Source organism: Penicillium cosmopolitanum (genome assembly GCF_028827165.1).
Source record: "Penicillium cosmopolitanum strain IBT 29677 chromosome Unknown utg000008l:1.0-4398992.0:1.0-4402845.0, whole genome shotgun sequence".
NCBI classification, from domain to species: Eukaryota; Fungi; Ascomycota; class Eurotiomycetes; order Eurotiales; family Aspergillaceae; genus Penicillium; species Penicillium cosmopolitanum.
This window is the reverse complement of record NW_026622678.1, coordinates 1,909-962,722: the sequence shown is the minus strand read 5'-3', so window position 1 is coordinate 962,722 and position 960,814 is coordinate 1,909. Positions and strand designations below refer to the sequence as shown.

The window sequence follows — 960,814 nt, the reverse complement described above, 5'->3', positions numbered from 1 at the left end:
TTCAGCAGATAGAATTTTGACAAAAATAGATTAGATTCAATGCTTAGACAAGGCCTCAGAGAAACTGCTCTTCGCGAAGATTAAATCGCCACATCCCCACAAGGCGCAGTTAAAGATTTATGTGTCTTCACAGCACAATTCGGCTTAATTAGTGGAACCTTCATTCACCGCTATTCCTGCTGAGAGGTAGAAGTATAAGGATGCATTTTGTAGTGGAGTAGGAGCATCCATGCCATGCTGATCTTCCCAGCTCCATTATAGGTCGATGTCTTCCCCACAAATCCGAGGATGAGCCGATTCAGAGCTTATCAGGATCCGCCCACCTCAACCTTGATGACTGACATCGGGCAATTCAATGATGAATATAACCCGCTCCTCATTAGTTTCATGAGTGGCGTGGATTGAAAATAGAATATAGATTACACTTGAGCCCTGAAGCTATGAACTACTCGTAGTAGTATAGCCCGAGAACCTTACTTTCAAATTAATTCTGTCGCCGATTTCTGTTATAAAAAACAACTTGAACTTGAAGTGTGCGAGTATGAGTATACTACTACTAGTTAGTAGTACTATACTCTGCACAACTTTCGCGCTCACATTTGGGGTGTCATTATCAATACAGTTGGAGAATTATATTACATAATCTCGCAATGGTTCAACTTGGTCACGTGACCCACCGAAACCGGCGATGAGATAGATCGATGTAAAAGGATTGTCAATACGGAGTACCGATGGGATGAATTATTCCTGAAATTGTTCATATTCGAAATGATAACGCCAGGTGTGGGTCTAAAATTTCTCTCGAAGGGGTGACCTGATACAAAGTCCAGGCTTTCCGGGGACTCCATCGGATGGAAATTTAAGGTTATCCTCGGTGAGTGGGAGAGTCGGTTGGGAAGGCTTCTCCGTTCTGAACAATCGCAGCGCCGAGAGTCGGAAGCTTTTCTTTTTTTTTCCCACCGCGACGCGACTCAACGGCTCAACAGCTAGTCTTGCTGGTTTTCTCGTTTCTTGTTTTCCATATTTTTCATATTTTTTGGTCTTCCTTCTCTTGTTTGTGTGTCACCAGACGGGAGGATCAGAGGAGGATAAGACCACTCATACACAGTTTTCCATTCCCGGTCAGCTGTCCAGCACCCCTCCTTTATCAGATCTGCAAACGGGTTTCCGCCTTTGCCTTCTACAAGTATTTTTTTTTTCTCCGATCAGCTTTCGCGTTGAAGCGGAGTTGTCCGGGCGCATACCACCGGGGCTGTCATCTCAAGGTAAGTATATGCGATCCATTATTCACTTTTTTTTTCTGTTAGCGTCGCCGGGAATACCTTTAGACCTCGGCAAAGTTCCCGACTTATACATGCCATCGGAAAGCCCACCCGCTAATTAGTCTTGTAGCGGCGCATCATTCTTATTCCCTGTTTCAGTCCTAGACTGGCTTTTTCTTTATGGGAAGCCCACTTGAACTTGGTCTCTGCATCTAAAATGGCGACTACGCCCGCCCCCGAGTACGCCGACAGTGGCATTAGCAGCGCCGACAAGGAACCTGTCTCTGAGAATATTCATGAGCAATCGCAGGTGTCCAGAACAATCGAAGACGATCTCGAGCCAGGCCACTTTGATGTAGCCAATATTGAGCGAATCTACAGGTGAATCACAGCTTCAAAAGTCTGGAAATATTCCTGAACTACTTTTCTAACAATGGGTTACAGAAAATTGGATCGCCGAATCATTTCTGCATTCTGGGTTCTCTATTTTTTCTGTTCAGCTATCCGCTCCAATGTTGGCCTAGCACAGACCATGAATGAGGATTCGGGTCACGATCTCGGAACTGTCTTGAAAATCAACCCCCACGAGATTTCAACCGCACTTGCGCTATTCTATGTTGGCTATGTGATATTTGATGTACCATCCAACCTGGCCATGACCCGCTTGAGCCCGCACGTCTGGATGAGCCGTATTGTGCTCAGTGTTGGTCTAATTGGTACCTGTATGACTGCTATGAAAGCCGAGTGGAGTTTCTAGTAGGTGAAAATTTTCGTTGAATTTGTGATCCCATGCTAATCGACTATACGTAGCCTACTGCGTCTCCTTCTCGGTATCGTTGAAGCTGGCCTCTGGCCTGGCATGACCTACTATCTCACTCTCTTTTATCCGCCCTCGCGTATTGGAAAACGCATCGGCTACTATTTTACTGCTTCGCAAGTATCCGCTGCCGTTGTCGGTTTAGTCTCTGCGGGTTTCCAGAAAATGGACGGCCTCAGGGGCTATGTTGGCTTCCAGTGGATGTTTCTCATTTGGGGTATTGTGACTATTGCCCTCGGATTCGGCCAGCTTTGGTGGTTGCCAGACCGTCCCACTCCGCCCGGAGAACCTCTTCCTAAGCGTCACAAGCTACTAAGCTGGCTGCCGGATACTGCCCCCGCATTGACTGGCGAGGATGCTGTCGTCCACTACCACGATATGAAACGTGTGTACCACAGCGCCAAATGGACATGGACGGATCTCCTGCACGTTTTTATGGATTGGAGACTCTGGCCACTACTGGTCATGTACTTCGGCGTTGTCGGCGTTGGGATTGGTGTCCAGCTGTACGCAAATCTGATCATCCAAGCGATCAACCCGAACCTTAGCGGTGTCGTCATCAGTCTGTTGACAGCCCCGATTTGGATTGTACGTATCCATTACCCCGATATCATCCTGACTGTGATTTAGCTAACTGGTCTGTAGATGGATTTGATCGCCATTGTTATCGTCACGCCTTTCTCAGACCGCTTCCATCGCCACCGTGCCGTTTTCTTTGCTATCCCAGTTTTGATTCAAATCTTGGGCCTGCTTCTCACTAGTTATGCTGGCAGCGAAGAGAACCCCTGGCCTCGTTATGGTGGCCTCCTCATCATCGGCTTCGGCCTCGGCCCCACTGTGCCTATCACCATGACATGGACTGCCGAGATCTTCCAGCCGAGACACGGCGAAGTCGGTGTGGCTGCTGCATCTGCCGTGGTCTCTGGATGGGGTAACTGTGGTAGCATTCTAACCACCTATGCACTCTACTCAGGTTGGACGAGCGACTACGAGGCCCCTGGGCGTCAAAAGTACCGAAAGAGTAACCTAGTGATGGTTGGGATCTTGATCGCCAGTATCCTTGCTGCCGTTCTGATGCAGATCTTGGTTCGGGTCGTTGATGGCCGCCAACGCCAGGCGGAAGACGCGGACGGTGTAGCCGACGGAGCAGCAGCCCGCGAGTTGGAACAGCGTGGTCTCAAGGGCTTAGGATCTGGAGTCAACCGGTGGGTGGAACGCGCGAAGAACGTTCGCAAATAATAGGAATATTTATTAGTAGAAGACTGGATTGGTGGTTGCTCAAATAATCATAATGAAGTTCTATGCCAAAGTAAATCAAAGCACGCGGATATCATCGTCCTACTTCTTTTCCCAGACACACCGGGAATCATAGCGTATAACGGAAAAAGGGGCTTCTGTCTCCCAAAGACTTAGTTTCTTCATCCAAGATTGCCAGTCTTTCCTCCGGCACACATTCAATCAGACTATTTCGCTTCTTGTTTGTCGCAATGAGAAGCCATAATTTGAACGTGGCGACCAAAATGCCCGCCCCAAAAACGGCCACCATTATGTAGTAGGCCGTGTGAAATTTTGGAGACTCTCGGACCAAAAAGATGTTAGACCCGACAACACCTCCGATTAGGTTGCCGCCAGTAAATGTAAGAGCCATTCCGACTGCTCTCTTCCATTGTCCCGATAGATTATTCGCCATCCAGCAAACGACGCTGGGAGTCGTGGGGAAAAGTGCAGTTGCAATGAAGAACATCGCAAGATAGATAACTCCTGGCTTTTCTACCGGGTCAACGGTTATGCAAATAATGAACCCTATGATTCCGATCAGGTAGGGAACCACAACAGCATGATATCGGCGCCCCAGGCGGTCAGAGACCCATGCATTGAGCACACACATTATGCTCGCAAATGCGTATACTGGAATGGTCATAAGTTGCGCCTGAGCTGCAGTGTAGCCAAGGATCTTGATTGTCGTGGGAAGACTGAAGGACAATGCGTATGTTCCATAGATACGATCGTGAATAATATCTAAAATATTTCGGGTTAGCTACTAAGTCGCGAATTCGTTTTTCTAGGCATGGAAAGCTCTTACGCAGCTGAGGTAAACTTTCGTGTCCAAAAAAGCCTGTTTCAAATGATATTTCTGGAATGCAGACTCTTTGTATCCGCTTTCGTGGCCGTCAAATTGTAGCCTTAAAGTGATGAATCGCTTTTCTTCTATAGTCAGCCAGGAAGACGATACTGGATCATCGCATATGAAGGGATGTGAGACTAAGGCGACCACTATTGTGAGAACGCCCTCCAGAATGAAGATCCAACGCCAGCCGCTATAGCCTCTGGTCCCTAATAGATGAAGGGCATATCAGCAACGATCATTTATACTAATTAGTCAAAGAAAATCTTACCGTCCATGAACCCTATGCCAAATGCAAGAAGTCCCGAGAAAGAACCTGCGAGGCTGGCTGCGCAATAGAACAGAGCAATACGAAACTGCAGCTCATAACGGCAATACCACGTAGAGCAAAGATAAGTTACCCCCGGAAATAGACCAGCCTCGGTCACTCCTAAGAAAAAGCGAGTCGCCAATAATCCAGAGTAGTCTTGCACCCAACCCATACACATCATCCTGAGTAAAATGTGGTGGTAAGCCAGAATAATATCGAAGAATACTAAATTTTAACTTACACCAAGCCCCATGAGAGCATGATAATAGGAATCCATATTGAGGGCTTTGTAAACTTTAATGCAAGATTGCTAGGAACCTCGAAGGCGCCGTAAGGGAAGAAAAATATAGTCAATGCCCTATTTTCAAACAAATAATTAATATAAAATAGGTTAATTCAGAGAATAGTTGTATACCAGTTATACTCGCCGGGAGTCAAGTTCAAATCTTCCTCGAGGCCCTGTAGCTTCGCGTTACCAATATTGGCTCGGTCCATGAACGATATGAGATAGAATAGAGACAGTATCGGCAATAAGCGCCAATCAATTTTCCGCAGGAGCTTGTCTCGCCGTTTTGTGTCAAATTTGCTCGAAAGATAGTCATACTCCTCACGGTCATCAAGGAAGACAACAGATCGTGCCTCCTCCGTGTGCTCTGGGGGTTCCTTTTCAAGATCCATGGTTGTCGGTAGTACGGAATCAAAACGCAAGAAGCAGTAGCGATTGCTTACTTTCCCGCAATTGGGGATCGACACTATATACTTCTCCACATCGTAACAAAGAGAGACTACGCGCGGGGTATGGGGTAAGATGCCGAATGGCGGCGTTTTTCTCTTATCTTAGAGCTTGCTACGAGGCAGCCGGACCAAGAAGCTCCGACAATAAGCCGACTCATTCATGGAATGACAAAATCCATTGATGCAATCCACTGTTATTCCAGCATCTCTATATCTGCTATCCGAATTCTCCCACATCTTGGCAGTCACATGTTTGAGAGCGTGGTTGATGTATGGTTTCCAAAAATATAGTTGAATTCAAGTTCCCCCCAAACTAATTTTCATACAGCCAACCTCCCTCCGTCAACAGGGAAGTTAATTCCAGTCACAAAGTTTGCCTCATCACTCGCCAAGTAAACGGCAGCATGAGCAATAGCGTCAACATCTCCCATTCTCTGCAAGGGGACACTCTTGGAGAATCGGGCACGTTCCTCTGGTGTATCCGGTACACCAGAAAACTTTTCTAATAAAGCCGTGGGAGATCGTAGTGGACAGATCGAGTTCACTCGAATATTATACGGGCCCCATTCTGCAGCTAGTCCCTGTGTGATCTATTTTGAACCATATAAGTAAAAATAACTTAGGATAGAACGCCGAGTATTTAGCTCACGGTGTTCACAAAGCCCTTGGTCCCACCATAAAACACTTGTCCAGGTCGAACCTTGAATCCAGCCACCGATGATGTATTGATAAAAACACCCCGGCGTTGCTCTGCCATGTAAGGCATGATCTCGACAACACTATGATAAATGCTCTTAGTATTGACAGCAATGATCTTGTCGAACTCCGCTTCGGTAACTTCGACACTGGACTTTTTGTTGTATGTTGTACCAGCATTATTCACCACGATATCCAGATTGCCAAATTCATCGCGAGCGAACTTTAGACCATCTTTCCATGCTCGACTTGTCGTACAATCAAACTTCAAAAATAAAGCCCGTCCATGCCCTTCGAAATGAGATTGTTGGATATCCTTCTCGACACGCTCTCCTCCATCTTTTGCGATATCTGCGATGACAACATTTGCACCCTCTTTTGTGAAGAATTTAGCTATGCCTTCGCCGATTCCAGACCCAGCCCCTGTTATAAGTGCTGTTTTGCCAGAAAGACGACCAAGTGAAAGTGGGATAGTAGGCCGCATGGTGAGGTGCTGGTGAGCGTGACGAACTTATTTGGCCTGAATTTCTAGCGACGATTACTCCTGCAGCCACGGGGCACAGAGTCAAAACAATCATACCTATTTATTTCGATGCCCAGACATAGCTTCGACCTCTCCTCATGCTTGCCGAGGTGCCAGTGCGGGGATGTTGCTCTTCCGGTGAGATGTGCGAACGATGTCGGAGACACACACTCCGGCGGAAGACCTGAGGTGAATTAGGTATTCCCCTATGTCCCCATCATTATTTTGGGGGGGATTTACAGCCCTAAAATATTTTCCGGCAATGTAAATGTACTTTAGAGCATTCCAAATTCTCTTAGTATCTACCAGAACTTTACCTATTCTCTTCAAAGGCCAACAGTAATACTCTTGATGTTAGTGTAGTCCTCAACCCCAAATTTGGAACCCTCACGCCCAATTCCACTTTCTTTGATTCCTCCAAAGGGCTGCTCGCACGCGCTCACGAGTCCTGTCCGCACACCTACCATACCCGTCTCTAGAGCCTCGGAAACTCTCCATACTCGAGAAATATCTTCAGTATAGAAATATGAGGCCAGCCCGCTTTCTTTCGTGTTGGCCAGCTTGATAACCTCTTCCTCCGTCTCAAATGGGGTTAAATGCATGACAGGACCGAAGGTCTCTTGGGTCCATGAGCGCATTTCTTGCGATGGGCCGCCAGTAAGAATGGTCGGAACATAGAAGTTCGGTCCCAGGTCTTCCTTAATAAAACCCCCCTGATATTATCTTAGCTCCCTTCGACACTGCATCTTCTTGGTGCGACATTGCTTTTTCTACGCCCCGGGGAGAGTATAGGGGGCCAAAATTAACATCCGGGTCCCATACTGACCCGTATTTGAAAAGGCCATCAACTGTTGTCTGGAGTCTTTCTGCGAATTCGTCGATGATGGAATGATGGACAAAAGCGCGGTTAGCGCATACGCATGTTTGTCCAGAAGATCGGAATTTACAAGCGATGAGACCTACCAAGGTGTGTTGCTAATTAGCTAGAGTTGCTTGTGGCTCTGGGGAAATACTAACCATCAACCGCCTTCTGGATGTTGGCATCTTCAAACACAATAAATGGTGCATTCCCACCCAGCTCCATGCTAGTCTTCTTCAAATGCTTCGCACATTCTGTATTAAGGAGTTTTCCCACGGAAGTTGATCCTGTGAAGCTCAAATGTCGCACTGCCGGATTGTGACACATCTCGTCTCCGATATCTACAGATGCTGCAGCGTCACCAGTGACAATATTAAGGGTCCCTTCGGGATAGTCCACTTGCTCAAACAGTTTTGCGATCGCAATGGCACACATCGGGGTTTCCGGTGCAGGCTTGAGAACAACTGCATTTCCAGCTGAAATAGCAGCGCCGACTTTTCGAAGAATCATGGCCACGGGTGAGTTCCACGGTGTCACTGCCGCAACTACGCCTTGGGGCTCACGAGAAGTCATGATGCGATTGCTTCCACGGGCCGCCGGTATAGTCTCCCCATATAGTCTCTCGATCTCACCGTCAAACCACTCAAGGAAACTGATTCCATAGTCGACAGTTGTATAAGACTCGGTAATGGGTTTTCCGAGCTCCAGCGTGCAAATAGCTGCCAAATCATCACGATTTCCCTTTATCAAATTGGTCCATTTGCGGAGTAAATTCTTGCGATTGCGATGGGTGAGTTGCTTATATTGTTTCGAGGCTGTCTGTGCGGCACCGATTGCCGTCTTTACTTCCGCCCGAGAGATATTCGCAATCTTGTATGCTACTTGGTTATCTTCTGGATCTATTCCAGTTGATTAGCAGATCAATTAAAGATCGAATTATTATTGACCCTCACCATAGACAGGAAATGTTGCTCCAGATGCTGCAGGTGTCCAGCGCCCCCCGATAAAGGCCCTACTGTCAAGAAGGGACGGAGTTTTGAACTGAAAGGAAATTTAGTCTAGGAGCACCCTTTGAATGGCAAATCAAGAGCGTACCTTGTATGGTATTCTCTTCAATAGGACGTTGAGTCCGGACATGGAGCTCATCCTGATTGCTGGCACAGTCGCGAAGATCTGGTCTTGATGCTAGATTGTAGAGCCCAAGTGGACAGTATATTGGCTCAAAAGCGGAGAGCTCGTGTGGCCCCAAGCACAACCAATTTATTAGATTGGTCTGAAACTTATTCCCGAAGGGAGTAGCATGGATGTCGTAATGGTTTTTGGAGAGAGACTCTCCGTGAGGGGTTGGTCGGGGGGACCGCCGATGCGCATGGACCGGTTGACCAGGGTACGTAGCTTCTGTCCGTCTCTAGAATTTGCGGGTCTCAGACTGTCTTGAACAGCATAACAAAGTCAAGAATATCAACTCAGCATAAATCGCTTCATTATCACTCGCCTCTCGATCAACACAATCACCTCAAACACCATGACAGATATTATTCCCAAGCAGCCGACCCTCAATTCGAAAATAAGAATCCAAATACTATCCGGGGGATTTTTACACCTCCCCATGAAGTATTTTGTAGCTGGCTCGGATCCAAATGATGTCCGCCGTGTACCATCAATGTCGTGGCTTCTCGAGCATGAATCCACAGGTCAAAAAGTGATCTTTGACTTGGGAATCCGAAAAGACATCGAGAGATATACGCCTGCAGTCTTCGAGAGGTTACATAATGTTATTAAATCTGAAGTCCCAGAAGATGTCTTTGCTAGTTTAACCCAAAAGCACATCGACCCGTCGTCGGATATCCGAGCTATTATCTTCTCACATCTCCACTATGACCACGTCGGAGACCCGAGCAAGTTTGGGCCTAAAACAGAGTTCATCATAGGACCTGGTGCAAAGCAGCTTCTTCATGGTCCGGACAGTTATCCATGCAACGCATTTTCACATTTTGACTCGAGGCTACTTCCCCAAGATCGAACAGTCGAACTACCTCCCGCGACTGATAGGTCATTTTGGGCTCCACTGGGCCCGTTTCCCGATGTCCATGACTTTTTCGGAGATCAGTCAATGTACATCATAGATGCACCTGGTCATTGTCCTGGGCATGTTAATTTGCTTGTGCGTAGTGATGCGAATCAGTGGATGTTGCTGGCTGGAGATACAACGCATGATACTCGAATCTTGGATGGGGTTGGTGTGACTGCTGTCTATCTAGATGAGAAGACGGGCCGGTCGAAATGCGCTCATCACGATAAAGAGCTCGCTGAGATACACTTGCAGAGAGTGCAGGAAATGAGAAAGTTGGAAAATGTGCAGGTGATACTAGCGCATGACAATGCTATCTATAATAGTCTGTACGATCGTTTTGGGTCGGGACTACAGACTCAATATAGCATAGCACATGATATGAGTTTCCTATAGCAGCAAACCAAAAGTTCTCCTATGAAATAATTCCTTCGAGGGATTCTTGTTCTAAGAACCCATACAGAAGGTCACCTGAAAATGACTCGTCCCATTCGTTAGTGAAGAAATATGGGTCCATCAATGAGCCTGTGTCACGGGCTAGGGGAGCTGAGTCGGTACCACGGCCATGATCCTCTTCAGTATTGGCCAACTCTTCTTGCACTGCAATCCTAACGGTACCAGGGGAAAGGTCCAAGCTGACCCCTCTCGCACTCATCAATTTCTTTATGATTGAAACAGTCTTTGCAACAGCCGGATTTGGAACTGCCAGCTCTTCAAGCCAACGGACACTTCGTTCTAGCGTAGAAGAATTCTTGTCGATCATTTCACTGGTATTCACGCCCATATTGCGAACATGTATAGTACACGCCACATAAAGACCGTAACTGATGAGATATGGAGCTCCCCTTAAGGTGTAGAGCTGTCGATATAAAGCGACTATCTGCGTGATCTTTTCTGCTGCTTCGGAACAGCGCTTCCACGATACGGCTAGCGGCGATGCCGAGCGCAGGTGCCCATCGGCGACCAACGGGCGATGCAGGAGTATTCTCAATGCGTGATAGATGACATGTAAACAAAGGACGTTTGGAGCATGGCTTACTGCTGGTCCGCAGTGACTCGTAGCATCTATGCGTAACCCCTCAGGCAGATTTTGTTCCCATTGTTGTAGAAGATTGTCGATGCTGCGCAGACTTGATTGAGCACTCTCCACTGTTGCACCAACAACATAAAACTCATCGATTATTCTCGTCATGATTTTCGAGAGGAGACAAAATCTCTGGAAGCATGAGACGGAGTAGATTGGGAATTTGGACCGGGATACGTTCTTGTCGTTCATCGTCTGATTTGCCAAATCTTGATATGGAGTCCATAGTTCATTTTCTTCCATGATATCCTTCAACTCAAGCGAGACATGGGCATCGCGTAATTTGATAGCGAACGGTCTGCCCAAGTATAAACTCTGAAGCTTGTCACAGATAAAGGCACCCCAGAAGATTCTTCTCCGGACTTCTTCTTCGATCGCGTTATCCTCATCGGATGACTTGCGGTCTATATGGAGACCGAGATCGTATATCATGCGCAACGCGTACCCCGTGAGAAGCCAGCCTTTGGTGGTCACACCACGTGCCACATAAGTTGATCCGAGAAGTAGAAGTCCCACGATACTCGCAAGACTTGGGCGAAGGAGGAGATTTTCTTTGCTCATTAGTTCATCGCAACGGCGAAAGAACTTAGATCCCGCTTCTTGTGCATTGCCAAAGGTGTCTCGCAGCTCGGGCCTTGTGGAGAATTTGCTGGCACAGGCGAAAATGCTATTCAGTAAAAATGAGGACCCAAACTCGCCACCCTCCAATAAGCCGTGTATGATGGCAGGTCGATATGTTAGTAAAAATGTGTGGTGTTGTCGATTCCAGTGAAGCTCGAGAAGATGAGTTGCTAGATCGATGGGTACGCCAGCTAGTTCGCCGAAAGTTGCTAATCGATATTCTGACTGACGAGATAGGGCGGCATTAGCAACCAATGCATTTTTTGTGTTTTCAGTCGCTATTTTCTGAACAATCGCTGGAGCATCTGTTATCATCTGCCATGCTGATGAAGGTCCAAAACTATTGAAATTGCCGGACTCGTCCACGGAGATGTAAGATGATGTGTCAAAGGTCTTTTGGGGAGAAACAAGCTCAACAAACTCCGATTCTTCTGTCTGTTCGTTTATTTCTTCTCTATTTAGAGTAACACTCTCTGCATTGCTTGATGCAAGCGGTATGGTGGCTCCCTGCTGCTGCGTACTTGAGGTTTCATCTTTGCCCGAATGAAGAGCTACCCATAGCTCTTCTGGCGTACTGGCATTCTTCAATCGTTGTATTAAGCATACAAGTCGTTTGTTTTCTGAGCGAAGAGCATTGACTACCGCCTTTGTTGGTCTGTAACAAAATATCAGCAAAGTCTTCATGCAAATTTTGTATCTGCATAATACGCATCAACTCCCTGTTAGTCGCGGGCTAATCAGGCTTACCTTGGTTTTGGTAGGGATATTCGATAAAGACACTCTTTCTGGTGATCAAAACACGTCCTACAAGATGGTCGCTGGCTATCACATCGGACCTTTCTGGAACGACAGAACTCGCAGCTTCGGATAAGCGTTTTCCGCGTCCCCGCTTGAGCCGACATCAGGTGTTATGGGGGCTTAAATTCAGGAGATTCTGCAGGGAAAGATTTGACGATATGGAGTATTATCAGTGATCTTTGCTGCACACCACTCAATCAGTCGTACTTCGATGTCCGAGGAGGCATGGGTGCTACCCGTCTGGCATGGGATGGAGAGGTGGAGCCTGGGGTGTGTTGTACATATGTGGGGTACAGGCTCGGCATCATCTATGATTAACCGAGAAAGAATCGCGGGCCATGACCATCAGAGGCGCGTGGAGCAGATCCGGTTGGGGCGTCGGATATGCTGAAAGGGTGATAGCGTCAAGTTGGATGCAATAGTAAAAAGCACCCCCAATGAATGAACGTAATCGGCTACTGCCAGTTCACGCAGCGCCATGCGGCCACGTTCACCTCCGCCTTCTCCCCTTTTGTCGCGGTGACCATATCGTTTGTATTGACATCTCTTCCAGTATTTCAATGCCTGCCTTGACGTCCTTGTAATCCATCCCGATAATATTGGCAAACGATTCCTTTCTTCTACTTAAATTCGGTCACGTAGCGAATGGGCTGCTTTTCTGATGGAGTTGCGTTTTAATTCGTTTTATATCGGGTTAAAGTTGAAACTTGCGAAGATGGTACGCAATGTATATTAGCTTTACAGAATATAAAAGACGAGAAGTGCGCAGATTGTGTGAGTTCAAACGATGGTTGTGTTTTCCATCCATGTAATGGTTCTATGCTATTGTACGTGTCACATAACCCACGTTGTGGGAAGTCAAAAGAGAAAAAACGAGGAGAATCGGCGAAAGCAACGAGGGAGTTGAAATGAACGCAGAGGCGGACCCTTGGCGCCAGGAGAAGGATGGTATAGGGTTCAGAAGACGGACGGCAAAATATAAGAGACAAAAGGCACCGGAGATAATAATCTAAGGGCTCCCTCGCGCAGTCAGGCCGCTCTCATGATCCGAACTCCCAGTTGATGCCGGAGGGTATCGGAACGCTAAGACATGATGATTTTCTTAAAGGCCACCACACATCGTCTCGACGATGATACCGGTGATCTGGTAGGGATCGGCATTGGATGCGGGACGACGGTCCTCGAAGTATCCCTTTCCATCCTTGGCAACTTGGCGAGGGATACGGATGGAACCACCACGGTCAGCGACACCATATGAGAACTTGTCGATGTTACCGGTCTCGTGACGGCCAGTGAGACGCTCTTCGTTGCCCTCACCGTAGACGGCGATGTGCTCAACGTGGCGGGCCTCGAACTTCTTCATGGCAGCCTCGATGGCCTTCATACCACCCTCAGCACGGGTAGCAGCGGTGGAGACATTGCTGTGCAGACCGGCACCGTTCCATTCTCCCTTGATAGGCTTGGGCTCGAAGGAAATGCGGACACCGAACTCCTCAGCAACGCGGTGAAGGATGTAGCGGGACATCCAGAGGTGGTCACCCACTGATAGCTCGGTTAGTTTATTGCGGGGGTCGAGCAGATAGAGATTTTGAAACTTACTGTCAATGCCGGGGCAGGGGCCGACTTGGTACTCCCACTGAGAGGGCATGACCTCGGCGTTGATACCGGAGATGTTGATGTTGGCATACAGGCAAGCACGGTAGTGGGCCTCGACGATGTCACGGCAGTAGACACGGCCGGTACCGACACCACAGTAGTAAGGACCCTGGGCACCGGGGAAACCACCACGGGGCCAGCCATAGGGCCAGCCGTCAGTGCCGAGCAGAGTGTACTCCTGCTCGAGACCGAACCAGAACTCCTCCTTGGCGTTGGTCTCCATCAGACGAGCGGCGTCGTGACGGAAGTTGAACTTGTTGGGGCTTCCGTCGGCATCCCAGGTCTCGCACAGAACCAGAATGTTGTCACCCTGGCGGAAGGGGTCGGGGAAGATAGCGACGGGGCGGAGGTAGACATCGGAATTGTCACCGGGGGCCTGGGCGGTGGAGGAACCGTCGAAGTTCCATTCGGGGAGTTGGTCAACGGAAGTGACAGGCTTAGAGAGAGTCTGTGGTGGGAACAATCGAGTTAGCTGATGATCACCACAACGATAATGATAAAAATGCCCCTCGTTATTCACGTGATACGGGCGGCTGCGTCGCGCGTGGGGGAAAACCTGGGCTTATCGAGACAAATTCGATAAGGCCGGAACGCCACCACGCTGCAAGCCCAGCAACCATGTATTCACACGCAGACACATGAGAAACACAGTGACAACCACATACCTTGGTCTTGGAGCGAGTTCCGCCTTGTGAGTCAATCCAGATGTACTCAGCCATCGATCGACCACGCTGGTCGAGAGACATGTACTTCATGAGCTAATCACCCCCAGGGCAAGTCAGTATATTGTGTTTCCTCTCTGGCTCAAAGGCCATTGTGGAAATCCAAAGTATCGAGAATCAAACGCACATTCTCCGTGTTGGAGATGACAGTTGAATCGGCCTGTTAATAAGAGGGAAAATCGTTAGCATTCAAATTCATCATGAATGAGTCACAGCATCGCCAGGGAGATGGGAGATGGGAGACAACGTACCATAATGAATGGTGATGTGATGTGAAGCGTTTCAAAAACACAGAGGTAGACTTGCGAAGCAAGCTGGTTTGAAGTTGAAGAGATGGATAAAGAGAATCCCGAAGGATAGGAAAGCACAGAGAATAGATGGATGGAGAATCCAAAAAGAGGGAGGAGGGTGAGTTTTTAGATGGTGGGGAGGGGGAAAGATAAAGATTTAAATTTAGTCACTGCCTTTTCACCTTTTGGGGGGGAAAACGGAGAATGAGGAAGGCGTGGGTCAGCCACTCCCGAAACTGACTAGCCGTATCCTGTTACGGGTAATCTTACATGTCGGTATTACACCTTACACCTTACGCCTTACATCCTGCCGGCGTCAAAAAAAAGTGCCTCATACTAAAACACATTCTTCCTGCCCGAAACCGGGGTCGTTGGGGAAACAGAAAAATCGCTCGTTGCATGTTTTGAGGTATTTTGCTTCTTTCAATTTATAGATATAAAAAAAAAAAAGGAGTAAGTCTCAGGGGGTCAGGAGGTGTACAACAAAACCCTCGTCTTTACGTTCAAGCGAGACAAGCGCAAGCTTCCCAGAATTTCAGCGCCACCCTCCGTGTCATCATCGTAGCATCATACAAGCGCTGCAGTGCCCGGTCGTCGCCGAGAAGTTCACCACGATCACAAGCGATCTTCCGCTACCCGCATACTCATACTGGCTGCTCGGCCGTCGATTTCTAAATGGGTTCCTCCGACCTCCGCATTTCATTTTCAAGGTTTACAATGGTCCCTTTTTCCCGGGTTTCCTTCTGTAGACCGCCACTTGAAGGTGACAAACTTCCCACTACGGAGTAGTAGTAGTATCTTTTCCCTCGTCCAAGTGATATCTTTAGGATATATTTGCCTCTTCCTCGTGATAACCATCACCCAGCAAGATCCAATCACCGACCAGGCCTTGTAATGGGGCCCGGTAATATGATCAATCCCACTTCTCCCGTTGGACCGATAACAACTCGCAAAGGACCCTAGAGGCTTGCCCTGACCTTCAAATCTATTCAAATCTAGCTCTCTCGATTGGACGAACCTACGCATCTGCCTCCTAAAGCTGGTCAGGGGCGGTCGTGTGTGATCTCCCGTAAGGGGAACCCCACGTCTTATCCAGGTCCTCTGATCCCGAGCGGGAAAAATCCGGGGATCGTTCATCGTTCCCCCTCTACCCAGCACCCATACACGCCCGTCCATCTGGCAAGAAAGAGCTGCACTCGGGAATTATACAAATCTAAATCTGTCTGGTCGGATAATTTACGGGTCCATGCTGTGCTTTGCATCGCATTGCTGCGATACTACCTGCCCAAGCAAAACAAGCTGTCAATCCACAACCGTGCTAGGATGCAGTCTTGGCATATCAAGAGCGAGGCCGGGATTAGATATTAGATATTATGTACAGACATACATAGCCCGGTGGTCAACTAAATCCGCTATCATAGACATATCAGAAAAAGCAAAGAATAATCACGCTACTAGTACAAAGTACGGGCGATGAACTTCAGACTTTGACTTTATTGAATCCATCGGATACATGCATTCTTTGTATAAATGGAAATGTATGGAGTACGGATACATATGAGCATACTTTGTAAAGGGTCCACGCACTGGCACATCATGCGCATGCAAAGACCCAGACCACTGTCTGTAAAAATACTCGTACTAGCAGACACATCGAGCTTCAAGAGATGTGCTCAAGCTTCCTTCGCAGATTCACCGTCCAACAAAAACGGTACCTGAAGCCCGGCCAATGGCTATTATTGTGCTACTGGTGTATCTGCACTTCGCACGGTGCCGCGTGGCATATCCGACCCTAGAGAAGTTCTAGCTTCACAACACCGCCATCTAGACCTTATCGCCCATAGTGTACCTGCAGCGATGTCCAATATTGCGCGATATGCAAATCTTACCGTAGGCCCTCATGCGTCGATACCTTACCCACCGATGCAGGGTGGACCTCCACCAACAGATACCAGTCAGTACCGATACGATCCTCAAACTCCATCGACCCCCATCGACCCCCATCACCCAGCCACTTCGAGTCGCCGGCCAAGTGGAGCGTGGCAAAACGTTCTCGAAACCCCCGGCGAAGCACCAATCATGCGGGACCATGAGCCAATGGAACCGCCCCGATGCCGGCCACGGCACTGGGATTCGGCGGGACGTATCACGAGTCGCGTTCGAGATTTTTTGTTTTAATTTTTCAGGTTTTTTTTTATTTAATAATTATATTACAATGTATGTACTCGGCTATGTAAGAAAAACAAATCGAGTCGGATGTGGGAAATTCCGCATTAGGTAGGGTTTTAAGGGTAAAAGGGTTGAGGACGGGTGAAAAGTTAGCCCTTTGTATATGGAAGGGAGAAGGAGAAGAGAACCCCAGAGTAGGGATTCTCCAGATGGTCACGGCGGACAATGAACTCTTTGAAAAAGTGGCTACTTGATCCTCCCCCCGTATTTTCGTGGGCAAATGGGTGTTCAGCAAAAGGTCGGGGGATTTAGGGGGGAGAATCGGGAAGGCGACCTAGTGGCTAAGGGTTCCGATCCTCACCCTTCAGCCCTGTCTAAGAATACCTGAGACCTCAAGTACATATAATACACTGCACTCGCCAGAACTACCTCGTCTCGGCCAAACCCGAATACTTTTCTCTGGAGGAGTAGTCCGAAGAAGGAATCGTGTTGCACAGCCGCGCTGAGTTCTATTTCGATTCTTCCGCGCGGACAAGAATAGCATGGCGTGAAACATGACTCAAGGTGTGTTAGTCATCAATCTGGAATCGAGGCGCAGAGTACGGAGTACCCTACAGTATGGCCGGGCCGGGTTTCCTGCACAATGCCCTATCCAGGATACCCTAGGCCCTGAAGAGAAGCGGAAAGTCACACATACCCTCGGCCACAGCAAGTGGAATTGTATTTCGATCAGTCACGAAACGCAAAGGATAATCCAGGTGTGGTCCCAGATGGTCAATTCTGGGTATTCTAGTCCGGGATCGACATTAACCCTGGCTTTCTTATCGGTCATCGCTCATTGGTCTGACACATGGCGCTGACTACCCCCGTCCGGTTAGAACGCTTGGCCATTCTCTGCGTTTGGAACTGGAGGTCCCAGCCCCGGCATGCTTTACGGTAATCACTGGCGTGTATGTATTTCTGATCTGACCATTCAAGTGTTTTTGAATTTTTTTGAAACTACTACCTCCGTTTCTTTGCTTGACATGGATCAGCATATTCTTACGCTTCAAATACCTTCCACGTAAGAGGGATTTCTCCAAGCAATGCTCTAAATCCCTCACCGGAATGTGGACTCGCAAAATAATGAGGGGCACTTTTACGACTGGTTTCCCAGGCACTGATAACGATGTCATAGCGTCTCCATCATCAGCCATGGCAAAAGCCTCAGCTGGTGGGGTGGCGTACCACGACTGGTCCTGATAAACCCTCATGTATATGTACTGTGTATTTCAGTATTGAATATTTAATGACTCTTAGCGTCTTATTACTACCTCTTTCAAGTTCAAGTTTTCAAGAAGTAAGATATCCCGCCGAACGGCCTAGTGCCTCATCCATAGCACTTCGTGCCCGCTTCCGGCGCGTCATGGATAAAAAACATCGTAGACTTTAGATTCGGCTATTCACGCACTTTCTCCTCCTTTTGATGGACTCCGATGCGAGGACGACGTAAAGCTGCAGAATTAGTGGTAACCCCGCACCGCTGGGGGATGTCCGGGTGTTGATCAACTAAACGATGTAATGATGATGATTTGGTGGAAAGTCGCCAAGTTTCAAGAATTTCAGCGAGCCTAGCCATGCGTCTGTCATGTAGAAACTTGAACATGAAAATGAATCATGTGATGCTGCTGAGCCCTTTACTGCTGGTGTCTTCCTACTGTGTTTGTATGTTTAACTTTATGATATTGTGTTTTGAACTTCATATTAGAGGCAAATACTAGTATGAATGGCTGGTGACTCAAAAGATATCAAAATCCTTTTGCTGTCGGGTGAGGCCCAAGCTCTAGCCATAGAAAGCTATATGCTAAATACATCTCCCATGCAGCATCATTTCGCGAGGCTTTGTTTGAATGCTTCTGGTTTGCGGGATTCTGCGATCTAGGACACCGGCGTTGTTTGTTGTAGAGCTATTATCACATTCGATAAACTGTCAATGCACAGGCGCGGGAATCACCCATGTTTACGCATGGTCAGATAAACCCCAGGGTCAATCTGCCGCGAGCCGCACGGCAAACGGAGCGGTTTGACAGGTTGCACAGTGCACACGGCAATAAACCGAGAAACACTTGCCCATGCACCAAACCAGGGGTGGGCAACCCTACTGGAGAATCGGATAAGACCGCAAATTATGCAAGCTGTCCCGACTTGGCGCAGAGATAATCGGATGACGGATGATCCGGGAAGAAGCTCGGGCAGGGAGACCGAAAGCCCCTAGAAGTCCGGACTCCTGTCTCTGCCTCAGCCGCTGACAGCCCGCTGCCGCTGCCAACGCAGGACCCACTCCACCAGAATGCCAATGTCCTGTGAGATCTCTAGGACCCTGGAGATCCTCTTGTGGATATTCTGCAGCTCCCACTCAGATCCGGAGTCATCTGCCCCGTGCATCTCTGAGTCGCCATTGTAATGCTGTGTTTTTCCTTGCACAAGTCCTGAGCTGTCCACCGTTGATATACGGCCATTAAGACCAACCTCGAAACAAATTGATATTAACGGGTCGTCATGCTGAGTCTGATCCGTGGTCTTGGTAGAATCAGTGATGAAAAGCATGACAGCCGGCGCTTGTCCGAGTTGTGTGCGTAATGTAATGTCCACTTTGATACCATCATCTGTAGGATCACTAGATTGACCATTGGTGGCGCAGTCGGTGCCACTTTCCAACCCATCGCCCAAGAGAAAATTCAGCCTATCTTCGTTGGGGTCCTCGTTACTCAGGATGGTGAGCCCATCGTTTTGAGAAAGTAGTTCTGAAATGGGGTCTGCGGGAATGGAAGATTTGAACGACACGGTCTTTGGTGGCTCGGGTTTCTTTTCTTGGCAAAGGGGGGGAATTAAAAGCTCGCCGGATAATGCTTGCGAGCAAAGCGTATTGGCGGAGAACCTAGTTCAGGTTAATATCAACAACTAATATTTAGGGGACAAAAAAGCTTACCGGCAAGATTTCGGCGAGCTGTCGAGGATGAGAAAAGGGGAGTTCAGAAATTGTACGGCCTGTGACAGATTCGAATGCTTGGAAGGTGTATGTATGACTTTTTGTGCAAGGGTTGCCCGTTGAATCGGGTGCTTCGATGGAAGATTTGTGCTTTCTTCGACCAAACTGAGCTGATGAGTCCGTCGCTGGCCCTGGGACTAACAAACCATCATAGGTCACCATTTTGAAATCTTGGGGTAATTGCATACCAAGGTGTTGATGAATATTGGAGGCAGCGAGAATTGGAATGTCAAGGGGGGGTTCTAATTTGGCGACAAAGCGACGATTGGGGGGTGAATGGCCCAACATATTTGAATCGAGAGCCATGGAATCGGGATGGTCGCCGTGTGGCAAGCGCATGGTCCGAGGCGGCTCAAGCCAGTTTACTGACTCCGCGGACCCAATTGAGGGCAACGATTCACTGCGCTCTCTGGGTCCGAAAATCTCGTTTCCGACCCATTCTTTCGAGATGCGTAAGGATGGGTATCCTTCTTCACATTCGATCATTACAGTCCATGCTTTTTGTTGGTCTTCGACTTCTGGATCTGTCTCTTGCGGGTGGTCTATCGCCATTGAATCGGCAGATGTAGCAATATTCTTCGAATCCAGTAGCTTCGCTTGCTCAATCCAGTATTCCAGGCCTAATCCAACCCGAGTGCCCTTATGCATCGTCGGGCGACCAATGACCCCATTGCAAAGATGTTCATGATCACCTCCGTGCTGTCCATCCTTGTTTTCTTCTGCCCAGATGCGCTTAAGATTATCCTCAAGACCCTCGAGTGCCTCGAAGCAGTTCACCTCCTGGCTGAGCTTGTCCAGCTTCGCCAGCCATTGCAGATTTTTGTAAAACGGACCGAGCGATCTCCATTTCCCCGAATCGGCGTCCTGGAGGGATTGTATGAGATTTCGTTTCAGGACCAAAGTAGCAGCTTCGCGCCGCCCACCGTCGGTATGTTCCGCAGTTGCATATTGTAAATTCACCTCTTTAACAACGTCATTGCCGGCGTGGAATTCGATCTCCAAGTCAACGAAGTTGCCTGCAATATTGATGTTGTCATCTTGCCAGAGACGTTCAAGGCCTTCCAGGCGACTCAGCCGCTCTATGCCATCCCGAGAAACTCCTCTTCCTGCAACGCGGGTGCGAAGACTCCGGACAACTTCCTCAATGCGATGCCTTTGTTCCTCGTCGCTATCCCTTGCGACCCCGAGCTTCAGACCTTGCATACCCAGGTTCTGGATATCGTTCTCGTTCATGCTGGTGCCAACCAGGCTATCATGCACAGCAGGTGAGGGACTGATCCCAGCGTAGCCTCCAAGCGCGAGAAGCGCTGAGGGGGAGCTGAAATTAACGGGATCGTCCACAGCGCTTGTCGTCGCGAGAGGCGTGGTATACTGATGCGACGAAGTGCTTGGTGGCTGGTTTAATCCTGGGCCTGAGGCTGTCGGGGTTCTCATTGAAGGCGACTTGTGAGCCATGGAGCGGGAGAGGGGCGCGGAGGATGGGTGAGGCGATGAGGTGAGGTGAGTGGGAGTTGCACCCGGCTTTGCTGATGGAGTCGCCATGTCGTAGTGTATCACAGTGGTTTTACTGTGATATCATGGGCGGAAGCCTGGTATTGAGCCGTTTAGCTGCGCGATGCCGTCAGGGAGCAGCAGTCTGCAGGTCAATGGAGATTTCGTAGTGGTGCTAGCAATCGGGGAGCTATAAAAGAGCCGATGTCTTAAGCAAGTGTCGCGCCAGGGAATCTCACACGGCGCGCAAAGCAAGAAGCTCAATCCACTGCAGCCTCAAGATCAACGACGCCGGCATTCGCGGTTGACAGGCGATGAGCTGCAGCCGGCAAAACAAAAGGCCCACTCACCGCCTTGGGATCTGCACGATGACCGAATGCTTGGAAGCTCACCTTCTCCGGACTTCACCACTGCTCTCTTGAGTAAAGTTAGTGGTCTTCCGGATTGGAATTTTGGGATGTTTGCCACACGATCACTTGGCCGTCAGGTCTTTGGTGCGCTCAGATGGGCTCACATTCGCAGTGTCTCTACATTGGAAGGGAACCCTCATATAGTATGCGATTCGAGGTTAACTGCTACCTGCGATTGTGGTGCTAACTCAGTTCTCCTCCAGTATATATTTCCTAGTGAAAGCCCATCGTCACATATTCTATCCCTCCTACCCTCCGAACCAGTCAACCCCAAACTTGCCATTGGAGTTACAACCAAGCTCCCCCCAACCGCGGATTCGCTCAGAGAGAACTCAAAGTTTCTCGATGTCCTCCAAGAAGTTTTTACCAAGCATGCTCATGAAGATCCCGATGCACAGTCCCAGGCCCAAGTCATGGTGTCCACTTCAGGTGCCAATCTAATGTCAGGCGGCGTGCTACTTGCTGGCAAGCGGGGCGGAAGACGGCGCAAAGAGATGGGAGACTCTAGTGGTGGAGCCAGTGGTCAAGGTGGTGCTGGGTCTGCTGGCAGAGGTGGCTGGATACACATTTCCGATAGCAGACGACCTCCAGAGTATGGAAGAATCGCTTGGTACGCTATAGCTAACGAACGAGGCTGCTAGATGCTTCTAACTAATATTGTACAGGCCCGAGGATATGTTCGGTAGTCTCGAGGTTGATGGACAGGGTCAATTTGTAAATGGGAATGGAAACTATCAGCCTAGTGGTATGGTATACTCAACCCTGGTATCTACACCTTGCCCCGCTGACAATATAGCAGGCACCTATCGGACCGTGACCCGAGACGGAATGTAAGAGCTTGTTTGCTTATACTATTACGGAGTCGATGATTTGCTAACTCCATGGCATAGCCTGGGATTGAGTCCATTCCTCAGAGAAAAGCTTGTGCAGAGACTACGAGAGCTGGAGAAGTAATAAACCAAGATCTAAAGAGCGTTCAAGTTATATATCTTCTTCTCCCTTTCCCTCTCCATCCCCCTCCACCCATACCTAGTACCTAGGTACCTATACAAGTTCTCTAAATTACAGAGATCATACGACCCCATGCCGCCACCTGGGCATGGATTCAAGTTCAATTCCGGATCCCCAGGTGCTACTACCCCCGCCAGCGATCAAGCCTTATCATCAAAAACACCAGATACTAAGTTGATGATTGGCTATTTACCCAGACCACTGTCAATAGAATATAATTATCGATCTTTTTTATCACTATTTTAGCGGTTAATAGCTAGAGACAGGCTCAACAAGTCTTTGGTAACCTCACTGACCACGATATCCAAAAGTTCAAAGCCCATATCCAGTGCAAATTGTGGACAAGCTGCCACTTGAGCCCTGGAGATTGTGATTTTGATTATTCAATATCTCGAAATCATACTAGACCTCGGGACTCACTACTATCATGATGTCTATAAAGAGTTTCAAAGACCTGGAAAAGGCTTCTGTCTTCCCACGCCGTACAACACGCTCTAATCCAGACGCTGGGACCGTTGTCCAAGACACAGCTGCCTTCAATATCAAGAACCTTGGAAAAGAATTCGGATTACTATAATCGATTACACCTACTGAGAGCCCCGAAGAGATGGTCTGCATTATACTAGTAGTATGAAACCTGAACTTGAACTTGAACTATCTCGAGACTTTTCTTTGCTAGTACTACTAGTACTGGTAATTTACTAGAAGGGGCCGCAGCCTCCATTACTGCTAGTAGTAACCCTGGAGTGGTCCACGGTACCTGCGAGTGCAAGAGCACAATGACCTCAGCCTTGCACAGGTGGACACTTCAAATTCCATGAATATTTTCTTACATCTGTGTGAATGTTTTTATTATTTAAAAAAATTAGTGATCCTCTGTGATCCACCAGTCGATTTTGTCGGACCAGACTTTTTCTTAGGTGTATTGCGAGTGGCGCTGCGCATCTTCGACTTCGACGGCGATGGCGAGATTGTGCTTTCAATGATTTTCTGCTTCTTATTGCGTTCATCAGTGCTCGGCGTACTATGCTCCCTTTTGATCCCTTTCTTATCAAGTGTCTCTAAGCCATTGTCTTCTTCGGGTTTTGGCTGCGGAGAAACGGATTCCTTCTTCGGAGAGACATCTGAGCCGGCGATGGGGCCGTCTTCTTTTTTTTTGGCGTTGCTGAAGAAATTGGCGATATTGCTCTTGTTCTCCTTGCTGTTGACTGGGACAATGAAGTCAGGAGAGTTGTTCCCGACCTTGCCAACCTCTTTTGCGACGGGGTAGCATTCTAGCTCGCCTTCGTATGGCCTAAGAATGGACTGCAATTCTTTCGACCATGTCGTTCGCTTGGGATCAAGCCATGTCCTCATTGCTTCCGAGCCAGGTTCTAGAAGAACAGGCATGCGTTCATGTAGGAATGCAAGGTAAGGGTTCGACGAGGTTGTGATGACGGTGTAAGTGTAGAGTTTCTCGTCTGAACCTGCTCGAGGAATCGCCTATTAGCGATATCTTTCCCTTTAGAAGGAACCAGTAGACCTAGAATCTCACCCTCGTATTGCACGCAATCCCATAGTCCCGCAAAACACATCAAATCTCCATCCTTTCGTTTGACAAAATGAGGAACCTTTTCCTTGCCACCCGGTCCTTTCTTCAGCCATTCGTAGAAGCCTTGACATATGACAATACATCGCTTCCTTCGCTTCATGGTCGTCCACATGCCCCGGTCTTCGATCAATGAGTCGTCTCGGCAGTTGATAGTACGCATCATGGAGCCATAGTCTGGCGCACGCTTAGTCCAAAAAGGAATGAGACCCCATTTCATACTTTGAATCTTGTATTTTATATTCTCGGATTCATCTTGATGCTTTTCCGGTTGTTCTTCCTTTGATGCCTCTTGTTCATTATTCCTGCCCTCGTTTGGAGCTTCCTGGTGGCCATGGCCCCTGTCAGGGATGTCTGCTCGATAGACAGCGCCGAAATTACCGGGAGCAAAGTTAAATGTTTCCCGAATGTCTTCGTCTTCTGGCGCGTCGTCAACTTGCATGCCCCTGTCCTCTAGTTGCTGTCGCATGTACGCCAAGCGCTGTGGCGGAAATGAGCATGAGGTTTAGTCTACCATGACAAGGAGAACGTACCACACCCAACGCATATCGCCCACACATTTTCAGTGAGACCGTCGAGACGATCTACTTAAATAAACAATGTGCTTAGTTCGTACAACCGGCGCAAAAGATGAGTGTTGGATACGAGTAGGCAGTACGGGCGACGTCATATGCAGTGGGCGGAGAGAAGCTTGGGCCAAGAGAAAATCGACCTGCGGCCGTAATCTCCGCCTTCTCATCCTCAACCCTCAACCCAGAACACGGCAATTCCCTAGACATAAACCGGCGCGGCAAATCAATTAAAAGAACACCTTTCCATTCAATAATACGCCAATGTTCCGTGCAGCGTCGGGGCGCCTCAGCGCCAGCATCCCGCGTCTCCTCCAAACCCAGCGCCAAACGACCACCCGATCAATATGCAGCAACGCCGCACGACCTACACCACATGCACGAGTATATAACACGAACCTAACCCTGAACTCGCGCGTTGCCGGTCAGCGTTACTCCTCGTTCGGTCATCGTGTCCGCATGGGCTATCGCGAAGCGTCAAAGGACATTTTCCGCAAAAACCCCGTCGTGCTGCCAATCGCTCTCCTTGCTGCCGTCGGCGGAATCACCTTTTTCATTTACACTACTTATGTCGAAGTCACCAAAAATATACCACAGTATACGAAATTCCCGCCGAAGGTGGCGGATGCTCTGCGCCAAGCCATTTACTACACGGATATCGACCTGAACGCACCGAAGGCATTGCAGGCGTACAAAAATGCGCTGCACCTGGCCATTGACGAGGGGATGCATCCTTTCTCAGACGAAGTGTTGGGCCTCAAGATCCAGGTTGCTGCGATGCTGGAAAAGGCTGGATTGGTGAAGCAGGCTACTGAGGTTCTAGAGCGGACGAAGAGAGAAGCATTGTCCTGGATTGAAGAAGGCCAACGGTCAGAGTCTTCTATTGTCACCCAAACTTCACTTCCAGAGGCGCAGCTATCTTCCAATTCCAAGGTCGCTCCTGATAATGTGCAAATCAACGCACAGGCACTGCAGGACGCGGAGAAGGAATTGAAGGAGATGCAGGAATACGAGGCGCGACAACGGGATCGCGCATTGAAGAAGGTCATTGGTATCGAGATGAAGTTGGCCGAGCTATATTCCAGCGACTATATCCAAGATGACAAGAAGTCCGAGGCGGCTCAGATTGCTGCCGTAGAATTGTGCCTTAAGGAGATGCACCGACGCCAGAAACTAGGGTTGCCCGTTGGGGCAAGTTCCGGCGAGGGATCGGATTCTTCGTGGATGAACTTGACCGAAATCGCCACTGCGCTGACAGATCTCGCAATAAGTTACACTGCCAAGGAACGACATGAGCTCGCCATGCCATTATACCTTCGTGCATTAGACATCGTCCGTGCCGAGGAGGGAAGCACCCCCTCGTGCAAGCAGGTCGTGCTGCTGAATAGCGTTGCCAGCTCCATGGCTGGCCAGGCACAGCCAACATCGCCTCGTGTACAACAGATGAAGCAGCAGGGTATTTCCCAAGACCCCACGGTTGAGGCTGCTCGGCAATGGGCACAGAAGGCCATTGATGTCGCGGCCCACATCAAACCCCCAGTTCGCGATGAGGAGTGTGATCTTAGCTGTGTTGCGGCTACTTATAACCTTGGTGAACTGGCTGAGTTACAGCAAAAGCCCGAAACAGCAATTGCACGCTATACCGAGGCTAGATCACTTGCAAAGGGACTTGGATACCAAGAAGGGGTCTCATTGGCGGATGATGCGTTGGCGAGACTCCGAAAGAGACTCCTATAGATGTATCACTGTAGCAGGATAGCAATATTTGTACATTACTTGATGACCCAATAGAATTCATCTCCTACCCTCATTTACCTGTGCTTCAAATACCCGCTGCCCATATATCAGAACAGGGATAAACAAATATAGGAGAGACCCTTTCTTGTGAGATACCACATTATGTGGCCAGGTCATTGAAGGACGCAAGCATTTGCGGGCCTATTACGACAAATGCCTGATACTACGAGACTGGAACCAAGTGAAGAAAAAATAGGAAACATTTTGATGCCTTAAGTGGTATTAGAACATCACATGCCTTCACAAGATTCCAGACATTTGATTTTAATGGCGAAATCGAGTAAGCTAGGCATGTTAGAAAACCTCTTAGACCGGGGCGGCCCCGTCCCAAAAGTGCTTCATTGCTCGTGGCTCATACATTCCAAACCAATTGCCCTTCTTGTTCTGGATTTTGAACTTTTTTTTGATTCCCTTGACGATATATCAAAAAGAGGCCTCCATTCCCTTCACCGCAAACTCATCAAACAGGATCTAAGCCCGCGACATAACACCCCAGGCACGGATCTTGTTGTCGGTGTAACCGGCGAAACAGGGTCTGGCCGTCGGCGGACCAGGCCAGGGAGATACACTCGGGGTCACGGCTCTTCTTGCCCTTCTCAACGTACTCGGGCTTGAGCTCATCAACCTTGCTCTTCTTCTCGAGGTCGAAGATGGTGATGGAGCTGCTGGTGGCGGCGCACAGCCAGTAGCGGTTGGGGGAGAAGACCAGGGCGTGGATCTCGTCACCGGCGTGGAGGGAGTAGAGGTGCTTGGACTCGTTAAGATCCCACAGCATGGTGGTACCGTCCTTGCCACCGGAGGCGCACAGGGATCCATCGGGGAGATGGTGACGGTGTTGATGTAGCCGGTGTGACCGATGTGGTCAGTCTGCAGACGGCAGGAAGCGAGCTCCCAGACCTATATCATGGATAAATTGTCAGCTTTTCTGATTTCATCCATATTTTGACGGTTCGAATCCAGCAGCAAAAATTTCTTCTTTCTCCTCATTCAAAACAAAAGAATGTTTTGAATGGTTTCTATCAGGCATTGGGTGAATGGTTGTCTCATGGCCCTGAGGGCTCTGAAGTAGCAAATACGTTTATATGCAAACATCATGTAGGGGGTGGGAGTGCAAAAAAAAGCAGTCGAAAAAGTATATCCTGTGGACTCGGGGGGTCGGGATGGATAGCGTACCTTGACGAGCTTGTCCCAACCAGCGGAGACAATGACGGGGTTCTGGGGGTTGGGGCTGAAGCGGACGCAGGAAACCCACTCGGTGTGGCCCTTGTCGGTGATGGTGAACTTGCAGTCACCGAGGGTGTTCCACAGCTTGATGGAGCGGTCACGGGATCCGGAGACGATCTGACGGTTGTCGGCGGAGAAAGAGACGGAGAGAACGTCGTTGGTGTGGCCGACAAAAGTGCGGGTGGTGTTACCGGTGGACAGCTCCCAGAGGCGGAGGGACTTGTCCCACGAGGAGGACAGAGCGTAGGCACCGTCGGAGGAGATCACCTATAGACGTAGAAAAAAGACCAGCGGTCAGCCAGAAAGCTCCAATTATTTCCCGGTTCCATTATCCGATGCCAATTCAATTCATTCGATTTCCGATTGATCCTTGTTTCCGGGGCGGGTGCGGGAGGGGCAAATGCATACACAGTCAGAGACGATGTGGGAGTGGCCCTCCAGGCTGCGCTTGGGGTAACCGTAGGCCTGCTCATCGCGGGTGAGGTTCCAGATGATCAGGGTCTTGTCGCGAGAGCCCGACAGCAGCATGTTGGGGCTAGAAGCGGAGTCGTTAGAATGAGATATTCAATGCGAAAAACTTGGACCAGATCTCTTACTTCTCCAGAGAGGTAGCCAGGGAAGTAACCCAGCCATTGTGGCCCTCGAGGGTGCCGCGAAGAACCAGCTGCTCAGCCATTATGGGAGTAGACGATGAAGGTGAGAGGATGGGGAGGTCGTTGACGCTGGGGAGATAAAATCGCAGAGGGAAGGATGGGACTGCTGCGTGCCCGCCCAAGCCCTAACCCGGTTGGCTGGCTCCTTGTGTGGTTCCGCTGTGCCCTAACTATAAGCGAAGATCACGTGGAAGTGGAAGTGGAAGTGGAAGTGGAAGCTAACACTTGCTTAGTCATGGTTCATGTATTCCATTGTATTGGATCCACTATCTATATGGAGTACCAGACAATGGGATGCAATTGAATATATGGAGCTGATCGAAGATTATTCTGTCGAAAACCCACAGTCAGTTCACGTTGGAATAATATTCCCATTACATATAACCTTGGAATACTAGTAGGACTCAAATCACATCTAGAACTTGAATATACAAATGGCTCGTTTTATTAACGAAAACAACTACCTAATAATAACAACTATAATATACAGAATGGCCATATCTCCACCACTGGCACTGATCATCTAGTTAAATACCTGCACATTCGGCATACGGCCCAATCCACCGCCAGTCTTCTTACTCTTCGCCGACTCAAAGCCAGTCGCACTCTTATCACGGACATGCTCCCGCAGCAACTCCAGTACCTTCGATCCCTTCCAGCGCATGGGAACAGGGCGATATGCGGCCCTGAACGCTCCAATAGTCTGCGCCCACTCGCCGCTCTTGGCACCGGTCTCCTTCCAGGTCTCGGTCAATGTGTCTTCGGATGGCCGGGGGTCAGCTCCGGGCTCATCGGCAGGCGGGTCCTGAGTTGCCCAGTAGTAGATATCCCAGTCGTTCTCATCCAGGAAGCTATCGTACTCCTGCAGCTGTTCCGCGTCCATGGTACGCAGGTAGGCGTCGGCGAATGTAGACAGGAGCAAGTCAGACTCGAGGATACCGCGCTTCCGGCTCTGGTCTAGATTTTCACAATGGCGTTAGCTGAAAGCTTCACTTGGAGATGTTGCTATTCAGCAAAGATATCAACGACAACTCACATAGCAGGCGTGCTCTCTTGGTGGTAACGTCCTCCCCAACTCTCTTCAGCGGCTCAACCTTGAAGGTGATACCCTCCATCTCTCCGACTCCCAGCTCGGGCTTCTGCGCACCCTGGTCCTGACGGCCGCCGGTGAAGTGCTCGATCTTGCCGGGATATGGATCAGCTGGGCGATAGTTCGGGTCGACCGAGTTCAGCATCTCGGGCGGCGCGGGCCGGGATCCAACGCTAGGGGAAGTCATTGGTCATTGTGGAAGTCGTATTGGGAACGACCGGATTGGGGGTCTTCTTGGTTTGGGCATCACGGTGTCCCTGGGCAGTCGAGGGAGCCCGGTCGTTGACATCGGGATCCTTGAAACGCAGAGCCGATGTGCCGAATGAACGATTGATGGCCTTCAAGGTGTAGGATGGCGCGGGGCGCATGACGCGCTGAATAAATCTCGGGGCAGACATTATGCTCGTCCGTCTTCAGCTTCTGCAGTTGTTGGAGACTTGCTGAAAGGGATAGCAAGTTGAGGAGCTGCAATGCTAACTTGACATCATCCGAAGTAATGTCCCGAAAATGTACCTGCAACACCCGGGTCTCCGATGTTTGCACGGTTTGCATTGTCCCTCTCCACTCAGCCGCGGCGCATTATATAGCCGGGATCCAGTGGACAGCAAGACTACTCGTTACCAAGCCATTGCTTTCAAGTAAGTTGAGTTGATGGGATGCTCTCTATGATGCTACTGCATAAGGGAGCATAGGGCCCATGGTTGACTACATTTAGGGACGCCCCATGTTACATAACTTGAATCAATGATACTTCCCAGATTTGTATACATGTGATGTACTCCGTAGTGATAATGAGCAAATAAATGATTAATACCTGCGCAAGCAGGGCGTGTATTTTATATCATTGAGGTCATGACTGTTGCAACAGAATGCCATACGACATGAGAGAGTAAACAGGGAGATGATGGAGCAGGACTCCCCCAGAAAGAGCTGCAGCGCAGATCCAAGATAGCAGCAAAACAAAGAAGAAAAAAACATAACACTCCAGAATGCAACCCATCCACCCCATACACAGCAGCGGCTTTAGATAAGGTGCTTGGAGCGGAAATAAGCCCGCAGGTAGACAACCTGCCACGCACCCAGACCAACCAGCATACCCATGGTGCCGAAGGCGAACCACTTCACGCGCTCGTTGGTGCTCTCGTTGGTGTCACGCAGGCGCTGCTCACGGGAGCGGAGGTAGTCCATCTCGCTGACAATCTCGGTGACCATCTCCTCGATACGGCGGAGGTCGGTCTCGATGGGCTTGAGCTTCTCCTGGGCCTGGATGCTGGACCAGTCGCGGGCGTCGGCGCCGATTTCAACGTCGAGTTCGATTTCGCGGGATGGATTGCTAACAGCGTCTATTTAAGGGAAATTGGGTTAGGTCTGTTCGTTCAAGTGCGCGGCTATTGGATGATTGCCGACACGTTCGCATCCACGTCCTTGGTGAAACTTACTGCGGCCGAAAAGCTGGTTCTCAAGGCACACGTCGAAGGCAGTGTCCGCGGTCGAGGTGAAAGCCTGACGGACTTCGCCAACGATATCCTTAGGCCGACCGTGGTCATTGCCCATAGAATCCTTAATCTGTATGTTGAAGAGTGGGCCGTTAGCAATCAATCGTCTTGTCTCATGTGCAAGGGCTGCCACCCTTGGTCGCTTCAAAGATGGAATTGAGATGACCGTGAAACCGGAGAAACATTGAACGTACGTGCATGTTGACGACCTGGCCGTCACCCTTGGAACCGCTGACGATAGCGGTCACCACGACCAACTGGTCCTTCGAGACGAAGTTGCGGATGCATCGCTCGTTCTTGCCGCCGTGGCCGGACTGAGCGGGCAGGTCAAATTTCAGGGCGGTTGCGATTTGTACCACAAGTAGGAAAAAGGCGAGGACGGACCTCATTGTGAATAGAGGGGAGCCCATGGTTTCTGGGGAACTGGTCGTGTCGGTAAACAGGAGAGCTGTTGATGCCACCTGGTAAGGGGGGCGGGATCAACGATATTCCGGGGAGATCCAGCGGAACTATAGACCACATCACACTTTACTTGTAACGACAGCTTAGAACCAAGTATCCTCGTGAATTGGGTTTGTTTCATAGTCGATATCAATAAAATCCAATACGCTATCAGCAATTTACTAGAATATTCGAAATATGGAGTAAAGAAAAGAAATTGGTTTCGGAGTATCGAGGCTTAGTTAGATACTGGCACAAGTACATCAAACATGGTATCTCGCGAAGTTCACAGAAAAGTAACCAGGGATTTCCCAGTTACACATGGAAAATAATTGAAGAAGAAGAAGAGAAAACATAGAAAGAGAAGGAAACCGTATTAGTCGTTCAGTGTCACCTTCCAAAGAAGGTATTTTGAAGAGAAAGTGTCTTCTCGTGAAGAAGCGAAAGAAAGCCACCGGGTCATAACCGCAACATAGACAAAAATGAAAATGGTACCGCAAGGCACATAAAAACTCTATACAGATTATAGAGTTTCAAAACAACGAATATAGGTGGAAAGATGGATATGAAGAAAGGACATAGTCAAAACGATGGACATGAGATGTGGATCGTTAGGTGGAAAATTTCAAACGCTCAAAGCATGACATCGAAGGATTGGGGTGGGAATTGGAAACGCTTATACCTCGACCTTCTTGCGGCGCACGAAGAAGCGCGAGAAGGAATTGTCCTTCTTAGGTCGAGCTGGTGGCTCGGGTGGTCCAGTGTTCCGGAGGAAGTCCGCCAGGGCGCTGGTCTCGCTCTGCTTGTGCGAAGTGGATGGCATCGTACCGTGGTTGCGTTCCGAGCCAATCTTTTGGGTGTAGTTGGCTTGGGTGCTGCCGAGAGTGCTCTGCGAACGCATGGAACTCATGGACTTTTTGTTGGTGGGGCCCTTGTCGGTATTGGCACGCAGGAAACGAGACTTCAAGCCCGCCGAGCCATTGGAGCTTGACGAGGGTTGGGGGCCGCTCAGGTTGAAGGGCTGAGGCGCCTCTTCTCCCTGTGGAGGAGGTGGCGCGTTGCGGAGGAAATCCATTAAGCTTTCTTCTTGGCGTGGGGGCGGCTTAGCATTGATAAGCTCTTCGAGCATATCATCGTCGTCGTCATCGTCAATTGCATAGGGGTCTGGAACACGGCGCTGCTTCCGAACTGGCATCGGGTCATCTTGTTCCATAGGCTTGGCAGGCGGTGCTGCCTTTATCTGGGCATTACCACGGTTGGCAGATTCCAGCAGACCTGTCCGCGAGCCCAGAGAAGTCATTGACTTATTAGGCGTGGAGGTGGTCACAGAGCTGTGAGTAGCCGTATCCTTCTCGTTTTGAACAGGTTCGTACTGCAGGTCCTCGGAATCAATCGTGTTCCTGAACGGCGCAACTGTTCGGGGAATGCGGTGTGCACCAGGTTGAGGGGGACCCTCGCGAATGAAATCAATCAGCTCTGATGTTTGTGAACGCTTGGTCTCAGCGGGTGCGCGTGCCTGGGGGCGGGCGTTGCGAGTTGATTGGCGAGACTTGTTGGACTTGTTGGTATTGTATGTACTATGGGTATTGTTGGTACTGGCGGAGATAGTAGACTGGCGCCGAGAAGACCTCGTCCCATTGGTAGGGGTCGGGCTGCCTGGGTGCGAAGACGTGGGAGTGGCAGGTCCAGTTGACTTGATAAACTCGGCAATTTCACGAGTGGAATCGCGAGTAGGGCGAGCATCCCTAGCGCTGCCTGTCGACACGGGAGACTTTGGTGGAGCTGGCATGCGAGAGGAAATGGGAATGAACTTGGGGGAATCAGCGGACTTGGTGCGTCCGAGAGAGGTCAGGTCCCCGTTTGCGCGGGTGGAAAGAGAAGTCGGTGGTCGCGCATCTTCTCCTGGAGGAGCCGTGTTCTTCAAGAAATTAGCCAGGTCATGCGTATCGGCCGTGTCCGACCTAGGGATTGGTCGAGGCGGCTCGGGGAACTGGACAACTGGGTTAGTCGGTTTGCTAACAAAATTAGACCGAAATGAAAGGGAAGGGCTTACAGTCATCTCCCTCACACTCTTTGGTGTTAGCGTGAAGTGGATAGTCTCGTCGCTATTGATCAACTTGTCCAGGTCCGTGGTGTCGTTACCGTCAGAGTCCGCGCTACCAGAGGCCCGACTCGTGTCAGATGAGCTGCGAAGGCGGAGCGAAGGAGACTCGCCCGGCCGACCCATGAGTCGAGTGATCTTTCCTGATTTCTGGGATGTTGTAGAGCCCGCTGTAACTGGACGCTTCTCGCGCGAACTGCTGAAGCTCTCTGAGCGGCGGGACTTGGCTGGCTGAACGGTCGAAGAAATAGAATTGGAAGGTCGTGGAGGCATGCGTTGCACGGCTGCTCGCTCTGCGCCACTAGGAGAATTGCGATTGCTAGCCGTGACCACGAGCGGGCTAGGTCTGTGGCGTGTACGGGATTTCTGGGAGTGTTGGCTGTCGCCCGAAGCGGAGGTAGGACGAGAATTATTGGGTTCTAGCGCGGCGACACTTTGTAGAGGCTTTTCGGAGACGGCATCGTTTTCATTCAAAGGAACACTCTGCGACGGGGATGCCATAGCCGATTTATCGTGATCGTGCTCGACGGGATTTTCATCATCGGGAGTATTGATAGCCTCGATCGTGGCGCCAGGTGGTGCGGATGTGGCTTCTGCCCCTTGCGTGGTGGGCTTTTTCTCCGCGATAGGTTGAACGTCTGAGTCGCTAGTTTCTGCAGTGATCGCCTTTGCATTAATCTGAGAAGTGGCATCCCTGCTGGGTTTCCTCCTTGGGCGTTGGATCGTCGCCGCTGGCTTAGGCTTCTCGCACATTCCCCGTCCTTCGATAATCTCCGGATTCTTGGTTGGTTCCTCATCAAGGGATGAGACGGAGACTCGAGCGCTATTCGACTGATCGGTCTCGTCGTTGGCGCTAGAGCGCAAGGAAGCAATGGTTTCATTCACGGGCGGACCCCGTTCAGCTTGATCTTCATCTTCTTCCCGCACAATGGGCATTCGCGCATCTTCTAAGCTCTCCGCTTCTGTAGGCTCATTGATAGGTGTTGTGATCGCAATTCCAGGGGCAGTCTCTGCAGCATCGACGAACTCGGCGGATTCGTCATCTTCGTACATGGTTTCGAGCTGCTTGCTCTTTTCCGAGGCGCTCGGGGATGGAGCATTTTCATCTGCAGGTTCCGACTTGGCCTCGCGTGGTGGTGGGCTGGCCGCCGCATTTGGCAATGACCTTGAGCGGGCATGACGAACCACCTTTGGGTCGTCAATTGCGGAGGCACTCACGGGAGAATCCCTTGCGCCAGGCGACTTTGGCGCGAACGATGGCGATGTGAAAACCATCAAGCTACGTGGTCGCACCTTGTGCGCGACAACGGCCTGCATCGTCTGCACCTCGCCTTCCAACTCATGCGAGAATCCGGGAACCTCGATCTCCTTGACATCGTGATCGCCTATTGGCAAGGGATGTCGGCGGGGTCGGCTGGCTCGACGGGCTCGACGGGCGCTGACTCCGCCTCAGGAAGCGGCTCCTTGGGAGTGACAGGCTCCTCGATGGTCGCAATACTGCTCTTGCGGCTTCCCGCTAGAGTCGAGTAACCTCGACGGCGGAAGGACTCACGAGAAAGAGTTCGCGAAAGGGTGGTGTTGCGTCTGCGCTTTCGCCAAGTCCGCCACAACCGCCCCAGAGTCGCGTTCAACGCCAATTTTTCCATGTCAAGATCCTCCACCACTAACCGATCGATTCGCTTACGTTCCTCCTCCAGGTCGATCGATTCACTGCCGCCGTCATTCAGCTTTGCCGACAGCCGGGAGCGCGCCGTCTCACCAGCAATCACCAAGGCGCGCTCGCCAATGTGCTCGATGATCGAAGTGAGAAAAATGGCCGCGGCGGGTGTGATGTTATCGACATGACTGGAGAAACGACGGGGCGCGCCGTCGCACTCCCCAAGGCCATCTTGCGCAATATATTCATCCTCATCCTCCTCTTCCATGTCACCCAAACGAGTGTATACCATGCATCGAAGACGGGTCAATTTCCACGAGCGCACCAGATCGAAGTCGCCGCCGGGTTCCTGACCACCACGGAATTCCGTCTTCTCGTCATCGACACCCCCCATATATTCGCTCAATTCCTCATCGGCGGTGTCCACGACCTCGGAAGCAAGACGAGGCTTCAGGACGTCGGAGACCGCTGGGCGGATACATGAGAGCTGGGTAGATTTGGAAGCGGCCAGGACATTGAAGAGCAGGTTGTCGAGGAAGCCGTTCAGTAGTGAAAGGGCAGCTGGTGTAACCAGGGCCGCGGGCCGGAGCCCGTCTCGTCGTCCTCGGGGACAAAATCGGCGGCATTAAATTCTTGATCGGAGTCGATAATTTCCGAAGCAGCGGAGGAGGAGATAAAAGCAGGTGGAGGGTGTACGGAGGGGGGAGACATGAGGTTCACTCGAACGTGCGAGTCGCTGGAGAGGGAGGTGCTTCGAGAACGGGACAAAGTCCCGGCTTCCAGGAGATCGGATCCTTTGTAGGGTTGCATGGTTGATCACTAGTGGACCGTGGACCAGGATGTGTCTCCAGAGTGTCTGTTCTCGAGCGCAGTGCTGGGAATGGACTGGCTCGGACTAAAATTCAAATCTCTTGAATCATCCTGTACTCCCCGTCAGCTTGTATATTCCAGGTATCTTGCCTGTATTCTTTGATTTCTGCATCATCTGCATTGACTGCATTCACTGCCTATCTTTGGTGAAATTGCGCGCCCGGGGGAAGTGGAGGGACGCCACGGCCCCCAGCTTCAATGCAGAAGAAGAAAAGAAAAAGAAAAAGAAATTCCCCAAAAACGTACCCGTTAAAGAATGGAAGGCGAAAAGGTCATGCTGTTGAGGAACAATCAAAGAGGGACAGGACAGCAAAGGGAAGAAAAAGAAGAGAGAGAGAGACAGGAGTCGAAATTAGTATTGTTCGACTCTCCGAAAAAGGAGTGGGGACCAGCTTGAATCATTCGGGGGAGACTACCGAATGGTTAATACTAGGAGAAGTTAATGGAGTCGTCTTTATTTGACTTTACGGGTGTTTACTGTACAGTATTGATCGATCAGTTGAAGTATAGGCTTATACAGGTATCTACGGAGTATACTACCACGGAGTACGGATACATGGATATGATATACTACATGAAGTATACAGATACAAGTAACAAGATCTACTGGACACTTCCAACCTTGGTATGAGTACCATCCCCTCCCCTCTCCCATCCACCTCGTATGTGTTCCTCTCCTCCTATCTGTACCTGGCGTAACCACGGGTCATCAGCTCCTCCGCCTATCGCATTGAAGAAACCAGGGGCAGGGGGCTACGAACAACAAGACTGTTCCATCGATCGACGGGCTCCAACGAGGACGCTAGTGACTGAGTGAATCCATCGCATCCACTCCAGAAACCCAATCATCTCCTCGTGGGGACCACTTTAGCCTTTCTCACTTGGGCCCCAACCCACACGCATTATTGGAATTGTTCCCGACGCTGATGCTTCCTGCAGGACCCCTGTTCCTCGGAGTGCATTTTAATCTCTCGCTTGTTCCAAACCTTCCACGGCCCTTCGTGGCCCTCTCCACTGGATTCCGTCGTTGTTCACTTGCCTTGGGGGACGCCGGTCCCAGGACGCTCCTCAATGGTCGCTGCCCACGGCACATCTCGATAGTCTCTGGAAGGTCTCCACCAAAGATGGGACCATCTTCAACCAGTCATCGTTGTCCTCGGCCCTCCCCTCAGCCGCGACCATTCATCTGCTGGCCTTGTTCCATGGGGCTACCGACAGGTCGTGGGGGACGCCCACGAGGTGCCCCAATTATGCAAGGAATCCCAAATCCCCTCGACGCCCGATGAGGGCGCCTGCAGTAGCCGTTTTACAGCAGTTGCAGAATATCGCCCCCAAGGAATCAGGCCTCGGGGCCGGTCTTTCAGCCCCGATGGTCTGGGAGAGCGTTGCCCTAATACAATTTCACAATTCAAGACCACAATTATCGTTTCCTTTTCCTTCCGACCTGACCACCTTTTTTTAGGGTGTTTTTTGGTCTTTGTTCTCCCCCTCTCTCTTCCCACCGATTAAAGCCGGAACAATGGGATTCCTAGCTTTCCCCATGTGACAAATCACTCGACTGGAATTTCGGATTCGGTCAACTTCTCTCCGGTGTCGATCGATAGAATACACATATCCATTGTCTCCATCAGGAAGTCCAATCACTTGCGAGGCCGCCTGTCCGCTGGGGAATTTCCACTGTTCGGTTTTCGGGGAGAACACCCCCCCCACAGCGAATGAAAATCTCCGAACCGTACAACGACCGGTCGGTGGCGTGCTCTGATAGCTATGACCATTTTCAGGAACAATACTAGAATGTGTACTCCGTACTCCGCGCACTATTCATACAAAGTATCTATTTTTGTCCGTAAACTCCGTACTAGAGATATGATATAAGTTTCCCATGTTCTCCGTTCAAGGAGCGGTCAACGCCCCTGGCCAGAAATGTGTAGATCCCCATTTATGCTCCTCTACGGAGTAGAGTACATACGAGTATGTACGAGTATGCACATGCGAGTCGCGCATCATCTTCGTTTTCTTGCAGGTGGCTTTGCAGTTCCACGATCGACAGACCAGCGGGTCTCCTGGCGGTCCCTCGTGGCCCGTTTACTCCGCAACCTAGAGGTTGACGTGGAGTAGACTAGCTTCTAGTCGGTCGGTGATGCGCGCCGTAAGCGGGAATAGGGTTTTCTAATTCCTGGAAAATCCGTACACATGGTGGCCATACCGTGCTTATCCACAGAGTACGTACAATTTGACATATACTTGTACTCCGAGGTACTTGTATACGTACGAGGTATGCGGCATACGAACTTGAAGCCATCGTGTTGAGAATGCGCGAGCGGCATACATGGTATTTTTGAGGTGCATAGCTGCAGGCGTGCGATATATCAGATCTCATCACAATGCATTCATGTACTGATCCCCCGAGTGCCAATTCGTCGCCCCGCTCTTCCCAAAGCTTTGCCTGATTCACGTTGCAGCTCGAGCAATTGGCAATGTGACATATAACGTAGCAAAGGCATAATCGCAACGAGGTCATGACCATATATGTAGCTATCCGTGAAGTCTTAATCCGAGGCGGTTTAACCCCTACTCCGTCGCACGATCGCGAATACCCCCGCCCCGGAGGGCTGCTAAATGGACCACTCTTTTTGCTAAATGGACCATGGGAGCTTCTGAATCCAGAATAGTATGTAATCTCTATACAAATTTAGATATACTTAATCAATGTCTAGAGTAGTACTGCAAAAGTTTCTAACTGCCTATTGTCTACCATTAGTTACTGTCTTCTAATACCAGACTAGTACCTACCCGGGATACAGTATATTGGCTACTCTATTCCATCTCAGGTAGGTACTAGTCTGCTATAACTAGGAAGAAGACTAGAGAGGTCAACAAGGGACTAGAAAATTTCATAGCGCTATAGAGGTGGATTAAGTATATCCAAAGTTGTATGGAGATTACATACTAATCTGGATTCAGAAGGGCATATGGTCCATTTAGCAGCCCTCCCGCCCCACCGACAATGAAGGAAAGGAGAGGAAAGAAAGGAGATGAGGGGGAAAGTGATCGTCCATAAAATCCTGGTTCTGTTGAAGTTTCCACCGGCAATTCCCGCCCTGATAAGGAAACTCAAGTGGTCCACTCTTTGCTCGCTGTCATAAACTTGCCAATTCCTCAGGGCCCCACTAGCCAAGATTGCATAGACCTCGACGCGAAGTTCTTCAGCGCCGAGACTCTCCACTGAGAAAGGAGATAGCAAGAGGGGGGGATCACGATGCACACTTGTACTCGTACACTGAGGCCAAAGAAAGTTCAGTGAGTGCATGGTGCGTGCGTCAAAGCCCATATGCTGCATAAACCTTGAACAGCAAGACAGTTCATATCTGTACACCGCATTGTAGACACAGACACTCAGTTCATAGCACAGAACGAGGACCTCGAGAAAAAGGACCACCCGTGTACCTGTCTGTGCATTTCTGCGGCGTTACGATCGACACCGGCTAAACGGTGACTGGGGCCAACTTCTTCGTCCTACTTGACCTGTCAACCGCCCTGCAGCGCATCCAACTTGTCTCTGGGGTCGCACGAATGCCCTGCATGCGTACTATTGCAGGAGGAAGTCGTGATCCCAATCTTCATCGTCTGGTCGGACACCGATCATTTGGCTTTCCTGCTGTGTCCGATGAATTATTCGCTTCTAAGCTATTGTGTGGGCCTTGCTGGATACCTCAGGAGCAATTGTAGTCGATGATGTGGGCGGCGGCGTATGGGGTCGGAGATGTATGCAGTCGAGATCTTCTGCCATGTCGTGCCTCTTGCTCCACACTTCATTTTACTCGCCCTGACGACCAGCTGGTTTCTAGCCAGGTCGACAGGGCCAAGTCCTTTCTTTAGGTGTTTCTACAGAGTACTACGAATACATACACACAAAAACAAGTGATAAGGGTACCCTGTAAGCCATGCTCAGTTTACATATCATCTCTCCCCTCGATGACGATAGCTCCAAAAATGAAATGAGGAATACATACTTCGAATGCCGCCGCCCCTCAATCGTCAAAGCTCCCCTGAGTCCATCCCTACCGGCTATGGAAAGACCATGAGAAAATCTCCGAAGCCCCTCCCAGCGACCCGCAAGCCCCATTCCTACGTATGTGCTTTTTCCTATTCGACGGATATAGATTCCCAAATGTCCGGGGTCATTTCTGCGAGGGGCCCGTTAAACACGAGTCAGAGGCCCCTGCCATTGGGACTATCTTCACCTCATTCCACCCAGTCGGGTGGCTTTAAAGGCTTACGGTGGGGAGCGGGAGGAATCCTGAAACGGCCGATCCTGGCTGTCTCTTCCATTTTGGGTTTGATGCTCAAGACCGTTGGCCGTTTGGCTTTTGCTCTATCAACGTTGGCGTTATGCGAGGTTCTAGACCTTTGCTGGGGGGTCGCTTCTTTTGCATGTGCGTCCTGCCAAAGGAATGGTGATTTTGCTTTTGCTATATTTGTAATTTCCCTGTCTAGTTTAGTTGGCTTTTGGTTCTGGCGGACGGTTGGTTTCATAGTTGTCACAGGGTCTTAATTTCAGGCTCGGACTGCGTAAGCCTTACAGGGGTTAGGGCCAATTAGATCGGCATTGGATATCTAGCGGAAATTGTTTGAGTCTGAAGAAACATTGCCTTCAACAATCAAGGTAATAATTGTTAGTATTGGATGGACCTAGTAGATTGTCCTGAATACTTGAAGGTACTACAGTGTGTGAAGCTTGCCCGCAGTGGTGAGTTCCAACTTGAGGGTTCAATGAGGCGATTGGACCCTTGAGATATACTTACTACCTACTCCGTAGGTACCTTAACTTCAACCTTGGTACCAGTACCACAGTACCACAGGGCATAATACCTAGGTACTACTAACTAGTCGTAGAAACCGTATACTACCTAGTATTCGTACGAACTATAGTAGACCCCAGGTGTCCAAGTCATTCATCAAAAGTAGATCGACATACTGCGGGCAGCAAGTGATCTAATGCCCACAGACACCTCAGCAGACAGCCTGGGTGTCAAAATGCGAATGGTGTATACAGTAGATCGTATTGAGAGCCAGCCAAGAACCTTGTTGGAACTTCTACAGTTTATATTCCTGATCCCTGATGAAAAGAAGATGAAGTTAAAGAACCATGTGCATTTAATGCTAAATAGGACAAATTGCTTGTCCGTCGAGCTGACCGAATAATTCTCCTAGGGTTGAACCGTCCATGGGATACCAGTTTGTCTGTTATATCAGACGAAACTAAATCGCTATTTTGTTATTGTCGTGACATCGTGAATTGATTTTGATTTGGTTATGATGTTTCAGCTACTGTGAGTAACATCTGTTGTTTTGTTCTTTGGTGGTTGTTCGATCGAGTTTGCCGTTGACGCAGGCAAGTCCTGGGTTCCCAGAGCATGGGCAACGCCACCAGCAAGGAAACTCAACTCATCTGGGCTGATATCGACACGACCACTTGCCAACCTGCTCAGGAGCAGATGCTCGATCTTGTCAAGAAGGATGTGATGAGTACTCGCATATTTGTCCGAGGGAGCGATATCTGCCAACTGGTCGCATAGATCTTCGTTGCGCAGAGAGACTAGGCGATCAAGCTCATCCACTGCGAGGAGGTTGCGGAAAATGCCGATGACATGGGTGACGATTGAGTCGAGGTACATGCACGGGGGGTCGTCGGGGTGCATGGGCTCGGTTTCATGGCCCAGACGAATGCTGTCGACATGAAGACGAAGGTAGCTCTTGTATTTGTGATCGGCAATCCCATGGATACCATTAATCAATGCGACGAAGAGGTTGCGATCCAAATCAACACCGTCAAGAGTGTATTCCTCAGGATGATGGGTGCAATTCTGAATGAATTCTTTTTCATCGCAGGGGTCATCTGATATCTCGTCCGCATCGGACTGAACCAAAGAGCCCTGGGAGCCACCCGATTGCAAGGAAAGGAGCATCATTTCATGGACAGTCATTTGGGAATCCGAGCTTTCCTTTTCATCCTCGGTGTATTCTGGAGTATCAATGTACTGCACAGATGGGCTGAAATGAACAGCTGCTTCGAATCCGATGAAAGAAACGTCAAATGAATCAGTGTGGTCTTGACGAGTTTCAGGAACGTCTTGAGAAGTCTCTTCCCAGATAGAGAAATCAGACATGTCGTCATCCTCGTCTTCATCACTCTCGTCTTCGGAGAGAGCATCGTATTCGGAATCGATTTCATCTGAACCATAGCCAGATTCCGACTCCGAATCTGAATCGGTTTCACATTGCTCATCAGAGCGCGAGTTCTTGAGAATTGATTTCAAGAAGGGCCGAAGGTTAGGGCGCTCCGGCTTGATGGTGTAGGTAGTAGCGCTTGGCTGCAACGGCGCAGCGTTATTGGACGAGACCGATACTTCATCGGACCCATAGCAACTGTCTTGCGAGAATGAAACCTCGAGATTTGCAAACGTGGATGAAAGCGAGTCCCATGACTCCCGGTTGATGGTAGAAGTGGCCATGTTGGCGAACTTATGAAGATAATTGTTGAGTTTTGACACACCGCGATGCTCCTGTAGGGCCTGCAAAACAGAATCCTGATCTATGCTCGTGGGGAGCACACGGGAGTTGGTGTGAATGATTTATTCAAAGGTGTGGTTATTGGAATGGCGTCGGAAGCCTTCAGAACATGGAGAGAGATCCATGGTATGAAAACACAAGAGAAATCTTGCGATCCTTTAAGGACACTTGACGGGGACGAGCCCAGCCAGAATGATAAAGGGATACATTTCGTTTGTCTTGTAAAAATTTGAAGGTGTGGGGTTCGGGCGCTTTGATGCTTAAGACGAATCGGTAGAGATGTCAAGGGATCGGGTGGTTGATCAATATTTCTGTGCTGAGATGGAGGATAGTGGTCGATCACTCAGTACCCAGTCTGAGGCTTTTCGTGACGGCTGGGTGTTTGGTAAGATGAGTGGCGATGCCGAAGGTCAAGGGGTATCGGAAGCGCGATGGTGGGTTTCGTGACGCGATGAAAACGGCGGAATGTTAGGGGGGCCCGTGAGTATAGGCGTGGGCGTGTCACCGGAGAGCGCGATCGCAGTCGAACTGGCGATGGGCGAGACGAAGGAGATGAGGAGAAGAGGGGGAAAAATTGGAGTTGAGCCGAAGTGCCCACGTTCCGCGGGGTGATGGAGAGGGGTTTCCGAGTTGAGTCACACTTCGGATAACCGGGGGGGGGGGGGAGGGGGAGGGGAAATGGCCAGCGATGTAGGCAGCAGGCTGGCAAGATGATGAGTTGAAAGGATGCGGAACAAAGCAGGGAAAAGGAGAAGGGGAAAAAAGCAAGTGCGAATAATCCAGCACTGGGCACCTGACGGTTCAAAGAGGCCTTTCACTTTTCAAGTTCTTTGCCTCCGTCGCCTGACTTGGGCCTGCCCTCCGTCATTCTGACTCAGCCACTTTTCCCTTCGCTTCTCGCATTTGCCGACACAGACACATCTTACTGTACTCCTGTTGTATTACCAAGATTGACATATGGAGGTACTTCCATAGGCACAGAAGACACTAGATTATGCACCCGATCACTAGTGTCTTCTGCATTTATCATTTACCTCGGAATATTTACATATCACATTCGGGCATCGATCATTGCTCATTTCCAATCTACTGACCACATCACGTGAACGAGATATCACCGAGCAGAACTGCATGGAACGCCCAATGTGTTTGCAGGCCTCACAATACGTGGACTAATGCCATCTTATGGATGAATTTGAAACTTGGAAGTTGGGATGACAAGATTTCAAGAATCCACAAGTCATCCCGGCTCCTTGGGATATTTTTACCATGCACCCCAGCCCCCCATGCCCCAGGGCTCTAGATGCATTTCCAAATAATGCACCCCAAGATGGGCCTGACTCGGGCTGTTTTGGGTCATGAAGTACACCCAAGCCCTATGAGTGGCGCCCTCGTGATCTCGTCTTTTTTCCTTTGCCCCAAAGATGTGGTACCCCGGAGTACACCCATTGATGACCCTTCCTACTACGCTTGATAATTTTGGCCGTTCCTGGCTCAGCCAAACAAGGATCTCGACCGACTGAAAGAACACTCTCGTGGCTACATCCAACTGCCACTCCTCGACACAACAATAACTGGGTATGCGCCACTCGGACTCACCCTCATCGGTCGGACGCATTTGGCCAATGGTACCTTTCTGAATAAGAAAGGAACAACGAATGAGAACCATGCCACCTCTTTGAAACATCTCCATGACTGGCCAATTATTGCACGGCTCAACGGGTGATGTCTTTAATGCATGACTTAGAAGCGTGGCTTCGTGTATGCTTCGATGCATTTGATTAGGGCTAACACCTCCGCAATGTGGATAATAATAGAACGGAAAGAGTTCGAGAAGCTCCAACGGTGCTGCTGCCCGGCGATCTTCTACGGCCCGTTCATGCTATCCTCCATTGAGGAGTTCAATCGGCCGATCTGATTTCTCGAATGCCAAAGACCCTTCTGTACATTGTCGGAAGGGGCGGGAGTAGCATTCCGCTCGACCTCTGACATTCTCGACCCACATTCCAGTCCTCCGACACTTGAACATTGGATACGCACTTGCACGAACTCCACTATGAGAGGTAGTGACCCATGAGGGGAAAGAAAAGAAGAAAGAAAAGAGGACGGCTAAGCTGTTGTGGATCCTACCTTCCATCAGGTTAACCTAAGGATGATCGTGATGATTTGATATCGAGGGTCATGACGCCTACACTAGAGATGAGCCTGGCAGGTGATCCCTGTTCAACCAGTGAGATGGGGCGTATCCTATGCTCGGAGATCTTTTTTTTCACGGCTCTGTGGCCGTTCCGACCCAAACCCAGAGCTCCCCGAGGCCCATTGGGGTTATGCCGATCTCACTGTAAAGTGTTGATTTGGCATGTTGGCTAGCTATCCAACACTCCCCGCCACATTGACCTATTCAGTGACGCGATGCTTCGGGAATAGCGCGGCAAGGTTGCATTATCTACAGTGGCTGTCAATTGTGAAGCTTGCTGCGGGGGCTGGATACGTTTCCAGCGGATTTATTACCCTTCAGGCTTTTAGTTTGTCTGATTGGCTCCATGCGGATCAAACAGTCTTGTATCATTCCTTTAGAGGACGGTGGAGTCGTTAAGCAGCCAACCGGGTTGTTCTTCAAACATTCCTCGAGGATCTGGGGATCTGCTTGGAATGTATGCAGAAAATCTGAGGCTGGAGCTGTCGACGGCCATTCAAATAGTCGCCTCGATCTGTTTGTTTGCTTTGCTTTCTTTGCATACTCTGCATTGTTTTCTTTGATTGACAAACTGTCAAACATCTCTCTCCCCCTCTCTCCAATATTTGCATCCTTTTGGCATATTTGCATATTTGCATTGCTAATTTGCATCCACTGCAAACTGCACCCCCCACAAGTCCTCAAAGACTTTCTTTATCCTTTGGTCACCAATCACAGTGGACCATCGGCTCTCCGGGTGTTCGACCTTTGACTCAACCACAACCACCTCGCCGCAAACGGAAAACAAAGCAAGATGTTCGCCCAACCATTCGATCATTCTTGCAATGATTTATTCAACCAATACGTCAATATGGATCCCTCTGGTCCCGATAGCAACAAAGACCTATCGTTGTCCAGCGACCTTGACCAGCTCTTTCCCCTAGACTCATTCTCGGACTGTGGCGATCACTCCCCCACCGACTCCACTTCTAAACGCCATCGTCAATCACCGCAACCTTGGACTCAGGATTGGTCCCTGCAAGACGACGGAACCTCTCTTGACCAGTTCGCTTTTCAAGACACTGTTCACCCTTCTGTTATCTCCGACTTTACTTTGAATAATTTCGAGGTTTCCTCCCCGTCGCGCTGCAGGAACCACAGGAATTTCATCTACCTCGCCTTCCACCCCGCCAGCTACTCCTCGGCGGAAGACGAACAAGAGTGCTCTGGTTACTCCCAAGTCTATTCGCCATCGTGACCCGAATGAGCGCCGGTCACTCCTGCGAAAGCAATCCTTCTCTCCTAGCATGATGCGCTCTTCGATTCAAAAAGGGAGAATCGCATACCCTGACGCCTGGGCTCAAAAGATCCAGAACCTCGATTTCACTGGTGCAGACGAGCGTCTCCCATTGTCGCCTCCGCCATCGGATGTCATAGTCAAGCACGAGAATATGACCGCCGACACCATGTCCCAACACCATGGCTTGCCAGAAATGCCTGGCCAATATGACTCCCGCCTCTTTCACCCTTCTCCTGCTGTCTCAATGCCCTCTCCCTCTGCCACTGCATTCGCACGACACCAGCAAAAATACATGAACCACCCCGGCTCCTCGGCCTTGACCAATTCCAGTCCTCCCTCCGCAGATGACATCTTCTCTTCATCGCATTCATCCGATCCTCAATCGATTTCCTCGTGGCAGTCTGATGCCCTTGGCACTTCTTCACTCTCTTTCACCCCCAATCTCCAAGCCCAAGATGCCTCTTGGTGGTCCCCTATGCCCTCCAGAGTCGCGCAGCAGCAGCAGCAGCAGACTCCTTACCAGCCTATGGTCACATCCCCTGCACCCCAGCGCTCCATGCAAAGCGTCGGCAGTCAAAATGACATGATGCAAGGTGGTTTGATGATCCAACTCGACCCGTCGTTTGACATGTCCGGCGATTCTTCCTTCTCCTCCAATGTGGCCTCAAACTCTCAGAAATTCGTTACTCCCTTCGCCCCTCAGCAAGTCCACACCTCCCGTTCCCCGTCTCTCTCCCCGCGGGCCGGTACATCACCAAAGAACAAGGGACACCGTCGCACACACAGCCGGAAGCTTTCAGGCCAGAGCATGAACGGTCCCAAGATGGCAAAGCCCTCCACCAGCCCCCGTGGGGCAAACAAATCCGTGAACGTCTCCTTTGTGAACTTCACAGCTAATGATAGCCACCGAATTCTCGGCGGTGTCGCACCTTCTGGCAGCTCCAAGACAAAAGCACGACGGGAGCAAGAAGCCAAGGACCGACGACGCAAACTGAGTGAGGCGGCTCTTCGCGCCGTGCGTAATGCCGGTGGCGATGTTGATGCTTTGGAAGCTGTATTTTGCTGAAGCACATTCTATTCTGCTTCTTGATTTGATTTTTGCGTGTTAATTATCTGACGTTATAGCCGGTGTTTTTGTTTGTTATTACTATATCATGGGGAATATCTGGATTGGTCGTTCTGGCGCTTTGATTTCTGTTTTTCCATCTTTGGTTTCAGTTTCCCCCCAAAATTCTGTATACTTCTAATGTCTAGACATATATCTACCAATGTCTAATATCATCACATCTTCTGTGAATTTCATATCCTCTCGTTCATTGTAGCCTCAAGTTTGTGATTTCTAAACAATTATGCCTCTCCGGGTATAGTCCGCTGCTATCCGCAGATCTGCGGATAGCAGATCTCCCGGGCCGTTTGTGCCGCAGCACGTGATTCCTTTACAGTTTCTAATTACAACGTCAAGTTTCTCAAGAGAATCTTCTCTCTTTAATCTCTTTCCTCTCTACACTCTACATCCCGACTTTTCGATCATGCCCCAACCTTGGAAGCTCCAAGGTTGCTCACGTGTGTACCCTCCTTGAACTAAATATCATGTCCTTCCTTCAATCTGATATACTCTAGGGCTGGGCATCAACATGCGAATTTTCATTTACAACGGCTGAATAGTCGAGTTGGACAAGGTAGTTCTTACCATCAACATGTCCTAGCGGATGCTCCTCTGAAACTATCCACCTGGTTCAAGACATTCCAATACCCGGCGTACCTATGACGACCGCATTTCAATTTTCGTTTATTCTCAGGCTTTCTGGGAGTTCCCACTCTATTTCTGTGTTTGCAATGTCATTTGGCCAGACTATATCTGTCGGGGTTTTCTCTGGCACATATGTTATGGCTTAAGTGGTATTTCAACAGACTATAGCTAGTGGCCGTTTTTACGACCTCACGGATCTACGACTTCACGACCATAATGATTTCGAATCATTTCCATTCATGAGTACCTCAACTCCAGTCAGAATCTCAGAACCTCGGACTGAACACCTCGGACTAAATTCCGGATCATTTCCATTGATGCTAGTGGGTTCTCTGAGTCCAACTCCAGCCAGAACCTCAGCCGAAATTCGACCCTGAACACCTTGAACTCGCACGTGGCCCTGGATCCTGCGAGCTGCGAGCTGCGCGCCGGCCTAAATTTCGACTATTTAAGCCAGTCTTCCGGGAAATCAATCTCTCCTTTAGATTCTCCCCCATCACCATACCTTTTTCTTATGCTGATCACGACTTATCTGTACCACGACTACGCTATGTAAGTGCACTAACACCTTCTGCTATTGCTGATTCCCATCTCTTTGCATTCCCACGATTACCAATATCCCACTTTGTTACTCCTCACTATCATTTTGATTTCTCTCACTCTTGCCATCAATCTCGCCTCTAATCTTATCATGCACTCTCGATCAGCTTCAGCCTGATATCCCATACGTTGGTCCATGCGAACATCGTGACAACTGGTCGGTCTCCCCTCACCTTTTGTCCTTTGATTTGCTGCCACTGTTTGCCCCGTTGTATCGTTTGCTTGCTATTATATTCCCCTCGAGGCTTCAATTTCACCTTCACCTTCACCCCTCCACCACCTTCATCTCTGGAAACTACCTTTCACTTTGTGCGTCTTTGTAACGGGAATCCAACTCTGCTGGAGCCTTCGTTTACTGAGTGTCCGTGCAAGTTGCCCACATAACCTTTTCCCACTCTTATTCATCTGCGCATACTCAGCAGCCTCGGTATCACAATCCCGAAGTTTGTACCTTTCATGTCTGTTGCCACTGCTAACAAATTCTCAGCAACACGCTCCACAGATTTTCCTCCTTGCGAAAGCCAAGTTTCGTGCAAGGTGGATTTCTTCAACCTCATTCTCAATCACAGACAGGTCTCTCGCTCATAGAGAGCCGTTTCTACCCCCTCCTCTCCCTCCTTCGAACCCCACCTCTTCTCCTTCTCCCCTCCTCCCATTCAGACTCATATCTCCGAGTCTCTATCTCTCTCTTCCACCCGACACAACCAAAAAGAAAAACAGTACGAACGAAAAGATGTCTTCCCGTGATTCAAATCGTGGCCGTGGAGATTCCCGCGGCGGCCGACGCGACTCAGTGACTGGCTCACGACCCTCGACTCCAACCAGAGAAGGTTCCCGACCCACTACGCCTACTGGCGCTGGCGATGCTCCTCCTCGATCTCGCAGCCCGCAGAGATCTCCAAGCCCCGAACGAAGCGGGCGAGGCGGAAGTTCCGCGAGGGGACAATCGTCAGGCCCTCCTCGGGGTGGCCCTCAACAGCGTGGTGGCTCCCAGTCTCGTGGTGGTGCCCAGCAGCATGGTGGCTCTGGAGGCCCTCGTCTGGAGTATCAAAGTACCCCGACTGTCAAGGCAGACAGACAGTAAGTTGAAGAGTCCCTTTTGCATGAAAAATCACTGACTGTTTCCATTTAGGGTGATGTTCAATGCTTCGCCTCCCGACAAGCAGATAGCGGACTTCGAGAAGAAGTCCTTGGAATCCAAGAAGAACATCAAGCAGGAGCCCCAGCGAGATCTCCGAGACAAAAAGACCAAGGCAGAGAGGGGCCAATTGCCCATTCATGTCGATTTGGTTCGCCGTCCCGGTTATGGCACCAAGGGGAAATCGACCAACGTCCGCGCCAACTTTTTCGCAATGATCTTCAAGCCAGATGCAAAGTTTTACGCATACAGCGTGAATATCGTTCCGGAGCCCACTCACAAGCGTCATATCCGACAGATCTTCAAGCAACTCGTGCTTAGATGTCCTGAAATCAAGGACTGCCTGCCTGCGACAGACGAGGCTCAGTGGATCGTGACCTGCAAGCCGATCCCCTTCGAGGAGACGACCGTCAGATGTGATCCTACCAAATGTGATCCTGGGGAAAAGGAATGGGCTTACACTTACACCGTTTCCTTCACTCTACAGGACAAGAAACCCATTCCCTTGAAGGGTCTACTTGATGGGCTTGCAAACCCCGACATCCATGAGAAAGTCACAGACGAGGACTATGTTGTTCAGCTTCTGAACATTTTCATGACAAGCTTCGCTTACGGTGACCCGGGCGTCACAAATGTTGGCAAGGGTCGACTCAAGTTTTTCTACACCGATAATCGCCAAGAAAGCATGAACCTGACTGGTGGACTTGAAGTTCTCCGCGGCGTCATCTCAAGTGTGCGCCCAGCTGCGAAACAAATTTTGCTAAACCTCGGTGTCAGCAATGGTGCTTTCTACCAGCATATGAATTTGGGCCTCTACATCGAGGAGGTTCTTCGAGCAAACTTCAATGATCTCGAAACTGTCAACCGGTATCTTCGCACTGTAAAGATCGAACTCAGACATTCGCCTAAGATCTACGATGATGATTGCAAACAAATTTACCGCGTCGGCAGTGTTTGGGGATTGGCAAGCAAGGAAGATGAAACAAAATACGTTCCCAACAAAGACAGCAAAGACAAAAAGGATCACAAGCCTCCCCAAGTCAAATCGTTTGGCGCCGGTCCAGATGACGTGCGATTCTGGTTAATCGAGGAAGGAAAACCTGGACGCTACGTGACCGTCACGGAGTTTTTCAAACAAAGTAAGTAAAATCAGGCACTGTGGCAGAAAACGCTAGGCTAACCCGTTCTACGCAGAATACGGTGTCATCTTAAAGGACAAGAAGAAACCAGTGGTCAATATCGGGAACCATCAACGGGCTGTCTACATTCCATCCGAGAGCGCCTGGATCAAGAAAGGGCATGTTTTCAACGGCGAGCTGTCTACTGCGCAACGACAGAATATCATCAAGTTCAGCTGTCGCCAACCACCGGACAACTTTGAGACCATCCGAACCCTTGGCCGAGGCATTATGGGAATGTCCGGTAACTACTTCCGCGACAGACAAATCAAATTCTCCGACGAGATGCTTGTAGTTCCTGCAAGGGTTCTTGATGCCCCGGTACTGAAGTATGGAACTCGTACGGAAAAGCCCCAGAGGGGTGCCTGGAATCTTGTGGGAAAACAGTTTTCTACAGGTGTCAGTATCGAAACCTGGGTTGTCTTGTGGATCAAGGCCGGTGTCACCAGAACTACACCTGATCAAGTCCAGACTGCGGTTGAAGGCTTCCGCAAAAAGATGGCTGAAATGGGCATGCGAGTCGCACAACGCCCCAGTCTCGAGTCCATTGATATCAAGGGTCCCATCAAAGACCAGTGCGAGGCACTCCAGGCGAGACTCATCAGTTTGTCAGCGAAAAACCCACACCTCCTGTTGGTTGTGCTTCCCACAGGACAGGACCGGATTTTCCGCTTCGTCAAATGGGCCGCTGATTGTAAACTGGGCATTCCAAATCACTGCGTCCTCGTCGACAAGTTTGCTAAGGGAAATCCTCAGTACATGGCCAACAATGCGCTGAAGGTTAACCTGAAACTCGGTGGTGTCAATCACATCCTTGACCCTCCTGCCTCTGGATTACTGGCCCAGGGAAAACTATGGTTGTCGGAATTGACGCAACTCATCCATCTGCTACTGACTGTGACGGCTTCCCAACAGTCGCTGCCATTGTTGCTAGCATAGACGGTCGACTTGGCCAATGGGCAGGAGCAAGCCGCATCCAGACTTCCAAGAAGGAGATTCTTGAGAATCTGCAGGATATGATGGTCGATCGTCTTCACCGCTGGCAAAAGGTCAACAAGACATTGCCGACAAGTATCCTTGTCTACCGTGATGGTGTGAGTGAAGGTCAATACAACGACGTGATGACAGCGGAGATGTCATCGATTCGTGACGCCATCAAGAGAGTCTACCAAGGCTCTTCACCGAAAATCACCTTCATCATAGTCACAAAGCGCCATCACGTTCGCTTCTACCCAACCAGTTCAGAAGGCTGCGATGACAAGAACAACTGCAAAAATGGCACCATCATTGATCGAGTTGTGACACGCCCGTGGTACTACGATTTCTATCTCCAGGCACAGGCTCCCCTCCAAGGTTCGGCCCGCCCAGCTCATTACGTGGTACTTCATGACGAGATCTTCGCTCCGACTTCGCGTACCGCGGCCGATGATCTACAGCAGCTCACACACAATATCTGCTACATGATGGCTCGCTGCACTCGCTCTATCAGCTACGCCACCCCGGCATTCCTTGCTGATCGCTACTGTGACCGTGCGCGAAAGCACGTTGTTGCTTACTACGAATGGAAGGAGGCACAGAATCCCTTTTCAAAGCGAGCCTCACACAAACCTTCCCAGTCCGATGTCATGATCAATTCTCGTCTTGCAGAGACCATGGTTTACATTTGAAGCCATTGATTGATTTGTTGATTCCGTTCGGGCAATTATGACGTGAAAAAGGTTGTCTTATGGCTTTATTTGATTTTATGTTCTGACAACGAGGCGGGAGGGGTGCAAAGGAAAAGGAGAAAAGGGGAAAAAAGAAAAAGGAGAAAAAAATTGTTATGTTGTTGTGTCTTCTCTTTGATTTCACCATGTTCGTTTCGATTTCACGTTCATACAGGGGAGATGGGAAGGGGCAAAAAGAACAGAGAAAAAGAGAAAAAAAAGAGAGAGAGAAAAGTTGCGGTGACTCCCCTTTGATTTTATGTTCTGGCTTTTGTCTTTTCAAATAAAACACCAAAAAAAAGGGCTTTCGGGCTATTCAAAACCAATTTCTACTAGTAGTATGCTTTTCTCGTATAGAATCCGCGGGACAAGCAGTAACAAACTTGAAGTAGTATGCCGTTGACTTCCAAGTTCGTACTAGTACTAGTACTAGGTTCGATGTTTGTTTAAAGCATCGGGATATGTAGGTGTGATTGAGGTCGAGGGTAATGGGTAATTCATGAAAGGTGTATAGTATTTTACAAGAGCTAGTTTACGAGAAGCTGACTCGGCCTGAATAAATAGAGGAGATAGCGATTTCGTGGGTAATCAAATCAGCCAAATTCGGTGACCAGGGCACGCTGGTCTCCAGGGAGCGGGGGGTTATCATCATGAATCGATGCCGAATTGAAACAACGTAACAAGGTATGCGTGCTGTCAACAACGGGCTCTCGTCATCGGTATCCTTCGTATCGTGCAGTCTAATCGAGAAATGGTGAGAGAGATTGACTGTTGCACTTCGACCGCAACTAGGCATTCTTCCTGTGTCCCGGGGTATATATCTTAACCGATAAAATTATGTTCCAGACCGTCCGGATTAATATTTCATCGCTTGGAATTCGGCGACCAGTCGGATGGCTGCCAGCTGTCGCCGGGGTTGCTACGGTCCGCCTTGGCCCATGGGTTCGCTTCCTTTGGGGGTGTTGATTCCGAAGTCGACTCGGGCAGTGAAGGTGTCGCATTTTGTGTGGAATGGGGGAGATTTTGGGACTTCAGGCTCCCAGAGCCGTCGCCGACTGAAGGGATCGAGTTTTGGGGCTGGGGCTTGTCGAGATAGGACGGTTTGCTGGCCCAGCGTTCGTCGGCGAGTCGGGCGAGTTGCTTAATTTGGAGTTGTCGAACAACGTCTTGTTGCTGTTCTTCAACGGTTGGGGGATTTTCGCGTACATATCGGAGCCATTGATGCCATTGTGCTATTCGCGTATGAGCGTGTTAGTGACATTGTCGTCAAGGATCTGCCCAAATCAAAGCTCCGGTCAGGCGAATCGCCGAGGATAGGGTTCCCTCCACCTGCATAGCACTTACGGGTAACTTGCACATCACTTAGATGAATCTTGGGGTCCGGCTTCAGCATTCTTCGCCAACGACTGGCATTTGGATCGTCTCTGTACTCCCAGAAAGTATTTCCGGCGAGATCCACGCCTGAGCGGCAAAAGTCAGTAAAACCGGGTGATATCCGACGAGGCTCGCAGAGACAGAGACAACTTTACCAGCAAGGCGGGATTTTCTCCAGGGGAGCTTGAGACTCTTCCACTGGAACCAGAGACTATTGACCATAATGGGATGGGGATGGGGTGGAAGAATTGAGGCGCAGGGAGAGAAGCGTGGAGAAAAAAAAGTGGTTCGCGGCGGATGAGCCAGAACGTCAGGAACGTCATCGGCCCCGAACATAAACAGCGCTCCATTCCATTCCACTCACTCACTTCCATCTTCCACCTTCCACCTTCCACCTTTCGTCTAATTTGCCCCCTTTACTCGCATATTCGCGAGTTTTTCGGAAAGCCCCTATTGTCTTTCACTGGAGGAAATCGTCTTGGTGCTTTTGCGCGCCCCCTCTGGATACCCAACTCCCCCACGGACCGGTGGCCGATCAGGCAGACTCGGGCAAAGGGATACTGCCACGCAATCAGGAACCACGGTGTTTTCTCCTCGCACTATTGCAAATCAACCTTGATCGTACTGCGATCACCAACCATCGATCATGGCTTCGGTTACCTCGCTGGACAAAGACTTGCGCAACATGCGCCTATCCCGCTATACCCCGCAGGCAGCCGCGGAGGTACGTGACTGGATCGAAGAGGTCCTGCGTGAGAAACTCCCTTCAAGTGATCTGTTAGAAGGCCTTAAGGATGGAGTGGCACTTTGCAAGTGAGTCTCCCGATTGTTATCCACCGTCTTCCGTCTTGTTCTGTGCTCGGTGCTAGCCGGCTAACCCCTTGACTACGAACCAGGTTAGTCAATTTGGCTGTATCACCGGGCGTGAAATATAAGCAGTCCTCAATGCCATTTGTTCAGATGGAGAATATCTCGCACTTCCTACGCGCGTGTCAAATGGCACCACTCGGCCTCCCCCCCGCACGATGTCTTTCTCACTGTCGATCTCTATGAAGCAAAGGATCCGGCGCAGGTCCTCCAGTGTCTGGCATCGTTTAGCCGCCGGGCTAATACCCTTCACCCAGGCATATTCCCGCGTTCGGTTGGCCCGCAAAGCAAACGTGGAGTGGTCAGTCCAAATGCGACGGGCTCCTCCAGCCAGGGGTCGTATACCCCACGAACCGGCCGTGCTTCCAGCAATGCCAGCGACGCCAATCCAAATAATCCCGGTCGAATGAGTCCTTCTAAGCCGTCTGGATCTTACAGCTCCTGGAGTAAGAAGAATGACCAGGGCTCCACGGCCCCCGCTTGGAACATTCACCAATATGGCTATATGGGTGGAGCCAGCCAAGGCAATCAAGGCATTGCATTTGGGTCTCGACGGCAAATTACTACCCCAAGCCCGGCTGTGCCGAGCTTAGCAGAAAAGGAAAAGTACAGACGTGAGGAAGATGAGAGAATTCGTCAAGAAACTGCGAGACAGGAAGAGGAACAACGAGCTCGCCAACGAGAGATCGAGGAGCAGGAAGCCCAGGCCAAGATTGAAGAAGAGCGCCGATGGAAGGAGCAGACAGAACGTTTGAGAGAAAAGGAACGCCTAGAAATGGAAGATGAGAAGAGACGGTGGGATGCAGAGAAGCGTCAGTGGGAGGAAGAAGAACAGCGACGGGTCGCGGAAGAGAAAGCAACCGAGGAGCGCCTCGAGCAAGACCGCCAACGCCGAAAGAGTGCTACCGATGCTCGTCTCAATGGACAATTCCTCAGTCAATACCAAGCGGGCCAGCCTGGTGCGGAGCTGGCAGTCGAAGAAACACCCGAGAGTCGGCGCATCAAGGAACTCGAACGCGAACTGGAGCTGGCCAAAGAAAGAGAGCGTCAGTATGAGACTGATCGATCGGGACTCCAAGTCCAAAAGAGTGGCAACGAATCTCGATCTCGTAGCGGTAGCCGTCAACGTCCCGTTCCAGTACCCCCCAAACCAAGCTACGACCTCTCCTCTCTTGAACAGGAACGCCGCATGCTACGCACGGAGTGGCAGAATACACAAGAAATGCCAGCAGCGCAGGAGCAACCAGAGGAGGTTGAAGAGCAAGCCCCGCCTCCACCTCGTCGACCACTCCCACAGCCAGGGCCTTCATCTCAGGCAGTGCCATCACTCCCACCTAGAGATCTACCGGCTGCCCCTCGTCCTCTTCCGGACCCGGTTGCATATTCCGCGAATCTTGGCCGAGAGAGTCGTGTCGATCGCTTCCTCTCCTCTAACCCAGCACCTCAGGCTGCTGCTCCATCCTCTCATAGACCTCAAGACTACAGCACAACATCAGAAGTCGACGCAGAGAACAGCCGCCGTATTGCGTCCCAGCAAAAGACCAAGGCCGGCGGCTGGGCATCGAAATCCCTGCTTGAGCGTGAAATGGAGCGCGAGCGCGAGCGCCAGCGTGAATGGGAAGAAAACCAAGAACATACCCAGGCTGCTGCGCGCGATAACACTATGGGCTCGGGGCCCGGTCAAACCTGGGACGTTCATCAATACGGGTACCTCGGCGGCGACAACCAGAACCGCGGTGGTGTTGGATTGGGCGTTGGGGGTGCCCGTCGTCAAATCATCGGACCTCGGCCTCCGCCATAAATGTTCATCTGGTAGATGAAATACGTCCCTATTCAACCTAGGATGGTAACTATTTTTTCCTCTTTCGATTCTCTTACCGTTGAGCCTGGCTCAACGTCGATTTTCATTCTTTGCGTCGGCGACCCGGTGGTTTATTTCTTGTGTTGCTATGATTCCCTTCCGGAAGTTTTTGTCTTGCAGATGTTTCTTTACTACTTTCTTCATACTTCAAGTGCGATTGTAGATAACATCTATTATATATCAATAATTGCAGCCATTTATCGAATGCAGTTCTTAAATTCTTAGTACTAGCAAGAGTCAGCCCTCCAGAGGGCTAGCGACCTCGGGAGTCACCCACCCACAGAGTAACACAAATTTTGCTGCTGCTGCCCTACTGGTACTATCATTGTACAGCTATTTGGAAGGAGAATGGTAGGACACGGAGTGCCATGATCTGCCCCTGCATATTATGTTTAAAAGATGTATCATAAATCGTTATTATCATAAGTATCGTCCTCGGCTACCCATCAGGTGATCGACTGCGCTTGCGACTGCAAAACTTCCATGAGGAAAAGCAATCTATCGCCACTCTCAATCAACCAGGACGTCTCAAGAGGCTCCTGGTCTTTCTTTGCCTGGCTCCGTCGTGCCTCCATCGCTGCTCTTTCGGCCCGCCTACCCAACCCAATCTGGACGGCATTCTCTAAGGAGGGCCGGAAGTGCAATAGCCCGTTTCCAGCTAGGAGCAGCATGAGCGCTTCGAGAATAATGGACACCTTGACGTTGTCGACAACACTGGCATTCGCGGCCGCGAAGGGAAGAAAGCATTCTTCCAACTTATCTTGATCTAGATAAGGTTGGTCGGATTTGGGCGCGGCACTCTCGAGCATACTAAACAAGAGAAGTTCGCACAAAACAGTTTGCTCTGCATCCGACCTATCTCCGCGAATCTTTTTTCCATCTTCGCCTTGATGTTGTTCTTCATCGGACGATGAATCTCTCTGCGATTTATCAAGGAGACCAGGTAGAATATAGGGACTGATGAAGGCCTGGAAAATCGGCAAAGGCAAATGGCGAATATTCTCAATGATGTAGTGATCGAGAACGTCAATTGCCAGAAAGTCCTTCGGAAGCAGCTCACACACCCTCGACAAAAGGCCAAGAAGTCGTTTGCGCAGATCAAGAGAATCCAGACCACCTAGGGGGGGAAAGACCAACATCATGTTGCGTTAAGGTTTGATCGGGGCCCGTAATCTCATCGATGAACTCGTTATCAAGTGGATCCTTCGTATTTCTCGTACCTCGCCTTGTACGCTTTGACCGTCTGGATCCTGCGCCCGAAGGAGACGTTGACTGCGAATTTGACTTGCTCGTTTCGAGGCCAGTAGTGGCCTCATCATCCGACTCATCCTGGGCTAGATAATCGCCGTACTCATCTTTGTCGATGTTAACGTCGCGCTCCCTCTTTTTAGCCTTCTCGGCTTGTCGATCTGACTTGGCCAGCTTGAGCTCCTTGGGAAAAACTTGGCGGAATTCATTGAGCGAATTCGTACCACCATCTGCAAAGATAGCCCTAATGACTCTGCGGTACTTGCCAGTCCCACTGCCAGCTGAGATGTATCGAAAGATCAAACTCTCTTTAAGAATCGTCAAGGAATGATCTTGGTATTGATCTAGGGTCCTTCTTTTGATTGGAACGCGCTGCTGTGTGGTTCCATCACCTTTGTCGGCTTTCCTTTCCTTGAATATGCGCTCTCGTTCATTCCAGTCGTCTTGAAGTACATCACACATAAACTCCAGCCAAATTTGCCATCGCTCCCATCTTTCATGATGGAGTACGGAGCAGTTAAATGTCCAGCCAACGGCATGCCAGAAATCCTCCGCCCGAGACCATAGAGAACCTTCTTTGCCGAGCTTGATGTTCAGCGGCTTGTTATCATCATGCCTGTGGCTTTCGTTGTCGTCTCCTGCCGCACGATATTTTCCCCCGGAACGCAAGGCTTGATCATGTGTAAAAGCAAATGCAATATCGAGTTTCGCTGCTCGGGGACTGACGAGAGTACCGAGAAGTCGCAAGAGCCGGAGAGCGATATGCGCGACCTCTTTTTCTTCGTCCGAAGAGGCCCGGGTTGTCGTAGACGGGTGTACGAGGAAAGTGACCGCTATCGCGAGATGGGGAGGCAGCGGGATAATGCACTCGGGGGATGTATAGCTGCCAGAAGCAAGGGTGTTGAAGAGAAGATTCAGTGCTTGGGTATCTATGATCGTGGCGCGTGATGTTAGTTCCTCGATCGCGGGGTTGGAGAGGTGTTTCACGGGGTGACTGACATAATTTCTCTTCAAAGAAAATCTCGATGTTTTGGACCAACTCAAACCTGAGAGGCTTCGGTGCACGATATTCCAAAGTGCCCCACGGAGCCATCTCGTCAAGATGCTGCGACGACATAATGGGCAGCTAGTCGCGTCCGATCTTTTGGGCGCGCACGCTTATCGATAAAGCTTAGTAATGTACCCTGATTGGATATGATTGGGAGATTGACAGATGATTGACAGAATTCCAAGGGACTTGTGGTAGATTGGAGATACGAAGATTGGAGGTTATTTGAGACCTTTGTGACGATGCAGGTGCAAAAAGAAACACTGGAGGTATTGAGAGCATTGAGGGTTGGTGAGCAAACGGGCTAGGCGGACCTACCAAAAATAGACAGAACCTACTGATAGTTACTACTAGTACTAGTGATTGTGAGTAAGCACTAAGATTTATTGATATATTTTTATTAGATATCACTAGTATACGATTATAAATGAATTCTATGCTCCAGCTAGAGTTTGCATGTTTATTTTGCATGGGCTGCTTTTGTCTGCATATACCATTGCTTACTCCGTATGCTATGATGCAATATCCCCCCCGCATGGACCGAGCCAAGAAGGATGACCTGCATCGTTCGGTCCTGCAGGCCCCGATTTAGCGGCACCACCGGACGAACTCAACTACACGTCTAAGGAACTAGTGGAAAGTGAATTATAGAGAGTAACATATGCACGGCTCTAAAGCTGAAAAATCTAGACAGGAACTGGAGTTAAAAGGAGAGACTCGCAGCCCAGGTGACTGTATTTGCCAAGCGAAAGGGAAAGGAAGAGGGGGAAAAAGGTTGCGAGAACCAACGACGGATCAAAACTCCGTGAAATCAACGCAATGCAAAAGCCTGTTTATGAGGCGACACAAAAAGGAAAGGAGGAGCTAGCTCGAAGGCCCGGAAGACGCCAATGTAGCAACAAGGGAAGGAAAAAAGACGTATGAAAGGACTATGACTCGTCAAAATCGGAGAAAAGACCTATTCGCATCCGATGCGACTGGTGGGTTGTTAGCGGGAGGTCCATCCAGATGGGATCAAAGGGAATACATACAAAAGGCAGCTTGGGGATAACCACGGATAGCGTCGCCAGGCAATTGATAGTGAAATAGGTCAGGTCGTAGTGGGTGTAGTGGGTGCTGATAAGGAAGAGCACAATCGGAACGCAGAGCAGGAACTTCTTGGTCGGAGTGTATTGATCACCGTTGTCAATTTGCTCCCACATGTTGAGATTATCGTAGGCGCCGGCGTTGAACTCGAACGGGATGCCCCGCACCCAATGAAACATGAGGAAGGAGCCAAACATATAGCTGATGTTGGTCAGAGTCCATGATGTTTCCTGCGAAACGCCCGGAATGATATCGTAGAAGATCTTCAGTGCGGCAATGCAGACGAAATGGATGGTCCAAGCCCCTGCTTATGGAAATAGCTTCTGCATCAGCTCTTGTTGCTTTCATGTGCTTTGTCCACGGTGTCCGGAGCGGATGGGGAGAGTCTGGGGAGAGAGGAGGAGAGGGTGAAGGATGCAAGCTTACCCTTCGCATTGACCCAGTTCGCATTGAGGTTCGGCAGTGCCGCCTGGTCACTGGTATGTTCGATCGACTCGGGAGGTTCCTGGTAGATGAGACTGCTCGAGCGTCGCCGACGGCCCTGCTTTTGGGTGTTGGGCGACAGTCGCTGTGCGCCGTCCATTTCGGGAGCGAATGAGATGGTACGCGAGACCAGTAGGGAGGACTTGGGAGTATCGGACGCCAGCTTGACTGGAGTTGGTGGTCGAGGTGGGTGGTCGGGGGAAAAGGAGCGTGGGGATGATGAAGTGACCGCGTGGAGTCGGGCGGATCGGGCTTGTCGGGGGTCACGGGGGCAATCTCGTTTTTTTCTTCTTTCTTTTTTTTTGGCCACAGCACTCTTACAATCAAGATTGGGGCGACTTTTGAGAAGAATGAGTGAGGATCAAAAAGGGGCGAATTATGAAATACAATCAAGATAGATGGACGAGGCGAAAGTACGGTGGGCTTGGAGACGGTATTTGTTGTAAAGCACGTGCGCGCCACTGGGCGACCTTGCCATTCCCAGCATTCGCCGTGTTTTTTTGGTTCCAGTTTGGAGTGAGTTCCAGATCGCTTAGTGTGAGACTATGCCATTGTGTGCCTAGGTGGCTTGATACTTGCCAGTGGCCAGCATCGTACCATATACTAGTAATTATATCCCCAAATACCAGTACCTAGGTAGTGTTGTGGGAAATACATATCCGAAATGGTTATAGAGATTCTGCATGTGAGGCTCGGATATATATCTAGGATCTGCTTAGTGCCCAGGTGTAAGTAGCACTGGCAGTACTAGTACTAATTCAGCATTTTGAATACCAGTGTTAATATACTAGTAGTTCGTTAACGCAATAGGCTAGATTAAAGCAAGGATAACTGGCTACTAGTACTAGTAATTCACCAATTCAACTTATTCTACTATTTTTGTGTGGTGCCCAGGTAACTCCGAGGGTCGCGCCTTCCTGCGTGAGTTCCTGCGGGGATGGTCTTCTCCGCCCGCCGTAAAATTTTGCGCTTGAATCTCAACCCATCAGTGTAGATCCATTCGCTTCATCTTCAACTCTTCACAACCTTCACCATGTCTGACTCTGGGGACGAGGCCGATTCACGGACGGCCTCTGTTGGCGCCCAGCGAGGCCGAAAAAACGCCACCTCCCGATCCTCACACGATACCAAATCCCGGCCCACGAAGAGACAACGGCGGAATGAACCCGCCGCATTTCGCGCCCTCGAAGATTTTGTCCCCCGTGGAGCCTCGTTCAGCGAAAAGCCTCTCGAAGTTGATCCCGATGAGACTTCAAGCTCTGGCTCCGGCTCCGGCTCGGACTCTGAAAGCGAAGCCGATTCTGATCACTCGGAGGCCTCTAGCAGACCCGCACCCGCACCCGCGACCGCAAACCCCCACGCAGGCAGTACGGCCCCCGCTGTCAGCTGGAACCAAGGCAGGAAAAATGCCGTGCGTACAACATTGGGAAAGCGCAAGGCCCAGCCGGAGCCAGACGCGACATCTGCGCAATTCAAGGCAGTCAATGGGACATATTGGCGCAGTCGCAGTGGTTCTGCTTCATCCGCAGGAAGCATTGCAGCAAAGAAGGACGAAGGCCAGTCAAACGAGGACAGTACGTCTGAAGAAGGCGAGATAAACTCGGCCAGCGACTCTGATGATTCGCAATCCTTGGATTCCGAGGCCGACGACTCTATCCTGCTGAACATCGGCACAAAGCATGAGCAGGCGGCGGATGAATATGACCCGGAGTCTTTGGACTTGAGTCAAGGCCTAACAAACGGTCATATAAATGGTGCATCTGGAGGAAAGGGCGCAGACTCCCTTTTGGACAATATACCCACAGCAGCGGAATCGAAAGAAGAAGCCTTCCAGCAATTCAGTCGCAAGTACCCAACTGCCCCGGTCACATTGGTAGACTTGGACAAAAGGGACCTCGAAAAGCAGGCCATGTTCTTGTACTGGGATCGCGATATCCACACTCTTGATCTCCAGCTGCCGGTTGGTTGTATCGAGTGCTTTCGCCAAGGTCACATGGCTGAAGTGTGCCCGACAAAAGAGGTAGCGATTCTTAACCCCTCGCCTTATTATTATTCGATATCTTTATACTAACCAAATCTAGTGCGAGCACTGTGGAGCGTGGAATAAACATTCAAGTAACCTCTGTCCCTCATGGCGACGATGCATACGATGCCGAGAGAGAGGCCACCAAGAAGAGCAATGCTCATCTGCCCTAAAGGGCTCCGCGTCCGAAGTTCCTTGCGACTTCTGCAGCCTACCTCACCTTGAGACCCAGTGTGATCAACGATGCGCATTCCCCATGCGGGATGTCACGGACCCGTCCATCAAGGTCGCTATGTCGTGCGCCCGCTGTGCCAGTAGCCAGCATCTCATCGGTGACTGCCCTTCAGTTCCATACCCTTCTTACTCATCATGCGCATTCTCTCTAAAGGGAATCGACCCAACAGCAATAACCAACCTTAGCGCTGGTGCCATCCCTCAAAAGAACGCTGGCCCGCCCCCTAGTCGCCCGCCCAGAGGACCGCGAAATAGAGGTCCCCGAGGTGGTGGTAATGGAGGAGGTGGTAACAAATCTTTCACTTCAGATAGCAGCGACGATTTGCCCCGTGGTGGGAAAAGGCCACCGCCTCCATCTCGTGGAAGGGCTCGCGGGGCGATTCGTTTCGGCGGTGGATTAGGTTCCGATCAGCCACGAGGAAAACCCCCTTCAAAGCGAACGCTCTCTCCGCTACCACGTCGCGGACCCCCCCCCCTCCGCGAGGCAGGGGAGGATATCGAGGCCGTGGGGCTTCCAATGGCGGACGCGGCGGCGGTGGCGGCGGGAAGCGAGGCCGAGGACGGTAGATCGACCACGCTGGTCGTGCATTATGAGTAACCTTACGAATACCATATATCTGTACATTGCCCATTGGAGTTTATATTTTGGTCTGTTTTGATCCTCTCTCAAACGAGGAGAAGTATGCATGCATCGGTAATGAGCTGGATTCTTATTGACCTAGTATGTTGAACTCGCTCACTAGAGCGCTGTCGCCAAAGAGCAGGAACAGCTTGGGAGAAAAATAAAATTTGTGCTACTTCTATATGTACATGTCTACTCTTTATGTTCATCATTCTCGCGAGTACCCACGAAACCTTGCTCAAGAATATCCACCAGTTCGTCCAAACGACTGATAAAAAGGTCGGTATGAGCATGTTCACGCAGATGGCCATTGCGCTCATTGACTAGCAAGACGGTTGCTGCGCCGGCCGTATGACCCGCCGTCATATCGTCGATGCTATCACCGACCTAGAAACTATTAGCAATGGAACTCCTTCGACAAAGCACGAGCATGGTTAACATGATAATTTTGCGACGTACCATGATTAGGCTCTCTGCGCGGTTGGGCAGTCCCCATTCCCCAGCGATATGCAAGATACCCGCGGGATCAGGCTTGGGGATTACATCAGGGGTGTCCCGAGTGATGATGGGGAGGAAGACATGGCTTGGTAGGTGATTCTGGATGAGATATCTCACCGGGGCTCTATGGGTTGATCTATATCAGTACTGTGGGGATTGCAATGCATACCACTAGTAGTACACTGTGGAAGGAATACGGACTCAAAATTCCGGGTGCAAAGAGCTCGTCGGAGTCCGCGTGACTGGAGATAATCCATCAAGCGTGCGAGGCCAGGCTGTGGTTCCTGGTTGAGCATTGCGCGCCGCTCAACGTCCTGGACTTTTGCTACGGCTTCGGCGCGCTCAGCGGGTGTTTCGATATCGCGGATGTGATGGAGGATGTCAGTGGAGGCATCGATTCCCAGAGCTTCTCTATATTTTCATGTATTAGAGATCGAATATTTGTCATTTGGTCTACCTATGTCCTTTCCTGGGGAAAACGGGTTTGTCCGGGTTGATGCCGAGGATGATTACGATGTCATCGAAATATCGAATATCCAACTCACCTCATTTCACTGAACATGTGATGTTGTGGGAGGCTGTTCAAATCATTAGCACCAATTGTTAGCACTACTCTGACGCTGTCGAGCCTGCCATAGGTGAACTGGAGTTTCCCGGTAGATCTCCGTCTGTACCGGGAGCTCGGTTGCTTGTCGACGAGGGCCTTCGATATGATGACGTTTGGGGAGTAGGGCAATCCAGAGCCCAGCCATGCAAGGTTGGGATCGTGATAGGGGAATAGACAGAACCTACCATAAAGTTCCATCCACATCAAACACAATGCCCTTCAGCGGCGGCGCATCCGATTTGCGGGATGTGTCGAGAGGCGCGAATCGCCGGGGCCGGAGATGCTGGCATTCTACTTTGGTTGCCGACATGATGGATGATTGAGCGCTTCGCAAGGCGGCACGAACGGTCATAGAGGCGCGATTGAGATGAAGTTGCGGAGGTGGAGGTGGAGGAGGGCGGGTTCCTATTGAAGTTCCAATGTTCCTTTCCCATAAGTGGGGCAGTGGATTCCGGCTGTACGGTGTGGGAGTATACGGAGTATACAGAGTATAGTAGTATGTAAGCTGGAATAGAATACTGCATACTAGTAGTATGTATGGTACGTATGCCTGTATCAGTGAGTTCATCTCAGTTGCTCCTTCCTCCCATTCCAATTTTCCACTCTCGCTCCTTCCACTTCTCTTCTCTTCCCAAACATGCCGAGTCACCTTCACCTTCACCTTCTATCAATCATGGATATGGATTCCTACATCGTCTTCATCTCATCTCATCTCATCTGATCACTTCATTCCGACTCCCTCCAATCTGCAGCCAAAATGCCGCTCATCGGTCGACATGTCTCCCACACGCATGCCAACCTGCCCATCTCGTTATGGAGTACCATCTCTCTCACCTTCGCCCTCTCATACCTGCAAATCATCTACGCCATCTCTTTCATCGCCCGTCCCTTCTGGAGTTCAAACCTGGATTTCCCACCCTTCAGACAGACCATCGAAAGCGCCGAGACATTTGCCATCAATATCATCCTAGAGATCGTTCCTACCTCGAAATATCGCTCGCCCGCACCGACAAATTTCATCAATGATTTCACAAGTCGCCGCTACCCATTGAGCCTCAATCGATCGAATCCAATGATTGAAACCTCTCAACCTGTGACTACAAGTGCCTCGGTGCATATAGTCCCCCCTCAAATGCCGCAGTGCTACCCTGAGCCCCGGATTTCGATTTCGCACCTGTCACCTCAACAAAAGGAAGTTCAAACCGAGACTATGCGTTCCACACACTCAGAACGGTTCAACAAGATAGGCGACTCAGGTGCTTCGATCTATGGGACCGCGAAGAAGGTCACTACATCCACTCGGCCCAAGCTATCCACCACCCTTGAAGCGCACCGGCAACATCAAGCCACCAGCCAGGCAATGCAGTCCGAGCCCGTGACTGGCGCCCACAAAACCACAACCGTCACAAAGCAAGAAGAACACGAAGAAGAGCAGCTTACAGTACATATCGTGGAGATTTTGCATCCCGCCAATCAAGCTTCGAGTTTGGATATATCCCAACCCGCTGCCCCCGGGCCTGTCATGGACATGCCCAATCCACTCATGCCAATGGATACGTCTCCTACCGACTCATTTGACGGCCCCGGTGAACTCGAACCCGAACTCGAACCCGAACTCGAACCCGAAGTTGATCCCCAGTCCGCTTCCTCCTCTCGCTATACTGATAATACGAGCTCGCTATCGTTGGATGCCGGCCATGCCGCCAAGTCCCATTCCACCGAGAGCTATCCTGGAAAATTCCCCGTCAGCGATGGTATGGAATATAGCAATTTGGCCACGGCCGAATACGCGTTTCGGGAGAGAGGGACAACTTCTGTACGGCCTTTCTCGGATTATTAGATATCAGGATTCCCTTTCTTTTGGACTCATGCGCCAGCACATGTGGATTTAGTATATCTGCGGTTTTGGGGATAGAATTCCGGTGTTGGAGGCTTTCGTTTCTTGCATTCTTTCAAGTTTCTTCTATCTTTTCTCTTTCTTTCTTTGCTGCGTTTTACTGTTCTGTGAATGAACGTCCGAGGTTTGGATATCCCACTGCTAGGGGGGTTTTAGAGTTGGACTGTATACTTAACTTATTCATAACTCTTACCATTGACTTGATAATGGATGCTCTATAAATTCAAGTTGTTCAATGGTATACATGTTTCAAGATAAGTGAAGTAGTGACTTATTTTCTTCAAGTCTTTTGTACTAATATTATGCGAGCTAACTATGGCGGATTGGTAGAATTGTAAGTCATCCATATCATACTGTCGATTGCCAGTGTACCCGGCACGTTCTACACGATCGAAGAATTGGAGAACATTTTGAAACTGAGTCCCATAAGAAGTCATGGTAGACGCACTTAGATTACACCATTAGGTATAGACCACTACCAACTATGCTAGTATCTACAATAAGTTCAGCTATCCCAAACCCAGGGCCATCGTTCAACACGCGAAACGGTTGAGAAATAGGCAACGAAAGGAGGGAAAGAAGAAAAGTAGTAAGTGAAAAGAAAATACTAGAACTGGAGAGAAAAAACCCCATGTAAATAGAACCACATACATCTCACTCTCAATCCCCTATTAACACTCACGCTGAGAAGAACAGGATTTTTTTTTTCTCGCAATGCACGTTGCTCATGAACGAAGATGGAACAAGATAATGAACTTGAAGGAAAAAGATGAAAAAAAGATGAACATGCTAACTCAAACAATCGTCTCTGTCGTTATAGGCGCAATGCGCCAGCTCATCACGTACAAATAATAGAAATTGAAGAAGGAAGAAGGGCGAGGGAATGCGTGAGGGGGGAAAAAGAGAACAAAACTCGCTAGACAGAAATACATTCCCGGGGTATCACAATGCTGGTCTTAATAGTTGTCATCATAATCGATCTGCATCGGACTGCCTCGGTATTGAGTACGCTTGATATTGCTGGGGCTATAGTTGCCGCCAGAGGTGAGGGGACGGGGACCAGTTGGTTTGCGGGTGGGAGGGGAGCGCATGGCAGAGCCCTGGTAAAGTTAGAACAATTGTTATTGCAGGGTTTGGAGTTGAGACGAAAGCTTAGACATACCCGTGAGACAACACGATCGCTGTACTGCTGTTGCTCTTCTGCTTCTTCCGAGACCTTGGGAGGTCGCTCGGGGATCAAGGGGCCGTCGTCGTTGACCTTTGGGGGTCGAGGGGGGCCAGGATTGCGGGAGCTGGCTTCTGAGTATCCTGCGTCCGAGATAGGGGACAGACGACTACCGCCACTGAAGCGTTGTTGGTTAGGGTTGACGGCTGGCAGACTGGGATTCGAGCCCCAGTGGTCTGAGGATGGGGATTCGGGTGTAGCATACGTCTGTGCCTGAGTTTCGAGCTGGTTTTGGTAGCGGCCAGTTGGGCCCTGTCGGGGCTGAGGGTGCTGCAGATCGAGACTGCCGCGATGAGCGCGGTACTTGGGTGCCTCAGAGACCTGCGAGGGCACCAAGGGAGATGGAGGACGGTTCTCTTGCTGATCGTCTTCGCCTAGAGTATAGGTAGACCTGATACGGTCATCACCCTCGGGGTCATAGTAATTACCGGATTTATAGGCGTCTGTGGCGAGATCAGAGCCAGAACGGGAGACCTCTGAGTATGGACGTTCCTTGCGACCAGGCTGGATGCTGTTGCGAATATTGTCTCCCATTGATGTGGCAGTGGACTTGGACCAGCGTGAGATTTTGGGGAAGATTGATGAGCTGCTCGACTTGTGCTTGCGAGCCTTCTCCGAAGCCTTGGGGGTTGTCTCTGTGCTTCGGGCTCCATTTGCTGCCACTGGCTTTCGAGGCGGGGTGTTGAGAGGCAGAGAGCCAGCTCTCTCATGACGAACAGGCTGCTTGATAGGCAAATGAGCAGTCATGTAGGCGTCGTTCTCATCGATCTCAAGATCCTCGTCCTCTTCATCCTCTTCGGGGACAGTGCTAACACGGGGATCCCCATTGCCTTGTCGAGGGCTGCCCATGTAGGGAGAACGACCGCCCATGGCAACATTGTTCGGGCCATTTTCAAAGCCATTCGGGTCGATGCTTGCTCTCCCGGGGGTCACAACATCATGACCAGTGCGCAAGGCCTCGACCTCCTCAAGAAGCTGCTCGAGCATTCCTTCGATCTTGGTTAAGTCGTTTCCTGATTTCCCGCTCAGACCCTTCAACGCACGCTTGAAAATGTTGGCCCGCTTGGCTTGGAGGTCATCGTTTTCCGCGTTGTTCAATTGACGAGAACGAGAAGAGCTGGGAGGCAGTGGACGAGGGCCACCGAGGGCTCTGTGCGTTCGCTCGTGCTGCTGGTCGCTAGTGTCCATGATCATATCATCTTGGTCGGCGATGAATTTCTTCATCTGCTCGAACGAGGTGCGCATTTCAGCGGCGCTTCGAACAAGAGTCACGAGAATCTCGGTATCCCTGGCATTTCGCTGGGCATCACGAACGGTGAGATGATCCATAAGAGCAACAATGTCCTTGGACTGGATTCTTTCAATGCCTCGACCAGTGGCGCTGTCGTAGAGCGGAGAGCCCACGCCGTGAGAGTAACCACTGAAGTGTCGCTGGTGGCCAGACCCGAATGGGTCTTCCTCAGTCGGACTCTCAAAGGCGCCCTCGAGGCCTCGATCCCCTTTCTTAGGAGTACCGATACTTGGAGACATGGGGTTGGCAGCTGACACGTAGCCTTCATCCTTGGCCCCCGGAGGGGTACCAAACAGCTGACCAGCTTGCTGGTCAACGACAAAGTCATCGCCACCAAAGATGTTTCTGGCAGTCTCATAGTACTCGGCATCAAGATTACGGGGCTGGTTCTGATCGAGATCTTTCGCGCCGTGATCATAGTAGGTGGGCTGTTCAGCTGGGGACCTTGATGCGTAGCCCCAGTGATCTTGAGCACTTTGAGCAGGACCTTGAATGATGGAAGGGTTGGTGTTGATCTCAGACTCGGACTCTTGACTGCGGTCCTCATCCGCACCCGGGCTATCCATGCCTCTAGAAGCTGCAGCCGCAGCCATTCCTGCAGCCATTCCCGCCGCAGCGCCTGCCTCATCAAAGTCGTCGATAGACTGGGTGACGCTTTGCGGTGGCGAGGTAGCACCAATCCGCCGAGGGAAGGATGTCTCATCGGGGCTGGAGGCGTCCTGGCGTTGCTTAAGAGGGCTTCCACGCTTTTCAGGGCTTCGGCTGGCCGCGCGCTCAGCGAATTCGGTCTGTGAGCGGTTTCCAGAGGTCTGAGACTCGAGGATGGACCCGTCAATCAGAGTAGCAACGTTTGACTCAACGCCGGCTGGGTGGATAAATTGCGGGTTGGCAGCAATGCCGGTGGCCACATTATGACCTTCCTTCACTCGATCCATGAAATCAACTTCGCTGTCGTCATTCTCGAATGAAAGTCTTGACTCCTCATCGGGACCATAGTAATTGTCCTCTCCGGATGCACGGCGTGATTGCTCGTATCCGAGATCAGTGCCCTCCTCGCCATCGAAAGCCCGGATTTGACTGCTGGGGCTGTTTCCATCCTGCCGAGTAGATCGGGCGAGATTTGTGCTCGGGGCGGAAGACAAAGAATCAATCGAAAGGCGAGGTTCCATATCCCGCTGGAGGTCGACAGTGTGCTTGTTTGGATAATGCGCATCACGGGTCTCGGTAAGGTCACTGGCAACGCTCTGAATAGGACTCAGTGCTCGGCCTGTCTCATAATGTCTGTCTGGCGATGGTTGTTGTCCTGGATGGGCAGCGTCGAGCAAGTTGGCAGCAGCAGCAGCAGCAATGGCCCAGTCACCACCATCGGTGCCGGGAGACTGGCTCTTTTGATGCAAGTCACGATCCGAAGCACTATGCATGGACAGGTTATGATGTGACTGATTTCCATGGCGCATACCGAGTTCATTCCGTGACTCTTGTGGGATTCGAGTCGGCGTTCGCGATGTAGGTGAGACAACTTGTCTCGGTGAGCCACGAGAAATTTCGGCCTGTGACATTCCTTTGCGGGGGTGGGACTCTCAGTGCGTTCTGAGAGCAATGAAGTCCTTGTTAATTCCGAATCAATTTCGCTGCGCATTGGCATAGGAGCCACATTGTGCTTCTGGAAAACAAGCTCTGTTTCATTGTACTTGTCCAGACTCTTGCGTGAGCCACTACCTCTGCGTTCCCCTGATTCTGACTGGCCAAGACTAGACTGAGAGTCATGCTTTTTGAGAGAGGCAGCAGTCAGAGCGGAACCGACCCGACCGGCGGCATGCGCATCACGAAGGCCTTTGCTCTTTTGCCTGCGGATTTTATCATGCTCAGTAAGATCCGGTCGACCCCATTTGACCCATGCTGCATCGGAAGTTTCACTGCCCTTGCTCGACTTGCGTTCCCTGCTTTGTTGTAGAGGGTCGCCAGCCAGAACAATGCCTTCATCCTTGCTATCTTTGTTCAAGACAACGCGGGGTTGAGGTTTCATCACATCAGGAGCGCTGGAATGTTTGGACAAGCGTCGACCTAACTCATCTCTAGAGCTAGCAGAGGAATAGGATGTGGTCATATCGCGGTCGAATTTTGATTTGTTGGTCATGACTTTCTGATCCTTCTTGAGCTCCTTGAGCTCGGGTAGGATTAAGCGCCGAATTGCATCTTCGACGGTCTCGAGTAATTTGGGATTATTGATGGAAGATCTTGAAACATTAGAGTGTTGGTCGCCGGACCTGCGGTTGGAAGAAACAGCGGAGCTGAGAAGACTGGACTCGGGGCTGGTAATATTAAGATCCTCATCCCCGGATCCATGTCGTTTGCGCCGGGATGACTTGGGCTCAGCCTCCAAGTAGTCCTTCCCTGCACTTCGGTGCTTACTCCTGCTCTTGTGCCTACCACTGGAAACCTCCTGCGGGGAGCCGCTGAGTTTCTCGGCAACTCGATGGGCGATGCGTTCTTTGCTGAGGCTGCGACTCCGTTGCCGGGATGGCGTTTTCAGCAGATCCTTATCCCGACTTGCACCACGCTCGATGCTTTGACTGCGCTTCCTGCGCGGACCAGCGGATGAAGTGTCGAGCATGCTGTCGGCGGGCATGGACGAGATATCAGAAGAAGGCATCATGAAACCACGCGAGGCGGTGGAAAGCTCGCTGCCTCGGTCGCGATTCATAAACTCGATTTCGACGGGCGGATGTTGAGAGGAATGTTCAGCCTCCTCCTCGACGGAATTGATCGAGCTGACACTTTGATCATCCAAGGGCGAATTGGCGTGATGTTTGCTTTTGGAGGATGGCGAGGTCAAGGAGATGCGACGGGTGTAAGAGGGCTGGCGACTGGAGCCCGATTCGGTGATCTGGATTCGGTCCTTTTGCTTACGCTTTCTCGCGCCGGAGGGTGTCACTCGTACGCGTACACTGGGTCTTGAAACGACACCGCCGGGGCCTTTCCCACCCTCGAAATATTCGATCAGGAGGGAGGTCTGAGAGTCCCGATTTGAGCGAGACAGTTTGTCGTCCCGGTCCCGATGGCGCCGGGTGGAGACAGTAATGGGGCTACCGTCGTCCGGGATCGAGTACGACGTTTTGTCTGTGCGGCGAGAAATGTCAGTTGCCAGATCTGTACCCGTCGTGCTGTCGGCTGGGTTGGTATCGACGAGGGATTCTGTGGGAGCGGGAAGAATTGGTCTGCGGGTTTCGACCCCCATGGTGGAGACGGGCTTCCTTTTTCCTTTAGTCCGACAATCGCATGCTCCAAGTGGGAGAATGGATGATTACGACGGGACTGCAGAAAAAAAGAGAGAGGGGGGTGGTTGGTCACTCTGGTGATGGATACTCCGTGCTTGTTGACACGACAGTGAATAGTGGGGGAGGAGGAGGAGGAGGAGGAGGAGGAGGAGGAGTCACAGAGGACGGAGAGGGCGAGGAGGAGGGAGGGGAGTAAGGGAGATCGGAGAGGAGCGGGTTGGGCAGAGGCAAGGGAGGAGAGGAGGAGGATCTCGAAGGAGAATCGATAGGAACAAGCGTACCAGCGCAGACACCTTAGAACGGTGGGGAGAGAGAAGAAGCAAGAGTGGACAAGAGAGGAAAGGAGGAAAAGCAACAGAATGGGGTTGCTCTCTTCTCGGGGGGAGGTTTGAACGAGCTCAGCTGCGCCGATCCCCTCTCTCACATGAAATGGGATGAAATAGGGCGATTAGAGAGGGAGGGAGGGCAGAGAAGAGGAGTAGGAAGCTGAAAGAAATTAGTGCGTTGGTATGGAGTAAATGAATAAAATGAAAAGAAATGCAAATGCAAATGCCCAGGTGTAATTGTAAAAAGTCAAGGTCCTGGAGAAAAGAGAGTGCCCAGCCTCATGGGGAAAAAAAGAAGATGGCTGGAAGTAACCAACTTGTCACGGATCAGCGGGGGTTGCATACAAAGGGTACCTAGAGTTTACAGAGTACAGAGTACGGAGTACCTATGGAGGTAATCTAGTAATCTACAGTAGTAATCTATGGGATAGGTTACTCCATCAACAAACGGAGCCATGGATTGGGCTGCGGATCTCGGATGCGTTCCTTGGGTTCGAACTATTCTGCCAGATTTACTTAGTTACTCATCCACTCATCTAACTAGTCACTCCATACTTGAGTCTGTACGGAGTAGTTACTCTAGTTACTGTAGTGACTGTATACTTTTATCTCCTCTCCCCGGACACCGCCTTACCCCGTTACAGCTTACACTCCCCCTCCCCATCACCTCCGTGCATCCTTTCCTCTTCTCATCTGCATCTCAATTTGCCCATTGGTCCTCTGGTTGCACAACACACGGGCCACTGCTTCCGTGGGACCCCAAATCGACCGAGGCGTCAAACCGGTTCGACGGTGGTCGCCCAGACGACACAACACTAACCAGACCCTGGGTGGATGGAGTCCCCGTGATTGGCCCCACGCACTGCCAACGCATCCAACTCATCACATCCGACCTGCCCATGGGATGGTATCCTGGGGCGAGCCAGCCTCCCCATTTGCCTACGAGTATACTTTGGATCGGACAGGTAAGCAATTAGGGTATCCGTAGGGTAGCCTCGACGAGAAGATATCTTAAGGTCGCCATACGATCTGTTCTCATGTGTGTTTAGCTACTCCATATACACCCATGGATACGAGTAGTCTCTTTCGCAAGGGGCAGCTGCAAGTCACTATGATTTCTATCGGGGCTGCCTACACATACAGAAATCCAGGAAAGGTACCTTCAGTAGGTATGACTCTGCACTCTACACTAGCCGCTCCATCTCTGAATGAATGGCCCCAATCACTCAAACCTCATCTGTAAAATCCCGGCTGAAAGGCATTCAATTTCAGATTGCATCGAGCGTTGAAACAAAGGACGACGTCAACTTGAAATACCGGCGGCGTTTTCTTCGCAGCATGACAAGCTTTCCACGTGGGTTGGCCGCATGGCTGACCCCGGTTTCAAAGAACTATGGCATTCCACACTTGCGACGGAAGGGAAATTAGACGCCACCAATAGATAACCGCTCTATGTACCTTGGGTAGTAAATCACGGCTTACATACAGCCATCAAAAAATAGAACGAGCAGTAGTAGCATGGTAAACAGCACAGGCAAATAATAGTGTTCGGAAAATAATTTCAAATAGATATCTACACTAATGAACTCCAAGGACCCAGAATGAAGATGCAGGCGACCAGTTTACTTTTGTTTCCACATTCCACATTCATCATACACTCCTTATTCCTCATCGTGCTTCCGCTGGAACTTCAGCCCCTTGTTGTTCCGCGGCTGGCTGCCGTAAGTCCGGCGCCCTTGCTGCTCCTGCTTCTTGTCACGGCTCAGGCTGGATCCCAGCGAGATGTCGATACGGGGCGGCGCGTTGAATCCAAAGCCCTTGGCCACCTTGACCAGGTCCAACTTGTGCACGTCAAAGATAGTACGCAGGGAATGAGACGCATAGGCTTGGAGGTATGAGCGATATCCCTCCTTGGCACTCTGTAGATTCAAATCGAGTTAGGACAAAACGGTCAAGACAATGGGGAGAGGAAGGAGTGGAGGGGAGACGATGTCATACCTTGTTCAAGTAGTAGTTTTGTCCAATAAGCTTCTCCAATTGAGATTGGACGTTGACAATCTTGGAGCTGGGGAACTCAAACTCTGTGACGGGAACCCGAGCTTCCTTGAGTTCTTTGAGGAAGCCGACTTCTGACGGTTGCAGGAACATCAGACTGCGACCCTTGCCGTTGGCACCACGGGCGGTACGTCCGACACGGTGAATGTAATCACGAGGATCATCAGGGGGGTCGAATTGAATAATCCAGTCCACAGCAGGAATCTGAGAGACGGGTTAGTAAAAGAGCTCACTCAAATGAACAGATTTGGAATGGAATACGAACATCTAGACCACGGGCAGCAACATCAGTACAGATCAAAGTTCCCTGGCTGGCATTGCAGAACTCGAAGAAAGTGTTGGTTCGCTTCTGCTGTTTTTGCTTGCCGTGCAGCTCCAGAACGGGAAGATCGATGTAGTTGAGAAGTTCGGCGTGGTATTTGACGCAGTTGCAGCTGGAGAAGAAAACAATGATCTTCTTCTTCAGGTTACGCTTGAGGAAAGAGAAGAGAAGCAGGAATCTCTTGTCCGCCTCGCAAACCACGTAGCCTTGTTCAAGACCAGAGACTGTACTGTGCTCCTTGCGGTGGTCGACGTTAATGTACAGGGGGCCGGCGCGCAAGGATATACGGGCCAGGTCCTCAACCTTGGTGGTCTGGGTGGCGGAGAAAAGCATAGTCTGACGCTCCTCGGTGGGAAGGATCTTGATGATCTGACGCATCTCATCTTCGAAGCCGACTTCGAGAATACGGTCAGCCTCGTCAATGATCAGGGTCTTCAGGTTCTTGAAGATGAAGCCCTGTGTGTTCTGGAGGTGATCAAGCAGACGACCGGGGGTGGCAATGAGCAGGTTCACACCCTTCATCAGCTTCTCCGCCTCGGCACGACGGTTAGCTCCTCCAATGACGATACCATAGGTTTGCGAGTGGTGTGTCATGAGTTCTCTAGCGACACCGAAGATCTGCAGGGCCAATTCACGGGTGGGGGAGACAACGAGAACACCGGTACCTACTCATTGATTAGCAAGATGATCTATGAATGGTCGGGGTATCACGGAGTAAAACTCACCGTTGCGTGGCTTGAAGCGCAAAGCGTGGAGCATCTCGATCGCGGGGATCAAGAATGATAGAGTTTTACCACTGCCTGTCTTGGCCGCTCCGAGAACATCACGACCAGCCAGAAGAGGGGGGATGGTGCGCTGCTGGATCTCGGTCATCTTCTCGAAGCCCATATCCTGAATACCCTTCATGGTCTTGTCCGAGAGGTTCAGCTCAGTGAACTTTTGCAATTCGCCCTCGGTCTGAGGCAGGCGAACGTCATCCACGGTAGGAAGATCAGCGGCATCGGAGTCCTTCTCTTCATCCTCGCTTCCCTCATTATCATCCTCCTGCTCCTCAGCCTCGTCGGCACTCTCCTCGTCGTCACTAGGCGGCGGGGTGACTTTGCGCTTCTTGCTTGACTTGTCCGCGGCCGACTTGGAGGAGGTCTTGACCTTCTTGGAGGTCACCTTGGGGCTCGATTTGGCCTCGACGGGCTTGGGGATGTCCGCATCTTCGGTTGCGGGCTTTGCGCCGTGCTTTCTCTTTCGCTTGTTCGTGATGGACTTGGCAGTGTCCACGGGGCCAGGCATCTTGCCGTTTGTATGCACTATTGCAAGTACTAGACAGACGAAAAAGATGAGAGGAATCGGTAAGATCAGGACGATTCAGTGATGTTTTGATCTCCAAGGGTCCTATCGCTGCCGGGAATCGCTGCTACTTTTTTTTTTCTTCGGTGAAAATAGGCAGAATCTCCACATCACGTGCTGATAGAGCGGTGTCCGCGATATTGATGCCTTGTCTCCTTGTATATAAGGCGCCAATGCATCATACTTAAATTGACACGAAGAAATTCGTATTCATTGGACAACATGGGCTACCTAATGTAGATGGATGTCAAGGCGACTATTGACACCGTACGCCGTTCAACATGTCAATGTCCAATTGTGGAGTAATGAATTACTACTTTCAATTACCATGCAATACCTGTCTTCAGTAACAATCGTATGTTCCACTGCCAGTAATCATACCATCAGTTACGGAGCATAGAACCGACTAAATAACTAGTAGCTCCTCTAGCTCCTGAGCGGGGGCGGTTGTACGTAGCTCAGTTCCTAAAATTCTGCCTAGAAACTATGGCCTTGGCCTCAATCTTGGGCGGGTATTAGCTCTACGAATCCACCATAGCGCAAAAGCCATGGTAAAATAGTTGCGACATGTCTCTCGTGCCAAGAATGGCTTTTGGTTGAATAGGGGCAAAACTGAATACGCCGGTCGGCAAGAAGAGACCAGTGGTCGGCCTGAATAGTGAGCACGTCCAGTCACTGCGACAATCAGATTATGACGGTCTAAACAAGGCATGCCATCCTTTTGTTCAATACGGCCCGACCGAGAGATGCGATCCGCCCGCGCACCCAATTGCAGATGCAGAGAGATTCGCAGTGCGATTCGCAGAGCGATACTCCATAGCAGGGCCGCTCACCGATCCTGGCGGCTTCTTCGACACGAAAATTGCAAGATACTATGCCCAGGTTTGGCATCGCAGAGATTTCACAGAGTTGAGGGCGAATCAAAGAGAGAAGAGGTACCCAGGTTTGCTGGGCGCCACGCAATGGCGCCGAAAGGCGAAAACGAACACTTCAATCCAAAAATAGATCCCCACCCGTGGTTCGCAACGCCTAGGAATGATGAATGGAGTCAGCTCCAAGTTTAACTCCATCAATGCTCGAAGGCCGTGGTCCTGAATACCTATTTTTTTCAGATTCACGGTCGCACATGAGGTGCGCCATCTGATATGATATATTGACTCAGGTGATCCGAGCAGCGGGTGACCAACGTCATGGAACACACCAGAGCGACGATCGCAAGATCATTGCGGGGGGGGTTGGTGATCAGCCATCTGGAAGGATGCAAAAATCCAGATTTCCAACGTTATCCAATATGAAAGCCGGGTTAGGGACAGAAAGTGGACCAGATGGCAAGTGGACCGAGGTGATCGTCCTAGCGCTGCAGCATTTAACTGAAACCCTGACAGGACTCTGACAATCTTCAGATGTAGTAGAGGTACACTTGGCGGGGGCAGTGCCAGCGTCTACATATCCATTGGAAAACAGTGAGAAAAGTGGAAATGAGAAGAGTTTGATTACAACCGAGAGAGATCAGCAGTGGGTAGGATTTTGGATTTTTTAAAATTAAGTGGTGGGGGCGATACAACACCAATAACATTGTACCGATGTGTACATCGCTTTACTCCGGGTTCTCGTAGATATACTCGTACTTCATACAGGTGAGATGGGGGAAATTGGAAAGGCGCCTGATCAAAATCCCAGAGCGTTAACGGGTCGGTTTGTGAGACCAGATGGACTCGCAGGATATAAATAGGCCAGTCACTGGTACGCTGGGAGTACCTCATGTGCCGCCGTCGACCGGCGCTTAAGCACGTCCTGTCAAGTCAGTGATACATGTACCTACTGAACTCCCTTGCTCGACTCAGGGGTATCAGTGTATTAGAGTATGCATACAACTCTATACTCTGTGCTTCACATCCTATAGTTATACTGTAGTTGGTAGTTAGTAGTTACTGTATTGTACTGAGGCCCTCTACTAACAAGGATGACCACTCTCCAGGGCTTCCCCGGAACAGTGACAGGCAATGACTCCACTGATCCAGACAAAGTGTGGTACTACATGTACATATGGCTTGGCCAGCTCCAATCCCAGTTTGAATTCTGCAGACAACCCCACCATCCCAATTTAACGTACGGAGTACGGAGTGAATAGATCCATATCATCATGGCGACATAGCAAGAGCGAGTCCTCCATACCCAAAGTAGAATGTACTGGCCTAATCAAGGGATCCTCAGAAAGCCATCTGAGTATCAAGGAGGAATAGTCCCTGTGCCTAAAGTAGGACTGGTTGGCCAGGGAGACGGTTATGACACCGTAATACACGCCATTTATTGGCGAACTCGGCGGTCTTGGGTGGCGCTGACAATACAATACCCATAATTACAGCATTCCCATTCCAGACCCGTCCCTGAACTGAGACACAGACTGACAGTACCGACAATACAGACAGTACAGTACCCTCTGCCCTCTGCCCTCTGCCCTCTGCCCTCTGCCCTGCTCTCTCCAAAGAGGCAAATCGCTTCCCTTCACTCCCTTTTGTCTTTCCTTTCCCTTCATTCTCCTCCTCCCAACCCTGTGCTGCCGCGTCGCTCGCTCGATCTCTTTCTCTTTCTCTCTATCTCTCTCTCTCTCTTCATCGCTTTCTCTTCTGTTCGCCCTCCATCTCGTCTATATTCTATTTCCTGACCCGACCGCGTGTCGACCCGCCTCCCGATCGACACTACTTGCTGCAACTCGACTCCCAACCTCTTCGCTACAGTCTAATCACCTCACCACTCCTCTTTCAGGCCTTTATATTCCCCGACTCTCGTTCATCCACTCTCCCCCCCATCCATTTTACGATCCAACCCGCTTCCGCCAACATCGCCATCCGACACACGGCCTGATGAAGCTGTAGCCAAAAAGACCTCCAGGCGACCCCACTTGACTGCACGCCTTTCTTGCGTTTTTTTTTAGCTCCTTTATTCTCGGATTTCTTGGTCTTCGACAATAACATTCTGACTCCGATCGATCGATTTGGGTCCGAGAGATTCCCACCAATCCCACCGTGTCCGCCGAGCACTCGGCCGCTTCAAGACTTCCGCATCCGGCGGCTGGCAACGTGGTACTCCGGAGTATCGGTCTCACCTCACCCGTCATATTCTTCCTCTTCATCATTCTCTGCCTTGTGGCTTATACCTTCTGAATCGATTTTCGACTGGTATCGGAGTGCGCCGCCATGCGATATCTATCATTTCTGACCATCTTCGTCGCCTTCGTGGCGCCGTTGGTGTCTGCCGTAAAGTTCCTCGAGTCCAATGCGCTTAATGTGTGCATGGAAAGCAGCAACTTCACCGCCAACTTTTTCAATGTCGCCTACTACCCAGGAAACAATTCACTCATGATCAGCTTTGATGGTGTCTCCTACATCTCCGGCAAGGTTGTCGCAGAAATCACCCTCACAGCTTACGGTATCAATTTCTACCAAAACACGATCAACCCATGCTCAATTGAGGGTATGGGCATGTGCCCAATGGCCCCAGGCCCCATCGATCTAACCGATGTTACCCTTCCGATTGCCGGGGATACTGCCTCGAGCATTCCAGGTAAGCCAAGCAGCGCGCTCGTAGCCAGTCGGGAACTAACTTGCTAACTACTACCTCGCAGGCATGGCTTATACCATCCCAGATCTTGACGCAAATTTGAAAATCGTGATCAAAACCTTGGAGTCGCTTGAGAAGATTGCCTGTGTGGAGGCACAGCTCTCCAACGGCAAGACCGTCTATCAAGTCGGAGTCGCCTGGACGACTGCAGTAATATCCGGTCTAGGTCTCGCGGCGTCTGCTATTACCTCCGGACTCGGCCATTCCAACACAGCAGCTCATGTTGCTGCCAACGCCCTGTCACTTTTCGGATTTTTCCAAAGTCAAGCAATGATCGGCATGACGTCGGTCCACAGCCCACCGATCTTTGAATCTTGGACCCAGAATTTCCAGTGGAGTATGGGAATTATCCGTGTCGGTTTTCTTCAGAATATCTGCACTTGGTATCAGCGGTCCACCGGTGGCAGCCCCTCTACGGTTCTCTCCTCCCTCAGTGAAACCTCAGTGGAGGTGTTGAAGCGCCGCAAGCGTGATCTGATGGACCCAGCCGTTATGCTCATGAAACGCGGCATGAACACGCTCTCTAAGCGTGCTGACTCCGGCCAAAAGGTCCAGGTTGTACGGGGTATCAATCGTGTCGGTTTCCGTGCCAATATGGAAGAGACAAATATCTTCTTGACTGGTCTGATTTTCTTCACCGTCTTCGTTTGTTTTGTCATTCTCATCGTCGCAGCCTTTAAGGGAATTTGCGAATTGCTTGTCAAAGCAGGCAAAATGAAGAGTGACAGGTTCCAGGACTTCCGCAATGGGTGGAGAGTTGTTCTCAGAGGAATCCTCTTCCGAATGGCTCTGATCGGTTTCCCTCAGATGTGTGTTTTGTGTCTCTGGGAGTTTACCCAGCGTGACTCGGCCGCGGAAGTCGTTCTTGCTGTGGTCATGTTCCTCTCGTTGCTTATTGCACTGGGCTGGGCTGCGCAGAAGGTCATTCGATTGGCCAAGCGCTCCGTGACAATGCACAAGAACCCGGCTTATATTCTCTATTCGGATCCTTCTGCTCTGAACAAGTGGGGCTTCCTATATGTGCAATACCGGGCGACGGCCTACTACTTCGTTGTACCATTCCTCATTTATGTCCTGATTAAGGGAATGTTCATTGGTCTGAGCCAGCCCGCCCCCGTGGTCCAGACTGTAGCATTGGTGGTTCTCGAGACCGCCATGCTAGTCGGCGTCTGTGTCATTCGGCCATGGATGGATAAGAAGACCAATATCTTCAACATCTCTATTGCTGTTATCAACTTTCTCAACGCCATTTTCCTTCTTGTGTTTTCCAACGTCTTCAACCCACCTGGCATGATGATTGCCTTCATGGGTGTGATTATTGTCGTGATTAACGCCGTCTTTGCTCTGGTCCTCCTTATTCTGGTCCTCATCGCCTCAGGTTTCGCCATCTTCTCGAGGAACCCTGATACCCGATACCAGCCGATGCGTGACGATCGGGGCTCTTTCATCAAGTCTCAGACTCAGTTGAACACCGAACTGGATGCGCTTAGTGCGGCCGCCCGCGGTGACATGAAGTCTCACGTTTACGAGCCAACCAACCCTTTCGGGGACTCTTCGGCTTCCATTTCCAGCGGTACTGGTCATAACAACCATGCGCAAATGGACCAAATCACCACAATTCACAATGGCAACCGCCAACCCTCACCCGTTGACCCATCAGTACCGCTCTTCCCCACAGGCGGTGCTCCCGCTACGCATCATGCCCCCCCCACCAGGCTATGAAAATGCACCCGTTGGTGCATCAGCTCTCGACACCGGCTACCGGCAACAAAATAGCTCTAGCCCATGGCAGCGAGGGGCTGGCTACGAGCACTAGGCGTTTTCCTTTCGGGTCACCCCAGTAACCTTTCAATTTTGAAATGAAGACATGTGATTTTTAGCGTGGGGCAGCGATGGTTTCTCTTCTTTTTTTCTATCCATCCATTTTGGGTCTGGTATCTTTTTGGGTTTTCTTAAATCTGTTCACTGCGATCGGTCGATCATCGAATTTTCCTTGACACATCTTCCCCTTCCACCGCTGAGTCGGTGTTGATCTCTTCCTACCTTACTTCTATACTCCCTCTCCTTTTCCCCTTTCCTTCTCTCCCAGAATTTACCACCTCCCCTTTGTTATGATGGTGGCGGCTTCTTTGTGGTCGACGTGTACTTTTCTTTGCTACTTGGTAAGGCGTTGTTGTGTTGCATCTAGGGTATGGTTATGGGTTGTGGTCCCACTTCATGGGCTCCGGAATAAACTTTTGCTCTTTTCCTTTTCAAGAAAGAATGATTTGTATACTGTGTATTCGCGGTGATTGTTGAATAAATCATTAAATGCTCGGCTTTCACAGGGTTCATCTACTAAGTATCAGGACTGGTAAATACCTAGGTACCTAGGTACAGATCCATATATCTTGGACTTGTGTAGTCGCATCCTTCGAAACATTACTCCTACTATCAGACTTGAAGATGAATGAAAACAATAAATCTCCGCCTGGGCAGATTGATCGCAGATGTCTTGGTGGTACTAGTAGATACTAGTATCAAGACCCTACTGGAACGGTTTCACAACACGACTGGGTAGTAGTAAGTGCACACGACATTGATTGAAATCCTATGCATTTTGAATCCGTCATTGCCTATCAGTCCATAAAATAAGTAGTAGCAACCCATAAAAACCGCTATCATACAACACCGAGGGAAAAACACCCTAGAGAGACTATTTGCTATCCACCACAAATGGCGGCCTGCATGTAATCGTAACCAGATACAATGTATTCAACCGATTTGAATCGTTAGAAGAAACGCAAAAAGAAGAAAGATACCAAAGCCTCAAAGAATAAAAGAAAGAAAGGCTCAATTAGTCGCCTCCTCACCACTTGTCCATTCCTGGGGGAGGACCGCCTCCTGGAGGAGGGTATCCTTCTGAACCACGGGGTCCAGATGGAATGGGCGAGTGTGTTGCACCACCTGGCATGGGTGGGGGAAACGCACCGGCCGAACCAGGAGGAGGAATGGGGAAACCGGGGAAGCCGCCTGGAGGAAGGGGAGGTAGGCTTGAGCCGGGAGGCATGTTCGGAAGCGGGGGCGGGAAACCTCCCTGAGGAGGAGTGCCGGAGGCATTGGGAGGGAAGCGAGGTGGGAAGGGAAGACCGCCGGGGGCGCCGGGGGCTGTCCAGGCGAAATCAGACTTGTTAGTTGTTTGTCCATTTAGGTAGGGTGTTGGCGGATGTGGAAGTGGGTGAAGAAGTTGAGAAGAGGCTCCGTGGGGATACATACGAGGCGGCATTCCTGGGGCGCCGGGGGGCCCCTGGTGGGGGCATGCCGAATGGAAGAGGAGGTCCTTGGCCTAGATTGCCTCGCGAGGCCGTTGTTAGGCTTGTTTGTTGAGGTTGTTGGTAAATATGAAAGATGGGTGTACCTGGGAAGCCAAATGGAGGCGGGAATGCACCTGGCACCATGGCGGGATTAGGGAGGGGCTGGCCCTCTGCGGCGTAGGATGCCGTGATGGAGTCAATGACAGATTGGGCGTTTTCTTGTCCGATTTCTAATTGTGGTGTGATTAGGTATATTCGCGATTGTCTTTTTTGAAGATTCGGGGGCGTACGCTGATAGTACTCCACAACGTTCCTCAAGTGGTTTCGACCGGAGTTGTGCGCCTTGCGCACACTCATTGAGTCGTGCGTAAGGTAGACATCGCAGTAATCACCTGTATATTAGGGTTAATTAGCCGACCGTCTTTAACGATGCGCTCTATCTCGTTCTGGGGCACTTGATATCTGCAACGCTCGTCGTGTTGCTACATCGCGAAGCAAGATTGGGCATCATGGGGAATCAGATTGTCAAGGCAGACAGGGGACCTACAAAAGAGTTCACAGAAAGTCAGTTTATATGCAAAGGACAAATGAGGGCATGGAGGACTTATATTTCGGCATCTTGTCAGCTTCTGCGGGCGTTCGGTTGCTACCGCGCGACAGACAAAAATTCCAGCCGGGGGTGGAGGAGAGCTAGCGCAGATGTGACGCAAGGCAGTTCACAGAATTCGCACTTAAAGATGCCACAGATCTCAAGGACAGAGCTTGCGACAGGTGTTTGACGGTGAATGTGGAGAACAGCGCGATTTCAAGGTTGGCAGGTCGTCCGCGGGCTTGAGTCGGCGAGGGTCGCAGAGGCGGTGTGAGATGACAGAACCCAAGCTTATCGGGTTAGGTAATCATTGCAATGGTCCCACTTGGAAATGGGCATAATCTATTTGCTTTTTGAGTGTATACTCTGTACTGCAGTACGGAGTATGCATCGAAATATATGCAGCGCTCCCATAGGGCTTAGTGGTCAATCTTCCAGGCGATTTCCTTAAGGCTCGAATGTATGCGCTGCCCGGTTACATACTGCCTAGGGTACCTCCCAAGGCTAGCAGCCATGCCGGCGATACCCAGCTATACAACCCACTTTAGCCAAGGTGCAACGGTCTACTTCATTCCGGGGAACCAAATAATGAGATACTCCTGATTAATTTCAGGCAATCAAATTACATATTCTCTTAGATTTCTAAAATTTCAAATATTATAATGGCCGCCTAATTATGCAAGCTAATGTTTCTCCTTAGTGTTGACCGGACGGTGTATAGCCGGAGTTTGCGATGGCCCGCAAATCCCGAAGAATCGGAGCCAAAATATCATGCCATTGAAAAGTCAGCTTGGTTTTGACTTACATTTGGAAGAACTACCATTTTATTCAACTTTCAATCTAGATAACATTCTTGTTACGATACTGTAAACTCAAGATGGTTACTGGGGTTTACATCGCCCAGGCAATCGGCACGATTGGATGCGCGGCAGCTGCAGGTAAGATCTACCATCTCATAGCCAAAAGCCAATCCCAGTGAACCATCGCCTTACCTTTATAGGTGGGATTGCCACGCTATCAATAGCATGCATCCCCAACCTCACTCTGCCAGCGCGCCGCCCGGTCAAATCTAGTCACTCCTTCTACGAAACGCCTGGCAACCTCGCCGCCCATCTGTCGCACCAATGGCTGGACTTTTATGATCGTGGTCATAAGATATTCCCATCAATTGCAGGCCTTGCCTCTCTTGCAAACATTTACGTCTTCTGGGCGTTGCGGGATGCACCAACGGTCGCGGTATCCAGCGTGGCCAATCACTATCTGCTTGCTGCCGCCGTGGCTATGAGCATTGCACCTTGGACTCTATTGGCTATGCTCAAGACCAACAAGAGGCTGGATTCATACGCAGCAAGTGATGATGAGGTAGGCCACGAAGATTCTCAGGATGCAATTACTAGCACAGAAGAACAGGCGAAGCGATCCCAAGCGGACAATGAGGTGCCTAGACTCTTGAAGAAGTGGGCGAAGCTTAACTTGGTGCGATCCATATTTCCGCTTTTGGGTGCTGCTATCAGTCTCCATGCGACGTCTCGGGTAATATCGAGCCGCGCTTGATCTTAGGCTGTCCAGGGCTTGTATAATATTCTCCATGTTGGTATTCAATGCTTCACTGTTAAAGTACCACCTAAATAGTACTACTAGGATATATCCGAGCCCTCCATCTCTGCAGATCAATAGATGATAACCTGGCCCCGAGGTTCAATTTGCGAAGGACTTTTCCGATTCTCTACTTAAAAGGGACACATATAGTAGCATTCAATCCTTCTGTAACTGTATAATTCTTATTCAAGTTGTTTCAAAGTGACTAGCAGCCTGTTGAAATATCGATTTCGACTCCATTTCAATTTTCTTTGTTAATGTTCGGAGTTGTGGCTGAAGTATTGCCGTCCTGCCTTCCTTATAATACCACCCTGATTTCGCGTTTTCGATATTACCTCGCTCGTGCAATGTGGACTGCGCGATCCTGCAAACGACAGCGTTCGACAACATCAAAAAGGGCTCGAGATGAGCAGCATCATTGGCATAGATCAAGCGTAAGCTCCACCTCATTTTATTTTACATCAAGTTTTTGGACCTAACACCAAGACCTAGCACCAAAAAAGATTTTATACAGACACTCTCGGTGCTCTATAGTGGTGTTACAGCAAAAGTTTGAAACCCCTTATCGACCGCCCTGATCTCTGCCTTCACAAGGGGAATAAGTAGCTACCTAAGATACAATACATAGATTGGCCAATCTATTCACTCTCAGTCAGCTACTAGTCTTCCATTAGAAGGTCGATAATGGTGGGCAATATGAGGTTGCAAACTTTTACAACGCCACTGTACAACTCAAGTCTTTCCGAGCTCATTGAGAGAGACAACCCTTTTCGAGCGCACTATTCGGTTCCTTCTAAGCCATGAAGAGACTTCACCAGTTCCGCGTGCGTATGCTCGCAACTGAGCTCAGCTCTATCTACTACATGGCTTTTTCATGGCTTTCATGTCTTTGATTAGTCGTTTGCTCGCGGTTTAAACGCCGTTTGTCCTTTGTTGAGAGAGTACTAGATATAACATGTTCGGAACGTCCTGAAATGAGGCCTCTGCGGAGCGTACTCAAGGAACGAAAAGCCGGGGAAGTTTTCTCTGGCCACACATCAATCAGGAGGATCTCCTGAACACAAAGACGCTGCCGCTGCTTCTCAATGCTCGTGGCCGTTACCCTCCATCGCATTTTGTCGCGGCTGACAACCGAGCCATCCATTTGGGACTTGTCACCAAATCCATCGTGCCGATTTTCTTGAACGAACATGTCATGATTTTGCACGGAGTGAGTGACAATGCCCGGGAATATGGGCGACTCGTGAGTTGGCATGAAGAACCAAAGGCGTTTGACTGGATGGTGCAACGCAAGTAAATCCTTCCGGGGGAGGGTCTCATAATTTTGGAGGTTCAAGAGCGACTGCTCGGGTTTCTGATTGACTGCTCCATGCAGCTTCTTCAGGATATTACCCCATCCGCCGTCACTAGTGATGAATTCCCTATCTTAGCCGAGCCACCGCTCAAGACCGACCAAGAGATTAACGGCTTCGAGTCCTTGGGGGTTATGGTAGCCGAAGCCCCATATCGGGTTCCCGGAAAGCTACACCTATCTCAGATCGAGTCCCTGCTATCGGCTAGAGCATCGGCAGCGGAGGATCACTTGTGGGCTCTCCGTGAGGATCCCGAATACTTCTGCCATGTTGTTCTCGAGGCAAAGGATCATCGACAGGAAAACCTCGAGGATACTGCTGGAAAGGCCCACCCGGTATTCCGAATTGGACAGCAGGACACTTTTTGGACACGTATCCTCGGTAGTGTCATTTCAGAAGCGTATCTAGAGCAAGAGGTGTTCTCCGAACTGAGCACTCAAGCCAAGGAGCTAGTCGCATTACAAACAAAGTACGCCAGTCAGATCGTGCCTTCGAAAGACCTCCCCAAGGAATATGAGGATGCATTGCTTCGATTTCGATTCTATGTGAATCAGATGGCGAAAGGACCACTGGGTGTCCTCAAAATGAAAGCGCCGGCATCTCCTCCACTACAGAAATTCTTTGCTCGTGAACCTCCTGTCAACCCATACTCGTCCAAGATTCGGACTATGTACAAACCAGGCGTCAAGAAAAACAAGCTCGACACAGTTACTGTGGCTGCTTAGCACTCTATGGGAAGATGGCAAAAATTTGTTCTTCGCAAGTATGCCTGTCGTCGTAGATGAGCTGGAACGTCTACTTCAATCAGACCCACATGCCCAGGAGCTCATCTCTCCCTAAATCAGCTCGGTGATTAGTGACCTTTCCATCATTTCCCAATCATTGAACCAGTTGGACCTCTATCAGCCATGGGCTCAGACCTGGGAGATGAAAATGGCCGAGATTCAAGAGGATTACTCCAAAGAGGATGCTCAACGAACCCAGTCATGGGCCAATATGCTGGCCGCACTCTCTGATAAGAGCTTCACACCTCGCTCAGTCAAGCTTGGTGAGCCCTCTGGTGGCAAATTCACCTATCCCATTCACAAGCGCCGTACCCAGGAAAACACCGAGGCGCTACGCAAATCTGAACACAACCTGGACGCCTTCTGGGCCAGCATTGACCAGCTCATGGTCGCCAAAGCCGGTGACCTGCGCAATACCGCAGTTCGGAGTCTTCTATCCCAGCCACGGATTCTCCAGCGGACTCCAGAATGGACCGAGCCTGAAAAGGCTTCGGCCGCAGCACTGGCGCCGAACCCAGGCGAATCCGATCGGTATGCCATAAATTTGCCGGTCTCAGCGATATATTCTGGCATCTCCCCTCGACAACTGGATGTCGCACCGCCGAAGCAGAAGTCCAAAACGCGCAGAAAGCCCAATCCTGCTTCTGTGGGGGATACAGAAGTCGAAAGCCGAGGTGCAGAAACAAAACCAATTCAATCCTCAGCCCACATTCCCTGTCGATGCGCGTGCTCTAAAAGTATTCCGAACCATTTTCTTCAACCCTGCCACGACTTGTACTCCTGGCGAAGTTCCATGGAATGGTTTCCTCCATGCGATGACTTTGGTCGGGTTTGCTGCCACCAAGTTGTATGGTTCGGTTTGGCAATTTCAACCCACTAAATTGGATGTTGAGAGGAGTATTCAATTCCATGAACCACAGCCGCGAGAGAAGTGCCTTTTACCACCGCTCAGCGATTTGGCCGTAGGTTGAATAGGGCATATGGTTGGTTTGGAGGAATGTTTGTCTTGAACGACAAATAATGCTCAATGGGAACCGTTGGAGGTCGAATCAAGAAAGTGATTCAAACTGATAGAAAGTGGATTTCATTTCAACAATATGCTGAGCTAAGACCAACATGTATCAAATTCAACTAGTTGAAATGACCGAGCAACATGAACCCCCAGCTCCCGAATGGCTCTGTTTCGTGGATTCGATGTTTCCCTGTTGTATCACGAACGTGAACTAAGCAATTTTGAAACCACCATGGTCAGGTCCAAGGATCTTGGCTTGGTTCACCCGGGCGTGATTGAAACATGATGTACTAGTTATCACTCAAGGTATGTGTTCCAGAAGGTCGTCGACCCAGTCGATCGAATCGATATTCAATTGTGGTTGTCATACGGGGGACCATGGCGTGAGCGCGGCAACACCTTCCATGATGATTACTAGAAGTATAGTTTTCGGTTTCAACAGTTTCGTCCTCGGAGACTTATGACGAAACTCAACAAGACACTGGTCTCAAACCAAACAGCTGGTTACCACGCACAGAAAGCCGACAAGTTGGAAATCCAAAGAGCTTAGCCCCAACCTCAAGACAGGCCAACAAATCGAAGGTTGTACAGTTGACAGGCCTCACTCTAAAAAAGTACAACCTTAGGTAACTTACCCGGAACTAAAATCGCGCAATAATGCGGACTATTCTGAGAGTAGTTGGAGATCTGGATCGGCTGTCATGCACACCGCAATCGCAATGCATGGCACATCTGACAGAATACTTTTTACATACACGCCGCGCATACTTACTTGATCATTTCAAGGCGAAACTAGAATATCTTGCGTCATTGCGAGACTCGACTTCCCGTCCCGGTCGGCGCGAGGTGTTGGCTGCCGGTTGCCGGTGGTCTCGACCAGGCGGCGACGATAATCATGTGTCATCCTGTCTCGCTATTAGATAATAATTTGGGAAATGCGGTGGCTTCGATTCGTATGTCCCCACCATTTTGCAGGGGGTTACAGAGTAGTTTTGGAGTTGGATGGGAATGAGGGGGTAGCGATGGGAGAATGTAAACTGTATATGCTAGTTGGGCTGATGTGATACGGAGTACCGGAGAGGACCTCCATGGATATCCTGCAGGGCCGCATTGACGGGTCGAAATGTTGACTATTATATAATTGAATTGCCTAGAATTGTGGCATTCTACTGTACGAGTATTGGGCGGGGGATTAGAATGAGGGGACAAAGTTTCCTTTCCCCCTCATTGACTGCCCCAACCGTTCAAGCAGGCACGTACATGCGGCCATGGCACATCAAGTTGAGGCGGAAATGATTCCTTGTCTGGGTACCGCGGTAATTCCGGGGGTTGATCACGGGGGCAGCGATCCTAAGGGCTGGTATGAGGGAGTCACAGTGCAGTAGGTCGATGTGGCAGCAGTAGACCAACGGGTAGACCAGCGGTAGACCAGAAAAGGGCTGAATGAGTCTGGGGAAGAACAATCTGGGGTAAAAAGACGAGTCCGAGCTCACGCTGTAAGTGGACGGTGGCGCCGTCCTCGGATCCCCCGGCCAGTCAGGTGGCCCAGAGAGGCAAAAATGCGAAAAATTTTTCATTTTCCACTTTCCTTGATTCCATCGGCCACCCTGGCGTCATTTGCCCACTGCATCCGCTGGTTCTTCTGGGGAAAAAGCCATTCCTATTTCGGACGCACAGCCGAAGGGGCCGAGAAAGACAACCTGCATTACAACAGCAAAAGGAGGAATAGAGAAGCTGAAAGAAGAGACAGTGCGGTGGCGTGGATTTTCCAATTTTCAAGGAGGCGATGCGCTTTGCATTCTAGGCAGTCTCGGCATCCTGGGCACGATCAATAGGTTCTTCTCGGCAGGGTCGACCGCATCGGACACATGGGATCAAGGATTGCGCGAATTTGACGACGATCTCAGGTACCGGCGTGAACTAGACTGCCCCTCGGCGGATCACCCGGGGGGTCTGAGACTCTTTAGGGGGAAGAATTATCCCGCAATTCTTGGGCTATGGGGTCATCGTGCTTTGGATCAGCGGGCCCCTCTCTCTAGACTGAGACGGCGTATACACTGTGAATACAGAGTTACAACGAAGTGGATGGGTGTGAGTTTTTTTTGTCTTTTTTTTTAGGATCAGAGGAGTGTGCTCACGGGTCCTCGTTGTTTTGCGAACCCTGTGGGTGAAATGGGAATTGACAAGGTGGGGGTAAATTTTTGATGTACCTTGTTGCTTGCTACCGTGGACATGTAACTATCGTGAGTACAATTTAGGAAAGAATGTCGACATTGGTGGATGATGCAATCCCAAATGTGTCACACGGTCCAATGTTTGGTGCTGGAAGCTGGGGGAATGGTGAAATGCGCCTGACGAGCAAGCGATCCGAGTCGAGCCACGGGGTGCGGTGAGGTGTTCAGGGCGTACGGCGTACGATTTTTACCCCTAGTTTTATTGTCTGGAAGAGTCTGGGCAACAGCGTGAGGTTTTTTTGGGAGTTTTCTGGGGGTAATGAGAATCATCGTGTCCACTCGACAACCCTGTTGGGGTTCTGGACAGGATATTATTGGCAGGTGAGTCAGTTTCTGTTACGTGTTGGCCCCTGGCTCTCCTCATTATTGGAGGCGCCTAGCGCTGGGACTGGGGGTACTGGGGGGCACTGGGGGGGCCCTCGCGGGTCAGATGATGTGTCTGGTACATAAAAGCGGCGAGGAGAAGTGGGTAGAAAATAAGGGAGTCAGGTGGAGTCTGATGGACCGAATGTCAAAGGGATAAACCAGTGAGAAGGTCGTCTGGGGGGAAGCTGACTAGTTTCTATCTCGTGACTGGTCAGCCTTGGCACGTTGCTGAGGCACCCAGTGGATTATGTCAGCGCTGCCACTTTACCGGAATTAGTAATCTACCTCCTGCCGCTTTAACTCTTATGTGGACCGATGACGCCAGGTGGACTAAGTGGAATTCCAGACTGTGTAAGAAAAAATTGAAAAATCGAATAAAATTAAATCCCAGAAAAAAAAATCGAAAGAAAATCCCCACAGCCGCCGACCCACCGGCGTGTGACCCGTGGATGTCGTGCCTGAGAGGTGAAAATGACTCTCGCTGGTAGCGATGGCCTGGGACTATATTAAGTCCTGGTCCCCGCTGTAAATGATGTCTCCATAATTCACAGATTTTACAGATTTTGAGCATCTCAGTCTTTGTTTGTGCTTCATGGACCTGACCTCTTTATAGCTTGCGCTGCAGCTATCTATTACATCTACTCCACAACTTCTCTCTATTACATCCACCACATACACATATTCACCATGCCCGCCTCAAATTACCGCGTTATTGAGCCGCATCCTTCGGTGCCTCATACCAGTCGACCTGCCGTTTACACTGGCCGTGGAGGATCCGGAAATATCATCAGCTTGAAGAATACCAAGACCACCGACTCTCGCACCGCCACAGGCCCTGCCTCATTGACACGCCTGGACTCGCGCGCTCCCACGACTTTTACTTCTGGCCGTGGTGGCGCCGGCAACGTCCACAGCTCCAGTGAACGCGCTATGTTCAGCTTCGATGAAGAACTCGAGCGCGATCTTCGCCGTGCTGCCCCAGTTTACCACGTCGGCCGTGGTGGTGCCGGCAACATGATGTATCGGGACGACGCCAGCAATTGCAGCTTGAGCCGCAAGTACTCCTCCACCAGCACCAACACTGCCAGCAGTTCCGGCTCCGTTGCCGACCGTGCTCGCGACATGGCCCGCCGTGGCCTCGAAAAGGGCTGGGGCAAGCTGAAGGGTGCTGCTTAATTGCGACTTCTATCTTTTGCGACATCCCGCGGGTTCGCCATCGCCCTTGAATTGTATGGCACTTTACGACATCTTACGACCACCCCCAAAAAAGTTCTCTGCTCTTTCAACACACTGTCGACCTTTCGACCTTTCGAATCTTATCTCGTTTTTTTAATCGCACCAACTTCCCGACGTGGACTACCCTAAGAAACTTGGGGGAGCAGATGGAGGCTCTTGAGACAATGACGCCTTTTCACCTCTCCTCGGCCACTCTCCTCGCATTATGTTTTCTTCTCAACAGTGAAACAACCCTGAACCGCGTGTTACAACACAACTCCTCACTCAACCCATGGAATATCGGCGTTCTCTGCGTTCTACCTTGGGTCACCACGGTACCCAAATGCATCACGCCCGGTTCTAGAATCGGTCTTATGTTTCTTTTCCCTACGGGCAAAGCATTTTATGCTGAACTGCATCATTCGAGACTCTCAGTCTCCTTTTGCATCGTCCTTCGGAGCCACATGCTATTATTTTCCCTCGTCTTCTTTTGTTTCCCATCTTGCCTATCATGGCGATTTCTTTACTATTTATCAGATTCCCCCAAATCGTGCCTTCAACTACTACTTTCTAGTTGTTGGCTTTTCAATGAAGATACCAGCCGCAAGGCCGTATTCCAACGATCTCTCATTAATTTCCTGTGTAAATTTTATCTTGATTCACCGTAGTCTTGTAAAAGTGTGTCGGTGTGGATCGGCTGATGGCGACATCTCGGGCCGGTTTGGACGTGGGTCGCACTGGAGTCACCGTCGCAGCCGGATGTAGGCGCTCACAACCGCGCAGGATTTTCATGACTCAGATCTAGACAGGGAATCTGACAAAGAACTGACGTTGTGGCAATTGCCTTGACTGGTTGAACTTTTTTTTTTTACCTTGAAAATTAGGGTTGTTTTCTTCTCTTTCAATTGATTTTGACTTTCATTTTCAAAGGAAATCTTTTGAGAAAGGATCAACGTTGGGAAGAGAAAAAAAAGGCGGTCAATGCCCACCAACGATGTGGACCATAACAGCCCAACAGCCTTGCAAGCTCACGATCCAGGGTGTACACATCAGCGAAGCATATGGAAGTAAAGTAAATGTATAGCTTGATCACGAAATTAGATCGAGCACACAATGAAAACCGCCGATTCGTCACAAAGGCAAAATATGACATTATGCAAGGTATAGATTCATAACGCACGCAATTGGCATCATTACCCAGAACAACGTAGTACTTCAGCCCCGAAAGGCAAAAGCTCCCGTGGTACGTGCTCGCTGTCCCGTGACGTGAGTATACATGCACCGCCGAAGGTCTGCTTCCACTGATGTCGGACCTTATTTACCTACTGGAAGGGCACAGCGGTGCTAACTTGCCCTCGGCTTTGAAGCTGAACCTAATGTTGACTCTCGAACCTAATTAGCCTGAAATTTGTTGGGATAATACTATTAATTGCGCAGAACTAAGCTTTGACACCCCATGGGAATTGCAACACTGGCTATCATTATAATCGCAATTGCGATAGGTTTAGCAGTTGCTGACCCAGGAGCATACTAGTAGTACGACTATGCACTCGAGTCTCACTTTTAGAGGCTAGATAAAAAGCAACCTGCTTAATTTTTGAACGTGCTATTCGTATTCAAACAAACGATGCATCGAAATAATTAAGTTGGTATTCGTTGAAAATCCATTCGAGATCATCGTCTTCCTGTTCCACCATCCTGTCAAGAACCGCCAAGTCATTTAATTCGTCATTGATTCCCTGTATTATAGATAGTCTTGGACTCAAGGAGCCGGGGAATGGGAAAAGGGAGTTTAAAAGAACGGCATGGGGTAGCTGGGCCAGCCACGGCTCCTCTGTAGGCGAACCTTCCTGCGGGACAGAGGAAACACTGGGTGTCAATCCATTGGAGTTAACTTCGCTCAGGCGTTCTATGATATCCAATAGAACGCCTGCTGGGGGTGACTTCAATCGCATGTATCGCAGAGCATTTGTCAAAATCGGCAACTCTTCATTGCAGAGTTTATCTCGACCTTGGCAAGTCGCATTATGATGGATCTGCGGGGCACAACCGACCATGACAAACCAGTTATGTAGCGGGGTCAAGTAGTTCATTTCATCACGATATAAAAATTGTTCGTAGAGACGGGCGATGCAAGAGGAAGCAACTAGAGACGCCGCTGAGACTGTGAGAGCCGGGAAGGCATGACCGAAAAGCCGGAAGAAGACAATCAGGCAAACGAAGTAGTTGGCATGAAACTCATAAATATCTGGCCGGAAGGGACGTCGATTGGACCCCTCGTACAGTTGAAGTTGGCTTGGTATATTGTTGATGAATTGCTGGAGAGATTCGAGGATGGAAATCGCCTGTCCCGCAACACGTAAGAAAATGCAAGAGTATTGGGTCGCTTTTCTTACCTCGTTCTGTGTCATTTCACTCTTTTGAGCATGGCGGTCCACAATACCACCTAGAATAATGCTGAGGTTGGCATGTTGAATAAACAATTCCGCTTTGGTATCCTGCTGCTCAAAGTCATCTATTGTTGGCAGCCGTATGTCGAACTCTGAAGCTCTGATGATAGACGGCCGTCCGAAGCACGCTGTCTGATGCCGATCCGAGACCTGTTTATGTACTTAATGGGTGACGCTTGGGAATCTTGGATTGACCTTACGAATAGAGACCACATAATCCGACGGGCATTTCCTGGATTTGGGAGCTGCGCATACGTTGATTCACGATGAAGACCCATTTGATAGGCGAGTCGAGTTGCCATACCCAGCCATTGCCATGAGCAGTCAAGGCTTACAACCTTTGGTGGTGTGAGATTTCTGAAGCTCAAGAGACAAAGAGCCTTGAGTACATTGCGTTGGTCTGGCTCGTAGTTGGTATAGAGGAGTGTTTTCACTTTGCCGTAGTAGTGCTCGGCATCTCCAAGAGGTGAGTCCGGTCCAGAGTGTCGAAGAAGGGATCCTACCATGCAAATAGCCTGTGACACAAGAACTGACGGGTCCTCCGTTGATAAGTCTGCGCGATCTATCAACGGTGCGCGGTGGTAGAAACGATCGAAATATGAATCCGCGAATGCTTCTACTTGAGCTTTAGGCGGTAGTGTTGTAGCGGACACGGCCTGAATGAGCTTTTTGGAGAATTGGTCCTGAGCTGCAATGACTGACTCTGGAATAATATAGTCTTGCTGAGTCGCCAAAGGGGCCATGAATGACAGCTCACTGACAAAGGCAGGCGGCTCCCTTGACGCTATTCTGGTCCGCGGAGTATCCTTTGAGTCGTGACTAGATGAGACGGGAGAGCACATCAAGCCAGTTTCGTCGATTTTTGTATTTGTATCAGGCTGCCTCGGTACAATGAGTTGTCTCGAGCCATTTGCCCTGGCCGGATATGGCCTGCGACCTCGGCGTCTGTAGACATGGTTAGTGGTCACGGAACTTGAAGTTTTGCCTGAACCGACTGATAAGTTTAACTTACTGACATGATTGGCGGCGTTTCCTGCAGTTACTACAGACCCCACCTGGCTGGTCTTCTAGATCACATCGAACCTGAACCCGTTTAGTCAATACGTTGTTGGAATGGAGTCAAATCCGGTGTCAACCTTTCGCGCATGGCAGTGTAGACAAACAGCTCTTGCCCGGTCGGGTCGGTGGTAGAAATCTGACATGGATATATTCTGTGGTTATTGCAAGCAACGATGGTGCAGTAGTTTTTGAGAGAAGCGGCATGTCTTGGCAGGCTTCTCCGCACGCCAGATGATTGAGGATTGCGTGCTTGGACCTCTCCGTGATAACACTATTGGATAGCTATACTAGAACCAATCGTGAACTTGAAGTCTTGACCTTTGGAAGATGGCTGGTCTTAATTAAGTGACGGGGGAAGTGATAGTCATGTAATGAATATTACAAGTAAATACTGGGATCGGTATGCATAGTACACAAATCTGGAACCACGCAAATCCCACAAGACAAGTACCACGGGTAACTGTAGAGGGAAATTGTATTTGCACAAATGTAGATAATAATAATAATGCATGATATCACAAGATATGCACTGAGGAGATTGGGGTACATGGTGGGAGGGGGGTATCAAAAGTCGCAGGATTGCAGGGTCCCCCACGTCTGTGCTGTGTACTGCTTGCCCTGGAAAGACAATGACTTGCACAGCAGATCGTTCTTTGGGAAATGGTGCCTTCGCCCTTTCTCAGAGGGTGTCGGAGAGATTTGAGGATTTCGAGCTGGGGATTTGTATGAGAAGCTGAGTCGTCTTTTCTGGGGAGAACGACGAATTTATGTAGCGCTCCATCAATTGATTGAACCTGTTCTAAGCGAATCGCTTGAAGATGATTTCCGGATCCTCGTGCCACTCGTCCGCGCTTACCCACATCTAGAAGAACGAATAAGCATGAGTTTATCAATGAAGTTTTCAGTTCACATACCTTTCGGAAGGTACTCAGACCAGCAAGAATACTTCCTCCGATCCACGTGGTATACTTGCGCTCCGCAGGTGCAGAGATACGAATCTTCATATCCTCAACTGCGAGTCGCTTGATTTCCCGCATCAAACGATCCGGGAAGTTCTTGCACAGAGTGGAGCCACCAGAGAGCACAATGTTGTGGTATAAAGCCTTGCGCAAATCGAGATCTGTGCGGGTGATCGACTCTTGGACAATCTGATGCACTCCAGGGTACTCAAGGCCGATTAATTCTGGGTCGAAGAGAATCTCGGGTGCGCGGTAGCGTTCTTGACCAATCTGGGAGGGGAGAGAATGGTTATGTTAGCATGGAACAGGGCTTGCGTACGGGAGTAATCAAATTGAGATCATGAACTCACCTTGATCTTGCGACCGTCGGGAAGGGCGTAATCAACAGCCTTGGCATCTGACTTGTGGTAGCTGTTCATCCACTCCTTCTCCTCGCGCTTAGGATCCAGCGACACATAGCAGACCTTCTCCTTAATCATGCGCACCACCTCCTTCTCGGCGCTTGTGTGCAGTACGTGCCCAGCCTTGCGCAAAAGTAGCTGCATTTGTTCCGTCACGTCACGACCAGCAACATCGATTCGGCGAATGCTGTTGGGGATGGCGAAACCCTCGTAGACGGGCACGGCGTGGGAAACGCCATCGCCAGAATCCAGCACCACACCAGTAGTACGACCCGATGCATAGAGTGACAACACGGCCTGAATGGACATATAGAGAGCAGGGACATTGAAGGTCTCGAACATGAGCTGGGCAGCGAAATCACGATTGGCACGGGGGTTCAGCGGAGGTTCGGTGAGCAGGACGGGGTGCTCTTCGGGCAGAGTCTTGAGCTCGTTTTCATAGACGTAATGCCAAATCGATTCCATATCTTCCCAATTTGTGACAATGCCATGCTCTAGCGGATACCGAATCTTCAAAAGCCCGCGAAGGTCCTGTGCGCGTGTGCCGATGAAAGAGTCGCCTTCCAAACCACCAGCCATGACCCGCGGGTGCTTGGGACGGCCGACGAACGAGGGGAAATAACATGATGGAATTTCCTCTCCTGCGAAGCCTGCTCGGATAGTTCCGCTTCCATTGTCAATGACAATTGGTACGTTGTGAAGGGTAGCCTCAGCCATTGCGGGGAGTGGGAGTGCGTATGAAGGGGGGAGGTCGGGGGGTGATCGGGGTCGCAAGTGTTCAAGATGGCCCCACGGCCGAGGGCTGGCGGCTCGAAAGTTCAAAGGGGATTTTGGAGGAAAGGGAGCATGCGTTGACTTGAATAATGGCGATCACAATCACCTCGCTGAGGTTGTCAGGAGGCTCCAGGAGGGTTTTGCGGAATCGCGTCGGGAGTTGTCAACAAGAAGCTCGGGCCAATGACGGTCTGCGCTGGTTCCACTCGGTTTGAGCAGATGGACTTCACAGATAGACTTTTGAAACAGATGGAAACTGATCATTAAAATTCTGTGATAATTGTCAGGCTAAAAGGTGGAAGTATTTTGGAAATCTATCTGGCAGAATGATCTAGTAGAAGGGGCCTGGGAGGTATTGGAACCACCACAACTAAGAGGAACTAGTCTACTTCTTCGACAATAAAACAATTAACATCTTTGATGTTTCACTATTTCTTTCATAGCATATTTGTGTTCATGAGTTTCGATTAGCGTGACATCCGAAGAGGGGGAGAACACCGTAGACCGCGATATCACAACCTATATCATCAAGTCGTCTCGTCGTAAAGGACAGGATGTGCGGCAGCATTCAATCCACATCCTGGAGCTGATCGGAAACCAGACCAGCCAGAGCATCCTCCGGGCCATGAGGTCGACTCAGCTGTTCCGGAGCCTGAGCTTCTGCCGTGTCGAGTGCCGCAATCAAGTCCCTAGACACGGGTCAATACCCTTGGAGCCCATTGGGGGAGACATGCTTAGGAGGGAAACTCACTCAATATCAGCACGAACGGCGTATTTCATCTGCTCCATTTCCACAGCCAGATCCTCTTGATGGTTGTCCGCAAGATCGGGGTTGGGCACAATGATCAAAGGTAAGGCTAAGCGAAGCGCATCCAGAATGGTTCCAGTGCCTGAGACATGGGTTAATTTGATAGATTAAAAAAAAGATATTCCAGGTCATACCGGCATGAGAAATGATGATGCCGAGATCTTGATTCTGCTCTTTCACGGCCATACGCATATACCGCCATAGGTCGGGTTTAAAATCAAAGCCCCCAACAGTAACGCCTTGAAGCTGCTCGCATCCAGGCGGGAATTTCTCATTAAATTCATTCCAGATTTTCTCCCCATTTTTCCCGTATTGAACAAGAAGATGGGTGTAATGATATTTGGCCAATTGAGCGAGGAAAGCCTCATTGAGGACTTGGCGGATCAGTCTTTCAAACGAAGCGGTAGCCCCAACTGTGACGAGGCAAAGTTTTGTTGATATCATTTCCATTGTAGCAAAGGATTGGGGATCATCCTTGTATTTGTAAATTGTTAGTGATCCAAGCCCTTGATTGAACCAGGTTTGGAAGTCGTCGTCGCTGGACTTGCCAATGATGGCTTTTGGGATCACGTGCCTTGGATCCTCCCCCATCAGGACTAGCGTTGACCGCGGAGAAAACAGTACTGCCGGTGCTCTTCGTTCTTCGTTGCGGCTTCGAAAAGTTACGATACGCCTTGTCCCTCCAATTGCTCCATTACAATGGCCTGCACCGCTCGGGCATTGACTCGCTCTGTGAGGTCCTTGGCCTACAGAGGCCCTGGGATTATTTCTACACGCTCATTTTCGACCTCGCCATTCCGCTTCGTCCAAGAAGATCCGGTGATGCCTCCTCCCCCCAAGGAATTACGTGCGGAGGATTATCCGCCCGTCCCTGAATACTCGCCCGACCTTCTGAGCAAGGAGGAGCGCTCAATGTACGATATGATGTCTCCGGAAGAGCGTGCCGAATTCGACGCCGAGAACCGCCGCGCCGTGGCCGACTTCAACGATCTTGACAAGCGCGCTGCCGCATTCGCAGAGCTCGAGAAAAGCGTCAACCAAATTGAGAAGGAACACGACCTCCGTTTCGAGGATGTTCGCGACAAGTCCCGCGGATTCTGGGCCGAAGATGAGAGCGATGAATTGGCCTTGGTTGAAGACGGTGACGAAGAAATCAACGATGACGAGATCACCTCGACGGCACATGCCCAAATGGAATTGCAACGCGAGCTGCGCGAGTATGCCCGTATCACGGCTTGGGATATGCCAATGCTGAGCAGTAGGTTGAACCCTTGATTTTCATCTCCCCGTGTAATTGGCTGACCGTTTCCTCTCCCCGCAGAGCTCGCCAAACCCTTTAACCTGCCCGCCGAAAACCAAATCCTCCGTTTCCGTTATACCTCCTACATGGGTGAACAGCACCCTGCTGAGCCCAAGGTTGTCGTTGAGCTCGCCTCCCAGGATTTGACTCCGAAACACCTCACCGAAGCCCAGCGCCAGACTTTCCTCAAGTTGGCTGGCACCCGCTACAACCCGCAAACCGACATTGTCCGGATTTCTTGCGAACAATTTGGCTCCAGTGCCCAGAACAAACGCTACTTGGCCGATCTCGTGAACACTCTTATTAAGGAAGCCAAGCAAGGTGACGCTTTCGCTGACGTCCCTCTGGACCTCCGTCACCACAAGCCCAAGATTCGTCCTCGCTTCCCGGATTCTTGGAACATGACCGAGGCACGCCGGCAGCAGCTGGCTGCTCGTCGTGCGGAACGAATTAGTTCCGCGAAGGAGCGGGAGGCTGTCGACGGCAACTCGATTGTCGCGCAGGCTATCCAGTCTCTCCCCTCGCTGAACCCGGCCCTCAAGGCCCAGGCAACCGAGGAGCGGGAGCGTGTTGCTGTTAAGGTCGGGGCTCGGGGTTCGAAGAAGCAGCCTCGGCGATGAGGAGCGTGTCTGAGCAGTGTATAAGCTTTGCATGATCTCTTTCTCTTTCATGTTGGACAAAACTTGTGGTCAGACATTTGCGAGGCGCGGGCGCATATTTCAGGAGGTCTAACTGACTTCATTTATTCTCGATGTACTATAGTCATATTTTCAATTTATTGGCGTCTCGCTATATTCATGGATTCTCCCAATTGCCTATGCTTGAACCTTACCGTTTAGATATGCGTACCATTGAGCTTCTGTTACTTTTCATGTTTGTCATCCGACATCTACTAACTTTTTGATGCAGCTAGGAACGAGCTGGGTTAAATGTCAATTTATTCATTGAGAGACAAGGATGGGTCTCGTCCAGAATGCCCGGAAGATGCAGGCTCGGAACGGACAAATGCTACGAACAGAGGAATCCCCAGCCGACACAAACAGAAATCCCATTGGCCCGAATGGGAGTTGGCAGTGGAGGGGGTCTCGAATTTTTTTTGGAGGTTTTGTTGGTTAAAGAAATGAAATAGAAAAATGCACCCGGGGAATGAAAAAAATAATAAACGGAACAAAAGGGAAGGGATTCCAGATGCAAGCATCAAGAATGAAAGCAAAGGAACTGCCAGAAGGCGTGATTTCCACGGTATTTTCAGCCTCATAAATGACTCAATCTGGTCGAGTCAAGACTTCCACGGGTGAAAGCCGACAGTAGCGAATCGTCGTTGTTACCCAATATATTCCCAGGAAGATGTATGAGAGTATGCACAAGCAACCTGATGAACTTGTTGTCGTGGCTCACAGGACTGATCAAATGGAAACAAGTAGATCATCAAACCTTGAAGCAAACGAAAAGAACATTTGGACATATTGGAATGCATACAATGTATGGGCTGAAATGAAAGCAAGTTATGGCGACATGGCTGAATTAGCTGGTATGTTGATATCGATGGATTGCCGCGCCATTGAACTTGCGGGAGCGCGATGCTCCAGTCTAATGATGCGCAGATTCGCGCATCAGTCTCTTCTGGAGACGAAGCCACGAATCGCGTCGGGCACACTCACGGGGGGGCTGGGAAAGGAACGCGGAAGCCGCAAGCGAGATCCTTAGTGCGGCTACCCGTAACGTACGCGTAGTCCTCGATTCCACGCTTTCTCCGCCAGGTCGTGTAGACATCTGGTCCATTTGGAGAGTATGAGCCAAACTCGGCATTCACCTTGCGCCTCCAGGCAAAGGCGGCTTTGGCGTGGGCCTTGTAGGCCAAGTCGAACCACGAAGCAGCTGCGGCATTGTCACCACTGAGGGAGGAGGCACTCGACATGCGGTAGCTCAGCCGAGCCATGTCGATGGCTGAGCTCTCGCTCAGGCCAGGTGCTCCTCGGTCTCGCCGAGGGTCTCCTTCAGCTTGGAGATCTCTGCCATGTTGGCAGCGGGAGGGGCGGAAGTCTTGCTGGACTCGGGTTGCTTAGCCTTGACCCCGATGGGTCCCCAGTTGGCCAGAGCCTGCTTGTTCTCGAGCGGCTCGCTCTCAGCAACGAGAGTACTGAGGAGGCTTGATTCTGGTCTGGCAGCATCAGGGGAAACCAGCTGCTTAATGGCCTCAATTTCCGCGAAAGCGGGATCCTCAAAGACGTCGACGAAATCGTCGACGATGTCACACCAGGAATCAGCACCATCGTTACCATAGCCCGGGGCAAAGAGGCGGCGGTGGCCTCTGCGGAAGTCTTCCTCGGTCTTGGTTACCGGAGGAAGCCCGAAGCAGTCGAGCTGACCCATACCATGAGCAAGGGATCCAACAGGTTCCTCGGGGTTCATGATGCTCTCATGAATGACCTTGTGGATTTGAGACCGATTGCCAACGCCATGATCCGATTGAGAAATATTTGCAGTGGAACCGCTGGAGTTGTTGGTACACTTGCTGGAGCCCGCGCTGGGAGAAGTCTCCGGGGTGGCCAGGCCACCGGCACGGGCAGCAACCTGGGCGAAGGTGGACTCGGGTCGAGATCTCGGGGCCGTGGGAGCATTGCCGACGCGGAAACTGCCAATTGCTGGCTGGGTGGGAGAATGGGGAGTGGCCTGAGGGTTCCAAGTACTTTGGCCGTTCTTGTAATAGAGACCATTTGGGTGACCGCCACGACCTCTTCCCTGCATGCCACTGCCACTATAGCCACCACGGAGGGGCTTTGAGCCCCTGCCCAGCTGGCCCCCGCGGGGGTACTGATAGCTGGGGCTCTGGGTGTGGTGTGGATGGCCATGGTGGTTCAAGGCAGCGTGGGTCGACTGCGTGCCCTCCGAGTTATCGGCGTACTGGATCGCCTTCTGGGTAGCAGGCAGGGCATCCATGGTGATAAATGGATGCTGGAGTCGGGGCCCTCCTTGCTGAAGAACACTCGACAAGCCGTACTTTTCACGGTACCAACGTGGGATGTCACGAAGGCCCAGCTTCTCCAGCGCTTCAGGCTCGGTCGGCATGGCATGTCGAAACAGGCAGCCTTCCAGGGGGAAAAGTCAGAACAAATTTCTTGAAAGTTAGACCAGGGGAACTTACCCTGCTGCTGGTAGTCACATTCTCCGTGACGGATCCAGTAGGAGCAAAACTCCTTCTTCTTCGAGCCCTAAAAGAGGATCAGTCAGACTATGACGGTGTCAGGATGAACGGAGGGTACTCACCTGTGGCTTTTGGTGGTTGACAACTCCAGTGCTAAGGTATGCTTGGATGAGAGGAGCCGGGACTACAGCCATCGACTTCGCAGCGGGAGTAGTGACATCCAGGGTCTCAATGCCCTTGGTGATCAGGGCTGAGACATCCTGGCGAAGAGTTGCAGGAATGTTTTCGAGTTTGAGGACATCGACGAGCATCTTGCGAATCTTCTGGTTGATCTCTGGGTCCTTGACCGGCTGGTCCTGGCCGAGACTTTCGATGGCCCAGCATTCTGCACGCTTGGGAGCAACACCACAGCTGGTCATGCCCTGAGTCTCGCTTGGGCTGATGACGCGTGAGACACCACGGAATACCATACCGAGTGGCATCTCGTCAAGTGGCATCAAGGGAGTCAGGGTCCCATCTGGGCGGGAGCAAAAGAACAAAGGAGGTGGTGCACTCATATTGGCTGTCAGAGATAGAGGAAGATTGACCTGAGATGTCAAAATGATGAGGCTGAAAGGCTGAAAGCAACGGTAGCAGAGATAAAGATGGAGTGTATGGATGGATGCAATATGCTTCAAGATGAGATAAAGATGTTGAAGATGAGAGGAATGGGGTGGGAGAGTGGGTGGTAGAGAAAGGAAGTGAGAGAAGTGAGAGAAGTTGAGGGGGGAAAGGAGGGGAAGTAGTAGTGGCAGTGGCCGGTAGGACCTGAAGCGAACCTGCTCTCTGAGAACAGTGAATGAAGGCGACTCTATCTAATTATGGTCGTTTTGCTTCCACGCATTAATTGCCACCTCCTGCTCTATATTCACTTATCTCATACAATCTACTAGTCCCATAATATAAGATCCCCAGAGCTGACGTAGGGACCCTACATCCGGGGTACTACTAGATCGGCCCCGCTTGAAACAGTGAATGTGCAAATGCGCAAATGGTGCGTGAAATTGCTCATTTGGGTGGTGCCCGGATGCCTAATGCAATGCTTAATGCTTAATGCTCCTTCCCCAAGGCCACGCCGTAGTTGTCTAGCCAGTCTCAAGACAAAGGGGGACAAAAGACAACAGACAACAGACACAACCCCAGTCAAAGACCACCTGCATACATATCCACCGTCATGGAAATAGAAGATGCCTGGTATTGGAGTTCTCAGAGGTATCCTTTATGTTGTCTATCTTTGAATTATTCCTTGTCTAATTTTGTGCCTGGCCAGATTCATGACCACCGGGTACTTGCTGGAAACATCCAGTTGGGATTGAAATCCCCCCTCCACGTGTTATGTGCAGCCACAGACAAACAGTCCCATTCAACCACACCAAAAATGATCATTTCTGGCCCAAAACACTGCATATTATAACTATTCCGAATCGCCTATGCAATGCTTGCATACACCCTGCCGACATGATCCATAGGGGGGAAACTGGCTGTGAAATCTACGGAATTCTTACCACAAGTCTTTTTGACCGGTGAAGACCTGAATCATGGAACGAGCTATGCTAACAATTCTTCAATCGCTTACAGTACCGCTTTGTTTATCAACTGCAATCGCATTTACGGAGATCCTGATTAGAACGCTATATCACAGTATCAAACCCGACCAGAACAAAAGGACGTCATCAAACATCACTCCAACTGCCGTCAACTACGCTGAAGCACAACATTGCTTCCATGGGGGCTTGCTAAAGGCAATCCCACGGGAAACAAGTCGTGGATTTAAAGTTCATACTTCGTCTTGGCATAAACAGGGAGGTGGGCGGTCAAGTGACATTGTCTAAACCCTAACTCGTGCGCCAAGAACAAGACCCGGGCAGAACAACACCCAGCGACCGGTAAAAGCCATGGCAATTTTGTTGAGAAAACACCACCATACGGGGAAAGCGATGGATTGGAGGATCGAGGGTGCCATGCCCAATGCCATGCTCCAGACCAGGAAAACTGTCTCTATGGCATGTCCATGATGATCGGAGTCCGAACTGCACAAGACAAGCCTGATCTGAATAAATAGGAACCCCGGCTTTCACCATTGGCGTTTATTTTTGCGAAAGATCGTTGATACTCAAAATTTCCGGAATTCTAACAATTCCAGCTTGCGGGGGGATCTGAACGGGCAACCCGGCTGAAACTTGAAGGGGTCGGTCGACATATAATTCTGTGGGGCTGGAAATGATTGCTTAGGAGGCACACCGGGATAAGTTGACTCGGAACCACTGGAATCCTTCCAAATTTCGATGTTGAGGTCTATTTTTGGTGCGCCTTCAGACGCAGGACTTTTGTGCCCATGTACCTATGCAGCGACGGCTCTACACAAACATAGTAATACTAGCTTAGTACTTGAGAATGTTTACAAAAATCTGAAAGTATGGAATCTTCTCGGTGGCATTTCATGCGACGATTCAAGTTGTACTCTAATCTAACGCATCTGGGGTATATCATCGTTCGTAAATCATCAACAAGATGGAAAGGAAAGGCAATCAAAATGGCATAGCATGTGCCGCAAAAGCTGGCGAAAAAAACTCGAGAAAGCAGTTTCATTCATTGTGAAGATCCCATGACTCCGCTGGCCGCGCAAATATTGAGCCATATCCAAAACATCAATCAGTGGAATGTAGCAAATACCCAGGCTCGAAAAAAGTAACCGTTAGTATTGCTGAGAGTGACTGGGCTGCTGAGAATGCGTCTGCTGGTATTGAAGAGCGAACTCGTTTGACGAAACCGAACCGTGTTGACCGAGGGGCTCGGGATTGGGAGCCGAAGTCATCGCAGAAGAATATTGCTGCATAGAATGCGGGGTGGTTTGCGGAGCTGGAGCTGGAGCCGAAGGTGCTGGAGCCTGAAGCATGCTTCGGCTAAGTTCTCGCTCTGCCTCCTTCGCAGCCTTCTTGCGTGCGCGCTGACCGAGGTCCCCCAAAATACCCTGGAGATATTTTTTGGCTATGGCGACATACCCGGGAGGTTCTTTGCTCGCCTTCAAAGCCTCCACCATGCGTTTAACTTGAATTTCGCTGCGTAGATGGGGGCAACTTCGGTTTCTGCCAAAGTGCGCCAGCCCACAGAGGGGACAATGCTCAATGCCAGCCAGCTTCAACGGGCAGCGACCAAGGGCATGGTGTTGACTGCATACAATGCAAGCATGGCGAGTAATATCTTGGGTCCCATCGCCGCTCACGGACAGCGAGGTTGGTGGCGGTGGCAGCTGCACTCGCTTGAACGGACGAGTCTTCACATTGACAGGCGGCATACCAATGTCCATATTGTCTATTTCCATGTCATTTGCTTCATCTGGAGAATCGGATGCCTCGCCATTGTCTTCCTGCTGAAAATCGGTGTCGCTTTCAAGAGCTTGCTTTTGGGAAGCTTTAAAGGGAGATGATTGAATCCCATCAAAGTCATGGACCTCTTCCTCTCTGGTTTCGTAGTTCACAGTATTTCGCTTGCGTTTGCCCCGACCGAAGCCCTCCGCCTTTCGATAGGATTCTTCGATGGCATCCTGCTCACGCTCCTGCAAGATCTGTTCCCAAACAGTGTCGTCTACAGGCGTGTCGTCTGTTTCGGTCACCTCTTCAAGTGTGCCTCGGTCGTTTTGCCATATGCGCGCGAAACTGAATTGGGGCTGGCCAGACGATCCATTGAGAGTGCTGCCAGAAATATCCTCCGCCTTTTCAGCCTGACTGCGATCCAGGATCTTATCGATTGATTCAGAGTCGTACTGGACATGGGCGGCATCATCATCCTCGAAAAGTGCTTGAGCACCATGTCTGAGAATTGACTCCAGATCCTCTTCGTCTTCGTCCGCCTCCATGCGCTCAATGAGCACATGGTCCAGCGCGAGCTTCTTTTTGCCCTTTTGCATGATTTTCTCTTCCACAGAAGCTTTTGTTGTCAGATGAAACACAAGAACGGTGTTCTTTTGACCGATTCGATGAGCACGAGACAAAGCTTGCATGTCTTGCTTAGGGTTGAAGTCTGGGTCCATGATGATCACAGTGTCTGCAGTGGCAAGATTGATTCCCACGCCGCCGGATCTAGTAGACAGGAGAAAGGCGAAATAAGAAGAATCTTCAGCGTTGAAACTATCGATCTGTTGCTGCTTCTGCCGAGATGACAAGTTTCCATCCAGGCGGCAGTATTTCAGGTCAAGACCAGTGAGAAAGTCTTCAACGATGTCCAAGTTCTGCAGAAACTGACTGAAGATGAGAACTCTGTTTCCGCGCTCACGCAGCTTTGGCAGCATCAGATTTAGCAATTGAAGCTTTCCAGAGGCCTCTACCAAATGCCGATGAGTCATGAGTGGATCATGGGTTTGCTCTTCGATGTCTCTGTTATAGAGGAACGGATGGCAGAGACACTTTCTGAGCTGAACGAGAATATTATTCAGATTGTGCCGGTCTGCCTTTTTTAACTGGCCTGTTTGCTTCTTGCAGATCATTTTGATCAGCTCGGGATTTTTCCCGAGGATTGATTTGTAGAGCTTTTTCTGCACGACAGACATCGAAACAGGTAGGATGATCTGCACCATCGGTGGCAGAAAGGGCAAAACCTCGGCCTTGGTCCGACGCAAAAAGCACGGCCGAATCATCTCATGAAGAGCACTAATGTTCTCCTTGTTCAATTCACTATAGCGCTCCTCAAGTTCTTCGGCATCAAGGTCGGGATTGATGAATTGAAGCAGATTGAACAGCTCTCGAATGTTATTTTGAAGAGGCGTGCCAGTAAGAATGGCCTTAAAGTCGAACTTCATGCGACGAAGACATTCGTAAAGTTGAGATTTGTCATTTTTGAGACGCTGTCCTTCGTCGACAACCAGACCTGCCCAGTGCACCTTTTTCAGAACTCTTTCCTTGGCATCGTCGTCGACCATACTCTCATATGACGCAATGACGACATGCGACCGGAGATCACGCCCCCCTTGGGGAAACATTTCGTAGTCTTTAGCCGTTTGACGTGAAAATGCCGAGCCGAAGTATGTGGTTACCCGAACATGCGGCGTCCACATTTTGATCTCGCGTCGCCAGTTCGCAACAGTCGAGTTGGGTACCACCACCAGAAACGGCCAACATTGATGTCTTTGAATGAGGGTTGCGAAAAGGCCAATAACTTGGACAGTTTTACCAAGACCCATATCATCAGCTAAGACAGCATTCTCTTTTCTGAGAAACTTGTAGTAAAGCCAGTTGATACCATCCATTTGGTATTCCATGAGTTCGCCGCCAGTCAGGAGTTCGGGCTGGACCCGTAAGGCCAGGTCTTGCTTAAAATTTTGTTGCCGACTTTTCGATAAATGGGCCTTCAAAACGCTTCGGTTGGGAGGTTGGATTATGTCACGCAAGAGCCAGTCGCCGAAAGCAACTTTGAAATCATCCCATCGGTCATTATCAAGCGGATCGGGAGGCGATTCTACCACAGAAGATTCATAGTTCAATCCCTTGTATTTCACAAAGGCTGATTCGACCATCTCCGGGTCCATTTCATCTTCTGTCTTGGTACCTTCTCGGTACGTCACATCAAACACGATGTCGACTCGCAAGTTTTCCTCGGGAATCGCTTTCTCGGTCGTCCAGATCGGTTTGTCAGACTTGGGTGAATTGTAGAACGCTCGGCGCATGGCAGGACTGCCAAAACCCCAAACCCAATCTCCTCGCATCCACCTAGTGCGGAAGTAGGACTTTTGTTTCCACTTGATGAGATATTCCTTCTCGATCTCTGGAACCGCCTCGCCGATGAGGCCTGCTGAATTCTTGAGCTGTGCATCAACGGGACGCCATGCAACAAGCTCATCAATTTCGCCAAGGGCCTCGGAGCAATCACTGCATTGCCAGTGCTTGATATGGTCTGCAAACACTTCCGCGTCATCATCCCCTTTCACCGAGGAGAGGTGTTTTGAGTGGAAAGCCCGCTGGCAGCTAGCACATCTGAAAAGAACATTGTCGATGTTGTTCACCTGAGCCATATCGACTCGCGTGATGGGGTCTGTGCCTCCATTGGCGACACGAAGCTGCTGTTCTTCTTTTGATGTCAAACGCTGTCTGAGTGGCTCTGACATGGGTCCTTTTTCCTTGCAAATTGCGCAGAACCCTAGGTGTGGAGCAACATCATGCTTTTCGTTGGCAATTCCCAGACAGCTGCGACACTGCAGGATAAAGTTGCCCTCGTCAATCTTGGTGACGAGATGATCCCGGGTGGTTCGGGGCCCCAGACAAACTTGATGGTATGATGAGCTGCAACCTTGACAAAAAACAAGATCTCCCTTCTCTGGGTCGTCTTCATAGATACTGCACGTAGCGCAGCACGCAAAGTGTCGGATTCTGAAATCATCATCGCGCGGAATCTCTTGGAATGCTTCTCTAGCACCAGAATATTTCTGCTGTCTTGGGCGAATGCTCTCCGTCTCAGAAACGTCATCTTCAAATCGCTCTCGCAGATTCCCACGCAAACTCCTCCTAGTCCGAGATGATTTACGCCTGTTGGGATTGGAGGTCGAGTAGCCTTCCGAAGGAGTCGTGGACATCTGGTCTGACTTTCGGCTGCCCCGCCGAAGCCTGCGCCTTGCATATGTATGTGATCGACTTGATCGACCTGGCTCGTCATCCTCATTGCTGCTTTGGTCGCTGTCCTCAAATCGGTAAAACGAAGCATACTGGCCTACAGCCGCAGTGGTACGACGTCGTTTGTTCCGAGTCCTTCTGCGTCCAGAGCCGCCCACGCTTGAGCTATCCGATGCTCCATCCCCGCCAAAATGATGTTGGGGCGAGATAGAGCGGTTTCCAACCACCACCAACTCATCATCGGAATCGGAATCGGGGTTGAAGTTGTCGAGGGCTGAGACGCTGTTCTCCAATTGCATGAGTCTGTCGTGAGGCATCTAGAGCAGCGACGAAATGTCGATATTAGAGGTACTACCCTATCGGAAAGGTTCGCTGGAAGAAGAATATCTTACTGTTGCACGTTCGCCGCTCTGCAGGCGAACAGTGTAGGATGGCTTCTTTGGATCCTCCGCGTCCAGCCGGAGGATTCGACGGATCACAAAATGACCAGGTAGGTACTCGTATTCGTGTGCGTTTTCAATTGTAGGAAGAGCAACTCCAACTGCGGTGGACAGCGTGGGTACTTCGAGCTGGGGGGTCTCGATAGGTTGCTCGGTCTGGGGGGGCGGGCGCGGGCTGAAAGACTGAGCTCTCGAATTGATTCATGATCTGGGCAACCACGGCATCAGGGTCCTCCGAGCCGGGAGAGGCGTGGTCGCCGATTTGAGACATAGGTGATTGTGTAGGTGAATTGGATTGGAAGTATTCGTTGCTTCTTGATCAGCGAATGACTATTATGGTGAGCTCACTATCAGACATGAGGTACAGCGGGATTGAGTACTGTGTCCAGTGTATCATAGGGAATAAAAAAGTGTGTAATAAAGTGAAATTGAGAAGTTAGGTTTGAGAAGTGATAGTTTCGGATGGATCAAATGCCACAAGGAGGGTGGAGGCTGCGCAAAGTTCGGGAGGAATCAAATCAGGGAGCGAGGGAGGGCACATCATGACAATACAAACGAGCAAACATCCTAGGATCAAACGAAGTTCATATCGGCTCGATAGGAAATGTCCAGTCGAAAACGCGATGCGATGGGAAGACGCGCCCAGTTCGCGGCTTCCCATGCGGCCCCCGGATAAATATTGTTCCTATCTTATCGAGATCTGGTAAATTTACCAGCGTGAGAAAGGTAGTCTCTCACCACTTCTCATTCTTATCCTCTTGGTAATGGCGTCAAGATTTTGCCGTACAGGCTTGTTGCCCCGGCCATCTGTATGCCTCACTCCGCAGAATGGAATGTCCGTCCGATTTGCGTCTTTGAATTCTGCCATTGGACGTGGCATCCGCCGATCGCAGCCTCCGAGGAATTCATGGGCTAGAGACAGAGAATTGGACAGCAACGACACTTATCGCCGACCACGAAATGATGGTTTACGAAATGATGGGCCGCGAGGAAGCCGTACCGGCCGTGATTTATCCCCCCGGTTCCAGAATGAGAGAAAACCACGCGATACAATGAAAAATGGGAAGATCGATAGCATCTCCAGCTCCCGATACAACAGAAAATCGCACGGCAACGACTTTGACCAAGACAAATTCATCCGTACCGGCAGCTTTGAACGCTCAACCCAAGATCACCGACCTCGCGGACAGAGAGATACAAGAGAATCGCGCCCCGGAACTGAACGAGGAATGCCCCAACAGTCAGAGAGGCCCAAGGCTGCAACCAAGTCTCGTGCCCACCGAGCTACAGAGGGTATGCCGCAGCGAGTAAAGGAAAATGTCAAAGTTCCCGACTCGATCCCTTACACTACACCGGCATCCGAATTCATCTACGGCACGGGCGCTGTCGAGGCGGCGCTTCGCTGTAGTCGACGTCAGCTATACAAGCTCTACATTTACCAGGCTGCCGGTGAAGACCTGAGTCCGACCAAGATGGCTCTCCGCAAACTTGCTCTTTCCAAAAATGTTGAAGCCAAGCTTGCATTTGCAGGCTGGGATCGGCTCCTTGACAAAATGAGTGCCGGTCGGCCTCATAACGGCTGTGTGCTGGAGGCATCCCCGTTGCCAAAACTTCCGGTACGCGGTTTCCAGCCAGTCCCCTCGGCGACTGAGGATCACTTCCGAGTTGAGCTGGCTCCCCAATCGCGGGAGGAAGCTGCTGTCAATGGCACGGGTGATCGTATTCCCATCATCCAAGCGCCCCCGGTGCAAGGTCGGCCGAGTGAGCGATACCCTGTCGCTTTGCTTCTAGATGGTGTAGTTGATCCGGGAAATATGGGTGCCATCATCCGATCGGCTTACTTTCTGGGAATTGATGCGATAGTCTTCGCTGGCCGAAACTGCGCTCCTTTGTCTCCAGTGACCATCAAGGCATCTGCTGGCGCTGCCGAGAACATGACCCTTCTTCATGTCAAAAATGAGGTCGATTTCATCCAACGGTCCAAAGACAACGGGTGGCGCTTTTATGCGGCTGATGCACCCGGTCCCGGTGCTGAGTATCTCAGTCGTCATTCAGGCGCAGGTCAAACAGAAGCTGGTGCTCTTCCTACCTCTCAAGCACCCAGTGTTCTTATGATGGGGAGTGAGGGATCAGGGTTGAGTTCGCATATCAAATCCCATGCGGATGCGATCGTTAGTATTCCCGGTGCTCGTCACAGTATCGAGCTGGGTGCACAATCCGACCCCGCCCGAATTGACAGTCTGAATGTCAGTGTGGCTGCAGCTCTACTCATGGAGATGTTCTTGCGAACCCCACTAGCAGTATCCGAATTGGCCAAGAAGAGAAAAGACAAGTCTTAATGCGACAATGAGCTTGACTAGACTGTAACTATATTTTTGCATCTGCATAAGATACCTCGCTGTACAATATTTAATATGAAGTTTTTCTCGATAATTTTGCATCGCGTCATTTGAATATGTGAAGTTTAATCGTAAACACGGCTTTGAAGACGGCATTTAATAGTTATATCTACCTTCTTATAACCCGACTGGGAGCTTAAAATTGAGGCAAAGTCTATCCCCCCCTAGCTCATAACGAAAGATTGCAGGCTGGCGCGGAATTTCGCGGCAGCGGCCCGACCATCCTTTCTCCCGGGGCATCTACGTGCCGATTTTCATCGCCGAAGTCGCGGGGATGTGGGGAATAGCCTCGATTTATCTGGTTCTGCGGGGAAGGACCCGCAAATAGTTCTCCGAGGTTTCAATACGATCGACAGTCGTCCGATCTCAATCTAAGTCTATAAAAGATGAGATCTCTTCCTAGCCTCTCTCTGCTTGATTTTTTACTTATTACTAGAGACCGGCTGTTTAAATTGAAGCCGTCAAATCATATTCTTACCACCCCCACACGATATCGGATTACCTGGGCAGAACCCCCACCATGATTCCCGAGACACAGATTCCCACAAAGGCCTTTGTGGTTGACGCACCAGGCTCGCCATTTGTTCTTCGCGATGTGGTTTTGGATGAAGTGCGGAGCAATGAGGTCCTGGTCGAGATGAAGTACACGGGCCTCTGCCATACTGTAAGATCTCCCAAACATGCAGAATGACATCATGGGTTTCAAGACTAAGATATGTGCCTGGGTTATAGGATATTGTTGTTCAACAGGGCGCTATTCCTGTCGGTGACTACCCTGCTGTGCTTGGCCATGAAGGCGCCGGTATTGTACGCCGCATCGGCAGTGCCGTAAAAGACAAGACCTTGAGTGAAGGTGATCTGGTTCTCCTGAGCTTTACCTCGTGCAACAGTTGCTCTGCCTGCGATGAAGATCGCAATGGGTTCTGTCGCAATATGACTGCAATCAACTTCGGTGGTGTACGAGGCATATCCGCTGTTGACTCGCCCATCAAATCTGCCAGCGGCCAACCCCTCCGAGGTCAATTCTTTGGTCAGTCTTCAATGAGCAAATTGGCAATCGTACCGGATACATCTGTGGTAAAGGCCTCTTCCAGTGTCACTGAAGCCGACTTGGCTTTGCTTGCTCCTCTGGGCTGTGGCTATCTCACTGGTGCTGGTACCGTTATCAATATCCTTAAACCAAAGCCAACATCCCGGTTTGCGATTCTGGGAATGGGAGCGGTCGGCCTTGCTGCATTGTTAGCTGCAAGGGCTCAAGGCGTCGAGAATGTTATTGCGGTCGATATTGTTAATGCAAAACTTGAACTTGCCAAGTCTCTGGGTGCTTCACATACTCTGAACACCAAAAGCGTGTCATCTCTCAACGAAGGGCTTCGTGATCTATTCCCAGATGGTGTTGATCAGATTCTTGATACAACCGGTGTTGTTCCTCTGCTTGAATCGGCTGTAAAGTCGCTGGACCATGAGGGTATTCTTGCCATCGTGGGTGTTGCCCTGGTGGGTCATCGCTTAGCATCGATCCACTAGAGTTTATGATTAACTGCAAACGCATCGTGGGCGCCATTGAGGGCTCTTCAAATCCAGCCAAGGTATTTATCAAAATAATACCCGCAGTTATACCCTATACCATTTCTAACGCGTGCATAGCTTATCCCCCAATTAATCGACTGGTATAAGCAGGGCAAGTTCCCGGTCGACAAACTGGCCAAGATTTATGATTCAGACTCTTTGGAACAAGCATTGGAAGATCTACACAAGGGCAAAGTGATCAAGCCGATCATCAAGTGGGGGGACCTTTAATATTATCAATTCATGAATCTAATTTGAATACAACATTTTGCACCAACACAACATGTATGTCGTTTTCGCGTTCATAACTAGCATCCGAGTCTATTTGGAGCGACTCGACCGAATAGAGGGCCAAACAGAAACATAAAGACAGACATTGAGATCTTGAGAATTTTCCATTTTACTGCCTTTATCGTTCCTTTTTCTATTGTTCGTTTTATTCCCCAGTCAAATGATAGTGTGGCATTCTTTATTTGCATGCGATGTTCCCCTGTGTCCATGAAATCGCCCCCCTCCTCCTCCGAACCCGTCGTCCATGTGCCCTCGCCTCAAAAAGCGCCAGTGCATCAACATTGATACTAGTCTCTTTCAAAATAATCTGAATACATTTAGAATAAATCGGTTATTGTCGTGACTCTTGCTTTGCAGTAGATCAATGGTGTTATATTATAAGTATAGACATGAGCGCATTGTAATAAGGTCCATCAAACCACCTTTTGTATATCAGTGTGAGAATCTCCAATCCTACCCTCACCCAAATTCTGGCTGGTGGCTGATGACCCAGCATGGTGAGCATTGCGCTCCTCAAATTGCGTCCCAAACTCTGTAGTGATCATAATGTTTGTATCGCCGATTATATGCCCTTTACTATCATTGGAATCCCGAGCATTCGTGTGTTCCACCCAAGCCAAGTCTTCCTCCTCTCGCCCCCGCGGCTTGTGGTCTTTATATGAGATTGATTTATGGTTTGAGTAGGCTGCGACGTGCGATCTATTGGTTCCATATGTAGCGTAGGCTTGATGGTTCTGGTCGTAGTAAGGAGTTGACGTCTTCTTGCTGGTGAGACCGATGTGTTGGAGAATGCGTTCCATCAAGGGGCGAATGGGCGGAACGCAGCCCACGATGATGATAATCCAGGCCTCAGTGGAAGCCCAGATAAGGAGGGAGGATTGTGCGTCTGTGAAATTGATAGATAAGTCAGTTTGTGTGTGCACACAAAATTTATTGGGTTCTGATGATGCCGACCAGAAACGCCGCAACATGATTGCGGCATTGGAAGACCTAGTGCAACGGTCAAAGGTGGAAGAAGGAATTGAAGGGCAAAGGGAGCATTTTGACGATGTAAGTAAAGTTACCCATATCTCGTCCGATTTTAAGGTACGTCATTCTAATGGGCCGAACTTCTGGGCTATTAGCTGGAGCTGCATATTGGCTACGTTTATGGAGCTAGCAAGCCGCCTCCATATGCCTCGCACTATTCGCCCAAGTTTATAACCGGAGCTCGTCTCCCTCACGCTTGGATTTCTTTCCCAGGTCATCGTTCTCGAGTGAGACAAGCTGCATGCCCGTCGCCGCCATATACGCCCGTTGATGTATCCTATGTGACTGAGTTGAACAAATAACAGATCCGGGAATGCCAATGGAGTACCCTAGATCTCTGCGCACCGGATGCATTCACTCTCATTCTGGGCAACGAGGATATCCGGGTAGTCTCTCACATTACCCATATTCAAGAGTACTGTCGAGGAAAAGGCGTTGCTTTCAATTTCTGGCGCCTTGGTACAGACTTCAACATAGTGAGACAGGGCTGGTTTTCTACAGAGCTGAACAAGTCAGGGGTGTTCGTTCGGCCCGATCAACATATCATGATGAGAGTCACTGAAGAGACGGCCGGGAACAACCTGATCGCCATGTTGGACAACCATATTGGAAAATAAAGACGCTTGGTAGATTACTGGTAATTCTCATAATGCAGTCTTTTTTGGAGGGAGTCCTAGTAATACTAGTAACCATCTAGAGACAAGTAGTAGTATGATCGGCTAGTACTCGAAGTCCATGATTCTAAGAGAACGATTTAAATATCCTCAATTATGCTTGGAAACAACTTGATTCTATGTATAAATTAATAACCATTTGTTTATTGCCCATGTATTTGATAACAGTAGTGGCAATACTAGTAATAGAAGTACTGTATCGACAAAGGTGTCATTTCGCCAGCGGGTATATATATCAGAGGACTGGTAATCCGCAAAACCTGGAAATTTGGCCCAGAAGTGTAGCGTAACCATATTATAATAACTTATCTGCTCTGATACCACGAGAAACGTCTCTATTTATTTAGAGAACAAAAAGTGGCCCTGGGTAAGTCTTAAATGGAAAAGGAACACCGCCTCAGATTTCAATAAATACGGTCACGTGGCTTGGTGTCATTTGTAGGCCGTGCGCCATTAATCTTCACTTTTACCAACTTCATCGAGATCATCGGAGTTCACCATTCTGTGATGTCAGCTAACTCTGCACCTGACTCCTCACGGATCGACTCGACATTGCCCCCTGGCCCTGCACGACAACGCTCGAGGCAAGCTTGCCTGCCATGTCGACGCCGCAAGAGAAAATGTGACGGTAAACTACCTTGCAATGTTTGCCAAGGATACGACTACGAGTGTGAATATGATGAAACCTTTCAGATTGCAACTCAGAAACGTGCAAGTTCGCCAAATCAATTATCGCACCAGCGGGCCCCGAAATTTTCCCGTGTGGATCACTCAACAGATACCTCTAAGCAAGACGGTGGTCCCTCTATCCTCCCTGGTGTGCTCGGACCCTCCAAAGCTCGCTACGTGGGAAGATATTCATCGATTGCGTTTCCTCTTTACGTCGGATTAGAGCTCCAAGCAACAAAACTTCCACGTCTGCATTCATTTGCGTATCACACTGGCATCCGGAAAGAGCCGCCTTGTGCGGCGCATTCGGAGCTCACAGAGCGCATTATATGGAATACTGCAAGAAGCTTGATTGAGGTATACTCCGCTATAGTCAATCCTATTTTTGGGTTTCTCGACATGGATTCCTTTTACACCCGATGCGAGATGCACTGGCATGGGCAGCCGCAAGACCTGATTTTCGAGGCCATGATCTGTGGAGTCTTTGCCTTAGCATCTCTGTTCAAAGAGCGAATAGACCAAGGGACGGAGATGTGGCTCACTTTGCACGCTAAAAATATTATAGAGGACTCTGATCTCAGCCGGTTTCCTTCTCTCGAGCATATTGCGGCCTGGATTCTGCGGACTTTGTACCTTCGTTGTACAGGGCGACCACACGTGACTTGGCTTTCCAGCTGTACGATCATGCATCTCGTTGAAGCAACTGGCCTTCATCATGCACCAGAATCTGTCATCCAAGCTGGGCGGAATGATTCAAATGATTCACCGACTCCGCCAGCCCTTGATACCATAAATCGCATTGCCCAAGTAGCAAATTGTCTTCATGTTCTCATCGCTTTCGAGTATGGACGATCTATCTTAGCAATAAATCGACGGGTGCTTGAATATGCTGATTACAAAAGTCGTGCGACAGACTTGACACCACAGCTATGTCGTCTTGTTGCTGCATTACCTACACACCAGCACAAAGAAGATACCGCAGTGCTGGCCCAAGAGCTGTTCTCGGCCCTGGAAAAGATTGCCGAAAATACTGTCGATCACGATTTTCTTGTACTCTTACGGACAGACCTTGTTCTGGGTATTTACCGTCGACTTCGTGTTTTGGACGCCAAATATCACCATGGCCACAATGAAAAAATCATTTCTGCCGGTGTGGTAGCCTTACCTGCAGCAAGAAAATTGGTCAGCCAAAATCAACCTTGGTGGAATGTCGTTGGATCAGTCTTCCAGTTTGTATGCGCTCTGATAGTTATGGATACGCCTTCGAGCTATGAAAAACTTGTGGATGCCATGGACACTCTGGAATTTATTGTGGGCCATCTGGACACCCACTTGGCAAAGGAAGCTCTTTCAACGGCTCGCCAACTCGTCCATGCCTCACTGAATAAGAAACGAAAGGGTGTTGAAGTACTTCAACGCATTGTAGGAACAGAGACACCAGAAGCTGCTACCAGTACTCAAAAGGCGGATCAATTAACTCAAGATATGGTATCGCTGAGTCCTCTACTTGCAGGCCAGCTGCCGTTTGACTTGGACTATCTATGGGCCACCCACTTTAACCTCCCCTCGTGATAAAGCACATACCAGTGACATATTTCAATTATGTCTCAGGATGAAGCTTTCCTGGAGTCTCGCCATGTCACTAGCATGAAACACGTGGCGATGATTGTACCGAGACCAGCCAGGCCAACACCCATGTATGAGGCGGCTCGGTAACCCACAAGAACATTTTCTCCATCATTGCCAACATAATATTCAACTACGCCTGCAAACCCCAGGCCCATTGAAATGGAGTAATTAACGACGGTATTCACAAGCGACCCCGCAACACCCTGGTCTTGTTGCGGCATCGCATTGCTCAGGATGACAATTCCAGATGGAAAAGACATGTCCCTGCGTCATTGTCAGCGGTGTAAGGTTGGAGAAAGATCGTCAAGGCTACTTACATTCCCCATGGCGTGATCAGCATAATCACAAAGGCATTTGCCCAGTATACCTGGCCGATCGGCATTGACGCTAGCAATGCTTGGCCTGCTGAAAAGGCTAGCATCGCAACGAACATGATTATGCTTGCTGAAATACGTCCAAGCAGGAGACCCGTGATCACAGCAGCACACGCCCCCGATAGAGAGGCGCCGGCCCATTTAGCAGTCACAAGCAAACCACTATTGCCCTCCAACTCCTCAAGAATGTTATAGTAATAGAATACCACAACGCCAAAGCTTGACCATCCGGCAGCAATGCATCCCAGGACCCAGCCAGCCTCGCCCACAAGTACCGATCGAGGTAGAAGTGGATACGCAGCCTTACTTTCAACGAAGAGAAACAGAGCCATGATCAGAATGCCAACAATCAACATCACATAGGTGTATGGGACCCCCCAGCCAACTAGCGAGGCTTGGTTCCAAGCAAAATTGATCAGGATGAGGCCCGACACACCTGTAATAGCACCATATGTGTCAAGCCGCTGAAATACCGAAAGATCTTCACGAGGCTTCTGCTGCGGTACATAAGGTATCGAAAAATACCCAAGGAGTGCAAATATGAAACAGGCGATCCCGAATATCCAGTAACCCCATGGCCACCAAACTCGCTCCGCGAGCAGAGAAGAAAATGTCGCGCCGAGGGTAAATCCGCCCGGGGCGACGGCACCGAAAAGACAAAACACCATTCCCTTGCGGCGCCCAGGGGGGGTATGACCTTCCAAAGATTGCAACGGCGTTCGGTAGCAGTAGGGCCGGTCCAATGCCTTGAAATGCACGGCAACAGTCGAAAAATCTCGGATTGGTCCATACAGAGAATCCTCCTACGATAGACCAGAGTCCAAACCATAAGAAGCCGACAATGAATAAGAGCCGGTGACCATAAACATCACCAAGTCTGCCAGAAACGAAAATGAAGGTTCCAACAGTCAAGCTATACCCAGCAGATGCCCACGAGAGGTCTTTCGGCGTGGTGTTGAAGCTGTCACTGATAATTTGGAGAGGTGCAATCGAGAGTGACAAGCCAGCCTGCGTCATAAGCTGGGCGCAGCAAACAACAAAGACGAAGGCTGCCTCGTGAAATCGATTCTGAGGTAGACCGGCAAAAGCATGGTGGTCGATTTTTGCTTCAGGGTCATCTGTCTGTGAGCCCGGGGTCATGGAGTCTTTGACAGCCACCGTGTCGCTGGACGTGCTTTCCACTGCAAATTTTCAAGGCGACTTAGAACAATTCAAGCGTGATGAGCATTCAATGGGTTTCTTACCTAGATCGTGGCTCATATTCGTTCGCTCTTCAATGCTGGAGGCGCTTGTGGCCATTATGAACTGACTGGCTTCAGTGCATGAAAACAAACACTTATTATCACGCGGGAGACATGAAACAATCTGAAATAATAATTCAATCAGGCCAAGCTCCACTACTTGCATCACCCTGAAGATCTTGTTCCGGCCGGCGCTACTCTATTCTCCGAACTGATTGATAACCCTAAGCCGGCCGCGTGGGCCGCGCGGTCCGCACGGCCCGGTCGCAATTTCCGGAGCGGCCAAGTGCCGAGTGCATGGTTTCGCATGACTTGGCCCAGCATGGCACACTTTCTTGCAATGTGCGTATGACATGAATCCAAAGGCTTGCTTCTATTGTGGGTTCAGACGAAAAAGATCAGTTGGAATCGAAAGAATCATCATATAAAACCGGCGCCCGACCATATCAGCCCCCAGTTAATTGATCACCTAACATCTCTACACCAGGCGACCTGAACTTAATCACAATCGCGCCCATCGAAACCTCATCCAGATGGCACCTGCAAACTTGAAGATGAGAGCACTGCACCTTGCAAGGGATTCCGCGAGCTCACCACCAGAACTCACAACAGCCTTCAAATCGATGCCGCAGTTGAAGCCCGGCTATGCCCTTGTCCGCGTCGTCTACACCTCCATTCAACCATCGGATAGACTGAATGCACAAGGTTTCTTTCCATACACCACTTACCCTCGCATTCCCGGTCGTGATTATTCTGGCGTTGTTTTGGATGTTGCCGACAAGTCAGGTGCATCGAGCTCGTGGATCGGAAAGAGTGTGTACGGAACTAGTGGCTCGACTCTCGGCTTTGACATGGATGGAACACATGCGCAATACTGCTTGATTCCGCAAGATGCGCTTGTAGAGAGACCGTCAACTATATCATCCCTACAGGCTGCAACAGTGGGTGTTCCATTCACAACCGCATACATCTGTATTAGCAAAGCCCAGGTTACCAAAAACGATGTGGTTCTCGTTCTTGGGGCAAATGGAGCTGTGGGATCAGCGGCCTCACAGATGGCCCGGGCAATCGGATGCAAGCAAGTTTTGACAGCCGCGAGGCGAGCAGATTCAAAACATGACATAGTCATCGGCTCGGAAACTCCAGAAACAATGCTCACGGAGGGAGTATCTGCAATCACAGCTGGAAAGGGCGTGGATGTTGTCATCGACACAGTTGGTGATTTGAAATTAATGGAAGCTGCTCTGGAGCAGTTAGCTATGAATGGACGCTATGCATGGATTGCAGCCCCTAGGGGTCATTCCAACAAGAAGATTACATTCGATATCTTTCAAGCATATCGCAAAAGAGATTACGATGCTTGGATGCAACTCGGCTGCTCGTACGATCGAGGAAACGGCCGATTACCTGCGGTCTGTAAACAGTTGGATTGTTCAAGGAAGCTTACAAGCACAAGCCGAGGGGGACTTTGAGACGCTGAAGTTGGATGATGCGATAGAAAATGGATATCGCAAGACAGCACAGAAGGTGGTCATTGATATGTCATAATTTAGAAGCTCCAATTATTATCTACAATAGAAAACAGTGCTATACCACTCAATCACACTATACCCCGTCCCGTACACTAAATCCCGAGTGATGGTTGCCGCAAGATAACAAACCATCAACAAATTCACTCATGTATGAGAACTCATGGACTCCTTATCCGGTTCACTCAGGCGGAGGAGAAAGATTTTGGTGGAGCTCTTTTCTCTGCACTGCGCCGAATCGAAGATTGCCCGCATCAAACACCTATAGCGAGTTTGAATCAATAAATCGTAACTTGGAAGTCGTGAAAAGAAATCGCGAGTGACCTACTGCATAAATTGCCTTTAGAAAAGTATCACCGAGTATGTCCATCGTCATCGAGCCACGGCTTTGAATGCCACCGTAAACATAGCCAGACTTTGCCTGGGCAAACCCCAAATCCTCTTTCTGCACAACAAACTGCTTGTCACCAACAGCGAACGATATCGCAGGCAGTTTATCAGCTGGGGTATCAGCCGGGTAGATATACCCCTGGCTATCCTGATCGTAGATGGCCCCTTCGATAGCATCATAGATAGCCTTGCAAGTTTCATCATCCACCAAGGCCAGAGTCGTACCAGTATCTGCGATAGCCTTGTTGCCAGATCGAGAAATAGACTTACCATTGACTGTGGCTGAAGCCGAGTCGAACATCCAGAAGCCTTGGCTCTTATCAACAGGCGTGTAGTGGATATCTTCGCCAGCCTCTTTCACGGTATCCTGATCAATAAAACCAAATGTGTAGAATGACTCCCCTTTATCTGGTTCATCTGCATCACGCCACGAGCCCAGTTTTGCTGTGAAGAGTGCACTAGACTTCGGAATATCTGACTGGGTGATCATGTTGTCCACGGGCGTAGCCACTGCCTTCGGTTGCACTGTATTGATGTTGCTGAATGCAAGACCTAGAAGACCATCACCTGCACCGCTCGCAAACTGTGCCGACAGTGTGTCTGCTAGCTCAATGGCCTGGCCATTCACTATCACGCCGCCGATGTTCAAATCGTCGTTGCCCACTGTTCCAGCCGCTGAGGACCCGTCGCCGTAAGAGATTCTCCATGTTGAACCATCCTTATTCTTGAAGGAGCTAGACTTGCTCGGATCAAAAACTGTGTGATTGTTATACTGGGCCAATGTGACTGATGGCAGTTTTGTCGACCATACCTTGCACATTTGTCAGTTTCAAAACAGGCCCGGCACCTCTTCAATCGCATATATATTTCAGAATCAAGCTCACCCAAAGATCTGCAGATCCCGTATCAAAATCCAGATTCAATTTCTGTGCTGGTGTACCTATTTCAACCTCTGCCAAGTACATAGCATCATTCTGTACGTCATCAGCACCAACCTGGCCGACTTGGTCATCGGCACTCTTTTTCTGTAGGACCTGGCGGACGTGAGCCCGACCGCCGACCGGCTTGTTGGTGAACTGCCGACCAGTTTGTTGCATCGTTGTGCCGATAAAATAGGGGCCCTTTTTTGTTGGGTTGAAGCCATACTTGCGCATCGCATAAACATAGGACTTCGTCCCCGACTTTTGATAGCGGGAGTTTGGAACGACTCTGATTCTACTTGTTGACATGGCGGTGGATTGGCGAGACTGACGAGTTAATTTGGATTTGAGGAACTTAATAACAGACATTCTGAATATAGCTTCCAAGGTTGCTACCTAGATATCCGGTTTTGCAGTCACGGTTCTGAGTATCAGATAGATGATTCTATGGGGCCACTGGGGTCGTGGCTTTGATCAAGGAGATAGCCTTGAGCATTTATATGCCAATGATAGGACCCCTACCAGTTGGACCCTCTGCTGTGAAGTGTTTCTTTCGTCATCGCACCTGACAGGAGGATTAGCGTGTGTTAAGTAGCCCACTAACGATCGATGTAGCATCGGGGACGCCGATCGGCGCTCCGAGTGTATCAGCCGGGCGGGGACGGCGCTCACGATGCAGGAGCACAGGACGAACATTGCAGGTTCAAAACACCATGAGATAAAATAATTCTATTTGATTTGCCATTACAAGGCGTAAAAAATCATCTGCTAACGCCGATCTCCGTACCCAAACCCACAGCACCTCCCTGGGATAGCAAACTATTGTTGACAAATGACACGCGTAAAATCACTTCATTTCTTTCTACCCTTTGTCTTGGGCGCGGTTGACACGCTGGCTGCTCTTGAGGTTGAAGCCGAGGCAGTTTTACTGGCAGCCTTGGTCTGTTTGACTTGTTTAGCCTATAGAGAGATTAGTATGCCGAAACCTATTGGTGTTTCTCGAATCGAACTCACTGTAGCGCCATTCTTAGCCCGCTTCTTAGCAGGCTGGACCGCGTCATCGTTCTCCTCATCTTCATCCCGGTCCCGCCCACGGCCTTTACCCTCCCCATTGGCCTTACTCTCGGGCTCGAACTCCTTTGCGATGGTATTTAGAAGGGTGGTGCAGCGCCGACCGATCTCCACCGGGGTACGACTGAGGAAGAACCAGTCAAAGCGGAAGAGAGGCGAATCGCGAACCTCATCCCGGATTTTTTTCGTAGAGTCCATCTCCCTCGACGCCATACTTATCAAGCATAACGAGGAGGAAACGATCCTCTTCCTCGGTATAAACCTTTTTATTGGTTGTGGACACGGTGTAGTTGATTTTGAGCTGTTGCAGAGGCACGCGGTACATCTCCATCTTCTTGCGGAGCATCTTGCGCTGGTGATTCATTTTGCGCAGCTTTTCCTCGCCTTGGTCGATGACGCGAAGGTACTTCGGGTAATCCTGTATCTCGGTATACCGACGCCAGAAGACTTCCGCGTATTCTTCAATCTCATCTGGCTCTTTGCTATCGATCTCAGTCGCGATGCCAACGTAGTCAGTGCGTCCAAATTTGGCTGATCCGTTGACAAACTGTTGGAAGTCACGACGATTCCAGTGAGAGAATCCTTCTTCGGACATCTGAGCCTTCTCAGCCTGCTCCTCCTCGGTGAGAGGCTGGGCGTTATCGATCTCTTGTTGCTCCAGATCCCGTTCGGCTTCACGTTCACTTAGCTCTTCCTCTGGACCTTCAGGGAGCTGAGCCTTATACCCGATTTCCTTGTGGAAATACGCGGTCTCCTTCTCCTGCAACTCCTGCAGGCCTGGAGGGAAGAATTGCCAATCGTGTACGCTGATCTGCTTAGGTGCTCGGGGTACTTTGGGCTTCGTATCAGCAGTCCGGCCACCGGTCGCCAAGGCCTGACGGTAATATTTGTCGATTGAGTAGAACTGTTCCTTGCGTTCACGCTTGGCTGGGTTAATCCAGGTCATGCCGATATCTTTCTTTGGTGCAGTGAAATTCTGTCCGTTCCATTCGTATGCGCTCTCGGAGCTGAACTTTTGAAGATCATCAATGCCAAGCTTTTCGTACTTCTTGTTCAACTCGGCCGTTCTCGTCTCACCCTTCGCCAAGATAGCCTCAATATCATCAGAGAGTTCATCTGGCTTGCCAGAATCATCGTCCTTGTTATTGAATACATTGGCAGCACCATGCTGGATCATTCCAAGAAGATCGTCTTTTGAAGCAGCCTTGTTCGACTGCTGAGCGCGACCTTGTTGAATGACGAGCTGATCAAGACGCAGTTTTTGCGCGGCGCGTTCAAGAACCTTTTCTTCAATGGCATTCTCAGTAACGAAACGGAAGACCTTGACCTGCTTGGTTTGACCAATTCGGTGTGCACGGTCCATGGCCTGAAGATCAGCTTGGGGGTTCCAATCACTGTCAAAAAGAACGACAATGTCGGCACTGGTAAGATTAATACCCAAGCCACCTGCTCGAGTAGTGAGTAGGAAAATGAACTTGTCGGAGCCAGGCTTGTTGTAGTCATCAATAGCAGCGATGCGATCCTCGTGGGCCGTTGTCCCATCGATGCGGCAATAGTTGAAATCTCGGAACACACAGTAATCTTCCAAAATATCCAGAACACGACTCATCTGAGAGAAAATGAGAACTCGACTGCCATCAACCTGCATGCGTTTCAGCAGCTTGTCCAAGATGGCCATCTTGCCAGAGTTAAACACAAGATGTTCATCGGTTGTGTACGGCGGGCCAGGCTCGGCTCCCTCAAAGAGATACGGATGGTTGCAGCACTTCCGCAGTTGCATGACAATGTTCAGCAGACGAGTCTTGGATTCGCGCTTGCCTGCCGCACCGTTCACGGCGTCAATGTCCTTCTCTAGGATCTTCTGGTACCATTTAACTTGCATGTCGGACATTGGCACGTAAAGATTCATTTCCTTTTTCGGCAAAAGACTCTTCTCCACATCACTCTTGACACGTCGCAGTAAGAAAGGACGGAGGACACGATGAAGCTGTTGGACGACAGTATCCTGGTCAGAACCCTGGGTTGAGAACCATTGATCAAATGCCTCCGAGTCACCGAAGACATCAGGGAGTAAGAAGTTGAGCAGGGCCCACAATTCATGCAAGTTGTTTTGCAAAGGGGTACCGGTGATCAAAAGACGATTGCGAGAGTTGAACAGACGGATGATTTGGGATAGCGATGACTCCTCGTTCTTGATACGGTGAGCCTCATCAATAATGATGTACTCCCATGGCAACTTCTTTAGAGCTGATTTCTCCCGGAGAATCATTTCGTAGCTGGTAATGCAAACGTCAAAACTTTCGTCGGCCAAACGCTCGGTAATGATGCGTTGCCGCTCCTCCTTGTCACCGTGGAGAACCAAAACGTCGATGTCGGGTGTCCACCTAGCGAACTCTCGCTTCCAATTGTCTAGGGTCGATTTGGGCACAGTGATAAGGTGAGGGCCAGTGATGTTACAAACGTATCTTAGGTACCCCAAAAACGAGATGGTTTGCAGGGTCTTTCCAAGACCCATTTCATCAGCCAGTATACCGGAAATACCGTTCTCGTGCAGCGAGACAAGCCAATTCAAGCCTGCGATCTGATAATCACGAAGTTGGCCGTGAATAAAGGCGGGAGACTCCCGGAAAACCGTCGTTGTCTCACCCCCTCCACGCTCGTCCTGAAGAAGTTCGGCGTCCTCTTCTTGCTCGGTTCTACGACGCCTATCGCCACCTGCGCCACCTGAACGTGCAGACCCCTTGCGAGCCTTGGCTTCCTTTTCCGCATTTTGTCGGTCAATCTCAGCCATGATCTCCTTGATTTGCGGGTTCGGGTTGGTCTCAATGAAGTGGCGGAAGAGGTCGGTTAGGCCCAAAAGGTATCGGAATCGGCGAATTGAATCATCCTCCTATTAAGATAATGGGCGATCAATACTCATTCACGAGGACCAGGGGATCCCAAAGGCCCTGCGGGACATACCTTCGACTCATCCAGGCGACCATGCTTCTTGCCCAGAATGCTCTTTCGAAGTTGAGTAGCCTCAGAGCGGCGTCTTCGTCCATCCTCTAGAGCGTCGCCCGCAACGCTACTCGCTGTTGTATTGGGGTTGGTATCGGAATCCTATTGGGCCATGTCGTTAGTTCGTGCGTGCGCGATAGTCAGGGAAGTCTTGAGAGGGTTTACCGTATAGTCTGGGGTGTCTTGGTGACTCTGGACGAGAAAATGAGGTTAGAAGAGGCACGAAGGAAGAGATTATCTGTCAAACAGGAACTCAAAAAGGGAATGCGACAATTGCAGTAAGGGTGGGATGGACAAGACAGAGGCACGTACTGTTAGAGCGTCCACGGGAACCGATGGGATAACGTCGTCATTTGCGTCAGTCATAGGGGTATCCGCCTGGGAAGGGGACCCTGTGGCGGCGGGTGCCATATTAGTATATGCCGTGCGCGCTTTGCGCAAAGTGTCGATGGAGATACGTCTGAATTCACTTTTGAGCGTGTAGCTCGTGTAAAAAGCCTCGAAGCTGGACGACCTTAACCGGACAAGGTAGTAGAAGAATTGAGGTTGACAAGAATAATACACGCGTGTTGAAATCAAAAACTGCGGATGGTAAAGGACCGCAATGAGAAGGCGGGTCGATTGAAGGTTGGTGGAAGCAGAAGCAGAAGCAGAAGCGCAAGCGCACGAGAAGTCGCGCCGAAGAATAAGGAAGGCGCGGCCAAGCACCCGTCACGCGCTGATTGGCTCGAACATTAGCTCAGCATCGGCACTTCGGAAGCTGAGTTTCCCCGGAATCGGTGAATATTGGCAGAATCCGGCAGAATCGAAAGAAGTGGGGTCACGTTACCGGGCCAGTGAGAAAATCGGTCTGTGCATAGGAGCGGCGAAGGATCACCTGCAGCCATCGGGTACTCGCTTCTAGTTCCCCAAGAGTCACTACCTCACACTCTTGCGATCACTCGCTCTGGGCCAACTTGCTGTTGCTATCCGGAGGATTTTCTTACGTTCTTTTCACCAAGATCGGCACGTATAATTCTTTGGTTTCTACGTGGTCTGGCTTTGTTTGAGTCCCATACTCGTGCAAAAAATTATTTAGCCTTTGACTGGCCGCCCAAACACTCTTGGTCAGATCAGGACAACGAAAGCTACGACAGCTCCTTTCCTCGATATACGAACTTCTCTCGGCGTCTCTCGTCCGATTTCCTCACCATGGATTCTATGAGATCGTTGAACACCTCCCTGCCGAGCTCCACACCCCGCCCTCAGCCTCCAGAGCAACTCCTCCAGTCTTTCAAGGCTGCTGCTTTGTCTGTCACAAATCTTTATAAGAATGCAGTGTGTGAACAAGCACAAGCGAAACAAGCGGGGTATCAAGAGGCCATAGAGGATCTACTACACTTCCTCGACCGCGAGAACCTCGGCCTCGACGATGGTGAGGGGTGGAAGGTCCGACAATGGGCAACCGAGAAGTGTGATGGAACATCGTCCCAAACAGGTGATGAGGACGAGCGAGGCGACAGCAACGACAAGCGTGATCGAAGCTCAACGCCCACAGCTGCCCGCAAAGAACCTCCGACACCTGAACCTCCCACCCGACAGCCGCCCACCTCCGCACCTCCTTCAACCCCTCGCCCGGAAACCACAGCCGCTACGCCTCAACCCCAACCCCAGCCTCAGGAGCCCATCAACACCTCTCCTGCCGTTTTTACCTTCACAGCTGGCCCGACATTCCCACAATACCAAGACCTCGATATGGACACCCTCTCGTCAGACAACTCTACCCCGCCCTCACAGGATGGCGCGCCTGTCAGTTTATCTTTGATGCCACGCAACTCCCGCCAATCCCATCGCCACAACAATTTACCCCGAGCGAATGCACGATCAACTACAAGAGAGTCGCCTGCTACTCTGGGCTCAAAGCGAAAATTTACATTCCCGGATTTTTTCGACTTGTCTGGAATGGCAAATGGGAAAGATACGTTCGGTGGGGGGAAACGTGGACGGTTTAATTAAAGCTGCCCACTGGTCTATACGACGTTGATGAAGTGACGAATATTCCGTTCCGATTGTCACGAAACGGTTGGGTAGATTCCGGGTGCTTTTATCAGGTGCACACTAGGGAGGAGAATTCTTGCATATGATTTCGTTGCATTGTCCGGGTTTCCTTGGTTTTTTTTTCCTTTCTCTTTTTCCATTTCATTCTTTCCTTCCTTGTCTTCTTTTTTTTCTCCCCCGTTTCGATGCATTCTTCTTGCCATACCTATTGGATCTCGTTATGCAGCATATAGAGGATTGGTGGAGATACCCGTATGGCAGCTATCATTAGCTTGTGATAGTATAACAAATACATATAGTACAATTCCAAAGAGAAGTTCTTCCTGTTCTTTCATAATTAGACAGTCGTCTCCACTTTTGAGTCTCAAGCAGCTCATCATGGTGTCATCTTTGTGGTTGTCGTCCGCGATTGATTCCGATGCATGGGATGCCCCGAGTCGAGATATGGCATTATCAGTTGAAGGCTCGCCAGACTCCTGCGCCAATCAAACTAGCAGATATCGTGGCGATTCCCAGTCGACGTGATCCCATTTTGTATTTAGTTGCGCTCTGCATGATCATTTTTTCCTGCTGCCGGAGATTGTTCATGCCGGTATAGTAGCTGTAGACACCGAGGCCGATGAATGCGCCAGAGCCTAATATAACAGTATCAGTTACTTTGTCCAATGACGTATGATTTTGTTCTTGGTATATTCTAGAACAACAGAGAGAGACGTACCCATCACTTTGCAAGACATGCAATCTTCATATTTGTCCTCCGCAAGCGCTTGTTTGGCATCACTAGGCTGGACATCCCAGGGGCGATTATCAGGTGGAGCCATTTCTAGTGGTCACAAAAGTTCCAGAAAAAGCTAGGATAAAAGGAGCAATAATTTCTTCCCAAACCAAGAACCTGAAAGCCGATAGAAATTCACAGGAACTCCGCGCGCCGCGCTACGCCAAGAGTAAATAAGGCGGGGATACGCGGCAGAATCGACAGCTTGACATCAGCTATACACTTCAGTGCCGTTTGGTCTAGACAACAGTCACCATGAGCGGCGAGATCGATGCCGTCTACGTATATGACGAGCACAAGTATGTCACACAATAAACCCAGCCGGGAAGAACTATACTAACCGACGCAGTGCCCCTCTGGTCGAACATGTCTACAGATCGCGCCCGCCCTCCGCCGCGGCTATCCTGCCCCTCTACCTAGCCCACGCCGCCCCCGCCATCCTTGCTGTATCTCCCCGGTACTACTCCCCCCCGTGACATTGTTTTCAATAGTTCAATCGAATCTATTGTTTCTGGCTGTGACCGAGGTGGATACGGAACCTCTTCTGGTGTTGGAGTTTCTGCACCGCGTCGTGGATGTTCTTGAGGACTTCGTCGGCGCCCCGCTGCTTTCAACGAAGATCCAGGCCAATTACGATGTGGTCGCTCAACTTCTCCATGAGATGTGCGATGCAGGCATAGTGTCTAACACCGAGCTCAATGCCCTGCAAGAAGTTGTTGAGGTACCCGGGTGGATGGGGAAGCTACTCGGGGGAATCAGTGTGCCCGGGTAAGTGGTTCACCTCGGGCTTGAATTCAAGGTGTCATTACTGATTCTTTTCGGGATTGTTTCTTAGAACAAGCACGCCCAATCTGGCAGCGAACAATCCTCTGAAGCAGTCGTTGGCAGCGGCGAACGTATCTCAAGGCCCTGCGATTCCCTGGCGACGACCTGGCGTACGCCACACATCAAACGAGCTCTATGTCGACATCATTGAATCCCTCTCCGTGACCATGGCACCGTCTGGACGGTTACTTTCCGCATTGGTCTCCGGGACCATTGCATTCACCGCGAAGATATCGGGAGTGCCAGACCTGCACCTTTCATTATCAGCCCCAGGCGGCCAACAGGCACTTGCTCGCAAGATCGAACTGCCAGTATTCCATCCCTGTGTTCGACTGGCTCGTTGGCGGGAACGGCCAGGGGAACTTAGCTTCGTGCCACCAGATGGCCGGTTCATCTTGGCCGGATACGAGGTTGACCTTCTCCCAATCGACCCAGATCTTGATCAAGCACCAAGCCACATGGAGAAACTTTTCCTGCCCGCGATAGTTGATATTAGAAAATCACTAGGGTCAACTGGGTCTGACTTTGAAGTTCGACTGACTCTGAATACAAACTTCCCCGGCCAAACCTCGTCGGCACGCCCGGCTGCTTCACGCAGTGGTTCTGGGGCATCGACACCCTCTTTCCTTGGCGGAGGTGGAAATTCAACGGGGCCTGTCTTGGAAGAACTTGTTGTGAGCGTACCTATTTCCAAATCCGTGCGGCACATCACAGATATGCAAGCTAGTCGTGGGGACGCGCAATACTCCCCGAGCACCGGCTTACTGGAATGGAGAGTTCCGACCGGCAAAGACGCCGGCTCTATATCAGGCACTGCAACTCTGCGTTGCACTGTTGCAGGATATCCCTCGGTTGATGAGGAGTTAGAAGATGGTCTCGAAGATGCCGACGAGGAAGCCAATGCGAATCTTCTTCAGGGTTATTATGAAGCCCCTACTTCTTACAATGACCCATCAGCAAGCAAGCCCAGGAAGATTCGGGATCCTTCGAAACCAAAGAAGAAAAAGAAGAAGTCAGCTAAGAAATCTTCCAAGGCTGCCGCCGCATTGGCTGAAGAAGCCGGTGATGTACCAGCGGAGGACTTGATGGAACCATCGACGAAAACCAAAACACCTTCTCCGAACCACTCCAAACCTCACACCCCAGTTCCGCAATCCCAATCCCTCCCACCATCCTCCTCCTCACTCCCTACATTCTTTACACCTTCCAGCACACCCCGACTGACATCTCGCCGGACAAAGGCTCAAATTAATGCCAGCCTCATGCCGAACTCCGCCTCGATCTCGTTCTCGGTGCAAGGATGGCTTCCCTCTGGGATCAAAGTGGACAGTCTGAACATCGACCAACGAAGGAGTCGTGGTCTTGGAGAGAGCGTGAAACCATACAAGGGTGTCAAGTACCTATGTGTGAGCAAGCGTGGCGTTGAGCGGCGATGTTAATTGGATATAACTTTCCGGTGGTTAAAGGACTGCATGAGTGACGACATAGCGTTCAAAAATCTATTTCAAAAATATGACAATTATTCATACCCTGCATTGACAGAAAGCCGGCTCCAAGTGATAAAGATTAAGCCCTAGGAACTTGAAGGCAGTGGCAATAAAAGTTCAAAATCATCTAATAGTTAGCAACACTACTACTAGTATCAACCTTCGACTCGATCAAAGCTCCACGACCGAAGTCGAACCTTAGTGTGGTTGTCATCATTCATGTACTATCTAATCGCTCTAGGGCTCCAGGACTGCAATGCCTGAGAAACCCCAAGACTATGCTTCCTCGGTCGCATCTAATATCTTTTCGTGGCGCTTCCCTGATACCCTTTCCGGGACGATTTCTCGAAGCGCTACGGAAGTCATTGGTCCACACTGGTTCTTGATGCGCCAAGTATGCCAGGAAATATCTACTATGTAATTTGCAGTTTCATGGCCCCGAGAAGCAGCGCTTTCAACGATCTTGATGCACCAAGAAAACTTTTCCAGGTTTTCGAAGTTGGTGTAAATCTGAGAAGCCGCGCACAAGGGGAACATGGTCATGTGATATCCTGCAACCTTCATATTATCTCGCGTGCAGTAACGCATGGTACGACATATCTCATCTGCACACTGACTAGCTTCCAAATACTCCTCATTTTGTAGCGGATCAAGAGCCTTTTTGAGGATATCGGCAGGAATGTTACTTTTAGGATGCGCGTAGACGAGTTTCTTGGCATGGAAGATCGATGGGTAGAGGAGACACGGTCCTGCCCAGTAATGAAGATGCAGCAAGATGTAGTCGAAATTCCGGAAGCTTAACGGAGTCCCGAATAAACGTTCAGCGTCGGGCGTGTCTGAACTGAGAAATTCGCCAGGAGGATCTGTGGTAATTCCATCTGCCAATCGATGGTTTACATACCACACGAAAAATCGTTTCTTCGTTCGCAGACAGTGCTGTAATAGATCCTGGCACGCATCATAGTCGGATGGATCGATGGACTGCAGCTTTGTCACAATAGGGGATAGTTCTGCAAATATTCCCAGTAATTCGCAAAAGGGGGTCCCGTCGGTAGTTTCTGTCAGGAATTTGTATTCATCCGGGAGCAGGCCTCTCGCAGATGATGATTGTATCTATAGACCGGTCACTTAGTATGCATCATCATTATCGAAGGGTAATTTGGTGGGCGAAGTAACGTACCATTCGCAATTTCTGATACCTTTGATATATAGGTCCGATAAGGGGATTGTTAACCGTTCTTTGATGATAATGCTTCATAATCGTGTTCAAGCCATTAATGTGTGCTAGCCACGACCCAAGGCCATTGGGGCAATAAGAACTCTTGGTGATAGGACCGATGTTAGCTTGGTTTTGCAAGGGCTCGAGGTTTGATTAAGCAATTGGAAGATGAAATCGATACCTCTATTTCTTGAAAAAGGACCGCGGTATACACAATATCCTCACTGAAAACATCTCGTGAGATCATGCTCGACATGTGTCGTATCGCGCCATTGTAAAGCTGGAGGCCATGTTTAGACATGCGGTCATCTTGGCGAGCTTTACCAATATAAAGACATGTGATCGCCGAAAGAGTCTTGTCAAGCATTTCGGTTTTATTCGGGAGCCCAGCAAAACCTTGCAGTAGATAATGCCACATATCGACATCCGACACGGCCATTTTTGTAGGAAAATAACCCTGAAGATATTCCGAAATGAACTGCTGACGAAACATTGGTCCGCTAGCCACGGGATTCATAGATGAAAAGTATTGTGCGCGAGGAATAGGCCCAACCGAGCCACTTGACTCTGGGTTCCCATCTGCTCCAGCAGCAGCAGCATAATGGACAAAAATGCCGTGTTTTTCGTACCCAAGGCACTGGATCCCACGTTTCATACAGCGATTACATTCTGGCTTCCCCTGGTCACACTGATTACAGAAGTACTATTAGCGTGGATAATGATTGAACCCCTTTGTTTGCCCCAACCTTGATTCTGCGTTTTTTGCAAGTCCAGCAACCTTTGGACTGCCAAGGAATGCCACCTCTCTTCACCATTCTCGCTAACTAGTTCACGTCAAGTAGATATGATTAGGCGAGTCGGCACGACACGGATATTATAAGGCTGAGGTGATGTCCGATTGCAGAAATGAGGGGGGCCTCCTCTGTGCTAAAGTTGGGGGCTGAATTTTAGTGTGGTCATGTCTTAACTCAGGCTCGGCGCCCAATGACGTTGCCTCATCACATCGCACCGGTCGCACAGTCAAGAAAAATCATTGTTTAAACTTGAACATCTGTCAAAGCCCAGTCATACTGTGCACATTTACGCCGGCTTCGAACAAGTATTTTTTCTAAATACCAAAGAGATTTGCGGATACGGGATTATCGAGCTTTTTTAAGCTCGAGCCACTGGTATCCACTGACCAAATAAACTACACCCACTTGGGCAGCACTCGCTAGGAAACCATCATGATATCTTGGTCTATAGCATCAATGTGGAAAGTAATGATGAAGAAAATCAGTCCACGTTTATTTATCGGTGTTGATAGAGCCAAAGTTCTGCAAGAAGAACAGCACCAACTAGAAAGTCCGAATGAAAGAATCCGAGCGCTGTCCAACTGCTAGAAACAGTGGAATGGGGCTTCCAGGATCAGGACTATCACGATACCAGCTGCATTCTAGTTGATTCTGACTCACTCTGGCTTATACAAGAAATTCTCTTCTTTTCTTTTTGATTAGGATATCCATCCGCAGAAATCCACTCCATGCGGACCTCGAGAGGTCTTGGCATATTTGACTCGAAGGGGATATTCCTCAGCGTCATAGAATCATAGACCAGGAAAATAAATTCCGCTAAGCTAAGATCCTTCAAAGATAATCTTCTTTTAAACTTAGCATGTGAATCTAGATTCAGACGGGCATACAATCTTATCGCCGGTTTAAGCCCCCGCCAAGAAAATATGAGATTCATCATCGCGCCCAAGGAAGGTCCTACCTAACGTGATATGTACTAGTACGTAGTAGGCAATATCTGTAAATTGTAATCAAATTTTTACTCGTCCATCAGACTGAGCGGGTCTAATTTGGCAATCATCTATGGAGAGTTCGCTCGTATTGGTGGGGGACTTTCGCGCTCTCGGCCTCTGGAGCATAACGTTAGTCGTTTGTCATCCTATAGGGCTGCTCGGAGTCGGGCAAATTCTCGTCAACATAATATCGGGAGCCAATGACAGCTCTGGAAAAAAAACGCCATTGATGGGAAGAGTCGTGGAAACCCTGGGAAGAGCCCCCGATGATTCATAATCTGAAGGATATCGACGGATTCTCATTGGTCACATTGGAATATGTAAGAAATTTCCTAAGAAGTTGCTCTCTCAGCCACGGATTTATAATACTAGTAGCTCTTCGGTTTCGGACTTAGTCGTTATTTGAGGCTTAACGCAGAAACATAACGAAATGATGTAGAAAAAAATCATCATTTCCAGACATATATAGACTATGAAGATACCTCAGTGGCTTTTCTATTTCCAGATAACTTTCCCTTCCCATCAGATCGAAAGGATTCATAGTAGTCCATCCACGAGTGGATTTGTCAGTCAAAACCATCCCGCAGACCCACCTCGACGCAATCGATCCAATGACACTGGGAGCCTACATTCGAGATGCCCCCTTTGGGCAACTGGTTCGTCTCTTGACACATAACAAATACTTCCAATATCCAGAAGAGAAGCCCGATTTCAAGCTTCCCGAGCCATGGATTCAATTGATGAACGGCTCAGACGTGCAGGCAGATGAGAAGCCTGAAGAACAACCATCCCGCCCAAGTGCTAGCAGCGATGAAGAGACTGCCGTGCTCAGTCGCACTTCGACCCTCAGCACCACACCGTTTACAGAGGCTCGCCTGGAGGCGGAAGCGAGAGATGAAATCGAACGAGTCAAATCGATGCCTATAGTCCCTACACGAACGAAGGATGGAGCCGTTCTCGTTGATTGGTACTATACAGATGATGCGGAAAATCCGCATAACTGGTCTAATTCCAAGCGTGCCTGGATGACAACCCTAATCTGTCTATATACATTCGTTGTATATACGACCTCTGCCATCTATACCTCATCACTGCAAGGCGTTATGGAAGAATTCAATGTAAATTCTCTCGTGGGAACACTGGGCCTGTCTCTCTACGTTTTGGGATACGGCATTGGCCCACTGGTTTTCTCACCATTGAGTGAAATCCCCATCATTGGACGCAATCCAGTCTATGTAGTCACCATGTTCCTCTTCGTCATCATCTCCATCCCGACAGCATTTGTGGGCAATTTCCCTGGTCTCTTGGTTCTCCGTTTCCTCCAGGGTTTCTTCGGCTCTCCATGTCTTGCATCAGGGGGCGCTTCCATCGGCGACATGTACAGCCTCATCTCTCTGCCTTATGCCATGATGGCTTGGGTTTCAGCCGCCTACTGTGGACGTAAGTAAAAAAAAGCCCCTTCAACCTTGGATCCTGACTGATACTAACGATACGATAATAGCTGCCCTCGGACCCCTGCTTAGTGGTTTTGCTGTGCCAGTAAAGGGCTGGCGATGGTCTCTCTTCGAGTCAATCTGGGCCTCCGCCCCAATCTTCATCCTGATGCTCCTGTTCCTCCCCGAGACCAGCAGCGCAACGATCCTCCTCCGTCGCGCCCAGCGCCTCCGCAAAGTCTTCAACGACAACCGCCTGATGTCGCAATCAGAGATCGACCAGCGCAACATGCGTATTTCGGCCATTGCCATCGATGCCCTGGTCAAGCCCATGGAAATCACCATCAAGGATCCGGCCGTTCTCTTCGTTCAGATCTACACTGCCATTATCTACGGTATCTACTACTCCTTCTTCGAAGTCTTCCCCCTTGTCTACCCCGTCGATTACGGTATGAACCTGGGCGAGGTCGGTCTCGTCTTCCTGTGCATTCTCGTCTCCTGCATTCTTGCAGTCACCATCTATGGTCTCTACATATATCTCTGGATGAATCCCCGCATTGCGCGCCTCGGTTTCCCGCCCCAAGAATACCGTCTTCTACCCGCGCTCCCGGCCTCGTTTGGTCCGACAATTGGCCTATTCATTTTCGCTTGGACGGCACGAGCCTCGATTCATTGGATCGTTCCCACGATTGGAATCACTATCTATGGAGCAACTGTATTCATCGTCATGCAGTGTGTCTTCCTTTACATCCCGCTCACCTACCCATGTACGCAGCGAGTCTGTTTGCGGCGAATGATTTCTTCCGCAGTGCGCTCGCCTGTGGTAGTGTTCTCTTTGCTCATCCACTATTTGGCAACTTGGGTGTTGCGAAGGGTGTCAGTCTTCTGGGTGGATTGAGTGTTATCGGTATCATTGGAATCTGGCTGCTTTACTTCTACGGTGCTCGACTTCGGGCTCTGAGTAAGTTTGCTATCTCGGAATAAATTCGGCATATATGTGCACTGTGCACGTTCTTTCATGTGCTAGTATTGCTAAATATTGGCAATCTATGGTTCGGAGTACGGAGTATGTACTCTTTTGATTATTATTTAATTTTAATTCGGCTGGTTCAATTTGGAGGGGCGGCGATCATGTTGAAAGAGGCATGTGGATTCAACGCCAGACGCTTAGATGGCCTTATGGGTTTATGATCAGCAATTAATTTGAGGCTAAATTCCTAGTTACACAATCAAATGATTTCAAAAAGATCCACTTTCCCCTCCCAATTTTGGCTCAATTTCCAGTCTCACAGCTTCGAGGTGCGGCGTTCCAGAACTTGGAGAATGAAGTAGGCAACTACTATTGCGTTAGAAAGTGATCAAACTCAAAAAACCGTGTATGTAGATGAATATGAAAACCAGACAGAGGAGGTAAATTCATTAAAAGATTATGCACTTGGCTGTGTATGTGGTGGTTTCTCTTTCTGGAATCCAGATATGGCAGCGCAAAACAAGGGGTATAGGTATAAGAAAAGGAAAATGACATGTAGTCCGAGGTCAAACCCAGAGGGCACAAAACAAAACCAATACTATCAAACAGGGGTATACAAAGTTGTGGGTATTAAAATATTTTCAGTGACTGGTCAAGGCCTCGGGGGTCGGTGTAGGTAATGGAATCCAGGCTCATTTGTCCTCGTCTCACGAGAGAGAAACAATGGGGAGAATGAATCCGGGGTGAGAATGGAAAAAGGAGAGATCGCAAGGGAAGGTCTTTCACAAGTGAAGATCGTAGGCGTATAGATCATGAAGCAGATCAACAAAAAAGAAAAAGAGATTACTCACTGGCAGCAACGACTGCAGCACGACCGGCACCAGACTTCGCGCTTCCTCCACCAAGAGTGAGGAAATAGCGCAACCAGCCCAGGGTAACCTTCTTGCCGTCCCGGTCAAAGTCGGGGGCCAAGGCGCTGGCCGCCTTGAATTTGCTCAGCTTGCCAGCATAAGGCGGGTAACGAATGGACAGAATAGCCTCGAGCCAGCCAGGGCTGGATGTGATGGGGCGACGGTGCACCCAAACATCGAAACTGGAGCGGCCTCGGTAGGCACCGTAGCCACTCTCACCAACACCACCGAAGGGCAGGGTTGGCACGTGGAGGGCGGCGTCGTTGCAAGAGACGCCACCAGAGCGAGTGGAGCTCAAAACTAGAAATTTGTTAAATATAGGCTCGTTCAAAAAGTGGGTTGAAATAACTTACTCTTCGCAACATCGGCCTTGTTACCGAAGGGGTAGAGACCAAGCGGGGTGCTCTGGACGCCGTTGGCGAGGTTGATGGCCTCATCCAAGTTCTCAACGGGAAGGATAGGAATGAAAGGACCGAAACTTTCCTGGGTGCACAGGGAGTCGTCGACCGACTCAACCAGGACAACGGTAGGCTCAATGAAGAGCTCCTTCTCGTCCATGGTACCTCCCATAAGGATCTTGCCCTTGGTGCTATCCAGCATGCCCTTGAGACGCTGGAAAGCGGCAATATTAACGATGCGCGAGTAATCGGGGGATTCCTTGGCACCCTTGGGGTAGAACTCCTTATAGGCCTTCTTAAACTCCTCGACAACCCGGGACACGAGCGACTTGTCAACCAGCAGGTAGTTCTGGGAAGTACACACCTGACCGGCGTTCATAAGCTTACCCCACAGCATGCGACGTGCCACCAAGCGCGGGTCGGCATTTTTGGTGACAATGGCCGGGTTGATACCACCAAGCTCGAGAACAACGGGGGTCAGATGCGGGGCAGCAGCCTTCGCGATGATACGACCAACAGTCGCACCGCCGGTGAAGAAAATCTTATCCCATCGCTCGGCCAGCAGAGCCTGGGTCTCGGGAACTCCACCCTGGATAACGGGGTAGCAGGAGGGGTCGAGAGCGGCCTCACAGATCTTCTGCATGACAGCAGCACTGCGGGGCGCATTCTCACTGGGCTTGATGATAACGGTGTTTCCGGCGGCGATGGCGCCAATGACGGGGCCGAGAGTCAGTTGGAAGGGGAAGTTGAAGGCACTGGATTGGAATGACACTCGTCAGTTTGATGCGAACTCTCGCCGAGGGTGGTTTCAAGGTGTATATCTTCAACGTACCCAATAACTAGCACAGTACCGAGGGGGTCCTTTCTGATCTTGGGGTTCATGAACTTGAAGGAAAGTTCGATATCAGGAGCCTTCTCATCCTTGACCCATTTGTGAAGGTTGCGACTGGTGAAAACGATGTCGTTGAGGAGCCATCCGCTCTCCGCAATCTCGGCCTCAAAGCGTGGCTTGTGTAGATCTTGGGCGCATGCTTCGACGATCTCCTCCTCATGGTCCTTGATGCTAAAGCAATTGTCAGTAACCATCGAACTTTATTTCAGATTCCTTGCAGGCCGTTCCGCGAGTGATCGTGGGGTCAAGAGGGGGACTCACGCCCAGTAGAGTTTCCGCAACTGGACGAGGCGAAACTCGACATCGCGGGTCTTGTGCTCCAAGAATGCCTTACGGGCATTGGAGGCGCGCCCGGGGATATCCTCCAGGGGAGTAAACTGCAGTTCGGGAAGTTGTACGCCCATGGTGTGTGATGTGCAGGGGGGGAGAATTAAAAAGCAAACTCCTTACGTCAGGGGGGAGGGCGACCGAGGGAGTATTTAAGTGCAAGCTTCTCCGCATCCACATGCACTTCCTTCTCCGGGTACAGTTTGCTCTGCTCTCCACCGCGTCGTTCGGCTTATTGGCTTAGTCGATCCTTCTTTTTTGTTCCCACTCAGCTTACCTGGTTTTTTTTACATATCCATTTTTGGTATATCTTTACCTTTTATTTTTGTTGTCTCTTGCACAAAACAGTTACTATTCACCAGGGTTCTTGTCATACGATAGAGCTCCTCCTTAACAGGGGTTTGACAGTGAAGGGCTTCTCCACCCGCGGTACCGCGGCTTCACACGGACCCGCCAACGGATGACTGGCGCCGGGCACTTCTGCTTGTTCGGGCTAGTCTGCAGACCTTCCGTTGAATAATCAAAGGGTCTCGGCGGCATTAGGCCTCCGTAGAGTAATGGTAATCTTATGTTGGAATTCTAGAACTCTATTCATTCTACGAGTATTCATTCTATTGTGCCCAGGTTCATCAAAGCATCAAATTTACTCATGCATTATTTTCAACTAAATGCTACAGTAACTGGCAAGACATTGCCAGTGGGAATCAAATCAAGGCTGTTGGCAAACAAAATCCAAAAAAAAGAGGCATCAGGGGGTAAACAAAAAAAATGAACGAAAACGCCTCAAAATGATCCCGAGTGGGAATCCCCAAGCAGAGCAGATATACAAAACAGGGTGTCTCTCTATGGAGTATCCTGACTCAATCAGTTTTTGAACTGGTCCTCAGTCACACCCTTGCCCATGGCAGCAGTGCTACTCACACCACCAGAGACCATCTTGAGCAGGTTGTCGACATAGTTGGCACCACTCCATTTCTGGTGAGTGACAACATCAACGCCCTGCTCCATCTCGGGCTCCTGGACCAGCTCGCCGTAGGCACGCATGCCGTTCTTGGCATAAGCCTTGGCGAACTGGTGTGAGATGAGCGCGGTCGTGTGCAAACCGGCGAGGGTGATGAACTGCCAGCAGTATCCCAGCTCGCCGAGACGCTTGATGTAGGTCTCCTGCTCTTCACGGGGCATCGCCTTCTTCCAGTTGAACGAGGGCGACAGGTTGTAAGCGAGCCTGAAAGAAAAGAGATTGTTAGCATTCCTCAACGCTGATCCAGATTAAGCATGATAAAAAAAACTTACTTCTGCTCGGGCCACACAGCGTGCACGCCGTCAGCGAACTCCTTAGCCTGCTTGTAGTCAGGCAGCTTGCTCTCCATCCAGATGAGATCGGCGAAGGGAGCGTAGGCAATTGCGCGGTTGACAGCGCACTGGGTGCCGCCCTTGTAGCGGTAGAAGCCCTCGCGTGTACGGGGGAGAGTCCCAGTTCCAGAAGATATCAACACCGGTGATGCCCTTGGCAATGGCGCGGGCCTCGGTGTTGTTCTTGCCCTTGGCAGCCTTGAGGTACTGCTCGATCAGGCCTTGCTTGTTGCCAGAGACACCGGCATTGATGGTGTCAATGACAGCTTCCTCGAAAAGCTTGAGGCCAGCCTGGGCGGTCCATTGGTCCTCGATGGCTTGAAGTTGAGCACCGTTCTTGCCGGACTGCTCGGCGGCGACCATCAGGTCGTTCAGGGGTTGAAGGTTGGGATTGGTGGCACCGACGATGAATGCGTGATCGCGGTGGTCAATGGTAGAGGTGATCAAAGTGGCAGCCTCGGAGTCGGTACGAGCGATGGCCAAAAGATCGGAGCCTGATACTGATTAGCTTCTAAGCTCGCCCTGACGATATTACGCTCAAGTACTCACCCATGATATCGGCCTGGGCACGGATAGCAACCAGACGGTTGATGTGCTCGCTGATAGGAACCAGCACCTTACCGGCCATGTGGCCGCACTTCTTGGTACCAGGAGCCTGGTCCTCAATGTGAATACCAGCTGCGCCGCGCTCGACGAACAGCTTGGTGAGCTTCATGACGGCGGTCAGACCACCGTGACCGGTGTCAGCATCGGCAATGATGGGGCGCAGGTAGTCGACATTGGCAACCTTAGAGCGCTGGTCCTTGGGGGTGGTAATGCGCTCCTCGCGCTGTTTCCTGTCATGGAAGAGTTGTGCCATGAACAGTTGGTTGACCTTGCGAGGCACGGTGTCCTATAGATCTGGTTAGCATCCAGTTTTAACTGCCAGTATAACGCTCAAATGAGCACCCACCATCGGGTAGTCAGCCAGATCGGGAGAGGGCTCGTCTGTGGACGAAGCAGTTGAGGAGCTCTGCCAGCCAGAAACGTAGATGGTGTCGAGGAACTGGCACATCTGGGTGATCATTGTGGGCTCGAGGCAGCCATAGGTGTAGCTAGCTTGCTTGGTCTAGTTGACGAATAATTGAGTTAGTTCCCACTCTTCAACCAATGTGCGGGATGCTATAACATACCTGCCAGTTGTTCTCCAAGGTGCTCCAGAGCTTCTTGGCCTGGACAGCGGAAGGGTAGTCGACAGTCAGAGTGCCACGCTTCGCGACAATTTGTTCGGCGGTAAAAGGCCGCTTAGTGAAGCGCCATCGTGAGTCGCTCCACCAGTTCTTGACGGCCTGAACATCCTCCGCATACTTGCGGTCCTCATCTTCGTGGAGACCCATGGTGGATAATGTGGTATAGAATAGTATAAGAAGGAATCAAAGGGTATAAGGACACTTAAGTCAATCCAGTTATGTATATTCAAGTCCACCAGACAAGAAAAAAACGAAGAATAGAGGGGAGAGCTGACGCAAAGATAGAAAAGAAACTCAATCACAGGCCAGAAGGGAAACCCGGGGTACTTATTTAGTTTGCGAATGCGTCACAGAGTCGGTAAACGCTCGGCTCACCGGGTCAACGCTGAGCCCAGTGACATTGACAGCCTAGGCATTTCCGTAATATTTCCAGACAGCCAAACCCAATTCTCACGGGCGATGCTCCGAAAGGCGGAAGGCGGGTGGTGGTTCGGAAGAGAGGATCCAGACTCTGAGATCCTCGGCCTAATGGACCACCATAGCCGCCCTTGCCACCCCTTCGATTCTTCTACAACCTATGTTTCAGAAGTAAAAAACAATCGGTATCTCATGAGTCTATTGTCAGGATCTCTACTCTATAATTTAAATTCCTATTTTCCTTCGCTCAAGAACGCATTGACAGCCACGAACTTATCGGGACGGCGACTACTCTCGAAAATGACGTAAGGAGCCGGACATGTGGATTGATGGTACGTGACAATACATACCAGAAACTTTCACATGCGGATGCGACAAATCTTCACGAGCTTGAAAGACGAAACAGGGAGATAATCTAGGTCAGGGTTATCGCGTGACCTAGTAGTTCATGAAATACATGCCATCATAGCCTGATACAGCCATCCGATTATCTCTCCATATTCAGAGCTGAAGTGAGACGGTCGTCTAGAAAAAAAAGAAGATTTGGTGACTATTTGCCTCAGTCATCAATACCACCCGTTATGCCCCGGTATTCGGTACATCTCCACCGCAAAACACATCCTGGTCAGTCTGGGCATTCAATGAACACAACAGCTCAGTCTAATCGGGATGTGCATTTTCATGGCATTTTCATGGCATTTTCAATATTTCATATAATTAGAATAGATCTACCAAACTCACACTGCACACAACCGAGCTATGCATATATCCTCGATGAATATGAGCAACTTATCTTGCCTATCATCCATGGATATACACCTGGTATACGGCGATTACTTATTCTTCATCCTCAATCTCTCTACTAATTACCAAACCCCCCTGAATCCGCACGAATTCTTACCGGGACAACTGACACCCGCAACCGCTCATTACCATCTACACTATCCAATCGTAGATCCACAGAAGATCACAGAAATGACTCAGACTAACCATTTTCGTTAGACCTCGGCTCAAAGACCTGCTTACCTACATTAAACCCCTGTCTAGATCGACAGAAATGTTTGGTCTGTCAAAGGCCAAAGCTTTCCAGGGCTCCAGCGATCTAGCTGCTCATTCCACCTTCAAGTCCCAGCTCCGTCCTCGGCGCTTCCCATAGGACGCCGAGGCCGACGACCGTTAAGGTTATCTGTATACCCATCCCACCTCCTCCCACTGGGTCTATATCTAAATCTATAGATTCAAGAACTATATAAATCGAATTCCTCACTATTAAATTACTCCTTCGAACTTCTAAATCAACCTGGGGTAAAACGGTCACCAGGCCGCTCAACCCGCGTCAGTCACGAGAATAGCCTCGGGTAATCCAGGGTGCTCCCCCACCCGCGTCTTGCTCGGCCATTGAGAGGATCGGTGCCTGTCCTGCTGTGGAATGTCCGACGCCATGCGTCGTATGTGAATCGGTATCCCTGATTCTCTTTCGGAAGTTAGCCGGTAGAAACTCAGGTCGCCGAGGGGTGCCGGGTTATTTTCGCTCATCCAGAGCTAGTTCCTGAGGAGGTGGCTGATGTTCATTTTGCGGGGAATAGCACGGTTAAGGTATCTGCTCCAAGGTTTGAATGTGAAATACAGAGTACAGCTTGTACTAGTAGTATTAATAAATGTCATATATCAAAACACTTACTCGGCACTCTCAAGACGCCTGGTCTCTTTGCGAAATGAGTCAGAGCGAAATTGCATCTCGACCCCATGCGGAAACCTTCAACTGACCATCACTACAAGCTACAATATGCATACGATCCAAAATTGAAGTCGAGGAACCAGATTGCAATTTCTCCCCTGCTCGTGACACTCGTTTCTAATGCATGCTTTTCAAGTTTGTTCTGTCGATTTTTCCCCGCCAAATCAATGGTCGTGAATGCAAGAAAAGAAGAAAAAAACAGACCCAACCCCAATCCAATAAGCTAAGTTCAATGAGCTAAAATGCGCTCGCACCCGGCCCATTAACCGCCCGATAATAAGTATCGTAGGGTGTGATAGCTCCCAAGGAACGTCTCATATGCGCGTTAAGAATGTCCAATCCATAGACATAGCTGGCATTGACCCAGCCGAACCTGCGATGTCGCCATTAGCATTTTCCATGCCGATCAACCGAATCGGATCATTAAACTTACCCTTCACGTGGTGCCCCCTTGAAATTGGTACCTTGGTTTCCGTACTCGGCATCGACTCGGTGAGGGTCGATCGGCCTAGTCACATCATATTTCTCGACGACAACGCCATTAAAGTCAACGAAAGCCTTGGTGATCATGTAAAGCCACTTATACGCCAATCTCTCTGCCTCTTCCTCGTACCCATAGCGCAGGAACCCGGTCCAGGCGAGCATCTGTTGAGGTGCCCAGCCGTAAGGGAAGTCCCACTGCCGATTGGGTCGCTCCAGGCCGACTGGGCCTCGTGACTCTTCCGATCCCGAGACCAGACCACCGAAAGCTTCCAGCCGAGGCAGCGCCTTTTGCACCATCTGTGCTGCTTGCTGAGGTGTAGCAAGACCGGCCCACATTGCCCAGAAGGTAGTTGCGGTTTCGTATACCTTGCGCTCCTTGGTGACTGTGTTGTAATCAAAGAACATGCCCTTATCGGCGTCCCACATCAATTGATCCATAGTTTGCTTGCGCTTGCGGGCACGGCGATCCCAAGCGGCGGATGATTCAAATTCAATGTCTTGGGTGGCAGCTGTGCGGAACTCTTGTGGGATCGACAGCTTATCCTTGAAGTGAACACGGATTATACGCGCAATGTCCACCTCATACTTATACAGCAAAGAGTTCAGGTCGACAGTTGCGAGGTTTCCGCAGATGCGCTCGAGACGGTAGCTGGTATCATGGCCAGACTCGCGCACAGCTCGGTCGTGGAGGAAGTATTCATCCAGTTCCGGCTCGACAACGGTCCGTTCATTGTATGCCTTGACAAACTCTTCGAAGGTCATGCCATGCTTCTCCGCATACGGCGTCAGGATGTGAAGGAAGTGGGTTGGTTCAGTCTCTGGAGGTACACCCCAACCTTCGGGGCGATATCTCGAGAGCCCAGTAATCGGATCGCGGCGTGGCTCACACGCCCATACCGTGTGATATTCCTTAATGGCAGCAAGAACAGAGTTTCGAAGGAACTCCTTGGAGTCGGGCTCGCTCTTAATTCGTTCATATACACGCAGAGCCATATCAGTCAAGAATGGTGGCTGAGAGCGAGTGAGGTAGTAGGTTCGGTTGGCGTTTAGAATCTTTCCATAATGCTTGATGCAGAAACAGAAGTTGACGACCATGCCCTTAGCAAGGTCAACACGGTCGCTAACAATCAGACCCAAAGATTCAAAGTAGCTATCCCATCCGTAAAGCTCGTTGAATCGACCTCCTGGTACGACGAAAGGGGACACCCGACAGTTCTTCCTGTTTGGTGTCCTCGTTATACTTCTTCTCCATGGCGAGGGCAAGTAGTCCGGGCTTGTCAACCAATCCCATGACATAATCTGGTGTGATCTCAGCCGGTAGCAGTTGCACATCCAATCTCAATTCCGGGTGTTTCTCGGCGATATTGGTATAATATTCAAACTGCTCGGGGGCACCAGGTGGGATGTAAATGCGAGGGCGGGGATCATCGGTCCAGTCCTTCGGATCTTTGCCTGCGATTTCGATATTGGATCCATCAATGCGTCTCGTGAGGGCCTTCCAGAAGGAATTCTTGATCAGACGGGAGAGGCGTGCGACTGGGTTCTCGCTCAGGCGTGCTTCGTCGAGGATGATATTCTTCCGACCGTAGTCTTTCGCGATAGTAAGCTCCTGCAAGAGATTGGAGAGCATGTATGTGCCACGCACATCCACACGTCTAAATCCCGAGGATCCGGCTGTTCCGACCGAGAGTACCTGCATTGCGGTCAGCGGCTGGTCCGCAGCTCATAGTTGTCGATCTGACACACCTTTGGCCCAGCATCCTCGATTGTAATCTGCATGTTCTTGTCGGTATCCTCCTGCTTCAGCAGTGCACCAAGGGTCTCATCAACGTCGATGAGGAACTTGCGGGGGTTTCCAGATGCCTCATCTATGCGGAGCGGTCAGTACAGTTTCACGTAGCTAGTTCGTCAGGAGCTGCGGAGAGAAAGAAACCTACCGTGACTACCTCGTCTGGTGGGGAGTGTGCCTAAGAGGTCGTGGATATTATCTCTCTCATTGTCTCTCACGCTCTGTACTCGGAAAAAAATTGACGTGAGCTGGGATGGTCGTCCGCGGGGTAGCCGCACAAGCACTGTGGCTGCTTACCGTAGAAAAGGCGCGTCTGCGATCTCTGTTTCTGGCAGAAGGATCATCATTGCCATAGTAGATCTCTGAATTGGAGTATGGGTCGATGGAACCAGCCCGTCGGGGACCATTGGACTCGGATGAGCTCATGGTCTTGAAGGGCGATGAGGAGGAGAAGTACAAAGCGAGTTGATTGTGCGAGACGCCAGGCGGGTCGTACGTCCACACCGACTCCGGAGTTCAGTACCCTGGGGGGGGTGGTTGTGGGGGTTTGTTGGGGGCCCTCGATGTATACGAGGATGAACACCTGGTTAGAGATGTCACACAAGGACCGTTTGTACTTGTACCCGGGGAAGTAGTAGACAATGTAAATGTGCAGCTCTGAGGAGACTCAGCTGTTGAATTGAACAGAACAGAACTGATGTGAAGTGATTCGATTCGTTACAAGCGGCACAAACTTGATCAAAAAAGTATCGAGTGCTTTGTTACCAAAAGGGAACTTTGTAAGAAGGATAGAAAAGACAACAAGAACCAGAACCAAAATGTTCTCGAAGGTGGGATGTCCTGATTGAGAATGACGTTGGTCGATGATGTCGCCGCTCCACCGTGGATCCGATCGGGGCCAACTTGCCTCTGATAAGCAATTCAATTTGCGGGGCCTTACTATAGAGTATGTGTCCAGGTCGGAGGTTTAAAGAGAGAAAGAGATCACAAATTCATGCCTAATACTGGATGAATGCCCAGAGTTCTTTTTTTGCTTCTTCTTCTTCTTCTCCAGGTGTGGCGAGACCATCCGTTTGCAAAGATCCAGGCAAAAAGGCAAAAAAGGTCATTGGGCTGGGTGGAGTAGCCAGCCATCTGCTGGAATGTTGGAGCTTCCATTTGGGCACCCCTTGATGCCTAGAGCTAGCTAAGGAATGCAAGCATAGAGTAGAGACTCAAGTTAGAGCAAAATTGAATATACAAGAAAACTGGGTGCTAGTCAATATCTAATAATATCTACAGGCCAGATCCGGCGACAACCTTAGATTTTGGCGGCAATGGCGCTGCCACCATCCACCGTAATGGTCGCCCCATTGATAAATGCGCCTGCTCGGCTACTCAGGAACAAGCAAGAACCGGCTACATCTTGCGGTGTTCCAATCCGGCCCAGAGGCACACCGGCCTTGATAGCCTCACCGAACGACTTAAGTGTGGCTGCCATCATCTTGCTCTCGAACGGGCCACAGGCCAAGGTATTCGAACTGTAAAGGGAACCAGATTAGTCTCGGGAAAGCAGAGGTACAGCAGCAGTAGCAAATAAACGTACGTGATGTTCCTCTTTCCTAGGTGATTGGCAAGAACTCGGCTGAGGTGGTGCAGACCGGCCTTGCTGGAACTATATGCAAAGGTCTCGAGCGAGGGGACACGGAGGCCGTCAATGCTGCCAATGTTGATGATGCGCGCCGGGTTATTCGGAGTAGCCGCCTTCTCCAAGAGAGGAGTCACAAGCTTGGTGAGGTCGAAGACACGGTGAAGGTTGAGGGTCAGGACGCGGGTGAAGGCTTCAGAGGGATACTCGTCGTAGGGGGCGCCCCAGTTGGAACCGGAGTTGTTGACCAGGACATCGAGCTCTAGAGGATATACCAATTGTGTTAGTGCCAATGATCTCCCATCAACCGTGCCAAGTGTGAAACAGAGAGAGGGGGAGGGGGGATATGACTGACTGCTCTCTCGCTTGGCCAGCTCATCCGCCAGCTGCTTCACATCCTCATACTTGTAAAAGTCGGCTGGAATGGCATGGGCTTTGCCCTTGCCAAGGGCATTCAGCTCAGTGACAGCCTTCTCGCATGCCTTTGCATCGCGGGAGGAGATGTAGACGGTAGCGCCATTGGTCACATAGCCCTCTGAGATCATGCGACCGATACCTTTGGCTCCGCCGGTGACCAGCACCACCTTGCCCTGTAGAGAAGCTAGTTAGTATAGTAGAGTAGAGAGAGCACAGAGGAAGCGAAGCCACATACCTTAACATCAAAAAGACTGGCTGAATCCATGATTGCAATATTCTGGAAGTTAAGTCAAGATCCTCACCGACGTGGGACTGATATGGAGTACATTTGTAGTAATCCCTCCCCCCTCGAAGCTCCTCGTCGCACCGCATACCCGAGACACCGACTGGACAAGCCGAGGCTCATCGGTTCAATGGTTTCTCCGGCGGCGGGCGAGTATCCCTTTTGGGACTGTCGGACTATGCCTATTTTGGTCACAACTTAGGGCACCTTTTTCAGGGTTTTGCGGGGCGAAGCTGCAGTTTGACTTCCTAAGGTTGCTCCCCAGTGTTGTGATCGCATTGGTCCCATACCCTTTCTTTTTCACCTTCGCCTATTCACTCTCATCCCCCTGTTAGACCTCTCAAGGTCTAGGCTCTATTCAATTGCATTATGGAGGAGTTACTAGCGAAGCACCGCAAGGAGCAAAAAGATCTCCAAGGCCGGATCACCCAAAAGAAAAAGTCCGCCACCAAGAAGACACGGAAAGGCGTTAACGATGAATGCGAACAAATGCAACGTGACCTTACAGAACGACACAAAACCGAGATCGCAGAACTCAATGGAGAGTCTACGGAGCCAGTTGAAGTCCTGGAAGATCTGAGCTTGGAAGATGGGGCTCCGGCCGATGAACCGAACGAGGACAAGACAACGGCAATTCCAGAGACAGATTCCACCACCCAAGCTCCCTCAGAATCAGAACCCGCTGGTCGAACGAAGAAACCCAATCGAGCAAAGGCTCGTCTCGCCCGTCGGGCCGCTGAGCAAGTAGCCATGTCGGAGGCTGCGGCTGAAGAGGCCAAGAACCAAACAAACTATAGAGGCAATGAGCAGGGAGTCATGGACGCGGCATTCAAGAAACTGGGTCTCAAAGAGGTGGAGGTTACACCGGATGGCCACTGTCTCTATTCTGCAATTGCCAAGCAGCTGGATGATTCTGGACTCGGTTTGCGGCCGGACCCAAGCCGAATCGTTCTCCAACCAACATCACAAACACGCATCGATACTGTAACATCGCCCCAGCATGATGGCTATCGCGCTGTTCGGGCCGTTACGGCAGACTATATTGTGGAACACAAGGATGATTTTGAGGCGTTTATGGAAGAGCCGTTGGATGTGTATACGCGGAAGATCAAGCTCACTGCCGAGTGGGGTGGCCAACTGGAGCTCCAGGCTATAGCGAGGGCATATGGTGTGACCATCAATGTTGTTCAGAGTGATGGACGACAGGAGAAGATCGAATGCGGAGACATGGACAGCTTCGATGAGGAAGAAAAGGCTAAACGCGTTCTTTGGCTGGCATACTACCGACACACATACGGACTAGGCGAACACTACAATGCCCTAGTCAAGCAGTCCTGAGATTTTCCAGAGTGTCACTTATGACTACCATCTCTTGGATGCACTTAATATTATAGATCTGGTGATAGAACATGAACGATGCATAGTTCTTTTGCATATCATGACAAGAAAAAACAGCGGTTCGATTTCATGTGAAAGCATTGCCAGGTTTTCTGGTCGTCATTTCAATTCCATCTTGAGTTACAGTTGACAATCCGTGCTCCGATTCAAGTCGTGATACCCTAGTCGTCACACCCAAAACGGCCCTCGGATTATTAGATCGGAAACTTTTCCCAGGCGCGATCCAAAATATGTCGTTCACTGGCAGCCTGCTGAACTCCGTATGATGTTATCAAATGACATCAAAGAAACTTTTTGAGAACTATAGTACTAAACATGATTTTCTTCGTTTCGATTACACCTTGAAGACAGCTGGGAAGTGGCCAGGTGGCTGGCATTCTGTCAACCTTGGAAGGTACTTGGATTTTCGCGCAGGACGTAGTCCTCCGACAACTTGAAGGCATTTATTTCCACAAATTTACAGAATGATCGAAAATATAAAGCCGGGTTTGAATTGCCAACAGGGCTTCACTACTCTACAGCAACCCCTGGATTTCCTGGACCGATGCAGAATGGTCCGTGATTAGTATAGCCGGAGGCTATGCTAATCACGGATTTTCTAAACCCATTGAATGCAAATTCAACTAGCATACTTTGATATCGTACACTTCCAATGTGGACACGAACTGAGCAAGTCAACAGGCAGCACTTTATCCCTCGATGCACTGTGGAGTCTCTCGACGACTAGCGAGAATAATTTATTTGGAGAAGATGCCTCCAAGCCACATGCCCTGCAGCCCTACAGCCCTATGGCCCCATTTTCGGACAATTCAACCTGCGCGTAACAAGGAGCCACCTTAACATGTGTTACATGCTAGTGCTCCCTTGGTTTCCTAATGATCCAGGACTCCTTTGTATCACAGCCAAAAGCAATTGAAATTATCTTGGGCCATGAATCTATCCGATAGCTACACTACACTACGTGTTTCTTTTATTCAAGTTGAATGGAACTTAAAGACTGTTTTCATTTCCACATCCAGCTTTTACTAGGATATCACCTAGCACTGATGGCCTGTATATAGTCATTGCAGTGGGATCAGCTGCAGGGAAATGTAAGAAAGCGAGTTTTTTCTAGTTACGTCGACGCCAGATGGAGACTCTGTCCTCGATCTTTCCGTTCTCCTGACCCATCTCGTGGGTTCTCTCGGGCTGCCAGTAGGCCACCCTCTCAAGGCCAGCCTTGCTTGGCGCACGTAAGGGGTCCTGCTTGATGAGACCCTGGTCGTTGTAGGGGATATCTTCTCCAGGGTGGCTCAAGTGCTCCATGTATGCCTCTGACGATGATGGGAAAGGGGGTCCAGGTGCCTTGGGGTCTTTGTGGCGGGGGAACTCCAGGCAGATCAAGTTACCTGCCGGTGAAGGAGCCAGAAGTTGGGTGTGTCGCAGGGCCCATTTAGGGCGCATAGATGGCTCGAGAGCACAGAAGAACTGCAGTCAATGTTAGTAACGCGTTGACAAGCAAACAAAAACTGTGGAGACACCGCCGGTGTCGGTCTCCGGCCGCTCCTCGCCTTCCGTCGTGTAACCAACTGGTGGAGTGCGGGGCAGCTCCGATCCGAAGTGAAACTTGAAGGGAAATAAACAAAAAGGGCAAAAATGAGGTTGATTTACCGTGTAGTCATAAACAATATCAAATCCATTCAGGGGCACTCCGATTGTCTGCAGCCAAGCATCATCGAAAAAGTCGCCCTGCACAAAGGTCACTTTTCCCTGACCGACATTCTGATCCCGAACGCGGTACCAGCTGTGATTTTCGGCCTCCTCCCTCTTGCAAGCCTCCACTGCCGTGGCACTGTACTCAAGGCCATAGGCATCGAAGCCGAAGCTAGCCAGGAGCAGGACATCAACACCTCTGCCGCAACCCGGGACCAGGGCCTTTCGACGGTATGACTGGCCCTGCGTGTCCTGGCCAACGGCCCCGCCAATGGTGCCTCGGCGTTGGACCAGGGCATCCTCCAATGCAGGGTTAGGGAAACCCTTATCCCAAGGTAGACCTTCACCCTTGTCCCAGAGCGAAGCCCAGCCATCGCGATAGCTGTCGCCCTTGAATTGGGACAGATGGGCCTGAACATCCTTGGGTTCAATCTTGGTTGGAACGGTCATTTTGGGTGGTTCGGGGGAGTGTGGGGAGGTGGAAGGTGGAAGAATTGCAGTTGACAGCTGTTGACGTTGAACGAGATGGGGTGTTTGTCTTCGGAACTTGAACCGCCCTGCTTGAGCGAGGAGACGAGTACCACACCGTCTTTCCATGCTCAGTGCATCATATCCTGTTGTGGGCTTATTAATCACCTCCTTGCAGTGTGCAGTCGAATGTCATGGGCGGAGAATACGTCAACCGTGAGTTGGGAGCTATGGCTTGGAGGTTAAGGCCCTGGGAATCCGGGGGAAGCTCTTCCGCCGCGAATGAGGGGGCACTTTCAAGGTTGGTGACGCATCAGATCTGCGGTTTGAAGGTATATCACGATCCACTGGCATGGACTTGGACCTTGGGAATGCTTAGAAGTGATACGAGTAATAAGTAATGAGTTGATGTTAGAGACTGATGCACTTCTATATCTTGAAACACAAAGGTACTAACTAGTTAGTAAGACACTGGACACTGGTTGCTGACGTCGGGAGTTGACACAAGAGGTCGGCAAGCCGCGCCGAGGTCCATTCAAGCTCAAGTTTAATCTTGACAATCCATTCCCTTCCTGTTCAGGTTCTCATCAGTCAATGCTAGATTGAGATTTGATGAATGTATAGGACAATCTCATGTACACTAAAACCAGCCAGATTACTGGCTTTTGCCTTGGATGCTTTTGGTGCAAGCGGGATACTCCGCCATCACTTTTGCCGACGGAAGACCGGCACGGTGATTCTACATGGTGACTGGCTCGGGTGGCCCACGACGCCATCTTTCGGTTTTGCCCCCTCTTGCTGTCGGATTTTAATCCACGTTTCACCTTATATAACATGGGGAATATCGTGGATCGGGCCTCGTCGGTCCTCGTCGGCGTTCCGCATCCAGTAGACAAGCCTTGTAGGTGGAACCGGCGATCTCGCACGCCCTCGATTTTTTCCTCTTCAAGACTTTCAGAAGATCATTCAAGTTTCGAATCGTGACTTCGGACAGACACTGAAGGTTGAACCGTCAGACGAGAAGCTAACCTAGGCGTCTTTGGTCCTGCTTGAAGAGTGTTACGGTGGATCCTGCCTCCGGTACCTCTCACCTTTAACTTGCCGACGTCAACTTTGCGACTTACTTCTTCACATCTGGACTTCATTCTTTATGCAACCTGGATCGCCATTGCATCCGCATATTTTATCAAACAAGTCGAGAATACTTCAGTCCTTCTTGACCTGGTCAGATAGGGTGGCGCATCAGGGTGGCTACGAATCACTCGCTTTCATATTACCCTACTACCCCACATCTCTTAGAGACAGTGATTACTTTTTAATTTGCATGAGAACCCCATCAATTCTTTCTTCCCGCGCGCCCAGCTTGCGTCCAAGCGGGTATTTCCCCCTGGGGTTCGAAATCTCTCCAATCACCTGCGGCTACAGTCCGATCTTCGTCATTCCAACGTCCATTCGGCCAACATGCGGGAGGAAAAAGTTGATGCTGCGGTGTCGCCTTCACTGGCCCTGAATAGAGCCGATCGTGATGATGTCCATTCGATAGCGACGAGTGGCGATCCAGAAGTTGACGACATGCGTTCTCGTTCCCATAGCTCCAGCATCATGGCCGAGCAAGAGAAGAATGACCCAGAAGACCCAGCACCTTTATCACGCATGTCGACCGAACTTGGTCCTGCGGTGGCAGTCCCTCGACTCAAACGCAGGGGCTTGTTCGGCTCACTTACTCTGGTGGCCGAAGTCGAGGACCCAAAGACCTATCCCCGGAGGATGAAATGGTTCATCACATTCATTGTAGCGTGGGCGGGTGCTACGGCGCCCATGGGCAGCTCGATCTTCTTCCGTAAGTTGACCAGTCTCGGGCTCTTTTGATACTTACAATGCTAATTGAGATTTGATTAGCTTCACTGACCCAAGTGGCCAAGGAGCTGCACACAACGACCACCATTACCAATCTATCCATCGCCTTGTACATGCTGAGCATGTCAATTTTTCCTCTATGGTGGTCTTCCTTTAGCGAGCGTTTGGGACGACGTACGATCTACCTGGTTTCGTTCCTTCTTTTCGTGCTTTTCAACTGCCTTTGTGCTATTTCCAACTCTATCGCTATGCTTATCGTGATGCGAATGTTAAGCGGCGGCGCCTCCGCTTCCGTTCAAGCTGTTGGCGCAGGAACAATTGCCGATCTGTGGGATCCTCGGGAAAGAGGCCGCGCTATGGGAATATTCTATCTCAGGTCCGTTGTGCGGCCCTCTACTAGCCCCCATCATTGGTGGACTTTTAGCCCAACGCTGGGGCTGGCGGAGTACACTGTGGTTCCTCGCAGTATACGGTGCGATCACCGTCATTTTCATATTTGTGGCGCTGCCCGAGACACTCGCTGTCCAGAAACCCACACTCCCCGAAATCGAGGAAGATGGCGAGCCCATCAGCCAGTCTCTCAGCCGCGTTTCAACCCGACAAGTCGCTCGAACCACCACAAAATGGCTTAAGAAGCTCAAAGTTATTTTCATCGATCCGTTAAAAATCGTCCTTTATCTCCAATACATCCCCGTCCTCCTAACTGTCTACTACGCCAGCATCGCCTTCGGTTCGCTCTATGTGTTGAATGTTAGTGTCGAAGCGACATTTTCAAAGCCCCCCATATAACTTTTCGACTATCATTGTTGGGCTTCTCTATATTCCAAATTCAGTGGGATATGTGGTGGCCAGCTTATTCGGTGGAAAGTGGATGGATAGCATCATGCAACGAGAGGCGAGAAAAGCAAATCGCTACGACGAAAAAGGGAGACTGATTTACCGACCTGAAGATCGAATGCGGGAAAACGCCTGGCTTGGAGCTTTTCTATACCCAATCGCGCTTATCTGGTATGGCTGGACGGCTGAAAAGGGAGTGTTCTGGCTGGTCCCGGTAAGTTCAAAGAGTTAACTGAATGCCCAGCACACCAATAGCCAATATACTAACTTGACATTCTCAGATGATCGCGAACTTTTTCTTTGGAATCGGCTCTATGTTGATCTTTAGTATGGTTACCACCATGTTGACCGAGTTCATGCCGAGAAAGTCCTCGGAGGGTGTTGCACTCAACAACTTCATGCGAAACATCTTCTCCTGTGTGGGATCTGTCGTCACAGCTCCGATCATTCATGGAATCGGCAATGGATGGCTCTTCACGATTCCGGGTCTAGTCGGTCTCGCAAGCAGCAGCGTCATCTTTTTCATGAGAGTCTTTGGGCCCCGTTGGAGGATAAAAATGGATGCGAAAATGAATGTCGCTCGCACATGATTTATGAACAAGGTTGCATTTGCATCGTGCCCGGAGTTCCGTGGGTTTTCTAATTAGTATTATCTATATCCCCGTCACTTTTGATAGCCATGCTTGATTTCGGATTTCCGGGATACACTCTTTAGATGCATGCGCTCTTTTTGCTCCTTTCCAAAACTATGGCTTGCTGGAGTCTCTTTGTGGATGATACCCATGTGAATAAAATGATTCATTTACTTCCAATTGATGATAACGCCCGTATTCCCATCTCCGACACCGTCCCTGGTTCAAGTTGCTTCATTGACTTCAAGTTGAAAAGATCGATACAAGAGTACCTCGGTCAGTGTTACACGATGCCGAGACCATTACGTGTGAGACCGGTGTCGGCTATCTTCGGCAGTGCGGGGACCCTCCCTTAGACCCATCGCGATAAACATTGACGCATATCAATACCCCTTGAATACCATCACCCTTTATTCATTGAAAAACGTGTCACGGCACTTGAAGTGGCGACAAAAAAGGTCAACTGTTCGATCGGTATTTCACAAGATGAGACAATTGTTGAATTTCAGAGTCATCGAGCACACGATCAGGTGTCAAAATATCCGTCAGCGCCCGGGTGCTGTGAAACTCGGACATGAAAAAGGACTCAGACTTGCAGTAAAACAATATCTCCCCGAAAGCGATCGCAAGCCACAGCCGTCCGATGTGACTTTAATAGGGGCGCATGCGAATTCTTTTCCCAAGGTGCGTCTTCTCCCCTACTTTCTCTCGTTTCTCGCCTCGCTTCACCACCGTACTGAATCAACTTCTAGGAACTTTACGAGCCTCTTTGGGACGACTTGCATGAGCGGTTACGCGCAAAAAACCGGCATATACGGTCAATATGGATAGCAGATGTGGCCCAACAAGGGCAAAGTGGCATCTTGAATGAAGCAATATTAGGAGATGATCGTAAGTGCTCACATTGAATGAATGTAATATGCTGATATCTTTGAAGCCGACTGGTTCGACCACGGACGTGATTTACTCCACTTAATCAATCAATTTCAAGATGATATTTCGCACCCGATAGTTGGAATCGGCCATAGCATGGGTGCGACGCAACTGTGAGTTTTCAGCCTTTCTGGATGTAGGATAGGAATTAACCGCTTTAGGGCTCATCTGTCTTTAATTCATCCCGCTCTATTCAATGGACTCATTCTGCTTGACCCAGTGATTCAGCGTGAAAATCCTGGTAGTGGATTCGCTCGAGCGTCTACAAATCGAAGAGACCTATGGCCTTCTCGTGAACAGGCCGCCCAAATGTTACAATCGAAACCTTTCTACCGTGCATGGGACCCCCGCGTTTTTGAGAAGTTCGTCAAATATGGGCTTCGAGATCTTCCTACCCCGACGTATCCTTTATCCGATGAGAATGGCCGATCCGCCGTCACGTTAACCACAACGAAACCACAGGAGCTGTTCTTCTATCTCCGACCATCTTATGTGGATGAGCGATCGGGTCTTGCTCGTGGCGTACCCGAAGATGATATGCACCCAGATGACATTGAAGACTCTCCATTCCATCGCCCGGAACCGGCGCACATATTCCGTCAATTGCCTCATCTAAAGCCAGATGTTCTATATCTGTTCGGTGAAAGCTCCCCGCTAAGTTCCCCGGCTGCCCGCCAGAAAAAGATACAAATGACTGGCACTGGTGTCGGTGGGAGCGGAGGATTGGCTCGCGGTCGTGTACAGGAATCAGTTCTACCGTGTGGCCACATGGTCCCCATGGAACTTGTTCAAGAAACTGCTGAAGCAAGCGCTTGTTTTATTGACTCAACTCTTTCTTCCTCGGAGCTACAAGCTTCAAAATTTCAACAGGCGTGGAGTCAAGTTCCCCATCACGAGCGTGTAGCGATTGACAAGCAATGGGAAGCATATGTCAATTGTTGAAATATGATGCGTCATGCCCGTAACACTTAGTCTTTGATGTATTCCAGCTTTGAGTTATTGGTCGTAGTCAAGTCGTCCTCCACACCATATTTACTCACTAGCAGGGTCGCGTAATCGTTCTTGAAGCGCTGCACCACACCGATAGCCTTGCCAGAATCATCACATAGAGTCAACTCGACCTCTGCGCCTTGATTAATGTCGCCCTTGGCCTCCCTGGCACCGACCTTTCGAAACATGAACTTGCTGGCAGAACTCTTACGAGCATAGTACATGTAACCAAAAAAAAATGTCCCTTTGTAGCTGCCAGATGTATCTGCATCAAGATAGGTTTTCTCCTTGGATGCATGGATCAAGTAAGGCCCGTTGTATTTGAGCTTCTAAAGCGGATTAGTAGGATGAATCAAAGACGATTGAAACGAAGAAGGGATAAATACCTTTGGGACTTGTTTGAGCTCGCTTGAGACTTCAATTTCGAAGTCACAGCCGTCAATTCACCCACCAATTCCGACATACTCCTTCAAGTTATCTGTAAACCCTTCACCCTTGACTCGCTTGGAAAATGCCGAGAAGACCTTGTCCGCTGTATCCGCGTCAATGTTTCCAGCGGCAAGGCCAAATGCGCCGTGTGCTGCCTTAGCTACCCTTCTCAATTGTTCCTGGTATTTCAACAACACGGGTCCTGTATCGATCATATTAGCAGGAACCAATCAACTATAAATACAGTTTAAACATACCAAGTCGTTTCTTTTCCTCGTCCTTGCGCACGCCATAGAATTCATTCTTGCCAACACCCGGACCTTCGTTTGCTCGAAGGCGGAACTGGCAATTAACGGGCTTTCTGGTCCCAGCTACAATGCTTTCAAAGCGTTCGGGGATGTGCCGGTAACCAGGAAAGCTTCCGATAAAGTCCACCAATGGCATCACATCTTGTTGCTGCTGATATTCAGTACATCGGCGCTTGAAACCTCCGATGGAAGGAAGGCTTACATTGATAACTCTCTAGTGGTTGAACGGTTTGACAGTATGACACCATTTCGGGGGACTTGAGAAAATCCCATGTTAGCATCAAGTCCACCTGCAGGCAGGGGGACTTTATTCAGCGGGTCCAACTCACTCATTGCACAGAATTGTATCACTGCCCTGGACTTCCTATGTGAGCGAATTTGACATTCCACTGCTTTGGCTTGAGCTTGATATATTTTTATTCGTTTCATAGCTTGCACTGGCTGAAGCTTGGAACGAATTATATGAGAAGGAAGCTTGAGCGCTAGCCTTCATTGCATTTGCCTTCTCTTCTGCCTTTGCAGACTCTGTGGAGGTAAATTGCTCAGAAGCAAAGAGTTTGCCACCCAGCTGAACATTGGTAGCAAAGAAATGACCTGTAAAAAAGTGTTAGACCTCGAAGTACAAAATTATATCTGTGGACATATAAAATATAGACGTGTCAACAAACCGTAATCGTGGTGGAATTGGACAAGAGATTCCTCATCCTTCACTTCTTTGAGTGAAATCTTGCAATCCTCTGTCAACTCAACACTTCTTGGCTCAAGATGCAAGACGACCCTCAGAAACTGAACAAGAACAATGTTAGCTTAGACTGTGCTGGAAGCATTATCTCGATGAGGCCACCTTACATTATATGTGACGTTCATCGTTTTGGTCGAAGATGATCCAGATGAAGCGACAGCTTGGCTTTCACTCTCGCTGAAATCTGCCATTTGCAGACATACTGGCACCAAAAAGATTTCCTCCCTGAGAAATATCAGTGATAGAAATGCAATTTCCATGTTCTAGATTTCTCACCCTGAAGCTTCGACATCCAGTTGGGAGAAAGAACTCGATGGAACACTCTTAGAGAGTGCAGTTGCAGTCTCAAAGACGTTGACATAGGAGTCATCAGTCACAACGTATCTAGGGATTCGGTATTTGGTCTGATATGTGTTAACCAGAAATCCGGGTGTAACTTTGGATTATTACTTACTTCAAATTGGATGCTTTTGTCGGCTTTTTCCATGCTGGTCATTTTTCTGGGTTTAATAGAGAATGCTTCATACAATAAATTAGATGACTCGGACACAATCAAATAAGCAAGGTCGATAATATACTGCACTCACCAGTATAAGGGGCCTTGTCAATCCTCTTGAATCCTTTAGGACCATTCGCATAGTTAAAAAACACCATTCGATGGCCGTTCAGGTATTGGGTATTCCGAAGAACTGAATCCCAGTTTTCTTCAGACATGCTACCAGCAACTCTGTTAAGCTGTCAGCCAAATGATCTATAATGAAATCGCGATAGAGCACTTCCAAGGTTCATCACTTACATAACACCGTCCTTGGAGACACCGGCCTTGAAGCTGGCATGATTATGCTTGCTAGCAAGCTCTTTCAGAGGTGCAGTGATCAACTCCGGCTTAATTTTCTGCACACGCATATATGAATCAGTTTCGAAACCATAATATATGAACGAGCTTCAACGCCACATACGATCGAATCCAGATCCAGGTCACTATCCAAGGCCTTCTGGGCACCTGCGCTTAGCTCCTTCTTCATGCTCTTCTTCTTTTCCTTCTCTTCCTCATTTTCTTCTGTCCACTCAAGATATACCTCATGGGCCTGAATGCTATCGGGGTCCTTTGTTTTTTCTCCCGAGTCGTCCTGCATCACATTCAGGTATTAACATTCCAAGTTCTCTGTAACTTTGTGCTACTTCTTGAAGCACATATGCAAACGTTTTCGTCACCCTTGACTATCTTTTGTATACAGCCCAACTCATGTCGTCACCAATACGAGCACCATCCTTACTGCAGAAGGCAAGTCGAGCCCTTTTACAAATCATGAGTCCCGAATTCATGTGCGCCATGCCCAGAATATAGATCACTTAATTTGCTGAGTCGAGTTTCTTTTCACTTGCCAATATGTTTCGGATCGTGCCTAGAGTGGCTTTTTTGCCGATTTCCGCCTCAGTGCTGATGCGGTTTGTCAACTTCTCTTCTCCAGAGGAATCAACAGTTCTGATGTTGAAAAGACAAACATCGTCGGTAGCCATGATGGTAGTTATGCGACTAGCAAAATTGATGACGCCTGAACTCTGCTTCTGAATGGGTGGACGGCAGAGATTTAAAGCATTCTTTTAAAACTACGCAAATGGGGAAAGGGTACGGAGTACATAGCTATCTAACGAAGCTCCACAGGTCTGCTGAGATCCACGATCGTATGGATCGGACCCATCCAGGAAACTCCAAATCCGATCGAAGGTTCGCGATGTGAAGCATCTCTGGGTGCGCAATTGCATTTATTGTAGTCACTATGATTGCGCGAGCACCATAATCTTCCAAAGAAATCCACGCTGTGACCATCAGCTCTATTGGTAACATCTTCTGTCACATAGAAAATCCAAGTTCAAGTTGCTTCTGAGCTCTAGACCCACTTCATCTCGTGAAGAGAATTCCTAACATAGCCGAGGGGAATTGAGATACAGAGTGCTTCAAACTTCTATTCCAAGTCTATGATGGGGGACTATGGAGTTACTATATGTATAACAACTTGAACCTTCGGCTTATACTCCATAGTTGGCTGCCTCGTGAACTTGGCCATGCACCTATTTCGCAAGCGCCTGCATTTACAGCCACGCCTACATCGACACTGGCTGGCACCAACACCCATTCTGTCTAGCCGAAGTTAGCGTGTTGTGTTTCCCTCGACACTTGTCAATACGAATAGTCCCGTCGATCGAAGGAAGACACATAATATCTACGGATACTCGTACGTGTAGGAAAGTATCGGGAATGTCGTAATCTTGCGCTGCAAGCCCCTCCTTCCCCCCCGATCGGCATGAGCGATGTCAATTGGATGTGTTTTGCGTTCTGCAACCCGAAGCAGAGCAGTTCGATCACATCTGATAATTTCAGACATGTACGCTAGAATCTGACTTGGTCTATCCTTGGGCCGATTTTCGTCCTCAAGCAGTCAATCTGAGACCGGGACACAGGTTGAAATCCAGAGCTCGGATTGGAGGCCTTGCTAAAACTTAGCCACTCGCCATGGGCGGATAGAACATGGATGCTCGGCCCGCTGCAGGGTAAGGATTGGGTCGTCATTTGACTTTGTGAGTTAAAATCGGAAGATGACCAGGTTCTGGGAGTACAACAGGTCGGGCGCTGTCTGGCAATCGCGGCACGCCCCGCGTCGCGCCAGTTTGTTTGCAAGAGCCAATGCATGCAGCTTCTTTGGGGAACGGAGTGAGGGGCAGGATCAGGGGGGTAGTGGCGACTGCAGCACGATAAGGGGATGAGCTTTGACTCGAACAATCACAACATGGCGAAGATGAGATTAGCCGATGATCGAGAAGCAATCGGAAGAAGTTGGGGGGGAAGTGGGAGGTGGGAGGAGGTGGAATGGCGGGCAATACCAATGGGAAGGAGCAGATCACGCGACGTGGCCCGGGAACTTCACTTGTTCCACGACCTCCTCAAATGCTGCATGCTGCATGTTCCGATCCCCATTCCAACTAACTCCCTTACGGTGCATTGAGAAATTGTGAGACCGTGAGGCCGTGAGACCATGAGGCAGTTCACGATCCGAAGGGGATTCAAAGGAGGATCGCCATGCTGAAGTGTCGGTGTCGCAGAGTGGAGTCACAATGGCCACCGCAAGACTCCATCAACCCCATCCACCCCATTTAGGGGCCCTCGCCTTTGACTCACTGGGCTTCAATTGCCTTTGGGAAGGGCTAATTTGGTTTCTTATGGACACTTCTCATTACGACCTCGTCTCCCCACTCAGCGCTATGCTTGCATCTCATTTGCCGCGGTGGCCGGAAAACGTTGGGCAGAAATGGGTCTCTCGACCGCATCACTTTTTCCACCCTTGGCCAGGGCACACACACACCATGCAGACCCTCGTCGGTGTGGCTCGGAAACCATCCAACTTGTGCTTGACCCACCTTAATCCGTCCTGTTCTCATCCCACCTTATGGCAATCGTGGGTGCACATTGTACGGAGCGGAGTACCGAGGACGGAGTACTCGAAAGCAGAAATCAACCAGAAAAAAAAATAGAATTGAATGGTGGCACTTGTCCCCCCACTCATCAGACCCATTTTCTCCATGCTGCTGCAGCTTGACCTTTCCTAGATAGTGTATTTGACTTCCCTATTCCCAATCCCCTTTCGCCATGGGATGCCTGCTCCTGCAGCTTTGCCCACAAGTGGAGATCATACTGCTCTCACCCGGCCCTAATCCAAGCACCGGGCTTCACTAATCCTCTCCCAATGCTGGCCACCAATGCATGGAGACCGAAGGCGACGTGGTCCAATGGTATGCGATGCCATCGGGCTGTTCGTTAATGACGTTCCAGGGCCCAATTCCACGCTGCATCGGGGTTGTTGTCCCATCCACCCGGACAACGGACGAACTGTTATACGCTGCCTCGCCTTGACGGTCCAATTGTGATTTTCTCGTCTCCAGAGGAACAGGTGTACGCTTCTTTCCTCTTCCGTCCTCTACTACATCAGTACCCAGTCTCGCGACTCTCTACCTCTCACTTTTCTTGTACCTCCAGAATTCCTCGCCGTCCCGGACTTTTACCCTTGCATCGAGCCCGACATTAGCTTGTCACTTTCTTATTGTTTCATTCTTGTCACCACGCGCCAGTCAGCATCGGTCACCTCGTTGTGTGATACGTCATTGAAACGAGGACATGGCCAAGAAGAAGAAGAATAAGAACAATAACAACAACCGTCTTCCTGCCGGCTCTACGACACCAAACCCCGAAGCCAAGGATATCAACAAGCCAGCCCCAGAGCCGGCTGCTGTAGGGGACGAAGATGCAGCAACCCCAATACAAGTATGCGAATATCCCTCAGTTTCAATATCAAAGCTTCGAACGTGAATTGAAGACCTATGAAATTGGCTCTTTGACTTTCTCTTCTTATCCTATCACCCCTAAAAATACCAATGCGAATCGTCTGACGGAGGGCAAGGACCAGGATAACCAAACGGCTGCCGATGCCGAACCGAAAAAGGAGGATGCCCCCGTCGAGCCCCCACCAGAAGAGCCTAGCAAGCCTGCAGAAGAGCCTAGCAAGCCTGCAGAAGAGAGCTCATCGAACTCAGAACCTGCTGGTAAGTACTAAAAAGTGAATTTGGCAGTTATCGGAGGAATTATGTCATTGGCTGTGTAACAGTCACTTACCCCAACGCCCTTTAGAACCAACAGAGCCAGCGACTGCTCCAGCGGAGCCCGCTGAGCCCGTTGAGCCCACTGAGTCTGCAGAGGCCACCGAGCCCGCCAGCGGAGACGCAAAGGAGGAGGGTAAGGAGGAGCCTGCTGGTGATGAGCCAGCGCCGAACGCAGAGGGTGAAAGCGCTCCAGACGAAGCCTCTCAAGAACCCCCCTGCAGAGGGTGCAGAAAATCCAGAGGCCGAAACGAAAGACGAAGAGCCTACGCCCCCGCAGAAGAACCAGCCGCAGATGATGGTGCAGCCAAGAAAGATGATAACAATGACAACAATGGTAAGAATCACGTATATGGAAAAGAGAACCTTAACTTGACAGACGGTTTCACAGACGAAGATTTTCCAGAGTGTGACCCTGAAGCCGGACTCGACAAAGTAGAGGCCGAGAAAGAAGCACTCGCCAAGCAAGAAGCTGAAGACGCCAAAGCCGAGGAGGATCTCCCGCCAGCAGATGGGGAAGCTCCGGCTGCTAGCGATGAGCAACCCGCCGCTGACAATGCCGAGGACACTGGTGATAGTCCTGCACCATTGGAAAATTCACCCTCGACAGAGGAGGCTGCAGATGCCCCTGCAGACACACCCGCCGATACTTCTGCCGAGTCTCCTGCAGCTCCTGTTGAGGCACCCGTTGAGACTGCACCAGAACCCGAGAAAGAGGCACCCAGTAAAGAACCAGCAGCCGATCCTAGCCCGCCAGCCGACGAGCCACCATCCGATGAACCCACCGGCAAGTCGAAAAAGAAGAAAAAGGGTAAAAAGGGTAAAAAGGCTGTCGAGCCTGAGCCCGAAGCTGCACCCGAACCTGTAGCAGAGCCTACATCAGAGCCTGCGCCCGAGCCCGAGCCCGAAGCTACCGAGCCCGTAGCGGAGCCTGCACCAGACCCCGAGCCCGAAGCTACACTCGAACCCGTAGCGGAGCCTGCACCAGAACCCGAGGAAGAGGCTCCCAGTGAAGAGCCAGCAGCCGAAACTCCATCCGAAGCTACACCTGCCGATCCTAGCCCGCCAGCCGAAGAGCCGCCAGCTGAAGAACCAGCCGGCAAATCAAAAAAGAGCAAGAAAAAGGCTAAAAAGGCGAAAAAGGCAGCTGAGACCGAAACCGAGCCTGAACCTGCACCTGAACCTGTGACTGAGCCTGCATCAGAGCCTGCATCAGAACCTATACCGGATCCTGTAGAACAACCTGCAGAAGAAGCCACAACACCCGAAGGCGATGAAACGGCCGAAGTAGAGGCAGAGACAAAGCCCGCTGAAGCAGCAGATCCCGCCGAAAGTGACGCTCCCAAGGAACCCGAAGAAGTACCGCCAGCTGCAGAAGCAGAGGAAGTGCCAGCTGAAGCTACCCAAGAAACGGAGTGCGCTCCAGTTGAAGAACCCCCTGCTGCTGATGTTTCTCTCAATGCCCCTTCGGAGGCGGCTGCTGAGGAATTTCCCAAGGAACCGGAACCTGAGCCTGCTCCAGCCGCTGAGCCCGAAGCCACACCAGCCGCAGTTGATGAGGTCAAGGCGGAGGACGCACCTTCGGAGGATGCTACTCCAGAGCTAGTAGCTGAGCCGGCCGAAGAGCCACAGGCAGCACCTGAACCTGAACCAGCAGTTGAAGAACCACCCTCGGCCCCAGATGTTGCTCCAGAACCAGAACAGCCTGCTGAAGAACCACCCGTTGAAGAGGTAGCAGAGGCACCGGCTGCCGAGGAACCTGTGACTGAACAGCCTGCAGAGGAAGTCAAAGCCGAAGCCGAAGCTGCACCTGAACCTGAACCAGCTGCTGAGCCTGAGCCTGAACCAGCTGCTGAGCCTACACTCCCAGCAGAAGCCCCAGCAGAAACAGCAGTGGAAGAACCTACCTCAGAGGCAGATCAGCCAAAGGAAATTCCAGCGGAAATTTCACTGGCTGAAGCTGAAGCTGCACCTGTGGATCCCACGCCTGCTGAGCCAGAGCCTACACCAGAGCCTGAGGCTGCACCCACTGAGCCCGAGCCAGTTCCGGAACCCGAGCCAGCCCCTGCAGAACCAGAACCAGCTCCTGAGCCTGAGCCTGAGCCTGCGGCCGCTGAACTGGAACCAGCACCGGAACCAGAGCCTGCTCCTGTTGAGCCTGAACCAGTATCTGAACCAGTACCCGCCGAGCCAGAACCAACGCCAGAGCCCGAGGCTGCACCCGCTGAGCCTGAGCCAGCACCGGAACCCGAGCTAGCTCCCGCCGAACCTGAACCAGAACCAGCTCCTGAGCCCGAGGCTGCATCAGCTGAACCTGAACCTGAACCCGAACTCGCCGAGCCAGAGCCAGTATCTGAACCGGTCCCCGCCGAGCCAGAACCAACGCCAGAGCCCGAGGCTGCACCCGCTGAACCTGAACCTGAACCCGAACTCGCCGAGCCAGAGCCAACGCCAGAGCCAGCTCCTGCTGAGCCCGAGCCGGTGCCACAGCCCGCCGAACCAGAACCAGAACCGGAGCCGGCGCCTGCTGAGCCAGAACTGGCGCGAGAGCCCGAACCCGAACCCGCATCTGTTGAATCTGAGCCATTCCCTACCGAGCCTCTAGTGCCCGAGGCACCCAGATCCTATGGACTTGCGCCGGATGAGATTCCTCCCGAGGAGTCCGCCGAGGGACCTCGCGGCGAGCTCATGGAGCCCATGGATCCTACTGCAACCAGGCAAGGTTCTCGCAGAAAGAAGAGACGCTCGCCTAGTGACCGTGAAGACCGTGAGCGAGAGCGACGATACTCCAAGACTTCTTCTGAGGGCCGCAAAGAGCAGCTTTCCCGCCCCAAAAATGACGGCGGCTTGTTCACTAACCGGTGGGCCAAGGCTTTGGAGCAAGCCAGAAAGGAACATGACGACAAGCAGCAGAAGAAGATCCAGGAGAAGAGGAAACAGCAAGCTGTCGCTGAGGACCGTCAACGCAGTGGAGTCTCGCCCCCTGAGAAAATCAGACGCTCTGAGAAGATTGCGGCAAGAGAGGAGGCATTGTCAATGGAGGAACCGCCTGTCGTTGAAGTCGAGATTGAACCCAGGCCTAAGCGTCGTTCGTCTGAACAAGGCCAGGCTAGGTCAGTCAAGACTACATCCTCGAAACAGGCAGCCTCTTCAGCCCCAGCTCCCAAACGCGCTTTCCTTCGATATATGGGCAATGGCCAATCAGACACGACTAGACCCATCGTGCGGGTCAACAGCACGAAATCTACTGCACCGCCAACTGAGCGTCGTCCTTCGATCAGCCACAGCAACGGCAGTGGTCCACCGAGTGACGAGAAGACCACCATTGATGAAAGGCGACCTAGCACTCGCTCCGGCGGCTCTTCCTCTCGCCGCGAAGCACGACGTGAGGAAAGGCGCGAGGAGAGACGCGAGGAGCGTCGACAAGAAGAAGCTCGGGCCGAGAAGAAAGCACGGAGACGGTCTCGCGAGGAACCCGAGTCCAGCAAGCCCCGGGAAAGGGAGCGAGAGAAGAGACCCGAGGGCTCTCGTCGCGCCGCCCGCCAGGAAAGCAGAGACAAGGATCCTAACTCGCGCCGTCATCGTCGTCGTGAAGAATCTCCGCCAAAAGAGCAATCCAGGCTTAAGAGTCTTTTCCGAACAATCGCAGCGCACTAGATTAGGTACATTTGTTTCGAGTCTTTGATTTTTGTTCTTCTTTTTTTCAACATTGTCTTTTGATATTATTTGTGATAACTGAAAGTGTCTGGGGATATGTATGATTGATGATTGCATGAAGGAGCGACGCATTACCGGAGTATTTTGTCTTTTCGTCCAGAAAGGACAACATCGAGTCAAGACTGTGAAGTGATTATGAAGTCTATTAGATATGTCAAATTGTTATAACACTGTCGCCAATTTCTGGTTTGAACCCGAAAACGCAAATTTCTCGAGCAATCCATTAGATGCGAATTCATTTTTTCCCCCTTCAAATCAAACTGCGCTCAACGCAGTCGTCGGTGAGAGAGTATGTACACCGTAGTAATCATAAAAGTCATGCTACATGTAAGCCGCGTAGACTGTAATACGAAGTTCAAGTTTCAAGGGAGATGCAGAAGTATTCTGCGAAGATGTCAACTCCGAAATGTCTCGCTCTTGGCCGGAATGACCCTCGAGCACCATCCACACCATGCCCGATGTGAGCCACCCTCCTCCCGAACAAGATATGTGCCTGTTTCCCGCTCATCCTCATACTCAACCACGCATGATCCGACCATGACTCGCTTCTTCGCTTTATGCTTCACCACGCCGCCGAGTCCGATCACTTCTTGCCGAAAATACCCCGGCTCCTCGCCGTCGTGGCTATCTGTCGACAGCAACTCGGTGTGGTACGATGAGTGAGCGGGAGAGCTGTGCCCCGTACTGCTGGTATCACTAGAACTCTCGTCTACTTCACAGTCGACCTCGAGCTCGATTTCCTTTGCCGCAAGGCATGTCTCGCCGCGTCCACATTTCACCCCCTGGCTGCCTTCGCCGATGCCCGTTCCCAGTCCACCACCAAGGTATGTACTGTATCGGGTACGCCATGCCCAAACTCGTCGGTAGGTTATGTCGTTGCTGCGTAGGGTCTGGCCGCACTGGATACAAAGCCAGACGACATCATCGCAATTGCAAACATTGCTCGCCAGTGTGTTCGGTATTGAAGTCTCCTCGTGGTGTTCTGTTGCGGTCGGGTTGGGAGGTGTGTTGTAGAGATGGTGGGAGAGCGGCGCAGTGCCGCAGGTCTGACAGAGACGGCGGATTCGGCCCTTTAAGGCTGTCTGGGAGGGAGGCTTGATCGTGCAGTTCTAAAATCTGATCAGCTTGGACACATCCATGCAGCGGGTGCTTCGAACATACTCTGCATACGATCTTAGTGCAGCGTCGACAGTCACCGACCATGTCGCGCGCACATCTGCCCACTTTTCCACGTGTCATGCGTCCGGGGTCACCGTTGCCCTGACTCAACAGCCTGAGCACCGACTTGACGCTGTCAGGGAGGACGGCCCTGCCGTCCAGCATATCTGAGACGGTCTCGATATACTCATTCTCGCAACGAAGCGTTTCACGAACGAGTTGGTGCCGGAACGGTGCCAGATTCACGTGGAACTGGCGGCATGTTCGCGAAAGGGCGTGGAGGGTATTCAAATCGACGGCGCGGGCAATTTCTTTGACAATTCTGGTGGAGGCCCGAACAAGGCCATCGTATTAGTTCTTGGCTCGAGTGTGGGGAAAAGGGACGCGGTGAAGGTTGAGGGGGGAAATCCACATACGGGTAGCAACTCAACGCCGCGGAGAAGGCATTGCAGTTGGGAGTCTTTGATGTCGGACTCTGTTTAGAGAGAGTTGTCGCAGTGTGCGCGTCTTGGAGTGTGACTTGAGCTTTGAGCTCGGAAGTGGAGGTGGAGGTGGTTGAAGGAGGGAATTCGGCGGCTTTGCTGGTCGCGGCCCTCAGCTTCTCCGGGGCAAGCAATGAGCCGGGATGCCGGAAGGCATCTTGATCGAGGTCGACAAACACCACCATGCTGCTGCTGCTGCTGCCATCTGAGGCCTCATGAATGAATCAGCTCATCAGATAAGATGGGAGATCTCCTGGGGCCTTTTATAGCGTGGGGCGGGGTTGCTGAAAGTGTGGTTCTGCTGGGTCCCTGGCGCGGTAGCCGGGATCCGAGTGGGATGATGCTCGTGTGAGGGATTTTGATGCTCCGTTCTTCGAGCAAGGCGCAGTGCAAGGGAATAATTGGCGCAATATTGTCAATTTGTGTGACGCGGGGTAGACGCGGGGGTGGAAGGGTGAAGGGGCCAAAGAGGGGAAGAAGAACAGAAGGCGTCTAGACCGAGCTTGACTTGGTTAGAGCTGGTCAGCTGTAGCTAGTTAGCTCTCTCTACTCTTATACTGCCGGCTATCAGCGGATATTACTGGTATTACTAGTCATGCACAGAACTTGGTAGATTTTATCTGGTTTAAAAAGAAAAGGAAAGGAGGAGAAGGGAAAATGCATAGGAGCATACTATCCTCTACTCTGATCCTCTGGGTATTTATTTTTCTTTCGATTTCGATTTCGATTTTGAGGGGATTCATGTCGATCTAGACCCACCAGCCCACCAGACCCTTCAACTTGCTTGCTGCCGCAGATTTGAAGATAAATTAATTCCATTCAGTAAATACGATAGTAAATCCTCCTCTATTCAATCACACAGAAATAATTAGAATGCAAATATTATGTCCACGCTTGTATGACCACGCTATGTCCGAATCAAATCAAAACACTTCCAAGGGAAGATGGATGCTCTAGAGGTGGTCGCAATGAACCTCGTAGCTGCGGTAAACCTTGTCGCCAGAGAGGCAAGTCTGGACAGGAACGTCATGTGCGTCCAAATGGCAAGTGACGTCGCTATAAACACGCACTGATGATATCGGTCAGTTCTTGAACAATTCAAGTTGTACATCACACATCCCGCTAATCGGCTACTTACGGCTGCAGTTGTTGATCGCGTATTCGAAGCTGACGGATCTATAAGGGGTGTCGCCGGGGAATGTATTGCACTTGTTGACATAGTCGCCATAGACACCGAGTTCGCCTTCGTTCTGTGCCGAACAGCCAGGCTCCCCGAACAGACGAAGCTGGGCATACCGAGTGTCGGCCGGGGGTGCTGGCATCGCAGATGCGCCCATGGCAAGGGCAATGGCGGAAGCAAGAATAGTGGTGAAATGCATTTTGACTCTGATGTGGTAGAAATTGAAGCTAGGACTTGAAGAAGGTTGATCGGTGATGTTTGATGAACTGTGTTGATGATCTGATAGAAGTTTGCGGATCTGCCCTTTTCTTAAATACCACATTCCTGCGGCTTGGCCTAAACATCGCTTTGGCTAAAAGGTATGAGTGATAATCCGCTCTATTCTTGGAAGCTCTGGTCAGGTTCAACAAAGCTAGTTCTTCCCGTGATCTGACGAAAGAGTGTACACAATGGGGGGCGAAAAGCATGTCTCACCTACCTCGCCCGCTCCTACGCGTGTCGTTTAATAAGGCTGTGTATGTGCCATGTGTCGATCTATAGCTTGTAGAAATCTGTCTTCGTATGAAGGCTTTCTGCTGGCATTTTGATTTTTTAGCCCAACAAACGCGCAAGCTTCAAAAATATCGACTTCCTGCAATTCCCAATATTCTATGCCATATTGTGTTTGTTCTAGTAGTAGTGCTTTAACACGATACCGAAGCTTCATGTTCTGCCCGCGATTTGAGTCGGTCAGCGATCTATTTACATCTGAGCTTGTTATTCGTCCAAGCTATGCAATATGACATCATGCCACAGTAAGTAGTATCGAGATGCGGCATGGAATCGACCTGCTTTCCTAGCTAGGTCGAGGAATCAACCAAGGCTTATATTTTTGAGACAATGATTCACAGTGCTATCCAAACTATTCGGAAATCATACTCCGTACTAATCGATACAGACAAGGCAACCAGCATGGCTGAAGGAACTACAGATCCCGATGTCAGCTGAGTGTGACCTGTTGCATTAAGGCTTCGTGGTCAGCAATGCCTCGAATAGTCGTGGTCAAATTCTGAGATAATCTACTGTACCTTCAACACGTATGATATGTGTCATTTCATTTTCAACCAAGCGATGATTCAGAGTGGACCAGCTAACTCGAGTGATCTCCGTTGCGTTGTGCGGGGTGGGTAGCCCCGATCTACTTCGAGGCCCGAGCTCTACTGTACATGAGACAATGTGGCCCGCCTTGCTTGTCCTACCGATAATGGTAGAGGTCACGATTTCGAGAAGCTTCCAGGAATCATTCAGTTCAGCAATTATGTCTTGCAAATGGCTGAACAACTATCAAACATGGTTGCATTCAATATCAGCCACCCTTACTGGGGCCTGGTCAGCTGTCACGTATTCCGCATGTGAAAAGTAGTTATGTGGTCGCAATTAGTGATATTATTCCGCATAATGTTTGATTTTCTACTATAGCAGCTGCTCCATTGGTTCTTCGCCCCTTATAGCTCTCCATTTATTACTCGATCGTATCAAATATTCAGACCCCTTCATTATCCAGGACCACTTTCTCAAGAAACCCGGCATTATCTCCCAATTATCCTCGTCGGACGGATCTCCCCAAATAATAAATCCTGCTCGAGATGAAGTCATCCCATCTTCGTCCTGATCCAGGTTTTTCAGGTCGGAAATATAGCCTTTTGCATTGTTCTGAAACGCCGGGAATACATCATTTGAAGAAAGAGATTCGAGATGGGGTACGTTGCCAAGGATGTCAAGTAGAAGCGCGATATGATCGTAATGACATTGTTGCTGAATTAAGATATCTCGCATATGTCGGAATGGAATAAGGTCGATCCAAGGGGCATGTATTATGCGTGTCTGTAGTTCAGTCAACGCAAGCGAGCTCGGTGTCTCTGCCTTCGTGATGATTTGGAAGACCCCCGGGAAAGCCGTGTCAAAGGCGACCGGGTCATGCCCCGGCAATATAGAATCAATTGATCGGGATAAAGTAAGCTTATTATCGTAAAGGCCTCGGTATACATTAAACTGGACGAGACTGAGCAGAAAATCTGCTCGAGGAGGGGCCATCTGAGGGTGACAGCCTAGCGTAGACGTTGTGGCAGTCCAGTCTGAGGGTTCTTGGTGTTTTTTAGTGTCAGTCGACAGGCGATGATTGGCGAATTTCAAGTTTCTTCTGTGATCTGGAAGATGTGGCTTTGGTTGAGGATTATCCTGTACGAGGCGCCAACGGCCAATCTGATAAGGGGTCCGGTTGGCTTTCCCTTTTTGCTGCACGGCAAGTCGTTCCCCTGTTAGATGCTAGTTAGCCATCAAAGCATTGCGCAGTATAATGACTCAATTCCCAGGCGCTTACTGTGAGCTCTCTGGTTAAGCTTGTTCTGAAGTTTCCTGCGGAGTTTCATTTCATGTTCATCGACTGCACTCCTTGGTGGCCTCCTTTCAGCAGCTAATGCGCTCATCCTGAACGAGACTCGATTATACTCCGAGACTGCGATGGACAGAGGAGGTGACTGACACAAAACGAAAGCTTGTCCGTCAAAGCGTAGATCGTTCAAAATATATGAGAGGGGGTTTTCAGTTTGGGGGCCGAGGGCAGTGCATGCTTAGTTCAGTCTCAAAAGGGTAATTCCTGTCAGCAGGCCCCACTTCTACTATATTCCAAGGTTTCTAACTCTTGACTTGAATACTGAGTGTGTCTAAATCGACTCGGATGGATGCTGTGCAGAGGGAAAGGCTTATGAGTACTTCAGTTTTCCACTGAAACAGAATATTCTACATCCTTCCGGATAATCATCCTTGTGCTTCCATCACTTCCACTGTGTATGCTGCCTCCCTCCCTCGAGTGCCCCGGCCTCGCAGCCTCACTGACAACTGTCTTATTGCCCCTCCCATCGGTCACATCTGGTCTATCCCTAAACACCCCACTTGCTCGGCGAACGGCCCGCCCCATCACTCTTCCCATCTCATAATCCCGCGACCGCCCCGAGGCGTAGGGGTCGGTATTTCCCTGTCTCCCGGATCCATACCCGTAACCGTAACCACCGCTACTGCTGCCGAGGTTGGAATCGCCGGCTGTGCCGTAGTGGGTTGTGAGGGCGCTCATGAAGGGGCGTAGGCAAAATACCGTGCATGCTATAAGCGAATAGTTGAGCTGGAGTTGGGTGAAGACTGTGTGGCCAATTGCGGCGAGGGTAGGATTTTCAGTAGCTGCGTATTCTCTGAGGGCGGAGAGACGAAGTGACGAAAATATTATTAGCCTATCAGTTAATTTTGTGTTAGTTGAGGTACGTAGTGGTGCTTAGGAATCGATCTCGGAAGGAGGACGCACGGTAGTCTAGCTGCAAAGCATACTATGATCACGATTTTATGTGAATTATGCATCTGTAGACCCCAAACCAGAGCGATGCTGAAAGTAAAAAGTAGAATTTCGGTTGAGATGTCAAGCGCGGCAATCGCTTGCCAGCGGGCGAACTGTTAACTGTTAGTATATCGCATTCGATGTCCGTGTGTTTGGTTCGTGATTGTTGCTCAAGAGCGAAATTGTAGACATACTAGGTTCTGACACTGTACGCCAGGTATAGCCCACGGCTTATTTCCCTCGCAGTCGACCGAGATAACCAGCACTGAAACAATAACACCCACTGTGCTCAACCCTAATGTCGCCCACAGAAAGCTCTTGTGGCGCTCCCGCGGGGTTAACCGCAGGTAGATAGCGATAACGCAGCATTTCGAGAGGTAAAGAGTTAATAGATAGAGTATGTCGGCAGTAACGAGGGACTGTGTCTGTCAGTCTCTTTCTTATATCCAATTCGTTTCGGCATCAGGTAACGAATAGGTACATTTTGTATGCGATTGACGGCATTTTCAGCCACCAGTGATATATCGGTCCCGAATCCGATACTCGAGGAGTGAAATATAATGATTGACTCGGCGACCGCAGTAATCTAGTATGATAGTATGATGTTAATCTCGTTTATAACGACTTGATTTGTCGATGGATTTCAATTGCGTACCGTGGCGCCCAGCAAGATTATATCGTCTGATCCCCATGACGGACTAAGAAACTTCCGCACATACACTCGGATCAACAGACTGACCAGCGAGATCACCAAGCAGATGGCGGCTATTATGATAATAATCCCGGCATGATGCTTGTCGTCTATCGTCTCGAAAGGCGGCGACTGGCCCGGGGGCACTTTGATGGCCATTGCGGCGCGGATACCAAGGTGTGGTCTGACGTGGAAGTATCAAGGGGAAAATGATCAGAAAAGAAATAGAAAATGATAATAATAATCAACCATCATGGCGACGACTCCATGAATAGCGGCTAGGTAGCTCGGACAATTCAAACGAAGAGGTCTAACATCCAACGCAACGTGATACTAGTATATTAGTAATTTTTTGTGGGCTGTGATATCAGCTGGAGCGATCCTTCTGGTCACGGTACTACTAGTTACTAGCCGCCGGCCGCGTGTGCACAAACGGCATTTCAACCGAAGCTCGAAACCTTGAAAGCCAACGATGCACTGTACCTGCTCCAAGCCCATATCCCTGCTTAGCGTGGGAACCAGTGCGCGATGAGAAACTGACAGCGGACAAATAGAAAATGACAAGACTCCATACTGGATCGCAAATATCCAATGAGAGGGAAAGTCAGGCGAAAGGAATGAACTACATACACGTATTTCAGGGCACGACAGGGTGGAGTTTGCAATTTGGGACTGCGCTAGCTACGAGATAGAGTTGGTGAAATATGGAGCCGGGCTGTAGACTGCATAAGGGGCGCCAGCCTTTCCCTTACGCCAACTGCCAAGCGGGCGGGAAATGGGGCCGCATAGTAGGGTCCACCTTCCGTACGCCACCATAATGAAGGAGTAGAAGGCTCGGACGGAGTACTACTCGGAAACAGGAAGAACTACGGGCAATAATTTCATCAAGTATATGTAATATTCTCATGAAAATTCGATTCTCCCTTTGAATTCAATTGACCCTTCCTCTTATTCAACTCGAATATAACTCAGGGGTGCCAGTGCTAAGTCGGGAAGACTTGGTGCGAAGCCATGTATAGGTAATGCATACTACCTTGTTTCAGACTCATTATGCATATCGTATGAGTAAACATACTCTGCCAAGTCATTCCTTCCTTTTAGTACTGCTCATTAATATCCCATCTACATAGTATTCAAAGCTCAAGTGGATTTCTCCACTTAGTAAATCCACAAAGTGGGCTCTTCTTGCCACGCGCTCCACTGTGCCTTCGACTCGGACCCCTATGTACGAGTATGATTATATAGGAAAGTCCTCTGCATTGTTATCATCCGAGATGATCCGTTCTAAATATAATGAAACAAAATTATTTTCGCCCCTTCCAATGCCAACATCATACGAGTGGGTAGTAACTAAATTTCTCGCTTCACCAGCGCGACGGGCGGGATGTAATGGTGCCGTCCCCGCAGCACATAATACACCACCGCAATGATCAAGATTCCTCCATACATGACTACACACCAGTTCATGCTTTCAGGATCAACGGTCGAGGTAAGCGGGAAGAAGGCGAATACGAACACTGGGCAGAGAAAGCATAGCGCTCCAATGTTGATGGCCATGCCGAACCGGCCGAGTGTCCATCTATGTGGTGGGAGGGGCTCCCCTCTGATGCGCTTTAGAAGCACGCAACCAATAGTGATGATGTACGAGGACATCATTGCGCCGATAGTAAGGGTGACTATGGCGAGAAGCGCGGCTGAAGAGCCGATGTTAATGAGCGATAAGAGTATCGTCACTACCAATGAGACCATCACGGCGTTCAGGGGGATGTTCCAGCCCGGGTTAACCTTGTTCTGTCAGTGGACTCATGCCTGAAAAGGGAAAAAATGGAATGACATACATATCCAAAGAAGTCCGAGAAAGGAAGGCCGCGGTCACGCGCGAAAGACCATAACTGGCGCGATGCTGTTGCTATTTCTGTGATCGTGCTCGCCGTCAAGGTCAGCACCAAAACGGCGGTCATGGCGTTCGTGCCCGGAAGACTCTCTGTTGCGTTATAGAACACCTGCATAAATGGGTACCCTGTTGGAGTGGCCAGAATGTCGTCAATGTCCCCCAGGGTAAAGCAAACCGTCACCAGTACCAGGAAACCACAGGCAGCATTGGTGCATACCGATGTGATCATCGCCTTTGGCAAGGTCTCAGATGCATCTTTGATTTCTTCGGCTAATCACCTACTGTCAGCAAATAGTCTGGAGATTATTGGGAAGATACGCACACATATGCACTGCGCAATCATATCCGATCAGCGCTGTGATGGTGGTCGAGAATCCAACAAGCGTGGCAGTCCCCGCGCTGTTCCAGGATCCACCGTTATTGAACTCAGTGAACACCTGCTTCGCGCTGCGGCGAGGACCAAGTACCCATAGCGGAATTATGATAGCAAACAAACCGCATACATGGAGAATCAGAATCAACACTTCCACGAAGGGCAGCCGCTTGGCCAAAAAGGTGTTGAATATGATCGAGAACAGCGTGATGGCGATCACCAACAAGGTACCGTGCCATGCCTCCATACCGTAATCTGGGTTGTTTAGTACTATCAAGCCTTGAATGATCGTTCCAGCCAGATAGGCGATCGACACGATGGCGCATTGCCAACCCATGGCGCACAGCCAACCTATATTGTTAACTTGGATTCGGTGAATAATGTAGAAAACAGAAGAATATACCAGTTATGTAGCTGAGGAATTTCTGACAGCTAGGAGGGGCAAACTCCGATACCCAATGGTATTGTCCACCAGAAGTAGGGGCCCTATGGAATTAGATTGGATGCAGAACCTCAAGTGTCGGTAGACTCACATGGATGCCATCTCAGCCAAACTCAAGAACACAAGAAGAAACCCAGCGGCGACAATGAGGAATCCCCAGATCAACCCGGCAGTTCCTCCGTCCGTCAAGCCTTGTTGCAGTAGACTACATAGACGATCAGTCATTGAATCAAAATGTAGACACGGATGGCATACGTCAAAACAACCTCCCACGTGGCGATCAACGTGCAGCCAAATCCTACAATGGAGATAAATCGGAAGTTACGCTGCAGGGTTAGTTCATGTACATTTGCCGCGATCGTGGAATCTTGAGCATACCCGCAAAACCTGATCTCTCCCTAGAGCACTCATATCGGCTTGGTCGGCCTGGGTGCCGCGCCATTTAGGGGCGACAAAGCCTCTGGAGGGGGCTTCCTCGGCGAAAGTCATGGTGACTGTTGAAGGGTCTTTGTTCCAGGGCATACTGGAATATAGACGGCGAAGATGATGAAGGACTATCGGGGAAAAGGCAAGGGTTGACGGCAGGCCGCTTCGGGTAACTATAAAAGAATGGTGGTATTAACTTTTGCAGAATCCTCCGCCCCTCATAGCATCCACTCAGCGCGTCTGGCCGACAGTGGAGCAATTCGCGCGGCACAGAATCTGCGTTTCAGACAGCTGAGGCAGTGAAACTCTGTAGCAGGACTAGAGCATAGTTGCAGCTTCCTGCTATTTAGTGTGAGCTGCTAGACAGTTAGGGCTTCGTGTTGGTTGCGGCCCCACCAAAGTTATTTTATTGCCACGCCAGGAACTTTGCTCTGCTTTGGCGGGGACTAGACAGACGACTCCTTGCATGAGAAAATCATGACATGAATTGGGATTGACTGTCAATTGAAATGACTGCCGCCTGATTGGCATCTTTGTTTTCCTCCTCTTCACCCCTCCTCACGTAATACCATGATCCCCTTCACCTTCCTCGCCCTCCTCATCCTCGCCTCCTACCTCATCTACCATCATGTTATATACCCCTACTTCCTCTCACCGCTCTCTTCCATCCCTAACGCCCACCTCACATCTCCCCTATCCAGGCGCTGGATTGACCACAGGCGCAGCACAGGGACAGAAGTCCTCGCAATTGATGCCCTGCATCAAAAGTACGGCCCCATCGTCCGTCTCGGTCCAGAGGAATTGAGTGTCAATTCCATCCACGGTCTAAAGGTCATATATACCGGTGCTTTCGAGAAGCACGCCTTCTACAACGATGCCTTTGTCAATTTTAACGTTGAAAACATGGTCGGCATGGTGCACAATGCGCCACACGCACACCAGAAGCGGATGTTGAGCAAGACCTTCTCCAAGTCGTTTCTCCAGGAATCTGGTGATCTGCAGACGATCTCAAAGGTTGTTCTGTGGGATCGATTGATGCCTATTCTCAAGAAAGCGGGGAATGATGGAGAAGTGTTGAATGTCCTACCGATGTTCCAAGCTGTTGGGATGGACTTTACCTCCTCTTTCTTGTTTGGGTTGAGACGAGGAACGAGGTATCTGTTCAATATCCCGGAGTGGATGGTTTGGCTCAGAGGAGTATGAGAAGTTTAAGTTTTTGAGTCGGGACGACCGGTATATGGGGTTCATTGAGGGCTGGTGCATGGAGCTCTGTGAGCGAACAGAGGCATCCAAGAACGAAGAGATTCTCAGCAATGAGGAGAAGCTGCTGCCATTCACGAATCCAGTCATCTATGAGCAGTTGCAGCAGAGCCTCCTTTCACAGAAAGAACACGACCCGCGTCCATTGAATCTAGCAGTTGCGTCCGAATTGCTCGACCATCTAGTCGCAGGCCATGAAACGACTGGCATCACATTCACATACATGATGTGGGAGCTATCGAAGCAGCCGGAGCTTCAAGCTAAGCTGCAAAAGGAGCTAATGACCTTGTCTCCGTCCCTACGGTACCCAGGCTCGAGCACAGGCGGAGATAAGGCCCTCCCTTCTCCTTCCGCCATAGATGCCCTTCCCCTCCTTGACGCTATGGTTCGCGAGACCCTTCGTCTTCATTCCCCGGCCCCGGCCCAACTCCCTCGTGTCACCCCCACGACAGAAAAAGGCACTTCTCTACATGGGTACGATAACATCCCGGGTGGCGTAAGAGTCAGCTCGACCGCTTACTCCCTCCACCGAATTGACGAGGTCTACCCGCACCCTCTGGAATGGCTGCCAGAGCGATGGCTCCAGGCAGGCGATAATATTCACGACATGAGGCGACTTTTTTTTGCATTCGGGAGTGGCGGGCGCATGTGTCTAGGAAGTAATTTTGCATTGCAAGGTGCGTCCCTTGAGTATGAATCTTCGAGGATGAGGCTAATGAATGCAGAAATTAAATTGGTCATGGCGGCGGTGTATTCAAACTTCACGACATCTACTATAGACGATGAAGGCATTGAGCAGCACTACGAATTTATTGCGCTGCCGCGCGGAAGAAAACTAATGTTGAAGTTTACGCCAGTGGATGATTAATGCGGTACGAACATATGATATAAGATGAAAATTATGTAGAAATGAAAAGCATTCACAGATTTATCTTGGGTCTTTTTGACACCGGACCAAGTTATCATTTACCTTAAACATAGGAAATTCCCTCCTGTCCTCAGCCCATACGGCATGGATTTCATCGACTTTCCATCCACCAAAGGCAACGTCAAGTCCTGGCCAAGACCAAATGGGAAGATTGTTTCAACAATATCAAAAATAGGGCCAAGCTCTCTCACGCTTAAAATATCCCAAGTGCTTTTTATGACTGCGGCCTAGATCGATCCATAATATTCATATTGATCTACTACCGGTTGTTAATATCATCTCGGTCCACTGAATTATAGTGATTTTTTATTATGTTTTGGAACAAAGAGAGTGAAGTCTGGGTAGTGGCTCGTTTTCAGAAGCCCCATTTAGCTCTCTATCACGACTCTAATTCATGATGCTCCTTGGATCTATAAAGCACACTTTTCATGATAGTTTGATTGATAAATGATGCTCTTACTAACTTTCTATTTCTGCTTGCTTGGGTTACTTTGTGCAAGATGACTGCATTGGTGAAGAAACTCCCTAGTAAATGCATGATATAATGTTTGCTAGTCTGGCTCAATGACCTTCTAGGCGTTGACTCTTCTTTGCTACATAGCATTCCTTGTGTATCTCTCTTAGATGGATACCTTGCCTAGACAAACACCAAACCCATGCAATATGATAGCCGCTATCACCCAATGGCTTGACTTCACTTCTCGAGGATTAACTCAAAATCGTATTCCAGCTACTAAGTCTTCCTTTTGTATCAACTGTTGTTCTGCATGATCATATAAATCAAGGTGCAATTCCTGCAGTTGCTGGATCTCTAGAATTTAGTATGAGGAGACTCAGAGAGAATACATACTACCATTGACAGGATTTTAAGGAGGACGCTTTTCCTAATGAGAAAGAAGATCACAGATGAATACTAATAAGCATCTCGGAATTTTTAGACCGTTTGTACAATGAAAAAAAAAGGTTTCAACCCATGACGAAGACGAGCAAATACCCAACGCAGTGCCAGCAGAGAAACGAAATACGAAAAAAAAGGGGGTAAAAAACGCGAAAATCGATAAAGGGAGTATTACTAGTATACGAGTAGCATAGGATGATAATTGTAGCTTCAGTTTATCCTTGGGACGTCAAGCGGGGCAAAGTGGCATTCATTTAGGCGGAGTTAGGGTTATGAGGGAGTATAGAACAGCCAAAAAAAATCGAAGATAAGTAGACCCATAAAAACTTATTTTACTGAGTGTGAGCTGAGTGCTTAATAGGTGCGGTGCGTACGGTTGACCTCTACTCCGTCGGTAAGGAGTATGTAACAGCAAACAATTGGCGAACAGGCGATCGCCAGCGCTGAGCCCAGACGGGAATCTACTCCTTGAGCTTGACACTGACTATCCTCATCAAAGTGGCGGCTACTAAAAGCAAAGCCCCACCTGGAAGAGCGAAAGTGTGGTCCGTCTGTGTCTATTCGTACGTCCACAGAGTACTCCATAGCGACTGATCATCACCCAAGCGGGCAACTTCTTCGGAGTCTCCACTGGCACTTCGTACTCTCCACCAACCAGCCGAGGAAAAACAACCTTGGAAGGAAGGCGAGAATCCTGCTCGGCAGGCGTCGCAACAACTTCGGGATTATCCAGACTTTCCATTCACTCCTTTCATCTCATCCACACGGACCACACCCAAGAGCCTCGTGACAACGGAGATAACCCCCCTCTTCGTCGGAGACACCTCCACCCCCCTGATCGACACGCCCCGAACCCGCCTCCACTCACCTACGGATGTACATACTCGTACATCCCAGCAAGTGCCATCGTATCAGAGACGCGACTAACCGATCCTTTGGCGAGATCTGCTTCCTACCCCTGTCCGCTACCCTCCCTGCCCGCCTATCTGCCTGACTTGCAGCCTGCTGCATGCAAGCCCAGCTCAGCAACATTAAGGAGTAGCCTATGACAAACTCCTTCGGGAAATGCGGAGTATTGTTCCACGCTTAAAAATCCCCGAAGGAGGGAAGACTCCGATGCAAGAGGACAAGGCTGGGTGGAAAAGGAGACGCGAAAAAGAAGCTACTAATACTTGTAGTAGTTAGACTCAGCTAAGCAACAATAACGGGGCTGCACTATGTATGTGCATAGGCTTACGCGACGCTACAGTGCAACCGCACGAGTCAACCGTTTCCACGTCAGTTGGAGGAAAGAAGACTAGCGGGGTTACGAGACTGGAGCTGAACTGAGCTGAGTTGAGCTTGGAGGAGGATTCCCCCAATAATCGTGGTCCATCATTTCCGCGGCCGACACCTGCCGAGTCCAGATCGACGGGCGCCTGGACAGTGCGGATTTGTGGACTGGGAAGAATCGAATTTATGGGACCCAGGTGCATTGGCCGGGTTCTCCGTGTCGCATCGCGTATGTCGTAACGCAACCCAGCTCGCCTATAAGCTTGAAAGGGGTGATGGGGTGGAGCTTACGACAGGCAGAGACAGGCAGAGACAGGAGATAGAGCGGATACGTCGGGGTTTGAGTTCGCGTATGAGAAGGGAAGTCGTGCAAGGACTAAGGTGGTCTAAGAAGATAGGGTACCAGGGCCACGGAGGTGTAATTTCAATTAATCTATTTGGCGGTCGGAGGAGTCGGGGCGAGACCCGTTCAGAAGGGCGGAGATCGACCGATCGTGGCCAGAGATGAACGAGATGTGCAGAGAGCTTTAGGACTGCAACGCGAACACGAACTCCGGATCGTCGGAAGTTAGGAGGAGCTTTGCCTTGAATTGGATGGCGAGTTGAATGGAAATTGGAGTACTCCGTACGGAGTACTAGGGCTCCGTACGCGGTAGCCGAGTTGGATTCTCTGGCTCATTTGCCCTTGTGGTCCAGACAACGACGATCGGTGCGGTTGCAAAGTTTGATTGCCCTGGAGATTTAGTTTTGGTTTTAGTTTTAGTTTTGACACGGGGGAGATGGGAAGGTCTAACCTGCCAAGCCTACAATAGAGCTCAAGTAGGAAAATAAAGAATTTGGAATTTGGAATCAGTCGAAGATCACTGAACCACTGAACCACGGCTCACGTCTAAAGTTGTCCACCTGGGCACCACAGATGATAGGAATGATCCATGGTTGTCGATTTGATAGGGCTTATGCTTGGGGTATATTTATGGGGTACGACATAGAGGGAAAGACAACCACTCGGATATTGAAAATGTATAAATTATAAAGATCACAATAACATGGTACATAGGGTATTCGTAAATTAATCCAGGGTATAGAGCAACCAGAAAAACATAGGATGCGTGGATTTCATCAAATCATCGAATCAACGCCAAAAAAAAAAACACCCGCCGAAGGATCTATTCCCAACAAATCCTTAGTCTAGGACACCTGCTACTTCAATGCATCACAAATAGGAGATACAAAGGGAAAGAGAGGAACAAAGGGGGAGGGGGAAGGAAATTTGTGTTTTTTTTTCTTTTTTTTTTTCTTTGTTTGACTCTGGGCCTCACAGTGGAGAACTCCTGCCTGAACCGAAGCGTCTCCACCGGAGGCTCCTCGGTCGCGCACCGGTCATCCCCGGCCTGCGAATGAGGTTTGACGCCTGTCGGTCAAAGCCGCTGACCTGGGGATCCGAAGCCGGATGCAGCGGGGGAGCGCGGGTTGGGCGTTCTGGGCGTTTTGGCGAGTCTCTTTGTTCGCCTTCAACCGAGCCATAGTTTGGCCAGTTGTTATTGTGTGTCCACGAGGAGGGGACCGCGGGAGGGGGAGGTGTAGATTTGCCCGTCACGCCTACGCCCGGTGGGGTGCGTGGGTCGCGCTTGGCTGCTCGAGGCGGCCGGGAGGGGAGTGGTCAGAGTCGTCATAAGTCGTGAGATGGAGTCGCGCAGTGCATGAGACACGGGTCGCGCTCAATCAAAGACCAGAAAGAAGCTGGGCTTCACATCGCCCACTGTTTCCAGCCCATTGGCTGGTAATGGCCCAGCGACTGGGGGTCTTCGTAGGGAAGGCAGTCCGCGCTAGACCAGGAAGGAGAGGGGTAGTTGCACTGAACAGGCTGGAAACAAGTTAGTAAATGAATAGTCACTTCGGAATCGTCGACAGTAGGGTTCCCACATACCGGTTGAATGAGGTTCTCCTCGAGAGAGATGGGAACCAAATGCGACGGAGGCATTCCGGTCTCCGGGCCCTCCCACCGCAGTGGAGAGGCCATCTGAAGCGGAGACGCAGTCAACTCCTTGAGAAGGCCCTTGGGGTACTGGTCGATCATGGAAATGGAGGAAATGGAGGAGCTGGAGGTTGTGGGGAGAGAGAATGTCGCGTCTGATAGAGGCGAGGGGCAGGTTTCTGCCGGAGATGAGTAGAAGGGGCTGTCATCGGAAGTTTCTGGGATATGGTTTTGAAACAGGTTGGTGGAAGGGCGTTGCTGCAGAGGCAACTCCATATTGCTCCAGACCATTCCGCAGTCGCTGGCAAGGTCAGGGTGAACTCCTGGTGCCACAATCGAGCCGATAGACATAGAGTGAGATTGCTGAGTGCCCGCAATCAAAGATCCAGAATCCATAGACATGCATCGCGGGACAGGTTCCCCCAGGGAGGCTGCTTGGGTTTGTGGTGTCCATTGAGCCTGGTCTGTTTGCGAGTCGAGTTCGCTGTCACTCGGTTAGCATTCTGCGATATTCCATGGGGATTAAGAGCTACTCACTGTCGCTCCATGTGGCGCGCCAGCAAATCGGGCCTGTGGAAGGCCTTCTTGCAGCTACTATATGTACAAGGGTAGGAGGCTTCGGGGTTGTGGTTCAGTTCATGGCGTCTGCGGTGCTCGGCGCGGGTAAAGACCTAGTTGCGATTGGGATTAACAGATTGCGCCGGCGCATAAGGAATAGAGAAGGCGCATACCTTGCTGCATCCGGGAAATTCACACGCATGAACGCGCTTTCCCTTCTTTGCCTTACTGATGCGGTGGGTTGTGGGAGTATAGGTAACGGAGGTGGGAACATCGGCCTGCGGGCTGCGGCACATGGTGTTCTTGCGGCCAACCATGGTGGGGGTTGACGACTGAGATGGTTCTGGCGACGGAGAGCTAGAAGCAATCGGGCTGTTCAGAACAGAGACGAGAGGGTTGGAAGACAAAGTCGTGACTGATGATGATGATTGTTCGAAAGAGGGTCCTCGGGCCATCCTGTGAAAAGGATGGAAAGGCCGTTGGCGGGGAGGAGGGAGAGGAGAGGGAGATATATAGGAATTCAAGAGGTAGCCAAGGCTAGGGTAATGTGATGAAATATAATATAATATAATTGTAGGAAGGATGCGGAGAGGAAGGGAAATCCGAAGTTGCAGAAGAGGTGAAGAAGCGGCGGAGGGTGGACTGATATAGAAGAGCTGGGCTGGTTGGTACAGATGGGATCGACTGTTGGATGATTAAACTTCCAGGAAATTAACGGAATTAAAATAACAGAAAGGGCAGGGGAATAAATCAAGAAATAAAATCGATTTTTTTTTTAAAAAAAAAAGAGAATAAAAAAAAGGAAATATAATGGGAAAATAAGAACGAAAAATACGGAGCTAACCTTAGATCGTAGGGAACCAAGCACGGGCGTGGAGGTGATGATCGTTCTGCGGGATGATCAGACAAGCATGAGCTAACTCGAATTGATCTGGGAAGTTATGTTTAGGAATTTAATCATAATATAATTTAATTTTGAGAAATAATCATAATACCGACCCAGGTATGTATTGTAAGATTTCTGGTATTCTTCCTCCCTCCTTCCCTCCCTCCTCCCCAGGGTGCGGCTGAGCCGACTGCGGACCCATGTCAACGGCTCTCCAATGGCGATCTGCTGTATGGCGCCAATGAGGAGGCTGTTGGCTCGCTACCGGTTGAGTGGTATTGGGATGTTGGATTGACTAGGATACATGCGAGTACGGATTACTCGTAGCCAAAATAGCATTGTTCAATCTTGAATTCTCTCGCAACTTGATCGAGGGAAATAGGAACATCGGGAAGTATACTTTCATCCCGTCCAGGTAAGTTCTCATTCCAAATCTCGCGTGGATCCCAGTCCAAAGTCCAAAGTCCAAGCTCCCACGGAACGTAACGGGTTTGCCCCACGGTGGAGCCCAGCGATGGTTCGCTGCTTTGGGCAACTCGCGGGATTCCTCCCCTGTTCCCACTAGACCTGATTAGGCATGGTGTTGCGAACCTCGGCATGATTGGCTACCGCGGAGGCGGTCTTGGTATTGCCGTTGGACAAGATATGTACGGAGTATGCGGTGTATCTGTATGTGCATCTCGGACTAAACACTAGTTACATTAGACTCGGGGAGTGAGGCTGATTCCTGTATTAGGGTGTATGTATTCGTCCAGAGATTTTCATGTTGATTTTCAACTTGGAGAATGATTCAATGGTAGTTTCCAACAGGTGAGATCTTGAGGGTACTATGCCTAAGGTTTGTTAACTACGAGCATCATGGATCGGATAATCCGGCCTACCCTTGGTACTCGTACTAAAGCTTGAAGCTTGGAGGTGGTCCCAGATCAGTGTAGATTCTGCCTCGTGGGTCACCAATCCGCCTCGACCACAGTGAAAGTAAGCCCTGCCATCCTGGCGTCTTGGCCCCTCTGTTGCCCTGTGCTGTTCACAGTAGCTTGTTTCATCCCGCCGATCCCTTACTCGATATAGCGAATGAACGTCCGGGAGCTTCCACTGACTGTCATCGTTACAACCTCTTTCCAGCTTGATGAGTGGGCTTGTTTTTGGCCCGACGTCACTATAGTTCGAGCTTCGAACGTGATCATCCCATCTCACGGCCTTCATCACTCTCCCGCGATGCGGCACAGCTTTATCCTGTACACAAAAATAGAACATGGAGTCCATTCTGTTGACACTTCTCCGCTACTGTACACTGCAATTTCTCTATCGATCCTCTAACCCCGATTGTTATGCCAATCGTTCTCCACTCACCCCTCTCTGTTCAAGTTTGCCCCAGACTACGCCCGACTGCAGGTAGATTTTGCCCATGAACCCAGGCATAGCTAGGTACTTATTCCCGTACTCCGTACTAGTTCCTGTACCCCATGCTCGGCATTGTTCGGAGAATACCTTCTCCTCCTCTGCCGCCAGGGGTATCGATCCCTGGTGGTGGCAACCTGCAGCCGTGACGGCCGCCTTAAGCATTCTGAAACAAACGAGGCGAAACTGTTGCAAAACTGTTCACTCGTTCAAGCATTCCAGAAGAAATCCTTCGCATCCACATTGCCTGCCATAGTAATCTGCACGACGCAGGGGCAAGGTCTGGGCTGGCAGGATACCGAGATGTATGGAGATATACAGAACGCAGTAGAAGTCCACGAATCATGAATCCGGATAGTCACGCCTGCCAGGTAATGGGTATACCGGGCAAATCAGCGAAATTGCAATTCCAGAGTCAGCACAGGCTCAGTATCACAGGTATGAATAAGGGACCTGACGTGGGGACTCTTGTCGGCTCCACCCCGTCGCAATTCCAAATGCTTTTTCTCTTTTGGTCTCTGTTGGACTTGCGCATTCTCCACAAGGCATATTTGGTGCCGTGCGGGAGGGTGGAAGTGGGAATCGCGCAAAATGCAAATTCCAATCGCAACTCATCTTCACGCTCCAACATCGGCACGATAAGTATAAATTTAGATAAAATTAGTATCTACTCCGTAGGGGGCTGGACGATCCCGCCCCTTGACCTTCGTGACCGACCGTGACCGACCGTGACCCTTCTTGCCGTGTGCTTTTTTTCGCGTGGGGATTTGCCCCACTCAAAAAGGCGTCTAGTCCGCATGCGGCGTAGGGCAGAATGACTCGTGCTTTGCTCGTGCTTACTAACCTAGCTAGGACTAGCGTATCTAACCAAAGTGCATACCATGCTCGTCCGTACGAGTACCTATTGGTCATGGCGCACTCCCCCGACCAGGCTCCGAAAATGGTTAGCGTTGCGATTAACCAAGTGGACACCTCAGGTGGACTAGGGTTTCCAAATACTCGATAAAACAAATCAAATGAGGAAGATAAAAAACCAGTTGGTATTACCCGATACACCGGTTCTCCGGTGGTGGTGGTGGTTTACTCAAATCTCCCACTCGTATTGTGGGCTCTTTGTCTTCTCCTAGTAGTCCTTTACAACTTCCTTTCCGTTATATCGCGCGGATCATGACGAGCGAGCCAGAATTACGGTGCCGCTAGTTGCTCTTCCCTGGTCTTCGCCTCGCCTCCCCCCCTTTTTTGCACTGATCGACAGACTCATCGACTCATCGGCTCTATACTTGTACAGTCAGGGAACGGAAAATGATACCTCCCCATACACTCCTCCATTAGTCACTCCTACGATATTATTACCGGGGAACGCACCAGAATTGGGAATGATTCAGCGCGATAGAGGGGAACACGAGAACCGCATGTGCTGCTGCAGGTATGCACGAATTCATCCCCATGGCCTGACGGGGCCTGAAGATGGAGTGGGCGTCATTGCCTCCCCGACTGCAGATGGCTGTCGTGCAGGTTCGCGAACGAGCGAGTCATCGCCTCGGGTTTGTTGTTGGTTCTTTTTTTAGACGACGATCCCGGGGCCGTGAGGGTCGCCCTACCGTCCGCCCTAACCCTTCAAAAAAGTATGTTAATGTTATCGAGCATACCCCGTTCTTACCCTATACCCGATCGGGAGATACACTGCGGTGGATATTTATGTATGGGGTTTACGAGTAGGGTGAAGGATGTAAAGTGATCTTACTCCATCTTGAAATTGTAGGTACTGCCTCGTGGCTCGGGAAATCCTGTTATTATCCTTGAGTCATTCATCCCCCTACTCCATTTCTCACACTATCCACGTAGTGGTCTAGTCGGTTCCAACAGGTCGGGAGCGACCAGATTGAAAACAGTCTACTCCCATCGGACGAGGACCGGGGATTATCGGACAAGCAGAGGGGTCCACACCATCACACCCTAAGGGATAGCTTCGGGCGACAGCAACCCCCGGACAAAATCCGCGCTGGCAAATCACAATCGCGATATGTCACCCCTTGGCTCCACTGCGAGGCTCTGAGTGACTTGTTCTCACGGTCTCGCCAGTTCGACGCGCCCCGCCGATCGGTGAACCTGGGCAAATTTTTTTTAGCGCATGCTATTTGGAGTTGCGAGAGGACGCTTTCGTGGTGGGTCTCTTTCCCAGGAAAGTAAGAGTAAAATGACAGTGCTACGCTGTAGAGAGGAAGTCTTCAAGTTGGCCCCTAAGATCTTTGACCAGGTGAAAATCTTCATGGTGAGAATTGCATAATCTTCACAACTCTGCAGCGGGCTGGGCTACGGGAAAGGCTGGTCCCGTCTCACCTCAGATGGAGGATCTGCACTTTGGACCTTCTTGATCCTCCTCCACTTCGAGTCATGTGTGGATGGGGAATTCTCGCACGCCAGTGGACGGTAGCCGACTAGCTCTGCGTACATACTCCGTACTTCTTGTACGAGTACTTTGTGAGGGGCCGACCCTGACCGTTGGGGTTTTCGGGGGAGGGTTCAGTGATGCAAATCAATCGGTCGCCCTCGCACTCACTACTCGATTGGGTAATCTAATTGCACTTGACTGTATTTGGTAATCTAATCGCACTTGGCTGTGTTGGTTACATTTTGCACGTGCAGCTTGATTCTGACGAATATCTCTGTAATCAGTAACCAACCCACCCTTCATAACTATTTACATACTTTATACGGATGTATATACGGAACAGTTCTTGACGCGTGCTCCGTATCTGTAGTAATCATACAGGACTCTCAATCTGGGGGGTTGGCCCGCGCCCAACATGCGCCCACCTGCACCTCCCGGACAACCCACGGCTCTGATTGAACCTTTATGCGCCAGGATTCCGACATAGCCCATTCCCAGAGGCTCAGCAACACAACCTTCAATCCTTCGCAACTTTATTTTATAGGGCGTTTATCAGAACCAGACTTGTTCCATCTTGCATAAGCATACTACATAACAAACATGGTACATCCCGTCAAAACGCAACCCCCAAAATAGCCCTAAAAACCGTCCTCTGTCCGACTGATGTACATACCCAGTCTAGCCTAGTTTAAATGCACAGGAATCGAAAGATTCAGAGCTGTCAGCCTCATAACCCTAGGCTTGTGACGAAGTCGCACACAATTTGGCCCAAAGCGGTTAGGGGCGCGAGGTGTGGGTCCTCCCATCGGCGGTTGTGAGGTTTATCCCTTGACCGTGGCTGGTTGCCTCTTACTTGGCCTATGAAAGCTCATGAATTCCCCTGCGGGTCCAGCAAAGGGAGGGTCTTCATTCAAGGTTGTAGAATGCACCCGGATACGGAGGGGTAGATTGATGAAGGTTAATCAATCAGAAAAAGCATCGTATGATAGAGACGGGTCCAGCTGATAGATTTTCACGTTTACGAGGGCCAAGCATTGCCCCCAAAGGAGATCGATCTGCATAGCGGAACCAATAACTTCACATCGATCATTACTGTTCTGTCAATGCCCCAGTTTACCAAGCAGACTGCATATTCGCGACCGTGGCGAAGGCGACCAGCATGAATGAATATTCATTATGAATCATTTTGAACTCACAAATGGCAGTCAACCAAGGCATATTCGCAATGCATGCTCCGTACAGAAATAGAAATCAACCTCATCCTCATTGCCCAGGTCTCAAAGATTATGAGCCACCATTTTGGATGGGCTAGGCCTCCGCAATGCTTTTCTGGGGAACCAGGCGACCCTGCAAGAGCTAGGCCCTGAATTACGCACTCCCCCACCATCTGCACAGATCAGCCGGTGGTAAGATCACAACGCTTAAATACCCATAACACAGAGGAGCATGGAGCACTGCAAGAAACCCAGCCCAACGAAAGTTAAATCCATGGCTGGTAGTGTTACCATGTCAGCAGCAATGGGCTTCTGTAATTGCCCCATAGTAAGCATTCTGTTTAATGCTTGTGGATTACTAAACTCTACTTCGTACATGTACATAGGATTGCTCTCCTGACCTTCTCTTGTCCACATCAGACCAAGGTACCAGGCGCATTGCCAAGGAACGGCGGCGGCGGCGGCGGCGCTCGTGCTTCAAAAGCCGCGCCGAATCGGGTAGTGTACAAACGATCAGTTACCCACCTTTCGTACGGCTTACCTGGTTAGTCACGTAGTCACCTGCTTGTAATTTTGGTGTTGTATGTACATACGTGGTCCATGCCTATTTAGGAACCAATGTAAGCACTATACACCTCTGGCTCGTACTTACAGCCAGTCGTATGTCATGTAGCACCTTCTTCAGGTCGATATCATGCAGGATGTTTCAGCATTGCAAATGTTGATCAGGCCATGTGGCTTCAGCAAGGCGAGGCAGATTCAGGAAAATCCACCTGAAAGCAATTTGTAATCTATTCAACTTGTACCTCAGGGGCAGGGCAATCAACCATTGTTGCACTCATACTAGCCGGGATTGATATTTGGCCAATGAGGATGAAGATTTTGTGTTGGTTCTTCGGAGCGTGGCATATCCGAAAGGCCCGCCTACCCTGCTGGGCGCTATAGGTATGTACACCCTTTTTTGGGAGATCCTCTTCTGGGAGACTGTTTTTCTTCTCTTTTTCCCTTTTCTTAGTTTACCGGTTTTGCCGGTGAATCCAAAGGATTTGTTCAACCATCCCAACGGGTCGACCCTAGTGAGGAACTTATGTACATTCTCAGGGGGAAGTCATGGGGAGGGGCAGCTGAATCGTAAGGGTCGAATGGCATGCAGCGAAAGAAAAAGCAAGTACTTGCATTGTTCCTGCTTCATCTCAATTTCAGCTCGTTTCGGGATAGGAAACGGATTACCCGACGGCCGAGCGGTGCTCCTTCAGCCGTTAACATTAGATTGTACCTGTGCATTGCGCCTTTTTGCGGGCGGGCCAGGTCCAGTCTCACTCTCATTTCCCTAATTTCAACGCCGTTAACTCGGCAGGGTCCACATCCTGGGTTAGCCACATGGTCGAAGGATCACGATACCACCAGGAATCACTAGTGTGAACGGGCCATCTTAGCCCTGTAATCCCCAAACTATAGAATCCGCAGGAGGTAATGCCATTGTAACGAACATCGACCGTTCCAACCTCCTTTCATACCAGCTCCAAGGTGAACTAGCAGGGATCCTTTTGCATTGATTAGTCGGAGTCGACCGACAGGGGTTGATCCTGTAAACCCCGTCCACACTACTGCAATGCCCCAGCCATCATCTGCACGAGTACTGTGAACTAACCTCGTCCTGGTAACTGTTGGTAGATACCTGCCCTACGACTGGTCTGTATGATGGTTTCAGCGTTGCTTACACGTGGACTGTGCTTGGATAGTGCTGATCATTGGAGGGGGTTTTATTTTTATCTTCCCCTCCCCTAATCTCCCATCTGACACTAAGTCGCCCTAGGGCACATCTTCCCTCCCGGAAAAGCAAAGCGTGTACTATCCTAACCCGCATTTATGTCGGCGACCACACGAAGAACCTGATCGCCCACTCCTCCCCGAAAAGCCGCCTGTTGATCGTGTGTTTCATCTTCCTCTCTGGCGCAGAGTGGCGTGCTCCGCCATCTACACAGCACCGTAGTCACTTGCCATACGTGCTGCGGCCGAGTACCTTTCGGGTGAATACCGGCTAATGTGTCCGCTTATCTCCATATATACTACTATTTTAAAGCAGGGCTGATTCCTGGAGGCAGACTGATCTTCCTCAAGTCTGGCTTCAACTCGTTTGTTTCTTGGTTTTGGTTGGTGGATAGGCTGATCTCTCATTTCCCACGGTCGGAGACGGGTGTCCCGGCATCAAACGGGCTGATTTCGACTCGATGCCCGGCGGAATTGACGACTATGTGCGCGGTTTTCATCCGAACCCCGAACCAGGTACTGAGTACGGAGTAGCTCGGTCTTATCGATCGGGACAATTTATTCACCCGGTGGTTATTCTCTTTGTTCCAACATAGATCGCAAAACTCCGTTGCTGCACTCAACCAACTGAGCAAGCCCAGTGTTCATCATTGAAACAGTCTACCTATCAGGTTACAGAGCTATGTCGATCTACACTGGTTCAAGTTAGAAGGATCAGGGTTCCTGGAGTACAGAACGAAGGGCAAAAATCAAATCAAAATGGGCAATAGGGTTGGTATCCACAACGCTCCACGATTCACTTCTCAACCACGGGTCGACAGTATGCCGGGCCCGATATTTGCCCATACAATATTTCATGAATCCTGCGAATCCTGTGGGAAATTTACTACTCCATAGTGGGACATATTATCCTTCGGTTCCATGGTCCGGTTATGGGGTTAGATGCTTGCGAAGGCGTATCATCCACCTAGGCAAGATTCATGAGCACGGCGGACTCGGACTAAACTACAGAGTACGGACGACATCTATGTACCTTCGGTGACAGTGCCAATCATAATCGCCGTTGTAGCTACTCTTGTACCCTCACACTCACAAGGATCGCGCGCCAGTTGGAGATCCTCAAACGACAATCTAATTGATTCAAGAGTGATGGTCTAGATGTAGCTCATCCATTGATTACGAGTACGTTTTAATTGCAGGGACTTGTATACGTACGAGTCTCGAGTTGCGACTTACGACTTGGCGGTCTAGGAACCTTGATCTTACACGATTGCACCTTTGACGTACAGCGATAGAATCAAGAGAGGGATGGGTCTTGAACGGTAAGAGCAGTGAAAAGAAAAATAGAACAAAGGTAATTCTTCACCGTAACAACGATATTCGAATGAGGCCCAAGCTCTCCACTTCATGAAGGGGCAAATCCCAAATCCGATATAAGTCCCTAATTAGCACCATTTGAGGTCTTTCTCTCCAGGTTTCGTCCTTGTATTGCCAAACCAAAGCGCGACCCGAAATCCGATTGCGTTGCATGACCAGCAAAACCAACATATCCACAGTCAACCAATCATGCACTGCTCGTACTCCCAACCAATGACCTAGCCGCAGCAAACAGCGCTCGATAGATGCAAGAAGTAAAATCTAGCTCAAGCCCTTGACGCAATGCACCTCCAGGGCCTATAGAAAAAGAATCTCAATCCCAGGCCAGCAATCGCCATATGCGCGATGACATCATGTCCCTGACGCTGGGCCAGAAGGTCCAAGTCATCGTCGTTGGCGCTGTTGGTTCGAGGAACAGCTATTATTCGCAGAGACGATATGTTCCACAAACCAGTGGGAGAATTTAGGTACATAGAGCGGCCTTGCAGAAATACTGCAGTGGTGCTGCAGAATGTCGACGAGTCGTGCTGCGAGATGTGGGTGGATTTGTCAACCTACAAACGCCAACGCCAACACCAAGGCGGCGGCCTGCTTAAGCCCGAAGCGCCCCCGCAAAGACCGACACTTTTAGTTTTTGTAAAAAGGACTTTCATGACAATTTCCGCTTCCGCCGTCAAAATCCGATGTCATGTACGGATACGGAGTACGGAGTAAAGATCGGTCCTAGTCGGGAATTGGCCGAGCCAGCATACTGCTTGTACTAGTACTTCCATCTCCCGCTCTTCGTTCAGGCACCGACGGTAGCTTAGTACGGTAGCCTACAGTAGTAACTGAGATGTACTCATTGTGTACCTATAGTGCAGGTATCCCCTTCGAAGCCCTTCATTTGATCTGCGTCTTCGGATGGTTCGCGCCTCTAAACCACTTTGGAGCGACGATCACCGCCTCGTACACGTGCATACTGTGGTTGTGGTTATGTTTCTACCTCATCTGCACGTCAGTCTGGAGATCCCCATACCATTCTGGCTATGTGGTCTGGATTTCAAGATTAGGCCCTATAACCGCTGTTGGATCGAAGGTCGATCATGGTTGGAGCACTTCGCGCTAGGGAAAATGGTGCTCCTGCGTGGTCTTGGATGACCTCAGAGGCTTTTTTTCTTGAGTTGACAGAAGTCCCGATGGGATACTGGATGTTACCGGTCCTGATGCCTGATGTCATTTCAAGGTGAGGGGATGAAATGCTCTTTGCCTTTCGGGGTTCGTCGCGAACCCCAGCTTGAGTGTAGGATAGAGAGTGTGATAATCTATAGTTGTGTAAACCATGCGGTTCATTGCCATGTGCTTGGCTACCTTAGGCTGGGGTGCCTATCTCGGATACTCACTGTACTGGAGACTCTAAAGTCCCGATTTGAATGCTATGAGAAGAATAAGACAGATTTAATGAGAACGAGGATGATTGATGTTGGCTCTCTTATGGTTGAATTCTACTGTATTTTGAATGTTGTCGTCTTTTCAGTCGAAACTATGAAGGTTTTTTGAAAATTATTTTTGAAATGTCTACTACTCGCTGCTGGAATGACCTACTAGTAGAATAGTCAAACAATTCCGAGCTTGCCTAGGTAATGTTCCAAGATTTGGCCATGTGGCTTTAAGCTGGAGTCTCATCGCATTGATCTCAATTCACCTGCATAGAGATTTCTATTGCCGTTTTCCTTAATTCAGAACTATATCCTGACAAACTTCCAAGGTTGAAGTCATGCTTCATATATTCTTCACTCTGACTACTAGGAAGTACCGCGCACTCCATTCCAACGCCGAATTTAAGATGAGGAGACTAGCAAGCCTTCTTCTTCAGCACGGGGTGGCACTCAGTGTTGAACACGAAGTCGTCCAGGCTAACGACATCTGGCTCGGTGAATGTGAGGTAGAGATATTTGAGGACTTCGGCAAAGTAGAAGCTGGAAACATAGTTGACCAGATCCCCACCATACGGAGCATTGACATCAGTGATTTCAGCGTAAGGGACTGATTTCGAGCGAGTGGTGTTCAACGCTTGGAAAATCTCCCAGTTGTAGTCCTGCCAGCGTGTGTCGCCGGTGATACGATAGGCATACCAGATACTCTCGAGCGGCTCTGGGTACGAGCGATATGATGGGTCTTCAATGAAATATCCGTATTTGGCAGCGTATGAGCGAAGGGTGGCGTTCTTGTTGTAACTCTTGTCGTATGCTCTGTTGTGCTCGTTGTACCAGGCGATTGCTAAAAGTCATTAGCCTGATTCGAGAAAGAAACGAAGCGAATAAACTCTTTCAGTGCATACTTGATGGTCCAAGGCCAGTGACTGTCGTGTTATATAGCCAATGGCAGCTGTCAGTCACTTTCACGCCCAACTCTGAGATATCTGGTCGATCAAGATAAGCTCCACCGAGCAAAAGATTGCCACCGGCAAAGCATGCCTAAGAAAATTGTTTAGAACAGAGTACTCTTCTTGGCTGAAAACGGTTGACTAACATAATCATCCATTGACCACATGATGGTGCCGTTCTCGTCAAGCTGCGATAGGAAAGTGAGTTCCGGTCTTTTATAAGGACTGAGCGCGATATTTTCTTTGCTTGACTCGACGGTCAAAATCCAGAAGTCTTTCAACTGCTCAACCATATCATCTTCTGGGTCGTAGATGTAGGTTTTGATGAGGTACTTAAAGAAGTTAGTCAATGTCAGGACCTGGTTTGAGATATTGCTCACCTCAATGAAACTGTCGACACCAGCTTCCCAGCCACCATCGAGAGTGATAAATTTGCCCGTTTCAGTGTTTAGCTCAGTTCCCACCAGACCGGGGAAAGCCGGCGCAGGCTGAGGGTTAATCAGGTACTTTTCGGCTTTTTGAGCCTATGATATTCTAAGTGTCAGCATCTGATTTGGTCTTGTCATCTCCCGGGCATACTTGAGCCATACATTTTTACGGAATGATTCATCTCCAGTCAGATCAGACAGCCTGTAGTACTCTAGAATCATAGTTCCAGCTTGTGCAGTATTCGTACTGTTGTACTTAGTACCATTGACAGCTGTCGTGCTCTTCATAATTTCGCCGGTCGAAAGGTTCATGGTAGATGCAGGCAGGCCAGAGGCAGTGTCAAATACCGGGCTGATGGCGGTAGCCAGGGACTTGGCCTGCGATAGCAAGGCCTCAACAAGCTTTTCATCGTAGGGATTGGGAAAACGGCCGCTTTTGATCAAGTCATAAGCGCTCAGAAGGCTATGAAGATTTAGTTTCTGATCCAATGTAAGAGGGAGTGAGTCTTACCCGCCGAGGTAACGAATATTGATGTCGAAGAAGTTCACGATATCAGGAGACTTCCTAAGAAACAGTTAGAATAAGGATGTGTGATCGATTACTGCCGGTTTTTAACCTACGTGAAGTCGACTGAGGCGATATGCTTCAGCTGTTGCTCCACGACATCCGTGAGACCCATGATGATCGCAGTGTCGATTCCATCAACAACGCTAGCACCCCACCCAAAGAGATCATCGGTATAGTTGTGGGTCAGGGGTAGAAGTTCATCATTCGGGAATGCATATTTGGAGTATTCGTGCCACTCGCGTGCATACGCCTGCTTTACAGCTTCGGCACGAGGGTCATTTTTGTTCGTGCCCTTGGGGAAGTCATGCTGAACCTTCTTGCAGGTACTCCCGGATGAAGCTGAAGGGGCAGCACTGGTGACCGCCGCTAGGGCCAGCAAAATATGGGACACGCCAACCATATTGGGAATCCTCAGTGAAGAAAAAAAAACAATGCTTTAATTTACTGCAGATTGATTCATGTTGGCAACGGGAAGGGGTACATGTGTATTTATCTGTCCATGGAGATCGGCAGGAACATCGTTACATTCCTGGAAGGTTACAGTTTGGCAAAGATCGGCCTCATCGTTGAAAATCAATCACTCAATGTGGAACTTGATTGTTGAAATTTGAGTCGGATCTGACGAGTACAATTATTTGCCCAGGGGTTCAACTACTTATTCTTTGTTCATGGGTGAATGAGCAAGGCCAAGTACGGAAGCACACTTTTCAGAGATAAACAGAATAGACCTCACCTAGAGGCATGTTCAATCATGAAAGATAAATCAAGACAAGGGGTCAAAATCGGTGTCCAGGCCGAGCGCACTGACATCAGCGCCATGGCCACTCAAGCTTTTGCCCCAGACTGGGGCCCCGTCCGTCGTGATCCTTCGGCGAAACAAAGACCGAGTCTCCACGCGGGGTAGTCCCAAGTCGGAACGGACTTAAGAATGTCAACTTTGCTAACCTGGGCACTTTGTTTGCTTCAAGATATGGAGAATATTGAATTTATTTCACATGGGGCATATTCGGGTAGTTTTAACGAGATCTCGAATATTCGGTACAAATTTCAAAATATACATAAATACCATATATATCAGTCACCAATATCATAGGTCAGTTTCAAGTTTGATAAGGATGTGCACAAAATTCCCGAGACAAATACTTGTATGCGAGTCTGCATCCATGGTGTCTTCAAATAGAGCTCTGGGCCGCAGCGTAGATTCTTGACTCATACAGGTAGTAGTACGCAGTAGGTGCAATGAACAGTCGGTATGGAGACCTCCAGGTGCGATTCCCTAGCCTTTTTTTAGGAAATGATCATCTCGAGCAGTCTGACCCAAGCTCAGAGAGGTTTAGTTAGTTTCAATATCGCCTTTAAATGTCCGATGGAATACTACCCCAAAGTCAATGCGATTTCACCCCCTCAATGAACCAAAAGATGGACATAAAAATACTCGACACGCAAATATGGGCGCTGGCACTTGGAAAGCTTCAATCTTCGAGTTTGAGTCGGCATGAAGACATTATCTTATATATTACTTTTGGCAAGAGCTGCTGTTTCCCAGAATGTCATCGATCTAGGGAACAAAAACTGGACCTTGACAGGTCCAAACATCACAGTCCCTGGCTCCGCACCATCCCAGGCACACCTGGATCTCTTTGCAGCGGGCGTGATTGGGGATCCACTATATGGAGAAAATGATACCGAGCTGCTCTGGGTCCAGAGATCTAACTGGACTTACTCGACCGTGATCTCCAACCTGTGTGTTACCATCATTTTTCGAGGAACGATAGTTCATTACTCATTCACCTTATCTAGGGGCCAAACCGAGGATTTTTCAACGTGGCTTATTTTTGATGGCCTTGACACCTTTGCCTCTATCGAATTTTGTAATCAATTTATTGGAAATACGGACAACCAGTTCCGTCAATGGTACTTCGATGTAACCGATATAGCTCGGTCATGCAAGGATGAGCCCAAATTGAGTCTCAACTTCGGGTCCGCTACCAAGATCGTAAAAGAGATAGCAGAAAATGGCGACCGTATGTCCCGATCTCCCTTATACATTTCTAAATTTCTAAAAGAAAGAAACAGCTCTCCTGAATAGCGCCGATGGCGCCCCAACCGAAGAATTCTGCTGCAAAGAATACATGCGTAAGGAGCAGTCTGACTTTGGCTGGGATTGGGCTCCAAAGATAGCACCTGCTGGGATCTGGCAGCCGGCACGGGTCGTACAGCTGGATTCCGCTTCACCTGTATATGTTCGAAACGCCTTGATTGATATCTTTCGAAAGGGTCAGATGAATAATATCCCACCGGATCAGTCCCAGCCATGGATCTTCAATGTGAGCCTTGATTATCTAGGCACCTTGCCTCGAGAATCTTCACTGCATGTCTTCTTAGATGATGCTCGCGGGAAATTCATATTGGATCGGCCCTTGGAAAATACCTATCAATCTACGAACACGATAGAGGGGAGTATCACTATTGACCCCAAGTTGGTTGACCTTTGGTGGCCGATAGGATTGGGGTCACAACCGCTCTACAAGGCCACTATCAAGATTCTTCATGGCGAGAAAACCATTTCAGAAATTAATCGCAGAGTTGGATTCCGGACCGTGGTTCTGAATCTGTTACCAGTGACAGAAGAACAACAGGCTCAGGGTATTGCGCCTGGCTCGAACTTCCACTTCGAGGTGAATGGCCATGAATTTTATGCTAAGGGCTCAAATCTTGTTCCGCCTGATGTCTTCTGGCCAAGAGTGAACGAAACTAAGATACGAAAGTATGTCTGATTACTCCAGCTGGACGGTAATTATGCTTATATCCCTTTTCAGTCTATTCGAGGCCGTTGTTGTCGGGGTAAGAATCCAACTCTGGTTGATCATTTGTTTTCAATAAGCTAACCAGATATAAGAATCAAAATATGCTTCGAGTATGGTCATCTGGTGCCTATCTTCCTAGCTGGATCTATGACATTGCAGATGAGATGGGCATCTTTTTGTGGTCTGAGTTTGGTAAGACACCTAAACATGGCTCCCAATTCAAGCATTAATACGCTCAAGAATTCTCCGATGCCGAATACCCTGCCAATTCCAGCTACCTGGCTCAATATGAAGAAGAGGCCACTTATCAAGTTGTATGAAGCCATTTCCCCTTCTTCCAATTATTTGGTAACTGAGGATGAAACAGCGTCGCGTCAACCACCATCCAAGTCTTGCCCTATGGGTCGGCGGCAACGAGCTAGAGCAGATCATGCTGAGCTATTTCTTTGATCCCGAAAGTCCTGGGACCCTTCTCCGCGAATACGAGCATATCTTTCTAGAATTGCTAATTGGGGCTGTTTACTCGAATACAAAATCAATCGGCTATATTCCATCGTCGTGAGTATCTACTTATCGTTTCTTTCTCTTTTTCTTTTCCCTTTTAACAGAATGAGACAAAAGTACATACAACGGATTCTTGAGTTTGAACTTTAGCTCTACGATGCCTCAGCTTCCACGGTATCACAATACATCTGGACCAGGCTATATCTACGCAGATACAGGTAAGCTCTTCATTCAATCTAACGTTAGAGTTCTTGCATTTACCAATAACACATAGACACATATAACTATGATGCGAGCCAAGCCTTCAATCTTAGCTCGTATCCAATTGGTCGATTTGCTACTGAATTCGGATTCATCTCCATGCCCTCGGTTTATTCTTGGAAGCAAGCCATACCGTATGACCAGCTTTTTATGTCCTCGGACATGGTGATTCATCACAATCGCCATTACCCCTTTGGAGGACCTGCCAATGCTACTGATCGAGAACTTTCGGTTCTAGGGCTCGAAGAGATGACCGCTGCAGTACAAAATTGGTATCCAGTCCCAGATATACAGAACAGTGTAGCGAACTTCAGGCAAGTTTACGGCCTTGAATATAGAGCGTTCATTCTTAATAATTTCATAGTGCGTGGTGCTGGACAACTCAGGTCTTTCAAGCCGACTACTACACCTCCGAATTGGCCTTCTACAGACGGGGTTCCGGGATGCCACAGCGAAATCTCGGGTCGCTGTATTGGCAATTGGAAGATCTTTGGTAATAGAAGCTCCTATTTTCAAGCCCCCGGATGGCGATCGGCCACTAATGTTTTAAGTATTCAGGGCTGCACCTACATGGTCCAGCATCGAACCTGACGGTCGCTGGAAGGTTCTCTTTTATCGTGCAAAGGACATCTTCCAGCCCGTCATCGGGCATTCTTTCTATAACTCGACCACGGGTGATTTGGAAGCCTGGGTCATGTCTGATCTTTGGTCTCCAGTTAGTGGAACGGCCAAACTGAGCTGGATGGATTGGAGTGGGAAACCACTCTCTGGGTCGAACAAGCCTATCTCCAAGACGATTCCGTTCACTGTTGGAGCCATCAACTCGACCCGTGTATTCAAGACGAATCTTCTGAGAGACTACATTGATCTTGATTTTTCAAATTCCCTCCTTCGCGTGGATATCTCTGGTGATGGTGTCACGCCCAATGAGTCCCAAAAGAAGACATATGAGCATATATCTTTCTTCCATCCAGAGTCCCTGGGAAAGGCGAAGATTCAAGATCCGAAAATTCGAGTCTCTCATTTTGCCGGGGCCCATAACTTCCGTGTTGAAGCGAAGGGCGGAGTGGCTGCGTGGGTGTGGTTGGATCATCCACTCGGAGTGCAGGGCTATTTCTCGGACAATGGATTCTGGCTGGCCCGGGGAAAGCAAGAATGTCCAATTTACAGTCAAGAAAGACTGGACAAACGGAGAATGGGCGGAGGGTGTTCTAGTTAGGAGTATTTGGAATAATACTTTGCCCAACTGAGAGTTGAGACCTCAAGCTCGGCTAGATAGGATGGATTCAAATGGCATCACCTTCAAAGAATCCCATGACCAGTGAGTGCCAAATCAATCTCTCTATAGACTAAAGATCGTTTCTAAACGTACCTAGAGACATTAAAGGTATGGCACTGCTTTTCTAGCAATCCGAAGGTTCCCACATTCCACCTTCATGTAGAGAACTCCCTGCGTTATTCGTCTTACCAGTACCCTTAACCGCTTGTTTCATGGCCTGGTATACCATTAGTTCCTGGGTATCACAGGTAGGTCTCAATGCACCAGATCTAGCGATCTTGAAGAAAAGAAAAATCGCACTCACAACCAGCAATCAGACACCAAACGCTCCTGGAAAGCACATGGATCGTCCGACCTAAAATTTGGGCAGAGGTCACGAAGGTAGTCTCTACCTCCAACGATCCAACCCCATTCTCCTGGTAAGTAAACACTCTTGAGCCTGAGCTGGCCTACTACAATGTGACGTGTGTTGATGCGCGCATATCCATTCTCGCATTAAATACAGGCTAACTCATCTTTCCTACTTACAGTACCATTCCACGGCACCAAGGGGAAAAAGAAAGCAATTCGGGAATACACCTGAACATACTGTTCAGACCGGTCGAATGGAAGGCTGAAGAAAAAGAATTGAGGGTGGAAAAAGGAAATCGTGGGAATGAGACAAGTCTGCTCTAGCAAGCATCGATAGAGCCGAGAAAGAAAATAGAAAGAAACGCCTTTTCGGACACTAGAATACCGCCTAATCCTCAAAGTCCATAAAGACGGTATGCCACAGCTCGGCACATGGGATGCATGGCCTTTCGATGTGATCGACCCGATTGAGTTGCTTGGGGTGGGTACTGTCCCTTTTATCAAGTCGAACTCGCAGGCTGGCGCGGACTTCAGGCGGGGCTTCATGTAAATGCACGTCATCCGCGCGAAGGCACGGTCAGAGTAGAAACAGATTCAAACTAAATTCACCAAGTATGGACACCGAATCGGGTCGAGCCGTATGCCTTTCGGATATCATAACTCCGCTAAAAATAACCCGAGGAAAATATGACAAGAGAAGAAAAAGAATAAAAACAGATCTCTCATAGGGTGGGATATCGGATGAGAGGGAAAGGGCGTTGACAACGCGCAATGCAGCGGGCGGAATGAAGTGGAGAGGATGAATGGTGGTCGTCGTATGCCTTAGCGATGATCAGGGTTGGTGACCTGCAAAATCCGGCGGGAGAAATCATGGTCGTCGTCGATGCTGCCATTGCTTTGGCGGCGCTCGGCCATATAAGATCCATCGAATCGCGAGTCCGACATCTGCTGGTGAGTACTACCGGAGAAGCCGGCTCCAGCACCACCCTCGGCCTTTTGCTTGCGGGAGCGGTAGAAGAAAAATCCACCACCGGCCAGAGCAGCGACACCAACTACACCAACGACTACACCAGCAGCGATCGCAGCCGTGTTGGTGCCACCACCCTTAGAACCGCTGTCATCGCTCGATGCGGCGCTCGTGGGGGTTGTAGTTATAATAACGGTATGGCCTCCGGCGTTTGTCGAGACTGACTCCACTGCGGCATCAGTCTTAGTTGGGGAAGAGTCGCCAGTAGTAGTGGTAGCCGAAGTTGATGAGCCATCATCATTGCCAGTATCAAAGCTGTATACGGAATAGAAGCCGTCACCGCCGCCTAAGAGTTGTAATTATTGGATTAGTAAAGCAAATCGAATCATCATGGGGGTTTCACATCAACATCAACAACATACACTTGTTCTCCGGGTAACCTGCGCACTGGGTATCGCACTTGCTGGTGTCGACTTTGTCTGAAGAGTCAGGCGCGGAGCTACCACACAGGCAGTCCTTTCCATTCGTCGTGGCAAAATATGAGGCGCTCTTGCTAGTGCAGTGATCCGAGCACCATCCAGTACTTTGGTACGTGTATGTTGTCGAACCGCCGAGACTCCCCGCGCTGCTAAAGCAACCGACAAAGGTGCCACTAGACCGTTTGTGAATGGCCATATGATGGAAAGACTTGGCCGAGGCGGAGCCGGCCACCAACAGGAGGCTCAGGACAGATTTCGTGGTGAAGCGCATGATGACGACGAGAGGTAGGAGAGATCTAGATCACGAAAGAAAATGAAGATGGAAAGGTAGTACCGCGTCAGACACAGTCGGAGCGGATGGAATGAAGAACCAGGAACGACCTGCGTAACCCTTAGGAACTTCTCGATGGAGGGAAAGAAAGGACGACTAAAAAGTAATAAAGGTCGTCACTTGAGAATCTCCGGCACTCGAGTCGGCGCAGAGACCTCGAGCAAAGTCACGGTGGAATCAACCAGGGCCTTCGTGGAAGGAGAAGCTCGGCTCCTGGGATATCGAAGTCGCGGAAGACGAGCGAAGGGACAATCGATCGATCGATATGAAGGAGCGAAAATTGGGAGGGAAACAGCGAGAGAAATGGGGGTTTAGACGATCCCCAGGTGAAACGAATCAAGTGGACGAGGGACCGGTTTCACAGCGCTTGCCCCCTAATCGGCTTTGTGAGAAGCGTCAAAGGCGGAATAGGATTGGCGAGTGGGCGAAAGCAAGCGGTCGAGTTTAGAACTGGGGTGAAAGGAGGGTCCCTCGAAGTAAAGAGCGTGAGGGTGTTGTTGTTGAGGGAGGGGAGTGTGGGATAATGTCGAAGGGAAGGAGAGGGAGTCTTCAGAACGAAAGGGGGAGTAGTCTGATGGGGCGCCTCCGCTCGTCTCTCGCGTTCATCCGTTGACACTCGGTAATACTCATACAACTGTATACTCTGTACTCCGTACCCTATGGACACTATTGTACACATATGTAATAGGGGTCCGTTCCCCAGAGCCAGAGCACCGGAGAAGTTAGGGTACTTATTGCCCCGTACTAATTTACCAACTGGAGGAGGTACCAGTACATTCTTGGCATTAGCTGTACTACAGACACCACTGTACAGTAGTCCTAGGTACTTGTACTCTGTATCAATACTCATACAGTCCTTCCCCTGCAGTTCCTTCTTCCTCTTCGTCTTCCTCTTCCTCCCGTTGTTTGTGTGTGCTGTGTTCCTGGCGGTAATCAAACCACCCCACATCGACTCCATCCACGCCAATCAAATCTCTTGTTTACGCTGACCTCATCAGGTACGACCCTGGGCCCGCAGCGATCGTTTTCCCTTTCGACCAGACACGGCCTGACTGGTGCCACTCTGGAGGCCCTGCCTTTCCCCCTGTGGCCCTTCAGAGGCCGGCTGTGACTGTGGCGCCTCCGGGGCCCTTTCTGATTATTATCTTCATGCGATCATCACTTGCCACATGAATATGAAACCCCTCCGAAGCCGGTGATGCCCTAACCGACACCAATTCGGATTAAGTAGGGCATCTCAATTCTATACAACAGTGGTCAAGCGGCTTCCTATTTGACCTAGCCCTTGGCATGTACGGAGTATCCTCCCCTCCTAGACAAATACGAACGGTTACTGACTCCGTATGCTTGCAAGGGAAATGAAACCCGTTAGCGCATGGAGCCCATTTTCCCGACTGATGCCGCCAGCGCTAGGGATTAAGCCCACAGTAGCCCTCGTCTAGTCTTAGTCTTGCTTGGGGACAGCCATAGTATCTACACCTACATACTTCGTTGAAGATGATATTATCTTCAAACCCTTGGGAATACCCACCACTCCGAGTGCATTCGAATTTCGACTGTGTGCAACCCCTTTTTTTTTGCACGGGCATTACCACGGATTCCCAACGGACACTCCCGGCGGTGGACCAGACACCCAAGGATTCGCTTCCTTTCCCGTAACCGTACCGTATGTATATTACATCCATACATCCATACATCAAATGCACTCAAATCATCCGGTCTACCCGCACATCGCGTGCTTGTCGCTAGACATGTGGATGTGCGGATTTAGGACTAGAAATTCTCAATTGATAGAATCAAAGACCACTACAGAGAACAGAGTAGAAAGGGGTCTTTGAGTGCCTGATCATCATAGTGGATGTTCAGCCCACACCTGCTTGCCCAACCGCAATCCTCTCAGAGCGATGAGCTGTCTTTCAAGTCCACTTTTACAGCCTGCGTCGTCGTCCAATTTAGCGCAAAGATGAGCTCAAATAACATTTATTTCTAGCTGTTTATTCTTAATTAATATATAACTAAGATACCCGAGTTTGGAGGTGAACACTGCCTGTGCAGTGTCGCACTTCGGCAGTTGTTGCTAGTACCGAAGTATTATTTCAACCGTGGTAGTGGTCGATATATATATTATTTACTCGTAGTACCTCGTAGTACCTCGTAGTAATATTCTGAAGCACATGGACGACGAGTCTGAATACTAGACCATCAATGTCCACAGACCACAGCTTGAATGCTACTACTACCACCATCCACGAGTTCACCCGCGAACCCCAAAAATATCACCATAATTTGTGAGACAAAATTTATCTAGTTATGAATCGCCAATGTACCCAAAAAATGGTGAGCCTAAGGATTGCTATCGAGACTCGGAGTGACCCCAGGATCGGCTACGGAAGATCTCCCAACTTCAGCCTCCAGTAGTACTTGGTTACTACGTATCTTTTTCAATTCAAATTATTTTCACATAATGTGTACAAGTCATCTCAGAAATCCATACAGAATGAGCACTTTCACACCTGTTCCCTTTTAATCAGGCAAGGATCTCAAGCATACCGTAAGGTACATAACCAATCCACCCCACCGGATGAACCACCCCGCCGCATAGACAAACAGTTCATCTCAAATGAAAAGCAAAGTTGCGTGAGACCCCGTCCAGACCTGTCCAATCCGGCAAATTGACTCACCACCTTTTATTTATGGAGTCGTGGCGTCCGCTAGAGCGGTCGGAACCCCCCCACTTCCTGCCAGAAGGAAATCTTGGGTGCATCTAGCCCCTTGCGCCGCCAGGATCAAAATTGATTAACGCAGAAGAGTAAAATTTCAACTCGTTCTGTGTATGTACTCTGTAATAGCGTATGTATTCTCCGCTGTTGGTCCTCGACTCGGTCTGTGGATTGGGAGGTGTGGGCTCTCAACTTTGCTTGGTAGGGATCGGTGGTCTAGAACTTACCTGTGGCCTCGCTTGCATGAACGGCCATTAATCAGCCAGCTACGGGTTATGTAACTACCTGATTGTGTCGTGTGGGCAACATCTGGAGCCCTGTACATACCGAGAACCCTGAGGCACCAAATGAGTACGGAGTAGAGACCCTAAGGAGACCTCCCCATGGTGCTCTGCAGCTAAGAAATGACAGCTCGAACCGACCCACTCCATAAAATTGGTTGAATGCTCGAATCAATGGCTGCCTACGGAGTGCAGTGTTTCATTTCAATTCGCCCCTGAGAATGCAACGTCGGCTTTTGGCTTGTGCATTTGGCTGGGCAACCGGGACAGGTGGTTTTCGGTGTACGAGTAGTTTTACTTGGAAACTGGCTTCAATGAAAAAAAGAAAGCATGTAAAATCGAGATCGTTGCGTCTTCGACTGCGAAAGTGTCGCTAAAGTAAGCTTGTTGAGATTTGGGCCAACAAACTCAACTTTTCATTCGCTTTTCTCAATTAAAACCCATAACAAGGCTTTGGCGATTCCAATGACGCCTCGTAGATTATATACCTATACTCAATACTGAACATGAAAAGACTCGGAGCCTCATCCAGCGTTACTTCTCGCGCACCTGGGCACACTCCTGTTTGACAAACCATCAAGGCCAAAATATAAATTGAAGCAAGATTGAACCTTTCAAGTTCCAAGCAGCAACACAGTACTAGAATTATCAAATATAAGAGTTGCGTGCGAATTTCCCCACAAAATCCTTCGGAACTTGGATCTGCTCCCCATGCGAATTTCGCTCCTCCATATAGAAAAAAAACAGTTTCCCTCGTTGCAAACATAATGTATGCCACGAGGTACAGGATGATCATAGCCATTGATTCGACGTCTACTTGGCTCTCTGCACTCACAGAATGGGTTGCTCAGGTCCATTCCTCGATCCTCGCAGAATGTCAAGAACGTATAGCACCTCTCGCATTGGTAATAAGGTCTTCCTCCGTTTCAGTTGGGATTGTCGACGTGGACTCGTTTGTATATGCCGTCGTGGCCGCAAACTCGACAGGTCACGGCAAAAGTCATATTTTTGGAACCTATCAAGATATTTATCTTTTTATTGTCTTCTGATTGACTCGGGTTTGAGTTGTATATGCAGTAAACGAAGGAGATAGGAGTAGTTGCAAGGCTTGTCGATATGCTAATCAGCTACTTGGATATATCAGCTTTACTTGGCAACTCGAATTCAACGTCATGAAGCACGCTTTGGGGACATGACTTGTTCTGCAGGAAGAAATATGCGACAAGCCTTGATGTTTCGTCAACATTGCGCGCACATATGGCTCTCTATGGTACCTTGGCCATGTTGAGTGTTGATTCCATTTCGGCTGGAACCGGACCCTATGACCATGGGTCGACGAAAAACCAATTCACTGTAATCGAAGACATTCATATTCGTTCTATTTATGCTCTATTGAAGAGCGGCTTTTTCACATCGTTGAAGATGAAGACATTTACTCTATGTTGAGTAGAGAATCATGACGACCCTGCACAGGGCTGCTATCATCTATTCAACTAGACCCGAGATCATCCACAATTAAGTATATTGAGATCGTGTCCAGGCTTGCTTATAAACAGTAGAGTTTCTCTCGTTTATTTTCATGCCCACTTGTCCAAAAAAAAGGGACAACCTTCAGGCAATTACTCCCAAATGAATTACCTGACCAGATCTTGTTTTGTCACCTCAAGCTTAAGGCTTAGGAATGTGTATCGTCTTGCTGACCATCAAGCAGCCGTGCAAGACAAACATCAGAGCGACCGGGTGGAACTCAAAGATCGTGCCCTCGGCAACCAGACCGAGCGGAATGTTCTCGTGGGTCCAGCTTTCGGAGACCCAGTAAGCCATCAAACCGACAATACCCAGAGTAGTCGGGATAGGGGTGCCCTCGAAGTATTTGGACTTTCCGCTCTTATCCTTCGGGAGAACAGCGACCGTGACGTTGAATCGAGCCAGGCGGGTAAGGCCGCAGAGAACGAAGAAAGTGAGGAGAACGTGATCGACAGAGGTGCGGATACCGAGCGCGAAGGCAGCAGCAGCGGGGGCGAGGCCGAATGAAACCTGACCAGATACGAGATATGGTTAGCGGCCGGTTAATAGCGTCAGGGGAAGGGTAAAAGTTTAACCTACCAGATCCGCGAGCGAGTCGAGTTCCTGTCCCATCAGCGAGGACTTCTTGCGCCACCGGGCAATCTTTCCGTCCATGAAGTCGAAGAATAGACCGAATGGCATGAATGCCAGAGCAGCCCACAGCGCACCGTAGTCTGAGGCGTCACCGAGACAGTAGCGCATGGAAGAGAAAACGGACATAACTGTTCCCAACGGTTAGCCGAAGATTGTTGAGTTTGGTAGAAAAACCGGACTTGCCTCCGCAGAACCCTGTGAAGAATACAATATCAGTATCTAGAAGCTTTCGAGTATTGTATATAGTTTGAGGCAAGGCTTACCATTGAGCTCAGTGACCAAATCGGCAAGATGGAGAGCCCTGATGCAAGGTTAGCGGGAGCCTGGCAGGACTCGACGGCGAGGAAAATCTCCGGGGACTGACTTGACCAAGCTGAAGTGTCCATGGTCTGAAGAAAGAAGCATTTTCTGCTTTTCTTGACCTGCGCGGTGTGAGTTTCACATGTCTCCGTGGGGTTGAAAGATGATCGTAAACTGACCTCCGTCGCCGGAGGACGGGACGTTGGAACTATTCGACGCCATGGTCGAGGTTCTGCGAGACATGCTCAAGGGAAAAAAGATTGAAAGTGCTGTCGGATCGAAAGGGGGTTAGAGAGGGGACTGCGGGAGGAGGAATGGGCAATTAATCCTGCTTGAAAGTGTTGACGGGCACGCGGTTCCGCAGAGCGGTCAACGTCATTCCCGATGTGCGATAGCCCGGGGCTGGCGGTGTGCCACACGGGGCTGTGCACACAATACACCAGCCACATATGGCTTGGCATTCCCCTTTGGTAGAGTCAAATTATGTACGAGTATCGCTACAAGTTGATATCAAGTATGTGTATACTGTAAAGCATCCATTGAACATTCGAAACAAGAGCAATCAGATCGTCTTTTTGTGACTGGATATATTCTACAGTCCCTGCAGTCACGGAAACAAGCAGTTGTGTCAGGATGCACAAGAAGTAAAGGAAATGTTCCTGCAAAAGCTCCCAGATCCCCCAAACGCCGAAAGAAGACAATACAATCGGTGAGTAGTATCTTCACCAACCACGGCCACGGCCACCACCACGGCCACCACCGCCGCGAGAGAAACCGCCACCACGACCACCGCCGCCGCGACCACCGAAACCACCACCGCCTCCACGGGAGAAACCACCACCACGGCCACCACCGAAGCCACCACGGCCACGGGGAGCACCCCCACGACTACCGAAGCCTCCACGACCACGTGGGGCGCCACCGCGACCAGCACCGCCGGCACGCTTGGGCTTAGCAGCTCCGGGAGGAGGCTTGGGCTTAGGGAGGAACCTAATATGAATGGTTAGCTTTCTTTCTTCTCGTAATGGCCCAAGGGGGCTAAGGGAAGGGAAAGACATACTTCTCCAGAGGAAGGAGCTTGTCACCACCAATGAAGACCTTGTCGCCAGTCTTGAAGGATTCGCTTTGAATACCCTCGGAGGTCTTAATGGTGAAGTAGACCTGGTTGATGGGTCCGAGGACCTCGTCAACCTTGCCGATTTGGGTCTATTACAAGAACTTGTTAGCTCTAGTTCATTGCGACAACCATTGAGTGGTCGGAATATCCGGGGTGGTGGCGTACCTTGTTCTCGAGGTAGATCGGGGCGTTGAAATACGGGATTTTGGGGTTGATCGACTCGCAGACCATCTCACCCTCACAGGAGTGCATGACAGTTCCCATCTCTAACAAGAAAAAATCAGTATCGCGGTCGTAGAATTCGTGTGGACGGGGTTAAAGTACCGAAGACTTGAGCTGGGGGGGGCCGAACGACTGCTGGAAGCCTCCGCGACCTGGACGGAAAAAAAATTTCATTAGCTGCTCCGTCCGACAATTTCGCATGCGACAAGGAAGAATTGCTCACCACCACCTCGGCTTCCAAAGCCACCACGGTTAGCACCGGTACCACGCCCACGGAAAGACATGTTGAGTTGTTGCGGGATTGGGGGTTGGACGAAGAAGTTTTCGGGTGGTGGAAACTTCGTATGCATACAGCGTTCCGGGTATCGCTTGCAAGGGCAGTTTACAGTCACATGACTCACCGCCCGCCCGCTTTTGCGGTACATAGAGTCATATTATTATTTCTCGTTCAAGCGAGTCAGAACGAGTCAGACTTGGATCCCCCATCCTTTCCTTACGGTCAATTTCTCTGTCATTGCTTCCAGAGGTCTGCACCATGGCTTCCGAAGCCCCCAAGGACCTCCCCGTGCGCCCTGCCGCCGAAGCTCAGGGAAAACCTGCTGCTGCTGCCCCGCCTCAAGACGCCAAAAAGCAAGCCCCTCCTAGCGAGCCCCTCCCCGACTGGGCGATCGAGCGCAACAATCTGTTCGAAGAACTGTGGCAAAAGCACCTCAAGGACCTCGCGGCCAAGGACCACCCTTCGATCGAAGTTTCTCTCGATATTGGTGACCGGAACCCCAAGTCGGTCCCTGCAAAGGCTTTCGAAACTACACCTGGCTCATTCTTGCGCGATGTGCCAAAGGATGTGGCTGCCGAGGTTGTTATCGCGAAGGTCAATGGAGAGCTGTGGGATCTGAACCGTCCCCTCGAGGCCGACTCTGCCGTTGTCCTGGTCCCATTTTCCGACCCCGAGGCTCGGAATGTTTGTATGTTGAGCTCTGCTATTCCTTTCAAGCTCAAGTCTAATATTATATAGTCTGGCACTCTTCCGCTCACTGTCTTGGAGAGTCTTGCGAAGCGCAGTTCGGCTGCCTTCTGAGCCATGGCCCTCCCACACCCCAGGGTTTCTGTATGTTGAGCTCTACAACTTTGAAGGATCAAAGGACGGTGCTAACATATTCTTAGTCTACGACATGGCTATGCCTGGAGGGTATGTGAATACCTTACTTATTATGGTATCACTAGGCTAATCTCCCTAATCTGAGCAGACGTGCTGTCGTTGAAAGCGATTGGAAGCCCCTTGAACAAAAGGCTGCCAAGATTTTCAAGCAAAAGGAGAATTTCGACCGTCTGGAGGTATCCAAGGAAGATTTGCGTCGCATGTTCAGTTACTCTCCCTACAAGGTAAGTAACGTTTGCCGTCAACTACCCATGCAGCCTATAGGGCTGGAGTGATAGCTGTGGATTGAGCTAACTTGGTGTCAAGTTGCACTATATCGAAAAACTGGTGGTGGGCGAGTATAGTACCGTCTACCGTAACGGTGATCTGGTTGATCTTTGCCGTGGCCCTCACATTCAAAACACAGGTAAGCCCTTGAGCTTTCCTGACTCCCTACCCAAGAAGAAAACTCTAATCTAACCTTTCCATAGGCAAAATCAAGACCTTCAAGATCATGCAAAACTCTTCCGCCTACTTCCTCGGTGACCAGTCCCAAGACAGTCTGCAGAGAATTCGAGGTGTTGCTTTCCCAGACAAGAAGCGAATGGCAGATCACTTGAAGTTTGTTACTATTGGACCATCTCAAAGTAATGATACTAACCGTTCTATAGGTTCCTCGAGGAGGCAGAGAAGCGCAATCACCTGAGACTGGGCAAGGAGCAGGAGCTTTTCTTCTTTGACGAGGCTTCTCCCGGATCCCCTTTCTTGCTCCCCGCTGGTACAAGGGTGAGTCACGAGCGATATACCCTTCCATCTATCTATCCATACTGACCATGCAAGATCTTCAATGCCCTCCAAAAGCTGCTTCGCTCGGAGTACCGCAAGCGTAACTACCAGGAAGTCCAGACGCCCAACATGTTCGACGTCAGCCTGTGGAAGGTCAGTTCAACCATATTTCGCACATCCCAGTCAACACGGCTATTGACAAAGAAGTTAGACATCCGGTCATTTCCAGCACTACGCCGATGACATGTTTCAGCTTAACGTTGAGAAGAAGAACTGGGCTCTTAAGCCTATGAACTGCCCAGCCCACTTTCTTCTGTTCGGTCATCGCGAAAGAAGCTATCGAGAATTGCCCATGCGGTATGTTATGTCCGCAATAATGCTGATACATTGACCAAATGTTGACCAAAATCTAGTATTGCGGATTTCGGAGTTCTTCATCGTAATGAAGCCTCCGGAGCGCTTAGTGGGCTAACCCGAGTGAGAAAGTTCCAACAGGACGACACCCACATCTTCTGCACCCAGGATCAAATTGTAAGTTATTATATATCCCCCTTTCCGAATCTATCTTTCCAATTATTTTAACATCTATACCATCTATACAGAAAGGGGAAATAGCCGATCTCTTCCAGTTTCTGAGCAGTGTCTACGGGCTTTTCGGATTCAAATTTGCCCTCAAGCTTTCAACTCGTCCAGAGAAGTACATGGGTAAACTATCTGAGTGGGATTTCGCGGAGGCGCAATTGAAAGAAGCGTTGACCGAGTTCTGTGGTAATGACTGGACTATTGATGAGGGCGATGGCGCATTGTAAGCCCCGACAAAGCTATTCCATTCCAACATTACACGATTGCAGCAAGGACACGAGAACTGACCGTTAATCACTTGAAAAGTTACGGGCCGAAGATCGATATACAAATTTCCGACGCAATAGGACGTGACCATCAATGCGCAGTATGTGCCGGGAAATACCTGCAGAACCAGCCAGATGACTAACGGTTGATAATCAGACCATCCAACTTGACTATCAGGCTAGCCAGAACTTCAAATTGTCTTGTGAGTGTCTTCTCCACAAACACCAACTGCCGGCAGTATATGTGCAGCTTTCTGACCTTTCTCACAACAGATCAAACCAACGAAAGTCAGAATAAGAACACCGAAGAGGCTGTGAAGGATGATGAGGCCAAGACTAAAGATTGGCTGCCCCAAGGCCGAGACAGGCCAGTGGTCATTCACAGAGCTATTGGTGCGTGACATTTCCTTCGCGGTGGCTGTAAAGTTTCGAGATACTGATAATTTCTTTAGTTGGCAGCTTTGAGCGATTTTTGGGTATCACTATCGAGCACTTCGCTGGCCGCTGGCCGTTCTGGATCAGCCCTAAGCAAATTGTTGTGGTTCCCGTGATGCCGCAGCTCAATGCTTACGCAGAAGAGGTGCAGCAGATTTTTGCTGCCGAAAAACTTCACGTGGAAGTTGACACCAGTGGAAACACTCTCCAAAAGAAGATTCGCACTGCGACCCTTTCCCAGGCCAACTTCATCTTCGTCGTGGGTCAACAGGTATGCCCCTCCGCTATCGAACTCGCTGTACGAAGCGCAGATTGAAAGAACTGATTACTGACAACCTTGAAAAGGAGATGGAAAGCAGAACGGTCAATTGCCGGGCTAGAGACGACCCCTCCAGCCACGCTAAGGGAGTTATGGTCAGCATCGATGAAATGAGAGCGAAGCTCCGGGTGCTGCGCAAGGAGCGTCGTCTCGATAGCACTCTGTAGGTGAAATGAAGTACATGTTGATGCTCAACTTATTCCACAAATTCCATAGGTACCATATCCCTAACTCTGGTTTTGTAAACACATCAATGCAACTTATAGATGTCTTCGTTTTTCCATGGAATCCCTAAATCCCCAAAGCTCTGTCTGGAGCTCTAGTTTGGCTTGAAAAATATCGGAAAAATGTCCGATGAGTACTAGTATGTATAATCATTTACCTACAGGATCCCTGGAAACCCAGTAGTATGGCGGCCCTCGGGAAGTGTTTTGGCTTTCCGTACTTATGAGTGGAGTGTAGTCGAGGGAGAGAGTGGCCTCTTTGGGAAGGGCAGCGATCAGCCGTGGTACCCGCGGGGTCAGCGGGGCTCTTCCTCAGGTTCAAAGTTCCCTTTCTTCTCAGCCCTTCATCACACTTCACACTCAACACTTCTCACGAGTATCACACCTCTTCTATACACCATCTCCACTGCTACTCGAATCCTTCGTTCACCCTCCTCCTCCCCTCTTCCACTCTTTTATTTCCCCCATCTCTCCTCCCCCTCCATCTTCTCCCTGACAACCCCCCGCCGCCATGGCTGAGCTTCAAGGTCGCAAGGTCTTCAAGGTCTTCAACCAAGACTTCATCGTCAATGAAAACTACACTGTTACCAAGGAGCTGGGCCAAGGAGCCTACGGCATCGTCTGGTAAACCTCTTCCCCGTTGCGCTCTCTCGAGTGCCCGCGGCTAATCTTTGTCTCTCTGTTTGTCTTTAGCGCCGCAACCAACTCCCAGACTGGCGAAGGCGTCGCCGTCAAGAAGGTCACCAACGTCTTCAGCAAGAAGATCCTCGCCAAGCGCGCCCTGAGAGAGATCAAGCTGCTCCAGCATTTCCGGGGTCACCGCAATGTGCTTCCTCTCCCTCTCCCTTTCCTCGCGACCGCTCGTGGTTCACCCCGCTGACCCCGACTCTACCCTCAGATTACATGCCTGTACGATATGGACATTCCCCGACCGGATAACTTCAATGAAACATATCTTTATGAGGGTATGTCCCAGATGCGATTCTGCATGGCTTGAAAGCGGGGAATAATCTTTGACAATTCTTGCAGAACTGATGGAGTGTGACTTGGCTGCCATCATCCGCTCCGGACAGCCTTTGACCGACGCGCATTTCCAGTCCTTCATCTACCAAATCCTTTGTGGTCTCAAGTACATTCATTCCGCCAACGTTTTGCACCGTGATCTGAAGCCAGGAAACTTGCTCGTCAACGCCGATTGCGAGCTCAAGATTTGTGACTTCGGTCTGGCCCGTGGCTTTTCGATTGACCCGGAGGAGAATGCCGGATATATGACCGAGTATGTCGCGACAAGATGGTACCGTGCTCCGGAAATCATGTTGAGTTTCCAGAGCTATACCAAGGCCAGTAAGTATATGCCTAGCGTGATGAGTGGAGAAAGCAGACCCGTAATAGCTAACTCTATCTAGTTGACGTTTGGTCTGTCGGTTGTATTTTGGCCGAGCTACTGGGCGGCCGTCCCTTCTTCAAGGGTCGTGACTATGTCGACCAGCTGAACCAGATCCTGCACTATCTGGGTACCCCCAACGAAGAGACCCTGTCCCGCATTGGATCTCCCCGCGCACAGGAATATGTGCGCAATCTTCCCTTCATGCCCAAGGTTCCCTTCAACCGTCTTTTCCCCAATGCCAACCCCGATGCTCTGGACCTGCTGGACCGCATGCTGGCCTTCGACCCCTCCTCTCGTATCTCTGTTGAGGAGGCACTCGAGCACCCTTACCTGCACATCTGGCACGATGCCTCGGACGAGCCTAGCTGCCCGTCCACCTTTGACTTCCACTTCGAGGTTGTCGACGACGTCCCGGAGATGCGCAACATGATCCTCGACGAGGTCGTCCGCTTCCGTGCAACAGTCCGTCAACAATCCCAGGATCACGCGGCCCAGCAACAACAGATGACCCAGCAAACCAATGTCCCAATCCCCGACAACCAGCAAGGTGGCTGGAAGACCGAGGAGCCCAAGCCTCAGGAGGCGGCCGCTGGCGGCGGGCAATTGAATGACCTGGAATCCTCGCTGCAGCGCGGCATGGATGTTCACCACCGTTGATCTATTTGATCTGTGACCATTTTGTCTTTATTTTGGGGCAATCCTTGGTTATGATTCTGGCTCATTTGAACTGGTGAATCGCACTCGGCTTCCCCCTGCATTGATATAACGAGTTAGCAAAGAGATACCTCAAGAGAAGAAAGGCCGGGCGATCTGCATTATTTCTGCATTTTTTCTTTCTTTTTCTTTTGGCCCCGCACGCACCGGATTTGTTTTTTTTTTCTCGTCGATGCGTGCCTCTTGTTACGTTCTTGGATCGTTTGTTGGCCTGCTCTATGCAATTTTGTACATCGATCGAGGTCTTGGACTCGACTGATCTCTGAGTGTGCTTTGGGATTGAATAGATAGATTAGGCAGATCCTCCCAAAAATCGAGTTGATATAAGAACAGTCAATGCGTAATTGCACAAATGAGTCCACGGGTAGAAAAAGGGATTCTGCATGTCTAGTACCACCAAGTCTATATATTCTACTACTAGTAGGCCCTTAACTTCAAGTCAGTTCTCAGCTTCAGCCGACCGTGGTCGCCCCCTCCGTTCCACCACAGTCCCAGATACAGTTCGAAATACAGAAGTAGACGAAGGCATCGGGTGCAATGTCACCGGTTCCGGTGGAACCTCAGACTTCCTAGAGTGATCCCGGAGCCAAGGCAGGAAATTGAAAACCCCGCCGCAAACGAAAATCCCCAACCAGAGGACCAGCTCTGTTCCGTAGATAATCATACCAAGTGCATCTAGAGCCGGGCCAAACACTACATCCAGTTGTTAGCTACTTCCCAGGACAAGAATGAATGGGCCCGTATTTGAAATAACTCACCGACAGAAACAAGAGAGAATAGATCACCCGCAGCATCGATTCCAACAAAGAAGAAACTGATTCCTCGCACAGTCCGGTGAACATAAATGTCCCAATAATGCCGTAGGACTCCAGCCGCGAGTAAAGCTGCACTTAAAACAGCCATCAATATGAGTGGCCATTCCAGACCACGAGATTTAGCCTTTTTCAATGCAAAGATCAGTCCTGTTTCAACGCCGCCTAAGAAAAGCAGAAGCGGGACGACCGCAGCAATGCATTTTTTGATTGAGAACCCCTGATATATAATTAGTATCCCCGGTTATAAATGTGAGCAGGATAGTGATTGGTGATCGAGGATTACCTTTCCATAATACAAACACTGAGCCCAAGTCAGTAGACTCAGCGTTGTAAGTATCTGCGGCTGTATGCGGAGCGCCACATTGAATTCTTCCACGATATTGTAGACGCCAAGGGGGACACCGGCAACCGCCCATAGCAGCATCATTGAGCCTTGTAGGCCTTCTGTGTTGTGTCTTTTGTAATTTATGACGATTTGGGGTAGAAGCTTGGACAGTGTTAGCTGCGGTTCAAAAGTTGGCTGGAAACGACTTACCTGGATGGACCAGCACACTGCGCCGAGAGTGCCTAGGACATTTTCAGCTATTGGGTTGTCCATGCTGGTATTCCGAGAGTAGGAGTTGTAAGAGGTACAATTGAGTATTCAAGTTCAAGTTGCTGATAAGGATGATCCGGTTCGGCACGTGAAGGGCCCGTCCTGAGGCAAGCCAAGTGGGTTCCCGCAAACCTAATTTACTTATGGATATCAACTGGCAGCCTCGGTTTATGAACGAATGGAGTGTTTGACTGCTTTTGAAGGGAAGAATGCCAAATAGGATAGAATTATATGCATTCTTTAAATTGAATATTCGGGCGATTGGGAGCTTGGTTAGATTTCAACGGCGAACAGCCCGGGTGATGTGGGTCTCACAATGACCCTTCCTACTGTACTGTAGGAGAATTAGTCAACTTCAATGTTTGTATTTTCTGATAATAAAAAACGCTCGCTATGTAGATCCTAATGAATATGAATATCGCTCATATGCCGACCAAAGGGAAATATGTCCTGACAAAGGTATGATAAAGAGGGGCATCAAAACAGGCGAGGAAAATCAATGGTAGTAACCGCGCCACCAGACTGCCATGGAGGCCGCAACCACTAGATCCAACATTTTGAATCCTTCATCCTCAATAACTAACTTGCCCAGTTTAGCGCTCTTTCCCCGCAGACCACCCCCCGCCAATTCACGGGCCAGAGATAGATCCATTCGGTCTTCATCCGAGTCTGCGCCACCACTGCTAGTACTCGTACTGCGGCGTCGAGAGTGGCCGAATTGGTTCTGGCGGGCAAAGCGCGATGCCCGGAGGGAAGTCTTGCGGATGAGGCCAGAGGGATTGAAGTTTGCTCTTTGGCTGTCGGTGGGAGACGCGGAATTGGGGCCTGAATAGGCACGTTGTCGGGAGTAATTGTTTGGGTTGAGAAGTTGGGAGAGAGAGGCACGCTTGGATGTTGCTTCGGGGTCTTGCGGCATAAAATCGGTAGGGTTCTGAGGGTGGGAAGATATGTGAGAGGTGGGGGATTGATTATGGTGATGGTGATGTGCTTGATTTGCCTGGTATCGAATATTCGCCGCTTGGAAAGGCGTGTTGAAGCGAAGCTCAGCCACAGTCACTGCCGGATTTGGATCACCTTCGCCTGGGGCTGGAATGGTTGCTGGGCCAGAAATCATATGCTTGCATTTCAAGCTGCGGCCATTGACACTGCTAGAGAATGTACAAGTGCCATTCCACGGGGAGTTGAAAACGTAGTAGCCGCTTTTCAATTTCGAAGAGGAGTCATGTCCATGTCCATGTCCCGTACCGAACTCCGATGAGCCATTTCCTCCCCCAGCAGGATCGTCGAATTGCCTCGAGACGCAAACTTGTCGATGGAACTTGCGCGGTCCAGCCGGCTGTTCAGTGGGCTGATCTTTCGGTAACGATTGTGACATTGAAGCCCCCGCGGCACGTATTAACTCTGGCGGAAGGCTTGACGGAAGATTGGCGCCTAGACTAGCCAACGAGAAAGGTTCCTGCGACCCATTGAATCGATTATATCCTGGTGTAGATATCTCGATATCGATCGCACTGGAGTCCGCGCGCGGCGTTGAAATGGTTGCGACATTCCACTGCGTACCCGAAGTGGGATCACGCCGGATAAGAGTAATAGTGAAGCCTGCGTTACTTGGAGGGGCTCGGTTTTGCTTGCGTTGGCGAGTCGGGGATTGTCCTGGGCTATGTGATGACCAGGGCCGTTCTCCTGATGAACGCGACGGTAATTGGGGTCTGTTGGAATCGAGGCTATGACGTCCACCCGCCGAGAACGAATCGTACTTCTCCTTCCACGCATCGAAACCCTTCCCATGCAAGCCATCTGCGAAATTGCTCCACCGATTTGTTTTCCTGGTTGGCTCTTCGGGGCGTGAACCAAACGGCTCTTCACTGGGAGGTAGCGGAGGAAGAGGTCGTCGTGGGAGTGCTGGCTTGTCTGCTGGTTCCAAGGCTGTTCCTGTCCCACCCTCAAAAAATGACTGCGCAATGGCTACTGGTGTACCTGCGAATGACATATTCTCTGCCGAGACCGCAGGCATAGGAACCGGTCTCTGGGGAAGCGGCGGAGGCGCATCTTGCTGCGGAGGCTCATGCTCCAATGGTACTTTTGGAGGCAGCGCAGGAGGCTCTTGTGCAGATTCTTGTCCTCCAACTGGCTTCCGTCGAACATTGTTCATTCGAACAAAGTCGCGTTGCGAGGGATCCTCCTCAGCCGCAGCGTCCAATGCCTCCCTCTTTCGTTGGGCTTCTTCCTCGCGCTCTTGCTCCACCTCTTCTAACAAGGCATCGTCTTCGGGGGTTGCGACATGGACATAGTAGAGGGACGCGTTGATTGCCTCTGCGGATACACTCGATTTCGTCGGCGGTTTAACGGGGGATAGAAATATATCTGTCATAAGCGCACGCAGGCACCAGTCAGCATAGCTTCTTCAGATCTCGACCGGGTGCGTCGACCGGGCGCACAATGGGATGCAGGTGTAATTTTGCAAAATCGATGATTGTATAGAGACACCTACCTTGACTACCAGGGACCCTCACGATATACAGTTGTAACGGGTCGAGCTTCTCGTGGGTGGGATTGCGCGGATAGGCGGGGGGATTTGATGCGATGGTGGTGATTGACGATAGCGAGCGCGCCTCCACAGGCCCTTGAATTGGAGCAGCGGTCGACATGACGGGCACGGTCGCAGTGCGCCGGCCTGGGAAAATTGAAGTATCAGTGTCCTGGGGAGTGGCGCGTTGGTTCGTTGTTCGTTGCGGACAACGGAGCGGAGGAGGGGGGATGACAAACAGCGGGTCCGTCGGTAACCTAGTGGGCGGGTCGTTAAGGTATATACTAGGGAGTACTAGTAGTCAATGGGGAAATGCTCGGTATTTTAGAAGCCTGACAAACTTTGTTTGTAACACGTTGGCCCTTGTCGTGAGTTGGGACGCAAGGGAAGCGCGACAAATTGAAGGTTGCCTATCCTGGGCTCCGAAGGTGGCGCAGTGCGCGGCCAGCTTGCGCAGCGTTGGGTTCCCCTTCGAATACGATCGACTACGAATAGAAGATAGAAAAGCCTACACAAACTTGAACATGAAAGAGAATATGGCCAAAAATATATATAAAAAAAATATAAGAGGCTGTGTGACGTATTCAACACATGGTATCTCCAGAATAGTTACAAAACCGTGGAACAAGGAAAAAAAGGGAAAGAAAAATGCAGAATGAGAGGCCAAGGCAGAAAAGACAAAAAGGAGAGAGTCTCTGCAAGATGGGGGGGGGTGTCGATATGATAGCAAGGAAAAAAAGAAAAGAAAGAATACTCCAGAACCTTTCAAAAACGCCGTTCATTTCCAAGAACCCAATGACATTAGACAACGGTCTCGGACCGTTCGCCCTCAGCGATGACGGGCACACCAAGACCACGGTCAGGACTCTGCAAAACTAGCTGCTCGTGGCGCCGTGCTCGCAAGAAATCGCTAACTGCGCGAATCAAAATGAACCATCCGACAATCATGAGGACATACGAAATCCATTCGCTGGTGGAAATGGCGGATATCGCACCACCGCCACCTCCTCCAGACGTGTCGCCAGCTGAGTTGGGATCGAAATTATGGCTATTAGGATCCTGTGGTGGAACGTATTGCTCGCCGCCTCCTCCATCTGATCCGGAGGAATCGCTACCTCCCTTCATATAGAATCCGTATTGAACAAGAGTAAGACCGAGGCCGGCTCGGCTGCCGTTCTTTGCGGCGTGAGTGGTGTGGAGGAGATAAGTCAAGAGGAAACCGACAAGCTGGAAAGACATCGAAATCATCGCATTCCATACGAACGAGAAGATGGATCCAACGGGTAGACCATCCACATAGACTTCATCGGACGAGAGGCCGGGTGCCACGATCGTGGTCTCCCAGTATGGGGGTGTCGCATCGGCGGCTGCTTCTTCGTAAGACTGAATAATTGGTTGATGCATTAGTAAAAGAAAGCGCTCCAATACGTATAAATTTCAACTTACGGGAGGCAAATCCTCATTCTTCTCGCCCCGTTCCGGCTTGGCGGCAAGGTTAGCGAAGACTCCATCATTCGATATAGCGACAGAACGGCTTCCTCCGGACGATGGCGTAAATGTTGGGAGTATTGTAGGTCGGCGGGCAAGCGCCGAGGCTCGAGGATTATCCTGACCGTCGTTCCCGGGACCCGATGACGACGCCGCCGTCGCAGCAGCCCGGCCATTATCCACGGGTGATTGAGGGTCGTGGTTGGCACGCATCAAACGTTGCCGGTCATCGGGTTCTTCATCGCTGTCGGATTCATTCTCGCTTCCAAAGGCATCAGCCAGGGTTTGGTCGTCGTCATTTCGTTGGGGATCGCCGTGCAGTAGACGCCTCGATGACGGCGAAGATGATCTAGAACCGGAACGGAATGATGGAGGCGGAGAAGTCGGATTGTGATCGGATCGTTGAGGATTCAACTGATAAGACTCGGAGTCATCTTCTTCATCACGGGGATTCACCTAGAGGATGTTAGATGGACAAGAGTCATGTTCCGAGCGAGGCGCCCGGCTGGGGCAAGCGGATCAGCGGAGGGGAAGGAATACGAACCCGTTGATAGCGCTGCGAGCTCATGGCGAGCTGAGCGGGGGCGACGGAGAGGGAAACAGTATAAACAAAAGAAAACACAACTTAGGGCAAATAGAAGGACAAACGAGAAGAGAAAGATATCACGAGGAAGATGGGGGAGGTGGGAAGAACGGGGAAGAAGGCAACAGGGGAGTCGGGGAGTCGGAGTGTCAGTGGCGGGTGGCCTCAGGCAGGTGCGCCATTCCTTCACTTCCTTCATTGCCAAACCACAACTGCAACCGCAACCACTTTGGAAGAATCTCCCCGTCACCACCACTCAGTACTTGAAGTACTACCATCAACGTCACCATGGCGAAGCCCGTGCGTATAATCTTTGGCCTCAAAGAATTGAATTCTTCCATGCTAATCTCCACAGTCTGTCACTCCTCGCTCCCTCCAAACCCGCATCTCCCATCTCCTCAAGCATTGGCCCTCCGATGCGGTCCGTCCAGCTTCTGTCTCCGTCCAAACATACCTCCAATCACACCTAGCCCAAAAGCGCACCGAGGGCTCTCCTCAGTCACAAGCAACTTCCGCGCCCAAGCCTACTGGCGAGCTGTCAGAAGCCTCAGTCAATGCGCTGACCTCCCTTTTGAGTGATCGCTTTGCGCGTCGCTACCCTTTGTCGCAAAAGGTCCGGTATCCGGCGAGCGACCCAGACCACTACGATAACCTTATTCGTGAATTCGACGAAGCGCCAAATCGCGACTGGTTTGGCCGTTTAAAGAAGAGACTGGGTGGCATCCTCCGGTTGTCATGATCCGACTTTTTTTTTTCTTCCTCGATTTATACAAACAAAAACTGCCCCATCTCTCTTCTCTCTGTGTATAAATGGGATTTGCTTTGGTCATTTTAGGGTGTCGATTTTTTGCTGGGACACCGCGGGGTTATATGTGATTGCATGGCATGTACTATTATTATTTATGTTTGCGCTTGAATCCGCTGCATCACCATTTGAGTGTACGAATACTATCCATTGGTGGCTATCAAAGGCCTGGAAATCTTAATGACGATGCATTATAATCAATTAAAAATCTTTGAGGTTGATTTGCCTTATTCATAAACTCCGCAAATGAGAACTATTTCCTATGTACAATGTCCGGTGTTCCCAATGCACGCTCCCGCGAATTCAAAATTCACCCCATACCTTTTACAGCATAGGCTTCAGGTCATCAGCAACATTGAAGGGAGCCTCGGTCTTGGCCTTGACTTCCTCAACGGTCACACCATCAGCGATCTCGATCAAGGTAAGGCCGTTGGTAAAGTCAACGTCGAAGACACAAAGATCGGTGATAATACGGCTAACGCAGGCGGGGCCAGTGAGAGGGAACTCGCACTGCTTGACAATCTTGGGGTTGCCCTTCTTATCAGTGTGTTCCATGGTGACAACGACCTTAGTGGCGGAGGGGTTAGAAACAAGGTCCATAGCACCACCGAAGCCTTTAATCTTTCCGGGAAGCATCCCTACAGAACGCAGTTAGTATCAATGACAGTAAAAAAAATCAGTTTATCAGATCACATACAGTTCGCAAGGTCACCCTTAGCGCTGACCTGCATAGCACCCAGGATGGTCAAATCGATACGGCCGGAACGAATCATGCCGAATGATTCATCACTGCCGAAGCAGGAAGCACCTGGGTTCAGAGTAACAGTCTCCTTGCCGGCGTTGATCAGATCGGGATCCTCCTCGCCCTTCTTGGGGTAGGGACCGAGGCCGAGAATACCGTTCTCGGACTGGAGAGTGACCTCGACAGAAGGGTCGACGAAGTTAGGGGCCAGCATGGGCATACCGATGCCCAAGTTTGCATACATCCCGTTCTTGAACTCCTTTGCAGCGCGACGAACAATACGCTCACGCTTGTTGGCAGTGTCACCCTTACCCAGCGCAGAGGTATCGGCGCCCTCTTCCTTGGCGAAAGTGTACTTCTCAATCTTCTTCTCGGTGGTGCTCTGAATCACACGCTTGACGTAGATACCGGGCAGGTGGATAGAAGCAGGCTCGATCTCACCAGGCTCCACGATGTGCTCAGCCTCAACAATGGTCATCTTAGCGTTGCGACCCATTGCGCCGTTGAAGTTGGCACCCGCATAGCGGAACTGGCAGTTACCAAGCTTGTCGGCCTTCCAAGCCTTCACGAAGGCGTAGTCTCCCTTAATGGCCTCTTCCATGACATAGCTCTTGCCATCAAAGACCTTGGTATCACGAGGTTGGCTGTAAAGGGCGACAGTTCCGTCACTGTTGTGTCGCAAGGGCAAGTCGCCGGTTTGCACAACGGTGCCAAACGCCGCAGGGGTGTAAAATGCAGGTACACCAGCACCGCCAGAACGGCAACGCTCAGCCAATGTACCCTGAGGGGTGAGCTCCAATTCAATCTCTCCAGTCAGATACATGCTCTCAAAGGTCTTGTTCTCGCCCACGTAGCTAGCAATCATTTTCTTGATCTGCTTGGACTGGAGGAGCAGGCCCAGTCCAGAGCCGTCCACACCCGCGTTGTTGCTGACGACGGTCAGACCGGAGATTGATGAGTTGGCCCGAACCGCGTTGATGAGGGTATCGGGAACACCGCATAGACCGAATCCACCGGCCAGAAGTGTGGAGTTTGACTTGATGTCCTTGGTAGCATCTTCGGCGGACGAGAACACCTTGTTGATGGCAGCGCGCTGAACACTGCTAGAAAAGGTACGCGCGAGGAAACGCTGGTGCTATATAGTAATGCCGTGTCAGTATCAAGCAGAATCAGATATGCGGAGAGCTTGTCAATGCTACCTTAGCAGGATCCGCGGAAAACTGCCGCGCGAAGCGCAGACATGTGGCCACCTGTGAAGGCATGATGAATCAACTTGATTGGCAAGGTAATGAAAGGGAGTAAATGCTGTGCGAGCAGAAAAGACAAGGAGCAGCAGGATTCGAGAGGAGTCGGCAGTGTGCCAGTCTTATACATCCGCGGCGGCACTCGACCGGCGGAACAATCCCGGATATACCAGTCACTCCCGACGCTCCCCGCATCTCCCCACACGTCGCCCGCAGCCTACAGTTATTCCTATAGAAGGAAGCTTCAGGAATATGGGCAATAAATCATTAACATTACTGATGTACTCTTTTTGGTACAATTCAAACAATAATTTCGAATATGATTAGATATTTTCATTGGCATAAAGAGTATACGCCGAAAACAGCCGAAGTAACAACCGACGGACATCCGAGAGGCGGGTGGCGGGTAGCCCCTTCCGATCTGGGGGATGTGCAGTCAGGTGATCTGGAGTATACTATGGATCCCACAGCCATGGGTCCCATATAGTATGTCCCACGGTATCGGATCTGGTAGATATCAACCTTCAAGGCTACCTCTGATCATGCATGGCCTTAAATTTAGAAACTTCAAAGCTATTTCTCATGGAATTGGGACCCTCCACACACTGGATATATTTTGTTTGGGACATCGCCCTTTTTACAGATACTAGTTGTCGCAGAAATTGAAAGACGCACAAAGTGGCACGCACTGGCAGAAACAGAGTGTCTCGACTATGACTCGGACGTACATAATAATAATGATATGGACACCTGCGCATTTCTGAGTCGTCAAGAGAAATCATTATGCGTAAAATTATCAAAAGACTTTGACCCAAGTAACAAACTTGAATTTCTAGCATGTAAAGCTTTTCGGGGGAATTTTCTCTATTTTATTTGCTACACCTTGCTTGGTCAAATGTGCCGGAATGCACTGGAACTATTACAAATTGTCAAGGAAACCCCTATAGAAGCCCTTCTCTTTTAAGTTTCCTTCATCATCATCTTCTTCTTTTCACCATTCACGTCCAGTATCTGAACTTTCTTCACCAACAAGTATTTCTCCATCATTATCCCCTACCATCAACTTCCATCCCCTGTTAGCACTTCCACTGTATCTTGTATTTTCGAGAATAATTTTCGAAAGTACACTCAACATGGCCCAATCAGATGATCAATCGTTTCCCCGAGCGGGAGCATGGTTGAGAAAGATCATGGAAAATTTTCGAGCTGGTCAAGATATGTTTTCTGGACGAGAGATCTTCCAAATTGATGAGTATTGTGACCAGCTTTCTGGAAATTTTCAGGAGCCCGAGCTTTCGTACCTGGTATTTGTTAGGGATATGGCATACCATTATGCTGGTGATGCCACCAAGCAATCCCTTTTAGAAGGACTTCTCAAGAAAAGATCAAATCCAGACGCTGTGAAAGAGCATCTTAAAACATTGAGTGATGATGGGGCCTTGCAGAAATTGAAATTCGCCGTCAAGTCTAACCAGCAGAAGATGTACCAGCTACCATATGCTGGCCCCGTTCCAAAGATTATCGATGGGGAAGGGAGAATTTTGGACAAAGAAAATCGAATGCTACGGTCATTGCAAGTCATTCCTCATACTGGAAGATGCAATAAGTACGGACAGGCACAACCTGCACAGCTTCATCCTAAACAGGATCAGCCAACGACACTGAGCCCGGTCAACATCAGGGACATACTGTTCGACAACATTCACTGGGTGAAGAGGACGCACAACGCAGTCTTCTACATCAGTGGCCGTTACAGTGGATGCATCAAACCGGCCTACATCTGGACTGCTCTGGAAGCGGACGACATGGGCAACCTGTTCCTATCGGATGAACTTCTAGATAAGTATGTCCCGCTTTGGAGAATTATGCTCGCATACCAGGGAAACCTCAGGGCATTTGATGATGGCATTCCTCCCTCCATCGCCATTGAAACCGTCCAAGGCGGCCAAGGGGATCTGACTGCACTTGTTGAGAGCATGTTCCTGGAGTTTAAGGAAGTTAAAGAAGATCTCAAAGAACTGAAAGCTTTCATAGCCTCCACGACCGAAGAGTCTTCCGAGCCGTCCCACGGGGAAGGGTCCACAAATACCAATGGAGCCTCCACTGAGCAGAGCTGCGAAGAAGAATGTGACGACGAAGAGGTGAATCCAAATTCCCACTCGAAAGAACCTCTCCCAACCAACGAACAAACTGGAGATGATGCAGATCTCGATGCAACTGAAGAGGAAACCCGAGACAATGGCACGAATAATGGCTCGCCTGACCCTCTTCCAACTGATGAACAAACTGCAAACAGTGCAGAGCGTGGAAATACTCCTCCTTCTCAGACCCACGAGGGCAATCTGACCGAGAACGATGACGCACCTGAAGAGATGACTCCAAATACCGCCCCGAAGACTGCTTTGGCAGTGAGACCCGGTCAAAATAAGCGGCCTAATACAGGCTCGCTCCAACCTTCGAATAAAAGGGCTCGTTCTAACGAGAATCGGAGCGCCGGCAAAGTCAAGTGGACAAGCGCACTACCCAAAAGGAACAGACCTGAGGCAGTAAGACTGTGATGGAAGCATAGCCCGTCTACGGAGGCTAGTCTTGGTATTTATTTTTGTACCACGTTGACTCTGACATTTCTTTGGATTTTCTTTCTTTTTCAAAATTGCTAGCGATGTTGCTCTTAGTTTTTAAATTGACATGTACTCAGACATTGCTTCAATTGAAAAATTTTAACAATTCATTCTCTAAAATCTTAATGCTACTCTTTCTTTGGCGCTCGACTATTGAATAGTTACTTGATCATGATTAGAGACAGCGGCTCGCGCACCGTGTTCGATGGCGAGGAAACTGATCAAAGCTCGAGTCGTTTGCTTTTTGGCCTGCTGGTGTTTACAAAATCTGAGAAACTAGCATAATCTAAAAGTTCTTCGTTCATAGTATCTTTCGTTATGTACACAGGCATACATGTGTTCTTGACTTTAATGCTTGACATAAAGATTGGACGTCGTTCGGTCATAAAGAAATAGAGGTATGGTAGTTATGCAATCATCTTCCGCATGCTTTAAAACTTGAAAGTGACTCGAGCACTCCAAAATGTACTCGGGCCCGTCCCCATTGGATAGACCTTGGGGGTGTTGTATCTACCAATATTGATCCACATCGCGTCGACGGCGGCCCTGATGATCATAATAGTCACTGACAACGTATCCAGTCATATCGATGAAGCGCGTCGACGATTCCTAATCAGTCGACTGGTCCATAGGCACGTCGTCTTGAGGAGGGGCTTCCGTGGGTTGAACAGCGCCCGCGAGATTGGAGTCACTATTCTGCACGTCGGGCATCGGCTCAGCGAGGTCACGGCAAACTGGATCGACCAAACGATCTCTCATTTTGTCGTTTATATAGACAAGGAAGTACGGGGTGGGCGGGTTTGCAGGGTCGTTGTTCTTGAATATCTCATCCAGGTTCTGGACCTCGGTCACGTACTCGTCGTTATACTTGCGCCAGATGTCACGGTTGAAACCGTAGATATAGATCCAGTAATGTCCGAAAGAAACAGACCCACGGTGCACAAACACTGCGTATAACCGGTAAGGTAGGTATCTGTATTCGGCAAATTGATTCGAGATTTGGGTCTGTATGGTCTCAATCTCCGTGTCGAGGCCTGAGGAAAGATTAGCATGTGAGAATAAAAGGGGGTGTCAACAGCTATGCTCACTTTGAAGCTCGGCCTCCGCGGCCTCCGCGAGCTGGTCAACCTCATTGCTAAGTGACTCATTGGCGTCAACATTTCCTTCTTCCTCCCACGGCAGATCTCGAAGCACATCTCTAGTGCCTCGAAGCAGCTGCGCCAAATCTTGGCCATCAGTCTCCTGGTCATAGGTTAGCTTGTCCATGACCGGCATATACTAGTGATTTATGGGGCTATACCTGTTTCCTCATAAGCTCTAGCTTGCGTTCCTCACACGTCTTGAGAGCTTTCTTAAGTTCCCAGCCTTGACGGCGTTTGTTCACAATCTCTGGCTTCTGGGTATCCATGTATCGATCCATGTAAATGGTTTCCAGAAGCCCAAGATGATTTGTCGATTTGAAAGAGCTCTTTTTGACTGGATCGAACTGGACGCGTTGAACTTGGATTTGAAGAATGGGAGGAAGCCGGGTGATCGAGCCAAATTGTTCGGCTACGGAGTTCTCAACGCTGATCTTCTGGGCATCAAAAGCGCCATCGAGGGCAGAGTAGATATCCCGTGAACCATGCGCCACATCAACCTTGATATCGCACCATCTTTCCTCTTTGGATCGGGTACCAGCTTGGGTAGAAATGTAGGATCGACTTTCGCCGTAGAACAAACTGAAATTTATTGGTATTAAAACTTGCGGGATGCGGTGATTGGAGAAACTCACTCTTTAATTTGGTCCACCTGCTCCCCGTCACTGGCCACACTTAGCGGTCTGATGGCGCACTGGCTTTGGAAGAGAACATTGTTGATCACTTCCGTGACATCCTGCTGCGCACCGATTTCTACCTCTTCCAGCAATTGTTTCTGACGATCGACTTCGACCACAGGCCTTGGGGGAACGGGTGGTGGTCGGCTGGGATGTTCAGGCGTAGACGAAGCAGGGTCACCCGCCTCGATCTTCACATAACCTTCAGCTTCAGAAAGTGCATTTTCAGAATTGGTTTGCTCATTCTCTTCGACGGCAGAATGCGCAGGTGGTGCAGGGTTATTGCTCTCGGATACCAACGTCGCTTCACTGTCCGCATCACTTCCACCCTTGGTAGGCATTTGCTGGTCAGCACCTGAGCTCACGAGATGCTCGCTTTTCATCTCGACAATGGGCTGAGGAGGCCCAAGGGGCCCTAAAATAGGTGCCCCACCAATTTCCCCCAATGCCTGGGGTTTGGATATTGTCGACCTTCGACGAATTGCTTCCTCGTTTCCAGGGCTGATAAGTGTCAACCTAGCAAGTTCTCGAGTAGGAGCTACGCAAGACTGTGATGAGGTGATCATATTCTGAAACAATGTTCGAAGTTCTCCGAGAACTATGACTTTGATTAGCTTTATGTCGAGACTGCTAGAAATTGCCATGATGAACCTACATGTGAGCGATCGTTGGACTTCTTTTCCAGTCACCTTGCGCGAGCCAACCTTCTTGTTTGCCAGCCCTGGGATGTCGTTCAGATCCATTTGGTGCCTTTCAATATCAAGGACCATGTCTCGGAAGGGGCGAACAGAGAAATAAAACTGGAGGAGGCTGTTGAGGTAGCAGGTGTTGCCGATATTCTGTAAGCCAACGGGCCATTCTGCCAGGTTCTGACTGACATCAGAGGAGATACCAGCCATGCCTTTGAGTAATTGGCTATCCATCTCTTTGGCGATTACACTCAATGCACGATTGTAGAGTTCGGCCTGGTCGGGACTATCATCGATGCAAATTGTATAAGCCGCCATGACTGCCTCTTCATCTGCGGTTCTGTCTGGAATTTGGAGTAAACGGTACGCATCTCCAATGCCCATTTCACCTGACACTGTTTCGCCGGTATTAAGAAAATGGTTCAACCCGATTGATTTGCGAGATTCCGCAATGAGCTTGACAGCCCGATCGGCCGTATCCTTACATGACGGGTTGTCATTGACCTGCAGAAAACAAACTACTGTTAGTTTCCTCGCAATATAGTCCAATGTTAGAGTTTCATACCTTCGCCGTGTACATTGTGATGATGAAATCATCGGGGGTTTTGTCATCAACTCCAAGGAAAACCTGGGCTTGCTCGACAGTGGACACGCCTGCGCATTATGGTCATTAATCTTGTGATAACCGATAACCATTAGAACCCATGAGACTTACGATCCTCCGAAGCAGCTTTGATGCGTTCGCTGCCTCTGCTATTCCCGATCCGCCACAGCTGCTGTCGTGCTTCGGTTTCATGAGAAGTCGAGCTCAGAAAGGCGTAGAACTTTCCTATGATAGTGTCTTCCGTGATGTTTGGATCATCATGCCAGAGCCCAAAATATTTGTATGCTTCGATTACGTCGTCGTTTGTGTATTTGCCTTCCGCATAGGCCACCTGGGCTGCATGGTCGATGATCTCCCAGTCCTGGCCACGCCGTAAAGTGCCAATAGCCTTGAGCGATCCCAAATACAGTGATGATCGGGATGGATCCACAGAGATCTGACGATTGTAGGCTTCCACGATCAACGAAGCATCCATATCTTCGACAGCCCCGAGGTCTTCGTAAAACCTTTAAAAGAACTTGTCAGTTTTGCTCGCATGTATGATTCTATGGGGATAACGAACGGGGCAGGTGGCATATCGAAAGTGCTTGCATGTAGAGATTTCGGGTCTAGTTTATCAGTCAGCTCTTGGCTTCTCGACTTCTCAAAGAGTATACAAACAGTCTGCTGCCTCTAAAGCATGGAGGATGTCGTTTGAGGATGTCGGGGGAAGTTGAATTTGCACAGCTCGTTTCTCCGAGTTCGGTCTATTATGTATCAGGGCTTGCAGTTCATGGATAGCGTCGTCAAGGAAGATGGAGAGGGCGTCTTGGTAAGGCTTCGTCAATCCCGGCTCCGGCTTTGGAGGCTGCCATGCGCCATTTTCCTAGATACGATCTTAGTATATGAGCATTTTTTGGGACCACAAGACAAAACCATACGAGATAGGTAAAGCCCAAAAACTCCAACACTTCCCTGCAGGGGGCGCCCTTTAGGCCAAACGCAAGAATGAACCGCTTGTTAATAGCAGATATGTCCTTGTTAAGCTCTTTGTTATGCAGGGAGTTGTTGAGATAGATGCGAAGATTATCTAACACGGTTATTGGCAAAGGACCAGTCATTCCTTCTAGGCGATCCGGGTTCGCTGCGATCGCCTCGTCTGCTCGTTTGCGAACCGCATCGACATCTGTCAGCGTTTGAACAAAATTTGTGTTCAATAATGGTGACATTATTCGGAGTGACACCATAGCGGAGCACGAGAGGTGGGAGCATTGAAAGTGGTATGTTTCGGCCACTTGCCCGCTGGTGGTCATCTCCTCCACCGACGTGCTACCTCTCTGTCTCCCAGATTTATAGACCAAGTGATGGATATGGTCTCCTTTCTGAGATCGTGTGAATGAGCTTCCTGTATTGTTGTGGTTGACGACCAGCTGCAAATGACAGCGACATTTGGAGCACATGGCGGAGACCTTGGAGGACGTCCCGGGTCGGCGTTGCTGGTCCGTCTGCGCCAGGAAAGTTTGGTTCGATTTGGTCACATAGTTATGCTTGCATGCATCAGGCGAGATAAATTCGTAGCGTTTGTCTGTTTTGTCGGAATAGACGGGAGGAGTCTCTGAGAGTAAGTTGAGACCGGTGTTGGGAGGGTGCTCTGGATCGTATAACTGGATGTCCTCAGCGAGCCGGGGGGCCAGTTTACCTGTATGGAGGTAAAATCGACATGTTAGCATTTGTAATATTTATCCATCATTGTATTGGGTGTCAGATTATGCTTCCTACTTACCTGCCCTCTGTGGGTATGTCATGATGTAGGCAGTTGTATGATCCCGGCGTAAGCCGATGCAAACGTCTTTTGCTCAGATTTATGCAAGACCGTGGACTCTGAAAATCAAATGCCCCATAAGAATCTTCAAAGAAGCTGCGCATCCACGGCGCGCACCAGTGATGGAATGGGAACTTGCTGGTGGAGAGACAGCGGGGAGCCCACCGCACTGGGCATCAGTGGGCGCCAAGCTGTCGAGGATGCTCGGCAGAAGCTGCAATGGGAGCCTGGGGACAGTGTGAAGTGGTACTTAGAGAACTTGGATCTCTCCAGTGTAGATTCCAGAAGACAGATTGTCAGAGATATAATAGTCAAACGTGTTCCTGGTTCTTTGATGTTGCTGAGTGTGTTGTGAACGCCCCAAGCTTCGATGGCGGTGGAGTAGGCGGTCAGCGCCGCAAACCTGCCACTCAACTTGGGAACTTCGAGCGCCATTTTACGATCCCGTCTCTCCCGCAGCCCATCCCTCCCACCCCAACCGACACCATGGCGCACCACGCTGAGGATGATAGCTATCACCCGAAGGATGCGATCTCGACCGCAATCAGGGCATTGACCATCACTGGTGGTATTGGCTTTATTGGAGCCGCTGCCCAGGTCACCATCCACAAGCAGAACATGAGCCCTCTCGCCGTGGTTACTCGATTTGGAGGCACCATTACCATGCTCGGTATGAGATATATCGAACAATAAATGGCTGTTTTCGACCTCCGTACTGATTCTCCAATGTTTCTAGGTGGAATGGGTGGCACATACGCCTTCGTGAGGGCCGCCTCGGCCAATTTGCGCGAGAAGGATGACCCTTGGAACACCGCGGTGGCTGGCTTCTCTGCTGGTGCTCTGCTGGGCCTGCGAGGTGAGTTTTATTTCATGATTCGAGAAATCGAGCTGTCTTTCAACGCGAATGATTATGCTAACTTCGGTCTTTCTCAGCCCGCACTTTCCCCGCCGTTCTCGGCTACGGTGCTGCCACTGCCACTGCCATGGCCGCCTTCGATTACACCGAGGGATTTTTCGGATACTCGAAGAACAAGGAGGAGGATGAATTCGAGCGCCGCCAGAAGCTGCGCAAGGCTTACCAGACCCCCGCGGAGCAGACTTTCGCGGAACTCGGCGAGGGACGTGGTACGTCAATTTCCCCATCTATGCAGGCGTTCTCAGGCCTACCCCAGACTGAACGAATCGGCTAACATCATGGCTTTCTAGGCATTACCGGCCCTAACTACGAGGAGCGCCGCCGGGAGCGGATCAAGGAGGCGTATGGCATCGAGGTTCCCACATCCCCGGTTCCTGCATCATAAAATATTCCCCCTTTCCCCTTGATGTCGTGATTTTGTCACTGTCTTTCCGAATTGCGTTGTGTAAATTATCCCCCTCTTCATCATGTTCTCTAGCATGCCGGACACGTCCAATCCGATCAAGTTTTCTTCTGTTTGAATTGATATTCAGTTATTGTAACGTAGATTGAGAGACTGGCGCGGCAGCGAGTTCCGGCGTAAAATGATCGATTCAGGACCATTCTATAGCGTGGAGATGAGGAGGATATAAATCTGCAACGGGCAGTTGGCTTGATTGGATGCGCATCGATCAATTGGATGAGCTGGTCTTCTTTAGACTGATCTACTGTAGAGTGGCAGTTGGCACCGGTGGAGTGCGGAGGGGTTCTTTCCCGGCGGCCAATGACGGGGTGGCTATATCCAACATCACTTCTACAACTCATCAGTCCCAATGATCACACTACAGTATGTACACTCGTGCTGCTGGTCCCACGATGATTCAGCCCTACGGAGAAATCGGCACTGTACTACGTCTTTGCCGCCACAATCAATACCAGCTGGGGATACCTCGGTCGTTCGATCATGTCATTGCCAAGGACCAGGATGGCTAAAACTTGGCTGATTCCGGCCACTGAAATGCAACTCAACAACATCACGGGTCCCCGAATGAGGATCTCCTTTCCACCGATATCACATTTCGACTCGAAATCCAAAAATGGTCGCCATGGAACTGGTCCACGATGAGGAAGGGACCGACACTGGCCGAGCTTTATCGGAGAGCAGTTCCATATCCCACGAGCCTCTAGGATGGCTCAAAGCGGGCAAACCCCACGGCATTAGAGCATCCTCAGACGTTCTTCCAAGGTTTCCATGCTTCTTCGGAAGCCTCGGGGGACGGGTATCCACGTTCTGTGCCCTGTAAGGGGGGGTAAAAAGAGGGGCAGGATAATCTTCCGTACAGATTTGCATGAGTTTCGATACATATCGATCCGATCCCGACGTCATCTCTTCATCAGCGATCAGGGGTGCCTTTTTTCTTTTGCTGAGCCACAGATCGCGTGGATCATGCTCATTTCCCGAGTGCTAGTGCCAGGGCCGAACTCATTTAGGGAACTAAATATGTAAGTAGGTTTTGGATGGGGGGGCGGAGCCACTGTCGTCAGCCACGCCCTGGAGCAGGCAGCCAGATAGTCGGGTCTACAAAAGGGGCTTGAAAAAGGAGAGGGGATTCGGAGGAAAAAGGAGACGTCCAAAAAGGGATCGTATGAGAATCTAGTCAACCTCAACCAAGATCACATCTCGCCGGCGCTCAATTCCGGGGAGAGTGCAGTACGTCAACCACATTCAGAATCACCAAAGATTTAACTTCATCTTCCCCCTCATTCGAGCCGGCACTCCCGGGGTGAGTGTGAAGTGTGGTGAGGGTACAACGGGTTTTAGGCGTCATCACTCTCTCTTTCTCTCTTTCTCTCTTACCCCCCAGATCCCAATCTTTTGCCCCCCCCCCTTCCCCTCGTAGACGTCATCCATCATTTTCATTATTATTATTACATATCTGCAGGGCCCCCCTCCTAGGCCAAGTCCAAGGCCAAAGGAGTTCAAGTTCCTGTAGGATAAGATTTAGTATTCTCTTCATCTTATCCCACCCCCCCTCTTCCAATTTCACGCGGTTTATCGATAGTCTACAGTGTGGAGTATTGCGAATTGATCATCATTTGCTTCTTCAACCCTGTTCGACACCGAATTTAACCCCCGCAAATCCGGCCAGACCGACCCTCCGTTCGCCTGGTAACCAAAAACCGCGCCATCCCATCCTAGGCCGTTCTAGTACTACTCCTTATCCTGACGCCCGATCGACTTGATTTTCTTTCTCTTTCTCTTTTTTTTTCTTTTTCCTTTTTTGGTGAACTTGGAAACCCTTCTCCTCTCTCGCCATTTCTCTCCTATCATCTCCACACAACCACGTTCCTTAACCTTTAACCTCTCTCCGCTTCCGCTTCTATCACCATGGCGATGGCCGCGCGGCCACAGACGCCCGTGCAGGACGCATACTCGATCCCGCAACCCAGCGACCCCGGCATTTTGAGTCGCGGCTATGGCAACCTTCGTTCTTCCTCCCGACCCAGTTCCTATGCCGGTACCGGTTCGGCCTTTCATTACGGCCCTCTCGACCAGACGATACCGCATAACCCCCGTTTTAGGGAGGAGTTCGACGCGGCCAGTCACCGCAGCTCGGTCGTGCTTGACGGCCCCGCCTCCACCTTACAGCGCTCGGCGTCGCAAATGTCCCACGCTCGATCGCCGACCCCGTCCCGATCGGGAACTCTGCGCAAGAAAGCTTCCTTGAGCAAGAAGGGGAGTTTGCGACGCAACGGAAGTCGCCGATCATTGCGCGCGGGCAGCGTCAAAAGCCTCGGCTTGGGCGACCGCGAGAAATACAATGCCGATGGCTCAGAAGATGTTAATAGCGCCTTCTTGGTCCCTATCCCGACTACGGGAAACCCGACCGAGGTGCTTGCGAACCGCTTTCAAGGTATGATCCTTTGAATGGCTTCTCGGATGGAACGGTGCCCGTCTACACTATATGATCGGCGCTAACTTTTAGGATCGCGCAGCTTGGCGAAAGATCCTCAAGGACCTGATCGTCTTCTTCAAGGAAGTACAGAAATCTTACGAAACTCGCTCCAAGTTATTCCTATCCGCCTCTCATGTCATGAACAACCAGTCGCTTCCCCCGTCATTTTTACAGTCTGGTGGTCTCGCCGACGCCACTGATGTTCTGCAAAATTTCCACCGGCAGGGATACACCGAGGCCAATAAGGCCGTCGAGGTCGAAATCGAAGTCATTAGTCAACTGACGGGCCTCCGAAGCGACCTCCAGAAAAAGACCAAGGAGATCAAGAGTCTTTCGGGAGATTTCAAGAACACGGTCGAGAAGGAGATTGATGGCACGCGCAAGGCCGTGCGCCATCTGCACGAATCTCTAGGACTGGTAGACACCGATCCCTCTGCTACCTCCGGCAAAGGCGACCCATTCCTCATGCGCCTCAATGTCGAAAAACAAGTAGAGAGGCAGATTGAGGAAGAAAACTACCTTCACCGAGTTCGTGGTCTTCTATGCATCCCAATATATCGCTAGCCGAGCTAACCGTGTCCATAGGCATTCCTGAACCTAGAAAGCTCCGGGCGTGAACTCGAGTCAATTGTTGTTAGCGAGATTCAAAAGGCCTACAACGCGTACGCCAGTATTCTCAAGCGCGAGGCTGACGAGGCGTATGATACGGTGGATAAACTGCGGGCCGGCCCGATTTCGATGCCCCAGGATCACGAGTGGAACACATTTGTCGCCAACACCGATGAGCTAGTCGACCCGCGAATCCCGCTACGAAACGTGGAGAGTATCACTTACTCTGGTAAGGATCACCCGGCTGCGGCCGAGGTGCGAGCCGGCATGCTGGAGCGCAAGAGCAAGTATCTCAAGAGCTATACCCCGGGCTGGTAAGATCCCCCAACACTGCAAAAGTCACGACAATTCAATAACTAATTGGCATCCAGGTATGTTTTATCGCCGACTCATCTTCACGAGTTCAAGTCCGCGGACCGTGTTGCGTGGCAAACCCCAGTCATGTCACTATATCTGCCCGAGCAGAAGCTGGGATCACACTCCCAGGAGGACTCCAGCTCCCACAAATTTATGCTCAAGGGTCGTCAAACTGGTGCTATGCATCGTGGTCACTCGTGGGTATTCCGCGCTGAATCCCACGAGACTATGATGTCCTGGTTTGAAGATATCGAGAGCCTGAGCAACAAGACCGGCGAAGCACGCAATGCCTTTGTTCGCAAGGCCTCGACCCGTCAACGACATGTGCGTAGCGTCAGTGGAATGTCTACTAACAGCGAGGTAATGGAGGATGATGAAGCCGACCGCACTCCGTATTCAGCGGAGTCGGTGGTTCTGGCCAACGGTCAGGAGCGGCCCATGTCCGCCACCCGCCAGCCCGGTGGGGCATTCCCCAGTGACGTTCAGATTGATCGGCACCTCCAGGCGCCTCTTTCCCCATCGAGCGGTGATAGCTCGACCGGGCGTGAGATGATCGCCGCAGCAGGAGCCATTCCGGACGGTACTACCGCGGGCCCTTCGCGATACTATACAGGTCGCGATGCCGACAATGTGTCTCAGCGGGGGACAAACGAAAGCCCCGCATCTCGGTCTCGCATGAGTCGTCACGACAGCTACTACGGTGATTGGATTGGACCTACTGCTATTGTTGGTCAACAGAAGAAGAGTCAGCTGTCGGAGGCGGCCAACGCAGATAATCGAGAGATTCGGTCGGATGGAGACCATAACTCCGTTGTCGCCATGTCTGGCGTAGTTGAAGCGCCAGACCGCCGTGACCACTCAGCTCCTGCACAGGTGGCTCGTCGCGAGAGTGTCTCCACGGCGCCTACAAACACCAATGGCACAGACTACACAAATAACACCCTCGCGACTTCAGTCGATGATACGCACGAATCGAAGACCGCCGGCATTATGGCCGTTGACTCGGCCCCCTTCGGCGGTTTCGAGGATGGGTATGCTGACAGGGGTTTTGGGAACGGCGCTGGAGGCACCGCGAAGACCGGGCCTGATTTGTCGCGCCCGAAGCAGGATAGCGTGCTGGCCATTGACATGAAGATTCCTGGTCGCTTCCCACCAACCAATGTGGCTGCATGATCTTTGTTGACCTCGTCGCCAATATTTTCTCTCATTTACCCCTCCCATTTTTCTTCTTATTTTTCACTATCACTATTTTCTTTTTTCTTGTTCTTTCCAAAGGTTGCTTTTTGCTTCCAACATTGTCCTCGTCACTACGGAGTGACCCCCCCTCCCCCCATCTCTCTTCCCCCCCACTGTGACCACGACCACATCCGCTGTACAGCTACCACTCTCCCACCCTCCTCTACAATACGACCTAGATCAATTTGAGGCGTTTGGGTCTTTTTGTCCTGGGTTTGAGGCGCAACTGGGTCTTTGACTTGAATTTTGATTCCCCGGGTGTTGAGCATCCGCGCCCTCGTTTCTTGACTACCACCAATTTTTGTTATTATTTCTGGTATTTTGATTTTGTTGTTTAGTTTTTGGTTTCAAGCGAAGATTTCTATGTACTCCGTGGAGTGAGCAATGAATACGAGTTCGGTCCAGCCAGGATTTATTCTCAATATCACTTCAAGATAAGCACATACGTAAGGTATTGATTGATTCTTTAGGTTATCCACATGCCACATGGTGGGATCAGATCGTTCCGGGAGCCGTGGGGCATGCGGATCCCGTCGTGGTGTCTGTCGGTCTAGATCCACCATGGCACCATCTAGACCGGTGTCACAAATATCCCAAGCGGAGCTTATCGGGGCGTTGAAGGAGGTACCTATGGTCAGCCCAGCTTGGCCGTGGCATTTTGGTGCAAGCAGAAATTGGATACGGGCAACCAGTCAGATGTGCAGAACGTTGTGACACCGCAGAATCCTTTGATCGCAAAGTGGGCGAGTACTAGTATGGTAATTTCGAGTAGACAAAGCGACAAAGAGGATTTATGACCCAGGTATGGATGGGATGGGAGGTAACTAAAAGGACGGTTCGATCTATGTAGTACTTGGGGCTATATGTACATTGATAGGTGCTCTCCCTTGGTCATCTGGTCTGATATAGTTGTTTCTTATAGTTCCTTCTGGCTCCTATAACTAATTCCTACGCAGAGGTCGATCCACGCAACCATCTCCATCTACCTCTCCCATCCACCCACCCAAGTATTTCAATCTAGTTCAATACATACTTACTCCGTTCTCTACGTATAGTACAACCCCGCAGAAGGGGGCGGTGGGGGCGAATTCGACAGCTCAACCTCTTGAATATCAATCAGAATAGGCCGAAAAGGCAAACACCTTCAACCCGCGGAACTCCTCTCTCCTCTCTCCTCTCCTCTTTCCTCCAACTTTCTCCTCCTTCCTCCCACTACCGCCACGCATCTTCAGCTTGAGCATCTCACATACACCATGGGTGGGTTTCCTATTTTCATTCCCTTTCCCTTCCCCCCCTCCCCTTCCTTGCCTTTCTTGCTCTCCCGTATTACATACTCCTGTTATACCAGGACAGTCACAGTCACAGTCACGGTGCTCTCCTCTCTCTCCTTGGTACTCCTGGTACCCTCCGTACCTCCTCAGCATTCCAGCCCTCCAGTCCTCCACCCAATCATCTTCACCCTTCCCCCCCCAGTTGAACCTCCTGAGTCCTTTTTCTTCCTTTTCCCCCCGCTTCCCGCTTCCTCTTCTTCCTCTCCACCATCCCCTCCCCCTTTTTTTCTATATTCCTACATTCTACTCTTTCTCTAGCTAACCCGTTTTACCCTCACGTCTAGCCGACGTATATCGACCACACCAGGTATGTTTCCCCTACTTTCTTTCCTTTACTGGCATCTACCACCCTCCTTTCAATGCCCCTCATTCTCTGTTTGATCCGATCTTCTATTCCTCGGGGGTGCAAATGGGAACATGCGATCGATGCGACTTCGGGGGCGGCGCCGCGCCTGGTCTCGACTATCGCAAGATGGTCAGTGCGGGGGAGGAGCCACCTCCAACATGTGCCTTGCCCAGCTTGCTTGGGAGTATGTGTTTGTCACCTCAAAATCATGGGAAATCTTGCGAGTCAATTTTTGATTTTGCAATGAAACACACATAATTCATCTGTGTGCGCCAATTTCCTTTCCCCCCCCCAGCAAGCTGCGCCCCCCCTGTTTCCCCCGGGGTCCTCGAGCTTGTTTGTCTCAGCTGGCGACCCAGGTCACCTGACCTGGATCTCTCCAATCGCCCCGACCCGCCGTTTCCTGCTGAGACAACCCCGTTCCCACCTCACCTCCAATCTTCCATCGATCACTTCTCCCCCCCCCCCCCCCTCCCCCCGATATCTCCGACTTCTCTTTCTCAATTCCAAAGTCGCGTTATCTCGCGCATCACCCCCAGAATGTCTGATTACCCCGACTCTGACCGCATCATGCAGCGTGAGAGGTCTCGTTCACCCCGTCGTCGTTCTTCCCGCAGTCCCAGACGAAGCCGTCGCTCGTACTCCCCGCGCAGCCGCTCTCGCAGCCGTGGTGACCGTGGTGACCGTGGTGACCGAGGTGATCGTAACGACTATCGTCGCAACGACCGCCGTTCGCGATCGCCTTTGAGTGCTTCTGGTGCTGCTGGATCGTCCGGCTCGCCTTACGGTGGACGCAGTGGTTACGCGCCGAAACCTTTTGAAAATCGCTCTCACAACAAAGACAATATGATGCAATCCGTGCGCGACTCGTCCCAGCAAGACCGCCGTGTCTATGTCGGCAATCTTTCTTATGATGTGAAATGGCATCATCTCAAAGACTTTATGAGACAGGGTGAGCAAAGATCGGGCACATGGTTGAAGAAAGGATGTGCATGGCTGACCGTTGGTTTTATTTTTCCGCGCAACAGCTGGAGAAGTTCTCTTTGCCGATGTGTTACTACTTCCAAATGGAATGTCGAAGGTGGGCGCCAATACGTAGAGCGGCTGGTTCCTTTCTACTCCCTGATTCTTTTCGTGGTTTTTTTGCTTTCTCGTTTGGTTACCTTGCGTGGACTGTTGGGTTGACGGGCTGGGCCTGGCTGTCCGAATTATGTAGGGATGCGGGTATGTTACCATTCAATCTTACCACCGGCTAGGAACCAGAAGCTAATGCGTCATAGGATTGTGGAATACGCTACGAGGGAGCAAGCACAAAATGCTGTCAACACTCTCAGCAACCAGAACCTGATGGGTCGTCTCGTTTACGTTCGCGAGGTACGTTATGGGCTATACTTTGTGCAGGAGAGTCTTTGGTTAACGTTTCCCCAAGGACCGTGAGGCCGAGCCTCGATTCGTCGGTGGTCCGCCCCGTAACGACTTCGGTGGAGGTGGTGGTGGCCGAGGTGGTTTCGGCGGCGGTGGCTTCGGCGGACCCCCTGTTCCCCGCCATTCCGTCTATGTGGCGAACGTTTGTTACTCCCATATCCCCCATATACTAAAATTGACACAGGGCTTATTAACTGATTCCTGTAGCTTCCTTTCGAAACTGCCTGGCAAGAAGTGAAGGACCTTTTCCGTGACGCTAGTAAGTCTACAAACAAAACTGATTCGGCTTGCGCCGAGTCACTATTCAACGAGCGCTGGGTAAATTGACCTTGTACCTCTTTCTTTCAGTCGCACAGGGTGTCGCCCCAGGTCGCGATCTCCACGTCGACCTTCACTACGATCATGGTCGCTTTAAGGGATCCGGTGTTGTGCACTTCGACAATGAAGGCGATGCACAGAACGCCATTGCCATGTTCAATGGCCGGGACTGGCACAACCGTGTTCTTGAGGTTCGCCCCGATCGTTTCGCGGGTGTCCCACGTGGAGGCTTTGGCGGCGGCCGTGGTGGCTTCGGTGGACGCGGTGGATTTGGCGGCCCTCGCGGCGGCTTTGGCGGTCCCCCTGCCTTTGGTGGTCGTGGTGGTTTCGCTGGCCGCGGCGGCTTTGGCGGTGGGTTCCGTGGTGGTTTCAATGGTGCTCCCGCCTATGGCGGCGGCGGCGGCGGCAACTTCCAGGCTGGGCCTGCCACTCCCGGCAACGAGTTTACCGATGGAGTCACCGGTGGTGGTGACAAGAACTCGGATATCTACGTCAGCAACGTAAGTTTAGTCCACTCAACTGACGATAGGCACGTCTAACCCGCAACAGCTTCCATGGGTCACTGAGAACGGTGACTTGACCGAGCTCTTCAAGACCATTGCCCAGGTGGAGCATGCTGAGATCCAGTATCTTCCCGATGGTCGCTCCAATGGAACTGGCGTTGTTCGATTCCAGAGCGACGAGATGGCCGAGAAGGCAATTGGTAAGGATGCCGTGTTTCCTTTAGTCGTGTACAAGAACCAATTGACTAACGGTGCCGCAGATACTTTCACTGGCTACCTCTATGGTCAACGTCCCCTGGGAATCACCTTTGCCAAGCGCAATGCCCGATCGGGGCCCGAGGGCCAGGGAGACTCCGGGGACATGATGGGTGGAATGGACCACCAGGTTCCCCAGGACCAGATGATGGAGCCAACGGGCATCACTCAGGACCAGATCATGTAATCTGTGATCCTGGGGCGCCCATTTCAGATTCTCGTTTCATTTTCTCCGCTTTCTATTTCTTCTCCTATGATTCCCTTATTCCCATCTTTGTTGCACGTTGCACGTCGTCAAAAATATCCCGATCTGCTTTAAAGAATGGATGTCTCTGCTTTTGTACTTAAGCCTAGATAGCGGCACGTGCAGATCCCGATTCAAGTGGACCGCCTTCTCCCGTAAATCCGTAGCTTAACCTCCGCTCCTCCAACTCCGCCTCTAATTCCAACTTCCTGCACAACACAACACCACCATGGCCACCCTACGCATACCCAATGTCACCCGAAGGGCTGTTACATCCATTCAATCCCTCCGCCTGCACCAAACAAACGCCCTCACAACATCAACATCCCGTCTAAACCCGCGCATCCAACCAATCCGCCAACCACCATCTCACCTCCGCCCCTACCACTCAACCCTCCACCCCCGCCTCCCAGACCACGAATACACAAACAGCCAAACCGCAATCCTAACCGCCGCCCTCACCCACATCCCAGAACACGGCTTCAGCCTCGAAGCCCTAACCCTCGGCGCCCGCGACGCTGGTTTCCTCGACGTCTCGGTACAATTGCTCCCGCGCGCAGAATTCGACCTCATCCTCTTTTGGCTGGCTTCTAGGCGCGGTATTCTTCGCGCAAAGGTTGAAGAGGGTGCGCTTTTTACCCGTGTTGCGGCGGAGAGTGGTCGGGATGTGGCGGGTTTGTCGGTTGAGGAGAAGTCGAGGATTTTGGTCTTGGAGCGCTTGCGGATGAATGTTGGGATTAAGGATCAATGGCAGGATGTATGATTCTCTTTTTCTCTTTTATTTTTCTACTGAACTCTGCACTTCTCTGCTATGTGGAAGCTTGCTCTGGAAAGTTCTTGGACAATTCTAACTCATTCAATTACAGGCTCTGGCTCAAATGTCCCTCCTCTCGAATATCCCCATCTCCCTTACAGAACTCCACGCTCTCTCGAACGATATTCTCTCACTGGCTGGTGACTCCTCAGTTGATGGGTCGTGGTATACTCGGCGCATGGCACTGTCGGCTATTTACGCCAGCGCGGAAATTGTCATGACACGGGACCCAACGCCTGATTTGACAGAAACGGCTGCATTTGTGAGCCGCAGGTTTGAGGATAGACTTGTTCTGAAGGAGAAGGTTGAGGGTGTGGGTCAATGTGTCTCGTTCTGGGGTAATACGGCTGTTGGTCTGGGGAGAAGCTGGGGATTGAAGATCTAGTGGCTTGGGAATGGGAATGGTACCCAGGTCGATATATCTCGTCTTTCTTTGGGAAATATTCGTGTATTTTTATTTCAGGTATCGTGTTGTAGGCCTGTGTCAGCGCATTTGGGCTCTTTGAGTGTTTGCACGTTCCTTCGAAACTGTATTCTACTACCCTTTTTCTATTGTGAGTAGCGATTTTGAAGATTTTTTCTTTGTTATTGTAGATATTATTTCCTACTGAACCTAGGGCTCAAGCATCTATCTCGGTAGGTCCCCGTCAGGAAACCGCAGAAACTAACTACTACACAACACGCAACATACTTGTCTGTCATTGAATAAGTTGATACTGTCTGTAGACACCCTCTGGCCCATGGCTTTCGATAGCCTCAGTTTCAGCATAGCAATGCTGATTTCTGGGACCATAGTGATTGACTATGGAGCAGACAAATCCCTCAATCACAAACTAGATACCTGCAATGTTGCATTACAAAATTTATCTACTACAAACTAGTAGAGATCTGCGAGTTTCATCAAGGTACGGGATGAACCAGTGATAAGTACAACTTCACTCCGAGTCCCTATTCCACGGCTTCCAAAATAACCCCAAAGGATCCCAAATACCACCCAGTCTCTTCAATTCTCGGATCCGTTCTTCGGTATGTAGTTCGCTCAGCTGGGTCGTAGGTCCAATATTGTTGAGGATAGTCCTTGGTGTACTTGATGAATCGTGTTCCTCATAGACCATCTTTATATCCTCTGCAAAAGCCGCCGCAGCTGAAGCAGTATCTTCACTCCCAAACCAAGTGATGATTATAGCCACCAGGCCTCTATCACGATGATCAAAGTACCTGGCATGTCCTTCAGGGCTTGCACCGATTTCCATTTGTCTCCTGGTATTAAAGCTACTCAATACGAGGGCGGTTCGTTTCGCGTCCTCGTGCTTGGTAGTGTACTCGAGCCATTTCTCAAAGGCACTTTTGATGGCCTCTGGATTAGTTGTCTTCATCCAAGTCGACTGAATATTTTTGAAATCTCCGTGCGTGTCGAAAGGAGCAGAAGCGTCATTGAGTTGGGCTACCGGCGTGAATTCTGTCTGCGCATTGATGGCCTTTGAAACCACTTCTTCGTCAAATAGTACCGATGTAGCTCGCTCGGCTTCCTCGGCAGGACCGTAGTATGTCGCAGTGAGAATGATCATTGGTGCCCCTGGCTTGGGTGCTGTCGGGGGAGCTCTAGCACATATCATCACGGCGGCCAGACATGGAGGAGGCTGGAGTTTACTGAAGGCTGTAGCAGCGAGATCGATCATTAAGGCGGGAAAGATGAGTCTGCGGATAAAAACTCCATCATGGGACAATTGAAGACCAGAAATTGGGTAAATCCTCATTGTCAATGAGGTTATAACGCCAAGTCCATTTCCTGCGCCGCAGAGGGCATGGAATAAGGCGAACTCGTCACCTTTTGAGGAAGGGCTGAGTTCCAATATTTTCCCTCCGGCGGTGATCAGTCGAGCTGAAAGAACATTGTCGATCATCATGCCGTGTAAACCGGCCATTGTAGGCTAGTCAAAACATGAGAATTGATTATTCTTATCACCTATTGATTTGGACTGCGGGAAGACTTACATTTCCTCCACCGAGTATACTCCCAACAACACCAACTGCCTGGCTATTAGCCCAAGTTGTATAGAATCCGTGACTGGTGCACTCCTGGATCAGTTGCTTCGTGGTAGCGCCGCCTCCAACGGTGACAGTCGCGGAATCTGTATCAACATGAACCTTGTCGAATTTCTTCATATCAAGGTATAATGTCTTCGAAGTGATTGGGACGAACGAGCCATGGCCACCACCGGCTGGAAATACAGTTAACCGATTCTTGCCGGCATATTCCAACACAGCTCGAATATCATCTTCTGTCTCTGGAATGATGATTGACGCTGGGTGGTCCAAAATTCCCGTATCGGACCATCTTGAGATAGAATGAGAAGGCGGGGCAGAGAGGTCTGGAGTATGCACGGCACAGTTCAGATGAGCCGGGTCCATCTTTAGTTGTCTTTGTAATTCCCTCTGATCAACGAGATGTATCTTGATACTTCAATGACTTGGAGGGGGATCATTTGAGTAGTTCTCTTTTAACATATGGAGGGCGTCTGATGTCAGCAAGGCCGTTTCGGGGCAGTCACGGTACTGGAAGTATAGAGTACACGCGCTTCCTTAGGTAAACGGCGGGTGTACCAGTGTGCCAGTGTCCGGAAAAGGGATGTGCACTACTGGTAGTCTACGAATGCCTTGATCAGAGTATCATGAAGCCACTTATCTCCCGAATTTTGCCGCATACATCTGAAAAATAGCTAGTATAAATACGAATTCATCACGAGTTCAAGTTTTACTGGTCACTGCCAGTGTGAAATTTCCAATGCGATATGCTACTCAATGCATACAAATAACAAAGAGGCTAAGTGCAATTCGTCAAGCAGAACCCGCAATTACCAACTCAATCAAATCCACTGAATGATCTCACTTCAAAGACACATTCTGCACCGCCTCCTCCACACTCAGAGGTGCCGCAGGATCCCCGTTCGCGTTCGACTTCCCATCCGCGTCAGCCGGCGAGACCAACAAGGTAGGAGAGGTCGGTGAAGTCGGCGAGAACGGATCTGACTGATCAGTCCCCTCTGGTAACTGTGGCTGCGTCTGCAAATAGGGAATGGAACTCATAGCTACAGCCTCGGCTTCGCTTTCTTTTGGCTGACTGTCGTTACTCACTCCGCTCTCTATCGAGTCGGTCTGAGCATGTTGCTTGCCCCTGCCCGAGCGTCTTGTTTTCGGGGGGAGGGGCTTTTGGCCATGTTTTCCTACCCCAGCTGGTGGGGGTGCGGGCCGGTGATGGCTAGATGAGGGGGTTGTTTGGGCTGAGCGACGTGGTGGGGGAAGGGCGGGAGGTGGGTTTGATGCTGAGCGACGACCATGTCCAGGTATGGGAGGAGCGAGGGAATTCGAGGCTGAATTGCGTCTGTTACTGGCGCTTGGGATAAGAGGAGATGGGGCGGCGGGTAAAGGTGTGGTCGGGGCTGTATGTGCGGATACGGGACTGACCTCCACGCCTTCAGGTATGGTGTTGTAGTCGCTGCTGGTACCGGGTGAATGCTGATCATCTTCGTCGACTGCGAGACGGCGCCCACGCCAGCGTCTGGTTTTAGGCGGCTCCGGTTTTACCTTTGGCGGACGGAGGGTTGGTGCTTCGGCAATGGGGTCGTTCGTCGCGTGGCCGTTATTTCGACTAGGGGTGATGATGCCTGGTTTTTCATGCTGAGAAGCTACAGCCTGGACACTGAGAGATGAAGACGTTGCGGGCTCATGCATACCCAGACGTTGAACGGCACTGAATCTCCGTCCAGAGTCTGGTGCCTCGGATGAAGCACGCGAGTCCAGTGAGTTCATTCTCGTCGGCGATTGCGTATCGGGAGAACTAGCTATAGTACTCGTGCGTGATATGGGACGAGGGACATTAACCGGCTCTATCTCAACAGGGGATTCTTGCTGAGCAGACTCATCAAGGACGGTTTCGATGGTAGTAGTGACCACCGGAGTCGGTGTTTCGTGAGTTGGTGCAGAATCACATTGTTTCACGTCACGTAGCCATGGTACAGTTGCACATCTGCCAACAAGCCGGCACGTAGTCCCATCAACCTCATCAAAGTGAAGAATCTTTTCCTGTTCGGTTTCATCTCCGTAGGACACCTGTCCTCGAACGAGCATGCTTAGTACTCTTCTGAGTTCATCTCGTTTGTAATGAGGCGGGGATTGAAGCTGCGTATGTGCGAGAAGTGGATATAGGACGCGTAGGTAGGTATGTCGCAAGGCAGATGCCTCCTCAGGCAAGTCGAGGAGGTTTCGTATCAAAATATCGACCAAGACGTGGAGATCATTAGTGAAGAAGTATTCATAGGTGCTGGGAGTCGTAAATATCAGGTACAACAGCTTGAGTGTGAGGAGCTGCAACGATGTTTCCGCTGTTCATGGTATCTTAGCAACAGAGAGTCTCACATACGGAGCCAATGCGTCATACCTTCGCGGTTGATAAGTAGGATGATATTCTCGCCAAATGTCTTGTATAGGCTCCCATGAACTGACAAGATCTTGATTACCTTGTTGGTCAATCGGCTTGAGGAAGACGCTTCATCTACAGGATCATGCGCTGATATCATAAATTGTTCGTTGAGAACCAGCTGTTCACATTAGCGTGGTCGTGGAACTAGACAGAGCGGGCGACACTCACCAAAACGCGAATAACGGGGTAATGGTATGGGTCCGTGACATCAAATGAGAGATCTTCAATGATATCAAACAGACAGCGAATGAAATCATCGTCCACAAGCACTATCCAATGCGTATTGTCAGCCACGCATTTCACCCAGTCAGAATCAAAATGCAAGAATGCAGTAACCTACCCAAATCTTCAATTTTCACTCGCTGGATCCTGGACATTTCGTATAGCAAATCCATGCACAATCGGTGGAGGCCCGCCCCACCACCCATTTCATCCCTCCGTAATGCCTGGATAAGCTCCAACAGCCGTGCAAATGCACCCTCCTCGTTCATCATCTGTAGCGGCACCTCATTCTGCCGGCCATCGAAAAGAAGGAAAGCCGCAATTAGGTGCAGGGTATTCGGATCATCTTCTTGCAAGAGGCCGTAGATGATCTGTCGCCGAACGTAATCAGCGTGTTCGGCGAAGATGCTAGAAGCGAAGAGCTTATAGGAGCAGCGGGAGATATCGAAGTCGGTGCGGAGGCATTCATCTGTACAAGCAAGGCTAGCAGTTAGCTGCTCTGTAGGTTCGACACCACTTGGATTGCAACAGGAAGATAGAGGAAGATAGAGGAAGAGAGGGAGGGAGAGGCAATGTGTCACCTTTGTGCTGGGTCGTGAGACTCAGGTACTCGCGCAGAGCGTCGTCGATCAGGTCTTCAGTTTCGCAAGGCTTGGAGACAATTGCTTCGAGTTCTGATAGGCGTTAATTGGGAGCGGGCGTTCGTCAGTGACGATCGTTCAGAGGCGGAAATCAACCCCGAGCAAAGCGTCGCCAACACCAATGCCAGGACGAGCACTTACCATTCCAGAACTGTTCGGGCTCCGAAACATCGGGCTCCATTTCCCACCGAGCTCGATCTGCGTCTGCGGGGCGGTGTCAGAGCACTCATCCCGTCTTTGTATGTCGGGGAGGAGGTTGGAGATGCGGAATGTGTTGGAGGCGGGGGAATTCCAGTTCCACTGCGGGTACACTTGGCCCGGCGTGTTTGGCCTTTGATTTGCTAGGCCTTGGGTTTTATTTTATTATTTTATCTTGCGAAGTAATTATGCAGAACTAATATCTACTGAAAGAAAGGTCAACAATGCCCACTACTGACACTTAAACAATCACTGGTCCACTGGCACTGGTCCACTCGCCATCTGTTGGTCTTAGACCGGTGGGATCAAGGCCACCACCACCCACTGGCAGATTATAACTCCAGTCTTCGGTTACTATCTCTGACATAGACAACTTAGATGAATTACCAGGATTTTCCTTACTTTAAAGAAGAAATTCTGCGCATCCCCGGTCATTTTAGAAATCGATAAAGGAAAAGAAACAAAGAGTATATGCATTTCGCTGGTATCACTATGCAGTACAGCATTTTTCAAAGACAAACAAAAAATAAACCAAATGTCATCATGAAATCGGGCGCAAGAAGGGGTGTGCCTCGGTATTGCTGGTGAAAGATTAGTTTTGGTCCAAGGACTCGTTAGGGGAGAAGGAGAACACTTACAGGACGTATTTATCAAGGTCGAGCACGGTAGGGTCGGCAAACAGGAGGTAGAAGTACTTGAGCGTCTCAGCCAGCCAGAATGACTCCATTGAATTCTTGTGCAGAGGTTTCTCGGACGTGATGTCGTTGATGGCTGCGTTGCCATGCTCGGTGTGGGTGTGCTTCACGACTGACTGGAACATCTTCCAACCCTTTTGGCGCCAATATTTGTCGCCGGTCAATCGGTACATGATAAAGACGGATTCAATCGCCTCGGGCCGTAGGTAATAGCCAGGGCTGCCGATACTGGCCATCCCAGGCGGTAAACGATCGTAGATACTAGTTCGCGAGGGGGTGTTTGCCTTAGCGGTACCCGGGGCGCCTGTGGTGTCCCTGTTCAAGACACTATCCGCGTCGCTAGCGCGGTGAGTAGGCGTGGGTTTGGCAACAGGGTGGGCATCTGATGTTGCGGCTGCACCAAGATTGGACAGATCGCGCTTCCAGGAAAGGCCATCATCATGAGGGTTCAGCGATCCTGGCATGGGAAGAGGCACAGCAATTTCTTCGGCAGCGGCAGCAGCAGCAGGTTTTGACGGACGACTTTGGGAGTTCAGCTTCACGCGCTCTCCGTAAGTGCTCTCGCCGCTACGGAACTGAGCTGCTGCCTCTGAGTCCCGATAGTCAACATGGTCAGACAAGGAAGGGCTAGCATAATGGGCTTCATCCCAGTCACAAGGAGTCTCTCCACCACAAGGCTTCATCTTGGAAGTCTCGGGCATGAGGCCGGTTGTGGTCGATTCGTATGCCCACACGCAGCCATCAGTCAGCTTATACGCGAGCTCCATGTCGCTGCGGAGGTCGAAGATCTTGGCACCAACGGCAACCATGCCACCGATGAAACATGTGAGATGTGCGCCTTCATAGACGAGATCTTTAGGCAAGGGGCCCTCCTTGTTTAACAGGGCCAGTGGTCCAGTGGCCGCGGCGAAACGAATATCACGGGCTCCCTTGGTCATGGGCCGGAAGATGAGGTGTTTGCGGATGGCATCCATCGCCTTGGTATACATCTTTTTGTACTGGTCGTTCTTACCTCCCAACAAGAGGAACTGCTTGGGCAGGTATTCGTAGGTCGAGTCGGCCATGCCACCCATCGTGTACTTGTTGTCACGAGCAAACGCGGGCATCTGCAGACCAAGTTCGCATTTGTCCTCTTCTTGGGTTTCAGAGGTCAAAGTATCAGCGCTGCTAGATTCCCATGCACTACTAGAATCATCATAGCTTGTGCCGCTGCTCGAGCTGCTCGAACCATGGTTATAGGTAGCAGGTTCCGCAGCCTCCAAGTCAAGATCGGCCTCCCGCTTCAATTCCATGCTGCCAGGGTACTCGAGATTACTAGTAGTGTTCATCGAGCGCTTCGAATGTGAGGGCGACCCCTTCGTGGGACTACCAACGCCAACATTGGCACCAGCAGCCGTAGCACAACCCCGGGCGTTGACTCGCATGGGCCACAAGCCAGGAATGCTGGTAGAATCTTGCAGAGATTCTAGCTCATTGGTAATACGGGCAATCGCATCGTAGTACTTGTCCTGTTTGGTCAGTTGTGCCAAGCGGGTAAATTCCATTGAAAGAGATCCAATCTCGGCCAGACCAGAGGTCATTGAAGCTGCGTGCCCACGGTGTTTCTCGTTGCTACTGAAGAAATTAGTTTCTGCAAAATATGGAGATAGAAAGCGGGGAGTACTGACGCGCCCCAGCTATAATATAATTCAGGCATGCGGTTCGGCGTATCGAAGATGTCGATTAGAATTTCCGCCAATTCCTCGGCCTTCTCCAGCAAGCCAGAGTAGCGTTGACCAGAGATATCATACGCACCCAACAAGCCGCCCAAATACCGGATCACGGTCTCAAAGACAGGAATATCATTTCGGTAAGCGGAGGTTGTGAAGTCAATCTTCTTGATCTCATCCACGGCTGCTGAGAATTCATCCTTCAGATCCATAATCCAGAGTGAATCAAGTGAGTCCACCAATGTCGCACCCCAGCCCATGAAGGGATTCTTCGCCTGCGCGGTCAGCGGCATGAGCTCATCCTCACCCATGGCGTACGTTTTGTACCCTTGCCATGCATGCACGAACTCCGCCTTGACTGCACTTAACTGCTGTAGCCGCTCCTGCTTGTCGACGGTCGACTCATCCTTGAACTTGGCCTGCAGTTTGGGGATGGATTGGGCCGGACCCTTGGGCAGCTTGATCAGATTGGCCGGCGAAACGGGGTATTTCTCAGGGAATTTCTTCCAATGCGGCGTCGTATCCTCGGCTGTGACGGCGGGGAGTGTTGACTTGTAACGTGCATCATCTTCGGCGGCCTCGTCCGACAACGATTCCAACTTTGGGGGAGGAATCTGGGCCTTTTGCGACCCCTCCGTGTAGTATGAGGAGGATGGTCGCTTATCGTTGTTTGTGTCTGGTTTTGAGTCGCCGGCGCCGTATTTGTTCGAGGGAACGGACAATGGCTCATTATTCTTGATAGACGATTCTCCATTCACATGAGTGTTTGGCGTGGCGGGCTCCTTGGGTTTCTGGAGTTCCTCGGTAGATGATGTCGATCCGGGGGAGCTGTCGTGGGGCACGAACGGGGTGTATTTGTAGGCATTGTTGTTGGCAGGAGGTTTCGATGGCGGCGTTGACTCGTCTAGTTTAGCATTGGGATGGGCGGGCGCAGACGGCTTATCCCCCGGAGACTCGAGAATGACCGAGTCGGACCAATGGCGCGACCGAGTGAAATGCAGTAAAGCCAGGAGAAAGATGGCGGCGAATACGAGATGCGCTCGGTAGCGGCGGGCGCGAAGCATGGCGGGCCGGCACCCTCGCGCAGAGAGGGTGAAAGGAAGGGAGAATGAGGTTGCGGTTGAGGTTGGTGTTGCTCTTGGGAAGAAAAGTAAAAGCAACAACTCGGAACAACCAACCTTGGAACTCCAATTAATCGCGGAGACGAGAAGGCTAAAGGATAGTGTCACGAGACCGAGACCGAGATGGAGATGGAGACGGAGACGAAGGGGACTACACTCGTACGGAGTACAGGGTTACTCCTTAGTATCCACATGTGATGGATCACTCTCGGTCTTGGCCTCTCCTTGGTATATGTTGATATGATATTAAGATGAGCCAAGATATTCCTTGTTTTCATTTGGTTTGGCTTCTGGTTGTGGATTGTTTCCGAGTCTTGCCCGCTCCTCCGCCTACGATTCCCCTGTTTCTCGGCTGTGCATGCCCATTGCCCTCGCATGCTAGCCAAGAGCCGCCGGTCTCCACTGACTGGGTCTAGGGTAAAGCATCTGGCCAGGGCTGGCCTCGGGGCTGGTTAAAAAAGTGCCTATCATGGGGCCAGATTGTATCCTCCAGCTGACATTTAGGCTTCGGTTCGGCTTAAACCTCCCGCCGTCAATGGCATTGCCTCCGTTGAAACATTGAAGCGAGAACGACAAAACACTAGAGAGTGGGACCAGCGGACCCTGGGTGGATCAGCAAGGGTCCAAGCAAAATAGCCTATCACCGTCGTGCTGGACAGCCCCAGGGTCTCACCCGGTCCTGCCCGGAACATTAGTCTCCGGACTAGTGTACGAAGTATATGTACGGAGTACGAGTATCGCATTAACTACGAGTACGAGTATATGAACTCGTACTCCGTACCAGAGGAAATACAGAGTACGGACGGATACTACTCGGGGACCTTGATCGAGAAAAGTTAAATAAAAATACTCATGAATCGTCTAGCGGTACAATAAACTCCAAAACCAAGAAAACACCAGTGGGTAGAGCAAAAGAGTGAGAAGAAAGACATCTCAAAACTCCGAGTCTCACAGCATGTGGACATCTATCCCGCCTGTACTCCATACTTCTTACTAGATCCCTACCGTCGTCCGGCGACCCTCGGTGTTGGCCTTTTGAAACTGCTGGATTAATCCCAGAACTCCAGCCCCGCCGGCAATGTCATCAACATTCTCCTCCTCCTCTTCCTCATCGACTTCCTCGTCTTTTCCAGGAGGATTCATTCGCCAGGAGTCCCCAAGACTACTCTCGCCGGTGCCCACGCCACCACTAGACGCACCCGCTACTCCCTGCTGTCGAGTGCTAGAATCACGCGGGTCTTGAGAAGGGCGCTCGTCATCGTAATTGACAGGGCGTGGTGATAGCGCCAGTCGAGAGCGTGGGTGGGGATTATTTCGCATACCCGTGCGGAAGCCTGAAGTCGAAGGTTGATGGTGTGGGTCAAGTAAGATAGATGGAGCTGGCGACCGTTGATCACCTAAAGGCATTGGGCGGAACCTAGAGGCGCCAACGATCGACTGTGGGCCGAAAGGACCGCCTGCTGGCCCGGGCCGATGGGCATTATCGAATCGATCGGGACCGGTTCCAAGATCGATCGCCGAGGGCGAGCCAAGTGTGGGGAGATTCGGTGGTGGGTGGAACGGCCGTCGTCCTGCAGGTTGTTGTTGATTGGGACCATAGTGTTCCAAGAATCCGTAGTATGAAGCAAGCATCTTGTTGTCCTTGGTATTGTAATATTCGGCTCGTGGGTCCTGCTTAGCGAGCCCTTGTCGACTTTGAGACAGGTCGTTGGCCCCCTTCTTGAAATTGAAGATAGCAAAGGAGCAAACGTATCCCATCCCGTCAACATGGATGGTGAACTCCCGGAAGAAGTCTATCAGCCGGTCGCTACATTTGGGTAGGCTAAACCACAGCACGAAGGGTGTGAAGATCATGCTAAGGATTTCCTCCAGGAAGATGACGATCTTCATTTGATAAAGAATCGCAAATTCCCGGCGCACATCATCACTGTGCAACCGGCCATTCCAGCCCGAGGGGGAATAGTGAGTGAATTCGATGAGCTCACGCAGTGCATACTCCGGATCAAACACATCTGTTTCCTCGGGCGCCAATCCTCGAGCAAAGGCCCAAATAGTACCAAATATACCGAGGTAAAAGAGGACGGTTCGATCGGGGCTGATTTCGAATCCAAGGAAGAGTTCTGGGTCCACCACTGAAGCGAGGGCAAGCACCGATGCCAGAGCACCGGAAATGAAAGCAATGAATCGAGCAACCTGGACAGTCTTGTCCTTTGGAAACTGGTCAATATAGCGGCTAGCAAATGGATATGACATATTGGTGCGGCGCTCGAACATATGCCAAAGTTCATTGAATTCGCGGAACTTCCACTCCGCCAGCGGAGTGTACTGACGAGATCCGATCTGCGCTGGACTCTTCTTGAACTCGTTGAAATAACGGAAAAAGTAATGCATCAGGAAGTAAACAACGATGAACGGCGCGACAATGATATTCATGATACCGGCAAAAATGAAGCGTCGTCGCAGTCCATCACTGAGAGCTCTTCGGTGGGTATCTTTAAGAAACAATGTGCGTAATTGCCCCTGTTCGTTAAACACGTAGTCCATTATGCAAAGATTGAGATTCCACTCTAGTGTTCGAGAAAACAGTTGTCGATTTCTGAGAAACGGAATCGGTAGGGTCAGGTCCAGAATGTCTTTGTTGACCAGCGCAATCATATAATTCTCCTTGCGCATCAGACGATTAGCGATGTCATGAGCATCCATTCGCTGCTTCGACTGACTGCCCAGAAATCTTCGATGTTTCGCTGATACGGCGGCGGCAGTGGCGGGGTTTGAATCGCGCAGACTCATCAGTCGGCTGACCACCTCCTGCCAGGAGATAGTTTGGACTTCGGCATCAGCGACGTCAAGTAGGTAAAGGTAGAAGTCATGCATGTTCCAGAGCCTCCGGATGTCCAGTAGATATTGGAAGAGCTTGCCAATCCAGAAGAAACTGAACAACCAAAGTAGGAAGGTCGCTGTACCGGACATGTTTGCCGTACATCTGGGGACCAGGATCTCATCCAAACTCTTACTTCCTCTGACTTTGTGATAGTTCACACAGTTGGTTAGAAATGTGGAAAACCCAACGACGAACGCAAATGTCCTATTACATGTTAGATATGGTTGACGAATTGTAAGATGGGGACATACAAAAGATTCAAGGTGCGGCTCAGCAGAATAGACCAGAATCCATTTCCGAGGAAATATATGTAGACGTCTTTTAGGAAGTTGTCCAAGTCTTCAACATTCGCCCATCGCCACATTGCTTTCTTTTTGGGATCGATATTGGCGAGACTCGGTTGCATGTTGAGCCACTGTCGGATTGGATGTGCAGATTCAGGATTTCGCGTTTGCCGACCACGGTTGGTTTCCCATTGTTGATTCTGGTGAGGAGGGAGTTGGGGGCTCGGACTTCTGGAGTGACTGGGCATCTCATTAGGTGGGGGAGGAAGGCGCGCCTTCAACACTTCGTCATCCTCCCCTTCGACCAAGAGTGACATAGGCACGTCCTCATCTCGATCATCTAGTTCGTATCCTTGTGGCGAGACCTGTGTCATCCATCGTGGCCTTGATGGCTTTCGACGGCGGGATACGGACGGAGAGGGGTGAGAGTCGGTAACTTGTTGGGACCTTCGATCACCGAGCAAAGCTGCCCGTGGGCTCGAGATTTGGCTGCCACCTGCATCTGCTAAAGCATCCTCAAGTTCCCTATCGCTGAAAGGGTCTTGGATTCCCTCTTCGCGATCGTGGGTCATCCCCGCACGTTGTTCGATGTCGGATGAATCGGAGCCAGCATCGTATTGTTGGATCGTCTGATAGACCGAGGGGGAGTCCGGTGGGGAAGAAAACGCGAGAGTATATTGGAGGACATCATCTTATATCAGACTGGGACTGATATAGCCGTTCTCGGATGTCATCGCCACGAGAATATGAGTTGGGTTGTCGTCAACAAGGAGATGCGGAGAACGAAGACCGGCTGTCGTTCGACACGAAGGAGCTTGTTTGAGCTGGTCAGTTAATCTAGAGTAGTTTGGGAGGAAAATATGAAGAGTAGTAGGTTCCAAGTTTGTGTACGGGGTGTGAGATGCGATGTGTCGCATCTGATCATGTCCGCGTGAAAGCAGTCACCAGAGCTCCCTCTCGTCACCTGCGGGCAGCGGCCTATGACGACCTCTGGCGCCTCATCTTTCAGGCATTAAGGCATTAAGGTATCAAGGTATCAAGGTATCAAGGCCACCAATCAAGCGAATGCGGGGATTCAACATAAAGGAGGAGCGCTGTGTCCAGAACTCGGTCGCTTTCTTTCAGTGGAGTATCTTCCAGAAAATAAGAGGTCTCATGACCTTGGAAACTCCTGCCGAGAGTTTTAGGGCTCTAGATCGCGCAAGGGCTGTTATCGCAGGGGAGGTGTACTCCGTCTGTACTCCGTACTCCGTCCTCGTCCTCAGTCCTCTACTCGTAGGCCACTCAACTCGAGTTAACGAATGTAATATCACATTTACACTATATCCCCATTCCTTACCACAACTTTATCCCTCCTGAATACCTACTTGGATACCTACGAGTACTTGAATACCTATGTACTCGTACCAAGGGAATTTTGGCAACCCTTAGGGCGCCGGGTCCACCCTCGGGAAATTCCCACTACCGTGCCTTTTTCGGTAAGAGACTTACGGTCAAGCGGATATCGATTACGGAGTACCTTGACTTGACTGGGACGCCGGCGCAATCCACCCCGTCCCTCATATTATAGGTAGAGATTACATTGTTCCATTAGCCCGCCTCCACCGGGAAGTTTGTACCCTGTACTCCGTACCTAACCTCCCATCCAAACCCCTGTCGGCAGAGCTGCACTGGAAAGGCACACGGTCTCTGTACTTTTGAAATTAGACCGTGTGGAGAGAGATCAGAGACAATCCGGGACATCCGCGACAGGGGAGGGGAGGGAGAGGAGGGGAGTGGCAGACGCAGAGGCGAATTAGGAGGCCCCGACGGAGACTCTGATCGACGTCTGAGCAAGTCCTTGGCTTGTTGGTGTCCGCTCATGAATCATGAAGCCGCCCCAAAAATTCGTAAAATTAGAAATCTCCGAAACTCTGCCGGGAGGACAGTGAGCAGTGAGCAGTGAGCAGTGAGAGGGAAATGGAGAGTAAGGGAGAGCTTGGCTGTGGCGGGAAGGGCACTAGTGAAGGGGCAAAGTACGAAGTGCCTGAGTGGAAGCCAATATCGAAGGTCGAGAATGCACGAGGTTCTCCCGGGGAAATGGAACAGGCGGTGCCATTTTGCTTGGCTGAGTTCGGTATCAATACCTATGAAGAATCAGTAACAAATCATGAGTGTGGAGTACTTGATATGCAAAACTGCGCAAGGTAATAAGGAACGGCAATTGTTCATGCCTGCTGAGGGGATACACTTTTAAATGTATCTTGCCCCCCAAAGTCTATCATTCCGAATGAGAGACTAGCACTGGAAGTGGAAGTAGTAGAAATCGAATACCTAATGGTGGCAGAGTTGCGGTCAATGCGGTCAATACGGTCAATCAGTGTGATTTTCCAAGAGAATAGAGAATATGGAGTATTGTGGAAGTACTCTTGGGCCCTTGCTGAGTGTAGATCTGAGTAGAGTATTCTGGGAGTGAGTGAGTTAGTGTTCTCTGGTAGTGAGAGTGAGTGTGAGGGAGTGAAAGTGAGAGTGTAGACAACTCAGCTCCCGCCTATCCACTTCCCCCCCTCCCTCCCCTCTTCACCCTTCAACTTCAACCCCCCATCGTCATCGCCCATCGCTCGGAACGGCGCATCGCTTCTTCGCCCATCTACCCGGGCCGTCTTCCTTGGGCGATCTGCATATTCTCACGGGCACTCGCACTCATACTCGCTCTCCCACACACAAACAACCCCTCCCCTCAACCGCGACCCCCCGATCCCCCTCCAATACCAGTTCGACCACCTCCCTCCCATTTTAAAGGGGACTGATGAAGGTGTGTGTGTGTGTGTGTGTGTGTTTATGTGTGCGCGCGCTGCCTTTGCTTCTATCCATTACCTTTTGACCCAATCCCTGTTCATTTGCCCCCCTCCTCTTCTCTCTCTCTCTCTCTCTCTCTTCCTCCCTCCCACATCCCAATAAGAATGATATCACGTCCCATTCCCTCATCTTTTCGGGCTTCCTCGGGTTATAACTGACCTGACCTCCCGGAAGCGATACCGTTTCGCTCGATCGATTGGAGGATTGGACGCTCACCGTATCTGTTAGGCTCTGCATCTCTCAGACAAACGACGGTGACCCGCGCCTCCTTTGTCTCTGTTTCGTCGCTCCCGCCCTCTCGACCGAATGTACGATTACGACACCTTCCCACTGTCTGGTCTCCATGTTTTCTTCTAGCAATTTCCTCGACAAAAGCGATATTCAATTGTTCACGCGCAGCTGAACAAACGCCCCTTCGCGTACTATCTATAAACATCTGACCGTTTTGACGTTGTCCTGGGCCGCGCCGAGTCGTCCGCCTCTCCGCGTTTGCGCGAGACTTCCTACCACACTCCTGTCCGCTCACAGTGAGCTCACGACCGGGTAGGATGGAGTCTGACAACCCAAATGGATATAATACCGGGAAGCGGAGTTCGATGCACCAGGCCTTGCATAGCCGCCCTGTCGAACGCCGGGCTAGCAAGAAGTCATCCTCCCGAGATCGCCACGGTATGGTCTACCCAGACAGCTTTCGAGAAGCGAGCATTCGAACCGTGACCCCGGAATCTCATTCCCCTTTATCCGAACCAGAGCACCTTACCAGCAGTGCGCCCTCCCCACGGACCACCATGCGATCGCGTACCGTCGAACGACGCGAGGAAGACACGTCGATTGAAACGAGAAACCAGCGCACACGATCACGAACAGCGACCTTGGATGAGCAACGAAGCGATCTCCCCTCCAACACTTTCAAAACTCGAGCTCGCATCGGATCCGTCAACGCGGCCAGCTCATCCCAACCTAAGCCCGCCACCACCGAATCGAAGACCACAGACGATTCATCCAGCATTGGTTTCCCATCTATCCATTCACCGAATTACCCCGGATCTGCTCGCCAGCGACTCGGCAAATCTCCCGGTTTAGCACACACCCAAGCCGCTTTTGCATCCCCTCTGTCGAATACCGACGCTGCGAAGATCCTACAACTGATGAAAACAACCTGTGGCCGTATGCATGGAATCCTGTCGTTTCGAACAACCTCGAACACCGCATCTGCTTCAAATGCTTGGACATCCGGATACTGTGCGATAAATGTCGCCACCGGTAGTCTTATATACCAGGCCAAGGGTGAGCCGGCATTAGCAAAAACTTTGATACCTGATCTCCGAGGCTGCCGAGTGCGGACACACTACGATTCTGAGCTACAAACAACCTACCTCAACGTTCACACCTTTACATCCGGACTCGGGATACAGCTCCGTCCCCATGTCAACGAAACCTTCGACTCATGGCTCGCAGCGCTACTATGCTGGCAACCCATTCGCCCCAAGGGCGTTCAAAATAAAATGACCAAACCACAGGAGGTTGTGATAGGTGACCGACGAATTCCCGAGCGTCGCCGAAACTCCGAGTCTGCCTCGCAAAAGGACGCGGCCATTATCAAGGTTGGTAAAATGCTTCTCTGGGATAAACCATCTGCGTCTGGCGCACGACCTGTCTCGTCTCGCCGTGTATCAACATACCGACAATCAAGGGCACTGTCTTCTTCGTGGCAGAAAGTCAGCTGCACCTTGCAGGAAAATGGTGTCTTCAGGCTCTATACCGAGTCCGATGTTTCTCCCGTGGCACTTGTGCACTTATCGCAACTCTCACGTTGTTCCATTCAACAACTAGATTCCTCTGTACTCGACGATGAATTCTGCATTGCCATTTACCCTCAATATACAGCTCACCCCGTCATCGATTCCGCCATGCGACCCATCTATCTCGCCTTAGAAACCCGCGTTCTGTTTGAGGTCTGGTTCGTTCTTCTGCGAGCTTTCACAATTCCAGAGCTTTATGGCCCTAAGGTTTCAGCAGAGGAGGAAGATCCAAACAAGACCCCAGAAGCAGAGAGCATGAAATCTCCCGCGAAAGATCTCTTCCGAATTGAGAGAATTCTCAACTTGAGAATCACCGAGGCCAAGCTTTTTCGTGCGAAGGAAGAGGATACCCCACGGAGTCGGAAACAATCTCGATCCCACGGATATTCTACCGCTCCCGCACCTTCTCCACCCAAACCTAGCGACTACTATACCGAAGTGCTCCTGGATGGAGAGATTCGTGCCAAGACTGCCGTCAAATACCGTACCACCAATCCGTTCTGGCGGGAAGACTTCACCTTCAACGACGTGCCTCCAGTGCTCTCCCAGGCCTCTATTCTGGTCAAAACAATGCATCCAACGCAGCGAGATTGGACTCTTGTCTCACAGGGAACATACTCGTCCACCCAGGAAGTCAATGCTGTCAACATGCTTGACGACATCCAAATCGCCACCAACGATGCGATCTTTGGTAAAGTGGATTTACGACTTGATGAACTGGACCCGGGCGTTGACACCGAAAAGTGGTGGCCTATCTTAGACGATCATGATCAGGCCGTCGGAGAAATCTTCATGAAAGCACGAATGGAAGAAACGGTCGTCTTGATGTTTGCGGAATACGCACCTATGCAGGAACTCCTTCACTCGTTCACCAATGGCCTCACCATCAATATGGCCCAGTTGATGTCATTTGAATTGACACAGCTATCAGAAATGCTCTTGAATATCTACCAGGTCTCCGGCAAGACGGTCGACTGGATTTCAGCGTTAGTCGAAGACGAAATCGACGGCGTCCATAAGGAATCCACAGCCAATCGACTGCGGTATACAACAAGGATACATTCCAATGATACTCGAGAGCCGAGCCATGATCGCGAAATCCTGGTCAGAGACATGGGAAGAACAGCAACTGTGGAAGCAAACCTTCTTTTCCGAGGGAATTCGCTTCTGACAAAGGCACTCGATCTTCACATGCGTCGACTTGGCAAAGAATATTTGGAGGTGACAATTGGAGAGCGCCTGCGTGAAATTGATGAGAGTGACCCAGAATGTGAAGTCGACCCGTCACGTGTAGCACGCACCGAGGATCTTGATCGCAATTGGCGATCTTTGATTTCTCTTACTACTGGGGTCTGGAAGACCATTGCGAGCTCCTACAATAACTGTCCTCCTGAATTAAGGCGTATCTTCCGGCATGTGAGGGCCTGTGCAGAGGATCGCTACGGTGATTTCCTCCGTACAGTGACCTATAGCAGTGTTTCTGGCTTTCTCTTTTTGCGGTTCTTTTGTCCAGCAATTTTGAATCCTAAGCTTTTTGGACTTTTAAAGGGTACGAACATCTCGCTCTACACAGCTTAACCCTTTTTTTTCAAGATATGACCAGCTAATCTCACTGCAGATCACCCTCGACCTCGAGCTCAACGCACCCTCACTCTCATTGCGAAGGCACTCCAGGGTCTGGCAAACATGACAACATTTGGCAACAAAGAACCGTGGATGGAGCCCATGAACAAATTTCTGGTTGGCAATCGATCTGATTTCAAGCAATTTGTCGATGATATTTGCAGCATCTCCGCGGATCAACCGGCTCCTATCCCGACACCCTCATACACGACTCCTATCCAGATTTTGGGACGTTTGCCATCTACTTCGCGTGAAGGTTTCCCGAGTCTTCCGTTTTTGATCGATCACGCTCGATGCTATGCCAATTTGATCCGTGTGTGGCTAGAAGTGGTACCGGATCGGATTTCTGAGTTGGAAGAACTGGACGTCAATCTCGCCAAATTCCATGAACTTGCCCATCGTCTGCAAGAACGCACCAAAGAGTGCCTCCAAGGAGCAGAACAAGCGGAGCGTCCAAATGGGACCCTCGAGGTTAAGTGGGAGGAACTCGTGGATTCGATGGAACGGGCCGTCACGTTCTATGATGAAGCTTCCAGTAAACCAACCACTCCGGCCCCAGATGCGCAGGCTGGAGGCACAACCTCATTCCCCCAGGACAAACGCGGATCAATTGGTTTCTTCGCACCACGCCCCGCCATGCCTCGTCGATCAACGGACTATGCTCCGGAGGAAGACGACACGCCACCTAGTTCATCGTCGGCCACTTGGGACCAGACTCGCATGCCGTTCTCCATACCCCGATGGTCAGACGCTCGTGACAGCACTGGAAGCTCGAAGAACTCATCCACCTACTCCTTGGAATATTCTGAGAATGCCAAAGCTCGCCGATCTAGCGTTACCAAGGAGACATCCAGCAAGTATCGGTTCTTCGACTTCGTCCCAGCTCCGTCCCGGCGTAAAGCGAAGGACCGCGATCAATCTCATCACTCCCACGAAGACCTCCGAAACGAGTTCTGATCAACGATCAATGATTTCATTTCTATCCCTTTCTCTCTCATTTCTCTCCATCTACGTGCTCATGAAATCCACACTGCCCTCTCTCTGTCCCCATTCTCTGTCCCCATTCTCTGTCCCCGCTCCTCGTCCCGCCTTCTTACATCTTTCTTCTATCCCTTCTCCATGTCATGGCAGCATGTGTCACGGTGTTGATACCCTTCCTTCTCTCTATTGTTGTGTTTCAGGTTTCACCAACATCCTCTCTCATCTGAATACCTCCTCGCCTCTGGCCCGGCCCGGCTCATCTCTTGGAAGACAGCGCCCACGGGAGCCACGAGAGGAAAAAAAGAAGACAAAAGTTCTTATATATAAGAATTGGTTTTTGCCCCTGGGTCTTTAAATGGAGCTTGATTATTTCTGGTTCTGTATTCTGAGGTTGTTCTCAATTCGCTTTTGCGATTTCCTCGGGACTGGATAGCGAACCTGTATATACACCTTGATATTTTACTCAGATAGACGAAATGGACTTCTTGTTCTCGTTCACCTTGGACTTCATCTCTATGCGTATCCATCGCGTTCCAGTTATCAATATAGTCATTGTCAAGGATACCTCCAGGGCTCTCACCTTGAAACAACTTCAAGTACTGCCAATCGAATGCAACAAGTCACGGCAGAAGCCTCGACTTCAAGTTCGTTGAACACTTGGATATTTTCAACGGGAACCTTGCGAGGCTGGAATTCGAAGATGGATGTGTAGTAGCCCTGTAGTAGGTTTTCACAAGCTGGTAGTGGCCATTTCAATGAAGGGTCACAGTATAGTAGTAAGCAGGTATGTCTGGGTGCATAACCTTCTACTGGTAGACTGGTTAGGCAAGACCTGGGTTGGTTCTGGGCATGAACCAATCTTGCAAGAAAAAGTGCAGACACCATTGGGCGGTAGACTAAGAGTACCAAATTACATGAAATTGCTCAGAGATGTACAATATTATATCGCTTGACTAATGATAGCAGATCCTCCTCTTCAGCAAAACTCCAGTGCTACCACATGTAAAACCACCTACGTCGAAGTCCCTATCCAAACACACAAAAACGGGGCGAAGAAAACAGCCAGGTGAACATTTACATCCAAAGACAGAGCTTACCGCTAGCGGTACCTCCGGCAACCCAATTTTTGCTGCGATGGAACACAGCTACTGCAGGGACAGCGGTGATGCCAACACCACCCAGCTGAGCCAATTGGTCACCATCACCACTGTACACATCAACAAAACGGTTCATGTTTCCGATACAGAACCTTTGTATATGCGACTGGGGGTTTAGTTGCCATTGAGGGCGTAGGCTATATCATTTCAATATTAGTTTGGTGCTTTCCAGATGTTGAGGAGTTTAGAAAAAGCTGAAAAACTTACATAGTAACCCAGCGACCAGTCTGGCAGTTGTGTCTAACAACAGTATCGGGCTTGAACTCGCCATCCGGCAGGCTGTGGCCTTGCTTCCATGATGAGAGCCCCTTGGCTCCGAGGTCGTACAGTTTTAGCGTGTCGTCATAAGAGGAAGTGGCTATTTGACCGGCGGCATTGAATGCAGCGTGAGAGACGGAGAGTCGACTCTCGTGCATCGCCACGGGAATAGGTTCTTTGTGCGACAGTTTGCGCAGGTCCCATACTCGCATTGTTCGATCGAGACTTGCTGTCGCAAAGTAATGGGGCTGTGATGGACAGAGAGTAAAGCCACCAATTTTCTTCTCAGACAATTGCCATTCGGAAACCGTCTTCTCTGAAATAGGAGCCCGAGTGTCGTAGCGACCAAAGCCACCTCTGAGGGTGGTAAAATACAATGTATTGGGGTCATCTGCGGCCATATCCACCCCAGAGAGAGCCTCATCGTCGCTTGTGGATTCAGGCGCATATTTCTCGACACAGGTTGTCTTTTCGAGATCCATCTCACGGATTGAGCTGTCATAGCTTGCAGTGTACAGATGGGTCGGCTTCGATGGGTGGACCATCATACTGCAGATAGTCCGAGTGTGTGGCTTCAGAGTAGTGAGGACTGGGTCCGGATCGTCGTCCTCGTCCTCGTCGCTAACCTCGGGCTTCTCTTGCGCTGCATCAAATATACCGAGGTGACCCATCTTGTCGCCGGCGAATATCAGAGGCTTGGTCTCAGAAGGGTGGAAGGTCATGGTGTAGACTCGCTCGGGCGTGATTTTGATTCCTGTTATTTAAGGATTGTAAGTCAATGATCACTTGCGAGCTATTGCAAAAATATCACGGATAGAATCATACTTTGCGGGTCCCAGGTCTCATAGATCGACATGCTATTCATTTCTTCCCGAAGTGCCTTCAAGTCCTTGTCCGTAGTCTCCTTGATATCATCGTCATCAAAGGTGCGGACGTAAGGCTCAGCAACACCTTTTGTAACAACATCGACGCCAATCAGACTGTCGCCTGTAAGCTTCTGGCCTGCGATAAACATATCATTCTGCGTGAAGGAGTCCGTCCGGCGCATCTTCTTCGCGCGCTCCGCTTCCTTCGCAAGCTCATAGTCGTCATCTGCTTTGCGCTTCGCAACCTCACTTTCGGCTGCGATTCCGCGAATACGAGAAGATTGGCGCCGAGGTCCAGGTGATTCATCCTCCTCCTTCACTCGCCTCGGTGCAGCCTTCTTCTTCGGTCTGGGCGCATTGCTGCCGGGTGTTTTGGGGCCGGCGTAGAAGCCCGCAGATTGCGCCTCCAACTTTAAATTCTTTAATAAGGCATCGCGCTCTGCGATATTCGCAAGACGTTGTTTCTCGAAATCCGACAGCTCTTTTGTCATAATGCAGACTGGGGTGGAATGAATTGCAGGTGTAGAGCGGAGCAGCGTAGCAAACAGCGCGGGCAAAACGCGCCGAGCATAACGCGAGACCACGTGACTCTAATTGGCCTCGAACTTTTTGTTGCGCCAACAAAATGAAGAAACCAAAAACCCTTAATTTGCACGGGGTGCCTCTGAAACAGCGATGGCGACAAATATTTCCCGGGCATTGCTTCTGTCAGCAACTGCAAACACCGCTACTCCCTTTCTTTACCAAACCCGAACTCTCGGACCGGTATTGCGATCATTCCAGAGACCGTGTACTCCCCTGCTCCAACGAACATACTCCGCGAGGACTGATGGCCTTGATGTCAATGACGAGACTGACGCCAGCATAACCACCGAAGAACCTGTTGCCAAAGATAACGCCAGTCCTGAACCCCACAGAAGCCACCTTCGCAAGCGTGGCTCTTCCGCTCCGCGGCATTCGGCTTCGGCTTCGGCTTCGCCAGACCAATTCAAATCAGTGACTTCGCGGGAGAGAGCAGCGTTCAATAAACTCTTGACACAATTGAATAACGACTCCAATTCCAACTCCGCTGGAAAAGACGTGGCGACTCCGAGCACGACCGGGCAGAATGCAAAGCAAAATGATGTAGCAGATTTGATGAAACTATTCGGGGGAATCGTGAATCTCAACGCGCAACCGGAAACCAATACTGCAAAGCCTTCGGTATCAGAAAAAGTCGAGAAATATATACAAAGTCCCGATGTACTCGATTCCAACAATCAGCAATCCGAGACACCAATCGAATCAGACGAGATCGAGCCCATAAACGAAGCCATATACACCCGTGAAGAACTCGGTCTGCCACCCCTCGCAGTGGAGTGGATCGAGAAATTTCCATGAGAGAAGCAGTTGCCCTTGTCGTTCATCAAGAAACGTATCGCATCGAGCGTGCGCTATTCGAGGCAATTGAAGGAAACAAAGGCGACATAGCAGTTTGGGAGGTCTGCAAGACACACATCTTCTCTATGCTTCACTACATGGAAGGACAGACCGATTCCGCAGAGACATCGACCACCGCAACATCAGACAACAGCGTCGTAATTCCACCGATGATCCCGGCCGGCCGGGTCATTACTACATTATATCCGCGTGCGCTGTTGATGACCTTCCGCCTCCTCAACACACATTTCCCCGAATCACAGCTCATCAGCCAATTCCGCGCAAACATTAAAGCCCAAGGCCGTGCTTCCGCACTACTGGGTGCGTCCCCGGAACTCTACCATGAGATCGTTCATTTCTACTGGAATGGTTGCCGGGATCTTCCCGCTGTTATGTCATTTTTGCATGACATGGATCTACATGGGGTTCAGCCTTCGCGAGAGACTCTCGGATTGCTACGGAGTATTGAGCAACAGGGTAAATCTCACTTGAGACTGAGCTCGAGGTCGAGTGGAGATTCTTGCGAAAGCGGCCAGGGTGGCAGTCCTTTCTGGGATCTGCCACCGAACCAGAAGGCACTTGGTGAGCTTTGTGGGAAGGGGGGCTGGCTGGAAAGCTACAAGAAGACTAAAAGGCCGGTGACCACTCGACGTGGAAAGCTTTTTTAGGCATGGTTTAGGCTCCGAGGGTTCCGATCGCTCCTGTATAGCATTTGAAGAAGGTGTATAGTAATGGCGCAATAGATACCACCCCACTGCATATCTGCATAGAAATGATTTCCAGCGAAGAAACTTGTATCATGAAGTCAAACTAAACTTGGACCGAGTTCTAGCATACTGAACATGCCGACTGCAGGGTCTTAGTAGTGGCTCTATGCTGATCCTTTTTCAAGAACTGATGAAGTGGTGTCAAAAGTCTTGATATGAGACTCGAATGCTACGTATGTTGATTCATTGTAAAGTAAAGCTCATATGGAAACCAGAGACTGCCGCCAAGCACAGAAAAGACAGCTAGCAAAGAGAAGCCCTCGCTATAACACCAACATCTAACCGCCATGCAAGAACAGAGCAAATAACCAACTGGCACCAGAATAGAAAGGAAGGCCAAAGAAACCATCAAGCCCGCAAATGCAAACATTTTACTTCACTCCACTTCAATTCGACCCGATTCAATTACTTATCATAAATGCCCCAAAACCGCTCCGCACTGAAGGTATACCGATTATCATCCTTCCAAAGGTCATCGAACGCAGTGAAATAAACAAGATCATCCTTCCTGTGCGCGAAACTGCGTCGCAAACTCTCAATCGCCACCCGCTGATTATACTGCGAAGGGACAGCCGCGCCATTGGACTTGCCCGCATGTGGCCAGCCAGACTCTGTGATAATTGTTCGTTTCCCACCTGCAACATCAGAGACAGCGTGTGCTTGTTCCAAAACATATGGTCCTGTATTGTGCGGTTGCTGCGTAGCGTCGAAGAAAGCGTGGCAGTTCGCTGCGCAGTAATCCGATGCTTTGCATAGTTCCGGGTGTTTGAGATGAACGGAGAAAGTGTCGACCGTAACGACTGGTCCTTTGTAACCCTTTCCTCGCAAGATTGTGCGAGCTTGCGTGACTGCGCCAGCAACCTTTCCAGGGGCCTCGCGTCCGCCGTTGACGAGCTCGTTGCCGACGGTGATGGTGTGGAATACGGACCAGTCTTTCTTGCCGTCTGGTGTTGTTGCGGCGTCTTCGAATGCGTCGAGACTGTTGGGAAAGTCTGTTAGATCGTAGATACCGGCAAAGACTTGCATTTTGTGTCGACGGGCTGCTGTTGCTACGGTACTGGTTTGGCCGCAGTCTGTGCCGTAGATGCGTACGAATGCATAGTCTGATAATCGGTCTAAATCCTTGTTTACTTCGTCTTGGGTCTTGCAACTCCGGTCCGCCTTGTAGGGGGAATAAGAAATTCCAGAACGGCGTTTCTCGAGGTGAGTGTCAGCCTGTGGATGCGGCTTATGGTGATGACGAGGCGCATCATGAGGTTCCGTTTGAGGATTGGGAGATAACAATAGTGGTTCAGATGGCGGTGGTGGTGGAGGAGGAGGCGGTGGTGCAGGCGCAGGTACACCAGGTGGATGTGGAGGAAGGTGTTCGTCGAGTTGAGCATTCAACTTCTTCTCTACCTTTTTTGTCACAGCAGGTAATTCCTGTGTGACTGTTTCAATATGGGTCTCGGTCTTGGTCAAGAGGATGCGAACCGTCTCGGGTTCATGAGTTGGTAATGGGACATGGGAAACCGTCACCGGAGGCTTGATAAATTCTTAGCAATAGCCCAGATTAACTCTTTTCTGGGACTTTATGTTACTAACTTGAACATTGTCTTGGAACTGGGTGGTTGCAGGGAGTCGGTTGGTCTCCGTCCAAATAGTGTCTCCATCCTCATCCACCCAAACAACAACCTCAGACGGAGTATGGGTCTGAGAAAGGCCATCGAGATCATTACATGGGTTCGGGTCTGCTTTTTAATTAGCCTTGCTCAAGCATCTAGAGTTGGATGGATAATCGGGTTGGTTCTACTCACTATGTACCTCTGCATGAATCCCAGCAGCAAGAGCAAACGCCAGCAGCGCCTGAGAAAGACGTTTCATTGCTGTCGTCGAGGCTCAAGTTCGGAATCGACCGAATCGTGGAGATAATCTAAGGTTAGTAAATCATAGCAACTGCGGTGAGCCTTGCTGTCCTCTCCTTCGCACGAGGGAAGAAATTATCAATGCAGATCAGATGGGTTATATCTATGACGCCCTTGAAAGGAAAGAGCATCGGCTAGGAGGGTCTGGCAAATCAGGATGAAAACAAGGGATATGCCCAAGCATAACTATTCGATATGAGGCCATCTGGGGAATGGGGTCCAGGTCAAGGTCTACAGTGTTCTCCCTTGGTGAAGGCTGGGCGGGGAGTGCCCAGAGCTAGGGAGGATGTGAGCTCCATTGGGGAAGGGATCCTAATGTTGAAGTTCCTGGATGGGTAAAATCTCCGGCTAGAGGAGTTGGGAATGTTCCTAGGGCCAGGGCAGTTGTGTGGAATGCTGGCTCATTCCGAGAAGGTCGCTAGGAGACAAGGGCTTTTACGGCGGAGTAGAGATCGTTTCGATGTAGAATGCCCCTCCCTTCTGGCAGTTAAGGTCACATTTTGATTCAGAAGCGAACAAAAGCCAGCTTGTGCTCCCAATCAGCTCTACTTGATGCTGATGGACGGTTCTAGACCAAAGCTTGACGGATCCAAGACTGTCAGCATTCCAGATCTAACCACTCTTCTATCAAGGTCTTGTTGGAGACTGTTCCTTCACTGGGCGGTAACGATTGACTAGCTAGAACATGAACAACTTAAATGATCATCTACAGCTTTGTAGGAGAAAGGAAAGCAGTTTAAAGGGCACTTGGTGCAGCTATTGTTAGCCAAGTGTGAAAAATAGTATTAAACAATCTAGAGCCATGCACCGGTAACGTCAATAAACCGCCCTCGAAAAAAAAAAAGGTAAGAGGGGTGCAGTGCTGTACAGTATAGCAATAGAGATGCATATCAACAAGCAGCTTAACAATACAGAGGATGAAGAGGCATTAGGTACGTAGGATGGGAGGTAGGCAGAGGGGCCGGGGTCATCAAAGCATGAGGTGTGATTCGATGCCGAGGTCGAATTCAAGCAATAGGTCAAAGAGGCGGAAGCATAAGAGGGCTTCACTTTCGCTTGCTCAAGACCTTTGTGATGGCGTGCCGAATTGTGGTTCCAGCCTTCTCGACCTCTTTCTTGGTCAGACCGAGGGTAACGCAGACCTTCAGGCCGGCGGGCACAACCTGCTTCGGCTCGAAGTTGTCCTCCAGGGTCTTGAGACGGGTGATTAGAACGCCATTGGCGAGGCACTAGAGGAACACGTTAGTGAAGTCATTACCACAATCGTCTCGTAAAATACTCACTTCATCAACGACATCCTGCAGCAGGAATTGCTGGTCGGTATAAGAAAGCTTCTTCGAAGCAACAACATCAGGCTTGAGGACCAAGATGAGAACGGGGTTCTCGACAGCACTGGTGCAATAAACCCAGTCGCTACGAGGATCCAACTGAGCACGCATGGTCTTGGCCGTGTCCCGAAGCTGCGATACAGTGTCGGGGTTGTGCTGGAGAAGGTTGATAGTCTCACTGGCGGTGGTGGAAAGCAAAGCGGGAAGAGCAGCAGAGAAAGTGTATGAAGCAGCTGAGATACGCTGGTGATGCACAATTTCCTCGGAACCAGCACAGAACCCCCCACCTCCAACAAGAGGGCCAGCTAGCGAACCGACAATCATGTCGACCTCAGCAGCATCGACATTCTGATGTTCAGTGATACCACGGCCAGTGCGGCCGAGGACGCCGAAAGACCATGTCTCATCCAGGATAAGGCGGAACTTGTACTTCAATCGCAGCTCGATCTATTTTAGTTGTTAATAATGAGAGTTCTGGTTCCCTCCTCTTTGGGTGCAACTCACGATCTTGGGCAAATCCACCATATCACCATAGGACTCGAAAAGGCCCTCGGTAATAATGAACCTCCGAGTCAATGGCTTCCGAGCCTGTTCTTTAGTGACCTTGGCCAGAACTCGCTCCAGATCCTCCATATTATTATGCTCGTACCAACGAACAATACTGCGCGAGATCTGGATACCCTTCCGAACAGCAAAGCTAACACCCTTATCCGCAACAATGATATCACCACGCTTGGAAAACGCAGGAATAACACTGGAGATCGTCGAGAACGCCTGGGAGTACATGATACACGCCGCAGTACCCAAGAATGACGAGATATCGGCCTCGGTCTTCATATGCACGTCCTGAGAACCGTAGAATCCACGAGGGCCGCAGGGTCCAACGCCGTAGTTCCGGAGTGTTTGGATGGCCTTCTCCTTAAGAGCCTCGTTGGTGTTGAAGTTGTAGAAGTTGAGCGAGCTGAGGTTTGTGACGGTTCGTCCGTTGGCGAGCTTAGATTTAGGCCCGACGGGTCTGTTCAATGGCAAAAAAAAGAATGTCGATTAGCCCAAGAACTTCATCCAACAACTCCAATTTGGGGCAAGTCTTACCCAACGATCACGGTACGCTTATCAACCTCCATTTCCTCCAGTGTTGTCGGTTTGCCAACCAGGGGCTCTGGAACCCATTCGTCCACAAGGTCATCGATCTCGTCTTCGGTCAATGGCACAACACCCGGTTTGGTGGAGTACTTCGGGGCGAGGAGATACCGCACGGCAAAGAGAAAGAGAAATAGCTCGACCGCAGATCGGATCGGATCATCCTGGTAGCTAGACTTGACATATCGGAGGAAGATCGCGGAGCCGGGGACACGGTGGAAGAGGTTCGCGAGTTCGTGCAGGTACTCCGACAGGAGACGGTGTGTCTCCTGGAAGTCCATTATGGGAGGTCGTACGGTGCCCCTTTGTCGCGAGCACACCGGAGAGAGAATGGTTTTGGCGGCAACAGGGATCAAAAAAGCACTGGGACGGTCGAATTCGAGATGATGGCAGGCGGATGGTGGTTCGGGGGACCGCGGGTGGCTTGAAACAGGCACGGGGTCACGTGTTAGGGTGCTACAGTATACAGAGTTGAGACTAGAACGACCCTCTTGGAGACTACAAAACATACCGTGAAAAAAGGTCGGGGGATAAAAGACTATTGAAATGAAGCAATGCATATATTGTATTCCGTTAAAATGTAGGGCAAAAGGAAAAAGAAACAAGCTATGAGAGTGGCAAACGAAGGTCTAGAGGCCCCTCTGGGCAATGGCGGAAACCACTCAAATACAAGTCATTCCACACGAACCATTAAAATCAACAAGTACGCCGGTAATTGAAAAGAATGCAGCGAGTCTGACTAAAAGAAACAAAATGGAAAATGAAACGACAGAAACTTTGTACAGGCCATTTTCATACACATGGCAAGTGTGCCATTAGATCAACTTGTATTGAACGTAGGTACCAGAGGCAGTGGGGTTGGCAATTGAAGATTCGGCGAGCTTGCCAGCGGGCAAGCTGGTGCCAGTGTAGTAGGTCTCGGTGTCGTTAAGACCGCTGTCGATGGGCTGGAGAAGGAACATGGTGGGGCTCTTGCTCGAGTCCGCGAGGCCGATAGTACTCCACAGCGCCTTGCTGATATCTTTGTTGTAACCCATTCTCTTGACAATCAAGGGAGCGGCAAGAAGGACGATAAAGATGACCAGCATGACGAAGTAGAGAATGGCGAAACGGATGACACGTCTCTTCCGAAGCTTGGACTGCTTGAGGGAGTAGATGGGTGGGCGGATTTGACGACTGGATCGTGTTAGCACTAGATCAATTGGGCATCATGAGGACGGGTTAACATACCTAGGGCGCAGCCAGAACAGGATGACGGAGTGGAACTTGTCCACATATGGGATGGCGAGGACTGGCAGCATGAAGAACAGGATGATATGGCCGAGCACGAAGTCGGCGGCGAAGTATCCCAGCTCGGTAATTTTGCAGAGGAATTCACGGCCGGGCTGGGAGAGGGAGTGCCAGCCCATGTTGTACCATTTACCGGTCCACCAAGCGATATTGGACTGGTCATGCTTGAATTCTCTGGTCAGGGCAAGCGAAATGATGAACTTGTAAAGGAACCGTTGGATGGCCATCATGGCAATGAGGCCAGAGACGGTTCGGGCCCAGTTGAAACCCTCCAGAAGGAAGAGCACGACGAAGAAGATGAGGAGAACAATGACCGCGATGGCATGAGCAATGGCGGCAAGAACGGCGCCGAATTTCTTACAGCACATGCTGAGGAGAGGGCCCATGCAGCACGCCATACCGAAGAAAACTCCAGCAACACCAGCATTGATGCCAACGGGTGCGAGAGCGACGATGACAATTCGGGCGATGGCGTTCGGGGCGTACTTGTCACTGTCGCTGAACATGGTGCGCGAGTTGATATAGAGATATGGCACAAGAGTGGCTGCAAGAACAACGAGAGGAGAGACAATCTCGCTAAAGAAAATGTTCGTGATACGAGCTCTGGGAATGTCGCCCGATCCCTTCTCGGAGGGAACACCAAGGACCTTTCGCTTGTAACCAGTGATACGGGTACGTGACAGACGGCAGAAGCCAATCCAGGACGAGGCGTGAGAGCGGGAGTTACCACGCGAGAGCCAACGGATGTAGTCACGATAATCAATGAAGAAATCGTTCCATGCGAACTGGTGAGGGTTGAACAGGAAGGGCGAGATGATCATGGCCAACAGTGAAACCCAGAACCAGATGAGGGCAGGCGTCCACACAGTCGAAGTGGAGAACAGCAACATCAGAAGGAGACGAGAACCAGTGTAGATCGAAGGACCGGCGAAACGGGAGTATAGAACACCGAATGGGATGCGGGCGGTAGCGAAACCACGACCGGTACCAATGTAACGGGCACCACCAAAGGACAAGTTCTGGTGAACAGCGTTCGAGTAGATCTGACAAACGAAGACCTCGAACATGAAGGAGAAGGAGCCGAAGTGCTTGGCCAGACGGGTAGCCATGCGCCAGACACCACGTTCGGTCAATTCCTGAACGGCAAGAGGCACGAAGGAGATGAAGAACACGATGAAAATTGAGATGACGCAACGGTTGACCCAGTTGATGATTGGCTGAAGGTCGGCGCAGTAAGTAGGACGCAGGGGATCGGTGATGGGCAGGTCAGAGTTGTATCGGCAGGTGATGGTTTCGTGCTTCAGAGCACCCAGGTTGATCAGAACAAGCATGAACATTTGTACAGACAACATGATGAACATATTGTTCAAGTGGAAACCAGGATGGGCATAGTAGAACGAGAGGAAGCGATCAAGAGGCAGTTGGGTACCGAGGTAGTAGTACTCGCGAGACAGCATCTGCTCACCCATACCAGTACCGATCTTGGTTGTAAAGTTAAGAATGGAACCGAATCCCAGATCACGACCCTTACCACACTGGAAGTACTCGCAGTGCTTGATACGACCACCACGCAGAATAGCGTTCATACCGGCGTAAATATCCTCGTTGAGGTGAAGACCCTTTTGCGCCTTCGACACACCACCACGCGTACACATGAAGGTAGCGTTCAGGAAATCGGGGTGACCATAATGCAGCTTACCACCGATTTGAGCGAGAGTACGGGCGAACAGAGTACCGAATGTTTGTTCCTTGGAAGCGGCAACATCACCAAGAACACCGATGCTCTCGGAGAAAATGTATTCACGGGCACCGAGAATGGCGACAGGGTGGCTGTCAGGAGAAGGAATACCAGGGGTGTAGGGGGAAACGTTGTCGGTGGTCAGCTCCTCGAACTCTGAGAGGACACTGCGAATCTTAAGGCACTCTTCCAAGTAGTTGTCCTGGTTGGCATCAATCAACTGGATGTATTCACCACGGTAGAAGATGATAGCATGGTTCTGATTGTCGGACTTTCCGTCACCGAGAATGGGGTTACCAGAGAGTTGGATACGGAACTTGGGTTTGCGAGTACCATTTTCGAGAAGTTCACAGTGGCCATCGATGAGAGCGGAGTACAGACGAGGCTCCTCGCCTTCGGCGATAGCGGGCTCTTCATCAAGGTAGGCGATCTGGAGGTCGGGGTAGGCACGGAGGAGGAACTCGGTGTTCTCACGCTCATCCTTGTTGAACTTGGCATAACGCTGCATGGAGACACAGATGCGGAACTTGCGGCGAGCCATGCGTTCAAGCTCGCGCTCAAGCTTCTCAGAGTTACCACCAAACATTTGGACAACTTCAGGGTTCTCGACACGGTATAGCAATTTGATAGCTCGGCTGTAGTTCATGAAACCAGATACCGTACGGTACAGGGTCTGAGAACGGAGAGAAGCCCAAATACGGGTACGCAGGGTATACTCAGGAGCAGCAGACTTGAAACCAATGCAGTAGAAGGGCAAGTCATCAATCTTGCTCTTGGCAGCATCCTTTTCGCCCTTCTCCGAGTAGTCGCCGTTCATTTGGGAGGTTTCATCGGCCAAGATCTTGGTGTCCTTGACGAAGCAATCCCACTCGTGGGGGTGAAGCTGCTTCAGATATTCCAGGAGGGTAACACGAGAGTACGGCTCATCTTCACGGATGATCTCACGGAGAGAGAGAAGAATCTTCTCACTGTAGTGAGGAATCAGGACACTGAAAGTAGGCATGTTGTCGACAGGCAGGGGCTCGGGCATGGGAGTAGACAGAGACTGAGCGAAGAAAGAGATACGACGCTCGGCCTCGCTTCCAGCAGGGAAGAACTCGGTCTTGAAGGATTGATCCTCCTGAGAAACGAAGAACGTCGGGGCACGCAGGGTACGCTTTCCCTCTTGCTCGGACGGCACCTGATGATAAAGAAGCTTCTGGACGTGGTCGATGGCCAACAGGTGTTCGCGATACATCGAGATAATGATGGCGTTCCACACCTGAGAGATCAGAACCTTCGGTTTGTACTTGATTTCCATGTCGGTGGTAGCCAGGACCTTAGAGTAGATACGCTTCGGAAGACGAGAGAAGATGTTTCGCCAGGGAGACCAGATCGACACACCGAGGTAGAAAGAACGGGCCACCGAGAAGATGGTGTTGCAAATAATGTACCAGAGGTAGCTGTCGAGGAAGAACAGAGTGAGATCCATGAAGAACATCAGGCCCAGCAGGATCTGGGGCTGTTTGTGGCAGAGCGTGTTACCGATCCAGACGACACCAGTACACTGGCGGATATGCATCGGGGACAAGATACGAATGGGATCCTTAAAAGACAAAGTCAAGAAGAAATAAGACTCGGCCAGCTTAGCGCCAAATACACAAACCCAGAGACCAAACGACATCCACATATCATTGCCGTGCAGTCGAGGGAAACTAGCAGTGAAGGTCTGACTGGCGACATACTGTCGGCCGTGCTTCTTCATGTAATTGCCGAACATCGCGCCGAGGGGCATGATGGCAAAGAAGATGGCAGTGATCAGAGCAATGACAAAGTGGACGATGCCGAGTGCCAGACCGATCGGCTTCTGCATGTTTGCAGGAACAGCGAAAGGAAGCCGAAAATGATGACACCAGGGACGAGGTTGACGACAAAGACCGCGAGCAGGAACATGAAGCGCTTGCGGAGATGCTGAGCGCCAGCCCAACGACGAGGCACGTATAGCCATTCACAGATGGTAGCGAAGATCTGGATGAACGCCGCGAGAGCACCACCAAAACCAACAGCAGCGAGGTACTTGTAGCTAGGCGGCTTGTTGTCGACCTGCTGTTGGTATCTACCGACATAAAGAGAGGGGGAGTTGTAAGCGGTGAAAAACCAGAAGGAGCACAAATGAATGACCCAGATACGGTTGAAGTTGGTGACCATGTGGAACCAGGAGCGAACCTCCTTGTAGGTCTTGAAGAAGGCCTTATTCCAGAGGACATCTTTCAGTTTGGGCCAACGTTCCGCAGGAGGGATATCCACCAGACGCGTCTTGTCTTCGAAATGGATGCGTTCAATACCCTCGGGGTACCAGAACAGCTGGTTCATGTCATCATAACCGATGACTTGGTTGTGATCGCGTTCACGTCTCACATATTTGCCATCCACGATCTCATAACCTTGATCACGGCAGTATTGGTAGAGGGGTGTGATGATATCGTTTAGGTAGGTGAACTCTTCAACAGGCTCAACTTTGTTTTGGCACTCGGGTGAGGAGTAGTAGTCATCGGCACACTTGAAGATGAAGCAAATGCACTCAGGCAAGAATCGAACCTGGTTAGCCTCACCCCAAATGAGGAGATACAGGGCGATCTGACGCGCACGGTCGTGCTGAGACATGCGGTTCATGCGAGATTTCCAGCGGTATTCTGCAGCCTCAAGACTGTTGTCACCTTCTAGAGCATCTAGAGTTTCCTCCTCGTTCTCGGGATTCTGCTTGGCAGCTTTCTGGGCGGCCTTGCGAGCCTTCCGGGTCTTACGGTCCGCTTTGCCAAGTTTCATGTTGGCGAAACCGACCGCATCATCCAAGTCCAAGTGGGCCGCGAAGTACCAACGACGGTAGTTGGCGTTGTGTCCGCCAATGTAGTCGGCGTGGAGCGACAGCAGAGCCTGGTTGGGGGTCATGCGAGAAGCCCGAGAGTCGAGCAGGGTCATCATATGGTCGTACATGTTGCGCATACTGTCACGCTGGAAACCGAACTTGTTGACAAGGTCGAGAAAGATGTCCTCGAGCTCTTCCTTAGAAAGAGGAATCTGAGCATCGGTGGTCCAGGCCGGATAGGGCTCCCGCGAACGCTGGCCAGCCGGCAACGCGTTTCCATAGTCCATGCCATACACGGGGGTAGATGCTCCAGAGGAACGGTTTCCACCGTAGGAGACCTGGGATGAGGGTGGACGGTAGCCACCGTAGCCACTACGACCACCATACTGGCTGTCGGCGTAGCCATAGCTGTTGTAACGCTCATCACCTCGGCCGTAGTAGTCCATATCGGCAGCGCGAGCGGTTTCGGACCTCATAGTGAAGTCGCTGAAAGTTTCCGAATCCTCCTCTGAGTCTCCGCGATGGCCTCGGTTCTGACCTCCTTGGTCGTAGTACTGATCTCCGTAGTACTCATCCTGATGACCGCCTTCATAGTATCCGCCATCAGCGTAGCCTTGGTTCCCATGAGCGGCAGGGTGTCCACCATCCGCTGCGTAGTGGCCACTAAACGAAAGAAAAGAAACTGTGTCAGTTGTGTTCTGTGATAGACTCAATCTCATTTTGATCCCATCAGCGGGGGTCTTCATACCCTTGGTCATAGTAGCCATCATCATAACCTTGATGATCGTAGTATCCCTGGCCGGCGTGTTCATCCTGGTAGTAGGAATCCCCGTGGCCCGCCGGGTGGCCATAGCCATCATCATAGTGGCCTTGTTGGTAACCAGACATGATGCGGCGGTCGCGATTGAAAACTTGAATCGAGCTCTAATCCACCAGGTCAGCCCATGCGCTTAGGCGAGGGGTGTTTCTCTTTCTGTGTGTGAAAGGAAGGAGGGAGAAGGGAGGGAGGGGGCTCACCTCAACGACGACCCATGCACGTTATTACTATTGGAAAGTGTTGAAGAATTATTGAAGCATCGACGAGAGAGAGTGAAAGGGTGTCGAGGTCCGTAGGGGGCGTTGAACAGGGAGAAGTCGAGCGCGTGGTCGGAATTCCGCGAGTCTCAAACTCGATGGGAAATTTAACGAATGGGGGGATCGGGGTCGTCCAGCAATTGACTTAGTTAAACCACCGATGGAAAGAGCGAGTGAAATGGGGAAAACACCAAAAAAAAACCGCTTTCCCTCCGGACTTTTCCTTGACACAAACAAGGAAAATGGAGATAGCGAAAGTCAAGAAAGAGGGGAAGGGGGGGGGAGGTTGGAAGAAGCAAGAGGAAAGGGAGGGAGAGAAAGAGGCTGGATGAGATTAGAGGATGGCAAGGCTTAGGCTTGAGAATTACCAGTAGGGACTGGGACTGGAACTGGGAGACTGGGAAAATATTGTGGTTATTTTGGGAATGGAATTAAACAGTGGCCCCAGCCAATTTACGGTCACCGTACAGTACGAGTACACGTATACCATGCAGGTACCAGATACTTGTCCTATTGCTGGGTTCCACTGCTTTCACCGGGGTCATCGTGACTCCACCGGGCTACTGCACTTTCAGGGGGGGATGCTAATACACACTGTACACAATTACACACAACTCTCTTTCACTCACTCACCTCACTGTGTATGTACTTGTATACACAGCCATACATGGCACATCTGGACACGATCTCTCTCCACCACCCATCACCTATCACCCAATCACGGCATCTTGGTCTGCACCGGAATCCAAGGGAATTACGACGGCCCCTGAGACCCGCTCCACTATGCATGGCAGGTAACGAATAACATCCCCGGATGGTCTCCAGCACAGATACCATGCTGCTCCGACCTTCTGATTTGTTCGTGCCTTGTTATTGTTACCTGGTATGCAGGGATAGGCTTCACTTGTTTTTCATTCCTCGTTTCTATGTACATTGGACGGAGTACGGAGTACCCAGAGGAGACAGACAGACTCAGTCTACTCTAGCCTGGCCACCCTGCTCTGCATTTCGTACTCGACTACGACTACGGCTACTACGGAGTACGAGTACTCCGTACTGATCGGAGAAACTCCTATCCACCCGGGCCCATAATTGGTTGGATTCCATGGCTCCCGAGCGACAGAACCACCACCCACCCTCTCTTTTCATTTGAATTCTACTGTCTCGCAAAGATCGTCGAATCCCTTTGCTTTTCCTGGTCTGACCTTCATCCATCGTGTCAGGGACTTCGTGGATGGGCATGGATTTTCCACGCTAGCAACTTAATTTGCCACCGCAAGGCCTCGATGTCTCAACATTTGTACTGCCGGCCACTGGTTCTCCGGTGCCTCTCCCCACTCATCGCCCTCTGAGTGGAGACCCTCAAAACTTGCTGTTCACCTTGAACTCAATCGCTAGCTGGCTGAATTTCGCTTAGAGTCGTCTTAAAAATAGAATACCTAGGTACTGTACTCCGTACTCATGGTAGGTTTAAGTACACAGTACATTGAGCGACTTGAAATTATACATACACAGTCCAAGTACTATAGTATAGTATGGACAATATATATGTAGTACATACACATTTTTATGTGCATTAGGTAGTGGTACATGTGAAGATGTGGCTGTATCAGTAACTTTCAAGGTTATATATCTTTGTTCCGAGTCTCTAGTACATACCTAGGTACATAGGTACTCTCCAGGGGATATATTTCTCACGGTCGCTCCAAAACTAAACTCAACAACCTTGGAACTGAACCTTGGAACTTTAGTTTGAAGTACCTCATATCATACTACAGTACCAGCCCTTGACTCTACTATCTACACCGTGACTGGACACCTCCTTATCTCCACCATCTCACTCACCTGAAAATACCCATGCAGTAATCTGTACACAGCCGATACCTAGGTACCCGTAATCGACTAATGGTAATTCGGTACTGTCGCAGCTGATCTCCACCGTTAGACCGAGTCTTTTCGTCTTGTCCCACTCTGTGGATCGCCCGATTGCTTCTATTCTCTGATTTGGAGCCTCGACTGGCCTCGTCCATCACCCGGGGGTCGTGCGAGTGCCTGCATACGCAACGGCCTGCGCAAACACTGCGTCGATACTGCAAAGAGTACTTACCCGCCTTTGCGGTGTCCACCACTTGGACACGTATTAGTACTTTGTACTCTGTTCTCTATAATCAAATCAAAACATGCTGTGGCCAGTCAATGCTGACATGCGAACGGAGTGATCCTGCAAGATGCAGGAACAGATACATCCACTGCACAAATATGGGAGCGGCACTGGCAGATCCTCCACTTGGTAACTCCGAGTCTCATCTCAACTGAGCCTGGGGTTCTCGGCCTACCGGTCGTCCCCATATTTTACTCCTGATTATTGTACTCCGTACGGAGTAGTCTTGCTTTCACTCTCCCCCTGGGGACTCTCCTTTTAAAGTCACCATCTACTGGGGAGACAGGCGATCACCCCAAAAATAACCTGTCTTCCATCGGCCTTCGAAAGGGTCTAGTCAGCGGTCCGTCTACTCAGTGGACTCGCCCTAGTGTTGCAAGTTTATGGTATTGACCCGCTTCCTTCCAATACCTACGAGTACTCCTTGTCCATACATACATAAGTACATATACGTATGTACAGTATCGACCCCGATCCTTCTTCACCATTTCGGGCATAGATGTGGCTAGAGCATGTTCATTTCGGGAAGGCTGATTTCTTGCCAACTTTTGGTCCTGGGTGGCTGGAATTGTGGATAGAGCTATCGTGGTGCGATGCCTCCGGCCTCACTGGTGTCGAATTTAAGCATCCACTTAGTTTGTATTCTGTACTCCGTACTCCGTACTTTTGTACTCCGTACATAGCAATTGGTTCGCCCAACGGGAATGGATCCGTTCGAAATTGCCACCATGATATCTGATATCCTTACCTTACGGAGTACTCCGTATGCCATACCGTACATACACAGGCTGATCCGATCGATCCTCGCCATCACATTTTCACATTCACATTCATACTGTATCGACCCCCCTTTAGTAATCAGGGGGGGCTGTGTGCTCGAACGGACCGCCCTGCCACCCTCCACCATGTTCCTTCAAACGTGATTTTAGACCAATGGTTGTAGCGTGGTGCCTGTTAGCAACAGGGTTGTATGTATGTACAGAGTACTCCGTACAGAGCACCTGTTGTATGTAGTTATGTACAGTACAATGGAAAAGAAGGGGTGGTGGAACACCTCACATTTTCCCATGTTCCGCATTCTACGTGTTCTCCCGCACGGCTCGGGAATCGCTTGCAGGCGACACCAACTTGTAACGTGGCCGAATCTGATTGTGAAACTCCTCTTCAAGGTTTAAGGTTCGCCCGGGCGCGATGCAATTTAGCGGTGCTAGTACATATATAACTATGAGTAGAGCGTTCTAGGAATCCTCTCTGTGCTCCCATCCACACTGTTTTGGTCCAACCACGTCCCTGCCAGGGGAATTCCTATCGCATGGAAGAAGTACCCAGTCCAGCAGCTACGGTCTCGCCTCTGGACCAGCCTCACTCAATTCTCCTATTGTTGGCCAGCCCTTGGCAGGCAAGGGATTGATCGTCGTCGTGGGTGGGGTGGTGTATACCAGCGGAATGGAGTGGTCGTTGGGAGTCTCGTAATCGGCAGTGGCGAGGAACGTCGATCCACAGACTAGGGGGGGCTCTGCCCGCGAAGCTTTTCGGTGGGATTGACATGATTCGGAACTCATTTTCTGTCCATGCGCTTTGCTCTGCATGGGCCGTCCGGTCGGGACTACTGGATCTGGCGTCTGGTCTGTTCTGTTCTAGTCTTTTCGGTGGCCATTCTGTGATGTTGATGCAGGGCCATGCATCATCCTCGCGTCGGACCTGTTCGTTTCGGATTTTCTTTGTACATACATATATGTGAGGGCTATCCGGAACATGATAAAGTTTCTTTTAAGAGCACGGGAGTGGCCTGAGTCATGGCTGCTTCTTTGACGTGTGTGGCTTGTCAACTTGCTGCAGCTTTAGATTGTGATGCGACGCGGATATCCCGTACCTGGTCTGTATTCCAATGATCTTGGTTCAGTCCTGTATGACATATGCAGTGCAGGCCAAACGCATTGTGTAGTCTGCTTTTTCAGTCTATCTAGTAAGTAGCCATGGATCAAACTGTATAAATCGTTGCACCAGCGTATGATCATCTCTGGTGAGGTTCGTTTCAGTGTGTTGATTAGCAGTATGCAGTACTAGGTTTCCCAACAGTCAATTATGGACATGAGACTCGTACTATATATACATGTGGGATGCATCCATAATGAGATGACTGACAAACCCCAAGGTCGCTTCAAAGCTTGGATGCGAGGCAGGCCTATGATAGATCTCGTAATCAGACATATTCCTGAGATCGAGGACATCGAATAGATTATCTGAGCTACATATACAGCCAACCATAAATGAGAAACATAAGCATCTCAACTCGAAGCAGCTTGACAGCTCTTTCCGCTCTGAGTTCGAGAACATCCCCGAGGGCAAGGATATGACGGATCGTACTGCCACAAGAAATAGGGATCTGTCTCATTAGTAAGAACATTGGCCATCAATCGAGATGGATACGGAAGATCAAAAGAGGCCTCAAAAACATCAACCGATGGAATGCGAATCTGGCCCCAGCCTTTCTCAATAAGTCTTGCAATGGAGGTTCCATAGATATACTCGCGAAATCCCGCCCATCGAATCGCAGAAGCACACTGAAAGCAGACAGTCAGTACGGGATCGGAGAATATAGTAGATGAACGGAAAATATCTTACCATTGGACAGCTTTCGGCATTTGTATATAAGGATAGATCCGTAAATGCCGCTGCTGCCTCGGTTGCAGTGAGGCGGAACTTGCCAGTAGGATCGGTTAGAATTTTTGTGCAGTTAGTAATTGCAGCAATCTCTCCTATTGAATTTTAGGTATCCGTCCATAATACTGGAAGTTAAAAGATTGACATGCTCACCATGAGATGACGGATTTCCTGTTTTGCCATTCTCATTAACACCCATGCAGATAAGCTCTCCCTCATCGGACGCTGTATGGTTCACTATCACGGTTCCAAAGGCCGCGAAGGGACACGGCGATCCGCTCAACTCGCCCAATGCCTGGTTGGCCAGGCGCATCCATCGAGCTCGAGTTTCAAAAGTGACTCCATTAATCATGAGTTTCTCGTCTGCAAGTGGCAGCTGGGTGGTTGCTAGCACCCCAGGTAGATAAGCAGCGGACACGATGAAGAGATGAGCCAACCGCATTTTGATATATGGTGTTGTGACCGGATTAGAAGACCTTGTCGGCCTGCTTATTTATAAAGAATAAAAGTCCTTCGCAAAGCGGATACCACCTAATAAATCTGTCATTTCATGTGCCCAGGTGTCTATGCGGGGAACCCCGATGGGTCCAATCTTTTTGCAAGATAATACTGATAGATCGACATCCGGATCGGCCGCAGTCGGCCGAGGAACTGGGTGGAACTTCCTGATTGACGACAAGAGACAAAGAAGCCTTGCTAAATGAGAACTCAAGTCCGATGGTCAACTTCTGCTGCAAATTGTTGTGCGGGGATGGGCCGAGAGTGTCATCGTTTCGGATGCCAGGAGTAGTTCGTGCAGGGATTATCCCCGCATAGATTTGTCTCTTCTTTGCCCACCAAACTACTGAGGCTTCAGGTACTTGGTAAAGTAAAATGCTAGCTCTATCAATATTTACTACATATTACTAGTAGTACCTACACTTCAAGTTGTGACCTAGATTCAATTTGGCTTAGGATTTTTGGACATGGTGAACTTAGAGTAAGTTTGCATCTGATTGTACACCTGGGCACAAATATATATTGCATTTTGCTGCCCACTCATTCCATTAAATATTAATGAAGATGGCATCCATTATCCTGCAAGGCGTTATGCATATTTCACTACATAGTAAGATATTATGCTAATCGCATGGCCAATGTGATAGCTTTGGCGAGTAACCTTGAAGGTATAGTTCAGCTTTGGGTGGTTGCCGGGTCAACAACGACCCGCTGACAGCCCACAACAGACCAAACCGCTTTTCGTCTTCAGCATCAGCGCCCAGAGAGGTTTTCGGTTCTACTAACAGCAAAGCGATATATATCCTTTCATCTGAGGGTGACCGGGCGGCAACCTGCCAGATAACCTGCCAGATAAACAGACTCATCCTGTCACCCGACAGCACTAAAGATGGCCCGTCTCAACACAAATGCACCGACCGCTCGCAGCGCCCCCCGACCGCACAAAGCTATGGCAAATGAACAGCTGGGATCTGATCTCCTGGCAAACGGAAATACCCCAGCACTGTCGCGCAAGGATAGCGCCACTCGCACCAAAGGTTCCTCACGGAGTTCCAAGATCGGACCGGGTTTACCCTTCGACATTTTCCCAGACGACGACGACCAAATACGAGGCGATAAGACATCGAGCCAGAGTCCATATACCCCATCAGGATCTCCAACAAAGCAGAAGAAGAAGCGAACGTTGAAAACTTCACAAGTCAACTCCCTCCTGCTCCCACTGCAGCAAAGACCACGCCAAAGGCCAAATGTGAAAGTGGAACAAGATGACTACGACAAGGAAAATGATATAACGGGAGACGCAACGGAGCCATATACACCTGAAAGAAGTCCCGTTCCGTATCGATCACCAACAATAGTACGAAACACAACACGCACTCCCGCGAGAAATCGAGAACTCAATAGGTCTTTGAGCCACAGAGAACATATAAACAAAGATGAAGACAGCTGTGGGGACAATGGCTTTGAATCACTGGATGAATTTGTAGTCAGTGACAATGATGAAATCAGCTACCATGAGACATCCGACCCTGAAACAGAGGAGGAAAAAGCCCCAACTCCAGCCGCGCCACCAAAGTCTGCGCGGAAGAAACTCATGAGAGGAAGAAGACCAAACTCCGAAGCAGAAGTGGAATCTGCGAAGAATCCAGAACCTCAATCTGAACTCAACCTAAAACCAAAAGATCCGGGGACAACAAAATCGCCAACAAAGTCTAGACACAACACTCAGAAACTGTCTCAAGGCGACTTTGATCTATCAACGCATTTTAAAACACTTGAACTTGATGATGACAATGGACCTGCCTCTCAACTAGAGACAGATCTGACACAGTGAGCTATTATATATCACGCTTCCCCTGGCCAATTATCCATACTCATTATGTTCTATAGATCTGTCATCGAAATGAGCCCCCCCACCAGAAGACATGTATAGAGTGAAGAAGAACACCCACACACCACCATCTACACCATCACGAAACCGTCTGCGCACCCCCACGAACCAGAAAACGCGCATCCCACCAACCCCGCACAGGGAGAGCGTCGATGCCTTTTGGAGCCAAGAGGAGACCGTCGCATGGATCGATCAGCATTCACCAGAGAAGCCTCTAGGGCGAACAGTGATAGAGCTGCTTCAGGATTTCGATGATTCCGAAACCGATGACACTGGCCGTGACTCTACTTCCAGCGTTGAGCCAAGATCCACACCGGCAGTGAAGCAAAAGCAGCCCAAGACCCCTAGCAAGACAGCCCTTAAAAAGGAACAGGCAGAGAAGAACAGAGCTGTGAAGGCTCGTCGTTTGTCATTCAACAACAAAAAGGATGACTTCGCACAGACTTTCCTGACTGCGCTCGACAATGCAGTTGCGGAGGGCAAGGTCTGCCAGATGGCCATGGTAACTGGCGGTGTAAAAATCACTTGGTCGAAGACGCTCCAGAAGACCGCAGGCCGGGCTCAATGGAGGGGGAGCGAATTCGCGACAAGGACGGCCATGTCAGCTACAAACATCATGCCTCTATCGAGCTAGCCGAGCGCATCATCGACGACGAATATCGCCTGATCAATACCCTTGCCCACGAATACTGTCACCTTGCCAATTACATGATCTCCAATATCCGCGACCAACCCCACGGCGCAAGCTTCAAGCAATGGGGACTCAAATGCAAAGAAGCCTTGAGAGATCACCCCGTCTACGGCGGAAGGATCAATGTTACAACAAAACATTCTTATAAGATCGACTACAAGTATGTTTGGGCCTGCGTGGGATGTCACCAGACATATGGTCGCCATTCGAAAAGTATCGACCCCAATCGAAGCCGCTGTGGCAGTCCGAGCTGCAGCGGTCGACTGGAACAGATCAAACCGAAGCCTCGGAATGTATCGCCGAAGAAGAACGCTGTTACGCCGGCGACACAACGAAATGTTATGGACAATGTTGCCAAGGAGCTTGGGGGATTTACCTTGTAACCTCGCCGCCATTTTGATGCAGATAGTGTGAACATATAGAGCCGAGAAGGTGTACATGTATTGGACAGCAGCATAGCATTTCAGGGTTTATGCATATCAGGAGTTACTGAGCTTAGTTTGAATTGAATATTCAAGTTCTTTCATATAATTCATCTACCTAATATTTTAACTAAGCTATCTACTTTATCTAGTCCGACCAAGCCCGGTTCCAAATGCCCCATACATTTGTAGACTCCGTATTCCCCTTCTCCACCAATATAGAAAATATCATGCTCCGCCAATATCAATATCAAATCCCGAATTCAAACAAAAAGGCTCCAATCCCGAATTTCCAAGCCACCGACCAACGCAGCAACAGTCTCCTCCGCAATAGTCTCCTCCCTAGACAGACCCTGCGCATCCCCGGCCTTGTCAAACTCCTCATGAGGCACATTGAAGAAAACCAGTAGATCCGTCTCCTGCGCCGCAAGACGAACAAGCAGATAATGGCATGTCAACTGCGTCATCGCAGCACCGGAACCATTCGTAGTTGCGCCCGCAACAGCCGACGTCCCATTCGTAGCGGGAGCTTGGCCTCTGCCCTGCTTAGGTGCATTTTGAAACTGAACAACACCCTTGTAGGCACTGATAGATGACCCAGCCGGCGCGGTGGCGGTTAACCGGGGAAGGTCGGCCTGTTGCGGCGGGGTGATCACTTGCAGGGCATCGCCCTCGTCGCAGAGATCGTTCAAGTGATACAGAGCAGCGGCCTGGTCAATAGTTTCCTGTGAGGCGCCGGCTGCGCTGCCGCTTCCTGCTGCTAAGGTGGGGTTTTGGTGGCTGAGAGTGGCGAATGTGCTGAGGGCGTCTTCTTGCGAGACGCGCTGGTTAATCTCGATGATCAGGTTGGAGAGGGTCTCTGGTGAGAGGAAGAGTTCCTGGTGATCTGGGATTTCGCGGAGGTTGCTGTTTGGCTTGTTAGCTTCCAAATGGTGCATTTTTGGGGGATTATCTATATTTGTGTGCGGGGGTTATGGGTTTAGTGGATGGAAGGTGGGATGTATGGTCTTGTTCCAGATCTGAACTCCGATATATGACGGATTCAAGTAGGACCGAGGGAAGGGGTACGGGTTATAGCCTTATATCAAGAGGGATTCGCTCACCTTGCGTCCATCCAGCGTTGCGGCACAACTCCGCGGATTGCCCCGCCGAAGAAATCTTGCTCAGTTGTTGGTGCCATGATAGATATCGCCTTTTGCTGTATCGGAGCCCTGGAAGGCAAATTGTATAACGCTTGTTGAGAAGGAGATGTCGTACGACTCCGATTTTATATTTCCGGGGAGCTTTGGGGATGAGGGAGCTCCGATGCAGATGCAGACTTTGCGTAGATGCTTGTCGTTCACTTTTCTTTTTGTTTCCTTTTTCAAAGAAGTCGTCTTCTCCGATGGCAAAGTATTATTTTTCCAAAGCCTGGACTTTGGTAATTCAGGTAGAGGAGAAATGAGGGATGGAATTGTTGGTGGGCAGGTCACAGGGTCACAGGTGGTGGTTTTATGCTACAAGTTGGGGGAAGGCAGCAATTGGCGGGTGGTTGTCCTCCGTCATAAACTTCTGCCTCCCCCAGAATCGGCTCAGACTACTTTGGAAGCCGCCGTTCGAATCCGCCAGCCATCGCATTGCTTCTTTTGGTCAATACCTCTAGAAAAAAAAGATCATTAACATGTTACTATTATGCGTAAATATTTCAGTTGTTGATCTGGGAGATTTGCTTGCTTGTTTTCACTGCGCTGTGTGGAGTAGTTTAATAGGAACTTACGGAGAACCGGGATATCACTCCAGCACCTATACACTTGCTTCTACGTACGAGTTGAATGACCCCGATACTTCCCTTTTTAGGTGACTATTAAGAAAGTCATTCAATGCCATAAATCTACTGTCTAGAAAAGATCAGACACTTAGTTGAGCAGACGGCCATACGGACTCTCAGTCCGAGGTTTAGAACATTCCATGGTTATAGACTAGAATAAAAGAAACCATAGCTATCGTTATCTACCTGATGAGCTCGAGCAATCCTACTCGAACAGTTCCTCCACATATGAATCGAGTTCAACCAACTGAAAGCTATCCTGCCACTTATCTCGGAATTCTTTCTTCCGATACGAATAGCTAGTGACCTGCGAAAAGCTCACCAGTTCCACAGTCCAGCCGCGCTGCAACGCACGTTCAACCATGCGCATGAAACCCTCAGAATACTCTGCCACTGCCGCATCTCCAGTGGCTAAAACGATAGTCGCCGGTTCATCCGTGTCCACCAGGCTCTCGAGGATTTTCAGGTGCAGAATTTCGTCCACGCCCTGCTCGACCCATCGCTCGTTGGAGGCGTTGACCGTTTCAGGTCCGCCATTTCCATGCTGAGTTGTGTTCCCGGGAGCCTTTCGGAACTTGGTGTGGCGAGGTGTGGCGTGCTTAGCTTTGTGTACACGCTCTAGGATATTGGCTTCGTATCCAAGGGTTTTAGCTTCGTTGATTGAAGGAAGCTGGTCTGACCCAACAAGAACCCTCTTCGAGGCGGGACGGCCTCGCTCCATGATCAAGGAGAAGTTGGCGAAAGACATATGGAGGCGGCGAATGCGAGTTGATATCGGAATATTCCGCGAAACTTTCACCGAATCGTGGAATCCTACCATGATCTGTGGCGCGTTAGTTCATCTGAGAGAAGAGATGAGCCCTGGAATCAAAACTCACATTCGACATATCGACGAAGACATGGATCGGACGTGACTGGACATTGTTTTGAGTTGGCTTCGGAGAGTGTCCTACTCGTGATACGAGCTGGGCGTATTCAGGGAAGTCCTTGAGGAGCTTGGTCATTAACCCGATTCTGCGCTCTGTCGCGGATTTGTAGTCAACAGGTAGCACACGTATACCCGCGGAAGTTGTGATAAAGTTTTTCACATTCTCTGACTTCAAGGTTGACTCTTTCTCGTCGAAAGATGATGGAGGTGTCTCATAGCGACCATGTCGGGCGTCGGGAGTACCCAGTTGGCCTGGCGTAAACGCTAGGTGGTTGGGCCTCCAAGAATAAGGTCGGTCAAAGACAGTTGGGTGCGAATCGGAATCAACTTCGTCGCTGCCTTCTGAAGAAATTGTTTCGAGTGTCTCTTTGGGTTTGCTACCCTCATACATATTGGACCCTCTCGCCTCGGGGGTCCTAGGCGCATTCTTTATGCCGTTCACCTCTTCCAAAGAGGTCTCTGGGGTAGCTTGTGGCGCGGTATCATAACTTTTAATCGTACTCGAAGACTGCTTTGAACCTTTGGAGGCGGGATCGCGAGACGAGGATAAAGAAGTCCCGGTGGCAGCCCTTGAAGTAAGGTTGCATTTCGAGGTACCCGGAACAGGTATGGGTGCAGAGGAAGTGTGTGATTTATTGGGATCGGTATGGCCACGCTTGAGAATTGTTATGGGCGGACGAAGCTGAACATATGGTTGATGACCAGTAGGAACGGGGATTGTCGGCTGCCTCGACTCTAGAGTCCGGAAGGAGTTTGAGTCTCGGTTGATGATGTCCCATAGCGACCCAAAGTCTCCGAGTCCGTGGGGGTCAGGTTGGGGCCTGGATAGACCTCTTGAGCTCTGAGAGAAAGTCTGAACATCGGGCTGTTGGCGACTCTCTGAGGGTGACGGTACGGCGCCAGAGTGATTATGCCCATGGGTATCAGAGCTTCCATTATGAGTGGAAGAGCGGAGAAGGTCGAAAACCGGGGTGAAGTCCCAATTCGAGGCCGGCTCTGTGGGATCTGTAACGGGCATTGACAAGGTCGTAACTTAGATCAGGTATCAAGAGAGAAAGAGATCAGGATAGGGTGATTTGAAGTAAAGGGTAGAACGCAATAAACTGCAGAACGAGATCGACGTAAGAAAGAGTCACAGAACATGTCGTGAGAGTTCGTGAAGAGAGTGGATGAGCATGATGAGAGTGAGTCAGGTAGATATGGGGCATCAAAGGTCCAGAGGCGGAGGCGGAGGTGACTGGTGGCAAAGTAAGGCGGTGAGGTTCTGCCCACTAGACCGCCCTGTGAAGCAGCACTAGTCTATATTTAGCAAGCGGGTCCGCGTTAAGATCGGACAGGCTTATTGGTATTTACTATAGGAGCTTGGTAGTAGCATGGTCGGGATTGAGTAAACTAGACAAATATATATATTCTGTTGCTGCTTTTAAGTTTTAAGTTTTGTTCCGATTTTTTGGGGGTCCTTACCTCACCGCCAATTAGCATGAATCGACCTCAATAGACTATGACGGGAACTTATAGATGCCGAGATCCATATAGTTCTTGTTTTGAACATAATTCGAATAAGTAAACAGAAGGGCTATTTTATTTTTCATTTTCTTCAAGTTCCTCCGACAATTCTCGCCAAATATTGATGTTTTCGAGCTCATATAATGTAGGCTGTACTGCCAATCGCAAACCTGTTGGATTTGATATGGGCCGACTGGATGACGACGGCTTGCTTAAGCCGATACTGGTAGATGATCGATGAATTAGTGGGCGTATAGAAGGCAGACACGAGGCAACTATTGCCACTGATGCCTCAACCAAGCTCCAAACTAGGGCTGTGGACATTGTATCCAACAGATCTCTATATCCATCAGAAGTGCCTGAATTGTCAGAGGCCAATCTTCATATTTCGACGCTGGGGAATGACCTACCATAAGTGAAAAACAAGATCACCACCATCCTCACAATTGCAACTGCAGTTGACAATGATCCAAGAAGAAAAACCAATAGAACACTAATTTTCTTAGACAGTGTAAGCTGCAGCTGCCAAACCAGTGGTACTGGGAAAAGAAGCAGGGTGAAATCCGTGATAACGTCTGCGATAGCATAACCAGACCAAGATATCTCCGCCTGGATGCAGTGGCGTCGATGTGACCATGTCTGGTATTGCAGACTCCAATTTCGTACATTGCATTGAAAAGCAGATGTGACAAGAAATGCAAGCGCAAGCATTGTACAAACAATGATCATGCCTAAAGACACGATATTGAAGATTTTGCCCCGAAATATCCTTCGATATGCTAGGAGCACGCTTATTTTGATGACACCAAATGTAATCTTCTCGATAATGCTATAGCCAAGGACAATCTGGGATTGTTCAGCATAATGAATGTGAATGTTTGATTTTTTCCTGATCTAGACCCGACATACCTTCTCTGCAATATCATCTGCCCGACCTCGAGAGATTGTGTTGTGATGTGGCGCATTAGGACCAGCTGGATTCGAATGAGCCCCTAAGGACCCAAGCGCAGTGCCTTTTCAATTTTAAGTTAGAGCTGATCTGGGTGGCTTGCAGGCAGCCAGGGAGAGAGAAAAGCCTACCGGCAATATTAGTGATTCCTAGTCCCCATACTAGGATAGTAGAGACAAAAATTATCCAGTCGTCTTCTCTCAGTGGAATCCCAAGTTTGCATCGAGTGAAAAATCTTAGCGCTACGGCAGCTGATGCAATTGTTGGAAGTACAACGCCCACGGCAATCACGCTATGGGGCTGCAAATTTAGCAACATTATTGAAACATAGTTGCCATCGCCGAGCTGGAAATTGAAGGATATGAAGCCACCATTTATTTCCGGTCACCATATTTCAATGAACAGCTTTTCAGTCTACCCTTCTGAGGCGGAATTCCTCTCGTAGCCACCGTCCTTGGTGTATGGCATGCTGAGCAACCTGCAGGATATTGGGGGCGCAAATGTACTTGGCAGCTTCCCTTTGAAGTATCTCCGGCCCTGGCCTGCACGAATCCCAGCCACGCTTGACTGAGCACTGGCCGGAGACCAGATGAGACCTATCGCAGCACTTTCCCATCCTGGTACTGGCAACCAATCAAACAATAGCTAACTAAGCTAAGCCTGCACAAAGGATCGAAAGTGGAGCCAGTCGTGCGTAAGGGCATGTTAGTTTGCGGGGTTTGGATATGTCCGAGAGTAGTAACTGGATATCTCCTTGCTCAGTACATGGTCGTGCTTGGGGTTCGCCTTAATCCCCCGCTGCGAGGATGCAGGACCTGCCGGTTTTAATTCGCACTTAGCTCCTCAAATCATGAAAGGATGATTTTTTCGTAGTCACTCATAACCCTGCGCATTCTTCCCTTGTGACACAACTTGGACTCACCGAAAAGGAGAGAAAAGAAGAAAGAAAAATGCTCACGTCACTTCTTCTACCCCTTGCTCTGGCCACTACAGGTGCTGCTCGGTCCCTAGGCTGTGGCAGAGAAATCCCTTCCAAGTTTCCTTCCGCTGGAAAGAGTGCAATACTGCATCTTCCAGGAACCGATCGCGAGTATCGATTATACATTCCACTCACATACGACAAAAACCAACCCACTCCACTGTACTTCTCCTTCCATGGAGCTACTCGGGACATGAACGAGGAAGAGGAACTGTCGCAATTCTCCAACCCTTTTTTTAACAAAGATGGAATTGCCGTCTACCCAAACAGCAAGAATGGTTATTGGCTTTCCAATCCCAGCGCCAATATTTCCTTGCCGAACGACCTTGATTTCACCAATGACCTCCTAACGCATATGGAGAATTTACTCTGCATCGACTCAAGCCGAGTTTACTCGGCTGGCAAGTCAAATGGGGGCGGTTTCACCGCTGTCGTTGCCTGCAATGCCACGGTTGGCAGCCGGTTCGCTGCTTTCGCATCCGTCAGCGGCGCCTATTACGATACTGACAACATCCCTGGAGTTGGGCCTTGCAAACCTGCCAAACGCAAGGAGGGCTACCCTTTTATTGAGTTTCATGGCACTGGAGATACAACAGCACCCATTGATGGCAATACGAACAGCAACCCAAAGCTACCTGTGATCGATTTCCTCGAAGGTTGGGCCGAACGAAATGGATGTGTGAAGAATGCCAAGTGGGCAAGGAATGAGACTGTCATGGAGGACCCGCTACTCAGGCATGCTAGCTGGGACTGTGCTGGCAAACGTGGTATTGTTCAGCATTACCGCGAGAGTGGGAATGGCCACTGCTGGCCTAGCACGGTGGGTAATGATGACTACGAAGAACATCCTTTACAGTGTCCTGCCGGTAAATCTGCATTTAATGCCACTGAGTATATCTTCGAGTTCTTTAGAGATTATCGTCTGAGACTGTAGGATACAGATGGCTTGGCGGCGCGGCAGTCCTGGTATCTTAATATGTCTCGTTACAAATATGTCTCGTTACAAATATGTCTCGTTACAAATATACTATTATATGATTGATGCCCGTTGATAGGTTGACCTTGGGAATTTCGTAGTAGCCGGAATAGTCAATGATCCGAGAAAAACCGACAATAGAGAGGTTCAAGCATACCTAAAGAGGTACCTAGGGCTGATATTAAGGTTCCCATAAATCTAAGTATATCTGTTACTTCAAGTTATTATGATTCATCTGTCCGATAATGGTGTAGTCATCCGTGGTGTTTACATGTTGATCTATAGCTATCCATAGCTATCCTGCTTCGTGACACTCCCCTAGAGACAAATAGCTCAAAGAACGTGACCAGAAGCTTGGGTTCTTAGTCACAGCTTGATATTTTATCACTATGGAGTATTTGTCGTTTTAAGCTTGTCAGACCAGGTCGTCATATACTAGTTATTGTGTTCGTCCTCTAGTTGGTACATAAGCAGCTCGGAAGAACTCACTCGGTCCAGCCCGATTACGTCGCCGATAGAAGGTCACCCCGATCAATGTGGACCAGAAAAACAGACTTTACGAATAACCTTATTCCGATTTATAATAAGGAAAAGATAGGATCGCAAATTAATTCTGTCCAATCATTCATAACAGCCCAAATATAGCGGCGGCGGCTTGATTATCAGGCTTACCAAATCTGTCATAACTTCAACTGAAAAGCAACATGGTAGAGCCAAATGATATAGACGTCTCACACTTAACTACCCCTTGAGACAAAGTGATGAAGCATTGTGTATTTTAGGCCGTATTTGTTCGGGGAATCATTGACCGGCTATTGGGACAAGGTGACGGCTCCCCAATGCGGGAATCGAATGATTCTCGATTAGAGTTGTTCTCGATCATTGAATCACCAAATAGATCATGAGATGCTTTCTAGTATTTCTATATGCAGCCAGACCGAGACCTACCTCTGTTTCCCTTGTTCATTTTGGGGTAATCACCCTTGACAATCTCCTGGCATATCGTAAGTGTATCGCAATGATGACGAACCGGCAGAGGTCTGCGTTATTGAGAGTATTGGTAGAATTCCTAGCATAAATGCAACGATCCCCTTCACTGATTTAACCCATTGTCGGATTTCAAACAATTGAAACTCTCCCATCATATCTCCTGGAAACCACGCTTTCAAACTTCCAAGACCAGTCATTGAAAATGCCCGCCCAGGAGCCTATTGAAGTTGTCGACGACGAGGATGCCGAGGGTTTCGAAGAAGTCGATGATGAATTTGCAAATTCAAGCCAACAACTTGGTACGTATTCTTTCTGCGGTTTGCGTGATTAGACGCTGAGTTCTATCTGCTCAAGATGAGGATGAAGCCATCGACCAATCGAATATCATGAACGATCGGACTCGTCACGCACAGCCGCAGACTTCGAGTTGGTATAGTGAGGCGAACGAGGATGATCTACCCGAGGAAACACTGTGATCATATACTGTGACTTATATCTTGGTGCAAATTTAGAGAAGAAACATTGGAAGGAGAACTAGCCATTCACGGCTCATGCATGTGGGAGATTGTCTTGAATCGCACATTAATTTTTCTTCTACATCCCATACCTAGGTACACGAAGTTATCAATTATCTACAGGAAGATGTTATTCGTAACGTGAATCCCGGATTTAGACTCGCAAAACGGTGTCTGAAACATCCAGTCCTCGTGGTATGACGACTAGTATTCAAACTAGCTTAACAACACCCGGATCTCCCCTGTAGTCCGGGGGAACAATGAACGCAAACTCCATTGCCCCTTGCCATCTCCATCCGCATCTCCATCGGTGTCCCCATCGGTACCAGGCTTGCGCCCCGATCTGCCGCTCCTGCCACTGATGACACTTCCGCCGGTTCCTAGAGTAGCCTGCGTCATTCCTCTAGCCTCATCTGCCGCAATGATCATACCCTCGACGAACTCGAAGTCGCGACAGAATGCTTCAACGGCATCTTCAGTGACACTATGGACAAGAGATGCGCTTTGTACACGCTTGAGGTTGTCAGTTGCATCCATGAGAGCGGACGGAAGGAAGTCATCCAGCTGCTGGCTGGATGTAACCAGCGACGACGGCTGGAAAGCAGAAATACTCGTGAGATCGGTGAGATGGGGCTTTTGTGACTCAGGCTTTTCAGAACTCTCATTAGATTCCGTGTCGGGCTCAGATTCTTTGCCGGACTTCGAGAACGGTTCTAAGGCATCCAAAAGACCCTGAAGCCCGGATGTCTCGAGGAGGAATTGATGCTGGACATCCAGGAGATTTGTGCGAAGAGTAGATAAAGCGGTGGATAAGGGGGCCAAATGCGTAGCACTGGCAAACTCAAATGGGGAGATAGTTGCTCGCGCTGCGAGAAGGATATTTGTACGGTAGATGGTCTGCGCGGTTATATCCTCCACCTCACTAGACGATGTTCGGGCCAGTGTCAAGAAAGGGTCGAACGCAGCATGTAGCACAGGGGTGAATCGATTCTCGTTCGACTCTGCAGGCGAATCATCTGGTCCGACCGAGCCCTCGTGCGTCTTCATGAGCGATATTAGACCTTCCAGCGCATCTAACAAGAACTCAGGAGGTGACAGGTCCTCTGGCGGGATGAGAACAGCAGGATCAGCTGAAAGGATGCTGACTTCGTCACGCATCAAATTTGTGAAGTGACGGAGAGTAAACTTCTCGAGAACTTGCATCAAATCCACGAGGTTTGATTGTGTTCCCAGGAGCTTGGAGAACGTGGTACGGTAAAATGACAACAGGTTCACCACCTTGTAGCAGGTAACGGGGTCGTCGTGGCCCTGAATGACTAGTTCAACTCTCTGCCGCAGGGAGCGAGAAACGCCCGTGAGGTCCCGATTGACCAGATCACTGAGGGCCCGGTGGCCGTCAAAACTGACTTCTTGGTCTTCGTCCAGCCGCGACCAAGGCTCACTGCTCAGCCCGGCCTGAATGCCCCGGGCAAGCTCCTCACCGTCGGCAACGAAAAGCGCTTCTAGGGCTTCTCGTTCGGATACTGTCGTGGAGTGCACCCATGCGAGCATATCTCCAATGTACCGAAGGGGATCATGGGCAGAGAATTCGATAGGTTTGACAGTGCGGTCGGCTCCCACACCGCCGCCATTACCACCAGAAATAGCATCAGTGAGAGCATAATGGAAAGCATCAGATAAAACGTAGTCTCGAGCTTCCGCAAAAAAGTCCAAGCAGCTGTGAAACAAGGTTGGCCGCTCGGCCAGGACTCGTAGAGCCCGGCGGATCGAGCTGCTGATGCGAGGGTCTTCCAAGTTTAATGACTGGAACTCTTTTTGGATCCACCGATAAAGCTTCTGGTATGCAGAGTTGAGATTTCGAGTGCTCATTTCCATGATCTCGAGACCCAATCGCTGGTTCTCGCCGCCGAGCAGAACCTCACAATCATGGTGTACTTGCTTCACGCGGGCAAGAATATCGAAGAAGCGATCGTCGACAGGCTCCTCTACCGAGGTCAATATAAGTAAGTCCTCCTCCGGTACCAGGAAATGTTTCGAAAAGGCATCTAGCAACTGCTGTTTCGTTTCGGTTTCCTTCCTTTGGGCCATCAGGGCACCAGCTTCCTCCAGCACGGGTGTAGTATCTTGCTTCGCCTGACCGATATGCTTACGCATTTCATCGCATGTCTGATTCAAGGTCGATATGACAGACCCGATTCGTTTCAATTGCTGCATCGCAAGCGATTGTTAGCTTCGTTCTCGTTCGTTGTTTCCACCTCCGCCGTAGTCTCACCTCTGCCACTTTTCCAAAGTCTCGCACAATCTCCGCGTTGGAGTCCACCACTTCTTTCTGTACATCGAGTCGTATTTGTCGTCGTGTCCCTGCGGTGTTGTGGATTCCGCGTAAGCTCAGGGTTTCGAGCGAATCTCGAATGTCGGAGTCGGCGTAGGACGCAGACAGAACAGAGGTCAGGCGATTGGATAGAGCAGTCGAGCGCTGTGAGGTTGGTGGCGACAAGGGCGACGAGGCCGGAGAAGGCCCATTGCCATTGCTGGGACCAGCGGGGAAATAGCTGGTCATTGTTGGCGTGGAGTAGCCAGCGAGGCGATGGCGGGGAGGAAGTGAAAGCCAGCCACTTCCCGTACTCTCGTAGACTCCACACTGTTTCCACGTTGCGAGAGCAGACCGCCTTCCCCTTCTCTTATCGCGTCCAACATTCCATTCCGATGGACTAGTATGGATCCACGGATGAGCTGATTTTCAACGACTTCCATAACATACCAGGCAATCATTCGAGCTGTTAGCAATTGCTCGTGGATCATACGATGGACGCCTTCGATGGCAGCCCACTCGTCTCGCCCACCAAAGCACGACAGGCCGCAATTCAGGCCAAGGACTGGGCATATGTGAACTCCTGGCTCGGCCGACAATACGCTCCAAAGCCTGTACCACAATTCGAGCGCAATGAAGATACTTTACGCGTTCTCTTGACTATGGCGGCAGCCAACGAGGCCGCTGATGAGGAAGCATCACTACAACATCGTGCACGCGAAGAAGCAGTCCGTGCCTTCAAAACAAGAGAAGAAGCAGAACGCAAAGATCCACACGAACGGCAAAAGAACGAGATCCTAGATGAAGTGGAAATTTGTCTAGATGACCCGGGAAAGCGAGACTTGGATGACCTTGCCGACTCAGCGGTTGTCCTGGGAAACACATTAAATCTCGAGCCCGAAGATCTAAGTTTATCCATCGTCGAGCTCACCGCCGAAGACTTCGATACTCAAGATCAACTGGATAAGGTCGAAACGTTGCACCGCTATCTCCAGAAAGAGCTTTCGCGATTGCAGGCCGATCTGGAGGAGCTCAAAACCAACAAGGCATACGAAACACCAGCCGATACGCAAAGCTTGACAGCGGAGTGGACGCGAGGGACAAAAACTCTTACTACGAAAGTTGGAGAATACCAGGATCGCATTGCATCACTCGAAAGGAATCAGCCTCGTGGTCCTACCATTCAGGAGCTTATGACGGAAGAACAAAACGTGGTCCAGTTACGGGAAACGGTCAAAGCTCTGGAAGGGCGTGTCAAAGCTTTCCATGACCTGCCTAGGGATGTCCCAAGAGCACGAGCCAGATACAAAGAGCTTGAACGTGAGCTGGACCAACTCATGCGGCAACGAGAGACCATGTTCGGAAGACTTGTAAATAAACGATGATATTATCTACTTTCTTTTTACAGAGGAAATAGCTGTTTTTTTCACGATTCTGATATGGGTATTGTATTAAACCGGAAGGTAACTAAAGCGAGAAAAGCAAATGGTATCGTCGACGCATTACTGAATCATCATGGCGATCACATCTGTAGGCAGATCATAGCCACGGCCACAGTGTGTCACAAAGAACGATGTGCCTAGTGGTTCATACCGAGGGCGTTCTTGACCTTGTCGCCACTGTGAAAGGAAAGCAGATCAGTATCTATACTTTGGTACTTATATTGGATAGGTATGGAGGGGTTGTCTTACATGGAGTTGCTGGCACCGCCGTGAACATTGTTGTCACTGGCACGCTGGGTCTTGTCGAAGGCCTCCTGGGCACCACCCTTGCTGTCATCGGTCTGGAATCCGCGAGCAACACGGTCGGTGGTGTCGGTGAAAGTCTCCTTGACCTTGTCCTGGGTGGACTTGGTGGAGTCAGGAGTGATCTCCTCCTTGGCCTCTGAGAGAGGAGCTGTTAGTATGGTCCAATACATATGATAGGAAGACTGGTTGAGAGTGGGTAGCTAGCTAGCTGCATGTCACATACTGGTAGAGAAATCCTTGCGACCGGTGTCAGACATGTTGGTTGATGGTAGATAGATTTGATTTGTTTGAGAACTTGAAGAGTAGTAGAAGATGTGTTGGAATGTGGAGTGTTGAAGAAGGAAGAGAGTTGATGTCCAGGCAGGGCCATTATATAGACCAGAATCCAGTGACTCCAAAGAGAACTTGAATGACGTCGTCTACATATTGTTTGCGATAATGACCAAGTTTCTGGCCAAACTATACAAATACAATGTACAAACAATTAACTACGAACTGCCTCGGCTGCCAATTATCTTGAAACCTTGGTTGACAATCTGTTGGTCCGCAAATCAGCGTGCTGTACAACGCGGAGGTATACTTTCCCGATGACGTCGGGGCTGTTGACAGACGCCACTGTAGCAATGACGTTTAGATGACTGAATGCCAAGATGTGGCTGTGGTGGCTGGGATCCCGATTGGGCTTAGTGTAAGGCTGCCAGATTCGGCTCATAGTTTGGCAGTTTCTACTTGGTCTAAGGTGATTGACTTGAAGTCTATGTTGCTAACTTACTGTCCTATGATAGATCTCTCTAGAAACGTGACTTCTGTTGACTGTTTTTTTTTGCATCGCATATGCCAGCATGGCACAAGTTAAATCTCGAAATTACTAGTAGGACGAGGTCCAAGTCCCGCTTTTTCATAAGCTCTATCGATAGTCTCCATTTGCGCAATACTCTCTTCTCCATCGATCCAAACCCCAGATCCTTGGCGACCCTTGATCTTGTTTACAAACTCCTCCAACTGACACCGATAGGTAGACCACCAGTCCTTGTATACTGCAGCACGCTTGTCTCCGCTCGGCCAGTTGTACGCCTTTTTATAGCTGGTTTCGTTCCAGGATCTGATAACCTCTTCGCCTCGTTGAAGGGTATGCTGGTCCGATGTATCGATTCGGTGGTAGATATAAGGAATCATATGGTTCCAGATCCTGACGGTTCGCTTGAATACATGTTGAAGTGGGACGCCATCTTCCTGCACGATAGACTCAACCAGCACCGGCTCGAACACGGCCTCACTCATGGGCCATCGCAAAGTAGGTAGAGCCTTTGTCCAAGAAGCGGGCAATAAAGAGAACCAACCTCCTGCCGAGGCCAGGTCTCCTTGAATTCGAACGATTTGGGAGTTAGGCGTGAGGAATGTTGCCGTCACGGCTTCGTCGATTTGTGGCTCTTCATTGGACGATATAGACAAAGGACGATGATCAATATTGACTGGGGTCAATCTGATTTGTCGTCCCACTATTTGGCGTACACTAGACACGCAATAGGTTGCAACATCCATCAAGCAACCTCCCGCAAGTGAGTATTTGAAGCGAATGTCGTCTTTCCCCAACAGTAGACGGGGTAGGTAAAACTGAGAGGAAACACTTTCAATAGAGCCGGGGGACTGGTGTACTTGAGTTAAGAAAGTTTGCCATGCAGGGTGGAACTGATAGTGAAATGCTTCTAAAAGTACCGGTGCATTCGGGGCGGTTATTAGTGGGTGTTTGAATAGCTTCTTAGCTTCGGTAGCATTAGAGCAAGAGGGCTTTTCTAGCAAGACATGCTTGCCGGCTTGCACTGAGCGAAGTGACCATTCATAGTGGTAGCTGTTTGGCAATGCAATGTAAACGGCATCAATGGACGGATCTTCGAGTAGAGCTGGGGGCATGTCGTAGTATTAGCAAGGATCAACCCCACGAACCGGGGGTAGTGAGATAGCTTACCCTGATACGTAGAATGAACAACCGGAATGTCATATCTTCGAGCATATGCTTCAGCACGATTTATATCGCGCGCAGCCACAGCGGCCACGATGACATCGGGATGTGATTTTGCTGGTGTGATCACTGCGAACGGTCTGAAGCACAACGACGAATTAGCAAGGTAGGTCAATATAAGAGGGAACCGATTAAGAAAGCTGCTTGGCTATACATACGCTATGGTACTTGCCCCAATGAGGCCGATGCGGATAGCATCGTCCCTCTTCCTCGGTGTTATGGGCGGGCTGATAACACTATTATAGACTCGTAAAATAGAATCGAAGAATAGCATTGCTAAGCATGACCCATGAAATTCCAATCTCTGGTAGTGGGCTGAGAAAAAAAAAGAAAATGCTTAGAATGCCTACGGAAGTTTCCGAGTGATATCCCGCCTTTGGTGGATGAGTACTCAGACTGACGTGGCGGTGGAAGACGCGGAGTCATGACGTGGGGCCTTGTGGACGGGCTCGCATCACTTCTAAGCTGGGAGAAAGAACGGCAGCCGAAGGACATGGCAATTTAGACTAGATTAATCCAAGACTTATTATCAGAATTCATTTGAAGTCTCTTCTGGATTGTTTCCTGAATTGCTTTTTTTAGTGCCGAGAATATCAAATGCTTGAGTATTGATGCAATGTACTCTACTGAGTTTAAATTGAGATGTGCGCCTTTGAGTCTCCTCAGCTGCTCCAGGGAAAGGCCTGCTTAGAGAATTCTTTTTGGATTTCTTGCCGGTATCTATTTGTTGCCGGAGTGGGAATCCCGGATCGTTTAGGAGTCGCCTGGCGTTTCATCATTCAAGTTATTCAATATCGCACTAAACTCCATGCTCATAAACTAGTACCACCAAGCCCTCCAGAGTAACCCAGGATCTCTATGAAAAGAGCATACCAAGAATTCCCATGCACCATGGCCCAACAAGCCCAGCCTAACCTGGTATCAAATGCCCAACAGTGAGATACCACATTCCGAGGAAGGAGAAGGAAAATCAAATAGAAACACCAGGAGAAAACACAATCATGACCAGAATCGGACCGGCCGAGTATTGTGCGCAGAGTATCGCATATGCCACAAGAAAACACAGAAACGTAACGTCATAATCGCTGATTCCATACTTTGCTTTTCATTCCGCAAAACCCAAGAATGTCTCTACAAGAGACGAGGCTGCAGTTGACATGAAAGACTGGTAAGGGCCGACTAGCCGCCCCTCTCGCCGAATTCTTTAGCCCAGTCTTCGTACTTGCGTAGCCCATCAGATGAGACACTAGGTCGAATGGAGTACAGACTAGATTCAAAGTCCTGGAACTTGATTGGGCGGATCTGGTCCATAGGCGTGTGGAGGAGAGCCTCGCCGAGGTTGCGAAGTGGGCCCATGGCGGCATCTTTGGCAAGTGCTGTTATATCTGAGCCAGAGAAGCCTGTCGAAGTCAAGTCAGAGAGAGATTTCTAGATTTTACAAGAGAGTGAGTGGGAAAGAGCCTACCTTCTGTTACATGGACTAGAACCTGTATATCCTCGGCGCTCAGCTCGTGGTGTTGGTGACTGAGCAATGTGCGCAGTTGTTGTTCGCGGACCTGGTGTTCAGGTAATGGGATATATTGTCGACGGACAAAGCGGCGACGCGCTGCTTCGTCGATATCCCAGGGCATGTTGGTAGCTGCTAATACAAGTACTCGACTGGCATCACCCTCCTTTTTGTCCCGGGCCGATTGTTCGCGACCAGCAGCGGCACGCTGCAGGTCTGACCATTGTACCAAAAATTCAGTCTTGGACCGGCGCGAGGCTTCGTGTTCAGAGCCCGATGACCGCGCAGATAGAAGGGAGTCAATCTCGTCGACAAAGATGATAGATGGCGCTAGAGCCTTGGCCAGTCCAAATAGAGCACGAACAAGCTTTTCACTTTCACCATGCCATTTGGATGTTAGGCTTGAAGCAGAAACAGAGAAAAATGTTGATTTTGATTCCGTAGCCACTGCTCTTGCAAGCATGGTCTTGCCAGTACCCGGAGGACCGAAAAGAAGCATGCCGCGAGCTGGTTCGCGTAAGCCAGAGAATAGATCTGGCCGGAGAAATGGATAGACAACAGCTTCTTTGAGAGCTTTTTTGGCCGGCTCCAGTCCCGCAATATCCTCCCAATGTACCTCGTCGCCACGAACGACGATATCATTGAGGATTTGACGGGCTGACTGGGGATCAACACCCTTGGGTAGTTTGTTCATAATTTCCACAATATCTTGGGCTTCTTGGTCTTCGTCTTCTGACGAATGCTGTTCCCAGGATTCTTCGTCGCTCGATGGTGGTGTCTCGCGGCGCTTACCAGGTGGTGGCTTTCGCCGAACCGCACTGTTGCTGCTGCCGTTCGCCCCCGAGATTGCCATTCGGTTCATTCCACGCTGAATATCATCACTACCGGATGATGGCGATATATAGGATGTTTGTCCACTTTGTGTTGTCCTCGGCGCAGATTTTGTCCGCGGCTTGCTGCTCGGAGTAGTTGCCTCGGAGTCCTTTCGAGGAGTTGCTGACCGGGAATTACCCTCTGACTTGGTCATTTGTGTCACGCGTGGTGGAGGCTGAAGTGACGACCTCAGCGCCACAGGCTTGGGTTTGATAGATGGCTTTGGGCCGGGCGATGACGGGGTTGCGTAATCTTTCGGGTCGGGCATGATGACTGGTGCCGGTGCCAGTTCCGAAGGCTGGGACCGACGAGGATCGGAGCCCGCTTGAAGTTGACGCGGGGTTGTTCGAGAAGTTGGCCGGGGCGAAGATCGTGGAACAGGTGCATGTTTAGGCTCCCGCCAATTTGCAGGTGGAATCCGATCCGTGGAAGAATTTGTCTTTTGCGGACGTGGCCGCGCCAATACAGGCTCTTCGCCGGAGCTTGATTTTGGATCAGCATCTCGGCGAGCGTTTGCATCATTGGCAAGACTTCGAGACGAAGCCACCGCCGCATCATTCGAGGGCTTGTCGATCGACGATGATCGGTAGAGGTTGCCCCATGCAAGACCAGCTGCTTTTGAGGCGACCGGTCGGGTTTCCTTGCGCTTAGAACTCGATTTGGCCGTTTTATCTTTCTTCTTCCCATCCTTGTTGCGCAGCGTCGTCAGCATGATCTTTCGTCGCTCAGGGCTTGACCCGCGGGATTTAGTCTTGTCGGACGAGTTTGAGTTCATTCGTAACGCAGGCGAGCCGGCCGGCGACAAGCCAGATGGGAGGGAGTCATCGTAGGGTTGTAGAGTATCAGAACTGTGTCTCCCCATCGACGGAGGTGGAGGTCTCCCAGGTATGGCGGCTGGTTTCGAGAGATCTGTATAGCCAACTGCTGGGATGGTGCCATCTCCAATCCAGCCGGGATGGTTGGAAGATGGCGGAGCGGACATAGTTGCAGGAGATTTACCCTTGGTAAGAGTTGCTGGTTCTTTTCCGCCGTTGGCCTCGGCACTTTCTTTCCGACTCTCGCGAAGGGCCGATAGCAGATCGACTCGCTCACGGCATTGGGTCTCTAGTGCACGAATAGAATCTTGGAGGGCCTTCTCCGTTTCGGATTTGGGGGTATAATTCGACGGGACCCGACGAGCATTGTGATGGTAAATCGTATCGAGAGCGGACCGCCAGGATCTCAATGCTTCCTCTTCGTTGTTCTGATGTCATGAGCAATTGAAGCCGAGGGAAAGGGTCACGGGGCACCTACCTGGCCTTCAAAGTAGACCGCAGTCGAACAGAGCAAGTAGCATTCATCGTACGTCTTCTGTAGGGAAGACGCGGGCCGTGGGCGCATCATTGGGAAAAGGAAGGCCCGCACCCATGTCACTGCAGGTTGTTGGCGGGGAGAAAGGGCAGCGGTGATCTCCCGGAGCGGAGGAGTTTTCGCGTGACGTCGTCAGTCCGCCGAATTGCTGCATGCGGACACAGCCGACATTATGACTGTACTATACACTTACTACTCGTAGTATTTATCAATGTTGCTAGTACTACTGATAGCAGGAGGTTTTTAATACTATATCAAAGCAATAAACATCTGATCACATCTAGATTCCTCGTGGTGGCACGTCTATGGGTACATGCAAGAAAAATAACGGAAAAACAAAGAACCAGTCACTAAAACACATATCGATGCAACAGAACCCAGCCCGCATAAGATAATCAAAACCCGAGGTTCCACGTTCCAACGCCGGTAAGGATAGAGGATACATCGGACGGGGAGAGAAGGGGGGGGGAAGATGGAGAGAGTTTAGAAAAATGAAGAAAAGAGATCCGATACCCCCAGGCCGGCTTACTGATGCCGTTCCAAACCCCTTTGGTTCCAAACTATACAGTGCTAGAATCGCTTTTTGGTCAACAGAAGCTCCAAACATGCAAGAAGATCGAGTCGGGCTCTTCAGGCCCAAGATGCAACACCCCCAGGGTATGGCAGGCTCTGCCCGCATCCCAAGGACCTGGCCAGATGCCAAAAAAAGACTCATGTCGCCTCAAGATATCAGAGAAATAAAAAGAGATAGGGAAAATGGAGTTAAAAAAATTGAAGAAGGGGTCGCGTGGTGTATGCACAACGCCCAAGGCGAGAAGCGAGTCGAGGCGATTTGCCGAACTGGGAGATGGCATTTAAATCGACAGGCGGCGATCAGGTCGGGAATTATCCTAGTCAAGGCCTTGGTCCTTGAAGTACGCCTTGGCCATCTCATAAGATGTCCAGCAGATGGCGGTACTAGGCATGGTGGAGATAATGCGAGGGCGCATGCCGCGCAGGAAACCGCCCCAGCCGAAGCGGTTCTTGATGATGGAGGCCGCGTTCCACAGGCCGCGTGCCGAGCGGATTTCTTCACTTTCGGCCAGACCACGAGTTTGGAGAAGGGTCTTCACCACGTCGAGAGGAGTGGTGATACCGGCCGCGAAGGCACCAGCAAGACCACCTGCCATGCAGTGGGTGAAGGGATCGTAGTCTCCCTTGGGGTTCATAATCTTGGAGATCGACTCGTAGGCAACGAATTGGGTCGCAGTGAAAGGCACGGTCATGCAGAGAGTTGTAGGGTAGGAGAGGTAGAAGGCTTGAAGACCCTCAGTTCGGTAAAGGGTTTTGGCACATTGCACCATGGTCTTGTGAACGGAGCCGTGGACTTGCATTCGCTGCTTGATGACTGTTTTCGAGAAGGGGTTAGATCCAGCGTTCTGTGAATGTCTGTAACGGCGAATTACTCACCATCGAATGGGTTCATCAACGCATCGCTTGCGATTGTGGCCGAGGCACCACTCAGTGCTATTCAGAGCCAATGTGTCAGTCATGCCTATCCCGGTCTAAGTCCAAGAACCAAACCACATACCAGCTGCTAACGGGTGATGACCATCGTCGACATTTCCGCCCGCTAGATCCTTCACGATCTCGTATGTGCCGAAGTAAACCGCGTGTGCCGGACCTACAGTCGCCAAAAATTATTAGTTACTAATTCCTACTCGGCCATCAGAAGCCCAGAACCCGAAAAACAACGTACCAGCGCCAACAATCACACTTGAGACACCCTTCCAAAGTGTCCGCCAGCCCTCGATGCGGTAAATTGTCGAGACGGCGTTCGTCAAACCGGTGTACAAGCCACCAGTAGAGGGGTTCAGGATTTGCATGCGGGTCTAGGAGTTGCAAAAATTTGCGTCAGTGCCCATCCGAGCTCTCCATTGAGGACTTGAGGATCCTGCGACGCAGAACTCACCTTAAGCAGATCAACCGGGTACATAACCGAGTGTTCCTTTGAAAGAGATTGTCAGCTCCAATAATATCCCCGTGTCCCAGAATTTTTTTAACCAACATACCGCGATTCCCGCGAAAGCACCCGCGAGCATATTACGGCCTAGGCCATAGTTGGAGGGAAGAGCTTCATAGCTAGTGAAGAATCCGATTAGTTTCCATTAGATGACCCAGGGCGAAGGGAAAGGGAGAGAAGTCGCAGTAGCCACGAAAAGCCGAGGTTACATAGCGGACAGAGCCAGCAAGCAGAAAATCACACTGAATGACCGGTCGGAAGGTCAATTCGTAGAGAGGAAGCCGACCGACATGGTCGTGATCCGCGATGCCATTGCAAAGCCGCCCGAGGAAATTTCATGGAGAAGCACCTACTCAAACTCCTGCTCGGGGATCTGGTCGGTAGCCGCCATGAAGCTCCGCTAGCTCAAAGCGCAGCTGGCGCGAGTCGGGGGGAGGTATGCGTCGGAGAGGGGAGAGGGTCGTACGGATGGCGTGAGAGGAGGGTTGAGGGTGCGCAGGGAAGTGAAGTTGAGAAGTGTGAAGGATGATGAGGTAAACGGGTTCTCCGTGGAGCAAAACAGGCCCGGGATGCCCACAACGGGAGGAACCAGGGGGGGAGCAAGTTCACACCACACCGAGATTAATATTAGGTCGCAACGTGTTCGTTTGCTCTTTGACCCTGAGCCTTTGGGTTGCTTTTTTGTGTAGTGTGTAGTGTGTAGTGTGTAGTGTGTAGTGTGTAGAGTGTAGTGTTTTTGCTTTTGGATCCACGGAGAAGAAGGGGAAGGAAATTCTTGGGAGATCAGACTAAGAGTCTCGTAGTACTAGTACTAGTAACTTACAGGCTCCGCGGCACTAAAGGGAAATAAATTATTGCAAGGCCGACCTTCGCCGGATTCCACTGGCTCCGAGGCCCCCCCAATTCCTTTGAATATCCCGATCTCCGAGTTGCTACTAACACCAACCAAGCAATGTATTCACCAATACTCCGCTATAGGCTACCATGATTAGACCATTTGGATCTATTTAACTTGGACCTTCCGTGCGATCCCGTGTACTTTCTCCCTTAAACTTGTAATTCTCTTTTTTGTCAAGGGGGACTGATGGATTATTCAGAATGCCCGGCCAGACTCCCCCGTGACTCCGTGAGTATCCAAGATCCGATGACGGAGCTTAGGTAAGTGCGTATTGGTATTATTGGTATCGGCAGTACCTTCCCACTCCTGCATCGGTACCGACCGGTACCTCCCTGCACTATGACTGGCCCACTCAATGGTCAAGTACCTCCCCGTAACGGCACTGGTCACTTTTATCAATCTGATAAGACTGCCCCCTTCATTTAATTTGTCTGCGATCTGGGACTAGTGTGCTGAGCATGGAGAAACTAGTCGTCTTCTCCCTTTCCAAGTGGATCAAAGGACCCAACAATTTCCATCAACATCTACTCATGGAACCAGCGATCGCTTCGAGAAGGCCGTTGGAAATCTTTGACAAAGTGGAGAGGCAGGGAGACACATCCAATGGTTCCCAGGGTTCCCTATTGGGAAGGCAACAGTTGCCAAAAAGATTCCTCCTTATCTGATGGTCATATTCCCTACTCGTATTCCCTCTCCATCACTCACTTCCATCTTTACTATGCCCTGGTCTTTTGTTCAAGCATAGAACTTAGCCGGAGCCAAGAAATGGAATGAAATGAATTGTCTCATTGTCTCTTCTAGGCAATACGAGGTCATCTTCAACCAGGGGCTGGCTGTGCCCGACCACGCGACTCTGCCGGCCGGCCTGCCGAGGTCCGGGTGGGCGTCAGCCCGTGTGGACTGAACTAACCCCTGCTGGTCGCCTTCGTACGAGTACGTAAAAAGGCACCTGGGACCAACTTCCATGTCCCACCTGACTGGAGTTTCGGCAAGGGTAAATGCATAATTCCAATTTGGGGGAGGCAAGGCCCCTGAGTGCTTATCCAAGTGACATTTGCGGTTGCCCAAGCTACCATCTAGATACTTAAGGAGGAGATAGACCCTGCAGAAGGCACGATTTTGGCTATTTGTGACTAACGTGAAACGATCGGGGTGTTCTTTTTGCATCGCCATAAATAAATCCATGCCTATGTTCTAGTATGTAGTAGTCCCATCATCGTGATGTTTCCTGCAGACTTGCCATTTTCACTCAATTATCTAGCGTTATGCGGCGAAGGTTATCATTGTCAATAATCCATACTAGTAGGCTAGCGGATAAGGAACATGCCTAGATCCTAAGCTTGACTCGGACTCTGCAGCAATAATCCATTCAAAAACTTGAACACCAAGTATTTCAAGAATCTTGCCGTTGGCTAGTATAATACTCGTACTACTGAGGGGGATGATGGCACAGCTATGTCAAATAAATAACTTTAGTGTGGGTCTGTGGGTGCTTTGAAACATTTACGAAAAAATATCAGCTTTAACATCACTTACACCCGTGGACAACGTATCTACTAGGCTCAATGACACTACTACACTATGAATGAACCATGCAGTCTTAAAAAAAAAGTCGTGCGTATATAATTTGGAGCCTATTATATTGTGCCAAAGAGACCATGCATTATTTCCACAACGAAGAGTCGATTGCAATTTCGACATCGCTCCGCTTGAACCCAGGAGTGTCACCTAGACATATTCCCTTCCCGATCAAAGCTAAAAAATCGTTAGATGGCACCAAAGCTCCAGGAGTAGAGTATAAGAGAATGCAAGCTCACCTGCTGTGAAATCCACGGCATTTACTGCACGATGTGTGGTATCATCGACTGGTGGCACCATTGAAAGAGTAGTTCCCTGTGCTCGTAGAAAACCCACTAGATCAAATAGATCAAACCACTGTCCATCAAGGTCTTTCTGAGCCTCCGGCGAAAATGACGATAAAGTATCGTGGATCATAGAAGGATCATGTTGCTCCGATCTCGACCCCACCTGGTTTGATGCGACAACCTCAGGGTAATGAGTACCGGCTCCGCCTAGCCTGAAGGAGGGAATGCAGTTGACGTCGTCTGGCTGTTTATTGTTTAATCTGGCATATAGACAAGTATGAAAGTACGATGTAATAGTTTCTCGCGTAACGAGTGATAACAGGAGTCGAAATGGTCGTCTTAAGGCTTCCAGGGGGACAGAGGGGTTATTAAGCAAAAGAAAGCCCTGGTATAAACATGCTATCCTCAAATTATCAATGAAGACCGGTGCTTCTATTACCTTTGCACCGTTTAGTGCAGACGGGGGGAGTAGATTACGAGACAGCACGCTTAAGCCAGCATGGCCTTCCGAAAGAGGCCATTCCTCTTGTTCATCTCTCGCACTTGCTTGCGGAACGATTGATGTGTGACCGATCAGCGATGTTTCGGGTGGATTTGATCCAGCAACATCCTCCAGGTAGTCATTCGCTATATCGAGGCATGTCTTCACAGTGTCGCGAAGGTGGTATGCAATCTTCTGATGCGAAGCAAGGGCTTGAGGCTCAACAAGAGTATCGGTAAACGAAATGATCGCCTGGCCTGTTCGTTCAAGAGCAGACTCTAGTCGCGCGACACGTTTCTCAAGTGCCTGAATGTGAGCCCTGTTGCGTGCTCGATATGCCCGCTGCGCCAGCAACAGCTGCCGTCGACGGCGCTGTATAGGCGTCAGCTTGCTGTTTTTGTTTTCTTCTTTGTCTATCCATCTGTCTATTTGTCTGTCTTTTTTGGCTAGCAACCAAAATTAATTGATGAGAGTGATTACCTCTTTCTTCTCTAGGCCTTCCTGACTCGCGGACTGCTCAGGCGCACTTGGTCGCTTGCGCTGTTTGCGCTGCTTGGCGACCCTTTCTGTGGAGGGCTGCATTTCATCAACGGCAGACGAGGTCGGACGATGGCTGGCAAAAGAATCGTCTCTGTACGAATCCATTTCACATGTAGAGTTATTCTGTGGGATGATTGAAATGGAGGATGGTGGGAGATTCGGTCTCTCGGGAGCTGAACTACAACATCTCGGCACTCGGAATGATCACTCATCAGCCAGTCAATCACCCGCGGTCCAACTTTGGCATCATATATCCCTGGCGAGTCTACCATAATTGGGCGTAACATCCAATATTTGTTCACGTGACTGGAAAATCGGGTTTTTGTATGATTATATGAATGTGATCGTCGTTATGAGATTTTGCCTGCCGTCATCCAGCTGGAAGTTAATGCTTGGGCGCATACGAATTCATGCGCATAGAAATATAGTAGGTTCCGACAATGAGGTGAACACCGTGACGGTTCAAGTTCGTAATTGTGCTTCACAAGATCCAAAGACATTGTGATAGTAAGAGAGAAGGGTCAAGAGCAGGCAAGGGGTGCTATATAGTATACTCTGCCCGTCGTGCCAAATTGGATGATGAGTACCTAACTACTAGTAAGTACTGTAAGGCCACGAATTAAGGAGAAAATCGACTATTTATCTTCGAGTTCACTTTCAAGGTTGCTTCCTCTTCACAGTACAGAGGCCGATACCTAGGTAGTATTATAAGTTATCGCCCACAGTCCTCTTGCTCGATAGTTACACATGCTAGGCAAAGCATTAAACCTTTGATGACACCGGGGGAAACGCCGCCATGGCACCCCTTAAAATCGCATGAGGATTAATCCGTCTCGGATATCGCCTCTGGATATCCCCCGCTAAATCCTTCCAATTCGACGCCTTTGCCACCGCATCTTCAAAATCCAAAATATACTGCCGCGTTCTGTGCAGATTGAAAAGGCCATCTACTGTTCCTTCCCGCTTATGTCCGGCAATCACTGTATGCGGATCAAGCGCCTCAATCTTATCCAGAGCCCGCAGCCACTCCTGTCGTTTTTCTTTTGTGCTTGCTTCACCGAAGAACTGATGCACATCACCGTAAACAGCATCCCCCGCAACGACCAGTCGAATGCTGGGCACGTGAAGTACAGTCGTGTTGTATGTATCTGTATGACCGACCTCGATGGCGCGAAGCTCGTGGCCTTCGACGCTGAATGTTAGAGAGTCCATTGGTTTGGCTAGCTCCAGAGATTGTGGAATTTGTCCACCCGGAAACAGCGCATGCCATGTTCCCTCCAATATCTCAGGCTTGATCTGCTCGTTCATGTGCTCGACTGTGCCCGGTGTAGCAATGGCACAAAGATTAGGCCAGTGGTTGCGGAGGATGGAAATTCCGAACCAGTGATCTCCGTGTCCGTGGGTGATGTAGACATAGCGTAGGCTTTTCCCTGGTGCTGTCTTCTTGATCCAGGCGGCTAGGTCTTCGGTTTGGGAAATCGATATGGGCGTGTCAACCAAAACGGCTTCGGAGTCACCGTGGATTAGTGTGCAAGATATCGGAGAGAAGTAACTTGTTTCCCCCATGCGCTTCATAGATATCGGAAGGCGCGAGGAGACGTAAACGTCGGCTTGGAGGATGGAAGACATGTTGACTTGCTGGATGCAGGAAAGACGGCAAGGAAGTGAGGAGATGCGAGTAAAGAGGATAATGCTTGGCCCTTTATGTCTTTTTGAATGTACCAGATCTTCAGCCGAGGTGTTGTGTTCAACAGTGGCCACATGTATGGATGCGTCAACAACCCAGCACATTGCGACACAAACGCTTTGTTGATTAATCAACTCGAAAGATATCGGTCCTCGGCTGACTCGGCCTAGAAGTAATCATAGTTCTCACAAAAGAATTCAGCAGCGAGAATATAAAGGCCAGTTTAAATTTCTAATTTCAATTCTACTAAATCTTGAAACAGCCAAGTCTTATCACCCCATTCTTGCCCAAAGCAGATACCTTTCCAAAAAATGCCTCGCTGGACCTTCGAAGTAACGCCAGACACACTCTCCAAAGCAGAGAAAGACACACTAGCCCAAGCCATTACGGACAATTACGTCAAATTAGGAATTCCCGCATTCCTAGTCAACGTCTTCTTCCACGAAAACCGCATTGGCAACTTTTACAGTGGTGGAAAAACACCCCCAAATACCGTCTTCTTCGTCCTCGATCACGCAGCCCGCTCTTTTCCCAACGAAGAGGCCCGCCTGGCTTTCATCGATAGTGTCAATAAGATCGTGGAGCCGGTTTTGGCACCCAAGGGAGTCAAGTGGGAGTACAATATCTACGAGCACCCTGCAGACAATTGGCGCGTAAATGGCATGATTCCACCTGTGCAACAGAAGGAGCTCTGGGACCAGTGGATGGATCAGAACGAGGCGGTCAAATACGGAGAGTATCTCGCAAAATAGGGTACGCAATGGGTCAAGCATTGTCTTTGTACACATTTCCCTATAGGGCCTCGGGAGCATGTATGTACTCCAGGGCTACTAGTAGTAGTAGGAAGATAGCCGTCGTGAAAGATACATCAGAGTTACAGTCGATACCAGTAGTAGTAGTAGTAGTAGTAGTAGTAGTAGTAGTAGTAGTAGTAGTAGTAGTAGTAGTAGTAGTAGTAGTAGTAGTAGTAGTAGTAGTTTCGCGAGATAGTATGCCAAAGAAAATAATGGGTTTAGAAGAAAATCGCTACTTCGTTATGAAAATATAGAGAGCACTGCTTGTTGGCCATGGTAATCCCTACAAAAAAAAAGTCTCAACACCTCGGCGCCGCAGCCTCGAGAAGCAATCAATAGATGGGAACACAAAAACATCTGTCAGAACATGCTGGGTCATTTCAATAGGTTTCAGGAAGGTAGAAGGGTTCAATACGCTCTTTGCTCGAACTGCGCGACTCCATTGGGGCTTATGCGTCATGAGGGCAAAATTGAAGGATGCGAAGATTGGTCGGAAGGATGGTGTTGGGAAGCGGAGATGTGTGAAAGGTGGGTAGGTAATTGGTACGAATGGGAGAGGGAGAGTCGGAAGGAAGTTCGTTCATGTCGTCAAATTCTCATCTGAGATCGTCTATCAGGACTGGGGAGGTATCGCTACCACTCGACATTGAACGACCATTCTCCTGAATAATATTAGCGCAAGTTCTTCCATGATCATGAAGAGATAAGACGAGGACGTATATATGACTTACCATTCTTTAAATTCTCTGCGGTATCGCTCAATAGGATGACCCGACGCTTATTGCAATAGGCGGTTTTATCCAGAATATCCACCTTCAGTTCAGCGAGTTCCGAGACAGGCTTCTCGAACATCTCACTGAGACCCTCCACGGCCATCTCCAGGTCCGCCTGATTATCCTCAAAGATTGTCGCAATGTTATTCCGCGCGAGGTAAAACGCAAAAGCGTATGTCCACTTCAAGGTCTGGCGGCACTGCTGCAATGCTTGAGATGCGGTGTCGAGGAACTGAACCTCGATCCAGGATAGTCCAGATTGTGATTGCAGGCTAGTCATCTTCTTCTCGGTCTTGAGGTAAAGGTCCTTATCCAGCTTTGCCGATTGCTCGTGGTTCGCATAGCGGTTGTAGTAATGAAGATATCGCTCCAAAGACGCACGCGACTTCGCCTGGGCACTGCGGGCATCGTGTCCAGACTTTTCTTCGAAGCGGTTGCAGTTGTACCAACTGGTGCCATGTTCAGACCAGAGACCCATGCACATCCAGCAGAACTCGTGCTTGCACTTACGGCAGGTCATATGATTACAACCACCATTCTTTTCAATCGTAGATACGCATCTGGGGCACTCTTTGGTGTTGGCTGATATCCAGTTGGCAGTCTCGGAGTCGTCCTCGCATTTTTGGAGCCACATCTTGACCAGTGTACATGGGGTAGGCTGATGATCGGCGACAGAGCAGCCGAAACAGAATTCATGTTTACATATGCACCGGACGGTTGGGACTATGCGTCGAAGGTCGCGGGTTTTCACTGCGCAGTCGACCGCATATTCGCAGTTTGGTGCCGGGCACCATCGTAGGTTATCTTTATCATCGACATAGGTTCGCGTGAGGAGTGTGCGATACCTAGTGATGAGATGCATGTTAGCTAATCATGCCTCTATTCGAAACGGGAGGGTGGTGACTCTTACCGGCCCTTGAGCTCGTCCGTAACAAGCAGATCAAGTGACCTCGAATCGACGATGCGATGACATTTGTTTCCGGGACATTGAATCCGCGCGGCTTCTCCTTCTTCCTTAATCTTTTGTCCAAGATAGTGTCGGTAGCAGTCGACACAAAAACGGTGCCCGCAGCGCATCGCATACGACTCGAGGTCATCGCCATCCTCACAACAAATCTCACAGCTGAAACCTGGAACGACCTCCGTTTTCGCCGTGCCTTCAAAGTTGGTTCCTAACCCAGCTTCTTCTAATGTCTCCTCTGGGTGCTCCATGTACCCCTCGATGAGTTTCTCCTGCTTCCAACGACCAAACCGCATGAGGATCGCGGCCGACTCTGGGGGGTAGGCCAAGGATAGCGGAAACCTCGTTAATTTGTACAAGCTGTTCGCGTTCGATTTCTGGGGGGTTGAGAACTTTGAATTCGACCTCATATGGTTTCCGCTTCTGCTTGAGAAGGTCCTTGTCGTCGGAGAAGCCGGTATCTAAATCACCAAAGTCTATTGCTGGGAGAAAAGAAGTTAGTTGATGACCTGACATTCGAGAGGAATGGGATCAAGGTGGGATCCCTCTTAGATCGAGGGGGGGAGTGTTCCTCAGACCAAGTCTCCGTCAGATACGTACCTTCGCCTAGACTCTCATCATCACTCCCCTGCATGTCCAAGAAGTCGTCCTGACTGGAGACATCGCTCATGAAATCGTCGTCAGAGTCCATACTGGCTTCAGTGGTCGCGGGAGTCGCGAGCTCTCTTTTCTTCTGACAGGTGGAACTCGCAGAACTGGCCGACTCGGTGGACTGGGGGCAGGTGGTCGCGGGACCCGTCGAAGCGGGCTTAGGCTTAGGCTTGCGCGAGCGACCGACAAGGGTGGCGTTTCCGGTATGGGCAGCCTTGGTGGCGGATTCGGGGAGAGGCTGGTCGTCCGTAATCGCCGCCTCGGCTGCCTTTCTCTTCCGCGTAGAGGGAGGCGTGATGGAAATGGGTGGCAGGTAGCCGGGGTGAAGGGGGTTGAAAAGAGGGTGGTGAGCCACAACGTCACCGGGAAAATTGGGCGGTTCGAGTGGTGGTTCGGAGGGGGAGTGGGGAAGAAGGGGGGGGCGAGATGATAAATAATGCAGGCAGAACTATCTGGCAACAGGGTGAAGCCTGATTCAAGTTGTTCTGACTCACTGATTCACTCACAGGTGGACCAGTCTAGTTCATATCTGCCAGTGTTGGTGTTGGTGTTGGTGTTGGTGTCTGTGCCCGTTGCCAGTTCCTTTGGTGGTTGATGCCAAAGTGATCCGCAAAGGTCTGCGGGAGATCCCGTTGGATGCCTGAAACATCACGTACGAGTACCCCCGTCAGTCCACCACATACAGTAGTTACAGTAGTTACAGTTAGTTACTACCGTACGACACACACTGGCGACCCATCCTATACTCATACTCATATTGCACTCATAATCATGGAATTCGTTGTCAACTGAAATCTTTTGGGTGGTCTAATGCGAGATTGTGCCGTGGTATAAAATATGGCAATCGATCGGAAAATACCAGTAGTACATGATACATGACTACTCCTCGTCGCTCTCTTCCTCCTCACTGCTTTCTTCTTCCTCTGCATCGGCCAACCACTGCACAAACTGTTGCGCCTGACCGCGCACCTTCTTCATCTCCTCACTCTCGCTAGACCGCTCATCATTCCACCACTGCTCGTATGCTTCTTCGTCTACCAACTCAAGCTCATATAGCTCCTTCGCCGTAAACAGAAGGACAGTATCACCCTTCTCCCTGCTGATCAAGTCCTGCTGGAGCTGAAGTAGTAGATCAACCTGATCTTTCTTGTCGTCCTTATTCCGATCGAACAAAGTTCGGTCCACCACCTCGGTGTACTGCGAGAAGACCTGGTGGATGGCTTGACTGGCGCCCTTGCCCTTGGCCATGAGCTCCTCAATGTATTGCATGAATGAAGTGACGATCGCCCGGCGAACCTGAATGTCCGAGGCATTGGCAGTCATACGCAAACTAACCAGCTCCAGCTGTACCACGTCGGCAGAGACACCCTCACGCAGACTCTCAAGGACACTGCCCGTTGCATCCGCGTTGAAATTGTCGTCTCGCTCCGCGCTATCAGAGAAACTGCTTCGGGCAGACCGTCCCCAGGAGCCTTCCGACAATTCGGATGACAATGTGGAGATTGAGGCAGAGGAGAGCGAAAGTCCTGGCATGCGATACACTAGGAAATTGTTAGCACCGTCTCTATAACAGTTACCTGGAAAGAATTCGAACATACCGAGTCCAGAGGATGCGACACTAACGTCATCCGGATCGTCATCTTCATCCTCGCCTTGGATGAACTCATATCCCTCTCCGCCTTCGCCGACCACATCCACCTCGGTGGGAGCAACGCTGCCATCACGCTTGGACCTGGAGATTCGTTTCCCGCTGCTCACATTAACGCTGTCTGCAATCTTCACGTTGTACGAAAGTAGAGCGCCGGCCTGGACGGTACAATTCTTGCCAATGACGACACCATCTGCGATGATCGCGCCGCGGATATCAGAGCCGTCGCCGACAACGACGTTATCCCAGATATAGGCTCCTTCGAGCTTAACATTTCGTCCGATCTTACAGTTGCGGCCCAATGTAGTAGAATGAACTGTTGTTCGGTCACCGATGCTGGTGCCGCGTCCAATGACCGTGCGACGCCCAATAACGCAGGATCGGGCAAGAAACACGCCCTGCTCTTGGTACAAACTGCCCTTACGCAGATCATAAGTGTGCCCGGGAAGCAAGTTGGTGTCGGGGCACAGAGGATAAGTCCAACGGGATATGATGTCCTTGCTGATAGAATCATATGCTTTTAAGTTACGGACTCGACCAGCATAGGCATCCTTGATGATGTGTGTGTGGATTGTTTTGCCGTTCAGCTCATAGTCCTTCAACACACCAAACAGGTAATGCTTCCGCGGACTTTGGTAGTCGAAGCTATCAGACCAGAGGCCCAGAACGTCGGGTGTGCAGATATCAATACTGCAGTCGATCAAGTCTTGTCGGATATCAAGCTCCGCATGTGTCAGAAGAATCTCGGCATCGATGTTCAAACGAGCATGGCTCTCCTCGGAGTGGTGGTCGATCTCTTCGTAGTGGAGGCAACGGTCTTTGGTCGGGTCGATCACAAAGACTGGAGAGATTGAGGTGGACTTGGTGCGATGGTTTCGACCGGCCTCCCGTAGAACCATAGTCATGATCGCGTTTTTGTCGGCTTCGCGGCGAGCCCGGTGCTTTGTCAGGGCGGCTTCGATGGGCAGGTTGCTGATGACATCGCCGCTGACGACGAGGAAATCTCCTGTGATGAGGTGCTTGGAATCCAAGTCTCGCATTACTTCTCCAACCGAGCTCGACACGGATTTGAGAAAGGATAATTGCTTGAAGGGCGAGGACGAAGCTTTCCATTTCGATGCACTAGAATCATATAGTTAGTCCCTTTCTTCAAGCTCCAATCCAAACTCGAGTCATCGTACTTGATGTATTTCTCTAATTGATCGGAATGAGCGCCTGCGTAGAGGAAGACATCCTCCACGCCGGCGTTGGCGAGGAATTCCAGGGTATATTCGATTAAGGGAGTATTGGCCAGCGGTAGGAGACACTATTTCATTCAACTTCGTCAGCGCATGCGATTTCAATATGCTGCAGGCAAGGGCCACATACCCGGGGCTTGTCAAGAGTGAAGGGCTCGAATCGAGTTTCGAAGGTATCTGCGAGGACCTATTCGACCATAAACTATTAGCAACCATTCATGTTTCGATCGGACGTGAGTAACAAGGCAGCAAACAGGTAGCTACCCTCCCATCTTGCCCAGCGAGAAGACCTACCACAGCCTGCAGGGTCTCTTCGACTTCCTCTGTCGCATTGCCCCGCGATTTGGAGCCGCCTCCCTTTTGTTTCGGACCCATTTTTCAAGGATTCTGAAGCTGGTCAGTGGATATGATCTTAACGGCACCGAAAGAGCTCGCGATGAAGACGTACAAGCAATACTGTCGCTAACAAAGAAGGGCACAAAAAACCCCCGCCAGCCGCGGAATGACTCCCACCTTGATGTGTTTGCATGGTTTGCACTGTTTTTATTCAACTGGGTCACGGGACCTGGCTGACCGCCCTGAGACTGAGAGCCTGCAAGCCGCAGCAAATAGACCAACTTGGCTGATAACCCATAAAATTCGAATCTTTTAGAGATACCGAGTAGGAAACGAAGTGAAGAGAGTAGGATTGGATTTTCTAAGCAGGTTTGAAGTTTCAATATATCTACTTGTTTTGCGGTCTTCGCCCTGATTACCGCAACCCCTGTATTGTTCCTTAGCTGTGTCCTATGGTAGTACTAGGTACATAGAGTGTGGCTGTATCATCCGAGTCCACACAAGTCTCGCGTATGAGTGAGAAAAAGAATAATATTCATTGTTTCAATTTTATTATAACGCCAGGAAGGATACACCTCTCACGGTCGACTCCTACTAAATAAGCTTGGCATTCGGACTACGTACATACTCGTAGAGGGCTGCATTCCAGGATAGCGCAGATTCATTACATGCATAGGTACATACTTAGGGTAGGCCGATCATCAGCAGATCAGGCTAAAGGACAACCCATGCCTATAACCTACTCTGGAGCTGCTAATAATATTCAGCTGCCGCAGGTTAAAGGGATGTGGGGGGTCGACGCGGTCTAGACCCTCCCCATGCGCAGGAACCATTCGGATCCGTCAAGAGAAAATCAAGCAGTTGAACCGGTTCAACAAGGAATTCGTGGCAGTTTCTTGTTTTTCGTTGCTACATAATCCCTAGACCGGAAAGAACCCTATTGGATGTCGAATTCTCTATTACTTTTTCTGGGTTATCCAGGGAGACGACGCGATTTCGCGCGAAAGCTGCGCATCAAGGAGACAATTCGATCGATGGTCTAGACCACCACCGGTTTGGATTCTCGCGCTAAAAATGATATACACTACAGAGGGGACGATCCGCCGGTTTGTCCGCTGTTTGGTTCTAGTGGGGTTCCATTTCATTGGGTTACAATTGAGACGCGAAACAGTTGGATTGTTCAAAGTGATGATGAGTACATCCAGACAATTCCCTGTCCTAGCCCCCATTCTACCCAAGGAACGGGAGCGAAAACATCCATGCAATTTGGCCCCCAAGGACATGGCCCAGAGCGGCAAAAAATTGAAAGAAAAAAAACCAGGTTGTAAAGAATATGTACCTGACAACACAATTTCGCCCGTAAGGTATATCAAAGAGCTGACGCGTGAAAACGCACAAAATTCGCCACCCACTCTGCCGGCAACTTAACAAGGGAATTCAAAAGAAACGCCATGATCTGTAAGGGGAAGACCGTAACCAAGACAATACAGCCAAAAAAAAGTGAGGATGTGGGAGATATACGATTGAAATCTCGTTATAGACAGTGGGAATCGTGAGGTAATAGACAGGCGGAGGAGGTGTGAGGTGCGGGAAGGATACGAAAAACAATTGTGTCTTAGCCAGGCCGTCCGGTTTGCACGGCCATCATAGGTTGTTGCGGCGGGGCGTACATGCGTTGGCGTTTAGCCATGTTTTGGCCGTCGGCGGCACTAGACATGTCGGACATTTGTCTTCGATGGGGTGGGCGAGTTGGAGGTCCAGATGAAGGTACCGCGACTGCAGGTGCAGGGTATTGAACTCCGTTTTGATCAACAGTATATGCGGCGGCTGGTGGCGCAGCGCCCGCTGCAGCCACATACTGCCCTTGCACCGTTGGCATGGTTGGTGGAACAGTCTGCATGCCCTGGAATTGTCCCGGTGATTGCCAGTTGTTTATAGAGCCGGCAGGGGATTGACCAGGGGAGCTATCCTCCTTGATTGACTGAGTGGCGGAAGGTTGGGGGGGCATGGTAACCGTAGGAGGCTGGGGTGCTTCAACCCCCTGGGCCATGGTCTTGAGATGCACGAGATGCTTCTCGAGCATACCGAGCAAGCTTTTTCGGGTGAAGGGTTTCGGTAGAACATCATCCATACCTATAGTAAACTCATGTTAGAAACAAGGAGAGAGATGAGAAGGAAAGCATCAATGTGCTTACCATGTTGGAAGTAAAGCTGGATATCATCACTCCGGATATTGGAGGTCATGGCGATAATAGGGGTCCTGTCGAATTGGCGGATGAGGTGGCAAGCCGAGACACCATCCAAATTAGGCATGATTATATCCATCAGGATGAGATCGTACTTCTGGCCATCCTGAATCTTGTTGACGGCCTCCAAACCATCCAGCTGCTTGCTATTAGTTCCAAATATCCTAGCTGGGAGCAAGATAAGCGTAACATACCGCAGTGTCAATAACACAGTTGAAAGAGAAAAGGAACTTTCCACCAATTTGCCGGCAAGTTGCATCATCTTCGACCAGAAGAATCTGGGGGCTACGAACCCAACCAGGATCGACATTGGTGCTCTTTTTCCGGTTGTCGGGGTATTGCCTGCGGACTTCGGTCTCTTCGGCTTTGGTTGTCGGCATAGGATATGGCACATTATTGACATGCTCACTGTACATAGGGTCGATTCCATTCGTTGCACCAACAGGATAAACCACCTGCTCCAAATCACCACCAATCTTATTTTGGTATACCATGGGAGTAGGGGCCCCGGTCGTGGGTGGGCGAACGGCACCATTACGGGCGGCATCCATTGTCGGGGTGGCTACTGGTGCGACACCGGCGGCGACAGCGGCAGCTGCTGCGGCAGCGGCTTTCTGGGGATCATTCGCATCCACGCCAGAAAGGTTGAATTGGATTTCCGCGTTCATATCACTCAAGAGTTTCGAGGCTTGTTGGAGGGGCGAAGAGGGCTCGTCGTCCACAGCACCAACTTGAGACGGACTCATTGTTGAACCCTGTGCTTGGAATGTAACAGCTTTGCTATCCCGTCGTTGACGCGCATCCACGGTAAGCAAGTAGTTCATCACTTGGTGAATAACGTTCTCGTGGTTCAACACTGTTTTCTGTACACGCATGACCTCCTGTAGCATCAGTTGATGGTCCACCGTAAGCTGCGCGTAGCGATCTGAAAGATGTTGGATCTGTTGTTGCTGTGCGAGAATCTGTTGGTTGAGCAGGTCAATCTGTTGAGTCGGAGCGGAATCGTCATTGTTCTGGGTTTGCTTGCGAGGAGCCGGGGCTTTACGACGGATGTTGTCGAGGGAGTCCTTGCTGTTGGCGCGAAACTCGGGATGTTTGAATTCCCAGGCCTAGAAGAGAAAGTGTGTGTGAGCCAACGTAAGAACCACTTTGAGGCGAGCCAGCGGAAGTGCGCAGGGCGCGAAAGATCTTGAGGAGAGACACCATACATTTTGGCCGTACGGAGACTGGCCGTTCTCTTCGTTATTCTGGCGAACTTTGTGGAAATCGTATTTGTTCAGCTGGCGCACGAAGCTGGCAAAGTTGCTATGCTTGAAGTGCTTGGGCAGGATGGTCTTGGTGAATTTCTCGCACTGGATGCCCAAGTCAGTTTAACCGGTGCGACCGTACGACAAGATAGGCGCATTACCTCCAAGACGACAAAACTGTCCCCCTCATCACCCCAGCGTACGATCGACGCGTAGGAGGGATCCTCCAACATCCTATAAGAAGAGTCAACATCTAGTCCAGATCTCAACTCTCAACGGTCGCGCGGTGGGGAGGGAAGGTGCGCGGATGAAAAGTCGGCGAGGGAGGCGAATAGAGCACTCACTTGTATAGCTTGCGCACCTACACATACTGTTAGCCTGAACGACAGGGTTAGGGATCTTGAGACTCACAAAGTCGGAGGAGTTCCCACTCGCTGGGGGCTGAGGCTGTTGACCCTCCATGGCCTAGAAGGGTCGATTGAACGAAAGTCGGCAGGCCGGGCAAAGCAGGTCAGGCAGAACCCGGGGGCCGGGCTGCGATGCAGAAGTGCGATTCGGCGGGAGGAAGATGACCGGGATCGAAGCCAAAAAAAAAGAAAGAAAAAACAGCAGGTCGCTGGGGCAAGGTGGGCTGAGAAGAAGAAGTTTCTCTATGTAAAAGAGAATTGGGGGAAGTGGGAGGGGGGGCGGTCGACTCGAGTACAGCGGGTGTACCAAAGTTACCTACTAGTGGGAATGGCCCTGCGCGGTATAGGGAGGTACCCTTCCATGGGCAATTCGAGTTGTATTCACTGCATTACTATTATTGTTGTAATATTGTAATATTTGATTTTTGATTTTATTTTAATTTTTGATATATTTAATTAGATCCATGGAGACTGCTTGGGACCGTTTCTCTTCGATTATGCCAACATTATATCATATTCTCCTCCACCTCCACCTCCTCCTCTACTTGCATGCTGAATGCAGGGCTGGACTCCTACATTCCCCAGATACGCAGACGCAGATAGTCTGCAGTCTGCACCACAATCATCAAAGAAAGTCCAGACGTGCTTAATATGTCAGTGCGCACTGAAGTGGAGGGGGGGGAGAGGAGGGAAGCCTGCATGGCTAGCTCTCGGATTCGCATGTACACTCGTACTCCGTAGGTGTGGTGGAATAGGGAAAAAAATGTTTCTCGCCAAGAGAAGCGTTAAGACATGGTTTGAGGGGAGCACAACGGCTCCACCGCGCTGGGATCGGTGGGCCTCCTCGTGGGTGTGCGTTTACCATCCGGCGTGTTCAGGTCCACCGCTGAGTTGGCAGGTAGTAGTTGGCGGTGGAAATGCATTTTGGGCGGTATACGAGTGTATTCAGAGATTATCGTCGCCATACTGTAATCATCAAAATCATCATCACCCATTTAGACATACTCGTACACCAGGTGGTGTGAAACAGGGACCCGTTGGTATCCCAGACTGAGGAATTCGAACCATCCGGAGTGTCTCGGTCTTTTTTTCAGCCGACTCCATAAGTGAGAATGGTAAAGGTAGATACTAGAGTACCCAGGTGTACCCAGGAGAACGATTGAATTGGCGAAACATCCAAGAGCCAAAAAAAAAGCATGATTTGAAGGAAGTTGAACTCTGGAGATCTCTGGGGGATCCTCTGGGGTTGTGGATTGTCGAAGAAAGATGGAAAGCCGAAGGGCCCCTCCACGGTAAATGACGATCGTCGCTCCTTCCGCCCATGACGAAATCGCTGAAGAGCTCAATTCAACCTCAAAGCTCAAACCTCACCTCTTTTGCTCCCTCCTCCCCCCCCCTCCTCCTCTACTCTACACCTCTTTCCCTCTTTTAATTGACAATCCAATTCATTCGCCATGTTCGCTGCTCGTCGTCTCGCTACTCGTGTCCCTCGTGTCCCTCGCGCCGGTGTCGCGCCCTTCCACAGCACCGCGCCCGCCTTCGTTCAAAAGGGCGACGCCATCCCCAACATTGACCTAGTCGAGAACTCCCCCGGTAACAAGGTCAACCTCGCCAAGGAGCTTTCAGGCAAGGGTGTCATCGTCGGTGTCCCAGCAGCATTCAGTAGGTCACACCGGAATTGAAAAGAATCACTCCGTTTGGAAAGCTTGGGACCTCGTGTTAACCACCTTCGCGCGACCAGGCCCCGCCTGCTCGGCCAGCCACATCCCCGGCTACATCAATCACCCCAAGCTCAAGGAAGCCGGCCCGGTCTTTGTGGTGGCCGTGAACGACCCCTTTGTGTAAGCACCGGAGACGCGCCGCCCTGCACCGGATGACATTCCCCGCGGATGGCACACTGATTCGCAAACTCTATAGAACCAAGGCGTGGGCCGACTCCCTTGATCCCCAGGCCAAGTCTGGTGTATGTGATCATTTCCCTTCAATCACCTCTAATAATTATCGCTCACTAGCATTCTTTTTAGGTCCGCTTCCTGGGCGACCCCTCCGGCCAGTTCACCGAGGCGCTTGACCTGAGCTTCGACAGCGCCGCCATCTTCGGTAACAACCGCAGCAAGCGTTATGCATTGCTGGTGGAGAACGGCAAGGTGAAGGAGGCTTTCGTGGAACCCGACAACATCGGTCTGAACGGTAGGGTTTCTTCTCTCCGATGTGGAAGCTTGTCACTAACAAGAATTAGTCTCCGCCGCCGAGAAGGTGCTCGTTTAGAGCACTTGAGGTTTACAAAGGGTCTAACATAATGCTTAACTACGGAACCGACTGTCCTCGGCGCATTAGTATTGTAAAGGACCTTGTTGGTACTGCCAATGGTACTTAGTATATTGGACCCAGCCTGTCGAACTAGTATATACCACTATCCGTTGCATACGAAGTATATACAGAAGAGATGTACTACCACTATGCAATAGAATCATATTTGCCTGGCTATGAGGTATCTTATGCTTCGACCTTGAAAGCTGCTCTCACTAGAGTCTCACTAGAGATGGAACGGACACGGAGCAGAAGTTGTTTAAAACCCATGTAGCTGTCTTATGCAATTAAATAATCACCCAAGCAAATTTGGCGGCTGCCTATAAGTCTGACGCGGCCCATTGCCACAACTGTGGCGGTGGTCTTCCATTGCCCGAACGGGTTCGAGAGGAAGGGACCCTTTAGATCCACCTGGCACTGTTCTACACAGAACAATAGTACTAGCTAGTAGTAATTCTGGCAGAGGCACGGCAATGGCAGGGTGCTAATACTACTGGCACTACTCGTAGTTCCTTTTGGAATATTCCATTTCAAGGTTTTATATTTTACTACTAGGTAGACTACCGTTAGTATCGTTTTCGCTATGTATTGTGACAGCCGGAAAACCCGGGCATGGATCGATAGCATCATGAATATCATAATAAATATCCCCCAAGTCCATCATGATATAGCTCATTTAAGAGCGATTATTAGTCCGCTTTACCAAAGGTAGCATATCGCCAGTAACCACCGTTCTGTGTGCTGTGCAGGCATGTTTCCTGTTGGACCCTCAGATCGGCGCTCACCCGCCTCGTCATTGCCAAGGCTGTGTGTCCCCCCGTTCCAGCCACAGTCCCCTCTCCTCAACTCTCCCCATCTCTCTCTTTTGCCATTTCCACCCAAGCGCCCAATTCTTTCATCTTCCCCTCGCAGTGGCTGGTCCGCCGAATTATCATTTCTACAGGCCTCACACTCCGTCTGTGAAGACACGTTCCACGACTATTGCCTTGGGCCACCATCCGGTGTAAGGTGACAGAGTGGGCTGTAAGAGCTTGGCAATCAAGGGCCCTCCCAGTTATAGCCCCCGGAACCATCTGATCGGCTCTCCTATCGCGACTCCGACCCCTCCCTCCCTTACCTTCTGCGAAGATTGCGACTATCCTGCCACCATGTCGAAGGTAGTACGCAGTGTCAAAAATGTTACAAAGGGCTATTCATCAGTCCAGGTGAAGGTCCGAAATGGTACGTTTAGGATCCTCTCTGCTTGAGACCAAAGGCCAAAAAACACCGCAGCCGGTGTCGCCCTGACAGTCGCTTCTTGTCGCCGTCATTTGAACGGGTCAGCGGCGCCTGTTGACCATGTCATGGATCTATGACAATGGCTGCGCAACGGGCAATCGCAAGAGATAAGCTAACGGCAATGGTCTTCTAGCAACCAGCAATGATCCATGGGGACCGACGGGTACCGACATGTCCGAGATCGCCGCCATGACCTTTGGGAGGTAAGAAACGACTTGCAATCTGTCCTAGGGGGGGACATCGTGTCTAACTTGACTTACAGCCCGAACGAGTTCTACGAGATTATGGACATGATCGACAAGCGTCTCAATGACAAAGGCAAGAACTGGCGACACGTTCTCAAATCGTTGAAGGTCTTGGATTATTGTCTGCACGAAGGCTCGGAGTTGGTCGTTACCTGGGCGCGCAAGAATGTGTACATCATCAAGACACTGCGCGAGTTCCAATACGTTGACGAGGAAGGACGTGACGTGGGTCAGAATGGTAAGTAATACTACACGAACCAACCTACAGGCTTAGATGCTAATTCAACTGAAGTTCGTGTCGCCGCAAAGGAACTCACTGCGTTGGTTCTGGACGAAGACCGACTCCGTAGCGAACGATCCGATCGCAAGCTTTGGAAGACCCGGGTTAGTGGTCTCGATGAACAAGGAGGAAGCGGAGGGGGATTTGGTAACGAGCCGCCGCGCCGGGAGCGACGGAGACGTAACCCCGATGATGAGGACGATACCGAATACCGACTTGCAATCGAGGCCAGCAAGGCGGAAGCCGAGGAGGAACGGAGGCGACGCGCCAAGGAAGCTGGTATCGACAATGATGAAGACCTCGCCAAGGCCATCAAGCTCAGCCAAGAAGAAGAGGAATTGCGGAAGCGCGAATTGGAGGACAATAACGCGCACGCGCTCTTTGACGACACTCCCACTCAGGTGCAGCCGACTGGCTTCAATCAAGGCTATCAGCAGCAGGGCGCCGTGGACTGGTTCGGCAACCCCATCAACGCTCAGCAGCCTATGACGACGGGTTTCCTCAACAATCAATATGCGCAGCCGACTGGATTCCAGAATCAGCCTACAGGCATGAACCCCTACGGCAATGGTTACCAACAGCCCACCGGCTTCGATCAGAATCAGTACGGACAACCCCAGAACAACTTTTTGCAACCCCAGGCGACCCTCCAGCCGCAGCATACGGCATTCAACACCAACAACCCCTATGGTGGGCCGGGAGATATGTTCGCGCAACAGCAGCAGCAGCAGCCGCAACAGCCTCAGGAGAACTACCAGTCGGCCGGCAGCAACAACCCTTGGTCGTCTAATCAATCAACTGACACCCTCAAGCCGATGGCTACGGGCTCTAACAATCCCTTTGCCATGCGTACACAACAATCCCAGCAATCTCAGTTCAACAAACCGCAACAGGCTGGACCTCCATCTCTCAATACCCTGGCGGAGGATCGGGCAACAAACCAGTACAACCAGTACAGCCAATTCAATCAAACAAGCAGTCCGCTTATGCAGCAGCCCACCCAATCCAACCCTATCGCCAACTTCCAAGCCCCGCAGCCTCCAAAGAGCACCCCTCCCCAGTCCTCAGACCCTCATCACGCTCGTTTGAACGCTCTTCTCTCAACCGGCGAGGGCCAAGATACCTTTGGCAACGTTGGAGAACTCCGTATTCCGGCACAGCATACAGCACCTGGCACATTTGTCAATTCTGCCGGTCAAGGTCTGGACCGCCTGCACGCGAACCAAACCGGCACCAACCCTTTCTTTGGGCAGCAGTTTACAGGCATGCCTCAGCAGACAGGTTATATGGCGCAGCAGCCTAACAGTAACCCGTGGGGTGCTCCTCAGCAGCAGCAACAACAACAGCAGCAGCAGCATGGCGGCAGCTTGATCGACCTGTAAATCTGTGATCTGGCACACCCCACGTGTTTATTCTCATTGGTTTATTTAGGAGCATACCTAGTCCGGAAATCTACACATCGGTTTCCTATGGCTTAATCTCCAAGTATTCTTGCCCTTACCCCAATCCCTTCATTCTGTCTTCTCTCTGCACCCGCCCAGGATAGTTCATGCTGTTAGTTGCATTGGGAAGTCAAACTAAGACGAGTACCCTGTCACACTCCTCTTACTTTTTCATTTTCTCCCCACCCCTTGGTCCAGCGCTTATACTTGGACTTCTTGAACCTTCTCTGTCTACCCCGATCCCCCATTTGTCGATCTCTCATTCCCTTTCTCCCCGCTTTCTCTTCTCATTTGTCTACTTGTTCTTGTCGTTAGGATATCCTTCTCACTTCTCAAATGGTCCTTTAAGATGTTTATTTTCTTGTTAAAATATTGTAGGAATTGACCTTGTGGTGATAACTGTGGGTTCTTTGTAAATCCGCCTATATTTGTATATCGCTAGCGGGCATGCAACATTGGTAAACAGAGAACAGAGCTTCAATCCCCCCAATTAATCATCGATTCTGTATACATATGTACTACTCCCTACGGTAATTTGATATCTGATTGATTGATACAGTAGAGTGGAGTCCGGAATAGTCACGTTACCCCCAAATCCACCACCGCAGTGCGTCACACGTGCCCACCAGCCACAGCCGAGCCCTGAATTTGTAATGCGCCGCGATTAGCAACCTCATTGAGAAACCGCCCGGGACCCAGCCAAACCTCTCTTCCTACCCCGAACACCCCACCCTCACTTCATGTTTCCCCGCGCCTCCTCCCTCACTGTCCTGAGCAGAGGCACACGATACCTCTTCCGCCCAACCAATACCGCTATCCGGCTGTCCTCGCTCTCCGCGCGTGCATTTTCCGCCGTCCACGCCGCTATGGCCGATACCTCGGGCATTACCGCAGACTCGTTGCAGGCGAAGCTGATCTCCGAGCTACAGGCTGATCACGTCGAGATTGAGGATCTGTCAGGTATGAAGAACCTACCTCTTTGGATCCATTGCTGGAGAAGAAGTAGTAATGGCAATAACAACAGAGTGAAAGCAAACTAACCCGTTTTCAATTCGATAGGTGGCTGTGGCCAAGCATTCCAGGCCGTGATTGTTTCGCAGAAATTCGCAGGAAAGACTATGCTCGCCCGTCACCGTCTTGTAAACGCCACGCTCAAGGAGGAAATTGCTGCTATCCACGCTTGGACTCCCAAGTGCTATACCCCCGAGCAGTGGCAGGCGACTCAGCAGTAAATGCTGCCATGAACATATGATGAACACTGGAGGGGAAAGGAATGCATAATATGGCTGTTCTATGTTGATGGATGTCTAGTCAATGCACCGACTGAACCCCGTGGAGGGTGGCTGCGCAGAACCCATTCCCTCGCCTGGAATGTTATCCAGCTAGGCCTTTGCAGGATAATTGATGATTCCCTTTTTTTGTTTAGATCGGAGATTGATCTATCCATTTTATACGATGGAAGCTCCTATTGATGGGTTGATTTGTACGATAGCTTTACTGGTTGAAATGAATTCCCTTTTAAGGGTCTTGTTCGTATCATGTTTTTTGAGAGGACTTATGTATTTACAAATTCTATCGATGCACTAGTATATCTCTCATATCTTCGCCTTCTCACTTCTTCGTAGCAAACGATGGAATATCAGGTGCACCCATTTGACTAGCCGCTTCGTCTTGAGGTGAGCTGATGATGCCGTTAATCTCGCCGGCCACGGTTCCGGCTAGAACGCCTACACCGATGATGCCGCCATCATTGGCTTCCCTGAGGAAGATGCTCTTCCCACCACTCTGAGGCCCAGCGCTGATCAAAAGGCGGTCGATATATCGTTGTATTGTCTCTTTGTAGTGTGGATAATGTCGAATCACACCCCCAGACACGGCCACGACCAATTCTTCGGGACCGTTCTTCCAACCCGGTATCGAGGTGCCTTTCTCAGGGAGTTGAGTGGCCGTGACGGACGACTCTTCCTCTTCATCCGATTCGGCTTTTGTTGGTGGGTCTAGCAGTTCCGTATTCTGCAGTCGAATTTCCCGCGTGCAGGCCAGAAGTCCAAGTGTCGCTGCTGCTACCAGGGCAGCCGAGCGGTCCTGCACTGCGGCGGCTACTGAACGAATATGACCTGCATACTCGGGTGTCCATGCCCAATCGCTCGACTCAGGAGGTGGGATTCGTTCCGATAGCTCCCTCGCTAGTTTGTCGTCAGAATAGCTTGTTGCTACGACGAGGGAGAGGAAGTCGGTCGTAAGCTTAAACCTCTCTACCAGCTGTAATGGCAATGACTCCCGCGGTACCGCTTTAGTTTCATGGAACCATTCGTAGCATATTATCCGCACAAGCTCCCCCATGTACCGCCCTCCAATAAGGTACTCTAGTGGCTGGAATCCCGGGCGATCAGAATGAACGTCTAGTTCTTTATCCCAGCCAGTCACGATCCCAAGTTCTTCCAATGGCGCCGTTGCACCCCGAAGAGTCCATTCCGTTGAAACGACTGTGTCAACCGCCTCGGGAGCCTTTTCCCGGATATGTCGGGTCTTTTCCTCTTGTAGGTCCGCCAGCTTCATGGGCACAGCGGAGTTGCAGCCTGCACCGCAAATCAGACCCATAACCACCCGCGTGTTCGGCAAAGCGCGGATGGAATATGCCAGCGATGCAAGAGTCGCAATAGTATCGTTAGTCATGACTGTGATTTTCAATTTGGGCAGACAGTATTTCTTTTGTCGTTTGGCAGGCATCTCAGCAGGGTCCTCGTCTGAGCGCCGCGTGTGGCACTCGTAGCCATCTAACAGGGCCTGCTGTAGATTGAGAGAGGCGCCGAGCGCAAAGCCCTTCCCGGTTGGTAGGAGAATAGCTTCATTGTGGAATTTTTGCCTGGTGGATGGGTTAATAGATGATGACATGAGCCATGGTGGGGCAGATGGATGCGATACTTAATGGGAAAACAAAAGGAGATGCCCATAGCCACCTCAGACGGCGCATCGACCTTGGAATTCGCCAGGTCATCGTGAATCACCTCGGCGATGCAATCTCCAATCCACGAAAAGAGCGAGGTGGCTTGGTCTCGGCGCAGACGGTCTTCAATAGGCCAGGCCTTCTCAAGTGTGCGGCGGACATGTGAGTGTTTTCCCACTTGCTCTTCCCCGAGTAGCTCGATAAAGGCCACCCGCAGATAATGCAGACCCAGATACACAGCCAGATAACGACCTTTCTCACGGCCAGTGGGCAGGCGTGTCGTGGCTGTCGGCGAGAAGAGCTCCGAGGAACTTGCGGCTAGCTCGCGATAGGTGAGTGAGAGACGTGCAGACAGGCTGTACAGCCTTTCGATATCGTTCTTCAGAGGCTTAAGGAAGGCCTGTAGCGCTGGATCGGTCACGGTCCTTGCCATTGTAGCCCCGACGCCCGTTCGACACAGGTCGTGGTCGATTTTGATGACTTTTGATCGGCCCGGCTAGCGGGGCTTACTAGCAGGCGGGAGGTTACATCTAGATGTAACAGTAACAACAATTATACTACAAGCCGACATCAACAATCCAAAAAGTTTTATGCTTAAATTCTAGGTTTTAAATTTTAAATACATACTAAATACATCATATTATTGACAATACACATGGAATTGGTGTAACTACACTGATGTCATCATTCATGGTTCTTCTGTTCGTGGATTTACTAGTAGCCCTGGAGTATACTCACTCCCCTGCCAGATCGATGATCAGCGTGGCCGATCAACAAAAACGGAGTGTTTTCATTTGATATACTATTACGTGGCCGGAAGTGCCAAGGTGACATGAAACTTAATATAAACTGAAGTCTTTTCCTAAATATCCTAAATATCCTAAATATAATTGAGTGTTTATTGTAGAGCTGAACTCGGCAAGATCACTAAACTCGTGTTCAAGTTGAGATCATTGTGGCGGCCAATCATAATCTCCCCATGGCTTTCCATTTGTACTCTTAGCCAGATCAGTCAGAGTGGTCCATTCCCATAGCAACTGCTGAGGATTGACCAGCTCGTTGTCGTCACCAAGCCCTGCATCCGTATGGTCGATTTTGTCCTCTCCCGCCAGGAACCGCAAGTAATCTGCCGGGTCGGATGACAGCTTGGCTGTCTTTTCTTTTTTGTATTCAGCAAGCGCTATTTCCGTCACTTCAATCTCTCCAGCCCCTGCAGCTCCCATGATGGAAGCAATCTCCGAGATAGAGCGCGTGTCACCACCGACATGGATAGTGCTCGGAGCTAGGTCGCTGGGGAGTGTAGCCAACGCAGCGACTGCTTTTCCGACATCGCCAAGCGAGGTAAACGAGATCAAACGATCGGGTGGCCCAATACTTTCGTACTTGCCATTTCTGGTGTCGAATCCGAACCAAGGGCCGATACTGTCTTCTAAGAAGAGGCCGCAAAAGAGACGGCAGACCTTCATGTCCGGAATCAATTGTTGGCACATAGCAAAATGTTGTTTCTTCTGGTCCCATTCGAGATGCGCAAAGTCGTGGACATAATGATCGACTCCGAATTCAGAGGGGAAATAGATTTGCACCTCTGTTTGTGGCAGAGCTTGCAGAAGCTTCTCCTTGAAGGAATGACCTGACGGCCCGACCGTGTTCACGAGGACTTGAACGCCCTCGAGAGCCTTGGCAAGATTTTGCTCGTCGTATGTGCGAACAGTATAGTTCGTAGTTGATTCAAATCCATCAATACTGGAGGCTTCTTTCCGAGAAAGAAGAATGATGTCGGAGAATTTGCTGCGGAAGAAAGGAGAGAGAAAGGCAGAGGCGACATGTCTTCCCAGATGCCCCGTAGCTCCTGCAATGGCGACGACCGGTCGAGAAATAGCCATGTTAGGTGCTGTAGAGAGGAATGTAGTATGTGAGTGAGTCAAGTTCGAACAAATACTAGTAGTATGCTAGTATGAATTATGAGGGGCTGTGATGTGGAAGTGCTGCTTAGCTATGCCCAGCGGAGCCTTTCCGTCCTCCGTCATCACCCAATTATTGTGGGATTCTGATTGGCTGCGAAGAGCTGTTTGTCTAAGTTGCAAATTCGACAAACAAACCATTGACCTATCACCGCGCAGATAGCATAAAAGCATTCATGTTTGCAAGTTTACATTGCTTTAGGGCATGTCATATAAATAGTAGACTCGGACTGGTCACAATATGAGGTTTTCTCTCATGATAGAACGTTTTCTTTTACCAGATCAATCATGGCCACCGAACACGCATCGGTAAAGCTAAAAAGAGCTCTGCTCCATCTCATCTCGCTCCAAAAAGAAGAGGACACTGCTTGCAGTCATTGCCAGGGTGGACACTCACACAAACGACGGGGGCAACATCTTCTTAACTCAGACACTTGGGACCAGCTTGAAGCTCTCCGTCGTATACTCTGCGAACTGTGTCCAGACAACGAGATCCCGCCTGAGATAGATGAGGATATTGATGAAGTGATCGCCTATCGAAACAGCCACACTCTATTGACGTCCACGACCTCCATTCCTCCAAGTGTAACTCTCCAACATCCAGTCATCGAGGATGCAAATCCATTCAGACTATCCTCCTGGAACGGAGATATCACTACGTTGACAGACGTCACGGCTATCGTCAACGCAGCGAATTCTGGGCTCCTGGGTTGCTTCAACCCCGAGCACCGCTGCATTGACAATGTGATTCATTCGGCTGCCGGTCCACACCTTCGCCAGGCGTGTCGCCTTATCATGGATTGGCAGACAGACCCCGAGCCTGCAGGACTAGCCAGAATCACACCGGGATTCCATCTTCCAGCCGCGGGGGTTCTTCATACTGTCGGACCTCAACTGCGTCACCGCGAGACGCCCCAGCCCCATCATAAGAATCAGCTAGCCTCGTGCTATCGTTCCTGTCTGGATGCGGCAGAAATGCTGCATCCTCTCCCAGATCAACGCAAAGTGGTCGCATTCTGCTGCATATCCACCGGTCTATTTGCTTTTCCTTCTGACATGGCGGCACGAATTGCTGTGGATACGGTCAAGGCATGGCATCTCGAGCACCCGATGACCAGCATTACAGATGTCATATTCAATACGTACTTGGAGAAAGATCAAAAGATCTACCAAAATCTGTTACAATCACTACAAAACACTCAATCTGATGAGGATAATGGCTCTCTAAGCTCAACATCAACAATAACTCCAATGCCTCCACTCCTTCTACCGTCGCTACACACAACCGGAACCATCAAATCTCGCGCCTGGATAGAAGACGCCGACGCCCTGATAATCTCAGCAGGAGCCGGACTCTCCGCCGCAGCAGGGCTGGACTACAACTCCCACGACCTCTTCACAAAGCACTTCCCTGCATTTCGCTCAAAGGGTCTACGCCGATTATACGACGTGATGGGATACAACGGCTGGAGCAGCGACTCCGAGAAATGGGGCTACTACTTCTTACATCTAGACACGGTGCGAAAATGGCCGGTATCGCCTATCTATGAGAAACTTCGTGGCCTCACGGCGAGATTTCCAAAGAAACATTTCATACGCACTTCGAATGCAGATGGTCTCTTCGTGAAGAATGGGTTTGATGGAGATCTTGTTGCGACGCCGCAGGGTCAATATCGTTTTTTGCAATGCTTTGATAAATGCCAGCCTGATGCATATGTTCTTTCGGATCCCCTTGTTGATGCCGCGTTGCCGTTTATCGACTCCAAGTCTCAGGTTTTGATGGATGAGTCTAAGATTCCGAAATGTCGGCTTTGCGGTGGGGACATGACTCTGTGTGTTCGTGGGGGGACGTATTTCAACTCTAAACCCTTTCGAGACCAAGAGCTCGCTTGGAAGAAGTTTTTGCGGGGGCTGGAGAACGAGAAAGATGAGAATCCATCACATCCACCTAAAAAGGTCGTTGTGCTTGAACTTGGCGTTGGCCTGAATACGCCTGGTGTATTGCGATGGCCAAACGAGAACTTAGTCTCCGAGTCTCCGAACAAAACATTTCGATTGATTCGGATTGGCAAAGAAGCATCCGGGTGTGTGCCTTGGGAACTTGAGGAGGAGGACCTAGGTGTAGGAGTTACTGGGGATGTTGTGGCTGCTTTGGATCTAATCATTCCCTCCGTTTGAATTTCTATGCATCCCAGGTCTAGATAGATCTGAATAGAGAGCCCCGCGGCCAAGCTGTTAGTGTTACTTGATGATTCTCTACTCATGTACGAAGGCGTCAGCCGAAATTCAAATGAGAAAAACAATACGTGGATCGTCAAAAATCGGTTGACCATAACATCATGCTAGAATGCCCGAAAAATATCCCTGAAATCTAGAAATAATTTGTATCATAGGATTTCTCCTGTCCAGATGCTCACTGGCTACCCTCCATGCTCAGATACTTTTCTTCAGCACCACGGATACAAGCAATGTTAGCGCCGAGCTTGTTAATCGTCTCCATATACTCGTCATATGGGTCCGAGTCAAAAACAATACCACCACCAGCCTGGAGATAGGCAACGCCGTCCTTGACCATCATGGTTCGGAGCGCGATGCAAGTATCCATCGCACCGGGTTCCTCGCTCGAGCCGTCGGTGTTGGAAATATTGTATCCAAAGTATCCGACAGCACCGGCGTAGACACCACGCTTCTCACCCTCCAGCTCGGCAATGAGTTGCATGGCCCGCACCTTTGGCGCACCGGAGACCGTACCAGCGGGGAAAATGGACCGGAATGCGTCGAAACGAGTTTTTTCTGGCCGTAGTACACCGGAAACCTGCGAGACGAGATGCTGGACGTGGGAAAACTTCTCGACAACCATCAATCGGTCCACTTGTGTGGTGTTCGGGTCGCAAACTCGGTTTACGTCGTTGCGGGCTAAATCGACAAGCATGACGTGCTCGGCACGGTCTTTCAGACTGCCACGTAGCTCGTCAGCCAACGCCGTGTCCTCCTCCATGGTCTTGCCGCGCTTCACAGTGCCCGCAATTGGGTGAGTGATGATGCGGCCTCGGTCTTCCTTGACAAGCAGCTCGGGGCTGGCGCCTACGAGCTGGAAATCCTGGCAATCGATGTAGAAAAGGTATGGTGAGGGATTGACGGTGCGGAGATGGCGGAAGAGGTTGTAAGGGTGAAGGGTGGTGGGACGGGATAGCCGTTGTGAGGGGACAGTCTGGAAGATATCGCCCTTGCCGATGTGCTCCTTCAGCTTCTTGACGTGGTTCTCGTAGCCCTCTTGACCAATGTTGGATGTGTACTCCTGGTTCTGCTTGATAGGGCCCTGCGGGGGTAGGGGTGTTCGGTCTTGCAACAGGGTTTCGATGGTCTTCTGGATAGCCGCCTGGCCCTTGCGATATTCGGTCTCGATATCGGCGTCGTTGGCGGGGATGGGGACATAGCTGACAACCTTGACCGTCTGGAAGAAATGATCAAAGGCAACAATCGTGTCGAACAGCATAAAGAATGACTCCGGCACTCCCAAAACATCCTTCATGGGTCGGGCGGTCTTCGGCTCAAAGTATCGGACACAGTCGTAGCCCACATATCCAATGGCACCACCGGTCAAAGGTGGAAGTACCAGACCGGGTACTGAGGCAACGCGGTATTGGGAGAGTTCCTCCTCGAGATAGGGGAGAGGGTCGGCCTCGGGGCCATGGCCAGGACCAGTCTTAAGTACCTTTCTGGGATCTGCAGAAACCGAGGAGTGAGTCAATTGTCAATGTCAATGGATACAGAGTAAAAAAGGACTGCGCGAGAGATCACCCACCAGCACCAACGAAACTGTATCGCCCAATCGTCTCGGTGGTAGCGGCACTCTCGTACAAGAATGATAGTCGCGAACTGTATTATCTCGTTAATTGGTCGTAGCTCAGAATTTCCCCGCGGCTCCCCGCAGGTGGGCGCAAGGGACTGTCACTACTCACTTCTCCGCAATCTTCAGGTATGCCAAGGTAGGGGTCAAAAGATCCGCCGGGATAGAGGCAGTAATAGGCAGTAGGTTCGGGGGAAATTGGGAGTTTCTCGACTTCGAGATGACCTCTTGCGCCGTCTCAAGCGACGGGATATTGGCGATCTGAGTCATCCGGGTGCGCATTAGCCAATTTGTCCTGGAATGACCCCAGTGGAAGTCGCAGTGTGAGGATGAGTCTTACCGGAGGTGCCATGATCAGCTGTAATCCCCGTGGAGTGACTGGAGGAGCAGATAGAGCCGCGTGACAGAGGGAATTGGCGGTGGGAAAATGAAGATGGGATGAGTCCAATGAGTGTGGGGCTCTGGCGCCGGGTGCCGCAGACTTCCAGTGTACGGCAATCTTAGCAACTTTAATGCTGACTAGGCGTGGTGGGTAGTGCTCCGTAGGGAAGGATACCCTCAATGAAAGATGCAAATTACTAGACAACCTTTGGACATTTCTTACTTTTTCTTACGAGAAAATCCCCGAAATGCAGGGAGCAACTCCATACCATATAGAAGTACCGAAATGGGCTAGCGCGGGGCGATGGTTATCGCAGAATCGCTTATCGATAGCCCTGCTTCCTAGGCTGCCTCAAGGTGAATGGGAATGGCTGGCTGAGTTGAAAGAGCTGAATGAGAACCGTACCATACCATACCGTTCTTAACTCCAGCTCCCGGTGGTTTACATCAATTTCATAGGAATGGAGTGTGGTGCTGGTAACCTGATCTGCACATATAAAGCCCCTCGTTCAACACAAGATGATATCCTACAGCCAAAGAGCCATCCGTCGCGATGCCGACTCCCACGAAAAGCAGCCCGCCCTGCTCGATGCGCTCGATGACCGCGATCAATCGGGATTGGAGACTGCAGCCCATGGTCTTGAGTGTATCGAGCCTCGTTCCACTACAGAAACTCTGCAGACGCCATGGCCAAAGCGCCTTGAAGAACTCGTCCGCCGCACAGGCACATCATCAACTTCCAGTCTGGATGAGGAGAGCGCGCAAAGTATGCACCACCATCTGGACGCGCTGGAGCGCATTCTCGGCGATTTACCGCAGGAGCCGATGCATGAGATCGTGCGGGGTCGGAGTCGGAGTCAAAGTGGGCGTTCGGGATCAGTTGCATCTGATATCATATCACAGCCGGAAGAGTCAATACCGACTGCGCCGGATCAGAGCGATCATGGTGGTATAAATAAGGAGGAAATACTATCCCAATTGCAGGGACTCATGAGCGAGGTTACTACCTTGAATGAGGAGGGAAATAAGCGGCGCAAGGAATCATACGAAATAAGAGACCTCTTTGAAGAGAGGTGTCGCGGATTGACGCGCACAGTGGCAGAATTAGAAGACGAGGTACTAGAATTGTGAGTTTCATCTGAATCGCGCGAGAAACGAAATATGCAGTGCTGATGCCCATACTTTCTCTCAGACAAGGGGATCTGGTAGAAGATTCGATCGAGCTAGAGGGGATACAAGGCACTGTGCGCGGACTGCAAGATTGGATCGACCGGTTGCGCGAAACGCAAAAGATGAGTCGTTTAGCGCGTGATCGGTCGCAGCAAGAGGCTCGGCGACGATGGGCGATCCGGAGAACTAGCCTAGATGTCGGCACGGAAACGGATGCAGAGATTGTTTTGGACGGCCTCACGGCCTGGATGCGCGGTTGGCGGGATGTTGAAGAGGGATTCCAGGTTCGATCACGGGCACGGCAGATGAGGAGAGAAAAAAGACAGGAGCAGCACTTGCGGCCGAGAGAAAAGCTACAGGAGATGTCCCGGAGATCCTGGGCCGGTTGAGTCTGGGACTGTTTTGTGTATACTAGTACTTACTGTTATGACGTTACGAGAGACAAGAGATAAAAGACAAGATCCAATCAAGTTCATAATGCATTTTTGAGATTCAAAATTCACGAGAAACAGTGAGATTCAATCCACACCCCCAACCTCCCAAGAATAACAAGAAAAAAGACCACACTCGCCAGAAACCCGTATCGTTCGCCATACCCAAGCCTATTCCCAAACAATGCATGCCATAATGCATTTTCTAAATTGACGAATGTATGTCCAGAGAAAGTATGTAAGAAAGGTGAAGAAGGGACCCCATTAAAGCTTCGGTGGGATATGATGGGATTGGATGACTCTGCCAGGCGTCAAACAGAATGCTGTTGGCCCCTGTCGAGTGATTCGCCAGCAATCACTTTAGTAGCAAAGGCATGGCGGAAAATCCCGTATCAACACCGCTCGAGGATTGGAGGTAAGATATCAATTAGTTCGGTTTTATGACCCTTCGCCGCACCCGTAAGAACAAAGAAATAGCAACATATTGCTGCTGGTGAAAGGAGGGAAGGGAACAGCTTGAAATTTGTGTAGTGGCACGTGAGCCAACCGTTCAAATGGGAGAGCCAGCTACCCTAGTCACCGCTGAAGATTGACGATGGCCATCTAAAAGGGTTAGCATCCGCAAAAATTTCCTGATAGTAGTGCGTATTTACCTGATCGCCAAAGCCAAACGCGAGCTTTTTGCCGTCGTGATCCCAAGATAGATCTCGATCGGGGACCGGTGCTGCGTGACCGTTCTGTCCATTCGTGGGGTGATCGGGGTCTTCCTTAACTTGTTCTGAGCTGGGAGCCGTCCATGTGGCCATGGGCTCCCCGCCACGCTCGGCATTCCAAATGAATAGCTTCTCCTGGCTAACTGCACAGAGAGCATATCCGTCCGGCGAGAAGCTGCCAGCTAAAGCAGGGGTTGATGAACCTAAACGCAGGCGGTGGATGCGTTTATGTTGTTTCGAGTCGAGGTCCACTTCCCAGACATGGACAAAGGTATCGATCGAGTAAGAGGCGATTGTGATTGTGGAATTTTGTTGTGAATGTGGTTCTGCAGGTCGAATATCAATTGCGGTGATTGCATCTTGGTGGGCATTTTCAATCAAAATATCATGTGTCGGAATCCAAATAGAGGAATTTGTAGAGCTTGCGGCAACTGCAACAGAGTATGATGATGTGTGGGCAGAACGAACGAAAGCCCAAGCGGTGTCGGTGTCCCGAGAGTTGTAGGTTTTTGTTAGGCGGATGTTACCGTCCACTTCACATTGGTAGACAGCACCATCTCCGCAAGCGAAAACCATATTGCGTCCGCACCAGGCCAAGTCGTAGACGTGACTGTCGATGGCCTGCGGGGGAGGGTACACATCCGGCCGCGGCTGTCATCCCAAAGAGCCAATTCCGAAGATCGTTCGTCAGACGCAACGACGACCAACTGTGGACTATCGTCGGACCAATGCAGACCACTGATCAAACGCGGGAGATCAGGAAGAAGATCGACAACATTACCTTCGGAATTATACATGGTAATCGCTCCCTTCTCCATATCGCGGATGGTGGCCACGGCCAATTTGGAGCCCACGGCATCCCAGGCCACGCCGGATACATAGGCACTGCTGCCTTTCAGGTCAAGGAAACGATTCTGTTCGGGGGGCGAGGATAATGATAGCTTCCATAAGCTGCAGGAGGTTTCGCCAGCAGCGACGAGTAGGGTCGAATCCCGGGGGCGCCAGCGAGTGGTCATCACGTGATCATCGCCGTGCAGGAGGGCGGTGTCGGGCGCCAAATCGGCGGCCTTGGCGGGGGAGATCTGGACGCCGGCGCTGCTGCCGGTTGAAAGGGTGGGTTCCGGGGCCTGCTCCTCGGCCCCCATGCTCACATCTCCATCGCCATCCACAGAGCCCTTGCTCTCATCGTCCACTTCCATAGACTCATCACCATTCGTCTCCTTGCGCGGCCTGGCATCAAGTGAGTGTCCATTGGTTGCGCGGTCACGCGCGGGCTCCGCCGGATGGTCTGTGCCAGCGTCATCCTGGCGCTTCAAGGCATTGGCCTCGAACGGCTCCGGCCCGAAAAAATAGTCAGTGGGTGTGAAAGTAATAGGGTTTCCCTCCTGTAGAAATCCAAATTAGGTCTGCGTAATTGATAGAGCCGCCTAGATATGCGAGAGGAAAAAGGACGAAGTTGCACCAGAGAAGGCGGCTCCAAAGTGTCGTGTCGCGCGCACATACCTTGTCAAGCGAGGACTCCAGTTCGTGGTACTGCAGGCCCTTTTGGACCAGCGAGACGAGGGCATGGGTTTTGATGTGGCGCGCAAAGGGAAGACTCTGCGGATCCGGGAACCATGCGCGCTGCAGAGAAACAGCAGCATCACCATGACCTGTTTGAAAGAAAGAAAAAGAGGGTTGGTCAGAAATGGAATGGGATGGGATGATGGGATGTGGTGGTGGTGATCCCAGGGTGGCCGCGCTACGAACCTGATTCTTGAAGATACCTACGGGGAAGCGGGTTAGATCTGCGGGAGGCGCATCGGAGGAATCGGAGAATCGGGGGATGGAAAAGGGAAGACATACCGCCATATTAAGTAGTTGACGTGATGGGAGGTAAGGTCGGGTTGTGCCATGACTACATGTGCGACCATTCAAAGCGCCGACCATGCCAGGGGCGAAGGGAAGCTGGAAGGTCAAACGCCTGAAGGGAAAATCGAAAGTGGAGGCGTGGAGATGAGCTTCAGGAACGCGGGCGGAAGCCGAGTCCGGCAGAAAAGGGGGGGGTTGGAGGGTTGGAGGAGAGAGATGGAAGAGAAGGGAAGTGGTGATGTTGGCAGGATGAAGATTAAAGATGTAGACGGGAGATCGGGGTAGGGACCGAGATCGTGGAACATGAACATCAGAATATGGGAAGAAGAAGGGAAGAAAGGGAAGAAGGGTTGAACATTCAAGTTCCCAGTGACAAGAGCTTAAGCGCACCAGCCACGAACCAGGACCAGTAGGAGCAAGACCAATTCTGGAGACTAGCCTAAAGCCTGACAGAGGCCGGCCAGAGAGAGGCCAGAGCCAGAGGCAAATCACTCGCTTGGCTCAGCCGCAGAGTGTGGCTAGTGGCTAGTTAGGGTGGTACTGTGGCTGGGCTGCCGATCTTGGGATCTTGGGAGACCGCAAGTAGTATGGAGTACCTAGGTAGGGAGTAGGGAGTAGGGAGGATTGTCTGCTAAGCATGCCCGCGGGTAGGTACTTGTCTACTCGTGTCTGCACGCACCCGGGGTCACTCTGCAGGGCGGCAAATCTGGTGGTCGGGGCGCCTAGCGAGTCGGGTTCCACTAAGAGTATATTACATATAGTAGTCCCAACTATATTAAGTGGCTACTGGCTAGTAGGATATATGTTTTAGTTATATGTCACGGTATAAAGGTAGAAGTACTAGTATTATACTTGAGCCTGAGAGGTGTCTTTGCTAATACTACTACTACTAGTACGGTTACTACGGTAGTGTTGAGGTAGTATATAGTTAGTAGCCAGCCTCATAACTCTACTCCCGGGTCGAGTGCATACATAGTGTACGCCAAGTGCCGCTTTAAGCAGGCACCAGGCTAGGACCAGCCCTGGAGTCCTATGGTGATCAAATCACCACACTCCTAGCCCAGTAGTGTATATGTATGCTAATAGTAATACTAGCTAGTATAAGCCAACTATCAAATAGATGTTATCTAAGGGTAATATCCTCGATAATTATGTCCTCCATACATACTTATACTACTGGTAGTACTAACCACGGCCAACCACGCCCGCTGTATACATCTGACCGCCTCAGCTGAGAACCCCCCAACAACGATTCCCCCGATCTCACAAAGTCCCCAAGCGTACTGGTTCTCATTCCCCCCCCGCCGCGGTCGCCGCGTCCCAACATGCCGCTCCGTGTCAATATCCCCCGGCCACGCGCATCTGCCTCGTCAGCCTGCTCACCCTTTCCCTCCTCTACAATATCGCCCGCTGGCGCCAACTTGACACCTCCGCCGGCAGCCTCCAAACCACTCCAATCATTCCCTACCTCACCCTGGTCCCTTCTCACTTCTTCTACTACCCCTGGACTCTCATCACTTCCACCTTCGTCGAACAGAACATCTTCACCGTTCTCCTCAATGCCGCTACCATCTTCTACGGAGGGAAATACCTCGAGCGCGCCTGGGGCTCTCGCGAGTTTAGCAAGTTTGTCGCCGCTGTCACGCTGATTCCGAATGCCGTGATAATCCCTATCTACCTGATATGGGGTGCCGCTGGAGGATCCTCTAGCCGATCGTTCGTCCTATCCCAGATTCCATCTCCACATGCTTCCCGATCTGAGATCCTAACCCCTTCCGCCACAGTCTGACCCAGATCTGCGGTGGCGTCTCCATTCAAGGCGCCTTCCTCGTCGCTTTCAAGCAACTCGTCCCTGAACACACCGTCGCAATCCTTAAGGGCATGGTTAGGATGCGTGTTAAGCATTTCCCGGCTTTGTTCCTTCTCCTCAACACCCTGAGTGGTTTCATCATCGGAACCGACACCGCTCTTGTTTTGGCTTGGCTCGGCCTCCTCACCAGCTGGACGTACTTGCGATTCTATAAACGCCAGCCTGATCTCACCGGCATGTCGACCACCGGTCTCGGTATCAAGGGCGACGCCAGCGAGACCTTCGCCTTCGCCTGTCTCTTCCCCGACATAATGCAACCCCCGATCGGCTTTATCACCGACCAGATCTACGCTCTGTTGGTAGCAGTCAAGGTTCTCCGACCATTCTCCGATGATGATATCGCCTCGGGTAACCAGCAAGTACTGGCAAGAGGCGAGGCCGGCCTACCGACTCTCCTGGGTAACCAGCGCGCAGCATCGAGGGGCGCAGGCAAGCGTGAAGAGGCGGAGCGCCGAAGGGCTCTGGCCCTCAAGGCTTTGGACCAAAGACTGCAAGCAGCTACGGGAGGACACTCACAGGCAGGACCATCAACACTGGCTGAACCCGGAGGTCGAGCGAACTCGATATCGCCCACCCCTTCTGCGACCAATGGGGGCATGCTGGGAGAGACCAGCTACAATCCCGATAATGCATAGAAACTATGTCGGATTCTTTTCTTCTTTTTTTTTTCAAGCGCCTTGCATTAAGCCACTTCATTTGGGATGGCTCTACGACTCGCGACGGTTGCTCTTTGTCTTACTACTGCGATGTATATAAGGCTATTTCTCCAATTCTTGAACACTGACCTTTGAGATTGGATATTTACTACCTCTACCTTGTGATTTTATAACGACCTCCAATTACGAGCAAGCTGCTAGTCAATTGAGGATGGTACCAGCCAGCGTCATGGTCATGGTCGAGTTGTCCAAGTCGTTGTATAAGCGCAGGACCTTTCTTAGCTCTACAGTCTAACTTGATACCTCTTATAAATGAAAGTTTTGCAAGATCAGTTTTACAATCCGCATCTGTCCTAGACACGAGAATAATTATTCCCAAAAATAGTACATAGTCATAAGGAAAACAACGATGCTATGCTACAAGTGGTCTCCTCTCCACACCCTCGACGGGCGTACCAGGGAAAAGGAGGACCAGAAAGATTCACAACCAACTCCGAATCAGGGAGAACGATAACAAGAACGGCGACGCTGCATCTCTTAAGCAGTCTGCGACTTCTCAACTTCGCCACGAGCCTCAGCAAGCATACGCTCCTGATCCTTCTTCGCTTGCCGCTTAGCCCGTATGCGCTCCCGATCGTGAATAGCCTTCTCATCGATAGCCGCGAACTTCTTCGCCTCTGCCACATCCTCTTCTGAGGCCGGGACCTCGCTTGCATTTGTGGATGCCTGCACGCGGTTCCAGATCTCCTGGTAGGTGAGATCTTTCACGTTGACGGTAGCCATCTTCTCGCCGGTGCCGGGGGCCGGCGCATGTTTGTCGGTGATTTGCTTTGAGCCTGCGATGGATGTCGCGGTGCTGCCGACCCGGTCGGCGAAGTAGATTGAGAGTGTGGCTGGGATGTCTTGGTCCGTTGTCTGTTTTACTGTCATGGGGATGCCCGGGTTGTAGTACTTCAGTCGTGGGAGGCAGTTGCGCCAGAAATGCCGCGCGCCTTGGTGACCGCCGTAGATCTTTTGCGCGTATGTGAGGTGTAGCCGGGTCACTGCTGGGAATTCTTTGGAGGCATTGGCGACACTGGGGAGGATGGCGGCACCGGTTCCGACTCGGATATCGAGGATCTGTGTGAAATTGACGTTAGAATTGTTGATTCAGGTTGGGCCCAGTGGGTTGAACGAGTTTAATGGGTTGGGTTGGATATCGGAATTGAAGGCTTGGAGAAACAATCAACAAGGATATATGGGGGTAATTTACCCTCTGTGATGAGAAGAAATGGTTAGTCAGTTGCTATTTAAGGTAATAATTGCATTGAAAGCAATTGGAAGGAGCAGACCGTCGTCAGTTGCACTTACAGTCTTCAGCTTCCGGATCCGCTTGAATAGGTTGACCATGTTGGCAAATGTGGCGCAAAGGGATTGGCTCCGCTGCGAGGAGAATGTCGAGACTGGCGGGTATTAAAGAGAGTGTCGATAGACAGACCCCTATGATTTTTGGCCTGGGAGGAGCTGGTAGCGCTTGTCGGAGATCTGGGGAAATTTGTTGCGGAAACTCTGGCGCCGCGAAGTTGCTCCGGCATATTTGTCACGTGATATAGTTGGCAAGTACAGCCGTACGGAAGGTTTCTTTGGAAGAAGTTGGACTTTTTGGGCATTGGTTGAAGTTCTGACTTGTCATATTGGGTCAAAATAGATTAATTTTCACTTTCTCATTCATAATTTCTATTATTTCTTTTCGTCAATCTTATTTTTGTACTACTATTACATATGGCACGTGCCTTTGATTACCGCTGTAGTGTTACAATACGGCCGCCTTACCGTCCTGAGTCACAATCGATTTTATATCAGTGGACCCCGCGATATTTGTTCCCTGCCCCTCAGGACTCTTGCAATTAGGGCATTTCCTGCTGAATTACAATCATGGCGGCCGCCGCTGCATCCGCTGAGCTCAACCCGAGCAACAGCTCGAAGAACACCCTCAAGCTCGAAAATGTTGACTTGCCCCTCCCTCTCCATCGCATGCACCCGGTTTTTTTTTTGTTCCTGGCCGTTGCTAACCCAACATGACTCTAGACCGAGAAGCGTGACAACTTGATCGCAATTGAGAAGAAGTACCAGGCACAATGGAAGGCCAACAAGGTTTTCGAAGTCGACGCCCCCTCCTTCGATGAGGTGCCCCAAGGCTCCATGACCCCCGCCGAGATGCGCGAGAAGCACCCCAAGTTTTTCGGAACAATGGCCTATCCTTATATGAATGGAACTCTTCACGCCGGTCACGCCTTCACTGCCAGCAAGGTCGAGTTCATGACTGGTTTTGCCCGCATGGAGGGCAAGCGTGCCCTGTTCCCTCTTGGATTCCACTGCACTGGTATGCCCATCAAGGCTTGTGCGGATAAGCTGCGCGACGAGGTCAAGCTCTTTGGCCAAAATTTCGAAGGATACAGCGAGGAGGAGGCCGCCGCTCCCGCCGCTCCCACTCAGGAGTCTAAGCCAGAGGCTAAGGAGCAAGCCGAGAAGTTCTCCGGCAAGAAGAGCAAGGCCGCTGCCAAGACCGTCAAGATGAAGTACCAGTTCCAGATCATGCTGGCCATTGGTGTTCCACTGGAGGATATTCACAAGTTTGCCGATGCCAACCACTGGCTGCAACACTTCCCGCCCCTTGCCATCCGTGATCTCGACAGCATGGGCGCTCGAGTCGACTGGCGCCGTCAATTCGTCACTACCGATGCCAACCCGTACTACGACGCTTTTGTGAGATGGCAGATGAACCGCCTGCACGAGCTCAACAAGATTATGTACGGCCAAAGATACACCATCTACTCCCCCAAGGATGGCCAGCCTTGTATGGACCATGATCGAACTGAGGGTGAGGGTATTGGTCCCCAGGAATACACTGCTCTGAAGCTTCAGGTCAAGGAGTGGTCACCCAAGGTTGCTGAACTTGTCAAGGCTAGCAACGTCGAAGATGACGCGAAGGTATACTTCGTGCCCGCAACTCTTCGCCCTGAGACCATGTATGGTCAGACAAATTGTTTTGTTGGCCCTAAGGTTACTTACGGCCTGTTCAAACTGAAGGAGAAGGAATATATCGTCGTGACTAAGCGTGCTGCTTGGAACATGGCTTTCCAGGGCCACTTTTTCAGCGAGTTCCCCAAGTCCCAGGACGAGCTGCCTCTTGTCTTCGAGGCCCCCGGTTCCGACTTTGTCGGTACCCTGATTAATGCTCCCCTGTCCTTCCACACTGAGGGTGTATACATTCTGCCCATGGATGGCGTCTCTGCTACCAAGGGTACCGGTGTTGTGACTTCCGTTCCCTCTGACAGCCCTGACGACTATGCCACTCTCATGGACCTGATCAAGAAGGCTGACTTCTACGGCATCAAGAAGGAGTGGGCCGAGAAGGAGATCCACCCCCTTATCGAGACCCCTACCTACGGTAACCTGACTGCCCCCACTCTCGTTAAGCAGCTGAAGATCAACTCCCCCAAGGATGTTACCCAGCTGGCTCAGGCCAAGGAGCTTGCCTACATGGAGGGTTTCTATAAGGGAACCATGATTGTTGGCGAGTTCAAGGGTGAGCCTGTCAGCGCTGTTAAGGACAAGATCCGCAAGTCTCTCATTGAGAGTGGTGATGCCTTCCCCTTCGCCGACCCCATGGGCAAGGTTGTCAGCCGCAGTGGCGACGACTGTGTTGTTGCTTACCTCGGCCAGTGGTTCCTGAACTACGGTGAGAACGATGCCGAGTGGCAGAAGGAGACATTAAATCACGTCCTGCACAACTTGAACACCTACTCCAACGAGACAAAGAATGGTTTCGAGAAGAACCTGTCGTGGCTGAACCGCTGGGCCTGTGCCCGAACTTACGGTCTCGGTTCCAAGCTGCCTTGGGATCAACAATTCCTGGTCGAGAGTTTGAGTGATAGTACCGTCTACATGGCTTACTACACTATCGCTCAGCTTCTGCACGGTGACCGGTACGGCAAGACTACTGGTCCCCTGGGCGTTACTGCTGACCAGATGATCGACGAGGTGTGGGACTATATCTTTACTCGTCGTGAGATTAGCGACGATCTCATCTCCAAATGTGGCATTTCCAAGGAGGCTCTGCAAAAGATGCGCCGCGAGTTCGAGTACTGGTACCCTCTTGACGTCCGTGTCTCTGGCAAGGATCTCATCCAAAACCACTTGACTTTCTTCCTTTACATTCACGTTGCTCTATTCCCGCCCGAAGTCTGGCCAAGAGGTGTGAGGGCTAATGGACATCTTCTACTCAACGGTGAGAAGATGAGCAAGAGCACTGGTAACTTCCTGACTCTGAAGGATTCTGTGGAGAAATATGGTGCTATTGCAACGCGCATAGCCTTTGCAGACGCCGGAGATTCCATCGAAGATGCTAATTTTGAGGAGAGTGTTGCCAACAGCAACATTCTGCGTCTGCACACTCTGAAGGACTGGATTCAGGAGGTTGTCAACGACGAGTCCCTGCGTACCGGCCCGGCCGATGCCTTCGCTGACAAGCTCTTTGACAACGAGCTGAACAGCCTGGTCCGTGAGACAGAGAAGCACTACCAAAAGTAAGCTTCTCTTTGAAATTCCCACTGTGATTCACAGCTAACCTATATACCAGCACTGATTTCAAGCTCGCCCTGAAGTCTGGTCTGTATGACTTCACCAGCGCTCGTGACTCCTATCGTGAGGCAGCCATTGCCGCCGGCATTGGTATGAACAGGGATATAGTCCTAAAGATGTGTGACCCTCCAAGCGCTCATGTTGGCCCCAATTGCCCCGCACTGGTCCGAGTACATCTGGCTTGAGGTTCTCAAGAAGGTCAGCTATCTACATAAAACTATATATTTCGGACCCCCAACACTAACTAAATAACAGCCCGAGACTATTCACTTTGCCAGGTTCCCTGTTGTGCCCGAGCCCTCTCACGAACTCTCCGCTGCCCAGGCTTACGTCCGCGGCACTGCATCCAACATCCTGTCTTCCGAGGGTAGCTTCGCTAAGAAGTTGTCCAAGGGCAAGGCCTCAGCCTTTGACCCGCGCAAGCCCAAGAAGCTCACCATCTTCGCCGCCAAGAAGTATCCCGCCTGGCAAGAGAAGTACATTGACCTCGTCCGCGATGCTTTCGATACCCTGAACATTTCGTTCAACGACAAGGAACTCAACGCCAAGGTCGGCAAGCTTGGTGAGATGAAGAAGGCCATGCCTTTCGTTCAAACCCTCAAGCGCCGCCTGGTGAATGGCCGCGAGTCCCCCGAGAACGTCTTTGAGCGCAAGCTGCCCTTCGACGAATTCGCCGTTCTTGCTGAGATGCTTGACGGTCTGAAGCGTACCTCGGGCTACAAGCTGGTCGAGGTTATTGCCGTTGACGAGGGTGGCAAGACTGGCGAGGTTGTTGGTACTGGCGAGAAGCGTGAGGGTCTTCAGGCCGAGAATGCTGTGCCTGGCCAGCCTACCTTCATCTTCTCTAACGTTGAGTAGATATGCTTTTGTTCAAGTTGAGATATAAATGTTCTTGTTCTTCTAAAGAGTCATGTTTTATGAGCTTATGCTAAAAAATTCAAAACAAATGCATTTCATGGTTCTAGATTGGAAAGTGATCTCGATATTGTGTCGATCCGGGACGTGCCGACAGATGGAAATTGTTTGACGGTATACGAGTAGTTAGGGGGCCGGACTAGCGTCTTCGATAGTAGCCAGCAGTTGACAACTCACCCCCACGACATCGGAGATGGGGGCTGAAATAATGTTTGTTTAGCGTTGAACCTGTTTATGTGACCTTGAGAGACATCACTAACCGAGTTCAGCACTAGGCCACGCCTTTGAACTCGGTTGGTCCCTGCCAAGCCGATAGCGAGGCGGGTGGAGGAGATTGCAAGTCCACAAGCGAGGGACTTTATAAGCCTCATTCAACCATGCCCAGCAAACTAAGTCAATTTAGTACTTCCCGGAGGCTTATTGAATGAACTCCCAATCCCATTTAAACTGCTAAGACTTTACTCATATTTCCCACATCTCTCCGTAGCCCCTTAATCGATTTGCAAACTACTTTCATTCGTTGCCTACCAACATAATAAACAAGGCAAACTCTCCCGTCTATATTTCGCGTGATAAACAGAGCAAGCAAGCAAATATACTGGCCATGACGACCTCACTCTATCTCTATAACGCGGGTTGGCAGTTTTTCAACTATGGCTCACTCACAACAACATTTACGCAGCCCCCAAGCTGCAGCGCAAACCAAAGGACTGAAATAGGCTGGATGGACCGCGATGTTCCATACCATGCCTATACTGTCCAATGTACGAAAGAAGACTTTCCAGAATGCGTCCCGACCGCCACGGTGACAGTCACCACTAGCACGAAGAAATACGGTGGCGGCGTCGGCGCATACTACTCTCCGGGATTATACTGCCCCTCCGGCTGGAAAACAGTAGGCATGGCCGCACGCGACGAGAAAAAAGATCTCACAATGTCTGGCGCAGTAACGGTTGAGACTGGCTATGGGTATCCATGGGGATGGGAAGATTACGCACCGACTTTGTTGGCAGACCTTCTGGAGCCGAGTCAAACGCTGGCGCTCTGTTGTCCGAGGTAGGTCAACTCATTTGCATGATATGCCTGTGATTTGCGGCTCGTGACCTAAAAAAAGCTCTTCGCTAATTGCTTCTGAATTCAGTCATATGACAGCAGATATAGCGGGCAATTGCTTCTCGATCGTCCCATCTTATACACCAACTATCGGCTGCCGAGCCTGGGACCAAACAAGCTACGAATATGAGACGACAACGATGCCATACACATTAGGCCTTGAGATCACAACAGGGGCTGTCCGATTTCCTACGGAAACTGATATCACCCGTACGACTGATTGGCAGACCTATGATGATCTCGCATTCGAGGATATGTTTACTCCAATCTCTGTTGTTCCTCAGGTCACCCTTATTCACCACCAATCTGATCTGGATCGTCAGGCTACAGCTATGAGTGCTCAAACTACTACTGGCACAGATGCCTCTGGACCCATTGCTTCGTTTATTACGCCCACTTCGAATGCCGCGGGAAATCCGAGTCTACGGAAGTCGAGCCGAGAAGGACTTGGTGCTGTTCTGGGACTTTCGGGGGCTATGCTGGCTCTTGGAGCTGCATTTGTATTTTCATTATAGGATTGTTGCACTTGATGATGGTATTGCAATATAAATGGGTTCTTTCTCTTTTCGTTATATCATTGGAAGGCATACACTACTGAAACTAGAAAAGACCATGTGATAACCAGCACTGATAATATTCTGCCTTCAAGTATTGGTCAAGCGGTTTGCTTTTGAGCAACAACCCTCATAAGTTTCACCGGCGGGGAGTTTCCATTCCCACAAAGTTGTTGATATTTCTTGATCAGCTCCCCAGCCTGCTTTGATGCTGCTAGCTCATCATCCACCTGCCCGGACCGCAACAAAAGGCTTGCATACAACGTTTCGATAATTGCAACAAATCTTGCTTCGGTATCCGGACGAAGGTTATTGTCCCAGTCTGAACTGTAAGCTAGCCGCTCGACGTTTGAGTAACCAGCCGCCATGCACTCCTCAAGAACCTTTGCTGATGCTTGGAAGCATTTCCCTTCCGCCTTGAACGAAGAGTCAAAGCATCGCCAAATTTCCTCAAAGACGGTGTTGTTTTCTAGTTTGTACGTTACTTCGTCGATTTCCTCCCATTGGAGGAACCCACCAGGTTCTACATAGATTAGCGTCCAGAAAGAAAAACAGTAAATGAAGAAATATAAGTAATGCTTCCGAATTGCTTACTTAAAATTTGATGAATGTTGGCGACCGCAGCTTTGTATTCAACTTCGTCAATAGCGGCAACCAACAATCGTACATGGACCAAGTCGTAGCGATTCCAATGTTCTTTCGGGAAGGGTGCTGTTATATCGTGAACAGAAAATTCGATGTCGCCCATGTCATCAGGGAACTGATCAGGCGATATATCAAATCCATGATAGTAACGTTGGGTTGTATTAACTTTTCCTAGGAGCTTTGCAGTATCTCGGAGCCATACCCTTCCAGGAATTAGCGAGGTCGACTTTTGTGGCAGTAGCGAAGTAGGAGACTCACCCGGTCCCGGTTGCTATATCCGCAACTGAGATGACATTTTCCTTTGGGATAGATGGGTGAACCAGAGTGTTTTGTGTTGCTTTTACCAGCAAGCTGTGCTGCGCATCGAGTCTAGATATTGGTCCCTTCCATTAGGTATAAACTTGATTTGGAATGGGTCTGATTCGCCTTCCAAGGGTTGATACCGTTGTGATTCCATTTTACTTCTACCGAAGACGTATTTCTCGTTGGTATTCGACATTTTGTCAAGATGGAAAACTGATATAAAATTTGGAAATAATGGAAGTATCAAAATAATTCGAGAGATTGAAGAAATAGGTTGTCACGGTGGAAAGATTAAAAAGCTCGCCGGGAATCAATGCTACTTATACCTCGACGAACCACCAATTCCTATAATCTAAACGATTCGCAAAGAAACGCCACATAATCTTTAGTTTATAAGACCAGCGAGTGGCTGAGCTGAAGTATTGTGGAAACTCAGAGAACTTGTTTGGTGATATGGCCCATTATGAATTGAACAGCGAAGAGAATCATATTTTAAACTCATAACATGGAATTTTTCGTCAAATGCATATATATAATACACCAGTACAACAATTATGGGGCTTCAGCAGCCCGACTTGCGGGCTCGAGGCCATTTTCTTCTCACTCAAGGCTCTGCTTCTTCAGGTTGCGGCGTCGTTCAGCCAGCCACATACAGAAGGCGATAGAGGCGATATAACCCTCGGCTTGAATTGCCTTGCAAATAAGCGATTTGTCGCGGCAGTCTTTCTATCTACACATCAATTCTTTTCTTCTCCCATCTTTAAAAAGCAGGAATACGCATTTAAACAATCCGGGGGACAGCTATCAGAATATTACCAGGTGGATAACTGGCGCGTGCTCCTCATAATTTCTTGACTCAAATATTGGTCTGCGAAAAAGATTTCCTTGCGGAAATCAAATTATATCAAGCCATCAGCATCTGGAATAAGCTCCAAAATGCGATGAGGCTGCGCGGCTTGAATTCAATACTAATCCTCCCGGGCTATCGGCTCGGTATTCTGGACTACCCATCGCTCACGTATTCTCTCAACCCCGAAAGAAATAGAAAGAAGGTAGATTTCTCGTAATTAATAACAGTATGTAATACTGACGTATTTGTGTAACTGCATTGGTCTCTTCATGCAATCGAAATTTGAGCGCGCCACCCCCGCAGCAATGCATCAGCTGGCGGAGGAAAGCCGAAGAAATCAGAGAGCGCCTAAGGATTCGAATCTCCCAAGAAGTGCGGGGATAGAAAAGAGGGGCTGTTTATTATCTTATGACCCGGATAGCAGTCTGGTGGTCCAGAATTATGAGACGGCTATTTGTTTTGTAAACAACATAGCACTTTCTTTAGTTGCCGACGAAAGCATCCTATATGACTGCTCACGGTGTTGTGTATTCCGAAGGCTCACTGCATGGGTTACCCAGCTTTCCAGATGAGTCGAAGCTCACAAATTTGACTGCGCTGGTGACTGGAGCAAACGGAATCTCAGGTTACCATCTGGTCCGTGTTCTGGCTGCTAATCCCAAACGATGGAGTCAAATATTTTGCCTATCTAGACGACCTCCGCCTGATAATTTCTTCGAGGATTTGGGCGAGGGGGCGAAACGAGTCAAACACATCGCAGTCGACTTTCTTTCCGAGCCAGCGCAGATTGCAGAGCGACTGAAAGCAAACGTACAGAAAATGTCAGTGCCGCATATGCTTTTACGACTACGACCGAGAACTTTTACTAATATTTCTATAGTGACCATGTGTTTTTTTTCTCTTATATGCAGACACAACAAAAGGGTAGTGTTCTGGAGATGTGGTCGGATGCTAGTGCTTTGGCCGAAGTTAACTGTATGTTACAAGAATGATTATCCTGTGATGATGAAAGCTCTTTATTGACTCAATGCTAAGCCAATCTTTTGAGCAACTTCCTCGGTGGCCTTAGACTGACAAGTCTCCAGCCTAAACGGTTCCTGCTTCAGACAGGAGCTAAAAATTATGGCTTTCACATGGGCCCAGCCACTAACCCTTCGTTTGAGTCCGATCCAAGAGTTACACTGGAAGAGAATTTCTATTATCCACAGGAAGATGCCTTGGCAAAGTATTGCGAGGAGACTGGTGCTGCATGGAATGTAGTCCGCCCGTCATATATTATCGGCGCTGTTCGTGATGGCGCATTGAATTTTATGATTGGGCTTGCTATCTACGGGGCCATTCAGAGCTACTTGAAAAAGCCTCTGGATTTTCCTGGCGACTATGCTGCCTGGGATCGCGAATTCTGTCAAAGCACTGCCTTACTAAATGCCCACTTCGAAGAATGGGCCGTCTTGACTGATAAAGCAGCCAACGAGGCATTCAACATACAGGACGGACAGTCATTTACTTGGGGGCGCTTCTGGCCATACCTTGCAAGCTGGTTCGGCATAGCGTGGAATCCCCCCCGAGGCAGATTCTTCAAAATTCAGGGTGACTACATGTCGACATGTGGATACCCCCAGAGGGTATGTGACTTTTTGAACCGGTTTTCACCATTTGTCTGACATTTTGGTAGATATGGGCCCGCTGGAACAACTCGTTCTACGTTCAGTCTCCTGGAGTGGTCTGGGAAGGCAGAAGTTCAACAGGCATGGAAAAAGTTGTCGGAGGATTATGCACTTGTCCTCGATCCATTTGATGAGCAAAAGCGTGCTCAGATCTTTGGAATGTCAGATTCGGCTCTTCTCGGGGACTGGCCACTTTCCTTGAGCATGCGAAAGGCTAGAAAACTAGGCTTCTTCGGAACTGCAGATTCATTTGAAACTGCCTTTGAAGCAATACAGGATTTGGCACGACTCAAGCTGGTGATACCAACTGTTATGAAGGAATATAGTGAGTAAATTAATGTATTCGAATCTATGCAAATACGAGGATCTTGAAATAGTTCAGATGCCATTCATTATTCGAAGAAGTTTCAAGATACTATCTAAATGTGATCGCATTTACTCAAAATACTTCTTCTCACCTAGAAGCTTGAGAGTAGTTGGCTTGTCATGGCCATATATGAGTCTAGCATTGTACAACCTCTGTAACCGTCGGGTCATGTTGAGGCTGCGGTACCATGCGTTGTGATCCCTTGCTAGACCGCCATGCGGGTGGCCGAGCTCATAATTGTCCGACACATGAAATTGATCAGTCGTCCAAATAAAAGTACCGTCACTGTCAAGGTTGACCTGCATCATACAAAGTCCAGGCGCGTGACCTGGTGCATGAAGAAGGGTAATGCCCTGGAAAAGTTCCAGTTCGGACTCAGTAAAGGTTTCCCATTTCAGTTTTTCCAAATGCATATAATGTCCTTGATAGACGCCATGATCAGCCTGGGTCGCAATAGCCCAGCAGGCATGTTTGAACTCTTCCTCGTGAACATAGATCGGTACATCAGTGCCGACAAAATGTTCAAGTCCACCTGCATGATCGAGATGAAGGTGACTAATGATCACTGCTTTAACATCTTTTATATCGTTACCGGTTGCTTTAATTGCGTTGGGAAGCCTTTGCGCTTCTGAGTACTGAATTCGTGGGAAAACATCGGTTAAAGGAGCCGGCCATGCCTAAGAATGTTATCAGTGGCTATCTGGATGTTCACGGGTAAAGCTATCACATACTACATTAAGGTCTTCTGCACAGCCTGCGTCATAAAGAATAAGACCGACATCGGGGTGCTCGATAAGAGCCGAAAGCAGCACTAGCTCGCGCCGTTTGTTCGTTGGGTTAAGGTTACTCAACTTGCTGGTATTTGCACCACGGAGAATCCTAACAGCATCGTGAGAATTGATAATGACCCATCTTAAATTTTGGCTAACCATGATTCATCTGCTTCCAGCATACCGAGATCTAGGATATGCATCTTGGTTCCTTTTGGGCATTTGAAGGCTGGAACCGCAGCCGATGCTAGCAAATTCGACATGGTAGTCATTTTTTGAAGTAAGACAATTTCGATGAACAAATTATTTTGGAATTTCCGAGGTTGCGATGGGTGATAATGAGGGGTAATCAAAATGGACGAGGTACTTTGGTCTTAAGTGTTACAATCTTGGCAAGAGGTGCATGAAATGTCGATACAAAGAACATGACAATACATCTCCAAAACATTGATTGGTTTATCGTTATTTAGATCTCCGATGATTACCTCGGGAATTCGCCGCATACAGCCGAGTATGAGGAACCAATATTGAGAGCTTGGGGTACTAAGTAATTCATAGCTGCCCGCCCCGGAATTCAGCAAAACATATAACTGTTTACAATGGGAAACTTGAATCTCGCGGGCTGGGTCTGAATAATCAGAGCTCGTAACTATCGATTTCGAGAAATGTAAACCTTGGAAACTGACATATTCTTGCGTACTGGCTATTTCCAAGTGCGTACAAAATAAAGACCGCATTTTTTTGAACAAAATTTGAATATTATATTCTAATAAAGCGAAATATTCACCGGTAAGTGAGAATCTGGAAAGAAGATAAAAAAAATCATAAACAAAGGGGAATTCCGGGTCCCAGAGTCAGAAGGGAATTACTTGACGGCACTCAAAGCCAGTGAGGGTACAACCAGCTTCTACTAACCGGGCGAATAACAAAGTTAAAGGTCAGATTTACATTTGCCATCGAGAAAATAGTCAAGTTAGGATTCAGATGCATGATGTTGGTCAACTTCAGATAACATTCATCTTCAGGGTCATCCATAAGCCTAGCAACATTGACAGCCCCAAGTATTCTTTTAAAATAACCAATTAGTATGTTCGAAATACAGCTTTCCACGCCATCGGAGCCATGATATTGATTATTTCCGCAATAGCTGTTACGTTTTGTAATCCCAACCTTTTGATGGGCATATAATGTTTCAAGTTATTTTAGGAACGGTTGGTGAATCCTATCTGTGCACTATGGGGTAAGGGCGTCCCTTGCCGGCCTCGATAGAACCCCAGGCTTTGATCTATCGCCTCTCCTTAAGCCAGCATTAGCTCGACTGTATCTGTACAAGCAACTACAAAGCTTATAGTTTTAAAGCACGCAACATCCTATATTGCGGGGTCAGCTAAAGCCTTGGATGGCAGTGCAAAATGCGAAAATAGATGACCAATCTTACCTCCTCAGCCCTTCCTTCAAAGCGGGCTCGTCATTGGAAAACACCAACCTAAACCAGCCTGCATCCTTAGAGTGTTCCTCCCCAGGATGTAAGAAGATACCTTCATCAAGGAGCCGCTGTGCTAGGGCAAATTCGCGTTCTTGAACCGAGCAGTTGATGTCGGGGAGGAAAGGGGACAGATCGACATAAATAAAGAAACCCGCGTTACTAGTTTGCCAAATTAGAGCTGACACAAAGATTCCCGATATGCAAAAAGACCCACCCTCCTTTCATGTAATTGATGCCGGCTTCTCGAAGTGTAGAAGTGACTAGGCGATAGCCTGCTGCAAGGCTAGCTTGAGATTTGGCTAGAAAGCCCTGGACAAAAACTTGATCCTCTAAGATAGCAGTCCCGATTGTAATTGCAGCCTGGGAAGCGCCATGGAGCCGTCTAGTGCATGACTTTTATTAGCGTGTCTTGATCAATCGTTGAAAGTACGAATCATTTTGCAACGTCTATCCTGAGACTTACAGAACCATTTTACATGCCTTGCGAAGTTGCTCGTTTGCAGTTACCAAGAAACCGAGATGCAAACCCCCAGATGCAAAGTCCTAACATAGAATGAATCTCAGCCGATGCTTATCAAACCCCTTTGTTGAAATCAGACTCACCTTGCTGAAGCCATATAGAACGTGGACAAGATTTGGGTCAATCAAACCCTGCAAATTCAACGATAAAATCGAGTTGAATGGCACAGAATCAGGATCACCCGAGTCAAAAACGCAGGATGCGTATACCTCATCACTAATAAGATGAAGGCTGTTTCTATCGCAGAACCTTGCAATATGTCTCAGGGTGTCAGAGGGATAGCAACGACCTGATTCGATTTCGATTAATATATTAAAACCCCGGAATATAATGTTTTGTGATAGAATGTACATACCGACAGGGTTGTGCGGATTCACTATGAGTACCGCACGAATTTTGATGCCTCGCTTCTCGGCTTCAATCAAAGCTTGCTCGTACTTGGCAACCGAGTTTGGCGTAAAAGCTTCGTCAGTTGCGGTATCCGCATATACAATTTCAACACCAGCCTCGACACCATAGTCTAGCTCAAAGCGGCCATATACGGGGCGATTAACTATAATGCCTTCCCCCCGCTCTGCGAGGTTGAAGCCGAGCATGTTACCTAGAGACGTCGGAGAATCCGCGACAAAAACATGATCCGGATTGATTGGAGAGTGTGTGCTCAAGACCTTGTCTAAATGGGCTGCGGCAATACCCGGAAGACGAGAATTTATAGTTGCGCTCGAGCGGTAGCTGACTGAGTCTAATGTGAACGTGACCTAGAAGTATGTTAGATACCCCCGAGATCATCATGGAAGAAATGGCATGTTCGGAAAATACGAGTGATTACCTTCTCGTTGATATACTTCACAATTTCAGACCTCATTGGTCTCTGATAAATGGTTAGTAGAACAATCTCCAATGCTTTTGTTGACAGGCACACTCACATTCTCTGCCATGCCAAATGAAATAAGACCTTGAGGATTTATCTGAGGGTCATAATCCGGGGTAGGAGTGAACCGAAATGGACGCTCCAGTTGCTGAACATTCTTGAGAGCACGAGAGGATAGCATCTTGCACCAAGAGATATTTTCTTCTGTTTCCCTCATTCTCCTGGTTAGAAAGTACGTGTCGAAAGAGGCGGTGACGCAACTTGCTTGTTGAATTTGGGGTTTCTGGCTCGTCCGAAGTCGCAAATTAAATAGAGTTCATGACCAGGAAAAGAATTCTTTGCCTTTATAATCCTGTAGATGAATGAAAAGATTTCGAATTGGAGATTCTTCACCAGGGCCGGATCGTCGGGGGTGGAAGAAACAAAGAGCTTTGGCAGTCGGGAGAACCATTGGAAGGTCTCCACTGCAGTGGGGACCCCTTGCTGCGACCCAATACCTTGGGGATACGAGAGCACATACTGGGACAAAAATTGCTAGAAAACTATATAATGACAGAGATTGATGTATAATTACAGTAACCATAGACAATAAAACACCAGTCGCTATGCTAGGTTGTAGTGTACAGTTGTGTGGTTTACCGATCAGGTCTAACTATAACGGTATCTCATGCGCGGTCTTTTCCGTCGGTCTGCTTTAAGCTTCTCGTCGATGAAGTTCCAACATTCCATTGGTTCGCGAGATCCGATATGTTTGCCATTCGGGGTAAATACCTCGACTTGGGGATAAATGGGCGGCTCTTCGGCATTGCGTTTGGCGCGAACCTGCACGCTGACCTCGATCCAACCACAGCCCTCCACCAGGATATCGGCAGACAAAACCTGATATGGCAGCTGGGGAATAGGAATTTTGCGATCCTTTACTGCCTTGGCAACGGACGTGGGAAGATTTGAACGAGTAATATCCCACTTCAAATCGAATTTCCCAGCTGATTTCATGGTGCTACCAGTTCCTTCACTCATCAGAACTGTACCGGGGTACGCTCGTTGCTCGGTTTGAATCTCAATTGCCTTCTCAGTCTTCGTAAGATGGGTTTCAATGGGAATGAAACAAGCAGCAAGAAGTGTGTGATCCGGGTTCACGGGGGTGAGTCGTATGAGCCCACCACCAAGCAGAAGTGATTGACCGGGTTTGACCGTACAGCGTTGAGGTTTTACTCGCTTGGTCATGATCAAATCACGTTTATGTTCATCTCGAACGAAGTCCTCGAGCTGGCCACGCTGCATACCTGGGAGGTCAATAACCTCGCCTTTCCCACGGCCGAATGGAATGCGAATAGGCGAGACCGTTGTTCCTGGCATAGAAGACACGACCGGAAGGACAGGGAATTGGTCTTCACGGGGCGCAGGGGGTAAAATGCTGTTTGGATCGTGTAGATATGCCTGTCGCTGGTTCGGGACTTCGGCGCTCTCTCGTTGCTCTTCAATCCATTGGGCCATGTTTTCCATGGTTCGCTGGTCCTTGGGAAAACAAGCTTCAATGAAGCTGCTCTTTCCTACATTTGCCTTTCCAACAACCCAAATGCCACCGCCATGTTGTCGAATTTCTTCCTTAACCTGCTTTGTCCACCATCCGCGATGCGCACTAACCATGTGGATATTGCCTAATCGAACATCCCTCCCTGCTCTTCCAAGAGCAGTACGAAGTTGATTGCGGACATACTCCATCTTCGAATCCACCTGCTCTTTTGTTGCTGCTAGCAAGTCCGAGCGTGTGATTATAAAACTGAGACTAGGCAGTTTTTGACCACCGTGGTACTTTTCGTGTGAGGCACGTCGGTTTAATGAGCGCTGGCCCTTAACTGACAGTGCGTCGTGAACTCGTGGAATCAGGGACATGGGGAAGTCGGCGGCATCGATGACATGGTAGACACGATTGTCTTTATAGGGGGATTCCTTCAAGTATTCTCGTATCGCAAGAGTATCTGGTTTGGGCGCGGCAATTGCTTTATTATGGTGGATGAGATCATGGCATCGATCACAAACATGGGTAGTTCGGGTTGGCGATTCTAGAGACGGCGTGTCCGGATTTTCGGCCTCCTCCAATAGAGCACCTTCTTTAATTCTGGATTAGCCCGGGGACAGTGAGAGTGACGTTAGCTTGGTCAAATACCTTGGATAGGCCGAGGGGCCACCATCTCCTCCTTCCCATGGGAATCATCCACAGAAACACTATCTTGAATAGTCGATATTCCTTCGAATCCTAGCTCTGTACTCCGTTCTTCAATTGCTTGTTGTCTAGAGGCGAGGAGTTTCCGAGTTTGCTTCCGGCTCGCACCATAGTAGCCCGGTTCATCTGGCTCAACGGTTTGTGAAAAAGCGCCACACCCTGGGCAGCATACTGGTAGAACATCCGTCAAGTTTTCGATAGCAGCTTGTCGTTGAAAGCGCGTAGTAGAAAAGAGGCGAGGGTGTGTAGGCCGTGGCGCGTGATGGAGTTTGCGGTTGGGGGTGTGATGCGAAACGAGGGTATTGTGAGCGCTGGTTGACGAGGATATCTTGGATTAAGTCGCAGAACACCAAGCCGTAGGTTCCTAGACAGCGCGCCCCGAGAGCAGGCCGACATGGTGGATGTTGTCGCAAGACGAAGTTCGCGCGGTGCCACGCTTTTTCCATTTTCTGCCGGAAAAAAGTGTTATCGATAAGACTTCCGCCGTCGACGAGGAGGCCGGGGCTGCTCCGGGGCGGACACCTTTGGGACTAGACATGGAGACATGGATTTATTCTTGGAATTCTTTGGTTTTAAGTGAAATTCCAGGTAGTCAAAAGTCACATTCACGAGCTTATGACGTATGTATTTTCTACAAGGTCTTCAATTACTGAGACTAACATGTGTGGCGCGAGCATTCAGTTGGCTGCTTGATTATTGCTCCAGATTGAGACTGTAAGGACTAAATATTGACATTCAAACTCGCTATAAACCCCAAAGCAAAGAAGATATCCTACTAGGATAACGCATAAACGCCGTCGTAACCCATAACCCAGATCTTGGTTTTATACATTTAGGCGCGGGCCTTGCCCTTGCCCTTGCCCTCGGGCTCTGCCTCTTCTTCCTCTTCAGAGTCGCTCATAAACTCATCATCGTCATCGAAACCAATGAAACTTCGAGCAGCAGGCTTCGGCGCTGGGACAGAGGGACCCGCAGAACTGGACGATGGACCTTGCTCTTCTTCTTCGTCTGAACTAGAGGAAGTCGCGTGCTCACTGCCTTCACTGGCACTTGTGCTAGAGCCGCCAAGGATCACGTCTCGTAGGTTGTCAGTCCATGCGCCATCCTTCATGGCTTGTAAAACCGCTTCATGGGCTTTCTCAATGGATTCTTCCTTGTCTTCCATCCACTGCCCGTCGACCTTTTGTTTCCCATCACCATTCTTGATTTCATCCTGTCGCTTCTCGGACATATCCACAACTGCCTGCCATCGTCGGCGTCTTTCTTCTTTTTCCTTCTTATCCATTTCGGGTTTGACGGCGAGATATTCAGCGAGGGCCTTGGCCTCATTCACGGTACGCAGGCGGCGGCCATCGAGGTTGCGACTGGAGCTGTTGTTGTCGCCTTGATTGCGCTTGCGTTTGCTGGACATACGACCACCGGCAGCACGAAGCTGTGAGCCGAATCCACCTTTACCACCGCATAGGGGAACAGATAGGCGGACTGGAAGAAGGGCTGAGGTGTCTGAGGTGGTGCCATCGCGGGTGAAAAAGAGAGACCGCAGGGGATCAGACGATGGGGTGATTTGTTTGTTGTTTGTCGTAGTAAGAATAAGTGACTGTAGAGAAAGCGAAGACGGGAGATATGAGGCGACCTTGTCGGTCAGATCTGAGATTGTTGAGGTTGATGCCAGCGAAAACGAGACGGTCGTCGGTAGCGAAAGTCCAGGGAAGGACGATAGCAGAATGTTCACATTTGGCAATGCCATCTTGAGGTAAGGTAGGACGATCTCTTCGACCGGACGTGCGAGCAAAGAATATGTTTATGATGATCTGCGACTTCAAGGTAGGCGTGACGGCGATAAGATGGGAGGTCACGGGGCATAGGACCGCCCAGCCACAGTCATGTGATATGGTAGATCAGTCAGCAATATATAAAGTCATGTGACCTCCCAATGGTACCCAGGCTTTGTTGAGGTAACGTGACTAGCTAGAGCCCCAACCCTAAAGAGAGTGCCCGAAGAGGAATATCATATTCGCACCACTTCGCGCGGCTCCACTCGTCCTGATTCTTTAAATCACCCATCAATTTTCTGGATTGTCAAAGCGATTCCCCAAATTGCACCAGGAACTCGCGACAATGTAAGAATTACTGTTTTCTCTCGATTTCATGCTATTATACTGACAATGCGCCAGGCTTATCCCCAAGGACGACCGCAAGAAGATCCACGAGTACCTCTTCCGCGGTATGTAACCACCACCCTCGCCGACGCTACGATCTCCCTCGGTTCGACACGCCGCAATCGCGCTGATACAAACCGAGACCGAGATGGATATGGATATGAACAATTGACTGACTGAATTTGTAGAGGGTGTGCTCGTGGCCAAGAAGGACTTCAACCTTCCCAAGCACGGTGACATTGATACCAAGAACCTCTATGTCATCAAGGCTTGCCAGTCTCTGACCTCCCGCGGTTTCCTCAAGACCCAGTTCTCGTGGCAGGTGAGTCTTTGATTCCATTCTCCATGTGGTAATTGTATGTCCAGGTTGCTAATTAAACTAGTACTACTACTACACCCTCACCCCCGAGGGTCTTGACTACCTCCGCGAGTGGCTCCACCTCCCCCGCTGAGGTTGTTCCCGCCACCCACATCAAGCAGCAGCGCTCCCACGCTCCTCCCCGCGGCATGATGGGCGGTGAGGACCGTGAGCAGCGTCGTCCCCGTGCTCCCCGTGAGGGTGGCTACCGCCGCCGCGAGGAGGGCGGCAAGGAGGGCGGTGCCCCCGGCGAGTTCGCTCCCTCTTTCCGTGGTGGCTTCGGCCGTGGCCGCGGTGGTGCCGCTCCCCAGTAAGGGTTGAGGCCTTGGTCATCCTGTCATCCACTGCTCGGTCATCCTGGGGAATGATGTTGTCAGAGGGCTTGGTCTGGAATAGGGTCCCAGAAATGGTGGCCTCGAAACAGGCTGGTTCTCAACACATCACCAAACGGCCCCTCGTTTCTGATACTTGCGGGTACGGGAAAAAATCAAAAAAGTTGAAACGATGTCACTGGCTTTAATGATGTAGCTAGTTTTAATGGCAAATTCATGATCAGTGCACAAATTGCTCACCATTGTAGTTCGATGTTCTAGATCTCAGATTCACTGATGATGCTTAGCTCTCGATGCGACTTGATCGGATTTTTACCAATATTTGATCTGATGTAAATTTAGGGCCTGCTCTAACATACTAATCTTCATCAGCTCTATGCGAATCTCCTCCGATCGTACCGCACAACGGCTTGCAATATGACGGATGCTCCGGTCGCGCAGTCGTCTGCTGAGCAAAACTCCTCCGGATGATGACTGAGTCCATCTTTACAGGGCACAAATATCATACTCGTGGGAACACGCTTCGAAGTGAAGACACTGTCATGGCCAGCACCACTCATGATGGGCCGAACCAGTGACTTGGGATCTGCAACCGACGCATCTGCTACAACAGCATGAGCCGATTGCTGTACGCATTCAATGCATTCGTCGTGGAATTTCACAGCAGGAGAATCAAAGTCAAGCGTCCACTCAACCCGGCAGGGCTTGCCGATCCCAGCGCCCTCTGCAGCGGCGATTTCGTCAAAATCACGACGAAGTTCTTTCTCAACCTCAGCGACCAGTTCCGTCTCTGGTCCACGGATATCCAAGCTGAAGCTGACCTGTCCGGGAACAGTGTTGACACTGCCCGGCTTCGCTTCGATGATCCCAACGCTAGCAAGGCATCCTCGTCCTGCAGCGACCTCTCTTGCTCGAACCATCATACGCGCAAATGCATATAGAGCATCGGCACGGTGTTCAAAAGCGGTTGTACCTGTGTGTGTATCTCGCCCGATGACATTCAATCGGAACCAACGATAGGCCTGCACTGCCGTGACAACTCCGACCCGTTGGCCTGCAGAAACGAGATGGGGACCTTGCTCGATGTGGAGCTCAAAGTGTGCTGCCATCGGAGTGGACTTGTATGAGCAAGGCACGCTGCCTAGGTAGCCTATCTTCTGCAATGCCGACTTCATCGTCTCTGGGGCTGAGGCCGCAGTAGGCAATGATGCTACTGTTGGCACTTCTTTGAGATCGTGTGCCTTGGATAGAGGAATGCACTCTGCCCATACGCCAGACGATATCATGCTCACCGGGAATCTAGCCCCTTCCTCACTATAAGATCATAAGTCAGCAAGGTTTGGAGAGAGGCGGTAGCCATGCCTCTTACTTTGTCCAATTTACGACACCCACACCCCCCCTCTGTCTCGAGCCCCATCTCATCCATCCGCTTCAGGGCTTCAACTCCAGAAAGAACACCCAAGATGCCGTCATATCTTCCTCCAGTTGGCTGTGTATCAAGATGGCTGCCGATGAATGTAGCGGGTACGTCCTTTCTTCTACCTGCGCGAACGGCGAAGATATTACCCATTTCATCGACCGTAATGTCGCACTTGAGATCCTTCATGGTCTGTATAAACCAATTCCGAACACTCTTATCCTCCTCTGATAATGCAAGACGCTGCATTCCCGTATCTGTTGACTCACTACGCAAAAGATAGACCATAATTAGCCTCTCCCGCTTGTAAATGTCTATTCAGAGTGATACCTACTCGCCCCATCGAATACCAAACCCCCACTGACATGAGTGGTGAAGATCTCTTGCCAGTCTCTCTTTATTCACTCGCAGAGCCGAGACATCGGCTTCGGACAATTCACTGCTCAGCATGTTGCGATAGATTGTAGTGGAGAATGATTTTCGAAGGCCTTGATAAGAGATTGATCTCCAGCAAGGAAGCAGTTTCAACGATGGCCTAGCCCAAGTCGCACGAAGTAAAGATGCGTTAGCCATGGTGAAATCAAACTACTCTTATACGATAGAATTCTCGGTGTTCCATTGGCATTCATGAAAGATAATGGGCCAATTGATAGGAGCGGGGAACGCTGAGCGGCACAAAGTCCGCAGTGTGCCACTGCCGATATACTGCAGCCCCCGCATCTGCTCCAATAGATAGGTTGGGGTAAAGAGTAGTACTCCATATCTGGGCGCTTGGACCCTGCTCCTCTCCTTGGACTAGCTGAACATGAAAGTTACAAGCTCGAAAACAATCTCTCTCCATTGGAATCTCCGAGGCTACTAGTATTTAAGGACGATATGTGATATTTGGCTAGACTCTTATTTTACAACATCAGTTCAGACACATTTGCCCCCTTGTCCAGCTCATCCGCCTCACGCCGGAGCACATCGGCTCGGAATCTCCGAAATGCGGTTTCGATTCTCTTTCGTCTTTCGGGGTCAGCAGAGATGCTGCTGCTCGCACTGGCCGCTCCAGCAGCGAAGCCTGATTCATTTATGTTAGAGCCTACAGATCATCGTTTTATTTAATTCATCAATGGAACGTTCTTACCAAGCTCTCCGCCTAGAAATAGCCCGCCGGCTGAGGCAAAGAAGTACGTCGCAAAATCACCGAGGGTAGTCGGTTTAAGCAAAGGTGTAAGGTCGGGAATTGGCTCTAAAATTCAAAAAATTAGTAAATCTAGGTTTCAATCATAGTCGAATTGCCCGTCAGTTACATACCAGTACGCCCATCCGCGAAGACGACCTTGGTCGGCCTCTCTTGCGCCCGAACAGCAGCAAAAAACGCCTTGCGGGTGCTTCTCAAGCGAACAGCCGCATAGAGTCCAAGTCCAATACCTACAGCAGATCCAACTGTTGTCCACAGAGAGACAGTCGAGGCTGCAGATTTGAGTGCATCGCGGTCCTCGAATTGCAAATCATGCTGCATGTGCTGATCAGCGAGCTTGGTGAGATCATCCGTGCGTTGCCGGCGGAGAAGCGCAAGCGATTGAGACATATTGTGATATAGTATCAACTTGAAGGTGAGGTTCAATGGGCGAGAAGAACAATAGAGTCACGGCGGTACAGAAATTTGAGGTTTGTCGAATTTGAGGTTTGTCGAACTTGGCTTCCGTGACCAAGGACAGCCGGCTGAGTATTGACGTCATATGGTGTGAGCATGAGCTAACTAGTAGTTTACAGTATACTAGTAGGATCCACATTACGATACCTAGTTTGCTTTGTTGTATACTAGTATGTATCGAAGTGTATCATACTGGGAACTCGCACTCTTAATCAATTTATTAAATTGAATACATACTCTTTAATCCCATGTTAAGTCTTAACCCCCCCGACGCTGAATGTGAGTGGCGTATAGAAAAGAGGCGCCAGTCCAGTATTAAGTCGCTGAGAAGGTCCAATCTCTGGGAAACTGGCTATACTGGATGTCTTGCTGGCCCCGGTATATATCATCATAATGTGCAATCACTGTCTCCGGATCTTCCGACTGCTCGTAGTACTTATCCGCCAGTCCTCGAAGGACGGGATCGTTCCACATTTGAGCCATCCAGATAAGAGCATCTTCGCTCGCGGTGTCCAAGGGAAGATCATACGTTCGAAATCGCTACCAGCTATCAGTATCTCAATTTATGCAATGTTGCGTTCTTTCGAAGGTGTTTACCCAAAGTACTGGCCAGAAAAATGCGTCGGCAATACTGAACCCTCCAAACAAAAACCCTTCATCAGCCTGACCCAGCGCTAGGAGGCGCTCTCTAGTCGTTTTACGAGCCTCGCCCCAAATGGATAGAATGCGCTGTACATCCTTTCGCGCCTCCGCTGAGACTGGGACGTTTCCGGTATACCTAGCGATGAAGTTGGTATGGAACGTGCTCCGGAGAGCAGAGAATCCAGAGTGCATCTGTGACGCAACACTTCTAGCAAGAGCTCTAAGCTGACGATCTCGAGGCCATAGTGGGATTTCAGGGTGAGATTCGGCGAGGAATTCGCAGATTGCAAGTGAGTCGCCGATTGGGGTGGAGCCTAGTGAACGACATTCGAGGACGGGGACGAATCCTGTTGGAGACACAGCTTTGACCTAGTACCCCGTCAGCACATGTAAGTAAAACATCACAGCGGATTATTATAGTTCGCAGAGGTGTACTGTACATCAGGAAGCTTCACAAACACTGGGTTGTAAGGAATTTGAAAGTACTCCAAAACAGCTTCCACCCGCGACGTCCAACCTAGACGGATTAGTTGTGTTATGCCATTGTGAATATATCACTGACTGGAGTATCGGGTATGAAGTCCAATGAGTCGGTATTCAGGTTCTTCGGTAGCCATTGTGATGATTTTCGGGATTGAATTGAAGTGGGGAAATTTTCGGGGGTTCTTGCGGGAGTTAAACGAGATATTTAAACGAGGTCACCATGACTCACCAATACTACCTTCCGCATGGCTGCCACTGGGCTTGGAAATACTTCATGAGTCGGACCCTGATACACTTCTTTCTCAAATGGTTGGTCTCGAAGATCAATTGTGCACCTTGTACTATATATACTTGAGATGGAATAGAATTCGCGATATTTTTCCAAGAGGACATTTCCAACAATTCTCAGGGATGCCCCTAATGTACCGCTAAGCTCCAACCTAAATTCAGTACGCTCCTTGGGGTATCCTCTTATTAATTTTCACAAAGATTCTTGTTCTTGTGTCCCGCGCGTCTGCATGTAAACCAGACAAGAGCTGGGCTGAAATAGATAACCTGGGACTCTTTGTTTTGCTGACATCAGATTGGACGCCTTAATTTCACTTGGCACATCCTTAAGAACACATTATTTTCAAATGTCTCCTCGGTCCCAATAGCACTTGAAGATTACTATCATATTTACCATGGTCCGTTTTGTCACTGACTCGCGCGTCCGGCCGACAAAAAAGTCACCTTTGCTTGTTATCGGGGCTGGCCTGCCCCGAACGGCAACTTCTTCATTGCAAGCAGCTCTTGAGGAACTAGGATTTGAACCATGTCTCCATATGGCACAGATTATTCCACACCCAGACAGAATGGAGACCCTTATTGAGGCCGCCAAAGAAAAAGACCATCAACGACGCCAAAAGCTCATTCGCCAACTCGTGGACGGCTACGAAACTGTTTGTGATATGCCTGCTGTATTCTTTCTCCCTGAACTATTGGAAATGTATCCGGAGGCGAAGATAATTCTCAGCACTCGCCCAGATGCTACGGCATGGGCGAAAAGCTGCTATTCTAGTTTGGGCTTTTTCTTCACTCGGCCATTCTATTTGATTGGCTTTTTGTGGAAGTCGGATAGGTTGTGGTACAACATGAATATGCATATTCTCGATTGGTGCAAGGAGAAGTATGGCTCAAACGACCCTTTCAATGAAACCATGTACGGAAGGCATAATGATATGGTGAGGACGATTGCTAAGGAGCGAGGCCGTGAGGTTTTAGAATTCAAGGCAGAGGATGGATGGAAGCCTCTTTGCGAGTTCTTGAACAAGGCCGTTCCTGATTCAGAATTCCCTAAGGTGAACGAAAGAAGGACCTTTAGGGTTATTAAAGCGATTTTAATTGCTAAGGGGCTACTTGGGTGGTCTGCAGTTGGAGGTGTTGCCTGGTTGGGGTGGAAGTTTATTCCCAGTTTCTTCTAGCAAGAAAGTCAATCCTGATTTCTTCATCGAGGCAGATGTAAAACTCATAAATCCCCAATACGCCTATATTCTCACGATATCTTACAGAATGCTTTCGAACCTACAGCTCGAGCTATTCCATTATCTGACTCTGAGATCCCTGCAAATAGAATATCATTTGAGTATACATTTCAATGAGACTGCTGTAGACCCTGTTTGCCCTCTTATTATCCTTTTATATACGATACAGCACTTTGCACAGCACTTTGCAAGTCATCCTTGGTGCCACAAGCCGCAAAAATGAACCTGTCCGGGCGCAATAGAACAAACTTCATACCTTCCAAGTGTTTTCCAATAATGAACGGGTCGTAGAACTCGGGACTTGGTCGCTTCTCGCATAAAGGCGAACTTGCGAATTCTTTCCCGGTTACTACTCGGAAAATATGTGGTGCATTTTCACGAGTACCGCATGCTGCATCCTCAACTAGTATTGTTGTCTCATGGAGATCCATCTCTCCATTCGATATTTCTCCAATATTGGACACAGCGTCCAGAGCTGAGAATGCCTCTTTGACACTTTTGACAATAATCAAAAGCTGAAATAGGCCCTTTTTCTCTTGTGAAAATATCACATCATCTGTGAAGAAAATTTCATTTCTGTCACTTCCAATTGATTTGCAGTAGACTTGCGGAAGACAGAGTCCGCCTTTGAATTTCTGAAGGAATGGCATTCCTTCAGAGTAATTGTATCGGACCATTCCTTCTTTTCGGCGTCCAAGTCGAAGCTCATGGCGCCAGGATGGTATCAATTGAATCAACCACAGGTAAATCCCTCGGAGCGTAATCTTGAGAGGATTTCTTTCAGTGACAAACTTTCCGTTTTCGATAGTTGATGCCAAAGATTTCTCTAGTTGCTGCTTGCGTTCTTCGTACCACGCTTTGAGAACCTTTTCGGAATTTGGGCTACTTGTCTTCTTGCGACAGAGAATGGCAAGACGCCATGCCAAAGAAACAGCGTCCCAAAACCCAGACGCAATACCCTGACCACCAACTATTACCCAGCGAGTTAGCATTCATTGGGATTTTGAGTCCCTGGGAATTGCACACATACATGGCGGAAATACATGAGCCGCATCGCCGCATAGGACGACTCGGCCATCAGACCATCTGTTGCAGCTGCGAGCCGAAAACCGGAAAGGCCGGGAGCGAAGAACCTTGATGCAATCTTCAGGGAACGTGACATCTTGAAGTAGACTTTCTACTATGTTAGCTGGAAATAAAACAACATCCAGCGAGAGAGTTACTCACCCGTACCGACTACCTGCGTGAGTGATATAAGGATAGACAACCTTTTGGATCATTTCAGGCTTCGACATCTCATTGCCATCTTCGTCTTTCCTAACGACAAATTCAAATCTCCATAGTCGGTCCAGTGGTAGGCCAAAGCGGCCACAAACAGAAGGTCTATCCGGGTTACAGATAAACCGGAAATTGACAGGAAAGAATAGATCGTAGACTTGTTCTGGCGTATAACCTAATTTCCACAGTGGAAAATCAGAATGTGTCTTCTCATTGGGAAGTTCAATCTGCCAGTTCAATGCCACCCAGGTTTCCTCATAAAATGCCCTATCATTGAATATTCAGCTATCGTTATATGTGGAAAGGTTGTTGCGACATACCGGTGAGCCTGCTCCATGACGATTCCTTTGGACTCTAGGTATCGTTTTCGAGTGAATCCAGTCTTTCCATCGGCCCCTACGAAAAAAAGCGATTTTATCCTTCGCTCTTTACCTTCTGAATCACGATAGATACACAAGGTTCCATCTTCGTCTTCGGATAGGGCCGTGACTTCACAGCCGGAGCGAAGTTCGCATTCTTCCAGTGCTGACATTCTTTCTCGTAGCTTCTTCTCCAGTACTGGTTGTTTGTGACAGATAAATCCGACATGGCCAGTACCACCCTCAGTCTGTAGACGGTGTAAGGAATTCCATATTGTCGCTTACACAAACGCATGGGTAAATTGCTCACTGTTCCATAGTCCATCTCGATAAAAGCAGGTTTATCCAGAATTGGTGTCGTTCCTCCGATGAATTTGAACATATTCATACCTAAACTTCTATGAGTTTCCAAGTTTGTGTTTCAAGGCGCTAGCTGACGAAATCGATCATTTTGTTTGCATGGGCACTCAAATATTGACTTACAGGTTCCAATTTGTGTATATATCGACGCATACAGACCAAGACCTTGTAAGAGCCGAATACCGTCTTCATCGAGAGCAATTCCACGAGGATCGGTTGTGATCTCTGTCCCTCGTTCCAATACAATGTTCCGGATATTCATCTGGCCCAGATATGCCGACAACATAGCCCCCGTTGGACCACAGCCACAAATCACCACATCTGTTGCTTCACAATCGAGTTCCGACATAACCATAAAACTTGAAGACACAGTTTCGCTTTAGTTATTTCCCAGGTTAACATCAAATTGATATCGGGTTTTAAAGACTATTGATTTTAGGTCGGTCTGATGAGCCGCTCCACAATTCATTTGGAAACGGTGAGGTCCCGCATCTCTTGGGTCCCACATTACGATCGGCCGGGGAAGAGACGATCAAGCAGCAAGGCCACAGCTAGAATCCAGAAGTGGAAAGAGGGACGGGACGCTTCCAACTTCTCTCGTTATCCGGTTGGACACATCATCACTTCTTCTGGTAACTTATGCCTGTGGTCTATATCCGTACGGAGTAGGTATCGTATATCCGATCTGGGGCTTTCGGTCCCACCGACTGTACCCCGTAGTTCAAGTGGAGGCTTTTACCACCCCGGTATATAGTACGTGACTGTACATCAATTTTGTCACTCTTGCGATCTCGATCAATCCGGAGTCAATTCGTTCAGAAAAAAGAAAACTCTGCAAAATGCCTTTCTGGACACATCTCATTCGGTTCATTGCCGTGGAGGACAGTCTGGTCCACCTCGGGCAGTTAGTCGATACCTCTCGCGATATCGGCAAGGATAGTACAAATGGAGTTCAAATTGCAGCATATGTGATTCAGGGAACCATCTATGATGGTCGTGTTACCGGAGAAATCATGCACGTTAAGCAGGCAAGTGTCTTAATTTCCCTACGACCAAGACCACACTAACATAATCCAAGTTACTTTCGCCGGTTGCTCGGGAAGAATGCAACTATATTCGTTGTCTCGGGCTGAACTATATGGATCACGCACAGGTTCGTATTTTAGAATGTGTTGATGAAAACCAATTGCTGAACGCTCCTAGGAAGCGAATATGGCACTACCTAAAGCACCCATTCTTTTCACCAAACCTCGAAGTGCACTGATAGGACCATACCCCGCGGCAATCAACATTCCCAAGTGTGCCCAGGATGAGACAAGCGATTATGAAGCAGAGCTGTGCCTGGTTATTGGGAAAACAGGCCGCGATATTCCTGAGGAGGACGCGCTTGACTATGTTTTGGGATACACTGCATCCAACGACGTATCTGCTCGTACCATGCAAATGATTACCACTCAGTGGTCCTTCTCTAAGGGACTTGATGGAAGCTGCCCTATTGGTAAGCTGCCGACTTAAAGGGATTTTTTTTCGATTTCAATTTACTAATGAATAAATCGTTCAGGACCTGTCCTTGTTGCTCCCTCTGTGATTCAAGATCCCCAGGGCCTGTCTATTAAGGCAATTCATAACGGAAATACTGTTCAAGACGGACACACGAAGGATATGATATTCTCGATAAAGAAGCAGATCTCTTATCTGTCTCAAGGCACAACCCTGGAGGCAGGTACTATTTTCCTGACCGGCACACCAGCTGGTATTGGTTATTTCCGGGATCCTAGAGTCGTCCTCAGAGATGGCGATGAGATCTCGGTCCAGATAGAGCAGATCGGAACTTTGGTCAATCGAGTGCGCTACGAGAGTCACTGAGCCTGGCTATCTGTTTCATAATTAGCTTTCTAGAATGGATTTGAAAGACTTTAGATGGTACTACACTTTTCTTTTGAGTCTGATCCATTATTTCAAGTTATAAATCCTATACAAAAAATTGTTGAGAAGCTTGCATTCATAATTGACTGTTTATGATGCAGACCGAATCTTTAAGTATAGACTATTTGCAGCTTCTAACTTAGATTGATCGGATTTTTTATCTGAATTTCCATGCAAGACCATTTATCATATATTTGAAGGCTTGATTCTAGGCATATGACCTCGAAAGTTCAAAGTTTTGCACCCCCAGAGTCAGCTGCCAATGAGCATTATTTGTTGGCAAATTAATCAATCTAGCAAGGCAATTTGGTAAGTTCCAACCTCTGGAATAAAAGTATAAAGCTTTAAAACAAATAAAATGAATACGAAAATTGTAATTTGAGTTACATTCAAAGATGAAGATTCTATTTCAAAAACCAGGCAGGTACCTCGGGACCCCACACTGCCAGCGACTCGTCTCCTGCGGGACCATAACCAATCGGAGTTTGGTTATTCACAAGGTCTCCATCTGCATAGTGCTCGATCATGTTTCCAGTGGTGTCCCACCAGTAATCGAAGATTTGAGATCCAAGAATATGGCGACCGACACCCCACACAGATTCATACTTCTTTTCAGCAAGCCACTGATGTCCAAGCTTCTGAGTATCGAAATCATGGACTTCGAATGAGCAGTGATGAACATGAGTTGTGGCATTGGTGCTTATGAAAAAGCTGTGATGGTCCACGTAATCGGCTCCGCGATCGATATGTGCGAATAATGCGACATTGTGCTTCTTTCCCTCCTTTTCGACATATAGAAAGTCTGTCGGAACAATATTGAATGTCATGGTATAGAAATTAACCATCTTCTCGAAGTCCTGGGTACATAGACCAAAATGTCCCAGCTAGTTGGGAAAATCAATGATTTAATATTGGACTAGACAGAGGCGCAAGGAAATAAGGGTTACTCACCTTGTGCACAGCTGCGGGGCCTGGTTCGAAACGCTGAAACCTGCGAGTGCGAGGCTTGTCTTGCTCATAATTGATAGTAAGTTTCTCCGGGTACTCCCCTTTCTCTGCTGGGGCTTGCCCATACATCAAATTGAGTGGGAACCCTTCGGGGTCAGTCAACTTGACGATGAACCCACCGCCGGGGGAGTCAGACAGCTTTTCGATACCACTAGCTGTCGGTAGCTTTGAGGCCCTGAGTCTTGGTCAGATCTAAGTGGAGTATGAAATTAACAGTAAACCTACTTCTCCAAGTCCTCGTAGGACTCAACAGTGAAAGTGCCCCCAAGAAATTCCTTGGGTCCTTTTCGAGCATAATAGACGTATTGATCGTCACCATATCCACGATACCAGATTTCCCGATCTGTCTTCTTGGCCACGGTCATACCAAAGTCTGTATAGTGATTAACTAGCTGATTAAATCACAAACAAGAATTGAATGAGACATACCTTGGAGGAAAGTCGTGATTTGATCCAAGTTTGGATGTTGATACCGCATATGGGCCAATTTCACCAGGCGTATCTGTGAGCTCTGATCGATATTGCATCTTTTTCTCCATTCCTCTACATTCTCCTGCTCGCTGCCAACGGCGATTAGGTCTGGAACCGATGCCCCATGGTTCGCGATAGCCATTTTGTGTTAGATTCAGACGAATGTAAAACTGCGGAACACAGGATTGCAGGTGTTTTAGAATGATTTCCAAGTATTTGAATAGTTCTGCTTAGTTTTATCAAGTTTGATGAGCCTTGGTCTTAAGATCTTCTAAGGTTCCCCGTACCCCACAAATAAACATAGGTCCCACGAGGGGTCGTCCCGCACGTGCCTTAGTACTAGTTATATCCGACTCGGACCCGGACTCGGACTCGGACACATAGATACTAGCATATCTGGGACTCGGAAGTGGGACAGGTGGCCATTCCTTTTTTGTAAGCCCCACCTAACTGAGCTCGCAGAAGTGCTCATAACGGGATCTGCTGTCCAGTCCAAGCAACTAGATGGTGGAAGAGGGACGGAACTCTGTCCCCGCTTAAGAAATTCCAGTTCACAAATTAGCAGTTAAACCATGTCCAATCATTTGAATGATCCCTTGCCCTCTAGTGGGGTTTCCTGGGCTCGATAGGAAAGGCCCCGGCTCGCTCTATTCTTCCGTCATTTCTATTATCTTCATTTTATATGAACGTTTACCATGATTTTCAACTAAATCAGCCGGTTCTGTCGAGCCTTAAAGATGTCCATATCAATTGCGACTACAAATACTAGTAGTTAGTTGGTAGATGCCAATTGGATTTGTTCAAGCCCATTTCAGAGTCCAGACCGCCCGGGGTCCTTCTCAGCCCCAAAGACACGACAACATGTTCTCCCTAACCTCAACCAGTAAGGACCATCAAAGCAACGTGTTCAAGACCGGCTACCTGCCCCTCCATGGTTTAAAGCCAAAGTCTCGAGATTTTGCAGAAAGCGTTGCTACATCATGGCCGATTCTAGTGGAGTGCGGATGCCGAAAGCCTGTAGAGCGTGCGCCAAGGCAAAGGCACGGTGTGACCGGGAAAGCGACGAGACATGTAAACGGTGAGTTGGGTAGAATGGATAATACATACTTGCATGGTTCCAAACTAGGCTAAAGATCTTCAGATGCCATCGCCTAGGCAAGGAGTGCGGTGGTCAAGCCCCTGGGGCACATCGACGCCAAAAGCCAACCAAAAACAGCGTGTGAGTGACACCGCATGTGCCTCAGAATAGCTTGATTAACAAACAAGCAGTGAAGTCTCTGCCCTCGAGGCAAAGTTAGACCGGATGGTCGCTTTGCTAGCGGCCTCAAAACCATCGGTTACGCAATCATCTGACTCTAATCCATCGGCTACAAAGTCGTCTACCGTCTTTCCTGATGAAGACCAAGAGAGCCCAAGCGAGAAAGAAGGCGAACTTCTCTTGGAACATTTTTCCACGAAAATGGTGCATTTATTCCCATTTATCGTGATTCCAACCGGCCTCACAGCAGAGCAATTACGCCAAGAAAAGCCATTTCTCTTCCTTAATCTCGCAATGGTCGCATGCCAGAATGCATCGCGTCAACGAGAGCTCTCCAAGACCGTCAAAGAATATGTAGCCGAGCATATTGTTTTACGGAGTGAGCAAAGTCTCGATCTTTTACAAGGTCTCCTTGTTTTCTTAGCATGGTTCATTGGACACTCACCTGCTCCTGGACAGACTGGAGAAGTACTACCAGGATTGACCCCACAGCACTTTACTCAGGGCCCCGCCCAACTAGATGCATTTATGCAATTAGCTTTGGGCCAGCTAGTAAGCTTGCATTTGGCTGTGGGGTTAAGCTCCCCTAATAGATTGTCCAAGCCAATGGGCTATGTAAGGAAATTGGATGTCTTGGCCAACTCAAAGCCTTTACGCACTCTAGAAGAGCGACGCGCCTATTTAGGATGCTATTATTTGAGTGTTATGTACGCCGGTCGTACACTCTCCTTGAGAGGCGAGCAAAACGTTGACAAAATTACAGGTTGTCCTCCTGTGTCAGGGACACGGAACCACTTCGGTTCAAGAAATATACAGACGAATGCTGCAAGATAATAGAGGTGGAATTAGAATCTCCCACCGATGCCTTTCTTGTGCATTTGGTTCGTACTATGCATCTTGCCGATAGGATTGTTCACACAATTTGCTTCGATGAGTTCGATTACCCGGGACTCTCAGGTCCACTGGGCTTGAGTATACGAGGCTTCGAACCTGACCTCCGAAAGATGAAGACCTCATTCTCCTGCGAGTCACCTTATTCAAGTAAGACTTCTAGTCATCTTTTGTTTCGAATATCACCTCATATATTCAACGCAGACATACTAAATCTCCATTACGATACATTGGAAATACTATTGTATCAAGCTGCTCTCAGCGAAGATCTTTCAGATGCTGAGTGTAGTGGCTATACTCTTACACGGTTGGGCATTCTCTTCCGCTGCCTTCAAGCGACAAAATCATTTTTCAATGGTTTCAATTCCCTCTCGGCTCATTGTTTTATTTATTTACCTTTCACTATCTGGTGCCAGTTTGGCCACGCGGTCGTCGCCCTTTCCCGTTTAAGTCTGTTCCAGAGCGAAACCGGTTGGGATCTTCAATATGTGCAGGATACAATTGACTTCGATCAAACGATCGACCGAATAATGCTCAAACTCGAAGATGCTCGACAACTTATCGAGCGAGAAGCCGGCCCACGGCCCACGGCTCAATTACCAGAGGCCTTTGGCAGACTTCCAAATAGGATGCGCCTCATGAAAGAATGCCATCGCCAAAGGAAGGAAGCCTTAGACAAATCCCGGTTCCAAGAAGTACAAGACCCGGTCGATTTTGACTTCCTGTTCAATATGTCATTTGACCCATACTTTTCGTTTGACGATTTTCTGGCGCTCGGCGATGGTGTGGAAATCCCACAGAATTTGTAGAAGAATACTTCATGCATATAGAACGCAATATTATTGGCTCGTGAAGGGCGCCGGTTACAATGTATACGGATGAATCAATTGGCCACGCCACATATCCTCATAGGCTAAGATAAAACTAATAATACATACGGATGTGGATAAGAAAGACATCAGCTGTTCAGACTTATAGCTTTATGGGGTTGTCCGACCATTCCCCGGTCGAACGGAATTCCGCCTCCGTCTCCAAAGCACCGGGGGCCAAAAGCTGCGAGAAGCTCTACTATATAAGAAGACAATAATTCGCCAATCTGCGTAGAATAGAATAGCGATTCTCGCGATTAATAGCCAAATTTTACGAACTAGTAATAACCGACTTTACTACTTTGCTTCATCATGAATGTATCATCTGCGCCCCAAATGACAGAAGACTTTGACCAGTCAGCAAGACGACTCCCTGAACGGTCACCACCTACAGGGATTTCTGTTCTTGTTGTTGGAGCCGGAGTATCCGGGCTTCTCGCAGCCCTGGAATGTTGGCGTAAAGGGCACAATGTTCGAATTATCGAAAAAAGCCTTATGCGTCTTCGATCAGGTAGGAGCCTCTGTCCGATACTCAGACATTCTAAGTTAACTAATTCAGATCTCAGGTGACGGATTCAGTATTGGGCCGGCTGCGATTCGTGCTTTGCAAAAGTGGCCAGAAATGGCGGAGGAAAATGAACGCATTTCATATACGATTTGGACTTCGTGGCATCAGATAAATGGAGAGAAGGTTGCCGGCCCTTTCCCGGTTGAGTTAAATAATAGTGATGATGAGGAAACCACGTTCAATGGTATTACGCGTCCAAATAAGGTCTATCGACATAATCGGCTTAGATTTCACAAGATGATGTCCGATCAAGCGGAGAGAATCGGTATCTTTGTCGAGTACGGAAAACGCACAGTTGAATATTATGAAGATGCTGCAGGTCAAAAGGCCGGTGTGGTCCTCGAGAATGAGGAAAGAATTGAAGCCGATTTAATCATCGCTGCCGATGGAATCGGAAGTAAGTCTTCGATCATTACGATGGGCAAAGAGGTTCGAGCCAGGTCATCCGGGAGCTCGATTTATGGAGGGACTATCCCTATCGAGGTAGTTCAGGCCGACCCTCTCATGTCTGAGAGATTTTCTGGTGTGGAAAATGGGATAGCTGTTGTGGAGCTTTGGCAGGGGTATGTGATTCCTTTCTCGGGAGAGAATTCATCTAATCACCATATAGACATCCGGAATATCACTGCCTGTGGGAAAGAACACCCGATTATCTGTCTTGGGCTTTTGTTATATCCAGTAAGAATAGATCCTTAGGTGAATTTTCCAATTCTAACAAAATTATTAGAACCAGAGTGACGAAACAGAGTCCTGGACTAAAACGGCAGACCTCCGGGACGTACTCCGCAAAACCTCACAGATCGAAGGATGGCCTGAGATTGGGGATCGGGCAATCCGAGCGACCCCTAAGGACCGTATTCACGATTTTAAATTGGTGTTAAGAGAGTCTCAACCTTGCTGGGTATCGCCAGCTGGGCGGGTTGCTCAGATTGGCGATGCAGCACATACTTTTCTTCCATCATCTGGAAATGGGGCAACTCAGGGATTGGAAGACGCCGTCTCTTTGGCAACTTGCCTTCAGGTCTCAATGAAGGACAGCATACCGTGGGCTACCCGGGTTCATAACACACTACGGTTCGTTGGTCAATATGGTTCAGTGCGGTGCAATGCTAACTATGCATTAAAATCAGATTTGACCGTGTCTCTTGTCTGCAGAAAATAGGGATGATCAACGGAGTAGCTCGAAGCCGCCCGGTTGATGAAGACAACCCTCAGGGAACCCTTGTCGGATTATTGGGTGCCTGGTTATGGAATCATGACCCAGAACAGTACGCCATCGACAATTATGACAAGGCGTTGGCTCATTTGCAAGATGGCACTACATTCCAGAATACCAATGTTCCACGCGGCTATGTGCACACCCCGTGGACTATTGATGAGCTTTTGGATCCAAAAAAGGCAGAAGAGATTTGGCTGGCAGGGAGCTGGAACTAGCTTTTGGCTTTCTGGATGTTCGTAGCTTTGATTTGAATTAGTTATAGATTGAGTTTGTCTCAACTCTATGGAAAAGACTCTGTAAATTGAAACAGCGGATATTGAACATCACTAAACGCGTGCTGTAGGTTACAGCGCCATGCCACCCATAACAGCAGCAGCAATGACCATAATGCCTCCCATGTTCGCGGACGATGCACCGGCAGCATTTCCTGTCTTGGTTGAGGTTGCCGCGGAAGAAGTGGCGTTTCCAGACTTCGAGGTAGGCGAGGTCACAGTAGTCATAGACACAGCAGGGGAAGAAGTAGGCGCAGGGGTGACCATAGAGTCTGTTGTAGTGGTCGCAGACTCAGTTGAATCACCGGTTGTCTTTGTCTTGGAAGAAGAAGTAGAAGAAGAAGTGGTTTCGGCGACGGTGGTAGTCGACGCGGCGATCTTGCCGTTGGGACCCCATCCAGGCATGTAGTTGGGTGTGAGCGTGGCCGTACCAGAGTAAAGTGGGCAGCCAGGCTGGGTAGTCTTGGGAGGAGCGCGACCACCGCCGCAGTCGACAAACTCGCAAATTTCGCCGCTCTCAGGCACCCACCAAATCATACTGGCTTCGTGCCACTGGTTGGTGGTTTGCGACGAGGTGCAACCAGCGAGATCGGTGCGGGCCAATGCGATACTTGCAAGGCCAAAAAGGAGGGTTGCGGTGAATGTCTTCATTTTGTGAGATATTAAGTCTGAGACCGTTCGAGTGGGTTTAGAAAGAGTGTCTTGCCAGAGATTAACGAGAGACGGTTGGCAGTAAGATCGAAGGTGCAGAACTCCAAGCCAAGTTCCCAGGCGTTGCTTATATGCCAAAGCAATCCAAAGCAATTCTCCGGGCCTGTACTCCCCATTGGCGCTAGCATCAAACTTTCGTTCGGAGGAACCGATGCATCTGGTCCTTGAAAATCGAGCAAAGGGCAACCTGGTCCCTGCCAAGAGCCGAGTGGCGCTGGTTTTGAGATGCCATTGGATCGCTAACTGGCAGACAAGCCTTCGAAGTGAACTATTCGCAGTCCGGTCCCCTAGTGATTCGATTCGTGGCCCCCAATCTCAAAGGAAATTTGAGATGGCGTTGGGAAAGTTTAGGGCCGCTCGCCCCTTGGTGGTAAATGCCGACCTCCGACCCGGAGCTATTTTAGGATTCTTCCATTCCATCCAAAACAATGTACAGTACGAGTATAATGTGTGACCGTGGAACTACTGCGGAATAATAACAAGATAAATAGTACTGGTAGGCCAAAGTTTATGCCATATACAATTCAGGCTCGAAGCAAATAATTCATAGCCAACATGAACTACGGAGTAAACGATCGAGCTTCCGTCGGTCTCTTATATTTCAAGACGCCTCAGGCTGGTTCAAGTTTGTATTTTCATCCAAAGGGTCCTCCGGTGGGTCCTCAAGAGACCCACTGCGAAGAGGCTGGAATGACATGGATCATCCTGGTCTACAACGTACCCCATCACTACTATTTGTATGGAAACACTCGCATTCATTCTTTAAATTCACATGTATTCAAGATCTCAAAGATGGTGGTGCCACGGTTACTAGCAATCGATCTCGTGTTTCAGGAGCGCTGGGCACGAGCAATGAACACGGTCACGTTGTGCGTCTTCTCGCCCTTATTGAAAACCAATTCCTCGGGAATTACCTCATATTTGAATGCACGACCTAGCCCAGCTCCTTCGAACAGTTTCTGCATGTCCTCTCGGGAGAATCCGTGGGTCTTGACCGTGTGGGCGGCATCACCGAAGTTATGACCATGCGTTTCCTCACCGTGACCGTGACCGTGGCCGTGACCGTGGCCATCGCCGTGCCCATGATCATGTCCGGAGCGAGACAATATATCAATGATCATACACACACCATCCTTCTTCAGTCGGCTTCCTAGTCGCTGAAGGGCCATCTGCGGGTATTCAAAATGGTGCAAGGCCATGCTGATTGTCACCATGTCGAACTCTGTAAAATGAGGACCCGAAAACTCGGCCGGAACAGAATCGCTGAGTAGATCCGCTTTATATCCAACCATCTTATCGGCTATATCAATCAATTTGGCGTTGCGATTGAATTCGTCAATCATGTTATCAGACACGTCGATGCCGACGACCTTGGACAGATATGGTGCAAGCGTCTGCCATAAAGTGAAGTATTAGTCTGGTGGCCGCTTCGGTGAAAGAAGAAAAAGAGGGAATGAAAAAAAGAATTTCACAAAGGTTCTATATTGACAATTCAACTCACCATTGAGATCACACCTGGTCCACAGGCGTATTCAAGCATTTTAACTTCGTTGTCTTGGCCAGCCTCAGTATCTGTCCATCGATCGCTCAGCCAGAGTCGGTGCTCCAATGTCTGGTCGGATAGCGTCTTCATCGCACTGGCAAAGCGATCTTTGTAGTTGGTCGCCATTTGGCTATAGAAGGGCCAGTCAGCTGTCTATCAAATGGATGTGTCTCAGGTAGCATGTCTTACTCGAAGTACTTGCGATTTGCCTCGGTGAAGTCAGTCATGGTGAAGGTGATTTCAATTGAAATAAGCTTCTTGAATAAGTATCACGGTGAGAAGATAGAAAAATCCTCCAAGATAAGACTGAATGTTTATATAAAAAAGGGGAGAGGATGTTGTAAAGAGGGGAACCTTCCGTAGCGGGCAGGTCTATCCAAAGGTATTTGACCTTGGGAAGTGTTTGACTTGGCCCGCTCGGAGACATTCAGACTTTCTCGGAAACTTCCTCCTTCACCACCCCACGTCAATCCACCATGTTTAATGGGGAGGCCGGAGAGATATGGGATGAGCGGAAAGACTAAATGTGTCCGAAGTTTGAATTTAGAATATCACTTCTATAGTAGCTAGGGTGGATTTGTGATCTGCACGGTCTGGATTCAGTTACTGGTACTCCTAAGAAACTATTTCACTTTATATAGATGATAAACATAATGGGTTCAAGCCTAACACCTTCAAGCCTATTGATATGATAATATACAACTATGAATGACCGAGATATATACTCATTTGACCATTTCTGCAGGGTTGCTGTTATCTTGTAAACTGGATGTATACCACCACTAGTAATAGCTGCTCACCGCCCGGGAGCTCCAAAATGGAAAGACATCATCAGCTCCGGCCGGTGTCTCCCTCCAATCCCCACATCTCTTGACGACTCTCCTCCTTCCTACCCTCTTCATTATCCATCATCGCCATCTCTTCCTACAAGTGATCTCATCTACGACCCCCCCATCACTCACTCTCCCGCTCGCCGCCATGGAGTCCAAGATCCCCGATTTCCTGGCCGAGCAGCAAGCAAATGGCACCCCCAAGACCCAGACCTATCTCCTCACCTTTGAAGACTTCTGGGAGCGCAAGCTGTGGCATCAGTTGACAGACGCACTGGTGGAATTCTTCAAACTGCCAGATAGTGCCCCGCATCGTTTAGCCTTCTTCAAGACCTTCGTCCTTAGCTTCGCCGACCGGATCAACCAGCTCAAGTTCGTTGCGCTGGGTTTGATGGCCGCGACGGAGTGTGCCGGTAAGTTGAAAGCCCCTAGAGCCTTGTCATGATTATCCTCGTACCTCGTACCTGGATACATGAACAATTGCTTACGTACGGGACACAACAGATGATAAAGAACGCCTCGCTTTCCTCACATCCCTCGCCGACAAGGTCGACAAGCCCGAATCACAAGATGCACACGTTTATGCGCTCGCCGACGTTGCCAATGTCAAGCTGAAGCTGGAGGATCTAGAGGGGGCACAGAAGGACCTAGCATCCTGCCAAAAGGCACTGGACTCGTTCGACTCAGTCGAGACCGTGGTGCATGCGTCATTCTACAAAGTGAACGCGGATTACTACCACGTACGTTTACCTTCCAACCAAAAAAACCAAAGATTACGAACACAAGGGGAGCAAAAAGAGTTGTTGGTATACTAACAAATTCAATTCTAGGCTAAGCAAGAATTCGCCTCTTTCTACAAAAATGCCCTTCTCTACCTGGCCTGTATCGACCTCGAAGATCTCCCTGAAACGGAGCGCGTCTCCCGCGCCTATAACCTCAGCGTCGCCGCTCTGGTCTCCGACTCCATCTACAACTTCGGAGAGCTTCTCCTGCACCCGATTCTGGATACGCTGACCCCAACACCGCACAACTGGTTGCGTGAGCTACTCTTCGCTTTCAACCGCGGCGACCTGGGCGCCTACGACGTGCTCGCCGGAAATATCAGCAAGAACAAGCTACTCGAATCGCACCGCGTCTTCCTGTACCAGAAGATCTCTCTCTCCGCGCTGACGGAGATGGTCTTCCACCGCCCGCCCCATGACCGTTCCCTTTCCTTTGATGCTATCGCCTCTGAGACGAAGGTGCAACCTGATGAGATCGAGCACCTGGTCATGAAGGCTTTGTCCCTAGGATTGTTGAAGGGTTCCATTGATCAGGTGGCGCAGGTGGCACAAATCCATTGGGTTCAGCCCAAGGTACTGGATCTCAAGCAGATTGATGGCATGCGGAACCGTTTGAAAGACTGGGATGCCGGTGTTAATCAGCTTGGTCACTGGATCGAGGGCGTTGGCAAGGATGTCTGGGCTGCATAGATGGTTTTATATTTCCCTAGCCACTTTTTATCAATAATGAATAAGATGGTTCTGCTTGTATGAATCGTGGTTTGTTTATTTGTAAGAAATTGAGAGTACTGTATAGCCTTGACCATATATGCGACCCAGAGGGCGTTAAGAGTGTATATTAGAAGATCGATGAGCCCAGTTGGACACATCCAATCAGCCAGGCTGGCCACCACACGCACCACACCACGACTTGAGTCCACATGCCCCATACATCCCAGCCGAACGCAGCTTGGGTTAGCACTGTCTCCACGGAAACGCCGGTATACCAACACACGCCCAGAAGGACGATTGGTGGCGAAAGAAGATTCAATAGCACAAGTCCCAGGCTAGAAACGCCATATCGTAGGGCGGCAGGGCCTTGGAGGCGGCCGATGAAGCTGAGCGGTGCGCAGAGCAGGCCGATCATAAAGGAGAGAGAGAAGTTGAGGGTCGCAAGCGTGGAAAGCGAGAGGCCGAGTAGCAGAAGAGCAAAGGATTTGATCAAATGGTATTGCTGTGGTATTATGGGTTTCGAGACGCCCAGGCCGTTGGAGAGAAGTGCCGCCAAAAATAATGGCAAAACGATATCCACGACGACAAAGATGTACGTCGCAGTTGTAAAATACTACGATTCTGTTAGCAACGAAAGTATGATTGTTGGTTTGTATCAATTAAACTCACCTGGTGGAAGATATTGTTGAAGGTCCAGAGGGGGACCAGACCGAGTAGGTGTAGACCGGTAACAAGGGTCAATGGCAAAGCCATGAGACGCTCTGGAAGGGCAGTCTCATTCACTTTAACTGCCTTTTCGATCTTCTGGGCTCCCGTCTTTGACGTCTTTTCACTCTTGGATTTTTCGCCCGCTGGGGTGTCCGGCTTCGATTCCGGGTAATAGCCAGTGCGCATCCACAATGCGATGGCCATGATGGTGAAGTTTCCGGCAATGAGCATGGCACTAGGGAGATAAGTTCCAATACTGACGAAACGGTTGCTATGCATGAGCAGATAAAAGAAGAAGCTCTGATGCAAGTGCTCCAACAGGTTGTTCAAGCTGCGGCACATGCTCTCGATGGTCCGACCCAACGCCATTTCGTCTTCCCATCCTTCACCCTTAGGCTGCAAAGTGATGGCGTCGATGTGATAGGGCATGAAGCTGCTATGGGCTCCCGTTGCATATCCGAGGCCTTGCTTCGTCATTCCACGCATCATCGTTTGAAGACGTGCTTCATAGCTATCATTGTGCTCCCACATCTCCTGGAGGTTAGCACCAATACCCATCTGGCCGCCTGCAATGGCAACAGCCGTGTTGAACAGGTCCAAGTTAGGCAATTGGCCGTTGACGCCATCATAGACGATGTGAAGCTTCTGGAAGTGGTGTTCAAAGGGGTACTCGATGACCACGGCACCTTGCAAAGCTCCACTCTTCAATGGCAGAGGTTGAACAGACTCTGGGTGAAGGTCATGGTAGGCGTCGATCCAGGCTTGAGTTCCTGTTTTGCTATCCGGGGTGAACAAAAAGATGATGTCCTTAGACCAGAGGGACCATCCTATTTGAGCGTCTTAGTATCTTGACCGGGGATGCCTATTCTAAGTGGAAACTCACGTTTAAAGTATCTAGCCAGAGTGAGAGCTAGTGTGACGCCTTTCAGGTTGAGTTCATCATCTGCTGTCTTCCATGCTGCCACCAATACAATTGCCTCTGTTGCGTCACCCCGCGGTGCGTGAATGATGCCGTAAATGTTCTCGCCTTGGTGGGTAATGCCAGCCGAGGTGTACTCGTATTTCTGCGTTGCGACCTTCAGTCCTGCGGCTTGTAGAATTGAATGAACTTTGTTCGAGGCCCTGCTATACCATTAGGGCGCGTCCTGCTTGCATCTGCCCATTTGTATTCATGCCACTTACGCCGGAGTTACCTCCACCTCGGCTTCTTGGTCCTCGGCCTTACGACCTTCGTTCAATAAAGTTTGCAGCTCCTGCTTATAGCCCCGAAAGATGTTCTGTTCACTGCCAGTGAAATAGGCGTGGACCTGGCCGGGCAGGAGCGCATTCTCGGAGATGTAGGTCCGTCGCGAATTGTCATCTCAGGGGTAGGAGGAGTAGCCAAGCGACGCCGACGACGATGCAGAGAAACGATAGGATATTCGGAAGACGCGTGAAGAGGAAGCGAGGGTTTTCCCGCAGGTTGCGGATTGCGGCTGTCATTTGAAAGCTGTCAGGGTCTCGTTGTCCCCAGGTGTCTGGGGAGGGGAGAGAGAGGGAGAGATGCGTCCAGGGTAGCTCGCGTCCAAACACTCACATTTCAGGGCCATTTCGAGGGAATCATGAGGAATTATCTTCCCACTTGGCAACAAAATTCCGGTCAACTGAATCGAATTGGTAGACGATTGTCGCAGAGGCCAGCTGGGGGTGGAGTTGCGGAGCTCGGAGATGTTTACGGGAATTTACGTCACACGAGAAGGACCAAATGCGCAGAATTATAGATGCACTCGCTATGCTAATAACCCAATGCCCCCTTTACACCCTCGTCAACGTAATAAAACACTATGTCAAACTATACACACGAATATTAAGATAAATGGTGGCGGTTCTCTCTTTCTTCTTTTCTCCCATTCCTCATGCACCTAGACGCTGGTTGGTGCCCAGGAAGTTCATGGGGGTGCCGTTGTTGCCGTTGGCCGCATTGTTAGAGGAGGGAAGAACCCCATAGCGTCCGAAGGTCTTTTGGTCGACAGAGATATAGTGCGGCAGCCGGCCGAGGAGGTTCAGCTTACCCTCGATCCATCGCAGAATCTTCTCGGGCGGCACCAGGAACTTCAAGTATCCGAGGCCGACTGGGAAAATTAGTCCATGGCCCGTGGATGGAGATTTTCAAGAAGAAACTTACAGAGATAGCCGATAAGAATGGCGCAGAGGTGGCCAAGGAAGCTCACGTTGGAGACTAGAATAGAAAGAACCACACACGCAAACAAAGGCGATGTCCACGTAGGGATCTTGTACGGGCCGAGGCTAATGAAACGGTCAGCCACAATCTCATTGAAACCAATACTGTCGCATAGCTTTCACATACCTAAAGTGGGGGTTCGATTTATAGGTTCGGATGGCTTCGGATCCGAGGAGCAAGAAAACCCAAATGCTAGAGACGGTATGAGCACATGGTCAACCACCCATCTTCGGGGAAAGTACGCACCTTGATCCGACCACAGACGTGTTGCTGTGCAGGATAACCTTCTCGATCAGGAGGTAGATACCGGCGGGGAAGGTGGAAAGAGCTGGGAAGAAGATGCCTCGTCAGCGACACTCAAAACTTAAGACTCTATCCTCCATTTTGAACTTGCAGAGTTCGGTGCAATACTTACGACCAACAAACAAGGCAATGGATGTGAGCGTGCCATGTTCCGCTTCAAATCGCTCCAAAAGCGGCGTCAGGGCCAGGGCATTCAAAAGCGCGTGGAAAAAGCCAGTGTGGATCAAAGGATAGGTATTCAGTCGATACACTAGATTCCGCCAGTCAGTAAGGCTCCCTTAATCCAGGCCGAACCCAAGGCAGTGTGGTAAGTTGGGGCGACGACATACTCGTTCCGAGGTTAATTTCGTCTGGGATCAGAGCTCCCCATTGTACGACACTCCACATTGTTTGCAGTTCCAACAACCAAAAAGCAAGGATCACCAAGAGCACAAGGCGGGTGAAAAGCGGTAACCGCACCAAGTATGATCGGACTCGGGAGGGATTGAAAGGCAAGGGGGGAGAGCAGCTGGGGTCGCCATGTTTATTTTGTATGCGGCGAAAACGATCAGATGGAAGTATAGTCGTCTCAACCGTTCTAACACGTCAAACCAGGCGATTCTAGCTCTCAAGATAGTATGGAGGCGGCGATGGATTCAATAGTCCACTCGGTCTCGTGTGAAGACGTCGATGGGGTAAGTGGACCAGGCTGGCTTTTTGGGACGCGACAAGTAAGAACTCGCGTAAACTGGTCTATTCCACGGAAGACGGAAGAATCGGAGGAATTAGGGCAAGGCAGACGTCTAATACAAGAAGATTGTAGTTAGCATCACCGAGGCTTCGCGGATGATGAGGGATACAAACTTCGTATTCGTTCCAGGGATAACTCACGAGGCGCACGCGATCTCGATTCGGTAGAAGTATGGGCGAGATACAACACAATGAGGGGGTTCCAGAGCAGAAGGCGATAGTATTTGCCGACAAAGCGAGAGACTCGCACCACGACAGTGCCAAGGAGGATGGTGAAGAGGTGTTCGCGCGGAGTGTCGACTGGCCGTTCGGGCGTGGACGTTTCGAAAGTGGCGATCGCGCTAGTCCGTCTTGGGGTTAGGGCAAAAGTCATGGCCATCCGCGCCCATCCAAAATTTACTACTACAGACTACACTATAAGTACTACAGTACACACCTGGCGAACAATATACAAAAATTGAATGATTGAATGATTGAATGATTGAATGACAGAAAAGAAAAAGATTAAAAAAGCTAAGTTATCCAAGGCGAAGGAAGGCAAGCGAAAACGAAAGAGTCAGAGTTTCCTCTAGTCCATATTGGCTTGGGTTGAGAAGCCTTATAACCACCAAGCTTGAGCTTCTTCGGAAGCAGCATAATGGGGCAATATGGATTGAATACGCATCACGATGCTCAAGGACCTCTAGAGCCGCCACCTCCCCCACTTGGATGGAAATTCGGCGCCATTGGATTTGGGGCAAACCGCGATCCCCCCTGCCCTTCCTGCTGCTGCTGCCGCTGCTGTCGGTGGTGGCGGTGCCGGTCCTGTTGCTGCTGTTCCTGCTGCTGCTGCCGCCGCTACCGCTGCTTGATTCGTCGCCAGAAGAGTATCTTTGAAACTAGGATCGTGGATCCACCTGCGATTTAGAGGAATTGTCGACTTAGGAACATTTTTGAAATCATCCTTTGTATCAAGCAAATATAGACCGTGTTGTCCATCGGGGGATGTTGCAGTATATATCACATGTCTTAGCCAAGGCCCCAGAAGTCTATGACGCGAAGCTCCTGGTGGTATATTTCTGACACCGCAGAATATCTTGAAAAAAGGCAGGCGAGTTTGTTCCGGATGATCAGTGGGATGAGGAAGGGTGATCATCAGTTCTATTATTTTTAGTGCTAAGCTACCGGTGACACCGGCCCCTGTTTTGTACCCTGCTACTGTTGCTTTTACTCCGCTCTGACTTTCCATATCGTCTAGGTCGCGCTGATCAATTATTGTAATGAAGGCTCCAGTATCGTCCATAAATTCGACTGGAAACATGCTATTAGAGCCAGGTATATCCAAGAGACAGGGTACCTAAAGAAAGCAACTCGGTTAGAAGGGCTTTTGCTTCTAAAATTGATCTCGTTCACTTCAATCATCGCATCATTTTCTAGGAGCAACGTACCCTTTTAACATGGCCCCATCGATGTATACCTGGAACAGCTGTTAAAGCTCCAAGTGTCCACTCATCGTCATAGGGTCCTGGCCCGCTGAAAATCTGGTTCGTCCAAGCCTCGTTAATGTATTGAATACATGTTGATAGAATACTACGAACTTACCCCCTCTGCCCAAAACCCCCTGCCCCCAGCAGTGTCAGCTTTGCGCTCAAAATCGTCCCACGAAAATTCCTGTGGCTCTTCATTGACCTGCTTTCCGTGGACCCAGTATGTAACCTTTCCCCACTCCCATTCCAGCTTCTTAGTTCTATAGGCATCGATAATTGCCAGAAGATTTGGTATTTCTTGCTCCGGGTCGCCACCTCTCTCCAGCTCCTGTCCAATCTGGATCAGCTCCTTCACGCGCTGCACAACTCCCCACTCAAGACCCGGCTCCGAAGCCATTAGATCATCTTTCTCTTTCTTCAGGGCTTGATATCGAGCGAGTCTTTTGCGAAATATATCGGGCATTATGTTTTCCTCGATTCTCTCATGGCACCTCTGGATCTGGCCCTCAATGTCATTGTCGTCAAGATCAGGCTCAGCGCAGTTCCACAGCTGAGGCAGCTTCTTGGGGTCTGTGAGAGGTTCCAGACCTGTCCATCGCCATCTGTGTTGTCTTTTGGGCCTTTGTGGGGCTGTGGGAGGGTATATTCCAGTATATCTAGAGTCGATTACCTTTTTCAACTCCTTGTTTTTCATGCTCTCATCCTCGGCTTTGAGAAATATGTCTCTCTCTTCGAGCTCGATCATCTCTGTTTTCCACCGTTTACCAGGCCGCGAGGGACCTGGTCTAGCGGTAGAAGTCTCCGCCTTGCGCTTGCGTGGCATTGTTCAGAAAGTATCTAAATAGAACTCAAATTCGGAGAAGTATACGTCAGACGAGAATGATTGATCAATTCCTTCGCCTAAATCACCTGGATGAAGGTAGTACACTGATTAAATAGTCTTACTCGCCGCAAATACAACATATTCATGTTCAGGTTGTCGATGTGAGTTCTTTCAAAGTCCGGGTGTGAAAGAAAGCAACCGCCTGGGCAGCCTTGCTGTTGAAAGACTCCGACTCAATGCCACGGCGACTGTCAAAGCGGCCGCATTGAATATGCTTCAAGTTCAAGTTCTTTCAATTTTGCTTTTCTACCAGTACATGTGCCAGAAATCCGGTCATTTCTTTGTTGGTTCAAGTTATTTTCATCCTCGAAGCACACGCAGGAGGTCTCTGTGTAGCCAGTTCCCCTTTCTCTTTGTAGTTCTCCATTCCGAGGCTAGGAGCCCTAATCCTCAGTGGTCATCAGGGACATTTCAACCCCTTTTTTAGGCCCAGGCCTCGGAAGGGTTCAAATTGTGTTTGGCAGACTCGCATAACTGTAATAATCCTCACATTGTGCACATGTAACGAGGATTGAATGAGTGGGTATATTAATGACAGATACAGAAAGATATTTGCAATCCTCAGCACATAACAAACACCTTCTTTGAACCATGACGCCCGATATTCATAGCAAGAACAAGAAAAAATGATAATAGTCCCAGCGCCAAAATGCGCAGTTCCATAGATACAGTGTTACAGTATCATCCAGGCCATAGTCTTTCCACCAGTTCTTTCAAACGCGGTCTTGAGTGAAGCTTCAACGCCACGCATCCGCTCGACACTCGCTCCTCCTTTGGTAGGCGAAAATATTTCACAGTCAAGGTTCCTTGAGTTCTAGCAACCTTAAATCTTTGTTCGTAGTTTTCTCGTATTCGAGACCAAGGAATCTTGCGATCGTGTTGAAAGGCGATAAAATGAGAATCGTGTAACTTTTCTTCTGGGGTTCTTGGGATCGACCCCGGGGCCCTATCGGAGCTCTCATAATCGGAGCTCTCGTAATCTGACCTCCGTCTTGAGTTCTCAATGTTAGCTGCTGATCGGTTGCAGAATACGACAATGGGGCTTCTTGTGTCTTATCCGGATTGAAATTTGGGGCTAATTGGGTTGGTGTTCGAGTTGAAATTCGAGTTTCTGTTCTTGGCTGGTGAGACGTGGTGGCTTGTTGGGGGTCATCATCGGAATCTATAATTATCACAGAGTCGGCGGGTGATGGCTCTCGAGACCACCGAGGAACAGGCCTGTCAAACACCCCTGGAGGTACAAGTGGTTCATGCGGTTGGGGAGACGGTAGTGCACCTGGTAAACCTCCGGTCGAGATATTCGTAGACTCCGAAGGGAGATTGCGCGGAGACGATATCGATCGCGACGAAGTTATCCAAGTCTCTTGTAATTCGCGTAGTTCGTAATCACGTTCCCTCAGAAGATCATCCAATTTCTCCTCGAATTTGGCCGCTACTCAGGTTAGTCTTCAATTCGAACAAATAGCGTGTTGCCAAGAGACGCACCCTCTTCCCGATCTTTTTTGCAAGCTGAAATAAAAGTGCGGAGCTCAGAAATGGTATCTCTCTCGATGTGAACATGTTTTTGTTGCGGTATTTGATGCACAACTGAGATAGAGTGGTAATGGCTGACTTGTTTGCGATCCTCGGCGGTCATTTGGACGGTATGTTTGCGGCGAACAGAACACGAAAAGACCCCTTTATCGACCTGGGTAAAAGAAGCTTCATTGGTCTCTCTGATAAGATCGGTCCAACTCAAATCAGGATCCTCTAAGCTGTCAATAACACGCGGCCGTTGAGTGCTGAAATCCTTCCTGATGTTTGCTTCTAGCTCATCCGTATATCGTTCATTGTTTAAATGGAGGGCCAGACTGAAGCCTTCGTTCATGACAGCCATGTATCGTTGTGCAGCCAGCATTTTAGTGTGCCAGTAAACACGCATGTCCTCGAGACTCGGTAGTTTCAAGTCTTCTCGACAGGCGGTAAAGTTCAAATTCGAGGGTAATACCCGAGTCATCTCCATCGTGGCGAGCGGAACTCATGTAGGTGGAAATCATTGGGAATGAGAGAAATCAAAAATGAATCATCACATTGAAATTTGACTGGTGAGAGTTAGCGCCGACTTTTGTTATGTTTTGGGTCTCGCCCAAGCTCTTTCCTTCTTTCCCACTTTCGCACTTTCCCTCAACGGGGGTTAGGGCGATCCACAACGACCATTCATGTCGGATGACATAATCATCGTTTATCCATGATTGGCCAGGGTCGCAGAAGTACATTCAAGTTGTGTATAGAATCAGGCGGATTTCGTTTGCTTCTTCTACTAGTAATTCAACCGGATCGCAATTGTACCTGGTTTTGTTTTGTTTTGTTATAATTGAAAATTCAAATGGGAAAATATGAGAAATTGGGACTTGGAGATATTGATAAACTACTACTACTACTACTACTACTACTACTAGTAGCACACTTCATTTAAATTCAAATTGTTCATTGGATATTCTTTCATCACAGCTTTATTTGGAGCTTTTCATTCCTCATAACTTGGCCGTCTGTGTATCGTCACTAACTCTACACATCATCAGCAATGTCTTCACCATGAGCCAGCCAAGCACTGTGCCATTCATTCCGGCATTGCTTCAATAGCAACCCACTCTTACAGATGCTGGTTGAACCAAACAACGGCTTGGCAGAAAGCCTGCTCCTTGGCCCACTTCTGGGTCTTGTCGTTCAGGTCACCGCGGACGGCGAAGCCGTGAGCCACGCCGCTGAACAGGTTGATCTGCCAAGGCTGACCAGCCTTGATCAGAGTCTCCTCGGACTCGTGGCGGAGCTGGGTGGTGAAGATGCTGTCGGTCTCTGCTTTGTGTTAGAAGAATTCTCAATCTTGAAGTCGTGTGGAGTAGGTAAGTGTTACATACCGGCAGCGGCGATGGAGAAAGGACCCTTGATCGCGCCCAGTTCCTCGTGGGTAATGAAAGAAGGGTGCGCGCTGTAGCCAACGTCGATCTGGCCGGGCTTGAGGTAACGAGTGACGTACTTGCCACCGAAGCAGTAGCCGACGGCGGCGATCTTCTTCACGTTAAGAGTCTCACGCATATACTTGATGGTCTTCTCGATGATGGGGTCGATGTTGCCAGGCTGGTGCTTGGGGAGCCAAGCGGGGAGGTCGGCCTTGCCAGATTCCATGTCCTTAACAGAGATCTGGTCGCCATCGAACAGATCGGGGATAACGGTCAGGAAGCCATTGTTGGCGAACTCGTCGGCGAGGAGCTGCGCGTTGGGGAAGATTCCGAAGATGTCGGTAAGGAAGAGCACAGCCTTATCACTCTTGTCCTTGGGGGAGGTGATGTAAGTGTTGACTAGTGTGGATTGATTGATTAGCTGGGGGATTTTCCGATGTAAACTCTAGCTGTCACTCACCTCCGTCAACGTTCTTGACCTCGCCGAGAGGGGTACCCTCATGCTTGAAGCCAGAGGCGCAGCAGGCAGCGGGAGGGTTGGAGGCCATTGTGTTCAAAGAAATGGAGGAAATAGGGGAAATATGTGAGTGGGTATGATGAATAGGAGGGACAGAGGTTGGAGAGAGAAATTGAGAGAGGGGAGGGTTGGATTGCAGAAAAGTATCCGAGGGGAGCTCTGATTAAATCATAGCCCCTCCTTCCATCATCGGGACCCGTTCCTACTCCCACCTCCAATCCTCCAGGCCTCCAATTCTTCACAACTGGCCCAATCAACTGCCAGATGTGCCGCTAGGCTCGCACAATGTCGAGCTTCTGTGCATCCATCACTGACCCACTCTGCCGTTACCCCTCGTGGTCACAACCTGCCTGTGTTCGATTATTAATGTACTGTTGCTCAACGCTTCTACAGCTATACTTGATGGATCTTTCACCTACGATAATATGTGTATCGCTGGATCAGATAAAAAAATGTCCAATTCTAACTATAAGATTCTAACCATTGAACATTTTCACTAATCGATGTTGTGATGACCTCAGGGAAGCACAAGAAAGCTCAACTGCCGACTCGGTACTCGGCACGGAAAACCCCCGGCGTTAATCCTCTTATCCCCGACCCGGCTAAAGGCTTATTAAGTTATTAGAGTGGCGCCGTTTTAAGGTTAAATAGAGTAAATAGTAGTTACATACTGTATGAAAATGTAGACGATCAGACATTCTGTCTCTAAATCCTGGATGATCACCCACACGTAAAAATAAAGAATACTACCACCACATTAATCCGTTACTCATCTTAACATCACACATTTTAAAAACCCCAGATTTTGCAGAGCGGAGATTGAGCGTCCTTGGTAACATTTGACAATCAACTTTGCACCGACGGAGGAGAAATAAATAAGAATAGATAAGAATAAATGCAAATGACCGCAAGGGGAAAAAAAAGTCACATAATTGTAAGGGGTATCGTTATCAAACAGAAACATAATATGGGAAATGATTCATGGGAAGCGGTAAGTCAGCTGTGGAGGCTGCTCGCGCTTCACGGCCCATGCCTTGAGTGCAATGGCCAGAATCTCCAGAGCCATAATGAAGGCTGTGAAGCCCAGGCCCACGGTGAAGGTGAACATCGCATCGACTTCGTAATATTCCATGGCCTCGATGACGTTGCGAGTCTGGTTCGAGTTAGTATATCATATCGCCAGGGTTCCCATCTATAGACTCAGTGTGTACTTACACTCATCATAAAGATAAGACCTCCAGACATGAGGCAGAATGCAGCGACGATCTCAGTCGGCGGACGAGCAGGTAGGTATGAAGTGGGTTGGCGAATGTATAGTAGGACATAGGTCATGCAGCGAGCTAGTGCAAAACCAACCAGCATGTTACCCCATTGCTTGTGTATCATTGTCGAGGTCATGCTCATTTGGTGGTGCGAACCCATCATCATACCAAGGAGTAGGATGACCAAAGCCGGCATAGGATTTAGAGACACGGTCTGTGATCTTGGAAGCTGCCAGCCTTCATCGCGAGTACCGTGTCCTGGGTAGCGAAGAATTGTGCTGTTAAGGGCATCACGGATACGCGAAGATTCAAAGAGCATGCCGGCCAGGCCACCACCGAAGAAGAGGACTGTGATGGAGACATGTTCCAAATCCGTTGTCGACCACCCCTTGCCCGCATTGGAAAGGTGTTCCAGGAAGACGTTAGTGATGCCATAGAAAAAGATGACAAAGGACTCAGTCCATTCTGCCGACGGGACCTTGGACTTCCAGTTGCCGACGATGGAAGCGGAGGGCTTCTTGTTCCAAGCCCAGCCTAGATCCGCCCAGCAGCCGATATAGCGGCCGAGGGTGAGCACACCATACCAGAAGAAGATCCCACCCTTGATAAAGTGCGCCAGGCCATTGAAAATATCCGTCTTGCGCATTATACCGCCATACGTGACCGCACCAGAGGCCATAGCAACGAAGCCGAAGGGAAGAATTATCCGGTCGATCACCTTATATACCACGTAGAAAACGCGCAAGACGTGGTTGGAAACCATCCCAGGCACGAGTCTCGACAGGAAACGATCCACAAAGGTGCTCTTGATCCAACGGCGCGGTCCAGTAGTCTCGCTGGGTATATCATCCTCGGGTTTCTCGAATCCGTCGTATTCCGGAGGCTCGAAAGATGGAGAGGCAGGGCTGTCGCTGGGCGAGTTAGGTTCAGTGCCCTGTCCACTGTCCCTGAGACCACCTATATTCGTGCATTGGAGCAGTAGGGAAAACGCGGACATGCTCATTGCCATCGGTTGCGACGGGGAGGAAAGTAGCACGCTCAAAAGATCTAGACTCAGTCTTCGACTCGCCGCGGCCGGCATAGACAAAGATCAAGCTCAAGATGAGTTGAGTGCTGACCACCCAGGTGATAATCCATCCGATCTTGTGGTGTGCGTTATTCTCGTATAGGTCGGGTGTCTGCTCATTATAAATAATGCCGAGAAGCAAGCCGAAGGCGTTGCACAGCATAAACACGAATTGCGACGGTAGCGCAAATCGTGAGTGCGCAATGCTAAGCATGACCGCTAAAGCCGTCAGTTAGTTTCCATTCCTCTCCGCGTGGTTCCGATCTGTCCGTGCTGATACTTACATATAGGAAGCAAGAAGCACCAGGCCGCGACCATCAAACCGATATGCGCCAAAATGGCGCCTCTGTGTTTATCGTAGGCGAAGTAGCTCATCGGTCCTTCACTATTTGGATGTACAGGGTCCGCCGAGGCCGGTGTCTTCATGTTCATGTTCATGTCCATATTCATATTCGTATTCGTCGATTCATCATCATGCGCGAGCACCGAGGCCGCGAGGAAAACTGCCGCAAGGGCGGCGCGAGTAGCTATTTGCCGCATAGGCGTGAAGTCGGTCGTAAAGCTGAGGTATAACTATTGTGAGGAGCGTATACCATGTACGAAGGAAGAAAAAGGGAAAGAGTGAGGAAGGTAGAGCTTCAATCAGGCGTGAGATTGAAGCTCTGTCGAATCGTGACGTAACGATGCTTCCAGACTCCTCAGTGAATGCAAGCTTCCTTATTTTCGTGGTTCTCCCAATTTCATTTGCTTTGCCAGAAACCGGTCTGAACTAAATGACTCATCAATTGAGTGAATTTGAGAGACCATCCGATGAGTCTAGAGCGGGCTGGGGGGTAATAGGGGAGAGATCGAGTAATAGGGCTGAAAGGGAAGTATAGGCAGCGGGGGAGGTCGGCCCAGTATATAAGAGGTCAGTGGGACAGAGAATTAATAATTCTGGAATAAGGTGCCGATTTCCTTGAAGGTGAAGAAAGGTGCAATAATAATTAATGTCCTTTTTTTGGGGATTTTCTGACCTCAGTGAAAAGGATCGCTGATTTCCAATACTCCGAGGGCGGGGGATAGAAAGGGAGTGCGTGGCAACAAGCCGCGCTTCCGAGGAGCCGTTCTCTCCCTCTTTTTTCCTTTTTTTTTCCCTGGCTAGAATGATTCACGCAGAGAGGCTGGCCCGAATTGCCGTTTCAGTAACTAGCTCAGAGCTCCGTGCATCATCTAGAGCATTTACACCTGGTGCTTGTGGTAGGGATGGATAATATTCCATTGGGTCGGTGTGTTCTCCCCCTCCTATACAGATACGATGTACACCAGATTGTCCTACCCCATTAGAACTTCTTTGTCTTGCACCACGTCCAACGCTCACTTTGTATCAACACTGAAAAGGGAAAAATCGAAAGGCTCCATCCAGCCTTGGCAATGGTTCTTACATTTGAAAGAACTATCCAATCAGGGAATTTTACTTTCTCTTCATTTTCTCTCGGAACAGCCGGGAGGCCGAAATGCAGGTCGAACTCGGCGTTGAGGCAAGTGACCTCAGTTACCCAGAAATTGGGCTTGCCAAGAACCAAGGTCCCTTGTTCCGCATCTGCATTTGCATCTGCATTTGCGGGTTTTGGCGGTATAGTCCCAGCGACATTCTTTGTACTTGACAGCATTTTCCTGTAGTAATGCTACAAGCGCGTTCCTCATGATGAAGTCGATCTTTGCCTCATTGGACATGGATACACCGCCAGGAGATCAGAAGATGCTGCCTGACCCCAGCACATACTCGTATGCATTTACATTTACTTTTGCTTTTGCTTTTGCTTTTGCTGGGCTCCATGATTCAGCCCTGTAGCGGTTGGTCATCATAGTGGACACCCCCCCTAATTAGGTCATACCGGTTCCAATACTATCTGGATTGACCACATAGCCCAAAAGACTCATTTCTTGCTTGGGAGGGTCCATACGAGTATCATCAATATACGGAGTACCATAACCTAGTATTTTCATACTACGGGAGAGTCCGAGGACGGTGCCACTCAAGTGCCCACAATCGTATACGCACAGATCCACTCGGTCAGCTTCGGACCCCCGGCATCGTACTCTTCCTTTCGTATCCCTCTCGGCCTCGCTGATTGCGAGCTTCCGAGCCGCACTATTTTGAGTTGTTCGTTGGCAGGGTCTGATCCTCCCTCGGTCGGCCTGCCGCTGAATCCTGATTTTTGTATCAGACCTCCACGCAATTTCTTACTCTAGGCTCTCTTACTGCTTTTGTTTATATTCTTATCGAGCGCCATCATCATTTCATGGCATGACTGAGACGACTCGTGGTCCGACCATGTGGAGTAAGACCTTGATCTGGCCCCCAGCCACCTCGTCAAAGTATGTACTACTTACATTCACGACCAGATCCACACCTAATTGTGACAAGGCGTGAATTATTCTAGCCTGCAGATGCAGGATGATGTTATCCCCGAGCTAATAGCCCTAGCTCCGCCTGGCCCCGAGTGAAGGCGCTCGGCCTTCCTGGGCCGAGCATCATGACCTTTCAAAAGTCGTGCAAAGACCACACTGTGACCCGACGTCCTAGAATACTGAACTGCCATAGTTTGGTAAGAATCCCCAGTGCCGGTCATCCTATATCCGCACTCCGTATAGCCGCCAGGGGCGTTCGATGAACATTGCCCCCGATTCGAAGTATACTCACCAGCATGTGTCCCGATGGTCGCCTTCAGGTTGGTGGAATTAAACACTCAAATTGGAAATTACGCAACTTGGATAATCATACGTGAGATTTGTAAATGATGAATAAAGATATATCTACTCCGTAAGCAAAATCGGGTACCGTTTAAGGTTTAGAATGATTAGAAATATACTGGTGCGTTGACTTGAACCTGCAAACCGGTGATCCCCCCCTCCTTTTGTGATGAGCCATGCAGCATGACTGACAAGCGGTCACAAATGTAACCAAACCACGTACGGAAAGCGATCAAAAATGTTTGCAGAACTGGTTTCTTTTGATTGAGTAATCATGGAAATGACTCCAAGTCCATCAGTTCTTGGGCAGTCCTGCTGAGTAAGATTTGCTAACGATAGCCTAATTGGGATCCGCTCTCCCCACATCAATCCATGTCAATCCCAATCCCATGCAGAAAGCCTAATGTGGCCTAGAGCTACAGTTTCTTGAGCAGCAAACACCATACTCAATATTCAGGCTCGGATGCCTCCACCAGAGGACCCAAAGTCCTCGCACGAAGGAATGGTCCCAAGGGCAAAACCGGGTGTCCAACCTGCAAGTATGTCTGTCCGCTGATACTTTTATAGTTCGAGCAAAATACTAAGTGGCATAGGATTCGTCGTGTCGAATGCGATGAACAGAGACCATCCTGTCTATGGTGCTTAAGCACGGGCCGACGATGTGACTAGGTACTTGAACCCCTCACATCGAACAGATCTGTCCCACCGTGGTGCAGTTATCCAATCATCCCCCTTCTCTCCCTCTCATAGCTCCAGTGAAAGACGCAGCTTTGAGTTCTACTTATATCATGCTGGCCCCTCGATTGCGGGGGTACTCGATGTGGGCGTTTGGAAAGGAGTCACAGCCGAACTGAGCCCGCAGTCTGGGACGCGGCAATGACCGCAAGCTCTTTGTATGAAACGCCGCCACGCGAGCTACAGGGATCAGTTGCATACATAACATTAGGGATACCATTCGAACTATCACTACCAACGCCCGACCAATCAGCACGACATTGGACGTCAGATACGACACGACATACTCTCACCCACCAGGTCGCTCTATGTTTGTCTTATGAAAGCGGCGTTGCGCAACATCAAAAACAGTTCGGACATTCTTAGCTAGATGAGACTTTTCAATCTCGAAGGCAGAATCTGGAAGAAAAGAACCAGCAATGGAAACAGGCAAATTAAATGCGGCGTGACCAGGCACAGCTAGTCCCGAATTCAGAACTGGGTGTCATGCCCACACTTATCATGATCTATCATGCCCTTTACTTGCTGATTGCTACATCTTTGGTTGGGGTCGGAATTCCTTTCTCATAACAGCACTGAAATGCCGACAATCTGATCTTCGACACAAGGCGCTTTCTCTTTTGAAACGATGTCCTTCTGCACAGGGCTTTAACATGGTCAGTCAGGGCTCCACTCTCGTCGCCAAAGCAATTGAGATCGAAGAGACGCTCTGGTGTAGCCCATTCAACCAAGACCCCAATGACGAAGAAGTACGACGATTGCAATACGTGAGTGTATGTCGCCAAGACTCTGCAGCGTATAGTCTCCTAAGCGCTAGGAAGAAACCGGCAACCTCGTCAACCGAGTTATCCGAACTCACCCTGGTCGAGGAGCGGGTCTCGCTCGAAATGGGATGACCCAGCAAGGCGGTCATCTAGCACTGAATGGCTTGGCCCGGGCGTGCCTGGTTCCTGGACGGCGGAAGATATTAGAATGTTCCAAGACTATAGTCTATCACCGCCTGGAGACCCACTGATTCCTCCTCTGGCGCCAAGAAATCTCTGAAAAGCGGAGATGGAATTTACGAAGTTGTTTCACCCAAGAATCGTTGCGTGGTGCGTCCAATGCTGGATTTAGCTATATATATATGGAGGTACCCGGTCCCAATGTCGGGCTCGGATATGGCAATATACATAGTACTTGTAGTAGTACCTTCTATAAGATCCATCTCCGCATCTGAGAGTCATGATCATCATTGCTAAAAGTGCCCGAGACTGTCACAAGGCCAGACGAAAAACCCCTATACAAATACAGGCAATTGAACGAGTCAAGATCCGCACAAGCGGGACCGAACCGGACACGTCTCCGTCGACCTGACGATCTTCGCGCCGTATTGATTGGGCACAATTGAATCGGCATCCGCGGGACATCCGCGGCCTTCCGGTACTGCGACTCTGCACACGCACCGTACACGCACGGCCCGGTCTTTTTGGCATGTTTTTTCTTAATTCCATTTTTGACTTATTCTATCCATTCTCTTAAACGGAATACAAAATCCGGCAACTTTTTCTGATCTCATCGAAACTGGTCATATGATACACTTTTGCGTGACTTGTCCATCCCCCCCACTTCGAAGTACTAGACGAGTCAAAGAACGCCACCTTCTTATGCTTGTGTTTCCGCCTACCCCGGGCTATGGGGACCGCTGGGTGCTACACGATCGTACGGTGTGACAATGGCTAAAGCGTCGGTGCTTTCCCAGCGCCTTTATTTGGATGTTTGTGCTCTGTTGCACTCGTGGTGCCCAACACATACATGTGATTTATGCGCGCACTACATAATGCACAATATTGACTGGAAATGCTGTGGTCTAGCCATCTAGTAAACCCCAGAGGCTTTAAGTCTACCCATCTTTAAATCCAAAACTCAAATACATACTCATAACCTACAGTAATCAGCGAATCCTGCACTACGGTACTCTGTAAAGTCCCCATTAAACCACACTGCATTGAGCCATCTACATCTACATCTACATCCCCCAATCGATGCATATTGCCAATTCGAGCAAGACAGCCCTGTGGAAATGGTCGGATCCCCGGCACCGCGCTATCCGTCCCCAGGCACCACCTACGAACCCAATAGGTGGTGCATTCATTCGCCGGGGTGTCTCCCGTGCGATCTACATGGCTCTTCTCCAAATGGGATTTGGAGTGAGTCTCTCATATGTACGCAGAGAAGAGTGTGCATAAATTGTGCTAAATCATATGCTTTGCACTGTTGTTGGATTGGCACTTAGCGCTAGTCACCTGCCCACACACTTCGAGTAATCATGTTGACTAGTATTAGAGAGGAGGAGCACCAGTGCAAGCTTGGCTTGTGGATATATTGGATTTGATTATACGGATGGTAGTCATCAATGGGTTGTCGTGACCTATTCCACCCTCTCCCTTCTATCCTCTTGTTGGGGCGGACTTGATTCTCGCAAGAAGGTCGGGACTTTCTCTTGATGTTCGATGCGGCAATTAAATCTAAGCAGCTCAAAGTAAAAATAAGATAATCTATTCAGTCGACGATAATCTTTCAGATGTCTCAAAATTAGAAGTTTCATGCAAGCCAAATCGAAAGAGCGTAGAGAGATGAATAAACCATCCTACAACGGTGTGACTGAAGACGAAACGACACGCACACTCTAGGTCCTTCTAATTTTGTCCCCGTTATCTTCCCCGAACTGATGGCTTTGGTTGGAAACACCGGCCTTGCGCTTAGAGTCTCGGCAGGGGTGTCTGGCTAGAGCGTGTGGCAGGCTCGAGTTCCCCCAAGACTAATTACAAGGAGAGCCCTACCTAGAGTGTGATGGAGCCCTTTTAGTATTTCTCAAATATGCATCATGCATGCTTTTAGAGTGTGAACACTATGTTCAGTAGTTAAATCGTGAACATTTGTTGTTGAGAATGAGGGGCGATTGCTGCCTGCTATTGCACATGGCAAGTGATTAAATTAAGCGTGGGCTTACAAAGTTACATTATCTGCACTTCCTAAACCCTTTGCATCCGCAGGAGTAAAATAGAAAGATTAAAAAACAGTGTGCAACAGCAAAGCGAAGCCGGAGCCCAGGACCTCATACGTGTAGGTTATTCAAAATGAGCACCTGTAGCCAAGTGCTATAGCAACTGCAACGAGAATTTTCTTTCATTCCATGTATTTCTATCCCCCTTAGATTAAGACATTTATAGTTCATGACCTCCAATGTCCACTTAAACTTAGTGAATTGAGTTGTTCTACGAATCTTTCCCATAGATCTAAAATGACTAATCAAACGTGACCCCAGCCCTCTGTACCCGCCTCAGGCACCAATATTTCCTAAAGTGGACTAGTTTAGGTCAAGCGAGGAGTTGGTCCGTGCGTGATCACCAATTGGGGCACAGCACACAACGATTTTCAACCCTAACCTTCGACTTCGACTTCGCCCTCTTCAACCGCCGCCCACGCCCCTCGTTCACGTCAACAACCCCCCGGTCAACTCACCCCCTACGACATCTCAAGATGACTCACGAGTCCGTTTGGTTCAGCCGGCCCCGCAAGTAAGTTGAACCACGAGCGCTGCACGAATTGCGAATTGCCGAAATGCACACATCGAACAAATGACTGACTGGACTTCTCTACACAGGTACGGCAAGGGTGCCCGTTCTTGGTGTGTACTCCCCTGAAATAATTATCTCCCCCGACCCTCTCTCGCTCGACAAGACATCATAAGAATCGGAAATATCCTCGAACACGGGTGGTGGACGATACACAATGATCTTGAAATATTGGAGGAGTCATTTTGGTCTTGGACGACTTGCTAATTTGGATCGAACTTTAGCCGTGTCTGCGCTCACCGCGCCGGTCTGATCCGCAAGTACGGTGTATGTGAAACCTCTCTTTGAGATATCGAGCGCGCGCAGTGCGTGCAGGTTATGTGCTTGGGGAACCATTTGGCTAACCCGGCTCCGTCTTACAGATGAACATCTGCCGTCAGTGCTTCCGTGAGAAGTCCGCCGACATCGGTTTCAACAAGGTTCGTTTCGTCTACATCCTCACTCGCCGACCTCGAACGAATTCTGGAATTGGAAAATACCCTTCCTTCATGAGGAACTTGTCGGCCACCCCATCAATAGCAGAATCTAACCTCGGCCTCTACAGTACCGTTAAACAAAATACGAAACCAATGTCCACCTTTAACGCCCTCTCGATCCATTCGCGTTCCACAATCCGTTCAACGTACCCTGGCACTCGACTGAGGTGCGGGGTGGGAGAAATGTTTCGAAGCGCCGGGGAAACGACTGCGCCCGCGCTCCGTTTTTTCGCATGACGGCTCCCAAAAAATCTTTCTCTTTACTATTTTTTGTTGCTTGGTGTCTCGGGTGTGAAATCGATGGACGAGACGGGGAATGGGGTTGTTGAGTGAAGAGTTTTTGAACGAGGATGGATTGAACCTACATCCTTTTTTCTCCTTTATCCAATATCAATGACGGATTTTCTGGTTCCTTAATGCTCTGCACGTGTACGATTTCGGGAGATTTTTCGGCTTTCGGAAATGCTCCGAGCCTGGCATATTCGTCCGGACTCATACCAGTTTCTTCGTAGCTGTCACGAGTGAGATAGCGTCAGAGAAGGATGCCTTCTTTGCACCCTCGGAATGGTCGTAGATTTGAATCTGATGTTTTCTGTTGGATTGAGAAGCCTTCTCGATTGATCGTTTGTCATGCAACAATCGATTTTATGGTCAACCTTATTTGGATTCAGGTACGGAGCTATCTAAGCCTAGCCTCACTGGGGAAGCCGCCCAGAGTAGCAGGGTGGCCATCACGATTAGGGCCTCGGGAATTATCATGGTCCCAAGGTCTTTCGTCCAGGCCCTCCCATATCTACAGCATTTGGTCCAAGTCTTGTAAAATCAGTTGTTCGCAGCGTTTTCTCCGCTATATACATTAACGATAAAACACCTGTCAATCTCTAATTCAATCTTATAGGGGCAGTGCCCTGTCTCTATTTAGGATTATTATTTGCCGTGTCTATAGATCGAATGCTATAGAACAGCAGGTATGCATTCTGTCGCAGAACATCTGCGACACTAGCAACCGTGACCTTGTTGTCGTCCATCAGAGCCCACTACAACATGGTCAGCATAGCACTTAAGTGATTGATAAGTGGTTTGAATACATACCTTATCAGCTCCCAAGCGGGTGTAGGCATAGTAATGGCCAGTATCCATCGTTCCTTGATGAACGATGACTGTAGAGAGGTCGTAAATGTACTTTGAGGTGTCGACGCGCTCTTTGTCTTTTTTGACGGTATAAGGGAGCATGTTGAGGGTTATAGGGAAGTCGATATGTCCATCCATTTTCTCGGAAGAGGACGAGGTATGCTCATAGCGCTAGTCGGCATATTAGTACAGTACAAAATGGTAAATGGGAGGGGGGAAGATATCTGATTCACAAACCTTTAGTTGCATGCAAAGTATTACAGGCAGTTTGCGAATCTGGAGTCGCTTGGACGCGCGCTGGGGTGTATTTCCGCATTTTTCACAATGATATGCGGCATCTGCGTGAAGGTCCTCGACAGCCGTATAACTGTCAAGGCAGCCAGTCAAGGTTGCGGTGGAGGAAGCAGTCGATCGGCCCAGCTTACGCTTCTTGTTTTGAAGTTGCACGTCGAGACTCAAATCTGCCATTGGGTCATAGGTGTGGGTTGTTTTGCCGCATTTGTGGCACATGACGCTGCTGCGAAGTTCGCCATAGAATGTTTGGTGGAAGAAGCATTCGCACTTGGTGCCATAGCTCTCTGAGTGCCCTGGCGTACAAGAGTGAAGAGAATTGACCAGAAATTGAAAGTATTCGTGGGCATCCTGTTGTCGGTAGCCTGCCATTTCCTGTATGGCAAGTTAGCCGCATGCAGTAAGTAGTAAACGGGAATCTACACATACCCTTGACGCGTCCCATCCATGGTAGAGGAGAGTTGCAGCTGAAACGGCGTCGGTTTTTTCACCGCTGTTAAAATCCATAAACACCTCGGCAGCGGCACAGGCCATACAGAAGCTCCTTTTGCAAGTATGTACGTCATGACCACCCGCTAGGAAGTAGGCGTTCAAGGTTGGATCATGGAGTAAGGCCTGTAGAATGACTGATTGGTAGCATGTCTGTCCCATATTCCACACGCCCCGAGCACCACGGCGGGAGCATGGGTTTTTGTAGGCATTATTCTTGACGTAGAGCTCTGATGCAGAGTCCTCCACCCACTTGCCTTTTTCATCTTAATTATGTCAGTATGTGCAGCTAGGGATTTTGATAAGTCTCCAAGCAGAGTGCAGCTTTACTAACCTGCGTTTTCAGGCTTGATGACAGGGCCACAGAGCTTTTCCAGACCATGGTCGTAGACAAAATCCACGCATGTCTCGCAGAATATGAAGCGATTGCGGGATTCCATGTCTAGAATTAATTAGCATATACACTAAATAGGCAGTGCCTGCAGCGGGAGGGCACATACAAAACACATGTCCGGTCTTTTTTGTGTGTGCTTTCCGCTCGGAGTTCAAACACGTCTCTGAGCATGTCAAACAGTGGTATTTTGGTTTCAAAGTTGCCACGGTCCGAAGACCCGAAGCTTGAACTGCCACTGCCTCCGGTTTTGTAAATGGAGCCAGGGAGTCATGGTGTTTTCGGAAACCGCTTTTGAACTGGCCAGCAGTCTGTTGGTCCCGGAGGACAGCCGCGAGGTGTTCTAATGAGATCAGCTGAATGAACTGATAGCCCGGCCATCCGGGGAGTAGTCAGTTCAGCCGGGTAGAGCTGGTACATACCACAGCCATAGGCCGCCTCAGAAAGGATCTGGATAGAGTCAAGGTTTGCTGCTGCCATGATGAATCCCGTGCCAGAGATTGGATGCACGTCAAGAAGAAGAAAAAAGGGATAGCGAGCACCCAAGGGTCTTGGGGATCAACCGAGTCTGATATAATGCAAAGAAGACACGCCGATACAAGGTCCCAGACCTCTATGCAACTTGGAAAGAAGATGGATGGAATACGCGGGTAGACCGACACCAATATGACCCACGCGCGCAACTCGGCAGATGATGGCCGCGGGGAGCAACGAGATGAAAAAGCAGATGAGCCTCACGGACTTGCCCGGGGAAAGCCAGCATTGCACTCAGGCTATCAAGGAGGAGTCAATAACCGAGCGCGGGGAGGGAAGATCACATAGATCGGAGATCGGGATATAGGGGAGCGCCCACCGGTGGGAAAGGTGGAGGTCGTCTAAGAATGTCCAAGAATGTGCAAGACAAAGACAAAGGAGCTATATGGCTCTCTCGCAAGGGTTGCCGCAGCCTTCACAGGGCGACACTTTCACCATACCCGAATACAGAATGAACAGAGATAAGACCAATGGCGTTATGCGAAGTTGCGGAGCTTTGATCGGGATGGGCCACTGCTTGACTTCGATGCTCGGGGGGGGCGGAGAGGTTGGCGGGCCTTTTTTTTCGCCCGATTTACCGCCGGGAGACCGGAGTTGCCACCGATATTAGGAGGAGTAGTAGAAGTAATATATTAATTATAGACTAGATATATACTATATACCAGATACTAAGAGTACTCGGTGTGATCACTATAGTTTATTTTATTTCATTTCATTTGACTTTGTGACTAGCATATATTCATTGAACTCATCTCGTCGCAACATGCCCTTGCCCTTGCCCATGCGGCTCTTGGCCTCCGAGTCCAGCTCGTACAGCATATCACAGCAACTCTACCAACACGATCAGGTTCGCAATTTACAACTGATTGGCCAAAATAACTCTATTGTAACCAATCTCCAATGCCCCTCACCATCCTTATCACCTCAATATGAGCCCGTTCCCCTTCATCGCACGCCTCGTCCCCGCGGCAGCGCACTCTCCCGACTGCGCGTAGATGACCCTCGTGTTGCATATCGACCTGTCGTCGAGCCGCGCGTTGTACCACGAGCCGCGCCTCTGGTGGTGCCTCGCGTTGTGCCCCGTGTTGTGCCTCGCGTTGAGTATTTCGATGTTGGTTTAGAGGAGATGGTGCTAGGCGGGTGCTCGACAAAAGATGTGTCCGTAGTTCTGATGACCAGCTCGTTAATGGACATGTTTAACCGGTAGCTAATTTAGTGACCAGTCACCACTCACAAGAAAGTCATCTCGCCGTCATCGGCTGGTCGGGCAGCTTCGGACTCTTCTGCTTCTGCTTCTGAAATTAGCGATCGGTCCTCGAAGATTCCATCACCATCCAACACCCTCATTACCTTTTTGTGCCTCCGCCTGCTTAGCTCTCTTGAATGAATCGGAAATCGGAGCCTATAAAGTTCTTCCCATCAGCATTTTATCCAAAGCTCGCGGGTTGCATCTTCAATCATCGTGTGTGTCTCTCTGGCCGTACCTCGGGGAAATCCACGCAGAAAGCGTTCATATTCAATCCGTACAGGAAGCTGGCGAAGCTCTCACTGAACCGAGTCAAACTCTCGTGCATCAGCTGTAGGTGCATGAAATTGGCCTCCAGGTCTGCCATGGAGTCGGCGAGCTCCGCAAACTGAGGCTCCAGGGCATTAATGGCAGGTTGGTTGTATCCCGAGGCACTGATGCTGTGGCCATATCCGTGAGCTTCTCGTAGTGATGAGCGTGAGCTAGGACGTAGCGGTGTCGTAGGGCGCGAGGAGGGCCGTGGTCGCGAGGACGATGGTACAGGTGCGCCGTCCATTGTTTATGTTGTGGGTGAGGGTCGCGATGGAGTGTTTGCGAGGAAATTCCGAGGCTTCACAAGGCGGTAGAGTGGGGGGGGAAGGGGATTTTGACACAGGGTGTATTGGGCCAACGAGGAAGAGGGCAATAGGAGTGGATTTTTAGGGGCGATTCGGTTCGAGTTGAGTGCAAAGTGGATGAAGATCTTCCCCCCGCCGCATCGCGAAAAAAGGAGCCACTGCGGGATGGGATGACTTCACCGGTCTAACGGTAGTTGCAGTTGCATTTTAAAGAGGTGGGGAGGGTTTATACTCGTATAGCGTACTGTTAGATCTACTAGTAGAACTGACAGAATCTATGTCTTATGAGTTCAATTCTTCTCAATTGTATTGTTTTCCATCAGCAATCCTAGATGTACAATACTCGTAGTCGAACTCGTAGTTGTGTTATTGTAGTAATGTACGTTTGTAGGCGAATCCACCCGCAACGCTCCTCCGTCATCGCATAGCCCTGCTTGTCTCACTCGTCTTTTTCCATTTCCACCCACACTCACCTCCAGGCTTCAGATTGGGTTTCAGGTTTTCCTTTTTTTTTTTTCTGCAAGCCTTCCCGGTTCTCGCCACATGCGCGCCAGCTCCATTCTGCGCCGGCGCATCCAACCCTCGGCGAAATCCCTCGCCTCCCCCGGACGCGCACAGATCGTTCGCTCATACGGCCATCTTCCCCGATCCCATCTCGTTCCCTCCTACCCGCGCAGCACGAACAGAGAACCGCTTCGTCCCTTTGGATCTCAATCTCCCTGCTTGCTGTTGGTGGAGGTGCCTGGGCCCATAATTACTTCACGTCCAACGACTTATCATCATCCGCACATACCCGGTCCCCGCCGCAAGAACCCTTCCTCGGTGTTATCGATACCCTCAAAACCATGCCCGTCGAACCAGCTCCAGGCACCGTCGGGACCCTGACCCCGGAGCAGGAGGCCAAACTCCAAGAACTCTGGGTCATGACGTTGAAGGTCTTCGGCGTCGACATCCAGGCCCTTGAAACTGAGGCCAAGGACAAGGAGAGCGCGGACGTTGCTGCAGCCAACGCGTCTAAGAAAGAAAAGCCCTCAAAACGTCGATGGGGAATCTGGGGTCGTAGCAACGACGATGGCGACGACGATTCGAAGAGTGTCTCCTCCGCGAGCGGAATCACCGCTAGCCTTGCCTCGATCAACGTCTCCGACAGCAGCGATGACAAGTATGGTCAATCCAAGGAATTCCAACAGGCCCTAGTCGACATGTCACCCGAGGAGATCCGCACAGCTTTCTGGAATATGGTCAAGCAGGATCACCCGGATGGATTGCTACTCCGGTTCCTGCGCGCGCGCAAATGGGATGTCAAGAAGGCATTGGTCATGATGATTTCCACCATGCGCTGGCGCTTACAGGATGTTCACGTGGATGATGATATTATGGCCAATGGAGAAGCCACAGCTGTGAAGTTGTCGCAAAGCTCGGACGCGACGGAGAAGAAGAAGGGCGAGGAGTTCTTGTTCCAGATGCGCAAGGGTAAGAGTTTCTTGCACGGTGTGGACAAATTTGGTCGTCCTATTTGCGTTGTTCGTGTTCGCCTGCACCATGCTTCGGATCAAGAGGTCGATACCTTGGAACGCTTTACCGTCTATACCATTGAAACTGCCCGTCTACTGCTGGCGCCTCCTGTTGAAACTGCTGTAAGTAATACCGCACGTCTCGATGAGAAAGATAGCTGACGATACATAGACCATTATTTTTGATATGACCGACTTTGGAATGGCCAATATGGTGAGCGTCCTGCCTTGCCGATCTGACGAACACCACGATTGCTAACCAATTCCTCCAGGACTATACCCCCGTGAAATTCATGATCAAGTGCTTTGAAGCCAATTACCCCGAGTCCCTGGGATCCGTACTCATTCACAAGGCTCCTTGGGTTTTCTCCAGTATCTGGAGCATCATCAAGGGCTGGCTAGATCCCGTTGTGGCTGCAAAGATCCACTTCACCAAGAACCGCGAAGACTTAGAAGCCTTTATCCCGCCCAGCCAAATTATGAAAGAGCTAGAGGGCGGAGAGGACTGGGAATACAAATATGTCGAGCCTGAGGCAGGCGAAAACAGCAAGATGGAAGATACGGAGACTCGCGATAAGCTGACCTCCGAGCGTCAGGAACTTGCCAAGGACATTCAAAAGTCCACGATTGAGTGGATCCAAGCTAGCTTCAAGCAGGAGAACGAGGCTGCTTCTGCCGCTAAAGAAAAGCGTGATGGTCAGATTGAGCATCTTCGCAAACAGTATTGGGAGCTCGACCCATATATTCGAACTCGCTCGCTTTATGACAGACTTAACATTGTTCAAGGGAACGGCAAGATCGATTTCTATCCCGGCTCGGAGAAGAAGAAGACCGAGACCGAAGAACAAACTCCTGTCAGTGAGGCAACTGCATAAGCAAATATTTCAGCTGTTTGATTTCGGCAATGCTCGGGTTTTGGTGAGCATGTGCTAGTCTCTGTCTGGCTTGAGAGGTGTGCACATTGCATGGATTTGTAGTATATACCTGTACGGGTTCTGGTTCTATGTGAGACACTATAGATCAAATACAAAGTATTGTGGAGGATCATAAAATTAACAGAGCCAATTGAATGGATCTTGTTGGGTTAATGGTGTCTGCTTTGAATAGAGTAGCTTTTTCCTACTAGTATGCTCCTCCTATATCTTTGGGGCTAAATGAACGGCAACCTATTGGGTTTTTTTACATCTTAGCCTTGAGCTCCTCGTGGAGGGCCTTCAACTTGTCCATGTCCGTGGCCTGAGTGGGCCAGCCGATGCTCATGCCTTCCTTCTCGTTGGGTTTGGGGATCTGTGACCTGTCAGTAAATATCTTCGGAAATGGGATACCAGGACAGGATCGGGAAACTGATCGAATGCGGTCGACCATGTATTTTGAAGTCACATACCATGTGAAAGTGAACCTGATCCAAGATTGTTAGCATAATGATTGATCAGTGTCGGCGAACATTCTACTTACGTGGTCAACGACCTGGTGAGCAATACGGCCATTGTTCTGCAGGATGTTGAAGTCGGTGGCACCACTAGCCTTGGCAATCTTCTTTGCAACGGGCTATCATAAACATCAAGTTAGCCATATGATCTTGCAGTGCCAGCATCTCCGCACAGCAGCCCCTGTCGTGCAGCTAGGGACCTTGGGGGTTGGCGACCCAGGTCAAGTCGCTGACCCCAGGAGCTCCCAACTGCATCAACTACCCTCCTGTGACGATTTCACCAAACTCCCATCCCATCTATAATAAATCGATTGGATAATTGGTCACTCACCAGGATCTCAAGCAGGTCCTCGTCGGGGATATCGGTCAGCTTCTCGCCGTGGAACTTGGGGATAACGAGCTGTTCATCACGCGGTTAGCCTTTGCTTTCCACCAAACTATTGCTTGCCACCATATTCTGAGGACGAGATGGAATCGATGTAAGAAGGTTGATGTGCAAAGAAGCGCAGCATCGAATTTAGGTACACGCGCCCGTGCGGGGAAGGGTACACAAAAGAGACGTACAGCGTGGCCACGGCTGAGGGGCTGAATATCGAGGAAGGCAAAGACCTTGTCACTCTCGAAGAGCTTGAAGGAAGGGATATCACCTGGACGGTAGTGTCAGCGATATTCTCGGCGACGGAATCGGTCGGGAGGAGGGGTTGAGGGGGAAATGTGGTGCAGCAAATACAGCTATAACATACCCTTGATAATCTTGCAAAAGATGCAGGCAGCGGAAGACATAGTAGAGGTGGAAGACAGTTAATTCTTTTTTTTTGTAGGTGGAGGTGGAAGTTAAGGTCGGGGCAATTGAAGAAGTGTTGCAGGACGACTTGGGGTAGCTGGGCAACTTGAATCGAGCTGAAGTCATATGCGGGGTGGGGGGGAATAATTCCTGAGAAAAGGAAAACAGAAAGGTGCGGCCGGCGGGAATTGAACGGGAGGGGCCGGGGGTGCGCTCCAGGGAAGCAAGGAAGGCAAGAGCAGGGTTATATAACACAATTGGGAAGCACACCCGAGGAGTGGGACAAGCTAGTACAGAACCCATTTCTTGCCTTTTACCAGAGATGGCCGTGGTTTGCCCACAATACTCCTCTTCTCAATCTTTGGATATCCACGCTACGACATAGCCGTCGTTTGTATTTTGGTTTTTTTTGGTCGATTTTGATTTCTCTCAGTGAATTGAATTTATATCTTGAATTTTAAGCCAAATTTCTGTGCTTGAGTATGGTTTGTTGGCTGTCTTGATTTTGGAGGCCGTGTACGTAGATTCCGCCGGGGCGTGTACATACACAGGCGCAGAACCCGGACACCTACGGAGTACTAACTAGTTACTAGGTACAAGCCTCGATCCCACTATTGCAGTTTGGTTTGTGAGTGTCTAGAATCAATCTTGTCATCTTCTATTGAATATTTATACGTAATTTCTCTTACTATGGATCTGTATCTCAATAATATATCGACGTATTTCTTTTGGACGCCTGCCATTCAAGTTGATTGCTGATTTCCGCCGGGCACTGATTACGAAGTATACTAGTGGTCGATAGAATACAATTCCAAGTAACGGAAGCAACACATTAGAACACTTCAAGGCTCTATTAAATATACCAGTCAATTATTCTCAAGTCAGCTTGGCAAAACCCAAGGTGAGATTCCAGGGTGAGCAAACCATACTTCGCAAGCTCAGACGTGCGGTTTTTGCCCTCAAAATTGAATATAAATTGATAATTGAAGATTAAAAATAGAAAGTTGTTTAGCCTGTAGAAGAGGACAATTTCAAAGCGAGACTTCCATGGTAGCATTCTACGAGTTATCAAGTTATGTACATGATACCCTAGATGACGCTGGTTGGGTGCGCAGCCAATCATAACCTGCACATTGTCAGACTCTTCGAGGGCGTCAAAGGGCAGTACCTCTGTACCGTGCCACGCTATTGTATCTGCTGGCTAGGAATCCGATTGGAATTAGTAATTGAACACCATAAGCAATTGATTTTGTTAGAATTCCAATAACTCTCCAAGACAGCTTCTCCAGCTTCTCCGTGCCAGTGTGGGTTCCCAATGCGGCTAGCGCGTGGTCCCGTGCATCTTCCCGACATCCTCACTCACGAAACCTCGCTGCCCTCCCCTCACTACTCTCCCCTCAATACATACGCAGGTCTTGCGAGATACCCCCGGTCAGAGACCATGCAGAAGTCTCGGACCATTCAGTCGGCCCTTGGGTCGCGGGCTTTTGCCCCCATCCCGCGCGTGCAGGTTCAGTTCCAGCGCCGCAACATCCAGGACGTTGCCATTTCCCGCACCGGTCGACCTATCCTGAAGGTCCAGGGTGGCCGGTAAGTACTCAATGGCGCTTCTCTTCCGATGTGAAAACGATTGTATGCTAACCGCTTGCTCTCCACAGCTCTTCCCTCGGAGGTACCTAACCCTTGCGCTTCGATCCTACCTTTCGTCCACAATGCTCATTCAATTCCAGGTCACACTGCGACTGTCTTCGGTGCCACTGGCATGCTCGGTCGCTACATCGTCAACCGCCTTGGTACGTCCAGAAGCGCCAAAATTTGGAGTTCAATGGATGGTCAGCTAACATCCCGCAGCTTCCCAGGGATGCAATGTCGTGATTCCTTACCGAGAGGAGATGGCCAAGCGTCACTTGAAGGTCACCGGTGATCTCGGACGTGTTACCTTCCTTGTATGCGATTCGCCTGCCAAATTTATACGGAAAAGCGGGACCTGTTCTGATTGCATATAGGAATACGACCTGCGTAACACCCAGTCCATCGAAGAGAGTGTTCGTCACTCCGACGTTGTCTACAACCTTGTCGGTCGCCAACACCCCACAAAGTGAGTGTCAATGCGAAATCTGTGAGGTGGTAGCAATATATTGACCGCAGATCAGGAACTTCTCCTACACTGACGTTCACGTTGATGGTGCGGAGCGCATCGCCGAAGCTGTCGCCAAATACGATGTGGATCGATTCATCCACGTTTCATCCTACAACGCCAGCCGCGACTCGCCCTCTGAGTACTGGGCCACCAAGGTTGGTTGATTCGTCTTGCGTTTCTTGCGCGGTCACTTACCATCTTCTAGGCCTGGGGTGAGGAAGTTGTCCGCAACATCTACCCCGAGACGACCATTGTTCGCCCCGCCCCGATGTTCGGATTCGAGGACAACCTCCTTCACAAGCTCGCTCGCTTCACTCATGTCTTCACTGCCAACAGCATGCAGGAGCGCTTCTGGCCCGTCCACGTAAGTTGTCAAATATGACTTCAATGTGAATTTTACTAACCCACCCCCTCCAGGCCCCCCAGGTCGGACACGCCCTTGAGCTGATGCTGCACGACGAGAGCACCGTTGGCCAGACTTTTGAGCTCTACGGCCCTACCAACTACTCCATGGCCGAACTTTCCGAGCTTGTTGAGCGGGAGATCGTTAAGAACCGTACCCCCCTCAACATCCCCAAGTTCATCGCCAAGCCCGCCGCCTACTACCTTAACAAGGCTCTCTGGTGGCCCACCGTGTCCGCCGATGAGATTGAGCGCGAGTTCCACGACCAGGTCATTGACCCTACGGCCAAGACCTTCAAGGATCTGGGCATTGAAAAGACTCCTGAGGTCACCGACATGATTTTCGAGTATCTGGTAAGTGCCTCCTCAACTTCAGAGCTCAACCGTATGGCATGGAAATCTAACAGCCCTACAGAAAGGCTACCGTAAGTCCGCCTACTACGACCTGCCTCCTATGACCGAGAAGGAGCGCCGGGAAGAGAAGAAGTATCTCCACGTGCTGGACGACCAGTAGTTTGTTTCAATATGTACATAAGCCATCCTAGAAGTCAATTTCCTTGTGTTTCTTTTTACTCAAATCGAGCTTCCCTTGTAATAATTATTAGCTACCTATCACTGCAATTGCGAGTGAGTCAACTCTGCAATGCAGGTGAGGACTCGGACATTCGGCATAACTTCAAGCTTCCAATGGAGCTCCGCCCCGCAATCCCGCAGTGGGACATTTCCACCATTTGAACCTCCCACCTCAACCTCATTGCACATCACAATGGCACCCTCAATCCTCCTCTTGAAGACCAGATCTTCCCCAAACGACGGTTATGACGATTACTTCTCCGCAAACAATTATACTCCAACCTTCGTGCCCGTCCTCGAACACCGATTCCACACCTCCAACCTCGCCGAAGTCCGCGAACTCTTCGCGTCCGGCGCATTCAACCCAGAGGCAGAGAATACCAAATCCACACAAATAAATACCTATGAACACACAGTGGTCCCATCAAAGCATTATGGAGGCATGATATTCACCAGCCAGCGCGCGGTGGAGGGATTCGCGCATATGATTGAAGAACACGGACGTATGTTTCACACACGAGAAAGAATTAGCTTCAAATCGCAGCTAGGAAAGAAGCTAACCAGATCTCTTCATTCATAAACAGTCCCATCCATCCCCTCAATCCCCCTCTATACCGTCGGTCCCGCAACAGCCCGAACCCTCACCACTCTCCGCGACAAGTATCTCCCCACCAGCACGATTCACGGCGCAGATACCGGCACGGGCGAGAATTTGGCATATATGATGCTGGACCACTATAATGATCTCCAGAAAACGGGCACTTCTGCGACTTCCTCCACTTCGTCGCATCCTCCGCCAAAACCGGGGTTACTCTTCCTAGTTGGTGAACAGCGTAGGGATATTATTCCAAAGACACTCATGAATCCTATGCTCCCGGAGTCAAAGCGCATTGATGTCCAAGAAATCGTCGTCTATGAGACTGGTGAAATGGATTCATTCGAGACGGATTTCAAGACACATGTGCAAGGGTATAACGGGGAAGAAGGTATGTGGGTTGTGGTATTTTCGCCGTCGGGATGCGAGGCAATGTTGAGGGTACTACAACTTGGTCCGTTTGCTGCGACTGCGACTGCGAATGCGACTGCGGCAGAAGATGGGTCGAAGAGGAAGGTCTTTGTTGCGACTATTGGGCCTACGACGCGAGACCATTTAAGGAATAAGTTTGGTTTTGAGCCGGATGTTTGTGCGGAGAAGCCAAATCCTGAGGGTGTCGCGGAGGGAATTCGGAGGTTTATGGCGGGATTGAATAATTGATCCATGCTAGACTGTATAGTACTCTCTGATTGTGACCCCTTCTGCTTTATACTTACTAGTATTTACTGCTACTTTCATGATAGTATCTATTATAGACTGTATGTATATATAGGTCCGAGCGAATACTACGTTGTGTCTGATGAACATTGCTGATCGCTCGTGAATTGCTATCCAGGCCTATCTAACTATGGCGATCGCTGACTGAATTTGATTGCATTGGATTTGATTGGATTGCATGCTTGAAAATCACTCCCATATTGACACCTGCTTTGTTTACCGCATGATTTCCTCATAAATAAGCACTGAAAGGTAAGTCGTTAGTCGGGGAAGGATTCTACTGGGTACACGCGGGATGCCATACCTTTCAATTGCTCCTTGCTCAGAGCATCCTTGTTCTTGTCGAAATCGAAGAATCCCTCAGGAATGGGCGGCGCCGTTGGCTCATCCTCAGGGTCGTGGTACGGCTCCAGATATGGGTGGCGCAGGGCGTCCTCGACGGAGATACGCTTGGCCGGGTTGAAGGCCAGCAGCTTTTCAAGCAGATCCAAGGCCAGGTCGTTGCTCTTGGGGAAGAGAGCCCGGAAGGGAATCTTCTTCTTAAAGGGGAGGGAGCGAATGTACTCGCGTGCTCTTCGGGACTTGATGCCGTAGTAATCTTCCATCGTGGGGGTACCGAGGACGTCCAGAATCAGGGTCAGCTGGTGGTGGTCTGAATCATGTGTTAGCTAGAATGCAAGTGACCGGGGGAGTTATATGCTTCCGTACAGTCCTTTCCGGGGAACAGAGGCTTGCCGCTCAGCATCTCGGCCAGGATACAGCCAACACTCCATACATCAATGGCCTTGGTGTACTCCTTGAATGTCAACATAATCTCCGGGGCACGGTACCAACGAGTGGCAACGTATTCCGTCATGAATCCGGAGTTGTCGTCGGTGGACGCGGCGGATCGCGCCAGACCGAAGTCGCAGACTTTCAGGTCGCAATTGGCGTTGAGCAGGAGGTTGGATGGTTTCAGATCACGGTGGAGAACGTTGGCTGAGTGCATGGCCTTGAGCGCCCGCAGGGTTTGGTAAATAAAGTATTGACAGTGGTCGTCCGACAGATCTTGTGTGCGAATGACTCGATGCATATCAGTCTCCATGAGTTCCTAAGATCGGGTTAGTGACATCTCCATCAAATAGCCTTCATGGCTACTCTGCCATTGCACATGCGCACCTGAATCAAATACACTTCGTTGAAGCCCTCGTAATTGCGGGGTCGTTGGATATCCAGGATGGAGATAATGTTTTCGTGGTTGAAATAGCGCAGCAGCTTCATTTCACGGAGTGTGCGCAGACAAAACATGGAGTGGTCGAACGGGGTAATCTTCTTGATGGCGACCTTCTGGCCAGACGGCTTGTGGATGGCGGAGCTGAGATGATATGAGCTTGGGGGGAATCTCCATCGACCAGAGAAAAAGGTCGACTACTTACCAGACCACGCCGTAAGCACCCTCACCAATCACATCCTGAATTTCATACTGGTCGGACACGTTGAAGGAAATCTTCCGCGATCCTCCCGCTGGGGGGTTCTGTTGACCCATGACGCCGACTCTGAGATGCTGTTTGCGATTGTTAGCTTTTTGAACTAATTTTGCTAACCAAAAAAGAATGCGCGAGAGACGAGTGGCCTTGAGTCGATCCATCCGGTGTCATGAAGGGTACTGCAGCGTACTACAGTGGTCCTAGAGATGGGCCTGATGGGTCGATCCGCAGCCATTTATCTGAAGAGACATGGAGCTTCCGAGCGAAAGTGTTCCAGAGACAGCTCCAGCGCCACTAGATGGAATTCAAACGGTGCGGGATTTCCATCATGAGGGAGGCCTGGAGCAGAGCTTACCTTTTTGTTTGCGCGGGGGTGAATGGGTGTAGTTTTAATCCTTTGGCAGTCGCGGACTGTTGACGATGGTCGAAGAATTCGGGCGCCAGGCTCGAAAGTTGAGAAATAATTGAGCGATGCGAGTCAGGGGCAGGGTTCGGACGAAAGAAGGAGAAAGAAGAGACCGAGCTCTGCGCCAGTATCGGATAGGAGGGGAACGGCGGAGATGGAGGGGTTTCGGGAAGTCTGGGCGGGTTAGACAAGGTCAACAGAGCCGAGGCGGGAAGCAGATAGCAGATGGTGGGTGAACTCACGAGAGACTGGATCAAAGGATGAAAGAGAGAGGTGGGAGATGTTCAGTGAAAGATGTATCCAAAAATCCAAGAGGTTCCAGGTTCAGGATGAGGTTCACGGCTGGCGAGAAGGTGGGGAGAAGAGCAAATGGGACTCAGCCACCGCAGGAAGGTGGGGCAGTAAGCTGTTTGGTTGCGATCAGGGGCAGGGAGAGTCGGTGGAGCGCTACTGTGTCGTAAAGATTGACGATCGGGCAGTAGGATCAGACCAGTGATTTGTGATTTGTGGTTTCAGGTTGGGGCTGGAAGTCTGGAAGACTGGAAGTTTGGGAGTTTGGAGAGTTTGGGAGTCTGGGGGGAGGTGTGGTTGTTTACAAGGTTCGGCTCCACCAGGTGCCGTGGTAGGAGAGTACAGTATAGTATAGTATGAGTATACAGTACTGTATACTCTGTAGTATAGGTATAGTTACAATAGATAACTAGTATAGAGATACTTTCAGTACTCCGTACTCCGTACTGTGTACAGTATGTGAGTAGGTTAGATCGACATCGCTGAAGCCACCAGCGCCAAATGCTCGAAACACGACGCTACTGTCGGAGCTGGTCACTATCACAGTGACTCGCCGGCTCCACTGCGTACTCCGTCGTGAACCTGAGGAAGCCCTGATTGGCACCCGCCAACCATCCTGGTTTCACCACTCAATACGGGCGCGCTATTGGCGTGCTATCTTTGGGCTATTGGCTTTCCCTCTCTGCCCTGTGGTTCTTGGGCCCATCCTGCTGGGTCTACTACTACGAGTATGTAATATTAAACCATGTCAAATCATACAGCAAAAGAAAAGAAATAATATCATTTTCGGGAACAAGCTATTCGTAAATGTTATACTTCCCCCTCTACTCCATTCACATTCCCAAATATCTGTCATCTGCCCCCCTTCACCCTCGAGGTCCAAGCTCTATTTGGTACAAGGGAGATAGCTAGATCGAGTTCAATCGAAATACACCCCCATGGACGTGACCAGAATCACTGCACGACCTGCATGGTGTCAGATACAGACTCACTTCATCTCCAGGAAAAGAAATCGAGAATGAAAACAGCTCATACCTTCTCCCGCAGTGTCGTCATCCACTGCTCCAGGCTGACACTCTGGTCGGCGCGGTCCTCCACCAACATCGTTTGGGCCCAGAGACGCAGTCCTGGTTCACCATCCTCACGCACCACATACAGATGGGGGACGATGATGGACCCGGCACCCTTGGATTTGTGGTCCCGGCTCTTCTCAATCACAGCCCGCACCCGTTGGTTGTACTCATTCTCCACTTCTGGCAGCGTAGATTTGCCCACGCGCAGTTGGCTCTTGTCCGGCACGCCAAAGACATCCTCGATCAGCTGCGGGACCGCCTGGTGACCGACCCACAGGAACTGAGTTTGTCCGTCGTCAATCAAGTAGAGACCGTACGAAACCAGACGACCAGAGGACAGGTTGGTGGCCGGCGGCAACACAATCTCGCCAGTTTGCGGGTCCGAAAAACCGGCGTTGTCAGGCATATCATGCAGCGAGTAAAGCTTGGGGTAGATGTATTGGATGAGCAATGGGAGGGGTAGCGTAGACAGAAGGCACAAAGAGGCGGACCGCATATCCGTGGGGATTTGGGCAGACTTGCGAAGTCCAAGCTAGAAAGGAATTAGCATCCAAGGGAGGTGGATCAGAGGGCCGGGGATAGGAAGAGAAAGAGAAAACCTACGTTTTTGATCAACGCCAGAAACAGGACAGGCAAGCCACGCAGGTTGGCCGGGAATTGAAGACCACCGCCGCTGACGCTGCCGCCAGCAAGCTCCTTGCGATAAGTTGTCAAGAGCTCGATCATCTTGGCTTGCAAGGCCTCGCGAGCTGGCTCGAGACCGCTGCTCAGGACACGCTCGACGGCCTTGTGGCTGAAGAAGGTGGCCACGGCCTGCTGGTCAGCAGAAGCATAGATGTCGGCAAGGTTGTTAGTGCTTGGCAAAGCAAGAGTAAGGACTCTGATCCTGCGTTCGCCGTTACAAGTAGTGTGGAGGACGGCAGCCTGCAGACAGACGACAGGCTTGGTCACGGTCTCGTCGATCGCCACCTCGACAACGTATGCTTGGTCGCGAGGGAAAGCAGGGAAGGCGCACAGATCAGAACTACGGTTGAAGAAATTTCCGTAGAAAGTGTTCATCCGCAGACCTGTGGTAGCACGAACACGGAGAACAGCCTCCAGACCGATTTCAGAGGAAAGATAGTCGGAAAACTGGCGTGCGAACTTCATGGCATCCTCCGGGCGAGTCGCTGACCACCCAGGTTCGAAGTAAGTTTGACCTCCAGTGTACCTTGGTAAACAACTGAGAGATGCCACGTCTTGATACTGGGATGAGAAGAGGAACATGTCGACAGACACCTGAGCCTTGGAGCATTCCACGGCGAAGCTCTTGTAGAAAGCGCTGGCGGTTTGCAAAAGGCTCGATTCCTTGCTTGTGCCCAAAACCTTCTTATCCTCACGCATAGTCAGAGCACCCGTTCCAAGGTTGGGTAGTGTCGCACTGAGGACGGTCATCTTTCCACCGACGGGAGAAATCAACTTATAGCCAGCCTGCAGAGCCGATCCCATGGCACAGCCACTGTTCTGGGTATCCTGGTACATATCCTGCAATTTGTCAAGGAAGATCTCAATGTTCTCCCGACTTTCGCTCAAGGTCACCAGGAGGTCATTGGGAGTAGGCAGGAAAGGCTCATCAAGGTCGCTAATCACAAGCATCCTAGGCTCAGAGCTTCCAGAGTTATCGCGGGGAATACTGAAGAAGTGCAAGCTGGAGTCCACCGCAATAAAGCCCAATCTAGTCCGTCGGTCCGCATTAGGGATGCGGTCAAGGCTTTCCTTGATGGTACGGGCAGTGGTAGCCAAGAGACCGCTAGTGACGGATGCATAGCTCACATCGATCAAGAAAGTGTAGACGAGGGGCTGCGGCGGGCGCACCATGTACTCCTGGGGGGCAATAAATTCCACCATGCTGTGGTTCAGGTCCGAGCGCAATGACCGATCAGCCGGCTTTTGCAGAGTCGAATCCCAGTCGAATGCCTGGGGTACATCATTGGTCAAATTGCACATGTTACAACGCCAGCGGTGGCCATGGTCGAGGAATGTCACGAAAGGGTTGATATAAGAACGACAGCGGCGGCATCGGGAAATAACTTGGTCGCTTATCACAGGGATAGGGTCCTCGGCGTCGTGCAACGAAGCGTATGGCTGAATTACTAAAGCGAATGGGAGCTTTGATTTCTTGAGCAAAGAATTGGTGGTTGGGACCGCATTCAGGGTGGAGCGCATGTATTTGGTCGGGCAATTGGCTTCGGGGGAGGGGAAAACACTGGTCTGTTGGGAGGGCCATTAGTATCTTATTCATCGATGCGAGGTGGGTCAAAGGTCATCAACATACACCCGGGGGCAAGAGAATAGGAGGAGGAGGGTAGTCCAGCTCGGCGACATTGAATGGCTGCGAAATGAGATCTGTCGGGTAGAGGGTGTTCAGTTGAACTGGGCGCTGAGCCGCAGCGGCGGGCTGTTGCTGTTGAGGAGGAAGAACATGGTGCGGCTCCGACATTCCCATTGCGCCGAATTGCTGGGTCATCCCCGAAATGCTACCAGAAGCCTGGTGGCCATATGCTGGTGCTGGCGGGGCCTGTTGCATCTGGCTGGGGTCAGCTCCTCCATAGGCTGGTGCTGGTTGCTGATATGCGACAGGCTGCGCTTGTTGAGGGTATGCGCCATAAGCACCGCCCGCGGTGGGCTGTCCCCCGAGTGCAGCATTGGCACCAGATCCAAACTCGAATGCCTCACCAGCGTACGTTCTCTTCTTCTTGCCGGCCTGGGCTAGGGGCGCTCCTTGCGGGGGGACGGGTGACTGTGCGGGATCCGGAGAGCCATAAGCCGGCTGGGCATACCCTTCCTGGGGAGGGTAGTCCCCCTGTGGAGCGGACATGGAGATGTACGGCGGTCGAAGGTCACCGGAATGGAGTTCCTTGGGGGGAAGAATATGGCGGGTGGTGAGAGTTGATAATGGGGGATTGGGGGGGTACAGGCGCGGGTTGACAGCTTCGCTAGAACCCCACAATCAGCGTAAGCAATGGCCAGGGAAGGTAGAAGCGGGGAGATGAAATCCGCGATGAGCAGGAGATCCAAATGAAAACACTTCTAGTAATGAGAGGGAGTTGCGTACCTCGAGAACACCACGAGGGGGGTTTAGCACTGGCACAGAGAGGCGGTGATGGAAGGTGGCCACAACCTCACACTAAAGCTGTGGCTCATCAGCCAATCATGGGGCCGCATCTGAGAGGGCTGCCTACAGTGGTAGTAGGACTATTGTCATGTAGGAATTAGATATTAAATATTTGGGATTCATTTGAAAGTACTTTTATTGCAGTTATCTAGTGTGATTGCATGTTTAGTACTAGGTATACAGTATTCAAGCACTACCGTGGTGAGGTAGCTACCTAGGTAGGTACTAGATCGAGAAATATATCAACAGCCGAGATACTACTAGAGGAGTAGCACTAGTAGTACCTCGGCCAACCTTGGAACTCAATATATGCAAAGCTGGAACGTTTGAATTTATAGTATAAAATAAATATAATAAATATATTAAATAAAATAAATAAAAGACATAATTTAAATTCCACATGGAACTAGTCGCCCATATACTAACTACACCGCACAACTAAAATGACAAGCGTTTGGAGAATACCATCGGTTGTCGTGCCAACCCTCTCCGACTCGCCCGTGGCCCATCGACAAACGCTGCGAACCGCAGCAAACACCTCCACTCCACTGCACGACCCCTCGACTTTCACCCCATAGGTAGGTAGTTCTTTTTCTTGTTGGAGGACTTGTTGGGTTTCTCTTGTCTTTTCTTATTTGTTCGCATCGCGTTCTCGCATTTCGACGCCTTCTTTTCCTTCGCGATACCCTGTTTCAAGAAACGTGAATGTTCGAGCTGCCATCATGAGCGTCCGAGTCGTTGCGCGTGTCCGACCTCTTCTCAAGTCCGAGCGGGAACTCGATGTCATTGTTCGCACCGGTACATCTGCCACCACCACCGAGGCCAAACTGCGAGAGACCGAGAATGGCGACCGAAAGCTGGCCGCGTTGAGAGACCGGGATAACGTCGTGCGGATCCCCAACCCCAAAAACGAGGGCGAGGAATACACCTTCAATTTCAATGCCGTGTACGATTCCGACGTGGTGCAGCAGGAGCTTTTTGACGCGGAAGGTAGGCTCCTGATACACCTTCGCCTGGAGACTGGCAATCAACATTGAGGGAAAGGATACTGATCGTTTGTCACAGTGGCGCCCACCATCAAACACCTCTTCAATGGTTTCGATGTCACTCTCTTCGCCTACGGGGTTACTGGAACCGGGAAAACACATACCATGCGCGGCGGTAAAAGCCTTGCAGACAGAGGTGTGATCCCGCGTCTCCTGAGCGGTATCTACAGGCGCAGTCGGAAAATTGAAAAGGATACTAACGGCGAAACAACGGTGAAGGTGTTGCTGAGCTACTACGAGATTTACAATGACAAGGTGTACGATTTGTTTGAACCACCAGAGAAGCGTACCCTGGCCGGCTTGCCACTCCGGGACAACGGCGGCAAGACAGTGGTTTGCGGGCTGACCGAGAAGCCTTGCACAAATCTGAAGGAGTTCGAAGGACTTTACGACCAAGCGAACAACAACCGGTCGACCTCCGCAACTAAGGTATGTCTCATTCAATTCCAAGAGCGCGACTGCAATGACTAACACAATGTCTTTCTAGTTGAACGCCCACTCCTCTCGTTCGCATGCAATCCTGGGCGTGAAGATCGCTATCACCTCCTCGGACAAGACCATCGTCAGCAAAGCCTCTGCCATTGATCTTGCAGGCTCGGAAGACAATCGCCGGACGGAGAATGACAAGGAGCGCATGGTGGAATCGGCCAGTATCAACAAGAGTCTTTTCGTCCTTGCCCAGTGTGTCGAGGCAATCACCAAAAAGCAGCACCGCATTCCGTACCGCGAATCAAAGATGACCCGAATCCTGTCACTCGGACAGAACAACGGCCTCACCGTGATGATTCTCAACCTGGCTCCAGTGCGATCGTACCATTTAGACACAATCAGTTCCCTGAGTGTCGCCAACCGTACCAGGAAGATCGAAGTGCGCGAAATTGAGAATGATCCGATCTTCAAAGGACCTGCCAGGCCATCCATGCGTCCTTCTTTGGCAGCCTCTCGCCAGCCGTTGCGCCCTCTTACTGCAACAGTCAATGTGAACATGCCTGCTCCTGTCGCAAAGGATTCGGCCAAGAAAGACGAGGAAAAGCCGCTGAAGGCTTTCAGTGTGTTCTCTGACCGACCACAACATAAACCTCTCACCCAGATCCGGAAGCCTGAGCCGCTTAAGAGAACGTCTTTTTACGCCGATGGGCCCACGATGCGCTCAATCAAGCCGCCGCGCCAGACACTGGCCCCCATCCCGTCCGAGCCTAGCTTTTGTGACCTTTCTGCCGCTAAAATTGAGGAGATGGTGGAGAAGAAAGTTGAAGAGATGCTCGCGGTCCGAGCCGTCAGCGAGCAGTCGCGCCATAATCAGGTACAGGAGCTGAACGACCAGCTTCAACGCCGTCTGGCCCAGTTAGAACAGCGCATCGAAGGAACCGAAGATGCACGCGCAGAGGGGCTATCCTATCTTCTCATGGCCAAGCAGCACCAGGCCCGCGGCGAGAACAGTTCCGCTCTCAAAATGTATCAACTCGCATTACCTCATTTCCCTCACAACGAGAAGCTGGTCTCCAAGATTGCTGCTCTGAAAGAGCGTATGCAAGGGAAGCCTTCAGCTCGGCCTTCCGTCACAGCCGCTTCCCCTCCTCCCAAGGGCAGATTCGGAAGCATGCTCTCCCTGAAGAAGGAGCCTACCCTCACTCTTGGAAAGCGTCAGGCAGAAGATGAGTCCTATATGGATCAGACTGTGGATGCCATTTCGGATGACGAAAGCAGCTTCATGGATGGGCCTCGTCCTAAGAAGAAGCGTAACACGGAGTCTCTTCATCAAAACGATCTCGATCTTGATGCTCTCGACGACTTTGACCCCACCGTCTCGCCTAAGACGATCCACCTACTGTCGATCATCAACTCGCGCGATGTGAGCCAGATCCAGCTATTGAAGGGAGTCGGTATGAAGAAGGCGGAAGCTATCGTTGACTGTCTCTGCGAGATGGACCAGTCATCGGTGAGCACCGATGATATGGAGATGGTCTCCGACCAGCCTCAGTTCCAACTGAGCAGCCTGGCGGAATTGAGTACATTGAAGGGGGTGGGTGTTCGTACCGTTGAGAGCATGCGCAGTGGGGTGTTTGTCTGATTGCTATTTATGTTTGCATCTTTTGGCCTTTGGCATTTTAAACTCGGGCATCTGGGGACCTTTTTTTGATATATGCATCTTCCTTCAGCGACGGTGCTGGGGCGTTTTGTTATGGCCAGCTGCATGCAGGCTTGGAGTTATCTACTAGGAGAATGAAATGAAATACAAGTTCCGAAATACTTTCTGCATTTCAAGTGAAAATCTATAGTAAAGGTTGTATTTGCCGTGTCTGATATTGGCCTTTTCCACTAAGGCACTTTCAATGCATCGGCCTTATTATTTCCCGACTCACAAGACAAGACACATATCAAACTTTCTTCAAATTAACACCTCCAACAACGATCCGCGCAGCAATGAACAGCGTTGCACCGGCTATCATAACCACGCCGCTGAAAATCTGCAGCTTTTCATATGAACCATGCAGCATATCCGGGACCAATGCTCCACCAATCGGGGAGCCAGTCAGTGCGGCTATCGAAATAATCGAGAAGCAAGTTCCGTTGCGAATGCCAACTTCGCGGAGGTCGGAGATTTGAGCAATTAGTGCGGGTGCAAGAGAGACGAACGCTCCAGAGCCGAAGCCATACAGTGCGCTGAATACTATTATGGGGGCATTGGCGCGAGCCGGAAGCCATAGGGCCAGCACGAGGATTCCGGAGAGATAGCTGAAGACGATCATTACGTTGTACCGACCTACACGGTCTGCCAGATATCCTGGAAGAGTACGGCCGAAAATACTAGTGGTTATTAGAGATTGATCATGCAAGAAGAGCCAATAGACCTGGAGATGGGGATTTGGCTTACCTAGCTGCGTTCAGAATCGGAATGAGATATTGAGACATGTTCTGTGACATGCCATACCGTTCTCCGGAGGTAATAACAAACGTAAAGGGCAAGAACATGCCCCAGAAGAAGCAAAAAGCCGCGGCAACAGTCAATACGAATTTAATATCGTGCAGTGGGCGAATGAAGTTCATCACGTCGAATCCTTTCTTCTGCGGTTTCAATCTTGATTTTAGGGTGACATTGGCAATAACCAACATAAAGAGGACTAGAAATGCGCAGATACGCATTGCCCAGCCGAAACCGACTTGCGGAATCAGTTTTGATACCATGATTGGGAAGATCACGCCTCCCAAACTAGATCCCAGAGGCCGTGACGCCGAGCGCGAAGGCTCGGCGCTTCGCGAACCAGCCACTGACAGAGTTGATTGATGCATTAAAGACAGCGCTAGCACCGAGAGGGCTGCAGATGCCCTGGGCGAGAATGAATTGATAGTACTCTGTTGACAGGGAGGCCATCATGAGACCGAAGACATGGAGGAAAGTCCCCGCCAGCAAGATCCATCGTGGTCCATAATTGTCAAAGAGGGTACCAAATAGTGGACCAGCAAAGAACATGACAAAAGTTTCGAGAGACGGGATCCAGGCCACCGTGCTAGGAGTGAGATGACTTAATTGGTTTCTTTCATAGTATGCTTGGAAAACACCGATACCTATGGCAATGTGAGTAGGGCTGTTGTTTGTCCACATCCCGATGATATAAACTGGTACTTACAGTTAATCCACCCAAAGCTGACGAATAAACCACAGAAAGCTCCCAGTACGGTCATCCATGCCTGAAAACCTCCATCTGGTGGGGGACCTGGAGGTGGAGGTCCTTGTGAGTCTGAGGCTTGGATAGTTTTCTCCGAGGCTTTGGGAATGGTATCTGGAGATTCCGAGGCGACGAATTCTGTTCCCCTCTTCTGATCTGACGGGTGTGTTCCCTTCTCCAAGTCATCATCAAGCTGCACGCTCATGGCGGGGGTGGAGTGTTCCGAAGATATGGCGTTGGTGGTCGCACTGGCGATGGATGGGAGGTCCTGATCACGAATTGAGGCGGCCATACCCACCACCGTCTCCTGATTTCGAACACGGCTCTCGATCTGGTTGAAATATTTGGTATCGCTTGGCCTGAAATCACAAGACGGTAATCACTGGGAACTTGTGCGACAAGCAAGTAGTGTGGTGGAGGTGGTGTTGATGGCGGGTGTATACTAAGCGGGTGTGAATGTAAGAAACCCCAGGGGAAGGCAGATCGGCGTATCGAATTTGAGCAGAAGAAGCAGGTGAGAAGAGAAGGCGGGGTATGAAAACAGGGGACGGAGAATCAAATTAAAATTCAGGGATGTTCTCGAATCCAGAGAGTAGGAGAGATGAAGAAAGACTTTCGGATTGTTCCACGGCAACAAAAATCGACTGGAACTCTAAACATTAAAAGCCGGGAAAATGCTAGAGTTTTGAGTCATGAACAAATAACTACCTGAAGAGACTTGGGGAAATGCTGGTCATATAGTCAGGGTAAAAGTAGTTTGATGTACAAGATCATCGCGGACCCTCGGCCTCGCGTCAAGCTAACGCCGAGCACGATCTTCGTATTGGGTCTAACCCCAAAAAGTAGGGGTTGGCGAACTGGAGCACACAATTTTGGGCTGACCTCTCGGATCCGTACCTCTAAAGTCATGAGCTCCGATCTTAAATCCGGACTGCTTGTATCAGGCAGAATAGTAGATAGGTGAGCAGGGTTAGGGTTCCCTGTCCTTTCCAATGGTGGTGTGGTGTGAACCTTGGAACATGTGAAATAATTCAAGATTTGCCGGAGAGAAAAGAGAAAGGTAGTCAGACTATTCAAGCATACATCTATCCAATTGGAAAGCTCGAAGCTTCCCTTTTATTTTTTGTATTTCTGAAAATAGGAGATCTGATAACTTTAACGCCCCACGGTCGCCCCGGGGAACTGATTAGATGTGCTTAAGGTTGCTTTTTACCTCGTGGCTATCTCTGGTCTGGTTGCAATCGAGATGACGCATTTCTTTTTCATTTATCTTCCGGAGTAAGATTGTTTAATATAATACTACGTTCTATCATTCAGTCCCATTTCCATACTTCACCACATCAGCCCTATTAGTAGGTAGTAGTTATTGATGCATGTGGAAGGGTTCTTTTCCCATTCAAGTTGTCGACCCTCATTGGAAAAACAAGAAACACTGGCAGTACTGGCGTTTAATATACGCCAACATTTTGTGGGGAAGCCTTAACAACGAGTTGGTCGGAAATGACTTTATCCAGCCATGTCAACCCCTCCAGCAGACCGAGGGACATCCAACATTCCCCTCAACCCTCGATCTCGAATATCATTCCCACCATGAACCGACAATTGCCAGAAGGAGGCCAAACTTTGGTCTACTCCACCGTCGGCGACCATGAGATTAAGCTTGACTATTACCTTCCTCGTGCTAATGGGGCTTTACCTGCGGTGATCTACTACCATGGCGGCGGCATGACGGCAGGTTCACGTCGTGGGGGAGGTCTCCCTCACTGGCTATTTGGTGAGTAATCGAATGAATGCAACACCAGAGATAGTGAATCATCCACCTAGCTAATCGATTTTTGAACGCTGAAAAAAAGCCCACTGCCAGGAGAAAGGCTACATCTTCATCTCGGCAGATTACCGTCTCTGCCACCCTACCACAGCTCTCGATCAAATTGAGGACGCAAGGAATTTATTCCAATTTATTACCAGCACGCATTTCAACAACATTCTACCAGAGTCTACCACCATCGACTTCACCCGTATCGCCGTCAGCGGCTTTTCAGCAGGCGCATACTCAGCCCGCGCAGCATGCATCTACGCCAGCCCTAAGCCCGCCGCACTGATCTCCGTCTACGGACTCGGTGGCAATGTCCTTCTAGATCACTGGACACGCGCCCGCCCACCAACATCCATTGCGAAGTTTGTCGACCTGAACGCTGTTCCAGAGCTTTTGGCAGACAAGACAGTTGTCAGCGACGATGTGTCCGTGGGAGGGCCTTTATCGCGACGCTTCGCACTCACAGTCCACTGGGAAATTTCCGGAACGATGCTGGATGGTATCTTCGGACGAGATGGCCTTGGTAGAGATCTGGACAAGGTGGACTATGAGCAGCGAGCTGCGGCGTTTCCTTCGGACCTGAAATCGGGTCTTTTGCAGTCGTTCGTGGGCGACTCTTATCCGCCTTCTATTTTTGTGCATGGGACTGCGGATGAGGTTGTTCCTCCCAGGAAAGCATTGACCAACATGAGCAGTTGAAAGGTTTGGGAGTTAAGTCGGAACTCTTGCTTGTTGAGGATGGACCGCATGGTTTGGAAGCGTTCTCGACTGATCCTACATCGGTGGTCTCGAGTCGTTCGAAGGAGGCGTATGGTAAAGCGTTGAACTTCATTGATGATCTTTTCAGTGGATTGCAGAAGTCGGCTCTGTAGATGTATCTAGATACAGAGACCCACAGAAGGATCTCAATACAACAGCCTCGAAGCCGGATTTGTCGGCGGATTGTAGCGACAGGCCAAGGAACCGTGTTTGTAATCCATGGATGTCGTCTCTTCACAGCCACGTATAGTGATACAACTTGAATACTCGGCCCTAATAATTGACACACCGAAGCTCGATTATCTCAACGAAGGAAACATAATGATTGATCTAACGACACATGGCCGAAGTTCGAAGATTTTCGCAATACTGTACAGGATGTCGCAAACCAGTCAAAGAGAAACCGCCTCTAGGTCATGAAAAAAATTCCAACGCAAAGAAATAACTTGTGAAGAGAGCCTCTAGATGGCCTTAGTGTGGCCAATCTCTTCGATCTCAACCTTACCGTCCTTGCGGATCTTGGCAATGCTTTGGCTGATTCCCGCAATCTCCTGGTTCAGGTCCTCCACCGACCGAGCGATCTCCGGGACACCGTTTACAGCTGCCTCCGCCTCTTTTCTTGATTGAGATTCCACCTGCTGAGGGGGGCGGGTCAGTCCTCGAGGGGAGTCAGCGATTTCGTTGACTTCGCGGCCGGACAGAACATCATTTACGCGGGGTCCGCGGGATTGCACGAGAACAGTCGCGGGCCCGTCAAATTGAAGGAAGAGCTGACAGAGGGCATAAATGTTAGTGCGAGTCGGTCACAAACGTGGCAGAAAGAAACTCACCCTGTCTCCCCAGATGGTCATTCGAGACCATGTCCGAAGCTTGTGAAGAAATCTCATGGTGTTCTTCCATGTGTTTGAGTCGGACATGTCACGAATGAATTTGTTACCCTGTAGAAGTCTGGGCAGGGTCTTCAGGCCTGGAACTTGGAAGTTCAGGGTTGTGGACTTGAAACGATAAGGCCGAGGTGGGTTCGAGGACATGGTATAGGCAACGACGTTGCTGCGAATGATATTAGCGTTGACAAGGAATCATCACGATGGCGAATAAATTACCTGGGATGGGCGATATACTGCTCGCCATCTTTCAAATCCACAGAGTATATCTGGCCATTTCCGACAAGGGCCATCAATCCTCGCCCAGTGATTTCGGAACTACCCCAGTGAGACAAGCTCTGCACAAATTAGCTCAATTCGATACCAGATCCATGGCATATGGGCGTAGCATACCAGGCTAGTGTTGATTGTTGGCTTAATGGATAAAGACCGGCCTGTCCATGCCAGCAATGCACGCCGTTGGGCGACCATCCAATCCACAGAACCATTAAGATTCACCACGGCGAAGGAGGTATTTGGAGACCGAACGGAGATGAGGGCTGTGACTGGGCTCGCCGAGGAGACCTAAATGTCGTTAATTGCGGGTTCGTCGTAAGGAGTGAGTGAATATCATGCGACACACCTTCTGGTACAGAAATGGGGTGCCGACAACAGCCCTGCGGAAGGGTTCTAGAACGCTCAACGTTGAAACCACCTGCGATGGGTAGTTAGCACGCCACAACCTATCAACATGCAAACTTCTCCAGTTCGTTCGTTGCGTACATTGTCTGCCTTTCCACTCAATCCGACCAGAGTTCCGCGGCGCGTGTATAGGTTTTGCGAAGGCGAGAGGGCGACCGAAAGGAGCGAGTATGGCGCACCGACAACATCAAACCGGGCATCTAGTTCGATTCATTAGTGCATGATCAAACAGGCTGTACTGGAAGTCACCATGTAACATCATACCTCGAGATTCCGCCGAGCTAGGCGTGTTGGCGAGGGGCAAGTGGTCCCCGTTGACCGTGGGCTCCTCGGAGGGAGTCGCGCGAATCTGAATGCATCTCGCGTGTCGGGAGGCACGAGGGACCACTCTAGTCCAAGACAGAGTCCGAACACCTCGCTGAAGGACTGGACGCATGGTTCCAGACACAATGAGCGAGTGATGGCAGGAAAATGGACTTTACGTCAGAGTTGGAGCTGATGCGCAAAGCAGCCGCTGATTGCGTCGGGAAATCGTGGCGCCGAAGGTCCTCCGCAGCCCCAAACTAACTACTACCAAAGTACACCACGTCCGCCGCCGATTGCGACAGCAACTACTGAAGCTCCCACCGGGGGATTTTGCCTTTCTTTACTGCCGGATCCCCATTTTTACTCCTTATTTCTATCTTCTCACTGTCTTGGATATTACCGACACCTGTGGTCAAAACGTAACCACCCCGACCTTATCGTTTCCTCCGAAGCCGGCAGCTCTCCAGGTTCCCCCGCGGACCATCAGTAGGGAGCTGTACACACCATTCGCCTTGCACGAGCTGCATTATGCTTCCTTGAGCACAATAAGACCATACTAGTCACACTCAGCGGCAAACAAGCACCCCAAATTATACCAATGCTGCTCAAAGCAGCTCGGGCACCCTGTTGGCGCCCGGCGGCGCGGTTCGCACATCCGAGCTTCGCCGGACCGTCACCATGGACAAGACTCAATAAGACACAACTGCGCGCATTCACCTGCACCAGTCAATTGCGCAACAAGGTCCCCGATAGCAAGGACCTGCCCGCAGCGAAGAACAATCCCATCCCGACCCCCGCCCCGCCAGCGTCGCAACTCATCGATGCGAAAGCGATCGAGAAGCCAGATGGCACAGTGAAGGCCGTGGCCAAGAAAGACTTGCTGAGCGAGTCGACAAAAGCCACCAAAGAACAACGGAAGGCGGACTGGGCGATTTTGCGCGAAATGGCCAAATACCTCTGGCCGAAGGTATGACTTTTGATGGCACGTGCCTGGTTGGAAATGGAAGTATTGACCCCATGTTAGGATGATTGGGGCACGAAGCTTCGTGTGGGATCAGCATTATCACTGCTCATAGGAGCTAAGGTATGTCTGATTGCTAATATTTCTTTTTTATTCTTTATATATGCTGATCGATCTAGATCCTCAACGTCGAGGTTCCTTTCTACTTCAAGAGTATCGTGGATTCCATGAATGTGGACTTTGCTGCCATTGGTGGAACTGCTTATACTGTTGCAGGTTCCATGATCATTGCTTGTATGGGCTTACTGCCAAGTGGAAAACGATGTTCCTCGTAACTGACTTGTCTAGATGGCGTAACCCGTATTAGTGCAACTCTATTTCAAGAACTTCGCAACGCAGTCTTTGCCAGCGTTGCGCGAAAAGCCATTCGCAAGGTTGCCGGAAATGTCTTTGATCACTTATTACGATTGGACCTCGGCTTTCACCTCTCGCGTCAGACTGGTGGTTTGACTCGGGCGATTGATCGCGGAACCAAGGGTATCAGCTTCTTGCTAACCTCCATGGTCTTCCATGTCGTTCCCACAGCGCTTGAAATATCGCTCGTGTGTGGTATTCTGGTATGGCCTTTCATTCTCTATCTCACTACTCACCAGAGATCATCTCCTCATGCCTTCTTCTAGACGTACCAATATGGCGCCAAGTTTGCGGCCATTACGGTCTCAACTATGCTTGCATATACAGCCTTCACAATTACCACAACTGCCTGGCGAACCAAATTCCGACGCCAGGCCAATGCAGCTGACAATCGCGGGGCAACGGTTGCCGTCGACTCGCTCATCAACTACGAAGCTGTCAAGTACTTCAATAATGAGAAGTTCGAAGTTGCTCGATACGATAAGGCATTAAAAAACTACGAAGATGCATCAATCAAGGTGACAACCTCCTTGGCCTTCCTCAACTCAGGTCAAAACATGATCTTCTCTAGTGCACTGGCCGGCATGATGTACCTTGCCGCTGACGGAGTCGCGACTGGTGCTCTGACGGTCGGTGACCTGGTTATGGTCAATCAGCTCGTCTTCCAGCTATCTGTGCCCCTTAACTTTCTAGGATCTGTCTACCGTGAACTGCGCCAGTCTCTGCTGGACATGGAGACGCTGTTCAACCTACAAAAGGTCAATGTGACAATCCAGGAGAAGCCTGACGCAAAGCCCCTGGCATTGAAGCGCGGCGGCGAGATCCGCTTCGAGAACGTCACTTTCGGCTACCACCCAGATCGCCCGATCCTGAAAAACGCCAATTTTACGATTCCGGCCGGGGCAAAGTTCGCAATTGTTGGACCCAGCGGCTGCGGCAAGTCAACTATCCTGCGACTGTTATTCCGCTTCTACGACACTCAGTCGGGGCGAATTCTTATTGACGGACAGGATATTCGCGACGTATCACTTGACAGCCTCCGGAAGGCGATTGGCGTGGTGCCCAAAGACACCCCGTTATTTAATGATACCATTGCGCACAATATTCGATATGGACGGATCGATGCTTCAGACGCGGAGGTTCGGCAGGCGGCCGAACGTGCGCGCATCCACCAGTTGATAGAGCGATTGCCCGACGGGTATCAGACCGCGGTGGGTGAACGCGGGATGATGATCTCGGGCGGCGAGAAACAACGACTAGCGATTTCACGATTGCTGCTCAAAGACCCCCAGCTACTATTCTTCGATGAAGCGGTAAGTTTTCGTGTGATCAGAACCGAGGAGGATGCGTAATTCGTGGAAGTGTGGCTGACCAGCCACCGTAATTGGTGGGAACATCTAGACTTCGGCCCTGGACACCTATACGGAGCAGGCTCTGCTACAGAACATCAACAGCATTCTGCGCGAGAAGAGTCGGACGAGTGTGTTTGTAGCGCACCGGCTCCGCACAATCTATGACAGCGACCAGATTCTGGTGCTCAAGGACGGAGAAGTGGTGGAGATCGGATCGCACCGCGAGCTTCTCGAGCTTGATGGCGTGTATGCGGAACTGTGGAACGGTACGCTCAGACCCCTTCTTGATTAAAACCCTAAGCCCGAAGTTGTTTAGGGCGACGCTGACGCACATATAGCGCAGGAACTGTTAGCGCAGGAGGAGTAGGATGAAACGTTGGCGGGGGAGGGGGGGCCTAGAACATACAGTAGAAACAAACAGGATGAGATGTACTTTCTGTCTCGTTCAGGCACGGAAGAAGTGGGCCGTGAGTGGGAATGAATATAACATGGAACTTGAAATAGAAACAGTGGCGAATAGATAGGATGAATATCCGTACTCCATCGAGCTGTCATGTACTCGGTCCTATTGTATGGACTCTCCACGCCAAGCCGTCCCTCCCCACTTCCCCCTTTCTCCTGCGATTCTCGACCTTCCATCTTCAAGTCCCTCTTCTTTTCTTCTTTCTACTGCATCTCACGTTCTTTTTTCGGGTCTAACCCCATTCCACTCTTTTCTTTTCTGAATTTCTTTGAACTTAAACCCGGGGAAGATATTCCAATTTAATCCCGCTCTACCTCTCCTTACCTCCCAACCTCCTTGTGGCACCCGCAGAAAAAGTCCCGCTTCCCTCGTGTCTCCCCCTCTCCCCCCTCCTTTCCTGCATTGAACTGGTATGAAATGACCCGACCCATTGATTCAATTACCCTACCATCGCTGGAATGTCACTAATCCATGGTTAGTCTAGTGACGTGGTGTTGAACTTCCGTCCGTTGCCGGCCACCACAGCTCTATTCCCTGCTCTGCATGTGGGAACGATCGTCCGACTTGCATTTATAGGAGCAACAACGAGAACAACGCATTATCGCCAGCAATTCCCGGCGATTCTAGTGACTCACGAGCGAGAATAAGATATATCCTTATTCAACCAAAACACACAAAACCACCGTCGTAATGGGTCTGATCGATAAGCTTCAAGCAAGTACGTGCACGCGACACCCACACACCCACCCACACCCTTCCAGAGAAAAGAAACAAACATGCAATCAATGCACAATGGGACGATAAGCTAACCCCTCGCCTTCTAGAGCTCGAGCTCTACCGTCTCGAACAGCGCTACGCCCGCCGCAAGCACCGCAGCACTTTCTCCACCGGAGCTCAATACGTTGATGGCGAGTATGTTTACTCCAATGGCACCAATTCCCCGACCGGCAGCACCGTCTCCAAACACTCAACAGGGAGCTGGCGACCATCCGGCTGGGGCTCAAATGATTCACGCATGCGGTGAGGATGAGGAGGAATGAATACTTCCTCCCCGTCGCTGTTGATGAATTCTGTCTCGCTTCGCTTTGCCCCGGCGCCGTTGGAACTTTGACTACTCTTCTTTCTGCATTAGCCATTTTCTTCTTTCACCTGCTCGACCTGTTTTGCTTTCCTTTCCTTTCCTCCATTATGTTCTGTTCTGTTCGGCTTCGGCCCTCTTCTCGACTTCGCGTGATGTCCCTGCGAAGATGAGCACGACGACCTCGATCCCCCCTTTTTCTGCACTTTGGCGCCATTTTTTCCCCGCCTGTGCATATGATGTTGGCGATTTCGATTCCTAAAAGTTGGGATTTCGTTTGACCTAGACCTTTCTTCTTGCGTTGTGGGATGGCTTCTCGATGTACTTTGATGCCTCCTGCTTCCGAGCACTTTTCTCTCTTCGCTTCTACTGTCTATGCTTTTACCTGCATTTGATTTCTTCACTGTCCATATAGCCTTTCCAAAGTTCATCTCGACTATTGAATCGAATCGAATCGAATCGAATCCTTGATTCATTTTCGGAACTGCTCCTAGTATCTTGGTAGAAACATTCTATCTACATCTGCACTTAAACTGATACATGACAATTCAAGTATACTATGAACGGAAGGAAAGCAAGAGAGAAAAAAAAAAAAACCAAGAAAGCTATTCTGCTGGGCTGCTTGCCAGCGCAGATGATGAGGGGTATTTGCTAAAACCACTGCTATGCGCAAGACGTAAAGTAAACAATTGATCCTGCCGTCTCATTTCTTTGACTTGCGACTTCCGATCCCTAAACGGCCCAGGTTCGGAAGACTTGACTTATGCTTATGTCCTGATCCAAGCAAAGACGACGAATTGCTGACTTTCGGTTCAAGCGCACGGCCTCCACCACTACCACCCGCCACACCTAGGCCTGCGACTCCCACGCCGGGACCCATAGCCCCAGAACCTCCGACCATGCCTCGGGGGATGTCTGGAAGACCCGTCCGATCTCTGCTACGGTCTGCAGTCGCAGCCGAGAGAGCGGCAGTAAGGGACGGGTTATGTAGAGAATCGGTTGCATCGAGTGACTGGTGTTGCGAGGCCTGGGCTCGGCGCGTTCGTTCTTGGACAAATTTGAATTTGTCGAGGAGCTCGACCCAACGGATACCGTTCTCGTCGCGAGTTTTCAGACGGCTGCCGCCGGGACGGTCGTACGTTGATGATGATGGCCCTGCTTGCGCGGTGCTAGGAGGTAGTGTGAGCTTTGTAATTTCATTTTTAGACATGAGGGACGAGATGCCGTACCTGCGGGGTGCAGCGTGGAGGAATCCTATATTGCTGACGCTATTCAGGCGATTCTTCAATGCAGCGAAAGCTGAGCTTTGGGGGAGGAGCATGAGGACACCGTAAAGACATTTGTACAGGTATGGGTATTTTTCTGGCTCAAGAAGCTGGAGGCGAAGATCTGGTAGAATTACTCGTTAGTATTGGTCATAGTTTCGGATGAAAGGTGCGTACATGTGAAGACCGGTGACTCGAGGAGTTGCACCAGTTTGTCGATCTGAATCAACATATTGACAGTCATTTCTAACTCAGCGCTGAAGATCAGTTAGCATAGGGACTCTGGGAATACGGCAGGGTGTAAAGCAACGTACAAGATCTGGAGGAGATTATAAGCCTGCTCATAGGCTTGCGCGAGAAGGCAGAGTGAAAATGTAGAGACAGCGTTATGGCACCAGGATCTGAAGAGGGCAACGAAGAACATTTGTCCCTCCTGTGTTTATGTTAGTTTCGATCGAGAGCAGGAGGAATCCAAGAGTTGGCGTACTTTTGAGTCAAGATTTCGTAATCTTTTTCGCATGTCTGATAGCTCTGGAGCAGTGATGAGATTGTTGTTCAGATTTTGCACCATGATACTAGCAAATTCAATATCCTAATAACCGTGAGTAGATAATCCTTGTAGTTCGATCAAAGAAATTACCTCTTCTTTTTCAAGACAATCGGCTAGTGTCCGATAAATCCGTTCAGGGCTTAGATTAAGACACAGTTGTCGAATAATCAGATTCCCACGGACCTCCAACAGATGTCGGTCGGTGGAGAAGAGCTGCAATAGGTTGACCATGAAAGACGCAAAGTAGTTATCCTCGCTGTTTCTCGAAATCTGAGACAGAAGCTGCAGGTCTTTGGTTACAACTGCTTCTGCAGGATCGGAAAGGGTCTTCAAGAGGGCTGGGAATGTTCCATCATTAAACGCAACCACCTTTCGCGGGGCCTTGCGATGTAACATAATGAGCCATGAGAGCGCAGCTACTCGAGTGGCTTCATTCTCGTTCAGAAATTGCAATGTGAGTGAGTTGACAGCTGCAGCATAGTCAAGATCAACGGGTGGCACTGGGGTAGAAACAATACTACTACGAGGGGTGGCAGCTCTAGAAGTCTCTGTCGTCGATCTTCTGGCATCGATGCTCGCGATTTCTGAAGGTTTTCGTTCCACGCTTTCTTTGCTAGGCGCGGTTGAAGGCACCCTGGAGGAAGGCTGAGGCACATCATCCGCCGCATCATCAGAGAGTGAATAGATGTATTCAAGAAGGGATTTGTTGACACGATTGGCTGCCTGCCGCACTTGATCCGAGCCGCTTGACATGGCCGGGAGCACCTGGGTTAAAAGCCGTGGTACAAATGGTAGAATGTCCTCGGGGCTAATCTCGAAAAAGGCGTCGATCCACCTGAGTGCAGTAAGTTGCATTTCTTCGTCTATCGATATGAATATGGTTAGGTTCAACTTATTCTGGAAGAAACAGCAAGGAATGATAAATACCGTATGATGTGTCGACAAAGCTGACCAGGATATCCAAAATCTTAGGGTGGTCAATCTGTACGTCCTGCCCTGGAATCCAGTCTCCGTCAACTTGTATTATTTCGTCATCAAAGAGAGATCCGGACTCGGAGTCATCCACCGCAATGTCGTTTTTATCGGCAGCATCGGTCTCAGTCTTGGCGCTAAAGCTCATTGAGTCACTCGTCACGGAGCGTCTGCGGCTCTCCTGATCTTTGCGGCTCTCCGCAATACCTTTCTTCAGTCTTGTGATTCTTTTGATCTCCGATAGGAATCGGTCAAGGAGCCCTTGCGTAGCAACATTGACGTCTTTGTTCGGGCCCCCGAGGAATTTCACCAATCCTTCCAGGAATTCAGGCAGATATGTAACCAGCTCCAGATCAGGAATCGTATCCAACAGGGTGAGCCAAGAAACCAAGAAGTTGCGAGTGTATGGCCCGATCACGTGGATTCGCTCTTTGAGCAGAGGAATGAACTTTGCGAGAGAGAATGCTGTAGGGAGTTCGGTTTCGTCGAGATCGGTTGGGTCTTCCTTCTCAGATATCTGTAGTACCGAGACATATGAAGCTGCCGATTCAGCCACGATATCCTTCACGAGGCGGTCCAGTAGCTCAGCCCCATTCTTGACTGAGAGCTCTGAATCGGAGGCAAGCTGGGACGAATATCAGCAGCAGTAATGGGGTAGCAACATAGGTGTATCCGATGTCATCTCACCTTCGCCAGAGCGTCGAATATATCGTTGAAAAAGAGAAGTATCTCTCCCTTGGCCACCTTGGCGATGTTGTACATGCTCTCGCAAGCGTAATATCTAACCCGCGCATCTTGATCGGAGAAGCAAGCGAGGACGGGTGGTACGATTTCTCTCAAATAGGGTGCCACTCCTTCCTGGATCCGTATATCAGCCTCGTTCACCCAATTTCCTTCTAGTTGTGTTGACTCACCGATCCCAAGGCGATGGAGGCAGCTGCCAATCCGATTAGACCGCCATTTCGGGCATGGGGTTGGTGTACGGCGTAAGCATAGTCGTGACAGAGTTGTTCGACGATTCTGGCAATTTTCTCGTGCTCTCCTCGGAAGACAGCATCTCGGACGATTTTCTCTAGCCTGCAAAAAGAGCTGCGCATTAGCGGTGTGCGTGCCACGAGTGAGCGTTTTGAGCCCTCATGAAGCTCTAACTAACGTACTCAAGAGCCCCTTGTTTTCGTTTATCGTATAGCTTATCGTTCAGCAGCCGCTGGATTGATTGATCCATTGCTTCAACGGGCGGAGAATGCTGTCCCGAGCTCCGATTAGGCAATGGTCATGGCGGAGAGGTTCGCGTTCGGGATGGGGGGGGGCGAGCTTGTGGTAGGGTCGATCTGCGGAAAGGCTGGTAAGGAGATTCACTTTGAGGAGCTCCGACACGTTAGAAGCTTGACAAGGCAGGAAAGCTACCAGTGGGGGAAGTGGAAGATGCGTTGTCAACGCGGAGTCAGGGAGGAGTCCAAGCGTGCTGCTGACCATACGTCACACACTCACCGCAGGTCTGGGCTCGGCCCGATGCTCTCTACTACTGGGACAGTGCTTGTACCAGTATTATACCAGCATAGCCTGGCCCATACAGGAGAGAAACAAATGAACTGACAGAGTGCCTTTAGAGGTTTAAGAATTCTAAATTATTATTCTACTTTTTTGATGGCTAGATGGGTGGTATTATGGATGTCGGAATGCTGCAAACTAGCAAACGGATAAGAACAAACGAGATACCAGTAAGTAGTTCACATTAAAAAATAGCGAATTTAGGTAGTGAAATTAAAGAAAGAACTCGTCAAAGTCATGAAACTCTGATAGTAAAATATTTCTCTCAGCGTACTCCTGAAAGTAGCTCGCGGACAAGGACATCTTTCTTCAAGTTCGTCTGCTTTACAGACACCTCAGATAACCACTAATTTTTCACGGAAAAGGTATCAACAATACATATACACAAGCAGATTGGCAGGCTCCAAATGATGAGTCCAAATTACAGGCAAGTATGGTTGCAGGTGCAGTTGCACCCATAGTGGCTCCTCATGTAAATCCTGCAGCCGAGTAACAGGCCTTCACGATACCTGCACATCCTGCCTGGCAGATACCGTATCCCGATAGGCTACCTGATACAACAGAACTCAAGACCAGCAGGGGTGTGACAATATTCAGCGATACCTTCATCTTTCGGTTTTATGATAGTTAAACAATAGGCCAGGTAAATTTTGAAGTTTGTATGATAAGATTGGTGGGTCAATTTGGTAATGAGTCGGATGGCACAATGAAGATTGAGAAAGCTAACTCTAGCCAGACACAAGTATTTATAGTTGCTTGATCCCTCCACTAACAAATACAAAGACGAAAGTTTTGAAAGGGACAGCGCTTCGTAAGCCAGTCACAAATTTACCAGGAGAACTATCAAAGGTTTATTCGAGTGACGCATTTGATTAGTGTCAACTATCGACCTAGCTCGCAGTAGTCTCTGAGACTGTAAAAGTAAGTACACGTCCAGAGCCACATCCAATTCCGATCCTCTCTGGCAGGATAGCCGAGCACTCAATATGATACCCTGGAGGTAACCTGAGCTGTCTTTTCCCGTTGGAGGTTATCCATGAATCTTCTCGGTCAATTCCATATGTCATCAGATTTGTTGAAGAAAGCACAGAATCAAGATCAAGAGTCTCGGACTCAGCACCGTACTCTGGCCAAGTAATAGGATTTGTTGAAGCGCCATCTTGTAAGACCGCTTCCACGCATTTCTCGCTAGAGAGATCCCAGAACTTTATCTGGTGGTCTTTCGATACCGATGCAAGCTTAGTCCCGTCCTCTGACCAGACCACAGACCTTATATTGTTGCTCTCATCCATGAGTGTTTGTGTACGATCTCCAGTGACAACGTTCCAAATCACGATAGCATTGTATCCAGCCGCAAACGCAATCCTGGTGCCATCCTTTGACCAAGCCACTGAATGGACATCGCCGATACGGTTCTGCATATATCCTCCAGTGCAGGTATCCCAAACAATGACAGTGCCATCCTCTGAAACGGATACAAGCTTGGTTTTGTCCGCTGACCAGGCAATCTTATTGACCCTTTGGCTATGACCTAGAAGAGGCTGTTCCCTTCGGTCTCCTGCAACGTCCCATACCTTGATTGTTTTGTCGCGGGAAGCAGATGCAAGCCTAGTCCCGTTCTTTGACCAGGCTACTGACCAGACCTGATGGCTATGACCCTCAAGTCTAGACAGACATTTTCCAGTTACACTGTCCCATATTCTGATCGTTTCGCCATCGGCACCTGCGAGTCTGCCATCTGGCGACCAGGAAAGAGACCGGATTAAATTGCTTTGGCCTTGGACCCGAGCGGTGCAGCGACCACTCTTAGTTTCCCAGATTTTGATGATGTTTTCTTTTGAAGCCGATGCAAGTCTCTGGGAATCCTGTGACCAAGCAAGGGCATAGACCCATCGCTATGACCTCCAGGCGCCAGCTTGCATTTACGATCGGCCGTATCCCAGATCTTCAATGTTCCATCCCTTGCACCAGACGCAATTCTGCCATCATGAGACCAGGCCAGTGTAAACACTCCTCGGTGGGTGCCTTTGAATGGGACTGACGGCTGATGTCGAGTAACAGAAACGGCAGGGCGAACCCAGATTGATCCATCTTCGACGGCAAATGCAAGCGTCCCTTGAGAAGACCAAGACGCTACTTTGAATAGCTCAATTGTATCTTTGAAGCTCAAAATAGGTTCCCATAGTGGCCGATCGCCATCTTTGAGCGGCGGAAGGTTGTAGTCTTCGGTTGTGTTCCATGTCTCGATTCTTCCGTCGCCCAAGACTAAGCCAAGCTTTGAATCTCGTAGCCATCCCAGAGATGAGATAGACCATCCATTTCCACGGAATGTTGAAAGACAGTCACTTGTGGATATGTCCCACATTTTCACAGTCCCATCAAATGATGCCGATGCAAGTATATTGTTCGACGCCCATGAAACTGCTTGAACGGACTGCTTGTGGCTCTCAAGGGTCAGCAGACATGAATTCCAGTCATCCTCCATCATTGGTTTTGTTTTGATCCAGTTGGGCTCTTCTGTGATGAACTGGTTGCGCGTAATGCTTCGAGTTGGGCTGAAAACCAGCGCAGAAGCATAAGCCTGTAACGGGCTTTCCTCGATCGTAGGCTTGTGGTGCTGTATAAATCGATATGCGTCTCGCGTGCGATCTATTAGTGAAGTTGATGCTCCCCACGCCTAATAATTGTAAGCTTGAATCTCCGAGATCGTTTGTTTTACTAACCGTAACCAGTTTCTCAAGCTTTAACATCCAGAAGACTCCGGCCGACATGCTTCTGAGGAGACTGAGAGCCTCAATCCAGTGAAGATAGTCTCTTTGTAAGAACATGTCCAATATACCGTCCTCTTCGAAATCTACTTCTCTGGGATCTGCACAAAGGTGGTCCCCCCAGTATACACATGCATATCGCACTGGGCCCAGGGGGTCGTGACTTTTATCCTTGACATTGTCAATTAGATAACCTGGATCCTTGAGATTATATATGTCGCGCCTCAATGTCACGGCAATTGCTTGGAGAGACCTCGACAAAGCATGATCGTGGCTTTTCAGCCCGTCTGGGAAGATCTCAGGTAGGCCGTCCTTCTGCAAGTAATCTTTGGCCGATTGATGCACGAAACGAACTGTGCTTCCTCTGCGAATGATCAGAAAAGAGCTACATTCATTAACCAGCCTCGTTGTCTCCTTCTTCGTGGGCGAAGGTAAGTCTGCCAGCTAGGCTAATTCCTCCAAGTTAACAGGTCGGCGCACAAGTGAGGTAACCGACAAAATCTGCTTGCAGAGTTCATAGTCCGCTGGTCTTAAATTTACCAATCGTTCCATCTGACGCTCGTAAACGGATATCAGGTCAGATGGAAATTCTGGCAAAAGCTTATCGATTTCGCGAGTTGAGACTTTTTCTAGTTGCTTGCACACCAATTCGACCCATAGAAAAGTACCATCTGCATTCTTATACAGGTGTTCGAGAACATTCCCCCAAATCTTTGCCCTCGATGTCGCTATCCTTAGCCAATCTTTGGACTTTGTGGTCAATGAAGGAGTTGATGGCTTTCAAAACATGCTTCTCGTTTTCTTCCAGGGATAGAGGTAACGCGAATTCACCTAGACCCCTTTCAATCTTCGACAAATTACGACTTGAAACAAGCCATTTAACCCATGGCTTTGCTTTTAACTGGGTGTTAATCAGGTCAATGAGCTTGTCCCTACCTTCGATACATTCATCAAGCCCATCGATGATCAAGCAAGTTGTTCGAAGCTGGGGGTCGTCGAGAATTGCCTGAAAGACCCCGCGCAATGCCCACCATTCATTGCGGCCATGCATGCGATCTTTCGTAAATTCCCCAAGGGATGAGACAAGTGACGGTTGTGCTTTCACAAACATGCGCAGCAGCCCTCGCAAAACTGATGATGCAGTTGAAATCCGCTCATCTGTCTCCTGGCAGAAAAAATAAACGAGATTGCTTGTGTTCCAAGATGACTTGGACAGCTCATGGATCACTCCACAGAGAAGCATTGTCTTTCCCTTGCCAGGATCACCCTTGACCCAGAGAAACTGGGTTTGGTCATTGTAAAGCCATTACTGGAATTCTGGAGTTCCGAGTATCCAATCCGTAGTGCCTTGAAGTATAAATCCTTTCTCTTCTTCAATGCGATCCTTCTCATCACTAGGGTCGCTCGTCTGCAGTGCTTCGAGAAATTTCTGTTTCTCGTTATCCTTTGCATACATGACAAGCTGTTGAACTCCCTCGCGAATATTCTCGAGTTTCCCACAAGATTCATCGGCTGTCTTGCGGATATTTTTGAGATGGTTGAACTTGACAGGAATAGTACTGTTTCCAGTTTTGAGCCAAGTTCCTGCTGTTCATTTTTGACAAGTCTCAGCTTTCTGTCCCATTCGTCATAATTTATCACAGCCCTGAAATAATTTTTAACTCCATGGCAATAGAACCATAAGATGCTCTGTATCTGGAACTCGGTGACCATTTTGTAGAAACCAGCCACACGCCCGAACAAGTCTTCATCCAAGGCAGTCCGTTTTTGATCTTGTAGTAGGAGGGGCTCCATCGCACCATAGTAACTCATTTGGGATATCACATAGGCAAGCCCCTCGCGGTTGGCTGCCTCAACAGCGCTCGGGTTTTTGAAGAGTGGAAGAACCAGAGAGATACCTGCCACGACGGCAGGGGCGTATGGAACATCCTTGATCGCGCCTTTGACATATGTCTGGGCAGCCTCAATGCCTTCTGCGATTCCTCCCATGGCATCTTGTAAGATGACTTTGTGTCCTAGAATACTCATGCTGGCTTTCTCATCCTCGACGTGTTTCAACCCGCGCTCCCTTGCTTCCGCCATCTTTTTCTGGCGATCGAGTCTATCACCTTGGGGGATAAGATTCTCCATGTTATCAAGGTCATCGTATGAAGGCGATGATGGATTCGAATCATCTATCAAATAATGTATTAGCCAGGCCCAAGCAGAAGCAAAGCAAAATAAAAGATGCTGGATGATTTACGGACCTAACACCCTAGACAGAAGCTTCTCATATTGCAAGACCAGCTTAGGTTGCTCTTTTTTCAGAGTGTCATAGGCTTGGTCCCATAGAGAAACATGGTCAACTTCTTCAGCTCGGCCCTTCTCCACAGAATTGTCACTTTCCGGTGCAAGCCCTATCTGTGAGCCGGTTGTACCCAGATCACCTATTGGCGGTTGCGGTCCAGTTTCTATCAGGGTCGTACTAGATGAGATCTGAGAGCCGGTCTGAGCGGGTGGATTTTCTAGCGAGAGTCAATATTAATTTCGAATTTATGTACAGTCGGGCAAGATGCTCAAGATCGCCTCGAGCAACCTGTACATCTTTGCGGTCGGTCACGTACGGCTTGCAACATCGAGAGAGGACGATAGATCCTGGGATTCATCGTTTTCCAACTTCTTGAAATTACCCAGCTGATGGTATGGGGTGGTCGCCGGTGGTGCATTGGGTAGCAAACAGATGTAAGTCACAAAAGTACGAGAGCTCCCTCAATCACCAAAATGCCCGCCGGCGGGAGTCATCATCCATGGATGTACTTACTCTGCACACTATCAAGCTTCATGGATAGAGATCGACCTGGAAATCTTCAATGAGAATATAAAAGGGCAGCCAGAAGCCTATAACCGACACTCGTGTGATATAACAGGTGTGGCCTAGTTCGAATAACTACCTCGAGACCAAAGCCTGGGTATCAAATGTCGAATCATTATGAAATGATAATCGGCACGTTTAACCATGTTCTTGACCGACAGTGCATATGTACATACGAGTACATGGGGTCAGGAGAAATCTCCATATGGCAAGTGATCTGCTTTTGCATCGGACCCACTATTCAGCTGGAGCTTTGAGAACAGAGAGCTCTAATAAGATGACCGCATAGAATTCCCGTCTTAATATCTTGTCGCCCACGTTTATTCTCGGCTACACCGGAATCGCCCTCAAGGTCCAACGGTCAACAAACATAGACTAAAGAGAAAGAAACAGAGGATTCCGTTAAGTAAAACCTGGTCCATCACATCCGAAAAGACCTCCAAATTCTCCAGATTGCATAAGGTATACCCAATCCATTTGGTTCGAATCGAACCAGTTAGATCCAGTCATTGGATCTAAATTTCCCCCTATTGAAGTCCCCGGCATATTGAATGTGCTTTCGAGTCCAGATGACGACCCAATACCTGCCTGCGACTCGATGATAGTTGAACCAGAAACTTCCGTATTGGCAGTATCCGCACTTCTATTCACAACTTCGGGGTTCTTGCCTTTCAACCTAGAAGCCAACCTTTGACGCAGCACAGTAACCAGTTTCGGGGGCTCACTTGCTCTGCCCAGTTGAAGCTCAGCTTGTTCTCGGGATATCCACGCTTTAAGGAGCGCATGGCCAAACGCCATATGCATCGGGCTCTCAAGATTATGATAAAGCCCCCGATGCTCATGATTGTTGCAGATTGCTTGCCATGCACGCTCACAAAGCTCGCCGCTCGTTCGGTGAACTAGCTCGCTGGAAAGAAAAATGTATCCTGGAAATGGGATTTGGAGCTGGGTGTACCATTGGAAGCCTCGGAGGTTGTCGCTGGTATGAATTGCATCATCATATTCCAGCATTTCGATGGCCTTCAGAAAGGTACTGTCACGCTCTTTTTCGCTCAAGCTAGATGTGGGAACTCCTCGGCACATAAACTCAACCACATGGAGCCTGCAAAGCCCAACTTTGGTTGCCAGCATAGTAAGCCGCTGGATGGGAATTTCAGGGTTGCAGTGTTTTATGAAAGTAAAATCAAAGTAAGAGTCATAATCCTCCGCATCAGGAGGTGACATGTGATGGGAATCTTGCTGGCCTGTATGTGGTGACTTTGTAGAGGGCGCTTGGGCGGAATGTGTTACCTTCGTGTTGAGTGGTTTAGGACGAATACTGTCTGGAACAGATGCCAGGGTAAGTTCGATTCGCGTTAGACCAAAAGACATCTCTGTAAATCCAGTAGACGGCCGTGGGGCGTCTTTTGAATTTGGGTGCAGATCACTGTCGTTAACATTTGAAGGGAGTTGACACTCCGACCCACAAGATGACAGAGCTGTGATGGGGGAACCTGTCATCTCCGCAATCCGTTTATCGAGGGTAACTAATTGCCACCAGGTTCGCCTCCGCTGCTCTGCTTCAAATGGGGAGAGGCCAAATTTGGCGCTGTCCCGATGCAAACCAAGTCTCGTAGCTATCCGTACAGCAATCCCAATCAAGCAGAAAAGCGAACGCGGATCAACATTGCGTCCTACGCCGAGCTAGGGTGAATTATGATCAGTATATGAAATATGAGTAACATATTGGTAATTCATCATACTTACCAGACACAATAGGAAGGCCTGCAATACCATTAGGTCGTTTGATCTCATAAATCCAGCATTGACCAATGCTTGCTGAGATGCTTGATAATATCGATCGAGAACAGTGGACTTGGGTTCTCCGAGGGTACTTTGAACCTCCTCATCTGTCATTGACTTCACAGCGATCAGATATACGCTGAACATCAAAGCCTCGAGGGGTCTTGGTATTTTAGTCAAGTTTACCCCAGCTCCCACAATCTGAGCTTGCAAATTAGGGGCGTGGCATATCTTCAAGAGGGGATTGACATTGTCAAGATACATCTGCCATAGCTGGAATATCTGAATTGCAGAAGGGTGAAGATGGGTAATTGGAGTTGGTGCCCCACCTACCATGAAGGGGAAAGTATCGAAGTCGCTAAACATCGTATCAAAAGCGTGATGGATAGTTGGTTGGTCTTGCTCCTCGTCGGTTGACACTTCCAGCAAATCATCGGTTGATCGATATTCGTCATAATATGCGAACCACTTCTGATATCTGCTTTATTGTGAGAATAAGCTTGATTTTAATATGGCGATTGGGCAGTTTAATTGGCCGACCTTCGTTCGTTTCCATGGCCTCTGGGTATTTGGTTAGGGATACTGTCCCCAGGTGAACCCTGGGAAGGCTTTATGCTCCTAGAGCCCTGTCGCTCAATATTCTTATCTTGATCGTCAAAAGCAGAATCAAAGGAGACACCATTCTGAGTCATTAGTGTCTCATATTTCCGAAGTCGCTCCAGCAAATCCCGCTCATGGAGGTTCTTCCTCCTCCTCCTTGCTAGCTGTGGGGGCGCAACTTTACACTCGACCTGGGATCGAACACAGTTTGCGCATGGCTTTTGCTGGTCACAGCGGACTTTGCGTTGCTGGCAGACAATGCATGAATGTCCTCGAGTCAAGCTCATTGCAGCCACTGCTTTTCATATATGCTGGGTCAAATATCAGTGACAGGGAGCAGATAGCAGTAAATTCGGGGGAGGTGAAGTTGGCTCGGTCCCGAGTTGCCCTTCGGTCCCGACCCGCCACTAGCCCGACCGAACAAATCAAGGCATCCGTTGGCCATCCGTTGGCCATCGACAGAACGAGGAGATCCACAAATTTCTGAAACTAATGGGGTGCAGATGATGTACAGGGCATAGTCGTGGGCCATAAATAGTGAAAGTGAATAGAAATATGGAATTGAGATTGCTATAGTACAATCACCAAGATCATCGAGGGTAGGCCAGGGCTTATGACTTGATAAAGTGCACTTGCTCGCTCATAACGAATCAACCAAAATTCAGATTGAACGCTCGAAAGTTGAGACGCGGAATCAATGCACGCTGAAAATAAACGTATCCAATAATCGCTATCCTAGGCCGCTAGCAAAATATCCCAATAAGCGCCTTGCGTGGAAATCATAATGCGCCAAAATCCCACTTCGAGATATTATCAGTGACTAATGTACTGGAAGACGGCCGAAACGTCCCTCTCGCCAACCTCTTGTCGTATCAATAGATCTTGGATCTGGTTCAGCGGCCCCTTTTCACCATCGTTAACGAAATGGTTCCACGAGCTCGTATCTCCGTAGAGCATGGCTGGCGCTTTGATGTACTGGGTACCGTCAGGTCGGCACCGTTTGCATTTGAATGTGTCGTGTGTATCACTGCGTGTCTCGGGCTTGAATTGGAACAGCTCTCGTAAGGATTCAAGGGAAAAGTGGCGTTCCACGTCTTCCGCTGCATCCACAACACAAGATGACAATGACTGTTTGTGGGACTGTCGTTGGAAAATCTTCTCTTCGATGGACCCAGTCGCGATGAAGCGGTAGACAAAACAGTCTTTCTTTTGTCCATCACGCCACACACGAGCCAAAGCCTGCTGGTCAGCAGCTGGATTCCAATCTGGGTCAAAGAGAACCAGTCGGTTGGCACCAATCAAGTTGAGGCCACATCCACCAGCCTTGCTGCTCAGGAGGAAAACAAATTCGGGGCCTTCCGGATCATTGAACTTGTCAACCAGCTTCGATCGCTTCTTAATGTTCATGGTACCATCCAATCGCAAGCAGCCATAGGCGCGTGAGCGACACAACTTCTCAAAAAGGTCCAATGTTTGAGTGTAGTTACTGATGAGAACAATCTTGTCGTTGGTGTCTTGTCTGATTCGAGCGAGCATACGGTCAAGGACCATCATTTTTCCAGAGTACCAACTCTTAACCTCTCTATCGCGACCTCGGGCGTCGGGTGGGGTGAAGTCGTCTGGGTATGCGTCTTCGCATCCAGGGAGATCGTTTGCCAAGTCGAGAAGATCAGGGTGGTTGCAAAGCTTCTTCAAAATTCCGATTGCTTTCAAAGGTTGACTGCCTTTTCCTCGGAGAAGGCTTCGGATTTCCGGACTCTGGATAAAGTGATTGTAGAGATCCAGCTGGAACGGAGCCATATTACAGAAAACGACATGCTCGTATTTGACAGGCAAGTATTTTGATAGAATGTCGTTGCTTCGTCGAATGATGAATTTGTTAACAATGGTGGAAAGTTCGAGTAAGCGCTCATCGCCTAGCTTTTTATCCGAGTCAGTGCCCGCAGCATCACGACCTCGGAGAATTGGCAGTTCAAATCGTTTCCGAAATTCATTTTGCGAGCCCAGTAAGTTAGGATTGGCGAAATGGAGCAGGGCAAAGTATTCAGACAGATCGTTCTGAATAGGTGTTCCAGAAAGAATAACGCGACGACTGACACTGAGACTGTTCAAAGCCACCCATGTCAAGCTTTCCTTATTCTTGAGTCGATGTCCCTCGTCGCAAAGAAGTAGACCGATCGGGTGGTCCTTTAAGCAATCCACGTACATGCGGAGGGTCTCATAGGATACGATCAGGACGGGACGAACAATTCCGCGGCCCGATGCTATTGCCCATTGCTTGACTTGGAGAGTGAGCTCTGCTTTGGAAGCCTTGCCATCTATGGCGAAGGGAGTGGTTGCATCTTTCCCCAGCCATTTTCCTAGTTCGTTGGCCCAGTTCCCGACCAGACTGGAAGGGCAAGCAATGACACATTTTTGGATCGTTGTTCTCCCAGCCTCGGGGTCCTGCTTAAGCAATGTCCACATCAAAGAAATGCATTGGAGCTGAAAAATTAGCGTTAAACCTCACCATCAAATTCCATGATCACTTACTGTCTTTCCCAGCCCCATGCCATCAGCCATAATACATCCATTCGCGTTCCTATCAATCAGCCCAGTTGTACATCTATACAGAAACTGCCAGTCCCGCCACATTAGTTTCTGAATTTCACGAGACGGACATTGATTGACATTACCTTCACACCCTCGATCTGATGTGGTCGCAAAACCTTTGCAAGTCGCGGGTCAATCACGACAGGCACTTTTGGCCTATCTTCAACCTTTTTCTTCAGACCAAGAATATCTGCCAAACTTTTATGTACCAGGGGCTCGTCCAATTCCGGCGGCGCATCTGCTTCCGTTGGCCCTTCCTGCTCTTTTGGTTGAGGCTCTTCGGCGATATCATCAATAGTTGGGTCATAGAGAACGATGGCAAATTCACCACTTGGGTCGTGCAGTGGCTTGGCAATAAAAGTCGCACCTGTCCGGAGACCCAACGTCGGTGCAGGGCGATCGGGATTGTAGCCTTCCGTATTTCTGTCTATGAATGGGATTCGGAATCGTGTTCTAAAAGCCGCATCTTTATCCTTGGGCTTAAAGACCGGGAATCGATTCACCTCCCGTGTCGCCAAAGCGAGTCGGTCGTCGTTTGTGTATGGCTTCTCCGCTCCCTCTTCGGCGCTGCCGTCGGCATTGGCATAGTTGACCTTTCGTCTCTTCCTTGTTGGTTTCTCTGAAACTCTTGTCGGTGTTGCTGATCCGGGGCACTTGAATGGTTTGGCTAGGCGATCAACAGCATTCACGGATTTGGGCTGCAATGGTGTCTTTACGCCGCCATCGGCACCGGGTGGACGCGGGCGATACCTGGGCAGTTTGTTAACAAGGACTCCATACGACTCGAGGGGTCAGAACAAAGATCGCACATAATGTTGAACCTCCAAGTTAACGTTCCCAGGTCGTTTATCAACCCCTCTGTACACTCCTCTTTCTTTGTTGTTGTTGAAATCCGAAGTTGTAACTTGTTGCCCTCACGCGCCTGCCTCGCGTCTGCCTGCTCCGCCAAACTGCCGCGTTATCACGTGATCCTCTACCACCCCGCCATTGGCAACCAGATTCACATGGGTGCCCGCAAGCGATGGAGTTTCACACTTCTCGATCAGTGAAGGATGTCGGATTTCTGGGCAGGCTACCTTAGTGGTGCGCTTGGAATTGTCATCGGAAATCCTCTCGACGTAATTAAGGTGCGGCTGCAGGCCGGCAATCGCACAGATGCATCTACTACGTCACATCTGAGCCGATTCGAGAAGGCGAGCTCCCTCGTTCGAGGTTCGTGCTGCCATTGAGTTGCGTAGTTGAATAGCCCGTGTACTAATTCGTTTTATCAAGGTGCGGCCGCTCCGATTCTAGGATATGGAGCGCTTAATGCTATCCTTTTTGTGGCTTACAACCGTACATTGAAGTCGATTGATAGCTCCATCACTGACACGACCAACCCAGATGGTGTGTCATTGTCCAAAATCTGGATCGCTGGTGCCGTTGGTGGCATGGCCAGCTGGACTGTGTCCTCGCCAACCGAGTTCATTAAGTGCCGTGCGCAATTGGACTCCCGGCCGGAGGTATCGTCCTGGACCGTTGTCAAGGACATATATCGCCACCGTGGGTGGAGGGGTCTGTATTATGGCGGATCCATCACTGGTGCGCGAGACGCAATTGGTTACGGATTCTAGTAAGTTATGCACTACCTGATGATCCTCCCCGCATCCTATCACTTGATATCTATATTTATATGTACATCACTGCAAATGACTATACTACCACTACTAGTAGATATATATACTGACTGACCTGGCAGTTTTTGGTCTTACGAATTATGCAAACGATTGATGACAACCGAGAATGAAAGTTCCAATCAAGCTACACTCAAGGTGCTTCTTTGCGGTGGCATTGCAGGCATTGTCACCTGGGGCTCGGTCTTTCCGCTGGACATGGTGAAGACGAGACTGCAGGCGCAAACTATGCATGACCATGTGGGGGAGGCGGCGGAGGGACGTGCTCTACTTGGACGTTCTCGGCGGACCTTGAACTCATTTCAGATTGCACGGGAAGTTTACCGAGCCGAGGGAGTGCGCGCTTTCTATCGGGGGCTCGGGATCTGCAGTATCAGAGCATTTATTGTGAATGCAGTACAGGTATGTTTTCTTTCGACTTTGCCCATTCCAGACCGAGACAATTGACCATTAATAATCGGGTAGTGGGCGGCCTACGAGTGGTTGATGAAGGCTCTGAGCAGTCCGGGGGTGGCCCATGGGGTGCCAGCCGAGGGTGGAATCTAGGGCATTGTCTAAGAGTCTAACAGTGTGGCTAATGTGTACATAGAGTGGGATTGGCCAAGACAAGTAGATATACCGAAACACCCTTTCTGGTTAGAGCTCCTATTTGGTATTGAGGGATTTCTATTGGAATTACTCCGGGGTACTGGTGGTAAGGGGTAAATTTCGCCCTGATGCCGCATTGCCCGGGTGGATGTGCCGATGACCGGTGGCTTTGTGCGATGCCGCAAACCGGCAGAACGGACATCCGGCGACTTTCGGCTATAAAAAAAATTGTTTCACGTGAGCTCCACCGCCTTGCAGCTGTAGGTTCGTGAATATCCGAAGGTCAAAAGTCGTGGTCGTCGTTAATGCGCTGTTTTTGTCGAAAGGAAGGCGATCTAATTGAGGAGAGCGCGATGCTGGGAATCTCGACATCTATGCTTGTTGTAGTTCAAGACCCGAATCAAGCAGCCATCTCCATCTTGTCGGCCTTGTCGGCCGCATTGTCTGCCCGCTTGATGTGACCCCTCCAATTTTCGACGACACCCAGACCAACGGCGGCTTCGGCGAGTTCCTGGCTGTGAGGTTCTTCTTGAAGGAGGCGGACTCTAAAAAGAATTGGATGGTTAGCAGAGTAACTTGCGACGGCGGAAAAAGTGATTTGCGACTCACCTGCGCTTGTGGTTTTTGCCCTTGGTGTGCGCCTTCAAATTATAGTCGCTCTCGAACCATTTGGAGCACTCGACACAAAAGTGTTGACCGAGTCCAGGCAGATCCTCTGGATCCTTGCTCGCCTTGTACTGTGCGAGATGGCGCGCCGAGTCGACGTCGGCGATAACCTGGTCATAGTCTCTGTTGGGAGTCAATATGCAGATCTCAAATTTTTTTCCTCTAAATTCACTTCTGGAAATTTTCAAAATTCCCGCCCTCTCTCCTCCTCCCCGTAACCCAATGGTGAATGCCACGTACCTGGTGCGACGCTTAGTCTTGATTTTGCGGAGAGCACCCATCTTGATGTCCGATCGCTGAACTAGTGGTATCAAAACGATGGAAGATAGAGAAAAAAAGATATCACCGATTTCCGGAGGGATATGGGGCGGAGTGGAGAGCGGACAACCTTGGCCTGGAAGAGTAAATTGCGCTGACCAGCGTGGGTCAGCGGGCTGCTTGAAACAGGCGGGCGGTGATTGGTCGGCAACCCAGCGGCAAGCCCGTTCGGCACGCCTCGGCTGCTCGTCACCGGTTTACCTCTTTACCTTTCCCCCCCCCCGTATTTTATGACGTTTGCATGTTGTCGGTCCGGAAATGTACACTACGAGTACGGAATACTAGTAACAGAACATAGTTTCGTGTCTAGTTATACTTTCACCCGTGTAGGAATGACCGCATCCAGCATCGGTTATTTGTTTAGGGAGGTGATTTCGATAAATAAAGAATTGATTTATAGTCACATTTACTCCGTAGTGTCCCCCATTGATGGGCATCTAATAATGGGCCTGATGGGGCAGAGGACCACAGAGACCACATGTCCCCCCAATCCATGTGCATCCGAACGGGTGAACGGGGTTCAGGCCGAGTTCAGTGTCCGCATGTTAATGAAACCTGCCCGTGCACAGCGCTTTGCCCTTGGCCCGAAACTCCCTTGGTCCAACCTTGGACGACTCCCTGTAATTGTAAATCCTGTGATTGGTGAGGGTTTCTGCCGCCGTCACATGCCGCGTATTGCCATTACCGACCTCATTCGAGATGGCCTCCTCGATCAAAGTGAGTATGGTAAGGGGTCAAGCACCTTAGAATAGGATGAATAGATAGCTGTTGAGCTGCGCATCCTAATGAAGTAGAGATACCGAATTCCTATTTGAAAATTTACTCGCAAGTTGGTCATGTCTCAGGCCGAGCATCGCAGAGCTGGGGCTCTGGCTCTGGCCGTGCCTTAACTTGCCGCATCCGAACGGGCCAAACGGAGTTTCAATACGGTATGGTATCGCCATGGTAACGGCGGTTACGGCTCTTCGGTCCCAGTCTCTCATCGCCCACTCAAAACCACCAAGCTTTCCTTTTCGATTTTCATTTTTCCCTTCTTCCTCTTCCACTATCCACTCTCTTTTACTACCACAGGTGAAGGTGGTCGTACCTAGAGCTATTCATCATGATCTCCACCCGCCTCGCGCGTGCCGGTGCGCTGGTACGTATCTCACCCTGCATACTTCCTCCAATTTCTCATTGCCGAGGCTGGGCGATGCGCTTGCTTCGTCCACGTCAATCGGGGCCTCTCAATGAGAGACCGCCGAGGGCGATATTCGAACCGAATTTCAGTGAATGAAAATGCTAACATGATGATTATCTAGGCCTCCAAGTCCCGTGTTGTAAGCACTGTCTCTCCCGGCGCAGCAATCGTCCGCATCGCAATACGGCCTGGGTCGGCACGATGACGATGATGACGACAATGGCGATGATACATCCTTGCAGTGACTAACCTTCACCTTTTCTAGCTTTTCGGGGCTCGGGGCTACGCTACCGTTGACCCTCTCGACAAGAAGGTCGAGATGACCAACTCTGAAACTGTGAGTGGCCCGGCCCACTGAGCCTTTCATCGAATAGCTCCAAGACAATCGGAAAAAACAGCCACTAATGACGATTTGAACTATAGGGTAACTACATCAACTACAAGTATGATCTTCACCTGCTCAACACAACTTTTGAACAAAAATTTGAAAAATTGAAAATTTCGTCATGGAATTGACAGCTAACCTGTTTGCGCCCGCTTTAGGAAGATGTCCGAGAACCTGAAGGTCGTCCGCGATCGTCTGCAGCACCCTCTGACCTACTCCGAGAAGGTCATCTACTCTCACCTTGACGACCCCCACAACCAGGACATTGAGCGTGGTGTTTCTTACCTGAAGCTCCGTCCCGACCGTGTTGCTTGCCAGGATGCCACCGCCCAGATGGCCATTCTCCAGTTCATGTCCGCTGGCATGCCCTCCGTCCAGACCCCCACCACCGTCCACTGTGACCACTTGATTGAGGCCCAGGTTGGTGGCGAGAAGGATCTTGCTCGTGCCAACGACATCAACAAGGAGGTCTACGACTTCCTGTCTTCCTCCACCGCCAAGTACAACATCGGTTTCTGGAAGCCCGGTTCCGGTATTATTCACCAGATCGTCCTGGAGAACTACGCTTTCCCCGGTGGTCTGATGATCGGTACTGACTCTCACACTCCCAACGCTGGTGGTCTCGGTATGGCCGCCATCGGTGTCGGTGGTGCTGACGCTGTCGACGTTATGGCTGGTCTCCCTTGGGAGCTGAAGGCCCCCAAGGTTATTGGTGTCCGCCTCACTGGCAAGATGTCCGGCTGGACTACCCCCAAGGATATCATTCTGAAGGTTGCTGGTCTCCTGACCGTCAAGGGTGGTACTGGTGCCATTATCGAGTACCACGGTCCTGGTGTTGACTCCCTGTCCTGCACTGGTATGGGTACCATCTGTAACATGGGTGCTGAGATCGGTGCTACCACCTCTATCTTCCCCTTCAACGACCGCATGTACGACTACCTTAAGGCCACCAAGCGTCAGCACATTGGTGACTTCTCTCGCGAGTACGCCAAGGACCTCCGTGAGGACGACGGTGCCCGCTACGATCAGATCATCGAGATTGACCTCAACACCCTCGAGCCCTACATCAACGGTCCCTTCACCCCCGATCTGGCCACCCCTCTGTCCAAGTTCAAGGAGGCCGTTAAGGAGAACAAGTGGCCCGAGGAGCTTAAGGTTGGTCTGATTGGTTCTTGCACCAACTCCTCCTACGAGGATATGTCCCACGCTGCCTCCATTGCTCGTGATGCTCTGGACCATGGCCTGAAGTCCAAGTCCATCTTCACCATCACCCCCGGTTCCGAGCAGATTCGCGCTACCATTGCCCGTGATGGTCAGCTCCAGACCATGGAGGAGTACGGTGGTGTCATCCTGGCCAACGCCTGTGGCCCTTGCATTGGTCAGTGGGACCGTAAGGACATCAAGAAGGGTGAGGCCAACTCCATCATCTCCTCCTACAACCGTAACTTCACTGGCCGTAACGACGCCAACCCCGCCACCCACGCTTTCGTCGCCTCCCCCGACATTGTCGTCGCTATGACCGTTGCTGGTACCCTGAACTTCAACCCTATGACCGACAAGCTCAAGGACAAGGATGGCAACGAGTTCATGCTCAAGGAGCCCACCGGTGAGGGTCTCCCCAGCCGCGGCTACGACCCCGGTATGGACACCTACCAGGCTCCCCCTGCCAACCGCGAGTCCATCAACGTCGCTGTTTCCCCCAACAGTGATCGTCTGCAGATCCTGGCTGGTTTCCCTGCCTGGGACAAGAAGGATGCTGAGAACATCCCCATCCTGATCAAGTGCCAGGGCAAGACCACCACTGATCACATCTCCATGGCCGGCCCCTGGTTGAAGTACCGTGGTCACCTGGACAACATCTCCAACAACATGCTGATCGGTGCCATCAACGAGGAGAACGGTGAGGCCAACAAGGTCAAGAACGCCTTCACTGGCGCCTACGACGCTGTCCCTGCCACTGCCCGTGACTACAAGGCCCGTGGCGTCAAGTGGGTTGTCATCGGTGACTGGAACTACGGTGAGGGTTCTTCCCGTGAGCACGCCGCTCTGGAGCCCCGTCACCTCGGCGGTCTCGCCATCATCACCCGCTCCTTCGCTCGTATCCACGAGACCAACCTGAAGAAGCAGGGTATGCTGCCCCTGACCTTCTCCGACCCCGCCGACTACGACAAGATCAAGCCCGAGGACAAGGTTGATCTGCTCTGCACCCAGCTTGAGGTCGGCAAGCCTATGACCCTCCGCGTCCACCCCGCTGCCGGTGGCGCTGCCTTCGACGTCTCCCTCAGCCACACTTTCAACGAGCCCCAAATCGAGTGGTTCGTCGACGGTTCCGCCCTGAACACCATGGCTCGCAAGTCCGCCAACTAAATAGACTCATCTACCTTTATGATGTCTACTTCGCCCCCGTTATTTCGGGAGCCCCGAGGGGATCCTGTGTAAACTATGTTCTCTTGTGACTTTGAGCGAGCCAGAGAGCAAAGTGACATTGCCCTGGGGATAATTATCAGGGCTGTCGCTGTGTGTGTGCGTTTGTCCCTTTTTTGAGCCGGGTACGAGGAGTTGCGCTCTGGGAAAAATTTTTATGATCTTGTTTCTTAGGCCTATCGGCCTCGCGTTGGATTCCCTCTTGGGTCGGCACAATGGATATATGTTTTTGATTTACCCTCCATTGTTTTGTATGTCAAAATAGCATGCATACATTTCCTTTTGTTCAAATTATTTTCCTATTCATAACGTAGAAGACGTAGTGTAATGGTAAAAGATTCCCGTGGCAGATCTTTGCAGCCTTGGAAGATCAGGATATTCTATTAGTAGCACCTCCCGCGGACCTGGGCTAGGAGCATCGGCTACCCCGAGGCCAATAACTACTGACTGCACTCACTGGGTATTAATCTATCTTGCGTACTTCCGGCCGCGAGTGGGGACTACTTATTTCAAGTTCTTGAGAATGGTCATGGTTTTCAAGAGGGGGTGTGCAAGGAGTAAGAGCAGCGCTCAATCAGCAGAGCAAATTCGGTTAAGGCATAAATCAGTGAATAAGCATACAGTACAAACTTCAAAAATGCATTTGGAGGGATTTGAACGTTGAGGATAACCATAGCCACCATAACCTCGGGGCTGAGCTAAGCTGCCGAGGCCCAATTGCCCCGCAGAATGGACTCCACGATTGCGATGCGCCATCGGAAGCAGTAATGATGCAGCAGGAGACCTGACTACTACTTAGATCTCGCCTCCACCTGTCCCCCACATTTCGTGAAGGTGCATTGTGATTAATAATTGCAGGTGGTGGGTTCGCCCAAGGACTTCAACTGCAATCGAGAGGTACAACATCAGTCATTCTTCTCCGCTCCCTCACAGTCACCTCGACATGGCAACGCAACTTGTCCCTCTGCCGGAGGTAGAACGCCTCAGCGCCTCGGTCATCCGGATTTTGGCAGGGAACCCGGGGAAGGTAGGCAATTCTGTGTGAAATGAAAATGAACCGAGAACAGTGCGCTGACAATATCTCGATATAGTTTACCTTGCAAGGTACTATCCAATATGCCCAGCTCTACACGTTTCGATGATTGGAATTGGACTAAGATGAAAGCTAATCTTACCTAGGAACAAATACCTATCTCATCGGCCGCGGCCACCAACGCATTCTCATCGACACCGGTCAGGGCGAGCCCGCATGGGTAAATAACCTGACCTCTGTGCTTTCCTCGGAAAAGGCTACCGTCCACCATGCCCTGCTCACACACTGGCACGGCGACCATGTCGGCGGAGTGAAAGATCTCCTGCGTCTTTGTCCACAGGCTTGTGTGTATAAGTGCGAGCCTGACAAAGACGAGGGTCAAGTGGGCATTGTCGATGGGCAAGTATTCAGCGTCGAAGGCGCGACACTGAAAGCTGTGTTTTCACCAGGCCATACGGAGGATCATATGGCTTTTGTATTGGAAGAGGAAGATGCCATTTTCACCGGGGATAGTGAGTCTTTCCAGCGATCTTAATCTTCTAACCTCCCTGGCTAGAAACGAAATGGCCGGAATCGGGCTAATCAGGGTACGATGGTAGATGTCCTCGGCCACGGCACTGCTGTCTTCGAAAATCTGAAAACCTATGTCTCTCAGCTTACACCGTATGCGCGACCGGGTTCAGGGCCGTGGGTATCCTGGCCACGGGGCTGTGATGGAGAACGTTAATGCCCGGATATCGGAGTATATCAAGCATCGGAAGCAGCGGGAGGACGAAGTAGTGCGCGTCTTACGATGGGGAAAGTTGGACGTGAGTCCTGGAGAGCAATCACCCGAGCCGAAGCGCTCATGGACACCGCTACAATTGGTGAAGGTGATCTATAAGGATGTGCCGGAGAATCTGCATCTGCCGGCATCGCATGGGATTGGGCTGGTTTTACACAAGTTGGAGGATGAGGGGCGGGTGGTGCATGATTCTGAGTCTGGGGAGTGGAGTTTGAGTGAGAAGTCTGCGTTATGAGTTTGAAGATTGTAGCCACTAGCCCTATAGAGGAACGTTGAGAATTGATGGCATGATTCATGAACCTGATAATGATCCTGATTATGACTCTTGTGCAACCTCACCTACCGGGCTGAGCCTTTTACAGGGGAAGCTGGTATTATCGGGCGTAGATCCGGGCTTGTATTCCCCTGATATGAGGCGTCCGAGCGGTTTTCGTAATTGAAGTCCCTTCCCAGTACATTATGTACTGTGCGAGTATACACACTTGACCGGCGACGTCAGTGCGGTGTCATGTTGGGCATCGAAAGGAGACTCATGCAGCGTCCAATCGCAACGCTGCGACCCCCCCCCCTGCTTCGTGCAGTACAGGGTTATCGCAGGAGCAGTCAGAAAAGAATCTGCTTGCACTTAAAAAAAGAACTGTGCCCATCCATCATCATCCCCCACCAACCCCCCCTGTTTGTCTGTGCCCCATGCCAATGTGAGTGCTATTGAGGAGCTCCACTGTAGCAATTCCAAGTTTCGGGGCGTGACCTCACTCTCCTCACTCTCCTCATCTTCTCCCCGCCCTTGTTCCCTTGTCCTCAAAGCTTTCCATTTTTTTTTGGGAGTTGCTGCAAGCTTGGGCTGGTCGGTCCTGGTGTCTTTCAAAGGTATTCATTCTGCTTTCTGTCTTTTCTAATCTTCCCTCAGAAAAGAAAACCGGGCTTGGCTAATTGTTGCTCCGCAAATTGCAGGCGTTGCTTCTCTTCAACGGACCCCATTCTCGTCCCCCACCACCTCTTCCTGTGATTACCATCGCTCTTTTGTGGTTTAAGCTGCTCGCAGTACCTGCTCGACGCTCTCCGAGCTCTCCACGACCATGCCTTCTCTCGATGAGCCCAAGAACGAAGCCCGCCTTCTCCTCGTCTCCAACCGTCTGCCGATCACCATCAAGCGCTCCGAGGATGGGAAATACGACTTCTCCATGTCCTCTGGAGGACTGGTCAGTGGCTTAAGTGGTCTATCTAAATCCACGACCTTCCAATGGTATGGCTGGCCGGGCCTGGAGGTGCCAGAACCCGAAATCCCGGTTGTCAAGCAGCGTTTGAAGGAGGAGTACGGTGCCGTACCCGTCTTCATTGACGATGACCTGGCAGATCGTCACTATAATGGATTTTCTAGTATGTACCCTGTACCCTTCCGTCCAAATCCCCTACAGAGACCACCTGCCCTGCGGAAGGGCGGGAGCTCCCCACGATTCATACTGACAACCCCACTTTACAGACTCTATCCTCTGGCCGCTGTTTCACTATCACCCGGGTGAGATCACATTTGACGAATCCGCTTGGGAAGCATACAAGGAGGCAAATCGCCTTTTCGCCAAGGCCATTGCCAAGGAAGTCCAGGATGGCGATTTGATCTGGGTGCATGATTACCACCTCATGTTGCTGCCGGAGATGCTGCGCGAGGAGATCGGTGACAGCAAGCAGAATGTCAAGATTGGGTTCTTCCTACACACTCCTTTCCCCAGCAGTGAAATTTATCGTATCCTGCCGGTTCGCAATGAGCTTCTCCTGGGCGTGCTGCATTGCGATTTGATTGGTTTCCACACCTACGACTACACTCGCCATTTCTTGAGCAGTTGCTCCCGCTTACTGTAAGTTGGTTCTCGGAGATAACTGTTTCTGGTGATAGTTACTGATTAGCCTAGGGGTCTGGCGACAACCCCAAATGGTATTGAGTTCCAGGGTAAGATCATAACCTGCGGCGCCTTTCCGATCGGCATCGACCCGGAGAAATTTAAGGAGGGCCTGAAGAAGGAGAAAGTCCAAAAACGTATTGCGATGCTGGAACAAAAATTCCAGGGCGTGAAGCTTATGGTTGGCGTGGACCGCCTCGACTACATCAAGGGCGTGCCGCAAAAGTTACACGCGCTGGAGGTATTTCTCAGCGACCACCCAGAGTGGGTGGGAAAGGTTGTCCTCGTTCAAGTTGCTGTTCCGAGCCGACAGGATGTCGAGGAGTATCAGAACCTACGCGCTGTCGTGAATGAGTTGGTCGGCCGTATTAACGGCAAATTTGGTTCGTAATTTGCGTCGACGCTCCGTTCTAGTCCGTGCTAACCATTTCGCAGGCACCGTCGAATTCATGCCTATACATTTCCTGCATAAGTCTGTCAACTTTGATGAACTCATCGCACTCTATGCCGTGTCAGACGCCTGCATCGTGTCATCTACACGAGACGGCATGAACCTGGTCGCATACGAGTACATTGCCACGCAGCAGAAGCGTCATGGTGTCCTTGTTCTCTCTGAATTCGCCGGCGCTGCTCAAAGTTTGAACGGAAGCATCATCGTCAATCCCTGGAACACGGAGGAACTGGCGGGTGCATATCAAGAAGCTGTCACGATGAGTGATGAACAGCGGGCACTCAACTTCGCCAAGCTGGATAAATACGTGTCCAAATACACAAGCGCATTCTGGGGCCAGTCCTTTGTCACCGAATTGACCCGCATATCAGCCCACTCGGCAGACAAATTCCAAGCAACGAAGCTGGCTCTTGCTGATAATTCGACGGACGGCGAAGTCTCAGCCACGCCGTCCGAAAAGGCCGCGTAAGTAACGTGGCTTCCTGTGCAGGCAATGGACCTTCAACGAACCTAGATGCTCTCATGACATGGATGTGGCGAAATGTATTTGATCTTTTTTTGTGCTTGGGTTGCGTGGGATTTTTGTTCTCTTTGAGAGACGGCGAGTTTCGGTATCATCTTCTGCTAGATCCTTAAACACTCAGGTGTGGCTCGACTCTCTACTCTACATAATAAACGAGCAATAGTAAATTGTTCTAGAATAACTTGTTATGTTGCATCAACTTAGGTCATTGGCCCTTGAAAGCCACACTGTCAGCATCCCGCCCGATCTTAATCTTTTGTCAGGGAACCGGGTTGACAGCAGCCACCACCTCTTTGAGATCGCCCAGGGGCCTTTGTAATTTGCTCGGTCATCACATCGCCTGAAATATGCCATGGCAAATGGTACTAGTATGCTAACACGGAATTTACCTTGTATGGGCATTGTTCTTGTATCCATGATACTAGGATTACTTACCAGTACAGCCCGAGTCTCAATACTTGCCATCATCATCCGCCCGATGAGTTGACCATAGTCTTTATCCCAGTGGGGTCTGTCTATTTTTCCAACCATGAATGTTGATAATGAAGCTGATATGATGTGTACTCTGTTGAGCTTCAACCCCGGAAGCTTATTAAAATTATTACCTGCTCATCGTTTTACCTTGGATGGATGGGTTGTATTACACTAGGTCCTTTACAAAGAAGTAAAATAAGTCTTGATTATCTGAAATGGTATTTGGCCTGCTTTAGTCCCTCCAACCAGCTCGTTTGGCTATAAATTTAACAACATAGACGAGACCGAGAAGGACAGGAACCTCTATCAACGGGCCAACGGTCGCAGCAAGTGCTTGATTACTGTTGGCCCCAAAAGCTGAGACAGCAACAGCAATCGCAAGCTCAAAATTATTGCTGGCTGCCGTGAGGCTCTGAGTTGTAGCCAACTTATAGCCAAAACCGAACTTATAAGCCACAAGAAGAGTAGCGAAGAAGACGACGATGAAGTAAACAATCAACGGAGCAGCGACCCGAATCACTGATACAATTTGATGCACAACTTGGTGTCCCTGAGATGCGAACAAAACGAGAATCGTGAAGAGCAGTCCAATAAGTGACCAAGGGCCCACCCACTTTAGGAATACTTGATTATACCAGCGCGGGCTGGCAATATGACGAAGAGAGAGACGGGTAATTATTGCAGCGCCCAATGGGATACCCAGAAACACTGCCACACTCTTTGCAGCAACGGAATAAGAGAGTGAAATGTGGGTTCCTGAGTGGCTGATGATTTTAATGAAAAAGACAGCATATGGTGCAAATAATACCATCTGCAGTAGCGAGTTGATAGCAACAAGAATAGCACAGTATTCGTTATCACCACCAGCAAGGCTAGTCCAGATAAGCACCATTGCTATACACCTCGCCAGTCCAACCAGAATGAGCCCTTCTCGAAGCTCAGGCTCGTCTGGGAGAAAGGCCCATGCTAGAGCCAACTGAACGAAAGCGATTAGCAAGTAGATCCACGGCAGCCTACAAGCCGAGTACCTACCATTAAGAATGGGGCAATTATCCAGTTTATAAAGATGCTGAATAGAAGTTGAATCCAAATCCCTCGGTCTCGGAAAACATGATGCAGAGATTCAAATCGTACTTTGCAAAGTATAGGATACATCATGACCAAAAGACCGATTGCTAGTCACAATCAGCATGAGTTCCTCTTCTCAGTACCTTTATCAACATTAAAATTCGAGAGAAATTACCAATTGGTATGGAAACCCCCACGAACTTCCCTTTCTGAAGGGCAGGCCCTGCGTTTTCCACGAAATTTCCCAGAATAATCCCAATGGCCATTGCGAGGAAGATCCATATTGCCAGAAACCGGTCCAGCCAGCCAAGAGTTTTGAAGGCTGATTGCTTGGCGGTACTTGTAGACTTTTCTGTCTCATTCACTGTTTGGCCTTCGATATCCTTCATTACCTGGCTTGAAGGGTGGATATTCAGCGCTGATTTTGGGGTGCTGCGTCGTTCTCGTTCATTGGCGGATGCGACCACCTGAGGTCCGGCTGCTATGGTGGCCATCTCAATATCTGTTGAGTTAGTGAGATACACAGACATGCGTTCTATAGCAGTGGCTGAAGAGTATTCGAGAAAGTGGGATTCGGTATTTGGGCATTTTGTATAAGACAAAAGTCGGCCTCGCGAGATGTTTAATGTGTTGGCTATAGTGGTTAGGGAATCGACCAATCAAATTGGACGAGTGACATGCCGCAACTGAAGTTGACCAATCACAATGTTACAGTGACATTGCCAAGATTAAACATTGCTCGTTCTCAAATGTGGAAAAAGGTGTCAAATATGCGATCTATTAACCTTGATTACTCTTCAGCCAGCAGGGTCCCAGAAAAAGCCAATCTCTCGTCCACTATCTCTGTTAAAACAAGCACCGGCCGCATACTCTGGTTTCTCCGTTGAAAGACATGATAGCAGATAGCAAAGTCAATCCAGCTAACACCCAACAAGTGGAAAGACATTAATTTGAAGGCATCACAAAAAAAGCGTCCGCAGCAGAGAGGACAAATCTTGGGTCATCATTCCGAAGCCTCTCTTCAAGGTCTTTCGCTATATTTTCCTTTGCCTTTTCAGAGAGTTCGAAGCCCCGATTGTCTATACAGCATTAGCACTCCACAGTGCAATGTCCATGTCCATGTCCATGTCTGATGCTCCTATTTCCTTTGTTCATGACCTGAGACCTGCGAGCACAGCAGTCGCAGCTGCGACTACAGCAACCACCTCGATCTGAACAGTCTTTAACCATTTCATGCCGCATGTACCGTTTGGGATCTTGTCTCAGATCATCATAATCTTTTCGAAAAGGCTCGAGTTCGAGCCCTGAAACTGCCTGATAAAGGTCCTAATCCTTGTCAAACAACAATTTCTGTGTTTCGTTTAACTCTTCACTTGCTTGTTTTGCCTGGACCTGAGCTTCCAAATCTTTAATTTTGGAAGCCTTTTGCAATGCCTTGACCTTATGTTGTAGCCTTTCCTCCTGCTGGCTTGCTGCCCGTAAGGCGTAGTCACGAGTAACAAGGGTGACAATTTTCCATCTTTCCAACTGCTTACCTTTGTACTTTAGAACTTCCCTGTTGTAACGGCCCGAACTGGGGTTATATTTCCTACTGTAACGAAAATGCAAGTTCTTCTGTTTCTCTTTTCGTGAGAACATCATTGCTAAGGATAACCAGAGGCTACCTTTCGAAGAGATTGAAAATAAAAAATTGTTATTGGGAGATGCGAAACAGTAAAGACTAGAATTGATTCGAGTATCTTGCCAAATTGGGATGTAAGCCTCATGACAACGTCACCCGCCTAGTCATGTTGCCCGACGCCGTAACCAGTTATGGCTTTGAGCAGTGACTGACCCCATTCTCGCTTTTTATTAAGTAAATGGACCATGGCATAACTGCAATCTTCAGTTTATGGAGCTTTGTGATAAGTTTTAGTTGGACTGGCCGTGAAAGCAAGCCTTGGTGGCCAGTCGGAAACTAGAACATTACAATCATTACTACCGACGGAGAATGAGGGAGACTATGATGACGATATGGCTAGCTGAGGCTATCACAAAGCTAGATACAGCGATGCGGACTGACTAAGACTGTTTGATCTGAGGTCTCGTCCCAGAAATTACTTAGGGGTTGGGCTATTATGCAATTACATGTGTGTTTACAAACCATGTGCATTAAGCCCTGTGCTGAGGACAAAAGTCCGAGGTGACGAAGATATTGATATTCCTAAGAGGGCACGAGGCCCGATAACTAGCGAAGGGGGCCGTTTTCATTGACTCTGGCTATCATAGTATGGGATGAAGCCGGTGGCCTTGATGGGATAGTACCTTTGTATCAAGCACCAATTGACCCTCAAACTAGGAATGATGGCCCAATATCCTATGAAGCTTTTCTTCGAGACTCTACGGATATTTTCTGAGCCGGTTTCGACTGTGTTCGTAGACATGGCTTCGTCGCGGTCTATGAGACATAGGCGACAATAGGAACAAAACAGCAGATAGCGAGATGCTAGGGGTATCAGATAGCTGCTCACAATAAAAGAGAATCAAACACCAGCCGCCTTCGTATAAAGTAAAGTAAAGTTTCATCCTCAGGATGCCTGTAAGGCATCGCGAAATATCTCAAAGTTTCCTTCCGCTCTACTGTCCAAAACTGCGAAGATGATTTCTTCAAATGCGCCATTGAACTCTCCTTCCTCGAGGACATCTTTGAAACACTGAGCGACCACGACTGGGGGGTTTTGGAATGCACCACATCCCATCGCCCCCATCACACAGTGTGTGGTACCATTGACTGCGAGAACGCGAAACACCTGTCTGATCTTATCCTTGACCGTTCGAAGATCTTGTGGGCGGGCTTTGAAGTAATTAGTATTCCATCTAAATGCTTGAAAGGCTATCAACATACCGTAGTTCCTCTTATCGGGGGTAAGAAGGGGTCTTCTAAGAGCCGCAAGACTGACAACCCCAACAGTGAACATCTCAGCCGGTTGGTAAACCCAAAACCAGGTATCCACCTCATCCTTAAACACAGTGACGTTCGGAGACCAGATAGTTCCGAACATAGGAAGCGGGTAGAATTTCTTGTGCAGAGTTACAGCGAGTGTACTGCGAAAGCACAGAGCCTCTTCTTGCGCTAGTGCTCCACGAAGCCATCCACCTCCGGGATGACGCTCGCTGGCCATATTCAGAACGCCGATTTTGGCGGTTGGGTTGGTTTCCAGGATGAGGCGGGCGGTTGTGAAGCTGTCGCTGTTTTGAACTGTGACTCTTGGTCGTGTTCCATTTGGATCTGGGGTGATTCGGGGTAGAAGTGTCGAGTACAGGTCTGCTTCATTTGTGGCATTGGTGGTGTTGATGATACGCGCAGTGAGCGCGAGTGTCTGCTGGGCTAGAGCCGTACGCTGCTCCTTGTTTGGCCGCCTGGAGACGTTCGACATTGTGCTTTCAATTGAGTTTTTCTCTTTTTTGACGTTGCGATAAATAAACCACTGAGAAGAGGAGTAGTTATAGGTCGGACTGCGTGAGTCACTCAAATGGAGTGTGGCGGAGTGAGTGAGTGAAGAGTGAGGAATACGAAGGCGTGGGTCGAGGCAGACTCGGGAAGGAGTCACAGCGGGATCGAAGGGAAGGAGAACTTGAACTTGAACTGCAGATGAAATATCAAAACTAATGAAAGCATGTAATGACTGTCGTTGGATTTATTGTCATAGTATACTAATGACCCCATTCTGTTGTAGTATAGCAATTGAAATGCTTCGAGTGGAAAGATCGGTGCAGTTCATCCCGGCTCCTCTATTAGAAGGGTCTTATTAAAGAAAAAAAGAACTATCATAACATGCGATATGATAAAATATTATGGTGTTTGTCAACAATATACTCTTCTAATCAAATATCTTCCACCGAGAGCACTTGCTGGGTCGAGCAATGAATAACACCTCCAGCTAGCGGAAGCCCAGTAACACGAACAGGTCGAACCACCCGATCGGGACAGAGTTTCTGCAATGTCTCAACAGCTTCTCGGTCCTTTTGTTGATCTCCAAATTGAGGAAGAATGAGACCACCATTCACGAAATAGAAGTTGACATAGTTCGTGGCCGGCTCTTCGTACGCAAGATCGCCGAAAACATTGGGACTCGGTTCATCCACGGTATGAACTTCAAAGGGTCGACCTTTTGCGTCAACAGACTTGCTCAGAATTTCTTTAATCTCCTCATATATCTCCAGCCATGCCGATGGTACAGTTGGGTCCGGCTTTGAGAGCACAACAACCCCAGCCGAATGAAGGCAACTTCGGCGTCGGCGTGTACATCTGTGACATCAAGATCCTTCCTGCCAGGAAACCAAATTATCTTCTCGACTCCTAGTACGCGCTTCAACTCGACTTCAATCGCCTCCCGCGAGAGCCCCGGATTGCGGTTCTCGTTGAGAATGCTACTCTCCGTGGCTAGGAGAGTTCCATCACCATCAACAACAAGTGCCCCACCCTCCACGCAAATCTCCGATTCTACTATTGTGACAGGAGAAGGAGAGGAGTCGGATTTAATGACCCTTTCGGCAAATTTGTTGTTCTCTTCGAGTTGTTCTGGGGCCATGACGGGCCAGTCAAGACCATCAGAAGCGCGATCGTGATCACCGATGTCATCTTTCTTGCCCCATTCGCTGAACCGGAAATTAATCGCAAAACGCTTCTGCTGAGATGCTTCATCAAGCCTCTGTACATAGACGGGGCCAGTATCGCGGACCCAGAGATGATTGGTTTGGAAGGGGATGAAAGATATGTTTGCTGCGTCGTTGGGATACGTCTCGCTGGCAAGCTTGACCATTGACTGTGCCTTTCCCACGTCTTCTGAGCGAGCATATAGTCTCACTGGCTCAAATGCCGATATAGCGGATGCCAGACTAGCAATATCTGTGCACGCATGTTCATAGTATGCTGGAGCAAGGGCGTATTTGGAGGGAAAGCCGAGGATAGTTGCAGCATGCCGGGACGTCTCGGCCGGGTAGAGATATCTCCCAACACCCTTTGCAATGACAGATGACATTTTCAAGTAGAAATCATAAGTCCTTGGGTGGAAACTATTGGCTCGGGGCAAGCAGAGCACTTGGTGGCCTTTCTTCGAGATGCTCTTTCTCTGGAGGAAAGTTGCTCGGGGGTTCTGTCGGCTAGATACCTGAAACCGGACCGTGATACGCGTGGACACGAATTTGATGCACAACCTAATAGTCAATGGAAGTTTGGAGGAGTATTGCCAGTATTTGTATCGGGGCGGGTAGTAGGCGGACTCGTGTCCGCTAGGCAGAGTTTATGTAGTATTCCCGCCATCTTGGCATTATCATTGACTGTTCAACTAGGTGGACATCAAGTAGTCACAAAAGTATAATTCACTGAATAGAAAGAATCATCGATACGAGGGCGAGTTCTCGGCCCGAAGAAGCAAGCGAAATTAGTCTAATCTTGTCAAAAAGACGGACATGGGATCCCATAAGGTACTACTCTAGATAAAATCAGGCATCAGCATCAATTCTGCCTGAGGCAGCCACACCACCCAAGTGCAAACAAGGCAAACAGCAGTCCCGAGAATTTCTCAGGCTTCACCTTCACCTCCGCAACTTGTCCGGTGCCATCCCTAATTCGCCCAATTCCATTGCAGGGCTATCTTCCCATTTTTTGTCTCCATATTCTTCGAGAGCCAATCCAGGAGCCCCCGCGATCCGGAACTGTTTCAATATGACACCCAGTCAAATCTTCCGGGCTGCGCTGCCCATCCGGTCTATCGCATCGCCATTGACTCTGGCACGACCAACTCTCCTCCCATCCACATACTCACTCACTCAACCCCTCCGACACGCCTCGACAGAATCTGCTAGTCCGAAGCAGCACATCTCCCCCGAGGAGCCAACCATCACATCACCACCCCCCTCCTCGAACACAGCCAAGCCCAGACTCCAAAAACTGCAACCGCCTGCCGAGCTCCGCAAGTACGCCTATGCCGTCAAGGCCGGCACTGTTGTGTCGGTCGGTCGCATGCAAGGCACCGTTACCGTCTTGCACCGCCACAATGCCTGGGACAAGCACATTCGCAAGTTCTACCCCCAGGAAACACGTTTCCTTGTCGCCGACCCTCAGAACTCTCTCCGGGAGGGCGACGTGATCGAGTTCTCATCCGGCGCTCCCAAGAGCCGTCACGTCAGCCATGTCGTCGAGCGCATCGTTACACCCTTTGCCACACCCATCCAGGACCGTCCAGCCGTTTTGTCGCGTGAGGAACGCCAAGCACAGCGGGAGCAGAGCTGGGCCGCGAAGTACCTCCGCCGAGAGTCGCGGCGACTGGGAGAGGAAATTGATATCAAGCAATACACCAGCAACCTAGTGAAGGAGGGCGTGCAGTATTCGGATGCCGAATTGATCCGCTTATATCATGCCAACAAGGACGGTGCTCGTGTTGGAAGAATCAAGAGCCTGGTTCAGCAGCGGACTGCGGCGATGAAGGAGGCCCAGAGACCTGAGAAAGAGCGTGCTCGTGAAGAATGGCTCCAACGGAAGGCAACTTGGGAATCCCATGAAGCTGCGCGTCAGCAAGCAAAGCAGCTGGAGGAGGCTCGCCAGGAATAAGCTTTTTTTTTCGAGCGACGCGTGAGAATTATGTGCCTCGAGAATATCAGCGTCATTTCTTGAACTCACTTCTTGATACCGGAGCATTGTTGATTCTGATATCCATGCTTATGTTGCTGTCGGGTCTTTGTACTATATATACTACCATCATACAATTTTCTGTTACAACTAGTCCTCCAAGTTTCCATTCTACACGTTATTTTCTTCGAGTGCCCAGGTGTTGTTTGTATCTATAAATTTCGAACGACACGATCCGCCAAGACAACCTAACATGATCAATCTTTGACGAGAGACCAAAGATATAAAAATCATGAACAACCGTCGACTTCTATCTGCAGTTATTCTAAGGGCGTCCAAACAAGCTTGTCAAGGCTGGAACAGCCTACAAACTAAATATTCTATGCCTTTCATCCCAACTTGTTACCGTTTCCCCTTATGCTGATGATACTCAACCCGTCGCTATTTCCCTCCATCCTGATGGTTTTTAACCTATTATTGTTCCCCCTAGTCCTGGTAATATCTTGCCTGCTTTAGCTACTAGTATTCTTAACAAACAATCTACAACTTGTGTACTTGATTACTTTATTAGAAGACTTAGTCACCACTCCTTTAATTCAAGTATTCATCCAGTTTACCTGGTCATCATCTTCTTGAACTGCAGAGCCCGAATTTGTCCAGAAAAAGTAAGGTCTGTTTAATTTAAACCTTTAGAAATTGCGCATGAGAGATTTATGTGACGTCGTGTTCCAAGAGGCGCTGCAATTCACAGGTTCGCCTGTTTACACTGGCAAAAGCAGACGCTAACCATCGTAAAGTCCGTTATTGTATGTACGAGAGAGCCACAAAAGGGGCCAGATCCCAAAATCAAACTTGTGTGTACATCATGAAAAGAATCCAGGGAGCTCTTCTCCTCGACCAAGCCGGGGACTCGATCCCTTAAATCACTTGCAAATGGAAAGTAGGTTACTGGTATCACGGAAGAGAAACCAACTCCTTGCCCAGAAATGACGAACGAAAATCCTTCTAGCCTTGACCTCTCCAATGAACCGGGGAGAGGTCCTGAGTACCGTTACTTCGTAGATGAAATGATATGGCAGCTTAGCTTGGCTTATCTGAGCTGACCAAATCTTTGGCTTTTTCTTTTCTTTTTGCTGTCTCACGAGGCGAATACCTTGACCTTGAGATCAACACTGCCAGTGGCGAGCACGCATCGAATGGACATCTTGGATGCAGCATTTGGATCTTCCTTGGTCCCATTCGCTGTATCTGTGCCATTTGCCCCATCATCCCCGCTGGCCCCGGTGTCTTTGATCAAGGGTGGAGCCCAACGCATTGAGGTAATGAAGCGATCATGAGCTTCGACTGTACGAACGCACTTGCATTCTTGGGTAAGATCCCAGCACCGTATTGTCTTATCGTCTGACACCGAGATCAGATATTTGCCGCCGGGGTGGAAGGTTAGACTCCGCACCCAATTGTCATGACCAACCAGGGTCTTGAGTAAGTTACCCCTGGCATCCCAGAGACGAATGATTTTGTCACGACCACCTGTTGCGACAAACTCAGCAGATGATGATGCGGGCGGTGGCTTCTTGTAGCCTGCAAGAGGCGCGAGGTGTGGGTAAGTCGTAGACGGAGCGAGGGCAACACATTCAATGTAGTGCTCATGGCCCAAGAATGTTGCTTTAGTTTCTCCCGAAGAAACATCCCAAAGACGGCCAACTCGATCATCTCCGGCAGAAAAGAGGAACCGGCCATCCGGCGATGGGACAACATCACGCACCCAGGCGGCATGCCCTGTCAGTGTTTTAACACAGTATCCAGTCGTGACGTCCCAAATCTTCAATGTCATATCACGAGAAGCCGACACCAACAAGTTACCAGACATTGGTGAGCCGGCCGCCCCTGATGGGATAAATCGGACGGCGGAAACGCTGTGGTCATGACCGGGCAAGGTGCGGATGTTTTTATAATCATCAGCGGGGTCCCACAACTTGATATTGAGATCGGAGGAACATGATGCAAGGAGAGTACCTCCTCGCGGACCACCATAATCTACATCAAGAACTGCCCTCGTGTGGCCTTTGATTGTACGCTCCAGTTCTCCCAGTTCCCAATCCCAGATCTTGATTGTGGTATCCTCCGACCCAGAGGCAAGGGAGGAGAAGACGGGGTGAAAGGCAACGCAGGTGACAGGTTGTCGGTGCGACTCGAGGTCATGACGAGCCGGAATTTTGGGCAACCAGGACGCCGGGTCCTGGTTTCGTCGTGAGAGAGATGTGGGAGTGGCGGTGTCTATTTCAGTCTGTAGGGAGGCGCATCGCGATTCCAAGTCCATAATCTACTAGCCCCACGGCCAATCAGCCCCATGAACGCATTTTGTGCGGCGTGTTAGGAATGTAGCGAACCTTTTTTTGGAGTCGAACGATACTGGTCCATTTCTTCTCCAGTAGCCCCTCATATTTCTTGAGGGTGGTGTCGTCGACTGTGATAGAGTCGCCGAGCTCCTCTCGAAGCGCTGCGGAGCTCTGGGTGAGGTTTGCGGAGGCCAGATAGGCTATGATTGACTTGTGTCTGTAAAGAGAAAGGCGATTATTAAATTGCAACAGTGGGCAGGACCTTTGTCTGGAGACTTACAGCTCCTCCGCCTGTCGCGCCGTGAGTAGCTGGCTCATGGTGCCGGCGGCTTTGTGTGTGTCCCCTCAATGCACCTCCGCCTGCGCCGGAGGCCGTCAATCGCAAAAAGACGGAGAGGTTTTCGCGGGGGGAATAGAAGTAGGCAGATATCGAGTGCAATCGGGGAATGGAATGAAACAGATCCCGGTTCCAGTTCCAGATCTAAATCCAGGGAGAGACGGGGGGAATCGCAAGCAGATCCACCGCGGGGTCACAAACAAAACAACCCTCGACACCGCCAAGACCGCTTGTTTACTTTCCTTTCTTTTCCCGCAACGACCAACATCCCCAAACACTACACACTCTTATCCCCCCCAGTTCAACCTCCCCGATTAGGATTGCATATTTTGAGGTCTTTCAAAGTACCGCTCACTTTTGAATTTCGCATGATACCTCGTTATTCCCTTTTCCGACCACCGCCTGAGAGCGTCTCGAATCTCTCCCCCGTCCGTTGCTTGGGCACCAAACCAGACGGTAACAGATCTCACCCCCAAAGCCCCTACTGCGTGGTCCCGGACCTCTATCGCCTTGTTCTTCCTACTTGGTTTCTTCTTCTTCTTGCTTTGATCTCTACCTAAGCAGTGTGCGCATACTCTTTTTGGTCCATTTTACTAATACCCGTGGTCCTTAAGTGATTTATCAACTCAATTCAGCCATAACCAATCTAGCCCGCCACCATGGCCGAGGCCGAGCAAGACTTCTCTTCCCTACCGCTACCTGACCGGTTCGCTCACAAGGTGCGCTTTGGTCCCTATTCCTTGGCGGAGACAATGGACAATAGGACATGACGACACGGGGACAACGCTAATTCGAAGATTTCAACCAACAGAACTGGAAAGTACGAAAGGAGGGATACGAGGACGCCAAAGCACAATTCGAAAAGACCCCCGATGAATCAGACCCAGTATTCACGCCGTTTCTACAAGATCCCAGTCTATGGAAAGGGGCGGTCGCCGACTCCAACGTGGCTGCGCAGATCGAGGGACTCGGAGCATACTGTGCATTCTTGAAGTTCGGAGGCGCGGCCGCATGTACAAGGTGGGTTAAATGCTCCCCGAGCCATCTGTGTCAAGTGAAGAAGGGAAATGGCTAATGTTGGGTTCAGAACTCGGAATTTCACGGTCGGCCCGATTGCGGAGAAGGGCCTCCCCTGCGCCAGACCGGCTGGTAAGACCAGCGCACAAGAAGCTCTCCTATTATGCGTCGAAATCGACAAAGCGGATCCCGTTCTCGAAGACCTTCTACCCACACTATCTCACAAAGTGCCAAAAGTTATCGCCGGTGCCCTGGCGGCATTGACTGTGATCTACCATAACTTCGGGTGCAAGATTGTAGATCCGAAGCCCACTCTCAAAGCGCTGCCCAAGGCTTTCAGTCATGCGGACAAGAATGTCCGAGCAGAGGCACAAAATGTGACGGTTGAGTTATATCGATGGCTCCGTGAGGCAATCAAGCCTCTTTTCTGGGCCGACTTAAAACCTGTCCAGCAGCAGGATTTGGAGAAGCTCTTTGAGAAAGTCAAGGAAGAGCCAACGCCCAAACAAGAGCGATTCACTCGCGCCCAACAAGATGCGATGGCTGCGGCCAGTGCAGCTCCCGGTGGAGCCGATGGTGTTGATGAGGAGGGAGGCGAGGAGTTTGTCGAGGAGGAAGCAGAAGAAGTCGATGCTTTCGACCTTGCAGAGCCTGTCGACGTCATGCCTAAAGTTCCCAAGGATCTTCACGACCAACTCGGTTCATCGAAATGGAAAGATCGCAAGGAAGCCTTGGATGCTCTTTATAACGCCATCAACGTTCCCCGTATCAAGGACGGCCCCTATGACGATATTGTGAGGGCTCTGGCTAAGTGCATGAAGGACGCCAATATCGCAGTCGCCACAGTGGCAGGTAACTGTGTCGACCTCCTGGCCAAGGGTCTGCGCGAGGGATTTGCGAAGTACCGATCCACCATCATGGTTCCCATGCTGGAGCGCCTGAAAGAGAAGAAGGTGACAGTGGCGGAAGCTCTTGGTCAGGCCTTGGACTCCGTTTTCTCGTCAACTGATCTCTCGGAATGCCTGGAAGACATCCTGGAATATCTCAAGCACAAAAACCCGCAAGTCAAGCAAGAAACCCTCAAGTTCCTAATCCGCTGCCTTCGCACGACCAGAACTGTTCCGGCCAAGCCAGAGCAGAAGTCTATCGCCGACGCAGGTACCAAGCTACTCACAGAGTCGACAGAGGCCATTCGGTCAGGAGGTGCTGAGGTCTTGGGAACGCTAATGAAGATTCTTGGTGAACGAGCTATGAACCCATACCTCGACGGACTTGATGAAATTCGCAAAACCAAAGTCAAGGAGTACTTCGAGACTGCTGAAGTGAAGGCCAAGGAACGCCCCAAGCCCATCGTTGCTCCTCCCAAGCCTGCAGCTCCTGCGGGAAAGAAGGCTTTGCCGGGAAAGAAGCCTGCAGCAGGTCTGAAGAAGCCCGGTGCCACGGCTGCTGCGCCCGCCCAAGACCCTCCTGCTGCTAGACCCGCGGCTAAGGCGATCCCCTCGAAGCTCGGCGGTCTTTCTAAGCCTGGCCTGGCTGCACCTGGATCCAAGCTCCGAAGTAAGCTTGGTGGACCTGGTGGTGTGGCTTCTCCACAAAGGAGAGTCGCTGAGCCACCTGCGGAGGAGGCAGCACCAGCCCCAGCTCAACCCAAGTTTGGTCTTGGTCGTGGTCTTGCAGGTCGCCCTATTGCGAAGCCCGCGGCCCCTGTTGAGGCTGCCCCGGCTCCACCTCCCGCACCGGCTGGAATGACCGCAGCTGAGAAAGCGGAGATGGAGGAGCTTCGATCAGAGCGGGAAAAGCTCGCCCATACAATTGAGGACATGAAATCGGAGCGATCAAGCCTCAACTCTCAAATCACCGAGCTTCAGAATCAGAACGCACAGTTGATTGAGGATCACACAAGAGATGTATTGAGCATTAAGGCGAAGGAGACCCAATTAGTTCGGGCTCGCAGTGACGCCGAGGCTGCTGAGCAAAATGTCCAGAAGCAGCAGAGAGAGATTGAACGATTGAAGCGGGAGCTAGCACGCGCCCTCCGTGCGTCTGCATTGAGCCCACCCCACGGTGGATCGGACGCCGACAGCATGGGTATGTCAGAGGCCAATTCTCTCTACCAAGAACCTGCCAGCAATGGACATATAGCCGCAGCCCGGTCTGGGCTTCACCTGGGATCTCGCTTCGAAAGCGCACGACCTCGAAGTTATGCATCCAGCAACCCAAGCGAAGAGAAGGAAAACACTGGTCTTGAATCTCCAGGATTCGGCACCCGAGATAGTGGATTGGGCCGACGCAAGCTCAGCCCGACCTATGGCTACTCGGGTATCGGCAGTCCAACACGATCATCTACGCGGAACTCCACCAATCAAACCGACGAGGAGGGACAACCGCGGGCTGCTCAACCTGCCGAAAACTGGAAGCGAGCTGCTGAAGTTACCAGCCAACTCAAGGCCAGAATTGAACAAATGAAGGTGAGTTTCAATCAGTATCCCACGCCTAGAGGTTTAAAAGAGACATGGCTGACAATCAACACAGGCTAAACAAGGACTTTCACGACCCTCCGCTCAACGCTAATGACCGAATGACCGCGCTCATACTTACGCCTCCTTCCTCTCTTCCTCTTTCCGCCATACACTTCTTCTTTTCCTCCTTTTCTCTCTCTTTTCTTTGTGTGTCTTGAGACTGGGTTTTACTTCATGATGCTATCACGACTTTTGACCCATGGTGGGCATCTCTGGTCTTCTGGGAGCGCTGGGAGCGCTGGACTGGGCAATTTTGGCTTGTACTTTTTCTTCTTCTCTTTCTTCCTCCTCCTTTGCTGGTTGTCATGGATTGATTGCTTTGAGCTTGATCTATGTTCCTGTAATTTCATCATACCACCTCTTATTGGCCTTTTCAGCTCTTGCTTTTTGCTTTTTGCTTTGCCTGGATGGCTGGCTGGCTCTTTTCCCGGGGGGGTTTTCTCGTTAATAAAATGTCTGTCTGGGGCTTACTTGTGACCTACTGTTCTTGGGGCTCAGCATCACGTGCCCTTGGTTGAATGATAATGTATATCTACTTCGCTTTGCGCCATGGCATTTATCGGACTCTTGAGAGTAGATATCGATTGAGTAGGAGTAGAGAATTAATCTTTTATGTACATCACATGAAGCAGGGGGAAAGTAAGGTACCTAGTCCTTGGTCAAAGGGAAGTATCATGCCAAACCATACAACTCAGCAAAAGGATCGAAATCCGGATCCTCATGACGAGTATACTCATTGCCATCCGCGATCACCTTAGCCTTGTCTTTCCCAAAGAGTTCCTCAATCCAAGCCAAGGTAACATCAATACCGGCACTAACACCCGAGGAAGTCCAGATATTCCCATCCGTAACCCATCTCGCACGTGCAACCCACTTCACCTCTGGACCTAGCACTATGATGTCCTTCCAAGCCTTCTTATTCGTCGTCGCGCGTCTTCCATCCAGGACACCCGCTCGAGCCGCCAGTCCCGCACCGGTACATACTGTAATCAAATATTTGAGACTAGGGTAGGAGTCTCGGATAAATGCGATCGTCTCTAGGACGACGGGTGACGAGCCTCGTGAGCCCTGGCCTCCGGGGACGAGGAGGACGTCTAGGGCTGGTGCATTGGCGAAGGTGTGGGTTGGAACGATGCTTTGGCCGATTCCGGCTGGGTATGCGGGTGTCTTTGTGCTGACTGGATCTAGGGTTGAGGCCAGTACGGACAGAGTGATTGATTCAGTGCGTGAGAGGTCGTTTAGACAGTTTAGAGGCCCGAAGGCGTCTAGGGCTTCGAAGCCTGGGTAGAGAGCGACTCCGATGCGGAGGGCCTCGGGGTTGGAGCTGATGTTGGTTTCTATAGATGTATTAGTGTTTGTTCTTCACTAAAACCCATGGATAGTGTGTCTGTCTGTGCTCCGTGTCTCATACCTGTCATGGTTGAATCGAGTTGAGGTTAAAGTAGGAAAGGAGCTTGAAGGATAATATTCATTTATGGGATGGATGCCTCGGTGAGGAGCAGAGTCGAGCAGATTACTGTACTTTCGCTGCAGGCCAATGCGACGTGGTTGCGGGGCAATACTCGAAGTAGGCAAGGCTGCCGGTAATTAGGACTAGGCAAGACTGTACTATAGTAGGAAGTCTGCGGGAATAGCGGCTGACACTCGTGTTGAATGGGCCAGAAACACTCAATCTATTTAATTTGTCATCTGCACTAGTTAGTTAGTTAACTAATTAATGTTGTCTGGAGTCATGAGTCATGTACAAGTAATAGGTAGGATTATTGCGAAACTCAACATTTAGCAAAAGGCTCTCCCTCACAGTAGTACGCTCTGTCTTATAGGATGTAGTATATACCATACTAGGGTTAGAATCATAATGGGATACCTGAATCTAACCTTGGGCTGCAGAGTAACTAAATGGCTGCCAGACACGCTATGTTGCGGCCTCAGGCATTCAGGCATTCAGGCCGCGGTGCCGTCCGTCTGCGAACCACATCCATAGCTTCCATTATATGCACACTTTTCTGGAAGGCAGAGGTATTTCCCCTCTTTGCGGCCTTCTGGGATTAGCATATTTCTTATGTCATCCAACTATGGAATTTGGATTGTATCAAGTTTCAAGGTTAGAGGACAAGAAGTTAACTACTCCACATTCGGATGAGAAGAAGCATCAACCCCAAATGGCTAAATTCAATCTTGGAAGAATCTCAAGTGGCCAAATTCAAGGTATAGTAGCTCTACTATCGATAGCCAATCAATCGTTCTAATTAATGATCAAAAGAGCAATCCCACACTAAGTGATATCGCACTTCTCCGCACATCGGGGAGTGTCGGCCATAACAACATCGGGAGTGTCGGTCATGCTCATATGATAAATGTGACAACTTTCGTCTAAGATGGCTCAATATTAGATTTAAGGTCTTCAAGTACCACCTAAAACTCCCCAAGCAGCAAACCTGTACATCAACTCAGTTGGTCTTTTCTTTTTCATACTTAAAATGACAGCCTTTCTTCGTGTGGAAGGCACAAAGATTGTCTCAGAGGATGGCAAACCAGTTGTACTTCGTGGAGCTGCCAGTGGAGGTCACCTCAACATGGAAAATTTCATCACGGGTTATCCTGGGCACGAAACTCAGCATAAGGAAGCCATGCTGAAGGTCATGGGCCAGGAGAAGTATGACTTTTTCTGGGACCGATTCTATGACTATTTCTGGACCGACAAGGACTCGGAGTTTTTTGCTGCCTGTAATCTCAACTGTCTCCGCATTCCTTTTAACCATCGCCACTTTCTCGATGACAAGGATCTGACGAAAATCAATCCCAATGGGTTCAAGCTTCTTGACCGCATCGTGGAAAGCTGTGCCCGCTTCGGCATCTATACCGTTTTGGATCTCCACACTGTGCCCGGTGGACAGAACCAGGATTGGCATTCCGATAACCCAACCCATATCGCTCAGTTCTGGGACTATGGGCACTTCCAAGATACCATCATCAATCTCTGGAAACACATCGCAGCGCACTACAAAGAAAATTCTTGGGTGGCTGGATACAACCCTCTGAATGAGCCTGCGGACCCGAAACATACCCGACTCATCGACTTCTACACTCGGATTGAAAAGGAAATCCGATCTGTTGATGACAAGCACATTCTTTTCCTTGATGGAAACACATATGCCGCTGATTTCAACTACTTCCCTCAGAAGCCTTTCCCAAACTCGGTATATTCGATTCATGATTATTCGAAGTTTGGTTTCCCCATGTGTGAAGAGAAATACACCAGCACAGACGCACAAAAAGCCAGGCTCCATGCCTCGTACGAACGCAAGATTTCACACATGAAACAGGTCGGAGTGCCCGTATGGAACGGCGAATGGGGCCCAGTTTATTCGTCTACCATGCGCAACGACACCGATATTGAGGCGACCAATGCATCTCGCTACCTTGTGTTACGTGACCAGTTAGAAATATACAAAAAGGGAGACCCCTCGGGGGATAATGCTCCAATCTCATGGTCCATCTGGCTCTACAAGGACATTGGCTATCAGGGATTGACTTTTATCTCCCCAAACTCTAAGTGGTATCGTCACCTGCAGCCCTGGCTTACCAAGAAGAAATCCCTCGGGCTGGATCGATGGGGGCGCAACGCCGATCCTGAAATTGAAAAGATATATACAGCAGTGAAGGACCATTTCGACACAGCAATCCTCCCAAAACACAAAAAGGTACTATACCCGCCTACATGGGGAACGAGTGATTGGGTCGACCGTGTTCTTCGTGATGTTCTGCTGTCTGAGTACCTTGCATTGGAATTTGCAGAGTATTTTCGCGATTTATCTTTCGAGGAATTGGATGAGCTTGCAGGTTCATTCAAGTTTGAGAATGTGAAGCATCGAGATGAGCTGATCCACCATCTCAAAAATTGGATATAAAGTAGACTTTTGTTGTGGATAGCTGATGGTCAGCCACCCACCTAGTTGGTCTTTGTCTCAGATCTCTGACTCAGATAGCAGTTTCTTTCTCCAATCAACTTCATCACTCTGTTCATGATCATCTTCAGTATACTTCCTGCTTCTGCATTCTCCCACGAACAGTACTGAAATGGGCTGTTAGAATCCAATAATGTAGTAATGCGGGGTGCCCAAACTTATAATGCACCTCTTTACTGATCGCCTGATAATTCTCCGATAGCACCCATTGGGTGAGAGTCATCGCCCAGGTGGTATTATCCCAAGCTTCATTGTTTATCAACTGCATATGCTCCAAATGATGAATAACTAGACCAAATCGCTAGTTCTTCTTTGTGGCAAATCGACTCCTAAATCACCACGAGAACTAGACGTTTCTGGAATGCTGGAAAGAATTGAAGTCATAAATTCTCGCCATGTCAAAAGCTGAGGCATGTCATCTTCCCAAAATTCCAGCAATCCAGTGGTGTCCGCTACGCTTTCCCGCCAGCCCGATGGCATCGGTAGCCCTGTGAGGGCAGCGGCTAGGAGTACAATCGCACCTCGTGTGCAAGACATTATCAAAAAGAATGTACCATGGTGTCGATATCGGAATCCTGGATAGTTGACCTTGATCCGCTGGATCTGTATATCAAGACACTTGGCTGCAAAATTGCTGACAACTACTCGGAGTGACTCTTGGGCTACAGGCGAGGAAGGTTGAAATTGGCCGATACCACCAATTTGGCCCTCCCCAGGAACAGCCAGAGAAGCATCAGGAGGAATTTCTCCTTGTCTAACAGAGGCCAAGTTTGGTTGCGACAAGGGCGACTGGGATGAGTAGGTTGATGGGGTGGAGGCGGAGCAATTCAGTAGAGTTTCAAGAAAAGGCCAGTAGATCGTTTCGCAGTAATCGATGTAATGTCCCCGAAGAACAAAGCGACATATATCGTCGCTTTCGGGAGGCGATTCTAGCGATAACTCTGCAGGTAATCCCGCTGCCCATTGGCAACCCTGTTGTTCATACTCAACAACCAGGGTAGCAAGTGAGGTCAGAAAAGTGGCACTGTCTCCCTTAGAGTGTTGCAGGGATAAAATCTCATCGCACATGCTGCTCAGAAGTCGCCGCAGAGAAATCTCGGCGAGGTAGAATAACCATGATGCGCGCTCCCGTCCTTCATCGTTCGAGTTATTTGAAACAATAAAAGGTGGGGTTGGAAAGAGTGGTGGGTAAATATGGGAATTATCTCCAGTTGCAGGAAAATCCGGTAAACATAAGCACCTGCGCAGTTCTCGCTCCGATTTCCAGGCAGTCCAGTATACAGCTTGTTCTTGTGAATCTTTCTCCGTCACTTGTTTTTGACCCTCTGTGTCATTGTTTAATTGCGTCTCTTCAGCACTATACATATCCCGCAAGAAGTCGAACTGTTGGCAGGTAGCTAGGGCCTGGACAAAGAATCTCCAGGCCATGAAAGGGCGGAACACGCACATCATATAGAAACCCGAAAGAAGCAGACATTGCGGGGCAATCAAATGATCGCCCTCATTGTCAGCAAACAGGGCTCCCATGCGACGTTGAGCCTCTTGAAACAGGGTTTCTGCTTCGACATAAACAGCTTTACCAGGCCCCGTATCGAGCTCCCGAATATTTGGGGTCTCACCAAATGGTGTTGCGAGGTGTCCTAGAGCACACACAAGAAATGCCAGGCAGGATTGTGCTGATCCATCTATATTTCCGACAGATTTCGATAAAATAAGGTGACGCGTGGGGGCCTCCTTTAGGATTGGATTTTTGCATTGCACCAACTTGAAGAAGCGGTCCAATAGCTCATCAACGCCACCACATGAATTTACCATGCCATCTAGAATTCCCCCACCGGGGGCTCTCTCAATAGGGGAGCTATGTGATTTGTGCTGTCGCTTTTCGGTCCACCACCTCTCATGCAAGCCATTATTAACCAGAAGGCTGCCGCCCAGTCGGTCGTTCAGAAAAACAGGGAGGCGCAACAGCAACGCTGGCGACGTAGGTAGAACGTTGAGAGGCGAGGTATTGGCTCCATATCCCGAAGGAGTCAAAGTACGCTGGCTGGAATGGGAAGAAACAAATTCGTTGCTTTTCGTGTTGTCCAGCGATGATCTGGCCCGGCCAGAACCCGATGGGTGCTGTGCCGAGGGGCCTGTGGAGGGACTTGCAACATGCCCTTCGTACTGTAACAAGGAATATGGCTGTTGCTGTTGCTGTTGTGTCGATTGTGCTGATTGTTGACGAACTAGCTTTTCGAGGACATCTAGGCGCTCGATGATCTTTAGGCTGGCCGGGTCAAAGCTAGACAGATCCTCTGTTGACTGGGTGCAGATGGCGCCAACACTTAGGCAATACGAGCAGCTCGGCTTTCGATTATCGCACTTCGTCTTCCTCGCACGGCACACTTGGCATGCTACATTCGCCCGCTTCCGCGGATAGAAAGTGCCTCCTCGGGCTGCTGGTCGTTTCCGTTTGCTCGACGATCCCTGGTCTTCCATGATCTCCCTCCTGGCACCCAACCGGATAGACCCCTCGAACAGGCTGATATGATTGCCTGGTTTCAGCTTGGGTCAGGTTCCCTGGTGAGAATCATTCAAGTGCGCGATTAAAGGTGTGGGGGAGAAGAGGCGCGGGCCGGGGCTGTTGTCGGGGAGTGTCGGACTTTATGGGCTGGGGTTGCGGAACAGGAACCGCCAGGGCAACAAGGTTAGGCGTAGTATGGGATCATGTGCCTCGACCACGCCACCAAAACCATAAAACAGCCATTCTCAACAAGAATAATAGTTACTATCGCTAGTGACTAGTACTACTAAGTTGTCCTAGTATCTGGGGAAGGTTCCACTTCGATCTACCCCGGGGCCGAGAGGTCCGAGTCTGTTTGACATGCACCAGTATCTTCTTCCAGGTGAAACCCCACAGCACCCCGGACTGAGGAATTTTGGGAGACATGCCATATTATCGGCTAACCTTACCCCCAGCACGGCAAGCAAGATGTCAATGGATACTATTCAGCCTAATTGCCCCAGGAAAGAGGTCAGAGGCCTAACTTCAAAACCTTGGCGTCTCCGATCACAGGCTGCTCTTCTGGATCATCTGGAGTATAAATCCAAGTCTATGGTGTGGTATGGTGACAGACTAGATACCAATTCACGACTACGGGATTCTCGCTATAAGTACAGGCATACTATCTTACTTACGACTTTTCATCCCCAATCTATTTGAATTCCTTAATGTTCTGATTGTTTTTCACTGGCCTTTAACTCCAACTATGTCCAACCCTGCCAGATCTCTCGAGGAGGTAAACAGCGATAAATTGGAGGATGCCACGGCTACAGCAATCGAAGATGTGACTTCCTATACAGATAGGGCAAGGAATCAGGGAGGAGAGCATGAACTAAACCTACGGAAGATCCTTCGTCATCATCCAGCCTTGGTGTGGTGGTCCTTCTACTGGGCTATGACCGGCGTGGCCTGGTGAATTTGACCCTCCTTGTCATTCTTGAAGATTATCCAATTAACCTAGATCCAGGGGCTTCGACGCCCAGATAAACGGAGCCGTCATTTCCGTGCCTTCGTTTCGCCTTGCTTTCGGGTATGCTGGTCCTTTGATTCCTATTTCCCAGGGTTCTCTATATTAACCGGCGAGCATGAAAAACTACTTCCCACCCTGCACGAACTTATCAGAACTGTTTGGATACTAACACGGGTCGATAGATATGAGAGCCATGGTGAAGTGATCCTGCCAGCTCGGTGGCAGACAGCCTTCAACACCGTTGGTAGCGTGGGCCAGTTCTTCAGCTGCTTCATTTGCTCGATACTGAGCGATCGTCTGGGGCGCAAGGGAGCTCTCCTTGTGGGCCTCGTCATATTGACCGGAGGTATCCTAGGTGAAATGTTTGTTAGTGTACCTGGGGGGTTTGTGGCCGTGAAACTCATTCTTGGCTTCGGTCTGGGTTTCCTTCTTACTTTAGGCCCGCTCGCAACATCAGAAATCTCACCGGTAGTCCTGCGTGGTGTTACCACGGCCGGTGTGAACTTGGGTATCGCTATTGGACAGCTCATATCCAGCGGTGTCATCAAAGCATTTGGTTTACGTACCGATGATTGGGCATTCCGCGGCCCCTTTGCTGTACAGCTCTTTTTTGTGGTGTTTTTGCTCGCTGGTCTGCCTTTTGCCCCAGAGTCCCCATGGTATCTCGTGCGCAAGGGCCGAAGACAAGACGCAACCCGATCAATGCAACGGCTTTACGGACCTGAGGTTGATGTGGAGGTCATGCTAGACGCTATTGAGCATACGATTACCGAGGAACGTGAAACGTCACCAGAGAATGAGGTGTCGTGGAAACAATGCTTCCGTGGCACCGACCTTCTCCGCACAATGATCAGTATGGGCGTTTTTGTGTGTCAACACTTTGCCGGCATCATCTTCGTTCTTGGCTATTCGACCTACTTTTTTGAACTAGCCGGCCTCCCAAACTCACAGAGCTTCGATTTGGGCGTTGGTGTAACCGCTTGCGGCGTCCTTGGGAATATAATGAGCTGGTTCATCGTCAATTCAGTCGGCCGACGCAAGATTTTCCTCACTGGCCTTGTGTCCCTATTTGTAATCCTTATACTTATCGGTATTATGGATGTTGTGCCAACCTCTGCAGCAAAATGGGTCCAGTCTGCAGTTACCGTCATCTACAACTTCATATATTTCGCCACTCTTGGGTCTATGGCTTTCACTATCCTCGGTGAGACGAGTAGTGCTGCGCTGCGCGCTCGAACAACTGGCCTTGCTACTGCCACTCAGGCTATCATGGGTATCATCATGAATTTCGCTTGTCCATATATGGTCAACCCCGACGAGGGCAATCTAAAAGGCAAGGTGGGATTTGTTTTTGGGGGTCTTTGTGTCTTTGCGGCCGTTTGGAGCTTCTTTTACGTTCCTGAGCTCAAGGGTCGATCTGTTGACGAGATCGATCGATTATTCGCTCTTCGTATTAAGCCACGCCGAATGGGATCTTATAGGCTCACATGATTTCAGTATCTGGATTTTCTCACCGCGAGTGAACATTGATTACTGTCTGTGTTCCCTTTTTTCTCGGGTTTAAGTGATAGTTAGTGAACAGCCATTTCATACTACCGGTCTCTGAATCAATGACATCTGGAAGAAGGAAGAAAGTTCACAATCCAACCAACGAGCTGACTAGTTCTTCGATTATAAATAGCCATCTATGGCCCATGGGCCCTTGCCTGCTTTCAAGTCCAGCGAAAATCCCAGCTGCTAGGAGACTTGAGAAAGCGATGGCTAGAACCAGCCCTGGATATAAAACAGCATATCGAAGTGCTACCTCCGCTTTTGTAAACCAGCATGAAAGCGGTTAAAACACCCCTGGTAAATGTAAATATGGCACTAGACATATTCCAAGGAGAAAGCAGAAAGCATTTAAGCCTGGAATCCTTTTTGACGGCAGATGTTGCAACGGAAAGACATGACCAAAGACTAGTTAGTAGTACATTATAACTACTATTTAGTGTTGGTAGGTCCAAAGCACCAGAGATTTCCCACCCACAATTAACCCTACTTCGAGAATTGATCTCCGAAAATCGGGGTTTTACTTGCTACAAAAAAAAGTCTACGATTGGATAAAAGCAGAGTAGAGTACATGAATTTCCATTCTCATCGACAGTTACTACACAAGATATTTTGAAGTGTGAGAAATGAATTCATGGGTATCTGCAGGAAAAGTGGTACATAAGGGCCGTTTGTGGAGTTCGTAAGAGAAAAATTATTTTCTTTTTTTGTTAGAATGGGATCCCAAGGGCCACCGGGCTTCTTTTCCCACCCATCTAAAGCTAAAAAAGAATTTGGCCGTCAATAAGTCATCCGGAGCCTTAACACCCTTGAAATTCGCCCATTAGAACTTTTGTTCCAGGAATACGCTTGGTAGACGCGATCCCGTCAATCAACAATCCAAGTTTTTACACGAATGGAAAAACTTAGACCTTGATGGCGGACTCGATAGCCTTGCGCTTCTTGTCCTGGCGGGCGTTGGCCTTGGCGCCCATGATACCACCACCCCAGTGGCGGCGGGACTCCTCGTACTTGTCGGTGTAGCCCTCCTTGATGGCGGACAGGAGCTTGGAGAACTCAGCCTTGTCCTCAGCGCGGGTCTCGGTGAGAGCGAGAACAGCGGAGGTCTTCTTGTGGACGACCGTACCGAGACGGGCCTTGCCCTTGACAATGGCGTAGGGGACACCCATCTTGCGGCAGAGAGCGGGCAGGAAAACAACCAGCTCAATGGGGTCAACATCGTGGGCGATGAGGACGAGGGAAGCCTTCTTGTTCTCGACCAGGCCGACGACGTGGTTGAGACCGTACTTGACGTGGTAGGGCTTCTTGGAGACATCCTCCTTCTTCTTGCCCTCGGAGACGGCGGTAGCCTCCTGGACGAGACGCTCCTTCTTCTCGGCCTTGGTCTCAGGGCGGTACTTGGAGAGGAGCTTGAAGGTCTGGGCAGCGGTGTTGCGGTCCAGGGTGTTCTGGAACTGGGCCAGGGAAGGGGGGACCTTCAGGCGCATGTTCAGAATCTTCTTCTGGCGCTGCAGACGGACATACTCGGGCCACTTGACGAAGCGGGACAGGTTGCGCTTGGGCTGGATGTCCTGGCCGATGCCGAAGTTGCGGGAACGCTTCTCGATGAGAGGGTTCTGAGGGGCGGCGAACCGGTTAGCAAAATCATCTTCGTTTTCTCGGATTGCCTCCATTGGGAAAGAAAGAAACGAACCTTAGCGGCCTTCTTGGACGAGCCAGCCTTGCCCTGGGGGTAGGGCATGGCGGCGGTCTTCTTTCCGGACTTGGGAGGCTATCATTGAGAAAAGAAGATCAGCGAATGTCCACGACGGGCTGCATCTTCTTTGAACTCTAAGGAGAGCGACGAGTTAAGCCGTGTTACGGGCTCATCTCGTGCTTCCAGCCAAAATCATCGTCAAAGCCACACATCTCTTTCGAGGCTGTGGGCAATAGACGGAATTGCTTCGATCTTTCAATCGGAAGTCAAGGCGAATTGTTCTACGGCATCGCTGCAGCTGGCGAGCCTTTTCGAAAAGGCAATCAAATGCTTACCACCATTGTTGTCGACTGGGATTGCTGGTTGACGGTTGACGGGATGAAGAAGAGAATAAAATGCTGGCGGTTAGCCTTAATGAATTTCTCGTGGGTCGCGCTAGCGTGAGCATGTGACCAGGGTTAGGGCAAGCGCGTTAGGGCATATCCGTTCTAGCACGTGAATACACGTGACCTCTACTGTGGGTTGCGCCGGCCAATCATCCGGCCCGGCCGAGATCTGTACTACGATTGCTACCGTAATTAAGGCATATGTAGAATTCATATATCTTAACAATAACAACTTTCATTTATTTCAATTTTCGTGTGGTAATAATACTCAGTCAATATAACAATGTACACTCTTTCCGGAGCGGTTTAATTAATTCTTTCAAGTTATTAACTATGATACCTGAAATTTGAACTTCGATTGCAGTGCATTTTCGCCATATACTTACACTACAACTGATCTACAGTTAGATATATCGGCAACAAATATCAGCAGCAAACTTTAAATTAAATAGAGCAGCAACCTTGGAAGGAAGATATCATTGGATACTGCGCAAACATTGTAACCCAACTGAAAAGTACTAGTATACATTCGTCCATGAAGACCGGCGACATGAGCAAAGTATACTAGTACTTGAAATCTATGTAAAACCAACGCTAAGAAACCCTATGCAATCGATCATTCATCCTTCTTAAATACAGACAGAATCATCGCCAAGCACCCAGTCCCGGCAGCGCTCCACGCCCAAGACTCGTACTCGCCGCCTGAACAGCCCTCCTCTTGCCCGTAGTACCCTCTTGACTACGTACACCAGCAATGATCTTCTCGGTATTAGTCTCGACAACGACGCCGCCGACAATCATCTCGCTCAACACCGCGTGCATGGTCTCATAGCCGAAGATCAGGTCTAACTCGCAGACATTCTCGAACATGCGGTCCAGTGATTCGACGAAGACTTGGATTAGATCGATTAGGGCGAGCGGGGACTCTGTTGAGGTGGAGATCATGATGAATGAGAGCGTGGCATAGGTGCGGTAGGTGATTTGGGTGGGGGCATCGGAGGGCCCGGCCGAGGAGGAGTTGGATGAGCCTTGTCGGGAGAGGAGCGGGGGGAGGGGGAGGAAGTTGCAGGCGCTTGCGGGTCTTTGCGCGACGAGGTGGTATATTTGGGCGATTAGTGATTGCTGGGTTTGTGTGTCCTGAGGGTGGAGTGCTGGTTAGCTGTTGGGGGTCTAGGTCGTCATCGGAGCTGCGCAACTCACCAACTGAGTGTAGAACTTGGTCAGGCGTGGCTGGCCATTGTTGTTGAAGACGAGTACTGCATTAATCATCTTGTAGAATGTGCCTTGGCTAAATAGGCAGCGCAGCAGAGGTGAGTGGACCGAACGTGGTTGGGGTTGAAGTTGAAGTCCAAGCTGGAAGCGCGGCGGGCTACATTGAGGAGTCCCAGTCCCGCGGACCAGCGCTATCGATAAGCAGTGGCTGGCCCGTGCCCGGATTTTCTGGAGAATCCAAACTGCATTTACACCTGGCCGCGTCGCTCAATCACATCCGATCCTCAAAGATGAGGAAATCCATATTCAGGGCCTCCAGGGCTGTAAATCGACTCTATTCAACAATAAGACATGCTGAACCCGCTCAAACGTCACCGAAACCTCCCTCCAACCCAAACAAACGCAACCTTGAAGACCTCACGCCGTCCGACCTTTGCTACTACTGGGACACCAAAGCACCCAATACCGACCAGCTAGCTTTCGCAGACAAAATATTCATTCCATCGCGCCACTCGCCTATAAAACTATGGTCTGCCAGCAAGTTTCGCACAACGCCTCTCTCTTCGATCGAGCCGGAAGTCGCATTCCTGGGTCGGTCGAATGTCGGGAAAAGCTCTTTGTTAAATGCGATCATGGGCCAAGAAATTTGTTGGACGTCATCGAAACCAGGCCGGACGAGAGAAATGAATGCGTTCGGAATTGGAGGAACGAAAGGCGGCGAGTCGAAAGTTGTCCTGCTCGATATGCCGGGATACGGCAAAGCCAGTCGAGCTGAATGGGGCATGGAAATCATGAAATACCTCCAGGGCCGAAAACAGTTCGTTTTGTCCCTTTACCCATGAACACCTAGAACCTGGCTCCCGATTAATATCGACTAATAAAACCTCCAGGCTCCGTCGCGCCTTCATCCTCATCGATAGCGAACACGGCATCAAACAAAAGGATGCCGATATCCTCGGCTTGTTCCGCCGCTACGCCATCCCCCACCAAATCATTCTCTCGAAAATAGATAAAGTCATCACGAGGACGAAGAAACAGGCCAAGACCGGCGTTTCGGATGTCGGTATCCAGCGACTCCAGTGCATGTTAAAGGACATGAAACCCGTTATTCAGCCCGATCCATATACCTCAGGAGGCCCGGGTGCATTGGGTGAGATTTTGACTTGTAGTGCGGACGTTTCTGTCGGTCCTGGTCAGGCACTAGGCGTTGACGCTATACGCTGGTCTATTTTATCTGCGGCTGGTATTGATGGCAGTTTAGAAGGTGGACGTCTGGCTCGGTTGTGAGGTGTTGAGGTGTGGGCTTGGAAACCTAGATACATGGACCTGTATACATACATATTACCAATTTAATGAACATAATGCGCTGGCCCGCAAGAAGTCATCTTCTGTCTCATTGATCTTGTTTGAAAATACCAGTATGTTTAAATGCGTGGGTAGCGATCGATCCCCAATGCTTTTAGGAACAAAGGGCCAGCGGTTCCAGACCACCCTGGGAATCTTTGAAGTCCAGCCCGAAGGCTCTGGGAAACTCGACGAGGCAAATGACTACTGCAAAGCCAAGTCTACGAGCGTAAGGTGGAAATTTAATTAGAATGCAATGTATCTATTACCACTTAAGAAAGACAGGACAAAGAAGATGCGAATATCAACGCAGGCCCGCCTCAAAACACCAGAAGTCAGGGTTACCGAAGACAACTTCAGATAGAAGGAAAGGGAGTGAGATAATTGCAATACAATGACAAAGAAAATGAATCACGGTGGTGATATGCATAAGGAGGGTTTTTGACATGACCGAGTAATGAAAATAAGAAACCCCCAAGAATCAGAAAACGTCTAACGCCTATCCTCCATCGTAATGCTGGATGATCGAAGAATGCCGACCGCGCTATGCAAAGGGTTTGAGAAGGGGAGACAAGTGCCATAAGGATGGGTATCGTGAATGAGTAAGAGTGTCAAGAAGTCCAAGAGCCGGGGAATATGATAATATGGGAATATGGGAATGTGATGATAGGGGAATATGAGAGGGAATAGATGATGGGGAGGGGGAGGGGGAGAAGAAGGGGAGAGGAAGAGAACCAAAGGAACGCGACATTCCGGTCGTGGGATGACACCGATTTGAATCAATCCGATTCGGAGTCGGAGTCGATGCTGGTGGGAGCAATTTCTCGTCCGCGGCGGTTCACTGCTACCCGCTTGCCGAGTTTGTCCTCGGGCACGCCATCTCGAGAAGCACCGAAGTCAAGAACCTATGAGTATGTTAGAACAAGTTGAGGCTATATCAAATGAGTTGGTAACTTACCTCGATGTAGGTCAGGCTATCTCGTTGAACAGCAGCAACACATCGTCGGTCGTTGAATTTGACTTGCCAAACACCGCTTAGATCGGTTAGGAGATCTCGAACGCAAGCACCAGTGCCGACATCCCACATCTTCAAAGTGCGATCTGATCCAGAGATGACCTTTTGTCCGTCATGCTGGAAACATGTGATCGCCCCAGTGTGCGCGCTTAGCATGCTCTTGCAGTGGCCGTGTTCGGGGTCCCAAATCCGGAGTGTGGAGTCGGCGGCGGCCGAGACGAGGTGGTCATTTTGTAAAGCAAGAAGACCGACGAGAGAGGTGTGGCCTTCAAGATTGTAGAGCAGAGAGCCATCATCCAGGGACCACACCTTGACCATGTGGTCCATCGCACCACTGATGCAGCGGTTTCGCTTTGGATCTAGCACCACGCTGTAAACCTTCATTGAGTGGCCTTGCAATGTATACAAAACTTGTCCAGTGGAAATCTTCCACACTCTGACGGTACAATCGTAACTTCCGCTGACCAAAGTATCACCATGGGCTGCGATTGCTCGAACGGAGTGGGTGTGACCAGAGAGCACGCGGAGGAAGTAAGGGCAATCGGTGTCGTCCAGAACCGGCCCACTCGGGTAGTAGGACGGATCACCTTGTTTGGGAAGCTTCCACACTCGCAAGTTCGAATCACGAGATCCAGTAATGATCAATGGGGTTTTGGGCATGATTTCAGGCTCGCCGTTCGCATCTTTACCTATCTCGGTGGGGAGGACAATCTGAAGGCAACGCACGGTCGAGGTGTGGCCATGGAAAACCTGAGTGCATCGAGCATGCTCGATGTCCCAAACTCGCACAGAACGATCTGTGGACCCGGAGACCAAGGTATTGCCGTGATACTCGAGTGCCCAAACACCACCTTCATGGCCCTCGAGAGTGGCCTTCAGAGCTCCAGTCTTGGTATCGTACACATTAATGTTCGTATCATCGCTGCCTGTGAGAATCTTGTCCGTATCAAACTGCAAGCAAGTAACAACGTGACGATCGTGGGCACGGAAGGCAATGTGTTGAGGCTTGACAGCCGGTTTCATCCAACCTCTGCGGATAGCATGGTGCCGACGGTATAGGGCTTTGTAGAGATACAAGCCTCGGAGCGCCGGAAGACCAACTTCGGGGTACGGGATGGCAGCCGCGGCAGCGTTTGCTGCAGCATAAGGAGCCTCGGAGGAAGCAATCTCTCTCTTCCAGTCTGGCTCGGAATGATCCGTTCCACTGGAAGAAATTTTTCGCTTCGACAACTTCCGACTCGACGCGCGGGTATTGGCTTTCCGCTTGGGTCGTCTGTTTAGCGCCAGAGATGACAGAGGCGCTCTATCAACAGCAGTCGACGAAGAAGCGACCGGGGACATCTCCTGCTCCCCCTTGGAGGAGGTCGGGAGACTGAGGTCTCTTTCAAAATCATCCGGACTGCTGCACTGCCATCCCCATCCTTCACGAATAGCTCGCTCTAGCTCGCCTTCCGAAAGAACAAAGCCATCTTGGTCTAGAAGTTCCTTCCAAGTCTTTTCATCGGAATTGATGATATGGCGCCATCTCTTGGAGACCTGGGCGGCACGACACATTGTCTGTACATCAAAGTACTTTACAATGTTCAGGCTGAGCTCCAGGGGAAGGAGAGCGAGGAAGTCGCATTTGAGGGTTGGATTCACCACATCGGCCACGAAGTGGAGCGTGGGCTTAGGGCAACGTCGAAGAAATTGATACATCATATATGTTTTCAGCTCTTCGGGCACGGTGTCAAAGAATTCCAACACCTTGGGCATATCCATGAGAGATGACGGAGACCGAGACGAGAACATCGAAGGGTCGTTAGAATAAGAATCGTTTCCAGAAAGACGCATCGCTTTCGTCTGGCGGGGGATATTGTGATCTAGGCTCGAATCCGTATCTTCAGAATCGAAGGATGATTCTCCATGCAGAGCGTTCATAGCGGTAACCGGTGACAGACTTGGACTGGGCAAGCACATATCTTGAGCCATCGCACTATCGATCGCCGATAGCTGTGATGGGGGTTCCGATCTCCGCTGAGAGGTGTCCCCAGAAGAGCCACCGAAAGAGTGCTGTTCAAAGGGAGACGGCTCGGGTACATGATTCCCACTAGTATCGGCCTGAGTTGACGGTACTGAAGTTAGACTGGGGCGTTGCAAAGTACTCGAGGGCCCAGCATCGGCGGAGAGGGGAGACTTCAACAGCGTTTCTTTCCTAGGGATGGTCACGCTATGCATCCTTTGTCTCGGGGCCGGGCCTTCCTCGAGACTTCCAGGGTTGTGTTCAGCATCCGGGGTGGCCAGACCAGCCGGTGAAAGATGAGTCGCGGCACTATGACGAGTGCGCCGTGCCACAGGTTCGGAAAGATTTCGAGGTGCGCGGGTACGAGGCAAAATCGCCGGGCGGGGATCGGGAATAGAGACGGGAGAGACGGGTCGATTTTGGGAGTTAGGCTGACGAAGCCGAGTCACGGATCTTGGAGGAGCGAGGCGTCGCGGTACACCATTGTCTTCGGAGCTGAAGGAGTTGATTGAGCGGATCAGGCCGTTGGAGGTTTGTAGGGCCTCATTCTTTTCTCTCAACTAGAATGATTGTGAGTACAAAGCGGGGAGTGAGGGATAGGAGGAAAGGGAAAAGAGAGATGTCTATAGAGAAGGGGAAAGACGTACTTCGGTAGCAGTCGCGTTGGTATCTTCTGGCTCGTTGAATACAATGGACTGATCGCCGATCTTGAACCTGAGGTTTCTCAAAGCGGCCGGGGTAGGTGAGGCGGCGAGGGGGTATTGCCGGGTATCCAGATCCTTGGTGGCGCGTGGCGGTCGGAAAATGAGAGGAGGAAATGCAGTGGTGGTTGTGGTGGTGGTGGTCACGACGGTGGTGCGGGTGGTTGGGGCGAAAGAGAACTGGCCGAGGGCGCTGTTTGATGGGGCCTGGCCGATATCATCTTTCTCGTGTTCGTCCATATCGCGAGGCCGAGGGGAAATCAAACGAGACTCAGGACGGCGGGCGGCATGGGGAGAGGTGAGAGTAGAGGTAGATGAAGCAGTTGAGTCCAAAGACAGGTTGAGATCGGAGTCGAAGGGGCGGAGAGGACGGGGGGCGTCCGAGGACGAAGACATCACTGAGCTTCTTTTCAAGTGGGGGGAGTGGATTGGAACCTTGGAAATGGCCACCACAAGAATGGGAATGGGTACGAGAGTACTACTCGTAGTGGTGTTAGCACAGCGGCCCGTCAGCACGGTACACGTTCGCCTGCGAAACCATTTACAAAAAAAAAAGAAGATGGAAACGACCGAACGGATCAGAGCATGGCGAGGGGGGGGGAGTTGAGAATGGGAGAAAACAAATGCAAGATCAAAGACCAACAAAGACTCAAGACGCAAGGAAGAAAGGGAAGGAGAAGAAACAAAAAGAGAAACAGAGTGGCGGCTGACAAGGGTGATTGGTGTAGGTGGAGTGCCGTACAGTATTACTAGTACAAGTACAGTACTAGCAGTCACATACTGGGCGAAAGCGGAGAACAATTATCCGTGAGGACATACAGCATACTGTATACTGTATACTGTATACTGTATACTGTATGCCTCTGTAGCAGAGTACTATCGAGATTGATGGTATACTACTAGTATATTGACTATATTCCTATTATATTGTATTGTATGTATTCTATAGATCTCTGTATCTCCAACTAGCTTAGCCCTTGGTAGCCCACTGGCACTGGGCACCTTCACCATGTAGCCTACATCCACTGTTCCGTCCAAGGTTTGTGCTCGTAGCCAGAGTCTGAGTCTGAGTCTGAGTCTGAGCCTGAGCCTGTTTCAAGGTTCCTGGTTCACTGCGTAAATATGTCAGTGGCACACTACACACTACACAGACTTGGATGTGCCAGGTGCCAGTGCAGCCACCACTTCAGCAGAAACCGGTTTGCCGCAAATGTGGAGAGGAGATCAATTCAAGTTCTGGGCCCAACTCGCCACCCGTCACGTGGTGTCAACATTGCCATCGAGAGTAGTGGCAGTATAGTGTATACTATCTAGTATACTATGTAGTAGTAGATGAAAGTTCAAGTTCAGTTCTGATATCCATGGATGAGTGCCTACTACCACACCACCACCACCACCACCATATATATCATGTACACATCTGGGCAGTACACCTTGGGCATGCCAGGGACAATGACTCCGTATTGCATCCTGCATAAGTGCATCCAGGGATGCCAGGTAGTAACCAACATGACTCGATGTTTATCCAAATCTCCGCTTCAAGGGATGGCTCCTGGCTCCGCTGTACCTTGTACGTCACCTGCAGGTACCCCCAGCCCGCAGCCCGCAGCGCCTCGTGCTGGTCCCCCACTGCTCTGCAGCAGCCCTGAAGGGCTGCTCAGTGGACCCAATAGATTAGTAGTATACATAGTAGATCTAATAGTCCAGGGCTCACTGTGAATAACATATTCCCTAATTACTAGTAGTTACTACTACTACTAGGTGACAACTGGAACTGCCTCAGATGATTGCATTGGTCAACTGCCAGTGCTGACGGGCACTCTGGCCACATCAACTGGTGTCCCTCCCCCACACCTTCCTCTTTCCTTACATAGTACTACTAGTATCTCTCCCACTCCACCCCCCGACCGATCACTCACAACCCTGCAGGAAATTATTATTCGGTTCAATTCAATGAATGCTCCTCGGAAACTGGAAATTCCATCCAGACCCCGGACGGAGGTGATGCTCAACGCTCTCCAACAGGAAGTACGCGTCAGCTCGGGAACAAAAAACCGAAGACCAGTTATACCTATATTGACATGACATAGGTTCAAAGCCTGGAATTAATGAAAATTGTTCTGCACGTCACGGTCCATACCCCGTTCCCGATTCAACAACGGACACAGCTAACACGCAGACTAGCTTGCTGGGATCTTCTTCAAGCGGTCGGTCTTTTCCTGCTAACCCCCCGAGTCAAGTGAAAATGCCAATGAGCGCTGCTATACAGTGGTCTCCTGCCGCTAGTCACGTTTGGTGAACGAAGTCTTTCCATTCCGAGAGCCCCCAACCGAGAGGGCTCCCATGTTCGCACCTATGATGAGTTCATCAGTGGTGAAAATAGTCAGGTCGACGGCCCTACCTTCCAAGCCAAGATCATGGAGAGAGGAATCGATTCTCAAACGGACCGTGTACTCGATATTCTTGTAGGATCTTCCTCTCACCGTGGAAGTGGTTATACTGACAACCTGACTACTGGACAGGAAGGAAGTGTCTTCGAGGTCCTCGTTCGACGTCGCCTCCAGGCCGTGAAATTCACCGTCGTCAAAAAAACAGAACTACCGATCGAAATCTTTGAGGCTTATACCATTTCGTTCGCGTACCACAGCGAGCACAGCAAGCAAAATAGCGAAAATCACGACGTGGCGAACACGAATCCCGGCTCCAATACCGGGAAAGAAAAGGAAAGCAATGCCCTCACAAACGCTGGCTCTGCCGTGGATATGGTAAAAGGGATCCAGCAAATGGATCGCTTACTAATTCCCCTCACGTCAACCTTCACCAAGCTACCGAACGCTCGAGCCTTGGGGGTTTTCTTATTGTATACCGACGATTGTCCTGAAGGATATCAGGCGCCCGATTTCGTCGACGCGGGCGATCTTGTGTTTAAATTCGCGAACGAGGAGGATCAGGCGGTACGGAAACTGAGCTGTGGAGGAATCAGTACAGGTCATCATTCGTATGTGCATATGCCCCCGCCTCTCTGTTCATACTGATAGATGTTACATAGTGCGCACCTCAAAGTGACCTATCTCAACCCTGTTTCGACTTCGTGTCGTACCAGTCAAGCTCACCTGTCCCCCAGGTCGGTACGCGTGACGCGTGAGGAGGCCGAAGCGATTTTTATTCCCTCGTTCCAGTTGCACGTCGAACGTGATGAATGATACTATACCTCATGATGCCAGTTGGTCAACTGCGAAGGAATCTTCGCCATTAGCTCGGCGAGAAGAGATTCAGAAATGCATAGCTCCTGTCTCGATGATAGTATGCAAAGCACTATTCCACGGAATGTTAACTTCTTCTCAAAGATGAAGACGTGTGTCGACTAATTATCAGTTCAGATTGGACAGAAAGGGGTACCAGAGGTCTCAATGAGAGAATGGCCAAGTGTGATAAGAGCGCCTCGGGGATAGGACGAGATGCTCGGATTTCATAGCAATAGGGAGCGCTCAGTAGGCGGCCCAGGGGAGTTGGTAGAAACACAGTTTTTCTAGTCAACCGCCTCCAGTTGGCTTGACCCTACAGTAGTTCCGCATTCTTCAGGGTTTACTCAGACGCCGAGAAGGGAATGATGGCGAGAGTTATAGTTATGCTTTATTGACTCCACTTTGTACCTGCAGTTCCCGGAAGACGGAGTACATCAAGCACGTTTCTCCAAAATTAGTGTTCAATAATTCTTTGCTCGCCGGACGAGCCGATACGCTTATACGTGCAGAATTTGCTCACATGGTACCCGCACGCTTGAGATGATGTACAGAGTTCGTTTGATCTTCGAGAAAATGCCTAGATAAAGTAGTTGATGATTTGCACCAGTGGAACCCGAAATCCCTAAAAACTGGGACAGGTGAAGCGGCCAAAGCTTATGCACATGCCTTTGAAGGCCCTTGAGGAATTTTTTAAAGATTTTCGAAGATTTTCGCATGATCTGCGCCCAATCCACTGTAAAGTCTGGAGTCTGGAGTCAAGGTAAAGTAAACTATATGGTCAGAACCATGGGCGCGGCCTCAGTCTATTGTTGCGCCACGAGCACCGACCAGCTGGGTGAACTATTGACTATTGGGGGGGACACCATTTAGCGCTAGCCTCACCCACCATTGGCATAGCGGACAATAATGCTGGGGCTTCGCCTGTCAAACCATTCGTTTGGATTCAATAGTCAGTAACTGGATGGCCGGGAATATTTGTCGGGTTTCAACGTCCAGTCCCAAGAATGTGGTTTCCTCTGGGGATAGTTGGAATATTCGGGAGTCGTCTCGTTTTTTGGGGGGTCCTTCTAGCGGGTTTCTCAATTCAACTGGGTTCACCCCTTTTTTCTGCTCCCTCGTGCTCTGTTGTAGGATTTAAAATAGTGTCGGCATGTCGGCAGACACCAGACAAAAGAGGAATGGTTTGGCAGGATGCAGGGGTTAGTGGTCTAATCTAGGCGCAGCCAATGACTCGACGCTGGACAAGGAACCCTTAATCTCGAGTACAAATCAACTTGCCCCGGAGTGTCACCGCACTGGTTCCGTCACCGGTGGGTCGTTGCAGACACGGCACAGTCATGGACGGAGGAGAACGGAGGAGTCCGGGCCAGATGATCCTCGATCGCCTTGGTTTGCTCGGGCCAATGTCGCACACGAACTAGGGCCGATGGGGAAAACAGTCCCTGGTTCACGGTGGTAGTGGTTTGTGACACGTCCCCCTTTCCCCTCGCCAATGGTCCGGGGGATTGGGGATCAAGATTGGAATTGTGATTGTGATGGACTAACTACCTCCATTCATTGTTTACATCCAGCCCCCGAGACAACTCCGTAAGCTAAGGCACGTCAACCTGTCAAAGTGGGAGCCAGTCCCATGGGTAGTTCCATGGTGGGCGGTGTTTCAGCCATCCAATCCAGTGGACTGCGCCCCTCGAGTCGGATTTGAGTTCTGTACAAGACCGCCATGGAAACCGGGGTGGGCTGCATGTGCGTGGCATGGGACGCAACACGTTCGGGGCGATCATTGCCTTATTTCCCGATGCTGGAAGCCCATCTGTGGACGCGGCGTGGGCATACCTACAGTATTTGTCACGGCACCATCCTTGAAGGGCTTGGAGTGGGCAGGGTAGGGCGGTTTACGCACGATCCGATCTGAGCTCGCGCCCCGGGGCACTGGGTCGATAAACGATCGAGGTTGTCGATCGATTTCAAGTGTGTAGTAGTCGTACTCCGTACTCCGTACTCCGTACATACTCCGTAGCGACAGAATGGATGGGGCAGTAGTATATGCACCATCGCGGTAGAGGCTCCATAGCTCCATAAACGTGTGATTTTGGTTCGATGGCTGGAACCCACTGAGGCGCTTCGACAGGCCAGTTCTAAATAGAGACAGGCGGCGGAAAAGGGGTGTGGAAGCTTGGGTGGAGTTGGGCGTCACCAGTGCAAGCCAGATCTGAGCGGCGTCGAATAGTGGCGTGCGGAGGATTATAGTCGATGAGTCCAAAGAGTCGGCAAGCTCTATGAATAGCATATTCCATACTCCGTAGTGTTAAGGAGTAGAGATGAGCATGAGCATGAGGATGTACGAGTAGGATGTATGTACATACAACACCATACTGTGCTACCTCGTGCAGATTCACGTGTTCACTCACGTTCTACTTCGGTACTGCCAGGGGCGGCCCCGCGGCTCTTCATCCTCTCTACTAACTTCCTTCTGAATCCTCCAGGAGTTGCAATTGAAACTCGGCAAACCTCATACATCCCGTCCAATATACATTTCCATGGAAATCCGTACGCCAGCAACCCAACCGCGGAGTTGCGCTTTTGACTGGACCCCGGGGGACCCAGTCCAAGTGGGTGCCTGTCGATACATACTCTTCTCGTCCATGCGAAAAGCCCGCTATCCTCAGTACTAGTTGAGCCGTCGATCCAAGCCGCGCGCGATTCAATGCTAATCCTTGGAGGGCTCGGAGCGTGAAGGCTAGGAACCACACTACCCTACCGCAACCAAGGATGCGTTCCAATGGAAGGCCCCGTCTTCCATGTCATGCTCCACCCGATGAAATGAAACACACCCGTGCGAGCATGTCCGCTCGTGGTCCTAGCCTATGACAGGCCATGAGGATTTCAATCCCCCCTTTGGCCCATGCAGGCTCCAAAGAAGATACTTGTGGGCCGCCCCTATTAAGCGTACTGATGTGTGAACTTGAAATGGGGTGCCAGTCGATCGTGCCTCCATTCCGATCCTCTGCGCCCGCGCCCGCTTTTCGTACAAAAAAGAACCGCCCCCCGGTTCTGCGTCGCTGTGACTATCCTTTCCTTTCCACCCCGTGTCACCCCTCTCTCCCTAGTCCCTCGTCGGGCGTGCAATACTATCAATTCTCCCTGTGTTTTCTTATTATTTCGCTCATTACCCACGGTACGTTTCGGTGGAGGCCCACGCGGGTAATCCTCTGTTCGGGCTTTGCGTAATTGCTGACCCTCTTGTTTGTGGAGTAGATCCTTGTCAAGCCGTCAAGCGGTGGAAAACCAACTTAAGAAAAACGCCGGGTCCACGAGGCCTTCTCAGTCGAATTCACTCCTCAAAACAGACGGGATTGCGAGATTGTGTATGCGCGCAGTTCCATGACGACCTATTGATTTTTCTTTGCTCCGCACTCTTCCTATGGCGCACCGGGATTCCACCCCAGTGCATGTTCCACTTCGAACCTCGAGCCGGAATCTTTTACAACCTGGAGCGATGGAGGACCACAAGAACTCGGGTTTCGTGGAGCGCAAGACCTCCAAGGCTCAACGCATCCTAGGAACGGACTTGCCTTTGCCAAATGGTCAAAACGGGTGGGACAGCCTGCAGCCGACACAACAGAAGAAGCCCAAGTCCCGAAGACAAAGCTTGCGGACGCCCGACAGTACCTCGAGATCCCGCAAACAACACACAAGCTTTGCTGCTTTCCCAAAATCCGAGGACACCATCCAAGTCCCCCCCCCAAAACCTTCGTGTGCGAGCCTCCTCGCCTCTGTTGGGTCAAGAATACCGATCCCAAGATCCCGTACCGCCGATGCCCAAGCCGTCGAAGAAGATCCACCCATCCAGTTCCTCGTCCACACTCTTCTCCTACTTTAGTTCCAAGGAGAAGGATCCCTCGAAGTCCAAATCGTCACCCACAACCCCAAAGGGCCTTCAACCTAGAGTTCGCAATGAATGGCAGGCAGATCCCCAGGTTACTTTCCAACAGCCTCCACCTCCGAAAGAGTCAAAGCGAAAGCTCCGGCCCCCACGCATTGACCTATCCGTTCTTTTCCCTAAGCCCCGCAAACCCACCACCAACCCTCATCTCCTATCGCCTCAACGTATGACTAGCTCCCCGTCTCCTGTTTCCACCGTTATCTCGGATTGGCCGTCCAACAGAGTTGACCAAGCCGGAAGCAATTCAACCGCGAGACGATTTGGAGACGCATTGCCTGCTCGTTCCTCGGTGTTTCAAAATGAGGCTCCCAAGCCAACCGTCGACCGTTCTGACCGCTCCGATCTCTTATCAATTCCCGAATCCAAGAATTACGAATGGTATGAACCCCCACTGGAGCGCACGGTGGGGACCAGTGAGATCGACCTCGCTCTGGATCGATATGCTGGACGACGATCGCTCTTTAGCCGCTCCAGTGTTTACACAGCAAGTCGAGAGCACCTGCAAGCGGATCAGCGCAATACAGATCAGCGCAATACAGATCAGCGCAATACGAATTCGGGCACAAATACGAGACGCACTCGCAGTCCATCTGGCAACCGCCGCAAGGATTCATACTTGGCTCCTGCATCTCAGCCAGAACCCAATCGTCCTCGAAAGGTCAGCTCGGCTGCGGAGAGTAACTCGCGAAGTGTCAAGAGCTCTATGACCAAAAAGAGCAGCAAGAGTACTTTGAAACACAAGGACCTCCAGAATTCCAGTGTACTCTGTCTTTCGTCATCTTCCGAGGATGAGACAGAGGAGGACATAGAAACGCCAACAGACTCACGTCCAAACCAAGGAAAAAGCAATCGGGATAGCGTTGCTACCTATGACGAGTTTGACGCTGAAATCTACACTGCCTCGACTGCACAGACTGCCACTGCCCATATGTACAAAAAGTCCTCTAGCAGCCGTGGATCGCATCCGAAAACACAGAAGCAAGACAACCAGCAACAAGTCCAGCAGACCCAGCAACCCAAGCAGAGAAGATCTAGCCGCAGAGATACAACAGCGTCAGCCAATAGCAAGTCGACGACGAAAACGACCCAATCCCGGCGGTCCAGCGGTGCCCCTGCTCTTCCTCAGCAGGACATCTTAGACCAGTTCCCGCAACAGCGACTACGCCCACCCCATGAGCTGAAGGAGATGAACCGGAGAAGTCGAGTCATTGCAGTGACTCGGCAGGAACAGGATCTTTTGGAAGCAATGCGGTTGCGAAAGGGCAAGGTTACCCCAAGTCTCTTCAATCACAACGGGGCCCCGCCAGTCCCGGAGATTGATCGCAGCTCGGTAATCTCGGGGCCATCGCGTGATTCCTTCGTCGGATCGGACACTTCGTTCCTGCGTCTCAGTGCGGCATTCCCCCCTTTCCAAGCCCGAACAGATCAAGGTGCTACTCAAATGGATGGATCGCCCTCGCAGAGTTCGAGTTCTGATACTGAGCAGAAAATCGGTAATTCGGTTGCCTCGCCCCGTTTTAGTACGGCGTATTCCGAAAGCCTTCCTTCTCCCGCTACCAGCGGCGCTTCTCCCTTGACTCCGACTCTCCCAATCCACCGCTTCTCGCCTCTCCCATCCCCGAAGCCGCCACCACGCGGCCCCCCGCCAGCTATCCCCGAGGACCAAAAGCGTCATAGTCGTCGCCGCACCGACAGCAGTGAAGCCATCATGCTTGACAACGGCGACCCCCAAAACAAGCACGACCTCCCTCTCTGGTCTTTCGACTTTGACTGGAACACACATGACCGAAGCAACGTTGCTGCTGTGCATTAAGCCGAAGCAGCACTTGACCTTGCACGACCACACTCACTATTAATAATTTTCTCGATTTTCGACTACTTTCACTCGATGTATAAACACTGGCACTCATTTGGATTGCACATCCTGACTATTCTTTACCTCTTGCATTTTCCTATCTCGCATTACTCAGCCTCTCAGCGTTTCTTTTCATCTTTCTACCCCAATCCCTCTTTGTAAATAGATCCCCTTCTTCTGACTATTTGTCTTACGAAAACCGCGTGCCTGTCATGTCTCATACTTGTCACGTCGGACCGGCCATGGCAAGGATGCATGGCGGAAAAAAACAGAATCCATATTTGATATTCTGATTCAATTATTGATTTATCAGTAAAATTGACCGAAAGAAACCTTGTAAGCCATAGCTGATCTGCTGAACCCTCGTCTGGAGGAAAATGTTAAGCATTTGGTTCCCGCACGAAAGTGTACTAACCCATCTACTGTAATACCTAAAACAGAGCCTTCCGTCCAAATGATTTACTCATAAGTCACCATTCATTATTCCGATAAAAAAATTAGATCTGAACTTCTTCCCCGTGATAAAGTTTCAAACACCCCAACCTGAAGTACAAAGTAGACCAGAATAATTAAGCTGATGATGTATTGCCCCAGTTGTCAAACAAACCACTGGTCATGCCTTCTATCAATTCTGGCACGACCTCTCGACTCAGGAGCTTCTCCATCCACTCCAAGTGAGTTTCGAGCGAGTAGTGAGTCTGAAGACCAAGTGCCACTTGTTTCGCAAGATCTTCTGCTTGTTCCCTCCGTATCCATTGTCGGGCCTTGGCTCTCTGAAGCTCCCATGCCCCCTTTGAATCAGCGTGACGGGTTGTGATATAAACGACAGCAATGATGTTGAGATCAACAGAGGCTATGGTGTAAATTTGGCTTTCCACGGGCTTGTTTTCTCTCCAGCTAATAAGAAGCATGATGGTGTTGTTGTTGAATTGCGCCATTAGAGAATATTTTATCTCCAAATCAAGGAGTTGGAATTCTCCATCTGCTCCCTGCGTGTAGATAATTTGAGAGAGAGAAAGAGTAAGACTCTTTTTTGGGGAACCTGCCGGCGGCGTAGTCACTGTTGCGCATGAATCAGAATATGAGATAGTTGGGAACCACCCGGGGTACTCCTCAGGTTGAGGCGTCTGATTTTGATAATCTGGAGCTAGATCTGATAGGAGCCAATAGCTATTCTGCAACAGTTCTGACACTTGATTGGCATGTGTGTTTGGCTGTTCTGTAGTCGGATGATTGAAAGGAGAGGTGTATGAAGAGTATGAAGGGGAAATATCACAATCGCTGCCATAGGAGATTGAGAATGAGGATTCCTGGGTGGAGCTTGATATCCCTTCGGGACAGGACCACCCAGGGGAGGTTGCTGGGTTATATGAAGAGCATGGAGTCATGCTAGGAGTACTGGTAACATCAAAAGGTGCGAATATGGACAGTGATTCGTCCTTTACGTCTTCATTGCCGGGGAGCCTCGGCGCGTTAGGACAAATATCGGAATATGTATAAGCTATCCCTAATATTGACCAATTCGGGGTCACTAGGAGGATCGGTATCCCCAAAGGCACCCGGTGCGGCAAAGGTTGGAGGGAGAGCAGCCTTTTTGCCCCTTGGAGGTCTTCCACGCTTCCTAGCAACAGCAGACATAGGAGCTTCTTGATATGTATCTCTATACAACTTTGGATACACTTAATCTACCTCTATAGCGCTGTGAAAGTTTCTAGTCCCTTGTTCCTCTCTAGTCTCCGCCTTCCAGCTACTCTATTCTATCTTAGGTAGGTGCTAGCCTGCCAGAGGAAGGCGGAGACTAGAGAGGAACAAGGGACTAGAAACTTTCACAGCGCTATAGAGGTAGATTAAGTGTATCCAAAGTTTTATGGAGATTACATACTAATCTGGATTCAGAAGGGCCCATGGTCCATTTAGCAGCCCTCCAGATTAGTGATAGAAGTTTGGTCTATCTCGGGCTACATGATCGAATAGAAAGCAGTGTTATGATCTTGAGCCATCCACGGAGAGAGATCCACTGTAAAAATGTCAATGATAATTGGTTAATAAATATTGGAAATATGCTGGCAGTATTGGCTCCAGTACGGCGGACCTCGTGACTGCACGATTTGCGCCATGCATGCAGATGCAAGTTCCACAGCCCACGTAGACCCCCTACGAACAGCCCTAGCATCGTGGTCGACATGCATTTGGCCCCGACGCCATCAGAAGGTGGCTTGTCCCGGGCGCGGTGCCGAATGGATCAACACGCAATTCGACCAGCGGGGCGGGGTGGCCTTATATCATCTCGCATTCCACACTCCGTATGTATGTGCTCTGGAACAGAAGGAAGGGCCAAGACGAAGTGGATCGTCGTGGGATGGGGCTTGACGTCAGAGGAGATGCCCAGGCCCAGACTCAACCGACTCGACCGACTCAAATCGGCCCCAGGTTTCAGGAAGAGTCAAGGCAGAGGTGCATTGCTTTTCCCAAGAGCAAGGACTGATACTGTTGATGTTCGTGCCCAAGAGACCAAAGACCAAAGACCAAAGAGGGAGTCGCGACCCCGTGATCCACACCGCTCCTCAAACAGTACCAAGAGGTCCAGGTCCATTCCAACGGACACTTCCCCTACATCTTACATCTTACATCTTACTCGACATCTTACTATCACTATCACTCCTTTGCCCTTTATTACAGAGTCCAGAGTACTCTTTATTTCCAGGGGCCTTCCACCTGCCGTGACCTCATACCACAACCTCCGTCTTTCCCTTGTCACCCCAGCCCCCCGACCCACGCGGAGCTCCGCTGTGATCGTCATCCGAAGCCCTGAGGATAGGCCCTAGGCGGCAGATCGTTGGCGTGCCCCCCTGCTTTAGCTGGACGAAGTGTGAAAGTCTAACTAAGACGCTGCACCAGCCTGCGGTCTTTTCTGTCGCTCCCTACTTCTTGCTGCTTCCTCGATCACTCATCTTCTTCTTGTCGTCCCCTTCCATTCTATCTCTCGCCGTATCTCATTTGTTCGCATTGTTTTTACTTCCCCCCCCGATTCCGTTTCTTTGCGGAGAAGATACCCACCTCGTCCCGCAATCGCGACAAAATCCACAATTTCGAGTCACCATGGGGGACCGCACACAGCGCCAACCGTCTTGGCTGCGAGATATCACCAAGAATGTTCCATGGCTGCTGGTAGGGATCCCGCATTGACGCGTGCAATGTGTATCGCGATCCTCAAAACCATGTTGCTGACGTGCCCTTTCTCTGATGCAGCTCACGGTACAATCAACGGGGTTTGTTTTGGTGAGTCTCTTTTCGCTTTATCTCAAGATACCCCCCCGCGCAAAAGACTGATTGTTTCTTTTGCCCACGATGACAGCTCGCCCATTATTCTCGAGTGATGCCCCCCGCCGGTGGGAAGCGATATCTGACCTCCACCGCCGTTTTTCTGAACGAGATGGTCAAGCTGGCCATTTCTCTCACAATGGCCCTCTATGACGTCTCCAAGGCCGCGCCCCTCTCGATGCCCGCCACATCCCTCTTCTTCTCCCTCACTAGCGCTGTCTTTTCGGGCGACAGTTGGAAACTTGCAATCCCTGCCAGTCTCGGCGTTTTATCCAGTTCGCTACAATACATCGCACTGTCCAATATGCAGGCGGCGAGTTTCCAGGTTACTTCGCAATTGCAGTTCTTTACGACTGCGATCTTTGGTCTGATGGTTCTCCGTCGGAGTATCGCACCTCAAAAGTGGGGCTTACTCTTGTTGCTTCTCGTGGGCGTTGCCCTTGTTCAGATTCCGGATGCCAATTCAGATCAAATGACCCTGCAGGATGAAAGCGCGTCTTTGCATTTTCCCAGATCACTTGAAGAATGGAAGGCCGCCAAGGGAATTTCACGTAATATGCACAAACGTTCTGCGACATACGAAGGCATTGAGGAGGATATTCAGACCGCCGACCCACACTTGAACCCGACATTGGGTCTGCTCGCGATCATCGGTGCCGCGCTAGCTTCCGGCCTCGGTGGAATCTACTTTGAGAAGGTTCTCAAGGACAGCTCAAACCACACTTCGCTGTGGGTGCGCAATGTTCAACTGACAATCTACTCTGTGTTCCCAGCACTCTTCATTGGTGTCGTTTTCCGCGACGGCGATACCATCTCCAATGGTGGCTTTTTCCAAGGCTACAACTGGGCCGTATGGACCACCATCGTGGTTCAAGCCCTGGGCGGTATACTATCCACATTTTCCATCAGCTCTTCCCAGAGAGATCCCAAGTCGCTGGCCCCCACCATCAGCACTGTTCTAAGCATTCTTGCAAGTATTTACTTATTTGATTTCGAGCTCACTGCAAGGGTAAGGGTCCACGTTCCCATCATTCCCAAGAAAAGCCATACTGATAATGTGAGCTTTAGTTTTTTGTTGGGTCTGCTGCTATTTTGGTCGCAACACACTATTATGGGAACCCGTGTTATACCTCCACAGGCATCCGGCCTCCTCCAATTCGCATTGATGCATACGAGAAAGATAGCGGTGCTGACAGTGGATCACCCGTGTCAAACTCCCCCGACGAATTTTCGATTAAACTACCCAGCACTCCGTTCTTGTCGGATGGTCTCTCGTCCTCCCGTCCTACCTCTCCGAGCCCGAGTCACCACACTCGTGTTAGTTCTAGCCGGAACGTGAGTGGGAGCAGCTACTTCGATAAGGAGTAGCTGAAAGCCGGCTTGACTCCACTGGGCACCCCTCCCCTGATTACGGTGATATGATTTGGACGACTGATAGATACGATTAAGCCGGTGGCTGTGGCCATTCCACATAATATTTCCCGACATTTCGCCTTCTACCGAGAGGCAGATTTGTTTAAGCGTGTTTCCTACATCAGCCCCCCCCCCCCCCCCCGCCTCTGGGGCTTCGGTCATGTATGCATATAAAGTTATTTTGATAGTTAAAAGAATTTGCCGTCAATATTTTACTCTTTTGTCCACCTGGCCCAGACCCTCTTCAACATACTACCACTAGTAGCTGCTGACATCTTTTAGCTAGTGCGATTGAGATTCTGCATATCTCATGTTCGGGCGAGGAGGTCGTTGTTCCACCCTTCTAACTATCCTGTGAAGCCTAATCTATTCGGTTAGCAGATAATAAAGCAATAACGTAATCGCGTGCGAGGATAAAACGGACGAAGATTGTCCTACTCTGGGTGAAGCCTACAGTGGCCCAAATCGGAATCCCCGTGACTCTCCAGTCCCGCTAGTCATTACCATGCTTCACCTCCCAGGATCACCGCAACACTCGCCCAATTCGATTCCTGAATCAGACCTGCAACCATGCGAAGATATCCATACTATCGATCAAACACAATTCATTCCTCGCCAAAATGGCGTCGCATTGACACTGGCTCAGCTGCTACCTCTCGGAACAATAGGGCTGGGGTCATTGATCAGAAGCTGATCGAAGGATCTCATCAACCACGGGCCTACGACTCTCGTCTTCGAAATTCTTCAATCATGACCACTCCTGAGATTGGCCCTTGTGATGGAGACTCTCAATTAGATGCCTTTGGTAAGCTGTCAACTGCCAATAAAAACGCTCGATATCGCTAAGACCCATGAGACCTCGAGTTACTTGCATCCGACTCCGGTATAGGGCCCACCATAACATCAGAGACTCCTCTCGGGAAAGCCACCCCTCAGCAGATCTACAAGAATGCGAGCTTGAGCAATCAGGCTGCTCCGGTGCAGACCTCTCGTTTTTTTACTCGTAAGTTCTGTCACTTTCAGATGGGCGAAGTCACCGCTAAGCTGATATCCAACAGCAATACTCAAGAATGCGCCTCTCAGTGGATTGGGATCCAGTCAGCCCGACAACCGCTTCGGCCCCTCGTCCAGCCCGCTGGCTTTGATGCATCAACGAAAGAACAATTCGACTGAACGACGAGGTCAGCTGGAACTTTCCCGCGAAGAATCTGAATTCGAGTCAACCCAGTCGTCCTTGAAACAAACAACTTCATTTTACCCAAAGACTAGGGCTCCTATTGACTGCTCGGAGAATCAAGGACAGTCTCCCTTTTCCAATATTCCCCTCTCGGTGCGAGGCATTGTTTTAGTCCCAGTTTCGGACTTGTGCGAGCAACACCGGTCGCTTTTCAGTTTCCCCTTTTTCAATGCCATTCAATCAAAATGCTTTCATACCGTATACAACACCAACGATAACTTGGTATTATCAGCGCCGACTGGAAGTGGCAAAACGGTGATAATGGAATTGGCTATCTACAGACTTCTCAACATCTTGAAAGACGAGCGTTTCAAAGTTGTCTACCAAGCCCCGACCAAATCGCTTTGCGCAGAGCGGTTTCGGGATTGGAATCGCAAATTCTCAGCTCTCAATCTGCAATGTGCCGAGTTGACGGGTGATACAGATCACACTCAGCTACGCAGGGTTCAAAACAGTCAAATAATAATCACAACGCCTGAGAAATGGGATAGTATGACACGCAAATGGAAAGATCACATGCGGTTGATGCAACTGGTGAAGCTGTTTCTAATCGATGAGGTCCACATTCTCAAGGAGTCTCGAGGCGCTACGCTTGAGGCTGTCGTGTCACGAATGAAGAGTATAGGATCGAATGTTCGCTTTGTTGCCTTGAGTGCCACTGTTCCAAACTCGGAGGACATTGCGACCTGGCTTGGGAAAAATGCTACTACCCAGCACGTTCCGGCTCATAGAGAGCATTTCGGGGAAGATTTCCGACCAGTCAAGCTGCAGAAATTTGTATACGGGTATCAATCGAGTGGAAATGATTTCGTGTTTGACAAGATTTGTGGTTCGAAGTGAGTGATCCAAAAGCGAGCTTCCAGACAATGACTTGATATCTCTAACTAACCATCCCTTCTAGATTACCTGATGTTATCGGCACCCATTCTTGCCAGAAACCAATGATGGTTTTCTGTTGTACTCGAAACTCGTCCGTTGCAACCGCCAAAGACCTCGCTCGGTTGTGGACAATGGCACATCCACCTGCAAGACTCTGGAAAGGGCCTACCAGACATATGGAAGTCCACAACGAGGACTTGAAAGGTATGGATTGAGCTTCGGTCTTCCTTTTTGATTCATTCTGACGGTGCACAGGAACCGTATGCGCAGGGGTGGCATTTCACCATGCCGGACTAGGCCCAGGAGATAGACACGCCGTTGAGAAGGGCTTCTTGGATGGACACATTAATGTGATATGCTGCACCTCCACTTTGGCGGTCGGGGTTAACCTGCCGTGTCACCTCGTGATAATCAAGAACACGGTTTCCTGGCAAGAGGGTGGCTGTCAGGAATACTCCGATCTCGAAATGATGCAAATGCTCGGTCGTGCCGGGCGACCTCAATTCGACGATAAGGCAACAGCAGTCATTTTGACTCGAAAGGAGCGCGTCAATCACTACGAGAAACTGATTGCAGGCTCAGAAAGTCTTGAGAGCTGCTTGCACCTCAACCTTATCGAGCATCTCAATGCGGAGATTGGACTGGGAAATGTGACCGATCTTGAGAAGGCAACGAGATGGCTTGCCGGGACTTTTCTCTTTGTGCGACTTCGTCGGAACCCGACCTACTACAAGCTTAAAGAAGGGGCAAGTGAGGAAGATGAGGAAGAGCTTCTACGTCAGGTTTGTGAGAAGGATATCAAACTTCTTCAGGAATGTGGACTAGTTGGGACAGACGGACTGCGCTCAACTCAGTTTGGAGAAGCCATGGCTCGATATTACATACGTTTTGAGACGATGAAGATTCTTCTCTCTCTGCGCCCAAAAGCGACAATGTCTCAAATTGTATGTGTGTCCCCCGATAAGCATGAAGTTTTACTAATGAAAAAAAGCTGGGAGTCGTTGTTCAGGGGGAAGAGTTTCATGAAATCCGCGTCAAGGCTGGCGAGAAGCCTCTTTATCGGGAAATCAACAAGGATCCCGGTATTCGATTTCCAATCAAGGTTGAGGTTTCTCAACCGTGCCACAAGATCTCCCTCCTGCTTCAAGCAGAACTTGGCGCAATCGACTTTCCCAGTGGCGAACAGTTCCAGAAGCACAAGTTCTCGTTCCAGCAGGAGAAATCCCTGGTCCTCTCTCATGTCAATCGATTGATTCGCTGTGTTATTGATTGCCAAATTTCACGCGAGGACTCAACAGCAATGCTCAACTCACTAGAACTGGCGCGCAGTTTCGGTGCCAAGGTGTGGGATCACTCTCCGCTTCAAATGAAGCAAATAGACCAGGTCGGTGTTGTTGCCGTGAGGAAACTAGCTGCTAGTGGGATAATGAGCCTTGAGGAGCTGGAGTTCACTGAGCCTCATCAGATTGAAATGACGCTCAGTAAGAATCCTCCATTTGGGACCAAATTGCTGGCGCGGGTGAGGGAGTTCCCGAAACTGAGGGTCGCCTTGAAGATAACTGGAAGGGTTTGTCAGGAATCAACGCAAGCATCACTATGGTTGGCTAATATGCAGAGCAGGAGGTCACAACCGAAGGTGTCAAAATCCGTTTCAAGCTGGAAGTGGCATTTATGAATACGAAAATCCCAACTTTTTTCCAGCGACGACACATCTACGTTTGCTGCTTGACTGAAACATCTGACGGTCAACTCATCGACTTCAGAAGAATTAGGTGTGTTGGAGAAGATTTGGGACATGCGCAAGGAACTAACAGTGCATAGTGCGAGTAAGCTCCAAGAGGGTCTGGAGGCCAATCTCGTCGCGGAATTGCATGTCCCGGGCCAATTCATTATCAGCCATGCCATGTGCGATGATATAGGTATTGAATCTTCCCAAGCTGAATTAAGTCTGGTTTTAACTTCCCATTAGCGGGTACATCGAGACAAGCCGAAATCAAGCCGGAAGTTCCGTCCCTCTTGCCACGACCAAAAAACAAATGCCTCGTGTCCAAAACCTCGCGACTTCCCGAAACCAGCAATTCAGACTCGATTGACCGCCCAGAGACCTCTCAAAAACAACATAAACCCAAGGCGAGTCACCGAAAGGATGATTTCGAAGGCGATGACTTAGATCTAGATGACTTTCTAGAAGCGGGTTCATTCGAGAAGAAACCGAAACAGGTGGAAAAAGCGACCAGTCATCCGACTGATGACATTGAGTGGATTTCGATTGATTGCACCCCCAGTCCACCTCCTCATACTGCAAATTCATCCCGAAACCACGATGAGAAATGGACAGCAGACATGGGACCGCAAGAGGAAGACTATGAGCCTGTCCGACTCGCAAACGGGAACTGGGCATGCAACCACAAATGCAAGGATAAAACGAGGTACGCATGCACCTGAGGATAAAGATCTGGAAAATAATTAATGAATGCTAAACATCATAGTTGCAAACATTTCTGCTGTCGAGATGGTCTCGAAAAGCCCCCAAAGCCTGGAAAATGCAAGACTACCGCGAACCTCAAAGCTCACGGTCTCAGCCAATTGACTTTACCGGCAAGCACTGGCGAAAAGAAAACTCTCAAAGACAAAATGCCACTAAAGGCAAAACAACCTGTCAAACGAAAGACCAGTCAGCTGTCGGAATCGGGTACCTGGTCCTCAGGCTTGCCAAGCAAGAAAAAAACGAAACAGACCCAGATCAACTACAAGCAAGGCGGCAAAGGCAATCTTCCCAAGTCCAAAAAAGAGCGACCAAAAAGTCCTTCCAGGGTCCCGTCTAGTGATTATGGGGATTATGGACTCAGTGATCTGCCATCCCCGTCAACCTTTCTGGATACTATCGACTCCAGACTTTTACGACCTAGGCCTCCGATTATGGGCTTATCACAGCCTAGGGAAACCGAGCAAATGTTTATCGATCCTTCCGTTCTAACTCTTTCGGATTCTGGAGTACCAGGCAAGGTGGACACTGCTCTTCAACTTGCATCTCCAGCAATGGGAAGCTCAGAGGCTAGGAAAACCCCACCCAGCCCCTCACCAGAACAAGAAATTATTGATGGATGGGACAGTACCCTGTCAGAATCCAGCCCGGAAGTATTCACTTCGCCTGCAGCACTGAAAAGTTCTGCTACTACTGCACCACTGTTGACCTCTCCTCAAAATACAGTTCGCTCACCGAAGGGGAAGGAAAGAGTCTTGGAGATGACCCATGAAGATCTAGAGCAGCCAAAGCTCGATCAGTATCCTCTCATGGATACACTCCATGAGATACTTTCAGTACCAGCTACCAATGTCCGCTTGACGGGCAATGGAGACGATGAGAACTCAAGCAATGGATGGGAGGATATTGATCGGATGTTGTACGAGGAGTACAAGAACATCGTCAATTTTTATTGAGACCCAAGTTCTGAAGGGGGGTCTCGGATCTTCAGAATCCTCGCTATGTTCAAGGATAATGTTTAGTGGCTGAGATGGCGGTATGTGGGTTATTTATGATTATGATGTATAGAGTATTTAAATATAGTAAGGATTCCAGGCATTATGCTTAGCTATCATTACATGACCACTATGAATGATATTGAAAAGTCCTCGAATTTCATTTGCTCTGTCAGCGAAACAAAGAGGAAATCAAAAGACCTCCGCCCTAAGCCCGAGTGCTTAGCCTAGACCTTAATCCGTTCATCACAACGAAATGATACTAACAGGACAGCTGGGCCGGTGTTTGTCCACCCGAGGTGAGAACTCTCTCCATTCCATCATCATCCATCCACCTCCAGCTATTGCTAACAGAGAGTGTATACCATCGACCTTGTCTCGTATCTCTGACCCTCTGCTCCCATCGGCCCATGTGTGCTAATAAGGCCGTAAATTATGCAGAACAGGGATTGACATTCATTCACTCACATTTGAAGAAGGAGTACTAATTTGACGCAACAAAATTTGGCCCCCATATTTGACCTGTGCAACAGGTCGCGGGGTGGAGATGAAGTGGCATCGGCCCCCACTCTGGGTGGTGTGCACTGCCCCTGGCGCTAAAATCCAGGGCTTTGAGCTCACTCCAAGGCTCATTATGAGGCGTGTTTCCTGGGCACATGTCCGGCCAAAACCAGAACACTCTCAGTCGGCCATTCAATGCTTGAGATGACCCGAGTCAGATCACTCGCAAGACGCAGCGGAGAAGAGGAATCCTCGGAAGAGCAAAAGCAACCATTTGTTGAGCAATCCACACACGAAGATGAAGAAGAACAGGGTCAAGATTTTGACAAGGCGAGCGCGACGCGATATGGGTGCATTGCCGCTTTATTCGTCGGTGTGATTCTCTCGCTTGTTTGTTTGATTTCTGGCATTTATCTCCTCATAACGAATAAGGCAAAGCTTGGCGCTTCAATTTCAATCTCCGATACGAGTCGCGAGGTTATCTCACTGGTGATCAACGTTATCTTGGCACTCTGTACTGATGGTATGATGTTTATGCATTCTGTCTCGTTGCGCTGGGCATTGTATCGCGAAAGACGTCTGGAGTTCAACACCAACGTTCGCCTTTTCACCAGCGCCAGAGTATTTGGGCCGAACAGCTGGTACATCAACCTAGTAGCACTGAGCTGCCTGATCCTGTCATATGCGTCCACATCCGTTCTTTTTTTGTCCGACGAAGCCGTTCTATCGTCTGCGTACGAACAGCAGGAATCTTCCAAGGACCCAGTTTTGGTCAACGCTACGGCTTTAGTCGCTCTAGGTATAGGTCTGGCTGGCCAGGCTGTTGTCGCTACGTGGTGTTTTGTATCCAGCAAAAGGTTGATTCCAACATGGAGTGCCAATCCTCTCAATACCGCATTGGCAGCGATCCAGAAAGGTGACATTTCTCACCGTCCCGGGAGATGTATGCTATCAGTGCACCAGCGAAAAATGCAAAGCCAAGAGACATATCCTTTGGAAAAGCAAGGAAATATGCTCCGTGGAAAGAACCTGGTGCGATACATTCTTGTTTTGCTTTGGTCTCTCGCACTTCTAGCCATTGCGTGGCCAATCACTATCGCTGCTCTTTCCAAGTCTATCGGTAACGCTAGTGCTGCTGGCCAAGCATCCGAAGCTTTATGCTGGAAGCTCGGATTCAAATGGGATCAGAGTAGCTTGGCCTGCTCTCGGAACTATGTGACATTGTCATTTTCCCCTTACGCCAATGACCATAAGCCCAACTCGGCAATCTTCTCTTACGGCACTGAGGCCGTCCTTTGTGTCCTCTTTGTCTGTCTTATCCAGGGTGTTCAGACTATTGCACTGCACTGTCTGGAACTACTAGTCAATTTGTCTAGAGATGAAGGGATATGGCGACAGGCTCATCGGGATGAAACAAAAAACGCTCCTGGAACACAGTTGGTCACGAATCCGTTTCGCGCAGCTGTATTAAGTTGGGAAAACGTGTTTCTGTTCATATCAAAGGCTCTGATGCATTGGATAATTGGCCAAAGCCTGATTCCATCTGTTGTTGTTGAAGATTCCAAGAGCTTTGAAGACTCCAGGAGCTTTGAATCCATCGCTTATACTTCTGTTGAAAACCTGACCAGTCTCTCGTTGAAAAATGGTTTCCAATTTGATATGGTCTACTCGCGGTTGATCATTTATGCCATATTATCCATTATTGTGGCCACTGTGGCGACCTTTCTGGCCCTTAGGAGACCGAAGGGCTGTCAGCCTGCCGCGTTGGGCCACCTGCAGACTCTTGCGGATCTTGTCGACGATTGGAAGACAAATGGCGATGGCCGGATTTGGTGGGGAGATAAGACCTCGCAAGATGGTGATCAAGTGCGGCATGCTGGAACATGCCGTGAGAAATCGATGGTTGGACCGATACTATGTACTGCGAAATATGCCGGTAGATGATTTGAACCTCGGGAGCGGTCATGCTCAGTGTTCAATTTAGAAGCTATACTTGAATCTTATTAAATTACATTTGCTTGAACGCATTATTTAGTATTTATTAGAGTAAATGAACGGAGAGCCATAGTCGGTAAATTTCCAGATTCATGTTCTTTGAATAGGAGTGGAGGGGGTATGTATGGGGAGAATTGAGCAACACTATGGCACCGCGAGCTAGGTAACTTTAAATGGCACAACAATCCGATATTGACCAGACATCCATCAATAATTCTCAACATCATCTTTTCCAAACCTTCCTTCAAGAACCTTTTTCAACTTGGCCCATGCAGCCCGCAGATCGCCCGGAATGGCAGGCATCAAGTGAGATAAAATTGGTTGGCACTGAGATACCAGATCCTGACATTCACTAGCCTGCTGTGAGACATCATCCAGGAGACGGGAATATTGGACCGAAATTGACATGAAGGTTTGGCAGTTTTCCACATCAGGCAGTCGGCGGAGAAGCTCATTGACAGTCAGAACTTCAGAACGCAAGGCATCTACCCTGACGAGAAGGTCATCTGAATCATGTTGAAATTGGGAAACGATAGGTGAGAGCTCTTTGTAGCGACGAGAGTGATGGTTGTATTCCTGGAGGGCCCCAGCCTGGGCAATTGAAGATGCAAGGTGCTGTATGCCGTAATTCAGGGACAGGACGGTGGGTCGGAGTCCACGTTCTTGTGCCACGAGGTGTGTCTTTCTGATTTTCAACGATTCACATTGAACTTTCTGGAGTGCGTGCAGCTGATAAATGTGGATCAGTTTCGCATCCCGAGACAGTGAGTAAAAGTCCTCCGGAAGTGGGGAATCACGTTCAAGCGTAGTGGTGATAGAGCCTTGGTCATCAATTTCGATGTCTTCTGTGGTCTGTCAGACTGGCGACGTCATGTTTGGGGAGGGAGAGATTTTAGGAGTACCTTTAGTATCCATGGTGCGGGATCAAATTGTATGGCTGTCTTTAATGGGAGGGTTCTGTAAGTTCAAGTCAGTGACGTGTGGTGTGTGTGTGTGTGTGCGTGTGTGTGTGTGTGTGTGTGAGAGAGAGAGAGAGGAGAGAAGGAGATGAAGAGACAATAGTGTGTGATTGAGGAAGGTACGGGCTGTGGAAGTGGAAGTGGAAAGTGCGATTACAACTACTAGTTACTACTACTACAACTACTACTACTACTACTACTACTACTACTACTGCTGAGGTTGCACCAAAGCAAGTCTAATCGAGTACTCTATATAGAATACTACTTACTCCCTAGGTACCTAATAGTATGCATTGATTATATATACATACCTAGGTATATACTACTTTTCTCTTCCAAGGACAAAACTGTGAGAGTATAACGTGTATATTGAAACTATTCCTGTCTTTCGAAATGAATACTAGTATCTGCCAGCAATCCAAACAGAGCCTAGCCTGCTATTCTAAATCTGACCAATCAAAATAATTTGCCCATCTCGACCGCCTCCCATGTACCTTGATTACCTTCTAGGAAGCAGAAAAAAAATGAGCCTGACCCGATTTGAACGGATGACCTTGTGGACTGGAATCACACGCGCTACCGCTGCGCCACAAGCCCAATTGATGAAGGAAGTAGCCAGATGCTGATATTGATTCCCGGCATGAGTATATATACTAGGCTGTGGCTAATGATAATTTAGCATCACATGATATCCTCTTATAGACAGAGTTAATTATTATAGACCACCTAGAATACACATAGGAGTATAGATAATTTTCCCCTTTGGCCCTTTGAGAAGCCCCGTTTTGGCCTGATAACTTGCTTCTTTGTACATTGACATATGTCAGTTCTACATGTTCTGATATATTTTGATGGCCTCGTTGCTAGTAGGGCACCCGTTGTCGACGCAATCAATGGATGGCGTTTCCAAGGCTTGAGCAGATAGACGTAAATTTATTGAAGACGAGCTTAAAGTCGGTGCAACTTTACTTTTTATTATGATAGTATTCGTATGCATTGTGTATTACTGTGCCCGGAGTCTAAAGAGGGCCCTTGGTGCTTTGTTCTCCTCGGAATTTAGTCAACCACTCAAGATTGTCGGCCACTGTGTGGCTCCATTGGTCTTCAGAATCAAACAAGAGTCATCTTGCCTCGCGTTGAAACATTTCGTCTGTCGGAATAACATTATCTCTCATCATTTGTTGCACATAACGACTTAAATGACAAGTGAGTACTTCCGTGTAGGATAAGAAGAGCCATATAGTACTCCGCCTCCGAGAATCTTATTCCTAATAAGGCCTGGCGGAAGGCTTCCATCAGTAGCCTTAGCAAGGGCTAGGGATATGACCATCTTTGGATAACCGATGTTACTTATCGACATGCCAAGAGGGGTCGCTCTGCTTGGGGCTCGTATTCTGCCGAGCCCCAACGTATGAGAAACTGATAATTCGCCGATCACCTCAGCTTTCAAATTTAGGAATGCGAGAACATGCGGGCATGTGGGCGATTTAGTAATAAATAAATTCACCATGTATTTAAGACATGACCGAGGTCGCTCTCGATCGCCTGGTGGATGTCGTATCCAATGACGCGCGGGTTTTGAGCGTGCGACTTTCTCAGCTTCGTCGAATTTGGGACTAGAACCCCTTTATTTGCTGTTTTTTGACACTGTTCTCCTAAAAAAAAGCCCATCTCATCTTTCTTTAGGGCTGCTTCCTACTTCACGACAAAAATGACCCGTCTCACGACTATTTTCGCAGCGCTGTTCGTGCTCTCCTCCTTCCCGCTAAGCTTGGCCTGGACCTTTGTGTGGAGAAATGCCACCGATATCGCCACCGTCGAGAACGGTACCAGTGCGCAGCGTTGCAAAACGATCGAGCAAGCCAAAAACAAGATTTACAAATTCGACGCAAAGGGCAGTCTCGTCCGCCTCTTTCTCTATGGCTCATCGAACTGTACAGGCGATATTATCGACACATCCGAAGATAGCCTCGCGAGCAATTCGACGGTTCCAATCTATGGGTTCGCGGTCATTGATTTAAGGGGGGCAAACAGCAGCAGTGGTGGTGAGCTCACGCCATTTCCAGGAAACGATTGGTTCAAGTTATCACCCAACAGTCCTGTGATCACAGCCATGGGGAAAAGACTCCTCGCAGAAAATTGTGGGAAATACCGCGAGGGACCGGGACCACAGTGGTCTGATATTGACCGGCAGTCCTATCAATGCTGGCAGGAAAAGCTGGGATATAGCGATAAAGATGCTGATGGGTGGCCCGGCAAGGCAAGTTGGGACCAACTCAAGGTTCCTCTGACAGTCACGAGTGACCCCGAGAGCTCTTCTACAGCGACGAAGACACCGTCCAGTACGAGTGCTAGTACGAGCAATCCGACGGGTTCATCTGCTCCGACCACAGATACCTCTTCTAAGTCGTCGCTCAGCGGAGGCGAAATTGCCGGCGTTACTGTGGGCTCTGTGATCGGAGTAGGACTTATTGGGGCTGTAATCTATCTCTCGCGTCGGGTAGGCCGACGCGGTGCTTTGGCTTCTGGAGATTTCGAACCAGAGTCACAGTCACAACAACGGCCAAAGAGTGGATATAGCGGTGTTGACGGCGGAGTGGAAGAATCAAAAAAGCCGTCGGTGGAGCATCCTCCCACGGAGGCCGGAGCAGTCTCCATGAAGAAGGAGAATAGGCATGTTGCTGAGCTTTCGGGAGATATGACAGTGGCAGAATTGAGTGATAGTCGGAGGATCCTTGAGATGGGAGATGGTCGCAAATAGGATGAAATTGAGCGAAGTCGAATTTTTAATGCACAGCCGAGTATAAACGAGATTTAACGCAACTCTGCCTATGATTACCCCCCCTATCGACAATACAACCCATATAAGCTCGCCCTCCCTTTGAAATCTACTATTTCAAGCTACCGGTAGTGTGGATCCTTACAACTACCAACAATGCCCGGGCAGTAAAGTCTGCTGCGCGATAGGCGAAACTTGCCTTAACAACAAGCTTTGTTATAGTGCGAGATATAATATTGCCTACCGTGGAGCGTGTGTGAGCCAAGACTGGCCTGCTGAAGATTGTCCACATATTTGCCATACAGGTACGAAAGGCGCAATGTACTAGTAGATCCTACTAGGAAACGAGTTAGTAGGCAACTATTACTCTGTACCCTATGATTAATCATTCTACTATCCGAGAAGAGATCCCTAGCAGCTGGTCAAATTTGTTCGCTGGTCCCTATAATAGCTTCGGTGTTTTCACCTGTGGAAACGGGAGTGGAGCGAAAGAGATTTGCCGAGCCAATTTGTCGAATTTTGTGTGGAAGGCGGCGATTATTTCCATGCCTCAGTTAATTGAACCCACAATAAACTCATCGCTGAAAACAATCAATCTGATCTGGCATCCACAAGTACTAATACTTGCAAATGCTCAAAGCAAACGGTTGAGATCGGGGCTTGTCTCGGAGTGGGGTTAGGACCGCCCTTGATACTGGTTTCGATATGGCTCTGGATGGTTAATGGTTAGGAAGGGAATGGGAAGCTCACAAGGAACAAAAATGGAACCCGAGACCAAACATGGTGGTAATGAAATTGAAAACCGACCAGGATACCAACATCGTCAAGACACAGAAGGATATTGTCTTCCATCCCGCGAACTTCCTACCCTAGGAAACCAAGCAGAGATAGATGCACTAGGCTCTATGGTACGCGAGCTAGAATGATTGATTATTTGGGGATATCAGGAGTCAGAGGTAGCGTTGTATGTCAAGATTATAGTATTGCTGTACGTCTAAGTATAACTGGAGTTGGTAGTGGAGAAGCATTTCCCCGCGGTGGAGTCCTCTCCGACTCCGAGTCTCTCTCATCCTGCGTGAATTTGAACTTGCCCTTCCCACCATTCCATTCCTTCAACTTTCATCTACTCACTCACTTACCTACCACCATCGCCACAATCGCTACTATACCATCCCAGACTTCCACTCGTTTACCCTACCATGCTCCGCGCCAAACGCCAAAACACCCACTCCCTCGAGGACTCCTCCGTGACCCCCGCAACTTTCACCGATGGCCTGCCCCTCCCCAAGCTGATCGCCTTCGATTTGGATTATACCCTCTGGCCCTTCTGGGTCGACACACACGTTAGCGGGCCCGTCAAGCCCCGCGACAACAATTCACGCGTTGTGGATCGGTATTGTCCAATCCCTCCCTCCTACCGCTCCCCTCTTTGATCCGATCTAACTCGAACCCTCGTTTCACAGATGGGGCGAAGCCTTCGCATTCTATCCAGCCGTATCCTCCATTATTCAGGCCTGTAAGAGCCGCGCGATCCCTCTGGCCGTCGCCTCTCGAACCCAAGACCCCGATCTAGCGCGCGACATGCTGAAAGCACTACACATCATCCCTTCGTTCTCCGACAACCCAGCGGCGAATACGAAAACGAGTCGCGCGCTGGAATACTTTGATTTTATCCAGATCTTCCCGGCCAACAAGACGCAGCATTTCTCGCGTATTCAGCAGACTAGTGGGGTGGCTTATGAGGATATGCTTTTCTTCGATGATGAGGCGCGGAATCGGAATGTTGAGACGGAGCTCGGGGTTACGTTTTTTCTGGTGAGGGATGGGATGAAGCTTGATGTGGTTGATCGGGGGGTTTGGGCTTGGAGGAAGAGAAATGGTATCAAGAAGAATGCGGATGGGGAACTCCCTAACTGAGGATCTCTCCAGCTGTATATCTTGGGATCTTCAAGTTCAAGTTATGTTGGATGACTTTATGCATGGTAATTGTTGATGATTATATATAGATTTGAAAGCTAGTTGAGATACCCGGTCGGAAGTACATATGGACCTAAGTTAAAAGTTAGAGAGCTTATTCCTAGGGATTATTTAATGGTCGCCGGCGTGCGAGTGATAAATTGGAAGTCAAGTGGATGATGAGAAACAAAATCTGGGATTGAATGGTCTCGGATCCAGCCAAGCTGAAAAGAAGAAGAGAAGTTGAAGAATTCCAGTAGAGGTATAAAAAGGACAAGTCTGAAGAAAAGAACAAAAGAAAATAAAAATACACCATCCATCGTCAATCATATCCATCCTTATCAAAACAGTCCAGCTCTTCCAAAGGTTCATTATGCAAATGCGGGTCACCTATCAAGCCCCAGACCGCCAACTGAAAAGCTTTCGAAGCTTCTTTCGCTGGGAAAATGACTTTCGCTCCTCGTTCTTGCGGTCCTCGCCGCCAAGAGAGAGCGAGCTATGGAACCTCCGCTGCAAGTCGTCTAGCGCGTGAGCAGGGTGCCCGCGGAGGCCCATGGTCTCTGCGTTGGCCGCGGCCAGCACGGATTGGACATGGGGGTCGAAGATGGGGTCGTAGGGATCATAATGTTGGTTATAATTCATTGTGTTGGCATAGTAGGTGTTGTATGGGGCGGGAAGATCGGTAGGTGAGGGTAGATCAGAAGGCGTAGGGAGCTCATAAGAAGAATCCTGATCCTGTGGCAGGTCGTAGAAGATACCGCGGTCACGTTCGTCGACCTGAGCCCATTCACCATTTGCGTAGACGGGAGAGCCGGGTTCTCCGATCTCGCTCTCTTCGGAGTAGAAGGTAGGCTGAGAAGAGGATGGGGGTCGTGGGGAACTGGAGAAATCATGGCATCCATCTTGATCTACCTCATCAAGATCAGGATAGCTTCCAAAATGATGTTGCTCGGCGTGATGTTGCTGATTCTGAGACCAGTAGTTATGTTCGCGGAGAGAGTAGTCGGAAAGCGAGCGGACTCGATCGTGCACTCCGGGTGACGACGAGGGGATATCCGTGGTTTGCATCTTGGGCGTGGAGTGGCTTGCAGGTAAAGAGGTGTAAAGAGAGTGCGAAGAGTAATGAGATGGCAGCGAAGCATCCGTGAACTGAGAGAGCGATGTTCGATCAAATGTTTGATCTGGAGAAAAAGTAGTGGTCGATATTTTGGAGTTACGGCGGTTGTCAGTCGAGAGAAGTGAGCAAGCATCAACATCCTCAATGAAAGAAACGATCCGGGCGACGTCCAGGGACCTCCGTGGGTTTAGAATCTCAAAGGATGTCCCGCCATGGGAGATGGTGGCGACGGCCTGCGTGTTGGCCAGCATCGAATCGGACGCTTGGAAACGAGATAGAGGCGGGTGTTGAGCCTGGCCCCTATCTTGGGCGCGTTGAAGCTTTTCACGGAAAGTATTCTAGAAAAGGATGGTCAGAGGGGGAAAGTCTTGTTTATCTATGTTTCAGGTCACTCACCAATCGCTTCCTGTTTGGTCTTGGACGGGTAGCGTGCTCTGAGACAAGATGAACTCGTGGAGCCTGGGGTTGATAGCCACCTGCAAACAGGTCAGTGCTTTGCGTCTTGCATAAAATTAAAATTAAGAGGTAGCATACCAGTCGCAGGTTCTGAAACCTCGGGCTCCTGCTCGCTTCGCTGAGAGATGACGCTGTGCGAATAGGATGGCGATAGTGGCGGAGGAGTAGATGCCACCGAACAAACTGAGACCGCAGACGAGGGCAGCGATGTGAGTGCCGTTGGACGATTCAAATTTGAATTTGCAGTTTTTCGCTTCAGCGTTTTTTCTGAACGATCGACAAGATCGTCGACGGGCTCTGCAGACTGCAAGAGATATTTTCGGTAATCATGGAGCGATAATGCACCAGTGATCCCCGACTTGATTGATCGAGGAGGAAGTGATACCGCATCAACAGGAAGGGATTTGGAAGGAGTGCATGGTGCATAAGCCTGGTGACCTTCTAGACATTGGGAGCAAAGCGAGGTGTCCGGCAACTCGCCATCATCATAAACTCCAATTGAATCGACGCCACGGTAAGCTAGATCCTCAACCATTTTGGCTTTTCTTCTTCGTCTGTATGTATCTCTTTTTTATTTTCTTCCTCTTCGCAATTGGCTTTTCATGCGGGGATTTGTGAGGGGGTTCGTTGGCCCGCGACTAGCGTGTTGACATATCAAATGCACACGAAGATCGGGAGATCAATCCAAAACGCCTAGAGTCTATACATCTGATTCGTCAGAGCGGGGGGAACTGCAAGGGACCAACTGCCAGCACCACAACATGAAAAAAAAGAAAGACACGAGAGTGTTGGCTTACCCAAATAAGAATACAACAATGCAAGGAAGCAAAGGTACGAGATGCAATCGCCAGCCACAGGAGATATAAGAAAATTATAAGGGCAGAACCTTCAAGTTTTAAGGCGGACGGGTCGGAGCCGAGGGGTCTTTTTCTCTCATCTGGATCTGGATATCCACATCTCCACTTAAGAGTGACGACGCGGTCTGGAACCCAGCTGGAGCCAGGAACAACTGGGTCGCGAGCGGACGAACCAGTGGTTCTACAATTCTGCGATTCATTATGGGCAGAGAATGGGATTATGTAGGAAGTGGTCGACGTCACACTCGCCCACTGCAGCGATCGAGCCTTGGGCAGAAGCCCCCCCAGCCCAGCCCAGCAAGCAAAAAAAGAAATCATTGGAACAAGGGTGAAATGTCGGTCTGACCATGCGTGTGTTGTGCCAAAAGGCTAACCCACCCACCCTTCCCCTGTTGCCCTGGGGCCTGAGTGCCGAGTGACTGGATGCATCGCAGAATGACTTGCAGATGGCCCTCTCTCTGATCCTGCTGATCGTAGAGGCCCTGTTAGCGTCTTCTTAGTCGCACACCCTCCCGTCCCACCCCCGGCCAATCATCCGCCCCAGTCGCACTTTGACATGAACATGATCCACACACCGGGACTGGCGGCGACCAGTCGGTGCGCAGAACGAGGGGATAGTCGTCAGGGCTGAGCGAAGGCGATGACTTGGGCACCGAATCTCCATGATGGCTTGATTGGCGGACAGTCACCTAGAGGGAAAGACATAGTGGCGAGTGTGAAAATCTCGCCCCGACGCGTATGTAGGTGATCCGTCCTCGGTATTCAGAACTCCATTAAAAGATCGTAATCTCGATCGTAAGGATGGGTCCTGGACCCACCGGGCTCACATGGGGGAGAAATGGAAATGGAAGAATTGGAATTGCAAGAGCTGGGTTGGTCAGCCGAGAGTGCACACGGAGGAGCGGAGTATCATCAACGCCGCAGCATTGAAATAGTACAGAGTTACTATTAAATTAATTATGTACGTAGATTCCTATTCAAAGAAATTGAATCATCTCAAGTCAATATATGATCAATATACTCCATGTAATCCATACAATCCATTGACTACTACGGAGTACTAGTTGACTAGCATCTCAGGATGAACTTGCATGCTGAATTTTTCTTACAGCCGCTTACAACCGACGGGTTGAATAACCTTAAAATAACTAGCGGGCTTCATGTAACATTGGTAATATCCAGTAATCTAATTACCCCAGTTACACCAATGGGCCAAAATCTTGTCGGCCTGGACCTGAGGTCATTTCTCTTTCAAGGCATTGTGTGCGAATCATTCCATGGTTCTGCTCTGTTGCTGAAACTCTCGTGCTCGTACCTGGACATCCATGATTCATGATTCAGGATATGTATACGCCTCTGGCTGGGGCAATGTCGGGGAATTTGGGGGGCATTTCGGGATCGGCAATCGAGCAACAGGCTTTTCGATTTTTTGCTTCTTCAAAATGAAGTCTTGTGCCTTGCTGCATTTGGCTAGTCTTCCGCCTATCATATGTACTTCCGACTAAAGCGTTCCTCATCTGTCTGGGTAGTTCCGACCGCACCGGGTGAGGTCTCTGCCCAGGTGGTTGAGTTTTCCATGCATTGTATACTACCTACTACGTACGTTTGGCTCTTGTCCAAGGAACACATTCCGTGAAATCGATGAGAGTCTTAGAGGATCAGAAGGAAATTGGTTATACTATTTTGAAGAGGTGCCGCACAGGCTACTTTAACTTTTTGATCCTCGCCCGTGCGAAGGGTACTGTTGCGTTCTTGGATTTCTGCTTTTTTGCAATAATCATACCTCAAAGTGCTTACTATAATCAACTCTATTATCTGATACAGCCTGTAGTCAAATGTGGTTGCCATAGTACGAAGTCCTGCATGCATTCATGATGCGATTCAAAGGTGCTTAACACTCAGGTGATGGCTTCCAAGTTCGACGCCAATTGATAAACACTGATTGCTAGATCTACCTACATTGCGTTCAATCTATGGAGCTCACAAGGCTGTAAAATCGAGAGTAGATGTGCTTAACGCCGCAAGAATAAAATCAAAATAATCATCACAATCATAATCATAGTAAAAGTTCGAAGACGCCCAAGTTCATGCATGCATGGGGAGGATAGCAATTTTTACATGCGTCTTCGTGTCCGTAGGCTCCCCGGGAGAGATGGTATCATCGCAGAAAAAAGGTTCAGAGAGAGGTATTTACGGGCGCATGAAACATAAAATGCAGAAACGTCAGAAGTAATCGGGAAAGAAACTGAAACTGAAGGTGTATCGCGGTAGCGTTTGCATGTAGACCAAGCCAAAAGCTTAGTAGAGTTTATATTTCTAGTAGTATCGTTAGTCACGTTCTTAGGATAATTGAATTGAAACCGAATATTTTCTGTCCACTTACATCTTCCATCTTGCGCCGGTTGCTCGGGTCCAGGGTATTGCCAGCACCCAGAAGAGTACGTCCCACGGCCTTGGAAACGCCAATCGCTGGCCGCAGGACTACTGTCGGAGCGCGTTTCCAGACGGCTCTGGCAGCAGCTGTTGCACTGCCACTTTCAACGACCTCCCCGGGCACGGCGACAATGGCGTCTCGTGCTAGGAGAAGATCGCGTTCAAGGCCACGGAAAGCGCCTCGTAGACCCTGGACGACTCCAATCGGTTGGTCGGCATAGAGGGAAATTTTCTTCGCTTCATCTTCGTCGTCGCGGTTCTCCTCCGATACGGCAGAAGCGGCATTTGGAGTTGTCAGCAAATCCTCTGCGCCTTGAAGGACCGTCTGTGTGCCGATAGCTAGTTTGGCGCCAAGCTTGACAAGTTCGTTAGAAGTGGTCTTGGCGAAGGCCAGAGCACCTTTCTGGATGCTGCGCACAATCCGCCCATCCTTTTGGTACTCGCGCATGGGGATAACCACCAGGTCCTTAACACCGCCTCCGACATTGACCAGAGATCGAATGGGAGCCAGACCTGCCAAGACTCCGGGAAGCTGGTTCCGTTTGACATCCGGCATCCAGATATCATTGAGCGTATTGCCGAGACGGTCGAATCCAGAGACACCATAGATGATGACATGTCGCAGAACCATATTGGCGTTATCAAGTACGAAAAAGTTCATGAACTCTGTCGTCCGGCCGGAGCGAAGTCCAGCATAGTCAACTCTCTTTGGCTTGAAATCTAGCTTCACTTGGACAGAATTGACTTCGACACGCTGCAAGAAAGGAACCTCTCCCGGAGTACTGGCCTCCTCGATGGACTCGTCTCGGAACTCGAAAAACCGACTCATGAATTCCAAGGCATCTTGGTCGACATGAAGGCGGATAGGCAGAACGGTGGCCTAAACGATGTTAACTAACGGAATCCGAAAAGAGATAATACGCCTAACGAATACAACTTACCTTGAGGACGATCTCAGATGCGGCGAGTTCGGGCACTGGTTTGACAGTAAGAATTTCAAGATGGATCATGCTGGTTCCACTCTCCCGTTCACCGGCTTCATGCATGTAGGTGGCGAACTTTCTCCACGTTGACGTTGGAACATGGTCGTAGATTTCCAAGTCTCTCACGCGAACGTCCAAGGAGCTCTGGGTCTCTTCTGAATCCTGTGGGAAGACCACTAAATCAGCGCAGACTCCCCGTAGCTCGAAGCTCATCTTATGGGCCTTGCTGCGATAGAGGCGAGGCCCTTTCTTCTCCCTTCGAGGAATCGATCTACCCTGTCGGCTGGTTGTGGCGGTCACAGTAGTGGTTGTGGCATAGCTATCTGTCTCACTGTTGAGATCATTGATTTCACGATCAATCTCACGCTGGAGCTCACGCGGGTCCTTGTTGGCTGGTATTCCGATGTAGATCGAATTGAAGAGAAAGTCACCAATGACAGATTCCTCATCCTCCGTAGCCGATGGTGACATGCGAGAAGCGCGTGCCCGTCGCTCGATTGCCTTGCTTTCGACCTCCTTCACAGCCTTGGAGATGGTGTCTCGTGTCCGTTGCCAATCGTAGCCATCGAATAGATTCCAGATAACATGCATGTCTCGTACGCGTACTCGTAGAGGGCTCCGCTGGAGCTTAGTATCGTTCGAAAGACCGTAAGTATTATGAGTGGAGTCCCAGCGGTGCGCCGTACCGCCAACAGCAGATTGCTTCGCAAAATGGTCATCTTGGAAGTTAAGCTCCGAGAGACTAGAAGCGACATGATACTGGGAATGGAAACTGCCAAGAAGGTCGTTGTCGTGAGGTGCACCGACTAGTTCTGCATCATCACTACCAGATCCGGTCTGCCTCCCAGGATAGAAATCGCTGACATATTCCAGTTCATTGCTAAGTTCATCTTCCTCAATGATACCCTCGAGATGGGCTTCTGACTCGGAGCTGTCATCGACAGGTATTGTAGGATCAGCGGCGAAGGCGTTACCCGAGAAGGAGGCTAGCATGTCTTGAATTGGCGTAACTTCGGTTTGATACTTTTTAGTGATGCTTGGTGGTGTCGGAGGCTGGAGCCCATTCAGAATACTGATGAGTGTCTGTGTCGAGTCCGCACATGTTTCCAAGATCAAAAGATCATCTCTCAATTCCACATCTAGAGACTTAGTCCCGTCTTCGTCGAGGTTCATGACCTTTACAACCGCCATTGCGGAGGAAATGGAAGAAACAGGAACAAAGCCCTGGTTAATGTATCCCTGGACCTGTTTGCTCTGGGGAGAAGCCGAGGCACGCTGGTGTAGATTTTCTGCGGTTCCAACGTTGGCCACGTCGTCTATGATCATAATGGATGCCTTCCCAATCTCTAGATTAGCATCTGAGGATTCATCGGTGTGGAGAGCACCGCTGAATTTCGCATTCGTGAGCACTATGAGCCCTTTAGACGGCGAATTGCGCGGATTCAGACCTAGAACAGAGTCCATAAACACTACCGCAAGTTTGGTTGGCTTTGATGCTCGCGGGATGTTTGGTCGCGGCTGATAGAAGACTGAATCTTCCATTGTCTGGGGCGAGTGCTCTGCAAGATTGGCTATAGAACTCGCCATCTCGCTAGCTAGGTCGCGACCTGTGGTATTTTGACCTAGTCCAAGGAAGGCCATGATCGATGGGATCGTATATTCAACTCTAAGATGGTGCAGTTTGACTTTGAAAGTGGGGTCCATCTCATCAGGAATGAATCGAGCCATGAGAACGGGCGGCTGAGAATCGTCCACAATTTGATCGCTGCCGGGTACTAAGGATTCGCCGACCAGCTCTTCGTGGTTGTTTCGAAGAACTTTGATGGTACCAACCTGGGTCGCAGTGAGTGAGGGCATACTGATCCAGGCAACCTCGGCATCCGTGAGATATGCGTTCAAGTCGCCGATCTCTCCACCAACGTGGACTTGCGCTTCAAATTCGCGAATCATAGTTAGAGTCAGAATACCGGGACGGTCATCTTCAGGCAGATATTTTGTGACGTTGGACAGTCGTCCCATTTCCTGTCCAAGAGATGAGAGTGAGGCGAGGTCCTCGATATTTGAAATCGTCGCCTTCATGCGCGTAACTGCTAGACGAAGAACAGAGCCCTGTTTTCGCTGTCGCAAGAGTGTGTCGAGCAAAATGTCGTCGTCATCGTCGTACTTATTTTTGGACGGAGTGATCAAGGTCAAAAGGCGGCCAAGATCGTTCTCCTTCGGTGCTGACAAGAACTCAACCCTGATGCCATCCAAAATGACATTTGCAGGAGTATCACGACTCCCATCAAATCGAATAGGCCCTCTTAGCTCAGCCCGATCAATTGCAAGTCCGAGGAGTTCGAACCTGCTTACAATCTTGACTGCTGTCGTGCTAAGCTTCAGGCAATGCGTCTCTCCGACAACTTCCAGGACAATTCCACCGAGCCGAGCGTTGACTTTCCACGGGGCAGATGCAGACTCGGCCTTCTGAGGAGCGAGCCCAGGCGTTTCGAAGTGCACACCTTTTGCACGCTTTTTTGGAGACTTATGCGCTGCTTTCATTGTAGGGGTTGATGAAATTGAGCTTCCGAGTTCCAAGATCGTACTCAAACCGCCCATCCAGCCCAAGACTTCCTCCAAATTCTGAATATTCATGTTAATATGGAGTGGAAGGGTCGACAAGTCAACTCGTGTAGCGTCTGCAGATTTGGTTAAAGAGAGTGAGATATCTGCCTGAGAGGGTGTCATAATATCGCGAGTGGACTCGCGCATTTTCAAAGACTCGTCGAAGGACACCAGGTTCTGAGAGGCAAATCCAAAAGCGAACTTTCCAACATTGAGTTTCAGGCTCATTTTTTGATCGGTTGCTGATGCATTGATTCTCAAGCCAGATGCCGTAAGTTGAAGGACGATATCTTCCATTGACGGATATGAAGGTGGTAGAAAGGAGCCGGAATTATGAGGATAAGGATATCCCGCTACGTGCTCTATAAACTTGACCGAGAATTCACGTACTTGTAGATCCAGGACGGGTCTCATAGCAGGCTGATTCTGGGAAGGTTGTTTGGAGGGTTGGCTGTTATCCGAACCTGCATCGCTCATACTCGATAGCCGTTGCAATGCTTTTATAACAAGCCACCCCGTTGCAATGTCAAAGTTCGAAGTCACTGAAAATACTTCGACTTGTAGCTCGAAGAGTCGCTCCATTGCAGGGTCAGCATGCTGTTGGCCAGAGCGATCTGTTTCGGAAGACACGCGTGTTTCGCTTGGGATTCGCGGAGATCGAGCGGATGTTGAAATTCTTGAGGACAAAAGGCTTTCATCGAGGAGAGGGCCGCGGGAGCTACTAGCCAGATCTTTCAAGTCACTATCCGTCCGCTCCATAGACATCTTGGATGGTACAGGACTTGTTTTCTCTAGGCTTGCAACGGTTGGTAGCCAGATTGAGATTTTGTCGACGTTGAAAACAGGCTTTCTCATTTCGCCGTTCTTGTTCAGGGTAGGATATGTAGTCGAATCTACATTTTCCACATTTGGATATTGAGACTCTGCTCGGCTATCGGCTGGAGTCTGTTGCTCAATAAAATATGACCCAGACGACATAGTTTGCTTCGGCGTGGAAGCGATAGCTTCGTCCTGAACCTCTGGGATCGGTACATTGATCTCCGTTGGGGGGTGGGTTTCGCTGCGTCTGCTCGTTTCAAGGTCCGACACTCGGCCAGGTCCAAATGAGTCCCATGCGCCCGGCATGTTCGGCATGAAGCTTTCCTCGCCACCTTGACTTATGGCGCTCATATACAGACTTTGCGCCTCATCATGAGAAAAGAACTTGGATTCGGTGAGTTCGGCGCCAGGGGTCGGTTCTTCGGAGGCTGTATTGTCAGAGTTTGACCGGGATAACGAGTGTTGAAAGGCTTCTGAGGAGTAAGAAGGTTGGTGTGCCAAATTGTCCTCTTGTACATCGTCGTGATGGCGAAACAGCGTGTTCTCATTGGATTCGATGCCAAAACGACTAATGGTTTGTGAATCGTAAGCCTGAGACCCTTCCAAATTTCCTCGTAGAGATGCCGTTGCGATTTCCCGGCGCTCAGTATCTCCGGAGCTTGCTGCTTGGTCGTCCACTACCGGTGATGGAAGTCTTGGGGAATGATCATTTCCCTCGGTTTCTGCCACATGTTGTTCTTCAATATACGCACCCAGAGGTGGTTCATCATCGAAATCGTCGGATTGAGTATCAATTACGGAATCCAAATACCCCGGATTGTCGTTGAATGGATCGTCTCCAAAAGTCTGAGAGTCATCAAGACTGCGATCGTATCCTCCTTCCTGATCCGAGTCTGCATCCGAGAACCGGCCATCCTGGGTCAAGCCCGATGCCTCCATTTCGTGTCTGGATGTCTCCATTTCGTGTCTGGATGCCTCTATTTCGTGCCCTGATTCCTCTATCCGATGCCCTAGATCACCCCCTCCGCGATAATATCCAAGAGAGGGCTCAAAGATCGTTGACCGCGTCATGGCGAGCCCGGGGTCGGAAACGGAGTTGTCCAATGAAGGTGGCGACGGGGCTCTACTGGATGAGTGGCTGGCCTTTGACTGCATGGTAGTAGTTGGAGATGCGGGGGTTGTGAATCGTGAGTAGTTTGAAAAGACACCTGGGTCCGAGACGAGCCCAATATTAATGTCAGTGAGGGAAAGTAGTCTTTTGCCGTCACGGAATAGGGCCGACTCAGTTGAACCAGTAGCAGATCCCGGGGCCCCATGGAGATCTACCTGTCCCACCGTCAACAAGGCCGAGACAAGATCCGGCTTGTCTTCGGGATGTCTCTTGGAAGGTCCGTCCTGCTTCAACTCCATGTCTACTCGCACGACGATGTCCCTGATGCTAACTTGTAACCGCTCCATCACACCATTAAGGAACCCCGCAACAAAACTCGGTAGAGATGTTTCTTCATTCCCAAGACCTAATTCCTCCTCTTCATCGTCTTCACCGAAAGAGGACCCATGCTGAAAGACATGGGATTGTGACGAGATGGCGGCTTCCAGCTCCTCTTTCTCCTCTCTTGGCTCGGACTCAAGGAATGATTCAGCGAGGTTGGATGGCGTAGGCAGAAACTGCTTTTCCCCCACAGAATGCCCTTTTGAGACTGGGATTGCCTGCGGTTTTCTATTTCCATGTTTTTCTTGGGGCGGTTCATTGGATATTAAACGAAGGTGTAGATCGATACCGCTCGCTTCAAGGCCGATACCGCTGTTGATCAGATCGGCCGGGATGGTGATTCGAAGGGACTGGATCCGAGCGTTGAGGAGTTCGCAAGTTGGCGGAAGCTGTAAGTAGCTCGCGAGTTTCTATTGAAAATAACGTGGATGTTAGAGATCCGGTCCAAGATATCTCGGGAATAATGCCCCACCCCGTTAGGTCTGGGTTGCACGTCTTGCTCACCTCCAACTTCAAACCAACATCTCGTAGCTCCACTGTACTTCGTTGACCCCAAGTAATACCCAAGTTATCCGGATCTAGAGCATCTGTGTCGAACAGGCCCAGGCGGGAGAGAGCGTATTTGAGCAGTCGCTTCTGAAAGAACGACGGGAGGAGGTACGATGCCATCGCGAAACGCCCTAGGGGGGCGGGTATGGTCATGCACGAACGGAATTCATCGAAGCTCGAACAGTCCAACCTAACGCGAAGAGCAAAGCAAATGGGAAAGGCAAAGGGAGGGAGGGGGTGGGTTGTAGGATTTGAAGATGGAGGAGAATATGACGTGCGGAGGAGAGCACCTGATAAAGAGCGGGCTTATCGTCAGGCGGCGGCCCAACGCAGCGCAGCTGTCCCAGTTGGACCAAGCGCGTGGTTTGCTTCCGCTCCACCCATTTCCCCTTCCCCGCGACTTAATTTTGAGATCAGGTCAAAATAATGTTGAATTTTTGTGCCTATATTGTATCTGGAGGTACGAGTATCTGGAGTATTTCGTACTCCCTGTCCCCACCGCACCATTATCTTTAATCGTTTAATCAGAATCATCGAACTCCGCGAATTCCAACACTACCCACTCGCAGAACTTCTCGAAATCCGAACACCATTCCCGCAACCTGGTTCCCTTGAGTCCTTGTCCCAATATACCCTCCGTTACCTCTGATTTCCATTCAGCGGTTGATTGATCTTCAAAACAGCTCCATCGGAGGGAATTTTGAACCATCATCGCCAGACCGGCCAGATCGACATTTTGCAATCCCTGAAGGGACTGCCAGAAATCATGTGTGAGCCCATTCCTCCCATGTCCCAATATAGCCGGATCGTCGTTACAGAGAGAAACCGGAACACCACGGGACAATAAAGCTGGCAGTGGATGAGTCTTGATGGAGCTGGCCAGTCGGAGAATTTCATTGGAGATCGGGCAGCATTCTACCATAATCTTCTTCTCCTTCACCAGATCGATCAGCAGCGGGTGCTTGTACAGAGAAAATCCATGGCCGATCCGTCGGGTGCCGAGTAAGATGGCGTCGAACAAATTATGATCCGTCGCATCTCCGTCCCCCAAACATTCACCGGCATGGAAGAAGAATGGGAGATCAACCTCCTCTTCGGCACATTGTTTGCGGAACCAGAATAGCAGCGGGATGAGGTCAACCAAGGGTCTCCCTAAATCCTCCTGCCCAACCAGATCAAATCCACAGATCAAGTCCGGGAAGTTCTGCTTCGTCGTAATGCATTTTTTCATATTGTCGACAATCATTTCGTTGGAGAACGATCGAATAGTCGTCCAGATGATTCGGGCCTCATAGAAATGTTTGCCCTCGTCGGTCGACTTGAAGCTCTCTATCTCTTCCTCCAAGACCCGGCAGAACTCATCGTAGCTTTCTTCCGGTTTGTCACTACCTTCCCTCCGATACTCGAAAACAAAGGCAATACGGAACTCAACATATCGAATCCCATCTGCTGCAAGCTGTGTCATCATGCGGCGGAAGCATGCTCGGAAGATTGGCTCATAGTTCAGTATGGAGTTAATTACTGGGAAGGTCCGTGTGAAAATGGACCAGATAGCGTCGACTCCATGATAATGATTGTATGAGTGTTCGGGTGTTAACATGCACCGATTGCGTATCATGTCCCGGAAGCCAGCCTCTCCGCCTTGTGGGAAAGAGGAGGCAGCCTTTTGCACAGGAACCAAGGATGAGGTCTCGTAGGCCTCGGTCCAGATACTAGGGGTAGCATCGGATGCGGATAGCGGCTGTGAGGAAAATTGGAACTTAATTGGGACCTCCTCGTAGTCCTTCTTAGTAAGAAGGGGTTTCTCTGATTTGAAGTGCATGCCCGGCGTGGAGAAAGCCTGGTCGATCAAAAAGTCGATATCGAACATGGCATCCATGTGGGCATGTAGCAGTGAACCCTTGGGCATCCTTTCCACAATCTTCCACAGCTTGGTCTTCTCCATGCGACCCTTAGCATGATGAAACATAACCCCAGGGTAGAGAATCTCGTCCGATTGATGGGCCGTTGCCTCGTCTAGGCCGGTGGTCCACACCTCGTCCTGCTCCTGGGCCCTAATCTGAGAGACAATTTTGCAAGCCCGGGCAGCGATGGGCGAGAGCGTCTTGCGAAAGGTGGCATCTAAAATGATTTAGAAGGATTCAAGTTGTTGATTCATGATGTTGTGCTACTCTTACCATGACGTCTCTTCTGCTCCTCGGCGATCAAGGCTTCGCGGCCGTTCAAGTACTGCTGGATGAAGGGATCCTCGACCTGGGGGATCCCCTCCTCTAGCTCCCATTCAATATTTTTGTCTCCCATGGCTCGATGAAGTGAGAGAAAGAAGAATATTCACAGGATGTCAATAGAGAGTGCTTTCGAGTTTGGATCGTCAAGTTCGGGTCGATCTGCCCCGCTTTGCCTACCGCTTCCGGGGGAGTTCAGTTCTGCACGCGTTCAAGTTGGTATTTATTGGCTTCAATACGATATAGTACTATTTGTACTATAAAGAGTGGGGCATTTGGTTTCATGGAGGGCCAAAGACTTACACCTAACATAGTAACAATATCTCCCCTATCAACTGTGTAAATTCTATGAATATACCCTAACACTATGCGTACTCACTACCATATTTCGGTATCACGGTGGCTCTGTCCCTCTCCGCAGCATCCACCACTGTCCAGGGACCACTTTGCCGCCTCTAGCCACTCGAGGATCGTGCGCCGATTGGGTCGAGCGCCAAGACTCTTTTATCCAAATGAGTCCGTTCGATGTGACGATGGCAGGCAAAGGTAAGCACTTAGCCTGCCAAGACCAGCCCCTATCCAAAGTTACGAGGCGGAGGTCGCCGTAGGAATTGAGGGGAGATAGCCCTGAGAAAGGCAAAATTTGAAATAATTGCTGATTCAAAGGAAGGAGAATAATCACTGGACAGTTGGGAGGAATATTTAAGGTCAGGCTTTCTAAAGTTCAAGTTGGTGGTGCGGTGGACCCCCAGTCGGAGCGCCACCGAGATTTCCACCGAGATTTCCACTGTGTACAATCGAGGGAACCAAATTTGCAGAGTAATCGTAGTCCTGTAGATCGTCAAGGTGCGTAACTACTCCGTACATTCGCAGGAGACCCTCTTCTGTATGGAGGATACCCGATCTCCGCGTGGAGAACCACAGATGCGTTCACAACGGCCTCCTGGTTTCCCCATAGGGCAGACTCCAGGCACGTTGGATTTCTAGAAATCCCAGCCGAAGAAAAAAAGGCAAAGCCCACGCGACCTCTCAGAAGGACCGCTAAATTCAGGCGCCCCCCACTTGCCGTTCACCAGTGCGGAGATTCGACCCTCCTGGGAAGAAGATCACCAGCCAACCACCGTCGCCCTGGTGGCAAGATATCGCCTGAAAAGTGTTAGTTCTCCGAGATAGTGGTGCAACGACGCTATCACTTTACTTAAAATGGGGTCCCACAGGTCTTTGGTTACATGCGTGCCCCTCATAACTGAGACGGGAGCTCCGTCGGGGAGGCCGTCACTGGTCCATGGCTCTGATAGACTCTCAATGGACGTGAGGCCCAGGACCACCAGCCGAGGGCTACTAAACCCTGTTTGATCGTGGTCCGTAGCTCTTTATCTCACGGTTTTTTATTCTGTCTCTTCCCCGCACAGAAATCCTGGCTTTTGCCGTTGATAAACGAACCAGGCCCCCCAATCGCCATGCGAGGAATGCTTAGTACCAAGCCAGCCACAATGGACCTTGCCTCTGCTCTCTGATAACCAGACCGTCTATAATACTTTGAATCTTGCCGCCCCTCTCGACCCCTGACCCAACCTGATTCAACTCAGATATTCCCGGGTAGGCGCGTTTGATTCCAAGGTTCAAAGCTTGTTCCCAGTGACAACCCCGATCTCATCGACTTCGTGAAACACAAGGGATGCCTAGGTGATACGTGTGAAATATAGAGATAACCTTAACCCTAAAGACTTATCTCCCCAAACAACACTACGAGACTCGACAAGACCCGTTTTTCCCCCCCATTCGCAATCACCTCCGCGAAAAATGCCAGACAACGCTACTCGGGACATGGAGTCCCAGCCATCGCCTGGCATAGATCCCGCTCTGCAGCCGGAGCACCAGCATCACCATACGCACCACCACCACACCACATTTGCCGAGAAAGGCCACGAGGACGAAGTCGTCTATTCCAAGGAAACAGCGGGGTTTGAGAAAGGAATTGTCCCTGAGCCGACCCCCCTAGATCACGCCAGTAAAAGCCAGAGCCAAAGCACAGGAGATGAGGAAACGGGAATTAGTGCTGAGCCGGCCGCACGCCCATGGCATCGCCGCTTGACAAAGCATTGGCGACATGGTATGCATCTTGTGATTTGGCTACTTTTCACCGGGTGAGTTGATAAACTTTATAACAGGGCATCTATCAAGCCTTCTTCCCCCCATATGAAATGAAATCTTCGAGACTCATGCTGTTCGGTCTAGATGGTGGATCGCGGGTCTGATTCTGCACCGATATGACCGGGGATGGTTGATTCCATTCTTGCTCTATCTGGCTATTACACTGCGGATTATTTTCTTCTATATTCCTATCAGCATCATCACAAAGCCTATGTACTTTGTCTGGAACCACACTGCGCCGCCATTTGTTAATCTCATCCCTGAGAAGTTGAGAACACCCGCCGCCGCCCTTCTATGCATTGGTGTCATGTTGATCGGCTCTTTTGCCTCGCCCGAGAGTGCAGACAACACTCGCGCAAATCGTGCAGTTAGTCTCTTCGGTCTGGCAGTCTTCCTCTTCGTACTGTGGGCTACATCACGCAACCGCAGCAAGATCATCTGGCATACGGTTATTGTCGGCATGTTGACCCAGTTCATCATTGCACTTTTTGTGCTCCGCTCTGGCGCCGGCTATGATATCTTCAACTTTATTTCTACTCTTGCTCGTGAACTGCTTGGGTTCGCCACCGATGGTGTGGTCTTCCTAACCCAGCAGGAATTCATTGATATGCAACAATACGTTGAACCGGACACTAGTCCCAAAACATGGGCAGCTCTGGCACCCGGCCACTGGTTCCTGATTGGCGTCGTCCCCGCCATCCTCTTCTTCGTCTCCATTGTCCAGCTCCTATATTATAGCGGCATCTTGCAATGGTTTATCGGGAAGTTCGCCACCTTTTTCTTCTGGAGTCTTCGTGTCTCCGGCGCCGAGGCTGTTGTCGCTGCGGCATCTCCCTTTATTGGACAGGGTGAATCGGCAATGCTTATTCGGCCATTCGTCGCTCATCTCACAATGGCTGAGCTGCACCAGGTCATGTGTTCTGGCTTTGCTACCATTGCGGGAAGTGTCCTGATTGCCTATATCTCAATGGGTGTCAACCCACAGGCTTTAGTCTCGGCATGTGTTATGAGTATCCCGGCCTCGCTGGCCTGCTCGAAGCTTCGCTGGCCCGAGGAGGAAGAGAGCTTGACAGCTGGTCGTGTGGTTGTGCCCGATAACGAAGAGCACAAATCGGCCAATGCGCTGCACGCCTTTGCAACGGGGGCCTGGCTCGGTCTCAAGATTGCAGCTATGATTGCCTCCACGCTGCTTTGCATCATCTCGCTGATCGCTCTCGTTGACGGCCTTCTTGGTTGGTGGGGCAAATACTTGAATATCAACGAGCCCCCCTTGAGTCTCCACATGATTGTTGGCTACATTTGCTACCCCATCGCTTTCTTGCTTGGAGTTTCTCGCGACGGGGATTTGCTCAAGGTCGGCCAGTTGATTGGTCTCAAGCTCATTTCCGTACGTTTCTTCCCTTTCCCCTTGTGAATCTCTTCTTTGGAACAAAAGGATCATCTAACTAACCTCACTGTTAATAGAACGAGTTCGTAGCATACAACCAACTTCAGAACTCAGCTAATTACGCCGATCTATCCGATCGTTCCCGTCTCATCGCAACTTATGCGCTCTGCGGTTTCGCTAATATCGGTTCGCTGGGTAACCAAATTGGAGTGCTTGCTCAGATCTCGCCCGGGCGTAGCGCCGATGTATCGCGTGTCGCTGTTAGTGCCATGATCACCGGTGCTATCAGTACTTTTACCAGTGCTACTGTCGCTGGACTGCTTATTACCGATGAGAAGCAGTACTTTAGTTCGGCTTGATCGATCTCTATATTTTGAATAGTGCTTACTCCAGTGGAAGACCCAATCCTCCCTTGGCTTCTTATACTTGCAGAAGCATGTGGAGAAAAGTATCAAATGCATTCTCTTGAAACATCTTGCATATTTGAATCACCATCCCACGCGTAACTCGTACCTATACAGGTATGAAACAGCATGCGGGAGGGTTCTGGATGATACCTCTGGTTCATCAGTAGGTACCTACTCGAGTAGCTAATAGGTCCCCAATGCCCATTGTAGTGGATTGAATAACCTGCGCATGGGTTGTGAAACGAAGGATACGCGCCTATACTCGAATTTGTGCAACGAAGATAAAATGGCGAGGAAGAAAAGAGGGATGAATTAGGAGAATCAAAAAAAAAGAAAAACGTGAGAACCCAAACTCCAGCCTATGGTACCAGGCCACTATGCATTCGTGCCACCTATTCCCGGCGCAAGGACAAAAGCGAGGCAGGGTATATCCGGTGGTCCGACCGACGCCAATGCGCAATGAAAGGTATGAAAACCGACGATCTACTCGTCATCCAAATCGAGGTGTCGGGCCAAGACTTGACGCTTGAACTCTTCCTGGTCATTGTCCCACAGCTCGGCGGCTTGGGCGTTCAATGGGCTTGCACTGTTGAGATGTTAGCTCAAGTGTTGCTGTGAGAATCGACTATAATGCCTTCACTTACTTGTTCGGCTCGCCGAGAAGAGACTGCAAGCTGAGTAGTACAGTCTGCACATTGTATACCGCGCTCCATTTGTCCTTGAGAATATCCAAGCAGATGCGGCCCGAGAAGTCGACATTTGGGTGGTAGATGGGAGTTTTGAAAAGGACGGTGGGAGCGGAGTAGGGATAGGTATTAGGGAAGCTAAACGAAAGCTTCAGGTTCAAGTTCTCGTAAGGAGTCTCGGTCGGGCCCGTGATGGTCGCAGTCCACGAGAGGAGGTTACCATCACCGTCGGGGAAGGCGGAGATGCCGGGGGAGGGCGAAAGCATCAGCTGCATCAGTTCAGCTTGCAAACTAAACGTCGGCATGAAGCGTTAGCATTGGTCGGAATCTGGAGGTGATTGTTTTCCTCGAATCGGTAGCCAACTAACCGCTTAGTGACGCTCTGCGTCTCTGTCCGCTGGCCGGAGTTGTTCAGCTTGGTAGCTTCCAGGGCGTCGGGCGCCGAGTTTTGGGAGTCTTCCATGGTGTAGTCCATCGCGAAGAAGAGTCAAAGAAGCCAGATGGAATCAAGAAGTGATCTCAAAATCCGCAGATTCCCGGAGGGGTGTCTGGAATGCGAGTAAATGGACGAAGTAACACGAGGGTTGTGTCTGGAATGACGACGGATCCGAACGACAGGGGACCCACACGACCAAAAGCAACGGTAGACGATGTGCAGAGATGAAGACGATGAAAGGTATAAGTGATGAGAGGTGATATCAAATGGTATGAGGATTTCGGAGAACAGAGGATAGAGAACAGAGAGAGAGAGAGAGACAAAAAGACGTGGACACAAAGACGAAGGGCGCTAAACAAGTCTTTTTTTGTTTACCCCGGCAACCACGAGGAAAGGTCGACGAATGCGGAAGGAGCGAGTTAGACTGGAAGGAAATTGATTATCTACACTTAATCTTGATCTTGATCTTGATCTACATCTGATTATTATGGGAGATGGGGATAGTCTAATTATTTTCAATCTAAAAACATCATGGACAGATCATGCAGAAAAAGGGCACCCTGGAGAGAGCAACAAGTGACACGCACAGGCCGGGCGATCGTGACGGAAAACTAGTGCAATCACCTGCGGGGTCATTCTGGTTATGCTCATGGTCAGCCACAGCGAGCAAATGCACAATACATTTCATGCTCATGCCCTATTTAAAAAATAACTAGGACATTTTTACTCATTATATACTTATATGAAAGTACTAGCATGAATTGTTGCAGTTGAAAGCTCTTGCACTGCATAGTACTGACTCGGAACATCCCATAGTGGAACACCTGGGCATACTAGTAGAAAATGTAGCTTATGACCTCGAGATGCACATCTATATATAGTTCAATACTTGTACTATACTATGACCTTCTCCTTGGTTCCATTTCTTTCTCTCTGTACTATCTCCCCCTCTCTGAACCCCCCCAGATTTATCTCATTGTAGTCTCTCTCTTCGATCACGGGTATGGAGAACACCTTATCAACAGACTTCCCGATCAGGATAAAGTGGCCCGCGTCGAGTCCCGCGTCGAGTCCGACGGGGACTGTACCCTTGCGCTTCGCATCCCCTCGCCTCGCCACGCATCACCTCCCACTCTCGTTTCACCGCAATGTATAGTGTCTAGTCGACCTTTTTCACTCCTTTGGTTTTTTTTTTTCGGATCCCCTACTCCATCTGCTAGCATTTCCTGCCACAATGCAGCACTCGCAATTGGCCCCGCTTCCTAGCGACGTGCCGTTCCGTATTGTATCCAAAACAATCGGCCAGGGCGCCTATGCTTGGTGAGCACAGCTTCGATCCAACATCCAGCAGCCATTCTAATTCAAGTCGACTCCTAGTATCAAAAAGGCCTGCCCGGTGGATGCCGACAACCCTGTCTTCGCCGTCAAATACATCAACAAGGACTACGCGGCGCGTCATGGGAAAATCAGTGCGCGCCAGCTAAAACTGGAAGTCACCGTCCATCGACACGTTACGGGTCATAATAACATCATTAGCTTCTATCAGACTGGCGAGGATGATGTCTGGCAGTGGATTGCAATGGAGCTGGCCGAGGGCGGCGACCTCTTCGACAAGATCGAAGCCGATGAAGGTGTTGGAGAAGACATTGCCCATGTGTACTTTTCGCAACTCGTCAGCGCTGTGAGCTTCATGCATTCCAAGGGCGTGGGTCACCGTGACATCAAACCCGAAAACATGCTCTTGACATCCGACGGAAATCTGAAAATAGCGGACTTCGGCCTGGCCGCGCTGTTCGAATACAAGGGAACCAGGAAACTCTCATCGACATTTTGCGGCAGCCCTCCTTATATTGCCCCAGAGGTGATTACTTCCAGCACACGAGGTCAGAATAAGGGACCGGGTTACCACCCAGACTTGGTGGACATCTGGTCTTGCGGGATCGTCCTTTTCGTTCTATTGGCGGGAAACACACCATGGGACAGCCCAACTGATGAGAGTTACGAATTTCACGAATACCTCGCAACAAACTCACGAACTACCGACGAACTATGGCAGAAACTACCTTCGGCCACCCTTTCCTTATTGCGCGGCATGTTGACCGTAGATCCCAAGACACGGTTCTCACTCGAAGACGTACGGAGACACCCTTGGTATACACGATCAAATAAATACCTATCCTCGGATGGCAAGCTACGAGACCCGATCAATCTCGCCACTTCCATGTTCGAATCACTACATATCGACTTTAGTCAAGACCCTCTATCGCAGAAACGCAAGGGCGCCAGTCGAAGCTTCGACGCAATGGATATGGATATGGACGATAATGCTGATGTTTCCTTGGGCCTATCCTCCACACAACCAGAGATGGCAGGTGGGGTGGTGATGGACTGGGATACTCCACACCTGGCCTCCGAGTTCTCATCTACCCAGCCCGCTGGGAAACAATTTGCGTCCCAAGGTATGGCGATGAGCAGTCATCTAGAGGATGAACCCTCTATGTCACAGTTCTCGCAGCAGCCTTCCGTTCCCGTGAGCCGAACACAAAATGCCCAGAAATTCCAAGATATCATTCCATCTCGCTCCATGACACGCTTCTACTCTGCTTGGGAGCTCAAGCTCTTGGTTCCCTTGATCTGCGAGGCTCTTCACCGGTTAGGTGTTCCAGTCCCCTCAATCCCTGCAGTCACTGCCGGTGATTCATCCGCCATGATTCGAGTGATTGCCAAAGATGGCCGAATGTGTCCTCTCCAAGGCAAGGTCCTAATTGAGTGTGTCTCTGAGGGTGTTTTCGAAGTTGAATTCGTCAAGATCAAGGGTGATCCCTTGGAATGGCGGCGATTCTTCAAAAAGGTTGTGATTCTTTGCAAAGACGCCGTCTTCAAGCCTGATGAATAGAAAACGTTCCTGCTGTCTCCCCCCCCTTTTCACGCCTTTTCCTTTTTGTCTTATATACGCGTTTTTGGTCCGGTTTCCCACCCTCAATCTATGACTGAAGACCCAGGGCGAGAAATCTGTAGTTAGCTTGTGCTTGTTGAGTGGTATTTGAGACAAGACTATTCCAGTTGCCTATAATTTACATTGTATACATGCCTCTCTATGATCTACCAATCAAACATTGAATCGATTTTGCCCATCAACAAACCAGGGTACTGTTGTCCTGTGGAACCACATCGTTTCAAGCCTCCCTTGCACCATGTACATGGATGAAACAACATGAAATTCGAGCGTCACTTTGTCAAGCCAATTTGATCTTCCCTTTCGCCTAGCTGGCAATGTTTCCCCTAAATTTACTCGGAATTTCTGCTCTTCTAAGCCACGTGATCCGAACCACTGCAGATCCCCCGCTGGAGGGCGTCTTTTTTCCAGTCATAACATGACAGGCTGCGCTCTGGACTCTGACCTCCCTCTCCCTCCATCTGCCCCCGATGCTGCAATCTCACAGGCCTCATGGACAACCTGCCGGTAGAGATCCTCACCAAAATCATCGATCGTAAGCCGCCATCAACCCCAACCCCCCCGCGGAATCTTCCCCGCACCACTCTGCCAAATCCGCCCGGAGCTGCTAAGTTGACTTAAATGGTTAGTTCTCACTCCATGTGAGAAGGTGCAGCTGCAATCCGTTTCCAAGAAGTTCTTCGATATTGCCCGCGACAATAATCTGTGGAAACTGCACTGCTATGAGCAATCCTGGGCCGCCTTACAGGCCTCCCGTCCGGCGGGCCGGATGTCGGAGAGCCTACTCGCGAACCCGACTGCGTCGTTGAGTACATTGGGACAGGGCTCACTACGTGATCTGATCCAGCCTCCGGCTCCCCGGCAGGACCAGAATAATTTAGCGGGGCCAGGAGCGCAGTCGCTGAGTGACAGGGCTAGGGCGGCCTCGGAGTGGGACTCTTCAGCTCTCGGAGAATATGTCGATTGGTATTCGGAATATATTGCCCGCCATGGACCTATCTCACTATCGTGGGTAGAGCAGCCGTTTCAAAAGGGCGAAGGGAGAAAGCGTCAGCCATTCGAAGTGAAGGGCATGGGGTTGTTGAAGGACTGGAGCTCTGCGAGGCAGAACAAGATTGTGGCGCCCCTCGATGATGGCAGTGTATGCATCTGGGACTTGAACCATTCTCACAGTGCAAATTCGCAATCGACCAAGGGAGCAATTCTTGGTATAAGCGAGCCTGGGGCCCTCATGGCCAATCTTTCTGGCCGTCGGGAGCGTGCCCCGGCGAAATCAGCGCTGGACTTTATCAACCTTGGCGAGGGCGTCACTGTCGACTCATTCCGACGACGAGCGTACCTTGCTATTGGAAATGTTCTCAATGAGGTTGATCTAGAGACACTCAAAGTGATATCACAACAGCGTTACCCCTGGTCCATCTTTGCACTATCTCAAGAGACCGACTATTCAGTACCGCTGACGCTAGCAACAACACTCAGCCTGCAGATTCATGACTCGAGACTGTCTGCCATGGAAGAAGAGGAAGCTATTAGCTTGCGGTGCGAAAAGAACTCTACGCCATTGATTCCAGAGCTGGATATATTTCCCCATTCCGACTCACCACAACTACAACTCCAACCCAATGGTCTTCCTCCGCGTCGGATTCGCAGTCCTGGCCCCGGAGATGAGCATTATGCACCACTCTTTCAACCAGGACCTTTGTCCATTCTTCACCCACCAGCACCGCATTTCAACACCATACTCCTTGCGGGTCGTTTTCCTAGCATTCTTTGCTATGATCGCCGCTTCTTCCCTCGTTTGCAAAGCACAGTTCATTCTGGCGGTCGTCTTTGTGGTCTTGCCTCTGCCCCCGAACCTCGATTCCCAGTACACTCCGACTCGACGTATCTTGATTCCCATAATATCGTTGCATGCGGCGAATACAACGGCCGAGGGTCACTGGAGCTATATAATCTCAAATCATCCTCCGAAAACCGCGAAGGCAACCCCTCCAACCGGACATCGCAGTTGACTCCGGAATACAGGAATCGGCAAAGTGCGGCGAGCTCTAAGTTGCTCTCCGTGGCATCTCACGGCAACCGTCTCGTGTACTCCGATTCTGAGGGCAATATCAAATGGGTTGAGCGAAATGGTCGCGCAGAAGTCCGCCGCTGGAACGTCAATACTTCTTATCCGCAGATTCCTTTCTCAAAACGCGACAGTGCATTTATATCCAGGCCAGATGACGAGCAGCCGCAGCCGCGTGGCCTCTGGCCAAGCTCTCAACCGCAAACTAACAGCAGCGAGGTGGCGAGAAAGATTCTCCCTACCGGGGGCAATCTGACAGGAGATGAACTTCTTGTATGGACCGGAGAACGCATTGGCCGACTCAAGTTTTCCATCCCTGAAGATTCGGATGCCGAGATGGGTGATGAGGAGGATGATTGGTTTATGCATGCTGAGGTTGATGAGGAGAAACGCGAGGAGATGCGGCACAAGCACCGCGATGTGTGGGAGAAGGAGCGGCGATATGAGGAGACGATGCGTCGTGCATTGGAGATGCAGGCTGATGAGGTTCGGTGGGTGGGGACTGATAGTATGGGTTAATGGCTGCTTCCAGGCTAAGCAGCCCTGTCCATCTTTCCCTACGTCTCTTCTGGTGTTCCCCTAGTTTCTCTTCCGGGGTTTTTATACTGCGATCTCAGCGACTAGACTTTTGGACTTTATTCATTTGAGCATTATCAAGTCTAGGTAATTCAATTGGCGCCATCAAAAAAAAAATTTCAATTATTTACCCAGGGAATTTATACTAGTACTACATCTTGTAAAGTAGTAGTACATACCAGGGCACAAGCACAACCTTCCCCATTTTTGTCTCCGCTGGCCTCGCTCCAGGCTGTCACGCCGATCGCCGAGCTTCCGAGGCACCGGAATTGACGCGCTCACCGCCCGGTTCCCCGCGCCGAGCATCACGAGGATTTCTAATGAACTGTCAGCCATTACGGACCCTCCCGGCTGGCCACAGTTCTGATTAATCCAAATTTGATTTTGATTTTGAATTCATACACGCTAGAATTCCCACAGGCTTCACACCCACGGCTTCCAACCCTTCTCCTTATACTACCCACACGGAAGCTCGAATTCGAATTGCGCATTGAGGGGCAAAAGAGTCACCATTGGAACCGTGTCGATAACTCATACCCTGCCCAGCATGCCTTCCACCACAGACCCTACACTTCAATTCGACTCGATTGAAGATACAATCGTTGCATTCAGTGAGTTGAACCTCATTCAGCGCTCTTACCTGCTCTTCCAGCCTGCGAACACACCCGCTTTCGGAAGTTACAAATCGATACGCGAAACTAACTGTGACTCACCCTAGAGAATGGCGAATTCATCATTGTTCTCGATGATCAAGATCGCGAGAATGAAGGCGACCTCATAATTGCGGCCGATTCCATCACTGCGGCCCAGATGGCCTTCCTTGTTCGCTACACAAGGTGAGCACGCCACCCCAGCACCGTCCGGTGGAGACCCGATATCGCCACGAGCACGGTGCCAGCGCTCCTTAGAAGGGAAAGTATTCAGAGCGAACAAAACTAAACTAATCGCATTCACAGTGGATTAATATGCGCCCCCATCACCCCGGATCTAGCCAAGCGCCTCGCCCTCCCCCAGATGGTCACCGAGAACGCCGACCCCAAGGGTACCGCCTACACCATCACAATTGACTCCAGCGATGACTCCGTGACAACCGGAATCTCCGCACAAGACCGCGCCCTCACATGCCGTACCCTGGCCTCCGCAGATGCCCAGATCGACTCCTTCCGACGCCCCGGCCACATCATCCCGTTGCAGGCGCGCCCTGGCGGCGTGCGTGAGCGCAAGGGCCACACCGAGGCCGCTGTTGACTTCTGCCGATTGGCTGGTAAGGCGCCGGCGGGTGTGATTGCGGAGCTGGTGGATGATGGCGAGGTTGTTGAGGGTGTGGCGGAGATTGGAGGGAATAACGGCATGATGCGTCGGGATGGATGCTTGCGCTTTGGAAAGCGGTGGGGAATTAAGGTCTGCACTATTGAAGATATGGTGGAGTATTTGGAGAGGACGGAGGGTTCTGCGAAGTCTGTCTCGAACGGCCGTCATTAAGAGGTTTTTGTGTTCTCTTGCTTTCATTTTGCATTCTTTTGTGTTGTACATCACGCTGCCCTTCTTTCTTGAAGATACCTTTGTAGATGAATGGACCCAAATGTTTAGACATGTACTGCGGATATCTAGTTACTTGTAGATCAGAGGAATTGAGTGTATACTACTAGCATTAGGTTAGATGGCTATTCAGTGATTATAGTCTACTAGTAGGCACTAGAGTGGCTATTGTTTGAACTTTTGGTATTGGTTTATCTGGGTATCAAGCATTTTGTTTCCGTAATAGACAATTGAGAAAACGGTTCAACGGAAATATGATCCAGGCGCGAACTGCCACCTGACAGGTGGTCTAACATTCTGGAAAAAATAACAAAACGCCTATGCAATGCGAAGCCAAGGTTGGCAGTATGTTCTATCACCGCTTGAGGTGCGAGTAGTCCCGCAGGATACCCATCATATGAGTATTGGTGGTCTTGCCACTGCGGCGGGCTTTTTTGACCTTCTTTGGTTCCATCTTGGGCCGTGGCTTCATCACCTTGTTCTTGTTGGTGGGAGTGATGCCAGCCTTCTCCAGCGCTTCCTTCACGGCTTGAGCATCCGGAATCTTGATTTTGTCCCATATTTGTTTGAACTCATCATCGAAATGTTCAATGAGGGAAGGATCGTTAGCCCAGATCATCTTGGCGTGGTCATCCTTTTTGTTCCGAGTGACTAGGAGTTTGCCTTCCTTCTCCAGTTGGTTGATAGCATCCTCGACGTTTGGCCAACCCTCGCGAAGTTCGCGAACACTCATACCAGCTGCGGTGGTTTGGGACTGAAGCTTGCGGAGCAGCTGTTCAGGGTTGCGAACATTGTGAGGGGGGCGGAAGCTAAAGGTGCCTTCGCCGCCGGCACCGGCTGGATCATAGTCGACCTTCTCATGCATCTGCAAGATACTGCGTAGTGCTTGGACATATCCCTGATCATGCGCTCGGTGCTGCAGGGATAGGTATGAGATGATATCGCCAAACCTCAACGGCACGCCCTTGTTCTTCATATGCTCGATCGCAAAAAGAACCTGCGTCATGATATCCTTGCCGGTACCTGTGTTGGCTGGCTGGGAGTAGACGATGTCCGCGTCATGGCGCTTCTTTTTCGGATCGCTGGTCGACGAAGGGGTCGGTGCCGATGAGGGAGCCTGCGAGCTGCTAGCAGATGGAGGAGCGTTAACGGCCACTCGCCTCTGTTGAGGCAAGCGGTTCGCTGACTCCATCACACTAGCGTTGAAGCTCTTGAGCTGATTCTGAAGGTACGACATGGCTGCGACGAAATGCTGTGAATACCCGGACTATGGGACGTTCGGTTCGGACTCGAGGTGAAAGGAAAGCCGGTCTAGAGCGAGATGCTTGCGGTTGAGCCGGGGAGAGCTCTGAGAACTAGAGGATGATCATAGGGATGCGCTGCTGCTCAAAAGGATTAAGAAGCAGCTCGGTGAATCTCTAATTAGAATGCGGCGATAAGTGAAAGTGAACAGGGCTCCAAATCGCGAGTCAAGTCAAAGAAGTGATCGAGGTGAATGAACGCAGGCTGCAGTTATGACCGGTCCCGTGCACGTGACCCGATCCAACGCAACCCGAGAAAGCGCGCCATCTCCAAAGCTCGCCCTTGTCGTCACCTCATCTACTTCTCTCCTCCCTCCCCCATTGTGACTTTTCTCCGTGGCTGTGACGGAACGCTCTTTTATTCGCATCGCCATGTCCTAGAGCCCTCCGATAGCGCTGTGTGTACGAGTCCTAAAGCAGTGCACACTGCGCGTCACAACTGAGTTCGAGCTTGCGACTTAACCGTACGACCTTCTCGAGCTTCAAAGCCACATCCTCTCGCTTTTTGCGAGCGATCAATCACCATGGCTGACACCATTGTCGAACTTCCTTACTTATCGTCTCATTATTCAATTCCCGAAACAACACTCACTTCCCTGACACAAGCACCCACCGTCGATCTTGTCAACGAGCTTCTTCAATCGATCACAAAGAAAGCAAACGAGCACGATGAAGTCGGCGCTAGTAAGATTCGTCTGGAAGTGGAACTTGAGAATCTCTCTCGCAACAGAGACTCGAAGATCAAAGTCTTGAAAGAAGCCGTCGAGAAGGGCCATGCCGAATTGGAGGCATTGCGAAAAAGCCTACACGAATCCGGTTTGTTTTGATTATCTCGTCGCTGGTAATTGCTCTAATATTGACCTATATTGAATAGAGAACACCAGGTCCGCTCTAGAGTCCGAGATTTCCACCCTCAAGTCGTCCTCAACATCAAATGAATCGGAGACCGCCTCGTTGAAGTCGCGCATCTCAACTCTGGAAGCTGAAAAGCGGGAGAGCCTAACACTATCTCGAGTCTAAGTCTGCCGCCCATGACAAGCTGGCCGAAGAGCTCTCAACTTTACACAAGAAGACCATTGAGCTGCGCCGCGAGCTTTCAACCGCCGAGCAAAATCAACAAAAGGCCGACTCCACTTCCGCGAGCGCACGTTTCAGAGAGCAGAGTCTTCAGCAAGAGTTGGATCTCACCAAAAAGAATAATGAATGGTATGAGACAGAGTTGAAGACCAAGGGAGCAGAGCATATGAAATTCCGCAAGGAAAAGAGTGCCCGCATCTCTGAGCTTCAGCGTGAAAATGAGGAGGCGAGTTCAACGATCGATTTCCTCCGCCGCAGTGAAAATTCTCTCAAGACTCGTCTCGATGAAACTGAGCAGCGCTACGAGGACTCCTTGGCCAAGATCAGTCAACTTAAGGAGGAGACTATTCAAGCCGCTGAGGCCTTCCGGGTTGAGTTGACAGCCACTCAACGCCTGGCTGAAGTTCAAGGAACCGCCGCGAAGACTGCCAAGGAGCGCGTGGAAGAGTGCAAGCTTGAACTGCAAAAAGCCAAGGACCATGCCGCGGAAGAAATCTCCCGTCTCCGTGTCGAGAATGAGACCGAGCATACCGACAGGCAGGCTGCAGAGCGCCGTGTTGCTGAACTTGAAGCCAGCATTTCACAGCTGGAATCCGAAGGCCGAAACCGATCGATGAGCCCTGCTCACTCCCTCAATGGGTTTGCACCCAGTACGCCGATGCGACCTGGTACCCCTGGTGGCAGTTTCACCCCACGAGCCTCTCGTACCAAGGGTGGTCTCACCCTTACTCAAATGTATACTGAATACGACAAGATGAGAACTCTCCTCTCTTCCGAGCAGAGAACTAGTCAAGAACTCCGAGCCACACTTGACGAAATGGTTCAGGAATTGGAATCTAGCAAGCCTGAAATTGACGAGCTCCGTGCCGATCACGGTCGCCTTGAAAATGCCGTTATCGAAATGTCAAACCTCCTGGAGACATCTGGAAAGGAGCGCGATGATGCCACTAAAGAGGCAAGGAAATGGCAAGGCCAGATCGAAGGCCTCGCTCGCGAGGGTGATATTCTTCGTCAACAACTTCGGGATCTCAGTGCCGAAGTAAAGGTCCTCGTTCTGGAGGTTGCTATTACCAAGCAGGGTGAAGATTATGACCGCGAGGAACTGGAGAAAATCGCCCGGGAAGAGATTGAAGAATCTTCTGCAGAGCTGAACCCAACTGGCCGTTTCATCAGCCAGAACCTAACCACTTTCAAAAACCTCCACGACCTTCAAGAACAAAACCTCACCCTTCGACGTATGCTTCGAGAACTGGGCGACAAGATGGAAGGCGAGGAAGCTCGTGCGAAGGATGCCGTCCGTCAGCAAGAGGCCGAGGAGCTGAAGGAATTGCGAACTCGTGTGCAGACTTACCGCGACGAGATTGCGAACCTTGTAGCTCAATCTAAGAGCTATGTCAAGGAGCGGGACACCTTCCGCAGTATGCTCACTCACAGACGCCAGACTGTTGGGGACGCTTCTATCTTCTCACAGTCTGTCCCACTTGGGGCCGTCCCTATAGGTGGTGGTGACAGTCAGATCAGTAACTCCCCCGACTACGCAGATCTCCTTCGAAAGTTGCAAGCCCATTTCGACAGCTATCGCGAGGAGACTTCTACAGATCACTCAGCACTTCGTCAACAGGTCAACGAGCTCTCTCGCAAGAACAGTGAGCTTCTCAGTGAGATCAGTCGGTCTAGCAGCCAATTGGCAGCCGCCAACTCTCGAGGCGAGCTTCTTCAGAGTAACTTTAATATGCTGAAGAGTGAGAATAGCGAGCTCCAGAAGCGCTACTCTTCTATTCTTGAAAACGCAAACCGACAAGACCTTCGAACTCAGCAAGCTGCCGAGGATCTCGTCGAAGCTAAGGGCCTTCTTGAAAGTCACCAACGAGAGAATGCAAACCTTAAGGCCGAGAGAGACCTCTTGAAGACTGTCGAGAAGAGACTCTATGAGGATCTCGAGAACTTGCGTAATGAGCGCAGCCGTCTCGATACGCTGAACGGCAATATGCAAAGCATGCTGAATGAACGCGAACACACCGACTCGGAAAACCGTCGCCGACTCGAGTCAAGCGTTGAGACCCTCGAATCTGAGCTACAAACCACAAAACGGAAGCTTAATGATGAGACGGAGAACTCCAGACGAGCCGCTCTGCGCCGAGACTACGAGCAAGAACAGAATCAGAAGCGCATCGACGACCTAATGACTAGTCTCAGCTCTGTTCGTGAGGAGTTAGTCGCTATCAAGACAACCAAGGATCACCTCCAGTCCCGTGTGGACGAGCTTACTGTCGAGCTCAAGAGTGCTGAGGAGCGCCTCCAGGTCTTGCAGTCCCGGCCAAGCGCACCATCCGCCCCTACGGAGACCACTGTTGCTGAGCAAGACACCACTGATGGAAGCGGCTTGACCCGTGAGCAGGAACTCTCCATCGAGGTTTCTGAGCTCAAGCGCGATCTTGACTTGGCAAAGAACGAATTGGCCCATGCTAAGGAACGCGTGGAAGAATACCAAGCAATCAGCCAATCGACTGAAGAACGCATGGAATCTGAGGCCGAAACCCACGCTCTGTACCGCGAAGAAACCGACACTCTTCTCGAAGAGCGGAGCAAGAAGATCCAGGACCTTGAGACCCGAATTGAAGAAATTTCTACCGAGATGTCCACCAACGCTACCGAATTAACCAAGCTTCGTGAAACTCAAGGCGAAGCGACACGTCATCTTGAGGAACAGAAGGCTGATCTGGAGTCTGAGATCAAGCGACTCAAGGACGACAACGAGCGCCATTTAGAAGCCGTCAAATACCACCAAGAGGACATTAAGACACAGGCGGAGATCGCCCAAACTGCTCAACAGAACTACGAGAATGAACTGGTCAAGCATGCCGACGCTGCCAGGAATCTACAGACTGTCCGCGCTGAGGCGAACCAAGTCAAGCTTGAGATGGCTGAAATTCGCACTCAGGCCGAAAATCTCAAAAAGGATTTGGGTCAAAAGGAAGAAAGCTGGACCGAACAGAAGACAAGATACGACACCGAGCTCTTGGAGTTGCAGAAGCGCCGCGAGGAGGTTCTTCACCAAAACTCCCTGTTGCACGAGCAAGTTCAAGGCATCACTGCTCAGATCTCTTCCCTCCAACGCGATAAGGCCAATTTCGCTGAAGCCGAAGAGCAGGAAGGAGAATTGGCGCCAAATCTGGAACGTCAACAACAACTTATCAGCTGGCTGCGCAAGGAGAAGGAAATCCTTGAGCTTCAGCTCCAATGCTCTAACTCTGAAAAGGAGAGACTTCAACGCCAATTCGACTACACGCAAACCCAACTCGATGAGACACGTCTCAAGCTGGAGCAACAGCGTCGAGCTGCCGCAGATAGCGACCAAAACACCCTCAATCACAACAAGCTCATGGAGACTCTCAATGAGCTGAACCTCTTCCGTGAGAGCAGCGTCACTCTACGCAACCAAGTCAAGCAAACTGAAGCCGCTCTTGCCGAAAAGTCCACTCGTGTTGATGAGCTTGTTCAGCAGATCGAACCTCTCGAGTCCAAAATCCATGAATTAGAGAATCTTGTCGAGTCTAAGGATGGAGAAATGAAACTACTCCAGGCCGATCGTGATCACTACCAAAAGCGGATTCAGAACATCCTCCAGAAGTATGATCGAGTTGATCCTCAGGAAATGGAGGCGTTGCAAGAAAAGCTCTCCACTCTGGAGAAGGAGCGCGATGAGGCCGTTGCGGCTCGTGATGAGGCTGCATCAATCCGGGATAGTCTCACAGCAGAAGTTGATCAACACAAGAACACTGCTGAGGCTCGTGTGGCAGAACTTCGAACCAAGCTCACCGAACAATTCAAGGCCCGATCTAAGGAGCTATCTGGACGCATCAACGGCAAGCAGACTGAACTCAACTCCGCCTTGCAGGAGAAGGAGGTGTTGCAGGATGAGCTGAACACAACTAAGGCTGAGTTAGCGACGCTGAAGGTTAAGCTAGCAGAGACTCCCGCCCCTGTTGACGGCACTGCAGCCACGCAAGTATCTGCTCCCGCTCCTATGCCCATGGAAACCGAGCCTATAAACCCCACTCCCGCTTCGCAGTTCCCGACTGCTGCTACTCAAGTTATCCCAGTCGGTGATGAGCAGAAGATTAAGGTGCTGGAAGCTAAGATCCAGCGCCTGGAGGCTGCTCTCATTGAGAAGGATGACCAGCTGGCTTTGAAGGATACAGAGTTGGAGGCGAAGCTGAAGGAACGTTCTGATAAGCTGAAGGAGATGTATAACGCCAAATTGGTTGAGATCAGGGCCGCCCAGCGTAAGGAAACTGAGAATGTGCCCGCTGGAGAACAATCTATCCCGGCCACTCCTGCGACTCCCGGCGCAAATGCCGAGCAGCCGCCTTCCACGCCAGCTAAGATATCTGAGCTTCCCGACCTGACCGATGCGCAAGCGCGCGAGTTGCTTTCTAAGAACGAGACCTTGCGTGTGATTATGCGAAACAACATTCGCAACCACGTGGATAGGGCAAAGCAGCAGGCCCAGGCAGAAGCTGGTTCCAACGACACTGCACTGGCTGCCGCCGAATTGAAGTACAAAGAAGAACGCGAATCTCTCAGAAAGGCGCATGAAGATGAGGTGGGCGAGAAGGTCAAATCAGCTGTGGAGCTTTCGGATAAGAAATCTCTCGCACGTATCAGTATGCTTGACGGGCAAAAGCGAACCGCTCTAGTCAAACTGGATGTTGTCAAGAAGGCTGCCGAGGAGACCCCTCAGAAGCCAGTCATCGAGGTATGGGAGATCGCCAAGGTTGCCCGACCTCCGCCTGCCGCCGCTCAAACGCCAAAGCCTGCTGCCGTTCCCTCTCCCGCTCAGCCTGCTTCTCCTGCTCCTCAACCAGCAGTGCAGCCAGCGCAGCCTCCTACGGCAGCTGTTCCGACGAACGCCGCTCCAAATGTCGCGCCCCCCGCTCCCGCGCCCGCTGCGGAGCAAGCTCCGACTCCTCCTCGGCCCAACCAACTGGCACTGGCGAGTCACAGCAAGCGAGTACTGAATCCGAGCCAACAGCTGCTCCCTCTAATCCATTTGGGCAACAGGTTCAGAACCAACAGAGTCAGCAGTCATCGAACTTGCCAACCAAGCCTCCTGCCAATAATACCCCTCCTGGTATGATGCGAGCTCTGCAGTCCAACCTTCCGATTGCTCGGGGCGGTGGCCGTGGTGGTCGCGGCGGAATCCAACCGACGCCTTTCAACCATGCCCAACAGCAGCAGCAAGGCGAGCAGCAACAGCAGCAGCAGGCCCAGCCTCAAGCGCAGGCCCAACGTGGTACTGGTCTTCCTCGAGGCCGCGGAGGACGGGGTGGCCCAGGTCGTGGTGGAAACCAAAACCAAAATGCCACTGCTCAAGCTCAAGCACAAAGTCCTACCGCAAACCGCGGGGCTATGAACCCAGGCGCTCGCCAGTTTGTTCCTCACGGCAACAAGCGTACGCGTGACGAAGCGTCCGACGCCCCCACTGATACCAATGCGGGTGGAAAACGGATGAGAGGCGGTAGTGGGGGACAGGCTCGTGGTGGAGGAGCAGCATCTTAAGGATTTTTTCTCTCTTGTACCTTAATCCATTCTATTTATGTTTATGTTCATGGAGCATGGAAGGTCATTTCTGCCTCTGGTTTTTTTTGCCGGGTATCGGAGAAGTCATCAGGACCAGATTATTTTCATTTGTTGTGTATTTAGTCAATGTACGATGGAGTTTCTGGGTTTCTTTCAATTATCTTTTCGTCATTAAAATTCGATATTCACATGTATGCTTTGACAAGGTTGCAAGGCCGCCCCAAAGGCCCCGTCCCTTGTCGAACTTTCAAGCATGGATTAAAAAATTCAATGAGATCAAATCGCAGCACAGCTGTAGAACAGAGTAACTACAAGTCGAAATTCGCCGGTTGAGAAATATCTGGGCCTTAGTGGCACGTCTGTAACTGGTTAGGGATGATGAGAGTGATAGAGTGATATAGCTATCGATAGCTGAGTTGAGAGCCCTAGACTCGTAGAGAACACATAACTAGTTAATGCTTAGCAGTCCATGTGAATCTATCATAGTAGTATCGTTGCAGGAGAATTCAATCTAGAGCATATATAACCGCCTAGTAGTAGATATAGGTAAATACTAAACTCTAAACAAACAACAGACGGTTTGTCAGCTACAAAAAAAAAGACCATGAAGGCTTATGAAGCTAAAAAGATATTGCATCAAGAGGGAATCGAACCCCCGGCTCAGACTATCAAGAATGGAAGGTCTGAATGTTACCACTACACCATTGATGCGTCAATACCACTAAGACATTGGCGCTCATTGATGACAAAGAATTCCCTCTAGCGTCACAATACTCCAGGAAACGTATGAAATTTGTAAAAGGAATATTACTACACTACGCCATTGATGCCAATAGCATTATGGTGAGCTGTGGGGTACGAGAGTATTTTGAGCATCTTTGCCGGTAAATTGTATTTATCTATCTGAGCGGCATGGCGACTTGCGTGTTATTTTCTTGCATTGCCTGGCTTTCCACCGGCTGCGGCGAATTCAGGGCCTGGTATTCTAATCGTATCTTGGTCTTCGTCGGACCTGAGCATCCTCGCAGTGCTGCACCGACTGTATTGGGTATAATGTGCTAAACAACCAGAGAAAACAAACCAAAAAAAAATTCAAAGTTGAGACCAAGAGTCTCCTCCAAGCATAGCAGTCCAGCACGTAGAATACAGAACAAAACGCCAATAAACAAGAGCTGCTGACCTGCCCCCATCTCGTTCAACGCCTGAGAATAATCAAATCCCCGATATTCCACAATCAAGCTAGTCATCCATTCATCTTTTCTTCGGGCCAGCAGGAACAAGCATCCGCCCAAGAATCTCCCTCTCCTTCTGTAAAACCATCAACCTAGCATCCTCAATGACCTTCCCAGAAGGCGCAGGTCCCGGCGCAGGAATCTGCGCAACCTGCGCGGCAACAGTCACAGCGGGACCGGGGGTCTTGGCCTCGCGCGCACGCCGTCTCCGTTGTCCAATCCCCGACCCCCATACAACAGTCCATTCAGGGACCGATCCGCGCTCGGGAATTTCGCAGCCGGAGCAGATTTTAGAGTGCGAGCCGATATCTGCGTGGCGGTTTAATGTGCATAGGGCTTCGATTGCGGATGAGGAGTGAATATGTGCGCCTGGTTTTATTGTGCATTGGGGTCCAATTGTGACGAAATATGAGAGGCGGGTTGGTGTTTCGATTGATGATGAGGAGGATGAGGAGGAGGACGGACTGGCGCCGATGATAGTTTTCTCGCCTATTATACAGCCGTCGCCGATTACTATGGGACCCTCGTAGGCGTAGAATCGGACGCGTGGGTGTATGACTGTGCCTGCACCGATTGTCACCGAGTGTTTGCCGTGGAAGATGACGGTGTCGGAGATGGTTGCTGTTGGATCGGCTTTGAGGGGGGCTTTTGGAGGTCCGGTGGGTGTGCCTGAGCTTGATGAGGAGCGCGTTGTTGCTGATGGTGGTTTGAGAGTTGCCATTGTTGCTGTGCACAACGGGGGTGCGCTTGGGAAGAAGTGGCTGGGTTGAGGTTCCAAGGTTGAGGTTGGATTTAGGATGAAGTTGGAGTTAATCGGTGATTGCGGAGCAGCAGGGGCCGCTCACCACCCAAACTCCAGTGAGAGCCCTAAAGTAAATTGATCGTCCAATTAAAACTATTGAAACAAGGGAAATAAAATAAATAAATAGTGAAGGAAGATATCTTGTTTCAATTAATGGACAAGACCCCCTTCATAGTAGATGGCTGTCTTGTTTCTATTATGACGATAGAACTATAGTACTACTACTAGTAACTACTAGATAAGCCCCATAGTCTCCTTCTGTTAGTTGACTAGCAGTACCCCTAGTTTCATTATAATCACCCCTGGAAGTACTACAAGTATTAGTATAGGAATCCTGGGACTCTATACGACAAGGTCTACTGTTAGTATCGACATTACCGTCCTCTCTTGCCCTGTGGTTATGTCTAAAAATGGGTATCATTTCAAAGTGTATATACATGAAGAATCGAAAAGACCAGGAAACCAAGATCTATCAAGGCCGCTCTACTACGGATGCCAGTGCGGCACTCACCATACTCTTCCTTCGCAGGCCCTGTTCATTCCGTTTTGAAGCCTCTCGGCTATTAAACGTATGATAGGCCTTCTCTATCCGATGCGACTGCATCGCCCCCGAACTGCTCCTTCTTCGGCCCCGTGCCTCTCCCCCTCCGACCGAGGAGTCCGGTGGTCCAAACCGACTCCGGTGTAAGGTGGCTGCTCTTCGACGTGGCGAGGATCGGTGCGGCATAGAACTGGGGTGGCAGTCATCTTCAAGGACCGTTCCTGGGTATGATTCATCGGAATAGGCATTGCGGCGAATGGAGTCCACATCGCCTTCGTGACATTGCATCTCGGAGATATGTTGTCGTTGTCGCCGGATATTCTGGTGATCTGGGAGTTTGGGCTCTGGCATCGTTCCGTCCAGAGCGAGAAAATCCGGTGGCACGGAAGTCGGACTAGGGTTTGAGCAAAGTGACGGGGAAGAGTCGAATCGCCCATCTTCATCGTGATCCGTATCCGGTGGTGTCAAGACGTATCCCGAGTACCGGGAAACTCTGGCGCCTTCACGATCCAAGTGCCCCTGATCAGGAATGCGCTCGCCATTCGGCCCCTGGATTGTATGCTCATGTAGTTTCTGGGTCAACGTGGAGATAGAGAGACGGTTCTGTTCGTAGGCCAGGGGAACGGAGGTCGGAGGCTGCTGCGAGCGAAAGTAGGAGGATCGGGGGCGCGAAAGCGTGCGGAGTCGATGGGGCGAGGAACACCGCGAGGACAGTGGGGAGATTAACGGGCTATTGCAGTCGGCCATGAGCCGATCCTCTGCATCAAGCGCCAACCGCGCAGGCCGGGAGGAGGGCGAAGTGAATGAAAAGTCCTCAAACATGGTGTGGCAAACGGGGTGGGTTCGGGATTGGGTTGGGCTGCTGGTTGAGAGGCCCTCAAGAGTCGTCAAGGAGGGGAGTATGAGGGAGTGGGAACGGCCAACCTGCGAGAATCCACGCAAAAGAGAAACAAACGATGGAGGCAGAAAATTTTCTCTTTTCCCTTCTCGCCCAGCGGTCCTTTTAGTTTCTTTTTGGGAAGATTTTGTTTTTTTTTGCACTTCGGGGGGGGTCCACGCCCCTCCGGAGGCAAACCACGTGATGCGGGTGGTGTATTCCATGGTTGAGATGGACGAGTGTAGACTCTGTAGAGTATAGTGTATAGAGTATAGAGATGGTGTATAACAAGAGGGGATGGTCGGGGATACTATAGACTATAGTTAGTATATTGCGAGAATAGAGTAGCAGTAAGAAAGTAGAGTAGAGATGGAATGAGTTGCGGGGAACAAGGATGTTGCTGATCACTCAGAGTTCATTGGAGTATGTACATCTACTACATACACACTGCCACTGGTACATACTTCCTTTCCTCCAACAGGGGATTCCTCGGAATAATTCAAGGTTCAGCCAAACTTGGAGGCGCCAGACTGCTCCAAGTAAATATGAAACTATCATCATTACATTATTATTATTGTATAACCAAGAGAAACCTATTGAAAGCTCTTTAGCTCTTGCCACAAATCGAATCAAAAGTATCTAGTGTATGCTTCCACACAGTCTTCCCAGTATCACTCTTGCGAAGTTCTTGAAGAGGCTTCTTATTCCCATTGTCGGACCCATCCCAGTGCAGGAGATATGCACCGCTGCCCTTCTCCCCATTTGAACCAGGGGCAGCATCGGCCACATCCTTAGCCCCTCGCGGAGAGAAGCGAGAACTTGTCGCGGCATACAGATGACGCTCTCCGCTCTCGTCAAGGGAAACAAAAAAGGGCTTGACAAAGAAATAGAGCCCTTCTAATGCGCCTCGCGCAATCGGTCCTAATCCCCGTGTGATGCCTGTCTTGACCGCTGACGGGTATGCATGAATAAACGATGTTGCCGGATGTGCTGCGGCCAGCTCCTCCATGGACAGCGATGTCATGGTAATAGTATGCCTGGCGCAGTTCCGCAGGGAAAAGTTATTCTTCAGGGAGAGATCATCCATATTCAGAGGTCCCTCGTCACCGGCAGACAGCACGGACACCACTCTCGATAGATTGTGACCAAGGCCAATCCCGGCAGCAGACGAGTCGGCTTTACTTGCGGCTGTCAACTGGGGCAGTAGATTGTACAAGAACCGCATACGAGAATAATAATGCAAACTGAACTTCTTGTCCAGTCCCTCGTCGGTTTCTACGTGACCGTTAGCGGATGGCCATTCAACACGTCCCGGTGGGGGCTGGTAGAGACTCACCATCGCGACCTTTGGTGGTAAAAATTCCAGCGGTCATGAACACTAGGTTAACCTTATCCTCTTTTTGTTGAATCGTCTTGCATGCTTCATCGACACTTTTGAGATTTGCAGCCTCACATTTGACGAAGCTGATCTGACCGTCCGGGTTAAGCTGACGCAATTCCTGGATAATTTTGGATGCCTGGGCCTCGTTCCGCCCAACAAGGTAGACTCGCGAGGAGACCGTGTCGCGAACAAACGCACGGGCGGTTGCTTCGCCGATTCCGCTTGTTCCACCAACTTCAAGCGTCCATGTCAGCTTATCAACCCGTTGGAAAACCGGACGCTCGGAAACGATGGGAAATGGAATGTATACCAAATACGGCAACCAGATTTGGGCCAAATTCTTTTAGACTGGCATTATGCCTTTTGACATCATCGAGCGACACCATTGTGTTGGTTTGGGGAGGTTGTCGGCGGGGATGAGAAGGGGAGAGGGGGGAAGAGAGAATGGGGGCAACATTGCGATCATGATGTCAGTCACCTGACTGGGCTAGAGCAATGCAAACAAAGAATGTCAATGGAGACATGGGTCATACCGTTGGGTAATTCAAATGATTATGCTCAAACAATACCCAAGTTAGGCTTAGCAAGGTATATATTAGGAAGGACTCGGCAAGCCCTGAATATGATACAATAAATGCCTTAATATAGTCATGTCTTCAAGAATAAAAGGAAAGCTTCGATAAAAAGTCAAGCCAGCTTGAAGAAGAAACAAATCACCATAAATCCCAGTCAAGCACAATTATAGAGCTGCTCCGCCATGGCTGAAATGATGGGCTATGCAAGGCGACCCCCGCAAGACTTGGCAGCTTTCTATTCTTAAATGCCAGGTCATCAGGCGCAGACCTCGTAATAAGCCGCCTGGGGAGTAGCTCCAAGCCACTAGAATCAAGCTGGTGAGTACTCTCCTGGGATAATGAGGTTCATTTTGAACTGGGCTATGGGCAAACCCTTGTCTCGGGAATAGTGACTATACAGCCAACAATCTTCACCGCATGATCTTCTCTCTGTACAACTGACAATGCTTGGCATTCTATCAAACTTGCTTTTAACTTGTATTTAAATCCGCGCTGACCTTACGAATTGAATTCTTGAATGTTGTGATCTTTTCATTGCAGAGTACGCCCATCAAGCCGTACCACGCCAAGTCCAAGTACCCAACTACCGTCCACTGAACTTGCTCGTTTAGTTTCTAGTCGAAATAACTGAGGGGTAATTCAACCATGACTCGCTTTACTCCATTGCTGTCTCTTTTCTATTTAATTTCACTTCTCTCTTTTGCTTTTGCCGCGCCCATTGACAAGCGTGCTCTCGTTTTGGAATACCGGGACCTCATCGAACTCAGTACAAGACAAGCCAAGATGGCTGGGAAATACACACTTCCGCCTCTTTCATACGCATACGATGTAAGCCCCACGATTGTATCATTTCGAATTTCATTTTCTGGTGGTGTCAAAGTCTGACAATAGAAGGCTCTTGAGCCCATCATCTCCAAGGAGATCATGCAGATCCACCACGACAAGCACCACCAAGCCTACGTAACCAACCTAAATGCCGCCCTCAACAGCCAAGCACAAGCCTTGGAAGACAGCAATCTGCGACAACTAGTATCGCTGCAGAAGAAGGTCAATTTTAACGGTGGAGGTCATATCAATCACTCTCTATTCTGGAAGAACCTGGCCCCTCCTGGTTCCAAGGAGACTGATATTGACACGGCTGCACCAACGCTCAAAAAGGCAATCGTGGACCAGTGGGGCAGTATCCAGAAATTCAAAGACGAATTCAATACCGTTTTGGCCGACTTGCAGGGCAGTGGTTGGGGATGGCTTGCAAATAAGCAGGTCGAGGGCAAACTGGAGGTCATCAGTTTGAAAGACCAAGATCCAGTGGAAGATGCGGTGCCCATCTTTGGCGTCGACATGTGGGAGCATGCCTACTATCTCCAGGTGAGTTGAGTTGATATGCTGCGAGTCATGACTCGCGAGAAGAATGCCACGCTAATTTTCCAAGTATAAAAATGACAAACCGTCGTACATTTCCAACATCTGGAAGGTCATCAACTGGCAGGAGGCTGAAAATCGATTCAAGAATGGCGTAGAGTCCATGAAGTTTTGATTCTGCGGAATGAGTTTGAATTGGATATTAGGTATTCTTGTTATTCTGGATGGCGTTTTCCCATCGCATCCAAATTTTCACGTTACAAAACTACTGGCACCCAAGTTGAGCCATGTCGTTGCATTAAATGAAATTTCAAGGTGGTAAAATAAAACTTGTTTTTCGCATAGTCTCCTCTTTTGTGACTGAGTGTCAAATCAAACGGGGTAGCCTCGGTCACCTGCTTGATAATCTGCACCATGGAGTAGAGTCGGAATGAGTTGCCGAGGATAGGGGTCAAAAGGTCGTTCAGCTGGGTGGATGCTAGGAAGATCCCACTGATAAGGCTAAGGCTAACTTTCGGGGAGGAATGGGATCCACCGAGATGGGTTGACTCGGCAAAAACGGGCTGCCAGCTACGCTGCAGATCCATACATGGCATTAATGAAAAGGAGATCTGAAGCTTTGGCCATTAAGACAATTAATAATCCTCAATTTATGTACTCCATACTTCATTCACTTTTCCATCAAAATTCTCATGAGTCATGCAGGAACTAGTAGGTCCATGTGCACGGCCTGTGGATGCTAAATTTCTAAGTATCGGGTCAAATCCGACCATCAGTGAACGAGACATCATAGTTATAAAGAGAGAACGACAGCCAATACACCAAACGCCATATGAAGCTGCTTAGCACGGCGTTTTCATGTAGAAATTCGGTACCCAATTGTGTGCCTGGGTAGTTTGCGGGCCCGGCCTTGGATGAGGAGCATTGTGGGTACCAGTGGAAAATTTGGCGGTTTTAAAAATCAACAATCTCCACCGGTGATGGTCTCGGCTTTGATTTTTATTTCAAAGATAGCAGGGGCTCCAGGTTGGTCACTTCATTGTAATGGAGTCTTACCTACAATATCGTAGGATCAGACAGGCGGTTCGCCGCCAGCTGGCTGAAATCGAATCGAAATGTAGTTGTGAGGGCTATACTATCGGGTCGCCACACAATTCCAGGTTTGTCATATCGCTCTTCACTCTTTGTCGTCAATGTTCAATCAACTTACTCAATTCTTCCAGTTGTCCTTTATACCATCCAAAACTACTTGATGCTGAGAAGGGCCCCTCTACACAAGTCGTTGCCGACAATGAGTCTCTGATCATGGTCGGCTGGGACGGCCCTGAAGATCCCCTGAACCCTGCCAATGCAACTGTTAGGCGGAAACTATTTATGACTTTTTTGGTATCTCTCATTGCTATCTCTGTTACAGCAGCGTCTGCAATTGATGCTTGTGGCGTGCTACAATACAGTGAAGATTTTGGTGTAACTGACGTGGTTGGATCTCTAGCAACAGGTAAATGGCTCTTCGATTTCGCACAGCCATTCCAAGAAAGCTAACAGTGATCTTTAGGTCTCTTCCTTGTCGGGTTTGGTGCCGGGTCACTCCTCTCAGGCCCATTCTCCGAGACATTTGGACGGAATGCAGTTTATCTCATAACGATGCTTCTTTTCTTGATTTTCATCATGGCCTCCGCGCTCGCCCCAAATCTCCACAGCCATCTTATCTTCCGGTTCTTTGCAGGGTTCTTTGGGTCGACTCCCCTAAGCTGCGCTGGAGGAACAGTCGCTGACCTCTGGGATCCAGCACAAAAGGCATATGCATTTCCCGCCTATGCAATCCCAGCGTTCTCAGGACCAATGATTGGCCAAATTATCGGTAGCTATATTCCACAAACACTGGGGTGGCGCTGGTTGGAATGGATCATGCTGATTATGGGGGGCGTGATCCTCATCATTGTTCTTCTCCTTCAACCCGAAACATACGGAAGCCTTCTCTTGCACTGGAAGGCGAAGATCCTTCGCAAGGAAACTGGTGATAAACGATATCGAGCACCGATTGAAATGAAGCGTGAAAGTTTGGGACGTCGTCTCTTGACGTCTGTTTACCGCCCATTTATCTTGTTTTATTCCGAGTTGATTTTGATCTTGATGTCGCTATATCTGACGGTGGTTTATATCGTCCTATTCACTTTTCTGGAGGGCTACACATTCATCTTTGCCGACACATACGGAGTATCGCAAGGAATTACTAATGTCGCCTGGGCCGGTATGCTATGTGGGATTCTCCTGGTGACGTGTATCGTCCCATTAGTATACTCGTGGACGGCAAAGGAGTACCGGAAAACTTCCACAATTGTGCCTGAAACACGGCTTTGGTATGCGATGCTCGGAGGTGCTCCCGCTGTCCCAATCAGTTTATTCTGGATGGGATGGACTTCCAACGTAAGTTTTCCCGACGAAACGGTGCGAATTTTACTGACTTGACCAAAGTCATCCATCTCGATTTGGTCTCCGCTCATTGCTTCGGCTCTTTTTGGATATGGCATTACGACAATTTTCATTGTCGCTTACATGTATGTCATTGACTCTTACGGAGTGTATTCGGCGTCGGCTCTGGGATTCCTGGTCTTCACACGTTATGTTGTTGCGGGTGGTATGACGGTTGCTGGAGTCCCGATTTACCGTTCTATCGGAGTCCAGTATACCTTGACGATATTGGGATCGATTAGTGGATTGATGGCATTTATTCCTTATTTGCTTTTTATCTATGGACCCAAGATTCGGAAGTACAGCAAGTATGCTGTGAACACTGACAAGCAGTGAGGATGGCGGAGTATCCAAGCTGTTTCGTACAGGTGCATACAACAGACATCATCCATGAATACTATTTTTCAATTTAACCTCCATTTCTGACACCCCCACCCTAATAATTCAAATTGGAGTAAATACAACCCTGGTAGAAAGTATATAATGGGGGCGCTGGGGAACTACCCCAAAATTGTCTTGGCAGACACTGTCTATGCGGAATTCCCGAGGTCTTTCTCCATTTTCTCCTCTTCTTGGTACCATTCCCTCTAATTTTGCCATCATCTATCCCCATCGGCTTTTTGGTCGGCTTTTTTCTCCACTAGATCGGAGAAAACGGAGGTTGTCAGTGGTTCGACCTTACCTTGGAATATCGCGCCTTATCTTGTCCCCGCACTTCGGACTTCGGAGCGGTCTCTTAGAGGCTCCCTTCCCCATTTCAAACATTTCAACATTTTACTACCCTGTGGAACTTCCTTTCTTTCTTCTCCCACCCTCCCAATCACACCCAACATGGCTACATTCTTGAAGAAGCCTCTTAAGCTTGCTTTGGTGCAGCTCGCATCAGGTAGGCTTCCCCTGTCACGATCCTCGCTAGCCTTGGAGCGCCATTAATTCCCCGAGTCTAGGCGCGGACAAGTCCGTCAACCTCTCCCACGCTCGAAGTAAGGTCCTCGAAGCCGCAAAGGCCGGCGCACGCTTGATCGTCCTCCCAGAATGCTTCAACTCTCCGTACGGCACGTCATATTTCCCTAAATACGCCGAGACCCTCCATCCTTCCCCTCCCACGAAGGAGCAGTCCCCTCGTTCCACGCCCTGTCGGCGATCGCCGCTGAGGCAAATGCATACCTTATCGGCGGAAGTATACCCGAGCTGGAGCCGGAGACGAAGAAGTACTTCAATACCTCACTAGTCTTCTCGCCCTCGGGCTCCTTGATCGGTACCCACCGCAAGACGCATCTGTTCGATATCGATATTCCCGGGAAGATTACGTTCAAGGAGAGCGAGGTCCTCTCCCCGGGCAACCAATTGACCGTGATCGATCTCCCAGAATACGGCAAGATTGGCCTGTCGATCTGCTATGATATTCGTTTCCCGGAGTCCGCCATGATTGCGGCTCGCAAGGGCGCATTCCTGCTGGTCTACCCCGGTGCCTTCAACACGACCACTGGACCTCTGCACTGGTCTCTTCTGGGTCGAGCTCGTGCGGTGGATAACCAGACCTATGTTGCTCTGTGCAGTCCATCGCGAGACCTGGACGCGTCGTACCATGCGTACGGCCACAGTTTGATCAGCGACCCCAGTGCGAAGATTTTGACTGAAGCGGAGGAGAAGGAGACGATTATCTATGCGGACTTGGATAATGATACCATCGTGAACACTCGCAAGGGCATCCCCATTTATACCCAGCGCCGATTTGACGTGTATCCCGATGTGAGCGGAGAGGGCTCAAAATGATTCCCATATGTATAACTTGATGAATGAGTAGATAGTGATTGGGATGACTAAATAAAGACCCGGGCCTGTATTACTTTCCACTCAAGCTGTAGCAGATCGCTTACTCTTTACCTTAGGAAGGGCGTAATAGATTATTATAAACTTCAATTTCCTTATAATCTAGCATATTGCAAAAGCTGGTGGTAACTAAATAGTTAACTAACTATAGATAGGATATCTGCCTTGATAATCAGGCCACTAATGCTTTACCGCAATGGGACCAATATAGGTGGAGCCGTATCACATGACCCCACCAATCAGCGATCTCCCACACGATAAGCGAGCCACACTCATCCGCGGCCACAAACCCAGAATTTCTCTCATCGACAACTTCCGCCCACAGTCGACACCGCCCCAACCAGTTCGTCGCTTTCCGAATCGCCTCATATCTGCCTTTGCTAACATTTCACTCCTCAGAAATGTCCAACGTCAACACTGGCAAGAAGACCCGCTCGGCCATCGCCGATGTGGTGACCCGCGAGTACACCATCAACCTGCACAAGAGGGTATGTTGAAAAACCCCCGAAATCCCAAAAAAACCTGATCTGCGACGACCGTCAAGGCGCAATAAGGAAATCAAACAAAATGGACAGAGAACACACAAAAGCTCCGGAAACGGAAGACCTTTTTCTGGGAATTGACAAGAATCGAAAATATGTGTGCGTGCGGGTTCTCGAAGCTATTGCCAAAATGAGATCTTCAACAATCTCTTTTGGTCCATTGCCTCGATTCCCCTCACTCCCCGACTGCTGCACCGTCTGTGTGGGAAACCGCAAAGTGACTGCGCGACGACCGGACAACTGGAAAACATCTCCTCCAATTGCGAGTTCCGACTCGCAATTGTAGGGACGTGGAACAGTTGGCATACATACACACGCCTTTCCCTCGAAATCGATCACAAGAAGAAATTAGTTTGATGAAGTCCACCTTTATGGCCGAAACAATCATCGCAGAGCAGCGTCTCTACCAGATGGCATTCGGACGGAAGACTGATTGTACCTTCTTTTTCGGTATAGTGCCACGGTGTTAGCTTCAAGAAGCGTGCTCCTCGTGCCATCAAGGAGATCCGTGCCTTCGCTGAGCACGCCATGGTGAGTTTTTTCCCCTTTCCCCTTGTCCTCGGACGCAAGTGCGCATGCGCACACTTGGCCTTGGCTCTGTCTCCGTCTAGAAAGACCACCGCTGACCCCTTCACAGGGTACCAAGGACGTCCGCCTCGACCCCCAGCTCAACAAGAAGGTCTGGGAGGCCGGCATCAAGGGTGTCCCTTTCCGCCTGCGCGTCCGCATTTCCCGCAAGCGTAACGACGAGGAGGGTGCTGAGGAGCGTCTCTACTCCCACGTCCAGGCCGTCAACGTCAAGAACCCCAAGGGTCTGCACACCGCCACCGTCGATGACGCATAAATGGTTTAACCGCGGCGTCTTGCTTCTATGATTCCATGTTACAACTGGGGTTCGGTTGGGGCTTTTCAAAATAAAATATCTTCATACCCTTGATTTGTGTGTGCATTGTGCAAATTCTGTTCCGTTTCCTTCCGTAGATGTAGTCGTTCCCGCATATTACTAGTAGTGTTTGAGTAAGAAAGTATCAAGATAGCGATTGGTGGGTTCGATCTTTTTGAGGATCCTTCTGCCCTATTAGTACTACGCCGTCTTGGAAACCTCGGAAGTACCTAGCTTGATCAAACTGCACCTGGCATTCAATGCTAGCTAGTCTATTAAACCCCACTGGGACAATACACAAATACACAAACGGAGGGATTGAACACAATGATATGATGAAACCGGGAGCCGGGGGTAAAATGCATATTTTCGCCTGATGAATGCTGAAAACAAAAATAAGAACAGGAACAGGGACAGGAACGTGCAACGTAGATTCCTTGCATTATCGTACATTCGGGAATGGTAGGAAAAAGGGAATAAAGAGAAGAAGAGGGAAAAAAGAAACAACCTGCCAACGTGAACCCCTTCTCTCCTGTTCTCAAGTGAGAATCTAATTTTTAATAGCTTGGAAGTGCTCGTTGAGGGCCTCAATCGACTCGGCCTTCACTCGAACAGCCCATTGCTCGGGCTTGCCATCAGCCTGAGGAACCATGAATTGCATGCTATTGCTGGTACGCGCATAGTCAAGCTCCTTCTTAAGAAGCGTGTTCAAGATGATGTTGCCACCAGGATCAGCACGGAGAACAACTCGGGCACGACCGGTGCCGGGATGCTTGAGCAGTCGCACAACTCCAGTGCCCTGGGAGACCCAACCAGTGGTCAACTTGAAAGCGCGGGCGCGGCATTCAAAGACCACGGTCTCTTCCTCCTCGCCAGCATTGGCGGAGGACATGTCAAATATAGAGCCAGGTGCACCACCCTCTTCATCGGGTGTTGCAGCTCCGGAGGTGGCGTTTTCAGCACCAGAAGTCTGAGCTGATGCCTCAGTGGAGGCTAGGGCGGAGGTTGAGTTCGTGTCGGTGGCAAACTTGATGGGGGTGGAGGGCTTCCAGGTATTGTCGGCCGGAGCTGGGGAAGTGGTAGATGCCGGCAGGGACGAGCCGGTGCCAAACGAGGCACCAAAGAGCTGAGAAGTCTGAGACTTTGCGCCGAGAGACGCGAAAGGGTTTGTTGAATTTGAAGGGGTAGAGGCACCGAAGTTGATGCCGCCCGAAGCTGGCTTGGGAGAAGCAATGCTTGGGGTTGGGGATTCGATACGGTCGAAAAGGCTTCGGCTTGCTGCAGCAGTCGGCGCCGGAAGGGGTGTGTCCAAGCTAGACTTGCTTGTATCGCCATTTTCGGTTGCCTTTGTTCGCTTAGACTTGTGCCCAGCAGCGTCAGAATCGTCGTCTTCATCATTGCCATCGCCAGAGACACGGCGCTTCGGTGATCGAGGTTTCGCCTCTGATGAGGCGTCGCTGTCATTACCATCATCGGCGGGTTGGGGAGTTGTCGACGAGATGCGACCGAAAATGTTTTGCGAGGCCGGGACGGGCAGGCTCGAAGAATCAAAGATCGAGCTAGAAGAAGGAGCAGGAGAAGGGGCAGGCAGCGCAAGCTTCTTAGAAGAATCCTCTTGTGGTTCCTCGTCCGCATCAACAAATGAGAAGCCCTTGCCGGGAACGAAAACTGCCTTCTTTTTCGAAGCGCCCTCCAACTTGGCACGCTTCTCACGTTGCTGCTCAGCATCACGACGCTCCCATTCCTCCTCGTCATCTTCATCAGAGTCGAAGTCCTCTGCCTTCCGCTTAGCCTTTTCTTTGGCCGCGGTCTCTTCTGCCTTCTTTTTAAACTGTGCCATGAAGTCCACACCGCCAGTGGTGTTGCCAAACTTGGGCATAGAAAGAGGAGCTGCCGAGCCATTGGTATTCGCTGATTGAGCACCTGCAAACATATTACCCGCCAGCTTTGGAGCAGCAGGTGTGTCAGACTTCTTGACTGTCGGAGCCGAGGGAGTTGACGTTTGAGTCGTGGTCGGGATCTTGGCGAAGGGGTTCTCAGCAGCCATGGGAGCAGATTCAGAAGTGGCACTAGTGGCGCTGGTGGGAATCTTCGCAAATGGATTTTCAGCGGGCTTGGACGAGTATCCGGCGTCTGCGGTGTTAAGCTTGGCGAACGGATTATCGGGCTTCTTGACCGCTGCATTCACTGGATCAATTGCCTTTGCTGGGGACGAGAACGACTGTGCGAACACGCTGGAGGTGGTCGAGTCATTCACCCGTTTCACAGAAGATTTAGCAACTTGGCCATTAGGAACAGGTGTCGTCCCAAAGTTCTTCCAGTCATTCTTAATACCGACTGGCGCGCCAATTGAATGACGTACAGCGAGATAATGCATAATCAAACGGTCAAACCCATCTACGCCAGGTTGGTAGGTGGACAACTCCTCCTTGAAAATTGTATCCAGAATGCGAAGCTTCTTCACTAGTTCGGAATTGCTCTTGTCCACGCTATCAGCCAAACCCGACTTCGGAATCGGAGGAGCGGTCGTCGGCTTAGCATTTGAAAAGACTGGAGTCGGAGGAGCAGCGGCCTGCGCGGTCGTATCGGGCTTGGCGCCGAAGAGACCGCCCAAAGACTTGGCCGAGGTTGTCGACGCCTGTGCCTTGGCCGGTGAAGATGCGAATAGATTTGGTGTCGGGGTAGATTGGGGTTTGGCGGGCTCCGGCTCCGATGAATTAGGCTTTGGGGCAGACGCTCCAAGCAAAGATCCAAATGGGTTGGAGTTGGGCGGCTTCTCGGAAGCTTGGTCTGTTGCCGGTTTTGACGCGAATAGATTGTTTGTCGCGGGTTGATCCGAGGTCGGCTTAGGAGCGAAAAGATTCTGTGCTGGGGTTGGCTGCTCCTTGGGGGCTTCAAAAGGCTTGGGAGTGCCAGCAGGAGCCCCAAATAGAGATTTAGACAGCGTAGCGTCGGCTGGCTTAGGTGAAAACAGGTTGGTAGATGCCGAGGGCTCAGCAGGTTTAGGCGTGCTGGAAGTAGCAGCTCCACCGAACAGGTTTTTGAATGGCTGAGCTTCCGCAGGTTTTCTTGGGGGATCCTCCGAGGCTGGCTTTGGAGCGAAAAGATTCTGAGCTGGAGAAGCCTGAGCCGGAGGGGCGGACGTTTGAGGAGTAGCTGAACCAGCTCCGAAGAGGTTCTTGAATGGGTTGGCATCGGCAGGGGAGTCGGTTTTCTGCTCCGAGGTGGACTTCGGTGCGAAAATGTTATTTTGAGTGGCTTGCTCAGTCGCAGGCTTCGTGCTCGACAGGCCCGGGAATGCAGACTGGGTCGAGCCAGCTCCAAACATGTTCGTCGATGCAGGCTTCTCAGATTCTGATGGTTTTGCAGCGGTAGCGGGGGCACCAAATAGGTTTCCAAATTGAGGAGCTTGGTTAGATGCTGGGGTTGATTGACCAGCAAACGCAGGCTTGGCAGCAAAGCCTTCGGCCTTGTCACTCGCGGGCTTGTCAGCGGTCGAAGTGCCATTCAAGTTACTGAATGGGTTACCGGCCTGGGTATCAGGCTTTGGAGAGAACAAATTGGGCGCCGACTCTCCGAAGAGATTGCGGCTTTGGAAAGATGATTGGGTCGTAGTGGAGGTCTTTGGTTTGGCGTCCGGCGACATTTGCATAGAATCAGCGGGGGTGGAAGCGGAGTTCATGGCGTTTGATTGACCAAACATGCCAGAACCCATCGAGGGAGTCGCGGTTTGTGGCGCACCGAAGGAGAAGGCAGGCTGGGATGGTTGTGCGGGTTGAGAAGTGGTTTGGTTACCGAAATTGAAACCTGTGAAGGAAGCGCTCTGGGTAGTCGGGGTGGGGGCAGCTTTGCTAGCATCGCTAGCAAAAGGGTTGTTGAACGTAGAAGAACCGAATCCACCAGAAGAGTTCCCGAAATTGAAGCCAGTTTGAGCAGCACCTCCGCCGCCGCCGCCTCCAAACGAGAAGGGTGAAGCACTGCCCTGGCTAGGCTGGCTGGGGCCGGAGCTGGCTCCCGGGAAACTTTGGCTCTGGGTCTGGCCGAAAGTGAAGCCTCCAGATTGAGCTGGAGGAGCTCCAAAACTGGGAGCGGGGTTTGAAAAGCTGGGGGTAGAAAGGCCACCGAAGGCATTGGAGGGTTGTTGGTCTGCGCCAGCACCGCCAGTCGGGGTTGTGCCTCGAGGGCGTCGGCGGATATCCTTGATTCTGTTGGGTGATTGACTGTTAGCTGGTGGGCTCTGGGAATTCCTGCTGCGGATGCTACGGAGGAGATTGAGATGCGACATTTCGATGATGCGACGGAAAAAGCGCATATCTCAATGTGTGGATTGAATAGAGACAAAGAGAAGCAGTAATGGAGTGGTGTAGAGAAGCAGAGTCTGGTGGATGGAGGAGGAGGAGGTGAATCATGGATGAGAGTATCAGAGTGAGAGCACGAGAGGATGCCACAGCACATTCACTTGCTGTCAGCTCTCGCGTCCCCCGCACTCTGTCTGTCTCCGTGCACCTCGACCTGGACTTTTTCTCATAGGCAGGATTCTTTGTCCTCGCCTAGGGAACCTCGACTTTCATCACCATACCAGCACTGCTCCTGAAGGGGAACCGGGGGGTGTGTGTGTCACTTACTTTCTGCTAGCCAACTGAGCGGCAGTGGCGCGCTGAGGCGCTTCGTTTGGAGTGCTCGACATTTCAAGAAAAGGGTCGTCGTCTTTGGATCCTTGGGGACCTTGGGCTGAGCGTTTTGACATACTACAACCTGTTGTGGAGGTTGTTTGTTTGTTGATGTTTGTTGTTGTTGTGGTGATGGACGGTGGTGGTGGTGATGCTGAAGCAGGAGCAACCGGGAACAGTGAAATTTAAACCACAGTCGTGCCTTCCCAAGATCAATTGCGATCTTTTAGGTTTCAATCCAAAATCATCCAAAATCCTCCTCGGTTTCTTCAACTATTCCCTAGGGTCGTTTTCAAGGGAGGTTTATTTATCTATCCCAGGCCTTGTTGTGGTCGTGGGGGAGCTCTGGTCACCTCGCACGCGCGTGGGATAAGCCGCTGTGAGAGAGCTTCGTCTGTTCGTCGCGCGGTATCGGGAGAAAGGCGAGAGAGGACTAAAACTTCGGAGATCACCGATTTGATATCTTGAATTACCCAGAGAGCAAAAGCTAATTTGTCTCTGCAAGATTCGATGGGGAGATGTTGAGGTCTTGGTCTTGTTCCGTGACACGACCTTCTGCCCACGATCCGTCGCGCAAGCTGACTACGACGGTGGAGTCACCAGGGTCAAAAATCGGAAGGATAGGATGGTGAACTGATCTCTTCGATGGAGATACAGTCTTTTCGCGATGTCGGAAGGGAGGGAGGAGGTTGATTTGGCCCTGGGGATATTTTTTTTTTCGAACGCGGAGACTGCCAAATCTCGCGGACGCCCACCCATTTCTGCCGTCACGTGAGGTTGTCTTGGCATGAATGTGTGTTGCATGGGCATCTTCTCTCCACTACGAGTATCTATCTCTCTTTGAGTACAATTACTTAACCTTCCTTTCTTTCGTGGAAGCTCGGTTATACTCAAACCAGATACGGTCTCGACAGAAGAACCCCCGGCGACATTCATCGAAGCTTCTCCGATGCAAAAGTTCTGCCTCTTCAATGACGTCGTGGTAACCATACATTGTATCCTCTTCAGGTCCGACTCAAAACCGCTTCTGCAGTGGGTGGACGCAGCAACTCATGCAGTCTTCGTGCACGGTTCACCGGGGGTCTTCTTCGGGGCATCATTCATCTTTGCACCGTTCTGCGATCGCGATCTGTCCCATATCCTCCGTTTACTCCGTATCCAATCTTGATCCGGAGTTCTAACTTCCCAGAGTCCGGTCTTACTGGCAATCCAGACCCAAGCCCCTTTGACCGAACGGTTTCAAGTCGCGAACCTAATTGTCATCACTAACGAAAACCTGGGTGGTTTCTTAATTTTTGCCACGAGCACTTGCATGGCTTTCAGTCTAAATAGAGATTGTTCGCTTGCTAGTATAGCGCTTGCTTCAAGTTCTCACCCGGTGCTTTTACCCCTCTGCAGAATGATATATAGTATACTACACCGGTGACCGGGGCGAGCGAAAATACATGACTATCGTAGCGGAGCTATTGGATTGGGCAGGTTTATCCAAAGCCACGTTGTTTTTGTGATCTGATGTTTTGCAAGATAAACCAAGGTTATCCTTGGGTTCTTGCGTGGATCCTTCCGATATATACATTCGAGCCAGCACGTAGTACTAGGCACTTCGTACCTCACGGATAGAGAGGTATTCGGACACATGTCCACTGGCACCTGGGCAGGTGGTTACTTGGAAACAGTTCCTTCCGATGCGATATTTAATTCCTCCTCAACTTGAACTCCTCTCGACTACCTCCAGGGCTGTCACAATGCGTGACCCCTGAGTTGCATTTCCCCCAAAGTGGCGCCAATAGATTCTGCAGCTAGTCACATTCCATTCCTCTTTGCTGCCCACTCCGTCCGCCTAGTTCCCTTTGAGCTCGAGCAAAATGTGTGGTGGCAGTGATTTTCCTCGCTATTGGCTCCAGCCTGCAGCTTCGACAGGGGACTCGATCCCCCATGGGGCGCGATCGGCGCGGTCTATTCCTTATTTTCATTTTACCTCGCCCCTAGATCATGAGGCAGGTCCAGCGTGACAGCGTGAATAAATGCCCTGACTGGCGATGGCTGAAATGCCAAACCAGCCTCTGCCGGTAATTTGAGGGCCCTGGAGTCATTCGATTTTATTTTCCCCGTCTCAAGTAGTACTCCGGGGTGGCACTCGTTGCGCGTTCGGGGTCACTTTCGGCAATATCAACGTGGACCGCGTGGGCTCTCATTCCTTTTCCTTGAATTGTCATGCGCGCCTTCTCCACGCTAAATGCATAGCTCCTTGGATCTAGAAGAAATGCCGAAGCTGAATGTGGATGCGTGGGTATAAGAAACGGTGCACCCCCGCTGCATAATTTGCTCCACATCCTTTGTGATCTGTGCTTGGAGTCAAAATGCATTATGTTTCGGTGATCACGCTTGTTTCCCTGGTATCATGTGTTCGTGGACAGCTTCTGGATATCCCGGCTGTGGATGAGCTCGTCCAATCTGCCTTGAAGCCCCTGGCAAACTGGACAGACTATGATGGCCCTACTGGAACTGCCTCCGCCGAGCTGAGCAAAAGCACCGAGGCCGTTGACGCCAATATTGCCATTGAAGCAGCAGCAGTAGCAGACGCGTCGTATTGGCTTGCCGGTATTTCTCATCAGGGCAAAGCTGCTTTCAACTCAAACCCTTCCAGCTACACTGTTTTCCGCAATGTCATGGACTATGGCGCCAAAGGTAGTCTCCCGCTTATCATCAAATCTAGATACAATACTGATGCTTTGTAGGCGACGGAGTGACCGATGATACTGCTGCAATTAATTCTGCAATCAGTGCTGGCGGTCGTTTTGGACCCGCGAGTCGTGAGAGCTCGACCACCACTCCCGCTATCGTTTACTTCCCGGCGGGAACATACCTGATTTCTTCATCCATCATCGACTACTACTTCACTCAGCTGATTGGAAACCCAAATTCCATGCCCGTAATCAAGGCCACTGCCGGTTTTAGTGGACTTGGGTTGATCGATGGAGACCAATACCAAAGCGATGGCAATCAAGGATGGACTTCAACGAACGTCTTCTTCAGACAGATCCGCAATTTGAAACTGGACCTGACCAATATCCCCGCGAGCTCAGCTGCCACTGGAATTCATTGGCCGACTGGACAGGCGACCAGTATCCAGAATGTGGATATCGTTCTGAGCTCTGGTTCTGGGACCCAACACCAAGGCTTATTCATTGAGAATGGTGAGATCAACAAACCCATCCCTTCATATGATGGAACTGACTGTGAGAATTAGGCTCTGGTGGGTTCTTGTCTGATATCACGATCACCGGCGGCCTGTACGGTGCGAACGTCGGCAATCAACAATTCACCATGCGCAACTTGGTAGTTTCGGACGCAGTGACGGGTATTTCTCAAATCTGGGATTGGGGCTGGACCTACCAGGGTCTCACGATCACGAACTGTACTACTGCCATTTCAGTTAATAATGGCGGTGTTGGGAATCAACTCGTGGGATCAGTCGTTGTTCTTGACAGTACCATTCAGGATTGCTCGACCTTTGTGACTAGTGCTTGGCAGTCTTCAACCTCAAGCAACGGAAGTCTTATTCTGGAGAATATTGCTCTTGAGAATGTCCCAGTTGCAGTAAAGGGTCCGAGTGGCACCGTTCTTGCTGGCGGCACCACAACAATTGGTGCTTGGGGACAGGGCCATAAGTATACTCTCTAACGGACCTACCAACTTTCAAGGTACTTTCACTGCGCCAACACGCCCCAGCGCACTGCTGGCAAGTGGATCGTCGAAATACTATACAAAGAGCAAGCCTCAGTACGAAGCATCTGCTCAGTCATTGTTTGTCAGCATTAGAAGTGCCGGAGCTGCTGGAGATGGCTCTACAGACGATACATCTGCCATTCAATCGGCTTTGACCTCGGCTGCATCTTCTGGCAAGATTGTCTTCTTCGATCAAGGAACCTACAAGGTCACAAAGACTATATACTTCCCTCCTGGATCGCGGATCGTCGGAGAAGCATACCCAGTGATCATGGCAAGTGGAAGTGCTTTTTCAAGCATCTCGAATCCCGTTCCGGTTATTCAAGTTGGCAAATCCGGCGAATCGGGCTCAGTTGAGTGGTCTGATATGATTGTCAGCACGCAAGGATCTACTCCTGGCGCCGTTTTGATCGAATGGAACTTGGCTGCAAGCTCGGGCTCCGGAATGTGGGATGTCCACACTCGCATTGGTGGCTTCGCCGGCTCTCAGCAGCAGGTGGCTCAGTGCCCAACCTCTGCGGCTGTATCTGCCGCTTGCGAGGTTGCTTACATGTCTATGCACATAACTAGTAGCGCCAGTGGGGTGTATTTAGACAATGTCTGGCTGTGGACAGCAGACCATGACCTTGACAGTGCTGATAATACTCAGATCTCCGTCTACTCCGGAAGAGGTCTGCTGGTTGAAGGCCAAAACATATGGCTGTAAGTACACCATCGGAATTTCAGATTGCTTTGTCGCTAACTTTATCAGGTATGGAACGGCTGTTGAGCACCACTCTCTCTATCAGTATCAATTCTCGGGGGCCAAGTCAGTCGTGGCAGGGTTCATCCAAACAGAAACACCGTAAGTAGTTTGAAGACCAAGCACGAAGTCTTATTTTACATCTCACTAACTACCTTTCAGATACTACCAACCCAACCCTGATGCGGCAAATAGCCCCTATCCTACCAACTCCGCTTTGAAAGATCCAGACTACAGCAGCTGTCTCTCCGGAAACTGCGACTCATTAGGACTTCGTGTCCTCGATAGCAGTAATATTAACATCTACGGAGCAGGATTGTACAGTTTTTTCAACCACTACAGCACCACTTGCTCGACATTCCCGTTACCCGAAAACTGCCAAAGCGAAATCTTTAGCATCGAAGGTAGCACGAGCAGTTTGGTGGTGTATGCTCTGAGTACAGTTGGCACGACGCACATGATTGTCAAGGATGGGACTTCTTTGGCTGTCGTCGGTGACAATTTGGACACATACGCTGCGACTATTGCGTACTTTACTTTGTAACAGATATTTTTGATTCTTCCTTATCGGATTTGTACTTAACTATTGAAATTTCATCTTTTATTTTGATGTGCTTCAGGCTGGAGCTGAAAATACCTTTTGGTACCCAGGCTCCGATCCATCAAGAGGTAATTTTGGTATCGCTAGATGACTAGGAATAGCTATCATTCTGTACCTGCTTGCCTTATAGTATACATTGAAACTCTTTATTGTCTAACATCTATCCTACCATTGCAATACTTCTCTGCGCACATTCGCAGGATCCAAAATGAGCGAATGGCTAAAATATACCTGCACACTGGGCTGACCCACGTCGAAGACAGGCATAAACTGCGCTAGTCTTGCTGCAGCAGGTATATCTGCGCAGCTTGTTATGGGCCCCAGCCCTTCCTCTTCGATTTCGACCCACTTCGCTGCGATAGCCGCTATAGCGACGCTGTTCCACACCCCTTCCTGGACGGTGGAGGAGCGAAGTACGCTTACGGCACGCCTTCGGATGTAGGGGTCGCGACAATGAGCAGCGACGTTGAACATGCTTGCAATGATGCCGAAGTCGAGCGAAAATGTCTTTGATGAGGATGGATATGACGAGACCGAACAAGATGGCGAAGACGAAGGAGAAGAATATAAGTCATTGATCGACTCGCCTAGAGACACCATCTGCTCGAAAAAAGGGCAGAACTTGTCCCAGGCAAAAGAACTTGAATTCTCTGCCTCTAACTCGGGGGCTAGTGGTTGGGCATTGAGTGCTACGAAGCAGTCAATCTTGCGTAGTTGTAGAATGGCGGCTCCCCGGCGCTCGCGAGTGGAAAGAGAGGCACCGCGCTTATGCAAAAATTCCTCCAGCGCTGTAGACCAGCGCTCCAGCAACGAGAGCCCAGTATCGCGTAGGGTAACGGCATCACGTGTAAGATTGGCGATTGAATCTGCAATCATCTCTGAATGCTGAGTCTTGAGTTGTTCCGTTCGAGATATTCTCCGTGCGTCCTGCTGTCGGTACCAATAAGTGTAGGTCTCGAGCATTTCACGCGCGTCAGCTAGAGAATCGAAACCAACGGGCCGGGTGAGATCTATAGTCAATTCAGGCCATATATTGAATTGATCTGAACGGATATCTTCATCGGTCTGTGACAAAAGTGATTAGCAATGGGGACGATTTCCGAAAAGGGATACCCGTACAACAGCGGCCTGGCCCTGGAGGCGTGTGAACAAACCACACAATACATTCATTGGAATATACGGCCTTCTATTCAAGTCAGACGTTACAAATGTGCTAGAAGCGTTTCTTCGGATCTCGGCAAGGATCTTCAGTCCGCTGGAGATGTGTGTGATGGCTGGTCCGTAGTGACCACGCATGGCCTAAACATTGGAGTTAGTACGCATCGCTCTGCAAGGGAGGAATAGAAACGCACCTCAAAACAAGCGAACAGAACACAGGATATTAGGCAAACGTCAAGAGGTTGCGAGCTGGTGGGCGTGGGCATTAAGCAGCGCATAGCAGATAGATATTGATGCAGGGCGAAGGTGCCGTTGGAAGCCAATTGACCCGAGCGGAATGGGGCCACATCGCGTTCAAAGGTTTCATGGAGTGAACCCAGGGCCACGGTGACATGGCGAATGGCCGGTTCGTGGTGCACGGACTGTAGTAGTAGGGATTCCCAGAAGGCGCACTCGAAGTCGCCGGCCAGCTGAGGGGCGGTCTTCTCCAGGAAGAATTGAAAGGATCGGCGCTCCCGATCGCTATTAAATAAATTATACCAGGGAACGGCAGATGGCTGGACAGTGGGTCCTTTCGGCAGTAGTGAATTTAATCGTGAAGTCGTTAAGCTAACCGATGGTTTAGTGTCTCCATAGCCATCGCATTGGCGGCCGGTAGACGTGCATCGCCGACAGACCGGGCGTTCTTCACCGCACTTGACGCGTCGTTCTATTTGTTTTCAGTGAGTAGTCAAAGAACTTGAAAAGAGGTTAAAGCAGAGAAATGCGCCTCTCACTCCTAGATCCAGTCAGCAGGGGATCATGTTGCGGCGGGGGAAACGGACTTGCAGGTCAAGCAGCCGGTCCTTGTCTTGGGCCGATATGCTCGTACTCGGGCCTCCGGATCGACTCGGGGCATGGTTCTCGCAAGCTGTAGGGGATTGGAGGTGGTATGGGGTGGACGAACGAGGGGTCGTCTCGGTGGCTTGAAAATTGTCGGTTGGGGGCGACGCGATTCCACTTTGTCAGCGATAGGGCTTAGCCTCGATTCTCATGAGCCAACAACTTCTTAGGTTGGCGTTGAGCAACAAAAGTTGAGACTAAAGTGTGTACTATTTTATCTCCATAATTTGAATTTCCAGCTTGAATACATCCGTGGGGGAAAATTATGAAAATTACGGTGGAATTTACGAGGATATGGCAGACAGAGTATACACCATAACAACAAGCCATTTCTATCATTACCAACACATTCTAACAATGAAACACCGATGCGCTAAATGCGTACAAACAATTTGGCAATAGTATTAAATAGCCCCCCTCTAGACGCTCGAATATTCCTGTAGAGTCTAAATGGAACATGTCAGCGATAGCCATATCATATAGCAGAGAACAATACTAGTACATACCACTTCATCATCCAATGCCCGAGTCTTAGTGTAGGTTGTCATAGTTTTGCGTTGCTTGCGGCTCGGCATGTCACTATCCTTGCCCGGCATGATGCGGCCTGGGTGCACAGCGTTGAGAAGCACGAGTCCAATCAGCATAGGCAAGCTGTCCAGACAATACTGGTACGCCTCGTGGAGGGGGATTTTGCTTTCTAGACCCTGCGAATATTCGGCCAAACGGAAACAGATGCGCAGCTTTATTCCAGTTAGCTTCATACTATAATCATATTATAGCTCCGAGTCTTTCCTACTTACCGTGATCAAGGCGAGACACGCATAAAGCACATATAGGAGAAGTAGAGCCTTCTTCAGATCTGACCGTTGCTGCCGGATAATCTTGAGGTGGAAAAAGATTGCGCAGACAATGAACATGAGGACAAAGAGCTGCTGTGCGCCGACGCCACCCATATAAATATGTAGTCCCATCATTTCCGTGTTGTATGAGACATCATCGCCTGCTGCCGTCGCGGCTCCATAGACTTGAACAATAAACGCGCTTTTCGATCATTAGCATAGGGCCATATATCGAAGAAAAGGGGACTAACACTATATCAAGAATGACGAAAAAAAGACCAAACCTCCATGGTCGTACGTGCAGGACACGTGCATCATCGCTGAAGTTCCAGACCATTCGACCCATAACCATATAGACAAAGGCGTTGGTCCACAGTGGTGCGACCAGAATCAGGATGAACCAAGTAGCATAATAGCTATAACTGGCCGGACTGAGAATACTCAATATACGGAAGATATAGGTCACTGTTTGCATCGCTCCGGACATGGCGATGACCCAGCAGTAAAATTTGCGATGCAGGATTGCCTGTGCGATGTGGAAGAGAGTTGTCAGGCCGAAGAGGACGGCAAAAAGGTATGCAGGGGCAATTGATGGGCAATATGGCCACATTGTATCGGGAGTCGTCAAAGCTATCACTTGTTAGTTACTTGATTCTGATGGGGAATGCAATCGCAGATCGGAGATGCTTGTAATTTGTCCGTACCTTTGCATTGAGCCATGATGTCGGTGAAGCGTATGACGCAAGGCAATGGTACTAGTGATTATGAGAACGACCTTGAATTTGATGAGGATAAATCTAGAGATATGACTGATTTAAATATCAATCTGTTGCTTTCCCGCTGCCTGATGAAAAATCGTTGTTGACTTTGTCCATACGAGATGGCCCCCTAAAGGTGGGTCCACATGGCCCTAAGACGTAACCTCGATTGGCTAGTTCGTATGGACTAACTCTGAAGTGATTCTGTCAGATTTCCCCACCCCATGCCTCCCATTTGCTAATTTTAGGAGAGTGCCACGCTTTGAATGCTTGAGGCTGGGGGCTTTGCCGGAAGCCGTCCGAAAGTCTACACTATACGAGCCTCGAATCAGATGGCAGTGTTCCACAAGGTCGCGGCTTAGGCCCCATGCTAGATCAGCCGCCTCCCTTCCATAGACATCTTACTTTTGGTGAAGCATAATGACAGCATCGAATAGCATGCCGAAAGATTTTAGGCAACTAAAAAAAAGTTGAAAAGGGTCTATATGCCAAAAAAGAAAATCGAGATAAGTCCGCAGCGGGTAGTCAAATAAGGACTAAAATAGATCGGTAACCAAGAGGCCTAGGCCAATTTTCGGACTCTATTTCTATAGACCGTCTGCCTACCTAATGCTGTTCAAGTCAGCATTGGGTTTCGCGATATTCGAAGCTCTAGTATTCATGGCGTCTCTCACTTGACTGTGATGGCTGTGGGCGATAAGACCTATTTGACAAAATTGGAATTATGGAACGAAATATTGACATATAAGGACTCGGATAGCATTTGAACTTTCCTCCGAATGCCTGACTATCCCATCAGATTAAATGTTACTACTACGAGTACGGAGTAGACATCCTAGTACATCTCAGGCCCACCTATTACACTCTAAATCAATGTACTTCATTTTACAAGGGATAAAAGGAAACACTATGATTTATTTCGCGACAGAGCTAAAATCATCTACTTAGCTAGTCTCCTGTTTATCATATATCTACCTTTATAGTCATATCCGGGAATAGGGTTGTTGGTCTGCTTTTTGCCGGGAGCGGATATGAATCCGACGCGTGGGGGTGTGGGGTACCTCCGCAATGAGGGGTTTACGGGCCATCTAAGACCGAGTGAAGGAGTGAAAGATAAGTCAGTATTGGATCATAATTGGGTTCTTCGACCTTGCACATCCGCAGAGCTCTTACACTCCATGGCAGCCATCAAAGATACAACGACAGTTCCCTTCGATGCCCTCCCCCTCGACCCGAAGGGCCCACGAGGAAACGCCTGGGGCAGGTTTGGGCCTAAGGATGAACTTGGTACACTCAACTTTCTCACACCTGGGGTTATCGTGGAAGCCGCCAGAGAAATCAGGACTGGAGTGCGCATCTCTCTCGATTGGCCGCTTAGCATGCCCTCCTATCCGAGCTTCAATCGCGACCCGTTCAAGCAGCAGATAATTCTCCGGCATCCCAACTGTATATATGACGACATCTTGTCCTTCAACAGCCAGGGCTCAACACAGTGGGATGGATTCCGGCATTACGGTGAGTTGATAATTACCTACCTAGGTACACTAGGTAACAGTAAGTATCTTGGAGAGTTGAATACTAAATCGGGTCTCAGCGAACCAAAAGTCACGACAGTTTTATAACGGGCATACGACGGATGAGATTGAGAGCTCCGATGTCATTGGCATACACAGTACGCGAATCCCATAAAATTTGTACTCGTTACATAAGGCGCCATAATTGACCAAGAAATACTAGCTGTTGCCGAAAATGGTGGTATCACTGGCCGTGGCGTTCTGCTCGATTTTGCTGAATGGGCCGCATGCAAATCCATATCGGTATCTGCATTGAGTTCCGAAGCTATAACTCTCGAGCAACTGAAACAAGTGATCAAAGACCATAATCTTGAATTCAGGAAGGGCGATATTCTTTTCATCAGATGCGGATTCACCGCTGCATACAATAACTTGGATGATAAACAGCGCGAAGCAATTCCGCAACGCCCAAGTCCTGATTTCAGCGGTGTGGAAGCGACAGAGGGTATGGTCCGCTGGCTGTGGGATCAACAATTTGCTGCCGTCGCCGGCGATGCGCCGAGCTTTGAACGGGCTCCAATCCGGGGTAGCCATGCTGATCCGGACTTCAATCTTCATGAATGGGTGCTGGCTGGGTGGGGAACTCCGATCGGTGAAATGTTTGACTTGGAGAAGCTATCTCAGCACTGCAAGGCGACTGGCAGATATAGCTTCTTTTTGTCTAGCATGCCCCTCAAGGTAGATCAAATCTAACTCAATATGTCGTATGTATGTGCGGGAGGATGCTAACTTTATTGATTGATCAGGTTGTCGGTGGGGTGGCCAGCCCACCTAATGCTTTCGCTATTTTCTAATACTTTAGTGTCGAATGCAACGAGGGCAATAATACAGAAAATTATATCACTAATGCTGAATCATGGTTTTATCTATTTCTGACAATTTCACTGCTAAGCAACCGGCCTCTCGGGCCCGTGGGACCAAAAACCCAAAGACCCAAAGACCCGATAAGCCCCTTTAGTATTGGGGAATTCCTTTCTCAAAAGACATGCTAAAGGAGCAATCTTTTTTTCTGCCTGGTTGATTAAAAATAGTTTAGGGTAGATTTACCATTTAATAGCTGCTGTTGTGCATTGTTTTTGGAATATGAGAATATCTTTTTTTTTCACACCATACTAAGTTCACTCATTCTTAATCTTCACCACCTCAGGCACAATGTCGGTTAGTTTACAATTTCAACTTTTGTGGGATCATTGAATTTGACACTGACGATGGGTTTCACTGGTGTTAGCTTCCATCTGGGTATGTCATCAAGTAAAGCGGGTTCTTCTTGTGAGGACTCTTTGCTAAGTTTGGAATCAAAAAGTGTCAACATCCCAACCGAATGCATCACTGCATACACCCAACTCCACAACAAGCGAGGCGCAAACAAGCCATCTTTTCTGATCTACAAAATCAGCGACGATAAAAGGTCCATTGAGGTGGAAGAGAGCTCTACTGAGAGAAACTATGAGGCTTTTCTACAAAAACTGGCATCTTCCGTTGATCGTGAGGGAAACCCGGCCCCAAGGTATGCTGTTTATGATGTGGAATATGACTTGAAGGGGGATGGGAAAAGGTATATTACACCCGACACTAGACTCTGATTTGTGAGTGAGAGATTTGGGATCATTGTGACTAACGTGGTCGGTGCGACTAGGGCAACGACTGTCTTTATTAGTTGGGTGCCCGAGGAAACGTCGACGCGGGTGCGTATTTTTCTTAACTCGTTTTTACCACGTTGCTACCTATGTCATATCTGACCACTGCCAGTCTCGGATGTTGTACGCTGCGACGAAGGAGCAGCTCAGAAGAATACTTGATTTTAAGGTCTCGATTCATGCGGATGAACTATCGGGCATCGAGTGGATGCGGGTTGTACGGGAGGCCAGTGGTGGGCGGCTCCAGGGTTAGAACTTAGGATAATAATTTCTAGAACCAGATTTTCTTAAATCTTTAAGAATTTTTTTTCTTTTTCTTTCAAAATTCCAGTATAATTGGGCGTTGAACTATGTATACACGTGCACCAGTCTTGGCGGACCGACGGGGCCGAAAACCCGCGGGTCCGGCGGTGGAAGACCTTTCCCGCTAACCAAGGGATCTGTTTCAAAAGGTTTTCTAGTCCGTATTGGAGCTTTTGGGTGATCTGAGGTGTCGGTGATGTCTCCTTGAAAACAAATACTGCGCTGATGTAGATCCTCGGCATAGACTGGTCCAGCGGAGTGAGTTGCTTGACTGAAGTTGTATCTGGTATGGCTTTTTGCATTTGAAAAAATGACACAATATCAAGTTGTAGTTTCACGAAGTGCTATCTATTTTGAAGAGTGTTAGAATTTATACTGTAAACATCACTGTAAAGAATGCAAGGCGTCCGCCGAGACAGATCAACTGTTCCAAGCTAACAGGTAGAGTACGTTCTATTGAGAAATCATGGATTATGTTGGTAGTATTGAGGCAACGATTGGTGTAGAAGCCAGCTAATAAGGGTATTTGTTTTTCATACTTCTCGATCTCCAGATCCCGCGCTTTGTCGGATTCCAAGGTTTATTTGCTATCGGCATTATTTTTCATATACTACTAAGTATCGCATCGCAAAGTCTGTACACGAGAAATATCAATAGGTCATACTCGTAAGCAAGGAGGTGGTGATCATAGCACGACACAGGGAAAAATGAGTAAACCGAAATGTGAAAGTACGGGGGCCAAAGAACACGACTTAACAAGAAAATAAGCTTAAATGCCAAGTGACCAAGGAATTGTCAGCTTTTTACTGTAGGTCAAGATCATCAATATCGTACCCGGCTCAATGTTCCTGGGCGGTGAAAAGCACCGAAGGCGGAAATCGCCAAGAGTACCTGAACAATCTTGCTCCCCCTGAGCAGGCGATGAACATTTCATAGGATGATGTCAGTGGGATTCGACACATCCGGAAGTGATTGTCACTCCGAAAATAGAAGATCGCTCCAGAGCGCGTTTCTTCCACCAATATCAGTGGTGGAGTCGAAGTTAGGTGGAGCTGACCCTGACCCGCTCTTCCCACACTTATATTATCATTGGTTTAAGACCTTCTCAAGCCTTTCGGCTCCGTGCGCCCCAAGCCGATTGATTTTTGGCCATAGAGTATCGAGATGTCGCATGCTGCGCAGCCTCTTGGCTGCTTGAAGACATGCTGTGCGTGTTCCTTTCAGAACAGGTCTGTGTTCGGGCTACGATACATGTGAGCGATCAATCATGCGTGCCGTCGAATCCTTGAGAGTGGAGAACACAGCCATGAATCTCCTGACGATCCATTGATCCAGTTGGTTGACGTGATTCGAATGGGCCTCGGGGAATCAAGGGTCTTGGCGAGTCATAACGTTCATAGCTACCCACCACACCTGATAACAGCGAATGGGTCCTTACATACCCTTTTGTACACAAGATTGACGGTGATTACGTCCACCCCTTCTCCACTTTAACCAGGGTAAGACGAAGGCTCCATTTAATATTTCTCAGGGATTTGTAGGTGACATAGCTGGGGCGGCTCAGCGCAGTCCTGAGACTTGCCGCCCCGCAAACGCTGGTTTTTTCGATTCCAACCCCAGACAAGCCTTTCTTCTCCTCTCAAAGGCTCACGACTTGCACAGGAGGCCAATTGATTTTAACGACGCTCACAGTACCGGATAAACCAGCGGGCCTCAAGTTTACCCAATACAACGAGTCGGTTAGCGGACGCGATCTCCCGTCGCGATGTGGTTCAAGTCAACATGGACATGTCTCCTCTATGGATTACTGTTCGGACAAAAAGTCTCTGCGATTGACCTTCAAGTTGACGACGAACGTGAGTTTCGTTCTCCATCCAATCCGATTGAGTGATGGCCACTAATCTCAGATTACGAACAACAGAGTCTATCAAGGATGCTGCATCACAGTCCATCTACGGAATGATGACATGGTATCATGGCAATGAAACGGGTCAGATTCCAGGCGGTTTCCCTGACAAGTGGTGGGAAGGTGCTGCTCTATCTCTCGCGCTTCTCAATTATTGGCATTTCACTGGCGACGATACATATAACGATGAGTTGAGTGAGGCCTTGCAATTTCAAGGTGGACCAAACGGCGACTACTGGACTAGCAACTATAGTTCATTCTTGGTAAGGCTTGTTACCCAGAAGATGTTATGGCTTCAAGGTTGGCTGCCAGAACTAATGGTTGGAATTTGTAGGGAAATGATGATCAAATGTTCTGGGGTCTTGCAGCAATCCAAGCGGCCGAATCGAAGCTTCCAGATGTCTCGGATGGACATTCCTGGCTCTCCCTTGCGCAGGGTGTCTTTAATGACCAGAAGAACCGATGGGACACGACAAAGTGTGGCGGTGGGCTACGCTGGCAGGCCTTTGTCTACCAAAGTGGATATACAATGAAGAATTCTGTGTCAAACGGTGGATTCTTCCAGCTGGCAGCTCGTCTTTACCGGTATACCGGAGATTCTGAATACAAGGACTGGGCGGAGAAGGCCTGGAACTGGTCGGCTAGCTCTGTGCTTATGAATAATAAGACCTGGGTTATTGCAGACTCAGCCAATATGGATGACAACTGCAAATCTCCCGGCAATATCCAGTGGACCTACAATTATGGTGTTTATCTGGGTGGAGCTGCTTATATGTACAACAAGGTCAGTATTGCATTGCAGTAATCTATTTGGACAGATCATACTAACAATTCTGCGTGTAGACCAGCGACGACAAATGGCTTACTGCTGTCAATGGTCTCCTGAAGACATCATTTCAGCAGTTCTTCTTGTCTCAACACGGTGGTGCCATGGAGGAGGTAACTTGTGAGCCCTCAGAACAATGCAACGACAACGAAATCTTGTTCAAGGGTCTGTTCTCCTGGTGGCTTGCATACACCGCGCTTTTGGTTCCGTCGACATATGATACGATTCTACCGAAATTGGAGGCATCTATTCAGGCGGCTGCAAAGTCTTGTACCGGACTCGGCAACAATACATGTGGTGTCCGCTGGTACCAGTCGAAATACGACGGTATGAATGGAATGGAACAACAGATTAGCGCCAGCAATATCTTCAGTTCATACTTGGTCAGGTATGAGCATAGTGGCAAAGGACCAGTGACATCCACCACTGGAGGAGACAGTAAAAGCAACCCCAATGCTGGCGCAGAGAGTGAAACCGACAAGGACACGCCCAAACCAATCACAACAGGAGACAAAGCGGGAGCTGGGATCTTGACTGTGGTGATGGTAGGCGGATGGGCAGGATTGATGTCCTTTATGTTCATCGGTGGGTGATACGCCGGTCGAGAATAGCTGGCGTTTTTATTCTGTATATTTTATTTATCATTTAGCGTTTTTACTTTCTCAATTGAACATATCAACGGATTCATTGTCTTGCTACTTACCTTAGTACTTACGAGTATCCCTCTTTGTATACTCATGTCCCCACCGGAGGAACGTTGTTCCCCCCTCCCATCCCCGCAGGTTGAATGAAACCGGCCAGTCTAGCTGCCATGAGGACACTTTCCAATCAATTAATCGCAGGAATTTATCTTATTCTCGACGGAATGAACGATGAATCAGATCCCCCTCTCCCACGACGTTGACCAACGTCATTGTGGCCACTTCTGGGTATGACCTCCTTACATCGGCAGATACAGTCGGTCTGACCAATCCAGGACTCCGACAACGCCTGGCTGTCGCCATGTGCATTGCCATACTTCGCAATTGCACCGACAAGTGTCGCTTTGATTATCGCAGTACATCACCTATTTGGGCCCTTACTGCATCGATGGCGCCCTGAGTGGACTCTGCCTTTCGTATCAGAAGATGAGCAGCAAGAAGAGCTCCCGCAGGAAGGACCCAAACACCAGCCCCTTCACTGGACTATCACGCTTTTCGGATTCTCAACAATTGGATTTTTCGCAGAGGCCTGGAGCTGCTTATATTCGAACCCTAATGTTTTCGAAATAATATTCGTCACATCTTGGGTAGGTAACGCGTGTATAATCATAAACTTCACTGACTCGATTCTAGGCTACAGCAGCCGCATTGATCGCCGCTAAAAGGCCGAGATCATGTTCAATTCCTCTTCTGGCTTACTTCATTCTAGCTCTTGCCGTCGATCTCTCTGTGGCTGTCCAGAGCGACACAGGCCGGAGATCCAAAGCAGTCGCCCATTATGTTGGTGCCAGTGCTGCTCTACTCAACGCGTTCATTATCCTTCTCATGCCCTTTCGAACAACCTCAACCCCGATTTTCGAAATTAGCACAGTCGGCCAGACCCCAAACAGTGACTTCCGTAGTCCAGAAGATAACCTCCGACTATGGCAGTTTCTTACTGTTTCGTGGATACAGCCGTTGATCGCCCTCGGGCGCAACAGGCAATTACATGAACGCGATGTCTGGCTACTCGGATTTGAGTTCCAACATCGCCGTCTCCATGAGAAATTCCGTCGGCTCAAGGGATCTGTGCTTGCTCGGACCCTGAGGGCGAATGGCCTGGATGTTTTTATCATTTCGACTATTGCCATTGTGCAGATGTTCTGTGATTTCTCAACTCCCGTGCTCCTGCAGCAGCTCTTGAAATCGATGCAGGATCCGACAAAGCCGAAAAGAGTACCATTGACGTACGCATTTTTGTCGTTGGTGCTACGACTTGTTGCTGCACAATCTCAAGTATTGAATTTGTGGTACGGTCGCCGGTGCTACGAGAGGTCAAGAGGCGAAATGGTTATGATGGTTTATGAAAAGGCACTATCGCGAAAGAATATCCTCGGCACACACGAAAAGGCAGCGGAGGTGCTGAATGAAGAAGATGAAACTGCCAATGGGGATACGGTAACTCATGGGGCTGAGCCTTCCCCAGGTAAGCCTGGCCTCTGGCATCGTTTTATTTCTGGAAAGTCTAAGCCAAAGCCGAACAAGGCCAAAGAAGCTGCGTCCTGGGAAAGATTTTCAATCTTCTCCGAGGTGATGTTTACGACGTAGCTCAGCGATACTGGGAGATTGACAGTCTAATTGATAAGCCTCTGGGCTTGATCATAGCCGTGGTCCTAGTTTGGACGCTATTTGGTCCATCTTGCTTCTTGGGTATACTGTCTGTTTTGGCTGCTCAAGCAGCAAATGCAGTTGTTACCAAAATATTGCTTCGTTATGAACGCGTCAAGCGAGCCGCGACAGACGTTCGCTTGCAAATTACCTCGCAGTTTGTTGAAGCAATCCGTCATCTCCGGTGGTATGGGTGGCAAGATCATTGGCTTCGTCAAGTTATGGATGCTCGACAGCATGAGCTGGACTTGCGAATCATTACAGGCTTATGGAACATCTTGATTACCTTCATCAATACATTCGCGAGTGGTGTTTTCCCCGTTCTGGCACTATATTCCTACACCGTCCTTGCCGGTCATGAATTGAGGATCGATATCATATTCCCTGCCTTGCAGCTGTTCTCCATGCTCGAGGTCCGTCTACGCGAGATTCCAAGTTTGATTACTACTCTCATCAATGCTTCAATTGCCTTGGGCCGCATCGAGGACTTCATGGCAGAGCCAGACAAGATACAGAATCCCGCGGATACTTCAACCGAGCACATTCCATTCCACCTAGATTCTTGCACATATGCCTGGCCTGGGAAACTAACACCTGTTCTAAAGGATGTCAGTGTGATAATCCCAAAGGGTCTCACAGTCATCAGCGGCAAGGTAGGCGCAGGGAAAACCGCCTTCCTACAGTCGCTTCTAGGGGAGCTCGATCAGATTGAAGGGTCCTCTCGTGTTCCAAACGAAATGGTGGGCTACTGCGCCCAGACACCGTGGTTGCAAAGTATGAGCATTCGCGATAACATTCTGTTCTCTTCGCCATACCAAGAGCAGCGCTACAAGAAGACACTCGAAGCCTGCGCTCTCCTTCCCGATCTCTCTCGATTCAAACACGGAGATCTGACTTTTATCGGCGAGAACGGCATTGGTCTTTCTGGAGGCCAGAAAGCGCGTGTCGCTCTAGCTCGGGCAGTGTACAGTGCCTCGAACGTGCTGCTACTAGATGATCCTTTATCTGCGCTTGATCACAACACGGCCGAATTTGTCGCCCGTAAATGTTTGGCCGGACCATTGGTTCAAGATCGTACTGTGGTCTTGGTGACACATCGTATGGCACTTGTTCGGGGTATTGCTGGGCAAATTGTCAATATCGTTGATGGACACGCCACTGTTTATGACAAGAGCGCAATTGAAGCGTCTACCAATACTGGGACCGAGACATCGCTAATCGGCCAGTCAGAATCGGAAACTGAACAGGATGCCTCCAGTGAAGAGGAAGCTAGTGCAGTTCCGGAAAAGTTCATTGAGGAAGAACATCGTGCCGAATGGGGTGTCAAAGCTCGAGTTTACTGGAGCTATATCCGAGCTGGAAAATATCGGTGGTGGCTTTCCTTGGTTCTTGTTCTGACTGTTTATCGACTGGCTGCTGTGGGACAGTCATGGTTCCTCAAGGGATGGGGTGAAGCCTACAACCAGATACCTTTGACTCTGAATGACTTCTTTGCCTGGGGTCAACCTCTCTCCGTCTGGAAATGCCTTCCTCGCATCAGCGTCTTATGTGGATTCTCATTTCATGTCCTGGAATCCCATAGATCGATTACCCCCTCCAAGTGACGATGTTCGTCCGTGGCTTTGGGCTTTCTTCTGCATCGTCTCCTTCCAGGCAACGACCCTTCTTGTTTCCCAAAGCTTGATGTTGGTAATCGTTTATTGTGCTGGCAAGACATTATTCCGGCAAGTGATGACACGGGTCAGTTATGCGACCTTTAGATTCTTTGATGTCACTCCGGTGGGCCGATTGATGAACCGTCTCACGTCTGATATTGGTGTTGTTGACGGTAACATCAGCTCACAATTCCAAACCATTGCTTTCTATGCCATCACCTGGATTTCATCGATTCTAGTCATTGCAACGGCTACTCCAACTTTCCTCGCATTCTCGTTACTGCTCACTGTGGTGTTTGTCCTGGTTTTTCTGCGCTTCCTACCAACATCTCAGAGCTTGCGACGACTTGAAATGGTATCACTCACTCCGCTGCTGTCCAATTTCGGAGAACTACTTCATGGACTGACCACCGTCCGTGCATTTCGAGCCGAAGAACGCTTTCAGGACCGAGTTATATCGGTAGTTGACAAGTTCCAAGGCATGGATCACTTCTACTGGTCTTTGCAGGCATGGCTTATGTACCGCTTTGAGAGTCTTTCTGCATTGTCAACTTTCGGACTAACAGTTTTGGCTCTCTACACCGACACGACACCCGGACTTGTCGCTTTCGTGCTAATTGCTGCAAATTCCTTCGTACAATCTACACACGGCCTTTGCAAGCAATATGGTCAGCTACAGATGGACTTTGTTTCGGTCGAACGAGTCGATGAGCTACTTCACGTCGAAGAGGAATCCCCAGGAACAATTGAACCACCTGCGGCATGGCCCACCTATGGTAGCGACGTTGTCTTTGAGAATGCTACTATGCGCTATGCGCCTCATCTTGACCCTTCACTGAGAGACATCACGCTTCGTATCCCTGGTGGGTCCATCACAGCTATTATCGGCCGCACCGGCAGCGGCAAGTCAACGTTGGCAGTATCGTTGCTCAGTGTCATTCGACCTGAGTCCGGCCGGATCTTGATCGACAATATCAACATCGCGGACGTCAGCACTCAAGCTCTACGCACTCGAGTCACATTTGTTGCGCAGGACCCTGTTCTTTTCCCGGGGAGTATTCGCCTCAATCTGGATCCGACCAATGACTTTTCCGATCGCCAATGCGCGGAAGTCCTGGATCGGCTTTGTGGTCGACATGGCTGGAACCTTGAAACGCATATTGAAGCCGGGGGAAAGAACCTCAGCCAGGGTCAACGACAGCTTATCGCGCTCACCCGGGCTGTTCTCCGACGCAGCGCTGTTGTGATTCTTGATGAGGCTACCGCATCGATCGATCATGAAACGTCGCTAGAGATCCAGCAGATTGTCCGTGAAGAGCTAGAGCTGTCGACGGTTATCACGATCGCGCATCGGGTCGAGGCTGTCAAGGATGCAGAATACTTTGTCGAACTGGAGCAAGGGCGAGTACTTCGAGAAGGGCGCGTTGGGGAGTTGTAGATAAGACTCGGAGCTTAAGGTTGTTACCCTAAACTATCTACTGCATAGACTGTATCATTTCCTACGCGCGGGTAATTTTGTTTGGGCAATAATTATAGTCATCACTTCTTTTGCATAAAGTAAGAGCTATTCGTGCGCGTCATCCACAGCAAGGACGATATGAACACCGAGGAAAATGTATCTGTACAGATTTGTGGATCGTCAAAAAAAATAAAGGGTATCTAATTTACAGCTTGGCACCGCCCTGGGCCTTCTTCAGGATGGGCTCCATCTTGGTCGCCTTCATGATGTTGCCCTTGATCTTGAGCTTGCCACCCATGAACAGACGCTGGGCGTTGGCCTTTCCGGAGACCAGCTGGGCGAAGTCCTCATCGGAGAGGTTCAGAGTGACTGTATGCGCAAGAAAAAATGGTTAGTTATGTTTCTCCTGGCATTCGTCTTGTATTCATATGGAAGCTCAACTCACCATCAGCCTTGCCACCGGCGGGAGCGGCACCCTCGCCGACCTCGCCCTTGTTCTTCAGGTCGAGGTACCAGCTCTTCTCCTCGCCCTTAGAGTTCTTCAGGTTGAAAGCGACGATGGCCTTGGCCTTGTCGACGGCATCCTTGCGGTCGGCGTCGTTAGACTGGAGAGTCTGGTTGATCACGTCGAAGGCGGCGGAGGAAGGGAAGGAATCTGTGAGAGTGTGTCAGTGACAAGATGCGACGATATGTAAGGTAAGCCATGGTTAGCCACATACCGTTCTTGAGAGGCATGGTGAATGAAGTTGTGGAGTAGTGGAAGGAGTGGAGTGCAGAGAGAAGTTCTGGGGAAGAGAGGAGTAATAAATGAACCAGTCCAAGTAGAAGTTATAGCTGGAAAGTGAAGCTGCCATGTGATCCGCCCGTGACCGAGGCCCGCCTCCCCGTGATTCCGCACTTTTCTCCACATTCACCTTCAATCCAGTTCCTCCGTGCGGATACACATGAAATCATTTCCCTCCGAGGGATCGACATCCCCATCCCCCATTTCCTTCCCTCCCCTACTCGCGTAATATTTCTCGCGTGCGCTTGACGTCACCGCCAGCTTAGCACTGACACCGGTAGCAGCCGCTTGATATGATCCGATCCCCCCGACTTTATCACGCACCCGTGTCCTCGCCATCCCCGCAAACCATCCCTTGGTCGGTCGACTACTTGGAGAACCCTTTGCAACTGCTTTTCATTGATCCCAGTCCGGCTCAAGACAATGGGGACGTCGATCGTGCTTTCGTGTTTTTGCGCCTCTTTCCACTGGTCACTGCCGCTGAGCTAGGTTAAAGGTGCCAGTGCCACATTCCAGGTTCCTGTTCGCAAGTTAATTTCTTGAAGATTGAACTCGCGTAGGGAATGTCGGTGATCAAGGATGAAAGATGCAATTTGGGATGCGTCAATGGTGACATTGACCAGCTCCATCTCCTGGAGAGTGTGCAGTTTCAAAGGCCTTAGTTATACTCATTGCTTTCGGAATGCCACGCACAGCGGCTCGCTTGTCGGATCTTCTTTGCAGCCATGGCTCTGTCGCCAAGGAGATCGGTGATAGTCCCTTGTGGCCTTGCCAGTGAAACCTCACTACGCGGAGTGTGGGGAAGCTTTGCAAATACGCATGGAGGAGCTTCAAGTGATCTGTTGGACCAACTTCATGGGAGAAACTCGTCATTTGGATGGTCAAATGGCGTATCTGGTGCCAACGCCTACGCGAGGCAGGAGATGCGCCAAATCCGATCGTTGGTTGGAGATACAAGACAGCTCCTGGATGAATGGAGATCAACGAAAGCCTACCGAGTAGGCTCAACGGCGCCTGCTCGACCGCCACCCGCAACGATATGAGCGCTTAATCCACGATACTCCGACGATACCGGTGGCTGCGTGGTTGACCCTCACAGTTGATGCGAAGATGTCGCAGGTTCGGCATCGACGACAGTGCTCTCACGAATGCACGAACATCGGTTGCTGCGTGGAATAAGGGCGGATACTGTTTCACAAACAAGTCGGTCATCTCCCAGGTTCCGTATCGTGGAATCTTTGAGGCCATCTTGTGGCTCTGAGGCGCGTATAGGAAGGTCTGTTTCTTTCCGGTGGTCGAGTTGATCACCGGAGGTAAAAAGGTCTCCGGTGAGTGCGGCATCTTGAAAGTCAGGGTGTGGATGTATGGGCCAATCTGCCCGAGAACCGCACGCCGAGATGGCCTGGTCAACGTGCCACTGCGAAAGACAATTGTAGTATCTGCGAACCGGAATGGTGCTAATATTACAGCAAGGTCTCGACAGACCAAGCGACAGGCCTTGAGATCATCTTGCGTGAAATACTGCACGAGATTCTCTTGAATTGCTTGTCTTTTCCACAATTGAACTAACGCAGGTGCTATTATACCCAAGGGTAGAGTAACTAGTTTCAGGCAATTCAATGTTACCTACTCTCCCTATATAATTATTGAGGGGCATATCTCCCATGTCCTGAACTAGCCTTGATTCTCGTGCTCTCGCCAAATCCTAGTAGATCACATCGGGGTTGGTTTGAGACCAGTACGATATCGGGATGTCTCTGTCCCCAGAGACATCATTTCATTTGAGGATTCTGCTTTCAGCCACAGCCCAGAATGAGTCATTAGGCTCCTGAGTCAAGGAAATGCAGACTTGACGAGAATCAAGTAGCTAAGCGCTTTGTATACGGTGGATGCAGTCCAAGACGAGATCGCCCTGGAGTACAGCCGGAAACGGGGAAACTACCCCAAACAGGCAATTCAGGAAGATTTTCATATTTACACGAATTGACGTAGAATTGAGTGTGGATAGAGTGGATTAATATGAAAAATTAAGGTCAAACTGATTAGATTAATACTATTGACTACTAGTATATTAGTATTTCTAAAGTGGTATATAACCATGGTCAACGATTCTTAGTTGCGTGACGAATGACCGCGTCAAATCTCCGTCTTCCTTTCCACCTCCAACTACTCCGTACTATCACACATTTCACACAGTTCACACAGTTCACACCTCCGCGTGGCAGTTCGCGTCAGAGTCGGATCTGACCTGATCTGATCTGATCAATCAGATTTCCACCTTCCATTTACTCTGTTATACTTCTTCCTGGACATCATCTTCCTCTTCGATTCACCCTCACAATTGCAGACCCCACCAATTCAATCTCTGACCATCACACCGTCACTAGAGACACCTTCTGTTCGTAAGTGTCAGCTGTCTGCCTCTACTTTGTTTGCATCTCACAGCCTCGCGCACCTGGGCACCCCGGTGAGGGTGAAAAGGCGCCCTCCCAACGCGTCTCCGCCTGCCACACCCGCTCTGCTGCCTGTCCCCATTCCCATTCCCATCCCATCCCATCCCATCTCCCATCTCCCATCTCCCATCTCCCATCTCCCATCTCCCATCTCCCATCTCTCATTCCCACCCCCATCTCATCCTCCCATTCTCCACTCTCCCACTCGGCCCCACCGCCTTCGCGTTTGCCTGCGATTTCTATTTCTACTTCTACTTTTGAAATGCTGACCTTCAATCAGATAACTCTTCTTCTATCCTGGAACAAAGCCCTCTGCCGGCTCTGCTTTTGTTTAGCCGGGCCGGTACTTGTTCCTTTTTTCTTTCATGATTTGTGTTATTGCCTCTGTTATCAAGCCATTATCTGCTTGTACTCATTTTTGTGTCAACTTCCACCTACTGCGCCCGCAGAAAGTGTAAAGAGTGTATCTCTTCCGCCAAGATGGCGTCTGACAGAAATCTCGAAGTGGAAGATCTCCTCGGGGACATCGAAACACGCAAATTTCTCTACGAAGAAGACCTTGCCAGTCAAGTTGACCCCGAACAATTGACTGAAGATGCCAGAGTGCTCAGGGAGCTCGAGGCTCGACTCCAAGTACTCCTGGGAAATGATATCCCAGATGCTTCAACGGAGCAGGGAAATGAACAACCTCGTCCAAACCCACGGCCTGCGTCACCCGTGGCACACACTGGAGCTTCGACCGCTTCATCCTCAACGGCCTCGCCTGGTCCGTCGGCCAGCAATACTCCTGCTCGACCTCCTACGAGCAATGGATATGGCCCCTCGCACCCTCAAACTCGAGTTACTCCCAAACAGGGATGGCATGCAGATCGTGTTCAATCTCCGACTGCGGGCCCTTCATCAACCCCTTCTGCATCCCGATCTCGATTCACGCCTCAAACCAACGGGAATGGAGACTCAGAGCTTGATACCTCATCGGCCTCCGATGTATCTCGCAAGCGACCGCGTCATGACTCGATCTCCTCGCCGTTCGCTGCTCCTTCAAAACGACAGGCTCTAATTGACGAGTATGAAACTCGAATGGAGCGGTTGTCGGAAGACCTGGATAACAAGTTGTTAAAGATCCGCGAAGATTACGAGGAGAGGCGAAAGGACGTTGATGATCTTGAATTCAGGGCTATGGCCGGTGGAATCTCTATCTCGGAGGTCCTTGAGGCTCTGCAAGAGGAAATGGAAGAAGAGGAGCGAGTTGTCCGGAGGGATATCAACTTGGAACGAGATGGAGCTATGGCTCGAAAACTACAAGCAGAGGATTTTGGCGAGGATGAGCCCGAGGCATATCCACCCAGCCAGTCAACCGCTTCTACGCACCCCTCTCTAGATCGACTACCATTCCGACCAACGGATCCTCATCGATTCGATGGGACTTTCAGGCCTGCCTCGTCGATTCCAATTCCATACAACCGTCCTTACGCTCCTTATTCTCCTGGCTCTCCTGCGATGATGATCACAGGCGCGGGCCCTGCTCAGCAAGCTCGGCCACTCCCTGGTACTTACTTGGATGACGATCTTCAAGAAATCTCAGGGGAATCCTTCAATACGAAGTTTGGAACTCAATTCAGAGATCCGAGAGGGTACGGATTTCCACATATGCCTTCTGATCTCCTTGGTCCGCGAAGGTTTCCATGGGTTCCGCCGGCGGTATCGCCCTATACTCGCGACGCTGCAGGCCTCGCAATGAGCACCTTAGACGAGGCAAAGTTGAACCTGGAGGATGATGACATTGAGTATGTATTTTATTCGATCTATGCCCACGAGCTTCTTCCGACTGAAATACTGACATGATTCTACAGGCGCTACGAGGAGCAGCATTTCCCTCAGGACATCAAAAATCTACTCACGGGTATTAAAGATATCCGGGATGCCACAAATGCCGACACGGATGAGACCCCAAGTGCCCTCAAGGTGACGTTGATGAAGCACCAAAAGATCGGCCTGAGGTGGATGAAGGCAAAGGAAGATAGCGTCCAAAAGGGTGGAATCCTAGCAGATGATATGGGTCTCGGCAAAACCATCCAGGCGATTGCGCTCATGACCGCTCGCCCTCCCACTAACCCTGAACGACACCCGTGTATTATTGTCGCCCCGAAGGCTCTTATGGAACAATGGAGACTCGAAATTGCCCGACATGTCAATCCCGGCAAACACAAGCTGTCGGTCTTTATTTTCCACGATAAGACTCGCCGGACCCCATGGATGGACCTACGCAAAAACGATGTGATCATCACCACGTTCGGCACCTTAAGGGCCAACCACAGCCTTCTGGGCAAGGCCGACGAAATGGAAAAAGCGGGCAGAGGTCCGGAGATCACCGAGCTGTACCGTAGCCAAGCGGTCCTCTTCACGCAAAACAGCAAATTCCACCGGGTCATTGTGGATGAGGCACAGAACATCAAAAACCCATTGGCAAAGAGTAACAAAGCATGTTGCGCACTTAATGCGACCTTTCGTTGGTGTCTGACCGGAACACCCATGATGAATAAGCTGGACGACCTCCAGTCGCTTCTCAAATTCCTTCGAATCAGACCTTACAACCATAAGGAGAAATTCAAACGAGTAAGTTTCAACAGCAGACTGTGTTCGCATTGTCATAGATTTCCTTGGAAGCTCCGATCCCGGCGCAACATCCCCCCGTTACGAAAATGAAACTAATCACGTGTGTACAGGATTTCCCCGTTCGTGTCGGAATGGTGGAGGAAAATACCATGCAACAGCTGCGCGTCCTGGTCAAATCTGTCTGTTTGCGACGTACAAAGACGTCTCAGATCGACGGCCAGCCTATTCTCAACCTGCCGCCGAAGGTGATCGAAAAGGTCCATGTTGTATTCAACGAATTCGAGAACGAAGCGTACACCGAGCTGAATAACAAGACCCAAGAGAAGATCACCAAGTTGATCAACAACGGTACCCTTGGCAAGAACTACACACATGTGCTAGTTCTGCTCCTCCGGCTTCGACAGGCATGCTGTCACCCACAGCTGTTGGACATCAACACTGACGACATCACCACCGTTTCTGGGGTTGATCTAATCGCCAACGCCAAACTCTTGACGCCTGATGTTGTAACACGTATCAAGAATCTGGATGAAGAAGGCGACGAAGAAGCTGGGACGTGCCCAATTTGCATGGATAGCTCTGGAAATGCTGTCATTTACATTCCTTGTGGCCATTCGGTCTGTCGTGAATGCTTCGCGCGTATCTCCGACCCCGCGGTGCTTGCCCGAGATGATACATCGGGTCTGGTTAAGTGTCAGAATTGCCGTGGACAGGTCGATCCTGAGAAGATCACCGATCTTAACTCGTTTAAAGAAGCTCATAATCCGAACGCAACGCCCGACAACGAGGCCGGGAAGAATGGCCAGACTTCCGATGATGACTTCGATACCGAATATGACTCCGAAGATGAGTCTGGCGAATCGGTGAAAAAGGGCAAGAGAAAATCACTGGCTGTGCTACGAAAGGCTGGTCAGAAGAATCAGAAGGAGAGACGCAAGTATCTCCGTCGTCTGGAAAAATCCTGGATTCCAAGTTCCAAGATTGAAAAGTCCCTGGAGATCCTGCAGGCAAACGAGGACCGAGGAAATGGAGAGAAAACCATTATCTTCAGCCAATTCACCTCACTACTCGATCTCTTGGAAGTTCCCCTCAAGCGCCGTGGCTGGAAATATGTTCGATTCGACGGGTCGATGAAGGTAGATGATCGTAATGCCTCTGTTGCGGGTTTCACCGATGACCCATCGACGCGGATCATGCTCGTTTCTCTGAAAGCTGGCAATGCCGGTTTGAATTTGGTCGCTGCTTCGCATGTTATTATTTTCGATCCATTCTGGAACCCCTATGTTGAAGACCAGGCTATCGATCGAGCCCATCGCATCGGCCAAACGAGGGATGTCTTTGTACACCGCCTGCTGATTGAGGGCACTGTTGAAGATCGAATCGTCGAGCTCCAAGAGCAGAAGCGTGAGCTTATTGGCGGTGCCCTCGATGAAGGAGGCTCAATGAATGTGCAACGTTTGAGCGTTAAAGACCTAGCATATTTGTTTGTAAGTGAACCGACACCCCTGCTTCCGGGTCGAGGTTCTCGGCAGTATTGGCTAACCTTTCTATTTCTCTAGGGGATTCAAGATGCTTGATTGGATGATGCTTGCTTGGAATAATGATTATGTTTCCATTCTACTTTATGTTTCTACGCTTGTCTTCTACTCGATGTTTTGTCTTTTCCGGAATGTGATACCCTCCCAGTCATGATCACCAGGTTTAAATACAGGTTGCTGGTTACAGGTGTTTAGGAAGATCGAGAATCTCACTTCTTTGCCGTTCTGCTACGGCTTGTGCTTTTTATGGATATTCTGTTGGTCTTTCTTTTTTTCGAAGTAGTCTAGAATGAAATACTGTAGGTAGGAGCTTCGTACTAGTTACACCTAGTTGTACTAAGAGTAGACACCTCTCGCTCATTATGTAGCCCGGTGAGGTATGCACTCAATGCCAGAGACAAAGGATACATCAAAGTTGGAAGATTGTCCTGAGCTTGTGGGTGAAAGGGTAATTAAGAGATTTGGTTGGCACTACTAACTACAGTTTACAACTGTGCAAAGCTTTTACCTCAGGGTCGCCGTTCAACATTCTAGTTGTTCACCAGATTGAAGAATGAAATCCAAATTGCTTGGCAAGCGCCTTTGTATTTTGGTATGTAGAAGTAAGGGTTTCTGGAGGGATGGATATGAGAGAGAACCTTGTTGAAAGAGGACTTGCTTTTTGTTTTAGATGCAGCACTCATTTCGGTGGGGGGATCGGGAAAAAAAAGGCATTGAGATGGTAAGAGTCTAAGCTACTAAGGTTGGGGGAGTGAAACAAAAAAAAAAAGAAATGCATAATCGATCGTGCCGTCCCTTTCTTCAAACCGCCACTTTGCCCCAACCGCTTTCATTGTATCGTGATTCTGAGAACGGGATTTTGCCACGGGGGACGTAAAAACCAAATAAAAAAAAGAAGATCATCCGGTCGGGTGGAGGGCTAATGCTCGTCTGATGGTCGTTTTAGAACTGTGGTGCGGAGCGTAGCCGGGAGTGACCGGAATTTCCGGGGATGAGAAAACGCCGGCATTGAGGAGGTATAGGGGCCGCTTTACAGGTCGGCATCGTCCTCATCGGGGAGGGGCATGTTGGCAGCGTCGTCCATCTCCTTCTTGTAAGCAGCGAGCTGCTCGTGGTCGACGGTGACCTCGGGAGGAGCGAGAGCGGGAGCAGCAACGAACTCCTGTAGGGGGGTGGTCAGTATTGATCTGGCGGTGTGCGATCGGGGATTAGTTCGGGGAACTTACCAGTTGGGGGTTGCCGACCAGCTTGCGAGCGAGCCACAGGAAGGGCTTCTCGAAGTTGTAGTTGGACTTGGCGGAGATATCGTAGTACTGGAGGTTCTTCTTGCGGTGGAAGGTGATGGTCTTGGCCTTGACCTTGCGCTCCTTCACGTCAACCTTGTTACCGCAGAGAACAATGGGGATGTTCTCGCAGACACGGACGAGGTCACCTGGATAGGTGTTAGTTTCAAATGATCCAACAAAACAAAGACAAAGACCAAATTAGTCGGCGAGTGATCGCATTACTCACGGTGCCAGTTAGGGACGTTCTTGTAGGTGATACGGGAGGTAACGTCGAACATGATGATACCGGCCTGGCCGTTGATGTAGTAGCCATCACGGAGACCACCGAACTTCTCCTGACCGGCGGTATCCCAGACATCGAACTGGATGGTTCCCAGGTTCTATCGCATCGCTAAGTTAGTCGACCGTCATCGGAGCGGGGTCTTCGGCGGGGCATAGCATACGGTAGTGAAGGTGAGGGGGTGAACTTCGACACCGAGAGTGGCAATGTACTTCTTCTCGAATTCACCAGTCAGGTGGCGCTTGACGAAAGTGGTCTATGGGGTTGGTTACGTTAGCGATGGCGTTGCGCGGGTGAGGCGAGCGTTGGGCAGATATTTTCCATCTTTGTTGACAAGATGGCGGGGCATGGGAGGGGAGGAGAGGGGAGGGGGGATGATTGTTTCGGAAGAAGCGCATGAGACGATCCAAGATAACATCCAAGACTGATGACTTTTGATGATGATCGCAAGGAGGTCGACATGGCCCCTCGCGAGGAAGTGAAGCCTGGGGAGGCTCTGTTTTGAATTGATCTTACCTTACCAGTACCACCGTCACCGACGAGGACGAGCTTGAAGGTAGGAGGAGTAGATTGGTCACCCATGGCGAATGTGATGTCAAAGACGGAATTCTGGGGGAAATAGGCGGAACGAAGATGAGAAACGTTGGTGGGGGGAGGAGAAAGAGGAAGGGGAATAATAATGCGAGAGCGCGGGTGTTCAGGACTGCAATTTTTGCCAGCTTAGTCATCCACGGCGGTCCAAGTGTGGCCTGACGTAGTTGGTGTTCACTTTCAGTAGGGCTACTCATATTTGCATTTCCATATTTATATTATCTTCACTTTTACAACAAGGGAGTAGACAGACTAATGAAAATACGTCCAGCACTATAATCAGATAAATCCATAATTCATTATTCACTCTGAAAAAATATAAAAATAAAAATAAAACAGGGCTGAACGGCTGTACATGTCAGACGGCGCCGCCTGTAGCCACGGCAACAGCAAGGAGTCAAGTCTACAGAGGAACAAGATGGCACCCCAACAGTCCTCGACCTCCCCAATTGCGTCGGGGGGTAAGTTGCAAATCTAATGAACTTGTCCCTGATCCACTCTCGTTCTTCCGTACTACCTTGACCGACACGGCGCGCTAGAAGAGAAAAGCGGTTAGCAGAGGGCGTATGTAAAACGGTCCAGAGTCTCCCGGGAGTGGGAGTTCGTCCAAGATCAACACATACCCCTTCGTTTTGCTGGACGGCCTCCGCAACCTTGGTCAGTCGCTCGTGGTTCAGCCAATTCGCATCACCAAAGCTCCGAATGGTGTCTCCGGCCTTGAGACCTGCCTGAGCCGCTGGGCTGTTCGGTTCCACGCTATTGACCTTGGCAAAGGGCGTCCCTAGCGTGCCCGCATCTGCAATGCTGGTCGGCGTGGTGGCTGCAACTGGCGCGGGCACACCGGACGGCACACTAGATCCATTCGTGGTCGCAACACCTTGCGCATTTTGTAACTGTGCAAAATGCGCGTGAAGACCCTTCTCCAGATACTTCATTACTTCCTTGTGGTCGTTTTGTAGGCGGATCATTCGGACGCGGGTCGTTCGGACTGGGTTCTCGTTTTAGCACCTCGTAGCTGATCACCAGCAGCACCGGGTCTTTTGCGCACCTTGGGCGATGTCAATGTCGTCGCGCGGGTATCCGTCGAAAGTTGTAAGGGTTGATGTCATGCTAACATTATGCTTCATTTCCAGACGAGTCAGTCGGTCAATCTTGTCGGAAGGCGGGGTTCGTAGCTCTCACCGTCTTGAGGACGCTGCTCAGTGCAGTCAGCTCCTCCTCGATCCGTTCCTTCTCCTGCATCAGTTCGGGCATAGACAGCTTGGATGCGTCGTAGGGGGCGCCCCCGGACGTTGGTCCGGAGGCGACGGTAGGAGTGTGGATGTTATCGTCCATGGGGATGCCCATAGTCGAAGTAGAAGTAGAAGGTGGGGAAGATCAAAGCATCGCGGCGTCAAGGGCGGTGGGTCTCGCTTCAATTTATATAAGCGCTGCCGCCTGGCGCGCTGACCATTGCAGAGACGCCCATTGATGAATACTAGTACAGGGGAGGTAAGCTTATTTATGAAGATATATTGTACTAATACTAGTATTAATTACTACTAGCAGATGGTTACTAATTAGAAGTTTAGCCCCAAGGGAATTGGTAGTAATAGTACTACTAGTACCTGATATATACTCCTGCCAGTAGTACTACCATTTACTAGGAGTATATATCAGAGTCCATTCAACTATAATACACAGTCAAGTGCATCCTTGAAAGACGGTATTCTCAATGTCGTGCGTACTTAGTAGTACTAGTTGTCTGTTACCCCTTTACCATCAAATACAATCGCGTGACTCCAGGGCTGGTTTTCACCAGCACCCGGGAGCATAGAAGAACTTCACTCCGCAAAGATTTGTCACGGAGGTTCAACTTTCAACCAGGGCTCAAGTTCCACTAAATTCTCTCCCAACCCTACACACAAAGGTACATCCCTGCCATGAGCCTAGCAACCCGATTTGGATCTCACCTGTTGAACTGCCTCACGCCATGACGTACATGGATAAGATTCAAATGGCCGGATCTCCTGCGGAATTCTCTCAGCTGCCTGAAACCGCAATGCATTCAGGCCCGTTCACAGTCCAGCTTCCGCCATGAGTTCCTTTCATTGACTCAAGAAATACATTATACAAGTCCTCCGAGTCCCAAGGAGTCCACCGTCCAATGCGACTTTGTCTTGTTGCTGTTCTCCGTCGCGACTGCCAAACCATGAGATCGACTTCGGGTCCACCGATTTGTTTTGGTCGGGTTCATCCTCGCTCATCTTATCATCTCTCCTCATGACACTTCGAGTCGAGTCTTCAGACTGCAATCACGGGGTGGACCCCTGAAGGCACGATGATTCGCGGCGATGTAGATGATCCCGATGATGCCTCCGAGAGCAAGAGACCATTTCTGGCCACGGAGGAAACACCAGAGGCGATCGGCAACGAGCAGGACTCCTCACCAAAGCCGGCCCCAAACCTACCGTTCAGAAAATGGATGGACAGCTTTCGCACGCGCAAACGGATACCCCCAACGATCCCGGAAAGATTCGTGGCAGGCTGGCCGGACTCACCCCCATCGGATATATCCACGCAGAACCAGTTCCCGTTTCCTGCCCTGTCGCTGGAGCAGCATTGGGAAAGATCGTCGAATCATTCCTCGCACCTAGGGGACTGTCAAAACTACAACTTTGAGCATCGCGAGTCCGAGTGTGGCGAGATCTCGAGCCAATACCCAGAGTACGACTAGCCAGAGTGGCACATCGCCCGTTAGAGCTTCAGCAGACAGCTCTCGACCAACACCAAGTACATATGTGGATGAAGCCGCAGAGCAACGCGCGACAAAAAGACGCCAACTTCTACGAGAGGTTCTTTCAACGGAATCTGACTATGTTCAGGGCCTGACTGCCCTCACCGGGGTATATTCTGCCCTCCCATGATTCAACTATGGATACAAGAAGCTAATGAAGTTCAAAGGTACTCCCAATGCTCAACATCAGACCTCAGATATATCATAATATCCAGAAGATCCGCGAGATCCATGAAAACTTCTTGGCTCAACTTCAAACGATCTCACCCATGTCGGCTGGCCCGATCCCAGAAGGCCCCCTGGATTTCCTTCCTCGGAGTAGTATTTCCAAGCGACTGAGCGTGCCTGGACTTAGAGGTCTTCAAAACAGATCGCTCAGGACTCGGAAGTTCAAAGCGGCATTTGATCAGCATCTCAAAGCTCTTGTTGCAGAACCGATGGAATGCCTTGAAGTAGTACGCGAGATTGACAAGCTGGTAAGTCACTACACACAATGTCACACTCCAGAAAGAGTCCTAAGTTTACAATTATACTGCAGTCGGTGTCCTTTTCCGTCTACGAGGAATTTTGCAGTAACTATGAACTTCTCACGCAGGACGTGGCCCTCCTACGCCGCTCAGTCCCCAACTGGATAGTCTTTGAGCAGGGAATTGAAGCCTTGTCAAAGTCCGTTGTCTCGACCGAGAGCCGCAAGAATGACTACAACCGCTCTATGTTGATGAATGACTTGATGATCAAGGTATGTAACTTCTTCAACCTGAAGAGAGATAATTAGAAACACTAACAGATTTGTTAGCCGATCCAACGCCTTTGCAAATACCCTCTTCTCCTTCAAGACCTCCTTCGAAGTACCCCTGTTGGTGACTGCCCAACCTCTCACGATGAGATACGTCAAGTTTTGGAAAGCCTTCGTATAATGGTAACACGAATTAACTCGGCAACCGGCAACCCGATCAACAAAGATCGCATTCATAAAACTATACTGCTGCAAGGGAAGATTGACTTTTCCGACACGGTATGTGCCTCCGAAGCCCAGTGGGTTTACGAGCTGACATAGTGAAATGAATAGCAGTTCCTTCAAGATGTATATAAAGAGCTTGGCCCAATGACTTTATGTGGTGTTCTGCATGTCACCTATCAGACGCCGGAGCAGACAATTGGCGATTTCATGGTCTGCATACTGTTCAAATGCTATTTTCTCCTGGCAAAAGGACCCGATGATTCCAGGCGCTTGGAAATAGTTGCCTGCATCTACCTGGAAGACCTGAAAATGGATTACATCCAGAACGGTCGAGGTATGATCGCCTCCGCTAGCTCTCATTGGGATAGCAATCTAACATTCTCAGGTCTGTTCTGCTACGGGTGTCCCTTCTCATGGAAGTTGATTTTCCAAGAACAAGAAGAGAGCTACGAGTTCGTCCTGAGTGCATCATCTGCTGCGGAGGAGAAACATTGGAAGACCGAGATTCTGAGATCTTCTGCGTCACTGAGCGAGATGGCCAGACCGAGCGGAGCATGGGATCCGCGCAGGTATTCCTTCCTCAACTTTGTTCTGGTTCCCCTGGATCGAGTTCAGTTTTCGGTGTCTTCTCTCGCCCGGAGATCGTCGATGGACTCTATGTCGATATCGCGCAAGTTCAACATCCAACAGGTCGTTATTAAGAAGACACACTACCCCCACAATCACGATGAATCCACCAATCCACCAGGGAGTGAGATCGAAAGGCCGAAGACGCCAATACGCGGCATATTGACTATAGCTGCTCGACGGATTGACAGAATCCGGTTGGAGAAGACGATCGCGAATGTGTACACTCGTGATGTGCTACCCTTTCCAGGTATGGCGCTGGGCCGAGGAGACTTGTTTCGTCGAGGATCGCTCATGCGGCGCCTCAGTTTCCACGGAGGCTTTAATCGAAGGTCTACTTCTGGAAGTGCATCTCACACCGGGCCGCTTGTGATAGATGGGAATTCCGTCGCGGAGTATAAGTGCGAGGAAAAGGAACTGATGGGAGGTCAAGATGGATGTGACGACCCTCCATGTTCGCCGGAGACGGAGCACGCGTCACCCAAGAGCCCCCGAACACCCACGTCAATGAGTGGTCGCTCCAAGACCCTCCGGATTCGAGGTTCAAAGAAGAATATGGGGTCGGTGGCCACATCACCACGCAGCGAGAAGCGTTCGAGTCAGGGTAGTGCTGAGTTGTCACCAACGCGGAAGAAATGGACGTCACCTTTGAGCCTGTTTGGTGCTCTCTCACCGAAGGGATTGGTACGACCGCGACCCACGATGGGCCCGCCTGGGACAGGGGAGTAGATGAAGGTGGAGGTACTTAGGTCATTGGTGGGTGAGTGGTGTCTGGTACGAGTATTCTGGTAGTTTCGAGCAGGGGTGGGGGAAAGAGGAAGTGGAAGCCAGGAGGCATTGTTATTAGCTTGGCACCACGTAATGTGGAATAGAGACAATCAATTGAATTCAAAGTGTCTCCACTGGGGGGTATGTGTAAGATTGTACAGTACTAAAAGTAGATGACGTTGTAGAAAAGCAAGGAGCCGCTGAGAAGGGAAAGCTCGCTGATGACCAGCTCCAGCACTGACGTCACTCTCCATCATCCCGCCCTTTTAAAGCTTTCCCCGCTGCCACTTCACTCACTTCACTCAATCACTCAACCTCCTCTTTCACATAACTCAACTCAATACTTCAATACTTCATTCCAATTCCAATTCCAATTCAAGTCTCAATATGGCTCGTGGAAACGATACCGCCTCCAAGGTCTTCTACAAGGGCAAGTCCGAGGACTTCATTGTCTTCGTCGATGATCTCGAGATCCTGAAGAAGTGGAGAAATGACCGCAGCATCCCGCTCGCTGAGGTCGTGAATGGCTGGAAGATCTTCGTCACACACCGGTATGTCTTCTTATACCTATATCCTATACCCCATATCCCTTTACAAGCCTAGAAGATGCTAACCTAACCCTCGATAGTCACGGTGCCCAGGGTATCATGGACGGTGCCTCCAAGTCCACCCTGGAGGACGAGTTTGGCTCCCACAGAGAGGAGGACTGCATAGCCAAGATCCTGGAAAGTGGCGAGCATCAGGCTGTTACAGTAAGCCAAGCCCAAATCGAGAGTTAATTTAACCCGTCCTCGTACTAATCATGCCACACCAGGCCCGCGAGCGCGAGGGAGGCAAGAACGACTCCCGGTAAATTAAGACTACAATCCAAGCATAATGGAACAGCACATACCCTTTCTCCTTTGATAATCGCCATATTTCTTTGATTCCATCACCGTGCTGTCGGGGCTGTGGACTGTTCATACATCCATCAGCACCGACTGCCACCTTTCTTGCAGTACAATGCGGGAGATTCGTCGTCGATTGAAAGCTCGGCCTTCAGAGTGATGTGGGATGTAATGGTTAAATCGGGAATATGGGTTGATGTGCATCCTAGCAGTGACAGGCTACGATACCTGAAATATCATGACATAACGAAAGGCGAGCTATGGAACTCGTCACATATGTATTCCAAATACCAATAAAGTTCAAACAACTCGTCTTCCTGTAGAATTGCTTGTGAATTGCTGTAGAATTGCTACCGGATTGCTACCGACTTGCTGTTGTCTGAAATGTTCTGCAAGATAGCTGCCTAGCATGCGGAGTCTGCATGTATCCTACCCCTCCACCTGCCAAGATTCATTGAGTCCATTGGGCATGTCTTCCTACCGGGCCATCCGGATGAGTTCAACCTTGGGGGAGGGGTATATGCTACTACCAAACCTCAAGTCGGAAGGCCAAAGCTTGACGTGCTGTGTCAAGATGGAGGTGAAGCCGAGGGCCCCGGGCTATTCATTGCATTATCTAGACAGGAGACTCGGACATCACAATCATAATGCATTATTATAAGAACCAAGTAACTAGACACCATCTTTTACATCAGCATGTAAATGCCCATCCAAATCTGTACCAAGACCACCAGCAATCGAGCTCGTTTGAGCCCTCCGCTGAACAACCCAATTCCCCAACTCAGCCCAAACAGCCTCCTTCTGCGCGAAACTCATCCCAGCAGCCAAGGCACTGGTAGTCGTCGCAACAAAAACAGGCGCTCCATCCCAGTCAGAACAGCCAGTAGCCCGCCCCATATTCTCCGCATCATCTTGCCATCCATACCGAAACTCCGCTTTACGAATCGCGCGCCCATGCTTGACTCGCCAAATAGCTTCCCATATACTCTTGCCAACCAGACAAACTGCCTCGGGCCGCTGGGCTGCGATCTTAGCTTCGAGAATAGGCACGCCGGCGTCCATTTCGGCTCTTGTCAACATGCTCGCGTCGCGAGTTGGTCTTGCCACGATGTTCGTGTTGCCGATGTTGTAGAGGCTGGGAAGTTTATATGTGTCGGAGGGCAGGTGGCGGATTGGTGTTATTCCTGAGGCGTGGAGGAGTTTCCAGAATAGATTGGATGGGTGTGCATAGGAGTAGCCGGTTGTACCGGTTAAGGTTCCTGGGTTCACGCCTACGAGGAGGAGTGTTAGGTTTGCGGGGATGGTGTCGCGGAGGAGGGAGTCGGCGGCTGTTGAGGCGGTTGATGGCGGGGAGTTATTGCGACGGCGATGTTTCTTCGCTGGGGATGTCTTTATTACAGTAGAGGTGGTAGAGGAGGAACGAGAGCGAGTTGTGCGAGTTGTTGATGGCGGGTGGGTAATGCTGGTGGCATTTGAGAGGGCTTCCGAGATGCTTGGGTCAGTTCTTTGCCGCTTGAGGCTGGCCGATTTGATGGCGGATTCAGTGACCTTATTGTTCGAGTGCATATATTGATTCAGCTTGCCATTGAAGGTAGTGGTTTTGTTGACTGGGACATCTTCCGTCTCTGGATCGATGTCATGTTGCAACTCTGAGCAGCCTTCTTGCGAAGGGTCGGGGGGAGATGGAGACATTTCAATTAATATACACGAGGCTGTGCTCTGTAATCAGTTCTCGCGATTAGTCTTATGTTCGGGGGTTGGAATCAACATTCAAGTTGTGTCCATCGATTTGTGGCGATGCACACTCTGGGATGACATCACGTGCACGTATAGAAGCCATAAATATCAGGTGTCCTTCAGCCTTTCGCCGAATAAATGCGAGGTAAAGCAATAAAACCAGGACAGCGATTGTAGATATTTACTTGGTGGCAATTATATTGAAAAGGCCTACGGAAAGTGTATTTCCATATAAGACTGGATCTAAGATTCGCAAACGAAATGCCGTCAACAAATCTTACTCCCGGGGTAGGCGGTTCTCGACATCGAAAGATCAAATGGTCGATGTATTCAAAGCGGAGCGGAAACGTTATTAATATTGTATGTTCATTGTCGTTCATTATTACTAGTATGTACATGATCTGCGTCTGGCGTGATCATTATTGTGATCATTATTCCAGACCGAGTAGGGATGCTATGCTTTGAGCAAGCCTGAGCGCTTTGGTAATGTCCATGGCTCTGCACACACAACCTGAACATGATGTTAGCATTCAAGTTTGCGACAGGGAAGTTTAAACATTCGAATCAACATACCTCGCCTTCGCTATATGCCCAAAAATATACCCCAATTCCCACTAAATAGTATAAAGCCGGATCGGTGCCTTGGTAGAGTAGGGCTGCGAAGAGAGCGCTGAGCGGGTAAATAACCAGTCGGATTTCGATGCTGCGATGCGGAAATGTTCCAGCAAGAGGTTTTAATGGCCATTCCCAAGCTAACCCAACGATGCCCATTATGAGATTGAGGATTTGGAGGACAGGGACCGGCGCGACGGCAGCATCGAGGTTCTTGGATATGAAATCCCAAAACACCTTTGGCCAAATGAAGCCTTCGATTGCGCTGGCAATTTGGTCTATTGGAAACAATATGTTAGTCCCTCCGCATAACACTAAAGCTTGGAGAGAAATCCCATAGAGACTTACAGGCTGAGGCTGCGAGGATAATTAATCGCCCCCAGTGGTTCTTGATGAGCCTTCCCATGATGGTGCGCTATTTTGTAGTATATCGATAGTTGTAGTTGAATCTTTCGTCCAGCGAAAGATTATAATAGTAGGCGAGGGAGGACTCAAAGCGGCATGCGCTCAGACCGAACCGATGCGACGCCTAATGTAAAGCCGTTTTGATATTTGTGCAAATACCAATGGCCCATAAGATTCACTGAGTGGGTTTTAGAAAGGCATCGAGTAATGTTGTGAGTGCTGTTATTAGGACGTTGTCATGATGGCATGGTAGAGGCAGAGTACTGGAGTGGGATGCTGCAGTACCAGCAGGAGGGGAATGAATACATTCTATACTTAGACCCGCCTGGCCAAGTGCAGGCGAGCCAGTGCGAATCAAGCCAAGCTACAAGAATACTGCAATGCGCCAAAAATGTGACCGATGTACGTTGGCGACTCTCGATGGGCGGCATCTCGAGAATAGTAGGGCTCGCTGTGATCCGCACAGATGCATCTACGCGCCGGGGGCCAATCAGTGCCTTGGACAGGGTCTGATCTTTGACATCCCCTCACCTGGATTTTCTTCATCAGGGTTGATGTGCGGTGTGATTGGGGGATGGGCGATGTGACGGAGCGGATCGCGATACGCCCGTGCACAAATCAGAAGCCGCATAGTTGTGACTTGGCGTGATGAGCTGCAGGCCGAAGCACGCGCTTACAAGGGAGGGGGTTGGGGTTTCACGCACATTAGTATTGTCAAGAAGGACTTTTTTGGTGAATTTCCGGCAGCTATACATACATCGCCCTGCCTTCTCGTATGCGTTTCCAGGTTGTCGCAGAGACATGACGTTGATTTACAATGCGACGGGTCAGATGACCAACCTAGCCCTGGCTCGATGTGGTCCAGGTTTTTGTTTCACACCCGCTTCTCTGTACCACTGGTGGCGTGTCATGCTCAAATGGAAATGGAATTGTGATGGAGAAGGTGATGTGCGATGCCAAGTGGAACCAGGATTGCCAGTACGAAGTGGAAAGCATTTGGGGGAGTCGAGATAGTAGTAGAGCCACGCCACTATCAACCCTTAGAGAGGCTAAAATTGGATTCAGAACGGAGGAACTTCACTCAAGCGGTGCCTTAACCTCACCGACTCGTATTGCCCCGGAGTTCCCGTGTGACGATGGCCGGCGGCTGCAGAATATCTTCTATAGGCTCACACTAAAGTAACGCTTCGCATTAGCTTCATTTGGCGTTGACCATTCACCAGCCTTGCCATTATTCTTTTGCATGGCTTTCCTCCGTCCTTTCTATTCGGAGCCTTTCTTTGGTGGCCTCGGGGACTGGTTGTTGCTGTCGAAGCGTTGCCCCGCCATGGAGCTGCCCAAAGCGAACATGGGTTTGGTTCACTCCTGGAGAGGAGTAGCAGACAATTTGCATTTTTAGATGTACAGTAATTCAATTTCTCCCTACTAGTACCCCGTAATGAAAACGTAGATCAAGATAGAAATACTAGTCAACCCCCACTGACCCACAGCTGTAATTCCGTCACTAACTTATGAGATCACTGTGGGCTGCCACGTTCAATGCAAGTCAATATTCTTGTTCGATCCTGGCGCCAAGATGGTTGATTACGGTTCCTTCGTACAGCAAGCAGTCTTTCAAAAAGGGCCAAGAATAGTGGTAGATATGGCAACGGAGAAGAATGGTAAGATTTGACGAGCTTAAACCATAAAGCAAGTCAGATAGCGAGCACCAGCCTCCTATTTTGGGCATTGAAAGGGTTCTGGGACCACGAGGCCACACCTATCACATCGTGGAGCAACCATTGCGAGCGAAGGGATTTTACAGAGCACGGACATAGAGTTTAGTGAATCGATTGGTCTAGGAAGCCACTGGCTTTTCGGTTGCTGTGCCCGCCAGAAGCGATGTAATTATAGATCGCCCCCCCCCCTCACCCTGCAGGTAAAACCACAACGCTGGGATTCCTCAACCTCCATCCACCTTCGGCCTTACCTTTGCCCAGTCTGCCCATCTATTCCAACCATGATCGTACAGTACTCAGGTACCTCCAACACTACACCGAGTAACTAAACACATTACGTTGTCCTTGGGTACATACCTCATTTCACACTGTGGTAGAGCAACGACTTCTGCGACCAGCGTGCGACAGCTTCAAACGAATCGCGAGGACCTGTTGCATCAATACCAACCTGAAACTGAAGTTATCATAATCGTGAAGCAAGCTCTTGATTCTCAACATCAACAAGAAGTACCCCGGTCGGCGGGGAAGGCTACGATCCGCGTCAGGTTCATGGAGAAGCGACGACGCCGACGACCGATCTACTTACGCTTCAACTAATTTGGCCCTTGAGCCTACCCAAAACGAAAATCAAAAAGCGTTTCTCTTTTTGATAATTTCGACTTAGAGTTTCGTCGACAGACTCAGGTTGCTGGTCAACCGCCACACTTGTCTCTCCTTTGCACTCCAAGTCGTCGCTGGCCGACGCCCCCAACCACCCAAGACGACAAAATGGTCGCATCTAATGATTCTTGGCTCAGAAAAGCCGACTTGACACCTTCAAAAATTCTTTTCTATATTGGATTCTGGGGGCTCCATTTCGGCATTTTTGCTCTGGGATGGTGAGTCTTCGAGCCCACACCAAACCAATAGGTGCTTGGCTAATGTGAAAACTAGGTATTTGCAAGCTTCAAGCAAAAAGTTAGAAGGTCTTAATGTCCTCAAGTACTCTGTCTGGATATCTAGAGGTGCTGGGCTTGTTCTCTCAGCCGATGCAACAGTGATCCTTTTGCCCATGTGCCGCAATGTTTTGCGATGGCTCAGACCTCAGATCAGGTGGCTCCCGCTAGACGAGTCAGCTTGGTTTCATCGCCAAGTTGCTTATTCTTTGCTAGTATTCTCTGGGATCCACACTGCTGCTCATTACGTTAAGTATGTTGAGGACTCAATACTTGTACCGAACTCCGACTAATAGATATTAGCTTTTACAATATCGAGAAGAACCAGGTTCGCCCCGAACTAGCTGTTCAAATTCATTATACTCAAGCAGCAGGTATCACAGGACATGTCATGTTGCTTTGCATGTTGTTGATGTATACCACCGCGCATCATCGTATCCGCCAGCAAGCCTACGAAACCTTTTGGTACACGCATCATCTTTTCATCCCTTTCCTACTGGCTCTCTATACCCATACTACGGGATGCTTCGTGCGTGACACCGCGGAACCTTTCTCCCCATTTGCTGGTAAGCAATTCTGGGATCATTGTCTAGGATACGAAGGCTGGAGATGGGAACTTGTGGGTGCAGCTTTCTACCTCTGTGAGCGACTCTATCGCGAGATTCGCTCTCGGCGAGAGACGGTGATCACCAAGGTTATCCGTCATCCATACGGTATGTGCCATAGAACCCATTATATCCAGTATATCTACTAATTATCATTACAGCTGCCATGGAAATTCAATTCTACAAGCCAAGTATGAAGTACAAGGCTGGGCAATGGCTTTTCCTTCAAGTACCCGACGTGTCCAGCACACAATGGCACCCTTTTACCATCACATCCTGTCCCTTTGATGAATACCTCAGTGTTCATGTCCGTCAAGTGGGAGATTTCACCCGAGCTCTCGGAGACGCGCTTGGATGTGGTCCCGCCCAGGCCCGAGATCTCGAAGGTCTCGACCCGATGGGAATGTATGAAGTTGCCCTGCAAAATGGACAGATGATGCCTAAGCTTCGTATCGATGGCCCATATGGTGCACCGGCTGAGGATGTTTTTGAAAACGAAATTGCTGTTCTCATTGGAACAGGAATTGGCGTCACCCCCTGGGCCTCGATTCTAAAGAATATTTGGCACCTGCGCTCCAGTCCGAACCCCCCGCGCCGATTGCGTCGTGTTGAGTTCATTTGGATTTGTAAAGACACTTCTTCCTTCGAATGGTTCCAAGCCCTTCTTTCTTCTCTCGAAGCTCAGTCGGCCACAACTGCTGCCCACGAAGGAAGCACTGAGTTCTTGCGTATTCATACCTACCTCACACAGCGCCTGGACGATGATACCGCTGCAAATATTTACCTAAATTCTGTTGGTCAGGCATTGGACCCGTTGACTGAACTGCGAAGTCGCACAAACTTTGGCCGTCCGGACTTCAAACGCTTGTTCACGGCCATGCGTCTTGGTCTCCTTGATCAGACCTATATGCGAGGTCTACAGAGTGGATCGACCACTGAGGTCGGTGTGTACTTCTGTGGTCCGAACATGGCAGCCAGACAGATCAACGATGCGGCCAAAGCTTCGTCGACGAAGGATGTTAGGTTCAAGTTTTGGAAGGAACACTTTTGATTCTATTATGCTTGTTTCTCCCCGATAATGCGGTGCCTTTTATGCGGTACGATGAGTCTTCCATTCCAAGCGCATGGAAAGCCAATCGTAGCCCACCACGAATTTACGAGTGACGATTCTCACTTTTGTTTTCCTTGGATTTTTCCTCGTTACCTCTGCTCGCACGGAGTTTACATTGGACGGTGCGACGTCCTGTACTATAGTTATCGACGACAGTAGTTTTGAATACCGAGCATATTGTTTGACAGGCATGATTTCCATTTGTTGCTTATTTGCATAATAGTTGTAGATACAGCATTCAAAGGTCTTGCAACCGTGACGCCTGAAGTAATTACAAGAGGTGTGTTTCCCTTTCGGTCTTCATGGGGTTTACCCCTGCAACAGTAGCTCTGAAAGAGCTGTTGAGGCTTTATTTTAATTATTTTCACCAGATCGAGTCTGATGATCTTCCTCGAAGCTGTCTTGCCTCTCTGCAAGGAGCGCTTGAATTCCGTCCTCGATGTCCACATGAATACGTAATTGCTTCTCAATCATTGCATAGTACAGTTGACGAAGATCATCAAAAAGGAAGCCGGTGGCGTTTGAATTTACCGGAATGATGTGACGAATTTTATCATCCTGTAGGTACTGGAAGGCAAGCATGAATAGCTGCTTCGACCAAGGGCAAGCTCGAATAGCGCGATAGAACACAGCTTTTGCAGCGTCGATATCCCGTGCATGGTAGACCTCAAAGATGATATAGAGTTTCCAGGTCATGAGATTTGTTCGTGCACCTCCTGTACCGATGTTATTGCGCATCTGTTTATCGTAAGGTTTCATCGAGTCTCGATTCATATTCTCGCCAAGTGCCTTTTCAAATGCAGCTCGCGTGGAATGATGAGTGGATCCAGCCCAGGTTGGACGACATAATTCAGACCAAATCGAGAGCAAATGAGTGGTTATGGGAACGGTTTGCGCGGCCGCGGCCGACAAGGCGTAATCGTTATCGAGCGTATACCGACTTTCAGAATTTTTGGTGAGCAGGTTGACATTTCGAATACGATCGAGGATATTGAAGCGAGACTCATTCCAGGTGAAAAGCGATAGGAATATCGTGTTGTGAGGGAACAAAGATACGCTGTCTTGGAGCATTTCTCGAATTTCAAGTGCCTTCAACCGCGACGACCTCGTACTGCAATGGAAATAGAGCAGCCTGGCTCTAGCCTGATGCAGAAGCTCGATGATATAGGGCTTCGATTTCTGGTCCTCGACTGGGAGGCTATTTGACTTTTCAAGCGCATAGGAGTAGACTTCAAGCGCGGCTTGGATATGATATTTCTCGGTGAAGAGCAATAAAGCGAGGCAATCGGTATAAGCGACAAACGCAGGAAACCGCCTATACCCCAGAGCGCGCGCCTGGCAGTCGCGCAGGTACTGCATAGAATTAGAATATGCATAAGTCATGGAGAAGTTTCATGGCTTACCGATTTAACTTGAAGAGTTGAGGTGGGGTTGGAGGCCACATCTGTCGATTGAATATTATTGTATGCATCCTTATCTATGCTCTGCACAGGAATAGCATGCAATACATACGAAGCTCGGGAGTTATCACCCTGCTGAAGAAGCTCCCAAGCCCAAGAGTTCCAAAGGATTCCTGATTCAATCTTCAGATCATCTGAGAACTTTTGGCTCCATGAAATAGAACTTGACCAAACTTGAACAGCGGCGTCGGGTGAAGAATTTCTCCATTCCATCAAAGCAAGAGCATTACATATTCTGAGACTGGACGTCCACTTCTTGAGTAAGGTTTTAGCATATTTCTTTGCTATTTTTTGATCCCGCGCAAACATAAGCCCGAGAGTATACTCGGCCAATTCTTCATCGAATGCTTCACGAGTAGGGCCACGTTCCACCAAGGACCGTAGCGTCACCTGGACCCAGTCCTGATCAATAATTGAAGATTTGGAGGACTGGTAGTCTTGATGCAATAATCCAAATGAGTCGAACCAGGTATTAGGCGCCGGGAACAAAGTGCATGTGGTCTGCAGGAAATTTGAGACCGGGAAGCGAAGAGGCGAGGTCGAAGTCCCAGCATCCTTTGGATCCGCTAACCAACAAGAGAGACCTGGCTCCATGTGGTCTATTGAGTCGTTTTTGAGAAAGTTGTCCGCACTCCACAAATGAGTTGTCTGTACATTGCCAGGTCGTGTCAAATGCGGCAAGTGACAAAAGTATAAGAAACTCTCGAACAGTTCATCTGGAAAACCAAAGTCGTGAAATAATTTCAGGACTCGGTCGAGATCAGAGAAGAGTACGACTGTGTAAGCATCGTCAACATATTGCTCCTGCTCATCGACGCCATGACTGGATTTCAGCTGGTCGAGAGTTCGAGATGGCAGCCGTGATGATAGGGTCCGTTCTTTCTCGGCTTTTTCCCAGGAGTCCATGAGAGATGAAACTTCAATATGATGTTTGTATTCGTGAAGAGCATAGTTGTGGGCAAGATTTGATGGATTGTCAACCCAGCCTCGCCATGTTAATGATCCGTTCTCGCCAACACGTGGCACTTCATCCTCCCAGTAGCTGCGAAAAGAAGCGAGAGTATCAACATCCGCTACCTGTTGAGACTGTGGTTGTGGTTTGAAGCATGTGAACTCGAGTACTGCCTGCCAGATACCAACAGCTAGTTCCAAATATCCCGCTTCACGCAGAAAAAGTGTCATACGGAGGAATAAGTAGCATTGTACTTGGTTCTTGGCCGGATTCGCAGCGGATGCGTTAAGCTCCAGACACTCGGAGAATGTCGCCATGAGCTGCTCAAAATCGAAGTTTTGGAAGTCCGTCTGCCGGAAATTAAGATAATTGACCCACAGACTGACGCACTCAGAGTTTTCTTGCAAAGTCTTGTTCCATTGAGAAAGTAGCTTTTTCGCATCCCATAGATGTGCACCTTCTTGGAGTCTTCCTAGCAAAAGGCTGTCCTTATTTGGGCTAGTTGCAGACTGCTTAATTGCCTTCTCATAAATAGACAACTTGACGGCTGCCACACTTTGCTGCTCATTATAGGTTAATGGGCGCGAGTCCTCATTTGGGCTGAGAATCAAAAGATCTTGATGATCAATTAGCCTCAGCCATCCAGCAACATCTGTAGGATTATCCTTCACGGAGCGCGATAGTTCTGCATGACGGGCCTTGCGTTCAGCTGAGTTACTGTCGTCTTGAACGATTTCATCGTCAACCAATTCCATGTGTTGTGGAATAAAATCCTCCTCTTTGGCTTTGCCATGGATCGAGCGATAAGCGTTGCGCTCGTTGCCCAAGTCACCGTCATCCGATGCCCCGTCTGACCCATCTAGGATTTCTGAATCGAATGATATGAAGTCTTGATCTAAATCGGCAGAGGATTGTATTTCGGCCTCGGTTTTCACGCGGAGGAGCTTCTCTGGTTGACGGATTCGTTTTGACATCGGTCTAGCCGATTTCGATGTATTGGAAGGCAGCGAATCTTTGATGCGCAAAACCAATGTATCACTGTCCAAATGATCACGGTCGATTCGGTATCTCGTATCGGCTCCCAGAACCTGTCCACGGCCACTCCGTCGGTATTTTGGCACGGCATAGCGATGTGTTGCGCCGAAGGTTAAGTTGTGTCGATCACCTTTCAGATCGATGATAAAGAGGTCGGCAATTGAACCATCTCTATCTGGCAACACCGGACCATCCTTCGCATCCTTGGCGACTCCATTGTCCTTTTCCCGGCGCTCTGGAGACTTGCGACGGCCCCGGGAAGTAGCACGGCGGGGAGATCGTGAACGGGGACGCCTACCAGGAGATCTCCGTCGTTCTTGCCGGTTGGACCTTCGTGGTGAGCGGGACCTTTCTTCACTGTATCGAGAACTAGGGCGTCGAGACCTTCGATCTTCTTTGTGTCGAGGCTCTGAACGAGTTGGGGGAGAGGGAGCCTTGAAGCTGGAGAATTTGGGGACGGACTTCTTGTCCTTGGGTGATATATTAGTCATCTTGCTGGCTGTATTTTGCTGAGGGGATTGCGACTCACCTGTGAGTCCATCTTTATGAAGCCCACTCCATGGAGAGCAGCTGAGTTGTGAGGTAATGTTGTGAAGGTATAGCTATCATCGCAGTACCTTTGGAAAGGTCGTTCTTATCGGACGCGACTGCGATAACTGATAACGGCAGATATTGCCCAAAATGGATATTCCGGGGCGGTCAGCAAACTGCCGGAGTGGATTGTCGAGAGAAAAAAAAGTCGGCGGTCGAAGTCGAAAAACAGCTCCACTCGATTCCAGCCCGCACGCAATCTACCGTGAAAACCGAGGCGACAAGAAGAGCGATGGGCTACAGGAATCTGGTTTGAGAATCAATCATATCAATCCTTTCGCAATGGCCTCCTCCCTCGCCGCCCAGTTGTCGCAAATCGCGGCCAAGTCGACCAACGAGCTCGACTTGAAATCGCAACGCATCTCCCATTCGCATTCCTTGATCTTCGAGCGCAAGATTGCCGGATCGCAAGATTTCGACACCATCTATGATATCTGCTATGAGGGCTTCCGGGAGCTCTGCTCCTTGGACAGTCGCTTCGAGCAGTTCGCCCGTACAATCTTCAGCGAGCAGAGCAAGTCTGAGGACCGGACGCAAATGAATGCTGCCCAGAATAAGGAGCTGGACACCGTAATTGACACTTTCCTTGCTTTGGTTGGAGGAAGACTCCAACTGAGCCCGGCAGTCAAAGCGGTGGATTGGTTGGTGAGACGCTTTAGGTTCGTGCGAATCATCCCATTTACAGGTTGCGTGGAAAGCGCTTTGGCAAGGCCATATTGTATTGACCAATTCACAGAACTCACGAATACAACACCGCTATTATGCTTTTCACCTTCCTCCCATATCACACTACCCCACTCTTCGTGAATCTTCTTTCGATTTTGCCTACCGACCTCACCTCAACATTCAAAGTACTATACCCATATAAGACTGGTCTGGTCAACCCTCCACGCCATCCCCTTGTCCACAGCGCAACCACCAATAAGGAGTTCTTTGCTTCGTTCAATGACTATGTTCTGAACGTTTGCCGGCTCCAGGCGCAAAGCCACACCCTGCTTTCGTTCTGGGCTAGTATTGTCACTGAGGCTGTGGCTGGCATGCTGGACAATTCTCGCTCTGGTCGAAGGGAAGCCGAGCAGCAGAAACATGAGGATATTGTTCTCCGGGTCCTTCCCATCCTAAGTAATGGCTTCGCCATGAAGAAGGTCTCAGAGTTGATTGTCAGTTGTTACATGATCTCTGTGGTTCTGGCTCAGAAAGCAATGCTTTCCGAAGATGTTCTTAATGGGCTGATGGAAACTGTGGTCGTTTCCTGGACAGAGGAAACAATGAGCTCCGGTCTTATCTGCTTGTCAGTGCTTGCGCAACAAAAGTCATCCACGACTCTCCCGAAGAAGGTCTTCAAGGCTATCAGCCGCCTTGATAACCCCATGGGGCAGCTCTCCGAAGTTACTTCCCACTACCAAACCTCAAAACTGTTCCTTGGACTTGTTTCCGGATGTGTTAGCGATCTGGACAAGCAGAAGGACAACACCCGTCTTGCCCTGCTCTCATCCATCTTCGATTCGGGTTCCTTGCAAGGCGAGGATATGAAGCAGGCTATGACTATGGTCCTCCAAGCGACTGGTGATACTGACGAGGCCCGTAGTATCTCACTGGATACCCAGACTCAGCTCGCGGAGCTAGTGCAAGGATTTAGTCGTTCGGAGTCACTTCGTCCTCTTTTCCAGAAAACCCTGGCGGAGTCTTCTCTCAACATCTCAGCCGTGGAGCATAACCTTCAAACTGTCGTGGAGGCACCCATTCAGCCTTTGGCTGTCGAGGACGTTGAAATGGAGGACGTGGATCAGGTGCCAGTGGACACTTTTACACCTGCTTTGGAGTCTTTGACCAACGAACCACAATACTCGTCTTCGTTCCTTAGCAAGCAGTCAATCCCAGAATTTGACAGCCTCGCTCAAGTTTTCGCCCTGACCACCGACTCCGCCGACTATCTCCAGAAGTTCAATGACTTGCGCATTCTCAACAAGACCAGTGTGACAAAGTCACCTACATTTTTGTCTTTTTTCACTCGTGTGATTTCTGGCTCCTATCCCATTGGCATGAAGGTGGCTGCATTGAATTCCATCTCATCTACTTTGTCAACATCTTTTGGTGATCTGGATCCCCAGGCACTTTTGCCATTCCTTCTTGTGGCTCTGTCTGATCCATCGGAGCGTATTCGTCGCGAGGCTGCTGGTGTTTTGGCCGTCATTGACTCCTTGTACAAGAATAGCAAAAAGGTCGATGAAACCAGCAAGCCCTGGGCCCATGATGTTATCTATGGCAAGGGAAAGCAGTCTACTACTGTTTCATGGTTATCTACCCAGGACGCGCAGAAGATCCTGGAGCGTGCATTGATCCCGGGACTCGAGGAATACATTCTCGACCCAGCTCAGATCGGCAAGGTCATCGATGCTACTCTTCGTGGCACAATGTTGTCTGAATCGTCGGGTGCCACTGAATTGAAGAAATCTCTCCGGACAAGCCTTTTCTCCTTCCTCTGTTCCCACGTTGTTCAAATGCCAGTCTTTGCACCAAAGTTCGCTCTTCTGCGTTTGCTGAACAATGTCAAGAAGGTTCCAGGGACCACTCGCACCAAGGAGCTTCTTCCCCTTGCTGAGGACTGGCGACGCCTGAATCAAAAGCAGGTCGATGAAATTTGTGGCAGAGAGCGCCTCTCCATCTCCGAAACCGACCATCAAATTGTCGGCATTGTCTCTCCGAAGGAAGCAGATGCTATCAGCATCCTGCTGTCTCAGGTCACCCCTGGCGCCGATTCTCTGCGACCGTCATTTGTTACAGCTGGCTTTTCCCGAATGAAAGAAGTATGGGCCAAGGTCCCTGAGGATAATCAAGCATCGGCGGCCGAGAAGCTGTTGGATATTGCATTGGGTATGTCAACCGGCGAAGCATCCCTAGCCGACCACTCTCGTGATGTTCTTCGCAGTGTTGAGCTGTCGGGTGCCATCTTGGTGAATTTTGTCAAGAAAATCCCCGTTTCCTTGACAGATATCGAATCTGTTGGACCTGCACCCAAGAGGAGGCGAACCAGCCAAAACAACATGGTTGCCATGACAGTGAAGGATGAGGGAGAGCTCAGCAAGTTAATGGACAAGATGACCTTCATTCTCGAGGTCATCGATAGCTCTAGTCCCGACTCGCATCCAGAGTTGGCCGATGGTCTTTTCCAAACACTTGCCGCCCTCCACCACTTCAAGTCTCAGGTTCAATCTGGACTGAGCTATCTGCTGAGTCTCACGTTGGGAAGTCTCCTGGCTATTGTCAACAAGTCAAAGGGTTCTCCCAAGCCACTTTTCGACACCTCGGTCATTCGTGCCGACTTGGTGGTCGACTGTGTTCGTACGACAGATAGCCCCCAGGTGCAAAATGCCGCCCTTCTCCTTGTGGCCGGTTTGTCGGTAATCGCACCAGAGCTTGTTCTCCACAGCGTGATGCCCATCTTCACATTTATGGGATCAAGTGTTCTTCGTAAAGATGATGACTACTCTGTCTCTGTCATTGACCAGACCATTGATCAGGTTGTTCCCGCGCTCATTCAATCCCTTCGTAACCAGAAACGTGACATCGTCTCGGGAACTTCGGAGCTACTTCTCAGCTTTACTGCTGCATTTGAGCACATTCCATCGCATCGTCGCCTCCGCCTCTTCCATGCGTTGATCAGCAAACTTGGCACGCAAGATTTCCTTTTCGCTGTACTTGCCATGCTTGCAAACCGCTATTCGATCGACAAGGATGTCCTTACTTTGATGACCGGCCTTGCTTCGGATACCACCGCCGTCGTTGAGCTCACCACATATAGCAAATATCTCAACCTGGTGATCGATTCATTCAAAGCCAAGCCCGGTATTTCTCAGGTCCTACTTGGCATTGGTAGCGACGATGGCCGTGATCCTCAAAAGGTTGCCGTCGATCTCCTGCGCGATCTTGCTCACCTTTTCAAGCACTCCTCTCTCAAGTCGAAGTTAGAGGCTGCTTTCGAGACCGAGGGGGAGACTGCGGATCAAGCCCGTGCTTGTTACTCTCGGGTTCTTGAGCAGGTCCTGGCCATTCTTGACTTCGTGAAGAACATGAAGCCTGTCAGCCAGGCAATTGGTGAGGCTCTGGGCTCTCTATTGGGCACACTGTCTCTCGTTGACTTCCTGGATACCATTGAGGTCTTGATGCAAGGACCTAATAATGATCTGCGGCAGAAGGTCCTTCGTCTCCTCGAGAACCGCCTTCGTCAAGTCCCAGAAAGGGACTCCACATCTCAAATCCGGGTCCTCGACTTCTTGCCCACTTTGGTCAACACTGTCGAATCCTCGACGGATGCCCTCATCAAACACGCTGCTGTCGCTTGCATCGATCGCATCACCGAGAAATACGGCCGCAAGGACCCGTCCAAAGTCATTACTGCAGCCAGGGTTGTCGCTAGTAAATCTTGTCTTGGCCAGTCCGATGAGCGCATTCGCATCATGGGTGTTTTGTGCCTTGCTTCCATGGCCGAGGTTCTGGGCCAAGCTATGATTCCCGCTCTCCCCGATACCCTCAGCCAATCCTTGACCCTACTGGAGCTCAGTTTGACCCCCAATAAAGAGAATTCGCGCCTCCACGATGCCACCTTCTCCCTCTTCTCCGCTCTCCTTGTTAATCTGCCCTTCATGATCTCAGCTGCTCACCTGGACAAAATTTTACTTCTGTCTTTCAAGTCCGCCAATGCTGATCTTGAGGAGAGTAGCGAGGGTAGCCGCTTGGAAACCCTCCGCCTCATGGCATCTCGCAAGATGGATCTCGGCGCTACCCTTGGCGCAATCGATCGCAACTGGGAACAAGCTGTCCAAGCTGGACCCACAGCCACCGGCGAAATCTTGGAAGTCCTCAGCCTTGCTGTTGAGAAGCACCCCAAGTCGGCTGTCATCAACACCATCAATGTTCTCAGCAAGATTCTGTTCAAGGCCTTCGACTTGCGCCGCGAACAGACTGCCGCCGGCGACCATTCCAACTTTGACGAGGCTGATATCAATGAAGTCGAAAGCGCTCTCAACGATGTCACCATCAAAATGATCTATAAGCTGAATGACAGCACCTTCCGGCCGTTGTTCCTTAAGTTTGTTGAGTGGGCTACGAATGGTGTACCCAAGAAGGATGAGCAGGCTCAAATGTCTCGTCTCACTACCTTCTACAAGTTCCTCCAAGTCTTCTTCGGCACTCTTAAGGTATGTTCTATTTTCCAGAAGTGGGAGAATGTCAATTTGCTAATATCTGTCTCTAGTCAATTGTCACGGGATATTCCAACTATATCCTTGAAAATGTTGTTCAAATTCTGAACACCACCAACCCGTCCAAGGCTACCCGATCCCTCTGGCTCGCTACCCTGGGTACCCTCCGCAACTCGTTTGAGCATGACCAAGATGGTAAGCATTTCCCTGCACTCACTCCAAACGCATATTCCTAATTCGTTCTTATAGAATTTTGGCAATCCCCTTCGCACCTTGCCAGCATCTCTGGTCCGCTTATTTCACAACTCGGCCATGCCACCTCTACCAAGACCTCCGATCTTGTTGTTGAGGAGGTTGTGCCTGCTATTACCGAGCTTGCCGTCGCCGCTGACTCGACTGATAATCACAAGGAGCTCAACATGGCTCTGATGAAATTCCTTCGTCCCTCCTCTGCGCCGAATGCCAAGTCTACTAGCGGCGATAACCCGCTTGTTCGTCTCGCGGCCCTGAAGACCGAGCGGGCTCTGACGGAGCAGCTTGGCGAGGAATGGCTGGCTCTGCTTCCGGAGATGCTGCCTTACATCAGCGAGCTGATGGAGGACGAGGACGAGAGCGTGGAGAGAGAAGTGCGGAAGTGGGTGAAGCAGATTGAGGGTGTGCTCGGTGAGCGCCTTGATGATATGCTGACTTAAATGGTTATTATTTATTGAGACACCATGTACAAAAACCGCATTTGTTTGGCGTTTGTAGAATAGACCCTTGGGAGGGCATACAATCTTGCCCTACAAAAAATTTCATGTTTAAATTTGTTCTCCTTCCCCTTGCTTCATGACTATTCTAGGGGTGTGCGAGCCCCATAAAGACCATTGATTCTCGTGAATGCCACCACCTCGATACTTAGTTCTCCGGCACCGGATGGTCCGCGGCATCGACTCCAGCCTGCCAGCGATATCTCGCAGCTGGATGGTCAGCTAGCGGGCCCGATTGACCCGGTCGCGAGTACAAATTCTCGCGATATGTTCCTTTCTGAACTGCATACTCATCCCAGAACAGACCTCTCTTGCGAAGCTCAGGAATGAGGAGATCGATGATATCTTTAAAGGAGCCGGGCTTGATGGCGTAGGCCTAGAAAATGGTTAGAGTTTCTTTCCTTTTTGTGTTTGTTCTTTTTGGCCGCCCAGAACAAGTTTGACCTTACCAGATTGAATCCATCCACATCTGCCTCCTTCACCCACTTCTCCATGTTATCGGCCACCTGCTGTGGCGTGCCAACTGGAGTGGCTCCCAGTCCACCAACCGTAATGTGCTCACCGACAGTGGCCTTGGTCCATTTGGCGACTTCTGGGGTAGCCTTTGACCAACCTTCCACGGCAGATCTGAACAGAGAAAAGGTCAATTACTGATCCTTCAAGAACTGGAGGGCGCGGCTTGGACAGAAAGAGGGACCTACCTGATGGCATTACTCTCTACGTGGCGAAGTTCCTCGTCATCTCCATACTTGTCGAGATCAATACCAGTCCATCCCCCGAAGAGGGCCAAGGCACCATCAATCGACCCATAGCTGCGATATTCTTTGAATTTCGCACGAGCCTCTTCTTCCGTTCGACCCAACACTGGACAGAGCAAGGCGAGGAACTTGATGCTTTGTGGGTCCCGTCCAAACTCCGTCTGAGCGAGTTGACGGATTTCTGCCACATTCTTTGCAACAACTGATGGACTGTGGCCTGCCACAAATATTGCTTCTGCATGCTGGGCTGCAAAAGTCTTTCCGGCCTTTGAAGTGCCGGCTTGCAGGATGACTGGCGTACGCTGCGGGCTTGGCTGAGTGAGATGAGGGCCCGGTACGCTGAAATACTTTCCAGAGTGATTGATCTGTCGCACGCGATCCGTTTCAGTGTAGACACCGCGCTCGCGATCACGAACAACGGCATCTTGGCGCCAGGATGATTCCCAGAGCTTATAGGTTACCTTGACATACTCTTCTGCCACGGCGTATCGATCGTCGTGCTAAAATTGTGTTAAGGACCCACACCATCGCATAGAATGTAGGGATACAATCTTACATGCGGCTGCTCTGCCTGACCCATGTTCCTGGCAGCGGAGTCAAGATAGCCCGTTACGACCTAGAATTGAAGTTCAATACCTCACTTTGTCGTTTGCTGGGTGGGACCCGTCTTTTATCTTTGTACTCACATTCCATCCGAGTCTGTCGTTGGAAAATGGTTAGTTGAGGGTCAGGTTCATGGCTCCGACCTGTGATCTACATACCGTCCCTTGGTAAGGTGGTCAACAGTTGAAAGTCGCCTTGCGAGATGGTAGGGCTGCTCGTATGTTGTGGTTACTGTAACTCCAAAACCTATGTTTTTGGTGGCGGCAGCCATTGCAGGCACAACTGCCAAAGGCTCGTTGACTGGCCACTGTGCCCCTGAGACAACTGCAGGATCCAAGTTTCGCGGACCCTTATAGACATCATATCCACCTAGAACGATGGTTTCAGTAAGTACACTGGAAAATTCCGTTTTGACGGGGGAGTCTGAGTTGAAGAGCAAATACCGAGAACATCCGCGATAAAGATACCGTGGAACTTGGCCGACTCGAGCAATTGCGCAAGCTCAATCCAGTGGTCTACATCATTGAATCGATGGGATTCATCTTCTGGGTGTCGCCAGAGACCAGGGGACTGGTGCCCGCTGCCTGTAACCTGGTTAGCCTCTTGTAGGATAGGAAAAAGCAAAAAGAAAAAGACAAATAAAGACAAAACAAAGCATCATAAGGAAAGGAGGAGAGTCATAACTTACACATTTCAACAAAAGCATTTAGAATCAAGGACTTCTTAGGCTTTTCAGCCCCAGAGCCATGTGTGTCTCCAGACATTATGCCGAGGGTTTTCGTTTATGATGCCTTGAACAAAAAAGATACTCGATAAACCACGATGCTTTCGCCGATTTCACTCCAGGAATTTTCTCATGGTTATAGAGGGTCTCCATCCAATTTGTATGGCGATCACTGAGCACACCATGCCCCGCGTGCGTCACTCCGTGCATCCGAGCATCGCATAGCATCAATGTGGGCCGCGATGGCGCGATAGTGCAGGAGATCTTTGAGGGGCACATTTATCAACAAGAGTCGCTCTGACTGGTCGGTACTTGATTATACTCGTCCGGCCGTGCGAGCTAGATGTTCCATCTATTGCTTTTTCTGGACGTCTCTCGGGCGAGAGAGGTGGGAGTCGTGAGGCGTTGCCGCGAAGTCTCGTATGTGCCCATTCCTGATCTTCGGTTAGATTAATGAGGCTTAATAATTTGCTACCTCACACTCGATTCGAATCCATTGAGCATAATATTAGCCTGGTCCTGAATTGTCCCTTCTTAATTGGACCATTATAATGCGCGAATTGATGTCATATGTCAATGCCAGAGGCCTATCTTTCTCCCCCAGACGGCCTCCGCCCGCCTCTTGGTTCGACCCAGCTGATATCACGGCAGCTCCATGGACTATAGTTTGACACTGCCTCTCTCTTAAATTTACAAATTCCGCAAGAGCATCAATGTGCTTGAAATGGCCTTTTGGCTCTCATAATGGGAATTGTCAGCTCGTGTGGTGATCTTCCTCCATATCGCGATAACGCCATAGCGAACCATTCAATCTCTCTAAACCTAAAAATGGCTTTTTTGTGTGAGAAGTCCTAAAAGCACCTCATCGAATCCATTTATCAAGTCACCGCGCAACCGGCCTAGCTAATTCGCTCCGCTGACACCGAGGCTATGGTTTTGCAGCATAGAGATCTTGCTCGCCCTGTCCCTGGGAAGCATATTGATCACCCAGAGGGCTGGATATGATTTAAGCCCACATCAGCCCCAGCTTTTCTAGGCTCTTGATACTTGGGAAGATCTCCAATTTTCAACTTTTCTCTCATATACATGACGGCCTTTTTGCCTCGAACCAAATTTACTCGAACTGCCGTCTCGCACTAAACTACAATATTGCAGGACTCATTATGTCCAATTTGTATGCTCGCGATGGCATCTCAACGGTTGACCCGCCTCTGTCCCAGGCGGTCGGCTACGTGGTTGTGGTTGTGATTGGAATTATTATTGCTTTTAGTAAGAAGAGTTTCGCGATCGAAAGAAAAGCCATGAAAAACACAGCTAATACGGCGGCAGTCATGATGCTTGTCACGAAAGTGCTGAAGAAGACAGCAGGAGAAGATAATAAGAAGACAGAGATGTAAGATTTTCTCTATTTATAAACTCACGCATTGCTTCTAACAACCTGACAGGTTTATGACAGCAAATCGAACAGTTCGGACAGGTCTTACAGCATCCGCTGTGATATCGGTAAGGCTTCAAACTCCACCTCGTTCTTTTTCTGAGAATAGGGAATACTGACGCAGGCCCCGCCAGTCTTGGCTATGGTCTACTGCACTCCTAGGCTCTTCATTTGTCGGTTATAGCTATGGTATCGCCGGCCCCTTCTGGTTCGCTGCTGGCTGCAGCCCTATGATCGTGTTTTTTGCTCTACTTGGAATCTCGTGTAAACGAAAGATTCCCGAGGCACATACATCTTTGGAGGTTGTTCGTATTCGCTACGGTATCTTTTCTTTCCCTCTAGTTTGTCATCTTCTCTGCTGACTTCTGATAATTTTAGGCCGAGTCGCTCATGTGGTATTCATGGTGCTTTGTCTTGTCAACAACATCTTCGCCTGCGCAAATATGCTACTCGGAGCTTCCGCTGTGATTACTGCCGTGTATGTTTCTTTTTTAAATTTTGTCGGCTCTATTCACTAACTATAATAGCTCTGGAATGCACATTATTGCATCTACCTTCCTATTACCCGTCGGAGTGACAATCTATACCTTTGTCGGTGGAATTAAAGCAACGTGAGAGCTTCCTTGCTTTCATCATTGAGATACCTCGCTCAAGACACTAACTATTTAAAGTTTCTTGACTGATTATTTTCACACCGCAATTATCTTGATAATCGCATGCTACTTTTCTATCAAGGCATTCTCAACCGACCAAGTTGGCTCAATCGAGAACTTGTTTGATCTAGTGCAAGCAGCTGCCCAGCGACATCCAGTTTCTGGAAATCATGAGGGTACCTACCTTACTATGACATCAAAGAGCGTAAGTATTCGATCGATCCCCTGATTGGACCTTTTATTTGACGCTTTCATAGGCGATTCTATTTGCTATACTTCACACCTGCTCCAACTTTGGTCTGGTAATTGTGAGTTTTGTATTCCTCAGCAACCAGGATCCACTGCTGACCTGCCAAGATGGATACCAGCTATTTCATCAAAGCCTTCTCGGCAAAGCCATCAGCGGTGGTACCGGGATATACAATTGGTGGAATCGCTTATTTTGCCATCCCTTGGGCGCTAGGTACTGTGATGAGCTCTGTGGCTCTTGGTCTTGAGAACCAGTCAAACTTCCCAACTTTCCCTCGGGTAATACTCCTTCCAGACTCTGCTTTACTTGAACACCGCTGATATTTAATTACAGAGAATGACATCTTCGGAGGTCAGCAGTGGTCTTGTACTCCCCTATGCTGCGATCACAATTGCAGGGAAAGGTGGAGCCGCAGCTGTGCTCTTGATCATTTTCATGGCTGTAACTTCAACCCTCTCGGCACAAGTGATTGCAGTCAGCTCGATTCTCAGCTTTGATGTTTATCGCGAATACTTCAAGAAATCTGCGACTGACAGGGACTTGATTCGATCCAGTCATTTCGGTGTGGTATTCTTCGCTGCGTTTTCAGCCGGCTTCAGTACGATGCTTCACTATGTCGGAATTGACCTTGGTTGGACTTTGTACATGCTTGGTGAGAGACATTCCTTACATTCGGTATTTTGAAAAACGCTAATATCGAGCTAGGAGTCGTGACCTGCCCTGGCATTTTCCCGATGGTTTTCACCGTTCTGTGGCGTAAACATAGCAAGGCAGCGGCCATTCTGTCACCTGTTCTTGGTTTGGCCACTGGGCTTGCTGTCTGGCTGGGAACTGCCTCTCGCTTTTTTGGTGAAGTATCCGTTGCAACGACAGGTGAAATACTACCGTGTGTCTACGGAACAGTAGCCTCCTGCTTCTCGCCAATCTTGTACTCGGTCGTGATCACTCTTATCAAACCCCAGAACTATGACTGGGCCCACTTCAAAAAAGAGAAACTTGCATTGGAAAAGTTGGACAGTGAGCTAACCACCGTTCACCATGACGAGCCCTCTAGTCAAAATGTGGCCGGCAGCATCGAGGAAGGTGGTGTGAACAGTGCCTCCGCGGATGCGCAAGAGCTCAAGCGATGGGGCCGTATCGCTGCCTTTTGGTCTGTCGCAACATTCCTGGGTCACTGGGTAATCTGGCCGTTGCCCATGTATGGTTCGCAGTATGTTTTTGGAAAGAAAGTAAGTAAATCCTATCGTGCTGTGTAAAACCATTCTAATTCAGTGATTCTAATAGTTCTTTGTTGCCTGGGTTGTCGTCGCCATTATCTGGCTATGGGGTACCATGCTTATTGCAATTTTTGCACCGTTACTAGACGGCGGCATACAACAGATTCTTCAGGTCTATCGTGGTCTCACTGGGAAAGATCATATTTCTGGAACTTCCGATGGTAACAAAGAAGTTGGAGTTGCGAGTACCCCCGCTTCACAATCTGGAGGGTCTGTTAGCGAAGGAAAGGAGGTCGCTGGCGGGAACTTCTGATATCTTCGCTCTCGAATGTAGTGACAGGTGATCGCCGGGGTCATCTGGATGATATAGGGCGTATTTATTTCGTATTTATCTAGTGATACCAGTTATGGGGGTATTTATTCCTGTGTATAGTAATATATATGAAAGAAACGTAATGTGCTTGATTAATACTGCTCATCTATACTTCTTTCTAGGATTTATATGATCCTAGTAGTAGTAATATAGTAAATCCCACCTTAGCAGATCTGCTACCTTTTATGATAGTAGCTCTTACTAGTACTAGGTACCATATTCAAGTTGCAGAGTGCGATAGTCCCGTAAAGTTTATACATATTTCTAGCTAGTGAGTGAGATTATTTGACGGTTCGTGTATGTACCTCAAGAAGCGAGTGGTAACTTAAGAGCAGATAGTATGCTATCCGTGCGCAGGTGAAACCCAAAACAAAAAAGTTCAAATTGGCACGTAGCCCAGGGTCAGTTCTTCTCGAATGCGTTCAGCTAGATGGGAATCCGGCTTTCAGATTGTCGTAAGACGATGCTGGGTAGCTTAACTGGTTTTGACTCTGGTCCAAAGCACCGACGCCACCAAACGAATTTACGACCTGGAAAAATCTCAAATCAGCTTATCGAGACGGTTTCCTTGATCTGGGGGCGTTTTTTTACCGTAGATATCAGGCTATCAGAGCCAGTCTTATCGCTACTGGACTCCCACCACATTCCTCCGCCGAGACCCTTTGACTGTATGTACTGCGCCTTCTTCTGAGCAACCTGCGGCGTGTCATAGCTGACCATCATTTGCTGTGAAGAATCATAGCTGTAGCTTGCATCAATTGAGTCAATGTAGTTGACTGTAGCGCCTGCCTGAGGGAGCGCTTTGTAATCCCAGACGCCATTCTCCCAGCTACCACTACCGACGCCATTGAAACTTGTTCCTGGTCCAGTCGTGTTCATGAAGGACCTGCCGTATAATGGCATTCCCATAACAATCTTGTTGGCACTTACACCATTGGAGGTGTAGTATGATATGGCCTGGTCAGTATTATAGGGTGTGCTTGCTGGATTGTCACTTGACGCGTAGACATTTGCATCATGGCCAGAAATACTATCCCAGCTTCCGGAATAATCATAAGCCATGAGGTTCCAGAAGTCCAAGTATTGATCCATTTGGGACAGATCAAGCTGCTGGTAGTTGGAAGGACCTATCTTTATTGTCAATGATGATCCCTTCTAACGAAATACAACACGATTTTATTGCACTTACCAGCTGGGCAAGCGACAGTTATCAAGAAATGGTATCCATTTGCATAGGTCGCACTGTAACTATCGAGTGCCTAGTAGATCTCATTAGCTTTGGGGACTCTGCGCCAGCGTAAGGAAACACTTAAAGAAACTCACAGAACGCAGAGCCTGCAAAGTAGCCACCATATTAGCCGCTTGGGTGCTGTCTGCCGGGTATTCCCAATCGATATCCAGCCCGTCAAAACCAAGGTTTTGGACCAGGGCCACAGCCGATGAAGCAAATTCTGCTCTCCCTGCACTAGTGCTCAAGGGACCTGCAAAATTCGAGGAGTAGGTCCAGCCACCGATTGAGAGGAGGACTTTCAACTTGCGATTTTGTTTTTTCAACAGAAACAGCTGTTTGATACAGCCATAAACGTTGTTTCCGCTTTCACTCCAGGAGTCACCAGGGTAGTGTTTATCAGTGTCGGCCCAAGAATCCGTCATGAATACCTCTCCTGTATCCGATCGCACATTGGCGAAGGCATAGAGAATATGTGTTAGGCTCTGAGCTTGAAGATCTTGAGGATTGAAGTTTCGACCATAAATAGCCTGGAGAACTTTTTTTAGTTTCAGTCTTCAAATACATTATTATTCCATACCCAGTTCACAAAATAAGCGACGGACCGATAGCTAGTAGCAGCATCACGAGCCTCAATTTCGGTCGTATTGTGATTCGGGCGTTGAATGACAGCAGCATGTGCTGCCAACCCAAAGCATAAGAAGCAAAGATGGATAAGACGCATCTTGAATCATGAACGCGTCTCAGGATAATAAAAGTTTTACTTGGGTATGTGATTACTGCAAACTTAGTCGCAACAATCGTTCAACCCGTGGACTTGAAGTTCAAAAAAATAGTCTGGCACTGGAAAATGTATCATGATACCTATATATATACTACGAAATCCATTTCAACCACTGCCAACTTCCAAGGTTGGAAAGGAAAGTTAAACAATGTGTGCCAAAAAAAAGAGCGATCCAATTAGAACCCTCTTGTCAGAATAGTATAGTTCTTTGGCCCCTCTCCTGTGGCCCCAAATATGCACCTTCCGACATTCAAAAATCTGAGATAATAACTTGAAGCCCGGATATGATCGCATGCAGAGCGACCTCGCCATAATTGCTGCGAAACTTAGTTTTATGGTGGGGAATAAACTTACCATGTGGCATTTGAAAACAACGATAGCCTCCACTAATGCGAGAAGTTCAGCAGATACTATCGGGCGACGAAGTCAACGGACTTCATCAACGCATCAAACACTGATAAAGAAAGCGCCACATTATACAGAACGTCGATCGGACTTCTGAAAAGGCATAGATATCGAATATCACGCATAATAACTAGCGCGCCACGTTGTAGGCAACCTGAAATATGGAGGGTGATTGTTTGTCGATCGTTCCGGTATCCTTTTCTCCGGCTCGACACATGGTCGCATGGCCACGCTCAACCGAAAGTCGGAACTTTTACGGATGGGTAACATTCTCGCTTCTGTAATCATACCCGCGAGCCATTCAGATACTTCGGAGCGTATCTCGCGACTGAGATAGATGATCTGGTGTTCCGGACCTTCGAAACCGTTGCATCGAAGGCTCCTCGGCATTCGAAGATAGTTTGAGCGGAATGTGAGAGTGAATGTAACTTGAAGCGTAGTACGTACCATCCGGCATCTAGAAAGAAATTGGGAATTTGAAGCATTTTTCTTTAGTCGTTGTTAAAAGTCAGCAGGCGACTGTGTGTGAGAAGAAAAAAACAAGAGATTTTCCTTTCCGACTGCAGGAACATAACATCACCCGCACGACAGTGAGCTAAATCGATGTAACACTAAAGCCATGCGGTCAGGGCATGTGCCGTAATTTCCAAAGACGATAACCCCGGTCATTTTCTGCGGCCAAGAAAGCGGAGGCGTCATAACAAGAGAGTCTATGGTAAGAGGGGTAGGACTCTACCTTTAAAGGGCCCTGAATAAACATTTTGAAGCCATAAACTCGAAATAAGGAAGACTTGGTATGAGGATATAATTTAAACCTATACTATTTCAATTTCGCCACTTTCTACGCTTCCTAGTAATGAAATATCTATATAGAAATGTGAGTACTAACTAGAAGACTGGAACATCTTTCGAAAAGATCTTTATGGCCCAATCCGAATAGGAATTAAACCTCGTGGGATTCCGAAACCGATTGGTTCACCCCGCATTCCTTGAGCTTAACCTATCTTATCATGAATGAATGGATAGGGTTTGTGAGGCGTTCCAGATAATGAATGAGTCATTGGACCATCCTCCAAAATGCCGCTTACGTCGAGTTGGAGTTGTCGGCGCATGACCAGGCGGCAGATCCTCCCGAAGAGTTGTAGCTATTCATGATGGTCACAATGGAACCATAGGTGCCAGAAACCATGAGGAATGTTCCTGACAAGATCACGAACGCACTCCAGCATACCATCATAATCCACCGAGGCGACCGTGCCTTTTTGCCCTCGCTCCAATTATCATAGAGCCACATGCAACCCATAGGCTGGAATGACATTAGGGTCCCGAGCAAAGCGCCAACCAGAGAAACAAGATTGTCAAACACTGGAATAGCGCTGGCAATAATGTATGAGATTAGGGTAATGCCAAAAGTGCAGCTAAGCCAAACCACCCAGTGAGTCACAGTATTCGCAGTTAAATGCCGTGATCCTTTTAGAAGACGGATAAATATGTATTTTCCCGGGAGCTTCGAGTATGTTAGCGAGTTGGAAATGGGTATCTTTCTATTCAAAAAGTGACGCACATGAATCACAAGCATGGTTGTGACAAGTAGACCTGGCAAGGCAAAGCCGTAGCTGATTTTTTTCAATGTTGGGCCAGCGGAGCCAAGAGCAGGCGAGGCAACGTAAGATCCGCAGTAGTAATACACAACGCAACCGATGGCAAGGTAAACACCAGTGACAACAGATTGACAAACCAAGAGCGACCGAGTGTATTGACGAGGATCGCGCATTTCGGCTGCAATAGAGAAGAATGACGGTGTTCCTATTTGAACATATTTACGTCAATACTCAATCATTATCTCACCAACTTCCCCTGCTCGTCAAAGATGTTTCCCTACCTGCATAGGCAAATACCAGGGAAGAAACAGCGGTTATAGATTCGCTAAATGGAGCGCTACCCGCAATCTGGTAATCCGAAATCCAGACACCGTCCTGTGGTGCTGCCGATGGTCGATCCTGAACACCAACGGCGATGGTCACGACCAGAACTGTAATATTTGGTCAGATGCAGACAGAGATTTAAGGGGAAAAAAACCAGATCTTACTGCCAGTAATGATGCAAACCAAGCCGATCCATGCTAGTGGGCCCATGCGACCTAATGTTTGGATGCTGGACAGCATGAAGCCTACAATAGCCGCGACAGCAACAAAGACAGCAGTGCAGGTACCATGAGTTGACAGAGCATTCAAGGCAATTGATATGCTTAGCATTCCGGAACCAGCAACAAAAACCCAGTCTAGTGGGAGTGTCAGAATACGGCCGGACTTTAAGGTTTACGATCATATACTCACAAAGACAGAAGGCCGAACCAAAAAATGCCTTCCCAATTCGGCCAAACATCAACCCTCCAGCATCATCGATACCGTAAACATCACGGTGTCGCAACTTGAAGACACCCACGATATAGTCTGACCATGTTGTAATACAGGCAATGGTACATAATATAACAACCCCTGGAACAATACCTAGGGTGTCGAATGCCACTGGGATCGAGAGAACCCCGAGGCCAATCTGACTTTTCATCATCAGAGCTGCAGATCCCAGCCATCCGACCTGTAGATTGGTTAGTTCTCTAACAGAAAATTCTTTCGGAGTTTACACACATTGCGGTAGTTGGGGCCCTCTTCAGTGATTTCACCAAAGACAGCATCATGAGCATATGTTTGGTCCTCAAATATCTGTCCTGTTTGAGAGGGGACAGGACTAAGGGAATCGTCTTGTTTTTTCTCAGGCATTTTGAGACATTGAGTGCACTTCTCTAAATAAAGTGAGAAATGAGCAAAATTCGGGGTCCTGTGGGCCTTTTTAAGGTGCTCTAAACATCGAATACGTAGCTTCGGGTAGCAGGCCGGTACACTGTTGTCGAGACGACTTCAAGTGGTAAGTAATTATCACCCAGGGTGCTGAATTAAAGCCGAGATAAGATCACCAGTAAGCAAGCTATGGTCATTTAATGTCCTGCCACAATGACGACAACCTGCAAACTTGTAGAATTTCAATATACAGTTTCATGTCATCGGTAGAATCCAGGCAGTGACGCACTGCTTGCGGGATTTTTCTGTGTACCCCGGCCCGAAATGCGGGAGATAACCCCATAAAATGGAGTAAACCCACAGAACCACTCGTCGAACTGCCAGTTAGCCTCTAGCTACATAGGCGTGGCCTGACATAGTGCACCATGGCGTGGGTCCCGCGCCGGGGCCTAAACTGGGTTGTCGGGCCCCTTCCCGAGACCTACTACCCCGGACATCCCCTAACCTCCTTCCGAAGGCAATGATGTTCTTTGAAATATCTTAGTTATATCAAATAAATCAACGAAAATTTAGATTTCGAGTGGGATTAGCTAAAAGCTCGAATTGTACCTTGACTGTTGAGCAATCGACAAATTGGCCAATTTATACCTCCGTGGGATCCTGAGTCCCCTTTGTAGACAGTTTTGTGGGGTTCTGCATGATAAAAAAGCTTCCTCTCTGGGAGGTCATTCACCGGATGCGGGCCAACCGCCGGTGATATACTAATCTTGGGCATGTGTTCTTCCATATTTCTGACAACAACAAAAGCACTCGCGAGAAAGGGAATATGCTAGTGTTTCCCGCGGGCAACAGCTGACGATTTTCGATAAAAACTTTGAAACCGGGCAAGGATTGTGTAAACTTATAGAGCGTTTACAGCTTCCACAGTGTGCCAAGCTACGGTAATGCTTCCGATGGTGCATATCATTTACCCAGTCTAGAATCAAAAACAAGCACGGACTTTGAAGATAGACAGATAGGAACGCATTGCGCGATTTTTCTCTCGCAGGCTGGTCCGACGCAAAAATACCGAGTGGGGTGATTTGTGGCCTTCCAAGGTTCTCTATCTTGTCATTGTCTCTCTGGTACGTTTTAGAACGGATGATAATTTAGAACACTGGTGAGCCTCTAAGGGAAATTATAATGAAAGCAGATTCTGCCTCAAGATCTTCGTTTCAACGTTCATTAATGGTATTCATTTTTGCAGCCTTCGCAGTTCTCTCAGCTTTGAGAATAACTTCCAGTCTCACAATAAAAGCGTTAATGAGCGACAGGTTCTAGCGGTTACTATATGAGCTTACAGGAGATCCGAGAATGGTGTTCCATTCCTAGATACCGGCAATCTCCTTTAGTGGCCAGCAGACTCAGTGTTAGAATTTTAATAGCCATGCTGGCTTTAGTCACTTTGTTGCATGATAGAAAGAAATTTAGTTCTGACCCTGAACTTGAAAGTCTTACAGTCGCCTTAGAATGGTAAAATGGGTTGGAAACCGTATGCGAAAGTATTAAGCGGGAGATAGGAGTACTAACCACTGAGAACTTCCAAGGACGACTCGGAGCTATTTCCTGACGGCTAGAAAAGTTTCATCGATTCTAATGCGATAGAAAATCATGCACCTACTACTAATGTAAAGACTACTTGTCTTTATAAAAAAACTTGATCCACCGCGAAAATCTTGGGGTTCATAATTCCACCAGCAGTTGCACAATTGTACTATCCCCACGCTCTTGAACCATTTGCCCTTGCCCCCATTGCCAGTTTGGGTATCTGGGAGTTGCTTACAGAAATACCCGCGAAAGTAATATTCGATTTTTTACAAGGAAAGAAAAATCTTATCCAGAGCCAAAGTCGAAAATGCGTCTCCCAGTGCAGTCGTGTGGCCCATTCACTACTAATGTCGCAGCATAAAAAGCATAAAATAGTGCGACCAGGCTAAAACTGTGTGCATCCTGTGCACCCACCACTTTCATAGCTCTGGGCTTCTGTCACGGTTGAGTATGATGGTCAGGCTTTTGGAGCTGAGGAGCCTGATAGCGACCATACTTTCAGATAGCAATAGGATTGCCGAGACAGCCGATTTTTTTTGTTTGTCTTATGTTTTATGTTTTATGTTTTTGTTTTCCCTCCCTAGGTCATTTATAGTATGTACTGCTTGAAAATTGTAGCTTGGTACTTCAAGTTCTTCCTTGACATAGAGAGTTCAGCCAAGATGTTATTTGCGCATCTCACTCAGGATCCGCGATTTTAAGAGCTGCTTTGCCTTTGTTTTTCCCACTCAACATGGCGACGAATGCTTCGGGGCCATTCTCGATTCCGACAGTAACATCCTCCTTTGTCTTAATGCTTCCGTCTACCAGCCACTATAAGAGGTGCCTGTTAGCTGAGGTAAATTGTCGGCTTAGAATCAATATTAGACTTACCGCTGATACCTTCTCATCTCGATCTTTCGAGTATTTGGGTCCCATGTTTGGATCTCCTTGGATGAATCCCTGCATCTTGATGCGCTTCGAGATGACGTGGAAAAGATTCTTGATTCCGTATCTCGCTTCCGGGGCCAGATTGTATTGAGATACCATGCCGCAGGCAACTGAGAATGTTAGTACCGAGCTCACGCGACATTTCAAGTTATGTCACTTCTGCGACGGATTCCAATCAAACATACTAATTCTTCCAAAGAAGTTCATCGCATCCAGGGCAGCCTCCAACTGCTCACCTCCGACATTTTCATAGTAAATATCAACACCGTCTGGCGCCAGCCTTGCCAACGCATCGGCTGACTTCTCCTTCTTGTAATTGAACCCGCCATCAAAGCCAAGCTCCTCAGTAATGAACTTCAGTTTTTCGTCATCTCCAACGCTGCCAATCACTCGAAGGCCCTCGCGTTTGGCAAGTTGACCGACGACCTGTCCCACAGCGCCTGCAGCGGAGGAAACAAAAATTGTCTCGCCCTTTTTAGGGGCACCGATTTCGTACAGACTGGCATAGGCAGTGATACCAGGCATCCCCAGTATACCCACAAAATTCGAGAGCGGGAGATTGTACTTGTTATCGATCTTGTATGTTTGATTCGTATCCAAGTCTTCCCTTGTCGCAATGGTATACTCCTCCACAGCCAAGCGACTGAACACCAGATCTCCTGCCTGATACTTGGGATGGTCCGAATTGACCACCTGTACGAGGCAGAAAGCCGTGACAGGCTCTCCGAGTGCGTAAGGCTGGTTGTAGGATTTGATGGTGGGGTCACGCATTTGGCCCCGCATGTAGGGGTCGAGGCTGACATATAGCTGGCGTACTGTTGCTCCTCCAGCTGGAGGCTGCTGATCTAGATTGAATGATCTTTCTTTCACTACCAGGTCTTGTCCTGGAATAGGTAGACCCGTGGGCACCTTGTTGTAGATTAGAGCTTTGTTGGGTCTGGACATCGTGAAAGAGCGAGGGTCGAGGAATGACGGTCACTATGTGAGTCGAAGTCTGCGGAAATATTTTCAATCACAAGCTCACAAACTAAAAGGGGCTTTATACAATGGGACGGTGGGTTATAAAGCAGGGTTTTGCAGTGCTGAAGTGAGGGGTCGATTAGAAATACAAAGAGTGGTTGGTGGGGGCTATAAACCAAACACGTTCAAGCTCCAGGGCTAACCTCGATCTTCACTTTCACTTTCTTGAGGAGCAACTCTCTGTCCCATTTTCTATCAAGGTTCCCATGTTACTTAAATACCTCGACTGCAAAGCTCGTTATATAGCATACCCTCTCTCACTCTTTAGTTGGTGGATGCTGTACCTCGTGGCATGCACATCCTAGATAATTTGCAGTGCAACGTCCAAACTGCCCATAACAACCATTCCCATCACATGGACCAACTTCATTACAACCGTATCCACATGGGCAGCCTGCATAGTATCCCTGATTCATTATATGATTATATTCCCGCAAAATTACACGTAACAGATGCAATGGGGAACCCACCGATGTGCATACGAGAGTCGTTGGGTTGCCATTGCAGTCATTGTCATAGCAGTTACCAATCTCGACGCAATTATCAGCTGCATCTGGCACTAGGCTAGCTGCTATAGAAGAAAGAACTGCAAAGTTAAGACACCGAAAGGATTTCATCTCGTGAATTATTCTTGACCTCGCTCAAAGGGTTCCCGGTCCGTTTTTAATTCAGGTCTGGCTACCTTAGCACAGATGTGTTGGCAATTAAACGCCAAAAATTCATCCTCGATGTACACTAGGGGGGCTCTTATAAGACTTCCGGGGCTCGTGGTGTTTGAACTTCAAACTTAGAGCTGTCAAACAAGAAAGTAGGCCATCACTTCCATCTTCCTAGCCTTGTTGTTACATTTGTACAACCACAAGTAAGTATTTAGCTTTTGTGTACAAAATCCTATTTGTACTGTACTAAATCTGACCTATAAAGCTTGCTTTTAAGTCGAAAGGGATCCGATTTGCCTTTATTATCTCCACATGGATGCATATGTAGGGGTTGGGCTCAATATGAAAAGATGCCCAGGTGTGAATCGAATATCAACTTGACTCGTTTTCTTGTAGTACAAGAATTGAAATACACTTTTATTGTGTGCCCCCGGTTGTATCTTTGCTTTTCATGGCGTGATCTCGACCGTGTTCTTGCTAGATATCGGGTTGCTTGATTTTAGTTCCCACTCATTGAAAAGTGTCTTCCGAGGTTTGGAGATAGCAAATCTTCTTATTTCAAGACTGTAGACTATTTTCGCGATCTTTCACTTCTGTAACGAACTGGGGTTGTTACCATTCGCGGATGCCTGACGTAGATGGCATCCACTTAGGCATCCACGCCTACATGTACTTAAGTTCTATCTCAGCTTCCTCCTTCTCCTCAAACTAATTACTTTCGTCGAACAGCTACTGTTTCCTTTGCTTCGTACGCTACGCCGTACGTTGATCTGTGTGAGAATCTGAGCATCCTCACAACTTCATTAATATAAAGCTATTAAAATTTATAATCTAGACAAACGAACTAAAATATGAGGATCATCAAAGTATACATTAGTATCAATAAACAAGATAAGAGCTGAAAGTTAACCAAATTCTTTTCAAAACGCTCGATGATGACTGCAGTGAATATGTGGGTATCACAAGTGTAAAAGGCTCAACTCAATCAGCGCTCTCGACAAAAGAAAGAGAAGTAAAAAAGAAAATCAGAATCAAAGCAAAAGCAAAGAAAGCAAGTTTTTGAAGGCCATGCATATATTCATTTGAAGAGACCCGAAAGGAGATATCAATCTCATCAGATGTCACAGAGGTGTTCCTCACGCACGAACACTCCTTGGGGCGATTGTGTCCGAATACTCGGGAGGAGCCAAGTTCACGTCAATGACAGTTTCATTCATAGCTGGGGCCACAGAACGTGGAGAGAAAAACTCATCCAGTTCCGCCTGAGTCACAACGACGCCAAGCTCTGATTTGATGGAGCCGCCATTCTTGGACTCGGTTGTGATTTGAATCGGGACACGGAGAGAGATTGTCGGGGTGAGGACGTTTGTACCTGGGGTGTGATAGGAGAGGGAGAGATCCAAGGAGTAAGTGCGGGACATGAGACATGAGTGAAAAGTCGGGACAAAGGTCTTCGATTTTGGAAGATTGACTGGGATAACCAGTGATGCGGTATAGTATGTGCCGCCAGTGAATTCGGTAGATGGCCCGGTAGAGGACTCGGAGCACGTGGACTCTGTCGAGTCACGACGCTCGCAGCCAGTTGTTGAATGTTTCTGCCACTTTGCAGATCCGACACACATGGTAGAGAGCGGAATGGAATCGTTGAATAGACCTTGGCCAACCTGTGAGAAAGGCATATTGTCTGATTGGAAGGGATAATCCTCCCAGGGGCTTGCACTGTAGAACGTGCTGGCCTTGAGTTTACTGGTCAATGATCCCAGCTTAGGTGGTTGCTCATTTCCCACAGGGTCAAATCGCAAATTAATAGTGGCGACGGTGTTGACAGTATCGCGCGTCTCACAACTGTGGGGGAGAAGACGAATCGCCTTTGGTTGTGCGGAAGAAGCAACCATACGGCCCAGCCTGCCTCGTAAAAACCCCCGCTTCACACTCTTCTCTTTCCGTGTGCAGTAGTAAGGGTGGTCGGCGATCTCGATAGGGGGCTCTTCCTCCACCGTTGGAATGATGCGAACCTTTTTGGCGAAGTTGGCCAAGGCCTTCACCTGGCGTTGGTCTGCAGATGATCTCTTGAGCACACCCGCGCGGATAATATAGGAGATGACGCTCATATCAGGAGCCATATCATCAAGCAAATTCTTTCCATTTCCAGCGAGCATTGGGTCTCCTAGGGTCGGTGGAACCATGGTGTGTGATCGATGAATGGCGTTGTTCACGCGCCTGTGGGAGCATACTTGCGGTAGAAGTTGTTCCGGGATAATGAATTGGAAGGGGAAGGTATATTTGCGACCAGGCTCAAAGACTCGTGGGGCTGGATATTCGGTATCGTCGATAGGCTGGCGAAGTTTCAGAAACATGTGCTGAGAGCCGGTTCGACCAGGGCAGGCGGCCCGTTCGACTGTAGTTCGTGATGAACCTATATCGGAATGAGTGGCTGGCGCATTTACATGGGTTGATTTATTTCAATATAACCGACCTTGAAAGGCAATTTCCACTTCATCAAAACGAGTTTCATGCTCCACGGTAACAGTGACAGTCCCCTCAATGTGATCGCCAGTCGTATACGAGCTCACAAGACCAGGTGTCTGACCAACAAGGTCGATTTCGATTTTTGGCTGCGAACGCCGGGTGAAGACATCAAATGTCTCCGAGCCCCGGCTAATAACCGAAGTCGCGACCATGGTGAGTGGGAGCTAATATTGGCGCGAATAGCAGTTGAGAGTTGAGAGTTGAGAGGGGAAGAAAGAAAGGGAAAGAGGGGGAGAAGAGGAAAGTTGAGTACACAAGACCCTGGACCCTTGTCAGGAATGTGCAGGTGGATGGTTTTGAGTTTGGGGAGAATTAAATAAACCCCCGGCTTTGTCTGCTTTATTTTAAACCAGACTGTTAGGAGAGAAGAGAAAAAAAAGTACAGTAGTTATGTAGAAAGTGGAGCCGTGGACCGTGAACAACCGCGAAGTGTATGTGGTACCCCATAATGAAGTGGAGGGCCGCCCCCGTTTTATAGAAAAGGAAAATGCACCAGATGATGATGATGATCCTTGAAAGATCATGTTTACAAATCCATCTCGCAATCTCTCTATGCCATGTTTGTGAGTCATCGACTTTGGAAATCGATTGAAAGACGGGTGACGTTGACACACGTGTGAACCAGCAACTGCATTATACTCTAAAGGAAAGTCAAGAGCTAGCAGCAAGCCAATGCCAATCCATACGAACAAAGGCGTCCGGGGAGGGGGAAATGGAGAAGGTGATTGGATGATTGGTGGGCTGCGCCCTTCCTTCGCTCCATGCTCGCGCCCTTGGATTGACATTCCGTTTGGCGTCAAAGGACCTTGCCGACGCCCTTGTCGAGCAGATCGGAGCCAATAAGATAATTTGCAACACGATTCTCTCCATTCCGATTGATTCGTCGGTGGGATCCCCTATCCATCTTGATCGTTCCCCTGTTGTATGGGCTTGTGAAACCTCATTGCGACGCCGGAGCATCAAAATTTGAGGCAAGAGTACGAGTATCAAGCTCAGCAAGACCAGTGGGTCGAACCAGGCTGGAACAGTCGGTGGACCACGCCTTATGCCGACAAGCACGCCCTTCGTGGATCCACTTTGAGGAAGAACAACCGTGGTGACCCACTCACGAGTCTCCGATCGGAGCTGCTCAGACCCTCAGACGTCGTGTTGCTCGAGAATAGGCCAATCATGACCGCGCGGGGGTGAACCGTCCTGCTGACAATTGCTGGGGAATTTCAAACCAAATCTGAGTTTCCAGTGTTCGCAAAATTGAAGGCCACCTCATAAAAATGAAGTCAGGCGTTGATTTCTCGATCCACGGAAAATGACACCATCGAAAGACCCATTTCCCGAGGAGAAAAAAGGGCAACGACGGTAGCCGGCCTGTTGTCTCTCGGGAGGCTCCAGATATTTCCGACCTTAGCCGAGCACATTGCATGCCGAGTGGATATTCCTGCCGGTTTTGCAGCGGGTTCAGGGGAGAAAAATCATTTATGCTGCTGCATTCGTGCGGGTTTCGGTCCAAGCTATCGGTCTGCTGCAGTCGGTGCGTTGCGTTGTCGGTGCTGGAAAGTTGTGGGAAGCCGCTGAGGATATCCGAACCGCATCAGGTGATCGCGATACATACAGGACTATTGCAACAAAAGTTTGAAACCTCCTATTGCCCACCATTATCAACCGCCTTCTAATGGAAGACTAGTAGCTACCTAAGATGGTGTAAACTGGCCAACCTATTCCATCTTGGATAGCTACTTGTTCGCGATCAGTAGGCGGAGACGAAAGGAGTTTCTAAACTTTTGCAACACCACTGTAGTAGTTTTGGTTCTATGACTTGACTTCAGTCTTCATCTATGATTAGGATATGATTTCAATAAACAATATTCATTCACTCTCATTGTGTGCTTTACTACATCAATTAAAAGATTTACAGGTTGTCCCGACTGATAAATTACGGCTCATATCCGTGGTGCAATGCAGATAAAACCGTACTCAAAGAGCGTCGAAGTGTGTTGCCACACTTTTTCTTGTCTCATACAAGCCGCACTTGAAAGTGACGGGCTGCATCCAGCTCAAGATTAGCCGAGTAAAAGCGGCAGACCGAGCGAGGCAAGAGACGACATCCACTTGGGGAAGTCTAAGGGGGAAGGGGATAGAATGGAATCAAGTGAAAATAAGGCGATCAAAGCCGCCTTTGGATATCGATTAGCAGGTACCTAGGTATCTGAAGCCCAGAGAGCACCAACGCCAGCAAAAGACGCCAGACTTGCCCCATGTTATTAATATGCCACCCTCGTCCGCATGTCCGAGATCTTTCGCTCGATCTCGCGGACGGAACGATCGAGTTCCGCCGCAATCATCATCTTCGTGTCGTTAGGTAGGAGGAAATACATTTCGCACAAATCACCATCGATGACCCCCTTTACAGGCGCATAGTATCCACGATAGATGAGATGGTCCCGTCCCGCCAGGGGGGGTGCTGGGCAGCCAGCTGCATTTCCAAACTCTGGAAAAAGTCCACATCCTCACGGCTGGCAAATGGGACGAACATGCCGATGGTTCCCTGCAAACCGGTCCAGACGACGATGTCACGTCCACCTGCAACGAGCTGCGTCTTGTGCAGGCTGGTGGGGATATCTTGGGTATAGTAGTGAACCATCAATTCAAGACGGTTGGGGGTACCCTGGAGGTAGCCTCGCTCGTGGACAAGGTGGGCGCCAGAGCCATCTTCGTCGGCCTGCTCGGAAACCTTTCCAGGGCATCGCATCATCCACAGGTTACCAAACTTGTCACCGCCTGCGACAGTTTCATAGTCAACCATGGCAGTGGAGGTTGTCCAACGAGCGATGGAATCGTCCACGAAGGGAATGAGAACATTCTCCTGGAACTTGTATACGACGAAGGTAACACTTTCGCGAACATCACTGACCACAATTCGGCTTCCTTGTGTCTGAAGACCCACGATCGTCTTGGGGACAACAGGTGCCTGGCACTTTCGGAGAAGTTGCTTCATACCCAGATCGTAGAGGCGCAATGTGGAGCCAATGCCCGCTAGAAGACGACCTTGGAATCCAAGCAGAGCAAGAGGGGGCTCTTCCACCTTGGTCTTATGGATGAACTCCAGCTCGCGGCCATCCTCCTGGAACCGGTAGATATGGATGAAGCCGCCGCCAGATGAGGGTGGGCTGACAGACATATCCTTCGAAGTGCCCACAACTAGGAATGTCTCGTCGTCTTGGCTTGAGAAAGGTACAGCGGCAACACTGACAGCAGCTTCATTGTCTTCAAGGTCCAGTGTGAAGACGACGGACTTGGTAGAGATGGGATCAACGATTTGAATGCAAGATGCCCAGTGGCCAGTTCCGCGAGGGTAACCAAACTCCTCCGGTGGCAGAATGGCAGCTTCCCCATTACGGCTCTCGGAATCTTGGATGAGACTTTGTCGTGTAGCTGGTGAAAGGACACCATTGTCGGACTCGATGACGTAGAAGAGCGGCTGGTCGGGATGTTTGACGAAGCGACGGGGTGTGTAAGCGAGGGGGAATAGATTCTTGGAGCATGTTGTTATCCAGTTTTTCGATCGAGAAGATCCTGCATGTTCGTCAGCGATGATACGCAACCGAAGTGAAATAAATTCAACGCGGTGAAGGTGATGTTGATCTCAGTAGGAACAATTGGAATATAAATAAAAAAGTTCTTCGACATGGAAATTCAGGTCCCATGTTTCATCATATGATCAAGTGTGGAAGAAAATGGCGAGGAGGGAAAGAAGAGAGAAAAAGTTGGTTGAAACGTACCGGAGATTACGGCCCTGGATACCGATCATGCCTTCTACGCATTGCTCACTGGAAAAGTTCCAACCCCATTCCAGGCCAACATAATCCAAGGGAGTGAGCATGAAGCTCTTGGTTTGGATGTCAGAATAACCAAGCCAGGGGCGGGAGCTAAGGGCTAGAACTGCGGTTTGTCCCTTCACTGAGACTTGGGAAAGCTTGACGGGCTTGGCGCCTAGGAAGCGCGTACGGGTATCGGATAGCTCTCCAGTAACCTCGTCGAGGACGGTTCGTAGGTAGACACCGGAGTAAAGACCGATGTGCAGATACAAGGTGGTACCTCCCGAGCTTGAATCGGCCATGGCCATGATACTCAGAGCGGATGGTGCGGAGGTCAAAGCCTGAACGGACTTGTTTTCTAATGTAGAATCCGGGTCCAGGCTGAGGATACGCACTGTAGAGTCGTCGCAGCCAACAGCCAGGAACGAGCTTCGCATCCTGCCTTCGGGAACTTGCCCAAGGCTGAGACAGGTGACAGTGCCAGACATTTGCCGCCTTTCATCGTATTCGGCCAGGGTACCGTCGGTATCCATTTCGAAGTAGACGATCTCGCCGGAGCTGAGGGCGACTGCGACTTGGCGCTCGTTGGTGGCGGCAGCCACAATGGACCGATGCTGAGGAGCGGGCCATTCATTGACGCGGCCACCTGCGAGAAGATGGCGAATACCGCGAGGATGAACCTGGATGAGCGAATCCTCGCCAAGTTGCTGCACAGCCAGAGTCGGCGCAGTGGAAAGGAAACCAGTATCTGTAACCTCTTCAACGACCTCACCAATGCCCAAAACCAGAGTCCCGTTGGCAAAGGAGAGAACAATGTAGGCATCGTATTCGTCGGAACGCGTCAGTTTAGTAGTCCAGACGGCCGATGGGACTGTTCGAAGTTCGGATTCAACGATTTCAGAAACCTCTAGTCCGTGCTTGAGAGTTCGGAAAGTGCTGCGAGCCCCAGTGCCGCCGACCGAGTAGATTTGTGGAGCATCGTCCTCGGTAAGATTGGTGATCTTACTGTCAATCAACGGATTGAGGGAGTTGATGGTTTCCATCAGGTTGAGATTCTCGTATGTCCGGGGTTGGAAGAAAATCGGATCATATGGAACAGATGGATCGGCGGAATAATCATCGCTAGAGAATTCGGTTTCCTCATCATCATCGCCAAGTTTTTCAAATTGGTAGAAATGATGGTTACCAGCCTCGCTGGCCACATAAAGGAAACCGCTTTTGAGAATGAGCAGGTTTGAAGCGACGGGGACGGTATCAAAGTATTTGATCTTCAATCTTTGCACCTCCCCGGTCAATTGGCCATTCTCATCCTCAACCATCTCAAGGTTCAACTTGAACATGTCTCCGTCATCAGTCTGGAGCAGAAAGAAGAAAGCTCCCCTCATTTTGTGCATAACTCCAGAGACGATGGTGCGTTTTCGCTCGGGGTTTTCAGTAGGACCCCTGCGGCGTGGGATAGGCACTCGGAAAGCATCTTGGTTGGAATGACGATAGGTGACACTATCTTCAGCGCACACCAGGACTCCGCTTGGGCCGTCCGCGCCACCGGGGACCTGGAAAAGCATGTTCGCTGTGCGATCGACGGGGTCGGACCACTTTCGGACGACATGATTCAATCCAAGATCCAGCTCGTAGTAGACGAGAACCTTTTCAATCTCCTCATAAGCCAGGCCAGTGGGATCTTGGTCGGCTTCAGAGTAATCAACTTCCAAGGCAGCGAAGACGGGGTTTTCATAACCCACATCCAAGGAAATCATGGCGAAAACCAGCGTTTGTGGCTTGTGGGCCTCGAGAGGAGAGGAGATCGTAAGTTCCGCTTGGGAGTTACGGTTCAGAACATAGACCAGCTTGTTCTTCTCCACAGAAGCGATCAGACACGCACGTCCCTTGGGATCCACGGCAAGGTATTGACCCGGGACAACCCGCCGAACGCCCGACTTTCCAAATGTTTCCAAGTGGATGCGGTTAAACCGGTTCTGAGAAGGAACATATTCAATGATTGTGATACGCCCGGAGTCGGAGCCGATGATAATGTAATCTGAATGAAGATATACTCAGCACAGTTCGCATAAAGACGATATGCAGCGTCAACGTTGCTGGCCGGGGGGCAGGTCCGCTTCAACCCTTCAAGGGGGCGGCTCGGAAAACCAGGACCGTGCTACCCGGGAAGCTTGAAGAATCACTAAGTTGAACTCGTAAATGCAAACATGGGCTAATTGCAAGACATACCTTTATTGCTGCCCGCTAACCGAAAGGCTGCCAATGAGCGAATAATGCCGAAAACATCTTGTGAAAAGATCGGGGTGACCTTTCCCTGGCTCGGGTCGGGACGGTGGATTGTCAGCTTCGAGCCGGAGGCAGTGACGATTTGCTGTTCCTTGGTGCCCGAAAATTGACCCAAGATGGCCTGAGTGATTGCAGTTGGAGGCTGAATCGTCAGAGAGTACATGAACATATGCGAAGTGGTGGCCATGGTGGGCAACAGCTAAGCTCGCAAAGCTTGCAAAACTCGCGAGGGAAAATATGGGAGTATGCGCAATGGCAATTGCAGTAAAAATTATGCAACAGGTCACATCAATCCCATCGCTGCTGGGGTCTAATGAAAGAAAGACACCCCAGAGGTTGGCAAAAATGCGTGATGGGGTGGAGGTTGGTTTGGTGGGAAGAGAAAAGAGGAAGCAAAATGTGCTGGTGGGACTGGGAAAGCTCAAGTGGTGGCCCGTGTGGCCCGTGATTGATTCACGTGATATGGAAAGCGGTCGAATTACGTCGGCAACCAACAGCGTTGACTAGCTCCGACTGCCAACTGCCAACTGCCAGCTGCTTTCAACAATCCAACCACCTCTGAACTCCCTTTTAGGTCTCCTGGGAAATTTTCATCCGCCTCCAAACACCTGTTCGCACCGCATCTTTCTATTCATTTTTTTACTGTCCACGCCCTAGAGGCGATCAGTCGCACCCTCGCCCTCTCCCTCTGTCATCTCAACCCTCTTCAATCACCCCCACACTTCTCTTCCGACAACTCAATTCACCATGGCCGACGACGCTGGTACTGCCGGAGAGGCTCCCATTACCTTCATCGTCAAGACCTCAACGGATAAGAAATACACGATGACCCTTCCGCTGTCCACTCTGGTTTCAGACTTGAAGCAGAAACTCGAAACGGCCGAGCCAGACAAGTCTGACAAATCTGATGACTCCAAGAGCATCCCGGCCGATCGTCAACGTCTGATTTACTCCGGCCGGATCTTGAAGGATAACGAGACTCTAGAATCTTACAAGATTAAGGATGGACACACTATTCACCTGGTTGGCAATGCCAACAGCAACCAGCGTGCAAATGCTGGAGCTACATCTACGTCGGGGGCAGCCTCTGCTACGGGAACCCCGACTCCTCCTGCCGCTGCCGGTGTTCCTACAAACTTGGCCGCCGGTACAGGTAACAACCCCCTCGCGGGGCTGACTGGAGCTCGATATGCCGGGTTTGCCCAGCTTCCCGGGGCTGGTCTCTTTGGCCCTGATGGTGGGGTAAGTAGACCATACTCCTTGGTTGGCTCAAAAAGTATCCTTATGAGACATCAACCAATTCCAGGTTTGCTGACGCGATACATCCTATCTAGATGGGACCTCCTCCCGACAGTGAAACCATGCTGAACATGCTCGAAAACCCTCAATTCCAGTCTACTCTCAACGAGGCCCTTCAGAACCCCGCGATGATCGACATGATGATCCAACAGAACCCTATGCTCCGCGATATTGGACCTGGGGCGCGCCAGATTTTCCAAAGTCCCGAATTCCGCCGTATGCTGACGGATCCCCAACAAATTCGTCAGATGATGCAGATGCAGCGGATGATGGGCGATATGGGAGGTGGTGGCGCCGGCGCCGGCGCCTTCCCCGCTCCCGGCGTGACGAACACAACCGCTGGCGAGAACCCACCCCAACAGCAAAATCCCGCAGCCAATCCGTTTGCGCAGAACCCTGCTGGAAACCCTTTCGCCGCTCTCTTCGGCGGCAACGCGAACCCATTCGCCAACCCCCTCGCACAGCCATCGGCCAATACTGATCCTGCGAACGCCCAGAATCAGGGCGACCAGTCCACAGATCGAGGCACTACTGGAGAAGGGCAGACTCCCGAGGCTGCTCAGAACCCGTTCGCCTCTTTGTTCAACCCGGCCATGTTTGGTGGTGCCGGACTGGGTGGACAGGGCGGCGGCATGAACCCGTTCATGAACCGTGATCCAGCCATGATGGCTCAGCTGCTTCAGGGGCTAGGAAACGGAAACGCAGAGGGTGGTGGTGCCGGCGCGAATGCGTGGGCAAATATGCTTGGCCTTGGAGGTGCTGGCGCGTCACAACAGCCCCCTGACAACCGTCCCCCAGAGGAGCGTTATGCCGAACAACTTCGTCAATTGAACGACATGGGCTTTTTTGAATTTGAACGCAACATTGAAGCATTGCGACGATCGGGTGGCAGTGTACAAGGGGCAATTGAGCACCTCCTGAACACCTCGTCATGAAGCTTCCATAGGTTCATTCTATTGACATGTTTGTGTTGAATGACTCTGCTCATTTTCCCGATGTATTTCCATGGTTTCTTGATTCGATGATAACGATTAGGCCGCACGTTGATGATTTCCCTGCCTCCTTTCTTTCACATTTTTTTACCTCTGTTTATCTCTGGATGTGGAATTTCTCTTTTTTTTCCCTGAATGGCTCTGGTACACTAGCGTTTTGTTTATCGCCAATGCCATTTTCAATTGAATTTCAGAGCTGGACGATTTGCTTTGCTCATGGATCATGGTATACTAACTCTGGGGCTTGTATAAGCCTATGTATAATAGTACGTACTAGAGTAGTAGCTTCACTGCCGTGTGGATCTTGGAATAGAAGTAATTTCCAGAGTTTCAAGTTTAAGCTCAAGTTTTCAAGTTGATTTCCCGTACTAGGGATCTCTGAAGGTTATCGTGCCATGTCACGGTGCCAGTGCCCAGGTGCCAGTGCTTGAAGTATATATTCAAGTTGCTGTACACCTATTAGTAGCACTAGTATAGGCTATCACCTGGACCACGATTAGTTTCAATATACTGTGAACCACTGGCACCTACTAGTTACTACCTACCTAGTAGTGTCATGATAGTTGTGATATTACTAACAGATTCCAATAAATAATAGTGATACATAGTACTACTATGTAATACTACTACTAGTAGACCCCATGGAATTCCCCAGGTCACGCTCCACCAAGCTCCACGCAAGGGCCGTTAGTCAGCCTTGCTTTGCTTTGCTTTGAACACGCTGGAATCTCTTGAACTTTGAATTCACCCAGTGTGTTCACCCCCCCCCCCCCAATCACTCTTCACTCCCCTGCCGGCATTCATTGCCAATTACATTCGTTTCCCCTCCACAACGGGGTATTGATCCGCTGTGGCAATCTCACCTATCTCTCTGGGCTGATTCGTGCATTCAAGCTACCACTATCAAGTCATCCGCCAAGCATCATCTCATTAGCGTGCATCCCCCCCTCTCCACCCTGGGCTGACCCCCGTATTCAATTTGTTTTGTATAAACTCCACCCGACGGAGATATTGAACCGGAATACTGTATCTTTGAAGATCAAGGGGTGTTGATCCCTTTAACCACTCGGGATCTACACTTCGCCACTCCCACCTCTGAGCGATCCTTCCGACCAACACAACATCCGCATCGCATGCGCTTTGAGAAGCTGACCCAAGCTGACGGGGCAAGCTGAACCAAACACCCATCTCTTACAATCATGTATACCATGCCCATGGGGCCATTGTGTCCGCGTAGTTGGGCACTCTGTCTGTTCTTCTTTGTGTCGGCTACCTGGTCATTCTACATCCCTGGTGAGCTTCATCCACATCGCCCCCAGTCGATCTTCTCCACCTTTGAGGGGCATTGATAGCTAACAATCTCGCTCCTTTGAAAGGATACTCGGTCACCCGGTATAATGATGGCGAGGCAATCCCTCTGCTTGTAAACAAGATCTTCTCCGACCACACCCAACTTCAATATGCCTACTTCGACCTCCCCTTCGTCTGTCCTCCGAGCGGCAATAAGCATGGTGGATCCCCCTTCGGATCAGGTCAAAGCATCTCGCTCAATCTCGGCGAGGTGTTGCGTGGCGACCGTATCATGACATCCGATTTTGAGCTTGAGATGGGCAAAGATGTGGAATGCCAATCCCTGTGTTCGGCCGAGGTCGGTCGCGAGAACGTGAAATGGGCCCGCCAGCTCATCAAAGAGAACTATGTCATTGAGTGGATTGTCGACAACCTGCCCGGCGCAACGAGCTTTGTGACTGTCGACCGCAGCCGCAAATATTACGCCTCGGGTTTCAAGCTCGGCTATCGCGACATCTCTCCCGCTACTGGCCGTTCGCGCTACTTCTTAAACAACCATTTCACCATTGTTATTCGCTGGCGAGGAGTCCCGGAGGGAGGGAAGGTTATTGTTGGCTTTGAGGTATACCCGAAGAGTATCAGTGCAGAGGATCGCTTGGAAGGCGGTTGTCCGAAGGATGTGCACAAGCAGCAGGATGGTCTGGGTCTGTTCATTGCACCGGACATGTCGCGACTTCGAGAGAAGTACGCTGGTCTTTCTTACATCCCGGAAGACGATGAGGATGACGATGGAGCCACGCTGAAGATCCCGTATACCTATTCTGTTTACTTCCGGGAAGAAAATAAAGTCGACTGGGCGAACCGCTGGGATCTTTATTTTACCAACCAGGAGGAAGGATCCATGACTCATTGGCTGGCGATTATCAACTCCTTGACCATCTCGGCTGTCCTTGGAGTAACGGTGTTTGTCATCTGGAGCCGAACCGTCCAGGGCGACATTAAAGGCCGTGGCGATGGTGCCATGGAGGACCGTAAGCTCAAAGCGCAATCTCGACGCAAGCGCTCCGGGGAGAAGAAGGGAGAAGGATTGCTCGACAATGCCGACGTCGAGAACGAAGCGGACATGTCTTCGGATGATGAATCCTTCGAAGACACCAGTGGCTGGAAGCTTCTTCACGGCGACGTTTTCCGAATCCCCGCTTACAGCGGTCTTTTGGCTCCGCTTATCGGTTCTGGCATGCAGCTTCTTTTCATGGCTACCGGTCTACTTCTCCTGAGCTGCCTGGGCATTCTCAACCCCAGTTTCCGTGGTGGATTCGTCAGCGTTGGCATGGGTCTTTTTGTCTTTGCAGGTGTCTTCTCGGGCTACTTCTCTGGACGGCTCTATAAGACCTTTGGTGGATCGACCTGGCGAAAGAATACCTTGATCACCGCTCTGTTGTTCCCCGGGCTTTCGTTCTTCCTCGTATTGGTTTTGAACCTGTTTGTTTGGGCTCAAGCGTCCAGTACTGCCATCCCGTTCAGCACTCTGATTGGCCTCCTAGCTCTTTGGCTGCTTATCCAAGTTCCCCTGGTATACATAGGCAGCTGGGCTGGATTTGTGCGTGCGACGGCCTGGGAGCACCCCTTGAAGACCAATGCTATCGCTCGGCAAATTCCGCTCCAGCCTTGGTACCTGCGCAGTCCCGCCGGCCCTCTGTTGACCGGATTGATTCCATTTGCCGTCCTCTTCATCGAGCTCCTATTCTTGTTCAAGAATTTATGGCAAGATAAGAGCGGCTATTACTACGTGTTCGGTTTTCTGAGTGTGGTTTCTACCGTACTCCTCGTTACCGTCGTTGAAGTGACGATCATTGCGACATACAGCCAGCTTTGCTCCGAGGTAAGTTCCCTTTCCCTTGGGGATTGCGTCCCCGCCTCAAATTTTATACTAACCTCTCCAGAACTATCACTGGTGGTGGCAGAGCTTTTTGACCGGCGGCAGTAGTGCATTCTGGATTTTTGCCTACTGCATTTGGTACTACGCCTTCAAGCTTCACATCACAGGATTCGTATCGGGGCTGCTCTTTTTCAGCTATAGCTTTCTTGCCTGTGCTGTTTACGGGCTGTTGACTGGAACCGTTGGATTCCTTGCAGCCTATGCTTTTGTTCGGCGAGTTTATAGGTACGATCAATGATGGCTGCGGCCTTACCCGCTTCCCCACATTTTCCTGCGCTAGACACTAACAAGCTCAACAGTGCCATTAAGGTTGATTAAACCACCACCTATCACCTCACTCTCACGACTTCATATGTCTCCTTGACCAGCATTGGTGTCGACCACCACGGCGTATCCTGTCCTTTAATTGCATGTCTTCACCAGACGTTTTGAGCCCCCTGTTCTGTTGTTTCTCTATGTCTGTCCTTCAAGCTTCATCATTGTGCCATCTAAATGAAGGGTGCATGTACAGCACGGCATAAGTGTTGTCAATCCGCCGTCAATTATTTAGGTGGTTGCAACAGGTTGTGTATTGTTATTTGTTAAATGTGAATTTCATTCTATCAAACAAACTACCTGCCTCTGTAGTTGTGTACAGGCGCTCCATCAAATCCATGAATATCGCCCAACCACACTCATCCGCACTTCATTCACGTTCGTTTGCACAGGCGCCACAACCAGATATCGACCCCTCTGAATCATGGTGTCCCAGGCGTCCTTCAGGCGCCAATATTCTCACATCTGCTCATGGTATGACGCAGGATCTGGCACATGATCCTGCTAGCTTAACAAGGACGTCCACACACATTCCTGTCCAACTTTCACTTTTCTCCCAGCTTCATTTCCTCTCTTACCAACAAAGACAAATTCTACTTCACCATATCGATATCGAAGTTGTGGAACTTCATTTGTGGCTACGACTTCGCTCCGCCGGGCATCTTGCCCTGTTATGCCACTGCACTTCACTTCGAATATCGGATACGAATTGCACTTCGTGTTCATTTGAAGGGGATTCCTGCGAGGTGACCCTCTTCGCCACTTCCCTCACTTCCTTTCCTCAGCCTGTCTCCTTTTTCTCTTCTCTCCTCACCTCTTCCTTCACCCGCTTCTCTTTTCTCCACCCTTCGTTCCTAACCTCCACTACTCTCCAAGTCACATCTTCGTTTTGCCCCATCTATTCCTTTCTTCGACACCGAGCAAGCTTTTACTGCACCGCTGTCAGCCATGTCTTCCTCAGCTTCTTCGTTTCAATCCTCTCGTCCCAACGACATTGAGCGTAGCGATGAAATCCTAGCGGACCTAAATGGTCTGACCATGGATAAAAAGGACATGATCAGTGATAAGTACAAGTACCGCTTCGAACAGTACCAAGATTGGGAGATCCTCAGGAAGCAAGTCCGTTGCATAGATTGCTTTGGTAAGTTTCTCTTCTCTATCTATCTGCATTTCACTTTGGAACATGAGACTAAACATTCATCATAGTTCTCGAACAGTCGTCCGAAGCGAAGCGTCGCACACGTCCGGCCACCCAGGCCGAGAAGGACGCAGCTCGCCGTGAGACTACTCGCTACTTTGACTTCTGGCCCGAGGGCAAGGCCAAGCCGATGATCTTCACCAGCGGTGGCAACATCATCACAAGTAATGATCCCCGTACAAAGGGTTACATTCTCCAGAATGATTTTCCCAATCCTGATATGAAAATCGAGCAATACTACCCCCCGGGAGTATGCCAGAGCGATGCAGTCAAAGCCTCGTCACAAAATTGAACCAACCGACGATAATCGCACGTCACTGATCCCGGAGTGGAGAGAAAAGCCTCTCCTCGGCATCGAGATGGACCCGCAAAAGCCCTGTTACACTGTCTCAGGCATCACCAAAAACTTCGAGGTGATGGAATGGTGGAACTATATGGTTCCTTGTACCTGGAATGACTACGTCGCAAAGAGTATTGACATTTCGACGGTTCGCAAGGCCCGATGCATCGGTCATGATGGTACGGTCGGCGCCAACAGGGTAAGTTATGATCCTTGTTCTCATTGTCTCTTCCCCTCTGTCTTCAACATTTGAATCCCGCTAATTAAATTCCAGAAGTGGTCCTGTTGCGGTGGTTGGCCTGACTCCAAAGGATGCCATCACTCGGACTACCACAGGTTCCCACAGTTCAACTCAGACGAAGCCAAGGAAGCGTGGCATCTCTATGCCACCCCTGATCCAAGCGTGGCGATTGACCCCAGAACCGCCGTTGTCTTGAGCTGTGAGGCGGGCATTGCCACCAACGGCGATCGTGAAATCGTCCGTATCGGCATGCTTGACTTTTTCACCGGAGAGATTCTCATCAACTCGCTCGTCTTCCCCGGCGAAAATGTAGAGATGCTCCATCTGAACACTCACTGGACCGGTGTAGATTGGCAGATGTTACGGAGTGCGCGAAGAATGAGGACTGTCCTTGAAGGACGCGACGCTGCTCGCAATCGTGTTTGGGACTTTGTTGGCCCTGAGACCATCATCATCACTTACTCTGGTGGTACACGAGACTTGCTGGAGCTTCGACTCATGCACAGACGCATTATCGACATCGAAGAGCTGGAGTCCCGCCGGGACAAGTCTGTCCGACTCAATCTCTGGAAGACTGGTCTACGCAAGCTGGTTCCCGTGCATCTAAAGCGTCCTTTCCCGAAAGGTAGCAATGGTAATGTTTTTGAGGCGGCGGTCGCTCTTCGCGACCTGACTCAGTGGTACATGGCCAACTTGCCGCCGGTCATGAAGACGAAACTTGAGCAATGGCCCAAGAAAACAGAAGAAGAACTTCGCGCTGAAGCTGAGTATGCCATAGCACATCGCGATGACCCATTCTTCTGCCCAGACAGACTGGACGAAGACTGCCGTCTGTGCCTTCTGCATAACGTTCCGCGAGACGGCAATGAATGGATTCGGCCTGAAATAGAGACGGATTTTTGGGATCCTCAAGACGACTGGAATAACCCGCCTCCCTCCCAGGAAGATTCACTTTGGGATTAGTAGAATTGTGCTTCTACTAGCTCATTTTTTTAGGAAGTGGGTGCAAGGTCTCAAGTTTCTCTAGTTGTGACGATGATGGATTCTCTTTTTTTTCGCTTCTCCTATTTGTTGCTGATCCTTTGTCCGCCCTTTACGCTCATCTGTGACAAGGTGCGTTGATCTTTTGAGGGAGGGATGCGGTGTTGGCCAGGGTGGCCAGGTTAGGTCTTAACCTCCATTCTCTTCGGGTTACAGACAGCCCTGGGGAGTACATAGTTTTCTTTATTCTTATCTTATCCTATGAATGGACTATCTACTCTCCCCTAATCTCTTTCTCTTTCTCATGTAGACGTAACCGGAACGGCACAAGGTCGGAAATGATTGTCGACGTGGGAACAAACATATGAACGGGGTGGCGGAGTGACATTGACGGGTTGTCAAAGGAAAGTGGATCTTGGGTTTGCTTTTTTCAACCCGGAGTATGGACAGTGGCGTTGCAAAAGCTTGAAACCCCATATTGCCCACCATGATTTACGGCCTGCTAATGGGAACCTATTAGCTACCTGAGATGGAATAGATAGGCCAATCTATTCCATCTCAGGTAGCTACTAGTCCGCGACTAGAAGGCGGAGACAAGAACAGTCAACATGGGGTTTCAAACTTTTGCAACGCCACTGTATTTCTCCCCTTTTCTTGAAGGGAGTGTGTACGAGTGGTTGTGCAGTGCTGATTGTTGGCAGATGTGATTGATGAGAAGCAATCCTGCTCACATATCTACTTACGCACATATGTACAGTCGTTAGTTAGTTAGCTTGCGATTGTACATCGCTGGTGCACGCTGTAATTTAAATTTAAATTTAATTCTCCGTCATCGTGCAGTTCAGGAAGCAGATACCTAGATGGAGCCCAGGTATTCCGTACGAGTATTCCGTATATGGTGGCTGCGATGTTCCACAATTGTCCCTATTGGTAGTAGTCCCTCTTGGTGTACTCCGTATGGGGTCAGAGTACCGCACAGAGTAGCTCAACTGGACGAGACTCAAACCGAGAGTGTCCCAAGTGTACACCACGCCATGCTGCTTCAGGAGAAATAGTCCAGCTAGTGCAATGTGGTGGGGACCGGATCTTATGCAGAACCTGGAGCCGCGAAACGGCGGTGAATCGAATCACATCTGATTACAGGGGAACTTTGTACTCCGTACATCTCGTACTTTGTACTCGTGTTCAACGCCACGCGGCCTAAGTCTAGTCTGAGTCTGTAGGCTGTACAGTGAACAAATATGGAGCATTGTACGAGTATGCTATGGAATCCGGGGGCGGCTGGAACAGACCGCTCCCGCATGGCGTGCTTAGACAGGGGGATTGCTCATTGATCTACTTGCACAGTGCGAACAAGTGTGGATATGGGTATTCCGTAACGAGTATGTTGAAACCGGAATGCCAGGTGTCATTTCTGTTCTGCTCACCAAAGTCCGTGCCATCTGCACAGTCTGCACTTTGCACATCCTGCACTCGTCGCTTATCGGGCACCCCCGTCGGCTCCTGGCAAAGTGCTGATTTTTGTGCGGTGCTCAATTCGGAGGTCGAAGCAGAAAGGTAATGATTGGCTGGAGAGATAAGCAAGTGGGGACAACGCCCCAAGCATGCCTGAAGGTGGCTAGCACGACATCGTCTCGCCGACGAGTCGGTCCCAGGGGTAATGAAGCCTGGAATGATTGGCCAGGATGGGCAGGGTGACACGATCGGTGGGGAGCAAGGTTTGCGCCGGTGGTCGGGTTGTTCGGCTGAGATCGCCGGCGTTACAAGGGTCAGCCCAAGGCGGATAACCTTACTGACGAGTCTGGGGTCGAGAGTAGGTGATAATTGCACTGAACATTACAAGTGATATGTCCAGACATACATGCAAAAGTTGTGAGGATTCCTTGCGTTGGGGTGGAAGGGGGTGGAAGTTGATTTATTTGTTACATCTGTTAGTTGTAATGATACGGTCAGAATGGCGGTGGACCGGGGATGGTTGAGTAATAGCGTGGCAAATAGTCAAGTCACAATCACTCGGCACTTGGGCACTTACTCTCTTTGTAAGGGATTTAGTGACTCGACGAGGAGACGGAATCCGCATTGGAGTGATCATGTGGACATTTGGTGGAACGGAGATATGGAGGATGGAGGATGGAATAGATGATCATGATATTCGGTTTAGTATACTGAGTATACTGAGTATACTCCCCACTATACTGTATACTGGATACTGTACTGTAAATACTGTCACATCATACAATCACACCATCGCACCCAGCAATTGCTCGATCTTGCGCCTTCAATGAGTACGTCACCGCTTCCCCTGATCTTCCATGCAGTAGTCTCCTTAGTCGAACTCATGACTCCGCTGGATCGAGCGGTGGAGATCCCCAGTTTATTCGTACAGTATGTACTGTAGTAACTATGTATGTATACTGGCGATGATCTGGATTATCAGATGTAGACTATAGTGTACCGTATTGTAACCAACTATAGCTCCGGCTCTCGGGCCCTCGTGTCGAGTAGGAGACCTCCGTACCTCCAGTGTCAATTTTCCTTTTTCAGATAGTCTGGACAAAAAATTTGTTTGATTTTGCATTGTCTGGCTCTGAACTGTCCTTCCCCCACATGTGCCATTCTTCTTCACTTATATCTACCCCCTCACCCGCTTCCGCCATTCTTTCATCTTTCCATTCTTCATTCCCCATTCAACTTCTCATCCTCCACTCTCCACCTTCCTTCCTTCCTACCTTTCCTCGTGCCTCCAGCTCTCTCTCTCTCTCTCTCTCTCTCTCTCTCTCTCTCTCTCCCTTGAGCTTATTCTCCTCTGCAAGGCGAAGGCCAAGACTTCGATAAAATGGCTACCAAAAAGCCAAACATCCTTTACATCATGGCTGACCAGATGGCTGCCCCTCTGCTCTCCCTCCATGATAAGAACTCCCCCATCAAGACCCCCAACCTCGACAAGTTGGCCGGTGAGGGTGTTGTTTTTGATTCTGCTTACTGCAACTCTCCTCTTTGCGCCCCCTCGCGCTTCGTCATGGTCAGTGGTCAGCTACCATCAAAGATTGGGGCTTACGACAACGCGGCGGATTTCCCTGCCGACATTCCTACCTATGCCCACTACCTCCGTCGTGAGGGTTACCACACGGCCCTGGCTGGAAAAATGCATTTCTGTGGACCAGACCAACTTCACGGTTACGAGCAGCGTCTAACAAGTGACATTTACCCCGGCGATTACGGCTGGTCGGTGAACTGGGATGAACCCGAAATTCGCCTCGACTACTATCACAACATGTCCTCGGTCATGGATGCCGGTCCTGTCGTCCGAACCAACCAGCTCGACTTCGACGAGGAGGTGATTTACAAGTCGGAACAGTACCTGTACGACCACGTCCGCACCCGCACTGACCAGCCCTTCTGTTTGACCGTCTCCATGACGCACCCTCATGATCCTTATGCCATGACCAGGGAGTACTGGGACATGTACGAAGATGTCGAGATTCCGCTTCCCAAGAATGGCGCTATCCCTCACGACCAGCTGGACCCGCACTCTCAGCGAATTCTCAAGTGCATCGATCTGTTTGGCAAGGACTTGCCCGAGGACCGCATCAAGGCAGCCCGCCGTGCATACTATGCCGCCTGCACTTACGTGGACACCAACATTGGCAAGCTGCTCAAGGTCCTCAAGAACACTGGTTTAGACGAGGATACCATCATTGTTTTCACCGGTGACCATGGTGACATGCTTGGCGAACGTGGCCTGTGGTACAAGATGGCCTGGTTCGAGAACTCCTCCCGAGTGCCCATGCTCTTCCATGCTCCCAAGAAGTTTGCTCCAAAGCGCGTCTCCGAGAATGTCTCCACTATGGATCTGCTCCCCACATTCGCCGGCCTCGTGGGAGCTCGTCTCGTCCCAGGCCTGCCCCTGGACGGTGTTTCCCTGGTACCATATCTGACCGGGGAGGATGGCGTCAGGGCCGACACTGTTTACGGAGAGTACATGGGAGAGGGAACTCAGGCGCCGGTCGTTATGATTCGAAGGGGCCGCTGGAAATTCGTCTACTCACCAATCGACCCGCCTATGCTCTTCGACGTGGCCAGCGACCCGGAGGAGTTGACCAATCTGGCAGCAGGTCTTCCTATCCCATCTGCCCCTGTCCGTGAAGCCCGTGCGCCAGTGAAATCTGGCAATCCTTTGTCTCTGGCCGTGGCCAACCTGCCCACGCCTCTCGACTCACCTCACGCTTCCCCCATCCCGCAGCGTGCCACCGACAAATCCTACCCATTCCCATCACCGACTCCCCCGCGCACTCCCAGCCCTGGCGAGGCGGCGCTGCCCAACACGACGGACCCAGTCAAGCTCCTAGCCTACTTCGTCGAGGAAGTCAACAACAAATGGGACTTGGAATCGATCCGCCAAGATGTTCTGCGCTCTCAGCGCCGCCGCCGTCTCGTCTACTCTGCTCTCATCAAGGGCACTCCGACCTACTGGGACCATGAGCATCGAGTTGATCCCTCGACCCAATACGTCCGAAACCAGGGCAAGGGTGTCCTCGACGATGTTGAACTTATCTCACGCTGGCCTCGCGTGCTCCAGCAAGCCGCCAATGCGAACGGTATCTCCACCGCATAACCCATTCTCCACACGAACAGAGTGATTGGAAAGGCCTTTCATCTTGAAAATAATCTTCCGTTCTTTCATGTCCATTTTCAGCCTCTGCCTTTACTTCGACTCACTCTGCATTGAACCTCGATATTTTCGACGATACGAATTTCCCTTCCGCGTTCCAGCAATGTGTTTGTTGCTTTGATTCAAGTCTTTCTTTCGTTGACACCTCGTTCTGGCAACTTGAATTTTCTGGCATTTTCATCCATCTGGGTTTTGTCTGCGCGCTTTTCTTTCAAGTTTCTTTATCATCGCGAGGCGCTATACCCGGGAACCAGAGAGTTTCTTTTTTTTTCTTTTCTTGTGATTTCTTTTCACTGCAAAATTCAAATTGCATTTCGTGCGGTGTGCATGGCTTTTGTACATATTTTTCTTCATCCCGGGGCTGGTGTTGCCCGATGGATTGCCAATAGAACAGACTGATATTGAAGATTACTATTATTCCTGAAGAACTGAGTAAATGTTGCCACTGTACTGTAGTCCAGTGTTGTGCCACCACTTGGCTCTTAAGCATGAAGTATTCACACATGATGACCGTGTGCATGCATGCATGTGCTAGATACTACAGGGACTTCCCTGCTCGTCTGCAAGGAGTATAAACGAAGTATATTTAACTTTTCTAGCGTGAGGTTTGAGGTTGACCTTAGCCCTACTTGGTGCAGTGAAGTACGCATGATGTCATTTCCCCGTTTTATCAACGCCCCACCCCCGGACTCCCACTGTCCTGAGTCTACTTTATTTCCTCCTCCACCTCCACCCCACCTCCACTTCCATCTAAACTTCAATGATCTACTTTGATCGACCTAGCTATACACTGCAATTCATCTCAACTATCCCCATCAATCAACCGAAATACACTAAATTTACCTATCAACCCACCCACCCACAATGTCTCATCTCACAGTAGCAGTGGCCCAAGCCCGAACTCGCGCCACCCTCCCTTCAACCCTCGCCGCCCTAGAACGCACAACTATAACAGCATCCAAGCGCGGCGTGCACCTAATTCTCTTCCCGGAAGCCTATCTAGGCGGATACCCACGAACCTGCTCATTCGGTGCCGCAGTCGGAGCTGAGACACCCGCGCGGCCGGGATCAGTTCCTAGCCTATTTCAAGGCAGCCGTTGATCTGGGCGATACACCTGCCGGAGGCGGTGATGACTGGATCGAGAGGAGATTACCTGTTGCCGTCGGCAAGAGTCATCGTGGTGATGGGACGAGGGAGACGCTTGAGAGGATTGCGGCTGAGACAGGCGTTTTCATCGTTACGGGTGTTGTGGAGAGAGTGGGTGGGACGCTTTATTGTGCTGTTGTTTATGTTGATCCTGTTAGGGGTGTTTTGGGGAAGAGGAGGAAGGTTATGCCGGTTTGTTTTCCTGCCGGCCCCGAGACTCTACCCTAAACTTGAAGGTTTTGCTAATTGTTTGTGTATAACATTCAGACCGGCTCAGAACGTTTAATCTGGGGCCAGGGGTCGGCTTCGACTCTCCGTGCCGTAACGACAACCCTAAACGGTATACCGTTAACCCTGGCTTCGGCGATATGTTGGGAGAACTACATGCCTCTCCTACGCCAGAGTTTGTACTCGCAGAATGTGAATATCTACCTCGCGCCTACGGCTGATGCCCGCGATACGTGGCTGCCTCTTATGCGGACTGTTGGTGCTGAGGGACGGTGCTTTGTTCTCTCGGCGAACCAGTGTGTTCGATCTTCAGAGTTACCGGACTGGATTACCGGTTCTGATGAGTCTTCTGCTGTTTCGGCGGTCGGTGGTGTGCCGCCGCAGACACAGTCTAGACCTCAGCCGTCTGGAAGGAAACTTTCTATTACTTCGGAGGGTCCCCATGAGATTGTTTGGCCGCAGGGTCAGGGCCATCCCTCTGATACTGATGCTGGTTCTAAGGTGGGCGATGTGACGGATAAGGTTGAGGAGTTGGCTGCGAAAGTTGAACAGCTTGGTCAGGCTAAGGCTGGTGCCGATGAGTTTGTTTCTCGTGGCGGGTCTTGTATAGTTTCGCCTCTTGGTGCCGTCCTTGCAGGCCCGTTGTGGGAGGTTTCTACGGATGATTCGGCTGATAGTGAGGATGCTGCTGCTAGTAACCCTTCCGGTCCGCATATTATGGCGGATATTGAGGAGGAAACAATTGCGGCTGGGGATGGGCTGGCGATTGCGCAGATTGATCTGGATGATTGTGAGCGTGGCCGGTTGGATTTGGATGTTGCAGGCAGTTATTCCCGCAGCGATGCGTTTAAGTTAACTGTTGAGGGGCTGGATTTGGCACCGCCTCCCCTGTAATTAATTGCATCCAGGGATTCGATGAAAAGGGCAACCTTCCAAGTTTCAAATTGGAGAGGAGGATGGTACTAGGAATGATAGGAACATATGGACGGGTTACTCAGTAACTAGTACACCAGGACTGGATGTACTCAATTACCAGGTGAACTTAAAATTCAAGTCATAAACTGCCCTGGGCAACACCGTGAATCATCTGCCCGGTATACACCTCATGATATTTAAAGTATTCAAATCGAATCTGAAAAATAAACTAAATAAAATCCATGGATATCCTCCCCTTCCTCCCGCCAAAATCCACCCTTGCAAGAACAAGAACAATAACGAATGGGATATCAATGCTTAATCGTGCCGAAGCTCAAGCTTAAGCTCGTGCTCATCATCACCATGCCACTTGCAGCACAGCATGAGTCGTGCGTCCATGATATATACAACGAACCTACTTTTTGTTCACTCTATCAGCCACACAGGCGCTTTCACTAGGACCATCGCCTGGCCCTTGCCGCGCACCTCGACCGTCAGGAAAGAAGAGAATCGAATTCGGGGCGGAATCGCAACCTCAGGCTGTTCGATCTTTTCTTCGTGCGGGTGGGATGCCCCCGATCGACCGTGGTCGGCTCCACCAGATTTGCGGTTTCTTATGGCGTCGAAGACGGATTTCTTCTTGGACTCGCGTGGGGCTGGGGATGTGCCCTCGCCGGCTCCGGTGGAGTTGGAAGCGGGCGATGAGTCTCCCTCTACTGCGGCGGGATCTTCGGGTTCCTGGTCCGCTGGGGGTTGAGGGAGGTGTGATAGTGGTGGCAGTTGGCCTTCCACTTTCATAAATGCATCGGCAAAAGCAATATTGGTCGGTAGGTACTCCACGTAAACGTCGCGAGCCTCGAGCGGGATCTTCTCGGCGATGTTGACGGTGTTCTCGATGATCATCCGGACGCCTGCTTCTAGGCCAGCCAGCGCGGGTTCTTGGAGCTGTGTGCTCAGGAATGATGCTAGCTCGGCGATCAGGTGCTCGATTAACTCCGCGCGGTACTCTTGAGCGTCTGGGGTAGACAGTGCATCGCCAAGACCGTCAAAAGTTGTGCGGCGCCAGTTAGAAAGTCGAGCGATGGCATTCTCTCGATCTTCGTCCGTGCATGGGCGCATTTGTTGTCGGCGCAGGTTCATCTCAATGCTCTTCAGCTGCACGCTGAGCGCAGGATCCAATCCCGGATGGAAGTACTTGTGGAAAACCTCCTCCCCAAGCCATTTACTGACCACAGCTCGGCCCATGGCAGTCATCTCTTTTGTGCCGGTTGTGACGGCGTCCTCGGTCACCAGACCGTGCAACCATGAGGGAACAGTGCGCCAATCTTTCCGCACGGAGAATGCCAGATCCTTGATGGCACCATCCAGGCGCTGGAATCGGTTCGCGTATTCATTATCGTCTAGCACGGTTCGAGACACGGCCATACGCTGATGGGCGACAGTATTCTGGAGATGCTGGACTTGGGCCTCTTTGTCGAAGTAGTAACGTTTGACTTTGGAGTATTTGCTCTCTATTTGTTATCGTTATCAGATCAGTATCAGTCAACCAAACAATTGTAACCGCTGGAACCAACCAACAGTAGAGAAAAAGAAAAAGAGGGGGAAAGTATGGGGTAGATCCATTAAACATACGTAACTCTTCATGCTTCTGAAGCAAAGCTCGAACATCGATATCTCCGGGATCTTCGCGTTGACGATTGCTGGTCGGCGTCTGTCGGCCAGGCTGATCGGGCATGTTATGGGCAGTCGCGCTCCCGCGACGACTAGAACTCCCCGACAGCTGATCGTTGGATGATGATGGTGGTGCCTGCGCGGAAGCCTGCTGCATGGCGTCAGGATGAGTCTGCGAATGAATTGGGGAGAGTGGCTCGTAGGATTGCCGGGAAGGGGGCCGGGCATTCAATACCAGGTCCTGCTGGGAACGATGGGGCTGACCCCGGGGGCCCTCGAAGGGATGGGGCGATTCGTCGGTGGATTCGGTGAACGAAGGTTGGCTGGAGTTACCCAGCAAATTTGGATCGGTATTGGAGCGCACAAGGGGCCTGGGATAGGGCTGGTCGATCGGCGCGGGGAATTGCTGCGAGGGGTATTGCGACTGGGGCGACCGTTCGTTTTGTTCACGCGATGGTTGTCGGAGGTGTTGTTGCTGCTGCTGCTGCTGCTGCTGCTGCTGCTGCTGATAGGCTAACGATGTGGATCGGGTTTCATAAGAATGGGTTGCAGGAGAGTGATCCTCGTGGGAGTAATGGGCGACGTGATCGTCGGAAGTGTTGAGAAAGGGCACTTGCGGCGAGGCAGGCTGGGAGATGGGATGAGAGATGGTCCTGCCCCTGATGGAAACACTGGAACTGCGATCGAGAATACCCGAAGAGGGGCGCACAAATAGACCTCTTTTTTGACGAGGCTGAGGCTGAAACTCAGGCTCAGGCTCAGGGGCGACAACACTCACAGTCGGTCGGTCGCGTTGCTGCAGGTGGGGCTGACGTTGGCTTTGGGAACGGTGCAACGAGGATTGTGGTTGTGGTTGTGGTTGTGATTGTGATTGTACTCCAGACTGCGACTGTCTCTGCGCCCCCAATAAACGAGGGTCGGAGACTGGGAAGTGACCAACTTGCTCGTAATCGGGGGGGGTTGAGGGGTGGTTGCGGCTGTGGTTGTTGTTGTTGTTGTTGTTGAACAAAGGCGGGGTGGATGAGATGTTCCACCGAACGAGCAAAGGAGTTGCCTGTAGGAGGAGTAGTAGTACTAGTAGAACTGTCTGGGTTCCCACTTGAGTTCGAATTCGAGTTCGAATTCGGTGATCTCCTCTTGAAGAAGGGCATTCTTGTGTGCCAGGTTTGAGGGACACGAAAGGAACAACACAGCAAGAGGGGGGAGGGGAGAAGGGCTGGTGGAGGCTGATCAGCGCAAAGACAACAATGATTGGCGTGGAGGGATGGACTCGTATCTCTTGTGCTATAATTATCCCCGCTGACGTCGGAATGGAGGCTTTGCACTTCTAGAAGATCCCTTGCAAGGTGCAGCTAGGAATTTCCCCCCCTTAATCTCATGGCATCTGTGGCATTTGTGGCATCAAAGTGCGAGGACTCGGAGGAGTCAACTATTCCCGGGGGGATGGGTACTTCGTATGCCAGTGGGTTGGGGGCGAAGAGGTGGAGAGGTGGAGAGTGAAAGGCTGAGGTTGCGAGTGGTGACGGGGTATCATATAAACCACAATACTACAGCTATACTGTCTGTCACTGGCAGTCCTCATTGATCGCTCAATTCAATTCAATTCAATTCAATTCAATTACATCGTAGACAACATCAGCTTTCCAATACTAAACACACACTAAATAGTCAATGGCAAACTTGAACATTGATTATCCCCGAAAGCTAGCCTCGCCCAAGCGAACCCAAGCTACCTCCGTGGCTGTGCAGCATCCTCAAAGGAAGATCCCCGCCTATCCACATCTCCCATTTTAGCACACTCCGTGCGTCTTGCCGTGCTTGCCTTGCAGTGAGTGCTTCTCGCCCTGGTATTGAGCATGTGTTTGCTTGTGCCGGGGGTGGGACCGGTGGTTGCGCATATGGCTATCGAAAAGTCAGGATGTGGAAATAAAAAAAACACAGGAGGGGAGAGGAGAGGAGGAGCAGCTTACGCCTTATACTTGGTGATCATCGCCTGATCCATAGACTCCAGGGTCTGAAGAGCCAGCTTCACGTCAATCAGGAGGCTGTCACAGCGGTTCATGCTGAAGTCCTCGCGCACAACCACGCGCATCATCTGGAGCTTCTCGCTGTGGGGGGCCATCGTGTAGGCGGGCACAACCCAACCACGCTCGCGCAACTGGTGGGCAACGGCGAACTCATCATAAACGCGGTCTGGGTTCGGGGGCAAGCGGAATGCCACCAGTGGCAGACCCTTTCCTTTACCCTGGCTCATAATGATCATGCCCATCTGCTTCAGCTGATCCGACATGTAGTCCGCAATGCGAGTCAGGTTCACCATGATCGAACGGTAACCGTGCTTACCGAGTCGGATCATCTGGTAATATTGGCCGATCACCTGCGAGGCACCCTTGGAGAAGTTCAGAGTGAAACTGGCCTGGTCGGCACCCAGGTAGTTGATGTTGAAGACCAGCTCCTTGGGAGATACTCGGGGGACCGCCAGAGGGCCCAGCCAACTCCAGGGTAGACAAGACCATACTTATGGCCAGACACATTAATCGAGACAACCTTTTCGAGACGGAAGTCCCAGACGAGGTCGGGCTGGATGAAAGGCGCGACGAAGCCACCGCTGGCGGCATCAACGTGGATAGGGCAGTCAATGCCCCTCTCGACCAGCAAGTCGTTAATCGCCTTGACATCCTCATACTCACCAGTGTAGGTGGTTCCAATGATGGCACAGATACCAATGGTGTTCTCGTCAACGAGGTCGACGGCCTGCTTGGGGTCGATCACGAAGCGAGTTTCGGTACAATAGACGTATTTCTCCTCGATATCAAAGTAGCGGGCGGCCTTCTCCCAGCAGACCTGGACAGCACTGTTCATGACGATGTTGGGACGGGTCCAGTCCTTGCCCTCGGCCTTGCGCTTGTTCTGCCAACGCTTCTTCATGGCCAGAGTGCCTAGCATAATAGCCTCGGAGGAACCAATGGTGGAGGTTCCCATGGCATTCTCTCCACTGGGGTCCGTCGGGCAGTTGAACAGACGAGCGATCATGTTGACGCAGCGGTTCTGGATCTCGGCACTGTGGGGGTATTCCTCGTAGTCGATGAAGTTCTTGGAAAAGGAATCGGTCATAATGTCCTCGATCTCATCCTCCATGTAGGTGGTGACAAAACTGGCAAGGTTGAGCTTGGGGTTACCGTCCAAACTCAATTCATCCCGGATCATACGGGCAGCCACCTGGCGAGGCATTTCACCCTCAGGCATCTCATGTTCGGGGAGATGCTCGGCAGCGAAACGACTGCCGTAGACATTGGTGTAGATCTCGCTTTCGTCGGGGATAGGGGAGAGGGAGTCGATCTTGCGACTGGCGGGGTCAAAGACCTCGTCGTCGTTCTTGACGGAAGCGAGATGAACCATGATGAATCGGGGTGGAGATGGGATACTACCGGGGTAAGTGGAAGTAAGCAGGGTGAAGGAGAGGAATGAGAAAAGAAGAGAAGAGGAGAGGAGAGGAGAGGAGAAGCTGAAAACAAGCAAAGCAGAAGCCACGGCACGTGTAAACAGGCAATCACAACGCTCTGCGGGGCAGAATGACGCAGTGACTTCCCCTCCTCTTCTCTTCTACACACCTCACACTTCACTTCACTGCATCTGCACAGCTTTTGCATGCAGTCAATTCGAGTCTACTACATCTACTACATCTACTGCATCACTGCATACAGCATGAGTATACAGTATACAGCATACTAATGTCATGACACAACCCAGCTGTACCAAGCTGGTTCACAACTATGGGGCATGAACTAAAGCTTGGAGAAAGCTTGGCTCGATGATCAGACCCGACCTATCCGAATTCTCCTTACGAGCACAATGGCAAAAACTAAAACCGGGCACACCGTCAATTTAAGTGGACAATTCAAAGTGGGGCTTGTTTCTCTCTCCCCTTATGCGCTGTCTAGCCTCACTTCCCCCGCCCAATCACCCTCCACAATTCACAATTTGCTCTCCCGCCTCTCCATCTCGACGAATCGATAATAATAATCCAGGCTGCCTGGGTTGAGCAGGGTCCCCGATGGCTGAATTCGCTTGCCCGATACAATCTGCTTCACAGGCAACTCCACTTTCTTCAAATTGACCGTGGTCTGATCCACCATGCCGTCAGTGTCGATTTCAACTCAGTCTCAGTGGAGCTCGATGGAGCTCGATTGATCAATCACTTACCGGTATTTCAGGGGTCTCGAATATGTACATCGGCACATGGCGGGCACTTAACTCGCTTCGGATCGCACTCTTGACCCGATCAACCAATTTACCCGTAAATAACACCCCGCCCTTCATCAGCAAGAAGAGCAGAACCCGCTCGTCCGTATCCGACGGTCGTCGTTGGCCCACGCAAATTGAGTCCGCAATTTCGTGTGAGAATTGGCTCTCAATCACCCGATAGATCTCAGCCGATCCGAAACGGACGCCGGAGGGGTTGAGGACCCCGTCAGCTCGCCCGTGGAACACGAGCTGCTTCGTGATAGGATGGATTGAAACAAAGTCCCCGTGCGTCCAAACATCTGTTGCCTAGTAGTTAGCAACCACTGAGATGGCTTAACTTGCAACTGTGACGCGGCCTTACTGTCGAATCGTTCAAAGTAGGCCCCGTGGTATTTCTTGCCATTGGCATCGCCCCAGAACTGCGTTGGCATGTTAGGGAATGCTGAAGTGGCCACCAGCTCACCAGGCACACCTTCCTCCACAGGGATGCCCTTGGTACCATTTCCTCCTTCAATAGTTGAGTCAAAGACTTCAACTGGCACTCCTAAACTGCACCCAGCGCACCCACCTACATAAAGTGCACTCAAAGGATTGCCAATCCCAAAGCACCCTGCAATATCAGTGCCACCCGAGATATTGTTCAGCCGAACATGTGCCGGAAACCCTTCGTCATAAAACCATTCGAATAACTCATCTCGCAGCACCATACCAGTGCTAGTCACGACTTGAAGCGATGAAAGGTCTGTTGTCTCGCGTGGTCGTATTGTCGCTCGCTGCAATTCATGCAGCCACCGTGGGGAGATCCCCAGATGCGTGACCCTGCGATATATCAGTGCCTGTCCTCGGTATAGATACTAGTGGTTATTCTTTGGGCTCAATACTTCTCCTGGGCTACAATATCGATTAGCACTCTGGCATCCGGCACAAAAGGGCTTCCGTCGTATAGAATCACCCGAGACCCAAAGAGCAGTGTTTGAATGGCCGACAGGTACATAATCCATCCCGTAGTTGTATATTGGCATGCCGTGCTCTCGGGCCCAAGATCTGTGTGCAAACGACCTTCCTTGTGGGCATTCAATAGCACGCCTCCCACTGAGTGAACAATGCACTTGGGTTGACCAGTTGTGCCAGAGGAGTAGACTACCAAAAAGGGATCGCGGAAGTCAACTCGCTCGAACTCCAGATGATCTTTGCCTTTTGCCTTGGAGAGAAATTCCGGAAGCGTCTCGGTCCGAGGGATACTCTGGATATCAGCAGGTTCAGATGATGCGCGTGGCTGTGAGATGACACCTTGGAACTCGCTAATGGATTCCATTCCGTCGGCTATCTCCTTCATCTTGGGACGCAAGTCAATCCTCTTCCCATTGTAAACGGCAAAATCGTCCATGAACAACCAACGAGGCTTGATTTGCAGCAAACGATCCAACACCCCCTTCACCCCCATATCGGTCGAGCTGGACGAGAATATCGCACCCAAGGCTGTCGACGCGAGGAATACGAGAAGAGTATCCATGCTGTTAGAAGCACATACGGCTATTCGATCGCCACGCACAACACCATTTGCTTTCATCGCCTGAATCAAAAGACCTGTTCTCGATCTCAGCTGTCCCCATGTAAGATGCACCACCTCCTTCAACCCATCCTCACGAATCTCTGTGATGGCGACTTTGGTGTCTTCTTTGCCAGTGGTATCGCCCAAACGACGAGAGAAGAGTACATTTTCCGCGAAATTTACCTTCACGCCGGTAAACCATGCAGGCACACTGTCCATCCTTGCAGACTCGTCCACCACAGCAGTGTAAGTTCCTCGATGGATGATTTGGAAATACTTCCAGCAAAACTCCCAGAACTCAGACCGATTCCGAATTGAATAGAGGTAAAGTTCATGAAATGACTATTGATCCGAGTTAGGTCTTGAGCAAGATAGCTTATCCACCATTATATTTTGCTCACCTTGAACTTGCGTCCTACGGATAACTCCAACTCGGTCCGGAATCGACTCATTTGGGTAGATTCTGGGCTTGGGTGCTCCCAGAGCTTCCGAGGCACAGCTGCGTCTTCCATTTCCACAAAGCACAAATGAATTGAAAAAGCAGTAGAAATTAGTTCTATCTAGCAGAATCCCTCTTTAAGTAAGATATCTCTTCATATTTATCAGTTTGAGACCTTGAACAATCAATCTGTATTTTGATTGGCAGTTCTCTGGCTGCGGCAACCGGCTAACTGCGGCCCGCAATGCTTCCCCGTGGGGGTTGTTCACCCATACAATCCTACAGTAATCACTCACAAGGCCCCGCAAAATGGCGGGGTCTATCCGGCTCGAGGAGTAGTGTTGGAGGAGTTTTGCGGTAGATAAAATTCAGCCATTGCTACTAGGCTGTACAGATGTCATTGCCAACCCCGTTACCGAATAATCGGCATCAACGGTAAAAGATCTCTCGAGCTTTAGTCATGTCTTTGGGCCTGAGTGATATTAACCTCGGAGGTAATCAGAAGAAAGGAATAAACAATGCACTTGTATTTTGAGAAAATATTCTCCGTTCTAACTAAAACAAAGTGCTCAATTGTCTCAAGACCCGCTCCAATTCGGTCTTAGAATTACAAGTAGCAAAAACGAAACGATCCAATCTGAGTACCACATATCGCTTTACTTCTATAGTATCCCAAATCAGAGACTCACTATATCCCCGCGGCTCTGGTCGGGAATTGCAAAGAGTCGAATGAGCAAACTCGTCGCTTGACGCTGTGCGGAAGAGCGGCCGGGCAACCACTGCATCCAGCCGACCCGCAGGCGCCGACTCGCAAGCAACCCGAGGCACGAAGAAAGTAGCTTCAGCTGGAGAAATAAGATCTTCGGCCGCCTTGACCTCTTCCATGTCTTGTATAGCTGATTCCACTTCATCGAGAGTATTCAGTAGAACCACAATCTGGAAAATCCCCTTCTTGCCGAAGAATATCACGTCGTCGGTAAATTGCACTTCTGAGCCGTCTCTCAGACTCATGCAGTAAGTCTGTGGGAAGCTCACACCACCACCAAATTCCGGTAGAAAGGGCATCTCGGACGTATGCGTGTACCGGGTAGGTCCGGCTCCTCGGGGCCCACGTTCAAGCCAGTGCTTCCAATTTGGAACCAATTGCAGAAACCAAAGACCCCAATTGCGAAGAAAATGTGACTCCAGTTTTTCCCATTCACCATGTCACCATTTCGAACAGTACTAGCGAGTGAAGCATCAAGCTGCTGTTTTCGTTCCAGATACCAGCCTGTCAGCAGGTGCTCGTAGTCGAGATTGGAACCGGGTTTGCATGCGATTGCCAGTCGCCAGGCTAGTGAGATTGCATCTCGGAATCCGGATGTAATTCCTTGTCCACCAACTATGCGAGACGTTAGCTTTGGTTCGTTGGAATGGTGAATGGGGGTTCACATGGTGGAAAGACGTGTGCTGCATCGCCGCAGAGAATCACTCGATTGAGACTCCATTTGTTGCAACTTCGAGCTGAGAATCGAAATGGCCGTGACCGCAGGACCTCGATACAGTCTTCTGGGTATGACACGTCTTGTTTCAAACTGTGGCATAATTAGTAAAGGGCATGAGTACGGGTTTCCTCGTAGATCTCACCCATAGCGACTCCCCGAATGCGTCAAATACGGGTACACAACATCGCGGACTTTTTTCTCCGATGCCATCTCCACGCCATCCTCATCGGCAGCGATAACGAACTCAAATCGCCACAGACGATCTTCTGAAAGACCAAATCGGCCGCATACGGCTGGGCGATCTGGGTTGCAAAGGAACCGAAAGTCGACGGGGAAGAAGAGGTCATAGACTTGCTCAGGTGTGTATCCCAAATTCCATAGTGGGAATGAAGGGTGGGTTTCTTTTGTTGGAAGATGGAGTTTCCAATTTAGTGCAACCCATGTCTCTTCATACTTGGTTCTGGGAAAGATTGTTAGTTTTATTTTTTCCAAGGAGCCTCGCGGCAACATACTGCTCTGCCCATTCGAGTCGAATCCCCTTCGGCTCTAAATACATCTTGCGCGTGAATCCAGTCTTACCATCCGCAGCAGCGAGGAATTTCGCACGAATACGCCTTTCTCTCCCCAGGGGGTCATCATATGTTGCGTAGACCCAGTTTTCGTCTTCAGAGATTGAAGTTAACGTGCAGCTACTCCGCAATTCGCAGCTATCGGCTTCCTCGATAGTAGATCGGAGATGTTTCTCGAGAATGGGCTGCTTGTGAGCCAGGATACCCACATGCCCTGTTTGTCCTTCGCTCTATTTACTGGTTAGGAATCATCTCTCCAACACTTATCGCAATTTAGAATTTCTTACCGAAGCCATATCGAAATGCAGAAAATGCTTCGCGTGCAGATTTTGATGCGTCCCGCTAATAAATTTGGCCTTGGCAATATCTATCCGAACAATTGGTGTTAGCCAAGGGGCGAGCAAAATTCATCCAAACTTGAAGGTGTCGCCATTACAAGAACCGATCTCAGTAAAAACATGTTCATATAAGCCAAGACCCTGCAGTAGCCGAATGCCATCATCGTCAAGGGCGATACCGCGAGGATCAGTGGTGATGGCAGCTTCTTTCTCGAGTAGAATGTTGTTAATCCCAAGCTTGCCCAAATACCCGGACAACATTGCGCCCGTGGGCCCGCATCCGCAGATGAGAACGTCTGTTGTTTCCCAGTCCGCCTGGTTTGCTTGGCTTTCCATGTTGTACGTCCTGTCGAGCTGCAAGGTATAAACAAGGGTATGTAAACTTTCAAGACCCTTCAAATGGCTTCTTCATAAATTCTATAGGCCACGTGGAAATGGTCGGGATGCGGGGACAATGTGGAATGTGGGCCACTTAAAATACCGAAGTCGTCGGATCAGATGTTAGGCCCCTCAATAACAACCTTTTGATTTGTGGAGTAGACTTCTAGGTTTCAAGGACTCCTTTTCAGGATTTCCGTCGATTTTCTGGCCTATTGATCAACTGTTGTTAGGAACGTGGCTACCAACAAGAAACTAACGAGAACGAGGAGCTAAAGGAAGCGGTACCACATTCAAGACACCTTAGCAGCAAGGGGTCAAATATTGCAAGGGAAATAGCTATTCTTGCTTCGTTAATATCTCAACCTTGGAAGTGTAATTGTGTGAGGCCTCATTGAACAGGAACAGACATCACTGCGTGTATCAAGTTATATCCCGCATTGTCCGTTTTATGTGTCTCCAATCAAATGGACACATTCAAGCCATGATTCCCACTGAATAGACCTACTTCATCACTCTGTCCCTCTTCTGGTATGACTCCCTGAGCTGTCAAGATTTGGTCAACAAGGCGACGAAACTCCGGGCCAAACTGCAGCAAATCCTTCCACTCGTCAAGCACGGCCTCCTCTCCGTCCCTCGCCCCGAGGAGACCACCTGCAATGGCAGCATTTGTGTCTGTATCCATACCGACTCTAACAACATCGACAAGCACCTGGTCCAATCTCCGCTCATCCAGGACCGCAGCAACCGCCAAAGTCAGCGAATTAAGCACAAAGCCGCCGCACATACCAGGGAAGCCAAGCTTTCTAGGTCCCTTATCAGCCAATTCCACGAGGGAGGTTGTGCGTCCGATCTTCATGGCACCGTAGACAGGCCCATCGGTGCGGCCACTTTCTAGTGAGATAGCGACACGCTCGCCCGCAGACACGGCATCCTCGACAGATAGACCGCGTACGACCAGGGCAGAAACAATGGCGTTGTAGGCGGCGCAGGCGATAGTACATCGGGTGTCATTGTGCGTAATCGCGCTGATGGATTGGCTCTCCTTGATGAGTAGTTCCGGGTCATTCTGGAAGAGTCCTGTAGGGATACAACGCATCAAGCTGCCGTTGCCAGCACTACCCTCGCCAGCACCTGTTGAGGAGGGATGACGGGAGGAAGCAAGCGAGGATAGAGCTTTCCTTGTAGTGCGGCCAATATCGCGAGGCTTGCTCCCTTGTCGACGACTAGGCCAGTGATCTCCTCGATACCACGCGAGAAAGTGTTCTGCAGCCTTGTTGACGACATCGTCGCCGTTGCAGATGGCATCGCGGTAGGCGAGCAGGACGGCGCGGGTGAGGTCAGTATCGTCGGTGGCAGCACCGGGAGCCCAGGAGTGAGAACCTCCTCCAGTAAGAGTTCGAGGGAATTCAGCGTTGGCGTTGCGACCGGGGTGGAGACCGCGGATGACGGTGTGAGGTTTAAATTCGAGGGGTGCGCCGAGGGCATCACCGGCGTGGAGGGCGAGGAGAGCCCCGAGTGTGCGAGAGGTGCGTGATGGGGTCATTTTCAAAAATCTTTTAAAAATGTATCGCTGACTTATCGAGATGTGTTAACTATATACTACCAGTGATTATCTAGATCCGCGATACATAAATTACTTTGGCGGTGGCTGTGCTGCCAGCCTTGTCCAAGCTCGTGATGTGCCTTTGCTTGTGGCGGAGTACATAGCAACTAGTTAATCGGAAGGTGTTGGTCAACCTCAGGGTTAAGGCACCAAATATCTGCTGCCCGAGGTGACTTTTATTTCTCATTCATGTACTTTCTGTGTCAATAAGCCACTGGGGAGGTTTGTTGGTCGCTTTCCCCGTGCATGCAGCCTCTATACATCGTGCCAACCCCCCAAACCGAACTTGTCGACCAGTCAATCCTTTCCCATAGTGGGCATATTTGGCCGAGTTTGTGATAATTGTTCGTGATCCGGGGGAATAACTGGCTCTTGAATCATGCACCAGCAGGTATCAGTAATTATCAGGGCCCCGAAATCTTCCAGTGCAGAAATGTGGCCGTCCCGGGCTGCTCGAGAGTATGTATCTCGATTGCATGTAATCACCATAGTAGCTCGCTCGCTCTTCTTGCGACCCGAACAGAGGTTGACGGCTTTCACAATCTCGTCATACGAGAAATGAGGATTGCCTAATGAGACTAAATCGATGTGATCATCGCTGTGTCCCTCGCTGTAGTCGTTGAATCGATACCATTGCTTAACTAAATCCGATCGTGTTATTGTAACCCGTGTTGTATCTTTCAAGTGGTATTGAATCTCCTCGGTACTGCGTGCTTCTATCGTGATTCCGGCAATGTGAAACATTGGGGAGGAGCTTGTAGTAGCAAAGGCAGCTCCAAATGCCTTTAGGTCCTCGGTCGTGATACCCTGCTTTTCAAGCCCAGTCACAATGGGAATGCACTCGGCAGCGATGTCTCCAACAAGGTATCCGAGAAGTGGAAAAAGAGTATCATCAGCCCCCCTCGGCAGATGCAAAGTGAACTTCCATTCTGGCCTTGCGGTTTTCGGTTATATGACAACCAGTATTCAGCGCACGACCAGTCAAGGCACACATCACATCCAGATAATCCGGGCATTTGATGGTCCTTGCCCCAAGAACGCTATTCGCAAATACCACGGCATTTGACTCGGCCCAAATAATATTTTCTCCCAATTTTGGGGCTTCCTCGAGGAGATATGGGGCGCAGGTGAATGTCGGCCGAGCTCCCATCTCTAGGTAAGCACGCGCCAACTCCTCGGAAGGCTCTCCAAGCGCCGGATCAACCCCTTGAGAGCGCCATAGCCTTTGGTCGACAGAGATCGAGTTCAATGATGTCGGAATTCTGAATCTTCCTCCCATGTCGCATAGTCTTTGTGCAAATTCTAAAGTTGCGGGTCCCGTGTAGATGCAGCAATCAATGTGTCCGTTGGTGATGTCAATGAGCGAAGTCACGCCTTCAATCTGTGCTGTCCGAATAATTACTCGCATTGCAATCTGCGCCGCTCTTCCATGCAAGCCATCCAGCAATTCTTGGTCGAAAGGAGTCAGATGTAGCGACGGAGTATCAAGCTTGCAATCAGATTGTTTCAAAGACGTCTCTAGCCCTGAGTCATCTGTGGCTACTCCAAAAGATATCTGGCCGCCTGAAATTCGAGCCCAGTTGATGTCTTGAAGTTGGTTTAATGAAGACATCGGAACATTCAGAACAGGAATACTCTTGCCGAACATTTCCTGGGCGACAAGAACCCCAATGGTTAGAATCATCTCCTCCCGGCCGAATATGAGAGCAAGTGGCGCGTAGTCATTGAGGATCAATTGAAGAATGACACCACTTCCGGTGCAAGATCCGCGACCACTTGGAATGGCAAGAATCTTGCCAGCGACCGATTTCCCGACCAAGGGATGATGACTGTCAATCACGACGCCGGTCTCGGGGTCAACGCCTCCCCAGAAACTGAGGGGAACATTGCTAGCAAGAGTTTGCCCTTCTGTGCTTCCTGGGATGAGCTCGCGCGCTTGGATAGGCTTCTGATATTCAATTAGCGACAAGACCTTCGGCATTCATTCCGAGGTGCTCACAATCATTTCTTCAATGCAACACTAGTGCAATGTGGATAGAAACAGGAACAATGCAGGATGGTAAAGGAAATATGGTATAAGTCTACGTTAGATTTTCAAGTCATGGTCTCCAAGGGCCAATTTTCTTAACCTTAGTTGGTGGAGAGGGATGAGGAGTGGCGGCACATCGGGTGAGAGGTCCGACTGTGGCTCACTCATACCCCACACGGGGGCCACACCAATTGCGAAAGAGTCCATAATAATCAAGAGATCATAGGTATTTGCAGGTTTCGACTCTGGGTCATCCATGGCCATTTGTGACTATTCAATACTCCTAAATAATTGTCTTATAGATGAACATCCACGTGCAGGTGCCAGTGCTGACCTTGGGTACCCCGTCGGGTCATTCAACCGAGTGTCAGTGTGTACAGAACTTGGAGACAAGTGCGGGGGAACTCTGTCTGGAGTCAGGGTATTTAAATCGATATCTCTAGTCTCCATCGCCGGAAGCGCTTTCAGTTCGTTGTCTGCATACAGGATATCTAACCAGTGGCTCCTGATTGAGTAGTCAACGACTTAAAGCACCATGTAGGAGGATGATATCTTCGGCAATGCAATATGGTACCGGTCTCTTGTCTGTGGGCAACCGATGATCGACATAGCTCAAGAGTGAAGGCCAATTAATCAACTCCAGAAACCAACATAAAGATTGAATGATTCTCCTAATTGAGAAAGGCATAGTGCACATTGAGTTTACCTGTTTACGCGACATTAGAAAGAGTCCGAGTCTCTAGAAATATTTTCCTCTTCATTCCCAGCCTTGGAACGCTTGAATGTCATCGAAAAATGATTCTACCTAGTCTTGATTCTGAATCGTAATAATTGCGTCGATGTAACACTGATGCAATGTGGGAGACTTCTCCAGATTTTTCGCTAATTACAGCTGGTGCAGAGTTGGGGGTACCATTCTCGTGCAATTTGGACGGGGAAAGAAAGGAGAATAATAAATTTTCTCGAAACCGAACTTAAAATTCCTCCTGTCCGGCCATTACAGTTTTGTAATCCACGGAAAGTCGGGCAATAATTCGGTCTTTAAGTTGTGCAACCTTTGCCAGCCTATATCAATATTCCGAGAACCGTGATATCAAGTATAAAAGGAGTGGAGCCTCCGGTTCCATCAGGCTCATTACAGACATTAATCGTCACAGAAATCATAAATCTATCGGACAGCAACCTCTCAACTTACCCTTTTACCTTTTCGACTCCACAATCATCACTCCGGCCACTATGAAGATAGCCACCAGCCTTTTCTAGTGGTTATTAGCTGGGGCCTACGCCATCAGCTGCAGATGAGGCTGTTGTTCTCCCGCAAACAACAAGACCCTGGTCGATATAGCGTTTGTCGAAGATATCAATCTTAATAATGTTCCCTAATACAATACCGGATAGTTGAGTGCAGAAACGGCTATCAATCAATATCGTCAAACCTGGTAGTGGTGTTGGAGCCACTCCTCTGGCTCAGTCAGGAACTTTGAAGATAATCGAACCTGGACATTCGTGCTAGCCAGGTATGAAGGGCAATACCCCCTTCTTTCCTCGTATAAATATTATTCATAGTATAGTTGGGTTATTTCTGGCTCAAACTTAGGCTTTGTTTATTTTGGTAGTGCTAGTTATACTACTTGCCTCCTCTATCTCCCTTCTAGCATCACTAGCAATATTCCTATTATAAATGTCTTTTCCTCTCGTATATGCAGATCGACCTCCTTCATTGCACCAGCTCTTCAAACACCAGAATAATACCAATTAATACAAATCATAATATCGCTTGATCTTGTATAATCAACTACTTGATTTACCACACACTACTTCTTATTTCTTCGTAGTTGAGCTTCCATTCAAAGTTGTACAGTGGTAGGTTACTTAATCATTACCCAGGTTAAGTCATCCGTACAGAAAAGTTAGCCGATTATCGCTGTACAAAGGCCCCCAACTTTGTGATCATGTCTTGAAATTATATCCCTGCCGTGTCACGGATGGCGCATTCTGCCACGAGTCACAATTTCTGGTCCCCGAAACGAAGTAATATGAGATATGAGATGAAATGCCACCTTACCATCGCCACTAATGAGAGTGGTATTTCCGTGTGAGTAGAATGACTACTTGGGATGCCCTAAGTGTCTGTTGAGGGTCTATAAAAGAGACATAATTTTCGGGAATGGAGTCATTTCCTAGTATATATCATTGCTTCCATCTACGTTACAATCCCGGCCCTATATCATATTCTCACTTGACAAGATGCGCTTCACTAATTCTTCTTCCGTCGTGGCCCTTATCGCCACTGCGACAGGTAAGTTTATTCCACTCAAACAATAGCCATGGATTCATTGTATTGACAAGTATCACCAGCTTATACTATTACCTCGCCTAGTGGAGGTTGCATCGACATCACTCTCCCCGTGACGGTGACATGGACGGCATCCCCGTAAGATTCTCATTCATTTCAAGAGTTATATCGTTCAAAGTATACGACCTGTATACTAAGGACTCATCGCTAGGTCCGAAACTCCATCGACCGTCTCCTTCGCACTCGCCAATTATATAAGTTCCAATCCGCCCGTTGATAGGCTCTACGAGAACATTGTTGTGAATGCGAGCCAGAGTAGCCAGGGCAGCGTCACTCTCCCGGGTCTAGATCGGGCTACGGCGCTTGACTACTCTAAAAATGGCGGGTGAGTTTGTTTGTTTGTTTTGTTTTTTTTGGGTTCAACAATTGTTGCGGTTCACTGTGTACTCATTTATGGTGTGATGTATAGAAAGGACTATCGAATCTGGATGGTGCCGGCTAACAGCCCTCCACCTCATAATGGGAATCTTGTCACGGAGTCGGGTTCTTTCCGAATTGTGGCTCTGGGATCTGGTAAGTTTGCCCCGCTGCCGTTTAGAAGGGCCTAGCTTTTTGACCTTTTGTTTATCTTTATTGGTCGTGGGTGTTTGGGGGTCCAGGAGGGTAGAGGTGGCGGGGAGGAGGACAAGGACAAGGACAAGGACAAGGACTTCACCACAGGGCCGGCGCAATCTGTTTGTTGATTCTCCGTCATGCTGCGAGGAATACTGGCCCTGGCTTTCGCTTAACTCGTGTGTTGGTTATTTTTTAAGAATAGAAAATCCTTCTGCAAAGGGCGTTCGTTGCTTTCAGTCCGCATATCGGGACTAAGCTGGGTAGTTAATGGTAATCGTGTTCTGTTAAGTAGAATATTTCAAGTTCCATCCGCACAGATTTTTCAAACCAATCTAGGTGCTGTTATCCAGTTTATCCCACTTACCGATCGCTCGCACTCTTCGTCCGTAGAGTGTGGTATTGAGTGAGTGAGATCAGCTGACCCGCCCCTGTCGATACGAGTACCTGCAGTCGCCATAACAAAGTTATCTAGCCTCGCGATGATGATCGCATGGACAGCCAGTCAGAAATACAAAGTGCGGGGGAGAGAAGGGCTAGTCAGAAGGATCATTGCCTTTCGTGGAATGCCGAGACTTGATGTGCGCTGTCGACTGCGGGGGGCTTGTCTTGGCGAGATTAAGTTGGGATCAGCCTCAATTTTAGGACATCAGTGGTACTTGTACTTGTATACGAGAGTACTCCATATGTAGTATACAAGTACATACTAGTATACTGATTCTAGTTCATGGGTATCCATCTACTACTTCGCTGGATAGTATAATTGAGTTTTGTATTCAACCATCTAGCGAGTGTCTATAGATCTAGAGCGGGTCACAAAGCAAAATAAAAGAGAGAAAACGCCAACACGGGTATACGCTCAAATGCAGGGCATTTGGGATGCAAGTCAGTCCATCGGGAACGTGGATCATTCGTACTCGGCCCTGTCTCCAGCGGTGATCCCCAGCACCGCCCGTGAACCATCAAGGGACACGATTTCAGGGGGCAGAGTGATAAAAAGTGGTCAAGGTTGGTGGTGAAAAGTGACTTCAATGGTGAAGTGAGGGAGGGAAAGGAGAGAAAGAAGAAGAAGAAGAAAAGGTAGGGCAGATCTCCAGGATGTAGCAAAAAAGTAGAAGGTAAGGGGATGGAAAGGGTGATGATTTTTACGCGCAGAGTTGAACAGCGACCAAGGCGCGAGTCAAATCCTCGGGCGCAAAGGGCTGATGCGTACCCTTGCGTGGGGTCCGTGAGGTTGGGGAGAGAGTGCGGACAATGGGGGGAGGAGTAGCGTATGGACTCCTTCAGTTGGGAAATAGGGTCTTCGGGGAAGTCATAGACGGAATTCTCGTTGAGCAGAGTCATCATGGAGCCGTTATAACTATCGGAGTTGACGACGGTCGAGGACTGAGAGCCGTGGTTGGTGGGGCGCGAGTTGAGGATGTCTCGGTCCTGGTCTTGATCTTGTTCTTGGTTGGAGACTGCAACAGAGAGGGCGTCAGGAACGGGCACGGGCACGGACACGGACACGATAAGAGGAGGGGGGATATCGGCCAGGTTCCGAGAGGGTGAAACCTGAGCAGATGGGGGTTGTTCAACATACCGGAATCGACGATTTCCACCCCGTCGTCGTCGGGGGAAATTTCACCGGAATCGTCGCTGTCCATTGGGTCCATTAAAGGGTTGGGACCGGGTAAATCAAAGGTGGCGCAGGGTGACAGGGCCAAGTCGAGAGAACGCGTGCGTTCCACCGTCGCCCGATCAAAGGACCACGCAGCAAGGCGTTTTTGATGTTCCTTATCAAAAGGTCCGCGGAACTTGGAAGGGGGGCACTCATGGCGACGATAATATTCCACCTTGGGACGGCCAGTATCCTGGCTGGCTGAGGAGCGGTGGAAGACGCGCCTAACTTTTTCACGAAAAGTCATGGTGATGGGTGGTGTGGGGGGAATAAACTGGAGCAGAACACAGGTACACAGGTACAGACAGACTCGAGGATTACCGGAAAGGCCGGATTATTCTGTGGTTGTGGTTCTGGTTCTGCGTCACAGCGAACGTCGCCCGTGGGGGTCGGGGTGGGAGCACGTAAAGCGGGATGGGAGAGGGGAGAGGTTGACCATTGGAGAGGAATTGAGGGGAGAGGGAGAGGGGAGAAGGGGAGAAGAAAAGGAAAAGGAAGGGGAAGGGGAATGAAGTGGTAGAAGTGGAAGTGTGGAAATGGAAACTTGGAGGTAGAAGTGGATGCAACCGATAAGACAGTGTCGGTGTTAAAGGTGCCCTGCGAATACAGAATGGGATGTCTCGTCCAGTCTGTGCGGCATTTCCTTTACCAACGGCGTCTCGTAAGTGGAGTCAAAGGACGAGATTACTCTGGGGGCTGCTTTGGGATTGGACTCTCCGGACTCCAGACTGGGAGTGGGTACTCGAGGGTACGAATATCGTATACGAGAGATAGATAGACGACGAGTAGACTCCAGTACTCCGAAGACAACTGGATAGTCCCCAGTGCCACGAGTGCTACGGTGCCTCTAATTTGCCACCACACCCAGAGTTTGCCGCATCGAAGACTTCGAGAAGAATACAGGAATACTCCCGCGCAGGAATCAGGATCCAGGATTAAGATCAGCCTCACGGCACTCACGGCACTCAACCACTGCCCACCGACATCATCATGGGCCAACCACGGGGGCGACACGGGCAATACGGGCCCCAACGTCAATACCTCGCAGTGACCGGGCACGCTGTCTCCGATTGCACCGGAGGAGGGCACACCGGAAACAACCGCATCAGCGGTCCATTTATAGCGGCGGGAAGAGCCAATAAGGAGGGAGGTGATTGTGGAGGGTGGGCTAGAAGCAACTGGGGATTCGTGGATTCTCTGGATTCTCTGGAATCTTTCTCGCTTCTCGGCATTCCTGACCCGGTCTACCGCTTTGGGCAATACCAGCGGTATACCGTTCTGGGTTATAATACCAAAAATGACCAAACAGAATATACAATAGGCCGGCTGGCCCAATGGCAAGGCGCTTGACTACGAATCAAGAGATTGCAGGTTCGACCCCTGCGTCGGTCAACTTTTTGTACTATTTATTTCAGCTTAAGTACTAGCTGAGTGTTTCTTTTTTTTCCTTTATTTTTCCTCTATTTTTCATTCTATTTAAAGCAGTTCTAATATCCGAGTTCTTCTCTAGTAATCCACTAGGTAGATCTACATCCCAGAATAGAACTGGGTCGGTGGCTGGTAATGATGACATATATATTCCGACCAGGTGTCCAGTGTCCAGTGTCCACTTGCCCCCTCAGGCTGCCAGTGGTTCTATGGCTCTTTTAATTAGAAGATGATAATGATAATCATAATCATAGTATTTATATTCCGTAGTACTACTATGATGTAACTTATCTACTAGCAGTATACTAGTATACTCCTGGTATGCCGCTCGTCACCTGCACAACATGCGTGCAGCCCTATTACCAAATCCGGCGTTAGGGCTGCAGGGGCCCGAGGCACAGACGGGGATTCGATGTATGTCAGTAGTACTAGGAGTAGAAGGATCAGATCAGAGTCCCTTTGCGAATCTGAACCTGAAACAATGAAATCTTCAATAAGACCCCATTCCAACCGCAACCAGGAGAATGTGGCCAGCACTGGCACCTATAGCATCCATAGCATCAGCCTATCGCAACGCTGTAAATCAGTAACATCAAAAATAAAGAACCAGATCCAGAACCAAAAACAGAACCAAAAACAAAAAAAGAAACAAAGGGCATCGCTGCAAATAGAACAATGATGCCATTTGTCCTTAACTAGTAGCCTTCTGGATCCGACAGTTCCAATTTGACCCAGGGACAGCCCAGCATACCGGAATCACCCATCCCAATCCCATCCCATCCCATCCCTTACTTTTCCTTTCCTTCGCTCCACCCTCCCACCTTCATCTCCTGTCACCACACCTCGCCTCACCTCACCTCACCTCGCTTCATCCCATCTTCTCCATCCCATTTCAATCTGTAAGTCCTTTCAACTGGTTACTTAACCTTCCATCATTCACCACCTCTCCCACCAACTCCCAATTGCACTGCGCGCCCGCCCGCTGTCGTCATCCACCGTGGCAATTCTGACCCGCCGCAGACCTCACGAATCGTCACGAACATAATGCCTAAGAAGGGTGGCAAGAAGAAGAACAAGGGTGGCGCCAAGGCCCCCGTCGCCGCTGCTGTCGACAAGGTCGCCGATACTGCGAAGCATATTGTGTCAGTGACCCTCAATGCGCCAAGCGAAACCTTTTTAAAAAAAAAGCGTTGTCGTGGTCGCGTGCCACCTGCAGCTAGCTAGCTCGGATCGCGAATCGCTAACACCCACTCCAGTCACCCCGACCATGAGGCCGAGAAGGCCGAGACCAACACCGCACAGACTGATGCGCCTGCCGCTGATGTGAAGAAGACCGATGCTGCTGCCACACCCGCCACCACCAACGCCACTGAGTCTGAATCCAAGAAGGTCGAGGAGAAGGTTGCGCCCGCCGCTGTCGCAGAGAAGGTCGATGCTCTGAAGCCCGAAGCCGAGGAGAAGCGTAAGAATCGATCTGTCAAGTCAATTGCGCGAACTCAAGCTAACCAACCGCCCATCGCAGCTGTCCTCCCTGAGAGCACTGTCAAGGAAACCTCCCCTGGCGCAGAGATCTATCCCTCCACCAGCGAAGCCGCCGCTGAGGAGTCGGCCACTTCTACCGCTGCCGCGACCGGAGCCGCTGCCCCCATCTCCAGCTCGACCGAGCGACCCAAGACCGCCGAGTCGGCCACCGTCGCCGCCGCCGACCCCGTTGCCGCCGCAGTCCCCTCGGAAAGCGATGCCGCCCACACCAAGCGCCCGTACGAGAAGCCCATCTTCTCCAACGACGAGGTGAAGCCGCACAAGATCGCCAAGACTGAGGAGGAGAAGGCAGCTGCCAGCGCCGCGGCCGAGAAGCAGAACCTGACTCTGACTGGTGCTGGTCCCGCCTCCACTGCCGATTACACTGCTCCCGAGCCCGTGCCTGTCCCCGAGACCAAGAAGGTCGAGGAAAAGCCCGCCGAGAAGCAGGCCGAGAAGCCCAAGGCCGTGGAGAAGCCCACCCTGGTCCAGCCCCCTGCTACTCAGGCGCCCATCTCCAAGTCTTCCACAGCTACCGATAAGCAGCCCGCCTCGCCTGACGCGGTCGCCGCTGCTAACGCTGCCATAAACACCTCCAAGACTGACAAGTCTGCCGCGCAGGCTCCGGTCGTCGCTGAAGAGCCCAAGAAGCCCGAGGCTGCTTTCAAGCGCGGCGAGGAGCCCGCCACCGAGGCACCCAAGACTGAGGCTAAGGAGTCTGCTCAAGAACCCGCCAAGGCGAATGAGGAGACCAAGGCCGACCAAGCTACTGAGCAGCAGCAACCCGAGAAGAAGAAGGGTGGTTTCTTCGGCTGGTTGAAGCGGAAGTTCAAGTAGAGGGAAGCTGAACGGAAACGAAGTTGCTGTTTGCTGTTAGGATAGTGAGTCTGGTCAGTACTCGCGAAGAAGATTTTCTTGGTCCAGTCCTTGATCAAAGGGTGTGGATGTACGATATCCAGGGAAAAGGTTGGAGGGTTTGGTTTTGCTTGTTTTTTTTTTTCCTGCTCCGTTGAAATGATACACCATCGAAATTATATAACATAGTGCTTATTAAAATAAATCTCTTCTGAGGACCACTGCCCCCTTTTCTATTTTTTCCCTTGTACCCCCTTCTCCTGATCGTAACACACCGCCATTTGTTGGAGGCGGTGGGCTGCCCAGGCCAGCCCCAGTGTCGATACTATCGTAGACTAGTGTTGCGTAGTGGTTTGATTAGTTCGATGGAGCTGGATGATCCCTCGTCATAGCCCCAGCCAGCTCAGCTCTGGTGGGTCGAGTGATGTGGTCATGGGCAAGTATAGGGTATGTTGTAACTAGTAGTACTATGGAGTACTGCGTAACTAATGGAGACAGGTATTGAGTAGATCAGGCAAGTGTAGGCTTGGCCAAGCCATTTGAACGAGCTCGATAATGATCGTATAGGTATAATAGTACATTTCCAGAATTCACCATTGCTACAACCCCGTGTATATGCACTCCGTTCTGTACTCATTCTCCGACACGATATCTAAAAGAGTCCCTGCGTCTCCTCAACAACAGCCAAAAGCGTCTCAGCAAGACGCTGCGAGATCCGGAAATGATTAATCCGCTGCAACAAATCAATCACCCTCAACAAAGACCCCATAGCCAACCTCCCCGGCAAAATAGAACCCAACTGCTCCAAAAACCCAACCCCATCCACACCAGCCAAGCCAAACTCTTCAAACTGTCGCGCATCCCCGGCAGTTAAAGTGACAGGCATGGACATATGCACTCCATCCTGCCTGCCAAAACACAAAAAGCAAGCCCAGACAATCCCGCAATAATATAATGAAAGAGGGGCGTGGATGGCCGGCTCCGCGCCAGCGGGGGAGTGTCTCGAATTGGCGCTGCAGGAGCATGGCGTGTAGGAGTGCGCGTTTGGCGTCGAGGGTGTGGATCCAGGATTTTGCGTAGGAGGTGTGGAGTGGTGAGAGGTTGGGGTCGTGGCCTTCGCGGCCGAAGGCGCATTCTAGGGCGTTGATGTCTGTGTGTAGGGTTATGAAGATTGAGTGCCATAGTATCATTGTACAGGGCCATGTGTGGGTGTAGGAGGGATGGGAGGGCGAATTGCTGGGTTTGTTGGATTGAGGGTGAGGGTGAGAGTTTGGGTTGTATTTGGTGTGGAAGGTTGTTAGGAAAGTGTGGCTTTTTTCGACCGTGTTCATCCAGTTGGGATTAGACGAGTGATGGTCTTGGTCTTCGTAGGTGAGTGCGTTGATTGATTCGAGGAGGCCATTTAGGGCGAAGTCGCCCGGGAATCGGGATCGGGATGGAGATATTTGGGCTGGAGATGGCTGGGCGAGGGAGTCCGTTTGGGACTCTAACATGAGTGATTTCCAGGTTGAGGCGTTGGATGCTGCGAAGAGCTCGTTCGAGGAGATTTGGGGCAGTCGGTCGATTGAGTGGCGGAGGAGAGGTTCGTGGTGATGTATTCGGGCGAGGAGGGCGTCATGGATGTGTAAACCTAGGATGATTCTTTGCTTGACTTCGCTTTGGACCCAGCTCAACCAGGCTTCTTCTAGAGATGGGCCTTCTGTGTCGAGAAGATGGTATTCGGTAGGTTGAAGGTTGAATAGCTTTGCTTTGCGGGCCCACTGAGACTTGTAAGCCGAGTGTCGTTGGAAGGGTCAATGGAATGGGACTCACGGCTATGACACTTCCATGGAATACATCAATTCCGGTTAAGTCTTTGGGTCTCTATCAATCCGTCAACTGAGAACTACGATAGAAGTTATACGGAATAGTCCAGTTCTTTACCCCCAATAGCAGACCGAATGTCTGTCCGATGATAGACGCTTGCAGGGCTATTAAAGATGAACCCCCAGATTTGAATGTATAAGTGTCCCACTGTGGCTGTCAGTGAAGCTGTTATATCCAGGAAGAGGCGACCTACCGATGCAAGAATGGCTTTATTCAGTCGCTCAAACATGCTGATTCCATGATTGACCGCGCGAGAAGAGCCAACAAACAAGCTCCCAACAGAACAGATAGACAGGAGAAGGATCGAGTTCTGCGTGCCTGGTCGGAAAGTAGCCATGTGAACCACGGGGAAGAGAGGATGGAGCTTGGAAAAATATGCTTGAATGCAAAGATCCTACCCCGAATCAGTATATTCCCAAAATAAAATGGCTGCTGGGGCGGGAACCCTACTAGAAAAGGAGTAGAGGGCAGTATTCCAGTTTGCACACGCTGCTGTAGTCGATCTGCCAATCGTTTACGATAGGTCTCATCGATATAGCTCTCCTCGTTTGGCACATCTGGTGTCATTTGACCTGACGATGCTATTTCACAGAATGTATGCCATTTTCTTTGAACTGTGTTGTTGTGTTGCTTTGCTTGGTGGTCGACCGGTAATGGTTGGGAAGTCGTGGTATCTAAATCAAATGAAACTTCCGCCGTAGGTATGTATTGCGATGTCGCAGAAAGTAGAGACATATTCACAGCATTCAAATCAAAGTCGTCCCCGGTCAAGAGGGTCTCCCACTCCTGATCCAGTCGGGGATCCCATAGCGGAAATGGTGGACTGGCCTGGTTTCTCCAAGCATCGGTGGCCTCAAGAGAAAAGAATGAAGCCAGGGGAGTCATTTGCGAAGGATAACTGTGTTCGCTGATTGAGAAATCTGGCGTCTGCTTGTCAATGGAGGCGCTGCTGGGTGGCGAGATCATGTCGTCCATCATTGTCATCTCAGGATGAATCGGAATGGCTGGAACACCCGTCGCAATTGATATCTGTGACATGATTTTGGGATCAAGACACCCATGGCTTTCGGATTCAAGAGCAACCACGTTTGTTTCGCTGCCTTCTTGGCCTGTCGCATGGGATCGCGAGTGGCGTAGGAGAGTGTCTCTGTCGAAGCATCAGCATTGGAATACCAGGGAGAGGTAGGTGAATACAGTACTGTCGAGCAAATGCCTTGCTGCATATAGGGCAGTTGAATGGCTTTTCTTTCGTATGTGACCTTAGATGTCGGGCCAAATGCTCCGCCTTTTTAAATGCCTGTCCACAGACCGCGCAGACTCGCTCTTCCTTGGAAGTTTTGCGGCGGCGGCGAGCTTTGATGCCAGCACATGAGGGGGCTGTATGGACTCTGCTGGAAAGCATGATTTGAAAAATTAAATCATCGAACTGGAGCCGTCATAGTGTCTATGTGAAAGGAGGAGATGAAGTCCAAAAGATTGTGCATCGAGGTAACATCCATTCTACACCCGAGCTTTCCCCGCTCCAAGATCTACACATTATGCCGAGATCCAATGATCTTCAACAGAGGCTGAGGCAGGCTGAGTTTAGACTCCAGCCAGGATGAATACAGATCGGAGATTCGCATGTTCAAAGTCCGAGCGGATTTAAATTGATCGGTGTGTCGCGTGCTATGGGCACCGCGTGAAACAAAATGTGGGATCTATCATGCGGGGCCTTTCCGTATATCCGGCACTCATCCACAACCTCAACCTCAACCGTGGTGGATGCAATTTTTGGTAGACGCAACGCCTTCAATCTCCACCTCAACCACATCGTCGTTCTGGAGAAATTCCTTCCTAAAAAATCCAACTCCCGATGGTGTGCCCGTCATGATCAGAGTTCCCTTGCGCAAGGTTGTGCCGCGAGAGAGATGAGTGATGAGTTGGCGCACCGTCCAAATCATGTCTGCAGTGCTAGTCTCTTGTTTCACCACACCATTTACCTTGGTAGTTAATCGCAGAGCCTGAGGATCGTGGATTTCCTCTGCAGCCACGATTGCGTGGCCAATTGGCGCAAACTTGTCAAAAGATTTGGCGTAGCAGTATTGCCCTCCAGAGTTCTCGGGAAGCTGGAAGTTTCGTGCAGATAAATCGTTGCCAGCAGTATATCCAAGAACATAATCTAACGCAGTATCTTCCGTCACATCTTTTGCATCTTTTCCGATCACAACGGTGAGTTCGCCTTCGTAATCGAGAAACTCGCGCGCATCGGCGTGGATGTTAATCTTTTCGAAAGGCCCAGCGAGCGCATCGGCAGGCTTGGTGAAGATGACGGGGTATTTGGGCACAGTCAGCTAATTGAATCAGGTATTATTAATATCAAGTTAATCAAAATTAGAAGAGTCATTTACATTTGCTTCCTCTGCATGCTGCTTATAGTTCAGTCCGATGCAAAGCACAATAGGTGTGCTCTCGAGAGGGCATTCCAGCTAATATAAGAGAATTAGATAAGAATAGGATTTTAGTATTTCAAATTACTTACCGAGTTAACCTTTAGTGTTTCTTCCGTTGCTTTCAGACCTGTGAAAGGATTTCCCTCCAGCCTGCGAACCGTATATTTATTCTCGCTGACGGCCAGAAGATCCCCGTAATGGACCCCCGACCTGGGAGAAGCGAAACGAACAAGTCTCTTGAAGACAGTCATAGTTGCTATTAAAAATAACCTTGAGAATATAAACCAGTTGGATTGTGAGGCAAGGCTCAATTTATACAATATCAGTAGCGGGGATGGTGAGCGAGATAGGGCAGAATGTGGGATCAATGGTAGCCCCGCGTGTTGATTAGTGGAAGGCCGAGAGCACCCCTTGTAATAACGCAATTTGAGAAAAATACACAAATTGCCTCGGAAGGCTTTGAATAACCTTGTTATAGGAAGGAAAGACCTTGTATAGCGGTATTATATTGGGTTGGGATGGTAGGTATACCACATGTAGCAGCAACCTCGGAAGCCGTGTTAATTGAATGGGACCCGCCTGCCCCTAAATTTATCTAAATTTTCGCTCTGACAATGAGCACCTGTAAGCTGGGTGCTTATAGATAAACTATATATCAAACAGAATGATGTGTCATTGAGTAATGTGACTGAACTTGAGAGGTTCTAACATTGAAATAAAATGATGGTGGTAACTTGAAAACACCGCCAAGATGTGTACAATAGCGTATAGTTATGAGGTGAGAAACCGTCAGATAGCCGATGTCTACCCATTGTACCTAGTAATGCTCCTTTATTCGAACAATACTGAGTACTAGTAAAAGGGAGGATCCTTTCTCCCGGGGATATATAAGCCCCCCTAGACACGAAGACTCTAGTGCCAGGTGGTGAAAGTGAAATTCGAAATAGCTGGTAATGTTGGTGACTCGGCTCCAAGGTTGTAGTATAGATATGCAGTGCCCAGGTGCGGAAGTGGCATAGCGAGTTCGAGCCGCTAAGGTAGAAAATTAATAGCCAAGTCATGATGAATTCACAAATCAAGATCACGGAAACCTACTCATGATGAATAAGATATTTGTTGAAAAATATATTGGACCAGCTTTTGGAAAATTTTGAAGGAAAACCAAATGAAGAGCTTAAGATCCATGGGGTAAGCTGGATTCATTGCTTCCATGTTCCTGACACATCGCATTTTCAACAAAACCGATGAAGCACGTGGAAAGTGTGGGACAGACTGAATGATTATTTAACAGGGCCAGGAACTGGAGAATTAGGCGCTCATTTATAATTTTCTTCTGAGACAGGGCTGACCAAAATTGCTTTCCCGACCGAGTGACCCGAGATCGGTGTCTCTGATGATATGAGCGCAATGCCGCATCATCGAGGTGATTGGTATCAATATTCCCCGTTTCTCGCAACAAGGATATATGTAAAGGAGACGGGGTATGTGCGTTCGTGGCGTGCGATGGCTGCATGTTGACAGCTCCGAAGAATTAGGTAATATTGAGCTCAGATCTTCCAGAATTGCATATTGAGCCCGAGATTGGGAGAGCATGGATTATTTTGCTGTTAATTATTAATTAACACTCTATTTTTGCTATGTGACACCTTCATACCATATATAGTAAGGCCTGATGTATCTCTTGGTCTAGATTTAAATCCCGCCTTTTCCCACCAAGTCACATTCAGGTTTAGAGATTTACAGTCCCCCCAGAGATACCATATTAATTTTTTTTGAAGAATTTAATTATAAGGCTTAATATCTTACAAGGTATAATTATAGAACATTTTCGAATTCCAAGAAGTTTGATCCCGAAGAAAAGAAACATACGTTTTAGACGAGTTGGTGGAGGCAAGGCGCTTACGAAGTGTTAAGGCACTGGCAGTCAGTAGATTCTCAAAGAACAGATTGCACGTATAGTCAAGCGTATTGGGTATTTTAAAAGCAGTAATACTCCATGATTTTATTTTCTGATAATGTTACATTAGGCCTGAGCTACGCATAATTATTGCATGCTACCTAAGCCGCTCGAGTACCCCCCAGCACCAAGGAAGCTCTCTAAATAGTCTCATAAAACCTGACTGGAGCCTTTCGTCTTGTACCAAAGGTCTCTATCATTACAGCCCCATGATGAGCAATCTTCGCTTGATCGGCAGGGCCATTCTTTACTTCTCATATACCGATGAATGTGTTCCACGAACTCGAGCCTTAGGGTAGTCCCATATTGTTTCTTTTCTTTTCTTTTCTTTCACCGGTGTTGTTTTGAGATTATGCGAAAGATTTGCTATTTATGAATTTTGAATATTATATTGCCAAAATTGCGAAGTACTTTTAGATTATGTATGGGAGGATCATGGTATTGAGAAAATCGTTGATTCTCTAAGAAACAGGATAGCGGTAGCTACCGAGAACTTCCAGGCTGACTGATATAGAGCCAAAACTGTTACTCTCAAGTAACCGAATAAATAATCAAATGAGCCTCCATATCAGAGGATTGTGCTTCACATGTATTACGATATCATGGAGAATCTGGGATATAGTTGAGTCTCGAGGCTATAGAACTGTGTTGGACGGGTCGGTAGCGGAGCGTGAATGCCGACCAAGCGAATCCCGTATATTCACTACTGCGCGTGTTACTTGAATCCCAATATTAATGATACTGCAATGACAGTATTATATTAATATTGAACTAATAATATTTCAATTCAGTGGGCCTCGATATTTTCGAAGACCTTCCTGGTTAAGTAGTAGGTCGACGGAACTCGGGATAGAAGCGTGACCATAGACATTACATTGGTCAGATCCAACTCAATAACAAACCATCGAATTGACCTGGAAATAAGCGAGCATCAGCCTCCTCAGCTGCAGAATCAGGGCCAAGTATACCAACGACATGAGGGAATCACACCGTCTCTGCCTTCCCGCATTGTTGTGGTGGTGACCCACGTGGGCGTGTTATACCCCAAAGCATGCACTGTATGCACTACGGTTTACCATTTACTGGTTATCTCTCACTCTTCTCTCTTCTCTTTTCTTTCCCTCTCCTCGTAGTTCCAAAAATATATACAAAATACCCCTCCATCCCACTTTCATCTTCTCACATTTTCCTTAGTGACACCCGTTGACTCGACTTTGCGATTTCAGAGTGTCCCAAATACCTCGATGCCTCTTTGTGGAACATGGCCCCCAACATGTTTCGATCTATGAAGCGTCTACTTTGCTTTACTTCACCTCAGCACCTCGATGAGACAGAATCGACCGTCCAGTCCACACATGATGCTCCTCGTCGGACTTCAAGTCGAAATTCCACTGCCCGGGCCAGCTGCCCTCAACCTCGAGCGCGAGAACGAGTCCCAACAAGGGTGATAACACTGCCAGTCTCCTCCATGTACAGCACCACCAGCACTCATACCTATTTCGTATCTGATGCAGAGAGTCTGGTCACTGCCACAACATCTCCAACCAGTCAATATCCTTCCTTGTCATCCGAGGTTCTTCTCAAGCTCGCCACCGACGACGCCTCTTGGGATTACGGCACACCGTATGTTCCGATTCTGCAGCCGGATGGCACACTGAGACCGCCGCAAATCTCATTCGGTGGATATGGCTCATTTGGGGGCCAGTTCGTTCCAGAATCGATCATGGGCTTCCTCCACGAGCTGACCTCGGTCTTCGAAGCCGCCGTCTCAGACCCATCTTTCTGGGCTGAATACGCCACCTTCCAACGCTCCCAGCACACCCCATTGACCCGGGCTAGCAAGCTCTCCGACTCAGCCACGGGGGCAACCATATGGCTGAAAAGGGAGGACTTGAATGATTACGGCAGCCACAAGACTCGCAATATCATCGGCCAGCTGTTGCTTGCTCGCCGCATGGGTCGTACAGAGGTTGTCACTGATTGCGCAGCGGCCAAGCATGGAAATTTCACGGCGGCAATGTGCGCGCGTCTTGGGTTGCGGTGTGTTGTCGTCATGGGTGCGGACGATGCACGAGCGCAGGAAGAAGACGTCCTCGAAATGAAGATGCTCGGGGCCAAGATCGTGACCGCTAGAACCCCTTCCGGTATGGGGTCACTGCGTGCTGCAATCACAGAAGCACTCCGCTATTCAGTCTGCAGATATGAATCTGTGTACTACCTGATGGGAGGACCTGTGGGCCCCAGCCCATTGCCAACCGTGACCCGCACTTTCCAGGCTCTCCTAGGCGAGGAGGTCGCAGCCCAGATGCACAGGGAGGTCGGTTGTCAGCCAGATGCTGTCGTCACCGCCGTTGGTAGTGGATGCGGTGCGGTGGGCCTATTCAGGCCCTTTCTTCACAGCCCGGCTGTTATACTAATTGGTGTGGAAGGCGTACATGCCGCTGCCTTGACGGAGGGTTCACTAGGCGTTCTCCAGGGCTCGCGCACGCTGATGCTTCAGAACGATGACGGTCAGATCATTGACTCGTACTCCATCTCGCCAGATATGAATCTTTCCACGGTTGGACCCGAGGTGGCGCATTGGAAGAGCAGGGGCCGCATTGAAATCCGGACTGCCACGGACGCGGATGCCCTGGATGGGTTCAAAAGTCTCTTGAACCACGAGGGGATTGTGTCTGGTTTGGACTCGAGTCACGCGGTGAGCGCAGCGTTGAGTTTAGCGAGAGATCTGGGTCCTGGTAAGAATATTGTTTTGATGGTGACGGGAGGAGATAACATTGGCATGCATGATGGGAGGAGGTTGGATGTTTGATGCCTCTCCGCCTTGTATGTCCCCTCTCCCTTCCTCTCCTTCTCCGTGTCCCCTTTCTTTACGTTCTTCTCTGCCTTATTGTCTGATGCTCATGATTTTCACAATACCCCTGCTGTGCTGATTTAGTTTCTGGAGTTTGCGTTCTGTTCAGGATGGCCTACATTTATACTCACCGCTGTATTATCAATGGCTAATGGCGATTTTTTGGGGGTTTTATAATTACATAGTTTTCTTTTTTGGTTTGAAGAATCTCTATTGATTTTAGCCAATCATTCAGTCAGTGGCTTATAGTAGATAGATACACGATCATTTTTTAGGGCTTGGGAATGAGCTCCAAGTTTTCAGCAATACTACTACTAGTACCAATAGGTAGTAAGAATGCACGTTCCTTGTCAAGCAACACAGCATTCGTACGACCCCAAAGTACCTGGAACTTTAATAACCAATCCATTATCCCACTGAAATGGTAATCTGGGCCCGACACACAATAGATTGAAACTTATTTCAACATAAACACTTTATGCTTTTCTAGTGGTTCATCAGTCATTTTACAGGGTCATCATAGATACATGGTCCAAGTCTATATTGGTCTGATCTCACATAGATCAATCTTCATGCGTCACCGACATATCCAAGACCTCCACTCTTCCCCTTCCGCGAGTTTCATTTCCAACAAAATCATTCAATCCTTTGAAAGCTCCCGGCTCCGCGAATCCAATCACTTCCCACTCGTCACCGCTCACTTCTTGAGACTCGACAGATTCGATGTAGTTCAGAATCTTATCCTTCACGGTACCCGGTGCCTTGGGACCGGTTTCCACCTCCTCATCGCCAGCTTCAAGATCGGAATCATCTCCGCCTTTACCAGACTTCTTTGTCCCCTTCTTGTTCTTCTTGTTGGTTTTGGGATTTCCGGCCGGTGCTTCTTTCTCCTTGCTCGGAGCAGCAGCACTGGGCGCAGCCTTGGCAGACTGTTTCAGGAATGACACCGGGCAGGTAACACGGAGTCGCATGCGTGCCCGCATCACGGGAATTGGCTGCCAGGCAATGAGCGCCTTCATGGCATCCAGCGCTTGACTCTTGGCAGACCGGGTGGCAGAGACACCAGTCCAGAGCGGCTTCTTAGGCTGAGCCGGCTTCTCATCATCTCCGCCGTTGCCATCGCCAGTCGATGGTTGTTGATTTTGTTGACCGCTGGCCGAGCTGAGCTGATCTAGTGCCTTGGAGATCATGCCCGATGTATAGACGCGCTTCGTGTTGGGGTCGACAAGACGACCGGAGACTATGTCTGGTACTTCCTTCTCGACGCGCTCGAGGATATCCTTTCGTTCGCGCTCGCCGACTTGCACTTCGCCCTTGCGCAGGATTTCTTGCAAAATTTCATCGCGGGGAGTGGCGGCGCCGAAGGCTTTGTTGAGTTCAGCCGAGGGGGCGGTTTGGGCTTTTGATACGGAGAGGAAGACGGTAGGCACTTGGAGGACGTTGTCGAGGTCTTTCTCGGCACCGGATCGATATTCGAGGAGCTTGTTCTTGTAGCAGGCTAGTTCGAAGCGCTTCTTGCCTGGAGTTGTGTATCGTTGTTAGTCTCAAGGCCTTGGCCATATACTAGACAAGTGTGTCATATCAATCATACCTTTCTTCAGTCGTACGATGGACACATTGGTGAACTTGATCTGGTTGGAGGGTTGGTTGATCGGCATGGTGGGATGATGCCGCGATAGCGGACTTGTGGATTCAGTTAAGGGCAGTTGCAGATAAAGACGATGAAGGTAAAGCTATAAAATATATGCGCAAGGCTCCGGGGTATCTTCAAGGGACCAACTGGAGAAAAAAAAAAGAAAAGTGGGATGGGATGGGATGATATTTGCAAGTTTCCCTTCTGGGGAGTCATCAGTCATCCGTCATCCCCTTACTGCCATATTCCACCGCCCTCTCCACCGCCCTGCTGAGTCACCTATCGCGGCCCGAAAGCGGAGTGCGATGACGCCCCCCCAAGGTTCCCAGTCACGCCTAGTCCAGTGACATCGGCCCTGTAACCCTTCCCCAACCTCTCCTCATCACTCCTCACGACTGCAGTCCCCTGCATCCTTCTCTTGAGCATCTTTATTGACTTTATTCCTGTATGTCACTCCATCTATACCTTCACATTGAATTTCATCCTATTCCATTCCTGCTTTCCCCCAACTCATCCATCCACCCCCAGCTTCCTGAGCGGTTACTGATAAGAGTTGCCGCATAGACCCAGACCCCCGCTTTCCATCATTAAGCTACTCAGATCGCCATTTACCATCATTATTCCCTGAGATCCATCCAGAATGAGAGTTATTCCCACCGCACTGCTGGTGGGAGCCGCTTTGGCGGCTGCCCCGCCCTTCCAGCAGGTCATCGGCTCTCAGAATGAGCAGATGGACAAATGGGCCCAACAGGGTTCCGACCTCTTCAAGCAGGGCCACGATGCCTTTAAGCAGGGTTCCGAGTTCCTCTCCAAGCCCCTGCAGAACCTTCAGGATCAGTTCCAGACCCTCTCCAGCGAGGCTCGTCAGCTTTGGCAGGAGGTCGCCGACCACTTCCCCAACGGCATGGAGCAGGCCCCCATGCTCTCGCTGCCCAAGAAGCACAACCGTCGCCCTGATTCTCACTGGGATCATGTTGTTCGTGGCGAGGAGGTGCAGAGTGTTTGGGTCACTGGTGCTGGCGGCACCAAGGAGCGGGAGATTGATGGTAAGCTCGAGGCTTATGATCTTCGTGTGAAGAAGGTGGATCCCAGCGTCCTCGGTGTCGATCCCGACGTCAAGCAATACAGTGGTTATCTTGACGATAACGAGAATGACAAGCATCTGTTTTACTGTAAGTTATACACCGTTAACCTTCTCGCTGTCCTCCTTCTAACTATCCCCAAGGGTTCTTTGAGTCTCGCAACGACCCCAAGAACGACCCTGTCGTCCTCTGGCTGAACGGCGGCCCCGGCTGCTCTTCCCTGACCGGACTGTTCATGGAGCTTGGACCCAGCTCCATCAACGCTGAGATCAAGACTGTTTACAACGACTACTCCTGGAACTCCAACGCCTCGGTGATTTTCCTGGACCAGCCAGTCAACGTTGGCTACTCTTACAGTGGCAGCGCCGTGAGCAGCACCGTCGCTGCGGGCAAGGACGTCTATGCTCTTCTGTCCCTGTTCTTCAAGCAGTTCCCTCAGTACGCTAAGCAGGACTTCCACATCGCTGGCGAGTCTTACGCTGGTCACTACATCCCTCAGTTCGCCTCTGAGATTCTTTCCCACAAGAAGCGCAACATCAACCTGAAGTCCGTCTTGATCGGAAACGGTCTGACCGATGGTCTCACCCAGTACGAGTACTACCGCCCCATGGCTTGCGGTGACGGTGGCTATCCTGCCGTCCTGGATGAGGGTACCTGCCAGTCCATGGACAACGCTCTTCCCCGCTGCCAGCAGATGATCCAGGCTTGCTACGACAGCGAGAGCGCTTGGGTCTGTGTTCCCGCCTCCATCTACTGCAACAACGCCATGCTGGGTCCCTATCAGCGTACCGGCCAGAACGTTTACGATGTACGTGGCAAGTGCGAGGATGAGTCCAACCTGTGCTACAAGGGTATGGGATATGTGAGCGAGTACCTCAACCAGGCCAACGTTCGCGAGGCACTCGGTGCTGAGGTTGACGGCTACGACTCCTGCAACTTCGACATCAACCGTAACTTCCTGTTCAACGGTGACTGGATGAAGCCCTTCCACCGTCTTGTCCCTGGTCTCCTCGAGCAGATTCCCGTCCTCATCTACGCCGGTGACGCCGACTTCATCTGCAACTGGCTCGGCAACAAGGCCTGGACCGAGGCTCTCGAGTGGCCCGGCCAGAAGAAGTTTGCCGGTCTGGAGCTGGAGGACCTTGTCATTGAGCAGAACAAGCACACTGGCAAGAAGATCGGCCAGGTCAAGTCCCACGGAAACTTCACCTTCATGCGTCTGTACGGCGGTGGCCACATGGTCCCCATGGACCAGCCCGAGTCCAGCCTGGAGTTCTTCAACCGCTGGCTGGGTGGTGAGTGGTTCTAAGCGCCACGCAACTTGCTGTACCCTACTGCATTGATTTTCCTATCCTTTTCTCCGGTGGTGTTTGTCTATTCGACTTTCGGTTGCATACAGGATTTGTCGTATGACTTGTGAAAGAGGATTTAAACTAGCAGAAAGTAGTATTTTGCCTCTCGCGAGGATGTTCGCTTATGCAAGTATATAGTGTTTAAGCATTTGAATGAATTGATCATTTCGGATATTGAATGGATCGATGTAACAAGTAGCATCACAGGGCTTGTCAGGAGTGAGCTCCGATACGACCACCCTGAGAAGCCAACCTGGGCAGTAGTAGTAGTAGTGTGTTGAGTAACTTCATAGACCACCAGATACCTAGGACCCCAGCCTTGGGAGTAGCAATGAAACGGGAGAACCTTGGAACATTGAGCAGCTCCATTATGAGAGATGATGTGGGGAGGTTACATGGAAGTCTAGAACAGCCAGGCACCATCAGTGACACACGACGCTACTCTACTCTACTTGTAGAAAGTCGCCTGGAATAGGTACGAGGAAAAGCAAATCGGTTCGTTGCATAATGGTATGATTCATTTTCAATTTTTTAGACCGGGCACACCCAGTCCAGCGGGGAAAAGATCCCACGGATGCCCAATAGAAACACACCGACAATAAAGGAATCCCTCCATAAACCCCCGGAAAACGACGAATAGTTTAGCCCTTCTTCTTGCTGACACCGACGGTGCGACCGCGGCGGCCAGTGGTCTTGGTGTGCTGACCACGGACACGGAGGCCCCAGTAGTGACGCAGACCACGGTGGGAGCGGATCTTCTTGAGGCGCTCGAGGTCGTCACGGAGCTTGGAGTCCAGAGCGTTGGAGACGGCCTGGGAGTCCTTGCCATCGGTGATGTCGCGCTGTCTGTTCAGGAACCACGAGGGGATCTTGTACTGGGTAGGGGTCTGGAGGATGGTGACGATGCGCTCGAGCTCTTCGGTGGTGAGCTCACCAGCACTAAAGTAGGAATTTTGGTCAGCATTTCGTCTCCTTGTGAGTTTTCACCAGCATCTATCTGCAATGTCTCGAGTGAAGCCTTTTGGAGGTCGTGGTGTCGTGGTGATGATTTTTGTCCTTTGTGTGTGCGTTGTTGTTTCCCGGTGGACTTTCGAGGCGGTAGAGAGAAAAAAAAAACCCGGTCGTTCGTATAATTCATGCCGTTTGATCCTTGTCGTCTTCCTTCAAATTCCACGCCCAATTCGAGACATTGCAGATTGATACCGAAGTCGTTGATTGTAGTCGAAACGTACCGCTTGCTCAGGTCAACATCGGCCTTCTTGCAGACCAGGTTGGAGTAACGACGACCAACACCCTTGATCTGGGTCAGGGCGAACATGATCTTCTCCTTTCCATCGACGTTGGTGTTCAGCAATCGCAGAATGTACTGGAAGTTGCTCTTCTCCCCTGAGACGAGCGCTATTCGAAAAAAGGTCGCATGTTAGCTATTGACGAGTTCTGATCGAGAAATTGCGGCCACGGGGTATTTTGAGCATCTCTTGAATGTTGCGGATTTGAAGGTATCGTAGGAATAGGGATTTTTGGAACGTACACATGATAGGCGATTGGCGCGATGGTATCGCGATGTGTTGTCGACTAGAGGGATGGAGGAGGAGGAAGGCTCGAGATTCCCGGCTTGTGGGATTGATTCGGATAATTGGGACACTAACCTGACTGGGTCTAGTGTGCGAGAAGGGCTCGCTTAATGGCGCTAGTCCGAATAGGGTTGGTGGATCAGGTGACACCAGAGAATGGGTCACATGATGAAACCATCAGGTGATGTATTGTCACTTGGTAATACCACCCAAAAACTTTGCCAGGCCTTACTGGTATCTTTCATCCCTGTCCAAAACCAGCTACCCTAGGATACTCTTAGGATGGATTCAATCGTTCTTTGTTTCCACAAAAATACTACTCAGCATTCAATTCACTCACAAGCTCGATATCTTGTCAATTGAGAATGTGGGATACCCCCTCCACCTCTCCGTTGGAAGTATCAATTCACGGGAGCACGGTCTGACTGTCTGGCTCACTATGTACGACTCTACCAGAGAACTTTATCTCCAGCTTGGAATACCACCATGATTTTTGAAGGGCATTTAGCTTCTTCCGAATCAGCAAAATACTTCTTTCTTTCTTTCTCTTTACCTTTTTTTTGCCAGGCATGGTGTCCTTCCAGCTTGGCCCTCGATGTTTCTTTCATAGGTCTCAGATCATGTTCCTTTCGCCAATCATGGAAACTGATTTAAACTTCCCTGGTCTCGAAAGACGACTCGGGATCAAAGGATTGCCGTGAATATTATGTCAAAGAAAATGAACAGAGGCAGCCATAGCATGACTGTCCTACGGTTCCTTTGACTCGAGGAAGCTCTTTGACTCGACATAAAGTCCCCCTCGCTCCTCTTGCCATGCCATGAATGCACTTGAACATTCTTCCACCAGGGAATGACTAGCACGCTTCCACTCTGGATTGTTGGTTTCTCTTTTTATATAGTACTTTCCAGCGACATCGCCAAACTGAAACCAACCTCAATCTATCTTCTCAATATGGCTGATGAGCCCATTCAATACGGCCGGGTGAAAATTCCCCAGGGCTTTCCCAAGGAAGAGGATTACGATCCACCGCCTGCTCCTTCACCCTATTTCGACCTGTGGTTGCTCCCAGACCCCCCGGACGATGCATGCGTTTGTTTCAACCGTGCATGGACTGCCTTTGAAAATGAGCGCGCGTTGTCCAGAGGCGTCTTGGGGACTCTTGCAAAACACCATTTTTGGGGCATCGACTGGCACCGTACCTACAAAATGAAAAAGAGTGTCATTTTAAAGGGCCTTTGGAAGCTTTTCTACTATATGCCTAAACGTAACCGACCTCAGACCTTGGGTGAGCTGGTTGATCTTGATCGGGATGCTGGCCCTCGACTCTTAGGATATGAACCACGCGAAGCAGACCCTCAAAACTTGCAAAACGCATCGAACCACGGGCTAGGTAGCCATTTTGATGATGGAACAACAACTGCCGGGAAGCTTTCCGCCAGGACTATAGTTCCACCCCAGCCTGTCAGTATCCAACACCCCCGTATGCCTCCTGCGATGCAAGATCGTGCTAGTTACGACCCGCCATTCACTATGCCGGAGGATGCAAAGGGACTTAACTTACGTCCAAGTCATGTTCGGCAATTTCTCTTCCCGCTATACAGGATAATGCTTCCCAAAGAGCCCTGGACTCCCTTGGACCCTGTGGATGCACCCGAGGTAAAGCGTGAACCTCCAACACGACGAGATAAGCTGATCCTACGAAGACAACAAGCCTCAGAGCTTAATGAATCCGAGATCCCCAGACTTAGTGATGGAAATCCTCCTTCTAGTGATTACCCTCCACTTCCCAGGCCAAATTACGCCACCGAGAAGAAGGTCAATGAAGCGATCGTGGAATCCTTGATGAAGCTCACTTACCATGAGCTTCAAAGGCATGACACTGCACCAGCGCGTGGAATGGCACCATATTTCCTTGCAGAAAACCCCACGGATTTGGATATCATCCAGGTTTGTATGGGGACCAGAGTTTTTGAGGTGAACATTGACCTCAATAGCCTTGAGATCAGCCCCCTAGGGAAGTTATGCCAATATCAAGGCAGAGGCCCGGTGGGATCTGTCGCTACTGCGTCCATTGACACCATCATTGTTATGGGAATGTTGACCGAAGCCGGCTGCACTGCCATCGATCGTTATGTGGGGAGACATGAGCTCTTCGATGATGTCGAGATGGCCTACATTGAGGTGACTAATATGAACTGGGACTGCATGGATGCTGAACTGTCCGCGGAGCTTCGTGATTCCTTCTTCCGAAAGCTACACACTAACTATCCTTCCTTTGCAATGGGGCAAACTATCCCCCCTTGGGCGGTATGGGCGAAGCTAACGAGAAACTTTGCGCAATTTCAATACACATTTCAAGACCGCTCTCATTACTGTGGGTGCGAAAACAAGACCTGCGAGGATAGCCCTGTCACGATTGGCAACTGCCTTTTGCCCCCTTTTAAACCAGAGGACCGCGATGGAGTCACTCCAGGCGCTCTGGTCAGCCGGAAACTAAGGAGTCGAGCATAAATGGGGCTGTGAAATATGTAACTTGACAAGAGGGGAAGGACGTATCACTGAACGAACTATAACCAGACTTCCACCCCGGTTGTCCTTGTTGACCAACTCCGAAACACGACTCGTGGATCACACGGCTGATTTCACTTTCAGTTATCGCGATGCAAACGGCATGGTTGAGGAGGCCAAATACCGGTGGCTTGGGGGAATCTATCACTGCGATGGACGACTTCGGGTTTATTGGTCCGACGGCGAGCCAGGTCGGGCAGACCCTATGACCATACGTGGATATGACCCCCTCAGTAAAGAAGGTATTATTGCTGGGGGGGATCCCGCCAGCTCCAGAAACTCGGATTCCAGATGGCTGGCTAAAGTCAACTATCCCACTACTGATCTACGAGAGAGTCATCGACCCGCCGAAACCCAGTTTGCTTTTCTGGGGAGCTCACATTACCCATATGCTGAAGAATGTCAATGAAAAGCGGCCTGCTCTTCACGGTCACACCCTTCCTGCCCGTCCGCGCTATCTCGCAAAGAAAATGCACAAGGATCGCCGATTGCCTAGCCTCGGTGATCGGTGCTTCGAGATTCATCGGCCGGATGCAGGGAGCCAGCTCGAACTAAATCCTTTCGTCGGAAATTCGGAATCCAATCTCTACTCTTTGATGAAGGTCAACCCTTTTCACTCAGAGGTCCCGGGTCTCTTTGAGGCTGTAGCGAAGACCCCTTTGCCAGAGTTGCCTCCTGGTGTCGCGCCAGAACTGCCAATCTACCCCTTACCGGATCCCGTCCAGACCTTCGACTCGTTATTGAGTAGTCCGGATATTTACTTTCAGAATCCGCAGACATGGTCATTGGGCCCTATGGAGGTACGAGAGCGCCGCGTTGATCCCGGAGATGAGGAAGATTGGGAAGGCTTAGAAGATTGGCTTGAGTACGGTGAGCTGCCGCCGGTGCCAATGGAGCCTCTAGTGCCTCCACTGCCTCCACTGCCACAAGGAAGGGGAGGAAGTGGAAATGATACGCAAGTAGACAAACGGGCGGAAGCACAACAGGCCGAAGCAGATGCGAAAGCAAAGGAACAACAAATGGCACAGGAGATGTGGATGCAGTGGATCAACTTCAGTCCGAGTCAATCTCAGAAATCCAGCGCGGATAGCAATAAATCGATCAAGTCTACCAGGAGCACCAGGAGCACCAGGAGCAACGACAACGACACGCATATGAGTGGGACGTCGGTCGGACCCCGTTCGGGGAGGAGACGTGCAGGTACAGGCACAGGCGCAGGGGTTGAGCAAAGAGGGACGAAACACCGAGGCAAGAACAGGTGATACTAGTAGGGGTACATACTCGGTTGATTTAGTTAATTCAATGATTTCTTTAGTATTTTGTATTATTAATGGGGTGACAATAGGACAAAGTACAATGTGTACTCGTACTTGATACCTCCACTTTACTAGTCCGGGGCATTCTGGGGCATTCCGGGGCAGCCAGGCACCAATCAGAAGCCTGCTATTTGGCAGAAAGTGTGTATACCAGTATTATCAAAGTAAAGTACAAAGTTACACTGAGTTACACGGAGACCCCCGCTTCCACTATACCCCGGACTTCTCTTCCCCCTTCTTTCCTCTCTCCTCTTTCCTTCTTCCTCATCCTCATCCATCTTCTCCATCATGGAACCAGCTTCCTACCCATCATCTCACTCACCACTCACCACTCACCACTGACCCTTAACGCCTCTACTCCTACTCGAATCTCGGTTCATCATGTTTCATCACCGGAATGTGTGAGGTATCTTTCGCTCATGGTCTATGATTATTTACAAGTCTGGACCCAGCCAATATACCCGCGGCCCAGATCGATTAACAGAAAGGGGAATTCATCCAATGCCAACCAAACGTCACAAAAACAACAAAAAAAGGAAAGGAAATGTCACCAACAAAGCCCTCTGAACCCTCTACAGGCGAGCCCGAGGCTCGCCCTTCTTCGGACCGGTGGCTGTGTTGCTCTTCTTGGGTGCAGAGACATATCCACCCATCTTGTTGTCGGTGTTGATGATGACACCCTGCGCATCACGCTGGATACCCAACTCAACCAACTTCGCAAACACCTTGGAAAAGTGGTCAAAGAACAGATCCTTATCCTTGGCATAAGCATGCACCCAAGGTGCAAAAGCCGGGTCGGTCTTCAGCGCCATGTCGGTCGGCAGCATCATCAGAGGCTCCTCATCCTCGTCGGCATCGGGATCCTCATACACAAACTGGGTCATACCCGTTGACAGCTTGCGAGGCTTCCAGTCTAGCGTCAACAACAACTTGAAGAAAGAGTTCGAGAAACGGGTCGGGTTGGTGACCCAGGGTCCCTCGAACCCACTACGGTCGCCGTGGCACCGACCGAGGTTGTGACCGCCAGCCAGCGCAACGATCTCTTGATCGTTGAAGCCCATACGGCCAAAGATGAACCGCAGGTGGTCAGCGCCTAAAGCACCGTCGGGTAGTCGACCCCGTGGAGGCACCTTAGAGTCGTCCACCAGATCAGTACGTCCACCTTGCCAGGGAATCTCGGGGCCTCCCAGTTCCTTGATTGCGACTACGCCTGCCAGTGTCCACAAGTCCGAGTATGTGATCCAAGGGTGCTTTTCCTTGATCGGTTCCAGGAAGGCCCGGCCGTGCTGCAAACCCGCATTGGCTGGATCGCCACCCTCCGCTTCATAGCGCATACCGGCGCCGTTTGAACCGCCAGTGTCGGATTCAAGGTCATAGGTTCCGGAGGAGTGCCTGTTCACACGAAAGATGGTTAGCGAAAAGGGTTCTTTGCTGTTTACTTCCGTCGCTAGGATTCCAATTGCCGCCGGCGATCGAGACCGGTTCGACTCCGACCGAGACCACAACCTCTCTCCAAACAAAAAGACATCGGGATTCACATACCATGCCAAACGGACGAATACCGGTCCAGCGCTTCCATCATCATAGTCGGGTTTCTTCAGTTGAGCGACGATGTCCTTGCGGACCGCCTCATAGTCGTGCACGCTACTCATTCTCGGCCGATAAGCGTGGTTCGGGATGGTGTTTGTAGTTGGGTTTTGAGGTTGGGCTTTTTCTTGAAGGCGAAGTGGAATGGTTCACGAACAACAGTTGAAACCACGGAAAAGATGAAGAGGGAAAATAAACTGGGAGAAGAGAGAGAAATGGAGAAAAGAAAGGGTCCTCAGTCTGGAGTCCTCCCACATGAAGGCCCAGAGAGAGGAAGTGGAGCCCCCGACCGAATCAGCCTGCGCGTTATTCGACGGCCACAATGCCGAGGTCCCTTCTCGGGCTTCGATAACCCATCTATCAGTATCCGCCGTGGTGTCTGGCTCCGATGGACTACCCCCATTTCCCCGTGTCAGCGTAATTGCTCGCTGGCTTCGGATCCAAACGATGGCGAAATTTTCCGATTTTCGGCCCACCTCATGGACCTCCTTGATCCAATCGTCGAGGGGGTTTCCGCACACAATCAAGGGCCTGTCTGTTGAATAAGAGTGCGGGACGATCCAGCAAATGAAGTCATTTCGCCCGGTCTAATTCCGTCGGCGATGAACATGAACATGAATTGAATACCTCGGAACATGGAAGCCGATATCGAGTCCCGTGACCCGTCACCCTTTCCCACGGGGTTCTTCGGGTTTGGAGGATCCATTCTCGGTCCGCTTTAATTTTTAAGGGGCAGATTCTGCTAATCACTCACATTTTATTGCTCAGCTGTCAGTTTCTGTAGGATCCGGTGGAAACTGTGTGGGAGGGATATTAACACCGCCACCGGGCTGCCTCGGATCACGCCAGGTTGCCCGGTGCTCAAGTAATGATCTACGTAGCGGTCACTGACATACTAATTTTAGGCTCTAGAAACACTAAGATACTTGATGCTTGATTTTCGAAAAATAATACTAAAACAATAAAAATTATTCCCATTCTTGTCGTACTAGTATTCTGAAAAAATTGAATGACTCAAACCGCTGGAGAAAAGCCAAAGCCACCGTTTGAGATTCAACTTCCATATCATAGGTATCATAGGCTTCGAGTCTAAATATGGCGATAATCACTATACCAAAAAATCCAATTCCACATCCCGTCTCCGATCTCCGTCTTTGTTTCCATCCGCAATCTCATACCGACCCAACCCCCCTTCTTCGTCAGGTGCTGTTTCCTTAGGTCCTTGATGTTTTCGACCAAGGCCTCGAGTCAGAATATCCCGCTCGTGTGTAACACAGGATAATCTCATCTCAAGCAATCTTGCCCTATTTCGTAGTCTTCCCACTTTGGCTGTATAAGCCTGCGCAATAGCACGAGTTGAAACATGGAGTTTTCTATACTCCTTTCTCATCCAGTGCTTTTGCCCCAGCAGCCGCCGGATTTCCTCCTTAAGTCTCTGATGCTGAGCGACATTCCTCCTGCAGATCGTTCGGGCCACATCGTATATTGGTTCTGCGCTCGATGAACTGAGTGTACCTTGGCTTAGGTGCTGACCTACGCAGGAGAATGTTGTCTGTATGTCTACTGCGATCGAGCGGAGGAGGTATGTTTGATCGGCCTTGGATAGGCTGTGGAGGCTTTCAAGACGTCTTGTGCAGGGACCTTTTGCTGGTTCGGCCATCTCGGGACAAATAGTAGGTTGGGGGTTAGTTGTAAAGGGGATTTGAAGGATCTTTCGGTTCTCTCTATAAGTAGAGATGGCCAAAGTGGAGGTATTGATCAAAGAATGGCTGGTTTAATCGATCAATGAGGCAGCAAAAGCTAAGATATAAAAGGAGAAAACTCATTGCTTCCAATGTCTCACAAGAATTAAGGGGCAATGTAAGTCATATTGATGCAACGCCCCGTCACAGTCTTCTTTGAGAACAAACATTGCCATTCCGCGGCTGCCGACTTACTTTACTCTCATCTCCTTCTTTGGGATTCAAAGGATGACATGAACAGTCGGCATAGCCCTATGCCCTATAAACAATTCTTACTTATCGTCTTTCAATCTAATTGAGACATTTTCATTCATTGTGATTCATCTTTGTATTGTTTGATCAATTTTGACTTAATTCCAGATCACCCAAGGTATTTCTACTAATTTCTGTGCCTTGAAAATTGCTACTTACTTTCTCATATTCTCCAACTCTATTGCAGGCTCAACTCTCTTTACAAAGCAGCTACAATGGCATCACCAACCTCTTTGGTTCCCACCTTTCCTTTCAGATCAGGAGTTCGAACACCTGCATCAAGGACCTTTCGAACGGCATCTTCAACCCGCTTTGCCTCGGCCTCCATGTTTAATGAGTAGCGAAACATCAGAGCCACACAAAGAATCATTGCGACGGGGTTGGCAATGTTTTCCCCAGCAATACTAGACAATAGTTAGCAATGTTCATCGTAGGCATCTCCATATTTCGCAATACTTACTCCGGAGCTGAGCCGTGGGTAGGCTCGTATAATCCGTACGGTCGCGTCTTCAATGCCTTGTCGCCGGGTAGACCATTCAAACTGGCACTGGGGAGAACACCCAAGGTTCCGACAATCGAACCAGCTTGATCGGAGAGCATATCACCGAAAGTATTGTCAGCCAGGATGACGCCGTTCAGGGATCGCGGGTTCGTCGCCATTATGAGCGAGGCCGAGTCCGCGAGCTGGTGGATCAGCTTCACTTGCGGGTACTCAGTCGTGATGGTCTTCTCTACCACCCGGCGCCAGAGACGAGATGATGCGAGGACGTTTGCTTTGTCCAAGGAGATGACGGGCCAAGGGGGATCATGGCGAAGGGCCACTTCTGCGGACAGACGGGCAATACGCTGGATCTCTGCTTCGGAGTAGCCCCATTCATCCATTGCTGAGTATAGTTAGTATAAAGGGAAATAATCTTGAATTTCTGACGGTATCACGTACCGTATGTTGGCTCTTCCACCTTCCGTCCAAAGTAAGCACCTCCGCAATTCTCTCTCACAACTACAAAGTCAACGCCTTCAATGACTTCCTCCCGGAATGGACTGAACTCCTTTGCGATAGATGAGCTAGGCGAAGTCGCAGAACAGGGGCGCAGGTTTGCATAGATATCCATTGCTTTGCGTAGCTGGAGTAATCCACCCTCCGGCCCATCAAGACCACGACGAGCACCATCCCATTTGGGTCCGCCAACGGCAGCAAATAGCACCGCGTCCGAATCCAATGCAGCCTGTTTCACCTCCTCGGTCACTGACTTGCCTGTAGCATCAATGCTACATCCTCCTATGAGCTCGTGTCGTAGTTGAAACTTGCGTTGCGGAGTTTCGAATGCTTGCAGCACCTTAACAGCCTCGGCCATGACCTCGGGGCCAATGCCGTCACCTGGCAGGACGAGAATGTTGTGTGTCTGTGCCATGCTGAGGGCTATATTCACAAGATGATGTAGAAATTCGAGATGAGATGATGGATTGTATGGGTACTGCAGTACTACTAGTAGTAAGTATGTCGTCCTATATCGGCGACTCGGTCTTTCGCCCGACTGATGCGGGGTTGGGATACCTCGGGCAGTTTCCGATCTGACATTCTCCGATATAGGAGGTATATACTCGTATAACCTTAATTTCGCGTATAGTTTGACTTGTACGTTGATTCCTTTGGTTCAATGTATATACATAGTTAGTTAGTTAGTGCCTTGACTAGTTCTCCATGTCTAGATGGGCCGTGCCTAGTAAGGTGTTCCAGAAGATTCTACTTAGATAGCAGGTGGCGCCACGCACTGGATTTTCCGCTCCGTATTTCACAGGACCCATGATTTCCAAGGTTTAACAGAGAGAAAGAAAAATCTCTTTTCATTTACATAACCAAGTTTATCTCTAGATCAAGATCTACATTAACCATACAATCAGAGCATTCCTCTCTGATTGGTGGAGCCGTGCAACCCCTCGTGTTTGCACTGTTTGCTGAATGACATTTCGGTCCCCGCAAAAAAAAAAGTCCAGACAGTCGCTTTTAGAATCCTTTCCAATCGGTTCGGTATTCTGCTTTGTACTCACCATGTCTCGAATCGAGGAGCTCCCGGACGACTTCGATGAGTCGCTCAATCTCAACCCGGCTCCTCCTCAGGGACCGCCCGACTTGCCGCAGCCCGGCTTCGATGCCTTCGCTGCTGCCAACGAGGAAGTGCCATCCCTATCAACGAAGAGAGGCTGAAGGATTTAGAGAATGACCCTTCCGTGCCGAAAATGCCCCCGGCTATGGCATCGGTCAAGTCGCAGTCGAAGGAGGAATTGCTCGACATGATGAACAAGACCCCGCTATTCATGACGGACATTGCGAATGCGGGTGATGAGAGTACGTATCAGTGTTTTGTTTCCCTCTTCACGTCCAGCAGAATCGGCTACTGACACTCATTTCGAACTATTACAGATGGGGAGAACGTTCTCTTGGATGCCATCTCTGCCATGCAGAACGAGGGTACCCGTGCCGACGTTGCGCAAAGTTTCAAGGACCAGGGTAACGAAGCCGTCTCCGAACTACGCTGGATCGATGCCAAGGAGCATTACACGAAGGCTATCGCCGTCATCTATGCCAAAGAGGACAAATGGGAGAAGCCTGAGGATCTCGCAGAAGAGAAGAAATCGCTTCGAAAGTTGGAGGAGCTGTCACATATCAACCGCGCACGTTGTAATCTCGAACTTGGTATGTCTGTTTTCTCCGATATGATTTTGAACATTACTCATACATCCCTTCTATCTAGGAAACTACCGGTCGTGTACCCAGGACTGCGCAGTCACCCTCAAGCTCAACCCCACAAACGTCAAGGCCTTCTATCGCTCCGCGATGGCTTTGTTGAAGCTAGATAAGGTCGACGAAGCCGAGGATGCCGCGGCGCGTGGATTGGTCATCGGACCCGATAACAAGTCCCTTCAAACTGCTTCCCAAAAGATTGCCGAGCGCAAGGCCTTTAAAGAGCGCCTAGTTGCTAAGAAGAAGGCCGAGGAGGAGCTCGCTCGCAAACAAAACTTGGTCCTTAGCACAGCTTTGCGCGCACGCCAAATCCGAACCCGAAAGACTGACCAACCCCCAGATATGGAAGGGTCTACTATCAGGCTGGTTCCCGATCCTCTTTCGCCAGAAAGCTCTGTGGAGTTTCCTGCTGTCTTTCTGTACCCCATGGACGCTCAGTCCGACTTTATTAAGGGTTTCTCGGAGTTGCATTCCATTTCTGATCATTTGGACTATATTCTCCCGTTGCCGTGGGACACAAAGAAGGAGTACACCATTGCCAACGTCGAGTGCTTTATGCAGACTGTCTCTGGGGGACTAATCAAGGCCGGTAAGAAACTGCCCTTGTTGCAAATTCTTACCGGTGGAAAGGTTGAGGTTGTTGATCACATGGTCCGGATCTTTGTCGTGCCGAGCTCCAAGACTGCTGCCTTCATCGCGGAGATGAAAGCTCGCAAGGAGGGTTGAAAATGATCATACTGTGTTTTCCAACCAACTCAAAGGATTACCTGTATCTGCAAGGTTTCGGTAATTTGCTTACCGGTTGCAAGTCCTTCAATGGTAATCTGATCCTTAATGGAGATGAAACAACATTGAACTCGGTTAACTAGCATTCATGAAGCCGGGCTCCCATAAACGCCATGCGCAGTATATTGAGAGAACGTCCTAATAGATAGGGCGATATACACTACAAAAGCTCGATACCCATTTTTGAAATGCATGTTCAAACACATCAAGATAGATAGATACTTTCCCTGGAATAGGGAAAGTCAAAATCAAGGGGATCAACAATTGATCTCAATTCAACCTATCAACTGGCCACGGTTCCAAGAGCGAAAACCCCAACTATGAACCTATAGGTGGGATACACCACTTTTCTGTGTGAAAGGCACATTTAGTATTTTCGATTAAGCGTACATTGAAACAGGCATATCACCAAAAAGGCCGGCTAGAGTGATGCGACATCAGGCTTAACTTGAGAGGAACGCGCTGGAGGCAGAAACCGAAAAGAGGACTCGGACACTTGGGACGAGCTTTAGGCAGAGTATTACTGGATACTAGTAGGAAGTTCCCACATCACTAGTAGCTACTACTAGTCACCAGCTACTAGTTACTAGTGGTAACAGCCTAAAAGTAAACGAGAACTATGCTATTTTGCCGGCGCGGGACGGACTTATCCCCGCTTCATCCAGTCCCCCGCATCTTCAGGACACGAACAGTTCCTAGCGTGAACCATGATTTCTTCAAGAAAATGCTTCACCTTGAAGCTCGGGAAAAATTCCTACGTTTGTTTTATTCATTGAGGCCAGAGGGTGGGGGATGTCCTAAGCCACAGTTGGTCCTCCAAACGGCTCCACCGGCCTTAATCTATACCTGAAACAACCACAGCGTAGGATTTCTCCTTGAGAAACTACTAATGCAGTGAACCGGCTATATCACCGAAGCTACATGGCAACAACAACCCTTTTTTTATTTGGTATGGCCGCGACTACTACGCCACGGGCCATAGGTCCGAATGGAGAATGGCATGAGGGTATCCAGCACCGGAAGAATCAATTATCTGCACCCCTTTCGTCAATCTATTATAAATTCACTCCCGGCCTGGTTAGAGTCTTTGCCTCCCATTTCATGCTGTATTGTTGTGTATTACTCTAGTCTTGCAAAATGGTCCGACTATCCTCTGAGATATTAGCGCTGGCGGTTGGCCTTCTACCACAGCTGTACGTGTTTGATCTCGGAAGTTCTTGTCCAGGAGCTAGATCTAACAATGAATCGGCAGTGTGCAAGGAGCAGGTCTTAATACTGCAGCTGTAGCCAAAGGCAAACTTTATTTCGGAACTGCAACAGATAACCCAGAGTTAACGGATACTGCATACGTGACGCAGCTCAACAACACCGATGACTTTGGTCAAATCACCCCCGGGAACTCCCAAAAGGTCAGTTCAGTCAATCATTCTATCATTGTTATTATTTCTCAGCGATTCATAATCTGACTAAATATACTCAAAGTGGGACACGATTGAGCCTACGCAAAATACATTCTCCTATACCAAGGGAGACGTCATTGCCAATCTTGCAAAAGCAAATGGCCAGAAGCTTCGCTGTCACAATTTAGTTTGGCACAGCCAACTTCCCAGCTGGGGTGGGTTCTGTACTCTGCTTAATAGATTTAAATATCTTGCTCACCTTATAAAATAGTCACCAGTGGTACTTGGACCAATGCGACGCTACTCGCAGCGATGAAAAACCACATCACTAATGTAGTGACTCACTACAAGGGAGATTGCTACGCATGGGATGTTGTGAACGAAGGTATGGAATCGGCATTTTTCTTACGGGGTGTAAACGCCATATTGATTTCTTCCCTATAGCTCTCAATGAGGACGGCTCCTACCGCGAAAGTATCTGGTACACAACGATCGGGCCGGCCTATCTCCCAATTGCCTTCGCGACAGCGGCAGCGGCAGATCCAAACGTGAAACTCTATTATAACGACTACAATATCGAATATTCCGGCTCCAAGGCAACAGGTGCCTTGAACATCGTCAAATTAATTCAATCTTACGGAGTCAAAATCGATGGCGTCGGTCTGCAAGGCCACTTCATTGTAGGAAGCACCCCTAGTCAAAGCTCGCAAGCTAGCACCATGGCTGCATATACTGCCCTCGGAGTGGAAGTTGCCATTACTGAGCTTGATATTCGCATGACACTTCCATCCACAGACGCCCTTCTTGCACAGCAGAAGACAGACTACTCGGGTACCGTGGCAGCTTGTGTTGCAACAAAGAACTGCGTCGGCGTCACCATCTGGGATTGGACTGATAAATACTCCTGGGTTCCCAGCACTTTCTCTGGACAAGGCGCCGCCTGTCCCTGGGATGAAAACTATGTGAAGAAGCCTGCCTACACAGGTATTCTGACTGCGCTCGGTGGCACTGCGACAAGTAGTACCACAACTAGCGCTGTCTCCAGTACTTCGTCGACCTCGACGACGACTAGTAGTGGTAGCTCTGCCACAGGCGTCGCCCATTGGGGTCAGTGTGGTGGCAGTGGATGGACTGGAGGAAAGACCTGTGCGAGTGGGTACACTTGCACGTATTTCAATGACTATTACTCTCAATGTCTTTGAGGCTGTGCCCTATGAGTGGTTGAAGGAGAATATTTCCGTGAAGAAGTTAATCTCGGATATGATATCCAAACCTCGAGGGGACGGGTAATCAATCGCAAATTTCATTTGTCAATGCTATTTTTTATGCTATTGGATGAAATCCATCTCGACTTTCACGAAACTCAACATGTACTACTTGCTTCAATGCTTTGAAAACCTATCAAATAAACCTCCCCAAGTGCTGTCGCACTTTAATCAAACGCTGTAGAAAAGAAACTCGTCATCATGACCAACGTGAATGAACGCTTTGAATGTGTCGTGTTAGTTTTCAAAGTAGTATGGAAATTCATAATTCTCCATGGGCTCTCTGAAAGGTTCTGGTATCGGTTGTCCAGATGTCATGTCCTGGGACGTAACACCTGAGGTCTGAAAGCCTTGCATTCCAGCATAAGGCTCAGTCATAAATGGCTGTGAGCCTACGAATATTGGGGAATAGTAGCCCATGGTCGTTGGGCTAAGAGTGGTAGCGACATCCGGCCCTGAATCTTGCCGTTTCCTCTTCACTTGCGGTGAAATGGAATTTGAAGCAGGGGGCTGGTTAAAGCTGGGGTGTATAGGCAGGTCTTGATGTATATAACGAGTAGGACTCGGGGTCACGGAAGGTTGAGGGTTTGGGGGGATGTCTCCGCCGGCAACGAATATAGGTTGTGGAGGGTTCGCTCTCGAGGGCCCGCCAATGACGGGCATTGTTTCTGTCTTCGGCTCTGGGCTGGGATCCTCTTCGATCGGAGCTGGTTTCTGCTTTTGCTCGCCACGGTTGACGAGAGCTTCTGCTGCATCGGGGAGATTTGAGCGTGAGATTGACACCATGGCTTTTCCATCTGCGGCCAGTCAGTTCGGCTGGCTGGAGGGCAGAGGTAACTCAATCATCATACCAGTCACTTGATCCAAAAGCTTTTCTTCCTCTTCTCTGACTTGATAGACCTCGTCTAATATCTCTAAACGCTCGACTGGTAGAATTTGTCGACGGATTGGCTGGTCTGAGGCTTTTAACTTCCGTGCGGTGATACCGTAACTGGTGCGCAGTTCGCAGAGAATGTGGACTAGGAGCCTAATACGTTCTTTTGGTCTGGTCAGCAAGCATTTTAAAGAATCTCATCGTCGGAGAATCAACGAGGACGGGTGTCAGTCGGAAAGAGAGAGAGAGAGAGAGAGAGAAAGGAGGAAAGGAGCCAACTCCTTACCGGCTTTGGGAAGATGGTCTGGCTCTCGATGACTGACTCCAGTCGGCCACCAAGGAGGCTTAGTATCATCGGGATCCAGCTGTTGCGTCTGCCCGGCCACGATCTTTCGCCCATTGTATGGAAAGTTCACTTGCTTGCGCGGCTCAACCAGTTTGACGTAGGCCTTGGCCAGAACACGACAATTGGTCTGCTGTAGATTTTGGAAGATTTTTTCGTAGTATCTCCGTAGGAAATCTTTATCCCTAATAGATATAAAAGCTTTCTGGCTGCCCCTCATGTTTGGTTCCATGCCCCAGGGCCTCTGTTGTGGTTGTGGGATCGGGTGCTGCCCCGACCAGCGAGACCAGTCGCCTGGCCCTTGGGGAGCTGACCATACCGGGGGTTGGGTGGGTGTTCTTGCAACCAGAAGGCCTCGAGACTGACTGTCGGGTGGTCTTCTCTCCGGGCCGGGGCGAATATTGCCAATCTGGGTCGAAACAGGGGTCTGTCCACTAGTGACTCGGTGATATGTGGGAGGCTCACCCAACTCGACTATATCGGATCAGCGGCTTTCCGACCTCTATCTTTGCGTCTGTATATTTGCAATCCAAGGTATTTCTCGCTTCTCACTTTTGAGTAATCTCAGCGGCGGTATGTGACACTTACACTGGGAATGTGATGGAGTAGCGCCGCTCGAGCGCTGTACGGCTCGCAGAAACTCATCTGTCACCAGCGGAGATAGAATAGTTTCGCGGCTGTTGGCGACGGATAGAGACGACTCATGACGAAGATTACCCTGACGGTCAATGTAGATCAGAGCAAAATGTGGATATTCGGGTGAATTCTGCTGGTTTTGCGCCGACATGCTTGTTGGGATCTGCGCGGGGTTGGCCATCAGCGGGGGGAGAACGAGGGCGAAAAAGAGAGGATAACGTGATACCATGGAGCAGAGGCTGATCGATTGAGGGTTGAGCTCGATCTTGCTCGGAAATAGTGCGGTGGGCGTGTCCCAAGGAAACAAAGGAGAAGAAAAGGATGGCTTATAGCCAGGAAGCATCTCTAATGGATTGGCGAGTACACGAAAACAACAACATTGGGCGGCGAAGAAAAGATCCTCTCACTAATAAGGGGGCCAACTCTGGGATCCGGAGATTTATAGACAATGTAAGTCTATTCAAGCCCACAAAGTCCTCGGCGAGCTTCGCCCACTAGTGCACGCAACCAACCTGCACAGTTGCTTCGGGGATTGTGGAGAACCCAGGACAGAATCAAAAAAAGCACTGGATCCCAATTCCACTTTCATCCTATAAACTTGGGCCGCTAAGCGCACGCACGGCGGTCCCGGCTGTTTTACCCTTACCGTTGTCCCACCGCAGAATCGGGGGTGGATCTATACCCATCATTGATTGCCTTTTTATTATTATTTTCTATTTTCCAATCTTCCTGACTCTCGCATCTTCCTACTGCCGCATTAAAGTATCTCTATTATGCAGTGCAGCACTGGAACGGACTGGATTAGAAGATGGCTCGAAGGGGAGGCTATGGTGGGTAACGGCTTGAGGAAATTCCCACCTCATTGGAAACCGACAGAGTGGTCGGGTCTTACTAGACCAAAATTTTCCAGTTGAACGGCACTCGAATCAAATGACTAGCCCTGAAGCAAGGTTGTCACGAAATTCATGGCAATTACGACTTCTCAAGACTATCGGGCTTTGGTATGCAGATCAAGAGAGTGGTGACAGAAGTACGGCTCTTCCTTACCCGTGAGCTCTGTCAAACATAATAAACCTTCTCTTTCGAGCCAGGTGCATCGATATCCCTTCAAGGCACCCATGGTGTCAGATCAAGGATGCGAACCGCTCCAGTTCTCTCCCCAGGGTTTCAAATCGGCACCCGTTACTGTCATGGGCGGATGCTGCCTACGTCTGCATGGAAGATGGGAGCACCAGGGGCCTAAGCAACTACGTAAAAGTGCCGGTGTGGCGCTGCCACTGCTAAATGAAGATCGGCCCTCGAACGTTGGGAACTCCGTGGCCCACTCCTCTCTCTCTGTGTTGCACCGGCCCGTATCCTATGTATGCAAGATCCAGATCGTTTCTGTGCGATACCCGAATCCACATGGCTGAGAGGCGTTCGATTGGATTTATCCTTATATTTTTTTTTCTCTTTTATTTTTAATTCCTTTTTCATGTACTGCAGTCTCGCGGTGGGCCCCTTCCTCACTCTGGAGTGGTTCATTTCGATAGTTTCGGTAAGGCTGGACCTAAAACAGGCCTTGTTTGTGTGGCTTGTAGCTGAATATCACATAATCTACCCTTGTATATTCATTTCTACCAAGACATTTTGGCTCCAGGACGAAAATAAAGGGAAAATCTGATTCAAAGGTTCTCGGACATACCTGATCACAAAAGTTCATTCGTTCACCGCTGCAATACCGCAATCTAAGCATAGCTCTGTGGCCGTTGTGCTTGCAGGAAACGGGAATTCGTGTTCACCTAAACTAGTCACCGCATGAACTTTGGTACTGATTGACGCAGAGTGACTTCGACGTGCATTGATCCACCGAACCATGGTTGGTGACAAATCCGCTTATCGCTCCGGACAGTTTTTGACTAAGAAGGATGATGTGTTTTTCTTTCGGGAATAATCCGCTAATAGAAACTTGAAGGTGATGGATCAAACGATCTATCGATTGCATAAATGACCAGAAAAGGAACTAAGGCGCGAAACCGATTATCTCGTATGTAAATATTTAAGGTGGTAAAGGTAACAGAAAAGCAAATAGAGAGGTCAACAGGCAGTAGCGAGTAGATTCCCAGAATAAGTTTACAGGGTCGTGATGCACAAAGTATACAGGGTAGCGGTTCTGAATACGGGTTCTTACATGTATAATGGGGATGATCGCGACCTACATACACAAAACTCAAGAGCCCGTTGCAGCCGAGTCGCATGCGTTTCAGGAAATTTGTTCGAGGCCTAACCTGACGCAAAACATGAATGGGCGCCACTTCTGTGGCTGAGGTTGTCGATCCATAGCCTTTTACCAGAACGGTAAAAAGGAAGGAAAACCTTGCGGGTGTGGGTGTGGATGTGGATGCCGGAATAAATGGCGCTTCCCCGCGAGGGGAGAGCTGAAACCACTCAATAGAAAGAATTCCATTGTGAGCTTGGATCAATCTTTTAGGTACCAATTTGGGAAATGGTACTCCGTACTTCGTAGTCTCTGCATACATACTCGTAGTTTGCCACCCCAACGTCTCGGCCGGCCGGAGGCATCTCGGTGCAAATTTTCCACAGCCCTAAAAATAAGGACTCTTGAGTTGTGTCCAGTGTGATTCCCAGAGCCTTGGATCACGAACTTTCGCATTTCAAGTAACTTACCAATGAACACTAGGTTCTTGGGACGTTGGACCGTTCATTTTCCGCCACTCGACCCGCCTAGCTCTTCGAAACAGATCCCGAGATCCGCTCAAGTGCTGTCACTAGACTGTCGATCCAGATGAGACACTTTTAGTCTCGGAAAAACTCAAGGCTTCAGTGGCCAATGAGGACTTGGAGAATTTCGCCGTTCTCCCCTGGCGAGATCAGCGATCGCAGCCTTCGAGTCTCTCTGCTCGTCCAGACTTCCTTCGCTTGGGCCCAGGAACGTGTGTTCTCGGACAGGACGAATGGTGATCCCTCGGGGCCTCCGACGCTGGCGTCTGTAACGGAGAACGCAAATCAGAGATCTCCGGCCTGCAAGACATGCACGATGTGGATCGACGACCTCATTTAGGGTTGACAAATTCCTTTGCATGGTGGCGGGGTCTCAGGCTGGGGGCCTAAGGAGTCAATGATCTGTAGTTCGTGTACATGTCCGGACAAGTAACTACTTCGTTCATATGTACTCCGTAGTTACTTTGATGGTTCACGTACAGTTTTAGATAGCCATGCCTCCGCCAATGATCTTATTCCTCCTTAAGGTACGCGATTGAGTTTGGATGTATCCAAGGTTGGTAGGAGAAGAAGGGGTAAAAAGAGCCCGCTAACATCAGGAGCCGAGGTTCATACATACACCTCCACAAGAACGATCTCCAGCTATGCGGCAGTGGTTATCAGAAACTTCTAGTACTTATTTTCGAAGTAATAATGTACTGTATGCATAGTATTCGTATGCAGTAGTAGTTAGCCGCCCGATCACGACAAGGACTTGTGCGCCACATACAAGTAGATACCCAACGGATCGCCCCTTCACACGACACTCCTCGCTCAGTGTGCATTGGATCTATCAGGCCAGTTACGGTCAGCCAGGTAGCACAGAGAAGGTGCCTCCTGTTCCCGAGTACCGAGATTCCTCGCACAGTGGTTCAATTTAGTGCGTTGAAAATGCTGCTATTCTGACGTGCCATTGGAGGACTCCTATGTCCATTACCCCAGGTTGAAGCAGCAAGGGCTTGTCTAGTGCCACGGCCGGAATGACATCTCCGGTGCTCCGCCTAGTGTGGCTGGCTGACCGACGGCTGTCACCGTACCATAGAGTGGGTTACAAAGGAACATGTACGTATGTACTCCGTACGAAGCATGGAAACCCCCTTTTCGAAAGTGTCGTGGTCAGAAATAGTGAGTTTCGTGCTAGGAAAAGATCTCCGCCCTGCATTTCCTGGAAACTGGGAAAAATGGATCCCTCCAAAATGGTTTGGTGGCGGGGAGGGGATGTACTTCCTGGTCCACTGCGCCTCCTCCTTAGCGAGCTGCAGGATGCCCGTTCGAGATAACCGCGAAATAGCCACAGTCTTCGTTGTGGTGGATCTCCGAGATAACAATACATAGTGAGAGGTTCTCCTGCTCTCCACTGTCTATTGATTAACATACTAGGTGTGTTACAGGATGATCCATGTTGGAATTGTGGCTGAAATCATCTTCACGTCACATGCCGTTCGTTCGTATCCTCCCATTACCGCAGATTGTATTGCAGATCCAAAAGGTACCGAACACAAAATGGTGAGAGTGTTCGGGGTCGCCGTTTCCTAATAATTGTGGCTACGAGGAGAATGATCGGTCCTTTTCATTGGCTTCCTAGTCTTTCTGCATTGAGACGGGGCCACGATAGCTGGACACTGGCAGCCCTAATTGGAGATCCGGACAAATAAACTGGTCCATACATATGCACTCCATCGCCGTCTTGGCAGTGCAAGTCATGATGCAGAACAGGTATAGCGATTTTTTGATGTTCATTGTCAGCAATGCCTTAGGGTGAACAGTTGGCGCTGGCAGTTGTCCGATCTGTCCGATCTGTCCGATCTGGAATAAACCCGCCGAAGTCTCCAAGTAGGTAAACCACCGTAGCCCAGGTGCATACGAGTACACCAAACATATGTATCATAGCCCCACGTTACCAACGGCAGCTCGAAGCAAAGGTTTTCCTTGGCATGTAGGCATCAGCCACAAGACCGTCGGGGCCAAGCTTCCCTGAGATCTTTTCCAGCGGCCATTCGCTAAACTTGACGATCAAAACGAGAAGGAGGAGGCGGTTGCCTGCGCCACAGTTGGACCCACGATTCACGTCATTTGAGGCGCATTGGTGTTTGCGGCTGAGGATATGCAAGGGTCTGAGCTTTCTGAGCTTTTCGAAGGAAACCAGCGAGACGTAAAAGATTTCTCTGGATTTCTCTGGGACGATGAACTTTGTTCCACTCAAATCGAATAGTAGACACACGTATGGAGTAGTACTAGTAGCGAAGATGGGTCTTGTACCCAGAATGGAAGGAGTCTCTACAGAGTGTGAAGTCGAAGTACTCCGAAGTCGATAATCACATGTCTTTGGGCTGATGTAAGCCTGAGGCAGAAAATTGTTCCCGTGACTCTCCGGACCTCCTCTCTTCAAACATCCCAAACATCACCACCACCACCACTGGCTACAATTCCTGCAGAGAAACCCTGTGAGCAACAGGTTTCCCCCCCCAAAGCCGCTCGATCCTCATCGGTGTACAATCACGCCCCGATCGAAATTCACCGAGAGCCCACTGTCATCGGGCCCGTGTCCCCACTCCAACCAAAAAGGCTCCGCTGCATTAGCCCGTCAGCCCACGGCTGATCGCTCTGAATCCGGGCCACACCCCCCTCCCAAATTCTGTCTTGCTCCGAGTCCAGCTCTGTTAAAGCAGTGGCCGATCGCGCTCCAGCACCACCCCTGCCAATATTGCTCTGTTAGAGCCAATCACCGTGCTCCCTTTTTGTTCTCTTTGACACATTTCCCTAGCCGCTGTTCTGTATACCAATTGCGCATATCCCTGGATTCCCACTTGAATTCTCCCTTTGTCTGCGTGTGTGTGGCTTGTGCGTAATCGACGTGATTACTTGGGGTGGCTTCTGATCGCCCAGGAGCTCAGCAACAAAAAAGACGGACGAATACTCCGTACAGCGGGCCATCAAGTTGATACCCTTTCCCCTGGGTCTCCCCTGTCCAAACGCCAAAAGTTTGGGTCCGCGATAGTGCCCTTAATACAAGATGGATCCCAACGCCGTCTATCCCGCTGGCTTTCCCGTCCCGACTCAAAGCCCCCCAAACCCGATGGCTTTCTACCAGAATTCAGTTCCCCAATACCCCCAGTCTAAACCGCCGGGACAGCCTGGACACCAACAGCATTCCTTCGGTGCCATCCAACTGCAGCCAGGCGGTCCCACCGGAGCTATGATGCCCTCAGGCTTTCCCCAGCAATCCAACGGTACGTGACCGACCCCTTCCCCTCCTTTCCCCTTTTCTTTGTGATTAGCCCGCTGTACTCGTCACTTTGTCCTGCGGGGTCTTCCTGGCTCTCCAGTTTCTGGAGAACAGTCCAAACCCTATTCGCCAGTGGTCTGGGGCGTAGGGCCGATCATGTTTCTCTACAACAAGTCGCGCTGCCTATGAAGCCCCTGCGGCTCTAATCGATCCCCCTGTCGCTGGCGTCAACAATCGTCTCAATCAATTTCTTGGCGAGATGGGGTGCTTCGATTCGTTGCCAGTCGTATTTTATCTGCAGCAGGACAGTTGGGAATCGCAAGTCTCTGTTTGATTGACGTGGACTGACCGCCAAATTGTAATAGCAGCACCCATGGACAATTACTCGGCATCCTTCTCACAACCTCCCGTCCCCGCCGGCATGAACCAATTCTCCCAACCTAGCACGGCGACGAATACCCCCTCCACTGTCGCACAGACGTTCTCCCAGAATATGGCATCTCTGTCAGCAAACAACATGCTCCCCAACCAACAAAAGCCTCCCCAGATGAACCCGCAAATGAGTGCCCAGATGAACGCGCAGATGAACGCGCAGATGAACCACCAGATGAACCACCAGATGCCGCATATGAACAACTCACCCCATGTGACTCAACCCGGGACCCCAGTCCAGGCTCAAGGACAAGGCCAAGGCCAAGGACAAGCTCCCAATGTGGCTCAAATTCAGACACAAATGCAAGGGCAAAGCCAAGTTCCCCAGGCCCAAAGTCCCGCTCAGGCTCAGGCTCAAGCGGCGGCGGCAGCTCGTGAAAAGGCGCGTGTCAGCACCCTTCTCGACATCAACTCTACATTGTTACAGGAGGTTTTGAATCTGCAATCTGCTGGCAAGGCAGGCTCGGCGGCGAATGCGGAAGCGAATGCCTCTGGGGAGCAGGGAGGGGATATGAACAAGCCTACTGGGCAAAAACCAACCCAAGAGTACATCGAGTGCATGCGCCGACTGCAGGCCAACCTGGCATATCTAGCGACGATCGCCGACCGAGCAAAGAAAGCGAGTGGCATTACACCCCAGGCCCCAGCAATCATGACAGCTCCCCCTAATCTCCCCTCGGTGAAGGAGCTTTACGTCAAGCTGAATGAGCTGTTTCCAAATTCGGGGAAATCATCGACTCCTCAGAAGCTCAGCCCGGGCATGATGCACGGCAACGGGGGCCCAAGTCCATCACCCATGTCCGAGTCGGTGGTTTGAGACGCCGGAAAGAAAAGGAACTCGTGCCATGTTATTGATGATCTTTTTTCTTGGTTTTGGATTTACTGCGGTGAACACCCATATCTCTCCATCTCCCTCTCCCTCTCCTATCGCCCTCTCCTTCTTCCGTTATCCCGGGCTCCTCCTGTTCACGGAAAGATGAGGTTCCCTGTTTCCCTGTGTCGGAGATCGGTCTGCCGCGGCGCCTCCCGTTCAGCCAGCTCTGTGTGTTGCATCGTCCAATGAGAGAGGCCTCCGGGGATGCAAAAACTGGCGAGGGTGTGTAGCCTGACCTCGGTCAAATCCTCCAATCCACCAGCCGACCTGGTCATCTGGGAAAAGGGGCGCATGGTGGTGGAGGGTAAAGCCCGTTCTGCAGGCGCACCATGCATGGTGGATAAGCAGCGTTGCGTCGGGAATGTAATTAATCCATATACTCCATCCTGTACCCTTGGGGGGTTTGTAGTTTGAATGAGCACTTTATATGTGTAATAGCATCGTCAGGCGATGCCATATACATTACCATATACCATTACCATATACAACTGCATTTACATTACCACTTACCATATACCATATACCATATACTATATACTATATACTATATGCCACATTATCTCCTCAACTTCTAATAATATACTCGTACTACCTACTACTCCTGCATGACAGAAAGATCGGCGTGCGCGTGCCTTGTCCACCTGAACTTCTCATCGGGCATGGAGTGGACCCGCCCAATCACAATCGCTCCTTTCGACTCCCGCCTTTCACATTCGCCTCAACTTGAACACCTGCGAATGTCTTTGTTGGTTGCGTGCAGAAGGAGTCTGTCTGTCTCTGTCTCTTCCCTTCGCTCTTTTGCTCCTCCGAGTCCATTCGACCGCTCTGATCGCCCCTCCTCGTCATCATCGTCGTCATCCTCACCCTCACTGTCTGCCGCCCGACACCTTTCGCCCTTCTCTTCTCATCAACTGAAGCTTCCTTCCCTCAGAGCTCACATCCACCTCAACCACCGTCCTTTCTTGCAATTCCCCTGCGCCATGGATGCTAATGGCGACATGGGTGCCAAGCGGAAGCGCGGCACTGTCGCTGGGGCTGTTGAACGTCCCGCAAAACATTTGAAGCCTGAGGGTTCGGTGCTGACCCCCGGCGACGCGACTCCGGCCAATGGAACCGTTTACGATATCGAGGAGGAGGAGGATTCTGCTCACATGATGGCTGTTGGCCCTGCGCAGGCCGATTCGCCTGAATGGCAGGCGACCATTGAGACGGTCGTGAAGAGTGTCGTCTCGATCCACTTCTGCCAGACATGCTCTTTCGACACAGAGCTATCGATGAGCAGTCAGGCTACTGGCTTTGTCGTCGATGCTGAGCGTGGATACATCTTGACCAATCGCCATGTCGTGGGTGCCGGTCCTTTCTGGGGATACTGTATCTTTGACAATCATGAAGAGGTAAAAAAAATATATTTGCGGCCCAGCTCCAGCCCCGAGAAGGAAATCTCGCTTGATTCATAGTTTAATAACTGACATGCTCTTTCATAGTGCGATGTCCGACCTGTATACCGAGACCCCGTTCACGATTTTGGTATCCTCAAGTTCAACCCGAAGGCGATTAAATATATGAACCTGACCGAGCTCAAGCTCCAACCGGACGCTGCTCGTGTGGGTGCGGAGATCCGAGTCGTGGGTAACGATGCCGGTGAGAAGCTGAGCATTCTCTCGGGCGTCATCAGTCGACTTGATCGCAATGCTCCCGAATATGGAGAGGGTTACAGCGATTTCAACACAAACTATATTCAAGCTGCGGCCGCCGCCAGTGGTGGTAGTTCTGGAAGTCCCGTCGTCAATATCGACGGCCACGCGGTCGCTTTGCAAGCAGGTGGACGCGCAGACGGTGCTGCCACGGACTATTTCCTGCCTTTAGATCGCCCATTGCGCGCCTTGGAGTGCATTCGTCAAGGCAAACCCGTTACTCGAGGTACCATTCAGACTCAGTGGATTCTCAAGCCATTTGATGAGTGCCGTCGTCTCGGTCTGACCCCCGAGTGGGAGGCTGCTGTTCGCAAAGCAGCGCCGACAGAAACCAACATGCTTGCAGCTGAGATTATCCTGCCAGAAGGTCCTGGAGATGGCAAGCTACTAGAAGGAGATGTTTTGTTGCAGGTAAATGGAGAGCTTCTTACTCAATTTGTCCGTCTTGATGATATCCTAGACTCCAGTGTCGGTGGTAAAATCCGACTACTGGTGCAGCGCGGAGGAGAAGACATGGAGGTTGAGTGTGAAGTGGGTGACCTCCACTCCATCACCCCCAATCGATTTGTGACCGTTGCTGGAGGCACTTTCCATGACCTATCATACCAACAATCCCGTCTTTACGCCATTGCTACCCGTGGCGTGTACGTTTGTGAGGCTGCGGGCTCTTTCAAGCTGGAAAATACATTGGCGGGATGGATTATCGATTCAGTCGATAAAAAGCCAACCCGAAACCTGGACGAATTCGTGGAAGTGATGAGAAACATCCCTGACCGGTCACGGGTGGTTATCTCCTACCGCCATATCCGAGATCTGCATACCAAGGGCACTAGTATCATCTACGTCGACCGTCACTGGCACCCGAAGATGCGCTTGGCAGTGCGCAATGATGAATCTGGTATTTGGGATTTCTCGGATCTGGCTGGGCCTATCCCAGCCGAAAAGCCTGTTCCTCGCAAGGCCGACTTCATCCAGCTGGATGGTGTTAGCCAACCTGCGGCGGCAGAGATTGTGCGCAGTTTCGTTCGCGTCTCTTGCACCATGCCATTGAAGCTTGATGGATACCCTCAAGCCAAGAAAACCGGATTTGGTCTGGTAATCGACGCGGAGAAGGGGCTGGTTGTCGTCTCCCGGGCTATTGTGCCCTATGATCTCTGCGATATCAACATTACCGTTGCTGATTCCGTCATCCTCAACGCCAAGGTCGTCTTTTTGCACCCTCTTCAGAACTACACCATCATTCAATATGACCCCAGTCTTGTTCAGGCACCCGTGCAAAGTGCTCGTCTCAGCACTGAGTATATCAAGCAGGGTCAAGACACTATTTTCGTCGGTTTCAACCAAAACCATCGTATTGTTGTTGCGAAGACTGCAGTCACTGATATCACCACTGTTTCGATCCCTGCCAATGCTTCCGCTCCTCGGTACCGAGCAATCAACCTAGATGCTATTACAGTGGACACTGGACTCAGTGGGCAGTGCACAAACGGAGTGCTGATCGGTGAAGATGGAGTGGTTCAAGCACTTTGGCTCAATTACCTTGGTGAACGCACTCCAAGCTCTCACAAGGACGTCGAGTACCACCTTGGATTCGCCACTCCATCGTTGCTTCCCGTTACGTCCAAAATTCAACAAGGTGTCGTCCCCAAACTTCGCATCCTGAACATGGAGAGCTATGTTGTGCAGATGAGCCAGGCACGAATCATGGGTGTCTCAGAGGAGTGGATCCAAAAGGTGGCACAGGCCAACCCTTCGCGTCACCAGCTGTTCATGGTGCGCAAGGTGGATTGCCCACCCGCAAACTTCACCTCTGAGGTCGACAGTTTCCAAGAAGCTGATATCATTCTCACTCTCGATGACCAGCTTATTACTCGCGTTTCGGAACTGGATGTCATGTATGAGAAGGAGGTATTGGATGCTTTGATTATCCGTAACGGCCAAGAGATGCACATTCGTGTTCCAACCGTTCCAACCGAAGATCTTGAGACCGATCGTGCTGTTGTTTTCTGCGGTGCTGTTCTTCAGAAGCCCCACCATGCTGTGCGGCAACAAATCTCAAAGCTTCATAGTGAAATCTATGTCAGCGCCAGGGTGAGTCGATAACAATTCTTGCTAGATTTTGTCCGAGATTTATAACTAATAGTGCCTGTAGAGCCGCGGTTCGCCCGCCTACCATTATGGACTTGCTCCTACTAACTTCCTGACTGCTGTCAACGGCGTTCCTACGCCCAACCTCGATAGCTTCGTCAAGGAAGTTCGCAAGATTCCGGATAACACCTACTTCCGACTGCGTGCCGTGACATTCGACAACGTTCCATGGGTGGTCACTATGAAGAAGAACGATCATTACGTGAGTACTCACCCTAGTGGCTTGACGTCGGTCCTATACTTCGACCAAGCGCAGTATTGACAATTTGTATTATATAGTTCCCCATGTCCGAGTATATTAAAGACCCCTCCGCTGAGGCTGGTTGGAGCACCGTTTCCCACGGCAAGTCCGAGACCAAGCAGGGAGTATCCTCGGATGCTGCGAATCTCAACCCGGACGCGATGGATGAAGGCGGTGATGGTGGAGCAAGCGATGCTGAACCCGACATGGAGTAAGAGCCGGGCGTTTATACGATCGTGAATACACCACCCCATGTAGGCTTGTATAATATTCGGTATGGTGGCGCGACCAGGTCTGGCTGATCAAGGGTTTTGTTTTCGTTGATTTCTTGATACTGTATAGGGCATGGTGTATATTCGGTCGGGACTGGTAACACGCAGATTAAAAAAAGAGAAATTATTTGCTGTATACAAGTTCTTTCACTGGCACACTGTCTGGTTCATACTCGTAGGCAGAAGACCCCACCTCTCCAGAGGTAGGTAAACTTGAAGTGCAGAGAACCTTGGAACCTTGGAAGAAATATATAAACCCCAGGGCTTGGAGTGTACTACTAGTGGTAGTCTAGCAACCTCATAAACTTGAATGGATCTAGTACTAGACGGGTACAGGTAAGATTTAGACAACCTAATTATATGACCTTGATGACCATCAAACTATGTTCTCTCAAGGCCAAAAAAAAGAGGCTGTAAACCTTGACTGATCTGACAGATGTCTGATTAAAATCAGATCAGAATCAAAAAGAATGCATCATCCGTGAATCGAACACGGGCCTCGTCGATGGCAACGACGAATTCTACCACTAGACCAATGATGCTAGTTGATATAATCCAGCTCCACAGTTGGAACTATGAGCCTAAAACCTTTGAGAAAAAATAACCACACCATGATCTTTAACAACAGCACCGAATACTACCGATCCCTGAGCGCTAGGGCACAACATAATCATCTATCAACTCCAAATTAAATACTCTTAGGAAATTAACTCCAATCATTCGATTAACCGCCATATGCACCAATGGATGCTCTCCTAACAGTCTGCTGTCTGCAGACATAATGTGATGAATAATGAAAATGAAAAATACACAACGCCGATAAATCCCAGACCCCCTAAACACCGATAACACCATGATACTGCAAAGCCACACCTCAACTGTCGCTGCTATTCAAAAAGGACACAACACAAACAGGCTGTGGATGAAGTGGATGAACTGAATATTGTTTGTCACACGCTATGCGGCACAGCCGCTTAGGTCTCGAAGGACCATCCGCCATTGAGACGGAGACGTTGGCGCTCGGCGCGGTCCTTGCGAATCTCTTCCTGGGTAAGACCATCTGGACCAGACCAGTTTGCGCTACTAGTGCGGTCACGGAACTTCTTGATCTTCTTGTCGGCTTTGAAGGTTTCCTCGAGGGAGAATGGGGCGATGGGGCCAAAGATTGAATCCGCTTCCATTTTATCCTGTATCACGAGCAGTTCGTTAAGTTCTTTGGCTTGGGCCCACTTGGGAACGGGGAACATTTCCGAGTCTGAGTCGTCCTCGTCTTCGCTGTCTGTGGCAATCTCGGGAAGATGTATGCTCTCTCCGCTGGGATACTTGGGAGACGGTTTGGCGGGGGGTTGAGCTGGGGCACGTTGAGCGGAGCTGGAGGCCGCTGGCCTGGCGGCATTGGCAGGTGCTGCTGCTTGGTTTGGCTCGGCGAAGGGAATCTTTCCGCTGGCATATTGGTACATATTGGGAGCAGGACGCGCTGCCTGACCGGGCTTGAAGATGCTAGACCCGGATGAAGATGCCATACTAGGCTGATTTATACTCGGATGCTGCGGCTGAAGAGGGTGCTGGGTTAGAAGGTAGTGAGCGAGACCGGGATTGTTCAAAACATACCTGGCGCATATTAGACACCCGCTTAGGGGGGTCCCATTGGAGGTCTGACCGATGGCCTGGAGGGTTGGTGTTGGTATTGGTGCTGTTGCTCATCTTCACCTTTGCCCCATTTATCCCCGATAACAGAGTGCACGTTGCTAATCTTCTTCACCGGAGGTCGGTTACTAGCCTCTTCATTCATGGGCCTCTTAGCGGGTCTGGCAGGATTAGGCGCAGGTGGATTAATTCGACCATAATTCTGTGCTGGACCCGCGCGAGACTGCGGCCTCGTTCCTCCTAGATCACTCTTCTGAGAGGACTGAAGGGCCGATTTCTCGTGTTGCAGGACGGGAGCCTGGATATGATTAGTGCAATCCTCGACGACTGTGGAAAAGCGATGAAATACCTCATTTACGATTTGCTGGCTACCGGTACGGCCGTGTTGTCGCCGAGCATTTTCTTGCCTCCGTCTTTCAATTGCGGCTTTGTTAGATTCTTCCTGGGCAGATAGTTCTCGTCGTCCGCGATCTGCCTCAGCACGACTCTCAGCACGGCTTTGGGCCTCCTGACGACGAGATTCCTCGTGCTGTTGCTGGGCAGCTCGCTTCCGATCCTGTTCTCGTTTGCGCTCGCTCGCCAATTGAGCTTTTCGCTGTGCTTGTGTCTGGCTCGAAGTGCTGCTCTTGAGGCTATTCGTCGAGGAAGCCGTTTGGAGTGATTGGTTGCTCCCCTTCTTTTTCAAGCTTGCTTGCTTAGAAGCAGGAGCTGGGGCGGGGGCATTTCCCTCATTGAAACTGGACGAAACAGAAGTAGCCACGGGGATTTGACGAGAGGACATTGTGCTCCCAACACGGATCGAAACGGGTCGGGGCTCGGGCTTTTGAACCGCCTCGCGAGCCGGGGGCTTGGGTCGGCGGTCGGCTTGCTTTGGCTGTGGAATTCCGTATTTTGACTCAGGTTCTCGCGACTGTTGTCGTTGCGGTTGCGATGGCTTTTGGGCGATACGCTCATCTGGCTCAACCGAAGATTTATCTTGAGCGGCCTTGAGCTGCGCTGTTCGTTGTTTCTCCTGCTCCTTAGCCCTTTCCAAACTCGCTTCTTCTTGGTGCGTCTCTGCCTCTCGTTGGCGGTCTTCCTGTTCCTTTCGCTGACGCTTTTCCTCCTTCTCGGTGGAGCTTCGAGTGCGGCGGCCCTCCTGTCGTGCGGGAGGACTGGAGATATGAGGTGGCTCAGACATTTGAACATCACCACTTTCATTGATGTCGACGCTCATTCGCTCCTGGGTCTGCACACGATGAGCCACTGGGGAGGAGCTCTCGATTCTCGAAGGACTGCCAGTGCTTGTGAATAAGCCCTTGGCAGACTTCATGATCGACTGCAATCTTATCTTGGAAGCACTTAGCGGACCCTCGAAACGTCGAGGGGATCCAACGGGAGTCGTAGATCCCAAAATAGAAGTAGACGCGCTCTGCTGATGACCCCGTGGGCGAGGAGAAGAAAAGATGGAAGCGGATGATTTGGGCCGTTCGGGTTCTTCAGAGGGCTTCTGCTTGAGTGCTGGGTTAATCTTCTGAGAAGAAGATTGGGGTTTCTCAGGCTCCAGGAGATGCTCCATGACATCTGTGGTTTTGCTCTTGGTGAGATTCGGTCGTTGCGGCGAATCCAGAGCCTTGATCCAATCGTCGTCGCCAGCAGTATCTGTTTTCGGGACGGGCGTCTTCCTAGTCTTCTCATTTGAAGAGTCCAGTTTGGGTCCAGTTTTGGCAGCCGGGAGCTCTGGATAGGCGATTTGACCAGCAGACAGACCCGCTGCCGACGGGATAGACTTGTTGGGGCGTGTTTGGGGCTTCCCGAGCATGCTGATCCTATCATGTAGGCTTTGGGTCGACTTTTTGTTGTGTAATTTGCTAGCCTGGTCCATATCGACATCGTCTTCCGGTTTCTTCTCATTGTCAATGTCCATGGCGGCATCGCTCACATTGTCTTCCGAGGATGGTTGTCCCGATCTATGACCACTTGAATGGACTCCAAGGAAATTGGAGTTTCTCTTATGGCTCAATTTTGCGAGATCAATGTGACTGGTACGCGAAATCCTTGCACCGCCCATACTCTTCTTGGTAAGAGGCTCTCTGGCCGGCAGAGAGGCAAAGCTCAAGCTACTCTTGCGGACAGGCAGTCTGTCTGGTGTAGAGCCATCGGAGGGCGATCCAATGTCATCAAAGTTGTCGTCTAGAATGGTATCATCCTTTGTCGTATCTTCGATTTCCATCTCGTCATCTTGGGGTTGAGACTCCTCTTGCTCCTTTGGTTGATGAGAAGCCATAGGGTTATTGTTTTTAACGCTGGAAATCACGTCTTCCTGGTCTTGCTCCTTGGGCTTTTCCTGGGCCATGGGCTTTTCTTGCCGGGCTTGCCGGGAGGTCGATGCTTCCGTCTGATGTTTGATCTTAGATTGAGGTGCAACCTTTGGAGTTGTATCGATTTCGGACCCAGATTCCTTGTGCGCTGCGTTCACGGGCCGGGCGGTTCGCTCCTGCGTCGGTGTAGGATCCAGATTCATTGGTTCGATAGTCTCTCCTCGAGCGCGGACGTTCTCTTGAGCTGAGACGAAAGAGTCTTCTGTTGTTCGTTGACTGGCTGAAAGCTCAGGTCGGGAGTTCGATCTCGCTGGTTCATCCACTTCGAATGGTTGTGTGGCGGTCTCTGGTTCTGGCTGTGTATCGGGCAACACCATTTCATCATCATCGTCGTCGTCGACCTCTTCATCCTCCATTCCATGGTAGCCGGAGTCGGTGTTATATTTTTGGAAGGAGTTCAAGTTCTGGCTGAGATCTGGATATTGGGGCTGCGATGGCACCTCGGCTTCCTTGAGGCGGGGAGGGGCAACTGCCGCGGGCGCAGCGGTTTTCGATATGACACGATGAATAAATGGACTCGGGCTTACAGCCTTGTTTTCCACTTGCTTGTGGGAGGAGGAGAAAATCTCACTCAGTGGCTGTTTCATGGTTAGCTTTTCACTCCGGCTGGAGGCAATCCCATCCCACACAGGCCGGCGCGCAGAACTTACGACTCGATCATCTTCCACATTTCGCTTGCGAGCCGTGCGAGGAGTTTTCCCTCGCATTTTACCGGGGGTTTTGAATACATCGGTAAAGTTTCTGGATCACCTATTAGCACCAGGTCAAAATTGGCGGGTGAGCGACCGGTCGCGACTCACGCTTGGCCCTTGGAGAAGATCTCGGTCATGTGCTCATTGAGCCAGTCCATCTCATGACGGACGGGGTATTCCACTTCCTCCAGTTCTTGCTCGACCATCTCCGCCACATTTTCCTTCTCCGTGGCGATCCAGGCAGCGGAACCAACGGGCTTTTGCGCCCTCGCGCCAGCAGCAGCCATGATGTAAACAAACGCGTAGTGGGGACTCGGTAGTCAAGGAGAGTCGGGGGCAAAGGGGCGCCCAAAAAAAAACGATGAAAGAGCTTCCGCACAGGGGGATCAATTATTGGAAAATCATGAGTGAGAGCAGCAGTCAAAGGGCGGCGGTGTTGAGGTGTTGAGGTGTCGAGAATGGAGATGGAGATGGAGTGGGAGTGGGAGTGGTAAACAGAGATCCCAACTCGGTAACGCGCAGTCACGTGGGATCCACCTATAAGTATAGAGTGCCATCTGTATACTAGTAGTAGCTACTAGTAGTAACATCCAGTTCTAGTTAGTTATCAGATATTAATATACTGATAATTAGACCAAAACAAGATCATTCTTTATAGTACAGGGTAACCCCCCAGACTACTAGTAGTATCTATGAATACTACTACTAGTATCTACATGTCCTTCCTGTTCTACTGAGTGGGATGGCATGTCCATTTTCAGTGTGCAGGGTCGTTCCTTCCCTGAGAATGAGGATAAGTTCAACAGTCCAATGTCCTTCCCATTTAGCCATCCACCTCACCTTCACTGTGCCTCACTTCCCTCTTCCCTCTTGTTTTCGCCCCTTTCACCTCTTCTTCATCTACCACTACCACTTCACTTCAGCATTTCCATCTCATGTCAGGTCCTTTGGACCCAACAGGCAAAATGCCAAACTTACCCGGTCTTTTAGCAGAAGCCTCTCGTCTTCACTCTGGTATGAAATGTCGACTGCCCAACGATTACGATTCCCCTCTCCGAGGCGGAACCCACGACGTCTTCAAACTCGAGTTTGCTGATTCAACTGAATGGGCCCTTCGAATCTGCCGAGATGCCCATGACTGGCCCGCTGAACTACGAGCCGTGAAGACACTGCAGCATATCAAACGACATCATCCTCACATTCGAGCCCCCACCGTTCACGGCACAAAGCACCCCGTCTGGTTCATGGATTGGATGGATGGTGAGCCGTTGAGCAGATGGGACCTTCAGATCCCGATCAAGACCCGTCAATATTTCCTTGAGGATCTTGCCGAGTTTCTTCTGCTGCTATGGTCGACCCCAGCTCCAGCCTCACCGTACCCAGCCCCGGTGGTGCCCTACTCGAAATGGCTGACGCAGGCGATTGACCGACAGCTCAACCGGACCCTTTCCGGAGAATCACGCTGGGGAGATGCCTTGGAATATCTTGTCATGAGATCCATGATCCCCTCCTATTCTGTTGCGGTGGATGAGTACAGCAGCATCGGTATTGCTCACGGGGATCTGAACGTTCATAACATCCTGGTGGATCTAGACATTCGTCTCTCAGGGTAAGCTCAACCTTTGGCATTTACTAGAGTGCCTCTCCCTCCCTCCCTGCTCTGTATATCAGCTGACAATTTGGACTTAGGGTGATTGACTGGGATTGGCTCTATCTCGGACCACTACCCTCTGTAATTCATCATCCGTGGTTTATGGCAGACATACCGGGATGGAAAAATGACTGGGTCCAGGAAGGGCAGAACTTCGAGCAAGACCGTGCATATCTGGAAGGTGTGATCCGAAAGAAGGAAAAAGAGAGACAGCTGGACAGCACTATTTCGACCTTGCTTCACGGATCCAAAGATCGAATGTTCTTCCAGGCGGCAATTTCGATGCCTGGAATTCACGAGCAGTTTGTCGAGACACATTGTGCACGCACCGATGGCAACATGGCGATTGCCAACCAACAGCTCCAAGCGGTCCTTGCGATCCACCCGGGATGGGAGAAGCAGCCGGGAGTGCAGAGAATCCGGCAAATGGTGAAGGAAGACTAGTGAGCGGGAGGAGGAAATGGAAGCAGAAAAAAGGGAATTGATCTGTCCAAAGTAGGCAGGGAGAACTGATTTATGCAATATCATGTATTCTATGAGCATCCTAGGGTTACGTATCCTTAAGTGTTAACCTGATCTGATATGTGTGCATCACCAGTGCTGACATCATTACTAGTAGTACTACTAGTAGTAGCAACTATGGTAGCAAGTGCAGTTCGGCAGGAGCTACCCAGGCCAGGCCTAACCAGGCCTAACCAGGCTTGGCGGACCGCACTTGCCCCCAGTGGATTTGCACATGCGGTTGACATCACAAACCCTTTTTCGTTTCCTTATCTTTCCCTGCTTTCTTTTTCTTCCCTCCCACACTCCGCCTCCTACCTCCACTTCACCCTCATATTCACCTCCCTCTTCTCTTCTCTTCTCCCCTTTCAGATTCAGATTCAGATTCAGATTCATCACATTTCCCAACACCATGGCCGATTCTGGTGATGTGAGCTACCCCAACACGGGTAGTAAGGTACGCCGAACTCACAACAGCCGACTCCTCCCGACTCGCCTGCAGATTCATGCTAACCACTCCTGTTTCCTGCAGTATTATTCAATCTCCTTCCCTCTCGCTTCCCGTCGATCTCCATTCAGAACGTTCAAATCCCACTAACCCTGGATTTTCTCCGCTTCAGGCATTCGTGATACTGTCACCAAGGGTAATGACCCCATGAGAAAGGGGGGCTTTTCTTAGCGCGTTACAGTTGTCTGACGTGCTTTTGTTCTAGGCCCCGTTGTCGATAGCGTCAAGTCCGAAGCCTCCAAGACCAGCGGAGAGCTTCGCGACCTCAAGAACTCGCGTGTCACCCCCCTCCACCACTACCGAAAATGGCCAGCCTTTGACCCGTACGTTCCGGCCAAGCTCCCACAACACCCCCCCCACAGAGAGGGCAACCGAATAAAAACCATCAGACATGTAACTGACCCTTGCGCAGACTACCACTCCCTGCTGTACAGCCTTTTGAGCGTGAGTCTGGACCCGAATCTACCTTGTGTTGTGGTCCCGTGGGGGGGATTGCGCCTGGCTCGCTTCTAACCTCCTCTTGCATATAGTGGGAGCAACCCCGCGCGACCGCTGTGTCTTACGCCAGTGTCATCGGATTCATCTTCGCCGCTCGTTACCTGCCCCTCCTCCGCTGGGCCTTCAAGTTTCTGTACATGTCGTTGGGATGTGAGTTGGTCGCGTGACCGGGTGGTGTGATCCCACGGGGAACCTTGAGCCGTCCGCTAACAAAGTACCCCAGTGACTGCCGCCGTCGAAGTCGCTGGCCTTGTGATCCTTAAGCAGGGCATCGCCAGCTCATTCCGCCCCCGTCGCTACTATACCATCCCCAAGGAAACCCACGAGGCCGTGCTCGAGGACATCTCCCAGCTCTTCGACTTCTTCCTGATTGAGTTCCAGCGTATTCTGTTCGCCGAGAATGTCGTTCACACCATTGCTGTATGTCAATGCCAAACTTTCCCTCTGGACAGACAAAAAGGAAGTGTTCTAACAAGCTGTAGGCTTTCACCGCTACCTTCACTGGCTACTGGCTGATCCGCTTCGTTCCGATCTGGGGACTCGCCGTGATCTCCGTAACCACCGCCTACTTCGGCCCTCTTGTGTACATCAGCAACCGTGAGATCATCGATGAGCAGATCGCAAACCTCCAGGCCATCATCAGCTCCCAGACCAACCAGCTGAAGGACCTGGCTGGCGAGCACACCTCCCACGCTACCGGTCTGATGAAGCAATATGTTGGTGACTACAGCTCCAAGGCCCAGGAGTACATTGGCCGTCGCTCTGCCTCTCCCGAGGCAACCAAGACCAAGCTCGTCTCTCCGATTGTCAAGGGCGATGCCAACCCCGAGCCCATCATCAAGACTGAGGACTTCCCGGAAGCTCCCAAGGTTGAGCCCGTTTCCGAGCCTATTTCTCATCCCGTTGAGTCGGTTGAGAAGGAGGAGGAGCGCGAGCCTCTTCTGGCGGTTTAAAGTTGCCCCTTGGCGATCCGGGTGTCTTGTAAGACGCTAGGGCTTTGACGATTGCCCACGATTATCTGTCGATGATTCGATGAGAACACGAACGGCATATACCGTATCATCTCTCAGCGAATTCTGTTTTACGGCTCGCGGGATTGTTTGCGGGGCTCTCCATATCATTTGTCTGGTCACATTTTGGACTGTATATTGGGCCCTTCGATCCGCGATCCTAGCACCGATGACGAACACTATGTGGAACGCTCGGGTGATGAAATAATTTTCATGTCTCTTGCGATTCTTTTATTCACATCACCTACACATTCTTCTCTTGCTTGTCCATTCTGCCTTCTACCTACCCCCTTCTTTACTTTACCTTTACCTTCACCTTCATCACCGCATTTGTTTATTCTTCTCGGGTCCATATTGTTTTAATGCAATTGTCCTAAAATAATCTCATGAATTTGACGTTTCTTCACTCCCCCCATCATAGTTCCAACTCCCGGGCCGTTTCTGCAGTCTTCCGGTCCTCGAGCCCCCCATCGGGAATCCATCTCTCCTACGTACGACTCTTGCCATGCAGCGCAGCTGATCTAGAAGGCTGACGGAAGCTACCTAGATCTTATCTGCAGGAGCTTCGACTCGACCGTAACAAGATTGCCATTGTTCATTACGGGCCGTGCAGGGCAGAGTAGATGGGCCTCGCTCGCGCACAAGTTGGTAATGCCTCGCTCTCCTGCATGCGTAACAAGCCCCGCCCGTACGAGGGCCGTTGCGTTTCATCTTGGACGACTAGCCCTAGCCATCCAGGCCCCAACTCTCCGCATCTTGATTTGGGCTGACTGTAGCGCACTTGTTTCTTCCATACTACTATACATTTCTTCTTCAGCGTGGCTATGGGCGCGGAGGTCTTTGCACCGTGACATTGTGGTAAATTGGATGTATTTTATCTTCCCCGGATCTCGGTCTGAGCTTAGTCGTACAGGTATCTTCTCTAGTGAGTCTAGGTTTGACGGTAGTCTGCCCAATGTTGTCGGGATGTTGAGGCGGATGTTGCGTGTATGGGTGGGCACCGAGAGAATAGTCTCAAATTCAGAATGTCGACGAGATGAAGCTATGTATTGAAGTTCAGCAGTAACTATGATGTTAGCTATTCGACGTCGAGTCTCGAGGGTAAATGGAAATCGAGACCGGTGTTGTTTCGTTTGCTTATGCAGGACTAGTCAATTGACGATTCGAAACAAGTGGACATGCGGTGCCTACAGGGCCCCAGAAAAGAAAATTCCGATATACAACCTCTCCCTTTGAATATTTCGAAAATTCTGTCAGAATAACAGAGTTAAATGAATGCTGGAAGAGCTCGAACCTAAGGATTTACAGCCAGTTGAAACCGACAGCCTCCCTTCATCCCCCTTTTCCAGAACCCCGAGAAACAGTCAAGCCTCACATCGAGGAGCACGTAGTATCAAACATACCGCTCTTTGAGAGACCAATAGTATCATGGTTGATCAACTGGCTGTCTTAGACATTAAAATCGCAGCCTTTTCTTCTAGACTTTCCTTAGTCTCAGACTCGTACGGTTGGGCTTCTGGCTGACTCTTGCGTATATACCCCCCCCAAGACAAGACCGTTTTGCTGGTCGTAATAAGTATCGTATTATTGTAAGTTCTTTTTTCTGAAATTTCCTGATTCGGTCATGTAGCCTCGACTTGATCATTAGATTGTGATGTATCCCAACGGTCGACGCCTGTACCGTTGATGCTGTACTCCCGAATGCGGATCTGCCCCATGCTTATTAGTCGAAAGGTATGCCCCTGTACCTGCTCGGAACTTATCCAGCCCGCATGATGAAAGTGGGTACAATGGGGAAGCTTTGAAGAACGGACCGGAGGGAAAGTCAATGTGGCATACTGGGATATGACACCAACTAATGCCCGGACTAGGAACGGTCAACAGGGAAAAAAAGTTGATTTTTCCAACAGCCACCAACGTGTCGGATTTCTGCAGAGAAGCATGCATGGAAATTTCTTTGGAATTTCCTCCTTGAGGCTCTGAACCGATCCACCTTTTTACGATGCGGCCTAAACATAGACTGAAAGAGCGGTCTCGTCGGGTGCGATCATGATTATGGCTTGCTACCGAGACAACGCGAGAGCTGAGACGCAACTTCCTAGACACGGCTACAGCTGCGGCTCATGGAAATGAAAGGGGCCTTTGAGGCATGTATCTGTGAGAGGACGATGTGATCCGCATGAGTCAACTCTTTAACAAAGGTCCCAGCGCTGTAAGTGTAAGCGTCCTCACCTCCCTTCCCTTTGGATCCGGTCAGAAGTTTATCTTCTACTTGCAGCATTACTTTGTCCAAGACAACTTCCCGGCCGTAGAGGGATTCGCCAGCGGAGCCTGCAACTGTCCGTCATACAAGGAATAAGTTTCCCTGCAGCTTGCCGAGGTCTCAGACCTCTTTGATGTCCGTCTCATCGAGCCACCATGCGGCGGCCAATCCACTGATTGGTTACGAGGTTTCCCCCCTAGTAAATTCTCCGGCTGTAGTAGAATTTTGGTTCTCCAGTAGTGTCTCGCGTCGATAAAGATGATCTGATGGGACAGAGGCTCGATCAAGGTTCTATCATACCGGTTGTATTCCCAAACACAAAAAGAAAAACGGGTCCGGGAGAGGTTGGCGCCATTGTAGACAAGCAGCTAGAAGAGCGGTTAGGACTAGGGTTTGTTATGGCCACTCTCTTTTGCTTATATCATGTGCAGACTACCGCAACGGTCTGTTTGCATGCATATAAATACATAGAGGTGAGAATTAGGCGGTGGAAAAGTATGATGCTCCTTCTGTTCCAAAGAGCAGTAGTGCAGGATATCCACATGGTACCAGACAAGGTCCCATGGGCACTTCGTGCTTTGGGCTTCCAGGTCTTGGGTACCCACATCTGCGGTAGTGAAACCAGCGAGGCCTCGAAGCTTGGAGACACGGGTTTCATTCTAGAGCACTCACTCATGCCCACCCCTCTCATCCAGGTGCATCAATGGTGGAGATCGATGACAGCATGTACACAGCATAGCGGTCAGTCCAGAGTCGAAGATCTTCGATGGAGGGGGAGTAGACCCCCAAGCCGACGAGGAGAGACAAACATATCCACTCCCAGTGAACCTGTCCGACTTGAATAGCCCTCGTGATGCTCTCAAGATATCGGTGAGGTGATCGCCCAAGGACGAAAAGGCATTCCAGATACGCTACTCCCGAGTGTACTATACACCGCTAGGCGGCATTTGCCCCTTCCCTGCTTTTCTTGCTCTCTCATCTTCTCGACAACGCATCGCGTGTCTCGTTTCATCAAAAATCTGGATCAATACAGAGACAATAATTTGCTCACAAGGTCAAACAAGGACTGTAATCACCCTCGTTAAAGATACGGGACAAACCTGGAGACAAAGGCGAAGGAGGCGATATCAAACCGGGGCTGTGCCTTGCGGAGGCATCCAGTGTGTCTTTCGTAGGCCTTCTGGAAAACGCCTTTTGTTCTACATCATTTGTCATTTGCCATTTACATTCATCCTCCTCCCCCTCTATTTCCCTTCTCTTCCATCTGACTCTGAATTGATTCAACTTTGAGTCCCTCCTTCCCCGAATCTTTTCTTTTCTCTACCCTTCTCACCCTCGCTTGAATCTCTTCTTCATCAATGGCATCGATCAAGTCTCTCTTGAATCCGGCCCCCAAATTTCCCGTGCATACCCCTCCTGGATTTGGTGCTCGATACACCTTCCCTAACATAAGCATGGCAAGAAGTCTACATCCGGGGCGCCACAAGATCCCAGTGAAATACAAAATCCCCAAAGATGCTCCCATTTTTAAGCCAAATGACCCACAAGGCGAGATTCGCTATCCTCCCTGTGAAGACCGTCCCGATCCAATTGCTGAGGAGCATCGACGATTGGAACTATTTCCCATGGAGCCGGATGCGAATATTGGAAAATATCCTCGAACTATTCCTTATAGAAGCGAGAAAAAGTCCTTCGAAGAGAAGACGGGTCGCAGTAAATTTGAGGGTACGTATTTCTCAATTTAGCCGTTGATTTTCTATGCTAATCAAGTGTCTGCACTCAGTGTATCAGTACACATTCCGATACGGGGACTCAGGAGAGAGCTGGATTATGATGTGGGATTATAACATCGGACTCGTTCGAATCACCCACCTATTTAAAGCACTAGGTTATACAAAGGTATGTTCTTCTATTTTCTGCATGAAGGGGATAATTAGTAGTATAAAACTGTCAGTCTTTAACAGCTCGGCTCTAGACAACCCCAGCCAAAGCTCTTGCTCAGAATCCCGGACTACGCGACATCTGCCACAGCATCACTGGAGGAGCAATCGCAGCCCAAGGTACTTAAATCCCTTTCCCAGACACTGTACGGCACCAGGTTAACCCGTATTACAGGATATTGGATGCCCTTCGAGGCCGCCCGAGCACTAGCAGCCAGATTCTGCTATCCCATCCGCTATGCCCTAACCCCAATGTTCGGCACGGAATTTCCAAGCATGTGTCTAGAAAAAGGACACGAAAACTTCGGCAACATGGTCTTAGATCAGAGCGTGATAGAACGCGCCACCAGAACAGCGCACTATTACCGCTCTCTTGAAATTTCCGGAGACGCCCTGGCTGGCACAGAGAGCACGAGTACTTGTGCTTCCTCCTCGGCCTCTTCTGCTTCTCCAGTATGGAGAGCTGAAATGCCCATCTGCCCGCCAGCCCTCCTGGACGAAGACAGATCTCGCGCGTACAAATTACCTCGGCGTAATTATGCTGATAGTATTGCAAGTACGCACGGCTCGTCATCTGAACCATACTGCATGTCCCCTTCGAGTCCGGGTCCGGGTCCGGGCCCTAACTGCTTCACGCCTGTTAATGTCCCTCGATCACATGCTTCTTCACATATTTCTCCGACAGAGGCCTTTCTTTCGCGTGCGGCGAGTTCGAGTTTAGGTTCAGACCTAAAGAGCCTCCAGGGTCATAGCTATGCTGATAGCGAGCTTGATATGGCGGTTTCGTCAGCGAGCCAGGAACGATATTCTCCCCAAGCCCCGAAATTCTCTCCGGTCAATAAGAGAATCAACCGTATGATTGAGAAGTCCTCGGCGGCGGGAAAATACGACGATTCCGATACAGATGGTACGAGTGACTCGGTTGAAATCGACTCCGTCGATGACGAGCAGGATGAAGACTGGCGCGAGCTCGAATCACCCTCCTCGATTGGAAGCGGTGCTGTCTCGGACACAGAGAAACCCAAGAGATCCCCCCCCGCGCTCTGCAAATGCCAAAGCGAGGACCATCCATTCCCCGCCTGTTTCGAAGCATTTCGCACAGGAGGTCAAGGCTGCGCATGCTTTGATTCATTTGCATATGCAGGAGGCCACGGGCGGTGATGAGGACGAGGACGAGGACGGGGATGTGGCGATGCCTGATGGGTCTTCTTCTGATATGTGTCGTCTTAGGCGTGTTTTGGACCAGGGTGATGGCGGGCGGAAAAGACGCCGTGCATCTGTGTAGAGCACCTGGCCGGACCATGTGTATCAACACGAGGACGAGGGCGAGGACGTGTGTCCAGCATGCCTGGGGGTTGTTTAAATTTGCTGGAGTTTTTTGCATGGAATGGACGGTGGCTCTAGACTGGTTTGGCGTTTGGGGGTGATATGGGTGGATTCTGGCGTTTTTCTATGTTCATAGTGAAGGGGATCGTGTAATTCTCGCTTCATAGCTTACCTCGGTGAATGGACTTTGGTTTCAGTACAAGGATCAAGTTACGACGATAGCGTGCAGCAGCAGACAGCGGGCATTCTATCCCTAGTACTACTAGAGCGTCGAGGTATCATACGTATAATTTTTCTCTTATGTATTTCGATCTGGTTCAAATATGCAGAATAGTATTGTAAACGCATCTTGATAAACGCCGGCTCTGCCTATCATCAACTAAAAAAGACATGTATGAAGGAAAGGTAAAAGAGCTAAGAAAATAATGGGTAAAGATCAGAATCGGTCTCAAGGAAAAATCACTCCAACACACAACAACAATTACTTGCTTAATCGCTCTCATCATCGTCGAAGTCATCTTCCGACTCCTCTTCACTCTCGTCGTCCTCAATGACATAACTCTTCTTGGCCTGCGCTGCACCACGACGGGCAGGTCGGGCGGCGGCGCCTCGTCTAGGGGCGACCGGCTCGTCATCTTCAGAGTCATCATTCGCTTTGCCGGCAGGCGAATCCAAGATGTCGTTGGCCATGGCGTCGATGTCATCTTCTGAGTAATCATCCGTCACCTTCTTCGTGTTCTTGGCCTGTTTCGAAGCGTAAGCCTTGGCCGCTGGCGACAAGGCCACAGGGGCGTCAACCTTCTTTGCACGGCCACGGGCTGGGACCGCCTTTGGAGCGGTCTTTGCAGCTGCAGCCTTGGGAGCGGCCTTAGCCTTGGGGGCAGCCTTGGCCCTGGGAGCAGGCTTGACCGGCTCTTCTTCTTCCTCCTCCTCATCGTCTTCAATTCTGGAGAAATCCTTAGGCTTGATCTGCAGCGAGCGTCGAGGAGACTTCGAAGGAATGAGCTTGGTGTAATCCGTCTCGTCTGGATCGAATTCGCTGACCTTGGAGGGCGACTTCGATGGGGACATGGCACCACTAGCCTTCAGACTTGCACTGCTTCCGGCACGAGAACGCTCTGAGAAGAGTTGGCGGGGCTCCGAGTCAGCACCACCGATTCCCTTGACCATCTGGCTAACGTCTCCAAGCATGTCTTCCCCATCACTCTCCAAGTCACTGGGGGCAGAATATTTGACTGGCTTGCGAGAGCGACTTCCAGCAGCAGGCTTTGCAGCTTCGCTCTTGGCGATTTCGAGGAAATCGTCATCCGATCCGTCGTCGACAGGCTGCTTTGCCTTTGGTTTGGCTGCTGCGCGTTTGGCCGCGGGCTTGGGCTTTGGGGCAGGCTCAGCTTCAGGCTCAGCTTCGGCCTCGCTGTTACTGTCGATCTCGAAAGGATCAGGCTCAGCCTTGGCCTTGGGTGCCCGCTTAGCCGCAGGCTTGGGCTTTGGCGCAGGTTTGGCCTCAGGCTCACTGTCGATATCGAAAATATCCGGCTCGGCCTTTGGTTGGGCTGATGCGCGAGAAGGAGCTTCATCGATATCCATCAAGTCGTCGCCGTTTTCCTCTTCCTTGGGTTTTGGCTTGGGCTTCGCAGCAGCGCGACTCTTCTTGGGCATTACTTCCATTTCAAAATCGTCGTCGGAATCAGCGGCCCCATCTCCCGATGGTGTTGGTTTGTCTTCTGGCTTGGAATTGAGGAAGTTAGCGAGACTGTTGGTCGGCTTAGCTTTTTTAGCTGCAGCTGCCTTCTTGGATTTAGGGGCAGCGAAGTCCTCATCATCAGGGTCATCACCAGTCGCCGCAGCCTTGCGCTTGCGGGAGGCTGGAGCACGGCCCGAGCCCGTCATAAGCTTGGAAGAGGCACGGCGATCCATGTTGCGGACTTTGCGGATACGACGATCTTCATCTTCGAGTTGGAAGCGCCATTCGTTGATGAACTCATCGAGATCATGTCTCCAGATGTCCTCCTTGGAAAGCTTGATCAAAGCATCGATTTCGGTTTCCTTGTCGCCAATCTGACGACGAAGCTTCTCAACACGTTCCTGGGTCAAAGACCATAGAGCCATGCCGAGCAGGTAATCGTAAGAGCTTGACAAGACTTCAACGTCGGCGTCGGCGTCTTCTTCGCCCTCTTCAACAACGGCTTCGTCTTCGCCCATCTTGACAGCATCCGCCACCTTGGCGAATGCCTTGAAGCCCTTCTCCTTTAACTCGTTGACTAGGGCGGACTTCTTCTTCTTGGAAATGACCAGCTTTCCGTCGATGATCATCTGAACAAAGCGAGCCTGATTACTCAACTTCTCAAGATCTTTTTGAAGCTCGCTCAGCTGGTGCTGCTTGCGGCGCTCATAGAACTTGAGGCGAAGATGGTAGAACTCCTTAAGAATATCATCCACGCTGGCGTACTTGGTGATACGACCCTCGGGGTCAAAGGCGACCATATTGCTGGTGGCGATGCTCTTGGTGAGCTTGAACTTGTCTTCTAAGCCATCGGACAAGGCGGACTTCAAGTTCTTTTCGTCTAGTTGAATCACAAAGTGAACCTTGTCGTGGGTGTTGTAATCCTTGTAGTCCTTGATGAAGGAAGGCACCTTGTCAGCCTTAATGATATCTTCGAGTTTGTCCTTAAAGTCCTGAGTCCAGGTGCGGATGGGCAACTCGGTAATTTCAACTTCTTTATCGCCAGTTTCCTTGATGATACCACTGAATTTCCATCGATCGCCGCCCATATCCACGACCTCACCCGTGAAGCCACGGAACCAAGGCTGCATCGGCTGGGTTGGCTCGCCATCCATCAAGCGTCGCAAGTTGCTCACCACATCCTCGGGGTTGTAGTTGGGAATGGATGAACTCCAACCGGTTCCAATACCATCGGTACCATTGATCAAAAGCATCGGTACCACGGGCATGTAGACCTCGGGCTCGATTTTCTTGCCATCGTCTTCGTTGTATTTCAGTAGCGGCTCGTCGGCAGTATGGAACACTTTGCGGGCAAAGGGCGAGAGACGAGTGTAAATGTAACGAGCACTGGCACAGTCGCTACCTCCCTGAAGTCGACTACCGAAGTTACCGCTAGGTTCAAGGCAGTTGATATTGTTGGAGCCAACGAAGGTCTGCGCCAGACCGACAATGGTTTGTTGAAGGGAGGTTTCACCGTGTTGATAGGCTGTCATTCCTGAAACAAGACCAGCCAGCTCAACGACCTTCATATCCTTCTTCAGATTACGGCGGAAACAAGCATAAAGGACCTTGCGTTGACCGGGCTTGAGACCATCGACGACCGATGGAATGGAACGCTGGTTATCTGCCATACTGAACAGAATGAGTTCCTTGTTGATGAAATCAGTGTATGAGATCTTAGACGCCGAGTGATCCAGGTATGTGCCCGGCTTGAACTGGCGTAGCCACTCCTTACGTTCGTCGGCCTTCTTCTTCGAGAAAGCGAGCTCAATGAGCTCAGCCTCGTTGTCCTGCATGGTGTGGAACTCCTTGAGATGGCGATCAAGATCGCGGAAGTAGATCTGGGCGTCCGTTGTCGAGCTGGTTCCTAGACCCTTGTAGTACTTGTGGTCCCAACCACGTTCTCCCCTGTGGGTTTCAAGCCAATCCTCATACTCGGGCATGGTGAAGAACGATCGTGATTTTGTGGGGTTCTTTGGATCTCCTTTCCACACCTTGATGATGGGGGTGATGAACTCGATCAGGAACTCGGGGATCTTGAGAAGACTGGGGAATTGTGCTTGGAGGAAGTTGATGAGTAACCCCTTAATGTGACTACCGTCGTGATCCTGATCCGTCATGATCATGAGGTGGCCGTATCGAAGACCCTTGGTCTCTGTGTATTCTTTTTTGTGCTGCAAGCCAATGAAGTTCTTAATGTTCTGGATCTCGGCGTTCTTGGAGATCTGGTCAAACGACGCATCGCGAACATTAAGCAGCTTTCCACGAAGTGGGAAGACGCCGAAAAGATCGGGACCGACAACAGCACGACCAGCCATAGCCAAACCTTTGGCGGAATCACCCTCAGTCAGAATCAAGGTACAGTGGTGACCGTCTCGAGTGCCTGCCTTGTTGGCTTCCACGAGCTTGGGGTTGTTCATGCGGGTACGACGGCCGCCATCGCTTTTCTTCAAGATTTGATCCGCCTTTTGAGCAGCGAAATGCAGGATGTTGGTCATCACCTCAGTCTTCAAAATTTTCTTGTAAAAATCTTCTTCCAGAATACACTTGCTACCGAATTGGCTTGCCTTTGTGGTCAATTGCTCCTTTGTCTGGGAGGTAAAGGCCGGGTTGACGATCGAAGCATTGACGAAAATGAAGATATGGTTACGGATTTGGGCCGCCTTCAACGTGGCACCGGTCTTGTTCTTCTTCTTCACCTGATCAGCCAGTCGGTTACAGATTTGATCAGCGATGTAATTGACGTGAGTTCCACCGGAGGTAGTAGCAATGGAATTGACGAATGATACTTGTTGGAAAGCGCCATCCGAAACGGAGAAACCAATCTCCCATCGAGGATCGGGGTTACAGGTGAGAATTTCATCCTTGGGAGCCGGACCGTCGTCTCCGCGCTCACGGCGAATGGCTTTGGTGTACATCTGCATGTATGACTTAAAGTTGCGAATGGGAACACGTATTTTGTTCAGCTTGACAGTGACACCCGCCGTACCAGCCAAATCATAGACACGGCGCTTCACGAGCGCCTCGAAATCATCGTCAATGCCTTCCATGCCGAACTTGGCAAAATCTGGCTTGAAGGTGACCATTGTGTAGTCATCACCCTTGCTGACATCGGTGATCTTTGCCTTGCCCATCTTGCTCATGTTATCTGTCCAGGTTTGTTTGTACTTCTTCTTCTGGTTTGAGTCTTGGGTTTCCAAGGTGAACTCGGTAGAGAAGACGTTACAAAGCTTGGCACCGTAACCGTTTCGACCACCAGTCACTTTTTTCTGGGTATCATCGTAGTTTGAGGATGTGAGCAAGTTTCCGAAAATCAGTTCCGGTACGAAGATCTTCTCCTTGGAGTGAATCTCGATGGGAATACCACGTCCGTTGTTCCAGACACTGATTTCGCCCTTTTCGCGGTCAATGGTGACGCGGATTTCGTTCATGCTTTTGTCATTGTGCTTGTTATCGGCGGCGTTGACAACGATCTCGTCGAAGATCTTGTACAGGCCGGGGACGAAGGTCACATTGCGAAATTCCATGGACTCGGTCTCCGAGTTGAAGACCCACATTTGTTGTTGGGTAGCCTCAATGGAGCCAATGTATGTGTCGGGACGTTTGATGATGTGTTCGAGTTGTGTCAACTAAGACCGGATCAAGGTTAGTAACAACACTCCAGTCAAGCTCTTCTGGTTTCAATGTTGTGTGTGTAACTCACCTTTTGGTATTTATCACCATTGTTACCTGTTGGGGGATCGGGAGCCCCATCTCCATGAGACTCATTCTCCACGTCTGCGAGAGGCTTGGAGCCGGCACGCTTGGTGGCAGCGGGCTTTTTCGCCTTGGGAGGGGTATGGGAGAGCGAGTCGTCGTCGGACATTTGCACGTCAGAAACTTCATCTTCACTGTCGACCTTGGCCTTCTTCTTCGGGGCGGCCTTGGCCTTGGTCGCAGTTAGGGTAGTTTGCTTCTTCGCCGCCGGTTTGGCGACGGCCTTCTTGGGAGCTGCTTTCGCCTTGGGCTTCTGTATTGCAGAGTGTTAGTACACGAGGGATTGGTTCGACGCGCAAGGGGAATATGCATACAGGCGCAGGCTCAGGGACAAAATCGGAGCTGGCAGCATCGCTCTCGACATCAAAGATATCGTCATCCATGACCGAGTCGTCCATGGTGATGATGGGAGGGCCGGGAGCTGAAAAGCCGACGGAATCGGGATCAGACCGGTAGAGAAACGAATGACGGGGGCAATCAGGTCGGTAAAGGTGTAAAGTTACGCGACAGATTGACCAAAGCCCAACATGCTCTGTCAGGAGGGGGTAAAGGGGAGAAGATGGGAGGAATGTGTAGTCGTTCTGGTTCTGTTGCTATTTTCCGTTTGGCGCCCCCCGATGAAACGCGCCTGCTCAGTCGGGCGGTGAGTGTTGTGGCCACTCGGAGGGTCGGATCATCAATCTTCCCTCGTTCACCGCTTTCGCCCCGCTGTACGAGTAAACAAACAAACAAAGGCGCGTCATCTTGGAGAAGACCAGCCAAAGGTGATATTAAGAGATACAACTGAGGCTAACAGGTACTAACAGATATATATACTAACATACGTATATAACTGTCCTCTAATATATAGTAAATAACTTAAGAGTGACCTGTGCACTATATAGTGGCCAAGACCTACTATCTACCTAGCACCCAGGTACAACTACAATACTTTATATATTTATAGCAGTTCCCTAGTGATAAGAGTAGTCGTTAGTCACACTCCAGGGCTGCCATCAATACACCTGAGCATACACCAATTATTGGATCCTTATTTATCTTCGACATCTGCTACGTCACCCACTCACTTTTCTCTGATGTGCTGGGCTTAGGCTTGCACTTTTATGTGTACTTGTAGTACATAGGCGGGGCTGGCAAGAATTGCCAGTGAGTGAGTGTGTGAGAGTACTGCCCAGGCGCACTGTATTCCAGCCTCACCCTTGCATGGTTTTCGGAAATTACTCCCGAGGTCTGTACTCAACTGGGCACCAAGTATGACAAAGTAACCATGGAATAGACACCAGAGAATGCATTTTATGTTCAGTATTGGACACAGAGTATATGAATTGCAATCCTCCTTCCAGCCCTGGAGGCCTTTGATTAGGGCATACTAGTGCCACGGTCTTCTAGAAGCTGTTCTCGAGTCCAAATCTCCACTAGCTCGGAGGATAATCACCCTGACGGCTGGGCCAGTGCAGATCCACCAAGAAACTTGAATCCCCAGGTGGGAAAGGGCATTGACAGCGGCCCCTCAGAAAACTGGATACGCCGTCCAGCGCGGTTCATGACTGAACGAATGCATTGATAGGAACTCCGGAGTTCCCTGTCTGATATTCTCTATACTCCGTGCCAGCCTCCAAATCTCCAGCACACACTCCCCCCCTTTTCTTGAACAAGATGAAACAGGGTGGTTAGGGGGGGTGTCACACAGTTTCATACCGAACATTAGAGCCCCACCAATGAAAAACCGGGAAGTATATTTAAGACCAATAAGATACAGAATAAATGACAAAACCACACGTAACGTAATATGATTACCCCAGCAGCCTGGGCACACCTCCAATATTGAACCAATATGGTTCAATATTGGAGGCTGTACGGAATACTCCGTACATATACTTCTAAGGTTGGTACCTGCAGGTCATGAATGACATGCTGCAATTACAAATTGGGCTGGAATAATGGATTCATACTTGAAACATCGTGTCTGGCCGTGTCGAGTACATAGATAAGAGTGGTGAAGGTGAAGGCAGGAACTGTGACCGGGGAGGACCTGGTCAGGTTCATATTGTGTAGAATACTAGAATTGAGGAATAGCCAAGACAGTAGAGTACTCGCACATACTCCGTACATATGTACTCTGCTCCATAATTTTAGCCAAACAGTCGGTGTATGAGATCGACGAGGGGCGAGACTGCAGGAGGGGGAAGCTAGTCAAGGGAAAGGGGGGGGGGCTAGTCAAAATAGTCCCATCCACCGTTTCTCTCCTGACTGTGGACTGTCCTGAATTGTCTTGACTGTCCTCCCTTTTCCTTCGCCTTCTTCCTCAACTATATGGTGCTGGATCACCTCAAGGTATGCTTCATCCAAAACTTGCCTCCAACTTGCCCCGGATCTTGTTGTGCTGCTGCACTGCCCGTACCTGAGCTAATCCTAAAACTCCCCCACAGAAATGAAGCTGGCCTTGCATATCCCCTCAATCGTCCTATCATCTTCCTACCGAGTCTAATCGACCCGTGTCGACGATCCTTTTACTCCCCTCTCCCATCCCCCCGTGTGTCGCATTATGGAGAGTTCCGAACTCCCCTCCCCGGCGCCGCATGCTCCCAACCACGATTCCATGGTTACTGTCGCCCTCTCTGATAACCAATCGAGCTCCGAACACACTCAACCAGAGTGGTGCAACCTGGATATTCCTTCAACCCCGGTGAACACCACTCACCAAGGCGAGTCGTTCGGTCCGATGGCCCTGCAGGATGCCGCAAAGATAACCCCAGTCCCTGTCTCCGAGCCCTCGACCCCAACGGCAACGAGAGATCAGGACCATGTCCATGTCGAGGAGACCGACAATGAGGTGGACTGGGCAAATCTAGAGAAGACCGAAGAGAAAGAACCACGAGGAGAAGGTTCAGATGATGTAGGTGACAAGGAGAACTTGAGGTTTTGTTTGAACGGTCGCTGACATTCTTCCCCCCCTTCTTTTCACAGTCAACGGCTCTATTACTCGCTCGTCTCGAACAAGAAAACAATGCTCTGGCCACGAACCCTAAATCCGGCCTGTCCAACAATGTCCCCCAATCGCCCCGACACCAGCGGCAATCCCGCTCGCAGTCGCTCATTCAGATCAAACGGTTGATAAATGACCCAGCGCGATCAGAATTGCGATACTCGCAGCTGTCCCCACCGCCGATGACGGAGTTGGAATTCTGGGCGGCACTGGTGGCAGACTACCCACAAACTGCGCAGCGATTGCCGACTTTGACCTCGAATAAGATACAGGGGGGTGTCCCGCCGCCACTCCGAGGGGTTGTGTGGCCCAGTTTGGCTGGAGCCCGTGATCCTACCTTGATCGATGAGTTTCAGCGACTTTCGGGTGAAAGTAGCCCCTACGATGGGCTGATTGGAAAGGATATTGGCCGCAGCTTTCCAAATGTTGAAATGTTCCGGGACCCCAATGGTGAAGGCCAGCAAATGTTGGCCCGAGTACTGAGATGCTTCAGTCTTTATGATGCCAAGATTGGTTATTGTCAAGGCCTTGGTTTTGTTGTCGGACCCTTGCTCATGCACATGTCGGATGCGGAGGCTTTCTGTGTGCTTGTCCGGTAAGATTGCAATGATTCCCTCCAGCTTAGATGCTATGCTGATGACAATGCTTACTACTTTCCAGATTGATGGACCATTACAACCTTCGAATGTGCTATTTACCTGATCTTTCGGGTCTGCATCTCCATGTGTATCAATTCCAGAACCTCCTGGCACGACACCGTCCAGCTCTATTTGATCACTTGGAGTCATTAAATGTCGAGCCAGTCTATGTCTCTCCAATGGTTCCTCTCATTCTTCGCTGTCGCCTGTCCATTGCCCATGCTTCTTCGTATTTACGATGTTATTTTCCTGGAAGGAGCCTGCGAGACTTTGATGCGGGTTGCTCTTTCCCTCATGCAGCGCAACGAGAAGAGAATCTTGGCGTGCAGCGAATTCGAAGACGTCATGCAACTTCTTCTGTCGCGCAGTCTCTGGGATACGTGAGTAGAGTTCTTCTTCTCCTCCTTCTCCTTCTCGACGCGTCTACGCTCGCGTACTAACAAATCTTCTTCTTTAGATACGCGTTCAATGCAGATGACCTGGTCAATGACTTTGTTTCTCTAACTTCACTGGTCACAAAGGAAAGCCTCCAGGCCTTGGAAGCCAGTTATAACCAATCCCAGGGTGTTCCAACTGGCATCTCTTTCCCTCAAATGCAGGCCACGGCATCTCGTTTCTTGGGCCGCCTCTGGGCCGGCTCCGGTTCTCATACCTCGATGAAATCTCTCAACCCTAATTCGAGCCCTTCGCGGCCTGTGAGCACAATCCGTCGATCCACCTCGAAACAAAGCATGACTTCCACGCTGAATTCGGTCGAAACAACGTCCGACGCAAGCACTGCCCCGACGGAATTGTCAACTACTACGGTAGGCACGGATAAAACACGCGTCAAATCCAACATGTCTGCTCAGCACAAGGATCGCGACCTCCACACCCAGATCGAAGATCTTCTGATGGCCCTGAGCGATCTTCAACGTCAGCATGCTGATCTAACACGCGATTTGCAACAAGAAAGAGAGGACCGAGAGGAGGATAACGCTTTGTCCAAAGAAATGCTCCGCCACCTCCGAGAACTGCCCAATGAGAATCAACCCGAAGAGCTGGTCTCCAAAGCCCAAGCCCGCTTCTCATCCGACGAGCCGAAACAAACGTCGATCACCCAAACGAAGCACCAGCTACATGATGACATGACCCGATGGAAGGAGATGCATGAGGTAGAAGCCAGTCGTTGCTTGGATCTCACGCGACGAATGGACGACTTTGAGCAGGAGAATTCATCATTGAAAGATCAGCTTCGTGAAGCTCGCGGTCGGATCCAGGATGGCTACCGCGATCGGCAGCGATTGGAGCGAATGAACCAGGAGCTTCGATCTCACAAGACACCGAGTCTCAAGACATTTAATGCAGAATCATCAACACCTCCCGAGACGACTACCTCTCCGACCGAATCTAACGAAACTGCGTCACCAAACGGTCTCCGACAATTGAGATTGGTGCGCACCAACTCGCAGAAGAGCCCAACAACGTTCAACAAGCGCTCCAGCAGTCTGGGTCTCCAAAGTGTATTGGCAACGGAGAATCACAAACCTGCTGCCGAAGAAACTCTCCTACTGGAACTTGTCAATGCCAAAACTGCAGAAGCGGTTGCCAAACAAGAACTGGAAGAAGTCAAAGGCAAGATGGATGCTCTGCGAAAGATGATCAGCGCACCTCATTCTAATCCTGCCGCCAACCTCGAGAATCGGCATTCATTCATCGGCCGTTCGCCCTCTCGAGCAAGTATGACAAAGGCTCCTACCGAACCGATCAAGACACCTGGAACCTCGAGCAATGTTGGTGCTGGTGGTGGAGGGTTCTTTAGCGGATGGGGTCGACGGGCTGCCACGAGCAACGAATCTCCTTCATGAATCTGAATGCGACTGCGAATTTGAGTCTGTTTGAGCGCGATTTTTCTGTAATATTATCTTTCGTTGAGGTGGATGACTTGCTTTCGTCTCACATGTGAAATATGTTGGTGTTGAGCGGCCGTGTCAATATCTTTCTTACCACTAGGATTATCAATACTGTTTGTTTGAGTCGCTGTTCATGATGATATTTGAGCTTCAACTCAACTTTATGCAAAACTTCGGAATTTCATTTGAATTCAAGGTATAATGGCTGCCCAGATGATGATAAAATATGCTTAGAGCTCCGTTACTCCGGTCTCTATCTAATATGTATGCTGCCAGTGGGGATTATAACACATGATTACTACTACGTGCTGTGGCACCAGCCTGCCCGAATGGCCTATTGGGTAAGTCAAATAAACACAACCATCTGAAAAATCAACACTAACTTGTTCCAAATCCGAAGTATGATTCGCCTTTTGGGGGTAAAAATTCCATCAGTGTTAACATTGAGTGATTGGGCGAGGTCCCACTTCGGGCCTTCAACTTGATATCTTTTTTGGCGGTGGCAGGGGAGATACTACGGCAACGACAGAGCATCAACTGTCACCAGATAGTGGAAAATTAAGTAGTCCTTTGAAAGTCAGGGGAGTACCAATACAAGTTGAAATTTTAAACAGGGTTTTCCCCCTCGAACAATGAGGATATTGGTGGGAGTAAAGTACAAAGACAATTCATAGTGAAAACAATTCCCATGATCAAGCGGCCCATTTGTACTCAGGCAGATTGAAATCATCAGCGTGGGCAGAGGCGCCGCCAAAGAGCTTGTGCATCAACGTTGGCAGATTACTCCAGCAGATGAAAGCGAATATATTGTTCCGGAGCCAAATTCCCCAGGCACTTTGAGGCCCCATGATTGCAGGCACTAAAAGTGGGACCTTTTGCATCTCATCAATCAGTGGTCGCATCTGCTGTGCATAACCTTTCAACCCGGCTGCCACATCGTGGGGATGTTTGCCTGTTTCTCCAGCCAGAACATAAGCGCCTGCGAGGGCAAGACTGGTTCCCGTGCCAGTAGGACCAGAGGCATATCCAGCGTCACCAACCATGACGAATCTTCTGCTGTGTAATGTCGGGAGTTTGACTTGAACCATCTCGCTGCCGTATAAGTCGTCGCTTACTATCATGTTCCGGATGATTTCTTCAGATTTCCAGCCAGCTCCTTTGAAATACTGCGCCACATACTTCTTTAATGCCTCGGGGCCGAGTTTGTTGGCTTCACGGAAGGCTTGGACGGCGTCGGGTCCATTTTTAGGATTGATGCCCATCATCGCGGCACGATTGATGCCAGTTGTGTCAGGTCCGATGGCGAAAAATCGTCCACCAGGGGCACTATGTGCTTGGGCAATTTGACTTCCGCTCAGAAGATCTTCCTGGGTGGTGAAATATACGACCCAGGAGTTCATCGGTGTGATATGGTCTTTGACATCGCAGCCAAGACCTATAGCACGAGTTCTTGATGTAGCGCCGTCACAAGCGACGACAAGATCAAATTCCGAAGCCGGAAGCCCGTTCATGAACTCGACTCTTGCCGGCCCATCCTCTTGCTTTTGGTGGATCGATGCAACTTGCTCGCCGAAGACATATTTGACATTTGAGTGATCCTTGGTCAAGTCGAAGATGATCCGCGAGAGGTCACCCCGGAGGACCTCATATTCAGAGACTAGCGACTGTTGTTTAGAGTCCCCAGAAGGCTTAATGGTTCCATATGGTTGACCATCTTCGCGCACAAGGCTGATACCCCCAACCGGCACAAGGCTGGCCCGCACAGCGTCTTCCATTCCAGGTATTTTTCGCATTACCGATACACCAGCTGTGCGAATGTCGACATTCTGACCACCGGTTCGCAATTGTGGAAATCGTTCGATAACTGTGACTTTCGCGCCAATCTTCGCAAACCAGTAAGCTGCTGTTGGTCCGGCAACAGATGCCCCGACGACGAGAATTTTCAAATTGGACATGATAGTAGTGTTAGGCCCGGAGAATATGATCCTATGCCCTATGCATTCAAACAGATTATATACTGACTGGCGGACAAGTTCACCCGAGGAGGTAAGATCGCTGATTGGCCAATCCCTCGGTGTCGGACATTAGCTCGGGCATAAAGTACCCGAGATCTAAACCAATCACATCGAGGTATTCAACCTTGAATTTGATGATTTTGGATGATTTTGTCCCAGGAAACCCAGTCATCAACATCAAATTCAAAATCGGTGCTCATTGTGAAGCCCATAATATCGGCTTCCATTGGTGAAGTCTCTGCCGTCTCACTCTGGAATTGATTGTGCCGTGTCCCCTTTTTATCTTGTAGATGGCGAAGAGTCCGAATGAATGCTGGCTCTGCAGCGACATTATCTGACTGAGAGGAGTCCCAGCCCTTGAGGGTCAACCTTCGAAGTCCCACATACAAAGCTTCTCTGCCGTCAAAAAGCTCTCCATGGTTTTTGTACAGCTCCGCGACGCTGTTCCAGGCAGTTTCCGTCTCTTGAATAGTAAGCAAGTCGCGGCTTTTTGATAAAACTGTTAGAATAAAGATGAATGCCTCTCGTGTACCCCACAAAAAGAAAGGTCGGATGTGCCATTGAAATCTGCTGATGCCGCTGTGAGCATGGACAGCTGCATCGATACCCAAAGTTTTCTGTGCCAGATGAAACGCCTCCTTTCTCTCTTCGTCCGTTGCGCTCGGCTCCCTGATCCGAGGTAGTCGGACCCTGAGCCTCATAGCAGTCAGCCCCGACCGAGCAAGTCCAATCGTGAGGAAATGCAGTGGATCAATAACATCGCAGTATCGTATAAACTTCTCCTCCACCTCGTTTTCTGCGGCGCTAATAAGTCTTTCCGCCTCATTATAGTCTGAAAATCCCCAGGGCGCAGCGCCGTTGATTGGATTTCCCGCCCGACTCAGATTCTTACCCAGATATGCGCGCGACAAACAAAAAATCATATCTGTGGCGCCTTTTTGCTCGGTTGGAGGTTTGATCATCCCAGGCCAAATTTGGTCATCATTGATATTAAGGGGAGGCTGAGTATCCCAGGAAACGGGCAAGCCCATAAACTCGGTACCAACAGATTGGCCTGCTCTAAAGTCGAGCGGGAATACTTGACAGAAAAGTCGTCGTCGCATTTCAACCTCGAAAGGAGGTAGCCCGAGTTTATCTCCGTCCTGGTGAAGTCCAATTCGTTGTCCTATGCGGGATGCGATACCGGTCAAGATCCAGTAGGTATGCGGGTCATATGAGTGGCGGGCGGGCAGTAAGAAAAGAAAAAAAGCTTGGAGGACCGAGAATTCAGTTGTTCGTAAGAAAGACGCGTTCACAAGGGCTTGTCTTGCAGCATGGTGGTACTGCTGCATGATTGCACTGCGCTTCGATTTAAGATAATTTGCACAGGCTTCCTCTGACATAGAAAATACTGCGACATAGTAGATCGCAAATAAGAGACATTCCTCGGTTTTTGAGGCTGTTTCAGGGTGTTGCGACGCCAGGTCCACCATATGAGTTGTTGACGGAATGTGTAGGACTTTGCAGATGGGCTCCACGTTCTCACCATATCTTTTCCACATGACCATAGCATTTGCATGGGTTGGGTGATATTGGGTGAGAGTTTGATGTCCCGGGCCTCCAAGGAGCGTACCGATCAATGGGTCTGAGTATGAGGTGGAAATTCTCGACATGAGAGTCACTTCATCTTCTTCGTCCTCGTCAGAGATGTTGTGGATCTCATCATCTGGGAGAGTGTACCAGGTGTGACTATCGACGTATCGCGATTTGCCTCGAACAGTCAGGAGTTTACCCGTTCTTGAGGCTCTTAGCTGGTGGCTAGGATGGACAGGTTGAGCTGATTCGGAGGGCGTGTGTCCAGTAGAGGCTGGGGTCTCAGCATCCAATAGTCCATTCTCTTGAAGTATGCGCTCATATCGAGCGAGCTTTTCCAGCGCCTCATCAGTGACTTTTCTTTTGCGTGATCGCGGCTGGGTTATTGTCTGGTAAATGCACTCAAACCCGCCCTTGCGGCATCTGGAGCAAATGGGCGCCACCTTGTCGCATTTGACTTTGCGTTTAGCGCAAGTCTGACAAGCCTGCGGCATTGGTGTCAGAGAAGCATTTCCATAACCTAAGCCCCGGGCACCATTTGCAGTCGAAGCTGGGGCAATGGGTATTAGTCCGTTTCCGCTTCGACACACAATATCAGCCATCGGAATAATTCGGGAAGGAGAAGGATGGCTGGTTGGTGGTGTTACCCTCAAATGGAATGGGTTTTGGGTGAGGTCGAAATCAGGGATGACTAATCGTGGTTTTACATGATTCAAGACTCTTGTACTTCTTCCACATCCACATCTTCATCGTTTTACTGCGGGGGGAGTCGGCAGCTCCACTTTCCCTTCTCCAGGCGGGGTCAAATTAACAAGACGCCCACCGTGGGGATTTCCCCAGAACGGATCTGCTGACCGTGGGGGCAGCATTTATCACAGAAATGTTTTATGTAGCGGGGTTGTTCCGGATGTAAATAGCTCTGCCTCCTTGGTTTTGCTCCGAGTCTCTTTCCACATCTCATTCAAGTTCTTCTCAAAATGGGTTCAACTGCTATACTCACCGAAAATGATGTTACGATCACAGGTTTCGAAGTCATTGATTTGAGATTTCCAACAAGCCTAGATGGTGTCGGCTCAGATGCTATGCATGTGGGAACAAATGGGTCCCACCCATACATCCGATTGAAGACCAACCAGGATGACCTGATAGGAGAAGGGATTGTAAGCTGAAGCAAACCTCTTTCCACAGAATTCATTCTTATATCCTTGTTATCTCTAGGCGTTTAGCAATGGAAGAGGAAGTGAATTGATTTGTACGACACTTGAAATTTTCGCGAAAAGAGTTGTTGGGAAGTCCATGCACGTTTTGACCCGCAATATGGGTAAAACATGGAGATATATGGTATCTGATTCGCAATACCGATGGGTTGGGCCCGAAAAGAGTATTACTCATCTTGCTGTGGCAGGTGTGTTGAATGCTGTTTGGGATCTTTGGGGAAAATCCTTGCCAAACCCGTATGGAAAATCGTTTGTGATATGAAACCGGAACAAGTTGTGAATTGTATCGACTTCCGATATATCACTGACGTGATTACGCCGGAAGAAAGCATTGAGCTTTTAAAGCGGACACAAAAAGACAAGGGTTCTCGCTTGCAGGAGGCATTGGAGAACACGGCTGTTCCCGCTTATACTACATCCGCTGGCTGGCTAGCATTCTCGGGCGACAAAATGCGGAAAGTGTTGAAAGAAACCATTGAAGCTGGATATGACACTTTCAAGTTCAAGGTCGGGACCAACATTGAATCGGACAGAGAAAGACTCTCAGCTGTCAGAGATGTGCTAGGATACGATAAAGGTTACCAAATTATGATTGATGCGAATCAAGTTTGGAGTGTGCCGGAGGCCATCGAGTATATGAAGCACCTGGTCGAATTCAAACCCGTCTTTATCGAGGAACCTACAAACCCCGATGATGTACTTGGTCATGCCACAATCAGAAAGGCTCTGAAACCTTACGGAGTTGGCGTGGCAACAGGCGAAGCGGCCCAAAACCGCGTTACATTCAAGCAGCTTCTTCAAGCAGAAGCCACAGATGTTTGTCAAATTGATGCAGTGCGACTTGGTAGTGTCAATGAGTGTTTGGTATGTTGTGGAAAACCTGGTACTTCTTCGAAGGAGTTGTCTTCAGAAAAATTAATATTAACTCGATGAAATATAGGCTGTTATGATTATGGCACTGAAGTTCAATGTCCCATGTGTTCCTCATAATGGGGCAATGGGACTAACAGAACTGACCTCTCATTTGAGTACCATTGATTATGTTGCAATTAGTGGGCGAAAATCCATGCTGGAATTTGCGGACAGTCACCGGGAAAGCTTGCGTCATCCTTCAAAGATCGAAAATGCGCACTATGTTACGCCCCTTGACCCAGGGTATTCGACGGGTTATACCGATGAGGCCTTGGAAAAAGTACACCTACCCAAGAGGAAGCTTCTGGGCAAGTGATGTTGGATTGAAAATCATTGATCAACCTACTGGTGGTGAGCTGTAGCTTAAAACAAGCTTAGATATCTTCTAAGGTACCATCCGAGAGCTTTATTTAGATCTAAACTTTATTAAAGAGACACACATACATAAAAGAAAAAAAAATCAAATTTCAAGTAGTTATCTTATGGCCAATTATAAGACTAGGACTTGTTGAGAAGGATGGCTTGGTTTATCAAGTCCCTCACGGTATCCTCAAAAGCATGATATGTGAAACCAAGATCTCTAGAAGCGGTTTCTCCATCCACCCCACAGCTTTCGTCAATAACTTGATCCTCCTGGGTTACCCGATCCTTTAGGTCTGGCAACGCATCTGATATTATCCGTGCAGCAATCCCATAAGAAAATCTTTCAGGAGAGGCTGGGATATATCTCTTCCCACCTGCATTGATGGAAATGAGGGCTTCCACATGAGCTGTTGCCAGGTCACGGACATCGATCCAAAATGGCACCCGAGAAACAGGAAGAGGGTTGACACCACTTGCGATCTTCCATAGCATCGCGTTGGATTCATTTAGCTTGCTTACGCGGTCGACGGGGTGTACCACGGGACCAAATGTCATTGGAGGACACAGAGCGACAATTTCGAAACCAGGGCTATGTTCCTGGATGTACTTCCACGCTTCCAGTTCTGCATACTTTTTGGAGCCTCTATAGGCAACAACTGCACTCGTTGTGGGGTCAATGGACTCTTCATACGTGAGAGGATTCCAATCTGCACCGGTATAAGTAAAATATGGACCTTTGCGATTGATATCGAGTACGGAAGCGAAGGAAGAAGTTATGACGATGCGTTGAATTTGAGGGTTTGTTCTCGCAGCCTCTAGAATTGCAATGGCGCCATTGATTGCAGGAATAATGAGCTCTCGCTCGTTGTTGGTTGTATCATAGGTAAATGGCTATATATACCGTTTGGGTCAGATGTTCATTCAAATGAGAAAATCACTGAGAATAGTAGTAAGGGATTGTCAGCTTACACTGGCAGTATGAATTATTCCATCCACCCCTTCAACCGCAGCCACCAAGCCCTCGGGGCTTCGAGTTTCGAAATCACCAATCTGAACGAATTCAAGCAAGTGCGAAAATTGCGGGCGGGCCTTTATCATAAGATCAGCCTTTTGGTGCGACCTTGTTGCTCCTCGGACTCGAATTCCGCGTGAGAGCAGAGCATCGACAATATGGGCGCCGATGAAGCCTGTTGCGCCCGTGACCAAAACGAATCTCGACATGCTGCTCTATTGGTTGATAGAACCCGTCTTTGAAAATGTGCGAGACCTTCGATTCAAAGATTATAATTTCAGACCGAGCCGTCTACACGCGCCAAGCGACTGCCTGGCGGGGATCGTTGCCGCCTATCCCCGTGTGGGGAAGATGCACATATGGGGTGACCCCCCGGATTTCTCTCAATTCTTGTCTCCACAAGCGGAGAACTAGCCGTTGTCCCCAGATTGCTGCTAGACAACCTTCACCTGATCATTCGACCTTGAGCTCCAAGATCCGGACCATAAAAAGCGGTCGTTGCGCACGATTGAAACGCGATTCCTGGCATTTTCTCCTGGAAGCCACCGAAAAAGTATCGCGTCATCCAGAATTTCCACTTTCCCAAGCTCTTTTGTCAATTGTGAATGAACTTCTAAATCGTCCGAATTAAGAGGCATATTATCAGTAGCCCCAAGTACTCGAGACAATCCAGGGGACTGAGCAGCTGAACTCGCTTCAACATTATCACCGGGAATGAGCTAGCCTCTCTTTGACAAACGTCCCAATTACCACAGCAAACCGGAAGCAAACATGGGTCTGCTTAACCTGTCAGAAGTTCTGCGTGGAACGTGGCTCATCACAGCCATTACCGTCGTAAATGCTTGGTGAGTTAACAAGCTGAATCTTTATCGGAGATGAATAATAACAAGCAAAGCTCCATGGCCTGGTTTGGGTATGACCAAGGGGTCTTTTCCGGAGTTCTCATTTCTGCAGGTGAGAGATATCTCTAAGGTTTATATGCTTCGTTCAGCCAGAGTCTAAAATTGGACAGATTTCAAAAAGCACTTTCCTGAAACGAACGATTCGAATATATCTGGAATAACTTCAAGTTGCTTCTCGGTAAGCTTCTTTTCAAGCCGGCGGTTACTCCTATTTTGACAAATCCCCGCAGTTGGGTGCGTTCTTCGGTGCCATATTCGCATTTGCCCTAGGAGATCGACTCGGTCGGAAAAAAGTGATCCTTATTGGTCTGACTTGCAACACCATTGGGGCCATTCTTCAAGTTGTATCTTGGAGCTTGAGTCAAATGATTGTTGGACGCATAATCAACGGATTCGGCATGGGGTTGACATCATCAACCTGCCCCGTCTACCAGGCTGAGTGCTCCAAGCCTCATGTACGGGGAAAGCTGGTTGTTGTAGGCTCCTTGTCAAACACTGCTGCATTCTGCCTTGCCAATTGGATGAACTTTGGTCTTTACTTCCAGGGCGAAGCTCTACAGTGGAGATTCCCTTTGGGATTTCAGCTCATCTTCCCTGTGATAGTCTCATTAACTATGCTCTTTGTTCCCGAGTCCCCTAGATGGCTCCTGCTAAAGGATAGGCATGAAGAGGCTCTTCAAACACTTGCACGTCTTGAGGGTCCGACAAAGTCCATTGACGACATAGATGTCAAAGCACAGTTTCTGTCAATACAGTCCGCATTGGAGATGGAAAGAAGAGAGCAAGCACCTTTTATGGACATACTTACCGGTCGGGACAAAATGAAGAATTTACGGCGATTAATTCTATCATGTGGTACACAATTCATGCAGCAATTCAGCGGTGTGAATGCACTCGGCTACTATCTGCCGACATTATTGGTACAGAGTGTGGGGCTTGGAGAAGAAGAGAGCCGTCTGTTGACAGCCATTAATGGAACGACATATCTCTGCGCTGCATTTTGCTGCCTAATTGTTATTGATCTTTTTGGTCGAAGAAAGTCAGTTTTGAAGATGGTAAATGTGTTTTGAAAATAATGTTGACTGATGTCCTCCAGATTAATGCTATACGGGTCGGTTGGCATGGGCTCCTGCTACTTCATTGCCGCCATGTGTTTGAAAGCTGGGGAGAGTAACCCCCTGAAGAAACAGCTGGTATGTCTAAAGATCTTTGTTATCCCGTCCTATCAACGCTGAGAAAATAATAGATGGGTAAAGTCACAACCGCTATGTTCTTTTTATATTATTTCATCTATGGCACAAGCTTTGCGAAAGTTCCATGGGTGTACAACTCAGAGGTCAACTCACTTGGCTGGCGCACTAGGGGTGCAGCAGCAGCCACAGGGACAAATTGGATTTGCGGCTTTATTGTGACCCAATTTACAAGTGTCGGGGTTAAGAACCTACACTGGCGCTTCTACCTAAGTAAGTTCAAAAATCCCCTCTCGTTGCCAAAATGCTAATAAAAAAGTTTTTGCTGTTATCTCCTGGGCCTTTTTCCCTACTGTCTTTCTATTTTATCCAGAAACATCGCGCCGTACACTGGAGGATATGGACGAAATCTTCATTCGGAATCCGTCGTTAATAGTATGTGGAAATCGCCAGCTCACACAGCGGGAGAGACCAGAGGAGTTTGCCGAGGCAGAGAGGCAGAGGATTGCGGGAGAAGTTGAGAACGGAAAAGATGGTTTTTCGATTTCGACAACTACCCATCATGAACAGGTCTGAATGGATCGAGGGAAACAATGTTCAAAACACAGATTCAAGTGATCCTGATAGTTTCTGTATGAAGATGCATAATGTGATACAATACAGTATGTTGTACAACCGTGAATTTAGTTCGAAGTAAGTGTGAAGCAAAGGCTGGATGGATAAAGCTTTTTGGATCGAGCCTCAGTGGCCTGCATCTTCTCAATTACCTTGATAACTTGAGCTGGACTAGAGCTCAAATACGCCTAGTAGGAGTAGGAAAATTAAGTTATAGATTTTACACAATATTTTTCGTCAAGAAAATGACGATGCTAGTAGTCTCACAGCTGGCGCATTTGATTAAGCGAAACGGAAGACAGCGCTATGCGACACTACTTTGCATACGCGATAGCAGCTTGTGCTTCCTTTGCAGCTCATCCAGGATGTTGATCACCGCCTCCAAACTCGAAAATGCCCATGGTCGAATATTTCCCAGAGCCTGTTCCTGCAACTCTGCGATATCGGCAACAAAGCCTTGAAGAATTGGACTCATAGAGGCTAATGTTAGAACAACAATGGCACCCAGTGATCTATATATTGTGAGACGGTAATGGTATTTCTGAGCCAGAAGTTACGTACGATATTGAAAAGGTCCATGTGTACTGGCTTGGACCGGCTAATACCGGGGTCGTGCTGTGAATATAGCTTCGGCAACTTTCAATGCAGATACGAGCCTTGTCGATAGTTTCACCTGAAGGTAAGCTTCCAGGATTGCTGATTACCTGTAAAAGAAAGGGTCGGTATAGAATATGACGAGCTGCAAAGTATCTGATTCGTAGTATGGCCTGGCGATCACTAGAGGTTATTGCTATAGACTCAGGCTCGAGATTTGGGCGCGCGGCCTCGGGTATGGACGAATGCCAAAGCTCAAGCTGAGAGTGCAGTTCATCGCAAAATGATTGTAGAGCCAAATTATCGACAGGAGAAAGGTCATTGCGCACGGTCAGCGTAGTGGATGAAAAAGCTGAAGGGCTTTTACCGCTTTGATAAAGCAGGTTGTGAATACGATTCAATAGTTTTCGTACTGAAATTTCAGCTAGGAAGCTGGTTGATTGAACTATACCGAGATCCGTGCAAGCTGGGAGGCTAACGGTGTCGGTTAACTGCTGCAGTCCACTTCGTGGTAGTTCAAGTTCAGCGATTCGGTCACATTCGACCAAAAAACAGGACCAGAAAAGTCGGATTATAGATTCTCTTTCCCGAGGCGTTCTCTGATATGAAGCGTGTCTGGGTGGAGTTTAGAATTATATTCCTTGAAGATAACAAGGCCTCATACCTAGAAAGTTGAAGTTGGATGATTGTTGCAGCAGAATACACCATTCTCCAACTTCGAAGTGGGCGAACAATATACGCGTAATATATGCTGGACAGAACGAGTGCCTGTGGTAATGATAAATTGAATGAGAATGACCAAGATGATTGATAAAGGAGAGTAGGCATAGCATGTCTTATAAATCGAATGCCAGGTGGCGATGTTTTCAGAGAGGGAATATCCGCTCCTGTCATGGCGGCTTCTCCAATTGCCAATACGACCATGCATAAGGCGGACTCAATGCTAGAATCCGGACCCCTCTTGATAAAGCGGCTGTAGATTCCACGAAACTCGCTTTCATCTAGTAATGGGTGATGTTGGTGTGCAGACGAGAAAAAAAAAATTGACCAATTCTGCGGCATAATTCTCATCAATCCGCCATGGCTGCTGTGGGGCTGGTGGGTTACTCCATTCTGTCTCAAAAGGTAGTTGCTCGGAAGATTCCAAACGGAAAAATAAATCTGGCGGATAGTCTCCAACAAGTGACTTAACTTGTGGAAGACTCAAAAGATAGCTCGACGACGTTTTATGTTCGGGCGGAATCGACAAGGGCGGAGTGTGCATATCCGAATTCTGTTGAATATCTGCAAATCCCAGAGAGGGTGACGTAAAAGTATTTGATGAAATTTCTGCGATGGCCCCAGTTGTATTGTGCAGTGGCGATTCCATGAGAACTTCCGAAGGAGAGAATTCATTTCCCTTTGGAAAATTTGAGATCAAGCTTGTTTGATCTTTCAGCATTGTCTCGATATCGTGCAATTTGCCCATGATTTCTCTCGTGCCACCAGTGGTGTCAATCCTTGTTGCTGTGAGATAGAGATCCATAAAGTCAAAAAGAAAGTTAGACAAACCTCTGTGAAGGAGCATCGACATAGTGGCATTCTATTTCCATTTCTACGCAATGTGAACATGAAGGCTTTTGAGCGTCGCATCGCCGTTTGCTATTCTTGCGTTAATTCGAGAAGAGATGAATACAACTTCAGAAGCTTACCGACTGCGACAAAAGCTGCAGGCAAGAGGTACTCTCTTTCTAGTGAAACTCATCATGGAAGACGGGATGGAATAATCGGGGTACGAGGAGCAGGGAGTGGAGGACGCGAGGTGATGTCGGGGTTACCCCGTGGGGTCCCGCACTTTGCACGTGACCGCATGATAATTTTGGATAGAGCTAAGAATGGCTGTGTTTGTTTTCATTTGTAGGTGCTCATTCATTGTTTTGTTCAAGAGTAGCATATAAGGCATATAATAAGCCAAAAAGAGGTTATGACCTAGGAACAAACCCCCTCGATGATCACTTTGATCACACTTTCTTTTCCTTGTCGAACAAGGTCGAAAGCTTCTTCTGCCTTTTCAAATTTGAAGCGGTCTGTGATCAGTCGCTTTACATCGATTTTTCCACTTGAGATGAGATCTACAGCAGTTGGATAGCATCCGACTGTGTACCGAATTGAGCCTCGAATATGTAAGTCACGAATGCAGGCAGTCGTAATTGGAAACACCACATTCTGATTCTCGGTCAATTCCTTACTTCCATTGCAGAAAATTGCTTAAGACTTACCTCACGACCCATACCAGCTTGAACATAAGTTCCACCCTTCTTTGTCAAATGTATTCCCGTTTGAATACAGGCCTGTGCTCCAGTCGCCTCCAGCACCACGTCAGGACCTTCACCCAGACAAAACCTCTCCTTGATGATGCGGGCAACCTCTTCACTCCAAGCTGTCTCATCGGTATCGGTAGGTCTGACAGGAGGAACAAATATGTCGTCTGCGCCGAATGTGCGTGCAAAATCCGCCCGGGACCGGCTTATATCCACACCAATAACCTTCTTCGCGGAGTATGCCTTGCTCACAGCTTGACAAAGCAGCCCTATAGGTCCACATCCAAAAACCACAACTGTCTGATTTGGGCGTACATTGCCAACTTTCGTGATCTGGACAGCAACTGCGACAGGCTCTACCAAAGCTCCTTCTTCCAAGTTCATATGCTCTGGGAGAGGATAGCAATAGTCTGCTTGAGTAATGTAGTACTTAGAGAGCGTGCCGTCATGCGGTGGTGTGGCAGCGAATACGGTATCCGGACACAGATTATAAGATCCACTCCGACAGTAATTGCAGCTGAAATAGTGTTAGCCATGTTAATGGGAGCTGTTCAAATTGCTGCGCCTGGGGCTAAACATACTGTCTGCATGGCACACCGGGTTCAATTGCTACTCGGTCGCCGACCTTGAGGTTTTTCACAGCAGATCCAACTTCGACAACTGTACCAGAGCTCTCGTGACCGAGGACAATAGGTGATTTGAGAATGAAATCTAGAGAACAGAGAGTAATAAGTTTCGGTCAGTGCTGAGTGGCTTCGCTATTGAATCTGGCCCACCTCCGATGCGTCCTCGTTGCCAGTAGTGGACGTCGCTCCCACAAATACCCGTCTGTGCAACGTGAACACGGACATCCCAAGGATCCTTCAAAGCCGGAATTTCGCGATCCTCAAGGACGACATCTTGGACGGCTCGAAGAACGAAGGACCTGTTTTTCTCCCGACTATTCATGTTCTTCTCTTGCAAATAAAATTAATTTGTGGCACCTGGGCAGATCAAGATTTGCTTTTAGTTAAACCTTGTGACACACAACTTTGAAGGGTACTATAGGTATAAAAATGACTGTCTCAGGCTGCCACAGTTGTATTTCAATCCCCGCACGACGGAGCCCCCACTCCGTCGCCGGACTGCCACCCCGCAGCATGTGATGGAATAGTGCAACAAGTTAGTCACTTAGATTCTCCAGGTCCAGGTATCTTGATTTGGGGTAGTGACGATCTGTGCAAGATATTGAGATGGAAGGGAAAGAGATATAGTATTGGAAGCTCGAGAAACGAGTTAGTATGAACCCGTTATACCGACTCTTGGCTATGGATCTCTCGAATAAACAATTTTATGTCCTCGTGGAGCCCGGCTCCTGATCTCATTCAATCCGTTAATAACTCCGTGCAAACCTCCCCTTCGTGTGACAACGGGATGTGGCTGGATCTTGCGCCTTGCAACTAAATCCTCAGCGATGTCGCGCCACTTTTTGGCGAATTGACCCTGAGCCACGTCGGCAGCAAATTCCATACCTGGGAACTCAAACCGCTCACCCGTCATAGAGTAGGCGAAAGCTGTAGTTGCGATCGCGGTTGTCTCCGGCCGCGATGCCTTGAAGGCTTTTGGCAAGGGTGCTTTTATACTGTGGTAATGTCCACCGGTCGGAGCAAGTACCTTGCTGCAGAATATGCTCGACTCTTCGCTACCAATGCAATCCAATAGATAGGTGATCGATGCCCCGATATCATTGACCCTTTCATAGCAGTCTGGTAGACTATAGTCGAACCATTCATCAGAACCACGGGACTTAACAAGCTCTTTATTATGAGCGGAACAAGTTGTAAACACGCGGCATCCAGAACTAAAGCTCCGTGCATCGGAGAAACAGTTAGACATAGGAAATGATTCGAAGGAGGCATTGCTATACTTACAGCTTGGCTAATTGAATAGCAATTGTGCCCGTGAGGGAGCTGCCTCCATACACCAGTAGTGTTGGCCCAGAGTTGACTGGGATTTCTGGAGATGGTAGAGGCAAATTCAGGACCCAGTAGAGTGCCTGTCCAATGGTTGCGAGACCAACCCCCAAAGAAGCAGCCTCTTGGAAGCTAAGAAAGTCTGGCTTGTGCATGGTGAGACTTTCTTTGGATGTAACGATATCCGCAAATGCGCCATCTTCGGGCTCGACGGAATTGCCTGTGGGAAGCTTCCGACTCAGCATGCAATTGATTGAAGATGGGATCGGGCACCTATGTCCTATGTACCACCGTGGCATAGCCCGTATACGTAGTCTCCGGGTTTGAATTCTGTCACATTTTCTCCGACTTCTAGAACCACTCCAGACCAGTCACAGCCAACAATTGAGCCTGAACCGCCTAGTACGTCGATCTGATGATTATCGGCCGCGTTCAGTGCAAAGGCTTTGGTTTCGGCGATAATATAGTCTGAGCGAGAGCGGGGAAAGTGACATTCGACTGAATTTCCGCGATTCCAGAACTCACAATGCGGATTGCAGTTCGTTTCTGAGCGGTAGACATGTTCTTGGCTGGGGAGGCCTGCACGGTTGAAGAGGGTGATATGAGTTTTAAGTAGGTGTTTCATAGAATAGCGAATGAAGCATCTCGTAAATTATTTATTGCTTAGAAATGAGATTTGAAATGACAAAAGAGCCTCGCGATGCTGACTGAATTGGGCCAACAGCAAACAAGACGTGATGATTGGATGGGCGCCAACCAAGGCAGATTAAGGCGAGTGGGGGCCAACAGTGGGAACTCCTCCACCGTCTTTCCACAATCCTGGCCCTCGTTGGCCGAGCCTCAAAATGTTTCTAGAATCAAAAAGGATAGCGACACAGAGCTGCGAGAAACAGAGGAGATATCGCGCTAGTCGACCGAAGGTGCGGTCGGGCTGTGTGGTGTGTAAGAGCAGACACAAAAAATGCGACGAAGGACGTCCATTCTGTTCGATGTGCACTAGCACTGGTCGCCAATGCGAATATCGGGAAACCCCTGACCGTCGAACTCGAGTCTCACGCATTGTTCCTGTCTTTCACGATGATTCTCACCCGATGAGTCTCTTGCAAGTCAAAGGGTCTCCTGTTCCATTTTCCCCACTCGTCCCTGGAGGACTGGTGGACTTGACGTCTGAGGAACGGTGGTATCTGACTTATTTTCAAAAAGTCACATCCTTGCAGTGCTCATCTTACTTTTATGACGAGTTTTGGGAAAGGCTAGTGCATCAGGCCAGCGAGACTCAACCTGCAGTCCGTCACGCCGCCATCGGCATGGGAGCTCTCAACTGGCAATTCACACAGCTGCGCATCGGTACGAATTCAGGGCCTCTTGATCGAAGATTTTCTCTTCGGCAATGCAATAGGGCAATCAATTATCTCCAAAAGAACCTGGCCGATAACCAGATGGGTCGTGCCAAAGTGGAGACTGCTTTGGTGACTTGTGTGGTTCTGGTGTGTGTGGTCCTTTTTCAGGAGGAACCCGAAACTGCTGGTCGACATCTCCGAGCTGGCAAAAACCTTTTAAAGCAGTATTTACTCGAGAACCCCTACTCGACTTCACTTAGTAGAGCTTTAAAACAAACCTTTGCAGCGACCCAACTGGTTTATACGACATTCGCCAGCAAAAGCCCAGATAAGGAAGATCTAGAATCCCCATGGCTTGTCCCCCACGAACCGCCAATTAATAACGACAATCTCCAGAAGTCATATGATTTCTTAGCAACACTAGCCCGAATGGTTATGCAGAATGACTCTCGTGGTTTTCGAGTGATATCATCCGACCCAGATCTCGATCTGGAGCCATTTGCAGTCATGACCAAATTGCAAGGATGGAGCGCCCAGCTCAGTGCGACTCTCGCTGTTCATAAGGATCTGATGGGCCAAAGAGATGTAGACGCATTGACCATTCTTGAGCTGTGGAGTGAGGTTCTTTCCATATTGATCGCAACGAATACGCGTGTTCAGCCACTGGAAATGAAGTACGACAGCCTATTACTCCACTTCAAAAAGGTGGTCCATTTAGGAGAGATCTTATTAGCATATACCGGCCAAGGCTCAAAGCCCACTTTCCCAGTCAACATTGGGATCGTCCCTGCTCTGTTCTTCTGTGTTTTCAAATGTCGGGACTGGCTAGTCCGGCAACAAGCACTGGAACTACTGCGCAAATGGCAATTTCAAGATGGAGTTTCTTCAATCTCCCCGATGGTCCTTGTATTGCAACGCACCCTTGAGATTGAGATGCAGGGTCTCATGCCTGAAGATCTGGTCCCGGAATCTTCGCGTATAGAATCTATTATTGTCGAGACGCCTCCAAAAAGGCCAGAACTGAATTTTTGGTATCTGATATCTCGATATACAGACGCGAACTGCCACGCTGACCAACCATGGCGCAGCGAGTGGCTTGTGTATGCGCCCGGTCAACCGAAGACCATGCATATTTGAGAGACATTTCTAGTCTTGTTCTTCAAGATGCTTTTGTCGCAGTGCGGATTCCTGGCCATATTGAATATACAGAGGAGTTTGGGGATAGTCGGACTGAATTAGCTTCAAGCTCAGTTGGAATTCTGAGAATCCTTCAGGTGCAGACGCACCTGTATCTCGAAAATGAAAGGGCGACTGGCAATACTTGTAACTATTTTGCGATGTTGATTTGCAGCTTGGTGGGCGCGCGTAAATGCGAGTGTCCGGGACCCACCACGAATCGTCATATTATTGGCTGGTCTAGATTCTTGGGCTGATCAGTCGCCCGGTCCTGCCTTCGCTTTTACGTGGTCGGTCTTGAAGATCGTCTTTGGAAAAATAATCACTTCCAAGCAATTCTCTGCACGAAACCACGCCATTTACCATTACAAACCAATCCCAATAAAATCATGCTTACACATTCCAATCAGAGGAATAGTGAAAATGGCATGTTTCCTGTCTTTAAAACCCGCCGTTCATACTTTTGTTGAGACACGCAGCTATCCTCTTGTCTGTTTGCTAAACTTACCCAAAGAGGCAAGGAGCTACGATGCCTTCACGCTGTGCGATTCCACCCCAACCGAGGGAACATAAGAGGACAGATACCCCTCCAGAAGATATCCTAGGATACTATCTTATCCGACGCAGTTAAATCTCCCTTTATAGATCGTAGAAAGTGCAATTCAAGTTTCCCAGCATTATGTTCATGTTTACGTCCATTCAAGTTATTTATGTTCGGACTGTATGCGGCGAGGCTAACCTCATTGGGAGATTTCCCCCGCGGGGAAAGATTCCCCGCGTTTATGCCCCAGCGGGGTAAGTGTTGGCCATGTCAAATTCCAGGGGAGCATGTTACCACCTCGCCGTGAATATCTCTGCAAGCAGAGTCGAGTGAGTGATATGTCGGATACTCCATTGGCCAAAGCGCCTTGCTCAAACTGCAGAGGTAAGGATCCTAGAGCCTGCGATTCGTGCAGGGTAGTCATGACTAATCCGTGACTTGCAGCCCGCCACCAGAGATGTGATAAGCGTCTCCCAGTTTGTAATCGATGCGAAGCAAAGGGCCTAACTTGCAAGCCTGTACAGAAGAAGGCCGTCTTCCGACATGGATCGACCGCCAATTTTGACACGAGCTTTACCCAGGGCCAAATATGGGTCAACAGCAAGCCAAAGACATGGCGTCCGCCGAAGCAGGCGTTGAGCTCTTTAGACCGGCAGATCAATTCAGACACTGCGGCATTTTCACATGAGGAGCTAGCAGATAATACTTCCCCGACTGCATCTGTCTCAGTGGAGCACTTTCAAGAGAGCCCCTCGGCCCCTATTCGAGTCGCTCCAAGAGAGGCGTCGGCTGAATCCAATGAAGTGCAGGTAGATGAATACCACAACATTCATTCAGAGAATAGGCAAAGTGGAAATTCTCATCAACATCACTCATCCTTGACCTTGTCATCTCCGGCATCATGGTCCAGAAGCCCCCAGAACGCACGTTTACCTCCTAGTGGAAGCGATCGCCAGTACACGGACCCCGGAACATACACTAGCTTACAATACTGGGAAACTGAGACGGATGTTGATTATTCTTTATCTCCATCTTCAACCACTGATCTGGCCACCACCTCATCTGAAAGTGTCCAAGAGTCATGTCTAATGCGATACTTCATTGAAGAGTTGTCTCCATGGGTATGAAGCCTTTATGTCCACCGAAGATTCCCAAGGCTGACAAAATCCAGTTCGACCATTGTGATGAGCTGAGGCAATTTCAACTAATAGTTCCTCAGCGTGCACGGCATTGCCCAACTCTTAAAAACGCTATTTGCGCGGTTTCCTCGCGGCGTCTCTGCCGACTACCCAAATATTCGACTTCCAAAGGAATACTATATCGTGGACAGCTGCTACCTCGCTTGAAGAAATCAAGCGCATTAGAGTATATGCTCAAATGCATTCCGGATCTTGTTCAATTCCCTGAGATTCGAGATCCAGTGCAGCAAGAGAACATCATGGCCGCCACTGTGATTTTACGACAATATGAGGAGATGGACGAAGAAATGGATGAAAATGAGATAGATACAGATTATTATGATGACAGACGTGTCAGCTTCTTGGCCATCACGCAAACTATCATTGACTCGATGATTGAGTCACCTTTGGAAAACTCTTTAGCAACCGCTGCATACTGGATTGTCATTAGACAAGAGATCTATTATGCATTTTCGAGAGAGAGTATCCCACACATGAGATTCGATACAAATCGTTGGCGGAACACGTCCATAGCCAACAGCATTATAATGTTCGCGGGCGAGGTTGCCACTTGGCGTTGGGGACAAAAGAATCCCGGGAATGGAGTGAGAATGTTCCATTCCGTATAGAAATTGATTCTCACTAACCTGTCTTCAAAAGCACAACTCAAGCTTCGAGAGCAACAGCTCGCTAATGATTGCATGGGTGAGATTGAGCCAATTCTTGAACTCGGCCCAGATCGTGCAAAAGGAAAAATATTTCCGACCGTATGGTACAGCTTTGATGTTCAAGTAACTGCCATTCAGCACTTTCGATTAGCGCAGATGATTCTGATCGCAGAGAGTCCATACCTGGAGTAAGTCAGAAGGAGCTCTTATCATATTATTATATACTAATTCCATTTAGAAAAGCAAGCCGAGCGACACATCGCAAAGCCGAGGCTCAAGTACGGTCCATTGTTTTGAACCTTTGCGGCATCGCCTTAGGTCATCTTCGAATTCAGCCTGCATTGGTCAACGCAGTAATTGCAGTTACACTCTATGGAGAGTACTTCACTGATCCGGAGGAGCGCAATGCTTTACTTGGAATCATAAATCGGACAAAAGAGCTGCATGCATGGCCGATGAGAAAGCCATACCAAACCCTGAAACGGCGATGGGAAGTAGTTGATAACGCTGAGCTATGATATCGGGTCTTCCGAGAAGGCGAAAAAGTTCCGGCTCATGTAGAGATAGCAATCCTCGGGGAAATAAGGCATACATAGATTTTAGAAAAGACCCACTAGGCAAGGAAAAGTCTTCAATACACGTTCAATTCAAAATTCGTCACGCATCTAGGTGGGATTGAATAATGCCTTCCAAGGTTGATATTGCTCTAGGTGATCTAACGACACGTATATCCGCCGTCTACAATTATATCGCAACCAGTTGTGTAGGTGCTCGCATCACTGGAGAGGTACAGATATACCCCCTTGAGCTCACGAGGATCAGCATCCCGCTTCAATGGAGTAAGAGTGTACCATTCCTCCTTCATCTCAAAGGGGCAATCTTTGCTGATAGGTGTGTCGATGTAGCCAGGACTGACGGAATTGACACGGGCGAAAGCGGCCCACTCTACGGCCAATGATTTCGCCAGGTGGATGATACCCGCCTTGCAAGCATTGTAACAGGCCTAAAAAGTTGTCAGAGCTTCTTCGTGGACTATATCAGGGATGCGATCTGGTTTACCTGCTGTTGAGGAACGTTCGCTGCATGACCAGACATGGAGGCAGTGAAAATAAGATTCCCATGTCCCTGTCTACGAAAGATCTCTCCAGAAACACGAGCACAATAGTATGCGCCGGAAAAATCAACATCTACCACCCGTTGCCAATCTTCTAACTTATCATCCAATGCCCCTGCCTTTGAAGGAATCCCAGCATTTGCGATCATAATATCGAGTCGGCCGAAGTCGCGCACCACAGCGTTGGTTGCAGATTGAACCTACTCAATCACACGTTAGTTTCAGCATTTCTTTTCGAGCGCAAGGACTTCAAACATTTTCAAAGTTCTGCACTGAACACTTATACGCCTTCGCTTTTATTCCGAAGTCCTTCTCCAACTCCGAGGCCAACCTATCGGCATGAGAAGAACCGTGGTACCAGAGAGCTATGTTGGCCCCGGCCTCTGCTAGGCCACGAGCGACCTGGTATCCAATCCCACCGGCACCACCAGTGATGATGACGACCTTTTTATCCAGTCGAAACATTTGGAAAATACTATCCGGCAGCACTGGGTTTGGACGACGAATACTTTGAGAGCCCATTTTATGTGTTCCTCGAGTGTGAGGGGAGAGATATGCGACGAGTTGAGCGCTTGCCTTTTGTTCAAAGATCAATTGAAGGGCCTGCGACCTCATATTTAAGGCAAGGACCTTGGTATCCGCATTGTGTTGCTAGCTTCCCACTCACGAGCCGATTCCACCTGCAAGGCCGCTCTTTGGTCTCAAGGTGCACTCTTCATACCATGGCATTTCTTGTTAATCGGTGATATCGCCCCAAAGTCTCGGACAGCCCTCTCCGTCGACGGAAGTGGATCTCCGTTTCCTCCTCCGCAAACCAGAAACTGTCATGGAGCAACCCCACGGGGAGAAGCGTGGGGTCCAAGTGGGTCCAAGAAACATGCGATGCCATCCCGTCACTTCTTGCCATTCTTTGTTAGAATATTAGGTTTACTCGCGCTGGATATATTACTCCTGAGCCGCCGGGTCATGGACGTGCATCTCCGATGAGATTTCTCACATCATTTTACAACTTCGGACAACGATGAGAGATCAGGATATTGTCGGCGAGGCCTTGGCCTCTGTCTTGCCTCAGCATGATCGCCCCTGGTTTCGTGTCCCACATCTCTTGCAACTCAATCTGATCCTACTCGTTCCTCTTCTTTCGTCTGCGGTCGCTGGATATGATGGTGAGATTTTGACATTTCTTTCTGTGTGTTGTACGGAATACTGACAAAGTCGAATTACACTAGGGTCGTTAATGAACGGATTGCAATCAATTAATGAGTGGAAGGGCTACTTCGGTAACCCAAATGGCTCAATACTCGGTATTGTCAACGCTGCGCAGTCCATCGGGAGTGTCATTTCATTACCTTTAGTTGGCATTCTGTCAGATAAAATCGGACGGCGCTGGACCCTACTGTCCGGTGCAATCGTGATCGTCGTTGCCTCGATTATCCAAGCTGCTTCGGTACAGTATGCTATGTTCGTGTTTTCTCGTGTGCTGGTGGGAGTTGGTTCTATGCTGGTCACACAGCCATCACCCATGCTCATCACAGAGCTGGCTTACCCAACTCATCGAGGAAAATATACAAGCGCGTTCTGGACCTTTTACTACCTGGGAGCTATATTGGCTTCATGGGCCTCATATGGTACACAAAAGCATATGAGTGGGTCAGACTGGAGTTGGAGAGTGCCTTCAATTATCCAGGCTGGGTTTCCTGTCGTCCAAATCATATTCTGGTCTTTTGTACCTGAGTCTCCAAGGTATTCATTACCCATTTAGAGAAATGATGGCTACGCTACCTCAACTGACTCATATATTCAGATGGCTCATTGCAAAGGGCAGAAAAAAGGAAGCTGAGGATCTTTTGGCACGATTTCATACTGCTGGGGATACATCGCATCCTCTTGTCCAATTCGAAATGAGCGAGATCGCACGTACAATTGAGATGGAGAGCCGAGCTTCTGAAACCAAGTGGTCGACACTTGTCAAAACTCCTGGAAATCGCAAGCGTACATTGATTGCTATTTGCATCGGCGTCTTTGCCCAGTGGAATGTAAGTTTATTATAGGCTATAGCTCATGAAGCATGTTTCCAATGGAGACGCTAACATAATTCAGGGTGTTGCGGTTGTATCCTACTATCTCACGCTTGTGCTAGATACTGTCGGCATTAAAGACTCGGACACACAGACTCTCATAAATGGTCTTCTTCAAGTGTTTAACTTTATTATCGCTGGTAGTGCAGCTCTTTTGGTCGATCGACTCGGACGCCGAACCTTATTCTTATGGTCTGCAGTGGGCATGCTAGTCTCCTTTATCATCTGGACCGCATGCTCGGCCGTATTTGATATTACAAACGCCGGTGCTCTGGGCAAGACGGTGATCGCTTTCGTCTTTATTTTCTACTTCCACTACGATATTGCCTACACACCACTGTTGTTGGGGTACCCGACCGAGATATTTCCATATTCCATCCGCAGTAAGGGGCTGACTGTGGAGCTGATGAGTGTCTACAGCTCCTTGATTGTACTCGCTTTCGTCAATCCAATTGCGTTGGATAAGATTGGTTGGCACTATTATATCTTCTACTGTTGCTTTGACGTTGTCGTGCTAATCGTGACATGGTTCTTTTTCCCGAAACAAAAGGTCATTCTCTGGAAGAGATCGCGGAGGTTTTCGATGGGCCATCTGCTGCGATGAGCAGTTCAATTTTTTATAAACACAATGACTTCGATGAGAAGGGAAAGTCTAGTACAGAGCATGCAGAGCACGTCGCATAGCTCGAGTTCACTTTTACTAGGACTAACTTGTGCTTAACTGATGAGTTAGCTATTTGCCATATTTAATTTCACAGTTTCGAGTTCTCTGAATAGTATCACTTGCGACAAATAACTAGACTTGAACAATATAATCTCAAACCTCGTTTGAATTTGACCTAGTGGATGTCTCCTCATCATACTTTATCCGTTAGTGAATAAGAATAAGAATAGTCGAAAGAATCCCGGGAATCGAACGTAAGCCATAGTTAGACCCCACGTTAATTAAAGTCCGGGATACTGCCTCGGCAACCCAGCCCCGGAAGAGGCTGTCACCGCGATCAGCCCATCTCCAGCATGATCAGCAACATCGATTACCCTGCTATCAAAGTGGAGCCTTGAAATCGAACCAAAAACCGGTAATGGAGTACATGCAGGGGCGGACATCTACGTCCGTGGCGGAGTGCGCTGTCCGGCGGGGAAGGGTGAGTGATGTCCGCTGCAGTAATGAGATAATCGACCATCGAGTCAAACTTACGCAGCTTCAAGGTTTAAATTAACTTGTTTGATTTTGTCTCATTTGAATAATTAACTGCAAGTCAACAAAATGGTACTCGCCCAACCTGCAAACCAACACGTCTCCAAGGCGTTCGACCTCTCCGGTAAAGTAGCCATCGTCACTGGTGGTGCCAGGGGAATAGGTCTCGAAGTTTCTCGCGGTCTGGCCGAGGCTGGCGCAAATGTATGTTATGTTGGAAACTTGAAAACAACCTCCTTTATCGTCACCCCGGTCTCTGATAACTAAAATACTGGGTCCAGGTGGCTATAATCTATAATTCATCCAAGACGGCCGACGCGACCGCTGCCGAGATCGCATCAACCAACAATGTCAAAGTAGCTGCCTATCAGTCCGATGTGACTATCCAAGCCAATATCGAGGCCGCTGTGCAAAAGGTTGTGAAGGACTTTGGTAAGGTCGATATCATGATTGCCAACTCTGGCATTGCATCTTGTGTCGCGGCTGAGGATTATACCGCCGACCAATGGAGTGACATTATGAAGGTGAATCTTGACGGTGCCTTCTACTCGGCACAGGCAGCTGCTCGTGTTTTCAAAGAGCAAGGGTTTGGAAATGTTGTTTTTACAGCAAGCGTGAGCGCAACGCTAGTCAATGTTCCTCAGAAACAAGCTGCCGTGAGTTATTCCTAAGGAATCTGATCCCGAGAATGTCTCACTAACACGTTGCTTAGTATAACGCTTCCAAGGCCGGTGTTGTTCAGCTTGCCAAATGTCTCGCTGTTGAGTGGGTGGACTTTGCTCGCGTGAATTGCATTTCACCAGGTTTCATCGCAACCGATATACTCGATATCCACCCCCTTGAGTGGCGTGAGAAATGGCTCAGTATGATCCCTGCTAATCGCATGGCGCAGACATACGAGCTCAAAGGAGTCAGTATATCAGAAACAGATATCTCAAGGGTTTCTACTAAACAAAACACAGGCATACGTCTTTTGCGCATCCGACGCCTCATCATATATGACGGGTTCTAATATCGTGATCGACGGGGGGTATACACTACCTTAGAAGTAGATATATTCAATGAATCAGTCCAAAAATAAGGAGAGAACGGCATCTCAATTTCCTGAGCGTAGATTATCATGAGTTTGGAGCTCTATTCACAGATACAGAGGCCCGAGGTCTGTATGCTTTTAACTAAGCAGGTGACATGGCAGGTCTCTTCCTATGGCCATATATCATTCAAACCCTGGAATTTGGTTCATAAAATCGGTGATTGTTGAGGCTTGGCTGTAGGATAGGTTAGTTGGTGCCTGGATTCAGCGTGATATGTACGTGATCAATCACTTACAGAGATGTATCGAAGCCATCCATGTGTGCGATATCAAGATTTGGCCACATCAGTGGGTAGAGGTTAGCAATCTGTGTGTGTGGAGACTCCTCAGTCGGAACCCCCCCATCCATCAAGTGAGTAATTCAGATATTGGCCACAAACTGAACGAATTTTCTCCAGGAAGAGAGAGGCCGATTCAATAATATGAGACATTGACTCAATTGTTCGCATGGCTTGAGTAATCTGCTCACGCCATTCATCGGCAGCTGCACATTGCGGATCATTGCGTAAGCAGTAGATGGGAATAAGTACGGCCTGAAACAGAAAGTACAGCCCGTACCAACAAGCCATCGTGTTCTTATGCTCATTTAACCAGTAGGCCGAGATCAGCTGCACAGACTCACGTGCTGCCTGCAGGCACCTCTCGATGGCAATGTCCTCATGGTAATTGGGTTCTTCACCATTGGTAGCAATTTGACCACGCCGTGACATCACACGTCGGATAAGAATTGGGCGATACATGAGAGTTCGGAAGTTTCGATATCGCCATCGCAATATAGAATGGCAGAGCCTGAACGTCACATCTTGAGTGGCGTCTTCTTGGAAATAAGGAGGTAGGGATGATAGCCAATGTGAAATTAATCGGTCATCCGCTTCTATCAGCTCTGATGCAGACGGAAAAGACGTGGAAATCATCTTCGAGTATATCTCACTTGTTGCCATATGAAATGCTACCTGGGCTCTCATGTGTGTATATATCGTCGTCTCTGTGGCAAAATGTGGTGTTTGTCTTGTTCCCAGTGTGATGGCCTTTTATCAAGAGCAAAGGGTTAGTACAAGGCTATGATAGTTAAGTAATCAGAGGGGCCTCACCGTATCGTGTACATCCATTGGCAGTTCCGCATCAACACCATTGGAAGGGAAGTCGAGTGGTCGTGAAAAAGTGATGATAGCACCGACGTCAAATATGTAGAGACAGTGCCAGATTCGGCGCCGCATTTCCCTTTCGAAAAGATTCATTGTCGGCGATTGTATCTCCTTGTGAAGACCGATGGCCATTGCAGTACGCCTAGCTAGACCCATGTAGTGATAGCCTGAGTTTGGTTTGTTCCGCTTTTGCATGTAGTTCGAGATGAGAGTCAAAGCTTGCACGAGATGAATGCTGCCAGTCTCTAGCATGTCAAACGACATGCGTGCCTTCGCTGCCTCGAAAAGACCCACGTCTTCCTGTGAAGGTTGCGTCGATGCAGTGAAAGCACCCACGGCAGCCACTACAAACAGGAGTACCTCCCATGCCTTTGCCTTTGGTCGCGGAAGTACATGCATAAACTGAGCTCGAAAAGTGGCCTCGTGAATGATAGGGTAGGATTTGTGAAAGAGATTGAAGTATTGTTTGACAAATGGATCCAGCTCACCGAGAGAGTCGGATGAATAAGGAATTCTTAGGGTTGGCATGTTTGACGGTTCGATAATCTGACCTGATGCGATCTGATCTTCTGATCCGTTGGGATTTGGGTCAGTAACCCGCAGTAATGCAGCGCCAGACGCAACACCTAGTCATCAATCAGTAGAAAATCAAGCAGCCAAAGTGGAATTTTCGTACCAAGATAACCGCTGCCATTTGGATCACTTGTCAAACTGGCCATACCATCGACGAATCTGTTGCTGTTTGCCCGGCCAGCTCGTTCATCCCATTCCCAGTTGCCGGACAAAGGGGAGGATTCAAGAGGCACGTTGCTTTGACCGATCGATCTCTTTATAGCACCTTCTCTCACTTCAGATTCCAGTGGAGCTCGTGTCATGCTGACAGGGCCAGCAATCTGCGGGCTATGGAGATGACGTGGTTGGTTGGTCGCTGTCCTTGCGTGAAGGGGAGAGTGGGACATGTCGATGGAGCGACTGCGTTGTCTGGATTCCTCACACGACTCAGAGAGACTGAGATCTAAATAAATGTTTGAATCACCAGGAACTGGCAGGTGTTGCTGAAGATTGAGAAGTGCATTCTCCAACTCCGTCACGTAGCGACGGGTCAGAGGGCGACTCTTAGCTCCGTATTCGCACGTACGGTTTTTTTCTCATGCACAGCGTGCACTTGGGAGTTTCACGGTCACACTTGATGGAATGAGAGTCAGTGTATGTCATGATGTGAGAGATGAGGGTGATGCATCTCACCTTTGATTTCCTTCGACGACACTCTTTACACGACAACTCCGGGATTGCGCGGCGGTCGGGATCATACGATCCAGTCCGCCGAGTGAGACTAGCTGGTTCTGGCGAGGACATTACAGTATCCTGTGTATCCACATCCCCCCTCATATCCTGGTTCACGATCAGTGGGGGTTGTGGAGTGATACTCACGTCGTTGCTGGGGGTTGCCGGAGGATCTCCGATCGACACCTCATTTTCTAGGCAGAACACCCTTTGGAAGGACATAAGGAAAGGGTCTGCCTTGAGGACGAAGAGGCTACAGATAAACGAAAATAAAAGATGATGAAGATAACTCACTGGGGAACAAGAAGTCGGTGGGGTGAGTGGAAGTGAAAGTGAAGGTGAAAAAGGAAGAAGGAAGAGTGGTTGATGCCTACTAGTAGTATTTAACTAGGTAGTCCAACTTGGAGGGTCGATGGAAACAAGAGATAACCTTGGAACTTGAACTTGACAGAAGAAGAATATCAAAGTACTGGAAATACTGGAAACTACCAGGAAGTAAATTGCGGATATTAAATAATATTCATGTATAGCTATCGAACAAGGTCTCACCCTATAAACATTGCTTATCGACCAGCATAACCCATTGAACTTCGCTCGGATGGAGGTGAAGCTCAAGCATGATAGTTGCTGATACTAGGGGGGAAGATCCTCCATCTTAGTGCCCCAGTCACTCTCTTCGGATCCCAGAGTTAGCTCTAGGACTCCTCCTTCGGTCCAGAAGTCGTGCGTAACCCAATTCTTAGTCCATTCCTTGCCATTCAGCTTGGCGCTCTGAATATAAATGGACTGGTAGCTGGGGTCAAAGTTGACATTGCGAATGGTCGCTAGTTTGCCTGTGATGCCGTTGCGAATGCTCACTTCCTTGAAGTACGGGGGCGTAATCAGATAGACATCCTGGCCAGGGACTGGCCAGAGACCCATCATGCTCAGGACCACATATGATCCCATCGCTCCACTATCGTCGTTACCCGCAATACCAGCGACAGTGGTGTTAAATTGTGAGGGAATATAGAAGTGGTTGTACTTGGCAGACAGACCGGGCCTTCCAGCATAATGGAACTGGTAGACCGGTAGGAATGCCTGCTCATCACCTACATAGAGAAGGCCAGACTCATGGAAATAAGTCAGGCGCTTCGCGAATTCCTCAGCACCACCAAGAGTCTGAACAAGGGATCCCATGTCATGAGGTGCATAGCTGCGAAGAAAAAGAAAATAGTTAGCGATATACTTCCTTTTCTCGCGTCGATGGTGCAAAGATGTCACCTACAAAGTATAGAGCCAAGCACTTCCCTCATACGTCTCGTGGCCGTCAGGGTTGAGATAGCAGGACGTGAAGTTGAGCAGGGGGCTGCAAAAGATTGGATCCTGGTATCCCCATGTCCCGTTTGTGTAGCGAGGTTGCAGGAAGCCGGTAAAGTTGGTGTCAGCGCCCTGGATACTAGACTTTTGGTCTGCTTTGTACATGTTCACCCAGTTTCCGGAGCGTCCAAGGTACTTCTCATAATCTTCCTTGTGGCCCATGCCGTGTGCCATCTCAGCAATGCAGAAATCATTGTATGCGTACTCGACCGTGCGAGAGATACTCCGAGTGTGTGTTCCAACACCGTCAGGATCATAATCGTCGGTCGGGATGTATCCGAGGCTCTTCCAGCTGTGCAGGCCACCGCGGCCTTCGACATTCCAGTTGGCCGGCTCGATCTCCGCATCCTTGACCACAGCCTCATAGGCAGTATCCCAATCGATACCTGGAATCTTTTTCAGGTAAGCGTCAGCCACCACAACATCGGCATTAGAGCCGCCCTGGGTGAACCCCTTGCAGAGTGACATGCGGCAGTCAGGTAGATAACCTTCGTTGCGGTAGATATCAATCAGACTTCGCAGCATTAGGGACTGTGAAAGAGGATCGACCAAAGTCAACAGAGGGTGGATACTGCGATATGAGTCCCAAATGCTGGATGATCTTAGGTTAGCTGGGGGGTTGGATCAACCAATCTACGTGATAAATCTCTTACCAGTAATAACTGTCGTAATACGGCTCATCACTCTTCCACAGGGGGTTTTCGCCAGTATAATCCTGGGGGCTGATCATGGCGCGGTAGGCTCCGCTCCAAAAGACCTTTTGCAAATCGTCGGAAACTCCCTCCGCATCAACGGAAATAACGTCCAATTTCTTTCTCCAAGCAGCCTCAGCGGCAGAGACTGATCCTTCAAAGTCGAAGTCAGGCTGCTCTCGCTCTGCATTTACGCATGCTTGGTTAACGCTGATGAAGCTCACACCGACACGAGCGAGTATAGTATTGTTCTTGGGTGCATGAAATCGGGCAAATGTACCAGCGGAGAGTGTTGCTGGTGTGTTGGTTCCATCAGCTGCGAGAGTAACGGTCTCGCGGCTGAAATTTGCGCGATTCTTATTCCAGACGCCGGTATCACGAAGTTCAGCACCCTTGAAATCGACACAGAAATGAAGATCATAGCTTCCGATTCCAAAGCTGGGATTGAATGTGCCATTGCCGGTCAGTCGGCCAGTTGATTTGTTCACATCGGCGGTACCATTGGTTCTTGACTGTGGCAGATCGATCAAGTCAACCAAGATCACAGGGCTCAACGCGTCAGCCGAAGTCTCATCGAAGGTGAAGCGATATAGTGCCGAGCGATTGGTTGTTGTCATTTCGGCATGAACACCGTTGTCGAGGGATATGCCAAAGTATCCGGGGCGAGCCTTTGGCGAGTCTCTCTTCCATGTCGAGGCTCTATCGTTGAGTTGCCATTTGCATTGGTTGAGATCATCGTTCGGACACGCTGGCTGGGCAAATATGGGAAAGTTTCCCATAGAAGGTGACTTATATTGTCAATGTAATGAGTCTTTCACGGGGGAGGAAGGAAGCATACACCACCAGTGCCCGAATCATGCATGTGTGAGAATCCAGAAACGACAGTCGTATCAAAGGCGAAGCCCGCCTGATTCTCGCCGATTGTATCGGCCACAGCCTTGGCCATGCCTATCGTTCTGTGAGCAGCATGCTCTCCAATTATGTCTATTCGAGCGACTAACCAAAGGGTAATGTTGCGCCGGGGAAAACATGGCCTGAATCAGGCATTAGCTGAAATATCAATGGAAGCAGATCGGCACCTATTGAAGCATACCTCCATTGGCTGTCCCGATCAAAGGATCGACATAGTCCAGAGGGTCGAAGTTGTCCGCCAATGTCACCTGTGTATTCAGAGCAACGGAGCCATACAAAACCGCGGCGATGGCACCGAATGCCTCGACACGGGGAAGCAGTCGTGGGCCCATGACGAACCGCAGGGAAAAGGATGTGCTGCAAGAGCGCAAAGTCGATTCGTGAGAGAGAAAAAAAAGACCGAGATTCCAGACTGAGCGCGTGGTGCATGTAGGATCGAAGGTCTCTTATTTACTAGCATTCCTCGCGAGTGGATCGGCAACGCGCATACTGTCTTTGAGGACAAATCTCGGCAATTTCCCCTCAAATTGAGAACTCAGGGTGCTTCGTAGCAAACAGTCCACATATTGCAAGAGCGAAGGTAACATCGAGTGCATCGCCCAGCCCCATCGCGTGTGACCTCTCTGCGCGGGCAGCCGTGACCGACACCGCGTCCTGCAACGTGCGTCGTGCATTTTAATTTTCTCCGTGCCATGACGAGTGAAAAAAGCGGTATCGGCCGCAGGATGAGCGATAGAGCTGCCCAAAAGAGACAGGGCGAGCTCATCGCAGAAGGGGTCACTCGGCGGGTTCCTGGACGAGGTGCCGATCCCTGGCGAGTTGGGCGAATTGTAGCTCTCCCCCAGTATGTCCGAGCTGCGGGGAATGAGGCCCCGCGAAATGAAAGTGGGGAAATTCTGGGAAGTGCTGGGCCCTCATGTAACCTCTTTGCGCGACGTCGGAATTGAAATGGTCAGTTGTTGAGTAGGGAGAAATAGGTGGGAGGTGGGAGAGGGTGATTGTGGTTGGCGGGAAGGGGAGAACAACAAACAGTGGCACTGGACAACAAACACTGTCTAGAATCCAAAAACTACTAGCTATGCCTATAAAACAATAGAAAAATAGTTAATTGATTCTTGCTATCCTTCAAGTCGCGGATAACCTGACGGGCCCCCAGACCCTTAAGGTAGAATATTGGACTCTTATCTACAGCACAAGCTTTTCCGCATACTAAGGTACTAGTTAGTAGTATTCTAGTATGATGTATAAGATAATGGATACTCATTATCACAGAGATAATACTGTTCCCCTAATGGACTTTACTCTTTCTTTCTCATTTCCCATCAGCGGTATATGTGACAGAGTTGGGAGAGAGTAGAGTCTTACACTCGGCATTTAACTATGTTTATGCTATTTTTATGCCGAGGGTTGGCCGAGATCGGGCCGAATGACATAATCACCTTCCTCTTCATCACTTCTTCCCTTCTTCACTACACTTCAACTTCGCCTGGACTGGGTACCTCCTTGAACTTGAATACTCATTGAATTATCCTTGATCATCTACGGAATGTGATACATCTGATACATGTGATCTGCCGAATTGACATGCCCTGAAGAAGAGGATCTGTTGTGGATCGTATGACCTCAACACCCGAAACTCCTGTCAAATACAATAATGCCCGGAGTCCCCTCCAATAAAGCTTGCGAGCGATGCAAAAAAAGGCATCTGAAGGTTGGTGCTTGCTCACTTCTAGCCTACGCTGAACTGTGGACTTCCCTAACCTCACCAGTGTGATGAAACTCGCCCGCATTGTGAAAGGTGTGAAGCCGCTGGCGTGAAATGCCCCGGCTATGTTCAAACTCGAAAGTTCATCGACCAAGGAGCATCAGTACGCCGCCGCTATGCTCCTTATCAAGAAATTCACGCGAATTCCGGCGAAGTGGGTCATATATCTTCGATCTGCACGAACGAGAAAACTGACAACCGTGCCAGAGCTCTGAAGGCCACAAAAGTCAAACTCAACACGTAAATGTCCCATTGGATCCTCATGCTGATCCATTGGGAGGTCCTCCGGACACAGAGATGATCCAGCCGGACTTGAGTTCTCAGAGAGACAAAGCCAGGGTGATTCCAGGCCAGATCGCCCAAACGGCTCAAACCGGGCCCTCGCTTCACCCCGAAATTGGAGCTTTACAGGGTCAATTCCAAATTCTTAATGATACAAGTGCTTTCCCAGCTTCTCGGATCAATCAATCCACCCCCAGTGGCGCTTCTCAAAGTCCAATTGTGGACTCGATATCGCCAAATGCTTCAACGGGGCGCACTCCGGCTTCTGAATGCGCATACAATAAGGCCTCTGTTGGTCAATCACAACATGAAAGATATTTGTCATCAGAAAGTGTGTCGCAGCGGAGCGAGAAGGAAGAATTCCAAGACATCTTCTCAGACTTAATGACGGGCTCGGAGCATGAACTCGCATTCCTATCCCGTCATTTCGCAGAGATAATCGCCCCTTGGTTGGACCTCTCCGATTCAAGAAAGTTTTTCTCCGTCTACGTGCCAATAAGAGCCATCAACTCCCCCTCTCTGAAGTACGCCATTTCCGCATTGGCTGCGAAACAACTGGGCCGCGTGAAAGGAAATAAACTGACAGCTGGAGGGGGCATGTTCACCAGCTCGGCTACGACTGAGATGTATCCGAATGCAGCCGAGACTGACTGGTTCCTTAAAGCCGCTAACTACTATTATATGGCGGCTTCAGACATGAATAACTCCTCTTCTTTTGGATACAGCGCACACAGTTCAACGGTCTTGGAATCGCCCATCGAGATGGTCAGCCGATGGCTAAAAGTGTCCGTTTCGCAAGGAGGCGCACAAGATCCCTCCAACAGCAACTTTCTTCGGAAGACCGAGGATATGCTGGCAACAGCAGTTTTGTTGATATTTTATAAGCTGCTTGATGCAGATGGTGATCAATGGCCCACGTCAGTGTCCTGAGTTCAGTACTTTCCGGGAGTTCGAGGCTGATATTTCCCTTAGGCACCTAACTGGTATTCGGGGTGTCTTCGAAATTCTAATGAACACAGATCAATTGAACTTGACAGTCTTCACCCACGGCATTCGTGCTTGTTTTTGGAACTTTGCTCGTCAAGACTACCTTGGCTCTTATTTCACTCGATGTCCGACTCATTTTGACCCGGCAAATCTCTCTGTGTGGCGAGCTGCGGGAATTTCTATTGACGAAAGCGAGAAGTTCCAGATCAGCCTATATGGCTCAATCAATCTCTCCCAAGAAGACCAGGCAGCGAACAGCCTCTGCTGGCTGGTCTGCAAAGTCATCAACTTTCTAGCAGAATCAAAGCAGTCGCAGATTGCACAGTGGACTGGATCGCCAGCTAATAGACCGATCGGAAACCAGGAATCCGCAGGAAGTGCTGATCGGAGCGCAAATACTTGGCTTGATCTTTCCTTTGAGTTTCAAACTTGGTTCGAGCGCGTGCCCGAGACTTTTCGTCCGTGTGTGCGAATCGATCACCCCAGAGACTTCTCACACCCATCGGAAAATATCAGGCTGCCCTTCCCCGAGGTCTTCTATAGTCTTTCTACCTGTGCTGCCACTATGCAGCATTACCATTTCGGTCGAATTGCCCTGCTGATCAATCAGCCTGCAGACGTTGTTAGTGCCCCAAGCACTGCATTTGATCGTTTGCAGGGCTATCGAGAGGTCACCAAAGAAGTAGAATATCGTACCCGTGAAGCTTGCGGCATTGCGTTGGGACACCCACAGGGTGATGTACGAGTTCACATGGTTCCAGTACTGTTGGCTCTTGGACAGTGTCTCGAGGGTGCCGACGAGCATCAAATAATTCTCAATCTGCTCCGGGGAGTTGAGGCCGATCTTGGCTGGGCTACGGAATACGCTGTCACAAAGTTGGAAGCGTCCTGGAATCGATGAAAGTATTCTTTCTCCTTTCAGAAGTATACTCCGATAGACGGACATGCATCAAAATCCAGACTATACTTGTTTCACTTTTAATTAAATGCCGCCATCATAATAAGTGTCACATATCGCTTTGAAAAAAACATTGGAAAAATGCGAAAAAAAAACACATATGCTATTTGAAAGATCTTTCGTCCAAAGTACTCAATCTCTCCTCCCGGGTCAGTTCTGTCTGGCTTTCCAGATCACGGTCGTACTTTATTGGTTTTGAAGACTTATTGTACGCATGAGATAGCCGTCGGCGAATCCTTTGGCTGGTATTTTCTTCCTGCAACCCCTCGTTATCAACCTCCACCGGCCTCTGTCGACTATTTCTAGTCTTAAATAGTGACCACGGACTGCGGAAGCCGAAGGGAATCAGGTGGCTGAGAACACACCACAGCACACCAATTGTGATTAGCAGCGCCACTGCTGCTGTGACGAGCATCGAGACGATTGTGGTACGATCAGGTATCCCGTTCATGCCGAACACACTCACGGCTAAGCCAACGGGCAAGAAGAAGACAGTCACGTATGTAAAAAGTGTGATGTTTTCCGCTTCGCGAAGTGACTTTTTAGCCCTGATCGCATCCTGGGCATTTGTCACTAGTGCAATGAGAAATTCGATCCGCGCTGCAGCCGCTTTGATTTCCCGATTGTGATCTTCAAATTGAGCAGTTTTTTGCTTGATTGACTTTCGATATTTTTGCTCATCGCTACGTGTCCAGCGTGGTCGCTCACGTCCTTGTGAGCTTTCCCTATTGTTCCATTGCTCAATGAGACCCTGTAGGCTGGTGATATTATTCTTCAAGATAACAAGGAGTTGAAAACACTCTCGAAGTTCTCCGGGCTTTCGATCCTCGAAACTATCCTTAGAGAAGTATTTTTCTCCCGCATCCGATGTTTTCTGCCGTGGCCCTTGTTCAATTCGTCGAAGAATCAAACTGGTACTCGTGTATACTTTCTCCAGAATGCAATTCATCAACATAAGCTCCAACACCTTTCTTTGTTGCCAATGCGTGGTTTTGTCAAGTACATCATTCGTGAGAGGGGATTCAAGGTCTTTGGGGTTTGCAAAATGCTGAGCAACATAGCAAGTCCAGTAACGATCAAAGAAATCGCCAGATATGCGAAAACTGATGACAGCATCAACGAGGTATGCATGATCACCAGATATACCACATGTCTGAGACTTAATTTGCCGAACAGGCGTCGGTTCTTGCGAAGGAATTTCGCCGTCGTTGGGCGAGAAGACCTGAAAGAATCGAAAGTGAACCTCTGTTATCCAGCTATTGAAAACTGCCGCGGTGTCATCATAGAGCCAATTTGCGTGAACCTTCGCATGTCGATCAAAGAATTGCGCAATATGACCCCTTTCGGACTCTGGGGATGCAACGTAGCATAAAGAAGCGACAATGTAGTCCGGAGATTCTAAGTAAATTAGCCTCTTCTTACTGTATGCAGCGTTTCGCCTTTTCTGAAGCCTGAACCAAAGATCTTTGTATGTTAAAAGTGGATAGGTGGCAGATTTCTCTTTGACAGACCATTTTCTCTGTTTTCGGTCCTTGCGTACATCGTTGATAGACACATAGCAATCGCCGTGAGGTGGAAAGGTCGCGTCTTTCGGGTCAACTGCATTGCTAAATAGGTACTTTCCCATGGCTTTATTCATATCACTAGGAGCCTCGCTTTGAACCAGATCGAGCTTCAGTTGATCTGTTGGTGGGACGAACGTAAGGAAGTCCTGTTGGCGATAAATCCATTCTTCGGGCACCTCAACTATGTTGCTCAAATCAACTAGCCTTCCGTATGGGTTTTGTCGCTTCAAGGTGCGTTGGATCGCGAATGCTCTGCCGTCTTGTGTATTGATGTATCCAGGTACAGTTCCTACTACGGGCTCAGGCATTGGCGACAGCTCTCTTGCCCTCTGAACTGGTGACTGTGGAGTTTCTAATCGAGGTCTCCTCTGTCCAGGTGTTTCAGTGGTTTGTTGCCCTGGCTCTTCTATGGTTCGAAGAAGGATATACGGAAGCTCAAAGCCGACGTGAAAATAGAAATCGCGGAAGAGCTCCCGATCGAAGAGTGCAGGCTCTTTGCTGAAATCGTCCAGCTGTCCCGGGAAAAGACCGTTTTCGGATGAGGATTTTAATATAATATCTTGAGCATGGTCGAACATCTCAACTGGTGCAAAGGTACGCTCAAGGCGATTCCCTTCTTTAGCCATTTCGATTGCTAGCCCATAGCGAAGTGGGTTATCCCATTGAGATTCGTCATTGCTCGCCTCATCATGCTGTGTCTGTGCTTCGATAAACTGCTTCCATACTACATCTTCGCCGGTGAAGAATCCCCAATCAAGGCCGTAGTACAAAACAGTGTCTCTGGAATGCAGTAAGAAACGGGTTTCGCGAGCATTTCGGGTAACACTAAGCATGCGCTTTTTGAGGATATCATTCTCTATTGTAAAGCGACGGAGATTTTGTCGTCGAATCTCCTCGGCTGTGAAATCAAGAATGAAATCATCACTGGACTTCCGCGCTCCTCGATGTGGAAGATGACTAGTGATGCGAAGGAACTCTTTTAAAGTCTCGTGGGGCATTTTGCTCTGTGTATTTTCGACATGTTTGATCAGCTCTTCGATTCCTTTAAAAGCCTTCCATATCCAGACATGGTCGCTCAGGCGATATACTGGAATTTCCGAGTCATCCAAGTGTTGCCATGTCGGCGTGAGCGGGTTCTTGTCCTTGGCCAGCTTTCGGAACCATTTTGAGGTAAAGCCACCAAGCCAACTGCATACAAAGAGCAGGTCCTCAATATCGGGAAATGTTCTGACATATTGTGTTGCTTTGATGATGTGGCCAGGCATATTGGTGGGGTTATCTGGTGGAAGTTCAGTATCACCGGATTCGTCGTCCATCTTTCTGCCATGGATTCCAATATTAGAACAACAAGCTTCCTCAAGACCCAATTTCGAGACCCATTCGAGGTGTCCTTTGCATATCGAATAGATTCGTTTTCGTAGCTTTGGTGCCTTGGGTAGTCTTGGATACATCTCCAACATGAACACAAATGCAAAACTATTTTCGAACGTTAGACTTTGAGACAGATAACTTTAAAGAAGAGGCGAGCGAGCGTTAATCTTACTAGCTTCCTGACACACTGATTCGATGATCACCAAAGTCACCACATGTGAGGGCCACCGGTCCAATTCTGTCTTGAGATGGAGTACTTCGATGAAGAACATCCTCTTTGCCATCTGGTGCTTGTAGTTTGATCATCGGGCCGGTGGGATGCTCTCGTTTCATCTTCAGCTTCATCTGTATGAGTAAAAGATACCTCATTCCCATCAACACCCTGTTTCCTCGTCGTCTTTGTCGGGAGATCTTGATTTTCTGTTTCCGTGAGGCCTGGGGTGGTTTGGCTTTTGAATATGTGTGAATCCACTGGGATACTGCACACGGATAGAATGTGTTCAAGGTTACGGCGGAGATGCCAACTCAACACCGCCTCATTCGACACAGAGGCATTTTGGTCTTCGGCGTCGTCAATCTGAGCATCGAATATGAGATCCTCTGGTGGGATTAAATATGATTGCCATGGAGCACTGAAGCTGGTCTTTTCAATTTTTATAGCCACGGTGAAGTCCACAATGTCCGGTCCCTCGAATTCATGTTTCAGGATCAAAGATGAGGGTTTGGTATTTAGATCTTCCTCATTCTCATTAAATATTGTTTGCTGTGGCTTTCCATCCTTAAACAGACCCAAAAGCACGCAGACTCGGTCTTGGCTGACGGGATAATCGGGACTCTCTTCCAATGTAACGACTCCGAATCCATGAGGTCCACTGGCTTGACGCACATGTAATCTTTCCCTTTTTCTTTGATAGTCAAGGTCTTGTAGACTGAAGTCTGCGTTGAGCTCCAGCTTAAGGGGCTCTTTTGTATTCAAGGTATTTGTCACCTGCATCTGCTGCACAACCAAGTTGTTTTGGCACCATAGCCTGACAGTGATAGAGACCCCTTCGTTGGTTCTATACGATATTATCGGCCAGCGGTCTCCCAGAAATTCAAGTGTTGGTGGCTCCGAGGATAGAGTGTTCAAAATTCGTAAACCAATTCCGTTCGCGGAAATCTGCGAGCTCTCCAGAAACTGCGATGCGCGCCAATAGACATACCATGCCTCTGGTTCTTCGCCTGGTCCCAGTCCGATCAGACCCGAGTGGAGCTGGCCCCCCTGCCTGTCCTGGATGGGGCGACAAATGCGCAGTAGCTGGCCATACACACCGGCACTCGCTGTTATCCCGCGGTCGCCAAATGAGACATAAGGAGCATGACGCCTAGTGCTCTCTTGCTTTTCTCTTTGCTGGTTCTGGGACTGGAGGGTGGCGGGTGTGTGACGATTTGGGTCGGGACGCCGCGACGCTGTGGGGTTCAGCTATCAGGAACCGACGCTGTGGTTGTCTTGAAGCAGAACTCACAGGAAATCGCATATTGGAACTCGGTGCTGCCTTGTCCGGGAAGCCCTGGGAATTCAATAGCACTCTTGTTGTCCGATGGCTCTGGCTCCATCGTGAGCCTTGACTCCAAGGATGACAGGTGAAGAAATCTGTGAGCGTGCCATTGCGAGGTGCGGCTGACATTTTGGCCCTGCAGCTTGTATCCTACAAGCATCATGTACCTAGTCCAAGACGAACCCGGGTTTATTAGGGTCCGAGACGGCCAGCCATTTGGATTCCTCGCAGAACGCCACTAGCGGCCATGCTAGCAACAATGGAGAAATCCCTCGGCTTGAATTCCCTGGCGGGTACATTTGCTGCAGTCAGATCGACGATAATGCTAATATCTTTGGGTGCTCGAGTTCATGCCAAGAGACAGGCTTTTAAATGAAAGATGAGTTTGGCCGTACAGTTAGTAGCCACTTCATACCAACTGACAGACTCAGAGGCAGTGATGACGCTAGCCTCGCATTCCCCAGCTCTTTGATGGGACTCATAATCGGAACTTGAAGGCAGTACAGTACTCGTATTTTCAAAAATATAGATAAATGGCTCTACTTCCAAGGTTCTGGATCCTCGTCAGCATCATTTAGATTTAGATGTAAGTGGGCTGTCCAATCACCCTAGAACACCATATCGCGCTCCGCAACATGGATTGACCATGTCGAGAATCGCAATGTGGACCACCTGGACAGATAATTCCTAATTCAGGTCAGAATATAAATAGTAAGTAAATAGTAAGCTCTCAAAGACATAGTATTGATTAGATTGTACGGAATCGGGGCGTTGCGGAGAAAGGAGGCGGAATATCTCCGTGGAGAACAGCCCCTTTTGACTCAAAAGTCAGGTCTCCACCTCATGGGACTATCGCGACCTTCTATGGGATTGTAGTTATCGTCTCCCGTCAATTATTGAAGGGAAGAACCCGCTCGAGTGTTTCTATTGATTCTATGGAGTACATGGCCCATTTTCTTCAACGGGTCGATGTCCCACAGGATTGTAAGCCATTGCTTGCTCCGCTATGTTATTGACAGTGAGGGCCAATGGTCATTGGAAGTAAGAGAAAAAAGTGGTACCTTCACAGTTTCTATATCATTTAGTTACTGGGTGAATAAATCAGAAACAGGGAACCTCTAACTAGCTCCATGAAGCTGGTCTCACTATGCCTAAATTATCACTAGTGTCGCAAGTCCGCCTCTACCATGGAATCACCGATACAGCAATCATAGAGCGCATGGTCAAATGCTCCTCATCACTGCCGAGAACGGCAAATTACCGCGGGGTATTGCCGAGTAGCAACTTTGTAGCAACGCCTGGGCAGGCGAGGTACAAAGCGACCGAGGTGAAGATATCGTTGTGTAGGAAAAAAAGTGCGGGGATTTTGAAGAATCTGGGGGTGGAGAAGTCCACTATTCCCTACCAAGAAACCGCAGTATCAAATGCTCCGTATCAGAGCTGTTGAGTGGTTGGTTTGCGCCACTTTGGAGTGCCACTGCGTGGGCACGAAAGCTTCCTCCTTTACCTCAGCACGGTCCTCGAGTCATCGGTAGATGTCAAATTGACACTCCCGGGTCAATTCCGCACCAAGCAGGGATCGGTCGACTCTTGGTCGTTTTGAAACATAAACTGATGTGATCCCAGCCAGGGCGGTGCTGCTCGAGAATATTACTCAGGACCTTTACTTGCTTGGCAAAATATTCCTTTTTGAAACCAACAAACCTTTGAGTGAATAGCGTCTAGTTGCGCAGATCAATCCACTATGGAGATGAACTATGATGAGGGTGTGAGTACTTGAACTACTCTTTCGCAATTATGGTGTTATCTCGATGAAGCTCAGGCTGATCATTTGTACGGCTTAGACTCTCCATCAGTATGAGCTCCTAGCTCCCCCGATATCCCATGCCTTGCTAATGATTTTGTCTCAGAATCGAGGATGAGTTGGGCACAACCATCTATCCGGGCACGGAGATCATGGCCGATGTGGGCACACATCACTTTGTCAAGTCTTCAGCGAAATCCGATCGAGTGCTGGTGCCACAGCCATCACAAGATCCTCATGATCCTTTGGTAGGCCAATTTAATATGTTCGCGTCCGTGTGTAATCAGCTCTAACGAAGTATACCTCCTAGAACTGGAGTCGATTCTGGAAAATGAGCGCGATGGCTATTTCTACGGCCACCTCTTTCAGCCAGGGGTTTGGGCCGCTAGCATTAGCACCTATGTTCCCGCAACTCATGGAGACATTCAATTCCGATCTCGCTGGCGTGGTACAGTTTACTGGCATCTGTATCCTTATTTTGGGGTTTAGCAATTTCTTCTGGTGTGTCTTGTCCAGCATAAATCTTGCAAAACTAAGCTTACCGCTGAGTGATACAGGATTCCCATACAAACCTCTTACGGTCGACGACCTGTCCTGATCTTCTCGACCCTCATTTGCCTCGTTAGCAATATATGGCGTGCAAAGGCAAATACATATGGGAGTTACATGGGCGCTTGTGTGCTGAATGGGTTTGGTGCTGGACCTGCAGAGGTATGTATTTTTCCGTAGCTCTCTCCCTCTCCCTCCTTCCCTCTCTCTATGGGTCTTTCGTGTCTAACGCGTGCCATATCGAACAGACTTCCCAACCCGAGATTATCACGGATATAATGTTCCTTCACGAGCGGGGTGCCTATAATACCCTATATTTTACTGCATACTTTGGCTCGCTCATGGTACGCACCCTTTCCCTTTCCCATTTGAGAAGAACATCAAATTGATGCTAGGCATAGGTCGGCCCTATCGTCGCAGGCCCAATGGCAGAGCACATCGGATGGCGCAGCTTCTTCTGGCTAAATGTCGGAATCCTCGGCATCGTCCTCCTACTGCAGATATTCCTCTTCCCCGAAACTAAATGGCAACGCTCTCGTCTTGATGAGACACGGGATACTCAAAATGCAGCGCAGAGGGTATCTTCTGAGCCAGAAAAGCCAGGTGTGGTACATCAGAAGGAAAATATTGAGGTTGAAGGTGCCGCTGAGCGTGATCCTTATCTACACCGCGGGTCTCCTTCAAAGAAACAGTTCAAGTTGTGGCAACTTGATGGTAATAACATGAAGACCGTTCTGACCAGCTTCTTGATCCCGTGGAAGCTGTTGGCTTTCCCCATTGTTGAATTGGCTGCTTTTGTCGTTTCCTGGTCTGCTAGTTGCTTTTTGACACTGAATCTCACGCAGAGCCAAGCGTTCGCTGAGCCTCCGTATAACTTCAACAGTCAGACTATTGGGTTCTTCAATTTTGCCATTCTGATTGGCGCTTTCATTGGACTTGCAACTAATGGCCCCTTCTCGGATTGGATATCCATGAAAGCCACTCGAAAGAACAAGGGTATTCGAGAGCCGGAGATGCGTCTGCCAGCCATGGCTGTTTATGTTGTGATAATGATCATCGGCAATTTCGTTGTTGCTTTTGGTTATCAGTACAAATGGGATTGGCGGGTAAGTAATTCCCGGGGCGTCACAGTCGTGGCAATTGATCTGAAGGCTAACCGTCACAGGCAATTGTGATTATTGGTTATACCGCAGCAGGTATCCAAGTTGCAGCACTGCCGGCGATCGCTAGCACATACGCTGTGGACAGCTACAAGCCCGTGGCAGGCTCGATCTTCGTGTCCATCACTGTGAACAAGAATGTCTGGGGATACGGGTTTAGCAAATTCATCACCCCCTGGGTTGAGGAATCTGGATTTGTAAAGCCGATCATGCTGAACATGTCTCTGTGTACACTATGGTGTCTCTTTGCGATTCCATTCTACTTCTATGGCAAGAAGTTCAGGGGTGGACAGCCAAGTCTTCTGTGCACAAGATGTAGGTGTCGAGAGTCGGTTTTCGAGTTTCGGATTTCAAATTAGAGAGCATGCCGAGCAACAATCGAATCAGAAAGTTCCAACATTGTTTGTTTGTATTTCGCGATTTAAAGTAGCGAGCTAGGCTCTGAAAGTGGTATCATAAAGAGAAATGGCACAGCAAAACCGCTTTAAAATGCTCAGTCATCGTCATCGTCAGGGTCGTAGAGGTCGAGGTCCAAAAGACCTTTGGGTTTAGGTTTGGGCGCAGGTGCAGGCGCAGGTGCAGCAGCCGGTGGCGGGCGTGGAGCACTAGCAGCAACAGAGCCAGCCTGGGCTGCAGCTTTCGCGGCCTCGTCTTGTCTCGTATCCGTTGTTGGGGCCGGCGCAGGGGCTTCTGCCACTCCGAGCCCCTCTGCCTCTCGGATTAATCGCTCTACCTCTTTGTCTGGGTCCTGGCCAGCTGCCAGCTGAACTTGTCCCATCAATCCCATCCGAATACGATCCTCCATTGGATAGGGCATCATATACACCTCACGGGTAACGTTTGCCGAGTCGTCCAGCCACTGAGTTGCGTTTTTGGTCACCGAAGACACGGGTTCCTTCCCATCCTCTGCGGTAGAATCTCCATTTATCCCTGACATTTGCACGTCCTTGTCTGGAAGCTGTTGGCGTGTAGTTTGGCCCTTCCCTGCAGCGCCATTCGCAGCATCGGCCGCGGCTTCATGGTTATATTTGCTAATGCGGCGCGCAAAGTCCAGCAGTAAACGGTAATCGATTTCTTTTCGCGACAGGGGTTTGGAGCCCCGAGTGCTGTTGTTTTGTGAGTCCGAGTCCGAGTCCGAGTCACTTTCGTCGTCGCATGCAGTGCGGATTTCTCTATCGAATCTTTCAAGATCACCGACAATAGCCCTGACGCGAGTTTCCAATTGTTCTGCCTCGTTTCGTAGGTTTAGGATCTTTGCATAATTCTCTTGGTGTCGTCGGAGGGTTTCAATAGTGGAGGTTAATGTGTCGTCGGCGTTGAGTAGGGCGATGGCCGCTGCTGGAGCTCCGGCGGCGGCGGGGGAGTGGGTGAGGGTGGTCAAAAGCGAATTGAGTTTAGATTCGACGTCGGTCAGAGAGGACTGAACGACGTTGTTCATTGTGAGGGCTAGAGGAAGCTCCTGCGGGGTGCCACTAGCTGGACTGAAGTGAAGTTGTGAAGTTGTGAAGATGCGAAGTGAAGCAAACAAAGCGGAGCCACTTGCATTCATGATCACGTGCAGAGTATCGCATGTCACAAATGTTTTGTTTATTTGATTTAATGTTTTACTTTATTTGATTTGATTCTAATTAATGCAGAAAGAAGAAATAAATATAGAAGCAAAGATATATTTCAAAATACAAACACGAAATAAAACAACATCCAACAGATCAGGTCAGTGCGAGTGGTCCACCAGTTCCTCTCTCGAAAAGTGGAGAGGTGTCAATTAACTTGAACCTCGGGAACAACGGGGAACTTGAACTTGAACTCGAAGTCGCTGGTATTTTCACTAGTATTTTGCTATCACAATGGATGTCACAGCTGGATTACCCTCTGCCAAACCTGTTCAACTGGGTAACACTGGCAAAATTGTTTTGCAGCCTCCACTATCTCGCTGTGGGCAGGGACCAGGACTTATTCTACTTCGGCCAGCATCTTATGCGGGATACCAGCAACAAAATACCAGCCTGGACCCTGAACCCCTCCAAAAATGGGCCGAAGAAAGCTTTGCGGTAGCACAAATCACTCTTGATGTCGATCTGAGTGGGGACAAGTCAGCTCTGCCACATCTGATACAAGAAGCTCAGGATGGGCTGACAGCTCTATCGGAGTGTACTCAGGAGCAGTTCGGGTTGATAGGTAAATCTGGGAGAAAGCCTGTACTATCATACACAATCGCTAACCTTCTATTCAGTCTTCGGATCCAAGACCGACTACGTATCTCAGTTCGAGGCCATCTTGCGTGATATGCTGGCCAATAACGAGACCATGAAGGTTGTTGCACTGCTTTCCTTCGATTCCTGGAATGTTACCGATACACCACGTCTTGTCCACGCGTCAGGTTCCGACAAACTTCCACAGAGTGACTTACAGACACAATATCATTACGCCGATGCCTTATCCCCAGGGTTCGTGATCCCGGGCCATCCCGACTTTCAATATGCAACAGCCGGAGTCTCCCATACCCGCAGCCTCACGTTCCTCAAGAAACATCTTGGGGGGGCCAAATTTTGACCTCGAAAGGATCTGGGATGAGCACACTTACTTTGAATTTGGCGAGAGGTCTGTTGAGAAGACCATGGCGACGATGGTGCAGGAGCCCTACGTGAACCATGTCCCCACGGTAAAGCCCCCTTGCCCCAGACTCGTTAAATGCAAGGGATGGCCCCAGCTAATGAAGATATGTGTGGGTATCACAGCTGACAGGTGGTATCGGTCGGGCTCGGTTAAGCCATTTCTACCTTCATCATTTTATTTTTAATAACCCCGACGACACGGGTCTTGATCTGGTTAGCCGAACCGTCGGTATAGATCGCGTGGTCGACGAATTTATTTTCAGCTTCACTCATGTGAAACAAGTTGACTGGTTGTGAGTGCCGATCTTCTTTTTAGCCTTTTGCATTTTCTTCTACCGCTACGGACTTGGAATCTCACGTTTGCTCAACATCTAGAATTCCGGGTATCCCGCCGACCGGCAAGCATCTACGCATTCCTTTTACCTCTGTAGTGAACATCCGAGGGGACCGACTGTACCACGAGCACATTGCCTGGGATCAAGCGACGGTGCTCGTACAGTTAGGCCTGCTGCCTGAGTATCTTCCTTTCCCGTATCCACTGGCTGATGGGACTCTTCCCGCACCTGGGAAGCGATTCGAGTATCGTGTGCCTGCGGCTGGAGGAGAGACTGCAGCTAAGTTGCAGAATGGTGATGATGTGCCTTCGAACGAGATGTTCGAATACAAGATCCGTGAGGTGGATGATCGTTGAAGGGGTAAAATGGGCGAAGCATTCGCGTGGGTGTACTGTAGACCTCGTCTTGAAATTGAAAGAAAAAAAAAGTCAGAAACTCACCTGCATTTTGGCCATCATTTCTTGGGGCTTTGAGCTGATTCTTGCTGTATAATTACGCATTATCTCTGAGGTCTCCTTGGACGTGCGTTAACTAATGATTGTGGAGAAGGTTTTCCCCTTGCTTAGCGTCTGCATGGCGGGCTCCTAATCGTATGTACAATATTCAAGTTATCCCAACCTAACCAAGATCTAGGTGATGTAGATTGAGGGGCATTGAGGGCTGCTGTAGCTTTCGAACCTGAATTTGAAGGCATGTGCCTTGATTGACACCCGGTTTCTTGATTCATACAAGAACTACTACAGTAGTATTTTCTTTTTATAATTGCTTCTTCTGATGCGGTCGCTTTCCCGCCCGAAAAATTGTCGTATCAACAGCATTATGACCAATAAACTCCCCAAAAAATCAGTTCATTCGGATCACATAAAGAGAGGAGTCAATTTAATGCAACTTCAAAGTAAATCGACACTATCATGACAGAGTTGGAAGCAAAGATTCTGAAGATCGCCGGATTGGTTGACGTCATCGGATGCGGCGATGGAAACGAACGACGAGAAATGCTGCACCAAATCGCACTTTGAGACCACCTCCAGGAACTCCCCGGCATTCTCATTGACCGCTGATTCCCACCACCCTGCAACCTACTCAAATTAAACTCTCGACCAGATGTTCTAAGCTCCACTTCTGCTGCATAAATTGGATTTCGCTGGGTCCCTCGGACGGCCCGGGGTGCACCTCCACCGCAGCGAATGGGTCCTGATGTCCCGATTAATTGAGAGTTCAAATAGTCGGTGCTGAGTCGAGTCGAGTTGGGTTGAGTTGAGTTGGGTTGACTTGAGTTGAAGTTTTCGTTTTCTCCTGCTATCGATATGATCGCCATTCTACTGCTAGCCCTGGTGTCCCTTTGCTGCGCAGCTTTACCAGTCGTAGATCTGGGATATGAACTGCACAGAGCAAACGCATTGAATGTGGGCCAGCTTTCTTCTGATGGTACTCGTACAAGAAGAATCTCCAGCTAATCTTTCAAACAGAGCACCCATGGGCTGTATAATTTCAGCAATATCCGCTACGCAGCACCTCCGGTAGGTGACCTGCGCTTTCGAGCCCCCGAGTGGCCTAAGCCCAACCGGTCGCGCATTCAAGATGGCTCGACTGGCCGAGTTTGTCCTCAGGCACTGCCGATCTGGGAAGAAGAGATTGAACCCGGTTTCCTTTTGAGTCTTCTTGCTGGCACCAAGTTCAATCTGTCAACCGACATCTCCACCTATCCGTATATCCCGGATAAGCTGGATCCCCGGACAACCGAGGACTGTCTATTCTTGGATGTGATTGTTCCACAGAAGATCTTTCAACGTGCTCAGCAAAGGAAAGTAGACTTTGTCGCAAAGAAAAAACTTGCCCCCGTGATGGTTTGGATCTACGGCGGTGGCTTTGCGGAGGGTGACAAGACTCTATATAATCCCGAAGGGCTAATCGATCGAAGCGAGGCTCTCGGGGAGGAGATTGTATATGTGGCAATGAATTATCGAGTAAGTATAGATTGCCCTGCCATATCTTTTGGTCATTCTATTATCTTATACTTTGTTTAGTTGGGCGCATTCGGCTGGCTGGCTGGGAGCAGCCTCACAGCTGACGGCACTGCCAATGCCGCCCTTCACGACCAACGCCTCGCCCTCAAATGGATACAAAAGAACATTCATCTTTTTGGAGGCGATCCATCTCGAGTCACAGTTATGGGTGAATCAGCAGGAGCAGGATCTATTATGCACCAGATCACAGCCTATGGCGGCAAAAACGGATCTGCTCCGTTTCAACAAGCAATCATTCAAAGCCCAGGGTGGAACCCCATCCCCTCTCCCGAGCAGCAAGAGCAAACTTTGCAGCAGTTTCTCGAAGTCTTGAATGTTAGTTCGGTCGAAGAGGCCCGCCGCCTACCGTCGGCGGCTCTGATCGCTGGAAACGCGTATCAGATTGCCACCAAGGCCTTCTATGGCAGTTTTATATACGGGCCAGTCGTGGATGGCACATTTGCACCTGCCTTACCAGGACAACTTCTGCTGTCTGGTGACTTCGATCGCAATCTGAGTATCATGGTCGGTCATAATACCAATGAGGGCCTCGCATTTGTGAATCCCAACGGGACGAAGAGCAACTTCCTTCCAAATATACTGAAAGATCTATTCCCGACAATTAAGACTAATGTGACTCGATATATTACTGATGTCCTTTATCCTGCCCAGTACGATGGCAAATGGGGTTACACCAATCCACTCGCTCGTGCTGCGCTTGTCCTGTCAGATTCCGGGTTCGAGTGCAATACCGACTATCTCAATCGTGCATACCAGAACCAGGCATATGCCTACGAGTTTGGCATTCCGCCAGGGCTGCATGGTCAGGATGTCCTATATACTTTCTTCAACAATGGCACCAGCACGGTGACGTCAAATCTGGGAGTGTCAGTCACCAACGTGACGGTCGCTCACGCGATGCAGGATTGGTTTGTCAGTTTCACCCATGGAGGAAGCCCGAGATCATCGCTCACTCCAACCTTCCCGCGCTATGGGGCCCGCGGGCAACTCATGAACATTGGAAATGACACCATCGCCACCATGCGCGATACGACTAATAACCCTCGCTGTCGGTTCTGGCAGACTGCCCCATATTACCAATAGCTCTGAACAATGGTGTCCGTGGATTTGGCGATACATACCCCATACACATTGTACATATATGTACATAGGGCGAAGCTGCCAGTGATGATAAGACATAGGAACAACTTTCTGCATGGACAGACCATTCTACAATTCAAGTTGGACCCCTCGTACTTTGTACAGTGAAATTCGGTATTTGTAATACAACATGCTGGCTGCCAGATGAGCATGGCCCAACACTTCACTCATCCAATTGAGAAGTCGGAAAGAAGTGATAGCCGGGTCAATCGTAAGGCTGTGGGAAAAAGAAAGGGTGTGTGGCTTGGAAAAGGGCGGGAAGTTAATACGAGGTCGGTATTGCACTATACCGGAACTTACAGACTATATCACGGCAAGATATGTCGATTTAGTAGTAGGCAGCGGCTAGTATGTCCATGTGGGGGAGTTCTTGTTCGATGAATTTGGTCACGCGGTAAGAAGAAACCTGAGCTGCCGGGCCTTCATATGGTGGATTTAGGGACCAGGGCCGGGGTCGGGGCCGGGGCTGGGGTTGGGGAAGGGGGCGGCTGTCGAATTGGGTCGGTACAGGTTATGAAGTACTCCGTAAGAAACTTGCATTAGATATACTCGTAGCTAGTAGTAGTAGGGACCAAGGATAGCCCATAATAATCCAAGCTGCAAACACTAACTGCAAAACTCTGCTTAGTATGTTCGGAGTAGCTTTAGTTCCCGATCTCCCAACAGCCAAGGCGTCGGCTGCAAGCTCCCATCGAGATACGATGTCTCGGAGATCCCGCGGCTGTAGCTGTCTATAGAGAGAGAGGGACAGAGAGAGCTACTCCGTACGGAGTAAAAAAAAGCTACGAGTACAACCCTCGGCATGCATTAAAAAGCTCGGCATGCATCAGGTTGGGACTGCGCCCCGTTCGGCTCAGGGGTAAAAAAGGAAGAGGCAAAAATAACCAAAAAGCAACTAAAAGTCTGCTACGGAGTAACTAATCAAGAATGAGACATCAACCAATCTAATCCATCTCAATTGAAGAAAAGAAAAGAGAGAGAAAAGACTAGCCTTGTGGCCCTCGGTTGCAATGAGTGGGCTAGTTGCCTCCACTCCCCAGCAACGCCGTGTCGATCGCAAGAAAAATGAGAGAGGATAAGGCGGAACTCGGACAGAATTAGCTTAGCGTGCTAGTGACAGTGCCAGTTCCAATCCAAAAATAATCTTGACTCCGCCAAGCTTCGCAGTTGTTGGACCCTTTCGTCGCCCATCCAATTGGGGGCGAAACCCCCAATCATTGGCCGTGCATCGTCGCAAGGAAAAGCTTGCCCGTCACTCTAAAACAGCCCAAAATAACCAGTGAAAGACCGAAATACTGATAGAGAGTAGTACGCCGCAGAACCTTATTGTCCCATACCCAAATGGGCCCAGACTAACTCAAACCAGGCCGTCCCATGTCTCGCCAAAATGTGGTGACAGGCATCCATATTTCACCATCCGAGAGTTCATCACGAAAGTCCCAGATTAAAAAGGCTGCACCATCTCGCTTGGGTAGTTCCACTCGGTTGCTTTCCCTCTTATTTCATTTCAGTTTAAGCCTTGTACAATTGGCCCCAAATTGTATTTCCATTTCAAGTTCCTCCCCCGCTTCTTGGACCCAGGGCCAACCTACGACATACGAGGACCCATCTACATAATAACTGCTGCATACTTTGGCCCCCTCTTTTGTTACTCACGCCTCTCTCGTTGGCTCTATTTATCTACTTCTCCTCATCTTCTGTTGGACCCTTCTTTTCTTTCCCCCCCCCCCCTCACTCTCTACCATCCTCCCCTTCCCGCCTATCTCTCCATCATGAAATTTCACTGGTCACCCCTCTGCATCGCTGGTGCGATCGCATCGGTGATCCCTTGTGCCTCTTCTCACGAACTCCATCTGCCTTATCTCCCTACGCTGGAGCCAGAAAATCCAGTCGAAACCTATATGGTAAGTACCAGGAAATAACCTCAACTACCAACTTTTGATTCTCTCCAATGGCCAGCAAAATTAACCATCATACAGTCCATCAAATGGGCCATTCAAAATGGCTCGCTTTATGCCAACAATGACCAGGTCTTCCCACCAGTCATGTCAATGCAGCTACATGCGCCTTTATATGAAACCCATCGCGATATTCCCATTGAGCAAGAGGATATCAAGGTTTCCTATTCAGTCAAAGCCCGTCTCATTCCCGCCGGTGACAATGGCTCAAAAAATGAGATTCTTCGCATTCGCATCGAACTGCTCGACCAGGAAGGCCGCCCGGTCACTCCACACTTGGTATCTCTCGATCTGCTTGATCACCCCGATGGTACTTATCGTATCACTCGCATTCGACTAGACTCCCCCCGTGGCTCTCGCAGGCCGAGACCATGGCAGATGAAGTTCTGGCAATCTCAAGTCAACACCCTCTTCAACCAAAAAAACAAGCCGGAATTGTCCGCCCCGACCAACTTACAAAGCCTAAAGCCAAGCCAACTCATGCTCAAGAAGCCGCCAAGTTGACTTCTGAAAAGGCGCCCGAATCCACACCCGTACTATCCAAACCTGAAACTGAAAGTGAATCTCAAAGCCAAGTTGGGTATATCTTCTCTCCTTACTGGTCACCATCCACCTATATCTCCCCTCCGGGGACGTGGCCACCGTGGACACAGTCGTCCCCACAATCATCACCAAACCGACTCTTTCATGCGTCTCGTGCGCCCCGTCATTCTGCCTGCCATGCTGGGAGTCGGAGCCGGCCTGGTCGCTTGCCTGGTCGGTTTCTGCGTCGGCCACATCATTATGTCCGTCTCTGTTCGCCTGGGCCTTTGCAAGAAGCGTTCCAATCGCCAATCATCCTCCCGCTCCATCCCAGCCTGCCTTGAGGAGGGCATTCTTTCCGAGAAGGCCCAGCTCATGGTTCCAGAGATTCATATTACACAACCCGGTGTATAGGGTTATCTCTTCTTCATGATTCATTTTCAGGCGCGGCGCAGGATGGCAACATTTTCTTTTCATTCGGTTTCTTTTTTCCCTCTGGGCCTTGTGAGGCCCCTTACGGTGTCAGCGTGCATGATAAGCATAATTTCCTTGTGTCCATATTGTATATTCTTAGCTATAGACTTAAGTATGTGTGACTACTTATCCAAAATACAAGACATGTATTGATCGATCAACCCTGCATTACTCCTTACGCACATACCATACGGGTAGCGGTTAAATACGATATCCCTTTTGGAACTGGTCAGTCTGCTATAAGCCATATCGTGGATTAAAGACCTCATCCTTCAGGCCGGCTGGCCCAATGGCAAGGCGCTTGACTACGAATCAAGAGATTGCAGGTTCGACCCCTGCGTCGGTCAACTTTTTGCCCAATGAGGCCTCTTAAGAAGGGGGAGAGTAGAGGGCGAGTCAAAATGAATAATTTTTTCTCTCTTCACCCGGTCCGATCGAACCGGGGACCCACCGGCCAACTAGCCTGCAAGAAAATGTTTCACCGAGGTTAAGCCTTTCTATTCTACAGTAGACAGTACTATGTATGTAGGTAGAATTTTTATGGAGAACCACTTGACCAATTATAGACTCGGTATCCTTATTCGATTCTGATTCCGATACGAGTTCAATACGCAGTGTGTAGTAGTGGGATTGCGATCGCGCCAGTAATATTCCCGATACCATTGAAAAAATGGCGATCAGCTGGTTCGGCTTGGAGCGAACTTGTCTACACTCCGTATATACTCGACTTGCGATATCTCCGAGACAAGCATGTCAATCTTCAAAATTTTGAAGTCGGATCCAAGTCCGTGTTGCTCATGCAGTTAAACTTGAACGGTTGGTCGGTGATGGATGATCGGCATCAACGGGTAAATTTTGACAGAAATTTACCGTTGCGTTACTTTGATGTTGCACCAGTGCTGGACCGTGACTGCTGTTATGCTGGTACCTAATCTAATACCGTCTTCAAGTTGTTTCTCTTCGCAACTTTGGAGAAATGCGTGCCAAGTACTACTAGCATACGCGTCCCACGGTTGTAGATGTCAGCCCTGGAAGTGAACAGTTGAAAGACATTAAAGCTTAAGAAAGTTAAGGTTCAATTGGAGCTGTCAATTGGTTGACTAATCCTGCTGCCTGTCATGACTACTAGAACTCGTAACGGCGTGGATGGCTCGAGTGGTTCGGGCGCCACGGCATCTGCGCCCGCGGGGATGGTAATTCGGGTGCCTTATTTGTGGAGGTCGTTGAAATTCAATCTTGTACTGTACCAGTGTAACTATGTGTTGATTGACAGTCTATTTAATTTTGACTCTTAGCCCTGCAGGTGAGACGAACCAATTGAACTTCAATATATAACTAGTTACTAGTAGTACTACTTAGTGTACGGAGATTGCCGATATCAATAGTTTCAAGATCTTTGGTTTTTTTTGGCAGTTCTAGTACTAGTAGTAGTACAACGCTGTTCCAACCTTGGAACCTTGGAACTTAGCACGTCGCGTAAAATAAAGATCTGGATTGAAGCCTTAAAATGAGCTGAAACAAAATCTGACTGCTTATACGAGGTAGTATTGCTCCATCCCCTGAATAGTAATGAGGGTCGCACAAAAATCAGCCGCCTGGGCACCACTTCATCCCTGACAAAGAAAAGAAGAATGTGCGTGAAATCGTCTCAAAGGTCCCAATCAAGTGGTTACTAGAGTTTTTTAATACCAATAATTGAATTACAACTTGTAACTCTCAATTTACAGTAACCTTGCTATCTAAAACACCCCTTTCAGCCCACCCGGCTGTGCACCACCCCATATAACAAACTTTGACTCGAACCCTTTGCCAGCCTTATCCGTGAGGCTGATTCCTCGGTTGCTCGGCAAAAGCACAACGTTTCCAGGGTATAACTTGCCGAGTATTGCAAAGGCTATCAGGGGGCTCTCGGTCGGTATGACATGGACGCTATTTTTCTTTGCAGTCAAGAGACTAGAATCGGGCATCTCCAGAACGCTCACTGCATTATGAACAACAATAGAACGGCGAGTTTTTGGAACAGCACTGCCAATGTTTGTCCCATTGACCGAAGACTCGGCATCCTCGGTCATGTATGAGTACCGATGACCGCGAGAGATTTGGCCCACGTCAACAGCGACACGCTTCCCATCCCCCAACTCGAATCGCATCTCTAATCGACAAAGTTGGTCAACTTGTGAGCTGCCAACGAGACAAATCGAGGAACTATCTTGAATCTGGATGTTTTTCTCAGAGAAGCTGGCTGGTTCAGAGACCACCTTCTCAATGCCAGGGGGGGATCTCAGCTCGTGGGGCCGAGTAGTAATCGTCGAACTGATAGTCAAATACCGCATCCATCGCCGCTTCATCCACTCTGACAGGAACATACTGCAGCAGGTGCAACGGGGTCGGCCACCCGGCCAGGAATGCGGGCAGGACAATTCCTGTGCATACTGAAATCCATACCCAACACTCTTCGAACGAACGAGTTCCGGCGCGAGAAGGGCCTTGGCAAATGTCACAACGTTGCGCTGTGTAGTGTGTCTGGTCAACATGTCTGCCAGGAATTGACTTCGTGCGGGTTCAAGATGGCGGAGGCCTCTCGCTTTGCGGTTGATGGGAATGAGGACATCCTGGTAATTCTGGAATGGCAAGAGTGCATCACGGAGCAGGACCATCTGATGCATATACTCGTTGAAGAGCTGCATTAGATGCGGTTGGCTGCGGTCGCCGAACATTAGATCCACGTTGGATGGAGTGAGAAGGTGGCCCTCGCAGGAGCTACGGAGCTGGAGGTCAACATCGACGGGTCTTTTGCTGCTGGATTCTTGATCTCGAGCCCATCGTACCAGAGTCTTGCCGATTCGAGTAGCTTGGGCATTCATCTCTCGTCGTGATATGTCGAGGGGTTCAGTAAGCCGGAGGGTGGCCTCTCGGGTATTAGTAGCCAAATTGGCCGCGATGTTATCCAGCAACTGAGTCCGAGCTGGTTTAGTTCCTCTTGGATCATCACCAAGGTGGAATATAACCGTGTCGAGGAGAGGCGCGAAGCTCTCCACTAGTTGTTTGGGTGTGTAGATTCCGGATCGTAGGCCCCATGCCTCTTCCAAGGGCTGTGTATCGTGGATGCCAGCATCGGGACCAGCGATTTCACGGTGTCCCAAGATGGGGCAGAGTAGATTAGGTAGGTGATGCAGGTGGAAATTGGGGGCGCTCATCATTGCAGCTAGCCGAGCAACCATGATATAGATAGAGATCAAGGAGACGAAACTGTGAATATTGACTGTCATGAATTTGGAATGTGTGTCATGTGGACCTGGAGATGTATTATTTATATTCACTGGCAAGTTGAGCCATAGAGGAGATAGTATCATGCCCCCCCAATTGCTGATGGCGGAGTTTGGTGGTCGCGACCATCCAACTCCGCCGGAGTTGCAACGACAAAAACAACAACGACTGATTAATCGGATCGGAGTTGTCTGGTCGGCTTATAAATATAGTACACACCGACACGATCAAGATGCCGAATTTCCGGAGTAGAGGCTACTTTCGCCTCAGCCAAATTGCTGCAAAGCACATAGAATGATCAAATTCCGTAGTTCATCTGAGCCACCAACTCCAATATTCGAGATGAGCAGTGTCTGCAAATAGTCCCGTGGATAGCTTTCAAGAACCTGCTTAATATTAAGACAGCCTGGGCCGACATTGAAGGAAGATGAGATATCTGTCATAGTCAAAGCGTTCTGCTCGCAGTAATCCATAGTCAGTTCCCAGTCCATCTCCGAGCGCGCCGTCCACAAGACGTGGCTGGATGGGAGTGGCATATTCAGGATCATTTCATCATCAAGTGGCTCATAGTATAGAGAAGGGGATTCAGTCTCTGGATCACAATGACCAAGGAAATGAACGATATTAGCCAGGAAGATCGTGCGTCGCGTGGTCTCCGCGACAGCCCAGTGCTCTAATTTCTGCGACATCATCGGCATTGCGACCGACATGAGATCGGTATTTAGATCATGCATATGCGAGCGAATCAAAGTTCGAGCCATCTTGGCCAGGAATGGCGCCTTTAAGCCCTTGGAATATGACCGCTGCTTCCACTCTTCTCCCGAGCGACTATTTGACGCCCGCAGCTCGAGAATCGCGTAGACAAGCATGGCATGCAAAGCATCCCACTGTTGCATACACGTGTACGTGGGATAAGTTTGGATTAGTCTTTGGCGCTCGACCTCCATCGCTTGCTGAGCAAAGCGTGCGCCGTCTGCTGTCTCCATCGCACTACCACAGCAGACCGCCATTGATGTCCGCGCAAGCGTCGTCATGTCCGGTACATCTTGCTCGTAGAGGCTGCGATGGAGGAATGGCGAAATGTAATCATCTCGAAGGAGACACTTTGGATATTGTTCCACAATGCGAATCAGGTCTCTCAGTGTGGGTTGCACAACGGGGGGATTCCCATTCCCATTCAGATTCAGATTCAGATCCAGGTTCGACAAGCTTGTTTCGGGGAAATCTAAGGGCAGTGTAACTACTGGGCCAGGGCCAGGGCCATCGGTCGCGACAAAGTCGGTTACCCCTTGCGTGGGGAACTGCAGGACCGGAGGTTGGATGGGGGTGAAGCTAGGGGTGGATAACGGCGAAAAGGCGTTGTCGTTGCTTGGGCCTGGCTGCGCGTCGGCAGAAGCAGAGCCAGAGGCATAAACACAGGAAACTCCCCGGTCGACACATCGCGCGCATGGGTGGGCATAGGTGCATTTGGTTTTTGCTTGTACACAAGCGTCGCATGCCTTACGACGCGTCGATTTCTTCGGTCGGAGACAACGTCGTCTGTGACGTTGAAGGAGATCGTCTGTCTGGTCAGTTTGGATAATGAAACACCGGTCGCGTTCACCTACGGCGCTGATATGTCTTGAAGCAAGAGGGACAAACATGATCTCCAGGCATTTTTGTCAATCTTGTACTCGTATCCGTCATGGAAGAAGCTGAAAAGAGGAGGTGGAGGAGGATCGGAGTGATGCATGGTGAGCTACGAATGGCGCAATATCAAATTCAACTTTACTTCAACATCGACTTAGCCTGACTGCGAGACTTTCTCTACAAAGTTCCACCGGTGTGAGGAGAATACCAGTATAATCAAAAAATCCAAGGAGCTCCAATGTGTGGTGTCCAGCAACAGAACTGTGTCGCGTCCGTGCCTCATCATCCACACAAAAGACAGAGGGAGAGCCTTGCTAGACTCAGAGTAAGCGGAATCATACGATCAAGCCAGCGCAGTTCCAGCCACAAATCAGCCACACTAGCGGTGACGAGGGATCAATAGTGGCGATCGGACGACGTATCCATTGACTAGCCAGAGTTGGCGCTGCTGATCGGCGCCACTGCCTTGGTTTTATTTTATTTTTTCTCTTTGGCGGAGTACAGAATCGCGGAGATTAGAGTGAAGGATTTCTTTCGGCTTTCGGTTTCAGTTTTAGTGCAATTTGTGCCCGATGGGATTGTCTGATTTCAAGTTGGACTTCATTACTGTACCTTGCTCTCCCAGGTATCCTTAGTAATAGATAAAGACTCTGCCTGTAGGAAGTATTCGTACGGAGGATCCCATCATCCTAGCCCATATCTACGAGTATCGTACGTTGCAGCCTGGGTGGACCAAGAATACACTTTGATCTCTCGACCCATACTCCCAACGATAGCTTGCCTCCCTTTGAGTAGAGGTTGCGAGCTTCCCCCGGTTTGCCGAGGAAACATTAAACTCAAAAAGACGACCCTCATCTCCACAAGGCCAGGATTTCGTCAATGATTGGCCTAAATCCACTTTTATTTCAAATTGACTCCGTCATCAAATTCAATCTGATCTCACAGCTTTCGATAGTGGCTTATCCAGCCCCTTTAGTGCCCTACAGGGACCCTGGGCAAATCAGACGAGCCTATAGGGATCGACGTCGGGGTTAGCATTGAGAATCCCGGACGATCAGTCCCCAATCGAGATTGAAGATCTGAGAATTCGATTCATTTCATCCGGTGGTACGGAGTACCCGACCAGCCACAGGGCCAATTCCTGCCTACCCCTGTAACCCGATGACTTCATGAAGCCGGCCAGGAACCATTGCAGGACCGTGGCCAAATCGAATCGCCTTGCATGACCAGCCACGTTGGCCAGGTAGCACTCGAATGCAAGCAGAACGCAGGATGCAGGATTCTGCAGCACACCGCAGGAGGCAAAGGAGAAAAGCAAAAGCAAACAACAACACGATGCATCGTGCCGGGCAACTCGCACTCGCACTCGCACGGCCGACCATGCTCGGTCGTGGAGACGCGAGCGTGGGTGCTCGGTACATTAGACGCTGCTAGCGTTGCTCAATTACCTCAAAGGGAATGTTTGGTTCTCAGCTCTGATTTGAACCATATTTTCTTTTCTATAAAAGACCCTGCGCCGAACCTGCAAGTGACTGGTCTCCCCCTCTCTCTGCCTTCCACCTGCAACTTCCATCCCCCCTCTATCCCATCTCACATTATCCCTTATTCTACCTTCACATCATCACCATCAAGATGAAGTCTTTCTCCCCCGTTGCTCTGGCCCTTCTGGCCGCTATCGGTATGGTCTCGGCCGCCGATGTCTCTGCCTCGGAATGCGCTGTAAGTGGATCCTGTGCATGTTTACTATAGTGGGACTGCAGATATTAACCCGAGTCGCGAATAGACCATGTGTGTGAACAACATGAACGACAAGGCTTCCGAGCTGAACTGCAAGGCCGGTGACATGGCCTGCCTGTGCAAGAGCGAAGACTACTCCTTTGGTATCCGTGATTGCACCAAGGAGGCCTGCCCCAGTGACGACGCCGAGAAGGTGTTGAAGATGGCTCTGGAGAAGTGCCCTAGTATGTTTCTCTGCTGGACTTTGATATCAACATGTTGCTGACCTTATTATTCCTAGGCGGCTCTGGTTCTGGCTCTGGCTCTGGCTCTGGCTCTGGCTCTGGTTCGAGCACTAGCACCGGCTCTGGCTCTGGCTCTGGCTCCGACTCTTCCAAGACTGGCAGCGAGAGTGACAGCACTGGCACTGCCACCGGCACTGGCTCAGGATCCGGCTCTGGAATGACCACCGCTACTGCCACTGGCAGTGACAGCACTGCTACCGGCACCAGCACCGACAGCATGACTGGCTCCAACGGCAGCGGCAGTGGCAGCGGTAGCTCTACTGTAGGTTCCTTGATGATCAACTATTTGTATTCACCTTGCTAACTATTCGCCTCAGGCCACCGCTACTGGCTCTGATGCCACTGGCACCAACTCCACTATGATGACCATGACCACCACCGGCTCTGGCTCCAGCTCGACCGAGACTGGCTCTGGCTCTGGCAGCGGCTCCAGCAGCGAGTCTGGCTCTGGTTCCGGCTCCAGCTCCAGCTCTGGCAGTGCTCCCTCTACCAGCACTGGTGCTGCTCACCCCATGGCCACCGTCGGCACTGGGGCTGTCGGCGCTATGGGTCTGGCTGCCCTGCTGGTCCTGTAAGGGGCTGGCGGAGATCAGCGAAGTTGTAATTTTGAAATGAATGGATACTTGAATGCCTACTAGTAGTAGCAGGTACTCAGAAGCAAGGATATATGGACAAGTATAAGGATAAGGACTCTGTATTAATGTCGATCGAATGATCTAATGAAGTCATGCTCCACCGGCACGTGCCTGGTTGCATGTGATTTGTATATGCCCGCACCTTCTTTGAGTAGAGTACAGAGTACAGAGTATATCTACCAGTAGTTCTGCTATGCTATGTATGTTAGCACAGTATAGATTCAAGTACTCGGTAGATGCATCTGACATGCATATACAGCCATCCTTTGTCCCGTCGGAAAAGTGGCAGTTTTGGGTTGAGTTTCCCGTTCACCCGATCGGCCGCCTCCGATGGGAAGGGGGGGTCGGTGGTTGGCGGTGCTGGTGGTATTGGGGATGCTGCAAGACACTCCAGATTTAGTAGAATGCACATTAAAAAAGAATGGAAGACAGAGTGGAAAAGGAGGTTACTAAGAGTGAATCCAGAGCCGTGAGTATGAGTGTGTGAGTGCAGTGTAGTGAAGTGTAAAGAGAAGACCGAGCCGAGGCACAAAATCGCCCGTCAATTCCATTCGGCTTCGGTCCGCTTGCCATTTACTCCGATCTGCCCTTGTCTACCTTCAGGTGCCTTGGGCAATTCTCCTCTTCTATCCTCCGTCTTTTACTATTTTTCCTCCTCTCCTCTCTTCCCTAATCCCCCATCATCTCCCTCTTCTCCCTCTTCTCCCTCTTCTCCCTCTTCTCCCCCGGATTCCCAAGCTCCGAGCTTCCCCGCTTACCGCCAACCACCACCACCACACCAACACCCCCGATCACAAAATGTCGACCTCCACCGCCTCAACCCAGGAGATCAAGGATGAAATTAAGGCTGTTGAGAAGAAGGCTGTGAACCAGACCATTCAGCAGCTGCGCTCTCTGGGCGCCGGCGCGGCTGGTGGTCTCTGCGCCGTCGTCGTGGGACACCCCTTCGACCTGGTCAAGGTCCGCCTGCAGACCGCCGAGAAGGGTGTCTACCAGGGTGCCATGGACGTTGTGCGGAAGACCGTTGCCCGCGAGGGTCTTGTTCGGGTATGTCTTGTCGAGTGATTGCTATAGAGAGAATCCGAATTGACCAGCGCATCAGGGAATGTACGCCGGCGTGTCTGCCCCGCTTGTGGGTGTGACTCCGATGTGTGAGTCTAAGCCCGCCCTGACCTCAATGGCATGAATGAATGCTCTCCTAGAGAATATCAACTGACATATTTCTTCAACACAGTTGCCGTGAGCTTCTGGGTATGACTTACTTCCCCTCTCCAGAAAAAAAAAATTGGACCCCTCCATACATTTTCATGTGATAATCCAAAGAAAAGAAGAAAGAAAATCTAACCTTCTATCACAGGGCTATGACGTGGGAAAGACCTTGGTGAACAAGCTCTCCACCGTGCCAGTGGTGAACAACACCCCGCAATACTCCATCGCCCAGATCTCCGCCGCTGGTTTCTTCTCCGCCATCCCCATGACCCTCATCACCGCGCCCTTCGAGCGCGTCAAGGTCCTTCTTCAGATCCAGGGTCAAAAGACCCTGGCACCCGGTGAGAAGCCCAAGTACTCCGGCGGAATGGATGTCGTGCGCCAACTATACAAGGAGGGCGGTATGCGCAGTGTCTTCCGGGGTAGTGCTATGACCCTGGCCCGTGATGGACCTGGTTCGGCCGCTTACTTCGCTGCGTACGAGTATATCAAGCGCAGCCTGACCCCCAAGGATGCGGATGGAAACCTCACTGGCGAACTGTCTCTCCCCGCTGTCGTCGCTGCTGGTGGTGCTGCTGGTATCGCTATGTGGATTCCTGTCTTCCCCGTCGACACCATCAAGTCCCGTCTGCAGAGTGCCCCGGGCAAGCCCACCATCGGTGGAACCATCCGCTCGGTTTATGCTAGCGGTGGTTACAAGGCTTTCTTCCCTGGATTCGGACCGGCCCTGGCTCGTGCTGTGCCCGCTAACGCGGCTACCTTGTGAGCATCCATCTCTTTTCGCAATTTCCATCATCACTATGTACATGAACTAACCTCATTTTCTCCTCTTCTCAGCCTCGGTGTCGAACTCGCCCACAAGGCGATGAACAAGTTCTTCGACTAGATGAATTGTGGTGTCGCTTTGTGTACATATAAACCTTTTTGTTTGTTTATTTCGGTCTTTTCTTTTGCAGCGTTGATTCAATCGTCCGTCTACGGATCGGATGCTCGCGACGAGTTGTGGGCCGATTGGCCTCGATGGATCGGATCTTTCTTTGTGTGCTTTCCTTGGTTTAGAGATATCCCTGGATGTGTTTCGTCCCTGGGATCTTGCATAGAATGGGTTCCTTGAGTTAGCATCGAATTTACCACGAACTTGCGCATCGCATTGGCATTGTGAGGCTGTAGAAATAGATATATCAGTTAGTAGGCTACTAGTAGTCACTATGTTTAGGCTTCGTTTATCATACTAGTACTAGTACTGGCATAAACCATGGTAGATAACCCCAAAGGACCCATCAGATAAGATTAATCTTAGGCCTGGGCAGGTCTAGATGATGCAATGCATAGTATATACTAGTACTATATTGGTGCGACTACGAGTAGTAATACAGTATATATCGGGACGGCAGATCTGAATTGAATGCCAGAGGCAAGGCTAGTCTAACCTCATCTGGTTAAGAGGGGGTAAAATGTACAAGTAAATACGAGTACGTATTTCCTACTACGCTCGGATGTGCTCGGGAGTTGATTGTGGGTCTCGCTGGCTAGCTTCAGTTTTTGAGGCTCAAGCGGAGGACGATTGGACCCTGGCCGGGCCTTGGGATCCCAAAGGCATCATCTTGCGAGCAACCAAGCTGGTCATTGGGGCAATAAGCTGGCACTAAGTTAGCACTAAGTTAGCACTAAGTTAGCACGAAGTTGGGGCGGTTGGGGGCGGTTTGGGGCAGCTATCGGGGCGGCCATCGGGGCAGGTTAACGCCGATGGGTAGGGGGGGTTCTAATTATAGTAGGTATACCTGGTATACCTAATAGTATACTGATTCTATTGTTACTAGCAGTGGAATAAGAATATAATACTAGTAGTAATACTAGTAATATATAGTATATATACTACTATATACTATATTATATACTATACTATCTACTCTGTAGCTACTCCGTACTAGTTAATGTTAACGCCAGTCGAGGCAACAACAGCCCAACGGGGTTAGCCTGCGCGCCTGCCTGCGCCTCAGCCTCAAAAGAATCCCCTCTTCTCCCTCTCACTCTCCCTCTCTTCCTTTCATCTTTTTCTTCTCTTTTCATCCCTTCTTTTCTTCCCCTTCATCCGATTCCCACTCACTCACTTTCACATCCCTCACCATGCCTGTCAGCGGTCATTTTGTCCGCCGCAGCGCCGAGTTCGTCGCGACCTTCAAAGATGGCCCCGCTATGAAAGTCGAATTCTCCCCATGGCTGATTTTCTTGGTTCTCACTCTGGGTCTGATTATGGGCCTGGCTCTTATGTCTGTAAGTTTGGTTTTTCGTTTTCTTCCCCTCTGTTCCTTCGAAGCCCACCAACTCACCCAAACAGGTCGAGTACACTTACGGCGGAGTGGTTGCCACACTTGCCGCCGTCGAGGACTCCAACCCCGACATCTACGTCCGCATCGACCACCAGGACCCCACCAAGCCCTTGGATCCAAATGAGCCCGAACTGGCCGACTCGGCTCGCCTTCAGCCCATTACCAGTGGCCTGCGATCCACCACCAAGCACCTCCGCGCCCGTGCTGGCTTCTGGTCGCGCTTCCGGGGTCTGTCCATCTACCTGGCTTTCATCTTCGTCGATGTCTTCCTCTCTTTGATTACTACCCCAATCGACTCCTTTCTCGGCCATTTCATCTCCCAATTCATCATCTCCATGCTCCTTTCTACCTGGCTGATGGCCTGGGTTCACATCGTCATCTCTGAGCCCTCGCCCAAGCGCTTCTACCAGCGCATCCCCAGTTGGCGCAAATGGATTCGCATTGCCCCAGCCGTGGCTCTTGAGACGCTACTGACATATGTAATCTTCTTCATGCCCATGGTCGTGGCCCAGATGGCTGGCTGGACCGAGGTTGCCCAGGACCCCCGACCACCCGGAACTGAATGCCCGCAGGAATTTCGTCCGCTTCCTCAGCATCGGCGTCCTCCCGGCAATTCTCTCTCTGGCAATTTCTGTTCCCGCTCGTGTTATCTTCATTCGTGTTGCCGCTTCCATGCTGCCCGAGGAGGATGAGTCCATTGTGCCCTTTGACCGCTCCTTCGGCGGCAAGGTCCAACCCGAGATCGTAGGTGGCAGTGGCAAGATCGGCCTCATGGATGCATGGACTACCTTTGACTGGAATGCCCGTGTTCGGTTCGTCAAGGTGGTGGTCAAGACCGCGATGATCGAAATCGCCCTGATATTCGTGGGTGCTTCCGCCATTGCTGGCATTATGTTGGGACTGGGACCCCGGGGCGTGTCGATGGTGCCTGCCGATGGCTCTATGTAAACATCACGAACGCAGGGGAACTGTTATTAGTATTAAAACTGTTCACTCAATGGAAACTGTCGGAAGGATCGAACGACCGGAAGAAAGTTGGGGAGGCTACATCAGTCCTTTATTTTGATGCATTATTATATCACACTCTTTGTATGGGGCTAGCCCGCATTTACCACAGTATTTCCTTGGTGATTGGTTTCTTTCAAGTTATTTCTGAATAGCACATCCACAATCAACCCTCTTATAACTTATATCTATATCTTCTATCCTAAAGGTACCTTCGATGCCTCCACCTATCGGTTTATCGTGGACCAACCCCCGCCCCCCACCGTTCACCGCCTACGATCGATTTTCACCCCTCACCTTCATCGCGCCTCACTCCTCTCAGCTCCTCACTTGATTTACTCCGACTTTGCTGCTTGGACTCGGACTGCTCCTACTAAAACCTCCTCCCTCCCTCTTCGCCCCTCCAATTCTCCCCCGATGGCGACTTCACCCGCTGGCCGTATGCTCTCCCGGCAGCTGCAACAAATGCAGTCCGATAAGGACATCCCGGGGATCAGCGTTGGTCTGGTCGATAGCAATGTTTTCGAGTGGGAGGTGATGCTCATGATCTCCGACGACGTCAAACTATACGGAGGTATGTATACAGGAAAGGATTGGCGGCAAACTCCCCTAACTATGGACCATCATGCCCCTCCGCGGTAGCTCGTACCGGGGGATTGATCGGTTGATCTATAATATCTGATTATACACTGCCCTGTTCTGCTTTTCACTGGCCGGGGATATAATCTCTCACTCTTGCCTTGTCATAATCAGCTAACCAGCATTTTGAAAGGTGGTTTCTTCCGCGCTCGCCTCTCCTTCCCGCAAGAATACCCGCATATGCCGCCGAAAATGAAGTTCGAATCCTCCGTCTTCCACCCGAACAGTAAGTGATCGACCGACTTCCCTGAAGCACGACATAGCACCTCCAAGACACCGGCTTCTTTCTTCAGCCTTTCTCTTTCATCCCATATGTTCTCCTCTTTTACCCCCGCTAACACTTCCCGCAACGTACTAGTCTACCCCAACGGCGAAGTCTGCATCTCAATCCTACACCCACCTGAGGAGGACAAATATGGATACGAGTCTGCAGCGGAGCGCTGGTCGCCCGTACAAACTCCCGAGACTATCCTCCTATCCGTGATCTCGATGCTATCCAGCCCGAACGATGAGAGCCCGGCCAATGTGGAGGCGGCCCGGTTGTGGAGGGAGGACCCGGCGGAATTTAAGAAAAGAGTGCGCAGGTGTGTGCGTGAGAGTCAGGGTGAGGAGTAGAGATAGAAGGGAGTAGACTGGTTTCTACTTTCCTTTTACTTCTATTTCTAATTCTATCCTTTATGCTTCACGTTCCACTGGTTTTGACCTTTACATTTTCTGTGGTCTCTTTTCTTTTTTCTCTTTTTTCATCTTGGTCTTTATGGTGCATCTGGATGGACATTTTCGATTTTCAATTTTCGACTGCTTTTGCTTTTGCTTCTTTCGTTATTTTTTTATCTCCCCTTCTCCTTTCTTCGTCCGTGTGCCGGATCTCGTGATCTTGTGGTGCTCCCATTGCATGATAGAGCGAGCGGTATTGGAGTGTTTTATATGATGGAAGGAACTAGCATTTAGGGCCGCTGACTTCGGTTGCCCCTAGTATTCGCGATAGGATTGGAGTTTTCCACTATGGACTCGCTTTGGGAACTTTCTCTTCCAGCTCTTCCATGTAGCGGAGATCCATGGATGGGGATTAGTGGCCATGCGAAGAGTCAGTGTAGTAGTAATAGTAATAGTAGTAGCATGAGTATGAGAGGTATGGTAACATAATCCATGGACGATGGGAGCTGCTGTTGTTCACAGTGGTATTCATTGCATATCTATTCTGCGCTAGAAGAAAATAATGTTTTGCTCATGCTTTGGTTAAACTCTATTATATGCAAGGCATTACGATCAAGCGAAGATCATAGTAGGTTTCGAAAATAAACAAAAGAAAGGGTTGATGGCGAGAAAGAGATGAAAGCCATCAGGCACGGTTCTTGTAGCCAGTGCGCATTGAAGGAAGGAAGAAGCCGGGGTGGAATAGAGTGAAAGACAAGCAGGCCAAGGCGATCATCCTGGAAATGGTTAGAAAGGATATTAGAAGAGGAACTGAATACAACTTACATTCCGTCCAAAACAAGGAACTCGCTCTCCTTTTGCATGAGGGGGTTACCCCAGCCACCGGCCATCTCGGGGATACTGGATTCTTGTAATTAGTACGGAGATACGGAGATGCGCAAAGAGAAAGGGTGAGAGGGGGAGACGTGGCTGCATACCGATAGATACACCGGATTATGACGGTGAAGTAAGCGAAGATCTCAGCACCGAGGATGAGTTGCATCCGAGTGCGAGGTACACTGGTTGTCGTTTCGAGATCCTTCTCGCCCTCTAATCCATTGCCGTGTCGACTGACGGTCCAGAAGAAGTGCAGCGCAACAAAGCCGCACACGGCCATGGTCGCAACCTGGAACGCGATACCAGCAATGATAATGTCGTCTCCGGCCTTTAGCATGGCCTGGTCGGTTTTGCCTGCAGCTGCGGCAACACCACCACCTGCAGCCTGCAAAAGCAGCGAACCGACATCGCATCCGATAAAGATCCAGGTAAAGAGTCGCGGCTTCAGCTTGGAGTGCTCCGGGCCCAGGGCGAGGACAATATGCTTGAGCGTTAAGTAGATACCGGCAGCCACGAAAGTCGGGGCCAGTACCAAACAGACGATTTGTAATTTAAAGGCGGGGGCACTCCATGGGTTGTCGTTCATCAAGACTCGTCCGATATAGCCCGCCATTTCCATCAACGCACCGATGCCGAGGGCAGTCATGAATGTCCATGTTCGAAAGTAAATACCGAGACCGAGTTGGGAGATTCCCAGGACGCCGAAGAAGACGGCGAAGAAGACATTGCCGCCGAAGTTGGGATAGTAGCCGTAGGTGGTGGCCTGGACGGGGCAGAGGGGACCGACTTCGAAGCAATCCGCGTAGCTAGGCATGGCGAATGTTGGTTATCGTTGTGGCAGTTGGCAGTGGGCGAGGAGGGAGGTGATAAAGAGAAGTCCCAAGGGAACTGAAGTCGCCTGGTGGTCAGAGGGTAATAACCAACTTGGCTTGGCCTCGTTCTCGCTCACGGAATACGATGCTGACAAGAAAAAGTCTTTACATGTTTGTTGGACTTTACACCCTTCGGCCTTGGGGCCGTCTGACGTGGAGCAGAGCATGGGTAATTGCTAACAAGGAAAACGCGCCATGCCGCCAATAAGTGGAGCCGCCAGTATTAACGGTTCAACCGTGACTGACGGAGAATTACCATTGGCTGTCGGTCCCATTTGATTCCATCGCACTCGTTCTCGTTCTCGTGCCCACCCTCGCTTCCAGACTCCGCGATGATCCCGATCCACCCTGGAGATCGGAGATTGGAGATGGACGAATCGGGGAAATGCAGACACATGGCATGCTGGTCTGGAATAGATCAGTCAGCCTTGCATCTGGGAATATTAAACTTGGAACGATCCCAGGCAGAAGAGAAGGTGTGAGGCTGTGTGAAGTATGATGATATGAGGATGTGAAGAGGTGAAGAAGTTGGGTGAAGTTGGGTGAAGTCGGAGTTAAGAGTTAGTCAGCCATTCTGGTTCTTGAGGAAGGCGCAATCCCCCGAGTCAGTGCAATGCCTCAAAACGGCAGGCGCGATGCGCAGCACTTTCCTTCCTGTCGATATCGCGATCACCTGACTTCCAACCTTCCAACGTCGCGAACTTCCTCTTTCGACTTTCCAACTTGCGACTTTCGATTTATATACACTCCCACTGTCGAGCTCCCCCCGGTCGAGCTCCCCGGTCGATGTCGAGTTGATTCCGGCTAACCCAGACTCATGGCTCCTCGTCGCACGCATACCAAGTCGCGCAATGGTTGTGACCAGTGTAAGCGGCGGCGTGTCAAGGTAAGTACTCATTCGCTCTCTCTCCGAATATCACTCGTACACATATCACCCCGGTTACCCCACATCTCTAACCCCTGCAGTGCGACGAGAAAGGTCCCCCTTGTTCCAATTGTACCTCCAGAGAACTCCAATGCTCCTATCTAAGAGCACCACCCCGCGATGGCCATGACCATGGCCATGGTCATGGCGATGCGCCACCCCGACCAAATACTTCAATCTCAACTCGCGACTCAGGAACCCCCCGTCCCGCTGCACCCATCAGTCCAGCCGCTTCAACCCCGTCTACCATTTCCCCCGTGCGCGACCTAGAACTCATGCATCAATTCTCCACCGATACATTTCGCACCCTCTGCACGGGCCCCTTGGAGTTTGAGGTGTGGCAGATCACGATTCCGCGACTCGCGCTGCGATACGACTTTCTGATGAATGGAATCTTGGCCGTAGCTTCACTGCACCTCGCCACCATCGTCGAGTCGCCGACTTCCTTGGCGTATATCGACACTGCCCTCCAGTACCATAATCTCACCTTTGGTCCCTTCCGTATCGCGATCGACAATCTCACCCCGCAGAACTGTGAGGCTGTGCTGGCGCAGTCTATCATTACCACCGTCATTGGCATTGCTCTTCCGTGGCTTACCGGCTCGCGGGATGAACGTTCTAATATGACTGAGAATATCGTGACGGTATTTGAACTTCTCCAAGGCGTGCGAAAGATCATGCAAATCGGCCGGTCGTGGATAAAACTAAGCCTATTTTCCCGCCAAAAGGAGCTTTGGGATTCCGGACCGACAGAGCTGGACTCTGAAACGGCCGTCGCGCTGAATCGCCTGATGACGCTGAACGATGAAACACTGGCCAGCATCGATACAGACCAATATCGCATCAATAAGGACGTTATCACGCACCTGCGCCATTGTTTTACTTTATTCGGCAATTCCCAGGACCCGGCCAACGTGCTTGCATGGTTAGCTGCCGTGGACAAGGAGTTTGTGGATAATGTGCGGCGACGACAACCGCTGGCCTTACTGATCCTTATGCATTGGGGCGTCCTGCTCGGCGAACTGGACGGTCAACGATGGTGGGCTCGTAATTCGGGGAAGGCATTGGTCTCGGAGCTACTTCGTGTTCTATATCCCGTTGATGCTCGCTGGGCGGGTTCATTAATTTGGCCTCGACACAAAATGGGCTTATGAAGGTCCGATACGAAGTGATGACTGAGAATTCGAATACTAGGCCATATAGATGACCAAGAAGCGAAGCGCGGCATGGCCGCGGCTACTAAAAAGGATACCGGCGGACATCCAGAGATTTCAAGGCCCAAAACACCTTGGCAGGCAACCAAAAGGGATAGGCCCGATCCTGCGATGCAAATTAGGCAGATGCATTCCACTGCGGTTGGGCATGAGAAATCCGCAGCCCGCGTCACTGCAAGAGTTTCTAGCACTCGCCGCCCTATTGTATTTGGTATGGACGTATGCTGCTTGATAAACTAAACTATATCTAAGCTCCAGGATACCATAATGTCATCCTAACTTGACATGTCCCGTTCTGAGTTGACGAATCTTGAATTTAGCGCTGATACCCCGGATGGAATACTATAACAAACGATCTTAAACCTCGATACAAATCACGATTAGAACATATTCGTAAATCTTCACAAGAATATTTGATTCAATGAACTTTGCTCTGTTTTGCAACCGCTAATTTGTTAATTGGGTATATACAAACACTCAACAGCGGGAAACCTTCAAATTATACATGGCCACTCCGGCCTACATGATCATGATAAATAATATTGTAGTGAATTGTATGTATGTATGTCCTAGGGGGACTTGCTCCCACCACCACACCAGCACCGGCTATCCCCATCGCGCTCCACTTGAACGACAATATCCATGCTTTGCTCTCGAAGGTAGCTCTCCGTTCGTTGGCGGACATCTTCAAGGTCGGAGCCTCGGGATGCTATCACGTGGATTACACCGAAAACCTTCAGTTTCTTATGTTCATGCGCGTGGTCGTGGTCGTGATCGTGATCGTGGGCGTGGGCATGATCGTCATGATCGTGGGCGTGGCTGTGATTGTGGCTGTGACCGTGGCTTTGGCTGTGACTGTGATTGTGCTGATGCCCATGTTCGTGGCCATGGTCACATCCTCCGGAATGGTCATGTTCGTGGGAGTGTCCGTCGGACGACGACCCGGTATCGTCGAGCCAAAATTTCGGTACTGTGTAGCTAACCACCCCACGCAGGGTACTCACCCCGGCCAGTGTTTCACGAACATTATACTCCGTGTCCGCGGGCAGAGTCAGCAGTAAGCTTTTGGCGGTACTGGTGACGAGAGGAACCGCCGAGGCAAAGATCAAGATGGCAATAAAGCACGATGCGAGCGGGTCGTACCCGGACCAGCCAGAGTAGTGCACCAGAATGGTCGAGATAACCACGGCCACGGAACCGAGGGTATCGGCGAGAATGTGCAGGAAGATACCGTGCATATTTTCGTTACCGTGGGAGTGATCGTGGCCGTGGTCGTGTCCGTGATGGTGGTGGCCGTGCTCGAAGCTAAAAATGCCGACCAGGTTCACAAGTAATCCAGCGAAGCTGACTGCGAGAAGTTCGCCGATGCGGTGCATTTCGCTTCCCGATGACAGCCGCTCCACCGCTTCGTAGATTATTTCCACGCTGATGATCCTGTTCAAGGTTAGCATTTGATACTGGCTTAGTTCAGTGTCGCCTTACATGAGAAAAATTCCGTTGGCGAACCCGGACAAAGTATCAACTTTACCATAGCCGTAGGGGAATCGGGCATTCGGAGGCCATTTGCTCATCACAGCTGCGCATAGTCCTACAACCAGGGCAAGGCAGTCGAAAAACATATGAATACTGTCGCTGAGCAGTCCAAGGGAGCCGGTCAGGAATCCGTAGGATAATTGGACAAGCATGAAGGTGAAGTTCAGGCTGTGATTCGTTAGTTGAGTATACACCGAGGATCGATCGGAATAGCGCTCACCACATGAAGTAGAAGATACTACGGGAGTCCTTCTCCTTCAGAATGCTATAGAGCAGTGGATAGGGCTCGCTGCGATGCAGAAGCCACTTTGTCACTGCGCCCGCCTCTGTAGGGCCGTGGGAGTGATTGTGGTGATGGTGTGTATGGCTGTGTGAATGCGCATCCAGGCGCAAATGCTTATCGTCCATCCTGGAGGCAAAGAAGGAAAGGGCAGCTAGAATACAGCGCGCAACATAGACCATCATAATATCATCATGGATATGTGGAGAGGAAAGAAGGGCCGCGGATCCAGTAGCCACTGCAAGACCAACCTTGCTAGATGATCGGATACCAGCGGGGGATGAAAATACCAGTGCGGTTGCAAGGAGCCCGGCCGGGGCCAGAACATAGATCGAGTCCGCCAAACCAAAAGGTAAGCCTCCGGAGGCAATCATGGCTAGAACAAGGAGGAAACCTCCCGATACCAGAGCGAGAGGAGCATCGGTCGTAACAATGACAGTAGATTGGCTGAGACCCGAGGCTTTGTCCTTTGAAAGTGACTCAGCAACGAGGCCTGGCTCTGGAATGGGTCCTTGACGGCGAAGAGCAGGGAAAGGAGGGGAGATGGCGAATACTGAGAGTACCAAAGCAAGATACCCAGTCAATGGCCACGCATCCCACGTTTTGTTCAGGCCTAGATAGCTTAACACAGTAGCCGTTCCCAAAAGCGAAATCGTGAAAATTTTCCGGTTGTATCTTTCCTGTACAGCAATGCGAGGATCCGAAGCGACTAGCTTAGGCATCCCGGTAGCCGTCGCAAGAAGAAGTGCGAAGGCAACTAGGAATCCTCCTACTTTCAGTGCTGCATATATGGGTAGTCCAACCGAGCATATCTGCAGGAAAGCAGCTTGACCACTCTGAGCACTGGGTGTCGGGAATTTCATGGAAGAGAGGCCCTTAGAGCCATCGGCATACCTGTTCAAGCGTATCAATTGAAGGAATCCGAAGAGAAGAAGCGTAACTGCGGTCAAGATGCAGGCCTTTTGTCCGACCTGTTCGACGGTTCCGACGGAGCTTTTGTGTGTTGTTTCAGAGGCATCTAGATCGCCTGCGTTCTGCTGCGCGCATTTCCTTGGGTACCAGGACAGTGCTATCCAAGGCAATGCAATTAGGGCGCCGGCTAGCACTTCATGCCTGGGAGGTGTCAGTCGTCACTTCAGCACGAGATTTCTGTATATCCACGCACACTTGATTGGAGCTAGTCTCTGAATTCACAGAAGTAGCTTGTAGGTTCATATCATGAGCGTGTGGCGCGTCATGGTGAATTGAGGACACGCTGTGGGTATGGCCGTGGTGCGCAAGCGAATGGGGGTGGGAGTGGGAGTGGGAATGGCTGTGACCGTGAGAATGGGAGTCATTGTGGTTATGCTGAGACCAGGATGGCTGGGAGGCGTGTCCGTATGAGCCATTGCCATTGACAGAGTCGGTCATGTCCGGTGGCGGTTGGGGAGCATTGGAGAGGTCCAGCGAGAGAGGGGCCGGCGGGGGTTGGGCATAGCGAGATCGAGTATGCCCACGGCCACGACTGTGACCGTGTGCATGTGTATTTCCATTGACCGGTGCGATATCCGCACTCAGGGGCGGTGCCCCCGTCGACATTGTCTGGAGAAGGGGGGGGGGGGTTGAGTGGGTGTCGCAAGCGGAATAGGAGATGGACGGTTATGGGGGGAGCCTGCTAAGCTCAGAGTGCGGGAATAAGGACAGTAAAAACAGACAGCATTGCGCGCAATCGATGGAGACCGAATAAATGTGAATATGAATGTGAAACAAAACTAGCGCAGCGCAATGCCGAGCAGTATCGAAGCTGGGCTTGACGGAGGAAGCTCGAACCGCTGGGGGCGGCCAATCGCGCGGGAACCTTGGGGGAGCCACGTGACCAGGTATCTTATCGCGGGACTCTTATCTTATCGTATATGCCTTAAATCACGTGCTATTATCGATAAGTCGACCTCCGCGGGCATCCCATATTGTACACATTGTACACATTACATTTACACTACACTTCCGACTACCGTACAATGCTATTGTGATCGATAATTGCAACGAGGTCCAGCCTCTTGCACCATCTACCACCACCACCATGATTGAATCCCTCATCACCATCGCATTCTGCCTCTCAACCGCCCTGACCGTGGCCATTCTGCTTCTCCCATCCCAATACAAGCCAACCTCCGACCCGAAGGAGAAACGGAGTGTGCAAATTCTTGTCTTGGGTGATATAGGACGGAGCCCGCGCATGCAATATCATGCGCTGAGTATTGCCAGAAACGGGGACGCGTCGTGATCATTGGTTATAAGGGTGAGTTGGCTGGGCTACATACCCCAAGTAACACGAGGGCAGCGCAGTATAGCTAACATTTGAACCTCATTTTTTTAGAATCCGATCCTCACCCTGATATTGAATCACACCCCGACATCTCCATTATTCCTATCCGTCCCCACCCCGCATACCTTCAAACAAGTAATAAACTCTTGTTTGTCATCTACGGGCCACTGAAGGTGCTCTTCCAGGTCGCATGTCTATGGAAGTGCCTAGCATATACTTCCCCGCCAACAAGATGGCTTCTAGTCCAGGTATGTCGTTTGACAACCATTTCGTCGATCCTATCTAAGTATCTATCCTATGATCTGGACATTTGCTGATGGTCAAGTAGAACCCGCCTTCGATTCCCACGCTAGCAGTCTCCTCGATAACTTGTTTCCTACGACAAACGCGCTTGGTCATCGACTGGCATAATTTCGGATATTCCATCCTAGCATTGAAGCTCGGCCCAACACACCCCCTTGTCAAGTTGTCGATTTGGTATGAGAAGACGTTCTGCAAGATGGCTTCGGCCCACCTATGCGTGACCGATGCCATGCGATCCGTCCTCAAGAAGGACTTCCAGCTTCAGGCTCCCATCCTGCCGCTCCATGATCGTCCTGCCAGTCACTTTCAGCCCATCACTGACCCCAAAGCCCGCAACGAGTTCCTGGCGACTCTACCGGAGACAAAAGACGTGCGTCCCTTGTTAGAATCGGGATCACTTCGAGTCCTGGTCAGCTCGACTTCTTGGACCCCGGATGAAGATTTCTCGGTCCTTATCGATGCCCTGCTCCAGTATTCGGAACAGGCCGTAGCCCAGCCACGCCTGCCGCATATTCTGGCTATCATCACGGGTAAGGGTCCGCAGAAGGAGATGTATTTGAAGAAGATTGCCGCTCTGGAAACTGCCGGCAAGCTTAAAAAAGTCACCATCCGCACGGCATGGTTGACGGTATCCGACTATGCCCGTCTGCTCGCATCGGCATCTCTGGGAGTGAGTCTGCACACTAGCAGTAGCGGGGTTGATCTCCCAATGAAAGTTGTAGACATGTTCGGTGCGGGCTTGCCAGTGGTCGGCTGGAGTCGATTCGAGGCATGGCCGGAGTTGGTGACCGAGGGTGTGAACGGGATGGGATTTGGCAGTGCGACGGAACTCTTAGACCGGTTGGTGGAGTTGTTTGACGATGATCAGAAACTGGCGAGTCTTCGGGCAGGTGCTCAGAAGGAGAGTTCCCGCAGATGGGACGACGAGTGGGATCCCATCGCTGGGGCGCTTTTTGGGTTGACGTAGCAAAGCTACTCGATCACAATTCACTAACTAAATCATCAAATTGTGGTCTTAAGAACAAATCCGGACCATTTGTATCCAAAATCGTGGCTTCCAGTCTCCCAAGTACAATCCCAATTAGCTTTGTCGTAGACATGTTGGGTATTAAGTAAGATTGCTGCACTTGAATTTGGAGTTGCAGGAGGGACAAGTATCGAAAGCCCTGGCGACATTCATGAAGACTGGACTTAGCGCTTCATCACGCAGGCGAACAATCAATTCTTCATCCAGAAACTCTGTCTGGCAAGTAGAGCAATATTTCGAAATGCCAGGCTCTTGAATGGCCAGGGAGGTGAGTCCACAGCGTACTATATCAAATGTCAGATCGGTACCAAGTATTTCTATGGCGTGATACTTCACATACCAAAAAGATGGCCACTTTCGCATTGGGCCTCCGTGACTGAGGCCCAAGGAATACCTGCGTCGCAAATATCGCACTTCTCAAATAAGTGACCCCCTGCTTGGGAGAGCTGGTCTGGCGATTTGCTCGATATCGTGGAGGCACCATTCGTACATTTCGATATTTCCTCGCTCAAATCGGCGCCTGTCTTCACTGCTAAACGTTTCAAGGCCCTTTGAGCTTGAGGGCGAGTCGACGCAAGGCTTTCATCCACGATGCTACAGCATGCTGCTGCGTAGATGAGTCTTTGATCCTCGGTGTTGATTTCATCATCTTTGTCGCATCGCGAAAGCAAGAAAGTGACAGGCTTCTTTCTTCCACTTCCTTCGGATCGTTCACTGAGGTCGGAAACAGGCGAGAAGAGTGACTCGAGATCTGGGGCTTCCTCGGTACCCTCGAAGGCAAAACCAACAACGGCCCTCTCGTCGGATGCGACTTTGTATTGAATCATATTTGTCGGGTGGCGAGTAACAAGAACTGCAGCGACACCACGGTAGGAGGCTAAACCCCAAAGTCGATTCATGGCGTATCCTTGCAAATCGTGGTCCAAATCATATTGTTCACGAACGTTCTTGATTACCTTGCTCCACTGCGGCAGGCCTAGACTATTATCGGATTCTGTTTCCACTGAAATCGGTGTCTCCAAGTCAATGGCAGCCCCTAGTGCGGCCGAGGTACCCAGGTGGAGCACGCATGAATCATTTTGCTCGTTGGTCAGCGTCGCCATGGCTGACACTGGTCAGTTTTATTTTCAACCCCTGCATAGAAAGATTCCCATCACCTACCTGCGATAAGTTCCCAGTCATTTCGAGGCTCACCGTCCTCAATAGGAAATGATGATGTAGAAGTTGGCCAGAATTCAAATCGGTCTTTGCCCTTTCCGGTGCCTTGATAAGCAGCTCGGGACATAGAGATAGTAAGGAATCCGGTGGAGGTGCCAACTACCAAATTTATCTTTGGGGATTGGTTCTGTAGTCAAAGTCAGCACATGTTTTGAGAACCAGTAGAAAAGAAACATAATGAAACAAAAGATCAAAAAAAGATCAATGACGCACTGTGTGAATCCATTTTATTGGGCCTTCAATCTGACAGTACGCCCACTTTGATGATGAATCTGCCAAGGAATGGTCTGCCAGCTCAGCCGTAACTTGGTATTCCGCAGTAGTATTAGTACCGTTATCCGACCTACGCAAGGTGATGGTCGTCTTGAGGAGGTATAGCTGCTTGCCATACACAGCTGCAATAATTGCCGAGGTCGAATGGACGCCATTCTTCTTCGTTGCATGCAAAGGGCCCCATGGTCCAGTCGAGATTGACAGAATTCGTGATTTCAGTTGAAGGGTTTTCTGGAGAATTGACCCAGAACAAAGCTTGGGTGTGTTCTTCTCCCCGAGCAGCTGATAAGAAGTCAACTTTTCGGTATGATAGGACCGGGTAGATGATGTGGAGTTGGCATTCCGCTTAATTTGTAGCAGAACGACCTCGTTGGCATCATTTGTAACAGACATCAACTGAACACCCCATCGACTCTCAGGTTCCGACGCCTGGTCAGAATCTTCGGGTGGTACTGGAGTTTTCAGAGGTTCGCACCAATGGAAGGATCGAATATTTGCCTTGCGAAGTAGTTCACCGGTCAGTGTCGAGGGAGCCGAGGGGTCAGGATGTAGCGTATGATTGACAATCGCGACTCTTGTCCATATCGCCCTAGGCCCGATGGGCTCCCACAGCGACAGGATCAAGTTTGACCCCAGAACAGCCAATACACTGCGGCGGAATCGAGCCAGTCCCGCCGGAGACCATGCTAGGCCAATGACAGTACTTGTTGACTGCTCAGCACCAAGAGAGAAATCATCCCGATTTTGAGGGGGGATAGGTGCCCATTCGGCATTAGTGAACGTGTTGACGCGAATCCGCGTGATGTCCCAGGCATCTTTGCCCGGCGTGTTTGATTTTAAGCCGCCAGTTTTGGGTGTCTGTCTTAAACATTAGGATAGGCCTGGATAGACTCGCGAAGGGGTGTATTGCACGCACTAAAATCTGGATATGCTCGCCTGCGGCCACGGCAAGCTCACCGTCGGGCGACCAGGAGAGAGCTCCGAAGCAGGAAGGAAGAAGCTGTAGTTCTATAGGATTAAGCATTTTGTTGAAGGCTCACTAAATGCGTAGCATTTTCAAGAGTAATTGATCAACTTGAAGAGTAAGAAAGGTGGGAACTTCAAGTTGAACCTTGGAATGTTTGGTGCTGGCTGGGCCCGCCATGCTTGGGGCTGCCCCGATCGGGACTAGCGCCATTCCTGCCAGTGATCGACGATCAAAAGATTCTCAAACTTGAAGTCCACGGGTATTTCAAGTTGATTAGAGGTTGCTACGACTAGTACTACTTACGTGAAAGACTGCTGGAGTACTCCAGGGCTACTACTAGTATTGAAGGAATAATTAAATTCCAAGGGTTTCCATTCAAGTTGATTCGGGATATGCAAATATGCATTGGTACAACTTGAACTCTCCTATATATATATACAGACCACTGGCAACTTGGATAAAATTGACTTCAATTCCCCAATTTGCAACTTGAATTTAAATTTGATGTGTGGGGAGTTGGAAGGAGGCAAGAGAGGGTATGGAGGGTATCATTAACATTGTAGACCACATAGGATCACTTAGTCCACGCGATCTAGCTTTTGTACGACCATGGCACTCGCCGCACCACCACCGTTGCAGATGGCCGCCACGCCGTACTCACCAGGCTGCAATTGGTGAAGCAGGGTGACAAGAATACGGGAGCCGGAGCTTCCTAGCGCATGACCCAGGGAGATAGCACCGCCAAGCATGTTCACCTTGGCATCCTGGAGACCAAGAATCTAAAACGAAAAAAAGAATACGTTAGCAATAAGTCGCGAAAAATGGAAAATGGAATCTTCGTAAACAGCTGGATGGTTTACCTTCTCGTTGGCCTTGATAACAGCTGCGAAAGCCTCGTTGAACTCCCACACGGCGACTTGGTCCTTGGTGATACCGGCTCGCTCCAGAGCGATAGGGACGGCCTTGGCTGGGGCCACAGGGAAGTCAACAGGGTCGATAGCCGCATCAGCGGTCGACACAATGCGAGCCAGAACCCGACCACCAGCGCCAAATTCCCGAGCAATCTCCTTGTTGGCGAGGACGAGCGCCGATGCGCCATCGTTCATGGTCGAGGCATTACCAGCAGTCACGGTACCCGTACCATCGCGCAGGAAAGCAGGCTTCAGGCTAGTCAGCTTGTCGGCACGCAAGTTCTCAAAGCCCTCGTCCTTTTCAATGACGGTGTCACCCTTCTTTCCCTTGACAGTGACGGGGGCAATCTCGTCGGCGAACTTGTTCTCCTTCCAGGCTGCCTGGGCTCGCTCATAGGAACGAATAGCGTATTGATCTTGATCCTCTCGTGAAACATCATACTTCTTAGCGGTTTGCTCCGCGCAGATTCCCATGTGGAACTGGTTGTACACATCCCAGAGCCCATCCTTGATCAAACCGTCCTCGAGCTTGATCTCGCCAAAGGGGGGCAGCTGGCTTGATCGAGGCATGTAGTAAGGTACGCGAGTCATGTTCTCCATACCACCAGCAACTTGTGCCTCGGCCAGACCGAGTTGAATGTTCTGGGCGGCCAATGCAACTGCCTTCAGACCGGAGGCGCACACCTTGTTGACTGTCATCGACTCGACGGTGGAAGGCAGGCCGGCAAAGATAGAAGCTTGACGAGCGGGAGCTTGACCAACCGACCCTTGCAAAACATTTCCCATGTACACATCGGTAATCTTCTCGACGGGGACGTTGCTTTTGCTGAGAGCCGACTTGATGGCGACCGCACCGAGTTGGGGAGCCGAAACCGAGGCAAAGGAGCCATTGAACTAAGTAGTATGAAGGGTGAGCAATCTTAATTCGTTATATGGTCGCACAGGTTTTCCATACCTTGGCAGTTGGTGTACGGGCAGCACTGAGAATATACGCTTCTTGAATCTCCTTCAGCGACGGGCGTGCGGAGCTAAACTGTCTCTGGCCTCGGAATGCGGGGAGAGCAGCCCGCACGGAGCGGGTTGACAGCCTCGGGGCGGTGATCATGGTTGTGATGAGAGATATGACTGTATGGATGATATCCTGGAGAGGGAGCAAGAGGAGGAACAACGGAGTAGGAGGAGGAAGAGAAAGAAGAGAAGAAGGTGCACGCTGAACAATTGTAGGGCGGTTAACTGCGGTTGGCGGGTAGGCGGCATTCCGCGTATACCTCGGCTGGCGGGCTCGCTGGAGATCACATGATATGACATAATCGTCAATCTTGATGCCTACTAACTCAGGCAACAAATGATGACTAACATCGGGCCGGGCCCCTCTTCAATTGATTGAACGTTCTCTCTCTCTTCTCATGCTTCATCTGGCGTGCTCGACCGTCACACCTAGATCTCCTGCTCCTGAAATTGCGGCAGAACTTTCTCATTGATTATTACCAGCTCCTCCCGCTCACAGATTTATCATCATGTCGACCTCTGCCCGCCGCCGTCTCATGCGAGACTTCAAGGTATGTCGATGTCATATACTGCCCGGGGCAGTCTACGGGGAAATCGCGAGATTGGCCACCCACCTCATTGCAGATACTGTTTTTACGTTCGATAAGCAGCTGCGTTAGAAGGGATTGAGTTTCTCATTTCTCCGGAGACCCCTCGCCCTTTTTAGTGCCCCAAGGTTCCCCGTTATCGGTCATTTTGCCCCTCCCGCTAATCCATTGGCTTTTGTGACTTTAGCGTATGCAAACCGATCCTCCCGCTGGTGTCTCTGCCTCTCCCGTTGCCGATAATGTGATGACATGGTATGTGAAGGTATCTTTCAACCTGGTGTTCCTTTTTCTAACGCATCCATAGGAATGCCGTTATCATTGGTCCGGCCGATACACCCTTTGAGGATGGAACCTTTCGCCTCGTGATGAACTTTGAGGAACAATACCCCAACAAGCCCCCTGGCGTCAAATTTATCAGTCAGATGTTTCATCCCAATGTCTACGGAACCGGTGAGCTCTGTCTCGACATTCTTCAGAACCGATGGAGCCCCACCTACGATGTGGCGGCCATTTTGACGAGTATTCAAAGGTACGGTTTAGCTTACAAGCTTACTCTTTGTGCCCATCGAGTTATCTTTCTCTCTCCCTTCCTTTCCCTTCCTCTCCCTTAATCATACTGACTCGTTTCTTCTTCGATTTCAGTCTACTCAATGATCCCAACACCTCCTCACCGGCGAACGTCGAAGCATCGAACCTGTACAAGGATAATCGCAAGGAATACATCAAACGCGTCCGCGAGACCGTAGAGAAGAGCTGGGAGGATTAGAAAAACTATCAAGGCGTGACCTGGAGCTCAGTTTGTCTTTCTCTTCGCCTTGTTTGCTGCTTTGGACAAGCACGCTGGGGTGGAAGGAAAGAGTTGGCACCGGAATCGGCCATTTGATCTGCACAGCGTGGGGTTTGGGCGCCTGGTTTACATTCTCTTCTCTTATGATTTCATTTCATTTCATTTCTGTCCTGGATGACTTTTTTCATGTGCATTATGGTTCTTCTAATGTGGTGTCCCTTTCTGGTTTCTGTGATTTACCTTATTTTACCCCCCATAGCTTATTTGCATTAGCCTTTGAACGGACATTTGACGATTGATTGGCAACCTTGTCATGTACATGTACATGTAAATACAAATGTAAACATAAAATAGAAATATAAAAATAGAAATAGAAATAAAATTAAAAATAAATGTAAATATAAATGTAGCCAGGGATTAAAGTTGAGGATGTACTCTGCAGATTCCCTGCAGACACAGGAGGAAGCGGAGGAAGCGGTCGGCCAAGAGAAACTCCCAAACGGGCGACCCGTCAACATTGGAAATCCACTTCGACCTTCTTCTTCCTCTTCCTCCCCCCCCCTCCCTCTTCACCAGGGCCCTTTGTTTACTTCTTTTTTCTTTTTCTTTTCTTTTTCTACCCTGTTTCCTACTGGCTGTGCTTTGTGGGTGCATTTCTCGTGGAGGTCACACACCCATACAGAACACCCCTATTCCTCTACTTCTCGACCCCCCCCCCGGGATTTGTCTGCCCCTCCTTGGGGTTGTATTTTTTTTGGGATTTGTTCGCGAGAGAGGTGATCGTCACTGAACCGTAAATATGGCGTGAGTTGGCTCCCACAGCAACACGTCGGAATGAAATGTCTCTGACTCGATCTCTCAGGTCTGCGGGGTCCAACACCATTAAGGGTACGCACAATGTGGAAGATGCGGTGGAGCGAAGAAGGCTAACCCCCCCAACGCGTCTAGTCATCGCCCGATTTCGACCTCAAAACAAGGTCGAGTTAGCCTCCGGAGGTCAACCGATCGTTCATTTCGAAGGCGAGGAATCATGCATGATCACGGTGAGTCAATGGAGAGCTTTCTGACCCTCTCGATATCTTGAAACACTGACACGGGTTACGGTCTAGTCCCAAGAGGGTTCGGGTGACTTCACCTTTGATCGGGTGTTCCCCATGGACTCGGCTCAAAGAGACATTTTCGACTTCTCGGTCCGACCTACGGTTGACGATATATTGAACGGTTACAATGGAACGGTGTTTGCATATGGTCAGACCGGTGCGGGAAAGTCGTATACGATGATGGGATCCGACATTGACGACGATGTGGGAAAGGGTGTTATCCCCCGAATTGTCGAGCAAGTCTTCGCCAGCATCTTGACGAGTCCGAGCAACATTGAATATACCGTGCGGGTCAGTTATATGGAAATTTACATGGAGCGGATTCGTGATCTTCTCGTGCCACAAAACGACAATCTTCCCGTCCACGAGGAAAAGAACCGCGGAGTCTACGTCAAGGGATTGCTGGAGGTATACGTGTCGAGTGTGCAGGAGGTCTACGAGGTGATGCGCCGTGGTGGAAATTCGCGAGCCGTGGCCGCGACCAACATGAATCAAGAGTCTTCTCGTTCGCACTCCATCTTCGTCATCACTGTCAGTCAGAAGAACGTTGAAACTGGGTCTGCCAAGAGTGGTCAGCTGTTCCTGGTCGATTTGGCTGGTAGTGAGAAGGTTGGAAAGACAGGAGCTAGCGGCCAAACTCTGGAGGAAGCCAAAAAGATTAACAAAAGTTTGAGCGCCCTGGGAATGGTCATCAATGCGCTCACGGATGGCAAATCGACACACATTCCGTACCGTGACTCCAAGCTCACTCGAATTCTGCAGGAGTCGCTCGGAGGTAACTCTCGAACGACGCTAATCATCAATTGTTCGCCCAGCAGCTACAACGATGCCGAAACCGTATCCACCCTGCGATTCGGTTCACGCGCCAAGGCAATTAAGAACAAGGCGAAGGTCAACGCTGAGCTGAGCCCGGCCGAAATGAAACTCCTCCTGCGGAAAGCCCAGACTCAAGTCACCAATTTCGAAACCTATATCTCGGCCCTGGAAAATGAGGTCTCAACGTGGCGCAATGGTGACAACGTCCCCGAAGATCAATGGACCCCTGCACGCGGCAACGAGATCGTCAGCGCGACCAGAGCGGAGGCTCGTGCCCCTCGACCCGGAACGCCATCTCGTCTTCAAGAAACTGCTCGCGCGGAAACTCCACGGCCCGATTCCCGACTTGGAGACCGCTCCAGCACGCCCAGCCTGGTGCTGGAGAAGGACGAGCGGGAGGAATTCCTTCGCCGTGAAAATGAATTCCAAGATCAAATCGCCGAGAGGGAAACACATATCGTGAATGTTGAACGCAGTCTCCGTGAAGCTCGAGAGGAGCTGAAGTCAATCAGGGAGGGTGCCGGACGATCTGGAAAGGACAATGATCGCCTGACTACCGAGGTCAATGAACTACGCATGCAGCTTGAGAAGGTGTCCTACGAGGGCAAGGAGGCTGCCATCACCATGGATGGCCTGAGAGAGGCCAACTCCGAGTTGACCGGTGAGCTTGATGAGGTCAAGCAGCAGCTACTCGACGTCCGTATGAAGGCGAAGGAAACCACTGCCGCGATGGATGAAAAGGAGAAGAAGAAGGCAGAGAAGATGGCGAAGATGATGGCTGGCTTCGATTTGGGTGATGATGTTTTCTCGACGAACGAGCGTAAGCTGCAGGGCCTGATTTCGCGCGTGGACGCCTTGCACGAGGTCAGCGCAGCCGGTGAGACTATTGCACCTGACGACGTTCTCGAGCTTCGAACTAGCTTGCTAGAGACCCAGGGATTCATTCGCCAGGCAGAGCTGACGATGAACGATCGAGGTGAGTTTGGCGATCTGCAGGACAGTCGCCGAACGGAGCTAGAGCAGAAGCTGGAGGACGTCCAGAAGGAATACGAGGATCTTCTGTCTCGTAACCTCGGCGATGGAGATGTGGAAGAGATCCGCGAAAGACTTGAGAAGTCCTTCATCAGCCGGAAAGATACCGAAGCCGCCGCTGTCGACGAACTCCGAGCTGAAATTACCCGCAAGGACGAGGAAATGAACAAGCTGCGACAGAACCTCGTTGACACTGAATCACGCACCTCAACCAATGGCACTGCTAGCAAGACACTTCAGCAGCAGATTTCCGAGTTTGATGCTATGAAGAAGTCACTGATGCGGGACTTGCAAAATCGTTGCGAGCGAGTCGTCGAGCTCGAAATCTCGCTGGATGATGCACGGGAACAATATAACAACGTACTTCGCTCATCGAACAACCGCGCCCAACAGAAGAAAATGGCATTCCTTGAGCGCAACCTTGAACAGCTCACTCACGTTCAACGGCAATTGGTTGAGCAGAATAGCAGCTTGAAGAAGGAGGTCGCCATTGCAGAGCGCAAGTTGATTGCACGAAACGAGCGTATTGCCAGCCTCGAGAGCTTGCTCCAGGAGAGCCAAGAGAAGTTGACCCAAGCCAACCACCGGTATGTTTCTTTCCAGCAAAACTCTTATGATAATTTGGTCTCAAATACTTACTCTATTCACAGATTTGAGGCTCAGCTTACCGCCGTGAAAGAGCGCCTGGAGGCTGCCAAGCAAGGTTCCACCCGCGGTCTGCCCACAATGGACGGCAGTGGGAGTTTCAGCTTTGGAGGGTCTCGCATTGCAAAGCCGTTGCGCGGGGGCGGCGGCTCAGATGGGCCGCCGCCCAATGCGAACGTCGCGGGTGTTCAGTCGCAGGAGACGACTGGCAAGCGCACGAGCTGGTTCTTCGGTCAGGACCGCAAGTGATCGTGATGGTCTAATCACGCCCTCGGAAGAGTGCTCGTCCTTCGCGATGCTACTCTTGAAACTCGATGACTGCATCCCGTTCACCCCGGATATCTTTCAATTTGTCCTTCTGTCGCTGGCCTTTGGCTGACCTGATCTTGCTCTACTCTGCTCTCACCTAACGCCGTCCCACGAGTCTCATCTATTTTGTTTTCGTTTCTTTGCTTTGCCCGGGACAGGCGAGCCTGGTTCATTCCCCTCGTCCTTGCTGACGTTGCTCTTTTCTTCGTTTCCTTTTTTTTATCCTATTTCAGTACATTAGACCGCGCCCTGCTTGCCTGTCGGGGACTGGAGATTCATGGATCTGGATCTTCGCGATACCCTTTGTACATCAAATTCAGATAGAATGCAGCGAAATTGGTATGTAGCCTACGATGAAGATGGCTTGGTACGATCAGTTCGACTGCGTCGAGACGATGGTGTTATGTTTACTATATACTGCGACAGTTCCACATTTCGTTGTTTACCAGTTGATTCCCATGCTTAACACTTGAAGTCATTGAATGCCATTTTAGACACCAAGGGCCATAAGTATTCAGAATGGTATATTTAAGTAGTACTTGGTATGGATAAGCCTTCAGGCCACCTGTACTGTAGATCAGAGCTTGAACACTGTCAGTTTACTATTGGCCTGTTGCTGCCTGATTCTACTAGCAGCCCTGGAGTACGCCTCGTGATAGACTGCCGCTAGTAATTGGTATAACAAGCTTCACTTTCCAATAGTCCATCCTTTAATCCCTTCATATATTTGCATTTTACTACACAAACTTGAACCCAATGCAATTCCTATCCCTCCCACAGGAAATAATCCTCCTCATCACCAGCAAACTAGAAGCACTAGACCTCGCTCACCTCCTCCAAACCAACAAATTCCTTTATCGAATGCTACACCTCGAACTGTTCAAGAACAACATCAAGACTACTGGCGGCCTCGCCATATCATTTTACGCATTCTGGGGCTATGAAGATTGTGTACAGGATATGCTTAACTTAGGCGCCGTAGTCGATATCCCCAATCCCCGATGGAGAAATTATTCTCCTCTCAGGCTTGCTCTGAGTCGACACCATGGACCCGCGGCCCGACTCCTCATTGACCATGGCGCAGATGTTAATTTGAGTCGTTCCCCGACGCCGTTGGAACTCGCTATTTTGATGGCCCCGCCGGATGATCTGTCCATGATTGAGCTGTTGCTGGATCGGGGCGCGAAGGTTAATCTCCAAGGGTCTCGTGACCGTACAGCATTGTTTAAGGCGGTATTCTATGGAAATATGGAGGGGGTTGCTTTGCTTCTGGCGAGGGGGGGCTGATGTTAATGTTTGTGAACGTAGTGGACAGTCGCTGTTGACGCTTACTCGGAGTATTAGACCCGAGAGAGTGGAGTTTCTTCTTGATATGGGAGCTAAGGAGTGATATGATATTGAAGGAATGAAGTTGTTGATTGGTGCTTTTGTCAAGTTATTACTTCTTTGTCTTCTTCTTGGATCTCTTTTTATCCTTCGTGGAATTGGGTTGAGATTTGGACATGCTTGACCGTGTGCGTGCTGAGACAAGGTCTTTGATTTCTGGTGCATCCTCGCTACTAGCTTCGCTGTCCACAGCAGATGTCCCGTTTTGGAATTTCGCTTTGAATCTCGTTTGGTAAGGGACGGGTCTTTGCACGGTACCTCGACGTCGTCTGCGTTTCCCTTTCCAACTCTCGTCATTGCCAGAAGTTTCGGCATCTTCGATGAGTTTCCTCTTTGGTTTTGCTTGGATAGTGCGCGGTTGGGGCGTGCCTGGTTCAATTTGTTTTCGAGTACTCTCGATGGGAGTTTCTGTAGGCTTCGGAACCAGAGGTTGTGGGATATCCCCCTCTATCGTGTCCAAAAGGCGAGCTCCCATTGAGCCACTTAAAAGGAATACCCTGAAGTCGACGAGAGAAAGATTCATATGGCCTGAGGGATATTCGTTTCCAAACTATATTGAATCGTTTGAATGCCGTAATGGTTTTGCCCGGATGTATTAAGGCGTCGATGAGAGCTGTATCCAATATTGCCTCATAGAGATATATGTGGTTTGGATCATTGAGCCAGTTGTGTACTAGTAAACGTGGCTAAATTGCATCAGTGAGAAATATTCCAAACCCATGCCACTGGGGACTTTAGAGAAAGATGTAGGACTCGACATACTGTAAGAGTCTTATTGGACGATGCACCTTTGTACTTGAGGCGGAGAGTTTGAGCGATTCCCAATAATATGAAGAGGAGAAATGGATCTTTCCTCCAGCTCAGCGGTGTATATGGACCAGAATCTTCACCCAAGACTTTCTCTCCCGAGCGAAGGCGGCGCGATTGATATTGATGACCTCGAAATTTCCTCAGCTCGTCGTAGTTTAGATAGCCTATAGCCCGGGGTGGATCCTCTGCTAGGTGTGCTTTGATGTGCTTGCGATCACTGAATATCTTGTAATCCACCGGGATATCAGCCAAGTCTCGACGGATCTTGACTTTTTGAAAGAAGAAAGGACGCCCTTCGCTGTGAGTAGAGTTAGTTCTTCGAAGGTGTTTCCCAAATGGGGTGATGAATCTCTCATCGAATGGGATCTGTACCGCAAATTTGAATAGGGACCCTTTTCCCATGAAGGACTCCAGGCGAGGATATCCGTCAGACATTCTAATCGTGTGGAATGATGGGGGTGGATGGCGAACATCTCCGTCAGACTGGGCCGTCTTGCCGTGGCCAGTCGAGAACAAGGTACGTTACCCACCCAGTTATGATCTTTGTTGTAGTCCACATAGTCTGGATCGACATTTTGAAACTGACACCCGAGTCTCTTCAGTTCTGTGTTGCTCCATAGCGAAGGGTATCGCCATAATCCTGCTGCGACAAGACGGCGACAGAGTGGTTGAGGTTTTGTGTCAGCCATCTCTAATGTGTCGAAGGTGAGGGAAATAAGAAAATGGCTTGCTGAAAGTTGTTGTAAGACATATTATTTGGTTGTAAAAAGGAGTGTTCCTTCTTTGAAAGACCCCTTTGATGGTTGTCCTTTCACATTGAGATCTCTTTGTTCATAACAGGAACAAACATTCAAATTAATCAACCTGCAGCGCTTGAAAGGAAGTTAGATTTACTACTACTAGTGGAATCTCGTGTTATGGTACAAATGTTATCAATTATATTTTGGGTGTTACTAGTCATACCACCCGGATATCTTCCCATATTAACAAAGCGGTTGAACGGACATATTTGAGAAAGGAAGCAAACAGCTCTATCGAGAATGCCATGAATCGTCTAGCCATCATCGACTAAACTAACCCGGACTCCCGCCAACCCCATAGTGGTCGCGATTCGATCCATCCAGTCGGTAGTCGGGGACTGACGCGTTTCTGGAGTGACTTGTGACTCGATCATCAGTCGTGATCGGTCCGTGGAGCCTGGGGAGCCCGGGGGCGTCAGAGGAGGCGAGTTGTTCTTGAAGCCTGGGCAGGTCCCACGACTGCTGTCAGAGCCAGAGCCAGAGCCAGAGCCAGAGCCAGAGCCCATTCGATCCGAAACCAAGCGGTTCTCGGCCTCGGCCGAACTCCGCTGAGATGGGTCAAGGAGGATAATAAGGTAATTTGACATTAGTATAGCTGAGCGGATGCCTTGAACAGATAGGGTGGAGAATCCGTCAAAGAATAGATGGGGAAGGGGTCCGATGAAGTCGGCCTCAGGCTCCCGGCCCGCTCGTAGGGTAGAAACCGACATGCTGAACTCGGTATGAATCCCTCGCAAGGCTGCGCGCGTGGCGAGAATATCTCGGAGAAGGGCTGGCTGCTCTCGTTTCTGGGGGAGATCCTGTAGATCTCGCATGCGCTTCACGAACCCCGGCAATTTGACCACCTGCCGAAAGGCCCGTTCTGTGATATCTGTGTAGACAGAGGAATCGGGCTGTTTGGCGTTTTCGGCGGCGATCATTTTGTTGAGTTCCTGCCATTCGGGGTCCTCTAAGAAGCATGGCTCGCCGGTGACCAGCGCTGCGGTCACCAGAGTGTTTCGTATCGCGATGTACAGCGCACACCCGAATCCTTGTAAGTGCGCCTGGGGCCCACGAAGTCGCATCATCGCCTGTATACCGGCAGCATGGTGGATCCACCCATCTGGGGTGGTGCATGCGTGCATCTCAAAGACGGTCAGGGCAATGGCGGCGGAGAGCGCCTCGTCCGATTTGGCGGTCTCCACCTGATTCAAGAGGTTGGAGAGACCGCGGAGGGAACGGTGGTAGCACTCGCGACTGGCGTCCAGATACCGGGGATCCTTGTAGAGACTGCCCGTATAGATGGTGGTCAAACTGCGGATGGCCCAGTCAAAAGGGGGAGCTTTTGATGGTGCACCTCCCACCCACATATTCGACCCAATTGATGGGGACTCTCGTTTCCGTGGCCTTGAAATAGCAGGGGAATGCGGCCATCACAAAGTTGGTATAAACCTGGGTTTGTTGCGCGGAGACGGTTTTCGCGACTAGCGAGGGCGCCACCCTGTCGTCCAGGGGAAGGACGGCGAGATAGCGCGCATCTGAACGACCGGTACGTGTGACGAGAGATTCCGAACTGCTACTCGAGGTCGATGCGGAATGAGTGGAGCGTGATCGGACTGGTAAGGGTGAGGTTTGCTGGTGCTGGTGCTGAGACTGAGCTTTGGATGGTTGCGACCGCGGGAATCGACACGGTAATTGGGCGTCATGGCATTGCGAACAAGGGGAATTCCCATCACACTGGGGTCAGGTCAGGTCAGAGTAGAGAAGAGTAGAGTTGAGTTGAGTTGAGTAGACAGAAGGGTCCACCTGATGAGGCTCTGCAGAGATGACTAGGGTGGCGGGGATAGTGGGATACAGGAAGAGCAAGGCACTAGTAGTAGTAGTAGAAGAAGAAGAAGAAGAAAGGAGAGGCCTACCTGGGGAGAAGGAGAAGAAGAGGCACATCGCAAACAGCGGCGAGGCGCTGGGACCATACTGGGTCAAGGCATTGAGTATTAAATTGAGGCGAGGGAGTGAAAGAGAGAAGAGAGAGAGAAGAAGAGTGAAGAGTGAAGTTGGGAAGAGTTGAGTGGGGGTCACCTGGTCATTTACGAGACCCCAGTAGTAGTATACAGTAGATACAGTAGATACAATATACTCTTCAATAGATAACTTAATAATATGAATAATGAATAATATGCATAGCAAAGACCGAATTCATTACAATTGCGCCAGACACTCCCAGTTCGCTGCCTCCTATACCAACCCATCATACAGCGACAGTGCGCTGACAATAGTCTCGTCCCGTTTACTCCCTTCCTTGAATTCTTCAATGTCCAGACTGCCATTCTCGTCCTTGTCCATCATTCGGAAGATCTTGCGCACCCGTTTCTCAGGGGTATCCTCGTCCTCGGGCAGCTTGACCATCGAGCCGACCTAGAAGAGTATATTGTTAGCATGTTGTGCGAATATATATATGAAGACCCATAGACACACCATCTTGTAGATCGCCTCGACAATGGCCAGCATCTCGTCGTAAGTGATCTTGCCATCCCCGTCAATATCATACAGTTGAAAGGCCCAGTCCAGCTTGTCCTCCATCTTGCCCCGCGACGTCACCGACAGGGCGCAGATGAACTCCTTGAAATCAATCATTCCACTGTTGTCCGAGTCGAAGACCCGGAACACGTAATTGGCAAAGGACGACGGATCTCCAAACGGGAAGAATTGTCGATAGATCTTCTGGAACTCCTCCTTGGTCAATGTGCCAGAAGGGCAGTCCTTGAGGAAACCTGATGATGATGACGCAGTGGCGTTAGTCGGAGTAGAGAGAGAGAGAGCGCGAGCGAGGGCGAGGGATAGTGGTGACCACCTACCTTTATACCATTGCTGCAACTCCTTCTTGTCGAAATGGGTTGCTTTTTGCAACTCGTCCAGCTGGGTGGGCGAGAGCTTCGATTGCCTGGGAGATTGGAGAGTATTAGCACTGCCATCTGTCATGTATTCATAGTATAGACGATAGACGAAGGAGTTGGAAGAATATCTGCTCCCGACTGACAACCACCAAGTCCAGTGGGAGGTTCCAACAACGCTCAGCAGAACAAATCATCCATCGTGCATTGTTCCAGATTGTTCGATTGTTCCGCCGTTCCGGCGCGTCGGAGATGAGGAGGGGAGGGGGGGGGGGTCGCAGTACTTACGACTTGCCCATGATCAAACACCCGTCACTAAAACTGATCAAGACAGTTGGTAGCGCATGTAAGTCAGCGAGGGGATCGGAGACCTCGGGATTTTTGTTTCCCCCTTGTAACTTTTTTTTCGTGTTCGGGTCCGGAGGGAAACTAAGTTGACGCGCGGGGTAGAAATGGAATCGGGGGGAATGTGTGGCTGAGTTGTGGCGGGGGCGGGCAAGGGATCGAAGCACGCGATCGAGGGAGGGGAGGTAGACGAGTGTCACAGGAGCAATTCGACGAAGAAGTCGGAGTAGGGCAAAATAAGGAGAGCTGCAAGGGGAGAAGCGGAGTGGAAGTGGACGTGGAAGTGGAGAGAAGGGAAAGTGGCGAGGGAAGGGGAAGTCCAGAACATCGGGGGTGCCGGGCTTGGCGGTACACTACAGTCCGGCAGGGTATACTAAGTATACTCTACTCATTACATCTAGTATAACTTGAAGATAACCTTGAAGATAACCTTTAGGAGATCCTTACTATGAACATGCTATCAAGACACTCCTCCAATGATCGGAAAACAATCAAGTACTGGTACGCATCCAGACCCCTGGATGATGCACCACAACCCAGTTTCACCACTAATCCACCTTGATCGATCCGTAAATACGGTGGATGAAGGCCCAGCTAGCAAAGAATCCAATCGAGCCTAAAGCAAAGGTGAAAGAAAGAGAATTAGCATGAGTCCAGGACCAGAGGAGAAAAGAAAGACAAACCGGTGAGAATGAAAACGACGAATCCAATCAGCGCCGAGTAGCCCACATAGAGCACCGCACCCGTGAGCCCACCAAAGCTCACCCGTGTCGCCCAGAAGATGAGCGCGTTGAGGAAAACATATCCACCCGTCATACCAGCTCCCGCAAACGCGCGCCAGTGCCACCGGTAGTTCTCGGCGCAGAGCAGGAAGTACACCAACAGGATTGTCGTGGCCGCCGAGGTGATGATCATCAGCCCGTAACACAGGAACAGGAACCCAAACATGTAGTAAATCTTGTTCGTCCAGAGCGAAGTCATGATGAAATACAACTCAACAAAGATGGCCCCGAAAGGAAGAATGCCCGTCAGGAAAATAGAGGGAATCGTGCGGAGGCTTCCCGACATCAGTGGCACCTGACGGGGGATTTGGTTGGTTTTGGTCGGGCCTTCAAGGGGCTAGATAAGGAGAGAAAGATCAGTATGAGCATTCGCGAGAGAAACAGAAAAAGGATAGGAAGATAGGATGAAACATACGGCTTGACGGAATCCGATCCAACTACCAACCACACTCAGTGGGACACTGATGACGAACCAAATCAAAAGCAGCGCAAGCATCGTGCCAAAGGGAACAGCTCCACTAGAGCCCTTAGCCCAGACAAACAGATTCAGGAGGAAGAACACGCCGAAGATGAATCCCGGAATCAACAGCGGAGTCATGACAATGTTGCGCTTCCATGCCTCGCCGCCAAAGGCCTTGTACACACGCGATGAAACATATCCACCAATTGCCCCGAAGACGGCGGAGATCAAGAGAATGGCAGTTGCAAGGAAACCGCGGTTGGCAGGGGAAAGAAGACCCAAGAGTGCGAAGACTGCAGAAGAGTTAGCGTTAGCCAGAGGCGCAAAGATATTTAAGCAGCGGTAGTAATTATAATGAGCAGTTCAGTCACTTACCAACAGTCACACCAGTCATCATGAAGAGCTGAGCGCCATTGCCCAAAAGCACACTCAACAGCAGAGGAGACTTGGGACAACGGAATACATCGCCATGGACCAACTTCCATCCGGAATCTTCCTGGATACCGTCCTCGACCGCGGCCGAGGTGCCATCAAGATCGTCCAGGCTGTACTCGAGTCGATTGTAGCGCGCAATATCCTTCTTGAGAGCACGAACCAGAATCATGCTCACCATTCCAACAAGGAAGACGACAAAGACGGCAGAGTTGATCAGCGAGAACCAGTGAATCTTCGGGTCGTAGACATGCAGGTACTTGTCCCAGCGGGTGGCCCAGGCCGTTCCCGATTCTCTCCAGATCACGCTGTAGGTCCAAGTGACGGTAGTATCTCCATCCTCGCTGAGAGTCAAGGGCTCCCCACGAGTGCCACAGTTTGCGCCCTCCCCTTCGGCAGTCCCGGCACGGGCATCCTTGCGGCTATCGGGCTGGACGAGCACTCCGACGATGCGGTATTTGTCCTTGCCGCCGAACCCGACACGGTGGTAATCGATGATAATGTCGAAGTGGTTGTTGAGCAAAGCGACCCCATTTTCATCTAAACTTCCCAGGGCGAATCCCGGGTTGTAGAATTCCGTACCCGTGTTGGCATCCAGGTTCAGCTGGGCCGCTGGCAGTCCGTCAATGAGCCAATTGATGTTGTATCCCTGAGCAATACGACGGTTGGTAAATTTGGCATCGCGGTCCTCGAAGGTCACTTGCTCGCACATCGCCTGACATGTCTCATTTTTGGCCATATGGACCTCGAGCGGAGAGGTATAGATGCGGTCTCCGAAGAGAATGCTTCCAAGCGATTCTCTCACATCCTTATAGCCATCTTGAGGGCGACAGAAATGGAATGCTGTGTGATAATATTCGAATGAGAACACGGAATGAAGCTGGTCATCGCGCGATAGTCCGGGAGTCAAGCTGTTGACAAAGACCGGTACGGATTGATCCTTATCATAGGATGTGGGAGCAACACCGGGAAGATAAAAGGCGGATGATAGAGAGGGTATCGCGAGAAGAGCTGATGCGAGGAGGGGAATTTGGTCGGAGAAACGCATGATGGGGGGGGGAAGGGGGGAGTTCAGTTCAGCCTCATGTGTTTGTTCCCTTTCCCTGATTATAAAATTGTGAGATTAGTCGTTAAGCATGCAACGCGATCATAACATTCCAATTGAAATGGTAGTAATATCCCGCATGAGAGTATGGGTGTGGGTGGGCGAGAGTGAGTGAGAGTTGAGGTTGAGGTTGAGAGTGAGAGTGAGAGTGGTGTAGTTCAAGAAGAACAGAGTAGTTCATTTGAAGATGCGACTGCCTATGACGAGTGGCTGATGGCACGTGATGAGATAACGACAGAGTAGTCACGTGGTGATAAGCAGAGCTGGTGTCCCGAGAGCCCCCTTTCAGGAAGGCGGAGAGAGTGGAAAGGCGGTGGGTACCGCGGGCGATTCTCGTGCCGGCAATTGATTATGTCAGCGGAGATAGAAATAATTTTCCATCTCCGAATGCCAAAGAAGACTCAGACCTGAAGAAAAGTTACTCGGTTCTCTGTTTGTCGCTCTCCAGCAGAACACCCACACCCACTATGGCTTCCACAGAGACTGCGCCAGCCCGTGCTCGGAATCTATCCGCTCTTCTTGAGAATCTCAACTCTTGCTTAACTACCGCTGGCTCATCTCTACCCGTCTCCCACAAGGATGCGCCCTCCGATGTTTCGATTGAACCTCCGCAGGATGGCATCTCCCTCCTCGACGCCAAAAGCGAGATTCTTCTCTCTCCTACCTCCACAACCTCGTTTTCCTGATCATTCATCAATTGCGACAAAGCCCTTCCAAACAGAGCTCGGATGCTGCCGACAACTCCCTCAGTGATGATGCAGTGAAAAAGCTCGTCGAACTCCGTGTGTTTTTGGATCGCGGTGTTCGCCCACTAAGAGGGACGACTGAAGTACCAGGTGGATAAGGTGATCAAGGCAGCAGAGGATGCGGAGCGCACAGATCGCCCTGTCAAGTCAAACAAGCCGAAGCAGGCTAAGAAGGCCAAGGGCTCGGACGGTGAGGGCTCGGAGGACGAGAGTGGAAGCGATAGTAGCGAGGATGACTCGGAGGACGAGGAAGATTTGGACGAGATGGCATTCCGCCCCAACATTGGTGCATTCGCCAAAGCCAAGGCTGAGGCCCTACAAAACCAGACCAAGCCCACCAGGGCTGCCCAGGACGCACAGGACGCCCCCAACGACGGTATCTATCGGCCACCGAGGATCATGCCCACCGCACTCCCCAAAACAGAGACCGAACGCCGTGAGCGTGAAGACCGCCGACCTAAGAGGTCCAATGTTATCGACGAATTCGTCAGCGCCGAGATGTCGTCCGCCCCTATGGCTGAACCCAGTATCGGAAGTACGATTATCGATGGTGGTCGCCAGACCAAGTCCAAGCGGGACCGCGAGCGTGAGAACGAGCGAACCACATACGAAGAGTCCAACTTTGTCCGACTGCCCAAGGAGACCAAGAAGGATCTGGCGAAGCGACGCGGCGGCCACAAGGATTCTACCTTTGGTGGAGATGAATGGAGGGGACTTACGGAGGGTGCCGACCGTATCGAACGTCTTACCCGGCGATCGAAGAATGGCGGTGCTGTGCTGGATAAGAGTCGTAAGAGAAAGGCGAACGAGCGCAGCGACGGTGCTGGAATGGGTGATATGTTCGACAAGCGCCGCAAGAAGATTGACACCTGGAAGCGGTAGATTATGTGATATGGCGATATTCAAGTTGCGACATTATGATTACTATATTTCTTGTTCATTTTTGGGACCGGATTTCGAGTCTAGGATCATTCATCGACGGAGTTGGCATGGCATTCCAAAATCCATTTTCACACTGATACTATTTCAGTTCTCTATTTTATTGCACCGAATACCAATACAAATACACTGTATAACATGGATCTTTACCAATTCCATGCGACCGGTCCATCCTACCTAGTATTTACACACTGCTTTCTCGCAAGATTGGAAATAATCAACTCGGTGTTGACCACTTTATACAATTAGTCCCTACTGCATTGATTAGAATAACCTTGGAACTTGAGTCTGCAGTATAGAATAGTTAGTTAATACTACACATGTATTAGTACTTTTATCCATTCACATTCACATTCACATTCACCTTCACAATGGAACTTTTGAAGCTTGACGCTTTCACATGCCAAAGGAATACTAGGATGATGTCATTGGACCTGCCAACTTGATCTTCTCGACTTTCCAACAACACAACTACAACTACACCCTTTCACCTCTTAGAATCAACACTGGCATCACATCATGGAGAACCCAGGTCAGTTTGCCCCTCCTGAATAGAGCTCTAGGCTCATCTGGCTGATCGAACTTGGGTGAATAGTGGAAGAGATCCCGGTGGTCATCCGTCTTCTAACCCAATCAACCCCTTCTCTACAAGAGAAAGCTCTTCAGCGATATTTCACTCAGAATGCCTCGTTCGTGCATCCATTTTGTCGTGTTCCCAGTTTCGAGGGGAGCAGGTGGTGGGTGTTGAAGATCTTTCAATGGTACAAGATCATGTCCCCTCGAATTGAGATGGAGATTCATTCAATCGGTTCGTGATTTTGCTCTGCGAGATGACTTATCTTGCATAGCTGTCTCTAGTTTTACCTGCTTCCTTCTCTCCTTCATTGAAAGGGCAACAAGCGCTGACCGTCCTCCAGCTTTCGATGAGAAACACCTCAAGCTCTACATTCACATGTCTCAAATCTTCACCATCTGGATCGTTCCATTCCATGTCGCACCCGTGACATTGACAACCGTTCTGGATCTCACAACGGATACCTCGACGACCAATGCCCCGACAAATGGCGATCGCACATTGTACTACATCGCTAAGCAAGAAGATCTCTACCAGACTTCGGAGTTTGTCAAATTTGTGGTTCCGCATGTGGGCAACTGGATAGTATTTACCTGGCATCTGATTGCAACATTCTTCTGCCTGCTGGGTGTGACAATTTTGTGGCCGATGCTCTGGCTGGAGGAGAAGGGTTACTTGCCCAGTCGGCTTGCGCACGGAGGAAATCTGGCCTATAGTATTCAGAACAAGATTCCGGAGATCAAAAACCAATAATTTGGGGGAGGGGGTTGGGGGGCGATTGGGTTAGTTATTTGTTGAGGTACATTGTTACTATTTACTAGTCTTACGATATCCACTCAGTTCTTAGTTATTTGAAAGTTTCACTTGTCACACAATGCTATTTTTGATCCTGAGCTTCCTAACTAGCAAGCACATAACATTCCTTGTTCACGCTCAAAGTAAATTCTTCATCATGTTGTCATGTTCATTTGCTGCCATTAATTGAGCTTCCGTTGCTTGAGCAGCTCCTGGCGGAACGAATTCTCTTGATCGACCACCATCAAGGGCAACGAGCGACCGAGGCCAAAGAAAACAAACAGCGCCCACTTCCACCGGAACGGATTGACGAGAAGAACGAAGAAGTACCAATAGATCAGCTCTGAATAGGTAAAGAAGTCAAATGCATTCGTCGGTGCCAGTCGCTTCAAGAATCGGGTGAAATCGATCCAGGTTTTCATCCGTCCTTCCGTAGGGCGCGTCAGGGGATCAGTCAAGAACATGATCAGGAATCGAGTGTATATTCCAATGTGCATGTTTCCAACAGTGCCAATGGCATTGACATAGGTGCTGTTATTGGCACAGACGTATGGGTACTTCGGCGGGAAGACTTGCAGATACCAGTTGGGTGGACCGTAGGGTTCTTCGAAGACTTCATCAGGCAGGAAAGTCAGAGAAGGTCTCTTAAATCCAGTAGCCATGACGATAATGTCAGCTTCAACCAGAGCTTCTTTTCCAGGTCCTCCTTTGGGAACCCCCTTCGCACGGTGGTTGAAAAGGATCCCCTCTTCCTCCAGAGAGACAATATCACCACGTAGCCAGCGCGCTTTGCCCTCTCGGATCTGGTTGAAGAGCTCTGAATTAGCCATCGGGGTCTGTGTGAAGATTCCATCGTCGGTGGGGGCAATGTCTTGTAGGTCCCGGTAGAAGAACTTTCGTAGGAGCCACTCGGGAATCCAGGAAAGCGATGTCTCCTGTCCGAAGATGTTGAATGCTAACAAGGATTGCACCAATATGTTTCGAGGAATAATCCATTTCTCTGATCGGGACAGAACATCAATTTCACTTGCGCCTGACTTGACGGCAAACTCGAGAGCTTCAATGGCACTGGCACCGCTGCCAACAATGACAATCTTCTTGCCCTTGGCATCTTTCCCATCGAGTTTGGAGGAGTGAAAGATCTGGCCCTTGAATCTATCTTGGTCGGGGAGGGTTGGCATCTTTGGATCCCCGCAGACACCAATGGCAGTGAGAACTCCATCAAAGCGACCGTACTCTTCTTCGTTGTTGTTGATTATCCACTGGCCATCCTTAGTCTTTTTGACGGAGGTGACACGAGTGTCGAACACGGTGCGCCTCTCGAGATCATAGCGCTTCCAGAGTTGAACAATCTGCTCTTTGATCTGCTTCTGACTTGGGTAGGCACTGTCGTAGTGGACGGAGGGATGGAATCGGTACATCAGACTGTGAACCTGAAGTGCGGAGGTGGAATTGACTCTCTGTTTCGAATTAATATTCTGCGGCTAGTACAGTCCCATCCGGTAGAAAGGGGAACATACACTCCAGATTCCACCTAGACCCTGGTCTTGAGGTCTAGACTCAAAGATCTGCACATCAAGGCCATGACCAACACAATGGGCCGCCGAAGAGATTCCTGTCACACCGGCGCCAATCACAGCGACCTTCCTTTTGGGTACATCCTTTTTATCGCCTGTCGTTAGAGGAGGGGGAACGGGAGAGAAAATGTATCTCAGAACTGCCTGGAGAATGAGATAGAACCATGTAAAGGTCTCGACGAATGGGTGCCGAATAATGGCGGGGATGGAGGATTGCGTCGCCATTGGGGTTTGAAGGAGAAAGATAGAAAAGAGAAAGAAGAAAGAAGAAAGAGAAGACAGTCCTCGTTCTTGTACTTTTGTATTCCCAGGATTTTTGACCAAATGGCGTGACGTGACCAGTGGAGCAAGCAATAAGGAACAAGTTAAGACGTTTGGGATTTTTGCAGTTTGATTACATGTGATTGTGGTTGATGCCATGATGTCATCCATGCATGGATCCTGGATGGCATGGGATATGGGATATGGGGCTGATACGATAGACTATGAGACATATACTAAGATCATACTAGTATGTTACAGTAGTTACTACAATTAGTACTATCAATTACCATCAATTATCCACTGTTGGCAATGTATGTCATGCTGCATGCATTTGTTGATCTGACAGCTGCAGGAAGTACTACTAGTACAAGTAGACTTCTATACTGGCACCGTCATACTACAGACCAAGTAGCTCCTGCTCTTCCATATATTACATTTATTGATCTAGTTTATCTAGTAAGCCAAGGTATACTAGTATATCTCCCAGAATATACCTTGGAATTATGTTCAAGTTCAAGCTTACCGCTTGAATATCTGTATACTTCGGGCGGTGAATGGCCTAGATAGTATTCTGCCGGGCACAACCTTCCTTCCGCCTTCCACCTTCACCTTCGGAGAGTCGCGACTCTCCCAACTTCACAGACATCGCGGTCTCATATCACCGTGACATCAGATGTACTGACCTCATCTGATCGTCTCGAAATGAACTGCACTTCACGTTTGAACTGATTATTTGGAAATCGCTCAACCTCCCTCCTCCATCCTCTCTTCCTCCCCCGCGGTTCTGCGCGACCATGGCTGCCACTCCCATTCTCGACCAATTCCTCGGCAGCGTGGCCGATCTGATTCAGAAACGTGATGGAGCCAAACTACAAGACTTCCTTCAGATTGAGCCGCCCCTTTCAGACATCTATCAGCAGATGATTACAGAGTTGCGCCAGCGATACCCACCTGGCTCCCAGAGCGACACCGTGCTTCAGCAGCGCTGCGAAGTCTTGGTCCCGAAGACCAAGGGTGGTTCGTCATGGTCGGCTTTTCCCACATTTATGCGACTTTACTTCACCTTCATGCGTGATGTGAATGTCGAAAACCTACTCGAGACCTACAACCTACTGAAGACGCTCTTAAAGTGAGAGATCCTGGACAACCGAATGATTCTATGATCCTATGAACCCGTGAACTCCATCGCTGATACTGCTGCCTCCCCTCCGAATATAGTCAATGTGTTCTCGCCCTTGGTGATAGTCAAATGGGAGTTGTGGTTCTCCCCACCGTCTTGTACCTGTCTAAGGTATTGGCAAAATTAGCCATGGGATTGGACCGGCGCCCCGAATTGATCGCCCATATTCTCCGGATGGAAGGTGGGAATGATCAGGAAAGCGTTGAGAAAGTTACTCTAGTGGAAAAATCGGCCAATGTGGTGCGCGAGGCTTTCATCAAATGTCTGACCGACCGCAGCGGCACGCCAGGCCCGCAGGCGAAGCCTGAGGGCAAGAGGAAGGGGATATATTTGATGGCAAACTTGTGCCTGAAGCTACTTTTCCAGGTATATCTCTGTCTTTATACTCACATCATAGCTCCTGCAACTAACAAGAATACAGTGTGGAAAACTGCGCAATGCTGAGCAGATGTTTTCCAGTATCAGTGCCCAATCTCCCCCCACTGGCTCACTTTCCCGCCTCGCAGCGTGTCACATATCTCTACTACCTCGGCCGTTATCTTTTCTCCAACAACCTCTTCTACCCCGCACAAATCGCCTTACAGTCTGCCTACGACCAATGCCATCGTGAAGCACTTAGCCAGCGAAACTTGATCCTCACATATCTGATTCCGTGCAACATCATCATGGGACGGTTTCCAGCGCGACAACTTCTACAACGACCGGAAGCTCGGGGCCTGGCGGAAAACTTTGACCCATTGTGCCGCTTGATTATTCGTGGGGACTATTTGGCGTTTCGCGAGCACTTAGCAGTCAAATCTCCGAGTGCTCGGTGGTTCGCGCGCAAAGGTCTCCTGCTCACACTGCGCAACAGATGCGAAATTCTCGTATGGCGCTCCTTTTGCCGCAAGGTATTCATACATGGGGGATATCTTGGGGATCCGCAAGCGCAGGCGCAGCGTGGTCCCCCGCCATTCCTATATCTTCAAAAATTGCTCGATGCCACCCGCTGGCTGCAACAACAACACAACATACAAACCGTAAATGGGAACAGCAACGGCCATACCGGAGCAGACTCCTACGAGTATGGTTCCCAGACCATTCGGCACACGACAGACCCAGAATACTCCGGCCTTGCTGATCCGGATGCCGTGACGGCCCCGGACACCGACCATGAAATCCTTGAAAAGTACGGCGATTATCTAGCATCAGATGGGTACTTCGATGAGGGAGGCAACTGGCAAGATAACACTCCTGGGAATCTGATCGACGGTAATCCCGAGACGGATTACGAAGGCTGTGAATTTGATCCATATGCCGATTCGGGCTACGGGGATGAAGAAGATCAATCGTCCCTGCTCATGCGGGAGATTGAGTCTATCCTTGCGTCATTATTGACCCAAGGACTCATGCGTGGCTATCTTACCCACCGGAATCCCCGATTTGCCATTCCCGGTGCTCGTGTACGCGGTGCCCTTCCGACTGGATTCCCTAATGTTTGGCATACCATCTCTACGCGCGAGAAGGAAGATCCTCACGTTCCTGGATGGGTGCGGATCCGGGAACCGACCAGATTAGGCGCTGCTGCTGCGCTGGGAGGAGGTGGTCGAGTGGTCAACTTGGCTGGGGCGCGGCCGGTGGGAGCCCAATAAGCTCGAAACGAACCTTTTCGGCGTGGTTTCGATGGATTTGGCAAGTGTGAATGTTTTCTTTTTAATGATACCTATAACTCATTTTCATGTACAATAAATAGCTTTTCTTGGGCGTATTAATTGATGATCGACATCTATCGTCTAGCTCCTAAACTTTCAAAACAGTCAAGCTACCAGAGCCCTGCTCTCTAACATATGGAATAAGAATTATATCTAGTCTTCTTAGCTCCGATCAGAGCCTTGGTCGCACGATCTCTGGCCGCCACATATCGTTCAGCAGTCGAGTTGTGTTGACCATCTCTGGCCGAAGCTGGTCGAGCGATGAAACTCCCAGCATCTTCATGGTGATTTCAACTTCCTCAGCGAGGACTGCAAATCCTGTTAGCCTCATTGACTAATTCATATCATATCCAAGGGCATATCTTACCATCTGTGCATTTCTCAATTCCTTCCATTCCGTATGCCGCCATCGCATAAAAGTACGGCCTTCCAACACCGACGGCCGTCGCTCCCAAGCACAAAGCCTTGAGCACATCTGCTCCATCTCGAAGCCCGCCGTCTAGGAAGACTTCCAACTTGTCCAGAGCTTCGGGGTAGTAAGTTCGGATTTCCAATAGCGTCATCAAAGCGCTCGGGGCCGAGTGAATCTGGCGTCCACCATGATTGCTCAGCAGCACTCCCTGGACACCGTATTCCACAGCAATTTTGACATCCTCGACTGTCTGGATTCCCTTCAAAACAATTGGACCGCTCCATTCCTGCTTGATCCACGCCAGATCCTCCCAGCTTAGTCCTGGGTCGAGATAGCCCGGCACTGGTCGTCCTCCGAAAGCCGGGCTGAACTCATTCTCTGCCGCAGTCTCCCGTTCTTTCGCACCTTGATCCAAGGCCTCTTGAGCTTGCAGATATCGGTCCGCAGTACGCTTTCCCAGAACGGATGTGTCTACGGTGATCCATAAACTCTGGTATCCCGCAGCTTTGACACGTCGAATCAAAGACAGAGCCTTGGACCGATCGACAGGGACGTATAGTTGAAATGCCAACTTGGAAGGGCTTTGGTTTTTCAGAATATTCTGCTCCTCTTGGTGCGCATCCATGATTTCCTCCAGTGGTTTGCTTGTTGCTGTGCTCACCACCATATGTAATCCTTTGCGCGTAGAGCCCCGGGCAAGTAGTGGCTCTGCACCGGGATGTGCGTTTCCCAAGGTGCCCATTGCGGAGACGAAGAAGGGCAATTGACTTGTCTGCCCCAGAATCGCCCGATTTGTGTTTATTGAGCTCACACTTCGCATAATGCGTGGGCGGAAATTGATCCGTGACCAATCATCCAGATTCGCCTTCAATGACAGACCCGAGGACGCACTACTGGAGACATAGACCCATGATTTCTCAGAAAGAACCTCCTTTGCAGGAGCCTCAAAGTCATCTGTGGTGACACATAGGGCCAGATTGGTGGATGGTTTCTTTGTCGTAGTAGTACTTGTCATGGTTGCTAGTAGGTGATTTAAGATGATGGACTGTATAAGATCAGAGCTGGGATTAGGGAAGCGGGGTTTCATTTTATGATATTCTAATATAATCATGATCATCGTATTTCAAGTCCCGATCTTCAATTCCTATTATCCGCCAGTGCATGATGGCTGGACATAGGAACCCGAGTCCCGATCTTTGTTCTTTTTGTTCCCGATGTTTTCTCGGCTTCATCCCCCCATCGGCTATCGCCCGTTCGGGATTCAAGCCGATCGGCCACTTGCTGGTCTCGGTCATCTTGTCGGTGCCCCATGATTGGTGGGAAAACCCTCTAAACTCCAAGCATGATTCGGCTTTGTACTTTACCGGGCGAAAAACCGACGATCTGACTCTGGGGGGCGGGGCCCCAGAGTCACGCCAGCTGCCCACGCGATACCCAGACACACTGTCCTGGGGGTCTTTAAGGTGCGGTTCCCCGACACGGCCGAGAAGATCACTGCAAGAGACACCTTAAAATATCTATTATCGCTCGTGGTGCCACTCGGTAACCTATTTTTCCATCTGTTCGGCAATTGATCGGTCTTTGAATTTTCCTCCCAAGCAGTACGAGTATAGCGGTGACGAACGATGGTCTTCCGAGCTGTGGAAGATCGGCCCACCCCGAAGGAAGTGTACAATTGGCGCTTGTACATTGAGGCCATGGTCATTGCCACCGGTTCTTTGCTGTAAGCGCCTGTTCCTGGTGAATTTCTCGGTGTTCTCTCCGTTGACACGAAGCTATTAATCAATCAGCTTTGGTTACGATTCGGCATTTGTTGGCACTACCATCTCGCGCGAGAGTTTCCTTACGGACTTCGGCATTACAGCCGCGAACAGCAGCGCAATCTCAAGTAACATCACCTCTGTCTTCCAAGCGGGAGCTTTCTTTGGGGCTATCTTTTGCTTTTTCTGTCAGTCTCATCTCCCAAGTCGTCAGGACATCGAAATACTCGTGATATCAGATCACTAACACCATGTAGTCACGGAACGACTAGGTCGAAAATGGACTCTGCAGATCAATGTTTTCATTTTTATCATCGGAGCAGTGCTGATGACCGCTGCTACTCATCAACTCGGGCTGATTTGTCAGTTCCCTCCCCCCACTGATTGGTACATGCATAGGATACTGATGACATATCTACCTTCTAGATGCTGGCCGCGTTTTGACTGGAATCGGATGCGGTGCAATCACTGCAGCAGTGCCTAGCTACATCGCCGAATTGTCCATTCCCTCGATCCGCGGTATTTTGACAGGATTCTTCGAATGCGCCTATCAGATCGGCTCCCTGATCGGATTTTGGATTAATTATGGCATCACACAAAACATGTCGGCCACGAGCTCTACCAGCTGGAGAGTTCCCATGGCTGTACAGCTTATTCCAGGCTGTATTCTTCTCGTTGGTGGCTTTTTTCTTCACGAGTCCCCACTTTGGCTCATGCGCAAAGAACGCCATGCCGAGGCGCATCAAGCACTGGAAACATTGCGCAAGCTTCCGATCGAGCACGAGTATCTCCAACAAGAAGTCCGTCTCATTCAGAATCGTTTGAATGAAGAGGCAAGTGTGGCTAGCAAGTACGGGACTGGGCCTTGGGCGTTCTTCCGGGGCGCAATGGACGAGTTTTCTCGACGAGGCATGCGGAACCGCGTCTTCCTCGTTTTCTGTTCCTTTGCTCTGCAAAACTTTGCTGGTGCCGCAGGTATGTATAGCTCATTCAAAACGTTGAACGGTTGCTAATTGTCATGCAGCGATCAATTACTACTCCCCTACTCTGTTCACGTCCATTGGAATCAAGGATACATCGCTCTACACTGGAATCTACGGATTGGTGAAAGCGGTAGCATCGCTCATTTTCTATATCTTCCTGATTGACAGTATTGGTCGGCGGCGGCCGGTAATAGTCTCCTCTGTGGCTTGCTCTCTCTGCTTATGGTATATTGGTGCATACGTGAAGGTTGCCAATCCTGCGGCAGCCATCAAAGCCGGAGATGCCCTGTCAGACTCCACGACCCGTGGTGGACAAGCAGCAACGGCAATGATTATGATATATGCTGTATTCTGGTCGTTTGGCCTGAATGGTATTCCATGGATTGTTTCGGCCGAAATCTTCCCTGGAGCACTACGAAACTTCTCTGGTACCTGGGCCGCTCTTGTCCAGTGGCTCACTCAGTTCATCATCAGCAAGTGCCTACCATATATTTTCAAAGCCTTTGGATATGGAACATGGTTCTTTTTTGCCAGTATTCTCATCATCGCAACCATTTGGGCGTTCTTCCTGCTCCCGGAGACCAAGGGGTTGACCATCGAGCAAATGGATATGATCTTGTATGTTTCGAACAACCCGTATATCAGACTCCCACTAACCACACTTTTAGTGGCTGTAATCAACCCGGACATCGTGGTATTCCCCACACGCGAGTTACAAAAGAGCATCTTTCAGCAGTTTCAGCTGTCGATTCAGCCAAATCCGGCCAGACAGAACATCATGAAGAAGTCTGAAGACGTCTCTCGTGCTTTTGGGATTGGTCGCGTGGCTCTGGTATGACCTCAAATTTGCAAAAATAGAAAAATTGTATAGTAAATAGAATCATCAACTACCAGTGGAATTTATCATATTGAAATCTATCAAGAACACAAACACAACCTTGAAATTAATCAGTAGACCTCGCTAACCTCAGAAGAGAATGACCACACAAATTTTCCCGAGGTCAGCATTAGTGTTACGTTCTCGAGGCTGCAAGAAAATCATAGCATTAAAGACAAATAAGACACAGATAGGTTCATAAAGTACAAGATGGTGGGTAGCTAAGAAGTGATAATCATCCATTTCTCAACACTGCCTCGATCATCTTTCGGTCATGGGCTAAACATTAAAACCTTATCATGTCATTATTAATCAGTAAGAAAGTTTTTAATTACTCACATCATCATAATCATTGAGTTCTGAGCATTCATTGGCTTATCGGTAGATTTTGCAAACTGCATGGAGGCAGAGGAGGTTGGAGTGGCATCGGCCGTCGGGGTCGATCGCTTCATTGGCATTGTCATGGATGACATGGACATGGACGAGCTAGAGGATTGCTCCATGTTCTGAATGATACTAGTTAGAATAATCTGAGAGAAAGTATGAATATGGGAGCTCTCAGGGGATTTAGTTACTGCATGGTGGTTCTGTGAGATCATGTTAATCCTGCCCTGGCATTCGGGAGACGTTTTGGTCTTACCTCTTGGTTCCCTCCATGAGGTACGGCAAGTGCCGTGGCCGCAAAAATAGCACAAATCATGTGAAAGTGCATCTTGTATTTCTATTGGGTCGTCGAGGCTTATTCTTGTGGATTGTCGAAAATAGAGAAAGATACTCTGAAGGATACTCTCGGGTTGTGTTGATGGCAGTTGATAGTATTTGATGAATGCTAGTATGAGCCTATACTAGGTACTTTGAACACCCTTTTATATCTCCATCTCCTGTCAGACGAGACATATCCACATTGCATCATCTATTGCACACCTACGTGTCACAGCGAGGAGCAATTATCATGTGTACATAGTTAGGGAAGCACCAATGGAACTTTTCGTAGTCCCTAGATGTAGAGGCTAAGTTTGCCAGCTAGGATACATCCAGTTCGCATGAGTTTCTAGTGCCTATTGAGACCTTGGTGATGTCAGTGGAATGTGGGGTGCTAGTCACCACTACATACTCGGTGACATACATACATTCCACTGGCAGTCGCTGAGACCTCTTGACCTGTATGGGTAGCAAGGAGTACTAAGTCACCTACTAGTAAAGAGTGGATTGGAAAAGTACCGAATCATTCCAAATTAATATAAGAATTTATTTGTATGATTTTGAGTCTATTCTCGTGTACCCCCACCGAGAATGGTACCAAGAAGGGGAAATGCAAGATTTCCCGCCCTAAGCTATAGTTACTAGTAGCTCCTGATGAGCATCAAACACATACTAGTACTACTAGTAGTAGACATCATCATGAATCTCAGCTTATTCGATCACGTGGCCATGCTGAGAGCCCCATGGTAGCCCTGGAGTTAGATATCTTGATTCTTCCTGCATGACTTACATACATCTGTACTGTTTCTAGGGCAAGGGCATTCATTTAGACCATTGTGGGAAAAAGTAACCTGGTAGTCAGTCCCTGATGACGTAACAAAATCGCGGAAATAGCAGGACCCTGGAAAGTATATTGTAAACTATATATCCCATGCAATAGGTGAGAAGATGACGAGGTAATAATTCCAATTGACACGAACACATTCTTCGCAAGCCCTGGAGGTGATCAGACTGACGAAGGAGGCCTGTGCTCGATAGTGAGTTGGAGGAAAAAGTTCGCGAATGTCGTCAGCTATGAAGAAGGCAAATTTACCACATCCTTCGACACAGCAGATAAAACTTGCTTATGATGAATGGTTTTAATAACTTGTTTTTAAAAAGGAGATATCCCAGTATAGTTAACAGGCCATTGGAATCATCGAATTAATTTACAAACAACAATTGAAAAAATAGCATAACTATAACGTGTCAAGCAATTTATGAAGAGCAGAAATGCGAAAATATAGGTGTAAAAGTCCGAGTTAATTTTTAACTCCTCAAGCCCCTCCTCCTCCTCCTCCTCCTCCTCCTCCTCCAGGAAATGGACCTCTGCCTCCTGGTAGTGGTGCTTGCAGAGGTCCAGGAAGAGCAGGAGTTGCTATGTATAGAATGTCTCGATTCATTGCCCATTCAGGCAGCAACGCATCTGGATTAACAATTGGCATTTCAAACTCGTCGGCTGTTGTATCGGCTTGATCTCGGTTTGGCAAAATTTCAGCTAATTTGCCAGCATTACTTGCGATACCCAGCCGATACGGATTCTGAGGCGCTGATCCAACGTAAAACATGCGCCGTAAGTATGGCCCCCCCCGATTCTTTCTTTCCCAGCACGCGGGCCTTCCAAGACCCATACGGGCCATCTAGCAAACTCAGTTGCTACGGTGTTTGGTGGAATGACATATGCGACTTCTAATATGACGCCATAGCTTCGAACAGGCGCGTTGCCTATTCCCCGAATTACTGTCTGGTACAACATTGGTATAACCCCCCGCTCGTTTCGAGATATCAGGGCCAAGTCGTCCTCGTATATCACTATTACTGCAGATCCAGTATCGTCAATGACAGATAGATTGATTCCTCTGGCTGTACTTGGAATACCGACAGATCCTGGGCGTTTGAATTGCAAAATGTACTATATCAAATCATGAGCTCTCAAAATCTCAAGGAACTAAAGAATGAAAGAAATTGGGGAAATACTCAGAAAGCGGAACATACTGAACAGAATCCGGGGTAAGCCGGGTCATTTGCCTGCCGAATCGTATGACCTATAGCTGGCGATATAGAAAAGGCCCCGGGAGTATCATGCTAGTACAATTAATTAGCATATGGCTCTCAGGTCTACATTGGTTAGAAAAATAAATTATATGGGATTCTAACCACTTCTGCCCAGAACCCATTTGGACCATCATGCTCTGAATTCAACAAGAGAAATTCGTCGACATCAAATTTCTTTGGGCCACGAAGGAACGTGCCATTCGACCAATATGTAACTTTGCCATATTCCCACACATAGCCACCCATGCGGTAATCGTTCATGATGGCATCGATGTTCGGAATTGCGTTGTACTTGTCATCGGTTTGAAGCAGACTATTTTTCACCGTCTCCAGTCTCTTCAGACGTATAACTACCTCGAGACTAAGCCCCACAGTCTCACTAAGCATCAAATCCTGCAGAGCTTTCTGCTGCTTTTCATATTGTTCTAACTTCTCTTCCCACCACTGGGGCATGATTCCATCTCGTATCCGATCGTTACATCTTTGAACCATGGCTTCGATATCACTGGTTTAGGGTGGTCAGTGATGTAGACTCGAATAGATATAAGGATGGTAGTATCTTACTCCTCATGTATATCTGTGTCGTTGGGATCCCAATCATGAGGTGCATTTTCACGCCTTCTAATCACAATCCCTGGGCTCGAATTTTGGGGTTTAAATGGTGGGGTCTCTTCATCAGGCTTTCTGAGTTTGCGTATCTCGTATTCTTCAGGCGCATCTGTTTTTCTTTTTCTTATCAGGCCTCGCAAAGTAGATTCTACTTTGTATCTTTTGCCTTCTTTCCCTCTTTTGCGTCCTTCACCTCTTTTGCGTTCTTTCCCTTCCCTGCTTTTGTTGCTTTCCTTGCCTTTTTTTGCAGATCCATTACTGGCGTGGTGGTCAGCCATGTTTCCACTGAATATAACTATATGAACACCTTGCTCTGCAATCAAGTCAAATATAATGGTAGATGGAAGCCTAAATAGTGATAATTTCTAGGTTACTGTAAGACCTCGATGTGTAAAACTTCTGGTAGCCGCCTCTAGCAAACAACTTATATAAGGAAAACCTTCAGTTAACAGTAATAGTATTAAGCTGAAAGAAAGAATTACATATTTTGGCTGATTGGTTCTAGAGTATCAAAGAGCCCTTTGAATAATATTTTGAGGCTTTTATCTTTCCGGGGATGGAAGAGGGTTTATTGAAAGAAAAATTCGATCTCCGTTGAATTTCTTTGACAGGCATATATTATTTCTCGTTACATCGGCTTTGGATCACACCGAGTAAACACCCGCAAACGATTTATTGATTCTAACACTAACTAAAGGAAGTAGTAGTATATTATTACCACGGGTGCGCAATCCACCACAGATATTGTAGGCAAAGTGAAACCGTTGGCGAAGGGCTTGAATAGGTCCGACAAAGAGAAATGATTGTAGATTGACAAGATCCACAATTATGTGGACTATCTAATGATAGGAAGACTTATAACTAGTCAAACTCAAACTCATTTTTCAAAGGGCTTTGAATAGATAAAATCATACACAGTTGGCTATACAGGACCGGTTTTGCATGGCAAAGTGAGGTCGGTCCTGGCGCTTTGCCTTTTTCACAAATGCAGAAGCCTTTCAATACCGAAATGACAAGGCAAGATGACTTGAACTATAGAAAAAAGTGAGCACTAACCATATTCAAAACATAGCCTTCCATAGGTGAAGGCAGCCCCATGGCTTCAATTCAATTCAATTCAATTCAATTCAATTCAAGATTCTATTAACCTAATGCAGCCTAGCTAGTGAGCACCGTGGCTATGTAGGCGTTCCCTCCATCGGGAACCAGAACCATCCTAACGCCACGCCTATGGTAACAAAAGACAAAGGAGATACGGCGTATTGCCATAGAAAACAAGTAATAACTCCCACAATGACGGTAATGAAACTCCCACAATGAATGTAATCGGCTACTGCCAGCTCTCGCAGCGCCTGCAGCCACTACCACCTCCGCATTCCCCTCATTCTCCCCATCCCCGCCACTGTAGACATAACCTCAGTCACGCCCTGGTTCCTCCTGTAATTGTTCCTTCATAAGGTCGTAACTCTTCCGCCTGCACGACCTCTAATGGTCGCCAGTTGATAGTCTACTTCCTTATACGTATCGTCTTCACCTCCTAGTGCCGGCTCCCTTCGAGCGTGTCCATGTTCGCGTTGACATCCTCGTATCAGCCCCATGGCTTGCTATGGGATATTGACGTTATCGTCTACTCTAAATAGAGATCCACGAGTCACATTTCAGAGCCGCAGGTGACAACAAAACTCTTTGGGTTGTTCCCATAAAATGTGGGTATATCTAAACTTTTCTGAGGAGTTGGGTTATCATAATAAAAATAACTTGGACGAGCATGCATGCAAATTCCCGATGAGTCTGAGAGCTTCCCGCCAACAGTGAATTTAAATTTCATTACCATATGGATTCTGGGATCGGCATTCTATACGAAGCTGAATCAATGATCGGCATATGTTCATGCATGCAACAGCGATCGATCCTCGTATTCATTCCTCGTATTCATCCGTTATGGTTGGGCGAGACTGCACCCCGTTATAGTTAAAGATACCATTTTTAAGGCGAACTAAGGATGAACTTCGAGTCTAGGTTTCATGATACCTGTTGCCTTTCTATTAATAGATATATCAATTTCTACGTCTTGAGGCTACCTTTATATCATTTGCTAGTAGAACGACGCCTCGATTCTAAGCCTTGTTCAGACTCGCTGCCGTACCTAGCTGTCCTCTTCTTCCAGTCCAATCAATAGCTATGTTCTCACTAATAAGCCAGGCACCGATTGATTTTACGGAGCCTAAATCCTTTCGAACCGAGTTTATATAGGGTATGAAGGTTTTTAAATCATGGAATTCCTTACTAGTCTCTCAAACAGTAGCATACAGACTAACACCATAGAGACAGAAATGTTTAATTAGTCCAAAAGGTACAGTTAGGGGATAATTCCCTAAGCCCTAGTGGTACCTCGTATTTAACATCATCCTACAAGCCTTGCTTCTTCGCATCTGCAATGAGGTTGCGCTGCAGATTCACAGAGACTTTCTTGAATCGGTTACGGGGAAATGCGACTGCAAAAAACCCAATTGTATTGGACTTCGTATTAAGCTTGGCATGATAGATTCTGATATATACCATCTGATTGGGCAAAACAATCTAAGGATCGCGCAGCCTCGTGGGAAATTGCATTGGTTGTTGCCTCCATCAATCCATATTTCCGACTGTGATCCGTATGCCAGGGCATGACTAGGCATCCAGATACGAGTTGGAATGCGACTAATTACGGAGTACATGCAATCCCATCAGCTGATGAACCAAGGGGTGGCTTCATGATTTGATTGAAGATCTTGCAGCCGCAATGATCGACACGCCATGCGCTATATGATTGGCGATTTGGGAGCAACCAGATATTGCTGAAGCTCTGATCTTCTTAATACGAGGGCGCCTCCCTCGAAATGCAGCTGTTCGCGCCCGGAAGTCACTATTTTAAGATACGAATCTCTACATGCTACATAGTCCGGATAGGTTGATTTCCTCTTCACAATATTATATAAAGGCATTGCTCAGCCCAGTTCTGGGAGCTATCCAGCTACAGCATTACAAATTCCAATTTAGCATCTTCACAAACAACCAACTTTTTCCAAGGATTCTTTTTTTGAAGTTTCATCAATCTTCACCACAGCAAATTCCATCATGAAGGCCTTTATTCCAGTTGTTTTAGCCGTCTTCGGGTAGACCTCCCCTCAAAATATCATGATCTTGAATGCCAATGCTAATAATGCTCCTAGCCTGGCCACTCAAGGCTATGCGGTCTCCTGTCAGTCCCAAGGTGGCAGCTGCTACGCCGGTGGTGAAAGTGACTGTCCAGCGAACACGCATAGCGTGTTTTGGGATAGCGGTTGCTCCGAGTCCCACTGGCCTTGGACAGACGACGATAGATGCTGCGTCCCCAACTAAGCAGTGAAGTGCTATTATCCGAAGTGGAGGGTTCTGAAGAAATAAGCGGAGAGGAGGAAACTGGGGGTTTCTTGATGACGAGGGTTTACATTCAATGCATTTATGCTCGGACAATCGTTTTAGCAATTCTCGTAATCGCAATTCTTTCTACTACTTCAGACAGTTTGATAGAAATGAAGGACAAGTCATCCCCGAAACCTTTGTCCCGGGTGGAGTTAAGTAGGTTTAACAGAGTTCTACAATCCATGGTCATGTAGGTGCACATAAGAGTGCTATTAGAGAGGCCCTTGTCCTTGACAAAACTGGCGGCTGTGGAGCCGACATTTAGAATTGGGATCGGGCAACATATTTTAGTCAGATATTCCAAGGCTAGGATGGTTGGTTCGTTTGGTACTATGTAAAGGGGTGCTTGTTTCTAAGTGGCTACGCGAATGGAAAGATTCGCGGAAACGGATCCAGCGAGATTATGTGGTGTCACTCAAATAAGGGCCTATGTCGGAACCATTTCGGAGTTGCATTACTCGTAGTCAAGTACTAGTAATATGTTGCAAAGTGGTGGGGTTCTCAGGCATTACCCATACTAGTAATTACTCGTCGTTACTTCAGGTCACTGTGTACTAGTAGTTACTAACTAACTATAACTTGAAGTAGTCATGATGATATGCGTGTCGCCTGTCTCGGGGCCTCCTGCCCTGCTGGTTCAAAAGACTAGTAACCAACTTGAAATACTAATAACCAGTAACTACTAGATATTAAATACCCACTAGTATGTATATAGTACTACTCGTCCTACTCGCACTACTCGGTCTTAGCCCGTGAAATAGCCCCACGTCATTGTAGCATGAAAGTTCTGCTGTCCAGTCAAGTGGGGAATGCCCACCATGTGACCGAATTCTTTGATTGAAAATGATAGTATCATCCAGAAATCAAAAATCCTATTTATTGGGGAGACCTAAATCCCTAGAGTACTAGGGATTCATTATTATTAATTCATTGATTGATAACAAACCAAGTTAGGGCAGGCTTACTTAAGCAGCATCACATGCGCGGCCGCTTCCCTTTTTTTTGCTTTTGCGCGTCTCCAACTTTGGCTTTGGCTTCTGCTTTTGCTTCGACTTGATCCCTTTGTTCCGGCCCTTTTGCTACATTGTGCCGGGCATGTCCTTCTAATTCATTACTACTCGAGGTCCTTGCCCTTGACCTGAGATCGATCTCTCAAGATGGGCGAGCCGGCTTTCCCAAAGCTGTCTCCTCTCTGTCTAACTCCACCCCCACCTCCTTCACATCAGTCGACAGCTGAATCGCCGCCCATTGTCTTTATTGCCAGGTATGTGGGAAGACTACAACTATTCAAGAATTTCCAAATCGCTGAACTGGTCTCTTCCTAGACATGGAGCGCGCCTCGATGCCGCAGATAAGGATTGGCATTTAACCTCTCCAACTCCCTACGATCCTCCTCTCTCTTACGGCGGATGGCTCCAGGCTCGAGCCCTCGGTGTTCGCATCGCGAGTCTCTTGCAAGCCTCTGAATACACAGGAACCGGTCCAGAAAACCAAACGGGTCAACCCCCAGTGCCAGACCTCCCGGCGCAACTCCAACCCTCTTCCGCGGAATCAGAATCAGACCTCTACGATCGATACAATGTCGTTATCCATACCTCCCCATTCCTACGGTGTCTCCAGACTTCAATAGCGGTCGGTGCAGGTATTAATCAGTTTCGATCGGGTTCCGAGGCAGAAGATGATCTTAGTGCCGCACCTCTGCCGATGATCGAAACTACCGCTTCCGACCCTCGGACCTTACTCCGCGTCGATGCCTTTTTAGGCGAATGGCTGTCACCCGACTACTTCGATCAAATCACCCCGCCTCCAGCCTCGGACCGAATGGTGGCTTTAGCGAAAGCAGAATTACTTCGTCGTGGTGATATTATCTTCACACCGAGAGAGGGAACCAGAGCCTTGTCGGGCCACTTCCCAGGTGGCTGGGGTAGCCAGTCCGATCCACCATCCCCCAACGAGAATGATGAGCACCGCCTACAACCACTAGGATCCTCGGCCATTTTAGGGTCATCGGGGCCGCGACAGAGGGCCAATAGCGATAGTCTGCAGAATCCTACCAAGCCCAGCGGCGTATCGAAAAGGTTAGGCCGGTTGTACACGGATCTACCAGCTATTGCGGATTCTGCCTATGTGCCGCCGACGCCGAGCTACGCCGTTTCTCCCTCGGATCCAATTCCAGCTGGATACGTGGCCCATGCACGGGACGCTTGCACAAAGGTTGATTATATGTGGGACAGCATGCGGGCGCCGTTCTGGGGTACCGGTGGCGATTACGGCGAGGAATGGAGCAGCATGCATGATCGAGTGCGTAACGGATTTCGACAGATGGTCGACTGGTACCGACAACCCAAAAATTCCCCCATGGAGCTATCTCGGGCAACTTCTCATGGCTTTACACGCAAGAATCGAAATGCCCAGACAGTGCTGATCATCATCACCCATGGGGCTGATTGCAATGCCTTGATTAGCTCAATTGCCGGTCATTCGGCCTTGCTCGATATCAACACGGCTTCTCTGACCATGGCGGTACGACAAGACCGGCTCAAGAGCAGCACGCCCAACTCGGACCGACTGGCCAACCCTCCCAGTCGTCACGAGGGTCCTTCAGTGGCCCAGGAATATGCACTTCAACTGGTGGCGTCGACGGACCATCTGCGCGCGGGGGTGAACCCCTCTAAGCTCACCTCCTTGTTGTCTCCCTCGGCCCCGCCGGCGCGGTCGGCGCCTTCAGTCCCCACCTATCGCAATCGCCTCGGCTCTCGTCCTTCCATGATGCCGGGCCCGCTCGCCATTCGACCTCATTCGACCTCGATGGTGACGACTACAACTACAAACACGACCTCAACATCAGTCTCGGCCACAACTGCCGTGGGATCACAACCTCGCACTTGGTTGATGGCTCCACGAACATCGAGTCCCAGGCGAGGACCATCTGGTCTCTGGAGTTCCATCACCTCGCCTACTGGAAATGAGGGGGAGGGTAATGATGATGCGGATGACCTTGTGCCTAATTTTAACGACCCCCGACCCACTAGTCAAGACTCAGCCACTCCGGATGTTCTTGTTCCTGTTCCTGTTGCTGCCCCTATTGCTACCCCTGCTCCTGTTCCAGCTGACCGGTCAGGCTGGACCAAGCAACTTCCCAAACGAACCAGCTCCCAACGCGGTCTTTGGGCAGCGCGGCCTCCTTGGAGGACCGGGAGGCGTCTGCGCGACGGCGATGGACAGTCGCTGAGCAGAAGCTATGATCATGAGGGCTGTTTCATGGCCGTACAGGGATTTTTCCTTTTCCTTTCCCTTTTTTTCTTCTCTCTTCTCTTTTCTCTTTTCTTTCATTTGTTTAGGATACCTCATTGCATGGCGCGGGGCATTAGCACATTCAATCTACATTTGCAGTTGTAGCTGCACTTGCATTTACATTTTCATTTTCATTCCCATTCCCATTCATCTTGGATCTTTCTTTGTCAACTTTTCTCTCCCATTCCATGGTACTACCTCAATCATGGGACCCTTGCTGATATCTTTGATATCTCCGCCAACTGGCCAAGTCTTGGCGTGGCTTCCCCGGATTTGCCCCGCCTTCTTCCTTCTTTCTTCTTTCATCTTCCTTTCATCCCTCGTAAACACCTCTCCTCCCCTGCCTTTCCTCCTCCCCCCTTCGCCCACTTCTCAATTTCTTTTTTTTCTCTCTCCCATTGTACTTCCATGTCCCCCCTCGAAAGCGACGGTATCTCCGTCACGTACGACTCGCAATGTACCCGTATTCCGGATCTGCGCCTGCTCCACTACAATGATGTGTATCACGTTGAGTATGAATGGCCCAACCTCTCGCCGATCCCCAATCCCCAATCCCCAAACCCCGATCGCTCGAACTCCAAATTCATATTCTCCATGTGAATGATTGCTTACTCTTTCAACCCTCTCCCTCAGGGCTGGATCGGCAGAACCCATTGGTGGTACCCCGCGCTTCCAATCTCTCGTCAACTTCTACCGCTCCGACCCGCGCTTTGCCGGCCAGCCCGATGCCCTCACCTTTTTCTCCGGCGATGCCTTCAACCCTAGCCTCGAAAGTACTGTCACAAAAGGGAAGCATATGGTGCCATTTCTGAATAAAGTGGGCACGGACGTGGCTTGTGTTGGTGTGAGTAACGCAATCGTTTCGATTGGATATCGGGCGGTGGTGGGATGAGAGTCCTACAGATTTACTGTACATTTGTGGATTGGCTAACCCAATTAGAATCACGATTTGGATTTTGGCGTCGCACAGTTTCGACACTTGGCCGGCCAATGCCATTTCCCTTGGTTACTGGCCAATGTCCTTGACCCTGCACTGGGAGACGATGTGCCCATCGCCAATTGCCGCAAAACATGCATGTTGACCTCATCGAATGGGATCAAGGTTGGTGTGATTGGACTCGGTGAAAGGGAATGGTCAGGCACCGTGCCACTGCCTCGCAGACACAATTTTCGCAGGAGCTAACGCCGCGACTAGGCTCGGGACAATCAACTCCCTTCCTCCCGATCTGATTTACAAATCCGCATCTGAAACCGCCAAGATATTGGCGCCACAGCTTCGAGAGCAAGGAGCAGAGCTGGTTGTCGTCGTCTCCCATCAACGCGAACCGAATGATAATAAATTAGCAAACAATTTACCGGCAGGATTGGTCGATATCATCTTAGGTGGCCATGATCACTACTACGCCCACTCTGTGGTCAATGGAACCCATATTCTCCGCTCAGGGACCGACTTCAAACAGCTAAGCTACATCGAAGCATTCCGCAAATCAGATGGAGCTTCGGGCTGGGACTTCACCATTACCCGACGAGATGTCACTCGTTCGCTCCCGGAGGAAGCATCGACGGTCGCGCTTGTCGAGCGACTCACTTCCAGCCTCAGGGCCAAGTTGGAAAAGCCCGTGGGGTATACGGTGACCCCTCTAGACGGCCGCTTCTCGACGGTGCGACAACGCGAATCGAACTTGGGAAACTTCGTCTGTGACTTGATGCGGTTCTACTATGCAGCGGATTGTGCTATGATGGCAGGCGGGACCATCCGCGGTGACCAAATCTATCCACCGGGCATTCTTCGATTGAAAGACCTGCTGAACTGCTTCCCTTTTGAAGATCCCGTTGTCCTGTTGCGTGCGAGAGGTCAGGCAGTGCTTGACGCATTGGAAAATGGTGTTAGCCAGCTGCCGGCACTCGAAGGCCGGTTCACCCAAGTGTCCAACATCTCGTTCGGATTCAAACCCGATGCGCCCAGTGGATCACGAATCACATTTGCTCGCATCGGTGGAAAACCCATCGACCTCCAGAAGAACTATGTCCTAGCAACACGCGGATATATGGGCCGGGGCAAGGACGGTTTCTCGTCTTTGTTGGTCAAATCCGAGGGAGGCGAGGTCGAGGAACTCGTATGTGAAGAGAACGGCGTTTTGATCAGCACCATTCTACGCCAATACTTTATGAGCTTGAAGGTTCTCGGTAAATGGGGACGCTGGAGTGCCAGTCTGCATAGACACTGGGGCTCTGTGCATCGCAATTTGCACGGCGAGGGCTGGTTGAAGCCACCCTCTGCAGCGGTGTCACCGGTCTCGGAAAAGGCACCAGTGCATCGTTTTGACTCGCGACCAGCCCTGAAACGAACTTCTCGATCCACTCATTACTATGGACGCTTCCCCGAGGAGGCTGACCTTGATGCTGTATCTCTCACTGCCAGTACCAATGACAGTGGAACCAATACCGACGAGATGGACTCGGACTCGGACGATGATCCCGATATTCTAACCTCACCCCGCTCACGAATTAACTATGTTACCCAACCCGCACGATCTTCAGCCGACGAAGACTATCGATTGCAGTTGGCTCGGCGGGTGGTACGCAAGTGGATGCGACACGCTGGCCTCCAGCCCAACTACCTCAATATGACTGATGGGGAGGGCGAATTCACGCCCCCTTGGACGTCTGGTATCTCCCCGCAGTTGGAAGGTCGCATTGTGATAGAGGTGTCATAACCTAGCAAACACCATTTGTTCACAATCTCTGGCTCGTGATTTCTTGCTTAAACCTTTTCATGCATCTTTCGCATTTGCGCCGGTGGCCAGGTCTACTGGCGTCTACGATTCACGACAACGCCCTTTCCATCTCGACATGTCCGTTTCATCTTCTTTTACGAACAATAGAAAGCCCCCTTTGCATAGACAGGTGTCTTTTCCTACAATACCATTTTTCGGATTATCAATAAATTCCCTTGTCGAAACGTGTCCAGGGTGCTTTGAAAGAAGATCTATCATTGTATAAATTTCGTGATATGTATCGTCTATGTCCAAATATCCCATGCTATAGTTGACTACTACTTGAACGTACTTTATGCAGCAGCCTCAACGGCTCCCCATCCACCACCACCGGCAGTCATAATGACAATCCTATCATGTGTCTTCATAGCAACGGTATTCTTACCGCCGATGTTAATTCGCCGTTCCTCGCCTGTCTCTTCGTCTTTCGTTATCCACTGGTTCAGACCGGTCTGCGCATCGCCACCACCCTCGAGCCCATAAGGACGGTGCACACGTCTTTCAGAAAGAATCGAGCACTGAATTGGTGAAAGGAACTCGATTTCACGAATCACACCCTCGCCACCGGGGTTCTTGCCTTTGCCTCCGGATCCCTCGCGCAGAGTGAACTGGCGGAGTAAGGTTGGATAGCGCTTCTCGAGAATCTCTGGTTGGTGATTCTCGTGTTTGTCATGTGGACGTGGATGCCTGATTCGCCCTTCCAGGTTGGCCCTGCACCGCTTCCACCTGCGATGGTCTCGTAGTATCCGAATCCTGGTTTGATCACTTCGCCGCTAGAAGGGTCGATCTTGGCGTCTGTCCCAAAAGTAAGATTGTTGCAGCAACCCTGGGAAGCAGCGCAGGCTTGGAAGGCCTTGAAGACCACGTCTGTGATGCGTTGCGAGGTCACCACATTGCCACCGACCACGGCGGCGGTCCTGGTGGGCGATAGAATACTTGGTGAGGGAACTTGGATGTTGATAGGGGCCAGACATCCTTGGTTCAGTGGGACATCTGCGTTGATCATACAACGCAAGCAGTAAATGATTGCCGAGTGGGTGATGGCAATCGGAGCATTCCAGCTACCATACACTTCAGGGCCAGTGCCATCGAAGTCGAAGATGGCTGAGCCATTGGTCCCATCGATGGTAACCTTCAGGCGAATGGGCGTGCCATCATCCATATAATCCACCGCTTCCAAGGGCTGTCCGCCAAACTTATGGTAAAGACCCTTGAGGAGATTGCGCACGGCTGTCTCGGCGGTTGCCTGGATGGCATACATGTACTTTTGGACAGTTTCCACTCCGTATTCAGCAAACAATGTTTGGATAAGATTGATGCCGCGGGTGTTGGCGGCGATCTGGGCCTTCAGATCGGACAGATTGTCGCTAATACAACGCGCGCCTGAACATCCGGGGTATTGTGCAGGCTTGGTAACCAACAATTCAATAAGACGTGCCTCGTCCAGGACACCGTTGCTGACAATTTTGTCGCCTTCAATGGCAGCTCCCTCCTGCCAAAGCTCAGTGGATTTGGGAGGCATAGAGCCCGGGAGGATTCCGCCAATGTCGGCATGGTGACCACGGGAAGCAACGTAGAACATAATTTCAGTTCCACCAGGTCTGTCAAAGACGGGGGTGATAACCTGTGATGAAGATTAGTAACAAAGAAAATAATAGTAATAGAATATTTATGACACAGCAACTTACAGTGATATCAGGCAAGTGAGTTCCACCACATGTAGGATGGTTGGCCACAAGCACATCACCATCTTTCAGGTTTCCCAGCCATTTCTCATGCTGGTAGCGAACTGCGAACTGCATGGATCCCAGATGAACCGGGACATGAGGGGCATTGGCAACTAGTCCACCATCGGGCGAGAAGAGAGCACATGAAAAGTCCAGGCGCTCTTTGATATTTGTGGAAACGGACGTCTTTTGCAAAGTCCGACCCATCTGCTCCGCAATGGACATGAATCTATGGCCAAAGATGCTGAGGCGGATGGGGTCGACCTCCGATGTCACCTGGGTTTCCGGGGTTGAAGCTTTCACCTTGTCCTGCAAGTCAATGACAATGCAGGTTTCGAGGAGTTGCGCAACTGCGTTGGGGGCGACAACAATGGTCTGGGTCTTGTCGATGATGACTGCAGGACCAGAAATGCGGGAGCCCTTCTCGAGTTGATCCAAAAGATACACCGGCGTTTTGATACGCTCGGAGTAGCCATCAAAGTAAGCAGTAGTCGTATTAGCAGGAGCAGTTTTCACGTCATGGATGTCGGTCTCCTTCATCTGCAGTAGAGGGCTGCGCTCTGTGCGGACTTGGGTCGAAGCAATCGTTCGCACACGGATATCATCGACGAGAACCGGTCTCTCAGAGTTGAAATTGAATTCTCGGCGGTGGCGTTCCCGAAATTCGCTCATGAAGTCGGTTGATTCTTCGGGGCGCAAAATCATCAAGCTAGTGTCGGAGCCTTCATAGCGCATGTTCAAATATTGTTCGTGGCGGACCTGGTTAGAGGGGAAGCCTTGCGATAGCATATCCTTTGTTGCTTCCGATGCCATGCCGTCAAAGCGCTGGAGGAGAGTAGTATGCGAGGAGAGGTAGTCAGTTGAGACCGGCTCCTGGGATTCTTTTACTACCTCGGCCAAAGCCAAGCCATATGCCGACAGGATCGAAGAATATTTATGAACGATTATGCGAGAAATACCCAAAGAATCAGCCACCGAGCAGGCGTGCTGACCTCCCGCTCCACCAAAGCAGGCCAAATGGTGAGAGGCAGTTTCAAAGCCACGGGCTTCAGTGAGGTTGCGGATCGGTCGGGCCATTGACTCGTCAGCGACCTTGAGGAAACCGAGCGCGACATCCTCTGGTGTGTACTCTGACTGGAAACGCTGGCGACGTTCGACATTGATCTTTTGCGTCAGATCGTGGAACTTTTGTGCTGTGACTTCAAAGTCAAGCGGCTGATCCTCGTTAGGTCCAAAGATGTGAGGGAAATACTCGGGAGGAGCCGGCCCAAGAACAGATTGGCATCCGTCACTGTCAATGGGCCTCCTTTGCGGTAGCAAGCTGGTCCAGGATGAGCACTGGCGGATTCGGGACCGACATAAAAGAGGCCATTGCGCCAGGAGAGAATCGACCCACCACCTGCAGCGACGGTATTGATATCGAGCTGGGGTGATTGAATCAGAATTCCAGCAACCTTGGAGCCAAAGACATGCTCTAGGTGTCCATCAAAACGAGAAACATCGGTGGAAGTGCCGCCCATATCAAAACCAATAACTGGAGTTTTCTCAACAGAATCCCAGCTCGTGGCAGCGAAACCAACGACTCCAGCAGCGGGGCCGGATAGAATGGCCTTCAGACCACTAAATTTGCGGAAATCGACTAATCCACCATCTGATTGCATAAATTCAAAGCGACATTGCTCTTGTTTCTCGAGGCCACCCTCAAAACTGGAGGATATTGAATCGATGTAAGTCTTGATGACAGGCGTGAGATAGGCGTCGGCTGCAGCTGACATGCCGCGAGGTACAATCTTGATCATAGGCTGCAGTTTTGAAGATAGCGTGACAGAGAATCCCATTTGCTGTGCGATCTCGCCAATTTGACGTTCATGTTCAGGGTAGGCGAACGAGTGAACTAGGGCCACGGAGAGAGATTGGTAGCCGGCCGCCTTAAGACGTTGTAATTCTGACCGCACATGGTCAAGATCCATTTCCTGCACCACGCGGAATTTCTCGCCAGTGATGCCCTCGACCACACGAGCCTCTGAGAAGCAGTCAATATCTGCGGCAGGATGGCAAGGGACCACCCGCTCATTAACTTCAACGACCTCCTCGGGAAGCACGCCCGGGCGTGCCATAGTCAAGTCAAAGATCGCCGGACGAGACTGATCACCAATTTTGAGTAGATCACGAAATCCCTTGGTAGTGAAGAGCACTGATCGCGCACCTTTGCGCTCTAGCAATGCATTGGTGGCTACTGTTGTGCCCATGCGAAGACACCCAATCCGGTCGAGCTTTAGTGGCTGGCCACGAGGATGTGACTCACCAGTAGCGAGCTCCAGAATTTGGCGGATACCCTCTGTGGGAGCATCTTGATAGTGAGCGGGGTCAACTGAGAGGAGTTTCAAGATAATGTCAGAACGACCAGGAACAATGGCGTGAACATCAGTGAAGGTGCCCCCGCGGTCGATCGAGATGGTAATCTTCCCAGAGTCAGCCATCGTAAGTGAGGGCTGTGAAATGGGATAAAATAGAAAGTGTGTATGAAATGAAAGAAAGTGAAAATGAGGAGATCGGAACTGCCAGATAATACCCCTCTGTATTATACACTTTTGATTACTCTGGAATCCCCCGGATTTCACCATCGTGAAGAGATATCGGGCCGACACGTGACTTATATCGGGAGTGCCGGGCCGAGATCGACGAGGGGAGATTTAGTACTCGTAGTATTACTAGGTAGTAGTAGGTAGAGAAAAGAGAGTAGAGAGAGTTTACAAATGAATAGAATAGATAATAGTATACTCGCGATTTGAAAGATATTGAGGTAAATCTGTTCAAATTGCAGAATCACCGAAGCGTGGGAGTAGCCGAGCCACTGTTGTTGACCCGAGGCTCGAGGATTGATAATATATACCTAGGTATCTTCAGGCTGGGATAGGCATTACGGGACTCTCCATGGGCACTACTAGCCCTGGAGGTATGACTAGTATCCGAGTCCTTGTGATGGCGCGAGGATAATGTAGTAGTATATAGCCACTGGTAGCTAAATATGAGTGAATTGAGCCGAGTGCAGATATGCTAATATTTTGTACATAAAATAGATACTAGTACTACTACATTATAAACGCTTCAGAGTGTTTTCGATCCAGTCGGTATCCATGTCAATATCGATCTGATTCAACGCTCCCTCCCACAGTGCCGGGTCATCATTCAGATCAAACTGGAAAGAAATATCCTGGAAGGATGGTAGGTCCGACTGCCAATCCTCCGTCGGTACTGTGGGATGAGGCTCAGGATCTGCCAGCGTCGTAGTACCGGTCGCATGTTCACCGTTGGGACTCGGTGGGATGACGAGCGTAGCACCTGGACCATCTAGATCGTTTCCGGCGGGTTTGGGTCCGATCGAAGCCCGTAGTTCCAGAAGAAGGGAATGGCGTGAACCCAAGTAGGCGTTGCCACGGTCGGCCATACTTCGTAGCAGAGTAAGAGCAGTCTCCATCGATCGCGCACTGGTCTCATTGTGCGGGAATGCTGCATTCACCATGACGAGCAATAATGCCGCAGAGAAGATGTACTCGCCATCTAAATAGCCATACGTAGCTGCCAGATGAAAAAGTCAATACGCGGACATGTAGCTCAAACAGAAAGCCTCGCCACTTACCGATTAAGTTTTGCTTGGCGGCTGCATCCATGATCATTGTGGTGGCACGGGCAGCGGTGATGCAACTATCGATGACCGCGACTGTGTTCGGAGCCAAACCTTCTTTCCAGTCTTCAGCGGAAGCACCCATCATCCCAGCATCTAGCCTTCGCTGGATGACATAGAACACCAGGGGGCGCGCGGTCATGTTCACGCATGAATAGAAATGTAAGTTTATAGAAACCGATTCTCGGTTGATGGGACTATCGAGGGTAGTAAAGTCAATGCGAAGGCGATCGGGCACTTGTCGCAGCCAGCCGGAGAGGTCATTTGTGATACTCTGAACAGACATGATGAGATTCGACCCGGAGCGAGGTTTCTTTCGATAAATCTCTGTGGAACCAAATTTTAGTCCGAGGGCCATGAGAAAAGTATACAATTATTCTAATGCCTACCTTCACCGATTCGTCCCAAGATTCGAGAGAGCTGTGTATAGTGAGTTAAGACAATGCCCGGCCAGGGGTCTGAGGTTGATCCATCCTATGAAAAAGCGATTAGAGCTGCCATTGGGCTGGTTATATGACCCGACTTACCAGTGCAGCCGGCCAAGTGATACCAATATCCTCGTCGTGAATGGTGATGGGGTTTCCGGATTTGACCGACAGGATTCTGTTGATTTAATCAATTAAGGACTTTCGCTGGAGTGTTCGGGACACCCTACCGGTCCAAACTATAAACCGACCACCAAGCTCGCCGTCGGCGATTGCGGTCTGTCGGGGTAATGTCTTGGTCGGATACTTCTTGGTGAAGGCCCAGTGAGATAGCCATGCGGAGAGCGAGTCCGATCTAGATATATAAGTTCAGCTTGCCTCTCTCGTGATGAAACAAGTATTGCATCTGACATACATAGAGAAAAGCGGCGTCTCTCCGGTTGAGGTTCTGCATATAATATGCTACATAGCACAGCACCTCGACGAAAAAGATCGAGCCCTCTTCGTATATGTCGGGCAAAAGTCGCAAAGCATGTTTGAAATACTTGAATCCTGGTGGTCCATCATCGCCAGACCACTGGTTCACCGAATACATCAAGCCGAATGCAATAACCAGAAGGGATTGGCAGTAGACGAGGCATGTTTCCCGGTGGGAGAAGTCAGGTGGCTGGTGGTATACAAAATCAAGACGTTCTTCGAATTCTTTCGGATGGATGAGGGAGAAGATGGTTCCGATATAGGCATATTGTACCCAGAAGAGGCGCTTCGCAAAGTCAAAGGGTGGGAGTTGGGGCAGAGCGCCCGCGACCGGTCGTCTTAGCGATGACGGATCATCATAAAGCGGGCGCACATCCCAAGCTAGGTTTGATGATGTCGGGTTCAAACGCTTAGCCAAATGGGTGGTCGATGATGCGCCCACAAAGTCTGAGATAGAGCGTCATGTCAGCAAGGGACCGACTCCCAGGATGGGGACCTGGGTGTCGTGCATACGATGTTCTCCAGATCGATTCAGGAACAGGTTGTCTGTCCCCTTGTACCACCAGTCATCTCGCTCCAACGGCATCATCTCACTTTCCGAGCCTCGGGTAGCGGTGGATGGCCCGCTCGACGGGGTCGGTCGACTGGGGGAGAGCCAACCTGGAGCTCTTCGGGTGTATTGGAGATGTCCGGGGTCTTCGAGGAATACGTATTCGAGCCATTGGGGGTATGGGGTGTGCGAACCTGCGATTGCAATTGACGAAAGTAACTGGGAGTATGAGTATCAGCGGGTAGTGTTTTTGCGATAGTTCCTAGAGGGGATTAACAGGGAATTCACCTCTCAGTGATGGAGACACGTTTCTCGGCCTCTGAGTAGATACACGGCTGACCGACATCAAGGCATGCAGCGCAGGGAAGAGGTGGGCTACCGGCGCATCGAGTTTTGCGATTGCGACATCGATTGCATCTAGCCATGCATGAGATCAGCGCTAGTTCACCCATTCATTGCAGGAGGCGCGCATACGCTACCATCGACCGATGAACCTGACGGTCCCTTTTGGAGACTTTTCCATGGACCATTTCCAGGACATATCATAGTCAGGGGGAAGAGGGGTGAAGGTGTGAAGGTGTGAAGGTGTGAAGGTGGTCCGAGGGAGAGAGGGAGAGAGGAAGAGAGGCTCCCCCACACTTTCTTATCTTTCTTATCTTCGGTCCGATGGAACTCCGCGGGGATGCCCCAAGTGCCCCAAGGGTGTGGGACTACAAGATATCAACTACATATACTCTAGGGTACTCTCAGGGTACTCTAGGCTGTATACATGGACATTATTGAAATGGTTGATTGATGCCACTCAGAAAATAGCTACCCCGTTCGGAGGACTCGCCACTCCCCAGGGACCTGTTGATCTGGTTAGCACAAGTCAATGATAATGGAAATCCCAGCAGTTGCAGCAGTTGCAGCATTGTCGAATTCTCATCTCACCTTTAATGGAACACTGCTGAAGAAAAAGGTATATCTTCCACGCTGACGACATTCCCGACTGAGTCGCTCCAAGTCGAAGAGCTCGCCGATTGGTACTCCCCAGCCCGCCAGCAGCCACTCATGCAGGAAGAAGTCGGAATTCTGACATGGGTACGCCTCGAATGCAGGCTGGTCACCGGCAACGGCGGCGAACCCAGTCTCCCAGATCCAGCGAAGAATGGCCTCTGATGACTTGACCCCGATCACTGGAGGTGCCGCGTAGTTGGCGAGTTGCTCGCACTCCGCCTGGGTGAGTTTCTCGTACGCACGGGTCCAGCCGGTCCGGATGAACAAGATGTCACCGGGGCGAAAGGTTGTCTTCTGACTATCAGCCACCTCCAGCAGATCATCAAGTGGGATTGACTGGGCCTCGAAGCAGTTGACGGGCTTTCCCTTCGCCTCGGCCCATGTCACATAGTCGAGCAACACTCCGCGTCCGACAATACCGCCGTTGTCCGCCCAGACTATCAAATGTTTATTTCGTGTCAGCTATGTCAGTTTTTCCTCGGGGCCAAAGCTCCAGGGGCCACCTACCGTGGATTCCATTCCGAGTCGAGCTCTCGATATCGTGCTGAGAGCATCCATTGTAAAAGGATCCATCCTTAGCCCCAAAGTGCCGAAAGCCATCCCATTGAGAGCTACTCTGTGTGTTCAAGACCAGGATATCATCATTTACTGGGCGAGGGGCCTTGTTCTTGATGGTATGCTGAAATGCCGCCCGCCCGAAGCACGGCGTGGCCATACTATTGAGCGGCCAATCGGTAGAAACGCGCACCCCTTCGACAATCTCCTTGGCTGCGGCCGCGGTATTTTCCGAGGTGAGCAGGTTCAACATACCCATCTGGTCCTTGTCTCCAAAGAGACCCCATGCGTTGCCTCGGGGGCCATCGGGGTGAAGGGGGAGAGAGTCGAAGGTGGGCTTTGTAGGCATGGTAGAGAGTAGTTCAAGTGTCTGGAGGATAGTACTAGTAATGTACCAAGAGTAGTATTCGTATCTAAATCAAAACCAAAATGTTAGCTCCCAGTGGATCTCATACTAATAGTAATAATACTCTTCACCAAATTACCCCGCAATGATTAGCCACGGCAGTTTCACTGCATTAGCCGATGCATCGGGGTATAGTCCGGGATCAACAGGATCAGCCAACCTAGGAATACTCGGAGTAGTAGTAGTAGTAGTAGTGGTAGTGGTGGTAGTAGTAAATAATTAATGTCAGCATCAGACTAGTACTACTAGTAGTAATATTCCGCCTTCGCTGTCAAGTCCGATCTCTGCAGCCCTGGAGATGGACCTGTATACTAGTATACTAGTACCTAGGTACTATATACCATCCCGCCCCCAGGGCATATTTCAATACCTTATACATACGCTATAAATGCGGGCGGTATTCAGCTAGAATACGGTATTCACTAACATGCGGAGTTTTTCCAAGCATTTTTTCAAATACGGTATTTGCCTACTTAGTAGGTATTTAGGGTATTCTGTAGGTGTAGAAGTATTAATAATATAGTACTACTCAGCTACTTGTACTACTTACTACTACTGGACCAAAAACACTAGGGCCAAAACACCAGGGCCACAACGCGTTGGGGTGCCAAAGGGCCAAGGCCAAAACGCGTTGCAATTGCAATAGTGAAAGACTGTAGGTTAGTTCTGTAGGTTAGTGAGGTTATTCATTTCTATTACAGCATATTGTAGGACAAAAGGCCAAGGGTAAACAAGGACTTGAAGGAGGAAAATATAGTGGTGGTGGTGGTAATATATATGTATCTACGCGTTCCTGCCTTGCTTATTTTGTCACCTACTAGGCACCCGTTAGTAGGCAAATACTCTATGAATACTAATCTAAGCCCTCAATACCATAGTACTACTGTATGTGAGGTATTAAATGGTATTTAAATATGTAGGGATGGCGACCTGGTATATTCAAGTTCCCGACTACCCTCGGTACACTGACACACCTGCCCAGGTGGCCCTGGGGGCACTCAGGACTGGGAGGGCTCCAGGGCTGGTATGGGTACTACTATTACTATAATCATGGATTTGCCATGAATGTCAATCAGACTGATCAGTACCTAGGTACCTAGGTACTCAATACTAGTACTACTGTACGTACCCGTGGGCATTCATGTGCTCGATCAACATACCAGTGAAAGTTACTTCAAGTTGTTATTAGTACTACTACTAGTAGTATGTAGCTGTGTCGAGTTTCAATTTGCTCTAATGCTACTTCAAAGCCCACTAGTATACTAGTATACTAGTATGCTATATGCTATATGCTATATGCTATACTCTATCTCCCCTATACTCACCACGTGACCACCTCAACGAGGCTCTTCAATGGAGACACTCTGGAGACTTCCACTTCCATTCCATTCCCACTTCACTTCCCCTTCCACTGCCACACCCACGCCCACTTTTATTTCAATGGCCAGCCTCATTCCAAGGTGGACCCTGGTGGGTCACGGCCACTTATTCGAAATGCGCCCCTGGGGCACGGCCGATCTTTACCCTCCGCCATTGTCGTCATCTCCGGCAATTTTCGGCCCCTCAGCCCGCGTCTGTGTGGGTTTCTGAGAGGAGGCGTTGTGACCCATGCGAGTGCGAGTATGTACAGTGACTACTTCTTGTACTACTTGTACTATAAGGTGGAAAGACAAAAGGAAACACACAATGACTACGGAGTACGGAGTACTCGTATCATCACCTTGGAAACTTGAAGGCCATGAATCCACCTTTCCTGCATGCTGCACTGCGTTCCCCTGGGGAAAGGGATAGCGAAACAGAGGAATCACAATACATTGGATAGGCCCCCCCCCCCATCAGCCTCTTCAACCAATGTGCACTCACGTTGCATCGATGACCCGCCAATCCTCCTCATCGTCGACGAGTCAGATGAAGCAACCAATTGCTCGGGCCATCGGAGTCCAACTCGCACCCGCGGTACGTATACACACGCACACCACGTACACCACGCACACCCAAGCACACCCACCCCAGGCGACTACTATTCTTGGTTCAGCAGCTGCTTAGCTGCTTACTCTCACTGTGGCAAAGGCCCTGGGCGCAGGGGAACAACGGTGCAGAGCGTGTCTCGGACGCGGGTCCCGGTGGAGTCGTTGGAGGAGCAGATGACGAACGACAAGCGCTGCTGATGCCTCCACCCTTCCCTGTGCTGTGCATCGCCGCCTCTGAAAATCTGCTGAACCAAAAATATCTTTTCGGGTTATGCTGGTGCAGCCTGGCCCTACTGTGTGTGCTTCCAGAAAAGATTCCCGCGTCCCTATTCTTAGCCGCGACCAACCTTCTTTGCGATCGCGCGTTCTCTTTCAACGGTTGAACCTCATTCCTCTCCTCCCATCCACCTTCTGCAATCTCAATCCCAATCCGCCCTCGTTCCAACGCCTCGCGCCGTCTTTCTAACCCACTTTTCTGACGGATCGCCCGATCTTCACAAGGCTACCGGTTGTGTCCCAGGAGATCTGGCATTATTCTCCTTGGATGTTCTAGTGCTGGTCCTCCCCAAAGCAACTTGCCTTTTTTCTCTTTTCTCTTTTCTCTTTCATTCTTTCGTTGCTTCTCTTTCTCTCTCTCTCTTCATCACTCCCCAGATTTCGATAAAACGGCGAGCTCTCTTTCGTTGAGCCACCCCCCCTTCTCATTTCTCTCAGACTTCGTGACATCCCTCGATTGTCCCAGAAGCACCCCCCGATTGTCGGGGAGCTGAGCAAAATGGGTCCCCCCACAGCCGACCTCCCCTCATGAACCCCATTCACCTTACGGGTCGCCCTTCCATGGGCGTAGTGAGAGCGACTTCTCTTCCACTGCTCCTCCGGTAAGTGGCCATCCTCGTGCTCAGTCAGGACGAGGCAAAACAGCTAACACGCGCCCATTGGATAGTACGAGGACGGATACCACCACCAGCAGCACGCTGAAGCACAACACTCCGATGCCGCCATCCCCTTCCTCGGCCACGGCGAAGAAGCGAACTCGGGCTTCTACCCCCAGCGTGGCATGTCGACGAGCCCCAACCCTTACCAACAGAGTCACAACGCTGCCAGTCCTGGCCCCCTCAGCGTGTCGGACTCTATGAACGATGGTATGACGCGATACTCCCTGCAGGATACCGGTGCTGCGATCTTCCCGGGCGGCCAGGACCCCAACATGGGTTTGCATCGCCGATCTGGAATTTCGACTCCCGCATCAGAGACCCCCTCGGATGCCTGGCAGCAACGCAATGCGCCTGCCTCGGGCCTGCGCCGCTACGCGACCCGTAAGATCAAACTGGTCCAGGGCTCAGTCCTGAGTGTGGACTACCCCGTTCCCAGTGCAATCCAGAATGCCATTCAGCGGGAATATCGCGAGTCGGAGGAGGGATTCCCGGAGGAATTTTCTCATCTGCGTTGTAAGTATTGAACAGTCACCCGGAATTGGGTGCATATCTAACCTCGGATTAGACACCGCCGCTACTTGCGATCCAGACGAATTTACCTTGCGCAACGGTTACAACCTGCGTCCTGCCATGTACAACCGACACACCGAGCTTTTGATTGCCATCACCTATTACAACGAAGACAAGGTTCTCACCGCTCGAACTCTGCATGGTGTTATGCAGAACATCCGGGATATCGTCAACTTGAAGAAATCTGAGTTCTGGAATAAGGGTGGCCCTGCTTGGCAAAAGATCGTCTGTACCCTGGTTTTCGATGGTATCGACCCTTGCGACAAGAACACCCTCGACATGCTTGCGACAGTCGGTATTTACCAAGACGGTATTATGAAGCGATCCGTTGACGGTCGCGAAACGGTTGCCCACATTTTCGAATACACTACACAGCTGTCGGTCACGTCGAACCAACAGTTGATCCGACCCCAAGGCAACGAATCAACAAACCTTCCGCCAGTCCAGATGATCTTCTGTCTCAAGCAGAAGAACAGCAAGAAGATCAACTCCCATCGTTGGTTATTCAACGGATTCTCTCGTATTCTTAACCCTGAGGTTGTGATTCTGATTGATGCGGGTACCAAGCCTGGCAAGAAGTCTCTCCTGGCCCTCTGGGAGTCCTTCTACAACGACAAAAACCTGGGTGGATCGTGTGGTGAGATTCACGCCATGTTGGGTAAAGGCTGGAAGAACCTGATGAACCCGCTTGTTGCTGCTCAAAACTTTGAGTACAAGATCTCTAACATTCTCGACAAACCCCTCGAGAGTGCCTTTGGATACGTGAGTGTGTTGCCTGGTGCTTTCTCTGCCTACCGGTATCGCGCGATTATGGGCCGGCCCCTCGAGCAATACTTTCACGGTGACCACACACTCTCAAAACAACTCGGAAAGAAGGGTATTGAAGGCATGAACATCTTCAAGAAGAACATGTTCCTTGCTGAGGATCGTATCCTTTGTTTCGAACTGGTGGCTAAGGCCGGTTTCAAGTGGCACTTGACCTATGTCAAGGCGTCCAAGGGTGAGACTGATGTGCCTGAAGGAGCTGCTGAATTCATCAGTCAACGTCGTCGCTGGTTGAACGGTTCGTTCGCTGCCAGTCTGTACGCCATGATGCATTTCGGTCGGATCTATAAATCTGGCCATAATATCATTCGTCTCTTCTTCCTTCATATTCAAATGACCTATAACTTTGCTGGTCTAGTTATGACCTGGTTTTCTCTCGGTATGTCCTCCCCCGTTTTTCTTGACCCTCCGAGTGGTATCTCTTGCTAACACATCCTAGCTTCGTTCTGGCTTACTACTTCGGTTATCATGGATCTGGTGGGAACACCAAGTGACGCGAACAAAGATAAAGGCTGGCCTTTTGGTAATGACGCATCGCCCATCGTTAATAACTTCCTGAAATACGGCTATGTGTTCTTCCTGATGCTTCAGTTCATCCTGGCCTTGGGTAACCGCCCGAAGGGTTCGCGTCTCGCATACACTCTCTCGTTCATTTACTTCTCGATTGTTCAGTGCTACATTCTTGTTTTGTCCTTCTACCTGGTGAAGAATGCTTTCACCGGAGGTACATTGGATTTCGACATGAGCAAGGGTATAGGTGCTTTCTTGAAGTCCTTCTTCAGCTCGAGCGGAGCCGGTATTGTCCTGATCGCCTTGGTCTCGACCTACGGTATCTACTTCATCGCCAGTTTCCTGTACATGGATCCCTGGCACATGTTTACATCGTCATGGGCCTACTTCGGTGGTATGACTTGCTCGATCAATATTCTGATGGTCTACGCCTTCTGTAACTGGCACGACGTTTCGTGGGGTACCAAGGGATCAGACAAGAGTGAAGCCTTACCCGAGGCAAAGACGGCAAAGGATGATGGAAAGTCCAACTTCATCGAGGAAGTTGATAAGCCACAGGCCGATATTGATAGCCAGTTCGAAGCGACCGTCAAGCGCGCGCTGGCGCCGTTTGAGAACCCCGAGGAAGGCGATGAGAAGAGCATGGATGACTCTTACAAGGCCTTTCGAACCAACTTGGTGCTGTTGTGGATTTTCAGTAATCTGCTCGTGGTGCTGTGCATTACTGCCACCGGCATCGACCGATTCTGTCTGACAAACACCTCGACTACACGTACTGCGAACTATTTCTCGGCCATTCTGTGGACGACAGCCGGTCTGTCCATATTCCGCTTCATTGGTTCCCTTTGGTTCTTGGGCAAGTCGGGAATTCTGTGCTGTGTTTCCCGCCGCTAAACGGCAGTCGGTGGGGGTAACTGTTGTACATACCAACGACCTCGATGATTGTGCGTTGATTCTTTACGTCGTTAGGAGAAGTTGGGTCGGGGTGGAGGATGGATTGGGACGACAATGTGCTATAGAATGGATTTGGGCTCTTTGATTCAGGGGAGGGCCCTTGGGATGATCTGAATGTCTGGAATTTGAGGATCTCGAACATTTTCTTATGTTTTATTTCCTCCTTTCCCCGTTTTCCTATTGTTTTATTTTATTTCGCCACTGCATCTGCTTGGCTGCGCGGTGGTCACGGACACACACCTGTATGATTTCTGGAGAAGGGAATGATCTTCACTGCGTGGCATCGGTTTAATTAACCAGAGCATATGAAAATAGTACATGATTTTATTTTATTTAAGTTCTCATTTCTTATTGATCTTCTCTCTTTTCTGTCTGCAGTCTGGGGGATCTGCGTAAATCGTGGAGAAGTGGGCACTTGTCTGTTTTTTATGGAGTCGATACTTCTCTCCTCTTAAGTCCGACTCTTGAAATATCCCTTTCCCTTCTTCCCTCTCTTCCCCTTCTCCAACTTGTTCAGAATTTGCCTTATTCTACGGAGTATATTTGTCTTGGTCTTTTTCCCTCGTATTCAGCTGATTTCCGGGATACCTTCTGTCTTCAGACACGCACGGGCAAATGACGTTGGATTCCAAGCCCAATTCCAAGCCACTCCCTCCCTTCCCCCTGGCCTAAACCAGGGTGTGCTCCAGCGTTACAGCCGTAACTTAAATGACCTCTTAACTTTCCGAGTCTGTTGCAGATTACCTTTCAACCACCGGAGGACTGCCATCCGAAAAGACCAATGATTGCTTTGGCTTGGTCCGCCTCGACGCCTTTGTCTTCAGCGTTACACTCTCGCGCAACCTCCCTTCCGCGTCGCTCGTAACTCAATTTATCATATTCCCGCAATATGACCCGTGTTATAAAGACTATGCCTCTGCATCTAGCCGTCATGGCCACATTCTATCAGTCCCCCCCCCCACCCCCCCCCGCAGCGTTTGCCGATCGCTGGGTTGAAGGCGGGTCTGACTTGCACCACTCGGGACATCTCTGTAGCTTATGATTTGTTCTGTGTTGTCTGATGGAGACAGCAAAAGGTTCTGGTGCCCGCACACCCTTTTCTCCACCAACATGCGCGAAACATCCGGCTTGAAGCATCGGCTATGATGCCATTCCGTGTCGCTGCCCGGTTCTGGGCATTCGGATTGCGAGGCATTTATTTCCGTCGTCCAATCTCCCAGTTATATAAACCCCCCTCGATCTAGCCATATTGCTGTTCGATTTCATTTGAGTCTTTTGTCACTACAAATTCTCCCTTCAACATCAACTTGTTCAACAGATCGTCCCTCTTGACCCACTTCTTTCCCCGCCCCTAATGTCGCAGTACATCCCCCAGATTTCCTCTCAGTCTCTCCAAGACAAGGTGGTTCTGATTACCGGTAAGTTCCGGTTCTCCACCCTTTTCGTTTTGCTTTCTGGCCCCTTACCCCCTCGAATCACTCGCATGTCTGATTGCCTAGTTGGTGCTGACGAGAACTCCTCCCCTAGGTGGTGCGAACGGAATTGGAGCCAGCCTCGTCCAGCAGTGTCTGGAGAGTGGCGCCAACGTCTGTTTTGGTGACCTGGATAATATCGCTGGCGAGCGTTTACTTCGTAAAGGCCAGGAACAGTTCCCGCCAACGAGGCAGGGCAGTCACCACGTCTCGTTTTCCATCCAACCGATGTCACCAACTACCAATCGGTTCTGGCTCTTTTTGACAACGCCTTCAAAACCTACAATCGTATCGATCATGCCGTCTCTGCTGCAGGAATAGTGGAGATCGGCAACTGGTTTGATTTTGGGTTGACCCTACAGACCGTCCGCGAGGTAAGTCTCTTGTGTTGTGCGGAACTTTGCATACATTGTAATTTCCAAGCAGCAAAATGAAACACACCCCAAGCGGATATAGAAAAAAAAAGAATCGAATAGCTCACAATTTCCATAAGACACCAACCCACAAAGTCCTGGATGTCAATCTCCTCGGCTCGATGTACGTCTCCCGCATCGCCTCCGTCTATTTGCGTCACAACCGCGGACCCAGCGTCGACCGCTCTATTATTCTTTTCTCTTGCGCTTCGGGATTCAAAGAAAGCCCATCTCTCTTTGTCTACCAGGCATCCAAACACGGTGTAATTGGCCTTATGCGCTCCCTACGCAATTATGTATCTTCCCCATACAAGCACAATCTCCGCATCAACGCCATCTGCCCCTGGATGACCGAGACGGAGGCTATTCGAAAGATCGAAAACCAGTGGAAGCAAGCTGATCTTCCCACAAATACACCTGGTGAGGTGTCCACTGTTGCAGCTAGTATGCTGACCGATTCATCGCTCAACGGAACTTCTATGTTCGTCGAAGGCGGACGTGCCTGGGAGATCGAGGGAAATATTGACAGACTCGAGGCTGAATGGCTTGGTGAACAGTCGTCTAAGAGCCTTGCAGCTGGTCAGGAGCTCCTAGACGATGGGGCGATCTGGACCGCCCGTCCGCGCAAGAAGAGCAGCATCTCCAACGGTATCCCGCCTGGTGTTCCACTCGAGAAAATCAACGGGCTCCAGGAAAGCGTCCAAAAGATGCAGATAAACGGTGTGACTAACGGAGTTCACAATGGTGTTGCCAATGGTGTGCACTAGATGTGTAATGTCTTTCTTTTTCTTGAATTTGATACCCATATCCCTTGGTCGTGCAGGCCACGGAAACCAACTTGACATGAACACAACCCACAACCTGTTTTAATCTATCATTGATATATATGAAGTTAGAGGGGAACCCCTTTGGAAGGTACGAAATTGGTTTAGCCATGAGACTTAGTTGAAATCCATTGATTCTGTTCCAACTTCTCCATTTGCCACGGTTTTGCGATCGCCCGTAGTAGCAGCTGTTGTCCCTGGGGTCGCAAGCGGATACAAAAGGTGAACTCGAAAATTGATGAGTTCAAGTTGGAAATACAGAAGTGAAAGAGGGAAACAAGTAGAGATGATTATAATGATTTTCATTATTGGTACTAATATACCATGTATTTGAAATAGAAATGCTAAACAACCCAACACCGAACACATGCAAAAAAGGCTCCCGTAATTACATTATGTAGCAGACAGCTCTATACCATCCCCGAACGCCCGATGAAACATTGCAGCCCCGTCTATTTGAAGGACTCGCGGGTGTGCACACGGTCAATATCGAGCGGGTTTCCCTCGTAGAGTGCGCGGACCTCGGAGCGGTGCGTTGCGACACGAGACAGCGTGCGATGCATGGACTGCGCGTCCACAGTGTGGACCTTGTGCGCAACGACAGGCTCTTCGGCCTCGGTGGTGGAAGATCCCGAGGAGCTCACATCGGTCACGTCGGCTGCTGTGTGCTCAGGCAATTTGGACTCGTCGGTCTCAGTCATCTCTGGAGCGGCTGTCTCATAGCCCTGCAGAAGACTCTGAACAAAGGCCTCGGACTGAGCGGAGTACTTGCAGTACTTGCGGATAGAAAGGCCCTTCTTGTAAAGGATGAAGGGGAATGGAACACATGCCAGGGCAAGGAAAGCAGGCACTGTTGAGGCCCAGTGAATCCCCAGATCCTGATACATATAGGTGGTAAACAAGGGGAATGCAAAACCAAACAAAGATCGCAACAAGGAGTTTGCAGCCAAGACACTTGCGGCGAAGATTGTATAGGCGTCGATTAGGTAGTTGAAAACGCTGAGGAAGACTAGAACCATCCCAAAGCCGAATGGAACACCCGCCGCGATACTCGCCATCCAGTGAATCGAGGGATCGTTCGTCCAGGCAAACCAGAAGAGACCGATGGGAAGGGCCACAGAGGCAATCATGCATGGGGGAAGACGACTTTCCGGAGGAGAATAGCCGCCATTTTTCTCGAGGAGCTTTCCGTAGCGAGTATTTTCGGGAATCGAGTAGGCGATAGCACCAAGCATACCCACCATCACACCAAGGAATGCTAGAGCTGAGACACCCTGGCTCCAACCACGGTGAATCTCATAGACGATGGGGAAGGCACCGAAGAGCATATAGAGAGTTCCATAAATAATGGCGAGGTAAATCGAGAGCAACAGAACGATCGGCTCACGGAAGAGGAGAATAAAAGGACGAGAAAGCGAAGTCTTCAGGGCTTCCTTTATGCCCGGTCGACCTTGATCAATGTCCAATTTGCTGATATACAGTTTTCCAGTCATTTTAGACAGTGTGACTGCTCGCTGGCGCAGCAACACGGGGGCATATGTCTCTGGCTTGAATGCGGCACCGCAGAACCACATAGCACCACAGAGGATGGTCAACAGGCCCATCACCCACTTCCATCCCTCATTCTCGCCAAGGAAACCACCGGCAATAGGACCGATGACAGGGCCTAGGAAAGGTGCTAGAGCAAAGGCCGACAAGGCGAGACCACGCTCGCGGGCGGCGAACATATCGGCGATGACACCGCCGGAGTTTGTGAAGGGAGAGGAACCGAAGCAACCAGCCAGGAAGCGAAAAACGATAAGGGACTCGATATTTTTGGCTCCTGTGCAGGCGGCACAGAAGATCGTCAATCCGCAGTAGGTGCCAATGAAGACAACCTGGCGACCGAACATCTCGCTCATCGGGGCCCAAATGAGTGGACCGAGCTAAATAGCCGTCAGAATTCATATCCAGCAAATTCATGAAGTTGACGAGGTACTTACGGCAAAGCCCAAAACATAGAGGGAAACACCAAGAGTTGCAATCTCGGTAGTCACCAAGAACTGTTCTTCAATCTGTACAATACCACCAGTGTAGGCCGAGGAAACCAAGGCGACAACGAGAGTTTCAAGGGCAGCGACGAGGGTGATAGACCACTTCATCTTGGAAGAAAGCTGAAGTGGATTGCGAAAGTCGCGAGGCATCCACTGTACGACGTAGGGATCATCTTCAGTGCCGGAGCCCGCATACTCATGATCGACGACTTCCTGGGTGACAACACCGGGCTCGGTGACCAAGCGCCAGAAGGGGATCTTGTTAGGCAGGCCTGAAGGGCGAGCGCCCTCGACGGAGGTTTCCGTCATGATTTGTGATCGAGAGTGTATGTAGTTTCGTTCGAGTGATGCGGGTATTGTATTCGGTCCCGGCTTATAAGTTTGCGGTATATTCCAAGGTTGTCGTGACTCGGAAGGACAGGGGCTGCAAAGAGTTGAAAACAATAGTTTGTTACGACTGAAGCAAATGAATTTGAATCGAGGGATCGGAATGATTTTGTTGCAGGATTATTCAACAGTAGCACGGAGGTGTTTCTGTTTCGGGACGTTGATATTTTCGGACCCACTGGCCCGCGAGACGAGGATTTCAAAAGAGTTCAACTTGAAGAGTTCGAGGTTGATAGTTCCAGAGGGATTGCTGCAAGACTCTTCTCTAAATTAGAAAGAAAGAAAGATAATGAGAGAATCTGGTCATATTGAATCTTAAACCCATGCCTGCTCTCCATCTACCATCATATTTCTCATTTGTTTATCAATACTCGAGTGTATCAAGTGTATCGAGTGTACTTGGTGGTATACTTCAAGTTCTTTGTTCGTCGGCGTCGGGCCGACTCAGTCTCGGAATGAACGTCGTTTATTGGTCGGCTTCACGGCAGCGGGGCCGTTTTGCCAGGGCCGAGTGTTTCTTCCCTACAAAAAATGAACAACTTGCCGAGGCTCGCAGAAAAATCTATCGCGATCTCGATCCTGTCATCTCCACTGTTGTTTGTACCTCGGCACTTTGACGGAACTTCCAAAGTATTAATAGCAGTAATGCAATGCACTTCAACATAATTGCTAGCCCTACGGAGTACATGCTAGTATTAGTTAGCAGGGGGAATTTGTTCAGAGCATTACTATCTGTCGCATAGAGACAAACCAGTGAGAAATGCCTTTATGTTTCGGGTATGATAATAAAAACAACAGTAATAAGGGGGGACTACTACTCGACTGTACCTGGGGCCAAGCTTCTATCCGAAAATTATTCTGACATCGGAATTCCCCCGCTGAAAAAGACATTAACATAACTGCCCGGTGGGGCGATGGGCTGATCGATTGGATGTTCGGGAAATTTCCAGCCCCGTATTCTTGATGGCAATTCAATGATTATTACTATTATCGTCGGTCGCTTCTACGAGTACACTCAAATATGTACTTTCAACGTGATCCCTGTAAGCACTTATCATGCGGTACATCACGCCATTCCTGTGATTCGATCCCAAACGCCGGCTCTAATCCCATGGCCCCAAGTTCTCAAGATGGCAGGCAATATTTAGTGCCGATTTCATATTCGGCCCCTACATTGGCGAGCTTCTGCCTAGCCCAATAGAGCTGAATTACGCGAAGATGATGTATAGATTATCTCCAGCAAGTTTGAGCGAAAGCGGAATTCAGTCGGGGCCGATGGCCAATTCTATCGTGCATTTCATTTCATAACAAGTTTTCATAAGTCAAAACCACAGTTCTTTACAGGCTCTTCTCCAGCACGCCAACCTCCGCCATCACCTCCCGCACAGCCTTCTTGGATGGCTCACCCACGGGCTCGTAAGGGTGACGGGGTGCTAACTTCTCTTCAGCACCCTGGATGCCAGCCAGAGGAGCTGTCCACGTTGCGACAGCGAACTTTGTCGACGCGATGCCACTCTTGATGGGGCTTTCGGCCAGCGCCGCCTTGCCTTGCAGCTTGCGCGCCTCGTCGAATTGGCCCTTTGCGTACAATCCATACACCTTCGAAGCTGTCTTGGGGAATACATTGGCAAAAGCAGCGATGCATCCAGCGCTACCAGCAGCGAGACCACCAATGAGGAAGTCGGACTGGCCACCGAATGTTGCGAATTCCTCGGGTGAGAAGGTTGCGGATAGACGGGTAATCTTACCCACGGAGCCGCAGGTCAGCTTGACACCGACCACGTTGGACTGGCCATTTCGCTTGGAGGCCGATTCGCGGGTAATGGCGACGATCGTCTCAGAGTCCATGTCAACGCCGTTGCACACACCGGGGAAGTTGTACAATACGACGGGCAGCGGGGACTTGGCGGCAACTTCAGAGAAGAAGCGCTTCACGACATTCATGTTGGTGGCCTTGCCGAAGTAGGCTGGGGGCAAGACGAGTAGGTAGTTGGCACCAGCATCGGCGGCATCCTGGGCGAGCTCGAGGGTTTGCTTGGTGGAGTGAGCGCCCACACCAGCCATAAGGGGGAAGTCGGGGCCAACGGCGGCGCGTGCAGTGGAGATGAGTTGGGCTCGCTCTTCGCGGGTCAAAAGGAAGGCTTCGGAATTTGTTCCGAGGATGACCAGGCCAGCGAGACCGGTTGTGGAAAGGTAGGCGAAGTATTTAGACTGGGCATCAAGATCAAGGGAATCGGAGTCATGGTTGAAAAAGCTGACAGCAGGGCACCAGACGCCCGAAGGAGGGACGTGAGGCTGGGGGAGACAGCAGCTTGAGAGCCCATTGTGAATAGTATATTAAATTATAGAGACGGGGGAGACGTGAGAAGGCCAAGGGGAGTAGAAGAGAGTACTTGTAGAAGTAAATGAGTAGATGTGGAAGAATGAAAAGAGAGGGGATCGGTTCTTTTCAACCATAAATGACCAAATGAGGGGGAGGGGTAAGATGGATTATGAATGATCATGATTCAACTGCTTTTCCATCGGATTTCTCTCATTTCTCCGTTTTCTCTAATGACTTCGGGTCGGCGTCCCGACTGTCGGTGGGTGGAACCGAGTAGACCTTCACTCCCCACGGTAGAAGTATGCACTGAAGGGATCCTCTGCGTGATAAGAACACTCGGAGCTGATCCGATCGGCCTCTGCTGATTTGCTGTCTCCCCTCATTTCTCCATTATCCCCCTCCACTGCCCCTCCACCCACTCCTGTGTGCCCCGCGATAGCTTCATATTGAAAGAGTGGTCCACTGCGGTCACCGTGCCGACTCTCGGGCCACCATCCGATGTACCCGTGAGTGATGAACAATAAAGAGAAAAAACAATCCATGGTCGCGGGAAATGCGCATAATAACCTTCTTTCATCTCGCCACGAAAGCATGGCCTCTACTCCAAATGCATCATCCTGGTTTGACCAGGCTCGGTTTATTCCTCCCGATGCCATCTTTGCCCTAACCGCAAAGTATGTGGCCGACACATTCCCACAAAAGGTCAATCTGGGCCAGGGCACCTATCGCGATGCCAATGGTCAACCCTGGGTTCTGCCATCGGTCAATAAAGCGCGCGAACAATTACTGGCCAACGGATTAAACCACGAATATCTGCCCATTTTGGGCCTGGCCGACTTCAGGAATGCGACAGCCAAGCTGGTCTTGGGGTCTGATCTGTATTCTCAGAGACAGAGTCAAGTGGCAACCTGCCAAAGCCTGTCCGGCACTGGTTCTCTGCATTTGGCGGGCTTGTTATTGCGCGCATGTCATGGCCAACCTAAAGTTTACATTCCCTCACCCACCTGGTCCAACCATCATCAGGTCTTTGGATCCCTTGGGTTCCCTTGTGAGAGCTTCAAGTACTATGATCCCGAGACGCGGGACTTGGATGTGGAATCATACTACTCCATGTTGGATAATGCAGAGCCCAATTCGATCGTTATCATCCACGCCTGTGCCCACAACCCAACCGGCTGCGACCCCAGCAAAGAGCAATGGAAGGAGATTGCGAGGCGCATGAAAGAACGTCAGCTATTCCCACTCTTCGACTCCGCCTATCTTGGGTTCAACTCGGGGAACCTGGACGAGGATGCCTATCCGATTCGACTGTTTATCGGGGAGATGGAGATGGAGGCCGGTGTGTGTGTCTCATTCGCGAAGAACATGGGTCTTTACGGTAAGTGGCTGCCTCGACTGAGATTGATATTCGCTGACACTCGCCAGGGAACGAGTCGGATGCTTCCTGTTAGCCACCCATACTGGACGGGCGGCCACCAACACAGAATCCATGCTGGAGATGCTCCAGCGATCCGAAGTCTCCAACCCCCCCTGGCTTTGGGGCCAAGATTGCCAGCCAGGTGTTGGGGTCAGAGGAGCTCAAACAGATGTGGTATGCGGATATGGTCACCATGAGCGATCGTATTCGATCCATGAGGAAGGCCTTGTATGATCATTTAATCGCATTGGAGACGCCTGGAACTTGGGATCACTTGATCCGGCAGTCGGGAATGTTTGGGTTTCTAGGATTGTCGCCAGAGGTTGTAGTGAAGCTTCGAGGTAAGTCCGAGCCACCTGGGCACCGATGTGCTAGTAGGAAAAGACAGAGATGCTAATGCCGGTATTGCAGAGCAATATCATGTGTACATGGCCGATAATTCCCGGGTATCCATTGCGGGTCTCAACGAGGGCAATGTTGAATATGTAGCGAGATCGATTGCGGAGGTCTTAAAAGGCGAATTAAGATCATGATGAGCTTCTAGTTGAAACTAACCTTGGAATTCAAATTAAACCTAATTGACCTTTCCCAGAAAACCAGATCTGTGAACGTTCCCAATTTGGCTGCTAGTCGTTGACTAGTTATAGGGGATTATGTAAATTTAACCCGATTGTAAGGTGCAATGTGAGTCACCAATGACTCGACTTGGACTAGTACTGCTAATGCGTACTTCCTCGGATCTTGACCTATCGAGCCCAGTTCGCTACTTTGACACAGGCTACATCTACGCAAACTCATTGAGGTGTACTCCGTATAGGATACTGGGTCCCCCGAATCATCCGGAATACCATGTCACCCGCCATTTCCATCTCCGAGGAACCGATGGACATAGACACTACCAAATGCTGTGAGCATGCCGAGATGCTTCACATTCGTCGTCAAGCGGAAGTGTGCCAAGAGCTTTACCCCAACGAGGATGTGGCCATCCAGCCGCTGCCGTCGGGTGGAATCGCGATCCGAACACGAGCCATTTTCCGGGGCAAACTCAACCGGGCGGTCGGATGGGGAATGCGAGAGGAATCGACGAGGAGGATGTAAGGGGGCTGGAAGAGTTCTTCACCGCTAGCGGGCTGACGCCAGAGATCCATTTGGGACCATTTGCCTCGTCGGCAGACTTTGCGTTGTTGAAATCGCAAGGGTATGAAGAGAAAGGGAAGCTCGCGACTTACTGGTGTGAGTTAGGCCAGCCCTCTCGGTCTCCCTCTCCCCGACATCCGGGGGGTCTCGATGGTCTCGATGCACGCCGACCCGACCCGTCCAAGGTTCTGGTGCGGCGTGTGGAGCCCCACGAGCGGGAGAGATTCGTGGAGGCGTCAATTGCGGGATTTTCATCAAACGGGCGATCGCGCGAGCTGTTGGGAGCACTGGCGGAAATTGCGACACGGCGCACAGACACGAGGCTGTATTTTGCGGAGGTGGATGAGCAGGTGGCGGGAACAGCAGCGTTGGCCAGCATAGTGACGGATAGTGACGGGGTGGGAGTGGCCCATCTGTACCTGGATAGCACTCTGCCAAAGTATCGGGGTCAAGGAGTGCAACAGGCGCTGATCATCGGGCGGTTGGAGGAAGCGCGGAATTGGGGGTTGGGGCTGGCAACGTGTATCACCCGGGTGGGGGATGGAAGCGGGCGCAATGCTGGGCGAGCGGGGCTGCGGGTGGGTTATACGACGAGTGTGATGGGATGAGGATGAGGATGGGTGTGGTGTAGGTTGGTGTAGGTTGGTGTAGGTTGGTGTAGGTTGGTGGAGGTGGAGAGGTGGAGGTGGATGAAGCAGAAACACGGAGGATCCTAGGATATGAGGCCAAGAGATAACACAGGCGATACTAGATAGGGTACAGTATTCCATGGTTACCCCAATCTGTTACTAATTACTCCAGACTATTCGATTCCATTACCCCATATAACCTTAATTGTTAAACTATATTACATGATATTGTAAATGTGGCGATGTTAGGGTGATGTTAGAGGGTGTCTAGTATCCCATGGCCATAGTTAGTACTACGACTGTGTACTGAGTACCATGGTATACTGTGGTATACTGTGGTATACTGCGGTGTACTGTAATGTACTGCCCGCGTAAGTTGGGTACTGCAGCCTAGTCACATGACATGGCACGGGATATCTTATCATGTGACCTATTATCTAGGATCCCTTATCTCCTACCCTATAATCACGTGATCCTACGGGCTATCGCATCACCTGATTGGCCAACCTCCTCCCTTTCGCCTCCACCTCCTCCTCCTTCCACCAACCACATCAACCCTGATGAACTCAACCTTGTCAGCCCGGCTTAAGCCTTGTTCAGCCAGGATTGTCCAGATTGGCGCCGGGTGGCTGCGAAGCTTGTTCTCATCCTCATCATCAAATCTTGATCTTAGATCTGAGTCTGCATCTTGATCTCTTGAACAACCCGAACACTCCTCCTCAATAATTCCCCAGTTCTTCTCACCATCATCCACCCCCGCATTCTCTCCACAAGGTCTCACTCACCAAATCTGGAGACAGACCCATCCAACCCCAAGGACTAACTGCACCGGGCATTTCTTTTACATAACAACCGAAACTTTCTTATCATTTTTCTCTCGGGCGTCTTGCGCGACATTCGTCTACGGGCCTTCTATCGCCCCTCCGACCCCCTTCGGCGGAGTCGCCGGCCTGCATCCGGCCATGCTGTTGGCCCGCCACCTCTCCCAAGTGGAGCAGCGTCGTACTCCACGTGTGGATCGTCTCATCAAACTGCGCCCGGGGGAAGGTGTGCGCCGCTTTTGGGTGACCTGAACGACCGACCACTGATGCCCATTCTTATCTCACTGACCTCCCCCCCCCTGTTGACTGATCCTGTGCCACCTTCGACTACTTCTTCTCCTCTCAGCGCCTCTTTTCCTACCTTTCTCTCTCTTCATCCACCCCCCTTCTCACCTCAATCCTCCCACCGGTTCCCTTCCGGCATCATGGGCTACGAGGACAACAACATCAACGGTCATGACCCAAAGGTCATCTCCGACTCCGATAATGAGAAGACCGCCTACCCCGCCCCACCGGCCTTCGACAACGAAATGCTGGGCGAGATGACCGACGCGGAGCGTCATGGCATCCAGAAGTTCAACCGCCTGGGTTGGAAACGCCTCACCATTGTCCTCATCGTCGAAGCTATTGCCCTCGGCAGTCTGTCCATCCCCCAAACCTTTGCCTACCTAGGTATGGTCGCTGGAACAATCTGTTGTGTCGGTCTCGGCCTGGTCGCCATCTATACCAGTTACATTGTCGGTCAGGTCAAACTACTCTTCCCCCAAGTTGCCAACTATTCCGACGCTGGTCGTCTGATGTGGGGGCGCTTTGGATACGAACTGATCAACTTCATGCTGGGTCTTCAGCTGATCTTCTTGACCGGATCGCACTGTCTGACCGGCACTATTGCCTTTATGAATATCACCGAGAGTACTCTCTGCTCTGTGGTCTTCGCGGTGGTCTCAGCTATTATCCTGTTCGCCCTGGCCGTGCCGCCCAGTTTTACTGAGGTTGCTATTCTTGGGTACATCGATTTTGCTTCAATCGTCATCGCCATCGGTATTACTATTATCGGTACCGGAGTGCAGGCGTCAAACGCACCCGGTGGGCTGGCTGCTGTTAACTGGTCTGCGTGGCCCAAAGATAATTTAACCTTTACTGAAGGTTTTATCGCCATCTCAAATATTATCTTTGCCTACAGCTTTGCCATGTGCCAATTCTCCTTCATGGATGAAATGCACACTCCTAAGGACTTTGTCAAGTCGATCTGGACTCTCGGTATCACAGAAATTGTGATCTATACCCTCACCGGCGCCCTTATCTACGCATTCGTCGGACAGGACGTGTCCAGCCCGGCTCTTACATCGGCAGGAACCACTTTAAGTCGTGTTGCTTATGGTGTTGCCTTACCGGTTATCTTCATCAGTGGGTCGATCAATACAGTCGTCTTTGGGCGCCTAGTTCACGGTCGGATCTTTGCCAACTCCCCAATCCGATACATCAACACTAAGATGGGATGGATCACCTGGCTGGCTGTCATTGCAGCTGCCACAGTCATTGCCTTTATCATTGCCGAAGTTATCCCATTCTTCAACGATTTACTGTCAATCTCCTCGGCCCTGTTTATCTCCGGGTTCACCTTCTACTTCCCGGCCCTGATGTGGTTCCTCCTTATCCGGAAAGGCGGCATGTTCGAGCGCAAGAATCTGTTATTGACTGTGGTTAATGGGTTCATTTTCATTCTCGGAATGGTGATTCTCGTGGCCGGTACCTACTCTAGTATCGACGACATTGTATGTTCATCCTTAAAAGATCCCCTTACCTTCTCACAGATATCTAACAAAGTATTAACAGATCGACAAATACAATACTGGCTCTGTCCGTGGTGTATTCACCTGCGCAAAGCCATCATAGATGATGCTATGCACTTCTTAAATTACCTCTGTCCGTTCCTACGAGATATCGGATAGACATGCATTGAGACTAGCGCTGGATGTGACGCAGACTGCATGGCACGGCCCTGACATCCCTAGTCATGTGACTAATGTATTTGTATATAATATTTCAGATATCCGGCGATATCCACCATGATTTGCCCCTTCAGTATTTCTTATGAAACCTGCATTTTCTTCGCAGTGGATGCCTAGCACTTACTGAGCATTTTTTCTCGTAATGAAATCGGCTTACCTTGGTGAGATTATTTCGCAGAATATCGCATGACCGCGCGAGCCTATTGATTGGTAGATTCGAATCCATGACCTTCTATTGACTTGCATGCGATTGTCATACCACCCCAACAGCTGAGATATTTGCCCCTGTAGTGGAGACGAGAGAGCAGACTCCACATCTTCTTCCAGAGCGTCGGGGCTCTTCCTAAGACAGTGACACTTGGCACCAACTCTGAATTCAAGTTAGCAGGGATAGATATCAAAAGCCTGCGATATGAATTGAGCAGAGAATAAGATTCCATGATTTACTCTGCAGGCAGAGTTGGTCGGAGGTTCGATTAAGAAAGGGCCAACTGCCCTCCGGATGCTGCCGTATCGAGGTTCCACACATTAATATGAGAAACCCCACGGTATCGCGGGAGCTAATCTAAATATACACCATCATATTACAGACCACGGGTCCTCGTACAGTGTAGCTCCAAAATCCGAATACGGTACCTTCTACTATGTTCATTGGCAGTCACTGCCTTTCCAAGGTTGTAAGCATGTTTCTGCTGGAGCTGATGCCATTTACGGAGTAGTCGAGATGGCATTTCCCCCCATCAGGCCATAATTTAACCTAGCCTATTGAAGATCAGGAAAAGGTAGTACTAGTAAGTGGTGATTTATTGAAAGCTGTCATTTAGGATGATATACCTTCAGTATCTGTGGAGGTTATTTATTCAAGTTTATTTATTTATAGTACCTATCCATGGATATATATACCAGGCCGCCACCTGGGCATCACACTAGTCGTTAGTATATACTAATCAGTACCTCATCGTCTGAAGCTATTTCAATCATCCCGACCACCGCTACTCCGAGTCGTTTCTTCCGCGAGGATATGGGCAGTTCCAAGGTTCCAGGACCTGCTTGTCAGCGGTAAATAAAGCAAAGGCTTTTTGAAATTTGCCTTTTTCAAGTGGTCATCTCGACGGAGGATTTCCGCCGCCCAGTCTTCAAGAAAGGGGTGCCAAGGCGGAGCTGAAATAACAGACCGCAGCAGGCAAATGCCCAATTTGAAATGAACAAAAAGCTGATGCTACGTAATACGAGGGCAATTTTGAGGGATAGAAGAGGTATGGACATATTGCCAGTTTCAGGACAGCCCTTGAGCACGCGGAGTTGCGTCGCATCGCATCGCATACTGTGCTGTAGGCTTAGATTACGGGGGAGGGGAGCGAAATCGACTAAACTTTTTAAGTTATCAGCCCGGAAATACACAATTGAAACCTGTTTTTAATTTGAGAACCACCGAAGAGAACGTTTCTGATTGGCTTCGACTCGGACTGGGAAAGACATGTGGACCCTCTCGCCCTCAGGGTCTGCTTTCTTCAGTGATCGCGCCCGAGACATAGGATCGGTTCAGAGTATGGGCCAGACCCACGATTTTACCGAAGTTGCTAGAATTTCCCCGATAGTTAGAGGATCGACATGCAGTTATTGAGGGAGCCTGTAGCAGTTTACAAGTCAAGTAGCAATGACACATTCTGTACAGTATACGGGAAGTCCAATATTTTCGTGGTAGTAAATACAGAAAGGGTTGAGAATCCCGCGATTTCCCCGGACATGGAATCAATCCAATGTCCTCGAGAAAATGTCCATTGCATAGTACTTGAAGGGCTACGGGTATTGTGTTCTATCATTGCTACACGGCTACTCCGGACATAAGACCCTTTTTTCCTGCGGCTAATTATAGTCCTCGGAATTCTGAAGAGGCGAAGCACACCGGCCCCCCCACTCCCTTAATCCATACGAGTACGGAGTACGGAGTAGATATGGACATTTCCCTGTTAGATCAACATCCAAATTTGAGACATATGCCTCGGTAGAATACAGAGTAGCTGTATATTGGTTGTCTTTCTGCGAAGTAATCCCAATGCCTGGCAAGGTCGTAGAGTATAAAGGCATGGCTTTTTCCGACCTGAACTTGTAATTTCTCAGAATACATTCAGCTCATCAAACACTGCTCCATTCTTCCTCAACCACTATCTTCCTCTTCGAACAATCAAGATCAACAAAGCATTTCATCATGCAGCTCAAGAGCATCCTCATTGCCACCGGTCTCGCGGCCACTGCCACTGCCACTCCCGCCGCTCAGTCCAGCACCTTCGGTGTCGTTGCCATCCACTCCGGGTCTGGTGTCCAGTACTCTGCGTTCAACGCCGCCAAGAGCAGCATCTTTGCTGGTTTGTCCACTCAGAAGGCCAGCTGCGCTCGCCCCAAGGAGCAAGATGCCACCTTCTACATCAACGATGGTGCCCTTTACCTTTACGACAAGTCCGCAACTCCCAGGGAGATCTACGTCGACCGATCTGGCATGGGTAAGTGAACAAAAAGACGGGTTGATTTTAGGACAGTCATAACTAATGCGTGTACTTTCAATAGGCCAGGGAAAGATCGGATACACCACCGGCGCCCAGCCTGCTCCCAAGAACTCCGAGCGCAAGGGATGGGCTCTCAAGGATGGTCACCTGCAGTTCGCTGGAAATGATCTGATTGCCTGCCCCAACAGCATTGACGGCGCCTGGTCTATCTGGGCTTCTGCTGGAGTCTCTAACCCTGCCGGGAACAAGGACTGCGTCGGCATCGCTGCTCGCATTGAGAAGACTTCCAACCCCAATGGATGCGTTTACACTGAGTAAATCAAGCTACTTCAGCGTTGATTCATCTTCACTGGTTACATAGGAGATGGTTACATAGAAGATTTCAACATTAGCGAGCACTTGGATACAACTTGAATAAAATACATATTTTATTAGGCTTAAATTAAATCCCCCAAGAAGCCTCCGCCCGGTAAAATCAAATAAATATAACGAAAGCTTTCCTGCCAACCACGAGACTTTTTGAGGCGGTCTTCCTCGAATCCGAATTCCCTCATGGCTTCGCAACAGGCAGATTATAACTACCAATAATATCTCCATCTTCCTCTCGGCCTAGCTTTTCTTGATTGATGCGCTGCGCGGAGGTTTTGAATAGCCTAGGTATTTTTGTCTCCTCGAAGGAAATTTCCTGAGAAACCATTCGTGCTAGCTCCTGGGCTGCCAGCCAGATGACGGGAATCCCATGATCATTGAATCCGGCGATTATGAATTCGCCGTCTTTGGAAGGTACTTGGCCGATATGTGAATTCGAATCGTAAGAGTATCCCATGACACCAGTCCAGATAGTATTAACCTTGGCACCTGTATCTTCCCAACCGCGATAGGTGCGCTGCATATAATTGTCGTAGTATTCCTTGGCCGCATCGATCAGGCAAGTGTTATCCACATTATCATACCATTGCTCTCTGAATGGCTTGAACTTCGCAGCAGCGCCCCCAACAACAATGCTTCCATCCGGCTGTGGAACCAGGTATGAGAGAGTATGGTTATTGGTTCGATTGATGTAAGAGTCATTTAGCAATGGAGGCATAATGCCATCTGGCACAGCAATTCGGCAGCATATACCTTTGCAAGGAATAATATTCTTCGCATATTCTGGAAGGGTTCCCGAGACATAAGCATTGTTGGCATATATGACTTTGCGAGTATGTACTTGTCCGCGGGGGGTATCAGCGAAGAACCCCCCGGTCTTGTCCGACTGAACCGAATGTACTGGTGTGTGTGTTTGCAGATTAACAAACTTTGACTCCAGCAGTTCCTGCAGCAAGTGCATAACAAACTTGAAGGGCCATAGTGTCCCGGCAGTGAAAAGAGGCACATGCGACTGCACCCTTCACACCACAGATCTAGGGACAAAAGCAATCAGTTCAAAATCTCACGATGCTTATTCCAAGCTCTTGAAAGCCATATATGGCTCTCAGGATCTCACTCACCCCTTCCGCCTTATTTTCAGTATAAAAAATGATATCATCCATGTAATCAAATCTATGCGCCCGCATGCTGTCGTAAATTGCCTTGGCATTTTCTGCCGCCTGCTCATTGCACCAGACATCAATCGATCTCGCCAAAGTCAAATCGCAGTCGATGTCCTCTTCTTCAATGAATCTCTTCCGGGCACGCAGGTTGGCAATTTCGAACCCCGCAATCTCTGCCCCAGCCCTTGGACCAGACCGCTCAATATATTTTGGGATATGCCCATAAAAGTCCGGCCGGAGATGTCCTCCATTCCTTCCGGTTGCCCCTGAACATGCAGCTCGGGCCTCAAAAATCGTGATGGAGGGTGCTGTTTCAAGGTCTCCTTTGAATTCCTGAACCAAATGATGGGCGGTACTGATACCGGCAAAACAAGCGCCAATGATGACAAATGTCGTTCTCAACCGGTAACTCTGCTGTGGAGTGATGGTCGCTGAGAGGGTGCGTTTCAGTTTGCCAGAAAGATTCCAGGGGGGTTGCGACCGGGAAACACGTCGAATTCGTGTTGATTGCGGTCGTTTGATCGGTACAGGAGATTGGCATATTGAGGGACTGGAAAAATTACTGGAAAGAAAAAAAGGCGACGGTCGACCTTGGTGGACGTCGTCTCGACTTTGTTCTTCATCTCACCGACTTCTCACAGCCATTTCGACCCAGCAACCGCAGTCGAGTTCCCGAGTGGCACGACACCCCCTTTCCATCCCCGCCAGACTGGCCCTTCATCAACATCTTTTTATTCGCATTTCTGGTTTGTGGAGGATTTGAAGGAGGTTGGTGTTGTTCTGGCTCCCAAAATCCGAGATTTGGACAACACTGGCTTCCCCACTGCCATCGAAGGCCATGCACATGAGGCTAGAGGGTGATAAAGTGATTACTAGAGTTCAATCTCTGGAGTCAAAATGAGGAACTTGGTAAGTCTCTGCTAGGGCTTTACCAGTCGGCTTTAAATGGCGTTCCTATTTGCAATTTGACCCCAATCAGTGGTGGGTGGTGGGACGCGCGATTGATGACACACTGAAACGAGCTACTCGCAGAAGCAAAAATGCAGATGCGAAAAAGCAAAAAAAGGGAAAAAAAACAGCACATACAAAAGGCGCATGAATGTTGTTGCACCCTTTGTGACAATAGATTTGACTTCGTATGACACACTTATCATGGAATCTGTACGAGTCAACCCCAAGTTGTCCGCTATGCCGACCGAGAATACAATGAACGACGACCATGGAAAATCCCCAATCTTTCGTTACGAAGAAAAAGAAAATCGTGGGAATATCGAAATGGCCAGTGCCCACCTCGAAGAGATCCAAATTTTCAAACAAGGACTTCATCAACGACATATTCAGATGATTGCCTTAGCAGGGACGATTGGCACTGGTCTTTTTCTCAGTTCTGGTCAGGCAATTGCAGTGGCCGGACCTTTGGGGGCTTTCATGGCCTATTCTATCGTTGGTCTCAGCGTTTCCAGCGTCATTTTCGCCGTGGGAGAAATGGGTGCGCTCGTTCCACTCAATGGGGGTGCGATCCGATATGCAGAACTATTTTGCGATCCAGCTTTGGCATTTGCTAATGGCTGGAATCAAATCTATTCATACCTGGTATCTATCCCGGCTGAACTTGTCGCCGCTGCAGTCATTGTGGAGTTCTGGGCAACGGTAAGCAATGCTATTTGGATCACCATTTTCGGCTTATTGATGATGATAACTGCCCTTGTCTTTGTTCGAGTTTATGGAGAGTTAGAGTTCTGCTTCTCGATGCTCAAAATTATGTTGATCATTGCGATCAATATAATGGCATTGGTGATCACTTGCGGTGGTGGTCCGAACCATGTTGCTATTGGATTCAGCTACTGGGTCAAGCCAGGCCCAATGGTCCAGTATCTCAATGTCCCTGGCTTGCTAGGTCGCTTCCTTGGCTTCTGGAAAACCTTTGACAGCGCTCTCTACGCTTACTCAGGGATCGAGAACATCACCGTGGCTGCCGCTGAGACAAAAAGCCCTCGCACGGCCATCCCAATGGCCGCCAGGGGAATCTTCTTCCGCATCCGTATTTTCTACGTTCTGACGATTTTCATGGTTGGATTGGTTGTACCCTCTGATGACCCGAGCCTGTTAAACTCTACCAATACCGCCTCGCAATCCCCATTTGTCATTGCGGCTCGCAATGCAGGAATCAAGGTGTTCCCATCAGTCATCAATGCAGTTGTCTTAACATCGGCATGGTCGTCTGGAAATTCCAACATGCTTGGCGGATCCCGGATTCTGTTCGGCATGGCTGTCCATGGCCATGCACCCGCAATTTTCAAACGAACTAGTCGTTTTGGAATACCTTACGTGGCAGTCATGTTTTATGGTCTTTTCATGGGTCTAGGCTATATGACCCTCTCCAGCTCTGCTAGTAATGTATTCAGCTGGATGCAGAGTATTGTTTCGATCTCCACCCTCGTCAACTTTATATGCATTTGCATCGTCTATCTGCGTTTCATATACGGTTGTCAAAAGCAAGGAATCGATCGGCACAAGGAACTGCCATGGGCAGCGCCTTTCCAACCATTCACCACATGGGCATCTTTATTGATCTTTGTCCTTCTTGAATTCACTGGGGGGTTTACCACTTTCATGAAGGGGAGGTGGAGTACAGAAACCTTCATTTCCTCCTACATCAATTTGCCTCTCTTTGTTTTGGTATATGTTGGGTACAACTTATTCATGAAAACCAAAATTCTGTCTTTAGAGGATATTCCAATTCGACCATTTGTAGAAAGTGCGAAAAAGAGCCCGGAGCCGCCGGTGAAAAGGAAGCGAGGACTGGCAAAGCTCAATATTTTGTGGTCTTAGTAGCAAAAAAATCTTCTTATGATAGCATTGAATATAAACACCAAGGAATTTCATTCACTTCCTGGCCACCTTCCTCCTCCTTTGCGCCCCGTTTCAAATATCACCATTACCACTTTAAACCAGCAGGAGTGTTGTGCGGGAGCAGCGGCAATTATTATACGAGGGATTGGAGATACATGATCAAATAGTGCATTGGAGCTGTGGATCCATTGCTTGTCAGGCTACCCTGTTTACCATGTGGACCCGTTGGGCAGCCATGAGGGGGTATAATGTCCACAGTCCAACGCATACGATTACATACAATGTTCTTGGGCGATAAGATAAGATCCTGCCCGCTCAGTCCTACCATGGTACCCTGCCACACCGAGGTAAAATCGGTCAATTGGATCCCCATTGGGAAATGTGGCTCCCCTAGCCATATTGGGAAGGTCTGGCCCGGCGTATCTAGTCTCGCGAATTATTCATCTTGTCCTGCATTGCGGGGCCAGCCAAACTGGTCTGTACCGATCCCTCCGAAATGATTTCTTTTACGTGCAAGGAGCAAAAAGAAGGTAAAATAGTACTTTTAATAATTGTGATGACTACTAAATATTGTGGTCGAAATATACCCACCCACGGATTTGCCACGTAATGCTCTCCTTGAAATTCAGTAAAATTTGACGGAAGCTCGCTCTATGATTTGTTGACTCGGCTATACCTCCCGTTTTGCTCACAACGGGCCAAATATCCTTCCTGCTGCTGGTTTGAACCAGTACATTTCTTGTACTAGCTACCGTATGCGCGATGTGAGAGAAAGCAGGCATGTGGGTTTTAATGTTATTGGTACTACCTAGTTTCCTATAATGCGTTTTACGATGGCATCCACCGTTTTATTGGGAATCGACCAGCATCCCACACTATTCAACTGATATTCTTCTGCTACGGCTAAATGACAGCAGCCCAGCTCGAGTTTAAAATGATATCGATGGTTATAACAGAGCTACAATACGTATACAGGTGTCCTCCAAGCTATGTTCTTTTGCACTATCCATATGGCCGGAGTGAAAAGCCTGTGGGAGTTCGCCACAACCGAGGAAAGGAACCTATTCTGAGCCGGAAGTGAGAGGTCTGAAACGAAAGTAATGCTCTGAGACTAAGAAACGCGGGCTTCACCATCTGTCGCTTGGCGACTAGGGATTCGAATCGTACCCACGGCTACCTCTGAAGGCTCTGATAGCAAAATCACACCCGAAAACAGTGTGACTTTTGATACAGGCGAAATCGGGAACTGAAAGCCAGATAGCAGTATACAATATAATCATGTTCGACGAATTCTCCACGACGGATGCCAAATAGTTTGTCGCGCCACATAGATGAGATGTGTTATTAATAGCAAATATAGGGTTGCGCGGAGCATACTGCACTATGCTCAAAAAGGTCCATGCGGAGAGATATTTGCTGTTGAAATGGAAGTTAAATCTAGCACAGTATCGCATCTAGCCCAAGAGAGAGTTTCTACATCTCAACAGTAACCCCTAGCCTAACAGTCCTTACAAGGATGTTATCTTAGCATGAAGCGAAAACATTGCAAGCTTTCTAGTCATGTACTCCCGAATTCCAGTATCCATCCCCTTTGGTATTTGGATGACCATTCGTATACAAGTAGAGAGAATCAAGCAAAAGCCAAATAAAGCAATCAACGAGTCGGCGGAAACTGCCCCCAAGTCGGAGATACATTGCATCTTCCATTGTTTTCATTGGAAGAAGTTATGATGCGTACCTCAAAAACCGCTCGGAAGGCTCAGGGTAACCAAAACAGAGGCCTTGGAATTGTGGAACTATCAAACACTCCTTTGGGACAAGATTTGCGATGTCTTACATTTAATTTCCAAGGTTACTACTACTAGTAGGAGTATAGCATATATTCCACCTGGGAGCCTGGACAACTTGAAATGTCAGAGGCCAGTAATCAAGCCGGTGAAGATTCAAGTTAGTATGGGATGCCTTAAATATAAGACTGTTTGCTTCAACAGAATACCTTAACCTCCAAAGGTTGATAATTCATCAAATTTGTAGCCCTTAATCATGTGGAAATGGACGGTACTAAAAACTTTATTTTGATCGAGTACAACCAGTTGAGAGGTGCTAACCAGACAAAGCGAGATGGTGAACAACGAGAAAATAAACAGCAGCCTGATTAAATGCCTCATGACTATTCATCACCAAGTCCGGCTATTCACAGGGGCTCTGTTTGACCTCGGGCCGCGTTCGAAGCTCCTCCTCAGTTGGCTTTCTGGCCCAGACCCTGCGACTAAACCTGGTCATTACAAAGCAGATAGAAATTAGACAAGGGGAACTTACGCGAGTTCATAGGCATGAGTGCGGGGGTTCCTCAATTCGGATCTGACATTGGCTAGATAGACCTGAACCTCCCCATTACTCCGCGGAGAGGGCGCTCCAAACTTGGTGAGGAGCCATAGAGCCCAGCCTTCCAGAGCAGCAGTCCAATGGAGGTATTGAAGCTGACCAACTTCTTTAAGAACCTTGTCTTTTGGCCAGGGACACCAGAGGTATCTTGTAAAGTTTCTCGTGGGTATCAACGAACCCAGCCTTCTCCATGGAAGATCGCATTGTCTCCTGTATTAGGAGCGAGCGACCAGCTCGCTCAGAGCAACCAATAAAGTTATCACCCCAGCCAGCCAAATAGCTATCGCTCTTCAAAGAACCATCGTCACTATACACTCGGACGTCCAGTTCAATCTGCTCAATCCAGCAACCTGGAGCAAGAGACCTACATATCAAATACGTTACTCCACGGAGCTTCGTAAGGTGTTGGAGGAACTAAGCGACACTAACTCATAGCACTGTTTGTAAACTTGCTGCCACCCTTCTGGTGTAAATGCGCCCAGCATCAAGCGGAGGTGAATGAAGTCAAATAGCTTTTCCCACGTCCATTCACGTAAGATATCATCTACTTCGAATATACAGTTTGGTGGCATCCAAGTCACGGGAGGTGGGAAAATATCAACACCACGGACAGTCGCTGTACACGATTAGATCAGTTGCTTGAGAAGGGGAATAGGTAGCACCAACCCGACGGATATTGATCAGCAATGTCTCTGCCTCTAAGTTAGTAGAGCTCTAGAAGCAAGGGAACCGAAGTATCACATAGCCCAGGTGCCTTTGCCGGTGCCAATGTCTAGGATATGCTAGAGGATAATAAGCATGGAGCAGTTTCTTAAACCACGTGAATACTTTACTTACCGTGGGGGATTTGGACAGAGGAGCTAGATGAAGAGGACACTTCTCCCGATACTCTAGCAAAAGGAACATGAGGTGGCTGAAGACTACGGTTAGTAGGGATTAGGATTATTAGAAATGAACTGGTACTTCCCCAATTTCAAATGCCTCGAATTGTCTTTCATCGGAAGGACTCCTACATGCCATTTGATGTCAATTTAAACATTGAAAGATGGAAAGGGGGGGTTGACAGACCAGTAATCGTTTTCCTTCATTGCCTGGTATCTGCTCTCATGTAAGCAGAGCAACACCCCTCGAATGGTTACTTCATGACAACAACCGTCTACCGTTTTCTAGCCTACCTCTTGCGATCGTCGACGCAAGAGATGTAGTTTCTCTACTAGTCCATTAGATATAGAGGCGTGTTGCGTCACTCTAACGGGGATCCTACGACTCGAAGTCAACGGGCTCCCAATCTTTCGTCAGGGTGTAGAAATCGGGGTCCTGGGGGATGAGTTGAGGAAATCGTAACTCTAACGCGTTCAGAACAGAACTTACAATGGTAATTTTGTCCGACATCGTGGCAATTGAATAATGAAATGAACGGACATAAGAAGGGGGTGTTGCTTTTTCAGAAGGAGAAGGAGAAGCTTTGAGCCATTATTATGAGCGTCCCCTGGCTTTTATTGAGCCCCGCTCTGCTTTGCTGTTCTGACATCACGCTAACTCAATACAGATCTAGGCACTTAGAATATCACTCCAGGATTCTGCACTAAGCGATCCTGGAGTGATACCACTCGGTTGTGATCTCAGGGTCGGGAGAGCTTTGGAGACCATGTGGTGGCTTCGTCCGCACATTGTGAGTGTCAAAAAGAACATTAGAAGATCAACATGAACCATTCCAAGTTTAGCATACGGTAATTTCCCTCTCCTGGAAATTAAGACGGGGCGATAGAATCCAGTAAGGAAAAATGTATGTGGCGTTTAGTAACATCAATGTGACATTGAGCTAAGACTGGTTGGTCCACCTAGTACAAAACCATTCACTAGGAGATTGTTAGCATGACCCGTGCTCAAAGAGGCAAAAGCCGGAAGTTGAATTAAATTCAATCAATGAAGTGCTCGCAACCCATAAATATCATAGCACACTTTTCCAATGACTGTACTCGTACAAATAAAAGCAAGGAGGTACAACCCCCTGGGGGTGCTTGTGGGGTGATTTACAGAGACTTGTCACGTCCGAATCTCCAGTTGATTTCCAGTGGGAGGTTGTTATATTGAGGCTAGAATCCCTTGTCCCGAATGTATAACTTATCTGGTATAAATAGGACCCTCTTCATATCAGTTTGGTCTAGGGAGCAACTTTCCACGATGAAATGACTCTTCGCGATGTCACCACAGTTTGAGGGCGTCAATTTCTGGGAAATACATGATATCGAGGTGAGATTGTCAGTTTGTTTGACTTCAATTTGCTTGTTTTTGAGAGTAGAATGACTATACAATTTTGGGGTTTTAAGGTTTTTTAATTCCATGGCAAGACAAAAACACATTTACGCACAACAGAACCAGAGAAGCCGGTTCACCTGGGTAATCAATTAAGAGAAAATCAAGTGTGGAGACCAGGGCCGCGGGCTAGCCAGTCAGTTTTGATGTTGCCGGGGGAAATGCGTGGATGAGAGAGCAAATACCACTTACACCTTAGATCTTTACACTGTCACTCCAGGGAAGCAGACAAATAGAAGGGGGGTTTTTCGCAGGTTGGCATGCCATCACAAATCCGAATTTAATCGGTCGCAGTTGGTCTAAATAGTTGCGGGAAGCAAAGAGGCTGTGATTTACTTGTTGCTCCCTGATCTGTCAGCCTAATTCCATTTGATGCAAGAGACAGGGGCATGTGGACTTGTGGGGGCCAAGAATTCTGCCCCTCAACCCATTTCCCAACTGTGAAACACTCCTTGGCTCTGCACCCCTTTAACTCCTTCAGCCCCCGCCATCACACCTGAGCGCCCTCAACTCGGTCCACACAAGGTGATCATCTGGGCAAATTATATCCCGAGCAAGACGCAATGGGGGGTACGCCCTGGCAATCAAAAGGTTGCCGGACATGCAAGAAAAGACGTGTCAAGGTGGGCTGCTCCGATATGATCTGATCCGATTGTTCAGAAGAAGATCCTAACAGTCAGCAAAAGTGTGATGAGCAAAAGCCAGAATGTTTGCGTTGTATTAAGTATGGCACAAAATGCCCTGGCTATGAGAAAGACCAGAAGTTTGTGATTTATTCCGCATCTGTGCGATCGCAAGAAATGATCCAGCGAGCACAACTCCCATCTGTTAACCAGGGGCGATCTGGTCTACCGCCAGGGATCGCTTCGGGTCCTTCCAGACGTGAACAGATCTTCTCATCATATTTCAACGTATTCTTTCCGGTTCAGGGTGATGCGAAATCCAGTGTGGATCTCTGGTACTATCTGGCGTCTAATTTCTCCGCGATTCCCAGGAAAAGCGAGATGTTGGAAAAGTCCTGGGCTGCATTGGCATGTGCCTGGCTGGGGAAACAGAATAAAGATGCCGGTCTACTCAAATATGGCGTTCAACTTTACAATTCCGCCATTAAGCAAATGGGGAGCATGATTACCCGTGATGTTTACACCGATGACATTATATACTGCACCGTCCTCTTTCAGGAAATCGAGGTAAGCGGACTTGCTTCCAACGATTCGATTCTTTTGTTTTATAGTATTCGGTCTAATACACTACCTTTAAGACATATTATTGTCCAACTAATCTCCATGCATGGATTGCCCACATCGTGGGTACCAATGCGATCCTTAACCATTACCGTCATCGGCTAGGCCAAAGCCCGCTGGTTCACACCATATATCACGAATATCAGAAGCAGCGTCTGGTACGCCGGCACTACATACATCTTTGGAAGAAGCTACAGAGGCATCTCGGCTAATAATTTCTAGGTAATGTCCGCCCAAGGAATTAACATCAACCAAGAAGAATTCGACTATATCACCCAGCCAAGTGAAGGCAACCCGACTGTGGAACTGCTTCGCCTTTACGCTAATTTCGCGCCAATATCCAATGCAGTGAGGATGGCTAGGCCCCCGAACCACAAAATCTGTCGCATGCTGCTCCGTAAATGCCTCGCACATCGGGAAAAGGTGACAGAGTGGTATGCCAAAAATGTCAGGCGGGGCCCGGAGGAATGCGCTCTAGGGGAGGTTTTGACCACACGAATTCCTCCGACAGACGACCTATTTGGTACCGCCTACCGATTCCACTCCCTTGATAGTGGAAAAATTCATGTCATGTATTGGACATTGCTTAGTATCATGCACGTGGTAATCTCTCGGGCCCGGAATCTTGTTCTCGTCTACTACATTGATCCATTCACGCCGGACATTGATGATCAGTTTGGCGACCAGGATTATTTGATCTCAAGCTACTGGGGCGATCAGATTGCCCGAGCTATGCCCTACCATGCACAAGATGATAAGAAGGCATGGGGGATTCACTCGGCCACGTTTTCTCTCTGTCAGGCTTGCAAGTCTGCAGCCGTAGATTCTGGCAACCGAAAAAAGTTCGACTGGTGCCAGAGCGTTTTTAGTGCATTTGGAGAGGCTGGGTTTGAATCTTGCTTTCGCCTTTGCGAAGTCTTCACGGGATTGTGGATGATGCACCAGGCTCGTCAAGCAGGCATAACAGTGACTTCACTTTCGGGTGAGCTGCAAGCCGGCACTCCAGAATCAGTACGGAAACAACATCAGGTCGTGGGTGGGGTTTCCGCTGTCCCAAATTTACTAGATCAGGTCGTCCAGCGAGATGCTAATCCATGAGAACTGTGAACTTTTTCGAACGAAGGCAGCGTCTCTTGCGTAGAGAGACCTTATTTACCACGAGAGGGCACTTTTCCATGGGACCTTTGAAGATTATGCATTGTAACCCTTTCTTTGACATCTAAACGAAGGCTGGTTTTCAAAAGCTCTCGAACGATGAATCTAATTTTTTGGTATTTTCAAGTTTTATTCTGGTGTCGACGCAAGTCACATTCGATTTTACGGCGTAGACAACGAGTGCAGCCTCGTTTAGATCAGAATCTGCGGCTCTGTTTCTTAAAGTGGCAATCCACCTGACTTGGAACGCTCATTGCGCTTTATAATTGTCGAAAGGGCTAGGTTATACACCATGTATATGTCTGTGACTGATCACCTATCTTCGACGACACAGGGAAGCTAGAATATATGGGTCATTTATTTCAATGAAATTGAATAGTAAAAGCCCGAATATTTTACACCGGAACGCTTTTTTGACAGTAAATTCGGCTATGAGGCCTTTCTTACTGATAAATACCACAGAGTGACCTATGCTTTTGGTCCAGGACGACGAGTCTGCCCCAGCCAGTGACTAGCTGAGAACTCGATCGTATATTAATGCAAAGCCTGTTCTATAAGTTCAAGCAACGCTAATTAATATTACCAGATTCTCAATATGGCCAAGATGGCGCGGCCTTTCAACACCGGATCTAATACTTCAGGTTTGTTATTGCACCTAAGATGTTCCCCATCGGACTCGACCCCCGCTCTGACCAGTATATCCAAGTTATGCAAGTAATCTTTGAGAAATTGTCGGAAATTTTCGTTCGTCATAAAGATAAATGAAATAATCTCCACTTATAACAATCACTCCGGCCTGATTATCACCGAACCTAGTAGGGTAACGACCATATCCAGCCCAATACTAGTATATACCAGTATTAGTTAGCATGATCTGAAAGTTTAGAGCCATATGCCCCGGCAGTGGATGACACCATCATGATACTACAAGCCCTGCCAGTAGAGTACCAACCTCCACAACCATACATTGCAACCTGAAGGTTCCTTTCTCTTTGCTATGATAACGCTGGAAATACTCTCTACAAAGGGCCAGTTTCTACTCTTTAGCTAACGAAAGCAAAATAGTATCTCACTCACTTGTCCTTTTGCTAAAAGCTCTAACTACTTCCAAAACTTGTATTTTGCTATAATAGGCTTCACATTGACAATGTTTATTCAGCTCTGGGGAGAGGAATACTATGAAACAATATGGTTGGATTGAGCCATTCCTTAGCAAACATAACTCGTTCAGTTGCACAAAAAGGAAAACGAGCGACACTGCTGTGGTACGACCTAATGGCGCCAGCAGCTTTCCACTAGGTACTGATAGTCACAGACACTAGTTTTCGCCTGAAACGCAGTTCCCGGGCCACAAGTTTTCAGAACGGGCTTGCCGCCCACGGGGCATTCGTAGAATCGGTGGCAGTCTTGAGGATCCGCCCATGCCACAGCACCAGTGGCGGCAGTAGAGACCGGCACAGCAATTACTGGACTCATGAGAATCAAAGCCATGATGGCGTCAAATGCTAGATGGGTGAACTGCATGGTTCCGGCTATTGATAAATTAGCATTGGGTTTCGATAGGCATTGAAGAGATAGATGTACTTGACTTGATGTTGGCAAAGAGGGAAGAAGCAAGGGAGGTTGCAGACAAGTTTGGCTTGAGTGCTATTGATTATGAGAAACTGCTGATGTTGGTAAAGAATGACTTGTGCAGTGAAGGCAATTTGGATTCTTATAACTTTGGAAACCTAGAGATAGTCTTGTCTCGGCTAATTTTGCTTCCATGTCAAGGGGAGATATTACCCCTGTGGTCGGCTATTGGTACCCTCACCATGTTGAAGGGCGCGTGCACATAGTTGAGATACCCCAAATTATAGCATTCCTCCCACATATCGCTGGTAAATCTATATTGGGATAGTCCCTTGCATTGAACGACGGCGCCATGGCTCGGGAGAGAAGGAAAGAAAATCTATCTAGGGGGATGGTGCTTGTTATGTCTCCCAATCAGAAACGACCTTTCCAATCATCTATTCAACTTTATTTCCCTTTTTTTATGGCGAGGTCTCGAAACTAACCTATCATACAAAGATTCTCTCATTCATGTCCGCATTGCTAGATCACATTCTACAACAATAATTTAGAAATTATGTTGCTATTGGCCTTTCTGGCCTTCCTCTTTTTTTCATACTCATTCTTGTGCAAGTGGACCTTATTTACTACCTTGACTAACTACCGGGAGGAAAAAATTGCGTATTTTGGCTGTAAGGGAGTCTTTTACTATCCGGTGGCTTTAGGGTATTTGTCGAATTTTTGTTTTACCATGCTTGCCATGATTATCATAGGCATAATTGTGCTGGTATGTAAAAACATTGGCAACATGTGAAATGTGGCACTATCCACTGGCCAAGGATGGCTGTTCAAAGGACCAGTATGATTTTCTTGCAAAGCGACTTGGAAGAATGCTCCATTTGGTAACCAGTATAGAGTACTCAAACTCGTTTCAAAAGAGCCACAGCCATAGAGACCTGAAATTTATATGGTCGCTTTCCTACATTTACAATAAAAACGATGAGCATAGAGTTGTAAAACCAAGAAAGCGAAATCATCCTATCCAAAATAGTTAGTAAAGTAGATGGAGCTCGGTAGACTTCTAGAGAGAGTGGTCGCCTACCAGCTGTTTTTTATATTCGAAAAGCATAAGCTACTACTCCTGCCAGGTGCACAGCCAGTTTGAAGAATACCTGGAAGAATGATCGAGCAGAATCTATTGGTTCTCTCCAACACAATAAACTGTGTATGGTATAAGCATAAAGTAGTCTCTTATCTTAATTCACCTGAAAGGTTCCTCCAACAGGGTGGATAAGATTAGCTTGGATGCTGGTCTGCTGGCATAAAAGATCCCTATATGTGTTTGCTGTGGGTGTGGATCCAGCGAACAGGAATATTAATGGTAAAACACTGAGACATCATGGAGTAATTCATGGTGTTTTCACCGAGGATCTGATAAGTCTTCTTGCTTGCGAAGGTGTCTTTGAGGTCTGTGCCACGCCCACAGATTCAACCTGCACGACTTCGCTCGATTATGCGGAAAAGCTGGCTCATCGGGAATAATCACCAGGACAGGTGTTTGATAATAGATGATGGGAACAGTCATTGAAGAGTTTGAATGCAATACTTCTATCGCCGTATGATTTTTGTGCAGCGATAATAGGGTGTCAACAGCTAACTTGAAGCAGCCCCGGAGAAGCTTCGAAGTAATAAGCCTTGCATTCAGGTGATCAATCGCTGGCTTTTGTTCCAGGAAAGAGACCAGTAGGAAAGAGAAAGATAATATAATAGATTGAATGAAGATAGCTGGTTTCCGTATGTTTATATTTAAGCTCATCTTTCCAAGTTGTTGACTTTTGTATTGCTGATACGCAAAATTCAGGACGGAGGGGACCTGCTTCATTTGCGAAGCTCCTCACTCGGTCTGCATGTCAAGTGAAAAACCCGAGCCTTCGAGAATGAGCGCGGCCAATATGAGATTTGCACTTTTTGACAGGCTCTTTCGATAGAAACTTCAAAAGTCGCACTCAATGACATCGCACAAAAACTTGCCCGTGACGTCGACAGGATTTTATCTCCATTTTTGACCCCCGCAATAGCGGCTCTTGATCCTTGCATGAGACCAGATACGATGCGTTTATTGGTACTCGACTTGTCGAGCCCAAACTCCAGAATTTCCTGCATTGAGGTGGCCAAAATCCAGTCTTCGTGAGCCACTAGGACATCTTTCAACTCTATTGCTGTGCCTCGAAGCATGGCTCGGAATTCTTGGGACATGTCTCCCAGGTACGGCCACAAGTAAGTCAGCCAGTCAGATGCCTGGAGCCTTTCTCCTCTTTGCCACCGTTGACCCATATCGACAACAATGTCGTCTAAGGGACTCATCTGGTCGAAACCAAATATACCGCTGGATTTTCTCAGGCTACTATCGACCTGTAGAAGGTACACGCAACCGCGCATATAAGGTATCAGCTCTGCGTACCAGTCATCATAGAAACTGCGCTGGGAATCCACTATGTCCATATGGATTCGCGGGCTGCTACCATAAGCTTGTAATATCGCATTCAGTCTGCCCACGAGGTAGTCAAAACCGCGAAGGCCGAAGCGGTAGGGCAAGAATATGGAATAAAATTCTGCGAGGCCTATTCAACGGTTTGAGTATTATAAAAGCCAGTAGATGGGCAATAGTAGACTTACTCACCTTCAATGTACCACCCATTATCATATCCATCATCCTCGGGGTCCATCAATGAGAAGCTGTGGATCATCTCATGAGAGAAGAGAGAAACAAGTTCTTCGTCTGTTTCTTTGCAGATCGTATCATCGTATTCAAACATGTAGCTTTCCAGACATGCGCTTCCTCCATACCCTCTAACCACTCGCCTAATAAAAATGCTATATGAGGCTTTTTCTCTCAGAAAAAAGGCGGCTAACTTGAGAAAAAAAAGACACGTTATATTGATTGAGAGAATGAATATTATCAGGTAGTTCCCCAAACCAGTTGATGTTCGCGCCGGAAAGGGGTCGCTTATTAGATGCTGGCTCGGGGTAACTCTTGATTGGTCCAACCATGAAGATCGAATTTGCAACTGTCATGGGATACCCGTCCCTGGAAATGGGTCCAGGGCCCTCACCATAAGACCACATCGCACGTGTGCCCAATGGTGCTTCCGACAAATCCCACTCAACGACGTTACACCATACTCGATTTGCTGCAGGTCGGGGGAGGAACCATCTCCCACCACTGATGAGGCCTCCCTGGTCGCGACGCATGTCGACACGTGGGCCCATCGGTGTTTCGATGTCTACATATCGAGGAAAGACTTTAAAATGCAATGAGACTTTGCCAGAAGTATTGCGCTTCACGCGCCATTCTTGGTCAGGCGAGTTCAATTTGGTCTTGGTGAAGTAAATAGGGAGGGGGCCGTCGTGATCGAAAGCTAACACATCTTCTTCGGTGAATTGATAAGCAGGAACATTTCCATGGCGCGTCTCAAATAAGAGAAGAGCCTCATGGGCAATGCAACGTGGTCGATGCAGGGTTTGTTGGATGGATAAAGAAGATGCGCCTTGATGGTCAAAGAGCGGGGTAATAGAGATCCTAAATACAGGGGGTCCATCTGCCGGACAACTTTTAACCAAATGTTCCATGGGGAACGAATCCAGTCGAACAGATTGTTCGTCAAAAGTGGAAGTCTACTGGCATGCTTTTTCAAGGAGAGGTGGAGTGGGAGGAGAATGGGGGAAGGTGACACAATTTAAATAGCAGTAACAAAATGACCATACTATTATGTTGTCATAACAGTACGTTGTTCGCCAATAGAGAACAATTAAATTCCGGATCAAAGACTCGGATGTAACGTCGGCGATCCTTGAAGCTCCTCCATAGTTAGTAACCATGATACCACATGTTGACATAGCGTAGTATCTTCCTGAAATAACAATTTTCAGGGTAGAAGCAATCTCTCAGTATCGATGAAATCGTGGCGGCGTGGAGCTCTGCACAGCGTGTCGTGCTAGGCCCCTGCCATCCTCCGCAGGTGCTCGGAGTTTTTAGGATTTGATGGACATCATCATAACCGTTGATCTCTTTCGGGGCCCCTTGTCGGGTCTAGGGTATCATCCGCCGAACGTAAGATTCACTAAACTCAAAAGGACGAGTCAGGTCAAATCCACAAAGGTGAAACTCTGGGCACACCTGTGCCAAGTAATATAAGTAACGCACTCCCCCACCTTTTCCAACCTTGGAAGGGGCCATCTACGGGGGTCTGGCCGCACACCAAGCCATGAGATCTCGTGGGCGCGTTGTATTTAATTCATTATATATAAAAATATCCATGGATATATGTATTTCCTACAAATTCAGACTTTGCTTTAAAAGCCTTTGCAGTTCTGCAACATTCCCCCGCAGCCCCCACCTAGCCCTCCTCTCGACAAACTTGTCGTTGGAGTTTGGAACATGTTCGATCAATCTGTTAGCTACAAGTCGTACCTTGCAAAAAGGCCAGTCACACACCGAGATCATTCTCAATAGCATCCAGCGCATCCGGCAGTATCTGCACGGCGTTAAGAATCCGCATGCACCCCTCGTTCGTTAGAGGCAGGTCACCCAGTCGCAGGTCCCATCGTAGCTTAGCTCGAAAATATGTTGAAGCTGTTGAGTCTGGCAGAATAGCTAGTAACTGGCGTAGGTTGTAGGAAATTGTGTCGTAGATCGTTACAAGTGAAATCTAGCATGACATCACAATCAGAAGGGTGGGAGTGTCCACAGGGTCATCGCTACTCGGGGTAAGGCTAGAAACTTCGGTTCCCCTCCATCTCTGCTGACTTTTTGTAATCATTGAGCGAGGTAGGTTGCTCCACCAATCGGATAGTCGTCTATGCTGCTGTGCTTTGGGTCTATATATTGTAAGTATCCTCAGAGAGTCTTTATTGTCTCTTCACCAGTCAGCTGGCTGGTGAAGATGATACGGCGGGTGCGCTTATTGGGAGAAATGAAAGAAGACTGAGCTTGTACTAGATACTTTCTGCACAACTTAAATACAAGAGACTGCATTAGAGATACGAAATATACCATCGGCCATGTCGGGGCCATATTTCAGCCGGGCTAGGTTGAGAGGCAGTTCATGCACGTTCTAGCCGTTGATGTACGATGATGAAGAATTTGTGCCAAACAAGCAGCTCTTAGAGGTGATCGTTACCACCACGAATCATGAGATCGATGATTTTTTTTGATTTCTTTAACTTTCAGGCCGTACACTCTAGTACACGCTGCGCATCATGTGTTCTAGCGAAGTGGCAGTTTTTTGTAGCTCACATTCAATACCTCGAGCAATACAGTACCACCTCGGCGCCCCTCTGCAGACTACCAGCGTCCATTATACCAAGGGCCAGTGTGCCTTCATCCATCCGCAACAGACTCTACAATCATTGATCTTATACTGGATAGCCCTTTGGATGCCTTCGTGTATTACGATCCCTCATGTAACTCACAAGCTATACATATCCACCCTCTGATCTGCCAGCAAAGCATCAACGACTAGAACATATGAGCCTTTGACGGCTAACACCAACGGAGATGTCAGTCACCGGTTCTCCAGGCTAGGGTCAATCTTCTCGTGTTTTAACAAAGCCTGGACTATATCCAGGTTTCCCGCACCAGCAGCAATCCCCAGAGAAGTGTCATGCATCATCAAGGTGCCCTGGTTGAATCTGAGCCGTTCACCTTGTTGCACCAACAACCGAACAGCCGCTGCGTGCCCCCCCCCCCCCGGCACTGCCGCTTGACATAGCGGCGGATGGATCAACTCTCTTAGGGTTTTGATTTCCACGCCCCTGTGGCCCAAAAGTATTTTTGTTGTGATATGAGGCTGGTGCAAATCAGAAACCAAGCCAAACCATCGGAATTAATCCCGAAGTATGTATACGAAGAACCGTATACGAAGAACCAAGTTGATTGGAAATAAACTTGATCTTCTCGTTAGATATATAGCCTCATGTTTCCCTTTAGAATAATAACAAAATTTATACCTCTGAACAACAACATGCATCAGCAACAGGCTGCGACGGCTGCCAAGGCCTCTCAGCAACTGAAGGACAATGAGATGATCCACCACCAACAGATACAGCAGCGCTGCATCGAGGAGGCCCCAAATGCTGTCCCCAACCGTGCACCCCATACTGTCGATCCTATTGTTGAGGAGCGCATCTCTCGCCTTCTACAGCAGATGCGCCAGAATGCCGTCGCCGCCGCTGAGGATTCACCCTCTCCTTCGTCTATCCTTTCTCATATGGCCAAGGCCCGCAAGGATGAAGGCAATATGGATGAGGATGAGAGTCTCCTCACTAGTGAGGAGGGCAGGAGGTTGAGCAGCAAGTAACGTTGCGAGCTGCGCAACAAGGCCTCCGCTCGCGCTTTCCGCTCCCGTCGCAAGGGTATGTATACGAAATCTTTTGCCTTTGCCTCAATTCATATTTAGCTAATGGTTATTAAAGACTAAATAATTATAAACACCATCAAAAATGTACAATCTTTGCAAAGAAAAAAAGGCAAAAGAAAGTAGACAGAGAAATTATACGCTTAAATACAGAGTCCCACATGCAAACTATCTCAACTTTTTAGACAAACAGGTAGATGGACACCTAAGGTCACAAGGAATAAATGAAGTTATTCACAGCCACGAGACTTCACAATTCGCTTCTTCTTGCTTCTTACTAGAAGTCTAGAAAAAATGTCTTCATTGCCCTAGGCTCAATCTGGGCTGTGAACCTGCCTTCCTTGAAGATGAACTCATTATCCACTGTCACGTTATGCTCATTATCTGTCAAGTATGCGACCGCATGCGAAACCTTTGAGCCGTACAGCTGCACATCCAGAGTATACGTATAGTGCGCTGCATTGACGACTGGGATGGCAATGGTACTATTGGTGTTCATCCAAGCAGTGATATACAAGTCCTCGACGTTAGTCTCAGCGTAGATGCGCACAGCGCCCGGGCGTGCAAAGCGGAAGTAACTAGAGAAGGCCCAGAGGCGGGCAGCAATTTGGTAGGAGTCGCCGTTAACATTGACAAGGGCAGCATCGCCGCCACTCCAGGCACACCACCAGTGGGACCAGCCGGCGACATTGTTGCGGAACGCGTTGTGCATGTAGATAGCCCATTGCAAGCCTTCGAAGTTGTTACCCGAGATGTCCCACGTGGGAGTCCATGTCGAGCCGCCGTCACTCCATTCCGTCTCGATGGTGGGTTGGCTGTGCAGGAGATCTTCAAAAGGCACCTTGATATCGGACTGGTAGTTGTGGTAGGTGTTGATATCGAACATATTGAGCCCACCTAGGCGACCGAGCTCGTACAGAAGATCGCGCTGTTGACGGGCACCAGTAGAGTCACAGCAGGACACGGCAAGGTTGGGGAACGTCCTCTTCACCATGGGGTAGAGGACCGAGAGAAAGTCGTAGGCTTGGTACCCATCGGACAACATGGCAGAGTAAGTGAAAGGGTTGAAATCAGGCCTGCAAAATCATCAACTTCTTCGGAACAGCTTTTCAAAGGAGTGCATTAAACATACTCGTTATATGCGCCTAGCATAGACACTTTGATACCGCGCTGCTCATAGAGCTTGACATATTCGATTAAGTAGTTCGCATACGCCTCACGCCAGTCTTCGGTGCAATTGGAGCCTCGTACACCGCAAAGGTACCCTCCGCCGGCCTCTTGACCGGTAGTCTTAAAGCATCCAGGGGCAGACCAGGCATCCGCATACAGGAAAAGGTCCGGGTTGTATTGAAGTGCATTTTGAGCTAGAGTCAACTGGCAACTATCGTTGCTGGAGGTAGGAAAGGAGTAGTTGAATGGACCAGCAGGGGTCGCAGGGCACTCAGAAAGGATGGTGGCTCCAGTGGAGGATCCGATGATGTTACGAAGGATGGAGAGGGCACCAAGATTCTCATCGAAAAGCGCCTTGACCACCGTCTGCTGGTCGGCTGTCGAGAGGGAGTTGGTCTGGCAGGCAGCACCAAAAGCACCAGAGCATCCTCCGCCAATCATTGTCTGGTACCGCTTAGCTGTATTGACAGTGAGGGTCGTACGAAAGGAAAGAGGCTGCGGAGAGATGGAAGGGTTTGCCTGGACTGAGATCGCGGTGGCTGCACCAGCTAACATCAGAGAGTACTTCATCTGGAATCTGTCCTGCGAGTAGGCAAAAGACTGAAGACTGAGTGAATGGCCTGAGATGGAGGCAAGCTTCCTCGAGATTTTTATACTTATGTATTGCAAGGTGAGCGCCGCGAAGTTCCTCGCTGCTACGGATAAATTGAAAATAACAAAAAGTTGATCCGAGCGAAAGGTAAAGCGGCAAGCCGCCGTTAGTACGGACGAGTACGTTCTAGAGGGGTAGTAGATCAAGGTACAGGTATGCGGGTAGCACTTGAAGAAGCTCCACAATGTTTCCAATTATTTCCTTTAGTCGAGCATTTTCATTCCCGCACTTCACTCGGTATGTTAACAAAATTTCACGAATGTACCGCTCTAATGGGGTTTTGCATACTTGTACCATGTGTATACTTTTGTAATCATACAATCATTGTCCACTATGTAAAATAATACACATAGTACTGTATGGGGTGCATACAGTACGCAGTAATCATACGTGGGGCTTACAGAACCCGAGGGATAAGCACGAAAGACGAAAAGCACAAGCCAGATATAAACCACAGTGCTTTGATACAGAGAACCTGAAAGCTTTCAAAGCTCTTCACGAAGTCTCTAGCATGTTCAAAGTCATATTAAATTGTAAAATTTTTCTGGAATCTCTTTTTTTAAATGGAATTTCTAGTTAATGTTAGCTTTGCGATTTGACTTTTAGATAGTATTAACTTGTCATCCGACCTTCATCATTTTAGTTACGGTACTTATCCCTTGGGCTAGCGAAAACTATTTTCTAGATTCAGTCCGCAAAATTAGGCACAAACAGTTTTCAGCTATTTACACATTCAGCCTCAATACACTACGAGTCACCTGAGAAGCCCCTGTAGCAGGTCCAAGATCCTGTCCAACCCATGGCTGCTCATGTTTGCGGTCGATTTGTACTAGTCACACGCCCATGGCGTCCAATCGGGCGACGGGACCACCCCCCGTAATATTATCCACGTTCCAAAGCGTTGCCAGATTAGCCAGCCGCTAGGCCGTAATGGCTACCCGAAAGTCAAGCTTTTACCATTAGGCTATCTAGGAAGCTATTTAGGCAGATTGGATTTTGAAACGTGTCTGACTGGTGCTTTCTGTGTCGCTTCCCCCAATCAGGGTAAATGAGGGGCAAACAACACGGAAATCAGTTTGAGTCTATAAATGCAACGGCCGCCTAGCTCAAGATGTATCCGCCCAAACCGTCCGTCAGTTCAAAATGGTCGCAGCAACTGCTTCAGGAGATAAAGTTCTCTCCGAAGACGCGCCCAGCTCGCTGGGCCGTCTGGAGTTAAAGGTCTGCTTTCGAATCTTAAAATTTTCGCCATCGCTGTGTTCGCCTCCCTTGGCGGTTTTGTCTATGGCTGTAAGTTCTGTTTTGATCTATTCGACTGTCATTTTCTGTACTAATCGAAAACCAAAGACAATCAAGGAATGTTTGGCCAAATCTTGAACATGGCTTCCTTCTCTGAGACAGTGCATCCTAATTCCATTTCCAACACGACAACGAGAGGGCTTTTGACGGCGTACATATACACTACCCACGGATTCTGTGTCATAATCGCAATTCAGTTGACTGACAAGTGAATAGTATTCTTGAACTTGGTGCTTGGGTCGGCGTTCTCATCAACGGTATTCTCGCTGATCGGCTTGGACGTAAGTTGGCGACTGTTAGCGGTGTCGTCGTCTTCCTCCTCGGCGTTATCGTTCAAGCCTGTGCTACAGGTCCGTCGTATATCTTCGGTGGTCGCTTTGTGACTGGTATGGGTGTCGGCACCCTGTCTATGATTGTGCCTCTGTAAGGCTCGACCGTTGCTAAGTACTTCCAATACTCCGCTAATTTCTCTTTTAGGTACAACGCGGAACTGGCCCCTGCGGAACTAAGAGGATCTCTGGTATCGCTTCAACAACTGGCGATAACTTTCGGGATCATGGTCTCATACTGGATCGGTAAGCCAGCTACGAAACACAAATTTTCAAGCTGGTCGCTCATATCTTTCAAGGATACGGAACAAACTACATTGGCGGCACCGGCGCAGGCCAGTCCAAAGCCGCTTGGCTACTTCCAATTTGCATTCAGATCCTTCCCGCGCTCGGACTTGGTATTGGTATTTTGTTCATGCCTCCCAGTCCCCGATGGCTCATGACAGAGGGACGAGAGGAGGAAAGTCTGGCTGTTATTTCCCAGATTCGACGTTTGCCTACCGACAATGATCTTGTCCAATTCGAATACCTGGAGGTGAAGGCACAGCATCGCTTTGAGATCGAAACCTCGAAGGCTCGCTTTCCTCAATACCACGAGCCTGGTTTCATGAACCAAATTAAACTGGGATATCATCAATATCTCAGTCTTCTGACGAATAGGTCCCTCTTGAAGAGAGTCGTCGTTGCAGTCTTCATTATGGTTTTCCAGCAATGTACGTGGTCAATCTGACATCCCTGGACTCAGTGGCTAATCTTATTCTTCTCACAGGGACTGGAGTCAACGCAATCCTCTACTATGCGGCTGTATTTTCCTCCTTTCCCGTGACAGGACTGGCATGGACTGTGCTAACTTTTTGTAGTTCATCTTCAAGGATCTTGGTCTCACGGGAAACACCACATCGCTGCTTGCTAGTGGTGTCGGCGGTATTCTCATGTTTCTAGCTACCATCCCTGCTGTTTTGTATATTGATCAGTTTGGGCGCAAGCCTGTACTCATTGCCGGTGCTGTTGGGATGGGTATTTGTCACATCATCGTGGCCGGTCTTATGGGAACATACGCCAAAGAATGGGCAGTTGGTAGATCTGGGGCTGCTGGCTGGGCCGCCGTCGTTTTTGTTTGGCTTTATGAGGTCAACTTTGGCTACTCCTGGGGCGTAAGTCAATTCCTAGACACACGTTCCTTGGAGAAAGAAATATATACTGACGCCTATCATTACACTAGCCCGGGGCTTGGGTCGTTGTTGCGGAGGTCTTCCCACTGGGAGTGCGTGCAAAGGGTATTTCCATTGGCGCTTCTTCCAACTGGCTCAATAACTTCGCTGTAAGAAATTTTCCATATCTTCTTTTCCTATTTTTAAGTGCTAAAAACGACCAGATCGGCCAAGCCACCCCCGAAATGATAGCAGCCATGGGCTACGGTACCTTCATCTTCTTCGGCCTGATCTGCTTCATCGGCGCACTGTTTGTTTACTTTTTTGTCCCCAGACCAAGAATCTCACCCTTGAGGAGATGGACGAAGTCTTCGGTGATGAGGCTGGAAACGCCATTGAGGACCGCAACCGTCTGCTCCAAATCTACACCGAACTGGGTTTGGCTGGCAGCGGTGAGCCTGTTGCCGAGAAAAAGCCTGAGACTACTAGTGAAAATGTTGAGGTTGAGACATGAAAATTGATGAACCCGGCGTCTACCTTGGCTTCATTCCAATTACATACTGCGTATGAGTCCATTAGAAAATATTTCATGACAATCGAATATAACGAATTTCACAAGCGTTCCTCCACCCCATCAAGATTATTACTATTTTTTAAAAGCTTTCAGACCACCACCATAGTGTAAGTCTATGTTTAATTTGATCTATCTCTATACAAACATTGGCCCAATAGCCTCGAATTCTTCACTTACTACATACATATCGACACCTGGAGGGGTGATCATCAGTCTCCGTAGGCTTAGAAATAGGCGACCCGGGTACCATCGCACCACCTTCTGCTGCATATAAAACACCAATACCTAGTTCATAAGCCTCACCCACCGATATGCCTTGATCTCTCTCTACCTGTCGCTTCCGTGGACTCTTTTTTATTATATAGTTTTCAGCGCGCAAACGCTGGTTTTCCTCACGCAACATAATATTCTCTTTCAACGCAAACTCGAAGGATTTATATACCTCTATTACTGGACCTTTTTAGTATCCCGGAGAGCTTAAACTTGCTGATTGAAACCGAAATACAAGCTTGGTGGAAGCTTTATTATCGGGTTTAAGATACCACTGTGGATCCTGTAAGACCGCTCATTCATCGTCCGCCCATTCACATATTGTATTTGTATTCTACTTCGGATTAACTTGGAAGTCCGGTATTGTAACACATTTGATGATTACCTCTGAGGGTCCCTCATGAGATCTTCGCATTAACAATCAGCTCAGCTTCAATTTAATATGTCGAGTACTAGTCAATACGCCGGAATTCTAGGTTGACATCCAGTGGAAATGTTTCCTAAGACGCAATATGAAGGAGCAAACGTGCCGGCTTTCGGTGTAAGTCTTCTGTGGGAAAGGAGCAACACTGCAGAAAGTACCAGCTCTCCGAAGAAGAGAGGTTCGACTGTGCACAGGCCCCTAACGAATTTCTAAAAAAGACTCGCTAAGAGGGGTGACCCTACCGCTATCACATTTTAGCGGCACCACTATTGTTTATATAATCCGATCCTATTCGAAATATTTCGAAGCGGCTCCGGGGCTGACCCCGCGCTGGAGTCCGCTAGGCTTGAATAGGAAATGTGGATAATAATTCTGTACAAACTCCGTACCTAGAGTAAGTTACGTGCCAACATACTAGATGCACAACTCATCTGTGCACACAACTCACAGTACGGAGGGTTGTTCATTCCGTGCGACAAGGAACAAAGGCTGCTCAAGTTTGCTTGACTGTGTGAGAGTCCAGACTCCTTCCTACTTCGGAAATTTGCCCGCTTGACACGAGGCTCTGTTCGGAAATATCTCACTTTCCGGCACGGTGCCGCCGCTTGCCGAAACCTCGTACATGTATCTTCACTTGAGTGGCAACGAGGCTGTCTATGTTGGAGAGCGCCTATGTTCCCAGTCAGCCGCTACGGGTATCCTCATTTTGGCCCACAGGTAGCTTCTCTGGCGAGAGGGGTAAGCTAATACATACTGTGATTGGAGGTATCTCATGAACGTTAAGCTTCTTTTAGTAAGGTCGATCGCAGGGACCGCTTTCGCCAAAAGCCTCAAAAGCCTCCGTCTGTCGCCGAGGATAGAGACATTTCTGAACCAGCCACTGCTATTGCTGATGTTGATGACTGGACACGTACTTTATGTAGCAGCTCTATCCATTTGTGAATTGTCATTGATTCAATCAATGCCATGAACTAAGGCCTTTCAAGCTTTGAGAGGGGGGGGGGGTCAATATGTAACTTAAACACTTTGCGACATGAGGGGCCGCAGCCGCAACCTACAGATGGGCCACCGAGAGCCAACCGTTCCTACCCCTTCGGAACTCGCGCTTTTCCCAACGCCCCGCTTTCATTACGCTTAATCGAATTCGGTCGCGGCTAGAAGAAATTAGTCCAATCGCTGGCCAAAAAACCCCACATTTATGCACCTTGCCAAAGTTAGTGCTTACCTGTACATCTAAATCCTACGGCAGGGGGGTCAATCTACTTCTAATTAGCATCGGAGAAAACCTCTGCACCCGGTACTATTAGTAAGGCTCAAAAATAGTGCTATTTGTTTTATTTACCCCTATTCATCACGGTTGTTTATCACAATTGCTCTGTCTCTGGTTCCGGCACGATATTTCTTTACACCCACTATGTGTGAGGATGCTCAGATGCTCACAGAGATCAACGTACGGCGTAGCATACGAAGCAAAGGAAACAGTAGCTGTTCGACGAAAGTAATAGCTTGAGGAGAAGAAGAAGGAGGAAGCTGAGATAGAACTAAGTACATGTAGGCGTGGATGCCTAAGTGGATGCCATCTACGTCAGGCATCCGCGAATGGTAACAACCCCAGTTCGTTACACTATGCAGCCTTAAAGTCTCCAGCGACCACCTCTCTATACAGCTGGTTTCAAATTCTCCCCTTTTTATACACAACCGTAGTCTAGAAATGATTCCTTGACTACCGCTTTAGGTATGACAGAAGGACAACAATTCCCTTATGAGGCGGTGCCAGTTGAAGAACAAGAATCTAAAGCGGCTCATGCAGCTGTTGAGCATTCCGTGGTCGAAAATCATGAACAAAACAAAGCCCCGCCGCAGCCTCTGGATCTTTCTTGGCTAGAGAGAGTTTCGCGTCTGGCTTTTGATTTAATTATTGCCGTAATCGCGCTCCTCTTCACTGTTTTTGGGATCTGGGTCTTTCGAGCTGATGGAGATCCCGCGGGTCCAGGGTCAATAGGCGCTAAACTTTTCAGTGTCTCAATATTTCCGCAATTCGAATTCACCATTCTTTCTGTCTTCCGGCATGCTGAGTCCTCGCTAACTGCAAACTATCCTCTAAGGCACCTACTGTTTTCCCTGTCTTGTTTGCTGCCATCGCTGGCAGCAGCATGAAAAGCATCGCGGCCCGGCGCGTTCAGACTAGTCAGGGAGCTACTATTTTTAATCTTTTAACCTGTAATTTATATATATTATATATAAAATAATAATATTATCAGATAAAAAACTAAAAATACTTATATATAAGGCCTAAAAACAGCTCTGATACATACAGTATTTAAAGGCTTGGTATATTTAATCTGTTTACACTAAAATAGGGACCCAGTGGGTTCCCACATGGGTTTTGGGTTAAGGGTCTCAACCCAAAACCTATTAATAGGTTATAGAATTAGACCCAAAACCCATTTTGGGCTGGGTTGGGTTATGGTTGACATAGGTTCTGGCGATGTCTAGGTACGTTCTTTATGTGCCTAGGACCTCTAGAGCTTCGCAGGTAATTTATAATTACCGATCGAATCAGAAGATTATTATATGTAAAGGGCTATAGCGACAACTGTTTAATTAGGGCTAGGCCTATATGCTGTTTATAATAATCTTGAAGAAGAGTTATCTATGTGAGCTTCTACCTGGTTTTCTAGGAGGAAAAGGTCATGTGACATGACGTGATATATCCTCGGGCCTGGGCCCGTTACACTATTACAGTCATATATTGCCTCTGTAACGCTTAAATTAATGATCAGAAAAGTAATAGAGAGACAGACAAGCGTTTAAAATTCCTTAGATAAAATTCCCCACTATAAAGACCCATAGATAGGGGTTGGGCTGCCTTATATCCAAATAGAAGGGATGATTAATGGCTCCGAGGCTGTAGACTAGGTAAGTTGCATCTAGATTTTAGAAATTTGGAATTTAACTAATATCCTCCAGTCGCTGCTGGATCACCTTTTTCAGAACCAAGTGATAGAAACAGTACAATGAGTTGAGAGGTACTATTAAGACAAAATTTTCAGTGGGCTAATTGGTTCCAATAAACAAAGATAATACAAATAAACTCAGAAGCATGGCTAAATTACCGATGATATGACGATCTGCATATTCTTCAGAACCCATCAACACCTCGTGTTTAATCGCAACAGCCCCTTCGGCCTAGCTAAATATCCCTGAATATTTACTCACTAGCCCATCTGGAAGTTTTGCAGTTGAAGGGTCATTCCAGCAGTCATCCTTGCTTTAAGCCGTGCCGTAATTCAGTATATCTTGATTTGATTTGTCCCAATAACTACTAGTACGATATGAGCAAAGCACGAAAGCTGCCAAGTCAACAGCTAAAATGCAGCTATTACCAGTACCAGAGTCACTGACCTCTGCTCCCTCGCCAATGCACAAAGAACAGCCCTAACTAGCCTTTCAAAGAACCACGCTCTTCCGCGTGAGTAATCATCTCTTTCTCGACCTCTAGCGCGGAATCGTGCGCTATCGCGACATCCCGACGTGCCTCATCTAGCATCATCATGTCCGTCTCTCCTGAGCGACTCTTGAAAACACGATCCATCTCCTCCAATGTCGCACCCTTGGTCTCTGGAAGAAAGAAATAGATCCAGACAATGCTAGCAGCAAGGAAGACGGCAAAAAAAATATATGTGCCCCACTTCCAAGTCTGGAACATAGGTGGAACGAAGAAAGCGACAGCGAAGTTGTTGACCTAAATCTGATTTAGTACTGCTTGTGAACTCCGGTGGATGCACTTACCCAATTGCTTGAAGCACCGAAAGATGAGCCCTTGGAACGAACAGAGAGCGGGAATATCTCTGCTACCAGTGTCCATGATACTGGACCCCATGTAGCACCAAAAGCGCCCACATAGATCCAGATAAAAGCCACTGCAGCCCAACCGGCATTTGAATGATTTTCGAAGTCGTTTCCAAATTTAGCGACGATAATGCCTACCAAGACCATCGAAATCCACATGACGGCCGAACCGGCATAAAGCATGGGCTTTCGCCCAACTCTATCGATGAGAGGCATGGCTGGGAGAGTGCACACAAAGAATACTACTCCGGTGACTCCAGTAGCGAGCAGGGCTTGAGTACCTCCAGTCAGACCCAAGCTCTGGAAAACAGTGCTGGCGTAGTAGATGATTGCATCAATACCACTCCATTGCTGAAAGAACATAACGAGCCATGCGATGGCGACCCGCTTGAAGTTGTCCCAGGTCCGGAAGATTCGATAATACTGGGCAAACTCGCGAACCAATACACTTCCTTGTTCCTTGGCAGCCAGGTTTGGGAATGTCTTTGCAAAGGACCGCTTCTCGAAGAGACTCTCTGCCTCGATCTCCTTAAGCTCAGCCTGGATCAGCTCGTGATCCTCAGGTAGTTTACGCAGGTAGGACAGGGTAGCAAGCGCCTCCTGGACTCTACCCTTTTTGACAAGCCAGCGAGGAGAAAATGGCAGCCACCAAATTCCACATGCGAGAAGCAGGGCTGGAATGCCTTGGATGATGGAGGGAAGGCGCCAGGCCATGTCGGTTTGTGTTTCTCCAATTCCACCAATATTGTTGCTTCCGTATCCTATCCAGAAGGACAGCATGATGCCGAAAATGGTAGCAAATTGGTAGAATGATACCAAGAATCCACGAAGCTCGGGTGATGATAACTCGGCATTATAGAGGGGACTTTCGCACCGGAAAATTAGTTGATGAGACTAGAAAATGAGTCAAGGTTGAACTCACCCAACGCCACTGAAAGTACCAACTCCAAGACCAGTAAAGAACCTGCCAGCGTATAACAAACCTGGCTCGTGGTAGCTGGCTCCACAATAGAGATAGCTCCCAAGGACAACCCAACAACAGGCCGAAAACATGGTATACTTCCGGGAGAATATCTCACCCAGAATTCCTGCAGAGAGAGATCCTAAAATACCACCCAATTGCAGAATCGATGTGAGCCAGCCGGTCGCGCTAGAGGATGCAACGACAGTAGGAAAGTTGTCTGTGAAGCGAGTCATAACAAGAGATTGGCCCAGTACTCCTTGTTGATATCCATACTCAAATCCGCCAACCCTATATAACGTGTTAAAAGAGTTCTATCAGATAAGAGTATCTGAGACATACGAGGCGAAGAGAGCAATGACCATCAGTTTGGGATTGTGTAATAGCGATGACCAGCGGTTCTTCATCGCCGCCTGAGTGCGGGAATCCCTATTTGACTCGTCTGCAATTTCAGCCATATTGAATCCCAAGACTGAGTCAAACAGGCCAGAATTGTAGTTTTGACGGCGGAAAGGGGTTTATCTCGATTGAAACCGGAGATGCCACAATATAACCTAGAAATCAGAAGCTCTCGAGTGAGCACAGTGGATCTAGCTCAACATCATATCTTTATAAACCACTTTTCTAGAATCAGACCATCGAGGCAATATAAGCCGTGGTTACATTACCCCCCCTTGGAACCTGCTTGCTTTTGGAAGTTGGTGCCACTCGGGGAATACTGCGGGGTTTGCGGGGAACTCTGGGGAACCCTTCAAATGGCCACTTTGTGGACTTTGATTCCCACGCTAAAGCCAACTAAAGTAGTGCGGGCCAGTTCGAGTAGTGCGAGGCGCTTTGAATTGCCGAGAGATTCTACCCTGAACTAATTTGTTAATATTAACCACCCTCCGCCCGCTTCTGTATGCTGCCCTAAGCGCTTTGATTCCTAACTGTTTACCAAGCTACAGGAAATCCATGTGAGCTCAGAAGGAAACTAACAATCCTAATGATGAGTTATATTGAGGTAATAGCTTTCTAGTTTGCAGCCAAAGCTAACTTAATGAGAAAAAGTGACCAAGGCTTGAAACCTAAGCCCATGCCCGTCAAATTCTAGTTGGTTTTTTTTATTAACTAATGCCTCACTGAACTACGTGCTTACTCCGATTTAGCAATTGACCTAGGCCATGTTAAATGACTTCAACAAAAACACGGTCATAGCGGGTCAAAGGAAAATGCCCATCGTCGGTTCCCTCCAGAATGATCGAAATGGTCTGACCGCGTTTTGCATCAGCTGGAATCTTCACAATCGCCCGGTTCTTTCCCTGAGCAGCCACAGACACGGTGCCAGGGTATGTGCCTTCCTCCAAATATTGCCACCAAGAAGTGTTCACGTTGTCATTATCTGGATCGGAAACTGCACCGGCCAGTGTGACCGTATCACCAGGAAGTCCCTTAACTGTTCCATCATTTAGAATCTTAACAGCGGGCGCATGGTTTCCGTTGCGGTACTTCGGTGTCACTGTCCACTGCATGCGGGCCGCAAAGTCGTTCTGAACTGGCGCTATCCAACGGCTTATGGTGTACAAGTCTACTTCGCTGCCATTTTGCCCGACCTCGCTTTGAACCATCACCCACAGATCCGGAGAAGTAGAGTTCTGTTTTGCTCGACCGCCCCAGCCACCGAGATTCGGGTTAGCTGGGTCCTGAATGCCGGTGGTCAAGAGGGGGTTAAAGGCCACATTATCGCCCTCGGAAAGGAAGTCGTACGGATAAAGTGGCTTGCACCAGCTAGCGGCCGCTTTTGTTTTATTGCCGTAAACATCCTCCGGATCACCTGGCATGGACTGACCGTCGAGCCAGGCGCGATAGAGCTTTCCATACGGCCCCATTTCGATATTTGGCCTGATCCATTTGCCAGTGAAATACAAGTTATCGTCGGGTAGCCCGCGAACGTTGCCTTGGCCTTTGTTGCAATTGTATGCCCAGAGGGCGTAGCCAGTTGACAGCTCCTCGACGCGGATTTGGGGCCAGTTAGGGGCGATATAATCAGCGTAGGTATCATCCTGGAAGCCACTGGCCATGATGACGGCCTTGCGGGAGATTCTATCTTTGGTCTGTGCCCAGTTGCGTGACTTAGAATATTGGTCCTCGATTGACTTGAGGGCACGGGCAATAGTGTTGGTGCCACCCCAGACCTGCAAGTAAAGCTTTCGTGGATCATCGTCAAGCAACAGCTCTTTGATGAGATCGGAGCCAGCGGTGTCTTTATTCATCTCACCCTCAAAGTCAATGTTGCCAATTCTGACCGTAGAAAGTAGCTCCTTTGGGGTTGGGTAGGATGGATCATGGCGACGAAGGTTAGGGTAAACCTTTGCATAAGCCTTCAGTACTTTGTCCTGAATGGTTCGGGTTCCAGTCCAGCGCAGTGACGTGCCGTTGCCGTTGCCGGCCCAGTGCCATACGCTAGAACTATAGATGATGCCTTGCGTATCGAGATCATTTGTGTAAAGTAAGTATCGAATGAGCGAGGCGAGGTCGTCCTGCTCCATGTCGGTTGTGACAACGGTGCGCAATTTCGTCGGTTTGCTGGCAACATGTCCAAACACAGCAGGTACCGCAGTGGCTATCAGGCCAAGTGTAAGAAAAAGGCGGACAATGGACCACATTCTGGGCGATGCAGCTTGTTCACCGGGTTGTTCAAGCGAAATAATTGATTTCTCGACCAGACATCAAGTTTGAGCCTGTTTAAGTAGTTCACGTAAACCCTTTAAGTTGGCCTTGCGGAGGTATTGTGGGGACCCCACACTTTGGGAAGGGTGTTGCTCCGCATTCTGTTCCGCAAAAAGGTAAATTAGCCACTGGCACTCATTTGCTCATAAACTGCCTTTGGATATATGCAAACGAATGCGACAAATCTGGAATGCACTTCAAGTCACATCGATGAGTCCATTATCAGCGGTTGCACTTGCCTCAAATGGATCGTTTTCTGTGAAATTCTGGATATGGCATGGCTTGATCGCTTGTACATTCTGCCTTTGCTAGGTCAGTAGTACTGTAGCGTTTCCCATGCCGGCTAGTCTCAAATTATCTATGAGCTTCTTGGCGTATGTCTTCTATCCGAGCTGTATATAATCCATACGTATATAAACATTCTTATTAACTGAAGGGTTCTGATAAAGAATATTGATTTTCCAAATAGGACTCATAAGTATAGCTAAAATCTGATAATACGAAGACCTATATATGTATAAATTTCTGACGCCTTACCTCTTTTGGCTGGATAAAATCGATTAATAATCGATTAATCAGCTATGTTTTTTACACCTGTTTTGTCGACCTTCAAATCTTTCATCTAATCCTAGATCACTACGGCGTATCCTAGTGAAATATAAATATAAATATAAACAAGAAGGGTGTTAATCCATAGATTAGAAGTAAAAACCTATAAGATTAATAAATTGGTGGTTTGCGACCGCGATCAAAAGTTTTGTTGAATTTCGTGATGTAAATTTACAGAAATATATCTTTAAGCCACCGTAACAGCAATGTATAATTATTAAGATCATCTGATTTTCTTCAAATTATCTGAAATAGACATTTTATTGGGATTTTTCTGGATCATTAAATTCACTAGAAATGATTTGATTTTTCACTCCAATTACCATAGAATACGACTGAATTTCCGACGAGAGTTATGCACTTACAAAGAAGTCACTTGAGGTCACGTTTCGCACCTCAGGGTCACCTCAGGGTTACCCTCATGAGGTGAGGTGCTCGACCTACCGCACCTGAGGGTTGGAATCTTGGAACCTGAACCGCCCAAATGGAGGTGCAGGTGCAGGGTCGGTAGGGTTACCTGAGGTGCAGTGCCAGGTCTAGATATGTCAAACGCCAATGTTTTTAGGACAGTCCAATCTTCGTTCTCACATACTCTGTATCTTCCCAAATTTGGAAATTTCACGGGCCGTGCGAGATTACGGAAGGGATTCGGTGCGGTTATCAGAGGATAGGTGTCTGGGCGCGGAGTTGGGATCTGCATCTGCGTCCACGAAGAAGGGGGGGCACGAATGCCTTGGCGGAGAGGAGAGGGGTGGAGAATGTATCGTCTGCTCGGGCGACGCCGTCGCCGTCTCCTGCTTCTGGGGGCTCGCATTCGTCCGTGCTTAGGAGATACGGCGAGGATTCGGAAACAGGGAGGACAGCCTACTGTAAACCGCGGGTCGTCGAGAATGTCCCATTCATCCTGAGACCCTGGGTCGAGGAGAGCTCGTTAAGGAGAGTAAATACTAAAAGCGCTCCATCATCACGTGAGAGGCTGAGTCGCAATTCCCACCCTTTTAAAGGTCAACGTCATTTCTCCCTATCCCAAGGGACCTAGTGCAGTCAGGCTGACTGCACGGCGGTGAGTTATTCTTAAGTATAGGCAGAATTCGCCCCACCACTAGGACATCGCCAGAACCCATGTCAACCATGACCCAACCCAACCCAACCCGACCCAAAATGGGTTTTGGGTCCTATCCAAGGGACCTGGTGCAGTCTACTAGACTGTACAGCAGTAAGAAACTCTTAAGTATAGGTAGTATTCGCCCCACTAAGTAGACTGCAACAAAATTTTTCTCGAGTAGACTGCAAGCAATTTCCTTTGTACGATTAATCTTAGATTTTCACAAGTTCTAAGTTTATATATAATCTATTACTAACCTAATTTATAGTCTCTATAGTCTTCTATAGCAGTCGTACGAGTTAATCCTAATTTGTCTAAAACTCTGTAATATTTTTGTTAGGTACGACCAGAAAGGCAACGTGCCTCTGCCTCAAAAGTGTCATTACTCCCTCCGAACGATTAGACACGCCTTTCGCTTTCCGGATCAGCTAAACTGTGGCAAAATTCCAGTTAACTTCAAAAGATCGGATATACAATGTTTGAATGATACTATCTTAATCATACGATCTTCAGATGTTGCCTATGAAATCGCTTCTACGGCATCAGTAAAGTTGCCCGCTGCGAAGACAACCTGGCCACAAATGTAGTTTCGTATATGAATAGGTGCTGGTTCGTGAAATCATATAGGGTTTTATCAAGGGGGCGCAAGTCGGTACGGCGTTAGCCGGTATCATTATTAAAATAAGTGTAAGTTATTCCTGAAGACAGAATATACCAAAGAGAAGTCCGGGAATATCATTTTGTTGTCAACCTCTATCACGAAAGGCTCACGAAGATCAATAAAGCATCAAGAGTCTGTGAGTACAGTAAGTAAGCTAAGGTAAGTTGCTGTTTATACTATCAAGAACTGAGTAAGCCCGATACTGTTAATGTGACAGGAGTGGTAGAGGCAGGTTCAACTCGCCAGGTTGTCAAAGCTATCTCTAACTTAATTATTTCATTTGTTTGCGTTACATAGAAGCTTCTAGTTGCTGATGGATCTCCAATACAGTAACAAAACCAAAGTATCGTACTTTTAATCTGAGTATAATATATATGGAGAGTCCGGGAACCGCTTTCGTTGACTGAATATCCGCAGGGTATCTACTATAGGAAATTGAATTAGGGCTGTACGCACCGATTCAAACTTATCGAATATAATCCTTTTTGTTGAAAAGCAAAAAGAAAAAAGAACTACAAAGGAGCGTAGGTCAGGTGGATGACCTCAGGGTTGCTGACTGATTCTGGGCTCTACTTGATTCGACGCTGGAAGATTAGTGTGCAGCTGTCGAAGACAAGTGCAACCGGTGCTCTGCTTTTCCTCTGTATTAGAGGTGTTAAGGCTTGTCTGTCAGATGTTAATCCGATCAGATGTTGTGTAAGCTAAACAGTTAAAAGGCAAGTCGGCAAGAGTCACTCTGGAAGCCTTGGGCTGTTTCCTTGTCGTGCTTAATCTGTACTTTGTACAGCAACTTTCCTCTGGCAGAGCGGTATAAAGACTGTGAGAGACCGTAAAAGACCGTTTTGGCCAGTCCTATCCCAAAAGGGTTGGTGCAGTCAGGCTGACTGTACGGCGGTAAGTTATTCTTAAGTATGGGCAGAATTCGCCCTACTACCCTGACTGCAAGTGATTTTTCCTACCCTGACTGTAAGTAATTTCCTTCGTACGATTAACCTTAGATTTTTAGAAGTTCTAAGTTTATCTATAATCTATACGCAGTTTGATTTTTAGTAACTACCGTCCTCTGTAGTAATCGTACGACTCAACCCTAAATAGCTTAAAACCCTTAAAATCTTTTGATAGAGTACTGTTACGGACCTAGCAACATAAGGGGCCGCAACTTACTGATGGGCCACCGAGAGCCAACCAACCCGCAGGGGCCAGGCACAACCCCGAGTCACGTGCGCGACCAGGCAGAAAGGCAGACAAAGGAAGCGGAAAACAGCCTCCTACTCACCGTCACGAACTATACTCGAGAAAGGAGCCGAGGTGAACACCCAAGGTGGAGTCTTTGGAAATGCTCTCTATGCTGCGTCTTGCGGAGGACATAATAAGATCGCACTGTTGCTGCTTGAGAAAGGGGCTGAGGTCAATGCCCAAGGTGGAGAGTATGGAAATTCTCTCCAGGCTGCGTCTGCCGAAGGACACGATAAGATGGTGCAGCTACTACTCGAGAAGGGAGCCGAGATCAATACCCAAGGTGGAGAATATGGAAACGCTCTCTATGCTGCATCTAAAGGAGGACATAGTAAGATCGCACTGTTCCTGCTTGAGAAAGGAGCTGAGGTCAATGCTCGAGGTGGATTCTATGGGAATGCTCTCCAGGCTGCGTCTTACAGAGGACACGACAAGATCGTGCAGTTACTGTTAGAGAACGGAGCTGAGGTCAACACCCAAGGTGGATTCTATGGAAATGCCCTCCAAGCTGCGTCTTATGAAGGCCATGATAAGATCGTGCAGTTACTGCTCGATAAAGGAGCTGAGGGTAATGCCCAAGGTGAAGCGTATGACATTGCTCTCCAAATTTCGTCTATGTATAGGAGAACAAGATAAAATTGCGGGAATTGTCTAGCACATCTGGTTTCTTTTTGATCCACATCCCTCCTTCCATCTTACAAAATTAAAGGTCCCATGACCTCTGGAATTAGTTGCTCAATGAATTGCTATCATGTACTTTTCGCTACGTTTCGCTGAACATGTATGCAGAAACAATTGTATGTTAATGAATGAAATTGATAATTCAATCATTACTAGCTGCTAGTTTCGTTTATTGACTTACCATTTCTGTCTTTCTATCGCACTGATGCTGGGGATTCATTCTTCCGACGCTGTGATAGGAAAATGTATTGTATGGTATTCGTATCGTCAGAATTGTGATCGCGATCTATTTTCGTAATATCAGTGGAGTAAATATCTCTTGGCAGTGGGGCCCGAGAAAAGAAAAGCAGCCATGAGGGTAGAAGCCGTTTTCGCTATCGACTGTACCAAATGAGATAGTAGCAGGACTCTGGAGCTTTACGGAGTGCCACGTGGCGACAATACCGATTTCCTGTACTGATTGAGAGTGATGGCGGGACGGGCCGCGATGCGAACCCCTGAGCCGCCCGACCGCGACGAACGCGAAGCTTCGCCACCGCGACTGGCAAGACCGAAACGCATCACCAGACCACCCCGAATCTATGCTCAAGAACAAGAAATCGACAATGAACAGAGGCAGACGCGACCTCAGCAAAAGAAGAGGACTGGACCCGAATCTCAGCCTGATAAGGCAGCTTCGGATGACTCCGCGACCGAGAGCGACAACCTCGATGTGAACGATTTGGTGAAAGAGATCGCCAAACTCAGGACAGAAATCAGACTACGAGACGAGTTGCACAAGGAAGAACTACAAAAAGCCAAAGCAGAGTTCGGTGCTGCCCTCGCCGGGGTCCAGCACGAGCTACAGAACCTGACAGACAGGACCCCGACATCGCAGTGCAACTCCGAAGCGTGCGCCCAGACGGGTCACGATGAAATCCTCCGAGAAATCCAATCCCTACGTGAAGAAATCAGCGCTCCCGCTTTCACAGGTTCCCCGTCCTATGCCGATGTCGCCCGCACTCCCCCGCTCAGCCACCCGAGTAATATACGGAGCCTCTCGACATCGAACACAACACCAACCACGTTCACCGACACACTCTATTGCACAATCGACACCTCCAGGATGGCAGAGAACGAAAACGAGAGGATGTCTGCGGGCTCTATCCGGGCGGCAGTCGAGACAGAGATCCGAGCGACGGCAGACCACACGCACTGGCGCTGTCGCGCCGTCACTGTGGACCCGAAGAACACGAACCGGATCAGAATAGCGTGCCGCGACGAAGCCGAGCACCAGCTGATCAAGAAAGTGGCGGAATCCCAAATCGGTGCGGGGGCACGGGTGCTTCGGGATGAGCTTTACCCTATCAAAGTTGACAGCGTTAACAAAGCCGCAGTTCTGGATGAAAAAGATGAGATCCGTGTCGGAGCAGCCGCCGCCTTCAGCGAGGAGAACGAAGCCACCGTTGCGAAAATCGCATGGCTTAGCAAGAGGGAGAGCGCAAAAGCATATGGGTCAATGGTCGTCTACCTCACTAAAGGTAGTGACGCACGGAGACTGCTAGCCGACGGGTTCTTCCATGCTGGGGGAGAATCCGGCGTAACCAGCACCTTCGAGCACCGACCACGACCGATGCAATGCTATAAGTGCCAGGAGATTGGCCACAAGGCTTTTCAGTGCAAGAATGCCCAGAGATGCGCAAAGTGCGCCGTAGAAGGCCATCGCCACAGTAGCTGCGACCAGACAGTTCCGAAGTGCGTTCCATGCGGGGGCCCTCACGAATCGTTCAGCAGAAACTGTCGGAAGCTCTATCCGCCACGCAATGAATAAAACGCTCCGAGTGATGCAACTGAATGTGAGGAAACAGGGTGAGGTGCATGAAAGCCTCATGAACGACCAAGATACCGCAAACGCAGTGGCACTAGCGATCCAGGAGCCCCAGGCGAGGAGGATTCAAGGCCGGCTCTTGACCACCCCGATGGGGCACCACAAGTGGACCAAGATGGTTCCCTCCACGTGGAGGGAAGGGAGATGGGCGATCCGAAGCATGCTGTGGGTCAACAAGGATGTGGAAGCGGAGCAAGTGCGGATTAATTCGCCGGACCTAACGGCGGCCGTCATTCAGCTTCCCGAGCGACGGATTTTTATCGCATCAGTTTATGTAGAGGGAGGGGATGCCTTTGCGTTGATCGACGCATGCGATCACCTCCGAAAAGCAATCGCAAAGGTACGGCGAGGCTCGGGGACGATGGTGGAGATCATGATCATGGGGGACTTTAACCGCCATGATCAACTGTGGGGAGGAGACGAGGTGTCCTCAGTCAGACAAGGCGAGGCGGATTCGATCATCGATCTCATGAATGAATTTGGACTCAGCAGCCTGCTCAAACGGGGCACCAAGACATGGCACGGCGGAGGATATTCGGGGGACTGCGAGTCGACGATCGACCTCGTTCTCGCCTCGGAAAACTTGACGGACTCGATGACCAAATGTGCGGTCCACGGAACGGGGCACGGTTCAGATCATGTTACCATTGAGACTGTTTTTGATGCGCCTTGGATAGCTCCAACGCAGACAGACAGACTGCTGCTCAAGAATGCACCGTGGAAAGAGATCAATGCCAGAATCGCGAGCACGCTAACTGCCACTCCGGTGGAAGGTTCCGTGCAGCAGAAGACCGATCGGCTGATGTACGCGGTGTCGGAAGCGGTTCGTGCGTTGACGCCGAAGGCCAAACCATCACCGCACGCAAAGCGGTGGTGGACGGCGGACCTGACACAACTTCGTCAGATATACACACATTGGAGAAACCACGCCCGCTCGGAACGACGAGCAGGACGAAAGGTGCCACAGCTGGATGACATGGCTGCAAGCGCCGCAAAGCAATACCACGACGCGATTCGGAAACAAAAGAAGAAACACTGGAACGAGTTTCTGGCTGACAACGACAATATCTGGAAAGCTGCCAAGTATCTGAAATCAGGGGAAGACGCAGCCTTCGGAAAGGTGCCGCAGCTCGTCAGAGCAGATGGAACGGTCACCACCGATCATGGGGAGCAGGCGGAAGAACTACTGACTAAATTCTTCCCACCGCTGCCGGACAGCATTGGCGACGAGGGAACTAGACCACAAAGAGCACCGGTGGAGATGCCGACCATTACCAGGGAAGAGGTGGAGCGGCAGTTGCTGGCAACGAAGTCATGGAAGGCGCCAGGTGAGGATGGCCTACCGGCCATAGTGTGGAAGATGACCTGGCCCACGGTCAAACACCGGGTCCTCGATCTTTTCCAGGCGTCATTGGAAGAAGGCACGCTGCCGAAACAGTGGCGACACGCAAAGATCATTCCGCTGAGGAAACCGAACAAGGAAGACTACACCATTGCCAAGGCATGGAGGCCGATCTCACTGCTCGCCACATTAGGCAAGATCCTGGAGTCAGTGGTGGCAGAAAGGATCTCGCACGCAGTGGAGAGCCACGGTCTGCTCCCAACCAGTCACTTCGGGGCCCGAAAGCAGCGGTCCGCGGAGCAGGCACTCCTACTCCTACAGGAGCAAATCTACGCAGCGTGGCGAGGACGACGGGTGCTGAGCCTGATCAGCTTTGATGTCAAGGGGGCCTACAATGGGGTCTGTAAGGAACGATTGATCCAGAGGATGAAGGCGCGAGGTATACCGGAATTTCTGCTTCGGTGGGTTGAGGCGTTCTGCTCGGGACGAACGGCGGCCATCCAGATCAATGGGCAGCTGTCCGAGGTTCAGGACCTGCCACAGCCTGGACTGCCTCAGGGCTCGCCCCTGTCTCCGATTCTCTTCCTCTTCTTCAACGCCGACCTCGTGCAGAGACCGATCGACGGCCAAGGAGGAGCACTTGCCTTCGTGGATGACTTCACCGCGTGGGTAACAGGGCCAACCGTACAGAGTAATCGGGAAGGTATCGCAACAATCATCAATAACGCGCTCGATTGGGAAAGGAGGAGCGGCGCAACCTTTGAAGCAGACAAAACAGCCATTATACATTTCGCACCCAAGGCTCGCAAAGTCGACCAAGAACCGTTTACTGTCAAGGGACAGACGGTCGTGCCTAAGAACAAGGTCAAAATCCTCGGGGTCCTGATGGACACGCGATTGAAGTACAAGGAACATATTGCCAGGGCAGCGTCTAAAGGTCTGGAGGCAGCGATGGAGCTTCGACGACTTCGAGGTCTCTCTCCAGCGACAGCGCGGCAGTTGTTCTCGTCGACAGTAGCTCCAGTGGTGGACTATGCCTCGAATGTCTGGATGCATGCCTTTAAGAATCAAAACATGGGACCGATCAACCGGGTGCAAAGGGTAGGAGCGCAAGCAATTGTGGGCACATTCCTCACCGTTGCGACCAGCGTAGCGGAGGCCGAGGCCCACATTGCCACGGCACAACACCGATTCTGGAGACGAGCCGTGAAGATGTGGACAGACCTCCACACGCTACCGGAAACCAACCCTCTCCGCAGAAACACAGATCGGATCAGGAAGTTCAGGAGATACCACCGCTCACCATTATACCAAGTAGCGGACGCGCTGAAAAACATCGATATGGAATCGCTGGAAACCATCAACCCTTTTACACTGGCACCATGGGAAGCACGCGTGCAGACTGATGAGCCCATCTCAGAGGGGTCAACTGTACCAGGCGGGTCAATACAGATTGCGTTCAGCAGCTCAGCGCGGAACGAGCTGGTCGGATTTGGTGTGGCGATCGAGAAACAACCACCACGCTATCGGAAAGTGAGACTGAAGACCTTGTCCGTCGCGTTGAGTACGAGAACAGAGCAAAATCCATTTTCCGCGGAGTTGGCGGCAATGGCGCATACACTGAAGACACTCGTGGGATTGAAAGACTTTAGGATCACGTTGATCACGAGCAACAAAGCGACAGCTCTCACGCTGAAGAATCCGCGACAACAGTCGGGTCAGGAATTTGTCTGTCAAATCTACAAGCTGATGAGAAGACTGCAGAAGCATGGAAATCAGATCAGCGTCCGGTGGATCCCCACTAGCGAAGACAACAAACTACTAGGGCTGGCGAAAGAGCAGGCGAGAGCCGCGACGCAAGAAGATGCTATCCTGCAAGGACAGGTCCCCAAAATGAGATCGACCACTCTAAAGATTGCGCGTGCCCAAGCAGTCCCCAATAGCGAGTTGCCCGAGAATGTAGGGAGACACTCCCGACGAGTGGACACAGCACTCCCAGGAAAACACACGCGACAGCTGTATGACCGATTATCGTGGAAAGAGGCGAGCGTGCTAGCCCAGCTCCGCACGGGCATGGCAAGACTCAATGGATATCTCTTCCGGATCAATGCCGCCGAGACAGATCAATGCGCATGTGGACAAGCAAGAGAAACTGTGGACCACTTCCTCTTTCGATGTCGGAAGTGGACTGCACACCGGACAGAAATGCTGCAATGTACCCACACTCACCGAAGTAACATGTCCTTCTACTTGGGAGGGAAGTCATCCTCCGATGATCAAAAGTGGAAGCCAAATTTGGAAGCAGTACGAGCCTCAATACGGTTCGCGATCGCTACGGGCCGGCTTGAAGCCACTTAACCTTGCCGACGAACGCAGATAGAACACCTTCTCCTACTAACCCCAACACCTTGTGACAGACAGTGGACGCGCTTCAACTGCCGAGGATAGGATGTTGAACACTTGAAGAAGCGCCTTCAAGCTAGTCTACTAACCAATACTTACCCACAGGGACCAGCTATGAGATTGGAAGTTAAGATGTCAAATACGGAAGGAAATGATGTATGGGCTCCAAGGAGACACAGCGTATACCCAAACATGCATGTACTGGTAGATTAGTGATAGTTGCCCTTTCGGCTCGGCCGCCGGGCGTTAATGAATTGTGTGTGTGTGTGTGTACCAAATGATCCTGGAAGCAGCTTCGAGTCCGCCCCGTTTCCTCCTCCTTCGATTTCGATGAGCACGGCTCCATTCCTATATCCCGATCCCTCCATTTGATAGTATACGGCATTATGTTATGAGTATGTGTAGATTGCTTTCCGGGTGGCTGGAACTTTAGTCCTGGCTCACTTCATTATGTGGTCATGGCATCCCTACTATACATATCAGGCCGCGTGCACAAGCAAAGGAAGCAAATCTGGAATGCGAAAATTTGGTGAGTGGAGAAATCAATTTTTAGTGATTTCGAGTAGCCTGGCAAACATATCTGTATTTAGGAATGACTACATCAAGTTCAGTTGATTACATATCTCCTAGTTGCCATACCCAAGTCTAAGTTTGAAATATAGCTATTAGTCTGCGGTCCAATTCTCGCCTTGAAAATCTGGCAGCTAGAGTAGCACATGGAGACACCGGGTCAATCTAAGATGACAAAATATATGAAACGTTATTTTGAAGCGTATTGATTAACCGCTAGGGTAAGTAGATCTATAAAGTCCTTCTGATCTCCGTCCACCACGTCCTTCTCAGAGCCCTCCGCAAGAAGTTTCAGTATGAAAGATCCAAAGAAGTAAACATGGCTTAGTAGCGATTACGACAGTAGAAAGTCTTGTTTGTAATTCAGTGCGCTGGCTAAGATTTTCAGGGTACCTAATAAACGATCTGACCCCGGCCGTGATCTCCGGAGGTATGAACGACGAAGTGACCGAGATATGCATTGTGAGCGACGAGCAATCGCTTGACCCAGTCGCTGCATTTTAGGCACACCCCTTATTTGAAGGCCGTAGCGCGCGATCAGTATTAAGGGAAGATCGATAAAGAGCCGGTCATTCTGCCCAGGTATTGCTGTAGGTCTTGGAGCACTTTTTGATATAGTATGATGCAAGACCGCCAGGTCGGCCGCCCGTAAAGATTCCTGGCGCGGCGAAGGCAGGTAGTGTAAAAGTATTTCACCTATAGGCCGTTCTCTTCGCCCCAGAGGTTGGGCTAGTGGTGTAGATACGTGCGACAGCATCCACAAAACTACTACAATAAACCTGACGTATGATTCATTCGAATCGGGGTTGAGGCTTTGAGTGAAATCGAGTGAAATACCACTGGGAGGGTTTTGAATCACATTATTTTCCTTGGGAATTATGCTCGTTGTAGCTGATAAGTATGCTATGAGATTTGGTAACCCGAATTTCAACTTGATGTATTTTCTCTCATGGGTCGGGCCTAGACACTATAAATAATTTTGGCTTGTGTCTTCTAGGAAGGGAAGTTGTGTTTTTGAAAGGGCCATAATAGTTTATTGAGGTGATAATCGAGATGAGTCATCAGTCACATAATCAAGACGGCAGATTCTAGGTATTTGGGGACGAGTTGGCAAAATAAGGGTGTTCACTCACTACTTTCGATGCCCTGGCCGCCCTCACCACCAGGTCCCCGGGTCAGTGATCACCTGTATAATCAGCTGTAGAGCTCACTCTAAAAAGCCTATTTACGTACTGTTTCAACACATTCTTAATCCAAATTTTGATCTATTTGATCAACTCACTCACTATTTATCCTTTACCGGTTTAATCTTCGGCGGTTCATATCTCACCGGTTTACATTTCAACAATCGACTCTCACTTACCTATATTTCAACATCTTAGTTTCACCAGTTCTAATTCACCGTTTCACTATTTACTCCTTATCAATTACTGTTCACCTGTTTAATTTCCACTAGTTCAAACTTCACCAGCCGATCCTCGGTCCACATTTCAACGGTTAAAGGTTCAACGGTTCACTAGTTCACTTGTCACCAGCCTATATTTCACTAATTTACTCCTCGCTAGTTTACTCTTTAGCAGTCACTCTCCACCAGTCACTCTTTACCAGTTTATTTTTCACCAGTTTACTTCTCACCTGTCACCTCTTACCAGTCACTCTTCACCTATCACTCTTCCCCAGTCACTCTTCACCAGTCACTCTTTACCAGTCACTCTTCTCCAGTCACTCTTTACCAGTCCGTACTTCGCTAGTGCTTCTTAATAACCCAGATTTCAATAACCTACCGTTTACCGCTTCACATCTCACCGGTTCATATCTCACCACTTCAATTCGCCGGAATAGGCAACTTCCCGACAGTGTAGGTATCTTTACCACTAACGGTACATACTTTACCGGTATTTCAATTACATTACGATTTATTTCCCGGACATAACTGTTTTTAATTGTAACACTGTATATCCGTTTTCCCGTAACTATCAACTCTTATTTCTAAACAGCTGTATAGACATATTCTGGAGGGCCCTTGTTGCGAGATACTATATATGCCCATATGTAGATACATTCTACAGGAGCTTTTACATAGAATTAATCAATATTCGATTAGGATTTAATTAAGAAATGCAAAACTTCCGCTACATCTGAAATATATGTGCTAGACTCCCCTCTTGAAAGGCTATTCGCCGGCGATACGGACGAAAGGTGTCTGGATCGCTTATTTTTCCTCTGGAAAGAGCGAGTAATAAAACGGTGTAGAAGCACGATACTAAAAATGGCAAGACTTCCTCTAACTACAGTCATGAGAATCAGTTCTACACTCTGTTTGGAGATATGCGTTGACCAATTTATACGACTGGATACTGGATCGTGCATCTATCGGGTTAATGTTATAAGGGTAGATGTAGAGGTGTCGTCTTTCGTACTCGTTTGTACTGGCGTGGTTGTATCTATCGATGTTGAAGACTGAGTAGAGTGGCCTCCATGTTGATTGGATATAGAGGCGCTTCCCCAGACCACGTTATTCAACCAGATTGTATAAGGTTGTGTTGCAACAGAGAAACTGCTCCTCAAGCCTTCTTTGCCCTCAAATATTACACCTCCAAGATCTCCTGTCACCTTATTAGAAGGTCTGGATATCAGCGAAGGTTCGGGATTCAACCAAGATTCTAAAAGAGATGGCCCCAGAGTATAGAAAGCATTTTGCTCGTGGTTGTCGTAAGAAGTCAATGATAATTGGTATTTTTCATTACTTTCAGATATATACGGCCTAGAAGCATGAGCCGAATGCGTAAAGCCGTTTAAGTCTGCAGTATTTGGTACTTAACTCTCATATAATGAAGTGGCGGTCGTAGAGTATCTCGGTTGCGTTAAATTGGACACCAAGTAAACTTGAGAAGTATGCTCAGATTTAGATAAAGCAACATCGGAAATAGCTGGACTAGGAACGGTTACCATATAAAGATGTTCCGACGGGGGCGTTCTTTCCTTGCTAGGTGTATTTGGAAGCAAGGTCGCGCGAGTTGTAGAGATAGTATAAGGAGCGGACAGAGACGTACAGTAAATAGAGGCTGTAAACTTAGGATTTCTACTTTAAAAGTCAGTCGGTGTTCTGACATATTTTACTTTTATCGATCACCGACCCCAGGGAAGTTTTAGAGACGATATTTGTCGGCATACTGACCTAAAGCACAGCAGTAATATAAATTATTGAGCTCTCAAAGAAAATATGCTAAATATTCTCGCAAGCTTCTCAGGTCTTAATTCATTCTTTTAAGTTAAGATTCGGCCGAATTTCCAGAATTCCGCCTCTGGAGGCTACTTTAGTATAGCGAGTGGTAGGTGTTTTTAATTTTGCGGCTGCGGAAAACATTCTAAGCCCACAATATTGATCCACAATTTCTGGCAAGCTCTAGGAACACTGTATACGCTTAATGTGGAGTTTATAACGGTTGATTACTTGTATAAACTACTTAATATTTAGCGCTCAACACTGCACTGGGATAGGTGTCAACAGCAATCAAACTAGTGCAGAAGACATGTATAAAATCGCTAATCTGGCTTTTAATTATTTCCTCATATATTTCAAAAATGGCTCCTGCTCTAACTCGGGTCAAGAAAGAGCAACTGCGCAAACACCGTAACAACTTGCTTCGCCGTCACAATAAATTTTGGCTTTTGTATAGGATCAAAAGCTGGCTGGTCATGGAGCTCGCAGACGGTTAAATCGTTACGTACCACTCTCACCCTAACAGCCCTCTACCACCAGCGGAAGACATAGTAAGGGCGAAAAAAGGATTCAAGGTTTCAAAGTGATTTGCTTATGAAGTACTAATTCGTAAAAGCAAAACCGAGCCAAGGCCCTAATTGTCAAAACTCCTCGTAATTATGAAACAGCAAATCCTATAAGACGGGCTCCACCGTCCCCGCGGGCCCTTCACTATGGCGATCGGCACCCCCCTGCCCCGCCGCGACCGCCGCCGCTCCTCCATCCTACGTCCATCGGGGATCGGGACGGATGGCACCGTTCGGTTCGTCTCGTTGCGCGCTACCGGACAGTAGGTATGACATCTGGGTAGCCCTGCTGGACGATCTGAAAACCCCCGTGTACCCGTCGGGATCGGGTCTCTGGACTAGTGATACCGGGTGCACTGACCGCAGTATCAATGGTAGCACTGTCAAAGATATACTATAGATACAAGAGAGAGAGCCTACAAGATATACCTAAAGCTCGATTTATAGCGATAATATCTTCGGTCATTTGGTCCCCGCCGGCGTACTGAATTCGACTCTGTATGTAGACCAGAATCATAGTGATATATATCTCCACATGTCTGCCGTCAGTCCCCCTGTTCGGCCCGATTTTCTCCTCTCTAGGATCAAAACTACCGACGGTAAAGGGTGATCAGACTCTCTCAATATTGATCTAATACTACTAAACTATTACAATCCCTCTCTGGGACCGAGGGAAGGGTATAATACTGATACAGTCCCCATCGGATTATTTATATAGAGAAGGGTACCCCCCCGCTAACTAGAGGATCTCCATACTCCACGTGATCTATATAGCTTACCTACGACTGTATACCCCTGTAGAGCTCTGTCCTCGCCGGCGGTAGCGGCCGGCGACAACCCGGACCAGTTATAAGATACTATTCGCCCGACGGCTGCCGCCGGCCACAACGCGGACCAACCAGGGCATATACTGTCTATTATCTATCCTTGGCAGACTCTAGTCTCTAGGCATAGAGGAAAAAGCAAAAAAAAAAGAAAAAAAGAAAAGGGGGTAAGTTACAGCCGTAAGCCTGTATATCAGGGGTTAGTTCCCTAATCCTGTTAATCTGAAGGCATTTTCCTCTCGCTTTATCTATACTATGACAGTACCACCCCTGTACTATTACCATCCAGAGTACAATGCGATCCTCTGCCAGGCATACGAGATTGCAGTCCCAGGCCGTATGGCACAGCGTCATCTCCGGGAAATACATCATATACGAGAGGCCTACAACCGCCGCCTACAACTCCGTACCGTACCTAGGGGTATTCTTCCCCGGCCTGATCATACCGACTTCCCGCCACTCCCCCTATAGCAGCGATATAATTCCACAGCTCCCGGTATATCAGATCTAGTGTTGTGGGACCTGTGGGATATATCTTAGCAGCAGCACCCGACGGGTCCGGGAGCACCACTACCAAAACCATCCTACAGTCTGCAGACCAGAACTATATCAGGTCTATACCCAGCGCTGGTTCGCCAACAGCCGGTACTGCCGCTACTGGATTGTAGGGGTCTCTAGCATACAGCCACAGGACCCTCCTACCTTACAACCAACCTCTACCACCGCTATTCCATCGATTCTACAGACAACCCGGCTTACTAGAAGCGGGACTAAGTTACCTCTTCCACTACCTGCCAACGTACAGCCACAGGACTCTCCTACCTTACAACCAACCTCTACCAACGCTACCCTGTCAATCCCACAGACGACCCAGCTTACTAGAAGAAGAACTGAGTCATTCCTTTCACTATCTGCCAACAAAGGACTAAACAGTGATAAAGATAGACCTGGGGTACCGATACAAGCCGATAGAGATATCCTACAAAATAACCAGACAGTACAAGAAGAACTACAGGAAGAGGAGGTTGGCGAGACTACGGCTGAAGGGTTTATCACTGCTGATCTCAACAGACAGGATAGTCCTCTACCACTACTATCGCCACTCCTAGACCTACAGTCACCGGAGCTACAGGACAGGGGCCCTAGAGCTATACTACTTGGCCAGCCAGACTAATTATTCACGATAGCCCCAAGATCTAGTATTAGCAGGGATACCCTACCCGGCCTATCTGGTTGTCTACAACCTATATCGCCCAGTTCGCCCCCGCCGTCGACTACACCTATAGAGAGTTTTATATTGACCTTCCCTATTTCTACTACTCCGAGCTGGATACAGACCACCCTTGTACAAGAGCACTAGGTACTCCAGGAGGAACAGAATCAGCTCCGGCCAGCTACTAGTCTAGGGGTATCTACTACTGCGCCAGCTACTGTAGAGAACTCGCTCTTTATCTTTGACGCCCAGCGCCAGCAACAGAATGATACCACTCTATGGTTACAGTTTACTGAATGGCCCCGATACTTTCACCAGCGCTCGCTGCTTAGTCTGGCCTGTGCGGCAGGCTCTCCCTATACCTCGCAAGTCCTGCCTGCACTACAGGAGCAATAGGGCGGTGGATCTCTATCTCCTAAATATAGTCGGGCCATGCCCCGGGGGGGGGGGCACATAGTTAAGAAAGTCTTGGCAAGGGGGGGGGGGCATGAATTTAAGGTTTAAATCTTGCCCCCCCCCCTAAGTACCTTAAATCTTAGTATTTTCCGATCGGGTCTTGAAGATCTTTTAATAAAATAGTTGAAATTATCTGGCTATCAAAAAATATTAGTAGATTTTAGGCTAGAAGGGGCTAACCCTAAGGGGGGTAGTTTGTATAGAAGATTTTTTGATGGGGGATGCTAAGGCCTGGCCCTGCGGGTATACTATACCCTTTTCGGCTACTCCCCTCAGCCCTTAGGGTTTAGCCTTAGTAATCTGGCACTCTAGGGTTTATAGGGTCTAGAGTAAGATAGCTTATAACTAGATAAGTAGGTAAGCTATTCGAATAGGGCTTTTTGTATTAGCTCGATAGGAGATATAGCTATAGGCCTATTATATAGAGATTATATAAGCAATCTCTATATAGGCAGTATAAGCCTAAGTAGGTTCTTTAGAATGTTCTATAAGATAACTAATCAATTTTACTCTAGTATAGTAGCGGTAGTCTTGGTTGGTTAACCAGTTGATAGACCAGTTAATTAACCAGTTGATAGGCCAGATAGTAGGCTAGAAGGTAGGCTATAAGGTAGGTAAGCAGCCAGCTTGTAATAATTACTAAGTTGTCAGGCTAGAGACCTGTAACTAGGCAAGGGTATCAGATAGTAGAGATCAGATTAGACAGTTGATATAAAGACTGATTCTTGAAGAGATTAAGAATTCTGAATAATTATAGGATCTTAAATATACTAGGGTTTGAGTAGATCTCGATATACAGGTGGCTCGAAGGGGATTCAAGTGCAGATTGATATTGAACGTCTAGGGTGCTGTATAATTCTAAATCCTATAATATAGTACCTAAGGTAGGCTATCTAGTAGAGCTGTAGCAACAACTGTTTAATTAGGGCTAGGCCTATATGCTGTTTACAATAATCTTGGAGAAGGAGAGTTGTTTATATCTGTCTACCTTGGTTTCCTGCAGGAAAAAGGTTATATACTATTATATAATATCAACTAGGCCCTGGCCTATTATACCTAGGGGATCTACCTAGATCGATACACTATCTAGGTAATATAGTATCTTAGCTTATATAATTCAGTAGTAGGCTAGGTAGTAGGTTAGAAGGTAGGATAGCTAGTTGATAGGCTAGTTAATAGGCCAGTTAATAGGCCAGTTGATAGGCTATAAGGTAGGTAAGCAGCCAGGTACGCAGGTAGATACGCTAGTATTAGGCTATAATCTACTACCAGGCGACTACTAGGCTACTGTATATCATTAAGAACAGATTAGGCTAATTACCTGTACCTAAATTAATCTACTACCTACTACATAAATCTATCTACTCACTATAGCCATGGAGATCTCTGTAGCTGCTAGCAAAGCAGTAGAAGACCCAGGCTGCACCTACTATCTCAGTATCCAATTTCCAAAGAGGCTCTTGGAAGGTCTCAGGCTCCCATACCTTAGGCAACCAATCCTTACTAAAATAAGGTATACCTAAGCTTGGCTGCTTAGTGAACGATAGATGGCAGGCGGTCCAAAAGCATAGTAATAGCCTAGAGGCTAGGCATGATCTACCCTCATCAGTAAGCAGAGGGCCCTTGCAGAGCCTAGTAGGTAGATAGCACCTAAAGCAGCAGCTATCTGCCTGAGGGTTGAGGCTATCCTCTAGCTGCTGCATATACTGCTGAATATCCACTCTTTGGTAAAGAGGACAAACAGTAAGTGCATGCCTAAGGTCTGGCTTAGACCCTCGAGGTTCCCTTCCTATATATATAGTAGATTAGTAAGATAGATAGATAGATAGATAGATAGATAGATAGATAGATAGATAGGTAGATAGATAGGTAGTAGGGTAGTAGGGTAGTAGGGTAGTAGGGTAGTAGGGTAGTAGGGTAGTAGGGTAGTAGGGAGTAGGGTAGTAGGGGAGTAGGGTAGTAGGGTAGTAGGGTAGAGGCTTACCTAGCCATGCGATAAAGCAGATAAGACACTGCTCGTTCATCCAGAAATGAATAGCCCTTGGTAGTAGCTCACCACCCTTCCAATTCTGCCGATGGGTCTGGTATACCCTATCTACTACTGCCGATTGAGTAGCTAGACGATCAGCACAGAGATCACACTGCGCCCAGGCAGGGTCACATGATTCTAGGGCCTCTGAATCGAAAACCCTAGAGATTATCCGCCGGCGGCAGATCTGTTCTAGTAGATAGCTTTGGAAGTAGGCCTTCTCTGCTGTCTGAGGCACTGAGCTAGCCTGAGGCTGCTGTAGCTGGTAAGATTGTACTAGGCAGTAGGACCACGCTAGACTATCAGGTAATCTACCAGCTCTACCAGATTCCTGTATAAAATTAGTCATCTCATAGGCACCAGGTAGGAAGTGGATGACAAGATTAACATCAGGAAAATCGTAGCCAGCCCCTACTCCACTAGTAGCTAATAGGATAGGGGTTCCTGCCCTAAAGCTTCCTAGCTGGCTTAGCTTATCCTCATCAGATAGCCCAGAGTGGAATCTAGCTGCCTGAGGCTGTAAGGAATCAAATAGCCCATCAACCAGCTTTTTGGTACGGCAGAAGACCACTACCTTTGCAGTAGCCCTGAGGGCCAAAGGGACCATTGGTAGCCTCAAATTTCTTAACAAACTGGCTAATATAGCTAGGATATCTAGCCTCATCTAGCCTAGTAGGTAGGGTTTGGACCCTATAGGCCATCTGTGTCAAGAGTAGGCTAGCCCTAAGGGTATAGGGCTGATTACCTAGCTGAAGCATATCAATCAGCTCAGTCTGCAGATGGCTTGGTAGAGTAGCTGAAGCAAAGACCATAGGAACCCTAAGGGCTAGAGCATGCCAGGCACGCTTCATAATTGGCCGATAGCTCTGGGATAGAGGAATTAGGTGACATTCATCCCAAATTAGCCTAGCTAGTCTTCTTTGGGCAATTAGAGTACTAGCTAGATCTAGGAACCTTGGGTGAATCACATGTTCAACTTGGACTAGGAGGATCCTACACCCACTAGGCAGAGAGTATAGGGAAGGCGACCAAGCAGTAGGCCCTAGGCCTAAGGTATCTGCCTTCCCTAATAGATCTAGCTTCAAAGAGATCAGTGGGATAACTATAATAGTGACCTGGTTCACAAAGAGACTAGCCCCAAATAGGAACAGTGTAGTCTTCCCTGCAGCAGTAGGTAGGATCAAGAAGAGATAGGGTATCTGCTTCATCATCAGATAAAAAGCCTCTTGCTGCTTAGAGCTTCGGAAGGTAGCCTGCCGATCACTAAGAAACTCCTGAAGTAGCTGGGTTAGAAGGCCTATATCTACCTGGCTACTAGCTATCAAGGGTGAATAGCTAAGCTGGCGGATTACCTGGCTACTATCAAGAGTATATATATAATCAGACGATTGGATTGGCTGTTCAGTAGCTGCCTGAGGTACTCTATATAGGCTCATGAATTCATTGAATTGACCAATCGAGACCCTATCAGTAGGGCGGTCAATACCAGGGCGGGCAGGATAGTAGAATTCAACTACTGGGCGGTCAAGTGGTAGCTTGAGAGCTATAGGGGCCTTAGGCTCCTGAGACAGAATAAGGTCTACTTCTGCCTTAGGGATTAGGCGTAGGCGGTTATAGAAGAGAGACCCTAGGACTAGCTGATCAGGTGCTATACCAAGATAGGTATGCCACTGCTGGCTAAAGCTAATTAGGGCAGATTGGATATCTGCCCTGACGCCCTGGAAGCTAGTCAGGGTTCTGCCATAGATAGCTAGGCCTGTAGCCCTACTATGATTCATCTGATCTGCCCCTAGGCCCTCATAGTCAATCTTATCAATAGTAGGATCATCTAGGGTATCTGATAGGCCTAGGCCATGCCTAATAAACCCCTGTGCCAGATGACGCCAGATTCTGATATTGATTCGCCGAGTAAGCAAATCACTAGTCAGAGTCTTTAGCGTATGAGATAGGACTTTGGATGAGAAGGGCCTAGCGGTTCGATAGTCCCAGAAGAGTAGAAAGTGAGCCTTAGGCAGCTGGTTTTCAAGAGAGATTAGTAGGGCTTCTTCAAACGGTCTTATATAGGCTAGATAGGCTAGGATAAGATAGGATACCGCTTGTGGTAAAGCCCTAACTGCATCCTTTTCCTGGCCAGTTCGGGAGAAGGTCTTTGAATAGGCTAGCCGGACTAGGAATATATGATTCACAGGGTCTAGGAAGAGATTCCTAGGGGTCTCAGGGGTATTTCGCCAGATTATCTGACTAATCTCAGTACCTCTAGCCGGTGCACCACTAGTTATATGACATAGGGTAGAAGTACCTTTAACCACCTACTACTAGTCTCTAGATAGGAGAGGGCCCTAGATCTAGAGAGTTCGATAGTAGGCCTCTGGCTATTATCTATAGCCTGAATTACCCAGTTTGGCTGTGCAAGGGCCTTCTGTAGAAGAAAATCATATGCTTCCTGGCTAGAATAGACAGAAAGGACTGACCAGTTAGCAGTAGGATTATTGATATCCTCAAAGCTAGAAGCCTTTTGAAGATCAAGTGTCGGCAGGATCTAAATATATATATAGGTTAGTAGGTTGATATAGGGTATTGA

At 49.7% G+C, this 960,814-nt stretch overlaps 368 protein-coding genes across 368 annotated transcripts; 166 read left to right on the top strand and 202 right to left on the bottom strand.

The window, feature by feature from the left end:
- Window positions 1-1,479: 1,479 nt before the first annotated feature.
- On the top strand, window positions 1,480-3,318 carry N7509_006910 (putative MFS transporter; the record flags this gene model as incomplete). The annotated part of the gene is made up of 4 exons (XM_056631547.1): window positions 1,480-1,643; window positions 1,707-2,018; window positions 2,073-2,667; window positions 2,725-3,318. 4 exons carry the CDS (start codon window positions 1,480-1,482, stop codon window positions 3,316-3,318), a joined length of 1,665 nt encoding a protein of 554 aa, XP_056487098.1.
- A 127-nt stretch (window positions 3,319-3,445) lies between these two features.
- N7509_006909 (uncharacterized protein) lies at window positions 3,446-6,429 on the bottom strand (the record flags this gene model as incomplete). The annotated part of the gene is made up of 6 exons (XM_056631546.1): window positions 3,446-4,098; window positions 4,476-4,696; window positions 4,756-4,872; window positions 4,930-5,276; window positions 5,576-5,839; window positions 5,899-6,429. The coding sequence occupies 6 exons, from the start codon at window positions 6,427-6,429 to the stop codon at window positions 3,446-3,448; spliced, it is 2,133 nt and encodes a 710-aa protein (XP_056487097.1).
- Window positions 6,430-6,794: 365 nt separating this feature from the next.
- Window positions 6,795-8,464, bottom strand: N7509_006908 (NAD-dependent succinate-semialdehyde dehydrogenase; the record flags this gene model as incomplete). The annotated part of the gene is made up of 5 exons (XM_056631545.1): window positions 6,795-7,181; window positions 7,210-7,427; window positions 7,486-8,226; window positions 8,281-8,368; window positions 8,423-8,464. The coding sequence occupies 5 exons, from the start codon at window positions 8,462-8,464 to the stop codon at window positions 6,795-6,797; spliced, it is 1,476 nt and encodes a 491-aa protein (XP_056487096.1).
- A 472-nt stretch (window positions 8,465-8,936) lies between these two features.
- On the top strand, window positions 8,937-9,794 carry N7509_006907 (MBL fold metallo-hydrolase; the record flags this gene model as incomplete). The annotated part of the gene is made up of 1 exon (XM_056631544.1): window positions 8,937-9,794. The coding sequence occupies one exon, from the start codon at window positions 8,937-8,939 to the stop codon at window positions 9,792-9,794; it is 858 nt and encodes a 285-aa protein (XP_056487095.1).
- Window positions 9,795-9,813: 19 nt separating this feature from the next.
- Window positions 9,814-12,005, bottom strand: N7509_006906 (Zn(II)2Cys6 transcription factor; the record flags this gene model as incomplete). The annotated part of the gene is made up of 2 exons (XM_056631543.1): window positions 9,814-11,758; window positions 11,851-12,005. The coding sequence occupies 2 exons, from the start codon at window positions 12,003-12,005 to the stop codon at window positions 9,814-9,816; spliced, it is 2,100 nt and encodes a 699-aa protein (XP_056487094.1).
- Window positions 12,006-13,003: 998 nt separating this feature from the next.
- On the bottom strand, window positions 13,004-14,533 carry glnA (glutamate--ammonia ligase; the record flags this gene model as incomplete). Its single annotated transcript, XM_056631542.1, has 5 exons — window positions 13,004-13,443; window positions 13,501-14,005; window positions 14,223-14,315; window positions 14,407-14,439; window positions 14,531-14,533. The coding sequence occupies 5 exons, from the start codon at window positions 14,531-14,533 to the stop codon at window positions 13,004-13,006; spliced, it is 1,074 nt and encodes a 357-aa protein (XP_056487093.1).
- A 4,482-nt stretch (window positions 14,534-19,015) lies between these two features.
- On the bottom strand, window positions 19,016-21,308 carry N7509_006904 (RNA polymerase II mediator complex middle subunit MED1; the record flags this gene model as incomplete). Its single annotated transcript, XM_056631541.1, has 2 exons — window positions 19,016-19,582; window positions 19,707-21,308. The coding sequence occupies 2 exons, from the start codon at window positions 21,306-21,308 to the stop codon at window positions 19,016-19,018; spliced, it is 2,169 nt and encodes a 722-aa protein (XP_056487092.1).
- A 73-nt stretch (window positions 21,309-21,381) lies between these two features.
- N7509_006903 (uncharacterized protein) lies at window positions 21,382-22,621 on the top strand (the record flags this gene model as incomplete). The annotated part of the gene is made up of 6 exons (XM_056631540.1): window positions 21,382-21,408; window positions 21,472-21,810; window positions 21,871-22,277; window positions 22,333-22,412; window positions 22,467-22,497; window positions 22,558-22,621. 6 exons carry the CDS (start codon window positions 21,382-21,384, stop codon window positions 22,619-22,621), a joined length of 948 nt encoding a protein of 315 aa, XP_056487091.1.
- A 909-nt stretch (window positions 22,622-23,530) lies between these two features.
- N7509_006902 (SOS response-associated peptidase) lies at window positions 23,531-24,826 on the bottom strand (the record flags this gene model as incomplete). The annotated part of the gene is made up of 3 exons (XM_056631539.1): window positions 23,531-24,144; window positions 24,213-24,747; window positions 24,800-24,826. 3 exons carry the CDS (start codon window positions 24,824-24,826, stop codon window positions 23,531-23,533), a joined length of 1,176 nt encoding a protein of 391 aa, XP_056487090.1.
- A 273-nt stretch (window positions 24,827-25,099) lies between these two features.
- Window positions 25,100-26,572, top strand: N7509_006901 (TPR domain protein; the record flags this gene model as incomplete). Its single annotated transcript, XM_056631538.1, has 1 exon — window positions 25,100-26,572. One exon carries the CDS (start codon window positions 25,100-25,102, stop codon window positions 26,570-26,572), a length of 1,473 nt encoding a protein of 490 aa, XP_056487089.1.
- A 531-nt stretch (window positions 26,573-27,103) lies between these two features.
- On the bottom strand, window positions 27,104-28,532 carry cpcB (40S ribosomal protein RACK1; the record flags this gene model as incomplete). The annotated part of the gene is made up of 4 exons (XM_056631537.1): window positions 27,104-27,529; window positions 27,806-28,123; window positions 28,265-28,391; window positions 28,453-28,532. The coding sequence occupies 4 exons, from the start codon at window positions 28,530-28,532 to the stop codon at window positions 27,104-27,106; spliced, it is 951 nt and encodes a 316-aa protein (XP_056487088.1).
- A 500-nt stretch (window positions 28,533-29,032) lies between these two features.
- Window positions 29,033-29,744, bottom strand: N7509_006899 (succinate dehydrogenase assembly factor 2; the record flags this gene model as incomplete). Its single annotated transcript, XM_056631536.1, has 2 exons — window positions 29,033-29,466; window positions 29,546-29,744. The coding sequence occupies 2 exons, from the start codon at window positions 29,742-29,744 to the stop codon at window positions 29,033-29,035; spliced, it is 633 nt and encodes a 210-aa protein (XP_056487087.1).
- Window positions 29,745-29,772: 28 nt separating this feature from the next.
- Window positions 29,773-29,997, bottom strand: N7509_006898 (TPR repeat protein; the record flags this gene model as incomplete). The annotated part of the gene is made up of 1 exon (XM_056631535.1): window positions 29,773-29,997. One exon carries the CDS (start codon window positions 29,995-29,997, stop codon window positions 29,773-29,775), a length of 225 nt encoding a protein of 74 aa, XP_056487086.1.
- A 625-nt stretch (window positions 29,998-30,622) lies between these two features.
- Window positions 30,623-31,505, bottom strand: N7509_006897 (p24 family protein; the record flags this gene model as incomplete). Its single annotated transcript, XM_056631534.1, has 3 exons — window positions 30,623-30,942; window positions 31,039-31,165; window positions 31,290-31,505. The coding sequence occupies 3 exons, from the start codon at window positions 31,503-31,505 to the stop codon at window positions 30,623-30,625; spliced, it is 663 nt and encodes a 220-aa protein (XP_056487085.1).
- A 707-nt stretch (window positions 31,506-32,212) lies between these two features.
- On the bottom strand, window positions 32,213-36,104 carry N7509_006896 (uncharacterized protein; the record flags this gene model as incomplete). Its single annotated transcript, XM_056631533.1, has 4 exons — window positions 32,213-33,526; window positions 33,590-35,005; window positions 35,062-35,781; window positions 35,991-36,104. 4 exons carry the CDS (start codon window positions 36,102-36,104, stop codon window positions 32,213-32,215), a joined length of 3,564 nt encoding a protein of 1,187 aa, XP_056487084.1.
- Window positions 36,105-41,488: 5,384 nt separating this feature from the next.
- Window positions 41,489-42,679, bottom strand: N7509_006895 (uncharacterized protein; the record flags this gene model as incomplete). The annotated part of the gene is made up of 1 exon (XM_056631532.1): window positions 41,489-42,679. One exon carries the CDS (start codon window positions 42,677-42,679, stop codon window positions 41,489-41,491), a length of 1,191 nt encoding a protein of 396 aa, XP_056487083.1.
- Window positions 42,680-45,784: 3,105 nt separating this feature from the next.
- wetA (developmental regulatory protein WetA) lies at window positions 45,785-47,279 on the top strand (the record flags this gene model as incomplete). Its single annotated transcript, XM_056631531.1, has 2 exons — window positions 45,785-45,978; window positions 46,043-47,279. The coding sequence occupies 2 exons, from the start codon at window positions 45,785-45,787 to the stop codon at window positions 47,277-47,279; spliced, it is 1,431 nt and encodes a 476-aa protein (XP_056487082.1).
- A 2,017-nt stretch (window positions 47,280-49,296) lies between these two features.
- N7509_006893 (argonaute family protein) lies at window positions 49,297-52,546 on the top strand (the record flags this gene model as incomplete). The annotated part of the gene is made up of 4 exons (XM_056631530.1): window positions 49,297-49,643; window positions 49,696-50,840; window positions 50,896-51,678; window positions 51,795-52,546. The coding sequence occupies 4 exons, from the start codon at window positions 49,297-49,299 to the stop codon at window positions 52,544-52,546; spliced, it is 3,027 nt and encodes a 1,008-aa protein (XP_056487081.1).
- A 903-nt stretch (window positions 52,547-53,449) lies between these two features.
- On the bottom strand, window positions 53,450-54,181 carry N7509_006892 (uncharacterized protein; the record flags this gene model as incomplete). The annotated part of the gene is made up of 3 exons (XM_056631529.1): window positions 53,450-53,817; window positions 53,930-54,046; window positions 54,115-54,181. 3 exons carry the CDS (start codon window positions 54,179-54,181, stop codon window positions 53,450-53,452), a joined length of 552 nt encoding a protein of 183 aa, XP_056487080.1.
- Window positions 54,182-54,605: 424 nt separating this feature from the next.
- Window positions 54,606-56,627, top strand: N7509_006891 (calponin homology domain protein; the record flags this gene model as incomplete). Its single annotated transcript, XM_056631528.1, has 2 exons — window positions 54,606-54,772; window positions 54,920-56,627. 2 exons carry the CDS (start codon window positions 54,606-54,608, stop codon window positions 56,625-56,627), a joined length of 1,875 nt encoding a protein of 624 aa, XP_056487079.1.
- A 506-nt stretch (window positions 56,628-57,133) lies between these two features.
- On the bottom strand, window positions 57,134-59,052 carry N7509_006890 (uncharacterized protein; the record flags this gene model as incomplete). Its single annotated transcript, XM_056631527.1, is given in 3 exon segments — window positions 57,134-57,804; window positions 57,821-58,864; window positions 58,935-59,052. The coding sequence occupies 3 exon segments, from the start codon at window positions 59,050-59,052 to the stop codon at window positions 57,134-57,136; spliced, it is 1,833 nt and encodes a 610-aa protein (XP_056487078.1).
- Window positions 59,053-59,912: 860 nt separating this feature from the next.
- On the bottom strand, window positions 59,913-60,652 carry N7509_006889 (ORMDL family protein; the record flags this gene model as incomplete). The annotated part of the gene is made up of 3 exons (XM_056631526.1): window positions 59,913-59,960; window positions 60,015-60,373; window positions 60,496-60,652. 3 exons carry the CDS (start codon window positions 60,650-60,652, stop codon window positions 59,913-59,915), a joined length of 564 nt encoding a protein of 187 aa, XP_056487077.1.
- Window positions 60,653-61,585: 933 nt separating this feature from the next.
- On the top strand, window positions 61,586-63,407 carry N7509_006888 (zinc knuckle domain protein; the record flags this gene model as incomplete). The annotated part of the gene is made up of 2 exons (XM_056631525.1): window positions 61,586-62,554; window positions 62,634-63,407. The coding sequence occupies 2 exons, from the start codon at window positions 61,586-61,588 to the stop codon at window positions 63,405-63,407; spliced, it is 1,743 nt and encodes a 580-aa protein (XP_056487076.1).
- A 216-nt stretch (window positions 63,408-63,623) lies between these two features.
- Window positions 63,624-64,846, bottom strand: N7509_006887 (putative haloacid dehalogenase-like hydrolase; the record flags this gene model as incomplete). Its single annotated transcript, XM_056631524.1, has 5 exons — window positions 63,624-63,818; window positions 63,891-64,053; window positions 64,131-64,340; window positions 64,475-64,507; window positions 64,722-64,846. The coding sequence occupies 5 exons, from the start codon at window positions 64,844-64,846 to the stop codon at window positions 63,624-63,626; spliced, it is 726 nt and encodes a 241-aa protein (XP_056487075.1).
- A 447-nt stretch (window positions 64,847-65,293) lies between these two features.
- Window positions 65,294-66,376, top strand: N7509_006886 (uncharacterized protein; the record flags this gene model as incomplete). The annotated part of the gene is made up of 1 exon (XM_056631523.1): window positions 65,294-66,376. One exon carries the CDS (start codon window positions 65,294-65,296, stop codon window positions 66,374-66,376), a length of 1,083 nt encoding a protein of 360 aa, XP_056487074.1.
- Window positions 66,377-67,389: 1,013 nt separating this feature from the next.
- Window positions 67,390-72,187, bottom strand: N7509_006885 (uncharacterized protein; the record flags this gene model as incomplete). The annotated part of the gene is made up of 3 exons (XM_056631522.1): window positions 67,390-67,533; window positions 67,596-70,388; window positions 70,409-72,187. 3 exons carry the CDS (start codon window positions 72,185-72,187, stop codon window positions 67,390-67,392), a joined length of 4,716 nt encoding a protein of 1,571 aa, XP_056487073.1.
- A 2,027-nt stretch (window positions 72,188-74,214) lies between these two features.
- Window positions 74,215-76,217, bottom strand: has1 (ATP-dependent RNA helicase HAS1; the record flags this gene model as incomplete). Its single annotated transcript, XM_056631521.1, has 4 exons — window positions 74,215-74,472; window positions 74,552-74,812; window positions 74,874-75,595; window positions 75,656-76,217. 4 exons carry the CDS (start codon window positions 76,215-76,217, stop codon window positions 74,215-74,217), a joined length of 1,803 nt encoding a protein of 600 aa, XP_056487072.1.
- Window positions 76,218-79,471: 3,254 nt separating this feature from the next.
- N7509_006883 (transient receptor potential ion channel family protein) lies at window positions 79,472-81,711 on the top strand (the record flags this gene model as incomplete). The annotated part of the gene is given in 3 exon segments (XM_056631520.1): window positions 79,472-79,838; window positions 79,900-81,542; window positions 81,556-81,711. The coding sequence occupies 3 exon segments, from the start codon at window positions 79,472-79,474 to the stop codon at window positions 81,709-81,711; spliced, it is 2,166 nt and encodes a 721-aa protein (XP_056487071.1).
- A 1,032-nt stretch (window positions 81,712-82,743) lies between these two features.
- Window positions 82,744-83,545, bottom strand: N7509_006882 (putative U1 snRNP complex component Yhc1; the record flags this gene model as incomplete). The annotated part of the gene is made up of 3 exons (XM_056631519.1): window positions 82,744-83,042; window positions 83,293-83,418; window positions 83,479-83,545. 3 exons carry the CDS (start codon window positions 83,543-83,545, stop codon window positions 82,744-82,746), a joined length of 492 nt encoding a protein of 163 aa, XP_056487070.1.
- A 1,109-nt stretch (window positions 83,546-84,654) lies between these two features.
- N7509_006881 (anthrone oxygenase family protein) lies at window positions 84,655-85,331 on the top strand (the record flags this gene model as incomplete). The annotated part of the gene is made up of 2 exons (XM_056631518.1): window positions 84,655-84,715; window positions 84,778-85,331. The coding sequence occupies 2 exons, from the start codon at window positions 84,655-84,657 to the stop codon at window positions 85,329-85,331; spliced, it is 615 nt and encodes a 204-aa protein (XP_056487069.1).
- Window positions 85,332-86,745: 1,414 nt separating this feature from the next.
- Window positions 86,746-87,453, top strand: N7509_006880 (uncharacterized protein; the record flags this gene model as incomplete). The annotated part of the gene is made up of 1 exon (XM_056631517.1): window positions 86,746-87,453. The coding sequence occupies one exon, from the start codon at window positions 86,746-86,748 to the stop codon at window positions 87,451-87,453; it is 708 nt and encodes a 235-aa protein (XP_056487068.1).
- A 208-nt stretch (window positions 87,454-87,661) lies between these two features.
- On the top strand, window positions 87,662-88,393 carry N7509_006879 (uncharacterized protein; the record flags this gene model as incomplete). The annotated part of the gene is made up of 1 exon (XM_056631516.1): window positions 87,662-88,393. One exon carries the CDS (start codon window positions 87,662-87,664, stop codon window positions 88,391-88,393), a length of 732 nt encoding a protein of 243 aa, XP_056487067.1.
- A 3,419-nt stretch (window positions 88,394-91,812) lies between these two features.
- N7509_006878 (DUF3602 domain-containing protein) lies at window positions 91,813-92,301 on the top strand (the record flags this gene model as incomplete). The annotated part of the gene is made up of 1 exon (XM_056631515.1): window positions 91,813-92,301. One exon carries the CDS (start codon window positions 91,813-91,815, stop codon window positions 92,299-92,301), a length of 489 nt encoding a protein of 162 aa, XP_056487066.1.
- Window positions 92,302-93,956: 1,655 nt separating this feature from the next.
- On the bottom strand, window positions 93,957-95,533 carry N7509_006877 (fungal specific transcription factor domain-containing protein; the record flags this gene model as incomplete). Its single annotated transcript, XM_056631514.1, has 3 exons — window positions 93,957-94,685; window positions 94,737-94,940; window positions 94,991-95,533. The coding sequence occupies 3 exons, from the start codon at window positions 95,531-95,533 to the stop codon at window positions 93,957-93,959; spliced, it is 1,476 nt and encodes a 491-aa protein (XP_056487065.1).
- A 1,115-nt stretch (window positions 95,534-96,648) lies between these two features.
- On the bottom strand, window positions 96,649-97,926 carry N7509_006876 (actin-related protein ArpA; the record flags this gene model as incomplete). The annotated part of the gene is made up of 3 exons (XM_056631513.1): window positions 96,649-96,711; window positions 96,764-97,078; window positions 97,159-97,926. The coding sequence occupies 3 exons, from the start codon at window positions 97,924-97,926 to the stop codon at window positions 96,649-96,651; spliced, it is 1,146 nt and encodes a 381-aa protein (XP_056487064.1).
- A 625-nt stretch (window positions 97,927-98,551) lies between these two features.
- On the bottom strand, window positions 98,552-99,382 carry alg13 (N-acetylglucosaminyldiphosphodolichol N-acetylglucosaminyltransferase catalytic subunit ALG13; the record flags this gene model as incomplete). The annotated part of the gene is made up of 3 exons (XM_056631512.1): window positions 98,552-98,672; window positions 98,735-98,873; window positions 98,926-99,382. 3 exons carry the CDS (start codon window positions 99,380-99,382, stop codon window positions 98,552-98,554), a joined length of 717 nt encoding a protein of 238 aa, XP_056487063.1.
- A 108-nt stretch (window positions 99,383-99,490) lies between these two features.
- N7509_006874 (mitochondrial 37S ribosomal protein mS35) lies at window positions 99,491-100,711 on the top strand (the record flags this gene model as incomplete). Its single annotated transcript, XM_056631511.1, has 2 exons — window positions 99,491-100,049; window positions 100,113-100,711. The coding sequence occupies 2 exons, from the start codon at window positions 99,491-99,493 to the stop codon at window positions 100,709-100,711; spliced, it is 1,158 nt and encodes a 385-aa protein (XP_056487062.1).
- Window positions 100,712-101,748: 1,037 nt separating this feature from the next.
- Window positions 101,749-102,030, bottom strand: N7509_006873 (uncharacterized protein; the record flags this gene model as incomplete). Its single annotated transcript, XM_056631510.1, has 1 exon — window positions 101,749-102,030. One exon carries the CDS (start codon window positions 102,028-102,030, stop codon window positions 101,749-101,751), a length of 282 nt encoding a protein of 93 aa, XP_056487061.1.
- A 20-nt stretch (window positions 102,031-102,050) lies between these two features.
- Window positions 102,051-103,793, bottom strand: N7509_006872 (uncharacterized protein; the record flags this gene model as incomplete). The annotated part of the gene is made up of 3 exons (XM_056631509.1): window positions 102,051-103,180; window positions 103,237-103,303; window positions 103,359-103,793. The coding sequence occupies 3 exons, from the start codon at window positions 103,791-103,793 to the stop codon at window positions 102,051-102,053; spliced, it is 1,632 nt and encodes a 543-aa protein (XP_056487060.1).
- A 2,177-nt stretch (window positions 103,794-105,970) lies between these two features.
- On the bottom strand, window positions 105,971-110,585 carry N7509_006871 (uncharacterized protein; the record flags this gene model as incomplete). The annotated part of the gene is made up of 3 exons (XM_056631508.1): window positions 105,971-110,191; window positions 110,267-110,443; window positions 110,499-110,585. The coding sequence occupies 3 exons, from the start codon at window positions 110,583-110,585 to the stop codon at window positions 105,971-105,973; spliced, it is 4,485 nt and encodes a 1,494-aa protein (XP_056487059.1).
- A 493-nt stretch (window positions 110,586-111,078) lies between these two features.
- Window positions 111,079-112,653, top strand: N7509_006870 (RNA methyltransferase, TrmH family; the record flags this gene model as incomplete). The annotated part of the gene is made up of 1 exon (XM_056631507.1): window positions 111,079-112,653. One exon carries the CDS (start codon window positions 111,079-111,081, stop codon window positions 112,651-112,653), a length of 1,575 nt encoding a protein of 524 aa, XP_056487058.1.
- A 580-nt stretch (window positions 112,654-113,233) lies between these two features.
- Window positions 113,234-114,513, top strand: N7509_006869 (NAD(P)-dependent alcohol dehydrogenase; the record flags this gene model as incomplete). The annotated part of the gene is made up of 3 exons (XM_056631506.1): window positions 113,234-113,377; window positions 113,446-114,210; window positions 114,361-114,513. The coding sequence occupies 3 exons, from the start codon at window positions 113,234-113,236 to the stop codon at window positions 114,511-114,513; spliced, it is 1,062 nt and encodes a 353-aa protein (XP_056487057.1).
- Window positions 114,514-114,986: 473 nt separating this feature from the next.
- N7509_006868 (uncharacterized protein) lies at window positions 114,987-115,544 on the bottom strand (the record flags this gene model as incomplete). Its single annotated transcript, XM_056631505.1, has 1 exon — window positions 114,987-115,544. The coding sequence occupies one exon, from the start codon at window positions 115,542-115,544 to the stop codon at window positions 114,987-114,989; it is 558 nt and encodes a 185-aa protein (XP_056487056.1).
- N7509_006867 (uncharacterized protein) lies at window positions 115,543-116,219 on the top strand (the record flags this gene model as incomplete). The annotated part of the gene is made up of 2 exons (XM_056631504.1): window positions 115,543-115,623; window positions 115,908-116,219. 2 exons carry the CDS (start codon window positions 115,543-115,545, stop codon window positions 116,217-116,219), a joined length of 393 nt encoding a protein of 130 aa, XP_056487055.1.
- A 564-nt stretch (window positions 116,220-116,783) lies between these two features.
- On the top strand, window positions 116,784-118,517 carry N7509_006866 (C6 transcription factor; the record flags this gene model as incomplete). The annotated part of the gene is made up of 1 exon (XM_056631503.1): window positions 116,784-118,517. The coding sequence occupies one exon, from the start codon at window positions 116,784-116,786 to the stop codon at window positions 118,515-118,517; it is 1,734 nt and encodes a 577-aa protein (XP_056487054.1).
- A 35-nt stretch (window positions 118,518-118,552) lies between these two features.
- Window positions 118,553-120,247, bottom strand: N7509_006865 (uncharacterized protein; the record flags this gene model as incomplete). The annotated part of the gene is made up of 4 exons (XM_056631502.1): window positions 118,553-118,838; window positions 118,892-119,751; window positions 119,816-120,129; window positions 120,193-120,247. The coding sequence occupies 4 exons, from the start codon at window positions 120,245-120,247 to the stop codon at window positions 118,553-118,555; spliced, it is 1,515 nt and encodes a 504-aa protein (XP_056487053.1).
- Window positions 120,248-120,722: 475 nt separating this feature from the next.
- On the top strand, window positions 120,723-121,737 carry N7509_006864 (quinone oxidoreductase family protein; the record flags this gene model as incomplete). Its single annotated transcript, XM_056631501.1, has 2 exons — window positions 120,723-121,570; window positions 121,614-121,737. The coding sequence occupies 2 exons, from the start codon at window positions 120,723-120,725 to the stop codon at window positions 121,735-121,737; spliced, it is 972 nt and encodes a 323-aa protein (XP_056487052.1).
- A 162-nt stretch (window positions 121,738-121,899) lies between these two features.
- Window positions 121,900-123,337, bottom strand: N7509_006863 (pepsin-like aspartic protease; the record flags this gene model as incomplete). Its single annotated transcript, XM_056631500.1, has 3 exons — window positions 121,900-121,980; window positions 122,047-122,919; window positions 122,993-123,337. The coding sequence occupies 3 exons, from the start codon at window positions 123,335-123,337 to the stop codon at window positions 121,900-121,902; spliced, it is 1,299 nt and encodes a 432-aa protein (XP_056487051.1).
- A 543-nt stretch (window positions 123,338-123,880) lies between these two features.
- N7509_006862 (uncharacterized protein) lies at window positions 123,881-127,510 on the bottom strand (the record flags this gene model as incomplete). Its single annotated transcript, XM_056631499.1, has 6 exons — window positions 123,881-123,988; window positions 124,043-124,313; window positions 124,381-126,989; window positions 127,061-127,201; window positions 127,265-127,291; window positions 127,412-127,510. 6 exons carry the CDS (start codon window positions 127,508-127,510, stop codon window positions 123,881-123,883), a joined length of 3,255 nt encoding a protein of 1,084 aa, XP_056487050.1.
- Window positions 127,511-128,290: 780 nt separating this feature from the next.
- N7509_006861 (uncharacterized protein) lies at window positions 128,291-129,094 on the top strand (the record flags this gene model as incomplete). Its single annotated transcript, XM_056631498.1, has 1 exon — window positions 128,291-129,094. One exon carries the CDS (start codon window positions 128,291-128,293, stop codon window positions 129,092-129,094), a length of 804 nt encoding a protein of 267 aa, XP_056487049.1.
- A 495-nt stretch (window positions 129,095-129,589) lies between these two features.
- N7509_006860 (uncharacterized protein) lies at window positions 129,590-129,957 on the bottom strand (the record flags this gene model as incomplete). Its single annotated transcript, XM_056631497.1, has 2 exons — window positions 129,590-129,771; window positions 129,855-129,957. 2 exons carry the CDS (start codon window positions 129,955-129,957, stop codon window positions 129,590-129,592), a joined length of 285 nt encoding a protein of 94 aa, XP_056487048.1.
- A 209-nt stretch (window positions 129,958-130,166) lies between these two features.
- On the top strand, window positions 130,167-132,175 carry N7509_006859 (putative AP-3 adaptor complex subunit mu; the record flags this gene model as incomplete). Its single annotated transcript, XM_056631496.1, has 4 exons — window positions 130,167-130,210; window positions 130,261-130,357; window positions 130,438-130,679; window positions 130,747-132,175. 4 exons carry the CDS (start codon window positions 130,167-130,169, stop codon window positions 132,173-132,175), a joined length of 1,812 nt encoding a protein of 603 aa, XP_056487047.1.
- Window positions 132,176-132,499: 324 nt separating this feature from the next.
- On the bottom strand, window positions 132,500-134,257 carry N7509_006858 (Zn(II)2Cys6 transcription factor domain-containing protein; the record flags this gene model as incomplete). Its single annotated transcript, XM_056631495.1, has 4 exons — window positions 132,500-133,336; window positions 133,404-133,583; window positions 133,624-134,145; window positions 134,171-134,257. The coding sequence occupies 4 exons, from the start codon at window positions 134,255-134,257 to the stop codon at window positions 132,500-132,502; spliced, it is 1,626 nt and encodes a 541-aa protein (XP_056487046.1).
- Window positions 134,258-135,836: 1,579 nt separating this feature from the next.
- N7509_006857 (major facilitator superfamily domain-containing protein) lies at window positions 135,837-137,556 on the top strand (the record flags this gene model as incomplete). Its single annotated transcript, XM_056631494.1, has 2 exons — window positions 135,837-136,665; window positions 136,727-137,556. The coding sequence occupies 2 exons, from the start codon at window positions 135,837-135,839 to the stop codon at window positions 137,554-137,556; spliced, it is 1,659 nt and encodes a 552-aa protein (XP_056487045.1).
- A 915-nt stretch (window positions 137,557-138,471) lies between these two features.
- On the bottom strand, window positions 138,472-140,233 carry N7509_006856 (hexadecenal dehydrogenase; the record flags this gene model as incomplete). Its single annotated transcript, XM_056631493.1, has 4 exons — window positions 138,472-138,839; window positions 138,893-139,692; window positions 139,770-140,000; window positions 140,091-140,233. The coding sequence occupies 4 exons, from the start codon at window positions 140,231-140,233 to the stop codon at window positions 138,472-138,474; spliced, it is 1,542 nt and encodes a 513-aa protein (XP_056487044.1).
- A 787-nt stretch (window positions 140,234-141,020) lies between these two features.
- Window positions 141,021-142,885, bottom strand: N7509_006855 (isocitrate lyase 1; the record flags this gene model as incomplete). Its single annotated transcript, XM_056631492.1, has 6 exons — window positions 141,021-141,381; window positions 141,450-141,589; window positions 141,651-142,003; window positions 142,059-142,401; window positions 142,462-142,617; window positions 142,682-142,885. 6 exons carry the CDS (start codon window positions 142,883-142,885, stop codon window positions 141,021-141,023), a joined length of 1,557 nt encoding a protein of 518 aa, XP_056487043.1.
- A 2,245-nt stretch (window positions 142,886-145,130) lies between these two features.
- N7509_006854 (alpha,alpha-trehalase) lies at window positions 145,131-147,591 on the bottom strand (the record flags this gene model as incomplete). Its single annotated transcript, XM_056631491.1, has 6 exons — window positions 145,131-145,266; window positions 145,327-146,526; window positions 146,588-147,069; window positions 147,123-147,244; window positions 147,314-147,386; window positions 147,463-147,591. The coding sequence occupies 6 exons, from the start codon at window positions 147,589-147,591 to the stop codon at window positions 145,131-145,133; spliced, it is 2,142 nt and encodes a 713-aa protein (XP_056487042.1).
- An 874-nt stretch (window positions 147,592-148,465) lies between these two features.
- N7509_006853 (short chain dehydrogenase/reductase family) lies at window positions 148,466-149,474 on the bottom strand (the record flags this gene model as incomplete). The annotated part of the gene is made up of 3 exons (XM_056631490.1): window positions 148,466-148,685; window positions 148,751-149,382; window positions 149,445-149,474. 3 exons carry the CDS (start codon window positions 149,472-149,474, stop codon window positions 148,466-148,468), a joined length of 882 nt encoding a protein of 293 aa, XP_056487041.1.
- A 387-nt stretch (window positions 149,475-149,861) lies between these two features.
- Window positions 149,862-150,830, top strand: N7509_006852 (deubiquitinase OTU2; the record flags this gene model as incomplete). The annotated part of the gene is made up of 1 exon (XM_056631489.1): window positions 149,862-150,830. The coding sequence occupies one exon, from the start codon at window positions 149,862-149,864 to the stop codon at window positions 150,828-150,830; it is 969 nt and encodes a 322-aa protein (XP_056487040.1).
- Window positions 150,831-152,000: 1,170 nt separating this feature from the next.
- On the bottom strand, window positions 152,001-153,032 carry N7509_006851 (putative thiol methyltransferase; the record flags this gene model as incomplete). Its single annotated transcript, XM_056631488.1, has 3 exons — window positions 152,001-152,357; window positions 152,409-152,495; window positions 152,541-153,032. The coding sequence occupies 3 exons, from the start codon at window positions 153,030-153,032 to the stop codon at window positions 152,001-152,003; spliced, it is 936 nt and encodes a 311-aa protein (XP_056487039.1).
- A 1,479-nt stretch (window positions 153,033-154,511) lies between these two features.
- N7509_006850 (MFS transporter) lies at window positions 154,512-156,334 on the top strand (the record flags this gene model as incomplete). The annotated part of the gene is given in 6 exon segments (XM_056631487.1): window positions 154,512-154,890; window positions 154,950-155,290; window positions 155,332-155,362; window positions 155,374-155,657; window positions 155,671-155,958; window positions 156,026-156,334. 6 exon segments carry the CDS (start codon window positions 154,512-154,514, stop codon window positions 156,332-156,334), a joined length of 1,632 nt encoding a protein of 543 aa, XP_056487038.1.
- A 528-nt stretch (window positions 156,335-156,862) lies between these two features.
- On the top strand, window positions 156,863-158,251 carry N7509_006849 (Alpha/beta hydrolase family-domain-containing protein; the record flags this gene model as incomplete). Its single annotated transcript, XM_056631486.1, has 4 exons — window positions 156,863-157,060; window positions 157,129-157,267; window positions 157,314-157,422; window positions 157,471-158,251. The coding sequence occupies 4 exons, from the start codon at window positions 156,863-156,865 to the stop codon at window positions 158,249-158,251; spliced, it is 1,227 nt and encodes a 408-aa protein (XP_056487037.1).
- A 26-nt stretch (window positions 158,252-158,277) lies between these two features.
- Window positions 158,278-158,523, bottom strand: N7509_006848 (uncharacterized protein; the record flags this gene model as incomplete). Its single annotated transcript, XM_056631485.1, has 1 exon — window positions 158,278-158,523. The coding sequence occupies one exon, from the start codon at window positions 158,521-158,523 to the stop codon at window positions 158,278-158,280; it is 246 nt and encodes an 81-aa protein (XP_056487036.1).
- An 877-nt stretch (window positions 158,524-159,400) lies between these two features.
- N7509_006847 (uncharacterized protein) lies at window positions 159,401-160,914 on the bottom strand (the record flags this gene model as incomplete). The annotated part of the gene is made up of 7 exons (XM_056631484.1): window positions 159,401-159,630; window positions 159,705-159,822; window positions 159,886-160,003; window positions 160,055-160,214; window positions 160,366-160,505; window positions 160,575-160,672; window positions 160,738-160,914. 7 exons carry the CDS (start codon window positions 160,912-160,914, stop codon window positions 159,401-159,403), a joined length of 1,041 nt encoding a protein of 346 aa, XP_056487035.1.
- Window positions 160,915-160,999: 85 nt separating this feature from the next.
- Window positions 161,000-161,299, bottom strand: N7509_006846 (uncharacterized protein; the record flags this gene model as incomplete). Its single annotated transcript, XM_056631483.1, has 2 exons — window positions 161,000-161,130; window positions 161,161-161,299. 2 exons carry the CDS (start codon window positions 161,297-161,299, stop codon window positions 161,000-161,002), a joined length of 270 nt encoding a protein of 89 aa, XP_056487034.1.
- A 2,777-nt stretch (window positions 161,300-164,076) lies between these two features.
- Window positions 164,077-168,085, top strand: N7509_006845 (PE repeat family protein; the record flags this gene model as incomplete). Its single annotated transcript, XM_056631482.1, has 2 exons — window positions 164,077-164,374; window positions 164,460-168,085. The coding sequence occupies 2 exons, from the start codon at window positions 164,077-164,079 to the stop codon at window positions 168,083-168,085; spliced, it is 3,924 nt and encodes a 1,307-aa protein (XP_056487033.1).
- Window positions 168,086-168,540: 455 nt separating this feature from the next.
- On the bottom strand, window positions 168,541-169,970 carry N7509_006844 (uncharacterized protein; the record flags this gene model as incomplete). The annotated part of the gene is made up of 3 exons (XM_056631481.1): window positions 168,541-169,254; window positions 169,307-169,625; window positions 169,720-169,970. The coding sequence occupies 3 exons, from the start codon at window positions 169,968-169,970 to the stop codon at window positions 168,541-168,543; spliced, it is 1,284 nt and encodes a 427-aa protein (XP_056487032.1).
- A 768-nt stretch (window positions 169,971-170,738) lies between these two features.
- On the bottom strand, window positions 170,739-171,164 carry N7509_006843 (uncharacterized protein; the record flags this gene model as incomplete). Its single annotated transcript, XM_056631480.1, has 2 exons — window positions 170,739-170,854; window positions 170,924-171,164. 2 exons carry the CDS (start codon window positions 171,162-171,164, stop codon window positions 170,739-170,741), a joined length of 357 nt encoding a protein of 118 aa, XP_056487031.1.
- A 2,553-nt stretch (window positions 171,165-173,717) lies between these two features.
- On the bottom strand, window positions 173,718-175,179 carry N7509_006842 (uncharacterized protein; the record flags this gene model as incomplete). The annotated part of the gene is made up of 5 exons (XM_056631479.1): window positions 173,718-174,228; window positions 174,300-174,442; window positions 174,524-174,748; window positions 174,811-174,915; window positions 174,985-175,179. 5 exons carry the CDS (start codon window positions 175,177-175,179, stop codon window positions 173,718-173,720), a joined length of 1,179 nt encoding a protein of 392 aa, XP_056487030.1.
- A 1,191-nt stretch (window positions 175,180-176,370) lies between these two features.
- N7509_006841 (Amino acid/polyamine transporter I) lies at window positions 176,371-178,218 on the bottom strand (the record flags this gene model as incomplete). Its single annotated transcript, XM_056631478.1, has 7 exons — window positions 176,371-176,805; window positions 176,859-177,184; window positions 177,237-177,638; window positions 177,691-177,773; window positions 177,821-177,934; window positions 177,985-178,055; window positions 178,108-178,218. The coding sequence occupies 7 exons, from the start codon at window positions 178,216-178,218 to the stop codon at window positions 176,371-176,373; spliced, it is 1,542 nt and encodes a 513-aa protein (XP_056487029.1).
- Window positions 178,219-178,725: 507 nt separating this feature from the next.
- On the top strand, window positions 178,726-180,283 carry N7509_006840 (cytochrome P450; the record flags this gene model as incomplete). Its single annotated transcript, XM_056631477.1, has 3 exons — window positions 178,726-179,309; window positions 179,377-180,092; window positions 180,141-180,283. 3 exons carry the CDS (start codon window positions 178,726-178,728, stop codon window positions 180,281-180,283), a joined length of 1,443 nt encoding a protein of 480 aa, XP_056487028.1.
- Window positions 180,284-184,260: 3,977 nt separating this feature from the next.
- Window positions 184,261-185,501, bottom strand: N7509_006839 (C2H2-type zinc finger protein; the record flags this gene model as incomplete). Its single annotated transcript, XM_056631476.1, has 4 exons — window positions 184,261-184,377; window positions 184,441-184,972; window positions 185,026-185,159; window positions 185,220-185,501. 4 exons carry the CDS (start codon window positions 185,499-185,501, stop codon window positions 184,261-184,263), a joined length of 1,065 nt encoding a protein of 354 aa, XP_056487027.1.
- A 10,419-nt stretch (window positions 185,502-195,920) lies between these two features.
- Window positions 195,921-197,847, bottom strand: N7509_006838 (glycoside hydrolase family 47 protein; the record flags this gene model as incomplete). Its single annotated transcript, XM_056631475.1, has 7 exons — window positions 195,921-196,345; window positions 196,407-196,542; window positions 196,598-196,783; window positions 196,832-196,975; window positions 197,042-197,342; window positions 197,391-197,444; window positions 197,501-197,847. 7 exons carry the CDS (start codon window positions 197,845-197,847, stop codon window positions 195,921-195,923), a joined length of 1,593 nt encoding a protein of 530 aa, XP_056487026.1.
- A 1,095-nt stretch (window positions 197,848-198,942) lies between these two features.
- On the top strand, window positions 198,943-202,238 carry N7509_006837 (beta-mannosidase; the record flags this gene model as incomplete). Its single annotated transcript, XM_056631474.1, has 11 exons — window positions 198,943-199,190; window positions 199,248-199,471; window positions 199,524-200,214; window positions 200,267-200,291; window positions 200,347-200,446; window positions 200,495-200,568; window positions 200,622-200,812; window positions 200,876-200,976; window positions 201,033-201,291; window positions 201,384-201,512; window positions 201,578-202,238. The coding sequence occupies 11 exons, from the start codon at window positions 198,943-198,945 to the stop codon at window positions 202,236-202,238; spliced, it is 2,703 nt and encodes a 900-aa protein (XP_056487025.1).
- A 1,233-nt stretch (window positions 202,239-203,471) lies between these two features.
- N7509_006836 (WSC domain-containing protein) lies at window positions 203,472-204,366 on the bottom strand (the record flags this gene model as incomplete). Its single annotated transcript, XM_056631473.1, has 2 exons — window positions 203,472-203,962; window positions 204,039-204,366. 2 exons carry the CDS (start codon window positions 204,364-204,366, stop codon window positions 203,472-203,474), a joined length of 819 nt encoding a protein of 272 aa, XP_056487024.1.
- A 4,729-nt stretch (window positions 204,367-209,095) lies between these two features.
- Window positions 209,096-210,109, bottom strand: N7509_006835 (CDP-diacylglycerol-serine O-phosphatidyltransferase; the record flags this gene model as incomplete). Its single annotated transcript, XM_056631472.1, has 6 exons — window positions 209,096-209,464; window positions 209,534-209,715; window positions 209,771-209,782; window positions 209,851-209,888; window positions 209,952-210,009; window positions 210,067-210,109. 6 exons carry the CDS (start codon window positions 210,107-210,109, stop codon window positions 209,096-209,098), a joined length of 702 nt encoding a protein of 233 aa, XP_056487023.1.
- A 500-nt stretch (window positions 210,110-210,609) lies between these two features.
- On the bottom strand, window positions 210,610-211,510 carry N7509_006834 (H/ACA ribonucleoprotein complex subunit GAR1/NAF1; the record flags this gene model as incomplete). The annotated part of the gene is made up of 5 exons (XM_056631471.1): window positions 210,610-210,877; window positions 210,948-211,093; window positions 211,170-211,268; window positions 211,329-211,378; window positions 211,450-211,510. 5 exons carry the CDS (start codon window positions 211,508-211,510, stop codon window positions 210,610-210,612), a joined length of 624 nt encoding a protein of 207 aa, XP_056487022.1.
- A 251-nt stretch (window positions 211,511-211,761) lies between these two features.
- Window positions 211,762-214,919, top strand: N7509_006833 (threonine--tRNA ligase THS1; the record flags this gene model as incomplete). Its single annotated transcript, XM_056631470.1, has 16 exons — window positions 211,762-212,191; window positions 212,242-212,334; window positions 212,391-212,415; window positions 212,474-212,609; window positions 212,692-212,791; window positions 212,856-212,985; window positions 213,036-213,150; window positions 213,205-213,303; window positions 213,362-213,507; window positions 213,564-213,681; window positions 213,753-213,955; window positions 214,039-214,099; window positions 214,156-214,201; window positions 214,272-214,391; window positions 214,451-214,704; window positions 214,779-214,919. The coding sequence occupies 16 exons, from the start codon at window positions 211,762-211,764 to the stop codon at window positions 214,917-214,919; spliced, it is 2,217 nt and encodes a 738-aa protein (XP_056487021.1).
- A 568-nt stretch (window positions 214,920-215,487) lies between these two features.
- Window positions 215,488-217,020, top strand: mpkA (mitogen-activated serine/threonine-protein kinase SLT2; the record flags this gene model as incomplete). Its single annotated transcript, XM_056631469.1, has 5 exons — window positions 215,488-215,600; window positions 215,670-215,802; window positions 215,875-215,941; window positions 216,006-216,320; window positions 216,383-217,020. The coding sequence occupies 5 exons, from the start codon at window positions 215,488-215,490 to the stop codon at window positions 217,018-217,020; spliced, it is 1,266 nt and encodes a 421-aa protein (XP_056487020.1).
- A 496-nt stretch (window positions 217,021-217,516) lies between these two features.
- On the bottom strand, window positions 217,517-218,490 carry N7509_006831 (PQ-loop repeat-containing protein; the record flags this gene model as incomplete). Its single annotated transcript, XM_056631468.1, has 4 exons — window positions 217,517-217,770; window positions 217,836-218,109; window positions 218,176-218,379; window positions 218,428-218,490. The coding sequence occupies 4 exons, from the start codon at window positions 218,488-218,490 to the stop codon at window positions 217,517-217,519; spliced, it is 795 nt and encodes a 264-aa protein (XP_056487019.1).
- Window positions 218,491-218,983: 493 nt separating this feature from the next.
- On the bottom strand, window positions 218,984-221,135 carry N7509_006830 (uncharacterized protein; the record flags this gene model as incomplete). Its single annotated transcript, XM_056631467.1, has 2 exons — window positions 218,984-220,851; window positions 220,979-221,135. The coding sequence occupies 2 exons, from the start codon at window positions 221,133-221,135 to the stop codon at window positions 218,984-218,986; spliced, it is 2,025 nt and encodes a 674-aa protein (XP_056487018.1).
- Window positions 221,136-221,815: 680 nt separating this feature from the next.
- On the bottom strand, window positions 221,816-223,070 carry N7509_006829 (metal homeostatis BSD2 family protein; the record flags this gene model as incomplete). Its single annotated transcript, XM_056631466.1, has 3 exons — window positions 221,816-222,397; window positions 222,461-222,958; window positions 223,047-223,070. The coding sequence occupies 3 exons, from the start codon at window positions 223,068-223,070 to the stop codon at window positions 221,816-221,818; spliced, it is 1,104 nt and encodes a 367-aa protein (XP_056487017.1).
- Window positions 223,071-223,373: 303 nt separating this feature from the next.
- Window positions 223,374-223,824, top strand: N7509_006828 (ubiquinol-cytochrome c reductase complex assembly factor 2; the record flags this gene model as incomplete). The annotated part of the gene is made up of 2 exons (XM_056631465.1): window positions 223,374-223,385; window positions 223,441-223,824. 2 exons carry the CDS (start codon window positions 223,374-223,376, stop codon window positions 223,822-223,824), a joined length of 396 nt encoding a protein of 131 aa, XP_056487016.1.
- A 390-nt stretch (window positions 223,825-224,214) lies between these two features.
- Window positions 224,215-225,894, bottom strand: N7509_006827 (3-oxoacid CoA-transferase; the record flags this gene model as incomplete). Its single annotated transcript, XM_056631464.1, has 3 exons — window positions 224,215-224,528; window positions 224,588-225,767; window positions 225,832-225,894. 3 exons carry the CDS (start codon window positions 225,892-225,894, stop codon window positions 224,215-224,217), a joined length of 1,557 nt encoding a protein of 518 aa, XP_056487015.1.
- Window positions 225,895-227,009: 1,115 nt separating this feature from the next.
- On the top strand, window positions 227,010-228,434 carry N7509_006826 (uncharacterized protein; the record flags this gene model as incomplete). The annotated part of the gene is made up of 1 exon (XM_056631463.1): window positions 227,010-228,434. One exon carries the CDS (start codon window positions 227,010-227,012, stop codon window positions 228,432-228,434), a length of 1,425 nt encoding a protein of 474 aa, XP_056487014.1.
- Window positions 228,435-229,106: 672 nt separating this feature from the next.
- Window positions 229,107-233,315, bottom strand: N7509_006825 (ubiquitin-specific protease UBP2; the record flags this gene model as incomplete). Its single annotated transcript, XM_056631462.1, has 10 exons — window positions 229,107-229,531; window positions 229,586-229,739; window positions 229,798-230,218; window positions 230,272-230,911; window positions 230,969-231,506; window positions 231,568-231,656; window positions 231,718-232,112; window positions 232,169-232,214; window positions 232,267-232,471; window positions 232,527-233,315. 10 exons carry the CDS (start codon window positions 233,313-233,315, stop codon window positions 229,107-229,109), a joined length of 3,702 nt encoding a protein of 1,233 aa, XP_056487013.1.
- A 578-nt stretch (window positions 233,316-233,893) lies between these two features.
- On the top strand, window positions 233,894-234,708 carry N7509_006824 (Tim17/Tim22/Tim23/Pmp24 family protein; the record flags this gene model as incomplete). Its single annotated transcript, XM_056631461.1, has 4 exons — window positions 233,894-234,077; window positions 234,144-234,263; window positions 234,341-234,532; window positions 234,614-234,708. 4 exons carry the CDS (start codon window positions 233,894-233,896, stop codon window positions 234,706-234,708), a joined length of 591 nt encoding a protein of 196 aa, XP_056487012.1.
- A 1,983-nt stretch (window positions 234,709-236,691) lies between these two features.
- Window positions 236,692-239,398, top strand: N7509_006823 (SLM1 family PH domain-containing protein; the record flags this gene model as incomplete). The annotated part of the gene is made up of 4 exons (XM_056631460.1): window positions 236,692-237,217; window positions 237,300-237,787; window positions 237,845-238,182; window positions 238,240-239,398. The coding sequence occupies 4 exons, from the start codon at window positions 236,692-236,694 to the stop codon at window positions 239,396-239,398; spliced, it is 2,511 nt and encodes an 836-aa protein (XP_056487011.1).
- A 2,280-nt stretch (window positions 239,399-241,678) lies between these two features.
- N7509_006822 (uncharacterized protein) lies at window positions 241,679-243,826 on the top strand (the record flags this gene model as incomplete). The annotated part of the gene is made up of 9 exons (XM_056631459.1): window positions 241,679-242,090; window positions 242,167-242,219; window positions 242,355-242,362; window positions 242,419-242,512; window positions 242,568-242,705; window positions 242,771-242,822; window positions 242,912-243,381; window positions 243,431-243,584; window positions 243,645-243,826. The coding sequence occupies 9 exons, from the start codon at window positions 241,679-241,681 to the stop codon at window positions 243,824-243,826; spliced, it is 1,563 nt and encodes a 520-aa protein (XP_056487010.1).
- A 286-nt stretch (window positions 243,827-244,112) lies between these two features.
- N7509_006821 (uncharacterized protein) lies at window positions 244,113-245,082 on the top strand (the record flags this gene model as incomplete). Its single annotated transcript, XM_056631458.1, has 2 exons — window positions 244,113-244,640; window positions 244,750-245,082. The coding sequence occupies 2 exons, from the start codon at window positions 244,113-244,115 to the stop codon at window positions 245,080-245,082; spliced, it is 861 nt and encodes a 286-aa protein (XP_056487009.1).
- A 550-nt stretch (window positions 245,083-245,632) lies between these two features.
- On the bottom strand, window positions 245,633-247,109 carry N7509_006820 (FAD-binding oxidoreductase; the record flags this gene model as incomplete). Its single annotated transcript, XM_056631457.1, has 2 exons — window positions 245,633-246,628; window positions 246,693-247,109. 2 exons carry the CDS (start codon window positions 247,107-247,109, stop codon window positions 245,633-245,635), a joined length of 1,413 nt encoding a protein of 470 aa, XP_056487008.1.
- Window positions 247,110-247,583: 474 nt separating this feature from the next.
- On the bottom strand, window positions 247,584-250,221 carry N7509_006819 (DUF2013 domain-containing protein; the record flags this gene model as incomplete). The annotated part of the gene is made up of 6 exons (XM_056631456.1): window positions 247,584-249,079; window positions 249,136-249,295; window positions 249,346-249,446; window positions 249,518-249,868; window positions 249,981-250,073; window positions 250,182-250,221. The coding sequence occupies 6 exons, from the start codon at window positions 250,219-250,221 to the stop codon at window positions 247,584-247,586; spliced, it is 2,241 nt and encodes a 746-aa protein (XP_056487007.1).
- A 558-nt stretch (window positions 250,222-250,779) lies between these two features.
- On the bottom strand, window positions 250,780-253,706 carry N7509_006818 (class I alpha-mannosidase 1A; the record flags this gene model as incomplete). The annotated part of the gene is made up of 3 exons (XM_056631455.1): window positions 250,780-250,819; window positions 250,877-252,544; window positions 252,601-253,706. The coding sequence occupies 3 exons, from the start codon at window positions 253,704-253,706 to the stop codon at window positions 250,780-250,782; spliced, it is 2,814 nt and encodes a 937-aa protein (XP_056487006.1).
- Window positions 253,707-254,756: 1,050 nt separating this feature from the next.
- atgI (autophagy protein ATG9) lies at window positions 254,757-257,500 on the bottom strand (the record flags this gene model as incomplete). The annotated part of the gene is made up of 2 exons (XM_056631454.1): window positions 254,757-256,848; window positions 256,896-257,500. The coding sequence occupies 2 exons, from the start codon at window positions 257,498-257,500 to the stop codon at window positions 254,757-254,759; spliced, it is 2,697 nt and encodes an 898-aa protein (XP_056487005.1).
- A 2,814-nt stretch (window positions 257,501-260,314) lies between these two features.
- N7509_006816 (GTPase-activating protein BUD2) lies at window positions 260,315-264,148 on the top strand (the record flags this gene model as incomplete). Its single annotated transcript, XM_056631453.1, has 2 exons — window positions 260,315-263,117; window positions 263,187-264,148. The coding sequence occupies 2 exons, from the start codon at window positions 260,315-260,317 to the stop codon at window positions 264,146-264,148; spliced, it is 3,765 nt and encodes a 1,254-aa protein (XP_056487004.1).
- A 1,098-nt stretch (window positions 264,149-265,246) lies between these two features.
- N7509_006815 (WD domain protein) lies at window positions 265,247-266,944 on the bottom strand (the record flags this gene model as incomplete). The annotated part of the gene is made up of 3 exons (XM_056631452.1): window positions 265,247-265,466; window positions 265,537-266,341; window positions 266,413-266,944. The coding sequence occupies 3 exons, from the start codon at window positions 266,942-266,944 to the stop codon at window positions 265,247-265,249; spliced, it is 1,557 nt and encodes a 518-aa protein (XP_056487003.1).
- A 184-nt stretch (window positions 266,945-267,128) lies between these two features.
- N7509_006814 (uncharacterized protein) lies at window positions 267,129-268,540 on the top strand (the record flags this gene model as incomplete). The annotated part of the gene is made up of 2 exons (XM_056631451.1): window positions 267,129-267,789; window positions 267,813-268,540. 2 exons carry the CDS (start codon window positions 267,129-267,131, stop codon window positions 268,538-268,540), a joined length of 1,389 nt encoding a protein of 462 aa, XP_056487002.1.
- Window positions 268,541-269,044: 504 nt separating this feature from the next.
- scw4 (putative cell wall glucanase (Scw4)) lies at window positions 269,045-270,502 on the bottom strand (the record flags this gene model as incomplete). The annotated part of the gene is made up of 3 exons (XM_056631450.1): window positions 269,045-270,163; window positions 270,224-270,369; window positions 270,436-270,502. 3 exons carry the CDS (start codon window positions 270,500-270,502, stop codon window positions 269,045-269,047), a joined length of 1,332 nt encoding a protein of 443 aa, XP_056487001.1.
- Window positions 270,503-271,589: 1,087 nt separating this feature from the next.
- Window positions 271,590-273,292, bottom strand: lcbA (serine C-palmitoyltransferase subunit lcbA; the record flags this gene model as incomplete). Its single annotated transcript, XM_056631449.1, has 4 exons — window positions 271,590-271,772; window positions 271,827-272,318; window positions 272,376-272,886; window positions 272,964-273,292. 4 exons carry the CDS (start codon window positions 273,290-273,292, stop codon window positions 271,590-271,592), a joined length of 1,515 nt encoding a protein of 504 aa, XP_056487000.1.
- A 534-nt stretch (window positions 273,293-273,826) lies between these two features.
- On the bottom strand, window positions 273,827-279,772 carry N7509_006811 (1-3-beta-glucan synthase component FKS1; the record flags this gene model as incomplete). The annotated part of the gene is made up of 4 exons (XM_056631448.1): window positions 273,827-274,187; window positions 274,242-277,885; window positions 277,939-279,547; window positions 279,633-279,772. 4 exons carry the CDS (start codon window positions 279,770-279,772, stop codon window positions 273,827-273,829), a joined length of 5,754 nt encoding a protein of 1,917 aa, XP_056486999.1.
- Window positions 279,773-284,407: 4,635 nt separating this feature from the next.
- Window positions 284,408-285,225, bottom strand: N7509_006810 (nucleoside deaminase; the record flags this gene model as incomplete). The annotated part of the gene is made up of 3 exons (XM_056631447.1): window positions 284,408-284,683; window positions 284,745-284,878; window positions 284,937-285,225. 3 exons carry the CDS (start codon window positions 285,223-285,225, stop codon window positions 284,408-284,410), a joined length of 699 nt encoding a protein of 232 aa, XP_056486998.1.
- A 945-nt stretch (window positions 285,226-286,170) lies between these two features.
- Window positions 286,171-288,246, top strand: N7509_006809 (uncharacterized protein; the record flags this gene model as incomplete). Its single annotated transcript, XM_056631446.1, has 3 exons — window positions 286,171-287,111; window positions 287,215-287,674; window positions 287,743-288,246. 3 exons carry the CDS (start codon window positions 286,171-286,173, stop codon window positions 288,244-288,246), a joined length of 1,905 nt encoding a protein of 634 aa, XP_056486997.1.
- A 302-nt stretch (window positions 288,247-288,548) lies between these two features.
- Window positions 288,549-289,465, bottom strand: mog1 (Ran GTPase-binding protein MOG1; the record flags this gene model as incomplete). Its single annotated transcript, XM_056631445.1, has 2 exons — window positions 288,549-289,191; window positions 289,389-289,465. The coding sequence occupies 2 exons, from the start codon at window positions 289,463-289,465 to the stop codon at window positions 288,549-288,551; spliced, it is 720 nt and encodes a 239-aa protein (XP_056486996.1).
- An 832-nt stretch (window positions 289,466-290,297) lies between these two features.
- N7509_006807 (NYN domain-containing protein) lies at window positions 290,298-292,038 on the bottom strand (the record flags this gene model as incomplete). The annotated part of the gene is made up of 2 exons (XM_056631444.1): window positions 290,298-290,915; window positions 290,971-292,038. 2 exons carry the CDS (start codon window positions 292,036-292,038, stop codon window positions 290,298-290,300), a joined length of 1,686 nt encoding a protein of 561 aa, XP_056486995.1.
- Window positions 292,039-292,601: 563 nt separating this feature from the next.
- Window positions 292,602-293,793, bottom strand: N7509_006806 (uncharacterized protein; the record flags this gene model as incomplete). The annotated part of the gene is made up of 4 exons (XM_056631443.1): window positions 292,602-292,885; window positions 292,937-293,372; window positions 293,436-293,539; window positions 293,607-293,793. 4 exons carry the CDS (start codon window positions 293,791-293,793, stop codon window positions 292,602-292,604), a joined length of 1,011 nt encoding a protein of 336 aa, XP_056486994.1.
- Window positions 293,794-294,425: 632 nt separating this feature from the next.
- Window positions 294,426-295,388, top strand: N7509_006805 (CE1 family esterase; the record flags this gene model as incomplete). Its single annotated transcript, XM_056631442.1, has 1 exon — window positions 294,426-295,388. One exon carries the CDS (start codon window positions 294,426-294,428, stop codon window positions 295,386-295,388), a length of 963 nt encoding a protein of 320 aa, XP_056486993.1.
- A 1,234-nt stretch (window positions 295,389-296,622) lies between these two features.
- On the top strand, window positions 296,623-296,896 carry N7509_006804 (uncharacterized protein; the record flags this gene model as incomplete). Its single annotated transcript, XM_056631441.1, has 2 exons — window positions 296,623-296,719; window positions 296,775-296,896. 2 exons carry the CDS (start codon window positions 296,623-296,625, stop codon window positions 296,894-296,896), a joined length of 219 nt encoding a protein of 72 aa, XP_056486992.1.
- A 255-nt stretch (window positions 296,897-297,151) lies between these two features.
- Window positions 297,152-299,495, bottom strand: cog6 (Golgi transport complex subunit COG6; the record flags this gene model as incomplete). The annotated part of the gene is made up of 2 exons (XM_056631440.1): window positions 297,152-299,143; window positions 299,208-299,495. 2 exons carry the CDS (start codon window positions 299,493-299,495, stop codon window positions 297,152-297,154), a joined length of 2,280 nt encoding a protein of 759 aa, XP_056486991.1.
- Window positions 299,496-299,740: 245 nt separating this feature from the next.
- N7509_006802 (uncharacterized protein) lies at window positions 299,741-300,631 on the top strand (the record flags this gene model as incomplete). Its single annotated transcript, XM_056631439.1, has 1 exon — window positions 299,741-300,631. One exon carries the CDS (start codon window positions 299,741-299,743, stop codon window positions 300,629-300,631), a length of 891 nt encoding a protein of 296 aa, XP_056486990.1.
- A 194-nt stretch (window positions 300,632-300,825) lies between these two features.
- Window positions 300,826-301,251, bottom strand: N7509_006801 (heat shock 9/12 family protein; the record flags this gene model as incomplete). Its single annotated transcript, XM_056631438.1, has 3 exons — window positions 300,826-300,865; window positions 300,938-301,130; window positions 301,218-301,251. 3 exons carry the CDS (start codon window positions 301,249-301,251, stop codon window positions 300,826-300,828), a joined length of 267 nt encoding a protein of 88 aa, XP_056486989.1.
- A 595-nt stretch (window positions 301,252-301,846) lies between these two features.
- Window positions 301,847-303,288, bottom strand: N7509_006800 (Gfo/Idh/MocA family protein; the record flags this gene model as incomplete). The annotated part of the gene is made up of 3 exons (XM_056631437.1): window positions 301,847-302,895; window positions 302,961-303,094; window positions 303,173-303,288. The coding sequence occupies 3 exons, from the start codon at window positions 303,286-303,288 to the stop codon at window positions 301,847-301,849; spliced, it is 1,299 nt and encodes a 432-aa protein (XP_056486988.1).
- A 905-nt stretch (window positions 303,289-304,193) lies between these two features.
- N7509_006799 (uncharacterized protein) lies at window positions 304,194-306,777 on the bottom strand (the record flags this gene model as incomplete). Its single annotated transcript, XM_056631436.1, has 3 exons — window positions 304,194-304,414; window positions 304,480-306,637; window positions 306,688-306,777. 3 exons carry the CDS (start codon window positions 306,775-306,777, stop codon window positions 304,194-304,196), a joined length of 2,469 nt encoding a protein of 822 aa, XP_056486987.1.
- Window positions 306,778-307,634: 857 nt separating this feature from the next.
- Window positions 307,635-309,137, bottom strand: mrsA (putative mitochondrial carrier protein; the record flags this gene model as incomplete). The annotated part of the gene is made up of 7 exons (XM_056631435.1): window positions 307,635-308,131; window positions 308,194-308,250; window positions 308,315-308,407; window positions 308,483-308,615; window positions 308,696-308,731; window positions 308,796-308,865; window positions 309,100-309,137. 7 exons carry the CDS (start codon window positions 309,135-309,137, stop codon window positions 307,635-307,637), a joined length of 924 nt encoding a protein of 307 aa, XP_056486986.1.
- Window positions 309,138-311,307: 2,170 nt separating this feature from the next.
- Window positions 311,308-312,635, bottom strand: N7509_006797 (bZIP transcription factor; the record flags this gene model as incomplete). The annotated part of the gene is made up of 4 exons (XM_056631434.1): window positions 311,308-311,399; window positions 311,462-311,753; window positions 311,949-312,362; window positions 312,471-312,635. The coding sequence occupies 4 exons, from the start codon at window positions 312,633-312,635 to the stop codon at window positions 311,308-311,310; spliced, it is 963 nt and encodes a 320-aa protein (XP_056486985.1).
- A 657-nt stretch (window positions 312,636-313,292) lies between these two features.
- Window positions 313,293-314,159, bottom strand: N7509_006796 (MBL fold metallo-hydrolase; the record flags this gene model as incomplete). The annotated part of the gene is made up of 1 exon (XM_056631433.1): window positions 313,293-314,159. One exon carries the CDS (start codon window positions 314,157-314,159, stop codon window positions 313,293-313,295), a length of 867 nt encoding a protein of 288 aa, XP_056486984.1.
- Window positions 314,160-314,528: 369 nt separating this feature from the next.
- N7509_006795 (uncharacterized protein) lies at window positions 314,529-314,969 on the top strand (the record flags this gene model as incomplete). The annotated part of the gene is made up of 1 exon (XM_056631432.1): window positions 314,529-314,969. The coding sequence occupies one exon, from the start codon at window positions 314,529-314,531 to the stop codon at window positions 314,967-314,969; it is 441 nt and encodes a 146-aa protein (XP_056486983.1).
- Window positions 314,970-315,644: 675 nt separating this feature from the next.
- N7509_006794 (translation initiation factor eIF2B catalytic subunit epsilon) lies at window positions 315,645-320,657 on the bottom strand (the record flags this gene model as incomplete). The annotated part of the gene is made up of 11 exons (XM_056631431.1): window positions 315,645-315,673; window positions 315,743-316,629; window positions 316,695-317,056; window positions 317,103-317,227; window positions 317,346-317,844; window positions 317,891-317,897; window positions 318,277-318,937; window positions 318,995-320,166; window positions 320,226-320,350; window positions 320,413-320,469; window positions 320,577-320,657. 11 exons carry the CDS (start codon window positions 320,655-320,657, stop codon window positions 315,645-315,647), a joined length of 4,005 nt encoding a protein of 1,334 aa, XP_056486982.1.
- Window positions 320,658-322,233: 1,576 nt separating this feature from the next.
- skn7 (uncharacterized protein) lies at window positions 322,234-324,573 on the bottom strand (the record flags this gene model as incomplete). The annotated part of the gene is made up of 7 exons (XM_056631430.1): window positions 322,234-322,751; window positions 322,814-323,003; window positions 323,059-323,973; window positions 324,073-324,216; window positions 324,273-324,345; window positions 324,456-324,472; window positions 324,523-324,573. The coding sequence occupies 7 exons, from the start codon at window positions 324,571-324,573 to the stop codon at window positions 322,234-322,236; spliced, it is 1,908 nt and encodes a 635-aa protein (XP_056486981.1).
- Window positions 324,574-325,972: 1,399 nt separating this feature from the next.
- N7509_006792 (peroxiredoxin family protein) lies at window positions 325,973-326,786 on the top strand (the record flags this gene model as incomplete). Its single annotated transcript, XM_056631429.1, has 5 exons — window positions 325,973-326,180; window positions 326,260-326,359; window positions 326,436-326,481; window positions 326,543-326,708; window positions 326,758-326,786. The coding sequence occupies 5 exons, from the start codon at window positions 325,973-325,975 to the stop codon at window positions 326,784-326,786; spliced, it is 549 nt and encodes a 182-aa protein (XP_056486980.1).
- A 1,190-nt stretch (window positions 326,787-327,976) lies between these two features.
- N7509_006791 (epsin) lies at window positions 327,977-330,013 on the top strand (the record flags this gene model as incomplete). Its single annotated transcript, XM_056631428.1, has 4 exons — window positions 327,977-328,049; window positions 328,240-328,309; window positions 328,369-328,589; window positions 328,644-330,013. 4 exons carry the CDS (start codon window positions 327,977-327,979, stop codon window positions 330,011-330,013), a joined length of 1,734 nt encoding a protein of 577 aa, XP_056486979.1.
- An 800-nt stretch (window positions 330,014-330,813) lies between these two features.
- On the top strand, window positions 330,814-331,305 carry N7509_006790 (uncharacterized protein; the record flags this gene model as incomplete). Its single annotated transcript, XM_056631427.1, has 2 exons — window positions 330,814-331,033; window positions 331,133-331,305. The coding sequence occupies 2 exons, from the start codon at window positions 330,814-330,816 to the stop codon at window positions 331,303-331,305; spliced, it is 393 nt and encodes a 130-aa protein (XP_056486978.1).
- A 379-nt stretch (window positions 331,306-331,684) lies between these two features.
- Window positions 331,685-333,453, bottom strand: N7509_006789 (hexokinase family protein; the record flags this gene model as incomplete). The annotated part of the gene is made up of 2 exons (XM_056631426.1): window positions 331,685-332,939; window positions 332,999-333,453. The coding sequence occupies 2 exons, from the start codon at window positions 333,451-333,453 to the stop codon at window positions 331,685-331,687; spliced, it is 1,710 nt and encodes a 569-aa protein (XP_056486977.1).
- A 517-nt stretch (window positions 333,454-333,970) lies between these two features.
- Window positions 333,971-334,903, bottom strand: N7509_006788 (isoflavone reductase family protein; the record flags this gene model as incomplete). Its single annotated transcript, XM_056631425.1, has 1 exon — window positions 333,971-334,903. One exon carries the CDS (start codon window positions 334,901-334,903, stop codon window positions 333,971-333,973), a length of 933 nt encoding a protein of 310 aa, XP_056486976.1.
- A 366-nt stretch (window positions 334,904-335,269) lies between these two features.
- Window positions 335,270-337,159, top strand: N7509_006787 (uncharacterized protein; the record flags this gene model as incomplete). The annotated part of the gene is made up of 1 exon (XM_056631424.1): window positions 335,270-337,159. The coding sequence occupies one exon, from the start codon at window positions 335,270-335,272 to the stop codon at window positions 337,157-337,159; it is 1,890 nt and encodes a 629-aa protein (XP_056486975.1).
- A 235-nt stretch (window positions 337,160-337,394) lies between these two features.
- On the bottom strand, window positions 337,395-339,101 carry trpE (anthranilate synthase TRP2; the record flags this gene model as incomplete). Its single annotated transcript, XM_056631423.1, has 3 exons — window positions 337,395-338,707; window positions 338,787-338,860; window positions 338,944-339,101. 3 exons carry the CDS (start codon window positions 339,099-339,101, stop codon window positions 337,395-337,397), a joined length of 1,545 nt encoding a protein of 514 aa, XP_056486974.1.
- A 630-nt stretch (window positions 339,102-339,731) lies between these two features.
- N7509_006785 (uncharacterized protein) lies at window positions 339,732-340,771 on the top strand (the record flags this gene model as incomplete). The annotated part of the gene is made up of 3 exons (XM_056631422.1): window positions 339,732-340,049; window positions 340,116-340,339; window positions 340,405-340,771. 3 exons carry the CDS (start codon window positions 339,732-339,734, stop codon window positions 340,769-340,771), a joined length of 909 nt encoding a protein of 302 aa, XP_056486973.1.
- A 614-nt stretch (window positions 340,772-341,385) lies between these two features.
- Window positions 341,386-343,421, bottom strand: N7509_006784 (WD40 repeat domain-containing protein; the record flags this gene model as incomplete). Its single annotated transcript, XM_056631421.1, has 5 exons — window positions 341,386-342,083; window positions 342,164-342,860; window positions 343,030-343,178; window positions 343,276-343,292; window positions 343,372-343,421. The coding sequence occupies 5 exons, from the start codon at window positions 343,419-343,421 to the stop codon at window positions 341,386-341,388; spliced, it is 1,611 nt and encodes a 536-aa protein (XP_056486972.1).
- Window positions 343,422-344,497: 1,076 nt separating this feature from the next.
- Window positions 344,498-345,882, top strand: N7509_006783 (rhomboid family protein; the record flags this gene model as incomplete). The annotated part of the gene is made up of 3 exons (XM_056631420.1): window positions 344,498-344,510; window positions 344,649-345,093; window positions 345,162-345,882. 3 exons carry the CDS (start codon window positions 344,498-344,500, stop codon window positions 345,880-345,882), a joined length of 1,179 nt encoding a protein of 392 aa, XP_056486971.1.
- A 558-nt stretch (window positions 345,883-346,440) lies between these two features.
- N7509_006782 (mitochondrial 54S ribosomal protein mL61) lies at window positions 346,441-347,292 on the bottom strand (the record flags this gene model as incomplete). Its single annotated transcript, XM_056631419.1, has 2 exons — window positions 346,441-347,022; window positions 347,254-347,292. 2 exons carry the CDS (start codon window positions 347,290-347,292, stop codon window positions 346,441-346,443), a joined length of 621 nt encoding a protein of 206 aa, XP_056486970.1.
- Window positions 347,293-347,817: 525 nt separating this feature from the next.
- Window positions 347,818-351,384, top strand: N7509_006781 (leucine--tRNA ligase CDC60; the record flags this gene model as incomplete). Its single annotated transcript, XM_056631418.1, has 5 exons — window positions 347,818-347,925; window positions 347,971-350,471; window positions 350,525-350,616; window positions 350,660-350,724; window positions 350,782-351,384. The coding sequence occupies 5 exons, from the start codon at window positions 347,818-347,820 to the stop codon at window positions 351,382-351,384; spliced, it is 3,369 nt and encodes a 1,122-aa protein (XP_056486969.1).
- A 661-nt stretch (window positions 351,385-352,045) lies between these two features.
- Window positions 352,046-353,069, top strand: N7509_006780 (uncharacterized protein; the record flags this gene model as incomplete). Its single annotated transcript, XM_056631417.1, has 2 exons — window positions 352,046-352,497; window positions 352,583-353,069. 2 exons carry the CDS (start codon window positions 352,046-352,048, stop codon window positions 353,067-353,069), a joined length of 939 nt encoding a protein of 312 aa, XP_056486968.1.
- A 140-nt stretch (window positions 353,070-353,209) lies between these two features.
- Window positions 353,210-354,252, bottom strand: N7509_006779 (class I SAM-dependent methyltransferase; the record flags this gene model as incomplete). The annotated part of the gene is made up of 4 exons (XM_056631416.1): window positions 353,210-353,631; window positions 353,703-353,956; window positions 354,012-354,122; window positions 354,197-354,252. 4 exons carry the CDS (start codon window positions 354,250-354,252, stop codon window positions 353,210-353,212), a joined length of 843 nt encoding a protein of 280 aa, XP_056486967.1.
- A 1,161-nt stretch (window positions 354,253-355,413) lies between these two features.
- N7509_006778 (SDR family oxidoreductase) lies at window positions 355,414-356,906 on the top strand (the record flags this gene model as incomplete). Its single annotated transcript, XM_056631415.1, has 5 exons — window positions 355,414-355,727; window positions 355,787-355,881; window positions 355,942-356,446; window positions 356,496-356,531; window positions 356,582-356,906. The coding sequence occupies 5 exons, from the start codon at window positions 355,414-355,416 to the stop codon at window positions 356,904-356,906; spliced, it is 1,275 nt and encodes a 424-aa protein (XP_056486966.1).
- Window positions 356,907-357,008: 102 nt separating this feature from the next.
- N7509_006777 (N-acyl homoserine lactonase family protein) lies at window positions 357,009-357,973 on the bottom strand (the record flags this gene model as incomplete). Its single annotated transcript, XM_056631414.1, has 3 exons — window positions 357,009-357,617; window positions 357,672-357,819; window positions 357,870-357,973. The coding sequence occupies 3 exons, from the start codon at window positions 357,971-357,973 to the stop codon at window positions 357,009-357,011; spliced, it is 861 nt and encodes a 286-aa protein (XP_056486965.1).
- Window positions 357,974-359,144: 1,171 nt separating this feature from the next.
- N7509_006776 (uncharacterized protein) lies at window positions 359,145-360,768 on the bottom strand (the record flags this gene model as incomplete). Its single annotated transcript, XM_056631413.1, has 7 exons — window positions 359,145-359,355; window positions 359,411-359,578; window positions 359,660-359,739; window positions 359,800-360,005; window positions 360,072-360,474; window positions 360,546-360,587; window positions 360,643-360,768. 7 exons carry the CDS (start codon window positions 360,766-360,768, stop codon window positions 359,145-359,147), a joined length of 1,236 nt encoding a protein of 411 aa, XP_056486964.1.
- A 467-nt stretch (window positions 360,769-361,235) lies between these two features.
- N7509_006775 (uncharacterized protein) lies at window positions 361,236-363,260 on the bottom strand (the record flags this gene model as incomplete). The annotated part of the gene is given in 3 exon segments (XM_056631412.1): window positions 361,236-362,701; window positions 362,758-362,973; window positions 362,987-363,260. The coding sequence occupies 3 exon segments, from the start codon at window positions 363,258-363,260 to the stop codon at window positions 361,236-361,238; spliced, it is 1,956 nt and encodes a 651-aa protein (XP_056486963.1).
- Window positions 363,261-363,646: 386 nt separating this feature from the next.
- Window positions 363,647-364,561, bottom strand: N7509_006774 (telomere maintenance SDE2 family protein; the record flags this gene model as incomplete). The annotated part of the gene is made up of 1 exon (XM_056631411.1): window positions 363,647-364,561. One exon carries the CDS (start codon window positions 364,559-364,561, stop codon window positions 363,647-363,649), a length of 915 nt encoding a protein of 304 aa, XP_056486962.1.
- A 186-nt stretch (window positions 364,562-364,747) lies between these two features.
- Window positions 364,748-365,425, top strand: N7509_006773 (40S ribosomal protein eS10; the record flags this gene model as incomplete). Its single annotated transcript, XM_056631410.1, has 5 exons — window positions 364,748-364,750; window positions 364,921-364,934; window positions 364,989-365,038; window positions 365,162-365,295; window positions 365,357-365,425. The coding sequence occupies 5 exons, from the start codon at window positions 364,748-364,750 to the stop codon at window positions 365,423-365,425; spliced, it is 270 nt and encodes an 89-aa protein (XP_056486961.1).
- Window positions 365,426-366,037: 612 nt separating this feature from the next.
- Window positions 366,038-366,949, bottom strand: N7509_006772 (uncharacterized protein; the record flags this gene model as incomplete). Its single annotated transcript, XM_056631409.1, has 1 exon — window positions 366,038-366,949. The coding sequence occupies one exon, from the start codon at window positions 366,947-366,949 to the stop codon at window positions 366,038-366,040; it is 912 nt and encodes a 303-aa protein (XP_056486960.1).
- Window positions 366,950-367,982: 1,033 nt separating this feature from the next.
- Window positions 367,983-368,656, bottom strand: N7509_006771 (uncharacterized protein; the record flags this gene model as incomplete). The annotated part of the gene is made up of 3 exons (XM_056631408.1): window positions 367,983-368,143; window positions 368,210-368,314; window positions 368,380-368,656. 3 exons carry the CDS (start codon window positions 368,654-368,656, stop codon window positions 367,983-367,985), a joined length of 543 nt encoding a protein of 180 aa, XP_056486959.1.
- A 381-nt stretch (window positions 368,657-369,037) lies between these two features.
- On the bottom strand, window positions 369,038-369,981 carry N7509_006770 (glutathione S-transferase; the record flags this gene model as incomplete). Its single annotated transcript, XM_056631407.1, has 4 exons — window positions 369,038-369,262; window positions 369,320-369,733; window positions 369,805-369,881; window positions 369,927-369,981. The coding sequence occupies 4 exons, from the start codon at window positions 369,979-369,981 to the stop codon at window positions 369,038-369,040; spliced, it is 771 nt and encodes a 256-aa protein (XP_056486958.1).
- A 549-nt stretch (window positions 369,982-370,530) lies between these two features.
- On the top strand, window positions 370,531-371,310 carry N7509_006769 (sulfotransferase family protein; the record flags this gene model as incomplete). Its single annotated transcript, XM_056631406.1, has 1 exon — window positions 370,531-371,310. The coding sequence occupies one exon, from the start codon at window positions 370,531-370,533 to the stop codon at window positions 371,308-371,310; it is 780 nt and encodes a 259-aa protein (XP_056486957.1).
- A 206-nt stretch (window positions 371,311-371,516) lies between these two features.
- Window positions 371,517-373,716, bottom strand: N7509_006768 (uncharacterized protein; the record flags this gene model as incomplete). The annotated part of the gene is made up of 6 exons (XM_056631405.1): window positions 371,517-372,340; window positions 372,401-372,543; window positions 372,598-372,915; window positions 372,969-373,255; window positions 373,318-373,397; window positions 373,491-373,716. 6 exons carry the CDS (start codon window positions 373,714-373,716, stop codon window positions 371,517-371,519), a joined length of 1,878 nt encoding a protein of 625 aa, XP_056486956.1.
- A 490-nt stretch (window positions 373,717-374,206) lies between these two features.
- Window positions 374,207-375,233, top strand: N7509_006767 (fumarylacetoacetate hydrolase family protein; the record flags this gene model as incomplete). Its single annotated transcript, XM_056631404.1, has 4 exons — window positions 374,207-374,395; window positions 374,446-374,520; window positions 374,571-374,865; window positions 374,929-375,233. The coding sequence occupies 4 exons, from the start codon at window positions 374,207-374,209 to the stop codon at window positions 375,231-375,233; spliced, it is 864 nt and encodes a 287-aa protein (XP_056486955.1).
- Window positions 375,234-375,697: 464 nt separating this feature from the next.
- Window positions 375,698-376,914, bottom strand: N7509_006766 (uncharacterized protein; the record flags this gene model as incomplete). The annotated part of the gene is made up of 3 exons (XM_056631403.1): window positions 375,698-376,177; window positions 376,245-376,387; window positions 376,731-376,914. The coding sequence occupies 3 exons, from the start codon at window positions 376,912-376,914 to the stop codon at window positions 375,698-375,700; spliced, it is 807 nt and encodes a 268-aa protein (XP_056486954.1).
- Window positions 376,915-377,752: 838 nt separating this feature from the next.
- Window positions 377,753-379,730, top strand: N7509_006765 (fungal specific transcription factor domain-containing protein; the record flags this gene model as incomplete). Its single annotated transcript, XM_056631402.1, has 4 exons — window positions 377,753-377,850; window positions 377,914-377,991; window positions 378,042-378,737; window positions 378,794-379,730. The coding sequence occupies 4 exons, from the start codon at window positions 377,753-377,755 to the stop codon at window positions 379,728-379,730; spliced, it is 1,809 nt and encodes a 602-aa protein (XP_056486953.1).
- Window positions 379,731-380,126: 396 nt separating this feature from the next.
- Window positions 380,127-381,792, top strand: N7509_006764 (FAD-dependent oxidoreductase; the record flags this gene model as incomplete). Its single annotated transcript, XM_056631401.1, has 4 exons — window positions 380,127-380,301; window positions 380,357-381,036; window positions 381,086-381,432; window positions 381,489-381,792. 4 exons carry the CDS (start codon window positions 380,127-380,129, stop codon window positions 381,790-381,792), a joined length of 1,506 nt encoding a protein of 501 aa, XP_056486952.1.
- A 129-nt stretch (window positions 381,793-381,921) lies between these two features.
- N7509_006763 (uncharacterized protein) lies at window positions 381,922-382,500 on the bottom strand (the record flags this gene model as incomplete). Its single annotated transcript, XM_056631400.1, has 1 exon — window positions 381,922-382,500. The coding sequence occupies one exon, from the start codon at window positions 382,498-382,500 to the stop codon at window positions 381,922-381,924; it is 579 nt and encodes a 192-aa protein (XP_056486951.1).
- An 890-nt stretch (window positions 382,501-383,390) lies between these two features.
- Window positions 383,391-384,330, bottom strand: N7509_006762 (class I SAM-dependent methyltransferase; the record flags this gene model as incomplete). Its single annotated transcript, XM_056631399.1, has 3 exons — window positions 383,391-383,954; window positions 384,062-384,233; window positions 384,293-384,330. The coding sequence occupies 3 exons, from the start codon at window positions 384,328-384,330 to the stop codon at window positions 383,391-383,393; spliced, it is 774 nt and encodes a 257-aa protein (XP_056486950.1).
- A 751-nt stretch (window positions 384,331-385,081) lies between these two features.
- On the top strand, window positions 385,082-386,405 carry N7509_006761 (proteasome regulatory particle lid subunit RPN9; the record flags this gene model as incomplete). Its single annotated transcript, XM_056631398.1, has 3 exons — window positions 385,082-385,346; window positions 385,438-385,673; window positions 385,764-386,405. 3 exons carry the CDS (start codon window positions 385,082-385,084, stop codon window positions 386,403-386,405), a joined length of 1,143 nt encoding a protein of 380 aa, XP_056486949.1.
- A 148-nt stretch (window positions 386,406-386,553) lies between these two features.
- Window positions 386,554-390,045, bottom strand: N7509_006760 (GPI-anchored transamidase subunit GAA1; the record flags this gene model as incomplete). Its single annotated transcript, XM_056631397.1, has 10 exons — window positions 386,554-387,039; window positions 387,096-387,961; window positions 388,018-388,256; window positions 388,317-388,494; window positions 389,036-389,245; window positions 389,299-389,420; window positions 389,482-389,547; window positions 389,602-389,683; window positions 389,771-389,908; window positions 389,988-390,045. 10 exons carry the CDS (start codon window positions 390,043-390,045, stop codon window positions 386,554-386,556), a joined length of 2,445 nt encoding a protein of 814 aa, XP_056486948.1.
- Window positions 390,046-391,069: 1,024 nt separating this feature from the next.
- Window positions 391,070-392,676, bottom strand: N7509_006759 (uncharacterized protein; the record flags this gene model as incomplete). Its single annotated transcript, XM_056631396.1, has 3 exons — window positions 391,070-391,688; window positions 391,815-391,843; window positions 391,969-392,676. The coding sequence occupies 3 exons, from the start codon at window positions 392,674-392,676 to the stop codon at window positions 391,070-391,072; spliced, it is 1,356 nt and encodes a 451-aa protein (XP_056486947.1).
- A 1,501-nt stretch (window positions 392,677-394,177) lies between these two features.
- Window positions 394,178-394,738, bottom strand: N7509_006758 (uncharacterized protein; the record flags this gene model as incomplete). Its single annotated transcript, XM_056631395.1, has 1 exon — window positions 394,178-394,738. One exon carries the CDS (start codon window positions 394,736-394,738, stop codon window positions 394,178-394,180), a length of 561 nt encoding a protein of 186 aa, XP_056486946.1.
- A 630-nt stretch (window positions 394,739-395,368) lies between these two features.
- Window positions 395,369-396,223, bottom strand: N7509_006757 (dienelactone hydrolase family protein; the record flags this gene model as incomplete). Its single annotated transcript, XM_056631394.1, has 3 exons — window positions 395,369-395,574; window positions 395,634-396,074; window positions 396,136-396,223. The coding sequence occupies 3 exons, from the start codon at window positions 396,221-396,223 to the stop codon at window positions 395,369-395,371; spliced, it is 735 nt and encodes a 244-aa protein (XP_056486945.1).
- A 948-nt stretch (window positions 396,224-397,171) lies between these two features.
- Window positions 397,172-399,060, bottom strand: N7509_006756 (Ytp1 family protein; the record flags this gene model as incomplete). Its single annotated transcript, XM_056631393.1, is given in 4 exon segments — window positions 397,172-397,345; window positions 397,408-398,401; window positions 398,412-398,739; window positions 398,805-399,060. 4 exon segments carry the CDS (start codon window positions 399,058-399,060, stop codon window positions 397,172-397,174), a joined length of 1,752 nt encoding a protein of 583 aa, XP_056486944.1.
- Window positions 399,061-402,644: 3,584 nt separating this feature from the next.
- N7509_006755 (uncharacterized protein) lies at window positions 402,645-402,887 on the top strand (the record flags this gene model as incomplete). Its single annotated transcript, XM_056631392.1, has 1 exon — window positions 402,645-402,887. The coding sequence occupies one exon, from the start codon at window positions 402,645-402,647 to the stop codon at window positions 402,885-402,887; it is 243 nt and encodes an 80-aa protein (XP_056486943.1).
- A 2,626-nt stretch (window positions 402,888-405,513) lies between these two features.
- Window positions 405,514-406,294, top strand: N7509_006754 (40S ribosomal protein uS14; the record flags this gene model as incomplete). The annotated part of the gene is made up of 5 exons (XM_056631391.1): window positions 405,514-405,551; window positions 405,638-405,661; window positions 405,833-405,875; window positions 405,971-406,027; window positions 406,153-406,294. The coding sequence occupies 5 exons, from the start codon at window positions 405,514-405,516 to the stop codon at window positions 406,159-406,161; spliced, it is 171 nt and encodes a 56-aa protein (XP_056486942.1). The 3' UTR covers window positions 406,162-406,294.
- Window positions 406,295-406,998: 704 nt separating this feature from the next.
- On the bottom strand, window positions 406,999-408,866 carry N7509_006753 (uncharacterized protein; the record flags this gene model as incomplete). Its single annotated transcript, XM_056631390.1, has 7 exons — window positions 406,999-407,121; window positions 407,177-407,386; window positions 407,453-407,881; window positions 407,936-408,261; window positions 408,330-408,437; window positions 408,496-408,729; window positions 408,809-408,866. 7 exons carry the CDS (start codon window positions 408,864-408,866, stop codon window positions 406,999-407,001), a joined length of 1,488 nt encoding a protein of 495 aa, XP_056486941.1.
- Window positions 408,867-409,865: 999 nt separating this feature from the next.
- On the bottom strand, window positions 409,866-410,722 carry N7509_006752 (DASH complex subunit DAM1; the record flags this gene model as incomplete). Its single annotated transcript, XM_056631389.1, has 4 exons — window positions 409,866-410,088; window positions 410,155-410,209; window positions 410,271-410,322; window positions 410,405-410,722. The coding sequence occupies 4 exons, from the start codon at window positions 410,720-410,722 to the stop codon at window positions 409,866-409,868; spliced, it is 648 nt and encodes a 215-aa protein (XP_056486940.1).
- Window positions 410,723-411,326: 604 nt separating this feature from the next.
- On the top strand, window positions 411,327-413,172 carry N7509_006751 (CRAL-TRIO domain-containing protein; the record flags this gene model as incomplete). Its single annotated transcript, XM_056631388.1, has 4 exons — window positions 411,327-411,404; window positions 411,461-412,420; window positions 412,470-412,511; window positions 412,570-413,172. The coding sequence occupies 4 exons, from the start codon at window positions 411,327-411,329 to the stop codon at window positions 413,170-413,172; spliced, it is 1,683 nt and encodes a 560-aa protein (XP_056486939.1).
- Window positions 413,173-413,476: 304 nt separating this feature from the next.
- Window positions 413,477-414,509, bottom strand: N7509_006750 (HIT family protein; the record flags this gene model as incomplete). Its single annotated transcript, XM_056631387.1, has 6 exons — window positions 413,477-413,584; window positions 413,682-413,696; window positions 413,753-413,845; window positions 414,058-414,126; window positions 414,291-414,373; window positions 414,470-414,509. 6 exons carry the CDS (start codon window positions 414,507-414,509, stop codon window positions 413,477-413,479), a joined length of 408 nt encoding a protein of 135 aa, XP_056486938.1.
- Window positions 414,510-415,825: 1,316 nt separating this feature from the next.
- N7509_006749 (complex I NDUFA9 subunit family protein) lies at window positions 415,826-417,566 on the top strand (the record flags this gene model as incomplete). The annotated part of the gene is made up of 9 exons (XM_056631386.1): window positions 415,826-416,100; window positions 416,169-416,182; window positions 416,241-416,303; window positions 416,362-416,456; window positions 416,517-416,608; window positions 416,664-416,805; window positions 416,856-417,014; window positions 417,068-417,406; window positions 417,468-417,566. 9 exons carry the CDS (start codon window positions 415,826-415,828, stop codon window positions 417,564-417,566), a joined length of 1,278 nt encoding a protein of 425 aa, XP_056486937.1.
- Window positions 417,567-417,818: 252 nt separating this feature from the next.
- N7509_006748 (uroporphyrinogen-III synthase HEM4) lies at window positions 417,819-418,880 on the top strand (the record flags this gene model as incomplete). The annotated part of the gene is made up of 2 exons (XM_056631385.1): window positions 417,819-418,128; window positions 418,210-418,880. 2 exons carry the CDS (start codon window positions 417,819-417,821, stop codon window positions 418,878-418,880), a joined length of 981 nt encoding a protein of 326 aa, XP_056486936.1.
- Window positions 418,881-419,197: 317 nt separating this feature from the next.
- Window positions 419,198-420,462, bottom strand: N7509_006747 (mitogen-activated protein kinase; the record flags this gene model as incomplete). The annotated part of the gene is made up of 4 exons (XM_056631384.1): window positions 419,198-419,589; window positions 419,646-420,027; window positions 420,096-420,291; window positions 420,353-420,462. 4 exons carry the CDS (start codon window positions 420,460-420,462, stop codon window positions 419,198-419,200), a joined length of 1,080 nt encoding a protein of 359 aa, XP_056486935.1.
- Window positions 420,463-422,054: 1,592 nt separating this feature from the next.
- On the bottom strand, window positions 422,055-425,030 carry N7509_006746 (COPII subunit SEC24; the record flags this gene model as incomplete). Its single annotated transcript, XM_056631383.1, has 4 exons — window positions 422,055-422,066; window positions 422,136-422,705; window positions 422,777-424,423; window positions 424,488-425,030. The coding sequence occupies 4 exons, from the start codon at window positions 425,028-425,030 to the stop codon at window positions 422,055-422,057; spliced, it is 2,772 nt and encodes a 923-aa protein (XP_056486934.1).
- Window positions 425,031-426,049: 1,019 nt separating this feature from the next.
- On the top strand, window positions 426,050-428,444 carry N7509_006745 (kinesin family protein; the record flags this gene model as incomplete). The annotated part of the gene is made up of 3 exons (XM_056631382.1): window positions 426,050-426,317; window positions 426,393-426,802; window positions 426,861-428,444. The coding sequence occupies 3 exons, from the start codon at window positions 426,050-426,052 to the stop codon at window positions 428,442-428,444; spliced, it is 2,262 nt and encodes a 753-aa protein (XP_056486933.1).
- Window positions 428,445-428,751: 307 nt separating this feature from the next.
- N7509_006744 (monocarboxylate permease) lies at window positions 428,752-430,246 on the bottom strand (the record flags this gene model as incomplete). The annotated part of the gene is made up of 4 exons (XM_056631381.1): window positions 428,752-429,181; window positions 429,249-429,584; window positions 429,637-429,940; window positions 430,003-430,246. The coding sequence occupies 4 exons, from the start codon at window positions 430,244-430,246 to the stop codon at window positions 428,752-428,754; spliced, it is 1,314 nt and encodes a 437-aa protein (XP_056486932.1).
- A 1,385-nt stretch (window positions 430,247-431,631) lies between these two features.
- On the top strand, window positions 431,632-432,729 carry N7509_006743 (alpha/beta hydrolase; the record flags this gene model as incomplete). Its single annotated transcript, XM_056631380.1, is given in 3 exon segments — window positions 431,632-431,815; window positions 431,895-432,517; window positions 432,529-432,729. 3 exon segments carry the CDS (start codon window positions 431,632-431,634, stop codon window positions 432,727-432,729), a joined length of 1,008 nt encoding a protein of 335 aa, XP_056486931.1.
- Window positions 432,730-433,077: 348 nt separating this feature from the next.
- N7509_006742 (AIM24 family protein) lies at window positions 433,078-434,617 on the bottom strand (the record flags this gene model as incomplete). Its single annotated transcript, XM_056631379.1, has 7 exons — window positions 433,078-433,386; window positions 433,447-433,666; window positions 433,720-433,838; window positions 433,894-434,064; window positions 434,123-434,194; window positions 434,263-434,381; window positions 434,446-434,617. 7 exons carry the CDS (start codon window positions 434,615-434,617, stop codon window positions 433,078-433,080), a joined length of 1,182 nt encoding a protein of 393 aa, XP_056486930.1.
- Window positions 434,618-435,085: 468 nt separating this feature from the next.
- Window positions 435,086-437,581, top strand: atm1 (ATP-binding cassette Fe/S cluster precursor transporter ATM1; the record flags this gene model as incomplete). The annotated part of the gene is made up of 7 exons (XM_056631378.1): window positions 435,086-435,454; window positions 435,512-435,571; window positions 435,628-435,742; window positions 435,797-436,065; window positions 436,129-437,175; window positions 437,264-437,480; window positions 437,553-437,581. 7 exons carry the CDS (start codon window positions 435,086-435,088, stop codon window positions 437,579-437,581), a joined length of 2,106 nt encoding a protein of 701 aa, XP_056486929.1.
- A 786-nt stretch (window positions 437,582-438,367) lies between these two features.
- On the top strand, window positions 438,368-438,701 carry N7509_006740 (uncharacterized protein; the record flags this gene model as incomplete). Its single annotated transcript, XM_056631377.1, has 2 exons — window positions 438,368-438,395; window positions 438,502-438,701. The coding sequence occupies 2 exons, from the start codon at window positions 438,368-438,370 to the stop codon at window positions 438,699-438,701; spliced, it is 228 nt and encodes a 75-aa protein (XP_056486928.1).
- A 757-nt stretch (window positions 438,702-439,458) lies between these two features.
- N7509_006739 (VAC14 family protein) lies at window positions 439,459-442,767 on the bottom strand (the record flags this gene model as incomplete). Its single annotated transcript, XM_056631376.1, has 9 exons — window positions 439,459-440,144; window positions 440,198-440,277; window positions 440,335-440,453; window positions 440,508-440,612; window positions 440,661-441,433; window positions 441,498-442,167; window positions 442,230-442,400; window positions 442,457-442,619; window positions 442,700-442,767. 9 exons carry the CDS (start codon window positions 442,765-442,767, stop codon window positions 439,459-439,461), a joined length of 2,835 nt encoding a protein of 944 aa, XP_056486927.1.
- Window positions 442,768-443,461: 694 nt separating this feature from the next.
- N7509_006738 (uncharacterized protein) lies at window positions 443,462-443,702 on the bottom strand (the record flags this gene model as incomplete). The annotated part of the gene is made up of 2 exons (XM_056631375.1): window positions 443,462-443,572; window positions 443,598-443,702. The coding sequence occupies 2 exons, from the start codon at window positions 443,700-443,702 to the stop codon at window positions 443,462-443,464; spliced, it is 216 nt and encodes a 71-aa protein (XP_056486926.1).
- Window positions 443,703-443,983: 281 nt separating this feature from the next.
- N7509_006737 (WD40 repeat domain-containing protein) lies at window positions 443,984-445,864 on the bottom strand (the record flags this gene model as incomplete). Its single annotated transcript, XM_056631374.1, has 3 exons — window positions 443,984-444,758; window positions 444,983-445,770; window positions 445,817-445,864. 3 exons carry the CDS (start codon window positions 445,862-445,864, stop codon window positions 443,984-443,986), a joined length of 1,611 nt encoding a protein of 536 aa, XP_056486925.1.
- A 1,303-nt stretch (window positions 445,865-447,167) lies between these two features.
- N7509_006736 (uncharacterized protein) lies at window positions 447,168-448,683 on the bottom strand (the record flags this gene model as incomplete). The annotated part of the gene is made up of 4 exons (XM_056631373.1): window positions 447,168-447,420; window positions 447,540-448,035; window positions 448,108-448,365; window positions 448,662-448,683. The coding sequence occupies 4 exons, from the start codon at window positions 448,681-448,683 to the stop codon at window positions 447,168-447,170; spliced, it is 1,029 nt and encodes a 342-aa protein (XP_056486924.1).
- A 431-nt stretch (window positions 448,684-449,114) lies between these two features.
- Window positions 449,115-451,381, bottom strand: N7509_006735 (uncharacterized protein; the record flags this gene model as incomplete). Its single annotated transcript, XM_056631372.1, has 3 exons — window positions 449,115-450,395; window positions 450,459-450,972; window positions 451,035-451,381. 3 exons carry the CDS (start codon window positions 451,379-451,381, stop codon window positions 449,115-449,117), a joined length of 2,142 nt encoding a protein of 713 aa, XP_056486923.1.
- Window positions 451,382-451,907: 526 nt separating this feature from the next.
- Window positions 451,908-454,674, bottom strand: N7509_006734 (DNA-dependent ATPase RAD54; the record flags this gene model as incomplete). The annotated part of the gene is made up of 4 exons (XM_056631371.1): window positions 451,908-453,578; window positions 453,627-453,710; window positions 453,770-454,436; window positions 454,664-454,674. The coding sequence occupies 4 exons, from the start codon at window positions 454,672-454,674 to the stop codon at window positions 451,908-451,910; spliced, it is 2,433 nt and encodes an 810-aa protein (XP_056486922.1).
- A 64-nt stretch (window positions 454,675-454,738) lies between these two features.
- N7509_006733 (uncharacterized protein) lies at window positions 454,739-455,905 on the top strand (the record flags this gene model as incomplete). The annotated part of the gene is made up of 4 exons (XM_056631370.1): window positions 454,739-454,898; window positions 454,959-455,298; window positions 455,425-455,761; window positions 455,825-455,905. The coding sequence occupies 4 exons, from the start codon at window positions 454,739-454,741 to the stop codon at window positions 455,903-455,905; spliced, it is 918 nt and encodes a 305-aa protein (XP_056486921.1).
- Window positions 455,906-456,347: 442 nt separating this feature from the next.
- On the bottom strand, window positions 456,348-456,894 carry N7509_006732 (putative C2H2 finger domain protein; the record flags this gene model as incomplete). Its single annotated transcript, XM_056631369.1, has 3 exons — window positions 456,348-456,492; window positions 456,557-456,787; window positions 456,854-456,894. The coding sequence occupies 3 exons, from the start codon at window positions 456,892-456,894 to the stop codon at window positions 456,348-456,350; spliced, it is 417 nt and encodes a 138-aa protein (XP_056486920.1).
- A 480-nt stretch (window positions 456,895-457,374) lies between these two features.
- N7509_006731 (uncharacterized protein) lies at window positions 457,375-457,725 on the top strand (the record flags this gene model as incomplete). The annotated part of the gene is made up of 2 exons (XM_056631368.1): window positions 457,375-457,648; window positions 457,697-457,725. The coding sequence occupies 2 exons, from the start codon at window positions 457,375-457,377 to the stop codon at window positions 457,723-457,725; spliced, it is 303 nt and encodes a 100-aa protein (XP_056486919.1).
- A 308-nt stretch (window positions 457,726-458,033) lies between these two features.
- acoA (aconitate hydratase ACO1) lies at window positions 458,034-460,863 on the top strand (the record flags this gene model as incomplete). Its single annotated transcript, XM_056631367.1, has 5 exons — window positions 458,034-458,069; window positions 458,233-458,250; window positions 458,377-458,448; window positions 458,535-458,554; window positions 458,655-460,863. The coding sequence occupies 5 exons, from the start codon at window positions 458,034-458,036 to the stop codon at window positions 460,861-460,863; spliced, it is 2,355 nt and encodes a 784-aa protein (XP_056486918.1).
- A 1,000-nt stretch (window positions 460,864-461,863) lies between these two features.
- N7509_006729 (uncharacterized protein) lies at window positions 461,864-462,972 on the top strand (the record flags this gene model as incomplete). Its single annotated transcript, XM_056631366.1, has 4 exons — window positions 461,864-461,947; window positions 462,012-462,024; window positions 462,100-462,469; window positions 462,609-462,972. 4 exons carry the CDS (start codon window positions 461,864-461,866, stop codon window positions 462,970-462,972), a joined length of 831 nt encoding a protein of 276 aa, XP_056486917.1.
- An 844-nt stretch (window positions 462,973-463,816) lies between these two features.
- Window positions 463,817-465,555, top strand: N7509_006728 (glycosyltransferase family 20 protein; the record flags this gene model as incomplete). The annotated part of the gene is made up of 4 exons (XM_056631365.1): window positions 463,817-464,117; window positions 464,221-464,593; window positions 464,648-465,018; window positions 465,071-465,555. The coding sequence occupies 4 exons, from the start codon at window positions 463,817-463,819 to the stop codon at window positions 465,553-465,555; spliced, it is 1,530 nt and encodes a 509-aa protein (XP_056486916.1).
- Window positions 465,556-466,315: 760 nt separating this feature from the next.
- Window positions 466,316-467,645, bottom strand: N7509_006727 (arsenic resistance protein; the record flags this gene model as incomplete). The annotated part of the gene is made up of 3 exons (XM_056631364.1): window positions 466,316-467,059; window positions 467,116-467,258; window positions 467,327-467,645. The coding sequence occupies 3 exons, from the start codon at window positions 467,643-467,645 to the stop codon at window positions 466,316-466,318; spliced, it is 1,206 nt and encodes a 401-aa protein (XP_056486915.1).
- An 832-nt stretch (window positions 467,646-468,477) lies between these two features.
- N7509_006726 (uncharacterized protein) lies at window positions 468,478-468,792 on the bottom strand (the record flags this gene model as incomplete). The annotated part of the gene is made up of 1 exon (XM_056631363.1): window positions 468,478-468,792. The coding sequence occupies one exon, from the start codon at window positions 468,790-468,792 to the stop codon at window positions 468,478-468,480; it is 315 nt and encodes a 104-aa protein (XP_056486914.1).
- Window positions 468,793-469,718: 926 nt separating this feature from the next.
- On the bottom strand, window positions 469,719-470,567 carry N7509_006725 (uncharacterized protein; the record flags this gene model as incomplete). Its single annotated transcript, XM_056631362.1, has 1 exon — window positions 469,719-470,567. The coding sequence occupies one exon, from the start codon at window positions 470,565-470,567 to the stop codon at window positions 469,719-469,721; it is 849 nt and encodes a 282-aa protein (XP_056486913.1).
- Window positions 470,568-471,015: 448 nt separating this feature from the next.
- Window positions 471,016-472,172, bottom strand: N7509_006724 (agmatine deiminase family protein; the record flags this gene model as incomplete). Its single annotated transcript, XM_056631361.1, has 2 exons — window positions 471,016-471,381; window positions 471,420-472,172. 2 exons carry the CDS (start codon window positions 472,170-472,172, stop codon window positions 471,016-471,018), a joined length of 1,119 nt encoding a protein of 372 aa, XP_056486912.1.
- Window positions 472,173-472,858: 686 nt separating this feature from the next.
- N7509_006723 (uS17 family ribosomal protein) lies at window positions 472,859-473,743 on the top strand (the record flags this gene model as incomplete). Its single annotated transcript, XM_056631360.1, has 1 exon — window positions 472,859-473,743. The coding sequence occupies one exon, from the start codon at window positions 472,859-472,861 to the stop codon at window positions 473,741-473,743; it is 885 nt and encodes a 294-aa protein (XP_056486911.1).
- Window positions 473,744-474,899: 1,156 nt separating this feature from the next.
- N7509_006722 (WD40 repeat domain-containing protein) lies at window positions 474,900-476,418 on the bottom strand (the record flags this gene model as incomplete). The annotated part of the gene is made up of 3 exons (XM_056631359.1): window positions 474,900-476,084; window positions 476,152-476,317; window positions 476,381-476,418. 3 exons carry the CDS (start codon window positions 476,416-476,418, stop codon window positions 474,900-474,902), a joined length of 1,389 nt encoding a protein of 462 aa, XP_056486910.1.
- A 678-nt stretch (window positions 476,419-477,096) lies between these two features.
- N7509_006721 (putative spindle pole body component) lies at window positions 477,097-480,025 on the top strand (the record flags this gene model as incomplete). The annotated part of the gene is made up of 4 exons (XM_056631358.1): window positions 477,097-477,156; window positions 477,249-477,457; window positions 477,525-479,922; window positions 479,987-480,025. The coding sequence occupies 4 exons, from the start codon at window positions 477,097-477,099 to the stop codon at window positions 480,023-480,025; spliced, it is 2,706 nt and encodes a 901-aa protein (XP_056486909.1).
- Window positions 480,026-480,645: 620 nt separating this feature from the next.
- N7509_006720 (DJ-1/PfpI family protein) lies at window positions 480,646-481,391 on the bottom strand (the record flags this gene model as incomplete). The annotated part of the gene is made up of 2 exons (XM_056631357.1): window positions 480,646-481,310; window positions 481,385-481,391. The coding sequence occupies 2 exons, from the start codon at window positions 481,389-481,391 to the stop codon at window positions 480,646-480,648; spliced, it is 672 nt and encodes a 223-aa protein (XP_056486908.1).
- A 1,062-nt stretch (window positions 481,392-482,453) lies between these two features.
- Window positions 482,454-483,884, top strand: N7509_006719 (glycoside hydrolase family 5 protein; the record flags this gene model as incomplete). The annotated part of the gene is made up of 1 exon (XM_056631356.1): window positions 482,454-483,884. The coding sequence occupies one exon, from the start codon at window positions 482,454-482,456 to the stop codon at window positions 483,882-483,884; it is 1,431 nt and encodes a 476-aa protein (XP_056486907.1).
- Window positions 483,885-484,229: 345 nt separating this feature from the next.
- Window positions 484,230-486,422, bottom strand: N7509_006718 (Zn(II)2Cys6 transcription factor; the record flags this gene model as incomplete). Its single annotated transcript, XM_056631355.1, has 1 exon — window positions 484,230-486,422. One exon carries the CDS (start codon window positions 486,420-486,422, stop codon window positions 484,230-484,232), a length of 2,193 nt encoding a protein of 730 aa, XP_056486906.1.
- Window positions 486,423-487,192: 770 nt separating this feature from the next.
- Window positions 487,193-488,947, top strand: N7509_006717 (uncharacterized protein; the record flags this gene model as incomplete). Its single annotated transcript, XM_056631354.1, has 3 exons — window positions 487,193-487,398; window positions 487,454-487,516; window positions 487,639-488,947. 3 exons carry the CDS (start codon window positions 487,193-487,195, stop codon window positions 488,945-488,947), a joined length of 1,578 nt encoding a protein of 525 aa, XP_056486905.1.
- Window positions 488,948-489,909: 962 nt separating this feature from the next.
- Window positions 489,910-491,041, bottom strand: N7509_006716 (60S ribosomal protein eL8; the record flags this gene model as incomplete). Its single annotated transcript, XM_056631353.1, has 3 exons — window positions 489,910-490,620; window positions 490,698-490,775; window positions 491,039-491,041. 3 exons carry the CDS (start codon window positions 491,039-491,041, stop codon window positions 489,910-489,912), a joined length of 792 nt encoding a protein of 263 aa, XP_056486904.1.
- A 690-nt stretch (window positions 491,042-491,731) lies between these two features.
- N7509_006715 (putative AP-3 adaptor complex subunit sigma) lies at window positions 491,732-492,355 on the bottom strand (the record flags this gene model as incomplete). Its single annotated transcript, XM_056631352.1, has 2 exons — window positions 491,732-492,223; window positions 492,287-492,355. 2 exons carry the CDS (start codon window positions 492,353-492,355, stop codon window positions 491,732-491,734), a joined length of 561 nt encoding a protein of 186 aa, XP_056486903.1.
- A 233-nt stretch (window positions 492,356-492,588) lies between these two features.
- On the top strand, window positions 492,589-493,585 carry N7509_006714 (translation initiation/elongation factor MRX8; the record flags this gene model as incomplete). The annotated part of the gene is made up of 2 exons (XM_056631351.1): window positions 492,589-493,115; window positions 493,189-493,585. 2 exons carry the CDS (start codon window positions 492,589-492,591, stop codon window positions 493,583-493,585), a joined length of 924 nt encoding a protein of 307 aa, XP_056486902.1.
- A 166-nt stretch (window positions 493,586-493,751) lies between these two features.
- Window positions 493,752-494,026, top strand: N7509_006713 (uncharacterized protein; the record flags this gene model as incomplete). The annotated part of the gene is made up of 2 exons (XM_056631350.1): window positions 493,752-493,871; window positions 493,928-494,026. 2 exons carry the CDS (start codon window positions 493,752-493,754, stop codon window positions 494,024-494,026), a joined length of 219 nt encoding a protein of 72 aa, XP_056486901.1.
- Window positions 494,027-494,421: 395 nt separating this feature from the next.
- N7509_006712 (F-box/WD repeat-containing protein) lies at window positions 494,422-497,756 on the bottom strand (the record flags this gene model as incomplete). Its single annotated transcript, XM_056631349.1, has 3 exons — window positions 494,422-494,547; window positions 494,601-497,219; window positions 497,307-497,756. The coding sequence occupies 3 exons, from the start codon at window positions 497,754-497,756 to the stop codon at window positions 494,422-494,424; spliced, it is 3,195 nt and encodes a 1,064-aa protein (XP_056486900.1).
- A 1,557-nt stretch (window positions 497,757-499,313) lies between these two features.
- N7509_006711 (uncharacterized protein) lies at window positions 499,314-500,563 on the top strand (the record flags this gene model as incomplete). The annotated part of the gene is made up of 5 exons (XM_056631348.1): window positions 499,314-499,388; window positions 499,545-499,567; window positions 499,630-499,825; window positions 499,883-500,358; window positions 500,410-500,563. 5 exons carry the CDS (start codon window positions 499,314-499,316, stop codon window positions 500,561-500,563), a joined length of 924 nt encoding a protein of 307 aa, XP_056486899.1.
- A 1,819-nt stretch (window positions 500,564-502,382) lies between these two features.
- On the bottom strand, window positions 502,383-502,892 carry N7509_006710 (uncharacterized protein; the record flags this gene model as incomplete). Its single annotated transcript, XM_056631347.1, has 1 exon — window positions 502,383-502,892. The coding sequence occupies one exon, from the start codon at window positions 502,890-502,892 to the stop codon at window positions 502,383-502,385; it is 510 nt and encodes a 169-aa protein (XP_056486898.1).
- Window positions 502,893-504,101: 1,209 nt separating this feature from the next.
- Window positions 504,102-506,361, top strand: N7509_006709 (uncharacterized protein; the record flags this gene model as incomplete). The annotated part of the gene is made up of 2 exons (XM_056631346.1): window positions 504,102-504,270; window positions 504,302-506,361. 2 exons carry the CDS (start codon window positions 504,102-504,104, stop codon window positions 506,359-506,361), a joined length of 2,229 nt encoding a protein of 742 aa, XP_056486897.1.
- Window positions 506,362-506,972: 611 nt separating this feature from the next.
- N7509_006708 (uncharacterized protein) lies at window positions 506,973-507,341 on the bottom strand (the record flags this gene model as incomplete). The annotated part of the gene is made up of 1 exon (XM_056631345.1): window positions 506,973-507,341. One exon carries the CDS (start codon window positions 507,339-507,341, stop codon window positions 506,973-506,975), a length of 369 nt encoding a protein of 122 aa, XP_056486896.1.
- Window positions 507,342-509,502: 2,161 nt separating this feature from the next.
- Window positions 509,503-511,092, top strand: N7509_006707 (putative UDP-galactose transporter; the record flags this gene model as incomplete). Its single annotated transcript, XM_056631344.1, has 4 exons — window positions 509,503-509,571; window positions 509,653-509,682; window positions 509,759-510,733; window positions 510,793-511,092. The coding sequence occupies 4 exons, from the start codon at window positions 509,503-509,505 to the stop codon at window positions 511,090-511,092; spliced, it is 1,374 nt and encodes a 457-aa protein (XP_056486895.1).
- Window positions 511,093-511,707: 615 nt separating this feature from the next.
- On the top strand, window positions 511,708-516,694 carry N7509_006706 (uncharacterized protein; the record flags this gene model as incomplete). Its single annotated transcript, XM_056631343.1, has 10 exons — window positions 511,708-511,942; window positions 511,994-512,140; window positions 512,196-513,210; window positions 513,276-513,457; window positions 513,509-514,197; window positions 514,245-514,820; window positions 514,874-515,025; window positions 515,075-515,172; window positions 515,223-515,682; window positions 515,743-516,694. 10 exons carry the CDS (start codon window positions 511,708-511,710, stop codon window positions 516,692-516,694), a joined length of 4,506 nt encoding a protein of 1,501 aa, XP_056486894.1.
- A 744-nt stretch (window positions 516,695-517,438) lies between these two features.
- N7509_006705 (uncharacterized protein) lies at window positions 517,439-519,178 on the top strand (the record flags this gene model as incomplete). Its single annotated transcript, XM_056631342.1, has 1 exon — window positions 517,439-519,178. The coding sequence occupies one exon, from the start codon at window positions 517,439-517,441 to the stop codon at window positions 519,176-519,178; it is 1,740 nt and encodes a 579-aa protein (XP_056486893.1).
- Window positions 519,179-519,436: 258 nt separating this feature from the next.
- On the bottom strand, window positions 519,437-520,144 carry N7509_006704 (uncharacterized protein; the record flags this gene model as incomplete). The annotated part of the gene is made up of 2 exons (XM_056631341.1): window positions 519,437-520,074; window positions 520,132-520,144. The coding sequence occupies 2 exons, from the start codon at window positions 520,142-520,144 to the stop codon at window positions 519,437-519,439; spliced, it is 651 nt and encodes a 216-aa protein (XP_056486892.1).
- A 1,755-nt stretch (window positions 520,145-521,899) lies between these two features.
- Window positions 521,900-522,949, top strand: N7509_006703 (uncharacterized protein; the record flags this gene model as incomplete). Its single annotated transcript, XM_056631340.1, has 1 exon — window positions 521,900-522,949. One exon carries the CDS (start codon window positions 521,900-521,902, stop codon window positions 522,947-522,949), a length of 1,050 nt encoding a protein of 349 aa, XP_056486891.1.
- Window positions 522,950-524,166: 1,217 nt separating this feature from the next.
- N7509_006702 (Mg-dependent acid phosphatase) lies at window positions 524,167-524,884 on the top strand (the record flags this gene model as incomplete). The annotated part of the gene is made up of 2 exons (XM_056631339.1): window positions 524,167-524,360; window positions 524,431-524,884. The coding sequence occupies 2 exons, from the start codon at window positions 524,167-524,169 to the stop codon at window positions 524,882-524,884; spliced, it is 648 nt and encodes a 215-aa protein (XP_056486890.1).
- A 432-nt stretch (window positions 524,885-525,316) lies between these two features.
- N7509_006701 (oxidoreductase, short-chain dehydrogenase/reductase family) lies at window positions 525,317-527,031 on the bottom strand (the record flags this gene model as incomplete). The annotated part of the gene is made up of 3 exons (XM_056631338.1): window positions 525,317-526,378; window positions 526,437-526,516; window positions 526,575-527,031. 3 exons carry the CDS (start codon window positions 527,029-527,031, stop codon window positions 525,317-525,319), a joined length of 1,599 nt encoding a protein of 532 aa, XP_056486889.1.
- A 2,620-nt stretch (window positions 527,032-529,651) lies between these two features.
- Window positions 529,652-536,353, bottom strand: atg2 (uncharacterized protein; the record flags this gene model as incomplete). Its single annotated transcript, XM_056631337.1, has 4 exons — window positions 529,652-529,669; window positions 529,737-530,666; window positions 530,728-536,094; window positions 536,189-536,353. 4 exons carry the CDS (start codon window positions 536,351-536,353, stop codon window positions 529,652-529,654), a joined length of 6,480 nt encoding a protein of 2,159 aa, XP_056486888.1.
- A 400-nt stretch (window positions 536,354-536,753) lies between these two features.
- N7509_006699 (putative CECR1 family adenosine deaminase) lies at window positions 536,754-538,534 on the bottom strand (the record flags this gene model as incomplete). The annotated part of the gene is made up of 2 exons (XM_056631336.1): window positions 536,754-538,354; window positions 538,411-538,534. 2 exons carry the CDS (start codon window positions 538,532-538,534, stop codon window positions 536,754-536,756), a joined length of 1,725 nt encoding a protein of 574 aa, XP_056486887.1.
- Window positions 538,535-540,261: 1,727 nt separating this feature from the next.
- Window positions 540,262-542,358, top strand: N7509_006698 (NupC/NupG family nucleoside CNT transporter; the record flags this gene model as incomplete). Its single annotated transcript, XM_056631335.1, has 3 exons — window positions 540,262-540,605; window positions 540,697-541,999; window positions 542,077-542,358. 3 exons carry the CDS (start codon window positions 540,262-540,264, stop codon window positions 542,356-542,358), a joined length of 1,929 nt encoding a protein of 642 aa, XP_056486886.1.
- Window positions 542,359-542,889: 531 nt separating this feature from the next.
- On the bottom strand, window positions 542,890-543,567 carry N7509_006697 (putative ubiquitin conjugating enzyme (UbcK); the record flags this gene model as incomplete). The annotated part of the gene is made up of 3 exons (XM_056631334.1): window positions 542,890-542,992; window positions 543,051-543,383; window positions 543,461-543,567. The coding sequence occupies 3 exons, from the start codon at window positions 543,565-543,567 to the stop codon at window positions 542,890-542,892; spliced, it is 543 nt and encodes a 180-aa protein (XP_056486885.1).
- Window positions 543,568-544,762: 1,195 nt separating this feature from the next.
- Window positions 544,763-546,424, top strand: N7509_006696 (uncharacterized protein; the record flags this gene model as incomplete). The annotated part of the gene is made up of 2 exons (XM_056631333.1): window positions 544,763-544,848; window positions 544,906-546,424. 2 exons carry the CDS (start codon window positions 544,763-544,765, stop codon window positions 546,422-546,424), a joined length of 1,605 nt encoding a protein of 534 aa, XP_056486884.1.
- A 552-nt stretch (window positions 546,425-546,976) lies between these two features.
- N7509_006695 (uncharacterized protein) lies at window positions 546,977-549,071 on the top strand (the record flags this gene model as incomplete). The annotated part of the gene is made up of 2 exons (XM_056631332.1): window positions 546,977-547,019; window positions 547,114-549,071. 2 exons carry the CDS (start codon window positions 546,977-546,979, stop codon window positions 549,069-549,071), a joined length of 2,001 nt encoding a protein of 666 aa, XP_056486883.1.
- Window positions 549,072-549,675: 604 nt separating this feature from the next.
- Window positions 549,676-550,610, top strand: N7509_006694 (3,4-dihydroxy-2-butanone-4-phosphate synthase RIB3; the record flags this gene model as incomplete). The annotated part of the gene is made up of 3 exons (XM_056631331.1): window positions 549,676-549,739; window positions 549,847-549,964; window positions 550,085-550,610. The coding sequence occupies 3 exons, from the start codon at window positions 549,676-549,678 to the stop codon at window positions 550,608-550,610; spliced, it is 708 nt and encodes a 235-aa protein (XP_056486882.1).
- A 412-nt stretch (window positions 550,611-551,022) lies between these two features.
- Window positions 551,023-551,904, bottom strand: N7509_006693 (transcription factor TFIIE subunit TFA2; the record flags this gene model as incomplete). The annotated part of the gene is made up of 1 exon (XM_056631330.1): window positions 551,023-551,904. One exon carries the CDS (start codon window positions 551,902-551,904, stop codon window positions 551,023-551,025), a length of 882 nt encoding a protein of 293 aa, XP_056486881.1.
- A 588-nt stretch (window positions 551,905-552,492) lies between these two features.
- Window positions 552,493-558,607, top strand: N7509_006692 (putative filament-forming protein (Tpr/p270); the record flags this gene model as incomplete). Its single annotated transcript, XM_056631329.1, has 4 exons — window positions 552,493-552,784; window positions 552,843-552,949; window positions 552,984-558,059; window positions 558,110-558,607. The coding sequence occupies 4 exons, from the start codon at window positions 552,493-552,495 to the stop codon at window positions 558,605-558,607; spliced, it is 5,973 nt and encodes a 1,990-aa protein (XP_056486880.1).
- Window positions 558,608-559,879: 1,272 nt separating this feature from the next.
- Window positions 559,880-560,581, bottom strand: N7509_006691 (transferase hexapeptide domain protein; the record flags this gene model as incomplete). Its single annotated transcript, XM_056631328.1, has 1 exon — window positions 559,880-560,581. One exon carries the CDS (start codon window positions 560,579-560,581, stop codon window positions 559,880-559,882), a length of 702 nt encoding a protein of 233 aa, XP_056486879.1.
- Window positions 560,582-561,134: 553 nt separating this feature from the next.
- On the bottom strand, window positions 561,135-562,025 carry N7509_006690 (uncharacterized protein; the record flags this gene model as incomplete). The annotated part of the gene is made up of 1 exon (XM_056631327.1): window positions 561,135-562,025. One exon carries the CDS (start codon window positions 562,023-562,025, stop codon window positions 561,135-561,137), a length of 891 nt encoding a protein of 296 aa, XP_056486878.1.
- A 662-nt stretch (window positions 562,026-562,687) lies between these two features.
- On the bottom strand, window positions 562,688-563,847 carry N7509_006689 (uncharacterized protein; the record flags this gene model as incomplete). The annotated part of the gene is made up of 3 exons (XM_056631326.1): window positions 562,688-563,355; window positions 563,417-563,695; window positions 563,772-563,847. The coding sequence occupies 3 exons, from the start codon at window positions 563,845-563,847 to the stop codon at window positions 562,688-562,690; spliced, it is 1,023 nt and encodes a 340-aa protein (XP_056486877.1).
- Window positions 563,848-564,819: 972 nt separating this feature from the next.
- On the top strand, window positions 564,820-565,573 carry N7509_006688 (superoxide dismutase; the record flags this gene model as incomplete). The annotated part of the gene is made up of 3 exons (XM_056631325.1): window positions 564,820-564,864; window positions 564,928-565,404; window positions 565,469-565,573. The coding sequence occupies 3 exons, from the start codon at window positions 564,820-564,822 to the stop codon at window positions 565,571-565,573; spliced, it is 627 nt and encodes a 208-aa protein (XP_056486876.1).
- Window positions 565,574-566,703: 1,130 nt separating this feature from the next.
- N7509_006687 (MFS transporter) lies at window positions 566,704-568,206 on the top strand (the record flags this gene model as incomplete). Its single annotated transcript, XM_056631324.1, has 3 exons — window positions 566,704-566,896; window positions 566,954-567,825; window positions 567,874-568,206. The coding sequence occupies 3 exons, from the start codon at window positions 566,704-566,706 to the stop codon at window positions 568,204-568,206; spliced, it is 1,398 nt and encodes a 465-aa protein (XP_056486875.1).
- A 495-nt stretch (window positions 568,207-568,701) lies between these two features.
- On the top strand, window positions 568,702-569,646 carry N7509_006686 (carbon-nitrogen hydrolase family protein; the record flags this gene model as incomplete). Its single annotated transcript, XM_056631323.1, has 3 exons — window positions 568,702-568,756; window positions 568,818-568,853; window positions 568,955-569,646. 3 exons carry the CDS (start codon window positions 568,702-568,704, stop codon window positions 569,644-569,646), a joined length of 783 nt encoding a protein of 260 aa, XP_056486874.1.
- A 458-nt stretch (window positions 569,647-570,104) lies between these two features.
- On the top strand, window positions 570,105-571,089 carry N7509_006685 (60S ribosomal protein eL31; the record flags this gene model as incomplete). The annotated part of the gene is made up of 3 exons (XM_056631322.1): window positions 570,105-570,191; window positions 570,702-570,776; window positions 570,883-571,089. 3 exons carry the CDS (start codon window positions 570,105-570,107, stop codon window positions 571,087-571,089), a joined length of 369 nt encoding a protein of 122 aa, XP_056486873.1.
- Window positions 571,090-571,678: 589 nt separating this feature from the next.
- N7509_006684 (uncharacterized protein) lies at window positions 571,679-575,815 on the bottom strand (the record flags this gene model as incomplete). The annotated part of the gene is made up of 2 exons (XM_056631321.1): window positions 571,679-575,333; window positions 575,754-575,815. The coding sequence occupies 2 exons, from the start codon at window positions 575,813-575,815 to the stop codon at window positions 571,679-571,681; spliced, it is 3,717 nt and encodes a 1,238-aa protein (XP_056486872.1).
- Window positions 575,816-578,158: 2,343 nt separating this feature from the next.
- Window positions 578,159-580,813, top strand: N7509_006683 (glycoside hydrolase family 55 protein; the record flags this gene model as incomplete). The annotated part of the gene is made up of 6 exons (XM_056631320.1): window positions 578,159-578,486; window positions 578,537-578,995; window positions 579,049-579,447; window positions 579,503-580,229; window positions 580,279-580,371; window positions 580,432-580,813. The coding sequence occupies 6 exons, from the start codon at window positions 578,159-578,161 to the stop codon at window positions 580,811-580,813; spliced, it is 2,388 nt and encodes a 795-aa protein (XP_056486871.1).
- Window positions 580,814-581,035: 222 nt separating this feature from the next.
- N7509_006682 (uncharacterized protein) lies at window positions 581,036-582,926 on the bottom strand (the record flags this gene model as incomplete). The annotated part of the gene is made up of 5 exons (XM_056631319.1): window positions 581,036-581,935; window positions 581,990-582,169; window positions 582,223-582,550; window positions 582,643-582,737; window positions 582,900-582,926. 5 exons carry the CDS (start codon window positions 582,924-582,926, stop codon window positions 581,036-581,038), a joined length of 1,530 nt encoding a protein of 509 aa, XP_056486870.1.
- A 403-nt stretch (window positions 582,927-583,329) lies between these two features.
- N7509_006681 (RTA1 domain-containing protein) lies at window positions 583,330-584,469 on the bottom strand (the record flags this gene model as incomplete). The annotated part of the gene is made up of 5 exons (XM_056631318.1): window positions 583,330-583,347; window positions 583,417-583,665; window positions 583,711-583,951; window positions 584,001-584,379; window positions 584,454-584,469. 5 exons carry the CDS (start codon window positions 584,467-584,469, stop codon window positions 583,330-583,332), a joined length of 903 nt encoding a protein of 300 aa, XP_056486869.1.
- A 1,216-nt stretch (window positions 584,470-585,685) lies between these two features.
- N7509_006680 (cyclase family protein) lies at window positions 585,686-586,875 on the top strand (the record flags this gene model as incomplete). Its single annotated transcript, XM_056631317.1, has 4 exons — window positions 585,686-586,022; window positions 586,102-586,179; window positions 586,245-586,759; window positions 586,828-586,875. The coding sequence occupies 4 exons, from the start codon at window positions 585,686-585,688 to the stop codon at window positions 586,873-586,875; spliced, it is 978 nt and encodes a 325-aa protein (XP_056486868.1).
- Window positions 586,876-587,289: 414 nt separating this feature from the next.
- On the top strand, window positions 587,290-587,971 carry N7509_006679 (actin-binding ADF family protein; the record flags this gene model as incomplete). The annotated part of the gene is made up of 3 exons (XM_056631316.1): window positions 587,290-587,636; window positions 587,679-587,766; window positions 587,831-587,971. 3 exons carry the CDS (start codon window positions 587,290-587,292, stop codon window positions 587,969-587,971), a joined length of 576 nt encoding a protein of 191 aa, XP_056486867.1.
- Window positions 587,972-589,786: 1,815 nt separating this feature from the next.
- Window positions 589,787-596,194, top strand: N7509_006678 (uncharacterized protein; the record flags this gene model as incomplete). The annotated part of the gene is made up of 8 exons (XM_056631315.1): window positions 589,787-589,877; window positions 589,943-590,190; window positions 590,262-590,711; window positions 590,771-591,298; window positions 591,730-592,041; window positions 592,088-592,919; window positions 592,970-594,601; window positions 594,684-596,194. The coding sequence occupies 8 exons, from the start codon at window positions 589,787-589,789 to the stop codon at window positions 596,192-596,194; spliced, it is 5,604 nt and encodes a 1,867-aa protein (XP_056486866.1).
- Window positions 596,195-596,420: 226 nt separating this feature from the next.
- N7509_006677 (SCP2 sterol-binding domain-containing protein) lies at window positions 596,421-596,950 on the bottom strand (the record flags this gene model as incomplete). The annotated part of the gene is made up of 3 exons (XM_056631314.1): window positions 596,421-596,584; window positions 596,661-596,870; window positions 596,935-596,950. 3 exons carry the CDS (start codon window positions 596,948-596,950, stop codon window positions 596,421-596,423), a joined length of 390 nt encoding a protein of 129 aa, XP_056486865.1.
- Window positions 596,951-598,046: 1,096 nt separating this feature from the next.
- Window positions 598,047-598,340, bottom strand: N7509_006676 (uncharacterized protein; the record flags this gene model as incomplete). Its single annotated transcript, XM_056631313.1, has 1 exon — window positions 598,047-598,340. One exon carries the CDS (start codon window positions 598,338-598,340, stop codon window positions 598,047-598,049), a length of 294 nt encoding a protein of 97 aa, XP_056486864.1.
- Window positions 598,341-599,932: 1,592 nt separating this feature from the next.
- N7509_006675 (uncharacterized protein) lies at window positions 599,933-603,645 on the top strand (the record flags this gene model as incomplete). The annotated part of the gene is made up of 4 exons (XM_056631312.1): window positions 599,933-601,239; window positions 601,306-602,068; window positions 602,179-603,555; window positions 603,628-603,645. The coding sequence occupies 4 exons, from the start codon at window positions 599,933-599,935 to the stop codon at window positions 603,643-603,645; spliced, it is 3,465 nt and encodes a 1,154-aa protein (XP_056486863.1).
- Window positions 603,646-604,636: 991 nt separating this feature from the next.
- On the bottom strand, window positions 604,637-605,754 carry N7509_006674 (Ran family GTP-binding nuclear protein; the record flags this gene model as incomplete). The annotated part of the gene is made up of 5 exons (XM_056631311.1): window positions 604,637-604,768; window positions 604,833-605,038; window positions 605,119-605,272; window positions 605,336-605,428; window positions 605,689-605,754. The coding sequence occupies 5 exons, from the start codon at window positions 605,752-605,754 to the stop codon at window positions 604,637-604,639; spliced, it is 651 nt and encodes a 216-aa protein (XP_056486862.1).
- A 412-nt stretch (window positions 605,755-606,166) lies between these two features.
- N7509_006673 (putative 26S proteasome non-ATPase regulatory subunit Nas2) lies at window positions 606,167-607,110 on the bottom strand (the record flags this gene model as incomplete). The annotated part of the gene is made up of 4 exons (XM_056631310.1): window positions 606,167-606,298; window positions 606,387-606,751; window positions 606,812-606,884; window positions 606,946-607,110. The coding sequence occupies 4 exons, from the start codon at window positions 607,108-607,110 to the stop codon at window positions 606,167-606,169; spliced, it is 735 nt and encodes a 244-aa protein (XP_056486861.1).
- Window positions 607,111-608,083: 973 nt separating this feature from the next.
- Window positions 608,084-610,856, top strand: N7509_006672 (putative Rho guanyl nucleotide exchange factor; the record flags this gene model as incomplete). The annotated part of the gene is given in 7 exon segments (XM_056631309.1): window positions 608,084-608,469; window positions 608,480-608,648; window positions 608,707-609,015; window positions 609,078-609,278; window positions 609,336-609,554; window positions 609,609-609,834; window positions 609,886-610,856. 7 exon segments carry the CDS (start codon window positions 608,084-608,086, stop codon window positions 610,854-610,856), a joined length of 2,481 nt encoding a protein of 826 aa, XP_056486860.1.
- Window positions 610,857-611,282: 426 nt separating this feature from the next.
- Window positions 611,283-611,748, top strand: N7509_006671 (SBDS family protein; the record flags this gene model as incomplete). The annotated part of the gene is made up of 3 exons (XM_056631308.1): window positions 611,283-611,446; window positions 611,524-611,647; window positions 611,710-611,748. The coding sequence occupies 3 exons, from the start codon at window positions 611,283-611,285 to the stop codon at window positions 611,746-611,748; spliced, it is 327 nt and encodes a 108-aa protein (XP_056486859.1).
- Window positions 611,749-612,454: 706 nt separating this feature from the next.
- Window positions 612,455-613,474, bottom strand: N7509_006670 (mismatch-specific DNA-glycosylase; the record flags this gene model as incomplete). The annotated part of the gene is made up of 1 exon (XM_056631307.1): window positions 612,455-613,474. One exon carries the CDS (start codon window positions 613,472-613,474, stop codon window positions 612,455-612,457), a length of 1,020 nt encoding a protein of 339 aa, XP_056486858.1.
- Window positions 613,475-613,973: 499 nt separating this feature from the next.
- Window positions 613,974-614,537, bottom strand: N7509_006669 (uncharacterized protein; the record flags this gene model as incomplete). Its single annotated transcript, XM_056631306.1, has 3 exons — window positions 613,974-614,030; window positions 614,093-614,409; window positions 614,480-614,537. 3 exons carry the CDS (start codon window positions 614,535-614,537, stop codon window positions 613,974-613,976), a joined length of 432 nt encoding a protein of 143 aa, XP_056486857.1.
- A 2,485-nt stretch (window positions 614,538-617,022) lies between these two features.
- N7509_006668 (putative NADPH oxidase (NoxA)) lies at window positions 617,023-618,845 on the top strand (the record flags this gene model as incomplete). Its single annotated transcript, XM_056631305.1, has 4 exons — window positions 617,023-617,132; window positions 617,188-617,442; window positions 617,493-617,902; window positions 617,956-618,845. The coding sequence occupies 4 exons, from the start codon at window positions 617,023-617,025 to the stop codon at window positions 618,843-618,845; spliced, it is 1,665 nt and encodes a 554-aa protein (XP_056486856.1).
- A 414-nt stretch (window positions 618,846-619,259) lies between these two features.
- Window positions 619,260-622,843, bottom strand: N7509_006667 (uncharacterized protein; the record flags this gene model as incomplete). The annotated part of the gene is made up of 2 exons (XM_056631304.1): window positions 619,260-620,258; window positions 620,309-622,843. 2 exons carry the CDS (start codon window positions 622,841-622,843, stop codon window positions 619,260-619,262), a joined length of 3,534 nt encoding a protein of 1,177 aa, XP_056486855.1.
- A 382-nt stretch (window positions 622,844-623,225) lies between these two features.
- On the top strand, window positions 623,226-628,836 carry utp10 (snoRNA-binding rRNA-processing protein UTP10; the record flags this gene model as incomplete). Its single annotated transcript, XM_056631303.1, has 4 exons — window positions 623,226-623,602; window positions 623,680-628,141; window positions 628,198-628,339; window positions 628,394-628,836. The coding sequence occupies 4 exons, from the start codon at window positions 623,226-623,228 to the stop codon at window positions 628,834-628,836; spliced, it is 5,424 nt and encodes a 1,807-aa protein (XP_056486854.1).
- A 205-nt stretch (window positions 628,837-629,041) lies between these two features.
- N7509_006665 (LLM class flavin-dependent oxidoreductase) lies at window positions 629,042-631,018 on the bottom strand (the record flags this gene model as incomplete). The annotated part of the gene is made up of 8 exons (XM_056631302.1): window positions 629,042-629,269; window positions 629,343-629,520; window positions 629,595-630,151; window positions 630,208-630,267; window positions 630,338-630,350; window positions 630,413-630,623; window positions 630,698-630,838; window positions 630,943-631,018. 8 exons carry the CDS (start codon window positions 631,016-631,018, stop codon window positions 629,042-629,044), a joined length of 1,464 nt encoding a protein of 487 aa, XP_056486853.1.
- A 1,123-nt stretch (window positions 631,019-632,141) lies between these two features.
- On the top strand, window positions 632,142-634,846 carry N7509_006664 (sodium:solute symporter family protein; the record flags this gene model as incomplete). The annotated part of the gene is made up of 12 exons (XM_056631301.1): window positions 632,142-632,247; window positions 632,308-632,371; window positions 632,424-632,481; window positions 632,548-632,734; window positions 632,792-632,891; window positions 632,941-633,024; window positions 633,085-633,271; window positions 633,324-633,374; window positions 633,424-633,594; window positions 633,650-633,968; window positions 634,022-634,545; window positions 634,601-634,846. The coding sequence occupies 12 exons, from the start codon at window positions 632,142-632,144 to the stop codon at window positions 634,844-634,846; spliced, it is 2,097 nt and encodes a 698-aa protein (XP_056486852.1).
- Window positions 634,847-635,328: 482 nt separating this feature from the next.
- On the bottom strand, window positions 635,329-636,858 carry N7509_006663 (glycoside hydrolase family 18 protein; the record flags this gene model as incomplete). Its single annotated transcript, XM_056631300.1, has 5 exons — window positions 635,329-635,436; window positions 635,498-636,033; window positions 636,096-636,165; window positions 636,230-636,664; window positions 636,715-636,858. 5 exons carry the CDS (start codon window positions 636,856-636,858, stop codon window positions 635,329-635,331), a joined length of 1,293 nt encoding a protein of 430 aa, XP_056486851.1.
- Window positions 636,859-638,407: 1,549 nt separating this feature from the next.
- N7509_006662 (amino acid transporter) lies at window positions 638,408-640,103 on the bottom strand (the record flags this gene model as incomplete). Its single annotated transcript, XM_056631299.1, has 6 exons — window positions 638,408-638,830; window positions 638,888-639,129; window positions 639,206-639,355; window positions 639,413-639,604; window positions 639,660-639,921; window positions 639,972-640,103. The coding sequence occupies 6 exons, from the start codon at window positions 640,101-640,103 to the stop codon at window positions 638,408-638,410; spliced, it is 1,401 nt and encodes a 466-aa protein (XP_056486850.1).
- A 2,283-nt stretch (window positions 640,104-642,386) lies between these two features.
- On the bottom strand, window positions 642,387-643,583 carry N7509_006661 (MDR family NADP-dependent oxidoreductase; the record flags this gene model as incomplete). Its single annotated transcript, XM_056631298.1, has 3 exons — window positions 642,387-642,521; window positions 642,582-642,748; window positions 642,824-643,583. The coding sequence occupies 3 exons, from the start codon at window positions 643,581-643,583 to the stop codon at window positions 642,387-642,389; spliced, it is 1,062 nt and encodes a 353-aa protein (XP_056486849.1).
- A 1,870-nt stretch (window positions 643,584-645,453) lies between these two features.
- On the bottom strand, window positions 645,454-646,998 carry N7509_006660 (arrestin (or S-antigen), N-terminal domain protein; the record flags this gene model as incomplete). The annotated part of the gene is made up of 2 exons (XM_056631297.1): window positions 645,454-646,733; window positions 646,794-646,998. 2 exons carry the CDS (start codon window positions 646,996-646,998, stop codon window positions 645,454-645,456), a joined length of 1,485 nt encoding a protein of 494 aa, XP_056486848.1.
- Window positions 646,999-649,104: 2,106 nt separating this feature from the next.
- N7509_006659 (DDB1/RSE1 family protein) lies at window positions 649,105-653,131 on the bottom strand (the record flags this gene model as incomplete). The annotated part of the gene is made up of 4 exons (XM_056631296.1): window positions 649,105-649,245; window positions 649,269-650,416; window positions 650,633-652,696; window positions 652,888-653,131. The coding sequence occupies 4 exons, from the start codon at window positions 653,129-653,131 to the stop codon at window positions 649,105-649,107; spliced, it is 3,597 nt and encodes a 1,198-aa protein (XP_056486847.1).
- A 560-nt stretch (window positions 653,132-653,691) lies between these two features.
- On the top strand, window positions 653,692-655,178 carry N7509_006658 (ubiquitin domain-containing protein DSK2; the record flags this gene model as incomplete). Its single annotated transcript, XM_056631295.1, has 2 exons — window positions 653,692-654,186; window positions 654,279-655,178. 2 exons carry the CDS (start codon window positions 653,692-653,694, stop codon window positions 655,176-655,178), a joined length of 1,395 nt encoding a protein of 464 aa, XP_056486846.1.
- A 1,265-nt stretch (window positions 655,179-656,443) lies between these two features.
- On the top strand, window positions 656,444-658,782 carry N7509_006657 (transmembrane 9 family protein; the record flags this gene model as incomplete). Its single annotated transcript, XM_056631294.1, has 4 exons — window positions 656,444-656,528; window positions 656,612-658,407; window positions 658,469-658,689; window positions 658,764-658,782. 4 exons carry the CDS (start codon window positions 656,444-656,446, stop codon window positions 658,780-658,782), a joined length of 2,121 nt encoding a protein of 706 aa, XP_056486845.1.
- A 945-nt stretch (window positions 658,783-659,727) lies between these two features.
- N7509_006656 (uncharacterized protein) lies at window positions 659,728-660,269 on the top strand (the record flags this gene model as incomplete). Its single annotated transcript, XM_056631293.1, has 2 exons — window positions 659,728-659,902; window positions 659,986-660,269. The coding sequence occupies 2 exons, from the start codon at window positions 659,728-659,730 to the stop codon at window positions 660,267-660,269; spliced, it is 459 nt and encodes a 152-aa protein (XP_056486844.1).
- A 67-nt stretch (window positions 660,270-660,336) lies between these two features.
- Window positions 660,337-661,521, top strand: N7509_006655 (rna exonuclease 3; the record flags this gene model as incomplete). The annotated part of the gene is made up of 2 exons (XM_056631292.1): window positions 660,337-660,516; window positions 660,592-661,521. 2 exons carry the CDS (start codon window positions 660,337-660,339, stop codon window positions 661,519-661,521), a joined length of 1,110 nt encoding a protein of 369 aa, XP_056486843.1.
- Window positions 661,522-664,375: 2,854 nt separating this feature from the next.
- On the top strand, window positions 664,376-666,154 carry N7509_006654 (putative choline sulfatase; the record flags this gene model as incomplete). The annotated part of the gene is made up of 1 exon (XM_056631291.1): window positions 664,376-666,154. The coding sequence occupies one exon, from the start codon at window positions 664,376-664,378 to the stop codon at window positions 666,152-666,154; it is 1,779 nt and encodes a 592-aa protein (XP_056486842.1).
- Window positions 666,155-667,075: 921 nt separating this feature from the next.
- N7509_006653 (nitrilase) lies at window positions 667,076-668,480 on the top strand (the record flags this gene model as incomplete). The annotated part of the gene is made up of 3 exons (XM_056631290.1): window positions 667,076-667,249; window positions 667,302-667,550; window positions 667,626-668,480. 3 exons carry the CDS (start codon window positions 667,076-667,078, stop codon window positions 668,478-668,480), a joined length of 1,278 nt encoding a protein of 425 aa, XP_056486841.1.
- Window positions 668,481-668,927: 447 nt separating this feature from the next.
- On the bottom strand, window positions 668,928-670,329 carry N7509_006652 (uncharacterized protein; the record flags this gene model as incomplete). Its single annotated transcript, XM_056631289.1, has 2 exons — window positions 668,928-670,012; window positions 670,134-670,329. The coding sequence occupies 2 exons, from the start codon at window positions 670,327-670,329 to the stop codon at window positions 668,928-668,930; spliced, it is 1,281 nt and encodes a 426-aa protein (XP_056486840.1).
- A 1,633-nt stretch (window positions 670,330-671,962) lies between these two features.
- Window positions 671,963-673,571, bottom strand: N7509_006651 (glutamate decarboxylase; the record flags this gene model as incomplete). The annotated part of the gene is made up of 3 exons (XM_056631288.1): window positions 671,963-672,074; window positions 672,143-672,583; window positions 672,640-673,571. The coding sequence occupies 3 exons, from the start codon at window positions 673,569-673,571 to the stop codon at window positions 671,963-671,965; spliced, it is 1,485 nt and encodes a 494-aa protein (XP_056486839.1).
- A 575-nt stretch (window positions 673,572-674,146) lies between these two features.
- On the bottom strand, window positions 674,147-676,481 carry N7509_006650 (uncharacterized protein; the record flags this gene model as incomplete). The annotated part of the gene is made up of 5 exons (XM_056631287.1): window positions 674,147-674,296; window positions 674,376-674,716; window positions 674,779-675,236; window positions 675,299-676,311; window positions 676,371-676,481. 5 exons carry the CDS (start codon window positions 676,479-676,481, stop codon window positions 674,147-674,149), a joined length of 2,073 nt encoding a protein of 690 aa, XP_056486838.1.
- Window positions 676,482-676,963: 482 nt separating this feature from the next.
- Window positions 676,964-679,135, bottom strand: N7509_006649 (monooxygenase; the record flags this gene model as incomplete). The annotated part of the gene is given in 7 exon segments (XM_056631286.1): window positions 676,964-677,428; window positions 677,446-677,789; window positions 677,840-677,982; window positions 678,035-678,352; window positions 678,405-678,691; window positions 678,749-678,828; window positions 678,898-679,135. 7 exon segments carry the CDS (start codon window positions 679,133-679,135, stop codon window positions 676,964-676,966), a joined length of 1,875 nt encoding a protein of 624 aa, XP_056486837.1.
- A 505-nt stretch (window positions 679,136-679,640) lies between these two features.
- N7509_006648 (ADP-ribosylglycohydrolase family protein) lies at window positions 679,641-680,723 on the bottom strand (the record flags this gene model as incomplete). Its single annotated transcript, XM_056631285.1, has 1 exon — window positions 679,641-680,723. One exon carries the CDS (start codon window positions 680,721-680,723, stop codon window positions 679,641-679,643), a length of 1,083 nt encoding a protein of 360 aa, XP_056486836.1.
- Window positions 680,724-681,080: 357 nt separating this feature from the next.
- N7509_006647 (Aconitase/3-isopropylmalate dehydratase large subunit alpha/beta/alpha subdomain 1/3) lies at window positions 681,081-682,764 on the bottom strand (the record flags this gene model as incomplete). The annotated part of the gene is made up of 2 exons (XM_056631284.1): window positions 681,081-681,712; window positions 681,759-682,764. The coding sequence occupies 2 exons, from the start codon at window positions 682,762-682,764 to the stop codon at window positions 681,081-681,083; spliced, it is 1,638 nt and encodes a 545-aa protein (XP_056486835.1).
- Window positions 682,765-685,059: 2,295 nt separating this feature from the next.
- On the top strand, window positions 685,060-685,716 carry N7509_006646 (Ser-Thr-rich glycosyl-phosphatidyl-inositol-anchored membrane family-domain-containing protein; the record flags this gene model as incomplete). Its single annotated transcript, XM_056631283.1, has 4 exons — window positions 685,060-685,111; window positions 685,171-685,246; window positions 685,320-685,493; window positions 685,578-685,716. 4 exons carry the CDS (start codon window positions 685,060-685,062, stop codon window positions 685,714-685,716), a joined length of 441 nt encoding a protein of 146 aa, XP_056486834.1.
- A 780-nt stretch (window positions 685,717-686,496) lies between these two features.
- N7509_006645 (uncharacterized protein) lies at window positions 686,497-687,627 on the bottom strand (the record flags this gene model as incomplete). The annotated part of the gene is made up of 3 exons (XM_056631282.1): window positions 686,497-686,515; window positions 686,934-687,180; window positions 687,228-687,627. The coding sequence occupies 3 exons, from the start codon at window positions 687,625-687,627 to the stop codon at window positions 686,497-686,499; spliced, it is 666 nt and encodes a 221-aa protein (XP_056486833.1).
- A 743-nt stretch (window positions 687,628-688,370) lies between these two features.
- On the top strand, window positions 688,371-688,730 carry N7509_006644 (uncharacterized protein; the record flags this gene model as incomplete). The annotated part of the gene is made up of 1 exon (XM_056631281.1): window positions 688,371-688,730. One exon carries the CDS (start codon window positions 688,371-688,373, stop codon window positions 688,728-688,730), a length of 360 nt encoding a protein of 119 aa, XP_056486832.1.
- A 1,122-nt stretch (window positions 688,731-689,852) lies between these two features.
- Window positions 689,853-691,166, top strand: N7509_006643 (uncharacterized protein; the record flags this gene model as incomplete). The annotated part of the gene is made up of 2 exons (XM_056631280.1): window positions 689,853-689,950; window positions 690,065-691,166. 2 exons carry the CDS (start codon window positions 689,853-689,855, stop codon window positions 691,164-691,166), a joined length of 1,200 nt encoding a protein of 399 aa, XP_056486831.1.
- Window positions 691,167-692,029: 863 nt separating this feature from the next.
- On the bottom strand, window positions 692,030-694,452 carry N7509_006642 (C2H2-type zinc finger protein; the record flags this gene model as incomplete). The annotated part of the gene is made up of 6 exons (XM_056631279.1): window positions 692,030-692,944; window positions 692,997-693,047; window positions 693,108-693,197; window positions 693,244-693,257; window positions 693,320-694,159; window positions 694,224-694,452. The coding sequence occupies 6 exons, from the start codon at window positions 694,450-694,452 to the stop codon at window positions 692,030-692,032; spliced, it is 2,139 nt and encodes a 712-aa protein (XP_056486830.1).
- Window positions 694,453-694,801: 349 nt separating this feature from the next.
- N7509_006641 (fumarylacetoacetate hydrolase family protein) lies at window positions 694,802-695,733 on the bottom strand (the record flags this gene model as incomplete). The annotated part of the gene is made up of 3 exons (XM_056631278.1): window positions 694,802-695,383; window positions 695,441-695,518; window positions 695,572-695,733. 3 exons carry the CDS (start codon window positions 695,731-695,733, stop codon window positions 694,802-694,804), a joined length of 822 nt encoding a protein of 273 aa, XP_056486829.1.
- A 2,979-nt stretch (window positions 695,734-698,712) lies between these two features.
- N7509_006640 (tryptophan synthase) lies at window positions 698,713-700,251 on the top strand (the record flags this gene model as incomplete). The annotated part of the gene is made up of 1 exon (XM_056631277.1): window positions 698,713-700,251. The coding sequence occupies one exon, from the start codon at window positions 698,713-698,715 to the stop codon at window positions 700,249-700,251; it is 1,539 nt and encodes a 512-aa protein (XP_056486828.1).
- Window positions 700,252-700,856: 605 nt separating this feature from the next.
- Window positions 700,857-701,951, bottom strand: N7509_006639 (guanine nucleotide exchange factor SDO1; the record flags this gene model as incomplete). The annotated part of the gene is made up of 2 exons (XM_056631276.1): window positions 700,857-701,812; window positions 701,885-701,951. 2 exons carry the CDS (start codon window positions 701,949-701,951, stop codon window positions 700,857-700,859), a joined length of 1,023 nt encoding a protein of 340 aa, XP_056486827.1.
- Window positions 701,952-702,566: 615 nt separating this feature from the next.
- On the top strand, window positions 702,567-704,317 carry cp3 (carboxypeptidase C PRC1; the record flags this gene model as incomplete). Its single annotated transcript, XM_056631275.1, has 2 exons — window positions 702,567-703,098; window positions 703,152-704,317. The coding sequence occupies 2 exons, from the start codon at window positions 702,567-702,569 to the stop codon at window positions 704,315-704,317; spliced, it is 1,698 nt and encodes a 565-aa protein (XP_056486826.1).
- A 684-nt stretch (window positions 704,318-705,001) lies between these two features.
- N7509_006637 (40S ribosomal protein uS13) lies at window positions 705,002-705,895 on the bottom strand (the record flags this gene model as incomplete). Its single annotated transcript, XM_056631274.1, has 3 exons — window positions 705,002-705,299; window positions 705,593-705,758; window positions 705,892-705,895. 3 exons carry the CDS (start codon window positions 705,893-705,895, stop codon window positions 705,002-705,004), a joined length of 468 nt encoding a protein of 155 aa, XP_056486825.1.
- A 991-nt stretch (window positions 705,896-706,886) lies between these two features.
- N7509_006636 (uncharacterized protein) lies at window positions 706,887-708,446 on the top strand (the record flags this gene model as incomplete). The annotated part of the gene is made up of 1 exon (XM_056631273.1): window positions 706,887-708,446. The coding sequence occupies one exon, from the start codon at window positions 706,887-706,889 to the stop codon at window positions 708,444-708,446; it is 1,560 nt and encodes a 519-aa protein (XP_056486824.1).
- Window positions 708,447-708,606: 160 nt separating this feature from the next.
- N7509_006635 (uncharacterized protein) lies at window positions 708,607-709,765 on the top strand (the record flags this gene model as incomplete). Its single annotated transcript, XM_056631272.1, has 2 exons — window positions 708,607-708,745; window positions 708,795-709,765. 2 exons carry the CDS (start codon window positions 708,607-708,609, stop codon window positions 709,763-709,765), a joined length of 1,110 nt encoding a protein of 369 aa, XP_056486823.1.
- Window positions 709,766-710,391: 626 nt separating this feature from the next.
- On the bottom strand, window positions 710,392-711,471 carry N7509_006634 (peroxidase; the record flags this gene model as incomplete). The annotated part of the gene is made up of 2 exons (XM_056631271.1): window positions 710,392-711,211; window positions 711,362-711,471. 2 exons carry the CDS (start codon window positions 711,469-711,471, stop codon window positions 710,392-710,394), a joined length of 930 nt encoding a protein of 309 aa, XP_056486822.1.
- Window positions 711,472-713,599: 2,128 nt separating this feature from the next.
- N7509_006633 (3-isopropylmalate dehydrogenase) lies at window positions 713,600-714,812 on the bottom strand (the record flags this gene model as incomplete). Its single annotated transcript, XM_056631270.1, has 3 exons — window positions 713,600-713,804; window positions 713,861-714,284; window positions 714,341-714,812. 3 exons carry the CDS (start codon window positions 714,810-714,812, stop codon window positions 713,600-713,602), a joined length of 1,101 nt encoding a protein of 366 aa, XP_056486821.1.
- Window positions 714,813-715,450: 638 nt separating this feature from the next.
- Window positions 715,451-716,869, top strand: N7509_006632 (HSP70/90 family co-chaperone CNS1; the record flags this gene model as incomplete). The annotated part of the gene is made up of 4 exons (XM_056631269.1): window positions 715,451-715,576; window positions 715,618-715,747; window positions 715,823-716,095; window positions 716,154-716,869. 4 exons carry the CDS (start codon window positions 715,451-715,453, stop codon window positions 716,867-716,869), a joined length of 1,245 nt encoding a protein of 414 aa, XP_056486820.1.
- Window positions 716,870-718,066: 1,197 nt separating this feature from the next.
- N7509_006631 (putative endo-1,4-beta-xylanase) lies at window positions 718,067-719,531 on the top strand (the record flags this gene model as incomplete). Its single annotated transcript, XM_056631268.1, has 5 exons — window positions 718,067-718,122; window positions 718,182-718,338; window positions 718,412-718,544; window positions 718,601-718,714; window positions 718,774-719,531. The coding sequence occupies 5 exons, from the start codon at window positions 718,067-718,069 to the stop codon at window positions 719,529-719,531; spliced, it is 1,218 nt and encodes a 405-aa protein (XP_056486819.1).
- A 300-nt stretch (window positions 719,532-719,831) lies between these two features.
- On the bottom strand, window positions 719,832-721,598 carry N7509_006630 (DUF2841 domain-containing protein; the record flags this gene model as incomplete). Its single annotated transcript, XM_056631267.1, has 4 exons — window positions 719,832-720,391; window positions 720,446-720,631; window positions 720,755-721,285; window positions 721,364-721,598. 4 exons carry the CDS (start codon window positions 721,596-721,598, stop codon window positions 719,832-719,834), a joined length of 1,512 nt encoding a protein of 503 aa, XP_056486818.1.
- Window positions 721,599-727,220: 5,622 nt separating this feature from the next.
- Window positions 727,221-728,682, top strand: N7509_006629 (uncharacterized protein; the record flags this gene model as incomplete). The annotated part of the gene is made up of 2 exons (XM_056631266.1): window positions 727,221-727,437; window positions 727,799-728,682. The coding sequence occupies 2 exons, from the start codon at window positions 727,221-727,223 to the stop codon at window positions 728,680-728,682; spliced, it is 1,101 nt and encodes a 366-aa protein (XP_056486817.1).
- Window positions 728,683-728,831: 149 nt separating this feature from the next.
- Window positions 728,832-729,074, bottom strand: N7509_006628 (uncharacterized protein; the record flags this gene model as incomplete). The annotated part of the gene is made up of 1 exon (XM_056631265.1): window positions 728,832-729,074. The coding sequence occupies one exon, from the start codon at window positions 729,072-729,074 to the stop codon at window positions 728,832-728,834; it is 243 nt and encodes an 80-aa protein (XP_056486816.1).
- Window positions 729,075-729,719: 645 nt separating this feature from the next.
- N7509_006627 (putative nuclear serine protease HtrA2/Nma111) lies at window positions 729,720-733,037 on the top strand (the record flags this gene model as incomplete). The annotated part of the gene is made up of 4 exons (XM_056631264.1): window positions 729,720-730,133; window positions 730,224-732,524; window positions 732,586-732,783; window positions 732,861-733,037. The coding sequence occupies 4 exons, from the start codon at window positions 729,720-729,722 to the stop codon at window positions 733,035-733,037; spliced, it is 3,090 nt and encodes a 1,029-aa protein (XP_056486815.1).
- A 1,031-nt stretch (window positions 733,038-734,068) lies between these two features.
- N7509_006626 (uncharacterized protein) lies at window positions 734,069-738,080 on the bottom strand (the record flags this gene model as incomplete). The annotated part of the gene is made up of 4 exons (XM_056631263.1): window positions 734,069-734,659; window positions 734,755-737,679; window positions 737,752-737,842; window positions 737,902-738,080. 4 exons carry the CDS (start codon window positions 738,078-738,080, stop codon window positions 734,069-734,071), a joined length of 3,786 nt encoding a protein of 1,261 aa, XP_056486814.1.
- Window positions 738,081-738,758: 678 nt separating this feature from the next.
- N7509_006625 (phosphotransferase family protein) lies at window positions 738,759-739,888 on the top strand (the record flags this gene model as incomplete). The annotated part of the gene is made up of 2 exons (XM_056631262.1): window positions 738,759-739,402; window positions 739,483-739,888. 2 exons carry the CDS (start codon window positions 738,759-738,761, stop codon window positions 739,886-739,888), a joined length of 1,050 nt encoding a protein of 349 aa, XP_056486813.1.
- Window positions 739,889-740,357: 469 nt separating this feature from the next.
- N7509_006624 (uncharacterized protein) lies at window positions 740,358-741,904 on the top strand (the record flags this gene model as incomplete). Its single annotated transcript, XM_056631261.1, has 7 exons — window positions 740,358-740,402; window positions 740,478-740,508; window positions 740,566-740,589; window positions 740,659-740,897; window positions 740,984-741,101; window positions 741,175-741,371; window positions 741,434-741,904. 7 exons carry the CDS (start codon window positions 740,358-740,360, stop codon window positions 741,902-741,904), a joined length of 1,125 nt encoding a protein of 374 aa, XP_056486812.1.
- A 3,678-nt stretch (window positions 741,905-745,582) lies between these two features.
- Window positions 745,583-747,325, top strand: N7509_006623 (uncharacterized protein; the record flags this gene model as incomplete). Its single annotated transcript, XM_056631260.1, has 4 exons — window positions 745,583-745,949; window positions 746,008-746,123; window positions 746,200-746,284; window positions 746,340-747,325. 4 exons carry the CDS (start codon window positions 745,583-745,585, stop codon window positions 747,323-747,325), a joined length of 1,554 nt encoding a protein of 517 aa, XP_056486811.1.
- Window positions 747,326-747,979: 654 nt separating this feature from the next.
- On the bottom strand, window positions 747,980-753,367 carry N7509_006622 (DNA topoisomerase 2; the record flags this gene model as incomplete). Its single annotated transcript, XM_056631259.1, has 3 exons — window positions 747,980-752,842; window positions 752,917-753,222; window positions 753,284-753,367. 3 exons carry the CDS (start codon window positions 753,365-753,367, stop codon window positions 747,980-747,982), a joined length of 5,253 nt encoding a protein of 1,750 aa, XP_056486810.1.
- Window positions 753,368-755,514: 2,147 nt separating this feature from the next.
- On the top strand, window positions 755,515-758,440 carry N7509_006621 (putative GTPase activating protein (Evi5); the record flags this gene model as incomplete). Its single annotated transcript, XM_056631258.1, is given in 5 exon segments — window positions 755,515-755,865; window positions 755,937-756,550; window positions 756,616-756,748; window positions 756,759-756,973; window positions 757,051-758,440. The coding sequence occupies 5 exon segments, from the start codon at window positions 755,515-755,517 to the stop codon at window positions 758,438-758,440; spliced, it is 2,703 nt and encodes a 900-aa protein (XP_056486809.1).
- Window positions 758,441-759,177: 737 nt separating this feature from the next.
- N7509_006620 (uncharacterized protein) lies at window positions 759,178-760,440 on the bottom strand (the record flags this gene model as incomplete). The annotated part of the gene is made up of 1 exon (XM_056631257.1): window positions 759,178-760,440. The coding sequence occupies one exon, from the start codon at window positions 760,438-760,440 to the stop codon at window positions 759,178-759,180; it is 1,263 nt and encodes a 420-aa protein (XP_056486808.1).
- A 179-nt stretch (window positions 760,441-760,619) lies between these two features.
- N7509_006619 (putative C6 transcription factor) lies at window positions 760,620-762,674 on the bottom strand (the record flags this gene model as incomplete). The annotated part of the gene is made up of 1 exon (XM_056631256.1): window positions 760,620-762,674. The coding sequence occupies one exon, from the start codon at window positions 762,672-762,674 to the stop codon at window positions 760,620-760,622; it is 2,055 nt and encodes a 684-aa protein (XP_056486807.1).
- Window positions 762,675-763,049: 375 nt separating this feature from the next.
- On the top strand, window positions 763,050-764,517 carry N7509_006618 (uncharacterized protein; the record flags this gene model as incomplete). The annotated part of the gene is made up of 4 exons (XM_056631255.1): window positions 763,050-763,232; window positions 763,291-763,477; window positions 763,564-764,153; window positions 764,230-764,517. The coding sequence occupies 4 exons, from the start codon at window positions 763,050-763,052 to the stop codon at window positions 764,515-764,517; spliced, it is 1,248 nt and encodes a 415-aa protein (XP_056486806.1).
- A 182-nt stretch (window positions 764,518-764,699) lies between these two features.
- On the bottom strand, window positions 764,700-765,785 carry N7509_006617 (uncharacterized protein; the record flags this gene model as incomplete). Its single annotated transcript, XM_056631254.1, has 2 exons — window positions 764,700-765,455; window positions 765,534-765,785. The coding sequence occupies 2 exons, from the start codon at window positions 765,783-765,785 to the stop codon at window positions 764,700-764,702; spliced, it is 1,008 nt and encodes a 335-aa protein (XP_056486805.1).
- A 562-nt stretch (window positions 765,786-766,347) lies between these two features.
- On the top strand, window positions 766,348-768,244 carry N7509_006616 (sugar porter family MFS transporter; the record flags this gene model as incomplete). Its single annotated transcript, XM_056631253.1, has 7 exons — window positions 766,348-766,421; window positions 766,472-766,530; window positions 766,589-766,656; window positions 766,709-767,517; window positions 767,575-767,671; window positions 767,725-767,941; window positions 767,988-768,244. 7 exons carry the CDS (start codon window positions 766,348-766,350, stop codon window positions 768,242-768,244), a joined length of 1,581 nt encoding a protein of 526 aa, XP_056486804.1.
- Window positions 768,245-768,587: 343 nt separating this feature from the next.
- Window positions 768,588-770,450, bottom strand: N7509_006615 (fungal specific transcription factor domain-containing protein; the record flags this gene model as incomplete). Its single annotated transcript, XM_056631252.1, has 4 exons — window positions 768,588-768,795; window positions 768,845-769,492; window positions 769,542-770,063; window positions 770,101-770,450. The coding sequence occupies 4 exons, from the start codon at window positions 770,448-770,450 to the stop codon at window positions 768,588-768,590; spliced, it is 1,728 nt and encodes a 575-aa protein (XP_056486803.1).
- Window positions 770,451-771,093: 643 nt separating this feature from the next.
- N7509_006614 (NAD(P)-dependent alcohol dehydrogenase) lies at window positions 771,094-772,125 on the bottom strand (the record flags this gene model as incomplete). Its single annotated transcript, XM_056631251.1, has 3 exons — window positions 771,094-771,694; window positions 771,759-771,888; window positions 771,954-772,125. 3 exons carry the CDS (start codon window positions 772,123-772,125, stop codon window positions 771,094-771,096), a joined length of 903 nt encoding a protein of 300 aa, XP_056486802.1.
- A 357-nt stretch (window positions 772,126-772,482) lies between these two features.
- N7509_006613 (zinc-binding alcohol dehydrogenase family protein) lies at window positions 772,483-773,754 on the bottom strand (the record flags this gene model as incomplete). The annotated part of the gene is made up of 3 exons (XM_056631250.1): window positions 772,483-773,017; window positions 773,088-773,349; window positions 773,418-773,754. The coding sequence occupies 3 exons, from the start codon at window positions 773,752-773,754 to the stop codon at window positions 772,483-772,485; spliced, it is 1,134 nt and encodes a 377-aa protein (XP_056486801.1).
- Window positions 773,755-773,974: 220 nt separating this feature from the next.
- Window positions 773,975-775,606, top strand: N7509_006612 (Zn(II)2Cys6 transcription factor domain-containing protein; the record flags this gene model as incomplete). The annotated part of the gene is made up of 1 exon (XM_056631249.1): window positions 773,975-775,606. The coding sequence occupies one exon, from the start codon at window positions 773,975-773,977 to the stop codon at window positions 775,604-775,606; it is 1,632 nt and encodes a 543-aa protein (XP_056486800.1).
- Window positions 775,607-776,427: 821 nt separating this feature from the next.
- On the top strand, window positions 776,428-778,550 carry N7509_006611 (uncharacterized protein; the record flags this gene model as incomplete). Its single annotated transcript, XM_056631248.1, has 5 exons — window positions 776,428-776,440; window positions 776,631-777,307; window positions 777,358-777,969; window positions 777,994-778,220; window positions 778,271-778,550. 5 exons carry the CDS (start codon window positions 776,428-776,430, stop codon window positions 778,548-778,550), a joined length of 1,809 nt encoding a protein of 602 aa, XP_056486799.1.
- A 197-nt stretch (window positions 778,551-778,747) lies between these two features.
- Window positions 778,748-779,668, bottom strand: N7509_006610 (L-xylulose reductase; the record flags this gene model as incomplete). Its single annotated transcript, XM_056631247.1, has 3 exons — window positions 778,748-779,035; window positions 779,092-779,346; window positions 779,402-779,668. The coding sequence occupies 3 exons, from the start codon at window positions 779,666-779,668 to the stop codon at window positions 778,748-778,750; spliced, it is 810 nt and encodes a 269-aa protein (XP_056486798.1).
- Window positions 779,669-780,167: 499 nt separating this feature from the next.
- On the top strand, window positions 780,168-781,908 carry N7509_006609 (uncharacterized protein; the record flags this gene model as incomplete). The annotated part of the gene is given in 5 exon segments (XM_056631246.1): window positions 780,168-780,312; window positions 780,376-780,889; window positions 780,951-781,182; window positions 781,247-781,774; window positions 781,792-781,908. 5 exon segments carry the CDS (start codon window positions 780,168-780,170, stop codon window positions 781,906-781,908), a joined length of 1,536 nt encoding a protein of 511 aa, XP_056486797.1.
- A 583-nt stretch (window positions 781,909-782,491) lies between these two features.
- Window positions 782,492-783,468, top strand: N7509_006608 (SDR family oxidoreductase; the record flags this gene model as incomplete). Its single annotated transcript, XM_056631245.1, has 4 exons — window positions 782,492-782,626; window positions 782,704-783,078; window positions 783,135-783,332; window positions 783,385-783,468. 4 exons carry the CDS (start codon window positions 782,492-782,494, stop codon window positions 783,466-783,468), a joined length of 792 nt encoding a protein of 263 aa, XP_056486796.1.
- A 170-nt stretch (window positions 783,469-783,638) lies between these two features.
- On the bottom strand, window positions 783,639-785,535 carry N7509_006607 (fungal specific transcription factor domain-containing protein; the record flags this gene model as incomplete). The annotated part of the gene is made up of 5 exons (XM_056631244.1): window positions 783,639-783,690; window positions 783,752-783,822; window positions 783,896-784,543; window positions 784,607-785,286; window positions 785,337-785,535. The coding sequence occupies 5 exons, from the start codon at window positions 785,533-785,535 to the stop codon at window positions 783,639-783,641; spliced, it is 1,650 nt and encodes a 549-aa protein (XP_056486795.1).
- Window positions 785,536-786,577: 1,042 nt separating this feature from the next.
- N7509_006606 (glycoside hydrolase family 92 protein) lies at window positions 786,578-789,239 on the bottom strand (the record flags this gene model as incomplete). The annotated part of the gene is made up of 6 exons (XM_056631243.1): window positions 786,578-787,139; window positions 787,212-787,895; window positions 787,957-788,783; window positions 788,834-788,943; window positions 788,997-789,029; window positions 789,089-789,239. 6 exons carry the CDS (start codon window positions 789,237-789,239, stop codon window positions 786,578-786,580), a joined length of 2,367 nt encoding a protein of 788 aa, XP_056486794.1.
- Window positions 789,240-790,561: 1,322 nt separating this feature from the next.
- N7509_006605 (Zn(II)2Cys6 transcription factor domain-containing protein) lies at window positions 790,562-792,842 on the top strand (the record flags this gene model as incomplete). Its single annotated transcript, XM_056631242.1, has 4 exons — window positions 790,562-790,618; window positions 790,677-790,826; window positions 790,880-791,871; window positions 791,927-792,842. The coding sequence occupies 4 exons, from the start codon at window positions 790,562-790,564 to the stop codon at window positions 792,840-792,842; spliced, it is 2,115 nt and encodes a 704-aa protein (XP_056486793.1).
- A 160-nt stretch (window positions 792,843-793,002) lies between these two features.
- Window positions 793,003-795,780, bottom strand: N7509_006604 (uncharacterized protein; the record flags this gene model as incomplete). Its single annotated transcript, XM_056631241.1, has 1 exon — window positions 793,003-795,780. One exon carries the CDS (start codon window positions 795,778-795,780, stop codon window positions 793,003-793,005), a length of 2,778 nt encoding a protein of 925 aa, XP_056486792.1.
- A 263-nt stretch (window positions 795,781-796,043) lies between these two features.
- On the bottom strand, window positions 796,044-797,431 carry N7509_006603 (uncharacterized protein; the record flags this gene model as incomplete). Its single annotated transcript, XM_056631240.1, has 2 exons — window positions 796,044-797,237; window positions 797,309-797,431. 2 exons carry the CDS (start codon window positions 797,429-797,431, stop codon window positions 796,044-796,046), a joined length of 1,317 nt encoding a protein of 438 aa, XP_056486791.1.
- Window positions 797,432-799,117: 1,686 nt separating this feature from the next.
- N7509_006602 (putative MFS transporter) lies at window positions 799,118-801,245 on the top strand (the record flags this gene model as incomplete). The annotated part of the gene is made up of 8 exons (XM_056631239.1): window positions 799,118-799,141; window positions 799,218-799,228; window positions 799,284-799,425; window positions 799,488-799,678; window positions 799,735-799,888; window positions 799,975-800,070; window positions 800,128-800,832; window positions 800,892-801,245. The coding sequence occupies 8 exons, from the start codon at window positions 799,118-799,120 to the stop codon at window positions 801,243-801,245; spliced, it is 1,677 nt and encodes a 558-aa protein (XP_056486790.1).
- Window positions 801,246-801,379: 134 nt separating this feature from the next.
- On the bottom strand, window positions 801,380-802,435 carry N7509_006601 (uncharacterized protein; the record flags this gene model as incomplete). The annotated part of the gene is made up of 1 exon (XM_056631238.1): window positions 801,380-802,435. One exon carries the CDS (start codon window positions 802,433-802,435, stop codon window positions 801,380-801,382), a length of 1,056 nt encoding a protein of 351 aa, XP_056486789.1.
- Window positions 802,436-802,733: 298 nt separating this feature from the next.
- On the top strand, window positions 802,734-804,192 carry N7509_006600 (uncharacterized protein; the record flags this gene model as incomplete). The annotated part of the gene is given in 5 exon segments (XM_056631237.1): window positions 802,734-803,064; window positions 803,120-803,402; window positions 803,413-803,548; window positions 803,625-803,794; window positions 803,877-804,192. 5 exon segments carry the CDS (start codon window positions 802,734-802,736, stop codon window positions 804,190-804,192), a joined length of 1,236 nt encoding a protein of 411 aa, XP_056486788.1.
- Window positions 804,193-805,143: 951 nt separating this feature from the next.
- On the top strand, window positions 805,144-806,946 carry N7509_006599 (uncharacterized protein; the record flags this gene model as incomplete). The annotated part of the gene is made up of 3 exons (XM_056631236.1): window positions 805,144-805,242; window positions 805,306-805,803; window positions 805,864-806,946. 3 exons carry the CDS (start codon window positions 805,144-805,146, stop codon window positions 806,944-806,946), a joined length of 1,680 nt encoding a protein of 559 aa, XP_056486787.1.
- Window positions 806,947-808,775: 1,829 nt separating this feature from the next.
- On the top strand, window positions 808,776-809,465 carry N7509_006598 (uncharacterized protein; the record flags this gene model as incomplete). Its single annotated transcript, XM_056631235.1, has 2 exons — window positions 808,776-808,907; window positions 808,983-809,465. The coding sequence occupies 2 exons, from the start codon at window positions 808,776-808,778 to the stop codon at window positions 809,463-809,465; spliced, it is 615 nt and encodes a 204-aa protein (XP_056486786.1).
- A 183-nt stretch (window positions 809,466-809,648) lies between these two features.
- Window positions 809,649-809,897, top strand: N7509_006597 (uncharacterized protein; the record flags this gene model as incomplete). The annotated part of the gene is made up of 1 exon (XM_056631234.1): window positions 809,649-809,897. One exon carries the CDS (start codon window positions 809,649-809,651, stop codon window positions 809,895-809,897), a length of 249 nt encoding a protein of 82 aa, XP_056486785.1.
- Window positions 809,898-811,696: 1,799 nt separating this feature from the next.
- Window positions 811,697-813,178, bottom strand: N7509_006596 (uncharacterized protein; the record flags this gene model as incomplete). Its single annotated transcript, XM_056631233.1, has 1 exon — window positions 811,697-813,178. The coding sequence occupies one exon, from the start codon at window positions 813,176-813,178 to the stop codon at window positions 811,697-811,699; it is 1,482 nt and encodes a 493-aa protein (XP_056486784.1).
- Window positions 813,179-813,490: 312 nt separating this feature from the next.
- N7509_006595 (Zn(II)2Cys6 transcription factor domain-containing protein) lies at window positions 813,491-814,880 on the bottom strand (the record flags this gene model as incomplete). The annotated part of the gene is made up of 2 exons (XM_056631232.1): window positions 813,491-814,789; window positions 814,866-814,880. The coding sequence occupies 2 exons, from the start codon at window positions 814,878-814,880 to the stop codon at window positions 813,491-813,493; spliced, it is 1,314 nt and encodes a 437-aa protein (XP_056486783.1).
- Window positions 814,881-816,485: 1,605 nt separating this feature from the next.
- On the top strand, window positions 816,486-817,443 carry N7509_006594 (CFEM domain-containing protein; the record flags this gene model as incomplete). The annotated part of the gene is made up of 4 exons (XM_056631231.1): window positions 816,486-816,572; window positions 816,637-816,814; window positions 816,871-817,136; window positions 817,192-817,443. Coding segments are annotated over 4 exons (783 nt in total), but the record flags the coding sequence as incomplete, so codon positions are not given.
- An 864-nt stretch (window positions 817,444-818,307) lies between these two features.
- On the top strand, window positions 818,308-819,604 carry N7509_006593 (carnitine:acyl carnitine antiporter; the record flags this gene model as incomplete). The annotated part of the gene is made up of 5 exons (XM_056631230.1): window positions 818,308-818,556; window positions 818,612-818,660; window positions 818,744-818,760; window positions 818,867-819,480; window positions 819,556-819,604. The coding sequence occupies 5 exons, from the start codon at window positions 818,308-818,310 to the stop codon at window positions 819,602-819,604; spliced, it is 978 nt and encodes a 325-aa protein (XP_056486781.1).
- A 1,241-nt stretch (window positions 819,605-820,845) lies between these two features.
- On the top strand, window positions 820,846-821,996 carry N7509_006592 (uncharacterized protein; the record flags this gene model as incomplete). The annotated part of the gene is made up of 3 exons (XM_056631229.1): window positions 820,846-820,992; window positions 821,057-821,578; window positions 821,733-821,996. 3 exons carry the CDS (start codon window positions 820,846-820,848, stop codon window positions 821,994-821,996), a joined length of 933 nt encoding a protein of 310 aa, XP_056486780.1.
- Window positions 821,997-822,470: 474 nt separating this feature from the next.
- Window positions 822,471-823,307, top strand: N7509_006591 (putative ubiquitin conjugating enzyme; the record flags this gene model as incomplete). Its single annotated transcript, XM_056631228.1, has 3 exons — window positions 822,471-822,627; window positions 822,826-822,918; window positions 823,051-823,307. The coding sequence occupies 3 exons, from the start codon at window positions 822,471-822,473 to the stop codon at window positions 823,305-823,307; spliced, it is 507 nt and encodes a 168-aa protein (XP_056486779.1).
- A 727-nt stretch (window positions 823,308-824,034) lies between these two features.
- Window positions 824,035-825,039, bottom strand: N7509_006590 (RTA1 domain-containing protein; the record flags this gene model as incomplete). The annotated part of the gene is made up of 3 exons (XM_056631227.1): window positions 824,035-824,125; window positions 824,175-824,249; window positions 824,327-825,039. 3 exons carry the CDS (start codon window positions 825,037-825,039, stop codon window positions 824,035-824,037), a joined length of 879 nt encoding a protein of 292 aa, XP_056486778.1.
- Window positions 825,040-825,914: 875 nt separating this feature from the next.
- On the top strand, window positions 825,915-827,176 carry N7509_006589 (Zn(II)2Cys6 transcription factor domain-containing protein; the record flags this gene model as incomplete). Its single annotated transcript, XM_056631226.1, has 2 exons — window positions 825,915-825,983; window positions 826,064-827,176. 2 exons carry the CDS (start codon window positions 825,915-825,917, stop codon window positions 827,174-827,176), a joined length of 1,182 nt encoding a protein of 393 aa, XP_056486777.1.
- Window positions 827,177-827,805: 629 nt separating this feature from the next.
- N7509_006588 (metal cation transporter MSC2) lies at window positions 827,806-830,627 on the bottom strand (the record flags this gene model as incomplete). Its single annotated transcript, XM_056631225.1, has 4 exons — window positions 827,806-828,670; window positions 828,719-828,937; window positions 828,990-830,162; window positions 830,215-830,627. The coding sequence occupies 4 exons, from the start codon at window positions 830,625-830,627 to the stop codon at window positions 827,806-827,808; spliced, it is 2,670 nt and encodes an 889-aa protein (XP_056486776.1).
- Window positions 830,628-831,108: 481 nt separating this feature from the next.
- On the top strand, window positions 831,109-832,624 carry N7509_006587 (chitobiosyldiphosphodolichol beta-1,4 mannosyltransferase; the record flags this gene model as incomplete). The annotated part of the gene is made up of 3 exons (XM_056631224.1): window positions 831,109-831,283; window positions 831,406-831,602; window positions 831,683-832,624. The coding sequence occupies 3 exons, from the start codon at window positions 831,109-831,111 to the stop codon at window positions 832,622-832,624; spliced, it is 1,314 nt and encodes a 437-aa protein (XP_056486775.1).
- A 141-nt stretch (window positions 832,625-832,765) lies between these two features.
- N7509_006586 (uncharacterized protein) lies at window positions 832,766-835,208 on the bottom strand (the record flags this gene model as incomplete). Its single annotated transcript, XM_056631223.1, has 5 exons — window positions 832,766-832,968; window positions 833,025-833,795; window positions 833,846-834,029; window positions 834,116-835,033; window positions 835,092-835,208. Coding segments are annotated over 5 exons (2,193 nt in total), but the record flags the coding sequence as incomplete, so codon positions are not given.
- Window positions 835,209-835,720: 512 nt separating this feature from the next.
- Window positions 835,721-837,158, bottom strand: N7509_006585 (thiolase family protein; the record flags this gene model as incomplete). Its single annotated transcript, XM_056631222.1, has 3 exons — window positions 835,721-835,921; window positions 836,003-836,947; window positions 837,009-837,158. The coding sequence occupies 3 exons, from the start codon at window positions 837,156-837,158 to the stop codon at window positions 835,721-835,723; spliced, it is 1,296 nt and encodes a 431-aa protein (XP_056486773.1).
- A 412-nt stretch (window positions 837,159-837,570) lies between these two features.
- Window positions 837,571-838,414, top strand: ubc2 (E2 ubiquitin-conjugating protein RAD6; the record flags this gene model as incomplete). Its single annotated transcript, XM_056631221.1, has 4 exons — window positions 837,571-837,612; window positions 837,836-837,900; window positions 837,953-838,177; window positions 838,291-838,414. The coding sequence occupies 4 exons, from the start codon at window positions 837,571-837,573 to the stop codon at window positions 838,412-838,414; spliced, it is 456 nt and encodes a 151-aa protein (XP_056486772.1).
- An 820-nt stretch (window positions 838,415-839,234) lies between these two features.
- On the top strand, window positions 839,235-842,277 carry N7509_006583 (putative kinesin family protein (KinA); the record flags this gene model as incomplete). The annotated part of the gene is made up of 5 exons (XM_056631220.1): window positions 839,235-839,239; window positions 839,298-839,323; window positions 839,384-839,478; window positions 839,545-841,970; window positions 842,034-842,277. 5 exons carry the CDS (start codon window positions 839,235-839,237, stop codon window positions 842,275-842,277), a joined length of 2,796 nt encoding a protein of 931 aa, XP_056486771.1.
- Window positions 842,278-843,093: 816 nt separating this feature from the next.
- On the top strand, window positions 843,094-843,624 carry N7509_006582 (ankyrin repeat domain-containing protein; the record flags this gene model as incomplete). The annotated part of the gene is made up of 1 exon (XM_056631219.1): window positions 843,094-843,624. The coding sequence occupies one exon, from the start codon at window positions 843,094-843,096 to the stop codon at window positions 843,622-843,624; it is 531 nt and encodes a 176-aa protein (XP_056486770.1).
- A 151-nt stretch (window positions 843,625-843,775) lies between these two features.
- On the bottom strand, window positions 843,776-844,198 carry N7509_006581 (uncharacterized protein; the record flags this gene model as incomplete). The annotated part of the gene is made up of 1 exon (XM_056631218.1): window positions 843,776-844,198. One exon carries the CDS (start codon window positions 844,196-844,198, stop codon window positions 843,776-843,778), a length of 423 nt encoding a protein of 140 aa, XP_056486769.1.
- A 1,389-nt stretch (window positions 844,199-845,587) lies between these two features.
- On the bottom strand, window positions 845,588-846,926 carry N7509_006580 (uncharacterized protein; the record flags this gene model as incomplete). Its single annotated transcript, XM_056631217.1, has 2 exons — window positions 845,588-846,654; window positions 846,677-846,926. Coding segments are annotated over 2 exons (1,317 nt in total), but the record flags the coding sequence as incomplete, so codon positions are not given.
- Window positions 846,927-847,547: 621 nt separating this feature from the next.
- On the bottom strand, window positions 847,548-848,291 carry N7509_006579 (EF-hand domain-containing protein; the record flags this gene model as incomplete). The annotated part of the gene is made up of 3 exons (XM_056631216.1): window positions 847,548-847,727; window positions 847,788-848,083; window positions 848,168-848,291. The coding sequence occupies 3 exons, from the start codon at window positions 848,289-848,291 to the stop codon at window positions 847,548-847,550; spliced, it is 600 nt and encodes a 199-aa protein (XP_056486767.1).
- An 805-nt stretch (window positions 848,292-849,096) lies between these two features.
- On the bottom strand, window positions 849,097-851,270 carry N7509_006578 (transmembrane 9 family protein; the record flags this gene model as incomplete). Its single annotated transcript, XM_056631215.1, has 4 exons — window positions 849,097-849,164; window positions 849,232-849,667; window positions 849,746-850,083; window positions 850,166-851,270. 4 exons carry the CDS (start codon window positions 851,268-851,270, stop codon window positions 849,097-849,099), a joined length of 1,947 nt encoding a protein of 648 aa, XP_056486766.1.
- A 524-nt stretch (window positions 851,271-851,794) lies between these two features.
- On the top strand, window positions 851,795-852,955 carry lcp5 (small subunit rRNA maturation protein LCP5; the record flags this gene model as incomplete). Its single annotated transcript, XM_056631214.1, is given in 3 exon segments — window positions 851,795-852,003; window positions 852,036-852,129; window positions 852,146-852,955. 3 exon segments carry the CDS (start codon window positions 851,795-851,797, stop codon window positions 852,953-852,955), a joined length of 1,113 nt encoding a protein of 370 aa, XP_056486765.1.
- Window positions 852,956-853,531: 576 nt separating this feature from the next.
- On the top strand, window positions 853,532-854,339 carry N7509_006576 (uncharacterized protein; the record flags this gene model as incomplete). The annotated part of the gene is made up of 3 exons (XM_056631213.1): window positions 853,532-853,544; window positions 853,608-853,820; window positions 853,861-854,339. The coding sequence occupies 3 exons, from the start codon at window positions 853,532-853,534 to the stop codon at window positions 854,337-854,339; spliced, it is 705 nt and encodes a 234-aa protein (XP_056486764.1).
- Window positions 854,340-854,563: 224 nt separating this feature from the next.
- N7509_006575 (flavin-containing monooxygenase) lies at window positions 854,564-856,183 on the bottom strand (the record flags this gene model as incomplete). Its single annotated transcript, XM_056631212.1, has 2 exons — window positions 854,564-855,841; window positions 855,902-856,183. 2 exons carry the CDS (start codon window positions 856,181-856,183, stop codon window positions 854,564-854,566), a joined length of 1,560 nt encoding a protein of 519 aa, XP_056486763.1.
- Window positions 856,184-857,016: 833 nt separating this feature from the next.
- N7509_006574 (uncharacterized protein) lies at window positions 857,017-859,033 on the top strand (the record flags this gene model as incomplete). The annotated part of the gene is made up of 3 exons (XM_056631211.1): window positions 857,017-857,351; window positions 857,441-857,746; window positions 857,824-859,033. The coding sequence occupies 3 exons, from the start codon at window positions 857,017-857,019 to the stop codon at window positions 859,031-859,033; spliced, it is 1,851 nt and encodes a 616-aa protein (XP_056486762.1).
- A 232-nt stretch (window positions 859,034-859,265) lies between these two features.
- Window positions 859,266-860,520, bottom strand: N7509_006573 (uncharacterized protein; the record flags this gene model as incomplete). The annotated part of the gene is made up of 2 exons (XM_056631210.1): window positions 859,266-859,402; window positions 859,461-860,520. The coding sequence occupies 2 exons, from the start codon at window positions 860,518-860,520 to the stop codon at window positions 859,266-859,268; spliced, it is 1,197 nt and encodes a 398-aa protein (XP_056486761.1).
- A 610-nt stretch (window positions 860,521-861,130) lies between these two features.
- Window positions 861,131-863,080, top strand: N7509_006572 (sugar porter family MFS transporter; the record flags this gene model as incomplete). The annotated part of the gene is made up of 5 exons (XM_056631209.1): window positions 861,131-861,228; window positions 861,296-861,453; window positions 861,523-861,627; window positions 861,692-862,240; window positions 862,290-863,080. Coding segments are annotated over 5 exons (1,701 nt in total), but the record flags the coding sequence as incomplete, so codon positions are not given.
- Window positions 863,081-863,460: 380 nt separating this feature from the next.
- N7509_006571 (uncharacterized protein) lies at window positions 863,461-863,782 on the bottom strand (the record flags this gene model as incomplete). Its single annotated transcript, XM_056631208.1, has 2 exons — window positions 863,461-863,641; window positions 863,766-863,782. 2 exons carry the CDS (start codon window positions 863,780-863,782, stop codon window positions 863,461-863,463), a joined length of 198 nt encoding a protein of 65 aa, XP_056486759.1.
- A 2,211-nt stretch (window positions 863,783-865,993) lies between these two features.
- Window positions 865,994-866,413, bottom strand: N7509_006570 (uncharacterized protein; the record flags this gene model as incomplete). Its single annotated transcript, XM_056631207.1, has 1 exon — window positions 865,994-866,413. One exon carries the CDS (start codon window positions 866,411-866,413, stop codon window positions 865,994-865,996), a length of 420 nt encoding a protein of 139 aa, XP_056486758.1.
- A 4,718-nt stretch (window positions 866,414-871,131) lies between these two features.
- On the top strand, window positions 871,132-873,219 carry N7509_006569 (uncharacterized protein; the record flags this gene model as incomplete). The annotated part of the gene is made up of 3 exons (XM_056631206.1): window positions 871,132-871,238; window positions 871,300-873,090; window positions 873,150-873,219. 3 exons carry the CDS (start codon window positions 871,132-871,134, stop codon window positions 873,217-873,219), a joined length of 1,968 nt encoding a protein of 655 aa, XP_056486757.1.
- A 457-nt stretch (window positions 873,220-873,676) lies between these two features.
- Window positions 873,677-875,985, top strand: N7509_006568 (putative 5'-nucleotidase; the record flags this gene model as incomplete). The annotated part of the gene is made up of 4 exons (XM_056631205.1): window positions 873,677-873,780; window positions 873,902-874,112; window positions 874,209-874,402; window positions 874,464-875,985. 4 exons carry the CDS (start codon window positions 873,677-873,679, stop codon window positions 875,983-875,985), a joined length of 2,031 nt encoding a protein of 676 aa, XP_056486756.1.
- A 353-nt stretch (window positions 875,986-876,338) lies between these two features.
- On the bottom strand, window positions 876,339-880,252 carry N7509_006567 (5-oxoprolinase; the record flags this gene model as incomplete). The annotated part of the gene is made up of 4 exons (XM_056631204.1): window positions 876,339-876,689; window positions 876,725-877,669; window positions 877,734-878,965; window positions 879,025-880,252. 4 exons carry the CDS (start codon window positions 880,250-880,252, stop codon window positions 876,339-876,341), a joined length of 3,756 nt encoding a protein of 1,251 aa, XP_056486755.1.
- Window positions 880,253-880,869: 617 nt separating this feature from the next.
- N7509_006566 (transcription factor domain-containing protein) lies at window positions 880,870-884,812 on the bottom strand (the record flags this gene model as incomplete). Its single annotated transcript, XM_056631203.1, has 11 exons — window positions 880,870-881,351; window positions 881,413-881,784; window positions 881,847-881,931; window positions 881,985-882,060; window positions 882,113-882,237; window positions 882,298-882,806; window positions 882,873-883,128; window positions 883,250-883,326; window positions 883,727-883,766; window positions 883,843-884,345; window positions 884,416-884,812. The coding sequence occupies 11 exons, from the start codon at window positions 884,810-884,812 to the stop codon at window positions 880,870-880,872; spliced, it is 2,922 nt and encodes a 973-aa protein (XP_056486754.1).
- Window positions 884,813-886,720: 1,908 nt separating this feature from the next.
- On the top strand, window positions 886,721-890,573 carry N7509_006565 (uncharacterized protein; the record flags this gene model as incomplete). Its single annotated transcript, XM_056631202.1, has 6 exons — window positions 886,721-886,825; window positions 886,905-887,134; window positions 887,687-887,717; window positions 887,783-888,287; window positions 888,340-889,548; window positions 889,609-890,573. 6 exons carry the CDS (start codon window positions 886,721-886,723, stop codon window positions 890,571-890,573), a joined length of 3,045 nt encoding a protein of 1,014 aa, XP_056486753.1.
- A 1,414-nt stretch (window positions 890,574-891,987) lies between these two features.
- Window positions 891,988-893,285, top strand: N7509_006564 (uncharacterized protein; the record flags this gene model as incomplete). The annotated part of the gene is given in 4 exon segments (XM_056631201.1): window positions 891,988-892,051; window positions 892,161-892,265; window positions 892,283-892,479; window positions 892,599-893,285. 4 exon segments carry the CDS (start codon window positions 891,988-891,990, stop codon window positions 893,283-893,285), a joined length of 1,053 nt encoding a protein of 350 aa, XP_056486752.1.
- Window positions 893,286-893,794: 509 nt separating this feature from the next.
- Window positions 893,795-895,684, bottom strand: N7509_006563 (MFS transporter; the record flags this gene model as incomplete). The annotated part of the gene is made up of 2 exons (XM_056631200.1): window positions 893,795-895,267; window positions 895,325-895,684. The coding sequence occupies 2 exons, from the start codon at window positions 895,682-895,684 to the stop codon at window positions 893,795-893,797; spliced, it is 1,833 nt and encodes a 610-aa protein (XP_056486751.1).
- A 1,416-nt stretch (window positions 895,685-897,100) lies between these two features.
- Window positions 897,101-898,219, bottom strand: N7509_006562 (dihydrodipicolinate synthase family protein; the record flags this gene model as incomplete). The annotated part of the gene is made up of 2 exons (XM_056631199.1): window positions 897,101-898,057; window positions 898,217-898,219. 2 exons carry the CDS (start codon window positions 898,217-898,219, stop codon window positions 897,101-897,103), a joined length of 960 nt encoding a protein of 319 aa, XP_056486750.1.
- Window positions 898,220-898,676: 457 nt separating this feature from the next.
- On the top strand, window positions 898,677-900,035 carry N7509_006561 (uncharacterized protein; the record flags this gene model as incomplete). The annotated part of the gene is made up of 4 exons (XM_056631198.1): window positions 898,677-899,463; window positions 899,511-899,517; window positions 899,593-899,843; window positions 899,914-900,035. The coding sequence occupies 4 exons, from the start codon at window positions 898,677-898,679 to the stop codon at window positions 900,033-900,035; spliced, it is 1,167 nt and encodes a 388-aa protein (XP_056486749.1).
- Window positions 900,036-900,727: 692 nt separating this feature from the next.
- N7509_006560 (uncharacterized protein) lies at window positions 900,728-901,018 on the bottom strand (the record flags this gene model as incomplete). Its single annotated transcript, XM_056631197.1, has 1 exon — window positions 900,728-901,018. The coding sequence occupies one exon, from the start codon at window positions 901,016-901,018 to the stop codon at window positions 900,728-900,730; it is 291 nt and encodes a 96-aa protein (XP_056486748.1).
- Window positions 901,019-902,514: 1,496 nt separating this feature from the next.
- Window positions 902,515-903,985, top strand: N7509_006559 (Amino acid transporter transmembrane; the record flags this gene model as incomplete). The annotated part of the gene is made up of 2 exons (XM_056631196.1): window positions 902,515-903,864; window positions 903,926-903,985. 2 exons carry the CDS (start codon window positions 902,515-902,517, stop codon window positions 903,983-903,985), a joined length of 1,410 nt encoding a protein of 469 aa, XP_056486747.1.
- A 2,325-nt stretch (window positions 903,986-906,310) lies between these two features.
- aspf34 (cell wall protein PhiA) lies at window positions 906,311-906,923 on the top strand (the record flags this gene model as incomplete). Its single annotated transcript, XM_056631195.1, has 2 exons — window positions 906,311-906,602; window positions 906,667-906,923. The coding sequence occupies 2 exons, from the start codon at window positions 906,311-906,313 to the stop codon at window positions 906,921-906,923; spliced, it is 549 nt and encodes a 182-aa protein (XP_056486746.1).
- Window positions 906,924-907,155: 232 nt separating this feature from the next.
- N7509_006557 (NAD(P)/FAD-dependent oxidoreductase) lies at window positions 907,156-908,678 on the bottom strand (the record flags this gene model as incomplete). Its single annotated transcript, XM_056631194.1, has 3 exons — window positions 907,156-907,986; window positions 908,096-908,568; window positions 908,627-908,678. 3 exons carry the CDS (start codon window positions 908,676-908,678, stop codon window positions 907,156-907,158), a joined length of 1,356 nt encoding a protein of 451 aa, XP_056486745.1.
- A 611-nt stretch (window positions 908,679-909,289) lies between these two features.
- N7509_006556 (uncharacterized protein) lies at window positions 909,290-910,969 on the top strand (the record flags this gene model as incomplete). Its single annotated transcript, XM_056631193.1, has 1 exon — window positions 909,290-910,969. The coding sequence occupies one exon, from the start codon at window positions 909,290-909,292 to the stop codon at window positions 910,967-910,969; it is 1,680 nt and encodes a 559-aa protein (XP_056486744.1).
- A 928-nt stretch (window positions 910,970-911,897) lies between these two features.
- On the top strand, window positions 911,898-912,173 carry N7509_006555 (uncharacterized protein; the record flags this gene model as incomplete). Its single annotated transcript, XM_056631192.1, has 2 exons — window positions 911,898-912,067; window positions 912,089-912,173. The coding sequence occupies 2 exons, from the start codon at window positions 911,898-911,900 to the stop codon at window positions 912,171-912,173; spliced, it is 255 nt and encodes an 84-aa protein (XP_056486743.1).
- Window positions 912,174-913,180: 1,007 nt separating this feature from the next.
- N7509_006554 (class I SAM-dependent methyltransferase) lies at window positions 913,181-914,767 on the bottom strand (the record flags this gene model as incomplete). The annotated part of the gene is made up of 10 exons (XM_056631191.1): window positions 913,181-913,259; window positions 913,310-913,436; window positions 913,492-913,739; window positions 913,805-913,991; window positions 914,042-914,067; window positions 914,117-914,157; window positions 914,213-914,295; window positions 914,551-914,585; window positions 914,640-914,692; window positions 914,747-914,767. The coding sequence occupies 10 exons, from the start codon at window positions 914,765-914,767 to the stop codon at window positions 913,181-913,183; spliced, it is 900 nt and encodes a 299-aa protein (XP_056486742.1).
- Window positions 914,768-916,491: 1,724 nt separating this feature from the next.
- N7509_006553 (uncharacterized protein) lies at window positions 916,492-918,033 on the top strand (the record flags this gene model as incomplete). The annotated part of the gene is made up of 3 exons (XM_056631190.1): window positions 916,492-916,881; window positions 916,953-917,093; window positions 917,158-918,033. The coding sequence occupies 3 exons, from the start codon at window positions 916,492-916,494 to the stop codon at window positions 918,031-918,033; spliced, it is 1,407 nt and encodes a 468-aa protein (XP_056486741.1).
- A 1,329-nt stretch (window positions 918,034-919,362) lies between these two features.
- On the bottom strand, window positions 919,363-919,581 carry N7509_006552 (chitin binding peritrophin-A domain-containing protein; the record flags this gene model as incomplete). The annotated part of the gene is made up of 1 exon (XM_056631189.1): window positions 919,363-919,581. The coding sequence occupies one exon, from the start codon at window positions 919,579-919,581 to the stop codon at window positions 919,363-919,365; it is 219 nt and encodes a 72-aa protein (XP_056486740.1).
- A 1,938-nt stretch (window positions 919,582-921,519) lies between these two features.
- On the bottom strand, window positions 921,520-923,271 carry N7509_006551 (uncharacterized protein; the record flags this gene model as incomplete). The annotated part of the gene is given in 3 exon segments (XM_056631188.1): window positions 921,520-922,262; window positions 922,322-922,553; window positions 922,573-923,271. 3 exon segments carry the CDS (start codon window positions 923,269-923,271, stop codon window positions 921,520-921,522), a joined length of 1,674 nt encoding a protein of 557 aa, XP_056486739.1.
- Window positions 923,272-925,724: 2,453 nt separating this feature from the next.
- On the top strand, window positions 925,725-926,000 carry N7509_006550 (uncharacterized protein; the record flags this gene model as incomplete). The annotated part of the gene is made up of 1 exon (XM_056631187.1): window positions 925,725-926,000. The coding sequence occupies one exon, from the start codon at window positions 925,725-925,727 to the stop codon at window positions 925,998-926,000; it is 276 nt and encodes a 91-aa protein (XP_056486738.1).
- Window positions 926,001-926,334: 334 nt separating this feature from the next.
- On the bottom strand, window positions 926,335-927,797 carry N7509_006549 (glycoside hydrolase; the record flags this gene model as incomplete). The annotated part of the gene is made up of 2 exons (XM_056631186.1): window positions 926,335-927,133; window positions 927,190-927,797. 2 exons carry the CDS (start codon window positions 927,795-927,797, stop codon window positions 926,335-926,337), a joined length of 1,407 nt encoding a protein of 468 aa, XP_056486737.1.
- Window positions 927,798-929,022: 1,225 nt separating this feature from the next.
- N7509_006548 (uncharacterized protein) lies at window positions 929,023-931,172 on the top strand (the record flags this gene model as incomplete). The annotated part of the gene is made up of 10 exons (XM_056631185.1): window positions 929,023-929,137; window positions 929,227-929,329; window positions 929,395-929,601; window positions 929,656-929,753; window positions 929,807-930,220; window positions 930,277-930,311; window positions 930,368-930,661; window positions 930,730-930,828; window positions 930,883-930,984; window positions 931,017-931,172. The coding sequence occupies 10 exons, from the start codon at window positions 929,023-929,025 to the stop codon at window positions 931,170-931,172; spliced, it is 1,623 nt and encodes a 540-aa protein (XP_056486736.1).
- Window positions 931,173-932,548: 1,376 nt separating this feature from the next.
- Window positions 932,549-932,868, top strand: N7509_006547 (uncharacterized protein; the record flags this gene model as incomplete). Its single annotated transcript, XM_056631184.1, has 2 exons — window positions 932,549-932,643; window positions 932,721-932,868. 2 exons carry the CDS (start codon window positions 932,549-932,551, stop codon window positions 932,866-932,868), a joined length of 243 nt encoding a protein of 80 aa, XP_056486735.1.
- Window positions 932,869-935,368: 2,500 nt separating this feature from the next.
- On the bottom strand, window positions 935,369-937,197 carry N7509_006546 (sugar porter family MFS transporter; the record flags this gene model as incomplete). Its single annotated transcript, XM_056631183.1, has 4 exons — window positions 935,369-935,671; window positions 935,719-936,643; window positions 936,701-937,030; window positions 937,082-937,197. The coding sequence occupies 4 exons, from the start codon at window positions 937,195-937,197 to the stop codon at window positions 935,369-935,371; spliced, it is 1,674 nt and encodes a 557-aa protein (XP_056486734.1).
- A 708-nt stretch (window positions 937,198-937,905) lies between these two features.
- Window positions 937,906-939,384, bottom strand: N7509_006545 (DUF1593 domain-containing protein; the record flags this gene model as incomplete). The annotated part of the gene is made up of 1 exon (XM_056631182.1): window positions 937,906-939,384. The coding sequence occupies one exon, from the start codon at window positions 939,382-939,384 to the stop codon at window positions 937,906-937,908; it is 1,479 nt and encodes a 492-aa protein (XP_056486733.1).
- Window positions 939,385-942,989: 3,605 nt separating this feature from the next.
- On the top strand, window positions 942,990-943,695 carry N7509_006544 (ankyrin repeat domain-containing protein; the record flags this gene model as incomplete). Its single annotated transcript, XM_056631181.1, has 2 exons — window positions 942,990-943,043; window positions 943,120-943,695. The coding sequence occupies 2 exons, from the start codon at window positions 942,990-942,992 to the stop codon at window positions 943,693-943,695; spliced, it is 630 nt and encodes a 209-aa protein (XP_056486732.1).
- Window positions 943,696-944,209: 514 nt separating this feature from the next.
- Window positions 944,210-946,698, top strand: N7509_006543 (uncharacterized protein; the record flags this gene model as incomplete). Its single annotated transcript, XM_056631180.1, has 3 exons — window positions 944,210-945,423; window positions 945,476-946,651; window positions 946,692-946,698. The coding sequence occupies 3 exons, from the start codon at window positions 944,210-944,212 to the stop codon at window positions 946,696-946,698; spliced, it is 2,397 nt and encodes a 798-aa protein (XP_056486731.1).
- Window positions 946,699-960,814: the final 14,116 nt, after the last annotated feature.